The 1,153,433-nt window shown below is 40.9% G+C and overlaps 10 protein-coding genes and 4 long non-coding RNA genes across 37 annotated transcripts; 6 read left to right on the forward strand and 8 right to left on the reverse strand.

Annotated features, from left to right (window-relative positions):
* Nucleotides 1-424: 424 nt before the first annotated feature.
* KCNK9 (potassium two pore domain channel subfamily K member 9) lies at nt 425-89,707 on the forward strand. Its single transcript, XM_023921573.2, has 2 exons — nt 425-1,014; nt 88,377-89,707. The coding sequence occupies exons 1-2, from the start codon at nt 432-434 to the stop codon at nt 89,216-89,218; spliced, it is 1,425 nt and encodes a 474-aa protein (XP_023777341.2). The 5' UTR covers nt 425-431; the 3' UTR covers nt 89,219-89,707.
* Nucleotides 89,708-160,615: 70,908 nt separating this feature from the next.
* Nucleotides 160,616-201,118, reverse strand: LOC111925233 (uncharacterized). 3 transcript variants are annotated; one of them, XR_015283471.1, is made up of 6 exons: nt 199,848-201,110; nt 183,390-185,503; nt 171,656-171,782; nt 164,212-164,436; nt 162,310-162,400; nt 160,616-162,168 (listed from the first exon to the last, which is right to left on the reverse strand). It is a non-coding gene; the product is annotated as an uncharacterized LOC111925233 (long non-coding RNA). The 3 variants fall into 3 exon arrangements; XR_015283459.1 differs by having other exon boundaries at nt 195,488-201,095; XR_015283466.1 differs by lacking the exons at nt 160,616-162,168; nt 162,310-162,400; nt 164,212-164,436; nt 171,656-171,782 and having other exon boundaries at nt 182,810-185,503; nt 195,306-201,118.
* A 64,748-nt stretch (nt 201,119-265,866) lies between these two features.
* Nucleotides 265,867-298,333, forward strand: LOC111925168 (uncharacterized). Its single transcript, XM_086877974.1, has 5 exons — nt 265,867-266,173; nt 269,029-269,171; nt 278,484-281,527; nt 281,724-281,889; nt 296,574-298,333. Exons 3-5 carry the CDS (start codon nt 281,382-281,384, stop codon nt 297,585-297,587), a joined length of 1,326 nt encoding a protein of 441 aa, XP_086734100.1. The 5' UTR covers nt 265,867-266,173; nt 269,029-269,171; nt 278,484-281,381; the 3' UTR covers nt 297,588-298,333.
* Nucleotides 298,334-321,037: 22,704 nt separating this feature from the next.
* COL22A1 (collagen type XXII alpha 1 chain) lies at nt 321,038-572,221 on the forward strand. Its single transcript, XM_086877981.1, has 65 exons — nt 321,038-321,612; nt 348,638-348,802; nt 353,042-353,608; nt 386,485-386,559; nt 403,640-403,751; nt 410,568-410,691; nt 411,529-411,804; nt 412,833-412,913; nt 413,521-413,634; nt 414,075-414,119; nt 418,177-418,230; nt 419,003-419,038; nt 433,304-433,357; nt 434,917-434,970; nt 436,240-436,293; nt 440,723-440,776; nt 442,906-442,950; nt 447,343-447,396; nt 448,628-448,681; nt 476,829-476,864; nt 478,329-478,358; nt 479,247-479,300; nt 480,196-480,249; nt 487,182-487,235; nt 497,132-497,185; nt 497,544-497,597; nt 498,569-498,622; nt 499,784-499,837; nt 500,233-500,268; nt 502,505-502,567; nt 503,941-503,994; nt 505,218-505,259; nt 507,096-507,128; nt 510,541-510,594; nt 511,074-511,127; nt 512,375-512,428; nt 514,436-514,489; nt 516,027-516,080; nt 517,758-517,862; nt 518,315-518,359; nt 520,602-520,679; nt 523,473-523,508; nt 524,482-524,535; nt 533,328-533,372; nt 533,807-533,854; nt 535,688-535,801; nt 535,998-536,051; nt 538,148-538,201; nt 539,028-539,081; nt 540,600-540,653; nt 541,960-542,013; nt 542,819-542,872; nt 543,941-543,994; nt 544,567-544,611; nt 545,541-545,594; nt 546,607-546,660; nt 548,436-548,489; nt 550,913-550,984; nt 552,759-552,794; nt 553,723-553,767; nt 554,051-554,230; nt 566,996-567,062; nt 568,741-568,923; nt 569,288-569,365; nt 570,322-572,221. The coding sequence occupies exons 2-65, from the start codon at nt 348,706-348,708 to the stop codon at nt 570,507-570,509; spliced, it is 4,851 nt and encodes a 1,616-aa protein (XP_086734107.1). The 5' UTR covers nt 321,038-321,612; nt 348,638-348,705; the 3' UTR covers nt 570,510-572,221.
* Nucleotides 378,588-391,607, reverse strand: LOC147655275 (uncharacterized). The gene is made up of 6 exons (XR_015283551.1): nt 391,560-391,607; nt 388,468-388,573; nt 385,695-385,780; nt 385,415-385,593; nt 383,895-384,163; nt 378,588-382,704 (listed from the first exon to the last, which is right to left on the reverse strand). It is a non-coding gene; the product is annotated as an uncharacterized LOC147655275 (long non-coding RNA).
* On the forward strand, nt 390,465-391,648 carry LOC147655276 (uncharacterized). The gene is made up of 2 exons (XR_015283556.1): nt 390,465-390,542; nt 391,202-391,648. It is a non-coding gene; the product is annotated as an uncharacterized LOC147655276 (long non-coding RNA).
* LOC111925169 (uncharacterized) lies at nt 449,967-453,046 on the reverse strand. Its single transcript, XM_023921571.2, has 2 exons — nt 452,785-453,046; nt 449,967-452,502 (listed from the first exon to the last, which is right to left on the reverse strand). Exons 1-2 carry the CDS (start codon nt 452,857-452,859, stop codon nt 450,586-450,588), a joined length of 1,992 nt encoding a protein of 663 aa, XP_023777339.2. The 5' UTR covers nt 452,860-453,046; the 3' UTR covers nt 449,967-450,585.
* On the reverse strand, nt 454,703-458,578 carry LOC111945393 (uncharacterized). Its single transcript, XM_086870051.1, has 4 exons — nt 458,345-458,578; nt 457,521-457,703; nt 456,495-457,238; nt 454,703-456,413 (listed from the first exon to the last, which is right to left on the reverse strand). Exons 1-4 carry the CDS (start codon nt 458,576-458,578, stop codon nt 455,322-455,324), a joined length of 2,253 nt encoding a protein of 750 aa, XP_086726177.1. The 3' UTR covers nt 454,703-455,321.
* Nucleotides 459,439-463,324, reverse strand: LOC147655277 (uncharacterized). The gene is made up of 4 exons (XM_086870148.1): nt 463,091-463,324; nt 462,257-462,514; nt 461,231-461,974; nt 459,439-461,149 (listed from the first exon to the last, which is right to left on the reverse strand). Exons 1-4 carry the CDS (start codon nt 463,322-463,324, stop codon nt 460,058-460,060), a joined length of 2,328 nt encoding a protein of 775 aa, XP_086726274.1. The 3' UTR covers nt 459,439-460,057.
* On the reverse strand, nt 464,185-468,071 carry LOC147655278 (uncharacterized). The gene is made up of 4 exons (XM_086870266.1): nt 467,838-468,071; nt 467,004-467,261; nt 465,978-466,721; nt 464,185-465,896 (listed from the first exon to the last, which is right to left on the reverse strand). Exons 1-4 carry the CDS (start codon nt 468,069-468,071, stop codon nt 464,805-464,807), a joined length of 2,328 nt encoding a protein of 775 aa, XP_086726392.1. The 3' UTR covers nt 464,185-464,804.
* On the reverse strand, nt 468,932-471,999 carry LOC111925167 (uncharacterized). 2 transcript variants are annotated; one of them, XM_023921569.2, is made up of 3 exons: nt 471,752-471,885; nt 470,725-471,468; nt 468,932-470,643 (listed from the first exon to the last, which is right to left on the reverse strand). In XM_023921569.2, the coding sequence occupies exons 1-3, from the start codon at nt 471,824-471,826 to the stop codon at nt 469,552-469,554; spliced, it is 1,911 nt and encodes a 636-aa protein (XP_023777337.2). In that variant the 5' UTR covers nt 471,827-471,885; the 3' UTR covers nt 468,932-469,551. The 2 variants fall into 2 exon arrangements, with proteins under 2 accessions (XP_023777337.2, XP_023777336.2); XM_023921568.2 differs by having other exon boundaries at nt 468,932-471,468; nt 471,752-471,999.
* On the reverse strand, nt 557,101-559,391 carry LOC147655279 (uncharacterized). The gene is made up of 2 exons (XM_086878146.1): nt 559,199-559,391; nt 557,101-558,915 (listed from the first exon to the last, which is right to left on the reverse strand). Exons 1-2 carry the CDS (start codon nt 559,271-559,273, stop codon nt 557,299-557,301), a joined length of 1,692 nt encoding a protein of 563 aa, XP_086734272.1. The 5' UTR covers nt 559,274-559,391; the 3' UTR covers nt 557,101-557,298.
* A 2,118-nt stretch (nt 572,222-574,339) lies between the features above and the next one.
* On the forward strand, nt 574,340-861,160 carry FAM135B (family with sequence similarity 135 member B). 21 transcript variants are annotated; one of them, XM_086878011.1, is made up of 24 exons: nt 574,494-574,640; nt 575,196-575,288; nt 605,670-605,759; nt 658,563-658,621; nt 661,057-661,116; nt 729,734-729,829; nt 764,569-764,648; nt 795,143-795,282; nt 800,811-800,881; nt 802,759-802,932; nt 813,474-813,600; nt 836,292-836,445; nt 839,050-839,099; nt 841,739-841,894; nt 843,947-844,020; nt 846,761-846,915; nt 848,041-850,099; nt 851,825-851,991; nt 853,210-853,301; nt 855,398-855,495; nt 855,813-855,964; nt 856,761-856,871; nt 859,161-859,274; nt 860,606-861,160. In XM_086878011.1, the coding sequence occupies exons 6-24, from the start codon at nt 729,753-729,755 to the stop codon at nt 860,809-860,811; spliced, it is 4,257 nt and encodes a 1,418-aa protein (XP_086734137.1). In that variant the 5' UTR covers nt 574,494-574,640; nt 575,196-575,288; nt 605,670-605,759; nt 658,563-658,621; nt 661,057-661,116; nt 729,734-729,752; the 3' UTR covers nt 860,812-861,160. The 21 variants fall into 21 exon arrangements, with proteins under 21 accessions (XP_086734120.1, XP_086734161.1, XP_086734130.1 ...); XM_086878100.1 differs by lacking the exons at nt 574,494-574,640; nt 575,196-575,288; nt 605,670-605,759; nt 658,563-658,621; nt 661,057-661,116 and adding exons at nt 667,233-667,445; nt 769,849-769,959 and having other exon boundaries at nt 848,041-848,270; nt 849,075-849,423; nt 849,934-850,099; nt 860,606-860,826; nt 860,943-861,160; XM_086878108.1 differs by lacking the exons at nt 574,494-574,640; nt 575,196-575,288; nt 605,670-605,759; nt 658,563-658,621; nt 661,057-661,116 and adding exons at nt 667,233-667,445; nt 769,849-769,959 and having other exon boundaries at nt 848,041-848,270; nt 849,075-849,423; nt 849,934-850,099; nt 860,606-860,819; nt 860,943-861,160.
* Nucleotides 780,187-781,588, forward strand: LOC111925162 (uncharacterized). Its single transcript, XR_002862085.2, has 2 exons — nt 780,187-780,361; nt 780,958-781,588. It is a non-coding gene; the product is annotated as an uncharacterized LOC111925162 (long non-coding RNA).
* Nucleotides 861,161-1,153,433: the final 292,273 nt, after the last annotated feature.

Genomic DNA, 1,153,433 nt, shown 5'->3' on the forward strand with positions numbered 1-1,153,433 from the left:
AGCAGAGGCAGCAGCTGCCCGGCTCCCCGCCGCCCTTCGCGCACCGCGGCGAAAGGAATAGAGCGCCCAGCCCGTCCCGACCCTCCCGGCCGGCGCTCCCGCAGGCACCGGGGCCGGGGCGGGTCGGGTCCCCGACGGCCGGAGCCCGGGAGCCCTCCGCCCCTCGTCCCGCTCCTCCTCCGCGGATGGGCGCGCTGCCGTCGCCCGGCTCCCCCCGGCCCCGCCGCTCCGCCTGAAGAAACTTGGGACGGCGGCGGCCTCCGCCTCCCCCCGCGCCCCGCCCGGGCTGCGGGCGACCTTTCCCCGCGCCGCCGCGCCAACTTCGCGGGGGGACCCGCCCGCCGCAGGACTCCGTGCCGGGGCCGTCGGCCCCTCGGCGGGGACCCCCTGCCCCTGGCCTCGGTGCTGGGGAGGAGCGGGGGGTGCCCTGGATGGCCCTGCGCACTGGGACGGCTTGGTTTGGGCAGGTCCTGCGCAGAGTTTCCCGGCTTCAGGGCACCTGGTCCCGGCGCTCCAGCAGCCTCCTGTGCCTCTCTTCTTCCCAGGAGCCCGAGCAGGCGGGCGGGGAGCGACCGCCGCCGCAGCACAAGCTGCCCCGGAGCAGCGGCAGCGGCGGCGGGCGCCGCCGGCCCCCCCGGCAGCTGCTCCCCTGTTGTAGCTGCTGCGGCCTGTCGGAACCCCGGGCGGACAGGGGGGGACATGGTCCCCTCACTCGCCCCTTGCTGGCGGCCATGAAGAGGCAGAACGTGCGGACCCTGTCCCTCATCATCTGCACGTTCACCTACCTGCTGGTCGGGGCTGCCGTCTTTGATGCCCTGGAGTCCGACAACGAGATGCGGGAGGAGGAGAAACTCAAAGCCGAGGAGATCCGGCTCAAAGGAAAGTACAACATCACCAGCGAGGACTACCGGCAGCTGGAGTTGGTGATCATGCAGTCGGAGCCGCACCGTGCCGGAGTCCAGTGGAAATTTGCCGGCTCCTTCTACTTTGCCATCACGGTCATTACGACCATCGGTGAGTGACTCCCCTTTGGAGAGGCCCTGTGGGGCCAGGGCTGGGGCTGGGGCAAAAGCTTCTCGGGCTGGAAAGAAACGAGAGGGGCAGGGAGGCTGTGGCATGCTAAGGTGTCTGTGCTGGGTGAGTCTTTTTACTTCCTTCCCGTGTTACGTAATTTAATGCTCTCCTTGGGCACTTGTTGGACTTGACAGTGTCCCACTTCTATTCTCCTGGAGATGGATCCTCTGTCTCTTGTGTGGGACTGGAGAAGAGTGGGACTGGTCTAGCTAGGGGCATTGGCACTGGCCAGGTGGATACCATGGTGTTGTGGCTTGGATGAAGAAGAGGGGGGAAGAGAGAAGAGGCAGAGTGACACTCCTGGGGTTCCCCTCAGGAGGAAGGCCCTTTTGTCACACTCCTTCTTCCACCTTAAGAGACACAGGGAAAACTTACGCAAAAAGCAGCTGGAGAATGAAAATGATGAGGGCATGAGAACTGGATCAGCTGGGAAAGCCCTTAATGTATCCAGGCATGGACAGACCTGCTTTTGCAAACTTTGTTTTGGTGTTGGTAAGGGCAGTGGTGGTGGTTCCCATAGCTGTGGTCAAACCCTGGGGACTAACAATGTGTTCCTGGAGTTTTTATTGCAACTGGAGTGTTTGCTGTGACAACAGGTCACAGTCTGCATTTCCCCTTTGTGGGCACATGGTCTGACAGGCAAAATGATGCCCGCTGTCACATCCGTGCTGCCCAGCTTGCCAAATGTGCCGCTTCCCAGGACAGTCAAGGGACAGTCAGTGGACACAGGCACAGGCTGTCATTTTGTACTTCCCTGATTCCCACAGCATTTGTCACAAAGTTTGCTTCTCTGCCATAAAAATAAATACCACGGTGATTAGAGGCTGCGGAGTGCACACAGAACTGTGCTACAACTCTGACTTTGGCTGAATGAGCAGGTTTGCTCATGCTGATTTTGTTCTTTAAGGTGGGTTTACTAAGGCAGTTGATAACATTTTTCTCCCAGAAGTTTAATATCTGTGGAGGTCTGAAAAGACCCCTCTAACTCAGTGGCTGTTTAATAGTGTGTTATACATAACAGGACATGAAGGTAGCTCTCTTATTAATACAGAAGGACTTGGTCTTTTTGCCACGTAGGGATTGTTACAAGACATTTTCACACTGCCACCTGAAGATACTGAGTTTTCAGCAGAACATGCTGTCCACTGCCCTTTGAAAAGTGTCTGATTATGTTCGCATTTGACTATGTTCTACCTGGGGCAGTAAAAAATTTCCTTTGAAAAACCATCTCACAGTATTAAGCCTATTTGCCCTTGCAAAGATAAGATATTTAAGGGTTAATTTCCTCCACCTTTCTGTTATTAGATACATTAATGCAAATGCATATATTAACAGATTATAAAATATAAAGTAGAATGCAACTTTGGCTGATGATTTGTATTTCCCGCTGGTTTCCCGTTCCTTACAATGTCAGAACTCTCTTTCCTCCTTTGACCACTGAGTCGATTCCTCAGCCTGTCTCTTGCCACTTAATTGTGCTAAATAAATACTGCTCTGTCCTGCTCCTCTGTGTGACAACAAGCCTTCCACACACACACCTGTGTACTCACGGTGCCCTGTACTCCTGCCTAGGAGCTGCCTGCAATACTTGCTGTGTTCTTAAGCTCTGTTGGTGACAGGTAGAAAGGGCTGTTTGTACAGTAGTTTGCTGTTTTGATGGTATTTTACCCATAAAGAAGTACAACTTGCATGGGAAGTTGTAGCATTTTCTCCTTCATAGGGATGGGATTTGTTTAGGAAGCTTGGAGTACCTCAGCATGCAGAGGATAGGATGCATTTCTGTAGGCTGAGGTGCTTTGGGATGCATGAATTGTTTAAATTTAAAAATGCGTATAATGACAGGGAACCACTGGGAGGAAGAGTGATAATTAAGAATGATGCAGAAAGTTACAGACATTCTGTAACAATTGTTCATTTGGGAAGCTGTGCTCCGGGAGGATATCTGATCCGTCTTTCAAAAGTTTATTAATAGTTGCTCTCTACATCTTGCCAAATGCACTTCTATTTTTTGTTCCATCTCTTCAGTACTGAAGTGGCTTCATGATGTTATCTGATCTACTGCTAGTCTGTAAAAGTAAGCATGGAAGATTTTTCTTTAATTTCTTATTTATCCTAAACTAATTTGTCTCACGGATTGAAAAAAAACCCACCTTACTTTCTTTAAGTTCTTAGAAAAATAAGAATTCTTATCTCTGTTTCTTGTACAGGGAAGTGATTTAAAATGTTCATATTAATCATTCATGCTAGTTATTTTTTTTCAAATCTGTGTGTATGCTCTCATATATGTCTTGTTCCCTCTAAAACCTTCTGGACAGACTTCCAGAAGCACATACAGTGGGGTGTGCATTGGTGAACCTGCTGTACTCAGTGGTACTCCTGCAAAAGTGTGTCTTAAATATCATCACAGGCTGACCTTTAAAAGAGAATGAACAAACACCTTGCCCAATCTGGAAGGGTACCCCTATGTCCACAAAACTTCCCTCCAGACCAAACAGTGATAGGAATTGGCGGACCACAAAGTCGAGCAATATGCATATGGTTGCAGACTAATTTATGTCTAACTTAATTGTACTCTGTGATAGTGCCATGCTAGCAACATGTCTGGAGCGATTACCTCTTCGCTGTGCTGATTTCAACTACTGTGGCTTTAATTTCATCAAAAGCGTTTATGGCTGGCCATGGCCCATCAGTAGCCAGGAAGAGGCCAGTGCTTCTCTTCCAGTGCCAGGGGACAGGTACAAGAGTGTCGCCGGACCATGGAACAGGTGCCCCATTGCCCCTGAGATGTGGGGCTGAAGGGACACCTCTGGCAGCTCTGGTGCTGAAAGGACAACACCTCCAGCAATGCCACCAGTCTGCCGTGTTGAAGGGACACTGCTAGCAGTGCCCCCAGTCCGTGGTGCTGGAGGGACAGCTCTGGCAGTGTCCCCAGTCCGTGGTACTGAAAAGACATCTCCAGCAGTGTCTCCACTCCATTGTGCTGGAGGGACAGTGCCGGCAGTGTCCCCAGTCCGTGGTGCTGGAGGGACAGCTCTGGCAGAGCCCTCGGGCTGTGGTGCTGGAGGGACAGCTCCGGCAGTGTCCCCGGTCCATGGTGCTGAAAGGACAGCTCCGGCAGTGTCCCCGGTCCATGGTGCTGAAAGGACAGCTCCGGCAGTGTCCCCAGTCCGTGGTGCTGGAGGGACAGCTCTGGCAGTGTCCCCATTCCGTGGTGGTGGAGGGACAGCTCCGGCAGTGTCCCCAGTCCGTGGTTCTGAAAGGACAGCTCCGGCAGTGCCTCCACTCCATCATGCTGGAGGGACAGCTCCGGCAGTGTCCCCAGTCCATGGTGCTGGAGGGACAGCTCCGGCAGTGTCCCCAGTCCGTGGTTCTGAAAGGACAGCTCCGGCAGTGTCCCCAGTCCGTGGTGCTGGAGGGACAGCTCTGGCAGTGTCCCCAGTCCGTGGTGCTGGAGGGACAGCTCCGGCAGTGTCCCCAGTCCGTGGTGCTGGAGGGACAGCGCCGGCAGTGTCCCCGGTCCATGGTGCTGGAGGGACAGCTCTGGCAGTGTCCCCAGTCCGTGGTGGTGGAGGGACAGCTCCGGCAGTGTCCCCAGTCCATGGTGCTGGAGGGACAGCTCCGGCAGTGCCTCCACTCCATCATGATGGAGGGACAGCTCCGGCAGAGTCCTCGGGCTGTGGTGCTGATGGTTCGGCTCCCGTGCATCTCCGCAGCTCCGGACTCCTCAGGCAAGCTCTGCAGCTTGTTGCTTCCCATCGAAACGAATCATTAAAGATCTGTTTGGAAGGTACCAAGAAAACCTGAAACTCTCAGGTTTCTCTTTGCCTGTGTGAGGCAAAGTGCTGAGATTTGGTGAAGTCCCTCATTTCCTCTAATCTATGGTATTTGGCTTTTATTGTCAGGTGGTTGGGGGCTGTTGCTCACTTGTCGTACTGAGTACTAAACAAAAAAGCGAAGGCTAATCAAGTATATGGAAACAGGTTTTGTGGTTTTTTAACCTGGGGCAAAACATATTTTTCTACTCCCCAGGTGCAATGTTCTTGTTCTTTCTTTCCTATTTTTATTTTTTTTTTTAAAGTGACACAGAAATGGAAAGGTTGACAACAGCAGGTGCTACAACACTCCATGAGTTTCCTCTTAAAATCAATTAACAGAAAATCCTCTCCCCCTCCCCTTCTTCCCCCTAGCTTCTACAAAGTTTTGGTTATGTTTGAATCGTGTAAAAGTTTTTAGGTGATCAAAAGGAGCTAATTAGCTTTTCTTGGCTCTCACCAGGTGCTGTGTTCATTTCAGGATTGTTCTTGTTTCAGAGTGAGCTACTATGAATTCCTATCCCTTTCCACTTACTCAGTCAAAATGATGAAAAACAGCGGTTTAATGCAGTTTTTTATCCAGCTATTTGTCTTTTATAAAATACACTCTAGAATATGCCACAGAGTTCATCTAAAGGCTTGATACTATGAATGAAAACACCACCTTCCAAAAATAAAGGGTTATTTCTAGGATTCCTAGCAAGTTTTAATGCCCTTTTCTACAGGTCTATAAGAGTCATTAAGCTGCTTCTGTTTAAGCAGGTGTCAACACTGTCAAAATGTGTTATTGGTATGGATATCACTTTATCATTTAGGCCTTAAAGGGTGATAGTCATACTTCATTTAACACCACCAAACTCTAGTAAACACTGAATATTTCTGGAGGCTTATGCAGAATGTAAAGAACTGAAAGCTGTTTGTGTCACCCTAAAATGAACTGAAACAACAAACAGATTGAAAATTGTTATTTATTTATTTTTTCCTGAGAAGTGACTGTAAGAGGAGCATAATTAAGGCAGTTTGTGCTGTGAATTATGAGTCTCTTTTTCTAGCTTTTAGGCCTTTGTTTTCAGTTTTGAACCTACTACAAGCAGTGAGTGAACTATTCAGATAAAACACTTTAATAAAGAATGTCGTGCAATACCTGTAATGGTGAATGGAATATCCACCTATAGACAGCTGGTTGGCTGCTGAGTAGCCAAACACTCAGGAGCTGTCTGCATCCAGATGAGGACATTTCATACTTCTGGCAGATGGTGTCCTGACAGGGAGTTTGAACCTGCATTAATGAACTAAACAAACACATGCTTAAATCCATTTTGGGATAGTGGTTGAGTCTCTGTGTTCTTTCTCTGCATCATTTTACCCTTCTGTAAAATGGGTGTAAAAACATCAACTTGGTAGTACAGTGATGTACTTTGATTTTTGTCTAATAATTTAGGTTAGAAAAAGACCAGTGTTCTCACAAGTGAATTATTTTGGCTGTTGCTTCTCCTTGAAGACAAGCCTCTGGTGTTTTGTGTCTGCTCTTGGTTTTTGATGGATGATAATATTTAGAGCCAGTTCATTGAAAAGGTTTGAGTAGGGAATTGTGGCAGATGGACAGTGTGTGATGGAAAGAAAGAAAGGAAAGGAAGAAAACAAGACATGTAAGGGAAGATATTAAGAATAAAGACAAAAATGTTTTGGTCAATTAACTGCAGCATTCATGACTTGCCAGGACCATGAAGGTCATATCTTGTTGAAAAACCAAACAAGCACAGAGTAGATTAAGCAAATCAATTATTAATAAACTCAGGTGAATGCAGAGAGCAAGATTTTCTGGTGATACAAATGCTTGCAGATACACTGAAGTAACAAATCTCTCCATTCATACCATCTGAAGTTTTTGTGGAGAATACTGGATGATGAGGACCTGAATATCTGCTGGTGGTATCTCCCAAGGAAGGAGGTCTCCTACAGTGAGCCCCATGAAGATGGGCTGTGTGTAGGATTTTTCTTCCCTGCAAAACTAAAATAATCTGCAAGATTGTTTCACACAATATTACTTGTCTGATTAAAATTAAAAAAAAAAACCAAAACCAAAGCTAGAATAGTGTTCTGCCAACAGAGGAGACTTTGAGGCTACTTTGTTCATGTTTGTGGAAAAAATTCTTGAGTTCTTGAGAACTGGTTTTACAATGATACCTCAGATTCCTGCCAGAGGGACTTTAGCAAAAGCTTTTTTAAAATTACTGGTAAACAAGTAAAAATTACGGTTCAGAATGATATTGACCTGCAGCTTCCCACAGTATGGTTTATTTGCAGTTCAAACTTAATAGTAAGAGTTGGAAAACAGTTTTGGGAAAATATTGAGACACCTCTGGCCACTGAGCTAGGTGGAGTTGTGTGCCTATTTCCTCACTGTAACAATGCTGGAAAAATTAGTGTCTTGTTTTTTAGGATTTGGTGCTCTTTCACTTCCTACTAACTATTCATAACTTCTTTCTTTACTTGAAGCAAGTGAGATTTAAATTAACCATGAAGAAAACTCTTCCCTGCCATCAGGATGGTTGTGTGCATGTAGAGACAGCCTAAGGAGACTGCTTTAAAAAGAGATTAGACAAAAATCTCCCAGGAATGAATAAGTTGCAGCTGTTTTTGCCTTTGGGAAGGAAGATGGACTGGCTGACCTCTTGAAGTCTTTATCAGCTGTATGTTCTATGATTTTCTGAATCTTCTTTTTTTCCCTACTTCTTGAGACCTAGTAGTTCTTGAGTTAACTTGTTTTTCTTGAGGAAAAGAACAAAACAACCCAAAAATATTTGAAATTCTATTTTCTCTTCTTTATGGTCTTTGCTTATTGATTATTCTTCTAGCCAATAAACCCATTTATGTACCCTTGAAAGTGTCAGAATTGAAATATCTGTGTCTGTGAAATACCTTAACCATGGTCAAGGTTAGAAGCTAGAGGTCTTGGTGAGTATTTTGGGAAAGAAGTTAGCTGAAGGAGAAGGTGATCCTGCTGATACGAGTAGAAGTTCACAGGGCAAAACTGAGAGTGAAAGGTGTTTGTGACTAAGAATAAGGAAAGAAATTTAGCTGTTTGCAATGGAGTTATGCCTGCTTCAAATAAAAATAATAAAAACATTTTGCATTTTCTTGGGACAACTTCAAAACTATGAGTCTTGACCAAAGGAAAACTGATTAATGGAGAGCTTCCCTGTTGGACACTATGAGTTTTGGGACAGAAGCTGCTGATCTGGCACAAAAGACAGCTGAGAATGCTGTTGTGTTTCCTCAAATGCCATCTGAGCTAAGGTGCTCAGTTCCTTCAGTGTCAGAGCGTACTCCCCCATAAATGCTGAAATCCTTTCTCATGGTTTTGAGCTGGAGTTGCACAGCACTTTATTTTCAGAATGCTGTACTGACATTAGGTGATTCATCTTCACAACACCTCTGTGTAAAAATTATCCTCAATTTAGAGACAAGAAGAGAAAATGACTTTCTGGAGATTCAGTTTGGGAGCTATTTCTAATTGCCAAACTGCTCACTTCTTTCTCTTTTGGATGACATGTCATGAGTTTACAACCAGATTCAACAGTGGATACGAACCAAAGGCAGAGATCCATAAGGAGTTCAAGGTGATACTGGCAAACTCCTCCAGCCTAGGTCTTCTGACATGCAGTTATAGCAGATCCTGGAGCTTTATTTCATGAAGGTTCATGTGCTATTCTGGCTAATTATCTCTGTTGTTACTATGTGTCTTCTGCCAAAGGCCCTTTAGGCTATCAGGTATCCACTTGCTATGGATTTTACTTAAGATCCTTGGCTAGGTATAGTTAGAGGCCACATGAAATATCCCCTTTCTCTCTAGCAGATGCTAGCAAGGACACTTACTGGTGATGCAGAACTAATGAGTCCTTGAAGCCTGTATGTCGAACTGAGAGGTTACTGTGGACTTGCAGCAGATGTTTGCTGTGTGTAGCAGGCCTATTCTCATCTTTTTGCATAATTTTGAATGAAGCCATGGTCTCTTTCAGAAATTTCACCTGTGAACATTGCTACAATGCTAATTAGTTATAATTTGTTACTTTCTTAGGATTTTAGTCCATGGAATCTGCTGGCTTTAGGTAGATTACCATGTTACCCATACCCCCCTGGTGTCTGTGACTTGATTAGCTACAACTAAAATTTATATTGCTGATGTTTTAGTTACACTAATTCTTTTGATTATTGTGAGGGTGTCCATGGACACCTCCCCTATAAAAGAATATTTGGAAAATAAAAAAACAAAAAAAACCCCAAAAACTCCAAACCCAGAAATAAAGACTTGATCCAAAGTTCATTATAAGTAACAGGGAAAATATTTTGAGTCACAGGAGTTTTGTATCAGGCCATTATTTGACAAGAATTCTCCAATGTAAAGAGCTATATTCTATAGCAATCCAACTAATGGAAATATCTTTAAAAGCAATTTTTTGATTTATTTATTTTTAATAATGAAGTTGTCTTTGACATTTATACTGATTTTTATCTTTTTAATCGATAGTGAAAGGTTAAACTACATGCCTACTTCATACCTCAAACTTGGGCAAGGAGAAATATTGAGGAAGAACACTGATGTTTTTATTATATTTTTTGGTGGTATGTGGTTCTTTTCTTGCTGTTTGTTTTTGTCATGGAGTTACTTTACCTTTAAGGGAGTTGGAGTTGCTGGGAAGTGCTTGGAGTATTTTCTCCTGACCAATTATCGGTCATTGCTGGGAATTGACAGCAGTTTAGGCCATTGAAAAGTGGGATCAACTTGTGAACCCTACCTTAAAATGTAAAAGCAGAGCTCTCTGGGCTCTCTTTGTTTCCTGGCTGTGGAGGGTCCGGAGCTCCAGGCCTCCCGTTCCCTGCCCAGGCCATGCGGCCGGGCGGGGATGGGGCCGGGCCTGCCCCGTCTCCCAGCCGGGAGATGGGGGGGCCTGGGGAAGGTTTTCCTCGGGCCCGGGCCGGGCCGAGCCGATCTCTGGCTCGGCTGCAGGTTTTGCTGTAACTACATTCACTAGAAACTGCCCAGTGAAGAAAGAGAGAGGCTCTGGACTTGCAGCGGGTTGGAGCAGCGAGTACACGCTCCAGAGCAGCCATGAGGAACATTCCATCACAGACGGCTCCAGCTCCTGTTCGGCAGAGATCCTCGAACCATCTACAAAAGCCTGGGCAAGATTTTAACTCTTTCATTACCCAGATGAGACTTGCAGATTAATCTTTTTATCCAGAGAGAGAGAGAGAGGGTGATCAACATGAAAAGAGACTTTATAAACTACCAGTGACAGGAAAAAAAAGAAGCTTCAGGAAAGGTAGAGAATTAAGAAGATGCTTTAATTAAGCTGAAATATCTTTCTGTTAAAACTATGGAGATGGACAATGAAGTCTTGAAAAGAACTCCTTTAATTCATGATACAGGATCTAGAGAGGAATAAAGTGTTCAAAGTGTAAATTTGAGTAAAAAGTAGAATAATTATGGTATAGTGAAGTGCTGGGAGATTTGAAGCCTTGAGAGGCAATGAGAAAACTGTTTTCTGGTGAAGCTCACAGAAACAGATGAAGAAGACTTTTTTTGCCTTTGAATAACTTAGCCTTAAAAATGCTATCTCTAGACTCATGGCCCATACACACTTCAGAGTGATGTGAAAATGGGAGGAGTGAACTCTAATAATAGCAGCTCTGGGCAGCTAACATTAGGGCAATAGAAAACTATAACAAAAAAAGTTTTCTTGTGAGAAACTCCATAAATTAACAAGAAGAAACTTCTGTTTCTCTACAAAGACTGGTGAAAAGACTGTAGCAAGAATTGGGACTGTTTTAACCATCAAAGTTCCAAGGTTTTTGTCTCTGTTGTCATGTGAACAAGGGAATAGTGGGTAGATAGGAGATGAAAAGGTTTTTCTGGAAGTTTATTCTGGTGTTCTTATTATTGTAGTTTGTCAATAAACTTTCTTTTTTTTTTCCCTTTTAAGTTGTATGCCTGTTTTACTCTTGTTCTAATCCATATCTCACAGCAAGAAATAAGTAATTTTCTTAGTTATTGGTTTAAAACCATGACAGTTTTCTTTACTTTCATGACTTCTAGACAGTTAACAACTTCTTCTGATCTATCATCTTCTGATCCACTGAGGTGCTTTTTTTTTGCTTAAGTGTAAGGTGCACTTACTTTTTATTCTGTTTCACGGGAAGAATCCCAGAAGTTTCTTAGCAGTTTTTTTTTTCTTTTTAAGGAGTTCAGTGACTTTTTTTTTATTAATACCTGGCTAATTGCCACCAGAGGCTTAGGCAGTTACCAGTTGGTTAAAGGGTTCAATATCCTCTTTAACTGCTTTCATTATGGAGGTGATTAGGGCATGCCAGTGAAAGGAATCTCTCTATTAAGGGCTCAGGTATTTGTTACTTATTAGGATGATTAGGAGGGAGCAGACTGCTTTGTCCTTTCTATTCCCTGCACCAGCAGGAGAAAGAGCTTCAGAGAAAAGCAGACAAGTAGTGGGGTCAAAAAGCATCTGATAGGAAGCTGATCATCTCCTTGCTCTCCCATCAGAGAAGAGTACCTTCCTTCTCAGGCAGAAGAATTTCACTGAGAGCTTGAGGGCACAGATTGATGAATGAAACCTGCTGCAGCTCTCTCTAATTGTGTAGAGCAGGAGATTAGCTCTAAGGAAATGCTCATAGACTCCCAATTTAGGGGTATCCTTGATATGTTGAAGGGAAGATAGAAATAAGAGATCCACTCCCAAGGCAATTGGCAATGTCAGCAATTTCAGATGCATGCTACCATGAACTCATTACAGGGGTGTTTTGGGTGGAGACAGAATATTCTATTTCTTCCACCCTCTTTTCTTCTGATGTCGTCTGCAGAGGATGTCCTCCTCCTGTGTTTAAACTAACACAGGCTACGGGAACCGTGTCAGAAATTAAATGTTGTAACAAACCTAAGCCATTTGATTTTGAGTTTTGATTTGTTGCTCTGCTGCATTTCACACCCATATGGAACTTCTCAGAACCAGACACAACAGAAAAAGGTATAAAATATTCCTGTTTCAAAGGTACATATCTCCCTTACTTGAACTTGTGAACAATTGCTGTTAGTAGTTTGAACTGTTATGGTGAAACAAGGCTTACTTCACTCAGTGCAAACAGTGTTTGCAGCAGTACTAATTTCTAAAAATCTGCAGGTTGGTGCTTAATTTAACTTTGTTCTGGATACATATAAAATATTGTACTGCAATAAAATGAACTCCAGCACCGGGAAGGATGTGGGGTCCTGGCCATAAGGCTTTGCATGCAGGCTGTGTCATGTAAGATACTGTATCAAGAATATTTTAAAACAGTTCATAAGAGAAAGATAATTGATATCTCCATTACAATCTTGCATCAGGAAAACATCTTATACTTGTAGAAGTGACTTGAAGTCTCAATGCTTGCTCAAATTTTTTCTGGCCTTTGGGGACTTCTTGAGCTTCCAGAGTAAACCATGAGTTTTAGAATAATTCCTGGCAGGATAAAGCATATTGTATTTTCTGCTGAGGACTAGAAACACTCAAAGGATGCTCTTTCAGCATTTCAGCATTATTCTGGATCATCACATACTAGGCTTTCAAAAAGCCTGGATTGCCCCAGACTGCCAAAGAGGAGAAAACCCTGTATTTTGGGATGTGGTAGTCTGGAGACCTACATTTGGGGAATGAAAGTCTCTTCCAACATTTAAAATTATCTACCTACTGTCACTTTATGTCCTCTATGACAGTTCCTGATCTACTGTTTGTTTGCTTCTGGATACCAAGTACGTCTTAGGTTTTTAGTTTGTGTGGAGGGGGGTCTTTTTCTTTTCTCTACTTTTTCTCTACTTCTTTTTCTCTACTTCTTTTTCTCTACTTTTTCTCTACTTTTTCTCTACTTTTTCTCTTCTTCTTTGGTATTTTTTTCAGTATTAGGTGTGTTAGAAATGACATAGGGATGGTTCTAGGCAGCTGATAGTTCAAACAGCAACACTGGATCTGTGCCATTGAAAGCACCTGAAAATCCCAGTGATTTGACCTGAACTTTTCAGCTGACCTTTCTACTGACACACTGAGAATTCAGTGCTCTTCCCAATATCTTTCCTCTGGAGTTTCTCTCCCCTTTTGCTGTTCTGTGTGGGAATGGAGATCCCAGGGAGAGGAAGGAGGTGATTGCTGTTCAGTCTGTACTGGTGCCCTATCAGCTTTTTCATTAATTTCTGGTATTTTTCTCTGACAAACAAATAAATGATCATCTAGTCTTCTGGCAAGAAAGGCTTAGGCTCTTAAAACACATCCTGCCTAATAGTAAAAGGCCTGTTATTTAAAGGGCACTTTTCAAAACAATTAGTACTTTAGTAGCAATGTGTTTGCCTTAATGAGTGCACTCTGGCAGTCAGAGGAAAGAGCATAAGCTGATACCTAGAGATGTAAGCTAACATAGGCAAATTAGCAGTGCTACAAGTCAGTTACTGAATGTACTGCACATCCGAGAGGTTTATTTTAATGAGTGAAAAGCACTAGGTATGATTCAGAATGGCTTAATTTTTGTTTTCTCCCCAGATATCCACCCTCTTTTATATCTTCCATCAGAAGGCCTCGTACCACTCCTGAACTTGTGATAGTTTATGCTGTATGGGTTGCATTCAGGTCTGGTTTGACTTGCACTAGGACTGGCACCAGAGACAATTTTTCATAAAATCTCAGACTTGCTTCATTGCTGTATCTGTCTGATGTTTGAAATCAGTCTCTTTATGATGTAGGTATGCTGCTGGCATTTTGGTATAACATACATTTCTTTTTAAAGGTTTCAGGAGGTTTTTCTTTTCCCAAGATGGATCACAGAAAAGGCTGGTGGTATCGAAGAGGAAGAGGCAGGGGATGAAAGCTTGGCTCTGAGTATCCAGCAATAGCTGTCATGGTGAAAGCTGCTGTCTCTTGGACATGTGTGGTCCTGATTTGGATAACTAGATGGAACCTGACTGCAGGTTGGGTGATGAGGAGTTAAAAACTATTTCCATAGTCTCTTTGACAATATCCAGCCTGTGGAGCCTTTCAAATCTGATCAGAACTCCAGGTCTGTTCCTGAAGACCTTGAGTGTGGCACAGTGAATAAGAAGTGCTAAACAACAGCAAGGAAGCATTAGAGTGGCCACAGAGAAAAAAGCCCTTTCTAGCAGTGATACTTGTGAAACACAGAAATGTGTTGGCAGGGGGTGTGGGCTTTTCTTTGCTAGGTCTTGCAGAACAGGATGGACAAGCATCTGTCAGGAATGACCCATGTTTTGTCCTGCCTTGCGGCAAGGTATGGGCTGGCCTCATCAATCCTGTATTTTCAATGGTTCCCTACACACACAGGCTGTTTGAAGTTTGCCTTGGATCTTGCTTGGGATCTGTGTAAGTTTATCTTGTCCTTTTTTTTTCTTTTTTTTTTTTTTTTTTTTTTTCCTGAAGGTTTGAGCTTCCCTGAGGGATTACCAGTGCATCCTACAATTCTGTCTCCAGCTGAATATCAGGATAAGAATCAAACCTCTTCTCTAAGCAGCAACTATTCAGTGTTAGCAGTGTCACCAGCTTTTTATGGCTGCTGTTTGAACAACCCTACCAGTGGCTGTTGCAGGGAAAAACAAACATGCTGCCTATCTTGAAAAAGGGGACAGGAGAGAACATGGGCAGTTAATGCTCAGTCAACCTAAATTTGATCTTCAGAAAGATATTTGACCAAGCTGTTAATCAGTGTGAAAGTACCTAAGGGATAACAAGGGACAAGCTGGAACAACCCCAGATTTTCTTGAGTATTGCATGCTGGTCTTCTCTGGATTGTTTTTATTCCAGCAGATAACTGATGGAGGGGGAATCAGTTGGTTGTGACATTTATTACATATGTGGCATGATGATAGCATCGAGTTCTCATAATTGCAGTAGAAAATCCTAGACTGGGTTGAACTGCAAGGTGGGTGTAAAATCTGGATGGGCACACACTGTGATCTGAGGTTGGACAGTGATTTGGCTTATCACATGTGTGAAAAATATATACACTGTGCAGGTGTAAATGGGGAAGAAAATACAAACCCACAGATCTGCTGAATCTGCCACCGGATAATTTCACAATAGCATAAAAAAATGCAGAAATATTTATCATTGGTTTTCTTTCAGGTTGGATGGGTATAACATATGCAGTCATACAGGGGTCTGTCCTGTGGCTGGTATTATTCAAGTTTCCCACTAATGGCTTGTCTGGTAGAACAGAGAGTACACACATTAATTGTGAGGGGTGGCTAGCACTGTGAGGGCAGGAGCAGAATACAAGATGATTTTGTTAGATTGGAGAAATGGTCTGGAATCAATATGATGAAATTCAATAAAGTCAAGTGCGCAGAATTACACTGAAGAAGAAAATATCAAAGACACGTATAAAAAAATGATATAAACTGACTAGATGTAAGTACTACAACATCATGCTGATAAAGTGGTAAGGCTTCAGCCTGGAAACTGAGTGCTGTTTTGGGTAGGCAGTGTTTTGAGGAAGGATGAGAAAAATCAAAATACTGAAAGAAAAATTAACCTGTGTTCAGTGTGAAGTGGGCAGAGATTGTTTAACCTATATGAAATACATGGGGGGCAGGGAATAATAACATCTTCAAATATGGAAAAGGTCATTGTAAAGAGGACGTTGATAAGTTTTTTCTGCATACATACCCAGATGCAGGTTGATCATCAGTTATGAAAACAGTCATAACACGATCTGTAAGGAACCTCCAGAGTGCCAGTAGCGGGATATTTGTGTGAAGTGGTTAAACAATTGTCCAAATTCAGTTCTGAACGGGCTCAGTTACTTTTTGAGGCCCCTCCAGTCAAGTGTTCCTAGGAATGGGTGGCTGAGAGCTGCTCTACAGCATCTGCCTGCTGAGTTGAGTAACCCCTAAGTGATGGACTGAGGACCTGAACACCCTGCAATGGGTCAAATGGTTTATTGAGGTTTTACCCCACCCTCAGCTTCTGGGATTGTGCACTCACTGGGTGTTTCTAAATGCTGTGCTGAGTGTACAGCAATGTATGCTGTTTGACAGTGGACTTTGTGATGGTCAAGGCTGAATTTGGCTTTAATAGAGCTGTTCTGCTAGGACAGGCATCAATATTTATCTTACAGCCCCTGCTCACTTGGCATTTTGGGTTGCATATTCTGTAATGCTGAAACAAAGAGGTTCCTCCTCTTTCCCTAGACCCCATGCATACAAACCAGCAATTTCCAAAGCACAATCATCCAATCTGTTATCTTGGCAGACACCAACTCCTTTTTACTTTGGAGGAAGGAAATCTATCCCATAATACACCTGTGCAATATATGGCAATGGCGATTTTGTTGCTAACCCCTGCAGCAATCAGTTTATGCCCTCAAGCATGAGATTTGATTATCCTTGTCATTATCTAAGCTACAAATGTTATTAGCAGCCATAAAATTGTCCATTAAAGTGAGAGGAATTACTTGCCTGCACCAGGGGGAGAAGAGATAATTTACCACACAGATTTAAGCCCAAACACTTTTTTTTTTTTTTTTTTTTTTTTTTCCCCAGAAGAACCCTCTAATCCTTTGTACAGACTTCATTTTTGCATTTCAGAATCCGTTTCCCCCTCCATGGCCTTCAAGTCTTCATAAGAATGACATAGATACCTGATGTTGAAATAACCTCAGAGATCAAGACCACGTATTTCTTCTATGTTCCATAGCTTGAAATGAATGCTTCCCTAATTCTGGAAGTGCAGATGCCCAAACTTTTGTTGGGTTCCATATTTTCTAGACTTCAGTGTTGATCTGAACTTCATTTACACAGAAGCAATTCTGGATGCCTTGGACTGACTGTGCATCACTGGCTGGGTGTAGGATCAGTTGATTGGCTCCTGGAAGGGGCATTTTCATAGGTTTGCTTGATCCTACAATACTAGGTTTTTTTGAGAGGAAGAACTGATGTATCACAGGGGCCAAGAAAAGATGCTCTGTCTGAGTGGGTGAGATCCAGGGTAGTGTCTGAAAAATTTCTTTGTCTTCCCTGGGACTGTCTGATTCATCCCCTTCCCACCACCCTGTTAATTCCTGTTCATATATCAGTTCACCATAAAGCTGATTTTTTTTTCCCATGTGGTATTGTGTTCCCACCCCCTTCCAACAACAGGGAGTAGGAGCAAACACCCACGGCTTTCCCAACAGACAAAAATGGTGGATCCTGACAGACTGGAACAGATTCCAATCACAGTTTTTCTCTGTAAATCCGGCAAAACTTGGTTGTTTCGGTGTATTTGTTGACTTTAAACTAAGATAAATGTGTGCAGAATGTGGTCTGGAGAGCCTGTATTTTGAAGGAAGCATCTCCTCCTACTCACCCAACAAATTAACACACACATGGTGTAGCATCGATATTAGCTCCTGTAGCAAATGGAAAATATGTCAGTAGCCCGAAAGGAATAGAAAATGTTCTCAAACAGGGCTTAAAAAAGTAAACAAACATCGTATAACTAACAAAATCAATACAGTTCCATATTAGCCATTAGAGATATCTCTGTCTTTGTCTACATCATACTGTGCACATTTCAGTGCTGTGGAAAATGTAGAATCCAGGGAACCTAATTTCAGAACTTGGCGATGGTGCATTGAATGCAAGGAAGAGATTTATTTTAAATAACGGAAGAGATCTACCCCTTGAACCTCCCAAAAGAGCATTAACTGAGTCAAAGAAATGTAAATATATATACAAAACTAATATATGTTAATTGATGTTACAACATTAATAGGAAAAACTCCTTGAAAACTTTTTTTTTTTTTTGAGTCATCTCCACTAACTTAAAGAAATCCCTTTGTGAGAACTAATGTTAGGTTCAGGATGTCAAAGAGGAGGGGACAGCCTTTCAGCTTTCTGCATTATAAAAGCTTTGTCTTCCTTAACTGCTCTTTTGCTTGGAGGGAATCTGAGAGAGAGAAATATCCAGCCTTTGCCTCATGGCCTTCATTTTCTCTTCATGTCTTCCAACACAATCAGTAATATTCAAGTTATTTTTGTGGGTTTTTCTACTGAAATCCTTCAAGCCAAGCTTCTCTTGGCTGCTGGAAGTATTCCCTTTTCTCCTCTTCTCTTGAGAACCTGGTAATCTTATTTATCCAGGTGGCAAGAGTCGAGGCTGCAGACTAAGCAGGTGGTTGATGCTCTTCCTAACCAGAAGAGCACATCTCAGTAGAAGCTGTGTGAAATTTAACAGGAGGAAATGCTCCTGTGACCCAGTGTCATTCTTTGGTTGCCTGTCCAATACATTTAATATTGAAGGAACCTCCTCTGTCTTTTGGATGGTGACTTTTGCTTCCATTCACAGTGCAGAGCTCTTTGCCAAGGAGAGGCTGGCAAGATTTCCTGCACAGGACATTGATAGAGACTTTGAAGAAGAGGAAGAAGCTGGAAACAACAATTAGGACAAAATGGACCAGTGCTTGGAATCCTACATTCAGGTGATTTCCTGAAAGAGAAATGTTTGGTTTTGGTGGTCTTTGGTCTTCTGGAGTTTTAGTGCCATGCAGCAGCAAAGCTGTGCATGCTCACTGAGTGTGCTGGAGAGCCACAGGAGCTGTGCCTCCCTGTGTTTGCTTTTCCATTAGAAAGATATTACTTGAAATATAGATTGATTGATTGATTGATTGATAGATGGATAGATAATTTATTTTCTTTTAATATGATGTGCTCCAACCTTTTACCAAGTGTCCATAGGCTCTCTGGGTGGTCCACAGACTTTCATTCTGAAGGGGACACAGAAGGTTCTTGTCCCTCCTTGCCTTCTATTCCACCTCCCTGCAGTGCTTGATGTTGATCTCACTGCTCAGAGTGCCTGCAGCATGCACGAGACCCAGGGGCCTGGGTTTCTTGTCTCTTTAATGGCATTCTGTGAGCTTGTGTTCAGAGAGAGAGACAGAAAGATCAAAGGCTGTGCAAGTGCGCTGTGCTTGATTTTGCTTACACCAATACAAATCGATTGACTTCACTGAGTTATGAGGGATTTACAGCTAGGGGAGAACAGATTCTGACCTAATGGCTCTGAAAGAGGCTTTTCTTGGATGAGCAATGTAATTAGAGCACTGGAACAGACAGATTTTGTGACTCATCTGTGGGTCTGCAGTCTTTTCTTTGCTTCTAGTAGGGTGTTCACTAATGTCACCACACTTTCATTTCACCCGTGGGCTGATCTAATGAAGGACCAACCTTTGCTTGAACAGAGATCTCTGCTCAGCTGCAAAGCATCCTCCAATCTTCATGTCACTGTGGAGACTTCAAGCTCAGGACCAGACACTGGGGTAGTGGAAAATTCCCACTCTCTTCCTTTGTTGTACTGAAGCAGAGGATTAAAATAACTAGAAAAAACAAATCAGGGGAAAAGGAGAATGGACTGATGACTGAGTCCACTTACCAATCTGAAATATGTGTCCCAGCAAGGGGCAAAATCATGTGCCAAGATCAACCTGCTCTATATATCCAGCTGGACAACAGTACATGCATTTTGAAATCAATAAAGCTGCTTTTCACAGCTGGATGGAGGTCTGGGGATGAAGTATTTTTATCAGAAGATGTCACTTCATTGAGACTGCAACTCATTCATTTGGGAAAATTTGTTGAGAATGTTTCCTAAGTTTGGGGATGAGGAGGTAGTCATGGCTAGTGTACGAGGGACTTGGCATGTATTTGGGAAGACTGGAGCTGAGAACAGTCACAAGGCTCAGGCCTCCAGGTGTCTGGGGGCTATTTAGAGCACAAGGGCCTGGCAGAGAGCTGACAGCACTCAGGACATGGAGGTGGTGCAGTTTTGGCTGCTGGCTCTCCTTTGGTCCCAGTGCAACGGGAACTGGAGTCAGGGGCCAGCTGTTGCAGTTTGGCTGGTGGCCATGACCGTGACAACAATAATGGCAGGGTGTGTCAGGGCAGAAGCTGTCACCCTGCTGTGTGTACAGTGCCACCCCTTTCTCACCCACTGCTCGTTTCAGCTGAGCTCAGGCTGTGAGAGCCCTTCAACACAGTAGTTTTAGGAAAGGGTAGGGGGGCAGTGATGCAATGGACTGGAGTTTAGCATGGGATGGGAGGCGTGAGACAGTGTCACCAAGCCTGATGGTTCCTTCAAAAATATTGGGGGCCACTGACATGGGGAACTCGGTGGAGGTGCCCACCTTACTTGTAACCTTGTCCTTTGTGTCTGTGTGCTCCCTTCTGAAGCCTCCCAGGTACCAGAGTGCATCTACACTCCAAAATCACAACCTACTGCAGCCATTCCTCTGCTAGATTCAGCCCTCGGAAGTGGATTGCTGCTGCTGTGGTTCACATTCAGCACAGACTTTTTCCACCTGGGAAGAAGGTGAATTTCTATGTGCTGAATCATGTGCCTCACCACTTGGCAGTGACAATAGCACAGCTATATGTGCAATTGGATTTGATGTCAGTTTTCTTCTGATTTGCCACTCATTGAAACTGAGAGCCAGTCATGATGATTGGTCCTGTCCTTGGATTCAAGCCCTGCTGCACTGGGCTCCGTACCAGCACAAAATTCAGAGTAATTTCAAAAAAGTGTCTAGAAGACCACAGAAATAAAGCTCCATTTTCAAAAGTAGCTTTTGTGCTTAGGAGGCTGCTTTCCAAGCCAAGGAACCTCATACCTGCCAAATATTGGGTTAGAAAACAGGTTGGTTGGAGTGTGAAGTCATTGAAGAACATGAAAAAAAATATGCCATTCAGGACAGTTTATAAAAAAAAAAGTACAGGTGCCTGGTAACTCCAAATCCTTTGGTAATCCTTTTCTTCAGCTGTCACACAAACATCCCTTGGAAGATTTTCCTCTCCTTTTACACCCAGTGAAGAAAGTCACCATGTGGAGTATTAATGAAAGCTACCATCTCTTGTACATAGACATTAAAGCTGCTCTTTCTGCCTGCTGACTCATGAGGTACCGACTCATCAAGTTGATTTTCACTTGATGAATACCTGTAAAACACAGGAGTAAGTCTGTGCTTGAGAGAAATTTCTGTTGCTTTGAGACAGGTCACAAATGAGTGTAACAAGTAGTAGGATGAAGGGAGAGGAAAATAATAACAGTTACATTCTGCTCATTGCTCTTAGTTGCCACCATCACTGATCAGATGAAGAATTTATCCCAAGAAAGATACTGGGCTCGTGGGTTAGTTCAGGGACATGTTTGCATCCAAGATGCTATAAGGAAAAATGCCTGGAGATGGGTTTTGAAGAAGCCAAAAAATTGTAGTCACAGCTGGCACAAATGGCATTGCAGATGGGGAAGTGGGTGATGAGAAAAGAGAACTGGGAAAGATGGGACAGGGTTGTGTGGTCATGAAAAGCTTAAAGATGTGGGAAAAGGAGAAATCAGTAGAGAGAAAAGGGCAAAGTTCTTGAGGTTTTGTGCTGCTCAGAATAGAAGTCTTTGCCTTGGTTTGCTTTAAAGTTTTTTCTGAGATATCCCCTCTGAATGGAGTAGCCTGCACGTGTAGAACATCCCAGCTTATGCTTATGTGCAGTTTAGAACAGTCACAACTTTATTGACCTTCCCTGGGATGCTGGTGGTAATTGGACTTTGCTGAGGGTTCTCTTTATGCCTTGTATGATTGTCAGGATCTGAATGCAGGATACACTGTCCATTCTGAAAGTCTGAAGCTACATATTTTATTTTTCAAGCCTCCAGAGGGACACACTACCGTAAGTCCCTATGCTATTTACACTGCACAGTATCTGTATTATGGTCTCATGCCATAATATAATACATATATATATAAAATGTGGTATATATAATGTACACCATAGCATAAGAGGCTCACACAGCTCACAAACTTCCAATACAGGCAGGATTGAAGCATCCCAGCACTGTTCTGCCTGAACCTACAGGTTTTGTGTGCTCTCTGCACTGGTTTTATCATCAGTCTCATTAGTAGCACAGCTCTTTTTAACGATTACCAACACTTCAGCAAACTTCGGCGTTAAAACTGATGAAAGACTCATAAAACTCTTTGTGCTGTTCTGACCTGTAGAGGTATTTGGCTGTGGGAACAGTTGTACCTCAGCAGGATTAGATAATGTAGAAATGCTAGACCTATGTCATTAAAGCCATCGATCAATAATCTGCAATCCTAATTTTCCAGCCTCAGAGGTTTCTTGAGGACTTCAGCTGAATTTGTGGAGACCTTCCAGCTCTGGGTGTTTGGAAACAGACCTCTAAGGAGGGAAGCTGCTGCTGCAGTGTGTGGCAAACATGCTGATTCTTCTGTCTTCAGCCTGGGGCAGGGCCATGCAAACCTTTCTGGAGCTGTTCTCTAGGTTAAACCACGCTCAGGGAGCACTAAATATTGTCACTATTTCTTGTGTGACCGGAGAGAGCTGAATTACCTTGGGGAAGAAGGAACCGGCCAAATCCGCTCTGGTGGCCGCACCGCCCCGGAGAAGAATTTTGATTGTGAGCAGCACAACTCCGAGGTGCCTGTGATGTTCAGCTGCCGTCGGTGCAATGCTGAGGCAGACGTGCTGCTTTCTCCCCGGATTGTGTATTTTGAGCACGTTTCAGTAGTGCTGTAAGTTAACATTTTTTTTTTTTTTCTCTTCCTCTACAGTGCCAGTCATTGCCTTTTCTTCATTTTAGTGATTAATTGCTCTAAATACTCCTGCTCCTGGACTGCAGGAGTACAATTTCTGTGCTGTATTTCATCTGAACTTGCTATGCAAGTACAGGCGAACTTGGGGGAGTGCACACACCCACGTCTAGCTAGGTAGAGATGGTTGCCAAAAGGACACCAAGTAAGGGAACAGTTAGTTCTTAAACAAGGGTATAATCTAATAAAAGAAAAAAAAGAAAATTACATACTGGAATCTTCAGTGCCTTTCCCCTCCCCCCAGTTTCAAAATTTACAGCTAGTACAACCCCTGACTAGAGCAGTGATTTAAATATATATAGGCATCTGTGCTTCTAAGAAAAGGAAGTGTGTCTGTTTGGGGAGCTGTGTGGAATGAGTTGGTGGATCTCAGTCCAACTTCTGGCAGACAGGTTTTCACATCGCTCAAAGTCACCCTCTTGCCCATCCCCCCCTCCAGGGCTTGTGCCAAGGGATCTTTATCTATTCCTCCTATGATCCCACCTGCCTCAGCATCTTCTGCAGAGATGGAGAGTTCCTCATGCTCCCCTGTGTGCCTTCTGGGCTGGGGCACTGTCAGCCCTGCACATGGAGGGTAGGTTTGGCTGTGCTTTTGATTCTCCCCAGTGTAGCTGCTCCTTTGCATCTCCCTCCACGTGATCCCCATGTGTTAGACACTTTTAGCCATCCACATGACTGGTTTTGCCTGGCATGTGGCATCATCTTCTCATCGTGCTGAAAAGAGGCCAGCTAGAAGGCACAGCAGTGTCTCCTGACAGGACCATGGCACGGCTGCTCACTTGCATGTGCTGACACACACCTCTCCTGGGGCTGCTCTGCCAAATGTGTCAGGACCCTGGAATTCATCTGGGGTGTTGTAGCACAGTGCTTCTTCACCTTTTCTATACCTGGCTCTATTTTGTTACAGGCAAAAATCTTCAGGGCTTGCAACAAATTGAGCAGCTCAAAAATAGATGGTTAATTTGTACTGCCTGGACTTTACAATTTCCTTTTCAGCTCCTGGGTGGAAAATCCATGGCTTGCTGCTGGCCCCCTTCACCTGTTTTTAGGATGTACATTGCCAGGATCCTCAATCTGGTCCTGTTTATTCTGCTTTCCAAACCTCACTGTGTGGGTTATTTACAAAGCTTTTGCTGTGCCTGTGTGTATTCAGCTACTTTAAGGATCCTCTTCACCCCCTGAAAAGCACAACAGCCCTTTCTGATGGCAGCCACATTCTTCAGGCTGAGTGCTTTTACCTTGACTCAAGAACTTAAAGAGGAAATGTTAATTGCTTTGGTGGTGTTTTTGTAGAAAAAGGCACACCAGGCTGACTAGCTTGGAAATATGAGTCCTGTTGCTGACAAGGGAGAAAACAATCTCTGTGAGTCTGTGAAAAGTCTGCAGTGCCCAGGGCAAACTCAACAGTGGAATGGAAATATCTCAGTGCTTGTCTTCCTTGTTGCTTTTGTCTGGAGATGGCAGGGCTGACTGGCATCTCAGGGCTGCGTTGCTTCTGCAGTGATTTGTCACAAGCTCTGGGCTGCCTCGGTTTGCTGCTGCCTGTGCTGCTTTTCCCTGTCATGGCACATGGCCAGCTGCAATGGAAATGTGAAGGGAAAAGGGAAAAGAGACTCTTTAGGGAACACATCAGTTACAGGACTCATCAAGGACATGGGCAAGGTGTGTGCTTGCTCTTCTCCTAGACTTGGAGATGCTGTGGGTGGAACAGCACAATCAAATTCAATATTCATTTAGCCCTGGGGGTTGAGTAGGTCTGGGACAGGTGGCACAACTCTCTGGGAGCCTGGGTCCAGAACCAGGGTGTAATACCCCAGGAAAATGAGGGTGTCCCAAAAAGTTCCCTTTCCCAGCTCCCATCTGCCATAAAGACAAATGAACATGTCCTTGCAGTTGCTGGTTTGAGTTGTAGGTGATGTGTCTCCATGTTGGGGCTGTCTCTCTTTGGTGCTCAAGTAAGCTTACCTACACTCTTCTGGTTCCTCTGCTGTTTCATTTCTTTTTCCTTGAATTTTCATGAATTTTTGAGCTCTTGCAGTCACAGCAGCTGCAGTTGGGTATGTGTGCAGAATCAAGCCAACACTCTTTTATCAACTCAACACCTAAAACACATTAGGCATCCCCAGGATCATAAATAGAGGTTACTTGGAGCAGGAGAAGGTGGAGAATGAGCACTTTCTCTGTTTGCTGTTAAAAATGAGCCATTCTATCATCAAGGATCCAGAAAGAGGGAGGAGAAGGGAGGGAGCAGGGATGCTGTGGAATGGTGATCAGATGAGGAGAAAGCCTTTGATGTTTTTTGTTCCCTGAACTGATTCTCAATTTTTAATTTTGAATAAAATACTGTGACAGTCATGGCAACCACATCTTCCAAGCCCCTGAGAAAAGGTTTTGAGTTTTGCTCTGTAAACTTGACAAAAAGTGTGTACATTGCTATACCTGCTGCTGCAGGAGCATTCTGCTTCTACCCGTAATTTGACCAAGTCTCAGTTTCCTACAAATGATATAGTTATTATTAACCCCTTCTTCCCCTGTGTGTGCAGTCTGCCCTCAGAATGAATCCTTTCCTTGTCTTTTGCTGTATTTTTGGAGCACATAATATATAGATGCTTGGCTGGGGATTTAAAAGCCCAACTCAAATCCAGTGAACTAATGTGTTATTTCAATTTCTGTATGCACTTGTTATTGTTCTCCAAATTCCTGGATTTTTTTTTTCTTTTACAAATTCATGCTCATTCTCCCCAAAGAGGTTTTAATGGGAAAGAGAGAATTAAGGTAGACAGCCTGTAAAAATCCAGACACTTAAGAAAGAGCAGCAACCTAAATTATCATCTCAAGTTATTGCTCTACTGTGTTAGTGCTTACACTACAAAGTGTTTTGAGCTGTGAGGAAGCAGCTGGTCTGGAACAGTGCAGCTGACTGGTATCAGGTAGAACCAGAAATGCCCCATTATGTGCTAGGCAGTAAGGGTGGTCTTCTGCATGAGAGCATGGTGGGAGCTGTCTTGCATCAGAGAAATGCCTGGTGTCTCAAACAGGCTATAAATGTCATTTATTTAATAGTATCTCCAGCTCATACAACAGAATAATCAAAAATATAGCTTATTATCAGTTATTCTTTATGATGGCTTGTGGGTCAGGAATAAAACAGCATAAAATCATCCTGCTTAACAAAGCACAAAGAATCTGTAGTTTGTAGAGTAGGAAATAAAGTGGTCTGAGCCAATCTTGGGAAAAAAGTAGCCTTGTGGTCTGCAGGCTGTTTCTTTTTTTTTTTTTTTTTTTTTTCTGTAGCTCTCACTAATAGACTCATTCCCCATGCATAACTCCTGTGGTGTTTTTTTTGTTTTTTTTGTTTTTTTTTTTTTTTTTTTGCTGTAGCTCTCACTAATAGACTCATTCCCCATGCATAACTCCTGTGGTGTTTTTTTTGTTTTTTTTTTTTTTTAAACTATATCTCAAGCTAACTGCTCCCCTTCTAACCCTCCACTGTCCCAGCCTGCATTTTTGATCCTTATCTTATGTTGCATGAATTTCATAGAATTTCTACCTGGGTTCTGATGCTGAAGGGTTAATATAACACATAGTAGGTGAACAGTGGTGGCTATAAATAAGTGCCAGTTAATGCTTCCCTGAACTATTTAATAGCCTCTAAAATTGGCCACTAGCCTGAGACATTCATAATATTCCCAGAAAAACTTGGGCTTCAGGTTTCACAGACAACTGAGAGCATTTAATCCTAGTGTAAGAGAATGCTTTTCCTGCCCTGTGACTTTTTTTTCCTGAGTAATGAAGACCATGGCAGTGCTTTAAAAGGACTGTGGCAGAATGGGACTGCTTGGGTTTAGCAGCACAGTTGTGATGGTGTTTGCATGAGCTTCTCTTGGTTTTCATATGGGTCTCCTTTTCTGGCACAGTCCTTCTTTGCACCTGTCATTGCTCCCAAGAGAACAGGAGTGGATGGAGTAATCTGGTAGTAAACACAAACTTGGGTGAGATTCATGTTACCACTCTGATAATGGCTCAGCAAGATGCAAAGTGAGGAACAAGTTCAAGGGATAGGGAAGGAAATAGTATTTTTGGGAGCTTGGTGGTGGGCTCAAGTCCTTTGTGAATGGAATTCCATCTAATGATGGTGCTTTTCAGCCTGACCTTTCATCCTGCTTCAAAGGAATGCTCTATGACAAAAGTGGTGTGTTCCTAAGTAGGTGGGCAAGGACTGAACTGAGAGTTGAACTAAAAAATACTGTGAAATGGCTTTATATTCAATATCTGTCCTTGTTGCTCCCAGGGAGTCCAACTGTGTGTCCTGTGTGTCTCCCTGCAGAAGCAGCAACTCTTTCTAGAGCTAAAGTTAAGTATAATCCCAGTGCAGTCAATTTTGTTCCTAAAACGAGTGAATGCTCCTTAATATGTGCCTGAAAATGCAAAGAGAATTTAGGAGTGTGCCCTGAGTTTTGCATTCTCTGGTAAAATCTAAACAGGCAGAGAGCAAGATAAGAGTGAATGCCTTGTACAGCTCAAGTGATGGAACCAGGCCTGTCCTCACAAATTTGCTCTTGATGTGTATAGGCAGGACAATGACTGCTCCTGGAAGTTGTTTACTGCTGGGCAGCCCCAGAAGGCAATCTGAATATATGTATCATTATTATATCTGCTTGAGGAAGTTACCTTTTATAGCCACTTGTAAGCCAGGGCCACTCTGAAAGGAGCCTAAGAAATTGTTTTAAAAGCTTTGGATCCAGTGGCAGGGATCCTGGACACGGGGAGAGGCAGCTGGCAGGTGGGACCTGATGGGCAGATGAGGAGTCCCCCAGAACATACCCAGGGCTATTGAAGTAGGAACTTCATTACAAAAAACTCCAGGGAGCCAAGTACTCTGTTTCAGCCAGTGTGAAGTAATTTAATACATTTTCCAATATTCTGTGAGCAGGAATAATGTAACTGTAGTGCTTTTTCTTTTATCCCTGATATTCATCACAAAGATGAAAGCAATGATGTTGTGACTCAGCCAACTTGAACAAGCCTTACAGTTCGTCTCTCTGATGGGTTGGGACCAGGTTATGATATGGAGTCATTTACTCTTAGCTGGCTTTCAAGCCATAAGGACTCCAGAAATGTCCCTGGTGAGGTAGGGATGAGGGCACTCAGCAAAAGCTGGTTTTTCTCTAACTGACCAAAAAAAAATAATAGAAAAAAAAGGGTCCTCATTCCTGGTAGAAACACAACATCGACAGAAAGAAGGTGGAGTGGGAAAAGTGCCTCATTCCAAAGTGTATTTATCCATGATAAAGTGCTTCTATAAAAGGCATCTTGGGACTCCAAATTTATTCCCCCTCAATGACTTCTAGGCTGGGTTTGCTCGGTTTTCAAGTCAACAGTGGTGATACTATTTTTCCCTACTGCCAACCACATAAACTTAGCTGGGTTCTGGAAATAAAGCAGTGCTTTCTCCCTCACAACTGTTGCCTCCAGTAATATCCTGCAATCAGCACATGGGAAGCATCTTTATTGGTGATATGTGAGCCAGTTTAGATCCCGGTTCATTCCCCCCTGCAGTGACCTGACTCTGCTAAGAATAGTAAAAGCCTGTCCCTCTGAACAAAATCAGAAGAATGAATTTGGGCACATGCCACCTTGAGAAAAGGATTGTTTTTTACTTTGATGTGGTGGTAACTGTTGACTTACCTGCTTTTTCCTGGTTCCTGCGCTCATATTTAAATATCACTGTGGTAGGAAGCTGATGCTTCTGTGCCTATCTTGGGGTGAAGAAGGAGGAAAGCTCCTTTATGTAGGGTGTTTTGTTTTTTGTTGTTTTTTTTTTTTATGTACAGCTCTTTTCCTGTATGTCTGTAGGTATTATTCCTCTTTTTGGAGGGTTGTATGGAATTCCCACTTGTACAATACAGAATCTTTAGGCTGGGAAGTGTCCTGAAAGCAGCAGCTTGGAGTGTGATTCTTGATAGTGAGCATGCAAAGGTGGTGTTAGATTTCCATTTGTGCCTCTGAGATTTTGGGAGGATATTGGGGTCTTTAACAGTCTTATTGGGAGGGAAAGGGGAATTATTAGGGTTGTTTCTGATGCAGTTCTAAATCCATTTTGTGCTTCTGAGTGCAATTGCTCCTGATTTTGCTCTGCTTTGGTTTGAGTAAGTTCCTTATGTAAAACCACAGAATGGCTTAAGATAGAAGGTCCCTCTGTTGGACATCAGTTCAAGCCTCTCCTCAAGTTAGCCCAAGTCCTGAGTTAGGTTGTAGCCTTATCCAGTTGTGTTTTGATCATCTCCAATGCAGATTTTTACCCAGCTGAGATGGCACAGCTTCTCTGCCCCTGTCAAGTGTTTGTCATAAAGCTTTTGATCCTTAAACTTGAGTTTCTCTGTCAGCAGTTTTGCATTTTGTCACCACTGCCTCCCATTTTGCAGTGCCCCTCTGGGTACACAGGTCTCCCTTCTGGGGGCCTGCCCCTCATGCTCTCACTAATTCAACTGGTGTGCTCAGCCCAAGCTGCTGCAAGGGCACGCTGCTGGCTCCTCTTCAGCTCGCTGTCCAGCAGGGTCCCAGATCCTTTTCTGCAAAGCTGCCTCCTAACCAGCCATGATAGTTTTCACAGCCCTAATGACTGTCTCCAGCCCTTTCCCTTCCAGAGGATCATAGGGGTGAGAGAAAGGGACTGTGAATCCATCTGGATGAATATTAGAAAAAAGGAATGAAAACCCTTCTGCGAGGGATCCGTCACCGATGCTTCCTTTTGTAGCTGGAGCGATGTTTTTTTTTCCTCCCTTAGTGTAGAGCTGCTGAAAAATTGTACAGTATCAGTTGTAACAGCAGCATTACAATTTGCAAACATGCTATGTTAAGCAGTTAGTGTGAAGCTGCACACTGGAGTCTGAAGGTTCCTCTGCTGATTCCGGCTGAATCCTCACAGATGTCAGACTGTTCTTAGAGACTACGTTTTCATTAAATTAAATCTTTGCTTTTTTTTTGGGAAAGATTGCTTTCCTCGACAGACTGTTCCACTGATGCAAACCCAGAGATGGGAGACAGCTCCTAATTTTCAGCTGGCCTTTTGTATTTCATAAATTCCATCACTTCTCGGTAGTTTTACAGTCTCTAGTAAAGTGTTTGCATCTTTCCAATATTTAGAGGCTGCTATGAAGTCCTCAGCATAGGTTATATTTAGTCCAAGAATATGTGTAATTGGCTGATTTAATCTCTCCTTGTTAGCCAGTTCTTTCCAACACTGAAATAATTTCTTGTGCCTTTCTTTGGAATTCCTTATCTCACTCAATTAGTTATCCTCCCTTTCTGGGCCAGGGAGTACTCTGGAAAAACAATCACAAGTGAGCATTTTGCCTCTCATTTTTTCACCAGGACATTCATGCTGGTTATATTTCATCAGTGATTTAAGTTTTTAATTTTGCCTTTCCTGATGAAAGTGTGAGTGCAAGAGTGGTGCAATTACATCAGAAAGCACCACAATGAATGGAGGACTTCTGGAACCAAAAGCCACGTCTGTAGCTGAGGCTGAAGTGGAGGAGGAGCATACTGGCCAGCTACCTTCTGTTCTCCTCTGCTTTTGGGAAGCATGGCTTGTCCCAAACTCATCTTAACTCACATCAAGGACCATCAGAGTTAAATGCCACAGACTTTGGCGATAGAAGGGTCACAGATTTGCCTCCCCCCTTCTGTGAGGGGATGCTTAATGCATATTCCCTGCAGACTTTTTTGAGCAAGAGGTGTTCAAGGAACTTTGTGTCACCGAGGCAAATGAAGACACTCCTCCAGTCCTCAGTGACAATACTGATGGGATTAGATGGGATGAGTGCTGAGTGATGACAGAAAAAGATTTTGAGACTAATTCAGAAGCCATTCAATATTCCTGAGGCTCTGAGAGATGACACAGGAGCTGGTGGATAATGTGCCACCACCTTCAGTACCACTGCTGGGACTCATGGCAGTGCTTGGGATGCCTTGGGGTGCCTTGGGATGCCTTGGGGTGCCTTGGGGTGCCTTGGGATGCCTTGGGGTGCCTTGGGGTGCCTTGGGGTGTCTTGGGGTGCCTTGGGGTGCCTTGGGGTGCCTTGGGGTGCCTTGGGATTCCTTGGGGTGCCTTGGGGTGCCTTGGGGTGCCTTGGGGTGCCTTGGGGTGCCTTGGGGTGCCTTAGTCCCCGTATGCATGATCTCAATCACCGGCACAATGCTGCGACCCAAACCAGACCCTGTTGTTGACAGCAACATTGTAGGGGCTGAATGGGGTTTTTGCTCAGCCCTCCTTTTTCTATTTATTTCAAGCAACCCTGACAAAACGCTGCCAAGCAGATACCTGCATTTGCAAACTGTATTTCCAGGGGGAGAGGACGCCTTTTTTATCGAGCAAGAGACAAAGGGGACAGGAGGCTGCGATCCCTCCTCTCCTGATGTCACGGCAGGGACCGCGGTTCCCGAGCTCCCCCCAGAGGCTCGCCGGCATCCCGCTCCTGCCCGCACCGGCAGCCTCCAAAAACCTCTTTTCTTATGTTCTTCCACCTCTTTTCCCTCTCTTTCTCTCCCCAGTAAAGCCATAGCTAAGTAAAGATTTTCTGATCTTCAGCACAAATGTGTCCCCTCCTCCATTTCTCCTCTCTATGGGTGCTTTGTAGATTTTTTTTTTTTTTTTTTAGATTATTTTGGTTTTTATTTGCAGAATAAGGTGTCCATTACCACCTGCAATGTGAAAAGACCTGCAGCACCAGGTACTCTCTGGTCAACCAGTTTTTAAATCTCTTGTGGGCTCTGGGATAACAGGAAAAAGCCCCAACTAAACAAAAACCCAAACACAAGACAGGAAAGGAAATAAAACCCCTCAAACTGTATCTTAAACAATTTTGTCTGCTTTATTTTTGGTGTCAACTTTTGTAGGAGAAGCTTCAGGTTAAAAGAGATTTGCCAGTGGCTAAGAGTGTACAGACACTTGTCATTTAGGCTGCCTGGTTCAGTACAAGCCATCACTGGAGGGAGGGTATAGAAGACAGGAGGGACACTTGTGCTTAATCCTTTTGTGCATCCTCCTGTTGGATATTCCTATTAACTCTGGATTCCTGGCCAAACCAAACTCCCACTTCTTGGGAGTGCATTCTCATGTTTCTAGGTAACGCTTATTTCTGGCTGGGCTGTTAGGATTTCTGCAGGTTTGAGGGATGTGATTGATTAAGCCTGTGTTTTTCTTCTAGTTTTGCTGGGGAATTTTGGATCAATTCCTTCTACCATCCCACTCCTCTTCCCTTCTTCCCCAAAAGGGTGGGTTATTTTGATAAAGAAAAAGGAGCTGCATAGAATAGCAACATCAGTTACACTGCAGTGTGGGGACTGTAGGGTCAGCCTTGAGGGGTTTTTTGGGCAACCCAGTGGGTGCTGTGGAGGAGAGGGATGATACAGCCTCTAAACTGGGGGTCTTCAAATGACACGGTTTTCATGTGAAGGATTACAGGAGGAGGTGCTAATCCATTGTCAGAGCTCATCTGCCAAGCCTGTGTTTCTGTGTTTGGTTAACATTAGAGTGACATTTAGATGGAGTCATTGGCCTTGCTGAGATGAAGGAGAAGACAGAAATCTTTATGTTGTCAGCAAGGCCTTGGCCAAGTCTTGGCACATCAATGAATAGAAAGCAAAGTGCAGCTGGGGAGCTGTGGGGATGTCAATTTATTTGTAAAGAGCTCCCATTTCAGAATGGTGGCATTTCCCTTTCCCAGATTCTATTTGCTTTGTCGTAGACACAGTCTTTCCTCCTTTTTAAAGTGCTATGTATTCAGCTGGGACGTGCACAGACTGATGGATTCTCTATTGGATTTGTTTTTGGCACCTGGGCTAGATTTTTACAATGGACTGTGTGCTTACCAAGGTTTATTTTCTGGTATTTCCCTCTCCATTTTATGCAGTCTGACTGTACCTGTCCTGCTTGAGCACAGGCTTGAAATCTCTCACCCAATGTGGTTTAAGCCACTTAAATACTTCTAATAGCAGGGAGTAGCATTTGGGTTGGTTTCTTCTTGTCCAGTGAGGAGTTTCTTCACTTGATAGTAAATTTATTTAATCTAAATTTTGAGGCAGAGTGGGAGACCATCTGGGGAGTCTGAGCTCAAGCTGTGATGAGTAACCCTGTCAGGGAAAATGTTCTCAGGACACTTGCATGTTCCATGTGGCAAGCAGATATTTTCTGGTGGAGCTCCATGCTGTGCGTGCCACCCAAGGCAAATCTCCAAGATGCTCTTTGGAGGTTCTCTATCAGCATGAGAGGAAAGAGTAGGCACATTATGTTTCTCTAATCAGTGGGAGTTATGTAGGAATTTTGAGTGCTGGAGCATGATCTTCAGCCACTACTTTTGATGTCATTTCAGCCCCCTGAAGGCTGTGCCCGGGGGTGACTGCAGCTACTGGACAGCAGAGTGATACTGGTGGACATCAGAGAGGCTTTGACATCTGTTGCAGGAAAACATCTACTGGAGCAGAACTGATCTGAAATTGGCTGGTCTGGCATTCCTTACCCACCTCCCTCTCTGTAACCATGGAGCTCAGTGGGGATGGAGTTGGAGTGCCTTGTTTTTTCTTCTTTAAAGTATATTTTCTAAATTTTTGGTAAATGGTAAAAAATTAACAGACTTTCAGGCAGCGATGTGTAAACAAAAAATAAATAGGTTGTGGTGAAGACATCCAGATATCATAATCAGCAATGCTGGATTTGATTAAAAGGACAATGATACCAAGTGAAACCTTTTCAGTATGTGTGGATCTCATTCATGATAATATATTACTTTCAAAAAGTGTTGTTTATTAGCCAGTATCTAGTTAAACTTGGCCTGTGTAATAGTTATGGAAAAAAAAACCCAACTCCTGTACCTCATTGAATGTGTAGGTACAAATCATTCTGGTTAAAAGATGTTTAATAAAACAGGATAAGAAAATGATGCTTTAATACTTTTCATCCCAAAGACTGTAAAAAACATAAAACACTGTGACATAAAACACTGTGAAAAATACATGTTTTAGATAGATACACTGCTTCTAATTCAAGGAGGTTTTCATACAAGAATTATGAGAAAACATATGTTGAAGTACTTCTTTTAAGTATGTAGTAAAAAACGTGTTCAAAATGGCCAAAGAATTCCACAGGAATGATGCAGAATTAAGTCTCTATTGATATTTTGTTAAGATAATGATTTTTTTTTTACTTTACAGACAATAAGGTTTCAATAAAAGAAAGCAAAATTGAAGAACAACAGTGACATTCACATTCTGATGGAATTGACTTAAATAATCAATTCCCTTGTCTGAATCATTCAATTTTTCATCAACAGATTCATTTCTCTTCTTTTTCTCCTTTGATTTGACTATTCAGAAATGCCACTACTTTATCATAATCATAAGAGACCATTTTTAGTATCTTCAGCAAAACGATGTTTGGTGGGAAGAGGAAATTAAATAGTGAATCCTAGCAAAGACAAACAAAGAGGTTTGATATTTTTCTTTTTTTTTTTTCCTTCTGGTGAGAGTGCTACTACAATGTTAGGTGAAAATTATGATATGTTTGAAATTGAAATCAATCTTCCAGTTTGCTCTTTTGATTAGGGGTATCAGCGAGTCATGTTCTAACTTCCATCCCAAGTTCCAGCCCCACACATGGGATCAGTCATCCTAGAAGTACCTGCACTGACACAGGATTTGGGAACAAACTCAAGACTATCTCAATTATGAAAGGACTCATAAAGACCATTGATTCCAACTCCTTGTTCCTCTCAGGACTATCAAAAACTAAACCATATGAGAAAGATCATTGTCCAGACACTCCTTGAGCTCTGACAGGTTGGTGCCATGACCACTTCCCTGGGAAACCTGTTCCATGGCTGACCATCCCATCCATGAAGAACCTTTGGTCACTGCTGACTCACATTATATTTGCCATCAGCCCAGATCTCTTTCTGAAGAGCTTCTCCCCAGCCTGTAATCCCCCAATTTATATTTACAATAATAATGGCTTCTTACACAAATGCATGACTAATGTGTTGTTACCTTATCATTTTCAATTTTGGCACTACCTGCCAAGCTCAGGAAGCCTTGCAGACCTTACAACTGCATCCATGGAGTCCTCTCTCAGGGCTACAGGACTAGGAAGGGAGACTGGGGCAGCCAGAGCTGCTCTGTGCTCCAGTAAATCTGTCCCTCCCTATAAAAAGAGCCTCTTGCACCTGGAGCAACTTGTTCTCAAAAGCTGAAAGGAGGAGGTTTCTCCTGGAAGCCATGTGAGAAGTCAGAACTGGCAGAGCAGCCACACAGTAGTACTCTGTCCACACAGAGTAGGACACTGTTGTCCTGCCTTTATCTTCCTCTCCATAAACATTTAGAGGGGCAGGCAAACTTTGCTGAAAGGTAGACTCTGATGTGATGGTCAGGTTCAGTGGGTAGATTTAGGATGGAAATGCTTTCAATTTAGCTCCTTCTTTCCTTTATTTTGTTGGGTCATTCCAGACAACTGGCTTAAAACTGCTGCCTGTTTCCTTCTCTAACTGTGACAGTACCTGCTGCCTGCCTTCCTGAATCCTTGCTGAGGATTGTTAATGGTGGGAGTGAAGAAATACCTCCAAAACTGCTAATTGTTAACTCAAGTGATGAAATGCTGTTGTGTGTACAATAGTTGTGCACAGTAATTTTGCATTTGGATGAATTGGCCAATGACAAAATCAGCTGATGTTCAGAACAATTCACTCCAAGGCCTTGCTTAGCTGGGTTTATCAGCCACTGAGTTATGAGCCTGGGGTATTGTTATGTGTTGCACAGTGAAGGCATTATATCTGCACCAGCAAAGCCTCTGTTAGCAAGGCAGGCTGGGTGTGATGCTGTGAGCTGCAGCCAAGCCCAATTACCACGCGAGAACGCCTCTCCTGTTCGGAGCCTGCCAACCATTTCCTTTGCATATTAACGATATTTATTCTATTTAAGTGGTTTTGCCATCGTGTCTCCAGCTCCTATTCCTCTGGCTGCATGGCTGTAAGCAGTGTCAGGCATGGGCAGAGGTTGTTCCTGCTTGAAGATGGGACTCCTTGTCCTTTGAAGACAGGGCAGGGGTTTGGGATTTGGGGTTTTGACTGTATTCAGGGGTCTGGTCAGCAGCACCTCTGTCACTTGGCTGGAGTAAGAGAAGAGAGGTTGGTCTGTCGCCCTATCCCCTAAAATTTTCTTCTTTACTCCCATCTTGCCCCAGCTTTCTGCACAGTGGTCTCTGGAAGGGCTCCAGCTTGGCTCCTGACCAGCAGAACCTGCGCCGTCGGGTTTCTCTGGACCAGCCTTTTCAAGCTGCTGCGAGGTGGCCCCAGTGATGGGGCTTCTGCAGTCTCAGCCCTCCAGCTGCTGGTACAAAAGAGGGATTAGGCCCACAGCTGATCCCCCCTGGTAATCTGTGGCCAGACATGGGCTGTTCTTTCAAGAGCAGTTGCTGTAAAGATTTTAAGGATGTTGTCACAGCTACACTCGCGGGGAAATGGAGCGGTTCATCTGCTTCAGGCTGCGAAGATTTAATTGAGCTCCAAGGGAAGGCTTGAAGCTGAATTAAATCTTTTGTTGATGGAGAGCAAGGTCTGCCATAAAGAAATTCTCCTGATCCTTGTCTTCCCTGAGTGCTGCCATACCAGCCCAGGACCAGCTCTGACACAGTCCAGAGCAGAGTTAGTGCTAAAAAAAAGAGGCTGTTTACTCTCATGGAGTTATTTCCTACAACCAAATAAATTATTTTATACTCTGTTCAGCATGTGTAAAAGATATTCAGAGCAGCTGAATGGCATTTTTTAATTGCTGACACTCTGTAACTAGAGATTGTGAGATTTGCAGGCTCTCAGTCGAAATGTCATAATAAGATTATTCCCTGTAATTGTGTAAGAAGAAACAGCATATGTGAGACAGACCAGGAGAGAATAGTTTATCTGTTTTCCTTTATTATATGACACATGTATTAATTTTGGAGCGAACTGTGGAGATCTGTAGTAAGACCCTACATTTTTTACTCCTGGATTTTACTCTTGGATAAATAAATACTCAAGTTCTAGCACGTTATGGGTCTCAGGCCATTTTTTCAGCCTCCTTTCTGCCAGAGATACCTGATTAGTCAATCTCTGTAAGGATTACACCAGGAGATCCTAGGGCACAAATCTTGTGCCAGTTGCTTGGAGTCAATTCCCCTAGATTTCTGCTCAATAAACATCTCTTAAAACTACTTTTAAAAATGCCTTCATCCCTGTTTTTCTGTTTGGTAGGTTTGACAAAGACATCCTCAGCAGCCAGGAGTTCACTGTGGGGTCCTCTGGAGATAGACAGATTTAGTCCTGAGCCTCAGAGACCCCATGATATCTTTAAGAATCTGTCAGGAAGTGCTTCCATGGAAGGAAATATTTATGCAGACTGTCATCTGCTTCCTTGGGTTTGTCTGTGTTTTTGGACAGGTGAATTTGGGTTGTTCTGTGAAACAGTGTTTTTGTTTAGGTTCTGTAATGTTTGTCACATGAAAAAAGAAATACTAAAAATCTCTTAAAATCCTAAGAGGGTGAGATGTCTGGGTATGGGGTAGAACTACAGGATATTGGTGGGCCTGAAACTTCTGGGAATTTGTAAAGTGTCACATTTTGTTACTTACAATGGAGAGGTGCTTGCTGAGAAGATACTTCTGCAACAACACAATTATTTTCATGTATTTCACAAGATTTCAGAGGGGTCTCCTGCTATCAGATCAGTTCGTTAACATACCCCCAAACATCTAGACTTCATGTATTTTTCATAAATCCTCCCTTTTTGTAATGTGCCTGAACACATTTTTATTCAGACTTAACCAACCTGGGACCAACACTAAGGTGTCAGACGTGCTTAAACCAGTGAAGAGTTATTACAGAATTCAACCTTGAACTGCCTGGGGTTACCAGAAAGCAGAGAAAAGCCATGAATTATGGGGAAATAGATGTGAGGTGAGTGACAGGCAATATTCTTGGAGGCTTTAGGATTCCAGGAAAAAGGGAAATGTGAAATGCGTGGTGAGACAAAATTAGAGACCCTTCAGAGACACTAATAAATCTGATGGGTGTTGATTAGTGCAATGTTTGTGAGCAGCTTCCCATCTTTTGTGCCATCAAGGGAGAATTCTTTCTGAGTCAGTGCATGGTAACCTGGTTCTCACCTTGTACCTTGATTTTCACAGGCACAAAAGGTGGTATAAGTCACAGAGCTGTTTCATTTTAATAGCATTTTACCAATGTTCTGCACAGGACAAAGTAAAAGCAGCCATCATGGCAGCTATACTGGTTTTTTGTCCTGTGACTGGGATTTCATTGCATAGTCCTAGGTCTTAATTCTTTCACTTTTCTCTGACAAAATGAGAGGAGTCTAAACCAGACATAGCTTCATCCATACCAAAATCTGAAACCAAGTCCAGAGCAAAAACGAACAGACTGATGTCTGTGACTGAAGCTTGTGGATGCCTCAGCCCTTCTCATGCTGAAGGGGCTCTGGGAAGAGTTTGCCTCTCCCACAGGAGAGCCAGTGTCCTGCTGTGCTGTAATTCCTCCTGGTGCTTTAGGTATCATGCACATAACCCTGCATGGAGATGATTGCTGGAGCTGAGGCTCTCTGTGACCTTGGTGAGGTTAATCCTCATGTGTGCTAACGTGGAAACAGCATCCAGTCCATATGTTCAGCCTCGCCTGTGGCTCTGGGGAGTGCCTCTGGTTCAGAATTGAAATCGTACCTCTGCCTCCTCGGGTGGAGGGAAGCTTGCCAGGACTGGAGGGGGAGATGTTAGCTGATGCTCCTGACAGCAAGGACAGTCATGGTTTTTCCTCCTCCCACCTAGGTTAGAGACCTGAAGAACCTTAGGACTTTTCTGTTTATCTTTGTTTAACAAGCAAAGAGAAAGATTGATTTTGATTTAAATGTCAGATGACAGAATTATAGACTTGCCAATGTCTGGGGTACCCTTTTATTTAAAAGGAGCATCTGTGCAAGAATTGGTGCCCACAACAAAGTCAAGGGCTCAGCCAGCAAAATTAAAGTGACTCTAAGAAACTGGTAAATGCAAAGCACAAAGATGCCTGAGTCTTCCTCAGAAAGTTCAACTTCTCTTGAAGCTGCAGGGTGGGGGCAAGAGAATTTTCTAATCCTGTGACTCACATACCAAATTGCTCTGTAAAGCCTGTGAGCCACAGGATGTAACATTGTCTCTAAGAGATGAAGGGAAGGGAAGATTTAGGAATAGTTTACAGTGGGAGATGATGGTGGTTTCTTAGGGGTCAGTTGCTCATTTGACCCTCCTGGGAAATCAAATGGGGCTGATCTTGAGTTCTGGGTAGTTTCGGGGTTGTGTGTCTATTTTTGCTCTCCCCAATATGAGAGAGGCACAGAAATACTGGGAGAGAGTCCAGAGAAGGACCACAACTGTGATTAAGGGACTGGACCTTCTCTTCTGTGAGGAGGCTGAGAAAGCTGGGAGCTCAGGGAGAATCTCATCAAGGTGTTTAAATACTAGAAGGGGAAATACAAAGAGGACAGAGCCAGGCTCTTTTCAGTGGTTCCCAGCGACAGGACAGGATGGGACGGTCTATCTGAACACCAAGAAATGCTTTTTTTACTGTGATGCTGACAAAGTGCTGCCTGGGTGGTTGTGGAGTCTCCATCCTTGGAGATGTTCAAAAGCCATTGGACTTAGCAGCTGACTCTGGGTGGTCCTGTGAGGGGGCGAGGCAGGATGACCTGCAGAGGTCCCTTCCCACCTCCACCATTCTATGATTCTTTGTAAAACCAGGGATTCAATTTACAAAAAGGAATTACATTCATCTAACTTCAGGTGTGCATGACCACGCCAATATTTCTCTGTACAGCAAGTCTCTGGTGGAGGATATCTCAGGTTCCAGAGCTCCACATGGAAACATGAAGCTAGTCCAGACTATAAGATGAGGATGTGCAGGCTGGAGATGAGCTACAGGCTCTCTGAAGTGATATTTCACTGTGCTTTGCTCCTGGAAATGGGTTTCTACAGAGGAAGCTCCCTGCAGTGAGGGAACCTGGCAGCACCTCATGTTGGGTAGTGGCAATGTCCTTATCTGAGGGACAAACTCTCAACCTCCATCCCATGTGGACTTGCTTGGAGCTTTGCAGCATACCCAAAATAGCAACACAACATGTCTGACTCATTTTCTGCACCACTGAAACACTGTGCAGCGTTGCAGTTGACCCAGCAGTGGCTTAATAATATCTGTAATTCCAGTGAACTCTCCTGGAGAGATCTGAACTAATGACACCGTGTAGTGCAGTGGAATAATGGGAAATGAGTGTTGATGGGAGGCAGGGTAACAGTAAAGACAAAAGTCCCTTCTAGGTCAAGAGGTTAATGCAGGCCAGGCCAGTGAAGTGCTGCTGGTGGAGGTGCTGACAGGCCATGGAAGATTTCCAAGCTGACATCCTGAGCCACTGTCAGACTGCAAAGCACTGGCCTCAGTCCTCTAGGGCTGTCATGCAGCCTGTCATGTCAGGCAGGGGACACTGAGTCTCTGCAGAAGATGAGATTGTGTGCTGGTGCTCAGTCAGCTCTCCCTGCAGTGTTCTGTTAGGATCTGCTCATCTCTGCATTGCACTCGGTGTCATCCCAAATACGACTGGGTGTCTGATCTGTTTGCTCTGAAAATGCAGACCTGAAGCCTTACTGGAGGGTTGGCAGGAGGCTGGGGGCTGGCTGGTCTCTGTGCTGAGCTGTGGGCTCCACTGGAAACATGAACAATGCATCTAACCTTAAAAGGTCCTTAATCTGTCCAATTTCATATCAGCTAGGGGTCTCTTTGGCATAGCAGTACTGTTCAGCATTTCATTCTCTTCATTGATACTTTTCCTCCTTCATAAAATTGCTGAGTTTGCTTCTTTTTGTCTGAAGGAAGGGAATATTCTAGCTCTTCTCAATACTAATATTCTAATACTAACCTAAAGAGTTCAAAAATTCCTGTGAGGACACAGGTTTTGTACCATGTGTCTTCTCTAAGCCCTGGGTGATGTGCTCAGTGGAAAACTGGGAGTCTTCCAACATCTCAGTCCCAAAGAGGAAAGACTGGTTGTAGCACCAGGCTAAAAATTATCTCAGATATGTCTTCCTCTCTTTTCTGATCCTGACTTCTTCTCACGGTTGTAGAGGTGCTTTTCTCCCCCTCCAAAGCAGCTCACTGCCTCCCTGATGTCAGAAGGTCTGGTTGCCTGGTTTATAGACACTGGAAGTCCTCCAGAGAAAGGCTGAGTGCTATTTCACTCCTTTAACAACCAGACATCCTGTGTGAGCTGTAACCCCCATGGAAACCCTAGGTCAGTCTTATTTTAAACCTAATCTGATATAAATTTGCTTATACAAAAGCAGAGAGAGAGATGAGAACAGCTCACCCTCCCCCATACCTACTTAGATTTCCAGTTTGAAGACAGTGTAAGTAAGCAAAGAGTAAAACCTGAACAGGGTCTTTGGAGTCTGGGCAGCCCTTTTCTCCCTGATAGAATGAAAGCAGAAATGGGAGTTCCTTGTCTCACATCTCTGGGCCCACCTCTTCCTGTGCTCTTGGAGACACAGATGGTTTCCACCTCTCTGAGTTCCAGCCCTCTCCACCAGGCACTGTCTCACCTGTGCATCACCAAGCTGGGACACAAAAAGTCAAATCCAGGTGATGCTTTGGGGCCAAAGCTGGCAACTTAAACTTGCTGGCACTGAGAATTTGGTGTCCTTCAACTGTGTGCAAGGCACTAGCTCTGGAGATTTGGGCCATTCTGCCTGACAGAAGGGTAAATGGGTGAAAATGCTACAGCCCAAGCCAGCTGGGGTCTGATCAGTGGCTCCAACCCTTATAATGGTCAAGCAGCTGTTTGTCTTGTGGGAGATGGAGCATCTGCTTGCAGGGTAGATCAGACAGCTTGTGAGATATCCAGCTGAAAATTCTCCTAACACATGCTGATTGAGTATTGGCTAATAAAAGCGTGGATTGTCTGGCTCCTGTTGAACTCTGCAACCAGAAACCTCAAAGATTTTACTGCTGAAAGTCAGGGGAAAGCTTGGGTACATAAAATAGCAATAAATCAGAGCCTGAAAGGTTTTTAGATTTAATGGGGTAGTGAACAGCTTGGAAACAGGACCAAGTATTTCTACTTCTTCCATATTTCTTTCTCTCCCCCTCTTCCTTAAGCTTTTGTGCTTTACCATGAGGGAGTACTGAGGGAGGCTGCACAACATCACTTTTCCTGAGATGAAGTCCCTAACTGTTGTGTTTTGTTCCATTCTGCAGCCACAAAATTTACGATAACAATAAATTGAAGGTGGTAATATGCTCCCCAATTTATTGGTGAATTCATGTATAAAAATGAATGTGAAATACAACCTTGCTGCTGCTGACTTGGAGTGTTGTTGCAAGGCAGACAGAAATTACAGATCCCTTTTCCATTGCAGTGGGGACCCCTCCTACTGGCTTCATTCATGCAGAGGTGATCAGGCTTCTCATAAAGCTTTGCAGGCTTCCAAGAGATGCATAATTTTAAAATTCGTTTCCTGCTTGGGTTAATAAACACTTGATTAATCTCCTTCTTCCCAGTTACAGACTGGTTGTGGTGACTCTAAATACTGGATTTTCAAGGTGAAAGGGAGGCAGTCATGGGCAAGACACAGGCTGCAGAGGAGTTCAATTACTCGTTTGCATCAATCTTCACTCCAAAGCTGTGTTCATACTGGAAAGGGTTTGGGTGACAGGGTGAGAAGAGATGTGTGGGAGGGAATCCCTTTCCTCTTCCGAGTTTTAATTCCTGAGTGTCATTGAACTATTCCCACAAGCAGAGCTCTGTGAGGCAGAGTGTTTCTGACACAGTGTCTCCTCTGTGAGTGCATCACATCAGAGCAACTAAAAGACTTTCCTGACACCGGGGCTGCAGGTAATCCAGGATCCCATTTTGGAGAATTTTTTCCTTCTTTGCTTGTGCCAATAGGATAATTAGAGGGGGAAGGCAACAGGGAGACTGAGAAAGGGAGCCAAAATCAATATGGCACTGGAACAAATCGGGATTTTAAGGTTGCTGCTCATTAGGGAACACATCATGGGCACTTCCCTCTGGTACCCCAGTGAAGTTGGCTGGGTGCAGCTTTGGTTTCTAAGGACCAGGTCCCAGAAAAGAGGCACAGGTCAGGGCAGTGGGGAAAATCGAGGTGTTCTGAAAGAGCTGAGAAGTTCAGTATCACATGGGGAATGCACAACTATGCATCAAAAGCAGCTGGAGAAACAGAATAATACTCAAGATAAAATATTGGGCTTTGTTTTTTGTGACAGAGCTCTTGATTTCACTATGCTTTGCTTAATGTTGTTTGCAAGTTTGCTGAGAGCCCCAAAGGATTTGGGAAGATATCTTCCAGTCTTCGATGTATCAATTTAAATGATTTTAAATCAATGTATCATTGATCAATGATCCACTGCTTCTCTAATAACACTATTACAAAAGATTGTGAACACTGGGAGCCAACTAGGAACCAACCATTAAAAGTAAAGAGGAAAAGGAAATTATTTGAAAATATCTTTAAGTCTATTTGCCAAGTGCTTATAAAAAAATCAATACATTTAAAGAATATCAGGATGGTTCCCAAACATTCTGCTAACCAAAATGGGGCTTTATTCATAATAAATACTATTTATGATGAATAATTTGACTAGGGAGAACTGGAGAGAGGCCAATGTATCCATCTATTTAATATGAACTATGGGTGATCCAAAGAATCATAGACTTCTCTGTCTTATTTCAGCTGCTGAAAGAATAACTGAGAAATTAATTAAAGAACAGGCAGTAAAACACCAGGGCAAATATATGTTGAAAGTAGCAAAACTCCATGGATTTTAAGGGTAAAATCACACATGCTTTCATTCACATTTTCTAGTCAAGGTAGGGATTACTCCTTTCACTGGTATTTCTGTATCTACTAAGATCTTGAATAGAGATGTGGGCTTTCACTTGGTGTGAGCAGAGCTTAGCACATTTCCACCTAATCTTAGGTGATGTCTTAGGAGGCTGCAGCACCTGAATGCAAATAATGTTATGTGTCTGACGTTAATAACCCCTCAATTTCTTTGAGAAGATTAAGAGCATAGCAGATAATGGATGACTGGCAAATACAGTTAATTTAGATTTTCAAGATGCTTTTGGAAAAAATGCATTACAAGAAGCTATTAATGGGATTTGGTGAGCATAGAGGAAGAAGGAAGGCAGAGGCATAGTTTCAGCAGTGGTAAAGGGGAGGGACAGAAAGACAAGGGCCAAGAGTTCAATTCTCAGCATGGGAAGAGGTTAATAACAAGTTCCACCCAGAATCAGGTTCATGAAGATTTGTGAGAAATAAAAGCAACTCCATAAAAGCCTAATAAACCATAAAAATTGCCAACATGAATTTCAGTATAACCAAGCAGAAGGCAGTGCTGCTCAAAAGGACTGATTTAAAGGTTTCATACACACTGATGATTTCTGCATTCAATTTAACCCTCTAGACATAGGGACATAATTGCTAGCAACTGAAAGAAGGGATTCAGGCAGCACACAGCAGGGCTTGCAACAGTGAAAAGCCTCCTAAGCTGAGTTAAGGAATGGGTGGAGGAAGCTGTGTCCAGTAATAATGATGTGTCTAATAATAATCCAATGAACTAATGTTTCATCTGTGCCACCTGCTGTATCGAGTCTGATCACCCTTTTGTTGAGAAAAAGAATGGTAGAATCAAAGAATCATGAAATTGTTAAGGTTGGAAAAGACCTTTGAGAGTACTTTGATGGTTTGAGTCCAGCCATTAACCCAGAACTGCCAAGTTCCAACACCAAACCATGTCCCCAAGTGCCACATGTACACATCTTTTAAATACCTCTAGGCGTGGTGACTCAACCACTGCCCTGGCAGTCTCTTCCAATGCCTGACCACCCTTTCAGTGAAGAAATGTGTCCTAATACCCAACCTAAACCTTCCCTGGCACAGTTTGAGACTACGTCCTCTTGTCCTGACACTTGTTAAGTGGAAGAAGAGACCAACCTACAGCTACAGCCTGCCCTGGTCCTGCTGGCCACGCTGCTGCTGACACAGAAGGCCAGGAGGCCACCGGTCCCTTACCCACCTGGGCACACGTGGCTCATGTTCAGCCACTGTCGGCCAGCATACCCAGAGACCTTCCTGCTGGGCAGCTTTCCATCTAATCTGCTCCCAGCCTGGGGCACTGCAGGGGCTTCTTGGGATACAAGCACAGGACCCAGACCTTGCTCTTCTGGAACCTCACCATGATGGCCTCACACCATCAATCCAGCCTGGCCACATCCCCCTGCAGAGCTTTCCTACCCTCGAGCACATTGACACTCCTGTCCAGCTGGGTGCCATCTGTGAACTTACTGAAGGTGTCCTTGATCCACTCATCCAAATCACCAATAAAGATATTAAACAAGACTGGCCCCAGCACTGAGGCCTGGGGACCAGAAACCAACAGTGAGTGGCTGCCAATTGGATGTGGCACCGTTCACCACCATTCCTGGGCTTGACCAACCAGCCAGTTTTTTACCCAGTGAAGATGATGTCCATCCAAGCCAAGGGAATTCAGTTTCTGCAGGACTGTGCTGTGGGAAATGGTGCCAGAGGCTTTACTAAAGTTCAGGTAGACACATCCACAGCCCTTCCTTCAGCCACCAGGCAGTCACTTGCTCATAGAAGGAGATCAGGTTGATCAAGCAGGACCTGCCTTTCATAAACCCACGCTGGCTGGGCCTGATCACCTGGCTGTCCTGTACATGTCTCATGATGGCACTCCAGATGGACTTCTTCATAATCTTCCCTGGCACTGAAGTCAGGTTGACAGGCCTAATGTTCCCTGGATCCTGCTTCTGCCCCTTCTCATGAATGGGCATCACATTTGCTAACCTCCAGGAAACTGGGATCTCTCCAGTTAGCTAGGATGGTAAATGATTAAAAAATATTTAAAAATTAAAATTAAAAAACTAAAAAAAGTATTAAAAGTGGTAAAACAAGTGATTGGTAGTGCAAATAGGAAATGACAGTGATCAGCAACATGTAGTTTTTCTTTACAGGCCTGAGGGAAAACATTGCAATTTAATCCATAGGGAAAGAAGATAAGTTAGAACTGACATATTTTACAGGGTTAATATTCAAAGGGAAGAGCTTGTCTGCCACTTTTTTGTTTTGCTTTTTGCATTTTAATCCTTTTTATGAAGTAATGAGTACAGAGAACTGTAAATGGCAGTTTGTTTCAGAAAGGAGAACAGTTCAGAAGCTGCATGACAGAGACTACATTTTAAGTTTGTGGATCTCATGCAGGAAGTATTTCTTGGTGGCAGCTGCATACTTTTGTAACACATGCTTATATATATATGTATGTATGTATGTATATATGTATGTATGTGTGTATATATATATATATAAATTAAGGATTTAGTACTTTCAGGATTTAGAATTTTAGTACTCTAAAGGAGAGGAAATGTCTTGGGCAGTGAACATTCAAGGTATATACTGATCTCAAACTGGGAATGGAAAGGGATGTCACACCATGGAAATACCACCCTGCTTTCAAGTGCTGCCCTGCACAAAATTACTTTCACTCTGCAGTGATCGTAACATGGGTTGTCTCCTTCCAATCTGCACAGGGTTCAGATTTGTTGCCAGTTTAGGGCTCTAGGTCAGGCTGTCTTGAAGTTTCCCGGCGTGCTGTCCCAGACCAATCTGAAATGCTTGGGCAGGGGTGTGAGTCTTTGCCTGTCTGTGACTGCAGTTTTCATTCAGTCTGAAGCATTTGAAACTGAGAATGAAACCTGGGCAGGTCTGTTCATCCCAGCTCTTGGGCAGCAAAACTCCAGATCCAGTTTCTTTTTAAGAGCTACAGAGTAAAATCCCTGCAAAGCTGAAGAGTGCCATGAGAAATTGCCTGTGACCTGATACATCTGGGTGTGCTGACACAGGCTGGGATGTTGCTGTGCACACACATGTACTGGTCTGGGAGAGACAGCAAGCTCCAGGCAGCTGTGAGGTGCTTGCTGATGGGTAGAGCTGCTGCTGTGAGCAAGATGTCAGGGCCCTGTGCCATCAGTGGGGATCAGTTGCTGGAGAGCTGAACATGTGCTCTCTATTTTTCTCTTTTTTTCCTGAAGTCACTTGACGTGCATGTTAAGATGTGACCACCTGAGGCACCTGATCTGCCTGTTTTCCTTCGTGATGCTTGCTGGCCTAGCCCTACACTAATTGGAGTCCTCCAGCTGGTGTTGGGAAGTCATTTGCTGTCTTCTTGCCTTACCTCCTTTTTCTGCAGCACTCTGAGTGGCAGAAGTAGCAAACAGGACTAGGAAGAGCTATCTGGATGCTAAATCAGCACGTAAGACACTGATCAAATGAGACACAGGGATCACATCTCCCCTTTGCTTGAGAAGGCAGGGAAGTGCTCCAGCCTTCAATTATCACTGGGGAGCTGAGGCACAGAAAGTTTCCTGGTCACACCATGAAGAAATTCAATGACAGCAACTGATTCCAGCTTTCCTGGAGTCCAGCCCCAGCTGTAAAGCAGAAGCCTGATCCTTCAAAGAGGCTGTTTCTTCCCCTCCTGCCTGTTTGTCACTGTGTCTCATGGTATCATGCTTAGAATTAACATCCACATGTGCTGTGGACAGGGCAGGTGTTTCTGGGGTGCTCTGTGGGAAATAAGCCTTACTTCAGGGCTTTTATGCAAATTCATACCAGGAATGATCCCAAAATAGTAATCCTTAATCATGGGTAATTTCTAAAATGAATCAAGCACATTCTTCCCTAATGAATGGTTCTCTTAGTAATGAGGAGGACTTTCTAATGTCCCTACAATATGTTTTTAAAAGGCATCAGTCTCACCTTTTAATAAATCCCCTTTGGAAATATTGTGTGTAATTTGAAAACCTTAGGAAAAAAGGAGAGTCTGGTTGAAGGCAGTCACTGCTCTTCAGCATTAATCAAATCAAGATGTTTTTTGTCTGTAGATTTCACTGTGTGTGTGGATGTGTGGCTCAGACCTTTCCTTAGGCGTGCACTGATTTGATAAGCTGCAATGACCATGTCAGTGATCCACGGATGATGGGTCTCTAGGAGATGGGGCATTTTGAAACTGCACCTCTCCATCCACTGTGCTGCACCTTTGGGGGGTTTCTGGGTGTCATGGGGTAGTAAAACCATGACACTGGGGCAGCCACAGGAGCCAGGCAGGAAGCAGTGATTCGGTACCCACCACAGAGCACCCTGGAAACACCTTGGGCAGGGACTTCAGCACAGCCCTGGCCTTTGAACTGCTCTGAAGGACAACTCTAAACTGCAGGAAATTGTGCAAAACCAGAAATCCAGGGGAGGTAGTACTGGAACATATTGCCTTGCAGAGGTATTTCTTTGGTAATTGGGCATAAAGCTGAATAAGTCTAGAAGGAAAAGGAGGAGCAGAGTCTGTCCTAGAGGCACTGTGTAGAGTCACTGGAGTGATCCAGGAAACATCTGGCTGGAATGTTTGCCTCAAAGTGCTTGGACTCTGAGAGGGGACATAACTGAGCCAGACCAGAGACATATGAGCAGTCACACACGTGCCACATGTGCATGGGCCCTCACTGTCAGGAATGTAAAACTTTCAACTAATATTGTGTTTTCTTTGCTGTCTTCTAGTCTTTCATTCTGCCAATGTAGAGGAAAAAAAATAAAATAAAATAAAGCATAGATTGTTTCCTTAGAGTGCTGACATTGTGAATGCTCTGTTCTATTTCAGGGAGGCACAGTTACACTCAGGAGTTCCTGGCACTTTGATTCCTACTTCTCCCATAGGATGCCCTGACCACCTGTGCAGTAGTTATGTTACCAACTTAAGTTTCTCAAGTCAGAAGTAGGAAGGTGTGGAATTACAAAGAGAAAACCTTTATTCCTTTCTGGAATATGTTTCACCAGGAATTGAGAGCTTGTCCCAGTGTGCAGTGCCCGAGACCCAGGGTCAAGGATGTAAAACTTCCTGCTGCTGCAGCATGATTGCACTCAATATCCAGGGTGAGCAGCTGATTTTGGCATTTCCTTCAGTTTTCAAGGTTGTCCCACAGACAGAAGCAAGAACCCTACATGGCAATACAGCATTAGGGTTGAATTTTTGCTCTGTGATAATGTACAGGTCTCTCTTGTATTTACAAGTATATCAGCAGGGGGGACATGGTGTTGCAAGCCCATAACTGTGAGTTAGAGCTTCCCTTTGTGCCCCTGCTGAAGGGAAAGCAAGTTTCATGGTGTTGTGAAAAGAAAGGTCCTTGTTTGAAAAGCTGATAGTCTAGATAAACATAATTCAAAAGCAAGGGGTGTGAGGAAATGAACATCCAAACCAAGAGCTGAATTTTGAAATTTACTGCTCTTCTAGCCTGTCCAATGTTGGTTGGATGTGGTCTCAGTGCTTGGATCACTGGAACCAGTAGTTTTTAATAAATAAGATATAGGAAAGCTTACATAGCTTTAGCTTTTAACATATAGCTTTTTTACAGCTTTAGCTTTTAGCTAAAGATAGCTTAAAAAATGCATATGCCTGTGTTTAAAGGTGAGGGAAAGGTAAGTAGGTTATGGTGAAGTCATGTGGTGTGATTGACTTGTTTTTATAAACATGTTTGTTTACTTACCCTCATAAAAGCGTGGGTGCTAGAACAGAGGAACTGTGGTGTATCTTGTAGCAGGAAAAGGGATGGAGGCAGGCAGGCAGAAATATGTGATGGAGGCATGAAAATCTTTTAAAATGGTTTTATCTCTGAAGATGTGACATGAAACTGCCCCCTTCAACAACAGTGTAGCAGGATGGTCATCCTCCTTCCCCATATCCCTTGGGACAACCCAACTGATGTTGCAGTGGTTTGCTGCAGCTAAAACAGCAGCTGCTCCTTGGCTTTCCATGTGCTGCTTCGTGCTGCACAGATCCTGTAGCTCATTCCTGGGCAGTGCCACGTTCTTGTCTCTGTCCTCTTGTGGCTCAGCTCCCCTTGCCTGGTATTGCTGTCCCTGGTGTTCATGTGGGTTCTCTGCCTGAGTCTCCTCTTTTCCTGTTTTCTCCCTGCCTTTGACAAAGAGAACCTTTAACTAGCAGAGTTGGTGGAGTAATTTGACTGAAAATTATCCTTTGAAAATCCTGATTTGAATGTCATGCAAGATCCAAGGTGGTCCTACAGAATACAAGAGACAGTGATGCTGTTTGTGGGTTAAGTATTGCATGGGGGTAAGAGTTGCAGAAGGAAAATATCTGCTGAGGAATTCTTCCTATCCCATCATCTAAATTTCATTCTGTACATGCTTTCTTACAGAGAAATTGTTCTGCTACCACTATAGAGAGCTGTAAGGTATTAGAATTGGATTTAGGTTAGCATCCTCCCACCTGGAAATCCAGGTGCTTTACTTATCATGACTTGAGCTCTCCAGAGCTTGGAGACAACCATAAAGCTTCTGTGAACATCCTTAAATAGCTGTTCTGCATGTATAAATTCTGCTCCTAATTTCCAGAGCAAGTGATATGTATTGCTGTGCACAGCTCTCCCTTTCCCTGGGTATTAATTACCCTGTTCTTCTGCTGAAGAGCATGGCAGCAGGAGTGGCAGGGTTTGTGTTATGTACTTCTGTCTGGTCAAATTCTTCTTCTCCATTTAGTAGAAGGTGCAAGTGGGCAAGAGAGAAGAAATGCTGTGTGGGAGACAGAAAAAAAGGAAGGAAACAATGTGTGGAAAATTTAAAAAACAATAATCAGTGGTAATTGTGGGAGGTGTCCAGATAAGGTGGTGAAGAGGTAACATCACAATGGATCCATGTTCTTTTAATCCTCAGTGTTATCCTAACAACTCTCATCACAGGGAAATAATTTCCCTGGTGTGGAGTAGAGAAATTATTTTTAAGGCCATGCTAAAATCTAAGCTCCATTTTCAGCTGGTGTGGGGTGGCATAACTGTGTGACCTCAGCTGAGCTCAGAGGATTCACTGCAGCCAAAGTCCTGGTTTATGGTCCTATTGCCATAAAACACCCCACAGGTTGGTTCTGGGTGGTCAATACAGAGTGCTGCATCCAAGAGACATTTTAAGGGAAACACAGATAACACAAAACCCACTCACCCTGCTAGGGTGCTGGGGTTTAGCCAGCAGATGCTTATAAACAGGGTGGCTGGTCCTAGTTGTAGCTTTCCCCTTAATCCACATAGTGTAGTTCCTCCCAGGAACCTCCTGAGCCTTGGGGTCAGTGCTGCTTCTGAGGATGAAAAGCTGCCAGTTAAGGGGTTGGCTGCCTGATGTCCTTTTCTGGTTTATGTGTTGGCAGGCTAATTGCAAAGTTGTCATCTCAGGGGAGAAAAAGGTGTAAAAGACAAATGGGGAAAGGCTGATTGGATTTTGCTCTCAGCCTGAGGAGGTGCCTAGTTGGAGTGTGGAGTTTATTGGGAAATGGAGGCCTAACTCATTGGCCTTAGAAATCAATAGGAACCCTCCAACTGGCTTCAGTGTCTTTTTTCTAAGCAAACAGAAAGTTGTGGAAATAGGAAAACAAAATGATTACAAAGCTGCAGAATGCACATTTATCCTGGGCTCTGTTTATACCTGTCTAGGTTTGTGGAGAGACAAAATAGTGATGTTTCTCTTAAGGGAAATGACTTAAACAAACAGACAAACAAACCAACCCAAATAATGCATTCAGGGGAATTGCATGGAGGAGTCTGCAAAGGAGGAGGATTAAAGGCTTGGTTCTGCCTGTTGCAGTCCTACCCAAACCTGAGTTTAAAAGCTATGTAAAATAGCACAAGGAGCAGAGGAGGCAGCCCCAGTTCTACAAGGAGATGGTAGCTTAATTAGCCAAAGGGTAGAGGAGAATAAATAAAAAAACCCTAAAAACTTCCTAGAGTAGAGTCAAAGAACTGAGATCTGTTAGAGCTGTATAGGAGGGAGCAAACCCAAGTTGGCAATAAATTAAACAGGTTGTCTTGGGAATCTTCAGTCTACCTGGTTCTCTGTGAAAGTACCTCATACCTGGTTCATTCTGTAACTGCAGTAGAAAATCAGAGTGGTCCATGATGAACAGTGAGGGTGGTGCTTTGTGTATGCATTCCCAAACAATGCCTGGTTACTATGGTGATGGGTGCTGTAGAAAGTGCTCATATGGAATCCTTGACAATTTGTAATCCAGTGGGGAGAGTGATGGTCTGAGAGGGTGTCTGTGCCTGATGGAGAGCCTTCAGAGAAACCCCTATGGGGAATAATGGGACCTCACTGGAAACCTTTGATTCATATGCTGAATTAATATATTTTGAGGGAAATAAAATTAGCTCTGCACATCCAGCCTCTGTAGCTTTGCTGGCTAGACATTGACACAGAAACTTACAGACACCTGAGTAAATACACTGGGTTCTGCATTTAGTGAGGCCTACCAGGTATTTGAACTCATATCTGCTTTTAAGCAGCTAATTCCATATGTAGAGGATATTAAGAATCTTGAACAGCCAATGAACTGGGTTGAGACTCATGAAATGAGAGTCATGTTGGTTTGAAGGGACCTTGGGAGATCACCTAGTCCCCATCTCAAGCAGGGCCAGCTAGACAGTGGTTCCTGAGTGCCACATCCAGATGGAAGTTAAAATCTCCAAGGAAGGAGAGTCTCTGAGCAGCGTGTTCTAGGGGTGACCATTCTCATAGTAGATAAGTTCTCATGTTAAAATGGTATTTCCTGTATGCCACTTTGTGCTCATTGCCCTCTGAGTGGGCACCACTGGGAAGACTCTGTCCTCTTTACATTCTCCTGTCAAATATTGATACACATAGAGAAGGGTCCCCGACCCTTCTCTTCTTGAAAGCTGAACGGTTACAGCTCTCCCAGCCTCTTCTTCTGTGCCAGATACTTCCATCCTTTATGGCCCTTTGCTGGACTCACTCCAGTATTTCCATGTCTCTTGTATTGTGGAGCCCTGCCTTGGAGAGCTTGGCCACAGGCACTGTCCTTTGGACACCGTCCACATTGTCCGTCAGAAAATGATCAAAGGAGGATCCAGACCCGTGTCCCAGCGCTCTGCTCTGCCAGCAGACCATGCTTTCTAGCCTGGAGGAACCTCAGAGATTATTCCCTTCTCTGGCTCCTCTTCCTTGCTGCAGTGAAAGCCTGGTTGGAATGATTATCAGAAATGGAGAAGTTGATGAGTCACTGTCTTGTAGAGCAGTGCAATTTTGTGTGGAGCACTGTGCTGATCTGCCCACCCATCTCGGGTGAAGGTTTATTTATGGTGCTCTCTGAAGTGATACTGTAATATCCTTTCCTAGCCCACATTCCCGCTGGTGCCTGCTCATGAGATCTCTTTCTATTTTTTTTCCTCCCCCCAATGTGTTAAATAAGTTTATAGTGTATTGAGGTTGAAGGGAGCAGGATATTATTAGGATTTTTATCATCAAATTACAAATTTAAGCAATTTGGAAGTCTCTTATCAGTCATGTAGAGCAGAATGTACTGGGCCTGGCCTTGACATCCTCTCTCAGCACCAAGGCAAGATTCAGTGATCACACAGAGGTTACCCAGGGTAAAGGTGGAAAAGATTTTGGTGTGAACAGCTGTTCCCGGTACTGGCTGCTTTACTCTCAGGGAAGGTTCAGGGACATTACATTTGTCTCAGTGAAGCATTTCCCCTGCTTGGTAAGTTGTGCTTCACTAATGTACTCATCTGCCAGGAGGCTTTTCTCAGTTAATGCCCATTCCAAAAAGGAGAGCACCTCTCCCCACTCCTCCCCACCTCCTTGCTGTGCCCAGGGAGGGCTCCAGGAGCTGGAGGAGATATCTGATGCCTGCAGGGAAATGTGAATGCTTTGCCATCTTTATCTTCAGTGCAGAGTGAAATAAGTGATCTGCTGAAGGGGTCTGTGGAAGGTAGAGCTGCTCATCGACCACTTTCTCCTCATCTGTTGCAGGCATGGTTAAGTCATCATTAATCTTGGTATGATATGAAATTGGGTTGTGTTTAGAGGCAAATTCAGTGGGTTGCCTGGCAGGGAACCTGGATTACTCTCAGCACTGATAAGTTTAAGTTGCTAAGTGCAAGTGATAAAATAGTACCTTCCCTGTTTCAGAAGAAGTTAAATATATATTTCAGATCATTTAGCAATATCCTTCTATTCTAATAAAACAATAATATTTGATAAAGCCAAAGGTGATTGAAATACAACGGTGAGTTTTGGATTCCCAAATGCTGATATGTTTGTGTCCTGAAAGGTGCTCAAAGATGGCAAAAAAAAAAAGACTTTTTCTCTTCCCTGGTCAAAGCCAAGCACAGCTCTCCTTGTGCACTGCCTAGAGTGCTTAGAGCAGCTGCTTCTGGTTTTCACTTTGGTGACATCCCTGGAAATAGTCAAGGCCAGGCTGGATGGGGCTCTGAGCAATCTGGTCTAGTGGAAGGTGTCCCTGCACTTGGAACTAAATAATCTTTAAGAGCCCTTTCAAGCCCAAACAATTCTATAGTTCTACAGTGGGCTGGTGAATGCATGGTGGTGATAGTCCTTTGCTGAAATTTTGGCTTTTTATTTTGACTCATGCCACCCTTCAGCCAGTTTCAAGAGTCTATTCAATTTACCATTCAAAAGTTAACTCTGAGGGCAGCAGTGAAGTGGTTAACAAGAAGGGCAGGGGAGCACAGTGATGGAGATGAAAGGGAGATGAGACAGGATTATCCAGGACAAGTTTTCGTTTGCCGCAGGGGGATGAGTCAGTGGTGACAGTGGCTAATGTAGATTTTGAGATGTGAGGGATTTTTTTTCCAAGCGAGATTTTCAATGGAAAATAGGGTTTAAATGTAGATTAATGTGAAATGATACAACAGGGACGGTAAAGTGCATATGTTAAACTGGGCAGCTCTGCAGCGGCCACCTGACGAAAGGATTGATGGGTTATTTATTGCAGATTATATGACAGGAAAAGAAATCTGGCTCATCAAAGGTCAGGGAAATTAAATGTTGTCCCCTTGTCACGGTAGGTGCTGAAATCGATCTGTTTCCTCCTGTACATCTTTTGATGAGCATGCAGATCAGCCTGTTGCTCGGTGGATGAGGTCAGGTTTTAGAATTATAGCTGACAAATTTCTAGGCCAGCAAAAACATTTCTGGTTATGAATCTATCATAAAATCATAGACCTTAAAGATCATCTAGTTCCAACCTCCTGCCATGGGCAGGGACACCTTCCACTATACCAAGTTTCTCAGAGCCCTAGCCAACCTGGCCCTTGAACACTTCAAGTCATGGGGCATCCACAACTCAATTTTGGAACATGAAATGCTTTCTCCATAGATAAACAGCTTACCATCTACACCATAGAATATTGATTACCCATTATGGAAGTGTTTTTACATAAAGACAGCTTCTTGGTACTATCAGAAAATGTTGCTATGAGAAGCATGTTAATAAAGCAGACCTGCCTTTTTTTTTTCTTCCTGTTCTGTGGAAATTTTTGACTTCCACAGGTTTCAGGAGAGGTCATCCAGTTTCCAGCCTAGTGGGGCTTGATCCTGTTTATGTGTCATTTAGGTCTGTGCCAATATGTGAATACTGTGTCTCTACTTCCCTGTGAACACGTGACAGCACTATCAGAATCCAAAAACATGATGGGAATGTGTTAGCCCAAGCAGGTTAAGTCCTGTGCTTAACATTCAGCCAGCAATACTGCTCCCCAAACCCTTCTGATATCTTTAATGATGGAGCTGTTCAAGGCCAGGCTAATGAGGAGTGGACCACCTTGGTCTAGTGGAAGTGTCCCTGCCTGTGGCATGGGATTTGGAACAAGATGATCTTTAAGACCCCTTCCAACCCAAATCATTCTGTGAATCTGTGATTCTGTGATAAAAGTTCACACACAGTCAGCACCGTTGGTGACTGATTTAGCTGGCCCAAGTTTTGTAAAAGCAGGAAAATATATTTCCTCCTCTGAAAACAGTATTCATTTTTTTACTCATCTGCCAACATCTGTTATTGTGTGCCAGTCTATGTTTTAATCCAAAGTATGCCACGCTCTAGCACCACAAAGCCCCAGGACTGAAGGGCCTTGGCTTATGCCTGTGGCTTTGGGAGAGCATTGCTAAACAAATGACTAAAAGTGACAGCATGTATGCTATGGCCCTCTGTGGCTGTTAATGCCAATATTTGGCATATTGCAGCAAGAATGCTGAGCAGTGAGGGTTTAGTCCTATGGCCACCCTTGATATGTAAGTGGCACAGATAGTGCTAACAGGTACCTAAGCAGGCAGAGCTACAGAGAGGTGACTACAGCTTTTCCTGTGTGGAGGCAGAGAAGAAATACAAATCTACCTTATGGTAACATACAGCTAAGTTTTTGGGGGACTTTATGTGCAAACTGATTGCTTTTTACTGGAGACACATTTCTTCTGTTATAAAGAACCTGGTGGCTGGTACCTGACAATGGGGTTCATTGCTTTGGGCTTAGGAAAATATTACTTGTATATCAGCAAAGATTAAGGGCCTGAATCTGCTCCCACTGAGACAGCTGTAAGGTTACCAAGCAGAGTGCACTCAGCATTACAAAATGATTTGGTAAATCTGAGTGAGATCAGCAGTCACTGAGAGCAGCCTAAAGAACAGCAGAGTTGAGGCGAGCTGAGTGCAAGCTGGATAAATGCTGCTGTGTTGTGCAAGAGACACATCTGGAGTCAGGACATGGGCAAAAAGCAAGGCTTACCTTGTCTTAGTAGGCAATTAGACTGTGGCTGAACAGAAGGGAATGCTTGTGTGATTTAAATGCCAGCAAAATTGTCAGGTTGGGGTTCTACTCTTGACTGCCACAGGCTTTCAGATGCCTTCATTCACTGTCAATGCTCCCCTGTACACAGCCTTGTTCCTGCTTCAGAGCTGCTGAGATACAGGGGTGACTGCATGGGCAGCAAAATGTTCCACTGTAGACTTTGAGCTCATTGCAAAACCAGTCATGTCTTTGTTGAGAGAAGGATGTTGGTGGCAAGTCTGGTTTCTACAGTATCTCTAGCTATTTATGCACATATATGTATATATAAGTATTTCTATAGATGTAGGTATGTGTGTATGTGTAGCTGTAAGGTTCTCATCTTTGTCTCTGGTTACCAAAGACTTGGAAGTGCTTTTTGGAGGTGATAGAGGAGGCAGGAATAGGAATGTGGCTGTAGCCTCATCTTCTTCACGCTGATCTCGCCTGGTGTCTTTGGCTTGCAATGGAGAGAACATGGGGGAAGCTGCACCAGGATCTCCATCATGCTAAATCAAAAGCTGAGAGTGCCTGTTTTGTAAAAGCAAACTGTTGTAAACAAGGAGTCAGTCATCTTTTGGGTGAGGAACCAGCTCATTGTGGTCATCTAGCAGAATAGTGGTCCTTTTGAAATCCCCTGGAACATGACACACCCCTACTGGGAAAACAGATCAATCATCTACTCAAAAGGCAGCATTTACCTCAAGGTTTTATGCCAAAATATCTTAGTGTTCTCCATGTGAGGAGATTCAGGGTTTGCCCATGCAAGCCCGGTGGCCAGTAAAGCTGAGGGGCGCAGCGGCTAGCACGGGTCTTTGGAAGTGGCCAGTTTTCCTGCAGCATCTTGGAGGGGCTAAAACCTTTCAGACAACGACCTCAGGAAGCTCAAAGTCACTTGTGCTTGTATTGTGTGTATGGGAAGCTCTCTAGGAGCACAGAGCTTGCTGTGAAAAGGGAATGGAAAGGGAGGGACAGATGGGAAAGAAAGAGGCAGGAGGGAAAGAATGGATAGGGCAAATACAGGCCAGACTTGGAACCAGTGGTGGCCAAACCTGCTAGCCAGAACATGCCAGGGGGAAGCATAGATCATGCTCAGCCATCAAAACATCCTTGCTATCCCCTGCCAGACATTTCTCCCTGGAAAGACAAATAGAATAGGAAGCTGACTGATTTAATGTCATCCCAGGAGCCTTCAGCACAGCGTCATCAGCAAGGCATGACACAGGCTGACCTTCCCTCCCCTGAGTCAGACTTTGTCCTCACTTGGTTTGGAGCCCCTCTCTGAGATAGGCCAGAGAAGATCAGACTGCCAGGAGCCAGAGAGTGAAGGGCTCGACAGGCTGTGACGGCCGTGTCCTGCATGGCCAGGAGCAACAAGGAATGTGACACGGCCCTGCAGCTGAAACACAAGAAAATGCAAGAGCACTGTCCCTAATTTGTCAGTCAGGAAGAGCTGTGGTGATGTGAGGAATGGGAGGTGACACCCCGTGGCACAGCCACTGTTAGGATCTGCATCAGTGGGTGGTTAATTCCTGTTGGACGCCTTGCCCACAGCTGTACCTGAAAAGATCTGCTAAATATGCTGAATTATCTGTTTGCCTATAACAAATAGCCAGTGAAACAGTAATTTTGGCAAAGAACAGGTTTTCAGGAAATCAATTACCTAAAATTCAACTTCCAGCTGAGTAAAGTCCTGCAGATTCCAGTATATTGTTTATGGTGCCTAATGCATTTCTTGTGTTGCAAATTGCTCTTTCCTCATTTTAATCATGACCATGACAAATGCATCAAGGAACACCCTTTAAAACCCAGCCAGTCAACTCTTCCCCATGCACATTTCAAAAATGGGTAATGAGGCTGCTGATCTCTACCTTGTTACATCCAGAGATCATAAAATGAGACTTGTGCTTAAGTGGATTATGTAGTTTTGCTCAGTGGCTTCATGTGGAGAGCAGAGACTGTGAGCCAGGATTTCTGGTTCCCTGCACTGCCTGTTGGCAATGGCTGGGCTCTTCCACAGTGTGTGGCATGGCCACCTGTTTCATTATTTGGTAGGAAATTGGGGCTTCCTTTGAATGCACCTTCCATGGGGACTGTCCTGGATCCCTCCCACAGAGCTGGATTATTTCCTGTTTATCCCTTTCCTGTTTTCATTATTTGCTTTTGTCTTTAACTCTGCAGAATGCAACTAGAAGGGTGATACCTAGGCAAACTTAGAGGTTCCAGCTTGTGTGTGAATCCCCCTGGACTCTTGGCATGACCTCCAGCTATGCTGCAGGTGCTGGGAAAGAAGTAGATAGTGTCAGACCAGGATATAAAATGTGCTACACTCCCTGCAGGCAGGAGCAGAGTAGTGAGAAGAAATCACCAGTACAGGTACTGGGAGAAAAAAGGATGAGACTGAAGGTATTGTACCCTATTAAGAAAGGGAGTGTCTCACTTATAGGTCTAGTAAGGGCAGATATTCTGACCCTCTTTTGTGATTACCATAAAAAAAACCCAAAGAAATAAAAAAAATCTGGATTACCAGAAAATGCACAAAAAAAAAACAGTGGGAAGGTATTATAAAATACTAGTTAGGGGTTAAATCTGGAGACCATGTCTAAGGCATGAGTTAAAGGGCTTGTGCTATCTAGCTAAAAAAATTTAATGTAAAATTTAGTGTAAAAAACAAAGAAAGGGGGGAATGATTCAGCTTAGCAAAAATGGAGGGGGAGGGGGTTGGGAAAGGTGGGAAATTATGGAAGATTTCAAACAAAACCAGGCTGAGTACAGGAGAAATCTGTAGTCAGAGGTGTAACTTTGGAGAATAAGTTCCCATGGAGATGTGTGGCACTTGGTCACCAGTTTGTGACTAGGTAAGTGCATAGAAGGGATAAGGGCAAATGGACATCTGGAGAAAGAAATCTGTGTCACCAAGTCTGGTGGGATATGAATGCACATGTTGTGAGCTGTGTTGTGAGGACCCCTGGGTACTTTGTCCATGAATAATATGGACAGAAGGCCTGGTAGAATCCAGTGGGGTAGATTTCCAAGCAGCTATCATAAGGAAGCTTCTTATGAGAGAAATCACAAATCAGCAGGGTTTATCTGAGAATTTTTATGTCCAGTGCTTGCTGTTTAGAGATCCTACAACTATTTTCACTTACTGATGGACAGACACCACTCTTCTAAATTTATGGAGACAATAAAGACAACACTTGGAAAGGCAAGACTCTCTGTAGTCACTTAGTTAGTGATTCACTTGAAATAAATTACTCATCATTTAGGCTTTTGTCTGAAGTGTACCATCTCTGAAGCTCATATGTACACATACCATTTATATCCTTTTCCTTTTTATCCTTTTCCAATGAGCACTGGAGCCTGCTGTACCCAGAGTGTTGCTGGGAAGCTGTCTCTTGGTTGGGGATCTCCATCTCCATCTGAATCACAAGAGATATTGTACCTGTCAAATTTACTTCACAACTTTGGAGGTTTTTTTAAACAGTTTTTCAAAAATATTTGACGTTGTAATGGCTCTCCACACCCAAATGAAGAAATGTCTGAGGTCTCTTCAGCAGTCACTTCAGCAACTTCAACCAAACAGCAGCTTTCTTGGTTTCTTATGGTGCCTGTTATAAATAATCACTATGAAGGAGCTGCTGGATTCTAAATTTACAGGAAGCCACAAGTTCATGTGTTCATTGATTCATTTTTCATTCATGCACTGAACAGGAGTCAGCCAACAGCTGTTGCACCAGGATTCAGGGAGTGAGAGAACGGCAACAAATCAGGGATTACAAATAAGTCCCTTGTGAACAAGAAGCAAAATTTCCAGGTGAACAAGTCAGAGACAGAAATATCTGTAACTGTTATAAAAAGTAGTCCCTAACTAAGAAGTTGGTTTCATGGAGAGTCAGCCCGGAGCTCCAAAGAAATTTCCTGAGGAACAAAACCATTTTAAATCTGCAAATCTTGGAGTAGCTGTGAATTTGTCCTGAGATGGATAGGCCCAGTGGTGACAAAAGACATTACATTTTCTTTTCTTTTCTTTCCTCACTCATTTGATGTGCCTGTTTATTCTTAGCCACAGTCATTTTCCCAATCTCTCTAACGCCCCAGGATCCATTTCTGCTCATTCTTCATTCTGTATTTATTTAATATGTGCAAGAAGAAGTTGGTTGATGAAACATACTACTGAACTGAATGAGGCCATCAGAGGAGAAAATGGGTTTATTTTTCTCCTTAATGACAATTCAGATAAGTAGGCAATGACTCTTGGAGGATTTTGCATTGAGATCATGGAGTTACAGGCAGTTCTCCTTATATAGCTGCACTCAAAGCCTCATCCTGATCCTAAACATAGAATTGCAGAGTGATTGGTGGTGGAAGGAACCCCAGTGGTATCATCTGGTCCAACCTCTCTGCTCAAGTGGGGTCTTCTGAGAGCACTTTGTGCAGTGAGGGACACTCGTGTGTGACGCTTTGTCCGCTTGGTACCAATGGTGCTGTGCAGTGAGAGGCACTTGGGACTTGGAACAAAGCACAGACTTGATGTTCAGAGATCCCATATTGATTCCCAGACCCACAAATGTCCCAAGCACCAAACCTAGACCTGAGCTAAACCACAGGGCCAAGCCCTTCCTCTCCAGCTGGGTGGAGCTGATTGATGACATCAAAGGAGGCAGTATCCGTCTTCCCTAAGGCCCATGTTTGAGCACAATGCTCTCCAAATTAGCAGCTGGAGAGACAGGGCCCCAAGTCCATGAGGATACAAAGGTGCTAGTGTGATGCTGGTGTGATGCTGAGGCTTTGGCAGACATTCTGCTGCAGCCTCCTGCTGCAGAGGGGGGACTGGTGGTTGTGGCCACCAGAGCAGGGTTTAACCAGCTACACAAGGTAAAGAAACACTACATGGTATTAAGACTCTCACCTGGCTGTTGAAGAGGATCTGTAACACACATCTGTATATCCCAAGATCTGTATATGGCTGAATCTGACATCCTTTACTGCTCAGCTTAATTTACAGACTTTGCAGGAGCAAATATCTTAGGCATGCAAGGGGCAAGATCTCCTTCCTGTGTGAGACGGGATTTTTTCCTAATTTGGTTAATGCCAATTGCCTGTGCTTCCTGATAAGCCAAATAACTGCAGTTGGGAACATCTTCATGGAAATTTCCATATGCCCCTTGCAGAGAAGCCAATAACCAGCTGTCAAGCAATGAACCTCAGCCCAAACATCCAACCAGGATGGCTGCTAAATGGGTGTGGAGGGAACGATGACTCCACATCCACATCTGACTCCTGCCTCTGTGTGGTGGAGGGTTGCAGGGCTGCATGTGTGCTGGGGCTGCTGTGGAGTGGCTGCCCCACCTTTGCAAGAAGCTTCCAAGTGGAGAAATGGGAACTGCTGCTGTCAGATTGCCCACTAATTCAGCCCAATTATGGATAGAGGGAATGTCAGCTTGCTTTGATCCTCATCCCTTTCAGGGCAGAGGTGGAATGAAAGGTTGTGATCAGTTCTGGGATACTGTAGCTCTTTGTTTTTTTTTTGATTGTGGGGTTTTATTTGGTTGTTTGCTTTTTGTTTTTTTGTTCCAGCAGTCTCTAAAGGTGGTCTTTCCTCCTTCAGCCCCTACAGAGTCCCCAGGCATGACTGCAGGGTGAGCCACAGGATGGTGTCTCCTCTTTCCTTTCTGCTGCTCAGGGAGTAGTAGAGGTGGTGGACTTGGAGTATTTAGAGCAGAAGTTTACAGTTGTTTAATCCATAGCCTGAAAGAAGTAATATATATCCTTCAGGAGTGTAGAGAGTTGTTTTGTTATTATTTTATTAAAAGTACATTTTTTGGTAAAGGGGATCCTTAGCCAATAATCAAGTAAGAAGCAGCACATCATTAGGAAAACAATAAAGGATCAGACTAATGACTCTTAGGGCCTCATTTGCTCTCCAGTTAATTAAACAGACAACACAGATGCTACTGCTGTTAATAATATCATTCAATTACTGTGCTGCTAAGTATTATGATCCCTAGGAAACCATTACCCAGTGCTGATTGAGAAGAGGAACTGTGAAGGGCTACTTAGGGGACAATAAACCATGTCTCTGTTGAAAAAGGGGCTGGAAGCAGAGTTTTCTGGAGACACGAGGTGCTTGAGTACAAGTAGGTGCAAGGTTGTTCGAGGTGATGGAGGAGAGAATGAGGAATGTGAGAAGTTACATTCCTACCCCAGGTGTGCTGATGAAACTTGGAGCAGCCTGCTGGGGGTCACTGGAAGGCATTTTGTGCAGAAATGGCTGGGGAGGAAGGCTTTTTGTTTGCAGAAAGAAGAGAGTGTGTGCTTATAGCAGCCAGGAGATGGATGGGGAATAAAAGAGAATTGGAAATGGAAATGAATGTATCTCAACACCCCAGAGTGTACTAAGCATCTCTCCAAGGGGAACAGGGAATATCATAAAAGCCTCATTGAGCAGTGCAGGTAAGAGATTCACTTCTCTGATATTTCCACTCATCTACTTTGAGGGTGAGTGAAAAATCCAAGGCTGGCAGGAGAAGACATCATCTCAGCCATTGGGACTTTATGAAACTCAGCTTTCCCGTCCAGGTACTGCAGTGACAGGGACTATTAAGCTGAAGGAGCAAAGCCCAGCATGTTCCCAGGTGGCTCCTGTTCATGGCACACACCTGCTTCCCTCAGCATCCCGGGAGGGTGATGCACAAAGCTGTGAGAGAGCAGAGGATGGGTGTTGAAAAAACCCCTGGGCCTTCCCCAGAGTCCTGATGTCTCTTTGCACTATTTCCCTAATGCCAATCCATTGTGTGTCCCTCATTTTTCCCACAAGGGCTAGAGGGTGCTCATTTTTTTTCTTTTTTCTTCTTTTTTTTCCCCTCACTATTTTTTTTCTTCTGTGTTTGCTTATGCAAAAGGAGCTTTTGTAGTATTTATATATACTGTGGTAGCAGCTGGAGACCCTGACCAAGGATGTAGTGAATATGGTATGCTGTGATGCTCAAACTGACTATTATCAGTCTGGGATTAGTGGTCTGTGTGCTCAGTACATTCAGCTGTTCTCTGATCCCCAGGAAATGCCTTGGGTCATGGCCATAATAGTTTAATATGAAGATATGTGTTGGAAAATGCATGGCAGTAGCTCAGTGAAAGAAAACCTCTCCTGCATGTCTGCACTGATATTTCAAGCACAAGGAGGAGGTTTAGGTGTGTGTCAGGCTTCTTTGTGTGCTCTCAGGGTAAGAGTGTGGATGTGGGTGTTTGGGGTGCTCCACCTGTGAGGAGGTGTCACAGTGACACAGCTGCACTGCCATATGGTGACACCCAGCTGCAGTCCTTATACCTGGGTTTGCAGAGGGATCCTTTAGTGAGCTCTGCTGGAGTGCTGTGCCAAGATAGGGGTTTCAGTGTGCAAATTAAATGCTAAAAAAACATATGTATATTTGTGTGTGTATTCCCCCATGATACAAAATGATTCAACCCCAAACCAGTAAGAAGGGAGTCATACTCAATTCTGAAAGATGCTTGGGGGAATGTGGTTCATTTTCTTTAAAGCTCAATTAAAAAAAAAACAAAACAAAAAACCCAAAAAACCAAAAACTTATGTAATTTTTAAGCAAACATGCCTTTATTCATTCAGGTTCTTCTTTATCAATAGATTAATTGAATCATAGGGTCATTTAAGTTAGAAAAGACCCCTACCATCATTGAATCCAACCATTAACCCAGAACTGCCAAGTCTCAACACTAAACCATGTCCTCAGGTGCCACATCTACACATCTTTTAAATACCTCCAGGCATGGTGACTCAACCACTGCCCTGGGCAACCTCTTCCAGTGTCTGACCACCCTTTCAGTGAAGAAATGTGTCCTAATACCCAACCTAAACCCACCATGGTACAGCTTGAGATCACTTCCTTTCCTCCTGTCACTTAGAAGAGACTGACATCCACCTGGCTACAGCCTCCTGTCAGGGAGTTGTAGAGAGTCAGAAGGTCCTTCCTGAGCCTCCTTTATCCCAGGTGGAACAGCCTCATCTCCCTCAGCTGCTCCTCATCAGGCTTGTGCTCCAGACCCTTCCCCAGCTCTGTTCCCTTCTCTGAACATGCTCCAGCCCCTCAACGTCTTGTCCTGATGGACCCAAAACTGTACCAAGAATTTGAGGTGTGGCCTCCCTAGTGCCCAGCACAGAGGGACAATCACTGCCGTGGTCCTGCTGGCCACACTAGTGCTGACACAGAAGGCCAGGAGGCCACCAGCCCCCTTACCCACCTGGGCACACGTGGCTCATGTTCAGCCACTGTCAGCCAGGACCCCCAGGGCCCTTCCCGCCTGGCAGCTTTCCATCCACTCTGCCCCAGTCTGGAGCACTGCAGGGGCTTCTTCTAACTGAATTGAAGGACCTGGCACTTGGACTTTTTGAACCTTGTCATGGTTCAACCCCATCTGGCAACTAAGTACCACACAGCTGCACATTACCCCCTGCTCCTGCCACCCTGGTGGGGAGGAGAATCAAGGAAAATAGGTAAACCTCATGGGTTGAGATAAGAACACTTTAGTAATTGAAACAAAATAAAACATAATAATAACACTAATCATAAGAACAACAACAATAATAATAAAAATTGTAGTGAAGATGCAATTATTACAATTGTAATTGTAATGAAATGGAGAGGGAGAAACAGCACTCAATATAAATAAGTGATGCACAATAACATTGCTCACCACCTGCTGAGTGATGCCCAGCCAGTGCCTGAGCAGCAACCAGTACCTCACAGCCATCTCCCCCAGCTGATAAACTGGGAATGATGTTTTATGGAGAGGAATATTCCTCTGGCCAGTTCAGGTCACCTGTCCTGGTTATGCACCCTCACAGATTCTTGTGCACCTGGCAGAGCAAGACACAGTAAAGTCCTTGACTTGGGACAAACACTGTTTAACAGCAAATGAAACATCAGTGTTTTATCAACGTTATTCTCGTACTAAATCCAAAACACAGCACTGTCCCAGCTATTAGAAAGAAAATGAACACTAGTCCAGCTGAAACAAGGATAGAACCTCATTCTGTTGGCCTCAACCCAGTGATCCAGCCTGCCCATATCCCTCTGCAGATCCTTCCTACCCTCCAGCACCTCAACACTCCTGCCCCATGGGGTTTCATCAGCAAACCTATGGAGGGTACACTTGAACTCCTCATCCCAATCATTGATAAAGATATTAAACAGGACTGGCCCCAGTTCTGAGCCTCGAGGAGTCCTGCTGGTGACCAGATGCCAACTGGATGTGATTCCATTCAGCACCACTCTCTGGGACCAGACATCTGGTCAATATTCCGCCCAGAAAAGAGCACACCTGCCCAAGCTGTGATATACTATGCCCAAATATATATAATATATTATCTATTATATATAATTGATATGATATGCTGTATATTATTCTCTATATATATGTATTTATATAATATATGTAATAAATTATATATCTGATATACTATAATGTAATATTCTCCAAAAATTTCAAATGGGTTTAGTCCCACAGGTACTTGCACTCCCCCCTCAAATTCAGAATGCAGAGACTGTTCTGCTTCCAGGAAGTTTTATCATAACAAGGCAATTGGCACCTCTGCGCTTCTGCCATGAGGAAGGTATGGAATTGGGATACACCAGGATCTGAGACCTGAACATGCATCAGCCCTTGGGCTATAACAGGGCCACAAAGACTGAGGCTAACCCAAGTCTGGTGGTGTTGCCAGGGTGCATGTTCCTCGGCCCAAGGCACTGGCCAAGGTCAGTGCAGTGTGAGACAATCTCTCAGGATGTGTCCTAGCACTGATCAAACTCAGGCAGAGACAAGTTTAGACAGGGGGAGACAGTGAAGTGGTTTCAAAGGACATTTGAACTCAGTTCTGTGCTTAAAACATGGTAAAATGGGACTAATAGCAATCAGGGGAATTAAATGCAAGAACAGCTCAGCCCCTTGCAATTGTCACTGCTGAGAAAGGAGATTTACTGTGAATGAAATCCTTCTCTAGGATGCTTTGAAGTAAGCAAAGCATCTCTTTGTTTCCACACTATTTGTCTCTTTGCGGCAGCAGAACAGGAACCCCCTGGAAAGGGGCTGCCCCAAATACACCTTCTGTATGCTCAGGGGTGCTTAGTGACAGGACAAACTTCCCCATTGCTCTATCTTCACTTTTTGGTGCTATCAGCCACTGACACCTCCTTTACTGCACATGTATTCATGGCATATCTCAACCCTGGCATCCTGCTTCTGTCCCAGTAATGGAAATATTAATTAAAATCAGCCCCACTGTGAGTAACTCCACATGTGCTTGCAGGGATGGGACCTCTTTCCTGCAAGGCTTTGGCACTTATGCCAGTTGCCCAGCCAGTGTCCCTTGTCTGCAGCCTGCTGAGATCTGAGATTCCTCATTTTCTTGAGGGATTCCCTGTGGAGCATATTAATTAATCTCACTGAAGTACAATAAGAATCACACCTGCAATTAATCCTTCCCTTCCCTTCCCTTCCCTTCCCTTCCCTTCCCTTCCCTTCCCTTCCCTTCCCTTCCCTTCCCTTCCCTTCCCTTCCCTTCCCTTCCCTTCCCTTCCCTTCCCTTCCCTTCCCTTCCCTTCCCTTCCCTTCCCTTCCCTTCCCTTCCCTTCCCTTCCCTTCCCTTCCCTTCCCTTCCCTTCCCTTCCCTTCCCTTCCCTTCCCTTCCCTTCCCTTCCCTTCCCTTCCCTTCCCTTCCCTTCCCTTCCTCCTCCTGTCTTTCTGTCTGTCTTTCTGTCTTTTATAGGGATATTTAGTTTATACATTTGAGTGCATGGGGAGCTTTTCAGGACTTGTTACCAGCAATAATTAAATTTCTTTTTACTAGAAACAAAAGGAACATTTTATTCTAATGTATAGCTCATACTCATCCTACCCTTGCTACCCTGCTGCTTTCTTTCCTTACATATCTAAAGAGTCCTCTTCTGTTGTTTTAATGTTTTTTGGACCATTGTCCTATTATTCCTACATATAAAAACTTGGACATGGATTTGTTGATTTATCCTTTTTCCACTCCTCTTAAGTGTCCCTGGCAATTCTTCCCTTGCAATAAGTATTACTATAATCTTCCAATATGTTGCAAGATGTATTGCAATAAGCATTATTATACTCTAATCTTGGTATTCTTTGTGAATTTGTCATGGAGAAATCTCAAGCTCCTTTGTTACCATCTCTGCATTCTTAATACCAAGTGACTCAGTTACTAATCCCTTTAATTCTTCACCCTTGTGCTTCAGAAATTAAGGACTTTGATACCTGTTTTTGCTTATCCTGCTTTTAATTTCAACAATAGTATTGAACATCTGATCAAACAGTTTTCCATAGTGTCCTCTGTTGATCTAAACCAAGTCTAAAATAAAATTGATTTTTGCTGATTCTATTTTAGGGGGAAAATATCTATTGCCTATTACATCCAGGAAGGGCTGAGCTAAAGTACCACTCATAACAGCATTTCTTCACTTGCCATCTAGAAAAATGCAAAATGACACATTTCCCAGAATTTATCTTCCAAATGGTTTCCAAGTGATCTCATGTCATGTCTGGATCCAGTGGCAAAGATCTGCAATGACTTCCTGGAAAATGAATTATATTGAGATGGATCCTGTTATGTGCATGGTCTCATCTTTTAAACCCATGAGGTACTGTGTTATTTACCTGCTGTGCAGCTTTGTGGTTACTGCCTTTATTTCCCTCTCAGATCATATCCCTCAGCCCTGCATACTGACCATATCATGTTCCTGTTGTCACAAAAATGCTCTTTCACATCTGGAACTCGGAATTCTTGTTCTTCCAAGCATCCACATTGCATATCTGCCACTTTCAGTGGGCAAGGTTCTCTCATATTTTTATTTCCTTCTTACTTTCCCTTTTTTGTCCTCTTTCTTCATATCCTTTCTCTTTCTCCCCTCTTTGCTCTGCACATTTGATCTCTTTTTTATACCCTTTCCCATCTCATCATATTTTGCTCTTTCCCCACCCTCCTTTCCCTTTTTCCTCTCTCACTGTGAAAAAGCTTCCATGTTTTTATAACTCCATTTGTTCTTCTCTCACTACTTTATGTTAGCCTGCAAAAGAGTAGCAGGGAATCATGCTTTAAAGGCATTTAACCTGTTGTTAGTCTATAAAAATGGAGCACTCTTGAACACTGGTTCTGTCTTTGCTCATGTCCTGGTGCTCTGGAGGAAGAGTTGATGTGCACAGCCTGGGAAATGAAGGGCAGTGTCTAAGGGATGACGAGGAATGGGGCATGAGAAGAGGATGGAAGATATTGAGGGTGAAAGGGGTAATGAGCAAAGAAAATTAGAAATTTTGGGGGGAACCATGATGGTCAGGATGGGGTAAGAAAAGCCATCTGGGGACCCAAATGGTGCTGGGGATAGTGCCATGGCCAAGACTGTGCTCTACTGCATTCCAGGTGGGAGTTGGGCTCTTCTCCCAGCCAACCAGCGATAGGACAAGGGGAAGTGGCTTCAAGTTGCACCAGGCAGAGGCTCAAGTTGGATATTTGTACAAATTTCTTCACTGAAAGAGTGGTTAAGCACTGGAACAGGCTGCCTAGGGAAGTGGTGGAGTCACCATTCCTGGAAGTGCTCAAAAATCGAGTAGATGTGTCACTTTGTGATAGGGTTTATGTTGCGCTGTGGTAGGAACAGCCAAGTGATGACACAGACTCTCTAGCTTTGGTTGCAAAAGAGAGCAACTTTTATTCTTCCAGATCTTCTTTTATAAACAGTTCTGAGAAGGTCCAAAAAGGTAAAACTCTCATTGGTCATGAAACCAACGCATCACCATCATTGGACAATTAGGAACAACGCCTCTTGACTGTTTCTTGCAAGAAACAAGACACACAACACCTGCAAAGATTGTTTTCCTTCTCTAAGGACTGTTTGGATTCCTCATGATTTCTCAGGCCAGAGTGAGAAAGTTGTGTGAATTAGTTTCATGCAGGCTCAAGCTAATGTCTGAAGCCTAAAAATGTCTTATTTGACCATTGTCAGTTCCCATAGGTTTACTGGTCATCGTGGTATTTAGTTGAAGCTTGACTTGATCTTTTTTCTTTTCCAAGAACAATGATTCTATGATTCTGCATGCAAGGGAAGGAAAGTGGGCAGTGGGAAGGAGGTGCCAGTGTATGAAGATAAAGGAATGGGAAAGGAAAGGTGTAATATGCACAGAATGGTCATGAGGTGAAGGAGGAGCCCCTGCATGTCTCTCTCATGGTGGGAAGCCGCTGTTCTCCCGCCAGGTTCCGCGTGGTCTCTGGGGATGCTGGCGCTGTTCCCTGCCTGCTGCACCCTCCGAGCCCTGAGCCCGGCCGAGGCCTCGGCGCTCGCTCCCTCCAACAGCAGCAAAGTGCCAGAGTCAGCTGCTGGCAAACTGCTTTGCTTAAATAACAAAACAACAACAACAAAAAATTTATATACATAAGAAAAGGAAAATGAAGCAATGATGGGTTGGGCAATTAAACTAAAAGCATTTTAGAGTGTAATCCAGCTCTCTCTATCAATAATTCAGGAGGCCAAGATCAGTCTAATTGATTGAACACCTTCCACAGTAGTCAGCCACTAATAAGACAAATGAAATGTCTTTTTTATTGTCAAATCTCCATCTCACATTTGCTGAGGCAAAATCCTGCAGGGCATTTCATTTGAGAAGCTTGGGTATTTTTTCCTCTTGATGGAGATAAATTGAAGGCCAGCATCTGTTTTTAAAGAGCAGTAAATTAAGCCTGTCTGCTCCTTTGGCCGTGGGTGGGTGGAGAAACAGAGCTGTGCTGAGCGGGATTCACACATAAACCCTGTGTGGGTTGTCAAAAGTTGAGCCCGGTTCCCAGAGGATGTGTTTTCACTGTGTAATGATTTGAGTTCCTGGGACACTTGGCCTTGACAGACTCCAAAGGACTGCAGTTGCTACCCTAAAGCTGGTGTTTCTCACCTCCTTTCCTCTGAAGAAGAACCTCATTAGGATCCCTGTTTCCCTGATGGTGATACTAATGCTTAACTTCTGACATGGTTCAGGTGTTTAGAATGTGCTGAGCAATTTTTTAACTTTCCTAATTTATGTGAGCAAACCCTGTCACAGGTTCTGGGGGAAAAAATACATGAGTAGAAACTGGTTTATGTTTTATAGCTTTCCTCCATAATCATGCCAAATGCAATGATTAGGGGGACATCTGTGAAGACAAAGTAGGGCATGCCCAGCAAATTTGCCTGTTTTTGTTTCCTTTGGACTGTGTCACTGCATGAGGGAGTGACTGCCACAGCAGGATGGAGCTTGTGGACACCAGCTTCAGAGCACTGCCCATCTCTGATCAAAAGCTGAGTTGAAGAAAGGGTAAAACTTCAGCTATCACTGATGCACATACAAGTGCCTATCTGCAGGGTGTAAATCTGTGTGTGAGAAGGCTTCTTTAAGCTCAGATACTCACCAGTTATTCAAAAACATCCTCTTATGCACAGAGGCTCTGGGACTGGATTTTTAGGCAATATAAATCAAAGTAGCTCCTCAGGGCATTCTGCTGACTTATATGAGCCAAAGATCCTGCCCTGGGGTGAAGAAAGAGCTCTGATTATGGTGTATGTGTGCGTATTTAATTAGGAAGGAATTCAAGCTGTGTCTGTGCTCTGGAGTCCCCACTGAGTTAACCCAGCATGGCACAAGTAACCTTGTGAACAAACCCAAAATCTGGAGGTCTGGTAATGACTTTCCTCATTTGCTATTATGATATGTGTTTCCTCACAGCCTAGATAAGGAGGGAGGGAAGGAGGAAAAGTGCCTGAGAGGTTTTTGGGTTTTTTTGCCTGTATTGCCTTTGAAATATTATATATTGTTGATTTGAATGCTTGATCTAACCAAGGAGTAGTTGTTTTACTTCCTAATCTAATAACTTCCTGATGTCTGTCTCCTCTTAGCTTTGCTGTAGCGTGACTGCACAAATACCATTTAATTGTGTTCTTGTAGAAACTAAAGGCCAGCAGCTTTGCCAAGAAGGGCTAATTTTATAATGTCCCAAGCCAGAATTAATCTTGATAGCCAAGATAAAGCTGATGGTTTATAGTTGGCAATTATCATCACGGGAAAACTGTTGCATAGGTTGGTTACAGGTTATGGAGTTCTTTTAAATATTGTGCATTGTCTTTGGAGGCAGGTGTTTGCTGTAGTTAGACAGAGGAGAGTGAAAAAGGGACAGATAGGAATGAAAGAAAGTGGGTGACAGAGGAGGAAAACAGAACCAAAATAAGGTGATAACAGCAAATGAAAACATGTAGGGTGAAGGCACGAGAACAGCAATGGAGTGATCTATTGGTGGTGCAGGCAAGGAAGAGGGATGGATATGACTAACAAAATAGAAGTGTGGAAATGAAATTGAACTGATGGGAGAATAAGGCCACTGAGTACAGAAGTCTGAGACTCAGTGTAGTCAAAGACTTCTGTTGTTTTGAAGGAAATTTTTGATTTCTGTCTTTAGGCCATGTCTCTCTCTGTCTGGTAAGAAAAGCAGCTTGGTTACCCAGTAGCTGTGCTGGTGCTTACTGGAGTCTTTTCCCTGGGACAGATTCATTGAAGCTGAGAGCTGATCCTCTGCAGAGATAAATGAAACCTTGTCAGGTTTATAATGCTGCTGCTGCTGCTACACAGCCGGGGAGTCAGAGGTCTTCAGGACTCAGGAACAGCTTCAGACTCAGTGTGAGCACTTGAAGCTGCTGACAACAGCTCTATCAAACTGTGTATGGTTTTGCAAAGCAAACTGAGACCCATCAATGAATGAGGTAGCAAGTTTGAAAGTGAAGTTGTTACTTCCAAGAGTTACAAGCAAGCGACCAACCAAATATAAAATAGCTATTGATCTGTATTTGGTTTATGTGGATAGGTTTTGGCTGCAAGGGTGGCTGCTGTGAGAAAACACAGGAAGCTGTCCCCATGCTGGGCAGAGTCAGCTCCAGCCAGCTCCAACATAGAGCCCACCATGCCCAAAGCTGAGCCCATCAGCAATGCTGGTGGCACCTCCTTGACATAAGAAAGGGTAAAATATGCCAGACAGCCTCTGTGAGAGAGGAGTGAGAATATGAGGGAGGAACAGCTCTACAGACCTGAAGGTTGGTGCAGAAGGATGGAGAGGAGGTTCTCCAGGTGCCAGAGCTGATTCCCCTGGAGCAGACCATGGATGTCCATGGGGGAGCAGAGATCCACCTGCAGCCTTTGGAGAACCACCCTAGAGCAGACAACCCACCCTGAAGACCTTGGAGGACCCTGTGCTGGAGCAGAAGGATTTGCCCTGAAGGAAGCTGTAGCCCTTGGCAGGCACACACAGGAGCAGGAATTCCTGGCAAGAATGGAAAGGAGCCCATGCTGGAGCAGGTGTGCTGGCAGGACCTGTGGCCCATGGGGGACCCACATTGGAGCAGTCTGTTCTGAAGGACTGTGCCCTGTGGAAAGCACCCACATTGTAGCAGTTCTTGAAGAACTGCAGCCCAGAGAAAGGACCCAGGCTGGAGCAGTTTGGTAAGGATGATATCCCATGGGAGAGACCCTATGCTGGGGCAAGGGCAAGAGTGTAAGCAAGAAGGAGGGGCAGGGACAAAGTTTTATGGACTGACCACAACCCCCAATCCCCATCCTTCATGTCAAATTGGGAGAGGAGGAGAGAGAAGAGTTGAGACTGAAGGACTGAAATTGAGAATGAGAATAAAGGAGAAATAGGGATAAGGGGTTTTTGGTTTTGTTTTTTTTTCTCACTGACCTCATCAGAGAATAAATGGCAACAAATGAAATTACTCTTCCCCAAGCTGAGTATGTTTTGCCCATGAATGATCACTGTTGATCAATCAACTTGTTCTCATCACAAGCCACAGATTTTTCAATCCTGCTCTTTCCCTCTATTCTGTTGAGAAGTGAGAAAGCAACTTTGTGGCCAGCCAAGGTCAACCCACTGCATGATAATAATATATTGATTCCCAGAAATGTGCAGTTGAAGAAACTTTCCTTCCACAAAACTGTTCTAATAAACTTACTGATAGTCCAAAATTGAGCATGTGTTTGCAGCTCAAATCCCACACTGATGAGCATGAGATGATAAATAAATCCCACTGTAAGTACAGGCCCCTTGTAGATGCAAGGGACAAGTGGAGGGACATTTTGTCTTAGGTCTCTAATAGACCCTCAGCAGTGCTGCTCCTTATTTATATAAGCTTCAAAGCCTGCAAGTGAAGCTGAAATAGAGATTAAATCACAACAGGAATAGTTCTGGAGGATGTTTTATTTGAAGAAGTTTTAAATAGGACAAGAGGGAATGGCTTTAAACTGAAAGAGGGTAGATTAGATTAGATATTAGTAAGAAAGTTTTCACTGTGAGAGTGGTAAGGTGCTGGAAGAGGTTGCCCAGATAAGCTGTGGATGCTATCCCTGGAAGTATTGAAGGCCAGGTTTGACCTGTGCAACCTGATCTAGTGGAAGGTGTCCCTGACCATGTCAGGGGTTTGAAACAAGATGATCTTTAAGGTCCCTTCCCACCCAAACCATTCTGTGATTTTATGAGATAATCCTTCTAAGTGGTTTTTCTCTCATATTGAATGGAATAATAACTTCTCTCATTGCAAAACCCTTTTTGGAGGGGATATTAAACTCTTAATCTGATCTGTATTCTTCGTGACTAGGCCTTTTCCCTCTCTGGTATCCATGTTTAGAAAATGCACATGGTAATTCTGTGTGTCAGAGCAGAATTCTGAATAATTAGGGACCATCTCATATGTCATATATATATCCCCTGCCACTGAAGGATCTTGGATTACAATGGAGGTTCTCAGGTATAAAAACTGCAAATGATGTTCATGACTGCTCAGAAATCTTCCATGAAGTACTTTGTCAGTCTGATTTATTGAGCCACCTTTTATGGAGGAGCTCAGCAATGAAATAAAATGAAAAACACTGGTTATGTTATTAAAATAATATAGTAGGTCATTGTTTTCCACCCAGCAAAAGATAAATGGTGAAGGGTTTGAAGAAGTTTTTCTAAGTGACTTCCCATTTCTTCCCACTCAGTTTGACTATTCCTGTTGGCTGGGAATAGAAAACTGAAGTGATGGATGGCTCTGATTATGCCTAGTCAGGTGCATTAAATGGTGTCTCACTCTACTGCCTCTTGCAATCTCACCGCTTGCTGTGCTTAGCAGGGCTGGTGGGGAAAAGGTAGATGTCTGTAAACAAAAAAGAAATAAAAGAGGAGGTGAAAGTGCTCAGATTGGTCTCAGCAAAAGGATTTTCTGGGCACTGGAAATGTGTTGAGGAATTTGAATAGATCCACTTTTAGAATAACTAATTGGGATATGTCTGTCAGCTTCAAGGCTCAAAGTGCACATGAACCCCATCCTGCTTTCCATGGGTCATTTCATGGGAGAGATCCTTGCAGTGTATGGAAAGTTTCTTTTTAGCATCCATCTGTTTGCTACATGGAGCTTAACTCACATGCTTGTCTCTGGTTAAATCATGAAATCGTGTACTTGAGTTACAATGCTCTGAGCTTACAGACACCAAGAAAAATTACTCTATTTTCATCAGTGCAGGACAAAATAAGATCCTATGGATTTTTAGCTACGAACCAAGGACAGGAAGATTTGAGATGCAGTACTTCATTTCAGGTTTCATGTCAGTGTTGTATACAAGAGCTGTCTGAAGTTATATGAAATACAATTCAAAGTCTGTACAAATACAGCATTGAATTTCTGTGGCTCTGTATCTAAATTTGGGTTGTTGATGTACAAGAAAATTGAATTCAAGCTGGAAAGGTGAAAAATGCTATCAAAGTGACCCTGACTAATGCAACAGACTAGCTGTGACTGGTTTATTCCTCCTTGGAAAAAAACAAACAAACAAACAAACAAACCAGGCTGGAGAGATATGGCTGATCTTTATTAGTCTGTAGGAAAGGCAGACTGGGTGGATTGCTGTTTGAGCAAAGAACTTTAATGAGAAGAATCAGACCTTGAACAAGTTTGGATTGAAAACAGGAAAACTTTCAGCTGTAAGAGCAGTGAGTTTAGGGACAGTCTTACAGCTTGATTGGTGGAGTTAGAAGCCCTAACTGAGGTGTACCTCTGTCTTTTTAGGAAGATTTTCAATGCACAGTGAGCTCAGATTCTGGGTTTAATATCTCTTAGGCTCAATTTCCTGGCTTTCCTTGGGCAGTTTCTGATGGCTGGGACAGCATCCCATGAGAAATGCTTCTGGCTTTGTCTTGCTAGGGAAAGCTACCACAGTTTCTAAGTTCCAGGTGTGTCCTTGCTTCTGCAAGATCAAAGTTGCTATCAGAAAAATGTATGAGGTTGCTTCATTTGAAAGTGCCAGCCCAGTGAGTTAGGCTGGTGTAATTACCCTGATACAGCAATTCCAGCAAGTCTTCCCATAGCCAAAGCTGAACAACGTTGCAAAACTTTGACCTTCATGTTTTAGCTCAGCTCTTCTGTCTTCAGAGTACAAGGACAGATGTGCCTCAAAGTTAGTCCTGGCTCAGTGGAAAGCTGGACAGGGCAGGACCATTGGGCAATATATTTCCATTAACTTTCTTGGTTTCAGCTTCAAAAAATGCTTTCTCAATCAGAATTGAACTTCTTCCTTCGCAGAAGTTTTGATTGAATGATTTCAGCTTTTCAAAGATAATTGACAGTACACACTTTAAAATTTGTAAAGGATAACTGAGGCATCTCTCTTTGCTTGTATTTTCAAGCATAAGGTTTTTTGGGGGGAAAGAATAGCAAGGGAAATAAAAACCCATGTATGCTGGTAAAAGAAACTGAACCCAAAGCATTTGAGCATTAATATTCTTTATTTTTAATGAAATCCATGTACCGCATTCAATGAAATCTATAAATCCATTTGAATCACTGCTCAGCCTATATGTGATGGAGTGGGGGAAATTATGACAGATTCCACTGACTTTTGCTGTTAGATCATTGAAGCCAGGTTTCATTTAATAAAACTGCTGCAAAATTAGAGTGTCTGCAGGGAAAATAACCTTGGCCAAAACTGCCAAGTTTTGATTATGACAGCCAGATTCAGAATATATGTTTGGGGATGCTTTTCTTCAGAGAAGGATGCAATAAATGCTGTAACTGATGTAAAGAAGTCTATGACTGCAAAGTTCTAGAAGCAGGAAAACTTGTGTCATTCTGGCTAATTTCTTATTGTAGTCATTGAGGGACAGAGAACAACAAGCAAAGGAGAGGGAAGAGGAATTTTTGGTTCTTCCACTCTCGGCTGCTCACATGCCGACACAGAGACTTCCCTGGAAGAAGAGATTTTGTATCTGTTTAACTTTGTCTAGATCAGAGCTTTCTCTGTTTTAGTCAAAGTTTTGCCTCTAAATTGATTTGCTGGTGTGTTTTTCTAGCAGGGACTGAATCTAAGCACAGTGGGAATAACTAACCTTCCCTTTAGCTTCCCTTTAGGATGGGGACAGTCCTGGCTTTTGAGCAGGAGAAAGGAGAATCTGCTTAAAATACCATGGACCTATTAATATTTTTTAAAAGTTGGAGAAATACTCTTTTTTTTTTTAATCTTCTACATGAGAAAAATCTGCAGTAGAAACAGCACAAAATTGAAACAAACTCATGGCAAGTTGTCTGTGCTCTTGTGTGTCTCTTAGCTGAATAAAGGGGAAAGTTGTAGAAGGAAAAATGTGATTACTTCAGCGCAAACACAACTGAGCCTCTTTCCTGAGTGTCACCCCAAGTCTCTTGCTGGGTGTGCTGTGTTTTACCAGCCCAGCCCTGATGTCACATGGATTTATGAACATTTCTCTGTGACCTGCACTGGACAGTGACATCACAGCTTCAGAGGACGTGGGTGCTACGTCATTAATGATTTCAGTCACTCTGCTCTGTGCTGGCCTTTGGTAATATTTGTTTACTAGGGTTTTTGTTCAGATACAGCTTCTCAAGCCCAGTATCAGACTGAGAGCAGGATCCTGTTAACCCTGTGAAGACTCAGACCTGGTAGTTTGAAAAGAACTAACTCTTGGAATAAAGTGGAATCAGAAGTTTCTCATGCTTCTTTTTTATCATCACAGCATAGAAGAAACTGTGGTAGTTAAACCCATTAATTTTTGGTCTTATTAAAGACATGACTCCCTGTGCTTCTTCCTGATGTATTCCCACTGATCCCTCAGAGTGCTGCTTGGATCATCCTGCCAGCTCTGCAGGTGATGACTCCTTCATCCTCCCCCCTCATGGAGAAGACTCAGGTCATTGCCAATAAACTGAGCAACAAAAATCCGTTACAGAAAACTATTAGAATTGCCCAAGAATTCAATTTATAGAAGTGAATAAGGAAAAAAAGCTTATAGCAATCATATTCATGGAGTACAAAAAGCCTTTCTGATGTAAAGAAATGACAGCATCAGGAAAAGTTTGCTATGCAGTGAGGACATAGTGTTATAGTGATGGTCAGTCACATCTACATATGCAAAAAGGACAATATTTTGCAATCCAGATAACCATGATACCACAGTTCTGCAGCTAGAAGGGCTGTCCACAGCTCTAGCAAAGATCCTGAAAGTTTTTGAAGAGCAAGAATGATCTCAGGCAAGTACAACAAAGTGATCATATAAGGAGCTGCTTCTAAAGAGACAAAATCTAATCATATATGTACATGTGTACATGTTATAGAATGCCTCTTGTCTTTCTGGCCTCTCTCAGAGTCTTGTAGGACTCTGCCTCCAAGAGCTCTGTTTATAACTACTATTAACTAAGGAATGAAGCTGTGACTATCTCCAAGAAGGGTAAGGGAGTGAGAAATGATGGAAAGAAATGTGAGTGTTGGATTGAGGGCTACAAAAGAACAGTGTGATAAAAGGCAGCATAGAACAAGAAAAGTACAGGCTGTGTATCAAAAAAGAACTTCCTAATAGCTGGATCTACTGGGCAGGGCAACAATTTCCTAAGGGTGAGAGCAGAAACCCTGTTATTTCAATCATTTAAACAAAACTGGACAAAGCCCTGGAGAATATATTGTAAGGAACAATCATATGCCATCCCCTGGGAATGGATAACATGACCTGATAAAGTCTTTTCCTAGTGGTTGTGATGCTTCTCTTCAGATTGAAAACTTGTTCTGGGCATGATTTTCCTTGGGACTAGATATGATGTGAGCCTCAGGTCAGTCCTCTGATTGATTCAGAGAACCAAGAAGAGAGGAGGAAGGGGAGCAAAAGAGTGCAGGGAGAGTCAAAAATAGAGCTCATGGGAAAATATTGACTCAGAAGTCAACAGTCAACTGTGCCCAGCCAGAAATCCAGCACAAAGCTGCTGTTGGTTTTGGGAGGAGTCAGGAATGGTACACCAGACACAAATCTGATATACCAGAATCACTGCTGATTAAATGGTTGTCTCCTCATAGAAGTTGAGAGGTACCTCTCCTCTCTTTCCAGCCTCTTTTCTGAAGCAAAGGAAATTTTAGAGATGAGCTGAGATACTGTTCTATCTGTACAAGATGGACCGGTGAGTGTTGGCACCCTTGATTTCTTGGGAGGTGGTAAACCAGGAACAAAAACCAGGAAACTACCTCAGCTTCTCTCTTACCTTATTCAAAAGAATTTCCAGGGACTGCAGACATCTCCTGTCTAAGCAGTAAAAATAGAGGCTAAGTTCAACGAGAGGAGGTTTGAGATAATAAGATCTTCTCTGACAGATAGATGAGCAAGAAGATTGTGATTTCATGGGGCCATTTGAAGTTTTCCACTTTCTCTCATTTATTTTTCTAGTAAACCCCTTTATAGCATAAATTTTAAACAGAAAAAAAAAGGGAAATATTCATATTCAAAGGAAAAATAAACACAAGGAAACACAGAAGTCTCAAATATTTGTTGTTTTGGTTTTTTTTAAGCAACATCTTCCAAATTTTGTCTTTTGCTGGAAACAAGATGCTCCTTGATGAGCAGCAGTAGTCAAGCTTGGTTTCCTGTGAACTCAAAAACATGCCCAGTTCTCTTGAACCCTGATTTGAATCTTCATCCTTGAAGGTAGATGGATATTCCATCACAGACTGTTTAATAAGGTGATGGAGACATCTTATTCCTTCAGTTGTCTCCCTTGCCTCTGCATCTCACCTCACCTTACAGGACCTCCAGCTCCTGTTTCTTTCCAGTAACTGGCCAGGGAAGGAGCTGATCCCAGCTGTAGCTGAGCCTGCACTATGTGTGTTGATTTTTAGGCCCTTTTATGTGTATTCACAGATTGGCCAGATGGCAGGCCCAGCAGAACAGATCACTATCAAGTTCACATTACAGTTTCTTCTAAGTGGAGGAAATTGGTGAGCAGCTTCAAAGTTATCGTAGAGGGAAAACAGATGGGCAGAGATACGGATATAGATGGCTCATTCTTACCAAGAAATGAGAAAAACACAGGACTAATTAGAAAAAAGAAAGTTTTTTATGCCTTGGTTTAAACTCATAAACCTATTCCTTACTGCCACAACCCAGTGGGTATTTGAAAGAGCCAAATGTGACCAAATGTATGTTTTTGCATTATGCAGAAACAATAAAAGAGAGGAGCTGTGTCCTGCTGGGGTCTAAGTCCAGGAAGAATACAAGATCTTTCCCAGGGGGAGCAAAGAAATCCTCAGGTCTTTCCACCTGGGGGAGTGTTGAAACTACCTGGGCACAAGCTTCTGACAGGAGGAGTGGTGAATAAGCAGCACCTCCAACTGCTCTGCCCCAAGGAACTGAATTGATTTGTGTCCTCACCTCCCCGGGGAGGATCCAGCAGGGAAAAGGAGAGGTCATCCCTTGTGGTGGAGTCCAGGCAGGGAACGAGGAGGAAAAGTGCAGTCTAAGCAGTCAGAGAACCTCTGAAACACAATTCTCCAACGTGTCCCATGAGCATGGCATTACTGAGAGCCTTTTAGGGACTGAGACACATCACTTGTCGTGATCCTCTGAGAATCCAAAGGAAATCTCTTCAAGAGGGTCGACCTCTAACCCAGGTCTTATACCTGACTCTATTGCATGTGATCTCCAGCTGAAACCAGCCAAACCAGAAATCCTAAGTCCTACCCTGAATCAGAAATGAGCATGGCTGTGTTGCACTAAATTTCTGCCTTTGGATCCCTATAATTTCAGGCAGTGTGAGAAATATAACTGTCTTCCCAGGTGCCACCCACAGGAGGATTACCCAATATGCTGTTACAGCTGATAGCTTCAGTTCCTGCTCCATCAAGGCTGTAAAGCTCAGGACTGTGTTCCCAAGCAGTTGCCCAAGCACTCTTGGTACTTTTCCTATAGTTGAATCTTCCAATGGAAGATGCTTTAGCCACATCTGGTAATGGTCAGGGCTGGGAATTGATGCCAACAGGCATTTTGAGTGATGCAGAGCATTCACCATGCCAATATTTACTGCAACTTAGTGTGGCTGGAAGAGAAGCCATGGGAAAAATGCTATCACTAATGCTCCAGAGCGGGAGGTTCAGGTTCCATAAGGAAGGAGAGAATGTGGGATGGCTGCAGACCAGAATAGTAGAGGGAGTGAAGAGATGTGGCAGCAGTAGTTATCAGTCTCATCAGTTTTGGATGAGTCCTTCAGGTCTGCTGCTGGCTGTGCTGACAGGCAGTAGGTTCAGCATCCCTGGTGAGCTTACAGGAACCACTGCTCAGAGGCAGATCCTGGGGCCAAACACTTGTCTGTCCTGATTCATGATGTGCATGAGTGGCCTTCCATCTGCAAGACTGGCTTTGGCTGTTTCTTCACCTGCTGCTCAGCAGATCCCAGAGATCCCAGAGAGAAGCCATTTCTTCCTTTTCCTCCTCATTTCCTTGCTTCATACTGCCTGTGCCTGCCTCTCCCATCAGAGCTGCTTTTGAAGCTGTTTTCCCTGAACATCTTGGAAGTTTGATTTCAAGATCAAGAAGAAAAGCAGTCTGTCCTTTTGGTGGGGAGAAAAAAAATCCGTGGAAGCCTGTTGCATCCCTGACACCCAGAATAGGAGATCTTCTGCAGGTTTGATATAAAACAAAGCAGTGAGTGCAGTCTCCAAGGTGGCCTGACCTTACTTCAGCAGGACATGGAAGCAGTTGTAACAGACCAGGGATGAGCCAGGATGAGAGGCCATGACAAGCTTGTGGAGAGATTTAGGATGTGAGGTTGCATTTGGGCATGTTAGATTCTTTCTGCTCTCCTATGATGTCCCTGTCTTCACAACAGGAGATGATATTATCATGTATTGCTATGTGTTCCTATAGAGAGATGTGCAAAACTAAGAGAGATTCAGCTGAAGTCTACAGTGAGATCAACCAACAAGGGAATAAAAGAAAAAAAGAGGTCCTGGAGATGTTTGAGGAGAAAGGCAGCAGGATTCAGGGAGAGGCCAGATATGGGACAGCGCAGAGGGAGCAGTCAGCAGTGCCCATGTGCCAGGCGGGTGGTGTAATTACCCAGCAGCTCTCATCCAGGTAATAGCAGCTCTTGATTACCTTACAGGAGAAAGTCGTTGTCCTGGTGAATGAGTTACTACCATTTAGTTAGATGTAGTATCTCCCTGATCCCGCCTGAAAATATCTTTCATCAGCACCACATGTTGTTTCTTCTCCCTGCTGAAAGCTGAAAGCACGAATAGCAAATCCAGCAGAGACAGCCTGATCCTTGTGGCAGCTTCTCTGACGTAGATGAACCTCTGAAGTGAAGTGTGTGACATCATGAAGATGTTTTAATCTGAATTACACTTGCCCATCTGAAGAGCAGGTGCCATTATCTTCTCTTCATTATCTCCTGGCTTGGGCTGCTGCCAGCATGAGTAAGAAGGGTTTGAGTCACAGGGATGGAGAAGTTAATTCCTTTCTGGGGACTGTTGTCAGGGATGACCTGGCCCAAATGCCCATCATGAGGATGAATGATGTTTAGATGAATGAGGGGAGAAACCTCCTCCTAAGAGAAATAAATTATCTCTCATGAATAATGTAGAGCATTGCTTTGAGATTCAAGACATCTAAGACTTGTTGCACCTTGAACACAGATGTGAATGAGGCTCAGCTGCTCTGCAGATACACTCTGGCCTGAGCATGACCTATAAATAACTCACCACTGCCACAGTTTTTATTTCTTAGCACTGGCCATGTGCCAGTGCACATCTAGAGACAAACCTCTCTCAATCTCTGACAGAGCCCAGTGTAGAAAAACACTCAGAAAACACATGTAGGCTCTATCTGTGCTGCTTTGTGAAGCAGGACCTGTATTTTGTAGGACACAGAAGCCAACAGAGATGACACACTGAGTGACAGAAATAGATAAACACCTGCTGCACCAAGAGGGTGCTGAGTTCCAGTGGATCTGGCCAGTGTTAACCTCCATGTTAGACCAGGCATAGACTTTGCCTAGGACAGTGCTGATTATTCCAGAGGAAAGCCATAAAGGGCTGGGATGATGGTAGAGTGTGGACATCATGGGCTGGTGGTGGAACTCATCCTCAGAATCACAGAATCATTAAGGTTGTAAAAGACTTTTAAAATCAAGTCCAACAGTCAACCCAGCACCAAGACCATGGTTACCATTAAACCATGTCCTCAAGTGCCAAATTCTCATGTTTTCTGAACACTCGACTGCTTCCCTGGGGAATCTGTTCCAATGCTTTACATTCTTTAATGAAAATTTCCCCCCTAATATCTAACCTTAAGCACTTCTGGCAGAACTTGAGCCAGTTTAGTTTGCTAGAGTAGATACTGCCTTGCAGTGCTGGGGATGGCTGCTATGTAGATGCAACACATTGAATATATTCAGGATTTTTAGATTTACTCACTCTGAGCAGTCTGTATCATTACAATAGCATGAATTTGTTTAAGACTCTTTTTGCCCGAGAAGCAAAGTGTTATTTCAGGGAATTTGTGTTGGAGGACAGGACAGATGTTACAGACCTGTCTGTACCCTGCAGCTGAGTGTGGTGCAGAAGTCACTGATGTAGATCTGAGCAAGCTGCTGTGTCCACATGAGGCTGCAAAATGTCAGAGATGCTTGCTTGGGGCCTGAATGCAACATGGCATTTTTGTGGATAAAAGGTCTATAAAATCATGAGTGACACAAAGAAGGGGAAGGGGGAACAATTGTTCCTGGTCTCTTCCAAAGAGGAGGAGACACCATTGCCATCAAATGATAGTAATGAAAGGGAAGTAAAGGAGAAATGGCTTTTTTTTTAGAGAACACATAGTTGTTCTATGAACCTCCTTGCCACAGGATGTTAAAGATACTGAAGGGACAATGCCCAAGCTCATGGAAGAGAAACCCATTTTGTGTTACTAAACCAGCAAAAACTGGCTTAGGAAATCCCTGAGCACCAAATAATGAATCTGGGTAGATGAATTCTTGGGGGAAAACTCACATGTAATTATAGCATATAGCATATAGCATATAGCATATGTGCTCTTCCTCAGCCAGCTTGTGGTCGCTGTTGGATTCAGAATAGCTGTGCACAGAGTTCCTCTGCTTTTTCTGTCTGTGGGCTGGTACACCAGAACAGTATCCTGGTGTTATGGGATTATCCCCAGCTGGACCTCATAGAGATTGTAGTGAGTAGTTTCTCTCTCTGTCTTGTCTGAAAGGCACCACAGAAAAATAAGCATTGAAGAAGGCTCTAAGTGTGTTTTTTCCTCAGACCTTTATAGCTACACTCTGGCAAATGAGAAAACAGAATTCCATTTTTCTTCTAGAATTACATGTAGGTGCACATGTTCTTTGAGAGTTTTTCATCAGAGAATGGCCAAGGCCTGAAAAAACCAAAGGCAGGGAAGACCCCAACAGAGTACTGATTTCGTGCCAGCCCTTACAGTGTGGCTGCTTGCTTCCCTTGCCTACACCTTCCTGCAGATCTGCTTGGTGTCTGTAGCCCAGCTGTTCCATGACTGGAAGGAGATGGATTTTGTGGTGTATTGGTGCTTCACAGTCCAGAACTGGAGTAACACTGAAATATGACATTTCTTTGTGCCAAGAGAGTCTTCTTGGTGCCAATTCAGATGAGCTCTGTCTTGAAAGCCTAAGCAGCTGGGAGGCATTTGGAAAGTGAGGGAGAGTACTGATGACATTTCTTCCAATCAGGGTGAGAGTTATTTAGATTTTCCTTGATCATTCAAATGATATGTCATTGAACACCAGACAAAACTGCCTGCTGTGGTCACACTGCTGTATTGTGGTACCTCAGCAAACCAGTTACTACATTAGTGTAGGATGGGCAGTGTTTGCTTAGGTGTGGTCCAGGGTAAAGCTCCATCTACACCTTTCTCCCTCTTCCTCTGTGGCTTGTTAAGGGATGCATTTCCTGTACCCAATGCTAAGGTCTTCTGTTCAGTCTTTCTTCTTCACCACAGAAGAGAGAGAAGCCCTGATGTCATCATTAACATTTTTGTTTTCCTTTAGGCCTTCTGTTTCTTAATGATGACACAAAGTCATCTCTTTATACTCTGCTAGAGGGCAATGACATTTGTGTAGAGGAGATCAGGGAGAATTTTGGTAGCTGGAATCTGCTGCCAAGGCAGTTGCTTCTGCTTCTGCCTTTACTTGATGCAAGTCAAACCCAACTACCTGGAGACTGACTCTGTCACCTGTGTCCTTTCCCAGCACTATTGCTCCTTTGTGCCTCTCTTCCTCTGGCAATTATTCACCTTTCCCTGTTTCCCAGAGGCAGTCTCTTATGTTAAGAAGACAGAGGTTTGTTTTAGATTTGAAAAATAGTGAATTTCAGAAAACATGGACTGCTGCAGTTTGCTTTCCATGTAATACTCTGTTCAGTGCTGCATAGATCCTGAAATGCATACGGAATGGAGAGTTAGGTCTGAGGTGTATTTTCACACCCCTCACTTCAGAGTGTTTAAGGCAATGTTTAAGTCTACTCCTTAAAATCATGTTGTATAGGATAAATATGTGACTAATCCTTTATACATTAATCTATTTATAGAGTCTTATTCCAGATTCATGAATAACAATTCTGTTAAAGTTCTGTAAAGAAATCTGTTTCTTTACCCCAGATTCATGGTAAAAATACAGTAAGAGACATTTATCTAATATTGTGGAATGTCACTATGACTTGGGGCTGAATAGAAGTCAGAATTTCTGGATTTTCTATCTACCTATGTGAATTGGAGGGAAAGTAAAGCCTGCTTTACTTTTACTCTGGTGTCTGTGCTTCCTTATCTGTAAAACAAGGATACAGATATATTTGTATCTTATGGGATATACAATTACAAAGTCTGGGACAAATTTTAGAAATTCAACTGTGAGATAGCATGTAAGCACATAATATGAATGTTTTATGATGTCCCTAAAACTGTTTCTTGGGGATATCTTTAATGAGAATGATATAGGGAGATCAAAAGAAACCTTTTTTCACCCCAAATATTTTTTTAGAACCCAAAGTAAAAGTTGTTTCCACCAACTGCCATCTCTTCAGCCATCTGGAAAATCACATTTTCTGAAGCTTTCCTTCTCTTTGTCATCTGTAACTAAAGCTATAAAATAGGAAGATGTCCCTGGTTTAATTAACACCCCTGTAGTTCAAAAGCTGATCTTAGTAATGAGAGGCAATTATAGCCTTTATTGAGGGATAGTCAGGTGGAACTAACCCAGCAACAATCTGGTGAAGAAACTTCGCTTTCCAGGTAATTTGGAAACTGCTTTTTATGATGAACAGACTACCTGGCTCAATATAACAGGTGAATATCTTTCCTTTATAACCTGAAAAAGAACCTCCTATTTTGAGTTTTGTGCTTCAGTTGTAAATTGGTTTTTACAATCCATCCATCAACAAATATCAACTGACCTAAGAATAAACCTTTTGCTTTTTGAAGGGGATTCTTGCTGGTTTTCTTGTTTTATTTTCCTTGTCTACTCTTGGTTTACATTTTGAAGGTTGTCTCGTGTTCATATTTTAGTTCTAGTAAAAGTGCAGACTCTGAGATGCAGCCCCATCCTAAGAGGAAGGCAGAATTCTGGGTTCTGCACCTCAACACTGGTGTGGCAGAGCTACAGAAGGTCCAAAGAAGGATATGGAAATGATCAAGGAAATGTGACTTCTGCTCTATGAGTTTAAAAGACTGTAGCTTCAGTTTAGACAGGAAAAAGCTGAGAGCAGAGATAAAGCTGAGCTTAGCTGAAAACATGAGGGTGGTAGATAAGGAAGATTTAGAACTTCAATTCTGTAACTAAGGTGTTCTAGCTGAAACAAGGAGATAGCCTTGAAATTAAAATGTACCTTTTTGCACAGCAGATAGTGAACTTCTGGAATTTGTTGCCACAGGATATTGAGAAGATGTGCAGTTTCAAAAAAGAAATAGACAAATTCAGAGCAGCAGGTCAATGACCTGAGTTTAAAGGTGATGGGCAGGGCTCCTCAGTGGTCCTGCCTCAGTGGTATCTCATGCCAGGTCTGTCCTCCAGCTTCAGATCTGTGAGAGTGTGGGTCTACTGAACACCCTGTGTTTTATCTGCCAGTCACCTATGGGTATCCTGATATCTCAGGGATCTAGAATAAAGCTAGAGGATTCTTTCTGGAAAACTGAATTAAATTCTCAATATCTCCAAGGCATCTATACTGGAGACAGTCACTCAAGGTTACTATCATGATTAGGATGTCTTCATTTGGCTGTTTACAGGTAGTTCTCTGCCAGTGCTGTGGGTGTCTAAGTTTGGAGTCAACAGATGTCTAGTCAGTCTAATGGGGACCTAATGAACATGATCAATGAACAGTTAGAACTGTCATTTCATCTTGCCAGAATTGGGATGGTCAGTGAAATAACTCACTACTGCCTGTTTTCTTAGACTTATTGTTGACTATAATGGGAGTTTGGACACATAGAACACATGCAGATACATAAATGTAGGTATGTTAATCTTGAACAGAGTTCTGCCCCAAGATTTCTATTACAATGATTGAAGAGAAATAGTTGCCTCCTGAGAATAACTCACTGACCTGTTTTAGACACCTCTGTGTACACAACAGGAACTGCTCTTGTGAAGTATGTAGCTCTAGTCACCGACTGTAAAGGGAGTCTAGGTGGTGGTAGCCACATGGTGAATGGACACAATGGCCAAGTGGGTCCCAGCCATCTCATTTTGGAGACTTTGGTACATTCTCTCAAAATCTCAGCTGTAAGAAATGTAGATATTTTAAAGCAATGTAATCTGAGCAGCTGTAATTAAAATATCTAAACAGCCTCCTGCTTATGGTTTGATTTAGAATAAAGGCTTAGCCATGATTTTACCATCTGAAAACTATGCTGTGAAATGTGGTACATCCTCTGTCCTTGGATTAGTTTAACATCCTGATGAAATTGCCTTTGCCATACTAACTGTCAAAGCTGTAAAACTATGGCACAAGCTGGTAAATTGTTTTTCCTTCCAGTAAGTAAAGATAGAACGGGCATTTAAATTTAAATCCCTAAATTCCTCTGGTGTTCCAGCAATGAGTCACTTTCATTAGGTGTCTAGGAGGAAGGTTTATTCAGTATGGGGGAGTTTGAAAAGGAATTTCTTCGGCTGGAGGGCCTGTGGATGTTGTTAACTCCATTCTGTCAGCAGACACAAAATTTGGATGCCATCACTGTACTCTGGTTTTGGGACAGAGCAACACCAACTACTCTCAAAAACACTCTGGGAAAGTCCATCTGTTTCCAGAGTTTCCGCTATTGCCTGTGACAATAGGACAGACATGAAATTTCTTCAGATAATCCATGTGATATAACCTTGTTTAGGAGACTCAGTGTTGTTTGGAGTAGAATGGGTTGTGCATTCTTTCACCTTTCCCCCTTTTGCCTGAATGTTGTTATTCTGTGCCTTATTTACTGCAGACACAGGGTGTGGGTGAGGAGATACGGGAAGACCGTGACTGCAGGGTCCCTGCAGCTTTGGATCTGGCAGTGGCGTCAGAGCGATTTGGGTGGTTTGCACGGTGGGGGAGCCGTGGCCACCGCCTGCCCTGCTGACTGTCCTGTGTTTCCATCCCCCTTGCCAGGTTACGGACACGCTGCCCCAGGGACGGACGCGGGGAAGGCCTTCTGCATGTTCTACGCAGTCCTGGGGATCCCACTGACACTCGTCATGTTCCAGAGCCTGGGCGAGCGCATGAACACCTTCGTCAAGTACCTCTTGAAACGCATCAAAAAGTGCTGTGGCATGAGGAGCACCGAGGTCTCCATGGAAAACATGGTCACTGTGGGTTTCTTCTCCTGCATGGGGACACTCTGCATTGGAGCAGCAGCCTTTTCCCAGTATGAGGAATGGAGCTTTTTCCATGCTTACTATTACTGCTTTATAACATTGACTACGATAGGGTTTGGAGACTATGTGGCCCTGCAGACCAAAGGGGCCCTTCAAAAGAAGCCTCTCTACGTGGCTTTTAGCTTTATGTACATTCTAGTGGGGTTGACAGTCATTGGGGCATTTCTAAATCTGGTTGTTCTCAGGTTCTTGACCATGAACAGTGAGGATGAGAGGAGGGATGCCGAGGAACGGGCGTCCCTGGCAGGGAACCGCAACAGCATGATTATCCACATCCAAGAGGACTCCCAGCATGGTCGGCCACGGTACAAGGCCGAAGTAACAGACCTTCAGTCAGTTTGTTCCTGCATGTGTTACAGGTCCCACGAGTACACCAGCCGGGTGGTGTCCCACCAAAATTCGTTCAGCTCGAAGCTGAACCCCCAGTACTTTCACTCCATCTCTTACAAGATAGAGGAGATCTCGCCAAGCACATTAAAAAACAGCCTTTTCCCATCTCCTGTCAGCTCCATCTCACCTGGGTTGCACAGCTTTACAGATAACCACAGGCTGATGAAACGGCGAAAGTCCATTTAAAGGGATTTGTCTTATTTTGCTTTCCTTGTTTTTTCCCAGTCCTTTGTTGTTTTGGGTTTTTTGTTCCTTGAGTGAGACGGAGCGAGGCCAAAGGGAGTAGAGCAAGCCAGTCCTCCTCTGAGACTCAGCTCTTGAGCATGAAGCATGGATTATTACTGTTCCAGCAAAGTATGCCTTACATTACCCCCTTGGTGGATGTCAGAGGATTCAAGGTGACGTGAAGTGGGTACCAAATCCAAAGTTGCACACACAGCTGGGAGCCTTCATGTGCCACTGGCACTCCTGACCTAACAAACTTTTTTCCTCACGAGCAGGTTGCAGTGTGTGTCCGTGTGCCTGTGTGAGTGCCGGGTGTGTGTGCGTGTGTGTGCGCGTGCAATTCCACAATCAGTGCCATGTGACAAAAATTAAAGCATCAGGTATTATTTTTTCTTTTGCCCTTGAAGCAATTGTGTTCCAGCCTGCTTTTTTAGATTGCTTCCAAAAGGAGCGGGGAGGGTGGGAGGGGAGCCAATTTGTTTTGAATTTTTTTTTCTTTTGCCAAGACAAGCATGCGCCATAAGCAGTCAATATACCAGGTGTATCATGGTAAATTTTTTAATGCTAGATTTTAGATTGTATTAACATTTAAAAAAAGGCAGGAGAAGATGGATCATTTTAGCTTGCCAGTTCAAAATTACAAAAAAAAAAAAAAATAAAGCATGCACTTTTTAAAACTGGTATGCATAATAAAAACACAAGAAAAACTAGCAATGGTATTAATAATCAAAAGCAAATAATCATATTAATTTAACTATTTTTAATTTTATAATTTTCAAGTGTTCCAACAATTTACAAGCAGAATTTCTAGGCTAAATTGGGACAATTGTTGGAACAGAAGAGTGTATTTTGTTATTTTAATTTTATTTATAAATTATTATTATTATTATTATTATTATTATTATTATTATTATTATTATTATTATTATTATTATTATTATTTTGTGCAGTAATTACCTGCATGAATAGGATTTATATTTTTTTTTTGATTGCTTGGTTAAGATGGGTATAAATAGGAGGATGTATATTTTTTCTTATATAATAGTGACAGGGCATTCCTTGTTTTAAATAAAAAAATAAAGATGATTGTCTCTAAATGCTTTTGATTTGTAAATAATGGAAAGCCTTTGTTGGTCTCAGGAAGAATTCAAGGGACAGTATCTTGTGTTTGGCTCACTGGGAACTTGTGAGATTAGATGTGATATTGCTTTTTTTGCTAGGCAAAGGCAAAATGCATTTAGCAGTAACAGGCAAAAATAGCTTTACTCCAGTGTTTGGAAGGTAACAGCGGGAGCAGTTGTGCTGGCAAGTTGTAGTGGAGGATGTTGAGACCATGTCACAGAGTTGTTCCTTGGACATTGTCCATCTCTCAGTTGTTCATCTGGACCAAACAGACTTTACAGAACTTAATTAGAGGCCTAATCCAGCTCCCTTTTAAGCAAATAGGAATTTTCAGTGATTACATGGGATTTAGTGCTTTTGGAGAATTATCTTTGATTTTACAAGGGTAGGACTGGGAGTTTTATGAACCCGCACCTTTGTCTCTGATTTAATTCTATCTTTTAAATCACTTTCTGTGTTAATTTGCCATAAAAAAAACCCATTTCTTTTTGGCACTAATCACCTCCTGCTGATTCTACCATTTTGTGCTCTCAGTGTAAAAGCAATAATCCTTTTTTTATCCTTAAAACTAGATGGTGTGTGCCCAGCTCTGAACTCTGTGTGCTGATGGATGTTGATACCCTCTCAAAGAGGCATCTATAGAGATCTGTTTATAGGGAGAAATAAGGAGTGTCATTCTTCCTCTGATGTCTTCACCTTGGCTTTAAATTATTAACTATCAAACATGCTCATGTTCTCCACACCTGTCTTTCCATAAGTAAATGACAAGCAAGTTATCCATGACTTTGACTCTGTTCAAGCTTCCTTTGGGTGTAGAATTGCTGTGGCATGAAGTCCTCCATTAAGAGTGGTGAAGAGCCAACAGGATTCTTAATGAGGATGGATGAGGATGGACTTTTTCAGGGTAATGTGTGGGGCATTCTGGGTGCATCAATGCTGTGCTGCCAGTACCATGTCCTAGGGCAAATGCTGATGGCAGAAGGATCGAAGCAAGAATACCTAAAAAAGTAGTTTCAGGATGTGTTAAACCACCTCAGTGTTTGCCACCTCAAAGCTGCTTCCCCTGACAGCCCAGGTTCACGGTGCTCTCCAAATTCACTTTTTTTCATCTTTGCTTGTTATCCCAGAAGTTCAAATAAATGTATGTCTCTTTTCCTGCTATGGAGATAAGAATTATGCATGGAATATGCACCTCTGTATCAAGTACAGCTCATGTATCATGTACATGGGTGTTCACTGGAGAGAAGCAGGAAAATTTTGGTGTTTTGCAGAATTGCAGTTGAGTTCTGTGTCTGGCAAAGGAGAATTTTGGTAACAGGACTTTTAACAAAACCTTCAAAAAGAAAAAAGCAGTTGCATCTTATAAAACATTGCACAGTTTTATTTCCTCTTTTCCTTTAAGCAAAGAAGAAACTATTATTTCTGCTGCATATAAAAATCATCTTTAAATGTCCTATAAAACATGTTGAACTGGAGAGGTTGAAAACTTTACATAGTCTAGCTGATTTCTTACTAAATCTTCCCTCTGGAACCATAAATGAAGAGTTAAATTTTAATACACGGATTTTTTAACCAGGGGAGAAACTTACCTCAGCATGTCAATGGGTTATCTGCCACTTAGAGTCTTTGTATTAAAACTCAATGGCTTTATAATAGCTCTGTTTTAGCTTAGTTGAAGGTTGTAGATGTAGTTGAAGAAATCTATGTATGTTGATAAGAAGGAGCCAGAGTAGATGTCCGTAGCCATAATTTTAAATTTAAAAGCTATAATGAGTGTGTATGTGAGAAAGTGTTTTGCTTGAATGTATCTGCAATCCTTGGGATTTTCAAATACTCTTATTTATTTTATTTTCTGTCTGAAGAGTCCACAGTTCTGTCCAACCTGTGGACACACATGGGATTTTGAAGTAGCAGGATGCTTCATTTGCAAGGAAACTCTTGCAGGATTTTGTCTTGTGAGCAGCCAGGCACAGGAGCTCTTGTGTGTGCACATCAGAACACGAGGCAAAATCTGCCTCTCTCCTTAGTTGTTTTCATGGTTCTTGACTGATGTGTGAATAATGGCTTGGGCTGTCTGGAACTGGAACAGACTGAATCATGAAAGGGAAGCTTCTGTCCAAAGTTAATCCCAGCTTTTCAGTTAAACATGAAAAATCAGTGAAAGGTGAGTTGACTTTTGTCAGTTCTGTCTCTGATTTCTTATTGCCCTACATGTTTTCTTCTCACAACACTGCTTTTCACAGAATATTTTCACTAGTACATTATTGAGTTTACTCCACTTAAGATATTATCTCTCTCAGAGCAACTTCTCTTGCTCGCTACTCTTTTGAAATTCAGCTATGAGCAGGTAGTAGTGGTGCTGCTTATGACTAGACATCCTAATGTCTGCTATCACTTTGTGATGCACTCTCATTCCCCAGAGTCTCATTTCCCCTACCCTTCCCTATTATTAAACATTAGAAATAATAATAATAAATCAGATTAGTCTATTTATGTCACACTAATGTGCTCTTCATCAAAACAACACAAATTTAGCTCCCTGCTGTCAACTTTGATTATATAACAACCCTATTATCCTATAATATTTCATATTATCATCAAAGGGAAAAATCAGTTTGATCAGTGAAGCACCAAAATAGCTTTGACTGAGCATGCTGTGGTAGGGAAACAAGAGGAAACTTAATTGAACAATGCAGGCACAAGTCTCCACTTGGTCCTCTTTATTGTGTAAGGAATATTGTGGCTGATCTAACAGGCAGTGCTTTGCCAGAACTTTGTACATGCATGTGCTTTACAGGGATGCCTGTAGTGGGACAGCCCTAGAAGGGGTGTTTGGATCTTCCTTCAAGAGTCCAAAGTAGCTTCTTGGTTGTTAATGAATGAAGATGTACAGAGTGACCTTCAGCAATAAACTGCTATTTGAACTCTCTGTAACAGCTCATTAGGATAAAATAGACATTATTAAAAAAAAAAAAAAAAAAAAAAAAGAAAAAAAAAAAGAAAAAGAAAAGAGGGAAGCAATGAAGTTAATCTACTGTATTGTACATTTTCTCATTAGTTCCCTAGTGCTTTGATCAATGAAATGCCAGGGTGGTAATCAAGATTATTGTGAATCTAACCTAAGCAAGGTAATTCCTTTTTTTTCTTTGACAGATTTGGAAGTTTTTGTTAAGGAAAAATAAAGCTTGATTTGTTGCTAAAAGCTTAAAAAGGAGCAATCAGTGGAACAAAGATGGAGCATAAAAATGTTCCAAAACTATTTGGTGTGTGCAGACCAGAGGGCAGGGGTTTGGGTAGAAGTTGCTTTCAGTTGAAGTTTATGTCCTCATTTAGCTTTATGTAATATTCCTGCTAATATTAAGGTCTAATTAAGGCAGTCATTTAAAATCTTTATGAGGAAGCTAGATGAGAGAGACGTGTTGGAGTGTGTCCATTACACTAATGTTATGGACTTTCTCATGCATATTTCAACAAGACACTATTACTGACTGGAATATTGCACGAATTACAGTGAGACTTGCACCACTGCTACTTTTATCAACCAGAGATCTGTAACAGTCACAGAACTGAAAAAGAAAATAATGCCTTTCTGACCAGCCTGCTGTCATCTAACTTTTATTTAAAACTTTATTTTGGGAACTTCAGCAAGATAAATTGTATAAAAAGGATTGGCTATCATAACAATTCACCAAAATTGAAACAAATGGAATAATGACAATGGACACAGAGAAATTGATTATGGATGGAAGATGCCCTGGGACTTCTATGCCAGTTAGTCTGAGCTCAGAGGCTGAATTAAAACCATGAAAAACTGATGAAACCCTTTGCCAGAATGCAGTTTTCAATTCTTTGAAATGCATATAATGAATATGGCAAAGGAAATTTCACCCCCAAAAAACGTAGTAGGAAGGCAAAAAGAAAGTTGGGAAAAAATAAATTGTTCTCAGAAGCTGGAGTAGTTCTGCTGTTTCCAGTTGAAATGGCTGTGAGGTGATGCTGAAGGACTGCTGAGCTTCCATCTGTATACAATCAGTCTGGGAGACTGACTGCCCTCTGCTCAGTCAAGGCCTACCCCAGTGTTCCACTGATAACTGCTGATGGAGAGATGCATGGAGCTCCTGACTCTCCAGTCAGGTTTTTGCTGCTGTCTCCATTTAAGCCAAGATTTTATTCAGTCAGCCCATCCTAAGCAGTGCTGATCTCTGGGATATATTATGTTAGTGATGCTATTTCCTCCTCCTGCTGCTCCCAAGTGCAAGTGGAGATGAGCAAATTCTCTCCTTTCTAAGGCCTGGGTAGGAAGGGCCTTCCTCTGAAGCCAACTGATCCGGGTGCTTTGCAATGAGTCCTGGTTTATACCCTTCTCCTGAGACAGGAATGTGAACCTTTATTCTGTTTACTGCTAGATATTCTATCAGTGCCTCCAACTACTTCTCACCATGAACAGTCTTTCCTAAACCTAAGGGAAAGCAGTAAGACCTAAAACCAACAGTCAACCTGTATAATTTATGCAGCTGTATTTTGCTTTATGGAATCCAGTCATTCAAAGCTGCCTGTTAATTTTAGGCTGGAAATGCTATCCCTGGAGCCTTCAGCTTTCATTTGTCTCTCCTTCCATGAATATTGTAATTAATAAATATCCCAAAGCCCTTCTTCACCTTGTTTCCTGACAGAGTAAGGAGTGCTGCCATGTATTAATACCCACAACAGATTGGGAAAAAAAAAAAAGGAGGGGTAATGGGGGAAAGATTAATGCTGCAATTTTATTGGTAATTAATATTCACAGTTCCAGGCTGTGTTGTCTTTTAGTTCACTTTGAGAAATACAGAGCAAACAACAGGATGATAACATTTATCATAGCTGGCAAATTCACAAGTGGAGCTGGCAAATATAATAATTGAAACTATGCTCCATAATGCATCTTCCTCATGCATGAGTTCTGATACCACCATCCTGGCTTTGATTCATTGTTTATCTGGCCTGTGGAACAGCTTGCAGTAATTGCTGTATCCAGAGCACTACACTTGAGGCTAGAAGAGAGATCCATTTCCCAGACGGCCACCCTCTGGCTTTCTCTACACTCTCCCCTCTTTCACACTCAGACATTAACTCATTAGCTTGCCATTTCATGGACGTATGTTCAGGCCCAAGATCGCCACATTCTGTACTCTGCCCCCTCATCTATTAATGAAAAGCATTATGCTACACAACTACACCCTGGGGAAGGAGATGTTCCTCTCCAATTACGACTGACAAAAGAAATCTACAGATTGATTAAAAGCAATATGTGGGGAATTAAGTAGGAAATGCAATGTGCATAACCTTGAATGGGTGAGTTTCTTCCCTGGCTGGGACGCAGTACATTATCCTATGAGGAGAACTTTGGACTGTGTTTGTTTGGAAGAAGGCCATCAGGAGAATGGCCAGCACAAATTATATAAGCAGGTAAAGAGCCACTGTGGTTTGGCTTGTTGTCAACAGATCACTGGTGAGGTCCATGGTGAAGTTTCAGATTGAGAAAGAGGCATGGCCTTCTAGCTTTATATTATTTTCTAGTCATCTGCCAGCATCCTCCCATGCAGGAGTGGCAGGAGGTGTGGGAAGGATGGACCAGGGCTGGTTCACAGAGGAGTGGATTGTTGCAGTGAGACCACCTTAGCAACACTAATGTCAAAGTGAAAGTAGGGAAAATTGTATCCTAGAGCACCTTCCCTCTCCTATTCCATGGAAGAGATCAGTTACACCAACCCTCCTACTGCCTGCAGCAAATCCAAAAGACCTGAGCTGTGGTATCCTTGTCCATATTTGATAGAACCTCCCCAGAGCCATAGGAATATGTGGGAAGTTCTGAGCTTCTCTAGCTGAGCTCAGGAGGTCAAAATATAGCAAAGAAACCTCTTTGTATTGACCGTGTTTGGACAGTTTCTACATGTCAAAATGTCATCAAAACCGACCTTTGGAGAAGTAACATGTATTCATTATTGCTGGCTCTCCCTGCAAAGTGGGTATGAAGCTCCTTAATCATAATTATTGTTCAGAGGATAATTAATCTGATAAAAGTATTTAATTAGATTATCTGAAGTCGATTGTGTAAGTGATTATGGCCTCCCAGAATCTGAAACTGCTACTGCACTCTGCTCTACAAATGATTTCCAAAAGGCCTATTTGATATAACACTACTGACATGGGGGTCGTGCCTCAGCTGCCCTCTTGACAAGCATCATGGCATCTTGACTGCAAATGGTCTTGGAAGAATCTGGGGAAGCGATTTTAGCTCAACACCAATGCAGCAAAGCTCTCATTTCCCACGGAATTCAGGGCTGATATCTGACTTGTGCACTGGGCAAGAGCTCAGGGCTAGTTTTGCCTTAGGGTTTCTCCTTAGAAACCAAGAGATAGAACTTGTGTGGCAATGCCTTCAGACAGATCTACAGGTGTTTGTTTTAATGCTTCCTGTGAAGTATCCACCACATTTATCTCATTTTTCTGATTTGAAGCTCTCCTCAGAATGCCTTCTGAATGGTGAAGTGGGTGGTTTGAAATTTCTTGTTTCATTGTCTTCATTATGGCAATTATCCAAATGGACCTGGGGGCCAGGTTACAGCAATTCATTGTGGTTGTGACCACCAAAACTTTGCAAAATTCTTCTGATTTCTCTAGTAGCTGCTGTCTTTCCAAAAGGTTGGCTAAGTGGGACAAAATACATGTATGTGAGATCCTTCTAGCAATGCATAAGTTGCAAAAATATTTTATCTTCACTGTACATTCCTTTTGAGTTCTTCAGCATTGAAGCTCCAGCTGCTCTATGGTGTCTGATATTTCCATGCAATTTCTCTTTTTCTCTGAAGAATTCATTACTGCCATGTATGTTTTCCAGAAGAGATTCTTTTTAGCCTGTCTTCTCAATTCCCAATGTGGAGAGACACTGCAGTCAGAGGCAGCAGTGGGAAGTTCCTGTTGACTGTTGATATTGTGTCCTTTTTATTCTCTTGGGAAGAGCAAAATCCTGTGTTGGTCAGTGACCAACACAACCAATTTGCTCAACACAACTTAATGATCTTCTCATGGCAATTTCCCTCCTTTTCAGCTGTTCAGCTGCATTTACATTGTGGCAGATACTTTCTAATAAAGTCTTAGAAAGGATGCAGGAATAGTGCAGGAATATTATTTGGCTGATTGAAGGACAAGTGTAATACCTTCATAACAAGAGAGGGATCCCAGCATCCAGGTCACAAGAGGTTTAAGACAGTTAATCTAGTAGTTTGGTTTATTAAGTAATTTCTTGGGTACCACTCTGAACACTGCTTTTTTGGACTTTGACAAATTTGGTTAATGCACACAGTTAGTTTGGGTGTAAGTACTGTTGGGTTGACCTTGTCTGAAAAAAAACAAACTAATATATGCTTCAGAAAGAGTCCTGTCTACTACAAACCTTTGACAACTAAGAAATAAACAGAAAGTATGAGGCAATGGCTTTTTATTTAGAATGCAAACCTAATCTGTCTTTTACAGAATGAGCATTTCCTATAATACAACCAGTAATCCACCTGTTTTTGTTTTTTTTTTTATATTTTTAATTTATTTTTATATTTTTATTTTTATTTTTTGCAAGGTCGGGAGTGAACTGTGGAAGAAAAAAAATGCTTTATTTTTCCTCTTCCCTTGACTTGTTAAGATTTGTGTGGTTGTTTGTTGCCATTGAGGAGTATCAAGTAAAACTTTTGATCCTAATTGACATGATGGCAAAGGAGATTAATTGGAGCTGGATAGGTCAATGGGGAAAGGGAGGGGGGCTTAACAGTTGTTTCCAGTAGGCCAAAAGAATGTGGATACTGTCTCTTCAAGGTGCAATTTCTTACTTCAACAAACTGTTCATCTATGAGAAACAGGGATAAAAGTGTTCAATTTGGGACCTAAGGAGTTTATATGGAAATTCTTGGATTTCTTCCAAACACACATACATGTTGAAATTAAATTGTGAATCCTACTTTGGAGACTGAGCCTTCCTGCTCAGACAGAAGTGTGCGTGTATGTGTGTGTTTGTGAGTGTGTGTTGATGCTGTGTCTCTTTTGGATCTCTTGACACTTTTTGGTGCATTTTTGTACTTCTTTGAATGTGCATATGCGGACTTACCGACGGTGTATTGACGGCATTCTAAAGGCCCTCAACAGCCTGAGATAGAGCAAAAAATCTAAATTTCTACCCTGGTTGATACATTTTCTGTGCAGCACACAGAGCATTAGGGGCATCTAGAAAGAGGAGCCGCTTGGCTGTGGAGACTGCACTTGGAATTTACCTCCTGGAAGCTGTTTTCTCTGCTCATTTCAGACCTCTAAACTTCAACATAGTTGTTGAGCTGGTCCTAGCAAACGAGAGTGATCAGGTCATAAGCATCAAGATGTGATTTGGTAAACCAGTGATAACTTGATTACAAAGAACCAAATTAAAGACTCTTTTGTGTTTTCATTTCTTTTCCTGGCCTTCTCCGTCATGGGAGAGGATGCCTTCACACATGGCCTTAGAATGCCGTACTGGAGTCAGAATGCAACAACAGTCAAATGAAAATAAGATGTATTGCAGCTTACTTAAAGAATGAAAACTGTATCACACAAATGTTTACAAGTCCAAGTAGACAGCGAACCCCTGTACAATATGTAATTTATGCAAGGGATTGCATCTTTTTTTTGTAATGAATGCACTACGCAACCCTGTATATATTTTACAATGTCTTTACAGAGAAAAAAAAAAAAAGAATCATTTACTGTAGTGTTGTAAAATAATGCACTTTTCTAATTTTTTCATTAAAAATCCTATGGCACGTTTTCAAATGTATATTGTTTCTTTTATATTGAATGTGGAAATGTTAACTTCCTGTAAAATTGCACTACAGAAGTAAAATCCACTGATGGAACTTATTTTGTTAAAGAAAAGTCCCTTGACAACCAACAGATGTTTATGATTATACGATATGTATGTGTGTGCATATATGTGTATATAGTGTATATGTAATGTATGTATATGTATATGCACACACACATATATCCAGTGATATGTGTATATATAAAATGATATAGGTCCAGATTTATATATGATTGTATTAATATAATATCTATAGATTGATAGATATATAGATATGTATATATATTCATACATACACACAAGAATCACGATGTACAAACCCAGAAAGGATTACTCATTAAATCTAAGGGGGTTGGGGGGCAGAAAGATGTCATATACAGAAGATATTTTGCATTGCAATAAAAGCTTTTTTGACAAAAGTACGTGCAGAGTGAAGTATGAACCTTCATCAAATACCCAATGATGCTGTTCCCAAATGACTGCAGTTCAGAATGAGCAAAAATGAACTGCTTAGAGGAGGCATAAGGGCAGAGTCAGTGCATGGTGGGCTAGAGTCAGCTGTTGAGACTCCCCCATCTTAACTTTGTGGAGCTAAAGGGCAGGATCTTAGGATATCAAACTGAAAAGCATGACGTCTCCTGACTGGAGGAGATCAGTGTTCTGCTCATGAAACGATTAATCCAGTGCTGCCTAATAGAAGAGGGGAAGTGGGTCTCAGTGCTGATTTTAGCTGGCAGATACTGCCTTGAGGCACAAGCATGATTCCTTGTCTGGGATGGAGTGTTGGGCAGCTTGTGCTGTTGTTGCCATCCAGGTAAGCCACAACGGAAGCCAGGGACAGGCCCTCACTTTGTCCTAATGATGTGATTTTGTCACAAACCAATGTTTTCAGATCACCTAAAGAATCACCATCAAAGCTATCAGTAAAGACAGGACTGATATAAAATGGCAGCATGACGAAGTTCATTGCCAAGATTCATTCTACTACTTCCTAGATGGTTAAAGCACACTGAGGGAAAGCAAACAAAAAAATCCAGAGTTAATCAATTCAAACCAAAATAAACCCAAAACTATACATGTGGAGGTGGGGTGGAGGGAGGTGGGGGATGACATAAAAGGATAGAAGGGGGAAGGATAAGAAGGAATATGCCTGAAGGCCCAACAGCACTTAACACTACTTAAATTAAACTTAACAGCACCTTAACATCTTAACTTATGACTTGAACAACTCAGAAAAGGATCCGCATAGGATTTACTGTGCCACAACAGTAACTTACTTGCAGGCCTCACCTACAAATCCAAAGTGTCTAAGAATCCAAGAGAGCAGCATTTCTCCCACATTTGCTATGGCATATGCACACTTGCATGCAGGCAGACACAAAGAGTCTGTATGAGGTACCTGTGAAAAATTCCACTTGAAGGTAGCGAAACACTCACTTCAGATGCCTTTTCATGTTCTCTGCAGGTGAAGGGTTGAGGAGCTGAGGCATCAGGCTAGGATCTGTCATTGTCCAGTAATCCTCCATGTACAGCAAACTTGAACAATTGTTCAATGTTAATCCCCCAAGTACAGAAAACTTGAGAGGTCTCTGTTTCAGAGAGGTGTCCACTCAGGGAGGTGCTGGTCAGAGCCCTCTGTGGTCCAGGAGAGCTCAAGGGTCTCAATTTGGGCTGCTGTTTAGTGGGCCACAAAATAGTCTCGGGCTTTGGTCATAACAATGTTTAATCCTGGCTGCAATTCAGGTCAGTGCCTTTCTTTGAAAGTCTGAAAACAAAATATCATCCCACTTGGGTTGTTATTCAGGCAAAGAAATGCTTCCAAGGATGTTCATTAAGAAAAATGCAGGAGCTCATTAGACAGCACAAGTTCCTGGGAGGACACAGTGTTTCTGATAAACTCAAGAGGGGATCAGCCCAGGTGCTGTTCGTCAATGCTGAGGCCTAATGAGCTTTTCTCAGATTATGTGGTCTGGGGGAGAAGGCACCACAACTGCTCCTACACAAGCTTCACCACACTCTGCTACTAATGGAAGGATTGTAAAAGTTGCCTGAGTTAGTATTTCACATTTAAAATAAAACACCTCACTAATGGGAAGAATCCCCTCTTTCTTCCCTCTTGGTGATGTTGTGGCCAGAAGCTGATCCCAGCTGCACAGTGACAGAGTGAGAGGTTTTATATTTCCTTCCAGCAGCCTTAATGAAAGGAAACATCAACATGAACAGTGAGCATAGTTTAACATTAGAATAAAAAGCTGGTTACAGCAAATTTACCACGAAATGCAGAGATAAAAACACAGACCAACCACATGTTCTGATATAATCATGGAATTGTTTGGATTGGAAGGGATCTTAAAGATCATCTCATTCCAGTCCCCTGCCATGGGCAGGGACACCCTCCACTTAACCAGGCTGTTCCAAGACTCTCAGCCTGACCTTGAACATTTCCAGGGATGTGGCATCCACAGCTCGCTGGGCAGCCTGATCCAGTGCCTCACCACAATTACAGCAACAGTGAGACGAGTTTGTTGTCATAGCCTTCATCTGCTCTTGCTGTCTATGAGTCTTACAAATGAGTGAAGAGCCAAGAAGTCCTGTGTGTTGGTACATAGTCAGTGTTCTACATGTCTTTATTTAGTGCCTGGCCTACATTAAAACAATAAAAAAAGAGATGCATGTGACATCTTCATTTTCTGGTGAAGACAGGAGTACTTATGGCACAGAAAGGAGAAAAACAGCAATACCCACAGAGAGGAAGATACCCAAGCAATCTCACACGTTTTCTGGGCTGCATCAGATAACATTCTTTACTGGGAGGGTAGTGAGTGGTACAGGTTGCCCAGAGTGGCTGAGGATGCCCCTTCCCTGGAAATGTTCAAGGCCAGATTGGATGGGGCTCTGAGCAATCTGGTCTAGAGTGGCACCCCTACCCATGGCAGGGGGTTGGAACTAGGTGACCTTTAAGGTCCTTTTCAAACCAAATGATTCTATGATTTCTATGAACATCTCTATTAGCAGTTAAGATCAACTATTTCTTTATTTTTGAAGTGGTATTTGAAACCATATTTTATCATACTCAGAAAAGCCAAAGTGTTGTTGAACCCCATTTTTTCCTTTTCCAAAAACCTTTCAGAGTGATTATTTAAGCAATCATTAATATGGATAGAAGACAACATTTTTAAGAGCTCCAGGTAGTGCAGGAGAATTTGAAGAAGAAATTGCATGTTGAGTTTAACAACCAAAGGAATGACAGACTTCAGGGGATGGGAGTAAAAATGAAGGAAAAATCATTCTATCTTTCATCTATAGGCTATAAATATCTCTATAAATTTGAATCAAAGTATGATTTTTTTAGGGTTTGGCTGCTGCCATGTGCATGGGTCCTGTCTCAGAGGAGGAAAGGAATTAAGCATCCTGCAACAAAATGCAAGAGCCTGCTCAGTACATATCAACTGCTTGGTTGACAGCAAACCACACATTTCAGCCACTGAAAACAGGTTTGTGTCTGTAATCATGCTGTGACCAAATCTCTGCATCTTTCTCACCTGAGGCAATATCTTTAGTTCAGTTTGTCCACTGTAAAAACAGTGACTTTTGAGAGGGAACAAATGAGGGGATTGTGCTGGAAGTGTACAAAATAATGAGCAGTACAGAAGAGATAAATGAGCTCTTCCCTGTTGTGCCCTCTCACTCTCCCAGGACAAAGCAATATCCAATTAAACAGAAACTAAAACATTTAGAACTGAGAGAAGAAAATATATTTATTTCTGTTATTAAAAAAAGTAAGTTTTGGAATAAAAAAAATCAAAAAAACCCCAAACCAAACAAAACAAAGAGAAAAACCCCAAAAAACAAACAAAAAAAAAAAACCACCACCCCATATTTCTAGGAATTTTAGAGCCAGGAAAAAAACTGTTATTTGATTAAAAGGCAGAAAAGCAAAGCTCTGGAAGACCTGAAATCAGTGTGTCAGTCCAAATTCAGCCACTGAAAGAGGTATAAAAGACTATTTTGCTGCTGGGACATGATTCTGCCCCCCTGCTCTGCTCTCATGGACCTCACCTAGAGCACTGTGTGCAGCTCTGGAACCCCCAGCATAAGAAGGACATGGACCTGCTGGAGTGAGTCCAGAGGACACAAAGATGAGCAAAGGGCTGGAGCACTTCTGCTGTGAATTCAGGTTAAGAGCAACCTGGGGTGGTTCAGCCTGGAGAAGAAAAGGCCCCTGGGAGACTTTAGTGTCTCTTCCAGACTGGTAGGGGCTACCAGGAGAGCTGGAGGTACAGGAGAGCTGAAGAGGATCAAGGGGGTGATAGGGAAAGGAGGAATGGCTTTAAACTGACAGAAATGGAAGCTGATATCAGGAAGAAATTTTTTACCATGAGGGTGTTGAGGCCCTCGCACAGGTTGTGTTAGAGACTGAATGTTACGATTTATGGCTTAAACATCTTCATGAAGGACTTCTTCCTTTTATAGAAAAACTGTATTACAAAAGCTGCAAAGAAAACCACCTGGACAGGCCTTCTGACTGAAGCCCTGAGCTGCTGGTTGGTGGAGATAAGTTTACAGCTCTGGGCTGGGGGACAAGAATGCATTCACAGAGCACAATCTCAGCACCTTGGGGTGGAGACCACAGCTTTGGGCTGCCAGGCTCACACAGACCCTCACACCAAAGGGTGGGGGGAAGAGGTTTGGGGTGTGTGGTGAAAAAGCCTCTGGGCAGAGGCAGTGACCAGCCAGCCTCCACTGTGCAGACCAGCACAGCTGCAGGGGTCCCTTCACACCAGGGAAAAGCTTATCCACAGCTGAGGGGGTGTCATGGCCCATCAAAGGCCCCTCCAAAGTGTCCCCAGACCCTGCACCAGAGCACTGCAGATGATGCAGCAGACCCTCAGCATTGCAAGGGACAATGTCAAACTCAGCCCCCTTAAGAGAGACACCTGGGTGCTCCTACCTGCCCAAAATGTATATTAATCCATGGGATTCTGTACTTCACAGCATGGTGCAGCAGCAGTGACATGGAACCCTCACCACCAACAAAACCAGATGGAGGGGAGCAGCAAGACATTGCTGGGACCCTTGGATGGGTGATGTGCTACCACCTAACCCCTTCCACCTAACTCTCTCCCTGTCCCACTCACCCCCCATGCACACTTCTTTCCCTATTTCCTCCTTATTTCTTTTATCTTTCTTTCTCTTTGCCTCTTTTACTAATAAATAAAATATATAATCTTTTTTGCACCAACATCTAACCTCATTTGGTTTTCATCACATTTTTTAGGTGTATTTCAAACCTTTCTGGTTCTGATTCATTTTATTCACAAAGGCTTAGCTTTCTTTGCTCTTCTGGGTTTAAACTGGTTCATAACAGGTTGCCCAGAGAAGCCTTGGATGTCCCATCCCTGAAAGTGTTCAAGGCCAGGGTGGATGGGGCTTGGAGAAACCTGGGATAGGGGAAGGTGTCCCTGCCCATGGCAGGGGGTGCTGGAATTAGATGATCTTTGGGGTGCCGTCAAGCCCAACCATTTCATGATGATTATATCCAGATTATCCTGGCCTCCAGCATTTTACTGCTGTGAAATTCTGACTGTTGAACAAAAGGAAGAAAAATCCTTATAGATGAAGCCAATGCACTGTGCCACTTTCATAGTGGCTGTTGCTGAAAACTCTTGGCTTTAACACTTGTCATGGATTCAGACGACCTGTCCTGACTCAAGTCTAGGGTTATTTCTCCCAGGTCTGGCTAAGGTGGGAATGTGTCACTTGGTTTCTAAGAAGGTGGAAATGATAGAGATAGAAACTACTAACCTGTACCACCTCAGTTTATACTGAATTAATCTTTCCCTGCTACCTTCCAGTTAAAGTTGAGAGGCAGGAAAAAACCTTCTACTTTAACATCAGTTTTGCTCCTACATACCTCGTACAGTAATGGTCTTGTGTCACAATAGACCCCAGCTTCACTCTGGAAGTTCAGGTCATATGAATGAACTTGGTATTTCCAAAGGCAGCAACCAACAGCTGTGAGATTCAAACTTAGGATTGAATAAAAGGAGAACCTGTGGTATGTCGTGGTCCTTCTCTCCACAAAAGCCAGCAGCTGATTTTTCAAGGAAGAAGAGTTTACTCCATCCTCTGGTGTCCTGTGCTGCCCAGTGGATTGGGAGCAACAGCGTTCATCAATTTCACTGTTGTAGTGTCTGATGAGTGTTACCAGCTGCATTTTGAATAGCTGCATGCAGAGGCAAACTGCAAGATGCTGGCATCTGTGGAGTTTTAGGACAGAGGTTTGCTGTGTTATACACAGAAATGAGAGGGAGAAAGGCTAACTCGCAACCAGAGTGACTTTGATCTCAAACTATGAGTTATGCCTCTTGATGGCTCATATTTACTGAGCACAACTATTGCTGTACTTTTCCTTTGTCATTTCTACTTCATAAAATGTAAGAAATTCCAAGTATGAAAGGGGAGCTGTTAAGACAGTTGAAATAATTTTACCAAGAGATAAAAGAAGACAAGGAGCAGAGATGCAGCAGGAAGACAATGTCCCTCAATTCTAGATTCATGTTGCTATTGTGAAATACTGCACAGTAGAAGTGATCCCAGTTTGTATTCATGTGTTAGTCTGTCTCTGTGCTGTGCATGGGATCTGACTAACGTGGTACAGACTCTGCATTTCACAATTATTCTGGTAGCAACTCATTGAATTTCTATTACTGTAAACAAGAGGAATATTTGGACTGATGGGTTAAAATAATCCATATTTGGGTGCAAGAGCCTGTGGGATGCCATGGGACAAACTGATGGGTGGTAGTGTAAAAGCCAACACCACTGAGACAGGACTCAGCTGAATACAAATGTGGTGAAAAGGAAAGGGGAGGGGAGGGCAGCAATTAACAGAATCTGAGTCTGTTCTCCTTGGCTCTGATTTCATGATCATGACACACTTCTCTTCATAATGCTAATACAATTTTCCCTATTCTTTTTTCCTTCCAAAAGTGTCTTCAGAAAAGTCTTTTCTACTCATGTTGTAAATTTACCTGTTTAGAAGTTGTGGTCATCAAGAAAGAACCCTCCTGCAACTATAAAACATGTAGATAGCGGATGTGGATGCTAATAGCTTCTGGCTCATTAGCACAAGAGCAAGTATCTGTGGGAGGTAATTGCTGTAAGGGTAATAATGTAGGAAACAGCCAAAACATCGATCTCTGTGTGAAGGTTAATCCCCAGGTGCTAAATCATTTGAATTAATCACCCAGTGCTGCAGGCAATGATTAGTGTCTGCTCCCCCATGGGAGAGGGATGGAGAGACAGAGGGAGGAATCTAGAACACAAATCATGCAGAGTTTGTTGTCCTTTGGACATTCTCCACCTCCTTGCAACTGCCTGTAGGCCAAAAGGGCTTTGCCAGACCTGGTCTTGTCAGGAGTCCTAATGCAAACAACTCAATCAAGTCTGGCAGATCTGCTAAAAAGAAGAACAAGAGGTGACCAGATGCTGTTTAAGTGAAAGAGTGAGCTCTGGGAGCCCCCTTGGGCAGTGGAATCCCAAATACAACTGATTGCACTTAGATAATTTCATGATGATTTTGGCCTGCCTCTGATCATTGAAATCCATCCCAAGCTGATAGTGGGAGCAAGGGTCTCACCATTGAGTGACCATGGAGTTTCTTTCAGCAGATGAATTTTCAAATTTGCCATTTCTTCACTGTGCTTCATTAGATAATCTGACATGGTCCAGGGCTGAATGAGCTGTAGAGATAGAAGGATTCAGTCATGTTGAAGTTAAAAAAAAAATTAAAAAAAATAATTAATTCTACCTCAGATTTACTGGGGAGCTATATGGCCTGCTCTACTCCAGCTAAAGCTCTGTAGGAAATTGGTTTATAAGAAATTATATTTTTCCAAGGACCTTTTCACAAGATTGATCCTTACACTGGTTCAAAACCCAAAGAGAGTTTAACCAACCCAGCAGGTTTCCCAGCAGGAACTTGTGAAGAGTGAAAGGTGACTAAAAGAGGCTGTGATGGACTGACCTCTACCTCCTCACCCCCATTCCTCTCCTCAGGGACTTGGAATGAAGAGGTGAAGGCAAGACTGGGAAAGGTGTGGGGGGAAGGTGCTGTTTCAGTTTGTTTCTCATAATCCTAATTTACTTTTACTTGCAATATATTAGTTACCTTGGTTTGAGTCCACTTTGCTCATGACAGTAATGGATAAAATGATCTCCCTGTCTTTATCTCAATTCACATTTCTGGTCTTTAGTTTTGGCTTTTGCTTTTTTTTCCCCCATTGTGTTCTGTTGAGAAGTGGAAGGGCAGATGAGTGGGAGTTTGTCTCTTAGCCAAGGTTAACTCACCACAGCTGGAAACAGCTGGAAACAGCTTAGTCTGACTTTAGTGTTGTTCCAATTTTAAGCAGGAGTCTGGGCTAGAGACATCCTGGAATACCTCCCAGCCTGAACAAGACTGTGACTCAGTGTTTGAATCAGTGTAACACAAAGCAGACACCTGCAATCAAGTCTTACCCCATAGATATAATAGCAGTGACATAAATACAGTCTCTGAGTATCAACAACACTTCTCCAGACACAATGGATCTGTCTCTCCAGATGGACACAGTGGAAGACTTGACCTGATGCCTGTGAATGAGGAAGAAGCTTAAATGAAGCATAATCTAAGCACACTTAAAATAAATTTTGTGTAAATTTTAGTCACTCATGGACATTTTCATAGCACCCTGGACTTACCTAGTAATCATCATTCATACCCATCTTCCAGTGGGCCCAAAACATTGCACATGCAGCAGCTTCAGTGCCTCCCAGGGAAAGCTGTGCAGGCTCAGGTAGGGAGACATTAATCATAGAGGATGGCTGAGTGAACAGGGCACAGCAAGCTCTCCTTCCCAGACAAGCCTGTGATAAGCAGGAGCCAGGGTTGTAAGGACATGATTATTGGTGTAGCTGTCTGATTAACAGAGAAACAGCAACAGAAGGCACAATCTGGTTGAAACTGCTTCCTGAGCACCTTTTCCCTCAACAGCTCTGGGAGAGGCAGAGGCAGACAGGAGATGGATGGCCCTGTGAAGGCTGCAGCCCCGTGAGCTGCTTGTGAAGCAGGTTTATGTGCAGAGTGCAAGACCTAGGAGGCTGTGCTGCTCCCTCTGCTTCTAGAGGAAGTGGTGACCCTGGACCTAAAGAAAAGTTGTATGTCAGCCTCTCCTGGCCAGCCTGAGCCTGAGGAAATTCATGAAGAGATATAAGCTCTTTAACCACTGGTTGGAGAAAGGGCTGTTGAGATCAAGAGTAAAGAAACAACTGCACTCATCAGCATTGCCACATCTTTTCTCTTGCCTGGAAAGCTGTCAGGTTCAGTGGTGTGTCTGGACTATCTCCATCAGTGACAGGAAATTTCCTTGTGTAGCAAAACACTGATGCCAGTGCAGAGAGCAAAACCCCACCTCAGAGAGACAGATTGTTGACAGGCAAGTGTCTGGGTCACAAAACCAATATTCAAAATTATGACAAAAGTTTTCTTCAGCAGAAATCTCAATATAATGAGAGAGATTGAGGATGTGAAAAGAGATGATCTTTCTTTTAGCCACCTCCTAACACAGACTTAGGTCTCTGCTGTGGCACATAACACAAAGGGAATCTGAGATCCTGAACAGATCTCAGCAGGAAGAAATGGTGCCTTACACAGACCCATCATCTCCTCCAGCTAGATGAGTTAGATGCTATAGCTCCTTATCTCCATTGACTTTATCAGAAATCATACTCTGATGCCCCTTATTAGAAGGCAGTGTGAATAAATCACAGTCACAAGAGCTGAGAGCCTCATGCTGCTGCAAACAGAGGACTCAGCCCTCCAGTTCAGTGGTGCTTGACTCACTTGATCCACAATAAAAATGACCACAGAGGGAAAAATGGTGTGTTTGTGAAGACTCTTCTACATCATCCTATCATCTGTAAAAAATTACCTTTCCCCAAAAATAGCTGTGAGGTTGTGTGACTTATGGAGCCTCAATTCTGTTCCAGCAGCTGGTTTCACAGTTCTGCTTGTCTCCAGTACATGTTGCCTTCCATTTGGCTTCAGTCTGTTCTTTATCTGTGCCATCCCTGGCTGAAGGACAAGGATGTTTCTTATCACCTTAACTTCTGGACAGGAAGCTACACAAAAACTCAAGCACCACCTCTAGGGATGCTTCTGAGAGGATACACTGCAGCAGTGATTTATTGCTCCAGAAGAAAGAAAAGAAATATTTGCATTCAATTTTCAATAAGCAGATGGCACATGGCTTTTTTTATACTGCAGTAAATTTTGAAGTCCCTACTGAAAAATAAGAAAAGCGAGTGTATTCGCTTTTATTTCAAACTTCCCCTGTTTCCATGGCAATATCCCAGTGAGGTACCAAGAGTAGATGCTGGGATATGAGGTATTAAACAGTTCTTTCTCTCTGCATCATGAAAGGCAATGCTGAGATCCATGCATAAAGAAAAGCGAGTTGGGAATGACATGGGGACACTGTAGAATTATTAGAGAGGAGAAGATTTCAACACCCTGTGAATCCACAGAAGGAAAAGGTAGATTTGTCCCTTTGTTTTAGCCCAGGGCAATTCAACTGATTTTCAGTAGAGCTGTACCAGCACTAAAAAGATGGGAGCATTCCCATGTGGTATGGGTGGTTGGACAGAGCCAGACTCCAGCTGGAGCTGTGCAGAAAAAGGATGAGCAGCAACAGACATGAACAGCAGAAAGTGAAATCCAGGGAAAAAGGCACCACATGGAAAATGGTCAAATCCTGGAACAGGTTGCCCCAGTGCTAACCTTGAAATAATCAAAGTCTGACTGGAAAAGCTCTTCAGCAGCTTGATCTAATTTTGAAGTTGGCTTTGCTTTATTCAGAGGTTAGATGATCAAGTTTCATTTCCACTCTAAATTGTTCCATTATTTTATGTTTCCCTGTCATGGGCACTTCAAGAAGCTTCCTTTTTCCTTTCACACTTTATATTTAGCCTAGTCTGTAGGAAAGGTAAATTAAATGATCTTACTTTTGTTGCATCCTTCTGCAGACCATTCTGTTTCATAGATTTTATTTATAATGAGTAGGAAAGTCAAATTTCTCCACTGCTTCCTTCTCCTCAGATTTAACGTTGCCCTTGGCTGACACATCAGAATGCACCTGACTGAGCTCTGTATTTACTGTTTACTTCAGTAATTGGAGGCATTTGATACCACAACCACCAGAAATGTGTCACCTCTTCAGATAAAATGTGTCACCCAAGCATCATTAGCCAGTTGAGCAATGTAACAGGATTATCTGATAATTCACTTTGGAAGGGACCTTAGGAGATCATCCAGTCCAGCCTTGTACCTGGAACAGGACACAGTGAAAGCAGATTTATACAGACTCACTGATTCAGGGAAGGGTGTGGAGTAGAATCATTGAATCAGAGGATCAGAGTTATTAACAGGCATTGGATTGTTTTCTCTACTAACAGTGAAAATATATGTAGTAATCTGTTGCTGGTGGTAGTAGTAGTAGTAGTAGTGTGCACTGAAGTCATAAGCCTTTAGATAGAAAAATATTTCCTTGTTATAATCTAGGTGTGGAAATAAACAAAATGGACATTAAAAGAAGTATATTGGAATAATATTTTTACAAAATCACAAATTACATAACATTTCTGAAAGATGCATCCTGATCACACAGCTGGGAAACATTCACATTGCCCTCAATCCTGGGCCAGTTCCTTACAGCTAAGACCAGTCTTCTCTCTAATGATAGTTTTTGTTCTCTGAGGGGCAAGTTTGTCCCAGCACCATTCACAAAAACTTAGGATCCTTCAGTGGGGAAGATGATAAGAAGAGGATTTTGCCTGTGACTTGGGAAAGAAATTGAGATCTCTTTTCAACTTGTTGCATGTGGGAAACCTGAAGGTTATTCTTTAAGTGGGTCAAACCCATGAATATGTATTTTTTTTCCAACTTTCAAGCTGGGCCAAGATTTCGAGTGTCCAAGACTTCAGTAACACTGTCCCTGCTGTTAATGTGGGGGCAAATGAATCAATGAAAATCTGCCCAGCACAATGTGAAGCTCTCTCCTCACAGTAAAGTCCTTGCATCAGATCTTACTCAGCCCTTACAAATTGACCTATAGTGATAGGCCACCTTGTGTAATGGCTCTGAACTGGCTACCAAGAGGAAAATATCTGATTTTCTGAATTCTACTAGTCAAAGTCTGTCCTTCCATGGGCCCCAAGAAGTATGGTGCATTCCCTTTATTCTTGTTCTTACTGCACTTAATTTATTACTTCCATGTTTTCATTGCTGTATTCCCATCAGTCCTCATGGAACAGCCACTGCTTTGTGCTGCAAAAATCACTGAGCTTGTTCCCTTCTTTGGTTACTCCTGGAAAAGAGCTGGTTGGGATGCTCCCACCTTCCCCGTGCTTCCACCTAAGGGTTGACACAGGCTGGGAATGCTTTCCTTTGTGAGGGGATCCAAAAACAAATGATGACATTGATTACAGTGAGTAGTTCAAGTATCATCTGAGCTTACTTTTCCAGAGAGGGGGGCACTAGCTGGGGTGTGAGGCTAAACCCTTTAATCCATCACAAGAAGCACTAAAGGATCCTCATGGGTCTAAAGCTCAGGGAGGGCAAAACAAATTCTTGGCCTGCAGAATGACCCTTCAGAAAAGTGAGCTTGAAACCCACTTGGCACAGCTCCATCTCATGATAAAGGAACTGTGACTTCATCTCTAGTGCAGAAGAAAACAACATCTTTTGAAGTGGGCAGCGATCCATGACACTGGCAATATCTGAGTTCTGCAAATGATTTGGATGAGACCATTTTAATTGTTGAGAAGAAATTTAGAAAGCACCCAAGTCTTGTTCTGATTTCAGGAAAGGCATTTGTAGATTCAGCTGACATTTACTATGATCCATTCAGATACAGAGGCTGGGTGTGTTTTAGCAAAAAGACTGGAAGTATCTGGCTAGACAGGTCCTGTTTGAACACTGACCACACTCCAGGAGTACCCCCAAACCACAGACAGCACCAACTGTTCTGTAACTATTTAGGAAAAGAAATGCTTTGAGTAAACACTTTCTTCTGCAGCAACAGATGGCTTGAAGCTGCCATGAGTAAGAATTCCTAATGAGGTCCTTCCAGAGGAGCTCCTGCAAAGGGCAGAGGAGGGAGAGAAATGTGTCCTAGATTCACAAAAGTGCTCATCTGCCCTCATGCTGTCCTCCAGCTGTAAAGGGAGAAGCAGAATCTCACTTCCTCCTTGCAGAGATTAATCTCATTCAGTGAGCCAAGCCAATTAGACAATTACAAAACCAAACAGAGTTTTTCAAAAAGACATGAGCTGAAAGGTGGCTTGTTTCCAAAGTTCATTGTTGGTGTGTTTTTGTGGCATGTGGAGAACTGGGATGGAGCTTTCCTATTTGCAGAAGCAATGATTTGTGAGTGGAGGGCTGTGCAGGGAGTGTGAGGCAGAGAAACACCTTTGCCATCTCTGCTGAAATCTCAGAATTTCAATACTAATATTATTAACAGATACAGAGGCTGAAATAAAATGTATGCACTAGGGCTTTGATATTTAAATATGGTCTTTTCAGTGAGCAGTGGAGGATAATGAGATATGACAGGGAGAGCAGTTCTCAGAACCACAACTAATAAGGAATTTAGACCCCTGAAGTTACATTGTGGGATATCTAATTTTCACTCTTCTGGCTCCAAGAGTACAACTGAGAAGTCCTGCTTGAGATATACAGGCGTCCTACATTATGTACACAAAATTGTGAGTGATATTGGAGAGAACAGAGGGTTCTGCTGCCTTTTAGAGTGACCTCAGCATGCTGAAGAAATGGGCTGACAGAGCTTCATGAATTTCAACAAAGGGAACACCAAGTCCTACCCCTTGGGAAGGAATAACCCCAGGCACCAGGAGCAAGTGGCTGGAAATCAGCTCTGAAGGAAAAAAACACAGAGGTCCTGGTGCACAAGTTGCACAGGAGCTGGAAATGTGCCCCTGCAGCAAAAAGAAAGGGACAACAGCTTCCAGTGCTGCATTAAGCAGAGTGTTGCCAGCAGATCAAGGGGGGTGGCTCTTCACCCCCACCCAGCACTGCTGGGAACCTCCAGGAGTGCTGTGTCAGTGCTGGGCTCCTCAGCAGAGCAGAGACGTGGACATGCTGGAGAGAGTCCAATAAAGGGCCACAGTGATGGGTCAGGTGCTGCAGCACCTGACATCCAGACAGAAACAGAGAGAAATATTCATCCTTGAGAAGAGAAGGTTCAGGGGAATCTTTCCCATGTGTATAAATATTTGAAGAGGTGAACTAAAGAAGGTGGAGCCATCTTGCATTGTCCAAGATGTCCTCAGTGGTGTCTAGTGGCAGGACAAATGGAAATGACAGAAAGTGAAATAGAGGAAATTCCATTTAAATGTAAGAGAAAATGTTTTTCTTGTAAGAAGGGAAATTGAGGGAGTACAGACTCTGGAGCAGGTCACCCAGTGAGTCTGTGGAGTCTCCATCCTTGGAGGTATTCAAAATCTGAAGGGACATGGCCCTGAGAAAATTCCTTGGGCATCATGATGCACAATGCTATGGGACTTAGAGAAACAAGTTTTTGAAAATGCAAATGGACAGTAAAGTCCAAGATTTTAGAGAATAAATACACTTTGAAAGACGTGAGATAAAAGCTGCCAAAAGAAGGAATAATGCCCACAGAAACAATAATGCCACAGAAACAAACACTACTCTGCACTCAGTGTTCAAAGAACTGAATGTCTGTCCAGTGAGAGTCCTGGTCAGAGTTTCTCTTCAGACACAGTATTTTCTGATGGCATTCTCATATTTGCCATAAAGAATGTCACCAGCTGGGCTGCCACGTGATTGGGAGGGAGTGGGGGTAAAGTGGGGCCAGAATGGTTCTGCTGATTTCCCTCAAAACTAGAATTCATGGATCATTTATTCACAAATTCCCTAATAGCTCAGTGCAGTCTTGATCAAAACGCAGCCGTAGGCCACACACATCAGTAACATTTATTTAGCTGGATAAAATATGGTCCTCAATTTACATGGCCCTGTGGGATCTGGAGAGGAATGAAGAGGCTTCACTCTGGCATTTGACTATAGCTGTTGTGGGGGGAGGGGGGGGGGAGATAATTTTATTTTAAAACGACTTAATAATTTATCCCCTGACCAGAGGAATATTCATTAAATAACTGTATTTCCCATCTGGGCAAACAGAAGTCACACTAGGCTATATCCAAAAGACATTATCAAATGCTAGTGGGGCCAGGCCATGTTGTGGGGATGGGATGCTGCAACACTCTTCTAGATTGAGTAAGAAATTGTTGGATCTGAAGAAACTGCAAACTTAAATTATGAAAGAGCAAAGGGATCTATGCATGGGTTGCCTTTTGTGAGGCAGCCAGATGGTGAATGGGTTGTGCAAGTCCTTGAATAAGAAGCCTGAGAAGCATCTTTCAGCTTATTAGCTGAATCACAGAGTGTGAAAGAAACTTTGAAACTTGCTAGACTAGAAAGTAACATATTTATAGAAACGTTTCTGTGAACTACATTATCTATTCCTGCACTGCACACTATGTCTGGTATTACTACTATTTGTTCTTACCTTAGTGCAGCCTGAAATGAAGAGATTTAGAGATAATGGGCTAATACCAAGACTTTCCATCCTTTTGTCGTGCCAGGCCTTAAAATGAAGATACTGAGATGGTCTAACAGCACTCAATTCATGGAAAATCCCAAGAAAATGGGAATGAAGCCCCCCTCACCTGCCAGAGGCTGCCTGGCAGCATCACACACAGGAGAAAGGAGAATCTTCTCATGGCCACCAGTGAGCCAGAAGGTCTTTGATGTGCAGCAGACCCAGGAGGGGGTCTGTGTTTGTGTTGGGACCACTGAGTCTGCAAGGGCTCTAAGGTAACACTGCAGAGACACAGGAAATGGGCTGATACAGCAGGAAGAGTTTCATCCCACTCAGACAGTGTCCTGAGAACATGGTCCTCTTCTGGGAAGAGTAACTTGGCCCAGAACCCCAGGAGCAGGAGCAGCCCATGAATAGTCTGGGTTTTAGGGAGGCTGCAGTTCATTCATTTCAATTTGCCTGAGGAAAAAAGTGAGTGCAGGACCTGCCACAGAGACAGTCCTGCTTTTCCATAAGGCAGTTTTGGAGCAGATCCTGTTACCACTAAAGCAAAAGTAGTTGTATATATCAGGCCTGATTATGGATGTGTATGCTATGGGACTTTTAGCTCTTTCTCCGAGTGTCTCTGCTCATTTCTGGATGCCAAGGTTAAGATGGTTGATGGTAGTGTGAGACACAGCTACATCCTTAATCAGTCAAAGCCAATTCAGTGAGAAGCAGATCAGTGCAGTGCAAAGGATTAGTCCTAGCAAAGGTCCACAGCACTTCAGAATAGAGAAACCAGCTCCCATGGTCTTCAGGAGATGTGCAGAAAACTGTCCCTGTAGTGAACCAAATGTCCTGGCACAGAGAATAATTCCCTTGAGCAGAATTCCCCAGGGCAATGCAGCACTGGAGAGGTTATGAACTGGCTCCATGTCTGTCTCTCCTCACACAGGGCAGGGTGGGTGGGACTCAGCACACAGGGTGATGAGTGGGGGTGGGACAGGGATGTACCAGACCCAGAGCATCCCTGTTCTGGGAGGGGAATGCTGAGCAGCAGCCAGTGCAGCTGGGTGGGCTGTGCTGAGGAAGCTCCTTGGTGGACAGCCCAGCCTTGCTCTGCGCTGCTGGGTGGAAGGAGAAGGAAGAGGGGAGAAGGCACTTCGTCCAAGGGCTCATTCATCACTGAAAAGCCTTTATCTCAAGCCATTCCTTAGTGCATGGTGTCAATTAACACTTACCTGTGCCCTCCAGCAAAATGCTGCTCTTCTCCCCACATCCCACACCCAGCAGCTGCTTTCTAAGTCACTGCTGTTCCCACCAAATTACTGCCATGGGGAGGAGGGGAATCAGCATAACACATGTAACCTCTGTAAATGTTTTAAATCAGGTCTATCTTGCAGCCACATCCTGTTGGTGGGAGAGGATTTGGGGGGATTATTGTGTTTCAGCACAGCAATATGTTACAATGACACAGTATTATGAGTGACTGCTTGGGGTGGTGCTCTGCTGCTGTCTTCTGCAACCACTCAGGGCTGGAGAATGAGTTTTATAAAGAATTAAGATCTGCTATGGAAGTAGGAAGCATCTGGCCACTGTAGAGAAATATTACTCTGTGGGTTTTTTTTGAGATTTGTCTCACTAAAAGCAGTTGTGGTGTTTAAAATCAAGACAAAAGCTGCTCCTTTGTGGAAAAAAAAAAAAAAAAAAAAAAAAAAAAGCTAGATAAAATAAACTAGTTTAAGACACAGAACTGCATAGAGGACTTAGAAGGGATAAATCTCTACCTTACAGGCTTCCCCTGGAACCACATGGGACACTAGTCCTTTGGTTTTGAATGTCTGTACTCTGCTGAAGACAAAAGGCAAAGCCAGATCTCCTGGGGCACAGGCAATGCTCATGTTCCCTCACACAAAACCCAGCAGTGCTGAGCAGAGGGTGTCCCTCCACCCCAAACACCAGCTGCAGATTCAATGGACAGAGGCATGCCTTAAGGTCAGGGAACTTCCAAGTTCTAGCTCTGACGTGATTTTTGCAGGTCTCTACAGGGACCAGCTCCCCTGATCTGTCCCTGTGTTTCAAGTCCCCTGCACCCATGCAAGAAGCAGAGGAGATTCAGCAGCCTGTTCCTGGAGCTGGGTCTGGCTCCAAGCTATGGAATGCCAGGGTTGGCAGCACTGGATACTATCCCTCCTTGGTTCCCCCACTTTATCATGTGGTGCAAAGGGGGTTTAGAGGGGTTTAGCTGAGGTTTAGCTGCCCAAGATAAGTAAAATGCAACGAAGTATTGCATGTATGCAACACTCAAAATCATTAAAGCACTTGAACTTAATAATTCAAGCAGCATTGTAAGCAGAGGGGAGCTAAAACCAAGATCTCATAACCAAATTTTGGGCATCTGGGCATGTAGAATTCTGGACTATGTTGCATTTTGCTCCCTCAGTGAGTATTTATGGGTAAGGCTGCTCTTTCTGCAGCAAAATTATTTTTTACCCAGCCAGGATTTGGTCTAGTTTAAGTGCAATACAGGTTGCCCAAGGAATATCATGTGCCTCACCCAGACTTGTGCATTTTTACCTTGTTTATTTCCTTTCTGCAAGATAAATATTCAGTTTTTGCACAAGTAGGTGGATACATTTTCCCCAAAGAGCCAAACTCAGCTCTGGAAAATGGACTTGCAGCAGCATCCCTGCACAGGGCTGACAGGAGTAGGGAGGATGGGACCTTTCTGACTGAGTAGGTGTTTGAGTTATTGGAGAATTTAATTTCTTTTCCCTAAGCACTCCCTTCCTTTCTGTGGAAGTTATTTTTTCACTTGCTATTTAAACTGATGTAAAATGCCTAACATAGATATCAGTATCCAAGCCTGCTGCAAGTATTAATGGGTAATTGAAGCAGCAATGCAAGTGAATGGGAGCATTCCCCAGTGAGTAATTGACTGATGTCCTCAATTCTACAGAAGCTCACAGATCACCAGCTGGTCCAAGGTCTACTGGGGAGGAGGAAAACCCACCTACACACACAAACACAGATTCTGCCTTGTTTTAGGGCTTCCTGGAGCTTACAGTGACATTTGAATGAAAAATATTATTTCTGAAAATAATAACTTCAGTAGTTAAAAAGAAATATAGAAAAGTAATGCAATATCCCTGCAGGTGCAGATAACCTTCTGGGACTTACCTGGGACAGAGAAGGTAAAGCATAACTCACAGACAATGGAGAAAGGATGAAAAAAAAAAAAATTCTGAAGAGCTTTCATCAAAGAAAATTGAATTTAGGGGATGAATTTGCCCCATAAATCTAGGAGTAAAAATAGCTGAGGCTGACTGATAGTGGTCTGAAAAATGAGTTCAGTTAGAATGGTCACAGCTGTGATGGATAGGGGAGCTGCTTCTTATCAGGTCAGGCCAGTAATGGAAAGGCAATGGGATAATCATCAAATAATTCTTTTTACTACCTATCAGTTACACATAAGTGGTTGCCTTGCAGAACCAGTTAACTGGTGACAGTAAATCTGAGCAGAGCCTGTACGCTTCAAATGAGGATCTCTTTGTGCTCCTCCCTTACTCGTTGGAGTGCATTTTGTTTTTCCATCTCTGATATTTCTGGGTTAGCTCTGACCAAGTGTTGTTGCTGTTTGATAGTGCCCTGGTACCTATGAGAAATGTACCAGGGATGCCTCAGTAGTTTCAAGCAGACATGCATCACCAGCAAGACCCCTCCCCAGACTGAAATGGCTTTGCCAGTGCAGTAAAACTTAGATTCCTTAAGAGATTTATTCTTCAGATGAAAGCTGAAGTCATGACTCTGGCTACTAAGAATAATGCTCCTTTTACTATTGTTACTACAACAGCCAATACTACCACTGCTACAGGTGATACAGCATAACCAGTAGTGCTAGTGGTAAAAGCAACAAGGATTAATTATAGTAAAGACAATTCCTACATTTTTCCTGCACTAAAGAGCACTAAAACTCCCCTGGCAAGAATAAAAAAAATGGCATTGACTGCCCAGCACCATCTGACCTTTGGTAGCTGTGGTTTATCCATGCAGGGGTTTCTGGGGGTGTTACTTTGGAGCTTGCCTTTAAAATGAGGTTGAAGAGTGTGGAGAGGGGGGTGTGTAAAGATAAATCACCTGATGGGAGAGGTGCTGCTGGGGCTGTAAGCAATTACATCAAAGCATTAAAGTTTGTGATAAAATTGTGACCATAGCCATGTTCACAAAGAATATGTCTCTGAAGATCACTTAAAATTTTCAGAGCAGCAATGATGCCCATATAGGCAATTATTTGGTAGCTCCCTGTGTTTCCAAGTTGAAATATACTCTTGTTTTGTACAGCATTGGCCTTTACAGTATTCTGAGTCACCTGTTGTGCTGAGGTATGGTGCATATGTAGAATAGCCAGGTCAGGATCTTTTCTGACCCCTGACACTGGTTGTTTTCACTTTCAAGGAGAAAACACCAGGACTGGGTAGCTACTGGTATGGCACAGTCCCAGTTGTTTCTGTTACTTAGGAAAGTCTTCAGAAAGTTTTAGGCTAAGGAGGTGTTCTTGGTCATGAGAGGGTTTCATCCCTTGGTGAAGTTACCAGGTATCTGTGAAGCAAAAGGAAACCTGCAGCTATGCTCTCCTCAGCTGCAGAGTGAAGGTACTGACTTTCTACTGAAAAGGGGCTGAGGTTTTTTCATTGCTTAGTAAATTCTTCAGTGGAGTCCTAATTTTATTCAGTGTTTTTTTCATGAACGGGAAATGTTGACTTCTTTGTGTCTCCTCTTTCTGACACTGAAAAAATTGCTGGAAGAAAAATACTCACCATTTGCTTCATAGGGATGTTGTCTTTCTACTCTTCATCAGTCAATCCTCACCTTCAGAGTTTCAGCTGTTCACAAAGATTTGCAGTATTCTTTCCAAAACACCACACTACTCAGTGAAACTTGAGCTATCTCATGAGTTTAATTAGTTATGTGACTTAAAGGAAAACACGTTGCAGTTTCCCACATGCCATGCCACACTGTGCATCTGTCAAAGAGACAGTGGGAGCCTTCCAAGAAATGCTTGCCCTATTATTCAGAAAGCCAAGGCCTTTTGTTCCCTTCAATGGCAGCTTGACTTAATAATTAATGCCTAGCACTATGTAAACATGAGCTAATGAACCCTCACACTACCCTAAGGCTAAGGATTAGCATTTCCCTCACACTGAGCGGGAGACTGGGCCTCAGCCAACCCCCTTGTGTCTTTTTTCTGCTTATGGTGGCCCAGGAAACTTCAGGACTCTGATGCCCCTGTAGAAGAAACTGGCTTTAGGCAATGAACTGAAACAAGAGGCTTTTTCATTCAGGAACAATATGAAGAAACACTGAGTACAGTGGATCTATGCTTCTGGACTCTGCTTGCTGGTGAACCAGAAGGCCAGAAACCAAAACAGGCAGGAATTCAAGCTGCTGTAAGTGGGGCTAGCTAATATAAATTCAGTTTCCATGTCAAAATCACTCTTAAGGGACCATGACTCTCATGGCCTCCTTGACCTTTATGAAAGTTAGTTGTTGAAGGCTGAGATACACAGTGATTAGTCAGGCTTGTCATTCCCTCTCATCTCATAAATCAAGAGAAATGGAGAATCCTTGAAAAATTCAATAGTGAAGTGCAGGTGCCAAAGTGAAATAGGACTTGGGTCAAGGAAGAAAGTCCTGGCTCAAATAATAAAAAATCTTAGTCAGATAATAAGCCCTTGAGCATTTCCTCTTAGGAATACAAGACACCAGAATACCAGGACCAATACTCCAATACTTCAATACCGTGGAATCTCTTGCTCCACAGAATAACTCCATGAAGTTTTGAAAGATGCAGATGACACCAATGATGTTCCTTTTCTCTTCCCCTTCATACCTACAAAAATCCCTAAACATTCACCAGTTCCTGTGCTGTAAGACTTTCCAAAAGATAATACCATACCCAGACTTCAAACCTACTGATAAGATGGACAGGACAAATCTGGTTTCACACACCAGTTCCATAGTCTTGCTTTGGCCTAGCTCTGTGGATGGCTCACCATCAGCTAAAGCTGATGGAAAAATACTGGGTTTTTTGGAGCATGTCTTTGGAGGGAACTTAGATTCCCAAGGCACATAGGTTAGGTGAAGCCTGATCACAGCTTTTCAGTATGTTGATGATTGAATGATAGTTAAAAGTGCATCCAAGTACAGGGGGAAATATCTCCTATCTTCTACAGTTTTGTTTCTGTGCCTGATCCCAGGAGGTTTATTTCCCTGGTTCACAGAGCATCACATCTGCAGCCTTCGTCATCAAATCATTGCTGACATTGACATCTCAGAGTTCAAAGCTTTACCCAGCTCTGCAAACAATATTCAGCCAAGAGGGTTTTTGAATAGAAAGGATATTGTCACAGTCATAAAAACAGGCGGCTTCTCTATTACAGATTTTTTTTTTTTCATATTTTCTGCAAAATGGTGTTCTCATCCACTAACAGGAGACATGCAGACCTCTGTAAACACATTCCATAGCCTGGAGAAAAGGAGACTCAGGGGGGACCTTATCACTCTCTACAACCACCTGAAAGGAGGTTGTAGCCATGTGGTGTTGGCCTCGTCTCCCAGAAAATTAGTGACAGGACAAGAGGATATGGCCTCAAGCTGCACCAGGAGAGCTTCATGTTGGACATCAGGAAGAATTTCTTTATGGAAAGAGTTGTCAAGCATTGGAATGGGCTGCTGTCCTGGGGTGACTTTATGATACTGGTATCCCCAATCGTCTGGTTTATGTTATATATTAAGTCCTGCACCTTTAAGACTGTCTTTGAAAGCAAGAGAGGAGAAAGAAGAAGCGCGCAGTGTGTTAAGGAAAACATCACTCCCACGCACCCCGCTCCTGGACTGTGGTGTCTGCAGCACAGACAGACAGCGGGACAGAGCTTCTCTCTGACTTTTAGTTAGTTTTAGCTAGCTGAGGCAGAAGAGTTCCCTAGACCCTTGTTTTTTTCAATTTTCTTAGATCTGTGCAAGCCTGCTCTGGACTGAACACCCAGCCAAACCCCGGGAGCTCACGCCTGTGGCCCACCGGGGCCTGGGCCTCGGCACTTTTCCAGCGCCAGAGGGACTGATAAGAACCTGAGTGAGCCGAGCTGCACCACATGAAAAAAAGACCTTTCTTCCTAGACTTACCATCCCATCGAACAGCAAGAGGTTTTATTATTTAATAATTTTATTATTTAATATTACTCAATTTTCTGTTAAATAAACAGCTTTTTCCACTTCTCTCCACGGAAAATTTTTTTTTTTTTCCCTTTTCCCGGACCCGTTGGTGGGGAGGGGCATTTCCCTGTAGAGATCCCCATTTAGAGTTTTCCTTCCTGATTTGCCCTAAACTAGGACAAATACAGTTTTTGGCGCCCAACGTGGGGCAAGAGAAAGTGGAAAAACCTGTACTGATTGTTGGTTGTATTTATTCTGTATTAGGATAAAGCAGTCTGTAGTCATGTTGTTTGGATACATAATGTCTCTTGGGGTGGAGGCCTTCATGTGGACCTGGTCCCTAAAAGTTTTTGAGGTTTTAATACCTGTCTTTGCCCTCTTTCACAGTAGAGGGGAACGAATTAGAATGGTTATTGTGCTGGGCTCGGTGATACTGATTTATAGTAAGTTTATAGAACTACTGAAGTTTCTGTCAGGTATGTTTGGCTCATGGTTTCTTCGCCCGACCCTGCCTCCCAGTCCTAGTGGCACATTTTGGGAGTTTATTGGTAATTGCACCCAGTTTGTTAGAGGAAGACCAGGGGATGAAGCGTTTCAGCCTTTTCTTTCCTTCTTCTCCTTTGAATCTGTTATGTCCCTCTTTGAGAATACCCAGTTTCCCCTGAGTGTTAAGGATACCACTTTCCTGGTAGTACAGCTGGCTCAGCTGTTAAGCTTCCTCTATATAGTCTGCGGCTTCTATAGGATGAGGGCTGAGATATCCAGAAGAGCCAATGAGACCCCTGCCCCAGAAGTAGACTCAAGTGTGGGAAATCCTGAGTGGTGTAGAGAATGAGAGAGAATTGGCCGAACTCTGAAAGAATTTTCTGATCCCCCAGCCTGGGAATTTTCACGTGAACAAATTCAGAACCCAGATGAAGTAGAGAAATATCTGGAAGAGAATTGCTGTGATGATTCTAAAAAGAAAAATATCATTGCAATAAGCTGGGCCCTAGCGTATGCTTATCGCACGGTGCTAGATACTGTAGGGCAGGCAGATAAATCAGCAGCTACCCCAGTGACTCAGGCTAAACCAGACAGTGAGCCTAAGCCAGCAGCCAAACCAGACAGTGAGCCTAAGCCAGTGTCTGTTGCTCCTGCCACGAGAGGCATGAAATTCAAAACCAAAACCGATCGGCCAGTAGATGATGATAATGGTGATGCGGGGGAAGGACCCTCAAGACCAGCAACTGACACAAAATCAGAAGGCACTGGTGAACCTTTCTCCCTGAAGGACCTTCGTGGCCTGAGAAAAGATTACACTCGACGACCTGATGAATCTATAATTAGTTGGTTAGTCCGTCTGTGGGATGCTGCAGGAGAGGCTACAGTTCTAGATAGCACTGAAGCGAGGCATCTGGGATCCCTGTCACACGATCCGGTTATTGACCAGGAGATGATAAGGGGGGCTGACCCTTATAGTCTCTGGAAACAGGTCCTAAGAAGTGTGGCACAAAGATATCTGTGTGCAGACGATCTCTATATACAGCAAACTCGTTGGAAAACCATAGAACAAGGGATTCAGCGCTTGAGAGAAATGGCAATAGTAGAGATTGTCTTTGTGAGTGACTTAGGTACTAGAAATCCAGACTTGGTGCCATGCACATCTGTGATGTGGCGAAAACTTGTTCGACTTAGGCCACAAGAATACGCTTCTGCTTTAGCAACAATGAAGCGGGATGACCGAGAAGAGACCGTGCTGGATATGGCGAAGAAGCTTCGAGCATATGCAGATACCGTGCATGGCCCCATGCAGGCAACAATTGCAGCTATAGAAACACGTATGCAAAACTTCCACGACAAAATAGAGGAGACTCTCAAGAAATTCAGAGAAGATCTTCTTCCAGTCTCAGCAGTACAGACCAGGAGCCCTGGTACTCAACGCAGAAGTTCCCCAGATAGAGAGAAAAAGCTACGAGCTGAGCTGTGGTTTTTCCTACGTGACTGTGGAGAAAACATGAAAAAATGAGATAGTAAATCTACTGCTACTCTGGCAAAACAGATGCTTGAACTGAAAGACAGCAAGACTCAGGGAGAATACTCCACCAAAAAGAAAGCCGCTCCAGTAGCCTGTAGTCAAACTGACAAGTATGATGATAACCAAGCTTAGAGAGGCCCTGCCTCTAGCCAAGTAGAGGCTAGGGAAAACCGTGTCTTTTAGACTGTGTAGATTCGTTGGCCTGGCACATCAGAACCGCGAAAATATGAAGCCTTGGTTGACACTGGTGCACAGTGTACCCTAATCCCATCAAGATATGTAGGGGCAGAATCTGTTTCTATTGCTAGTGTGACAGGGAGATCACAGGATTTTACTTTAGTAGAAGCTGATGTGAGCCTGACTGGAAATGAGTAGAAAAAGCACCCCATTGTGACTGGCCCAGAGGCCCCCTGCATTTTAGGCATAGACTACCTCCGAAGCGGGTATTTTAAAGACCCAAAGGAGCTTAGGTGGGCATTTGAGATAGCAGCTATAGAGACAGAGAGCATCAAGCAATTGAACACTTTGCTTGGACTGTCAGAAAACCCATCTGTAGTAGGACTCCTGAAAGTGGAAGAACAGCGAGTACCAATTGCCACCTCGACGGTGCACCGTCGGCAGTATAAGACAAATCGAGATGCTGTGATCCCCATCCACAAGATGATCCGAGAACTAGAGAGCCAAGGGGTGGTCAGCAAAACTCACTCACCCTTCAACAGCCCCATCTGGCCTGTGCGTAAATCTGAAAGAGAATGGAGATTGACTGTGGACTATCGTGCATTGAATGAAGTGACTCCACCGCTGAGCGCTGCTGTGCCGGATATGTTAGAGCTCCAGTACGAGCTAGAGTCCAAGGCAGCGAAGTGGTACGCCACTATTGACATTGCCAATACATTTTTCTCCATTCCCCTGGCAGCAGAATGCAAGCCTCAGTTTGCCTTCACGTGGAGGAGAGTGCAGTACACCTGGAACCGACTGCCCCAGGGGTGGAAGCACAGCCCCACCATTTGCCATGGACTGATCCAGGCTACCCTGGAAAAAAGTGAGGCTCCAGAACATCTGCAGTACATTGATGACATCATTGTTTGGGGAAAGACAGCTGAAGAGGTCTTTGAGAAAGGAGAGAAAATCATCCAAGTTCTCCTGAAAGCCGGTTTTGCCATCAAGAAGAGCAAAGTTAAGAGACCAGCTCGTGAGATTCAGTTCCTGGGGGTAAAGTAGCAAAATAAACGGCGTCAAATTCCCACTGAGGTCGTCAATAAGATCACAGCAATGTCTCCACCCACTAGCAAGAAAGAAACGCAAGCTTTCCTAAGTGCCATAGGTTTTTGGAAGATGCACATTCCTGAGTACAGCCAGATTGTGAGCCCTCTTTACCTGGTCACCCGCAAAAAGAACACTTTCCAGTGGGGCCCTGAACAACAACAAGCCTTTACTCAGATCAAACAGGAGATCGCTCATGCAGTAGCCCTTGGCCCAGTCAGAACAGAACCAGATGTGAAGAACGTGCTCTACTCTGCAGCCGGGAGCCACGGTCTGTCCTGGAGCCTTTGGCAGAAAGTGCCTGGGGAAACTCGAGGCCGACCACTGAGATTCTAGAGCCGAAGTTACAGAGAGTCTGAAGCCAACTACACTCCCACAGAGAAAAAAATTTTAGCAGCCTATGAAGGAGTTCAAGCCGCCTCAGAAGTGATTAGCACAGAAACACAACTCCTCCTGGCACCCCGACTGCCAGTGCTGGGGTAGATGTTTAAAGGAAAAGTTCCTGCTACCCACCACGCCACTGACGCTACATGGAGCAAGTAGATCGCCCTCATCACGCAGCGCGCCCGTATTAAAAACCCAAATCGCCCTAAGATTTTAGAAATAATTACAAACTGGCCAAAAAGTGAAAACTTTGGTCTCACTGATGAAGAAGAGCAAGAACAAGTGACACGGGCTGAAGAAGCTCCACCGTACAACCAACTGCCAGCAGAAAAAACACGCTACGCTCTGTTTACTGATAGTTCCTGTCGAGTCGTAAAGATGAACCGGAAGTAGAAAGCAGCCGTATGGAGCCCCACACGACAAATCGCAGAGGCCACTGAAAGAGAAGGTAGATCAAGCCAACTTGCTGAACTCAAAGCTGTTCAACTGGCCCTGGACATTGCTGAAAGAGAGAAGTGGCCAAAGCTCTACCTCTACACAGATTCATAGATGGTAGCCAATGCTCTGTGGAAATAGCTAGAAAGGTAAAAAAGAGCCAACTGGCAACGCAGAAGAAAGCCAATCTGAGCTGCTGATGAATGAAAAGACATCGCCACCAGAGTAGAGAAACTGTCTGTGAAAGTCCGTCATGTAAATGCCCATGTCCCCAAGAGCAAGGCTAATGAAGAGCACCAAAACAATAAGCAGGTGGATCAGGCTGCAAAGATAGAAGTGTCAAAGATAGACTTAGATTGGCAACACAAGAGAGAGTTGTTCCTAGCTCGATGGGCCCATGACGCCTCAGGCCATCAGGGTAGAGATGCCACCTATAAGTGAGCACGAGACCGAGGAGTAGATCTAACCATAGACAGTATTTCTCAGGTTATCCATGACTGTGAAACGTGTGCCACAATCAAACAGGCCAAGCGGTTGAAGCCGCTATAGTACGGTGGGCGTTAGTCCAAATATAAATATGGAGAAGCCTGGCAGATTGACTACATCACACTGCCCCAAACCCGCCAAGGCAAGCGCTACGTGCTCACAATAGTAAAAGCCACCACTGGATGGTTAGAAACCTACCCTGTGCCTCATACTACAGCACGTAACACCATCCTGAGACTTGAAAAGCAGGTCCTTTAAAAGCATGGTACCCCTGAGAAGATTGAGTCAGACAATAAGACTCATTTCAAGAACAGCCTTATAAACAGCTGGGCTAGAGAACATAGCATTGAGTAGGTGTACCATATCCCTTACCATGCACCTGCTGCAGGAAAAGTAGAGAAGTACAATGGACTGTTAAAGACTACCTTGAAAGCGTTGAGTGAGAGATCTTTCAAAAATTAAAAGCAGCATCTAGCAAAGGCCACCTGAATAGTTAACACCCGAGGTTCCACCAATCGAGCAGGCCCAGCCCAATCCGAGCCCCTGCATAAAGTAGATAGAGACAAAGTCCCAACAGTACATCTCAGAAGTTTGTTAAAAAAGACAGTTTAGATCAATTCTACTTCGAGTACAGACAAACCCATTCGTGAAGTTGTTTTTGCTCAAGGACCGAGTTACACATGGTGGATAATGAGGAAAGATGGAACAACACAATGTGTACCTCAAGGAGATCTGATGGTTAGGTGAAGATTATGAATAAATGCCCTTGTCTGTATATAATGTATGTGTTGTAGAGTTAAAATATATATATATATTGATTTTGATAATAAGTTGACGATATGAGGATAAGGGGTAGAATGTCCTGGGGTGACTTTATGATACTGGTATCCCCAATCGTCTGGTTTATGTTATATATTAAGTCCTGCACCTTTAAGACTGTCTTTGAAAGCAAGAGAGGAGAAAGAAGAAGCGCGCAGTGTGTTAAGGAAAACATCACTCCCACGCACCCCGCTCCTGGACTGTGGTGTCTGCAGCACAGACAGACAGCGGGACAGAGCTTCTCTCTGACTTTTAGTTAGTTTTAGCTAACTGAGGCAGAAGAGTTCCCTAGACCCTTGTTTTTTTCAATTTTCTTAGATCTGTGCAAGCCTGCTCTGGACTGAACACCCAGCCAAACCCCGGGAGCTCACGCCTGTGGCCCACCAGGGCCTGGGCCTCGGCACTTTTCCAGCGCCAGAGAGACTGATAAGAACCTGAGTGAGCCGAGCTGCACCACATGAAAAAAAGACCTTTCTTCCTAGACTTACCATCCCATCAAACAGCAAGAAGTTTTATTATTTAATAATTTTATTATTTAATATTACTCAATTTTCTGTTAAATAAACAGCTTTTTCCACTTCTCTCCACGGAAAATTTTTTTTTTTTTCCCTTTTCCCGGACCCGTTGGTGAGGAGAGGCATTTCCCTGTAGAGATCCCCATTTAGAGTTTTCCTTCCTGATTTGCCCTAAACTAGGACAGCTGCCCAGGGCAGTGGTGAAGTCACCAAACCTTCGAGTGCTCAGGAAATGACTGAATGTGGTACTTAGTACCATGGTATATTTGACAAGGTCTTTTTCAATTTTAATGATTCTGTGATTCTCATTCTAAGAAGTGAGTGCCACTGGTTTAACCGAATCAATCAATTGGCAGAGCCAATAACTGGATCCAAACATTCCAATATTTTCCTGTGTTTGCACGTCTGGCTGGACAAAAAACTGAAGCAGAGCTGTGAGTCTGTGCACTTTCATCCTTCTTTTTGAATGGCATCAGAAGCTTAAATGACACACTCAAAACTCTCCTTTCTCATCAGGCTGTGGATGCAAAGCTTGGCAAGGAAGGGCCTACAGGGGAAGGGGAGACCTCTTCTTCAAAGCAGCTTAATCCTACCAGGGAACTGATTCTGAGCCCAGTGCTGAATGTCATCCTGCTCTGCCCGCCTCAGCACTCTGGTGAGGAGTAACTCCATGGCTTAAGCTTCTCCCTGTGACTCGGGATTCTCCCCAGTGATTACAGTGATGACGCAGCAGCAGCAGCAGCTCATCACTGACTCATTCATCGACGTCTCTGAGACAAGCAGGGGCAGGAGGGAAACCTGCATTTCTTTCATTAATATTCCAGAATTTCTGTGAAGCTGGCAAGGAATGCCTGAGACTTCCTGCATGTCATGCGAGAGAAACATTCACCTTTGCTTCCTGTGGCATCCCCCACCCGGCTGAGTCAGAGCTGGCAGCTCTTCTCTTCATTTGTTCTGCTGGACACAGGCAACTGCTTCATGTGGGAGAATGGGAAATGAAAATATGTTCAAAGGACAGTCACTGGAACAGTGGAGAATGGCATAGTTTTTCACGCAGCAAAAGGGAAAATAAAACTTAAAAATAGCAGCATTAATAATATATATGTGTGCCAAAGCAGCACGAGCAACCATGAAGAGCTGCATGTTGCAGAGCTTTCCCCAGCTCTCTGTAGCAATTGTCTTGGGAGGTCTAATAGCTCACCTTTGTCTCAGGCTGAATTAAAATGGCCTCTTTTATCAGTTCATGTGTTACTACAATGCCCCCAGTACCCTGGCTCCTTGTCTGCAAGGCTGCCATTCAGCAGAGCCTCCTGGAATACTTATCTTGGTGCCTGACATGGTTTTGCCCTGAACATGTTGTGCCTCTGCAAATTATAATCCGATTTGAAAGTGATGCTTATCTAAAGTGGGTTAAATGACTTACAGTTCATAATCCTGTGGACTTCAATAAAAGAGAAGGCATCAGATGCACAATATCTCTCTGTCCATAATGTAGTGTTACAGTCAAGGGCCTTTATGTGGGAGAAGGGATTGAATTCCATGTGTGCAGCACAGACATCATCGCTTGCATGATCCCCAGGCTTTCAAGTCATTACACTACTGACTGCTCTGCTTCTCAAGCAACTTCTCAGCTTCATTTCTATGCCTGATCCCAGGAGGTTTATTTCCCTGGTTCACAGAGCATCACAGCTGCAGTCTTCGTCATCAAACCATTGCTGACGTCTATCGACATCTCAGAGTTCAAAGCTCTGTCCAGCTCTGGTGTCTCTGCAAATAAAATTCAGCCAAGATTTTGGGATTTCTTTTAATAGAAAAGAAAGGATATTGTCACAGTCATAAAAACAGGAGGCTTCTTGACCACAGAGTTTTTGTTTCAGAATTTTCTGCAAAGTGGTGTTCTCATCCATTAATGGGAATCATTCAGGCACCCCTACACACTTTTGTTAGTACAGTGGTCAAACATCTGGAAGACAGCCTCAGCGTGCTGATGATGACCTGCACTGTCTCTTGCTATCAGCAGATGGATGATGCAGTGTCTGGGAGGGAATATGTTGCTAGTGGAGGATTTCTGATAACTGAGAAGCAAGACCAGGCTGGATGAGGGTCTAGGCAACCTCGTCTATTGGAAGTGTTCCTGCCCATGGCAGAGGGTTGAATGAGGTGATCCTTAAGGTCCCTTCCAACCTGAATCATTCTGTGGTTCTATGAGTCTATGACCCTTGCTGCTCTCCAAGCTTTTGTGGTAACAGTGACCCTGGGAACAATCAGGAAGGACAGCAGATAAATTTTGGCTAAGTCTGTCTACACAGACATGCCCTAGCACTGCACACATTTTTCAGTTCTCACACGAATTTTCTCCAGGACAACCAAATGCAAAATCTGTATTTTATATACAGGAAGCAATATTTAGCACTGCAAGGCAGCACCAAATGTATTTGGCTATAAAGTCCTTGTGACTGTAAAGCAGGGGGAGAGCAACATGAGGCAGGAGCAGACAGATGAAGAATGACTGAGGCTGTTCTGGAGATCTGGGTTGAATGTGAGCTTTGCTGCACCCAGGAATCCTAGGACTGTATGAGGCCCTGCAGGAGTTCAGGGCCCTCTCACATTACTGAGTGCAGTCACCTGCAGACACTGCTGAGCTGAGTTCAGTGAGTGCCTGGGCTTCAGACAGAGACACTGGATTAGCTGCTGAGAACATTGCAATATTTTGCATAAACAACCTCCTTCTCCAAAGCTGGACAACCTTGAATAACCTTTCCCAGGCTGCTTTCTGCCTGCTTTTGAGTCTTTTCATTTTGTAATTTGAAGAGGAGTGTTTCTGTTCTAGGCTGATGCTGTCCAGATGCATAATGGAAACCATGTGCTTTCTGTGGCCCATAAGTTGTATTGAAACAGGTCTTTAAAAAGTTGCATTGAGGAAGAGAAGAACAGAATGAATTTTTTTTTGTCTCAAGAGTGCTCCTGACATGAATTTGTTTTCCACTGCTTTGGGCACTGCCCTTGTGGCATTCATGGGGTGTTTATACTCTGCTACTTCAGGACATGGAAATGATGTCTTCTGTTTGTGAGACCAAATTTATTTATATTATCCACAACGCTACAAATCCGTGCAAGGATGACTTCCCCACCTCCTGCAGATCCCACCTCTGTCTTCTAGAGTTATTGCTGTGCAAGTCATCAGACTTCAAACTACTTCTTGCAGAAAGTCTTGTCCAATAATAGATAACAATGGGATGAAATCCCAAATTTTATGTGGTTTAATTTTTATGGTAAGCAGCTTTGATGCCTCCAAAGATATTAGCTTGACAATGATAAAATAGAATTTTGAAAATAAATTAGCTGGAGATTAACTCATTGTTTAAAGGCAGAATGAGGTGAAATTATAAAACTTGAAGTAAAGCTGTCTCTGGAGATGAGACATGTCTGTATCTGGAAGAAGATTTGAAGATTCCATTTAATCCAATAAAGGTTTCATAGAGAAGTTCAGGTTAGCTGTATTATTCATGAATGGCTCTTATTCTCCTGGTTTGTTTATGTACAGATTCTTACAGAAATATTATGAGTTAGAGAATTATAAAACACTTTATGGTCTGCACATCCCAGTATATATCCAGGTTGCCTTAGTTACCATCTGGCTAACTGCACAGGTGAGGGGAAAGAGAGAGACTGAATGGGAAAGAGAGAGATTAGTACTAATACATTTTTTAAATCTAGAAAGATCTTGTGAATTCTAATGCTGTGATATGACAGAAAGCTTTCAAGACCTGCATAATACAAGAGGACTATGAAAGCAAGGATTTGGACTGGCAGCTCTTTGACAAGAACACACTGATGGGTCTTTTTGCTAGGAATGTCATGAATTGCCTAATCAAAAGCTTCAGTAGAGCTAGAGCACAGTCACTTCTTGAATATTTTCTGTATTAGGTTTGAGGAGCTGTGTCTTCCTTGGTAATAAGATGTGCTTCAGGCATGGGGTGACCAGATGATCGAATTGTGAAGACTGGATGCAGAATGACATGATCTGGTCCTTGTCTGGTCTGATTTATCTTAAATCACAGGAAGAAAACACATCTTCCCAATGCCTTAAAAAGAGGGTCTCTCTACTTCAACAAAGCAGGCTGGAAGGGCAGCACTGGTATTCCTGTGAAGTTTTGTCACACAGCTGTGAGTCACATATTAGTTGACTTTTAGAGCAAGTCCCAGCTGACAGAATCAACAACAAACACTTGATATCCTCAGCCTTTATCTGAAAAGGTAAAAGAGAAGATGACATGCTGTTGTGAAGAAAAGTTTACATGAATGGAAGTCCCTTCCTGTGGGAAGAGGGGCCAGCACTTCATAAAAGTTGTTATTAAAAGCCAAGCTCAAAATCTTGTGAGAACAGAGTAATTTCTTTGTGAGCAGCACTGCTAGTAGGGTAGATGCCTGAGTCCTAGTGCTTTCCTCATTCCACTGTCTTATGCATACGAAGTAAATTAAATTTGCTGCTGTTTTGTTTGGGATTTTTTTTTTTTTGTTGGGTTTTTTGTTTGTTTTGGTATATTTTCATTTTGTTTTTTTGGTATAAGGCAAAATGCACCTAAGCTGGAAGAAATATGTAAACAAAACCAGAAGTGTCTGTCCCATGGCTGTTCTTCCCACACAATATGGAAGAGTATTCATGGCTCATTAGGCACATGGCCTCCCTTTTTGGTTAACTTCTAGTGAGTAATATGATCACACAGGTTGAGAGCTGGGTATTGACTTTCCTGGGACTCTAAGCCTCCAGGGATGCCAAATACAGATGTTTGCAGTCACTCTTCTCTAAAAGATACTCTGGGGATCTTGGATATTAGTGATGATAGCTTCTGTGTCCTGACAAAAATAGTTTCTCTAAATTAGAATGAGGAAAGTGGGTAGAAATGGTGACTCTTTTTTTTAATTTTTAGTCTGAATTTATACTGAAATGAGTAGGAAAGATGGCTGTGTGGGCATGCTGACTGTTAGTCAGTATCCCCTAACCCCTATAAATTTTAACCTGATGGCCAAATTCTCTTCCTTCTTCTGCACTGGTGTGGCCTCATCTCGAGTCCTGTGTGCAGTTTTGGGCACCACAATATAAAAAAGTTATTAAGCTGTTAGAGACTGTCCAAGGGAGAGCAATGAGGATGCTGAAGGATCTGGAAGAGAAGTGGTATGAGGAGTCCTGGGGTTGTTTGGTCTGCTCAGCCTGGAGGAGACTGAGGGGAGACCCCATTATGGTTTTCAATATCCTCACAAGGGGAAGTGGAGGGACAAGGACTGATTACCTCACTCTCTTGACCAGTGACAAGACTGGAGGGAACAGCATGAGTTTAGGTTGCTGAGTCAGGGGAGTTTAGGTTGGATAGCAGGAAAATTTTCACCCAGAGGGTTGGGCACTGGAACAAGCTCCCCAGAGAAGTGCCAGCCCCAAGCCTGACAGAATTTGAGAAGTGCTTGGACAATGCTCTCAGGCACATGGTGTGACCCCTGGGCTGTCCTGCATAGGGCCAGGAGTTGGACTTGATGATCCTGATGGGTCCCTCCAAGCTCAGCATATTCTGTTATTCCATGGCTCTAAGATTCTTCTTCTGTCTGGTGCTACTTGCTGAGCATGAAGCCATATGGTGTGGGACACTCTGTTGTCCTCTGTCCTGGCTGTGTCCCATCCCAGCTTCCTGTGCACTCCAACCCATTCACTGGCAGGACAACAGGAAACAGAAAAACCCTTGATGTTGTGTAATCACTACTCAGCAATAAAATATCCCTGTGTTATTGACACCGTTTGCATCATAAATATATCGCCATGTGAGCTACTATGAAGAAAATTAACTATCTTAGCCCAAATCAACGTACTCATTAAGGAACCTGAATTTTGTGTGTTGACTAAAAAATGCCCTAGATCTCTTTCTAGACTGGTAGTCATAGTAATGATCCATAAGAAGCAAGAAAAGCAGGAATGCTAAGTTGATGTGTCTCAGGGAAGAAAGCAGGAACCTCCATTCAGATCACATAAGAAGGTGAAAGGAGGACTTTGGCACACACTTGCTCTTCCTGCAGGAGCTCTGACAGCTCAGTGATATTAGTTTTCAACATAATTCTCTTTCACAAAACCTGCTCTTGGTCAAGCATGTGCTTCTTGGGATAATAAGGGTAAACCAGCTCTTTTGGCTTATTGAAGTGCATATTGAAGGCAGAGTTATTGAGGTTCCCCCACAGGCAGAACACTTGGACATCAATCTTTAGTCTCAATCCTGGCATTGGCAGTGTGGTTCCTCAGGGCTTCTTTTTACCCTTCTCATGGTGAGTGCAATCATAACTCACCCATCACACGTCTTGAGATTTCAAAGTGTAACCAAGAAATCTTTATTCTCACTGGTCACTGAACTAGGTGGGATCAAATATTAGATTGAAATATGGAATGGAGTACAAAATAGCACTCATTACTTTCTCCATGGCGTTCTGTTTCCTTTTTAGACTTGATGTCTGAAATATACTGGACAGATAATTTTTCTAGCAGTGCTAACTATAGATGAGTAATTCTGATGGTCTTTAAAAATAGCTCAGGCAAAATCTCCCCATCTACACAACTAATGCACTTACAACCACCACATCTTGAAACTCTGTGGTTTCTTTTAAGGGGTCCCTGTTCCAGCATTTGAAGCTTACTGAAACAATAAATATGGCAACATTGCCATTTCTGAAGGGGTGAGGAGCTCAAAACTGGTTAGTGTTAATTTACTCCTTGAGGTGTTTTGAATTTTGACAAAAAATGTGGTGTTTTGCTGTTGCTGTTTCAGTTTGCTGGCTGAGCATTTTTTTTTTTAATGCCTACTGCCTCTGCTCAGCAGTATGAAAGCACGATTGCTTTTTATTGCCATTCTGTCCCAGCACAAGATTGTGTCTGTGTCTCTTACAGACTTGTCAATCTGAAAACTTCATTTGTAATTTGCCAGAAGCCCTCAGGGCATATTTCTTGCAGTAGTCTACCCTCTGTCTCGCAGAAGAGAGAGATTCACCTTTGGCTGTGTGGGATGGCAGAGAACCAGGCTGCATCCTCCTGTGAGGGTTCTGCAGGGGCTGGTGATGATGTGGTAGGTGGGCTGCATGTTTTCCCTTCTGTCCCATTTTCAGTGGGACTATGACAGCAAGCTGCAGGATCCCAGGGCAATCCTACAGCTCAGGGAATTGCAGTTGCCCCTTCTGGGAACTGTGGCTCTGCCTGAAATCAATCCTCTGCTCATCCCAGTGCTTTATCCTTCTCCTCCCTTACAGTCTTCTGGCTCCTCATCACATTTTCACTCCTAGCTGGGTTCTGGGCCCTTCTGCTCCTCTTGGCTGCCTGGGCCAACCTATTTTCAGTCCCATAATTGTCCCAACCAGCCAAAAGAAGCAACCTCAGGAAAAATTTGGCACAAAACCTGGGATGGAGTGTCCTTGCTAGACTGAAAGTTCTAGAAGGACTGAAACACTTTGTGTGATATACTCTGCTGAAACTGCAGCTCACCAGGCACAAGGAGAGTGGACAGGACACTGCTGGGAAGTGAAGTGTGGAGGTGAGCATGGGGTAGAGAATTGCCATGAAAATAGTGAAATAATTTAAGTCTATGGAAGATTTACTTCCCTAGGTTTACTTTAAATTACTTCATATCTGCTTCTTCCCTTTGTGTTATTCCTTCAAACAGAAGCAGAAGCGATTTTGCTGAAATTTCCTAAGGACCCTGCTTTTCCACAGTCAGAGCATACATTTAAAGGAAAATGTTGAAATGCTCCAAGCTTGCTGTTTGCAAGTAACAGGGTGTGATGAGAGACTTTCTGTTGATCTCAGTGGAAGTTGAGGAAAAAGAGAGAAGGCTGAGGCAGAAACACAAGGGACAAAGAGAAGAGATCAGTCAAAATGCATAAGATCAGTGAGCATGTCCTGTCCTGCTCACTTTCACTTGCTTTCCTCCAGAAAATGAAAGGTGCCTTTTTCTTCTCTGCAAGTACAGCCTGTGTCTCACTGAAGATGTTGAGATGGGGGAAGGAAAGATTTGTAGGGGAGCTGAGAAGTGAAGGGGAAATTCTGCTCATGACTAATTTCTATGCTTAGAACTTGAAATCCAAGGTTCAAATGTCATTTAAAGGATTGGGATCAAAGCTTGGTGTGTTTCTTAAGGGATTTCTGCATACAGAGATGAGAAGGGTGCCACACAGCACTTGCAAAAGGACCAGAGATTGATGGCTGCCTAATCCTTTACAATTCTCCTTTTAGGTTCTTTTGTAGATCATACTGAGTACCTATCCCACATTTTATATGCCTTTGTAGACCTTATGCAATCCTGTATTCACCAAATTCCTTTGCTTGGCTACAAAGCAGCCAGTTATTTTCAGCAATAAGCAATGAGAACAGCACATGTTTTTGATCAATATTTCCCCAGAAGAATTTTCATTCTATAAACTGAATTATCATCCCACTAATGCCAGCAGAACTTTAGGGAAAGCAGAGCACCAGGGCACTGCTAATATTGAGCATTCCCTGTGTATGTTCTGTTCTGGGGTCAGTGCTGTATGAGCTGTCTCTCACTTTATCCAACACAATTCCAGGCTGGTACCCAGCCACTGAAGCCTCTTTCTGACATCTTCTCATCATGACACTTGTATTTCTCACTTCCCTTAAAAAATGAGCACTTCAGAACTCAGCTGCTCCCTGCTTTTGGGAAGTCTGAATCCAGAAATCATATAGGTGCATCCTTTTTTTTTTTTTCCTCCCTGATGCGTTATTTGAAATAACTTAATATTTTTTTTCTGAACTTTAGCTATGTCTATGCATCTGTATCTCTAGATATTTTTATCTTTCTCCATTCTGTGGGCTATTTTTAGATGTTACTGCTGAGTACCATGAGCTACTGCATGTGAACAGGTTGATGTATATTGCCTTTCCTTGTTCCTCATCTTCTACTGCAGCTGTAAAGAAGAATGTGTCTTGAAATAAATCTGAGTTACTCACATTATGATTACTTGGTAGAGTAAATCAGTTTTCAAAAAAAGTTTTGATTGATTTTGTACAAGAAAGTAACTCTCTAGATAGAGGACTAAGTGGAGAGAAGTCAGATTTATTATTATATTTGTCTGTATCTCTTTTTAGAGCTGTCTGAGTCTCAGACACTGAAAAGAACCAAAGCAAACCCAAGCAAAATAATTGGAAAAAGTGCCAAAAAAAGGTCTTGAGAAGCTACCTAATTACACCATTGATGAAAAAAAAAGGCTAGTGGATGTTTCTTTAGGCTAATGATTCTCAAGCATTAGGTTACAAGTAAAGAACCTGGTTCTTCTTGTGCTCTGTGAAACGTGTAGAGGCCTTTGGTGATGGAAGTCCATGTGGGTTTTGCATTTTTACTGCGCTCTTTTTTCTGTTTACCTCCCTCAAAGCTTCTTCCCCTTCCACACCCATGTAACAACTGTGACACTTAATTGGGAAGATAGTCTGAAACCTCATTATTCTGCTCTGTGCTGGTTTGGAGTTAGTTTTCTTCACAGCAGCTGTTTTGGTGTCATGTTTTGGATTTGCCATGACAAGAGTGTAGGTTACACAGTGACATGGAAGGTATTAAACTTCCAGGACAGATGAACCCAGCTATCACTTTTTAAAACCACCTGAAAGGAGGGTGTGAGGGGGGGTGGTCTCTTCTCCCAGGCAGCAAGTGAGAGAATGAGAGGAGATGGCCTCAAACTGCACCAGGAGAGGTTCAGGTTGGACATCAGGAAGAATTTTTTCACTGAAAGGGTGGTCAAACATTGGACCAAGGGGCTGCCCAGTGAGGTGGTGGAGTCACTGTCCCTGGAGGTGCTTAAGGAAAGACTCGATGTGGCACTCAGTTCTCTGGTCTGGTTGATGAGGTAGTGTTTGGTCAAAGTTTGAACTTGATGGCCTTGAAGATCTTTTCCAACCTGAATGATTCCATGATTTTATGAATTGTCCAAAGGAATATTCCATACCATATGGCATCATGCTCAGCATACAAAGCTGGAAAGAAGAAGGAGGAAGGAAGGGACATTTGGAGTTACGACATTTGTTTTCCTCAGTGACCATTATGTGAGATGGAGCTGGGCTCTCTTAGAACTGGCTGAGATGAGCTCAGTTGTCCAGAGCTTGGTGCTCATAACACCAAGGTTGTGGGTTTGATGCTTATGTGGGCAATTCATTTAAGAGTTAGACTTGATGATCCTTGTGGGTCCCTTCCAGCTTACAATATTCTGTGATTCTGAAATTCAAAAATCAGCATGCTGATGGGATTTGGTGAAGAAATTCATTATTTTGCTCTGCACACAGTTTTTGTCTGTTTGTCTGTTAAGCTGTCTTTACCTCAACCTGTGAATTTTCTTACTTTCACCCTTCCAATTCTCTCCCCCATCCCACTGTGAGGGAGTGGCTGAGTGTCTCTGTGGTGCTGAGATGCCTGCTGGGCTTAACCCAAGATATTCTTCCCATTTCCATGTTCTTTTACCCCTGTGCAGCTGAGCAAGCTCAGCTTGGCAAAAGCGCTCTGATGGCTCTGGAGGTGGGAAGTGAAGAAATGTTGGACAGCTGAAAGAGGAATGAAGGGCCACAGGAATCCTTGCTGGATGCTGCACTGGAACTTGAGTGTGGCTGTGAGTGTGTTACAGGGGCTATTTCATAAGAAGCTGGGCTGAAAGTCTTTTTGGGGAAGAAATAAACAAATCACATGGTTGCAAGAAGATAAATGGCTGAAGGACAGAAGGTCTGGAGCAACCTGAGGCTGCAACTTACTCGTGTAGAAGAAAATGGAACTGGATGCTCCCAAGTTACTAGGAAAAGAAGGTGGGAGATGTTGATATGAAGCAGCAGTAAAAGAAGGTGGGATGAGTCTTTATGTAACCAGAACAGAAGTCTCTCCTGACTTCCAAGCCCACCCTAGATGTTCTCTTGTGGTGTTTCTCCATGTCATATCTGTCAGCCCCTGTTCTAGTTATCCCAGAATGCAGACAGGAAAACTGCACTCAGCACTGCAGTAGTGGCTCCTCCAGTGTTAGTAAAAAATACACAATTCTTCACTTCTACTGCTATTTATGTTCTCATATGAGTACATCTTATATCTGAGTGGGGGGGGGGAAGATACACCGACCAATCTCTCAGCAAAGTTCTTAATGAGTGTTCCTTGCAAAGAAAGAAAGAAATGAAATCCACTATGTTTCCTTCCTTTGTTTCCTTCTGCAATTTTCCAAGAAGCATTGCTCTGCACATTATCAGCACTATAAATCTAATACTCCTTAGAAACACTTGTTTAAGAGATAAGATCCAGGGACAAAAATATATAAAAACTTGATGCTGGGTCTGTAACCACTGCTTTACAACAGATCATAGGAGGGATTTCTTTTTCTGTATTTCTCCTCTCAGGGAATTCATAGCTTTTGCTATGACAGATAAAAATATTTTTAATAATCTTGCAACAAGGAATTTGGTGTGTGATCCTTAAAACTAAGGCAAGACAAAATCTCCTCTGCTTCAGGAGCATGACTGATCAAAGAATGCATCTGAAACACCTCTGGTGATGCCGGGTACAATTCCACTCGTTGGAGGCTCACTCTTTTCATATGAGTGCAGAAAAACAAGCAACATTTAATGCATTCATATCCCGTCCCTTTTTTACACTTTGTTTCCTATTCTTATTATGAAGCATTGTCAGACAACTGGATCTCTGTACTTCATGGTTTATTAGCCCCCTTTGCCAAAGCACTCACAGGATTACCAAGAGACAAGACAGATTCACTATTTGTACAAGCACACACACACATGCACACAGGCTATTTAGATGGAATTATTATTCAAAAATTACTCTTAATTAGACTGTTCGTCAGTCTGAGTGATTGTGCTCCCCTGTTATAAGTAGCACTAAATTACTTCTTGAAATTCATTAGCATTGCTTATTTTCCATGTGTGTTTCGCCCCACAGTTTCAAAATAACATCCTCTTATTGCTGGAACAGTTGATGAGATTTTGATGTTGCTCAGCCTGGTGTAAACTCCATAATCCTGGCTGCTGCCCCAGTCAGGGCTCCTCACCTTTCATAAGAGGGGAACAGTATGGGACAAGATTGTACTAAGAAAAAATGGCTCACAAGGAAGTAAAATTATTTGGATCCACCTTGGTTTGCATTCCCAGAGGTTTCATACACGTGGTTCCACATCTGCATTCCAGGCTGAGCCTGGCACTTCCAGCAGTCTCTTTGAAAGGTGGCTCCCATCCTAAGGAGGGTGGTCATGTCAGTATTGCATTTGGACACTTAGATCCTGAAGATGAGTGGGATTAATCTGTCTTTGGCATTTCCCATCTCCTAGCATGTGTGCTCTTGGCTTTCATGTGTGGCTTTTATTGATCCCTTTCAGAAAAATCCTTTCCCTGTCCTGACACCCTGAGCACTTTCCCAAGTGCAAGGTTTCTACTATAAAACCACCCACCAAAACAGGATTTGCCATTCTGAATCTCACAGTGGCTGAAAGAACATTTGGGAGGTCTTGGCTGGAGACAGAGGGTCAGTGCAGAGGGTGGGGGAGTAATTTGTTTTTCTTATGGGCTGCCTCATAGAATTTAATGCCTTCTCTTCACAAAGCAGTCTCTGCAAGCAGTCCAGGCTCCTGTGTCTGCAAATGAGGCTTTGGATCTGGCACCTGCAGAGGCAGCTGGATCTTTCCCACCATTTTCACCAGAAAGTGCCTATCTGTAATGACTTTACATGGTCAGCTTGCCCTCTTTTCCATATTCTTTAACTGACTGCACCATCAAATGTTTCATTGTTTTTTGCTTGTGACATGTTAGGGAAAGAGGCAAAAAAATCTCAGGGGGAAAAAAAAATACAAGCAGCCAAGAAAAAGAAAAGGCAAAACAAATCCTCCCACCGAAGCAGAGATCTCAGAGCTTATTTATTTCAACTTTCAACTTACACTGAGATTTTCCAATTTGCTGACGTTGAAAAGTACATTGAATCTTGGCTGAAGTACAAGTTCTAAAACACTTATTATTTTTTTTTTTAAGCAGAATTTATATCCACAGTTGCATGGGAGACAGATAAAAGAGCAGGCAGATGAAGCCTGCCCTATCCAGGGCAGGGAATTTGCAAGCACTGTGATAAATTTCAGAGGAGAGTTGTTTTCTTTGAGTTTCAGTCATATTGTGGTATTGAAAACCTTCAAAGCTAATTTCCTTGTTGTCAGAGCTGTGAGGGAAGGAGACTTTGCTGGGATATTTACTTCATTGCTACGTTTTCCTTCCTTTTGCTTTCAGCATCTGGAATTTTTCTTGATGATGCCCAGCTTGTCTAACTGTGATATTAAAAGTGTTCTGCCAATCTATTAGCTCTCATCAAACAGGGCTTCCAGGTGCAAGGAGGACCACAGATCTACAATCAAAAGTCTGTTCTTCACTCTGCTGTGTTTTACACTTGCTTTTTCTCCTCTTGAGAACTATTTCATCCACTTGCCATGCATCCAGCTCAGCTGAGCCCCAGCAACACAGCAGGAACGAAACATTGGGAAAACCAAATTAAGGGTCTGACTCACAGGTGCTCTGAGGAGCAAGCTGAGAGGTTATGAGTGATCCTTGTGGCTTGGTTCAAGCAGTCTTTGTCCACATAAGGAAAAGGACTTTATGTGCAGTGGCTGCCTACCTTTTCTCATTGCCATACTCTGATGCTGGGCTTCACAGAGCTGGTGAAGGGCAGTGAGCTCATCTCCCAGTTAAGAAGAAAACTTATTTGGGTTTGCTTAAAGCTCACATGGATTTTTCCTGACCTTCACCCACTGAAGATGATCAGAGCTCTGCCACTGCCCTTCCTACTCAACAAGGCACCTCTGGAGTTCATCTCTGTGAGACCACAGTTGATCAGATGAAGTTGAACCTACCCTACAGTCCTGTCTTTAAACAATGAAGTTATGAATATCCTGTAAGACCCACAAAATACATATTTCCTGTACTTATATAATTTTGCTTCAATTTGTTCTGCTACTATCATACTCTTATAATTGATTTTTAAGCTCAACCAGATATGTAACTCTCCTTAAACTTGCAATGCCTTAGCTCTGTTTTAAGATTTTTTCCTCTCATGTGTACCAGGTGCACATGCCCAGGTGCTGGCTCTGGGGCTGCAGGGGGGTCTCTGTGAGGAGAGTTCAGGGCTGCCCCATATCAGACACAGATGGTCCAGGGGGCTCCAGCTGTTCCACCTCAGCCAGTCTGGGGTGCTGGGGGGAAAATAAGTTCTTGAAAGGGCCAAAAGCAGAGGTGTCAGAGCAGGAGCAAGAGACAGGGTGGAATTTCAGCCCTCAGATAGAGCTAATCTGACATATCATGACAAATCTATCATGTAATTAAAAGCACCTATTAATTTTCTTTGCTTCTTAGGCAATATCTTTCCTTATGATTGTGTGTGCATAACTCCAGTGGAATTGCTCAGTATTGGCTCTTCTGTTGGCAGCAAAACCCCATCTCCTCAGTACTGCAAGATGGAATGACTGGAGATTGTTGCTGTATTAAGGTAAAAGAAAAGTGGAAGTTTGCTGGTAAAATAGCTTGTGTAGAGACACTCAGACCTCTTGAGAGATGCTTAGCATCAAAATGTTTTTGAAAACATGAGTGACTGACACACCCCTGAGGATCTGACTGGTCTGTTTCTGGGAAGTCTTACTAACTCTATGATGACTTCAGAGTGCCCTTTCATGACAATATTCCCAGTAAGAGACCATATTTAGCATTACTGTGACCCTCTAAGGACTGGAACAGGTTAACTGCTGCAGCTCTCTCTGTTTCATGCTAATGCAATTTCTTTACCTGACTGCTCATGCTTTCAAGATCAAGGAACCACATCATTATACTGGCCATTTATCTTACTAATTTCTCCCTGCAAGCCAGAAAAGGATCTGTGATGGCCAGAATTTCTCCTGAAAAGCCTAGAAAACATTCTGTCAGAACATGTTTTTCTTGCTCAGATCTCTACCCCAGCTGGCTGTACAGATTAAAGAAGTTTTAACATGCTGAGTTGTTGCTCCTCTTCTGCAGCAGAAGTTAAGGGCAGCTGAGGATCTAAGGGGCAGAGGGGTCTCAGTGATGTCAGTTTGTTCCCTGCCAGCTATGCAGGAGATAACAGCCTGGGAAATGTGATAAGCTAAGCTTGAAATTGTGCCCTGCTACAGTCCTGGTTTAGGCTCAGCAGGAAAAGGGGCCACCATGCCTGATGAAAGTCATCTAGGACCACCTCAGAGTTCCTAATCCATCCTGCCTGTCCTGTAGCTCCTGGGGCATACCTGTGCAGCATTCCTGGATGTCAATGGCCTCTTAAAAGATGCTACATACTTTTTGGGCAACTGAATTGAGCCCAAAACTTCAAAATTTAAAGAAGAAACATATATCTTCCCCAGAATTCATGCTTCCACTTCAAAATTTTAGTGTAAAGGAAATAATTGACTAAGCTTTTGCTAATGTTGAGATTAGCAGAGGAGGTTAGTACTGTTCAATACACAAATTCATAGCAATCTCAATAATTGAAATATCTTCATGACATTGCCATGAATGTGACTTGAGAGGAGCCTGACTGAAGTTGCATATTTCATGGGAAGAGGATTGTATCAATAGATGACAAATGTCTAGTGCTGATTCCTCAAAGGAATGATTGGACAATTTATTTGAAATCAAGATAAAAAGAAAATTAGAGCAAATACTGTGGAAAGGCTCATGAATTGACAGTGGAGTGGCTGTGCAATGCTGTCAGTCTGGAATTTTGCCAGTCTCATACTGGTGGTTCTTTCCTTGTTTGTGCTCTGGAAAAAAATGATCACAAGCAGCTTGAGACATGCAAACTCTAAAAATGTGAGGAAATTAAATCCAAAGTGTTATTTTCACTGGGGGCCAGTAGCAAGAAAATACTTTGGTGAAGCAGAGAACAAGACACAAGAGCATGAAGTCCAGGAAATTTCCCTAGGAGTGACAGAAAGGCCCAGGTAAAAAGGGAATAGGATACAATAGGAATGAGTATGGAAGACAGGTGAGGTCAGAGAGAAAAAGACTAAGTGGAAGGATTAGTGGACGTGGAACTAAGTTTTATGTCAGGACACCTAAGATCTGTCACCAGTTCAGCCACAATTTCTTCTCAAGTAAATGACTTCTTTTCTCTGGACATCTAATTCCTTTTCTACCTTTTATTTAAGGGACTTTAGGTGTGAGATTGTCAGCAGCAAGGCCCCTCTGGTGTAGCTGTCTGAGGACTGGCCCATCAGTCCTGATCAGTGATTTAAGTAGCAAGGACAGAGCAGAGCTGAAGCTGTTTCTTGGAATGATCTGGGATCCAAAATGAGGAGGAGGAGGGTGGGAATGAATAAGAACAGCTTGTTATAACGAGTCCCTACCTTGTTCAGTGCACCAAGATCCCTTATGACTTCATGGATCAGGAGTTGTCTCGGGCTGGCAAATGCATCTGTGACCCTTGGCAAAAACCCAGAAGTTTCTTCAGTTCTGCAGAGCGGCTTCAGAAAGTCAGGAGGAAGACAGCCTACTCCTCACTTTCCTAGTGTTCTCCAACATGATTACTATCCAAGAATCTGCAGTAAAGACACCAGAAAGTCACTGGATGAGGAGCAGCACCTCCATCAGAAAGAGCAGTGGAACTTAGCTGTGGAGAAGTCTGACTAGGTGTGATCACAGACTTCTCCCACATCTCTACTCGTTCCCTTTTCTGAGTCCTTCATGCTGGAACTTGCTGCCCACCTGTATTCTAGGCATGCTCTGCCTGCTTGGATCATACAGTTTTAGAAACCTCCCAATGCAAAATAATAATAATAATAATCAAATGAAAGAGGTTACTGAAAACATTACAGGCCATAATTTTAATAAATGTTGGCTCCTGTCACTGTGTTCTCTAGTATTTATAGTTTTATATACTGCCAACAGATACAAGTGTTTTGTCTTTTTGACAAACATTTCATGCAATCATAAATTAACTCATTTCTCAGCAAAATCTGACATCAGCAGTTAAGCTGTCAGTACATAGAAGTACTAGTGCTGGCAAATCCTCATCTCATAAAGAAAACAAAGAGCCTAAATGCATCCCAGACAGTGAGCTAAGTGTGCCTGAGCTGAGTCTGCTATCAGGGGCCACATTGGTCATGGAGCTGACAGGTGGCGATTCTGCAGCTCAGGCATCAGCTGAAATGGCTCTGGACATGTTGGCCTTATTAATAACCCTGCACAGGTATGCAGGAGCAGCTCCTGGGCTTTCAGTGGAGCCAGGGTTCTGAAAGCCTCTGCATTTTTTCCTTTCTGGCTTGTGTTGAGCTCCATGGTTTAAATCTTAAGAGAAATTCTGCACCTGGTGTTTTGTTTTTGTGGGTTTTTTCTCAGATACAGTGCTGATAAAAACAAAAAATAGTCCAATAGAAAATTAATTTATCCCCTTGATGGTGGGATTTACCCCCATTCTAACTGAGTAGGACACTTTGGGCAGATAGATCTGCTGCCATGTTTTTTGAAGGAGCTGCAGAGGAGGCAGATCTGCCCTGAGCCCTGCACATGTTCAGGAAGAGCTTTGTTTATAGCTATAATCTATATGCATCTTTCATTCTGAGCAGAGTTGCATACTTTAAAAACCCTGTAGTTTAGTCTCATTAGCTTTTCCATTTGTCACACTTCCTTGGGGGTGACATCCTTCCTTTGGAAACCCATCTAAACATAGTGCTGTTAAGGCACTCCTCAGAAATGGGGGAACAATTCACCCTTCTGCAAAACACATCTCTTATCTGCATTAAGATCAGATAAATGAAATTATAGCAATGAGTGACTCCTTGGAGGAGCTGGGGTGGAAGGTAAGAGCAAGGAAAAGTACCCAGGCCACCCAGGTACTGTTGTAGCTGACATGGAGATACAGAGGCTGCTGAAAGAGCACTGAGACTTTGTGTGCCTACAGATCCACCTAAGTTCTTCCAGAAGCCTTGATATTAACAGGTATCACCCAAGCTCAGACTTGAAGTTCTGAGATTAAAGGTGAGCAGGAATTTATTTTCTGCTGCAGGCAGGCAGCTCTTACAGAAAATATCTGCTGTTAATACCAGGGTGTGATGTGCAGGGAGGGTCCAGCTGACCCTGGACATCAAACTGACATATGTGTCAGATCCAGGATCTATGGGGAGAAATCCATGAAGTCATGCTCATGGATTTATGGGGGGGCTGATTTTCCTGCTGTAGCACTGTACCAGCACAGCTGCACATCTTTGCCTGGCAACAGATTTGTACCAAGGTAACTGTGAGCAGGACAGAGCAAATTTTGTTTACTGCTATATGATGGAAGGAAATGCTTTTTATTTGGAATGGGCAGTGTGAAGGGACTGTGACAAAACTCTGCTCACAATTCACTTAGTGCCTACTGCTTAAACTTCAGTACTTAGCACCATCTTGGACTTTTTGGCACATCCCACCTGGTCTCTATTGGGCTGTGAGTCTCCCCCAGGACCCAAATCATCTCTGGATGTCAAGGACATGGTGGGGTATTTCACAATGTTTGCAGAACTTGAAAACCCTGAAGTTCTATGGAAACATCACCAAAAAACTTTGCTGTGCTTTGGAGCCAAGTTTCAAATGACTAAGGGATTTGTGACCCAGGAAAATTCTCCAGTGAGGAAAAGGTTTCCATTACCCTCTCTTGACTAAAGATTTCAGCTTGCATGGGGAAGAAGAAAATGTTGGCTTCCTGTTTTGGGAGCCAGTATGGAGCAACTCCCTTGTGTATCTCAGGAACCAACCAACAACAGCCCCTGTGTCATTTGTGGTTTCCAGCCTGTTTGTTTGGGGACTGGTGTGACAGAGATAGACATTTAATTAAAAATAGTCAACACTCAGTCTATACAGAATTAAGTATTAAATAAAAAAAAATTTAAAAAATCTTTTAACAAGTGGCAGGCTTCAGACTCCCTAGTGATGATAAAAACAGTATCATGCCAATGCCTGGCATTTTTTTTTCAGTGTTCCTGCTTCAACTAATGTCTACACTCATTCATCATATCTTTTCAACATTTTGGCTTTCTTCCCAGGCAGGATATGTTTTATTTTTTTTTTTTTTATTTTTTTTTCTGAAAGGAATAAAATACAATAGGAACCATTTTTGTTTAGTTGCAGGGAAATATACATGGAGATAAATAGTACCTGAATCAAAAAAAGGTGAGAGCACAGGTCTTACTGTTTTGAGGTTTAAATGTCACTCATTTATCCATTCCTCCAAAGTGAAAAAATTGTGATTCTTTAATCATTTGACAACTGTTACAGACATATGTTCAGATAAGGCCTTTGTTTGTTTATCAGTGTCTCTAGTGTGATGTATTCCTCTTGTCTTCACTTATTTAATACAAAGCCTTTCAAGATCTTTTCTCTCAGCTACTTTGTTGAGGAGTGTGTCAACTACTTAATACAGTATAATTCTCAAAGTACCATCTTGCTTACATGATTATAAATAAGAAACTTTGATTTTTTTTTAGTTTTATTTTTTTTCTGCTTAAGGAATCAAAGGGAAGCCAGATGGAAAGCAGGGTGTAAGGGCAGGTCATAATTTCCTGTAGCAGAGCTAGGCTAAGCACAGATTTGGCAGATCTTCACAGATTTGGCTCCAATGATTCTGGGTATTTTTTGACTTCAGACCCTGCTGAGAAATCTTATCACCTGACTTGCACTCTGAGCTTCTGCTGTTGACTACCCAAGAGCAAATAAAGAGGACCATGGGAAAGATGTTACCAAGAACAACATTCTGGCACTAAGGAGTACAAAAAGGTTAGTCTGGCTTGTGCCCTGTCTGCTCCTTAATAATTTCTGTTTTCAGGTAAAGTGAGCTACAGCTCATTCTAATAATGCTGTGAATTCAAACCTCCCACTGGAGACTCCAGACACTGCCCAAGTATTAACCCAGTATCTTAAAGGGTTAAAACCAGTGTAAAAATCTTAGCAAAAACCAAGAAAAAAACCTGGTATATTAATTTCTATTTTCCCTCCACAATATATAACGTGTGGGAGTATTTAGAAACAAAAGTGGCTTTTACTCTTACAAACTGCTTTGTTTTTACCACAGCTTGGTGGTGGGTAGAGTTTTGTGCTATTTCATAGTGTAGAAAACAGAACTGAAAGAAACTAAGAGACTTGCTATGGTATCACACAGTGGGGAAAAATAAGAACATCCTTCAAGCCTCTGGACCTTTAGCATTATGGAACCCATAGATATTAAAAGATCTTCTTTCAGAATGAGTCAGAAAAACCCCAACACAGCTGGAAGTGACCATGGGGTGAGGCCAGATCCATCTGTGCTGCAAATTCATCAGCTCAGATGATCAGCTAGAGTCACACCAGGGTACAAATGCTTTCTAAGGCAGAGAGTTCCTTTCCCTTCTAGTAAATCTATGCCTTGTTGCTTAATGAGTTCCCTATGTTCTGATGTATCTGAGAGAAGTTTTGGTCACACAGTTCCTTGGTGCTCCGTTAACTGCAAACATTGGAGGCCTTGACTGCATTATTCCAGTGTCCTGTTTGTCTTGGAAATCCTTGCAAATCCATCATAATCCCAGTCATCTTGAGCAATTATTCTGTGTGTTTAAATGCTTCCCTGAAATGGGATTGTTTCCACAGCTGGACTCAAGTGGTTTAGCTAAGTGCAGATTGTTCTGCGAGTTCACCACTTCAACAAGTGGTTACCATTTGGACTTGTCCAAATTGTTGTATTTGCACACAAATCAATTGCAGGAGAGTTGAAAAATCCATTGAAAGTGTTTAGCTGATTAAAGAACTTGTCACACCAAAGTGAACATGCAAACTCTGGACTGGATTAGCTGGTTCAACAGGTTCAATTCCTCACAATTATTAACAAGAGTATAATAAATATGTAGTACAGAAAAGTCTATAAAAATTTATTCCACATACCTTCACAGGCCAATAAAGCATTTATAACAGTCTGTGATAAGACTTATAATAAAAAATCAATTGCCAGTGTTATAGTACGGCATGCAAAGAAGACCTAAGGCTTTGCCATGACATCCTCCAGTACTCACAGGGGGCAGGGGGTGCAAAATTATATGGACAAAAACAAAAATCCCACTCCAGCACTCTGCACCACTCTGATGTATGGGCATTCTGAACATGAGCTGCGTGTGCCCAGGTGGGTAAGGGGGCTGGTGGCCTCCTGGCCTTCTGTGTCAGCACTAGTGTGGCCAGCAGGACCAGGGCAGTGATTGTCCCTCTGTGCTGGGCCCTGGGGAGGCCACACCTTCAATCCTGCATCCAGTTCTGGGCCCCTCAATTCAGGAAGAACATTGGGGTGCTGGAACATGTCTGGAGAAGGGAACAGAGCTGGGGAAGGGGCTGGAGCACAAGTCTGGTGAGAAGAAGCTGAGGGAACTGGTGGGGCTCAGCCTGGAGAAAAGGAGGCTCAGGGGGATCTTCTCTCTCTCTCCAGGACCCTGACAGGAGCTAGGCAGGGATCAGTCTCTTCTCCCACGCAGCCAGTGACAAGACCAGAGGAAATAGCCTCAAACTGTGCCTAGGGAGGTTCAGGTTGGACATCAGGAGGAATTTCTTCACAGGAAGGGTTATCAAACATTTGAATGAGCTGCTCAGAGAGGTGGTGGAGTTTTCATCACTGGATGTGGCACTCAGTGCCATGGTCTAGTGACATGGTTCAAAGTTTGGACTTGTTGATCGTAGAGATCTTTTCCAACCTAATTGATTCTGTGATTCTGAGATCATTTATCACCTATGTCTGTCTGTAGCAATCTGGAGTGATTCAGAGAGAGAAAAAATCTTTCTCTAAAACACCCCATGGGACTAATTACACCTAAGAAGGAAAAAGTTCTTTCACCACCTCTCTAGGCAACTAGAAGAAACTCTGAAGAATGCTAATGATATTATATTTAACAATTTAGTCTTCATGCTCAAACCAATGATATCACCTGAAAGCATCAGGTATTTCAGAGGAAGTTGAAAGGAATGACGTTGACATGTAAACAGAACTGAGAGGATAAGAGGAGTGGGAAAAGTTACATTTGACGTGACATTTGACAGGTCCACATCTTCTCCAGTCCTCTTATAATATGAAAATAATATGAAAATACTATGGTCAGATAATCCATGAAATGGAGAGGAAATAAAGAAAGGAAAAGACTGTCTGTTTTATGAGGAGGTAAAATTACTCAATGGTTCTGCAGAGGTAAGAGTATGGCATGGCCATTTTAAATGTTTATATATATATATGTATATATGTTTGCAATTGCAAATATGCACAAAAGACATTTAATCAGAGTAGAAGCAGTCTCAGAAATTTCCCACTAGTGAAGTATCTTCTGATTGCAGAGGCTTATAATGAAGTTAATGAGAATAACACTTTAATCATGGATAGCTGCTGCTCTGGAGAGTTTAATAGCCACATTATTTAGGCTGGATTTTTCCTCTGACAAACAAAAATATAGATTATAATGGTCAGAGGTTTGGTTCCCAATTCTCAACTGAGTCAATTAAAAGTAGAGAGAGTAGGAGAGTTCTTGCTGAGAGATGAATGGACACAAACTCCTTTGAAAGACAAATCTTTTTTGTTCACATCTCTACATATTGATTTAGGAACTTAACATTGGCTACTGAATTTAAATTAGGAGCCAAAAGATACTGTTCTGCTTTCTGAACACAGTTAATTAATTAATCTTCCCAGTATGCCCTCAAGGTAAATAACAATCATTATTTGAATTTTAGAAATGGAGATAGCTAAGGACAAGTAATTTCTGAAGTATCCATTAATGTGCCTACCTGAAGATACCTGCCTCTTGGTTTTCCAGAGGCTTGTTCAGCATTCTTTTGACAGAAAGTGCACAAATAAGGCCAAAGAAAGAGATCTGTGAAAACACAATAAATCTTTCCAATTTAGGTGTCAGGGGATGAAAAGCTGGATATCTGAGCCCCCTGCCCTGTCACTTTGCACGATGAGTACAAGGAAGCAGGTAGCATTGTTCTGAGATATTTGGAAGACCAAAATGAGTTGAGAGGAAGGTTTTCTAGCCAGGAGGCAAGAACTGCTATACCTCCAGATCTGAGGCTGGTGTTGGTCCTACTCACATTTATGTATCTAACCTGAAGCTGCAACATCTTACACCAGAAATCTTCTCCAAAAAGAAATGTAATGAAAATGTTGAGATGATAGAAGAAGGTCACCTTGCAACAGCAAACTTATTGCCTGAAATCTATAAATATATATTCTGACTTTTACACATGGTATTCAGATTTCTAGGAGTATGACAGCAATGTAAATTGAAGCTGCAAGTGGAAAATTTGAGGAGAAATTGAAAAAAGTTGGAAGCCCCATGCTTACTGCCTCCCTCTTGGACAAGTCAGCAGCTCAGAATGCACTAGAATGATGTCGGTGGAATTAATTGGGTTAAAACTCTAACAAAAGAAACCACTGACAAGAAACATTTTCTTGCTATTCACAAGGTAGTTGGAAGACATGAAAGTGCTCATTCCACAACTTGTTTTAATAGCAGCAGCTGGTGGTTTTCCCTTGCCTGAGTGATGAGGATACTCCACTGAAAAGAATTATCTTTCCAGGGCCCCTAATTCCCTGCTAAGGTTAACAGTACTTCTTTGGTACCACAGACCATCTTAAAGACAGAAAATTTCATCCCAGTCAGATTCCATTACTTACATTTTCAAAATTATCTTTTAATAGCACACATTACAGCTGCCCACCTTCTTCACACAATACTGCAAGAAAAAACACTGACAAGATTTCAAAATCTTCTTCCAGAAATATGCCACTGCTTGGATCAGGGAGGTGAGCAGTATGAAGGACTCAGTGGTCCTCCACACATCTCTGGATTTTGGCTTTAATTTTTGAGCTGACATCCAAACATAAAGACCTTCATCTTGAAATTCAAGGTGAAAGTAAAACAGACAGAAACTAATTCATCAGTAACTGCTTTAGGAATGAAACTCATACTTAGGTTAGTTAAATATATATATATATTTTCTCTACATTTCAAAAGAAAGTCAAAGAAGAAACAAACTTTCCTAAGATGATGTAGTCAGAGTATTTGGAAAATGTTAAGGAGTATTTTAAGATGTCATTCTGTATCTTCAGATACAAGACACCTTTCCCAGTTTTGTGGCTGCTAGGCTTATATGCAGAATTTCTAATCAAATTGGAAGTGTCTTGAAAGTAAATGTCGGTGAACTGGAATGGAAATCATAACCTTGCAAACAGATGTGCAATTAAATGCTCAGCCATGACAACCACATTTTCAGCCATTACTGGAAAAAAGTCAGCTTTCTCTTTCTGAGCAGAGATCCCTTTTGATTAAGTGCCTTTTTCAGGTCAACACATCTGAGTGAAGCTTAAATTTCCATGATGAAAATATTGAAGTCCAAGTTCAGGTCTGTCTTGTCAGATGACCTCCTTAATGACTGCAGACAAGTAGCAGTGACACATTACAAACCCTGAAAGTTGGCTGAGAATATGCAATGCTGGAGTTTTCATTATTGCTTCTGTGAGAGCAATTTTTATGACACTGATGGCAGTGATATACCTTTAGGTCTATGACTGCACTGTATTTTTTAATATAGTGTGATGAGGAATTTAAAATTATGTGAAGATGAGTTAATTATTAGCCACATATTATTTTAACCTCCCATTTTTGTGCAAGGTGCAGGTCTTACTGAAAAATTTTACCCTGAAGAACACCCTCATGCTGAAGAACAGTGCAGAGGAAGCACAGCCCAGTCACACAACACAAGTCATAGAAGAAAATTAAATGTGACCACAGACATTAGTGTTGAAATAGATTTATTGGTGAGGGACCTGAACTGACATTTCCTGACAGTCCACTGGGGTTTGTGAATTTAACTGATTTGCTCAGGGAACCTTTTTTCTGCAATACATTTTGTGCTGTGTTTGCACACAAGTCTGACCCAGGCATCACTTGGTCAATTAATTTGTTTATTCTATTATTAGTTCTATGGTTAGATGCCATCAAGGGGGTGGTGGGGGGGACCCCCAAAAACCTGTGCTGTGAAAAGTCAGTCAAGTGAGCAGTGCTGCCTTCCCAGAGCAAGCTGAAATGGCCATTAAGAGGTCAGAAGGCATATTTTGTGAGTATCCTTGAAAAGGTGGGATGGATCTGGAAGAGACAGAAGTGGTGACTGCACACTTTAAAATTCTGTTCTCTTTAGTAAAAAAATGTGATTCAGGAGAAGAAACAGGTATGACTTACTTGGAGGATAGATACATGCAGCACAAATACCTGTGCCTTGATCACAGTGGGTTTTTTTTCCCCTCTTTGCTTTTTTCCACGGCCTGGGTGTGTGGCTCTCTCAGTTCTTCAGAACCTGGCTGAGGTGCACTGAGGCCATCTGCTCTGCTGACAGGTTTGAGGAGCCAGTGGCATCTATGGAGGAGGAAAGCCTGGGTGTGCAGGGGTGATAACCTCTATCCCTACCTCAGAGAGATATTACTGAAGGTCGCAGGAGAACAACAAAAACTCCTCATGGCATTCTTCATCCAGAGGAGTGATTCAAAAACCTATTTGTTATCTGTAAACAGGCATTTATATCTGTATCAACATCATCAGAACAAAAGCAAATGAAATGAACTTGAAATAAGCCTCACATGGTGTCCTGAATGCAGAAGCTCTGCAGTCTGTTGTCAATGGCCTTCCAGTTTGACAGCAACTATTGTTCTCACGTAAGTATTTAATTAACTCAAATTTCTACCAAGCTGGTGAGTCACTCCTGGCTTCTCCTTTATGATTTGTAACAGATTAAAAATGCCTCAGTAATAAACACCTGATTTTAATCTCAGTGCTTCAATAACGTATTGTGAACATATAATAGAAACTATTACACAATGTATTTACAACACCAAGCAGCTTTAAAATAAATTATGGAACAGCCCTGTCGTAAAACATATAAATAATGATTCTTCAGATGAATATGCCATTGATATATTGTCATTGTTCATTATGCTTTATAGCACAATACATGGTCATAAATATTGCTCAAAAGACTAGCACAGCACGTGACAGGTGGTACAGTAATCTCATTGATATAATTCTTTTCCTGCACATGGGTTAGAAAACATTATTTAGAAGCACTTGAGCTTGCAGAAGGTCAGTCTAAATAGGGAAGTCACTCTTATGTGAGTAGGGCTTTGGGTAGATGCCTGCTGAATGGGAAATTCCTGTGGGACAAAAAACCTTTGAAAGATGTGATGTGACTGCCTGTTTTTCCCAAGCCAGATCTAATGCAGTGTTCCAATTATGTGGTAATGGTGAACGTATATCACCGAGCAGTACACATTGTATATGTTGTGTGCAACGGGCAAAGAGAAGGTCAAGGCAACAAAATCCCTTGGGCTTTCTGCAGGAACAGCTCTTGGCTGTTCTGTGCTGATGAAATTACAAAGTTTTGTTACAAACAAGCAAGAGGAATGGAAAGTAGCTTCTGCAGTTTCCTAGCATTAAAGCATGCCTGTCCCCAGTATGACTCTCCCTAGGTACTGGCATGTTTTCCTTCTGGTATGGCGTGCTCTGCATTATTAAAGCCTTCTTGTTTGACTTCATCATTAGGGTTTTATTTTACTTTTTGATTGTAGTGACTAAATATAACAATAAATGATTTAAAGAGGAGACAGAAATAAGTGTTAGGGAAAACAAACAGCCTCCCCCCTGCCAAAATGCTGAGTGGCGTAGCAGCGAATGGTTGAAAGAATCAGATTTAATTAGGGTTCCTTTCAGCACTGAAAATTCCATTTATGCACACTATTAAAATAATCTTCTGCATTAATACTAATTTACATCATCAAAATAGCACTTCATCTATTATTCATAGGGCATTGTAATTTCTCCCGACTGAGAGGCTGAAGCGTGGTAAGACTCTTCTGCTAAATACTGAGCAGAAATTAAGATATCTATAATGGGTTCAGTTTCCTTTCTACCACATTAGATATACCACAGTTTCCTCTCTTGTCTTCTGTATGTGTAATGACCACTGAAAAGACCATTATAATTATTATGCTCTTTCTATGCCCCTTATGGCCCAGGATCTCCCTGCCACAGGTTTCATGTACAATCAGTCTCCCCTCACCTGCTGTCCAAGTGCAGCCTTGTTCAGGGCAGGTGAAGGAGCTGCTTAATCAAGAGAATAGCTCTTGAAGGAGAACAAACAAAAATCTCCTTCTTCTCAAGTTTGAAGGGCAATGGGAAGAATTGATGTGCAGAGGGCAACTCGTTCTTGCCTTGGAGACGGCAAATTCTTGCTTTCTGTACAAAAAAAAGTATTGGATGCTGTTCTGCAGCTTTTATTATCTGTGCCATGTTCTCCAAGTCTCTCTGTGTGCAGGATGTTGGTGCAGCTCCCTGCCCCAAATGGGCATCATGGTCCCAGAACCTGCCAGGCTGGGGCCTCTGACTTTATGGCTACCAGGTCCTAATGGATGTCATGACAGTTTTAGATTTCTGAGCATGACTCTTGTGCTAAAAAGAGAAACTAAAATTCTTTTTAGACTACCCTGTGAATATAGAAGGGTCTTTCATCAGTGTAGTTTTCATCTACTTGAAATCATGATTCTCTGAAATGCTCATATATCCATTTCTAGAAGTGAAAATGAGAGCTTCCAAATCACCAGTTAAGGAGAAAATTACCTGATAACTTGTCTATTAGGCTGAAAAAAGAGCTAGAGATATTTGAGCATCAAGAATTGAGCCAAATGAGCATAGGTTTATACCTTCTGCTCCAGTGGAGGGGAAGGGCAGATGACTTTTAGCAGGACTTTTATGTTTGTTGGTGGAGTGAGCTACTCTGCTCCTACTGATTAATGTAAAGGAAGAAATAATCGCCTACAAAGATTGCTGCTAACCACTGAATAGAAACAGGGAGGGAGGGAGGGAGGTGGCATGGTAGGTGGGATGCAATTTTTCTTTTGATAAAGGAAGGTGGCCTGAACAGAGGTTTCATGTGTCAGTTGAAGATGGAAAAAAGACCACTCATGGAATGTTGTGGTTTTGGGACTCCAGTGGCCTTTCATCTGCTTGTTGGTTTAGAGTCTGCAGCAAAGCACACTATGACTCTGCAATGTTTAAAGAACAGTAATCATGAAGGCTTGGAAATCAATAACTAAGACAAAGTAATTCCAACTTCAATAACCCTAAATATCAGAAATGTTATAAAAGGGATTATTATTTTCCCATGAGTTGAAAGGTTTTGCTTTATTACCCTTGTAGTTTTATTAATCTCTATAAAGCTTTTTTTGCACCTAGGCTGGTGGTATTTAATAATTCCTGTTTGCCATATTCTTGGCTTTTTAGAATACGTTAGGCACTGCAGAGGAGATGTACAGCAAAGTTTGACTAAACTGGTCATCATGAAACTGCTTGTGGGAAGGATGCTTTGAGATAAGTTTAAATGTTGAGGCACTGTAAACCTCTGATTGAGTTTTCAATACACAGAAAACCATTAACTAATATACATTTTGTATGGATTTACATCACTGACTTCATGGCGCTACATATGATCATAATAACGTAATAAAAGACCTCTGACAGAGTCAAAATTAGGCTCTAGAGAAGATTTATTTGATTTAAATGAATATATGACAGAAAAAAAATGTTAATGTGCTCTGCATTATTTCTCACAGTGTGAGTTCTGTGAACTTCCCAAGATCTTTGTTAAGTTCCTGATGCTTGGCAACACAACAAAACAGCAATGTGCACTTGCAGCCCAGAAAGCAATCCTGGGCTGAATCCTGGGCTACAGCAAAAGAAGGGTGACCAGCAGGTTGTGGGAAGTGATTCTCCCCTAATATTCTGTCCTGGTGAGACTCCACCTGGGTCCTCAGCATAGGAATGGCATTGACCTGGAGTGAGTCCAGAGGAGGCCATGAAATTATCAGGGGGCTGGAGAACTTCTGAAAAGACAGGCTGAGAGAGCTGGGGTTATTCAGTCTGGAGAAAACAAGGCTCCAAGGAGACCTTTTTGCAGCCTGACAGTAAGTAAGGGGGGCCAAAAGATTTCTGGAGAGACTTTGTCATGGGAATATAATGATAGGACAAAAGAGAATGGCTTTAAACTGGAAGAGGATAGACTTAGATTGGATATAAAGAAGAAATTCTTCCCTGTGAGGGTGGTGAGGTGCTGGCACAGGCTGCCCAAAGATGTGGATGCCCCATCCCTGGAAGAGTTCAAGGCCAGGATGGATGAAGCTTAAAGCAACCTGGTCTAGTGGAAGGTGTCCCTGCTCATGGTAGAGGGCTTAGAATGAGATCATCTTTAATGTCCCCTCCAGTTTAAACAATGAATTAAAGTCTATGAGTCTATGAATTAAATCAGGGTCCTCACAGTAAGATATCCTTCACTGGCTGATTGATTAATTTGTCCTTACAGCCAAGACCTTACCATTCCAATAGTAAAGATAAGCAGGCAGAAGCTGTGTGAAATGATTTTGGATAAACAGCTGGGTATTTGTAGCAGAGAATATACAATTACCTTTTCCTCATGGCCTCAGAGGATATTTGTGGAAACCAGAAGTGGCTGCTTGGGAAAGAGATCCAAATTCTATGGTAAGGATGAGTTAAGCAGCCGGGTTTCACAAGGTTTAGTTGGCTTGGAGCGGTAATGACCGGACAGCAGGGAGCTGTTTTGGAAAAGCAGAGCTGCCTTTCGCAAATGTCAATATCTGTAACAGAGAAAGCTTGAACAGATGGTTAAGCTTTCCCTCGACCATTCTCAGAACTTTCAACAAGAAGCTGAAGGATCATGACTTCACATTATAGGCAAGATTCTTTGTGAAACTAAGAATTCTAGTTTCCAGTCTTCAAAAAAATTCAGGTTACTAATGTAAAATAAGCTTGAACAGTGATAGATTTCCCTATATAAACATAATGGAAACAGTAACTATGACAGAATTCACAAGTCACTGTCTAATCATGGACACCCAAGTCATACACTCAAGTATTAAATAGAAAAATGCTAAATTCTAGCCCTCAAATCCTAGTTACAACTCTTGAATATCTTGCTCTTTTCCTATGGTAGTAGCTTTTAAAGCCAGAAGAAACTAAAGTAATTATCCAGTGTAAAATGTATAAAGCAAGCTATATGACATGCATTAAGTGATTCCTTTTTCAAGACCATTAACTCTCCTTGAATTATGATGGAGCTTTCAGAAAAACATACAATATTTATTTAAAATTTTCCAGGGATAGAAAATCCATCACAACTGTTGATAAGTTGCTCTGATGGTTAAGTATCTTGCCTGTTGACAGTTTATGACTTATTTCTTGCCTGAGTTTTTTAGTCTCAGTTAGATGTTTCTGTGTGATTACCTGAAAGATAGAGGAATCTTTAATTCACTTTTCAGATCTGCATGTGATTTATGTGATAACTGGTGGGCAGTGTAAGTTACCCATGTGACCCTTCTAATATTTTGATAACCATCCTGAAATGGATGAGTAGAGACTTGAACTAGAAGGAGCCATCCTACAGCTGTGATACTTTATAAAGTTGAGAGCCAGTGTATTTTCTCTTCATGCGCTCAAAAATCCTCAAATTTATGTATCCAGTAGTCATATCATAATTTCTGACTATGTTACACTCAAAAGTCGTGATTTTTTTCCAAAGTCATTAACTTCCAAGAGGAAAGGGGCCAATACATTATTCTTTATTCTGTCATAAATAGCTTGACAGTTGATAAAAGCAAACTTTTTGTGTGTCTCAGTAACCTCTCTTTTCAGTATTTTCTGCTTAGAAACCAAACTAAATATACACTCTGTTTGCAATTTCATGTCAAAAACTATCAGTCAACGGGTTGTAAAAAGTTCAACATCTACATATTCGTTTCATATCCTCCTAGTTCTTGTACAAGTTGTTTCTGGTGTAAAGTCAAATACCATAGTGATTTCCACTGTTTTGACATTATTGTCTTTCATCCAAGCCTGCTGTCTCAAGAAAAAAAATGCACTATATTCTTTTAAAAGATCTATTATCACACTTAGAAAAAGGTTCATCCCCCAGGGCACTGGAACGGGCTCTTAGGGCAGTGGTCACAGCACCAAGTTTGACAGAGTTCAAGGAGAGTTTGGAAAACTCTCTGAGGCACATGGTGTGACTCTTGGGGCTGTTCTGTGCAGGACCAGGGGCTAGACTTGATGACCCTCGTAGGTCCCTTCCAACTCAGATTACACTATGATTCTATGATGGAACTCTGATTTACATATTGCCATTTAAATTCCTTATTAATCAATTCATATATCGTTCAGGCTATTTCCCTCCCAACTCCAGGCTAGATGTCAGACAAAAATGTAGTGCTGTAATTACTCTTACTCACATTTTTCTTTTAAAATATTGGGTCATAAGAATTTTATTCTAGTTCACTGGAATTTTTTTCTGTATTCTAAAATATGTTTGAAAATAAATAGAACATTGCTTGGCTAAACATCTCTATTAAGAAGGCTGGAGGCAAAAAAAATGAACTAACAGATTGAAAATGTTTTAATTTCATACCTCACATTCCAAAAATCCACCCAAACCAATAATGCTTCTACGTATATGAATAACTTGACCATTCATAGTTTTTAAGTATAATATCTTTGGATAGATGAATAGAACATATGTATCACTCTTTAATGCCAAGGAAATAAGTCATTATGGCATTAAGAGTTTGTAATCATCATGGTTTAATGATCAGGTGTTCTGTTCTATTTCTCTTTTACTCCTAATGCTTTGTTCATTAGGAATAGGCTGCAGTTTGATGTAGCTTCTTACAGCTGTGGGTTAATAGGAAATGAATAGACATTTATGTGTTTTTTCATTGTTAATGCACTTTTATTTTATTGATCAAGTATAAATCAGAATAAAGTAATAAGGTTTTAAATGGTAGGTGATGAATGTCTAGTTTGCAGGATGTACACTTTAATTTCTGAGAGAACATGGGGAACAGAAATCAGCTGGTCTAGGCACTAGCCCGAGTTTTTAATAGTTTGTGTGTTCTAACTGCTAGGAGATGGAGGGTCAGATGCTCCTAAATGTAATATTTCTTTTTTTACTTCAGCAGATCCATTTAATCATTTGTTTTCTCTTTGGTTGCTTAGTATCTTGAAGACAGTCAGTGCTTGTATAAGCAGAGAGATACATCCTTGATCAGAATAGAGAAATGTGGAACTGTGTGGGAGCTCCAACATGATGTGACAGGGAATGTGTTTGCTGAAGAGAAAATGAATAGGCACTATTAGACAAGTTCCTCTGATTGATTTAGACCAACTGAGCATTTGCCCTTGATTGCGTCTTTATAAACTAGCTTCTCCTTCTCCTTCTCCTTCTCCTTCTCCTTCTCCTTCTCCTTCTCCTTCTCCTTCTCCTTCTCCTTCTCCTTCTCCTTCTCCTTCTCCTTCTCCTTCTCTTCTCCTTCTCCTTCTCCTTCTCCTTCTCCTTCTCCTTCTCCTTCTCCTTCTTTCTCCTTCTCCTTCTCCTTCTCCTTCTCCTTCTCCTTCTCCTTCTCCTTCTCCTTCTCCTTCTCCTTCTCCTTCTCCTTCTCCTTCTCCTTCTCCTTCTCCTTCTCCTTCCCTCCCTCTCTCTTTTATTTTCTCCTTTCTCTTTTCTCACAGAATCACTGATGTGGGAAGGGGCCTTTGACTATCATGTGTCCCAACTCCATAGCTCACACAGGTCTCCCAAGATCTTGCCCAGAATGGCAAATGTCCAATCAACTTTTGAACATCTCCAAGGATGGAGATGCCTGGGCATCTTGTGCCAGTGCTTGGTCACCCTCACAGTAAGAACCTTGTATTCTTACATTCAGAGAGAACCTCCTGTGTTTCAATTTGTGCCCATTGTCCCTGGGTCTGACACTGGGTACCATTGAAAAGAGCCTGGTTAAATCCTTTTTAACACCCTTCCTTCAGGTATTTATATAAATGAATAGGAATCCTTTTCTTCACCAGGTTTAACAGTCACAGCTGCCTCTTCTTCTCTTGTCTCCTTTTGCTTTTATCTTTTTCCAGATAAAAGTATAAAAGGACTTAAGCACAATGAATCATCCCATGCTATGGAAGAGGTCAGGTACAGAGACTGGAATTACAGCTGTCATGACTAAATTACACAATAATATTTACGGAGCCGTTACAGCCTTGTGAACTTAAGATACAACACTGCTATTTCAGGTGAAAAGGGATGCATTTTCCCAACTGCTCTTTCAGTCCCAGTAGTTAAACAGATTAATCACTGGCATCATTCCAGCACATTAGGGATTGATTAGACTGATTTATTTGTGTGTGTGTGTTATTGAAGGGCTGCAATGAAGCATATAGTACTTTTAAAATAAAGTCCTAACCTATGAGCTCTAGAGAACATGTTTCATATCTGCCTTAATTTACAAGACATTCAGTGTCTGAAGCATGGCTTTGATGAGCATTTACCAGTGTTAAAAAATCACCTGACTATGATCTGTTGCAATGATCAGAAATTCCTGAGGGCTCTAATAAGGCAGAGGGCTGTCAGACAGGTTAAAACACAGATATTTTTCTTTTTCACTATTACTGTCTTCTAGTATCAAAACTTAACTGAGGCATTAAAAAAAAAAAAAAGAGCAACATCTCCAGGCTATGCTGAAGACTTTACAAAGACACATTTGAATAATGCCTGTTTAAACCAAGGGACTGTCACAACATTCAGAGGGATTCAGCTGTCCCATGCCCTGGCTAATAATATCTCTTTGGGCCCAGCCTACACTCCCAGCTGAGGAGCAGACCTCTGACATCTCTTGATCCAATATGGGTTGAGGAATTCATCCCCATTTCTATTTTTGCAGATCTCTTTGGAAAACTTTCTCTGGCTAGCTTGGTTCTTGCAAACCATCAAACCCAGGCAGCTGTTACAGTAAAATTTGAGGATATGTGTACTGATAGATTCATAATTTACACAGTAACAATGGAGGAAATGAAGGTGTCCTTCTATGACTGTGCATATATTTATTCACCTTGAAGAGATTCACTCAGTTCAGCACACTTGCTCAGCTCTCCCAGCTGTGATAAAAACCCTCAGCAAGGCTGTAGTATTCCAAATTGCTTTCATTGATTGAGGTCTTGATCTTCTTTGTCTTTGGAGGAAAAGAAGACACGTGTATCTTTAGAAACACATTTTGTGCTTGGGATTCTGCTCAAGTTCAAACCTTGCCTCTTGAGCACTTTCTATCATTCATAAAAATAATATATAAGGGAGATATTACATATTCACTTGCCTTTTGATGGGTCTTTCCTGCACATGCCTGCCTTCAGAGGTGCTGGTGTAGTTTGGGTATCAATATCCAGCTAGATGGATCTTCTGGAAGACTAAACAAAATTTACTAATTTCAGCTAACTGTAATAAACTTTGTGAAGAAAACTCGGAATGTGCAGTGAGGTTCAAACACACTAATGGTGTCTATAAAAAACTGAAAAGTGCCTGAAAAAATACTGAAAAGAACATTGACTAAGAAACAGACTTATGAGAGCATGCATAGGAAAACAATGTCTGCAAGCAATTATTTTGATTATAACTATACACTACAGAAGCTAAATATAACTTTGCAGAGGGGCAGACACTCGTTGTCCTGCAGTTGTGTCAGGAGAGGTTTAGGTTGAGTATTAAAGAAAGGTTCTTCACTCAGAGGATGGCTGGCCCCTGAACAGGCTCCTCAGGGAATGGTCACAGCACCAAGCCTGAAAGAGCTCGAAGAACGTTTGGACAATGCTCTCAGGCACATGGTGGGATTCCTGTGTGGTGCCAGAAATTGTGCTTTATGATTATTGTTGCTCATTTCCAACTCAGATTATACCACAGGGTTCTATGATGTTTTAAATATATTGAATGAGGTGATATTTGACAGACTTTGTTACCATCAGGTGGATGAGGCCCTGGGACAGGTTGCCCAGAGAAGTTTTGGATGTCCCATCCCTCAAGTGGTCAAGGCCAGATTGAATGGGGCTCTGAGCATCTTGATCTAATGAAAAATGTCCCTGCTCATGCCAGGGTGGTTGGAATGAGATCATTTTAAAGGTCCCTTCCAATCCAAACCATTCTATTTCCATGAAATACAGATTAGGTAAATTATACAGGTTTCTTCTAATACAACAGAACAGTTGCTCTCTCTTTTTCCTCATGCCCTTGCCTGACTACTTTTCATTTTATATTTGCAAGTAATCAGTATTTGATTTTTTTTTTTCCTTTCATATCCATTTCTGGAAGATACTTAATCTTTCAGCTTGCCACATTGGCTGAAATGATCAGTGAGTTACAGAAAATCAAAAGGCCTAAGGAAAAAGAAGAACTCATCAAACATAGTAACATCATTGCCAAACTGAGTTTTGGCAGCTCTCTAAACTAAGGAAGGTTGAGCTAAACTAGTACAGAATGATAGACCACCAAAAAACTCTTGACTCGCTAAGCAGTACTTCATCTTTTCAAGCAATTTAGTTTAGCTCTTCCAAGACAATATCATTAGATGTTATGCTTTTTTGAATGAATAGCTACTGGAAAATAATCATGCTCAATTTCTTGTTGCTTTTCCTCTGTGTTCATTTTTATACAAGGAAGACTTTTAGGTTCAGGAAAATTAAGAGCTGCTTCCATATCTCCAGTTCAATGAGTAGTTATTAATGTCATTATGATGTTGAAGTGGGGTTTTATGTCTAAAGTGATTTTTATGTACCATCTCTTATTTAATCCCTATGAATATCTCCATTTCTTAGAGAAATGGAATTCACAAGTGGGGAGTTGACATCAGGTTGAACACATGAAAACCTAGTTTAGAGCCATATCTTTTCTGGTGCTGAAGAAATCTTTAAATGGATCACTTTTGGTTTGCTTTTTTTTTTTTTTTTTTTTTTTTTTCTCTATAGAGATGGAGCTAAAGCCAAGCCACTCCATTAAAAAATGTTGAATTCTTTTGTACTAAAACAGAAGAATTCAGGTCATGGTTGAAACAAGTTAAGAGCTGAATAAAGAGTTTCCTTGTGTGATTCATTGTTTACAACTAAAAGGACCTCCAAAACACAAGCATATGTCAATTCTACAAAAGCAATCACCAGTGAGAAGGGATTTTCTTTGCTCACATACCAACACAAGAAACATAACTCTTTGTGCAGAGAGAGTCTCTCTTTACCTGGTGTTCCTCTGCCAGGGACTTGCCATCTCCCAGCAGGTTAAATAACAAGGGAACTCAGATGTGGAGAAGCTTTGTTGAAAGCCTGTCAGGTGACACTGCCCATTGACATCTCTGATGTCTGGATCAGGCTCGGTGACCACAAGAGCATCCAAACTCTGCCAAAGGGATTGGTCTGACTTGGTGGCTTCAGAGGCCCCAAGGGTGGTAGAGTTTATCTTCCCACTGATTTTATTAAAAAAAACCAAAAAAGTTAAAATATTGTCCTCAAACAAAATGTTTGGATATTTAAGCATCACGGCAATTGAGAGTGCCACACTCCTCAATTATTGTAGCTACTCCTGAGGAAACTTTACTAATAGGATTTAACAGTCTATTGCACAAGGAAACCAGTAGCATTTAAAAGAAAGCCAAAAGCTTTGTTCTTCTCTCCTTCTTTTGTTCAAAGCTGCCAGATTGTAGTTTAGTCTGTGACTATGCAGACTTGAAATTACCTTTCAGTTAGTATGTACTAGAATGGGGAAAAATCTAATTTGCTGCCAGTATCAAGAGTGTCAATAGAAAAGAGTCATCAATATGACGTGCACATGGAAAATAATTAATTTCACTGTGTTCCCAGGTGGCTGTGGTGCAGATGCAGTGGTTGCTTGCATCCCATAATTAAGTCCCAACAGCTTTGCAATTGTATTATTTATTTCATGCATTATCCTCAGATCATCTCCTTTCCTGTGTTATATTTGAATGATACCCTGTGCTGCTAAACAGCCATGAGGATGATGGTGCAACACTACCAAAATGAACCTTTCATGCAGGCTCTGGGGTTATATATAGCCCTACAATGTCTCTGTTTAAACTGGGGAGAAAGAATTCAAGTGGGATGGGATGACACAGGTGGAGCCTTTTGTACAGCTGGGAACAATCTCTTCAGTCTCTGTCTCCAGCACTGTTCCTTCTGGTTTTATAACAGTGGATTTCTAAACTTGTCTTACTTCCCTCCCTCCCTCTGTGTTTAGATAACAATATTTAACTTTTTATAGCACTGCAGTGGTAGGGATGAACTGTGACAATTGTTGCTGAAAATGAAGAGAAAGTACAATACAACCCTGTTCAACAGAGGATGGCTGTCAGCTCCTGAACCAGCACTCCAGCATGTTAAACCTTCTTGTCATTTTCTTCAAAGCTCTGAAAAACTTTTTGCTTCCCTACAGGTCCCCCATTGCTGGACTCCATCTCTTTCTCACCCCCACAACCACTCTCCCTCTGCCAATGATTCTGGTTTTGTTGATCAAAACTCCCACTGTTGCCCATCAGCTCAACCAAATATAAACCCTCTATACAAATGGCCTAACTTTCACCCACATCTTAGAAACTACTTTTTGTTGTATTACTTACTATCAAATGATTTGAATACGCTCTGCCCAGGCAAATTATTCAAAATTTGATGAAGTAGATTATTTCTATCTGAGATATTAGGTGCAGAAAGTATTTTTTATTTGGTTGCAAATATATCTCATTGAAAGTTGCTAGGTTAAAAAGTCTGATTCTGTTCATATTTAGTGCAAAACCGTAGCATTAAGTACTGGTGTCTGCTCTCAAAAGTAGGCTAAAACTGGCTGTGTGCCTGGCTCTCTTTATCTCTTTTAAACTACATTCATCCTCAAATAATGAGCTTCTGGGCATAAAACATCCCAGTCCTCAAAAAAGCAAAAATTGGGCATAACTTTAAAGAAACTTTCGGCTTTTATACAAATGATATTCCATAATGCATTACTGCTTTAAGGGAAGACACCTGGTATTGAAAAAGAAAAAGGTAAAAAATAGGGAAATTTAGAGTAATGGTGGAAAGTATTTGTAGCCAAGATTTGAGGTGAGAGGTCACAGGGGACCTGTGGAGGTCTGTATGGAATGGGAGTGTTACAAATGAGTGTTTGAGATCACTTAAAAAATCACTGGCAGGGGTACGAGCAGAAACCAGATTTAGTATTAAACGACAGCACAACGAATTTCATTGACACAATTCACTCTACAACTTACAGGACACTTAAGCCACAGTAAAGAAAAACACACAACAACAAAACCACATAAAATCCAAGCAATCAAAACAGAAATTAACTGAGAGCTGTCTAGGGGTGTGTGTATATACATAAATCTGTGTGTGTGTGTTTAGGTGCCCACGACAAACTTAACAGTACTTTAACTTATACCTTAAGCCTAACAATTCAACACAGAAACACTTAACTTATACCTAACTTATAACTTAACAATTTAACAAATTAATAACACTCAACAGCACTTAACATAACTTATGACTTCGAAGTCAAACCTAGTACTTATCAGAAGAACAACACTTAGCAGCACTTAACTTTTTAACTTAGGTTGAACTTCACAGTTTAGCAAAAGAACAACCTAGAAGCATTTAAGTAAGGTTAAGTCATAAGTCACAAGCTTTCTTACTGGCCTAACTTCAATATCCAAGGTACTAGAACAACTAAGAAAGCAGAATTTCTCCCAGATTTGCTATAACATATGCACAAGTTTATGCACACAGACATAAAGAGTCAGTGCAAGCAAGTTATCTGTGAGAAATTCCCCTTGGAGGTCAGTGAAATAATTTGGATATTTTGCATCTCCTCATAGGCAAAGGCCAGACTTGAGGAGTGAGGTATCGGCTCAGGACTCATCATTTTTCAGACAACCCCAAGTATAGAAAACTTGAGAGTTCAGTGGCTCTGAGACCTCACTCAGAGGGAGGTTGCTGGTCACAGCCCAGGAGAGCTCAAAGGGTCTCTTTTTGGACCACTCTTCATAGGGTAGCAAAAGACTGGGCTTTACCCATAACAACGTTCCATCCTGGCCACAGTTTGGCTTGGCACGTTCTTTGAAGGGGTGAGAACAGAAATGTTATACCCTTCAGGCAAGAAAAATATTTTCCAAGGCTGTTCATAAGGAAAACAATGCTGGTTAGACAGCAGCTTTCTGATGTGCTCTGGGTGTTTCTGAAAGGCTTGGGAAGAGCTGGGCCCAGGTGCTGTTTCTCAGGGCTGAGGCCTAACATGTGTTTCTCAGACCACAATGTGGCCTGGAAATGAGAAGCAGAGGATGCACCACTGTAAAAGTCTCCTCTCCTGGGAGAAAATCTTTATTTCACTGCTGTATTTGGTTTCTGTCATGGAAGAGCTACCGTATTCCAGAGGGAACAGTGGTGGTGAGGAGGAAAGGCTCTGAGTGAAAACTGCTGAGGCAAGTGGATGATTGATTTGAAATTCTAAAAAGAAATGATTGAGATGGAAATACACAGTTACAGGGAAGGTCTTTATGACATGACATGGAGAGGTGCAACGAAATAAAAAAACAAACCAAACCAAAACAGCAACAACAAATCCCCAAAAAAAGCTCAATATGATCGTAAATTCTGAGGAAGATGCATCATTCTAGACTTAAAAATATATGAAAAGACCCTCCAGGACTAAAATATTACACAGCGTGAGTAGACAATGCAAATTCTGTGGGAATGATATGGATTATATGGAATTAGCCTGTGCATTGTTTTTTTGTGCACGTTTGAAACTAGGTCAATATGATTGGCAATTTCCAAAAAACCCATCTATGTGCAATTACAAGGCAAGGTGGGCTTGTCAAAGGTGGGCTGTTCCCAGATGTCTGATTCCATATTTTTCTCATAGCAGCACTGTGGTGAAGAATAAAGAATCCAAAAGAGGAGCACTTGAGGTGACTTGGTCTGTTCAGTCTGGAAAAAGAGAAGACTGAGGGAAGATCTCATTGTGGGTACAACTTCCTCACGAGGGAAGCAGAGGGGCAGCACTGACCTCTTCTCTCTGGTGACCAGTGACAGGACATGAAGGAATGGCAAGAAGCAGCATCAAGGAAGGTTTAGGTTGGTTATTAGGAAGAGATTTCTCACCCAGAGGGTGGATGGGCACTGGAACAGACTTCCCAGGGAAGTGGTGACAGCATCCTGAAAGAGCTCAGAAGTGTTTGGACAGTGCTCTCAGGCACAGGGTGGGATTCTTTGGAATGATACTGTGCAGGGCAAGGAGCTGGACTCAACGAATCTTGTGGGTGCCTTCTAACTCAGGATATAAAAAAAAACCAAATAAACCTAAAAAAATCCCAAAAGATCAACCCCAACAGACTCAAGACTTCAGTGGGAATTATACTGGAACTGTGTTACTGTCTTTGGGATTTTTTTCTTGGTTGGTCTTCATCTATTTGTTCCATTATGCCTTTGGGCCCAATCCCAAAGCATGAAAAGTAAAGTTCAACATGAATGAATTGAACAGGTATGAATTTGACAGATTTTAAGTCATACCTTCAATGTCATGAAAAAGGAATTTGGCATCACCTTCACTGCTGGATCCTGGGATGAGGCTGAGAGAATGGCAGATTTCTTACCATGTTCCCAAGGTCAGACTGCAAGACACTTCCTCATACTGAGCCCAAAACTTCAGTGCCAGTACTTTGGTTTCTGTGCTTTTTTGTTTGTTGGTTTATTTTTCTCTCTGGATTAGAAAGACCTGCAGGAAACTTAGGACAAGTCTCTAAAAAATGAAATGACTCATCCAATAAGGCAGTAAGAGATTTAATTAGATTTCAAAATGAATAAATCTGGTTGGTTCATGGCAGTGTGGAGCAGGTGCCAAGCATGACAATCATCTCTGTGGGGGTGGAAAGCCCTTTCTGTCGGTACAGAGCAAGGAGGTTGTGGGATGGAGAGTGCCAAATATCTGTCGATAACTCTGTAGAGGGAACACATAAGGGGAGGCAGAGACACACCATCAATAACTACAGCTCACTGTGTCTGCCATGATCCCTGGAGCAGAAACTTGCTGTGAAAGTCCCAGCATGCAGTGTTCCATGGGATCCTTCTCCAGGGCTAGTCATTTATCTTTCTCTGTGGCAACTAGTCGAAAAAGAAATCAACATTTTTGAACAATGACAAGTGTAAAACTCAGGGAATTGGAATGTTTGACAAATATCAGTTCAAAGACATTTAATGAACAGTAATTAATGTTTCAGTTAGGGCCCAAATGAAACAGAATCCAGGTCCACACAAAAGCTACCCGTGTCTTCAGTTCTGGTGCCTACCTTAACTCCTATGTCTAACCTGTACTGTCTGTTGTGTAGGAAAGCTTCACACTGGATTCTCACCTGGAGCTTTGCTAACTTTGCTTTGCACATTGGAGTCAGAGGAAGTGTTAAAAGGATGGTTACATGGTGCCCTTCAGGCACTGCCTCTTCGTGGAAGGAAGAGGTTTCCCATGGTTTGCTCACACCAGGTCCTTCCTGACCCCTGAAACAACTCATGTATGAATAAGGCAGAAACTGCAGGTTAATGTCCTAATAAAAAATAGTGATTAGATGCAGGCCAGCACAATGGGTACCCTGAAAAATTCTATAAACTTAAACACTGAACTTTTGGTTCACTTCATTCTTGCTTTGGTGAGAGGAGTGAATAGCTCCCCATTTCATACAGCTTCGTTAAATCTGTTTACAGCAGGGGCCACTTGAGGCTCATCCGACTCAGAGTCTTTTGCTTTGTTCCTCTCCCTGCCATGGCACTGAGGTGCATTTCATGACTGTTTTATTTCCATTACAGGCCTGATCACCCTTTCACTTCCTGAAACAGCTGCCACCAGTTAAAATTAAATATGTGCACATATCACACCTTTTAAAATTCAGTCTTGTTCAGTTTGCAATATCTTCTTTTCTAAAAAGCTGTACTTTCAAAAATTACATCTTGGAATATGTAAGATATAAATTTAATGTAAAAGGAAAGTGATTTAAAGATTTCAGTATAATTTAATGTAATTCCAAACAATATTCTATATCGTTTTACCTATAATAGCTTCTTTTTGATGACGGGAAGTTTTCTGTAATTCTGTCCTACTCTCTGATAATAACTCATATCCTAGTTGAAAGGACTTACATGCCTATTACTGTAATTTTTTATATTAATAATTTGCACATCAGCTACCCAGTAATATTTTAAAGAAATAACTTTCTCATTCTACAAAATTCCTTCCTGCCTTTTATAACTATTCAGAAACCAAAGAGAATAAAATATGCTGTTTGGAAAGGAACTTGTTGATATCCCTTACTAACTGGAAAGACTGTCATCTGTAAGTTCCCCAAACTTGACAACAACCTTCATTTCATAACACACTATTAGCCTCAAAGGCACTGAAATCAGGACACAGCCAAAGACTTCAAAAATAGACTCTGGAATGGTTACTTGTTCACAAATATTTTGAAAACAGTTGGAAACTTTTGGAGCACCTCTGCTTACAAGGACAAAAGGCCAAGGATATGTCACTTGTCCTGATTTGCTTGTCACTAATGAGATTATTTCCCCCTCAGTTTAAATGACTTTGCACTTGCTGAAAAACAGCATTAAAGAGGACTAATAGGTGAGTTTCTAATGAGTCACTGTCTCTACATGACCTTAAAACTGTCAGGCACAGTGCACAATGTTTCTAGATGTTGCTTGGTGTTCATCTTGTTTCCACTGCTGGACAGGAGAGCAGTGTACACTGTTTAGGGATGTTCCATCCATGGTGTATTCAAAGCAATTGTTAGGGAAAACATTTATTTCTCCTTCTTGAAGGGATTTCAGTCTGATTGTGAAGACCACCTTGGCATTGGTACAATAGAACTATTTTTCTTTGGAGAGATTGAGTACCTGGGGTGAAGGTGATTTGTGTCCTTTATGGGACCACATTGGTAAGCACTGCCTAGAAATGCTTGGAGAATAGCACAAATGAGCAGTTCCTCCAAACACAGTACATCACAGTTATTAATTGCATGAATCTATGTCCTAGAAGTTCCTCTTCCAACAGATTCATCAGACTGGATGAAAAAAGGAATTTTAACACTTCAGAGGATTGTTGCAGAAGTAATAACATCATAGTATAACCAATTATAACCACTTGTATTTCAAATAAATAACATCCTTCCTATAAATGGCAGCTCATTTTTTCAGTCTCTCATACTCAGTGGAAGAGAAATTCATGGCACTCTTGTAGCAATTCTGTTAAGCAGTAATTCATATTGGCTTTATCTTTCAGGATAGAAAGGGATTTCAAATATACAAGTGCAAAACAGAATCAGATCCATTACCATTAAGGCAGGGGAACAGGACAACATCACACTTTCCAGAGGAGTCCTAACTTAATTTTTCTCCATTCACACTTGTGTTCTTAGAAAGTGATTTAAGTTAGGTAGTAAACAATGAAGGATTCAGAGTAAATTCCAATTATTGATTTTCCTGGTGGTAGAGAAAATCTCCTCTTTCTTTCACCACGCTTCAAATCTCACAGGCTGAGTTTTCTCCCCTTCCAGTGCCACAGCTGCAAGCACCACAACTAGCATTTCTGATTTAATCATGCACTGTAGGGCACAATGAGCTAAACTTACACATTTATACCTTATTATGAGGAACAGGATCAACTGCAGGCTCGCAGATTCCAGGATGAAAACATCCAAAGGAACCTTTACATTCAGGTGGCCTGACCTGTGGTGTAGTACACAGCTATGGACCTCTCCGAATTTATCTGTGTTAGAAGAAGATAATAGAGTTTTCAGGTCACTGTGATTTTGCTGTAAGTGCTTTAGAATTCTCTGCAATTGCTATTCCAATCTCTCTGAATTTAATTTGTAGGTCTCAGCCTAGCTTGGCTGTCCAGCTATAGACTTTAGTCTATAATGTTTGTCTGCATCATCAAAGATTTTATTATCCACGAACATGATCAATTCCTACCCATCACTATAGGTGAGAAAGATTAGTACTCAGCTGGAGAAGAATATTTGAAATATTAGGCACAGCATTTAATTCCAATATTGCAATTAAAGTACTGTGACTCCCCAAAGCAGCCACAACTATGAGTTTTACTAAGTGTTCACAAACTTCTTAATTCTCATTTTTTCAGCCTAGAAAGGACAGTTATGCTTTTGTAATTTCCTATTTCCCTAAACACTGGGAACTGCAATTAAGTGATTTGTACATACAAGAACTTTTCTGTTGAATACATTCCTTCTTGAGTGAAGAAAGTGTAGAAAAGAGTCATTGGAATACTGGAAAATGGGAAAATTAAAGCAAGAAGTCCTATGCCTTACAGCTTAAGGTTCTGGAAGTGGTTATGTGAGAGGGTAAAAAACCCAGAAATTTCTTTTAAATGCTCCAAATATATCACTTTCAAGACTGAGGTCACTGGTCCTCAGTGAAATCCAGGTTGGGCTGCAACCAAAGCACCGTGGGCAGCAGGTGAGGGAGGGGATTCTGCCCCTCTACTTTCTCCTGGTGAGGCCCCACCTGAAGGCTGGAGAGGGACTTTTGACAAGGGCATGGAGTGCTAGGACGAAAGGGAATGTATTTAAACTGAGAGTAGTTTGATATTGGATATTGGGATGATATTAAGATGAAATTCTTCCCTGTAAGGGTGGGGAGGCCCTGGCACAGGCTGTCCAGAGAAGCTGTGGCTGCCCCATCCCTGGAAGAACTCAAGGCCAGGTTGGATAAGGTTTGGAGCAGCCTGGTCTAGTGGATGACGTCCCTGCCCATGGCAAGGGGTTGGAATGAGATGACCCTTAAAGTCCCTTTTAACCCAACCATTTTGTGGTTCTATGATTCCCCATAGGAATTTTGTTTAAGGTTTACAACAATTCATGATCTAATTAAAACTAAAAAGATAATTTGTGTGTCTGAACTCTGCTTCTCTTTCATTTTGGCATATCTTGATTCTAAGCAGTTTTCCTCTGTCAACAGAGCATCCAAGGATTTCCAAAGGACAAGAGATACAAGACAATGAAAGCAGTAAGTGGGTGTAATAGTGGGTGTAATAATTCCTACTTTTGTGTAAATCAGTCCTTCATTAGGGTTTGAAACAGGTGAGGATGATAGAATAGGAAATACTGACACCCATTTATTGCCATTAAGACTATGGTAAGTGCAGGTTCCTGTTCTGGAGATCTGGTTGCCACCAGGCATCCAAGGCTGTGCCTCGGTTGCCAGGTTGGGCTTTCTAAACAGAGCAAACATGAAATGAGCCACAAACTTATTTTATATCAGGAAAGCAGAAAGTGTTTGATCTCTGAACTGCCCAGCTGCACATCAAACCATGTATTTAATCTTGCCAATGAAAATAAAAAATGTAAAGGGGAATAAAGATTTTTAGCATTCAGGAAAAAAAAAAGAGACTCTCTGAAGACTTATGCTGGAAAGTGTTTGGCTTTTATCCTGTGCCAGTTAGCAAACAGAGGATGTTATTTTAATTTACATTGAGTTTGTAATTTTAAACTGCAATAACAACAGTATCAAATTAAAAGTTCAGACAGCTTTTGCGTAAGGACTTGATTGGATCTGATAATGCTCAAAACAAGTAATTTGGAAAATTATAATCTTCAAGCACAGGGGTTTTCAAAGTTTCTACAAGGCCATAAAAGTATCTATTGAATTCCTCATAAATCATGTGAAGCCTGAGATGAATCTTCAAGCTGGTGATGTTAGATGTTCTTCTTGTCCCTTGTGAGCTTGTGATACACATTACTTTCTGGTTTTCACTCCAGCAAAAGCTGACCCACTGCATGCAGGATGGTTCTGTGGATCTGGCTTAGAAATTTACTGAAATATCATGTCAAGGTGTCCTTTAGCTACAAATACTAAATGTATTATACCTTATGAAAGGTATTATGAAAGGCAGGAGGAGCATTACAAAGTTTCTTTCGGCCTCTGGAACTGTGTATAAGTCTTGGCCTTCACATTTTCAAGTTGTGATTAGGATACCATATGGTCATGGACTTTCTCCAGAACACTCTGATATGTCACTTCTGGCATTGGCCAAAAGTATATAGTGAATAAGCATAGATTCCAAGACATTTCAAAGACATATGGGAATACAACAAAATCAACACACACAGGAAAAAAAACAAAACAAAAAACCAGGAAAGGCTTATTCCAGACTTCTCACAGCTGAGAGAAATGGTGTGGAAAGGAGTGTGTTTGTTTAGGAATCGTGCTTTAAAGGAAAGCCCTCTGAATAGATTTTTGGGATATTTCCTTGAAAAATACTCAGGGTTGCTGCATCTCAGGGATTTGAGCTGTATTTCTGTCTAAGTAGTTTGTGGTGGAACAGATTCTATCTGCCCAGTTACCCTCTGAGACAGCTCATGAGCCACTCTGCAGGCGGTTGTGATGTTGCACAAATTAATTTTTGTGTAAACAGGTTGAGGACCTACATTCCCTTCATGAGTTTAATGTGATGAACAAGTTAAATACAAACGAACAACACTTTCGCAATGGCATTTTTGTTTCCTTTATCCAACCACCCGTGGTAAAGCTGGGTGGAACTCTCTTCACTAATTGCCTTTCATTCTGAACTAAACTTACCTCCAGCTGGGAGTGCTGCAGGGGTCCACAAATCTTTAGGCACCTCACTAGAGTGAGCCTGACAGAGCACACATCAGTTATTGTACTGAGCAGAAAATTGGATAAACAAGGAGTACCTGGGATCAATGAAAAGATCTTTCAAACTATCGTTACACAACAGCTTTTACTGAAGTAAGATACGTGGATATATTCCGGGAAAGGAGTTGCTGGGAAATCTAAGCTGAGCATGAAAGGGAAGGTCTCTGGAGGTGCCATGGAAATACTGGGTCTCCTCTGAAATACTAAGAGTTGGTGCTACCAGAAAGCAACTCTAACTACACCAAGCAGGGATGGACAGAGTCAGTCATAAGGCTGTTGTGGTGGTTTGATGGATCAGTGAAATACTTAACAGTTTAATACACAGGTAATCTACTTTTGACATGAAAAGGAGCCTTTTGAATGGGTGAATGGCAAGCCTGCTTATCTCCAAGTTATTAATATAAACCTGAAATTAGTAGTTGATATCGTATCTGTTCCTGTCTTGTCCCTGAGACCCCTTTGAAAGGCACTTGCTATGATGTGTGAAGGGTAGAAGGAAAAATGAAGGCCTGGCTGCAAAATGAAAAACATGCATCAAATGTGTCAAGGATCTCATGGATTTCTTTCCTCTAGTCTTTTGAAAACCAGTCTTTTATAAATTTCTCTCGAAGGAATGTATGAAGGAGATGCATCTTAGAATAGCTAGGCTTGGCTACAGCAATAAATTGCAGCTTCATACACATTTACAGTGAATTTCCTATCCACCAAGCAATTAGTCATCTGGTAATGTTTCCCCTTTGTCTCACTTTTTACTCTGATATGATACCTTTGTGTTTACCCATTGACTCACAACTGAGACCTGGAAAACATTATTGAAGAGTAACTGTACAAAGCAGACCATTAAAAAAACCCTGACCTGTTCTTGCACATTCATCTACAAGTGTAAAACACTCCTTTCATCCTCCTCTGTGCTTTGTTGTCTAGAAGGTCTCCAAAAATGCCCTCTTTTGAAGACTGAAGAGGTAATGTATTTGTTTCTCTTTGGCTTAATATAATTAGTTATGATAGTCTTCACAGAAACTGGGTGCTAAATTGCAATACAGGCAGGAATAAATGCAGTAGAAGTAATTTTTTTTCATTCCAAGGGAAGACTGGTTGTATTTCCAGGTGATATGTGAAATATGTTTCACTCAGTTCTTTGTTCTCCAGTTTTTATCTTCTCTGTAAGGTCTGTGTGAAAAGCTAGTCAGGCAGGATAAAATGCTACATCTGGTTTAAAATGTTATGAAAGAATTCACTATAAGGGAAACAAAAATGGGCTCCAAAAGCTTTGCTTTCAACTTCGATGTTTTGCCATTCTGGTTTGAACCCATTTTCCCATGTAGGTCTCATCTGTCCTTGTTCCTGCACAAAAGATGGAGTAAAATGAAACCAATTTGCATTTTAACCTCTCTCCAAGAAAGGTTACTTGGTTACATGAAGTACCATCTCAGTGGCTTCACTCTTCTCAAAAAACTCATAATGGATCCAGATTAGAATTTAGGATTATAAATATTGTATTTCAGTACAAAAGGTAAAGTGGGACCTATGCCTAACAACATATTTTTGATTTAGAAAATAAAGATAAGAAATAAAGTTAGAAAAGATTGAAGAAGAGTTAAAAAGGGATACTTTTCCTGAAGACAAATGATTTCTTTGTTCTCCTTAGCATATAATTCTCCTTCTCCCTTGGGTGTGACCTCTTCCATCCTAGTGTCAACAATCCACTGCATTAATATGAAGTTTGCTCCCTTTTCTAGATGATTAATGAAAGTACTCAATCTTCAGTTCACTAATTAAAGTTGACCTTGATAACAACAGCCTAGATGGACATTAGGGAATGGAAAGAAAGTAGGAGGAAATTCTACTTGGTGAGGACTTCATGGTAGGAGAGAAATGTACATGATGAGTACGTGATGAAAATTTAATATCTGAAGTCAGAGGAAGTGCTGAAGTTCCTGAAAATTTGGTGATGTGTTACAATCCAGAAACCAAACAGCTTAGCCTGTGTCTAGCAAAGAAGATGTGAGCACACATCATGGTCCAGTGTTCACCAGACAGGAGTATCTGGGATTCCACACCCTGAATCCACCAGAAAAATGACTGCAAGTTTTCCAGTGCATCTCAGTTCACCTAAAACCATGGTCTTATAATTCACAATGCTTGTGAATAGTAATTAAGGGGGTCTTCATTTAGATGACCATATTCAGGAAAGGAAAATAGGATTTTTGAGTAAAGCAGGGTATTTGCCCAGAAAATCAGAAAATTGTATTAGATTTACCATTTGACACTTTTTCATCTGAGATTTTCATTACTTAGACATGAAATGGTAGAATTTATACGAAAAGTAAGAGTAAATAGAGTCATACTGAAATAAAATAATTGATCTGAAGGATGTCATAATAAAAAAAAAAATCATATTTATCAGGGAACACACTAGTAGTCAGGAAGAATATGAGCCCTTAGCCCACATATTCAAGGACAAGAGGACATGGCCTCAAGTAGAGGTTCAGATATTAGAAAAAGCTCCTTCTCTGAAAGGGTTGTCAACCACTGGAAGCAGCTGCCCAGTCACCATTCCTGGAGGTATTTAAAAGATGTGTAAGTGCTGCTCTCAGGGACATGGCTTAGTGGTGGGATTAACAGACCTGGGATAACAGTTGGACAAAATGTTAAAGTTTTTTTCCAACATAAAGCATTCTATGATTCTGTGATCCTATGATTGGTATTTTTAGTCTGCTACCTGTCTTCCATAATTTTGCAAATGTTGCCTGCTGTTCTCAAAAGCGAAAAATACCTAATAAGGCTTAATATCTTGCAGCAAGTTATTACAGGTCTTGAACCCCAAAAGCTGATATATCAGTGCCAGATAAGAAAGTGAACAGAGTATGTCTGGATTGAGTGATGATAATTAAAAAAAAATTAAAAAAAATAAATTAAGAATTAACCAGATGATTTTGTGGCAATGAAATAGTACAATCAATCTCCAGCAAAACCTCTGCAGTGTGCTGACACAGGTTCTGTAGCCTCAGGTCAGCCTTGGTTTGCTCAGTTGCAGATCCATCTGGCTAGCAAGTTTCCTAGCTCGAATCATAAATCATTAAAAAGTTATTCTGTTATTGCAAGCACTGATGTTCCAGTTTGTTGGTGCTCTTCTCATGCAGGGGCACAGCACAGCTAAGCAGGTCATTGTTTGACTTATGCAGCACTTCTGTGAGAGGCTGGTAAAATGTTCAGAATCACTAATGCCCATTTTCTGTCCACTGGCAATGACCTCTCTGTGAGAGGCTCAGAAAAGCACATCTTGTGCTGAGATGTACCACTAGGATAAGCTGGAATCTCTGCTGTTGCTTAGTAGTGTTATGAATGAAGACAATGTTATCTGTTAAGCAAGAAATGTTCAGGGTGACCATATATATGATGTTTTATCTTTTCCACCCATTCCCAACAGGCATTGCAGATGTGCTGGAATTTCCTGGACACACCCTGGATTCTTGCAGCCTCCCTTTTCTGGTAAGCACTTACTGTGGCATCCATTGTAGTGGTTCCTGTATACCAATGACATCTCCCTCATGGGAATTCCCAGATAAATATGTTGCAATACAAGTGGAGCAAGGGAAACAGAAGCAATGATGCTGTCTGTAACAGCACCATGAAAAGCATACCTGAATGAATGTAGTGGACATCCACCCAGTGTTCATTAGCAGAGAATCTGGCTACCATGTCCTAATGTTGTGCTGAAAATTCATCAAGATGGTTTTGGTCCTGGGGTGGAAGATGAAGGAGGTGAGCACACAATTTGTCATGCACATCGACCTTCACAATGTTCTTAACTAATTTGCTAGAGCTTTACTTCCCAGTGCTGGTGTTAATTGATGCTGTTTCTACAGATGATTCAGGGGGCTGTTGTTCAGGGCCAGCTGGCTGTGTGGGGGACATGGAGGGATGAGAAGGAAATGTAAGGGTTGTATGTACAATAGAGAGTAAGATGGGTCACATGTCTTAAAAACGGGTCCAAACAAATAAGGACCTCTACCTTCACTTGCCTGCCTAAGAAATAGGGCTGAGTTGTTTAGAATGGCTGAGTTGAAGAAGGCAGCAGAAAAACCTTGAACATACATCAGTGGTGCATTTCCTGTGCAAGGGAAATGGAGAGACTTTCAGCCATGATATATTTGGAGAAGCCAGTGAGTGACTAATGGATGAGTAACTGCAAGCTGGCTTAATTACAGTGTCTGGATTAGTGCATGTTGAGTCTTCGTGGAGGACTTTAATATGTGCCTTCAGCTCCCAACCTACTTCTGAGCTTCCCCTTTGACTATTCAGATTCTCCCTCTACCTCTAGCATGTACTCTGAAGTACATGCAAGTAGCACACAGGAAACACCCTGGGCCATGAGAGGGCCAAGCTTGGCTAAATCTGTGATATGTCCCTCAATAAAATTCAGAGTAAGTGACTTTGTCAAGCTCCTTTCTGCTTTGTTCCAAACACAACTACATCAGCGGCATTTTGCATCGTGTCTCTGGGGCAAGCTGTGTCCTTAAGTTAATCACTGGAGATAAAAAATGAGCAATGCCACAAAGAGAGCAGGGACTGAAGAGCACAAGGAAAAAGTGAATGGCTGGCTGCAAAGTTGCAGTACCTGCTTCAAGTGTGTGGCATCAGCCAGCACTGAAAAACTCCAGCTCAGAGTGGCACTACTGTCAGCTCATGCACTTCAGAAGACTGGTTTTCCCTTGGATCATATTTTTAACAGTAAATCACAGTGTATAAAGCTGACTCTGCCATTAAATCAAGAGTCAGATAATCCAACTATTCACTTAGAAGGAAACTTCCTTGATAATTAACATAAATAAAGCCTTTGAGGCTTGTAGGTGTCAGAGCCAAGACTCAAGGGAGAAAGTGATAAAGGCAGGCAAATGTGGATGGCAAAACAAGAGGTTCATTAAAGGGGTTGGAAACAGACCTGTCATACTTAATTTTGTTGGCAATTTGGTTATTAGAGGAATTAAAGTTTGAGGATGTTAGAGAATAAATGGCTTGTTTTACAGTGCTGTGAAGGGAGCTTCAGGCTCCAGTATGTCATACTCATCTCTTTTCAGAAATCTGGAGGAAAGGCTGTCCTGCTGGTGTCTGCAGTTTGCTCACTAGGCTTCATCTTTGGAAGTGAAAATTGTCTTATCAATGGCTCGGATTTTTTTATTCTTCCCTCACACTACTTCTGTGTCATAAAAATAATACCTGGGGCTGGTTCAAGCACCAGTGACATTCCTGCTGAGGAATATGATCAGTGATATTTTCATGGGGAAAAAAGTGATAGGGCAGGTTACAGAGACTGATTCTGTGGTGGTAGAGGGTAGTGGGGCACTGCAGGTTTAGTGTACCTGAAGCAAAGAGAGGAAATGGGGGAGCTGTCCCTCACTCAGACCTGTTGGCCTCTCCTCTCTACTTGTAAAGTGATGGTGATGTACACAGACAGGATCTGGGAGGGGTAGCTGTACTCTAGTTTGGGAGCACCAGTTTGGATGACACCAACTTGCAAGAGCAGCTCTGCTCTTGCAGGAAGGATGCATTTAAATATCTCCTGCAGCTGCAGGTTTGCAATGAAAGGAAAAGCAGCTGTTTCAGCCCCTCTGAGGACTTTCACTCCTATATAATTCTCCCAGTGTGAATACCTGCGATGATTGTTCTTTTTTGGGGTGCTTGGAGACACCTTGGATAGAGAATAGTGTTACTGTGACCTTCAAAACTCATGTGAGAAACTCAGTCAAAATTGACATTCTTGGGCTTTTAAACATTGCCTGAAGATTTGTGAGCCCTAGATGGGAGACAAGAAGATTTTTCCTTTTTCCCACCTTGAAATTGCAAAACCTGGTTCACCCAAAGGCTCTGGATATAGTCAAGAAACAAACAAGAGAGAGGAGTTAATGCAGCTGAACGTAACCAGCCTTAGTAGCTTGAAAGAAAACCCATGAAGAAGGGCTCCAGCTCACAGGTGTCTGACAGTCCTCAGGCTCCATCTCATCTGGCTTTGGAAGCAATCCAATTCCAGGGCAAAACTGGCAGAATGTTTTTGGGAAGGCACCCAGAAGCAAACAGGCTGGTGCCAGCACCATCACCAAGGCACGGCACGGAGGGATCAGCCTAAGCTGAGGCATAAGTGTACCAGTGAGGATCAGACAAAAGTTCGCCTGGCTTCTCTTTTACTTTTTATTCCGCCCTTTCATTCCTTTGTTTTCAAAGAAATCCTAGGAATCATTAAAAGGAAAAATAGAAGTTTCTTGGCCTAAAATCCTGAAATCCCAGAGAGGATTGATTTTTTTTTTCCTTCTTTGAGAGCTTGCTTGTGCTGGCAAGTGACTCATTACACAATAGACTTCTCTCTGAAGCATTGCCTTGCCTGAGAGGAGTAAAGGAGAGTTTTCCTAGAAGAAAAGTAATTTGATTTTTTTCATTTAATGTATTTTAAATTTCCTTTCTTTTTTTTTTTTTTTTCCTTGGTGTACTTCAAACTTTTTCCAGGGATTGCTGTACAACAGCACCTATGGAAAAAATAAGTAATCTTTTTTAATTCATCAGTTAATTATTTAATATTTTAATAGTGGAAAAACCCTTATCTTTTGGAGAGAGAATTATGCCCTTTTTGTGAAGCTTTTTTCTGTTCAGCTTCTGAAAATGGACAGAAGATGGAAAACTTGAAACCAAAGCCTATGAAACAAGGAAAAGTTCTGCAGTTTATTTCTATGTTGAATTATCTCTGTTTTCCCCTCCATGACACACATCATGATGTGATCTTGCATGAGACAATTTGGTTAATTCAGAGTGACAGCATCCCAGAACTTTAATTTCAATTCATTGCTTGGAGTCTGGGTGACCTCTCCTTTTATAAACCTGAATTTACCTGGATGAAAGTCTGTAAAACTGTCTTTCTTCATCCAGCAAGAGGCCTCCAAATGGGTTTATGGCTGCTCTCCATAGTGGAAGAGCTGGTACCTTCATTACAAGGTGGCTGTAAACATTTGGTAATCTTATCAGAAAAGCAAATTTATAAATACTTTGATAATGGTGACAAATGTTAATGTTCCACTTTCTTCTGAATGCTACAGAACATTGAATGGAGAGATGTCTGAAAATTGTTTTTTCAGATTTCAGAAATTTTTGAGAATTTCATTCTGCCATGGAAGTTTTTTCAAGGACAAGAGAGATTTTTTGAAATCCTGAAACTATAAGCAGTAAAAAGAAAGTAATGTAATATAAGCAGAGTATAAGGGAAGTGTCTCCTTATGGATAAAAGGGTTATTAATTGCTGCTTGGAAAATCTCCTATCTCTTTGCGTGTGTGTCCTGTTTGAAGCATGACGTATGCTCCAAGTTCCTCAGTTTAGGAAGCTCCTGGTGTGCTCCCAGAAGAGGGAAAACTGGGTGTTAAGGTCATCCCCAGACACTGGCTCAGAAACAAGAGACATCATCCTCTCAAAATGTCTGCAAAGGCACTGGTCTGATTTGGTCTCACTTAAACTTCTTTTCTTAGTGATTTTTACCAGCTTGATGTGTCTGAATCCTGGACTCAGCCCATGGGAAGCATAAAGCCCAAACCCATAGGTGGGGCTTGGGCATGAAAGTCAAGGCTGGCAGGTATCAAGCCTTGTGCAAATATTGGTGGAGAAAGTAATTGGAGGTTCAGTCCCCAAATACCATGACCCATATGGGACAGACATATAAGAATTGCTCTTCTAACTTGATGCAAAACTATCACAGAAGAAACTTCACTGTGGACCTCAAAACCTGTGACAATGATGTGAAAAAATAAGACAGTGCTTGCCATACATGTTTTAGGGATATGGGAATCATCATAAATGCACAGAACATGGAACAGTATCTCCAATTGTAAAATCTGATTGCACTTATATCAGTGCAAGCTTCTCAGCCTGAAGAATGAGAAACTTGTAAATGTGGAGGTGGAGGTAATTGGGCCTCAAGCAGGTGAGGAGAGGACGGGACCAGGTCGGTCATGGTGTTGAAGATCAGAAGCTTTCATGCACAAAAGAAATGATTGTGGTATGAAGTGTGCTAATTCAGAGGGAGAAGGTCACTTATGCACATAGGGAGAAAATTAACGACACAATTAATTCCTCATGGATCCTTTGACACCACAAACAAATATTTATTTTATTGCAGCCACTCTGTGTGAGATAAATTGGTTTTACTAGAATGTGTCCAACAGACATTCCACTGACTTTCCTCTATGCAACGAAGGACAGTGACATGAAAATCTTTGAAGGTAGATGCAGGAAAGAGATTCTCACTTGACATGTGGGTTTGGTTCAGATTCATCTTTGAAATGAAAAAAAGACTTTTAAAATTCTTTTAGTCAGAGAAGGGGGGGTAGAGAAAGAAAATAAATATTGATGAAGAATGAAACTGAGCATGTAACACCACATTCATATGGTTGCTCTCTCCTGAGCTTCTGGAATGTTTTATGCATTTTAAATGAACCAGTTTAGCAGAGGCCAGGTTAATTCCTACCACCTAGAAATGCACACATATGTATGTATCTATTGAGGGTCCTTCTGGAAGCAGGAGGTATTCATCCAGTGTATAATTTGCTTTGTAAATTTTAATTTTAAATTGAAAAATGTCTCATAAATAATGATTTGAAGCCTCAAGAACATGAGGCCAACAGTGATATAAAAAAACATGAGGAAAATAAACGTACTCACATGTGGAGAGAAACAACCACAAGGTCTATGGAATGAATAAAGGCAACCTCATGGCAATGTTGTTGTACCATATATGTCCCAGTCTGCAGAGAAAGTAATCCATTCAAAGTTTTCTGTTGAGTTCTCTGACACTTTCTATGGCAAATTTCTTTTGAAAGAAGTTCTAAACATTTTTATCATGGATATGCTTTTATGCCAGCTTTGACACTGACTCCTTCTGTTGCTTTAGGCAAATTCCATCCAATGATTAAAACTTTGAGATTTTGTAGGGTTGGTTTGCTGCCTTTGTGAAGGCTGTCATATTTATGGAATAAAGTGGTTAGGCTGTACTCAAACTGTAAACCATGGAAAGTTATCTGTGAGACTCCTTGTATCCACAACTGTCTTTGTTCCTTGATAAATCAGGGGTGCACCTGAAGTTCATGTGTTAATCTCAGGATCAGTGCTCCAAGATCTTATACATCAATGCTCTCAGGGTTTCCCTGTTCTTCTGTGGGTTTCTTGGAGTCATTGGCCTGGCTGTGGCTCAGGCTTTACCTCCTTTGGAGCCTATACCAAACCACCTTGTTTGGTTATGGGGGTCAAGAGCATCCATCTGAGGTCTGCTCAACTGATAGTACTCATTTACAGTCTGTTTTGATACTATCCAAGCCTAATAAAAAATCAGACTTTTTTCTGATCAGCTTTTCAGTAAGAATTAATTTGGGCTCTAGATGCAAACTGTGACAATGTTAGTCACCCTTGAATGTTTACCAGTTTTACTGCTAGCATTATTGTTGGCACATCAGTCCCCATATGGCTGTGAAACCAAACTGAAGTCAGTTCTGAGCCCAGCTCGTTGCTTTCACCTTGAAATGAAAGTCAAGTTGGAAAACTGCTGAAACCAGCTGTTTGTTGCAGCTTTTTCACAGTGCCTGATTGCTTCCTGGATGTCTGTGATGCTGGAGTTGGCACATTGGCCTGATCCTGCCTCCTCAGCATCAGGCCTGGGGGAGAGCACAGCAAAATTTAACATGAAAGACATACCACCAGTTATGTCCTGTGATATCTCAGGCTGCTGTTTGCCTTCACTCATCTGTTTTTCAACCTCAGTGGTCTGTTTCAAGCAATGAAGCAATCCCTGTAATTAAAGGGGACTTGTGTGTGCCCAGAATTGCTGCCTGTTGCAGTGTGATCGTGGCTGGCTCCTGACACTGCTTTCATGTTCATGTAGCCTCGTCACTCTCTACAACTCCCTGACAGGAGGTTGTGGCCAGCTGGGGATTGGCCTCTTCTCCCAGACAACCAAGAGGAACATCCTCAGGCTGTGCCAGGGGAGGTTCAGGTTGGACATCAGGAAGAATTTTTTCACTGAGAAGGTCATCAAGCTTTGGAATGAACTGCCCAGGGAAGTGGTGTGGTTGGTCACCCTAAAAATGACTGGACATGTCACTGAATGCCATGGTTTGGGCTTGATTATGCTGGAGATCTTTTCCATCCTTAATGGTTCTATAATTCTATGGAAAGCCAGGCTCCACAAACCTGTAATTCACACTGCCTTTTGCTCATACTTGTTTCCTTCTGATGGCATTTAGGAGGTCCATGTGCTTTCCATTAGAAAAGGAGGTGTTTGATACCAGAATGTTGGGATATCCTGCGCTGTACAATCACTCTCACTTCCCCAATATTATACACAAAATGAAATTAACCCTTTTGCATGAAATGATAATATTTAAGTCACCACAAAGAGCACAGAGATCTCAGTGTTAAAGGTACAACAATTTAAAGATGAAATTCCAGCTGAAAACTTCATGTGTTTAAATTCCATTTTAATTCAGATATGTTTCCTGACTTTCATGAATATCTGTGTTATTTATAAGCTTTCGCTAAATACCGTTGATGAAAACTTTTCAATCTGTGCACTGTTTGCAAACTGTTCCTTTCAAATCATCACTATTCATCATATGTGTAAGCTCACGTGGTCTGCTTCTTTGCAACCTGCTTGGATGGCTGAGACACATTCATAGGAAAATAATGAGCAGTGTTCCTTCAGTGCAATCTGTTTAACATTCAGAAACGTTTTCAGATTGGGAAACAGTTCTCCAATTCACAACTAAGCAGGAGAAGAGGGAGACCTGTTGAATAGAAGAACTCTAAGTTAGAATCTAAATTAGATTCAATTATTCTGAAATACATTCATGAATATTTTACTTAGTCAAAAGTACTCAGTGAAATATTTAAAAAGGTAGGCCTGACCCAAGATAGAAATAACTTCAGTGCTCAGTATGAATAATGGCAGTGACTTTATGTGGTTGGATTTCTCTCTGCATTCATATTATGCCCTTGGACAATACCAGCATTTTTCATTATTGCAATACCTGACATCACATAATCTTTACCAGTGAATGTGCTTGAAGACCCAAAATCCAACAGCAACAAAACATGTGGGTGTTTTCCTCACCTATGTTAGGTTTAAAATAAAGATTAGCCTGACTAGATCCAAATTTTCCCCAACTTTCACAGAATACCAGAACTGGAACCAGGTTCCTTAACTCCCAACACCATGCTCTGAATTTGTTTTAAATGGTGCCTTCTCAAAGTTATTAATTCCAATCAAAATCAATCTAAACTATGGGGGGTTTCATTATTTGAAATTATATTTTTCTTAAGACTTATAATGATGTAATTGAATTTTGTTAATTTTAATGATCTTTCATTCATTTAATTTCATCCAAAAATTGCAGAAATGCTTTTGACATTATAATTTTGTAATGGCAACAACGTGGAATACCAAACATTTGTTTGAAGAAATTTAAATTTACTCGATTATCAAAAGAACTCCATTTATACAGTGCTTTTGCAAATTTTTTTTTACCAAAAGCAGTTTGTGTAGAAATTCTATAACAAAAAAAGAAAAAAACAGGAAAAGGATTTCAGAAGGGAAGAATTATGCTTTGACAGCTCCTTGAAAAGAAAGATTATAGTGCCGTATATATGTAGAGAGAGAGAGAGAGTTGTGAAATGCTGAGGTTTCAAAAATGATGTGGAGATCATATTGAAGAGGATGATAGAGTACAGAAGACACATAGTTGAAGAGTGGAAGCTGGACAGAAAATGTGCTTTGGTATGGTAATCTGCTGAAATCCTCAAGAAGTGAATCAGCGCTCTATTTTAATAGAATATGAATGATTTATACGTATCTCACAACCTACTCTCAAAAAACATAAGCAAAAAAATCCAAAATGTTTTTTAACCTTTTGACACGATCAACTCCACATCACATCACTGCTGTGAAACTTTAATGTTCTTTCAGGCTTATCTCCATCTGCAAAATGATTATGGCAAGTGCCTGAACCTCTTTAGCAAGTCTTACAACAGCTCTTTTTATTTGTTCCGCTTTGTGGCTTCTGCAAGTAAAGTACACAGTCAGCACCATTTAAGGGGGCTGTTTGAAGTCGGATGTCTTGCACTTCTTTTTGGTGGCAATAACTATATATACTCTAGTAAATAGAAGATATAAAAGCAGAAGAGTAAGTGGAAAACCTTGATCTATGCAGGCTTCTGAGAAGCACTTAGGCATTAACTCAGGAAGGAATAGTGTGGAAATCCTGCATATTCTTTCACTGTTCATTTCCTCAGTACCTAAAAATATTCCTTTGCTTCGCCATTAAGCCAGGCGTGATGAGGGCAAGGTAAGCCAGCATGAAAGCAGAGGGTGCTCTTCTTTTTCAGAACGAAAATATCCAAATAAATCAGTATGTACTGACATACATAACCAAGGATCTGGGCTGTGTTCAAGGAAGCTGTAAGCTGGGGGTGGTTTCTTGGAAGAGATTTGTGTAGCTTTGGGGAAGAAGCACTATTTTGAGAAGTGGCTCTTTCAAGTGCAAGGAGCAGAGAATTTGGAGACTCTCATTGCTCCAATAAACCTCAGTACCCAACAATTAGTAATTCCTTGTTAGCAGCTTTTTTCTCTGAATGCATTCTGCATGTTTGTGTCTTCTATTTTATTCATGTACAAATGAAGACTACAAAGATTATTCTTTTTTTTCCTATTCCTTTTTTTTTTTTCAGTGAAACAAGTTAATCAGAACTATTTTTAAAATTTATGTTTTCCCCTTCACTGTTCCCTCTCAGCTTCAGTTGATAAGTTTCCAAGCCTGCTTTCTCATGTCCTGTAAATAAAACAAAGGGATTGGAGTTGGAATATTTCTGATGCACTTATATAAGATGCACAGGGAACAAATTCCAAAGGACACAATCACAGATGTCCTCAGTATGGAAGACTACATTTGGCTTAGGTTCCAGAATTAATGACTGTGCAGTTAGTTATTGTTAAAATTGGATTTACTGCCAAGTTTGTTAAAAAGCACCAGTAATTAATATTGAAAATATTTTCTTCCTATAAGCGCTAACGCGGTCATATCTTGGGAGTCAACTTGCATCATGATTTGATTGCTATAGCCCAGATTTTATTGGCATCTTTGGTTATTCTTTTCAAATAATTGTCTTAGTGTTTTAATTTGATAAGTTAAATTTTTAGTTACTGAAAAAAAAAGTTATTCTGATGCCAAGTAGAAGTATCTCATGTATAACAGAAACTGATAATTTAGTGAAATGACTGTTCTGGATGATGATAAAGCTTGGAGAGAAAAGCTAAGGACCACGACAGTCAAAGCTGCTCTTTGCAGTGAAATGAGGCTCCTTCACCACAGGATAATGAAAGAAATGGGACTCAAAGTTATTCAAAGAAACTCTTCCTATTAAGAGAGAGGAATTTATTACATTTGAATCAGATGCTAACAAGGAAAAAATGTCTTCTTTTCAAACTAGTTTCTTGGGAAATTACAGAAATTATAGAACCAGAGAATCATAGAATATTCCGAGTTGGAAGGGACCCACTAGGCTCATCCAAGTCCAACTCCTAGCCCTACACAGGACAGTCCCCAAGAGCCACACCATGTGCCTGAGAGCGTAGTCCAAACACTTCTTGACCTCTGTCAGGGTTGGTGCTGTGACCAACTCCTGTGGAGTCTGTTCCACTGCTCAACCACCCTCTGGGTAAAGAGCCTTTCCCAAATATCCATCCTAAGCCTTCATGGCCAGGATTGGACTCCTTGGATTCCTAGCCGTGGTCATCAGAGAGGAGAGATCAGTGCTGCTCCTCCTCTGTTCTTTGTTAGAGAGCTCTTGACTGCTACAAGGTCTCCCCCCAACCTCATTTTCTCCAGGCTGAACAGAACAAGTGACCTCAGCCTCTTCTCATGATGCTCCCCTCAAGACCCTTCACCGTATTTGTAGCCTTTCTCGAGATGCTAAAGAAGACAAATGTGGTCTGCAAGGCTTTTAACAAACACCCATGCTGGGATATGTGGAGACAGCCACAGCAGGTTTTTTGAGCCACAGGAGGACTCAACACAACCTCAGTCAAGATTAAAATGATGGTAGAAACTGCAGATCCCCTCGTCCTTTCTCTGTCTGCTCAGATGAGGAAGACAAGGCACTTGCTTGAAAGATACCCATGCTACATTCTGAGCAGGGGCAAGTAGGATCATCAGCTTTAAACTGACAGATTTTGTAGCTGGGTTTCAGTGTTTTGGTTTTTCTTGGTTTTTCTTGGGTTTTTTTTGTTTTTGTTTTTGGTTGCTTTTTTCATTGTTGGTGTTTTTGAAAAACTGAGTGATTTTATGCTTGTCTAAATTAAGTGTAAGATTTGAGTCCCAAGTCCATCACTCAGACACTCTGTGATCTCATAACTCCCAAGAGTCAGCCAAAACTCTTTACTGAACCTCATCTTTGGATTTGAATTTCATAGTCATGTTTTTCTTCCTGCTAAAACTTTGATGAACTTCCCCTCAACAGCTGCATGGAAGAAATATTTGATGGAATACTTGACTTCAAACTGATGCAATAGACTCCAAACTATCTTTCCAGAACCAAGGTCTTGCTAATTGCCCTATAGCTTCTTCTTAATGTCTTCAAATAAAACATTTACACAGGTTTCAAATTGCTTCTCTTGAAAGCTGGATATTAATTAAGTTTGTTCCTATGGAAGCACCTTAAGCATCTTTGCCCACTCACTTTCTTATTTGTTTATGCACTTGCACTATAAAAATAGTTCATTAAAAGAAAAATGGAAATCATGTTCAGATGCAGAATAAAGTCTCCTCAGTTACTGAGATTGAAATGCTGCCATAAAAAGCAATGCTTTCTGATGAGACACATTTTGTAATGTTTAATGAAAGGTAAAATGAAGACTTAAAAAAAATGATAGATCATAAAAAATTCCATACTTAATGCAGCACAAGGGAGAGAGATTCATGATTCTGGTGCATGCACATTTAGGAATGGTTTTCTGTGGTGCACCTGCTTTAACTCAATCTACTTTGCAAAATCTTTTTAATCTGTTTTGCAAAATTCTGCTACTGCAGAATAGCAGTGATTCATTTTTTTTTCTCCCTCATGATACCACTCAATTATCCCCCTTTTGTAATTTTTCTATACATATAAATGTGATGTGTGTGATATGTACATGTGTAGCTGTCATATTCAAGTAGACACCTAGACTGAGCCTTCTCTGTCCCAGCATCCCATAAATTTCTTCAAATGTGTTTTTTTCCCTTGGATTTTTGTTTTTCTTTTGATTCTTTGTTTATTTAGCTAAGGACTATGCTTTTATTTGAGACCCACTGATTAGGCCATCTCACAGATCCCATGGCCATGATAGGTAAAAGATTCTTGAAGTTATTCAAAACTTGACTTGACATGAACAACCCAGTCTAGCCTAACCATCTTTGAGTAGGGGCTTGGATTAGGGACCTCCAGAGGTCCTTCCCAAATCAAATTGTCTTGTGATTCTGTGATACTTTATTTTCTGTAGGCCAGCTGGGAAAATGCTAGTATGAAGTTCTTACCAAAAGTAGATTACCTCTATGATTTACTTTGGAGAAGAACTCAGCAGCTTTTGCTCCAAATGCAAAGGAAAGCAAATCAACTCTTCTGTAGAAAAGACATTAATGGATTGTCTCAATCCTTATAATTTAAAATTAATAAGAAAATGACGAGATTCAAATTGTTCAAGAGATATTAAAAATGAGTGGACTTCAGAGACAACTGATTGATGATAAAAGGAGGCAATAATAAGATTATGAATAGTGGAGTAGCTCTTTTTGCTCAGAAAGCCTTTTGGTGAAACTGAGTGAAGTGTGAGGGCAAGATTTTGGATCTAGGTTAGCAGACATTATTTGGCTGTGAAAGATATATATCCAATCTTGTTTTGGATGACTAGTGACAAATTTATTCATTCTCTCTTATTCCAGTCACCAGAACAGAAAAACATTTCAAAACATCTGCTCAACTAAATGAATTGAGCTGTGTCACACACTGGGAAGGTCAGAGTTCCTATGTCATATATATGAACTTTTTTATCTAGTATAGCACATAAAAAATCCAGATAGCTTTCCTAAGTGGCTACTGGATCCACATTAAAGTTTTTTTTTCTAAAAATTCAGTGCATAATTAATTTAGACTGTTGCAAAAACATTTCTATGAATTTATCTATTAAATAAACATGGTCTTGTAGTCTGAAAGACAAGATTCTTTCCAGAAGAAAACCTCAGACATTTGAGAAGTCTGGATACAAAACTATGAAGGGGAGGTAAGGATTTTTAAAGGAACTAATAGATCTAGGGAATTATTGCAATGGAATTTGAGAACTTTATAGTTTATAATTAAAAGTTATAGCTTATACTTTATAATTAAAAGAGAATAATTAGATTAAGGATATAATTTCTGTAGGTATTCAAAGCTAATTCTTACAGCTCATTGCATCTGTTGTTTTCACCAAAGACAAAAAAAAGTAAGATCACAACAGCAGAAGTAAGTGATGACTAAATGACTGGGGTTTCATTATCAAGGTAGAGAAGTATTAGATTAAAATACAAAAGGATTTTCTTCTCATGAAGACTAGAAAAACTGCCACAGGATGAAATTTGAGAAAGGTTTAGAAGTTTTAAAGGTCTGTTGTGAAACCAAGTCTTTTGGTTTCAAAAAAAAAGTTGTGAGTTTCCTTAAAAGAGAGGGAAGATGCACACCTATATTTGGCCCACAATAATTGTGACCCACCAGAGCCAGACTGCCAGGAGAAAATGTGTTTTAGGTGGGATTTCTCCATATCCAGAGGGAAATTCTAGTGTCATTGCAACTGACCTGGAATACAATTTATGTCTCTCACAAGAATTATTCAAGAGGGCTATTAAACTTAGAACATGGTTACTAGAATGGAAGAATAGAGATACTATGTTAAAAAAAATATATCTAAAAGCATCCCTTCTTCTGACTAGCAAAATGAAAGCTAGAAGAGGATGTAATTATTGCTTATAAATATCTACAATCAGGTAAATTCCAGGAAGAGATAGAAGCCAAAGGACAAATGGAGTATAAATTGATCCTAAATATGGTTAGGCAGGGTATTAGAAGCCTTGGAGGAAGGAGATTAATGCAGATCAGTTGTTCCCTTGGAGTAGTAGGTACGGATCACATAACTAATTTTAAGAGGGAGTTTGATAAATGCATATCACTAGTGTGATATGACATGATTTCCTGTGAAGATTGAGGGCTGGAACTGGTTACCCAGGAGATCAGTTCCTATGTGGACAGATAATTGGTGGAGGGAAGAGGGAAAAAGCCAAGCAGCACAAATAACTGGGACCTAGATAGAAAGGAAGCCAGAGACTGGAATTAATTTACCCATTTAGGAGGTAGATATATGGCTTAAGAGAGTCTTTTATGTTCACCCTATAGACAATGCAGAGGAATCAGCTCTTTCAAAGGGCAATTCATTCCACCAAAACAGCAGCATATAAAGCCAAGGTATTTATTCTGTGAAACCTGCTGTAGGTGAACTTGCATAACAAGGGGGTTGGTCTAGGTGATCTCTGAGGTCTTTTTCAATCCAGACTATCCTGTGATTCTGTGATTCTATCATTCTTTGATATTTGAGTTATCTTGTGAAGAGAATTACCTTTTTCTAGATCCTTCTTTGTTGAAAATAGCAAGAACGAGCAATCTTAAAAGCCTAGATTTTCAGTGGCTGTAGTTAGTTGAAATGAATCTTGCCCTATCTAAAGGAAAATGTGTGAATAAATGAGGAGATATAGAGGGAAATGTGAGAAATTTGTCTACAGAGAGGAAAACGAGGGCAGTGATTTAACCTAATTTCTGTAGTTTTATAATAACCTTGATATTTATTCAACATATAAATTACATTTGCAAGTGATTTCCTTGGCAATAGAAGTAAATTGGTAATGACAGTGTGTGCCTCAGAGAAATCCTGTTAAAGATGTGTGTTGGAAGAGTTGAAAGGTGAACACTTCATCTAAGTTTATGAAAATCATTCTTTTCTAATTTTCTGTCAATGTTTCTTAAAGCTACAAAGCTGTTGCTAGATAATTTTCAATTTTGTCTGAGGAGAAATGGATGCTTATACATATATTTTAAGAAATTAAGTTTTGAACCAAGTAACTGTCTTCTACCACATCTACTACAAATACACACTTGTTTCTTATGTTAATCTGGGTGCTGAATTCTTCAAAATTCTGCAAATTTTCTCTGGTGTATTCGTAGAATTGTGGGTTGTATTGGAAGAGACATTGGTCTTGAACTCCACAATTTCACATCACTGCAGCCAAGGCTGCCCTTGGGCTTCACATTCCCCACCAGCCCATCCAATGCGCTCCAGGAACCTCCTGCACTGCTTATGCCCTGCTCCAACAGGTATCAGTGTTTGAAGTCCCCCATGAGGACCACAACTTGTGAACGTGAGGCTTCTGCATCTACTTGATCTTCCTGTTTGGGTGGCTTGTAGCAAATCCCACTGTAATGTCACCTGTCCTTGCCTTCCCTTTAATCCTCACCCGTAGGCTCTTGGTTAACTCCTCATCCATCCCCAGGTGAGCTCCATGTACTCCAGCAGGTCATTGGCATAGATAACAACACTGCCTCATCTCCCCTGCCTGTTCCTCCTAAAGAGCCCATATCCTTCCATCCTAACACTCCACTGTCACAGGAGACATCCCACCATGTCCCTGCAGTGCCAATAAGATCACAGCCCTACAGGTTGTGACCAGCTCTAACCCCTCTTGTCTATTCCTTGGGCCAGCTCACTGGCTGGAATTTCTTTGTGCTGCTCTTCAGGGCCCTTCTGCTGACCTCTGCAGTCTCTGGGAGTCTCCTGCTGGCACTGGCATCCAACTGGTGGGATGGATTGAGGCCCTTTTCCCCTCCCCTATTAGAGGCAATTACTACAATACAGAAAATGCACTTACAACAGTGATTTGCAATCTCCTCCAAACCACACAGACATCAAAGCTTGTGAGACACATGAATGAACAATTTCAAATGCATGCCAAATTGGGCAAAAAGACAAGGGGCAAGATCAATACCAAATACCAAAGAAATGTAAAATATTTCCTTCTTATGTAAAGGAACAGTGATTCTTAGCAAAGATCATTAAACATTGTATTGCTCCTGCCATGCCATGCAGATGAAAGAATTCTATTTAATTTCTGCAGGGAATTGTTTGTCTGGGAGCATTCTTTTTTTAGCTGTGACCAAAAGCCCATTCAAAGTTACTTTGAAAATATCTGTCACACAAGTGCACACATGCACGCCCTTTGTCTTTTCACTTCTTCTAGAGGTCACACACTTCACCTGTATATTCCTACCTCCCACAATGACCTTATGCAAACCATTGCAATGGAAGAACTATTGATATCTCCAGGCTGAAATACTGAAACCAGCTGTTACCCTCTCCCAAGGTAGATGCGCAAAGCAGTGATTGTCTCTTGTGTCAAGTGTCAGAAGCCAGCAAATAAAACTTCTACCACTGCCTTCTACAGTTGCCCTCACCTTGTCACAAACTCTGTGTAGTCCCAGCTGAAGTGATACAGACTCTCATTGTCAAGTGGGATCTTCTCACCAAGAAAGTTAAAGATCACTAACTTCATGTTCTGACCATCACAAGGGATATCTCACCTATATCACTCTTCCTTCCAGTGAAGGCAATTTGGGGGTTTTGTCATTTTAGAGAGGAAGGAATTGAATAGAGATGTACAAGGTATTGTTGCTACATCCACTGATGTTACTATTTTCATTTCCCTCACAAGCAAATGCATAGAATCAATATAAAACTCATTCTTATGTCAGCACATATCACACAGCTATCTCAGCCAGAGTTACTTGTCCTTAAAGAAGAGGATGTCCAGCTTGCTTCCTAGCAATTGGCCATTACAAGGGAATATTCACTGCACTGAATTAACTGAGCCTGGGCAAAGTTGGCTTGGTTGGGTTAGTTTGTTGGCACATTTGCATTCTGCAGCAGACAGAGGTTTGTTTTAATTACTTAGAAGTGTTGCATGCACACAAATCATTACCAACCATTTGCTTGTAACACAGACACACAAGGGGAAGAGCTTCTGCCAAGCCAGTATGACTGGGCCAGTATTTTTACTGTGACTGATATCTTGCAACTGAAAAATCAGAGGGTTTTATTACTTTTTTTTATTATTGTTTTTGGCCTCCCAACTGCCCCTAGCATTCTGGCTTATATATATGACCTGAACATCTGCAACAGAACGAGAAAATCAGAAGACCCCCATCACACAAGCCACCCTCTGTCCAGCAGTGGAGCTGCATTGTATTTTAAATGTTTAGAACAAAGGAAGACAGATTAGGTAGAGTTACTATTAAAAAAAAAAAAAAAAATGCAGCTGGTGTTTAAAGTATTCCTAAAGCTTTGTCCAGTGCTCATTAATACCTAGTTAGACTCACACAATATCTTAGGTTGGAAAAGACCTTTAGGAACACCAAATCGAGCTGCTAACCCAGCATTGCCAAACCAGCTACTAAACCATGTCCATAAGTGCCACATTTACATACCTTCTAAATAGCTGCAGGGATGGTCACTCAGCCACCTCCCTGAGCAAACTCTTCCAATGCTTGACAACACTTTCAGGGATGAATTTTTTTCCAATATCCAATAGATAACTCCCCTGTCACAACTTGATTTCAACTCCTCTTGCCCTATCATTTGTTTCTTGGGAGAAGAGGCCAACACCCACCTGGCTACAGCCTAATTTCAGGGGGTTGTAGAGAGCAATAACATCCCCCATGAGCATCCTTTTCTCCAGGCTAAACACTCTCAGCACTCTCAGATTCTCTCTGGATACTTCTGCAGCTCTTTTGCCCTTCTTTGGACATGCTCCAGCACCTCAAAGTCTTGAACTGAGGGGCTCAGAAATGAACTCAGGATTTAAGATGTGACCTCACCAGTTCCTAGTCCAGAGGGTTGATCACCAGTCCTGCTGGTCTCACAGTTGCTGATACAAATCAGGATGCCATTGCCCTTCTTGGCCACCTGGGAACCCTGCTGGTTGGAGATAGTAGTGGTGGACAGTGCCTGGGGCAACCACCAGTAATAGCTGATATATAAGGAGAGTCTGTGTTCAGACATCTCATCTGCAGTCATGCCAGTTGTACCAAGTAAATTGTTGTACCCACTCAGAGCCACACAAGTGGTTCTGACTTCCTTCTTGATGGATGAGACATGAAAGTTGGCTGACACAAACTGGAGGACTAGACAGAAGGGAAAAGGAAAAGCTCTTGGCTGTCACAAGCTGCAGTAATACATCCCAGCTGTGTGCTCAGTTTTCAGTCTGTTGGTAGCAGAAAGCAACACCAGCTCCAGTTTACTGCATAGACAATCTCTGATGTGATAGCCATGAATTTCACAGCCTCATACAGTTTCTTCTCACAGCCTGTCTCTTTGTAGGATTTGTGCCACTTTGGAGAGTGGTTGAGGCCAGACTTGGTGCAGAAGCTGAGGAGATGGAGTAATTTGGGCTGGACCACTTAATTGTTTTCAGGGAGATGGAAATGGTCAGATTTAGCACCACATAATGGATTATTGCTAGTCCTTGGAACTCTGGTAGCTGACTGTGTGCATCCTCTTAATCAATTACATTTAGTCTTGCTAGACTTCAGGTTTGGTTAAATCACTGTGGGGTAAGAGCATGAACAAACTGTAGCTGCAGGCAGGAATTGTGTTGTACCAAATCTGACTGAAGAGCTCAGAAGAGCTGCTCTGTTCTGGAGCAGCAGCAGGATGATCCTCAACACCCAAAGTGATCCAGGAGGTTGTGTTTGGGGAAATGAATTTTATTCTCAAAGTAACTGAGTCACAGCAAAATTCCTTAGCTTTCTTGAAGCACCCCACAGCATGTAAGGCATCAGGGTTGACAGGAGACTTTTGATTGCCTAGTGGTGGTTAGAGAGCAGCCAGAACACGGTGGGGCATGAGTATCTGGAGATGTCCTGTATGTTATGATATTTAATGTGATGTACAACATGTTTCAAATTGTAAACTCTCAAATGAAAACCTGATGTGTCTGGCTATTTCAGATCTTAAATCTTTAGACGGCTTATCTTTGCTCTCTCACCATATTTTAGCACTTCAAGCCTACTTTTTCTCATTGTCCTAGCAACTTTCAATGATGTGACAGGCTAAAACCCCCAATTAATTCTAAGTCTTTCCACTAATTCCAATAAAAATGTAAATCACCATTAGCAATTTCTTTGCATGGTTATATATAAAAAAAGAGCAGAATTGCACTGCTGTTTTAATAGCCTAGAAAGAAAATAAGGTTGTACTATGCTGATCAGAGGTCTAAAATAAATGTACCTGCTCTAAAATCTAGGCAGCAGTTCACTGTACAAGTATGATATTTAATCACAGCAGGGTGGTCAGGCTTCTGGGGATGTTATAACTGTATTAAGACTAAAAATAGATATGAGTTAGAACCAAAGTACCAACCTGCTTTTTCAGTGATGTGTACTCAAATGAAGCACCTTAACCTAGTGCCTTAAGAGACTTGTGGCTTGAATATTTATTATATGCAAAGTGATAACAACATTTCATGTAGTGAACGCCTCTGATAGAGCATTAGCTGGTGGTAGAGCTCTTGTTCACCTGGGGAAACAAACTCTTTAGATCAGTTTGAGCTGGGTTTTATACTCATGCAATCTGCCTGTCCTTGAGTGGCCTCCAAGCTGTGTGCAGAGCTTGGGAGAATGGATGGGAAGCTTGGAAGAGGGAGGGCTGAGATTGGCTGAGATCATTCCCAAACTTGCTTTTTTCATCAGGCAGGGACAGGATAGCCACAATGTGCTCCTGCACAGGGACAGCCATGCCTTTAGGCTCTCTGATCTGCCTCCTCCAGCCATTACCTCTGTGTGTAGCTTTTGGCAGGACCACAGGCTTGCAGGAAGTGCAGGAAAGATATCCTTAAGGGCTGGCACTGACTGTAATAATAATCCTCCTTTAGGGAAGACAAGTACATTTGCCCCCTCTTCTCTGAGGCAATCCTTAAACCTCAGTGTGCTCTTCTCCCAACGGTGGTAGCAGAACGTTTGGGTTGCCTGACTGTAATTAGCACTTTGTTGCCAATACAAAGTGAGGAGCAGCACTTTGTTGATGGCTCATGAAATTATGTGGGATAGAGCAGAGCAATGTAGGTGGTTCTGACTGGAGCTGCCAGGACCAACTAGCAAAATTACTCTTTCTGCAGGAAATGAGGAAAGGTTTATTCCATGTTAAAAAGCAAATTACAAAGCCTAAATTGCTCTTTTTTGGAGCCTTCATCTGGTATGTTCTGGTGAAAACAGAATTATACGTGTTCTGTCTGGCAAGAAATAATTTCATTTTACCACTTTACTTTTCTATGAGAGCTGGAGATAGGACCTGATTTGGGAATATCTTGAGGAAACTGCCAGGCATTGGACATATATTATGGGTCCCATATTTATGTAATGGGAAGCCCAAGGAGCATGCTCTCAGAACAGTTTTTTCTATCTTTCCAGAGGCACTAATGGAGTTTAAGAAGTATTAATACTACTAACTGTTTGTGGAAACTGAGTTCAACACATTTACTGGAGAAAGTGCTGAATTCCCTTTTGCTGTGATCATCCCCTTTTGTGTTTGCTTTGGCAGACCTTTCAGGGAATAAACACATCACCACCTTGTTACAGGATGAAATTTCTCTCCTAAGTTTCTTTTAACTCAATATTGACACTTAAGATGCACTTTAGCATTTGCAAAGAACACAAACGCATTTAACTTGGGCCTGAATCTCAGTTTTTCTGCCTGGTCTTTAGATGAATCTGGGTTTGTTTGTTGCTTACTACCTAATTTTATTTAATTTTTGTCATACGTCTTGTTGAGGAAAAGGAGGTTTTGTGTCTTCAATTTAATTTCAAAGTGAAAGTTCATGATCTCCAGTTGCATCGTTTTTGTGCCTGTTGCTTTGTCCCATCCCTTGATGAGGGCTACCCTGTGGTACCTGCAGATTGATTCCATTTTGCTGTTGGGCTTGCTCCATTCTGTCCAGAATTTCCTGCAGATGCTAATAAATCCCTACTCTTCTTCCTACAGCTTCTTTCAGCTTAGCATTGGGACTTTGCTTCTAGTCATGTGTGTAACTGAGACTGGGAATGGTTCAGAGGATGATCCTGTGAAGTCCTGCTCTATAATTCTTACCGGCTACTTAGAGTTTGCTTTCAAAACCACATTTTCTCCCCTCCCATAATTTGTGAGACTTTAAAATAGTTTAAAATAGAATAGATTGTTTCACTCATAAGTGAGGGACCTACAACGATCGTCTAGTCCATCTGCAAATATTTTCCCTGATCCAGCCTGCCTGTTAATGTAGTGAAATATACAGGAATGCATGCAGGAAAATGAAACTTCCTATTAGATTTCCACCTTTATTGTGTCTCACTATGAGGTTTCCTGTGATGTTTTTTCAGTTTGCTTGTTCCCCCCACCTCATCCCTTTTACTTCTGTGGATTGGGGCAGAGAGGAAGCGAGAAGAGTATTTTTCATGAGTAATGAATGGTTCTGAAAACTCATCCCAGTTGTGAATGATACACCAACAGCCATGCAATGTCCCAAAAGCATCACTGGAGAGACATGAGTGCTGTAGCTCACTCTGAACTCCCCTTATGAGGTGTTTAATCCTCTCTGTTCACCTGCACTGACTTGATTGCTGCCTAACTTAGATGGCTGAAAGCATTCTGCTCTTGTTAAGTGTTACAATGAATGCCCAAAGTAATCATTTTATACATGGCCCTTTCTTCCACAGCAATAAGTGGGTATTTTAGAATTCCTGTGTCTAATGGATGTTATTAGGATACCATGAGGTGCTTTGCTGCCTGTCTTAGAGGAGCTGTATAATAGCTGAGATTGATGTGTGTTGACAAAAGAGATCATACCCTGAATTATTATTCATATTACAGTGAGATGTAGAGTGCTCAGCTCCATTGTATTAAATCATGCATGAAGTTAAAACAAGAGAAGATTGATGCTTTTTGCAGTCTTGGAATAAAATAAGCAAAGGATACAACAAAGACAGGAGGAATGTTACCTGGTGATCATGAGATAATCGTGGTCACAGTGATTATTGGACTGTTGAAACAATGTCCTCATTTTTCACGTCAGAAACTATTTGCAGAAATTATACAGCAGAATTTTTAACATAAAGAATTAAAATGGAGTTCTTCTGTATTCACAGGGAACACTTCATGAAAGGGAAGTATCTAAATTTGTTGAATAAATTATTCACTTGGAAGTAATTGGCAGCCTGACTTTTTCTGATGTCCTTCACAGCACTGAGGTATGAACTCATAGCTCAAAGACAATCAGGAGCAAATTTAAACTCAGCTGAAGTACATAATTTTCCACTTAAATGGGATGTTTCAGTGTATGTTCCAGTATGACCTCACTCACATCAATATGATGGAACTGGAACTTCACTGCTTCTCAAATTAACTTTTTTCATGAGCAGACGAACAATAAAGACTAGTATCCAGTGGGTTAGTAAGGGGAAGTGCATTCCTTGATTTTTAGTAAGAGTGAGGCCAGGTTGCAATAACCAGTAGGTAGGGTCTTATTCAAAGGCTTTCTAGACAGTCAGGCAATTGAGACACAAATTTGTGCTTGTATTCATTTATACAGCACTTTGGCTTTAGCCTTGTTTTCTCGAGAAATCAGACAGAAAATGTCAAAATCTCCCCACTATTTCTCCCAGTACATGCAATTTTTTTCTTCTCCTGTGCATATGTGGTAGCGATTTGAGTGGCTGAATTTCCTGTTTCTTTGTAAGCTCTCTTACAATGAGAAGTACAGATCTTCATATTTTGCACTCACATTTGTCCTGTGGTTTTTTGCCACATGCTTCTTCTTGAATTAAGTGTCTGAAGAGTAGCAATAAAGATGAAAAGAATAAGAAGAGCAAGGTCTAACCTCAAGTTCTAAATAGATTTCAAAGGGTAAATGAAGGATGAACAAAGAGTGAGAAAGAAAGCAATCTGGATTTGAGGTTAGGATTGTGTCAAGTTCCTCAGTAGTTTTCTTAGGGGAAAACTGGGAATCAACAGTGTAGTGTATTTCCTAAAGTTTTTAAATGTAATTTAGCATGATAATTGTAGAAATGGAGGTGGCTGTAGTATTTAAAGAGCTTGCAGAGAAATAACTGGTTGCAATGACAATGGTTGTTATTAACAGAGTTCATTGTAGGATATGAGGCTGTAATTGTTAAAGTTGTTGAGGCTCATGCTGCCTGGAGGGGCCTATGGGAAAGGCACAGCTGCAAGCTGGAGGGCTGGAAATGGCTGAGGGGCGAGGAGTCAGTTGAGTGACAGTTGGGAGCGAGATTGTGATTGGCTGGAGGAATGAGCGGACAGCATATGAGAGGGAAGCTGATTGGCTGGGGGAAAGTGTGGGCAGGGTACAAGCGGGAAGCTGATTGGTTGGAGGATGCGTGGGCAGCTGATTGGGTGATAGAACACATGGACGGCAGAGCTGCAGCTGAGCCAGCCAATGGGTGCCCTTCTTCTGTTAAATTCCGTTAGGCTTCAGTTTGGTTTCAGTTATGTCTGGTAGAAATTGAAGGTGTAAAGAGGGGGGCGATTTCTGCAATAAAGAGATCTTTTTCAGATGCATAAGGAGGTCTGTGCCGCTTTGTTCCTACAGTTCCTCCAAGGCACTTTCTGACACTAAGCATGCTTGCTGTTTTCTCAGATGGGACAGAAGATAATCAAGGCATGATTCAACCACTATTTTTGCTGACAGGTCTCACTCATTGTGCTGCTTCTTATCAGCACAAAGCCAGTGCTGAAGGACTTCAGCTTTTTTCAGGGAGGCAGAACTGGGCATGAGGACTGTGTGTGTTACAGGTTATTCCATATCAGTGTCAAATGTGCATTCTGTAAAGCTCCTGCTTGCTTTCACCACCCCTTACCAGAGGCATTCAGTAACTGTAAGGGCATATGTATAAACAGAACTACGAATTGGTAGTTCTGCAGCAGACCTCCACTTAGAGGTTTAGAGAACATTTCTGTTCATTTAGAGAACATGTCTGTCACACTGAATTCATTATCTATAGTCCTTCTTTCTATGTTCCATCCCAATTAAGGGAGTCGAACAGTCCAGAAGAGAGGCATGCATAAAGGAAGAATAAGTCTTCTCATTTATGTGAGAATAATACAAAAAAAGTAGATTAATGTGGATTTAAACTGTGTATGAAAATAGTTCGTTCCCCCCACTGTTTGCATTCAAAATGGTTTGTGGCAGCACTCATTTTTACTTCTCATTGATGTCTATGCTTTAATCTCACCATTTATTTTACCTTACTATTACAGATCAGGCCTAGATTTTGGCCTCAAATATTCCCTATTACAGAAGAAGCTATTTAATGCTGTTGTGTTTTATTAGTTCATGTGAACCATTGTATAACTGCTTTCTCAGTCCACATTAAGTGTGGGAATGTTGTATAAGTTGCACTAAAGCAGGAGCTCTGGCATGTGCTGTCACTTCCACTAGACATTCTCTGCCTTTCCCTGGTGTAATGCATCTCAGTCTAGTGCTTGAAATTTGGAACAGAATAGCTGAAACAAAAGGTTTATTATAGCATTTTGGGAATTATTGCTGCTTTTTGCATCTTCAGTTCCTCCCTTTGGGCTCTTTTCCTTTTGTGCTGTTTTTCCTTTTTCGTTTGAAAGGGCTGGTGTTTATGTACATAGTCATGTCTTCTCAAGTGTGCTTGGGGAAGGAACTTCCATCAGCTCCCTTGAGAGTGTGGAAGAGGATCCTCCTCTCTAAGCAGTGACTTTCATAAAATGACTGGAAATTTCCCTAAGGTCACCTTGTTCATCCTTGCCCACAAGAATTTTAATGCTGTAAAATCTACCTCTGAAATATGACAATCCTCAGCTGTCTCTTCTTTTTCCAGATTACCTTTTCTATAAATATTACTTCTCTCATCCCAGACGTCCCCCCATTAAGAGCTATTAATGTCTTAATAATGCTGGCATTCATTAGGAAAATGCACTTCACCTTCTATCACATTCTCACATTCAGATCAGAATGGATCTTTTTAACTTCAGAGAAATCATTTTTTTTTTCCAGGAGATGCTTGCTATTCAGAGATTGTATTTCACACTGCAATTGAAAGGGATTTAATGATCCATCTATAATAATTAGAGCTGTCATGTTTTTGTTATTCATATATTTTGTGAATGACTAACTGCAGCACCTCCCATCTGGCCCCAGTAATGCTTGATGAGGCTCTTTGCTCCACCAGGTCTCCAAAGTTTCATTAAAAGGGTAATTTCAAATAATGAAAGTTATAAGGGTGATGTGTAAGTCTTTATATGACACACCTATTCAAATAATTTGTCATGCCATGGAATTTCTGGAATATAGCTATCAGAATGAAAAGTGTTACGCCATCTTCCACAGTTCAGTGTTTTATTTACTTTATGACCTTATTTTTCAATAACATTTTAGGTCTACCAGACCTAACACAACTAGAAATTGTAGCCTCAGGCTGCATTTGCCAGTTAAATAGCATGACTATGTTATACCAGGGGAGTCTATAATGGTATAATAGCTTCATAGTCAGACTAAAATGTAATTAATCATCTATTAAGAACTGGAAAATAACTGTAATTGGTCACCCTGTATAGCAGGAGCTGGTTAGGCAGAGAATTAATGAGTTTAATGTTAAGTCATTTCTCTCAGCACTTTACCTAAACATATTACTGTAGTCATTTACTCATACATTTATTCATCTTTTCATTCATTCATTTAAGCTCTCAGTATCAGCTAAGCATCACTCTCTTGATCTTGAAATCTTTGCTTTCTTTTATTTCTGGAAATTTTCAACATGGGCTCATATTTTGGCACTTTGATGAATAGAATATGAAAGTGCTAATGGAAGAATAACTCTTTACCTGATTATTCACACTCTAAAATCAAAGGAAATGTTAATTAGACAAGGATGCCAGTGTAAAATATGAATGCCAAGTGGCTCTATCTTCACCCAAGGCGTGCCAAACCCTGATGGTTGTCTTATTGATAAAAGAAAGTCTATTTCCTTTTTCTGGATTTCAGTAGTGATTGAATTGATAGTGTCAAACTTCTCTAATGAAGCAAAGAAGACTGGGAACTGACACACACACTGTAAAATGTTCAAGGAATTGGATGTACTGAGGATGAATGTGGGTTGTATAAAATGAAAAAGTAACTTGGTTGATTCCATTTCCAGAATGGCTTCCAGAACAGATTAGATGATGTGTGTGCCCTACTGTAGGAGGTTTGTGGATATGGAGACTGAAGAGATCCTTCCAAGGCCTGTCTTACTGAGGAGGGAGGGAAGGAGGTGACACATTCAGTCACAGAGCAGGAGGAAAACTTCAATAGTAGCATCTTAAGCACAACTGTGGAGGTGAGATTTTAGTAGACAAAGAGAAAACTGTTCTGAGATAAGCAACCCCTGCACCTGGACATCTGCTATTTGTGGGGACTCTGAAGAAAGGTGTGTCCTGGAGGAATTGCCAGAGCAGATACAAAAGTGTTCAATAATTCAACTCAGATCTAACAAGAAAACAACACGCAGATATTTTAATGCTGTAGTAAGTGCTCAACATGCATATTAATATGGGGTGTCACTGGATCCCTCAGACACTGCTGGGACACAAAGAATAACTACAATGCAAACAGTGAGAGGCACCAGCAGACTTCATCAGAATTTTTAGGCACTGTCCTATACTCTGCCAGTCTGAAGCAGATGAGCACAAATTGAATTTCACGCTAACTTGCTTTGGGCAATGAGCATCCAAATTTTTAATTAATTTTTAGTGAATTAAGGTAACTTAATTTTTTTTTTCAACAAATTATTAATTTGCTACACGGTCTGCATATATGACAGGCAATACTGATGGTGTCACTAATGATATTGATGTAAAAACTGCATGGTGGCCATGAAGGTTGGCAAAACCACTAATAACTAAATAGCTTGGTATAGAAGAAATTTCTAAAAACAACCAGAATTCAAGGATTTAGAAACAACTAGATGGCGATGGGAGGAAAACCACTGAAGCTGGAAAGAAGAATGAAACTCCATGCTGTGAAGGTGGTTGAATACAGAAACAGTTTGCACAAAGAGGTGGTTGAGTCTCTATCCATAGAGATATTCATGTCCTTGAGTGACCTGCATTACCTGTCCCACTCTGAGCACACTAATTGGACTAGATAATGTCCAGAGGTTCCTCTCACCTTCCAACTTCAACTAATCTGTGTGATTGTGTATGAAATTATTGTTGCATAGAAACCTTCTCTTCTGATGTTTGCTTATTTTTCAGTACTTTATTTTGTAGCAGTCTGGGTGTTTTACTGTCATGGTTACACGTGCATGTATGGGGATGGGGAATGTGGACATGAAGACATACATAAAAAAAAATAAATAAAATAGTGAGTGCAATGTAACATCTGACATAATTTGCACATTAGGCTTGACTTCCAGCCCTGTTAAGGTTACTTTTTTCCCCTTAGGACAGAGAGTGGGGAAAACTCTGATGTAGAAAGAAGAAAACAAAAGGGTTTTTTCCAATGTCTGATTTCTGACCTACAGCACAACCATACAAAATCCTCTGGGTTCACACTGTCTATTGATAACACTGGAAAATCAACATGTATGCATGGAGTAAGATATCCACACCAGCAGGAAATGCCAAAGAACCTGGTATTGACACAGTCCTATTCTATGTGCATGAGAGGAGCAAGGAGTCACTCTAAAAGCAAAACCATGTTGGTTCATTCATGTCAAGATATTTCAAGGAAAAGTTTTCTTTTTGACAGGTGTCATGAGATAAGGGCTGTGGCAAGAAGGCAAGCAGAGCCCCATATATTTGTGTGTAGGGTGTTTGGTTTTCTCTAGCCTGTCCTTATATCCACCTTCCTCAGCCAGATCCACAGGGAATTGAGCAAATGGCTGACTCTAAAAGGGAACTAACTAGTCAGATAATTTTTCAGAGATAGACAGCTGAGAGGATGTCCTGTAAGCTCCATCACCTTTTCTCTTATAGAAGAACCTGTTCAAATCTAGAGTGAGTCAATGTTGACCAAATTGTCTTCATCTGGGGAGAAAATGGATGCATGACTAGGTCCTGTTTTAATGGAGACTATGTGTATCCATACAGAGATTTCTGCTCTCATCTATCATTCCTACCAATCTTTACCTGACCACAATGAAATATTGGTATGCAGAGCATCTGCTGTGGGGCTGCTCTCCACTCTATGTACTTTTCTCTTTGGGATATATATATATATATATATATATATATTTAAAAGGTAATAAATGCATTTCCTGAAGTAGTCAAATGGCATAAAAAATAAGAGAAGAGAAAAGAAATGAGGGTTTGTATCCTCTGATATATTTTCTGTATTTTTCTGGCGAACTTTGAAAAAAAATGGCTGAGTATTTTTCATCTTCAGAGATGTGAAAAGTATTAAAAAGAATGATAAGCAAAAAATAAATTTAAAAAAGAAGCTCAAAAACAGTTTAAAAATGTGAACAAAAGTTGAAAATTTTGAGAGACTTTTAGCATTAGTTTTGTTTTTTTTTAAACTGGGGCAAGGAGAAGCCAAGTATTTTTCAGGTACACAAAAGAAATAGAATTTTTAGCTCATACAGATGAGAATACTGCATGAATAAGGGGCACAAAACTGCTAGAACATGAGATCTGAGTGCCAAAGTCACAAAGGAGATAAGGAATAAGCAGCATCTGCAGGCCGGCTCAGTGCCATGGAAAGAGAGACAATCCTGAATTTGAATGGGGAACCAGATTGCAGAAAGAGCCTCATCTGGTCTTCTGCAAACATTTGACTCTCAAAATCCAATAGAGCTGTGAGTTTCCATTTGGTTTTATTGTCATTCCCAGTGAACAGGGGGAGCAAAAATGGCAGGAGGGGAAATGAGGATGGTACAGAAAGCTTTTAGAAAGTACTTGGACAGTGCTGAGGGCTTTGGAATCAGATGAGAAGGGAGTTTTGAAAAAAAAATAGAGCAAAGAGTATCTAATCAATTGACAGCAGGTTTCATAGAATCATAGAAGAGAGAAATGCAGAGAGAAGAAAGTTGTGCAGCTTGTTCTGGTGAAGCTGTGGAGCCTAAGCTGACTGCCTGGAAAAGCAGTGCTACCTGTTCACAGTATTACAGCATTTTATGCAGGACCAAAAATAGGAGAAATTATATTTTCCAACTTCAAAGAAGGCTGGGTGTCCAAAGAGAGATATAAGGAGAGTTGTGATCTATTATGTTGAACTACTCCTCATTAATGACCATACTGATTTAAAACTGTTAGCAAGGATGTGGCCAGGAGCTAGGACAGTGTGAAATGTGAGTCAAGATTGCAGTTTTAGCAAAGAAAAAGGTGAATAAAACTTTATGGCACACTAATCAAGGGCTGTGGAAGAGAAGGCATGGGGTGAGGCTAGGGAGGGTAGACCTTGAATCAGAAGAAGTGTCTGACAAGCCCTTGAAAGGGAGAATTGTAAAAATAAATTAGGAACATCTGTTTGTACTGAATGAAATTTACAGTCATATATGCAGAAATGGAAAAAAACCCATAAATCTTAATTCTGCCCTTGTACAATAATGTTCCAAAACACAGAGTAAAACAATAGCATTAAAAGCGAAGAAAATGAGAAAGAGTAAAGCATGGAGTGAATATTCATTAAAAGAAGAAAAAAAATTCTTTTGCCATTAGAGATTTGCACATTGTTGGGCTGTTGTACTCCTGCTGTAGTTGTTACAGTTCATGGACTGAAGTCCAAAACAAAAACATAAAAGGAAGATCCAGCCAAACTACGGCTGGCAGATTATTGCAGATTCCTGGCAAACTGCTGTGAATTTGCCTCGCTTGCATTTTCTTTACAACCTTCACCAGCAGCTACTTCAGCCTCTCCAGTAATGAAGATGTGACTCTCTCATTTACACATATTGAAGCTGTTCCATTTTAACATAAATAATTAATTATTCATTGGAGCAGGAATTAGGAAAAAGTGTCCAGCATCCCAGGTGAATGCCCAAACTACTGTATTATGGAGAAATTCCCTTTTTCTCTTTCTCATTAGGTCTTAATTCAGCTATGCAAAGCAGAGGAGTGTCAACAGAAGTAAATGAAATGGCTCTATCCCAAATAACCATGCAAAACACTGAGGAGGGCATCTCCAGAGAAGATGAAAAGCTTACGTTCATTTGAAGCAGAGATTTAATACTTAGAAGACATGACCACATGAGCACAGTTTTCTTGAACCAAGTTTCTTTATTTACACCTGGGGCACAAATTGGCTACATTACAAATTTACTCATCCATACAAAATAAAAATATCTGTGGGTAGGGCTGCCTTCTGTCACAGAACATGTCTTTAATTCTTAAAGCAGAATTTCTAAGAAAAAGAGAGAGAGAGCATAATTCATGAGGACTTTCCAGACGCCTGCAGAAATATTAGTAACGTCTGTTTGCTGACTCTTTTTCACAAATAAAGAATATGGACTTAAAAAGAAACAGAATAGCAAAATACAAGTTACTAAGACTGATACTGCTTTAAATATCAGTGTTTCATGTCCCAGTTGTAACTCCCAGTGCCTCGGTACACTGCCTAGAGAACTGTGACTACCTTGGCAAAAGATAAAATGAAGGGCAGAAAAAATAAGGTATTTTGCACATTAAGGCTAGTCAACTACATAAGGTCATGTAAAAACTACATCAACATACAGCTATTGATTGAGATTTTGAGAATCAATAATAAATTCACTATTGCTGTGAATGCCAACTTCTTGGAAGAATAAGTCAGTAAGAGTGCACCTATCAGATGGCACAGCTGAGAAAAAGGTTCTGGGGGTGCTGGCTGACAGTGGCTGAACATGAGCCACGTGTGCCAAGGTGGGTAAGGGGGTCGTTTGCCTCCTGGCCTCCTGTGTCAGCAGCAGCGTGGCCAGCAGGACCAGGGCAGTGATTGTCCCTTTGTGCCTGGGGAGGCCACACCTCAAGTGCTGTGTGCAGGTGTGTGCCCCTGGTAAGGTGTGATATATGAGAGATGCCTGTGTGTGAATGAAGGTGCCAAAGAGACCATCTACCAACGTTAACAACGGGGATTTTATTTAACAAGAAATGTGGGGTAGAGGGATAGGGATGGGAAAAGGGAGAGGGAGAAGGGGAGAAGGGGTAAAGTTGGGGTGGGGTGCCAATGCCACCCGGACCTGCCACTGGGAGCCGACCATTCTCAGGGGGAGCCGGCATCTCAGGGCCTGCTCCTGGTTCTGGCTCTGGGCTCAGTCCTCTCGCTGCCCCCGGAGGCAGCTGAAGGAGAAGAGGCGGCGCAGAGCCCGCCGGGCCGTCTTGGCGATGGAGCGCCATGGCCGTGGGGCCGGGGGCTGCGGGACGGCTGCGCTGCCGGCGGGGCAAGCAGGAGCGCTGCGTGCCAGGGGCTGGGCAGGCAGCGGGCAAGCCCCTGCCGGCTCCCCAGCCCTGTGGGGCTCTGCCTGGGGAGGGGCGGCCTGGGCACAGCCAGCCTCAAGCCATGCTGCGTCGGCCTCGTCCACGGCAGCCGAGGCACACACTGCAGCCGTGTTTGCCTCTTCGGGCAGTGCCGTGGGGAGAGGCTCGCTGACATCGCCCTCATCGCTGCCATCGCTGTCCGCAGTAGAAGTTGCTGGCTCTTCCTCTTCTTCTTGCGGTGGCAGATCCAGTGTGCTCTCTGGCTCATTGTCACTCTGCCCTGCCGCTCCTCTTTCTTCCTCCCACTTTTCCAGGAGCTCGTTTAGAAGAGCATCGCAGGGCAGTGACTCGCCAGAGCTGGAGCACAGCTGTTCCAAGATGTCGGGAGCTGCTGTCTCTGCCTTGTTTTCTGCCTGTCCTCCCGAGTCTGTGGTCACGCCCGAAGTGCCGTGCGGCACCTGGGAGCCTGCAGCGAGTTCCGGGGTGACCCTTGACTCATCCCTGAGGACACATCCACCTTTGCCTTGCGGTGGCAGAAACAAGGCTCTCTCTGACTCGCTGTCCCTCTCTCTTGCTGCTTCTCTGTCATGGAGCTCTTCTTGCTCCCAGTCTTCCAGGAGCTCCTTGACAACAGCGTCACAGGACAGCGAGTCGTCAGAGACAGGGTCCAGCTCAGCCAGCAACTGGTCCAGAGACACCAGCTCAGAGGACTTTGGTGTCTCTCCTGCAGCGTCTTTGGTCACGCTGCAAGTGCTGTGAGGCACCGTGGGGCCTGCAGCTGGCTCCAGAGTGGGGCTTGGTGGATCCCTGAGGATGCACCTGGGCGTCGTGGGGCTTTCTTTGTCGTGCAGGGGGGAGAAGCTGCATCCAAACAACAGCTCATCCACCTCCTGCAACGTTTTATCCGCACGACGCAGCAAAGCCTCATCATCCTCTAGGCACAGCTGCTTGTCACGCACACTCTGCCCGGTGGGCCGACGCATTCCCTCCCCTCCTTGGCGTCCACTTAACCACTTTGTGGTTCTCAGAGTGGACGCGATGGGCCTGTTCTCCCGCAGATGTGGGCCCAGCTCTTTGAAAACGTCCTTACAGACGCTGCTGCTGGGCCCTCCCATCAGCTTGAGGAGCACCTCTCTCTCAGAGTGCTCCAGCTGTTTCCAAACCGGCAGTGTCTCAATGCCGAGCAGGTCCCCACGCCCAGGTTGAATGGGTGGCAGGTGATGGTCCTGCCTTCCCGCTGACCCATGCCGCTTGTACAGCAGGGGCTGCCACTCACGGGGCTGGCCGCGAGCATTCGCCTGCTGCTGCCTGGACATCTTCTGTGTGCTTTGCCAGACACTGGCCACAAGCACACCGAGTAGCTGCTGCCTTCGGAGAAGCTGCTGCCTCCAGTGAAGCTGCTGTCTCCTCAGAGAGCTGCTGTCCCGAGAGTGGCGACTGTCAGTATTTATAGCCCCCATGGTCATGATGTTGACCTGTGGCAGTGTGCCTCAGGGACGACAGAGGGTTACATTGTCCCACCCCAGACCCCTTGTGAAGGGTGGCCCAGGTGTTCTGATTGAGTTTGAGTCCCTGGGGGGTTTTCCATTGGTGTGTTTCTACTGGTCCCTGACCCTGAACTCCACCCTCAAAGGTGGAGACCCTCAGGGGTTCTGTCCCCCAAAAACCACTGCTGTGCCTCTGTCTGGGGCTCTCTGTTCTGGACCTCAGTTTCTTCCCATGCTGAATAAATGGTTTCATGAACTGGGAGCCCATCTCGTTGGTGTTTCATGCTGGTTCCCAGAATCCTGCTGCTTCCTGGATGAGATCCTGAGGTTGCGGACTGCAACATTGACCCGTGTCACAATGGCCTCTGCACGTGATGTCACCGCGGGTCACAAAGGCCTGGTGGGCAAGGCCACGCCCTGTCCCTGAGGCCTGGCGGTTTCCATGCAGCCAAGCCTGGTCACAAAGGCCTTTTTTAGGCCTATTCCTTTTGACTTTACCTTTGCTTGTTCTGCTCCCAGTGACCTACAGCTCTGTGTTGTGCCACCTTGTGTGTTCTTCCCCTAAACATCCCCAAAGAAGCCCTGTGCCATGCTGAAGTGTTTTACCCACCCAGCCCACCATGTGTCCCGGCCCTGAACCCAGGCAGAAGGATCATCAGCAAGGCAAAAATCTGTTTGAATTTAATCTGTTGACTACTGTAAAAGACAATAAAAGTCTTTGTTAGAAGAGATTAGGAACACAGGGGTGCCAAGGAAAAATCTCCCTTCTTTAATCGATGTGAGGGTGAGAGGAAAATGGTCACAAAGGATGAAGAAAATGCTGAGGTACAGAATGCCTTGTTTGCCTCAGCTTTCAGGAGTCAGATGGGTTATCTGGAGGACAAGCAGTCCCCTGAGCTGGCACACAGGGACAGGGAGCAGACCTGACCCCCTGCAATCCCGGTGTAAGTCATTGGTGACCTGCAGAGCCGCTAAGACCCTGACAAGTCTATGGGGCTGCCCAGAGTCCCCCAGGGGTGCTGAGGGAGCCCATGGAAGAGCTTGCCAAGCAACTCTCCCATCCTTTATTGTCATCATTCCTGGCCAGTCGGGGAGGTCCCAGGTGACTGGAGGTGCCAATGGGACACCCAGGCCCAAGAAGGGCTGCAGGGAGGATGTGAGGAACTGCAGGCCTGTCAGCCTGACCTCAGGGCCTGGTGAGGTTCTGGAGCAGATCATCGTGAGGGGGATCACACGGCCCAGAGAGGACAATTGAGGGATCAGGCCCGGCCAGATTTAGGGTTTAGGAAAGGCGGGTCCTGCCTGAGCAACCTGATGTCCTTTGCGCTGAGGATGACACGCCTCAGGGCTGTGGGAAAAGCTGTGTATGGAGTCTCTCTGGACTTGAGCCAAGCCTTTGACTCTGTATCCCACAGCACAGTCCTGGAAAAGCCAACAGCCCAGGGCTTGGGCAGGGGCCCTCTTTGCTGGGTTAAGAACTGTCAGGATGGCCATGTCCAGAGAGTGGTGGGGAATGGTGCTGCATCCAGTTGGTGTCTGGTGACTAGTGCTGTCCCCTGTGGCCAGTCCTGTTCAGTGTCTGTCCTGCTGATGTGGCCAAGGGCACTGAGGATATCCTCAGTAGGAAATTTGTGGTAACACCAAGGTGGGTGGGAGTGTTGATGTGCTGGAGGCTGGGAAGGCTCTACAAGGGGATGTGGCCAGGCTGGATTGATGGTGTGAGGCCTTCAGGATGAGGTTCAAGAAGAGCAAGGTCTGGGTTCTGTGCTTGTGTCCCAAGAAGCCCCTGCAGTGCCCCAGGCTGGGGACAGAGTGGCTGGAAATCTGCCAGGCGGGAAGGGCTCTGGGGGCGCTGGCCGACAGTGGCTGAACATGAGCCACGTGTGCCAAGGTGGGTAAGGGGCTGGTGACCTCCTGGCCTTCTGTGTCAGCAGCAGCGTGGCCAGCAGGACCAGGGCAGTGATTGTCCCTCTGTACTGGGCTATGGGGAGGCCACACCTGGAGTGCTGTGTGCAGGTGTGTGCCCCTGGTAAAGTGTGGTCAGTGAGAGATGCCTGTGTGTGAATGAAGGTGCCAAAGAGACCATCTACCAACGTTAACAACGGGGATTTTATTTAACAAGAAATGTGGGGTAGAGGGATAGGGATGGGAAAAGGGAGAGGGAGAAGGGGAGAAGGGGTAAAGTTGGGGTGGGGTGCCAATGCCACCCGGACCTGCCACTGGGAGCCGACCATTCTCAGGGGGAGCCGGCATCTCAGGGCCTGCTCCTGGTTCTGGCTCTGGGCTCAGTCCTCTCGCTGTCCCCTGAGGCAGCTGAAGGAGAAGAGCCGGCGCAGAGCCCGCCGGGCCGTCTTGGCGATGGAGCGCCATGGCCGTGGGGCCGGGGGCTGCGGGATGGCTGCGCTGCCGGCGGGGCAAGCAGGAGCGCTGCGTGCCAGGGGCTGGGCAGGCAGCGGGCAAGCCCCTGCCGGCTCCCCAGCCCTGCGGGGCTCTGCCTGGGGAGGGGCGGCCTGGGCACAGCCAGCCTCAAGCCATGCTGCGTCGGCCTCGTCCACGGCAGCGGAGGCACACACTGCAGCCGTGTTTGCCTCTTCGGGCAGTGCCGTGGGGAGAGGCTCGCTGCCATCGCCCTCATCGCTGCCATCGCTGTCCGCAGTAGAAGTTGCTGGCTCTTCCTCTTCTTGCGGTGGCAGATCCAGTGTGCTCTCTGGCTCATTGTCACTCTGCCCTGCCGCTCCTCTTTCTTCCTCCCACTTTTCCAGGAGCTCGTTTAGAAGAGCATCGCAGGGCAGTGACTCGCCAGAGCTGGAGCACAGCTGTTCCAAGAGGTCGGGAGCTGCCGTCTCTGCCTTGTTTTCTGCCTGTCCTCCCGAGTCTGTGGTCACGCCCGAAGTGCCGTGGGGCACCTGGGAGCCTGCAGCGAGTTCCGGGGTGACCCTTGACTCATCCCTGAGGACACATCTACCTTTGCCTTGCGGTGGCAGAAACAAGGCTCTCTCTGACTCGCTGTCCCTCTCTCTTGCTGCTTCCCTGTCATGGAGCTCTTCTTGCTCCCAGTCTTCCAGGAGCTCCTTGACAACAGCGTCACAGGACAGCGAGTCGTCAGAGACGTGGTCCAGCTCGGCCAGCAACTGGTCCAGAGACACCAGCTCAGAGGACTTTGGTGTCTCTCCTGCAGCGTCTTTGGTCACGCTGCAAGTGCTGTGAGGCACCGCGGGGCCTGCAGCTGGCTCCAGAGTGGGGCTTGGTGGATCCCTGAGGATGCACCTGGGCGTCGTGGGGCTTTCTTTGTCGTGCAGGGGGGAGAAGCTGCATCCAAACAACAGCTCATCCACCTCCTGCAACGTTTTATCCGCACGACGCAGCAAAGCCTCATCATCCTCTAGGCACAGCTGCTTGTCACGCGCACTCTGCCCAGTGGGCCGACGCATTCCCTCCCCTCCTTGGCGTCCACTTAACCACTTTGTGGTTCTCCGAGTGGACTCGATGGGCCTGTTCTCCCTCAGATGTGGGCCCAGCTCTTTGAAAACGTCCTTACAGACGCTGCTGCTGGGCCCTCCCATCAGCTTGAGGAGCACCTCTCTCTCAGAGTGCTCCAGCTGTTTCCAAATCGGCAGGGTCTCAATGCCGAGCGGGTCCCCACGCCCAGGTTGAATGGGTGGCAGGTGATGGTCCTGCCTTCCCGCTGACCCATGCCGCTTGTACAGCAGGGGCTGCCACTCACGGGGCTGGCCGCGAGCATTCGCCTGCTGCTTCCTGGACATCTTCTGTGTGCTCTGCCAGACACTGGCCACAAGCACACCGAGTAGCTGCTGCCTTCGGAGAAGCTGCTGCCTCCAGTGAAGCTGCTGTCTCCTCAGAGAGCTGCTGTCCCGAGAGTGGCGACTGTCGGTATTTATAGCCCCCATGGTCATGACGCTGACCTGTGTCACAATGGCCTCTGCACGTGATGTCACCGCGGGTCACAAAGGCCTGGTGGGCAAGGCCACGCCCTGTCCCTGAGGCCTGGCGGTTTCCATGCAGCCAAGCCTGGTCACAAAGGCCTTTTTTAGGCCTTTTCCTTTTGACTTTACCTTTGCTTGTTATGGTCCCAGTGACCTACAGCTCTGTGTTGTGCCATCTTGTGTGTTTCTTCCCTAAACATCCCCAAAGAAGCCCTGTGCCATGCTGAAGTGTTTTACCCACCCCGCCCAACATGTGTCCCGGGCCTGAACCTAGGCAGACGGATCATCAGCAAGGCAAAAATTCATACTGGATTTTGTATCCCATTTACCTAATGATGAGGGTAGAAAAATAGCATTTTTCAGAAGGTTACTGTCCTGGTTTAGGGCATTTTTGGGAGAAAACCTCCAGTGGGGCCTGCCCCTGGAAGCAAACTTATGTGGCTCCTTTCTCCCACCCCCGAACTGGTTCGGGAAGAGATTTCTCTGAGAGAAGTGGAAAAATCCTGTTTATTTAACAGGCACAGCACTTCCCAGGACAAGAATGGACAATATTGAATTACAAAACCTTTCGCCGCTCTGAAGAGATGACAGATTCTGAGGGTTTCTTTTCTGTGGGTGTTTGTTCTGTTAGCAGTCCCCTCTGGTGCTGGAAAACACCGCTGGCCAGGCAGGGCTCCCGGTAGTCCATGGGTGCAAGCTCCCGGTGCTCCCCGGAGTCTCCAGTCCAGAGCAGGTTCAATCTGTTCAAGGAAAAGGGAGAGAAAACAGTCCAGGAAGACCTCTCTGCTTTGGCTAGCTGGAAAAGCCAAGGCAATCTGTGTCGTGTCTGTCTGTGCTGTAGTCAAAACCGCGTCCTGGGATGCGGAGGGAGCAAGTACAGTCTCTGATAACAGATTCGGTGCTTCTTTTCCACTCACTTTTACTTTTAGATGAAACTTTAAGGATACAAATCTTATTTCTGGGCTAGGTGGATGAATGGGGATACAGTTTGACATCACAATCACCCCAGGACAGTTATCTTTATTTTTTAAATGCATTTGCTGTAGCATATACCTCCTACACTCTTGTTTTTTATTTGTCTTAACAGCCTTACAAAGCTTTCATCAGCCTTCCACTGATGTGTTCATTTAGGGCTGCCCCATGAGGTGTAGATGCTTTTTCAGACAATGCCAGTGACAAAAAATCAGGTTCGATGATGAAGGCAGTCAAGCAAAGCTTTAGCAGTAGCTTGTTACTTCTGGGTTATGGTACAGAAGAATTGATAGTACACCCACATTTTAGGATAAAATGAATACTTTCCTTAGAGAAAAAATGGGTTTATGCATTTGATACCTTCTGTTGACTTTTTGTTAACCAAAAAAAAAATCACCCTGAGCCCACTGAGTGGTAATACTGAGGGATATAAAAATCAGTTGCTTAGGTGGTGTCACAGGGGAAGAGTGAAACAGCTTTACCCTCTGCAAAAATGAAGATACCTGGGAGTGCTCTGACAGTATGGGAAGTCTCTTTGCACAAGAAAGTTCTTGCACACCACAGTATCAGGATATTGCTGGCTGTGTGACAAGCTTTGGAAATCGTTATAAACATTGTCCAGAACTGACTGTTCCATGCAAATTTATCAAATACCCTCAAGAATGTGCTGTCAGATGGCACTTGTCCCTCTTCCATGTCGAGCAGCATCCTTGGTGTAGGACGAAGGAACTTTTCCATATTGCACCATGATCTGGTGCGTGAAAATGCACTTAGACTGCCTGAAGTGAAAGGCTTTTAGTTTTCTTTTTTTCTTCATCTACTGAAACATTTGCTAGCTTAGTCTGTTTATGGTCACGCTTTCTATGAATTTTTCATTATAAACAGCTAAAGGTTTAGTAAATAATTGATTGCTTCTATAAGCATCTTACAGACACAAGCACCTGGATAAAAAGTACTTTTTAATTCTGAAAAACTGTGGAGTGAGCAACATATTGGGCTGCTGGGCTTTCTAAAAGCTAATTTCAGAATTCTTACTAAAAGAAAAGTTATAAATTAACCCTTTATGGGTAATCTTGAAGGAATATTTCACTATATGTATTTTCAAAATAAGCATTACAAAGGTTTGGGGTAATTCTGCTATGCTTCTTTGTCTGACCATGAAAATATCTACAAAAGCTCTGGTTTGCAGCCAATTTCAGATCAAAGTTGGCTGTATGAGCTCTGAGCTGTCCTGGAACTGGGAGTCCTTTGAAAATTTGCATTGGAGCTCTTTGGGGTTGTGCCTCCTATGGAGGTTCTGAGGGTGACGCAGCTTGGTCTGGGGAGAAAGGAACAGCTCTGGCCTTCCCATGGCACTACACCACTCAGAAAATGAGAAACTGAAACAGTCCTTTACCCTGTCTCTGCTCCCTCCATGCAACCAGATGCACTGAGCCACGGTTCCCTGTGAAACCTGGGAAATGTCCTAAATGAAAAAAAAACTCATGAAAACAAAGAAAGTGCAAAGAATTAGATCACAGGAGGAAAAAAAGAAATTGCTCTTAAAAGGGGAACCCAAACTAATCCCAACTAGAGTTCCAAGAATCCTTTTGCCACAACTGATGTTGACATAGACATATGCTCAGTTCACTCCTCAACCCATTCAAAGGGACGTGTGGTGAACTCAGTCCAAAACATAAATTTTCTGCCAAACTTTTAAAAAAGTTTAATATTTTCATGACATAGATAAATAACACATTAATTATGTAAACTGAGGGTTTCACAAAATAATTTCAAAGTCTGCCTGCACTATTGTGAACCTATTCCATAACAGCCATTTGTTTCTATATTAAAGCCAAACCAAGAGATTATAAAATGGTGTAAAAGCAATTTAGAAACAAAGCTGTACTGCCTGTCTCACTTACCCAAATGCATCAAATTGAAAAGCACAAAGAATACCAAACCAAACCCATCTACAGATCTAGCCCTAAATTCCTTCTGCCACAACCAAAATCTTTGCTAGACAAAGCTTTAATTTAGTGCTTTAATTGGTGCTTTAATTTAGCACCAATGCTAAGATGACTCTCTTGCTGACATTCAGACAGGGAATTCAACACAGGCACACCTATGGGAAAAGGACAGTAGCTTTTCCAGTGATTCTTTAACTCTCAGGGGGTGGTGAGGCCCTGGCACAGATTGCCCAGAAAAGCTGTGGATACCCCATTCCTGGAAGTGTTCATGGCCAGGCTGGATGGGGCTTTAAGCAACTTGGCCTAGTGGAAGCTGTCCCTGCCCATGGCAGGGGGAATAAGTTGGAATAAGATCTTTAATGTCCCTTCCAACCCAAACCATTCTGTGATTGTTTCTCCACCATAACCCAGGGTTTCTCTCAAGTGGAACTCCTAAGCTTCTATGGTTACACAGAAGGGACAGGGATTAGAACCTCTTTCTGGTGTCCTTGATTGTGATATCAAAGCTGTAGATTATGGAAAACCAAGGTGTCCTTACATGTTTTGAGTTCCTGCAGTGGCTTCAGACTCATCTTTTTGTGGACTGGATATTTCTTTTATAATCAATCTCCTTCATATGTTGATAAATTGAGGCTGTTTGTGAATCTAAGGGGGAAAATGTATAAAAAAAGAGAAAAATCTTCTCTCACATGTTTGAAAAATAGCTTCACAGTCCAACAGCCTCCTCTCTTTCCTCCATCATCCCATGCCTCTCAGCACATTGCCTGGCTACGTTATTCCCGGTTCAGCTCCCCGCTCCCGTGCTGGGGCCAGTCACCTTGTGCAAAGTCAAGTGGCTGCAGAAGTCACGCAAGCGGGTCAGAGCCTGGGCTCTCTGCACTCAGGGGACAATCCTGCACAGAGGCTTGGCTCAGGCTGCTGTGTTGGAGCTTCCCTCAGCATCTCTACGGCTTGAGCTAAAAAACACGGGGTCAGATTGATGGGGATGTCAGAAGTACATTTTCCCAGAGGTCAACAAAATCCTGGTAATGATGCAATGCTGCAGTGCACTCCTCCTAATCCAATCAAAGAGCACAGTGGTTTGGGCCCTATCAAATGAAGTTCAAGGTAAGCATGTGAAACGTGTCTGCTCCTCAGCTGTTGGCAGCTCTCCTAAGTGCTGAGAATCAGATCAGAGCAAGAAAAAAGCCTCCCATCTCCAAAAAGAAACTCACACAGACACACACTTGGAAAAAAGATGGTACTTGAATTCAGCTTTGTTTGCCAGGCTTTTTGTTTTCCTCTTTCTGATTTTGAAGCCTATTTGTTTTAGGTCCTGATTATGTCTAAAATTCTAAGAATTTTGGTGCTTCATTTTATTGGTTGAAACCATGTCTGGTGTGGGAACTCCTGATTTGTTCTCAGGTGTGAGCAGACTCAATATTTTAGAGAAATTCAAGACCTTTTTAAAAGACCTCAAATTGAGTGTCCAGAAAGTTGACATGCCAGAAAGCATTGTTCATTTCTGGAACTCTTTTTTTATTTTTTTATTTTTTTATATTCCTTTGAATTTAGTGCTAATAATACCAAGGTTGCGGGTTCATTCCCTGTCCAGGCCATTCACTTAAGAGTCAAACTCAGTGATCATTGTGGGGCCCTTCCAACTCAGAATCTTCTGTGATTCTTTGCTCAGTAAAGGCATTGATGTTCAAAATACAGGATCAGGGAGTACTGTAATATTTCTTCTGTATTAATTTAATCCATCGAACAGTGAATGCACCAGCAAAATTTCACACAGTTATTGACTTGGTTTATTCCATATTAAATATTAATTGCAATTTCTTCATCATGTCCTATTGAAGTTTCCCAGCTGTGTGTGAGCTATATACATATTTATATTTTATGTAATGCCATGCAGAGAGCACACAGCATTGATGGACACCCTTGGTACTTCTCATGCAGAACACTGGAATAAAAGAAAATTAAAAGTACCCTATAGATCTATCTGCAACCTAGTTTAACCCCACCCAAAAGAGAAATCTCTGGCTTTGGAGAGTGGCTGTCCCTGTCTTCTCTTTACATGCTCTGGTTCCCAGTGAAACACCTTGCTGTGAAGACACGTCTCTGTGGCTGAATTTTCAGAATTAGGCTTGCTATGAGCAGGGTGTTGTGGACTTTTCTTAGGCAGTTCCAGGATATGGTCCATACTTAATTACCTGTGAGGGGATTACCCAGTACAGGGATTAACTCTGCTGTGGCTGCAAACCACTGAGGCCAGACCTGCCCGAGCTGGCTCAGATCTGCAGCCAGCAGGACTCTGCTGGCTCTGTGCTGTAGATGTTTGTGGGTCTGAGCTCTCCTGGGATGTCCAGCTGCTTCAGGAAGGTTAAGCTTTAGCCTTATTTGGTTTTTTTGCTTGTGTGTTACCTTGCTGGATAAGGACACTACTGCAAAGCTCTGTCATGGCAATGAGTTAATAGTATTGAAATCCAACTAAACCTAACTTATTAATATAAAACTTATTTTGAAGGAAAATGAAGCCCTGAGTTAATTATTTAAGACTTGATTCTTTCTCTTTCAGAAGATTTAAGTTTAGATTTATATTTAAGTCAGATTTTAATCAGATCCCCTGATTTAAGTTTTCTCATGTGCCTAATATTCTCATCTCCTGGTTTATAAGCACTTTTCAAGTTTCTGCAGTGTTTTTGCACTGGTATGATGTATAAGAAGTGGATCAACTCCTCTCTGATTTGACATTCCCAACTCCGCTGAGCAAGTGTTTCTTTGGAATCCGCTTGCTCTGAGTAAACTATGTTCTTGCCAGTGTTTACTGAAGGGATTTGTTGACTGGGAAATGCAGCTATTTCTTTCACATTGATTGCAAGTCTTGCCAGCCACTGTTTTGAACTGTGTTTTGTTTTCTGAAGAGCTCATTACCCTGGCCAAGCCTTTTACTTCACTCAAGTGCAGCTTGCAAGTCTGCTATGTTCATCTCAGTTATTTCATAGAATATCCTGAATCAGAAGGGTCCAACAAGGTTAATTGTTTGTTTTGGTTTTTTGTTAGCTTGTTATTCAATAATTTTAATTTTCTTCAGAGCTATACAAGAGTTGACTACAAAAGCTCTGGTCATCCCAGGGCTAAACCTGAATGGTCCTAGAGCAGTGACTAATACACCAATCCTTATTGTCCATGCAGGCATGATCCCTTTTGAGCACCCTTGCGGACTTTCATGAGTGTTCTGATGCATCAGTCATAGAATCATAGATCAGCAAGGTTGGAAAAGTTCATCAAGTCCAACCATCCAGACTAGATCTTCCATCTTGTGGTCTGCTGTACTATCCCACTGCTGGACAACTCCAGCCTCAGCTGCAGGAGTCCTGGGGAACTGGGGATCAAGCTTTGGCCCAGCTGAACAGCCACGGTGGTGGCAAAGGTCATGAAGCTGTAAAAGCAAATGTTAATTCAGTAGGGGCGATGCAAAGCACTTGTGTTCGGCAGGAGCCCCAGATTCGTCTTCAAACCAGACTCCCCCTCTCTTCCATGCATGGTTACCAAAACACAATATGTGCTGCTAGGAAAGCAGCTACATTAGATGCTACAATTGGTTTTATCTTTTCCTAATGTTTGACTCTATCAGGAAGTGAACTGACATGTCCCAAAATCAGAGAAATCAGAGGGAGGCTGATTTCAGCAAAGCTTGTTTGTTTGGAACCGTCTTTTCAAGGAATGTTTTTTTTTTTTGTGACATTTAGTTTTCTAAGTATACTCCAGAATGAAAGATGGGCTTTTCAGAGAAGGAGAGCATTTAAAACTAAATTTTGCCCTCACATATTCCATTCTTTGCCTGGGGTAAGATACAAGAATAGGCACGGCAAGTCAGAAGCCCCCTCTCATTTTTTAGAAAACTGATATTATGGTAACATAACCTCTGGTTTGTTCTTGTGGGGAAGTAGCTGGGACAGCTTTAAAGTACTTCAATTGCCATTCATGCACATGATTTAAATCAGCCTGTTCTGCTGACAAGATGAAACCTACGGGAAATGGGTTTTACTTGCTCCTTAAGTAGATAATTTGGGGAGGAGACGGGATGTGAAATGAGGGAATCTGACAGGAGCAGCAGTTGAGATGGTGACAAACTTCATAAAAAATATGTTTAGTAGGCATTCAAAAATAAGGAATTCTTTACTTACAGAGTAAAGATGACATTTTCAGATAATATCCCTTGAATGTTGCTTTTTGTTTTGTGTTATTTTCTGACAATTTTGTGTGTGCAGATTTCCTTATTTACTCCAATTTTTACTAATTCTTTGAGCCACAGGGTAGGAAAAAGGTGACAAGATTTGAATTCAAGGAATAAAGGATGAGTGTGGTGCAGAAATTACCCATTTCTCAAGTCCACATACAATACAGTATCCAAAAGATTAGAGAAGTATCCAAAGCATGCTGTGTGAGGAAGGGTCTGTCTTCCCTGTGCTCAGCATGCAGCTGTCCAGAGCAAGCCAGAAGATGCTGAAAAAAGGGATTTTAAAATCTTGGCTATCCACTGCTTGATTCAGAGCTGCAGAGAGCACCTTTGTTCCCTCTGAATCCAGCCTTCAGCCATCCCTTGAAAGTATTACAGCTCCTTCCTGGCTTTTCATTGTGTTCAGGAAAGACATCATCCAGGTGATGTCTTTCTGGTTTCTCCATTTTGATTTACAGGGTTCCCTCCCAGGTGCAGAAATAGAGTTTTTGGACATGAGGGAGAGAGAAGGGAAAGGACTTTTCTTCACCCAGGGATTGGGGGCTGGAAGGATATTTATTCTTACACAGGTCAGGATTAAGCACATCTTTATATCATTAGTGATCTGTCTGTCTAACCTGTTCTTTAAAAGCTCTGTAGGAGGAACTCTCCACATTTTCTGAGGGATTTCTGCTGCCCTTCATTAACACAATCTGTCAGTCTAATGTGAAGCAGTTGTTCTGCAAATTTTTCTTCCTTGATAGGCCTCTTCCATAATCTTATATGGACTGGGAGACCATTGATATACCTTTCTTTATCGCTGAGAAATCATTTCATGATTTCCTAAACAAAAGAAAGCCAGTTTTCCTGCAGGCCATTTTCAAACTTGCTATCCTTGCTGTTTTCCTCTGGACTCTCTCCAATCTTCCTACATCTTAGTGGGATGCCCAATCCTAGACACAACACTCCAGCTGAGGTCTCATCACCAAGATAAAGGAGAATAATCCTAATTACCTCCTGTGTCTTCCATATGTCAATTCAGTCAGGAATGAGATGTGCCTTTTCTGCTACAGAAGCACATTGTTGAGTCCTATGTAGTGCTCAGCTCTCACCCTGACTTCTTTTCTGCAGCATTGCTTCTTTGCCAGTTATTTCTTATTTCACATTGGAATTCTCCTTCCTAAGCAGAACACTTATTTATTGATTTTGTTTATATCAGAGCAATTCCTCAATATGCCAAGACCATTTTTGTTTGTCATCCTGCCCTCTGGGGTCCCTGCAAGACCTCTCAGCTTGGCTTTATCAGCAAATTTTATGTGTCTTTTCTATAATATCATCCAAAGTATTACAGGTAATATTGAATGAGCCACATGATTGAAAGACCCCCAGAGGAACCCTTGTAATGCTCTCTTGAGTTTGATAGCAAGCTGCAATTTACAGTTGAAATGCTGCGTTTACCTGAATCCAAGACATGTTTGTAATCTCGTCTTTACCCTTGTGCACAGGGTTCATTAAAGAGGAAGGTTTAATGACTGGCCACAACTCATTAACTTCAGTAGGGCAACAGCCAGTTCCTGTATACAGAGGAACAGACAAGGGAGGTTGGGGGTTTTTTTTTGTGTCTTCTGATCTGTCATTGGAAAGAAAGAAGTTGTATGTTCTCATCCAAGGCAAAAAATGATTAATATCTTCTCTTTAATAGAGGGGTGAGGCACCTTCATCCTCCTCACACCAGTGGGAAAATGCCAGGTTTTGTGAAGCAGCTAATGCATGGCAACTTCGTGTCCTGCTGTCTGTCCTCAAAGCATCTAAGATAGACTGACTAAACAAATTTTGAATATTTGAGATTCTCACGGCAGAAAAAATAGCATCTGGAGTGTGGATAAATATGTTCACAATGATGAAAAGACATTTTAGAAATATTATCTGTCCCCTCTTCCTCTCACATGCTTGTAGGATGTTACATGAGACTGTAAGAAAGCCTCGGTGAAGTCAGCTGAGAACACATCTATCACTGCCTTCTCATCCAACACTTGTGCTGCCTTGTCAAGGAGGAAATTTGGTTGATCTAACATTATATATTATTTTCAAATCCCTAATGTCTATTTCCTATCAACTGTTTTTTACCAAAGTGCCCGTAGATTGCTCAGTGGCTCCTTCCAGAGGCAGCCTAAGGATAAAAGTGAGGCTGACTGGCCTCATGGTTTTGGGTTCTCCTTTATGTTCTTTTCTTTCTCTGCTTCAGTACTCTCGTGTGTCTTCCTCAAGTCTTCAGAGGTAATTGCAAATGGTCCACAGATTATTTTGGTGAACTTCTTCAAAATCCTTTGAATTACATGACACCTTATGAATTTCAATAACTCTATCTTATCTACATAGTCTTTAAGCGACTAATTTTCTGTTTGAGCTTTGTCCTCTTGTCGTCTTCTAAAATTAATTGGCTTAAGTAGCTGTTCATAATTTTTTTAACATAGTCTGCAGTAAAGCATTGAATTCTTCAGTCTTCTTTGGATCATGTACTATTTATTCCCTGTAAAGTAATGGACCAGTAATTTCCTATGGTTTTTCCTACTTTCAATGTATTTTTAAGACCTTTTTGTGTTACTCTTTATGATCCTTTCAACCCTCAACCCATTTAATCCCAAACCCTCACTGAGGTTTTATTCCTCGTCCTTAATGATAGACTTTTTTTCTCTCTTTTGTGTCATTATTTCTTTTTCTTAGTTTATTTTCGGGCCCTTAAAGTACTCCTGATGCAGTTGTAATGGCTTCTCACTGTGCTCTCTGTCCTTCTCCTGTATCAAGATAGGCTGCTATTGTGCCTTTAATACACTCTCTTACTGTAACTGCCAGCTCTTGTGCCCTCCCTTATCCCTTAAATTACCTTCCCAAGAGACCCTTTAGATGACTTTCCTGAGCTTGCTGAAATTTTCTATTTTTAATTTTTTATATTTTTTTTTCTTTTTTTGGAACTTTACTATCCTCATTCTTTTTTTCCCAACTCTTTCCTTTTTTTCTTAGAATAGTGACTTACAGCCCTTTCACCTTTCACCACCCCCCCCCTTTTCTTTTCCAGTTCCTCTCTACTAGGTAGAACCAAATCCAAAACACTTTAACTCCTGGGAAATGCACACGTTTGGGCACAAAATACAATACCCTCTTTCCTTCCTGTCTTTCCAGAACATGCTGTCCCCACTGTAAACATATTCCACTTTTCTTGCTCATCCCACTGAAGGAGGCCTGAAATGGGACTTTTTTGGGGTAACACCTCATGTGTAGATGTATTTGAGGTTCCAGGACTGGAGTTAAGATGACAAAGAATCTTCTGCCTGAGATGATCGTCCTTTCTGCCCAATAAACTGTATCTACCCATGGTCATGGAAGATGCCTAATGAAAGAATATCAAAATAAAGCAGGAACAGGCTGATATTGCCCTATTTCTGTGGCATTTTCTTCCACCTTCAGGCAGATTCCAGCTTGGGGTTTTCCCATGCTGCTTTGAGTTTAACAGTCTCTGATAGTCCTTTCTTCCATACGGTGCCTAATTGCTTCTTGAACCTATTTATAACTTCCAGAGCATCTTATTGTGATGAATTCCATTATTTAATTATGCACTATGTGAGCAAGCACTTCTTTGTGTAAATCTTCTGGCTCATCATCCCATGTGGTACTCGCTGGTTCTTGTGTAATGACTCCATGCTGAGTCAAATTCTGTTACAGTGTCTCCACATACCTTGCTTTTCACGGCTAAAGACTCTGTGATGGGTCAAAGCTGTTACCTACTTTTGATCACCTCTCCTGACTTTTTGTTTAGTAATTCAGATTCTTCTGTACCTCTCTTAGATGGGAAAACCAGAAACACACGTGCTTGCTGCACTGGCAATACAAGTAGCAAAGGTGTTTGTTTGTTTTGGGTGTTTTTTCTAGACGCACCATGCTATTTTTTATTTTTTTTTTAATTTATTGACACAGGAATTGATTTTCCAGTTTCTCTCCTAGCATCAGAAGATCATTCTGCAATGTTTTGCAATTTTTATGACAGTGTGTAATACCACATCTGCAGTAAAGTTTGTTGTCCTATTGCTCAAGATTTTTCATCTCTAGTCAGCCGCTGTCTCTATTGATTGTGCAGTTTTGTCTCTATTGATTGTGTGGTTATTCTGGAGCCTCACATCTACTGACTTTATTATTTTAATTTTTTTTATTTTTTTTTTTTTAATCAAACAGTCTAAAAATTGATTAGGAACAGATGCTACTTGTAGGCACTGTAGATCTGTGATCGAAATTCTTGAAGTGCTTTTCTGGAACCCATTAAATAATCACCATGAAGTAGAAGAGATTGGTTTTATGCGTGGCCACTCAAGAGCAGCTCAAAGCTGGTGTTTTCTGTAATCTGCAGCCTCATATAGCTCTGACTTCCATAAGATGCACTTAGTGATGGAAAGGTCTTTTTTCTTTAAAAGTTAATACAGTAAGTGTTAAGGACACTGACAACAAGGAAATTATCTTTGCTTTGAGGAACTGTGGCATTTTTTGCAGCTGTGATTGCAAGCAAATGTTTAACAAGTGGGAGGCACTACAGAGCAAGTTCCTTTATCCATCACATTACCCTAATAATTAAATTGTCAGCCAGGGAGGTCAGGCTTTTTAATAGGAAAAAAAACATGCAATCAAACAGTGGCAAAAAATTGTGACTGTTCCTACAGTTAAGCCTATAATTTTTAAAAAATCATTATATTTGTGTAAGGCATTGCTCAGAACACAGATTTTTAATTTTTTTTAATACTTTTTATATGTTTTAAAATAACAAGGAGCTATTTAGCCACTCTCCATTGTTCCTGTGACTCTGGGAAACAATTCTCCTAAGAATTACTGGTAATTTCTTTATTGTGGTTTATTTCCAAAAATTAACTCCAGGGCTGTTTCCTAGAAGCTCTAGGCACCTTTTCCTCCAGCATTGTAAATCCACCTGATGGTCTTCTTCTCCTGAGGTCTCCCTCTGGGATTATTCTCCTGGATGTTAGATTATAGGGGGAAGTCACCCATCTGCTCTGGTTCCTTTGTGATGAGACACAGAATGCTGTTCCCTGTATTTTTTTTTTTCTAAATATTGTGTTTTACAAGGTGTTTTTCCTGCTTTCTGCTTCCACTGCTTGTGGTTCAGATATACTGAAATGGGTGGCTTGGAAAGAGCCACAGGGTCTCAGTAAAAGATTATGAAAAATGTAAGAGTGAAGTGAGATATTTGCTCCTGGATGGTGTCTCTGCCCTAACTCAAAGGCATCATCCTTCCAAAAGATAGTTTTCTTCTCCTTCTCTTATGTTAGCATCCTGATAAATATTGCCTGACTGTAAGGATAGACTTGGGGATAAGAATAGTTTACCTCTGGGAAAGAGACAAACCCTGCCCATTGACCTTTATCTCTGAGTGGTAGGGACACTGGGCACCATCATGCTTGGCCAAAAGCTCTTTAACCCAGAAGTCTCAATTGTGTATCTGATCCAGATGAAACCACTGGCTACAGAAGGTTGAATGTTGTTTGTGAATTCACCCCTAAAGAAACAGAAAAATCAAAATTATCATCAATACAAGAGAATAACATCTGCTTCTATATTTTGACCCATATTTTTCTACACTTGGACTAATAGAAGAATACAGCACACACCACACTGTGAATAGCTGGAAAAGGATGATTTCTTTATGTTAGTACTTTCTTTAATGACTCCCTGTGGTAAACGACATTGTGGCTGTCATCGCCTTTGTCCTCTTCCAACCAGGCCCAGACAGAGAGAAGTGCAAGGCTTTAATATCCCATTACCAATTTCCTGAGCAACAGAATGCCAAGTTCCAATTTGTGTTCTAATTTTAACTACAGTATAGATTTTTAAATAAGTTTCAAGCTTCCTATTAACATGATCTGTCTGCTCCTTTGGTGCTCTCTCATCCCATTCTGATCGACCCATGAATGGGCTCCCTGTATTATTCATTGTACACTAAATTAAGCTTTTAGTGTTAAAGGCTTTCAAGTGTAGCTTTCTTTCTGTAGAACTCATTACCTGTGTCAATACACAAAGCAAAAGCACTTGATAGATTTAAAACATCCAGTATCTTCCCTTTTTTACAGCTGTTATTATGCCTCAGGAGCATCTGTTATTCTGCTAATATTCCTGATTGTCCTGATATTAATTTCATTACAAAGCAAGTGTGCACTATAGAGTTTCCAAGTGTCTTTGTGTCACATGAACTTTAATTAGAGTTTAGTTTTTCTTAAAAAGAGTTAGGCAAATGAAAGTTATTATGGTTGGTCATGGCTTTGTACACCTTCAGAAACTAGGAAACTTGTTTTCATCACCTGTGGAAACTCAGGAATAGTAGCATAGAAAAACCACAAATAAAAAAACACAAAAAAGGCAGAAATGAAGTACAGGTTTCAATGGTGTACTGCTGAGTTTTGTTATGGTCTTTGAATTTAGATTTAGTGGGGAAACATTTGAGTAAGTGTATAATAGATTCTTAGCTGCATTTCCCTGCGCTGCTCACTGAAGCACCCCACAAAAGGAATCATCCACAGATGTGTGACCCCCACGTCTCTGTAGCAGGAAGAATCAGAATTTTCTTGACTATATGGTTATTAACCACCCAGGATGGACTTCCTCAAAGTGACTGGACAGGTTGCTTCTCTCAAAGCTGTTCCAAGTCTGTTCAGGGCTGTAGCTCTAATAATACCTAAAGTTTCCTTTCCATCTTATTCAGCATCAAAATTACATGTCCATGTTCCCAGGCTGTAGTGTTCTGTCCCTTTCAATGCTCCACTATGGGACATACATTAAACTGAATCACTGAACCCAAAACTTTTAAAACCTTGATTATTTTATAGAGGTAGGCTAAGTACAGTGATTTGGCTTCAACATACTCCTCTGTTCCTGTTGCCCAAAGAACCAATTTCCAGCAAAGCCTCACAAACCATTTTAGCAGCTCAGCAGAAGCTGTGGAGTTGAAAACTGCCATGGGGAAGAAAAGGCCAGCAGGGCTCAAAAGGGGACTGGGAAGATGCTAACTTCTCTGCTCTGGGAAAGAAAAATTAATGGAACAACACCCTTACACAGAGCCCTGTGAGTAAGATTTTCTTCACAGGCACAGCATGCAAGGGTTATGGACATTTGGGGGTTTGCTTTCTTTTCAAAGAAAGCTGAGGTACAAAAGGGCAGCTTGCAGAGCAAATGAACACGACCAGTTATCTCAGAACTTCAGTCTGCTGTGATCCAAAACTAAGCCCTCCTGGGTTTTCTGCCAAGCTGTTTCATTCTGTTAGTCCAGGAATAAACTCCTGCTGTACAAATAATGGATGGCCAATGTCTTGTTTAATTGACCTTGTTGTAAATGCCAAGGAACCAAGCAGAAATTGAGCTGCTGCATGTCAGAGGGGACCAGGGCATTGGAAGGGCAGAGCTGGTATTTAGCCACAAAGTATGAATGAGCAGGAAAAGCATACCATCCTCCTCATCTCAGCTTCTAATGTAGAATTCCTTTTTTGTGAAAGAAGGAAGGACCTTGAGGAAAAATGTGCACAAGTGTCTATATATGGTGGTTAAAGAACACAAATCTTCTAGTTTATGTCTCTGGGTCACAGCTTCTGTGTCTCACCAGTGTTTGTGATCAGACACTTTTGCAGTGGATTTGTTGTTTTTTTTTCAGAAAGTCACATACGAGTTCTTTCTTCACAAAGGTGAAATTTGTGATAGAGACAGACATGTCAGGGTTTGCCTCCTCCCAGAAAATTAAATTCCCTTCTATTTTTTCCAATAGCTCCTGTAAGGCATTGAAGTGGTTAAAGCAAAAACCAGCTTTCTTATTTTATTTTTTAAATAAAACTTGGAGAAAGAAAATATTAGGGGCTTAATGACTGCATTGTTTAGGAGCTGATAGTGAGATTAAATAGGATACTTAAATAGATAACCTAAGAGAGGAGGTGGGTGTTATGCATTCTGTAGTACTGGGTAATATATTCTGAGCCTCTTGGCTCCAGGGGAGAGAATGTTGCAAAAAAACAAAAACTGAAAAAAAACAAACCACAACCAAAACCCCAGACAAAGCCCAGAAATAATCCTGTTTAGGGGAAGAAGTGATTTCAGAACTGTTGCTGTTGATCAGCCCCTCCCTGCTTGTCCCCATCTTCACTCCTATACCAAGGTGAAAACAAAAAATCCATAAGCCAGGAGTAGTGTCAGCGTGGAACATCTTCCAGGCTGCCTTTGTCTGCTTGCTAATAATGAAAGTCTATTTATAGCTCAGTGCAGAGCAGGGAAAGTGTGCTGTGGGTGACAATGTGATATGGATTTCACAGTCCATCAGTTTGGATTTCAAGTTTGCAGTCCTCTCGTGGACTAATTGAGAAGTCAGACACTGTTTTGGGATGTTACAGGCAATGGAAAATAGGGCGCTTGGTGCTTGTTTTGCGAGCATTTGGGGTCAGGTTGGATGGGGTAACATCAGAGCACTCTCAGATCAGTCAGGCTTTTCACAGTGGCCTGAGAAAACCCATCTCATAGAGAGAGGCTTTTCATGCTGAGCATCAGTGTGCTCGTGGCCTTACAGCCCATCATTCCATGTTAATAACCAATTGAAGTCCCAGATTAGATTGCCCTGGGACCAGGCCCTGCAGACACAGTGGGAGCATGGTTACACCCATGCACCATAACCCCCAACCACCTCCCTTCTGCCCCTCCTGGACCTGACCATTTGGGCCACCAGTGCCCCATCCCCATAACTGTTTCTGGGGTTTCACAGTGAAAATGTGCCAAACACCAAGCAACAACAAAAGGAAAGGGGAGGAGATGCTTTGGCACAGCCCAGCTTCATCATTCCCGCTTTGCTGTACCGGCACAGTTGAAGGATGACATTGGGACATAAATGGGGATGTACTGGGAGAGAGATGTGGTTGCCCTCAGGGAGGAAAGGGGACAAGCAGGGAGCTGGTGAGCAGCAGATTGCACCAGTGGCACAGTCTTGAAAAACAGCTTCTGCTCCAGAAGAGCAACTTTTGAAGTTGAAAAAGAATTTGAAATAGTAATAGAGGCAAAGAGGCTGAGTTGTTTTCCTGTCAGAGTGAGAAAGAGAACTTGTGTCTTTTAGTGCTCAGTCAAGTCTGTAATTTTGATCCACTGATGAATGGATCATGCCACCACTTTATGGGATCAGAAATACACTTGGCCTTTCTGTGGAGAGGCAAAAGAAATGATCCATAGGGTCTGTGCCCACTCTGATGTAGGACTACAGTGAAACATTTCCCAGAGTGTGCCCAACCTGCTGTGACCACTGGTGTGGCCATGCAGGTAGGTTTCATCACATCTGCAGCTTCATTGCTGTACCAGTGCCACAAGGCTGATTGTACTCAAAGCAGTGCAATTTGTTGCCAAATTAACACAAGAAGGAAATACTCAGCTTGGATACTCCATGGTCCTGAATAGCTCCCAAACTGCTGGGATCAAGCTGCTGTCTCTTCGGGGTCTTGGAACTTGAGTGCTTCTTCTACTTGCTACAAGTCCAGTCCTTTGGGCTAAATTCCATCCAGCTGCCTCTTTCTGTATATGTTTTCTTCCAGTGCTGTAAGGCAAATGTCTTGATGAGGCACTCCTGGCTGGTTCCTAGCCTTTTACCATTGCCATTGTAGCAGTCAGCCACACAGAAGGTGATAAGAATCACAAGTTACAGTGCCTTTCCTTATGTCCAGGCACTGAATACCTCTCAACTCTGGCATCTCTAAGATGTGGTATCTATGGAGCAAATGCAGTGCTTAATTTCAAGCCTACAGGTTTCAGAGTTTTAGTATTTGCTTTTCAGGCTTTTCCCTCTTGCAAGTCTGTCTGATGTTATTTTAGGCAGACCATATGCTGTCTTAGGGCAGGGAGAAAGACTACATGACCTTCTGCATTTTGCCCCCTTTTTCTAACAAGAAAGATGATAAGTCTCAGTAGTTTCACATTAGAAGAATCTGTCTTAAAGCACTGCAAGAGCTTTATTTAAGGATTACTTCTAAACTGGTTTGCTTTTCACTAGTTCTTTAAACATGAGCTATCACAAGCTCAGTTAACAATTTATGACTGCAGCAATGGCTGCTCTCAACTTCATGGTCAACTCTTGAGGAATTTTAGGGTCCTATGGGATCCTGAACTGTGTTTTAATGCAGCTGGATTTAGAGTCTCTGTTGCTTTCAACTTCCATCTCATTCCCTCTATGTTTTCAGTTAAGTTCAGACCTTCTTCATTGACCTGTCTGTAATTCAGTCTACTTGACATCGTCCCAATATCTCATAATAAAAAACTTCTTGTCTCTGAGAAAAGCAAGAAAATTGTTGCTTAGCCTCTTGACATTCCCAGCTTTCTCCTCCTGCTCAAACACACCCACACAGAGTAATTTTTTTGCCTTGGGAGGAACTGCTCTGCAGCCACAAGTTATTAGTTTCATGAATTTGTAAGGCCAGTTAACTGATAAAGCCTCCACACCTTGGATGGTGTTTGATGAAGAAGACCCTGACTTGCATCCAGTAAAGGGAAAATTCTGGATTATCCTGCATCCTTGCTGTCTATGATTTGCCATGAAGACATTAAGAAAGGAAAAAGGATAGCTAATTTAGTCAGTGAGGCTAAAAATACACTCTTAGAAAATGTAAGAAGCAAATTCCCAAACTGTTACATGTTCTGATAAGAAGTCTAAATACAGAACGTTGTCCTTTGTCAAAAGCAGTTTGCTTCTTCCCTTTTCGGAGCAGCCTTTGGCTTCTGCTTTTGCACTGGGTAAAATGAGACCTGGATCACCTGGTGATGACTGTACCATGCCCTTTCTGTTGAAGAACAAATAGCTTGCTGCACGTGAAAAGTACAGCAGCATGGTTTTATCAGCTGTAAAATCTGCAGCTAGCAAGAGCAAGGTGAATAACTGTATGGATTATTCCAGAAATGGAAGGCTGCTGTGATGACCCTCAAGCCTGTGACACTAAGAGTCAAATTTTGCCTGCCTCAAGTCCAAGATTCATCATTTGCAGTCTACTCTTCTCTGTAGTAACAACTGCTACTTGATCAAAGTAACTTGGTGTTGTTCTAAGACTGATTTGGTAGTCAGAACCCTCTGCACATGACTCTCCATAAAAACAATTTTTGAGTGCATGACATGATAATAAACAGTCCTTATTTCTTTATTCAGGCCTTGAAACTCCAGCCCATCACACTTTTCCACACAGTAACGAGTGCATCAGAGCTCTTTGTGTCCCTTCTTTTGAGGGCTGCATCCAGAGAGTCTTCAGAGGCCACCAGTACCATCTGCATGTTTTACATATAGATACTTACTCATAAACAGAATTCTCTTGCACACTTTGATTTTAATTAACAGGCTGTCACTGCGACAATCAGTCTAGAGCATCAACAAGTAGCTCATTAGGGCCATCAAACAGATACAGGGCTGGGCAGTGTGATGAACAAAACTCAAGTGTAGAGCCAGGCTGGTGCAATGACAGAACACAGTGCAGAACACAAATATGATAAAGGTCTCAGGAGCCACACCAGTAGGACACTGTGCTAAAAACCTCTGTTCAATAGGTCCATCATTTCTGCTTCTGGAGCTCCTCTGAGCTCTATCAGCTCAGACACCATGAGACACCCCAGAGCTCAAGCAAGAATTTATGGGTTCCATTGGAGATTGTTTCCTAACCAAAACTATTGGTGTTGGCACAAAAAGTGGTGCAAACAGAGGTGGGGATAGTAATTTTTTGGCTTTGCCAATTTGTTTCTTCTCTTGTATGTCTTGGTGCTACAATGCACAGATGGCTTGGCTGCTCCATATTGAGGGTTTCTCTTGTTATAAATAAACTCCTACTCCTAGGAGGTGTGTCATAGGGAGGCAGAAGCATGCTTGTGGGGGACAAAAAATAGACAAGGACTTCTGATGATGTTTTCAGTAAGTTTTTTGAAAACTGTGTATTGTACAGTTGTGTGGAAGTAGTGATCTTATGTAATTAGCACAGGGAAGATGTGTTGGCTCAGATGCATCAAGGATAAAATAACTTCTGTAATCTACTCAGGATCTTGCTTTGTATTGTATTTTGCAATCTGCCAGTGATGAGGGGTGAAGGGGAGAGAGGTGAGGGGAAACCTGGGAGAGCTGGCAGTAATAACACATCCAAGCTTTGACAGACTCTGGTGGAATAACTTAATTAACTAATGGCCTGCATGGAACTGTAATGGGATCCGAAAACAGAAAGCTTTTAAGCATAACTTAAAGCCAACAGCATCAATAATGGTGAGTGGAGGGCACTTTACTCCCCGTGTTTTTTCCTGTAAGGATGGTGACACAGCCCCTCACCTACTCTCTATCCCTAAAGGCGTTTCTCCATCTAGTGTCCCTGGGCAACAATTACAGCCAGTTGGAGCCCAGCGTCCCCTTCCTGCTCCCATATGGCTCAGACATTTCCTCACAAACACACAGAAGAGTGAGCAGAGACAAAGAAGTTGCCTCCATGGAGCTGGCCTGGGCTGCAACCACCTGTGGGAATGGTTCCAGTCACTGGCTGCTTCTCTAGTGTTTGGGGCAATTTGCTTTGTCGTGTTATCATGGAGTATGTGTAAATTTTGATCTTTCACTTTTCCTCCTTTTCATCCCTTTGAAACTCCTGCTGTCTCAAGTCTGACTATCTGGAGTTGCTTTGCCAAGCTGATCTGAAAGTCAGGGTTTCAGGCTGCTGGAACATGGCCTTGTCTCCATGCATTTACTTTAAAGGGGAATTTAGTTTGTGGGAACTGCCTGCTGTTCCTCAGCATATCCTGTAAACTTCCCTCAGCATTATCCCAGCCCCTACTGTACACATGTGTTTATGCACATTGCTGGCAAGTCCAATGATATGTTTTAGGCAAAATTGTGGCTAAACCAGGAAGGCCACCAGATCCTATCACGTCACCTTCAGTACCTGCTGTCTGTGCTGAGCTTTTAATGTGAGTAATTATACCACAGTCTTTATCTGCACCACTATTATTAATTTTTTGGATGGTGATGTTGCCTCTCTTCCAAGCACACTACCCCTGAGGCCCTGCAGCATGCACATATGGTGACACATATCTCTGTTCCAGCAAGGTAGGTGGTCAGGCTGTTCTTCCTCTTCTCCTTAATTTTCTCCTACATCCATACCTTTTTTTGAAAACTGAAAGTTCCAAGTGTCTTGTCACATTTCCCTCTCAGCACCAGCTTTTTCTGTGAGGTCAAGCGTAGTTCATTCTGCAGGCCTGTGGGAGCTTGCTGGGCATCAGCAACAGCAGTAGCAGAAAGTAAGTGTGGACAGATGGCTCTGGGCCGAATCTCTTGCCTGTCAGTGGCTGGCAGCTCCTCCAGTTTCTGTGGTGCATCAGGGAGGGCAGAGCACTGCCAGATTCTACATTCAGTCTTGCTGATTGCACCTGCCAAGAACAACATATGGTTCTTGGTGCTTCCAGAGAGCGGTGAGCAGGAGATGGCTGCAGGTCCCCCACTGCCACTGGAGGCTTCTCTGGTCTTGCTGGCTGGCACCAGCTGAAACACCATACAGCAAAGTGCCTTGGAGTGCCCCAAAGAGGGCATCCCACAGTCAGCCCAAAAAGCAGTGAAGTCATCAGGGAATCAAAAATACTGAGGCTTCAATCTGTGCTTCTTGACACCACTTTGTCAAGGGCTTTTGGAAACCACGCTGTGTTTCTAATGGAAATGTGACACCTGAGGTTGTTGTACTTTCTGTGCTTGCAGATGAGAAGAGGAAAGCAATGGTAGAGCATGGTCAGGGAAGTACCATTTTCTTGCAGAATGGCATTCACGTCCTACTTTGGGACAAGTATTCCTGCTGAGTGTCAGTCAGCTTTACACATCAAATCAGAAAATAAAACTCTCTGTCTCCTTAGGAAGCAAGAGGACTATTAGGTTGGTTCACAATGAATGAATCACATCAAAATAGCCATGCCTTGGAGCTTCAGGAGCTACAAATCCTTACCCTGGGATATGTTAGGATGCTCTCAGCTATGTTATAAAAAACTTATTTTAAATAGGGGGAGGCTTTGTCCCCTGGCTGTAATTGAATTGATATTCAAGGGCCTGTCAGAGAGAGAAGCGAGTCCTGGACTCTTGTCTGGGTCATGGATGGACCCCTTGCATGGCTTGGCAGATGTCCTTGGAGGCTAAACTTTTGTCCATTTGGGTGCAGGGCAAAAAAAGTGCTTTGTAATTCCATGAAAATGGTCTGATTCTGTGCTCCTCTCACAGGAAGCATAAATCTGCCAAATTCTGGGAATTTTGATTCCAAAGTTGCATTCCAGCGCTGATCACAAGACACCAATGTCCATAGCACAAGCACAGGGACAGATATTCTGTGAGGGAGTAGCAGCCTCAGAGGACAGCTCTGCTGCACTTGGTTCATACTGCACACAACCCAACAATAGAAAGAACTGAAAAGCTTCATAATATGGGTAAAACTTGTATCAATCAAAATTGTGACTATGGCTCTGGGCACATACCCAAAAGAGCATTTGATTGAATAGCATCAAGGAGTTTAGCACAAGATGACTCCAGAGCCCCAGGAGGACTGAGTTATGACTATGGTGTAATTAGTACCTAAGTTATCTGGTTTAGAGTTTGCTCACATACCTGTCTCCTGCAGTACTCACCACGTCTGTGTGGACTGCGTATCTCCTTCAAAAGAAGTCGTGTGGCATCCTGGGATGAATCTCTCTAAAACCCACTGGGAGGAGAGTAGATACTCTTCACATTTCTGGCTGGGAGGAACAGTCAGTCTGATACCTTCAGTTCTCTAGTCCTGAATCTTCTTTATTATGTAAGTGACTCTCTGCAAAATAGTTAAAACTCCTGATTCCCTTTCAAATTTTTGCTTATGTTAGACAGGGCACCTGTCTTTCTGTATTGAGATGCAGAACTTAGAACAATATGGTTCAGATCTCAGGTGGATAAAGACATTTCAGCATAAGATATTTCAGCATAAAGAGATGATGACAGTAATTGTCTGGATCAGAGTGATGGAGACTATTTGTGATAGTCAATAAGATTTCCACATGCCCTTGGGTTGTCATTAGGCAAACAGCTTTGAAAGCAGCAAGGAACTTAGCAATTCTAGAAAACCTGAAAATCATTAAAAAGATTAGTAAACAGTTAATCACAATTTCCCAATTAAAGGTGAAATGCTAATTATTGCCCCCTAATTACACTAAAATCTTCAGAGGATTCAAATATTGGCATGACCTATAGTTTACTGAGACCCAGATGACACCCACGTACCACCTAATTAGCAATGACTTCCCACAGAAGGCAACTCTTTGAAGTATTACATTTTCCACATGCTTTTCCATATTAACACTGCAAAAATAACCTTCCCTACTTGCTACAATAGGGGATGAGTCAGACACATCATTGCAGAGCACCAGAAACCTTCCCCGACCAGAATAATCCTTGTAACACCTGCTAATGAGTGAAAGAGGAGGGGGTCTGTTCTCATCTCCCTGTCAATGGAAGTTAAGTGTGCGTAGGGAGGAGAGAACAAAATTAAAATCATTTGAACAATTTGCATTAAATACACATTATAATGAATACACACTAACCATCAGGGAATAATTACCTGATTTTATTAGTAACCAGGTCATGCTTTAGTCCACGGCCCTGCACCCACAAGCTATGACTTAGCTTGGTTTCCAAAAGGCAGAAATGCTTCAGAGATATCCAAACTGAGCCCACAGCTGCTGGGGAAAGCAGGGCAGGCAATTAACCACCCTTGTCATACCTTGGTGTGTCCCTCAGCTCAACTCTTCTTTTCTTTCTGCCCTAGTAGGAGACAAGTAGAACATAACGGGCACAGAGGTCATGCCTTGGATTCATTACCTTATGGAGCAGCATCTTCTTTTCCCATGTGAAGCCTACAGAAAAGAAACAGGAGCTTCACTTTGTGCTCTCACTGGATTTGTCATCTCCACGAGTTGTTCAGTTTGTCTAGGACTTAATCACCAATGAACAATGTGAACAAATCATTCTTGAGACAGCACAGAAATGCAGAGACTCTTATGCAAGCCTGGGAAGCAGGGGGTTAACAGGTGAGCCTGCAAGTCCCACTGTATGGAAACATACATGTCTTTGCTGAAGGCATTTTTTATGTAAAGAAGATTGACTTTTCTTGCAGGTTGATGTTCTTAGTTGTGGTTACCAGTAAAGAAAAATCTCTTGGTGTATCAGACACTGCCTGGGGAACTAGCAGGAGAGAGAAAAAGTATGAGTGAAGTAGGCTAATACAGAAAGTTTGTGCTTACCTCCCCGAGCTGTCTTCCCAAATCTGGTTAACACAGGCAATAAATAAAACCACAAGGAGAAGGCACTTCAGTTACACAGCTTTTGGCTTTAGAAAGTTACAGTCTGACAGAGAAAGTGCTTCATGTTTTCTCCACATGCTAATCCTAGTGGCAGTACAGGACATGATACAGCAGCCAGTGCAAGTGGGATCCTCTGTGCAAACATTTCCCTTCTGCAGGGGACCTTGGTGAGGTGAGGTGAACACAAGCAGGAATGGGAACTTGCACTTGATTACAAAAGATTATTGTCCTATAGCCTGATACAGAGTAGATTCATCTGCCTTAAATAAGATCATCATAGGTAAAACTCCACTGCAGGGGAATAGGAAGTTTGAACAACAGATTGTAATTCAGTGTGGAATCTATCCTTGTTTTCTCATGTAAAGAAACAATACATGTAGAACTCATTTCAGAATGACAATGAGGAAAAAAATAAATAAATGTAAGTCTCCTGGTGAGTATTTTTAAAGTGCCAGACATTGGAATCCAAAATACACATTATCTAAAAGTTTAAAAAATATGTATTATTCTTCTGGGTTTTGTTGTATTTGCTTGAATTTACCTCAACCCACCAGTCCTTGCTCTTTTACCCTTTCAATCCTGTCCCCCATTGCACAGAGCAAAGCACTGAGTATGTGTCTTGTGTGTCTGTGTGGGACTCAGCTGCCCACTGAGGTTAAATCACAGCTTCCAATAACATAAACCCCTGAGCTGTGGAATCCTGGGCACCCCACAGTCCACTGCTCAAACCAGGTCACTAAAGACTGAGATCCTTCAAGTGATATTTCATAGAATCACAGAATGGCTGAAATGAAGAAGGACCTCTTGAGATCTCCTCCAATTCCTCTGCTGAAGTGGAGCAGGGTGCCCGGGACCATGTCACATTTGGTTCTGAATATCTCTAGGGATGAAGACTGCACAGCTTCAGACAGCCTGCCCCTGTTTCCTTTCTGACTGCCCTCACAGTGAAAGTTTTCTCTTGTGTACTTTCTTTCTGTACTGAAATGGGCATGAGCTCCTCTGTCATAAGGTTGGTGAGTACCTAAATTCTTAGAGGAAATCACAGGGAGAAAAGCATGTAGATCAGTAAAAAGAAATTCCTCTGCTGCTTGGTGGCTGCTTATTTTAGTCCTGATCTTGTAAATAGTTTCTCATGTGGCAACTGGAAGTCATTTGCTCTGTCAGGTTTCTGTAACTAGATGTGCATGCTTTTCTAGGGAGTAAGAGAACCTGCACTTTTAGATAACAATCTACTAAATCCATTATTAATAAACATTAAAAAATCATATTCTCAAGAAAAAAGTGATTTGATAGAAATTGAATCCTACCATCAAGGATAAGAAAGAGCACATTGGAGTGTCCTTTACCCCAAAGCAAAGCAAAAGCAGAAAAATAAACCATATTTCTCCTTATATTTGAGTGGTACTTGATGCTGTCAGTTGTTACAGATTTTACTTAACATGGAGGTACCATGCTACTGTGAAGAAGGAAACACAATGATTATCCAGGATTATGGATTACAATGTAATATTGGTCCTGGAGAGCCTGTCCCTGTCCCAGACACAGGTAACCTCCTGTATTTTTTTCAACCAGTAGCTATGTTTTCTTCACTGGGCTAATACTTCTTCAGCAGATTGCTCTGAACTAGTTGGGGTCACTGGACATGTTCCTCCATCTGAAAATCTTAGCATAGCACAGTCCAGCAAACCTGCTGCAGTTTAGAGTCAGTGGTGAAGGTGATAAAGGATGCATTTTTTTTTTGCACTTTTTTACATATTTGGCAAATGGATTATTTGATTTGTTATTAGTTTTGCTCTGTAGCTTGCACAGTCCTATTTTATTGAATAATTTACATGACATATAGGAGTCATATTCCAATAGATATTATTTGGAGCTATTTTTCATGTTCTTCGATTTCCTCTTTTATCTACATCAGCAGAAGTGTTTACACCTCTTACATGCAACATCCACTCACATATTTCAATTTACCCCTCCCTCTAAACAAAGTACTTAAAGAAAGAAACAATTGTTTTGAATAATTAGCATCATTAATCCTTGCCTGTTGATACCTGAATTGTCACTTCAGCCCATAAAATTGCTTAAATTGCAGCTTTCATGCAATGCATCACAAAACACTTTACAAATAATAGCTTAATGAAACATGAGAGAACAACAAATCATCACTAGAGCAAAAGGACATGTCATAAAATTTTTTTGAACAATGCAAGTGCTATCAAACAATTTTAAACCAGATACAGCCTATGTTCCATGTACTTAGCAGAAGGAAATTCTGTGCATGAGGTGCATACCAAGTGAGAGTTTTTGAGCCATACAGGTTCAAGCAAACTTTTCTGTAGCAATTTTCCTCCGATCTAAAAGGATGCTCATAGATTTAAGAGGGAAGGTTGTGCTCCCATGTAGGATTTATTTTCTTAGAAATATATGATTTATTCATATCTGAATATAAGCAGGACAGGAATTTAAATTTTAGCAATGTACCTAGCTCAAATCCTTATATGTGGCCTTTAGTTAAATATGAGCATACCATTCCCAAAGTGGGGAAAGCAACTTTCAACTTATGAAAGTGTCCTGGTGGAGCCTCAATGCAAAATAATCTGGGAACTTTACATCCAAGGACATCCTACCTGAATCTGTAGTGACTGAACCTTCAAATATATCTCTGATCTGCTAAATTTCAGGAAGTTATTTATAACTAATGGGAGAAAGCATGAAGCTCTTGTTCTTCTGGATCTTAAAGAGATGAGAGAGAATGCTGAAAGTGACATAAACTTGCTCTTTCTATCTGTTGTCTTGTCTGAAGGCAGATCTGAACCACAGTCATAGATGAGTTGTCTCTTTGAGTTTCTCTGCTTTGTTCAAAGAGATGAAACAGCCAGGATTCAGTGACAATTAAACCCTGGCTAAGCCAAAATTTCACCAGAATCCCTGATCCATTCTATTGGGTGAAACATTGATGATGTGTATTTTTTTATAGGAGGAAACTTACAATGGGTTTTCAAACCTGAAAGATTTCTCTCCAGAAATAACTGAAAATTGCTTTTGATTTACAAGACCTGCTGAAAATACTTCCCAGAGGCTGCAGATTGGTGTAACTGTGAACAACCTTGACTAATACTCCTATGAAGAATTGCAGTAATATCTGTGAAAAAATGCATGGATTATATTTCCAAGTCCCATGTTAGACATCAGTAGCCACCACTCAGCAGTGTGCCTTCAGTAAGATAAAGGTAATGGGAAGGAGGGATGCTCAGAATGATCACATTTCTCTTCCCCAGTCCCTGTTAGGTGTGATGGAGCCTGGCTTTCCTGGGAATGGCTGAACACCTGCCTGCCCATGGGAAGTGGTGAATTAATTACTTATTTTGCTTTGCTTGTACATGAGGCTTTTTCTTTACCTATTAAACTGTATTTACCTCAACCCACGAGTTTTCTCACTTTTACCCTCCTGATTCTCTCCTCCATCTCACTGTGGAGGAGTGAGGGAGCAGCTGTGAGGGGCTCAGTTGCCAGCTGGGGTTAAACCAGAACATTATGACATATAACCGGTTCCTCATCAAAATTATGCAATTTAATGGGAAAGTGGCAAGAGAGGGCATGGGTTCTAAGTCAAGAACATGTGGGAGTTCTGCTGCAACAGGGTTTTTTTAGTGTTCTAAAGCAATTTCTAACAGCACTGTTAACCTGGAACTACTGTAAAGGAGCTGGAGTTGATTATGAAACTTGGTGTAACAGATGTCAATTTAATTGAATTTTCTGTGAAACTGGTAGACGTTTTTATCAACATGCCAGGACTCAATCCTCTTCTTAAATTTCAAGGGATCGTAGGACATAGAATATGCCAGAAATATGCCAGCACAAGATGTCAGTAACACAGGATGGAGGAGAACAAGCACCTTATAACCATGAGTGGCCTCAAGTACATTCAGCAGTGTGATATAATCTGGTGCTGTCCTCAAGAAGGGGTGGAGGATATGGAGGGAGCTTTGGCATAACTCATATAAACAGATTTTCTACTTTTATAGTTTGCTTTTATGCACTCCACTCACACTGGGTACACTCAATAACTTTATCTGTTTGAATTTCAGAAATAATGCCTCATTCCAAGCATAAAAGTAAGGTAACAGGAGATAAAAAGCATTTTAACAAAGTCAAGGACAATGAATCTCCCTTTTTCTCCCTTACTTGTAATGGATTTGAAGTGCACTCTATATGTGTGTCCTTCCATTGAGTACAAAATCAATTAAAACCTTTTATATTCTTTTCAAATTACTTTTTAAAATAGATGAGATTCATCATAAAAAAAAAAAGTCTTGAAATAAAGAAAAAGGAGCCCTCTTTGTAATTGAAGTGTTTATGAAATGATTTGAAGAGCAACACACTGGAATCACAAGGGTATGGTGTAGCCACCTAAATCCTATCCAGCACCTACTTTATCTTGTAAACAGAAATTTGTTAGTGTTGATCCTTATCTTTTACAGGGCAGGGGAAAATAAATTAATATTGAATAAAAAATTCTTGTTTTCCTCTCTGGAGTGAAAAGGCCATTGAATCTTCTGTCTGACAGTCAGGCAGCAGCAGTCTTTCCTTTTACTTGCAGCAACTGGATGTCACACCACTTCAGGGGATTAGACTCATTATGAACTCGTACACAGATCTGAGAAAATAACCTCATCTATCATGTAACAATCCCAGTAATTTTCTGTGCACCCAAAGCACTTCCCTTCCACCCACTTCTGCAGATGTTTCTGCATTTGAAAATACCAGAAAATTCCTATCTTTGCCGAACAACACAGGTCAGCTTGGAGCATTGGCTCATCAAGCTTAATATTCTCTTTGTTTTAGCAGTCAAGCATAGGTTTAAGATGAAAGAGACACAAATCATCCATAAGACAACACAAAAATTTCATCCTGCCTTCTCTACCCATTGACTTGTGAAAACAGGACAGGAAAATGAAAAACAGCTGGGTACTAACAGGGCTTCTCTAAACCAGGCACTGTGCAAGTCATGCTGCTGGCATGGCCCATTCTTCATTGCCACTGGAATGATCCATCACATGTGACAAGCAACTGGAAATGGGTCAGAATATTGACATATCTGGCTGCTTTGCTGGCATGTGACCCCCAAATACACCATTCTCCTGCTGGAAGACCTCTCAACAATCATGAGTGGTACATTCCTCACCTTAACCATGGCAAAAGCTAAAAATGGGTCAAAAACCCCTGAAATCTCTTCAAAACTCTTACATTCAGGGGAACACTCTTTTCCTTGAGAAAGGGGTGTTTGAGCCAATAATTTTGGCTTTGTAGTGGCACTGCTACTGCCTTCAAGGTCTGTGGAGTGCCTTGGTAGCCGTGAAACAGAGCCCGAGATGTCAGTGAAATCCTTACCCAGGCAAAGGTCTCATTGACATTGATGGCTGCTTAGTCAAAGATGGTGCTTCACTGGGATATGGGAGATGGAAAAATATCTTTATTCTGCTCAAAACCAGCCACATTTGCAGTGACACTTGTGAGGGAAGTGAAAAATGGTGCAAATATTAAATAGGGGAATAAAAATAGAATAAAGAAAAAATGCAAAAAAAAAAATGCCTATCTTTATGAGAAACCTCAGAGACTATTTACTTGAAAATAAAAAATTTGTTCTTCTCTTTATCTAGCTGTAAACTAGTAAATATAAAATTATTTAAGTTTCAGAGGATTTGGACAGTTTATGCTCTTTATGTCTGACACATACAACAGCTATGCAAATAATTGGCAGCATACAAATATTTATTTACATTGAAACCACCTGAGAATTAAAATCTTCTGCACTATGAATTTCTGCAGAATTAACAATATTTTGAATTCCCACATTCTTCCTCCATCTTATTCAATGTGGAGTGTGCTGAGGCCATCACATGTTTATAAAGTTGGTTTGGAAGTGCTCTGTTCATATCTGTGGAATTAGTGAACACAAAATTTCATGGACTCACATCAGACAAAGTCTCTTCACAAAGAACACCCCATGGATGCTGATAAAAATCAATAAATTATTTAGAAATTAATAAATTGTGAATGGCAGGGTTTATAACCCTGTTTGTACACTGCATATATCAAGGAGACATCTTCGAACACCTACAGCCTCTCCTGGGAGAGTTTGGCTGGGCCTCTGTGGCCTTTTCAGTGAGCTCTGTCAGGAGTGAATATAAAGTCTGGTCTCACCAGCAGAAGAGTCAGAGGCAGTTTTAAGTAAGCAGAATGCAACTGAACATAGTTACATTGCTGTAAGTAGGATGGATACAGATATTTACATCTATTTGGGGAAAAAAAGACTCAAAAGGGTGTTAAAAAGCTACCCGTCCTGGCAATGGACATGAAATGTGTCTCAGTGCTTATTTAAAAAATATATATGGGAAAGAGAGAAAGTGCTATTACAGGCAGGCACTGGGGTTTTTTTTAGCTCTGGCATTAATTTTTCACCCTGTGTTCTTTCTTTTCAATTTCTAGGAAGAAAAGAAATAGATATAACCATGCAAATGTCCCTGTGCTCTGCCTCCGGCTATAAGCTTAAGAATTAAAAGCTTGACAACGCTGAGTTGTAGACAACACCCCTTCAGTGCTTTCTGGCTCAGTGGCTCTGTGAAGACCTCTTTGAAGGTGCAGCTTTTCAAAAAAGACTCTGCAGCAGCACAACTGAAATGTTTGCTGCTAAATATAGAAATGCACTTGCTTTGAGCGTGGCTGGTTTGCTTCAGGTTCACCTTTGGAGCTGCATTTATAGATACAGTATGGATTTTAAGGAGGAAAAATGAGAGGTAGGAGCAAGAAAAAGATTAGACATTAAGAGTGCCTGTTGAGGTGAAAAAGGCTGTAACTAGTAAAGCTGGGCTACAAGTCAACAATTTGAGGTGGCTATGGAATGGCAAATGTGATAAGACATATTAGTGAGAAGAGGGATTAATTCACCATAGCCAGATGCAAACCCTATGACTTAAAACTGGTGAAATACTGTCTGAAAACACTGCATACAGCTCTCCACACCAAATTTGAAGGAATACATGTTCAGAGCAGGAGTGGAGGAATAATAAGAATCATTATGTGGGAAGGCAGGCAGAGGTCAGTGAAAGCTGGGGCTGGGGTTTGATAGAATCAAGTCTCAGGGCAATAATCACTGATGAAGCAATCTTCTTTTAAACTGTTCCTACCCCTTTTTCCCACTGGAAAACAGCCCTTTTCAGATAGTTGCAAACAGGGGTGAAATTTCTCTGTGTTATTTTTCCTTTTGAGGAAACCTTGTACTCTCAGCTGTGATTGTGTCTGGGTCCAGCAGCAGATATTTTAAGGCAGGTGAAAAAAACAAAGCTGCTTCAAGCTTTCACATTGCTCACCACTATTTCATATCCAATCCCCTGCTTGGGCAGCAGCAGAGTTTTCAAGCTATTGAGGAGAAGGAAAAAGGATGAGGCAGGTGACCTCCAAGAGAAATGAGAAACAGAATTTCTGGGCATTTTTTCCTGTTTAATAGGAAATCTTGACAAATCAGAAAGATGGGCAATCACCAAACACATGAAGTTCAACAAGGGCGAGTGCCAGATTCTGCACCTGGGATGGGCAGCCCTGGATGTACAGACAGACTGGGGAATGAGAGGCTGGAGAGCAGCTGTGGGATGGGACCTGGGGGTCCTGGTCAGTGGAAGCTGAATGTGAGTCAGCAGTGCCCTGGCAGCCAGAAGGGCCAACCCTGTCCTGGGGCATCAGGCACAGCATCACCAGCCAGGCAGGGGAGGGGATTGTTCTGCTCTGCTCTGCACTGGGGAGGCCTCACCTTGAATATTGTGGGTGGTTTTGGGCATCACAATGAAAAAAGACATTAAACTTATTAAAGAGTGTCCAAAGGAGGGTAGCAAAGATGGTGAAGGGTCTGGAGGTGAAGCCACATGAGGAGTGGCTGAGGACACTTGGTCTGCTCTGCCTGGAGGAGACTGAGGGGAGATCTCATTGCAGTTACAGCTTCCTTGTGAGGGGAAGAGGAGGGGCAGGCACTGATCTCTGCTCTGTGGTGACACTGACAGGACCTGAGGGAATGGCCTGAAGTTGTGTCAGGGGAGGTTTAGGTTGGATATTAAGAAAATGCTCTTCCCCCAGAGGGTGGTTGGGCACTGGGAGAGGCTCCCCAGGGCAGAGGTCACAGCACCAAGCCTGACAGAGCTCAAGGAGTGTTTGGACAACACTCTCAGCCCCATGGTGGGATTGTTGGGACTGTCCTGTACAGTCCCACGAGTTGGACTCGATGTTCCTTGTGGGTCCTTTCCAACTTGGTATAATCTGTGTTTCTGTGATTCAGTGTTGTCCTGGGGCACATGTGGGACTGGCAGTATCAAAACCAGACATAAGCACTTGCCTAACACCACATAAAACTGGGTTCCTGGCTCCTTTGACTGGTATTTATACTCAAGAAACTCGAGAGCCCAGTGGGACCTCAGAGAGTTACAGCTATGAGTCACAAATTTGGCAGCAGGTCCCTGGGTTTCTGAATGCATCTCCATACCACCATACCACCAGTCCTTCACCCAAATCTCCTAATAATCTGTATCTCATTTTGGATGGTAATTGTACAGAAGCAGGACCCATTCAGATGTGAAAACCACCCTTCTCATCACTGTGCCATTTGGCACCTTGCTCTGATTCAGAGCTGACATATCCTGCCTGCTCCTTGCTGATGGTTTTGTGTCTCTGTGTGACATGCACTATACCTCCCTTACAGCAACCTCGTGTCATTCCTATTCACACCCACATATTCTCAAAGAATGGTTAAAAACCTCTGAATGTGCATGGAATTTGCTATAAAAGAGTAAATAACAGAGCAATTGGCTCTTCATCCTCCTCCCATAAAAGAATGGGGGCCATTGGGTGAGGATCAAGGGAAACACTGAAATCAATGGGAAATGATTCTTCATGGAATGATAGGAGCCCTGCACAATTCCCTAGAAGGTCTGCTTGTGTGCAGATCTGCATGGGTTCAAGGGAAAAATGCTTAGAAGAATTAATTAGAATTAGAATTAGAATTAGAATTAGAATTAGAATTAGAATAAGAAATACCATAGCATAGCATAGCATAGCATAGCATAGCATAGCATAGCATAGCATAGCATAGAAATGGAATGGAATGGAATGGAATGGAATGGAATGGAATGGAATAGAATAGAATAGAATAGAATAGAATAGAATAGAATAGAATAGAATAGAATAGAATAGAATAGAATAGAATAGAATAGAATAGAATAGAATAGAATAGAATAGAATAGAATAGAATAGAATAGAATAGAATAGAATAGAGGCAAGGGGAGGGGAGAGGAGGGGAGGGGAGGACAAAAGACTGTTAGAATGCCAAGGGGACAGAGCTTCCTCTTAGCATTCTTTAGCCATCTGTTAGCAAAAATTATTGTCTATGCAGATGAATTCCCTTTATCAAGGAACTACTGGGGGCCAGGACAGTGGTGATCAGGGAACAAGGTGGATACACAGCCTCTGTGTCTGTGTGTCTGTCCTGCTACTGCTGGCTAGGCCCTTTCCATGAACAGCGTGGCTGTCCCTTTGTCCTTCAATTTCCTTGTGTTTCTGTGTGTAGGTTAAAATGTGACACTTCACGTACTATTAAGGAATGCTTTTACTAAACAGTGTACTTTGAGGCTGGGTACTTGTTCAGGTTTTTTTTTTTTTTTGTCTCTTCACTTCTTTAGCTTATTTTGGTATTTGTTATGAACAAAAAGTTCCATCACAATTAGTTGCCTTGGCTACTAATGATTTTCTTTATTCTTATATATATCCTTGTATTTAAACATAGCACCTAATCTATCTGCTTTGTGTTGCTTAATGTGACAAGGCCCTAAGCCACAGTGAGCTGCTGGTTGCAGCTTTGATTACACTGATGACATCTTCAGTTTGCTCTTGGGAAGGTGGTGGTTTTTCTGGGAGCAATATTTAGCAGAGGGACTTGATGAGATCACACTGAACCTCACACTCTCTTGGCAGTGCAGCATGGGAGGAATTATTCTGGATCTACTGTATGATCAAAGAACTGAGGGGAGCTGTGTCTGTGTGGAGGTGTCTGATACCTGGAGCTCACAAGGGTGCGGATTTCTGCCAGGAGATAGAAACAACAGGAGAAAGGAGAGGGTCAGCAGTGTTGGCACCCCACAGTGCCAGCCACCCACAGTGTCTCCAAGCAGATCCTGATATCTGTATACAGTGCAGTCATTTCCAAGCAGATCCTGATAACTCTATACAGTGCAGTCATTTCCAATGGGAAATCAAGTTAGATGACAAGACATGTGTGTTTACAGTGATTAAATCCTTGTCACACCAAATGTCTGTAACCAGGCCATAGTGCCAGAGTCCTCTGGCCAGACCAGAGGTTTTAGCAAATGATCAATTCTCTGTCTTAGGGCTGTGTACTCAAGGAAACAAATATTCATGTGATTAATATCCAGGTTAACTTGGTGTCAGTTATGGGAAGGAACGATCACTGAAGAGTTATGACCTGATATTTTCAGTGGAAGAGAGACCTAGGGAAGAGTTTGTGTATTCATGTGCTGAAGTTAGTTTTCTACCTTGGTGAAGTGACACTGTAGCCCCAGAAGGGAGACACAGATGTTGTTCCAGCTGAAGTCAGTAGGAGCCAGGGAGTCTCAGTGCCTTAGAAAATGAAACCGTTTAGTCTTAGCAAAGGGAGGTGAATGCAAATGAGACAGCATCTTTTCTTCAAAAGGGTATGACAAAAATTGCTCAGCTGGTGCTTGGGACCTCCTGCCAGCAGCACCTGTGTCACCAGCTCTGTGCCTTAGCTTTGTGCAGCTCCAGCTTCACATCATTTGAAGAAAAGTGTGAAAAAGCTTTCTGTGCAGTTTTTGTCTGCTGGGTGAAATTATTACCACTAGAGTCGGCAGGAGCAATGTAAAGGCTTTCCTACCTCTGTGACATTTCTGTAGCACTAACACAACTCATTCATCATGCTTAGGAATAAACACAACGCTTTGGTGAACAGAAGCAGAGACTGCAACAACCAGACCCTGCAGTGGCTCTCAAGACTGGACATCTGCTGCTTCAGGGAATGTCTGGTTTTCTACCTGTGCCTTCCAGGGCAGCTGTGGGGAAATTGTGCATCTAGGTAGAAGCAAAGCCTTGGAGGTGCAGGGGCTTCATACCTGCTCCTGTTTTCCTGCCTTCACTCCTTAATCAGTAGGGACACCATGGCCCTTTCTCTGGGCAAGTCGGTTCAAGGCCAAGTTGGATGGGGCTTTGAGCAACCTGGTCAAGTAGGTGCTGTTCTTTCCCCCACTGGAAATTGGAACTAGATGATATTTAGGGTCCTTTTTTAACCCAAACCATTCTGTGATTTTATGATTTGTCTGCCTACAGTCAGATAGAAAAAAAACAACAGGACCAAAGCATATATCAGTCTTTATCCTGTGGCATAAATATGTTTCTTCTTCAAACTGTTATGAAATGTAAATGAGTATAATTGCTTTTAAATAAATGTTTTTTTGCAGGTATAAAAGAAACCTTAATGCCTGCAGCATTGCTCTTGTGGTGAGCAGTCCTTTCAATAACTAAACAACAATTTATACATGTACCCAAGGAAAGAGGGCTAGTAATAAGTTAGTGACAAGCTTTTAGGGGATTAATATATGAACATTAGGTTAAACATACTTTAAATTTTAAAAACACTTAGGCTGCATCTTTCTATGGAGCATGTTATTAAAATTGACATGATTGACCATAAACTACAGTACAGAAGTACACTCATGTCATAATTCATGCTTTATTATCCAACTACAGGTAAGTACATAAAAATTCAATGTACTGTATTGCGTCTTATTTAGATCACTGTTCCAGTGAAATATAAAGTGTCACCAATAGATTTGCTCCAGTAGTAATTCCATAGTAAATTACAAACAAACTCAATGAAGCAAATCCTCTTGCAATTTATTTAACATGATATTTTTCATTTATATTCAAGGTACATTTTTGCAAATATGCTATATCTTTCAAAGAGAAAAAAAAAAACAACCCAACCAACCCAACACTTAATCTCTCAGGAGGACTGGATTAAATAACTACTGAGCTAGGACTTCTGTATTTAAATCAGCTTCAAGAGAGTGCCCTTCATCTATTGTGTTTAAAGATAAAGACTAGGTGAGAGCACACATAAGAACCACCACAACAAAGGGATGCCTGGTTCATGGCCCCAGGGAAGTTCAGAGAAAGGATATTTCAAACATAGTAAGTGCCAAGGGAGTCTTTCCCTCCTCGTGTGTAGCAGTGAATAACCTGACTGACTTCATCCAGATCACTGTACTCAGCAGCTTCATGTATCCCTGTAAATATCTGTAAACCCCATATGGACATTTTCCCACTTTTAGGTACAGCTGTGTCCTGTGGCAATAAGTTGGTCATTTGGTTATGAGCTTTCTGAAAAAGAAAATACATTCACTGGTTTGCTTTAAGTCTACTGCTTGAGCATTTCAGGTGGTGGTTTTAATCCTTGTACAAAGAGAAACAGTAAATACATACTAGCAATTAATTTTCTCCTACTCATTCATGATTTTTTTTTTGTTTTTGTGTTGTTTTTTATTTTGTTTTTTTTTATTTTATTTTCTTTAGGCATCATGTTTCATAGAGTCATAGAAACAGAATGATTTGGGTTGGAATGGACTTTCAACTTTTCTTTCCAACCCCTCTGCCATGAGCAGGGACACCTTCCACTATCCCAGGTTTCTCAAAGCCCCATCCTGCTGAAAACCTCACCTGGAACACTTCCAGGGATGAGCCATCCAAACTTCTCTGTGAAACCTGTTCCTCATCACCCTCTGGATGAAGAATTACTTCCTAAGATCCAAACTAAATCTATCATTTTTCTGTTTAAAGGCAGTCCTTCTTTTACTGTCTCTCCAGGCCCTTATCAAAAATCCTTTTCTATCTCTCTTGTGGCCTCTTTTGGCACTGCTAGGATACCATAAGCTCTCCCCTAAACTTTTTCTTCTCCAGGCTGGAAAATTCCAATTTTTCTTCTGTTAAATGTGTATTCTTGTATAATTCAAGTATTTTTCTTGGTGTTCCTGGAGTTCTTGGGAGTTTAAAGGAGATGATATGAGGGCAGACTTTGGCACTGATTGTCCATGAAATAGCTGCAGTGCACTTACAGATAAGAAATAGGTTTTCTCCCAGAAGTACTGTACCAATTGGAAAGATGGCTATGGGCACAATTTTTCACCCATCAAGAGGTGATGTCTTTATCATATTCCTGCTTTAAATATCTAGGTAATATAGTCTAGGCAAGAACGCTACAGTTAAGGAGGGATTAAATGAGACCATGAATTTACAAAAATTGTTGTCTCTAAAAACACATCAGCTGAACAAAAAATTTTACAGATCAAAAGAAATATTAACCCTGCCCAACACACCCCTGACCCCTCCAACACCCTAAAGAGGAACCTGAGAGATCAGCATCAATGGTTCATCTTGATGTAGATGTAGCAGCAAGATGCTGTTTTGGTGCTACTTTGATAAAACATGCTCCACGAATCATCACTGGATACCATAAATGGTTTTTGGCAGCCCTGGCTGTTCAAAATAGGAATTTTACAAAATAAATCCTGAGTTTGTAATTAATGAGAAGTGCTGAACTGATAAGGGAAAGCCTGCGGTCCTGTCTGTGGCTGTTCAGATCAGCCAGTTGTGAACTCGGCAGCAGTGCTGTTTCCTGAGATCTGTGGAAATTAAATGCCAAAATCCCAATAGAATTCCATTGCAAACAGGCATTCCAACTTCCTTGGTTGTCTGTAAAATCCCATTTTTGGACCTTTTACAGCAGTACTACCTTTGGCTGATTTCTGCGTTAAGCTGAATGCAGAAATGAGCTGTACACATTTATTAAGAGAAAACTTATAGAAAGTTTTCAGAAAAGTATACAGACAACTTGTTAGTCTCTGTCCTTAGAGACATACTTGTAATGTTCATTTATTTATTTAAAAGATTTTCATTTGTGTATGTACAGTAATATCATTATAACCCACTCAATTCAATTAGCAGCACCATGAAAAAGGGATAGAGGTTTTCATTTGATTCAATTGTAAGCAAATGAAGCAATAATAAACCCCCAATTAGTACTGAGGAAAATAAGATGAAAGATTTTTTTCCTAGCATTTCACTGTCAACAAAAATGTGTGGCTGGTATTCAAGAGGAAGGAAAATACAATTTAAAGACACTTAAAAACTTCAGTGATTTATGTCATGCCAAGTGACTCATTAAAATTCCCATAAAAATATGACCGTGGAAAAGAATTCTCTTCTGAAGAAGAATCAAATGTAATTAAGAAGAGAGAAAGAGAAGAACAGGAGAAGTATTGCCAGCCAAAATCAAGCTAAACTCATCTGCCACAGAGCACATTTCAAAGGGTACAACCCCACATTTCTCCCTTGCTGAGGGGATCAGGCTGGCGCTCAGGAGGAGTTCCTCGAGGTCCCAGTTTTGACAGAAACAATTCTTGTGACATCTGTCAAATTGCTTATTGGTGTCCAGTGTCTCAGGAATGGAGATGATGAAAATTCCTTTCTCCCACTTTTGGAAGGTCATGCTGATTTTGATTTGCCTTTGGTGGCAAATGTGTAAGGGATTCAGGACCAGGAGGGGGTAAGATTAGTAGCACCTTTCTTGTGGTTTGGTGGGGCAAAAAGTGGCTTGGTTGCAAGGTATCAGAGGTGATAGAACAAAAACAACAGGTTTTTGATCATTAAATCCCCAAGTATCACATTCCCACTCCTACAGTATGAGTTTTATTCATATTCAATATATTCACAAACCTGTTTTGTAGCATTACAGCTCGAACTGATGCTGGGCTGCTGACCTGCACTGCTGGTTGTCCTTCAGGCTGTCACCCCTTCCTGACGTCACTGCTACCAGGGAGAACATGCTGGCACCAGGTTTAGTCAGGAGCCTGGCACTGATATATCCTGCTCAGATTTTTGCACTACAGCCCCCAGCAGTTGGTAGAATATTTGACTTTAATCATGTTGTTCAGCATACATGCTAATTCATGTCTGACTTCAGCAGACTCTATTCTATTTTTGAATCAGGAAACATTAAGGTGACAGGTGGTCTGGCACAGCAGAGACAGGTCTGTTGCTTGTGGCATAAAAAACCCCAAACAATAAAAATTTGTCTTGATTTCAGCATTTCCTCCTTATTTTGTGAATCCTCCAAAAGGATTTCCAAGGATATCCTTGGAAAAATGATGGTGATCACATTTGATTTCCCACTAGGTTGTTTCTTGGTTTTGTTTTTTTTTTAATTTGTTTGTTTGTTTGTTTGCTCCTGAAGAGAAAAAAAAAAAAGATCTATTTTATAAGTGGTATCATGTACTGCAGTTGTCCTGTGAGGATTCAGTATGGGAGAAATGCTTATAGAATTCAGATTGCAAAAAGGGAGGGGAGAAGGAGAGGGACCAAGTGCTATTTATAGCCTATATTCAATTAATCTGGCCTAAGTATTGTGACTAATTACGTCCAGTGGCAGTGGACCTTGGCACTTGCTTTGGAAAGCCTAAACTGGGCTATCCACAGGGCTTTTGAACAGATACATCATGACCTTTGTATGCATAAGCAAAGTAGCTTTCTCAGGCTGCCTGGTATGGCCCCAGGATTCTGAAGCTACAACTAACACCAGCCAAGGTCTCTTGCTGGCCACTGAGGTCAAGCACACGGCACAAACCATGCTCTGAGACATGTGCCTGCCTCCAAAAAGCTGTTTTGACATGATCCTGGCTGTGATGGTCCCTGCATCCTTCCTGGGCACTGGCTAGGAGAGCTTGTCACAGGCTGCAGGCCCACTGGGGTTGTGATAAATGTTGAACTGTCTGGGATGATTGGAGCGCTGAAGCGCTCTGTAACATGAAAAGTCATTCAGCTGTCAGACCAGAAGAAGTGGCAGCTTAGATACTGATCTTGAGGCCAAATGTGGTTGACACAAATAACTCATGCCCCTTGTAAAGTGAAATTTTCCTTCATTAAACATAGATGCATGCAGTGCAGTGTTCAGCGGTTTGCTCTTTTATATCCAGGCTCTGATTGTTTTATTTTTATCCTTTAAGAGAAATCAGATGTTAGAGAGGAAGCTATTCTTAGGCTGACTGTGCAAGTGATCAAGCCAAGCACATCCATATAAGACAGCTGCTGGCAAATGCCAGTCTTGGGTTGTGCTTTCGTTGCAGAAGCAGCAGTGTGAGTGCTGGGCATGCGGACATGGCACCCCTGGGGAATAACAGAGGAGCCGTCATCCTGCTTGTGGTTCTCACCTCAGGTCCTTGGCAGTGTAGGAGTCTCTTTATACTAATAATTCATATGAGAAAATGAATTCCTTGGTGTCAGTGCCTCCTCTGCACACCCCTACTGTGGAGGCTGGCTGCACCCATGCTTGCCCCAAGGTGATAAATTGTGCCTGATGATGTTTCCTCAAATTAGTCAGAAGTCTCTGCTCCACAGTGCCAGGTTGGTGAGCACAGACCCAATGAAGAAAGTGGAGTCAACAGCAGTCTGATGGTGCTCAGGCTCTGTTCCCCACTTGTAATTGCCTACATCTCATCAAGGAAAAGTCTGTGACATGGTGGAGACCCACTGCTCTTCTCTGCTCTAAGCAGGAGCAAATCCTGCAGGAGAGGGTGTGGGCTGCAGCCCAGAGAGGTGGGGAAATGTGGTCTGAGAAGGAAGTGAAACACTCATAAAAGGGCAAGCTTATGGTGGCAATAGTTCCAGGATCCCTCTGCTGCTCTGGGGTAGATGTTGTTTCCCTGTAATGAAATACAGAGGTTCATTTTTCCTTTTTCCTGGTTGGGATACATTCCATCTTTTCTTGTGTGCCCATACACTCTCTAGTCCAATGAACCTTTGTTCTGAGATCAGGCTGGATGGGCTCTGAACAACCTGTTCTAGTCAAAGATGCCCCTGTCCATGCCAAGGGGCTTGGAACAAGATCATCTTTAAGGTCCCTTGCAACCCAAGCCTTTCCAGGATTCCATCATTCTATGATTTGGGGTGTTTAAGCATTGCTGCACCAAGAAGAAATCCAACAAGTGTGAGAACCATTCCTTGAACTGGGAATGGGCTTTGTTCAACATCTGGTGTCTGGCTGACCCACCCTGTCCCACCTCAGGACTCAGGGGAGACCAAAAACCTGCACACCACCGTGTCATGGGACAGTCTATGACTGTGTGCATGGTGCAGCACCAGGGATGTTGTGGCTGGCCTGGGAGTCTCAACACTGAAGCAAACAATTGCTACTGGTCCTCAGTGTCTATAAAAATCAAGTGTTGTTTGTTCTCTTGCTCCTGAAGAATCATTGATGATATCATGCCCTGTTTCTGAGCTAATCATAATGAATGAAGTCAGCCTAGGTGAAGGTAATTAAAAATATTTGTACTTCAGCAAGCCCACACAGGGACATGTAAAGGGTCTTATATATTTTCTTACTATAATTTCCATTGCTTTGACTTGTTTTGGTTTTTTTTAAAACTCACTTTAGCAGCAAATCAGGCAGGTAAATGTGGCTGTAAATTTGCTCAGAGACATGTTTAGCTTATAAAATACAGACTACTAGCTGTGAAGCTTTCTAGTATTTCAAAACCATTGTTACCTTTTCATAAATTTAAAGGATTGTAGTTTTATTGAAATCTCTTCTTTCAGCTGAAGATTTTCAGAGTCTCACCTCTGTTAATTAAAATTTCTGCTACAAACATGCAAAGAAGGGAGTGAAAAAGAATGACAAAATAGGTAAAATAGAATAAAGGAAAATTTGGAATAGCTTGAGTTTCTTTATAGCTGAATGTTTAATAGTGCTTGTGAAAAATGCCAGTAGTGGTGAGCAGAGTCTCATTCTGTCAGCACTTCATTGCTAATGGTTTAACTGGGTTTGTCTGTGCTCCAGTAACACCTGTTTGCTTTGTGCTGCTGAGGGGTGAAATACTGGAGCTCAGAGAGTGCCCAGGAGGCAAGTGCTGAGCCAAGCCCAGGTTACTGATGAAATTTGCTTTAAGGGCTGAGTGAGGAGGGATCCAATGGCAGTGAACATGGGGAGCAGCAGCTCTGCAGCTCCCCAAATCTGAGTCCATGGGGCACAGCTGTGGTTGCCCAGAACAGCAGGACAGGAAATGAGAGAGGAGCCAAATCCTATGGGGGCCAATGGAGTTGTCTTAGAGGGTAGAGGAGAATGAAACTAATGATGAAGACCAATCCATTCCTACTGCTCTTCATTTACCACTGATTTTGAAAAAAAAAAAAATATTGAAAAAAAATTTATTATAGAAATGACCAGGCTCCTCTAAGTTACATTTTTCCTTTGGGGACAGTGGCAAAAAAAAAAAAGAACCCAACATAAACCTACAAAAAAAAACTAACAAAAGAACCCCCAAAAAAACCAAACAAACATCAAAGAATTGGGTTGCATTTTCTCATCTTGGAGGAAAAGATTCTGAATATAGAAATCACTCTTGCTGCAGAAAGAAACAGAATTTACTCCTCCCCTTCTCAGGGTATATAGGGCAAGAGGTAGAGGGCTGAAATCATAGAAAAAAATTAGATAATGAAAATGTTTTGTAACAGTAAGGATAATAAAGAACTAGGAAAGATGGGAACATTATGAACAAATACTGAGTGGGAATAGCTTATGTGCACCCAATCCTGCTTTAAGTAGGAGACATGGATTATACATGAGTTTGGTTTTATTTTCTATAGCCAAATCTTCCTAATTTGCAAAGCAATTTGGTGTTTGGCTCCAAGGACTATCTTTAAAAGTGCCAGACTAAGAGCTTCTGGGCATTTTTGCTAATAGCTTCACAACTAACTACATTAGTAGGAGTTAATCATTAGTGTGTCTACTCAGCTGACAATTTACTTATTGGCTTTTGCCTCTGGAGGGTGTGATCCCATCACACACCAAGGTCTGGGTGCGGAGCATTAGCAACTCGCCAAAGTCAACAAGAGTCAAAAATCTTCATTCATGTCCCTGACCATGCCTTAACTTCCATTAAAATCCTTAAACACTTTTTTATGTCTAAAGTTAATATCATAGGAGTCTTTTAAACTACTACCCTGCTGATGACACTTTTGGGAAATTGCCAGTAGAGCTGTATTCTTGCCCCTTAAATGGATACAAAATTGTTTTAGATTAAATTAAATTAACCTCAGTTTCTTCACCCCAATGAATGCTATATTTAACCTTCTTTTTATCCAGCCAGGGTCTTACCCCCATGCATGTGAGTACTGATTATTCACATGACCAGTCCTGCAGAAGTCACTGGGTGACTTGTATGAGTCTTCCAGAAACAAACTTTCAGGCTCTTTTCCCTCCATAGTCTTGCTTCAAAATACAATCCTGTTTTTTGCTACAAAAGAATATGCTCTTGATTTTCAAAGGAAGCATTGGTCATCTCACCAGCCTTCTTCCTCCAGTGATTCCTGAGGGTACTTATTTTGGGTTGGATAAAAGCCAGAGATCATGAAATTTTTCAGGTCCCATGCACTTCCCGCATGGGCAAGTTCCATCTTATCTTTCAGAAAGCCTGGGTAATATCTGCCATCTCTTGATCTGTAGTGCAGGGAATTGGCAGAAGTACCTTTATCTAATTGGATTGTCCGATTCCTCAGTTTGGTTGTTTTGGATTTCCCCAATTATTTTTTTGTTTGTTTTTTTGTTTGTTTGGATTTTTTTGTGGGTTTTTTTTTTGTGCAAGCCTTGGTACCTAACTTCAACAGAAACTTTTAACTACAGTCAGAGGGGTTCCAGGGGTTAAACTGTGTCTTTCCATTTCCCATTGTTTTTTATTTAAAGTCTTCATGTTTTTTCTGATGAGACTTCTGCTCATTAAACTCACTTCTGCAACTACATTTCTCTGGGCTGTCAGTTCTGGAAACCACTTTCACAGGTGGAAATTGCCATCCCCCTCTATCACCACATCTGCAAGGGAAAGTGCCAGAATTTTATTTACTTCCTGAACTGGCTCTTCTGTCTCGTTTAATGAACCCTTTTCCCATCACCTTCTAACCTGCACTCTGCATTTGCATGGTTTCATACAGATAATAAAAGCACTCCTCTCCATTTATCTGAGCCCTGCTATAAATCTCCACGTGGTGGAGAGTGCAGCCTTTTGGCAGGAGCAAAAGCACGGTGCAGTTGCTCACTGGAGAAGAGCATTTACTGCTGCCCATGAGCCTGTTCATCAGGAGCTGCTGTGAATCAGCTCCTTATCCAAAGCCACCTCTCTGCCTTGTGTCTAAGAACCTCCTGGTAAGAGTCAGGCAGAAGCTGGGAACTGATTTGAGATGTTGAAAAGGAAGCTGAAAAATGTCAGGTGATGTCTTTGTGGAGGGAAGTATTGACTGGGAGGAGGGAGGGAAGGTTATTGATTCAGATTTTTACCTTTTGGTAAGAGCTTTGGTCTGGTTCCTCCCCTTCCCTCCACATATCCCCACAGACCTGAGCTGCTGCCAAACCACTTTTCCATTGCAAAGCTTCTCTGCTCTTTCTGATCTAGATGGCAAAGGCACCTAAACCTGTCCTTAATGCCATATAAATCTGAATAAGTGCATTTTCTTTGCCCTGCTGAAAGGCCCTTTGGCAGCCTGAAAGGCTGAGCGCTGGTCAGAGGTTTCTCCCTGCAGAGCCCTGGTGTTGGGGCACCCTGTGCACAGAAGGCAGGAATATGGGGAGAAACACTCAAAAAGTTGAAGGATTTCCCCAGTCAGAAATACCAGGTTCAGAAAACCCTAGAAGTACTGCAGACCAGGAGGGTGAGGCTGGGCCCTCATATTCAGAAATTACTGTAAGTCTGTGGTCCACAGAGGAGCCTTTCCATGGTGTGTCTGTGATCTGTTTCAGTCTCTTTAATGCTCCTAGAGTATAAAACAAAATATTATAACTAAATATTATAATTACCAAAAATGTTTTTCCTGTTGGACACCACAGGGTCTGCTCTGGGCCACAGGAAGTATCTGATGCACCAAACTCTCTGATGCCATCCCAGAGTGCAGAGCCCTGGGAGAGAGTGAATCCCTATGGCTCTACAAACTGTTTTATGGAGTCACTGAAAAGATTTCCTAGCAGGGAATACAAATTTTCTGACTCCCCATTCTGATTTAACAGCTCTCCATAATGCCTCTTTTCTATGTGTGCTCCAGCAGCCTGGGCAGGTGGAAAATTCCTGGGAAGTAGAAAGTTACAGGAGCAAGGTACCTCTGTGGAAGGGAAAGGAAGGTGCTGTGCCCTCGATGGGCACCTGGCACACTCTCCTGGGTGCCAGCAGTCAGTAAAATGTGGCAGCATTGCTCTGTTTTGACAATGTCTGCTGTGCTCTGTGTCCTACATCTCACCCAGTCACCTCTCCTTTGCCTTGCCTGGGGAAAGTGTGCCAGCCACAAAATAAACACACACACGGTTCAGAGCAACCCATTTTGCATTCCTGTAACATCCTCCAGCAATCAAAAATTCACTTCCCCAGACATAAGGGAATATTCATTTCTGTCATGTTGCAGATGGGGAAAATGATGTGTGCAGGGGTGAAATGGAAGGCTGATCATATGTCTTCCTCCTGCCAAGGGCTGTGCAGGGAGTTACATCTGAGCACAGAGAAGGATCTGTTTGCCTTGTGTTCTCACAGCTCTTGCTTGTCCCTGCTCTATCTGCTTCTCCCTGCACTGTTGAACATATCTGTTTCCAGCTTTTTGTTCCCCTCCCAGTTCTTCTTCTGGTCCCATGTACCTGTACCAACTCTCACAGTATCTTCCATACAAAATTCAAATGTCCTGAACTTGTCTGCTACATTCCCTTCAAAGCTTCACATTGGTTTCCTGCATTAAATACATAAACCCCAACCAACCAACCAACCAACCAACCAACCAACCAACCAACCAACCAGCCAACCAACCAACCAACCAACCAACCAACAAACCAACCAACCAACCAGCCAACCAACCAACCAACCAACCAACCAACCAACCAGCCAACCAACCAACCAACCAACCAACCAACCAGCCAACCAGCCAACCAACCAACCAGCCAACCAACCAACCAACCAGCCAACCAACCAGCCAACCAACCAACCAACCAACCAACCAACCAACCAACCAACCAGCCAACCAGCCAACCAGCCAACCAACCAACCAACCAACCAACCAGCCAACCAACCAACCAACCAACCAACCAGCCAGCCAACCAACCAGCCAGCCAACCAGCCAACCAACCAACCAGCCAACCAACCAGCCGGCCAACCAGCCAACCAGCCAACCAACCAACCAACCAACCAACCAACCAACCAACCAGCCAACCAGCCAACCAACCAACCAGCCAACCAGCCAACCAACCAACCAACCAACCAACCAGCCAACCAGCCAACCAGCCAACCAACCAACCAACCTACCAACCAACCAACCAACCAACCAACCAACCAACCAACCAGCCAGCCAACCAACCAACCAACCAACCAACCAACCAACCAACCAAAATCAACCCCAACAAAATCGACCCCAATGTTTTTCTTCAACATCTCGCTGTCCCTGTCATTGGAACCATCCCATTTTGGACAAAAGGAAAAGTGATCAGCATCACCAGCAAATCCAACAGTGTGTGCACATCCAGTTGGGTGTTCACCACTCAAATATAGATCATGAGTGCCAGAGAAGAAGGAGTAGGACTCTAAAATGCCCTGGCCTGTGATGACATTTGTCTCTTCTTCTAGATAATATTAAATATTAATTTACTTGAACATATAGAGCAGGCACTTCCAGGCCCTTTTAAAATGTTAATACAATTAATTTGTCATTCTTCATTGCTAGAGATGTTCTTATAGCTCTGGCTAATAAAGATCCCTCTGAGGAAGCAATACTTTGAATATACCAGATGACAGGGCTGTGTTGTATTCATTAAATAGCTCCCAAGAGCATGTGTCCAGAAAAAGATGGTTTTGCCAGAGAAAAACAGTATCCCCACCCCCTAGTTCCCTTATGAAGAAACATCTCCAGCACAGGGCCAAGCAGCAAGACTGGGAAGGTCCTCTCTGTGTGGGAAGGTGAGAGTGATCTCCAGAGCAAAGATTGTGTTACTCACTGGTGGAAGTGTTATTTAAGAGGAGAACCTCTGCACTATGGACCTTGCATCTACCTACTGCAGGACAACAGATGTGTTAAACTCTCTGCCACATCTTGTTTTCCAAACCATCACTGGGAGGTCTCTGCACCACTGCAGCAAGTAAAAACCTCAGTTACAGACCAAGACCCCTCCATGCCAGGCTTTGCAGAACTCAGGCTGTCCCAGAGGGTTTATAGGAAGTGGAGTTGCAGTGTGTAGGTGCTGCTGTAACACTGAGCCAGATGGTTCAGGGACTGACTTCAGCTCATGGAATCTGGCAGAGCTGGCCCGTATGGATGTGGTAGGGCCCTGGACAGGCTCTGGGCACTGTGGATGTGTGATGGTTCTTTTGCACTAGCCAGTGCTACATGGCAAACACTACTGTTACTTCTCCACAAACCACCACAACATCACCATCTCCATTCTATTTTGCTTTTGAGAGCTTAAAAGGTGACTACCAAGAATTATATGGTACAGTTTTAAATTTAATGAGGTTCTCTTTAGCCTCCATAGGTGGAATCTCTATGAAAGCAGAAACCAGGACATTTTTCCATTAAGTTCAGAGACCATCAAAAACCCTAAGTGAACTTCCAAGAGTTCACTTAGTAACTCAGTGACAAGGTACAGAGACCTCCAAAGGGCAATTAAGCTTATGCTAGACTCTGAATCCCTTCTCTTTCTGTTGAGGACAGAAGGACACCTGAACAAATACCTTTCTAGACTTTTGAGACAGGTTGAATTGTTTTGCAGTTCATTCCTCTTACAAGATGTAAAGCTGCAAGGGTGAAAAGTAGCTATGGTACACCTACACTGTGGGGAAACACCTCTTTGTAGGCTCACAAAAGGTTTTGCTTCTGATTAAACATTTCACCAAAAGTGAACTGCATCAGCTATTCTTGAGGGACTCTGCATTAGAAAAATTCTAGCCCTAATGCAATGTCAGCTGTTTCTCCTCAGCCAACCAGTTGCTGTACTTACAGAAAAGAGATTGCAGCTCAAGCCTTCTTCAATCTAATTTTAAATTAATTGGCACATGGTTCCTTCTGGTCTCCACCCAGAACTCTCCCCATATCATGTCCTAATCACTGTCTGGCTGCTATACCCTCATCTTCATCAGAGTGACAGACCAGAATTCCTGCAGCCACCTTTTGCTTGCTTTGGTTTCAGGCAGTGACATTTTAGCTTTAATCCCAGAGTTAGTGGTCATTACTTTAGTCTTTAATCTTCATGAGAGACTAATGAGAGGAGATAATCCTTGTATAAATCACTGTGTAACAAGAAAAGCAGTTGATTTTTTAGAAGATTTAAAACTCAGAAGACATTCTTGGTCAAATCCAGAGGTCTGTTTACAATAATTTAGACAGAGAAAGGAGGAACTCAATTTGGTGTCCTGAATCCTCACAGCTAAACAATTAACTTCTTAATAGTACTTTGTTTTTCTATAACACCACCTTCTATCTGAACATCTCCTATCTTTGTACAAGGTGCCTGCTCTGGAGCCATTTACTGAAATGATTTTTATGTTTTCCCATCCCTGACTTGATTGATGCTCCCATCCTGTTTAACATGGAAAAGCAGAGGTTCTTCAGCAGGAGCACTTGGTGACACCAGCACCCTGAACTTGGAGCCTCGTGGTCATGAGGTTATTTCTCATATGTGTGCATGCTGAGCCCAAAGCAGCCTGGCTTGTGGATACCCAGGCACTACCTCTCCCCCCGTGCAGCACCCAGGGCCTGAGAGGTATTGGAGTGAGCAGTTCACCTGGCTTTTGTTGGGAAACTCTCCCCTGTGCTCACACCTTCCTTTGTGGCTTTTGGGAGAACCCAACGTTGTTCTTGGGATTTCTGAGTGCTGGAGAGCACAAAGAGCATTTCATATGCAGGAATACTCTATATTTAATGTGCTTGAGTGTGCAAAGATTTTCGAGGGTCCCGTCCACTGCTTTTAGTAAACTGAGGCACATAAGAGCATGGCTCCCTATAACTAGCCAGTGCTCAGTAGGATGTCATAAACATCTCTGTTTTAGGCAGGCAGTGGGGTTTAAAGCATGGGCACCTCACTTCAGAAACCTGTTCCCATGATTTTTGTGGCAGGAGAGGCAAAGGGAGCTGTGCAAATAACAAGGAACAGTTTTAGGGCCTGTTAGTCACAGGCAGCAGCATTTAACCAACACTTTAACCAAGACTTTGTCTCCTGCTCTCCCCTCCTGCCAATCCCATGCTCCTTTCGTGCAGTGACCAAGCAGAAATCCTGAAGACAGCTCCTCCCTCTTTGGGAACTTGTCCTTTCTCTGCCAGTATTTCTTCAGGCAGCATTCAATCCCCCTTGGCACGTCCCAGCCCTCACTAGTGTCAGCATTGCATGAGCTTGATGGGAAAAAGACACTCCAAACTTTGAGGGCTGAGAACCTAATTACTTCAAAAGTGTCTTTATGCCATTATATTCCCATTAAAATAATAATTTATCACTCTTAATTGTACTCTTAACGATGCTTGAAAATAATGGGCTTGAATCAATACCGTGCCCAGTGTAAATGTGGTGGAAGAGCAGGGAGGATCTTAGCAAGGCTGATTTAATTTCCATTATTTTTTGGCTGATCTGGTATTTTGACAGAGTTATCTGCATTCAGCACAAGCTCCTGCCATGCAGGTTTATCCTGCTGAGGGGCTCAGTGAGCCCCAGGAGTTGCACGTCCAGTGATGCATATTCATGCAGCTGGGGCACTTGAGCTAAGGGCACATGCCGTGAAGAGTTCATCTGTATATATAAAAATCATCCTTTTTTTTTAATAGATTCCCTTGCTGTCTTGGTTATTGAATAGATTTAAAAGCAGCAGCAGATCCTTTGAGGAGCTCTAATGTCTGGAGTTTTGGGTTTCACACAAAGTTCATCTCCCAGTTCCCTCTACTTCTCTGTGTGCAGTGCAAGTGTCTCTCAAAGGTGGTGGAGAGTCAGTGTACAGAGCAGTAGCCCAGGAAAACCCAGGAATATTTCTGCACTAATGGCAGTTTTCAATGCTCTGATTGCTTTGATTTTGAAACCTTCCTCTGAAGAATGGCTGGGAGAAACACAGCCCAGACCAACTTGAACCCACAGCAGGTCTTTGCCTGCTTGGCACTAGAGTGGCTCCAGTCAGGGTCTGTGCAAGAAGCCCCTAAGCTCTTTTGGAGAGTATTTTACAGAGGAATGAGAAATTACACAGATTTATTCTACTCTGACACTAACCCCACCTCCACCCTCAACTATACCTTTCAGAAGATTGATTATGTTTTGTTTTCCCAGTTTCCCATCCAGGCCAGTCACATCAGAGTATTTTCCTCCTTCTTTCCACTCCCTGAGCCCTCATTTTTGATTCTGAGTGTGGCACTGCAATGCTAGAGCTTCCTCTGATAGAAGGCTTGGAAAGAGGCAGCAGAAGTGGATGCTGGAGGAAAATCTGCTGGCTGAGACACCAAAGCTTGGAATTTGGAACACCAGAGGCCTCCTGAGAGCACCCTATGGGAGAAGAGACACAGTTTTGGTTTATGATTTACCAGACTGAGGAATAAAAGCAATACTGTCCTAACTATCTGGTCTGGCCACTCATCCTCCTTAGCTCCATCTCTGTCAGCATGCAGAATGAGCCAAGGGCTTTTTCTGGCTTTCTGGTGAGTGGCTGAGCTTTGCTTCTGTGGGTGAGCAGGATGGCCATGTCCAAACTGCTTGTTCAAAGTATCCCTTGATCCTTTTAGCTCCAAAGTCAGCACAGCTTTGACTGGGAAAGTGCTGTCAATATTATGATGGACATCGTGGCAACAGGCAAACGGGGATGGGCAGTGTTCAAGTCTTTGCTGAGGCCATGCTCAGTTTAGCCCTGCAAATGTGGGATGATTTGTTGCTCTTCAGCATCCTTTGTATGAGATCCAAACAAAGAGGACTTTCATTTTTTTGCAAAGGAGATAATTAGTGACCTATTAACTAAAGCCTCTGACAGATACAGACCTTCACCTCACACTCAGCCTGGAGAAAGGGCCTTTGCATCATGCTCTGGTATTGTATTGTGTGTGTGAAAACCTCCAGATAGAAAGGAAAACCTGGGAAACTATCTGGGAAACCACGCTGCAGCTGGACATGGAGAATTTGAGTGTACAGGCAGGTAATCAAGGCTCTATTTTTACTTTTTTTTTTTAGATATGTGACTACTAATTCACATATTCCTCGTTTGGTTGACCTGTTTTTGCTTAAGGAAAAGTTAAATTGGGGAAAAGATAAACAAATTAAAGACTTTAACTTATCCCTGCTCAACTCAGTTTCTGTCCATTATGTGACCTGATGTGCTTTAGAAACCTTTCAGCTAAAATTGGGTTTAGCCTTCCTAGCAACACCAAGCCAGGTAAATGACACACAGGATGCTGCTGGGGCTTTGACTCAGCCAAATGGGAGTAAATTAGTTGCTCTGCTATTCATGTGTGTCTCTTCCCCCAATTTCAGTTAATTAAATGCAGGGAAGAGTGTATTTTAGTTAGTTAGTTAGTTCTTTAATGCAGCTTGTTGAACACTGCTAAAATCAGCTGTCTCCCATTTCATAACTAGCTGCAAAGGAATATTCTGTATAAGCAGACCTACTTCTTCTCACATCCATGGTTAACAAGCAAATGAACCTATATATCCACATCTCCAAAGGGAAAGTTTTTTTTCCCATGTGAAATCTGATATCCCAGATTTTGAACTACAGCTTCACTGAAGCTAGAGGAGAAGTTTTAGGAGGATGATGAAATATTTATTCCAGGTTCAGACTTTAAAGTATGAGTTATGGTTTCTGGAGTGTCCAGGGATACTTTGTGATGGTGAGTATTCAGGGTAAATGGGGTATGGATATCTGCTTCATGCTTTCATATCTTACAGCCTGATTCCTGCCTTCTTGTGGGAAATATCTTTGAGCATTATGGGAAAATGCATATTGATGAACTTCCCAATATATAGCCAAGTTTGTCTGCATTCTCTATTTTTTCATTAGTCACTAACCATTTCTATTAGACAGAGCTTTAGCTCCCAGATGATAAATTCAGGAGAGGAGGTGGTGTCTCTTCCTGCTCTGCAGTGGGATCTAATGGCTTCTTAGCTGCAACAATAGAGAAAGCATTTAAAGTAATGTCCCTTATGGATAGTCTCCAGCACATGGAACAACTTTTTTTTTTATAGTACTCATTATATTTAGCAGTGAAGGAGAGAAAAATTGTGAGCTCTTCTTTTAAAAAGACCGTGGTTTAAATAAAACCCAAAACCATAGCTTTTTTTTTTTTTTTTTTCCTTGTTCTTGTTATGCCTTGTCACTGGAGATTGTGGAAGGCAAAAATGATCATATACAGTTGATGAGTCCTCCCTGTCCTGTGCACAGCTTAACCTCACCCTAAAAAAACATCTCTGCAGCATCACCTGCCTTCAGCAGATCCTGTGACTGCTGTACAGAGCTGCTGTTGTTTCTGACTGGAGTTACACTTCTGATGTCTCTGTGAACAGCAAAGCAAATACATATGGGAACAGAAATGTATAGAATTCCTTCCCTGCCATGTTAAAGCAGTGGGAGCAGAGAAGGTAAAATATTTAGACTCCAGATGTCTTTATTTGCCAAAATAAAAATTTGTGCTGTAAAATATCTATAAAATGTAATTAAAATTGCCATTTATTTTTCTCACTGTTGCTAACATTGCTGGCAAAATTGAGTCAGTCAGTGCTGCCAAATATAGCATTCCAGGTGTAAAACACTCTCAGATGTTCATGACATTTTGCACGTAAATACTGAGTCATTGAGAATGATCTGGTACTATCCATATGCCTGATACAGAAATACTGCCATGAGTGGGAGATCAGTATACACACACAGCAGGATAATGTTTGAGAATGAAAAAAATTGTGTTTCTGCATAGTTTCTAATAGAGTTATGGGACATTTCATGTACTGATACATCTTCTCTCAAGACTTTTGCAGAGGAGGGTGACCACAACCTTCCATACCCCTACTTACTGCTCCATCCCTGAACAGCAAGTTGTAGATTTCTTTCTCATAGTGTTTTCTTTTTCTATTTTTTTTTTTTTCCTAAAGTAGCCTGTGTGTGAGGGACTTGAAAACCTGAAATGCTGATGACATCTCAATATACAGAAGGTAATAGCCCAGTGCCTGGTACCATTCTCTTCCAGCCACCTTTTCAATCTGCCTTTTGGCTGCTGCTTCACTGCATCAGGCAGTAATATAGGCTGTGTGTTCAGGCATCATAATTTCCTGGAAAAATGGATGTGTTTCTGGAAATCATATGGGAATGGTGCACCCTGTAATCATGCTTGCCCTGGGAGAGGCAGTGCTTGGTGGCATATAAGCCGCTGAGCTGAGATGAATAATTTCTGCCTGACATAAATGAATGTCCTCACCAGTTACAGGAGGAAAAAACATCCTCTCTTGCCACAGGTATGTGAGTCTGGTGTCAGGCTTGTGCTGGAGCATACATTGTGGGCAGTCAGGCTGTCCTGTGCTGCAGTGAGACCCACGAGGGCCTTGGAGAGAGCTCAGGCACCTGCACTGCCTTCTTGGCACCCCTCTATCTGCCTTTCTCCATGTGATGGTTCAACCTTCCCTGCTCTCCCCCAGTCTCCTATTCCTCTCTCATTTGAACCAGTGACAACATTTCATCTGCAGACTTTGTCTTGCTCCATAAAGCAGTGGATGACCAGACACATTATACCTGTTTTGAATGGAAAAAAGTGCTTAACTTTTCCTGTTTCCCTCCCTGTCAAGGAAAATACACTGAATTGTGCTAATGCAACATTCCTGACCTGCTTTCTCTACAATTTTATTTACTTTCTTTCTGGTTTCTTTCACCATTTCTTCTTGTTACCATCTTACCATTGCCCTTCTTGTTAGGGCATTTCTTCTTGTTGCCATCTTTTGCATTGCATTACTCACTCTGCATCTCCACATCACTTCTCCTTCCACCAATTCCTTCTTTTCTTTTTACCCAGTTTCACTTTCTGTTTATTCATCTTCTTTCTCCTGCCCATTTCCCTAATCCCTTTCCCCAGGCATTTCCCTGATGTCTCACCATGTGTAGGACAACTTCACTAGAAGAATTTATAGGTGCTATCAGGAGCTCATTAAATTGTACTAAGGATGATCGAGTCTGTATGAAAGGTCATTAAACTGGAAACATGATTTTCCTATTTTCATCTTATTTTGCATGAAACGCAAGAGCACCCCCATTTCCCTGTTCAGTTCTGTGTTCTCATCTGTCTAACTCAAGAAAATTAAATTATTAGAGACTAGGCTTGAAATAGATTTATAAAATAAATAGAATGAGAAGGGATGGATGAGAAGAATTCACCTTTCCACACTACAGAGAAGTTAAAATCTGGGCACTATTAGCAGAAATTTGCATAACAACTTAGATGCTTCTTAGCTTTTAACCCACTGCCTTCTGGGGCAACTTGTGTAAGAACTCCACTATCCTTCATGTTAAAAAAATTGTTTTCCCTTTTCTGTTAGCTGGCCTATCTCTGTGCTCTAAACCACTCAGGTTTTCTTTCCCTCTGTAGACACTGAGAACAGTGAATCAGAATTATTTTGATATCAACCTTTCAGACACTTGAAGGTGATTAACACACAGTCACAGACCAAGTGATTTAATTCCTTTTTCATCATTCCTGTTTTTCAGCACCTGAATCAGTCCTGATGCTCTGGGCTCCCTCCAAATTGTCAAACTCTTTCCCACAGAGCAGTGCTGAGCACCAGACACAGTTCTCCTGCTGGAGCCTCCACCCTGTCAGGTTCAGTGAATAATTCCCCCTGGGGCCCTAGGTGAGTGATGGTGTATAAGAAGTCCCTGAGTGCCATGTACCTTGTTTGCAGCAGTGTCACAGGGTTTGAGTACAGAACACAGGCGCTGTGGAATCTGTTTCTGTGTGTGATACTCTGGCTTCTCCACAGCAGCTCCCTGCGGGGACTCTCCAGGCTTGCATTAACAGCAAGTGCCTGATTTCATTCAAAAGTGAAATTGTGAACAAAGGTGGAATTCAGCCCAGATGAAATCCTACCTTCTTGTGCCCATAGACAGCTGTCTGCCTGTCAGCAGGGTGTCTTAATTTAGCCACTCCAGAGGTATGGCAGGGATTGAGTGCCTAAGGAAAGCCATCCAGGACTGCTGAAGCTGCCCAGGGAGTGTCACCTCACCCCTGGACACCCGTCCCAGCAGGCAGGATTGTCATTAGGCTCTCTTTTGTGTCTCTGGCTACAACTGAGCTGAGCCCTGGTGTCTGCTGTAGAGCTGAATCTCTTGCCAGGAGCCACAGACTGTTGACCAAGGAGCCACAGAGTCCTGTGGAGCTGTTTCTGTGCAAGTTAGATTTCTGAGAATACATTTAATTTAGCTGATGGAGGTGCCTTCAGCACATGCCTTTACTGAAATCTGCCTCCCTTTGAGATGCCCTTGATTCCCCTGCCTGGCAACAGCAATCTGCAGTTTACAGATCACAGGGCATCGCTCAAGTGCTAAAAATATGCACAACCCCATGGACAATGAGTAATTCCCCCATTTGCTCTGCTCTGTCACTGTGTTGGTTGGTTCTCCACAGGATACCCAGGGCTCAGCTCCATTGTCCACACATGGAGGATAAGTGTGGTTTGAGCTGCCTCTGGATGTTTTCCTGTCCAGGAATATGTGCATGCTTTTCCACTGTGCACAAGGAAATGTTCTCCTTCCAAGAAATGCATCTGTTTCAGAGTTATTTATAATGCTGAGGCTGTATCATTCCCTTGGCACTGCTGACTGGGTAAACAGGTAGATCTCAAGGAAGCAGCACTGGTACTTTAATCACCATTACATTAACTCAGAACTGCAATAATCTGGGAAATTAGGCTACAAATGTTAAAAGATAAAAAAAATCATTAAAATTTAAACAAAATGAAAAAGTTACAATCTACCCAGAGGAGGTTGCTGAAAGTCATGTAGCTACATTTCTACAGCGTGAGAAGCTGGAGAAGTTGCAACTATAACAATGATGATGGAGTATTTTTGTGAGAAATATCAAAGATCTATGCTTCCCCTTACTAAGTGACATTGTCCTGTCTTTGGCTGAGTGGAAGCAATCTCTTTTTGGCAAATCAGTGTTGGATGTTTCTTTATCACTTTCCCTGAGGTATCAACTGTTTCATTATTTGGTCCATTTTCTTTCCAAGCATTGAAGTTAGGATGACTTATCTGGATTTCACCTTTATTTCCATGACAGCAATGTTTGCTCTCTTTTTCTCTTCTGCTGCTTTTCCTCCACAAGATCATAGAGACACTCTCCTATCATGCAGTGATTCCTTTTGGTACTTAGTGATGTACCCTGCAGCACAGCTCATCAGTCCCCCCTGGCTTGCAGGCATTCCACTTACTCAAATATTATTTAACTTATGCTGACCTGCTCTTTTTCTCTGCACTATGAATTTCAATTAAGTTCATAATCTGATTGTAGATGGGTTTTGGTTGTTTGTTTTTGTGGGTTTTTTTTTCTTTTTCCCTTTTCTCTAGTCTGGTTGAAGCAAAAGGGCATTGTACCCAGGAAGAAAGATAAAGCCATCACATAGATGAAGCAGCTCAGGTACATAGTTAGGGACTTATATAGCATCAGCTGGTCATGAATTACAGAGAGAAATTCTCCCCAGCCTAGATGTCTCCATTCAGCTGGAAAGTGTTACTGTTCCAAAGCTAAAAATGACATAAAAATCAAAGGGCGTCCAAGATTTTAAGAGTGCTTGAAAAGAAGAGAGGAGCTTGGGTAAGTAAGGCTAATGTGAGTTAGTAAAAGGCTGACAGTCTCCCTGTCCCACAGAAAGCCAAAGTGAGATTTCCCAGAAAGTCAGGGAGACAAAGATGTGGTGACAGAGTGAGATTTTTACCTCTAAAGGATGAAAGGATGTGAATTCATGAATGTAAACTTAATACCCTTGCACTTAGCCTGACTGTGGTTGTCATACTTTGTTCTGAAATCTTTGTACCTTAAAGGAATAAGTAAATAATGTTTTGTGCTGAAAGCAGTTGCTTTTTTCACTGCAGATCTATGCAGCTATAGGCAGCTAAAAGGCAATTTTACAGGGTCCAAGTACTTGATGAACCTATTTAAGCAGACACAATGAGAACTTTCAGGCTCTGAGGAAGATTTTGTGCTGGAGAAGGATACCCAGAAAATCAATGCCATTGTTTTTTTGGGAGCATTTTGGAGAGATGGGGAAGCAGTCAAGGCCTTCAGTCGCTTACCATGGGACTGAAATCCAGAGACAGCCCAGCCAAGAGCTTTGACTGATAAAATTGCATATGTGTAGAGTGAGTTTTCATGTCATGGACACTCTTTATTCAAGAAAGAATCAGTGACCTTGCGCCACTCTCTCTAATCATACATCATTACACCTGGAAATCATGGAATCACAAAAGGCTTTGGGTTGGAAGAAACCTCAAGGATCATCTAGTTCCAAAAATCCACAGTTGCCCAATTGTGTTTTGCTTCAACATGGATCACTCTGTTAGACATCAGACTGAATTCCTCATTAAGATATTTGAAGGCTGATTAGTTTGTTTCATAAGCACTCAAAGGTAATGCTGAGGAAAGTTGCACCTGAGGCTGGGATACCTCTGTGTCTTTGATTATCCCTTTATTTACACTGTGGACTTGAGGCAGCTACTGTCTAGGTGTAAACACAGAAGGATAGCAGTTTTGGCCCTGGAAAATAATATAATTAATTTTTTTTTTTAACTATTGTAAATATTTACATAATCAATTAATACATATCAGGTTTCAGAAGGATAATTTGTCTGTTTTTGAGCTTGGTTCATTATATGAATTTGCTGTCCTTGTACTATGAATCCTCAGTGCAACAGCCTCATCTTAAATCCTACAGAGATTATAAACTCTTCAGTGCAAGGGAGACTTTTATTAGACACATATAAACCAGCAAACATTCTACTGGAGCCAAGAATTTCCTTGCCTCACTTCATTATGTAAAGAGCAACAATAATAATGATGAATTGACTAAAGACTGTAAAATGGAAAATAACTCAGAGTAACTGATTAAATTTAAAACTGATAACTTGCATTTGATTATCAACACAAACTCCTTACAATGACACTGATCAGGATGTGTCACAGTCTCCCAGGAAAAGCATTAAGCCACCTGTCATTTGTGTTCTTTTTGGTCAGAGTAGATAATATTCTGTGTGCAACAATCAAGCCTGTATTAGTCCAATGGGAATGGATAGTGATTTTCATCTGTGATTTCAATTTCAAAGATGGATAGAGTGTATTTCTTTGTATAGAAAGTGCAGAAGTTTGTGAAGGGAGTTTTATGCATCTCCTGAGACAGCAGAGATTTGTCTGGAATTAGAAAAGCAGAGGGCAGGGGCAGGAGGGAAAAATGATGGAGATGCCAAGAGCTCTTTATATTCAACTACAGCTGGATCAGTTGTTGGTCTACTGTTGTCCTGATAACAGAATCGAGTTGGTAAGGGATCAGACCTTAGACATTTTGTCTAAACAATGTGAAAAACAAGAAGTAATGAGGAATGAATGCAGGGACTCGGACTGAAGGAAGCAGAGGAGATGGAAAAAAAGTAGTCTGGCCAAGAATGTAAATTGGATGAGAAAAAATAAGCAAAACCTAGTTTAAGCTAGACTCAGGCAAAGGAGAAAACAGGTGAGAAACACAATCACATTAAGGTAAAGCTCTGGAAACATAAAGCAGCCCTGCCAGAGGTGTTGAGACTATCAGGAAGAGAAAAGCTGCAATATGGATTTCTCAGGACTTTTGAGATGGGCACAGAGAAATTGTGCCCTACTTACCTGGAGGTTAATCCATCCATTCTTGTGAAGTAAAAAAATATTGATGAAGAAGGTGGATTTCTTTTTTTGGGGACCAGAGTACAATTAATAAGAATAAATGCACTTTTCATCTCCAGAATATGGAGAAGTTTGTGCCTGTTGATGAACAGCTATGGTTTGAGATCTGACCAAAGATCAGATGAGGATGCATCTTGCAGATGTCCAGCTAGTCCAACCCTCCACAAAAGTTAAGGAAAACAGCTCCAGCAGCTAACTGCCATCACGGAAGATGTGTTTGAGATAGTACTAAAAAAGAGCAAAATAACTGGGTATCAAACCTGGGGCACATAAGATCTTCAAGGATCCCCACAGTGATTTAACTGCTGTTTGCATACTCATCAATAATGACTTTTGAGGGGGATGCTCTTTGTGTCAGCTCAGACATCCCAGAGTCCTCCTTCTGTGTGGGAAATTTGGAGGAGGATGGGTTCTTGTGAGTACTCTCAGTGTGAACATTGCTAAGGCACTCAGATGGAAAGGATGAAGGTTCAGCTTCTGTCCAGTGTGCCCCAGAGGCCACCAAACAGCATTTGAACAGGTAAGCTGCAGGAAACAGGAGAAAGCTGGAACAAGTGAGCATCTGCTTGTGCTTGTTAGCTGGTTTAGTTAATAAGAACATAGATGCTCTCCCTCCTCTAATTACTTAGCTCGAGTGTGATATCTTAATATTAGCATTAAGGATAATTAGCAGGAAGTAATAGTTTGAAAAGACAGCACAGTAACATGGCAAACAGAAGAAACCAAATTTTTACATGCTTTTACATTCTCAAAACACAGAATGTGATGTGGTCCAGTGAGCCCACTGAAGGGGATGCTGTCATCTCTAAAATGAGACATCACCACAGCAGTTAAAGCAGCACTGCAGGAGAATGAAAGCCTGGGGACAGCAGCCCATCTTCTGAGTATACCACACACACTGTACCAGCCATCAGAGAGTCCTGCAGGCATTTTAACTGCAAAGGACAGCATTCTTCTAGAGTAGGGAGGAAGTTGTCCAGGGCTGTGTTACCAAACTGCAGAATATAAAGAGCTGCACAGCAGCCTGCCCAGTGTCCTGGAGCTCTCAGTGTGCTGTGAGTCAGTGCAGGGATGTGGATGCAGCCTTGAGCCACCTGCTGACCCTGCCTGCAGCAGGGAGGCTGGACCTGATGATCTCTAGAGCTCCTGTGATTCTGGGTATGTTCATCAAAAAGTTCCAGGGAAACTTCCAAATCACAAGCTTGGTTTGATTTATTATTTACTTATTTGTTTGTGTGGTTTGATCTGGCATGGGAAGTCACATTTAAGGATTTTTTTAATACCTTGACTTTCCTCCCATTAAAACAGAAGAAAAGTACCAAGAACTTAATAGGTCCAGGAAACCAAATTTAATTTTTGGACTTCAAGAAATGTTTGGACAGCACTCCTGGGCACATGGTGTGACTCTTGGGGATGGTCCTGTGCAAGGCTGGGAGCTGGACTTGATGATCCTTGTGGGTCCCTTCCAATTCAGCTTATTCTTTGATTCTGATTCTGGGAATTTCTATGCACTTAGTGAGCCAAAGTACATGATGTTTAACCTTTCAGTTCAGTGAGAAGTTTCTTGGTCAAAGACTTTGGGAGCTGTTCTGTGTAACACTTTCAAATTTATGAATAGAAATGAAAGAAACTGCTGAAAAGTCAGTGTCTGCTTCATGGCAGCCTGCACCCACACAAGGATTGGAGTACTGTAGTGAGACAGAAACAGACAGAAGGAAGAGTTAGTTAAGAGAATTATGAGGTGAAGTATTCTTTTATTAGGTTTGTAATACAAGGAAAGGTATAATTTAAAAGGGCATTTAGTGCCTTAGAAAAGGGGGGAATGGTATAAACTGAGAGAAGGTAGGTTCAGATTAGAGATAAGGAAGAAATTCTTTACTGTGAGGGTGGTGAGGCTCTGGCACAGGTTGTCCAGGGAAGCTGTGGCTGCCTCATCCCTGGGAGTGTCCAAGGCCAGGTTGGACAGGGCTTGGAGCAGCTGGGATAGTGGATGTGTCCCTGCCCATGGCAGGGGGTGGAACAAGAGGATCCTTGAGGTCCTTTCCAACCCAACACATGCCATGATTTTCTGATTCTATGATTGCTGACACGGAAATGCAGGAGGAACCACAGAATTGTGTTGCAGTGAGAGGCAGGTGGTTACACAGGAAACTGAGATCAATGAAAAAGTACAAGAGAGCATGGCAGTGTAGCATAAAATTCTGGCAAATCAACCTTCTGATTAATCCATTAGGTTAGAGAGGGTCTTTTGGGTTGATTAAAGGTTGCAGACATATACTTGTAAAGTGGGAGATTTTAAAATCCTCCTGCTCATCCTGACTGGGAGCTAAGCAGCAAGAGAGCAGCCAAGGGCAGCCACCTGATGTGAATTCAGGGATGCTTTAGTGCCACAGATGAGCTGCTGGGAGCTGCCAGGGCTCCTCAGATGGTTGGGACCTACAAGTGGCAACATCCCAAGAAATGTCTTCTAGATTTTTCTGTGACAGGTCTTGACATATGTAGAGCAGGAAGACTTTGCAGCCTGGTAATTCTGATTTCTGCTGATACAAGTTGAAGCACAGGCTTTGCACTTTATTAAGGCTTAGTCCAGACTGATGGCTAGTTTGTCTTGCCCAGGTTGAGTGGGTTTTATTTTTTTTAACTATAGTAATTGTCTAGTGGTCAGGTAATTATGGTCCATGTGTGTTTTAGATCAGCTTCAGGTCACAGTGAAAAAAAAGAGTGCAAATTGAATAGCCTGTAAGTTTGAAATAAAACGTGGTGTGAAAGATTACAGGCATGGGATGATAACAGACCTCAAACTATAAGCACAAATCTTAAAGATCAGTCAATGGTCACTGAAGAAATGCAGCCCTATGTTTCTCAGGTAAATGCTAGTTTTAGAGATAACAAAAAGAGAAAAGCTGCATAATGAGCATTATTAGAAAAAAAGAATGTGTTAAGAAAAAATATAAAAATAAATCCCAGCAGACCCAAAAGCAAAGTATCAGCATCAACATCACACACCTCCCAAAGGAGAAGGTGAAGACACCCCACCACAAATATTATACTGCCTGTGATAGACATCTCAGGGTACTGGCAACATGTCACAACTCACCTCCTGTTCTTCCTGAGTAAGGATGAGAGGGTCAGCCATAGGAGATAGACAGGCATTGAAAGAATGAGCACAAATTTTTTAAAAAGGGAGTTTTGTTTTGGTTTAAATGATGATTTTTTTGACTGGATGAACAATGGATTCATAGCACTCCATGTCCCTGTGAGGCATGTTCCCTCCTTGCCCATAGCAAGAGTCTGAGTGTGACAGTTTAGAAGTCCATCATCAATCTATAGAAAGTAGCAGTGAGCATTCTGGTCCTTTCTTTCTGGTTCTTGCTTTTCCAATTCCCTGGGCCTCCCACTGGACATGTGTGAGTTAAATAGTGGTCTGAAAAGAGACTCTGTGGGAGATCAAATCTGATCTGTCTGTTCTGGGCAATGGGGATGTATTTTCTGAGGTCTTAGCCTGCAAAAATTTACCTGTGCAGACACTGGTCTGGCTACCTTCCTGTCTAATTAATTATTTACCATAAAAGTGTGAATTTTACCAAAGAAGAGTGCCCTCTGCTTTTCTTCTTCACGCCTGCTTTCAAGGTTCTCAACTTCTGTCTGCAGCAACATTTAGGCAGGAGCAAAATTTTTTATAAAGGGAGAGAATGAGTGCCCCTTCCTTGTGCAAGCAGCTCATGAAGTCAAACCCACATAAAAACCTGTCACTGACTTGGAAAGAAAACTTGTGTGTATATCATAATTGCTATCAAAATTATTGTACATGGGTGCAAGAGATCACCTGAACTTCTGTTGTGCAGACAGTAACAAATCTATAACTTAACATGCAATGTGCAATAGATGCAACTGAAATAATTTCTCATTTTCCTGAGACTAGAGGACTCTGATCAGATTTCTCACTGATGTCTGTAAAGGTGCAAATGAAGGCAGAAAACAGAAGAGGTCTGCTCTGAAGAGCCTCTGCTTGTATAAGGATGTTGTTCGAAGGATGTGAGATCTGAAGGTGTCTCTGAAAATTATGCATGGTTTCCTCTATTGTATGAAAACAGCTCATAAGCTGATTACCCCATGCCCATTGTATTTCAGTCTTCAGTGCAATTTGTCTTTTCCTATTCATCATATATGCTTTAGAACAAGATTGTGTATAGTGTTTCTTTTGAAAAACTGGGTTTTTTTTTTTTCTTTTTAAATTGTCTTGCAAAAGCCTTTTTTCCCCCCCATGTAATCTTTTGAGAGCCATACCCACTTGTGCTTGAGGCAATTTCTGAATATTTAGTTTTCAAAGGAAGGTGGAAAAACAGGACAGAGCACTGGCTTTAGAGCCTTAAATGTCTGAACTCTTTATTTTTTTTTGGGTCCTCTTTTTAGGACCCAACTGAGCACATACCTAATCTAAACCTCTGCCCCTTGTCTGTCACTATCTGCCCATATTAAAAGTTAAATCCTTCCTAACTCTCTGCACTGATCCACAGATGTTGACTGCTGTTTGTAGAATGCTTTTCAGACATTTTTAAGCCAGTGTTTTTTAAAAAAGAGAGAATTTTAATTTACACATCCATGGTAATCTATGCATTCATGGTAATTTACATGAGCTGGGTTCCCAAAAGGTTTTGATGAAAATGTATTGGCATATCTTAATTATTTTTGTTTGACTCCCAGTCCAGAGAGTGTGTTCCAAGCTTTGATTTAGGAGGATTTTAAACATTCATACATAATTTTGAAATGCTTACTTCACCCCCTGAGCTGCTCTCTTTAGAAAGAACAATTGATTAAAATAACTGCTTAGGCATTTCCATCTTTCTTTTTGCTATTGAAAACTCCCCACCTCAGCAATTCTCTGCCAAAGTGTAAGCACATATCTCTCATCTGTTCACTTCAGTGTGAGTTAGTAAACTCTGGACAAAAAATAGAAAAACACATCAGGGATGAAAAAAGCACATAATTTTAAATGAAAATATAAATTAATAGCACATTTTCACAGGGGTTGAAGAACTTGTCTTATGGACTGTTATCTGTGGAAAGGACCCTGGCACAGTAAAAAAAAGGTCCTGAAGCAAAGAATATATTCTTTTGAACATCTAGTTTCCATAGTGCTGTGCTTAGCTCAAATCATAATGTTAACAGCAAAATGCAGCATTTTATTTGATTTTTATTTCTGGAAAACTTATATATCCTGGTTTTGTTGCTTTTTTAGAGTGACACTGGGACTGCTGAATCTTTACAGCCATTAAACATCACTGTCTGGAAGGATCTGTTAAAACATCATGGGAAGGCATCCTGGCTCTTCTGGGAGAGCAAAGCCCTGGGAGCCTTCGGGAGCACCATCTCCTCCTTGGAGGCAGCACCAACTCAGGATTGTGTTTTCCAAGGTTATCATGTGCCATCCAGCTCAGTCAGGATAAAATAATAAATTAAGCAAACAAACCTACCTCAAAAAACAAACAAACAAAACCCCTACCAAATCAAAGTACTTTTGTGGCAAGAAAGAAGCAGAGTCCAAAGGGTTAGAAACACACAGTCCCCACCAGCCAGGGAGCATCAGCTGGGCTGCCCAAATAGCTGCAATTAACCTCCTGCTGAGACTGGTGTGGATCACCTCCCCTGTGCTGCCTCCACAGCCTCCCCCAGACTGCATTTTCTACTTGGGTTGTAAATGTTTGAGAGGCTGCTGTTCAGTGGTATTTAGACTGTGCCCAGCATGATGGGACCCAGGAGCTTTCATCAAGTCCTGGTGGCCAACTTGACCACAGGAAGGTTGGGGGTTGCATGCACTGATCCTGCATCAGCCAGCAGCTGGACATTCAGGTTCTGGAACAGTTCTTGCTCTTTGTGTTTGGGTGTGTGAACTGCCTGAAGCTGGCCTTCAGAATCTGGCATGGCTGTGAATTTTTCATTCCTGGATGAAAATGTTTGAGGACAAAAGTATCATTAGCCCTGATTTTCCCAGACTGATATGCAGACAGAAGGAAGGTGTAAAGTTACTCTTCAGAGTCATAATTTGAGGAATATTATGGGTCCTGTCTGTACTGTCCCACATTGTTTGGAGTGATGTGGTTTACTGTGGTTATTGCTAAAAGTCAAGACTCATTTGCTGATACTCAGAGATTCTTGTAGCTCCCCTGGCTTCCATATCCATGGCAGAGTAATCTTCCTAACCGGTGATGGATGAGAAAGGTGGATACCATAGCTCTGTTTATTTGCAGGGAAGATGATGGACCTTTCAGAATAAAAAGTGTATAGGGAAAAAATTGGATATTCATTTATCTCCTTGTAAAACACACCCCCACAAAACCAATAAAGTCTCTTCAGATTAAGATCATGGACTCTTCAAAGCAGAAGAGAGAGGGAACTGGTGTCCCCAGTGGCATTAGTGACAACAGACGTTGTCCTTGGCTGTAAAACTGGATTGTCTCCATGTACAGTCCCATTGTGATCAGCAATCCAGGCCTGGCAGGTTGCACTTTGAATAGCTGGCTTCAGTTTGGAAAAAAATGTACCCTAGCATATTTAATTTATTAGTGTATATTCAGCCTGATTAAATTCCAGAATGTTTCTGAAGTTCTCATGTTTCCTTGCTGGATGTCTGCTACTGAATTTATCTATTTCTGCTGGTGCTGATAAAAGCTCAGCTCCTGCAGCTGCTCAAGACAGAAACAAAAATAAATAAGTTCAGGAACCACTCTAAGGCTAGACCCATTGGTTGACAGCAATTGTGAGTAGGTTTGCTTGCCACAATAGCAGGGTTTAGAAAAACACTGGAGACAAGAGTGCTGCAAATGTGACATTCATCAGTACATCTGAGGAGAGGCTGGAAATAAGCACTGATGTTGCTGAGCATCTGTCAGTGCATACATGGAGGCGTCGGCCAAGTGGGAAACATCTGCATCTTCTCCAAATGAGGATCAGTGGGAAAAAAATTAAAAATTCTGAAGATCAGGCTTTTTTTAAAAAAAAACGACTCATGGGTGTGAGGCAGCACAGACCAAAATGTCTGTGTAGTCAGGAGATCCATGTAATTCTGATGACCTTGACTTGGGACTATGTTATGGGAAAGCAAAGCCTGGAAGTGGCAGGACATGGGAAGAGGACAATGCAGAAGAGCTGGGTGTATGTGACAGGCAGTTAAGCAGCACCAAATAAACACAGCCAGAAAATACAGCAAATTGTGGCTGGTTTAAGGACTTGGAAGGACCAAACTAAGTTTAGGTGTCTGTCTTGCTGCAGCAGGGATTCATGTGTTGTGCCCTCAGCTGGTGCTTTGTAAGGACTTCTGGTGGTGAAAGATGAATGATTGAAGAAAGGATTTTGCAGAGTGAATCACAGAGAACCATAAATTCTACACAGAGTCTGATAGTGGCAAACAGCAAGGTCTTGCAGAACAGTTTTGAAACAAGTGAAGAGATAACATGAAGAGACCTTGAATTAGACACTAGGTGCTGTGTTTGGCAATGTAACAGAAGTTTTATGCAAGTTGCATAAGTCAGCACAAAATGTGTGCTTTAGATGAATTTAGGTCATTGTAATGTGAAAACCACACCTCTAGAGCTTAGTCTATCCACCTCCATGTGAGACCCTGACCCAATGAGCAATGAATTGCAATGAATTTAAAATGCACTGTGTGTCTCTGTTAACTAATTTAGCCCCTACCTGCATTATTGTCATCTCCCAGATGTCATAGGCTGGGTGATCTCATGGCTTTCATTCCTCTCTCACGTTCCCTTGCTCCCTTTTGGCACAGAGCTGGGAGTGCTGTCAATGGAATTAGGGCTGTTAAAACTTGCTGCACTTTCAGCATGATCTTAGAAAAGTTCTTCTACTCCATACAATGGATGTTCATAATGTATCTCAAATCATTATCATAATGTATCCCAAATCATTATCAAAATCATAGTGAGCAAGGTTTGATAAGGCTTGAATAACCTCTCAACATTCCTCGCTGTAGGTTATCAGATTTCCCTGGACTTAGGCTCTACATCATGCACTGAAATTAGGATAGAACATAAATGACTGGGCTTTCAGAATCCAAACATACCCAGAAACCCCATCACTGGTTCTGCATAAAATCAGTTTTTGCTCAGATGTTGAAACACAAATGTGGGGGCATTATTTTAGGAATCAACACCTCAATTGCTGGGCATGTGCATGTGGGGATTTTGGGGTCATGTTCCTCTATGAAAAGAGAGCAAAGACAAGGCAAGGCAAGCAGGGCACAGAAAAGAAGCAAGAAGAATCAAAAAGGTACATGATGAGAGAAGGATGGATGGAGGAGGGGGACTCTTTAAACGTGGGTACTTAAAGTAAGAATACTCCTTTCTTTAAAGAAATGAGTAGAATACAACACATTCACGTGTGCCTTTTTCAGCTCTGGAATCTGCTCAGTCCCTAGGTGCCTGCAGTAATGCTGACCCTAATCTCCCACTTATCTCTCTGTAAGATTTCTAAGCCTTTCAGTCCTCCTGAGCAAACAAGGCACCTGGTCCCTTCCTTCCCTGCTGCAGCAGGTTGAGTCCGGCCGAGTACACCCATCTCATCAGGAGGAGGAGGAGACACTTTTGGGAATGATAAAACAACGAGCAAAGCAAGAGCTGCCAGGGCGGCTGGTGAGTGTGGAAGTGATGAGCTTCTTATTGATTGCACAGGAGTCTTGCTTGGAGAGACGGCTGGAAATTTTTACCTTTGAAAACATTACACTGAGAAAGCTGAGAAGACAGCAGGAGCCAGGGCTGATAAGAGGGATCAATGCAGAGCATGGGTGGAATGAGGTTATTAATAAGTAATAGGATTCAGCTTGGGAGCTAATGAAATAAAAAAGACATTTTCTAGTTGGGGCATCTCACAGGCACTTGATTGCTATAGCAATAGCAATGAAGAGATTAGGAACAATGAACTGTACAGCAAAAATGGGCTCAAAATCCCTCCTCGTGGCAGAATCTAGTTAAAAGAATGGCTAAAACAGAACAGTTTTCTAGAAGATATGTATTTCAGGATATTTAGCAGGGGCTGTAACAGGAACCTGTGATCTTTGGAGCTTGTAAAAATTGAAAATTATGCTGGCAAAAAAAAAAAAGCCATATTAGTTTGCAATCTCAATCCTTCTGGTTGTCATGAACAGTGTGACAATGTCACACAGCTGAAAACTGGATGTTCAGTCTCTACAGATTTCTTAATCTGCAGACACTGTCTCCCATTATACAGTATGATCTTTCAGCCTTTGGCATCTCTCCCTGAAGGACCACTTGCTATCATCTTTAGAGGAAGAGGCCTGTAGCTGTGAAAGGAAGCTACTTCCCCTCAACTTCATTGAATCCCAACAAAGCTGAAGGAGGGTAGACTTAGCCTGGATGTCAGGAAGGTTAGATATTAGGAGAAATTCTTTACTATGCAGGAACAGGTCACTCACAAGTCATGGACTCCCCTTATCCCTGGAAGTGTCCAAGGCCAGGCTGGATGGGGCTCTGAGCAACCTGTGGAAGGTGTCTTTGCCCATGGCAGGGGGGTGGAAGAAGATGATCTTTAAGACCTTTCCCAAGCCATTCTATGATTCTTTGAATGTCTAGTCTTCTTATTCAATCCTCTATGATGTGTGCAAAACTGGGGAGAGCTCTATTTAACTCTGTATATCTTAAAGATTTATCTATGACTGTTCTGTACCCTTTTTCACTACATTTCTTAGGATTTTTCTGTAAGTAAAGCATGCTTTTATCTTTTCATGATGTATTTGTCTTGAGATCTCCAGTATCTTTTGACAGAATAGAAAATTGCTACTAAAATAGACCAGCTTATTCCAACACATACATACCTGTAAAGCCAAGTTGCTAATAATAACCACCATCAGCTTTTCACTATCAGGGAAAGGATTCAGGAAAAGATTAAGCCTGGTTTTCCTGATTTCCTTAAGGAGATCTCCAAGATCAATGAATTGAACAAAGAAATTGATGGGACACAAATGAGAATACTGGTCTTATTTCTGCAATATGAAAATGTAGGTAAGGAGGAAAATCCCACAAGAAGGTGATTACACACCTTTGTAAAGCTGGGGTCCTACTGGGTGGTTTTCCAAATGAGGAAAGCATTCCAGGTGCTTATTGGAGTAATGGGAAAAGAACCAGAATTTCTATTCTAGTTTCAGTCATGATGCCTTCCCAGCAACTGGGAGAGCACTCAAAAAACTGTGAGAGGCCTGAGGTACAGTGCTGAGAGGGAATCTGTGTGGCAGAGGGCATAGGACAAGTTCTCTGTCTGAGCTACACAAACCTTCCACAGCTTGTCAGCATAAAGAAGCTCTTCAGGATTGTGCTGTGAGATTAAACCTGCACATTTGGGATATGGGGTGCTGGTGGCTTTGCAGGTGTGTGGCACCATCTGAATCCTTGGGTAATCCAAAGCAGATTGGTTGTGGTGCTGCTGTCACAACATGGCCAATGAGAATGGTGTTCTGGGAATGTTTCCTCACAAACTGACAGAAGTAAGACCATAGACAAGAACAGCTTCCTCCATGATCCACACTTTTCAGTCAGCGTCTTTTCTTTATGAGGTGATGGTTTGATGTTAGCCTTAAGATCACAGAGATATTTGTTTAGTCTGCTTGCAATATGGGAACCATATCAGGAGATGTTAAGTCTCCTTAACCCTCCTGAGTCTGAGCATTTGGAGATTAAGAGCTGATGTCTGCTAATTCCTTTCATGTTTTGTTTTTTTTTTTTTTTTTATTCTGTAATGATGGAACGGACCAAATGTCCTGCAAGGCACCAAGAGGGCTTGATTTTTAATTATTTAAAACAAGTAAGAGGTGTGACTTAAGCCCAACATTGGTCTCCACAGACAAGAGGAACTAAAATCCCTGAGTTTAGTATATACAGTATAATTTATACATACCTCCACTACACAAGGTGGTGTTCATTGCTCTAAAATGGCTGAAGATCACCTTGAATGATGTTTATTACCTCCCTTGATTCCTTTGAATACCTTCACTCTTGATTCAACAATTCCTGGGAAAGAGATGCTTAAAAACAACGCTGACCAGGGATAAGATAATAAGATACACATTGTACCAACTATTTAATCAAGGCAGCAACAATCAAATGAGATGTTTAGACAGGGTAGTGGGCTGGTCAGGATGGGAAATGAGTAATAATTCAGACCTGAATTTTAAGGATGGAAATTATCAAGGTAATTAATGACAGTAGCCATGGAAAAAAGCCTCCCTGTCTCTGTGATATAAAGTTTCTCAGGTGAGGAGCTCAGTGCAGGCCCATGAAGGAGACAGAGAGCAGGAGAAGAACTTTCTGTTCCTTGATCAGAAGATAATGTCAGGAAACAAATATTGTTTCAGTAAGGCCTCCTTTTCACAGGAATGATGTCCCTTCCTGTCTCTAGGCTTCTCCATGCCCCTGTTCTTTTCTACCAGAAACACAATTATCAGGAAGGACAGCCAGCACAAGACTCCACTGAGAGGGGGCCCTTTCCCCCTGAAGATGTTCCTAGGGATGGGGAATGAAAAGCCACTCCTGCTCCACAGCTGGTGGCCTGCCAAGCCTGTTGACATCAAGCTTTGACAGCTGCTCTAGAGGAAAGGGTCCCTGCTCATGGCAGGGGGTAGAAAGGTCCCTTCCTACCCAAACCACATTCTGTGGTTTTATGATTGTGTGATTCTATGTATTTGTGCTTTTATCTCCTTTTCTGGGTTACTGATTGAATGTGCTAATAGCATCTAAAGCTAGAGAGAGGAGCTGATATTTAGTTATTATTCAAGTTTATGAGAAAGGAAAGAAAATGTATCTGAAGATGATTAGAGAGCTCCCCTTCTGCCCCCTGACCCGCTAAGAATCTGCTGTTAATAGCTTTAACTTCCCATTATGCTCTGATAGGATTTGCCTCTCAAAGCACTCTGACTAGATAAGACAGTAGGCTGCTGAATTAGAATAAGCAATACAGGCACACAAAAGATGTGTGGGTGTGCCAATGGACACACCACCTTGATGGTTAAGGTAGCCCACTGTACCTCTCATCAGAGAAAACCAATCCCAAAAGCATTCCAAGTGTTATAGGGAGAAATTACCTCCTTCAAAAGTAAATTGCAGGGGTCAGGAACAGAAGTTGTGGTGAGACAAAGCAAGGAAAGCCACAGACCTGAGACTCAAGGTCCATGAGCTGAGAGCAAAATGAGGTGCTGAACAGTGCTAAGAGAAAGCATCTGAGTCTTTGGGAGACAGTACTGGTCTGGGTGACTTTTGAAGCTGAAAATAAAATTGTTGGTATAGACAGAGATATTTTTAACAGACCAAAGATGTTCATCCTATGGAAACTAATGAGTGCAGAGTTCTACTGATGAGGAAAACCCTGCATTTTTTTCAGAAAGTCAGGAGGAAGCAAGATGCTGCCAACACTTGAATTTGAGGCCTTGCATGGAATTTTGAACAGGAACAGGCTTCATATTCACTTTTCTTCACTTTTAAGAATGCTTGAATGGGCTGTTTGCACACATGTAGTGAGTGAAAGTCACTGGATCCTCAGCTGAGGAACATATGGAATGCCCAAGAGGAATATGTGTGGGAGGTATCCTTTTTCCATAGCCAGACATAAATTGGGGTGAAGACTATGTACAATGGAATTGTCCTGGTGGATTTGAAACAATCCCCATCTTGATTCTGCCTCTGAAATCAAGGGCAATACCATCACTGATTATAAAAGGGAGCAGAATCAAGGCCTCCTGGGATCTTGAAGGATTTCCCAGGGTGTAGCTGTATGTTACATTACAGACATCTGACTTTGGATAATACTGAAGATTTCCTTGCTGGCTTACTTCTAAAACCCACCAAAGTGAACAGAAAGCTTTCCACTGAGAGATGAATTTCTGAGCACAAGGGCAGAACAAACCCAAATTTTTAGGAGGGTCTTCAGACCTATGGATAATATAATTATCAAGATTAGTGTTATGGACCATACTGGAAAAACTCTAACTTTAAATTATACTCTCCAGGAGAGCTGAAATTATCTCCATGACCAGCTCAGATATCAGGAAAAGTCCTTGTGCTTTCAAGGACAGCAGCTTACCTGGAGAAGCACACACCTGTCTTAGTCCTGGCATTGTGCTGGAAAGCTACTATTTTTCCAGGATTTGTTTGTCCTGTGTAGTGAGATGTATTTAACTTCCATGAGAAAAGCTGTTTTTTGTTACATCCTGACTCCTGGGTGCAAAGCAATGGTAATAAGGAGTAAAATAAATAAAATAGTGGGAGATGAGTACAGTCACCAAAATTCCTATGGAGCTGGCAAGCTGAATTCAGAAATTCCACAATGAAATTATTAGATTTTCCTCCCACATGAACACTTGGACTAATGGGGGCATCTGCAAGTAAGGGTGTCCTATTCATTGGCAAGGTCACTGGAACATCACCAACACATAAAAATTCAGGTGCTCTCAGGCTTGGTGGATTAGGTGCTCCTTATTCCAATAACTTGGTTCCTTGGACATCAGGAGACAGAGTGGGGAGCCAGTGCTGTAGTCACAAGGAGTTTTTGTCTGGTTTAAAGCTGGTTGTCTTTTGGCCAAAAGTTAAACATGCAGTCAGAGTGAGGCAAAGGGTCTGTTTGTGTTTCCAAATTAAGTAAAGTCAGCTGCTAAGTGTTGAATCAAAAAAGCAACTCTTGGCTGATGGACTAGAAAAGGCTTAAAACACAAGTCACAAGTGCCAAGATCTCAATACCTCATGATTCAGAAGAAATAAAAACTGCTGCTCTGTGCCATTCAATGGTACATTAAGTGTCTCCAGGGCAGCACCAGTGATCCATGTGGGCAGGATCAGCAAATTCTGCATGGGATATTCTAAGATTTTTGGTCCTAAAACAGAACTGGTTGCAGTTATTGCAATAACAGCTCTTTGACACATTAAAGAGAAGACAGAAGAAAGGCAGTGAAGGATACATTGAGTCTTCAGTGACCTTTCAGTAATAAGCTAGGTAGCATAATACAGCTTAGATCCCTGAGCTCCTAAGGATGAGGAACAATTGCTTGGTGAAATTTGATTAGATTTACTGGATTGATCAGATTTACTGGATTTTACAAACCCACCAGTATCTAAGCCAAATATCTCTGCAGAAGTATTTGTACCCACAAAGCCACATGGGTAAATAAAAAAAAAAACAAACAATGTAACACAACTCTCTCCTTTTCTTAATGCTGGGATCAGTAAATGATACAAGATCCTGAAATCTGATCCAAGAGGGTCTCAGAAGCTCCTGCACTTCCCAAAAATAGTCTGAATGTTTTGCCTGGAACAAGACCAGAAAGGCAGCAAGTCCCCATGAACTCTGGGACAAGATATTGAAAGGATTTTTGGCTCCTCATTGCACTCAGCTTAGCCCATTACAGGAGCATCTGGATGGAGCCCTGAGTGTAATACAGTTATTAGGCTAAGTTTAATTACTGCATCTCCACCCCCACCAGGGAACCTACCTGGTTTTATTATGGACTCTAAGCTGCAGGTGACACAAAACTGCCCAGCTATCTGTAGATGCCTTAAGAAGCAAACAGGATAAGAATTTAATCCTCGGTAGCTCACGGATAAACTATCTCCAGTTTTCTTCAGCTGAGACAAATTGATTGGGGGAGGTCCTACAACATAACTTGTCTGCCAAAGCTCTCCCCCTGTGCTTGAACCACTCCAGAACAACTCATTAATACAGAGACATAAAAAAGACTTTGTGCTTGGATTATCTTCTCCAAGTTGGGGAAACAGCCTGAAATTGCTGTTCTGGTTGATTCCATTTGAATCCTTAGAGAGATGCTTTACCCCACAGATCCAAAATGGAATCTCTTTTGTGGCAAAGTGAAATAATTCTGAGAGCAGTCAGACACTGTGAAGTCATTAAATCTTCTATACTCCAGTTCACCCTGGTTTTGAGAGGTTTAAATGATGCACAGCAGGTAATCTCATCCTTTAAATCAAAGGAAGTACCTTCACTCACTCTAAATCATAGTGTCTGGGAAGGTTGGGATCTTCCTGCTTAGGATTTTTTATCGGTTGTGGATAACTTTTTGTGGTTTTGTTCAGTGAACAGTGGTTCAGATTTTGGCAATGTCACCATGTAATCATGCTTTATTTGATTGAGTAGACTTGAATGGGCTTTGCTCCTATGGTAACAAACTTCTAGCTGCAATTGTTCTCAGCTTTTTGAAGGTGCCATTAACCATTCTTCCCAGCAGCCTGGTTCTCCCTGTGACTTTGGCTTTCCAAGACTGGATCTCAAAAGTGTCAGGGTTACAGTGGGCAAAGAGAAAGAGAGTCAGTGACTGGGAAAATGAGATCAAGCCTTTTTCCATCTTTTCCCTAATGCTGGACTAGACTGAAGCAACCCCAGCAGTGAGAGGCTGCTGTACCTTCTGCCAGCCTCAGTGGCTGCTTGTGGAGGACGGTGTCAGCAAGATCCTTCTGCCCCACCCTGGCTCCTGTCTGTGTCCCTGTGCCCTGAGCTCGGTGCTGAGCAGAGCTCTCACCGTGCCAGCTGCTGCTGGGATCTCCGGCTGCTCCTCACAGACTTTGTGCCTACATCAGCCAGCCAGGTGGAGTTACAGCTAAGATTTTGGCAGTATCTGCAACTCTGAGGCTGTGTTTAAGGTCACATTTCTGTAGCTGTGCTTGCCTCCATTTAATCTTGTTTGCTCTGACGTCAATGCAAATGCAGCAGCAAGCCCAGGCTGCTAGATGCTCTCTCTATTATTATGTTTTTTTCTCTCTTCAATCAGTGCTGGCTTCTTAAGATTGAGTTAAAATTACTATGGGGAGGGGTGGGCTGTTTTAACAGTGCAGCAGCTATTGTGTTGACATATACTACCCAAATACAGAGTATCTGCACTTAATAATTCTGTTCAATTGATCTTGTTACAACAGCCAAAAAGCTGAGTTCACCGTGATCTGTGTGTGCTTGTGGCCTGGTGTGATTCAGCCCTAAATGTTTATGTATTAGCCCTGCCTATTTTATACATAAACAATTTACTACCTTCATATGAATTAAATTTTCATGGCATAGATTAATGAATTCTGCCTACCATCTGGAACTACAGCAGTCTCCAAATGGTGCAGGGATCCACATGTCATTGAAACGTAGCCCTTCCCAGATCAGAGCACAGGAACTGAACAGCACTGCAGCACTTCAGGACCACTGGACAGAGTGGAACACACCAAACACTGTCCTGCTGAAGCCAGAGGTAAATTTAGGTTGCAAGAGATTATAGTGATTTTCTCGAGCAGTGCAACAGACTCACAATTCCTAAAAAAATATCTAAAGGACGTGCCTTGATTGTGAGGCTCAGAGATATTCAGTGACTTGTCTCTGGCTGTGGACTCAGTCCATACAAAAAGTAGAACAGCTCCAACATTCCCTGCCCACCCACTGCAATCCCTCTAAAGCAGCCTCTGTTTGAAGAGCGAAAGGCAGAAGAGCCAGATAATAGGCTTGAGGATAAAAAAAGTGACATCAAAATCCTTCAACATCCATGTCATTAGTGGATCAGAGGATGGGCTGTCGTTTATTCTTCTGGCCTTAAATGCTACAGCATTCAACAAGGAAATGGTAAGTTTTCAGGGAATTGGAAAGCTGAAGCCTTTCAGGTTGTGTTTAATCATTTTTTCACGAAGAATCTCTATTTGTAAGATCCCTGCTGTCAAAGCATCAGTGGATTAGCAGGACTAGCAGGTAATTCTGCTTTAACATCAATACTGGTATAACACTATATGATACCCACAGTTTAATAGGAACTTGTGAAAAATGTATTTAAGGAGTGAGAGTCTGAAGTGAGTAATAGCCACAGAATGTGGACAAGAAAATTATCACAAAGGGTAGAATTCAGGGCCCGTCCCAGCCATTAAAGAGCTGGAGTCTCCTTTGCAGGCTCCAGAGCACTGCTGGCTCCCTGGTCTGAGCTTCTCTCCTTTGCCTTTAGCCACTGGAGCCACAAAGTAGGACAAGATCTCCTGGAAGATGAGATCCCCCCAGTCTGAAGTACCTGCTTTCAGAGACTGTGAGCTGGTCATTACCCAGCACTGTGGAGGATGCCTCAGGCATGCACCTCAGACTGGATTCTAACAGCTGAAGAGGCAGAATTGGCTCCTGTCCATTGTTCACAGCCTTAAACTGCTCCCAAATGCCTCCCCAAAATCTTTTCCTGCTACAGGAATCCACAGTTCTAATGAAACTAAACCTGAAGCAACCCATTGGGAACGTGTCCTAGTGAAAATATGAGACAATCCTGGTCTAGAAACAACCTGAAATCCTCCTGTTAGAGATGTGGAGATAAAAATGTGTTGCAGCAAGGGGTAAGAAAGTGAGAGAGGAGCTTTAAGCCTTATAACTGGACATTCTAGAAGATTTTGGCAGTGAAGCCAATTGTATTAAATTGTCCTTGTCAAAGGGTGCATCCAAAGATGCCCTTACTACCAGACCATGCAGTCATGTCATTTTTTCACTTCTGGCCTAATTGCCCAAAGAAAACAAAAAAAGGAACAATTCTGGCAGGAGAAATGAGCCCCCAGTTCTGTGGAAAGATGGGATATGTGGGCTTGAGGGTCTCTGAAGAAGTGAATTTTCTAGCCCGTATGTTCTAAGAAAAATAATGGCACTGCTGACACCTCCTTTTCAGAAGACAGGGATGCTCATTCTTCTGTTGTGAGTGAAATATTGCCTGGCAGAGCTGAGAGAAGGTGCTTGTCTCCCTGGGTATTTCTGAGTGCAATGGATGGGTGGCACCCAGAGAACAGGCAGATTGAATGATGGCAGAGCTGCTCTCCCTGACTCCAAGGTGCTGGCCTCTGTAATCTGTGGGATAGGGCAGGGTACCACATTAATTCCTAGGCATGAGCTTCCACTGCAGCAAACAGCTCCATCACTCTGGATTTTACAGTGCCAAGCCCTAAATTAAGAAAAGAAAACAGCAAGGGAAGCACTCAATCTCTTTTCAGGTTCTGCTGGTGCTGTGATCTTTGTGGGCTTGTAACATAAGCAGGAGCTGGTAGCTAGCAGGAAATACTGCATTTTTCATTTCTCTTTTCCCTCACAGCAGTGGGATTTAGGCTTGTGCTGTGATGTCAGATACACACCCCCAGGTCAGCAGCGGACCAGATGCATGTACAGACCTTTACTTCTCACACAGTCTTGTTGAGATGGCAGGGATTCAGAGGTGCTCAAACTTTGGGAAATCAATCTCCTTATTCTAACCATTGACACTAAGATTTTTGAAGCTGAGGCTGGAATTTTGAGTTACAGTCTAGATCCTTAAATAAGTTGGTTGAATTTAAGGAGTTGAATCCAGCGCTACTGTTGAAAAACAGGTCATTTATTTATATCTTAAATCTGGATTTAGAAATCTAATATTAGTTGCTCATTTTTTATAAATTTCTGTCTTGATCTAAATAAGGAACAATATCCCTATTTAGAGGTGGAAGCTGGAAAAGTTAGTTTACATGACTTACTTGTCATTAGGACTGGAGATCTGCACTTCCCCTTCTTTCCTGCAACATTGCAAATCCCAGTGAGAAGCTTCCCAAGACTGAGGTTTCCCAGTAAAGCTGGGGAGGCACATGGGAAATCTGGAGACTCCATGGTTTGGAAATTGAGTGTGCCTGCAAGGGACAATCTGCCATGGGATTCCTAGAACCCAAACTGGTCTCCTCATGAATTCCAGGAGGAGCTATTAAAGTAATAATAACATTAGGAGTAAGAGCGTGCCAAATTGTATAAAATTGGGTAATTCCTCATAAGATCTGCCAACTTTTATGAACAAATTTGAAATGTTTTCACAAAGCATTCTTTCAGGTTAATGATTGCAAATACTAGGTTATGTCCCAAACCTTCACTCACCTACAAAATAAAGCCCAAAATGTAAGAACAACTCATCCACAAGCAAAACTTGTACTTGACATAATTTTTAAGTATTCACAGATTTTTTTTCCAGGTTTTGATTATTCAAAGGCACCATCTTTTATAGACAACTTGTTATCTGAATATTAAGTTATCTGGAATTGAACCTGTTTTGGAAACTAATGTAACTTCATTTCCCCTGTTGATGAGTAGCTTAAACTCTCTAGTGCCTTATGGTTCAGGAGAGGGAGTCAGTACAAATTTACAGGTGAAAAACACTGTCACAGAGGGAAAAAACATCTCCCCTGCATCCCATGAGCAGCCTGTGCTGGAAAAGGGGTTTGAAACCAATTCCCTGATAATGAGCTGGTTTTCAGAGCACTCTAATGTCTTTTCTTTGTTCTGTTTTGAACTATCCTTTCTGCCACTGTTGTTTTAAGACACCAGTGGTGCAAAGGGAGTTGTGGCAGCATGTGACACTATCTCTGGATCCTGCACTGAGGAAACATAGCAAGAATTTATTTGTATGAAGTCCCTGTACTCAGTGCACCTTGGTACCTGTTTGTTTGGGGATCCAAGAGAGCCAGGTGTGATGTTAACACTGTGTTCAGTACTGACAATTATGAACACGGTTATGTTTTATCTTTATCAGCCAAATGGACCCTCTGACCTCCTCAGACTCACTGGCTCACAGGCAATATAACATTCATAAATTTTTCTAGCACTGCAAATGTTGATTTAAGTCCCTGACATTGCAGGTGTGATAACGATGCTATCTGAAAAGGTGCAAGGCTGCATATTTAAGGCTTTTCTGGGAATTATTCAGATGCTGTCTCTGTTTTCTGTATTGTTCATTCATGATGACCTGGACTATTTACTGTACATACACAATCTGCAGTGGATGCAAAGCCATTCATCCCTAGATGTTTAAACTGAATTGTTTCTCTCCCCTGATGAATGACAGTATGTGTAATGGATCTCCACATGCCAGAGGGGTTTTCAGTGGCAGAGCTTCAGGCATCACATGGAGAATTAAAGCACACTGAAGGCTTGGTGTTTATTTTGGAACTGAACTAAAATAAAATCCACTCTGGGAGAAGCTTTCAGCCAGATAAGCTGGAGGATTTGATCTGTGAACTTCCTTTCTTAGGTATTTCTGTCCTCCCCTTTGAGCTGCAGCAATCAGTTGATACACGTGATGATGGGAAGGAAAAGCATCAGAGTTGTGTAACATCTGCTTATCACTACAGATTATCCTGTAGCAATGAGATTAAAGCTTTTTGTTATGTAGGAAGAATTTGGGATTTAGAGTGGTGTTTTGCGTGTGTGTGTGTGTGTGTGTGTGTGTGCGCTTTCTTTTTTTTTAACTCTTATGAAATGCACTATAAATTTGGTTTAATTGAGCCAGGAGAGGAAACCTCATGAGGGTGACTAAGAAAACAGGGATTTTTAAAGGAAGCAAAGATCACAGATTTATAGAATGGTTTGGGTTTGTAGTGACCTTCAAGATAAGATAATTCCAACCCCCCTGCCATGGACAGCAATGCTAGACCAGATTTCTCAAAGCTCCATCCACCCTGACCTTAAGCATGATGTATGTACAATCATGTATGCTACCAACCAAATATTGCCTCCTGGCAGGTATATCCACGACAGGACTGAATTGGTGAAGTATTTTGGAGCCATATGGGGAAGTGACGTGCATAAAATAGTGGTTTGGATCTCAAGCCCTGCAGAGCCTGGTGGCAGCACAACAACCAGCTTCTTTTCCCTGCTGACAGATTGACTTCCTGGCTAAAGTCCAGCTGGTTGTCAGGTTATCTAAACTCATGCTATGTGCTTGGCTCACTTTGGTTCCCCATTTTTGCCAGGTGCATGCCAATAGGACACCTCAGGGTGCCAGAGGCTGCTTTGTATCTGTCTGATTTAATCAGATGTAGAACAACACATGTGAGGACCAATACTGGAAAGGAACCTCAGCTCAATCCCTTCTCTTCATCCAGTCATCAAACTGATGCACCAGGTTTCTGTAAGACTCTTTCAAATCTCACTTTTAGCCCATAATCAAGTGTTTATTGCCCTGCAATAATCAGACTTCTGAAATCAAAATGAGTTAAAGATAGTAGAAGCACGTCTCTCTAGGGCCCTAAGTCTGGGTACTAAGATGGCTTTAGAGGGACATCAGATTCCTGTTTAGAGAGGGCACTGAGTTTCCTAGATCTGAAACCACTCCATGCCAATTTGCCAATGGGCATATTTTAAATTTATTTAAATAGTGGTAATGTACTGTGACACTTCTATTTCTGCTGTCCCATTACTGTGCAGCTGATATCAGAAGGATCAGCAAGCTGAGACCAGGAAAGAAGGTGTTTACATTACATGAAGGTTGTGGTTTCTAAATAAAGGCTGGTGGTCCCTTTGATAATTTCACTATCATAATACTTTGATCCAGAGGGCCTTAAGCAGTCATTCATTTACTGTCTCTCATTTACTGCAAAGGGAATTTTGGGCACTGAGCAATTACCAACACAAGACTGGGCCAATTATTTAATTAAATTTTAACTGTGAGTATATACATAGCAGATGGACATTTCTGGAAGGTACTGAGCAATGTGTGCATGGGAACAGAGGATGCAGCTTGCACATTAGCCTTGGATGGGGTTTAAGTGTATTAACATTAGGAATCCAACCAGATTTAGGCAGTGTGTAAGATTTCTCCAAGCCTTCTTAGCATGTCTGAATTTTCCTCAGAAGATCAGCAGAGCATGAACCAATCACTTGGTCACTATTGTCTGAAATCAGCATGAGAACAAAATATGGTCATGGGTAGAAAGTTACATTGTCTAGGCAGATTGTTCTATAGGCTTGGCTGGGTAGCTGGGTTTTAGATGAGTACTAGATTTTTAAAGGTAAGTAAAAGTCTTTTTAACCAAAATATTTTCAAAATAATAATGCATTGATAATACATTGTTTGCCTTTTCTTTCCTTCTCTCCCATATCTCCATTTTCATTACAGCTTTCATTCTGTCCCATTGCTTTATATTCCTACATTGCAGTAGAAGGGTTTATTTATGTTTTTTTTATTTAATTTCACATTTATAGAGTCATGGGCATCCTTAAGTGTTTTCCTGGAAATCTGAAAGAAACAGAAAAGGCAGGATGAGTATAATTTTTATTTACAATGATACTAAACTTAGGCACTTAAAAAAAAAATCCCATCACTAACACTGAACAGGAATTAGCAAACCAGACTTAATTAGATGAGATGAAAGGAGCTCATGTTCTTTACTTGCCAGAGAAAAAGCAGGTTAATACTATAATTTAATAAGATATCTTTGTGATAATAAGAGCTGGAAGTCTGAGATACTGAGATACAGCCAAGAATATTGTTTTTGTCTCTCCCATAAAACTTATCGTGTGTACAAAGAGCAGAGTGTGAATGAAAAAGTTGCCTTAGGGAAGAGGACTTCCTTCTTTGGGCAGAAGCAAGAACAGACCCCATCTCCTGATGCTGCCCATGAGCCTGTCACTGCCTGTGCAGGACCAGAAATTGAACAGCAAAGGCCTATTTACCAAGAGAATCTTATGTTATTGACAGTAATGATCACTGGTTATTGATTCTAATGTTTTTTCCCAAGCCACAAAGTTTCTCTGAACAAGGACAAGTAAATAACTCCAGGGTTTCCACATCTGCCACTTAGCAGTGTTTTCAGTTAATAGCCCAGATTTTTGAAACTGAATAATATCCACAGTATTCTGAACAAATCTGGGCATATTTCAGGGTATTTTACATTGAGATGAGCAAAATCATTATCAGTTTGTTGGTCTCTTCTTTATGGAAAAGTACCTTGTGCTACTAGGCAGGATTCTGGTGGAAATGAAGGAACTTACTCTACCCTATAAAGATATAAAGCACATGTCAGTATATGCAAAATCCAGATCACAGAATGTCAGAGGAAAAGGGAAGGACCATTCCTGAACCTCAACTAGCAGCTTCCCCAAACTAACATTTATCCTCTGGTATTTTTCATGTTTTTAAGAGGCCCTAAACTTCCTTGAAATTACTGAGTGCTGTGTGCAGTCGGGGCCTGCTCACTGCTTAGGAAAGATACAAAATTTGGGACAAAGTAGAAAGAGGAGTGGTAATGTTTGAGTTGCACTGGAGACAGACATGGAGGAGACAAGCCCTGATTCCTCAGCTGTCAGGTTAATTTATTCTCTAGATATGGAGACTAAATTTTCCCTTTATTTTGGATTACCCTGGGGCAAGACAGTTTAAGCAGCACAGTGATTAGGATTTAAGGTTGACTACACTCCAAGAGACACCAAGTGTTCACTCTTTTCTAACTTAAAAACATTGCATAAAAACCTAACTGAGGATTAATACAATGTAGGAGAGTGATCTCCACATATATTTGTTTTCTTTCAGAGTGCCCCAATGGCTGAAGAAAAGCCCAAGCATAACTGCACTGTCAGTGAAGTCACAATTGTGAACCTGCAGCCAGACAAAAATCCAGTTCTCCTCCTGGCGGGAGGGAAGCCAGGAAGTGATCACAGAAACCTTGGTTTCCAGCCTCCTCCTCCAAGGATTTCAGAGAAGAAGCCATGTCAGGGAGAGAAAAAATTGTGTCCAGAAAAGGTGAAGAAGGAGGGAATTTTGTCTCCCAGCCTGCATCGTGCAAATGAGTTGTGTAGCACAGAAAACATCACCCTGAAGAGACCAGTGAAGTTGGCCCCTCTGGAGATCCCTGTGGAAGTAAAAGAAGCCCAGCTCCAGAAGATTATGAGCATCCAGAGAGAAGCCCAAATGGCTGCCCAGAAGCTGATGGTGATCAACTCCATCCACAATGAACCCCACGTGAAACGGGTAAAGAATCTGGCTCAGGGGGAGCTGGGAAACCTCCAAAAGATAAAGCTGAATGAGAAGGCTGCTCTGGAGAACAAAGATGATCCTCTACCCCCTAAAAGCATCAAACCCCTTGGAGAAATCCAAATTATTTTGCCTTCTGAGACAACCTCTAAGTCAGCTAAAGAGGCAGGTGCTGAGGAGGCTCCCAAGACACTCTGTAAGCCATTAATCCCCACCCTCCAGGTGTCTGACGTGCATGGAGAGTCCAACAGCCCTGACAGCATCCCTGATTCCAGACAAAATGTTCCTCGGCGCCGATTCAGATTGAGACACACGAACGAGCAGCAGGAAGACACCGGGAAATCCAAACCCTTAAAGGCCACAGATCCAAGTGTGGGAGAAGGCAAGAAGAAAACTGCAGGTCAGAGGACACAAAAAACCCTCAGTGATGCCAGCAAGCTCATTGAAAATGTGTCCAAAAAGCAGAAGGAACGAGGAGCAAAGCAAAGGGAGATGGATGAAGCCTCTTTTGTGAGGAGGCAGTCTATTCGAAGGATGGCCTTGGGAGACATCATCCAGGTGGATGATGACTGAATGTCACAGAACAGATACCCAGGAAGTTGTTTTAGACTGCTTAGGTAGAAGTTTTCAGAAGAGGGTGTGGAGACATCAGTAATCCACCAAGTAAAAATAAGGTGATACTGTTGAACAACTCTGTCATTTCTGAGATGCTCAAACAAGTGGCTCAGAGGAAATAACCTACTCTTCTCAACACTAGAAAGGCCTCAGATATCCTGAGCTCAGCATGGAGTGTACTTTTCAAGACATATGGACCATGCAGAAGAAATCTGGATGTGGACTGGGTGGAGGGATCAAGAGGAAAACAGGAGCCTTAGAAAATCCGGTGTCTGGGGCTTTTTGCTCCTGAGAATACTGCCCTTGCACCCACAGCTCTGGCAAGTTTGTTTCAGAAAGACAAAATTAAAATGTTCTTCATATTTACTGTTGGCAGAACAAAAAATTAGTGTAAGTTTAGCAGGAGACATTCAAGTCAGAAAAGGAGAAAAACTTTTAAGGACAACAAACACTGAAGAATATTGTTTACCAAGATGGGAATCTCTGTCACTGAAATTTTTAATAATGCATTAGGCAAACACCTGCCAAGGATGTTTTCAGATGAATTAATCCTTCATTCACACACAAGGACTGGATGATCTGTAATGTCCTTCAATCTCAATTTTCTTATATTATATGGTCTATCTTTTCAGTTGTCCATTTGCAGGGCTACTAACTAAGCCATGTAGTGCAAGAAGGCACAATAAATGCAACTTTTCACTTTGCACTGATTCTTCTTCCTTGTCTTACAGTTCCTGCCAAGATATTCATTGAATTCTTCAAAAGGCAGCATCTGATGCTGTTTTCCCTTGGTTTCTTCAGACTTCTGTTGTTTTACAATTTCTTGGTAAATGGTGGAAGAGTTCATCCATATATTTTTTTTTTGTTTGTCTTGCCTTTTTTACCTTTTCACCTTTGGTCACTTTTTAAGATCTTAGTCATCTTTTAAAGATTGAATATTGGGTTTATGTGAAATATAGAATAAACCAAGCATATGCAGTCTCAACTTAGTTCCCTTTAGAATCTTTTTAGGGAGAAAAACCTATTTCATGGGGTTTAAGACTGGTATTATGACAATTTGGTAGAGGTTCCAGTACAGTGTAAATATTATTAATAAGATTAACATGCAATAATAATTGTTTTATATATGATTTTTACAGCAAGAATTAGGATGTTCAATGATACTTCACTTCTTTGATTGCTTGATTTGTTTTTGTTAAAGGTGGTCAAATGATCTTAGAACCTGGGACTTAAAAAAAAATGGTGAGACTTGCCATAAAACCTCAAGAGTAGGTAAAAATACATGGATGTCTAGAAAAACAGAAGGTGGATAGATGCAGCAGAACTCAGCTTGTAAACATGCTGATGTTGGTAGGAAATGAGAAAAGAAGAATGAAGATCTTTTGGTATAGAAAAGAGGTGAGCCTTTTTTTGTCCTCTAATTCTTTCTTCAGTGTACATGATGAAGGCAGCCAAAGACAGAGCAGATGAGGGCTTAAATATATTTAAGCATTCTTCTGCATTCCAACAATATCAGAAAATATTAAACTTTTTTTTGGATGGTTTGTTTCCTGATTTGTCTCTTAGTAGGAGAAAATCCACAAGACAGAGATTCTTTTGGAATTTTTTCTTGAGTGTTTCTTGCTGTAGAGAAAACAGACATTGCCAGGATTGAAAATCTGCCCAGGCTTGTCACAGCAGCAGTAGCTGTATTTACACAGATCATTCACCCCGTGACTTGCCACCACCTTTATCTGACAATTTTCTCTGCTAAGAATACCTGGGGAATGAGGGCTCACAACTATGCAGACCAGATAATTCAAGGTGAATAAGGATTTTTGTAGTAGCTGCTGCCTTTCTTTAATCTGTGATGTAAGGAGGTCCCTCAAATGGGTGTTTGAGGCCAGCTGGTTGAGTGTCCTGCCTTGGAAATACAGTGATAACCAGGATGAACAACTCCATTGTCTGTGGGAAGGCCACTACAGGTGTCAGAATGACTTTTTATTCCTCTACTCTTTTACTGAGATCTTTTAATGCAAATAAATGCTTTAAATCAATTTTTTAACAAACAAATGATTAGGTGATGCTTTAAAAAATGTGAACTAATGAGACTGAAAAGAACTTAAGTGTCCCAACTTTCTCCTATGGCTGCAATGACAAATTGTTGGATGCACAGGTAGAAAACTTTTGATTGGGAACAAGGGACTAAAAACTTTTTCCATCTCAAGATAGAAAGGTCACTGAGGAAATGATATCTCCAGGACTCAATATCCAGCTTTACATGGAATTTCATGCTCTGTGTCCCATGCTTCAAAGACCCTCTTCATTTACTGGAAGTGTCAGAGAGCTAATCTGAATTCTGGGAAATTTACCTTCCATGAGTCAGACAAGAAATTTGAGCTGTAGTTTGTAAAAGATTCTTCAGAAAGAAGGAAAAGAAAATATAAATAATCTAGTAGAAGCTGAATCTTGAGAAATTCATGTAGGAATTTGGTTCAGCCTTTTAACTTGGGCTAATGTCCAATATAAATGCATTCTGGCTCTTTGCACTGCTTAGACCTCCCCACCACCCTCTTAAGCTGGCACTGCTTCTCACACAGCAGCACAGAGATGTGGAGCAGTGAATTTAACATCAAAAATTCCCCCAAAAGATGAGTATTCAACTGGGATCTTCACCAGGCTTGATATATTGAGTTTTTTCACTGGTGCTTGAGTCAGCATGAAGGTGACAAGGACAGGGAAGCACACATTTCTTCTAGTCTCTGCCTAGGCTTCTGTCATGCTGAAGTGTATCTAAATTATACTCTAAAGCCAGTAAACTTCTGTACCAAAGTGCCAAGGGTCACAGTGGGCTCTGTGACACTATACAAATATTTGAAAAACCTGGGCTCCACCTTCAGACTTCTGAGACTGAAGAATAATGGTGGCTTTGCTTTAGAAATGTCTGTCCAGCGTTGGCTGCTCCACTCTCTGCTCTGGATCTCTTAATTCTTCTGCTCCACTGTGGTCTTAAACTTTTCAGTGTGAAAAGTGATGGAAGTCATGTTTTCCTTAATATCAAACTGGATCAATGTGGGAGCACCAGGTGAACTCTGGTGCCTGTACAAACTTGAGGCCGGGATATCCCAAAGTATTTCCCTTTTCTAGTAAATTACTCAATGTTACCTAATGCTCACTAGTGTGTAAAGTGAGAAATGAAAAAGCAGTGCTGTGCACACATAAAATAACATTAGGAGGGCAAATGCAATTTCAGAAGAATCCCATTGAAAAGGCAAGGTTAGGGCAAAATAGGCTGCTCTTTTTTAACTTTGGCCATGTCAAGGTGGGTATTGTGCAAGGGGAACCACGCTCTGCTCCCAGTAAAATGCTGTGCATGTAATATCAGTCACTTGAGTCAATTCAGTTGTTCTGTCTTCAGACTGACATCAAACTTCAAACCACAGTGTTTGGACTGTGGATGATGCAATCAGTGGAGATGAGATTTGATTGATCTGTAAAGATGTTCTCAAATATTGAGTATAAAGGAAAAAAATGTAGCAACTTAGTAATGAGAGGGATTCATTCTTATGCAAATAAATTTAGTAAAGGAAAAAAAGTGCTCTAAGGATTCATTTCCATGTCTCTGTTCAATAGTTTTTTCCAAGAGAAAACCTCTTTGATTGCATATTCCATTGCTCTTGCTTCCAATGTTTTTGCAACACAGGAGCCCAGTGGGTGTATTCATTTATGTAATGCAAAAACAGTTTCCATCCCTTTCTCTTAGGCTGTGAAAAAGCAGGACACAAAGATGGTGTCCACTCCAAAGACTTTTTAGCCTCAATGTGAAATAAAGAGGTAGTGGGCAGACACAACAAACACAGATAAGTGGCATAGTGAGATCCCTTCCAAATCAGTCATGAGCAAAAGTTACAGACTAATGTCACAATCACCTAATTTAGGAATAGCACTTGTTTCATAAACAGCACCTTCCACCCCCACAGAGGCTTACAGGCTTCACAGAACAGCAGGATAACACTTGCTGGGATGAGAAAAAAGGGTAAATTCCTCATTAATTCATCGACCTCCAGAGCCAGACATGGTTCCTCACTGGAAGTGTGAAGAGGACAGCCCAGAGATAACTGGATCCCAGTCATGACTTGTAACAGATGGGCACACTATGAAATAGCCAAATGTCTTGGCTGTCCCCTACAGCCTGTGGAAATGTCTCTGAAGACACTGCCTGGGTATTTGCTTGCAGTTCTTTTTCCTCTCAGTCAGCAACAGGATAACTCAGTCCTGGGTGGAGGGAAAACAACAGAGAAGACATTCAGGAAAGCTTTTAGAGATGAGGACCTCAAAGAGCACACCTTTTTTACAAAAAAAAAGTAATTTTTTAATCTTTATTATCGCTTATTAGATTCTCTTTGCAGTTGCCTTTACATTTTCAGGGATTGCCATATGGATTTTGTGGAGAATTACAGGAAATGACAACACAATCATCAACAGATGAGAGGAAGGGAAAGGGGGAACCAGAAACACAAACACAAGGACTCCAGACAGTCTTCATTCTGAGTGCCATTAGTGCCATTACTCTAAACTTTCCCCTGTCTCTTTAAATTGTAAAACTAGAAGTTTTAAAAATCCTGAAGTCTCTATATTACAGTTCATACCAGTCTGGAGGAGCCTGAGTCAGGCCCACTGACTCAGAAAATAATAATGAATCAAAGACACTGCCCCAGATTCAGTCCTTGCACTTCTCTGGGGTGAATCACAGGGAGCAGGATCCTGCTCTGGAGTCTGTGATCCCACTGGTACCGCCTCACTTCGAGTTCAGCAGCCACAGGGCTCTTCCCAGAAGAGATCACCAATTAGAAGCAGTAGGGAAAAACCTGCTATACTAAAGTGAGATTTCTACTTATCAGTGTGGGGCTGGGAGACAGCAACACTGGCTCTGATTGCTCGTGCTCCCATAACCTGGGCACACTAACCCTTGGAAAACAGCTTTACAACCTGAGGAACGAGCTGGCACTGTGCTTGCCTTTGAGATCCCTGTGCTAATGCTCTCAGGATGTTTGTACCAACAGGTTGCCTTAATTTTCAGTGTGTGAAAGACATGATTTTAAACATAATGGATTCCTCTGAATATTCACTGTGGCCCTGGGGGTGACATGCTTTCAGGCAATTGCAGCAGGAACATCAATAAAAGGAGCAGTGCTCGAAAATCATTAGCAGGGAGTACTTTTAACTTTGTTCCTTGAATACATTGTCTTCTACCCAGGAAGCTTGCTGACACTTCTGTCTCTTGAAATTTATTGTAACAGTGGAAGTTGAAATTGGTTCAGTTAAAATAAAGGATATGTGGAGCCGCCAGCTAAACCCAGAAGCAAACCCAAATAAGCTGTTAGAGGTACAAAACACACAGTGCCTTTTTACTCCTCACATTTCTTTTCCTGCTAATTCTTGGTGAAAAGAGGGACAGAAGCTATGAAAGGCCCTCTGAGTGTTCCTGGCCCAGTAAGGAACAGAAAACAGCATGCAAGCATCAGCCACATTTTCAGATCAAGAAAGATCCAAGAAGTCAAATAAAGTTGAGATGAGCAAAGAGTATGAGAGGCCTTGGTGTGACAAAGACTTTTTGTGTGGCTTTGTAGTCGATGGGAATCAATCAGCAGGACTTGAGTGAATTTCTGAGGTAACCTTTTTACTCAGGCCTCCTGCAGTTACACTTACCCAGCTCCTGATGGACACCTGGACAGGGATTTATTCTGAAAGTACTGAACCAAATGTTAAAGATGAGTCAAATGAGGGATACCTCAGCTCAGACTGGAGGCACTAATAACACCTGAAAAGCAAACCTCAGAATGTCCTAGGTGGAATTCACTTGGGTTGTATGAGCTACATCCTCTCTAAAATGCCAGCCTCAGGTCACTTGGCTGACTTATCTGCCTTGTGGTTGTTTTACCAGGCTTCATATTTTAATATGTAGGTACAGACTTAGCATGAGAATGTGGGGGACAAATTACTGAAAAGTAGTTGCTTGGTGATTAATTACTTAGTGGACAAGGAAGTGTGGTGTTCCTGCTATTAATTTGCTGCAAAATGAAAGTTTGTGAGGAGCTTTTTCCTTTATATTTGCATTTCCACTTTGTCCATTGAGGTAAGGAAAGGAAAATCCCTTACCAATTACTGCCAAGGGCAAAATAGATTGGAAAAAGAACAACAACAACAACAACAAAAAAAAACCAAACCAAAAAACTTAGATTCTGACAGTGAAAAAAGGACACAAATATTCAAATAACATCTCTCCACCTAAGGGTCCTTCCCAGTTCCCACCCTCCCCTTCCCTCCTGACTCCTCTGCCCCCTGGGGCACAGGGGTGGGGACAGGGCTGCAGTCAGTCCCTCTCAGCCCCTCTGGGACACTCCTCCCTCCTCCCTGCCCCAGGCTGGGCCCTTTCCTGGGCTCTCAGGGATAGCTGCTCTCCTTGGGGCTCCCCATGGCAGCAGCTCCTGGGCTTGTCTGGTACACCCAGTACACTCCAGAGCTGTTCCAGGATGCCCACATGGATGGTACGGGATCATGCTGTGGATTTACTGTCTTCCCAGATGCCACTTTTTAGCTGTGAGTGTCTTGTTCCATCTATGAAAAGTCCCAGTGCCCACACCAATGCCACTGGATGCACAGAGACACTCTTCCCTAGACATGAATTCCAGAAATAATCCATGGTCTAATCACAGAACCACAGGATCACAAAACCATTTTGGCTGGAAAAGACTTTGAAGATAATCCAACAAAACATCAACCCAGACATGCCAAGCCCACCACTACACCTTGCATGGGAGAGGTGTGGAAGATTTTTTTGTTTTTCCTTTTGATAGTGAGCATGCATTTTCATGCCTCTAATTCAATTAATGCTTTTCCATCATCATGTTTCCTCTGCTGTGTTTTTTTAATTTTAGACATCTGTCAGTGGAAGGTAATGAAAATGTAAGTAAGCCAGCGTTGTGTGGGTGGGAAACAAACTTTGGTGTTAAGTTAAAAATCACAGTTTGAGGTCTGGGTGCACCTCCAGAGGTAATTCACTTGGTAAATCAACCAGTTTATCCTCTCATCGAGCTGTCATTTCTAAGCAGTGCTGCAGCAGGTTACTGCCAGAGACGATTAAGCAAGTCATTATTATTTCAGCCCCATTAGCTAACGGGATACACCTCTCTGCCCAAGGAAAGAGATGTTAATCAGCTTTGCCTTGAAGCAGTATATTCAGCCTTTTGCTTCTGAGATATGACTTCCTACACCATTACTAGAAATCAACTGGAACTGAGGGGCTCAGAGCAGAGTTTTCAGGGGTGAGATAATGTGATCCCTTCTCCATCTGACTGTGGTGGCAAGTAGCAAAGACAGGCATGGGAGCAAGAGCTACAGATTCCAGCAGGAAAAGGATAAAAACACAGTCCTAGTTTCCAAGGTAAACGTGGTGACCAGTTTGTTCCACCTGCCTCCCTCCTCCTTCAGTCATTTTTGCAAACTGAATATATGCAGTGAAATCGTTTTGGTGATTTTTGATTTTAGATAATTTCCTTGCTGGTCTTATACACACATTACATGTTCCATACGTGCCCAGACACACAGATCAATGCAGAAAGAGATTATGTTTTTGGGGTTTTTTTTGTCAACATCCCCACAAATATACCCAACACTCATAGAAACAGGTGCAAAGATGGCTCAATCCTCTCCTCCCCTCAAGCTGATCAGGATTGAAGGCTGCTATTGAAATACACATTCACAATGGGGATCCCACCAGCAGCTGCTCTGTGATTTTGTCCTGGTTTAGGGCAAATTTGGGAGAGTCACCCCAGGACAGACCTCCCACCTACTCAATAAGCAGCCTCTGAACCTCGGTGTTCTTCAGGAAATGGCACCCAGATCTCTCATCCCAGTCACCAACCAACTCACCTGGAAGCTCACTGGTACTGAGATGTGAATTGAGAATAGAAAGGAAATAGGATTTAGGAGAGATTGTAGTGATCAAGCACTGTCCGCTCACCAGTAACATATCCAGCTCCTTTCTCTTTTATTTCCTGGCTTTTTTCTCCCCAGTTCAGCTTAGAACCTCCCTTTCCCCTCTTTTAATTCTTCCCTAATCATCCCATAATTAATTTTGCACATTTACATAAACCCATTAAAATCTTACATCCTAAATTTTACAAAATCTTAAAATGCTCTTCCCATATGAAATCTGGTATTGCTTTATGCAAACAAACTGTTCAGGTGTCTTTCTGGGGGCAGAATGTCTGTGGCTGGCTCCTCTTGGTGAGCTCCATTCCAGGATGATGTTCTAGTCCCTCTCCTTTGAAGATGTGTTCATCACTCTGGTATCATTGTTCGTGTTTTCAACATGAAGATAGAAGCTGTATCTGCTTAACATTTTGTGCTCCATTTGCTCATCATAGATGTATTCACCTCCATCAGTATTTAGTATCTGTCTAGTGGCCTATTATTAAGGTATCTATGCATAGTTTCCCAATTTTTTTTACCAAGCTGCTTATTTTTCATGAAGTTTGAAGAAAAAAACGGGGGTTTTATTTTTTCAAACATCAGCAAGTGGCTGTATCCTCCAGCCCTAGAAAGGGTTATTGCAGCAGCACTCCAGCAGATGGCTGGCTTCTGTCAGGAATAAAACTTTCCCAAGAAAAGCACATCATGCAGCAGCACATTTGCAGGAGAGAGCAGAGATTTATTCCCTTTGGCTACTGATTAATACAGCAGCTCTTTTCCACTCTGGATTCGTTAATGAAAATAACCCTGTGGATCTCAAGGAAGACAAATATGACAAAACAAAGCAAATTGCTGACATGAAAAGATTCACAATCCCCTAAAGAAAACCTACTAAAACTCCCTTCCTGGTTCCACTCTCCTTTTTAAGGACTGGCACTGCTAATCACAGAACCACAGGATCTTCTGAGTAGAGAGGGATCCAATGATCCTCGAATCCAACTCCTGGTCCTGCACAGCACCATTCCCAACAATCTCACCATGAGAGCATTGTCCAAAGGTTTCTTGAGCTCTGTCAGGCTTGGTGCTGTGACCTCTGCCCTGGGGAGCCTCTCCCAGTGCCCAACCATCCTCTGGGGGAAGAGCATTTTCTTAATATCCAACCTAAACCTCCCCTGACACAACTTCAGGCCATTCCCTCAGGTCCTGTCACTGTCACCACAGAGCAGAGATCAGTGCCTGCCCCTCCTCTTCCCCTCACAAGGAAGCTGTAACTACAATGAGGTCTCCTCTCAGTCTCCTCCTTTGGAGGATGAACAGACCAAGTTCATGTTCTTAACAATTTTATTCTGGATAAATTCTTTTTAGGTCACGCTCAAATAAGCGGTGTTCCCCTTCCCTAGTACTAAAGGGAAAAGGATGAATGTATCTCCACAAACAGATTTGATTTGTCTCAGCAGGAGAAGGAAAGATAAAATAAGAATGGTCAAGTGAGATGATCTTATAGTTCTTGAGCATTTAGATATGCAAGTTAAAGTGAGTGTGCTCCACAGTAAAGAAAGCAAACCTTCAAAAACTGGAAGCTGTTGGACTCAGGTTGCTTCTAACACAAATGTGCCCTGAAATCTTTCAGCTTGCTGAAACCTTTCAGTCTCACTGCATGCAAAAGTAGGTAACTAGTAGGTAATTCCCAACTGTTGAAGTAAAATGGGGAAAAAGGGCCCTGGGTCCAAGTGTCATAAAGGACATACCTGGAAGCCCATCCAGAACTGACTCACTGGTACCATCACTGCTGTCTCTGCAATAACTAAGTTGACAAACAATTTGATGTTTGCCACTGCAGTCAATAAAGGGATAAAGTTATTACCAGGGAGCCACAGCTGTGTGGTGAATCACAGAAAACAGGGTTTAATGGACTCTCAGAGACTCCCACCTAGTCTGTGTTTCTGCTCCATACAAATCTGTCCTAGTTGTGCTTTTTCAAATTCTAACCCCCACCCCTCCCAACCTATATTTTCAAGAATAAATATTTCATGACTATTTCTTTCTGTTTTCACTTTGACAGTTTATCTCCCTAAAGACAGCTGAAACCCACTGCTTGTTGACCTAACCCAGATGGGTATGCAGGAAAATCTCCTGCCTTTCTCCTTTCAGCAACCTCCTACATATTTCAGGATTTCTGCCATGTCCACCCTCAATTTCCTCTTTGCAAGGCTAAACAATCCATTCCTTTCAATCTGTTTGCTTAGGTTATGTTTTCCTGACTTTTGAGCATTCTTCCAGCTCTCTGAATAATGCCCAGCTCAGCCACTTTATTCTTGTAATTTGGAGTCCAGAGCAGGACACAGCCCTGAGTGTTGTAAAAAGCTGGTATTTAGGGGTACTGGATAAACAACTTTGAGTCTGCAAATGAAAACACCTGCTCTGCCACGTGGCTGCTGTCAATGTAACATGGACTTTTGTTTTGTTTTTTTTTAGAGTTATGCCCTCTTCAGGTGAAGAGGTGAAGGGATTAAACCTATCTGTCTGTATTCCAAGTAACTCTCTAGGAATTTTCATTTGGAATGTGAACAAACCCATGAAAGCAGATTGAAGAATGTTCTCTGAAAAGTAATTCGAAGGCTCTCATTCACATCCTATCTGCACCTTAGAGAAAACAGACCCGTAGGTTCTCCAGGGGGGTATTTTCTGCCTGATGGTTGTCATCTTTGATAAAGATGGTCCCATTAATCTCATAGGCAATCACTGTGGGATGCTGTGGGCATGGAAAAGTGTTTTAATCTTATGTGAGAGAGAGATTGGCTAATGCTTTTAAATCTGATAGATTATACTCTCTTTTAAAAGCCTGGTATAATCCTCTCTCATGGAGCTTGATCAGGTTCTCAGACTGATAAATTTCAGGATCCAGAAGTCTGTGACGTCCCATTAAAACAATTTATTCACCTTCCTTAAGAAGTAATGGATGAGCAGATACAGGGGAAGTGACATAATGGTACTTTATGCCTTATACTGGCTTTTGGTAAGGCCTAATGCGACATTTTCAGATATACACAATGAGCAAAAGATGACAGGTGGATGACAGATTGGAAAATCAATCCCAAAAGTATTAGTCAGTTTGAATGGAGATGCTGAATAGGCTTATAGCAGAGTCTGTACTGAATCCACAGTTACTGATATATCTTCATTAAAGACTCTGATGATGGAAGAGAGTGAATTTTAGTAAATGTGCTAACAACAGGGGAAAAAAATTGAGAATAAATTATTTCTATTTATTTATGTCTATTTATGAATGGATGACTATGTGCAGCTACTGACGTAGACTTAAATACAGAGACTAATTAGAGAGGTGTGAAAAAATCAGCAAGGCTGGCAAAAGCTTTTGAGGATATGAAATAAGAATACTGAGAGGCAACTCAATAATGCTTTTCAGGACAAACATTTTAGTCAGGCATGTTGTAATAGTTCAGGAGTCTAGGAGTAATAGTTTAAAATTAAAGTATTAGGAAAATAATAATTTCTGAGGGCAGTCATCATTATCCAGGTTAGACAGGCTTCCATTGGGATGGTCTGATTTATCAAGTTCCCTTTGTGGGCAAACCCAGCCCATGAGGCACTTTTATCTAGTTCAAAGTCTTACCCCTGTAGAAGACTGTTCAAGCTCTCACGTGAGCAGCTTAAAGACATTTCTTGAGCTAGAACAGCTGTCTGAGACTGTCACTCACATGCACACTGTCCCACCAGAGAGCTTCCAAAATTCTGAGTTGTGGATGCCAAATGCAAAAAGAAGGGAACAGAGCCTGTGTGAAACTAAGTCACAGGCTTCTCATTCTGGCCTGAGAAAGCATGAGAAAGAATCCAAACAGTCCTTGGTAAAGAACAACAATCTTTGCAGGTGGCGTTTAGGAAAACAGTCAGAGGGCGATGTTCCAGTTAACCAATGATGGCAGATGCGTTGCTTTAATGACCAATGAGAGTTTTACCTCTCAGACTTTCTCGAACATGTCTATAAAAGAAGATCAAGAATAATAAACTTTGCTCTCCTGTTCAACACACGAGAGTCTGTGTTGTTCTTCTCACCGTTCCAAACAGAGTGACACTAAGTCACCTGTGAAGACAGCTGAGTCCAGATGACACAGAAGGGGATGGAGTAGAGAGACAGTTCTAGAGGAATCCTAACTTTCTATAGAGTATTTGATTCAGAAATAAATCACTTTCCAAGCAAGATTTTTCTTACACTTTTCCTCATCCATGTAAGCCAGGTTTGCTGTTCAGACAAGTTATCAGGTGCCACTTTGACACCCAACTTCCTGCTAAATGGAAGCACCTTACGAAGCCTCAAGCCTTGGTCACACTAAACCACAGATAATTTTATCAGTGACTTAAAGATGGAACTACACTGGAGCTGGACAGAAGCTTTGCTCCCCGAGTTGCATGGATTTCAGTCACCCATTCACATGGAATTTATGGTTGCTATAAAATACAAGGAAACAGACAATGAACAAAGCGAAGCTTCAAAATCTCTAAGAGTCTTTGGTCTGAGTGTCCTGGAAAGATGCATGTTTTTGTACACTGTATTGAGCTCTGCACACCCTCGTTGGTCACACTCATGGAAGGAAGTTCATAGATGCACTGTGTAGCATTGCCACTCCTTGGAGTTTAAATGACACTGTAGACTCCTCCTGTGACTGTGATAAAGAGAATGGAACTGTGCTGCTGTGCTCACTGAAGGCATTTTGCTTGGTTTGTGGTGAAGGTGAGACCTCCTACAGTCATCATAAGCTGTAACACCTAAATAGGATTTTCAATCTGGGAGAGGAGTTCTCAGCATTGGCAGAAGAAGGAGAAGGTCTCAGGCTCCCTTTGATACCACAAGTTAGATCCTACAGAGAAACCATTTTTTGAAGCTGTACTGAACAATTCGCTGAAATTACTGAATCAGTTTTTGGATCCACTGTAGTATTTCTTTCCATCACTACTGAAAAAATTATAAAAAACACATGAAGAATGTGTTGTGAAGGGGCTTTTCACCAGATCCACAGAACTGTTGTATCAGTAAAAGGAACACAACAAGTTGAAAAGACCAGGCAGAGATTAATGCCCTGTCTGATGTAACAAGAACAATTCTTTAACTGCTCTGACATTTGGGAGGGCAAAGATGTGGTAAAGGTCAAATCTGCCTTCCCATTTCTTAGCTGCACTTACTGATCAAGACTGATTGTTTTGTCTGGTGCTTACCACATTTGTTGCTATCAGGAAAGAGTCTAGTCTTGCCCAGGTAGTCCCCAGCTGCAGTCCCTTCCTTCATAAAAACCTGAAGATCAGACAGTTATCCTGTGCACGAGGTAGCTTAGAGGACTTGGTAAAAATTGTGCTTCATGAAAAAATCTAGAAAGATCAGATTGCATCACAAAGTTTTGCCCCAACATAAACTTTTATCCAAAACCCTTAAAATTAAATTTTTCGCATTATAAATGCTGAATGAGAAAGGGAATTTTCCACAGGAAATATTTGTAATGAGGCTTTTCACCTTACGTTGATGGTGCTGAGTTTCTTTCCTTGTTTTATTCTTTCTATATCTTTTCTCATGGGACAATTGAATGAATCTTCCCATACACCCATCTGTGGTTCAAAACACTGTTGTCTAATCCAGAAAATCACTGCTGTCTTTTTTTTCCTGTAGTCTGGCTATTTATCCTCCTCCATTATTTCTTCTGCTTGTCTTACTTCACCTTTTCTTTTGCAGTGACTGTTAGTGGGGACGTGCATGTCCCTAACAAAACTGCCTCCTTTTCCACGCTCTTCTAAGGTGCATTTTATATCTGAATTACTGCAGGTAACTCCCAGATGTAGATTTACAGCAACAGGCAGCAGAATTCTACTGCTGAAAAGGAAATATCTCATTCTGGAAAGTATTAATGGGCAGGAGGATCAATTATTCCATTGCAATTAAAGCCTATGAGTTTTCATTTGGAACACTGGACGTTGTTTTGGGCCAAGATTCTGAAGTCTCTTGTGTTCACTCTTGGACTTGTTATTGCTATTTCATCACAGCCTGCATGAACAAGCAGCAGTGGATAATGACCCAAGGGCTTTACCAAGGTAGGAAGTATTCTCATCACACCTTTCACCTGTGTCCCAGTGGGGCAGCAGACTTTGCTGAGCAGGGAATCCAGAGGGGTCAGGACCTGGTGAAGGCAGTGAAACAAACGTCTGATGAGGAGCAGCTGAGGGAGGTGGGAGTGTTTAGTTTGAGAAAGGAGGCTCAGGGATGCTACACAGTGCTACACAGTGCATCCTCATCACCCTCTGCAATACCTGAAAGGAGGTACACAGGTGGGGGTCGGTCTCTTCTCCCAAGTAACAAGCGTGAGTTTGAGAGGAAATTGCCTAAAATTGTGCCAGGGGAGGTTCAGATTGGATATTAGGAAAAAATCTCTTTCCAGAAAGTGTTTTAAGCTTTGGAACAGGCTGCTCAGGGGAGGTGTTGAGTCACTATCCATGGAGGTGGTTAAAAGACTTTAGATGTGTCGCTTAGGGACAGGGTTCAGTGGTGGAGCTGGGTTAGTGACTGGGCTCAATGCTCCTAAGGGTTTTTGCAATGCTGTGATTCAATGATACCTCCCTGAGGGAGTGCAGCTTATCAGACCAGCCAAAGGAGCAAGATCTCATCATTTACCTGCTGAACTTGTATTTGGCTTTGAACTGCACCCATGCTTGTTCAGCCTACATTTCAGGGAAAAGTCCTATATGAAGTTTGGGAAGATGCAAAGGTTTCCAAGAACAACAAATGACTTCAGGAACCTGACAAGCAGATTGTCTTTTTCATACATGCCACTTTCCTGGAAAGCAACTACACTTGGTCAGCAAAAGTTGGCAAATGATGCCTGTTTTTCAGTCTCCCCCTCCACTGCAAGTGGCAGTCTTTTACCTTACTTAGAGCTTCCTACAGTGCTCAGTGCAGAGCTTCACCATGGTCAGAAATCACCTGTGGAGTCTCACTGGGGTTGGTGTGAGCAGAACTTGTCCTAGAAAACTAACTGAATAACATGAAGGAAAAATTATTTAATAATAGTAAATCATTAATGTTAGAAGAGAGATCAACCAACTGTACATAGAGACAGAAAACCTTAAGGACACTGAAGGAGGAAACTGCAGATGAAATTCTTTATCAATAAGCATAAAATGTATGCACAAATGATAAATTTTGACCCAGTTATTAGCAGATGTTGGGATTACAGTAGGTAGGTCCATGAAATGCTCAGTAGCAGTCAAAGACAAGAGCATGTTTCAATTATGAGGAAAAGAACTGAGACCAAAGCAGTAAGAAGTAGGTCCCTGCATGTGTACATCATGGCAGGAGAAAATCCCAAAAATTCCCCACCTTAATACAAATAAACTGAAATTTGTAAAGGCACAGAGAGGAATGGCAGGGATAATTAGAATTTTGAAGAGGTTTTCACATGAAGGTCAAACAAATGAGCTACACCTCATCCTGCAAGAAATAAAGACTGAAGAGGACTATAATAGAGGCTTAATTAAATCATGTATGATATGGAGAATCACAGCAAGGGAGGATTGCATTCTAGCCTAATAAAGGTATTAAGGGCCATAAAGTTAAATGAATATGTAAGTGCCAAATATGTAGAAGGAGTTGTTTTTTTGTACAGTGTGTCAAGTTTTGAAACTTACTACAGGATAAGCTTGTGTTAATTCAAAAAGGAATTGTGTATTTCATTAGGGAGAAATCTACTGAAGGTCGTTAAATACCATCCTCTCATTTAGGAACAAGCAAAAATAAAAATTCCTGGAGCAAGGGAGATTATTCTGGAGAGCTTTACTATAGATTCACTCTATTTTTCTCTAGGAGTGTTTATTAGTTATTAATGAAGTCAAGATTAGAGACCAAGTGCAACACTGGTCTAACTCTGTATAGCTCTTCTTATATTCTTCCAGTTTCTAAATCACATAGACCACAGTGTCCAAAATCAACCAGTAAAATCATTCTTCTGGCTTGCCACTCTGCTACATCACCCTGCCATCCTGCCCTAAGGTGTCTGACGTTCACTCTGTGAAATTCAAGTGCTTCTTTAAGTTCTCCTTCAGAAATCTGTTCCTTCTCCTCCCAAATTTTCCATCTGTTCATATTTTACATTGTGTCTGAAGACCAAACTTGCACTGTCAATCACTCAGCTGTGTGGTGCATTTATATGGACAGAAGATATGCTTTCACCTCAACTTATCCCTCCTTTCACATAGGACAAGGCTTTTTTTTCCACCTCTTTTCTTTCAAAATGTCTCACTTTTTTTTTTTTTTCTCAAGACTTTTCTCAAATTATGTCATCTCACCTAATGTGTTAGTATTTCTTTAAAGGCACCAAGAAGAAATACATCAATATTTTCAACTGGAAAATATATTTCATATTCATAGGGATTTTTGACCATGTTGCTCAATCTGTAAATTTATAGCAGCTAGGTGCAAATGTTACCATCAACACTAACACTGACTTTTCTCTGTATTTTGAAGTCCAAAGGAAAGGAAAAAAACAGGCTCTGCCTAGTAAATATACTATGCATGAGTTATGGATATCCATGTAATAAATTCATATATTATTTCCCTTTTACGATGTCACCAGCTTGATGTCCTTTAATGTTTCTGCCCAGACCAATTCCCATATTTCAAACCTAGGAAAAATACCAGTCAGTAGCCATTTAAAATAAGTTTTCCTGTTTGTGAATTTCTTCTTCATCTCTCAAATTTAATCCTTAAAAATTTCCTTCTATATTTGTCTTGGCTTGAGGCCATGAATAAGCCATATTCATCCTGGGTCATTGTTTTTGTCCTCTGTATATAAAAATCTACAGAGCTTTATTTTCTGGAAATCATAGGAGAAGAAATTTGACTTTATCTTTGGTTAAAATATGATTTTTTTTCCTCTCAATGGGATACAAAATATAACTTACAGACCTAGGAGCTACGAAGATGCAAAATTGTTCCCAGTGGAAAGTTATTTCTGCATTGAAAATATTGCTTTGCATTGAAAATATATGGAATAAAATGTTTCAGAAATATTTCTGGGCTTCTAAATTATTTCACAGAGAAGGACAGAGAGGGTGGTGTAAGAATGGGAAACTGGTGGAGGGGAAAAACAGCACCATCCTCCAACCATTTAACAACATATCAGCTGACAGGCTAATAGAATGCAAAAAGGAAATGGATGATTAGCACTTGCTCGGGCTGTCCAGTTTCTCTGTATTCTGAGTTATCCCCTCATCTCAACTGTGCACAATGAAAGGTTTTACACCCACAGCACTGGTCACCCTCATGTGCCCCCTTTGTGTCTGACATGCACAGCCTCTCATATCTGATTTACTGCTGTCGTGCTGTGGGCGAGTTCAGTTGCAAGATCTCCAGAGTGGCTCTAGAATTAGGTAGGGATGCCCAGAACATGAAAACATTTTACTGGTGTGGAGCTGTTGCAGGATGTATCAAACAGTACAAGCTGGAGAACAAATCCTTTCAGACCAACTGTTTGAAAATGGTCTTCCAGCACAAATAAGGGCCACAGTGCTGATTGTGCTATCTGAATGAATTTCTTTTCTTGTAGGTAATGTTACAAGGTCATGAATGATGTCAAGATCATAGTCACAGAATGCTAGAATGGCATGGATTGTAAGGGACCTGAAAGATATTTTAGTTCAAACCCCCTGCCATGGACAGGGACACCTTCCACTGGACCACGATGCTCAGAGCCCCCTGCAATCTGACCATGAAGGCCAGGACATGGAACTGGTTAATTGTCTCCTCCAAAAACATTTTACATGTGCATTGGTACCCTTCACTCTAGACTTATTAACAAATTCCTTCTTTTCTTCTTCTGGCTCTCTTTTCCCAGGTAAAAGGGGTAGGACCAGAGGAAAAAAAATCAAGTTATATCAGAGTAGGTTTAGACTGGATATTCAGAAAACATTCTTCCCTCAAAGAGTTGCCAAGCATTGGAAGAGGATGTCCAGGGTGATGGAGTCACCATCCCTGGTAGACTTAAAATCCATGTAGGTGTGGCACTTGGGGACATGGTTTGGTGGTGAACTTGACAGTGCTGGGTTAATGGTTGGACTTTATCTTAAAGAGCTTTTCCAACTTAATTATTCTACTATTCTATGATTCTTTAATTCTGGTTCCTGTTCTGCTTGTCTCTAATTAAAGAATAATGCTTTGATTTGAATGCAATATTAGTTTTAAAGAAATAGACAATATATGCAAAAGTAAAATTACCTAGAGAGGCAGTGTATAGTCTGTATCTTTTCACTCAGTCTGCATTACATTCTCAAGAAGAAAGAGAAAAAGTCATTCTGCTCATGTTTAAAGGTGAAATGCAGAAAAGAAAGGATTGGTGATGTTCAACATTGAGTTTTGCCCTGAGCATTTGTGATGCTTTGAGTTCAGTGAGAATGGTGTTTGTAAATGAACTAGGACTGTGGAATTCCAGATGATGATTGTCAAAATATTAAAATGTAAGTGAAAGAGGGGAAGAAATGTGTTTCATTGTCCTAGAGATGGACACAATGCATTTAGGTTTTACTTTCAGCAGCCCCAGCTCTGCCCACTTTGCCTGGCTTCACTGAAAACCCAGGAAAGAGGCTTCAATGCTGATTTACTGTAGTACAAGGAAATGTGAGGTTGAAGAGCCTCCAGGCCCTCAGCTGGAGTTCAATAAAATCCATGCTAGTCCATCAGACAAGCTTCATTTTGCAATTCATTGACAGAGCCACTGAGTCACAGACATATTCAGAAGAAAGCCTTTCACTGTATCAATCATTAAAAGTTGATTTCAAGTGTGATATGAGTTACTGTCATCTCCAGAACTCAACATTACAGAAGTTTATACCCTATAAATGGAGAGAAGGAAAAGCATTTAATTATAGACCTGGTAATTTTGTCAGGTCAGCAGCCAGGTAATGTCATCAGTCATGAGCTGGACTCAGCCATCCTAGTGGGTCCCTTCCAAGTGAAAATATTGTAATCATGTAATTCTCTAATGTCACCAGTAACCAGATACCAGATTTACAGAATCTACTAAATCTACCAGTAGTCCCAATTTGTAATAAATCAAATCTATGGCAAGGATGTGATACTTTGTCCTCTTTGATATTGATATAACTAAGAAGAACTAAATTATATCTTTGGCTTGTGCATTGTTTTTGCAGACTATTGTGAAGAGAGGCCTGTGGTAAATTACATTTATTACATATAGAGAACTTTGTTCCACTATGCATCCTCTTCATAGGTCAGCCCAATGAACTGCTTAAAATTATGTTTTACAAAATGAGTTTCAAAAGGTTGGGTCACCATAAGGAAGATTTCTCTTTTTTTCTACCATAGCATTTTCTGCTCCAAATTACATGGAGAAGACAAAAAAGGATTTCATGAAATACTACAATTTTTGTATTGTTTAGGTGTTAAAAAATCAAAGGTTACATTTTTATAAAGGTGATTTGTGAATAAAGAATCAATGTGGTGACTGAGAAATAGATAAGCATAAACATTGTGCATTAGAGAGATGGAGAACTGAGAATACCCTCAGATAAGTCAGGAAACAAGAAATAATAATTATTTGTGTGAGTTATCATTGTTCTTACAACCACTTTATATTAAATGCAATTTAGATGTAGCTGGGGTTATTAATACAGGAACAAATTATGTGTGGCTCAAGAGTCAAGTGGTTTTTCTGAAGGATAGGAAGGAAACATCAAAAGTTTTTCTCATGATGATGGTACATTTTTCCATTTTTGTTGCCATTTCTCTTTACTCTTGAAGGTGTCATTCCTAAACTTATTGTAGGATTAGAAGAAATTTTATTTGTTTTTAAATTAACTTTAAGAGTCTTTTCTTCACTAAACCATGAGGATTTTTTAAGTTGCAACGTTGGATGAAAAGCTGCATGCAATGCTCATCCAACAGAAATTGTGTATGTGTCAGGATTTAGGAATTACAAATCCTGTAATTCACTAGCAACAACAAAGTAAGATAAGAACAAGACCAAAACAGAATATTGTCATGATACATGAGTCCTATAAAACCTATAAAAACTAAAGTGTGACATGCAGCACAATAATTTGAAATATATTCTTCTGCAGAATTTAGTAGTTTCCTTTCATTGCTCTCAATGTGTTTTGGCATCGAAGATTCTAAACTGCAGTGAAGAGAACATTTCTTTGCTAGGTAGACTTTTTCTTAAGAGAGACCATTTGGATCTGCTTCATGCCTTGAAATGTAAGCCTTTAGGGACTATAATACACAGTGTGCACAAGAGAATGTATATAAAGATAAAAAAAGGCACAAGAGTATTCCTCAGTGATGCAAATCCTTGTTTCTTAGGAATTTATGAGTTGCCAGCACACAGCTACTGATCTGAGCCTTGACAGCATCAGAATTTTCAGGAAATTTGTGTAAGAAACCTTTCAGAGCCCTGAGACACCATTAACTGGACAGAAGGAAAAGCCAGTTATATCTGTGCTCAAATTGGATGTTACAGGAAGCAAAGGCACTGTGATTTGCAGATTGCATAATTCCTGGGAGTGAACTATTGCAGGATATGTTGCCACCAAACATTTGTAAGGAGTATTTATCTGGATTTAAATGTGGCTGGTAAATTTAGTGCAGAAGAAAGGACTGTGAGCAGTTCAAGTCACACACCGTGTCTTTGTGAGGAAATCCCCGTGCAACAATCACAGACTGAGACACCATTCTCGGGAAGCATTGTGGAATGATTACTGTTTTCCTACACACCTGCTGAGGCATCCATTCCTGGGGATAAGATATCACGCTACACAGACCTTCTTCTCCATGCAGTACATCCATCTTTTATATTCCTAACCCCAGGGTGAAAATGGAAATCAAAGGCTCACAATCAGAACAGAAAGAACTGAAAAATGTGGAGAAATTGAGTTATGTATCTGCACATCGATGTTTGTCATAATCCTCTGAGCTGCTGATTCAGTGCTGTTTCCAACAGAAATCCTAATAAGACAGCAGCTTGAATTGCCATCTACATGTTTATGCTTCTTCCAGATCATTGGAAGCAAAGCATCTGCAAAGAGAACTGATTCTGTTAATCACCTTGGTACATTGTAAAGAGAAGCAACTGAGCTTGCTGCAAGAATGTTGACAGATGATTATTATGTGCAGTAGATGAAATAGTAACTGCTGCAAGATCTAAATACAAACCAGGCTGCTGCTGCAGACCGAGGGAGGATATTAGGTTTTCTTCATTGTGCACAACACTCATCTGCCATACACCACTTGGTTTAATCTCTTACAACTGATCAAGCTAATGCTTGATCAAGACAAAATATGCTTGTTTAAGACAAAATATTCTTGGGAAGGTGAAGCTTTAGTGAGAAAACCACCAGCATCCCATGGGCTTAACATTTTTACATCAGGTAAAGATAATATTTCATTAAATACTGGGTTGGAAAGTGAAGCAGCCTGAAGAAAAAGTTATGCTGAGAGAAAGTATAAAAAAAAATAGCACTCTATTATGGGAAAAGTTTTGCTTTGCTGCTTCTGGACAGTCTGGACCTGAGCAACACCCTGTTTTTCTTTTTATAGAAATAGTAAGGTTGAAAAAGACCTCTAAAACTGAGTTAAACCATTAACTGAGTATCACCAGATGCACCACTAAACCATGTCCATAAGCACCACACCTACAGGTTTTGTGAACACTCCCAGAATTGTGATTCCACCATGTCCCTGGGCAGCCTGTTCCAATGCCTGCCCACCCTTTTGATGCCATTTATGGGGACTGGAATGGGATCAGCTGGACACAGAGGATTCCTTCTCAGATTTATAGATGCATATGCAGCATTAAATACTTCATCTGTTTTTGGTAGACCAATGAATCTAGATGCTTCTGATGGCAGAGATGTGAATAAACCATGCAACCACTCCAAAATCTGGGCAGACGTCAGCAAGGCTGTGAGTCTTCAAGAAACCTCTCACCTTCCTGCACTCATGGATATTTTCTTTCATGCCTCTGAACAGATTGTCTAACAACCTGTGCCTAAAAAGCAATCTTGTCAAGAAATTTTAAACAGACACAGTGAACACAAACCTCAAATCCCAATTCAGTAAATACATCAAAGTGCTTTGGTGACCCAGGCTCTAACCTGTATTGAGATAGAGATCCCTGCAGGAAACCTGAAAGGGAAGAGCAAAGGTGATGATCTTTCAATAACTACATAGAAATTGAAGAATGTGTTCTGTCCAAGGAATGGAGGAACAGAGAGATTAACTCATCTCTTACTAAATGGAAAGGATGACCATGAGTTGGTGTTAGTAGCATACAAAAGATAACAAAATTACTTTTCCTCATTGGCAGTAGAAGGAATAAGACTGGGCTGAGTGAAAAGAACACGTCACTGGTAGGAGGGGTTACAGAACACACTGGAGACCTGCCTTTCCAACTACCTGACAGGGTAGAAATGTGCTCCATTTTAAGCACATTGCAACTTAATACATGAATGCATGTTCTCAGAAAATTCTGAAGTTTAGCAAACTGAGTTGCAATGATTTCTCTTTGCAAGGTGGAAAACTTTGTGGACAGGTATCTGCAGTGCTCCTTCAGCTTGAGGGTGAGCTGTAATACAGCAGAACTTTCTGTATCTGTTGCTACCACATAGTAGACAGACAAGAAAACCCAGCAAACCTTCCATCTGCCACCAAAACCGTGGGTTTTCATGGATCTGAGCAGCCACAAACCTGCCAACACCGAAGGCCTGAGGCCTGCTCTGGGAACAGACACAGGAACATCTTTAAAACCTGGTCTAGATCCTGACCCACTGATCTGCTCTAGATGCAACTATTTATAATAGAATCAGAATGGTTTGGGTTAGAAGGCACCATAAAGAGCATCCAGTTCCATTCCCCTGCCATGGGCAAGGACACATCCACTATCCCAGGCTGCTCCAAGCCCTGTCCAACCCAGCCTTGGACACTTCCAGGGATGGGGCAGCCACAGCTTCTCTGGGCAGCCTGAGAAATGAGTCATGCTAAAAAAAATATGCTTTGTATGTCCTTTGGGCATGCTTTGAGAGCTTCAGTTTGCGGCAGACTTCAGTTCCCTCTGGTGGCCAGCGGCCCCGATGGGAGGGCTGTGCAAGGCTCCGCCGGGGCAGGAGCTGCGGCTGAGGCAGCGGAGGGGCCCGGATTGTGTCTGGAGGAGGGTGAAGGAAGAGTGGCTCCAGCTCGCAAGTCAGAACTGAAATTCAAGCAAAAATATCCCAGCTGAGGGCTTTTTATTTAGACACTGAGCTCAGGGAGGAGGTAAAAGCAGAAACCACCTGTTTGCTAAGACAGAAAGGGCGTTTCTCCCCACACGCCGGGGACTCGGTTCCCCGATTCTCTGCCCTTCGGGGAGCACATCCCGAGCCCCTTCGGGCCGGGACCCCCAGTCCCCTTCTCTCGAACCTGTCCCTCATGGCTCACATCTCCCACCCCCGTGTCCCTCAGCCCACACCCCCGGAGCGGTCAGTCCCGGCCCCATCCCCATCCCCGGCTCCCCCGCCCCCGGCCAGCAGCGGGGCCCGCGGCCCTCCCCGCCCAGCGCTTCCCCTCCCCTCACTCCTTAAACCCGCGCCCGCCCTGCCCGGCCCCTCTCCGGCACCGCCGCCGGCCCGCCCGGGCCCGAGCCCGAGCCCGCTGCTGCCGCCAGCGCCCGCTGCCCTCCGCTCCATCCCTCTCCTCTTCCTCCTCTCTTCCTCTCCTCTCTTCCTCTCCTCTTCCTCTCCTCTTCCTCCAGGGGTGGGTGTACAGGGGATGCAGCGTTTTGCCTGTCCCCATCACTGACATGTCCCTGTGAGCGTGTGTGCGCGCAGCGGGGCTCGGGGCAGTGTGTCTGTCCGTGTCGTGTGTCCGTGTGTCTGTCTGTGCTCGCCCATCACCGCCCCGTCCATCCCAGCTGGCCGCTCCGCAGGGCGCACCCGGGTCAGGAGCCGGGCTCCAGGTACCGCTTCAGGTGGTGCCGTGTCTGTGCAGGTAAGAGGACATTGCTGGGTTTGCAAACCTGGCACCCGGGGCACTGTAACTGAACACAACCTCTGCTATGTCTTATTTTCATTTCCTCCCCCCCAGCAGGAAGGAGTATCAAATTCAGAAGACTATTTTTTTTATTTTTTTTTTGTAACTATGCAAACATGCAGGAACAGGGTCTGTCTTTTACAAAGGAAATATAGGAGGAACTGTGTTCCATTATTCTCAAGATGCATTTATTTATTTCTCATTTAATTAACAAAGACCAGAGTCTGGTAGGTGAGTTGCTCACCTGAATCAGATCTGGTGCGCCCTCAAACTGGGAGTAGCAGATGCAGAAAACTTCACTGCAGGTGATAAAGCAGTGGCTGAGGGATGTGTAATGCCTTCACTGAGGAGAGCCATTGACAGGAGGTTGACAGATGTCAAGATTACACTATAATCACTGTTTTCATGGTTGGTTCTTCTAATATAAATACCTTGGCAGTTTGATGACCTTACACCTTCTTATATTCTGTCTTTGTGTTGATGCAGTTCCTGTCAGTATGTGGGAATACACTGCCGTGTTAACAAGATGTTTTCTCCACATTTATTATGAATTGCTGTGTGTCACCTTTTAGCTGTAACCTCTAAGCCTTCCTCTAAAGTGCCTAATTCATCAGTTCCTTCTCTTCTGAGTTTTTACATAGCGAGAGTTCTTGAAAGAATGTAGTGACTGCTGACACTTCACAGCATTAGCATGCACATGGTGCTGTGCCTGTTTGCATGTATTTTGATTAAAACCTTAAAATAACACAGCCCATCTGTGCAGTGTGGACACTAATGGGATCATTCTCAGGAAGATGCACCTGCAAATGTATCTGTGTTACTCAATATGCTCAATTAGCAACCAGAATTATTTTAGGTGCATGCCTGAATCTCCTTTTTGTCTTTGATGAATGACTGTTTAGACATCTGTTTTGGGGGAGTTTGTATGGATAGTAATTGATAAAATAATAGGGAGAAGTGTTGCCAAATAGGTCAGGCAGGCAATTGCAAGGTTTATTCCACTTCAAACTATATAAATTTTTTTTTCTTAAAGAGTAGGCATTTAGTATTTTTAGTAGTTTAGTAGTTTTAACTAAATTCTCAATCCTACCAACTATCATACATATTTTCCATTAAGATGCTGCTATTCTGAATGTAAAAATACTATTGTCTGGACAGCTGGGACAGTGTCCTGAGTAACTTCCACTTAGACATATCAAATACAGGAAGATAGACTTTATATCAATGAAGTGTTTATAGAATATTATTGCAAAAGAAACTCCTGGGTATGTGTGTTAGATTCACTGTGCATCCTCAATGAGTGCATTGTGTTCTATTGCTTCTAATAAGAGGCAGTTTTGGATGTTTTGTCATCCTTTCTGGTGAAATGGAGAAGAGTCCAATTCTGAGCATAGGAATGGGCAGCCCAGCAACTGATGAATGTCATCTGGTTTTGTGGAGAATTACTCCAAGTAACTTGCAGAAAGACACTCCTCAACACATTGTGGAGCAAAGGAAGGAAACCAGGTATTTTGACTTTTAAACGGTAGATGACAGTGCCTCTCTCTCCCAGGATCAGTTTGGGGCTAAATCTTGTTCATTTTAAGAGAAAATAATATTCTCTCTTATTTGAGTGATTGTCTCTTGAATTTGAGTGAGACCTGTGCCATGAATGAGTCTTTGGGTTGGAATAGCACATCTGATAGAGGACTCATTGCAGGGGAAGTATCTGACTCATGTTACTCTGACTCATGTTACTACAGTGGAAGAAAACCTCCCCAGTGGGGACCCAACAGAGGAAGAATGAGGTGGAAGGATTAGTTAATTTTTTTGGTCTGTGGGAAGGTTTTTATGAGCTCAGAGCCCCAGACAATGTGTGGGTGAGTATGTCTATAGCACCTATACATATATATGTCTTTTCTTCTTCTTGCATTTCATGCAATTTTAAGGCAAACATCTTTGCTACATGCCAGAGCTAGCTTTTGATTCTGAAAATTATGATACTGAAAATAATAGGACTAAAAGAGTGCTTTTGTTTCCAGAATGTGATAGCTTTCTTGCTAAAATGTATTCTTGAGATTTGTTACATAATTATCTTGGCTCCCAAGGTTATTTCAATTTGTCATATTGTAATGCTTTCTTCTTGTTTTGATTAATCACTGCTGGGTGATCACAATTCCTCCTGTTTAAAGACCATTCTTCAATTCTTCCCATTTCTTACAATGAGGAGCAAAAACTTTAAAAAAAAAAAAAATCTTACATTGTATCAACATCTTGTCTGTACCACCACACCTGAATGACACATGTGGTACTGGGCTATTTCAGCCCTCAGACAATGCCAAATTCCCCAGTCATTCTTACATAACTGTAAGAATGTAAGTCTTACATTCTTAAGTAATGTAAGAATTACTTAATCTTAAGCAATGTATTGTCTCCTATTATACTGAAATATCTCCTTCCACGCTTCCCAACCCTTCTTTTCCATTGCAAGGAAATGTAGTAGAGCATTTTTGTTTTAAAACTGCCTCTTTAGAGACTGATTCCTGCAGGTGTTTCCATGGCTGGGTGAGTGTAAAAACAGGAATGTTGGGTCCTCACTGGGTGCTGCTCACTTTGTATTCAGCACTACCAACTGTTACAAAGATGTTTTGGAGTTTGAGAGCTCAAGTTTGGGGAGTGAGGAAAGGGGGAGACAGCATCTACAGAAATCACTGAACTGTAATTGAGGAAGTGGGAGCATTTTTTTTTATTTTTTTTAATTTTTTGTAGCATATGTAGGTGCAGTAGGAAAAATACAGGAAAATGGACGTGTTGAAAATTGGTCCTCTTTGGACACAAACTCATTATGGCAATTTTCTTCATAATGTGCTTCATTTTATTTGGTGTTTTCCTGGAGGCTTCTTCCAGTTGCTGCTGGAAGTTTAGTGATCCCTTTCAGTGGAAATCACATCAGGCTTCTGAAGCTGGCAGGAGCAAAGGTTGGCTGAGATGGTTGTCCCAGCTCTGTGAGCGGAGCCAAGCAGAGGAATGTTTTCTGCAGAAAGAAACTTCTGCAAAGATCTCCTGTTGTGCCTTTGGGAAGACTTGCAGATCTTAAGTCTTGAAATGATTTGCTCAAGGTGCACTCAGACTTGCATTCTCCTTTGCAAGCAAGTATGAAAACTCCAGTCAATAATGCAAGTCAATAATCATAACATTTATTTTATAGTTTTTAATTTCAAATTTTGTTTAAAATATACTGCCAGGTTTTGGGTTTTTTGGTTTTTTTTTGGTGGAGAGGAGATCTTAGTCCTAATGTTCTTCACTAATAAATGTCATCAGGTGTCAGTAAATTACAGGTGAAGTTAAGGATTTTTACCTTAAAATTGCAGCTGACTGAATTGAAGTCAGGAGCCATATACTGAGGATGTTTCACTGGCAGCTTTTGGCAAGTCACTGAATCTGTGAACAGTCAGTTCTTCCAGCTGTGAATAAGAGATAATATTAGAAGGAGGTTTTACATGAATTGTGACCTTAAGTTCCTAAAAATAGCCCAAACAAATCAGAAGATTTATATAAATTCAAAACATCCTGATTTCTTATTAATTGAATAGTATATTCTCTAAAAATTGGCAAGATTTCTAGAATGTGAATGGTGAAGAGAAACTAGCTGGAGCTGATTTATTGAAAAGTATAGAATCAGAGAATAATAGAACAGTTTATTTTGGAAAAGACCTCTAAGACCATCAAGTCCAGCCATTAACCCAGCACTGTCATGTCTACCACTAAACCCTGTCCCCAGGTGCCACATGCATTTTAAATACCTGCAGGGATGGTGACTCCACAGCTTCCCTGGGCAGCCTCTTCCAATGCCTGAATGCCTTTCAGTGAAGAAATCCTTCACAATCTCCAATCTAAACCTCCCCGGTGTACCTTGAGGCCATTTCCTCTTGTCCTATCCCTGTCACCTGGGAGAAGAAGCCTCCTCTCAGGTCTTCTATTCAGATAATAATGGAGCACCAAGACCCTTACAACCCTCGTTTTCTGTCTCAGGACTTTTCCTTTGATCTCCTTTGCCCCTGCTGGTGGAGGCTGCCATGGGGGTTGTGATCAGCAATTACAAACCCTGGGCTGGCAATCACAGCACAGGAGCTGGGGACCAGGGGTGGGAGGGCATGCCCTGATTTCTTCTCCCTGCTTTACTCCTGATGTCCAGCTCCACCAACTAGGCTGAAAAAAATGATCATGTGAATGTGAGCCATGGAACATGAGCTCTGCTTGTGGGACAAGATGCTTATTCCTTCCTAGTCTGAATACAAGAATGTGAGCATGCAGATAAGATTTATTTTTCATAACTTTTTTTTTGTTTTTTATCACTAAAAGATCAATTGAATAGCTCCTATTTCACCTAGGAAAGAAAAGGCGTGCACACACTATGATTGCCCTGAGAGAACTGTTTCAGTATTAGCAGTAGGTGGGAACATGAACTGCCAGGGACTTGTGTTATAGCTTAGAGATTATATCTGGAGTGGGGGAAAAAAAGAAACCACCCTTCTCTCTAAGTAACCATTATTGATATGCAACTGATATGTTGTTTTGGTGGACAATTCATTTCACAAATCAGGTAAGGCAAGTAGTGAGATAGCTTTTGATTCCTTGTGCAGCTAGCTGCAAACTAAAAAATGAAAAAGGTTTGTTTAGGGGATCAAAGTGGGCTGTGTTGCCATTCTTTATTCCATTGAGTTTTTCATGGCAAACACCTGCTATCTTTGTGTCCACGATCAAGGGTGTTAGATTTAGAAGGCTTCTTTCTGTAAGCAGAATGAATTCTCTCTAAAAACTTCGCATTTCTTTCCCAGTATAGAGGAAATCCAGCAGTAAACTCTGGGCAGGTACCTGCTCTGGCACTCACTTGCAAACTCTTGCTCTACAAAAAAAGAAGCAAAGCAGCCTGTCTTGGGAGCCCACTGAGGAGTCACAAACCCCACCCCAGGGTGTGTGGGGCTGCAGAGCTGGCCAAAAACTGCCAAACCTGGACCTGATCTGATCACGTGTCACAAAACTTCTCCAAGCTCTGTTAGCCTTGATTATTCACTAGGAATGAATGAAAGCGAGTTATGGGTCATGTTTTGCAAGTGCTGTCAGTGCTGATTATGCAGTGGTGTATATTCCCTCTGCTCAGGGAGTGCTGTTATCACAGAGCTCATCTACTATGCAGTAGATGTAAGTTATCCTTCTCCAGCTCATCAGAATCTATTTACTTTGCATTGATTCAGTTCCTTAAAAATTAATCTTTGATTCTTTGCAGAACAGAAGGATCCCTTGAGTTTAGTTTAAGCAACTTGATTTGATTATTGTTATGTCCTGAATATTGATTCTTAAGTGATTTTAATAAGAGATGTCAAAACTGCCATATTTCACTTCACGTTTGAGGGCAGGGTTAAACCATTGACAGATTTAAATATTTTTGGATGGATGGTCTTTGTAAGCTTAGCCAACACTTGGTTGTGGTTTGACTATTTATTGCCCAACTGCAATTTTTTCAGTGCTTAACCATGTTGAAGTATGTGCCCATTGTCAGCACCCAGGTGTTTCCTTCCAGAGCAACCTGGTTAACACTGATTTCCCTAGGAAGAATTATCCTGCATATTGATTGCAAAGATTTTCTTTGAGCTGTAAAGTTTAGAGGTACTGTGAGATTTCTGTTGGCTCCATGCTTAGTGTAAAACTAATTACCTCTTGTATGACAGAACTTCACTAATTCCAATTTCACCAGCAGATAAAGGCTACAAATAATCTGTGTGGACTGTCTTGGTTGCCAATGAGGGTCACAAATGAAATAACAGCTGATACCTATTTTACAGGACTTCTTGTACTGGGCATTCCCAAAAATGTTTATCCATTTCAATGGCAGGACTGGTTTTCCTCACAGTAAGTTAAATACCTTAATGAATCTACAAGGAAAGGAACACATGCTTTTCAGTCCATTGTAATGCTTGGTAAAAAAATGTTTTCCAGTGCTTATCTTTGCAAAATGTACCAGAAAATCTGCAGCAAACCCCACTGACTAGTTCTAGACAGGGCAGTCAAGCACAGTGATATTAAATTCTGACTAGGAAATTAATTCAGCACTGGCCAGGAGACAGCAAGGCACAGCTCTTCTGTAGCACCTGGAATTCTCCTGTTCCTGTGTGAGCACTGACAAAGCTCAGATCTGCCTCATTTCCATGATCTGCAGCAGAACAGCCCGGGATGCTCAGTCTGAACACAGGACCTGGCGGTGTAGCTCTGCAATGGACAGTGACTTCATGTTCCTGCAGCAAGAAGAAATAAAAACCCCATTTCTTTTGTAAAGGACAGTGCTCTAACATAGATAATAAATCTGTTCAGCTGCCCTGGGGGGCTGGGGCAGGAGTGAGCTGCTCATTCCTAACAGATGGGTTGACGACCCTTGTTCAAGTCTGATATTTCATAAACCACCTTGAATTGTTCCATGGCAATTTCCCTTGTCCTGCTTTGCTGTTTAGTTATGGTACCACCTCTAAAGTGTTTCTGAGAGTGATTTTTATGTTTCCTGGAGGATTTTCTTAATTATATGGATAAGTACTTTTATGATTGATTCCTGAAATTAAAACAGTTTACAACTGGTCTTATATTATCTTTCTTTGCCATTCCTTGGGTTTATTACTGAGTATATTTTCTGTTCAGTTTGAACTCAAGCTATTTGTATATATTTGACTACTTTTTTCTTTTAAATTTGCTATTTTGCCTCAATTTATTTTTATTGCTTCCTTTGATTTTTTTTCTCCTTTGCAGTAGATATTTCTACTGCCATATTTTCTTCACTTTGCATCCTTTCCACTTCCCTTAGCAGCTGTTCCCAGACTATGGGCCATGACCCCAGGCAGGCTATGGCAGTTAGGAGTGGGCTACAAAATTGAGTTGCTAATTTTGGATGTGGTGACACAGGGAAGTCAAAGACCTGTTGGTTTCCTTCAGCAGTTTTCTGAGATAAGACTGATAACACATAGGAAAACAGATAAAGCATGAAGTACCCTTGTACCAGATTCGTCTGGTATGATAAACAACTTTACTCTTGTTTCAATTTCTTCCCATTTCCATGTCTATGGTTCTGCTCCCTGTGTCTCTCCCAGAGTGTTTTTGAAGGCAATAACCTCTAAGGCAGGTCCTGCCCAGCCAAGGAAGCCACAGAAGGTGCACTGAGTTTAGGAGAGTTCTGGGAAATCTTTCCCCCTAGTTGAAAGAGTTGCTGGCAGTTTTGTAGGTCTTCAGGATTCAGAAGAAAAAAAAAAACAAAACAAAAAAACCAAAAAAACAACAAAAACCAAACCAAAACAACAACAAAAAACCCCCAGAAAACCAAACAAAAAAGAAAAAACAAAAGCAAAACCCAAACAAATAAAAAGAAAAAAGAAACCACAAGCCCAAACAAAACAGATCAAGAAAAATCCCACCAGAAATAAGCAGGAATAATTCTGATTTAACCAGTGTCAGTTTTTCCCTTAGCTCTATGCCTTTGTACTTCTCTTCATTAATGACTTGCAGATGCATCATATCATGGGCTCAATTCCCTTAAATAATTGCAATGGCCTATGGCATGGATGGACATAACATGGGGCAAAAGGCTGTGCCACTGGTTTGTGTGGTGTTTGTGTACCTCTCTTGGGTCTGTCTGCCTCAAGCAGAGAGGCTGAGTGTGTGTGGAGATGGACCTTTCCTGCCCAAGATCTCATGCTGGGTCACCTCTCTAGTTTCAGATGTCTGTTTTTGATCCTCACTTTCAGCCAGCCATCCCTTGCTGCCTTAAAATGGTGGGAAGAATACAAAGTCTTCCAGGGTAATTCATTTGACCTGTTTGATATAAATTACTCCCTAGAAGTATCTGTTCATCTTTATGGATTATAGAGGGCTGGCAGGTGGTTTACTCAGATATAGACAGCTACACTGTAAATCTCTGTATTTGGTCAGATGAAACCTCATAATTTCCATAAGGCACTGCAGAATCTGGGCAGGAGTGGTTCCCCACAGCAGCCTGGAGTGGCCATGGCTGCTGACCCAATATCAGTGGCATCTCTGTCAATGTATTGAAAAGTTTTGCAGTAATTAAAAAAGCATTTTGTGTGAGCAGGAGGGTCTGGAATAGCTGTAGAGGGGTGATGTGACTATTTTATCCCAGGTATCAGGTTTAAGATCTTTCAGGATATGCACGAAGTGACATTGATGTCATATAGCTGAGTGTCAGACACATGCAAAGATGATGAAGCATAAAGCTGTTGGACTGCACATTAACTTTAAAATCCTCTTCTCACTCTTGACCAGGGCCCATGGCACAGGAGGGATTACACTGGGTTTGGGGAATACCAGCCTTTGGGTTGATTTAGTGCAACTTTAAGACAATTCTGACATGAAGCCAATGTTTCTCCTCCATTGAAACCCAAATAATTGCTGGAACATGGCAGGCAACAATTTCCTGTGATATGGACACTTGCATAAATGATCATTTCACTTATTCCTGTTACAAACAGGACAAGGTTTATTAATTCTGATTCATCATTAAGAAGCTCCACAGACCATGGATTTTTTCTTTTGTCAGTCCTATGCTGTCTGCAAAAACTTGGCCTTAATCTACTTGAGTGTCTCAATTAAAAATTGGCCTTTATCTATGGAGTCTCTCAATTAAATAGCAGTATTATGAATACTCTTGATTCATGCCTAGGTGGGAGGATCTGTGCCATTGTGCAAACAGCTTTTCTGCCTCATTACCAGCCCTTCTTGTTTGGCTAACATGTTTGCCCGATCAGATGATAAGTGTTAATCCCTTCTCTGTTCTGTGACATGATGCTGAACTGGAAGGCTGCAAAGCTCATAGGAGAGTTTTTCTCCTTCAATACCATCAGGAAGAATGGGAGATTTGAGGAGGCTATTAGCTCCTTTGGACCTTTAATGCTGTATGCTCATGGGATTAGTGAAATCTGTCTATTACAGGGTATTTCCACATGGAGATCAAGTCTGGTAAACAGGGCACCCTTTGCTCTTGTCCCAGCTGAGATAACGTGGGACAGGAAGGCCTTGCTTTTGGTGCAAGACTTGGACAGCTAAACTGAGCTTAATTCTGGCTCTGCCACAGTAATTTTATACAAAGTAAACCATAGAAATCACAGAATGGTTTGGGTTGGAGGAAACCTCAAAGATCATCTTGTTCCAACACCCTGCCATGGTCAGGGACACCTCTTCCTAGTCCAAGTTGCTCCAAGCCCCATCCAGCCTGTCCTTGTACACTTCCATGGATGGGGCATCCACAACTTCATCTGAAATCCACCCAAGTCCTCATTCCCATCTGAAAAAAATGGCATTTTAGAGTTGACAGGTGACAAGTCTGGTTATAACCCTATTTCTCTCACCACCTGTTTGCATTTTTTTCTTCATTGCCTAACTCTTCTTTCTTAACTCCATCTTGGTAGGTTTTCACTTTGCTTGGGAGATGAGACAATGGCAAGAGCAGCACCCAGACTCCTGAGTAGGTGGACAAGTGACTGAAAGGGTCTTGTAGGTTTTGCACTAGGTCCCTGCTGTCCTGCAGGGTTTTAAAGAGGGTCAGTGATCAGCATTTCACGTTTCTGGAATTGCTGCTGTCTCAAGTGTGTTGCCTGCAGTCAAGAGCAGAGTCTTCTTCCCAAGAATTTGAATGATTATTGGGTTAATAATCATCTAAAGCACCTAATTCACATCTAAGCAGAATTTTCACAAGTGCTAGGACTTGTGAAACATTTTCTTTTACAGAAGGTGGCTCTTTTTAGCTTATGATTTATCAAAAAAGACAAGCTTGTGGCCTTCTTGGAGAAGTCAAGCTGAATCACAAAACACTCTGAATTTCATCCCCTGGAACACAAAATCACAGAAAGTGAGAGGAATGGGAATTAAAAGCTAAAAATTGCAGAAGGATCTTGTAAAGTGTTAGATACCAGGGACAAATTTTCAGAAGTTTGTGCTGTTATTTTCTAGGAGAAAGGAGAAATGTGATGCTCATTTCTTATTAATGGTCACAGAATATCTGAGCTGGAAGGATCATCGAGCCCAGCTCTTATATGAATGGCCCATACTGGAATCTAACCCATGACCTTGGTGCTGTCAGCACCAGGCCCTGGCCAGCTGAGCTCACCTCAGAATAATTTCAAATGCTGCCATGTGGTTTATAATGAAATAAATTCTGAAAGCACTGGGGAGTGCGGGCATGGATCCCGCTGCCGCTCACATACTAAGCCAGCACTCTGCCATTTGAGCTAATTCCCCATCAGTGGTGCCACTCCAGTGAAAGTTGGAGAGTGAAACACTGAAAATACAGCTCCCTTTGGTGACCATGCACAAAACATGGCAGGCATGTCTAGTTCAGTGCCTCTCTCTCTGCTGCAGGGTCCGAAATGTCAAACTTTTAATGAGATAATTTGTTGATGAAAATAAGTGATTTTTCCCTATGGCTGGGTATTGCAATCAGGGATTGCTTTATATTCAACTCTATATTTAAGGCTCAACAATGCTTTTACTAATGTCCTTTATTTAATCACCTGAATTTGGGGAAAGGCCTCTCACCTTGTTCACACTGATGCTTTCCTTGACAGTAGAAATCAATTATTTTGGAATTTTGGAAGATTGGGAACTAGTGATAAAGAAGTAATGTAATAATAAATGTAATGTATAATAACAATGTAATCTTTCCCATGAGCTTAATGCTTTCTGGGAATAAATCCATGACACCTAAGAAGAATTCTGTCACTAGCCATTATTTTCTGTAATTTAAGGTTTCGTCAGTGTCTTTCATGTTATACAGACTTAAGTGGAAAATGACTCCCAATTTATTGATGTTCTTATTGTGTTGTCTGCATTTAGGGACAGGTTCTGTCATTCCAATAAAAAATTGTGGAGTACTTTAATCTGCTAATAGGTGTGCTGAGAGACCAGTGGGGATTGTCTGAACATTGATCCTTTTGTGAGCTGTGCTACTAAATCAGCAGAGCCAGCAAAGACTAAATCACATATCTCAGGGTGTGATATTTAAAAACTATTGTCTACGTTGGTTTCCACTGATGAGGTGAAAAATTGAATACTTGAACTATTAAAAATGCATCATTTTTTAAATTCATAACTTTTAAAATGCATATATTTTTAATGATTTAAATAATTGTCAAAACCTGTAGATTTATATTATGACTTAATTGTTTTTTAAAAAATTGTATATGACAATATTGTGAAAAAATGATGCCCTTAGACTGCTCTCTGTGGCAAACCAGGTGAGCTGGAACCTTTCTGGCCATATCCCTCCTAGGCAATTTCATCAGGAAATACTTGAAATCACAGACTAGAAGCCGCTGACCTGCAAGTGCCAGGCAGCAATCTGAATTAAATGGGATCTGCAAACACCAGCGAATCCCCCAGTCCACAAGTGCTGCCAGTGGGACCAGGACAGGCTCTGGTGGATGTGCCAGCAGAGGAAAGGGGTGTTAAGCAGTGCCCATGTGTTCCCCTGGGCCAGGCAGGAGCTGAGGGCAGCAATCATGGGAGGCACCACGGCGGGGGTAACCCTTCCTTACCAGCCTTCTCTTGTGCATTTGTGGTGGCTCTGAGGCTACTTTGGTCCCTGGGAGGGGTAGAGAAGTTCCCAAGTTCTGCCCACATCCTGCCCATCCCTGCCTGTTTATTTGCAGGGCTGGAGCCTGCAGGAAAAGCATTCCTAAAGGCAATCCTCTGGTGCAGGACAGAGCTCAGGAATAAGGTAGGTCTTAACTTGCCTCAGAGACCCATGGAGGGAAACATACTTTTCCTGTCTCTCATTCTTTTTCTGAAATCAGAAACGGGATGATATAATTCATTCCTAGATTAAATCTCTGGATTTCCCCTAGAAATGTTCCCTTTGCTGTGAGATTCACACTATGCAAAGGCAATGCTCCTATTTATAACTTGTGGCTGAAGGGAAGTCTCTCATTAAGTAGAACCATGTTGGAATAACTTTCAACATGTTGAATGGATTTCAGTGCTTTGGGAGCATTTATTTTAAGAGATTGTCATCTACAAAAAGGTGGGAGCCTCAGCATCAGGGTCTGTGTGGCTTTTTTCTACTTTGCACTTGTGTATGTCCCTTGGAGTTTGGATCTGTTTGGATTTTTTGGGGGTTTTTTTTGTTTGCTTTTTTTTTTAAGTTGTTTGTTTTATTATCATTTTTTTCTTTTTGATTTACACTAATAGAGTTGCAGCTGCACATCAGGATGGAGCCAGGCTCTGAGATATGAGAGATTTGCCACGACAAAAAAATAATTGGTTCCTGCAATTTGGAATCTGATGAAACTGAAGCGTGTTAAGGTTGAACACTTAGCCTGCTCTTGCATGATCTTTCCAATAACTCATGTTCCTTTGAAGTCACTTCATTGTCCTGACTTTCTTGGGTTTGAATTGTTGCCAGTGAAACTGAGTCCTCCTGGTGTAATTCATAGGCAGCAATCATAAAGCTGACACTCTTGCACGTCGGTATGTGGGGAAAAAATCTTTTCACCCCTAGGATGTTATTAGGAACAAGATGACAACTTGTGAATATTTTCCAGGTATCATAATGCTTTAATATATTGGAATGTTGAATAACATCAGTGATAACATCACAGCAATGTGTGACATAGTGTTTCTGTTGCCCTGAATTGCAACTCTGTTCTAGCCTATGGTGAACATCAAAAGTTTTAATGTTGAAACTTTTTTACTATAGATTTTAATACTATTTATGTCTTTCAATACTTTGAACCTTACAAGAACTTTACTCATGAAGTACACAAAACCAGGGAAAACTGTGATCTTATGGATATTCCTGTGGGTATAACTGAACACTTTAGAAAAGTTATAGACTGGCTTTTGTGAATAGCATCCCAAAGCAAATCTTATGGAAAAAATCTAACGACCTATGAAGGATTTATTTGTGTATTTTGTTTTGTTTTCCATGGTGAATTTTTCATAAATAGTGTAGTTACAGGCAAGGTAGACAAGCTGTTTCATGTGAATAAATGAATCAATACATCAAACTAATGCAGTGGTGTGGAAAAGCAAGAAGCGGCCTACTGTCAGGGAGAAGAGACTTAGGAGTGTGAGGCAGGATATGCTTTTCAATTTGCTGCAATAAACATTTTTCCAAACACTTCAGAAGTGGGAGTTCAATATAAAGACTGAAGACCTGAATTATGCTCTCAATCTTTTGTTTCATTTCCTTCTCAGAGGAAAATAAAATTCTGCCTTCTCAAAGGGGAGGCCAAACATGAGGAGATAGTGCTGTTCCCTCTCAGACTTGAGAGCCAAAGCTATGGTTCATGTGGATGGGAGCATCAGAGAGAAGAGTTAAACCCACACCAGTCTTCTGCTCAGAGGGTTGGTTACAATACAGGGAGCCAGCAGCGCTCTCATCTGTCTCACACAGACGTTTCAAAGGTGAGGAAGTCCCTTTCAGCAGATAAATCTGGCTGTTGTACTGTATGGTGCCAGTCATACACAGAAGACTGTGCTATGGAAAGGCATCATTTTATGTGAGATGAATTAAGTACAGGAGCTCTCCAAAGCTTTCATAGCCCATGTAATGTTGAAGTTTTGTAGCTTTACAGCACTTGCTAGTGAGGAAATGTAGCAACACCAGAATTCCCATGCAGCAAACCATAGAATACCACAGTGGTTTGGGTTGGAAAAGACCTCAAGATCCTGTTTTCAATCCCCTGCCATGTGTAGGGACACCTTCCACTACACCAGGGTGCTCAAAGCCATATCTGAGCTGGAACACTTCCAGGGATGGGGCAGCCACAGCTTCTCTGGGCAGCCTGTGCCAGGGCTTCACCACCCTCCCAGAGAAGAATGTCTTCCTAATGTCTGATCTAAATCTACCCTCCTTCAGCTTAAAGCCATACCCCCTTGTGCTGTCATTGCATGCCTTTGTAAGAATTTGTCTCTCCAGGCCTAGCAAATTTGGGTTCTTACAGATTATTTCCTTTCCCATCCCCTTTATAGTGTGTTGGGGCATACATCAGTTATTGCTCACAGTGTAATGCTCTTGGATGTCTGATTTGCCTGAGAGATGTAAGTATTTGTGCTGGCATGGCATTTCACTGGAAATGAAAGCCACAGTTCAGCAGTTTAGATTTAAGCCTGCTGAATTTTTGAAAGAAAATTCCTTCCATGAATTTGGGAGTAACCCCAGCAACCCACATGCCATGCATGTCAAGCGGAAGAGGGGGTGTGGAAGCTGAATGGGGAGCAGGAGTGCATCAAAAAGCCTGGAAGTTGGATACGTAGATAAGGGCTGAAAAATGTGCTTTCTTACATAGCTTTAAAAAGTGTTTCCCAGTAAAAATTACAGTGAATGCTGTTTCTATAACTACCAGCAAGGTTTTGTGCAGAAGCTCTTGAGGTACTTTCTGTGTAGTTGTACAAAAGTTTTTATCATTTTGAGGATTTGGTATCACCTTGTATTTAGTTTTTCTCTATTTAACCAGGCACCATTAAGCACCAGCTGTGTTTTCAGTTTCTGTGCAAAGCAGAAGGCAAGGAGGTTGGAAATTTTTATTTTCTTTTTATCTTTATTGTGCAAGTGAAACATTGTTGATGTAGCTGAGCTAATGTGTTATTTAATTTCTTACTTATTTCTCTGTTTGGAATTATTTTTAGGCCAAGAAATGGCTAATAGCATTGTGAGCTTCCATGTTTAACTTAGTACAGAAAAAAATTAAAATTCTTTCATGATTAACCACCAGTCAAGCAACTTGTTCTGGGCTCTAGAAGTCAAGGAAAGTTTGGAGATAAAAACATCACACTGCAAACAGAAGAGGAATGCATTCATTGTAGAGAACAAGTGCATCAGGTGATGGTAGCTGAGCACTCAAACAGCTTTCTAGCCCTAGTGAGGGAATGTTCTGTCTCATAAATCAAAGCTGATAATTCTATAGATCAGGAAAAGTACTGCAACTTTGAACAAGGTATAGATGATATACTGGGATTATTAAGAATAATTTTGGACTTATGTTGGCTGGGAGGTTAGACTGCACTTTATTGTCTCTTTCAGCTGTACTCATCTATAAATAAGTGTTGGTCTATGAATCCATTGACATGAATATGACAAACTTTCACACATCAAATTAGATCTTGTATGTATCTGTGGAAAACAAGTTGTAACACCTGTTTTAAAGAACAGGCTGTCAGTTTTTCTAACAAAGACAAAGCAGTAAAACAAGCACAATCACATCCTCTTCTTTTTTTTTTTCTTTTTTTAAAATTTATTTGGCAACAGATAGATTAAAACAGTTACTCTTCAGACAGCAACTGTGATGGAAATATTTGCTTATCTGAATACGAAGTCAATTCATGTGCATGTCTGCCCATGGCAATATATTAGTACTTTGGTATTTTCCTTGGCATCAAAAGGAAAAGAAAGCAAAATAACTTCTTGCTCCTGAGTGGAGCAGGAAATCTAGTGACAAAACAGATGTAGAAAGGCCAAAGTGCTCAGGGTCTTTTTGTGCCCTTTATTTTTCTGGTGAGGGCTCCAGAGCCTCCCTGCAGTCAATGAGAGCAAAGCATCACCTGCTGGCATTTGGGTCAGTTGAGCCTCAGGGCTGGGTTCATCCAATCCAGTTCAAGGACAGAGAAAACTCAGAGTGAAATTTAACCCTTTGGATAATCCAAGATTTACCCATAGTTTTGGTTTCCATATCTTTATAATTCACCCAGGAACTAGACTAAACTCTGCACAGAATGTTCTTAAGATCTCCCTGTAACTGAAAACCAGTGTCAAAGTTCAAAAAGGCATTGCTTTTCCTAGCTCCATTTTAGTTCTCCCCAAACCTGCTTTTCCTGTACAATTTCATCATTCAGGAAGCATGTTTAGAAGCCAAGATGTGCTTCTTCTGTTCCCCATTAGGCAAAGACTTTGCACTCAAGTCTATTCATCCTCTGCCTCTGAACTTGATAAAGTTTCCTATCACTACCTTTACTGTCTTTACCTGATGCTGCTTTTGGCTGAATTTCTTATGTCACCTTGACCAGATAGACATGTACTGAAATATTGGTTTCTGTTGAGACACCAATATCTAAATCTTTGCTCTTTGTCTAAGCTTCTTTTATTGTGTCTGGGGAAAATAAGCACTTCTTGTGAGTAGTTAATTTATTTTACACTTCCTCATGAGAAAGAGAGAAAATCAATCTGGGTATGGATTTTTTTATATTTTTTTTCTCTCTGTGAACTTGAAAGGAGTTTAAGTATTAAACCACATAAAATGTTAGTTAGACACCTACAGCCTAAACTTAAATGGGATAAATCCCAACCAGAGCTCTGCTATGTCTTAAGAAAAAGAGTATAATGTGAGACTATTTGAAACTAGGCTTTGCATTTAATTTAGGCTTTAATGTGTTTAATTTCTAGCACTGCTGTCTAAGTAGGTATTTTTTTTCCATTTCTACAACTTTTCCATGTCCTTTCTCTTCCACCAAATTTTCTAATTTTGATTTTTGTTTTTATTTTCCTGAAGACATGCTACGTCCCTATCCATTTCAAAATACCATCTCCCCAACTATCAAGTAAAATCTTTGATACCTGTATTATCTATGCAATAGCTCTCTCTTATTTTAAGGTAAAAATTCAGGATATTCCATATGAAGAGGTAGGGAAAAGGGAATTAAGTAATTTTTGGAGTTTCAGGTCTTTTTGAGACAGTTTGAGGCACTTCTTTCTACAGTTAATTGTGAAAATTTTAAATATGAAGGAATGATAATATTAGGAAGACCTGAGTGTGATGTTGTTTCATGTTTCATTCATGTGATCTGTAAATTCAGTTTTTTTCTTTCATGGCCCACTCCCCTTTTGCTTTCTCTTTTCCCCCTGCTGTTTCTGAAACTTGCATGAAGAATGAAAAGAAAGGAAGCAGAGTGGAGAGGATAGGACAGAGAGAGCTGAAATGGCCCAAAACCCTTCCAGTCAACATCAGAATTATTGATCTGACATTGTCAAACCCCTTGCCATTTGCGCAGACAGGCAGAGCTGCAATCTCTTACCTGCTCCTGACAGCCCTTTTGGCTCTGTCAGTTGCCTGGTGTAAGAGCTCTATGTGGGCCACAGAGCACAAGTTTTTGTATCTTATCCTTTCTGTGTGAGTGGCAGTGATGAAGAGAGCCCTTCCTGTTAGAAAATAGGGATAATTTCCATGTTTTCTCCAGCTACATCTTTTCCTATTTAATTTACTGCTGTCAGACCCTTATTTGCTGTACTTTCCTTCAGTGTCTTCAGATCATCTTCTGTTTTCATAGAATCATAAAATAGTTTGGGTTGGAGGGGACCTTCAAGGTCACCAAGTCCTGACCTCGCTGCCAGGGGCAGGGACATCTTCCACTATCCCAGGTTGCTCCAAGCCCCATACAACCTGGCCTTGAACCTTCCAGGATGTAGGATATCCACAACTTCTCTGGCCAACCCGTGCCAGTGCCTCACCACTTTCAAAGTAAAGAATTTCTCCCTAATATGAAATCTAAACCTGTCCTCCCTCAGCTTAAAGCCATTATCCCTTGTTCTATCACTACATTAGCCTTGACAAAAGCCCCCCTTCCGCTCTTTAGGTACTGGAAGGCTGCTGTAATGTCTTCCTAGAGCCTTCTCTTTTCCAGGCTGAACAATTCTAATTATCTGAGTCTTTGCTCACAGGAGATGTTCTCCATCCCTCTAATCCTCTTTGTGGCCTCCTGTGGACTCGCTCCTACAGGTCAATGTTCTTCCAGTGTTGCTCTAAATGGGGTCTCGTGAGAGTGGAGTAGAGGAGCAGAATCACCTCCCTTGGCCTGCTGGCCACTCTGCTTTTGATGCAGAATGGGATTTGGTAGAATTTTTGGACTGCATCTTCTTATCCACCAGCATCCTCAACTCCCTCTTGGCAGGGCTGCTCTTGATCCATCCATCCCAACTTATTTAGTTTTCCATCTTACAGCCCTGGGGGCAGAAATGACAATAAAAGGCAGAATTTTCCTGCAGGTCTCCTTCTGCTGAGATCACAGTAAAATCATGGAATAATTCACAGTCAATGATTTCCTGCATGTCACATTCAGAAACTGAGAGGAGTAAATGTTTTTTGTTATCTCAGTCTTGAATTTAGGATCTCTGACACTTGATAAACCCTGCTTCTGCTTGTCTCCCCTGTCTTCCCCTAACCTGCCTCTCCCATGCTGGTGGTGGCCACAGTGGTGGGCAGAGGTGGCTGAGACATTAAAGATCCATTTTGTCTTCACTCAAAACTGTCCTGCACTATTTCTCTCATTTTATAGGAATCTGTGCTTATAGTGAAGACATTCACTATGCAGGACTTTGTGGTCAGAGGAGATGATTCTTTCTGCCTCCTCTTAGCCCAGCTCCTTTCACAAGAAAGAGAAACCTTTTAGGTCAGAACCAAAAAGAGACTGGAGGCATTTGCTTCCAAGATTTTCAGTCTTAAATCCTCTAAGCAACCTCCCCACCCTTCAGACACCTCAGCTGGGTAAGGAGTCTAACCTTAAGGTTCTGCTGTTGGGGCTTCCAAGATTTGCCTCTGCCTTAAATGATTTGAGTTATACAATTATGAGAAATTAAATTACAATCCTACATCAGTTCCAGTGCCACCTTTTGTGTTGGGTCAGTTCTCAAAATGCTTTGTTGCAATGTCAACTAACTGTGAATTGCTTTTACCCTGGGGCCCTGCTGCAACAAGGAGGTAAAGACTAGCCTGTTTCCAGAATACCTGGTGAGAAGGGGTTCCTTGCAAGCTGCCAGTATCTGTTCAGTTGTCCTTTTTCACTGTGGTGTTTGAAAAGAGAAATGGCCATGCTTGCTCTCAGTGAAGGAGATCATGGAGATTCTCATCTTGGGTGGGTTTCAGGCAGTGAATACACAATGGGAGTGCCGTATGGAGAGGGAGAGGTTCAGAGCTGAGGATGCAACCCTGCTATCTGTACCGCCACAAGTAATGATAGGTACCTCTTATTTTCATGGCCTTTATTCACAGATCCTTCACTTTTGCTGGTGTGCTGGTGTCCACTGTAGATTTCTGGGTTTCATTATAAAGATCAAGACCATGCAAATTAGACCATGGAAAGGCTCTGCAGTACTAAGTCCCTTAACCAAATGCACGTGTTGTTTCTGAACAAACTTTCATTGCTTTAGGAGTCCATCATCTTTTTGGAACACGTGGAGGAACTCACCCACGTGGTTCAAGAAGGAGGCATTCATGTCCCTGTATTTGGGAAATTTTCTGTCATTTGGATAGTTCAGCAGAAATGTTGGGAAGTGGTAGGTGAGTGTGTGGCACATCTCCAATTAGCACGGCCCTGTTAATAACCCTGAGAGTGACAGACAATGGGTATGAGCTCATTTCTGGAGTTTGTAGGGGTTCTGGTTATCCAGGCCATTATCATAAGGCACAGAGCAAGGAATGCAAAGCAATTCTTCCTTGCCCCAGTTAAGAGTTCTGGGAAATGCGTTCACCAGGCTCCTCTTTGTTAGAAAGTATGTTGCCTATTTTCCAAATAGATTTAGGCTATTACCCCATCCCAATTCCTCGCTCCAGCTCTGCTCACTAACTATATAAAGCCATTACATATGGGTCTTTTTACTGACATAATCCTTGACTGTACTAAAAAAGAAAATATTAAATTTCATTCCAAGAGCTGTAAGAACTTCCATGAGGATATAAAAAGCAGGAAATTGGCCCTGTAAGAGTGGAGTACTCTCATATTGAATAGCCTTCAGGGCCTCAGTGTTAAGGGCTTCTTCCTAATAGCTAATGTAGGTTGGAACAGTTTGGCCTCTGCTTGAGAGGAAATGGGATTTGTAGGACTTTGCCAGTACAGGTTTACAGGGCTTAAGCCAAAGGACTGGTGTTCTGTGACCCTGTACAAAATCAACATGCTCCATACATACTGCACTAAGTAGAGTTTGAACATGCAGCACTGAGGAAAAATCTCAGGATTTTCCACTCCATCACAAACTGTTTCTACCATAATGCTTCTGGACATCATTTTGGTCTTTGCCTTGCTTGTATCACTCTTTAATCTGGACACCCTGCAGACAGACATGGAGGTTAATTTAAATGTATGAAGCTCTGGAAATAATGTTATTTATTACCCTGAACAGTCAGTGTGCCTTGTATTATCTTCAGCTGATGGATTTTCCATTTCCAGGACATCTGTGTGCTGCAAACTCTGCTTCAGCAGCGGCATGAGAGACATTTCAGCATTGTGCTAGGTTTAAAAGAAGAAGACAAAAAATAATGGGCAAAGTTTTCTGACTTAGCCTTGTGCAATACAGTCATTATTAGGATGGGTGAGCTGTGCACTAGCTACTTGGTAATGTAGTTTGGAGTGTGTTTTCCCCCAAAAGCATTCCTAAATGTTTATGTAGCTAATAATATTATTGTGTTTATATGCACAAGATTCAAATGGATTTTCACCCCAAAAGATGAGCCGTTGCAGAGGCAGAATATTTTTCATAATTGACTTGCAATCTATGTGACTTGAATTATATACTTGAGAATATTTTGGGGGTAGAAGAGGATAGTGCAAATGAGATTATGATGAGTCAACTGACCTCTGAGTATTCTGTTCTGTTGCTAGTTCCCTGGACCATGCTACAGAGGTGCAGGCTACAGCTTTGCAGAGGGAAGTAAGTAACAATTAAGGGGAAAAAAAATTGTTTCAAATAAAATACAGCCCTGAGAGGCTACTTTGCTATAAAAATTTAAAAAAACAAAAAAATAAATCCAGAAGCATTGAACCAATGCTTCAGTTTCAAGTTCAATATATTCTTCCTGCGTTTGCCAGTGAGTAAATAAACGTGGCGAGAGAAGCTGTCAGTACAAGTGCTACAGGTGCTGGTGCCTGGATCTTGGGCAAACTCTGCTTTCAGGCATTGTCTTCCCAGATCAGATATGCAAAACTTTCCCTTATCAGCCTCCCCTTATCAGTTCTTCTAATCCCTTCCACCTCACATATACTCTCACTCTCCTCCTGTGGGTCTTTTCCTTGATAACTCTTTCAGTCAGGCTTGCCAAGATGCTCGAGCAACTGTGTTTTATACAGAACCAGCCTTTCAGATGTAGAACTGCTTTTTAAATCCAAACTCCTTAGCTGAAGTGAGAAGAGGTCACCCTTTATTGACTTGGCTGGTCCATAAACACACGCATTCATAGGGTGCAGTGGAGATTTTACTGACAGTCTGGTCAATGATGCCAAAGCCAAAGAGAGAGTTTGTCACGCAGATTTTGATTGCAGGTTACCTTGGGGTTTTCTTAGACATTCAGTAGGAAGATTTCTAAGCTTGCTATGCAAGAGTACAGTTTAAATCTGGAGTTACTTCCTCTGGGCAAAACACTGAAAAGTTATACTTGGGGATATTGCATCAAGGTTTCAGCCTGCAGATACTGTGTGGCTGCTGCAGGCAAAAATACACTGCAAAGTCCCCTTCAAGCAGAGAGGGTGTTTTAGAATAGCATAGATTTGGCAGACAACCAGTAAGGGCTTGTTTTAAAGTGTCTGTGGTGAATGCATTTATGAGGGGTCAATTTGTGGAATGCATGATCCAAGCATAGGTTAAGGAGTCAAGAGTGGCTGAATTCTAATTCTGACCTTCTCTCAGGGTTCCTTGTGTGTGCGCGTGCAGCACCACAGAGGTTAAAGGAACATTTCTCATGCTGCAAATTAGGAAGTGCCAGTGTTGAGTTAATCCTTGGAGTGTGCTGCATGGCCCTCTAGGACTCTTGGTTACACTCCTTTTTAGGATATTTTTTCCCACTCCACTCCTGTTTTGTTCTCTCTTCTGGACAGGTACCTGTCACTTAGGGAACAGCTATGTATTATTTTTCCCCTCCTAAATTATCAGTATGTACTTTATTTCTCGCACAATCAAACACTTCCACTTGCAGCAGTATTAATCATTCATGGGCCTGGGCAGTTCCAGCACCAAGTACTTAAGGGCAGTAATAGAGTTCAGCTAAGGCAAACAAATCGATGGGATGGAATGGTCTGCTGATCTTTCCCACCACCCTATTTCATCTCCCATAAAGCTGACAGATTGCTTTGGCTCACATTCATGTTAACCATCACTCTGATCAGTTTTTTTAGGGATTGGGAGAGAAGCTGCTCTTAAAAGTGAACCCAGAGAATCTATGGACTCCCCGTACCTGGAAGTGTTCAAGGCCAGGCTGGATGGGGCTCTGAGCATCCTGGTGTAGTGGAAGGTGTCCCTGTGCATGGCAGGGGTTGGAATGAGATCATGAATGTCCCTTCCAACCCAAACAATTCTGTGATTCTATCATTGCAAATGAAGAGATGTTCCACCCCCTGCAGCCTTGCCAGCACTTAGAGCAGAGATTGAAGAGTTTTTGCTATCAGAGTGCATGAATGGTTTCATCCAATATTCTGTGGGTCTGCTGACAGTCTCCTCCTTGATTTCAGCAGACTTTGGCTCAGTTGTAGTTGAGCAGAATACCTCAGGAATAGCTCTGGTGATAGCAGAGAATTTTCTGCTCTATTATTCACATGGGTTGTTAAACAATGCCCACTGAAATCAGTGTCCCTCTTTTCACTAACTAACTTCAGCTTGGCTTTGGATCAGGCCTGGGAAGATGCACATCTTCCAGAAATGCCATTGGATGATTTCTTTAAAAATCATCGAACAAAGATATATACGGCCGCATGGGATGATCAGCAGGGAAGAAAGTCCCGTCCTTCTTTTATACAGTTGTCTTCCTGCTCATATCAGCAATAATTTAGATAATTAAATTGCTTAGTTCAGTAGTTGGAAGAGGCACAATCAACAAGCTGACTCTACTAAGATGTCAGATGTATTAGTGTGCTGGGTTTTATATTTGTTTTTCTTTTTTGTGTGTGTGTGAAAAGCTGTATAATTGGACACTGTCTTTTTCACCCCCGGCTAACCTCTTCTTCAGAGGAGCATACCAAAGACATTTAAAATCACATTATGAATGCCAGCATAGTTACAACATTTATATGGCATATGGTGATGTTCAGTGGCAGCAGACGAATGGATGAAATCAAGCACAATAATAGAATCAGCCCCCCTTGAATTTAACAGTAAGACAAAGAGTTCAGTGCTATAATTTAGTAAAATGCAAGTAAGAGCTTGAATATTTTAATGAGGAGTCTAAAGTACATAACTGGGCATACTTTTACCATTCCACTTTGATTCAGTGGTCTTTGTACTGTCCCTGTAGGGTCTTTGAACTTTTGCTCGCATGAGATAGAAAAAGTTTTATTAAATCACGCTCCTGAAATGCTCATCTTACTGTGACTCCAGGTTTATTTTGTTTTGTTTTATGGATATTTGTGGCTGAATCACTCCTCTGAAGAATGAAGGCGATCACAGAAAGTGTTCTGTGTTGTTCCATCTCTAACTCACGTGGGTTTTGCTGTTTGTGGAGTCTCTCAAACCAGGACAGAAGAGCAGTGTCTGGAGAGACTCAGATGGGGTATATCCAGAGCCAGTGCAAATTACTTCTCCTTGAAGTACCACGAAGTTTTCTTCTCTGCCCCCCTCTGTGTCTTTTTATTTTTTAAGGATGCCACTCCTAAACAAACAATTTTGCTTCTCATCTTCCACAAAAAAGTTTTTCATCCTTGTTTTCCAAATCACAGTGTTGAGATCAGAAGTCTGAGTTCTCCTTTGGCTCTTTTTTTTTTTTTTTTTTTTTAAATTGATGTTTTCGTCCTACATTCCCTTAAGTGTATTTACTTATGGTTCAAAACTAGAGAGACCTTACCATGGATTATAACTGACCTAAAACTCTACACTAACCCCCCCCAAAAGCCATTCTGAAGCTGAAAGTCATATAGAACTTATGCCTATCTTTTGCATATTGTTTGTTCAGCTGTGAGATGGTATGAATAGCTTTATGCTGTGCTTGTATTTTGAGAGTAGAGAGCTTACTCTAACATTCACCAACTTCTCAGCCAGGATGCCATTCCCACATCATGTTTGCACGTAGCCAGAAGTATTCACTTCATTTTTTCCCATTAAAGTATTAAAAATGGAGCCTCAGTCCTCAATTCAGTAATAAACTCAGACGTGACAGGATTTGTCAGTTCTTTTTGCAATATCCCTTAATGCATCACAAGGGAATCTCAAAGTGCTGTTTGTAAAATAAAAATAAAATGGGAGGTATTTTTAAATGATGTACGTTGACTTAGGCCTCTTTGGTCAAAATTATTCCCACATGATAGGCTGAACTAAAAATAATAGCAATTAAAAAAAAAATCCACGTTGGCCATTTGGAAATAGGGCTAAATAAAGATAATTTCTTAGTCTTGGATCACTCTGAAACCTAAACTGTCCCAGTTTTGATTCCTTTTTGACCATTTCTCCTGGAAAGGAAAATGAATAGTGGTCAGCTGCTGCAATTTCTAACTTGGCTCAGTCTCAAAGTGTCTGACTGAGGTGGGAAAGAAACAAGTGTGGAAAACCCACCACTAAAATATATATTTCCAACCTTTCTTCTAACACCTCTGAAGACTTTGTTGCCTTGGCATGAGTCCTGTTGATGTGCATGGGACAATTTTCTGTCACTGATATATTTGTACATAAAGTAGTTGCCAATTAAGAGACTTGGTTCAATTCTTTATGCTGTAAAATTGGATAAAATTATATATTTTGGCCTGAATGCAAGAATAATATTAAACCATAAATGTGTATTAAAGCCACCACAAGTTATGATTATAGATTTTAAACAGATGTTCTAATTTGATTTGTGGCTTTTTTTTGCCACTATTTTTAGCCTAAATGGCTGTTCTGAGACACCTTGCAGCATTCGAAATGCAGAAATGAGTCCTGGAAGTGTTTTGGCAAGGAGGGGAGATGAATGAGGCCTTAGAGACAGAGCCCTCAGGCTTGGCCATGGAGGAAGTCCTTCTTCTGGGGTAAAATCTCACATGTACCAAGTGAGCCCCATCCACCAAGCTGTGTCTGCTGCTCAGAGCCAGAGCTGTTCTGCTGACTGACACCAGCTGGTGCTCTGCTCCTTTTATCCTGGCCTCATGTAGGTTAGCAGCTGGCCAAGACTGTTTTTAAGAACGTATTTATAAAACTTCACAGCCGTGCAAGCCCAGACACAGAGAAGACTCCAGAGCTCAGCCCTGGAAGTGCAGGATGTCGCTTGGCAGATCTGGTTTCCCAGCTCTTGCTGCTGCCACGAACCTGCTGTCCCATCACTTGTACCCAAAAACAATGTTTCCTAAAAAAATCCAGGGGAGCAAAAACCTTGGGCTGAAGGCTCACACAGATATTTTAAGTAATGCCTGTCTTGATCCCTCTGCAGGCGGCTGCCTGATTGGTATTTCAATAACAGACTTATTTAGAAGGAAAGTCTAACTCCTGTAGGGCACAGTGGTATTTTCATGCCTTTTTTACCCTGCAGCCTTTTCCAGCTGGCTCAAACCTGAACACCTCACTGTCTGGTAGGGACATCATCTGGCTGAGGTGTAAACTACAGCACCTGATTGTAACCTTTGTATTTAGGGCTGGTACATGAATAAGTATGATTTAATTTTTTTAAAATCTTGTATTTGTGTTCCACTGCTGGCAGATACTTCCTAATTTTATTTGCAGTGAAGGGTTTATTATATGTATTGCTTTTCTCCTTGTCTGCATATGATACGGGCTTCTGAAAATAACCTGGTTTTTATCTTTTGGAAAGAGCCTGCATTTTTCTGTGGGGATAAGGATTTATAACGACATCTTGACAACTTCATAAGGTTTTTCCCCTTTTTAATTTCCTAAACCAGCACAACATGCTGAGATACATGGTAGAGATAGGCCCAACATCTGACTGATCAAAACGGATTTTGAACAAATGCTGACGCCACCGTTCTTCCTGTCTGTGATTCCCACAGAACCTTATTGCTTTGAAAAAAAAATACCCTAGAAGGGATAATTGACCCTGCAGCAATGAACTACATCAGACAGTGTCCCCTTCATGACTTCTACCCAGCTATCAACAGTGTGAAGCAGACGTGCATGTTAAAACACTGAGAAGGCGGAACTTCCCCAAGAAAATGGACAAAGAAATAATTAGAATCCTTAAAGAGGAAAAAAAAAAAGGAATCAGAAGACAGGAAAAAATTTTTGAAAATAATGCCTCAGGCAGTGAGAGCTGCAGAGTGGAAGCTGGTTTCTACCTTATGGATGTGCAAACAGTAGATCAAACTCCAATGACTTCATGATATAATAAAAATAATAAAACAAGAGCAAAAACATATAATTTTTAAAGTGTTGATCTAGTGTTAGAAAGCACAGCTTAACTTTTAAAATCCCAGCCACTTTGCCTGCCTTCTTACAATACCTTCTGACTTCAGTGACTCCAGTCAAAGTCAACTCAAACCAAAGAGCTCGTATTGAGCATAACCCTGAGCTTTTGCACATCTTTTAGCTAAATAGCAGAAAGACACGTTTTGAAACTGCTGAGTTCAGTCCTACAAAGAAGGACTGATGGCAACAAATATATACATGAAAACAGTGGTGTATTTTTAGCTTATCTGGAGCTTTGGGGCTCCAGAACTGAAAGCAGTGATGGGTGAAGTGGCAACGGGTTGTGTGTGTGATTTGTAGTGGTTTGTATCTGGGCTCTGCGCTGTGTATCTCCTAATGATGAATGCGTGGGAGGGCCAGGTCAGGAATGGTTTCCACTCCAGTGCGCTGATTGTGTAGTTGGCAGTGGGCTCAATTAAAGTATAATAATCTGGTAATCTCCCTCCTGTTTCCATTCAGCTGCTTCACAGTGAATAGAGCCAGTGAACGAGTATAGCTTTTGAAAAGTAGGTGAACTCCTGCCTCTTTGTCTGAGCAGTTTATGTCTAGTCAAGTAAAATGACAGGCAGAAGAGGCGACTCTCCAAAACGTTGCTCTCATGACTTGCATCATTACTGCCGTTTGTGTTGCTGTGAGATAACACTTGCTCTTTATTTCCCTTTCTAGGCTGCGGGTTGGATTTCTAGCAAGCTTTGCACCACGGAGAAAAGAGGAGCTGATGTGAGAAAGGAGATATGGATATGTCCATGATGGGAAGGTGCCGCGTGCCCCATCTCTTGGTTCTTCTCACATTCGTGTTCAGCGGGGAGAGAACCGAGGCACAAAGAGCAGGTACGCGTTCAGTTTGCTGCCTCATGCCCTGGGGCTGCTGCAGATCTCCCATGGCTGGGAAGCCATCAGTTCTGGGAGGAAATCTATAAACAGCCCAAGACATTTACTGCTGGAAATACATAAAAGAGACCTTAGGGATGGAGAAAGCCCGGGGGTCAAGGCTGTGATTTACCTGGGGTCTTTTGTTCTGTTGCAGGCTTAGAAAGTTTAGCTCAGCTACCCACAGCAAGAGGAGCAGCTCACCACAGTTTGCTCTGGATGTGCTCCATCTACCCCACACTGGCATGGAGATCACTTCTTCCATCGCCTCCTGTGGGTGTCAGATGAGACCTGGTGAATCTTCTGCCTGGCTGTGACTTTCCTGTGAGCTAAACAAGGCCAGGGCAATGTTCATACCCTCCCTTGATTCAAGATATTTGAAGGATGTCTTGATGTGGTGCTTAGGAATATGGTTTAGAGATGGACTTAACAATGTTGGGCTAATGGTTGAACTTCATGATCTTAAAGGTCTTTTCCAACCTAAATGACTCTAGGATTCTATGTTTCTCTGTTGTCTAGTTATTAGCATGGACTCTGGCACAGCTTTTGGCCCGGGCTCATGAACACTCTCCCCCAAATGCCACTGAGTGCATTAGAGGATGATGTAGCTGAGGGACTGTTCTTACAGGGATCCTTGACAAGGACACACTGGTTTTTGTGCAGCAGAAAGAAGAGTTATCTGACATCAGTGATGCCACAACTCAAATCAAAAATGGTTGTAGGCCCACACAATTTTTTATGTCTAAAGACATTTTGAGATGGAGGTTTTTTGTCTCTTTTTCTAGGAAAGCTGCTATTCTGTAGGCTTGGGTAATTTATAAGAAAGAAAAAGGCTTTTTTAGACCTTCTTTCAAGTTAAGGAATAGCTGCTTACAGCTTTCCTATGTGATCTCTGTGGTTTTTTGGGTGAAGTTTTCCAGGAATAAATACTTAGTTACCAAAGTGAAATCTCACTTTTTTTTTCTCTGCTTCTGGACCTGTCACAGGCAGAATATAGTGAAGCCATTTATATGTTCATTCTGTGCTTTCTTTAAATAATTTTGGGCTTATGGCTTGTTTGTGAACTATATTTAAAGGTAATATTGCAAAACAGTTGGTTCTGTGTCTGAGTAGATGAACACAACTCCTTGAATCATGCTCCCAGAGAGTGTTCCTGCAATTACAAAACTGAAATTTTGTTTTCTATGAGTTATCTCCCATAGTCCCTTAACATGAGCTGAATTGTTTCTGCCGGTAAAAAGTACTGTCATAGCATTCTTGGAAAACAATCAATTTTGTCCAGCAGTTGACATTAGAGTGCTAAAAATGCAGATTAATATTTACTAAAAGCATTTCTGCAGCATTTTATCTCCCTGCCACCAGGTCTGTAAGCAAAGGATCACCAATGCCAAAAAAAAAAAATTATCCTGGAAGACCATGTTTTTCTTCCCTTCAATACTGCCTTGAATAGGCATCACTTTTTAAGCCTTAACTCCCCCTTGTTTTAAGGCTCATTGCCCTTGAACACAGACAGAATTCATTCTGTCTGTTCTGTTTGTTCAAAATTGCTGTTGTCTCACCTGCTGAGAGTCATTAAAATAAGTAACAGGAAGGTCTGTACCTTGTGGATTTTTCTCTCTAGTTAGTCTCACCTAATTAACATTCTTTCAGCCAGAATAGATTAATATAATAATGAATTTAGGAAGGGGGTGAGGTGGGGAAGTGTTTTCTTACCTTTTACTGTTAATCTTTTATATTCTTCAAAAATGAAGCAGAACCACTCTTGAAAGCAGCTGATATACACAGATTTAATGTAACTTGCATGCCATAATATAAAATGATATAAACCATCATCTCCACTCTCAGATTGCCTTTGAGAGAGTTTTCCCAGACAGACTTGCTCTGGAGTTAGAGACAAGCACTCTCTGACTCACAAAATGCTATCCCAGAACACAGTCCCACATGCAGGTTTTGGCTGGGATACAGTTAATTTTCCTCACAGTAGCTGCTCTGGGACTGTGCTTTGGATTTGTGCTGGAAACAGTGTTGATGACACAGGGATGTTTTTGTTACTGCTGAGCAGAGCTCACACTGAGCCAAGGCTTTTTTATTCCTCTTCACACCAGCCAGGAGGCTGGGGGAGCACAAGAAATTTGGAGGGCACAAAGTCAGGACAGCTGCCCCTAACTGACCAAAGGGATATCCCAAACCATGTAGTGTCATGCTCAGAAATAAAACAGTGGGGAGACACTTGGCTGGAGACTGCTGCTTGGGGACTGTGAGCAACTGTTTGCATTTGCATCACTCCTCTTTCTTGGGTTTTATTTATATCTCTTTGTTATTTTACTTTTCATCACAACTTTTCTTTATTATTTTATTTTATTTTATTTTATTTTATTTTATTTTATTTTATTTTATTTTATTTTATTTTATTTTATTTTATTTTATTTTATTTTATTTTATTTTATTTTATTTTATTTTATTTTATTTTATTTTATTTTATTTTATTTTATTTTTTAAACTTTCTTCTCTCAACCCATGTGTTTTCCCCCTTTCACCTTTCCAATTCTCTTCCCCCCCAGTCCTGCTGAGGGCAGTGAGTGAGGGGCTGTGTGGTGCTTGGTTGCCAGCTGGGGTTAAACCACAATAACAGGTTGCTTCCAAAGAGATACCAATGTGGATGGGCTGATCCCAATGTGATCCAAATCCCATGAGCAGAGGTTGTTCCCACAGGCCCTGCAGCACCTGGGGTGTACTGGGATGTGCTCTGCTACAGAAATCAACACAGCAGCAGGTGATGCTCATTTCTCCTCACCTGCCACACTCCAAGTGTACATTCAATCACTCTCATGGTCATCATGCAATGCCTTGAGCACTGACCTATTCTTTTATAATTCTTTTTTACTTTTTTCTGAAGGCAAATCCTCTCTGTGTAGCTGAGATACCCACTCCCTCCTTTACAGTGCTGTGGGCTGCTCTGGAATCCTTCCATTCTGGGCAGGGTCACAACCCTGGGATGAGCAAAAGGGCCAGAGCTACTTTGTGTCAAAATCTGAGTGTGGAAGGAGATTTTGTGACCTTCCTGTAGGTTCAAATGCTGGAATTCAGTAGGAAATATGTAATTTTGCCATTAGTTCAAATATGCAGTTGTACTTTTTGAGGCAATGTGAGACAAGAACTGCTGGAGAAGCAATGGTTGGCAGCTGTGACCAAACTGACTTTGTAGAGCAGCTTTCAATCTTAAAACTCATAATTTATTAGGGATTATGGTCTATAATACTGGTTTAAACAAATGTAAATATATATATATATATATACATTTTGTGCAGTTGGGGCATTATGTTGATAACTCTTGGGCCTCAGTGGCACTTTAATGGATCTACTTCTTCCTGACTTGCACGTATCCAGAAACAGCTAAAAAACATCTCCTGAGAGATCTACTTTTTTGGCAAGTGTTTGACAAATACACAATCAGTCTGGATTGATATAGGGCAAGCAAGTTGCAATTAAAATAGCTTTGTGTTTTGGATTATACAGGCCTCACACTGCAAATATCATGGTTGGGTCAAAGGGATGGTTGTGGGGATAAATGAACTTTTCCCTTACAAGGCAGCTGCCCTTTGTTGTTGAGGAACACATTCCAAAATTCAGTAAGTCATCCTTTAGCCAATACTCAGTGGCAGAAAGCCTCAAATTTGAAATAATCTTGTTATAGACTTTCTACATCAACATATCATGCTGGGAAAAGAACTGCTTCTAGCTAAGCATAAATGAATCATAACATTAATGCAAGAGGGGACACAAAAGCTTCATGACTCAGGGTCAGGATTGGCATAGGCAAGGTCAAGACAGAGCTTTTGATGTGTCCAGGTCATTTCAGAGCACTGACTGAGCAAAGGCACTGCAATGAAGTCAGAGAAAAATATCTTCATGTACATGCAGAGGGTGTAGCTGAAGGATTGTGCAGAGGTAGTAAGAAGAAAAGGAAGGGAAATGTTTGCATTTCAAAATGAAGTCTGTGCTGCACTGTAGATGTCCTGAAACTGATGAGGTGAATCACAAGGAAGAAGGGCTGGGATTCTGCTCTTCCTCTGCAGGATTGGGAGAGTGTTTGCTGCCTCCTCCAAATTGCTCACTGGGGAGCTGTGTCTAGGGAATATTTGGTATGTCTGGTCCTCTGCATTCATCTCCCTTTAAGAATGTTTTCTGCCACTCTTGCAGGTTGCAAGAGTGTTCACTACGACCTTGTCTTCCTCTTGGACGCCTCCTCCAGCGTTGGAAAAGAAGATTTTGAGAAAGTTCGTCAGTGGGTGTCTAATTTGGTGGAAACTTTTGAGATTGGCCCAGACAAAACGCGTGTAGGTGTGGTGCGATACGGCGATCGTCCAACCACAGAGTTTGACCTGGGGAAGTACAAAACCCGTGAGGAAATCAAAGAGGCTGCACGAAAGATTCAGTATTATGGGGGTAACACCAACACTGGAGATGCTCTCAGGTACATCACCACCTACAGCTTTTCCAAGGAAGCTGGTGGGAGACTTAGTGACCGAACTGTTAAAAAGGTGGCTATCCTTTTGACTGATGGAAGGAGCCAGGATTTTGTCTTGGATCCAGCCACTGCAGCCCATCAGGCTGGGATTAGGATTTTTGCTGTGGGTGTTGGAGAAGCCTTAAAAGAGGAACTTGATGAGATTGCTTCAGAGCCCAAGTCTGCTCATGTGTTTCATGTGTCTGATTACAACGCCATTGATAAAATTCGGGGGAAGCTGAGGAGGCGTCTCTGTGAGAGTAAGTAGAACTTTCCTTTCTGCAAAATTAGAATAGGTTCAGTTAGCATATAGATATGAAAAGCTGTGATTGCTTTCTTTCAGGCTTATACTTTATTTTCATGTCTTCTACTCAGTTCCACTCCGTAAGGAGTCACTGTTCAGAGCCAGGCTGGGTGGAGCTTTGAGCAAGCTGATTTAGTGGAGTACTGCTCATGGCAGGGATTTGGAATTTAGGCTATCTTTAAGGTCCCTTCCAACCCAAACTATGCTCTGATTTTGTTTCTACAGTTTCACTACAGGAGATGTGATGGATTTTTCTGGAAAGTCAGTATTAACCATAGGTTAGATTCCAGAGTAAACCATGAATTACCTTTTGGCTCTGATATAGTTTGATTAATTTATAATAATTTGGACTACTGAATCTTATTTATACCCAGATTTTGGTTTACTTTGTATAGGACCCTTTTCCCCCTTATTTTCTGGAATTGGAGAGAATGCTCTGGGTGCTGCCAGGAATGATCCTTAAGGAAGCAAAGGGTTGTTTGTGCTTTTCTGCCTTTCAGTGTCTCAACTCTGCTGACAACTGGTGTTCTCTAGTGCTCTGGCTGCCAACAGCATAAGCATTGGTGATGTTTTGAATGACTTTTAATGGAGAAAAGTGTGGGGGATTTGCAGTGCATAAATGACCCTGATTTTCCAGCTCCTTGGTGAAAAGGATGGGAATGACATTGTGGCTGGTATCTCCCAGCACTTTAACAGGAGCAGCAATCACACATCTTGTTCTCCTTCCACCACTGATAAATCACTCTCTTGTTCTTACTGACTGCATGAAACCTGCCTGGCTTTGCTGCTTTTTGCAGTGTGTGTTGTGACTACATCATCAGCCTCGTAGCTGATGTTGTGAAGATCTGTTATTGCTTTCTGTGACCCCCCTTTGTAAGAAAAAAGCTCTGGACTTATGTAGGGTCCTTAAAGTATGACAAATGCAAGCAGGCAGTCTAGCTGACATTATCCATCAACATCAAGATGTTACTGCTTTTTTAGCCTAAACATAAATGGGTAATGGATGGTGTAATCCCAATAAAAATGGGAGTTGTGGGGAATAATGACTGTTTGCTGTGCATAGTGAAGGAGCTTGGTTTTTGGGTTTTTTTCCTATGAAAATCTTGTGTGATCATCCAAACAACTGAGCTCTAATAGAAAATGTCAAACCCTTCTGATTGGCACACTTGACCAACTCAAACAACTTCCTGTTACACCTGCTGAACATCAAAAATGTGATTTTCCTTTTCAATTTTGTTATTTTCCTTTTCCAAAGCAAGTGTTTACTCTGCTTTGTACCTGGGTCATCATTTGTTGTCTGCTCCAAAAATCTTTTACCTGCCTGTCAGAGTATAATACCATCTGTCTGTGGCTTTCTGAGCCCATCCTGTGTCCACACAGGCCAGCATAACACTTCTCATTCGATTACAAAGGAGCATCCTTCATCCTGAATATGTGACAGTCGCTCTCCAAGGTGTTTGCTTCTACCTGCACTGGTGAGCTCAGTGAGAAATGGGGGCTGTGGTCAGTTCATCCCACATCTCTGCTGCTCCTTCCTCCTACCAGGGAGGACTCCTCACACTCTTTGCTCTGGCACGAGCTCCTTCCTCCATGTGACCACAGGACCTACCAGGAGTTTTCTCCAGCGTGAGCTTCACAAGTTCACAACCTCCTTCAGGCATCACCCTGCTCTGGTGTGGGGTCCTGGGCTGCAGGGGGATCTCTGCTCCCCATGGACCCCCATGGGCTGCAGGGGCACAGCTGCCTCTCCATGGGCTGCACCAGGGGCTGCAGGGAACCTCAGCTCCAGCACCTGGAGCAGCTCCTGAGCCTCTTTCTGTGTCTGCAGGGCTATTCCTCTCTCATAGTCTCACTTCTCACCTCTGACTGAAATTTCTCCTGCACAGTAACTTTCTACCCTTAAATACATGATCCCAGAGCCTTCCCTATTTTTTTTCTTCCTACCTTTCAAACAGGGAAAGTGCTTTTGGCAGAATCAGTGTTATCATACTTATTTAATTTATTGCTTTGCATGCAGAGAGATTTTAAGAGACATGATGTTTAGATCAGGTCTAAATAAACATGAAACAGAGGATGAAGTAATGAAAGCATCTCCAGCAGAAATATTCTGGTAGAGATCAGTTAATTTTTTGTTACCTACATGTGTGAGTAGAGCTGTTTTGGGGGAGAATGGAGATGGAGAACAGGACCGAGTGATTTCTCATGCATATATCACTTTTAAATTCCATGTTAATGCAGTAGGAACAGGAAAGGAGTTCTCTGTGATGGTTAGGCCTTCTACACATTTAGAAGATTGAATTTTTAACAGCTATTGTAGTTAACTTTCAGTGGTTTTAATGACAGCTCTGCATAAAAAACACGAACATACAAACCACGGGGTGGGTGGAAAACATGACCAGAGCACGTGCCAAGCTGCTGTTTATTTTGTGCACATTCTGAGACAACAGCATATATTGCCACAGCCAGGCTCTGTTTTAATAGACATAATCCCATGTAAGCTCCAGGGAGACACATGAATCAAAGGGAGGAAATGGGAGGAAGTTTTTTTTTGTACTGACCACTGATGAGTCCTCCAGTCCTGGAACTGCTACTGAAATGTGAAGGGACGTGACGTGTTGCAAATGCTCGATTTCATGCCAGCAGCTGCTCAGAATCGCTTGTCTCAGGTCTCCCTGGACATCTGGCCTAGACTGTCATTCCATCTTGCTATATTTGACTGAATTTAATGCTAAGAAGATGTCATTGAGTGCATTAATAGCATTTTAGGTCTCATTTGATCTTGTGGCAGTAAGTATAGCATAAATAAAAAAATAACATGTCTGCTCAGTGGGACATTGTGTCAGGGGAAGATATTTTTGCCACATATCTCCATTACAATCTGGACTATAGCTGGCTGGCAAGAATTGGTGATGCTTTCACAGGAAAGCAGGAGAGATAAATTCTGCTAAGAATTCCAGAGATGCTACATGCTTCCTAAATACAGTTTCTGCTTATATGTTGTAGGGATAACAACAGGCAGCTATGGAATATTTAAAAATACACTAGTCGAAAGGACTGTCATCACATGAATCTCAGATACTTTGCAAACAGAAGGAGATGAGACTGAATTGTTTCAATAATGTCTTGGTACCAATGGTTTTTCACTGATTTCAGTTGATTTAGTGAGGTCTGTGATAAGATATCAAAAGCATGTCCAGATGATTCACAACATTTATATTTCTATTTTTACCTGCCTTTGTTGACTTTGGGTAGTGTATGAAGTGCATAAAATGTAAGACATATGCTACAACTACTCTGTTACTGATGATGAAGGGCTTCCAGCCTTCAAAGCAACACCTTGAACATCCATCAAAAGGACAGTCTGAAAGCTTCAGAAATGTCTTTGTTTGAGGTTGCTTTTGCCCAAGTTCATGATATATTCACAAAAGAACAGCAAGCTGTTCTTCTTGGCCTTTAGTGTTAAAAATGTCTCATGCACAGAGACCATGACAAAGGGTAGGCATCTGAATTGCCATGTCTTAGCACTTCCTAACAGACTTATCAGTACAGTCAAATCTCACAAAAATACTGAAATATTGGAACATATCAACATCTGAGGGTATATTCCACATTTTGCTGCTTAAGAAGATGTCCAGATTAAGTGCAGGTACTAAGAATTTGACCATCACTTGAAAATCTAGTGACTTGCAGATGGCTTTGGAAGTCTGTTAATTTCTCAGCAGACAACTGCTGCTTTTTAAAAAGCTGCAGCTGGGCAGTGACCCAGCTGATGTCACCTCTGATATGTCCTGCTGCTTCTTGATGCTGCACTCCCACAGTTGTTGTGGTGCCTTTCTCTGTAACATTCTCTGTAACATCTCCATCTTGCAGCAATCATTCATGTTACAGAGTTACAGATGACAGGATCACTCATCCTTTCATCACCACATTTGCTGGATAATGGCAGTTTCCTGTGAAGGCATGAAAAGTCTGTGACAGAATTTCCAACTGATTTATCCTTTACTTGAAACTAAAGAAAAAAAAAAAAACTTTTCAGGATGTGAGGACTAAATGTTTGTTTAGTGGTGACCCTCTGCCATTTAGTTGAAGGACTGTCTGGTATCTTTTGCCTTCAGGAAGCACAGCAGAGATATTCAGATATTCTTTTTCTCCTACAGAACTTTTTATTTCCAAATCAAATGTCTGAAACTCTCAGATCTACTTTTCCACTTGGGCCAGTCATCACCAGCTTAGAGAGAAATGGTTCCAGAGCTGGTGTCTGGCAGGCAGCTTTGAGCTCTGTGAATGAGCTGTGGCTGCTGGTTGTCCCTCAGTTTCTGCACAGATCATGAAGAAGTGACTGTTTTCCCAGATGATAACTACAGCTCTCTTCTAGCACTGTGTAACCTCTACATCATTTAAATGTTGCATGTCCAGAGAAGGGCATCAAAGCTGGTGAAGGGTCTTTATCATGAGTCTTTTGAGTAGTGGCTGAGGGAGCTGCGAGTGTTTAGCTTGGAGGAAAGCAGGCTGAGCTGGAATCTTATCATTCTCTACAACTCCCTGAAAGGATGATGCCTTAAATTTTTATCTTTTATATTTTTCAGATCCTGTATTGCATTAGTGTATAATTCTGAACTCCATATAGATCATTAGTTAACTGTCTTCACATTTTGCTCAGGCAAAACAAGACAAAACAATCCTTCCAGGCCTGAGAACCAAGGACAACCTTGGCCTCAGGCCCCAAAAGTATAAACAAAAGTGAATTGGGATGAAGAGCAAACTGGGGGAATATGACTTCATTACCTGAAGCTGTATTTGGACAATTAACCCCTGATATGCAAATAGACTGTCTGAGAAACTCATGACCATTGTCATCTTGGGTGTAGCCTCTGCAAGGTGTTTGCACTGCTCAAGGTCTACCTATTGAAGGCCTTTAATAAATACCTACTTTATTTTCTAACTCTGTCGAGCCTCTGTTCTAGGTAGCCATTCCAAGGCATCATAGCCAGGTGGGGATTTGTCTCTTCTCACGGGAAACGAGCAATAGGACAAGAGGAAACAGCCTCAAGGTTCACCAGGGGAGGTTTAGATTGGATGTTCAGAAACATTTCTTCACTGAAAGGATTGTGAAGCAGTGGAAGATGCTCTCCAGGGAAGTGGTGAAGTCACCATCCCTGGAGGTATTTAAAAGATGTGTAGGTGTAACGCTTGGGGACATGGTTTAGTGGTGGGCCTGGCAGTGCTGGGTTAATGGTTGGACTCAATGTTCTTAAGGGTTTTTTCCAGTCTAAACAACTCCATGATTCTAAATAAATTCTTATTTTACTTGGTACTCTGAAATGAATAGATTTGTTCTGAGATTTGCAACAGTGCTGTTTTATGACCAGCCCCACTTCTAAAAAAGAAAATCTTATTCTTCCTAACTTCCTTCTCCCATCTGCCAGCACGTGCATTTATGTGGCCCCACCATGAACTATACCAAGAAGCCAATGAATATTTTTGTTTCCTTTCCCAGATTAGTTTTTCTCAGATTTATTTTACCATGCTCTTCCAGGGGAGGAGCCAGCTCAAGGTGAGAGCAGCTATCTAGGAGCAGAAGACCTGGATTGTGTCCTTTGGTGCAGTGCTAGCTCATATCAGCTTGATGAACATTAGTTAAGGACTTCAGGAAACTGAGGAAAATCCTTCCCAATGCACACCTGAGCCTGTGATCTGGTGTGCTCTGGTGTGTGCTGTGCATAAAGTGGATTCCTAGGCGGGTTTTTCCCATTCAATCTCCCCTTCTAGACTTCAGCACAACTTGCTTGCCTTGAGTAAACATCTTGCTTAACAAAAATATCCCACTGCAGATGAATCTCTGCAGGATCCTGTCCCATTTTCCTTAAACAGGCTTTCCAGTACACATATTTGTTGCTGTTTTACTACTGCCTCAGCTCCAGTTTGTTCAGGGAGGGATGGCAGAGTCCTCCCCCCTCAGCCACGCTGGGAGCATCTTGCTGGGAGTTGTTGGTAGGAGGGATGAGCAAGCTTGCCACCACCTTCACTTAGACACAGACTGTCTGTCAGTGCCTCCAGGCAGCACTTTGATATTTCTGTGCACTCGGGTAGCTTTTCTCCTCCAGAACGGATGTTAGCTCTGTTAGAGTTTCAGAGAGTGATTTATTGATTTATTTTCATTCCCTTTTATGCTGGAAAAAGCAATGTCTTAGACATTGCCTTCAGGTGGTGAGGTTATTTCAGCATCTGTGGCCTGATTTCTTCTTTTTGCTGAGGGAGAAAAAGATATGAATCCAGAAGTCATCCAAAACCCAGAGTTTTAGAAATAAGTCTGTGACAGAAAATGGTTTTACTTCTTTTCTTTGATGCTGTTTGTGAGAAAAGGAGTCTGTTCCAAACCTGCAACTTCATACAGAGCACTGGGAATATGAATATGGGACTCTGAAGATAGGAATATAATAAAATGAGATCAATTAAACCTTTTGCACTTGCCTTTCTTATCTCTAGCTTCTTTCTTTAGCAGTTACAGACAAATAGTAGCATCATAAACCACAGGCAATCACTTTATGTAAAGCAGTGAATCTCTGGACTGCCAACAACATATTGTCTGAAGTCACAATATCTGGCTGGATGATAACATCTCCCTTAGATTGTAATAGGTTTTCTTGCATTTCAGACAGGAAAGCTCTCTGAACAATATTTGATGTACATTAAAAATAATTGTAAAGGCAAGGACTCAGATAAAAATAAGTCTCAGATTTAGAAAGAAATATTGAGACAATCAGGAAAAGCATGGGTCTCAGAGCCTTATGAAAAAGTAATGTGCTGTTTGGAGAAAAATAAAAGGGGGGAAAATGTGGTGGCTATGGAAGCCATTTCTAAATAATGTAGAAGTGAAGGAGAAATACAGAAATAGAAGCAGGCAAAAAGCTGGAACATATTCTTATGTGCTGGAAGTAGCTTGTTTTTCAACCCTGTCTGCAGCCCACATTGATTTTGCAGGAGCTGTGGATGCTCAGCACTTTCAATATTCAGCTGTGGAGCCCAGTACTTCTCCAGCTGCAATCAGGAGACTTTCTGTCTGCTCCAGTGGAGTCCAAATGATGGGGTAAAAGAGACAACTCATCCTTGGGGCAACAGTCTCTCGTGGTGTTTGCTGTCTGATGGACAGCTGAGGAATGCTCAGCAGAAAGAATAACCTCTGAAGATGGCCAGATGCTCAGCAGGAGATTAGGGCAAGGCACTTAAAAACCTCTGAGGCTTTAGGTTTAGTTACAGGCTTTTCTGTCCAAGAAAAACAAAGCAATGAGGAGAAAACCTTTGGCATGTGGCCTTCATGAATCTAAAATACTTTAAATTTCAGCAGATTTGTACAGTCAGGCCTTTCTTCCTCCTTCATTTACAACCCCTAAACTGACCTCAAACTGAAAGGACACCAGTTACTCAAGGTCTTAGTGTTCTAAGCCTGCTCTGTGGTTAATTCTTATGCTTCATGTGACTATTTACATCAAAAGATGCCAGTAACTCCCAACAAAATCTATAAATGGAATAGACCATTGCCTGCTGTGGTTAGGTGCACCTGTAAATTAAGCCTGCAAGCTGAGGTGGACATTCAATCCATTTCCTCTGCTCTCTTTCGATTTGGAGATGTAGTTCTTTTTAGGTTAGGGAAAGTCTGGGACGGTACTGTCGAGATTTTTTCCAAGTTCTCCTGATGGACCTGGTAGAATTTGCAGGAAATTATAGAAAAGGCTGAATCTGAATCAGAGCATGAAAAACCCAGGCAATAAGATTCCATCATAAGATATTATACTCCTAAAACCCAGTGGGTTTCCTGAAACCCCCAGCTTCTTATAAAATGAATATTTCTGTAAACCCACTATAGCAATGGTGAGTGTGGTCTCTCAGGGCTGGTGAGGTTGCTTTTCTTTTTGCTCCTGGCTCCATAAATTCCAACATCAAAGTCTTGTGAGGAGTAACTGCAATGAGAGCTGCAGATCCTGTGATTCAGCCAAATGAGGGAGTTTGGATTTAGCATGGCAGGTCCTGGATTTCACAGAAGGATGCAGTGGTTGCTGTTCATGGGCTGCCTGGACACCTGGGAAAAGGTTTGGCACAAAAGCTCAGTTTTCTCATCAAATAGATTAACCAGAAAATTTGTGACCTTTCACAGTATTGAATCAAGTGCATCACCTCATAATTGAACTGATTTTGGTAACAATTGCACAGGCAGAACAGAACTATAAGACCAAAACTGTGTTCAGAGATAGATAAGCTGTCACATTAGCACCTGGAACAAAATGGACTGGATCACCTACTTATAAGATCTGGGATAAAACCATTGCTTCCAGTTCTGTGTTCAGCTGAGCTGTCTTTAGAAACCAGTGTTATTTATTTCTGTGATCAAAGCAAAGTTGGGCAATTAAGCTTTAATGGCTTATTTTGAAGCTTTAGGTAGATCACAAATTCATAGAATGGCCTAGGTTGGAAGAGATCATCTCATTCCAACCCCCTTGTCATGGACAAGGACACCTCCCACTAGGCCAGGTTGCTCAGAACTCCATCCAACCTGGCCTTAAAACACTCCCATGGATGGAACATCTGTTTGAACACATCTGTGGTACCTGTAAACCTTGCATGGTCTTTCTGCAACTGCAATATTCTGTTAATTCTAGTGATGTTATTACTAGAGTTCAAACTCAAATGATACAATGATTTCTTTTCTTATTCCTTGGTAATATGAAGTGGTGCATCCTTTCTCCTCTGGAAGTTTGTAAATGTTTCTGAATTTTAACTTCTTTTTTTCTTGAAATAAACCAAGCCAACAAACAATTTAATTCTAATGTACCAGTCTGTTAAGAATATTTCTTCCTCAGTGGTAGAGCTGCAGTGTGGTTTAAGTGGTGGACTATTTTTGTTAGAAAATGGTAGGGTTAGTGATTCAATCCCATCAAGTTCCCTACAAGTCACACCCAAATAGCAAATTCCTTTTCAGATTAGTAAGCTTGTTTATGATGCAAAACAAAAGCAGTGGGAGTACTCTGACACCTTGGAGAACTGCTTTTTGATAAAGTACTAATTAAGATCTTTAAAATGCAATTAAGAAATTGTTGCAAGCTCTGCTGTATTAATGTGCTTAAAAATGGTGGAGAATAGTTCTAAGTTCTGCATAAAATGCTTTTTGGCATGATGTATGTTTTGGGAACTGCAAGTACTGCTGACCAAAAGTAGGGAAGGTATCTTTCAAGTGAGGTAGCTCATTTGGATAAGATGATTTTTGTCACTTGCTATCCTTGTCTGTTTAACAGCAGGGTCATGGGACATCAGGATGCTAAACTGCATTAATTTCCTTTTGGATTAATAGTCAACACTGTGTCAGTCTGGCTATAACTTTATCTGTACTCCAGGAAACTAAGGATATATATATATAAAAACACATATATGTGTATAAGTTTCAGTATGTGCATATGTATAGAAGTTTCTATATGTATAAACTCTGAAAAATAAATGTGTCCTTTCAGCCTGAAGTATCAGTCTTTTTTTACAGTGAGGTAGATAAAGCTGTAACACGTTAAAGCTCTAGAGTGGATGAAATACAAGACATTTTTACTGCAAAGCGATTACACACAATCAACCCAATCCACCACCTCTGGGTGAGACTTAATTTAGCTGCACTGCCATAGGAATCACTGTGCTTTGTTCCTCCAGGGTTTTACAGCAAGATGGATAGCATATATTAGTTCTATCTGTATATTAGTTCTACATCTACTGCAAAAATCTCCCTGATTTGGCACTGAAGATGCAACACCTCTGTCAGAGGCTACGATACTTGCATGACACAGGTGGGATGGTTCAGCAATATTTTAGTCACTAGTGTTAAAGCTTTGTGGCAAATGACCCCAGTAGCTTAGATCAAAGGGTGTTTCTGAGTTAAGATTGATGTTGGATCAGAACTGAAAACCATAAATAGAATTAAACAGTTTTGTATCTTTACATTCATGTCTCTTTGGTAGGATTCATACCATCTAACTGCAGTAGCCTGAAAGTTATTTGTCCTTGCTCTTTTGACAGTCAGTGGAAAGGAGCAGCCATCTGAAGAGAATGTTTCATCCTTTTTGAGGATGACTGTTTGAGACAGGTGACATGATTCAACCTCTGAGTGTCTCTCTCTTTTCATTCACTTTTGAGAGAGCTTATATAACTTTCTCATTGGATTCTTCACTTTGACAGCCAACAGCACAAGAGCTGAACCTTTCCCTGGCACATTCTGGGAATACAATAGTGCTTGCTTCCTTATGCCAGTAAATTCAGTTTGCTGGAATTTAGATTATTGATGGATGTTCAGGCCAGCATTGTTGCAAGCTGAGCTGGACATGCTGCATTTCCTACCCAGTTCCCTGATGCTGCAGGGTTTGTGCAGCTGAAGGAGACAATGCCAGTTTAGAGAGCTGTTTTCAAGTAGTGCCATATGTTTAGGATTAAATATTGTACTGTCAAGTTTATTTAATCCCTAAGGGACTACTCCTGTGAGAAGAATGGTTCCCTCTCCCTTATTGCAGGCTTCTGCCTAAATCTTGTGATAAATTGGTCCTTGAAGCTAACTGTGTTGGGATATTACCTGCTGCAGTCTGTTGGCTCATTTATAGCAAGGAAATGTGCTTTAAAAAACAAATAATGGCTACAATACAATTAAGACTAACAGAGACAGCTTTTTATAATTACTGTTATTGACAAATACCTTTGTTGCTAATAGCTTTTTTGTTGTCGTTGTTAATTGAAGCGTGAATCCACTGGTGCTTAATGATCTTTCCAGTTCTCACTGTAACAAAGTCAGACCCCAAACCAAACTCTACTTTACTGGAAGCAAAATGGGAAGGATGCCAGCTCAGACCAGCTTGAATGTAAACCAAACCCATTGCTGGTGCATCCTTGTTGTCTTCCCATAGAGACAAGGTAAAAATTCACTTGGAGGACCTGGTGAACGAACCCACTGGAAGAACTGCTGTGATAAATTCATCCTGCTATGAATGGGATTGGGAAGCTGACTGTGAGCCAGTGGAGTTCTGAGCATAGGTTAATGTAATTAAACGATCTTTCTTATCTGATCATTATCTGATAGAAGAAACAGAAATGGCTTTAAATTGAAAGAGATTAAATTTAGATTAGATAGGAAGAAATACTTTGAGGCACTGGAACACTTGGTGTAGCAGGTGTCCCTGCCCATGGCAGGTTTGGAGCTGATTGATCATTTAGGTCCCTTCCAAACCAAACCGTTCTACAGCTCTATAATTTATTCAAATTTTCATTGAATTCATTCTGGGTGCCTTTTGCAGAAGTGTCCATGTGAATGGCACCTCTGCAGTAGAGTGCTGATTTTGGCTGGGGTGGAGTTAATTTTTTTCACAGTGGCTGGTATGGAGATATGTTTTAGATTTCTACTGAACACAGTGTTGACAATGTAGAGATGTTTTTGTTATTGTTGAGCAGGGCTTGGCTGATGGAATACAGCATGCCTTGTCTCAAATATTTTGACTTTTATATAAACATAACACATATAAGAAGGATCACGATAGAGAAGGGATGCGCTGAGGACTAACAATCCCTTGGGGACTGAAATGATCCAGACCAGCCTTTGAGTCACAGGTTCCTGAAACCCAGTCTCACTGTTCTCTGGTGCAGCACACACACTGCACAGAGCAGGCACTTTGGAGAGGTCACTTAGACTAGGAAACTGGATAGCCACTTTTTTCAGTTCCTTACACCATATTTCCCTATATATTTTGGCAGTGCCAGGAGTTTTGCAAGAGGGCAGATGTTTGTCATAATGTTCCTTTCCTAGTAGAGCTTATTGACAACCTGCAATCACCACTCCCACTCAAGAGAAATAATCCCACTTCTACACCTGTGGCTCTATTGGAGCTTATGGCTCTAATGAAAAGGGTAACAGAGTATAAAAATAGAAGGAAATAATCATTATCCTTGCTTGTAATGAATAGGATATGAGTTTTAGTTGAATTGTGAGTGTGTAATACACACAAAAGAAAACAAAATGTACTGGAAAATTTACTGTGTTAGTTTATTCAGGGATGTATCTGCTAACTATTCCTCCAAACTATCAGAGCGCTGTGCTGGAACAGTGAGTCACTCACGTTGATTTTTAGCAAAGTTGTTTAAGGACAAATGTAACATTTGCAGAACTGCAAATCTTTCAAGAATTCAACATCATTTACACTGTCTGTTCTGATTTCTATTAGCAAGCATAGAAGCAGATGCCTGTCTAATTTACCTGCCTGATAAATTGTTCTTTGTAGTGACCTTGATAATATCCTGAAGAATTAATTTCCTGGGCTAATATCATATTTATAATTTATTTATCACCAGCTGAGGATTTACGTGCTCACAGCTTTACAAGCTGTAAGACATTGTAGCTTCACACAATGTAAGATGGTACACAGGAATCTCTTTAATGTATGACTGGCTCAGATTCAAAGATTTTTATCATCTATAATTAGGAGTTTATCCCAGTGGGTGGGATTTTTTTTTTTTCATTGTAAATCCTTTTGCATACTATTATTTAGTTAAAAATACTGTCCTGTGTGCTTGCTGACAGCACAAGAAAACAGAACAGGAACTCTAAATAAATGGAATTAGTGGATGGGTTGCTACACCCTCCCACCACATTAATCTCTGCAAACTATTTTTGAGTTGATTATAAGTAATTTGGCTTTGGAGGTCGATATTTTAATTTTTTCTAGGGGGCCTGTAATAAAGAAAAGTCTCTCAGCTTTTTACTTTGATTTCTGTGGGCACATGCCTTGACCATAAAATGTTAGATGCTACTGAAATGTTGAAAAAATATCCCTTCATCCACAGGGTCAAGAATTTTTAAATTTTTTTTTAGGTTCTTTAGTTTATTTTATAAGTAAAGCATTAATTTCTGTTTTGTAGCATAGAGTGGTTTCACTCCTCTGTGTTTATGCTCAGTAATATCTCACTGCTAATTATTTCCCACTAACTAGTAGTGTGCAAGATAATAAATGTTCAATTAACCAAACATCTGAGAAAGTATTAGACTGAGTTGTCACAAGTTTGTACGGCTATTTGCATGCATTCTGAGTCATTTCTAGTGAATCCAGTGGTTTTCTTAAGCTCACACAGCAGGGCACTAAAAGACTCCTGAAATAAACCTTGGCTGATCAGATTTACACGTGGTGCAAATCCCTTCCTTGTGGGGCGCTCTGCAGATTTTCCATGAGAGGTTTGTTGCACTCAGGTATGATGAAGATGCACATTGGGCTATGGAGATCCAAGCTCTTAGTCCTAAAAGAACTCCTGTCCTACCAGCAGGGAAGGTATATGAAACAAATGCAGAATTCTTAGGAGATGGTTCCTCACTGCAGAGGTTTTACCCATGGGGGCAGCAGTGGATTGGGGGTGTCCCTGTGTGTTCTTAGTGTGCTCAGCACAGCTCCCAGGATGGGTTTGGCCTGGCTCTGTGTGTTTCTGGATGGTGTTTCTGCTCGTGTGTGTTCCACTGCTCCCTGACAGGCACCTCCAGTGGCGTGCCAGGCTGAGGCTATGTTGGTGCAGATCAGGAATGGTGCAGGAACACTTGAGGCTGTAATTGTGTGAAGCTGACTCTTTCATCTTCTCTTCTTTCCTTTTTCCTTCTCAATAATTGTCTTCCCTTCACCACAAAATGCACAGGAGAAGAACAGCTTTTCAGGAAAAGTGCTTTCTACCCGTAACTCAGTGGTAGAATGAGAGGGAGAAATGCCAAGGAGAGCAAGTAAATTGATGTCAGTAAGTTTATAGTCACAGAGGTTGTTTTGTCTGTGTTGTCTCTTCCCACACCACCCCTCATTATAAAATAAGATTGCAAGTAACCTGCTATCACCAGAAGACAGGGGACTGAAGGCACCAAGGCCTTCTCCCCTTCATCTGCTTTGTCCCAGAGGCTTGTAACTTTTCTGCTGTGGTTGGATGTGGGTTCAAACTGAGCAGGGGATGAAGTGTTGATCAAGTCACTCAGTGGAAGGGGCTGGCTGCTCATCTTATTGTGGATTTCTGGTGAAGAATGGTCACTGATGTGGGACTCCATGACACCCATGGACTCAAACCCATAATCTATCCTTTAAATAAGCCTCTTTTGGAGTACAGGCATCCTTTATTTTCTTCTCTTCTGGACTCAGTTCTTTTTATAGCATCCACTTTTTTTTTTAATATATGTATATGCACACACATCCATATACATAACTGGAAGTGAATGGAGTGATTTTCTCTCAGTTAACACAAATAAAATCTAGGGAATGGAAACCACAGGGGTGGATAAACATGCAATTCATTCTGGGTGGATCTGTGCTCCCACAGGGGGAGGTGAGTGTCCTAATTTCAGAATAGTACAGACTGAGTTTTCATTAAATCAGTAGATGTTTAATTATATAATTTTGAATGCAAAAGTGGAGAGTGTAGACATATATCTGCAATGAATCTATAATTATATAGTAATTTATGTAGTTTTGTTGGGTTTTTGGTGGTTTGGGGTTTTTGTTTTGACACGTTGATGATTTTCCTAGGGTTGGTGGGACCCACAAAAAAGCAGCTGAAGCCAGCATAGAGAAAACATTGCCTGTGTGTTTTCCTGGTCTTGGGCTGAGCTTTTCATTTCACTTTCATCTGGAATTCCACACTGGATTCTAAGTTTGATTCCCTCTACACCTCTGGGTTTGTAGGTGAGGAGGAGCTGTGCTAGGGTGATAGAATGATGAAATGGTTAATGTTGACTTTCACCAAGGAAAACAACACAGTGCTTACTCCCCTATGAGTCTGCCAAGCAGCATTTAACCTTCCTGCTGGATTCACTCATTCTGCTATGGCAGCTCTTTTTAATGAAGGTGGAGCACAAAGAGATGAGTTCCAGCTGTGGAAGGTGGATCCTCGCTTGGTCAAAATGGGCCAGCTCAGGGAGAGGTTCTAGAATGTTACACCATGGCAACATTAACTCAAAAGCAATTACATTTATAAGTTTATTACAGAATTATAGAATGGGTTGGAAGGGACATTAAAGATCATCTATTTCCAACTTCCTGCCATGGACAAGAATACCTTTCACTGGATCAGGTTGCTTAGAGCTCCCTACAGCCTGGCCTTGAGTTCTGATAGGGACGGGGCACCCAAAACCTCTCTGGTCAGCCCATCCCAGTGCTTCACCACCTTTAGAGTAAAAAATTAATTTCTAATATCTATCCTAAATCTACTGACTTTACTATTTGAAGCCATTCCTCCTTGTTCTGTCACTCCAGGTTTTTGTAAAAGGTCTCTCTCCATCTCTCAGGTGTTGAAAGGCTGCAATCAGGTCACCCCAAAGCCTTCTTTTTACCTCCTGAATAATCCAAATTCTCTCCACTTTCCACACAGGAGAGATGCTCCATCCCTCTAATCAACTTGGGGCTTCTTCTGGACTTGCTCCCACAGGCTGATGTCCTATCTATACGTATAAAGAAGTTAATGCAAATAATAGATTGGATGTACATGTGCAGCTTTATTTTTGTCTGGGCAGATACTGTGTGATGGAAACTTGTGCTTGCTTGGTATTTGTGCAAGAAGTCAAGAGAACCATGACACTGAAACCTTAATTTACTCTTTTGTTTGTACTTGTACATAACCTTGCACTGACTAAGAAAATTCATGCCATGTTAAATTCTGGCAGTGGTAGTGATCAAAACTCCCAAACCTCCAGTGGAAGAGTATATGAGGAGATACGACCATCAGTACTCATCTTGCCTTTGGAGAAGTGTGGAAACATGGGAATAGAGGGCTCATCATCAGTGTTACAATTTGTTGCACTGATCGTCAGAATCACTTCAGCAAGACAAAAGTGGAAACTAGAAGCTGCTTCTAAAGGGGCATGTAAGATTCATTTTTTCCTAACTGAGCATATTTAATGCCTGAAAAAAGATCACCTATGGGGCTTGTAGAGTATGCTCTGGCTTCTTTAAAATGCAGGCTGATGCCTTTTTAAGAGATGAGGTCTTGTTCATTTCAGCCTCAAACTGCTGGTTTTAACAGTATTTTCTTCTGAGAAAGGAATTATTCTTTTCCAAAAGAGCAGATATTGCTGTGGGATACGAGGTGTCTGATGTCATGTGCAAGAGGCCTTGACGCTGGTCATAGTTTTCTGTAGCTGTAAAATTTGTGAGTCTGGCAGAGAGGTGTAAAAAAAGCTTTGTTTGGAGATCACCAATATATTTTTCTTGTGCCTTCCTCCAGCAGAAAACCTCTCTATTAGACTCTGAGCTTTCGGACCATGGAGGGAGGAGGGATATTTTAATCTCTTAGTCACTACATATATAGGAATGTTTGCAAAGTTCTGGTCCTGGCATGGGTGGAAGATGGGAAGAAAAGTAAAATGGAAAACGTGGCCTTTGATTAGAAGGCGAACTGTGCTCTAATGGAGGTGATTAGAGACAAACTGTAGACTTTGTTTGGCCGTAAGGCAATAGAGCTGTTTTCTTGTGTGGTGGCCTGGAAGGCTGCCAAGCTGTTTCTCAGTAACTAATCCTGAGTCGGTTATGGGCACAGAAAACAACACCACATATCCAGCACTTTCCAGGGAAAGGGGTCAGACGCTGATGGTGGTGATCACTGCAGGGAGCAAGTTTTCCATTTCCCAGCAGAAGCACTGGGTCTGTATCACTCTCCCCAATCCACCTATTTCCCAGAGAGGCAGTGGGGGAACAACTCAAGAGAAGCTGGCCTTGGATCATTATAAAGACAGTCAGTTCTTTGAGAAGTTAATGATGTGGTGTCTAGTGAAGGGCTAGGAATGAAACAGATCCAAGATGGATCAAGCCTAACCATTAAAGGACTTGGGGCTTCCTTGTCTTCTTATCTCATGAAAATTCCCTCTTTGTGTAACACTGTATGAAAGCATGTCCTGCCCAAAGAAATGCACCTGTGTGGGCCTGTGCAGGATGGAGTCACTGTAGTCTGGAAGGCATTCTGGCCATGACAGCCAGCACTGCGAGCTTAAGGCAACATCCTGTAGAGCTGAAACTACCAGTGTTACAAGTGACCGCAGGTACATGCTCAGCATGAACTTGTCTCCTTTGTGCTCCACTGTTATGGTGGAATCACAGAATTATTAAGGTGAGAAAAGACCTCTGAGATCATCGAGTTCAACTCTTAACCTATCACTGCCATGGCTGCCACCACACCTTGTGCCTTAGTGCCACATCTACACTTCCTTTGTGTGCTTCCAGGGACAATGATTCCACCATTTCCCTCACAATGCTTGACCACCTTTTCAGTGAAGAAATTCTTCCTAATATTCAATCCCTGGTGTAACTTGAGACCATTTCCTCTTGTCTTCTTTGCTGGTTACTTGAGAGCAGAGATGCACCCCCAGCTGGCTACAACCTCCTTTCAGGGAGTTGTAGAAAGTGGTAAGATCTCCCTGAGTGTCCTTTTCTCCAGGCTTAATGCCCCCAGCTCCCTCGGATGTTTTTTATCAGACTTGTCCTCCAGACCCTTCCCCAGCTTCATTGCGCTTCGCTGGACGTGCTCCAGCAACTCTGTAATCAATACTTGAGTAACTCAGCCAAATATCTGCTGGTTCTGGATATCTCCACGTGAGCTCTGGGATGGAGGGAAAACCCCTTTGAATACCCCAGCTATCCCTGTGGAAGCTTGTGCTGCTCAGCAGTGATGGAGGGCCCGACTCTTCATGTGCATGCACAGTGCAGCCAGGAGAAATGCCACCCAGAGGGATGTCCTGTGTCAGCACAGGCCCTTGGAAGCCACACCACTGCCAGTAAAAGTCCTGGGCCCTGGCACTGTCCCACCACAGCCCATGGGACACTTGGTGGGATGGCTTCACTCAGTGCTAATGAGCTCTTTCTAAACAATGACCTGACATGGTTCAGGGGATAGCAGAGCCCCAGGCCAGGAGCCTTTCTCTAATGGGCAGTGGGAATGTGGCATCCCAATCTTGGGTGGATGGGAGTAGGGAGAATAGTTTGGCTCTGCCTTCCTGCCCTCCTGGCCAAAGAATGAGTTTGGTTTGTATAGAAATATGGAAGTGCTGAGCATCGTAAAGCAGACAGGATGTTTGAATGTGGAAGCATTGGTCCATACTACACTATTTTGAGGTGGGTGGGAGTTTCCTCAGCTAGTCATAAGTGATGTTGTAATTTTTTTTTTGTAGTGGCACAGTTATCAGATTTGTAAGTAGTTCTTTGACAAATCACATTCTTCATGTTGGTTTTGTTTTGGTTTTTTTTCCTATGTGAATTTGGTACAGTGATCTGGGAAATCTCATCTGAGAAGCTCAGTGAAATAGAGAAGATCTGACCTCATAGCCAAAGCCAAGAATGTGATCACAGAGTCAGAGAATCACTGAATTGTTTGGGTTGGAGGGAAAATTCTAAGAAATTATAATACCTAGTTCTAACTCCCTGATAGGGCTAGAGACACCTTTGGACTCATCAGGTTGCTCAAAGCCCCATTCTACCTGACCTTGAACACTTCCAGGGATGGGGCAGCCACAGGTTCTCTGGGTGACCTATACTAATTCTTCATCACCTTTATAATAAAGAATTTCTTCCTAATCCTTATATCAAATCTAAATCTCCTCTTTTCAGTTTGAAGCCATTTCCCCTTGACCTGTCACTACCTGCTCCTGTTAAGATTTTCTCTCCAGATTTCCTGTATGATACATGAAGGTTTCTCGCTGCTTACCAAGACAAGGCTGTCCTTGGCCCATCCACATGGGGAACTTGAGGCAGCTGCCTTTCCTGTTTTCTTCTGCTTTTACTTCTGTGTGGTTTATCTGGATTTACCTCTGTTCACCTGAATGGCTTCACATCCTCAGGCTGAGTTTTAGGGGCTCGCAGCTGTAACAGGACACATTTGTTTGATAGCAGGCATTGGTCATTAGGGATAGAGCTGACTTTGAGGTGTCCTGTGCTGCTCTTTTAGCTTTGTTTCCTTGTGATCAGCAACAGCAGCAAATGGGTGTACACAAAACAAAACACCCAGCTACATTCCTCACTCATTTACATTGATCTAAATCCAGATTAATTTCACTTTAATGAATGAGCAACTGAGCAAGAGAGTTGGCCTATCACCATACTTTGTACTAATTAGCATTTTTCTTACCAGTGCCTGCAGAAAAGCCAATCTGTTTTGTATTCTGAGCCGAAAAACACTCTTCATGGTAATTTCCATTGCCAGCATGTATGTCATTCCTCTGGGCTTCTGCAGCCTCTTAGGAAAACCTGTTGCAGGGCAAAATAATTTCACCAAGCTTCTAGTGCTCAGCAGGCATGGGGCACGGAGGGCTGGACATGCTCTCTGACACGGGGACTTTCCTGGAATCCACACTGGCCCCCATTTGCTCATAGCTGGGTTTTGTGATAGCTGCTGTCCACATGAAATAGCTCAGCTTTTGTGGCACCCTAGCTCAGACCAGTGTGAGTGGCAGCTGCGGCAAGGGGAGCTCTGCCTTTGTTGGAGGGTGGGTACTTGCTCCCAGTTATTCAGAGCCTCAATTAAAGGAGGCAAAGCGTGGTTATTAGTTGTGCTCACTGGGGCAGAGCACAATGAGGTCGGCTCAGTGTGCAAGGGAACCCCCTGGATGGTTCAGGCCTCCCAAAGACCCAGGAGAAACAGGGAGGGGAAAAGGACAAAGCTTGGGCTGCTGGTGCCAGGCAGGGACACTCGGGCTGAACGTGTCAAAGGCAGCCCTGCTCTCTGGAGGGGACGTGGGCGATGCGTGGGAATGGTGCCGGTGCCAGCGAATCCTGGCACTGGGGCCTTTGTTCGCCAGCGCTGTTTGCTGAGCTGATGGATCCCATTTCCACTGCCCTGGAGGAAAAGGTGGCAAGGGGCCAACTGGTCCACACTGGGACTTGTGCAGTGTGTTTCAGAGTTATTAAAAGGTTCTTTTAAGAAATGGATTAACTTCCTCAGCTCTGTTTTTTCATCTTCTGCTTTCCCCTTTCATATGTGTTCTGCATAATTTTTATAATGAACTTGCAGTCTTTTGCCACTTCAGGCTTTTGGCCACTCTACCTAATGGCAATTATACAGAATATTTATAATCTTATCAGAAAGTGCTAATGAAAAGCTTTAATGTGTCTTCAGACTTCACTGTTCCCTCCTTCACACACGAAGTCCGAGCCTACCGTGTGCCCTGACACAGATCTGCAAGAACAAATTCTTTCTCCCGTGATTCTCTCCTGGAAACAATTTCTTCTTCGGGTCAGCACCTAAAATATCCACTCCCAGAGTCAGTACCTCCAAGCCAGGTCAGATAAACTTGCACAAGCCTTCACCACATTCACTTAATGCTCAAGTCTCTCTTTAAGAGGGGAGGAATTCCACCGGTGAAAGGCATCTGGGAACTTCCTTAGGATTGCAGTTCCTCTGATAACATTAGCTCCTCTTCCAGTTCTCCCTCTGCAAGGATAACATATAACTGCAAGTCAAACCTTGCTGAATAGGCAACTTTCCCAGGAAATAAAGCTGAAATGTCATTTTTCCATCTTTCTTGGGGGACAGAAGCTGTGATCCAGGCAAAATAACAGCTCTGGTTGCTCAGCAGCTGCACAGATGTCTGACTCCTCTGTAGCATGCACCCACACCTTCTCCATTGCTTCTGGATCTTATGGGCAACTGGGAATGACCCTGCAGGGTTGATTTTCTCTTGTCCTCCCTGATAAAACCAAAGCTGGTTGCCCTGTCCTTTACTGGGTGTTTGTGAGTCCTTCTGGCTGCTCTCTCTTTGTGTGCAGACACGTGGATGTCTCAGCCAAGCTCTGTCCCTGCTTTTATTTTGCTTTGTGGCCAACACACTCTCTTATAAAATCTGGGAAATAATTGCTAAAGAGCTCCAAGAATTACTTTTTGAGGCATCAACTATACAGGTTATTATCTACATTTCTGCCAATGCAGAAAGGGGGAGGATTACCTAAGAAAATAAGTTGTATATTAGGAAAACATTCTTCACTGAAAGACTGTTTAAGCATTAGAACAGACTTCTCAGGGAAGTGGTGAAGTCACCATCCCTGGAAATGTTCAAAAAATGAGTGTACTTTGTGATATGGCTTAATGAACATGGTAATTAAAATGTTGGAGTCAATGATCTTGGGGCTATTTTCCAATCTTAATGATTCTGTGATTCAGTTCTTCTATAGGACAGGGTTAAAAAAACATTAAAGAAATAGAGTCTGGCTGAGCCTGTGTGGCTCTTTGGAGCAATGAGAGCATCTTCACTTTAGCACTGTGCAAAGGTGAAATTCCCAAAGTGGCTGTGCTGAAGAGAATCCTAGTGGATCTCTGTGCCAAGTGATGCAGACTGAGGATGCAGAACTGACTGTGAAATTCCACTTCCCATCTATGCAGCCACACCTGATGAAGAAATTCCCAGCATATTCTCTGCAAAAACATCACTTAGGGAGGGAAAAAAAAAGTCCAAAATTAAAGAAACTAATTGGTATTTGGCCTAAATTTGACAGGCAGGTTTCAGAAGTCCTTAGAAAAATTCAGGGATGTGTAAATAAAAAAAAAAATTAAAAACCCCCAAACCTGTTGGATGTGCTCTAAAATGTGAAGTGACCTTGCAAAAACACCTTGTGGGGACCAGTTTTACTACAGAAAACTTGTTGAACTGCTGCTGAGGCATCTGATACAGCAAATCTCCTTTCCTGAGGTGACAGGTTTCAAAAAAGAGGTTTTATGAAACCCCTTTCCTTCTCAGGCTTTAGAGAAGCATGCACAATGAGCTTAATGCTGAATGTTGTTCTTCAAGACTCATGAGAAACTTTTGAGCTAATACACTGTACTTCTGCCTGCAACATTTTATTTTATTTCAGATTTAAAAGTCGATTCCAAATCTCTCATACCTAACTGACAGCAGGTAAAATTATCCACCTCCCACACCATATACCCCTAGGTGCATGGGCTAGCAGACATTGTGTTTTGTAGGAAAAGAAACCTCTCAGAATTGATTTGGGACCTCTTAATTAAATGCGTGTCATAGGGAAAATGCTAATTCATCAAGATCAAAAGTTCTGGGCAGAACCAATTTAGATGAGTTTTTGATCATGAAGAAGGATTGGGAAAACAATCTTTGAAGCTATTAAAATGCTTTATTTTGAACTTGGGGATTTTTGCAAAGTGGAGAAGTTCTGGTTTTAGTTCAAAATACCAATTACTTAATATGTTTTAAAAAATCAATGCAAACCATGTTCCCCTTTGGAAAGTCAGTGTGCTCAGCTCCCTGGAGAAGGACAATGGGGACAGGAACCACTGGACTGACTTTGCAGGTTCTCTGGAAACACAGATTCTCTCATGCTGGGATGTGCCTTTTGTGGCAAAAGATTTACATTTACTCATCCTGGCGTGTCTGTGGGGAGGCTTGGGTTGTGCTGCTGGCAGGCTGGCTCTACAATGGCACAACTTGACTCCAGGTAAGTGAATAAGAGAGCACAGGTGTGGCACACCTGTATTAATGCAGAGTTCTTGATAAATGGGTTTTTTCCTGGCACAGATGAGCTTTTAGTAGGGATTGAAGATCTCAATACCCAGAGGTGGCAGGGTTATAGATGCTGGTTGATACCCCTGTGCTTTCTCCCTCTTGACTCCTTTTTTTTTGTGCTCCAGTTTGATTCTTTCCCTTTTCCCTTCTTGCAGAGTTGTCTTGTCTGAAACATCTTCTTAGACCTCCTTAAAAATGAGTGGTTGACATTTTTGAGCAGGGAAAACTCTGTCAGGGGAAAGAAAGGGGAAATTGGCATTTGAACTATGTGCACCTGGCTTGAGTAACATAGCCCAGGTTGTGCCTGCTTTTATTTATTGCTCACAAACCCTTATTTTCTAGGCTCTACTTGTCACATCCTTTGTTTAGCAGAGTGTGGAGGGGAAGATGCCCTCAAAACCACTTCTAGTTAAGTTGTTTTGCTTTTGGCTACTTTTAGGCTTTTGAAGAGAGATTGCTGAAGTGCCCATGGGAAGGAAGGACCCAGATCTTTTGCAAACCTCCCTAGAAAGTTTGGACCTGGTGGCATTTCAGAACTGGCAGGTGGATGAATCTGTTTGGATAAAATTAACATAGGACTGAAGTTATCTTTCAAAGTTTAAGTCAGAAGTGAAACCAGTGCTTTCAACTTGGCTATTTTATGGTGTGTCTGAAAGCTAAAAAGCCCAGATAGTCTCCTAAAGGTCTTTAAATGTGTTAAGACCTTTACAGATATCAATGGTCTGTATCTGATTGATACAGATATCAATATTTACCCTTTGGGGGTAAAGAAGTGAACACTGGGCTTGCTTCTGCCATCCTTCACTCATTTTGAGTAATGTCTTTTTCCTGCTGGACTCTGTAGCTCCCTGGAAGGCAGAGATGGAGCTCTGAGAGCTTGTGGTGGCACCTGATCTTGGACCAGCCCCTTTTCCCACATGATCAGTCATCCTCAAGCTGTTTCCATCAGTGTCCCCATGAAGATTATCAGGTCTTGCTCTTAAAGAATCTCTTCTGAAGAGTTTTACCACCAAGAAGTGTCCCATTGCTCTCTCTGGCTGGTCTTGGGGCTGGCACATGCCTGCCACTACCTTCTGTTTCTGTGTGGCCAGTTCCATGCCCTGCCCAGGAAAGGCCAAATTCAGCAGGATGTGGACAGCAGCCAGGCAAACTTTTGAGTTTGCTGAGGTGCATCCATAAAATAGCATCCTTCAGCCAGGATGTTATTTTAACCTGGTTTCTTCTCAGAGGAAACTAAAGTCACATTTCTTAAACCCTCTCCATTTTGCAAAGGTGATGTTACAATTCTTTACAAAACAAAACCAAACTCTTAGCCTGAGTCATGTCTTGTATTTATACAGAAATTTATTTGTTTTCTTTTTATGATATATTTATATTTCTGCTGGTCAGAGTCCCAGAGCTGCAGTTAGAGTAGCCCCCAAAAATACCCACATGGAAGAAGACACTGTTCAATTTGCAGTTGTATAATTGCACCAGAAGAGTAATGGCAGTCAGAGTCCCTCTTAAACTCATCCTTGAGCTATATTTCTCTCTTGGAAATTATTTGAGAACAGCTAGTGTATATTTATTGATCAGCTGAAAAGCCGTGAGCTTTGAAACAAGTTGCTTCTAATTAATTCACTTTTGGAACTACTGTGAGGGAACAGAACACTTTACCTGGATTTCTCATTATTATTCTGGACAAGTAATTGCTTTTACAGAAATTTAACAAATAAAATAACATTTGTGGTCTGCCCAGGATTTGCTTTTTAAAAAAATCAATTTTAAACAGTGACTTGGCATCTCAGCTTTCTGGCAGAGCTCAGATGAGGGGACTCCATGCTCTTGTCTCCATGTTGTGGCACATGGAAGGATAATGGACAGACTGTCTTGTCCCTCCAGCCAGCAGTGGGAACTGATGGCTTCAGCAGATCTGTAGCTGCACTGCTCCATTGGGCTCATCTGGGGAATGTGCCTTTGGTGAATGCTGAGTGCAAGTGAGATTGATGGGGTTTTATAGCAGAAATGCTGTATTGTTCCTGTTCAGTGAGAACCAACCTACCAGAGCTTCACACCGAGTTTATTTTTAATCATTCCAGTTGTTTCAGTTATAGGAATAACACAGAATTGCTATTTAAAACACAAATTTTAAAAAAACCAACACCTCTCCTGTGTTCATAGCATTTTACAATGTTTGAGTCCATCCTACTTGTTCAATAGCACAGGGAAAAAAATAGGAGAAATCTGTTTGTGTTAGTGAAGTGCTTCTCCTGTTTCTACAACCAACAATGCATGTGTGCTACTGATCTTTATAAGTTTTTAAAGGAGTGTAAAGCACAGATGTTTTAGCTTGGGTCTTCTTACACACCATAGAAATCTTATTATTCATTACATAGATATTGGATATTGGAATTGATCCATGTCCAAGGCTGCAAAATCCAGGAATATAAAATCTTTATTTTCTAAAGCTTAATGATTGAGAAAGGGAGAGAGAATGATGGAAATTTTTTATGCTTGGCAGTTCTGCAGCTGTGAGATGGTCGGGAGGTGAGACAATCTACCTGGAGTGCTTTCTGTTCCATCCAGACTACTCATTGCCATCTGCACCCCTAGAGAGGCTCTATGTGCTGATCTATTCTTTCTGAACTCTTGGGATCCTCGTTTTGGTGGGGTGGTTTTGTCCCCCCACAGCTGCATGAGCAGGACTTTTGATCTTTGCTCTTCATCTGGGACACAAGGCCAAGCAGGAAACTCTTTTAGCCTTGCAGCACCCTGTTCTCTCCATGCTCTGAGGTACAGGCAGACCCAAAATTGTGCTAAAGAGCCCAGCAGCTGCACCAGCAGTGACGTGTTCCATCTGTGCCAGTAGAGCAGCCACTGGGGAAGGGCTTGTTGCTGTGGCTGCTGGCTCCTGGAGGATGTGCTCCAGCTCAACTCCATATGTCTTCCTGTTAAGTGTTTTAGAGGTCAACAGCATGAAGACATGCTCATGACAATTTATGTGCCAAGGCAATGGTTGGCCACTCAGGAGAAACCCTGTAGTCACTGGACTCAAGAACACTTAGCATGGTGAAGCTTCACCTCTTTCCCAAAATGAGAGAAGGAGGTGGACTCGTGCCCCAGAGCAGCAATCAGCTCCTGGCCTCGATGGAGAGCAGCTGCTAATTGCTTTCCTCAAAACCTTGTGCTGTTTGCCTACAAGCTCCTTGGCACACAGTCTCTGTGTTTGTTTAGGGGCAGACACAAGCAAATTAGCTTGGAAGTGCCAAGGCCTGATGCTATTTTCATAGCTCCCAGAGTGCCACTTATTCCCTGTGGGAGCATGTGCAAATTAATTCTGTATGCTGCTCACTTAAACAGTGCTAATTGCATCAGTCCTCTTGACAATATACTTCTGCTGCCAGTCATACTACGAGTTTCTTGCATTTGTGTGGGTGCATTAGGGAGGGAGAGGTTCTCTGAGTATCCTGCAGTGCAGGTATCCTTTGGAAAGATAAGTCCTCACCGAGATGCAGGAACCTCTCTAGAAAATTATAAAGGGCATCTGAAGCTGAGCTAAGAGTTACATTATGAGGTTAGCCTAGAGATGGGGCTGATGGGCTATAAAGGATTCCCTGTGCTGGTGGAGGTGTGTAGCTGTCACTTCTTGTGTGCTGTTGGGGTGGGAGTACCTGTAGTAGCATTGTCTCTTTTGGAATCAGGATCCAGAGCACAGGACAGAGAGAAATTTAAAATAAAAAAAAGGCAATTTATAGTAACAAAAGGAGAAGAGAAAGATGCTCAGATCCAGGGTGAGATGGTATAAATGCACAGTGCCTGCCACGTTGTGGGGAAACAGTATTTTTCACATCTGTCTAAAGTGAAGCTGCAGTGTAAGTGAGGCAGGACAGAAAGAAAAGTGTAGGAGAATAATTGAACCTTTTTTTTTTAAATTTACTTTTTCACCTTCAAAAGGACTTCAAGTGCTTTGCAAATTCCAGAGCTCCCTGCATTCCTGCTGTCCCTATTTAAAAAGGATTTCTTAGCTGTGCACACAGCCCCCTTCCCACTTTTCCATTTGCACTGAATGCATTTAAGGATTGGTGGCCTGTGACCATAAAATCAATTAGCATTGATTTGATCATTTGTTGCTCAAGAGGGTCTTTTTGATCTGTATTAGAGAACTCTTTGCAAAGGATGATATTTATGGGCTGTCTCTAAACTAGTAACTGTAAATGTGGCCAGAAGCATTCCTGGGCAGTGGAATGCACTCATCTGCCCTGGGGTCTGGCACGTTTTACCCCAGGCAAGCTGACACTCCACTGGAACATTTCTGGGGCCCAGATGGGTGCTTCAACATGCCAGGGAGTGTTTGAGGTCAGCAGGCCTCTCCTTTTGGAGGCTAAGACCATTTACTAGCATAGCTATGGGCTTCTACATGCCTTGGCCCCAGTGCTCAGGAACGCACCCAACCATGCTTGTTTTAATTGGATGGATGTAACTCTGGTGCCTTTGATAGATGTCTAATTTGGGAACTGTGTGTTCCTAGACTTCACCTAGAAACAATGGGAAGAGGGTAGATTTTTCAGAGCTATGTCAGGGCACCTAAATTGGGTTTCTGCTCTGAATTGCTCTTTGAAGGAGCCCTGTTTCTCCATTCTATAGAAAGAGTCTTTCAAAAGTGTCCTCTTGCCTGGGACCTTAAATATGTGTTGCATGCGAGCTCTCTGGGGTATAACACCCTGCAGTAATTTTGCTTGCTCTCTGTGTGGAACACACCATCTGCTGAGCAGTGCCAGCACTGAGGGGATGGTCACACAGAGATTCACTTTTTTTGGCTACTGTGCTGGAAAATGAGAGGGAGCCCTGTGGCCAGAGATACCCAGAGTCCCTCTGAATCACTTGGGACTTTCTCAGCAGACAGAGCAGCCTGGGGAGCAGTTCAGCTGGGCACTGATGCATTTTCAGAGTAATCTTTTAGTGGAAAAATGTGACAGCTTTATGAGGAGTAGTGTGGGCAGTGGCTGTGTTTCCTCTACCTGAAAGCTGTGCTGTGGAGAGGGTTTGCTATTCCCTGTTCATTTCATCATGAGCATTTATGATCTCTACAAGAGAGCTGGAGAGGGGTTTTTGGCAAGGGTTTGTAGTGATAGAAAAAGGGTAATGGTTTTAGGTTGGAAGAGGGCAGGTTTATATAGATATCATGAAGAAATTCTTCACTGTGAGCGTGGTGAGGTACTGGAACATGTTGGCTAGAGAAGCTGTGGATGCTGGATCTCTGGAAGTGTTCAAGGCCAGGCTGGATGGGGCCCTAAGAAACTTGGTCTAGTGGAAGGTGTCCTTGCCCATGGCAGAGGGACTGGAAACAGAGGATCTTTAAGGTCCTTTCCAGCCCAAAACCACTCCATGATTCTATCACTGTTGTGACAGAGAGCCTTTGTGTGAAAGCAAATGTGGAAATCTCATCCAGCATCAATGTGGGCATTATTTGAAGGAAAGAATACAGAATTGACCTTGGCTTCAGCAGCCACAAACAGATGATTTTCCTGGCCTGGATGGACTTCAGACTCCATGGTGTTAAGATTCAGTGTGATTTCAGAAAGGAAAGGAAAGTTGCACAAGACATTAAACTGCAAGGTGTAATCATTTAATTGCTGTGATGCTCTGTTGTACCTACACCTTGCTACAAATTATAGTGTTAGTACAGACACTATTGCAGTATCATTACACTGCCAGTGTAGCTGAAAAAAATTCCACGCTTTTCCTTGTAAATTTGTTTCCATGGTGGGTGGCACTTTATGGATTGGTTCATTTTCAGAGAAAGAATATCTGACAACAAACATTTGCCAAAAAATATTCAGTTAATATGGGCAGAGAGTGAAGGTATTCTTTCAAAAGAAGCATTTTTAAAAGAGTGGTGGAAAGAAAGCCCCTTAAATTTGGAGGCTATAAAATTGTCTATGTGCAATGTTTTATAAAAGAAAAGAAAAGAACAAATAAAGGTGGTACTATATATAGGAGTCATCGACTGACTGCAGGGAATTGAAAGTGCTGGAGGAACTGCTGCACAGAGAACCGCCTGCGTAATTAAAGAACAGAGCTAATGGGCTCAGAGAAAGCTCCTCTGAGAAACTACTTTCATGAAATATTCTTGACTTTAAGAAAAAATTTTCTCACCAGGCCCCTTCTCCATTAAGTGCAATCTTCAATGAAAAAATTATTTCAATGTAGAAAAATCTGCAATGCTATCTACATAAGAATATGAAACCCACCCACCCCTTAATCCAAATTCCTGTTTCTTACCAGGCTGTCTGTTCAAAAGTTTTGGGAGAAAACTTTCAGGGAAGCCTGCATTTGCCCTGCACTGCCTTATTCATGGATAGGATTATGAGAGACTAAACTTCAATGTCAGGGGATGAGACAACTCCAATATTTGGTCTGGGAATATCACACCTTTTGAGAGAAACAAGACAATTTCTCTTGTGGGAATGGAATAATGATGGAGATTCAGAGTGTATGAATCTCTGTCAATGCACTGGGTGCTGCTGAGATTCTGGAATCCTGAAGTTCTCAGTCTGGAAAGGAAAAAAATAAACATGGTAATAAATAATGTTTGCTTTAACCTTCTTGTGTTTCTATTCTCACCTCTCTACTTTATTCTTGTGGAACTTGACAGCTACACATGTTCAGCATTCATTATACACAAGTCCCCAGAGGAGCCCTTGGCAGCTGAGGGCTTGCTTATCCTTGAAAGAATTAAAATGAAAATTAAGAAACTCTTTCAGCAGGGTCCTACGGACACAAGGATGGAAAGCTGACAACAGGGACTTTTGTTTGTCACTTTACAGGGAAGGTTTCTCTATAGAAAACCCTAAGGGGCAGCAGAATCACACCATTCCTACCCGGGAATTTCTATAACAGACACAATAGTGCCCCCTTCCCTTCCCTTCCCTTCCCTTCCCTTCCCTTCCCTTCCCTTCCCTTCCCTTCCCTTCCCTTCCCTTCCCTTCCCTTCCCTTCCCTTCCCTTCCCTTCCCTTCCCTTCCCTTCCCTTCCCTTCCCTTCCCTTCCCTTCCCTTCCCTTCCCTTCCCTTCCCTTCCCTTCCCTTCCCTTCCCTTCCCTTCCCTTCCCTTCCCTTCCCTTCCCTTCCCTTCCCTTCCCTTCCCTTCCCTTCCCTTCCCTTCCCTTCCCTTCCCTTCCCTTCCCTTCCCTTCCCTTCCCTTCCCTTCCCTTCCCTTCCCTTCCCTTCCCTCCGCTTTTATCTCCACTCCTTTCTCATTCTCTTTTGTTTCCCCTTTGTTTTCTATCCCGTTTCCTTGAATTTCTTTTGAAATGGCTTGGAGGCAAAGACATTCAAACAACCAGATCACTCTTCTTTTCCAGACTTGCAGTCCTATTGTTACATTTTAATGACAATAGGTTATTTAATGTTATTTTAGTGCTAGTGAATGTTCCTGAACCAACGTGTTCTTCTGACATGTCTCTTTGCAGAACGTGTAGGACATATTGTTTCTTGCTTTTCAAATGTTTGAGAGCTTTGGCATTTTTTCATAGGGAAGGTTCTAAAAAAATTATGTTTAAAAGTGAGGTTTAAATCCCTCCTCATCAAACATATCTCAGTGTGATTTGCTTACAGAAAAGGGGGGATCTGCAGTTAAATTGCTTTCAGAAATGCTTCCCTCAACAGGAAGCTCACACAAAGCAAGGACACAGGGGGTTCCTGGGGTGCCAGTGCACGTGGACAGCTCCAGTCCATCCCCTCACCCTCCTGCACCCCCAGGTCCTTCTGGGCAGAGCTGCTCTCAGAGCCTGCACTCCCCAGCCTGGATGGACACCAGGGGGTTGTCCCAGCCCAGGTGCAGCACCAGCAGCTGGTCTTGTTAAACCTCATGAGATTTCCATGAGCCACTTCTCGTGCTTGTCCAGGTCCCTCTGGATGGCCCCATCCTTCAGGTGTGTCAACAGCAGCACTCAGCTTGGTGTCATCTGCAGATTTACACACATAGAGCTTCCTGGTCCCTCTAATTATGTGCCTTTGAAATGATGATAATGTAAGGCTATTAGAAACTGAAAAATGGTCCATATGTATAGTTACAGAGCAATTTTCCTCATCACACACATAAAAAAAGTAATATTTGATGTTGAAGCCAATGAATAAAGTATTACAGAATAGGAATTATTATGTATCCCTATTCAAGAATTATAATTTTATGAGAAAGAGGTCATCTCTAACAAAACTAATTTTCTTCTGCAGAGTTACAGTTTGGTTGATATGGTAACTACCTTGATAAAGTACATTTGTTCTTTAATAAAGTACATTTTTTTTAGGCATTCTTACTATGTGTTGAATTGCATTTGCATTAAAAAGTAGCACTCTACAATGGATTAAAAGCTGACTGATCTCATGTAGCAGGTGTCAGTGGCAAGTCATCATTCCTGATGCAACTGTAAAGGGATATTTAGCACTTCTGGTGCTATTAAAAATTTCCATGAACTCCATGGATATAAATGCAAAATCTTTGCTGATAAAAATCTTGGATAAAGCAAATGATTGACAGAATATTATATAAGGTTGCAGGCAAGAAAGAAGTTTCAAAAACAATACATATTTAAAGGCAACTGTAAGCAGAGGATGTAGCAAGGAGCAGAGGCTGCAAGCTTTGGTCAGTCAGCTGTGTTTTCTCTTCTATAAATCTGTAAAGATTTACAAATTATCAGAGCCTTAGCTGTAGTGCAGATTTTGTTACTGTCTCTGCTATTTCCAGTAGGTGCTCATTGCTGCAAATCCTCTGAGCATCACAAGTGTTTACTTGGAGTTTTGCCTGGCAGTAGCAGAAAAAATGGGCATAAATGCTGCTTGACACTAAAATGTTCACCTGTGTCAGGGGTTTCATAGAAAGGCTCCAGCAGGAGGAGGACAGCTTTTGTCTTGCCTTCCTAACAATGCAGCCCTGGGTGTGGCAGTGAGACCTGGTGGCTCCTTGGGACTGATGGATGTGCTGCAAGTCCAGCACTCTGCTTCTCTGGGCATACAGAGCTGTGCTAATAACTGGGATGGGAAAGTACCAACCTCGTTTGAGCCTCTGTGAATTATTTTGTGGCTGGAAAGTGACTGGAAAGTGAGCATTGCTATAAATTTCTTTCTCTTGCCAGCTACTTATGTTCATTCCTTAGATGCAGGCAGGGGGAAAGGGGCCAAAAGGAGTACAGGACATTTGTAAAATAAAGGCAAAAGTGAGGCTACAGTTCTTTAAGAGGTAATAAAAAATTGTCCCTATCTCTACCTGCCCATGTGAAAGGTCCTTTCTACACTTTTTGAAAGCGCCTTTTAATTAGTGGAAGGTGCTATAAGGTCTTCCTGGATCTTTCCCTTCTCCAGGCTGAAGAAACCCAGCTCTCTCAGCCTGTTTTCACAGGAGAGGTGCTCAAGGCCTCAGATTATCTTTATGGCCCTCCTCTGGACCTGCTTTAAAAAGTCCAATATTCTAAAATTATATATATTCAATATTGTTATTGTTAGTATTGTTGTTTTTGTTATTGTTGTAATATTGAACATATACAGACCTGATAGCTCTACCAGTTCTTCTCATTAAACTGATCCCTTGAGCTACCTGTCCCTGTTGTTTACAAGTGTGCAATAACCTATCAATCTGGAAAAAGAAAGCATAAATAAAAGTGATTTCAAAGGTTTGGCAGGAAAGGGGTGGATACATAGACAGTTCTCTGTGGAAAAGCATTTATCTGCAATTGTGTTGACATTAATTGGGAGCATGAGAAATGTCTGACAAAGGCTGGGTATTTTCATGACTTTTTAAAATCTGTGTCTAGGGGTGAATACTCTTCAAAATTTTATTCATTTAACTCCATCTTCTGCTTGAACAAACTCAGGGATGTTTTCCAGAGTAGGAGCTGTCCTTTCTGAAAAGTTTGGGCAGCACCCCAATGTCAGCTGGCCTTTCAGAACTTCCCTTCCAGCCAAGCTGAGAGTGGAAGCACATTCTGTATTTTAAGATTTTTTGTGAATTTTATGCAGATTTATGGACAGGAGAAAGACACAAACCCAGAGTGTTGTCCAACTGATGGAAAGGCTCAGTTCATCTATTCTGTCTTCCTGTCTGGACAGGAAGAAAAAAGAGACTCAAAAGCAGACAGAGTGTACTGAGTCTCTTGTCCATGATGAAGTTAGGCTATAGGGGAGAGGAAGGGTATTTAGGATCTGCAGAGCCTGGGATGGAATTATTGCAGAGGTACAAGTTCTGAACACAGCCCAGAAGATCAGGCTTTGTTAGTTCTGCAGCTTCCAAAATGATGTGTTTCCTTGGGATAATTCTGTACTGGTTCTTTTGCTTTTCAGATGTCCTGTGTCCAAATGTCCACGTGGAAGGAGACCGGTTCAAACACACCAATGGGGGGACTGATGAGATTCCAGGTAAACAGACACACTTTTCTGCTGTCCCTCTGGGAACTGGAATAGTATAACTCTACATTTCTTGTGTGATGCTCTGATTCATTACACCTTTCCTAGATGGAATTTTCTTATTCCAACACATGTTCAGTGGTGAAGAAGTGTATTAGAAACTGTGAGGCTTCAAATGAGTTAACTGTTGACAGCCAACACCAAATTAATCACAAACTTGGCATCAAATGGCAATCAAAGGGCACCAAACTAGGCATCAAATGGCATCAAATTAAAACGCCAGTGGAGCTTAGTGGAGTAGCTAGAGGAGTGCAATAAGTCTTGGAGATCACTTTTTTCTTACCACTGCACATTTAGTGAGTTTTACTGTCCATTTATTTGATCTGTGATTGTTGTGGAAATCCAAGCACAGTGGTAATTACCACTGGAGAAAGGTTTATGTCTGCATTCATATAAATAAAAGATTTTCTGAAGCACTGGTGAGAGATCAAGGGGAAATACAGTCTGGTGATTTCTCTGCTTTTCTGTGAGGTCTGATAAATCTTTTCAGCTAGCTGAAGGACTTAATGTCAGACAGTTGTGTGGACTGTGCCTCTTTTCTAGCCTCCCAAGACTGCTTGAGCTGTTGGCAGAGAAAAGATGTCCATCAAGGTTGCATTGGGAATAATTGTGACTGACCCAAGGACATAAGTCACAGCAGTGGGAGGCTGAAGGTTCTTCTGCAGCTTGATTATGAGTAGAAATGCTCAGTGTTTGACAGCTTTGCTACTTGGTATTTTTTTCATTGGAGGATTTTCACTGCCTGCACAAAATATCAGCTTCAACTGTGCTGTCTGTGGGCAGCTTATTTTGGCTGCAGTCTGATTACATCTGAGCCTGTGATAATGTTGGGTGTTAACATATCTTCTGATCATTAGACCAAAGCAGATTATCCCCAAACACCTATTTTGAACTGCTGTCTCTTGCTGTCCTGAAAGTCTTCCTGTCTCTGGGCTGGGAAAAAATTTAGAGCAACACAGCCCTGTTGATTCTGAATGAACCTGGAATCATCAGTGGAAGCTGATGCTCAAAATGAGTGGGAGGATTGTGTCCCTTCTCAGATGATCACCTCCTATGTGATTCTTTCCAGAAGAATGGAGCTGCAAGTGGATTCCTATTTCCAGTTCCTGTTTATCTGAATTTTGATTCAAGTGCTAACTAGTAGACTCTATGCTCTTATTAGACTTTTAAAATACATATTTTGTTGAGCAATCTACAGGACAGGAATCCCAATTCAGATGTGGCTCAAAAGTTTTGGGTACATATGGGACATTTACAAGCCCATATGCAGTAATATTTATATATATATACATGTATGTAGACCGGCTTTTATATTTATATATATATATATATGTAGACACATATATGTAGACAGAGTATTCTGTAATATTTTTGAGGTTTTTCCTTTTACCTTCAAGTCCCACTTCCCTCCTAGGAAAGAAGTCAATATTCAGCCTGTTAACAAAAAAAATGTCTTTGCTGTCTTAGATCTGTATGTTCAGGTTGGAAATCATCTAGTCCAACCTCCCTCTCCAAATAGGGTCTCCTTTGAAATTTGGCCCATTTTAAAGTTAGATCAGATGTGTCAGGAGCTTGTATAATTGAGTTTCCAGTTTCTCCAAAGATGGATACTTCACAGATGCTCTGGGCAACTGTTCCAGTTTGGTCAGTATAGCAGTGATTCTTTTTTTTTTGTTTTTTCCCACTATGTGAGGGAATTCTGTAAGCAGAAATTAATTTTTTTCAATATCTGGTCAAGTTGATCATTCAGGGTTGTCATTTATTTGACCTAAGGGATATCTGTTCACTGTAAATGTTTACAATTGCATTCAGTTACTTAACAACAGTATTTAATTAAAAGTGACAACTTTAGTCTCTCACCAACAATACAGAGGATTGTAGAAGGCTCCTGATTGCTCCAATATGGTGGGAAAATTATTTATTTCTCATCTTGTTACTGGTGATCAGGAAAATGTGTGCCTCTTTCCTGGAAAAAATGGAGCAGATAGTCTGGGTCTGGAGATGGATCATATGAGATCAAAGAGCTGTTCCACTCCTTGTATGCTCCTTATTTACTCCGTAGCATTTTCTGAAGACTCCCAGATCCTGGGTCTGATTCCAACAGAAAAACACTATTTTCTTCCAGCTAAACTGGAAGATTTCATTTGGCCCAATGTGCTGTGCTTCCCATTCCAAAGGGATGGGTTGTTCTGAAAGGCTTTTGTGTTCTACCCCAGGGGAGAGCACTTCAGCTCTGAGGCACAGCCTGTGTCCTGCTCCCTCGCACTGGAGAGGGAGGCTCAGCTCTGGGATGTCTGGGGTGACAGCACTGAGGGGGAGTCTGGTCCTCTGCCACCCTCATACGTAACAGGATTTTAAGTTAACACCTGTGCTTTGTGATCCTTGCCCAACAGGCTCCTAACAATGAATTTCAGAGCTATATCTTGTACAAACTTGTTTATATGGGCAGAAAGTGCAGTCTCATGGAGTAGAAGTTGCAGTAATTCTCATTTTGGGGACAGGGAAAATGGTATTTAAAATCTTAGATTTAACACCTTTTTCTCTCTCAGAGAGGGACAAGACCTCAGAACTGAGGGTCAGAGTGGTAAAAATATTTCTGAGGATTTTTAAAATTTTCTTTTCTTATATTTTTATTTGGTGAAATGCAGGAGCAGAAGGCACAGACAATTGTTTCACACAAGGCATCACTAATTCCAGCCCTTTCTTGTCCACTCTACTTGCACAGAAGTTATATCATGACCTGCTACATTTAGTTCTGTGTCTGCATAAGTGGATGAATCGAGTCACTCTGTATCAGCAGAAGTAAAAATAGAAGCTAAAACATAAAATGAGCTATAAAAGGAGGAACTCTGTGGGATAACAGGAAACAGTGGTTTGGCTGAGGTGGGCTAAGATTCATGGGATTTTGTTAAGTCAGAGGCTGAGAATAGGAGTGAGGGCAGTGAGGGTGGCTCCATGCAGAATCAAATACCTGCATGACAAAACCCCATCGTGATCTGGAGGAGAGCCAATGCTCTAAACTGGTATTTTCCTTTTAAAAGACAGATGATTTCTTTTCTTTAGACTAACAGGACTAAGTAAATCTCATCTATCTGCTTTTGTTGAGTACTGCATTGAAATTCACTGCTAAAGTGAAAAAGGGTAGAGATTAATAAATGTAAAGTGAGCCAGAAACTGCCTGGCAAGGAGACAATCACGATGTTTCTAGGAAAGGGAGTAACAAGTTAGAGTGTAGGCAGTGATGAAGTCCCTCAGGGTCTAGTTTTAGGTCTAATCTCCTCTGTGAGTTTCTACTCTATGGATTGGGATCAATGGCTCCAAAACCCAGGGATTTTTTTCCAACTAATTTGGTCAGTTTAAAAGGCCTGTTTTTGTAAGTATGGATCAATATCAGGAGCATAAACTATGAACTCCTCCTGTGAGAACTGATGAGGTCTGTCAGCAGATGTTTGTATGTCACAGTCCTGTGTGGCTGGGGAAAATGCAAAGGTCATTACTGGAGAAGGTAGAGAAGGGAAGAATTCCTGAAACTGGGCAGGGCTTTTGGTTACTGCTCATCTAGAAAAGTTTGTTCAGACCTCCTAAGCTCAGGAAAGATTGATTCAGCCTTGAGGAGCTCTTAGTGTGTTCAGGAGCCAGAGAGAGGCAATTAAAATCCTGGGTTTGGTTAATCTTGCAGTGTGCAGGTGGAAAGGGGAGATAAATTGCTCTCTGTTAATAGATCAGGAAAACAGCAGGAGGGAGATAGGGGAACCACTCAAGCTGAAGGACAAAGGCAGCAATAGGAAATGATTATCAGCTGTTTTAAGACATACTTTGGAGACATCAGAAGAAGTCTTGAAGCTGTCAGAGATATGAAGCACTGGGACAAGAGGTGAAGTAGTACTAATGGAGACAAACAGTGATGGATAGTCCTGAGTCCTCTCAGAGCAGAGGTTTGTACTCTATGACCCTCTGGTCTCAAAGCATTTAAATAAGAAATCTCCAGCTGTAGTGTTCAGGAAGGGCTGCTACAATGAAATAGGGTTGCATGAGCAATAAAATATAGGCAGTTTTACTACTGATAAAATTTTGTCAGTGAAGTGAAGCAGCATCTGCTTAAAAGTACATAACATGTGAATTCAGAATATAACACTGAGTGTGTTGCTGAATCCATTAGAAATCAACAGGGAATTTTGAAAGAAGGCAAGGACTCTACTTAGAATATCACTTTATCTTCCAGGAAGTCTGATATTTTAAAATAATTCTTAATAATGGTTTAAACAAAGTCCTTAGAGAATTCTTGTGGGCACTGTGTTTCAGTTGGGTTTTTTTAAAGAGAAATAAAGACAAAAGAGGGTTTAACTCATCTGCTCCCAAATACTCAAGAACACCTCTTATTATGCTCAATTGTCATTTTCATTCCATCAGCATTTAAGAAAGGGTCATGGCCAAGCCAGACAACTCAGTGACAATATTTTGCATCCTGCAGATGTGACCTTTGTGTATTTTTAGGAGCCAGAATATTGCATTGAATCTACATATGAATGTTATTTAAAATTAATTATATTTCCTGAGGTTTTAAGACTTCACATTTGAATTATTTGTATTTTAGACTAGATCTGCTGGACATGGGATTTAGCTGCAGAAATCTGGATGATCCCTAGAATTAAGAGTGAGCTGAGCTCTAGTCCTGAACATTACCAGAGGAGATAATACTGGCTGCTGCTTTCAGGGAATTGTGCCATGGAAGTAAAGAAAGGCCTGATGTGATTTCCACAGGGTGCTAAGAAAAATAAACCCTGGGGAAGGACAATTGCAACCAGCACATGACATCAAACATCCCACACTGGATGGTGTTAACGGGGCAAGGGAGGAACATGAAAGCCCTGACTTTAACTCCTAAGCAGTTGTACAGGTTGTGTGTGTGAACAACAGCATAAACTTCATCATGGGCTGTACCACAGACTGACCTCAGCATCCAGCTCTCTACCCTGTCTCCAAAACCTCCATGTGAAAATGACCAAAATTCCAGAACATTTATGACCTGTGTATTTTTCTGTGACTCTATAAAGGGTGTTTGGTTGTTTTATGATGAAGGCACTGGTTGTGAAACTAGTCCCCTACAATTACAGACTGCAGTGGCTGTGTTTAGTGTCAGTGTGTCTCCAGTTCCTGTGGTTTGCAGCACAGGGTTCACATTCCAGAGATGCCAGTGACTCAGTAGCTAATTACAATATCCCTGGGACTATTTATATTTGCCCACTAAAGCACGTGGTAGTATGAGAAAGCTGGAGTGTCCAGGCTGCTGGACCTGCAGAATGAGTGCATTCAACCGATGTCCTCCTGGGGAAAAAAGTGTATTTGTGGTGCCTGTGTGACAGGCATTGTCCCCTCCCTTTGCACTTGGCAGTCTCCTTAGGAAGCCCCAAGAGGCCAGTGAATAGTCCATGAATAGCTGCAGAGATTTGTGAGGGATCACTGCCTTGGTTCAGTAGGTGCACAGACACAGTGGTCACCAGCAGAGACTGCCCATGTGCAGTGCTGGTGGAGCTGAATGTTCGTGCAGACACCACCACTCTCCTCTCCTTCCTTGGGGTTATGCACACACAGACAGGACTGGAAGCAGCTGTGAGAGATGGGGCAGAAGGATAAAGCTTCACATCCATGGCACAGTCACTTTCCTCTCTTGTTTCTCATTGACCCATCACTAGGCAGTGTTCATGGGATAGGGCTCAGGCTTCTTATTTCCTTCTCCCCCATGGTTTTCTCTATGAAGTCCCCCAGAAAATGTGAAACTGGTCTGAGCTGAATTTGAAACTGAATTCCTGACATCTGGCAATAGCAGTTATAACTCCTGAGAAGCAAATAGGGAAAGCAACAGCTGACCTGTAACTTTAGTCACAGGAGTTATGTGAGTCCTGTGGGCTGGAGAAAATGGCTGGACTTGTGCTGTGAGGTGGATTTGTCCTCTGGGCTGGTAGATGAGATACCTGCAGTGCAGGTGCCCTTACTGAGGTCCTGTTGGCTTGTTTTTTAGGAGTCTTCATACAAGTCTTGTGAAAAGCAGCTGAGGGAAATGAGGGTGTTCAGCCTGGAGAAAAGGAGGCTCAGGAGGGACCTTATTGCTCTCTACAGCTCCCTGAGAGGAGGGTGTTGTGAGCTGGGGCTCAGTCTCATGCCAGGTAACAAGTGACCATGGCCTCAAATTGTGTCTGGGGAAGATTTGTTTGGGTATTAGGGAAAATATCTTCTCTGATAGGATTGATCAAACATTGGAACAGGCTGGCCAGGGAACTGGTGGAATCACCATCCCTGGAAGGATTCTAAAGACATGTAGATGTGGCACCTGGGGACATGGCTTGGTGATGAACCTGGCAGTGCTAAGTTAATGGTTGGACTCAGTCCTGGAGATCTTTTCAACCTTAATAATTCTGTGATTCTACCATTCTACTGTGCAATAGTTAATCTCAACACTGTGGCCTAGATCACTGCATTTAAAAGGTCTTTGAAGTTTTTCAGAGATTGACAAATGGTTCACTTGTGTTCAAAGGCATTTTAATATCCAGTAACTCAAAAAACACAACAGGTCAAGCAGGCCAATAATTACCAATAAATTATCTGTGACCTCTAAGCATAACCACTGCAGTCCTGTGGACTGGCTCTAACCTGTGCATGCCTAGTGTCCAGACCCACCATTATCCAACCTGGGGACCTTGGTTTCTTTGAGGCTTGTGTGCCAATGAATTTCTCTTCTACAGAAAACTAGAGAATTGGTGAGTGAAAATGTACAGTCGTCCCAACAGGGAGTAGGGAGTCACCAAATTGTGCACTGGGATTAGGAGCCTGGAAATACCAGAGCATCCTCTAAAGTATGCACAGCCAGGCTGACACCAACAGAGCTGGGGTGAGTTCTCTGAGTTAAAAAAAAACATGTTTTAAATTAGTCTTTTTTCTTAATATGGTCAGAGACATAAGTGTTACACAGGGCCGTGGATCTCAGTGGATTCCTGAGTGAATGACCTGACAACATCAGTTCTGTGCTGGAGCAGATAGCCTGGCTGAACTTCTCAAAATGTCAGGAAACATGGAGATGGAAAGCTGAATGTACTTTAAAATGTTCTTTTGCAAGAAGTAAACTGGTAACAGCAGAGCAGTCCCTGTGAAAGCCTTTCTCTGGTTTGAGTCTCAAATTCTGACATCTGCATTCATTAAGAAGTTTTAACAAGGGTTAATCATGCACTTGAAAGTGGTAGTATTTGCTTTCTCCCAGAAGTTAAACAATCCAGGTAGTTTTCTTATTCCAGTGCATTTGAGATTGATGAAAAGGAAATAAATTCAGTTTTGACTGTTCATAGCCCAAGAAGCAGCCAATCCTTTGGCTATAAAAAAGACTAATAGGTTGTCTAACTGTGATATACTTTTAGATATTTCTCAGTCCAAATATTTTAGATTAATTCTCCTTCAGAAACCATCCCATGGATTTTTCATCAGTGCAAGCTCTCTGGTTATTGTGGACACATGAGAGGAAGAAGGCATATATAGAATCTTAACAAAATACTCCTGATTCTTGGAGTTAAATTAGTCTGATGAGAATTCTCTCTGATCACCACTGTGGCCAGATTTTGGGGTACTGGTAGGTCTAATGTGTTTTGTACTGGTCACCTGTCATAAGCAACCATGACAGTCTCCTAAAGAATAGCCCCTACCTGCTTTAATGTTAGGCCTTGTTCATCACTCCTAAAATCAATGGGAATAATTTTTATTTTCATGAACAGTTTATTGGTCAAGTTTTCTTATAGCCCAGACAGCATTACAGGGAGAATCTAGCAGGTCTTAGTAAACCATTTTTCTTTAAATATATTTACTTACCTTAAAAGTAACACCACTTGCTTGTACCAAGGTCCTCCCTTCCCCACTGCTATGCCAAGGGATGGCTTTTCAGATGTGCCATATTATGCTTTTCTGGAGGAACACAGAGCACCTTGACACCTGAGGAACTCAAAGGAGGCCTTCAAAATAGAGGAACTAATTAAAACAAGAACCTAATACAAATAATCTCAGGTAAATTCAGCTGGTGCAAGCCTATCTGGCACACAAAGGACATCAAAGGAGTAATGAACTCCTGTTTAATCTTGTAAATCACTGGAGCAGGAAGGAGCTGAAAGAGGGCCTATGGCACCAAGCCGAGTGTACATTACCGAGAAAATGGAGATGACTTCAACACAAGAAAAGCCTTCAGTAATGAGGCAAAGAGTTCAGTGTCAAAACCAGCTTTCAGTGTTGTTCAATATGCCACTTGCAACTGTTTGAAAACTGAAGAGGCAAAATAGTAAGAGAGAAGCAGGGGACAGATATAGATAAAGAGAACAATGTATCACATAAAGTGGTGTGTTATTAACATGGGATCAGGTGATGAAAGGTGCTCCCTCAGAGGCAGCTGCTGTATACATGAATTTATTTCCTGTTTTTACAGCAGGCTGGGGGTTAGATTACAGCAGCCTTTACACAAGGTGGGGTGACTAGAATTGTGTATTCACTTATTTGCTTCTGTGTTTCAATTCTCCCTCATACTGTATCTTTGGCATAATTTTCTTACTGGTTTATATTCGTTTTATCTTGCCTGAAGTGTTATCTTTTCTTTCCTGTGTAAAGATACCAAGTGCTGTATTTTTCCCCTCTGTTTTGGCTGAAACTTTAGACTGATGTTGCTGAAAGAGTGACCCCATATTTCAGTCCAGTGAGTGCCTGCTCACCTGCCTCACTGCCTCTGGAAGATTGCTCCTTTTTGAAGCATAACTCCATCGTATACCTCAAGTAAGGTTCCTGCTCCTCATAATCCCAAATGTGGATTGGTGCTTGAGCTGAGATCAAACTCCTTTTTGTGGTCTGCATGGGACTCTTGTGGCATGTTCCTTTCCTGGGGCCAAGGAAAAGAGGAAATTGTGTCTTCCAGTGCTGTGATGGAGAGTAAGCAAACCAAGATCAGCAAACCAACAAGTGGTTTATTGAGTGGTGGCATCATGAACCAGGGGTAAATCTGTCATACAAATCTTATAAAATTGAGACCATCTAAAATGTGCTATAAGCCACCTTACTGAGTATGACCTAGAAGGTACTAGGCTTGCTGGAAGATATTGCTTTCATGCTGGTGCAAGACCTGTTCCATCTGCTTTAGCAAAACCTCATCATTAGCTTAAACTCTTTGCTGCTTTCCCTACTGGAATCTGGGGATCTGGTGAGAAGAAAGTTGGGTCAGCATGAAGTGCTGCTTGAATCCCAACTGGAACATCAGTGGAAAAAAAAAGGTTAATAGCAAGAACCTCTTTAAAGCACTCTTGAGGCCCTTAATGTATAGACTCCAGAAAGTTTTATAGTTCCAAAACTCCCTTGCAAGCTTCTTGTAAAATTTAGCTAACTAATTTTTTTAATGACCTATTCAACCAATTTAGTCATCACTGCAGTGCTTTGTGTAGGGCTTGTGAGCAGGCAATAAATCTCTGTTTTTTTCCTCCTGAGGTGCAGTCCTTAATGTTTTGGGGGTAAGTCAGGGAACCACTGCTGACTGATGATGCTGAATCAAACTGTTGGGAGAGCTGAATGTGGTGTGAACTAACCATGAAAAAACAAACTGCTCCTTTTTCCATCTTTGCTGGAGAGGTAGAATACAGTGAAAAAAAAAACAGGACAAGAAGACAGAACTCTTATTCTTTGTAAGTCTTTGGAAATAATTTCTTGTGACAGCCAGAGCTGGAAAAAAATTTTTTACAAACATTTGCAATGGCACAGGTCTAAACAGTGTGAGCTGCAAGACTCATGCACCTGCTGTTGTGAAATGCATTTTACACTGTGCTGCAGGACATGCTTATCTCTGAATTGGAGAGATATGGATTGGACAGATGGACACTCATATAAGGAATTGGATGGGTTGGCATTCAAATTGTCGTGGTCAGTGGCACAATGTCCGAGTGGAAGCCAGTGGTGAGTGGTGTTCTTGGGGTTGGTATTTGGGCTGATACTGTTGGACATTTTTTTAGTGACATGGACAATGGGATTGAGGCACCCTCAGCTTTGTTTGCTGAGCACACTCACCATGCTGTGAGTGCAGTCACACACTGGAAGGAAGGGATGGAATCCAGGGAGTACCTAGAGAGGCTGAAGAGGTAGGGCTGAACCTCACAAAATTTAGCAAGGCCTGAGTACAAGGTCCTACAGGTGAATCAGAGCAATCTCAAGACCAAATCCAGGCAGAGAATGTATTGATTGCAGCCTTTGAGGAGAAGGACTTGGGAGTGCTGGTGGATGAGAAGCTCAACAAGTCTCAGCCATGAGCATCTGCAACCCAAAAAGAGAGTTGTGTCCTGGGCTGCATCCACAGCACTGTGGGCAGCAGGTTGGGGATCTGCTCCTTGATTCTGTCCTTGAGACCCATCTGGAGTGCTGCACCAGCTCTGGGGTACCCAACATAAGAAGGACACGGAACTGTTGGAGAAAGTCCAGAGCAGGCCACAAAGATGCTCAGAGGGCTGGAGCACCTCTGCTGTGAAGACAGGCTGAGAGATCTGGGCATGCTCAGCCAGCAGAAGGAAGGGGGCCAGGGACACCTTCTTAAAACTTTCAATACTGAAAGGGGGCTGAGAAGAAATCTGGAGAGAGATATTTTAAAAATGCATGTGGTGATCAGGCAGGGGGAAATGGGTTCAAACAGGAAGAAAGTAGGCTTAGATTAGTGGTTGAAGATCCTTTGAGACGGACACTTCAGTGAGATCTTAAAAATTTGCTTAAAATCTGGTACTTTTGACAGGGTTCCTTTTCCTGTGGAGGATGAAATGTCAAGAATAGCAAAAATACTGTTGTAGGTAATAGTTACTATAACAATAACAGCAACACATACCGAATAAAGTAAATGATCTCTCCTTTGGGATTTGGACACTTCTACTTCAGCCCTGAATTGAGACACATCTTGGCTGTCCAGAAATAGCTGCTTTCAGCACAGAGCACTGTGGAAGACAAGGGTGCCAAATGTTTATGTACAGAAAGAAAAAAAATAACCTCATCTACACTCTGCCTTGACATAACTGATTGAAAGACTTATTAACTACACCATGTAGCCTTATTTTATATCATGACAGCATATTTTTTCCTCTTTTTTTAGAGTATATATTAGCACTGAAATGAACTAAGATAACAAAAGGTAGGGCTCCTTACAGTGGCAATAACCTTGCAGATCATACTGGAAGAGTTGAAAGGGACACTGAGGGTGTTCAGGCTCTTCCTTGTGGGCACAGAAAATCTGTGAAAAATTTCAAGAGTGCAGAGATGTTGAACAAGTTCCTGTATTTGCTGAAAGACTCCTGGGTGTTACTGTTTTCCATAGGAATTCATACACTGAATACGCTGTGGTGTGCAATAAAGCTCAAGTAAAGTAGCATGTAAGGTTAAAGCAACGTGAGCTATTTTATCACAGGATGTACAGATTGCTGTTTTCAGAAGTGTCACTGAGCCAGGAGGGGATGACAACTTCCCTGATCGTGGCTATTGCTGATACTTCATCAGTGCATTGACAAGGTTGATAATTCAGCTGGGAGTTTGAGCAAGACCAGAGGAAGGAGCATTTCCTGCAAAAGCTGCTTTGGTTGATATTGGTGCTTATGTCTGGCAATCCACTGTAGTAAATATATTCCAGACACCACACTTGAGGCTGTGATGTCCAGTGCCTTTCCTGACCTCTTTCTCAACCACTTTCCACATTCCTCTCCAGGTTGTTGTCTCACCAAAAACTTTCACTATTAGAAGTAGCCCAGTTGTTTCCCCTGTGAATTTTGGGATCCTTGGGAACACAAAACAAGAAACTTTTTTTCAGAAGGCTGCTTTGGGTGAAATAAGAAGTCATTGACTCTGTTGTGCTTTGAGACACCTTTCCAAATGTGCCCACTGCTGTGTTTTCTGGCTATTAAAACTTACATTTTTTGCTCTCTCTTTCTGGTCTTCTTGGGGTTTTTTGCCCTGAAGACAGGAGAGTCAGGAAAATCTCAATCTGCACAACATCTTCCACCATGCTGCCAATATCAGATCCTTAATGGACTCAGGCAGAAATACAGCCCATATTCAGGGCAACCAACCATGGCCCCTTTAGTTGGGTCTTCAGATAATAAACTTGAAACAAACGTTGTAGGACCACAGGATGAGTACAGAGCTCTTGGATCACCCTTTGGCCACGCTTTAAGGTTTTGGGTGCACTGTGGACATTTGTCCTGTAAAAGAGAATCTGTCTGCTTGTTACAGGTAGATGATGTATAAATTGTCCAGTGCCAGGTTGTGCCCTGTTCTCCCTGCAACAGAAAGATGTGGGTGTGTTTTCTGGTTCTGGAAAACAGGCTGCTTCCTGTAAGGGGGTTATAACTCTCAAGCAGTGAGACATTCGGCTGATTTGATCAGCAGGGCAGTGCATAAGAAATTACTTTTCAAGCCAAGTATGCTGTCACAAATCTGAGCTTCTCTTTCAGCTCACTGTTTTAATTTTAATATGGACTAGGGTCTGCTGGCTTTCAGGAGATGTAATCATGTTAGAGGGTTTCAGTGGCCCCATATTGTTTTAGAAGCTCTAATGAAGTAAGAGGCTTAAGATCAAAGAGCATCTTATTAAATGCCATGTTTATGGCATTACTGATTAAGCAGTTTATGAGCCAATTGGAAAACCACATCTGCCCTGCTACAGAAAAATCCACCTTTTAAATCAGAGCAGCTGAGAACAGGAAAGTCCTGCCCTTTCACCCTGTGCTTGGGCATGGTGCAAGCGGTAACAGCATCTTTGCTAATTTAGGCAGGTCTGTTCTTTCCCCTTCACTTGTAGACAGGACTGGGAAGTTACACGTGGCATCTCATTTTCCACTTGCCACTGACAATATGGACCCATCTTGGTGGTGGGAAAACCAAAGAACAGAGTATTTCTGCTGTAATTCCAGCACAGAAATGCTGTGGGACACATTTACCTCTTTGGGGAAAGATCTCATTGAGCAGTTTTTACTGCAGTGTTAGTGAACAAACACTGCCAGATGAAATGTCCTGGTCAGGTGCTGCAGAAATGATCACAGCATTGCTTATTTTTTACATTAATATTGTAATTCAAGACTAAAAAATCAAAATTAAACGTTTCATGCTGTCTCCCTCACAACCTTAGTTCCATTCCTAAAGTCAAGGGAACATAATCCATGCAAAGGACTTCCAGGCACATGAAGTAAACAAAATTATAGTAATAACAGTAGTAATATTAGTACTAACAGTAGTAATACTACTAGTAATGGTAATAGTGATGTTAATAATATATTTGCTCATCCTTCAGCTGGAACAATCTTAGAGGTTCCTTTAATTCACAAATTCGTTTGGAGGTTTGACTAGGTGTTTGCTTAACAGTTCCACTCAGGTAATCTGCCTTGAGTACTTTCTCAGCTCAAATAACAACATTCTGGGTGTATTTGTTTGTTTGTTTGTTCTTCAGGAGGATTTTGAAAATCATAGCTGGTTAATCAAGCTGAATTTAAAAATTTGCAACCTTTATGCAATTCTGATGGCAAATAAGGCAATGTGAATATAATTTATGTGGGATTTGTTAACATTTTTATCCTTTTTACCTCTGTTTTACTCCCTGCACAAAATGGATAGCATTCCCTATAAGCAGAATACATCCCAGACAACTTCAGTACTCTGAAAATTCCTGTCTGTCTGAGCTTCCTTTCTGCTGAAAGGAGGAGTCACTACAGGTAGGGGCTCAGCCTGTTTGTTCGATGAGTTGTCTTAACAGCTCCCAGATTTCTCTGCTGACTCACAAGGAAATTGAGGAAACCTGCATCCATCATATGTCTCCTTTTCAGACAGCTAAAATTAGGTGAGATGCATCTCATTCTTGGCAGAGTTCTTAATTTTTTTAGTGTATGGCCTAATGACAAATTTTCTGAAATTCTATTGAAATCTTTCAGCTACTGAAGTGTCCCTTACCTTGAAGGGTTTAGTTGTAAATGGAGTATCTGAGACTGGAGGTTATCTCAGAAGTTGGGCAATATTTAAATTTGGCACAGAATGAATTAATAGTGTGATTAAAATAAAAAACCCTTTTCTTTTGAGTGTGGACTATGACATACCTAAGGACTTAACTTTTCCCTGGATCTACATTACATCTTTCAGAGAACCAACCTCATTCATCAATTAATTAAAAACAGAGAAATCAATTTTTAATTTGTCAATCCATAGTTTGAATAAAAGAAAATCCTATTATGATTTACTTTTGTGCTTTATCCAATCCTAAATGTAAATGGGATTATGTTGTGAGAGCGTGACTTATTATCATTACACCAAATCCTGTTTGCAAAATACTTTTGATAGTTTTGATAGTTTATTTTTCATGGTGTTATTTGGGCTTTTAAAAGTGCATTTTGATAGGAAACTCAAGGAAAAAAGAAGAGATTGATTGAATCTGACTCTTGTTACCACTGCAAAAGCATACCAGTGTGCACAGCTTCAGAGTTGCTCATGATGTGAATGTTCATTGGAGTTGCTTTGGGTCTGAGTTAATGATGGGAAAACTTGGCAGGAACTTCTTGTCAGTTTATTGAGGGAGAGTTACAAGACCTGAGAAGTGAGCAGAATTTCACAGCTTGAGGCCTCTGGTGACTGGACATCAGGATGTCACCTGGGCAGCACTTCAGCCTTCACCATCCACAGCTCCTCTCCTGTGAATGGTGAACAATTTCCTTTCTCAGTCAGAGTGGTCCCTTCCTGCCAGCAGCACTCAATTATTCCTCAGCTCCTGTGCTTGGTGTGGATGAGGGATATGTGCTGTGTGGTGGAACAGCTGTATGGACAAGTCACTGTTGTTTGTGACAGGCAGGAGGGAGCTCTCAGGTTCTGGTGGGGTCTGTTTACCCTGATTTATAGCTGCAATCGTGGCTGACTGCAGTGTGTCACAGGGGTGTATCACTGGAGCTGCTGCAGAGGTGATTATGAGGTGCAGCCATGAGGCCCTGGAGCACTTTAACTGCTTTATTTGCCCTCCCAAATGCCCAGTAATAGCTGAAAATAAAATGGACAAAAAGGAAAAGCTGTTGACAGCCAGAAAAGTTACTGTAATACTAAAGACCTCAACTTGGCTCCAGACAGCCATTTCTGTCTTTGCAAACAATTAAGATTATATTTCCTCAGAAGAAGCAATTTCTTCAGAAAGAGGTCCAGAAAATGATGGAAGCTTTAAATTTTATTTGCTTTTTGCTATTTTGATTTGCCTAGGTACAGGCCCACACAAGCTTTTGCACTGGTGGGAAAACCCACTATATATATATATATAAATATTTTATATTAATTATATTATTGTATATATAAATAATTCATATAAATAATAGATATAAATATATTTACTCATCTAATATGAATAATAATATCATTAGGTTGGTGCCTTTTCCTCTTGAAGCTGTTTTTAAGCTCTGCAGTACCTTTTAGCCTGAAAGGCTCAGGAGAACAACTAAGAAATCCAAGAATCTTCAGGCTTAATTTCATCATATAAAAATGTTTATCTATTCTAGAAAAGTTTTAAGAGCTCACTAACTGAACAAAGTTGAAAGAACTGCCATGGTTTAAAAGCAATTTATCCAAATAAGCTACCCTTATGTCACCAGGTTTGTGCACTGGAATTACAAAAGCAGGAGTTAATATGTGTAATTGTTCATGTGTGACAGGGAGAATATGTTGGAATAGCCTGAATAAAATTAAAGATATATTTTCTGCTCAGTTTCTCACTGCCTTTTACAGTGCCAGTGCCTCTAACTTCACAGTGTGTTTGGTTCTGGGAGTGGCTGATAGTTTGGATTTGCACCCTGTGGAGACAGTTTGGAGCTAAAAGCAGGATGTTTGCATCCACAGAGCTCTGCACTTCCAGGAACTTGATGCCTTCGTGGCAGCATTGTACCCCCACAGTCCCTCACAGGGTTTAGCAGCTGGGACTTCATGTCACAAAATCATGTGTTCCTTGTGGCTGGGACCGTGCTGATGCTGGAGCTGTGTGGACTCACCTGTGGGCTAAGCTTAAAGCTTAAAATTGAGCTAAATATTTAGCTTAAGATTGAGCTAAAAATACCTTGTTAGAACAAAGTCAGGAGCTTTAGGCAACTGTCTTCCACCAAGATTAACAGCTCATGAAAATGATAAGTTGATTGGAGTAAGTTGTATTAAAATGATATGAAAAGTGTATGTGGTCAAATAGTTTTCCTGGACCATTGGAGTGGATACACAGTGGAGGTCCATGAAAAAGATGAGAGGGTGGAACTCCTCTGCTGTGAAGAAATTCTGAAGAAGTTGGGGATGTTCAGTCTGGAGAAACAAAGGTTCCAGGGAGAATTTATCATGGCCTTTCAGTATATGAAAGGGTCGTGCAAGAAAGAAAGAGATCTTTTATCGAGGACCATAGTAACAGAACAGGGGTCAGCTGTTTGAGGGTAGATTTAGATTGGAGATAAAGAATTAAATTTTTACAGTGAGGGTGGGGAGATAGCCAGGTTGCCCAGTGAAGCTGTGGAAGCCCCATTTCTAAAAGTGTTCAAGACCAGGCTGGATGGGACCTTGAGATGCCTCATCTGGGGGAAGGTGTCCTTGCCCATGGCAGAGGGGTTGGAAATAGGTGATCTTTGAATGTCCTTTTCCACCCAAAACATTCTGTATTTTCTCTTATTCTATGAATAAATGTTGCAGTCTGCACCTCTGAATTTTTCTGCATGGCAGTTAATGAATTATGCAGCATTTTCGGGATGTTGTGGCAATGCAAAAATTAGCTGCTGATTTCTGGAAAACTCTGTTCAAACCTATGTGACAGCTTGAATTTAAGCTTGGTTTTGAATTTTTTGGGCTGAGAGGATTAGATCATATCAGAATTCCATTCTGGCTTTTCCCAACAAGAGCAAGGGCCATTTCTGAAGTGCAGTTTGTAGGCTAAGAGATCCGTGTAAGTATAATTAATGGCATGTCCCACTGCCTGATTAATGTCTTTTATTTATATTTCTGTAACGGATAGGATTTGATCTGATGGATTCATTCAGCGTGAAGCAGATTTTTGGAATGAAAGAAGATGGGATTCAGAGTGCTTATGTACGGCTTGGAAGCTTTCCTGTTGTTCAGAAAACTGAGTGAGTATTCTGGGTTTTCACTTTATTTTCATCTGAACCTCTGCCTTACATTATTTGGTTCCTTCAGGCAAACTTTGTAGTAGTTATCTGGTACCTACAGGTATATTTCTGCTCTGAGCAGCTGTTTCAGTTCAGCTTGCACAGAATATCCACAATGTGGTCAAGAGTCTCAGCAGTAACTACAGGCTCCATCCTGGCAGAATATGAGTTGTGTTTGCTGTATCTCAGTGGTTCTGAGGAGCAGTATCAAGACATTCACAAGAGAGCTTAGGCCTACATAAATAGCTTCTAAAGGGAATATTTGGTAGCACTCCCACTGAGATAGAAAATTGCTAAACACAAGAAACCACTTTCTGGTAGGTGCTGTGATCACTTAGCAAATATGGATTCTGGCCTTGTAGAAGAATGAGGTTTTTAATCCTGTGTCAATATGGATTCAGTCCTCAGAGTCTTTTGTGACCCAAGGCTGCCACTTGTGTTTCAGTCTATCACAAGTGATTCTTTGGGCTGTCACTTGAGCCCTGCTAGCATTAGTATTGAAAAGAGTGAGTGCATAGTTTCACTGAGTAACTTTGAGCCATAGATTGTATTGTCATCATTAACATTTTTGCAGTAAAGTTCTCAGTGCTAGTTTGAACTTCAGCTCAAAAAAAATCAATAATGCTTCTTTTCCTTCTTATGGATGAGGGTTGTTTTTTTCTATTCTGTTTTTAGCTCTTTTTCACAGCTCACTTTATTTTTGAGATTATCCTATGAATTACATTTGCTTGATTTCACAATATTTTTTTTTTCATCTTGGAACCAACAGGTTTGATGTGCTCTTTTTCTCTCCCCCTGTTTCTCCATGTCAATACTATATATACATATATATATACTGAGAGGAAAACTGTTATCTCTAGAGTCCATAAATGATATCAAGTCTAAGGGTAAATATAGTCATGATCAGTGATCTGATTCAACACAGCCAGCTAAAGACATCTTAGGTTTGGTATATATATATAACTGGATGGGAATAAACCATAAACCAGTTTCACTTGGATGGGAAGAAACCTATTTAATTTGTCTCACTGTGATCTCTGGGTTCTGGGTGATACTATGACAAATAGAGCAATTTTTGGAGTATAAGCAGAAACTGCCAAGTATGAGCTGATAATCTTCATATCCTACAGCAAAGTCACCACTGCTGCTGTGTCCAGCCTTATTTTCCAAAATTCAGTAGGTAGAAATGGAGTGAATGGAAGTTTGAAGATCTGTGAAGCAAGTGTAATGGTGAGAAATCCAAGAACTGCAGTGTAGACAGGTAAAATTAAGAAGCAGCCAACAACTGAAGGGATTACTCTAAGAACCTCTGGGAAATCAAAGTTTGGTAAAGGGTCTTTAAAAAAGGGTCATGGTAGACTGAGAGTCAGTGGCTACTTGACATCAAAAACCAACAGGGGAAAAAGGCATGCTTTTAATGATTAATCTAATTAATCACTGGAGAAAGTTAGCACAGATCATAGAGAGTTGTCTATATGAATCCCTGTTTCAAAGTAAGGAGTGAAGAACTTTGTTGCTGTTGTTTCTGTTGTTGTTTTCTCAGAAAGACTGAGGAAGTGAAGCCAGACCAACCAGCTATAACAGCTTTCCATCTGCTCAGATTTCATCCATTTATTTGTTGTTGCTGTTGCCCTTAAAATAAGCAGAATATTTTATTACCCAGGACAATTAGAAGTAAAACATCCTTAATTAGTAGATGGAAATGAATAAAATTCTTTTTCAATGATTCTGAAACATGGAATTCAAGGAGGAACCACATTTTCATCCTTTTGTATTGTAACTTCCACACTCCTGTGGTTTGGGAATGAACTCAAATGGATATAAAACCATGGAAGGTGTTTGCATATTTGGTTCATTTTAGCATTTGTATGCCAGGACTCTGAGATGCTGCATATAGGGTCATTGCTCACAGAAAATGAAATCTTGTAAAGCTGAGCAAAACAGATAACTGGAATAATAAACCAAACAAAAACATCTGTTGTGGCTCACAGATAACCTCCAGCAATGTTCAGCAACTGCTAGCAACATCTCATAATTAGATACAAAATCATTAACTGAGTAATATATGTAATTCACTTTATTATCTGCTTAAAGGATTTGTATTCTTTTATACAAGCAATAGTACTTTTATGAAGTGCCAGATTAGCTGTCTGGGAAACATGCCTACTCATCTTCTGATCTGTAACCTGCAACTATGAACTTTCTTCCTTTTTGTGGTGAGGCATCTTCTGTGAGCAAACAAACCCAGCAGCCAGAGCTTGGCTTCAGTCAAGGACCTGACAGGACAGGTCAGTGCAGTTCAGTCAGGACCTGATCACTGAGGGACTCACAGGTCTCTGTAGCTGTCTGAGGACTGGCCCCAAAATCTGGCTGGTGGTTTCCCCCACTCCTCATGTAACTGGAGCTGTCCTTCTGCTTGTTCATGGCTCCTCAGTGGATCTTGTGGCCAAAACTGTGCTGCACAGTTCTGTTTTTGGATGCTCAGGCTAGTTTCTCATTACTGGTGTCTTGCCTAATGCCAAGATTTTGTCTCACTCTTTTGTTCTGTCATCTATCTGCATCTCCTAGTCATGACTCCAGAGCCTTCCTACTGACCATGTCCATCCTCAGTTTTCTCTTGCCTGGTCTGGTTCCAGCCTGACTTGATCATGATCTTGGCTACCACCTCACAGAATTACCTGATGCTTGCCCAAGCTTCTGGCCCTGATCTCTTTGCTCTTTGTATTGGCACAGTATTATACCAATACAGAGCGTTGGGTTGTTTAGGGCATGATACCTTGTTGTGTTTTTCTGGGGACTGTGTCTCCTGACATCAGCTTTGACTTCAGTCACCTGCCTTAAGTTTCTCCATGAGCTCCTGCCCTGGTCTCATCATTTGTCCCTTTGCAAGAGAAGAAATTGTTCAAAAAACCCCTGAAAACTCCCACACTGAACATGGAACCTGTTGAAAGCTTCCTTTCTTCTTACTTTTCCCAAACAAATATTTCATATTAAGAAGAGCAGAGACAAAAAAACTTGTTCAGCTTAGAGAAGGGAAGACTCAGTAAGGGATGATCTTGCCCATGTGTATAAATATCTGATGGGGAGGAAGCAAAGAAGACAGAGGCAGAATCATCTTAATCATATTCATTGAAAGGACAAGAAGGAATGGAAACAACTTAAATCAATGAAATCTAAACACAAGCAAAACTTTCTTTAGACAAGATGATCTCAAGAGGTTCCTCACTATTTCTAACAAGGTAAAGGAGATAAAGCATGATGGAGGTGGAATGACTGGAGGTTTTTTTTGTCACGTAGAGAGTAATGGCCTGTAGGGAGAGCTGAGAAACACAGAAAAGACTGCCACAAGCAGAGGAGAACAAGTTGTTCACATGGCTTCTAATGGAAAAAAAAGTTGTTTTGGGAAAATTAAACTACAGCAAGTGAGATTTAGGATGGATTCCTTTTTTTTTTACAACATGTAGGACAGAGAAAGGAAGAAAATACCTAGAGAGGATGTATGTATTCTATCACTGAGGTTTCTGAAGTAGAAGTGAAAAAGGGGTGCGCCAATGATCTATGAGACACAGCCCCCTATAGCTTTTCCTTTCCTTTTCCTTTTTTCTCTTTTTTTTTTTTTTTTTTTTTTTTCTTCTCCTGTCATTCTAAGAGCCTCTGGTGATGTGAAGCATATTTAAATGAACTGTCTTTCTCCAGCTTGGTTTTGCAGCTCTTATGGGTTACATTTCAAATTGGCAAGCTTAGCTGTTGCAAAATTGGTCAAATTACTCAAGTACATAAACTACACTCTTCCTCACCAAATGTAAAAACCCTATTAAATGTTGTTGCATTCAGTATCTGAAATGAGAACTGGTAATATAATTTTTTCCACATTGTTATTATAGATCTAGGATCTCATGCTTATTGCCACAGATGAAAACTCTTATTGCAAAGTAAAGCATGTGAGAATGTCCCTATATATTAAAAACCAGCAATGGTTAAAAGAGTTTTCTGCCTTAATATATCTTTTTTCCCGTTTACAAAAGTTGTGATTCACCTGACCTTGTAGTTGAGTTAATTGACTTAAAACTAACCTGCAGCACTGGGGGATTCTTTTGTCTTGGAGTTTTATAAGGGCCTTTTCTGCAATCTATCCTGTTGTCAGAATTATAGACCGAGGAGCTGGCAGAATGCTCCCTGTAGGTACCAGGCATCCAGCAAAGTTCCACAATATCGATCATCAGTTCAATTCAGCCTTGTGTGAAAGAGCAACATAAAACATTTCTGGGGACAGCAACTGCTGCTCTTGGATCCCCATGAAAAGCTGAACTTCTTGATGCAGATAATTTTTAAGTGAGGAAATAAGTTAAAACCACTAAACAAAGTTTTTGTTATTTATGCAGCAATGGAATTCTGTAAAAGATACAGAGACCAATAACTTCAGAAACAGCTTTTATCACATCTTTAAAGCAATGAGAGTGTCTTCAGATTTGCTTTTGGCATGAAACTTTTCTCTGTTGGGAACTTACAGCTGGTTCCTCAGCAGCTTTAAAAATCATTTGAGGATGGCAGGTAATGGGTCATTATGGCTTTCTGTCAATTTAAATCTACCTGATGGGCTGTTTGTCAGCCTTGTGTGATGAGCTGTGGCCAGACTCACTGGGATTTTTAGGTACCTAATTCCCAGTTATTTCTGTGGGTATTAAACATCTGAAAACTCTTTTTGAAGTAATCTTGCATAATGATATTCCTGTTCCCAGCTCCCAGCTGTCCAGAACCATAAAATCATTAAGTCTGGAAAAGCCCTCTAAGATCACTGGGTCCAACTGTTGTGCTGCACTTCCATGTTCACCACTAAACCGTGTTCCCAGCTGCCACATCCACACTTTTCTGTGAACATTTCCAGGGATGGCAAATCCACCACTTCCCTGGGTAGATTGTTCCAATGCTTGACCATCTTTACAGTAAAGAATTTTTTCCTAATATCTAGTTTAAGGCAACCTTCCTTCCAGATCCTACTTGTGTTCACTTCCAGGTGTTTCTTCTGGCCCTTGTGGTAGATTTGATAACTTCCAGGCAACTGGGACCTCCCTGGTTAAAATAACTGGTACCAAAAAGTGAGGCAGCCTTGTCTGCTCTCCTAAAGGAAGGGTTTCTTAAGGGAGCCAGTGGGAGCTTGGCTCAGTTTTCTTTTGTGACGGAAGAATCCATTGAGTCTCTGTGTCCCCAGAGGGAAAATTAACTTATAATGGTGCTTATCCTGCAGGGGCACTTTCTACAGCAAAAGCCACATTAATGGATAAAACCAGTTTCTTCTGAATTTATAACTTGGCTGAAAAGATAGGAGATTCAATGCACAGATTAAAATATGATTGAATATTTTAGCATTAGGAAAGACTGGATCTCAACCTTTGCTGCAACTGCAAAATAGTATTCTGGAAAGTTTGAGGACGTTTTGATTTTAATACAATTAAAGGCTTCTAGTTTTATGTGCCTTGGACTGTGCCAGTTTCTGCATAGTGATGGATTATGTTAACTATTCATTAGGACAATGTTTCATAGTTTGTTCTTCATTAATTGGTACCATTATGTTTTGTTTTGTATTGAGTGCTTTTGCCTGACTGCTCAGATGTCCTGAAGCAAAGACATGATATTTATGAAGGTTTATTTGGGAAAGATGATAGGAACAGGTTGGCTGGGGTATGAAGAACAATGTTAACTGTGGTTCCTCAGGTGGGAAAAGAGATGGTTTAGAAGCATTACAGGCAAAGTTTGAAAAATCATGGATGGCATAAAAGATAGAAAAAAAATAGGTTCATTGTGCTTTCCTTGATAAGAACTGAGTTAGGCCCCAAACAAAGAAGAGGAGGCTCATTGTGCAATGGGCAGAAGTGGGTGATTCTTTAAGGGATGATGTGAATGTCATAAGTTTACCTGAGTTCAAGGGGAGGATGCAGAAGTCTATATGAGATAAATCTATAAAAGGTTTTGATATAGAAATCACATTTGTCTCTGAATTATACTTCTGGATTCCAAAGATCCAGAGGTACGAGAGATATTATTTTTCTGTTCATTTATGTTCTTAGGAATCTAGTATTGGCTAGTAACAAAAATAATAGTGATACTGGATTAGTTATCCCTTCTGTTCCACCCTGCATCCCCATGCTGTGACAGATTTTTATGATGGAGCAGAGTAAAACAGTGTGGGATTTGGTTACTTCATGTGTTTGGTTATGTGCAGGGGTTGGGGTCACACTGAGTAAATCTCTGTCTGATATGTCTGCAATGTTCAATTTGAGAAACTTCTGTTATCCAGGGCTGCCAGCTAAGGAACATCTTGCACAGACATGAGCTGTAGTGTCTGTTTTGGGGAACATATTATAATATTTGTTGCTATAATTTGGTGCATTTGGAGGGGTTTGGGTGTTCCTGGCCATTCTCAGAAGTCACAGGTCTCCAGTGCATCTGGAGCAGAACAGAATTATTTGCAGGTTTCATGAACAGAAGCATGAAGTGAAAAACAAACTTTTTAACATGATGGATACTCAACTGCAGATTTCCAATGTTTTACCCAATTTGAGAGCTTCACTATTAGAATGATGAAAAGACACCAAAAAGACAGAACCTGGAGGGCACCAGCTCATTTCATCTTTCTTCAGGCTTCCAAATTAAGCAGATTTTTTTAGGAATTATAATGATGCTTTTTGAAAGCATTTCTGGGACATGGAGAGAATTTTAGAAGTTCTGCTCTTCACTGCTAAGCCAAATACATTGCTCTCTTTTCCCTCCCCATGCCAGGGATGTATTTCCACAAGGTCTGCCTGATGAATATGCCTTTGTAACTACCTTCAAATTCCGGAAAGCTTCCAGGAAGGAAGACTGGTATATCTGGCAGATTATTGACAAGTATGGCATACCACAGGTAAGAGGCTCTTTTGCAGCCAGCTCTTTTGCAGCCTTTATTTATTTATTTTTTTTTGGGGGGGGGGTTGATTGTTTGGTTTGCTTTGGTTTTTTTCATGAGCAAGTTTTCTTGACTTAACCTCCCACTTCCTTTTCTTGTGAACTGGTAAAAATCCTGGCTCTACCTGCTCCATTCCCTGCTGCTTGCTGGTAACTGCCTGACTTTGGTAAAGCAAGATAGCAATTTGTAAATTAGCTCAAAGCTGTATGTCTTCAAAAACCTATTTTTGCCTGCTCTATAGCTTGCAGTACAGAGGATGGGGTGCAGGTCTCTGTTCAAAGCACCTGAAATAAAATGTGGGCAGTGCCACAGCTCATCAGACTAGTTTCATATGAGGCAGTGAGGTATTTTTCCATATCCCATGGGACAATTGAGGACATGTAATGGGAGCAAAGAACCTGCTGGGAAGCAGTGGAGGAGTACAGAGAATACAGGGATCCAAACCAGGTTCAGCTTTAGGGAGGTGCCTTTGGGAGGTGCCCATAGCCTGAGCTACCACCCTCCCATGGCAGCCAGGTGGCCTGTGCTGAAACCATGCCAAGGGCTGTACTCACAGGAGGAGGTTTTAGCTGGCCATGGGTCTACACCAAAGGCTGTGGAGCCCAATTTATTTACCAGCACAAGTGTAGGTTCCCTTTCCATATCTCCCACAAAATTCCATCCTCTCCTCTTTGCTTGGGCTTCTCACCACAGCCTGTGCCATCCCTGGCTTTGGGGTGTCAGTGATGATGAAGAGCAGTCAGGAGGAAGGAGAAGGCTTTGTTCCTCAGCAAAACCCCTTCTGTTTCCTTGCAGGTCTCGATCCGGCTGGACGGAGAGAACAAAGCTGTGGAGTACAACGCTGTCGGGCTCACCAAGGACGCCGTCAGGGTGGTGTTCCGAAACGCACGAGTCACTGACCTGTTCGACCGCAACTGGCACAAAATCGCCCTCAGCATCCAGTCCAAGGCTGTGTCGCTGTACATAGACTGCAAACTGGTGCAGATGCTGCCCATTGAAGACAGGGAAAACATTGACATTCAAGGAAAGACTGTGATTGGCAAACGCTTGTACGACAGTGTCCCCATTGATGTGAGTACTGCACTTGCTGATTAGAGCTGGGTAAAGGTTCAGCTTTGGGTTTGCAGTCTGTGAATGAGTGGGGTTTTGGGGGTTATGTTGTAATTGACCCTTTTCCTGAGGCAGCATTGCTGAAATGTTGCCAGTGTTACATAGCTAAGACAGATTGACACCTTATGATGCACAGGACTTGCTGTATTTTTATGTGAGACTGTATCTCCATAGCAGGGATTAAAAATGAGAAATTTATTTCATCTTTCTGCCTAGTCACAGAATGTGCTACAGTTAGAAGCAGTGACAAAATCATACACAAATATTACCAAACTGGGTACTGAACTACACAGAAAGGTCTTTCTCCATCTGATCTTGGCATTATGAATGTTTCCACATGTGATAGAAAGAGATGGGGGGAAAAAAAGGAAGCTTGTAAACTCAAGAGAGTTGTGATACATTCTCCATTCCATAGATATTAAATTACCCTTAGTACAAATGAACCAAAGTCAGGACACACAGGCTGATTGGCCAGCAGCAGTCTCACCCTGGTATAATTTATGTGTGATAGTTTGGTACTTCAGACTTTTATAATCTTTCTTAGCTGTGTGAAATGGATGGGACATGCATATCAAATGTGTTCGTAACATTTCTCACACGGGAATAAGTGGTCAGAAGATGCAAGGCACAACAGGAGGAAAACAGACCTTGTGTCTAGATGAAATCCTAGGAAGGATAGATTTGGCCAGGATATGTCTTCTCAGACAGAAATTTGGCCAGAACATGGGGATTAGCATGAAAACCTGCACCAGAATTTGAATAGGCATTTTCAGGGTCTTATTATCTCAGCTCTTGTGGCATGCTGAGACATTGGTCTGTTATTGATAGGGAGAGATAGAGATTGACTCCAGGATCCATAGAACTGCTCTGAAGTTAGCACCATCTGCTTTTTGTTTGTGTTTGCCTACTCTGTTTGTGTCCAAGCAAAAGGACACAGGGTCTTTAATAATTCACTGTCTCTGAGGCTGCTGCCTCCCTTTGTCTCCCAGTTTGATCTTCAGCGGATGGTGATTTACTGTGATTCCCGGCACGCCGAGCTGGAGACCTGCTGCGACATTCCCTCTGGACCAGTAAGCTCCTTTATGTCATTTATTCATTTTCACATGAACACTCTTCACTGCAATCTATGACATAAATCAGGGAATATGTGGCAGTGTGGGATTATAATTTTGTTTAATAGGGGTGATTGAAACCTAACTGTGTAATTGGCAGTGTAGCAGCACCAGAGGAGGACCACTGCAGAGGGATGAGTATGAGGAATTTAAGTTTCCAAGTTCCTCTGTCCTTGTCAAACTGTCAGGGGAAACAAAACCCCAAGTGATGATAGAACAACAGAAATGCTGCATGAAATATTCAACATGTTTCCCACTGGTTTTATTTGGAAACAGCTAAAAACAGTGCCAATTGAAACTTATCTTCCTGTGCCCAACTCTCACTAGAAACTTCCACCCTCCTTTCATTCTTCTCCCTTCAGTCTTGGTTAAAGAGGTTCATTGTTCATTTTGCCACATTTTCCCTTATTGCTTGGTGAATGGATTTTGTGGGGTTTCATTCCTCACGAGGTGGCATTTGGCTGTGTGTTACACAGTAGTGCCTATGGGATTTGTCTAAAAAGGGTGAAAGGGGAAATTTTCTGGCATCAAAAGCTTTTTCCTGACCTTGGGTGTTTGGGTGCAGTGCCAGGTCACGGTCCTGACAGAAGCACCTCCCCTGGAAGTGAGGCCCACTGTTGGCAGTGAGCAAGTTGGACATCTCAAGATTTTTAACTGCTCCTGTCCTCCTGGACAAAAGGTGAGTGTTGAGATGAGTGTGTTTCATTTGGGATGTCTATAGAGGGAAAGGAAGTTCCCAAGTGTTTTCTCTTTACTTAATTCAGTGATTCTGGTCATGCTGCTAGTCCTGGTAACAACATTGAAAACAAACTGATTATTCTTACCCAGCTCAGTTACGTGTATCCTTCTTCAAATAAAATAAAACAGATTCTGAGGATAAATGTGGCCACATTGAAAAAAATCTCATGGCTTTTAAAAGCAATGTGCTTGCTTTTTCTGGCTCTGGCTGGGACCTCTGAGAAATCCCTGTCACTTCTCCTCAGGGCATGTCAGCTTTATTATCTTCTCTGCTTAAACCTGAAAACATTTTTGTTGTCCTCAGTAGTTGCAAGATCAGGCCTCTTGCTTGAATATAAAATGAGAAGATAAGTTTGATTAATCATGCCTTTTTTGTCTTAGGGGGAGAGGGGTCCACTTGGCTTTGAAGGTCCCAAAGGTCAAAAGGTCAGTAATATGTGTTAGTTCATTTGTTTAATAAAAACATAAACAGCAACAGCAAAATTAATAAAAATTAATAAAAACAGCAACAGCAAAACAAATTCAGAGTACTGAATACAGTACTGAGTACAGAGGATTTGAAGATTTTGAGAAATGAGTGTCAATTTAATATATGATTAAGTTTAGACAGCTTTGGATAAGCCTGGAACTGCAGAAGTTTTTTTGTAATCTTTTATCTTTATTTTACGCTTGCATTTAGGCTTCTCTCTTGCTGCTTTATGTCATTCTTAGAGTAAATGTGTTGCAAAATCCTTTCCTGCAGCTTCTAAACTGGCATTTTTGCAAGTTACTCTTATTCACCAGGTCATGCACAGCTTCCATGGTAGGTCACCTGGAAAAAGAGGAGCTGCTGCCATGCTGTGCCTTGCTCAGCAGTAATATACATGCAAAGTTTAGGCAGCAGCCTTCCAGTCACACTCCAGAAAATTTCTTGTGGCTAGGGGTAAAGGATCAGTCACAATTTGTTATCCTTGGTAAGACTGTCTGAGTCATGATGTTAAACAGAGGCCACTTCCCTCAGTACTCTTCTTCCTAGGTAAAAGGGCAGGAGAGTGGTTGTGATATCTGCTTCAAGTTTCACAGTGGAGCCTTTATATTACCCTGCCTGTTGTGCAAGTCTCTTTGATATACACGTGTGTGCATTCAGCATAAACACATCCTCCTTCTGTGCCTGGTTACAGATAGAGCCATGAGGCAATAGACTCAAAGGGAGCACTTGTACAGGAAGAAAACAGAGTCACAACATTGCTGGAGAGGTGAAAGTTGTTGTTGGTGGTTCCTAGTTTTACTGTCTGTGAAAAGATGTTTGGGGAAAAAAGTTGTATTCAAAACTATTTCCATCTGAATCACTTCTGCAAACTGAGTCACTGAATTTATACCTATTTGGTGAATAACCCACCAAAAGTCGCTCAGTTATTATGAAAGACTGTGGGAGGGGAAAGGAAAAATCTCTGGGTCTTGGAAGGTCAAACATCTTCAGAGATGTGCTGTCTTTTGGCAAAGCTTGGTCTGCTGTCTGCAGGGAGTTTTGGAGATAAGAATATGCCTTTTGGAGGCTGGGATGAAAGGACATGGGCTCATTACTGCTCAAATGTGCCTGTGCAGAAACAGGTTCGTTATGCTACCGTGTATAAATAAATAATAGTTTTCTATTTTAATCCATGACAGCTTTAATAGTGGTGGGCTATATTAAGGAATGGCAAAGCCATGACTGTTGTGAGGAGGTTGCAGAAAAGACAATGATGATAATGATAAAAGGGCCCTGCAGCAAGATCCCATTGTCTTGCCCTGCTTTGCCAAGGTCTGTGTGCTGGTGAGGGTGTCTCAGTGTGTCACCCCAGTCCTGGGGTGCAGGACACACTGGTGGAATACAGGAGTGTGTCTACCAGCACAGCATCAGCAGGTTTTCTGGAACACACCCCAAAAGGACTGCCCCACTCCTGCAGGTGACTTTTCCCTGGCTGTAGTGGTTTGAGACTTGTACACAGACAAGGCAGGACTGTGTCACAGTTTCAAGGACCTGGGGATGATGCTATTTAGATATGGGATCTGACAACAATTTAGTATAAATGTGATGATTTGAGACAAATTATTTAGCTTCTCTATCTGCTAAATAATGTGAGTAGTAAATTTATTTCCCAGCTTGCAAAGATGTTGTGATTCAGTAATGTATACCACTCCTGACAGCTGATCTTACATTGCTATTGCCAAGGAGCAGCTTGTCACAGTCCTTGCTCTGTGTTCAAGAATGAATTTTACCCTCCTCCTCTCCCCCTGAAACTAGCTACCCAGGCTAAAATCCTGGCCTTGACAAGGATCTCAATGCTTATTTTCAGCTTCCCAACATTACCACCTGGTATTTATTAAAGAAAGACAAAGCTAATGTGATTCTGATATTCTCTAAGTTTTCAAAGTCAGGGAGAAACAGGAGAGCTTGCAGATATCAAAAAAGCAAAAAAAATTCTGGGAGATAAGCACCTCTGCCTCAATCACCCATGCTGCCAAAGTGAGGGTAATGCATGGAGACACAGTTGATGTGTTTTGGAATGAGATACGGTGAAGGATGGTATTGGGAAACAGCTAGACAGGAAATAGCTGTGCCAGAACTGGCTAATATGTCTGAAGCTGGGTCCTATTGATAAATTTTGGATGCTAATGACAACCCAGTCTGATTTATTTTCCTTCCACAGTCCCTCTGCAGGCTGTGCTGTTTGCAGGCAGCCAGGATGGCTGGTTGGGGCACTGGGCTGATGATCAACAGGCTTCTTCTCTCTTCCAGCACTGCTATTGATCCAAGTGTAGAGAAAATCCTTTCTCTGTGAGATGTGTTTTTGTCCACAAAGAATTTACAATTCTTACCTGCCATTGTGAAGTTTGTCAAGTCCAGTTAGACAAGCTCTACAAGGATGTATCTTTTCCTCCAAATTAGAAAGGCTTTGTATTTTCAGTGACTTAAAAGAGATGGTAGCATAAAATTTTTAATGAATTTTACCACAGCCTTATTAATTGAATGTGACATAATTTTTTCATATATGCTACTTGCTCTGTGAATTTTCTGTCTTTCGGGATAAAAAGAAAAAAAAAAGCAGCAGATTAAAGAAAGAAACTTTCATATTTTCTGTGCTTTCAAAAGCATTTCTTCAGCTGGGGAAAAGAAAGCACCATCCTGTTAAATATTTTCAGTTCCTGGTGCTGCTAAGCACATTTTTTTGAGGGGACATAGGTCAGGATAAATTGGATAGAGATATAAAATTAAATCCTGCTGTGGTCCATGTGGGTAGATGTGGGGAGAGCAGGGGTCATCAGACTTATTGATGCTGGTATTGGAGGCTCCTGCTCCAGGTCTGAGACTTTTGCAGCTTGATGTTAAGTCTGTACTGAAGTTCACAGTGCCCGATTTCCCTCCTAGCAAAAGACGGTGGGAGGCACAAATAGGTGAGCACATTGTAAGTGAGAGGTGGGAAGCTCAGAACAGCACATTTTTGGTTTGTACATTTTGGGTGAGGATCAGGAAGGAGCTAGGCAGAGTGGTGTGGACAGAGCCCTCTGCTCCCCAGCAGCTCCCAGTGCTAGAGGAATTGAAGGAACTGGTGGCAACACAGCACATAGCCTTAAACTAGTCCAAGCAGTGCATATATCGTCTCGTTTTGAGACTGCAATGCAGTGTGTGAAAATAATTTATGGGAATTTTTTCTGCACTTGCTGGGTTTGGCACCACTTTTAATTCTGTATCTGATAAATATGTATGAAATTTTGGATCTTTGATTCTTTATCCCTTTTACCCCTGTCCTTTCTAGTCGAAAAGTGAAGAAAAAGTTTTGCTTTGTTTCTGATTGACCATTTTTCCCCTCTATGTATGTCCTTCTCCAGTTTTAGTTTTTCTGACCATCATAAATTGTATCTTTCTAATTGTCTCTTTTCTGTGTTATTTTCCCTCTCTCCCACTGGAACAAGCAGGAAGAATGAATGTGTGTGCTACAAACTTGTGGGAGGGAAGAGAAAGGTTAACTGATACTGAGCATTTAGTGTGACTGAAAACAAAGAGTTTGGATTGCAAAAAGAAACAACAAAAAAAAAATCAACCAACCAAAAAAAAAAAAAGCAACCCTTTAAAATCCTGACAAATCTTCAGATTATCTTTTGCATATTTTAAGCATGTACACTCTAGGTCTTCTGCAAAGCACCTTTCCAACTATTTCGTCTCTTAATAAAAAATAAGAGCTTTTGAAGTACTTCACAGGAGAAAACTCTCTGCCTTGCCAAAGGCTTCTACCTGTATTTTCATATGAAAATAGAATAGAAAATCAATCTGAAATCTTGGATGTTTAAGACATGCAATTAGGTACACCCAGTCCTTAGGGCAGGAGCTGAAATCTTGGCTGTAGAGACTGGTGGAAACAAAAGTATCCATAATTTCAGTCAAACCCTTGTTGCATCACTTTCCTTCTATGTCCAAGAAAGGAATTAATTAACTGTGTGATATTAACACATTTTCCATTTCAAGGGAGAAAGAGGCATCCCAGGACTTCCTGGACTCCGAGGAGAAAAAGGAGAGTCAGTAAGTAAGAAATACCCAATGATTTTGCTAAAGGAGATGAAAATGTAAGTAGTTGTTTCCTCCTTTATGGTGCAAACCTGCTCACAGCGTTGTGTGCCCAGGTCAAAGCTGTTCCTCTGCTGGACCTGAATCCCAGGAGGAACCTGGCACTCACTGGCACTCACTTGGAGAGGGGCAAATGGAAGTTTTGTCCGTGGGTACAGCTGATAAGTGACTTAATATTGATCTTCTAATTAAATATGTCATTTGGATGCACTTGATTACCACAGTTTCGTGTCTGCTGGGGGACAGTATGAGACAACTGAACACAAAGAAGATGCAAATCTCTCTTGACTTTTTACATTCGATGACCAAGACACAGCTTTCCCCAGCTGTAATTAATGCAAATGCCAGGCTGAGCTTTTAGGCAAGAAAATCTTTAACCCTATGTAAAATTCATTCCAGTAAGTGTTGTTGGCAACTGTGCTTTTGGAATGCAACATCATGCTCTTCCATGAATAAGAAATAAGATTTTTTCTGGCTGCAGTAGGAGAATTTGGGATAAGTTTTCATTTTAATTTGTCACTGAATTATTATCTAGGAATTATGCCCAAAGAAAATTGCTTTCCTTATAGTAGTTGTGAAGTGACTTGTATGTCTATACATAAAGAGAGATAGATCTTGGATGCATAACAAGGAAAACATAGAATATGTATTTGCAGTGCTGTTTGATATCCTTGTTTTCAAATGTACATCTTCCCCTTTTTTTTTCTTTTTTTTTTCTCATTTCTAGGGCAAAGCCTATGGCATAGGAGAAAAAGGAGAAAAGGTAAGATCTAATCCTTCACTGGTCCAACAAATGAGTTGCTTGCTGTTGCCTGCTGTAGTTCAGAGGTTGCTTTTGGTGTGCATAGGATACAGAAAATGTGGCACTGTTGGATTTTTGTGGGGAACCTTTATGCCTCCTTCTGCAGATGAGCTTTTGAGTGTTCATTGCTTTTTCTCCTTCATGTTCTTTGAGTTTCTTTGTGCATTGGCTATGGCAAATCTGATCAAATTGAAATCATAATCTTTGCTTTGTGTAAGCAGCAGTGAGTTTGTGGAGGATAATGCACTAAAGAAATTGGCCGGAAGGATGAAAAACAGAAGGAAAGCATAATTTTGAGTTTATTGAAATTTTCAGCAGGATTAAATTTGGCTTATGAGAAATCTGTCATAATCTTTCTTCCAATTGGATCTTTTCATTAATAAACTGAATGAAAAAAGCTGGAATGTTTTTTTACTTCAAATATTAGGCAGGACAGAGTAATAAGACTTGGAAGTTAAAACTGAGGATATGGAATAACCACTGAAAATTTCTTTGTTATCTCCCTTGGAAAACTCTCTCAATGGTGGTCAACAGTGGGAAACAAGCAGCAGAACTGGATTAATTTGCATTTAGAAAGATGGTGATTTTGGGGCAATTCTGGCTATAAACTTTCCATTCTGCACAAAAAAATGAGACTTGATGCCTGTACTTCAGAAGAGAATTAGCTCTTTCTGTCTGTAGCTCCATATCACACCTGGTAGAGGGTGTTTTCCTTATGATCAAAATAAAATTTCAGGTTGCAAGGAAAAATGGAAAAAGATTGTCAGGATAGGAGACGAACATTTTAAGAAAGAAGTCATGGTTCATATTGAAAATGAGATTAAGAATCTGTTGAGATTGTTTCAGGGAATGTGTAGCTACTCAATTGCTCAGAGAATTTCAAACAATATTGGATTGTGATCGTAAAGGAAGAATGCTGCACTAGAGAGAACATGGCATTTATGCCCATTGCAGCTTCTCATTTGCTCTTTCTATGGTTATGATATATTGATTGTATATAGTGGTAATTCATCACGTGAAATTACAATCGAAATGCCAGTTGCTCATGGCAGGAAATATTATTGAGCCAGGCTAGAGACATGGGGGCCATAAAGAACACATTTCTGCATTCATTTTCCTGCAGTCATCCCACTGACAGACACTATTTAGCCTTTGAGACTCAGGATTCAGCCTTTGGAAACCAGATTGTGTTTGGCAGGTGGTGAGAGCCAACAGTGTGCTGGGAAACATGATCTTTATGGTATTAGTTGTGCTGTAGTTGAAGTAAGTTGTTGTTTTCTTAAGTTTTGAATTCTGCAGAAAGAATGTCAGAAAATATCATTCCATCTGTATTATTTTCATGCATAGACAAACAGGTTTGCAGGTCTGGAGATGGAAGAGTAGAGAGATGTCATAGCATGTGCAGAACTTCTTCAGCTGGATTAGCCAAACAGCATTGAGTGCCCAAACAAACGTGTAGGCTTGGAGGATGATGAGTTTATGGTCAGCTTGTTGTGTTTGTTTGGTACCTCTGCCACCTGAGACAGCTTGTTCTTATCTGCAGAAGGAGGGTTTGGAACCCAGGGTGTTTGTGCCCCATGTGCACCCAATGGCTCAGTGTCAGGGCTGTTGCTGATGCAAAGATTTATCAGCTATATGTTGCAGGCTTGATTAAAAAGAGAGCCTTGGGTTATAGAAGCATAAAATCATAGACTATCTCAAGTTGGAAGAAATCCATATAGATCATCTAATTCAACTCCCTGCTCCTTCCAGGACTACTTAAACTAAACTGTGTAACTAAGAGCACAATCCAGATGCTTCTTGAGCTCTGACAGGCTTGGGACTGTGACCAAGTCCCTGCACTGTCTGTTCCAGTGCCCAAGAAGTAGCCAGAACCACGGGGAGCAGGGCTGCAAGTGCCTGCAATGCCAGTTACCATCAAAGTAGAATAACCTATGAAATTAAAACCTTCCCAGAGAGGAGAACACTTGGAAGGAGAGGATTCATGTGTCTCCTTTGTTTGCCTGCTGCGCTGCAATGGCTGCATGAAAAGGAGTTCTTTTTTCCCACTTTGGCTGTGACAGCTTTGTTACCTTGATTTTTATGGGTATGAGCCAGTGCTGGAGAGCTGGATCAGAGATGCTGGACTTTACTAACAGCAGCCATCTGTGTGGTTGTTGCTGTGCATGTGCTGTGGCATCCTTTAAAAGGACGAGGCTCACATCCTAAACGTGGATGGAAAAAACTGGTCTCACCTTTGAAAAGACTGAGATGAGAAGATTAAAATCACCCCCTTACTGTAGTCTTGCTCTCCAGCTGTGCCAGTTCCAAACACCTGTCAGGCCACACTGTTGCCAAGTACTGTTTGTAGGGCATTTATGTGAGGTCTGAGGCATTTGTCAGAGGGAAAATCCTGTGCTTTTCCAGAAGCACAGGAGAGGTACTGGCCTTGCTTCTCCAGGTCATCACCTTGGTTATATCACCAAGTTAAAGCCAAAAGGATGCTTGTATTAGCATATATAACTTGTCAAGCACATCATTAGTGGTAAACCCCAAGATAATAGCAGCAAAAAACCTAATTCATGTTGGCATGAGGACTAGTGTGATTTTTAAACCCAGGAAACCCATGTGATGGTTCAAGCAGCAGCCTGGCATGTTCTGCCAGGCCTAAATAGCTCAGAGTGATTGAGGATGTTTTTTATGTACAGAAACATGCATATGCAGCCAAGTTATTGTGCACAGATATAAAAAAAGAAAACACCATAATGCATCTACAGGTGCCTTCGTAAACCACTCTCAAGTGGATTTCCTGGAGAGGTGTGATTCACCTATTGCTGCTCTGTATTGGATCTTAAATTTCCATTGTTGACTGGCATCTTTCAGCCCTTGGAGTTCTCAATCCCTTTCACATTAGATGTAGTCTGTCATATTTCTGCTCATAAATCTATGTCTGTTTACTGTGTGTTCCTTCACTTCTGCAAGCGCTTCTGTTGTTGAACTGATTATTATATGTGGGTAAGTATCCAATTCTGTAACATCATCACCATCAAAGGGAATGCTTTAGCTTTATTCTGGAGGTTATTCAAGTGGCTATCTGCTAAACCAGATGGCCTGATCCTGGAAGGGTTGTAACTCATCTTCAAATCTCTATTGATTCAAGAGGAGCAGGGGCAGAAGAGGAGTGAGGGCAGCAGGAGCAGCTGGAGAGCATTTTTGAGGATGATTCAAGCAAAACGGGGTTTCAGTAACTCGATCAAAGTCAGAGAATTCATGTCTGACAAGGGAGGCTCTGTAGAGCATGAGGTCTGCATTCCTGGGGCACAGCCATCCACATCATGAGCCAGCCCTCCATGTAAAATTTAACTGGGAGACTTTCAAAAACTTATGCCTTTGTCTTGCAAAGTACTGAGTGTTATGCACTGGTGCTGAGACAGCTGTCCAGCACCCCAAAGGCCAAGAGCAGTGAAAAGGCTCTACAGGTAGGAAGGTGCTTTACACAGGAAATGGGATGACTTTAGGGGGAATAAGATGCAAATCTGTCAAACTTTGAGTGATATGGAGATATTAGTGGGAAATTATTTTTTACTCTCTCTTCTGTTGTAAAACTGAAGGGGAAGAAAACCAAGCTCCCTGAAAGTGAGTTTAAAATTTACAAAATGAAGTTGCTTTTCATCCAGCAGGGATTGAAACACCTCTTTGCAGACTCTTCTGGAGGTTACAATTTTGTGTGCTTGAAACAGTGCATATGAGTTAATTACAGTAAACTCTAAACCTCTAGTGGGTACAAAGACATTCTCTGCTTCAAGATGTCAGTGGAGCTCTGCAAACTGTGATTTGTGACAGAAGGGCAGAAGGTTTGTGAAGTCTGCCATGAGGAAAACTGAGGCAGATGGGCCAGGAGCTCACTGCACCTTTGTCTTGACTGCTGGTAGCTGTTCTTAGACTTTTATACAACCCTTGAATATTCCTAACACCTTCATTGCCCAGAAAGGGACAGAAATTTCCAAAGTTTGTTCAGGGTTTAGGCCAACACTATTCACATGTGTTGAAGAAGAGTAAGAACCATGAAAAAAGGTGTCATGAAACAAGTGGATCAAGTGATCCCTACCATGATTTTTTTCCATAGGAAACCAATTAGTCATAGGAAAAAAGTCTAACCATGAGCACCCATCTTTTGCAGAGACGGTGGATGAAGGTTTCATTATGTTTTGCACTGGGACTTCCCTCACTAATAAGTTTCCAAGAGTACCCAAGCTTTCCTTTTGTGCTTTATCTGTTTCCCTTCACGCTAATAATCACACAGGCAGCAATGAATATGAGAAGCAACTTTAGTAGATTAAGTCAATATTCTCCTAGCAATTTTTTTTTTTCATGGTAATGACTCTGATAAAAATGCAGGAGGATTATTATAGTATTTCTAAGGAGAATAAAATCTCTGAAGTGGCTTGGCTTATTAGAGATGCAGTGACTGCAAGGCCAAGCATAGAAAAGAAAAGCAGGCAGATAGTTCAGGCTCCAGGCTAGACTGTAGGACATCCAGACTTGGAACTTGGCTCTAATGACCTTGAGCAAAGCAGCTAGTCTGTGTTCCCCTAGAATTAAGCTGAAGAGTCTCCTTCCCTCCAGGCCTGTGTATCTTGTCTACTAGATCCTTCAAACAAAGGCTTTGCTTCCCCTTCCCTTCTCTTCCAAATTGGAGTTATTGCCATTTTTAGGGCATCTGGAAAAGCTGTGGAAATCTGCTCTGTTAGATACAGTGTCCCCACACTGATCCCTGTGCTCTGTCTGCCCCGAGGCAGCTGAATACACAAAAAGCCTGACCTGAAAGCCCTGATGCATTTTTACCCCTGTGCTGTGCTGTCAGCAGGACTTACTAAATTAGCACAAGCACTGTGCCCTTAGATCAGGGCTGGCCAGCATCCAGCAACTTGGGACACAAGAAAAAGTGCCACAAAAAGTGCTACAGGCATAGCTGGAGTCTGGTGTTGGAGGCTGCTTCGATGGAGAAAGAGAGCTCTCTGTGTTTCTGAGGGATGCATTTTGGGACCAGGAGGATGGTGTGTGTGATTTGCTGGCAGTGTTTTAAACCCAAGGGCCAGAGGTGAAAGCTTGAAAACAACAGCTTCAGTACAGAGGGGGAGCAACCAACTTGAACATCTAACAGCAGGATGTGTTCTCTCAGCTCTTAAATGATGTGGGGCCTAAGCTTACATGAACCAAGAAATAGACCTTATTCCTGCAACTTCCAAATAAAACTAATTATCAGTTCAAGAGATATGTGTGTTCTTTCATTGCTGGAATGGTGAGCCCAGTGCAGGGAAGATGCTCCAGTGAGGTTACAGACCTTGCTTGGGCTGCCATGGTGGTCAGGTAGTGCCACCAAGTCCCCAAACTCACAAATGCCACCCAGTTTACCCCAGACTGGTGAGCTGAAGGGTTTCTCCAGAGAGGCTAAGGCAGAAGAAGGCTGCAGAAGCCTTGGGGAATCAGCATCCCCGCTGGCTCCTTCAGCGAGCACATCTTGACAGTAACAAAATGGGAAAACATCTCCAAGTTTAGAGATAATACTGAGTTGAAATTTGAAGACAAAACAAAACCCCAATGCCCTGTCACTGATGTTCCCTGGGGATAAGTGGCTATGGAAACGTTGCTTCCTCAGGGTTGTATGCTCAGGTCTTCTTATTTTATTGCAGAATAAAAGCTAATATGACTAAAACTGACCTGGTAATTCAAAGTGAAAGTACAATCTGCAGGGTTTTTATATATAAATGTTTTGGGTTTGTTTTTGATATGTTTTTTTTTTTTGTCTGGAACAAGTCTTTGGCTCTACCAAGAGCTGGTTAAAAGCACTTAACCTTTTAGTCCAGCACTTAAACATCTGTATAATAATACCTCATTCAGGCTGTCATGAAGTTCACTGGAGTTGTTCATATCTGTGATTTATTCTCAGAATCCTCATATTAAAAAGTAAGTTCTAGAAATGTTACTATCTGCCTTACTCAGTATGTTTTGAATCCTCTTGTGTATGTGGCCAATTTTGGTCTGCATGCTGAGTATTTTTGTGTCCCCTTAACTGTAGTTAAAGCACATTCTGCAGAGCTAAATAACCATGGTTTGATGGAGTTCTTTTTCTCAACCATAATTAGAGGGTTTTAGATAAATTCTGTGGGTTTCTGTGACCCAGAATAACAGCTGCAGATTGCATTAAACAACTGAAAGTCAGCTCACATACTTATTGTGATTGTGACAGCTTAATTCTCAGCAGTGTAAGAGTGTTAGTAACTTGGTTCCTTTTTTTTTTTCCCCCCTTACATAAACTTAGAAAACATGTATTTCTTTTCAGCATTGCCCCTTGGCTGGCAGGTACAGTGCTGGTATGCAATGACATCTACTGGCAGCCAGAAGTTTGCAAAGTCTCCAGCACTTGTTTCTTTAAAGGATTTCTCTGCCAAGATCCTCTAGCAGTGAGGAAAGGAAGTATGCAAGAGAGATTTGTTTCTTCTGAAAATAAATTCGAATGGGGGGTGGGAAAATAACACATTATCTTGATTCTGTAACTGATAAATCTTGTTGGAATGTGGGATGCTCCTGAGAGTGACATTGTAGTGGATAGGTATGGATTGTCTGCCTGTTAGGTGGGAAATAAACCAGCTTTCCCAGCAGTTTGGAGCACACCCTCTGACGTGCAGCTCCTCATCTCACGAATCACAGAGAGCTGAAGCATTACACAGAGTTGCTATCACTGGCCCATCAAAGGAATCCTCAGCATTGCCTGCCTTTCTCCCTGCTGGTTGATCTCTCTAGTTAAGCAGATGGGTGTTCCCCTTTTCACTGATGAAAGCTGTTGCTGTTCTTGGTTTTGTGACGGCTCAGCAGGTGCAGATACCTTGCTCATGGGCTCCCTGAAAGGGCAGGTAAGGGCAGCTGAGACAGGGCAGCACTGGATTTTATGCTGTTCTTAACTTGCTCAAGTGCAACTCTGGACAACTTTAATTTCCTGTTCTGGGTCTCTCACCCTTTTTCTTAAGCACTACCTCAAGATTTTGTGTCTCCTAAAGCCCACAAGGCCTTTTGTCCCTGACATTGACAGGAAGATGGTGTTCTGGGTCTCAGACCCTGCTGAGTAATGAATGTACACATAGTACTAAGTGCCAAATGAGGCAAATGGGAGGTTTTTCTCATGACAAAAGTTTGCTTTTCTGCTGAAACAGTGTGTGGAGCCTTAGTGGTTGTTATTTCAAGGATATTTGATACATTTGGAATTGGGAGTAGGTCTGGGTCTCTGGAGACTGTTCTTTTTGCTGTCCTTGTCACTGGCTCTGAAGAAGTTCTTGACCAGAGCTTTTCCCCTTCCCATACCTCAGTGTCCAAGTAAAATGGGAAGAAGGATCATGACCTTTGTCATAACCTCTGAGGTGAAAAATTCCTAGGGAGCAGCACCACTTAATAAATAAATAAATAAATAGCATAAAATCATAGAATAGTTTGGGTTGGAAGGGACTTTAGAGATCATCTATTTCCAACCCCTGTGTCTGGCTGGATCAAAGAGATTTATAGCTTTGGCAATGACTTGACTGAGCAGCCTCAGGTGTGTTTGGCAATGAACAGCAGTGCATCACTGCAAGTTATAAGCAGGTGGTGATAAGACTTTAGGCAGATGTTCTCTTCAGTCTGGGTGTGACATTTAAAGAGGTGTGGAGAGACGTTGCTCTTGCAAAGAGCCATGAGAAGAATGATCAGTGATTTGGCTAATTTATGCATCAGGGAGAGATTTAAAAAGAAGGAACTCCTCAAAGAGGAGAGGAATCATGGATTAGATGATAGAGTTAATCCTGAGGAAAAGCTTTGTACATATTTCAGGGAGGCACCAGAAGGTAGACCAAGAGGTGAATGTGGAATATCAGTAGCAGAAGATGGTTAAGAGCAGATCAACACCAGAGTTTGGAGTACTCTGACACATTACTCCTCTGCCTTAATGAGCTCTTCTTGGAGCTACTGAAATTGTTGAGGGGTGTGTGAGATCTGAAGCATCAGAAACTTCCCAGAAGCAGAGCAAATTGAATTTATAGATTATTCTTGCAAGAAAAAGTATCAACCAATCATCAACAAGACCAGAACCTTTTTCTGTGTACTTTTTATAGATGTAAGGACTTTAATTCATCAATGCCATGATACATGACTGGAACATTTTTCTGTTTAAATGAACACTTCCCTCTGGTACTTGGCAAGCTGTTTGTCTGGTCCTGAGTAATGTCAGGTGCTGGCAAGGAGCATCAATTTGTGCTTCAAGGCAAAGAAGTTTCTGGAGCAAAGTTATGTTTTTCATATTTTAAAATTTCTAAGATATGTGTCTTTAATTGAAGACCTTCTTGCCCCAATCATGCAAATGAGAAAAAAATGAACTTTTGGGATCTATTAGTCCGACTGTTCTAACAGTCAGATAATCTATTAGTCCTACTTCTGCAAACCCAACACATTGTAGTCTAGTATATTTGCAGCCTCATGCAGTGGGATTATAGTACTGATTGTTTCCAATTATATTTTACCTCCTATTCATTATGTTCAATCATAAATAGCTCTGCAAACTCTTGACTATTTCTTCATTTGGATATTTCAACAATTGATAGAGCAACTCCAGCTGTTGAACAGGAATATTTCAAATGGAAGAGCTCCCTCTTGTACTCCCCTGTGCTCCTCTCTGCTGCAGAGGTGCTTTTTTTGGTTACATTCTCCACTGATCAGCCTGGGTTGGAGATGAAGCAGAAGTTGAGGAGTTGTCAGGGATGTCTGACCACCCCAGTCTCTCAGCAATCAGTACTTAGGGAGGGAAGGAGTGTCAAGGTGGGGAAGCAGATAATGTGAAACTGATGGGCAGGATTCCGAGCACCAGTGACAACTTTGAAGTCTTTAGGATGTTTCTGTGTTATTCTGGACTCTACACTGACCTTGATTACTGTAGAGCTGTGCCACATAAGTGAGCTCTGATGCATCTTCTCTCCTGCAGTACCAAGTCACCTTATAGGTGACCATGTGTCGAATTAGTTACAACCCAGCTGTTGCTTTACCTATTTTTATGAAAATTTGGAGTGTCAGGTTTCTTGAGAGAAAGCTATTGTGGCATCTGCTCTCTCCAGAAGAACTGTGCTCATAAAATGGAGGGTCAAAAGGACCCTTCTGGTCTCATGGTGGGGGGGGTGCGGGTGGTCAATGACATTCAAGATAAGATTCAAGGGTTTAGAGAGCTTTTGAAAATTAATATCTCCTGGGAAAGTACCTCTTGGGGACAATTGATTTCTATATAATGAATTAAATAAAATCTTTCATATGTTTGAAATTCAAAAACCCCCAATAGTTATCATTTAAACAGTTGTTTGCACTGGGCTGGATTTCCTGATAGTCCTGCAGAACCTATGACTTCCACTGACCTCTGTGCTTCATGTCCACATTACCATTCTGCTTATTAAATCAGAATATAATACAGAGACCCAAAAGAGAAGATTTTCTTCATTTCTTTCTTCTTTACTGCAGCAAAGTCCAAGTTGAGATGAATGTCTTATTTTATGTTGAAGCATAAGATTAGGCCAGCTTTGGTGTCAAATTTGCCAAGATATTAACAGGGCTTTAGCATCATTAGGCTAATAGAATCCTGCATCTGGGAACTGGAGAATGGCAGTCATGCCTGGTCAGCAGCTTTTGAAAATGGAGCTAGGTGACATATATCCACTGCAGCTCTGCCTCTCAGTTGATCTGCAATCATTCCTGGCTTTTAATGAAACCCTGGTCTTTGCCCTGCCTCTCTAATTAAAAAAAACACAAAAAAACCCCAAAAAAACCCCCCAAAAATCCCAAAAAACCTCTACCTTAAAAATTAAAGTGTATTTCAATAAAACATTTATTATGTCATTGGTTGGTTCCATTGAATGGAGAAACCCTGAAAAGAAAGATATTGCATTCTTCCAGGCTATGAGGTGTCTTGGAAGTGTTCTAAGGCATTTGAACCTGAAGACCCCACTTAACATCTCTTCTGTCCTCCTACTTCATGTGACTCATCAAACACTGATAACAATTCAGTGTGTAACCATGGATCAGCAGTAGGACAGCTGCCCACCATCTTCTCATTTATTCTGCATGAACATCAAGCTGCCAAGTTAAATGCAAGCCAAAGAGCCAAGAGAAATAATAAAATATGGTTAAGGCATTGACCTGGTTCACAGGAAGTCTGGAGTGAGTTTCTCTCTTGCCCCAGAGTCTGGGACCTTTTGTCTGTCCTCTGTATTGTTGTAGCTCCGACTGATTGCCCTCAGGAGGTGACAGCAATATTACAGTACTGCTGTAACCCCCTTCTCATTTCACAGTGTTGCTGTGAAGTTAATTAACAAAGGAGAGAGAGGGGTGTTAATGGTGAAGTGCCACCACTCCACAGTTCCATTTTACTTGTTTCCATTTCATCTTACCCAATAGTTCTGTTTCTCTTTGATTCTTGCTATTTTGTCTCCTGCTTTGGCTCTAGACACCCCAGTCTGTGCAGCTGCCAACATGCTGAGTGTGTGATTCATGGGGTTCTGCTTGGCAGATTTTTTGCAGGTCTCCCAATGACACCTCCATTGACATTGTGTGACAGGGTTAGAAATTTTAATTTCATACCAGGATTAGAAAATTGGCACTTTTGTGTGAGATGTAGGCCAGTTTGGAAGATAAAATAAATAAAATGCATGGAATTGACCTTAGAGTGATCTGTCTTCTTTTGTCTGGTCTGTATGCTGAAGGAAGAGACCAGTGATTTACTTGAATTTGACAGGCAAATGAGAATCTAACCATGTGTTTTGGAGACTTTTCCCCTTTTTTTTTGTTTTTTGTTTAGTTTGCTATATTTTCATTAACATAGGCCACAACCCAGAGTTTCAAATAAAATGTGTGATTATAGGCCACAGCTGTTCTCAAGTTAGAAGAAATATTTGTAAACTTGGCAGCTGCTTGAGGAGCTGCAAATGGAGAAAAGAAAAACATTTAAATTTGAGTGGGTTGCTTAAAAACATCACTGAGGAATTTTTCCTTTATGTGCTTCTGATGTCTCTCTAGGATCAGGTAATACTGAATTGTTCTGTCTCTACATCTCTCCTTAAACCTGCAGATTCCTTCCATCTCTGTTTTAGGTCTTTCAGAAAAAAAAAAAAAAAAAGAAAATTATGAGGTTGGATATGGCAAAATCTGTGCACTAGTTTTTCCCACTCTGATGTAATATATCATCTAGCAATTGAGGTTATTTTTTTTCTGTAATTTCATTATCTCCACTCAGACATAGCAGGACCTACATAGGATGTTGTACTGGTTTTGGCTGGGGTGGAGTTAATTTGCTTCCCAGGGGCTGGTAGGGGGCTTGTTTTGGATTTGTGTTGATAATACAGAGATGTTTTTGTTATTGCTGAGCAGGGCCTGCACAGAGCCAAGGCCTTTTCTGCTTTCTGTACGGCCACACTGGGGAGGAAATTGGGGGTGTGGGGAAGGTTGGGAAGAGACACAGCCAGAACAGGCGACCCAAACTGACCAAAGGGATATTCCACACCACATGACATCATGCTCATACAAACTCATCATATATAAAGTGAGGGGAGGAAGGGGGGAACATCTGCAGTGATGGTGTTTGTCCTCCCAACCATTACTGTGATGGGGCCCTACTCTCCTGGAGCTGGCAGAACACCTGCCTGCCCATGGGAAGCAGAGAATTAATTCCTTGCTTTGTTTTGCTTCTGGGCATAGCTTTTGCTTTCCCTATTAAACAGTCTTTATCTCCACCCATGAGTTTTCCAGCTTTTACTCTTCTGACTCTTTCCCCAATCCCACTGGTGGGGGAGGTGAGAGTGGCTGCTGGCTAGGGTTACACCATGGCAAATGTGGATATAATTTGGTCACAGACCAAAAACATATGGTATTCCATAAACTGTGGGGTAGTGGGGCTCACTGTAACCCAAGTGAGGTGAAGTTTTGCACGACCTACAACAAATTAAGGTACATGTGCATATGGTGAGTATGGAGGGATCACTAATCTGGAGCTGGCATGGTCTGGTAAATCCATAGGATGCTGATGTACCAGGAAGAAACCCTTCCTCAAATATAGAAATGGCATAATTCTGCTGATGTACACAAACTAACAAAGAAACCTCTCTGGGTGTGTCTGTCCTTACCCAGATCACCTATAATTTTTCTTTTTTTGGCTGAAGCTGAGAGTAGTATTTTTATTCTTCATCACCCCAATATTCTCTCTGCAGCAGCTGAGATTCACCTGTGCTTTGAAGTTCCTCATGATGTGGCATTTCCTTTGGTCCACTGAGTCTGGACAACCCATGTGCCCATGTGAGCCCTGCTCTGAGAGCCCCTGCAAGAACAGAAGTTGTGGTTACCCCTTGCTTAGTATACATTGTGTTGCTGTGAATGCTTCCATTTAAAAGCAAATACAAAGAAATTCAAGATTCTGTCCTTTTTACTGAATTCTGGTTAAACTTTTTGCTTTCAGTATGGCTCAGAAAACCCTCCTAATTTTCTTGCAGAATTGTTATCAATTCTTTGAGGAACGAAGGATGGAGTTTTCAGAGTGACTTTTCTAGTGCTGTATCCTCAGAGCTTGCAGTATGTCATTTCGTAAGAACTTCCTAAGCCAAGCTTATCTGTAACTGCAAATGGTGTATTTGTAACTGCAAAATACCTCACAGGTACCACTACCTGCACATTCAAGTTTTTCTTGGACTGAGTAAATAGATGGACTCTACCTAGGAGGTCTTTTCCACCCTTAATGATTTTACTGGAAGTCAGCAGGAGGGGCAGAAGTAGGAGCTCTTCCCACTGAGGGTTGTTAAACCTGTCTCTAGAGTCCAGGTTCTGTGCAATTTTCTCCTTGGATAAAAACTGGAAAAGCTGGTGGACACTCTCCTGTCCTGCATGAATATTTCTGTGAGCACTGTGCTTCAAACTTATTGTCTGCTCCTAGGATTAATTTGTTCAGGTTTGCCAAGCAGTTGCTATTTCATGACAGAAAAAAAAAAGTAAAAATAATAAAAATGGCAAGAGAAGAAGCTAATTAAGTGGACCTTATGCAAACTCCTTTTGCTTTGCATAGGAAAGAACAAAAATTGTTCTCCTACCTGTGTGACATACTTTGCCATGGAACAGCAGTTCCTTCAAGTTATATTGACCTCTTAGAGCAAATGATTTCCTCAAAAATCACGTTTGCTATTTGATGAGTTTTCTATCTCATTAGAGAACCATTCAAATATAGCAGAGCTGATTTTTACCACCAGCTGCATTGCAAATTCTGGAGTGCTTCATGAAGGTTCAGTTAGCAAGAAATGTGATTATAAAGGTAAAGACTTTAATTTGCATATACAGGACAGATGCTTTTCATATTTTATCTTTTGTTTACCTTTAAATACCAACTAAATAAATAAATAAGGCTGGATTTTGATGCTGTCTGTTGTCAGAGTAGGGAACCTTGCCCTAGGAATAAATCCATCTAAGTCTGCTAGACTAGACTTACAGAAAAAGGTAATAAATAAGATTGCATGTGGTAGGATTTGGCCTGAATTTATCTACATATTTAGGTGGTCCTTGTGTATATGCATACAACTTGGAAACATATGCATCAACTTTTTAGCCAATTTAATGCTATTGCAAAAAGGATTTTTCTGTCCTAGTGAGTTTTTTACAAAAGCAGATGGGGAAAAAGATCCCAGTCTTTTGTCCTAATGAGAGTAGCTAGAGGGAAAAAGAAAACACCACATTTGAATTTTCCCAAAATTTTCCATGTCAGTTTCCATGCCATTTATTTTAAAAAAATTAAAAATATCCATGCCTTTGGGAACTTGACATTGTAGTAAGTTGGCCATATCAAACTTCAAGTTCTTATGCCTTGGAATATGGCAAGAGGAGACTTTCTCAGGGAGGTGTTGCTATGCTTCAAATACTTTTTTTTAACAAGTGTAGGTCTCTAATCTTCGTCTTAGAAAACTTCTGTTGTGGATGGTAATTACAAAAAGGAAGGGAAGGAATGCAGTGGAATGGAAAACTGAAAGCTAATCTGTTTAAATATGAGCAAGTTACAGGTGCTCAGGCAATGCTGCCACAGCATTGTTACAGTGAGGGTGAAAATCTGGACTCAGCTCTCAAGAGGTGACAAGTGCAATCTCTAAAGTACACAGATATACCACAGAATGATATGGCATTTGATATGAGGTATTTTTTCCATTGGTATTGTAGGGTGAAGAAGGCTTTCCTGGCTTTCCTGGACTGAAAGGGGATAAAGGAGAAAAAGTAAGTCCAAGTCTTTATTAATTATACTCTGAAAAGTTTAAGAGTTTATAAAGCTGTTGTGGAAGTCTAATGAAAACTGACCCTCCTCTAAGTCTTTTGTTTTACCTCTGTATTACATTTTGTTTCATTTTGTGTAAGCAAGGTGCTCAGAAAAGGAGATTGTGATGTTGTGCTGTCATTCATCAAAGTGCAGCTCAAAGTTTTTAAACGTATTGTTGATGCTCAGCCACATTTGACAAATGTGTGGAGAGTTCAAAGGCATGAGATTTGACTAAACTTTGTAAAACTCCAAAATACACAAATGTAATAGAACAGGAACTCAGTGCTAATGCACACAGAAACACTAGAGGCTCTTCAGTATGAGACACAGAAAGCCAAAGATTGCTATGCCTTTACTTGCACAGAACATAAATAACTTTTCTACTGTGGTGGCTTTTAGCTGCTTACAGTGTCATCATCTTAAAAAACCCCCAAAAATTAAATCCAGTACTGAGCTAATTTTGTAGACTAGTATTTACTTTGGACACATTTGTTAGAAATCCCTTAATCAAATCCTCATTTGCAGGAGGAATTTTAGGAATTTAAACTTTTCCCACCTCTTATAAAATAGCAAATGTTCCAGACCACAAGGCAAGATGCCCTTCCAAGTAACACACAACAAACCAGCCCTGTACAGTCACAGCCTACAGTGGCAGCTTGCAGTGCCTGTGTCTGTTTCTCACTTGAGCCTTTTTTTATAACAAGCCTAAGACAAAAGGGCTGCAGTGCCTAGAAGTGAAAACACCAAGCCAGTTCCTCATTGTGTGTTGACTTGCCTGTTGTTTGTTCCACTCTCCAATCGTTCTTTAAATTGACAGCTGCAGGCAGCAAACTTGCTTTTTCTCCACATTTGCTGCCATTCCTGTTAGCTGGGGAGCTACCAATCTCAGCATATTTAGTTCCATTCATCCTGGTGCAGAGGAAAATTTAAAATGGTAAAATTTTGAATTTAAGTGGTGTTTGGCTTTCTGTTTCTTTGTTTTCTACACCTTTGCATATTCACAGTTCTGGGACTCACTTCCCAGTGACCAGGGTAATTCCTGAGAACTGTTTGAATATATCAGGCTTCCTTTCTGTGTGCTTTTAGGCTTACTGCTTATGTATATTATAGCTTTGCCTAGAGGCTTCTGAGCTTTGGGATGAATGCTGTATAATCAAGTAGGAAAAAAAAATTAAAAATTCAATTCTAGAGACAATGGAACAGTGAAGAGAGAAGCTAAGAGAAGATGATGTGATAACGTTAAGATGACTCAGTTGTTATGTGTCTAATTAGCTCCAGAGCTTCTATATTAATTTATTCTTAAATGAGTTAAGTGGACGAGAGTGCCTAACTCCTCATTAGCAGCTCATCAATCATCCCTAGTGTGTTAATGTCAGCAGCAACTCCTCCAGAAACTGTAAATAATAAATGTTTATGTTGAAATATTTCTCATTTCTTATTCTTCTCTAGATGCTCTGCTCGTGTCACTGCACTTGCAGCAGGTGTTAATGCTGTGCTGATGATAACTCTCTTGTTACAGGGATCCCTGGGCTCACCTGGCCCCCCTGGGAGGGATGGAGCAAAAGGAGAAGCCGTAAGCCTTTTTTTTTCCTCCCATGTAATCCTGCTTTTCCGTGTGAGGCAGGCAGTGGGAATCAATCTGCCTTGAGTGGAACATGTCTGGGGAGTTTGTGTGGTCGTTTTAGGAGCAGCAGAAACAAATGGCAGGAGGTTAATAGCCTCAAAACTCTCCCTCGTGTCTGCAGCCAAGGCAGGTGTCCTATGGATTAACCATGGCTGGAGGCTCCAGGGCAGCTCTGTTATCATCCATTAAGGAGAGAGAGGGAGCAGCCTGTGGTTTGGGACCTGCCAGTAACTAGCTGCAGCTGCAGGGCCTGGCCACTTCTTTTATGGCTGGCAACGAGTCCTTGGCTAGTAGAGACAGCAAAGGTGCAAGGGACTGTCTTATGTTTCCTCAGCAGACATGGGCTGGAGAAATTGGAGTCTTGGTCACAGAAGAAAAGATCTCAACTCCTCTGGTGCACTGATAAAAACTAAGAGAAGAGGAGGAGGGCATAGTTAGTTCAAGGAAGGATGCAGTGTACCAAATACTGCCTGTAAGAGGAACTGCAGTTGAAAAACAAAACCACAACTGTTTTCCAGTATCTCACAGAATTGTGTTTTAGAGCCTTACACCTTTTCCCCTGCTTGATCACTATTCCTTAGAAACATCTTCAACCTGATGTTGAACCTTCACCATGTCATTCACTGTCCCTTTGTGGCAGTCACTTGGTGGCAATTGAAGGAGTTTGGGAAGAGATTCTCTGGAAGGCAGGTACACACAAAGGCAGTGACACACACTAAAAAAGATCTTTTCCTTACACCCTGTTCCTTTGTTCCACAATTGTCCTACTTTGAAAAAACTGTGACAATTTTTCGATATTGGTTCCAGAACTGATGCAATTTCATCACATCACACGTGGCATGGGATTGGACAGTGTTGAACTTGCAGAATTCCTTATAGGATGTGTTCATACACTGCAAGGTGACAATTCAAGAACAAATGAATTATGCTGACACCAAGGAATCCATCTTTGCATGCTGTATGCAGTGCAAGCTGTTCACAACTTAGGGAACTCATTTTTTACTGGTTGGTTGTGTTTTGAGAGGAGATGGAGAACTGCTTCACTTTTCATTTTCCTTCTTTCTGCTTTCATTTTTGTGAGGAAGACACATTGTAAACTTTCAGATCTCTGTATAATGGCACTCAGGACTGTCAATGCATGTACTGACTATTTTGAGCTATCCTAGCCTTTATATATAAAAGATTTGTGTTTACCAGCAATATTTCTGTTGCTTGCAGGGTGAACCAGGACAGCCAGGAGTATTTGGACTGCCTGGGCCAGCAGGTCCAAAGGTAAACTCTCCATTTCTTGTTTACATGGGCAGGCATATTTTTTTCACTGACATTTTATGTTTACATAGTTTGAATTATTCCTTGTTCATGACATTTGATATTCTCACTGGTGAATGAAAAAACTCAAAATGCTCATTTTCATCAGGGGTCTGCTAAAATATCAGCATTTATGCAAAGTGTGTGAAAAGAAGAAATAAGTTTTGTTCAGTCAACAGCATAGTAGGAGAAGGTGAAGAAAACATGTTTTGGGGCACATAAGCCTTTGTGTCATGTCTTCAGTAGCTTTCTCAACTTTCACTAAGATGCAGATGAAAACTATTATCCCTACTCTATAACTTGAAAAAAAGATCATGTAGAGATCCTATCCTGAATGTTTCTGCCTATTTTGGGAGCTCCAGTTTTGCACCAGTGAGCAGAGCCTGAGTGATAGAGATCTTGACTCAGTGCTTATATCACTGGGTTTGCTTCAAACAAGGTGCTTCCGAATGCAGATCTGGTGAGACTTAGCTGAGCATCAGAAATGAGAATTTTGAAGAAGCAATTCTTTAACCTCCTTTCAAAGTGTCAGCTCTCCCTGCCTCATTCTGTGGTTATTGAGGGGATAAATACCCCTCAGGTGGTTTCAGCCTTGTTGTTATAACACAAAAAGTAGACGGTGCATTGTGACAAAGATGTTTTTAAGGGTATCACGCACAGCAAGTTCAGCTCATCCTGTGAAAGGTGCTGCAAGGACAACATTGATGTCCTTGATTGCCTGAATTAACTTCACTCAGTTCTGTTCCTGTACAAGCCAAGGCCTTTGAATATCTCATCTTTCTAGAAGAGCCATTTCTAGTCACCTAAATCTCACACTAAGTTCACTGAAGCCATTATCCTTATACAGGAGTTAAGTACCTCAGCACCTTTCTGGATGCAGCCTGTGACTGTCACTTGGCTCTGTATGAGAGGACTTGATGAAGCAAGTCAAACTCAGGTCCTCCGTGTTCCTCAGCTATGCAGAGCCCTGTCTCCAAAATGTCCCTGTGTTTTTGCATAGAGGGAAATTCACCCTTTCCCAAAGTCCCATCAGGAGGGTATCAGAACTCATGAGGAGTTTGCAGATTAGCAGAAATACTTGGCAGCTGTCCCAGGGTTCTTTGTGGAAACCATATTGGCTTCAGCAGGGGATGAGTGACGCGCAAAGCAGGGCTGGGCCAAGCTGAATGGAGGCACACTGAATATCTTGCCCTTCAGTGGGATTTGGATCTTGGATGAAATGAACTAAATTTATCACTCAGAAATGTTTTTTAGCTGCATCTCTACTATCAAGTAAATAAATACATATTTTCTCTCTGTCCTGCATGTCTCATGTAGTAGAATTACAAACCAGCAGGCTATATGATGCTCTATGTGGTATGAGCTTCCCCACACTTGCTTTGCAGAGCTTTTACAAACCAAGCTAAACTGAGGCACCTACATCTTCCTCAAGATGGACTTGATCCTGCTCCCTATTGCCCACCAGGTTCTTCAGGAATGTGCAATTCAGCCAATTACTCAGGCAGTGCTGAATAGAAGGAGTTGAGATCTTCAGGGCAGGTGGGGCTGGACCTAAAGACATCTGACTGGACAGTGCCAGGTGCTCTCAGGGAAGACATGAGCTTGGCCAACCCCAGCCTCTCATAGTGCCTAAATAAAAAATTATTGTGTGTTTTCACAGTGACTTTCAGTTACCTCAATGTGTGCATTGGCTGTGTACAGTGTCCTTGAGCTGGATTCTGGCCTGAGCTATTTTAAGAAATAACCCTGACTTGCTGACAGGGCTTTAAAATCTGAAATATGAATCCACACTCCTTTAGACCTCAGTGTAAAGCCTGAGAACCTGGTCAACATGCAACAAGTTGTATAAGGATGGGTGGAGCTGGCAATTAGAGAGGTCACATCTCCAATTACTGGTGTAATGATTATTTAAGGGGTTTTTGCCAGATCAGTTATTTTTGTCATCAGCATCAATACAGCAGCTCTGGACTTTGCCCCAGGCTCCATGGAGAGCAACCTTGCAGTTTCTGTGATTGGTTGGGTTGTGATCCTTCCTGTCTCAATCCATCTTCATTAGCATTGAGCCAGGCAAGCCCAGTGTGTGCTCAGCAATGATACCTGTGCCCCAGGAAATTCAGCCCCTTGTTTATCTCCTTGGCTGAGGAGCCTTTTGCTTCAGTGGGAATTGCCAGCACTTTCTTTTAAGAAGTTGTCTTGTACTTTTTAACTGTGTGAAGCTTCCAGTAGCACAGATAAGAGAACTCCAGACTTCTGGTAATGGAATTTCAGTCCAAAGAGTTACAGAAATGGCCTCTGAGCCCATTAGGTTCATGTATAGGTTACAGGAATGAAATGGCCTTGGTATGTCATCCCTGGTTTTACTTCTCAGTGATGTCTCCAGGGGGGGAATTGTTCCTAGCTCAGTGTCTTCAGCATAAAACTGCAGGGTTTGGAATGATGCTTTTCTTTTTCATCAGACTTAAGGGTAAACTTCTTTGTTCCCCGAGAATGATGTGTGATTTTGCTGGTTACAATCTGGACACAAAGAAGAGTTATCAAAATCAGCCTTGTGCTGAGGTGTTGGAGCTTCTGGTTACAGGTGTCTTGGTAGCCTGAGACAGCAAGAAATATTCACTGCTCAGTGGGGAGAACTCCCACATAAATGTGTGGGACTTGGCAGGTTAATTTAAATGGAATAAATGGGTCCAGAGAGAAATGGCCATATCTCAGATTGTTCATTGTACAGTGTTATAGCAGAGAAATAAAATTTGGATTTTTGAGATCAGACCCTTTAGCCTGCAATATCCTTCAGCAAATACTCAACCTTTTCCTTAGTTTTTCTCTGCTGTATCTCTAATAAAAGGATAAAGAGGTTTTTTTTGTGGTTGTCATTGCTGTGGCACAGACATAGCTATAGCATTCCCATCTGAACTGACAGTTATCTGCACTTAATAGAAAAAGCAGAGGGAGAGCAGAAAAAAAAAATCAATCCTTTGAAATAAAATGTATTAGGTAAGAGCTTCATTTTGACAAATTTCCTTCTTCCTTTCACAAGCTGTCGAAGGTCTCACGCTTCTCTGGTTTACCAGACATGATCTCAGCACAGGCCTTGAGTGGGTTCAGCACATCTCATCCAGACAAACCCAGTTTCTCTCTAACACTCTGCTGAGTGTTACACGTTTTATGTAACAGCACTGAGTTGGACTTCTGTAATTTGGACAACCTGGAGCAGGACTCTGTTTCTCTTGGGGTTTTGCCTAGACCTTGGTAGCAGTGTTTTTCTGCAGGCTGAATGAGAGATTTAGGTGCATGCCTGCTGCTCTCCCTCTGATATTAGAAGACTTCCTGACCTTGCAGAGGTTCTCACATGTCTGATCTCAGAGCCATCTTTGCTTGTGCTTGAACCCTACTCTTGTTAACCTGCACTGAGGAAAAAAAGCCTCATTTCTGCTACTAACTAATTGCAAACACATCTTGCATTTTTAATTTTGTTATCTTTCTAATATGAAACTTCTATAAATACAAAATGTAGTAATTATTTTAAAAATATTTCACAATAATATCTCTATCTGTTTTGAAGCCTTATCCATTAGTGTGAGATTAGTCACACCCAATTAGTGTGAGGCAGGAGTTAGACAGATGAGGGTGGTGGGAAAGGGGAAGTGATGTAAGTAAGAAAATAATCAGACAAATAGATGATATAAAATGTTAAACCAGTTCTCTAGGTTAACCTGCCAGGCCCAGGCTGTCTTCATGGGACAGCTCTGAGAGTTGAGCCTGTTCAGCTGATGATGCAGATAATTTCCAAGCATTATAAGACACATTAAGGGCACGCTGTGAGTACTCTCCATTACAGTGTATCTTCTCCAGGGCGAGTCAGTGCAAAGGCAGCTGAAGGAATGATGAAATGTGCCTGACCCTCTTGCATTTTTTCTTATCAGTAAGAATAAACATTGGAAAATTTAGTTCTGATCTGTTTCTTTGCATTTACTCTTCAAAACATATAACATTTTGAAGACTGTGGTCACTTTGCAGCAATGTATACCTTTCCTTTTCTCCATTAACCCTGTGTTCAGGAGCCCCAGCAGGTGTTGTGTGCAACAACTGACATTGCCAAACCTTCTGAAATAACCTGTAGAGTAACCTGTATGGGACAGTTTGCCTTTGTAGTTTAAGCCTGAGAGCAGAAGGAGAAAACTTGTTAATATCTGAGGGGACAAAGGAAAATACTGGAGTGTCAGTCTGGGTAAGCAGTTGGAAAGTAAGACATTACTCCTGTATTAGCACTGAGAGAGTCAACAAGCCTCAATGTAAGCCTGCAAGAGCAACTTGCATTTCTGACTAACTAATTTTATTCTTGGTATTTTATATGAAAAAAATTCTGGTGGTTTACTGTATCTCAATTCCTTGCCAGGGATCCGAGGGAAAACAGGGTCCTCCAGGCATTAAAGGCTACGTAGGTGCACCGGTAAGTCATGGCTTTTGTTCAATTTCTAATGCTCTAGAAACTTTCTTTCCTTTTTCAGTGTGTTCTGCCCAGATATATTTTTTTATTATGAAGCAGTCTATAGTCTGTCTGACCACTTACCTGCACTATGTCCAAGTGGTGAAATTTTCTTGACTTCACCGAGTTTCTTCTGTCTTCATTAAATGAGAACAGACCTGTAGCCAGTAGAGAGGTGTCAGCAGAAATGACTTGATTACTGGGATAGCAGCTGGTGATTTCTTGATGCTCCCACTGTAATGCAATTGCTTTGGTCTGTGATGATGCTGTGATGATGCTGGTCTGTGATGATGTGTGATTGATATGGTGCTTGAAAACTTCATCAGAACACCAAAGAAAAAATACCACCTCTCAGCAAATTTTCAGTCACATTTTCAAAGCTCTCAGTGAATAGCCTTTGGGCTCAGGGACAAACCTGCATTGAATGAACAGACAGCGAGACCAAAATAAATTAGATTCTTTCCAGTTAGCACCTCTGTCTTGTGGTCTCAGCTTGGTAAAGCAGCCTTTTAACTGGTGTTGGAAAGGCTGTCTGGATTTTCTGAGATTTGATGACCCAGATGGAACTCACCTCCCATAGGCTGGGGAATAAAAGGATTCTGAGCTGTCCTGCCAAGAAGTACTTGGGGTACTGGTGGATGAAAAGTTATACATGAGCTGGCAGTGGGCACTCACAGCCCAAAAGCACCATGGGAAGCAGGTGAAGGAAATGATTCTGCTCCTCTGCTCTGTTCTGGTGAGACCCCACCTACAGTGCTGCATCCATCACTGGGGTCCCAGCACAGAAAAGATTCATGGACCTCTGAGAATGGGTCCAGAACAGGGTCATGGAAGTGCTGGGAAGTCTGTAGCAGCTCTCCTGTGAGATAAGGCTGAGAGATGAGGTTGCTCAGTCTGCAGAAGGCTCTGAGGAGATCTTAATGTGGCCTTCCAATATTTAAAAGATGCCAAACCTTTTAATGAGGGCATTAAAAGGTTGTGATAGGACAAGGGATAATGGTTTTAAAGTAAAAGGGGTTAGATTTAGGTTGGATATAAGGCAGCAAGTTTTTACTATGAGAATGGTGAGACTCTGGAACAGAGTCTGGCGAGATGGTGGATGCCCCATTCTTGGAAACATTCAAGGCCAGCTTGGACTGGGTTCTGAGCAACCTGCTCCAGTATAAAATAGCCCTGCCCATTTAGATGATTATGCATAATCATCCTGAGGGCAAAATATACCCAGGCATGGAGCTTTCATTAGCTTGGAGGTAAAACTCCACTATAGTGCAGAGTAAACTGAAGTTTAAATTATTACACCAAGAAGCACTATATGCTTTGGCAGTTTTAGAGAGGTCCCTATTGTCTGAGCCTATTTGCCTCTCTACAGCTATAAGCTGATTGCTCAGTTTCTACAATACAGGTAAGGTATTTACATACACACAGGGTGTTTGCTGAGCCAAGGGAAGCTGAAATCCCATTGTGCCCATTGAGTCGATTGTGCTAGCGCCACATCAAACCGAGCTCCAGCAATGTTTCTGGTGTAGCTGGGAGGAGATGAATTATGCAGTCCTGAGGAACACTGGCATTGGATTCACAGCACAAAAATGTGCTGGGCCCCCAGGACAGAATTCATCTAACCTTTGCCAGTTCTCAAAACTACCTGCTGTCTGTCTGGCTACTGCATCCAAACCCACCAGGAACAGTAATTCTTACTTGTTTATGCAATAGGTTTTCTCATCAGTATTGTCCTTTACCAAAGTTCTCATTGTTTACAAGAAACTTGAAAAATGCAGAGCATTGGTTGTTTTCCAGACCATCTGCAGCTGTGGTGTGTTCCCTGTCCCTCCACTCTGCTGTTGGCAGGAGGGTCATGTGTCTGCAGGCAATATAATATTACAGATGTTCTTGGGCTCACAAGTGGTCCCTGCTCTGTGAGTCTGCTTAGATCATGCCTGAAGTCAACTTTGAGGACTGGCAACACAGAAAATGTCCTTGAGGTTCACTTGAATAGATTGTGCAGATGTGCACACTGATTTTGTGACTAATTAGAGGAGGTAACTATGCCTCTACTTGGATTTAGCTTTATAATCTTTGTCTATTTTTATTTTTAGGGTCTACAAGGAGAAAGAGGAGAAAAGGGAACACGAGGAGACAAGGTATTCCTGCTGCATGCTAGAAAAAAACAGGCTTTTCCTTTGTCCATTAGGTGAGGTGGACTACCAGGCCAGCAGCTCTGGAGAGGAATGGAGTTTCCTCACCGCTGGACTTCCAAGTGCTCTCCACCTCCCACGGGTGTGCTGGAGGGCTTTCAGGATCTGTGCTGTCTACTAAGCACACATTTAGGGACTTCTTGTGTGTATGTAGCCAGGGATGGAGGAAAGAGAGGAGGAGAAGAGTGGAGGCTGCCAGTGTGGAGATCTGAAGGGATGTCCACATTGTGTACACAACCTGAGAGCTGAAAATGGTCACTGACTTCCATGACCATGTCTGCATCCAGTATTTTCCCATCTCATTCCAGTTTTCCATATCAGACAACTTCCTGTGTTTCTTTCTTCTGCCATCTCCATAAACCCAGTAGTAGTAAGCACCTTTACTATTCCAAAGGCCTCAACCAAATGGAGCTGCTTCTCAGTTCCATGATCTCTCCTGACCGTCGAGAGCTGTTTCAGAGTACAGGTCACTCTGGGATTTGAACCATATTTGTGGCTCAAAGAAAATACTAAATGCTTATTATACCTGGCATGGGCATTTAAAAGGAGAGCTGGATAGGCACAAAGCCTTAGTTATTTCAGTTTGCTCACTGTGTTCAGAGCAACCACAGATGTGCACCCACTTCTGCTTGTAGACCTGCTTGGCAGTGCTCAGGGCCCCCCAAAAATGTTCTGTCTTGCTTATGACTCAAGCTGGTCCTGACCCAGGTTCATCTCAAGGAGGGTCTGGCAGCTTTGCCTGTGTTTGTGTAAAGGAGGGAGTCACCATCTTGCTAGCATACCTCTGTTCCCATTTCTCAGTCTCCATCTTCTTCTGGAGAGGAAACCCAGCAATTAACACCAAACTTTTGCCTACTAGGAAAAATTATCAGTAGACCCTTAGTGTGAGATATTGTTTCTCTTTACCAACGTTCTTTCTGCTGTTTATGATAAAGTACCCATGATCATATTTTGTATTACCTATCCTCATTATTGCAGCTAGAGTAAATGACTGGATTGTACTTTATCTTTGTCATGCTCTTCCTGCAGCCCTTTGCAGAACTGGATAGGTGTCCTGTGTCTAGCCAGTGCCTCTACTGCTTTTCCAGAACCAACACTGTCTAATCTGCTGGAATATTTGGCTCTTAGAAGAAAATCCATCTTTCTGACATCACTGTGATGGGAGAGGAAGCTGGAGCTGTGTGTGGGCAGGCAACTAAATAGGGGAAGATTAAAGTGGGGAAGAAATGAATTATGTTTTGTTTCATTAGAAGGATCTGCACAATTAGAAGTGCCCCCCCAAACCTTTTTGGTTTTCTTTTTTTTCCTGAAGCGGCCAAATCTCTGCTACAACAATTGTGCTTAGATTTTTTTCCAGGTTTTAATGATGGTCTCAGTGCACCCACTGCCAGTGCTTTAACTTTTACCAGTCAGTACTACTGTGAAAACAGTGGGCGTAAATTTGGTGGGCCAAATATTTTCTTGTCTGCTCTTCAGGCTGTAACCTGAATACTGACTCCTACACAACCTGTGTTTCTTTGTGCCTGAAGAGAAAAGGGGTTATAGTGTCAGATGGGAGCGCTAGTTCCTGCACTGAGTATTGTTTTATCAAGTCCTCCCCCTTACTACCAAAAAAGCCCTCACTATCCCATCCATCTTGCTGCATTATTCACATATCCTGGGACCTCGGTTGTAAAATGTTGAGGTTTTATAGTGAGGTTCCCAAATCCAGTAGTACGGGTTACACCTGCACTTTTGGAAAAGCACTGCACCATATGAGGGATATCCCATGCCCTTTTCCATCCAATGAGCTCTTTGTAGACCCCAGGACAGACCCCAGAGATAAATATGATGCACTGCCCTGCTAACAGGAGCTGTATCTGCATGAGATTCTTGGCATTCTAATTTAGGCATGTCCAGCAGTTCAGTGTGACAAAGGGCATTGCTTTTGCTGCATAATCCTGTGTCCATCCTGTAAAACCTTGTCTGTTTTATTGAGAAGGGATTGTGTAAGAAGGCAACAGGACTGGTCTGCTGCTGCCAGATCCCTATGCAGTGGATTTTTTTTTTCTCCTCCAGCCTTTCCAGGGCCCTACAGACTGCTGGGTAATCATTTTTCCAACAAATCATTGCATTTTCTAAATGGTAGGGGTCAGAGAGCAGCACTGAAGTTTTGGCAGAATTGTCATTTCCCCTAGTTGCTTGTGAATCTTCACCATTTTGTTCCACTGGTTAAAAGAAAAAAAACCAGTAGAACACAGGAAAAATAAATGAAATCTTAAAGTGAGAATCTGAGAATGAAACATTAATGTGTTTGTTCTCTCTGTTGCGAGAAAAGTACCTTTCACTGAGTAGCTTATTTAAAGAATGGAAAAATAATAAAAAATATTTATAATGACAGGTTTTTTCTGAAGAAACAGTAGAAAACACAATCGTTTGGAAGATTTTCAAACAGATTTTTTTTTTTGTTTTTGCTTGTATAAATAATATATTTGCCTTTCCCAGCCCCAACTGGTAGCAGTAAGAACATTGACACTTTTCTGTTTTGGCAGCTAAACCAGCGTGTGTGAAGTACTCATTGCTGCAGTGTATTGATGTTAAAAATTCTCCTGGGAACACACTGCACATTTTCTCAGCAATATACCAGGCTGTTGCTTGCTGAAAGTCTTAAATTCAGGATATTTGTAGTTCAGGCAGTGCAAAAGAAAGCATTAATGTGGAAGCTATCACCTCCAAAACAAGTGGATCTGGGTGTCTGACACTGGTTTTCATATGTTTTCTGGAGGACAATGGTCTCTCTCATTTCTTGAATGCACAATTTGAAATAATATTTATGTCAGAAGATGGATTGACTTTCTAAGGAGGAAAAATAAATAGTGATTAGCAAATCCATTTCTGACTTAGCAAATCAATATCATTTACAAAAAAAGCTGATTAAATCCAGTGCTGTAAGTGTGGGTTTGCAGATAATAACAATGGTCTAACAGAGTTTAATATATATAAAAACACTAAAAAATTAGCTTGTCACTGCTTGTACTTGTAGAATTTGTTTTGACACATTAACACTGGCATTGTGTGCGTGTTTGATAGTTTATATTCAACTGTGTGCAAAGGATCCTAACAAAATCTGTTTCATTTTTCAGAGGTTTAAGGACTTTAGAGAGTACAAGAAACTCCCTGTTTCTAAGAGTTTTTAAACTGAAGAGATTGAATGGTCAAAGTCCACAGTCAGTGGGAGAACAGTGCAGTTCAGCAGAAGTATGCAACTGATCCAGTTTTTACCAAGAACTTCAATTATAAAATATGAAACATGTTGAGCTTGAATATGGAAGAACAATAGACATCAGGGCCAGAATTCAAAATTACCCTGTAAACAGAATCCCCCAAAGCAGAAGATGACATTGAGAAGGGGAAGCTGCAGAATGTTTCATACACATGAGACAACAAATTGCAGTTATGGACTGGGGACAACTGATCAAGGAACCATCTTGTGGAAGGGGGGTTGGTGTAAACATTTTCCTGGGATTTAAACACAAGAGTAGTCTAAAAAAATAATGAAAACATATTCCTCCACAAAGTTAGCCTCAGGTGTATTGAGTTTCATGCACCTAGCTACAATGAAGATGTGGAAAAAATTGGACACTGCACAAAGGGGAGCAATAAAAATGATCAGAGGACTGACAAACATGCCCATGAAGAAAAGTTTAAAGTATTATGGTTGTTTACTCTAGAGAAGTTTGAAAGGGGAGTTTTGTAAATCTTCAAATACAGAACAGGTCATAGTAAAGATGAAGGAAACACTCCCGTCTGTGGGGCATTAGGGAAAGACTTACTAATCTGGAAGTTCAGCAAAAAATAAATCAGGTTTAAGTGCAGCAGGAAAAACCTGTATCTTCAAGTAGTAAAATTAAAGTAGTGAAATCCATTGCATATGGACACTTTGTGGACTGTCCAGCTCTGGAGACATATAGGAAAAAAATAATTGTTCCCCCAGGTTACAGAGAAGAAAGGTGAAAAATTAAAGATTTTTCTTTACCGGGTAAAACTGACCTATTGTTGGACTGCTTTCTTATTTCTGTAAGAGCTGTTCTGTGCTGATGTTCTCCTGGAGCACATTGTACAGTTTACATAAACCCACCTCAGCAGGCAGAGGAAGGATGCCAACATGGAAAGCACACACCTGCTTCTGGTTGCAGCAACTTTTCATGGTACAGATGTAGGAACTTCAGCTATTTTCTGGGACTGGCTGGAATTTCTCTCCTTTTTCTTTACTCCTGGAGCTGATAATATGAACATCACCTTCAGGGCAGTGACCTAAACAGTACAGAATTATAGTGGTTCTTTCTCTTTGTTTTCCAGGGAGACAGAGGCCTGGATGGATTCCCTGGAAAGCCAGGTGTGGAGGGGAAACAGGTATGTGACAAATACTCAATAACTGCAAGTGTTTCTTTGGAAAGAGTGGAAGTTGACCCTAAAACTGAGACTTATCTTGGGTAGTTGCTGAATCATGACAGTACCCAATGAAGTCCTTATTCCAAAGAACTTTGTTGGCACAGTTTTCTTTTTTTGTTTGTTTGCTTTTAAAATTAAACTAGAATGCAACTTACAGGAAATGCCAGTCCTTTAAATGTGATAGCTCAAATATTTGTCTTAATTTTCATTAAATACATAAGAAAGCACTCAGAAAAATTCAGTTGTTTAAGCCCACAATAGGAAAGGAAGAGAACTGGATTTAATATATTTGGTTTGTTTTCAATAAAAAAAGCTTGGAATTATTTACATTTTTAAAACAAAAACAAAACAGAAAATTGCCTGGAAGATGAGTACATTTCTGCTGATCAGACACATACTGCTTTGTCTAAAAATGCTCTCTGTAGGTTCCACAGGACTGTTTTCATTACCCAGGGAATGATACCTAATGAGAGGCATCCTTTCCTTCCAAGGACCTTCTGGTCTAAATAGCAAAGGACAGAATAAGAAGCAGAGGCCAGAAGTGATTTGCCAAAAGCCATGCAGCTAATCACCGCCACACTTGAGCCTGATGCCTCCAGGGTGCAGCATCTGCATCCTGTTCTGTTCCTCAGCCACAGTTTACCATGTACCAAGAAGTGTGTGTCTAGTTAGTGTTTATAAGTATCCTTGCAAGATGGAAATGTTTTCTGGTGTCACAGATGGATAAAGAACTAGTTTATACTTGCAGCAAATGTAGATGAAGTAGGAAATGGCAGAGGAATGTGTAGATGGATCCTGTTTGTTCACTACTTCAAAGGAACAATTTCTCCAAATGAAACCCTGTTACAGAAGTTGAGTTTTCTGAAGCATTTATTCATTTTTCATGTCTAGACACTTAGAAGGGGGTAAATCTTCATGTCTGAATTTTATACTAAATTTTCTGTTTGACACTGATATATCAGTGAACTGCAGTTCTTCTGAATCAGCTGAAATTGGATTGGTGTTATTGTGGTTGCTGTGGAATCTCCACTGTTATTCTCTTTCCTCTGTGCACCAAAGTCAAAGCAGCCTCATGTGTTCTATTAATTCCTCCCCTGTGCAACAGGACATCACTCCCTGTGCTGCCGATACCTGCAGCCTTGTTTCTCCCACACTTTAGAAACAGTTTTCTCTCAATTTTGCCTCTTTATAGGGTCCTCCTGGCAGCCCTGGTCCTCCTGGTACTAGTGGGACCAAAGGAGACAAGGTAAGTTGGGATGGGATGCACACAGTGGATTTAGAAAAACATTTGTTAAATTCTTCCTTGGGCCCTCTGCTGGAAATATCAGGGCTGTTGATTTTTATATTGTACTAAAATTTCTCTCGTTTGTATAGAACAAAAGCTTATATATATTTAAATGTTTCACTTTTCTGACATGGCTTCAGTCTGAAATGGGTGTAAGTGTTAAAATGAGTCTGGTTATGGCTCCTCTGGTCTTAGTTCAATGCTCATAGTGAAAGTAGAAGGAAATAGAGTGTAGTTGGGGTCAGGAAATCTTCCTCATCTAAGAAATGTGGGTAGGAATGTCAATATGTTTGTGTAGAAGCTGTTTCTCTGACCCAGGAGATGTAGAATTGACTCCAAAAGTTACAAAATTCCTCTGAGCCTCATAACTGCAAAATAATTATTCACTGCTCTCAGCAGCAATTTTGACCTTGTTGTTTTTCAGAGTTGTTAAAACTATTCAAGGTAGACTTATGTTTTCTCCTCTGATAGAGATGATGCTGTGGTTTTGGTATTTCCAACCCAGTTCTTTGGCAGGAGTGCAAAGGCATGGCCATTTCTGGATTTCTTTCTCATTTTCTCCTCTGGACTATCCAAGAATGCAGAGATTGGAAGCAATGTCCATTATTCTCTTCCTTCGGTAGTGATCAGTCTTGAGTTCATAATGCTTCAACCATATTTCAAATCCAGCTGCAACTATTGCTTCCAGAAGATGTTTATCTCCTTGGTCTGATATTTTCAGAGTGGCTGGTGTATGTCTCTTTACAACTTCTTACATAATTTTAAGTCTTTCTAGAATAGGCCTGTTTGGATGGGGCCCTGGGCCACCTGATCCAGTGCGTGGCATGTCTGCTCAAGGCAAAGGATATGAACCAGGTATTTTGGACAGACTGGATTGATGGGCTAAGGTCAATAGTATCAAGTTCCACAAGCAAAGTTCTGGCTTGTAAACTCCGGCCACCAAAACAATCCCCTGCACTACTCCAGGCTGGGGACAGAGTGGCTGGAAAGCTGTCCAGCAGGAAAGGCTCTGGGGGTGCTGGCTGACAGCAGCTGAAGGTGAGCTGGCATGTGGGCAAGGGGCCTGGTGGCCTCCTGGCCTTCTGTGTCAGCAACACTGTGGCCAGCAGGATCAGAGCGGTGATTGTCCCTCTGTGCTGGGCCCTGGGAGGCCACACCTGGAGTGCTGTGTGCAGATGTGTGCCCCTGGTAAAATGAGATTAGGGAAGGACGCCTCTGACCAAATTAAGGTGCCAACGAGACCATCTTCCAAAGTCAACAACAGGGATTTGATTTAATAATAAATGGGAGGAAGAGAGATAGAAAGGAATAAAGAAGAGGAGGGTGAGAAGGGAAGTGGGGGCAGAGGGGAATTGGAGACAAATAAGACAGAAGACAGTCCGATGTGCTTGGTTCCAGCAGTGTCCCATTGGTCCTTCCTCCCCAAGTGCTTGTCTGCACTGGGAGGCTCCGTGGTTCATGTGGAGGTGGGGGCTGAAGTCGTTCTTCTGGGGTTAACAATTTCCTGCAGCCCGTGCTGCAGGTATCCATGGAGGCATTTTCTTCTTTTCCATGTGAAAGGAGGAGGGGAATACCTACCTTTGCCTGCAATGCTGAGGCCCAAGGATAATTTCTCAGCTCCTAAAGCGGCCTGAGGGCTGGGTGGGAATGCACCCCCACAATGCAGCACGGGCCGACAATCAGCTTGTATCGGGTTTTCCAAGGCAGTGCTGTCATCCTTCCTCAAGCGGCTGTCGCTGACCAGGCTCCCTTGCTGTTTCCTTGTAAGTACTGGGCTGGCACCGGCGCCAGGACCTACCTTGGGCAGGTGATGGTCTCAGGGTCAGCAGTCATCTCTAGGGATCCGCCTGGTTCTGGCTCTGGGCTCAGTCCTCTCGCTGCCCCCTGAGGCAGCTGAAGGAGAAGAGCCGGCGCAGAGCCCGCCGGGCCGTCTTGGCGATGGAGCGCCATGGCCGTGGGGCCGGGGGCTGCGGGACGGCTGCGCTGCCGGCGGGGCAAGCAGGAGCGCTGCGTGCCAGGGGCTGGGCAGGCAGCGGGCAAGCCCCTGCCGGCTCCCCAGCCCTGCGGGGCTCTGCCTGGGGAGGGGCGGCCTGGGCACAGCCAGCCTCAAGCCATGCTGCGCCAGCCTCCTCCGCAGGATCAGCAGGCGAGGCACAAACCGCAAACATCTTTGTGTGTTCCGGCAGTGCCATGGGGAGATGCTGCCTGTGCCCCTCATCGCAGGGATCGCTGTGCAGGGGAGAAGCTTCTGGCTCTGCTCCCGCATCTTGCAGTGGGAGAGACAACGAGCTCTGTGACTCGCTGTCCCTCTCTCCTGCAGTGTCTGTGTCATGGAGCTCTTCTTCCTCCCACTTGGCCAGTAGCTGGTCTAGCCGAGTGTCCCTGGATGGGGCGTCCTTGTTGTTTAAGAGAGACCACAGCTCTTCATACCGGTCGGGGAGCACGAGCTGTGTGTAGTTTTCGGTCTCTCCTACAGAGTCTTTGCTCCAGCCACAAAGACTGTGTGGCACCGAGGGGCTTTCTTGATGCAGGGAGGAGAGGATGTCTTCCTCCAACTTCTCCAGCTCCTCTGCATCGATATTCAGAGGATGCTTTGAAGCATCCTCAGGCCCCGTGCACAGCAGCTTGCCATGTGCAGTGTGCTCAGGCAGCTGATGAGCTCCCCTCTCTTCACAGTGGCGTCCAGATGAGGGAGAGGCTGTGAAGTCTGAGCTTACCTCAGGCTCTGATGTGGGCAAAAGCTTGCTGTTCCCCTCATCCCAGGGATCTTTGTCCCGGGTAGAAGATCCTGGCTCTCCCTCTTTCTCTTTCAATAGGGCAAGCAACGTGCCCTGTGGGTCGCTGGCCTTGTCTCCTGCAGCCTCTGTTACTGGGATCTCTTCCTCCTGCCAGTTTGGCTCCTTTGGAGGAGTGTCCCAGGACTGGGAGTTGTCAGAGACAGACTGCTGCTCTGACACCTGGGCAGGAGACAGGAGCTTAGAGAATTTTCCCGTCTCTCCTATGGCATGTTTGGTCAAGCCAGGAGCACTGGGCACCACCTGGTGCTGTGAACGTACATCCTGGCAGACACTTGACTGCGCCTGGGTGCAGGTGGACCTGGTAGATGTGTCTTCATACAGGCACAGGGCAAGGCTTCTAAGCAGGTCTGCATAGATGTTGCCACTGTGCTGTTCCTGCACCTCAGTGAGCTCCTCCATCTCGCTGTGCCCCAGGTGTTTCCAGTCAGGCTGGGTCCCTGTGTGGAGCAGCATGCCCCCTGCACGTCGCAGGGGTGGCAGGCGATGGCCCTGCCTTGCCGCTGACCCTCGCCAGAGCCTTTCAGCTGAGCTGTCCAGGGAAGGTGTTCCCTGGGCCCTGTGAGCAGCCACAGTGCCCCACCGAGAAGGTGGCACAAGCTCTCGGTGGCTGCTGGCCACAAGGCCCATGGACCACGCTCTGCCTCTGGGATACGCCCCAGAGGCTGCTGGGGCTGCTGGCAGAGGGGGCAGCTTGACCCTTGCCGAGGCTGCTCTTGGCATTTCAGAGCTGAGCCGGCACGGAGGTGTCACTGTCAATGGAGGGCCATGGAGTGGTGGCAAGTCTGACACGGACAACCTCTTTGGCCGTGTGACTGTGCCGCTGCGGAGCAGTGAATACCTGCCCTCCAGGCTGTCCTTCTGAGGACACCTCCACGAGGTGTTCTGTGTCACCTGTGTGAGGTGTCCTGTGAGTCTGTCCCCGTGGAGGGGCACGATGGTCACCCATGTGACCTCTGCTGCTGCCTGCGGCGGCCTCTGAGGCACCTGTGGGAAGCAGGAAGAGGCGTGGGATGGAGGCGGCTGTGCAGACACGCTGTCCCCCCACACGGAGACAAGCTCAGCTCTGGCCCTAAGGCAGGTGCTGACCACAGCAGGCAGGCTGGGCTGGGTTCCCAGCTGTGCTCGCTGTCTCTGGGGCATTCCTTCACCTGGGCCATGCTGGCACCGGCTCCTCCCCAGAGCAAGGCCTGGTGCCAGGCCTGGCTCTCTGCCCCCAGCCTTCCCCCAGGTCCCACTGCAGCCTCTCCCTCCATCCCCATGCCTCACCTGTTGCCGCTTGGACAGCAATCGCTGCCCCTCACGGGGCTGGAATTGGACGTTCTCGTCCTGTCTCTTTGACATCTTGGCAGTGCTCTGATGAACACTGGCCAAGGGCACCCAGAGAGCTGCTTCCTCCAGAGAAGCTGCTGCCTCGTGAGAGAGCTGCTGCCTCCTCAGAGAGCTGCTCCCCTGGGAGTGACAACGTGAGGGCTTTGTCCCTGTAAGAGTCCTCCACGTCACCGCAGGCACCCGTGTCACAATGGCCTTTGGGCACGATGCGAGCGTGGGTCATAAAGGCCTGGTGGTCACGGCCACCCGTTGTCTGACAGGCCTGCTGGTTTCCATGATGATGTCAGTTTCTTAGGCCTTTGGCCCTCTGCTTTGCCTACGCTTGTTCCTTTATCAATGATCTTCAGCTCTCCCTTGAGTTTGTGCTCTAAACTCCCACAAAAGAGCCCTGTGCCCTGCTTATCCCACCCAGCCCGCCATGTGTCCCAGCTCTAGGCCCTGACCTCATGTAGAAACAGAATCAGGAAGGTGAAAGCTGTTAGCACTTTATCTGGCCACTACTGTAAAAGACAATAATAAGTATTTGTTTATAAAGACTAGCAACAAAGGAGGGCAAATAAAAATCACCATTCTTTATTTTATGCAGAGGGGAATATGATTATTAAGGATGAGGAAAAGACTGCCCTACTTAACGTTTTCTTTGCCTCAGCCTTTAATAATCAGACCGCTTATGCAGAAGAAAAGTGGTCTCCTGAGCTGGCAGACAGGCACAGGATTAGAGCCCCTGGAAGAAGTCGTCAGTGACCTGCTGAGACACTGACAAGTCTATGGGCCTGGCTGGGAGTCCCCCAGGGGTGCTCAGGGAGCCCATGGAAGAGCTCCCTGAACTGCTGTCCATCCTTTATTGTCATCATTCCTGGCCAGTCGGGGAGGTCCCAGGTGACTGGAGGTGCCAATGGGACACCCAGGCCCAAGAAGGGCTGCAGGGAGGATGTGAGGAACTGCAGGCCTGTGAGTCTGACCTCGGGGCCCAGCGAGGTTCTGGAGCAGATCATCGTGAGGGGGATCACGCGGCTCAGAGAGGACAACTGAGGGATCAGGCCCAGCCAATGTGGGTTTAGGAAAGACGGGTCCTGCCTGAGCAAACTGATCTCCTCTGAGGTGTGGTTGAATTGCCTGATGCCTCTCAAGGGAGAAGCTGTGGATGGAGTCTCCCTGGACTTGAACCTTTGTCTCTCACAGCACAGTCCTGGAAAAGCTGTCAATTCAGGGCTTGGGCAAGTGCGCTCATTCCTGGCTTAAGACGTGTCAGGATAGCCGTGTCCAGAGGGTAGTGGGGAATGGTGCTGCATCCAGGTGGTTTTTGGTCACTAGTGGTGTCCTCTGTGGCCAGTCCTGCTCAGTGTCTGTCCTGCTGATGTGGCCAAGGGCATTGAGGGTACCCTCAGTAACAAATTTCTGACAATACCAAGCTGGATGAGCGTGTTAATGTGCTGGAAGGTAGGAAGGCTCTGTTGAGGCGATGTGGACAGGCTAGATGGATGGTGCAAGGATGAGTTTCCAGAAGAGCCTGGCTTGGGTTCTGCCATTGTGCCCCAAGAACCCCCTGCAGTGCTCCAGGCTGGGGACAGAGTGGCTGGAAAGCTGTCCAGCAGGAAAGGCTCTGGGGGTGCTGGCTGACAGCAGCTGAAGGTGAGCTGGTGTGTGCCCAGCTGTTGTGTGGGTAAGAGGCCTGGTGGCCTCCTGGCCTTCTGTGTCAGCAACACTGTGGCCAGCAGGATCAGAGCGGTGATTGTCCCTCTGTGCTGGGCCCTGGGAGGCCACACCTGGAGTGCTGTGTGCAGGTGTGTGCCCCTGGTAAAATGAGATTAGGGAAGGACGCCTCTGACCAAATTAAGGTGCCAACGAGACCATCTTCCAAAGTCAACAACAGGGATTTGATTTAATAATAAATGGGAGGAAGAGAGATAGAAAGGAATAAAGAAGAGGAGGGTGAGAAGGGAAGTGGGGGCCGAGGGGAATTGGAGACAAATAAGACAGAAGACAGTCCGATGTGCTTGGTTCCAGCAGTGTCCCATTGGTCCTTCCTCCCCAAGTGCTTGTCTGCACTGGGAGGCTCCGTGGTTCATGTGGAGGTGGGGGCTGAAGTCGTTCTTCTGGGGTTAACAATTTCCTGCAGCCCGTGCTGCAGGTATCCATGGAGGCATTTTCTTCTTTTCCATGTGAAAGGAGGAGGGGAATACCTACCTTTGCCTGCAATGCTGAGGCCCAAGGATAATTTCTCAGCTCCTAAAGCGGCCTGAGGGCTGGGTGGGAATGCACCCCCACAATGCAGCACGGGCCGACAATCAGCTTGTATCGGGTTTTCCAAGGCAGTGCTGTCATCCTTCCTCAAGCGGCTGTCGCTGACCAGGCTCCCTTGCTGTTTTCTTGTAAGTACTGGGCTGGCACCGGCGCCAGGACCTACCTTGGGCAGGTGATGGTCTCAGGGTCAGCAGTCATCTCTAGGGATCCGCCTGGTTCTGGCTCTGGGCTCAGTCCTCTCGCTGCCCCCTGAGGCAGCTGAAGGAGAAGAGCCGGCGCAGAGCCCGCCGGGCCGTCTTGGCGATGGAGCGCCATGGCCGTGGGGCCGGGGGCTGCGGGACGGCTGCGCTGCCGGCGGGGCAAGCAGGAGCGCTGCGTGCCAGGGGCTGGGCAGGCAGCGGGCAAGCCCCTGCCGGCTCCCCAGCCCTGCGGGGCTCTGCCTGGGGAGGGGCGGCCTGGGCACAGCCAGCCTCAAGCCATTCTGTGCCGGCCTCCTCCGCAGGATCAGCAGGCGAGGCACAAACCGCAAACATCTTTGTGTGTTCCGGCAGTGCCATGGGGAGATGCTGCCTGTGCTCCTCATCGCAGGGATCGCTGTGCAGGGGAAAAGCTTCTGGCTCTGCTCCCGCATCTTGCAGTGGGAGAGACAACGAGCTCTGTGACTCGCTGTCCCTCTCTCCTGCAGTGTCTGTGTCATGGAGCTCTTCTTCCTCCCACTTGGCCAGTAGCTGGTCTAGCCGAGCGTCCCTGGATGGGGCGTCCTTGTTGTTTAAGAGAGACCACAGCTCTTCATACCGGTCAGGGGGCACGAGCTGTGTGTAGTTTTCGGTCTCTCCTGCAGAGTCTTTGCTCCAGCCACAAAGACTGTGTGGCACCGAGGGGCTTTCTTGATGCAGGGAGGAGAGGATGTTTTCCTCCAACTTCTCCAGCTCCTCTGCATCGATATTCAGAGGATGCTTTGAAGCGTCCTCTGGCCCCGTGCACAGCCGCTTGCCATGTGCAGTGTGCTCGGGCAGCTGATGAGCTCCCCTCTCTTCACAGTGGCGTCCAGATGAGGGAGAGGCTGTGAAGTCTGAGCTTACCTCAAGCTCTGATGTGGGCAAAAGCTTGCTGTTCCCCTCATCCCAGGGATCTTTGTCCCGGGTAGAAGATCCTGGCTCTCCCTCTTTCTCTTTCAATAGGGCAAGCAATGTGCCCTGTGGGTCGCTGGCCTTGTCTCCTGCAGCCTCTGTTACTGGGAGCTCTTCCTCCTGCCAGTTTGGCTCCTTTGGAGGAGTGTCCCAGGACTGGGAGTTGTCAGAGACAGACTGCTGCTCTGACACCTGGGCAGGAGACAGGAGCTTAGAGAATTTTCCCGTCTCTCCTATGGCATGTTTGGTCAAGCCAGGAGCACTGGGCACCACCTGGTGCTGTGAATGTACATCCTGGCAGACACTTGACTGCGCCTGGGTGCAGGTGGACCTGGTAGATGTGTCTTCATACAGGCACAGGGCAAGGCTTCTAAGCAGGTCTGCATAGATGTTGCCACTGTGCTGTTCCTGCACCTCAATGAGCTCCTCCATCTCGCTGTGCCCCAGGTGTTTCCAGTCAGGCTGGGTCCCTGTGCGGAGCAGCATGCCCCCTGCACGTCGCAGGGGTGGCAGGTGATGGCCCTGCCTTGCCGCTGACCCTCGCCAGAGCCTTTCAGCTGAGCTGTCCAGGGAAGGTGTTCCCCGGGCCCTGTGAGCAGCCACAGTGCCCCACCGAGAAGGTGGCACAAGCTCTCGGTGGCTGCTGGCCACAGGGCCCATGGACAATGCTCTGCCTCTGGGATAAGCCCCAGAGGCTGCTGGGGCTGCTGGCAGAGGGGGCAGCTTGACCCTTGCCGAGGCTGCTCTTGGCATTTCAGAGCTGAGCCGGCACGGAGGTGTCACTGTCAATGGAGGGCCATGGAGTGGCGGCAAGTCTGACACGGACAACCTCTTTGGCCGTGTGACTGTGCCGCTGCGGAGCAGTGAATATCTGCCCTCCAGGCTGTCCTTCTGAGGACACCTCCACGAGGTGTTCTGTGTCACCTGTGTGAGGTGTCCTGTGAGTCTGTCCCCGTGGAGGGGCACGATGGTCACCCATGTGACCTCTGCTGCTGCCTGCGGTGGCCTCTGAGGCACCTGTGGGAAGCAGGAAGAGGCGTGGGATGGAGGCGGCTGTGCAGACACGCTGTCCCCCCACACGGAGACAAGCTCAGCTCTGGCCCTAAGGCAGGTGCTGACCACAGCAGCCAGGTTGGGCTGGGTTCCCAGCTGTGCTCGCTGTCTCTGGGGCATTCCTTCACCTGGGCCATGCTGGCACCGGCTCCTCCCCAGAGCAAGGCCTGGTGCCAGGCCTGGCTCTCTGCCCCCAGCCTTCCCCCAGGTCCCACTGCAGCCTCTCCCTCCATCCCCATGCCTCACCTGTTGCCGCTTGGACAGCAATCGCTGCCCCTCACGGGGCTGGAATTGGACGTTCTCGTCCTGTCTCTTTGACATCTTGGCAGTGCTCTGATGAACACTGGCCAAGGGCACCCAGAGAGCTGCTTCCTCCAGAGAAGCTGCTGCCTCGTGAGAGAGCTGCTGCCTCCTCAGAGAGCTGCTCCCCTGGGAGTGACAACGTGAGGGCTTTGTCCCTGTAAGAGTCCTCCACGTCACCGCAGGCACCCGTGTCACAATGGCCTTTGGGCACGATGCGAGCGTGGGTCATAAAGGCCTGGTGGTCACGGCCACCCGTTGTCTGACAGGCCTGCTGGTTTCCATGATGATGTCAGTTTCTTAGGCCTTTGGCCCTCTGCTTTGCCTACGCTTGTTCCTTTATCAATGATCTTCAGCTCTCCCTTGAGTTTGTGCTCTAAACTCCCACAAAAGAGCCCTGTGCCCTGCTTATCCCACCCAGCCCGCCATGTGTCCCAGCTCTAGGCCCTGACCTCATGTAGAAACAGAATCAGGAAGGTGAAAGCTGTTAGCACTTTATCTGGCCACTACTGTAAAAGACAATAATAAGTATTTGTTTATAAAGACTAGCAACAAAGGAGGGCAAATAAAAATCACCATTCTTTATTTTATGCAGAGGGGAATATGATTATTAAGGATGAGGAAAAGACTGCCCTACTTAACGTTTTCTTTGCCTCAGCCTTTAATAATCAGACCGCTTATGCAGAAGAAAAGTGGTCTCCTGAGCTGGCAGACAGGCACAGGATTAGAGCCCCTGGAAGAAGTCGTCAGTGACCTGCTGAGACACTGACAAGTCTATGGGCCTGGCTGGGAGTCCCCCAGGGGTGCTCAGGGAGCCCATGGAAGAGCTCCCTGAACTGCTGTCCATCCTTTATTGTCATCATTCCTGGCCAGTCGGGGAGGTCCCAGGTGACTGGAGGTGCCAATGGGACACCCAGGCCCAAGAAGGGCTGCAGGGAGGATGTGAGGAACTGCAGGCCTGTGAGTCTGACCTCGGGGCCCAGCGAGGTTCTGGAGCAGATCATCGTGAGGGGGATCACGCGGCTCAGAGAGGACAACTGAGGGATCAGGCCCAGCCAATGTGGGTTTAGGAAAGACGGGTCCTGCCTGAGCAAACTGATCTCCTCTGAGGTGTGGTTGAATTGCCTGATGCCTCTCAAGGGAGAAGCTGTGGATGGAGTCTCCCTGGACTTGAACCTTTGTCTCTCACAGCACAGTCCTGGAAAAGCTGTCAATTCAGGGCTTGGGCAAGTGCGCTCATTCCTGGCTTAAGACGTGTCAGGATAGCCGTGTCCAGAGGGTAGTGGGGAATGGTGCTGCATCCAGGTGGTTTTTGGTCACTAGTGGTGTCCTCTGTGGCCAGTCCTGCTCAGTGTCTGTCCTGCTGATGTGGCCAAGGGCATTGAGGGTACCCTCAGTAACAAATTTCTGACAATACCAAGCTGGATGAGCGTGTTAATGTGCTGGAAGGTAGGAAGGCTCTGTTGAGGCGATGTGGACAGGCTAGATGGATGGTGCAAGGATGAGTTTCCAGAAGAGCCTGGCTTGGGTTCTGCCATTGTGCCCCAAGAACCCCCTGCAGTGCTCCAGGCTGGGGACAGAGTGGCTGGAAAGCTGTCCAGCAGGAAAGGCTCTGGGGGTGCTGGCTGACAGCAGCTGAAGGTGAGCTGGTGTGTGCCCAGCTGTTGTGTGGGTAAGAGGCCTGGTGGCCTCCTGGCCTTCTGTGTCAGCAACACTGTGGCCAGCAGGATCAGAGCGGTGATTGTCCCTCTGTGCTGGGCCCTGGGAGGCCACACCTGGAGTGCTGTGTGCAGGTGTGTGCCCCTGGTAAAATGAGATTAGGGAAGGACGCCTCTGACCAAATTAAGGTGCCAACGAGACCATCTTCCAAAGTCAACAACAGGGATTTGATTTAATAATAAATGGGAGGAAGAGAGATAGAAAGGAATAAAGAAGAGGAGGGTGAGAAGGGAAGTGGGGGCCGAGGGGAATTGGAGACAAATAAGACAGAAGACAGTCCGATGTGCTTGGTTCCAGCAGTGTCCCATTGGTCCTTCCTCCCCAAGTGCTTGTCTGCACTGGGAGGCTCCGTGGTTCATGTGGAGGTGGGGGCTGAAGTCGTTCTTCTGGGGTTAACAATTTCCTGCAGCCCGTGCTGCAGGTATCCATGGAGGCATTTTCTTCTTTTCCATGTGAAAGGAGGAGGGGAATACCTACCTTTGCCTGCAATGCTGAGGCCCAAGGATAATTTCTCAGCTCCTAAAGCGGCCTGAGGGCTGGGTGGGAATGCACCCCCACAATGCAGCACGGGCCGACAATCAGCTTGTATCGGGTTTTCCAAGGCAGTGCTGTCATCCTTCCTCAAGCGGCTGTCGCTGACCAGGCTCCCTTGCTGTTTTCTTGTAAGTACTGGGCTGGCACCGGCGCCAGGACCTACCTTGGGCAGGTGATGGTCTCAGGGTCAGCAGTCATCTCTAGGGATCCGCCTGGTTCTGGCTCTGGGCTCAGTCCTCTCGCTGCCCCCTGAGGCAGCTGAAGGAGAAGAGCCGGCGCAGAGCCCGCCGGGCCGTCTTGGCGATGGAGCGCCATGGCCGTGGGGCCGGGGGCTGCGGGACGGCTGCGCTGCCGGCGGGGCAAGCAGGAGCGCTGCGTGCCAGGGGCTGGGCAGGCAGCGGGCAAGCCCCTGCCGGCTCCCCAGCCCTGCGGGGCTCTGCCTGGGGAGGGGCGGCCTGGGCACAGCCAGCCTCAAGCCATTCTGTGCCGGCCTCCTCCGCAGGATCAGCAGGCGAGGCACAAACCGCAAACATCTTTGTGTGTTCCGGCAGTGCCATGGGGAGATGCTGCCTGTGCTCCTCATCGCAGGGATCGCTGTGCAGGGGAAAAGCTTCTGGCTCTGCTCCCGCATCTTGCAGTGGGAGAGACAACGAGCTCTGTGACTCGCTGTCCCTCTCTCCTGCAGTGTCTGTGTCATGGAGCTCTTCTTCCTCCCACTTGGCCAGTAGCTGGTCTAGCCGAGCGTCCCTGGATGGGGCGTCCTTGTTGTTTAAGAGAGACCACAGCTCTTCATACCGGTCAGGGGGCACGAGCTGTGTGTAGTTTTCGGTCTCTCCTGCAGAGTCTTTGCTCCAGCCACAAAGACTGTGTGGCACCGAGGGGCTTTCTTGATGCAGGGAGGAGAGGATGTTTTCCTCCAACTTCTCCAGCTCCTCTGCATCGATATTCAGAGGATGCTTTGAAGCGTCCTCTGGCCCCGTGCACAGCCGCTTGCCATGTGCAGTGTGCTCGGGCAGCTGATGAGCTCCCCTCTCTTCACAGTGGCGTCCAGATGAGGGAGAGGCTGTGAAGTCTGAGCTTACCTCAAGCTCTGATGTGGGCAAAAGCTTGCTGTTCCCCTCATCCCAGGGATCTTTGTCCCGGGTAGAAGATCCTGGCTCTCCCTCTTTCTCTTTCAATAGGGCAAGCAATGTGCCCTGTGGGTCGCTGGCCTTGTCTCCTGCAGCCTCTGTTACTGGGAGCTCTTCCTCCTGCCAGTTTGGCTCCTTTGGAGGAGTGTCCCAGGACTGGGAGTTGTCAGAGACAGACTGCTGCTCTGACACCTGGGCAGGAGACAGGAGCTTAGAGAATTTTCCCGTCTCTCCTATGGCATGTTTGGTCAAGCCAGGAGCACTGGGCACCACCTGGTGCTGTGAATGTACATCCTGGCAGACACTTGACTGCGCCTGGGTGCAGGTGGACCTGGTAGATGTGTCTTCATACAGGCACAGGGCAAGGCTTCTAAGCAGGTCTGCATAGATGTTGCCACTGTGCTGTTCCTGCACCTCAATGAGCTCCTCCATCTCGCTGTGCCCCAGGTGTTTCCAGTCAGGCTGGGTCCCTGTGCGGAGCAGCATGCCCCCTGCACGTCGCAGGGGTGGCAGGTGATGGCCCTGCCTTGCCGCTGACCCTCGCCAGAGCCTTTCAGCTGAGCTGTCCAGGGAAGGTGTTCCCCGGGCCCTGTGAGCAGCCACAGTGCCCCACCGAGAAGGTGGCACAAGCTCTCGGTGGCTGCTGGCCACAGGGCCCATGGACAATGCTCTGCCTCTGGGATAAGCCCCAGAGGCTGCTGGGGCTGCTGGCAGAGGGGGCAGCTTGACCCTTGCCGAGGCTGCTCTTGGCATTTCAGAGCTGAGCCGGCACGGAGGTGTCACTGTCAATGGAGGGCCATGGAGTGGCGGCAAGTCTGACACGGACAACCTCTTTGGCCGTGTGACTGTGCCGCTGCGGAGCAGTGAATATCTGCCCTCCAGGCTGTCCTTCTGAGGACACCTCCACGAGGTGTTCTGTGTCACCTGTGTGAGGTGTCCTGTGAGTCTGTCCCCGTGGAGGGGCACGATGGTCACCCATGTGACCTCTGCTGCTGCCTGCGGTGGCCTCTGAGGCACCTGTGGGAAGCAGGAAGAGGCGTGGGATGGAGGCGGCTGTGCAGACACGCTGTCCCCCCACACGGAGACAAGCTCAGCTCTGGCCCTAAGGCAGGTGCTGACCACAGCAGCCAGGTTGGGCTGGGTTCCCAGCTGTGCTCGCTGTCTCTGGGGCATTCCTTCACCTGGGCCATGCTGGCACCGGCTCCTCCCCAGAGCAAGGCCTGGTGCCAGGCCTGGCTCTCTGCCCCCAGCCTTCCCCCAGGTCCCAGTGCAGCCTCTCCCTCCATCCCCATCCCTCACCTGTTGCCGCTTGGACAGCAATCGCTGCCCCTCATGGGGCTGGAAGTGGACGTTCTCGTCCTGTCTCTTTGACATCTTGGCAGTGCTCTGATGAACACTGGCCAAGGGCACCCAGAGAGCTGCTTCCTCCAGAGAAGCTGCTGCCTCGTGAGAGAGCTGCTGCCTCCTCAGAGAGCTGCTCTCTTGGGAGTGACAACGTGAGGGCTTTGTCCCTGTAAGATTCCTCCACGTCACTGCAGGCACCCGTGTCACAATGGCCTTTGGGCACGATGCGAGCGTGGGTCATAAAGGCCTGGTGGTCACGGCCACCCGTTGTCTGACAGGCCTGCTGGTTTCCATGATGATGTCAGTTTCTTAGGCCTTTGGCCCTCTGCTTTGCCTACGCTTGTTCCTTTATCAATGATCTTCAGCTCTCCCTTGTCCCACCTTGAGTTTGTGCTCTAAACTCCCACAAAAGAGCCCTGTGCCCTGCTTATCCCACCCAGCCCGCCATGTGTCCCAGCTCTAGGCCCTGACCTCATGTAGAAACAGAATCAGGAAGGTGAAAGCTGTTAGCACTTTATCTGGCCACTACTGTAAAAGACAATAATAAGTATTTGTTTATAAAGACTAGCAACAAAGGAGGGCAAATAAAAATCACCATTCTTTATTTTATGCAGAGGGGAATATGATTATTAAGGATGAGGAAAAGACTGCCCTACTTAACGTTTTCTTTGCCTCAGCCTTTAATAATCAGACCGCTTATGCAGAAGAAAAGTAGTCTCCTGAGCTGGCAGACAGGCACAGGATTAGAGCCCCTGGAAGAAGTCGTCAGTGACCTGCTGAGACACTGACAAGTCTATGGGCCTGGCTGGGAGTCCCCCAGGGGCGCTCAGGGAGCCCATGGAAGAGCTCCCTGAACTGCTGTCCATCCTTTATTGTCATCATTCCTGGCCAGTCGGGGAGGTCCCAGGTGACTGGAGGTGCCAATGGGACACCCAGGCCCAAGAAGGGCTGCAGGGAGGATGTGAGGAACTGCAGGCCTGTGAGTCTGACCTCGGGGCCCAGCGAGGTTCTGGAGCAGATCATCGTGAGGGGGATCACGCGGCTCAGAGAGGACAACTGAGGGATCAGGCCCAGCCAATGTGGGTTTAGGAAAGGCAGGTCCTGCCTGAGCAAACTGATCTCCTCTGAGGTGTGGTTGAATTGCCTGATGCCTCTCAAGGGAGAAGCTGTGGATGGAGTCTCCCTGGACTTGAACCTTTGTCTCTCACAGCACAGTCCTGGAAAAGCTGTCAATTCAGGGCTTGGGCAAGTGCGCTCATTCCTGGCTTAAGACGTGTCAGGATAGCCGTGTCCAGAGGGTGGTGGGGAATGGTGCTGCGTCCAGGTGGTTTTTGGTCACTAGTGGTGTCCTCTGTGGCCAGTCCTGCTCAGTGTCTGTCCTGCTGATGTGGCCAAGGGCATTGAGGGTACCCTCAGTAACAAATTTCTGACAATACCAAGCTGGATGAGCGTGTTAATGTGCTGGAAGGTAGGAAGGCTCTGTTGAGGCGATGTGGACAGGCTAGATGGATGGTGCAAGGATGAGTTTCCAGAAGAGCCTGGCTTGGGTTCTGCCATTGTGCCCCAAGAAGCCCCTGCAGTGCTCCAGGCTGGGGACAGAGTGGCTGGAAAGCTGTCCAGCAGGAAAGGCTCTGGGGGTGCTGGCTGACAGCAGCTGAAGGTGAGCTGGTGTGTGCCCAGCTGTTGTGTGGGTAAGAGGCCTGGTGGCCTCCTGGCCTTCTGTGTCAGCAACACTGTGGCCAGCAGGATCAGAGCGGTGATTGTCCCTCTGTGCTGGGCCCTGGGAGGCCACACCTGGAGTGCTGTGTGCAGATGTGTGCCCCTGGTAAAATGAGATTAGGGAAGGACGCCTCTGACCAAATTAAGGTGCCAACGAGACCATCTTCCAAAGTCAACAACAGGGATTTGATTTAATAATAAATGGGAGGAAGAGAGATAGAAAGGAATAAAGAAGAGGAGGGTGAGAAGGGAAGTGGGGGCCGAGGGGAATTGGAGACAAATAAGACAGAAGACAGTCCGATGTGCTTGGTTCCAGCAGTGTCCCATTGGTCCTTCCTCCCCAAGTGCTTGTCTGCACTGGGAGGCTCCGTGGTTCATGTGGAGGTGGGGGCTGAAGTCGTTCTTCTGGGGTTAACAATTTCCTGCAGCCCGTGCTGCAGGTATCCATGGAGGCATTTTCTTCTTTTCCATGTGAAAGGAGGAGGGGAATACCTACCTTTGCCTGCAATGCTGAGGCCCAAGGATAATTTCTCAGCTCCTAAAGCGGCCTGAGGGCTGGGTGGGAATGCACCCCCCACAATGCAGCACGGGCCGACAATCAGCTTGTATCGGGTTTTCCAAGGCAGTGCTGTCATCCTTCCTCAAGCGGCTGTCGCTGACCAGGCTCCCTTGCTGTTTCCTTGTAAGTACTGGGCTGGCACCGGCACCAGGACCTACCTTGGGCAGGTGATGGTCTCAGGGTCAGCAGTCATCTCTAGGGATCCGCCTGGTTCTGGCTCTGGGCTCAGTCCTCTTGCTGCCCCCGGAGGCAGCTGAAGGAGAAGAGCCGGCGCAGAGCCCGCCGGGCCGTCTTGGCGATGGAGCGCCATGGCCGTGGGGCCTGGGGCTGCGGGACGGCTGCGCTGCCGGCGGGGCAAGCAGGAGCGCTGCGTGCCAGGGGCTGGGCAGGCAGCGGGCAAGCCCCTGCCGGCTCCCCAGCCCTGCGGGGCTCTGCCTGGGGAGGGGCGGCCTGGGCACAGCCAGCCTCAAGCCATGCTGCGCCAGCCTCCTCCGCAGGATCAGCAGGCGAGGCACAAACCGCAAACATCTTTGTGTGTTCCGGCAGTGCCATGGGGAGATGCTGGCTGTGCTCCTCATCGCAGGGATCGCTGTGCAGGGGAAAAGCTTCTGGCTCTGCTCCCGCATCTTGCAGTGGGAGAGACAACGAGCTCTGTGACTCGCTGTCCCTCTCTCCTGCAGTGTCTGTGTCATGGAGCTCTTCTTCCTCCCACTTGGCCAGTAGCTGGTCTAGCCGAGTGTCCCTGGATGGGGCGTCCTTGTTGTTTAAGAGAGACCACAGCTCTTCATACCGGTCAGGGGGCACGAGCTGTGTGTAGTTTTCTGTCTCTCCTGCAGAGTCTTTGCTCCAGCCACAAAGACTGTGTGGCACCGAGGGGCTTTCTTGATGCAGGGAGGAGAGGATGTCTTCCTCCAACTTCTCCAGCTCCTCTGCATCGATATTCAGAGGATGCTTTGAAGCATCCTCAGGCCCCGTGCACAGCAGCTTGCCATGTGCAGTGTGCTCGGGCAGCTGATGAGCTCCCCTCTCTTCACAGTGGCGTCCAGATGAGGGAGAGGCTGTGAAGTCTGAGCTTACCTCAGGCTCTGATGTGGGCAAAAGCTTGCTGTTCCCCTCATCCCAGGGATCTTTGTCCCGGGTAGAAGATCCTGGCTCTCCCTCTTTCTCTTTCAATAGGGCAAGCAATGTGCCCTGTGGGTCGCTGGCCTTGTCTCCTGCAGCCTCTGTTACTGGGAGCTCTTCCTCCTGCCAGTTTGGCTCCTTTGGAGGAGTGTCCCAGGACTGGGAGTTGTCAGAGACAGACTGCTGCTCTGACACCTGGGCAGGAGACAGGAGCTTAGAGAATTTTCCCGTCTCTCCTATGGCATGTTTGGTCAAGCCAGGAGCACTGGGCACCACCTGGTGCTGTGAATGTACATCCTGGCAGACACTTGACTGCGCCTGGGTGCAGGTGGACCTGGTAGATGTGTCTTCATACAGGCACAGGGCAAGGCTTCTAAGCAGGTCTGCATAGATGTTGCCACTGTGCTGTTCCTGCACCTCAATGAGCTCCTCCATCTCGCTGTGCCCCAGGTGTTTCCAGTCAGGCTGGGTCCCTGTGCGGAGCAGCATGCCCCCTGCACGTCGCAGGGGTGGCAGGTGATGGCCCTGCCTTGCCGCTGACCCTCGCCAGAGCCTTTCAGCTGAGCTGTCCAGGGAAGGTGTTCCCCGGGCCCTGTGAGCAGCCACAGTGCCCCACCGAGAAGGTGGCACAAGCTCTCGGTGGCTGCTGGCCACAGGGCCCATGGACAATGCTCTGCCTCTGGGATAAGCCCCAGAGGCTGCTGGGGCTGCTGGCAGAGGGGGCAGCTTGACCCTTGCCGAGGCTGCTCTTGGCATTTCAGAGCTGAGCCGGCACGGAGGTGTCACTGTCAATGGAGGGCCATGGAGTGGCGGCAAGTCTGACACGGACAACCTCTTTGGCCGTGTGACTGTGCCGCTGCGGAGCAGTGAATATCTGCCCTCCAGGCTGTCCTTCTGAGGACACCTCCACGAGGTGTTCTGTGTCACCTGTGTGAGGTGTCCTGTGAGTCTGTCCCCGTGGAGGGGCACGATGGTCACCCATGTGACCTCTGCTGCTGCCTGCGGTGGCCTCTGAGGCACCTGTGGGAAGCAGGAAGAGGTGTGGGATGGAGGCGTCTGTGCAGACACGCTGTCCCCCCACACGGAGACAAGCTCAGCTCTGGCCCTAAGGCAGGTGCTGACCACAGCAGCCAGGTTGGGCTGGGTTCCCAGCTGTGCTCGCTGTCTCTGGGGCATTCCTTCACCTGGGCCATGCTGGCACCGGCTCCTCCCCAGAGCAAGGCCTGGTGCCAGGCCTGGCTCTCTGCCCCCAGCCTTCCCCCAGGTCCCAGTGCAGCCTCTCCCTCCATCCCCATCCCTCACCTGTTGCCGCTTGGACAGCAATCGCTGCCCCTCATGGGGCTGGAAGTGGACGTTCTCGTCCTGTCTCTTTGACATCTTGGCAGTGCTCTGATGAACACTGGCCAAGGGCACCCAGAGAGCTGCTTCCTCCAGAGAAGCTGCTGCCTCGTGAGAGAGCTGCTGCCTCCTCAGAGAGCTGCTCTCTTGGGAGTGACAACGTGAGGGCTTTGTCCCTGTAAGATTCCTCCACGTCACTGCAGGCACCCGTGTCACAATGGCCTTTGGGCACGATGCGAGCGTGGGTCATAAAGGCCTGGTGGTCACGGCCACCCGTTGTCTGACAGGCCTGCTGGTTTCCATGATGATGTCAGTTTCTTAGGCCTTTGGCCCTCTGCTTTGCCTACGCTTGTTCCTTTATCAATGATCTTCAGCTCTCCCTTGTCCCACCTTGAGTTTGTGCTCTAAACTCCCACAAAAGAGCCCTGTGCCCTGCTTATCCCACCCAGCCCGCCATGTGTCCCAGCTCTAGGCCCTGACCTCATGTAGAAACAGAATCAGGAAGGTGAAAGCTGTTAGCACTTTATCTGGCCACTACTGTAAAAGACAATAATAAGTATTTGTTTATAAAGACTAGCAACAAAGGAGGGCAAATAAAAATCACCATTCTTTATTTTATGCAGAGGGGAATATGATTATTAAGGATGAGGAAAAGACTGCCCTACTTAACGTTTTCTTTGCCTCAGCCTTTAATAATCAGACCGCTTATGCAGAAGAAAAGTAGTCTCCTGAGCTGGCAGACAGGCACAGGATTAGAGCCCCTGGAAGAAGTCGTCAGTGACCTGCTGAGACACTGACAAGTCTATGGGCCTGGCTGGGAGTCCCCCAGGGGCGCTCAGGGAGCCCATGGAAGAGCTCCCTGAACTGCTGTCCATCCTTTATTGTCATCATTCCTGGCCAGTCGGGGAGGTCCCAGGTGACTGGAGGTGCCAATGGGACACCCAGGCCCAAGAAGGGCTGCAGGGAGGATGTGAGGAACTGCAGGCCTGTGAGTCTGACCTCGGGGCCCAGCGAGGTTCTGGAGCAGATCATCGTGAGGGGGATCACGCGGCTCAGAGAGGACAACTGAGGGATCAGGCCCAGCCAATGTGGGTTTAGGAAAGGCAGGTCCTGCCTGAGCAAACTGATCTCCTCTGAGGTGTGGTTGAATTGCCTGATGCCTCTCAAGGGAGAAGCTGTGGATGGAGTCTCCCTGGACTTGAACCTTTGTCTCTCACAGCACAGTCCTGGAAAAGCTGTCAATTCAGGGCTTGGGCAAGTGCGCTCATTCCTGGCTTAAGACGTGTCAGGATAGCCGTGTCCAGAGGGTGGTGGGGAATGGTGCTGCGTCCAGGTGGTTTTTGGTCACTAGTGGTGTCCTCTGTGGCCAGTCCTGCTCAGTGTCTGTCCTGCTGATGTGGCCAAGGGCATTGAGGGTACCCTCAGTAACAAATTTCTGACAATACCAAGCTGGATGAGCGTGTTAATGTGCTGGAAGGTAGGAAGGCTCTGTTGAGGCGATGTGGACAGGCTAGATGGATGGTGCAAGGATGAGTTTCCAGAAGAGCCTGGCTTGGGTTCTGCCATTGTGCCCCAAGAAGCCCCTGCAGTGCTCCAGGCTGGGGACAGAGTGGCTGGAAAGCTGTCCAGCAGGAAAGGCTCTGGGGGTGCTGGCTGACAGCAGCTGAAGGTGAGCTGGTGTGTGCCCAGCTGTTGTGTGGGTAAGAGGCCTGGTGGCCTCCTGGCCTTCTGTGTCAGCAACACTGTGGCCAGCAGGATCAGAGCGGTGATTGTCCCTCTGTGCTGGGCCCTGGGAGGCCACACCTGGAGTGCTGTGTGCAGATGTGTGCCCCTGGTAAAATGAGATTAGGGAAGGACGCCTCTGACCAAATTAAGGTGCCAACGAGACCATCTTCCAAAGTCAACAACAGGGATTTGATTTAATAATAAATGGGAGGAAGAGAGATAGAAAGGAATAAAGAAGAGGAGGGTGAGAAGGGAAGTGGGGGCCGAGGGGAATTGGAGACAAATAAGACAGAAGACAGTCCGATGTGCTTGGTTCCAGCAGTGTCCCATTGGTCCTTCCTCCCCAAGTGCTTGTCTGCACTGGGAGGCTCCGTGGTTCATGTGGAGGTGGGGGCTGAAGTCGTTCTTCTGGGGTTAACAATTTCCTGCAGCCCGTGCTGCAGGTATCCATGGAGGCATTTTCTTCTTTTCCATGTGAAAGGAGGAGGGGAATACCTACCTTTGCCTGCAATGCTGAGGCCCAAGGATAATTTCTCAGCTCCTAAAGCGGCCTGAGGGCTGGGTGGGAATGCACCCCCCACAATGCAGCACGGGCCGACAATCAGCTTGTATCGGGTTTTCCAAGGCAGTGCTGTCATCCTTCCTCAAGCGGCTGTCGCTGACCAGGCTCCCTTGCTGTTTCCTTGTAAGTACTGGGCTGGCACCGGCACCAGGACCTACCTTGGGCAGGTGATGGTCTCAGGGTCAGCAGTCATCTCTAGGGATCCGCCTGGTTCTGGCTCTGGGCTCAGTCCTCTTGCTGCCCCCGGAGGCAGCTGAAGGAGAAGAGCCGGCGCAGAGCCCGCCGGGCCGTCTTGGCGATGGAGCGCCATGGCCGTGGGGCCGGGGGCTGCGGGACGGCTGCGCTGCCGGCGGGGCAAGCAGGAGCGCTGCGTGCCAGGGGCTGGGCAGGCAGCGGGCAAGCCCCTGCCGGCTCCCCAGCCCTGCGGGGCTCTGCCTGGGGAGGGGCGGCCTGGGCACAGCCAGCCTCAAGCCATGCTGCGCCAGCCTCCTCCGCAGGATCAGCAGGCGAGGCACAAACCGCAAACATCTTTGTGTGTTCCGGCAGTGCCATGGGGAGATGCTGGCTGTGCTCCTCATCGCAGGGATCGCTGTGCAGGGGAAAAGCTTCTGGCTCTGCTCCCGCATCTTGCAGTGGGAGAGACAACGAGCTCTGTGACTCGCTGTCCCTCTCTCCTGCAGTGTCTGTGTCATGGAGCTCTTCTTCCTCCCACTTGGCCAGTAGCTGGTCTAGCCGAGTGTCCCTGGATGGGGCGTCCTTGTTGTTTAAGAGAGACCACAGCTCTTCATACCGGTCAGGGGGCACGAGCTGTGTGTAGTTTTCTGTCTCTCCTGCAGAGTCTTTGCTCCAGCCACAAAGACTGTGTGGCACCGAGGGGCTTTCTTGATGCAGGGAGGAGAGGATGTCTTCCTCCAACTTCTCCAGCTCCTCTGCATCGATATTCAGAGGATGCTTTGAAGCATCCTCAGGCCCCGTGCACAGCAGCTTGCCATGTGCAGTGTGCTCGGGCAGCTGATGAGCTCCCCTCTCTTCACAGTGGCGTCCAGATGAGGGAGAGGCTGTGAAGTCTGAGCTTACCTCAGGCTCTGATGTGGGCAAAAGCTTGCTGTTCCCCTCATCCCAGGGATCTTTGTCCCGGGTAGAAGATCCTGCCTCTCCCTCTTTCTCTTTCAATAGGGCAAGCAACGTGCCCTGTGGGTCGCTGGCCTTGTCTCCTGCAGCCTCTGTTACTGGGATCTCTTCCTCCTGCCAGTTTGGCTCCTTTGGAGGAGTGTCCCAGGACTGGGAGTTGTCAGAGACAGACTGCTGCTCTGACACCTGGGCAGGAGACAGGAGCTTAGAGAATTTTCCTGTCTCTCCTATGGCATGTTTGGTCAAGCCAGGAGCACTGGGCACCACCTGGTGCTGTGAATGTACATCCTGGCAGACACTTGACTGCGCCTGGGTGCAGGTGGACCTGGTAGATGTGTCTTCATACAGGCACAGGGCAAGGCTTCTAAGCAGGTCTGCATAGATGTTGCCACTGTGCTGTTCCTGCACCTCAGTGAGCTCCTCCATCTCGCTGTGCCCCAGGTGTTTCCAGTCAGGCTGGGTCCCTGTGTGGAGCAGCATGCCCCCTGCACGTCGCAGGGGTGGCAGGCGATGGCCCTGCCTTGCCGCTGACCCTCGCCAGAGCCTTTCAGCTGAGCTGTCCAGGGAAGGTGTTCCCCGGGCCCTGTGAGCAGCCACAGTGCCCCACCGAGAAGGTGGCACAAGCTCTCGGTGGCTGCTGGCCACAGGGCCCATGGACAATGCTCTGCCTCTGGGATAAGCCCCAGAGGCTGCTGGGGCTGCTGGCAGAGGGGGCAGCTTGACCCTTGCCGAGGCTGCTCTTGGCATTTCAGAGCTGAGCCGGCACGGAGGTGTCACTGTCAATGGAGGGCCATGGAGTGGCGGCAAGTCTGACACGGACAACCTCTTTGGCCGTGTGACTGTGCCGCTGCGGAGCAGTGAATATCTGCCCTCCAGGCTGTCCTTCTGAGGACACCTCCACGAGGTGTTCCGTGTCACCTGTGTGAGGTGTCCTGTGAGTCTGTCCCCGTGGAGGGGCACGATGGTCACCCATGTGACCTCTGCTGCTGCCTGCGGCGGCCTCTGAGGCACCTGTGGGAAGCAGGAAGAGGCGTGGGATGGAGGCGGCTGTGCAGACACGCTGTCCCCCCACACGGAGACAAGCTCAGCTCTGGCCCTAAGGCAGGTGCTGACCACAGCAGCCAGGCTGGGCTGGGTTCCCAGCTGTGCTCGCTGTCTCTGGGGCATTCCTTCACCTGGGCCATGCTTGGCACCGGCTCCTCCCCAGAGCAAGGCCTGGTGCCAGGCCTGGCTCTCTGCCCCCAGCCTTCCCCCAGGTCCCAGTGCAGCCTCTCCCTCCATCCCCATCCCTCACCTGTTGCCGCTTGGACAGCAATCGCTGCCCCTCACGGGGCTGGAATTGGACGTTCTCGTCCTGTCTCTTTGACATCTTGGCAGTGCTCTGACGAACACTGGCCAAGGGCACCCAGAGAGCTGCTTCCTCCAGAGAAGCTGCTGCCTCGTGAGAGAGCTGCTGCCTCCTCAGAGAGCTGCTCTCCTGGGAGTGACAACGTGAGGGCTTTGTAAGACCCTGTAAGAGTCCTCCACGTCACCGCAGGCACCTGTGTCACAATGGCCTTTGGGCACGATGCAAGCGTGGGTCATAAAGGCCTGGTGGTCATGGCCACCCGTTGTCACACTGAGACATGGAAACTCCTTTGGTCACAAAGGCCTTTTTTAAGCTTTTGCCTCTTAAATTTGCCTATGCCTGTTCTTCCAATGACCTTCATCTCTCCCTTTTCCTACCACATGTGTTCCTCCCAAACCTCCCCAATGGAGCCCTGTGCCCTGCCAAACTGCTTTTCCCACTCAGCCCACCATGTATCCCACCCCTCCGTCCCCCTTTCTTTGGAAAGATAATCAGGAATGTAAAAGCTCTGATTGCACTTCATTGGGCTACTACTGTAAAAGACAATAAAAAGTGGTTTTTTTACAATTATTAACAACAATGGAGTGCTAAGGAATATCTCCAGAGCTGAGGTACTGAATGCTTTCTTTGCTTTAGTCTTGGACAGGCAGATCAATTCCCAGATGACAGCCAGCCTCCTGAGCTGACACACAAGGAAAGAGAGCAGACCAGACCCCTGTAATCCTGGAGGAAGTAGTTAGTGACCTGCCATGCCACTGAAACACTGACAGGTCTATTGGCCTGTAAATGAGGCTTGGATTTTTTGGGTGAAAATAAAAGTTACCTCATTTATTAAACGAAAGAAAAACACCAATGGAGGCAGGAGCCCAGAATAAGCCTGGGCCCCAGGCAGAAAATTGGACTAACAGTGGCAATACCCTACGCTGGATGCTCCTTTGGGTACTAAGTTCCACCAGAGGCCCCAGGGTGAAGTCCTTGTGCAACCTTTATAACCGCCCTCTGTCCGTGATGGGTCCATTCTTGATTCTCTCTCTGGTTGGCTCATTTCCAGGGTTCTTACTGTTCCTTATCGGGGTGCATCCTAGACCAATTATTTTCCCAGGGCGACGAGTGATTGGTTAGCTCTTCCACCAATTTGTGTCTGAGATGTTGAGGTCACTCCGGTGATGTCACGTTCTGGAATGTTCCCTCAGTTCACTGAGTCCTTCATGATGTTAAACAGCAGCTCATTTACTTTAAGCTAACCTTAGTTCCATTGACTCCTACCTGCACCAATTAATAGACTTCATCCCCCCTTCCCCATAGAACCACAAACCCACTGACAACAGATATTAAAAAATTAATTAGAAACATGTATCAGTTAACAGTCAACTTATGACTAAATATGAACAACCAATCAAGTTGCTATAACCATTGATTTACTTATAAAAGGCCTGGCTGCGAGTCCCCCAAGGGTGCTGAGGGAGCTGCAGAAGGGCTCCCTAAACTGCTGTCCATCCTTTATTGTCAGCGCTGGCCAGTCCACCTGAGAGATCCCAGGTGACTGGAGGTGCCAATGGGACACCCAGGCCCAAGAAGGGCTGCAGGGAGGATGTGAGGAACTGCAGGTCTGTCAGCCTGACCTCGGGACCCGGCGAGGTTCTGGAGCAGATCATCGTGAGGGGGATCACACGGCCCAGAGAGGACAACTGAGGGATCAGGCCCAACCAATGTGGGTTTAGGAAAGGCAGGTCCTGCCTGAGCAAACTGATCTTCTTTGAGGTCACTTGCCTGATGGCTGAGGGGAAAGCTGTGTATGGAGTCTCCCTGGACTTAGGCCAAGTCTTTGACTCTGTATCCCACAGCACAGTCCTGGAAAAGCCCAGGGCTTGGGCAGGGGCCCTCTTTGTTGGGTTAAGAACTGTCAGGATGGCCATGTCCAGAGGGTTGTGGGGAATGGTGCCGTATCCAGTTGGTGTCTGGTGACTAGTGCTGTCCACTGTGGCCAGTCCTGTTCAGTGTCTGTCCTGCTGATGTGGCCAAGGGCATTGAGGGTACTCTCAGTAATAAATTTGTGATAACACCAAGGTGGGTGGGAGTGTTAATGTGCTTGAAGGTAGGAATACTCTGCAGGGGGATGTGGCCAGGCTGGATTGATGGTGTGAGGCCAGCAGGATGAGGTTCAAAAAGAGCCTGGCCTGGGTCCTGCCCTCATGTTCCCAAGAAGCCCCTGCAGTGCCCCAGGCTGGGGGCAGAGTGTCTGGAAAGCTGCCCGGCAGGAAGGGCCCCTGGGGGTGCTGGCTGACAGTAGCTGATCGTGAGCCAGCTTGTGCCCAGCTGGGTATGGAGGCAGGCAGCCTCCTGGCCTTTTGTGTCAGCATCAGTGTGGCCAGCAGGGTCAGGGCAGTGGTTGTTCTTCTGTGTAGAAGTCTTGCAATCATTTCTGGGTCCCTCATGAAAAGCAGGGGATTGAGGTGCCAGAGCGTTGCCAGAGAAAGGCAGTGCAGTTGATGAAGGGTCTACAGGGTAAATCCTATGAAGAGTTGCTATGGGAGCTTGGTGTATTCTGTGAAAAAGGAGGATCAGGGGGGACTTATTGCTTGCACAACTCCCTGGCAAGTGGTTGTAGCCAGGTCGGGATTGCTCTCTATTCCCAGGCAGCCAGCAACAGGACAAGAGAAGATGGCCTCAAGCTATTCCAGGGAACATTCAGGTTGGACAAAAGGAAGAATTTGTTCACTGAAAGGTTTCTCAGGCATCGGAAGGCTCTGCCTAGGAAGGTGGTGGGGTCACCATCTCTGGAGGTGTTCAGTGAATGACTGAATGTGGCACTCAGTGCTCTGGTCTTGTTGCCATAGTGGTGTTCAGTCAGAGGTTAGACTCAGTGGCCTTGGAAGTCTTTTCAACCTAAATGTTTCAGTGATTCTATCTTTAAGATCACTTCCAACCCAAACCATTCTTTGCTGCTCTGAATAAATAATAAAGAATAATTAAACTTAAGAGAAAAAAAAAAATATGAAAGGTCATAGTCTGGGTGTCATGGTTTTAAAGCAGTAATTAAAAAATTGCTAGAAAACTTACTTATTTCTTGCTGTGAGATATGGATTAGAACAAGAGCAAAACAGGCCTAAAACTTAAAAGGAATAAAGAAAGTTTATTAACAAAACTACAAGAATAAGAACACCAGAATAAAACCTCCAGAAAGCCCCCTTCCTCCCCCACTACCCAACTATTCCCTTGCTCACATGACAACATAGAGACAGAAAAGTTTGGAACTTTGGTGTTTAAAACAGTCCCAGTTCCTGCTAGTCTTGTCATCAGTCTTTGTAGAGAAACAGAAGTCTTCTGCTAATCTATGGAGTTTCTCCCAAGAAAACTATTTCTGTTATAGCTTTCTATTTCTCTGATGCCAGCTGCCTGGAGATCTGTCATCAGTTCACTCCTCCCATTTCACATCACTCTGAGGTGTGTTATGGGTCATGAGTCTAGGGATGTAATTTTTAAGGTTGAGTTATTCAAAGGCAAAAGTTCTCTTCATCTGTCTCTGTGAGCCTCCCTGGAAACAGAAGTTTTCTCTTTGCCTCTCAAGGTCCCAAATTTTCAACTATTACTTCTTCCCGCTCTGTTCCAGCACCTCACTGTATCACAATTGCTCCACCTTTTGCTCAAAATCCACACTTTGAACACTCCATTCCTCCCAATATACTCTGTCATGGATTAAAGAAGTTTTTTTCAGAACACTATTTTCCATCTCCATAGCTTTAACAGAAAATATTTCAGCTTATAAAGCATCTCCTTATTCTCTCTTCTCCATCTAAAACCTAATTCTTTTCTTCACTGTCTTTGATGGTTTTATGATGTCTTCTTCATGTTGACTATCCCTCTCTCTCTCTTCCTTCTCTCTCTCTGGGAAGAGCAGTAATCTGTAAGTCTCATCCAGGTAGTAAAAGGGTTAAAGTCTTGGAAAGCTGCAGATGTTCATGGTGTCAGGTTTCAGTTCAGCAGCAGAAACTGCAAACCAAGCCAGGCCGGCTCCATTTCTCCTTGTCTGGCCTGGAGGGCAGGGGGGAGGCCGAGACAGAGCCTGTTACCTTGTCAGAAGCAGGAAACCAAAGAGAACAAGAGAGCCCTGGCCTTACATCTTAAGGTGCTGTTCACAAGTTGATCTCACTTCTCAATGGTTCAAATCACCACCAATTCTCAGAAATGACCAATAATTAGTCACAAGAAAAAACTCCCATCAGCCTCCAGCAGCTTCAACTTCCTCTCAGCTCCCAAAACTATCTTAAAGGTAAAGTCACCCCAGGACACTGGGTCATTCAGGGACCCACATAAGTAATGAATAAATAGAGTGCGGAAGGAAGCTATGTGATAAACTTATCACCAGTCTATGTCTAAATTAAAGGATAAACCTTCTGTATGCACAATCTTAAAGCATAATCAATGGTGGACATTGCTGAAGAAAAATTACCTGGGACAAATTGATATCCTAGATGGCAATAAATCTTGGAAAGAGGTGTCATGCAACCACTATGGCATGATTTGCTCTATAAAATTATTTTGGGGAAAATGGTACCATTTCCCATGTTTTTGCAGTTATTTTGGTTACTAACAAGCAAAAGCATTTTGACCTCTTAAATATCTGTCCCCCTGGAGGTCTGTTAGGGATCTAAGCATCAAACAGTTTACTTGTGTGGTAGGTGTGCAGAGCAAATACAAGATTTTTTGAAGAACAAATCTAATGCTATTGCGCATCCAATGCATCATTCATTTTAAGTCACTGAATGTCATCAAAATGTAAAACATCACAGTAACACAGGCACTACTACAGCAAATTTCTAGATGTATTCATCTGCAGAGCAGAGCAAACATAGTCAAATGAGATTGTGTGTCCAGATCTATTAATTATGAGATGGTATTGAAAATAAGAATGTACAACAGTTGGAAAACATTCTCAGGATGTTGCTTTTATTTTGCACTGTTGTGTAATGTGCCATGTTGTGTTCTATGTATGTTTTTTCATTTATTTTGTATTTCCTTGCAGGGTGAACCAGGACTTCCAGGATTGCCTGGCACTTCAGTAAGAATTTTTTTAGCTTTCACAAACTTTCTAGCATTATTGCATGAGAAGAGAAAGTGGAAATGCAGAGTGGGAGGATATCATTGAGAAATGTTCTTAAATACTTTTGGGTTTTGGTTTTTGTTTCTTAAAGAAGTTTTAAGAAGTGAAGACTTTTGAAGAAGGCATGTGACAGGTTCCAATGAGGAGATGCTCTGCCACAGTTTTGGGAGATTGTGAAGACCAGGACTTGAGGCAATGAAAGCATTGCCTCAAGTGCATCAGACAGAGCAATACTGTGACAGGACTGTGTGGTTTCTGACAGTTGTTGAGTTGATTCCAAGTGGCCTTTGGTACATAGAGCCTGTGAAAGTTAAAAAAGCAAATGAAATTTCAGTATTGAGTAGCTGTGTGTCTTTGACATGGACTTGAGCATAAGGCTGGAGAAGAAAAGGCAGTTTCAGATGATAGGGAATGATCTTTCCTTGGCTTATATCTGAAAAAGTCCTGGTGGAATATAAAACAACTGGAACTTGCTGTGCTGAAATCAGGAAAGCAATCATGAAAAAATTAAACAGAAAACAGAAGAGTGGGGTTTATCTTTCCTGTGGCACTAAATTAACATTCTTTATGCGTCCCTCTGCCTTCAGCAGTGCCTTCACTGATGCCAGACACATCCCTGGCAGGGATGTAAGGATGTCCAGAGACTAGTATTGTGTGTATAGGAGGTCATCTCCGAGTGAATGGGGAAAGATTTACCACTACATATGCAGAGAAGATGTCTAGAACTGAGCAAAACCAGAACAAAGCAGTTAGGGAGTATTCCTTTAACTTTGAAAAAAAAAATATTATTGAAATTAGGAAATAGCATTCTTCAACTAAAGACAAGAATGAGAGGCTCCCTGGTAATCACATGAAAGTCAGCAGGCAATTCCCTTACTCAGAATGTGGTAGAAAGTAAAGGAATTAGGAAAAGAAAACTATGAAAAAACAGCCTATTTGGGTAAGAACATTTTGCTGTGCTGCTCAAATGTGATATTAATGATGGGATGGCAATTACCAAGAAATTTTGAACGATGTGTATAACCCCTGAAAATGAGTTTAACTGTTGGGGCTTATCCCAAACCAGTCTGCCTGCTATGTGTTTCCTTCTGCATTCAATAGATCTTTGTGATTTAGAATAAAACAAGACCTGGGGAATTTACTAACTTGTTTATATAATGAGATAATTAATTAGGTTCTTACTGTTTCTACAGCCACCCAAATCACTTCACAGGTGAGAGAAAACCTTGTGTCAGTCTGAGCTCTTTAAATAGAAAGCATCTTCCAGCCTACAATAGGATTAGAGGAGCTGTAGGTGTTACCATGCAACTTGAATAAACAGCAAGGGGAGAAACATACCCTGTGGGGGCCCATCATACCTATGGCACCTTCTGCCTTGTATTTACTCTTGCCATCCTTTATGACTCTTCATTTCTGTTGCAGGTGCATACTGAAGGCCTAAAAGGAGAGGAAGTAAGAGAGACTCAATATCTCTTCTTTCATTGCAAGGATATTTTAATGTAATTCTGTTTCCTGTTAGGTTAGATTTTGCTTTAAAATAATAATTTAAAGGGAAGGGGGATGGAGGCTTTATCAGGATTTCAAGAAATAAATTTTCTTATTTATAGTGGAGAAAATAATCAAAAAAGGAAAAAGGGTAATGCCATTTTCAGATGTAGTGAATCTTACATCAATGACAAGTATAAATTGTAGAGTCAGCCGTACAATTATTTAAGGACAGGGGTATGTTAACATTAGTATTAAACTTTATTTGAGTTTTATGTCTGATTTGTCTCTGAACCTGGGCACTCAAATAGGGGGACATATCTGTCAGTTGTGTTTAGTCCTATGTATAAAATGTATATATATACTTGAGTTTTGATTTTTTTTTGTTGGTAGATCTGTAATTTTCATTTAGCTGTTGCTTAATACAATTGTATGCATCATGTAAATTATACTTTAAAGCCCTTCAGAACTCTAGGCTTGGGGAAAATGCTGGTGGAAGCTTATGCAAAAAAACGCTCTTCTCCACCACCAAATCCCAACCCAGAGTGTTTCAGTGGAATATCCAGGATGTCCCAGCACCCACTACCTTTGAAAAACAGAGAACCAGATATGGATAAGTGCCTATTGAATGTGGGTGGATCAGTCTGTCTGCAGTCTAGTGAGTGCTGATAATTTGAGTAGCCAAGAGATTAAGGAGAAAACCAGCTGGTCTCTGCACTGGTTCTTCAGGACTGGTGGGGAAAGTGGTGGTATAGGTTCTGTAAAGACAGACAACATGTCTAATGTGTCCATGCACATTTTCATAAAGATATTTTAACACTTTTTTTTAAAAAAAAACCCCAAACATTCCTGTAGGGAAAGCCGGGGCCACGTGGACCACAAGGCCAACCTGGACTTCCTGGACCTCCAGTAAGTTGTTTCTCTCACTACTTGTAATTTCAGAAGATGAAACTCAGGCTGGAGTGAGGCATATGAAAATTTTATACATTATTCAGGCTCTAAAATATTTAAATAGTGCCCACAGCCTCCAGTTTTCTTCATTGCTGAGAGAAGGTGTCGTGCTGTGGATGGCCTGTCTGAACACAGGGAAGTGACAACCAGGACATGGGCAGACTTTGCCTTAAGGCATGCAGAACCTGAGCATTTTTCTATTTCTAATGTCCTGAAGAGCTGTATGGGCATTCAGCACATCTCAGAGAGGCACTGACTGATAACTTGTGAGCTGTCATGTCATGAAGGTCAGGGAATAGTTGCTGTCAAAGGGGTTTGAGTTATGCCACAAGGTTGTGGCTGAAATATTTTCTGGATGAAAACTAGGAATTGAGTATGTGTGTTTATATTTCAACACAATTTTTACAGCAGTTTGTGCCAACATTCTTACTTCTGACTTAAATTGTAGCCTATTCCAGTTATATTTTATGACCCAGCTCTGCAGGATGTCTCAGTTCAGACTGTCACTGCTGCCTCATTTGCAAACACTCTGTGTTTCCTCTCTTTAGAATTGCTTGTTGTGTTTCACTGTTGATTGGCTTTTGTAAAATTGATGGCATTGTGAAGATGTGTTATTTAGGTAAATCTGGTTTGAATTATGTAATTTAAATATAGTTGTGTGCTCTGTATTTAATCAGGGCATTGTCATTTTATCTTGTTTACTCATTCTTTTCTGCTCACAGGACAACATAATTATCAGGTAAGAGTTGTCTAGGTAGCTATGCAATAATGGTAGAACGAAAAAGCTAGGAAATCATATATAGTTCACTAGTTTCTTATTCTGTTAACTTTCTAAATCTTTTCACTTTTAAAGGGAGAGCCTGGACTGGAAGGCAAGCCTGGAGTCCCTGGTTTGCCAGGTCAAAGGGTGAGTTGGTTTTTTAATTTAATCAGTCTTGGGAGGCTTGAGATAGCTTTGTTCAGTAAGGTTTGCTACTTTCACCCTTACATATACTTGTAGTTGACTACTCATATAAGAATCCTGAGGCCCAGATCCTTTCCTGTGTTCCTTATTTATGGTCCAGGAACTTTCAGTACCTCTTGGAGCTGACAGGTTGAATGCAGTTCAGGTTCTTTCTTGCCATGTGCTCTCCTGTATTTACATCTGCTCCTTACTGCTAAGGGGTTGCTTGATATGACTCTGCGTGTGCAGAACCACCACTAATGTGCTCAGTTTGAAATTTCAGAGAAATTTATTGTCCTGGAAGTCAAATAAGTGTAAAGATTCTTGCAATACTATTTTCTGTTCTGTTTGGTCTGTACACAGAAAGAGGGTCCCCAGAAATGGTAGCTGATATACCATTCTCTGCCAGGAGCTTAGTTTTCCTATATATGAAAAGATCTCAGATTTTTTCTGACATGGAATTATATCTTCAAATATTTAAGTCCTGCTAAAAGGTTATTATTACACTCATATTCTAAACCTGCTTTTCCTTGCATGAGCCTGTTCATATGAAGAACATCTCACTAAACAACACAGAATATCCTGAGCTGGAAGGCACCGATCAGGATCGAGTCCAAGTCCTGGCCTTGCACAAAGCAGCCCCAAGAATCCCACAATGTTCTTGAGAGTATGTTCAAATGCTTCTTGAACTCTGGCAGGCTTGGTGCTGTAATCGCTGCCCTGGGGAACCTGTTCCAGTGCTCAGCCACACTGGGTGAAAAGCCTTTTCCTGATATCCAACCTAAACCTCTCCCATTCAGCTCCATGCCATTTCCTCAAGTCCTGTCACTGGTCACCAAAGAGAAGAGATCTGTACCTGCCCCTCCTCTTCCCCTCACAAGGAAGCTGTAACTGCAATGAGGTCTCCCCTCAGCCTTCTCCAGGCAGAACAGGCAAAGTGTCCTTAGCTACTTCTTGTAAGGCTATTCTTGTTGCCCTCCTCTGGACACTCTCTAATACCTTTATATGTTTCTTATATTGTGGCACCCAAAACTGCCCCCAGGACTCGAGGTGAGGCCTCCCCAGTGCAGAGCAGAGCAGAGCAGAGCAGAACAATCCCCTCCCCTGCCTGGCTGGTGATGCTGTGCCTGATGCCCCAGGACAGGGTTGACCCTTCTGGCTGCCAGGGCACTGCTGACTCACATTCAGCTTCCACTGACCAGGACCCCCAGGTCCCATCCCACAGCTGCTCTCCAGCCTCTCATTCCCCAGTCTGTCTGTACACCCAGGGCTGCCCATCCCAGGTGCAGAATGCAGCACTATGGATTCACACCAATCACCATACAATTGGTGATTGCCCAGTCCATTTGTCAAGGTCTCTCTTGAGGGCCTCTTTGCCCTCAAGGCAGTCGACAAATAAGAGTGGGAGTGAGATACCTGCTTAGCATTTTTGGAGGCAGTCACTTGGGTCTCTGTACTGCTGTTTAATGGGTCACTTTTTTAAGTAGTCACAGAGACTTGATGATAGCTCACTCCTTAAAGGACGTCATGGAGTTTACCTTCAGTGCTTTGAGTCAGCACCAGCGCTGTTATCATCCTGTGTGAGAGAGAACCTGTGTGTACAGGAGGGTGATGAGCAAACAACAGTGCAGGGAAAAGATATATACCTTGCTAAGAGGTTTTCTACAGACTGTCCATTGGATTGTATACTATTAAATTTAGCTGTAAGTGTGAATTTTTAGGAATTTTCTATTTGGGAATATGGTGCATGCAGACTTTAGTCAATGCCTCAGCAGAAAAGGGCATTCACTTGCTTTCTTCTAATTTCCCAGACCTTAGAAAATACCACTTTAGCAAATAGCTCTGCAGTGGTTTGCTCATAAGGTGGTAAGTTAGGAATTACCCTAGTTTTAAAGCCTACTGTGAAACATTGTGTCTTGAATAAGATTAATAGAGTATATTAGCTGGGTAAAGGACAGTGATCCATCAGGATTTGCAACAGGACAGAAAATGCTCCTGTTAATGATCATTTGATTATAGATGTCATTTGATCTGTTCTGTCTTTGAATTTTTCCCTAGACTCTGTTGTGTCTAGCTAGTTAGACTTCTCCTAAGGGTCTTTATTAGTCACCAAGCATCTTAGATGAATAGATATATTTTTTTAATTAAAGGCCATTATTCAATGACTGAATTCATGAGATGAATCAAAGTACTGGGCTTGGTGGATCTACACAGATCTCATCTGGGGGCAGGAGATAACAATTCCAACCTGAACCAAGAAACTGGATTGTGTTCATTTTATTAGTCAGAAGTGCCTGGCACCTGATGTCTGCATTTTGACAATGATACCCTCACATCAGGAGCACACTGTGTGAAGAAAAATGCTTTGCTGTTCTCATGTGACCTGTAAGACCTTTGAGTGACAGACAATACTGTCCTGATTTTATTAAAACTGCCTGAAAAAGGAGAACTCTGAGAGTCTGCTTTCACTTTTAAGGTGGTTTTGTGGTTTTCTTCCCTCTTCCTGTCCTTTTCCTTCTGTAAAATTGAAGAGAATTGAAGTGCTTTGGTTCTGCTCTCAAGTCTTTGATACCTGATCTACTGAAATATTTGTTGGAAATATAACCAAATTTTTTCATGATAGGACAAAAGGTGCAGACGTATGACATGCTCCTGGAAAGCACGCAGATCTGTGGCCAGTACAGACTAAACATAGGGTTCTTCTGAAGTGTGCTTAATGATTTGGATTTCAATAATTTTCCTCTTTTTTGAAATACTACAAGTTCATTCAAGTGATTGAAATTTCAGAAAGAGACCAAGAGAAAACATTTATGCTGCAGCAGTCATGAACTATCAAATTAGTTTTATAAAACTGCACTGATAAAATCTGTCCAAGTTCAAGGTGCAATCAGTACAAAACAAAAAACAATACAGCAATCTAATGGGGTAGTAAGAATAATCTTACGAAAAGAAAATTAATAGAAAATATATTTTTAATATAATATCACTTAATGAATGTCCTTCTCCATGTTTAAGACTTAATGTACATAAGTCAGGCAGATAATAATAATAATAAAAGTTAAAACTGGGAACTCCTGGGTTCAGGGTACATCCTTCCCCCAAAGGAGGAGTGTTCAGATCATTTGTCAGTGCAGGAAAGGTCTCTGGAGGGCTGCTGAGCTTTGCCTGTGCTTGATGGTAGAAGAAATACGATATTTCACTTTCCATTCTTGACCCATCTTTTACCTGAGTGGATTGTTGCATATGATTTTCCTGTTCAGGCCAGTCACAACTTGAATTTAGAAGTCCACACTATTTCAACTCTTCTCTGTATATGAACTGTCCTGGATTTGAAGCACTTTAGGCTCCCAGGATCCAAGAGAAGGAGAGAGCTGACTGGTAACTCCAGGGTGAAATGGGTAAATAATCCAGGAGAGAGTGGAGAATAAATTTGCCTAGAAAATTAAGTAGCTTTTCAGAAGGAGCCAGTCTCAAGGTGAGGTCTCTCCCAATGTCCAGAAGTCCTTGTAACCCTTTACTTTGCCACAACTGCCCCAATAATCATCCATGATCTGGTGGTATTTTCCTCCTCAAGCTACCAAGATGCTCTCACTTCAACCTTTACTGGTGTTATCTAATGCATATGGAGACTGCAAAAGGCTGTTGCCTTTAGGGAGCTCAAACATTGGTTAACATTGCTGGATTTCTTCTGATTTCTCTAGTAATACAGAGGTAAAAAGACTGGATTAAATAGGTAATCCTGGTATCCTATCTAGGTTACAGGGGAAACAATTGGAATTTATGCTAGCAGTCATATTCATTCACAAGAAAAGATGTTTTCTCTGTACTTTGTACCAAATCCACCTCTGTTCCTGGGCCAAACCTCAGAGAAAAACATGATAAGAAAGTGAATATTCTGGCTATTGGACAGCAAGATAGGAAACACTCTTGGGCTATGGTACCTTTCAGAATTCCCCTCCAGCAGAGTGGAAACAACATTTTTCCTTGGCTTCCTGTTTTCTGCATAGTAGATATCTTTCTGATGGATGGTTGTGTTCACATTCATTTGTGGGTGTTTGAAATGTTCAGATGACTTTGCCTGCCCTGGCAAAGTTCAGCCATGCAGAAATCAAACTGTAAACGAGTTAACAAAAGAAAGGAAAATAAATTGATGCCATAGATTAAATCCAGAGTGAAACTAATTGTCAGTGAGGTAAATACACAAATTTCCAATAAAACACGTATTTTTAACTGTTTTTGTTCAAATTGCTTGTAAAGGCAAATAGGATGTATTTTATGTTGTCAAAGGTTACACAATCATACAGACTTACCTGATTCTTACTGTAGGTAACAGAGCATAATTTTGGGGTTTCTCTGTCACATTATTAGGCAGTGTGACATTTCACTGAGTTTTGCTCTCATAGGTATAATTTCTCCCAGCAAGTGTTTTTGTCCTTTACAGACAAATGCTTTGGAGCGAATCTGTTGTAGTTGGATTTCAGCTAAGCTCCAAGTGGCCCACAAGTCCCCTTCACCATGGGAAACCTCTCTCAGTCTCTGTATAATTACATGTTGCTTTAAGGGATTTCTTAATGTTTTGAAAAGCACTGAAATTTCTCAGCGTTATACCCAAGGAAAGAATAAACAGCTCCTCTCACATCTCTCACTGCTACCACAGATCAGTGTTCCTGGGCATCAGTCTGGAGACACCACAGTTGGTTGATGGGACATAAAGGATTCAGTAGCACTGTCTTACTTTGATGGACACAATTAGGGATGCTTCCTATGTGCCTGATGCCAAATCCACCTCTGTTCCTGGGACCGAGCCTCAGAGAAAAACACTGCAACATCTCTCTTCTGAGGAAAACTGAGAGAGCTGGGGCTGTTCAGCCTGGAGAAATGACTGAGGGGGGACTTTGTCAATGTCTGTCAGTGACTGCAGGGAGGGTAAGAGCATGGACCAAGCTCTTGTCCCAGCAATGGGACAAGAGCAACAGGCAGAAACTGATGCCCAGGAAGTTCCATCTGACTATGAGAAAAAATTTCTTTACTGTGAAGTGACTGAGAACTGGAGTCTCCCTCCAGTCTCCAGGAATCTCCAGGAATATCCCTGGAGATATTCTAGAATTGTCTGGACACAATCCTGTGCCTGTGCTCTGGGATGGTCCTGCCTGAGCAGGGAGGTTGGAACAGGTAATCTGCTGTGGTGCCTTCCAACCTGACCCATTCTGTGGCTCTCTGTTCTGGCCTCAGTGTTGTAACTCTGGAAGTAGCCACCTTGGCATGTAGCTTCTACATAGATAGGAAGCTGGAGGTGGCTCATTTCCCATGTCTGGCCCCACACACCACATCCTGTATGCTTTATTCATAAGCTTACTTATTTATTTAAATGAGTATTTTAACAGTGTCCTTTGCATGGTCACCTTAGCAGTGGGCAAAATGATCATCTTTAACTAGAAAACATAATGTTAAAATCATGTGGCAACATGAGTCCCTCAAATTAAAAATGAGTTCTTGTTGGCTTTGACGAGAAAATAAATGATGGACATTGGAAAAGTAGAAGGAACATTTATGAATAGTGGGTGTGCTACAGTATATAATTCAAATTTTTATTAATATTGAGTCCCGGAAATGATTACAAATTCCTTCTGATACCTGAGGACCGTATAATCACTCCTTTAATATTCTTCTTAAATTCTTCTGTATATCACCACTGATTGTTTTGGGGTAGAGGGTTGTTGGAGATTTTTTGATTAGAAAAATAATTAAAATAACTGATTTTGACACACTACCTAATAAATCTCATTCACAGCTGAGGAAAATATGATGAAAACTTTTTTTGATGGTTTAGATTTTTCATTCATTTAAGTTAGGAGAAAGCTGTTGTTCCTAAATGCTGTTTCTGCACATCTTTCAATGAAGAAAAATAAAGGGAAAATTTTATATATGACCCTTACATTATCAGGGACACAAAACTTTGTTAATTATATTTGAGGAAGGAAAACGTCTCTTTCTCAGGTATTTACAGGACTCCTCTTGTACCCTCCTACTATATTACTAAGAACCTCAGAAATATTAAGGATTCAGTGTCTGTTACATATAAGGGAAGAAGAGATCATTTTTTCTATAAAATATGTGACTTACCTACAGTAACACAGCAAGTCACCTGTTGGGTTAAGAAACAAATCCAAACTCTGCCTTAACTCCAGTGCGTACTTCATCCTTTCTTCCTCATTTTTCTCATGAAGGATATTTTCCTTTTGAATTATTTGAGGTCAGACCCATGGGGACACAGAGCTCCGGCATCCGTACAGGTGACCTTGTCTTAGGGTTGTTCTCCAGCTCTGGGCTTGTCCTTACCTTGCACCAGTGGAGTTCTCTGACTCCTCTGAAAGGATATTTTTCACTTGCAGAGGAGTCAGGGGGCTCTGCTGCTTGGTGAATGCCTCATGGGTTCCTGTTACCCAGCTTAGAGATTGTGAATCTTTTCTATTCAACCAGACTTCTTAATTATTTTATTTCTTAATGCACAAAGCAGTGCAAGGGACCAGAGGGACACTGCTTTACCTCTCAGCCCATGTTTACACTGGGCACCTCCCCTGGCTTTATCTCAGCACCATGACTTCCCTGCCCCTCTGTAGAGGGAAGCCAGGTGGGATTGCAGGGTGTAGGAGATGCCATGATGTGTGTGAGAACAGCTCTCAACTTGACAACTATTATCACAATTTGGGAGATACAGGATTGTCAAAGGCAACTGGTGTTTCATTTCCAAATTACGTCTGTTGTCTTCTTTTCTAGCTTTTGTGGTTTTTTGTACCCACATTACATTGATTTACCAGTTTGGGGGTGAAAGACTGGAAAATCAATAGCAGTCTTTGGTCTGCTCTCTAATATGTGTTCCTTTGTTGAACATGCAGGGTAAAAAGGGAGAACCAGGATTCCCAGGAATCAATGGTCTGATTGGCCCTCAGGTAAGCGATGATTTCTTCATTCTCCTATAAAATGTGTAAAACCAGATTTTGTGGCAACAGGGAACATGGAACCACACAATGCAGCATGTGTGAGCTTCTTCTTTGTACTGTATTTGAAGTTCATGTTTCTCCTTTCAAGACCAGAATAATTTATCTTGTTGAGATTGAGAGATGTCTGTCTGACAGCAATTACTTTTACCGCCCAGAGTTTTTCAATATCTTTGAATCAGGACAGGTTGTATAGGATTTCCCCATTGCTTGTGCTTAGAGCAGCATCATTCCAGGGGGAACTTACTGATTTGTGGTTTTTGAGGAAGGGGGATGTCTTAAGTTAATCACCCCTAAACTCCTTTTTTTAAAAGCTTTTGGAAAATTAGAGCTCCAAATTGCACCATAACATCATAAGGGCAAAACAGTGTGGTTTATGTTACGAGTCGTCAGAGAGGATTTTGCTCCACCGTGGATCAGCCCGTTTGGCCCTGTGTCTTAACAACACTGACACCCCTGTCATGGGGTAGCTTTACCTTTAAGGTGGTTTTGAGAGCTAAGGAAGTTGAAACTGCTGGTGGCTGATGGGAGTTTTTTCTCCTGACCAATTATCAGTCATTTCTAAAATTGACAGCAGGTCTGACCATTAAAAAGCGAATTCAACCTGTGAACACCCCCCTTAAGAAGTACAGTCAGAGCTCTCTTGTCCTCTTTTGTTTCCGGCTTCTGAGAAGGTAACGAGGCTCTGTCGTAGCCTCCTCCATTCGCTGCTCCCCTCTCCCTCGGCCGGATAAGGCCGCAGAGGACGAAAGGGGGTGGGGGGAAAGAAAGCAGAGCTGCTCAGTTACTGCTGCTGCTGGATTGAAACCTGACACTATGACCTCTTGCAGCTTTTCTAAAGCTTTTAATTCTTTTACTACCTGGATAAAATGTACAGATTACTCCTTTTTCTCAGAAAGACAGAGAAAGAGAGAAACAATCAGCATGAAGAAGACATCATAAAACCACCAAAAACAGTGAGGAAAAGAGTTAAGTTTTAAATAAGAGAGAGAAAATAGGGAGATGCTTACAGCTGAAATATCTTTTTGTTAAAGCTATGGAGATGGACAATAGTAGTTTTAAAAGACTCCTTTAATTCATAACAGAGTATTGGGAGGAATAGAGTGTTCAAAGTGTGGACTTCAGAAGAAAAGGAGAGTACTTGTGATACTGTGAGTTGCTGGAACTAAGTAGAGTGAAAATTTTGAAGCCTTGGGGGGCAAAAAGAAAACTGTTTTTCCAGGAAAGCTGGAAAACAGAGAAAGATGAAGAAGACTTTTGCCTTTGAATAACTCATCCTTAAAATGACATCCCTAAACTCATGGCCCATACACACCTCAGAGCAGTGTGAAATGGGAGGAGAAAAGCTGATAACAGATTTCTGGGCAACTGACATCAGAACAATAAGAAGCTATAACAACAATAGTTTTCTTGTGAGAAACTCCATAGGTTAGCAGAAAGAGACTTCTGTTTCTCTACAAAGACTGATGAAAAGACTGTAGCAAGAATTGTGACTGTTTTTAACCACCAAAGTCCTAAAGTTATTTGTCTCTGTGTTGTCATGTGTACAAAGAAATGGTCAAGTAGTGAGAGATATAAGGGTTTTCTGGAAGTTTTATTCTGGTGTTCTTATTCTTGTAGTTTGTTAATAAACTGTCTTTATTCCTTTTAAGTTTTAAGCCTGTTTTTCTCTTGTTCTAATCCATATCTCACAGCAAGAAATAAGTAAATTTTTTAGTTATTGGTTTAAAACCACGACAACCCCTGACTTAGTTTCCTCCTAACTTTGCAGACAAATTCAGCAGACCTGAATCTCTTTTTAAAGTCACCCTGTAGGGTCATCCATGGGAATGTCCTATAGCAGGAAAGGTGCAACCTCACATTGAGCTGTCTGCTCAGAATAAAACTGTGTGTTTCATTTGGTTCCCTTTCAATAGTAAATTAACAAACTGGACTTTGGCTTTAGCATTGTGTTTCAATAATTGCTAAAGTTTGGGGAAGAATAATGAACTTCCATTGCTGCAGCTTTTGGTGATGTATTGCAACAAGCAGCACACTTCTTGTGTGAGATTGCTCATTTATGTGCTCTGGCAATTTATGCCCTTGTAACCATGAGAAATGATCTAGAAGTGGTTTGTGTGACAGAAGTTTTGTAAAGAGCTGTTCACATGTCTGTGGAGAATGTCAGAGAAGTAATCCAAGGGCTTGAAGCTCCATGCAGGTGAAGTCCCTTGTGTCCAGCAGGGAACCTTGCCCTGTAAAACACCACTTGATACTGGTTTACATATCTTAAGACATTTTTCCTTCACTATAGTATCTAATTTGCAAGTATTTCAGCAGCAGCTTACAAGAATGAAGACAGTGTTTCCAATGGATTTAAAAGATTTTAGAATTATAGAATATTCTAAGTTTGAAGGAACTCATAAAGATCAAGTCCAACTTCTGGCCCTGCACAGGACACCTCAAAATCCCTTCCTATGCCTGAGAGCATACAAGAATGCCTTTTGAATTCTTGGATTATTGAGTCCAACACCCTGCTTTTGTTGTGTTATTTTTCTTAGGTTGTTTGGTTGTTGTTTTGTTTTTTTTTTTTCCTTCGTTTTGGAGGAAGGTTTTTATCTGTGTATTATTTTTAAGATACCTGACTGTATCCATCCAAACAATATCACACTTATTTTTTTCAAGTTCCCTGCAAATTAAACATATATATGCATGTGTTAGCAATTTCATAAATCTATCTGTGAAAATTGCTGACATAGGATTAAGTGATTTTCTTTTTTGCACAAGCTAAATAATGGTAGCAAATTTTATGTTAATTAAAACTTCACAAAATGCTTGCCCCCATCAAGGGATACTTAAATTGACTGCTCCTCCAATCTAACTGCAGAGGCAAAATATTGTTCTGGTTCCTGCAGTGGCAGTCTGTTCTGGACATACTACTGCAGATTTCCATATTTCCTTTTAAAGAAAATGCTTGCATTCACTTTTTGACAAAACTACTTTTCAGCTTAACAGCACTTTTGGTGGTGTTAGATTTTTAAAGCATTTTATCAGCATTTTCTTTTCTTTTCATTATTTTTTTTCTTAATTAGATTATGCCCCAAAAATGCTTAGGAAGAAAAGTGGTTTTCTTACAGTGTAGTTACATGGATATTCAAGTTATGTATGGAATCCTATGTCAGCTGTTCCTGTGCTGCCCCTGTGGTGTTGAGAGACAACTGATTTTAGTTGGTTCCACATAAACCAAATTAGGACATGAAAATAGCCTCCCTTTCCTCTGCAATTTTAAATTTATGTCTACTTTTGTTTTCTGACCTGATTCCCCACACTGATACCTGTATGGACAAGAGGAAGGGGTTGATATAGGAGCTTTAGAAGGCTCATTGTTGCTGAAGGACACAGGAAAGATCTTCTGAAGTTGTTGTTGGGCTTTGTCAAGAAAAATCGTTGCTGTCATGCTCAGTTCAGCTGAGAAGCCACAGAAGATCAGGCAGCTGTGCAAGGGAACCGACTTAAGGGTTACTCTTGTGGGTCCCTTCCAGCTCAGGAGATTCTGTGATTCTGTGGTTCAGTGGTAAAGTGCAGTTGAGATAAGTCAGTCCAAGTCTCAAGGACCATTTGAGAGATAATTTAAGTGTCAGACCCTGAAGCAGCATCTAGGAGGCAGCTTCCCTGCTAGACTGCAGGTGTTTTGTGACAGTAGATTAGCTTTGTCTGTCTTTGCACACACCAACTCAAACAAAATTATTACATAAAAATATTTTTAAATTTTCATTTTCCTTCAAAATCAGTTGTGATGGTGAACCTGTCCATCTGCTTATTTGTTTCATGTTGTCTGATCAGCACCTTTAAAACTGAGCATTTATTTTCCAGTCTTTACAAATGATGCACCTTGCAACATCATTAAGCTTTGGAATAGAAACTTTAGATGTTTTTTCCCCTCTGGACTTGAACAATTTTCATACAAGCAATGACACAGACACCCAAACTTATAATGTCTTTATGTTGTTATTATTTATTTGTACTATTTTAGTGTCCAAGAACCTTAATCATAGGGATAACTTTTATTGCAGTAGGATGTTCAAATGCAGACTGAAAAATTAACATTTCTGTAAAGAACTTTCAGCTGAAATAGTTGACTCAGGCACTCAGAGCTGTATCACTGAGTTACAAGGGCTGAGGTTTAGTTCCAAATGCAAGCACTTTTTGGGTTCAGAATGGGGATGCAGGTGCCTGCTCTTGTTGATGAAGATGCAGTTAGTATCATCAGTGGATCCTGAAGCTCTCTTAAAACAAGCACCTACAAAAGGGCCACTGAGCCACTGTTGAGGCTCCCTGTGCTGAGTGGGTACTTTCTGGCCACCTGTGAGACAGCAAAAGTCTCAAAAGTCTTTGAGATTAAAAGCTAAATACCATACCTCTGCCTTGCAGTACCTCTGGGCTGTTACTGAGGCTTGCCTTGTGCTAGATAACCTGGTGGTGTAAGTCAGACCTGAGAGTCAGACCAGTACAAGCTGTACCTGTTATGGTTCTGGCTGGCAGTGATTTAATTAGTATAGACTTGTCTGTAGGGTGTGGGCACAAGCCCAGCTTTTCTTAAGTAATTCAGATGATAAACAATCTTCTCTGAAACGCTCCGTGTCCTTAATGTCCTTTTTATAATGCAAGTTAATACTACAAAATGTAAGAAAAGGATGTGGGCCCCAGCTGCAAAGCTCAGATTGAATTCAAGCTTTGCTAGTGCTGCTTGGAATTGGAAGATATTGCTCAGAGCGATCTTTAATAAGATCTGTACTGTTAAAAAAATAAATTAAAAAAGTCTTCACCTGTGAAGATTACTAATAGTGCTGAAACAAAAGACATTAAGGGAGGTTTTTTTAGTTGTTTTTTCTCATTTGCTGCACTGACTCAGTAAACCAACTCCAAGCAAACACATGGGGAAGTAAATCTTCCTCTGTAGACAAAAGAGATCATGGCCATTGCTTACACTAAGTGATTACATTAAACAAACACTGCTTTTCACTGGAAGCAGGAAACTCTCCTAGAGAGACTGTTATGTACAAAGTCAACTTTATTCCATACTTTTAAAGAGCTGCAAAGACAGTTCAGAGAATTTTTTGTTGACAGAACTTTTATTTTAATGCTGGTACTCCAGTTGCAGTGCCACCTGATGAAATGACTGGAGTCTGGATCCGTGTATGAATTATGGCACTGTCACTGATGATGACTCTAGGACATGTACTGTAGACAAATGCTCAGATCTGTTGGCTCTTCAGGCTTTTGATTTTTAGTGTCATCAGCAACAGCTTTTTTTATATGTTCTCTTACTTTTGTATTAATTTGTAAGGCAGGGTTAAAGCAGAGAGAGAAATACAGTGCTCTAATGCAGCATTACAGAAAATATCTCAGTTTCCATTTTAGATTGGATATAAGGAAATATTTCTTCACTGAAAGGGTGGTCAAGCACTGGATTAGGCTATCCAGGGAAGTGGTAGAATCACTGTCCCTGCAGTTATTTAAAAGTGGCACTTAGAGATGTGTGGTTTGGCTGTGGCAGCCCTGGGTTGATGGTTGGACCTGAGGATCTTAGAGGTCTTTTCCAACTGTAACGATTCTCTGATTGTATAATTACAATTTGTAGCAGAAGTGGCTGGGGTGAGAAATCAAAAGCAGATTTGAGGAGCTGATCCTGGAATCCACTCAGATGCCATGGAGAAGTGGAGTGCTGGAGTGGCAAGGGACATAGTGAGACGTGGGCTGCTCCACAAAACTGTCTGCAACAGCTTCATTTCTGGTGGGAAAGGAATGTAAATAAAGGAAAGATAGTACAAAGCCAAGAGAAAGAGTCTGTGGGGTCTTTCTAAGAGGCAAAATTGTGGGGAATGTCTTTGGAGACAAGAAGAGAGAGTGGGAGAGAGCATCAATCCCTCAGTTACCCATTTTGCTGTTGTTCTGACATCAGAGTGCTCCTGCATGTCCCTTCTTGTTTGTAAAACTGGCAAACTGCATTAACAACCCAGACCAGAATCTGTTTTAGTATGGGTTAAGGGCTTATCTAAACCTTTGTCATAGTGTAAGAGAATCGAGGCAGCAGTGTGGAATAGTATACAGAAAATATTTCTGTAAGCTTTGCCTTCAGGTGTCTGGGAAAGCCATCAGACTTCAGTTTTCATTGTGGAATATTATTTGTTCACCTCCCTTTAAGACTTAGTCATCCCTTCTTTCATGGAAAATAGATTTAGACCAAGCAGTCTACTGATGGAGTCAAAGAAAAACGTTTCTGTTCCTTCTCAGAGTGTCCTTTGGGAGTGCACAACCTTAAATCTTAATATCTCTGCCTTTCCCAGACTGTCTTCAGCAAGGTACACGCTGGAAGAGGAGAGCACTGCAGAGTGGATTCTGGAGGACAGACACAGCTGTGTCTCCAGTATGAACAGTGTCAGATTTCTTTCCTGAGCACTGTCACTGCATTGCATTGTCTAAGGAATGGGGCTGGATGAAATGCAAGCCTGAGAAAATCCACCCTCCACAATGTTTTTAAAGATATTCCATCCCAAAACACACACACCTCTACACAATATTTAGATTTTAGATTTTAATGAACATTTGAAATATTTTTGTTTCAGGACAACAGTTTGAAAATATTCTGGTCTAAACATTTTAATAAAAAAAAAATCCATGTTTTGAATTTGTTTTCCAAAGTGATTTTGTGTAGATCTGTTTTAAAATCAAGTTTTCGTGTATCAGTTTTTGCTTCAACACATACAAAGCACACGTTGGAGTGTTTACCAGCTGGAAAAAAAATACACCCTGTTATTATTTTCTTCTGGTTCAGGGTTTTAACAGGACAATATTTGTGGTCTGGATTTGGGATAGGGAGTCTCATCTGTATAATTCATCAAATAATCTTTGAGAAAGGTGGTTGTATAAATCAGGTGCTTTAATCTGGATTCACTTAAAAATGGAAGCAAAGAAAACAGATGGTGTAAGATTTTTTTGGGGTAAACATTGAACACAGTCCTGGTGCTGTAGATTTATGGTGCTGGTTTTTTAAAAACATAAATAGATTCTGTCAGTTTGGTGAATTCTAATATTTAAAAAGAATATTACTTGCTCTGAATTATACTCAGAAGTCAGGAGAAGGGCTACAATACAAGATGTTGATATACAAGTGAAACAGAAAATCTCTGAACAGTAGCAAAAGGGAGTGCTCTATAAAAGATATTTATGATGTATTTCTGCCATTTTATTTCACTTTGTCCCATCACTTGCTGTAGCCCAAGCTGTAGAAGGCAGGAACCCCAGTAGGACAGTCAATGTACTGCTGTGTGCAGTCAGCTGGAGCAGGCTGCCAGCCCCCTGTGCATCTCCAAGGGATACTGCTGGCCATTCCATAAAACTGTTTTTTCTGCCACCTCAGAGAAGATTTTATAAGAAGAGCTTCCCATTAGTGGATGTAGCATTTGTTGGTACAACACATGGTGAGGCTACCTGCAAAGCAGTTTGGGCATGATGCTAATCATGGGTAATTATCTCTTGGAGGACAATGACATTGAATTATTTGTGGCAATTTAGGAAAAGGATCAGTGGGATTCAATTTCAGGACTTACGGTTGCATAAGGTTATTGTGGTCTAGCATATGGAAAGTTTAAGAGATTAATTAGAAATTGTCTTGCATGGTGGGAATACCAAGAGTTACTGAAAGAGTTGGGATGAGGAGGATGTGTCACTTCACATTTTAGGGATTACACTGGTTCCTGACAGATGCTGGAGTTAGACTTTGCTTTTAGATCCGATTGACCCCTGCCAATTCACTGTGTGGGGTAACACAACACACTTGGGACTGCTTGGGCTGAGGCTGGGTCCTGACTGGGGTTTTTCACCTCCTGATAGAAGTTCTCTGTTGTAGGGCTAGGAAGGATATGTATTTCCTGGTGGGAAACAGTTCACTTAGTGACAGAGGGAGAACAAAATTAAATTATTAGAAATGAATTGATGGAATTGTCAAGGAAAGCCTGCAAAGGTAAATTTACACATAGTCCAATCAGAATCAGTTTGTAGCTTTTCTGAAGTTTTACCTTCTTTCCCAGTACTCCCCCCATTCTTCCTGGAGCCCATCCCTTCTGTGGGACCTCTCAGCCATGCCTTGTAGAGGTGGAGTAGGGCCAAGCAGAATTTCCATGCCCTTGGTGTCTGTTGGCTCCATCCAGCTGTGTCTGCACGCAGTTGGGTCTGTGTCACTTGCTTCTCCAAGTGTTTTCTCTTGTGCTGAGCTTATATGAACTGTTGAGTCTCTTCCTTGAATGCTGAAGCCTTTCTAAGTGAAGGATGGTGGTGACCAAGTGTCTGCTGATGGGTGTAGAATCTGTAACTACAGGATCCAGCTGCAGAACTCCCCCAGAATTAAATCATCAGCGTCAGTGCATCTGAAGGCACATCTTTTTGGGGATGTTTTGCTGTATTCACATTTGAGGCAGTTTACAAGTGAGAGTGTTGTTGACAGAATAATTCCATGTCTGTTCTGAGTTGCAATGAGGCAAGTGCAGCTAGAGGATCCTTTCCTGGTCTCTTTGCCCCATCTTTTGGTGAGAGACTGTCTTAGCTCTTGGCTGAAGTTATCTGCCATCTCAGCCCAACCATGCCTCAAATAGCTCCTTCTCCTCACTTTTTTACACCATTTTCTTCTCATCATCTACAGTTGTCACTAAAAATAAATACTAATACTGATCTATGACTTGTAATACCTAAATATTGAATAATGACAGAGAAAATGCTGTCTGGCCATTTTCTGTCTTGTATCAGGTGCTCAGTTTGAAATCTTTACAGAGGTTTTGGGTGGGGTGGTTTTTTGGGTTTTTTTTTAAGTACAATCACATCAGAACTCCTCTTATGCTGAAAACTAAAAATTAATGGTATTGTCATGTTAGAAAGACAGAAAGAGGCAGACAGGGTAAAATTTAAGCTCAGTCATATATCCATTTCTCATGCTGTTTGCTCAGGTCCTGATCCAAAAAATACATGAACACTTTTCATTCCGAGCACTGGAGAAATCCTGTCTTGCTTACAGGGGAAGCTGGCAGTAACAGAAACCTTTGTATCTCAAGAAGCATATTAAGATTTGTCAAGGCTGGAAACAAATCTCTCATAGGAAGCCAAATTTAACAATTTGCTTGATGCATAGAAATAAATTCCTTGTTATATCAGGTGGCTATTGAGAGAATATTTCTCCTGAGAGAAACAGCTGTTGCAGGGAACTGAGTAAGAATGTTAAGATATTTCCAACTGAATGTGTTCATCAAACTATGAGTTTGTGAGCATCTTTTACTATCTGCCAGGTGGATGTTGAGCAACAAAATGGTGGCACATTTTGTTTTAAAACACTTGAGTCATTGCAGCATTTCTCCATACTGTTGAGTTCATATTTTTAACCCCACACTCCCAAAAAAAAAAACAAGCTCAAACCACAAGCCATTAGTTGCTTTCAGCAATTTTTTTTGCAGAGGTAAATTACTCACTTTGAAACAATGTGAATCAAGGTTAACTTCGACTGGATGCTCCAAGGAATCCCACTGGTCAAGCTTTGTGCTGTAGGTTACCACTGATGGCCTTCAACTCCTCCTCCTCTTGTATGGGAGTGGAGGAGGGAGCCCTCTTAGCAATGGCAGCAGTAGCTTAAGCAAAAGATAATGTTCTACCTGTGTTCTTAGCCCCTTGGTTTGGCATCTTGCACTTTTCGGGTAGAAGTTAAGCAAGTAAAGCTCAGTGCTCTTGCCTGTTTCCTACAGGGCCCCTATTTCACAGGGGAGGACCTGAGGCTTTCAGCTGCTATCAGAGAATTAGATAAACTGGCTTTGTTTCCTCTCTTGCAGGGACCTCCAGGGCCCCCAGGCATTGCTGGACCCCCGGGACCACCTGGGCCACCGGTAAGAAATCTTGGGGGATTTTGTTCTATATCAAGGAGAAGAAAAAACAGCTGGAGAAAATTTTAGGTCATGGCTTGCAGAAGGAGCAGAGTTAAGGCCTCTGGCAAAGTGTGTTTTCTCTTATACTTTCTCTACTGCAAAGCCACAGCCAGTCCTAGAGCACAGCTTCTCCCTGCTGAGCCTTGGAACCACACTGGTGCTTCCTGGGGATAATTCAATGTCTCCAGGGCTCCCCATGGCAGGGACCTGCCTGCAGTGGGAGGAAAACTGCACTTCAGTTGAAAGCAGCAATCTCCAGTGAGATTCTTACAAAGAACAGAAATACTGATTTATATTTTGTTGTGATTTAATTTCTCAGGGACTGCCAGGAGAGATTGGAGTTTCTGGTAAAACTGGACCACCTGGACCACCTGTAAGTGTTGAGGAACTGTTTCCCTCAGCTCAAAGCTCTTCATTACTTCAGATTGTTTAATTCTCAAATCTGCTTTGTTTCCCACATCTTGTCTGCACACAAGGTTTTAACATGGGATCCAACACTGTCACTTTTAATTCAGAAATTAATCCCAGATACCTTTTGTGAATAAGAATTTTACCAGGTTTAGTCCCACTATTCCTATGGAATTGGATCATGGTATTTTCCTTAGATGATACCTTGCAGAATTCTTTTTGCGTTTGACACACTATTGTTTTCCCAACATGGAATTTCCTGAATCAAGCCAAATAACTCATGATTAAAATCCCAGATTTAGCAGAGGGTAGCAATTTATTTTGGTCTTAAGTCATAAAAGCTGAATTATTAAATACTTAGTACAGAATTGCCACCTACAGCCTGTGGATTGACTGACAGTTGGAAAAGGGAAGAAAACTTCTTCTCACCATTTTAAATGCATTGCAGGAAGTAATTTTAATTCTTATCTTGCTGAACCACTCTGTCACTATGTGCTATATAATTTAATTTTAGGCGTCTATACTGTATAAGAAATTACCGAGATTTAAAAGGAAAAATAAATGTAAAAAAAATATATTTATAGCTACAGATAATAGGGACCTATAAAGAATAAGTTAAAATGTAGGTAAGATACATAAAAAAATTTAAAGTACATAAAAGCTCAATACTGGAGTTTCCCTGTAACAATGCTGACATCCAGTGGTCATTCATTAAAACTGGGATACTGGAAGGAAGGGCAGCACAAATACATAGTGTGAGAATTTTTGTCGTTTTTGGGACAAAGTAGAAAAAAGAAATCAAAATGAATGAGGGGATTCTTCTTTTCTTAAACTTAGGTGGGTGGCAGGAGGGATGAACTGAGCATACTTATGCTGAATTTGCTGATAACAATTTAAAGAACTGGCACTTATAGCTTATGTTTTCCTCGTGTTTAGGGGCTGCCTGGCAAAGATGGACTCAGTGGGCTTCCAGGGCTTCCAGGTCAAAAGGCAAGTGACACCACAGACCCTGGGATTAAGCTGCTTACCTGGGCAGATCACTGGGATAAGCAAGCAAGGGAAACAGGAAAACCACTGCTGGGCATTGCAAACAATCAGGAAAGCCAGTGACTCTGGCAAGTCAAGGCATATATCCAAGGCCCAGAGAAAAAGAACAAAGAATATCAGACTCCAAAGATGTTCCTTTCTTTTCTCCCTGAAGGGCTGGAAAGAAGAGATGCCATCCCCCTGAGCTTTCTCTATTGTCTGTGTGACAGAAAGTTGGTTCATTATTATTTCCTACCTCTTATGCTCCATTTGAAAGGTTCTCCAAATTATGGCTTGGGAGGGAGAGTTATCTCCTCCATTGTCTCTGCACTGGGAGAAAGGAGAAAAATGTAGAGATTGGAGACACTTGACTTCTCATCCCCCTGCAAATAAGTGTCAAAGAAATGTACCACGTTTTGACTACAAAGGCCAAAGCAGGTTTTGGGGATGATGATTATATTAAATATGATTGTATTGAAGAAAATAGCTCTTGAACATCTATTGCCTTGTATTGCATTGGCAGAGGTTTTCTTGCATCTGATACTTGATCCCAGGTCTAGCAGAGTCCCCAGTTCCCATTTATTGATGAATAAAGGTGAGGAATTTGCAGCTCATAACATACTTCTGATGTTAAATAAACTTTGGATTTTGTTCATACATCTGTGTAGTACTTACTGCACTTCCCAGCTATGTAGCCACATTTCAACCACTGCAGCCTCTGCTGTCCATGCTGACACCACCCACATTGGAAGATCAGTTTTACAGTATTTACATAATGTAACCAGTGACCAAGGCCCCAGTCACAAAATTTTATGGTTTTTTTTAAAACACTTTCTGACTTTCTAACCATATACAATTTGAAGAAACTGAATGGAGGTGTTTTTTTCCAGATAATTCACTATGGACATCTTTAATGTAACAGTGATTGTGTTATTCCAGAAATTCTCCAGTAGGGTGCTGCAGATGTGATTGCAAATGGCACTAGAATGGAGAAACATTCCAGGAAGCATATTCTTATATAACTCTATTTACACCCTCAAGCTGATCCTGAGGAGCTGAGTTAAACTACTCCTCACCACTGCCCACCAGAGGAGTTTGTGTATTGACCTCTTGTGTTCCCTGCAGGGAGAACGAGGGGAAAAGGGTGAGGAAGGCTTTCCTGGAAAAGTTGGCCCTAAGGTAAGGGGTTGTACTTCATAGTCTGCTGTATCCACTGAGTCAGTCAAGATGTGATTTTGGAAGGTCTTCTGCTGAAGAGAGAAGAATAAGATTCCTCTGAAGTTGGAGATGTAAGGGGATGAGCAGATGGGGTTCACTGATTTTCATGGTGTTCCAAAATACCAACCCTTGTCTGATTCTCGTCTCTCAGTCCTAAGTGTGCTGGGAGATCTAGCCCAGACCTTGTGTTAGCTCCCTGCAGTCTGCATTCCCAAGCCATCAGAAAGGCAATTTCAGGGCCTTGTGGGATGTAGGTAGATCACAAACCAGTAGGGACCACACCTTGCTAATGAGAAAGTATTCTTACCAAAGGGTCAAGTCCTTACAATGTTACAGATTTGCTTTTGTTTTCCCAGGGTGAACCAGGGAGCCGTGGCCAACCTGGTGAGCAGGTAAGCAGGAAAAAGTCTTAACAGCAAACCCTGCCTTGTCAACAAAATAGCACATGACCACATGAAAAGCCATTCACCAGTGACAGGATCTGTGCATCTCATTTGCATCTGTGATTGAAGGTGCAACAGTTGTATGGATGAGACTTATGGTTGATCTTAGAAGTCTTTTCCAACCTTAATGATTCTAGGATTGATGGAATAAAGCTACAAGTCTGAGGCACAGATTGAGGTTTACTGGGATAAGGCACTCATTAAGTTAATAACAATTATCCTACCCTGAAAGTCTGGACTATACTGCTGCTATTCCAAAAGTCCTTATAATCTGTCTGATAGGTATCACTCAGTTCCCAGGAAAGTATCCTTACCTACTGTCCCTGGTAAGGGGAAATCACCACAGCACAGGCAAATGCTTCCTCAGGAGTGTTTTCATCAGGCTCCAAGGGAGGAAAGGTTTCTGTACCCTTCCTTGATTTCACTGTAGCTGGACAAACAAACTACCCAGGCTTGAAGTTTCCAGGCAGGCTTGGTCCAAGTGCAGCAAAGGGCCAGGCCCCAACCAGAACACTGTTCCTTGTTCTGAATCATCTCCCCACACAGGGCTGTTTTGAATTTTAACACCACCTTGCCCCTCTCTCCACAACGTGATGTTCTCCACATGTTTCATAAATGTTCTCTTTCCTGTCATAAGTTGAATAGGGCTGTCCCTGAGAAGACTTCAAATATCTGAATTTTGACAGTAAGTTGCTAATTGCAGGTCTATGAATGCTGTTCCTTGATTCAGTTATACACCACCCTGCAGAGACCATTCTATACCACATTTCTGTACTTACAGATGACATCATCTTGGCCTATGTCAGACATTTTACTAAAGTCAAGATACATCATAAAAATGCTTTCTTCTTGTCTGCTTAGTTTTCATGTCTAGGGAATGAGCTGGATGATCTTCATATGATTAATTCTTAACAAATCCACATTGGCTGTTTCGTATTCTCTTTCTGTCCTTGAACTCTTACAAACTCACTGATACTCTGCTTCAGGCTCTTTTCAGAGGCCAAATTTCCACCATGTTTTTATTTTCCCTCTAAATTGTCCTCTTCAGTGTTAGATGCTCTGATTGTTCTCTGAATCTCTGGGATTGCTGGAATCTCATTGCCATTTCCATTCCTGGAAGTGTCCAAGGCCAGATTGGATGTGTTGTTGAGCAGCCTGGTTGAGGGGAAAGTGTCCCTGCCCATGGCAGGGGGCTGGAACTAGAAGATCTTTAGGATTCCTTCCAACCCAAGCCATTCTATGATTCCATGAAAGCCAGGATCCCACAGTAGCTCTGAGAAAGCACCACTGCATCTCTCTCCAAATCCCGCTTTCCTTAAAATTCTCCCAACATCTCTCAAATGTTCTTAGTCATCCTCAGTTACCACAGCATCTTGTTCCTCACCTGATTTTGTCTACAGACCCATTGCATCTCTACCATGATTATCTTTGGTTCTCCCTATACTTAGGATAATCTCTTTAGAGCAGCGATTACCTTTTCTTAGTTCAATTCTTTAGTGAATTTGGGTCCTGTCCATGGCTGATCTCCTTTGTGATGTCACACCATAAATTCAGACAGAAAAGAATTATAAATAGGAAACCACATGGTTGTTTTCAGGTTACAAACTGGGTCAACTGGGAGCTAAATTTGAGAGTACTTGATATATTTAGGAGAAACCACATGACACAGAGATCATAGTTACTCCAATAACAAGTATTATAAAGAAGAAACTCAAAGGCAATGTTCAAACAAAAATAAATCCAAATGTGCAATAGTGCACTCAGATAATTTTAGATCTGTTCATCAGGTGACATCTGTACCATTCAGATTAATACACTGCAGTTTTTGCATTTCCAGACTACACCAGATCATTAAAGATTAAAATAAGAGTCAGATTTTTATTTATTTTTGTGCTTTCATTTGCTTTCTTGCTCTTGCTACAGAGAAGCATGAAGGAAATATGTCCTAAATTCTATGGCATCAGTTAACAGGCAAAAACTAGAGAAGTCTTAATTGCTGCTTTAAGTAATGTTTAAAAAAAAAAATTAAGATATTATTTAATAATGAAATCTAAGGAAGACTAAGAAATTATTTGATAATCTCATTCTCTCTCAGCAAACTACATCTACAGTTAATCTCATGAGAAAACTCAGGCAGGGTCTGTATTACAGCATTCAAATTTCACACACTTTTTCTTATTTTCAGGGTGAAGCAGGTTTTCCTGGTCCTAGGGGCTTACCTGGACTGAGAGGAGAAAAAGGAGACCGGGTGAGTGACTTTGAGACACAAATTTTCTTCTTTTGGCCATTTAGCGTCAGGAGGACTTATCTTGAGTGTCCCTAGATGATGTCCCTTGGTGGGATGGCTGTGGTGAGCAGCTGATTGGCAACCTGCAAAGTTACCAAGTACCCAGAAAGGTACTTTTGGGGCACTGCCTAGTGACTGCTCCCAACTGACACAGAAGTGCTAAGGAACAGTGTCTATCCTAAATGTGAAGAGTTGTGCCATGCTGCTTGTGAGGCAGTAGAAAAGATTAGCACTCCAGAGGGTAGATTACACTTTACAACTCCCTTTCAGAATTACTTGCCAGACTTAAGGACATTTAAAGTTCTTGATAACAGCTAAAAATTACTAATCCTGGACAGGATTTCTGAGCCTGAGAGAAATTTAGGCCTGTCAGGAGCTCATCTGTTCCCAGGGAACAGTTCCTGTTTTTCTCTGTGTGTTTTCTCTATGAGTTTTTCTCTGGCCCTACCAATGGGATGAAAGGGGGTGTTGTTCCTTCTACCAATCAGGGTAACCTGGTTAGAAAAACTCTAAAAGAATTGGCAAGACCCTGAAAATGAAAGCTTTGCCTCGTGAAAGCGGCTGCGGTGTGGATTTCCTGGAGACCCTTGAAAATACTTCATGTCCTCTAGTGACAATCCAGCTTGTCACTGAGCCCTGGAAAAGGCTTCAGAAGGCTGGATTGATTTCTGCTGGCTTAACTTCTACCCAAGTCCTGGTGTCTGCTGCTTCCTCTGGGTAGCTGCAGAACTCTGGAGATGTCTTCATGCTGGGAAATATTTGGGCCAGGGGCCTGACTGGCAAATTTAGTCACATAAGTGAGGTCAGTAATCCTGATAACTGATTACATGCTTGAGTGTGATCAAGAAGGATCTAAAATCAACTGAGGTTTTTCCATGCAGTTTGCTCCATTATATGCCTTGTAGAGCACAGGATACAGAATATATTCATGTCAGGGGTTTGAAACTAAATGGTCTTTAAGGTACCTTCCAACCCAAACCAAAAATAGTAATATGAATATTCATTCTGGGAATTAGCTACTGTTTTGCTGCCTGTCTTTTCCAACTGGAAAAAAAAAAAACTTCTGTTTTTTTATTACTACATCAGGCAGTAGGATCTTCTACAAACAAGTTATTATAGTATTGGTGCTTCACTTTCTGTGAAGTCAGTTGATGCTCACTGATTTTGAAAATATAATGGATTTTTGAAGCCATCTTCAAAATGTTACATTTTTAATTGCTTGTTCTACATCTTGGAAGACAGGTAAGATAACTGAGAGTGTAAAATATTTTGGTGAGGCTGATGCATTCAAAACAAAATGTGTAAATTTCTTGCTTTCCTTTCCCTGCTTGTAGGGAGAAAAAGGAAGAGACGGTCTCCCAGCAATGAAAGGTGAAAGAGGAGAAAAGGTAAGTCATGAAATGACCATGATCATCCTTAGACAAGAGAGGAAAACAGACCAAGGGGCAGAGACAAGTGATAGAGGAGGCTATCTGAGGAAGAGTAGTAAATTTGGAAGACTTTTAGCTGAACTTTACAGAGAAGCAGCAGAAATAGCTATGTGTGGGATGTACACAATACTTTATTGAGCAATGAAATCTGATGGAATTAAAGACAATTTAGTTAATTCAAGGAAAATTTTCTTCTTTTTAAATTTTATTTTGTTAAATTTTTTAACAAAAAAGTAAATTTCAGGTTTATAATTGGCTGATATAAATGAGCCAGGAATTAAAATCTAAAAAGTTTTCTGTGCCTGTCTGTGGGGGATAGAACAATAATTTCAGGAACAGTCTGGGTTTCTGCCATCACAACACCATTAATTTTAGTGAAAGTGAGAGAAGTAGACAAAGGTAATGTCCACCAAAATTTACATTCAACCATTGTGAACATGAAGGTGGAGAAGAAACACTGACCTTGCAGATGCTTGTGGGTGTCCAGTGGAAAAACTGCCCTCATTACAGAGGCAGTAATATTCAGGGTGTGGGTTCTTCCATCAGTCCTCAGTTTATCCATGACTTTCACCACCTGTGGAGGTGGGAATTCTTTCATGGGTGGTCCACTGACATAAATGAGGCACCTGAACTTCCTGTACCTGGGAGGTTAACAAGTGTTGTTGGTAGTTCTTGGCTTCCAAGTGTCAGGGGACAGATGTTTGTGGAGCACAGCTCACAGGAAGGTCAATGCCAGTGCTCAGGAGATCTTCCAGCAACAGTGTAGTTTTAACTCAAAATTAGGGGAGAACTGGGTTTAGCAGCTTAAGTATTTGATGAAAAATGTGGGTTTTTTTTATTTTTATATCAGTGAAAGAATTTCAGCTAGAACATGTTTTTCAATCAAGACTTCTGGTCAACTTTTATTTAAAAAGCAAATTAAACTCCATATCCTAAACTGGATGGGGCAACTTTAGAAATTTATCAACCTGTGAAGTCAGGTCAATGATAAAATCATAGTGGGGTAGAGACAACAGAATGAGAATCCTGCAACAAAGCAAGGACAGCAAAAATTCTGTCCAGAAGTGTTACTGAGCTGGGGGTACATCTCATCTGGTAATGCTGCATCTTCTAAATGATAATGTTGAGTTTTATTTGGGATTCTTTTTATGTAACTGGTTACATTTTTTTCCTCTCTCCAGGGTGACACAGGTTCCCCTGGACCCCCAGGCTTACCTGGAACAGTAAGTAAGATTGTGTTTGGTGCTGTGACAATATTCAAGGCATCATTGCACTCCCTCCACATAAATTCCTCAGAAACAATTTTCAAGTTTCTTACTTCTCTGCAGAAATCTGGGGACCTATTTGCTCTGAGATTATCTCCTTTTGTTTCAGAGAAGCAATATCAAGGTGTATTTGGTATTTTTATTTTTTTTGTGAGGTTGTACCTTCCTCTGTCTCTTTGCAAAAACAGACCAAGAATACATAAATTTATTGCTTTCAAAATGAAGATGCAAAGTTGCTCTGGGGAGCCTGAGTATAATTACAGTAAAGTTCACTGGTGATTAAATCAGCACCCACTGAATGTAAATACACAAACCTCTGAGTTCCCTCTAAGAAAACCTGAGTAAGCAGCTTGGAACAACACCTTCATTGCAACTGGAGGACTTAGGCCAGTCACAGAGCATCCAAGACATGGCACACATCCTCTCATCAGCTCTGCCAGCCACAGCTGGATACAGCTGCCTCCTTCAAAGATTGCGGAGAAAATTTGAATCAAGGTCTGTTGGTGAAAATCGAGTGCCTAAAGACCTTGAGGAGGCAATGGAGAAGGTGTTGTAATTTATTCCCTGCCATTAATTGGGCCTCAGTCTATGCCAGAGCACTTGGTGGTGCTTTGTGTAGAAAGACTCCACGTATATCAGACAAGAATGACCCAGTCACAACAAAGATGAATCTGTGTTAGAAGACAGCTCACAAACAAAATGCAAATGTCTAGGCATAGAGATGTGCACCACTGCTCAAATTCTCTGTGTTTGTAGGGAGAAATCATTTCTGTTTGTCATGGTTTAGGAATGATATTCCCCAATTTAGCCCCCAAGACCCCAAAACCTCCCTCTGCTCACTCACTTCCTGGTCTCCCCTCTTCCATCCATGTGTGGCCAGAGAGGAGAACTGGAGGCACAAAGGGCAAAGATTGCAGGTTGGGATAGGAACAATTTATGGAAACATCAATAAGATAAAAAAACCCAAGCAGTAACAGCAACAATATTAATGACAAAAGTGGATAAAAGAGGGACTGTGAAACTTGATCTGACTGCAGTCATGCCACCCAGAACGCTTCCTCCAGTCAGGACCTGCTCTATCCACCTCGTTTGCTCCAGCAGAAAGGGACTGTCTTCCCTTCTCCAAAGTGAGAGGAAAAACCTCTTTCTTCCACCCCTGACAGTGGCATAAGGTGATACTGAGTAACATAATGTCTTGGCCATGCTCCCTCCCACTGATCTAGGCTGGAAGCAGGGCACTGTTGCAGCTGTTGAAAGTAGGTAATGCTTTGACATGTCACCAAGATCTGTTTTTTTCTTCAAAATTTTAACAGCTTTGAGAAGAGATGCTGTCTCTTTCTACAAAACTTTGTAATTTTTTTTTTGTGGCAACTCATTCAGAATGACCATGTATTCCCATTGAGGTTTTATGTGCATGGTACAAAGCAGAGGGAGAACACACCAAGCTCAATCATGGTATCAGGAAATTTAATAATACAGAAGATGGCTCCAAGTGGAAAAGTGAGCTGGAGATTGCTAGCAGTAAAATTGCTATAAAATTTAAAGATTGATTGTTTTTTCATCATGGTAGGACACACAGAATTGAATTTATGTTCATATTTCAAATATTCTGGGAGATGTAAGCTATTTGTGGGCTTCTTTCCAAACATCCAGATGTTACAATGGGTTGCTCTTTTATAAACCTACTTATGGATGTATGGAATGTGAAATCTGTGATGACAGGAGTACATGCAAACTATTACATTTTAAGGAAAATAGGCTATTCTGTTTTTAACACTCTGGTTTCTGTTCCAGACAGCCTTCTTCACCCCACACCCCAGGATTCCTGTAAGTAACATCTCTAATAAATATGGCCTCTGGCATATCCCCTCTTATATCTGATAGACACACAGCCCTTAGTTTTTTCTGTGTTATTTAAATGCTTTCATTAAAGAACCCAGATTGAGTCTGGTTCTGGGCATCCTCATCACTGTAAACAGCTATGATGAAAAGTGCAAATATAATAATAAATTAAAAAAAGTGCAAAGCCATGCTCATAAGATCAGCTGTGGCTGGGACAGAACTGTGTGCTATCCCAGCCTCTTAAACTGAGTTTTAAACTGAAGGTTTAGTTTCCATTTGCAGCACCTAGTGGGAAATAAATGACATAATATGATCTGTGAATAAGTTTGTTATGGATCAGGGGGTTTCATGGATGGCAGAGGTAGACTGTAGGAGTGCCATTATAAAGAAAACATATATGCCAGGTTCTTCAGAGGCTGAGGAAGGAAATAAGGATGTGAAGTAGTACTGGGAAAAGAGGCCAAATTTCTTTCTCTTGCTTTTCCCCTTTGCTCAAAGGTTATGTTTAAATATAAATGTATCTACAATCTAAGGAAACATGCAGAACAATGACATCTTATGTGGTCTTTGTAGTGCTACAGTCACAGAAGGAATTTTTTGAGTACATTGCTCTTGTAAATGAGCTGCAAGACAGTAAGAAATAAAAGGTTTGAAGTGTGTCAGCTGTTCCATTTGGTGGGATTTCTCCATGTGCAAGATGACTGCGGTGACACCTGCCATAGTGCAGCTCTGCACATAGCACAGTGAGGGAGGAGAAGGGAAGGGAAGAATTGTTACCTTGGATGTACAGGTGTACATATTAAAGTGTCAAAAGGAGGTGATGAGCCCTAAGAGAGTGTCATGGGTAATGTTACAGAGGTGGCAGGACCAGCAGGGTGCTGACAGTTGTCACGCCCTCTCCAAAACCAATCCTTGCCATTGTGTGTTGTATTGAACCAGGGAGCTATTTCACATATATTTATGCTAGTCAGTTAGGATCATGAAATAGTCTTGGAGATGGGGTGAGAGAACCACAGTGGTGGTCAGGTGTAATGGCTGGGAAGGGGCAAAAGCAGTAGAAAAAGAGGTGGCTCCTCACTTTGCCTCCTGTCTCCTACTGTGCACAGCTGGACCCCCACTGTGCAATTCCTGTGCTTTCCTTTAAGTAGCACAGGAATTTCTGAGACACAATTGAGACTACAGGAGGGTACTGCTGAGAGCAGGTCATGGAAGCTGTAAGTCCTCTTCTGGGCCTGGGTGGTGGCAGCTGTCACTGTGTCTTTGCTGTGCACTGAGGTGTAGGTAAGAAGTGGGTGGCAGTGGATTAAGAGCAGCTGCCAGTGGGCAGCACTGGCAGGCAGTGTTAGCAGCCTTGGCAGAGTCATGGATTTGGAAAACTTGAAAGGACTCGCAGGCAGCTTTTCTGGTGGCTTGTGTTAGCAAAAGCCAGTTGTGTCCTGGGCTGCAGCAATGGCCAGCAGATCAAGGGAGGTTATTCTACCCCTCTGCTCTGGTGAGACCCCTCCTGGAGTGCTGCATCCAGCTCTGGAGCTCCCAAAACAAGGACATCTTGGATCTCTTGAAGCAAATCCAGAGGAGGCCAAAAAGGTGATCAGAGGCTTTACACTGTCAGAGAGCAGGTTTGGATTAGGCATTTGGGACTTTATTGTGAGAGTGCTGAGACACTGGCACAGGTTGTCCAGAGAAGCTGTGGGTGTCCCATACCTGGAAATGTTCAAGGCCAGGTTTGATGGGGCTTCAAGCGATCTGGTCTAGTGGGTGGCATCCTTTTCAATGGCAGAGGGGCTGGAATTAGATGATTTTAAGGTCCCTTCCTCCCCAAACCAGTGTATGAATCTACAAAGAAATCCTTCCTCTCCCCATGTCTGTGGTTGTTAGATTTTGCACTACTGTGCAAGTCAAGTATCAAGGAAAAAGTAGAAGGAAAATCTTAAAAACTTTTCCCCTTTACCTGTTTCATTTCTTCTTCCCTTTGCAGTTTTGTTTTCCCTGGTAATATACATCCTTATTCCCACTCAGTTACACCATCCCTGCCTACAAATGTACTGACCTATGTGCTTTGTTGTTCTGCTCTCTCAAATGAGTTTCAGAATTTGAAATGTCATTGCACAAAATAACTTCCAGGCACAAACACACAGGTTTGCAGCTTTAGACCCTTTGCTTGAGCTGCTTTAGGTAAGCCTGATGTCTTTCTGAGGGACACTAGATGGCATCAGGGACTGCCTGGTTAAAAGTCGATCTAATGGGATGCTACTTGTAGAGTAAAATTCCTCCCATTATTTATCACAAATGATAATATTTATTCATAATGCATAATAAATACAAGCATAGGCAATATTTATGCAACTACACTTATTTTGTCTGATAGAGAATCATTTGAAAATGGACTGTGAATTCCCAGGTGTTGCAGAAATGATTGGCAAATAGCAGACGTAAATAAAATTCAAGCTGATTTGTCTGGCTCTGCATTTTGGCTGATCACTATTCCTTGCTTGTGTGTGTAGCTCAAATCACTGATGTTCTTACTCTTCCTTGATTACATAATTGAAACACTTGGTATGATAAATAATGAATAAGTAATGATCGCTGTTGCCTGAATACATACATTCATAACAATACATAAATGTGAGTATTCGTGTAGTGCCTGGTTTATTCTAGCTAGTTCCATAATTGTATGCTTTCCTTTTCAATTTATGAAAAAAGCAGAAATATGGATTTATTGATTATTACTCTAGACAGGACAAAGCTGATGAACTTCTGTCTGAATGCATATTCAATTTACTGTTAGGAGGAAGAACAGGAATAAATTAATCTTATTAGGTAGTGATGGTGGTGCATGAATAAATGTACTGACATTGCAGGAGGGAGAGGAAGCTGTATGAGCGAATGGAGATGTTAATAGAACTAGAGATCAGGAGTAGCCATGTAGTGCACACCTCTGGAAATGCTCCAGGATGGTCACTGAACACCTCTCTTTTATAGGTGGAATAGGGAACTGTCTTTATCTGGGATCACTGTAGAATGACATTAGGGCTGTGGTCCTACAGAGGGGTAGTGCAGTGTCACTGGTGCTTTTGCTATTGGTCACATCATGTGGCCTTTTAAAACATTAGAGATTAATTTTTTGATTTTGGGAATATTCTTAGCTACTCTTCTGCGTGAGGGAAAAATGTTCTCCTTTTAAGCTGAATATATTTTTCAGTTAGTATCAGAGCAGACCAAGAAGTTTAGACAGTGATCTCCATGTCTTAGTGTGGCACTCAGTTTTGACTCATTGACACCTTGTGTCAGAAGTGAGTAACTGATTGAAAGAGCCCACTTGCTAAATAGGGCTAGTGTGAGTTCCAGCCCTGGAAATAGCTTTTATTTCTCTCTTTGTCTTATTGTTTTATATCAGGGTGAACCTGGACCAAAAGGAGACAAAGGAGATCGAGGAACGAGTGGAGAACCTGTAAGTACAGCCAAGTGTTTCTTCAACTGGCTTTGAACTTTAACAAGGAGAGGACATGAGAGTGGTCAGGTTTGGAAGGAGAGGCTGGGACATGCTCCTTACATAGCTGGGATGCTTCTCTCATCAGAAATAGCCACAGTAGTGCTTCTCTTTGTACTGCCTGTAGAGGAAGCTACATGACTACTGGAGTTCAGCACCTAATCTATAGTTCTGGGCCTCAGTAGCTGAAAGGAGGACTATGGGATTTGCTTGAAGCTTGTCTGGCAGTAATTTATGTGCAAGATTTATTAACGGATTTTGAAGTGGTATGGTTCAGCTAAATTGTGCATTTGGGTACTGCTGCATTTGTATTCTGGACTCACTTGTTCTGGATGGAGCTCCCAGAAGGGACAGAGCCCTGCGTAGTGACAGCCTCTGCAAAAATCACACTTCCTTCTCTCTGTGGAAGGAGCTCCTTTACCTCTCCCTCTGTTTTTCAGGGATTACCTGGGGTCCCAGGTGAGCAAGGTGCACCAGGACCTGCAGGAGTACAGGTAAGAGGGACCTTGAAGAAAATCTTTGACATGACTTGTGTAGAGTGCCTTCAAGGTCTGTATTACTGTGAATAATCCTTCCTGTATGCACCAGCAGCCCTTTTCTTTTTTCTCTCTGTCGTAAATTCAGGGAGTTCTGTAGAGGTATTTACCTCTGTTGGACTGCAGGAGAACAGGAGGAAAAAGAGCTCAGAAATACAGTATCTTTGTTGCATGGTCAGTATTGTCTGAGAGACTTCTTCCAGCCTTGTGGTCCTTCAAGAGGGCATCTTGTACTGCTGCTGCCAAACCACAGGTCATGCAGATAAATCACTGCAGTACATTTTCAAAACATTGCAGAGCAGTCAGATTCAACCCCAGCTCATCTAACCTGGAATGAGAAATTACTCATTTGGAATGGTTCTATGGTCTCAACCATCTTCAGAAATGTTTTTGGGTCACACAAACCATTTCAAATCAGCACTGAGGTGTTTCCATTCAACATGGGTAGCTGTTTACTCTGCCATCATATGTGCTGTACCCAACCTATATAATCAGTGATACTTGGGCATCGACACCTTAAACAGGCTGACAGCAGTCTGAGCATTCAAAGCAAAAAGACAAAAACAGTAAAACCCAAAACAAAACAACAAAAAAAAAAAGACACAAAAAAACCAAAAACAACAAAACCAACCAAAACCAAACCCCCCAAAACCCAATAAAAAAAACAAAGTAATGCCCTGCAGCTTTTAACTAATATCTGCTAAATGGGGGACAGTTCAGCAAGTAGCCTTCATCCTGCAAAAATTCTTCAGAAAGGGTTCTCTGACATGTATGATTAGGACAAACTCTCTGGGTATCTATTTTTAAAATTTCTAGATGGCTGTTGTTTATATTTCAGAAGTGTAGGCAAGTCTTCTGTGAAGGGAGACCATCAAAGTTCAGCTGGAAATGAAGTACTTGGTAGGCCTGAGGGTAGGAAAGAGTTTTACCCAGATGAATACCTCAGGTTCTAGCATCTTGTGCTGAGAAACAGTATCTGAGCTGATCAGTCACTAGTAACTCTTCTTAAGTCTCAGGGTTTTATTTTTATAGTTCCTTTTCTTGCTGCCAACAGAACTGGGATCTGTTTCTTCAGCCATTAACTCCTCTGTGAATTTGTTAACAAAAACCATTGCCTAGTACACATTCAGGTATCTTGAAGCTTTTTTTCTGGCAGGAGGTCTCCTTCCATGTCTAATCAGCTGGTATCTCTCCTTTCTGCACAGGGTGCAAAGGGGGAGAAAGGAGCCCGAGGAGAGGCTGGAGCCCCTGGAGAGACTGTGAGTAACTGCTTCCCTTGTAGCATTTTCCCCTGACAGTGGCACACTGACATCAACATCTTGTGGGTGTGCAGTCCCAGGCTGCTTGGGCACAGGGTACATCCTAATCCACAGCTGGAAGAGGCTGTTTGTGGGCAAACAGGACCATCTGTACCAAACAGATCAATGCCCCATTCAGCCCAGCTCAAGGCTGTGCATCTTTTCCTGCTCAAATCTCTCCCTGCCTAACAAAACACGCTTTTCTGGGTGAGTGTGACTGCACTGCAATGTCAGCCCAGCTCAGGCAGCCAGCTGGAGCAGGTAGCTCACTGCTCAGCAGCAGCAGGAATTGGTTTTTGATCAGGGCTGCTTTTAGGTTTCACTGTCAGTTCTGCTGGTTTTTTTTAATATTGGCTTATCCAGAAGACTCATCCCACACCCCTTCTTGAGGCATTTGTTGTAGGAAGTGTTGCTTTTGTCTGTCTGTGTGCTTAGGAACAGCAAAGGATTCCAGTCCAGTTTTATTACTGTGAGAGCATATAAGACCTGAGCAGCTGAATAAAAGGCCACAGACTTTCTTTGCAAGCAAAGAACGAAGAAACACTGAAGAACTGTTTGAAATAATGATTGAGAGAGGGAATGGCTGTGATTAGGAGAAAGAAGGAATAGGAAATCCAAATGAAGCATCCTAGAGCACTGAAATTTATTATTCCACCTTTGTGTTCATGGTTTTCTTTCTTGGGCTGGTGCTTAAACATTGTCCCTAAAGAGTGCTCTGACCCTAAACCCTGAACTGCCTATTTTCAGGTGTCTTTCACTCTTGGTTGAAGGACCCCTTAGTATTTTGGAGAGGGGAAAACAAAAATAAAACCCACAAAAAACCATTCCTTGGTTTTATTTCTTTGTATAACCTGGTGGTGGTGGCTCAGAGGATGTTAATGATATGGAAATGTAGGTATTTGCAGGCACCTTCTCTTTTCTTGCCATCCTTTCACAGACTGCTGCTGCTCTGGGTGTTTCTATTGGCTCATAGACCAGTGACTGTAAATAACACAGAAATGAGAAAAACTTTAAACCTCTGCTATAAGCAAAGGCTGAGAGGATTGGGATTGTTCAGCCTGGAGAAGAGAAGGCTCCAGGGAGATCTTCAAGCCCCCTTTGTGTACCTAAAGAGGAAATACAACAGAGCTGGGGAGGGACTTTCTATAAGGGCATGGAGTGATAGGACAAGGGAGAATGGCTTCAAACTGAGAGCAGGTTTAGATTAATATTAGGAAGAAATTATTTCCTGTGAAGGGGATAAAGCACAGGCTGCCCAGAGCAAGCCGGTCTAGGGGAAGGTGTCCCTGTTTATGACAGAGGGTTTGGAACCAGAAGAAGTTTAAGGTCCCTTCCAACACAAATCTCTGACTCTATGAAACCTTTAAATATAGCCTGATAACCCCACACATACATCTCTGTGGGGACATTAATCCCCAAATATATGTCCTCTAATGTGTCTCATCAAATTTTGGGGACACACATGGGCTTTTTCATGCTGCAAAGCTTTGACTTGGAAATGGATAAAGATCTGCAGTTGAAAACTATAGACTCTGGATGGTTTAAGCTGTTTCACCTTTTAGTGCAAAAGAATGTTTTCAGGTTTTGCTCCCCCCAGCAGAGAAAGGTAGAATTGTCAACAAAGCATATTTTGTTGACCTAATTTTTTTTTATGATAAATCAACCTTCTTTACTCTGTTCTTCTGATGTTTCTGGCCCGGACTTTTCTTCCTGTATCTGAGCTAGATTTAGAATTTCTTTTGATAGAATGTATCTTTAAGCTCCCAAAGAGAGCCTTCATCCATTTTGTATTGTTTCATTTTTCTTTACACTAAAAATTTTCAAACAAACCTACTATTTTTTGCCTTCTTGATGTACAACACCTTGTCTTACATGAAATTCAATCTCCCTTGGATCATCCTGTTCCTATGGTGATACAAGTTGTGATTTATATATGCGCACACACACTCTTCATTTTTCTTAAAACAGGGTTTGAGTGGACCAGCAGGGCCCCCAGGTCCAAGAGGCTTGCCAGGAAATGTGGTAAGTATGCACCAGTGTATTTGTTTTCCCATCTGTGCCCTGATTTCTTTATTTAATGTGTTTAGTTTCCCCTTCTATGGGGATTACTATGAAGTTCAAAAGTCTGTGTTTCATTAAACTTGTTTCTTATGGCTGAATTGAAAGATCTGGAAGCACCTGGGAATGGTGTATCCGTGAACTATCTTCTCATATTCATTTTATCAAGGGGAGGAACAGAGCTGCTTCATTCTTTACCAAATTGTCAAAATAAATTTTTGCTTCCAAGTCTTCAAGAGAAAAAAATCAATGTTTATTGTGTCTTTTTGTTTTCTTTGCCTTTTTTTAATTTGTCCTCTCATTTTGTAAACAAGACTCCTTGATATAAAAATAGCATGGTAAACTCTCACTTTTATTATGAAAGCATATAGGCATTTGAGCCTAAAGACCCTTGAAATCAATGCAGTGTCCCCCTTACCTGTGGTTTCATCACCACATCATAAAACATTTCATATTTGTTAAAAAATAAATTTGGATTAACTCTACTCTTAGCTCCACTAGGGTAGTTTTCTTTCTTGTTCTTACTTCCTTTCTTTCTTTCCTTTCTAGTTTCACTTGGCTTAGACTGGAGTAGGTGAAAAACAGCATTTAGATCTCAGGATATGATGTATTCAGGCACAGGGTTTTTGAACACATCACTGTTAGAACCAGAGTTTATTGCCTGGGCAGTCCAAGAAAACCTAAATTGCCCTTCTACTAATTGTTAAGATACATTTGATTTAATTCTATTAATGTAGTGATTTAATTTCAAACTGAAAGGTGATATTGAAAATGAAGAACTTTTCAATTTCATATTCCATTAAGCAAACTTCTATAACAGTAATATCAATATATTACCTATAAAATCCAGTATCGTTGGAAATATTTTTTGCTGGTGCAGAAAGGAAAATAATTATCACATCCATTCTGAGGTCAATCCAATCTTAATGGTGCCAAGACATGATTTCACATCTTAAAATGGAGTACCATTCTAAAATATGTTTTGGTGGGTTAGGAAGTTACACTATTTAATTTAGAGCTCTAAATCATCTATATTTTGACACAGAGTCCTTTGAGACCTGCCAAGATGTTAAAAGGATTGAAAGCTGAAATAGAGGAAGAAATGAACACAGCTATATTTCCCAGTGTTGGGAGGCTTTCAGCTTCTCTGATACAGAGGTGGTGATTGTGGGGTTGTTGGTAGCATATTAGGAACTTCTGAGAATTTCACAAAATGAAGGAAATAGTTACTGGTAGAATGCAGAAATTTGGTACTAGCTCAGTTTCTGCTTTTTCTCTTCAGCTTTTTTTTTATATTGAAAAATAATTTCCACCTTTAAGGACCTGTTACACAGCTCTTCTGTGGTGTTCTCTGGATTACAGGTTCTTCTGTACTGGGGAATGTAGAGCTGATACTGATCCTTGAGATAAACCATACTGAACCCACAGGTCTGCCCCTTTGTTTAAAATCCAATGCTGCCTACAAAAAAAATTCTAAGCTTTAAAATTCTCTTCTCTCCAGGGTGTGCCTGGAGCTCCTGGACTCCCAGGAAAGGCAGGAGAAAAGGGGGAAAGGGTGAGTTGGTTCTTTGATGGGTTTGTTTCTTTTTTTTTTTTCTTCAGCATTTTAAGTAATAGGGACAGATGCAGTCTGAACTGGAAAATTATTTCATAGGTTCATGGATGTTTAAGACACATGGGTTCATGAATTCATCTTGTATGTACTCTTCTATTACACATGCTGTAAGATTTTCACCCAGTTGCAACTTTATAATTTACCTAATAAATCACTGAGATATGACTGGATATAGTGGAGTCACTGATACACGATTATGGTCTTCTGCTCTCCTCATTACCTGACAAGTGTGGGCATTTGGTGTTTTAAAAACCTCCTATTTATCACTGTAAATCCAAAGCTGGAAGGAAAAATGCCTTTCTGTCCCCTTTCATAAGCTTTCTGAAGTCAGGGGATTGTGTTTGATCATACACCCCAGGGTGCCCAGCATGCTGGAGTCCTGATCTTTGTTTCCTGGAGTGGGAATGATTAATCACAAGCATGACCCCCTATATCCATGTATTTAAGGCTTAAAAGGGAATGAATCCCAGTTCCTTCAGTAAAATCTTCCAAATTCCTGAGCTCTACCTCAGGGTCATGTGAGGACCAAGGGCTCTCTCATTCAGTGTTGCAGAAAGAGTGATGCACTGCACTCACAAGAAAGATGCAACAGTTTATTTTATTGGTATAACACACCAAGTCAACAAAGTTCAATGGTAAATGCCACAGTGGTTTAACAAGATTCAATGCAAGGTACACTTGATTATTTACTGCATTGAGGGCAGGCACAGACAAAACTGTCACTGGGACTCTTCCATTGAGTCATGAGGTTCAAAAAGGAGCTCTTTGTGTTCTAAACTCCTTGTCAGAGAGGAATTTAGGTGTGGCTGCATCCAGAATTAGTCCCAAACTTCATCAATATTTTGTCTAAAGCATTATATGTGTGCAACCAATCCTTCATATCACTTAGCTAAGGTTTCAAAGTTTCAAATGCATTTATTCCCTTTTTTTTTTTTTTTTGCTGAGTATCTGATGTGATAAGGTGGTAATTTGAGGGGTGACCCTGAGATGCATCCATGCTCAAGGGGAGATCTGCAGCCCATTGCAGGCCCTGGGCTGTCCATGGTTCTTGGGATAAGATGGTTGGCTCATATTTCCATGCTGGCTATAAATGTTAGTTCCTCCCAAAACTGCCAAGACATTGACCAGCACTGTGGTTAGGTGAGCACAGTGCCCAAGCCTGCCGGGTTGTTATCTGCCTCCCCTGAACCCACTGTGAGTCAGATGCAGCCAGATGCATCCACTACTGTTGCTGCTGCTGGGTGTCACTTGGGCAGGGCTCTGGGAAGCAAAGCTCAGGTTGGGATCAGGGCACACTCCAACATTTCTCAGTGTCACAGCGAGGAGAAACAATTTTGATGAGTTCAGGTTGGGCTGTGCTCCATGGAGAGAGCTGCTACATATAGCTGGTTCCCAAAACATTTTGAAGTCATTTTGTACTTTCCTTAATGGAAATTACAAGTGCCTTAAGATTTCTGAAGGAAAAGACTTCCCATTAAATAGGCTTTCCTATGATACTAAAAGAAATCCAGATGAGACAGCTAGGAAAAGAATCCATGTCTTTCAGTTCCAATGAAAGACCTGAGGTGGTAATTGTCTATAGTAATCAAATGAATTCTGATGGCTTCTCTTCTACAGGGTGATCCTGGAAAAGAAGGAAAAGTGGGTTTACCTGGGCCGCCAGGTGAGCCAGGGCGTGCTGGAGAGCCAGGTTTGCCTGGGAAGGGTAAAGATGGAGAAAGGGTAAGTACTGCTGGCAAGCTTTGTGCTTGACTAGTTCAATATGAGACAGGCAGGCAAAACTTCTGCAGGAGAGCATGGATTTACCTGAATCCATGGAAGGCCTGCCTGTGGAAAATGCTCCAGATCCCATCTGTGCATGTAAAAAGGTCAGAGAGAACTGAAAATGTGTTTCTGAAATTTACACTGAAAACAGCAACCTCCACAAGGAGTAGCCATTGTCCTTGTGACTAGTACAAAAATTATTAGCTTGATGGAAGTTCCCTAAAAGCTTTTAATTCTTTCCCAGTTAGCAGATTGCTTAGTTTGGTTGCCTGCTGTCAGTAAAACATTGCCAGGACTGCGTGAGCTCAGGAGGGCAGTAGTGGGAGAATTGCTGCCTTGACTAAAGCAAAGTCCAAGCTCTTGTTTGGCTGGATGGTGACTGTTTTCTTGGTTTGCTTTTGTCACTTTAGGGGGAAAGGGGACCACCAGGCTTGCCAGGACCCTTTGGACATAAGGTGAGCATGGACTTCATTGTGGACTGTTCATCATAATCACTTGAACTGGAGAAAAGAACGTGGTGCAAACATGGTCTGTTTTCCACTGGAAAACAGAATTTACAAAGCTCTGACTCAAAAATGCATTTCTAGCCTTTTAGGAGGTTCCTTTATTATTCCAGCATCTCTGTGGATGTAAATACTCAGAGATTAATTAGCTGTGTTCACTTTTCACATTTAAAATACCTTCCAGCACTGTAAGAGTTCATCACAGATGGAGGTCTAAGTGCACACTTTTTCAGAGAAACTGTGACTGGGACCCTTTAATCCACACAGCCAGGGAGACACTTCATGGCTCAGGTGTGATCTGCTCTCAGAACCACCTGACAGCCCTCAAAGAGAACTTTTCCCTACCACTCATTCCTTTCACCTCTCTGCAAGGACAATGGGAATTATTTTCCAGTAGAACCAGGTAGTCCTGGTTTCCCCTCCTGTACTGAGGCAAAGACTAGCTAGTTGAAGAGGTTGATGACATCAACTTCTGCTGAAAGTAATGCTTATTCCCTTAGAAGCACACAGAAAAGAGAGAAAGGAATAAAACACCAAAAAACTTTGATTCTGGGAGGATCTGGATTGTGCTTGAACATTTAATCAGACATTTCAGAAATTGTCTTCTTCCAAATGACCATGTTCTGATCTGGAATGGAAGAATCAGATGTTGAAACAGATTCTGTAAATGATAGAAACAGGATTACAGAATTATGAGACCAAATCCATCTACGTCCCATGTTTTTGAAATAACCAAACTGCTATGAGTTTCTTTTAATTTTGATGCATTTTGTGCAAATGCATTGTAGTCTTTTCTATATATCTTTGACAGGTCAGAACACAGACCTATACTCACACAGACACACACTAATTGACTGAGAATAAATATAAAAGTCAGAAAAAAACACTAAAAGAAATCTCATTAAGTATTCTATTCAATAGCAACAGAAGATGATAAAAGTCTTAATTGTGTGTGGGAAAATACTATTGAAATTTTTGTATTAAAATTATCTTTCTGAATAAAATAACTGATAAGGGATGTCTAGAGCATTTGAACTAATCAGAATGCATTTTTTCTTACTAGCCTTGCAGTATTATTTCTTTGTAGTAAAAGATTAGTTTAAGAAGAAAGCAAGAAAGGGGAAAAATAGGAGATATTGCAGATTTAAATTTGAGTGGGCAGAATCCACAGGTAACAATTTTTCTATCATACTTCTATATAGCTAGAAAAAATGTCATAATAAATAGCATAAATAAGATTTGTTGTTATAAATCTACTGCCAACATGAGACCAAATCTCACAACTGCAATGCAATCCATAAAAATCTTATTGATTTCTCCCTGTAACTAGAAAACAGATGTTTAAACTAAAGTCTTACAGCTGAATTCTTTCTTAGCCCTCTGTCTACAGTGTACATTGAACAATGCCAAGCTGCTTTCTGTGCTTTTACTTTGAAAAGCCTGTTCTTTAGAAGGGAAAACTCCCCTTTTCTAGTACAGGGCTCAATAGAGAGTGGTAGAAATGTTGACTTGTATTTTACAAAAATAATTTCATACACTTATGTGAGTAGGCCTGTGTTGGTAAAGGAAAGGAGAATATGAAGATGTAATAAAACTTCTCTAATCCTGTCTTCCCCAGATAAATGATTTATGTTCAGTAATTTTTGTGCCTTAGCCTTCTACCACAGAAGCCCAGGGAGAGAAAAGTGATTTATGGTGCCTTGTGTTTCCCCAAGCCAAGGAAAGTGCCTGCTACCTTGGTGAAATCACTGTTTCTGGAAGTGTTCTGGATGTGGCTCTTGGGGGTATGGTTTTGGGTGATTAAGGTGGTGTTGGGCTGGTGGTTGGACTGACTGATCTTGAAGGTCTCTTCCAACCTTGGTGGTTCATGAAATGCTGGAAATTTGATGCAGCACACTAAAATAAATGAAGACACTTGCAAAGATTGTGTTTCCACTCAGTTTTGTGATGTGATGTGGCACAAACTGAGCCCACAGAGGTGGGCTGGGCCTGTGTGGTGGAAAAGGACACTTTATTGGCACGATGAGACAGTAACTGTGCCATATCCCCATGCTGCCACAAGCAGAATCTGTCCCTCTGTGGGCAGGATCAGGACCAGATGTACTCATGTGACATTCTGATGTACAAACTGCTTGCAATTTCAGCAGATTTTCTCATCAGTGCACAAAGCTTTTAATTGTTTCCTTTATTTCAGGGTGAGAGGGGAGCTCCTGGCCTCCCTGGACAGCCAGGGGACAGAGGAGTGCCAGGAGTCGGCCTGGCTGGACCCCCTGTAAGTAGCAGGTCCTGCTGCAACCTGGAACAAGGTGGAAAATCAGGCATTGCCACCTGGGGAATGTGTTGCCTGTGCTCAGCTGTGCTGAGAGCCTGTGGGACATTTTGCCTTCTGAAGCTGCAGATTCCAGACGAGCCCAGAGGCTGCCATTTGTAGCTTACATGTCACACGTCTGTTGAGAGGGTTAAAAGTGCTGTAGGATGGATGGGTGTCACTGACTCATTCCTGAATTTTGTGCATCATCCTGGCACACTGGCTGTAGATATGAGTGGAGATCTGTGCCAAGGCAGCAGCTCTGGTCTCCTGGACAGATATGACCTCACTGTTGTATAACTCCTGTTGGAAGGGATGAGTGTGGCACACACACCCACGTCAGTGACACAGCCACACTCCAGTAGCAAAATACAACAGCAGATTACTTAAACTGCTGTGTTCCAAGAGACCCATGCTCCCCATCATTTCACACAAATATTTGATAGGTTTGGCCTCATCCAGCTCTTCCCTCCTGAGTATCAGTTGGCCACATGGTGTACCTGGGAGTCTGCTCAGAAAATTGGGATTTTCCTGTTGGTGGGGCTTTGATCACACCAGTATTTGTCAGGTACAAGTCCTCTAGAAATGAGGGGGATTTGGTAGTGCTCTGGCAGTAGTCCTGCTGAGAGACCTCCAGCTATGTACTGAATTTGCTAGTGAAATATATTTAGGAGGAAGCAAATGCTATTTCTGGCTGTAATTGCTAGAGGACATCTGAGCCCCATTTTTTTGCAATACCTCATACATGCCATGATCCTGGACCAACCATTCAATGTTTGGTTATCAGTGCTGTTTATCTAGCTATAAATGTCCCAATTAGTACAGGAAGTTGAAATAAGTCATAGTGCTGGGTAATGAATTGAAAAGTCTGACTTTCTGAGGTGTATGTCCACTCTTTGGCTGTATCATGGCTTTTATGGTCCTCACAGGGTTACCAATGACTGCAGGTTTCCTGAGTGTCCTTTGTTATGATTTATCCAAGGAACAGTGGTGTTCTTGCACTTCTCAATGTTCAGCCATTAATTAAATTAAAACTAAATTAACAAATGAGTATCTGGCTTGTTTGAAAATCACTAGCTAGTGCATAGTCTTTAATTACAGATTTTTAGATTCAGTCCAGGGCTAGATGAGTTCATATCTGCATCCTGATGTACACAGGATGACAAAGTTGCTCTTCATTGGGGTTTAGCATCCTCATCTCCATAAACACAAATGACTAAGGACTTGACTCCAAATGCAGACATCTCTTGTCTCACACCAGAAGATTGTTTTTTTTTTCATGTCTTCATTATTTGCCCACTGTCAGGATGTGTAGCCACCTACACACCACACTGTTCTCAAATGATATGTTTTATAATGTTATTTAATTTGCTTTACTAAATGCCTCCTTAAAAAAAGAAAAAAACAAAAACAACAAAAAAAGCAAACAAACCAAAAAAACCACAAAGCACTATTATGATGGTTTTTTTCCCCACTGTAGGTGCTTCATAACCTCAGCTCCAGTGCAAAGACTGGAATTGAAAAAAAAAAAAACCCTCTCTGTATAACCTTGAATCTAGCAGACTGTCACAAAGACTGAATCCCACACTAAAAACAAAACCCATAATAAAATCAGTGGAGTTGCTTCAGTGCATATTATACACTGAATTAAAGACGTCAGCCTCTACTCTTTTTAGCAATGTGACAAAATTGTGTTTATAATACTTCAGCTTCAGAGCTGAGAGCCAACAACTCTTTTTAATTGGAATCCTCACTCTGCTTCTTCCTGTGCCCTTAACCTCTCTCAGGCTTTGCTCCCTGCACAAAAAGTATGTATAGATGAGGATTTTTTTACCTTATCTGCTGAAGTATTGAGTTACAATTTACATACCACTGAGCCATAAACTTGAGCATTAGCAGAGTGTGTTATTTCCAACACACTCTGCTAATGAGTGTGTTTTACTCTATATGCCATAGACTAAAGGACAGCTTGGACAATTGGGGTGAATTCACATGTTTATGCTGAAATTGCCTATTGGATGGATGCACAGTATAAGCACAGAGGTTTCAATCTTTCCCTGCCTTGCCTTGTTGATATTAATTAAATTATGCATTTAGCCTTTTCTTTAATATGCATTAAGGTGTCTTCTTTCATGGAGACATTGTGTGAGGATTAGTGAGTTACTGTGTGTGAAACAGAAAGCAAAAGGAGAGGAGTTATAGTAGCCAATTTATTCCAGCCTTGTTTTGGGTGTGTGTGGAATACCAGATCAATTCACCCATGCTGGATGTGGTACTGCATCACTTCTGTGGTGTTCTTATAAAAGTGGGTGCCTGCCAGCAGCTCACTCTACTCAGCAGCACATTTTAAGTTGCATCCACAAACAAACAGCGTGCACAAACCCACTGCCCCCCTCTGCTCTGACCTAAATTAAAGAGCACAGAGATCCTGTGGGATGTTTTTGTTCCATAAGAGGTATTTGAATGTAATGGGATTCAGACTGGGGGACTTGTCCTGTCCCAGCCCAAGGGATGTGAGCATGCTGTGGTTGTGTGTCCCCAGACCCAGCCAGGAGCAGGGATTGTCCTGTCACAGCAGTCACACTGCAGTGTGTCACTGTCACAGGCAGTGCACACACATCCACACTCATGAGTGCAGCACACAGTCCAGTGCAGAGAATAGTGCCTTAATGTGTTATTAATGCTCAGCCTTAATGCTCAGCCAAAGGAGGATGGGAATTTCAAGTGTTTTGATTGCTGTGTCTTTTCTGCTTGTAGGGCCCTGCAGGACCCCCAGGAGACAAAGGATCCCTGGTACAGTATGTCTTTCTAGCTATACCCAAATTCTTTGAGGAGGGGAAAACCACACTAATTATGTTTCTACCAGTCATTTTATGAGAGCACATGTAATTGTTTTGGTTTTGCTTGAGTGATGGTCATGGAGTGGTTGACCCTCCAAAGGGAACTTCTCCCTTTGTATTATCAGGTACTTGTCTGCTATACTGAGTTGTGAGAGTTACTCAAGAGCCTTGTTCTGGTGGAAACTTTGCCTTACGTGTCAATAGTTCTACAAGAGAGACAATGGGTGACTTGTTTCACCCTTCATTCAATAAATTTTAACATAAATTATATTACATTATATTGTATTGTATTATATTATATTTATAAAATATAAATATTTTAAGGCACATAAGGCACATTTCTTATAGCCAAGGTCTCATAGGTTTAAAATAAACCATTTAAAACATTTTTCTTACTTAAATCTTGCGGATTTCAGTATTCACCAAACACACTTTAGTCCCTCAACATTCAGTTTTTCAAGGATGCAATCCATTGGGGTTGCACAAACAACTGTGTATCATGGTCTCCATAGACCCTGGCCTGAATTTGCAGCACAACAGCCAGTCCTAGCCAGTGTGATAGCCTGGAACTGAGGAGATGGACCTTCTTTTCCCTGTGTTCAGTCACATTTTCTCCCTGTTCAAAGACCTGCCTCCTGTAAAGAGTCATTGTTACCTCTCCAGTCAATGTATGGGAAGCTTGACTTTAGTGATGCACATGAAGTCCCTTGAGGCACAGAAATGACTGGTACCAGCATAGTGCATTGTGACCTGTAATTATATTTTTTCTCAAACTCTTTCATAGTTGTGTAGGTGCTGGTTTTTTCTCCAATTTTCCAATTTTCCCACCAGTAACTATTATGTTAAGGATTTCTTCTCTTCAGCTAAGAAGCACCTCATCAATACTACTCACTGGTTACTGGGTGTGTCTGTCCTCTCCCTTCCAGGGTCCCCGTGGTGTACCTGGTATCCCTGGACCACAGGGACCTCCTGGCCAGGATGTAAGTAAAATAAAAGTGTAAGTGCTCAAGAAATTTGTCAGTGCTTGGGTCTCATTTCCTTAAAACTTTGTGCTGATAATCAACTGCAGTCACTGAATGTTACTAGGATTGTCTAAGGGACATGATTTGCACAAGTGGAGCTCTTACAACTTAGGATATCAAGGGGGAACATAGTTGGAATGAGGAGGATTGCTTCAAGGAAAATGGGGGACTTCACCACTGAACCATTTTAAAATGACACTGGGGAAGGGATTTGGCAGCATACACTGGGAAAAGATCCCACACTGAAAAAGGATGGTGGTTAGGCTGTCTAGGAACTTCTTAGAGTCCACTGAGATAAGTACCCTTTCTGTTAAAACAGGGCCACAGCTGTTAAGAAGTTCTCTATGAGTTCATTTTGCTGCTGCTATTGTGCATGTTTGAGGACATTTTAACCTCTTGGTGCATTGTTCTCCTGCTGTCTCAGTGGTGAGTCATGGAACTGAGGAATAGAGAGGAATGTGGCAGACTCCCAGCTGGAAAGCTGGCCCCTCTCTCTGCCTGGTTCCTCTTCAGTGCTGCATCAGAAAGAGGAGAATTTTTTTCCTCTATGATGTGGCAACCAGTCCTCTGAAGGAGGCTCTGAAGATTTTGAAGGGCTTGATGTTTGGATTTTTGCCTGTTGAGGGAATGCTGTGAAGAGGGGGAAGTGACCTCCTGTTATTCTCCTTCTCATTGCTGCTCCATGATGCTGTTATGTCTGAAATGGCAGCTCTCACCAACTTCACAGCAAGCACTTTTCAACCCTAGAATGGCTTTACTGACATCCATCAGGTGGTCTAGTAGGTTCCTTCCCACCTATTTACTGCCCACAGAGGTTGTGGATGCCATCCCTGGAGTGTTCAAGGCCAGGTTGGATGGGACTTGGAGCAACCTGATTTTGTGGAAGGTGTTCCTGCCTGTTGCAGGAGAGTTGGAACTGGATGACCTTTAAGGTCCCTTCCAACCCAAACCATTTTGTGATTTTATGACTCAATACTTTGTCACAAGACAAATGATTATGCCAGGGGCTTTCTTCCACAGCCCATGATAGCTGAAATGGTCCTTTGCCTCCATCATCTTGTGTCCCTGAGCAGCCAGAAATTTGGGATTGATTGTGTCCTGCTGCCTGTCCCTAGATCTCATCACCTTGCCTCAAATGTTTGAGACTTGTAACCAAGAGATTGTGAACAGGAGAGAGGATAGATGGGTTTCCTAGAGCTGTACTGTGTGAGGAGAGTGCCTGAGGCAGATTTTGAGTCTCATTCTGGCTCTGCTCAGATCAGTGTTGGTTGGTCAACTCTTGGAGATGCAGCTCTAGGGTCTTTACATTTTTCTTTTCCCTGCAGGAAATTAACCCAAAAACAACCATTCCTCAGGCAACTTATAAACACAATCTCTGTTACACTCACTGCTTTAATTGTAGTCAATATGTCTTCTAGGACCTTTCTACATTGTCTGATCACTTGCTAAACCATTCTATCTGTGTTTCAGGAGGTGTAATTAGAGGCATGGGGCACATTCTGACAATTTTTGGTGTGTCAGCAGGGATAATCTATTTTGACAGGGTCATGCATTTGCAGTTTCATGATCCTTATCTTTATTTAACTAGCATAAGGAACTTTTTGTTCTACTTCTGCACCCTTGTATGCCAGTGCAGTGTTCCTGTATCCTCTGAACCATGTCCATTTTTGTACTCTGCTGTGTTCAAACAGGATATCATTGGATAGGAAAGCTCCAATTTGAATTGCTAATATGAATTTGCTGTGCAACTCCCAAGCCATGCAGTGTCAATTGCCTGAATGACTTGCCTCAGTGTCTTGTACTTTGCTGTGGCCTTTGCAAATGTATTCCATGCTTTTTTTCTGAGACTGAAAAAAATCTTTTAAATCACATTTACATACATTGAGTTACTCTCTGAATTATTTTTCCAGTTGCAAACTCATCAGATGCTTGTCGAAGTGCCTGCTATCACTTGCATTCTCTGATATAGCAAATCAGATTTACAAGGGGAATTGAAAGAGTCAATACTCCTTTTGCAATAGCTTTGGCCAGAATTCTCTCCCACTGGTGAATAAATTAGGTTTTTTACATGACTACATTCTAGATTTTTTTCTGGTTTCCTAAAAGCATGTGTCATATTTTTTTGAGATAGCCCAAAGTCACCTTTTGAAATACCTGTTGGCTACTCAATCTAATATCAAGAGTTCTCAGGACAGTATCTTGTTTTATTAAAATTTAGGTTTTGAAAATACTTGCCTAGGTTTACAGTACAATTGTACTGCTTTAGCCTTGTTCTCTTCTTCTTAGCAAAAGCCTTGCTATTTTTCTGTCTTCTAGAGTTCATTGTATCCATAAATCCCTATGAATTATCTTTTTCTGCAACAAAGCTAGGACATGTTGTCTTCTTCCACATATATAATTTTCTTGTCTTTAAATTTGCATTTCTTTTTCTGATTAACCAAAGCTCCAATTCTTAAAGCCTAAAAAGTGTTCTTTATTTAGGTCTTTTTTCCCCCAATAATATGATGAATTTTTTCCATAAGAGAATTACTACACATTGTGCCTACTTTAAGGATCTCAACCACTTAAAAAAATTACTTTCTCTTGCTTTTGGAAAAAAAAAAAATATCACATTTTAATCTGACAGTATTCCTGTATCAAGCAGTAAAATAGTGTAGTCTTAAGTACCTTCTGTCAGAGAAGTTGGCCAATTTCCTTGTCTGAGAATAATCAAAAAGTATTTCTATGTGTTCAATGATGTTATATGTAGTGCTTTCTCCTCCAGCTGCTGCAGACAAGGTCCCTCCTGCCTGGTTGGATTAGGTATTAGGAAGAAATTCGTAACTGTTCATGTAGTGAAGCACTGGAGCAGGCTTGGAGCAACCTGGTCCAGTGGAAAGTGACTTGCCCATGGCAAGGGGTTGGAGTGAGATGGGCTTTAAGGTCCTTTCCAACCCAAACCATCCCATGCCTCTATGGAAAGGTTTATTAGAGGATATAAAATGACAGGACAAACCATGGTAGGCAGATGACTGCTCTGCCAGACAAATGCAGCAGCCAGCTCTGGCTTACACACAACCAGCCTCTTTCATACCCGTTTTTGTCTCCCCCCTGTTTGTTTGTTGCTCTTTCTTCCCCTGCACAGCCCCTCGTGCATCTCCCCAGCTCTCCCTCAGCCCTCCCAATTCACAGTCTTCCAGTTCACAGTCTAATCACTTGGAAGGTCCAGATTGATCTCCCAGGAAGTGCAATCTATGGTTTTTGTTAGCCCATTAGTTATTGTGAGTGACAAGATCTGCTGCTTCTTAGATATGAGTCTTGGAAAGTTTAGTTTCTGATTTCCCCCCTTCCCCTTAATTTCCCCTTAATTTCCCAGCTGACAAGGTCCTGGATAAGGTAACCTTGCTGCAATAAGCTGCCTCATATTTCCACATGCCTTGATCAATTAGTGTGAATGTCCAGGCTTGCTTCCCATCACTGCCAGCCTTTTCTGTTGGTCAGGCTCGTGTCCTTGATGTTGTAATTTATGACTTTTTCCTTCTCTTCCTTTGTTGAATTCAAAAAGTTCCTTGACCAAATACCCCTAAAGGAGCAGACACTCTTTGGCCAGCCACCCTTACACTTCATGTTTTGAATCATCTGTTCTTCCCTGACTGTCTGCTGGGAGATAAAATGTTTCTGTTCAACACACCTATTTAGTGTCCTTAGATTAGCAAACAATCTGAATGAGACGTTCTCTTATCCTCCTATTAGCAGTGAGGGCACCTGTTTAATAGGATCTTTCTGTATTTTGATTATGATAATTTTAATTAACATAAACATTGAATTAATCACTTTTTAATTAGGTTAATTATTTACGGTAACTAAGTTCCAGCATTACTGAGGAGTTAATCTTCCCCCTGCGTTTGCTTTCATAATTGCAAAACCTTTGTGGATGCATAAATTACTGCCAATGAATTTGAAAAGCAGAATTGGCTGTTCTGAGGTTGATTTTCCCATCCAGTTAGAAGGAAAGTTCCTTTTAGGAACTGTTTATTTTAAGGTACTTACATCTCAAACCAGAGTATACTTATTAACGCCCCTACTGTCTCTTTATTGCTGTGACATATAATTGATTTAAGACATTGCATTTCAAGTTTAATTTTCTGGCTTGTTACAGACCTATCCCACAATATGCCTGTGTGACTTATACACTTCCCTTATACACTTATGTTTCCTTACAGACTTTCTTCATTTTTGAGTATTTTTGCATGCACCACTTACCTAAGCATCATATTCCCCATCGTAGGACTTTGCCTGTTAACTGCACCAGCATTTAATTTGTTCTTAGTTACAGAATCAAAGAATATTCTGAATTGAAAGGGACCCACAAGGCTTATCAAGTCCAAGTCTGAAGTGAATGGGCCATGAGGGGATTAAACCCACAACCTTGGCATAATTAGCACCATTTGCCGACCAACTAAGTTAAATACTGTTTTTTAGCATTATCAGCAGCACAGTTTCCATCAGTTCCCATTTCAAGACCATTCCTGTGTGTCAGATTTTGCAGACTGATGCTCTGGGTACTGTGCATCACACCTCCTCATGGCTGACATCTTTTCCCTGTACTGGTGTTCTGTACCACTCATTGGATATTCTGCTTTGTGCCAGCCACTCTTGGCTGCAAGCTCCTGCAAGCGTTCAAACTTTATAAGCTCTCCAACACTGGTTGTAATTTGTGTCTGTGCATATTCCCACATCATGTTAGCAGCATTTCATTTCAGTGCCATGCAGTTTTTTGGTCAGAGTCACTTTTTTAATGAAATTTTTGGCTTTCTCTTTTCCATTTTCCTCCCCTATTAGTTTGTCAGATGCAGTTTTAACTTTCATGTCTTCATTCTAGCATTTTCATTCTGCTCTGAGCAATGTGAAGCTGTGTCAGGGGAGGTTTAGGTTGGATATTAGGAAAAGGTTCTTCATCCAGATAGTGGCCAGACACTGGAACAGGATCCCCAGGCAAGTGGTCACAGCACCAAGATTGACAGAGTTCAAGGCCTGTTTAGACAATGCTCTCAGGAACATGATGTGATTCTTGGGATTGTCCTGTGCAAGAACAGGAGCTGGACTTGATTTTTTGTGGGTCCCTTACAAACCAGGATATTCTGTGATTCTGTGTTTGCAGCTTGTCTGCTTTTGTCAGCCTTTTCTAACTCCAGGCCTCTACAGACCAGCAATATTTCCTCTGCTTTTGACTCTATTTCCTTTGGCCTGCTTTCTGATAATGTGCCATGCTGAAGTGCCATCATCTACATCTGGTTTTTACAGTTTGGATCACAAAAGCATTCTTCAATGGACATTCTCTGCAGTCTTGTACCTTCCAATTGTTTGATTTTTCCTGGGGATTCAGTGCTTTTTTCAGGTTTGTCAGCCATGGTGCAGAGCTTACTTAATCTCTTTTTCCATCTCATTTCCACCCTGTTAGAGATATCACCAGCTCAGCATCTTACAGCATGCAAGAAAATGGGTTCATCCCTTTTTGTCTCAAGGCAATCTGATACCATGTGGGCATGATAGCTGTGCTTAATCCTTTCCAAGGATTTCCATTTTATTCGCTCTCTTCTTGCTTGTCTCTTCACATAACTAAGAAGTATTTTCCTATATTATTTTTTTAAAAGATCTTTAAATACTCAATTACACTGCTAGTTCCATGTTCATATTTCAGATCCCAAAGCAGAAGCCTGTCAGTGAGCCCTATGGCATATATTTATAGCTGTACTACTAGTCAGCATGAAAGGCATTTCTGAACTGTGTTTTCTGTGTTGCTTTCTGATCCAGGATTATTCTCATGGCTCAAGTTTTTGCTTTGCATCACACTTCATAAAGCAAGTTCTGTGTGAGTCTTCCTGAACAAAGTAGGTCTGGGAATATAAGATCTGTGTAATTGTTATTTAGCCATCCCTCTTCCCACTTGCAGAAGTGGCTGAGAAGCACAGTGGAGAGGATGCCAAAAGCGTGACCTGACAGCATCTGTGAAAGGGAAGGGGCTTTGGGAACAATGCAAGTCCTCTGTATTCACCTTGAAATTCTGTGGAAGAAGGAGAGCAATAAACGACTAAAATATTTACTATTATTTACTCAATTCCCCAGAAGGACATCTGAGGAGAATTCTGAGCTAAACATCTTCTGCAGACATTATCTTCTCTTTGTTCTCACCTGCAGAAGGTTTAGTTCCTTAGGAAACAGGAGTTCATCCATGAACTTCAGTACTACTTCAGCTCCACTTCAGCTGCACTTCAGTTTGTGTTTAATTTTCATTTCTTAGAAAGTCAAGGTAATTGAAGGGTTGTTGCTCACCCAGAAGCATTTAATGTGGACATAGAAAAAGATAATCAATATATTTTCCCATTTTTTCTCTCCTCTAGCAAGACATCCAGGATTTAAATACAAATTGAGACTCAAGGATGAAATCCAAGTTTTTTCCTATAGCTATAATTGTGGTGTGTCATAACACACAGTGCTCTCCAGTCATCAATGCCCATGTCCCCATCTGGTTGTCTGTGTAAATAATACAATGAATTGATTGGCAAATCAGACTAGCTTGAGACAAGGTGCAGAAAGAACACCCAGTACCCTTCCTGAATAAGTATTTGACCAAATTTTAAAGGGACTTTCCATTTGGAAATATTAGATAATCTCAAAGAGTAGCTCCTACTGAGCCTAGACTGATTGAAAGCCACTGCCTGTGCCTTGATCAACATCCAGATGTTGATGCAGCCCAAAAAGCCAATCAAGTCCTGGGCTGTATCAAAACCAGCGTGGCCAGGAGGTCAAGGGAGGGAATTCTGCCCCTCTACTCTGCTCTGGTGAGACCCCACAGGCAGTGCTGTGTCCAGCTCTGGGGTCCCACAGCACAGGAAGGACATGGAGCTGTTGGAGCAAGTCTAGAGGAGGCAGCAAGGCAACTGAAGGGATAGAGCAACTATCTAACCCTAACCCTAACCCTAACCCTCACCCTCTCTTACAAGGAAAGGTAGAGAGAATTGGGATTGCTCAGCCTGGAAAAGTGAAGGCTTAAGGGTGACCTATTTGTGGTCTTCCAGTACCTGAAGGGAGCCTTGAAGAAAGATGGAGAGGGACTTTTGACAAGATGTGAGAACTGTATATACATAGATAACCAAGACAGCCAAAATCCAGAGCTGAAGTGTAAAGAGTAGATTTATTCCATTACCACACTGGCAGAATGGGGACACATGCACTGCTAAGCTTATTCCATCTTAGCAGAGGCAAAAAGTGCTCAGGGTAAACTCCAAGCTTCTTATCTCTCCTTCTCCCAGCAGGGAGGCCCCAGCCTATGAGGAACACCTTTTAAGTTTTTTACAGCAGTCTGTTATCTTCTACAAAACCTCCACTTCTCAGGACAGACAGAAAACAACCCAAGGAAAACACAGCACGTGAAATTTTCCACACTGAATATTCTTAGAATCCTCCAGCTGCAAGGATGTTTTGAGTGAAAACAACTCTATTTTTTCCTCCCCATCAAATCTTCCACCTTCAACTTTTCCTTGCCACACAAGGGGTGTGACAATAAAAGGGGTAATGGTTTCAAATTGGAAGAGAGTAGGTTTAAATTAGATATATGGAAGAAGTTCTTTATTGTGAGGTTGCTGAAACACTGGCACAGGTTTCCCAGAGAAACTGTGGATGCCCCATACCTGGAAGTGTTCAAGGCCAGGCTGGATGGGGCTCTGAGCAACCTGGTCTGGTGGAAGGTGTTCCTGCCCAGGTCAGGGGGTTGAATTTAGATGCTATTGAAGGTTCCTCCCAACCCATTCCATGATTCTGTGAACATCCTGGGTGGCAAAATCTGGAACCATCCCAGAGAAAACCCCATGTGGAACTTCTGCAGAATCAACAAAGCTGAACACAAATAAAATGCTTTTAGATGGTCAGTAGAAACTGTTCCTTTAGAAACAAAAGTGATCAGGTAGGACAGCTTTTGTATGTGGTAAATTTTGTATGCTCTTTAAGGTAATCATAATCTAGTATGCACTTGCTTGAGTGATGACACAGCGTGATGGACCAGGTGGATACAGGAACTCAGCAGAAAATGGTTTGGGGAAATGTCACCAAGTATCTTAAAACACCCACTGCAAGGATCCTCACAATGCAGATTTTTGTTACCATCCGAGCAGTGGCAAACTGTCTTGTTCAAAAGATTTGGTTTACCAAAAGAGCATTACTTTATGCAAAGATTTTACAAAAGTTTTTAGACATGGTTTTTATTTTGTTTTTAGCAAATTCTTCATTAATGACATGTAGGAGATGCCCACTGAGGGGTAGAGGTTGTCCCTTTTCCTAATCCTGCCTTTCTGGACATAAAATTCTCACAATGGTGGTAACTTCTATGCCTTTGCCTCAAGATAACTGATACCACTACACCTCAACAAAAAACAACAAACCAGTCAACCTGATTTTGATTGTTTTCAGATGCCTTCAGAGATTTAAATCTTCATCCTTCACACTAGTAAAGGTCATAGTGTTTCCTATGACCAGAAGTCAAACTAAAGCAATTCCAGTGTCTGTGTGACTCAAATGAATTTAGCAAGGGCTTGAGAGCATGTTCAAGTTGCAGATATTTGGAGGACTTCTCTGTTTGTCACATGCAAGAAGCAGTGCTGCTCAGCAGAAAGTAAAATATTTGCTAGTTCAGATCAGTCAGCAGAGTGCAGGAGCAACCAGGAGGTTATTGTATAATAATTTCACTTTTTTTTTTTCTTTTTCTTGATCTGTAGGGTGTGCCTGGAAATCCAGGGGAAAGAGGACCTCCTGGAAAACCTGTATGTAACTTCTATTCTGTATTAAATCTTCCTTTTAACTCAGTTTCCACCTGTACACTTCACCTCAAAAGTGCACTTAGGCGCTTTTCCACTGTTGCTTCTCCCAGCAGAGCAGTAGGAAAAAGACTAAAACCCACTAAAGGTTTAGTGAAGGCTTTGGAATGGTATGAAAATAACTGGATATTCTGTATGTAAATAAAAGCCAGAATTTTAAAGGCACGTCCTTAGTGCCACTGTGCAGTACCTTCAGCAAAAACTCATCTCAGGTGTGATGAAGAGCATTGGCAAGGTAGGGTGGGAAGTACAAGTTTGGCCCAGTGAGTCTAGACAGGACAAGGGAAACCAGTGAGAATCCATGATCATGTTCAGGAAAAAATTCTCATGTCTTGATGCTTCTTACAATTGCCTGAAATAATGAATTTCTCATTCCACAGGGTTCCCCACCCTTGCTGACTCCAGAGGACATAAATCTCCTAGTGAAGGTAATCAGCCTTTAATGAAGGTGGGAGTTTATCTCAGTTTGATTCAGACCTGACTAATGCTCTGTGATGGGAAAGTGTCTGAACTACAAGTGCAAAAGCTGTCTTTAAACACTCTTTCAAAGCTCAAGACTTGCAGGTCTCCTACTTGCAGTGGTATTGGGACACGACCTGACAGTGGAGATCAAAATCCCTTCCCCAGCAGTGAAATGACCTACAAAGTTCTTTATAACAACTCTGAGACTTTCTCAGCTCTTTCTGAGGCATGCATTCCCAAGCAGAAATAAACACTATCAAGTTGCATTATCTAAACCAGAAAGTGGAAACAATTTTAATAAAATTCTGGATTTTTTCACATACACCTTCAACAGTGATTGGAGTCATTTTGGGTAACTGTGGGTACAAATTTAGTTTGCATTGTGAATTTAAAAGGATGCAGGTAATTAACCTCAGAAGTACCTGTGTTTCAAAAGTGATAATCTGTCTGCCTTTACTCTCCATGTAGAGAATTCTCTGAAAAATTAGTCAGTCTTTGATAGGTGTTGACTGAAAAATCTTTATAGATTTACGTGGGCTGAGTTGTGAGTTTTTAAGCTGTCTTAAACCTGGCAAGAAATCTTTTCTTATTGATTAAAATAAACTAAAAGATTACCTTCTTTTACCAACCATGTTAACCAAAGGACCCTTTTAAGATTGCTGCTGTGAAATTACTTTTTAGTGAAGAGCTGTCTTTGTTTTCTGGATCCAAATATTGTTTTGGAGGTTTCAATATAAAATATTGTTTGGGATTTTTGATCTGGAAAAGAGCAAGAGACTCATTCTTTGGTACAGGATGTCACTTTGATGTTCTTTCATTTTCTTCCTTTGCTTATATTATGGTCAAACACATTTGTGCATTTTTTATGCTTGGTATTTTTTCACTCCTTGGCTTCTTGGTACAAAAAGCAGCACCTTGAAATCCCAGATGAAATTAGAGCTCTGCTGTTCTGGGTGTTTCTCCAGCACTTACATTCTAAGTAGATAAATGTGGATGTAGGCAGTGAGACTCAGAAAGACAATTTACCCCACAGTTTTGCAACAGATCATTGACAGCTGGGTGTTGTAGCAGGGGCTCCTGACTCTCAACCTGATGATCTGTTTTATATTACGTTCTTGTAGGCAGGATTCCCTCCCCTTCCACTGAAGGGAGTCTGCCTTTGAAATGGAAATGTCATAGATGGATTAAATTTCCTCAGGATAGTTGGAATGTAAAGACTACTAAGACGATGCTTCAAAGAGGTTTGGAAGAAGGAAGGTAGTGATTCTCCCTGATAAAATTTGGCCAGGACACTGTGGCATTCACTTGGTCTTCACAAACTTCATTGGATGAGTTGTCCTTAGCCAAGCTGAATAATTTCCCTTGCAGAACCCTTTCTGACATTGTGTTGCACCTGATTTTTCCCTAGAAACCCACCCTCTAAGCTGTAACACAGATCTTTCAGCCTGGAGCAGAAGACACAGGCTTCTTGTGGTCTTGTAGATTCAAACCAATGTTTTTCTTGATATTCTTGCTAGTCTCCCTGACCTCCCCATTAGGAAGAGCTTTTCCTTGCTTTCCTGATCCTGGATGACCAATTATGATGCAGAACTGAAAGCTCCCATGGGAGCACATGTGAGCTCAGCTGCTGACCCTCACTCTGCTTCATGCTAAGGCAAATTCACCCCAGTCCTGAGATAGAACAGAAAAGGTTTAGGAATTATACCAGCACCACAGTGCTGCATTCATGGTCAGTGTCCATAGGGTCTGCTAAGTGCCTGCAGCCTATTGCTGATGTGTTTTTCCATGTTCTCTCCCAGGATGTGTGCAGTGAGTGCCCTCCTGGCCCACCAGGACTGCCAGGCATCCCAGGTTTCAAAGGGGATAAAGGTCTCCGAGGACCACCAGGTAGAGATGGCCAGGATGGGAAAATGGTAAGAGAGCTGAGGGAGTGACCATGCCTGGGATCTGCTGTGACCTTGTTTTTCTATTAATATGGTTGGTGGTTTCTTATAAGTTGTTTTTTTTATTATTATTATTTTTTATCAACAACCTGCTAATCTTTTTTTTAGAGACCTGTGGAGTCCATGAACTAAACTAGTGTTTACCTCTACCTCTTGTGCATTGCAGGGGATTGCTGGTCCCAGGGGTCCTCCAGGCCCACCTGGGCTCGATGGCCCAAAGGTTGGTTGGTTTTCTTCAGCTGTCTAATGTAAACTTGCTTGTGACTAATTAGTCACCCTAATTATTTTGGGAACAGGTTACCCAAAGGAGTTTTGAATGTCCCATCTCTGGAAATGTTAAAGGCTAAGTTGGATGGTGTTTTGAACAACTTGGTTCAGTGGAAGGTGTCCTTGCCCATGGCATGAGAGATTGTCTCTCTTTAATAGTGTCTTCTACCATCCCTTTGCTCACACACAGACATCTAAAGGGCCTGATTCTTGATGTTGAATTTCATTGCATTGTTGGATATTGTTGAAAATCTAGTTTCAACTCAAATTAGGTGAGAAAGAAATTAAAGCCTCAGCAGCAGCCACCGTGCCTGTTCCTCTCCTTTTTGAATCTTATGTGCTGGAACCCCTTAAATTAAGGCTGCAGTGGGCTGCTGGGCTCCAAACACACCATCTGTTCTGGTGGTCTTACCCAAAAACCCCAAATATTTCCAGAAACATGTTACAGGAAAAACTAGTGGTTTTAGCTATATGTTCCTGCTTCATGGTTTAGGACATAAGGCAACATAAAACTTCCCTTGTTTGAAGTTTTCCAATAATGTCACATTTCAAGCATTTCCCATAAAGAAAGCTGTCACCAGTCTGCTCATGATGCCAGTGCCTGGCCACAAGTAAAACCTTTACAACTGCCTAATGTGAAATAAATCAAAACAAATCAATGGAGGGAAAGATAAAGAGATTTAATGATTGGCCACAGTTTCCTCCAGACACCCATTCACTACTGACTTACTGTCTAAAATAGCTCCTGCTATTTTAACATCTTTGTATTTACACTTGTTAGAGCACAGTACAAGCTAATAAGAGTTTCATTAATTAATTTCATATCTTGCAATTAAAAGTGTGATGGGGACAGCAGCACAATCTCAAAAGTAAATACAGAGTTGATCAAAATGAAAGTATACTCCAGGATAAAATTTACAAGAGAATTAGTAACCCATAAGGCAATAACTGGCAGAAATGCCAAGCAATCTGAGACATACCACATCTGCTGGTTCTTACATGTCATGAGAAAGCAGACATTTTGGCAGCAAGAATGGATAGATAGGTGAAATAACAAGATAAATTTCCAACTGAATATGTGCATATAGTCAAATCAAGTAACTGATAAGTAGTCTAACTTGAATTCAATAAAAAGAGTTCTCAAATGAAAAAATAAAAAGTATTGTGAGACCACTGGGAAGGAGCAAACACTAAGACTGTCTTTGTGACTCTTTTATACATATCTTAGGAGGATCCTTGCAGTGGAAGACCCAAATTGCTCTGCACTTTTGACTCTGTGATGGATTGTCCTTACCAGCACTATCCAAGCTATTAGGTCCTGCTCTGAAAGAAGAGCAGTAGAATTGTAGATCTTTACTCATGAACAGCTTCATTCCTTCTGGTCATACAAATTAAAACTCTTTTATTAATAAATAGCAACTGTTTTTCTCCCCCTTGTCTCCTAGCTGTCATGTAGTAAAGCAGTGCATTATTTCCATGGCCAGCAATTCATTATTGCTCTGTGCATTGTTGACACCTCGTTCACCATTACCTCAGTGATCCTCAGTGTCTTGTCTCGCTGTGAGCACTGATAATGCACACATTTGAGTTAGCTGTCTCTGTCCTGTGTCTCTGGAACAGAAAGAGAGAGAAAGCAGGAGAGCACATCCTCAGTATTAATTTTCTGGCTGCACATTAGAAATGCTGATTTTATTGCTGTTGTCCCTGAAGGGTGTGGGTGCCTTTGTTGGGCCAGGCAATTCTTTATGAAGATGTGATTTAGTGAAGTGCTAACAACCCACCTAGTCTTTACGGATGTGTAATTGCTCTTTATCCCTAGGACAACAAAACATTAAAACCAGCTATGCTGGGTCTGCTCAAAGGCCACTTTCCACATATATTTCTGGCTCCAGTACTGGTTGTGGAAGTCTAGAGAAGAATTTAAGAGGAGGGCTCAGTCCTGACTCTTGAGTTTTATTCTTGTATGTCCAAGTGCTTTATGAGAGAGGTCAAAAAACTGTCACAACACTGAATCTCATTGACTTTCAATGGCTCTTTTTTTATTACCAGGGTGCTAAAGGAGACCGTGGTATGACTGGGGAAGTAGGAGAAAAAGGTGAACAGGTAAAAACAGAGTGTGCTTTCCAGCAGTGCTGTCACTGTGATTGTTCTTTCATCAGTAACTCCTACGATGCCTGTACAAGAGCAGCCTTCTCAGAGGCAGAGCAGGAAGATGGGAGCTCTTCATCACTGACAAACCACAAATGGGCTCTGCCAAAGAGTGGAGCCATAGCAATCCTCCACAGACTTCCATCTTCATCTCCAATAAAAACCTGACAGTACCATCTGTTTTCTCACCTCTGGACTGAATGCCTTAAATTTTCTACATTACCTAACCTTTACTCATTTCCTTGGATAATCCCCAGATGATTTCCAGTTCAGGTGTCTTTGGGTTGAAAAAGCCAGCATGTCTGTTTGTCTTAGATGATGAATGTAAGGAGGACCTCTTTTAAGGAGGGACTGAGATGCCACAGGAAAGATGAGAATGGTTTAAATTAGAGTAAACTTTCATAGTTAATTTTGCCAAGGGCTGAATCACTGGTTTAGGGTGCAAATCAGCACCTCTTCAATGACATTTTTAGGATATTTTAAACAGGCTTGATTTCCCAACTGACCTCCTGTCTTGTGTAATTCCACAATATCTGCTCTCATCTTCCATTAGCATAGACTAAAGTAGGTGTGGGAAGAATTACACCTGAAAATTAACTATGTTATTTCTGAATTTTGCTTTGAAAACCAAGGTTTCACTTTAAAAAGCCATAGATCTTTATTCCCTTACAACCAGCTCTCTGTGAATTGACTCATTTTAGTGTTACCTCACAATAATCACTTAGCTTTTATACAAGTATGTGACTAATGCATAAAAAAAGTCTCTGTTTTCATTCTGCAGGGCCACCCTGGGATGCCTGGTTTCTCAGGGGCTCCTGGAAACCCTGGTCCACCTGTAAGTTCCTCTGTTACAAAGATGGTCCTTGTAGTTTCTTGCTGATAAAGGGTATTGCAAGCTCCATGTGGTGGAAAGGACCATTCCCATCTGTCTGTGCACTGAGTTTGCATTTTCAGTGGGTTCCTAATGATCCCCTGAGTGTGATGGAGTTGCCTACTCATGGTAATTGCTATTTAATACATTGGCCACTTTCCACTGATTGCTTCAACTCATTCTATAAATTGTTGCTAAGCTTTACTTGCTCTCTTTATACAACACAAAGATGATGATGAAAACTCTTCCACAGGGACTATTTAGTACATGTATAGCTGCTTTCCTGTATGTGGAATAAGTTGTTAGTCTAGAACTAGCAGATCTAAGAGCCTTTTAGTTCTCAATTTTACACAGTGCTATGAGACTGAATTTTCTCCAATTTTCATGTAGTGTGAGTTACTTTTGATTTAAAAGGCATTATACATATCTGTCTCCATCACAGTCCTTCTCATTCTTAGTTATGCTCCCTCCATGAATAAAATTATGCTTCTTTGTATTTAAAAAGGGGTGATAGTGAAGAATCAGGGCTGAAATCACTTGGCTCTCCTGCTGGTGATATCTCTGTTTTACTCCCTTTGAGTTTGGGAATTTTTTTCTGAGTCAGGGACTTTTCTTTCCAAACCACCTTTCATTGCCCAGAGTCATCACTGCTCATACTGCTGCTTACAGTGCAGTTTGGCTCTGCTGTGCTGAGGGTGTGCCACCCTCATCTGTTCTGGGGATCAGCACAGCCTGAATTCACACTGCACTGACTAAATCACAGGACATACCAGAAAAGGGGGTTAGATTAAAATTCCATATTCAGATGGTAGCACTACCTAAAGGATACTTTGCTGCAGGGACAACACATGGATTTGCTTTGTGGGTCATTTGAGCTCCCATGAACATTATTTTAGAAGTTAATAACAGGCACATTTGCTGTGTCTCTATTAACCTAGTACTGCTACAACTACAGAGCTGTACCAGTGGGATTAAAACATTTAAAATTGTCCTATGAGACCTCCTGAACAGACTCACAGCCAAAGGAAAAGTGCAGAGTAAAACTGAGCCTGTCAAAACAGAGCAAAATATGATGTCCCCTGGATAATTTTGTTCTTCAGCTTTTGCTGACTTTTCCCTCCGTCCGCATTGACTCATGGCTCCAGGAGTTTGCCTGCCACAGAGTGTGCTACATAATTTCTGTTCTCCCATAATTGCTGTTCTTCAGAGTTATTTTTGTCATGATTGGCTTTTTCCTATTTGTCCCCTGTTTTCAGAAGGAAGAGCCAAGACCAAACTCGAATATCTGATTATTTCTGGCTTTGGAGGCTGATTGAGTGCAGAGGTTGTCACTGCTTTTCATTGATGAATGAAGAAATTGAATGAATGTTGAGCTGAGTGATTAAAGAAAGCTCCAGAGTTGCCAGCTATATTAGGGAATGTGTTGACAAACATATAAAATGCATTAATCATTCACATTGTTTCTGCTTTATTTTTTTTTAGGGGTCAGATGGGGCACCAGGACCAATAGGACCAGCAGGAAACCCGGGAGACGTGGTAAGCTCTAAGCTCTGTGCTCAACCACTGCCTTCACCTAGGTTTAGATCTGTGAAGCAAAGCTGAGCTGGCATCCATGTAAGGTCCTTTGAAAGCTCCCCAAAATATTCAGCCTGCAAGTAGAACCTCCACAAATAGCCACAGATTACTGTTCTAGCATTTTTTTATTCACCAAATGAAATTCCAAGTTAGCCAGAGGACAGTCCAGCCCATGGGACCTCTCTGGAAGGTTTTGTACCTCTTGTCTGTCTGTCCTTGCTAATAACATCTCTTAGCCTCCAGAACAGGACTTCTAAATCTGTTAGGATGCTTCATGACCTAAGGCTAATATCTGAACCCTGTGTGGGGATTATCAAAATATAACCAGCAACCTGTTGAAGGACATCACAGCACATCCATGCTGAGATGTGGAGCCTGGCACTCTTTCCTGGCACCACCAAAAATGCCAGTACATGTATAACCTCCTAGAAGCCCTTGAAGAATTTTGGCACTGCTGTTTGATTAGAAGGGTTTTCAGATGCTGCTTTGGGGTAATGCATCAGAAAACCTTGGGAGACACAGGTAATCTCAGTGATGATAGCTTCAGTTTGAAAAGTTGGACATGAACCTTCCCTGAAGAATATCCCCTATTGAGTTGGAAGAGTTTAAAACTGTGTAATTCCATGATGAATTTCTAGAGCAAGGTTTCCTAAGGGACAAGGTGTCTTCTGCAAAGCCATTTCACAACCTGAACTTCATCATAAGTTAACAGTGCTGGTCCTTCTGATGGCTGATTATGAAATCAGTGAGCATTCTCAGAGAGGCCAGAGACAAGATGATCAGGCTGACTGAAATTCCATTTCAAATGGATGATAAGGTTGTGGCATTGTGAAAGACTTGGTATGGTAATTGTCCAGTCCTGTGGGTTAAGGGGATTTTTAGGAATGGTCAGCAAGGTACTTCTTGTAACTACTCATTTAAAAGATATACAATATACATCTGCTTCCTGGCAGGACACCTCATCCAGAAGGTTAAGGATGAAATATTAAATATAATTAACCTTCTGGAAAAAAATTACCCGTGATTTCAGTGTTTTCTTTATTTTTAAGAACTCATACATAATACTGATTTCTTTTTTAATGTGAAAAGAGAGCCATCCATTCCAAACTAGAAGGAGTTCAAGGAAACCTCATAGACTGTGTGACATGGGCTACAAGACCACCTTCTCCCAGTTGTCCCATGGCAGACTCTAGATGCAACAAATCTTCATCTGATAGAAGCCTCTGAGGAGGTTGCCTGACCCTCAGTGTTCTTTCTTTCTTTCCAGGGCAAAGATGGTCCCCCAGGTCCACAGGGCCCACCAGGGCTGCCCGGACTTCCAGTGAGTGTGACTAAGCTCCTTCTAGTTCAGTACATTAAATTATTCATGCACATGCACACATAGGTATGTAAAACAAAGAGGTGACACTTCTGAGGTGCTTTGAGAGCCATGCATGGGCTGCAGCAGTTCTATCATGCTGATGCAATGTCCTTGTTCCAGGACAGTGTGGATGCTGTATTTGAACACTTTAAAGCAAAGTGTTAATAACAATGTGAATCAGGACTGTTCCTTGTGAGTCTTCTCATTGGAAGAAATACTCTTATACAGAGCACAAAGATCAACTTATAACTCCAGTGTAAGGGATTCAAGGATTCAGAGGCTGGGACATTGAATTTATCTGAATTCACAGTCAAAATGATTCCTCTGCACTGACTCACGTTCAAGTGCACCTAGGGTATAGACTCCTCTCTTCTGGAAAATGTAACAGTACAAGATTTTGTGATTTTTTTTTAATCTGTCATAAATATAGAACCAAAGATAATTCAACTGTAAAGTAGCCTGCCTGAATTAAGATAATGGCATTATAAGGATTATTTATTACAGCTGGATTTAAAATCCTGATTTAAGATTGTTGGAGTACTTGCCTTGCTGGAAAGGGAAGTAGTGCCATATTGGAAAAGGAAAGAGGTTATGCTGTTAGAGGGGTGTGGCAGGGAGAGGTTTATGACTGAGCTATAGAAGTAGGGAAGGTTTTGGAGATTTAGGCAAACATAAACATGTCATGATGAGCAGAGTTTTCACACTGACAAAACTCCCACCAATCTTCCTTATTGATTCCTTTTTTTTTTTGCATTTCATTTAACAGGGCATTGCTGGGAATGATGGCAAAGATGGCAAACCAGGATCTCTGGGGGAGCCGGTAATGTAATTTATAATTGTTTTGCTCAGGCAATCAGAAGCTACATCCAGTTGTTGTTTTTAAAGCTGCCTATCTATGGACTCCTTAGGGGGAACAAGGAGCCTGTTTGCACATCTGTTCTTAACACCAGAATGACTGTATTGTCTTGAGCGATTTATAGGCATGACACATGAGCAATCTTGAAAAGAAACTGGGTTCTTCTACTTTTACAACTACCATAAATACACTAAAACTTAGTGACTCCACTTTTACAGCTGTCTTAAACACTGCAGAGAAAGAAGGTTGTCTTGTAACATTAAACCTAGTGATCCATCCTTTTGATAGAAGTTTATGGGGCATAAAAAAGTTTAGAGGAGGAGGAGTCTTTAAAGCTTTTTTTCTGGATTGATCTGAGATAGTTCTGTTGCCCAGAATTAGAGGGTTTATATTTGGTTTTCTCTATTTAGTCTATACTTGCATTTGCTGAGGGAAAAAAGCTGAGCCACAAAGTTGTCAGCTAAAAGGCAACGTCAGTAAATTTGGCAGTGAATGTTATTTCTTGAAACTCGGTGTTTCATGTGTTACATGAAGAATGTGCTTCAAATATCAGGCATTACCAGCCTCTTTCTGTGACTTGTCAAATGGGACTTAGTGGTTCTGGGAACAGCCAAGTTCCCAGGCATTAGGACAACTGTTAAGTAGAGGAGTGCTTGTCACAGCAGCTGCAGATAGTTTGTGTTTGCACCAAACCACCCCATTTCTATGTGCAGATGCTGATTTTGTGTTGCTGATTAGGTAGTGGTGCAGCTCTGTGCATCACCCCTCTGGCACTACAACACTGCAAACATGCACCAGTCCAGAGCTGTAAAATGCCCCAGGACCTCAGAGTGCAGGTGACAGTGCAGGTCGAGGTGTGTTTGGGAATGTCTGTCACTGCTGTTCTCCTTGCAGACTCAGACCTTGCTGGACAAACCCTGGAGATCCCAGTTCTCAGTGGTGTTGTGGCTAAGGGAGAGGAGTGGGAAGTTTTCAACAGCAGCGAGATGGACCTGGGGCTCTCTCTAACATGAGCATTATTGTTTCCCACAGGGCAAGCCTGGAGAACAAGGGCTCCCAGGCCGGGAGGGTGCCAGAGGATTGCCGGTGGGTGCTGCTCTGAAGGGTTCCACTCACTCAACCCCCTGTACTATAGTCAGGGAGCATTTCTTGGGCAAATGAGGTTCTTTACTGATGCTAACTTATAACCAGCTGTGGCATTGTGGCTAAACAAAATACATGAATAAGCAACAAAAATAGAACACAGACATTATTGAATCCTTCACACATGGAGAAGAGTAAATCCCTTCCCTAGAAATGAAAGCCTGTAACCTCCTGACATCTCTCCACCAGATGTCACAGCTATATAGTCCTTGTGTTCTCTGTCCTCTGAAAGAGTGGGGACAGCAAAATTTAGGGTTAAATAATATATTGGCTGGTCACACCAGGGATACACAGACCACAGCATTGGTTTTACAGCTTAAGGAACTATGGAAAGTTCTTCCTGTGATGTGGCCCTGCCTGATTACTCCCTAGGATACAGTTGCTCCATGCTGACCAATCCCTAGTAACTTTAGGCAAAACTGGAAAGGTTATTAAATAAACATTCAACCCACAGTTTTCTTAGTGTTTCCTGCATCAGGGTGATGGATAATGATTGATTTCATTCCCTTGTGTAGGGCTTCAAAGGACAGAGAGGAGATACAGGTCCCCCAGGTCCCCGGGTAAGTAACAGGTACCACATGCACAATCCTTTGGATAAGGATTGTGGGAAATGAAGTTGCCCTTTCTGAGGCAGAAGGTAAAAATGATGACTGTGTTTCATGTGGCTTTTCAACTATGATTCCATGGGCCACATCTATGGCACAAAAATGACATCAGCTGTCTTCATTCCCTCTTCTGAACTTCTAATTCTGGGGAAGGTAAGGCAGCTGGTAGAACTTAATGCTTTGATGCTCCCTTTGAGATAGTCCTTTGTGAAGAAGTCTCAAGGATGCCTCCATACCACATCCTCCTGCTAAAATGCTGGCAAAGGGTGGAACTCTACTGTACTTGTTGAACAAGTACTAACTCTCCTCCACAAATGCTGACGAAGTGCAAAAAAGTCCATGTGTAAAACTTACAGAAAAGTGAATAGAAATGTCCCTTTGACTTAGTTGTCTGTGGGGTCATAAAACTCAAACCTCAAGTCTGCATGAAAATTGTTCTCCACTCTGTTTGGAGCTCCTTGGTGTAAAAGGGAGAATACAAAACTGGATGTTCTTCCACCTAATTCTGCCTTTTTTACAGGGAAATAAATTTCTCTGCTTGCAGAAGCTTGTGTGAAAAATCCAGTGCTGGAGATCCTCATCTCTTCCTCATTATGATAGCTTCTGTATCATGAATGTGTTGGTTTCTTTCAGTGCCTGCAGTAGCAGCAGCAAATAATTTGCTGGAAAGCAGAGCATTGCCTTGTGCATCACTTACAGGAGACGTCTCTGAGTTATTTTTATAAGCTGCATGTCATATAAGACGAACGAGGCTCTTGCTGGCTTTAAAAAAGTTTTTACTGAGCTCAGTCACACACTGCAGAGACCCCATACCACTTATAGTGGTGATACTGGTCTGAATTTGACCTTGAGCTGATCTCTCTTCCCTTTTTGCTGAATTGCAGGGGGAGCCAGGTGTGACGGGTCCTGCTGGTCGTGAGGGGCCACCAGGGAAAGATGTAAGTGCACTATTTTGAGCAGAAATGAATCTCCTTCTCCCTGACAAATGAAAAATTTAATTCACAGTGACCCTGACCTGAAACAGCTGCAGAAACTTCAGTAAAGGGTGAATTACTGCAGGGAATGATTTGTGCAAAGATCATTAGGGGAAACAAAGAATTAGAGGGCCTTTGTCACTGCTGGCACTAAAATGCCAGCTACATCTTTGGATAAGCAGAGAAAGCAGCATTGTGTGAAACCCAGGCTGTGCTTGGTAGCCATGGACCTGTCTTCTGGCACCCATCTCTGAGCAATGCTTCACTCTGCAGGTCCCACCAGGCCAGGCTCTGTCACGCTTCCTGTGCCACAGCTGCACCTGACTGAGTGTGTTGCTCCACTGAGGTCTGTGAAATACCTATGGAATAAGTTGCTGCTGCTCAGAGGAAAGAAAGATGGTAGAAACAGTTCCTCTGGCATGATTAGTGTCACATGCAGTGATATAACAAAGTCCTGGGAGGGTACAGTTGACATGGGATCCTGCAGCAGCTGCAGTGCAATGTTCCAAGCAGCTGATGTGCCACTGCCATGGGACCTGGAGAAGTGACTTCTCATTTGCACCTCGCTGTGCCACTGGAAACTGGTGAACGAAGCAAAATGTAAGGCAGACCAAAAGGAACCCCTCAGAGAAGATGGAAGCGGCTCTGAAGCCTCCTGGGAGAGAGAACAAACTTGTCAATTCTTGAGAAATATCAGAGAATCTCTGTCCCTAAGAAATACAGCTTTAAGATAATCTGATAATAACCTGATAGAAATTGTTTCTGCCTGTAATTGGACTGCATTTAGTGGTAGGTATTTAAAATTCAAAGGTTTGGTTTTCCTCCTAAATAACTGAAAGGGGGAAGTGAGACTCCTTTAATACTGCTTCCCCTAATATGTGAACAGTGTAATTTAGCAGGAACATTTTAAAATGTTTGTTCTTTTGCATCTATGTCAGACCTTTCTCACTCACCAGAATACTTTTCTTCCTCTCAGGGTGATCCTGGTCCCATAGGACCACAGGGCCCTCGAGGACCCCGAGGGCAGCCGGTGAGTTTTCTCTCCTGACAAGCCATTTCTAGAGGTACATCATAGTTCATAGAATGGTTTGGATTGGAAAGAACATTAAAGATAATGTAGTTCTAACCCCTTGCCATGGAAAGGGATGCCACCCACTAAAGCAGCTTGCTCAGAGCCCCATCCAGCCCAGCCTTGAAAACTTCTAGGGATGGGGCATTGTGTGTGATGGGAATGTTCTGCAGTCCAGAACTCTGGCTTGAAAGAAGAGAGTTTAGGAAGATTCAGAATGTTTGATTAAAACACTTTGCCTTTCAGGAAGACAAATAACAATATTGCTAGAAATTGATGAAGACTTACAATAGTGCAAGGGACTGATGGTTGCTGACTCAACTGCAGCAACTGTTCAGTGGGAAGAACAGTTCAATGGATTCTGTCAGGACTGCAGTCAGAAATACTCATATTTCAGTCCTGTCTCTGGGATTCTACTCACTTCTCACATGATCTCACTTTTCAAAGGTAGGCACTCACTGTGGCTACCCAGGCTGAGTTTTGTGGGGTCCACTTGTGATACTATTCACCTTTACTATTTTATTTCAGCTTCAGTGGAGAAACAGAAATCTAGCTGACAATTCAAAAAGTCTCATTTGGGATGGCTCAGAAATTACTTTTATTAATTTCATAGGGTTTAAAATTCTGTCTTAGAAATTAATCCTTATGAAATCTGAATAGAGATCTCTGTTGCTGAACCAAGGCACATCTTTAGTGTGTTGCAATGAATGAGTTCCTTTCCTTCTTGGAAGACATGGTAGTGAAACAGAGTCTGCAGCATGATCAGGGTGGCAGGGGGGGCGGAAATGCTGACTCAGCAATGCCAGGAGTTGGAGCAGCAGGTCCCTCCAAGCTGGGGCAGTTTAGATGAGATTGCAAGAACATAAGGAGAGCTCCTGTGTCTACCTGATAATTGATCTCATTACTCCTGTACTGCTGGCATCACTCACTATTGTGTTGTGCCCCTGCACAACACTAGCAGTGAGTAAAAATATTTGAAGAGACAGAAGTTATCATAACTCCAGGCCATATTCTTCTTTGCAGAAGAGTTACTTTTATGTTGAAGGTCAAAGTGACAGTTTGTCTTGTTCTTCCTTTTCCTTATTTTTTATCTAAAAAAGAGTGTAAGGCATGATTTTGAATATTGAGAGTACAAGGGCTAGTCTTTATGGCCAACTCTAATGAAGGGAAAGACTCTGCATGTTGAATTGAGAGGAGTGTAGAACTTCATCTCACCAAACTTTGTGCATGATTAGCTCAGCTGCTTTCTTAAGGAACAGTGAGAAACAGGTCCCTTCAAAGTATCATTTGGCTCGTTCTGAATTTTGGTGTCAGGTAAGTACCAACTGTTAGAACAAGTGTTTCTCTCCATTCCCCAAAAAAGGGGAAGCCTGAGATGATTAAAAAGACTCTTGTCTGAACAGGGATGACTTGGAGCAGCCAGAGGAGGTGGCTCCATCCATACAGAAGGATGCTGCATATGATGAGGACAAGGGTGAAGGAAAGGAGAAGGAGAAGTGGTTTGGTCCTCCTCAGGCCTGTGGATTTGTGTCCAAATACTGATTTTTTTTTTCCTGAGATCAGCCATGCAATCAGGGATGCAGAAGCTGTGAGGTCAGTTGGAAATAAGATACTTCACAGTCTGTCAGGAGAGGAGATTGAACAATGCTAAAGAAATCCCTGCTGGTGTAGGTGTAGCTGGATATTTCTAGTTTTAGCATGCATTACATCACTAAACTTTTTTTCTTTTGACACAGGGCAAGAATGGAGTGCCTGGATCTGCAGGAGAACCTGGCCCAGCTGGTATCCCAGTAAGTACCACAAAGGGAAACTCATGCATCCAGGAGAGGTGACTGATAAAATGTAGGAGGAGTGGATTATCTGTAGCTGGTTTGTGTGTTGAGGTTTCCATGGCTGAAGAAGGGTAATCTGAAAATCACTGTCTGGCCACAAGTTTGAAGGGGGCTTGGCTATGTTCCTGGAATTGAGATGCTAGTTGGGTCATCACTGTTCCCAGTGAAAGTTAAGTTTTCACAGTAAATGGAAATGATTGATTGCCTAGCATGGCAAAAAGATTGGCATGCCTCGTCTTCACCAGTAGATTTAATTTTGCCAAGCAGAGAGCGTGCAGCCAGCAGAGAGTTGTCACAAGGAAGGAGAGGGCCTGAGGGAGTTGGCAGGCTGCCATTGAGGAATAGTGGCAGCAGAAAAATCCTCACAGGCAATTGGGGGAAGAGCAGACAGCGGGCAGTAAACCAGGATCAGGAAGCATAATGAAACTCCCCTGAGGCCATCCTGTGGGGAAGAACAGCTTGGAAATGAAGAGCTGTTAGAAGGACAGTGAGGAGCTGGTGGTTTGCTTGTTTTTTTGTGTTTTTTCCTCTATTCTGCTGAAAGTCGTCCAGAATTCAGCAAATCCATGAAAATATTCCCTTGTGCCCAGTAGCATCTATCACAATGCAGGGCTCTTCCCTCTCTTTGCCCATGGAGACAGTACAGCTTGCTGGACTGTTGCATTAATAGGGAAACAAAAGCAGAGCAGGAGGAATGTGAAAAGCTGCAGCAGGACTTCACTCTTTGTGACTCTTGCAAAGCCATAAAACCAGCCCAGCCTCACCACTGACTTGTGCCCTGATCAAGCATCTGCAGGGATGTCTCAGAGAAGCAAATAACACCTTTTTGTGTGGGGAGGTAGGACAGGGTGCTGCAGTCTGACAGCCTTTCTGCATCAAAAAATAAGTGCCACAGGCTTTTTGTCCTTGACATAAGCTCTTTTTACCTTCCTGGGATTTCTGCCATTGCTTCTTGGATCCTTGCTTTTGCCTTTCAAACTTATTTTCTTCTTTTCATTACACCCACCCATTCCCAATTCCTATCACTGATTTTTCACCTTCTGGGTCTTTATCAGGTCACTGTGGCTTTGGGATGCCTTGTGAATGCCAAGTTGGGATTATTATTTTAATCATCATAGTGTTATCACAGTACCTATACGATGTGACCCAGAGACTCACCAGACAGCTTCCTGCACAAACAGCACCACAGCAGCCTTTGCTCCAGAGGATTTAGAGTCCAAAAATAACATAGGAGATTGAAAAAGGATAAAGTCAGATGGATGAGGAAGGGGAAACAATGAGGCAGTGCTGGTCAGCAGAACAGACAGTCATCTCATCATTATCTTTCTCTGTCATTAAAATGAATCCTCTCCTTTTCATAAAGGTTATTATGGGAAGTGTCTGCTTGTGCTGTACATAAATCTGTTTATTTTGAAATGCACTAATTTCCTTCACTGTGTGGTGTGACAAGCCAATATTTTATATTTCTATTTTGAAAAAAAGGAGATGTGAGGAAGGTTATCATGACAATAAGGGTGATTTTTTTTTTCCACCTTCACCAGTGCTGACTTGTAACCACAAGGTAAAACCTGCCAGGAGCCTTCTCTTTAGGCATTTGCTGACAGTACTCATCACAAGTCACACTTGCTCATGCTTAAGCCCACACACAGAAACACAGTCCAGCTCCTGAAGTCTCCAGGGCAAGTTGCACACCCCAAATCCATGTGCTTTGTGCCTGCCAGGCTCATTGGTGCTCACTTTGTATGAGTTTTACTCTAAGAAGAAAAAGGGCTATGTTCTGAACCGAAAAAGTAGGGAACAAAGCTCTGAAAGCAAAGGTTAAACTAAGAGTTAAAACCACATCAGAAGTGTGCCTGAAACAGTTCTGTATCATGAACTGTCATTTCTACTGCCCTGATCTGCAAGGGAAAAGGGACAGTTTGACAGAATATCACAAGAGATAAGTGAAAGACAGACATTTTATAAATTGAACCTGGAAATAAAGGCAAAGGAGAAGCCCTGTATCTGTCTGTTGGTTGTATTTTTTGATTTGAGCAGTACGACCACCTGCACTGTTTCCCTGTTATCACCCATCACAGCATTTCCACTCTCAACACCCCTTATAAACCATGTGACACCACCACAACCATGGAACACACCTCCTCCCCCTGCCATAATTGTCCCTTCCTTTTCATCTTCTCCCAGGGACCCTGCATAGCTTATTAATAATGCAACCACGGTGCCTGCAACCTGCTTTTCTAAAATACTTTGTTCTTCCTTGTCAGTGTTGGGAGTCCTGCTGCTAAAGGGAAATTTCCCAGTTCCAGTATCTGTAAATGAATGCTCTGGGAAAGAAGTGCTGGGGAAAGGGCTGCTAGTGTCTGTTTCATTTCTGTCCTAAGGGTCCCAAAGGAAATAAAGGAGAAACGGGCAGCCCAGGACTCCCTGGCTTTATAGGACCCCGAGGACCACCTGTAAGTATGTCTGGGGATGGATTAGATCCTCTCTTTACCTGCTTTTAAATGTTAGACAGGAAGATGGGACACGGTCATCTTCAGTTAGATTAAAAAAAAAAGCATAAGCAGGAGATCTGACAAATCCAGAAGCCATATAATTTTACTTCCAAAGGAAACTGGACTGCAAAAATAGCATTTTTCATATGGATGAGCAACCACAATCTCATGTATGGAGCTGGTACCTGCCAGTCAGCCCTGATAATGTACACATTAATCAGACTGCTTCAGTAGTCTTCTTAATTCAAGTATGGGGTATTTAAGTTCTCAGATTATACCTCTGCATGAACCTTAGATGGTCTAAATAGGGAAATTCTGAGTGCCAGTAATAATACAGGTATTTCTGATATTTGCTATTCTAAAGGGAAATTCTTTTGTTGCTAGCAACAGAGGTACATTGCAATTAAAGTATTCATGTATCTCCCAAAGTGATCTAAAATAATAAATAATTAACCTATACCCATGACAATATCACAACCTCAGAATCCAGTATCTTTAGACCTTTCGAAGTGAGTAAAAGATGTTGAATTCCACTGGAAGGATGGGAAAAGTGAATGCTGGGTTTTTGGTGTTTTGTTGGTTTTTTTTAATTTCTAGATTTGTTGTGACAAAAAATGAGATTTAAAAGATTTTTGTGTCTCCAGCAGAGCTGAATCTTTCATGGGATGGTTCTTTCTTCTTTCTGTATTTTTTAATATTTTATTTTATAATTTGAAAGTGAGCTTTTGGATGAAAAGAGGAGAAAGAAATATTTTTCTGGATAATTAATTTTAAGCAGCAAACATGGTGGCCATTTAAAACTAAAGTGGCCTTAAGGAAAACTCAAGTGAGTTTAATGCAGTCTACTTTGCATCACACATCTCTGATTAGTTCCATTTCTCATGGATACATGCATGGATACTAACACAGCTGAAGATGCTCTGTTTCCAGGGGAAAATATCACCTGAATGCATGTTATAGATATGATCATGTGTTTTGCCTGCAAACAGACTTAGAAAGATTATTTTTTTCTGTACATGAGATGGGAAAGTGGCCAGAATTTCAGGAACAAGTAGTTTAATGTTCATTTTGCTTTATCTGCAGTTCAGGACTGCAGTGATACTTTTTTCATTGAAACACTAAAATGGAAGCTGTATTGTGTACTCATCACATTGTAAGTGAAAAAAAATATATATATAAATAATTCTATGAGGGTGCTTATTCAAATTATGATTATTTAATATAGTTCTGAAAGACAGATGAGCAGGCTTAAAATTCCTTTATCCTCTGTATGTGTTTTTCCAGCTGGTGTAATACAAGTTGGTACTTCTTCCTGCAAAATTTACTTAACTTACATCCTCAGACACTTAGGCGTATGATGCTGGTGCTCCTTAATTTAAGCAAGGCCATATAAAGTGTATGAAGCTTTGGGAATTGTTGGTAAGAAAAAGGAACAAAATGTATTGAAAGCAGGAACACACTTGGAGTGAAACATCTGCCCTCAGTTGGTTTGTTAGAAATTACTTCCTGTTATTTATTTTAACATGGCATGCAAATTCACTAAAAAATTCTTTCCAAATAGCAGGATGTGTCTATCCAGGAATGACCAATAGCAGTAAGATAAGGATAAATCATGCAAACCTGCTACCATATAGAAGAAAACTTGTTAACACAACTAAAGACTTATGGTTATTAGGTGGAGTCTTTCTTCCAGCTCCTCCAGTGCAATGCTAAATCCAGTTTCTGTGTCTCTTAGGGAGAGCCAGGTGAGAAAGGTCCTCCTGGAAAAGAGGTAAGTTAAATTCCTAATTGTTTCAATATAAGATTGGTGTCACAGGTTAAAAATCATCAAGGGTGTTAGCACAGTTGCAACAAATTGGGTTTTTTTGATAGAATGGTTGGAAGGGATCTTAAATATCATCGATTTATGCCCACCCTGCCAGGGGCAGAGACACCTTCCACTAGACCAGGTTGCTTGGAACCTCATTCAACCTGATTTTGAACCATTACAGAAATGGGAAATTCACAACTTCTCTGGACAATTTGTTCTAGTGCCTCACCACCCTCACAGTGAAAAATTTCTACCAAATATCACCCTCTCTGACTGTGAAGCCATTTAACTCTTGTTCTATCTCTACAGTCCCTGACAAAAAAGTTCATCCCCATTTTTCTTAAAAACTCCCTTTTAGTACTGGAAGGGGCTCTAAGGTTCCCCCAGAACCTTCCCTCCTTCAGGCTGAACAATCCCTGCCCTCTCAGCCTGAATCCACAGCAGAGGAGCTCCAGCTCTTTGAGCATCTTTGTGGCCTCATCTGAACTTGCTGTAACTAATTCATGTCCTTGCTTATATTCTGGCACCAGAGCTGGACACAGCACACCAGGTGGGGTCTAACTGAAGGGAAGTGGAGGGGGAGAATCATCCCCTCAACATGCTTGTCATGCTTTCTGTTTTGTTTTTTTTTTTGTGGGTTGTTGATTTTCTTTTTGTTTTGGGTTTTTTTGTCTGGGTTTTTTTGTTGGGTTTTTTTTTGGTTATTTTTCTTTAATAAAGAAAGAAGATTGTTGATAATTGAGAGCAAAAGGGAAAGCTCTCAGGAAACTGTGGGGTTGTCATGGAAATAAATTTTCCTGGGGTCACAGGAATCATTACAAAGGCATATGTTTCATTATTTACTCTTATTATGGATGGTTCTTTTATATTTACCTTTATTTTGTTGCAGGGCACACCAGGGAAACAGGGTGCAATTGGCTCCAGAGGAGAGAGGGTAAGTTGGAGAAGATTACAAGTTATTTCATTATGTTGAAATAAAGAGAGCTATTTTGAGTTAGGGCCTGGAGGCAGAGGTCATTCAAAACTGAAGCCAGTGTTTCCCAGTCTCCCAGGTCTCTCTTTAATCATTCTCCATCAGAATAATTTGTGGATCATTTGTAATGCACCAGATGTTGTACTCGGCAACTTAGCCAGTTCAGCTGTGAGCATTTCTCTGTGTTTGAAAATCAGAAGTTTGCCTCTTATTCTGTGGTAGTAATGTCCTTCTTTTCACTTAGGGTGAGCCTGGCATCAAAGGAGAAAAAGGCCCTCAAGGAGAAAAGGGTCCTCCAGGTGATCCTGGGATACCTGGTCATAAGGGCCATCCGGGACTGATGGGTCCCCATGGACCTCCAGGAGACACTGGGCAAGTTGGACCTCCCGGTCCTCCGGGACAACCAGGATTTCCAGGACCAAGGGTAAGATCTCCAGGGAAATGCTTTGTATGGTAATTTTCCTGCCACAGGGATCAGAAAAGTGTCTCGGGATGCATTGAGGCTGACAGAAACTGGAGCAGCAGCATGTTGTAAAGGGAGACAGTGTTTTTAGCTCTTGATACCCATAAAGGGGAGCTGTCTCACATTTCAGGGAATCATAGCATCATAGAATGGTTTGGGTTAGAAGAAACATTAAAGACGATCTAGTTCCAGCCCCCTGCTATGGGCAGGGGACACCTTCCACTGGATCAGGCTGCTCCAATCTCTATCCAACCTTGGACACTTCCATGGATGGAAGTTGGGAAAGGCTTGTGGGGGTGTTGACTTGAACTTCAGGGGAGCTAAATAATCCAGACCCATAGTCAGTGTGGCCAGTTGCTGACACTTTTTATTGCTAAATGCCTAAATCAGGTTCTCTGATGGTAGCCACAGCACTGGAGTCTCAAAAAAGATTCTTTCTATAAGGGCAGTAATATGTAGCACTTCATACAGAGGACTAACACCTTCCTCTGCTGCTGGTTGTTATGAGAGACAAAATGCTGAGCCGTGGAAAGGTCACCACTCTATTTCTGGAAATCCTGGAGTCAGCTCATCAGAATTCATGAAATACTATTTTTGTTTAATATTCTGCCTCTTTTTTTTTTTTTTCCCCCTGTTGGTCTCACTACTGAGAATGCCTGAGGGTGGTTTATGTTGTAGTATGAGAAGAACCATCAACAGCAGTGAAGCAACTGTGCCCATCCTGAGGATGAATTGGAGATTATCTCAGAGGAGAAAAAACAGAGAATAATGTCTGATGTAAATGCTGACTAAATTTTAGACAAAGCATTTCTTTGTGTGTGAAATCAAGTGATAGTTATGGAAACTTAATTTAACTAATAGGGTTAAAACCTGAAAACATAATTTGTAAACCTTTAAAGTATGCTTCACAATTATGTTTACTTAGTGGGATATACACTAAGAGCTATCAAAAATACTTAGTACTTAATGACAAAATTGTTTCTTTTGTCACCAGTGACACATCTTTTTCTCATGCAAAATTTGTGACAGCAAGAAGGTAACAAATAGACCAACTCTGTACTTATTAACAATGCTATTGATTAAAACTGAAATGTCACTTAGCTATTTAATTAAATCTCATGTTTTTAATGAATAACTTCTGATTCAGAAGAACTCACTAGGTTTTCATAAAAAGAGGACACAAACTGCATCCTTGCATGTTAAAAGAGTAAGTGTGAGGAAAAAGCAACACTTTTATAAGCAGCTGATCTACAAAAGAATGAAGTCTTTAGGTTGACCAGACACATTTTCAAAACTGGCAGAAATGTAAAGAATAATTTTAGCCAAAAAAAAATTGCAAATTATATTTAAAGTGAAACATCTTACTTTCTGATTTATAAAAGAAATGTTTGCTCTTGCTGCTTGAAAATGGTTTATTGTTTAAATGTAGTTACAATTTTCTTTTGAGCTTTTGCAAAAGCAAGAGCCTGGCTACCCTAAAAGCTTTTTATTATTATTATTTACTTGGAAAGCCACAATCTAAAAAATTATTCTACTTATCAAAAATGCTTTCATAATTTTTTTAGTTACATCATCCAGAGTTGTTCACATTACTTTCAGTTTCTACAGCTACTGCAGCTGTACAACAGCAACAGCGCAAAAGACCTCAGAGAAAGGAATAAAGATCCTGTACCTTGAGGGCTCGGTAAGGGGCCAAGGCCAGGAAGCCACATCCCCTGCCTCTCTTCAACAGCCTGAAATCAGGCAAAACCTTGTACTGCTTTGGAAGAATAGGTATCATATGCATGTACTGGCTTCTGTTTCCCGAGATAAGGCCTGTTGGCAGGGGATATACATCCAATGTAAGTGTTTTTACCAAGTCCAGATACCCAGCATTAGAACCTTTGGGGTATATGTACATCTCTCTGTGAGGAAATGTGCCATGATGAAAAAGAACATGGGATCTCTGCTGTGATCTGATAGGGCAGAGATGTCTCCTGATGTGATTTCTATAACTTGTCCTATAAATGCATAGTAAGGAGATTTTCTTAAGAATGGATATGGGAACAGTGTTGCAACTAGTGACCTCGGGACCCAGCTCCCTGCTTAAACCACTGAGCCCATGGTTTTCTAGCAGGCTGGGAACAGAGAATGACTTTGACTCTGTATCCCACAGCACAGTCCTGGAAAAGCCGACAGCCCAGGGCTTGGGCAGGGGCCCTCTTTGATGGGTTAAGAATGTCAGGATGGCCATGTCCAGAGAGTGGTGGGGAATGGTGCTGCATCCAGTTGGTGTCTGGTGACTAGTGCTGTCCCCTGTGGCCAGTCCTGTTCAGTGTCTGTCCTGCTGATGTGGCCAAGGGCATTGAGGGTATCCTCAGGAGGAAATTTGTGATGACACCAAGGTGTGTGGGAGTGTTGATGTGCTGGAGGGTAGGAAGGATCTTCAGGGGCATGTGGACAGGCTGGATTGATGGTGTATGGTCAGTGGGGTGAGGTTCCAGAAGAGCCAGGCCTGGGTCCTGCCCTTGTGTCCCAAGAATCCCCTCAGTGCCCCAGGCTGGGGGCAGAGTGGCTGGAAAGCTGCCTGGCAGGAAAGGCCATGGGGGTGCTGGCTTAGAGTATCCAAACTGACATGACCTGGCATGTGCCCAGGTGGGCAAGGAGGCCGGTGGCTTCCTGGCCTTCTATGTCAGCAGCAGCGTGACCAGCAGGACCAGGGCAGTGATTGTCCCTCTGTGCTGGGCTATGGGGAGGCCACACCTGGAGTGCTGTGTGCAGGTGTGTGCCCCTGGTAAGGTGTGGTCAGTGAGAGATGCCTGTGTGTGAATGAAGGTGCCAAAGAGACCATCTACCAAAGTTAACAATGGGGATTTTATTTAACAAGAAATGTGGGGTAGAGGGATAGGGATGGGAAAAGGGAGAGGGAGAAGGGGAGAAGGGGTAAAGTTGGGGTGGGGTGCCAATGCCACCCGGACCTGCCACTGGGAGCCGACCATTTTCAGGGGGAGCCGGCATCTCAGGGCCTCCTCCTGGTTCTGGCTCTGGGCTCAGTCCTCTCGCTGCCCCCGGAGGCAGCTGAAGGAGAAGAGGCGGCGCAGAGCCCGCCGGGCCGTCTTGGCGATGGAGCGCCATGGCCGTGGGGCCGGGGGCTGCGGGACGGCTGCGCTGCCGGCGGGGCAAGCAGGAGCGCTGCGTGCCAGGGGCTGGGCAGGCAGCGGGCAAGCCCCTGCCGGCTCCCCAGCCCTGCGGGGCTCTTCCTGGGGAGGGGCGGCCTGGGCACAGCCAGCCTCAAGCCATTCCACTTCAATCTCCTCCACGGTTTCGGCAGGCGAGGCACAAACCAGAGACATCTTTGCCTCTTCAGGAAGAGCCATGGGGAGAGGCTCGCTGTGCCCCTCATTGCAGGGATCACCGTCTGCCACTGGTGCTGTCTCTTCGTCTTCTTCTTCTTGTGTTGGGAGAGACAGCGCACTCTCTGGCTCACTCTGCATCTCTCCTGGTGCTGCTCTGTCATGGAGCTCTTCTTCATCCCATATTTCCAGTACCTGGTTTAGAAGGGTACTTGATGGCGAGTCCCCAGAGACAGAGCACAGCTGTTCCAACAGGTCAGGATGTGCAATCTCTGTGTTGTTTTCTGCCTCTCCTGTGGAGCCCTTGATGAGAGCATCAGAAGGCATGGAGTTGTCTGTGACAGGGTCCAGCTCGGCCAACAACTGGTCAAGAGACACAAGCTGGGAGAACTTTTGTGTCTCTCCTGCAGCAACTTCCGTCACGCTGGATGCACTGTGCAGGTCCGAGGGGCCTACAGCTGGCTTCAGGGTAGGGCTTGGTGGATCCCTGGAGATGCATGTGGACCTTGTGGGGCTTTCTTTGTCTTCTAGGGAGGAGAAGATGTCTCTAAACATCACATCATACACTTTGTCTTCCATCTCCTCCAGCTGCTTACTCATTTTACAGAGACGAAGCATCACAGCCTCATCATCCTCTGGGCACAGCTGCTTGTGATGCGCACTTTGCTTGGCTGGACGATGAATTGCCTCTGCCCCTTGGCGCCCACTCAACCACTTTGTGGTTCTCTGGGTGGACTCAATGGGCCTGTTCTCACGAAGACACGGGCCCAGGTCTCTGAACACATCACTGCAGGTGCTGCTACCATGCCCTTCCAGAAGCTTGAGGAGCACCTCTGTCTCAGAGTGCCCCAGGTGCTGCCAAGCCGGCTGGCTCCCAGTGCAGATCTGCACGCTGTGTGCGGGTTGCACGGGTGGCAGGCGATGGTCCTGCCTTGCCACTGACCCATGCCAGAACCCTTTGGTTCTGCTTGTCAGGGAAGGTGTTTCCCAGGCCCCACCAGCAGCCAGAGTGCCCCATGGTGAAGGTGTCATGAGCTCTTGGTAGCCACTGGCCACAGAGCCCAAAACATGTGCTGTGCCTCTGGGAGGAGACCCAGAGGCTGCTGCTGCTGGCAGAGGGGGCAGCTTGACCCTCGCAGAGGCTGCTCTTTGCATTTGAGGGCTGAGCTGGTAAGGAGGTTCCAGTGGCAGTTGAGGGCCATGGAGAGGCGGCAAGTCGGACACAGACAGTCTCTGTGTCTGTGTGACACTGCCGCGTGGCATCTTGATTGTTGAGGTGACCTGAGGTGGTCCCTGTGGCTGGCTGTGGGTCACCTGTGGGAAGCAGGGGTAGGAGTGGGATGGAGGTGGCTGTGTGAGCATGGTATCCCCCACTTGCCAGCCAGCCCAGGCCTGGCCCCAGGGCCGGTGCTGGCCACAGCAGCCAGGCTGGGCTGGGTTCCCAGCTGTGCTCATTGCCTCAGGGTCACTGCTGTGCCTGAGCCATCCCATCATTGGCTCCCTTGCAGAGCGTGGCCTGGTGCCAGGCCTGGCTGTCTGTGCCCCAGGGCTTCCCCCACCTCCCACTGCAGCCTCTCCCTCCATCCCCGGCCCTCACCTTTTGCTGCTTGGATAGCAGTGACTGCCCCTCACGGGGCTGGTCATGGGCATTTGCCTTCTCTTTCTTCCACATTGTGGGAGTGCTCTGATGAGCACTGGCCACAATCACCCAGGGGAGCTGCTTCCTCCAGAGAAGCTGCTGCCTCCTCAGAGTGCTGCTCTCCTGGGAGTGGCCACTGCAGGGATTTGTTGCCCCCACAGTCATAACACGAACTCACGTCACAATGGCCTCTGGGCACGATGTCACTGCGGGTCACAAAGGCCTGGTGGGCACGGCCGCCCTGTGTTCCAGGGGCCAGGCGGTTTCCATGCAGCCAAGCCTCATCACAAAGGCCTTTTTTAGGCCTTTGTCCCTCTCTTTCCCTATGCTAGTTCTTCTTCCAATGACTTGCAGTTCTCGTTTCTCCCACCTTGTGTTCCTCCCCTAAACATCCCAAAAGAAGCCTTTTGCTGGTGGCCAACAGTTTTATTACCCATCCAGCCAAGCATGTGTCCCAGCATTTGGCCCCAACACCAGATAAAAAGGATCATCAGAAGGCAAAAAATAATTGAATTTAATCTGGCCACTACTGTAAAAGACAATAAAAAGTCTTTATTAGAAGAGATTAGGAACACAGGAGTGCCAAAGAAAAATCTCCTCTTTATTTGATGTGAGGGTGAGGGGAACATGATCACAAGGGATGAGGAAAAGGCTGAGGTACAGAATGCCTTGTTTGCCTCAGCTTTCAGGAGTCAGATGGGTTATCTGGAGGACAAGCAGTCCCCTGAGCTGGCACACAGGGACAGGGAGCAGACCTGACCCCCTGCAATCCCGGTGTAAGTCATTGGTGACCTACAGAGCTGCTAAGACCCTGACAAGTCTATGGGGCCCAGAGTCCCCCAGGGGTGCTGAGGGAGCCCATGGAAGAGCTTGCCAAGCAACTCTCCCATCCTTTATTGTCATCATTCCTGGCCAGTCGGGGAGGTCCCAGGTGACTGGAGGTGCCAATGGGACACCCAGGCCCAAGAAGGGCTGCAGGGAGGAAGTGAGGAACTGCAGGCCTGTCAGCCTGACCTCGGGGCCTGGTGAGGTTCTGGAGCAGATCATCGTGAGGGGGATCACATGGCCCAGAGAGGACAACTGAGGGATCAGGCCCGGCCAGATTTAGGGTTTAGGAAAGGCGGGTCCTGCCTGAGCAACCTGATGTCCTTTGCGCTGAGGATGACACGCCTCAGGGCTGTGGGAAAAGCTGTGTATGGAGTCTCTCTGGACTTGAGCCAAGCGTTTGACTCTGTATCCCACATCACAGTCCTGGAAAAGCCGACAGCCCAGGGCATGGGCAGGGGCCCTCTTTGATGGGTTAAGAACTGTCAGGATGGCCATGTCCAGAGAGTGGTGGGGAATGGTGCTGCATCCAGTTGGTGTCTGGTGACTAGTGCTGTCCCCTGTGGCCAGTCCTGTTCAGTGTCTGTCCTGCTGATGTGGCCAAGGGCATTGAGGGTATCCTCAGGAGGAAATTTGTGATGACATCAAAGTGTGTGGGAGTGTTGATGTGCTGGAGGGTAGGAAGGATCTTCAGGGGCATGTGGACAGGCTGGATTGATGGCGTATGGTCAGTGGGGTGAGGTTCCAGATGAGCCAGGCCTGGGTCCTGCCCTTGTGTCCCAAGAATCCCCTCAGTGCCCCAGGCTGGGGGCAGAGTGGCTGGAAAGCTGCCTGGCAGGAAAGGCCATGGGGGTGCTGGCTTAGAGTATCCAAACTGACATGACCTGGCATGTGCCCAGGTGGGCAAGGAGGCCGGTGGCTTCCTGGCCTTCTATGTCAGCAGCAGCGTGGCCAGCAGGACCAGGGCAGTGATTGTCCCTCTGTGCTGGGCTATGGGGAGGCCACACCTGGAGTGCTGTGTGCAGATGTGTGCCCCTGGTAAAGTGTGGTCAGTGAGAGATGCCTGTGTGTGAATGAAGGTGCCAAAGAGACTATCTACCAAAGTTAACAACGGGGATTTTATTTAACAAGAAATGTGGGGTAGAGGGATAGGGATGGGAAAAGGGAGAGGGAGAAGGGGAGAAGGGGTAAAGTTGGGGTGGGGTGCCAATGCCACCCGGACCTGCCACTGGGAGCTGACCATTCTCAGGGGGAGCCGGCATCTCAGGGCATCCTCCTGGTTCTGGGCTCAGTCCTCTCGCTGCCCCCGGAGGCAGCTGAAGGAGAAGAGCCGGCGCAGAGCCCGCCGGGCCGTCTTGGCGATGGAGCGCCATGGCCGTGGGGCCGGGGGCTGCGGGACGGCTGCGCTGCCGGCGGGGCAAGCAGGAGCGCTGCGTGCCAGGGGCTGGGCAGGCAGCGGGCAAGCCCCTGCCGGCTCCCCAGCCCTGCGGGGCTCTGCCTGGGGAGGGGCGGCCTGGGCACAGCCAGCCTCAAGCCATGCTGCGCCGGCCTCGTCCACGGCAGCCGAGGCACACACTGCAGCCGTGTTTGCCTCTTCGGGCAGTGCCGTGGAGAGAGGTTCGCTGAGGCCCTCATTGCTGTCTGCAGTCGAAGATGCTGGCTCTTTTTCTTCTTGTGTTGGGAGAGACAGCGCGCTCTCTGGCTCATTGTCACTCTGCCCTGCTGCTCCTCTTTCTTCCTCCCACTTTTCCAGGAGCTCGTTTAGAAGAGCATCGCAGGGCAGTGACTCGCCAGAGCTGGAGCACAGCTGTTCCAAGAGGTCAGGAGCTGCTGTCTCTGCCTTGTTTTCTGCCCGTCCTCCCGAGTCTGTGGTCACGCCCGAAGTGCCGTGGGGCACCTGGGAGCCTGCAGCAAGTTCCGGGGTGACCCTTGACTCATCCCTGAGGACACATCCACCTTTGCCTTGCGGTGGCAGAAACAAGGCTCTCTCTGACTCGCTGTCCCTCTCTCTTGCTGCTTCTCTGTCATGGAGCTCTTCTTGCTCCCAGTCTTCCAGGAGCTCCTTGACAACAGCGTCACAGGACAGCGAGTCATCAGAGACAGGGTCCAGCTCAGCCAGCAACTGGTCCAGAGACACCAGCTCAGAGGACTTTGGTGTCTCTCCTGCAGCGTCTTTGGTCACGCTGCAAGTGCTGTGAGGCACCGTGGGGCCTGCAGCTGGCTCCAGAGTGGGGCTTGGTGGATCCCTGAGGATGCACCTGGGCGTCGTGGGGCTTTCTTTGTCGTGCAGGGGGGAGAAGCTGCATCCAAACAACAGCTCATCCACCTCCTGCAACGTTTTATCCGCACGACGCAGCAAAGCCTCATCATCCTCTAGGCACAGCTGCTTGTCACGCACACTCTGCCCGGTGGGCCGACGCATTCCCTCCCCTCCTTGGCGTCCACTTAACCACTTTGTGGTTCTCAGAGTGGACGCGATGGGCCTGTTCTCCCGCAGATGTGGGCCCAGCTCTTTGAAAACGTCCTTACAGACGCTGCTGCTGGGCCCTCCCATCAGCTTGAGGAGCACCTCTCTCTCTGAGTGCTCCAGCTGTTTCCAAACCAGCAGGGTCTCAATGCCAAGCGGGTCCCCACACCCAGGTTGAATGGGCGGCAGGTGATGGTCCTGCCTTCCCGCTGACCCATGCCGCTTGTACAGCAGGGGCTGCCACTCACGGGGCTGGCCGCGAGCATTCGCCTGCTGCTTCCTGGACATCTTCTGTGTGCTTTGCCAAACACTGGCCACAAGCACACCGAGTAGCTGCTGCCTTCGGAGAAGCTGCTACCTCCAGTGAAGCTGCTGTCTCCTCAGAGAGCTGCTGTCCCGAGAGTGGCGACTGTCGGTATTTATAGCCCCCATGGTCATGACGCTGACCTGTGTCACAATGGCCTCTGCACGTGATGTCACCGCGGGTCACAAAGGCCTGGTGGGCAAGGCCATGCCCTGTCCCTGAGGCCTGGTGGTTTCCATGCAGCCAAGCCTGGTCACAAAGGCCTTTTTTAGGCCTTTTCCTTTTGACTTTACCTTTGCTTGTTCTGCTCCCAAATGACCTACAACTCTGTGTTGTCCTACCTTGTGTGTTCTTTCCCTAAACATCCCCAAAGAAGCCCTGTGCCATGCTGAAGTGTTTTACCCACCCAGCCCAACATGTGTTGCGTCCCTGAACCCAGGCAGAAGGATCATCAGCAAGCAAAAATCTGTTTGAATTTAATCTGGCCACTACTGTAAAAGACAATAAAAAGTCTTTATTAGAAGAGATTAGGAACACAGGAGTGCCAAAGAAAAATCTCCTTTCTTTATTTGATGTGAGGGTTAGGGGAACATGGTCACAAGGGACGAGGAAAAGGCTGAGGTACAGAATGCCTTGTTTGCCTCAGCTTTCAGGAGTCAGATGGGTTATGTGGAGGACAAGCAGTCCCCTGAGCTGGCACACAGGGACAGGGAGCAGACCTGACCCCCTGCAATCCCGGTGTAAGTCATTGGTGACCTGCAGAGCCGCTAAGACCCTGACAAGTCTATGGGGCCCAGAGTCCCCCAGGGGTGCTGAGGGAGCCCATGGAAGAGCTTGCCAAGCAACTCTCCCATCCTTTATTGTCATCATTCCTGTCCAGTCAGGGAGGTCCCAGGTGACTGGAGGTGCCAATGGGACACCCAGGCCCAAGAAGGGCTGCAGGGAGGATGTGAGGAACTGCAGGCCTGTCAGCCTGACCTCGGGGCCTGGTGAGGTTCTGGAGCAGATCATCGTGAGGGGGATCACATGGCCCAGAGAGGACAACTGAGGGATCAGGCCCGGCCAGATTTAGGGTTTAGGAAAGGCGGGTCCTGCCTGAGCAACCTGATGTCCTTTGCGCTGAGGATGACACGCCTCAGGGCTGTGGGAAAAGCTGTGTATGGAGTCTCTCTGGACTTGAGCCAAGCGTTTGACTCTGTATCCCACATCACAGTCCTGGAAAAGCCGACAGCCCAGGGCTTGGGCAGGGGCCCTCTTTGATGGGTTAAGAACTGTCAGGATGGCCATGTCCAGAGAGTGGTGGGGAATGGTGCTGTATTGAATTAGCATCCAGTCAGTAGCGGTGGCCCCCGTGGCCAGTCCTGTTCAGTGTCTGTCCTGCTGATGTGGCCAAGGGCATTGAGGGTATCCTCAGGAGGAAATTTGTGATGACACCAAGGTGTGTGGGAGTGTTGATGTGCTGGAGGGTAGGAAGGATCTTCAGGGGCATGTGGACAGGCTGGATTGATGGTGTATGGCCAGTGGGGTGAGGTTCCAGAAGAGCCAGGCCTGGGTCCTGCCCTTGTGTCCCAAGAATCCCCTCAGTGCCCCAGGCTGGGGGCAGAGTGGCTGGAAAGCTGCCTGGCAGGAAAGACCATGGGGGTGCTCGCCAACAGGGGCCAAACATGAAGCCAGCATTTGCCCAGGTGGGCAAGGAGGCCGGTGGCCTCCTGGCCTTCTGTGTCAGCAGCAGTGTGGCCAGCAGGACCAGGGCAGTGATTGTCCCTCTGTGCTGGGCACTGGGGAGCCTACACATTATATTCTCTATTGTCATGGTTTTTAAGCATTAACTAAAAAAATTACTGAAAAACTTACTTATTTCTTGCTGTGAGATATGGATTAGAACAAGAACAAAACAGGCTTAAAATTTAAAAGGAATAGAGAAAGTTTATTAACAAAACTACAAGAATAAGAACACCAGAATAAACTTCCAGAAAACTCTTTTATCCCCCACTACCCAACCATTCCCTTGCTCACATGACAATATAGAGACAGAAAAGTTTGGAACTTTGGTGTTTAAAACAGTCCCAATTCCTGCTAGTCTTGTCATCAGTCTTTGTAGAGAAACAGAAGTCTTCTTCTGCTAATCTATGGAGTTTCTCACAAGAAAGCTATTTCTGTTATAGCTCTCTATTTCTCTGATGCCAGCTGCCCGGAAATCTGTCATCAGTTCACTCCTCCCATTTCACATCACTCTGAGGTGTGTATGGGTCAATGAATCTAGGGATGTCATTTTTAAGGCTGAGTTATTCAAAGGCAAAAGTTCTCTTCATCTGTCTCTGTGAGCCTCCCTGGAAACAGAAGTTTTCTCTTTGCCTCTACAATGGCCCTAAATCTTCAACTATTACTTCTCCCCCCTCTGTTCCAGCACCTCACTGTATCACAACTACTCCACCTTTTGCTCAAAATCCACACTTTGAACACGCCATTCCTCCCAATATACTCTGTCATGAATTAAAGGAGTTTTTTCAGATCACTATTGTCCATCTCCATAGCTTTAACAGAAAAATATTTCAGATTATAAAGCATCTCCTTATTCTCTACCTTTTCTGAAGTTTAATTCTTTTCTTTACTGTCTCTAATAGTTTATAAAGTCTCTATACATGTTGATTACTCTCTTTTTCTTTCTCTGGAAAAAAGGATTCATCTGCAAGTCTCATCTGGGTAATGAAAAGGTTAAAATCTTGCCCAGGCTTTGTAGATAGTTCTGTGACTTCTGCTGGAGTAGCAGCTGGAGTTGTCTGTGGTGGAAGGTTCTTCATAGCTGCTCTAGAGAGTGTGGTCACTGTCTCAGCCTACCGCAGGTCAAGAGCTTTTTCCTTTCTTTACTCGGCAGTCTCTGGTGAATTCAGTCCCAGCAAAAACTGCAGCCGTGCCAGGGACTGGCCTGGCCTGGCCAGAGCCCGGGGCAAGCCCTACAGGCCCCATCTCCCAGCCGGGAGCTGTGGCAGGCCCAGCCCAGCCCCCGCCTGGGCCACATGGCCTGGAAACAAAGAGACAAAGAAATTCCCAGGCTTAGGTCTTAAGGTGATGTTCACAGGTTGATCTCACTTTTCAATGGTTAAAACTGCTGTCAATTCTTAGAAATGGCCAGCTGTTGGCTAGGAGAAAAAGTCCCATCAGCCGCCAGTAGTTTTAACTTCCTTAGGTGTTTTTCTTTGTTTTCTTAAATGCCAGTCTGTCACATCTATGCAGTTCTGGGCCCCTCATTTCAGTAAGGATGTTGAGGTTCTGGAGTAGTTCCAGAGAAGAGAACAGATACAGTGAAATGTCTGGAACCCAACTCCTGTGAAAACTGAGGGTGCTAGTTTTGGTCATCTTGGAGAAAAGGACCCTTATGGGCCATTTTATTGCTCAATAAGTGCCTAACAAGAGGATGTATCCACATGGAGTTCAGTCTCTTCTCTGAGACAGCTAGTGATAGGACAAGAGGACGTAGTCTCAGGCTGTGCCAGGGAGGTTTATTTTTAACACTATGAAGAATTTCCTCATAGAAGGGATAATTAAATCTTGGAATGGGCTGCCTTGGGAACTGGTGAAGTCACTGTCCCTGGAGGTGTTTAAGGAACGACTGGACATGTTACTCAGTGCCATGGTTTACTTGACATGGTGGTGTTCAGTCAAAGGCTGGACTTCATGATCTCAGAGGTCTTTTCCAGTTCAAATTATTTTGTGATCGTTTTGAGTCCATTTACATTCCTGTTTTAGGCAGAGCAAGCAGCCCGGTGTGTGCCGTGCATGATTATATGGCACCTGCTGAGCCCTTTATGGAGGGCTCAGTTTGCACATCATAGAATCAACAGAGTGTTTTGGGTTAAAGGGACCTTGATGATCATCTAGTTTCAACCACCCACCCACCATAAGCAAGGATGCCACCCACTAGAGGAGGTCACTCCAAAGTCCACCCAACTTGCCTTGAACACTTCCAGGGGTGGGGCACCCACAGTTTCTCATGGCAGTGTGTTCCAGTGCCTTGCCACCCTCACAGTAAAGAATTTCCTCCTAACATCTAATCTAAATCTCTCCTCTTTTAGTTTAAGACAGTTTCCCCTTGTCCTATAAGCATCTGATCCCTTGACTGTGGATGTCTAGTCTCATCACTGTGATTCTGACTCTTTAGGGAGAACCTCCATCTCTAGAGACTTTGAGGAGACTCATCCAAGAGGAGTTATCCAAGCAGCTAGATGGTAAGTAGTTGGTATCAGGAAGCCAGAAGATGGATCTGAGAGTATGGAAGGATGCTTTCCTTCCCATAGCTGTGCTGGCACCTGAACCTTTCATGCTTAAGAAAGGTAGTATTGCAGCAAGCTTGCTTGGAAGATGTGTGAAATGAAATGTGGTTTACAGTTCCCCAGGCTTCGATGTTCCCAGCAATAGCACAGAAAGTAATCAGAGTAGATTGTAAACTTTTAAGGTCCCAGCTGGAGACGAAATGTTCCTGATTTTTGCCAGTGACTTGATACTCATCAGTATAAGAAGAGGGGCTGGAGAGGATATGGGCTGCTGTTTCTCTCAAAGTATGTGAATTGCAGACCACTACTGATCCCATTGATAGTGAAATGCAGAGCTGTAGTCCTCACACAGCTCTTGATGCAGCTGACACACAGCTGCAGGCATTTTGTTCTGTGCTAAAGATCACAGGTAAATGGGGGGATTATTTCACAGATTTTATGTACACACTCTCAGTCTTCAATATCCACACCAGTCTGAAAGCACTTAAGATAAATGAAGAGAAGATAGAACACTCCCCTCCCTCTATTCTGTTGGATGTTTATGTGATGCTGAGTTTTATGAGCTCTCAAGGTTGTCATGGTGTAACCCCAGTCAGCAGCCAAGGCCCACGCAGCCGTTCACTCACTCCCCCACCAGCAGGATCAGGGAGAGAATCAGAAGAGTAAAACCTGGAAAACTCATGGGTGGAGATAAAGACTGCTTAATAGGGAATGCAAAAGCTGTGGCCAGAAGCAAACCAAAGCAAGGAATTAATTCTCTGCTTCCCATGGGCAGGCAGGTGTTCTGCCAGCTCCAGGAGAGTAGGGCCCCATCACAGTAATGGTTGGGAAGACAAACACCATCACTGCAGATGTTCCCCCCTTCCTCCCCTCACTTTATATATGATGAGTTTATATGAGCATGATGCCATGTGGTGTGGAATATCCCTTTGGTCAGTTTGGGTCACCTGTTCTGGCTGTGTCTCTTCCCAACCTTCCCCACACCCCCAATTTCCTCCCCACTGTGGCCGTACAGAAGGCAGAAAAGGCCTTGGCTCTGTGCAGGCCCTGCTCAGCAATAACAAAAACATCTCTGTATTATCAACATAAATCCAAAACAAGCCCCCTACCAGCCCCTGGGAAGCAAATTAACTCCACCCCAGCCAAAAACAGCATGGTTGTTCAGGGTCTTAGCACTGAAATGGCAGGCAGTGTGTGCCTGCCTGGAACAGCCTGGAACAAGAAAAGCTTTCTCCCTATACAGCAGCCATGTGGCATCTCTGCATAACAGAAGCAGTAGGAAAAGGCTCTCCTTCTCAGAGCAGCAGTGGCCCCAGTTTAATAGGGATCCATCAGCTGCACAACTAAAGGAAGGGACATTTCAGATTCTTGGAGTATAAGGAGCAGATGAGTGAAAAGTTTATGATAAAGTATGAAATTTAGGAGAAATTTAAGGCTACCAAGAAATGAGATTTAAATAATTTAGAAAGGATCAGGGAGTCACAGTCATGGATTATGGGGGAACAAAAAATGGGTGGTCCTGGAAAATTCAGCTGTGACAGTACTTGGACTTTACTGGGCCCCTGTTTCTGGCTCTCCATCTCTTGGAGCATAGTCCTTCTAGTATAACAAATCCATTTCCCTCTCTTCACAGCAAAGTTACCCTATATCCTGGCTCAGATACAGCCTGCACAGGTAAAAGCATCCCATGGCAGACCAGGACCTCCTGGTCCCCCTGGGAAGGAAGGACTCCCAGGAAGAACTGGCCCTCCGGGAGAGCCTGGGCGGCCTGGACAGACAGGGTCTGAAGGGCCACCTGGACCAACTGGTCCCAAAGGTAAGTGAAACTTGGTGTGTTGGGGCAGTCCAATAAAAGGATGTGTCCACTCCACTTTGGCATCTACCTTTCCTTTTAGTAGTTTATAAATTGTCCTCAAAATGCAGGTATTGGAAGCAACCTCAGTCTGTTGAACCAGAGGTGTTGAGTATGACCAGCAATTGCTGGTGTGTTTCATCTCTGGCCAGAACAAGAGTGGGGCAAGTCTTCATTCTCACTTGATGTCCACTCTCAGAGGATTGGCCACAATTAGGAACTGTTTTTACCAAATATATTGGCTTCAGTGTGAATGGAAGACCTATAACAGTGTTTATTTCCATAGATCACACTCATCAGTTCATATTTTTTCTTTCCTTCTCTAAAGGAGAAAGAGGAGCAAAGGGTGAGAAAGGAGACACTGGCGTTGGTCAACGAGGGGAAATGGGTCCTCCAGGAATTCCAGGTGTGTTACTCGGAACACTCCACAAAACACATCACTTAGAACAACTACCAGGACACAGGTCTCTGCTGTACTAGAGAGGTGATCAGGATGACATAAAAATAACGTACACGATTTCTGTAGGATGTGGCCCAAAGGGCAGAACTATATCACTAACATCATATCTGGCCACCTTTATTTCCTCAGCCTGATGAATGAATACACTGAGCCATCTCAGTTACAGCTAAGTTAACTGACCTTTGGGTCAAATCCAAAGTGAAGCTTTAATTATTAGATGCACTGTGAAGTGTTTTCTCTGTCCTTGGCAGAATCTTCCGGTGACCAAGCTGAACCCAGAGCTTCAGGCATCTTCAGATGTTATAAAAGGTCATATTGAACACATGTGCCTTGGGGATACAGCTTCTGCTTTACTGTTACTGACAAAGCAGGAGCAAATACAGTTTGTCTGCAGTCTGAAATTAGGAACCATTGATCAGTTTTGCCTCCACTGCTTTCTTGGGAAAAGAACTATGGGAAACCCTCATAACCCCATAGTCTGCATTCAGCAGACTGGCCTTGCATTGCCTTCAAATAACAATGTGCCCACTATGCTCTGCAGCAGTGAGTTACCTCCCTAGGCTGGCTCTTGCCTCCACTTTCCCATTCTCACCTCCTGTCTGTCAGAGCTGTATGTCATTAGTTGTCTCATGCAGCTCCACGACTTCAGCATGGAGGTAGAGGAAGTGCAGCCATATCAAAGCTGAGCATCCCAAGGTTGCCATAGGGAGTGGAAATCTTAATTTCAGATGAGACACTCTAGTTATAACCTCAAGATGCATCCTAGCACATCCAAACCTGTGGAAGCTGCTGTCTACACCCAAGTTTGGCAGCAAAGCCATCTCCTGTTACACTGCAGAGTACTGCACGCTGGGCATGTTACTCTGGTGCCACTCACCAAGGGCATTTTGTTTCTATTTCAGGCCTCCCAGGGGAGCCTGGTTATGCCAAAGATGGGATGCCAGGACCTCCTGGCCCTCAAGGTGAAGCCGGTGTGCCAGGTCTGGCAGGTCCCCAGGGACCCCCGGGAGCCAATGGACAGTGTGACCCCTCTCAGTGCGCTTACTATGCGAGCCTGGCTGCGCGGCCCTCCAATGTCAAAGGGCCATAGCGTGCAGGGAGCACCCCCAGACTTGTTTTGAAAACTTGAATTCCTCACACCTGCCAAGAGCTCTCTAATGTCCTCAGCTGTGTTTCTTTTGCAGGAGGCCTTCTAAAGCCAACAAATGCTGCCGGTCGGTCAGATTATTTTTATGAATTATAATTATTATTATTATTATTATCTTTGATGTGATATGTGAACTTATTTTTATGTTTGTTTTCTCTAACATCAGGGCATATTAAAATGTTAAAAATAAGTGGGATTTTTTTCCTCTTTTGAAGAGCATATAATAGCAATGCGTTGTGTGACTGTTTATGCAAAACCATTCCAATGCCAAATTTTTAATCTGTTACCTGATTAATTCTTTACAAAGCTTTATCCCTCACCTTTTCAACTGAAATCAAATCCTGCAGCCTGGGGCATTAACTGTGACACACAGGCACAGGATTGTTGGTGCTATTTGACATTCACTTGGAGGGGAGGAAGATAAAGTCATACCAAAGCTAGAAAAGGTATCTCTAGTACATCCAACTCCCAATGGAGAATTTTGAACAACTAGTGTGTGTTTTCCAGAATATCCCTGTTAAATTTAATATTCTTCTGCTGATAACTGAATCAATATTCTTTAGGAACTACTTTTTCATGGAGTCATGTGGAATTTCATAATAAAGGCCTGAAGGGATGACACAGAAGATCTAAGATCTCCCTGTATTTGAGAGTTTTGTTCCAAGAAATGGAGCTTACTTACCTCTGTCAGGGATATGCCTTTTCAAGGTTATCCTCTGTCAGGTCAAGGATGCCAAATCCCCTGTCACCACATGCACAGCTCCCTACCACTGCTTCACCCAAAAATCAGCCAGAGCAGCATAGAAAGTCCCCTGGTATTAAAAACTCAGGAAGGCAACTGTGGCCCAAATCACCATTTTGGTTGATCCATTAGGACAATAACTTAGCAAGCTGTTTTACTTAGGGGGCTGGTGCATAGTGCAGGCTGGTCTAGGAGGATGTTGATCTTTGATGAAAGGATCAGAGCACAAAGATGTTCAGAATCATGGGGGAAAATTGTGTTTGAGGGTGAAAGCAACAAGCCAGAAACTGGCTATTTCTCCTTATCAGCTAATTGCCAAAATCAACTTTAGAATGCAAAGACAAAGTAAAAAGGGGATGGAGTCTGAAAAGACCTTCACAATAGGTCATATGTGACCCAAACCCTCTGACCAAGCCATGCCACTCATTGTGAGCAGATCTGAGAAGTGATCAGGCCTTGGATATATGCCAGCCAGCAAAGCAGCTGCATTGTCAAACCTCTTCTGCACAAAGCAGTTTGTAGTGAGAGATGGGAGTAATGGACCTGACACAGGCACTAAGTGCTGAATGTGTTTGGGAATCTCATCTGTTCTTTTGGAGACAGAAAAGAGGCACCCTGCCCTGCTAACACATTCACCATATGGCATGGTGCTTCCAAACTGGCCAGCCCAAGCAGAAGCCACAGCTGTAGCTAACCAGCCCAGAATCAGACCCTGAGGCTAAAGCCCAGAGATAAGCATTTGCCAACCTTGAAGTCTTTTCTCACCCAGGAACAGATAAAATTTGTCTCTGCTTTATTGAAAAATTAAATTAAATAACAAGTATAAATGCCAGGGTTAAACAAAGTCTTTACTGTGTAGCTCTCAATGGTGCTATTTTTGCTATTTCCTATGCAAATAAACTCTTTGATTTGATTTTACTGTGTTTCTTGCTATGCAAAGACCAATCAAAGTGAAAATACCATGAAGTGAAAAGCTCACCACTTTTAAGTAACTCTCGATGGTGTATCTGTTACTCTGCTGCTTCTTGGGTTAGTTTGCTGGATTTGAGTATTACGAAAATGGGTTGATCACACATTTAACAGAAACATTTTTCTTAGTCCAGGCTGAGATTTCATCCCTCCAGTGATGAGGCAGAGCAGGGTCCCTATTTGAGAGCACCTCCTAACATGGGATGAGACATTGTTTTGGGTAAATGTGGTGGTAATGAAAAAGTATTATGGAAGTCAAACATGTTAGCTGGGCCATGCAAATGTGACATTTAATTCCTGTCATGATGGTGATTCCTTTGTCTCTACAGGTTCGCTCTCATCTTGTGTCTGATGTGCCATGCGTGTCACAGAATTCAGGACATTCTAGTGCACCGTGAGAAGGGAATATACATAAAGCTGTTCTTTTAAACAAAATTCAGGGTCTTAAACTCCTGTGAGGTCATGGAATCATAGAATAATTTGGGTTGGAAGGGAATTCTAAGGGTCATCTAGTGCAATCCACAGTATGTGAGGTGGTGCAGTAGCATCCAGTTGAAGGAGATGAAAGGGTTTTATTTGATAACACTTTTAATTTGAACAGGAGCCATTTCCAAGAGTCTGTGTGAGGAACACAAGGGACATACATGCATCTTTAGTAGTGGTTTAGATTTCCCAGCCAATACACCAAATAAATGTTGTGGTTTTAAAGCAGCAACTAAAAAAAAAAATCACTAGAAAACTTACTTATTTCTTGCTGTGAGATATGGATTAGAACAAGAGCAAAACAGGTTTAAAACTTAAAAGGATCAAAGAAAGTTTATTAATAAAAACTACAAGAATAAGAAACCAGAATAAAACCTCCAGAACAACCCTTTTCTCCCCCACTACCCAACCATTCCCTTGTTCACATGACAACATAGAGACAAAAAAACTTTGGTGGTTAAAACAGTCTCAATTTTTGCTATAACCTTTTCATCAGTCTTTGTACAGAAACAGAAATCTTCTTCTGCTAATTTATGGAGTTTTTCACAAGAAAGTTGTTTTTCTTCATAGCTTTCTATTTCTCTGATGCCAGGTGCCTGGAAATTCTGCCATCAGATCGTTGTCTCCTCCCATTTCACATTGTTAGCGTTCAGGAACAGACATAACCACGAATGGTTATATGAAGGTGCTTTATTTAAAGAGCTCTGGGTGTCAGGGGTACACGTACCCAAATCTGACCCGATTTGGGTTTTCGAGTTGAACATATTTTATACTCTATCGTTATGCAACTTGCATATTAATTATTAAACTTATATTGTCCTATTGTATGCATTGTTTTTACCTAAGCATGAATTTCTTGTGATCCCCCCTTAGCCCCTTAACATGGTTTCCCATGTTCTCTAAACAATAATTATATCTAATCACATCTAACAATTGTATCATTTATCATATACTGAATACACAGGTGCAGCTTGACCTGGTCTTTAGCAAGCACAAGGCCTAACATTTCCAGGGCCTGCTTTTCCCAGGGCTTTCCAAACCTAACTTTCTTTCTAAGTCCCTGAATTTTCTAAGATTTTAAGGCCTTTTACTATCAACATCACTCTGAGGTGTGTTATAGGTCAATGAGTCTAGGGATGTCATTTTTAAGGCTGAGTTATTCAAAGGCAAAAGTTCTCTTCATCTGTTTCTGTGAGCCTCCCTGGAAACAGAAGTTTTCTTTTTGCCTCTTAAAGGCCACAAATCTTCAACTATTACTTCTCTCCCTCTGTTCCAGCACCTCACTGCATCACAACCACTTCACCATTTGCTCAAAATCCACACTTTAAAACACTCCATTCCTCCCATTATTCTCTGTCATGAATTAAAGGAGTTTTTTTCAGAACATTACTGTCCATCTCTATAGCTTTAACAGAAAAACAGTTCAGCTTATTAAAGCATCTCCTTCTTTCTCTAGTTCCTCTGAGGCTTAATTCCTTTCTTTGCTGTCTTTGATAATTCATAGGGTCTCTTTTACATGTTGATCACTCTCTCTCTCTCTGGAAAAAAAGGATTAATCTGCAAGTTTCATTTGGGTAATGAAAGGGTTAAAATCTTGCCCAGGCCCTGTAGCTGGTTCTGTTATCTCTGCTGGAATGGCGGCTGGAGCTATCTTCGATGACTTCTCTCTTTACTCAGCAGTCTCTGATAAAAACTCAGCAGCAGCAGGAACTGCAGCCGAGCCGGGGGAACCTGACCCGGCCTGGGCCCGCCCGCCTCCCCCCTCACCTTCCGCGGCCTTGTCCGGCCTGGGCGGGAGGAGGAGGCCGAGCCAGACCCTGTTACCTCTTCAAAGGCTGGAAACCAAAGAGGACAAGAAATTCCTGGACTTACATCCTAAAGTAGGTGTTCACAGGTTGATCTTACTTTTCAATGGTTAAAACTGCTGTCATTTCTCAGAAATGGCTAGTAATTGGTCAGGAGAAAAAACTCCCATCAGCCTCCAGCAGTTTCAACTTCCCCCAGCTCTCAAAGCTAATCTTAATGGTGCAGAATTCAATATATATATATGAAGCAGGAGATTGGGAATACCAGTATCATAAAGTCACCCCAGGACAAAAAGCAATTGAAAAATGTGCAGGATTTAGAGATAGACTGCATCTCTGAGCATTTTCCACCCGTAAAAGGGGATGCAGCCTAATTCCCTTTGTTCCAGCATATTCCCTAGCATATGGCTATCTGTTCAGTCTGTTCCCAGAGACACCCCAGACTGTCTCTGTACCCTGAATTCAGTGGGTGCCATTTCTCTGCTTTTTCTTACACCTTGTTTTCTCTCCAGCCAGCTAAATGACATTTACCAGTCAGAATCTGTTCTTAGTGAGCAGAGTACAAGTCGTTAGTGACAGAATACTCTGGTCTGCAGACCCAGATCAAGACCTGTGTTTGTACTCACCCAGATTTTAGTCATCAAAGGGAGGTTTCTACAGCTGCCACTTCTTGCGGAAGCAAGCCCTACAGGAATGTGCCTCAAAGGACGCCTGCAATAACAGGTAAGAAAGGAGGGTGTATTTGGAGGATTTTAAAAACTGCCACAGTCTTTGCTTCAGTCTGTTTGTCTTTGGAAAAAGTCTTTCAGTCTTTGGAAGAGTAGCCTGAGATTACTTTCCAAAGTAGGTCTGCCATCTGGGAAGCCAGTAAACCTACAGGTACAGCCCTGGGCATGGTCAGAAGCTGCCCTCCAGAAAATGCAGATGCCTCTGTGCCTGAGCAGGTGACCGTGTGTGAGTATTGTCTGTCCAGCACTGTGCATGGTGAACACACAGGCAGGAGCTGGCAGGTAGGGCAGGACACTGCTGGTGGCTCTTTCCTTACCACCCCTGAGTAAGGGAAAGTTGTGCCTTTGGCATCTCAGTGTTCCTGTCTCTGTGACCAAGTGTGTGGTAAATCACCATGCAGTCTGTTCACTGAATCTAAGGTTTATACCTGGGAATAGGCTGATTTTTTGTTAAATTTTGTTTTGGCCCTGTGGCAATGTACTGCTAAAATTGCATTAGAGAGCCAGACAATATATTATTCAGATTTTTAAAAGGTACACATGGGATTTGTGGCATCATTGTCAGTTGCTCTTTTTTTCCTCTTTTTTAAATCATGTGTAAATTACTGTAATTATAGCAAACAGACCATTATTTCATTCATTTTTTTGCTTGTCAAATAAACAAATTACAAAGACAGAACAAAGCAATGGGATCATTTGGGGAAAATATTTTTTTCTGTTAAATTATTTAACAGTTTCTACTTGTTTTCTAAACAGTTTTGAATTAGCTGCTTCTTAGAAGCTGTATCAAATGCCTGTGGGGTTTTTTTCTTTCCAGAGAGACAATAAAAATACTGTGGTAGCTAAGCCCAAACTCTGTGCTCTGACCACAGAACTGGTTAGGAGACAAACACAGATTTTACATTCTGGGCTATTAAAACAAAAAAAGTTTAAAAATTATGTATTTTTAAAAAAACTAAAATAGAGTCTTCTGTTGGTTCAGTCTTTTAATGTGGAAACTGGCCATGCTCTCCCCTGTTAAATATTGCATTTGACAGCTTCTGGAGCAGGACTTGGTGCCTAGGAATGGTTGGGTGTCACCATCCACAATATATGGGGCCAGAGACACTGACAGGGACTGGCAGGTAAGATGTAGGACCTAGGAGAGCCTTTCCAGAGCTTCAGTGGGTGACCCCAGGGGAGAGCACATCAAATAATGTAAAATGTCTGTGTCTGGGTACCTCAATCCCATGCTCAGGCGCTCACAGTGAGATTCAGAATCACACAACATAGAACCATAGGATATCCATAGTTGGAAGGGACCCACAAGGATAATCAAAGTCCAGCTCCTTGACTTTAAGGAGTCAAGCTGTGGCATCTGTGCTTTGGTGGCTGCAATGAGAGCTGTAGAGCCTGGAGATCCATTAGGTTTATCCTGAAGCACTCGGCTTCAGCACCCTGGGCCGTGTTGCCTACATTAACTCCATGGAAAAGGAATCTGGTAGCTGTCTTTTATCTTCCACCATCAGTAACTCACATCCCCCCTGAGCTGGTGTGAGGATATTCATGTTACAGGTGATGGCAGGTCAGGTGCCCTGTGACCAGCAGCCAGGCTGCTCAGAGCAAGAGAGGTAATGTTATAGCAGGAACTTGTACTGTCCTTGGGCAATGAAAACTTTCTTAAATTACTGCATTAACTCAACAGTTACAACATAGACTGAAAAAAATCCCCTCTCAGCCTCTGTGAGCTGAAGCCTGAAGCTGATGAGGGTTAAGGTGGCTTCTCCATGGCATGTCAGAAAGAGCAGCATAGGGATAAAGCCAGTCTGGAGTTAAAGGCAGGCTCTTTCCCCAGTCTACAGCCCTGTGCAAGGGTAAGCATCCACCAGAGACCAAGACTCCTCCTTGCTGATGCTTCTTCAGAGCTGCTGGAGGAAGAGTCTCTTTACCAGCCAGCTAGTTGCCTCCTACATACTAAATTTGGTAGCTGAGGCCTTTAGGGCAATATGGGTCCATCAGAGTTTGGATTTTTCTTTCAGCACCTTGGTAAATGGTGAAGCTGAATCAAGAAAAAGCCTGCTTAATTTTCTTGAATTGGTTTAAACCTGGAAGTCACATACATAGTAGATCACACACACAATCACAAGGTTGGAAGAGACCTCCAAGATCATCGAGTCCAACCCAGTCCTAACATCTCAACTAGAGCAAGGCACCAAGTGCCACATCCAGTCTTTTTTTAAACACATCCAAAGATGATAACTCCACCACCTCCCTGGGCAAGGATAAAGCATTCCAGTGCTTTATCACCTTTTCTGTAAAGAACTTTTTCCTAATATCCAACCTTTATTTCCCTTGGCACAGCTTGAGACTGTGTCCTCTCGTTCTGTTAGTTGCTGCCTGGTGAAAGAGAACAAGCCCCACCTGCCTACAACCACTTTTCAGGAAGTTGTAGAGAGTGGTAAGGTCACCTTCTTTTCTCCAAACTAAACAACCCCAGCTCCCTCAGCTGTTTCTCTCAGGGTTTGTGTTCCCAGCCCCTCTCCAGCCTCATTGCCTCCCCTGGATGCACTCAAGAGTCCCAACATCCTTCCCGAACTGAGGGGCCAGAACTGGACACAGCACTCAGGTGTGCCCTCACCAGTGCCCAGTACAGGGGGAGAATGAGCTCCCTGCTCCTGTTGGTCACATCATTCCTGATCCAGGCCAGGGGCCATTGGCCTTCTTGGCCACCAGGGCACAGGGCTGGCTCATGTTCAGTCGGCTGTTGACCAGTGTCAATACCTGTCTTCTGACTTGTGAAATGGGAATAATTGCTTAGAAAAGCATGAAGATGTCATGAAGAAGAGACTGCTTTTGGTAGTTGCTTTACAAATCAGATTTTTGTTTTAAGGGTTAATGTCTGAATACCTTGCAGGGCTTGCCTTCACAATATTGATGCTGGCAACATTGTTGAAGTTTGTCTCAACTGAGAATGAGACCGGCCTGCTGAGTCTCTAGGGGATTATGTGCTGAAAATGTAGGTTCCTTCTTGCTACTTTACATTTTGTGACATGAACTTTACGCAGAAAGCACAAGGGGACAATTAAGGAGCATGAATCACACTCTCAGTATTCCTATCAGCATCAGAAAAAAGGATGTCCTGCAAGATGGAGCAGAGAAGAACCTGCCACTTTCATAAAGGAAAACACAGGGTCAAACTCCAGGTTTGAAAAAGTGCAGCAAGAGAACGGTGCCAAAAGCAACAGAAACTTCTTTCTGACCATAGCTTTGTCTCTGCATGACATGCTGTCTGAAAGACTCAGGTTTGGGTTTGGAGAGAAAAGCATGTTCAAACAGAAGGCAGCATATACAGCAATTTGGTTTATTTCACAGGACAGATGTATTTGACAATGTGTTCTTAGAGACACATTTTTCCCCTTAGCAATGTGGGGGATGGTTTTCACCCAAGTCTGAAATTATTGTCAGTGCAATAACTTCTTCAGCACCTTCTTGATGGGAGTTGAGTCTTATTTTTACAGTTATTTGTGAGGCCTGTTGGAAAGCAACCTTCCTCTGCAAGTGAAAATCTCACTTTTCCTTGGCTGCTGTACTTGTGTCTGATATACAGATATTTCTAAGTTATTGCACCCATTCATGCTTATGAAAAATAATTAGACTCCCTCAAGTTCTGCTGAATCTTTTTCATGTAAAATCCATCCCTGAAGGTTTCAAGGCTAGGTTGGATGGGGACCTGAGTAATCTGGTCTAGTGGATGGCATCCCTACCCATGGCAAAGGGGTTGGAACTAGATGATATTTAAGGTCTCTTCCAACCCAAAGAATTCTTTGATTCTATCCCAGGAGCCTAAAATGCCTAAACAGCCTCACAGGCAAGTGATGTGGTTTTCTCTTACAGATACTGAAAATTTATCTGAAAGAAATCCAGGGCTTGATCTCAATATGATTATGATATTTGCACTCTGAATCCAAGTCAAGGGTGACATCTGATATATGGCAGACCTTAAAATGTGAATTTCAGGGAGAAAACCAATTGAAAAGCACTAGAATCTATAATGTAAGAAAGAGAACAAGAATCCCCAAATTCTCTTGCCAGCATCATCTGAATAGACAGCTACTACCACTCACCCCTCACCTGTGAGCCATACACTCTCCTGGTGCTGGAACACAGGTTTCAACAAATTCAGGACCATCCTGGCCTGAGATGATCAGAACTGAGGAGGCTGGGAAAGCAAAGCTGATGTGCAAAACCTGACCACAAGACCTGACCTGGTAGACCCCTACACCTGGTACACCTCTAACACATTGTCTGCTACCTATAATGGCCTGTGGGCTGCTGTGCAGACCTTTCTCCTTAAGAAGTATTTGAAATGGCTGTTCTAAGCAGTTTTTAAGCTGAAAGGCTTAAGGATTAGAGGATGAAGTAAAAGAGGTCAGCTTTCTCAGCCTGAGGCTTCAAACCCACAATTTTCTCCTTCCAGAAAAATGCCTTGCTCTCTACATCACATGCTGTGCTGAGTGGCTTGGGATAAAACTGGCATTTTACACATCTACAAAACCTTTGACAGCAAGGAATAAAAGCCTGCTTTTAAATATGCTAGAACAAGTGCAACACAAGAAAAATGGTATCTCCATGGTGTAGAGGTTCATACACTTAGCAGCAGTGAGGAGGACCTTCAGATTTCAAAACTGATCCTTTATTGTGTTTGCCAAATATTAAAGGCACAAACTGACCTGATGACAAGATATGTTCATGGTTCCCAGTCCACCAGTTCTTACTCTGTCTTCTTCTTGTGCAGTTTACTATGTTCTTGTCCCATTCACCATGTTCTTGTCCCATTTACCATGTGCCTTATCTACTCTGCCTTGCTTCTTCCATTGCAAGCCCAGTCAATGTGAATTCTTCAGGCAAAGGCAACCTTGATGCTTCCAGAAGGAGAGAGTTACACACAAGCAGATTTGAACACATCTGCTGCAAAGCAGAGGCAGTTTTCTGTCTGACCACTGCTCACTGGTTGCAGCTGGGAGAGGCCATGTCACAGCCCAGGAGCTGGGTTTGTGTGCTCTGCAGAGCAGGAGGGGAAACACCTGATTGTGCGAGAATACCAAATGTTTACTCAGTGGGATGTATCTGAGCAACTCAAACACTCTGCATGTGTGTTGGTAACATGCCCAGCAGAGCACAAAGCTGACAGAGAACCTCAATCCACCAAAAGCCTCAGAGGTCGTCTGTGGTGCATGCAAGTAACTGAGTGACACTCTCTGTTCAACCAGGCACTGTTCTGGTGGGATATGGTTGCAGTCACCTCTCCCAGACGTGCTTGTCCAGGTCCTGATCCACTCTGGAGGTACCTTACACAGCACGATCCCAAATATGAAGGGAAGAAGAAACTCAAGATCTCTGGCAGAGAGCTGCTGTCAGTCCCCATACAGGTCTTTGGCTTGGACCAGCTGCAGGTGCTGGAGATGAGCCCAGAACAAGAGAGCTGCCTGAGGTACAGGATGGAGCTCCTTCCCCAGGAGATGGGCCATCTGAGGAACCTCACCTGCCTCTATGTAGACTCCAAAAACTTGAAGAAAATCCCTGCTAAAATTGGCACTTTGAGTTGCTTGGAGAGGCTCACTCTGAGCAACAACAGACTGAGCTTGCTGCCCACAGAGATGGGGGCACTCCAAAGGCTGCACAGCCTCCACCTTGCCAACAACAGCCTCACTGAGTTGCCTGCACCCCTCTGCCAGCTGAGGAGCCTCACCTTTCTGGATGTGAGTGACAATAAAATAGATACCATCCCCTCCAGCATTCGGCATCTGGAGAAACTGGAAACGTTGCTATTGCTCTTTAACTCACTGGAGAGCCTTCCTGAGGATGTCTGCCTTCTAAGGAATCTGCACACACTTTGGTTGGGAAACAACCATCTACGGTCCCTTCCAGCAACCTCTGGGGAGCTGGTGAACCTGGACTGGGGATACAACTACTGCTCATGCAGTTTTGAGGGGAATCCACTGGAGAGTCCTCCTCCTGAAGTCTGCAGCAGAGGCACTGAAGGGATCAGAGACTATTTCTCATCACTTTGTAGGATTTGGAGAGACTAAACCACTAGTGTCAGTCATCTTGAAATGACTGTGATGGATTTATCCTGTGCAAATCATCTGCACAACCAAAATGTGTTTCAGACAGAAAGGTCTGGTGAAATCACTCTATGGAGCTCAAAAGCTTCCTCCCTGCTGTAAGGAGATTTCTCTGGCAGTCTTTTTTTATTTTTTTTTTTTTAACTAGTATTGAACCGTGGCATACACCTTTCAAAAACTCATCCAGGGACAACTGTAATATTTTTTTTAACTTATAGTTGCATAGATTCATCTCAGGAAATGTTGCAGACAAATATCCAGTCTGAGAAAATAAGCAAGTCTGAAAGGATAGAGTCAGGTAAACAATTGGTATGTAAATAGCAATAATCTGTACTCTTTGTTTGCACACTGGGTTGGGGCTTGAGTCTGTACTGGAAGGAATTGCAAGCTGAGATTTCTGGAAGCTTTTACAGTCATACTAACTTGTGAATTTGGCTTTGTTTCAGGTAGTCCAGAATCTCATCATTTTCCCCGGTATTTTGCATGAAACACACAGGTTGAATCAGTTCAGGCTTCTGTCTGGCTCTGCATAAAAAACAACCTGTATCCATGTCCTACAAGATATTGTGCAAACAATGTCTCCATTCCTCTGGCAGGACATAGTGTGTTCCTCCTGCAGAGCAGCCTCAGCTGGCTCTGCAGAGTACCCAGCCAGGGCTGTCACACTCTCTGGAGGCAGCAAGGACCTGGGCTTGGTGTGCCAGCCCATCCAGAGCAGACCTCAGAGATACAGCTCCTTGGAGCTTGGTGATGCACAGGGGTAGCCCAGATTTAGAGCAGGCAGCATTAGCAGAAAAAGTTTCCACTTTTACTGAGTCTGGGAAAGTGTTCAGAGCTATTAAAATATGAGTATGCAAACTTCCTGCAAGGGAACATTCTGAGAATCCCTTCTATAATCATAAAAGGCTTCATCAGTGTTACATTATGGAAATTTGCTGAGACTCTTTTCTGTTTCATTTTGCTCTCTCTTCCCCCTATCATCATTTTCCTCCCACCTCTCTTTAACTTTGCTCTTCGTGGGTGTTTTTTCTGTGGCTACTCCCTCTGACATTTGTGTTTCATTATTTTCTCATCATCAAAAACCTCTTGTTCCCTTATAAATCCTTTTCTTTGCCCTCTGTCTCCTTTGTTTCCTAGTTCTCCTTTGGCCAACACGCAGAAAGATGCAGTTTTGTGTCTTTCCTGGCAGGAAGGGCTGAGTCAGGCCTGGTGGGAGCTGAGCATGTTCTTACAGCATTCAGAGAAAAAGGGAGGAAGGCAGAGACATTGATACATAGGCCATTAATTCTCTTGTTCAGTGTCCTGTCATTTTTTTCTCCTTATAACAAAGATCAGCACAAGGAGATCTGAATCAATGCTGAATTTTTTCTGGGTGACAGAAGCACAACTCCAGATATGTTTAACATGAGCTGATTTTTACATTGCCCTGCCCCTGACCTCTGTGAATTTTTCAAACTAGCTGTGACTTTTTGGTGTCATGGTAACCAGATTCATTAAAACAGTGGGCTATCATCACACAGAGATAAATGAGTACATGGCACACAATTACATCACACCAGTTCATTCGGTTTTCCTGCAGCTGATTATTTCTAAGACATGTGACATAGGAAAGAAAGGAGTAAAGGGACAGTGGTGCCTTGCTCAGCTGGCTCTTTCTATGGCAGCATGGAGAACTGGAGATGAATGAGGACAATGAACTTCAAGTCTTCTGTGATTCAGGCTTTTTTTCAGAGGAGATTTGGGACAGTATGTGAAGTAGCTCCTGAAGCTGATGCAAATTTAGGCAGAGGCTGTATTCAAGGTACCAACACTGAAGATTTTGAATGACTGTTCCTGTCATTTATGCATTCTCTAGACTCATACAGGTCTTATTGCCCCACTGCTTCTGCTATTTCCCCATTTCTGCCACCCCGTTCAATACGTGCAGGCATTGGGCCTTCCTAAAGCTTGTCTGGTATATGAGGCATGTATATGGACATGAGGTTAAAGGCAGTATGAGCAGGGGGGCCCAAGTAAAGACAAGGTTATCACCCTGGTTTTGGACTTGTGTGCGAATTAAATTCTAGTAACTGTGGTCTTTTTAGAGGATTGAGTCTTAACACACAAAATCCTTCCAGAGCATCATCTTACACGGGTGCTTAGAGGGACAAATTTCTCATGTCCCATATCAAACCCTTCCAATTGAATGTTGCTGTTTTTCTTCTACATTGCACAGGATTTGGGCTTGAGATTCCATTTCCAATTTTTTCCTGCCTTTCCCTTCTGCATCTTGTCTGGTGATCCCTGAAAGGCAAGCTGACTTCAGCTTCTTTGGGGACTTCACAGCAATTCAAAGCTTTTGCTTTTTGTTTTAGGCAACAAGATTCACACATTTTGTTTAAATAATCATCTCTCCAAAACCTACAAACATAATTTGTGAAGCCTGCTTTTGTCTGTTAATAATGTACCTGTCATAGCTGGAAGTGAATGGAGCTAAAAGGGGGTTAAAGAATGCAAAAATAAAAAGGAATCTCTAAAAAAGTGGCAATATTGCCATTATAATTCTCTAGTCAGTGGGAACAAGAGAAATTCTGTGAAACTAATGTGAGTGAGGGCACTTTGACCCATGCCATCAAGCTGCATGAGCACATTGAATATGTTACTGAGATACGTCCTGACACCTTGCTGTCTGTTGCCCTTTCCTTTCCCTTTGTCCTGATTGCTTCCAAAATCCCATTTTCCCAAAGTGGAAAACCCAATCATTCATATTCTTTGCAGTATTCTGTGTTAATGACATAGTTATGCAAAGCAATAAGTAGATGCTGGTGTTGTCATTAAGATGGCATTAAAATCTAATCTCAAACTGCTTATCCTGTATTTTTTGTACTTTATGTATTGTTGCTAAGCATCCTCCTTTGCCTGTGCTCATTAAAACTTCAAGTGTTAATATCAGAGAATGGTAAACTGCTAGGATATAGGCCCCTGGTGGAGACATGGATATAATCCATGCTCAGGGGTGGCAGGGAGGAGGGAGAGGGGGAATTGTTAAACCTGTCATTCAGTGCTGATGGGAGATGTGCTTGATTTTCCCTTTACCTTGTCTTGCACTGCAAACAGCTTGGCCTAGGAGAGCATTGCCCCTTGGAACCACACAGGACTTCCATTTGAAAACTTTGAACTCTTGCAGCAGAGCAGTAATGAAATGTAAATGCAGTGAGTGGAAATAGCTCTGAATAGAAATTCAGGGAAATATTATATATAAGGGCAGAGGGCTTTTTAATTTAACATACAAGTACATAACACTTCACAGGCTGGTAGCTCGAGCTGGACAAGTTCTGACTACAGATAAGCTGCATATTTTTAATGCTGGAGAGTTCACCTCAGGACATGGCAGATTCTCTATCCCCTGAAATACAAAAACCCCACAGTCTCACTCACCTGAAGGTATGACTGTATAACACTTGCCTTGTTTTATGCAAAGTCAAATTTTAAAAGGCTCCTTTTGTCTTAAAAGTATATGTTTACAATGTATGGCTGCCATCAATCTAAAAGGTTAGATCCCAGCATTTACTTATTTCTCCTTCAATTTACCTTTACATGAAATTCAGCTTTTTAGTTTTTAATGGCTACAAGCAGGACTTAAAAAGTTTAAGGTTCCTAAGTTTCATGATCAGGGCTCTTGTGGCCAGTGATGGAATCTCTGAGTTGGCAAAACAAAAATGAAAAAGCAGTTGCTGTTCTCCTCATGCATGTTGGAGTCAGCAGCAGATTTTCAAGGTCACAAGTAAAAGGCTGATCTAAATTCACCTTGAGTGGACTTTTAATACCAAGTGGACTGTTAATACCAAAAGTTTCCAATTCTTTGTGATGTCTTGAGGTCGATCAGTTGGACATTAGCAGACTTCAAAGGAAATGTGACTTTGCAGACTGCCAGAAAACAAAGGACACTGCATGTGCTGTCCTACATGAATGACAAACATATTTGGTATCACAGAGTGGTAGCTTGTGAATGTGCTGTTGTTGGGGAAAAGGCCATTCCCAACGAGATAGACCACTGTCCCTGCTGGCTGCATGGACCCCAACCCCTGCCCTTCTGTCTTCCTCTGGGCTTCCTCTGGGCTCTGCAGCCTCATCTCAGAACCCAGGAGTCCAACTTCAGCAATGACAATTTTCAGGTGACGCAGCACTGTCAGTGCAAGAGGCTCAGGTCTGACATGAACCCAGGGGATTGACAGGTTTGGTAATCACTGAGTGCAAATAATTCCTCACTGCCACAGGAACCACATTCAGTGGAAGTTGTTTCCCTACACTTGGGCAATGGCACCATAGAAGAAACAAAGCAATCTATCATGAGCAACTGGTATATCATTCAGCATGTTAAATTGCAACAAAAGCCTAAGTAGCATAACTAATGAAGATCACTCTAAGCCATAAAAAGAGTGGGTTTTGACTTCTCAGAGTGTTCTACCCACGAACCAAGAGACAATGGTGCTTAAATAGATGCCATATCCAAGCCATGGATTTCTTATGTTTAATAAAGATCTCAGCAGTCATCAATAAACTCTTTATTTTTCTGCCAACCTATGGAAACTACAAAATGTGTTGTCATTCTCACTTCCATGCAAACAACTTTCTTTGAACAGTTCAGGCAGCAAGAGGGGGAGAGACTGATGCCACAAGCAAAGCCCAGATGGAATAACCCACACTGAGATTTTGTACTGAAACTCAGTGGGTTTTGCCAGACTTGAGACAGAGCCAGTCTGGAGCTCACTGCTGCTGAGATTCCCAACAAGATCCCACTTCCAGTCATTTGGTGCGTGAAGTTTGTAAGGAGTTGCTTTCAGCAGGATGCACTGACTCCTGCATCAAAGGTATTGATCCAGCTGAGGTCAGGCCATTAGCACAAAGCTGTGTCTAAAAAGAAATCTTCCCAGTGCTTTGCAGTCTCACTGTTGAAAAATTCAAACTGAAACTTCTAATTGTAAAAAAGCTGCTTTTTGTTTGTTTTGTTTCCTATTCCCTGGAGATTTAGAAAATAGATTATTGTACTTTTGTTTGCAACAAACTCTTTAAATACATGAAGCTTGTTGAAGAGCTTCTTGTGAGACTTACTAATGTTAAATAAACACTGAGCCTCCAAATCTTACTGCTCTGGCCATGTTTTTTACGTCTCAGATAGCCCTCTTCTCCTCTGGACTGCTGCACACCTTTTTACTGAGCTGACACATTCAAAATGGAATATGACACGGTAGCTGAAGTCTTTCTAGGGACCAAGGAAGGACTGTTGTACATCTTTAATGTTATAACCCTGTTGTTCCCTCCTGTGAGGTGGCTGTTTCTTTTTTTTAACAAGGAATTCACCTTGTCATCTACTGCAATTCCACACTTCGTTGCAGAGCTGCTATTGGCAAATTTTGATATTTGTGTATGGTGTAAACTGAAGTTTGTGGCCTTGCACTTGTCCCTGCTGAATTTCATCTTCCCCTTTCCCACCCCAGATATGTTATACGATTCTTCCAAATCATTCTGAATTCAAACCCTGTCCTCCTGTTCTTACGATGTCTCTGAGCGTTATGCCATCTGAAAATTTAATAACCATACTTTCTTTTCTATCATCTAATTCATTAATGAAAGCATATGCCAGGACTGTATCCAGGAGACCTGGCTGAACTCCATTTCTGCATCCTTCCACTCTGACAAAGCACCATTGATAACCTTTCTGATACGTTATCAAACCAGCTTTGTACCCAATCGATCACAGTCTCATCTAGACCAGGCTGCCGGGGCTCACTTATGAGAATGCCACATGCAGCCCTTTTGAAAACCTTAGTAAGGGGGTAATATTTGTGACAGCTACTTCTCCTTTATTCTTAAGGCCTGTTACATTGCTAAAAGTGGAGATTAGATCAGTTCAACACAATTTATTCTTGACAAATCCACATGGGCTACTTGTCCTTGCTGCTACATGAAGCAGCTGTTTCACATTTCAAGCTGTGACTTGTTATCTTCCAAGTGCTTATGAAATGTGCATTTGTTCCAGAATCTCTGCAAGTCTCAAAGGCAGGTGAGGATCATTTCCCACCCCTATCTCCCAACAAGAAATTATCTTTAATGCAACAGCCACTTACTGTTTCAACCTCAGGGGAAAAATTCTGGGCTGGTGGGGGACCAGGACTGCAGCAGAGCTCAGTAGAGCACAAGCACATCGAGGCTGGAAAGATTTGGTAGGGTCTGTTCCATGGCATAGCCAGTCCTGATATTCTCTGGGTGCCCCCACAGTGGGAGTGGAGAGCTACTCTTGCTGTTTGGGGAATGCAGAAACAGGTTGGGGTAACACTGATTTCCATTTGCCTACTTGGCTGCTGTGCAGAAGACTTCAGCATGCTCATGACTTGGGGGAAAGGTAGCCACCATGAAGGGGAAAAGACACAAATCTTGAGATACCTAACCCATTTTGGTCTTGTCCTGTCAGCTGGAAGCTCTCCTTGACTTTTTTTCATGTGTCCTATTTTCAAATGGATGTTCTTAATCCTATTTCTCAGACTCAGAATGGGCCTGAGCAGCATGAAATTTCTCAGAAGGCAGCAGGAAACTCAGAGTTTTGATCCTGAAGTAACTAGCTTCAGTAGCTCACAGCATGTGTCTGTGTGTGTTCCCTGGGCAGCTGTGTCAACTGGACCATATCTGCACCCTTCCACTTGTAAAAAGGCTCAGAACAGCTCAGACACCTTCTTTTGATGTAGATAAAAGGAGGATTCCTTTGTGTTCTCAATTCTAGCACTGCCTGTTAGGAGGATGTCCCTTTGCATTGGGTCTGTATGTTCACAGAAAGAATAAGGGGAAAAAAAGTTATCTCACATGGTCTAAATAACTGCCAGACTGATTGCTCCTGCATCATTTTCACACATAAAATACTGTTGCACTTCAGCTATTTCTAAACATACACACAGTGATAGCAGCAGGGCTCTGTATTTAGTGGCTATTGCCAAAGTTTCCTTTTCAGGTCTAAAGTAGGCCTTACCCAGACTGAATAACTGATTAGTTCCTAAAGCACTAATGAACCTAAATTATCCCTTATTAAATTACTTTTGGGCTTTTTGGTTTTTTGTTTTTTTGTTTTTTTTTTTAACTATGAGGTTCAAGCACTTTGGCCATGCCCTTGATTCACTCTTCTGTTTGGTGGTGTCTGGATTTGCAAAACTGTGAAGGGAATATGGGACTGAGAGGCAGAGCTTCTCTGTAGACTCTTTTTGAGCTGGTAACTCTCAAAAAGCTGCCTTCTCTTCCAAGGACTTAGACTTGATGACCCTGCTTGTTCCTTCCAGTTCTGTGTTCCCAGTTGTCTCTTTGTTTATTAGATGATATTATGATTGTTAGGAACATGCTAAACTGATGCTCTGCATATCAAGATTTTTTCTGTTTGAAATACTACTTTTCTTTAGCTTTTCATTCTGTTTTTTGTATTTTTCAGGCTGATCAGTTCTGCACAGTTGTGCCATTCTACACAGTCATATACACTGAGATTTTTTTGTTGTTTCCTAGTAAACTTTTGATAATTTGAATGAATGAAACTATAAAATACAATAAGTTATACGATTCTATGTGTATGTGTATATAAGGATTCTGCATCCTCATTCAGCAGAGCCATTAGGCAGGTGCCCTGTACAGATCTCAGTTCTTTGCCCCGTTTTAATATTCAAAGCATTTTATAGACTCTTCTGGATGTCATTGTGTTCATGCCAGACCTTCAGAGAGAAAGGATAATAATGGTCTGACATTATACAGGAAAAATAACATTTGCTTTATTTGAATTAGGTAGATTGTCACTGGAAATGTCTTGCATTTCAGACTGGTAGAAAAAGCATAGGCCAAAATAATTTTTCTGTCTAGAGAACACCACATAGGCTAGTCTGCAATTAATTTTCAAAATCAGATGTGCTTTTCCATTTAAAATCTTCCCTTGCCCTCTCCTGAATCAATTAAAGTAAGAACAGTGCTTTGTTTCAGAATTATGAAATGTTTGTCAGTTACCCAAACCATTTTCTGATTCTTTGCTTTTGAATGGACACCTTCTACCTCTTGCCCAGGCTGCAGCTCCCTCCTGGCCAAGTTTTTTCTCTGCCCATTACATGTCATGTTAACTTTTCCAGGCATGTTTCGTTATTCTAAGGAAGGTACAAGCTTCTCCTTTCTTGGTGGTTTTACCTGGCCAGGTTGTTGAAGCAGTATCAAAAGGAAATCATCAGGGCTGCCTTTTTACTTCTCACCACAGCCTTTGAAAGGAGAACACATAAATACATGAACAACACATGAGTTTTTCTCTCAGTGACAAATTCTGAATCCCTTTACTTTTTAACAGCCCACTCCACTCCAGCAGTTTTTGCTCTAAAAATAGTGTTTGTTTTTCAATTAGAATCAACTAACTTTTGAACTAATATGTTAATTTAAACTAAACGTTTTGGGGGCTGAATTACAAGTCTCTGTGGGATAAAGGACACCTCAGTACTAAAAGGAAAGATGCAAAGTCATTGAGTATAAAGTGCAAGTTTGATCTCTAGTGAAGTCTGCTTTTGTTCCACTTGTTTCTGTACAACTGCAGCAATTTAGAGCACTTGACCTTTACTGTGAGATTTAGAAAGGAAATGTTTGATATTCTACTCTATTTTCAAGAAACCTATGAGGCAGATAAGTAATACTGCTCCTTTTCCAGATTGTTCCCTGAATAATTTCTTTGATACACAGTCAGAATTCAGAGACCTTGATTTCTTGCTCAATGAACTCTTAGGAAGTAAAAAACTGGCACTGAACACAGTGAATTTTGACATAACAAGTCACTACACTCCAGTTTTCAGTAGGTGCAAATCTACCTACCCAGAGTGTTAGCATTCTGACTTTGTTTCCTCTGTACTTTGTATGACTCGGGTATCAGTTATAATTTGCACATGAAATTACCCCTACAGGAATCCCATCAAAAACCCACAGAGTCTGCAGCACAGAAATGAATCTTTTCTGCCCTGTTCACTGGTGAGCTGTACTGGATATTATATGAAGTGGATGAATCATGGATGAGAAGGACATTGATTTAATTCTTTTCATATTCATTTTACTCTTGAATTTCAATATACATCTCTAAATACCTGAACAGAGCATTCCAGCATTATTTCTTCCTTTTTAAAAGACAGAGTTGGAATAGTATTTCCAATTTCTATTAAAGCTTTACATCCTGAGCTTTGCAGGACCATAACTACATTAGAGCACTATAAAATATCTACATAATATCTATCCATAAACAATTGGATGAAGCTTCTATGCTGGGAATGCACTAACAGAGTGCTGCAAAGGTGCTCATACAATGTTTTAGGCCATAAATCATAACTAGGGTATGATGGTGAACACTGAGGAGAAAGGACTGGTTTTAGGAAGCCTTTTGAGGGTAGCATCCAGGTCTTTAAGAAGCTGAGCTCCATCTACACAGTGAAGTTTGTAATTCCAGTCTGTGGCACTGGCCACTTTGTATGGTCAAGCCTGAACTTTCTCACAGAATAACATCTCTCATTATTAATGAAGAACACAGGTATTCTATTTAATCCTCCCACTCACTTCATTTTTAGTGATATTTACTGAGTAAATCCCAGGTGCATGTTTTTTTTTCCATTATTATTTTTTATCTTCTTTCCTTCCTTGCCTACTTTCCCACTGAGTCCATGAGGCAAAGTGCAACCTAGAGCAACCCAGGCAGTGGAGTTTCAGACTGGATTCTGTTGCACCTATTGAAGGATGCTTAACTTCTGCACACAAATAGCTTTTCCAAAATGGTCTCCAAAATGAATATGAGATTTCACAACAGCAGGTGTTCTTGTGCCTCTGTATTACTGCTTTTTTTTTCCTGATGCAAGAAAATTTTATGCAGTGTTCAGTATATTTATATTGTGGATTCATAAACTCCCCACAGATAACAATGCTAGAGATAGCAGCAGGGATCAAGAGCTACAACATATTTGTGTGGAGAAATTCTGTAAATGAAAAAGTGCCATGAAAATGCAAGGCATGAATACATTGCAGCCTCCTCAGCTTTCAGACCTGTCAAAGGTCTCAATAAATGTAATTACATCAGTCACATGCTTTCTTCATGCCATGTTAACAGAACAGAAAGAACACAGGTAACTGATAAACTCCTTGGTCCAGATTTAATTCAGTCATTCACATGTGGAAAATAAATTGGCTACAGAAGTATTTTTTGCTGCCTTTGTGGTGAATTATCACAAAAGTATTCTGGACCATTTTGTATCTGCTTCAACAACTAAACAGAAAAACACACCCTTGCCTCCAGAAATTAAAATCAACTTAGTACAAGACTGTGGTCAATGAGCATTCCTGTTCACACTTTTCTGCCTGGGCTAATGCCAAGGGATTTGAGAAAACAGCAAATGGAAAGAAGATAGCAGATTGCAGGGATTGCTGTTAAGTCTTTGCTTACGAGACCAAGACTTGAAACGTCATCAGGTAACAAGTCCAGCACAGTGAGGGTCACAGGATGCTTGCCTTTACTAGAGGAGAGGAGTGATGTGCTGAATTAGGTACAGAGGAAGACAAGGCAATGACATTACACAGGCTGCTTGATTTAGCTGCTGTTCACTCTCCCGGCAAAGGAGTCTCAGGGTAGACTAGATTCTGTATGCTAGCCCACAGCAGCATCTCATTTTATATAGATTTTTCTGGCTGCTGACTATTTTTATTAACATCTCTAGAACAACAACAAAAAAGAGCCCAGTCAGTAAGATTGTGTGCAAGTTATTGAAGAAGCTTAAATCCTTTGGGTTAGCAGCAGTAGTTTCTATCCATTTTTTATATAATGACTGTGGAAGTTGTCTGTGAGCACCAGAAAGTGTTTTCAGAAAAGATTGCTTTTATCTGGTTGACAGTCTTCTATTTATAGTTGGCAAATATTTCATGGTTCAGGTTTATGAGCACACTGTAGACTTTGGTATAATGACTTTAGCTTAAGCCACTTACAGCCATACAGCAGGTTGCACATGAGGCTTTTTGCTGGGGGGAGCAATAGAGGATGCAGCACTTACCAACATTTCAAAAATTCAGAGCTGCTAGCCACAAAGCCCAGTAATGAAGAAAAAAATGTGCAGTGCCTCAGAAAGTTAAGCTTAATACTTTGCTTTGTCAATAACACAAAAAAAAAAAAAAAAAAAAAAATCAGAAGTAAGGCACCCAAAAGCTGTGAGTCCCTTTGCTTTAATAAATTCAAGTGTAATGCCGAGGAAAAGAATCCCAAGCAGAAAGTCAACAGTCTGCATCTCAGACTGTGGGTCCTGGCTGACTCTAATCAGTGATAAAGATGCAGCTATCTTTGTGCTCTGTCCTAAGGGATGCCTTACCCAGAGTACCAAAATACTGTTGGACAGATCTGGAGAACAATGACATTACAACACTGTGTTCTTCCCTGGATGCAAAGCAATACTGCACTTGTGTATCTGTCAGACTGCTAGGGGCAAAGAATTAAAGAAAAGTGCCCTAAAACTTAAGCAATGAAGAAAGGATCTTTTTCAAAGCTGAGGTAAGAATAAGGATGTGAGTTTTCAGTGTTTCCCACTCAGAATTGCAGGGGTTTGCATGCTATCCTTAGTAGTGCAGGGAATACCTTTTCCCAAAGAGATTAAGCTGTGCCAGCATCTGTCATTCAGATCAGTCCATTATTTATGACATGGGAGCTGTCAGGTTAGATCCCAGACATGTTCCCTGCAGGCTTAAGCCTTGTACCCCAGGCAAGCACACACACAGAGTGTCACTGACATCCCACGGGAGTCCAGATCTGCCTGAGATGGATTACAAGTTCCCTTTAGAGTAGACAGTGAGGGATAATAAGGAGAATCATCATGGTAATGTTTGGAATGTGTGTCTTACACATGCTTTGCACTCTATCTAATATGTCCACTTCTTTGGGGAACTTTCTTTGTGCTATTAATTGGTGTTGAAATAACCCCCAAATATAGATCCATACTAACATTTTTAGGGATGAATATATAAAGCTTGTGAGGGTTTGCCAAGGGTAAGATGAAGTGTACCATAACCTCTGGTGTCTCTTGTTTCTGGAATCTGTTTAAGAACCATAGAGACAGCAATTTTTACCCTACTTCAGTATCTCAAACTCACACATGCACTTTGTCACACAGTGTTTGCATCCATCAGGACTCATCTTCCCTTCCCTGCAGGGAGGTTGCTGTTGGCCTGGGATGTTTGGGAAGTCATGTCAGTCTGCACTGAGCTGGTGGTGCTCACATGTACAGCCCTTGGCCATTAGTGGCCAGGTCCCTGAGTGTCCCCTTGGACTTGTCCTCATCCATCTGTCCCACCTCCAAGGCCTCCCTCCACTCTCAGGGTCTTTTCTCCAGGCAGGATCTTTGCTTTCCAGGTCCCCAACTTCTTCTCAAAAACACTTATTCTTTTCAGGTATAAGTCTCCTCCTCTTTCCAGACTGGAAGCACTCAGTTTTCCCTGTCTGAATGGTCTAGGTACAGAACTATAGAAAGTGATCAGCCTCCTCTCTGGTGGTCCTTTTTCAGATCCCTTTACTGATAGGAGGATTCAGGATGTGCCATTTCTGTTTAGACCAGAGCCTGTAAAAATTTACAGCCAGCCTCTACTGTTGCAGCAAATGGGTTTCTGCTTGAGAGTTAAGTTTGATCTCAGACATTTCCCAAAAACATGGAATCGTGGAATGGTTTGGATTGGAAGCGACTGGAATCACTAGATGAGAGGTGTGGTCACTTTGGCTATTTAAGCAGTCTTAAAATGTTGTCTCCAGAAAGTATCACTGCTACTCCAGAAAGAGTACCATTTTTTAAATTTCTGTGTATGACTTAAAAATAAAGTGCATTCATTTCTCACATCTCAAAAGCTGCTTAAATTTGATACTTCCACAAATCCAGAAAAAATCAATCAAAACCAAACAGCCCTTACTCTTCTTTGCTCCAGCATATTTTTCCCTCTTCTCACTTTTTGTTGGAGACACAAATTATGACAGCCACTGTTTTGCCCCATGCTCAGTGTTTTCATCTACAGAACTGAGGTCTCTGACCATAATTCACTCTCTTGTTGCTAGAAGGTTGAGCCCAGAGCATGTCCTCTCCCGTACACACTTGGAGAGCAGAAAACTGAAGCAAAGCAGGAATCTGATCAAAATTTAAAAAAAATTCATCTGAATCAAAAGCTGTTTTTGACTTTGATTATAATCTCCTATAGGCAGAGCAGAGTAGCATCTCTTTCATTTGTTTCCACATATGGGAGTCTTGAAAATGGTTAATTAAGAATGGTTTTCAATGTATTGTATAAAAACTTTAGAATTGTTTTAACTGTTAGATTGTTGTGATGTTTGAGGCTGAGATTTCTGGCATGGAGTGGTTGTTCTCTCTGCCTTTTCCTCACTCTTTGTCAGTAACAGAGGCCAAATTGTTCAGTGTCAAAGTAAACATTTCAAAGTTCATAGCTCAGCAGCTGGTGAGTCACTCCTGAGCCAAAGGGAATGTCAATGAGAAGAGATTCTGTGTGAGAGGTGATTAGTTTCTGTAGAGAGATTCAGTGATTCATTATCAGGTCTGGCTGCATTTTAATTGCAAAGGTTAGAAAACTCTGTGTTGACCTAAGGATTAATAGGGAGAATAACACATTTTTGATGTCTGGAATGTCTTAGCTGAAACTTCTGCTAAGATCTGCTTGTAGCCATTAGTTGTACATGTTTTTCTTGTCTTTTACTTGTATCTGTGCACTGGCATTTAGAAGATGAGTCTTGTGCAGGGATTGCATTGGAAAGCTGTGGGAACAGAACAGAACAGTGGTCTCTGACCTAAAAAGATATTATCAATGTAGAGCATGAAGAGAACTAGGTATGTATAGATGATGGGGAAGTACAAACAGAGTAGAAACTGATACAAACCACATGGAAATCTCTGAAAGAGGCAAGGATTTGAGAAGCAGTCATGTGGGTCACACAAGGGTAACCTAAAGAAGAAATCAGAGGGAATGAGTGGAATTGCACTGGCAGAGCAGAAAGAAGATTGACTTTTCATTTATTTAGGCAAGAAAAGCCATTTTTTGCTTTTAACAATAAGGGATAAGAACAAAGTATAGGATTCTCTCTCCTTGAGAAGTCACTGGAAACACAGAGGAGGAGAAAGAACTGTGTGTGGTTGATTGAAAGAAAGTTTTTTGCATCATAAACTGAGCTAGTCAAGCCAGATAGGGTTAAGATTATGCAAGACTTGTCCTCATTTCTGTTACTTGTAACTTTGCCAAATTTTAATTATCCTGGCTGAATTTTTTATGCTGGGTGTATGCCTAAAACTGAAGGGTGTGTGTCTCTGTGTGTTTTACTATTTCAGTCATTCTGAAACCTGAGAAGCAAAGGAAGATTTTTTTTTTCTCCATGTAAAACAAAGATGCCAACCTATTTTATTTCCTCAAGAGGCTCTGATGTACAGAGTACCTGAAAATCCAGTTCTTAATATTAATGCCACAGATGTGTCTTTTGGCTGGCTGGAAACAGATATCCAAATTTGTAAATTTTGGAAAACATAGCAGAAGCAAAAAGCTCCCAAGACATGGGAGCTCTCCCAGCACCACCATGAGAAGGGGTAGCACCTGCAGCTCCCACACATGGAGCAAGACCTTCTCTTCATTGACCCTATCTCAGGATTATCACAGGACCCAAGGTCTTCCTGAGTGTCAACATCCACATCAGTTACATGAAGGTTCATCAGAGAAGAGAGGAGAGATGAACTGTTCTCCAGGCTTGATTGACTGATTGGCCAAATCTCTGTTGACTTCAGGGAAAATTGGACACCTACATGTTGACATCTATATGTAGGTACTGGAATCTGGAATTCAGTCCCATCCCTCCTCTCTCTGGAAAACTGGAGATAAAGGGTGTTGACAGCAGAAGGTGTTGACAGGGAATGAGTGATGACAACAGAAACCCTGTGGCTTGTGTTCAGGGCTGCTTTTTGTGCAGGGACTACGATGAAGGAAAGGAGATACTGACTAAAACCAACAGTGGAGGGTTGCAAGCCAACAAATCTGAGGGCAAAGTCCAAAGACCCCAGATACCAAGAGACATCAGACTGGAAGGAAAGACAGCTGGAATGGGCCCCCAACAAAGCAGATTAAAATAGAGCCAGCAGTAGAGGACTATTTTTATTGAAGGAAACTACTTTCTGGATAGAAGGATAGGAGTAGCTTTTTTTTTACTTTTTTCACCTCCACAAGCAAAGCAAAATAAGATTCAAAGGTTGCCCTTGCATAACATGCAACAGAAACAAATTCCTAAACTTGAGAATATCTATGTCATAACCTCATTTCTTCATAAAATAAAATAAAGGGCAGATGGAGGAGAAAATAACTTTTGGAACTCTGGTTTTCATTAAAAGCAAAACAAAAAAAGATCATCAGCAACAAAACATTAAAAAGTCTTGGCAACACCTGTTGCACACTCTCCATAGCCATGCAACACATGGTGCTCTCAGCTGGCAGTGATCTATGAAGGGTCTTACATAGACAAAGTTTAGATCAGAGGCTGGAAAACAGCACAGCTCTGAGCAACTCATCCACTTATCTATCATGTTTACACCCAGAGTGACTCTTTGGCCAATCTACATTTCTTTCTTAGTCTCTTGAAAATAAATCAATTCATTTTATTAACTAGTTGTTATGACACAGCAAAGCATAAGCAAATATTTTGCTGAATTACAGCAAATTTTACCTAGTATTTCTGCAAGCTCTGTTGCGCTTACCTGTTGTGGTGTGTTTTTCTTTTATTAAGTTTGAAGTTCTTATACATTGTTCACTCAATTACCCCCCTGCTTTGTCAGTATAATCCAAGTTATTTTCTCCTCTCCTGTACCATCAATCAATGTACCCCAACCCCTTCTTCCAGGACCTTCCCTGCCAGTCAGCGTAACCCTACCCCTTTATCCAGATCCTTCCCTGTCAGTTTTACTTGGTACCTACCCCTTGTTCTGGAATCTTCCCTGTCAATCATCCAATACTGATGCCCCATTGGATTAAATCAACTGTTCCCTCCCCTCAAGCTTCTCCATTGGACAGTGTTTGGCAAACCCTGCCTTGTGCTCCTCCCCTATATTAGTTCATTGTTTGTACGCTCCCCTTACTCCTCCCCCATATACAAATTGATGTATTGCTGTATTTCTCGTCTGTTTTTCCTGGATCCTTCTGGGTAATGAAGTTCCTTGAAAACCCACACAAAAGACCCTTCCTTTGTCTTTGCCTTGACCCTCGACACTGACTACAAGAGTGCCTTGGAAAGCAGGCTTACTGCTGCTGAGCTGAGCAGACCTGCTCAACTTCTACTTGAGGTTATTTCATAGTCTGCGTGAGGCCACACCTGGCACAGTCTAGGACAGGCTATAGCCGGTGGATTAATCCAGGCACTGCATCACTTACCCAAAATTTGATTTCAGATAGCTTTGCAGGACCTTTACAATTTTCTGTTTCAGACTGTCTGTGGTTTCATTCCAAACGTGAGAAAGTTACTGAGAAGGGTTTCAGCTCGTGTTCTTAGACTTGTGTTGTCACATAGATGGATTTTATGATTAGTGTTTTTTAATGCCCGGGAGTCCTGGTCATGGATCAGGAATCCTCTTGCCTTAACAGCTGTACAAACGTAGGCTCAATGAACTCTTCCTCCTTGTGAACAGCATCCCTTCCCCTTCAATAAGATGTAGTTTTCTTGAAGTCAGGTCAAACTCTGTTGTCAGCTACCCTGGAGTATATCTAAAGCCACTTCGTTGTTACTTTGACAAAAACACAGAGTACACAGCAAGGTTTTTGCTTTAAAGTAAATGCCCTTCATCAGTGTGAAATTGCCTCCTACAGCAGAAACCTATCTCGGAGCTCTGCTGCTTAATCTGCCAGGCGCTGGCACTGACTGCACTGAGTGCCAGCAGTGCCAATTGGCAGCCGAGTCCTTGGGTGGATTAAACCAATTATTGCTGCTCTTTGTCTTCCTGCTTTGTGCTCTCCCCTGACTTCCCAATTCTTTCTGTTAACACATGATTTTATATGAATGCTACAGATTTACTCTGTGTAAGGATGTTCATTGTGGCTCAGTGTTCCTCCATATGCTGTTGGTGGTCTGCAGACACACTAGACAGAGGTTTTGGTGCACTGGAAGATGTCCTGTATGGCTTTCTGCTTCCCTTCCTCTTTAAAAACCTGCTGTTAGGTTGTTTTTCTGGTTCTGAAGGCTCAACCACCCAGTGGTTACCCTCATTTGAATTTTCCTGCTTCTTTGTGTGTTCCCAGAATCAGGTCCATGGTGGTGCTGCTGAATGGGTGTGTGGATATAAAAAGAGGTTGATTTCTGTGAAGGTTTTAGGTTTTCTTTTCACCCCTGGTGTAGGAAAAGGGATGTTTCCTAGTGAGGGATTAGGGAGGATGGTGCAGCCTGCAATGGTGTGTGCACAACTCAGTGCAGCCTCACCATCTCCTCCTTATGATCCATTCACTGTAGACTTTCAGTGGGCAGAAAAATCTTCCAGTGACACTTAAAGGTGGTTTAAATATTTTAATATCTGAACAAAACCTAGGCTGACAGAAGTATTCTGAAGACTGAAAAGTTATCTGTTTCATATGGTAATTTTTATTGAATGGTACTGGGGCTGTTCTCACAAATGGAAGGACAATAATGATGCCAGGACTGTACTCTATTTTTAATGAACATTTTTGCACTGCACTGTGCATAACTAGTTTCTACCAAAAAAATATAAAAATCTAATATTCCATTGTATGTTCATTTCCTATCTGCAAGGCATTTGTTGTGTAAGGACTCAGTTACACAATCAGTGGCCAAACTAGAAAGTGTTTTCAGTGCTACACCAATATGATGTCTCTAGACCTTCAGCAAATAGATTTAATCACATTTGTAGGTACACTTAGCTGGAAAGACCAAGAAAGTTACTCCTCCAGCTTTCCAGTATGACAGTCAGAGCTCCTTGCCAAATGGAATGTTTTAACATTGATGAATCCTTAAAATTTAACATGAGCTATACCAGGTCTTCCAGAAGCAAAAACATTTTCCTGAAATACCAGAACATCCACAAATATTCCACCTACACATGTCCTGTGTCTCTTTGCCATGCAAATAGAAAGCTGAGGGCTCATACCAGACACAAATTGCACAGCAACATGAGAACTAATATTTGATACTTCTGAAAGCTTACTATTTTTCCCAGCCAAATGATTTTATCGAATAAAAAAATTTCTCCAGTGGGTAAATCAAGGATGGGAGGGAGGTTTAGAAATGATTCTGTATCATCAATGCTACAGCATGACCTCAGGATATGTCTACATCCTAACTCCTCCTTTTCAAAGTCATCTATCGTAGAGTCAATAAGCCATGCTGTGACTTCATATCTTCCATATATGTAGCAGCAAAATGGGTGAAAAACTACCTGATTCAGGATTTTTCATCAAACATTAACATTTCTTAAGAGCATGTTCTACCTACAACTGGTATGTTTCACACTTAGAATGTTGTAGTCTTGTTAATGGGAATAAGAATTGAGCAACAAAGCTCCCATGGCAGAGTCAGGTGACTTAGGATTCATGATGGGCACTTTAACTTTACACTTTCTACTTGTCTGGTCTCCATCTTAACCCAAATGAGCATCTTTGTGGAAAAGGTGACAGATCAGGTGATTCCCAGCTGAACCCACAAATTCAGCTGTCCCCACAAATTCAGCTATCATACATTTAAGCTCATGTTCAGTGTGTCACCACAGAATCACAGAGGGGCTTGAGTTGGAAAAGACCATAAGAACCACCTTGTTCCAACCCCCTGCCATGGGCAAGGACAACTTCCACTAGATAAAAACCTCATCCAACCTGAACACCTCCAGGGATTCCACAGCTTTTCCAGGCAGCCTGTGCCAGGCCCTCACCAGTCTCACCCTGTTTGAAGGTCCCTGTATGAAGCACCTTAGTCTGCCACAACCTCTCCTCTCAGAGGGAGATGCTGATCTGATGCTATGTCTGCACTGCAGATAAACTGCAGAACAAAGAAAAGTCAATGAAGGAAACCAAGGAGCTGTTAAAGTGGTGGCACTGAGCTGGCTGGTGACCTTTTCATCAGTATCCTAATGACTGACAACAATTTGCAGCTGTTCATCAACATTTACAGGTGAGACCTCAGTGCAAAACATCTGAAGGATTTCCTCCAGGTACAGTAATTAGAGCATAATTAGAACCATTTACAGAGGAAGCATATACTGTTCCCTCCCTGGGAACATGGAGATCTCTCCTCCCTGTGCCTGTTACAGCTCAGCTGCATCCATCAGTGCAGGGGCCAGGCTTCACACTGCATTTCTTTCCTTATTCTGACTAATTGTTTAAGGCCTCTGCTGCACAGAGAAAATAGAAACAAAAAATCTGGGAACACAAGATTGGCATCTCTCAACCACTCCCTTTGCCAGGTGCTGAGCCTTTCCCTTTGATCTGTCTCAGCAGGGAAGAGGCAGTAAGTTTTCCACCTGTTCCAGCTTGAGACCTTGTTAAATCATTTGAGTTCACTGTTTCCTGTAAATATATATATATATAAATATAATCAGAGTTTCCAAAGGAAATCTCATTAGCAGTGTTAGCAGCTGAAACTAGGGGACCTGTTCCATATCACTCTAGAACTTCATTTTTTCCCCTCTGGAGGTGGATTTTCCACCCTGATCTTCTTACATGGATTAGAGTGTCTGAAGAAGTTATCCTCTATGTTTTATGTATTGCTCTGGTCTTCATATTGTAGGAGATGGGTTTTTACTAGTCCAAAATCTTCATCTTAAATCGGACAATGTTTCCATACTTCCAGCTGTGGAAGACCAGAGATATTCCTGGTATTGGTTAAGAGTTGGATGTGTTTTCATTCTCACTATAAACACTCCCTTGCTTGAGGGTATTGATCCAGTTCTGTTGATGGTATTTGCTAAATCCCTTTGTGTACTGAACAATAAGAGCATCTCACTCAGCACCAAGAGTAGCCTGGGAGATTTGTTGGGTGCCTTTTGATGATTAAATGGCTTTCAGTGGAAAATTACCCCTCTTACCAAAGCTTTTCCTCACCTCAAATGTAAGGCAAAAACTGGCTGGAATATATTTCAGGGCAGCCTGGAGCAGATTGCTCTTGCCCTTATCTAATTTTCTCTTGAAAAATTATCTGAGATTTTCATCTTCCCTTAACCTCACCTTCTCTTCATTTAAACTATGTGAGCTAAGGCTCTTTACACTTCCTCCCCATTTCATCCCTTGCAGGCCTTTTGCCACCTATGCTATGGATGCTGCTTTGTTTCAAGCTATTTTAAAGCTCCACTACTTCAATTTCTTCGAGTCTGAGCAAAACACTGGCATGGTAGACATCATTAGCAAGATTAGATCAAAACTATCCTTTCATAAGTGGATGGTGCAGACAGTAGCATTCAACTCCCTGTATTTTTCAAAACAGGTACCACTTGAACATCAGAAGAAGTTATATAAGGTGTTTTCCTTCTCCAACATATTTTCAAATACATAGCCCTGCCAGGCATGTTAAACAACATGCACAGAACAGTATTGATTAGCATGTCATTAGTTTCACAAGCGGAGCCTGGGACTGTGGGTATGCTGTGAGTAAGCCTGGAGATGCTAATGACAGCTGTGAGCAGAATGCAGATGGACCCTGCTCAAACATCAGCTCTCAGCAGCTTCATTGGAACAGTTCAGGTGTCCAGCTGGCTGTAAATGGGAGCCTGTACTCAACAGGACACACTGTGGCAGCCTGATTAAAATCTGTGCTGGTCTGGAGCAGCCCTACTGAATTGAATGCACATTGAATTGTTGAATCATTTAGATTGAAAAGGACCTTCAAGATCATTGGGTCCAACTATGGACCCAGCAGTGCCAATTCAAACACTAGCCCATGTCCCCAAGGCCCACATCTATACTTCTTTTAAGTATCTCAAGGGTTGGTGATTCCACTATTTCCATGGACAGCTTGTTCCAGTGCTTGACAACTTTTTGGTGAAGCCATTTTCCTTAATATCCAATCCAAACCTCCCCTGGTGCAACTGGAGGCTTTTTCTTCTTGTACTCTTGATGGTAACTTGGCTAAGAGGCCAATCTGCATGTGGCTATGACCTCCTTTCAGACAGTTTGAGAGCAAAAGAAAGTCTATCCTGAGCCTCTTTCTCTCCAGAATAAACACCCCCAGCTCCCTCAGCTGCTCCTCATCACTCTTGTGCTCCAGAGCCTTCTCCAGCTCTGTTGCCCTTCTTTGGTGTCATCTGAGATTGGTTGAAGGAGCTCTTTCCCAATCCCACTGTCTTCTCTCTCCTCATCCTCCCCCATGCTTGGCTCTTGTAGGGCAGGCCTTCTTTTAACCAGATTGGATGCACTACCTTCACTTCTGCTTTGAAATCTTATGTAACAGGGAAGACCAGAGTGCTGGAGTAAATAGACTCAGTAGTGAACATTTATTTGGCCAGAGAATAAGGCTGTATCAAAGAAAGAGAGTGGACCTGAGAAAACACAAGCCCATTTGTTCTCCCCCAGCCCCAACCCTCCTCTCAAAAGCAACGCACAGATCAAGGAGGTTAACACAGAGGAAAAAAGCAGAAAAAAGAAAGCTACACTCCAAGGAAGTAATTTTTGCTTCTTCCGTGGTGGCAACTCAAGACTAAAATATTTCAGGGATGTCTACAATGAAAATGGTGGTGTTATTTCAGGTTCAGCCAAAGATTGCAACTTTGTTTTCATGGTTTCTTTTGCACTAATTCTGTGGCAATTCATGTTCCTGAGAGGCAGTGACAAGCCCTGCTCAGCTATGGGGTGGTTACAGCACATCAGCTGTCATGAGAGGGGAAATGTGTGCTGAGAATCACTGCTCTCACACTGAGATTGCTAAACAGCAATCCTTCTTCCTACCTATCACTTAAGAAAAAAGGAAAAAAAAAGAAGGAAAAAAAAAGAAGGAAAAAAAAAGAAGGAAAAAAAAAGAAGGAAAAAAAAGAAGGAAAAAAAAGAAGGAAAAAAAAGAAGGAAAAAAATAATTAGGTCTCTTCAGGGTGCCTGGGTGAACATCAGATATCTTACACAGACCACTGGGAAGTTTTTAGTAGGAACAGATTTAGTTCATGACTAACCTGAACCATATTTAAACCATGACCTCACTTACTCATTAATTTCTAGCTCAATAGGATGCACTGGAGTGAGGGAAATCATCCATGTGCTATTTCTTCACATCACTTGTCTATAGCTGAAATCATCTTTTTCACTGGAAAGTATCAGCCTACAAACAAAAATTGCTAGACCTGGAAGAAATCCCAGCTGTAAATCTGAGTATTCTGGGGCCATAGCACATTGCTTTCCCTGCAAGCATTTCTTTCCCTTTTAGGTGTAATCATGCAGGAAGTTTAACATCAAAACCAACAAAGGAAATCCTTACTGATTTATTCAACACTATAAAGGTGTAACAGCAAAGCAAGAAGATATCCCTGAAGTGCCTTTTAAAGATGTGCACTGCATAGCAAATGGGTTTTAAAGTGAAACTCTGGAAAAAATAATTAATTCAAAGTTTGTTCCTCATACCTGAAACAAAAATACCTAAAAGGGAATGTGGTGGGGAAGAGAAGTTTATGCAGGCATTCCAGTGTAAATGCTTCCTGCTGAGGAGAAAAGGAAGAAATCAGAAATGGTTATCCATAATCCAAAATAGAATTTTATTATGGTTTGTGAATTTACAGAATTTAATATTTACAGAAGTTTATGCCTTGAATCTCAGCTGCAAAAATCAATGACTTGCTTAAAAGTCCAGAGTCATACTGCAAGATTTCAGATACTTACCTTAACCCACTGCACATGTCTGTTTGGCAAATGTTTCTTCTATAGAGACAGGATCTCCTTTAGAGTAATTTATCCTGTCCTGAGGTCTGGAGGACCCTGGCTCTCCCAGCTGGCTGCACAGGCTCCTTAGAGAGAGAATAGATTCCATGTTTTTCTAATTGTTGGATTGAGGACCAGAGTATTACTCTGGGTAATATTTTTTCATAGTTCATATATTAATCTCATAAATAAAGACATTGGCTGTGAACTGGAAGTATTCATCTGATAAAGAAGGAAAAGATTATTCATTTCAAGCCTTGATATAAAAGCTGCTCAGATAGCTCACAGAGATCCAGTCAGATTCTTAAAATCACGTATTTTCTAATGCAAATGGAGCCACTGGAGCAACTTATAAAGGGAAAAAAGCCAAAAACCAAAACATAATGAGACTGGCAACCTTTCAAACATTTAGCTTTATCTATTTGGCTTGGTTGGTGGTAAGAATAGATGAGTTAGATCATGATTATCAGTCCTTGTATGATTACATCTCCACCAGTGCTTGAATGGGATGTGATGGCACTTGGGCATAACACCACTGAGGAGCAGCACAGCTGGATCCCTGCTCTGGCAGCATCCTGCTCATCATGTCAGGGAAAAAGGTGAATGCCATCACTTGCAGGAAAGCTGGGAGCAGCACTGTGCTTCAGTTCATGCCTTAGTGTTAAGTCTGGAGGAAGGACAGCAGAAACCGTTTTGGTTTTGAGAAGTTAATGAGACAGTTAAATGGGACGGGGCATAAATTATCAGTCTGTTTAAAAGATCTTGTTTCTGGTGTGTAGAGGAAGATTAAATGATCAAAGGGAGCTCAATGAGAGCCGTGTGCCCAGATTAACTGCAGCTGGAAAAGTGCAAAAGGAAACCTGTGGTAGCCAAAGAACAGAAATGAGATGGAGAGAGAGATATTTTTACCTGTGTGCACAGCCAAGGAAGTGGAAATACTATTTGAGAAAGTTTTGTTGAAGAAAGAACAGGTATAGAAAGAAGAATTTCCCTCCTGGCTGAAATTAAAAGGTAACAACCCTAAGTAACAACAGCTGAGTGCAGCTCTGCGTCAGAGGCAGGATGGATAGAACAATCTGATCAATGTTAGATCGTAAGTTTAGCTGGGATCATTATGAAAATGAATGATAATCAGCCTTGTGGGATTAAACCTCAGTAAAGCATACTTAACACCATATCCAGCTTTTCTGGTGCCCAGCTGAGAAGCTGCTTTCATTCCCACTTTCCCAGGACAGTCACATGGAATAACTAGCCAGTAAATACCACATCAAATGGGCAGTAGCATAAGTTGCTCTTCATGGTAGAGCAGTATTTTCACTTTCCTCAGATAGAAGGCAACTAGTACAGAGACCTATTTCTATTAACAGCATATGGCTACTTGAAATAATCCACAAAGGCAGTGAGACCAGCTCTGGAAAGCTAATGATGAACAGAGACAAGGGAACAGAAGGACTTTGGTAAGTAAACCTTGCTACCTGCTTGCTTTGTGTGCCTGCTCAGTAAATCTCTGCTCATCTGTGTTACTCTGGAAGTACCAAGGTTGCTGACACCGAGTTTCAGGAGGTAAATTCCTAAGGTGCTTAATGCCCTTCTCTTGAATGTGTCCCAGTTTGGTAAATCCCAATTAATTTAAATGTTAACCAAATCAACAATCTCTCATGGTGATCATCTCCCTGTATCTCTCGGTCTGGTAGAAAGGCTTGGAGTATCCCTTACAGATCTGTCCTGGAGCACAAAACATAAAGATGTTACAACATCCTTTCATCCAACACGTCAGTACTTAGAGCACTCACAGAGTTTTGAGAGATTTAACTTCTTCTTCTGCTTAAAGGTAACATAGAATTCCAAATCTGAGGTGAAGAGATTAAGTACCTGGTATTGCTCAGAAAAGCACTGTGGAGTAGCTCCCCTTCTGTAGTTTATTGAAGTAGTTTCACTTCTTTTTAAATAGTGACAAATTATTTAGGTTAAAAGAGAGTGTGATATTTTTGCTAAATGGTAAATCTCCCCTTTGGATAAAGAAGGGAAAACCTTTCTATCCTTTGTTTTATTGAGCACCTAAGGGAGAAAATATAAATTAATGAAGTGTTAGAGGCAGGTGGAGAGAGTTCTGTTTAGTCACCGGGTTCACGTAGTATTTTTAGACTATCTCCAAAAGTCCAGCTTCAACATGAGGTGCACACTACTTCCAAAGCTGCTCTCAGTATTTCATGGAACAAAAGCCCTTTGAGCAGATTGAGGTGAGGAGATGTGGATTAAGATCAATAGAAGCAGGGCAAGGGAACTAATCTTCAGAGTCTGCCATGTGATTGTGAATAGTTTATTCATTGAATTTTTGAATGAAAGACATCACTGTGACTGCTCCAGCTGTCCTTTGTAAGGAGCCTGGATACAGAAAATACAGTTTGAAGTGCTTATGCTTCCCTTGTGTTTTCTCCATGAAAACTTCTTTGGTAACACTGGAAGAGGAATTGCTAACTTTTGTGTCCTCCCTGGGTTAGATATCATTTAGACCTTCAGCTACTGACCCCTCAAAGCAAAACACTGTACCTGAGATACAAAGGACACAGTGACTTAAGTGTGTGGAGTCACTCCTCTTATTTCTGGGGCACTGTGGATAAAACAGGAGCAAAAGAAGGAATTTGCAGCTTGTGATTTTGAGGGCTCTCATCCTGAAATTCTGTTGACTCACAGTTCAGCATATGCAAGCACAGAGCATGTTGCTGGCAATTATATGTATCTTAATGTCCAACAAAACACTGGAATGTGTAGGTAGCTGGAAGGAAACACCTGGTCTGTTCAGCCCAACTCAGCACTCTACACACTAGGAAAGGTCAAATAAGTGTTGCTTTTAGATGAGTCTGCAGAAGGTTTCTGGCATAGCTGCAGTTGCTCTGATACACGTGTGTAAATACACATTGCTGCAGTACAGAGGTAACAGTACTTGTAGTCTTCATGTGCAAAAGGGAGATCAGAGATGGTTTTGTCTTCAGCTCCTGCAGGATGAAGGAATTAGCTGTTGGAAAATACAGCTAATACAGGAAAATAGCAACAGCTTCTAGTTAATCATGTGTTAGCTACACCTTAGCCCTCAAAATGGATCCTGTGTAACTAAGGGTGGGTGAATCAACTGCAGGTGACAATTTCAAAGAGAAAAAACTGAAGAGGTAAACAAGAGGAAGACATATGTGGTCCCAGAGTCATTCTGGAGTAATTTCTACTGCTGTGTTCCCCCCCACCACCACAATATTAGTGATAAATATGCTTTTAGCTGTCTCTTACTTGCTTCTGCTGTAGGCTCAAATCCATGAGATATGCAGGAGAAAATGACAAAATTAATTAACCAGACCTACTAAATAAACATTCCACTTGAAAATAAGGTTTGATCTTTATGTTTAATCTAATAGCTAAAAATTAATCTATTTCAAGTTCAAGAACTAAAGCTAGCTGTGTTCAAGTTTGTGTGTTTCACTGAGATTTCTAGTTTTTGCAATAACAAAGTTGTGTGAATTTTTGTTTGTCCTAGCAGGAAATGAGTTTTTAGCTCTACCTGTGGGCATACAATTGATTTCTCACCATACTGGTGTGCTGATCACCCTGTGCTAATTGGCACCCTAAGAAGTCAAATTAAAGAGGGAGGAGGGTTATTCTCTCATGCCTGGGAGCAGTTTCCCCAGGATCAGACCAGACCGTGCTGGCAGAGCAGCACGATCAAGGCAGGCTGTGTAAATGCCTGTGCTGTAACCTCTTTTGAAGAGTTACAAGGTGGGTCCTCAGGGATTCAGTATATTAATTTACCCTGCCCTAAATTGACTCTAATCTACTTCACGGTATTATTGATCTGAATGTTAAAGTCATTAGCCTCAGCATTTAGCTGAGGACATGAAGACTTCCACTGAAGTTAACATCACCTGGTCAAAACATAACCATAACATCACCTCACATACATGTGAGACAGAAACCACTTCTGGACTTCCCATGAATTGATCCAAAAAAAGATAATATCTCTGCATTGAGGCCTTGGTTCCCACACGTCACACTTGTTCTATATACAGTCATGTCTCCATGGTAAGCTGCTTTGAAATTTTTATTTTTTTTTTTTTACCAAGTCAGTAGCAAGCTAATGGGAAACCAGGAAGGTGAGAAGTTTTGAAGAGAAGCTATTTTAACGAGAAGATAGAAATTCTTATATCTGAGTGGCCAAATAATTTGGTATAGTTTATCTTCTACTCTGAGCTTTGGGCTGATAAATAGGCAGGTGCTCCTGGAAATGTATTTTGAAGTAATGAGTAGCAATGTATCCTGAGCACCTCTCTGATACTCTGGGCACAAGGACAGTGGGATTTGGGGCTCAGAAATTCCACTTAGCCCAAGAGAAGCTGAGGCTCAGCCCCATTCATTTGAAATCATGGGGTAGGATGGAAATGTTAAAATTAACAATTGAAAGATGTGAATAATTGGCTCTGTGAGCTGGGACTTGTCCAGAGCCCATAATATTTGGAAATTCTCTTAAGCCCTACAGCATGAGATTTAGTGTCCTTTCTTAATAGTTTGTCCGAGTGAATTATTTTAATTAAAAATTTTAATCATCAATAAAAATAACTGTGGATGCTTCTGGTGTATATGTACATCTTCTGTCCCATTTAAAATTCTGCCATTTTTGGCCTTATTCCCATCCTACATCAATTAATTACAGTTTAATCACATGGGTGAATTAAAAATGACATTCCTTTGATCTGCCTTTCATTCCTCACCTCTTAATTTCTTTGAACAACTATCTGGACACATGAGAAAGGAAGAACCTTCTCCAGAGCATTCATTATCCTATATTATTTTACCACATCCCATCCCAGCCATCTGCTTTCTCAAATGCAAAATTGCAGCCTTTCAGGGGTTAGAATTTAGAGTAGTCTGCAATGTCCTTTGAAAAAAATGGAACACTCACATCTCTCATGGAAAATCTTCCCATGAACAGCAACTGCTGTTGCATTCAGCTGTGAGCTACTGCACGTATTTGTATGCTACTTTAATCTTCATGATTCTCACTCGTCTGGGTCATTTGGTTGGAAGGGATGTAGGTGCTGACAGCAACACTGAGGCTGAGCTTGTCTCTGATTTACATGTTGGCTCTCACTGCCTCATCTGCTCACTGCAGTTTGCTACACCTCAGGCTTCTCCAGGAGCAGAAATGTGTGTGTCCTGGTTATTTGTTTTTCTGTGTAGGGATCTTCTCTGACACAGACCTTCACTCCATAGCAGTGCCCACACCAAAATCAACCAAAAATCTTAAGCAGAGCAGATGATTTAACTGTTTCCCTCCTTCCTGGCTCTGCTCCCACGTGACTGATAAAATCTTAAATAAAGCCTATGACACAGGAATTACTTTTAAAGCAAGTCTTTAATCCATCACTTCATTCACACACACACACCTGGAAGTTCTCAAGGCCAGGCTGGATGGAGCTCTGAGCAACCTGGTCTATGAAAGGTGTCCCTGCCCATTTCAGGGGATGTGGACGAGGTGATCTTTCAGGTCCCTTCAAACCCAGACCATTCTGTGATTCTGAGTCTATGACTCAAGTTCTGTTACATAGGTGAGGGTTTGAAACTGTGTAGGTGTATTCCCAATAAAAAGATGCTGTTCTGGGTTGCAGTATTGAGCTGTCACCAGCTGGTTTGGGACTGTGACTGGAATTCCTGTGGCCCTGCAGCTTTGGGATACAGAGCCCCAATGATGTGCTTTCCTTTGAAAGCAGATATTGTGGGTCTGGGCTGTGCCAGCTGAAGGATCAAGAACTTGAGAAGGAGACTGTATGGCTGCTTTCCTAAAAAGGGAGAGCTCTTCCACACTCTTCCCAGGTGTCAAGTTAGATGGAGAGCCATGCTTCAGCCCTCAATTACGGAGCTATGAAGAATAGGATGTGCAAATACACTAAGACAATTGGGAGTCTGAGACCTTGCTTAATGAAATTAGGGTAGAGATAACTGCCTATAAATATACTTGGAAGAAAAGAAAGGTAGCACCACAGAGGGAACAGAGGTAGTTAAGCTAAGTAATAATGCACATTAGTAAATAAATGTTGGAAATTAGAAGGATTCTTTTTTTTTAACCAGTGAAAGTGCACACAGGTAACCCTCTCTGAAATTATCCAGAAGATCACAGTAAGGAAGAAATTAAATCCTGCAGAGGGACAAAAATTGACAGATTTATCTTCTCTGTCCTTCTGTTTGTTAAAAAAACCTAAAACCAGACCAATCTGCTTCTATGTGACTGAAACTTGAAAAGCTAGGACAGTGATAATGAGGTGGGGACACAAATGCTTGAAAATCGTTTGAGGAGTAAAAAAATAAAGAGCTAAAGGTTAAAAAAAAAAAAAAAAAAGTTTGAAATGCGTTTCTTTGGAAATACGACCTGCCCTCACAGCAGGGAGCAGAAAGGAACAGCTCAGCACCTGAGACTGGAAAATGCAGAAGGAACACAATAAATGGCAAGTCCTGGCACGAGGCGCTTGCGTGGTTGTGCAGAGAGGGCAAGAGGAAAAGTGACATTGCCCGGGAGCAGAGCAGCTGATAGCATCGGTGTTTGCACATCACTCATTAACACCAGCACCTTCTTGCCAGGTGCTGCTTTGTTTCAGGGCTGCAGAGAAGGGCTGGACGCAGCCCTGTCACCGTGGTGTTCTTTTTATCCCTAAACGGAAGATTTCTAAATTAGAAAGAACTTCAGCTGGCAAAATCCTTTTGATTTCAGGAAACACAACAGCTCTCCTGATTCAGGTGTAACAAGCAGCCCTGATGCTTCTTTTATTCCCCAAAACTGCTGCATGTTGTTGAAAACACAGAAAAAAATATTACAAAAGACACCAGAAGCCTGCTGTATAGTTTCATTCTTGGTTTTTTTGTTGTTTTTTTTTTTTTTTTTTGCTTTTCCAAAGAATTTACTTACTTACAGCTCCAACTTCAGATCTTAGACTCTCAGTTTCTCAAACATCAGGTCTGACATGTAAACAGAAAGCAAACTAGTTCTGTTCCACATAAGAGAAAGAAATAAAAAGAAAACAACAAACACACCTGAATGCCATTTTTTCCAGATCTAACTAAGGCTGGCAGTCACCAGGGTCATTTATGTGTTTTAACAGGATCTTATTATTGCAAAATGTAGTTATCTCAAAACAAAATTTTATTCAGCTGCTATTCCCATCGTTCTGATTTTAGAAGAAGAAACAAAACAAATCCAAGCTTCAAAATGATGCAGATAAGTGAAATACCTTGATGTGAGCCAGCACCTGCAGCAGGACGAGCTCACCTAATGCTGCCAGTGATGCTGTGGGTGTAGATGAATATGTATGCACATGTTTGGGATCTTAGTCCTTCCCACCACTTAACATAATCTAGATTGTGGTGGAGCTTCTCCTATAAACACTCTGCCTCCTAAGGCACGTATTTTTGTTTTTAAGAGACGCCACCCAGAAGAGCAAGCTTGCTGAAACTGGTAAGTTACTTGAACTAGGAAAGGATGAAGATAGAGAAAAACAGATTTAGAAAGGAAAAAGAAAAAGTTATTTTGCATTTGAATAGGAAAAAGTGATAAAAGTAAGGCTTGGAAATAGATGTTGCAGATCAATATTGTTCTCTGTGCAAGGAGACATCTCAAATCTCCAAGCTGTCTGTCAGTCTTGACGTTTGCTCATTATTGTGCAAAATTTTGCTTATTGTCTTCCTGTAATTGAAATGCATTGAAGACTCCTCTTTGAGTGAGATGACAAGATCAGCTGTCAAAAGCTGACAAAAAGGAGGTGAAATACCACATAAACTGTAACTTCATTAATGTATTGTCTTCCCCATGATGATGGCATTGTATTCTCACCATCCGATTGTTTCAGTTGTCTAGTTGAGACAAAGGTAACAGTGTAAGATACTTACTGATAAATAAGGGTTGTATGAAGCTTCCAAAATATTATTTCTTTTTGTACAGCATGTGGAAATTGGGATGTTAGTCTATGAGCCTTCCTTCAGGACCTTGGTATATTAGTATCCATAATGAGGCATGATGTAATAAAGCCTTGTTGAAACAAATTATTCAAACAAAATGAAAAGAGTAATCTGTTTGTTTATTTGCTGATTCCCTGCTTGAATTTCCAGCTCAGTGGCCTGTGTAAAGTTGCCCTGTAAGTTATGGGTTTGTACACAGTTGTATTATGCTAATCATAGAAATGGAATTAGACTTTCTAATGTGAGACTATTCAGATTTGTTTGAGGGGGGTTTTTCTGTCTTCCTGGTAAAATCATCTGTATGTTTGCTGCTTCTGGAGTAGCAGAAATTATTCCAGAGAGTAGCTGGAAAAGGAGGATTGCTGTAGTGGTAGATGGTTGTGGTGAAGAGCTAAGGGAGGAATAATGATACAGTCTGTGGAAGTGTAGGTTGTTTGTCTTGGTTGTTGAGATTTTTTAAGGTGTTTTTGTATGGCTCATTTGAATTTCCTGGAGTGACACTGGGACAGCCACAGCAGAATCATTTCCAGAAGGAACAGAATTGTGGGGAGGTACTCGGATGGTTGCACAGGCTGGTTGTGTCAGCAGTGCTAGCAGAGGAGCAGGATGCAGGCAGAGGAATGGGTGGCATCCAAAAGAGACCATTAAAATGTTTTTTGTTGTGGAGGGGTGTCTCACAAGAGAAAGATAATTGACTCTGCTCCCAGGGAAGGCATCTGCTCACCTTCCCCCACAGCAGAATGACTAAACTTTACATCCTGTTTGACTCACCTGATGTCCTGGCCTCTGTGGAGCTTTTGCATATCTTTTATCTGGCTTGGCTGTGGTTTGGAGGTTCTCTTATTCTGGGTGAGCTCCTTGCTGCTGGGAGCTCAGGCAACTCCTTCCACAGACTCTTCAATGTGCATAGCTCTTGTTTGTTGGACTTGGCACACACCCTTCTAATCAAAGGTAATGTCAGGGAGAACTTGCTGGAGTGTTTAAACACAGTGAAATGTGTGTGAAAGGAGACACTTCAAAGCATGTTTGAAATGATGAATGTTTTGAATGCTTTCTGATGTTGCACTCCATAGAAACTGCCAGAGATGAAGGGGCATGGTAAGAGCTACTGAAGGAAGGTAGAAGGTTGTGGGTGCCCTCCTGGGTGTTTGGGATGTCCAATAGTGAGCTGGGATGCTCTAGCAGCTCTAATCTTGCCTAGTTTCTTTTAACTCTCCTCTGGAGATCAGACCTTCCCTGATAAGGTATTCTTTAGCCCTGTCATCTCTCCTGCTGATATTTATTTACAGATTCATTAAGTACTATTTTCCATAGTTAGTTTGACTGGGGACTGCTCAGCTCTGATAGAAGATTGTATTAAAGCTCATATAATCCCTGCTTGGTTTATTTGTTTGCAGAATAATTCTGCAATCATGTTAACTTAATAAGACATCTTTTAATATTCTGCTCCTCCTGTGTTTCTGTGATCCTAGTGGAAGTCTCTACTGGGACAGCCTGTAGGAAAAGATATGGATGCTAGCTTTGGAGCAGGCTGCAGGGAACTGCAGAAACTGCAGGCCCATGGCCTCTCAGTCCTGCCTGAGAAGCTAGCCTGGGAATTCAAAGGAGGATTTCAAAACAATCCTCAGAGACAGAAAACAACTGCCAGGTGCTGTTTGTCTGTCCTCTTGTTCTCCTTGCAGGAGGGAGTCAGGGGGGTTGTGTGCCCCTGACCAATGATGGTAATGTAGCACTTTGCTAACCAATAAGAGTTTCTTTTCTGTACTTTCCACGTATCTGTCTATAAGACAGGCCTGAAGCAATAAACCAGAGAATTCTCGTGTTGAAACTCCCTTGAGAGTTCGTGTCATTCTTTAAAGCCGTTCCCAATCAGAACGACAAAAAGATACTGCTTCAAGCCCCAAATTATTGCACTTCTTTCAGACCCTCTGCCATTTCCCTGTAACAATGAAATCAGTGGAATGGACTCTGGCATTGGAAAGGTCCAGGTGCTCCCTGGGAATGGGATCTAAAGCAAGCACTTGGACTTTTTTTTTTAATTGCTTTGTTTAATTCAGGATATGAACTAGGTAGGATTTATGGGATGAAATCCTGGCATCTGAAGACTATTTATTGGCTCTGGTAGTAGCAGATACCGCTGTTTCACAGGCCCCTCACTTGGGTGTTGATTGTTCTGCTGTCTGAGTTATTCATGCAGAGCTGGGTATGACACAAGACCTGTAGGAGCCCTGCTCTCCTCTGGAGTAACAGCTGGAGGGAAGCCTGGTGCATCTTCAGTGGCATCAGACATCTTCATGTAGGCAGCTCTATCCTGCCATGGGTCAGAAGCCCTCTGATGTAAAAGCACTCCCTCTTTTGCCATAGAGGAATCTTGTATTAAAGTAAATTCTATCTAAATTTGATAGCTCATATTTTAGATTGCATATACAGAGTGAAGAACAGTGCTTCTGATGTCCACAGCTGTGGAGAGGCTGTGGGGACTAACAACCAACACAGCTATTCTGGAAGAACAAAAATGGATAAATATGTGAGGTTTTAATACTCTGAGCAGAGTAAAATGTGTTGCTCTTCAGTACTGAAAGGGGCTTACAAAAAGGAGGGAGAGCAACATTTAACACAGGCAGATAGTGATAGGACAAGGGAGGCTGGTTTTAAACTGGAAGAGGAGAGATTTAGGTTAGGTGTTAGGAGGAAGTTTTTTACTGTGAGGATGACAAGGCACTGGCACAGGTTTCCCAGAGAAGCTGTGGATGCTCCATCCTTGGAAGTGTTCAAGGCCAGGTTGGATGGGACCCTGAGCAGCCTGGTCTGGTGAGTGCCATCCCTACCCCTGACAGGGGTTTGGAACTAGATGATCCTTAGGATTCCTTCCAACCCAAACCATTCTATGATGACTCTATGTTATTCGACATTTCTGTAAATGCCTTTTCAATTTAGAATAACAAGCAACCATATAATCAGAAGACTGTGTAAAATTCCTTTCTTATCTGAAGTTTCAGAAAAAAAACCCAGAAAACAAACAAACCCAAACACATGGAAAATAATATGAATAAAGTAGGGGAAGCAGCTGAAACCCTGTGGGGTTGGTTTGCTGGAAAGCTTTCCTGGGCACTATACTTTATTTCATAAGCGTCTTGTAATGCAAGGTTGGGCTGTGTTGTCATGGAGACTTTCAGGTTACCTCATCATTCTGCTAGCAAAGACAAATTTCAGAGAGGTTGTCATTGTACTAATTTAGTCACGAGACCTGACTTCCCACCTTAAAAACTGAAGGTTTTATGCCTTCAGTCCCTATCTTTGTTTACGATAAATCTTGTTTATGCCATTACAGGCATAAGAGTGGTTGCATGTTCTTTTTTGAAGCTGTCTTCATGTGAATTCACAGTGCACAGCACAATAAATTAGTGTGAAGAGGGATTTATGGCCAGGCTGAGAAAAGCCTGCAGAAAGACTTCAGTCTGAGGAAGGGAGAAATTTGCACTGCCATTGTCAGAAACCTGGTGGACTGTTTGCTCTGTCAGGTGGCACAGACTGCCCAGAGCCTGGGGAGGAATCATCCAGACACTGTGTATGTGATGTCTAAGCAAATACCTGGATAGCATCGTTATTTCTCTCTGTGGTGATTCCAGGTTCAGTACTGTGACCAAAACATCTCCAGCTGACACTGGAAATGATGAATTTGAATGCATTCTGTTGCAAAGTGGTTTGTGTGTATTGGGCTTTTTCTGCTCTCTGCTTACCTCTTCTTCAGATGGGATTTGCCCTGCAGTTAATTGGCAAAATAGATTTTACTCCTGGTGTGAGCAGGGTTGGCCTCAGGCAGCTGTCCACCTATAAGGGTTTAAGAGGAAAAATCAACACCTAACTGCCACAATCAGCTTCCAAGCATGATTTTTGCTCTGACCTGTCTCTCCACTTTTCAACTCCCCTCACCTCAAGGTTGCTGATCCACTCCAACCCTCAGTTTTAGGAATTCATCAATCATTCCTTGCTTCATCCCTGGCATTCCCTTCAATACCCCCTCAAACCTTCAGGATGCTCTTGCTCTACTTTGTGTCTCTCTGTTTTTCCTGTCATCTCCCTCCTGCAGGAAACCATGGAGGTTATCAGATGCTGCTGGTATTAGACAGTAAGGAATAATTTTCAGGGATGCCAGTCTCTATCTCTGCCCTTCCTTGGGAATTACGTGTAGGTGGAGGTGACAAATGACATGAAGCCCTCACAAAGCTATTTCAGACAGACAATGTGGGAAGAAAATGGACCTCTGGTTGTCTGGGTTGCTGTGTCCTGTCTGCTGTCCCTTGGATTTATTTCACCTTTGTAGGATATAATGATTGCGTGAAACCTATTTTAGGCTGATGTTCTGAAAGGACTCTTTGTCCCCATGACTGGTTTTTTTTTTGTTGTTTTTCTGGGGGGGGGGGGGGGCAGGGGGTGTTGCTTTTTTGTTGTTGTTTCTTTTTTTCTTGTCCTCAGCTAGAGGTAAATAAAAGGATGTTTTTGGACTGTTGTAAAGGGTCAAATGGTGAGTGGACAGCCTTATCTCATTTTTCCAAGTCAGTTGATCTCAGGACTGATAAAAGATACCCCTACTCTCCTATTTCATGGAGCAAGGGAGTTACACTTTATCTACTTGATAAAAAATACCTTTGCTTTCCCCTTCTGAATGATGCTTTTTTCCATGTGGAAAGATTGGGGTGGAATCAAAAAACCCCACCTGACTGTAGAGAGATAAAAGATTCTCCAATGGTCAAAGACTCTTCCCTTCCTTTTTTGCCTTCTATTCTTTTCTTTCAAGCATTTCCCCAGATTTTTAATCCTCCTTTGGATTTTTCCAGCACCCCAAACACACCATGCTGTAGGAGGGAGGCTGGGTTCTTTGTAGGTTGGTTGTGATTGCTGAGGTTGGAACAACACCCAAATCTTCACTGTCCAGGGCTAAGGAAATAAGGGCAAAATTTGCCTGCTAAAGAGATGATACATTTTGTGAATCTCCCTGTGGTTCCTTTTTAGCTTCATCTCATGGTGCTGGATGCATTGGCATTGCTGAGAGAAATGTCCTTAACAAAAGGATCTAGGAAGGCCCTGCCATTCTTGAATCTCCAGACTCTCCCAGGAACTGATAAATTGCTGTTAAGTCTTCTGGGACCTGCCACTGGTATTCCCACACATAGTTTCCCACAGGTTTGAAATGGCACCAAATAGAGGAGGTCACCTCCATGGGAGGGACAGTCAGCTCTAAACTGTCACACTGATTGCTTCTGCAGATCACCTTGGCTTCTCCCAGCTTAAGTCAGCAGACACCTGTCAATTTACATTCCCTGGGAATAGATCCCAGAGAATGCCATGTTCTGCTGAACAGCCTCATCCCATTCATTGTTACATCAGTGTTCAGCTTCAAGAAATACAATGAGGTAGGGAGGGAAGTATTTGATATCTGTCCTGACTTGCAAGTGTGCTGTGCTTTGAGGTAGTGAGAACTCCTGCAGAGGATGGATCTCTGCATTTCTTCTCAAGAGTAGCTAAAGAGCAAACCAAGTACTATGTGTTCTCTCAGTAGTAGGATGCAAAAGCTTTTATGCCTTTATTTTATTTTTTTTTTCATGATATATTCAGGGATTTTCTAGCAGGAAGTGTTTCAGTTGCTGCTTTGCTGTCACATGTCTAAGCTGTGTCAACAAAACAGGTACACAGCAACAAGAGAAACCATAACAACAGGTGATGGTCTCACAAGATCCTGCAAGATCCTAGGCAGATTCTTGAAGCTCTTTTGACATGATACTGTTAAAAAAAGTGTTCTGATTTTAAGTGCTTTGAATTTCAAATGTGTTGCCAGTCCTTTGTCCCACTAAAATTCTTCTAGGTCTCAGGAAAGCTAGGCTGGGCTAAGTGCTTGATGGTTATTTTAAGCAATCTTCTGCATTTAGCAACCTGTCATAAATCTTAAAAATGCCAGCATGCACATTTGTAAAATATGGACATGATGGAGCAGACTGCAGCTTTTAAGGAGTGACAGTAAAGCTACCTCATGTGGCTCTTTACCTGACCCTTGTCTGTCTTCTTCAAATGCAGCACATTAACCAAGCTATTCTACTAATGCAAGGTGTACTTATGGAAAAGGCAGAGATATTTCATAACCCTTAACACCATTCCTCTGCAAGCAGAGATAAAACCTCCCTTCAAATGTATAAAATCCTGCAGTAATCTGTTTCTTTAAGAAATCTTTCAATCTCTTGTATGTAGTTATTGACTAGGATGTCCCAATTGCTTTTGCCTGCAAAGAGCTTGGAAAGAATGGATTAAATGATTTTGTTAATTGCCCACTCTGCTTGGCTCAGATGGGTGCATATGTACCAGTTATATTTATTTGGCAGATGTTCCTTTCCTCTCTCTCCTTTGGACTTGTTGTTCCCTGTTCTGTTACTCAATCAAGGCTTATAGAAAAAAAAGGAATAAATAAAAGAAATTAGTATGATGCTTGAGCACTCTCTACCAGCACAGCAGGGTGGAAGGTACACAAGGAGCCTTGCACATCTGACCTTTCCTTCAGATGCTGCTGTACTCCTTACTAAATAGGAGAGCTGAGGTGGAGAAATTAGGGCCACAGTGATTAAAGGATTGTTTCACACCCATAGGTATCTAAATGCAGAATTCAGGTAACATTTAGGTCATCAGTGTCTATGCAAAACTCATTAATCTGATGTATGCTGTACTTCAGAGCATGTCTACATGGAAGAGAAGTTCTGTTGCCACATTTTTAAAGACTGAGTGTCGTAGTACATGACAGAGAAGTGGCTCAGCTCATATGAGCAAAGAAGTCTGGCCCAGGCTGGGATTCAGAGCTGTCTCTTGAGCAGTGAACAGGAAACTGCTACCAAGCAGATTGCCAGCTCTGACTTTATGTCATGGAATATGGCAATCAGAGCTAAAGATATCAGCCAGAAATGCTTAGAAACCCGCTGTGAGCAGACACAAGTCTTGTGGCTCTCTTAAGCTAACTCTGCAAACCAGTGAGTAACCAGAAATCTCAAGCAGAAAAAAAAAAAAAAAAAAAAATAGAACAGGTTCAGGCAGGATTTGAGGAGTTAATTTCAGACACAAAGATTATGATGAATGAAATGTGTGGATGAATCCCCAGATGAGTTCTGATTTTATTAGTCACTGATCTGAGACTGTAGAACATACATAAGATCACAATGTTGACTTCTGTCCTTTTCTTCTTTGTGTATTCCAGGGAAGAACATATATCTGTAATTTACTGAGACAGGTGCTGTGCTGCCATAGGTTATGGCAGCCCAAGGAAAGTCTTAGGAGTGCATGTAAAATACCAGCTTAGAGCTCTGCCAGCTCGTGTGGGCGAGGGTTTGACCTTCTGTTTTGAGATGCCGTTCTGGATACCAGAACAGAACACGGGCGCTGTGATCATCCACAGCCGCTTCCGAGATGGGGAATAATCTTACACCCTTCTGTCCTTCAGTGAATGAAGCCAAAGGCCAGACACTCTGGCTTCTGTCACCTGAAATCCTGGGAAGATTGCCATAGCACTCTGTTTCATCTTCCTTTCTAGCAGTCAGCTTTACTGCTGCCTGACATAGCACACAAGACACTTCAAAGTCAGACAGCTCTCAGGCAGTCGCACTGGAGAAGTGGCAATGAAATTTCTGTGGTCCCACTGATGCCCCTAACCTAATGATCAGTTTTTTATGTGTCTGTGTAAGTCATTTTAAATACCTGATGCTATTATGGAACACCTACCTGCCAACCTCAATGGGACAACATAAGGCTTAATTAAATGCTTGCAGTGTATTCTGCCATGCTGAGAAGCAAGGTACTGCAGAAGGCAAAATATTATTACAGATGAAAAAGTCTATCACAATCTGGAAAATGGATAAAAAAATTAAAACAGAGTCTAGTACAATTACTTTCTGTTGCACTCTGCAAGCACAGAACTCATGAACTCAAGGAGATTCCTCCCCAAAGGCAGGTCCTTCATTGACACAAGAAGCTGTCTCACACAAAGCAAGTAAATTGTGAGTGTTAGGCAGATACAGAAACAGAAATTGGGAATGATTCTGCCTTTTTTTTCTTTTTTCTTTTTCCTGTGTTTTTTGTGTTTTTGGTTCAAAAAAGATCTTGCGGTGCTCAAGATCTGATCAGGGCAGATAAATTAGTTCTTTTGCCACAGTACTCCTGGCTGGTTTGGGCTCTTTTTTTAGAGCATTATGAGTTTTCACATAGGTTGTAACTAGAGAAGTTTAGGGTTTCAGTTGTATTTGTATATCTACACTGTACATATCTAAATATTCTGTGTCTGGAAACATGAATTCAGTCAGCCAACATGCAGCAGAAGGATTTTGTATAATGTATCTGAAAGGCCCAGGTGTGTCAAAATACCTTCAAGAAAGGTGAAATCTGGCTTGTGCTGAGATCCTGAATTTATCCTTATCTCAGCCACTGAGTCTGAAAATGGCTTGCAGAGAACTCCTCACCCAGGACATGAGGTGGGCATCAGTATGCTGCTTAGATAGTGCTGGGATTTTTTCTGCTGATGGAGATCTTCAGTTTTTGTACATCATATCAGCAAAATGCTCAGATTGCTAAGCATGAGACCCATGGATTCTGCTTGTTCATCCACTCTCCGTGCTGTGACTTGTTTTGCATTTGATATCCTTCTCTGGGTACAGCAACTGGCACAAATGTGTCACTAAGTGGTAGCCATAAAAAAAATCAGCTACTCCTGTCTCTGCTGTCACCAGAGGGGAGCAATCCTAAAGGCAAAAGAAGATAGTGTGAATCATAAGAGGAAAATAAAATTCCCATCTCCTTCTGCACAGTCTCCAGGCATCATTTGTACTCCAGCACAATCACAGCCAGTGGGAAAGCTCTAGATATTATTTCCACTCTTGTTTTTATTAGCAACAATCTGGAATTAGAGCAGTAGGTAGTGTTATCTGTTACAGTGCTGTCTGAGAGCAGATTACAGACATCATGATGGGACACTGGGGCAGATAAAGTGAGGATCATTTGAGGCATATCTCATGTTCTCTTGGTGGGATGGGAAAGCTTGCTTTGATCTTTAATATCTTTCAGGTTCAAAAGCCAACAGGTTCATGTTGCTCAGAAGGCATTAAATGAAACTTTTTTCTGTCCAAGGGGGAGCTATGTAATGTAAATTTTTTGGAAAGTTATGCAGAGTTAGCAGATGGCAGTGGAGAAGGTGAAAGTGATGCTGAAAAACTGGAGTTGTTACAAGCAGCAGTAGGAAGAGATAATGGCTGAAATGGTGGGGTTGGTTGGGGGAAATAGACTTGGACGTGTTGGTAGAGTCAGAAAAACATTAAGATCTGATGTGTGATTAGTGATGTTGAGCTCCAGCACAACCTTCCTGAAGGAGACTTGATTTTAATGGGGAAGCTTCCTGATATTTAATGAAAACTGAGCTTATTAAATTAGTTCTGATTGAGTTTTATTAGAACTTCAAAGCAAAACATCTGCCACTGTTGGCTCTACCAGTACTGAAGAGTTTTATAGGAAAATAAAGCTACAAAAGCAATTAATGTGTGCACTAATGCAGAAGCTGTAAATATTTTCAGTCCAGTCAAAGTATCTTAAATAGCACTTATAGCATTGCTCTTGGTGTTACTCCAAGAAGACAATCATAATTCATGTGAATAGATGTTAAAAGCATCGGTGCTTCTAGAAGCATTTGGAATGATTTGTTCTTCTACACTAGCCTTAATTTTCTGCTTTTTTTTGCTAATATGTGTAGTCTAATCCAGAGTACCCAACCAATAAAGTAAGAAGTCTTGCAGGTAAAAGGCAGGCTGGGGTGTCTCAGTAGCTCAGCTCTCTGCTTCTTGCTTCTTCTTCCTGTCTTCATTTCTGCAGGGAGGAGGTGGGACTGGGGCTGGGGATGATTTGCTGTGGGAGCTGTGCCATGTGCTGAGCTCTGCTTAACCAAACACCCAGCTCACAGTTAGAGCCAGCCCAAATCAGGTGAGCTGGAGGCACCTGCAGTTCTGTGCTTTCTGTTCCTCTGCCCTCATCTCCACTGACTTCCAGGACCACCTGCTCATGTTGGAGCTGAGAAGGAAAGAAAGCGTGGAGAGAGTTGGTGTTCTGGGGAGAGGATGTAGATCTGGAGATGAACTGCTGAGACAGAGATGGTGGGAGGAATTGGGATGGATGGACCTCAGGGTAATGGGAATAATGGACAGTCAGGGAGGTTCACTTTAAAAAAATTGGGAACCACTTGACTAAGAGTTTATTTTTCCTGCCTGGGATGTAGGAATATTCCAGTGGTGTGAACCATGAGTTTTTGCCAAGCACAGACAAATCTTTCTGTGACAAATGCATAAATAAAGTTATTGTTTTCCTGGTATGAGTTTTTAGAAAGCAATCTTCTTTTGACAAATGTAGTAAACCAAATTTTTAAGCTGTTTGAGTCCTTCACTTCAAACATTTATTGCTAAATTTCTTTGCTTTTTATCTTTGTGTTCAATTTAGCGTGTTCACGCACTAACTGAAGTATATTTTGTAAAGTGAAGGATCTTATAAAAATACATTCCATGGTGTGTTATGTATCCTGAATTTGGGTCTGAACAGAAACTGAAACCATTTCAAGAAAAACTTGAGAGTTCATTAGTAACAAAGATGAACTAGCAGAGATGAAGATAGACACATTGAGAAGGGACAGAAATCAATGAATGTTGAGATACTTGTGTTTGTCTGGGGGGGATTTCTTCTGCAAGCAGCCATAATCAAGTGCTCTAATTTCAGAGTTGTCAATCTAAAGTGTTAAGAATTATCAGAGCCAAATTATCTTGGTTTTTTTTTTCTCCTACTTTTTTAGGGATTAGATTTGAAAGATTTTTCTCTAACAGTAAGTATTAAGTATGCTATATGTGAACAGAACCTTCACTTCAGATCTCTGTTTCTACAGTGGGGTATTCTAAGAAAAAAGGCAAATATTGTCAGATTGTAAAAGAATATAGCTAATGTGTAATAGTAGTACTGCAGTTTGTTCGAACTTCAACAAAATAATTACTAACTAAAGCTAACCTATGTGTTTCATCAATGACAGCTGCTAATGATGCAGAGAAATAGCTCTCAAAGAGAGTATATGCATGTACAGCCACGTGCCCTGGAGAGCAGCTGTGCACAGTAATGACCAACACACGTGCTGTGCCTGTGGTGAACTCAACCTGCATTTAAATGGCAATGATTGCTGCAGATTTATCATGGTAGAAAAGCAAGTCAAAAGCTGAAAGCTTGGTTGAACATATGACTATGTGAACAAGTATGTGAATGAGGAAGACAGTCTTCTACACTAAGTTTGTCATTGGGGTAAAGGCAACAGTTCAGAACTTAATAAAAATGAAAATTTAAAAAAGAAAAAAAAAGAAAAAAACAAAAAAAACCCACCCCAAAACATCATGTAAACAACAGTGCTTTTTTTGATAGCTACACCTTCATACAAGTTTGATATGGCTATCTAATCTGTTCCAGACATCCTTTCATATTAAATGTCTCAGTAATGGAAGGTGATTTCCACGTTTCCATTACTGCTATGAAGATCTAGTACATAATCAGTATGAAGTACAAGCAAAACAAGTATTAATGACCATATTAATGAAAAAAAAAAAAAGCTAGAGAGATAGAGATTGCAGTTTCCTATTTATTTTGTGTGTTTAAATTCCATTGTACCGTGTGGAGCATTCTTCAGAGTTCTCTAGAAAAAAAAGAATAAGAAAAAAATTACATGAGAGACTTAAATATGACTTGTGAGACTTACTCTCAGTCATTCTTAACTCAAACCCAGTCTCATTTTTTGATTGAGGAAGAGGTTTTATTGTCTTATATCTGTGAAGAAGGAGAGTATGGACGTATCAGAAAGGACCCCAAAAACTTGGTCCCCTTGTCTTTGTTAAAAAGGCTTTTGGCAAAAAGTCATTATTAGAACCACAGCATTCCCTTAAACAACATTATTTTGCAAAGCTCAAAAACTAAGGAAAATGCTGACTAAATAGCTTTTTTCAGAGCTAATCTGTCTCAGGAAGTTGTCTGGAACGTCTTTTCCCCATGGAGTTTCTTCAGAGCAGTATTTTTTATGTTAGTTAGCATATGTGTGCTTAGGACTGAGCTTGGAGGAGCATCAAAAGGTCACTTGGAGCAGGAAGAGCGTCAGTGGAGGGGGTTGGGAGAGTTGTACTGGCTGTCCATGTTGGCTGTCAGCTTGAAATAACTTTCCTGTACAGCCCAAGATCTGATCATGGACAAAAGTAGGTTGGGAGAAATTTGTCTTTACCATTGCAGGCACAAGGAGGATGCAGTTTTCTATGTCTTTTCATAGAATCATAGAATGGTTTGGGTTGGAAGGGACCTTAAAGATCACCTGCCATGGACAGGGGCACCTTCTGCCACACCAGGTTATTCAAAGCCCTGTCCAATGTGGCCTTGAGCACTTCCAGGGAGTCATGACTTCTCTGGACAACAACCTGAAATCTTCTGATTCATTGTGTTGTGTGCTAAAGGGAGCAAGAACTGCATTAGTTTCTGTATTTATCAGAATTAAAAATGGTTTTTTTCTGCATTTTTGGGGACCTATTTGAAGTCATTCAGCTGTAGGTGTATCCTTAGTGAAATAACAGTGGGTTTAACCTCACCCTCAGACTAATAGCTTGCATGTAATACACTCTTTTACTCTGAGGAAGCATCTTTGCAGGGGAAAATCTTTTGAAAGAACTCGTATTTCTTACACAATTTTTTCACTGTGTTGTTCTGGCAGGGGTTCTTTTACTACTGCATCTCAAAGATCTTGAGAAAGTTCTGGCTGTATCATGCTCAGTGCCTTGCCACAGGCGATAATCCTGTGATAGCCTGAAATTCATAAATCTGTCATGTGCCAGCCCAACATATCCAAATATCATGGGAGTTCCACGTCTGTGTGTGGGATAAAGAGCACATCCAGCATGGGATTGTATCATTATACATTTGTGTTGCAAGAGCTCACACTAAAAATCTACAGGTATCTTAGCACAGGGCTGTGTGAAAAGCAAAAACAGTTCTTGAAACATTAAAAAAAAAAAGAAAATAATCCCCTCTTTTCACAAATTTACAGAACATGTTCATCACCTTGCTGTAGATCCTATTAATCTTTTATATTGTGATTGTAAAACTATCTCCCTCCTTGAACCAAAGCTAAAATCCTCCTCACAGGTGAAAAAGCATAAGCTTTAACAATATGAGAAAAATTCATTTTGTATTGCCATCTGCTTCTGGGATGTGATGAGGAAGGGGGTTGATGCTGTACAGACTCTGCCTTTGTGGTTTAGTTAATCCTGCTGTGATAAAGTCCCACATCTGAAGTAGTGACTGTCAGCAGTTCCTCTGCAATAATGCACATTGAATACCAGGTGAACAAAATAATTACAAAGCCAGAAGGAAAATGTAAATGCAGAAATTTCAGTTGTAATATTGCATGTCAGGTTCATGAGAAAATTAAACCTCTGTTCTCATGCCCACTGCTGATTTTCTACCTTTTGGAGACTTTCAGGGGAAACACAGTCCAGTACCGCATGGAAAAAAGGGAGTTTTCCTCATTTCTGTGTCATGGACTTCTGCCATGACCCCTGGCTTGTCATTCAGGCCCCCTTGCTGAAGAAAATGGTTAATTATCTTTAACCAGAATGAGATTTCAACAGCAGATTTGTGTCACAGGCTTCCTTATCCAGCAAATAACAAGCCTGTATGTCCATGCTTAACCAGGATGCCATGAGATGCAACTGCCCAGCTGCTGCCAGGGGAGAGACATAGCACAAGTTCCTTTTATATGCACTTAAATACATCTCTGTACATTATATATATGGATGTCTCACAGATATATGCCCATAAAAAAAGTGTATTTTTCTTCTTCCATGAAACCTGAACTGATTTCTTTGACTGTAATCCTTTGTTCTGACCGTTGTGGGCACTGAGATTTGAAAAGTCAGAAGCTTCATTCTTCTCAAGGAAAGCAGATGACATTTTGGTCAAAGACAGGGCAAGATCTTGTGACAAAAAATCTGAATTTTTATGCCATTACTTGAAGGTGCTGATCTTTGGTCTTCCTGAAAACTGCCACACAAACTGAGAAGAAAAGATCATGAACATTTATTTTAGAAAGCCCTTTGTATGAAACAACAGACTCAGCTGGCCCAGATGCAATCTTAAAAAGGGTCAGTACCATATCTCTTAGAAAATATTTGACCTAGTTCAATGACAGTTTAAAGAATTCAGAGGTAGGAACACATTAAAGAAAAAGGGTTTTCCCTGCTGCACTGAGTGAAAGGGTCTAACGTCATGGAGTAGCTAAGAATAGATGATTGCATTGTCCCTGCTGATCTTATCTTGGAAACCACATATGCCTGCAGTGGGAGATCTGTGACCTTTGATAAACTTTGTCATTCTCTCTTAAATGTAGCCTGGGACTAGCTACTACTCTGTCATATTTGTTAATATTGCACTCAATTCCCATCAAAAACTAAGTCTGTGTCAATGAAAAATATATTTTTAACAGACAACAGGATCCTTGTGTTAAGTCTTGTAAAGGTTACAGATGCAGTCTTCGATAATCCAAGGACACTAAACTTTAAAAGGAAATGTGAAGGTTTGGATGAGTGTTGGCTTTGGACTGTCTGCCAGGTTTGTGTGCCCAGCACTGAGGATGTGTTTGCCAGCAAGTCTAGGCTGGGAGATGGTACCTGCAGCAGGAGATCCTTTTGCCTAAACTGGAAAACATCTGAGATTTTTGGGAGTGCTGTGACTCCTCTGGGAAGAGAGGGAGCTGGGGGTATCCCAAAGTGCTGCTTGTCCTCATGGATTTGAGCCTCATGGCAGAAAACCTTCAGTGCCTTATGTCCACTTTCTAGTGGTCATAGTGACTGTGGGATAAAGTCTGCAGTGTCTCTAAATGGAGTTCATGCACAGCTGGGCACTCAGTGCCTGGAAAAGGAGATTCCATATGATTAGCCTTTTTAAATTATATAGTGTGGTTCCTGGATAACGTGAAATGTGGAACAAAATAAAAAAGAAATAGCAATACCTATTGTTAAATTGACACTAGAGTTGACTCAGAGTAGAATTCACAAGTGAGAGCTGTGATTTAAACATCTTCATGCTGTGGTTTCTCTGCTCAAAAGAGTCTTTCTACCTTAACCAGAAAAAAACAAAACCTGAATTGTATTATTTGTTTCTTTCACTGGAAGCACCTTTTTTAATTTATTTTAACCAGTTGGTGCCAGCTATTGCCCCTCTATAAGGATTGTGAAAGGCAATAAATATCTGCCATGAAGACAGCTAACTCAGCCATGGCTGCTGATTTATTTTAAACAACTGCTTTGATTTTTTTCTCCAAGATCTACTCTGTAGTAGGAGGTGACACTGTTGTCTTGTGCCATTAATGTTCTTCTTTCCCAGTGACACAGCCTGTTAATTAGAGAAAGGAGATAAATTCAGAGCCAGGTGGAAATCAACACATCTCGATTTTAAAAGATTATTTTCTTTGTTTCAGGCTTAAGCACCTTTATTTCAGTACAAAAATAGAAAGAAGTGTGTTTTTTTATGATTTCTGATAGCCAAGTTTCAATATTACTAATGTTACAGTAGTGTTTAAACCATCTGACCTCTCAATGCCTCTTGGACATGTTATTTTCTAAATTCTTTTTCTGACTCAGAGATTTCCGCATGTTGCTTTGCTTTCTTTCAGTTTTCATCACAATGATTATTTTTCTAAAGCTGCCTGTTTTTGTTTTTTTTTTTTCCTTCTTCCTCAGATTTTTTAAAAGTGCAGCAACGAATAATTCGATTTGACTCCAGGAGAAAACATAAAATTCTTCTGCAAGGTGCTTGAGGGCGCGTAGCTGTGTCAGAACCGAGAAATGTTATTTACTGCTCAGTGATCCTTTAGGCCAAGGGAAGATCTGTCCCTTTAAAGCTATACCTGAGCAGTAGTGTGGGAGCTGTGAAGGGAGGAGGAAATAGAGCAGCAGTGATCCAGAAATCATTGCTGCCCTGACTCATTCCTCCTTTTGGTTTGCCTCAGAGCCAGAATTAGTTGACCTCTTGGTCAGAGCACAGAAAAGGGTGATTGCAAGTGGGAGAAGGCACAGAGAGAAGAATTCTTGACCTACTGTGAAGACTTGGTTGTGTGGATGATTTTCTTGGTGGGCTGTGTCCCATTTGACAAGTTCAGTGTGCACACAGAGACTCTCCAAGCAGGCTTTGGGCACCTGAAGGAGTGCACAGCAATTCTTTGCTGGCTAATGCACACGGCAGACACCTGTTTAATGAGCTGGCAGGATAAGCATTAATATGCTCACCACAGTGCTCCTGTTGGCCAGGAGCTCATCAATCAGGCGGGGAGGGCTCATCTCCATTGCTCCCTGGAACAGCCTGGCCCCTGCTGCTGCCATCTTCTGATTGCCTGATTTTTTAATTAGGGTCTCATACCTTTTTGGTGTCAATACTTCTTCCCTCTTGAGTGCTAGCACTGCTAGCTAATTAGGTACTGTTTTTCTGTCTTTGTTTTCACCTTTCTGGTCATGCATGGTTTTAATTCTTGGGTGATCTCACCATGGGGGTGGACATACTCACTACCACCTCCCAACACTTTTGTTATGGACACAGAACCAGGGTTATGCAGCTGTTCTGCACCAGGCTGGGTCTTGGTTCACAAATAGCTGAGTCCTTCAGCCAAAGGCAATCAGACAATCAGGAAAAAAAGGCAAAACTGGACACTTATAAGTTAGAATAGGTAAGTTTCTAAAAAATCTTCTACTAGTCCTCCAGGCTGCAGCAGATTTTGGATAACTGAAAGACAGTAGGTTTAGAGTAGATATTACTCTAAGGGTGGAGAGGCACTCAAGCAGGTTGCCCAGAAAAGCTGCAGATTCCCCATCCCTGGCAGTATTCAAGGCCAGATTTGATGGGGCTCTGAGTACTCTGGCCTAGTAGAAAGTGTCTCTACCCATGGCAGGAGTTTGGAACTGGATGCTCTTTAAAGTCCATTTTAACCCAAGCCATTCTAAGATTCTGTGATTCTATAATTCTATGATTTTATGTTACAGTATTTAAGAATATGTTATGGACAGATTTATAACCTGCTACTATTGGAGGTGGAGAAGACAATATCTGGTGGGTGAACTCTAATTTATTTTAACTTCTTGTGTACACTGCTTTATGGTCCATTTTTGCCATGATCAATTTGCTGATTTGCTAATAGACTGCTTTTAGGGTTGTACTGGTATAGCCTGTGATCCATTTGAGCCGTTTCTGTCACTGAGAACTCTTTTAAATGGGACCTTACAGACTTGAGGACTGGTTTCCAGTTGAAAAGGTAATGTTGCTCCTTTCTCCTATACCATCTGTCATCTTGACAGCAATCTAAAATGCTCTTTGTGTTACACTTGGAGTAAGTAGTATGGATCTGATAGCTGTGTGCATGGATCCCTGCTACTTTGCTGACTTGGATTTATGCTTGGAGTTACTGAATTGACTGCCTAAGATGACATCTGATTTGTTCTATGAGATTATACTGTAAAAAACAAACAGAACTTCAGTCTCCAGCTGAAGGGTGATCTCTGAATCTGTGCCTCCCACCTCTTCCTCTCTGTGTTTTTGGATCAACATGTATTAGGTGGGAATGGGCTCACACTGTAATGTGTTGAGCAGCTATGCAGATATGATGCCTGGCAAAACAGCAGGTCCAATTGCACCCTTATCTTCTTTTTAATTTCTATTTTTTATTTTTTTTTTAATTTAATTTTATTCTGGCCTCTGGACCTTGATGTGAGCAGTGACTTAGTGTCTGATTCTTGGCTGTTCCTATGGCTATTTTAGTCTAGAAAGCTATGCCCAGTGTAGCATGAGTTAAAGAGGAACAGGGTCCACACTATCATAGAACAATTTGGTTGGAAGTGACTTAAAAAATCGTGTAATTCCAACCCCACTGCCATGGGCAGGGACAGCTTCAATCCCCATGGTATGGAGATTGGAATTAGAACTGCTACAGTGCTGTCAGACTGGGACTCTTGGCTTCCAGAGAGCAGCCTGTCTCAGCTCCAAAGCAGGAGCTCCAATGCCAAGGAACACCGTTTTCACAGTGGGAAACTGATGTTTCAATACCTGTAACCATATTTCTCCATGTTAGAATTGGAAACCAAATTTTGTGGCTTCAGATGAGTCTGGTGAGTAGGCAAAAGGTTTAGAGCTGCCACGTTGAGCTAAAATTCAAACTTTTTCATTGCTGTCCTGAGTCAACAAGTCTTAACAGGAGTGGAGCACTCAGAGTGCTAAAATGGGAAGCAGAATTTCTACACAACAGACTAGAGAACTGATGATTTGAAAAACATTGAGACAGCACTTTCTTTTCCAAAGGAGTGAGGAGGATGCACTTAAACATTGAAGTTCTTGCTGACTTCCCTGTTTATGCCCTGGTCTGACACCACACACATCCCAGGCTGTGTCAGGAGCTCCCTGTAGGAAAGCAGGAGCCTTCCTGCAGGCAGAGACCTTCTGTGAAACTAATCAAGGTGAGATAATTCACCTTTTGGGTAATTCAGGGACTGTTCTGCAGGTTCTGCTTGGGTACAAAGAGGCAGCTGGACTTTAGTTGTGTAGAGGTAATTTGGTCTTCCATTAATGAAATCCCTCCATACTCCTGGAGGCAGAATGTAGGCATGAACCAGGCTTGGTGGAGCTGCCCTAGGACTGTTGAACAGCGTTTATGATCTCTGTGTTAGACTTTGTGAAACTGAGATTTTTTTTTTTGTTGAGAACAGGACACAAGATTGTTGAAGACTGGACAAATGCAGATTAAACCAGACTTTTCTAACATGAAAGATACATTCTGAAAGGGGTGAAAAAGGCTACTGCTATGTGGTGCACCCTGCAAAAGCATTCACAGATGGGATATTTTGATGAAGCAGCTGTCCTGTCCAAATGTAGCTGAAGCAGTTGGTTAGTTCCCACTGAGACCAGAGACACACTTGGCAGGATTCTAGCAAAATGTTAATGTATTGTGAATGTATCTGCCAGCCAGCCATTTGAACTGCCACTGTTCTTTGCTACAGGCTGCAGCACAGCAAGGGCAGGGCCATGGGCACTGAATTTCAAGGCATTTGTCAGAGCTGTCGTCTTGGTGCTGTCTCAAAGCAGAATGCAGCCAGCAGCCAAATTCTGTTCCAAGGGAACATCCAACTGCATTAGTGTCAGCCTCTTTGCAGCATTGCAGGCTGGCTGTGCCTGTCCCTGGGTCATTCATTGTCTGAGGAGAAGGCTTGCTCACAAGGGAGCAGGGAAACCTGATGATTCCTATTTATTTATCTCTTGTCTTTTTTTTTTTGTTTTAAGTTTTAAGCAAGTTGTAAATCAGGAAGTTGTACTTTCTGAGCAGCAGTGATTCGGAAGAGAGAAGCAGCACAGTGTTAGACAGACTTCACTGGCTTGTGCTGTATAGCTATTAAAAGACTGGATCACAGCAGGAACTTGGGCACGGTGAACGGATGCATCTTGGAGGGGTGGAGGGGACTGTGCATCCCTAAAATAGGCACAGCATTTGATGCAGCTCTTCATGACACCCAAATTAGAATAGTGGTGGGTGTGTGCCTGACAGGTTGTCCCTGCTGAAGATGTTACTGTACCACTGTCAACCACAAAGATTGAAAATAGGTAGAAAACCTGGAGGATAATTGTATTTTTAAGAGATGGCTGGAATGGCTTAAAGCTAGGAGAAGACCATTCAGGTCAGGTGGTGTGGTGTGCTACAGGCGTCCGGATTTGCTGGCACTTCCAAAGGATGAATCCTCTGTTGAAATTTTACAGAAGTCCATGTAGACAACATCTCCAGTTGAAGTCCATAGTTTACCCTAATCCATGCTCTATCCTGCAGTGCTCTACAAGGAATTTCAACATTTAGTTTTGGTATGAACAGTTCCCACTGTTCCCTGAAATGAGGTTAACCTTGATGCATAAATCCATGCTCATTTTATCTGAGCTCTCTCAAGCAGCATTGCTGCATGGCACCATAGCATTTTTTAAGTATTTACCAAGAATGATTGTAATAATGATGCTGACTGCTGCTCAAACAGGTAAAGAAAGCATGTTTTGTTGCTATTACTGTGGATATTGCTTCAAAGGTAGCGTATTCTAGGGTGAAGTAAATGTGGGCAGAAGAACAGAGGCTTTGCAAAGATTGAGCAGTTGAATTTTGATAGAATAATTGCTTACCTTTTCTAAAAATGAGACTTATACATATGTATTAGAATTGAAGAATCCATTTGTTGGAAGTACATTCAGGAAACTGAAATTACTGCAATACTAAGGCTAACATATCTTCAGCTGTTACTAGTGCCAATAGAACTAACCTCTTCTTTAAATAATGTTTGAATATAATTAAACAACAGCACAGTGTAAACTTAATGGTGAATTTATCATTGAGAAAACTTTCATTTCCTTGAAGGACAAGAGCAGAGATAGGAAGAATAAAAAATAAATAAGTCCTCTGAGATTATGTGAGTGTATTAATCTGTTTATTGCCTACCATACCTCCTTTTATGAAATAACAGCACCAGAAGACTGTTTTCATTCCTGTCCCTAAACACAATGAGCATCATTAAATAGTTCAGTGTAGGTAACTTTATCTTAATCATTCTGTGTCTTCAAAAAAAAAATCCTTCCAGTGTCATATGAATTGCCAGTACAATATGGAATGAAAACCAATAGACACAAAACATGAAAATTTAGGTCATGCAGCTTTTGAGATAGAAGTAGCAGAACAGGAAAAATAAAAACCTGTGTTTCCAATTTTAAAAGAGCCTCGCAAATTCCTTTTTTGTGAGTTTGTTCTAGAGAAAACACCTCTCTGAAGGTCAAAATACTGTGAGTTTCAGGGTATCTATTTAGAAAAATAAACATATATTTATTTTAAAATAAAACATGGATCTTCTTTGACACAAAGTTATCAAATGTGCTGTGTGTTTGGATTGGATTTTCAATTGAATCAGGTTCAGTTTACATTATTACAATGTTTATCAAGTGTGTGTTTCCATGAAATGTCTTGTGTGTTTAATGAAGAAGATAGATAGGTAATACACTCCCAGAAAGATCCCTGTGGTGAAACAGAATGGGATGTCATGAGAATGATTCAGGATAGAACAGAAAAGAAAAGAAAGGCAGGCTCTGATTTGTGAGGGGAAAAGTTTGGGGAAGAAGATAAAGAGGTGATGTAGGCAAAAGGAAGCCCACAAAAGTCATTAAAGGGTTTGGATGACAAATATTAAGCTTTGGGTAGGAGAGATTATTCTTACCTAAATGATTATTCCAAAACCAGTGAGCTGAGATTTAAAACCCCAGAAAGAAGCAAAGCCTGCAGTAGCTACAGTGACGGAGAACACCTGGACAAATCCTTATGATGGAAGATCCATGTTGCCAGATACTGCAAAATAATCAGAGAATTTCTGATTGCCTCAGACACTTGGAAGCTCTCTGAACATGCCTCAGACACTTGGAAAGCAACACAGAGGATATTCCACCATGGTGATGGAAGAAAAAGGATAAATAACAGATATTATTAGGGAAGAAAAGGCCATTAATGGATGAATGTAAATTTCATGCACAGAAGGCTGTAAATTAATCTGCCAGACATGGATGAAAAATGTACACCTCTTGTTAGATTTGACTACTGGATAGTCCCATGGAGATGTGACACCAAAACTGGGCAAAGGCCAATTCAGTTTTTGGGAGATGGCAGGTTTGGAAGACAAAAACAAATGCTGAGTGATTGCTTGTCATCCAAGCCCAAATACTTTAAAGGGGTGAAAGGTGGGCAGATCCTGCAGAGACATGGCCAGTGGTGATGTCTACAAGAAGACACAGGAACTACAACCCAAAACAACCAAATGATGGCCCAGTGCAGTAGCTAAAAGAATTGTCACAACAGGCAAATAAGACCCATTCACCAGCAAAGGGACCCATGAGGATGATTGCCAATAGCAGCAGAAGGAACCAGACTACAAAAGTGCTGCTGCTTTGCTAAATAAAACAGTTTAGACATTGATCTCCAGCCCAGAGGTCAAATGCCAAGGGGTTGCTCCTTCTTCCCTCAGCTCACATGCCTTCAGGGAATGGTCCCTGGCAAGTGCTTGTCCTAAACCTGTCTGAAAAGCTGCTAATTTGCGTTCTAAATATACCACAGCAAGCTTGTGCTAACAATTAAAAGCCAAGAATTACAGTTAACATTTAAGTCCGTATTTTTATGTACTAACACATCTCACCCAATGAAGCAGGACATTGAGGACATTAAAAATGCAAAGCAGGCTGTGCCATCGAAGTTTGAATGTAGGAGGAAGGGCTCATACGTTCAAAGATAGGGGATGAGGAGCATGTTCCTGCTGTACCTAGGAGAAAGGCATGAATACAACAGGCATTGAATAAAGAGAAGAGAATTAGGCTGAAAATGAGCCAGTCAGAAACTCTGGAGTGATGGGGTCAAGAGGGCAAGCCAAAGAGATAGAGATCAAGGACAGGGGAGACAGCTCTGAATCAGCAGCTCTGCAAGGAAATCAAGTGAATTTCTCTCTTATGGCCTGGGGTCCTTCTATATCATTTCTCTGCAGTGCTAGCAGCAGCAATATTTGCTGTAGCAGATGTGGATTTAATTAATGTGCAGCTCATTTCTTTCTCTGGGTCACTCTGAAACCTCAAATGGAGGGCACAAGTGTGTATGGGGAATTGCTTGCAAATTCAGATGGGGCAAGGGGAGACTGTAGGGTCAGTCCTGGCAGTCATGGGGTGAAGGGAGCAGTGAGTGGTGCCTCTCACCCTCATCTCCCTGCTGAGGTCAACAGTAGGAGAGAGACATGGTTTTTCTTTTCTGAAATTGGAGCTCTGGACACCATGACCATCACAGTCTTGAGGGACTTTTACAGCAGCTCATTAACTTTCAGACTGTTATGTTTGCATGGCTGTGTAGGTCACTACAGGATTTATTTTCCCCTCAATTTTCCTGAACCCAGAGAAGTGCACTTCCTTGGGAGGTGTTTCCCTAGAGAGTGCTCTGTGATAGGAAAGAGATCTCACAGAAAAGGATTGAAGGGATGGTGTCAGCAAGAAAGGTCTGGGGTTTTTTCTGCATATCTTCCTCTTGCATCTCGCAGACATTTTGACAAAACTGCCACAAATGGCATCTAAAAATATGACTTAAAAAATACTGAAAAGTTAAGAGCCTGGGGGAAAACACTAAAATTTTTCAAATTTTGTGGGAGTAAAAGGTAAATTTTTAGAGCCACATGAAAATTCTTATTTTGACAGATAGACATATTTTTGTTGAGTGGGATTGCAAAAAAAATTAATGGAAAAGTTCACTCTGTGGGAAAGGTTGGAGTGCACAGTGAGGTTGTAATAAGTATTTCTATTTGAATGCCATTCCTTCAGGGTCAGTGTCTGATCTCCATTGCAAAGAAACTGTGGGGGCAATTCCATATCAGAAAGGCTGAAGCAGAGATAGCTGGGCTTTCTCAAAAGGGGGTGAACCTTTCAAACATGTTTTTGGCTGATGCAAGATTGATGGAGCGTGGTCAGTTCATGTGTCACCGAATGGAAAATGACAGCAACACTGCAGAACTGCTGATCAGGTGGATGAGAATAGACTCGTCAAGTAATACTGTAGAATAGCTGGAAACGTTGGTAAAGAGGGGACAATTAAGGATTAAGGCTTAAGTGAGTCTGTAGAGGCAGTATCAGTGAAGATTCCTCTGCTTGGTTTTGTCTGCACTCTTGACATCATTTTGCATCTCACATTCCTTGCTGAGCCTACTTCTGCTCCAAAACCCTTCCATGATGACTCCAGACTTTGGCCACGACCTATAGATGTGCCTGCTAGCCCAGATCTATAGGTTCCTAATCTGACACAGTGGAAAGGAAGCTTTGCAAAGTCCATTTCCAGTCTCCCATGTGAGGCTCCAAAGAGTGACTGATTACCTTCCATTGCCAGTAACTTCATAAGGCACATTCTGCTGTAGCTGGTTGGCATAGTAATTAGTTGGACTGAATTTGGCTTGGCTGATTTATAATAGAAGACAATAAAGTATTTTGGCTCCAGCTAAGGGGTCATTAGTTTTTTTAATTCCCAAGGCAATGCAGAGCTGTCTCTGATAACTGATTTCTTGCTCCCTCTTTCCTTCTCTTTAGAAATATCTCATTTGTTAAGTGGCTGCCCCTCTCTTGAAGCTCAGCCAGGTAGCAACAGAGAGATTATATTGAAGTGTTCATATTAAAAGAAAGTGCTCAGAGCTAAAAGCACTGCCAAGGGCTTGTTCAAATTCAACTTTAGGAGGTTGATTTCTCATGGAGGATGGGTTGTCCCCCATTCAGAAATGAACATTTATGAAACCCAAAAAAGTCTAGTGTCAGAACAGAGAAAGTCTTACTTCATAGCTAGAAATGAACTGTGTTCATTTGTAAAGACTTTGGGGACATGGTTTAATGCTGGTCTTGGCAGTTCTGGGTCAGCAGTTAACTCAATGATCTTAAAGGTCTTTTCCAACTTAAATGATTCTATGATTCTAAAAGTAATCTTTATAATGAGGCCATTCATTTATATTATGGTTCTGCTATGGAAACTCCTCTTTAAGGTTGGAAAATATTTTATATAAAGAGAGAAAGATAAATTAACAAGATAGTCAGCCCTTCAGGCACAGAATTCCTTTAAAAAAGTGACTAAACATAAATTTGTGCCAAAGAGTTTCCTGCTGAGCTGTGAGGATACAGGTGGATGGAGGGGTTGGAATGGAACACTGGACTCAGCATAAAGATGAGGCTTTTTATGGCTCAGGAAGGACCCTTAGGGATCTCTTCAGGGCATCACCCACGCCCTGGGAAAGGGGTCCACACCTTTCTGTCAGTTGTAATAACACTAAAGTGACCCAGGAATGTGCTGTACAACCTGCTTGTCTTTGACAGTGCAGAGTTGCTTTTCTTCCTCACTGGCAAAAGTGCTGTTAGTCCTGGAGGATCAGATCAGGGAAGATGCCACAGAGCAAAAAAGGCCACATCCCTTTATTCCGAAAAAGCCTTTTTACACAACCAGTTGTCTTAAGAGAAAGTTCAAACACACCTTCAGTGTTCCATCCTCTTTTGTGAATGGTTCATTCAGAACTCGTTTTTGGCAGTAGGTTCATCAGCCCTGTTTGTTCACTCCATGTGTTGAAGTATCAACCATTCACTAGACCCTCATAGTCAAACTGTGCAAGATCAAAGGTTCTACTGGCCCTGGGTTTGAAGTGGGTATCCAAGGGAGAATAAAAAGGGGTGAGTATCCTCATGAAGTTCTTCCCTGAGGTTTCTCTCCCACTGTTACACTACTTTCCCCTTCAGAGAGTCACAATTCCCCTTCCTGAGTCACAATTTTTTGCTCTACCTCCTCAGTGCATTTCTCTTCAATGGACTTACCTCACTTTAACACTGTTCAGACTTCTGCATTCAAAATTACTCATTCTTTCTCTACAGTATCCCTGTTCAGTCCTAATTCAACACTATCCCACAAAAAAAAAAACAAAAAACCAAAAAAAAACCCCCAAAAAAACCCCAAACACCAAACCAAACCCTCAAACAAACTCCTCCCAGAAAGCTACAAACCAAAACCCCAAACCTACAAGTCTTTGTACAGATACAGTAAAAACATCTTTCCTAACTGAAATCTATAAAAACCTGGATTGTTTCAACCCAGGAGGGATTTTAATGGAAAAAAAGAAATCTTTAGAGCTGTAGGTGTTTTAAATCAACAGGTTGGCAACTTCCAGGAGTCATCTACCTAAGGGGTAGGAAGTGATATATTACAAAGTGTCTATTGATGCTGTGTTCTGTATCCCCCCTCCACCTCTTGGAAGAGGAGGGCAAATGGTGGCCAGGCTGGTGGTGAGAAAGGAGAGGGATGTTCCCTTAGCTCTCCCCATGGGACTGTTTTAGAAAATAGTAAAGAGTAAGAAGAAACAAATCTTTTCCATCACAGAGAAAGTCTGGAAGAAGCTCCAGCACCACTCAGCTGCAAGCCAAGAAAGCAAAGGTTGGTGAAGCTTTGTATGTTCCATTCTCAGTTAGTTTTACATAGCTAGAGATACCAAGGGAGATGGGATAAAATTTCTTCATTGATGAGGAACTGTGTCAATAGCAGATTACTTTTGTGGGATCAGATAGAATTATACCTTTCTGTCAAGTTTTACCAGTTTGACAAGCAAATATTATGAGTGAGAAGGAGGTAGTGGTAACATCTGATTGACTCCATGTCTTTTTTGACTGAAGAACTTGATTCCAGTTGGAGAGATTTTTATCTTGGAGAAAAGTATCAAGTAATCAAATGGGCTAAAACAAAATTGGCTTCTCTAAAATCCTTCTCCATTTTATTTCAAAGATTTTTTTAATATTATAGCATTCTCAAGTGTTTTTAAATAGTTGCTTAACTTTCACTCTCCTGAGAGCTCTTCTGTTGTTTCTCACCATCTTTCTAAACTCAAGCCTCTAGCATTTGGGATCCTGTGGTACTGTTCCAAAACAAAAGCATCCATACAAGCTGGTTTCACTCCATTAGCTTGGAGGCGTTTCCCACCTGCTTTGCACCTTTTCCAACCTTACCATCTCTTCCATATTGTGTTGTTAGTTTGTGTGTCTCTGGGGTTGTTTTTTGTGCCTTTGAAATTGATCAAACTTCCTGAGATTTGTTGTCCCATCACAGGATGAAGCAAAATGCTCAAGAGACCAGCAAAGGCAGAATGAAACCTTCACATCCCGTTTGGTCACTGCTCCTTACTGAGCTGCTTGGTCCTCCCCCGAGTTGGAGTACCAGCAGTGTGGAACAGTGACTTTTCCTTTGTGGACTCTGAAATTGTAAGGGACTAACTGTATCAGCTCAATGTTCACAAGCCCATGGAGCCTCATGGGATTTGTCCCAGAGTTTTGAGGGAGCTAGAAAATGTTATGGCAGGAGCCATCTCTTTCATCTACGAAAGATCTGGGGACTCTGGAGAGTCCCTGTTGACTGGACACTCGCCAGTACCATTCCAATCTGAAAAAAGAGCATGAGGAAAGACCCAGGGAACTACAGATGGGCTTTTCTAATCTCAGTTCCTGTAAAAAATTATGTAGTAGATGGTACTGAGTTCAGTTGAGAGGCATTTAAAGAATAATACTGTCAGGCACAGTCAACATGGGTTTGTGAAAGAAAACTTATTTTAAAATAATTTGATATCTTTCTGTGTTAGAGTCACCATCCAGGTGGTTGAAGGGAAGGTGGTGTTTTTGGGTTTTAGTGAAGCTTTTGATGCTGTCACTCACAGCATCCTTGTGGATGAGCTGTCCAGCTGTGGGATGAGTGGGTTCATGGAGAACTGGCTGAAGGGCAGAGCTCAGAGGGTTGTGGTGAATGTGGCTACGTCTGGCTGGAGACTGGGCACCAGAGGTGTTTCTCTGAGTTCAAGCTTAGGTCCAGTCCTGTTCAGTATAGTTATCAATGATCCTCATGCAGGAGCTGGGTGTGTCATTAACAAGTTTGTCTCCTCTCCTTGATTACATATAAAGGAAGAAAATGTATGGATAGTTAAGTGGCTAAGATTGGTGATCTACAAATCTACAGGAAGCTGATGAATCACATGTTGCTGTCTTCTGACCTCAGAGGTGTCTACTATGTTGAATAAACTAATACTTCAACTGTGCCAACACCTGGTTGTCCAATCACACAGTAAATTTGAATCTGAATTACTCTCTTTCCTCTGCTTTGCTTCATTGAATTGCAGATGATCACATAGCTGTAAAAGGTATCTGGTGGAGGTGTTGCTTGATTCTTTATAGTTTTCAAACTAGTGATGTTAGCTCTATATTCAGTACACTCTCAGGAACAGGCTCTGGAAGATTTTGTCAGCCTTTACAGTGAGTCAAAGTTATTGAGGGAGAATACAATGAGAACTGATGAGACCAGCACATATCTGAAGTCTGGGCTGCAGCTGTGGCGGTAGGTTTTTTGGAGATCTGTTTCTTGATCATTTTTAAGAGCAATACACCTTCACTAAGGCAAATACTTTGGAATGTGCCTTTAACTCTGTAAAAGAACAATGAGGAGTCTGTGAAAAAAAAAAATAAGGTCTTAATATGCTTCTTGCATTCTCTGGCAAAGGCATCAAGGCAACCTTCTATTTCTGACATCTGTATTTACTGAAGAGTAGTAGCAAGCTGTAATTCTTGAATTGAGAGTTTTATGTATTTTCTTTTTCTGTATTTTTCTTTTCCTTAGTTTTCTAGAAGATATCAAATACCCTCTCAGTTTGCTAAGCCCATCATGCAGGGCTTAGCCCAGGAACTAATTTGCCTATCAGTCACTCAGCCAGCTCTATATTTGTGGTTTCAATGGAGACTTGATTGCATAGACTCAGTGTGGGGTAGATGGTGTCTGGCTTTCACTGATATACTTGGAAGGATTCTGTATGTGAAAGTATATTCAGTGGGTGATGAAGTGAAAATGCATGATTTAATTCCATCCTTGTTTGATTCAATGTTTGAGTAAAATGGTAGGAAGTGTTGACTGCAGATCAACATGAGCTTTGCTATCCTGGAAAATTCCATAGGGAGAGCATCCATTTGTTTGTCCTACTCTGTTTCATTGGGCATAGAAGGACTTTATTACAACAGTAACTGTGGTTTTATGTTAAAAAAAAACCCCACAACTTATTTCCTTCTCTAGAAATCAATGCTCAAAATTATTTTAGAGGAGAAAGTGTGGCATTGGGATTCTGCATCCAGGGTTTATTGCCTAAACAGAAACAACAGACCTTGTTAGCTTTTCCTAATGGAATGGAAACCTGATCTGTTGAATGTCTACTAAAGTTTAGACTGAAACAGTCTGCCTGAAAATGGCAGAGTTTGGACATACTTGGTAGTAAATCAAGATAGTGTGTTACACTACTGCACATTCCTTTGCTTTTAGCATCATTCTGGATATTTTGGGGTTAAGTTTTTCTCTTTTGTTCCCCTCTTTTGTTTTTAAAATGACTAAAAGGGAATTATTTAGAGAGCCAACCTCACTCCACATGACTCCTATTTATCAAGAAATTTGGGTGTTTTCCTGTGTCCTGCAAAATAAAAATTTTCCTTGTAGGGAAAAACTTCAAGGTTAATTGGAAAAGCATGAAGTGTGACAATAGCCCATGTGACATAGACTTGTTAAAGACTGTCATGGCAAAGTGGATTACTCTTGTGTTTTCTGTGGCTTAGGAAGGAAAAAAGGTGGGAAGATGTGAAGTCTCTGATCCATGAACAGTGGGGTTATAAAGATTCATCACACATATTTAACCCAACTCTTCCCAAAGGGCAGATGGCAGAATTTTCCACCATATGTGTTTTAGAGTCCAGTTTCCTGCAATTCTCCAAGTCTTGCTTTTAGGATTCAGGTGTTAAGTACTATGCTTTTTCTTCAAAACCTGTGATGTTTGTGAAGTGCTTGATGGAAAAGGAGGTGTTTGAAAGAAAATAATAAGGTATCCCACTGCATGCTTCTGGAAGTTTCCTTGAAGGCAGGAACTCGATGGCAATATAAGAAAACATTTGAAAATATTAGTAGTTCTCACTAGCTATGAAGGAGCGGTGAGGTGAGGGAAGTGCAGAAAGTGAGGTGAGGCTACTGCTCAAACTGGTTTTGGCAAAGGAGGACAGGTAAGGGGTTACTGAGACAGAAAATAAACCCATGGCAGGAAAGTGGCCTTAGAAATCTCATGCCAAGCAGGCAATGAACATGGCAGGACCAGGGAAAAGCTGTTCCTGGTCAGAGACTGATCAGGGGAGATAGGGGATGAGCTTTGGGTATGTGCAGAGATGGCAAAATTCCTCTGCAATTAACCTGCCACCATACAGACTACATGTAAGGACCTAAATATTTGCATTTGATTTTAAGACCTTGCAAGATTAACTCTTGTGTCGCAGGCAGAGAAATTATTAAATCTGTATTGATGAAAAAAGCAAAGGAGGTCAAACTTTTAGGGGGAGTTCTCCCATAATTCAGCAGAAGCTTTAGGGCTGTTGATGTGTATTGCCACACTCTTAATTTAATATAAAGCAGTACATACAGAAAAACTGTTTCTAAATGTATTTTATGGTTTTCAGTTTTTACAAAAAAGTTTTTGGAAGGGATTTTAAAAACAAACAAAAGAATCTTTAAATGTTTTCAAACATGAGATGTGTAATTAAAAACAGGAAAAACCAAACAACCCCCCTAATTCCCATACAACCAAACACAGGCTTTTACAATAACTTTTTCCCTACCAGTTTAAATCAACAGTAATTTGATTTGAGGAAAGCATGCAAAAGGAAAAGAAAAATGTTTGCTTTCACAGAACATTGTGTAGAAGTCATGGAGTTCAGGGCACTAGGTTCAGGGTAAGGATCTTCTAATCAGTCAATAGAAGTGCTCTATATGTCGGGAAAATAAAAATACCTTTATACTTCTATTTCTTTCAAAGGAACTGGCACCAGACTATACAATACATGTTACAGAAGAAAAAACTAAAAGTGATGGTTGTGGGGTTGCAAATAATTCCGTGTAAAGATCTCATTTAAAGACAGAAAACCAAGATGACCTTCCCAAATAACATTCCTCTGATAGCTGAAATGCCTATGTGAAAGATCCATAATGTTTCTTTGAATGTATTTTCAAGCATGACACTGTTGAGACATTAAGTCACTTAAAAAGGATCTCAGGATTGAGAATGCAACTCCAAAAGTGTTTAATAGCTTTTTTTATTATACCCCTTGCACACTGGCTGGCAGAACTCTCCCAGATGGATTGTGTTCAAAGCTGCCACAGGCACATTTTGCAATTTAGCAGTGGCCTGAGCTGTACTGAACAGTTTCCTCTGCTGTTGGCAGTGTTAAATGCTCTGCCATTACTCTGAAAAAGCAGCTTTGTCTCTGAGATGATCAGGACAATCTCATTTTTGTAATGGGAATATGTTTACAATCACTTTGTTTTTCTTATCTCTGGCTAGTGTTGTGTTGTACTGATAGTGGTGTTAGCACTGGCTTGGGAAGAATGCAGAAAGCTCTGGGACAAAGGCAGTCAGTTGTCTGTGCAGAGTGATTTAGCTCAGGAAAGATAAACCCAGGCAAGGATCCTGGTCCTGGCTCTGCTGGAAGAACTGATTATGCCCGATACTTGAAAATCAGTCCTCTGGGTTGCAAACCTTTTCAGGAAAGCATTTACAGGCTTCCAGGAGGCTGAACACTTCGGAGTCAGCTGCTGGAGAGCTTTTGATAACAGAAGCAGGTGAATTTTAACAATTTCCCCTTTCCCTTCCTCCTTTTCCTTTGCTATTCCATAACGATTTGCTCTGGGAATACTGACCAGTCTCCTCCTTACCGAACTTCAGATGTAACAATATTGGTGTACCTGGGAGACTGTCTGTGCCAAGGACACTCTGCTGCAGGTGATCTTTGCCAGCTCTCACTGACCTTTTGACAGGCTTGGTTTTGTGCTCTCACAGCATGGCTCCAGAAATTGCAAGTGCTTATCCACCGTAAGAAAGAGCAAAATGCTTGCAAGTCTTCACTCTTAATATGATTTCAGAATCTTTATGAGAAGACTATGTGAAGCATAATTAGTGATAAATATTTTTGCAGACAGGATGTGGAGAAAACAGCATGAGGAAAATATTGTGGCAGGGTTTGTATTCTATTACTGTGAAAACTGCATTTTTAAATGGGAATTTTAAAATTAAGATGATATTATCTACCCTTTTTATTTGGAACTTTTGACACTTCTAATTAAAAAAATATCTTAAATTTTTTGTCTTTGATATTTCCCTGATCTGCTTCTCTGCCACACACCTCTGAAACCCTAACAGATATAGGTTTGTATTGTCTCAAACATTTGTACTTAGTGCATTTTGTCTCTAGAAAATAATTGTAAAATATGTATAGGGATTGAATATACTTACTGAAGTACAGGTGCCAATGAATAACCCAGATAACCTGAGCAGTTAAAAACATTAAAATCATAGAAAGACTTGCACTGGAAGGAATCTTAAAGATTATCTTGTTCCAACCCCCCTGCAATGGGCAGGGAACCTTCCACAGAACAGGTTGCTCAGAGCCTTGTCCAACCTGGCCTGGAGGATTTCCAGGGATCGGGCATCCACAGCTTCTCATGGCAGCTTTAGGAAAAGGGATTCTGATCTTTCCTGATGGTGGAACTGCAAACATGAGGAATGATTCTTGTCACTTCAGGCTCTGGTGTGATAAAAGCAGAGAAGCAAACACAGGAGATGCTGGTGAAAAGAGATCATCAGACTTCCCTCCTGTTTATTATTCCATGGCTGGAAGATGGCTCTTTCCTTGCCTGCCTTGGAATATCCTGATTCTCCTTTTCCATCATATCCTAAATCCTTTGCTTTATTCTCTGTGGTATGTGGCTCCCCATGTTTGTTTCAGACAATATCCTGTGACTTTTTTGAGTTTCCACTTTGGATACCTCCTTGTGTTCACTTGTGGCATCTTTATTTTCATATCTGCTGATGAAATGTGTTGTCTGGAAGGTTCCTTAGGGAGTTTTCCATTCCCTCCTTCTCATCTCACATTTTATTGCTGTTTTCTCTGCCCAATGAAATTTGATACCCAAGGACATCCAATTGTCTGTGTTAATTTATTGTCTCTCAGCCCTGAATATCCCAACAGCACCACAGACTGTATTAGCAACTTTCAACAACCTGGGAATTAAACTTGGGTTCTTAGAATTTGCATGAGTGCTTAACCATGTTATCTAACAAGTGGGTAAGAAAAATTTTTACATTTTACCAAGATCATACTGCTGATCAGTTTTGTTTTTCTGCAGTGCCTGAAGGTTTAGCACAACTCTGGTACTGTACAGCTTTCCAGACTGGCTTGCAGGCCATACTTGTAATAGGGATGCATTTGCCATTTAATTGGACTGAAATAAAAAAAAAAACCAGAAGAGATTAAATTTTAATTTTCTTTCATATGAAAATTAATTTCTCTTGGTACTTTTTGGTGATGAGAAGGGCATGTTTCTATCTAATTATGTAGCAGGACTTCCATAATTACAATTTAGCTCTTCTGGCTTACATCAAAAACTATCCATCCCTCCCATGGCTCTTAACATTCCTTCTAATGGGCTTACAGCCGTGTTGGAGGGTTTTCTTTTCCCACACAGATGAGTTCTGCTGAGCATGGGGTAAGACTCATTGCTAGAACCCTGCTGCATAGATCTTTGGCACATCCCAAAAGTCCATTTCATCTGGGAATCTTCCATCAATTTACCACTGAAATGTAACAAGTAATTAACAAAAATTATTATGATTTCTTTATTTTGTTGTTGGTGGAGATATTTTGCTTTACTCTAGAGAAGATCATGTCTGTGTTGATTTTGATTTTTAACTTTGAGTAATTTCTCACTGTTTCTTTTCACTTCCACAAATGAACACCCTAACATTTCTAAAAGGATCTCTGTTGCATCCACACTATTCCTATTTTACACTTGAAAAGAAAATTTTTTAAAAAAACAATCAAATTTAGAACTATGTCAAGAGGAAATAAAAACAGAAATCAAGACTAATTTTGTGCTCTACTCCTGCAAAGGCAGCTGGCCTTTGCTTCCCACCTTTCTCTCAGTGCTGTCTAAAGGCACTGTCCAAAATATAAAACCTAAAAGAAAGAGATTAGAAAAGACAAGATGGGGGAATAAAATCACTTCTTTTCTTCCCTTGGCTTCCATTATTCACATTCACCACTGATGAGTGGCAGATTCATGGTTTCTTTTGCAATAGCTCAGGCTTTCATTGAGAAGGGAGAAGGTATTTCAAAAGCCAGATAATAAGATTATGAAAGCATAAAGAGTATCAGAGAGAATGTGCAGACAGAAGTAGAACTCAGAGTGGTAGATGTTTTTTTTTTCAAGAACTTTAACGTTTCCTTTTATGTCCACTGTAGCTGGAATCACAATAGGTGTTGGGAACATTGCAAATCAACTTCTATGTATATACAAATGTATAAACAGTACCTTTTACTTTCTTGAAAAGCATCTCAAACAATCACTTGGTCCAGAGTGGGAGGGTTATCATTATTTGGAGAGAAAAATGAGACTACCTTTACAGTTTTAATTGCTACAGAATAAGTTTCAATTGGTTTTGGTTCAGCCATCTGCAGAGTTAAACAACAAAGTAGAAAAGTACATTCTGATATCTGTGGAGGGTGCTAGAGACTTCTACGAAAAAAGTGCATTTTACTTGAGATACTATGTGTAGAACTGATGCCTTATCTCAAAAAGGATATTTTAGACCTCAAATGAGTGCAAAGAAGGGTGATGACTCTAATATAAAATATTGTGAGAGGTCTTCTTTGAAGCAAAACTATGAATTTTAATACTATTTTAAAAAAATGCAAGTATTTTTGAGGAAATAGATAAAGAGCTTCTGTGTTTTCCCTGTATCTGAACATTTGGAACTAAGCACAGTCACTGAAACCAAACAGTGAGAAGCTCAGATTTGACCAAGAAAAATGTGGGGATTTTTTCCCCCAAGATTTGTGATCAGGAAGTGCAAAGTCCTGAGAACAGAAAGTGAATTAGAAAGGTAGGAGATGTTTGTACACAGATAACCAGAGGCTCAGCAATGCTGCTGGTAAGTTTTTTGAAGTGGATCCTGAGTCTCATGCTTTGGCATACAGAAAGCTGATAAAGATCAGGTGAGATGGATCAGATTTCCCCTGTGTGGGTTTTAAGGGTGTCATCCCTTGGTCCTGGATGTCACTGGCTCTGTAGGACAGGGGAAACTTCTGACACCTTCCCAGAAGCTGCCCCCAGAGCCCCCCTTTGCCCCACACCTGCTCAATGCAGAACCTGAGGCTCCCAGCACATGATTCAACAAAGCACAGGAAATAAGAATATACTTGAAATTAAACACTTATCCAAATGTGTTGTTGCATAGGAATGTTTACTGCCTAGAAAATCTTCTTCTTCATAAAATGCTATAGGAGGAAGCTGTTAAAAAAATGAACGAAGTCAGCATGAAATTGAAGTTTTCTACTGAATGTTTCAAACTGCATATTCAGCCCTATTGCCTTTAGAAAATATTTTAGGCAAGCCTCAGGTTTCTTCTGCTTAATAGAATGTTTTCACTTTCCATCTCCAAACGGCCTCTCCATCACACCTGGTTGGTTGTATGTTTAATTCTTTTTCATCACAGTTGTTCTCACATTCAGGAGCTGCCTGCTAAATAGATCTGCCCCTACCAAAACAAAACCATCAAGTAACTTGTGACTATTTCTTGCTCGTTTGGTGAGAATTAGAACCGGGCACTCTTAATCTGAGTTTTTTTGATTTTGTATTTTTCTGATTAGCTGCATTTAGTCCTGCTGACCAACCTCTATTTCTATGTGAGCTGCCTTTATGAAAATACCAATGGACAATGAGAAAGCTCAGGTGTTCAAGTAACTTGGCACCTGGAGTTTGGCACTGTGTGGATTCTGTGGGGCAGTAAAGAAGTGTGTAAAGTGCTCTAGGTGGCTTTTGGGTGATGTGGGGATTCTTTTCCTATTCATACAGCATTTAATACACCACAGCTACAGGCTGAAGTATGTACAAGTACACCTATATCCTTTCTCTAGAAGAGCATGAGGTGCTGAGTGTTGAAAGCATATTTCTGGATGCACAGTTAATTTCTCTGGTATCTTATTGTTTAATTTCAACTTGTGGACAAGAAAAAAAATCCATGATGTGGTTTTTGCTGAAGTGCAAGGTGTATGCTCCCTTTTTAATGGATTCATAAAGGGATGGTAGCAGTGTTGTTTCAGCCTTTCTCAGTGTCTAAATCTTGATAAATAATTCAACAAAAGTCATTGCCACAGTGAATGGTAATTAGGTTTATGAAAGAAAGAACAGTTGCTTCAGATAAAAGAATGAGGGCCCTATTTCTCACACTGCCCAGACAAACATCCATCACTGCTCGCTCTCAGTGTAACAGCAGGTCACACGTTCCATGCAAAGCAAGCAGGGAAGTTTCCACTTGAGAAAATTAAGGTTCAAATACATCCTTGTATTTTTTAGCACAACTGCTAAGTGTCATGCAGTTAGCCTGTACTTGGTCCTAAAGCCAGCTGAAATTTCACTGCAATTACAAGAAAACATGAGATTTACCATGACCAGCTCTTAGAAAAATGAATCCCTGTCCTGTCTCCAGGTATTAGCCAACTTTTTCTGGTTTAGATCACCAGATTGTCCAGAATAACTAATTTAATTTGTCCAACTAGACCACACCAGCTGCTCTGTGCACTGTTAAGCAATTAAACACTGATTAAAAATATTTAAAGGCATAAACTTTATAGTAAGTTCCCAAAATTCTCATTTATAGCTGTGATATGAGTTTGTCATTCAGCCATCTACATTTTTCAGCCGTTCACTTAAATAAGATGTCCCTGCTTTGTAGTACATTATATGCTGTCCAATTTCTTTGACTGTTTGAGTAGTTCACAAGTTTTCAAAATTCACTGTGTTCTTGAACATCTTCTACTCCTGTGGCTCCTTTAGGGGGTCAGAGGAGGGTAATGTAGTCAAATAAATTTTTGTACCAAAATAATTGCAACAATTCTATCTAGTCTGTCTTGTCAAAATCCTTTCAACTTTGTGAAGTTATGCTTCAAAGTTATTGTTAAGTTATTCAAGGGATAATAGACCATAAAAAAACAGGTTTTTTCCCATTGAAAACATTAAATAAATAATGACAAGAATGAAAAATACTGCACTACACTCTAACATTATGCAACCAGCATGACTGATGTGATTTATCAGTCTCTTACAACTCCTTTTGCTGCTAAAGGAACTGTTCCATGAAAAATATTCTGTAGAGCAGGAGCAATGTGAGGAGATTTAGTTACATCATATTTTTATGACACACATCAGTATAGCTTCATTAAAATTTCAGAAAAGAAGCCTGCCAGTCACAGAAGTCTTCCCTTTGCTTCCTCCCATCCTTATTTTCCACCAGGTTTCCCCACATGGGGACTATGCCCACCTCCTTTCCTCTGAACCACTGAGCCCAAAGTTGTATGCCTGCAAGGAAATCAACTGTTTTCCTTGCTATACATTTAATATTTAATATCTAACATTCAGCTCCGTGTTCTAACTTAAATCCTCCAATAGACTATGTATTATTCAACAGAGGAAACCTAAAATGTTAAATAAGCAGGGTTTTCAGATCCATTTATATGAGTGGGCCTGATTGCATAACATTTCCTTGCTTTATTGTAGGTTCATTATCACTTTTAATTCTTCCACTATTTGATTAAGTTTAAAGCAAAGCAGTTTGCTATCCAGGACAATTCTAGCAGTGACCTCCTTTCTTCTAGGTAAGTACAAATGTGCAGTTAGTACTTAGCCCAAGTTCATAATGCATGCAAAATTAATACATGGGCAAGATTTGCTGAGTGTTAAAAAACCAGGATAAATGTATGGACTGGGATTTATCTTTTCCCCTCTGTATAGTTTCTTGCAGAGTTCTAGAGGTACTTTTGCAGAGTGTTCTTTTATTAAATAGGGTGGAGGATTCACACCTGCTGGCACATGTGAATTACTTATGCATTCCCAGCTCCTGTTGTTATTTATCTCACAATAAAGTGAAAGCACATGGTCTGACTGAGGTGTCTTCAGTGAACCACAGAGCTCAAAACTGAGTCTAGAGAAAGGCCAAAGGACAGCAGCATGGGTTTTCTGTTATATTTGTTTACCAGGGATTTAAATATGAAAAAAAAAAAACTTTAGGCCAGTTTTACTGAGGTGTTTGGTTGCCTCAGTTCCATTTAAATAAGTGGGACTTAAGTGCCAAATTGATGCTTAAAAGACTGGCTGACAGTGATATCTAAAAAACAAATTATACCAGGTCTTGGCTAGAGGCATAAAATGCCCTTAAGTTTGCTGACACCCATTTCAAATCAAACCCATTTTTTAGCACAGTCACTGGGATAATTTGATACCTGATAAATAATACTAACCTTCCTACATCCCAGTGTGAAACCTAGGGCTGCTATGGTACAGTTCCTCAAGAAGTAGGAGACATGGCTATTAGCACTTATCCTACCCCCTGCAGCGGTAGAAATTCAGTCTAACAAATCCCCTCTGAGATCTGAGGAAGAAGACAAAGTCAAATATCATAAAGAGAAGCAATTTTTTTCTTTCTTCAGTCCATGACAAACCTTATCAATCTTGCCTGGGCAAAATCACAAATCCTGGATTGCTAGAAATCATCTTGTAATTTTCCAGCCTAAGTCTATTTCTGAACATTATATACCCCATTGATCTTGTGCCAGTACCATACTTAAAGTTAGCTAACTCTTCCACTGTCTTGACATTCAGCCTTTACAAGTATGAGTCACCTTATCCTCCCACAACCTTTATATTCCTATGCCAAGTTGAGCTTCTTGTATATCTTTGTCCACATGATCCTAGTCACCTTTTTAGTTCCTCCTTCCATTTCCTTACTTTTCTCTTGAAAACACGCATTTAGAAATGCTAAACACAATTCCATCTGATGCTACAACCAGGCATTTTTTACAACTGGATGGGTAATTCCTTACCTGTCCTGAACCAAATTCAGAATGCTTTGCCATTTGTACCTGTACAAACCTGTACCTGTACAACCTGTGCTTGTGTCCATAAATTCATAGAATGTCTTGAGTTCAAAGGGACCCACAAGGATCATTGAGTCCAACTCGTGGCCCTGTACAGGGCAGCCTCAAGGATCACCCCAAGTGTCCAAGTGTGTTGTCCAAATGCTTTAGCTCTGTCAGGCTTGGGGCTGTGACTGCTTTCCTGGGGAGCCTCTTCAGCATCCAGCCATGCTCTGGGTGATGAACCTTTAGCTGATGTCCAGCCTGGACCTGACACAGCTTCATTGCCAACCCCTCAGGTCCTGTCACTCTTCACCAGAGAGAAGAGATCCTTGTCTGTCCCTCTGGTTCTCTTTGTGAGGAAATTTTGGTGTGAGGTCTCTTCTCAGTCTCCTCCAGTCTGAACAGGCCAAGTGACCTCAGCCACATTTCATACTAATTCCCCATCATAGCCCTCCTTTAGACACTCCAATAGCTTTATATCTTATATTGTGCTGTGGGGAACTCACTCATGGGCTGAGCTCTCACAAGCACAGAAATGGAGCTCCTTAGGGATGAGCAAAGGTGAGGCACAGCCCATTGGAATGTGGCAACAAGGGAGACCACTAAGGAGATAAGTTAACTTTGAAGACACAAATTGTTATCTCATCTCTGGGGATGCAGTTTTTTCCTTATCAGTATATGATTTAGTATCTTTGCATTTAGGTCATGGGATGGAGTCCTTGTTTTGCACACAGATATGTCACAATAACAGCTCTGTTAAATTCACAACAAATTCACAGCAAATTCACAGCCTTGGAGAGCCCTGGCAGGAGCATCAATCCTGCTTCTGCCTGGGGAAAGGCCTGAGCTGGCACAGAGAGACAGGAGAGGAGGGGGGAGCAGTCTGGAGAGGCTGAGATGGACCAGCCACTGCCCCATCCCCACCCTGTCAGGGAAGAGGAGTCAGGAATGAAGTGAGGAAGGGGAAAAGCTGGGTGGAAGGTGTTTTTTATGTTGCTTGTTATTCTTTCTCAGTTCCAGAATATATTTTAATTGTGAATACATTAAATTAATTTTCTGCATATAATCCTGTTTAGCCCATGATAGGAGCTGCTAAATGGTCTCCCTGTCTTTACCTATGTCCCTGAGCTCTCTCATCATGCTTTCTCTCCTTGTACCTCTGAGGGGGCGAGTGACTGTGCAGCTGGGTGGGTGTTTGGCCCTTTAGCAGGAATGACTGTATTGTCTGCTTCTTTTAAGGCTTCTCAAAGGGATTTTTTTCAGGATCTCAATGTCTATTTTATATGAGAAGTGTCTTGGCTCTCTGGAAGACAGGACACCCGAAGGTTGTGGTGTGAATTTCTGCATGCCTGTGAGAGCCCACTCTGAACCTGAGGCTGTATAACATGGGTACATGTGTCTGCACCCCAAATTAGTAAGTCCTGAGAGCCCCTGATGTGTATTAGTTCAGGCTTTAGCCCCACAAATGCAGCTGCATATCTCTGTCTATATATCCAGGCAGCAGGGCCTGGCTATTTTTGTCTGCCCTGCCAAGGGGGAAACAAAAGTCCACAAGATACATTCTGGATGACCCTAGACTGAGGCTTGCCAGAAAAAAAAAATGTCTTGAAGAATAGCAGATTTGTTTTTTATTTCAGCATTTAGGAGAAGGCAGCTTCCCAAAACATCTAGGCACGATCTGCATAGCAGTAAATGTTGTGTGTGTGAGGTACTGCAGAGGCTGTATTTGCATTTATGCTGAAAGAGCAGTGCTGCACAAGGAGGTGTGTTTGTAAATAGTTCTGAAGCATCCCTCTGAATTACAGCAGTCTGCCAGGCTCCTGGTGGTGAGAAGAGACATGCTAAGGATGTGCAAAGGAGTTAAGCACGATTGCTTCATCCCAGGTGTGATTCAGAGGTTTATGTGAGGCCATGACTGACTTTTTTAAAAAACATTCCCTCTAGCTGTCCTGAGATAGGAGGTGAATTTCCTCAAATGCTTAGAGACTGGCAGCATGTGGGGTGGTGATCAGAGCAATGGGGGCTTGTAAAATAGAGAAAGAAAGATTTTTTTTACATGAGCAGATAGTGGTAGGACAAGGAGAAACATTTTTAAAGTAAGAGGAGAGATTTAGATTAGCGGTTAGGGAGAAATTAGTTCCTGTGAGGATACTGAAGCCCTGGCATAGGTTACCCAGAGAAGCTGTGGATGCCCCACCCCTGGAAGTGTTCAAGGTAAGGATGGATGGAACTTTGAGCAAGCTGGGAGAGTGGCAGGTGTCCCTGCCCACGGCAGAGGGTTTGAAACTAGATTATCTTTTAGCCCTTTTATTATTTTATGATTCTGTGATAAGCTCTCCTAAGTTTGTACATGTGTGTGCCACTACTGCTGTGCTTGTGAGCTCTGCCTCTCCACACGAGGCTGCCAATGGCTGGAAGTGATGGAAATCTCCTTTACCCAAATGCAGGAAACTCAGTGTGTGGGGTTACAGGAGGGGGGACAAGTAATTGCACAGTGTGTTTACAGGGGTGGAGGAAACAAAGGACAAGGCTGCAGGGAGGAAAAGCACAATGAAATGAGAGCCAAGCAAGTGAATCTTATTTTTAATGAGCAAACAGGGATGCTGGTCACTGTAACTCAGATATTCTTGTACCACCAGTGTATGTACCAGTTTGGTTTGCCCTAGAGATCTCTCTCTATAGTGAATATATTATTGCCATGGGTTATTTCCCAGTGTAACAGCTCTTCAATCATGAAGTCTCAATGTTATTTTTCTTTTCATGAAGTTTCCTTTTTTGCTTCTCAAGAAATATTAAGGAGAAAATAAAATGCTGTGCAATTATGTACATTAGCACAGATATTTAAAGTGAAAATAATCACAAGTTGCTGGTGGAATGAAATAAGGAAAGGTAAAAATTACTAGAAGAAAATTTTTATTTCAGGGACTGAATGATGAGGGATAAACTTGATGGTTTGTTTCTTATCTGCCCTCTAGTGTTCAGGACTCTTTTTCCTCTGGTGGCTGCTCATGTCCAAGGAGTTCTTTGAGCATGGGAAGTGAATTAAAAAAAAAAAAAAAAGGCAAAGCTGCTGAGTTAGTGGAAAAAAAACTTTCTAATGTCCTTTACCATATGAATTCAAAGGAATCAGTTTATTTAATTGATTTCTCATATTATGTAAACAGGAGGAGAAATAAGTAATCAATCTCATCTCCAGTCTCATCTCAAATTTCTTTGTCTTTTTTAGAAGCTGACAAAGTCTGTTCAAGTCTGTGAAAATGTGAGGATTGATATAATCAGAGATAATTTTCCTTGTGACTGAAACAGATTTGTTGAACCTTCATTGGAATGCTCTGAGGTAGTTGAAAATGTTAATTTATGGTAATTTAGAGCTTGAAAAATACAAATATAAGAATATTTTGGAAAACATCTTTTTTTTTTTTTGAAACTGAGCTTAACCCTTAGAGCCAACATTGTATTAGTCATCTGAAAATGTTGTTTACATTTCAAATTCAGGAGAAAAGTATAAAAAAAATTAACTTATTCTAGGAACTTGGATTGAATCTTACTTATGCTAAATGTGTACTAAACATGTGTGTATTTGAATTAGTTCTGTAATACCTAAAGTTATATTTGCAAAAAAACACACACACACACACTCACACTCACATATAAATATCTTGTCAATATGTGATTATGGACTAACTCATAATGTGTGCATGTATACTCACATATTTAATGTCTGTGTGGATTTGTATGAATTCAGTATATTTAAAGAAAGAATGGATTTGTGGATGTGTATATATATATATGTATATAATCGTGTGTGATTTTAGGTCACTAAAACATGGAGTGAGGAAACCTGGACTTCTGTATTATTTTTGGAGCAAGGTTCTCAGCTGAGTTTCCCACTCTTGCACATAAATAATATTTAATAATATTTAATTGACTCTCAGCACCTCCTGGAAGCTGGGAAGTGCAAAGCTACATCCCCTGTCCCAGGGGAGACCCTTGAGAGCTGATCCCCCCTTGCCTGCAGCCTGCCCAGCCAGAGAGTGACTGAACAGGCAGGGATGTCACTGTCTTGGGTGAACGCTGGTGCTGGTCTCCAGGAAAATCCCCTGGAAACTGAGAGGCCTCCAGGGTAGAATTCAGTCTCCCTGTGATGAAGTAGCTCAAAATGATGATTAGCTCAGTTCTGATGTTTTTTGTAGCTACTGCAGAAGGTAGGATGGAGATAAACTCAAATGGGTGTCCTTTGAGTGGCATTTTGGAGCACCCAGGTCTCTGCAGGAGAGAGAGCTCTTCTAAGACAGAATTCCCAGCCAGGTTTTACTTTCCCCAGGGCTGCAGGGAAGATCCTGCAGCAGGGCTAACCACATCACACAGTCCTGCTCTTCAGGGCCAGTGTTGACAAAGCTTCCCTTTTCAATCTCTGCCTGAGGAGAGTCATTTCCAGCTTCTTGTGGAATCATCATTATTCTGCCACACACCATGACTCTGTTTGTTCCTTATGTCACAGCTATACCTCAGCAGAGAGTTTGCTAAAGTTCACTCTGAAATGAGTAATGGTGGTGCTTGGTGAGAGAATAGGGCTTAAACAAAATGGTATCAGTTTTCCTCCATTTCAAACAAAAATACATGTGGTGATACCTGGCCACATTAATGAATGAAACTGCTTTTGCCTGGAAGGGAAAGGTACAGCTGCCTTCTGAGGAGTGGGATCGTGGAGGAGCCTGTGTTGTCAATAACAAGACAGGCAGGGTTGGAAAGATCTCTCAATGTTCAGTGACACACAGCATGCAGGTGTTTGTGATTTCTGTCAGGAGGCAGTGCTTGTTGTGGGTCTGTGCTGTGGCCACTCAGACTAAGGATCCTGTTAAAATCCAAGCACTGTGTGAGGGTTTGGGTTGTTTCTGTGGATTGCAGAGGATGATGCTAAAACCTAATTAACCTAGAGGGGCTGTTACCATCCCTTGTCCCGTGCCAGAAGGGCAAACAGGGGTGTGCTCTGTGGTGGGAACTGGACAAAACAACAGATAAGAGTTCATATCTTCTCAACCCACAGGCTGTGAGGAGAACTTGTGCCACTTTTCACCTCAATCTATCCTTCCTTTCTCTTTCATATCTCTCATATCTGGGTGTTGGCAGGGAACTGGGTCATGCAGGCTTTCAAGGCAGAGGGAGATGTTTACTTTTCCCTTTATGTTGAAGAGATTGAGCCTCTCTCTTGCCCCATTTAATTTCAGAGCTGGGTAATGAAGTCAATGCTATTGCTGTGTTTGTGACTGGAGAAGAAAGGATAATAAAAAGAATGTGATGTAATGCTCTGATAAATTCCACGATTATCTTTAGCCTCCTTTCCTTTTCCCTTTTATTGTCCTGACATGTACCTGCTGTGCCAATCTGTTAGCCAGGATGTCATCACTGAGAAGTACACAAACAATCTCTGCTTTTCATTTCACAGACTGAGTGCAAAACAGGTTATTAAGGGAAGATTTGAAAACCTGGGAAAGTGACTTCTGTAGTGAGACAAGACACAGGTACCACAGAATAATCCAAAGGGTCTTTACCTCAGTTCCCTGCTCCAGCAGAGTCAGCTGTGGGGACAGCTATGATTGCTCAGAGCTTTATCCAGTCCAGTCTTGAAAATTTCCAAGGATGGACACCACACAATCCCTCTGGACATCCTGCTCCACTGCTTGACTGTCCTCAGGGGAAAATGGTTTGAATCTCTCTCATCTAAGTTTGTGCCTGCTGTTTCTGGTTCCCCCTGCCATGCACCACCATAAAGAACCTTTTTCCTACTTCTGGGTGGTCTGTTCCAGTGAGTAGTGGGATGCTGCTGACCTCCCTTAACAGTACATCCAGAGCAGTGCTTTATCCAGGCTGAAGAAACTGGTCCTCCACTCTCTCCTTACTTGGAATATTCTTCAGATCCCTTCTTAGTGATCCTCTATGCTCTGGTTTATCTAGATTCTCCTTGTATTGGTGGGACCAAAGCTGGGTTCAGTGTTAGGTGTGCTCTGAAGAGCACTGGGCAGGGAGGGACAATCTCTTTTCTTTATCTCCAGGCTGTAGCCTTGTTGGTACAGCCCTGGAGGCCCACTGTCTTTGCTGCCAAGTCTCACATCCATCTCACTGTCCAGCAAGGACCCCTGAGCCTTTTCTGCAGTCCATCAGCCCCAGTGTTTCTTCCTTCCCAATCCCCTGCACTGAATCAGGGATTCTAAGGGCATGGCAGTGTTTGTAAGAGCCGTGTTTTGCAGCTCTCGCTGGTTGCTGGATCTGTAGATAACAATATTTTGGATGTTTTGAGATGATGTTGCTGTGGGTAGTGGCAGGTGCCTCATGTTCCCATCTGCATGGTCTGTGTAGGCTGTGCTGTGTGCACGTGGAGTTTTCTTTTAGCACTTAGGTGTCAGGGAAGACCATAAAATATACTCTGGTGATGGAGCTGTGCCCAGAGTTTTGGCTCTGCTCAGGGCTTGGTTGCTGCCTGTGTGTGAGAATTTTTCCTGCTAGGGTAGAATGGGAGAGGTGAAACAAAAAGATGTTTCCCCTCCAATTCCCCAGATCTAGAAAGCTGAGAAGGAAGAGGAATCATTCTTTATCCTTCTTTCTTTCACATGTACATCCAGCCTTTGCAGCTATTCTCTGGACTCTGACCATGCTAAATTATATAAGGTGCTCTGCAGCTGTTCCTCAAGAATAATAGGGGCAGCCTACAGGGAAAATCCTCAACAGTTTCCTTTTTTTTTTTCCCTTTGGAGATGGATAACATATTTTCTTAACATTTTTGGTCAGATCATATAGAAAGATATTCTGCTTTGACTGAATGCTGAACGTGCATTTTGCTGATGGGGTTCAGTTCACTGGGAAATCAAACCCCTCTGTTCCTGTCAAAGCTCCAGCTGAGAAGATACTGAACACAAACACCCAAATCCTTCCATCTCTAGTCTTTGAGATATGTCAATGCACCTGTCAATATCCTGGCTGTTTGGTCTCAGTGTTACAGACATGCCTGCCTGGCTGGGACATGCAGTGAGTCCACTGTCATCCTCCCAGATGAACTTCAACTCAACATCATCAGTCTTTGTCCTCCTCATTGAGAGAAACCATTTGGTGGCTCGTGTTATCACTGATTTTTCTTGTCATATGCTCAGTTGAGGCATTAAGAGGAGGAAATGTTTTTGAATTATTTACCTGTGAACTTCAAGATAAATATTTTTCTATGGCAAACCTCTGAAGTCCTGCAGTTGCTCTCTGCACCTGTGGTTCACGTCTTTAGATGTGTAGCAGTTCTCACTGTCTCTTCAATAAATAATAAGCTTTAAGAAGAACAGCAGATGTCTACACAGGTGCTAAGACAGAGTTCCTTGATTTTTTGTCCAGTGTAGTATGTTTCACCTTTCTTTCAACTACCCTAGACCCAAGAACCTCATATAACTGGCATAGTCCCCTTTATGAGAATCCTTCAGTTGATTTTAAAGTTACAACACGTGTGTATCATAAACATTGGTTGCCTTTCATTCAAAGAGAGAAGAGGTTTTTGGCATAAGATCTACAAAGCATGTTGGTTAATTTCTTCTGATTAACTTTTCTAGCTGCCCAGAAGACAGGTGAGAACTGGACCTATGCAGCCACAATCTATGGGATTTCAGAGGTCAGTAAGAGTGAAGTTCTTTCCAAAGCAATGTAGACATGTCTCAAAAGTTTCTAAACTAAGCTACTTCCTTCTCATGAATGACTTAATTGCTAAAAGCAAAAATGAATGTGAGGTAAGGAAGTGTCCACTAGCAACCACCATCATTACCTGGCGTGGTGGGAATGCTGAAAAATATCCTATTCTGGTTTTGTTGTATTGAAGTCCATAGAGCTGTGGTAAAAGATGTGACTCATCAACCCAGATAGTTGAATTCTTAATTTGCTTTTCCCAGACTTCAAAATACTGTTAAGAGCTTGACTTTTCCCTCATCTTATTCCTTCATACCATTGAACTTCAGCCTTGAGCCAGGGAAGACAAAATGTCTGTAGTGGTTTCCACCTTTTCCATTTAAATGGGCTTTGGGGTGTCATTAACCTAGAAAGAAAAACTGTGGTTGGAAGTTATAGGTCAGCACTTAGAGCAACTTTAAATTGGTGTTCAAATCTCAACCCTGGAACCTCTTTCACTTCTAAAAATACTGGTTTGCCACTCACTTGGGATTTGCCCACAAATTACCATCCTATGGCTGAATAATTTGTTGCATTCAAGAATATTTAGGAGAAAGATGCCTGCTCCCATGTCCTTTTCCCACCTATAATATACCCTTCCTCAAGCATATTTAGCTTTCCTGCACCATGGTTTACCTAGACACAAATGAGGATGGATGTTTCTCCTCTCCTTTCAAGGCTGAAACATTGTGCTTATTGTAAGCAATGCTAGACAAGTGTTTGTTTTTGATATTTTAAAATTATCTTTGGTTCAGATATTTTAAAATAATCTTTATATTCAAACTCCAGTTAGTAGTTAGGTACTAGTAGTACTGCCTGCCAGCTGGTATTTTGCATTATAAAAGACATATATAAAAAAAAATAAAACTGAAAACCTCTAGGGAAGAGTCTTAAACAAACAAGCCCATCTGGCTGTTTAGTGAATTAATATGTATTTTAGGTGGGAGTGATACCAGTGAGTGTTGTTAAGGTTGTCCAGCATTTCTTATAGTAACACTCTAGCTTTTATTGCTTATCACTTTGTTGTATCTTAATTGCTTGGGCTAAAACATTTTATGCAGGGGCATCTTCCTTGGACTGAATTAATTTGTAAAAACTGCAGCCAAAACAGTTTTGATATTTCCATAAAGGAATTTAGGAGAAATAATCTGTTTTGCCTACATTAGAAATGGGTCATCTGCTCTTCTCTGGGAGACTGCACTTATGTGCTTAGGAGCAGATACTCCAAAGAGAAAATAAATTGTCCTTCTGTTGTGTCCATCTCTCAGAACTTCTGTAATAAGACAGCCCATAAACCTTTGAATAAAAACAGTTTTTGGGTGCTCAGCAGCAGCTAGACAAACAGCTAAGTTCTTCTGACATGTTGAATGCCCGGGATATTTTCCAGTCTGTGTCAAAATAGAATTCTCATCAACTTTCCTTTCTTTTTCTGTGATGTTGTGGGTTAGGCCACATCTAAAATGGGACATGAGGTGGGAGATGCTCCACTCAAGGTGAGAGGAAAGCTTGCACTGTGCCCAAACTAAATAGGGGAGGAAGTTGCCCTTATGATTTACTGTACCAAATTGGCAGAGGGAGTTCTAGGAAGTAGCAAGGGGCCTAGGAAGAGATAAGTGATTTAAGTTTAGGGTACTGTAGGTTGACTGGGATGGAGGAGTGTAAGGTGTGAGAATAGGTGTACGGCAGTAGGTTTGTGTGTGGAAGAAAAAAGAGGTTGTGTATAAAACCAAGGAAGAACTTAGGAGTTGTTGAACAAGGGGGCAGAGATCAGGAGTCTCTGGAATGCATGCTGGGAACAATGGGGTATGGGACTTGTTAATGATTTCATAGAATGGTTGATGTCAGAAATCACTTCTTGAGGTCACATCATCCCTGGCCTTCCCCAAAGCAGGATCACCTACATCAGGATACAGAGGAAAATATTCATTCAAAGTTTGAATATTTCCAGTGATGGAGACTCCACAACTGTCTGAACAACCTGTTCTAATGCTCAGGGAGTTCAGCATTGACCTCCAGAAAATCTCAGCTGCTTGTGTGGGTGCCTGTGAAAAAGTCCAGGACTTATTTTCCATGCACAAAATAGATGTCAGTGGCAACCCTTTTTTCAATAGGAGTGTTTAGAAAAATATTGATTGTGATTCTGTGAGGTACTGCAGCAGGGAGCAGTGCTCTGCAGCTCCTAAGGCTGCCTGCAAAATGATGTTTTTGGCCTGGGCTGTGTTATTCACAAAATCCTTCTTTTATTTGTGTGTGGGTTTTTTTGTTTTGTTTTTGTTTGTTTGTTTTTTGAACTTCTAATACTGCAGCAGTTCCTTCAAGTCCTATCAGATGTTTGTATCATGTTAAACATTTGAAGTGTGCTTATTTACTCTGTTTTCTATCCAGTATGCAATCTTCCAGAGCCCTGAATGAGGACTGTAAGCTGAGGTTTCCTGCTGCCTCCAGGTAAGGTAGGCACTGGTGGGTAAAAGTAGATTTTTTTGATACTTACAGCAAGGCTGTTTACCTGGCAGGCTGTCTGTAACAAAACACTGGACTAAAACCGAGTGGTAGAATGAACAAAATATTAAATGGATGGTGGCTGAATGAGGACTCTGTGGTTTGAAGACAGGATAAGTGTAAAGACTTGCAAGGAGAGATATAAACTTTTCTTGGAAGTAACTATTAAAACAAGCTAAGTCTTTATGATCCTTTTTATGTTGTACTGTGAAGGTTTTGTGTGAAATACATACTTACTGAAATGATAAATTATGCTTTATACTTTTTCTAATACTGTAGAATTTACCTTTAATTCTTCACTATGATATGTGAAAATACTGCATGATTTTAAATGCTGCATGGTATAAAAAAACATACATTATTTTAAAAACTACTTTATACTGTGGAACTCTCTAAGAATCTATTATATTTATTAGAACCACAAAATGGTTTGGAGATCATTCCAAACTTCTTGTCATGGAAAACAATAATTTCCACTGGATCAAGTTGCCCAAAGCCCCTTCAGTCTGACTTTGAATGCTTCCAATGATGGGTCATGGGTGATGGATATCTGACTGTGGATCAAAATAAATATTTTTATAGATTTTAGTTGACACTTGTGGTTATATTTTTCTCAAATAGCTGTATGAAAGACATCTTTTGATTCCTTCTCCTGTTTTTCTCCTTCTTTTGCTTAACTGCTTCTCTGTGGCATAGCATGAAACTGGATTATGTGAGGCTGTGTAATTCACATTAGAGGGTGCTTCAAATCCTGCTATAACAATATGGTGCATTTGCTTCCTAAAAGTGTCTTTCCATCTGAATGCTCCTAGAGCACACAGAGGATCCAGAAGTAATCAAAGCCCCAAGACTGAGAGTTCTATTTGTTTTTCTGTGTCAGACTTTCCCTTTGGATCTTACCCTTTCCTAAAATTATAAAGTAGAGAGAAACAGCCCCTGGAAACTGTGTTGCAATCAAAAGGTAGATTCAGCTTCTCAGTTCACTAAAGGAGAATCTTAACCTGCTCTGTCCATTACCTACAGCTGCTGTGTTTCCTGCTGCTAGCTTGGAGCACACATTTAGCCCTTCCTTCTTCTCCCCAGCCACAGTGTGACATGTTACACAGCCACAGGGAGCTTTCACAGAGGCTTCCTGCAGCAAATTTTGTCCCAGAGCTGGAGGAAAGCTCTTACAGCCAGGATGAGGTCTCTGCAACCACTCCTTGTGTGCTCCAGGAGGAAGCTGAGGGTTGTGGTCTTTCCTTGACACGAGACACAACTCACTTCCTTGCTCTGTGTGTGTGTTTAAATCACAAGCTCGTGTCTCATCATGTAAGGTTTTATGTGCTGCTGTTGAGATATCAGAGGAATCACACAATCATAGAATGTTAAGGGGTTGGAAAGGATCTTAAAGATTATCTGGTGCCAGAGCCCTCTACCATGCCAGGGACACCTCCCACTAGACCAGGTTGCTCGAGAGGTCTTTTCCAGCCTGGCTTTGAACACTTGCAGGGTTGGGGTATCCACAACCTCCCTGAGCAACCTGGTCCAGTGTCTCACCACCCTCACAGCAAAGAATTTCTTCCTAATATCTAACCTAGATTTGCTCTCTTCATACCCATTACTCCTTGTCCTATCCCTACAGTTCCTGACAAAGAGTTCCTCTCCTTGTAGGCCCTCATCATGTAGTGGAAGATTCTCTTCTTCAGGCTAAACAGCTCCAACTTTCTTAGCTTATCTTCATGGGAAAAGTCCTCTTATCAACTTTATGGCCTCCTCTGGACTTGTTCCAACAGTTCTCTGTCCTTATGCTGGGAGAACAAGAGCTGTGCTCAGCACTCCAGGTGGGATCTCACAGGAGCAGAGGGGAATAATCACCTCCTTTGATCTGCTGGCCACGTTCCTTTGGATGCTGCTCATGATTCTGTTGGTTTTTCATCAGCCATCACCCCTAAGCTCTTCTCCTCAGGGCTGCTCTGAATCACTTCTCCACCCAACCTGCCATGACCTAGGTGCAGGACCTTGTATTTTGCTTTGTTAAACTTCCTGAAGTTTGCACAGTCCTACCTCTCTGGCCTGCCCAGGTCCCTCTGGATCCTTCCCCCGAGCCTGTGGCTGCACCATAGAGCTTGGTGTGGTGAGTGAATTTGCTGAGGGTGCCTGCATCCCACCATCCATGTCACTGATAAAGCTGTTGGACAGCATCAGCCCCAGTACTGACCCCTGAGGGATTCCACCCATCATTGGTTTCCATGTGGAAAATTTGCTGTTGGCCACAGCTCTTTGTGTGCACCATCCAGCCAGTTCTCTGTCTACCAAGTGGTCCATCCACCAAATCCGTGTCTCTGTGATATGGAGACAAGGATGTCATGTGGGACAGTGTCAAATACTGCACAAGTCCAGGTAGACAATGTCAGTCACTCTGACCCATCCACCAATACTGTAGCCCTGTCGTAGAAGGTCACCAAATTGGTAAGGCATGAACAGGCAGTTAGAAGTTTGTAGTTCTAAGCTTATTTCAGTTATTTTAAGATTTTTTTATTTAACCCTGCTCTTAGAAATTGTACAATTACTATTACAGTCCAGCTCTGGTAGTGTAGATAGCAGACTGAAGTGGAGTCTACAACCTGTAGAAATGTTTACCAGCCCAATGTGTGCCCTGCAGCATGGACTGGATGCTCCAGTGAACATTTATTAGTTATCTTGCTACCTAATGGGAATATCTGTTTCAGGTTATTATTAAATAACCCAAAGGCTCCACACAAAGAATCCAGAATATAAATTTTTCTGCCTATGATGGGATATAGGACACTAAGCATGTCCAAGGATGTCTGTGCCGTAGGGATTGCAGCCAGTCTGGGAACATTCAGCAGCTAAACAGGCTCTGAGATATCCTCATTGCTGAAACCTCAGTCTGCTGTGGGGCTAAGGCAGTTAAGAGACATTTCCAGAAGATATGTTTTGGTTTAAAACTTTGTTGACAGACGTCAGGGCTCAGATGGGTGATTTGATGGGATAGTTCTTCTGAGCTGGAGTTAGGGATGGGATTTACCTTTGCCTCAGGATGTTGTAGATAAATACAGCTAAGTCAGCCCTTGTGTTTTCCTAACAACAGGGAGAGAAAAGGAGGCACAAGGGAGAATTCACCTGATTTGCTTTAGAAATCTGTGTTAGGCTGAGTTGATTTGCTTGTCTTTAGTATTTAATGCAAAAAGTTAATCCAGACATGATTACACATAGGTGCCAAGCACCATCTGAGATGCCCAGAGGGGTCTGTAATTCCTCAGCAGGTCTGCAAGACATTGGTTCTGTCTTTAAAAACGAATGCTGTGCTTAAAACCACAGCCTTTCCTCTTGAATCTGTCAAATACATCTGTGATGTGTCTTTTCTTTATTGAATCATAGCTACTTATGAAATCAGCATGCTTTACATACTCTAACACCACTTGTCTCCCCAGTGAACGATGCGAGTCTTCGATCCCATCATGCAGGACCTTCTTGCATGACTGAGGGAAAATGAAACTATTTTACCTTTCCTTATTTTTCCTTTTTTTTTTTTTTTTTCCCCTGTGCTCTGTTAGACCTTTATATCCACTTTGTCCTCACTTGGCACAGTTGAAGATGCCCACTCTGCAGGGTACAGACAGAGAGGTATCAAAGCCATTTGTTTTGGTGGACTCTGCATCTCCTTCAAGGTGGATTTTTTCCTCAGTGTTGCAGATTAGCACCAGCAAGAGAATTAAGGTGGGCAATTCCTCTGTATAACATAGCCATGCTGAGCCAAAGAACCTGAAGCTAGAGGACAACTCTCTCCTGCTATTCTTATGTGTCTTGAAATCAGAGATGTAGCTTCCAAAAAAAATCCCCAGTAAACAAACTTGGAAAATATAATCTTGCAAACTGGTTACACACATCTCAGCAGGTACATTTTGCAATACACATCCTGATTTAGCAGAAATAAATCTGTCTGTGGTCTCAGTGATCTATTCAGCATAACCACGGGTTTTGCTGTCAGCTGGTTAATCATGGAGTGGGTGATTTAGATGTGCTCACCATCATTACTGCAATGAGATCTTCTTGCCCTGCATTCAAAATTACAGCAGGGAATCTCCTGGGCCACACATGCAGCAAATATTTTTTAGCTCTTGAGAAGGGTTTCAGGGTCCTGCCTAATTTTACATGCATTGCATTTTTAAAGATTAAAATAGGTAACATACATATTTCTTTTTTCTTTTTAGAGTGCTAGAAACTCCCTTTGAGTCAGCTATATAATCTCTGAGCAGACATCAAAATTGTTGCTTAAAAGAGGATTAATTAAAAAATCTTCAAGGATAATGGTTTATAAGATACTTGGAGGTTGTGAAATCAGAAGTTACTCCAAGGAGGTCTGGCAGTGTATGCTGGCTGGCATTTTTTCCTCCTCAGTCAGGTAGTTCCAGTATTTCCTACAGCCATGAGATATATAGAAAACTATTTTATATGAACCAGATTATGCCTCTGAAAATGAACACGGTGTGGAGACACTGTCTTCTAGAATATCTTGAGAAATGCTGCCAACAGCAGGCCATAGAATCATAGAATTGCTTGGGCTTGAAGAGACCTTAAAGAACATCTCATTCCAGCCTCTCTGCTAGGAACAGGAACACCTTCCACTAAACCAGGTGGCTCCAAGCTCTATTCAGCCTGGCCTTGAACAGCCCCTTTCTGGGGCTGGTGCATCCACAGCTTCTCTGGGCAAACTGTTCCAGGGCTTTACCACCTTCACAGTACTTTTCCTTAATATCTAATCCAAACCTACTCTTCAGCTTGAAGCCATTCCTCCTTGTCCTGTCACTACCTGCTCTTGCAAAAAATCCCTGTCCATCTTTCTTGTAGACTCCCCTCTTCTATAACCATTTATCTGGGTTTGATACTTTATAGGAAATACCATCCAGTTCATTTTCTTGGTGCCTCAAGCTCACAGATTCATATCTGCAGCATCCAGGCTGCAAGCAGAGATCTGGCAGCAGGAAGCAAATCCCTTTAGAAAGTTTCCACCAGTGATTTTTCTTTTTTTTTTTTTTTTCTTTTCCCCAGCATTTTTTAGACAGGGTTTCACAATGTCCTGCAAACAGTACCAGCTCCTGAAAGAACTGTCATGGCTTATGAGCATTACGTAGCTTTGCACTGACATTTTGGGATGGAAGTGACATTTGATTGTTGTGACCTGGTTGTGTCTTGTGATGTTCCAGTGCAAAATGAGAGCCTCACAACATGCCTCTTTGATAGATAAATGGCAGCTGAATGCCTTGATTTCACGTCTCTCTCAGTTAATACTCTGTATTTTGATCATGTGGCAGTCCATCCACCTGAATGGTGAATGGTCTTTTTCCTTTTTTTATTTTCAGATCATTAGATAGAGGCAAAGTTCAGATTGTTTGCTTCATGCATGAAATAATTAGTGCCCTGTGCTGTGTAAGTGGGTTCCTTTCTGAAACGTTTTTTCTCACTGTTTGGTGGTTAGAGGCAGTTCTCTGTCACACAAGGAACTCACTTCTAGAGGGATTTCTCTATTGAAAGAAACTTTTACATGATAAGACAGTAATTTTTAAGTCCTAATTTAAAGGCAGAGGGTTGGCCTTTAGTTTGAAAAAAGAAAATAAAGTTTAAAACTGCATCACAGCAGCAACTTTGAAAGTCATTCCCTTCCCCAACTTTGCTGTTTTGTTCAGTTCTCTATAAAAATGCAAGAATCCCCTAAAAAAGGAAACTTCTCCCTCCTGGAAGCTGGCGCTTGACCTTTGCAGGGCAGGGAGCTTCTTGCCGACAAGTGCAGAATGCAAACATTTTGGATGCATCGCTCCATCTGTTTTCCCAGAGCCCCAAAGCCGTGCCAAGGAGTGACCTCCATCCTCCTGGCTGTCACTTTCCCTATGGAGAGGGGCTCTGGGGATGTGTCTGTGCCTGTACATCGAGGGCTGCTCGGCAGCCATGGGTTCCAGCAGATCTGGGTGCTGGGGCAGCTGTTGCTCTGAGCGGTGCCGCCGCCGAGTTGGGTAACCATGGCAACAGCATCACCGCCAGCATCCTCCTCCTCCTCACTCGGCTCTCCTCCTCCTCGGCATCATCAGGAGCAGCAGCAGCAGCAGCAGCAGCCCTGGCAGGAGCCAGAGCCCGGCAGCCGAGGCTGCAGCCAGCTGCTGCCAACCCCTACCCGCACCGGCACCCGCTCACAGCCCCGGCCCCGCTGCTCCCGGGGGGAATAGGGCAGAGGGAGCTGAGAGGGCTGCACTGCAGAGGGATCCCAGACAAGCCAGGTAAGAGCTGTGGGGCTGCTCACAAACTCCCCGGGATCGATGTGCTGTGTGCCTGGCGTGTGTTTGCGTGCGAGTGTTGGCTGCGAGTTTTCCGGCTTGCTCCTTCCAACAGCAGTGTGATGACAATTCCAGACAAGCATGTTTTCCAGCTCATGTTCCCCATCTCTGCCATACTGTCCCTCTCTCTCCCCCCCACCCAGATACATAAGGAATAATAAAAAATGTTCTAAAAGGTTGCTAGAAAATGGGATGGTGGGGGGGCCCAATGTGATCAGAGTGGGGAACGGCTGCGCTTCTAAAATAAAAGTGGACAGCAGCAGCGGAGCAAAGGTTGATGTGGTAATTAATAACCCTTAAAGAAAAAAAATTATGCGACAACGCACTTCTGTCTCTACCCACTCTACAAATAAATCTCATCATCTTCAGCAGAGAGCTGTGAAGCAGAGGGGTATATGAATAGACAAGACTAGAAACCTCACTGTAGTCCACAACTCTCAGATTCACCTTAAGTGCTTTAAAACCAGAGTAAAATATTACAATATCAGTGCAGTCATGCCTGAGAATATTTGTATGTATAGAATTGCAAAAATATTGTTCTTAAGCCTTTACACCTCCTAAGAAATAAAAAAAAAATAAAATTATATTGAAGATGTGCATCTGATGGCCACACAGTAAAAGATGCTCACTTCATCTGTTGTGAGAAATCTTGGAGTGGGTACATTTCAAAAGGTGGGAAGAATAGTTCTGATCCATGAGGCATGAGGACAGTCCTTGTAATTTTATAAACAGAAGAGATACAAAGCTCTGGAGTGTCCTTGTGCAGGCAAATAGATGTGGATGAGTGCGTATGTCTGAGGAGCACAAAGGGGGGGACAAGAGGAAGTAAGTTTAAGCCAAGTGTTTAAGCTGTGAGTGTTTGCTGTGTAATGACTGCAGAGAGCTCTTCCACTTCCACAGAACTATTTTTATTTCCTTGTTTGTTTGTTATTGTCAGCAGTAAGGAGAAAGAGATTTGACGCTGCCTCTGCTGTCTCTGTCTCCTTCTCTAAATCCCTGTTTCTTCCTCTCTGGTGTCCCTTGTCCTCCCTAAATCATCCTTGTCTGTGTAGCTGGAAATGCTTCCTAATTCAAACATGGGGTAGGTCTGAGTATGACCCAACACAATTACTCGTAATCTCATGTTTATATCTATTTATATATAATGTATATCCTTGTACATAGGTTACGAGGCACCCATCTGTTATATTCAACCTGATTTGAAAATCAGAGTGGTTTTTGGTCCCAGTCCTGCATTTTGCTACAGCTGTAGATCCTCCTAAAATCAGCAGGAGCTGGAATATAATTTAAGTTTCTGGGTACAGAGCAGAGAGAAGACTTGTGCCCACCTTTTCTCTATGTTTACAAACATTCTCCTCCTGCAAGCTACAGAACAAGGAATTTGGGTAGGCAGGACCTCATGTCCAGTTCTTATGCAGAAGTGCTGTAAGAATTACCTGGGAATTATGTTCCATCCCAAGGGAAATTGATAAGGTAAAGGATAGAAAAATACAGGCAGCTATTTGGAATCAGTGCTTCCATTTGAAAAATAATTTATTGAGGAACTTGACCTCATCACAACAGGTCTTCTTTTCAAGGGGCTCTTTGGTCCATGGTAATGACAGGGCTCACAGACACCAAGTTTAACTGAAGAGGATGGTTTTGGATACTTAGATTAATTAAACTAAAGCACTGTAGAGCTACAGTCTTTAAGAGTCTGGGCACATTTCATGGTGTATTTCTGCATGAGATTTGCTATTTGCTTCAAATTCAGAGAATATTTAAATCTTGAGAGTTCTTTTCAATAACAGAGAGGGAATAAAAGTGTCTGTCAAAATGCCTGTAAAAAGAGCAGAAACCTGATCATGTGTGTGACATGAGACACCAGTAAGAGAGCCACAGTCCTGTTTACATGTGTTGCAGAGATGTACAGTGCATAATCCAGGGGCAGCTCAGTGAGGTGCAGAGCAGTGACCCTCTCATCAGCACAAGCAGATGATTGAAGGTCAAAGGGCTCTGGGAATTACACATTAACACTCTGCAAGTATTCCTGCACAATCCTACTTTGCTGCTAGCGGTGGGCAGGTGATTACAGAGAAGCCAGAATTTGTATGTGGACTTTTGATTGCTACAGGGCTGAAAACTTCTCTTAGAAATGACCCTGGGTAAGGTAGGGAAGCTGGATGTTTTCATGAGCATTGCTTGGCCGTAGAAATCCTCTATGGAGGGCTGCTCATGGACAGTCAGGGCACAGAGGCTGATACCAGTGGAAGCAGCAAGGATGTTCCCCACCTCAGATATTCAATACAGTGTCCCCCAGTCCTGCAGCTCTTTCCATTGCTTATCTGGAAAGCTTAGGGGTGATTTTTTTTTTATTATTTTGCCTTATGGCTTTTTCTATTATATTTTATTAGTTTAGTAATGAATGGGAGCACAGTGTTTCTCTTGTTTTGTGCACGGCTGTTAAGAGCTGCTCCCTCAGTGCTCACTTATTGTTCACTAGCACCATTCTAATGGAAAAAAAATATATCTCATGATATAACTAAGCATCTTTTAAAATCTTGCTCCTAATTTTTATTAGTCACCCACTGTGGCTCTCAGAGCTCAGAACAAAAGTAGACTTATACAGTAGTTGCTGTTCTAAAGTCAGCATTTGCCAACAGGTTGAGCCTAGAATTTTGGAAATTCTGCAGCCAGGGTTTGGGTGTTTTTTGTTGTTGTTAGTTTTTTGGGTTGTGTTGTTGTTGTTTATCCTTTTTTATTTAAATAAGGAAAATGCTTTATTCCAGATCCTGCTCTCTAGTAAGCTGAAGCAAAAGATGGTTTGAAGAAGAATGTTGTACCTTGCCTTTAGTTTAACAATGCTATTCATTATATTTTGAGCCTATGTGTACACTGGTGTTTATTATTCTATTCAATAACCACACTGTTATTTTCCATCTTGCAACATTATGTTTTTTTTCCTTTACACTCTGTTGTGATTGGCTAGATTTGCTGTTTAATGAGACAGACACTTAACCATAGAAAAGCTTCCCAGTGAGGAGGGGAGTGATGAGATCTTTACACTAGAAACTGGACACTGCTCTGTGTATTTGGTTCCCTTAAAATTATGTACCAAATTCATACTTGATACAGAAATAACCTTTTTTTTCCAGTTTTCATCTTGCAAAGTCAGACTGGTCTTGTCTGTTAATCTAAAGGATGCCCATGGTGATGCAATGGGAACCTTTGTGTCCACTGAGTAGATACCCCAGCAGTGCTTGGGAAGGTTATAACTCCTTCCTGCTCTACTGGCACAGGTGGTGCAAGCTTGGGGTCTCTTTGCTCTGTAACTCCTGGGGTCCATCCCCTTCCTTACTCATGGATTGAACCTTCTTCCCCTCCTGGTGAGATAATCTGGGTGTCTGTGCTTCTCCCCAGCACAGCTCTGACAGAAGTGTGCCCACAAGCACAAATAATGCAGGTGTCTCATTTTGGGTGTATTTCTTCTGGCCTCCCCTGTACCCAGTTCCCTCCCCTGTGTGCTGGCAGTGCCTGACATGCTGCAAGAACCTCAGGGCCTGGGATGTAGCATGACCTCTGCTAACACTGCTCCAGGAGGGAATGGGCTGGAACCACCTGGGTAGTTGTGGCTGCTGGGCTGATCCTCCTTCAGAAGGTCACACAGTGACATGCCTGATCTCAACTTGTTGGGAGAGTGAGTCAGAAGCTGGCTTCCTCCAAATGTTCCAAATCCAAGAGGATATGATTTTATTCTCTAATCCTATTATTAGTGCCTGCAATGTTAAGGACTCTGTTATTCAGCAGTTTTATTTCTTCCCTGTTCCACTGCTGCAGATGGAGCATCCAAACAAAGTGTAAAAGGAAGAATTTCTTTATTTTGTACACTCAGATGCTGCTGACATCCACGTGCTGTCCTGTATTGAAAGAGAATACCTCTGCCATTCTCTCTGGTCCTCCTACAAATCTGCCAGAAATCTCATGGCATTTCTGCCTCTCTCTCAGGTTCAGACATCCCTTGGTGTGGATTCTTTGTTTCTGTAGCCCCCACACCTCTAACCTGGGTATGTTCCAGTATTAAGATCATTTTCAGTGGTCACAGGGGGACTCACAAAGTTTACTTCTCTTACTGCACATGAGGCACTGCAGGTAAATGCAATATTGTGATATGCTTTTCCTACCTGTTGTGTTTTCTCATCCTTAGGATCATGGGAGTAAGACAACATAAGCAGTACTTTGACCTTTTCCCGGTATTTTTACCCACCAAATTCTTGATTTTGTAGTACTCTATCTAGTAGATACAGATATACATGTAGTTATAGATACAGAAATGTAACATGTATACCTAGTAGTTATATTCATCACAATTCCTTTTTATTTGTTCTTAGCTATGTGGTGTTGTCATGGTGCACTCTATTGAAATTTAGAGGTGAAACTGCAGATGTTAAACAATAGACTTGTACTGAAAATGCATAGCAGTGGTGTGACAGTAAATTGATGTTTGTCTTATTTGCATGGAAATTTCAAACTCTGGTCACTGGCTTTTGAGGATTCACAGAATGCAGCAGAATGACAAGTGGGACTTTCTTATTGTAACTTGGCTTGGTAGGGACAACCTGTGCTATTAAGACCCTGCTGGCAACATTTAGCAGCCTGGGGAGGACCAGGCTCTTTCTTGGTCCAGCTGTTTGGGCAAAAAAGTCTCCCTGTTTTATTGCATTGTATTGTTGTGCAGATCTGCACAACTGGGAAGGAATCCGGCTCTGCACCATCTTCTACTGTGTAATTCTGGTTTCTCTCATTGCTAACATTGAATTTATTTCTGAGGCTGGCAAGCACAGTCCCATTACCTTTTTATGGCCCTAAAGAATGCAAGTATTATTTGGAGAATGTGGCTTGAGTGAAATGTAGCTTGTATCTTGGTCAGTTTGTCAACCCATACTGCCAAAACCATTGTTGTAGTAGGAAAAGCAATCCTGTTGTATGAGAATAATTTCTTAAAGAACAGAGCAAAAGGACCAGAATTTTCATTCACTGAATCCTAGACAAGAGGTGTGTTTCAGTATGAAACTTCCATCTCTGTTAAATTATGTCCTCCTTTCCACTCATAGCCTCTTGTTCTGCTCAGTGCCTTTGACTTGACCTCATTGCAGGGAGATGATGCCTATAGATGATGTAACCTCATATTCTTGCTAAATAGGCCCTTGGCTTGTAAGTGTTAGCTTTGAGGTGTCTGCATGAAACCAATGATTTTATTTGCATAAAAAAGTCTCCCATTTTTTTCAGAGGTGATGGGACAAAATGGGGCAGCGTCCACCTTTGTGAGATTGCATCTCTTTGTATACCACTTTTCCAGATTTGTGTGCTCTAAAAAAAAAAAAAATATGGGTTCTTACCAATATGGGTATTTTGGTTCCTGCAGAGGACTCTGGGCTACAGGTTTTGAGCTGGCAGTCCGCCAGTACCTGTAGCAGTTGCTCCCCCTCTGTGTGATTGAGCACCTGGGTGCTGCAGGTACTGCCTCACATCTGCACAGCTCTTCTGAGCTATTAGGGCCCAACTATCCCACGTCACAGGACGTGAGGAGCTCTGTGGGACGAGGCAGATGGATTTCATTAGAACTGAGCAGTGTCTGCTGCTGTGAGTATCTCTTACAGGCGCTTACAGAGTACACTGCCCTGCATAATAAACCTGTGCTACACCCTGCAGTCACACAGCGCTATTTATTTTGTTTTCCTGCTTGTCTTGGTTTAAAATCTCAGCTGAAAATTTCTCTTTTCTGTTTGTGCCTCATTGTTTTCCCTCTGTTTCCCCTCTCCTTTTGCAGCTGTTTAGACTGAGCTGTGTGAGGGTACAGTTTGCCACGGTAGATGTTAGAGGAAATAAAGTCTCATTGTGTGATGTTCTAGAGTGCTTTTCTCCACAGCCACCCAGCCTTGCACCACTGGAGGCTGTGGGATGTTTGCCACTGACCTCAGGAACAGCAGGAGTCATCCCCATGCACAAAAGTCTTTTCAGAAGGAAAGATAATGCACAAGGCTGTGAAGAGATTGTTGTTTGAGAAAGACATGGAAGCCTGAACCTTCTCAGTCGAAAAGCTTTTGTTGGCTGCCATGGGCGGATCAAAGTCAAGCTGCTGTTTTAGTCTGGGATATCACAACCACCTGAACATTCCTTGTCTTTGCTTGTGGAACCAGGCAGCAAAGTCAGGGACATTGTGAGGCAGAAGAGGGACAGGCAGAGAGACATTATTTCAGCAAGGCTACTTATTTTTGCAAGAAGTCCATATGGATGAATGGATGAAATGGAGATGAATAATAATTCTAGAAGGTTACGTGAAAAGCCCTTAGATGTGTTCTTTCTTTTATGGTGGGGAAGGGAGGAATAGATTTTGGATTGCATCAATTCATTTGGATTGCTTCAATTCTTTTGGATTGCATCAATTCTTTTGTCTGAAGAGGGAAGAAAGATTGTTGGAAAAAAGGAAAAAAAAACTGAAAAAAAACCCCACTAGTGAGGAATGATCATCAGATTCTTGCTAATTTTTAGTAGCACTGTAAATTAGGCCTTGTTTTCTTTAGGTGCCTTGCGTTGGTAGTGGGTGACATTAGTGCTTTATTAAACTTGCTGTGCTGAGGAGCTCATGGGTTTAGTGCAGCTAATAATAATACCCTGATGGAGAAACAGAAGGTGGGATAGCTCAGCATCAGACATCGGCGTGCAGAAATAGTCGCTGCTACTTGAACTAAAAATACAGCCCAGCATAACCCTCCTGCCTCCAGCAGCACATGCTGAACACACTCTGGACATTGGCACTGGGGGGAATGGCCTCCCTTTGTTTTTTCTGGATCTGCAGTGCTCTGTGGTGATTCATTTGTGTGACTGCCTGATGCTACCTTAGGTGTGCAAGGCACCTCAGAGCAAGTTAATTAATATCATTGGGTAGTTAATCATTATCCAGAGTCATACAGACTACATAGGTTGAAATGGGCTGCATCAGATGACTTGATAAGGCAGTTTGTCCCAGGGTGGGACTTTGTGATCCTGGAATCACCCAACGACATGGGAGTGCCCAGCAGCAGCGACCGAGGTGTAACCATGGCTACTCTGTTCCACTGCTCCCTGCTCCTGCTTGGGGACAAACAGCAGATGTCAAGATCTCTGCTGAATTATGAGCCTTGGACTTATTGCTGCACAATGTGGTCAAACAGATTTATCTCCTTTTTTCCTACCGCCTCCTGGGGTTTACCCAGCCTCTCCACTTGGGCTCTACACGGGTGAAATTCAGTTTAGCAGGTACATGTTTTTCTGCTGTGAGCTTCAAAATCTCCATGACAATAAGCTAAAAGTGGCCCAGATGTAGTGGGGATAGGGTACCCTGAAATAGGTTAGTTAGATGAAATTAGGACACGTCTAATGCCAGAATCAGCAGCGCAACGTGGATATCTGCTGCATTGTCAGATGGTAGATCAAAGGTGAGGAATGCCTTGTAGATGAGTCACAGAACAATTTAAGTTGGAAAAGACCTTTAAGATCATCAAGTGCAACCCCTAACCCAGCACTGACGAGATGAGGAAAAGTGCTGGGTGAAAAGAGGGAGTTAATTGACTTTGTTGGGCACAAGTGATGAGACATTGTCTCTAGATAAAGGATACAAGCACAAAGTGCTGAGTGAAGAAAAGAAGCAAGGCCTGAATGCTCTAATTAGAAAATCCTGCATTATGTGTAATAAAACCCAGCTGTGGTGGGACTCCTTCACTTGTTTGGATACTGAGAGACCTGTGGCTGGGATAGGAATGGACAAGGATGTGTTGTAGCTACTTTGGTCACCACACCTGCAGGTGGGAGGAATGCAGGGGCTGCATCAGCACTCCTGCTTGCTTCACCTCCCAAAGGCAGGTGCACAAGCACAGGTGCTTCCCTCAGAGCAGAACGTGTCAGGATATTGCATGAAGAAATGTCAGCTCACAGAACTGGTTTTATAAAACCCAAGACAGAGGTAAGCCCTTTCCACAATGCACCTCTGCTTTTCCAGGAGATCCTAGGACCTCAACCTCCTTTGTGTCTCCTCTGAGACTCTTTGGAGTTTGAGGGTTCAGCTGGAGACAGAGCAGGCAAAGCACAGGGGGTTTTTCTCTTGGGATAGGTGTTTCTGGTGTGGACTTCTCTGAGCTGAGGTTACCTTAATAGAGGGAGCACCAGGAATGACAAGCTTCCTTGCCTTTCTTAGCCAGTCTGTGCTTCTTTCTGGGTCTGCTATTGTACTTACTCTCCGATGAAGTGAATAGCAAAAAGCTATTTTTGTTCACAGGATAGTTTCATAGGATAATTCTGGTTGGAAGGGACATCTATTCCAATCAGCTGCTAAAATCAGGGTCACCCGTGGGGTCAAACCAGCTTTCTTAGGGTTTTATCTAGTCCAGCTTTTTATACATCTGTAACAGAAAGTCAGTGGCCTCTAAAATTTTTTGAATTGTCAGGACCAGGGTCATCAGGAGCTTTCAGAGAGAGTTTTGAGAGAGAGACAGGAGGTCTGGCAGCATGTGCAAAGAGCATTTCCATGAGGACTTCTGACCGTGGAGATATCCAGGGGAAACTGTCTACAGCTCTGAAAGGGGAGTGGTGTGCAGAGCATGACAGAAGTGAAAATGAACTTATCCAAAGCTTTCTTGGCCTGCCAAGGGCAGGTTTATTCCTCAGCATAAATGGCTTCCTCTGGGGACTTGTGGAATCCTCACTGCCGGGGGGAAAGTGCTGATGTTTGTGGTAAAGTGGGTCTGGCTTGTCCTGTGCCTGTACATGGTAGATGAGTGTTCTGGGAGATAATGCCTCAGGTCAGTGACTTAATTATGTCTGGTTTGGAGACCTTTTACCATGCCTGAGATAACTCAAGGCTTACAGGATGGTGTTTGGAAGAATCATCTTGTTCAGCAGCAATAATCACCAATTACTAAGAAAAGATCACCTTACTTAGTCATTTCCCTCTGGTCTCATCTTCCCACCAAACGTTCTGTTTATAAAAGCTTTTCTTCCAGGACCAGTGCCATTGATAATCAGAATCCTCGCATCACAGAAACATTTTAAAAAGAGTTTGAGGGCCAATTATATAAATGTTTCCTCTTTTGTAAAACAGCTTGGGACTTGTAAACATATTAAGTCCACATATCTCTAAATAATGCATGATGATGAATTATTTACTTGTGTAAGCTGTTTTAAGTAAGGAAATTTTTTCCTAATATGAAGGAAATAAAGATATTTTAGATAATTTTGAAAGAAGTAGCTGCCATTTCACTCTTTTGCTTTTTTTTGTATTCCAATTGATTTTTCTTATGAGTGTGTTCTTCAGGAGTGCCTGATACCAGGTCTGTAGTGTGTGAAGGTGACTTCCTTAGCACCAAAACCCACAAAACCTTTCAGCAGAATAAGGCTGATCAGAAATCAAGGTGTCCAATTCATGTAGATGTCTGAAGGGCACATCTTAGAATGTTAGAATCATTGTTTATTTTCCAGCTGAAGTTGAGGATGGCAACTTCAATCCATGTAAAGTAAAGGTGGATGCTGTCACTGGAGTTCTTTGTATGATGCTTTTGTATTTGAGCCTTATTTATGAGATTATTTTGAACTTAGTCCCTTTCATATATATATATATATGTGTGTGTATCATTCTGTTGCATTTTCTTTTCTCTCTCCTTCCCTTTCCTCCCTCAACAACAGATGATTTTGAAGACAGCATGAATGAAACAAAATGTTGGCATGGTCTAGCTGAATTTCCTGACAAGATAAACATTAAGTTAAATGTGAGACATATGCCTTAGTGTGTGACTGTAATTTTATAGGTTCTTTTATATGTTATGGTTGGCAACAAAATCCCTGTATTCTGTCTAGAAGGAACAGTACTTCTTAGTCTTAAGACAGATATGTGATTTAAAATCTGTATATGCTACCAGCTATACCATGTGGGTGCTGAAGTGTATCTTGGTTATAAGTACTGTCCATTCCAGTTCATCTCATAATCAAAGATGGTTATGCAACCATGGTGAATTTTTGATGGGTATAATGTTCTTATCAGAAGTCCTCTTTTCTGTCTTCATCCCACCTTTGGAGTTAAACTGTCTGGGGGTGATGCTCCTCCATTTGCTCCCACTGTGGAATGCAGGCTTGCATTGGGTGAGAATATTTCCCCTGATGGCTGCATGAAATTAGAGGGATATTGTTTCTAGCTCATCCTGTGAGACTTTAGTTTGTGCAGCCAGACCATCAGAGGATAAATGCTGTGCCCTTCCCCAGGGCCCTTAATTTTGGGGACCGCTCAGATAATCTTGGAGTACTTTGAACTGCAATGAAATTTGCTCATCCCCCCTCACCTTTTCACACAAGGATCCCCCTGTTGAAATCACACTGATAATTTTTCTGTGATAATGTTCAGGCCTAGGACTGCATTTTTTCTGGGATCTTGATCATGAGTGGAATTTATTTTAGTTTACTTTAGTAGAATCAGCTTAATTCAAAGTAGCCACCAGCTTTCTTTTTGTTGGCAGGGCAGAGAAACAGATATTTCTAAGGCATTACCCAGATGACTCTTTTAAAATGCATGCTTTGGGATAGAAAAATCATTCTCAAGCTTTGTCTTCACTGTCTGAACAGGAGCCTGGGCAAATAGTTGAGCAACAACCATTTACACTGTAGATGTGTGTCCTTTCACAGAACAGAAACTTATTTATTGTCAAAATATGGAACAGGGGACAGACATCCTGAGTCTTATCCCTCTTTTCCAAACACCCTTCACACTTTATGGCATAGTGATCTTTTGTTTTCAATCAATCATACACATTCCTTCTGCCTTTGCTTTTCAGGTTTCCAGTCTGTTCTGACATTTTGCATGGCAAAACCACATTTCCTGTGATCTGCCATCACGTTCCTCTGTGTGATGCCCCACTCTGGACTCCAGGCTGCTTTTCTGGACTAGCATAGGGGAAAAATGGTGAGGCAATCCCAGCATTGCTTCACATTATGCATACTAAAGGATTTTGGTTCTAAGATATAAGCAGGGAAAAAATGGCATATTTGGCAAAAATGTAGCCTGTTCAGAAACAGCATTTAAACTTGAAAGGCGCAAAGATCCATGAGCCAGCTTGGATAGCAGAGGCACTATAGCTTGCTTAGCCTGGTGCCCAGCTGCAGCAGGACTTCACTGGGATGCACAGCTGTTGGGAAGGGTTCTTTAGCCCAAGCAGAGCAGCATCTGTTCCTTGCCCCTGAGAGAGCTGGTTCAGAGACTGCTCATGCACACCTCTGTAGTGGTTCAGAGATGAAGTACCCTTTGTTTGGAAGAGTAATTTAGCACTTTGTGTGGGTGCATTTATGGGAACACACAAATTCTCTTAAAGAAATAGGCATGCTTCTGGTATTTGCAGAGGTTATAGGTGCACATTAAGAGATAAAAAACTAAAACAAAACAAATTTAATGGAGGAAATTTCCATTATTCACCAGCAGTTCTTATTTGTACCTTAATAGCTTATTCTGTGTGGGAAAAGAAGAGGAGTTGGAAGCTGATTTCCAAAAAGATGAAGCATGTCTGGTACTTAGTAAATCAACAAACTTGTGGAAAGAATCATGCCTGGAGGTCTAATTCCTACACCTGCTATTAGAGTGGCAATAAGAGAGGCTGGGGATGTGAGGGTATAGAGCTATTGGGAATTGTCTCAAGGAAGGACATGGAGATGGTGGAGGGCCTGGAGGGGAAGCCACACAAGGAGTAGCTGAGGTCACTTAGCTTGTTCAGGCTGAAGAAGAGGAGGCTGAGGGGAGAGACCCCATTGTAGACCACACCTCCTTCATGAGGGGAAGATGAGGGGCAGGCACTGATCTCTGCTCTGTGGTGACCAGCAATTAGGCTCAAGAGAACATCATGAAGCTGTCAGGGGAGGTTTAGTTTGGATATTAGGAAAAAGGTTTTCACCCAGAGGGTGGCTGGGCAGTGGAACAGGCTCCCCAGGGAAGTGATCATAGCACCATCCTGACAGACTTCAAAAAGAACTTGGACTTTTTGGCACATGGTGGGATTCTTGGGATGTCCTGTACAGGGCCAGGAGTTGGACTCAATTATCCCTGTGGGTCTCTTTCAACTCAGGACATTCCATGATTCTGTGCTTCTATGAGGCTTAGCCATCACTGTCTCTATGAGAACTTTTCCAGAATTTTCCTTTTGTTACTCTAGAGCCTGAACTTCCAACGTGTGTGTTTGCAGATTTATCCTGCCGCATGCGCTGCAAATCTTTCTGACTCTTGCTGAAGCCAAGGAGAGCAGCAGCAGGTGCCAGGTGAATACCTAAAGCCTGAAGTGTGCAGAATTGAGAAAAATAATCAAGAATCAAGGCAGTAAACTGAGCCCCTGGCCCATGGCTGCCTCCCCACTGCAGACACAGGCCTGCATGATGTTTGTAAGGCATGGCCACTGTGCCTCTGTCTCCAGCCCCCCAGGGAATGTGCTGAGCCAGCCCAGCCTGTGCTGCCCTCCCTGACTGTGGCTGGTGCTGCAGAGGGGTGCTGAGGTGCTCTGCTGCAGCAGATGCTGACATGAGGGGCTGTAGCTGCCAGTGAAATTTGTGACCTTTCTCCAGCCTGTGACTAGACACCTCTACTGCACAACTGTGCTGGTGCTGCTCATCATCCAGTTGTTCCTCTCTGTAGTGGGTGATATGTTCTGGAAACTTGTTCCAGAAATTTTCACTCCTGTGTCCTCTTAGACATTCATGACAATATGTTAAGAAGACAGCTTAAATGGTTGTTTTCTTCTCTCTCCACCTCTGTGCAGTGCACTACCCAGTGACTGCTCACTTGCTTTCTGTGGTTGTTGTGGTTGGATCAACCACAGAACCCCAGGGCAGTTTGATCTCAAAGATCATCTCATTCCAGCTGCCCTGTCACAGGCTGGGACACTTTCCACTAGACAGGGCAGCTCAGGATCTGCAGGTCAGGAGGGTGGGTTATCACCAGGAATCTGAACTGTTTGTTTAAACATCTTGTTGCTTCAGTCTGTAGCACTGGAACGGCTGAGGTAGAAGACAAAACTCCTCCTTTTTAATTTTAATGGCAATATTTATCTTGTTTTGTTTATGGATATTTGTCAACTCTCAGCACATCTGCTGTAAGCCTCAAATCAGTGTTGAATACATCCTTTTTTTTTTTCAGATCATTGATTTAATGATCAACAAAGTAATAAGGAGGGTAGGAAATGCAGAATTATTATGCCTAGGTGAGACTTGTGGCACCTTAACAAAGCTGCCTGAAAGAAGATGAAATTTTGTGTTGATGAATACAAAGTAATGTACAATGGAAAGAATTAAATGATTCATAGCCCTTGCTAGCTTAAAAATAAATTCTGACTACTTGAGAGGAAAGAAAGCCTTCAGAAAACCTTTATATGTTTATGGGTACCTTAGGAAATGAAATCTGCTGTGAATAAATAGAATATTTGGTGTATAAGAGCTGGGATGAAGATTATTTGTGAATAGAAAAATTAATCATGCTTTTTTTGCTTTCCCTATAGTGAAATATTTGGCAATTAAAAATGTTTTAACTTCAGTTAACTTGAACCTGTGGAAAGTATTGATCTAGAATTCGTTTAGGAGAAAATCTGGAAATTAAGGGATCCAGTTGGAAAGTTCAGGGTTTGTTTGTTTTGAAACACTTTTTTTTTTTTTTGAATGTTAAAATGCAATTGTTTTAGAAAAATAAGCTATTTACATAAAAAAAAATCTGAAATGAAAAGTGTTGATTCACTGAGACGCAGTGTTTCTGATCCATCAAAATATTTTTATTTATGTCAAAAAGTTTTGTGGGAAATATGGGGCTTTCACTTGGAGTCTGAACACAAACACCCACCCACTCACAGCCTGAAAATTTCTTGCTACAGGTCCCATGGGTGTGTTCTTTAAAACATTGCAATGTCTCACCAGAAGCGTGGCCTCTCCTCAAGTGCTGCATTTTAATTTGGTCACTGTCTCCCAAGGGTCCAAATCACACAAGCAGGAGGCTCCAGAAGCAGGTGACCAGAATTCATTCTGGTTTCTGTGCTTTGGATCTGACTAAAATGAATATGTTATTTTAGCTGAGAATTAAGGAAATGCTTAGCTGAAGGGTGAGGTATTCATGTTCTCAGTTTCTGTGAAGTTAATGGAATAATTTCCTATTGGATGAGTAAGGTTTTCCCTCCTGGTTTTGGTATCAACAAGGTAGTCCATGTGGCAAGCTGGGTGAAGTTGTGTTCTGCAGAATCCCTAGAATGACACAAAGTGAAACAATTTACATTTGTCACTTTTATTTTCCTAAATACAGGAGAAAGATATCATTCTGTGAAAGTCAAAGGCATTACTTTGAATTAGATTAGTAGATTAAAAAAGGAAAAACAACACTTTTGAACAGTGTAGCTTACAAAAAACTAAACCAAAACAAATCCCCCCAAAACTAGGAAAAAAATATCAGAGGAAAATTTAAAAAAAGAAAATGGGGAAGCAAAGGAAAAGTGTTCCATTTGTGGTTAGAGAATGAGTTTAAAATCAGGTTTTAAACAGAGGCTGAGATCACAGGGGCTGAGAAAATGGAACGATTCCCACCTGGTTCGTTTTTGCATCATGCACTATCTGAGAGAAATTATAATAAAACATATCTGCTGGGAAACACATTTTTAAACTTTTCATTGTCAAAGAATAGCCCAATTTGGAAGAGATGTCCAAAGCTCATTCAGCCCAGGCTGTTGTGGGAAGGGGAGCCAAGAGGGGGTCATGTAGCAACCTTCCCAGTCACATCTGAAAAACATCCAGAGATGGATGGAGGCTCTACCATGAACATGCAGGACTATTCCAGGGAATTATTATTCTCACTGTAAAAACTTCCTCTTATACAGGGATGAAACCTTTTTCTGGTGTAAATTGTAACCTTTTTGCCTTTCCTTCTCCATGTGGTTCCTCATGGAGAAACACTGTCCTCTTTGTAGTTACCCAGGAATAGTTACTGGAATAATGTTCTGAGATTCCCCCCGAGGCTTCTCTTCTCCAGGGGAGAGATCTCCTTCTGTAATTCCTCAGAGGTCAGGTCATGGCACTCCTTTGGAGCTGCTCCCATTTTTCTGTGTCTCTCTTGAAGTGTGGGGACCAGAGCTGGACACACTCTGACCACCACTCTCTGAGTGCTGCCTTTTAGCCAATTTCCTGCCCATCTTGCAGACCACACATCCAGTCTGTATCTTGCCCACTTGTCCCATACATGCAGTTTGCTTAATTTGTAATTGCAGGTGATTTTCACCTTTTCATTGAAGCCTCTCTCATTGGTACAGCAACATGGTGTATTTGTCTCCAGTATTCTGAAGTGAAAAGTGAAGTCCAGCATCTATTTCTTGGGTCATAACCCCCTACCATATGTAGAGATGTTTCTAGGGTTTTATTTTTTTTATGCTTGTTTCTATCAGTACTGAAATTCTTAGGTCATAGTGCACATAACATTAGGCTTTGGTACATGGAACACATATTCTGCATTTGCTTTTTAAATGTCCATAGCGCTTTCCTCGCTAAAAGCATTCAGAAAGTCTGGGTTTGGTGCTGCATTGGGAAAAAAAAGGATTAGGGGAAAAAAAAGAAATACTCAACACAACCTGTTAATTAACTTCCTTAGGATTTTTTTAGGCTTTGGGTTTTTTTTGGTTTTTTTTTGTTTTTTTTTTTGTAAAAATTAAAATTCCATTTATTCAGTGCGTAAGAAATAAGGGTGTTGAACTCTATGTGAAAAATGGAGAGGAGGAAATAAAAAGGTACTGCAGAATGCCAGGGCTCACTATATGCACAGAAAAATAAGATACTTGTGACAATGGAAAACAAAACTAGAAACATTTTTTTCTCTTCTATTTGCATGGTGAAATTGCCCTGTAATAAATTGTTAGCAATCTCTTCTTCAGGGCTCAAAGGAGACCCATCTGCATTGCCAGAGTAGATTAAAACATTCAGTGTCTCTCTCAAGAAAAACCCCCACTGTGCCATAATAGGATTTAATATTTTCCATCATCATGTAGCTGTGTTTGTAAAAGGTAATTGTTAAAAGCCCCAGTGTTCATGATGACAGGTTTAGAACAGGAAGGCTAAAGGTAGCAAAGTTCCAATGGGCATTTTTCTTTTCTTCTTTTCTTTCAGCTTAGAAACGCCTCTTTCACAGCTTGTCCTTCCTCTTTCCCCTCTTTGCCAGCCTCTTCCATGGCCTCCCCTAGCTCATGTAAATGGGGGCAGAGTTGTGTAAAATACCTCTCAATATAATGGACTTCTGGTACTGCTTGGGCCCATTCCTATCCCCAGCTCCCATAAACAGATTGCTGCAGAAACCAGGAAAATTGTTTCATAGCCACTTCTCTGAAATTGTGTTCCCTTATCCTTTGTGTTAATGTGCCCAGGCATAATTCCTGACTGGAACACATCCTGACTTCAGTGGTGCTTCTGCAGGTTTGTCCTGCCCATCTCCAATTTCATGGGCATGTGCAGACCATTGTTTCCTGCTGTCTTGCACTCTTCTCCTCTGTCATTGTCTCTGCTGTCCCTGCATGGGAACCTGACACATTTCTGTCACAACTCAGTCAACCCCAGCAAGCCACCATGCTGACTGCCAGGTACTGCTCCCAGGGATTTGCCTTTTCTTCTGCCCTTCTTCCCATTAGACAAGAGCAAAAAGCTGTAATAACTTGTCTCTTTTTTTTTAGGGTAGTTCTTCCCTTCCAAAATTAAATCTCCTTCTCCCCTCTCATTCAGTTTGGGAAGGATGTTCTTGAGCTGGGCCTACCCTTGGGCTTTTCTGTATCAAAGAGGCTCAGCTCCTTCCCTCTGTTGATTGATTTCTCTCTCTGTAAGCATGTTCAGCTCTGGGTGCTGAACAGGTCTGAAGTGCTGCAGGAATAAACATCATATCTTTACTGAAATCTGTTGCCCCTTCATCTTAGGTGTGCTTGAAATTGCTGTATTTTCTGGAAAAATAAGCTAGATTTTTCCATGTTCTTTTCATTCACTGCCTTCCCTCTCCATACCTTTGTTCCCTACCTGTAACCAATCTGTGTTTCTCAAAAATCTCATAATCTTTCCATAGAAAGGTGGCTTTTTACCATCCCTCTCTCCTGTCCTGTAGAGTTCTAATCATCCAGACCCTCTGGAGCCAGCAGTGCCCTTGTGGCCAAAAAAGCCAATGAGATCCTGGTGTGCATTAGGAGGGTCACTGGTTGTCAGCAGGTTGAGGGAGGTGATCCTGTCCCTTCACTCAGCCCTAGTGAGGGGCATCTGGAGTGCTGTGTCCAATTCTGGGCTCCTCAGGACAAGAGAGACATGGAGGTCCTGGAGCAGGTCCAGTGGAGATAATGAAGGGAGTGGAGGAAAAGCTGAAGCAGCTGGGGCTTCGTATCTCGTATCTCGACAAGATACGACTGAGAAGGGACCTCATCCCTGTCAGTGTCTGCAGGGAGGGCTCAGAGCAGGGACCAGGCTCTGCTCGGTGTGCCCAGCAATGGGACAAGAGGAACAGGCAGGAACTGATGCCCAGGAAGCTCCTGGACATGAGGAATGATTTCTTCCCTGTGCAGTGACAGAGCACTGAACAGATTGCCCAGAGAGGGTGTGGGGTCTCCCTCACTGGAGTTATTCCAGCACTGCCTGAACACAATCCTGTGCCTGTGCTCTGGGGTGACCCTGTTTTAGATGAGCCACCGTGGCTGTTTCCAACCTGACCCATTCTGTGATTTTGTGATTGATTCTGTACTGATGTGGGGACCAGTTTTGCCAGGCAGGAACATCTCTGCTTATCTCTGCTGCCAGCTGTCTTCTGGAAGGACCCCATCCTCTTCTAAGCGAGAGAAAGAAGTGAGAGGAAATGGCAATATTTAAAATTGTTGCTCTCTAAATGGTCACAACTAATTATGAAGGCTACAGCTACTGTGAGATGAGCTTTTAAATGCCTTGAACAGGTTTCTGAAGTCTGTACTAGAATGGGATGAGTCACAGTTGCACCAGCTGACTGCAAATGAGTGGGTGGGAGGGGAAGAGGCCCTGTACTTTGCTGGCAAGGTAGGAATAAAGAGCTATCCACAGGCCTGGGATATGATTTGGGGGGAGTTAGGACTGACAGCTCACAGCAGTAAGATGGAGGCAACAGAGTTCTCATTAAAGAGGTAAAGCCTGTGCTTTTAAGTTAAATCACACCTTGTAACCATTCTGTCTGAATGAAGGAAGTGGGAGATTTGCAGAGGATTGGTCAGGCTATGAGATGACGTGTAGGATTTAGTCTCTGCTTCTTGGTCTCAGTGCTTGCATATAGCTCCTTGAACACCAACATTAGGGAAAAGAATGTGCTGTGATTTGAGTCAAATCAGAAAACACATGCAAGTTTCAGTGTTTAAGATCAATATGATGGAACATGGCCAGATAGTGACAGGACTATCTGTTACTAGGAGTAACAGTTTTAAACTACGAGAGGTGAGATTACATGTTAGGAAGAAATTCTTCACTGTGAGGGTGGTGAGCCAAGTTTGCCAGAGAAACTGTGCATACCCCATCCCTGAAAGGGTTCAGGGCCAGGTTGGATGGCATTCTGAGCAACCTGACCTAGTGGAAGGTGTCCCTGCCCATGGCAGGGGGGTAGAAATTGGATGGTCTTCACAGTCCCTTTCAGCTCAAGGCAGTCTGTGATTTCAATGACTCTGCACAACTGTCTGCATCTGTGGCCTGTTACAGAGGCTCCAGATACAAAATTCAATTCTGTACCTGGGTTTATGCCAAAGATTTGGTGAAATTATGGCAGAGATTTCTCATTTGCCACCATGATCCTGCAGAGGCCAGAGCTTATTGTATCTGATTTGCAGCAAAACTGTGCAGACTTGGTTGAGGGAGGATAATATCCTGACTGATAAGACTCCTGAGTGTCCCATCCCAGACTAAACACCCTCAGCTGCTCCTCACCAGACCTGTGCTCCAGACCCTTCCCCAGCTCCGTTCCCTTCTCTGGACATGCTTCAGCACCTCAATGTCCTTCTTGACCGTTCTTGAAAATTCTTGACCCTCGAGGGGTCTGACACTGAATGCAGGATTCAAGGTGTGGCCTCACCAGTGCCCAGTACAGGGGGATGGTCACTGCTTTGGTCCTGTTGGTCACATTATTGCTGATACAAGCAAGTCAGTGATGCTTATTTTGGAAAACTCACCCAGACTAGACCAGGCATGGTGTTTTCTGCACTCTCTGATGAGATAATGCAGGAGATAATTATTTTCGGCACATTTTACTTGAGTTTTTGAGATGTCATCTGACCTTCTGAGGCGTGCAGATCGACTTGTTGCTTTCAGCATGGCCTAGAGTAGGCAAAATGGGATACAGCCTTGCAGGTGGATAGACAGGGGTGGATGGACAGTCTTGAGTCAGGTTTAGTGTGAGGCTAACAATGAATATTGGGAAAACAAGAAACTGTGGGCAACTCATGCCAGGAAGATGACAGTATGAGAATGTGGTCTCCTTGCAGTAAGAAAAAACAATCCACACTGACTGATCTAGTTAAAAAAATATTCTAGAGAGGTTAAAACAATTCAGCCAGACACATCATCAATAACTGATTATTTGCATCTAAAATTAGACCTGGAATTGGCATTTTGTATCTTAATTAAAACAAAGCTATCTTTATCAATGAGCTATGACAACTTTGAGCAGACATTTCCTAGTGAATGTTAATCCCTCAATCTCTTTTGATTAGAAGATGGGATTACATTAAAATTGATCCTCCTTCCGAGGTCCATTTGTGTGCTCTGCCTCAGTATTGAATTACAAGGCTGGCCCTGTGCCAGGCACAGGTTCTCCATTGGGACAATGAAATCACAGCCACAGTGATGCTCATTTGTGTTTTACAGTATGCCATTTATTTATCACAAAAGGCTCAGGAGACTATGCCTGGGTGAGATGTTATTTAGGCTTCAGATCTCTGTCAAACCTCATTACTCTCTTCAGTTCCCTTTCTACCGAGATGACTTTTGAAGATAGGAAGGGAAAGGCTATGGAAGAAAAACAATGTCATATTAAAACTAGCTCTAGTGAGTTTTCTTCAATTGTACAGGCTGTTCTGAGGGAATTGTTGAGTTTCAACCCGTGAGAAAAGATCACTAGACAAAACATCACTGGTCAAGCTCAGTGTAACAGGTTTGGACGCTTCAGTTTGGAACTGTGTGGATCTTGTTAAAAGATGAGTCCCTCTGGCTCATAATTGAGCTTCAGACAGCCAAACCCTGAAAGAAGCTGCTCCTAAATTGTGCTGACCTGTTGCAACTGTTCTCTGAGGGTCCCTGTGAAGCTGGTGGGAGTCGGGTGAGACATGATCCTTACAAAATTCAGGAGCAGAGGAGAACTGCTGTGTCTTTGTTTTCTGTTTCAGTGTTCTTTCTTAGTAATTGAGAGTAATTAAAGCGATGAACAATTCTCCCCAGGGGAATTGAAAAAAAAACTTCACAGAAAAAAAAAAAATAACAGAGAAGAGCTGTTGACAGTCTGAAAAGCTGGACAGCTTTCCATTTAACTCCCTCCCACCTTTTCCATCTGTAGCTCCTGTCATCAGCTAGCAAGCTGGCCAGGAGACGGTGATAGATAAATGGTGTGCAGTCCCCTAAAGTTCCATATTACATCTTTCCCTTTCTTCCCTTCCCTTTCTTCTCTTATATCCTTTAATAGTCAGCTTTTGTAAAGGGTGCTGTGTTGCTTGGCTTGTGCTGTTGTGATCTGGAAGCTATTTTCCAGCATCTGACTGGTTCACTAGGGAGTTACAGGAGCCTTTTGTAAGAGTGTGAACTGATGCCTTAACTGAGCTAGTAAAGGATCATTCTATATATATTTATATATATATATAAAATTTAGGCAGGAAATTATTAAACATTATGGGATTCCATACAGTGTTGTAAACAGTATTCTGCTTCTCTTTGCTTATGTGATTTGACATTTCTCACAGAACTAATGCTCTGTGATAGCAGTAAGAAGGATGCCATGCTTGAGTGGAAATAACGTGGGATGCAAGTGATTGATGTTGCTTGAAATGAGGAATATAAGAGATTCTGGATAGCAGACAAATTATGTAGCTTGTTTATTTTCCAAGGAAGGTCTCATTACTACAATTGGTGTCAAATGGGGAAGAGGAATCACTTATTCACTGTCTTGGTTTTTTTATTCTTTCATCTGCAGGTCTTTGCATGCCTAGAGATGGTCTGGTAAGGGTTTCAGAGGAAAAGAGATGGACACAGTACATGGTTTTATTTTGTAAAAGTGTCACCTTGAATCCACAAACCCACATTGATTTTTTTTTTTTTTTTTTTTTTTATTGTGATAGCCATACCCAGGTAGATGTGGAGGAGTTTATCATCTTTTATTGTGCTTCAGCCAATATTTCTCCTGCAACATCTCCAAGTTTTCCAAGTACATGAAGTGCTACACAGCATTGTGTGCTTCTCAAAACTATACAAAAAATTGGGAGATGAGGCGTAGGTGCTAGAAGTTTATTTTTTTACTGTGATCTTTCCACTCAGGAAAAAGCAGCCTTAATTAGACTGGTTAAGTACTGATAGCAACCTTTATCAAATGAAGTTGATGATGATAATTCTGTCTTGGAACTATAACACGAACATGAACATATGTAGCTTTAAAACAGTCTCCTGCCTTTGTAGTGCACTGAGACAAGAAACTTCCAGAGCAAATCTGAAAATGAAACACAGGATACTTCCAGTAGTATATGACTGAGAAAAAACCCCAAACTAACTCACTGATTGTTTTCTATACTTCAAATGTCTGTATAATGCTGTGGGAAACATTCTTAACCCCATTTCTTCTGTTTTATCTGGACATTTCCAGCATAAGGAATGACTTCTCCATACTGCTGTTTTCCTGCAGAATCTGGGCCTTTCCACCCTATATCTCCAAAGGCACTGTGGTGTCAGTTTGAGTTATGTTATTTTGAGACGCTAGCTTGTCTCACTCTGCTCAGGGCAGTCCATTTTATCGTGACAGCTGACCAAAAAATGAGGAATAATGATTTTTTTTCTTTCTTTCTGTTTCTTAGTGTTTCTTCAGTCTTTTGTGGCCAAATATCTTTGGACAAAGGATTGATTAATTTAATTTAATTTTCCTAGTTGTTAGTGGCTTTCTCCCAACATAAAAGAGGCTTGTGATAAGCAAACCAGTTCTATTATTTGCCTACCTAACTGCATACAAGCTGGAAGTTTCTTTTTATGCAGCAAGCTCCCTACTGTTATATTGAGCCTTGGAGAGTCTTGGCTTTCCATCTACCCAGGCTCTGTGGCTGTGCTTGCCATGCTTGTAATACCAGAAGTGACTGTTAAACCATAATGCCAAATGCTGTTTTTCAGCTCAATGATTCATTTGTGTGATTGGGAAGGGGCTGCAGATCTTTTGACTACTATCACAAAATCAAATGAAGTAGTAGATCTGTATATGTATTTTTGAAAGCAAACAGAGCTGTTGCTTAAATTTGTTTAATTTTGCTGGAAATGTGAGGAAACATGTTTTGGGAGCAATAAATACAGTGGTGCCAGCTCCAGGTTTGACAGGCAGCATGAAGACTTACCACAAAACAAAGCAGAGTGATTTGGAAGATTATGTGGGTAAAAGAGTCTAATCCCCTGAAGCTTTGTTTGTATGGATTTAGGCATGAGTTTGCACTATTAACGTGTACTTTCTCTACCCTGGTTGTTATACTTTTAAAATTAGGTTAAATTGCAAATGGATTTGAGCTGCTGTGCATCCACCTTGACATCAGTAGCAAGTTTTGCCTGGAAAAGCAGATTTTGTTTTTATAGGTGTTTCAAACAGGTTCACTATATAAATCCCTTGTACACAACCACTGAGACCAGATTTTGCACATGGTACTGAAAGAGAGCATAGAAGACAAGTCATACTGCCTTTAATTTGGTATTTTTTTCATTAGTGGAAGGGTGCTTTTTCTTAATGCCTTTTCTAGCAAGACACCATATCAGTAGAGCTCTCTGGTTCAAGGTAAAGATCAGGCTGATTTCTTCGTGATTTCTAGCAGACAACAGTAAATAATTTCCTCACACATTTTTACAGTGTCTGAGCTACAGCAATGCTGTTCTTCCTCTGCTGGTGGTGCAAATAGCTAACTACTGTGGTAAACCAAGCTGATCCCTTCTCATGTCACTCCTTGCTGCAGGTCACTGTCCTCCATAGATCGATTCAGAATGAGGTGGCAGAACTTTGTGGCAAATTGGTTGCCAAAGAGACTTTAATGATATCAGTGAATATGAGACAAAGCAATAATTTCAGTGCCTACTTAGAAGCAAAAATTCATCCTGATTTGAAATATGAGTATACTCTGATGAACATTAAATTTTAAAGAGTTTCTGCTAGTTCTGGGTATTTTAAGCTATTGAAGTTGATCTCCAAGCACAGAGGCCGAGAAACCATTTCCCCATAAAAAGTTGCTGAACTCCATGGAGAGGAACAAGAGCATGTAGTGATAGGCCAAGGGGTAATGGCTTCAAACCAAAATAAAGGAGCTTTTGATTAGATATTAAGAAGAAATTATTCACTGTGAGGGTGGAGAGGCAGTGACACCGGTGGCCCAGAGGAGCTGTGGATGCCCCAGCCCTGGAAATACTCAAGGACAGATTGGATGAGGTTCTGAGCAACCTGGTCCAGTGGAAGGCGACCCTGCCTATGGCAGGGAGTTCAGAACTGAATGTTTTTTAAGGTCCATTCCAAACCCAAACCATTCTATGACCTTCTCTGTACATAGCCAATGACTGCAGTCAGTCATTTTGTGCAAAGTGGCTTCTTGAAGTAATAAAAAAAACCAAAACTGCTTACTTAAAATAATCTTCTGCTGCCTAAATGAAAAAAAAAAAAAAAAACACCATGAAAGTTAGTCTCTGTCCTTGTTTTGTCTGGGATGGGGTAATTTTCTTCCTAGTAGCTGATATAGTCTGGGGACAGAGACCCTCTCATGCCAGAACAATGTGCTTATTGCCTTGACTAAAATCAGCATTTCTCAAGTTTACTGCTGTGTGCAGTCAATAGCTGCTGCAAGAACAGTATCCACAGATGGAGGGTGAACAGCTCTGTAGCAATTTCAGATATGAAATGTTGGTTTTCAGTTTATCAACATTTAGCAATTTCTTAATTATAGTACCCAGCACTTTGAGCTCTTTACCTTTTCAAAGCACTGCACAATTATTAAAAATTAATTGCTGCCTCATTGCCCTGTGAATTATGGTGATAGTTATTTGATTATCTGTTTCTGCACTAAATGAAAACAACCATATTGCTTATACATATTATATATTTATATACATAGTAATATATGGCTTATATATATATATATCATTCAAAGTTTGCTCAATGAGGGCACTGAAGCCACCCTTTATGAATTTGTTTATTGCAAAGGTTATTCAGTGCTACTGTAAAATTCCTGTATTTTGGCAGATTATTTGGGCAGAACAGAAAGAACAAAGGGAAGTTTGTCCTGTAATGGAAGCCAAGAATCTTTCTGCAAGCTTCTGAGAAATGGAAAAAAAAGGATAGCACAGAATCATAGAATGGTTCCTTGGAATGGACTTTAAACACAGTTTATGTCCAGCCCTGCTGCCATGGGCAGGGACACCTTCCACTGAACCAGGCTGCTCAAAGCCCAATCCAACCTGGCCTTGGACACTTTCAGGGATGGGACATCCATTTCCCTGGGAAACCTATTTCAATATGGATGAAATTAATAAAGTTTGCAGTATTGCAATTAGCAAGACTATAATTGGACAGAAGATGTGAACCTTTTTTTTTTTTTTATGAGAAAGAGTAGCTTCTATTTTGTTGATATTCTTTCTTTACCTTCTACAGATTTAAGTATTTCTCTGAAAGAAACTATGATCTAACACGAGGATTAATTAAACAGTTGACCATGTTTATCTCCTTTACACAAGAGATCATTCCCTGATGGTGGGTGGGGGGAGAAGGGGGGTAAAGGGATGTTTTATAACGAGTAATGAAAATATGGCAATTTAGGGAATTAACATAGTGTAGTGGCTGACGCAAATGTTTTTTCTATTTATAAGACTAAATATGTTCAGCTGTCTGAGCCTTGAGAGCTAAACATTGGGAATCATGGACCCCTAGTGCCAAGGCTGTACAAACAGGCAAGAAGAAGAGTTGCTTACTGAAGGCAAGAAAGGGATCAAAATGAAATGGGAATTGTTCAGTGCCTAATAAAGCTTCAGTTTTTGCATCCTCCTTCCAAAGGCTACCAGTTTTTAGATCTGTTTAAATCAGTTTTTAAATTTTAAATTTAATAATACAACATATTAAATGTATTTGTCATATTCAGGTATCTTTAAGGGTTCCTCTGATAATTTTGCTTAGTCTTTTTGAGGATTCAGGTATGTGTTTAGTCTTTGTGAGCAATGGTGGAAGCATATTTAGACTGTAGGCATGAAAAGCCAGCTTCTCTGTCCAGTAGGTTTTTGTGCTTCCTGTTGTCCAATGGGTCTGTGCTGATTTGGCTTAATAAAGTGAGGGCATTAGAAATCACCAGCTGTGAATTATGCAGCCATACATCACTTGACAGAAATATACTGCCTTTGTGCCTGTTTGACCTCCTAAGCACCAGGAGAAAACAACACATTCCCGTTTGAAGATTGACCTCTCTTTTTCTTCTTTTTGGTTTTTGTTTCTGGTTTTGGTTTATTGCTAATGTGTTGTATAAACCACAGCTTTGAGTTCCAAAGGTTCCAAAGGCAAATGCATTTGACTGGTGCCTTTTCCATTTGCTGTTGCTCACACAGTTTTATTCTTCATGCTGGTACAATCCTGTATCGAGATACTTTCACACTTCAGCTTTGTTTTTCTTGCATGGTTTATTCATGCTCATCTCAAGATCATGTTTCAACACTTTGGGATCCTCAAACAAACTGAACATTTAAAGTTTGCAAAGGAACAAGGGATAGATCTTCTTTCCTGACAGAAAAATACCTGGAGGTTATGGAGTTAGAGAATAGCAAATGCATCCTTAGTTTTCATTGCTTTTGAGACTGTGGGTTCTCTCTGTGAGGCTCTGGGTCCTCCTGAAAAGGACTCTTTAATGCCTTAACCATTCTTTTGTTCACTGCTCTCATTTCTTGGCGAATTTATTCTGCTTCCTTGAATCATTTGTGCTGTTTTTATTTTTAAAACCAGGTTATGAATCTCTTTCTCCAGTAGCATGTCCCTGTTCTCCAGACTTTAGCTGGAGGTTTTCTTGCTAGAGAGACTGAGTCAATGATTTGGCCACTAAATGTTCATACCAGATTTGTCTCTTGCCATTGCAATAAAGCTGACAGCATGTGTCTGGGCTTTTTGATCTTGTTTTTGATTTTTTTTTCTTTAAATGAATTAATATTCCCAGCTGACAAAACCCTCTAGCAAAAAGGATGGTTAACCTGTGAGCCATGTTTATGCATATGAAATTTTTTTCATTCTGAAGATGTAATTAATATTTTGCTTCATGGGGTTAGGAATAAAGTCCTGAAGGTTTTATTTATTCTATCACTTTAAAATTTAGCATTTAAAATCTCCTTTCAAAAGATTAGTGCAGTGTTGTTGACTAAATGGTTCAGTACATCCTTTTTATATAACCCTTTTGCTGGGCTAGATTCCAGATTTTCTTGATTTCATATGTTTTATATCTCCTCAAGAGAGATTAATTCTATGTTAATTACCATATTAGGGTCAGCTAAGTTAACAAATATGATTTGTGACTTATATAACCTTAAAAGCATTTTACCTGATAACTTTTGGTTTTTTATCTGATATTTGAATACATTTGAGAAAAAGTTCATAATATTTTTTTTTTAAAGACAAATATTTTCACGTATTAATATAAAGATCCAGACTTTAATAAGTGTTTTTGTATTCTGTGGCACTTTGTTTTAGGGGGACTGCCAATAGTGATGAGAAGAGAGTAAGTATTAATTCTTCCCTGAAGCTCAGAGACTGCCACTGGCAGACTTTCAAAAAATAAAGTTCTGCTTTTTGTCCTTTCCTACCAGAGATAGTCATATTGTAGAGATATGACCCAGTGCAAAATTAAGCCATTCTATGCTGATAATTCTTCATTAAAATTTAACTCATTTAACCTTTAAAACTGTCTTTTATTCTTTAATGTAATAGTTTGGTTTTGTTTGGTTTGTTGGTTTGTTTGTTTGTGTTAAATCCCTTGTTCTTTGGCTGTGCTGTCCAGCAGAACCTGTTTAAAAATCCCAATTGTAGCAAAAGTTAGCATGCAGATCCCAGCACAGATCTGCTTTAGAAGTGATAAACTGACCAGGTCCAAACAGGTTCCCCAGACAGTCACACTGTGTGCAATATTTTGTATATATTTCACAAAAGAGGAATACAGCTTCCTCACAGGAGAAGGCAGAGGGCTGGGCATTGATCTCTTCTCCCTGAGGACCAGTGACAGGACCTGAGATAATGACCTGAGCTGTGTCAGAGCAGATTTAGGTTGAATATTGGGAAAAGTTTCTTCCCCCAGAGGGTGGTTGGGCACTGGGAGAGGCTCCCCAGGGCAGAGGTCACAGCACCAAGCCTGACAGAGCTCAAGAAATGTTCAGACAATGCTCTCAGAAACATGGTGGGATTGTTGGGGTATCCTGTTTAAGGCCAAGAATTGGAGTCAGTGATCCTTGTGGGTCCTTTCCAGCTCTCTTTCTGTGATTCTGTGAAGGCTTAGAAAAGAGATAATCCTTGATCAAAGCAATAAAGATTTGGAAAGACTTCTCTTTTCCGCCTGTAATCAGTGCTATGCAAAAAAAGTTCCAAAAACATTCAAGGAGAGATTTCAGGTCTAGACAAAAATCATGAGACTGCAGTAATGATAGTGGGTTCATAGTCAATTGCCAAGATCATCAGCCAGGTTTCCACTTTGCCAATTCCAAAGCTTTTCTGTTAAATATGAGCTAAAAAAGACCACCTGTGGCATGAAGTAGGAATGGTTGGTGAGCCTTTAAGGAAACCAGTTCAATACCTGCAGGCTGCTGAAATTGCCTGGTGTGCTGGAGGAAAAAGGAAGTATTTGAAATAGCATGAGAAAAACAGTGTGTGAAGAAATCTGCTGGGATGTGAGCTTTAATTGTAGTCATTGGGTCAAGTAAGTGGTATTGATTCTGTGGATTTGGGGTGGGTTTGCTTTTGTTTTTCTGTAAAGGGAGTAAAAACACAAAGAAACAAAAAGGTGTCTCAACACAGAAACAAAAGCAGATCACAACAAAATCCCAAGGTTGCCCAGTGCATATGAAATCATTGTCCCACCATGAGACAGGGACCAGGGTGCCAGGCTATTTTGTATGGAACAAATATCAGTGCAGGAGTGAGACTGTGAAATGAAGTTTTGGAAAGGATACAGGGACCCCTGCAATCACAGCTTGGAAGAACTGATCATGGTTGCTCTGCATCCAGCCAAGAGACAAGTAGTGGAAAGATCCAAGAGCTGAATACATAGGTAATTTCATCAAAATGTTTAATGACTATAACATCCACTGCTGTTTAGTGAACAAAAATGATGCTTTTGAGTCTCTGTTTCTTGACCAATTGCCCTGGCCAAAGTGACTGAGGAAAACAGGCAGAACTCATAATAGGAAAATTCTTTTAGAATTCATAGGGGATTTAAACCTTTATGTAGTTTCATTTGGTTGGAAGTGTGGGTATTTAATTTTTTTGAGCAGTTACCCCCAGCCATATGAAAAGCCACTCTATACTCACAGGCAATGAACAGATATTAATTTAATTTCTTCTCAGATGAAATATGAAAATGTGATATTTCTGTACATAAACCCTGGAAACTCCAAATTATACAGAACAGTAAAATATGTTTCTTCAGAGACATCTGGTAACCAACCCCATGCATATACATTATATTTTCTGTCCAAGAATATCTGAAACATTACAGTCTTCAGTAGCATCAGATAATCATGACACCTTGGAGATCAGCTAATGATGATGAAAAGCATAGTTTGTTGAACAGATCTTCTGATCTGTTTGAACTCTATGGAATAAAAGCTCCTACATGTGTAAGAGAGGATTTTTTCAGTGGAATTCCACATTGACCTTCTACAGGCAGCAAAGGGTTGGCATATGTCTGACTGTTCTGTCTGTAAGAAATATTTGCTTTTAATACTCTTTAATTCAAATAGTGACATGAATGTATATTATGTGCAACTTAAATGAAACTTTAAAAAAGAAAGAAGTCCAAAGCAAGAAATATTCCCTGTGATTCTGGAACAATAATCACATTTGTGAGATTTATGCTGGTTTTGAACAATTCTTATAGAAAAAGGCAGAGAGTCTGGTACTGACAAGGCTTGATGAAGGAGTCCAGGGTTTAGTAGAGATGTACTTTGATTTCTAACTGATTTTTCTTTCATAACTTGTTTCAGTATTGTTAATTTTTGTCAGGGTCACTAAATTTGAGGGTGCCTTTTAAGGGGTTGGATGTGAGCCATGATTTAAAGGGCTGCTCCCTCAAGTATCAAGACTTGGTGAAGTGAGAGATGAAACTACAGCCTAACAACTAGCTGAAGTTTGAAACATTTTCAGCACAAATGACAAAAAAAAAAAAACATTCTCAAAACTGCAGGGTCTAGTTTTCAGTGTTGACATACATTTGTCATGTTTATACAAGTCATCATTCACCATCTTTCTGTGCTTTGGGGGAGCACTTGGGATATTTTCAGACACTGTGGCTCAGCTGTGGAACAAAACCCTAATATTATCACTTCTGTCATGGGGATTGCTAGCCATGCTCATAAACAACAGGGACATGGTCTTCAAAACATTTAGATTTTGCCATTAGATATCATCAAAAAAGCAACAAGCATGGAAATGACACAAAGAATTCTCCTTTATTAAGGAGAAACATTATCTACATTATCTAAATTTTATCTAAACTTTATATTACATTATCTAAATCACCATGGGTTTATGATTTTGTGCAGGTGTATTTTTGGCTGTATAAAAGTGTTTGTAGAAATATGGTGTGAGAAGTTGTGGCTGCCCCATCCCTGGGAATGTTCAAGGGAGGATGGGGCTTTGAGTCATGTCTTCTGGTGAAAGGTGTCCCTGCCCATGGCAGAACAAGTTGAGCTTGAAGGTCCCTTCCAACCATTCTGTGACAACATTTCTTCCTTCAGTCTGTAGCAAACCTAACTTGAATAAGCCTCATCCTCAGCTATAGCATTTCTTGTATTCCCATGTCTGTGCTCAGTTCACTGAGGAAATCTTTAAATTCTAATATATCTACACATCTTACTTGCAATTTTTAAATACCCAGCTATTCCATCTCCTTCCCAAGGACTGGAGAAGTAAACACTGCTTCCTGTTAAAACATTTAGCCACCTTTTTGTAGTGGCAGAACATTCTGGGCTGTTGACAGGCAGAGAAGAATGAAGACATTGACTTCACAAAGTACAGCATGTAGATCCCTCCTGTGTGCATTTCTTGCTGCATTAAAGTGTAATAATCCACTCACTCCACGCAGCTGGAACTTTATATGACTCAAAATATAAGAACTTTATATATTTTAGTGTGAAAATCCCTGGGAAGCAGGGGATGGGAGTTGATTTCTTGCTTTCAAATGTTGACTTTGTATGGAAAGATTAAGAATTTAATTATGAATTTACCTAAAATAGAATTTTATTTGGTACTTCAAGTTGAAGACAAGGTCCATGAGGTTTCATCTCCTATATTTGTTGGTTAGATGCCTGAATTCATATCACCATATTGGCATCCCAGGTTGACACAGTATCTGGTGTAGGGCTAAGCTTGCCTTTCCTTTACTAAAATCCTGGTTGAAGCATCAAGAGTGGGTTTTTGGGTTTGAGGTTGCAGATCAGATGCAGTCCATGGCTGAACATTGATTTCTCACATACCAGATGCACTGAAAAGGTGCATCTAACTCATCAAGCCAAGAGATGGAATTTCCCTGGGGTGGAGGGAGAATTTTAGCATGGAAAAAGGGGGAAACAACAACTCATTTCTCCTCCTGTACAGAATCTTGTTCACCCAGTTGTGCCATTTGTGTGCAGGCCAATAAAGCACAACTCCTAAGGTCAATTTTCATGTGTACAGAGCCAAAGAAGCATGGTATCTTTCAGATCTTGTTCCTGCAGCTCAGGCTGGGCCAATATTCACATTTTGTGTTGTCTGCTATCATGGCTTGTTTGTTTGAGGGTTTTAAAGTGGAGAGATAGAAATTTTCCTGTAATTTAAAATATTGTATTCATTTGTAAGGGAAAGGCTGAAGGAACTTGAGTCAATTCCTTTAAAATCTTCATTTTTGGTGTGGTGCCTTTATTCTGTGATACCAGTTTGTCAAGGCTGTGTGTGCAGCCTTCCTTCTCTTGTCCTGGAACTGTCCTTATCCAGTGAAATCATGCTTTTTCCTGGGAGTATTTCCATTATGCTGATAAGAAAAGTATAAAAGTGCTCTGGGCTGAAACTCAAGGAAGGAAGAAAAATCAACTTCTCAAAATTTGTTTCTGTAATGTATTATTTTCACATATATTTTTTTAATATTTTTGATTTCTAATTAGGGAAGTGGTTGTTTATTTGAATCTTTCATGCAGCAATAGGAAAGAAAAGAATAGGGCTTAAAATTGGAATGTTTTTAATACAAACTTTCAAAATTAAAAATATTTTTGCCACACATGATGTTTGCCACAGAAAATTGGCTTTTCTTTCCTTTTTTAAGTGTTTGTTTGTTTGTTTGTCTACTATGAAACCAGATCTTTTTAGATCTTCAGATGGCAACTAAATAATAAGGAAACAACACCAAGAGTAGACCCAGCACCTCACAACAAGGAAACAAAAAGATGTTTCTACAATCCTGTTTGTAGTCATATACAAGTAGTATGTAGTCATATAGGTTATAGATCACATATTCACAGAATTTTTAGGGTTGGAAGGGGCTTCTGGAGATCATCCAGTCCAACCCCCCTGCCAAGGCAGGGTCACCTGAAGCAGTGACACAGGAACACATCCAGGTGGGTCTGGAATATTTCCAGAGAGTGAGACTCCAAAACTTCCCTGAGCCATCTGTACCTAAATTCACAGATGGGGGAATCATCCACATGTCAGGAGACACATTGTGCCTTTTCAGTTTCTCCTTTAGCCTTCTTCGCTTCCCACTTTTAATAAAGAAAGAAATATATCTTTATCTGTACTATTTTCTTAAAAAAATAAACAACCAACAAACACCTATTTTTATATAAATGTTGCACACCTAGGTAAGTAATCTACTGAAAAGTAAGTCTGTATATCATAGCTCACAGCTATTTTAAAAGAGATGAGTCCCATGATGTTTGCTTTATGCAATAAAAATATGCAAAACAATATGCAAAGTTCAACACTTTGATCTGCATTCTACAGCTCTCATCATTTTAATGTCCAGTGGTTAGTGCTGATAGGAAGGTGCCAATATGCTTAAAAATCCTGGGGGACTTTCTGCCTCCTGACAAGGCTAGGGATGCTTTCAACTCAGGTAAAATGAACAAACACATTATTGTACAAATCTAAAGCTCTGAAGATTTCCTTAAAGCAGTATCAAAATACATTGCCAAAGTGATGGCAGCTTGGGATAGTGCAACAAGTAAATGTACCTTATGAAATTTCCAGCATTTGCCATGTGCAGGTACACACGAACTGGAATGGGAATTTATGCACCATCCTGCCCTTCTGCAGACACAGAAATCTCGTGTATGTTAGAGCTGATGTGATCCCACATTTGTTATGTAGGTAACTCCATTCCTGTTGTAATGAACATCAGTGCTCGTGCTGCGTTTTGAAAATCGTATTTTATTTCCTATATGAGACTAATGGTGATTTATTGAGCTCACTAAAACAGCTCATTGGTGGATTTGTTTAGAACAAATGCCAGTTCAACCCACTAAATGACATTGAACTACTAATGGGAAATTTTAACAACAAAAGAAAATAGCTTCTGTTGTTCCTTTGATTTAGGCTATGAAGCTAGACAAAAATTCCACTGAAACATTATTCTCTTATTCTCTACCATGACTGGTTCTGGCTAACAGTTGTGTTGATATCCTCTTAGCAACAGTGAATAGCTCCTAAATAGGCTTTATCTGTATTTCTGTCTATTCCTGGCACAAAAATTATACAGAGGAATGCGAGAATGTGAGTAAGTTCTGAATTAGTGGGTTGTTTTAAAAAACAAGAAAAAGGATGTATTACAATATAATTTATTTAATAGCTTTTAGAAAAAGCAGATGTGCAGATAGCATATTAAGCTAAATTAGATGTTGAAAGAGTGAGGCATTTGCTTGATATTTCAGCAATAGAAGCCTTTCAGGCGGGCTGTATACAGGTGGATTTCAGTAATTATTAGTTATTTAGATTATTAGAGAGTTGCTGATGTTGAAGTACCAGAGTGCTTCATTTTAATGCACGTTGTCGTGTGGGCATTGGGGCTGATTTCCAGACTGGTTTGGCTTCCACAAATTGCACTTAATGTGAGCTGCAGGTGTTCAGGAGCTCTTTAAAGGAGAGGTGAGCAGAGACAGAAAAACTCTGCTCTGCCTGCAGTGCTCTTCCAGCTGCAGCCCCCACGCCTCCCCTCACATTTAGAGTTAAGTAACATCAAAGCTCAAGTGCCATCCAGGAGATTTTGGGAATTTTAAATTCTCTATTCAGGTGGTTTGATTGCAAGGGAAGGCTGCCCAGAAAAGAAATTAATCTCCCTTCTCCTAGGAGAGAATTTTGCCAGGGTTGTAGAGGGCTTCAAGTTTTAGATTGGCTTTTTACTGATTTATTAAAGTTCTTATGTTTTGTATTTAAAAAATTAAATATAAATGACAGTGCAGTTGGAGACAGTGTGTCTTGCAACCCCTCCAAATTTATTATTTTATATGAAATAGAGATGTTTCTTCTATTAAAACTTGGAGAAGATAAAAATAAGATCTGTTAGTATTTTTAATACATTGAAATACATTTTATATCTATTCCTGTATACATTAAGAGTGGTGAAGGATAGGGTGACAAGAGGAAAAATGTTTTCATGTAGGTTGATCTTTATATTACCCTGCCAAGAAACTTCTATCACTTTCCATTCTTCTCATTCATCCTTCTTTGGACTCTTCATTTTTGTTCATCTCTTTCACAACACAAATTTTGAGGAGAACCCAGGAGAAAGGTGCTGATCTTTCTGCTGCATAGGTTACCCTATGGCTGTTAGAAGTGGAGAAAATAGTAAATTTACAATTAACACATCTAATTTAAGTTTTTATTCCAGAGATAATTCTTTCCTACAATTTAAAACAAAGTTTTGTCAAGGAAATGAAAGGTACTAGTCAGTATTTTTAGGTTTCACCTTCTCTCAATATTCTTTAAATTAGGCTCAAAATGGAATTACAGTAAGAGCTTGAATACTGTAGAGATTTTTTTCAGGGCTGACCCAGTCTATTAATTTGTCCACATGTTGCTGCAGTGTATAAGCACAGGTATGTATTTAAGCTTGCAGCCCTAACATTGGTTTCCTTTATCATCCCTGCCCAAATGACATCAGGACTTTCAGTCTCATTTTTGCCCCTCCTGCTCTTACCCCTGACTTCACCACGTGGCTGACATGGGCAATACGAGGCAAGGAACAAGAAGTGTCCCCTGGCTGGTGCATCCTGCAGTCCATCACCTTTACAGCCTGACCCTGCATCTCCCTGTGCTGGTATCAGCAGCCTGCAATGCTCATCTCCCCCTGGGCTCCTCTCACAGGCACTGCTTTATTTCCCCTCCTGCACCCAGGCCTGCGGGGCTGAGGAGCACAGAGAGGTTCAGGTGGGTCTGTACCAGCTGTGAATCTCACAGCTGGGAGCAGCCCTGTGTAGGTGTTTGCCAGGGCCCTGCTGTGAAAGAAAAGCTGCAGTGTTTCCTCCTACTTCCCTCTTGAGACAGTACTTACAGCCCGTCTTGCTTGTCTGATTGCTCTCAGGTTGTATTTGGGATGTTGCAGAGTCCTGGAGTATAAGGAAAGGACACAGAGGAGGTGGATCTGATAGCCTTTGTGTAACACTTGCTGATTTTTTTCTTACAGTTATGACTGATGAGTTATTAATTTAATTTTGCTCTGAAATATTCTTACTCCTGTAGAAAGGGCCACAGTAGCTCTGCTGTGGAATTTCTCCACAGTTGGTGCATTTCTCTACAGTTGATGACATTTCTCTACATATGCCAGCAAATATGGCACAAATACCCTTTCCCCTTTTACTCTTCCTGTTGTAACAACACAGATGTGCAGTTCTAAATGCCCTGATTTAGCTGTGCCTCTTGGGAGAGATCATCTTCATGCTGTAGATTTACAGTCAGGCATCATGACTAGGTTTTGCTGTCTGTCAGCTTGTCATGGCTGTGAAGCACTGCAAAGCTTTGTCATATCATTACTATCAACATATACAACATATCAGTTGGAAGGAGCCCCTGGAGAGCTGGCCCATCCCATGCCCAAAGCAGGGAGGCCTTTGAAGATATACTCAGTTGCACAGACCCATGTCCTGAAGAGTTTTAAAATATCTCTAGCGATTGAGATTCCATCAGCTCTCTGGGCAAGTTACCAAAGTGAAACTGCACAGAGTAAACATTTCCCTTACCTCTCATCATAATTTACTTTGTTGCATTTTATGCCTATTGTCATCTAAACTAAATATTTTGCCTGATTTTATCAACTTATTTTATATGAGGTGATTCTCTATTGTTTATGCAGAGTTCTCTGTGGACACAGAAAACTGCTGTAAGGAAGTTCCTTACTGCAGAAAAAGTGACAGAAGTCATAAGTCAAGGATTTAACCTGCTTTTTGTCTAAATCCTGAGTGTTTTGAGCAACACCTTAGTTAGACTGAAACTGTGCTGGGCCCATACTAGACTGCTTTCAGCATCAGGTGCAGGTCTTTGGATTTGCCCATATCAATCAAAATAACACAGAGCACCATGAGGAGTCACTTCAACTGTTGAATGCTCAGTCCTATCAAACCCAGGTAATTCCTCATCTGTGAACCAGGGAAGCCCACTAAATTAGCTTGGGGATGTTGATATCAAAATAGCATGTGAACAGAAATACTTAGATAAGCAGAGAGGGAAACAAATAAGAAATGACTCTGCAGAGCTAAGTTAGAAGATAAAGACTTTCCTGTTAATGGTTAAGATGTGAATCCCTTAATAGAAAGAAGTGCCTGGTTTTGAGGGTTTGCTGGAAATCTTGTACATTACATTACATTATATTATATTACATTACATTACAGGTTTGGCCCTTATATGTAATTGAGCATAGATGTGTTGATTTCATTGCCACTGTTTCAGGCCAGATGAGGATTTTGTTCTTAGGTTATTTTCATTTTAATTTAGTGCCCATTGTGCAATGGTATCACAGTGACTGAGCAGGCAATAGAATGCTGCAGCAGGTTTGTGTGGAAAGGTTTTGGTACCGGGGGGGCTACAGGGGTGGTTTCTGTGAGAAGCTGCCAGAAGCTTCTTCCATGTCTGACAGAGCCAGTCCCTGGCAGCTCTGAGATGGACCCACAGCTGGCCAAAGATGAGGCCATCAGTGATGGTGGGAGCACCTCTGGGACAATGTATTTAAGAAATGGGGAAAAAATCCTACCCACCTGTGAGAGCAAACAGCTCTGGAAACACCGGGGTTGTGGGAGGAAGGGGAAGAGGTGCTCCAGGTGCTGGAGCAGAGGTTGCCCTGCAGCTCAGGGGGGTCCATGGGACAAGAGCAGTTCATGGGAGCCCCAGTCCAGAGCAGGTGGCTGTGTCCAGAGGAGGCTGTGAGCCCGTGGAGAGCCTGTGCTGGAGCAGCTTTGTGCCAGACCTTGTGACCCCATGGGGGATCTGTGCTGCAGCAGGTCATGAAAGAAAGAAGTGGAAAGAACTCAGGGTGGAGAAGGATGTCTCCCCTGGGAGGGAGCCCACGTAGGCAGGGAGGAGTGTGAGGAGTCCTCCTGCTGAGAAGGAAGGAGAAACAACATGGGATGAGCTGAGCACAATCCCCATTCCCCATCCTCCTGCACTGCTGAGAAACTGGAAGTAAAGATGAACCCAGGAAGAGAGGAAGGGTGGGGACAAAGGTGTTTTAAGATTTATGGGGTTTTTTATTATTATCCTACTCTGATTTGATTTGCAATAAATTCAATTTTTTCCCCAGTCACATCTGTTTTGCCCACGGTGGTCACTGGTGAGTGATCTCACTTTGTCCTTATCTCAATCCACAAGCTTTCCATCTTAATTTCTTCCTGCTCTGTCCAGCTGAGGAGGGAAGTGACAGTCTGGCTTTGATGTGCCCCTGCATCCAGCCAAGGTCAACACACCACAAATGTGCTGAATAAATATCACAGATCAAGCTGAGGGAAAAGAAATTGTCAAGAAATATTTTCTGTACAATAATTATTGTACAAATGCTGCTTTTATCACAAAAGGTAGTAATATTGCAAGTAAGTGTTGATTGTGATGAAATTTTCATTTGGGAAGGGGAAATAAACAGTAGAACTGAAACCTACCGAAGCACATCAGCAATGGAAAAATTTCTTATAAAAACACTAACAGAAAAAAATACTCTGTACCTCTCAAAAAAGAAGAAAAACCTTGTCCAAGATTGTTCCAGGAAAGGTCTGCCATAGGAAGCTCCTAAATTCACCATTGATTTTGATTCAAAATCTAATCTTTTTCTCTGATGAATGATTTAATATTACTTTTGTGGGATCTAGACTGTGAAGAACATGGTCAGGGGCTCAGGATTCCCCATTCAGCCATGTCCCTACATCTGTGACTTTCTGCATCTCTAAATCCACAGAGGAATTTGGACCTGCAGGAGGGACTGACCAAATGGGTTTCCTTCTTGCAGATGCACACCACAGTTCGTAATTTCACCGAAGGTCTTCCAAGATGCTTTATCATTTATAGACACAGAATCAGGGACTGTTTTAAGATAAATTCTAAAAGTCACCCAAAACATCTTGCTTAGAGAAAAGCCACCTGCAAAATTAGGTCAGATTGCTCAGGGACATTTCCAGGTGATCTTCAAGTAACTGCATGGATGGAGAACCCACAGCCTCTCTGAACACCAAATCAAAATATATATAGGAATATAAAAACACTTCTGTTACTTGGTTTTAAACTACAGAATTAAATAATTTTGTGTTTTACATAACCTTTAAAACTTACAAATCTATTTTTTTCTTCCTGTTTTGCTCTTATGTACCGGAAGATGAACATTTCTATATTGCATCTGAGACCTGGAATTTCAAGAAAAGAGCGAAATATTTGGAAATTAATCACATTTCCATGATTTTACCTTTTCTTCAACTTTGTCCTCTCCTTTCTCTTAATCCAGGGTGTGGAATTTATCATTAAAAGAATGAATTCTCTCACAAGAAATGTCTCCAGATGAAATGTCCAGATAAAAGAAATGTAAAAAAATCACATCACAAATACTTTCAGGTTGGAGAGTTATTACAAAGACAGATTAATATTTCCCCTTAAATTTTGAACTTTGAGTGAATGATAAAACAAGCAAAACTTTTTAGAAAACAGTTAAATACTTCTTGTTAAGGACAGCTTTGGCATCTTATTGCAGGTTCTTAACAACTTCAGTAAATATTTAAAATGTATTGTTTAAAAATTAATACAGCAGACATCCCTAGTGAACTGAAATAATTGAGCCTCCAGGCACCCCCATCATAATGTAGCTAATTAGAATAATATCAGAGAAATGCAGACCAAAGAATAAACTTCTAATACTGGCTCCATAGCAAATTATAATCCATTTGTTTCTTTGAGGTCCTTTGATCTTTCCTCAGGTGCTGGAAGTACCCAAGCACCAAGGTAAGCTCTGAAAACAACAGGCCTGAAATTTTCCACTGCAATTGTCTTTCATGTATGTTTTTCCTTTTCTCGCATGCATCTAGTGATAGGACAAAGGGAAATGATCTCATGTTGCACCAGGGGAGGTTCAGGTTGGATATTAGGAAAAACTTCACTGAAACAGTGTTAAACATGGGAACAGGATTCCCAGGGATGTGGTGGAGTCATCATCAACGAGGAGACCTGGCACTTTGTAACATGGTTTAGCAGGTGTGATGGTACTTGGTTGAAGGCTGGACTCGATCATCTTGGAGGTCTTTTCCACCTTGATGATTTTATGAGTATTATCTGTTTTCTGTTGGAAAATTCCATTTCTCTCTTCATTAACTTGGGAATTTGCTCTATTTCACTTCCTTTATAAAAGATAAAACCTCTCCAGATGTAGAGAGTGCTAGAGTAGTGGTTGCTACTCATATTGGTGCCACAGGTGCCTCTTATTGTCACTGAGAGGTGACTTGGGACAGATTTGCCTCACAATCACCAGCTGCATGTGCCCACACTGTAAGAAGGGCAGGCTGTGCCTGTGCAGGTGGCTCAATTCACCTGGTGATCCCAAATACCTGCTGGTTGGAGTGAGCTGCAATGTGCACTACCTCACTGAAGCTGGATCTCTTTGCTAATGGCAACATTTTCCCCATAATTCTCAAGTCAGTATCAGGATATTTTTCTGTCTCTTCTCTGAGATGCTGTCAGCTTCAAAATACATGTTTCCCATTGCTGGCAGGGAACGTGCTGGCCTCAATGCCCCACAGAGGGGAGGAGAACCCTGTCTTGCTCCACTGCCCTGTGCCTCTGAGCAATTACACCATTAGTTCATCACAGGGAGAGCTCTGCTGGCATTGTCAGCCCACATTCTGTTCATCTTTTTGGCCACTGCTCTGCAGGTATATTTTCTACTTTGAGACTAGATTCCCCTACCCCAATATTTTTTTTTTGCAAAGCCCTCCTGGCTAAGATGACCTTGCCTTATCAAGAATTGGCTTGGAGTAAATAAAGCAATAAATGCTTAGTGTGAACAGCCCCAGTGAGGTGACCCATGATGATTTCTTCTGGCTGCCCTATGGCATTGCATGGAGGTGTGGCTCTCTGCCCTCCCTATGACTTGGAAAGAGTGAGGAGAGACTCAACCAGCAGAAAGGACCCCCAGCTTCATTAATCAGGATTTCTGCTTCAACTCAGCAGGTTTTCTAGCATAAGATGGGTTTCAGTTCTGTGAAAAGGTGATGTCTCCTGCCACCTGAAATTCCAGTCTCATCTGGGCTTTTTTTCTACGGTGGCAACATTCCCTCTGCGCGGTCTGCTAAATGTAAGCTGGGTAGTCGGGAGATACCTGAACGTTTGTTATAGCAAATGAGGCAATAAATGTCTGAGGTTATGACAGGCAGAAAAGTCAAGGTATTTACCAAATTGCCATGGGAAATAGCTTTGCCAAGTGTTAAGTAATAAACTTTCAATTATCATCTTTATGCTCCTATTGTAGAATGCTTCTGAGATCAGATTGCTTCTGGTGGTTGAAATAAGATCAGAGGTGAAGCTGTTTTGCTCTGTGAGCAGAGAGGTGATGCATGTCCATGTGTGTGCTTATGTGCTGTGCCTCTACAGCTCTCTGGTACTATAATTCTTTTTCTTTCCCTTTATTTTGCTACTTATTTTTTTTTGTGCCTGAGGACTTTCCTCAACTCTGGATTAACTGACCTACATGCTGATAGTGAGGATTTTAGGATAATCCACTAAATGGTTCTTTGAAAGGTACTTACCTTTAGATTCTAAAAGATTATTTTACTTTGTTATTGTTGTTGTTATCACTGTAGTATCCTCTTCTGCCTGGTATGTACTTCCCAGCTGTATATTGGCTTCTCTATTGTATCTTCCTTATGGAATAAGAGAGGATTTTCCCTTCTGCTGACACCTGGTTTGACATGCTCTCTTGTCAAAATACAAGCTGTGTTTAATGTTCAACCTGTCCTTGATTTAAGTAAAAGTCAAGTCAAGCTCAGATGAACTTTTCTGTAGAAGCAAAATTTCCACATCAGTTGATAAGGAAAAATGCTCAAGGGAAAAACCCTCAAAATCCTCAGTAGTTAACAAAACTAATTCTCTAAAGTGAGAAGTGGCTGAGGTCACTTGGCTTGTTCAGCCTGGAGAAGAGGAGACTGAGGGAACAGCACATCACAAGCTACAGCTTCCTCATGAGGGGAGGAGAAGGGGCAGGCACTGGTCTCTTGTCTCTGGTGACAGTGACAGGACCTGAGGGAACGGCCTGAGGTTGTGTCCCAGGAGGTTTAGGTTGGATATAAGGAAAAGTTTCTTCCCTTGGATGGTGGGTGGGCACTGGAAAAGGCTCCCCAGGACACTGGTCACAGCACAAAGCCTGATAGAGCTCAAGAAGGGTTTGGACAATGCTCACATACACAAGGTAGAAATCTTAGGGTTGCCCTGTGTAAGGCTGTAAGGCTGGGAGTTGAGTTGGACACAATGATGCTTGTGGTCCCTAATTTTAGAATATTAGGATATTCTAAAATTCTCTAGTTCTATGAGACTCTTTATGCATGAGCATTCATCAATTTGCTCAGAAGAGGCCACACATGGTCAGTTGCTACTGACAGATTCCAGAGTCCTTTTAGCCAACCTCCAAAATTATCTGAAGCGTGGAAACTAATTTTTCTCCACTTCAGAATTTATACTCTTTCCATCTTATTTTTATACAGTGATGCTGTAATTTTAAAGACCTGCTATATCTGGAATCAGCTGCACCACCTGGCTGCTTAGCCAGCAGTTCACAAACTAGCCTTGTAAAATCAGACTCTTTGAAAACATACTTGTTAAAAAGCAGGCTTCCTCACAAGCTTTCTAGTGTACTGAATTCCCACTGCATTCCAATGTGTTCTTTTATACCTCTGAAATGGCTGGTGATTTCAGAGGGAGTCTGTGATATGCTGGTTCTGTAGAATTACAACCCTAACAGCTGTAACATCACTAAAAGGATTATTCCAGAGAAAGGCTGTGTCGTAAATGAGGTGTACAAAGATTGGAACTTGCAGCTGCAGCTTCCTAACTCTGCCTGCTGCCAAAAATCATACTCCCCAGGAAAGTCCTACTCTCTCCTCATTTATAGTTTTTCTTTCAAATAGCCAAATTTAAGAAAGTTTCGGAATAAAGGGTATGAATAAGAATTTTTGTTGGCTTGTAAAGTGGTGTAGTTTCAGATAATGAAGTCCTTGACAGATGAATGTTTGTGAGATGTCTGATGGTTAAAGATACAGTCATACTCATGTCTTCTCTGTCCTTCTGTGGGAAGATTTTCCCCCAGGCAAGGAGAATAAGGCTGGGAGGTATCTCTGTTAACTTCAGAATTATTTTTATTAGACAAGATATTAATGAAAGTGATTCTTTTCACTAAAGAATTGTATTGGAAACTCCCAGTGCATGTATCCTCTGCAGCTCGTGCTCCAGCAGGCAAGCTTCTGTTTGAGGGCTGAGAATGACAGACAAGGACTGCTAAACTCTCATAGCCAAAAGAATGAATTTAAATTTAGGAGCTGCCAGGCAAGGCATAGGATGGGGACATAAAGTAGTAAATATGTGTTGACTGTTTAAGCCACATAGATCTCCACACTGATCCTTAGGGAGTTTCCTTCAGTCCCCAAATCCTCTCCCTCTCCAGCCTTTGCAACCAGAATTTTGGGTTGGGGTGAAATCACCTCCAGACACTGTAATTGGGGTGTAATTTTCCCTTTTCCACGTGCTCTAAGCATGTCCAGAAGATGCTTTCTAGACTAGGACAGTCAAGGGACATGGTCAGAAAGTTGCTTCTTTTGAAGTTGCCCTCTCCCATTCCACTGAGAGATGACAACATAAGTGCTCAGCCCAGCCAAAATTACATCAGTGGGACCTCATCCCAAATTGCAACTACAGAGAGAGCTCTGATGGTAAAACCTCAGGTAAGGCACAGGATGAAATGTAAGAAAGCAAACAAGTAGACTTGTTCCCGAGCTTAATTTTAGGATAGTACAGCTATAAATACCCAAGCAGTTCTGGGCTTCTGAATTTTAAATGTTTGAGAAATTTGGGCATTTTGTTATGCCAACAACAAAAAAGAAATAAAAAAAATTAAAAAATAATTTTTTTGTAGATATTTTTATTCATATCAATCTGAATGGAAGAGAAGTCGAATCATGCCTATTTTTCTTCACAAGAAAATCTTTGCTTCACCCTTGCCAAGTTCCAAGGGTTAATTACATATTGTTGCTGTCTCTATGGGTCTCATTACACTTGGTCTCCAACTGCAGTTGCAGTTGCACTTACAGCGCTCTCAAGCCAGAAATAATTTTTTTTTCAGACAAATAAAAACTAAAAAGAAGAAAATGCATGTTTTTCAAATTCTTATCCAATACAAATTCCTGCCCATTTTTTCATCTATATGTCTAATAGTGGATCCAGAACATACTTTGAAAAATAGTGGTTGATTTTAAAATTATGTAGTTTTATATTTTTCTCAATGCTGCTGTAAGGATTTACTAAGGAAAGTGTATTGTTTCAGAGCACAATTTCAAATTGGCATCGAGCTGAAAGGATCAATAATAAATTCCAGCTCAAACTGTGAATCTTCTGATGCTTTTCTAAGTGAAATCTGCATGTGTCAGGGGTATTTTTATCCCTCTGACACACAAATCATGATTTTCAGAAGCCTTGGCTGAAGAAATAATGGCTTATTATACAAGAACAGAAAAGGACAAGATATTTTAAACATATAGTGGGGAACATCCTCCAATGGTATAAGTAGGTACAAACCCCCTTGATTTCAGTCAAACTGTAGCAGTATTCACTGCTTGAACACCTGACTGATGAGAAATATTCCAGATGCCATGTTGTTCAGGTTCCATGCCGTTTGATAATTAATGTTCTTTGTACAGTATCAGCCCACAAACCCATTCAGCTTGACAGGTTCGTGAGAACGCTCTTTGTAGTTTTTCAGAGTCATTTGTCTCTCCTGATCTTAATAGTGACATGTAGTCATATGCAAAAAAAAAATTGAAAATAGCCATTTTGCTGCTTTGGATGAAAGGGGAAACCTTTTCTGGAGAAACTTTTAGTGATGGCCAAATTTGTAATGTTTCGTAAGTGAGGTACAGAATTGAAGTTATTTTTTACTTTTACAGACACAGAGTTGTTTTTTTTTTCTGACTTAGCATGGGCATGAAATAAGATTATGTGCAATGAGTAGGTTTCAGCAGAATCATATGTCTGAGTATATCCTTACTCTGACCATGCAAATAGAAGCAAACTTTCTATCCTGAAAATGAAACAAACAGAAAAATTGCAATTAGCACATAAGCTATTGAAAGTAGCTCTATCTAAGTGAGAGGCACCTGGAAAGGGGGGTGAATGTGAAAGTCTGCATTGTGCCAAGGGTGTACAATGTTAAATGTGTTTATCCTACAAATATTTTATTTCTACCGTCCTGAAGCTGCTTTTAAATTTCACAGGTATCACATCAAAGTTCACTTGATGTTTCAGATGTTCAACAGCAAACTTCTGTGAGAATCTAGATCATGAAAATTATAACAATAATGTCCATAGTGTTGATAAAGTCTTAACAGTGACCTCAGATGCAATAGGAAGACAGATCCAGTGGTTTCTGTTTTCTCATTTTTCTGATATCCCCAAATAGCTGTTTAACATTCACAAAGCTGTTCTGTTGACACCAGTATAACCAGAATTTTATCCAACATCCTTACTTTTATTGCAGTCAGTATGTTTCAGGAATCACTGGGCTATTACTCAGTGTGTGATGTTGTCTTTGCTGCCAAAATTTTATCTCAGAAGACACACAGATGGCCCATTTCTGCATATAAATACGAATTAAGGAGTGCTGGAGCAGCCCAAAGCATGTTCATCCTGTGGGGGCTGAGTCCTGCAAACAGGACCCTGCCCCAGTCTCTTTTGCAGGATCAGAGTGAGGTTCTAGACCAGGTGAAATGTCAATCCTGGCCCAAATTTGATTTTCCTGCCTAGCAGGCTGTGTGGTGCTCAGCTGTTATAAACCATGGAACACTCAGGAGCTGCTCTGCCATCATCTGTCTCTGCTGCCAGGGTGGAAACACGACTGCATTCTCCTCATGACACAAGTGTAAATACTTGGGTCTCCTGTCTTCATCTGCTTCATAGTGATATTTATTCAAATGCAGAAGAACAGAACATTTCACAACTTGCTATTTATGGCCCAATGAAATCATGTGCCTGCCACAGTTGTGTGTACCGTCTGTTTTCCTCATTTTCAGCACTGGGTGAGAATTACATTTCATGGATGTCTGGCTGCTAATAGGAGGATGAAATCAGAAATCAGAAATCCAGAATGAATGTTTCTTCAATACATCAAGTTCACAATTGTGATTAAAACTCCAAAGATGTGTTGAGACTTTCCCCTTTATATCACACTATTTTTCTCAGATTTTAATAGTTTCTTTTTCTTTTACAAAAAAAAAGGCATCTTGTGTGAGGCACTCGAAACTGATGTTGATGATGATAACATGAGTAAGAGAAAATAACCCTCTATTCTCTCTCGTCCAGAATGACAGACCAACACTCCTGGGGAAGATGTGACTTGCTGCTTTGCTACTTTGTTCCAACAATAATTCACATTTCTTTAACCCAGAGGAGCACCAAAATGCTCTCCAGTATACATATATCTGATTACTTTCTATCAACTGAAGTAAGCAGATATTTTATAGCATCAAAACTGGAAATTGGTCTGAAACAGACTATGTGGCATTGGAAAATTATAAGCAAAAAAATGCAATTGGGACTTAGGTGAAGGGAACTTTTATGTGAGTGGACAGGACTTAGTTTCATAGCATAATTCCTGTTGCATCTAGGATCTTTTCTGATATCATTTAATCTTTTCTATTCAGCCCTTAGAAATTAGGAAAATATAAACATGATAAAAATTGAATTCAAATGTCCAAGGGTGATTAGTGTGATGTTCATACATGAAATCCCTACATAAAAGTCTTGGATCAATTTTTAAATCTTATTATTTGTTTTTCTGTTTGACATATAACATCTGTAGGACATATTGCATTTAAATTCTTAGCAATAGCCTTTTGTCTGATAAGTACATGATTTGAAATTCCAAGTCCTTTATGGGGATTGTCTTGAGTTGTCTTTTGGAGAACAGTGAAATCAAGGAATTTAAAATTCAGAGTTCCAAATGAATCGTAAGTGCCTGAAGATATGTGTGGATGTCAGGTATCTTCTGAGAGGGGCAGGTATCTACATCTTGATCAGTACCCATTTTCCAGAAGTGGGATTTCTCATCTCTCCTTAAGAAGCTACATCAGAGATAAGCACTGAGATTCTCCTACTAATCTGTGGGAACAGGTGGTGTGACTCATTTCAGTGTGAAATGGATGTAGAGAAATGGGTCAGGGGAATCTAATGCATTTTTTTTTTTCCCTTTTGTAGAAAAGTAGCCCATATGTATGTACCTAAAATAGGTGAGATAGGTTTCAGTCAGAGGATGGGATGAATTCCCACATTCCCATTCTGTTGTTAAGGCACTGTGTGGAGTCATCCAAGTGTTCCATTACTTCTAAAAGAGATGCAGTCAGTAAAGGCTGAATTAGTTCACCTGGGTGGCTGTTTCAGGCCAAGTTCAACCAATTTCTAGGTTTTATTTGTTTGCAGGCTTTAGAGAAAACACTCAGATCCCTAACCATAAATGTGTGTTGTCATTTGAGAGGCTTTAAGATGCCTCATATGATATTTAGCTGCTGCTTCCAAAGAAAGCAGGACTCTCCCACATTGTGGGTAAGCTGCCAGTTGGGAATAATTGTCTTTTTTTATATCTTAGGGGGTATAAAATGACACTAGATCTCTATATTTAGGCATTGGAATTTCTCCCTAGCTGTCTAATTGCTGTTGAAAATAGGGCTTTAATAACTCCATCTCTGGTGTTATGGGTGAAAATAGTAATACTTTGACACTCTAGCATTTGAGTCTGCAAGATGTCCTAAATTACCCTTTTCCCAAAGTATCTTACATAGATATAAGCATTCTAGGGGCAAAATGAGAGGTAAAATGCCAGTGCTTTTAAAAAGGCCATAAAAAGACCCTGGAGGCCCTCTGTTCCTCATGTTTTGTTGATTTTCAGATCAAATCTGAAATGTTTGCTTGCACAGCAAGCTAGTGTCAGAAATTCAAAGTGAGATACAAACATGAAGGTAGTTTCAGCTCCTTTCAGCCCTGCAGGCCCATCATCACTTTTACTGTGAGGGCTGGAAATAAAATTATGCCTCTGACAAAAGTCATATGGAATTTTAGAATTGGCTAGATCCTCTACAGCAGAGGTAAAATGAGGCCATATGAAATCTGTGATATTTGCTGGGGTTTGTGAGGCTGCACTGAGGTCTCTGAATGTGGATGTTCTCTGTATTGATTGTATTTCTAAAAATTCAATAATTTCTAAAACCAAAACCAAGGAGGGTTAGCAATTTGGAAATTGGGAAAACAGGAATGATTAATTTGTTGCCAAGAATTAGGCTATAAAAATCGCACAAGAAAATAGCAGATTTGTACTATTATTTGTACTAAATAAATATTTTCTGAACAGGGATATTCACATGACAGGGACTTTTATTTAGATGTTTGTGTACCTATTTTTGTTACAGCTTTCTGGTTAACTACATTCACTTGACTTCAAGTTCACACCTCTCTGTCTGGTTTGGAGATGGAGGAAAAGTCCTCTGCTTGTTTTAATATAGATGATTCATCTAAGTCTGACATTTGTTATTTAATTACTGCCTCTCATAAGATGAGTCTTTACTCTTAAGAGATCATGGATGTTCCCTGTGAGGTATGTAAATACAAGGAATTCAAAAAATTAGCAATGCCAGGATTTGGATGCTAGTCCTCTATAGATAATTCAGTTACTTAGGAAATGCTGTCAATAATTTTCAAAATGACATTTTATTTTAAGCTGGAAAGAAGCAAATAACCTGAAAAGTTCCCATGTGCCTGTAGAAATCTGAATAGTATTGTTTGGCATAAAACAAAAAATTAGGGCTGCATCTCAGCCTAGTTTGCAAAAGATTTCTTCTATGAATAAGTGTTTAATCCAAAATGTTGTCCCAGATTCAGCTTTATTGATGAAATTTTCACTGCTCTGTTTCTGGTGTTTTGTTCTTAGAGAATTCCTGGCCAGGAGCACCAGGAGCTTTTTTGGTTTGGTTTTTAGCTCAGCAGCTTGGTGATAGATTGTGTAATTAATGTTGTACAAGATATTGGTGTGATATATATTTTCCTCAAGATATTCTTGTTCCTGGATCTGCAGTGTATTAGCAAAATGGGAGCAAAATTAACAAAATTACACCTTTGCTGGCTGCAAAGTGTACATGGTGTTGGGTTCATTACTTCATTTTGCTGAGATTATACCACACAATATAAAAAGGTTTAGCAGTGAACAGTTTAATTTCATTTTTCTCAGGGAGAGTTGCATCTTTCCATCTAATTTTTTTGAAACTTTATTAAAATGTCTGGATGCCTTCATATAGTGTATTTTGAATGCCTGTCTAATGTTCTGAAGATATGAGAAAGTGTGCTGAAAGATTTTCTTCGTTCCTGAAATGACAAAGCAAGATTTTAGTGTGGGAAAGGCAGGTAACTGGGAGAATTACTCCACAAGTTTCAAATTTGCAGTGTTTTGCCTTGGGAAGAATTCTCATGTGATGGTTTCCTAGAATCTTTTCTCATACTATGTTTGAGTATAAATATTTATATGGGAAGTGTTGGAGTTTTTATAAGATTGAAGCATTTGGTGTGTTCACAGTCTGGTTCTGGCTGCTGATTGAAATTTAAGCTGTACAAACTAGTAAAAGTGATAATCACAGCTATATTGTACCAAAACCACACTCACTACTGCTATGTGGCAGTGACCAAAAATAAAAATTTAATGGTGCTTAGTTTTTCTAAGTATTTCTCCAATAAGGCATAGAGTGTCCTTGTGGATGTAGAGCTTTGACAAAGGAGGTTAAAAAAACCCAAACAAAAATAAAACAGGTGATAAAGTTAGCCCTTTGTTTTGTTTGTCAGGAATAACAGTCTGACAACAAAACTGGGAAGGAAGTAGAGGTAGAAAGAGGAAGAACTTCACTGCAGTGTTGTGAAGATGTGATACCAGTCCATCCTTGTCCTGCAGATTTCTATGCCTGATGGGGTTTCTTGTATGAATGTCCACATGAAATTTCTTCTACCTGCTACATCAGAAAGCTGCAGCTCATGGCTGGTTTATGTACACCTGCAGTGTGCCATGGACACCCAGTCTGCTCACAGTCACTGCCAGGAAAGCAGAGCTGCAAGGACAGGATGGGGGTACTGGTGCCTCAGTGGCTGCCTTTCTAGAAAGCTCTCTGTCTGTGTTGCCCAAGTTTACTTGACTGGAAATACTTGAGCACACACAAAAAGTATCTCAGGGGAACAGCCCCTGGCTGGATATCCCTGTTTTGTTAGAACCTCACCTTCCTCTTCAGACACTTTTTGTTTTACAACTCAGGACCTGTGTTAAAGACAACACTTAAATGCTGTGGAGAATCAGGAATTTTCAACCATTAATGGTTGCCAGTGCCCCCAGTACTCTTAAATCCATCTCCATGTCCAACTGAACCTCAAAAGCTCATCATGACTTCTGCCAGCCTGTTTTGAGAAGGGACCTGAGCTCCTGAGATAACTGAGCAGCATCCTTTTAGCATGACAGGCACAGCTTGAGGGACAGCTGTTCTGCAGCTGGAATAAGAGTCAGGGCCTTCTGGAAAAATACAGCCCTTCTGTGAGGCAAATCTTCCTGCTGCACAAAACCTTCTGGAGGAGTTTGCCAAGATGCTGGGCTGAGTTTGAGAAAGAAATATGTTTCCTGTTGTTTTGATAGACTCTGCTGGCCTCGCTGTATTCAGCAGCTGTACCTCAGGCCCTGTTGTGTTGGCTTCACGTCTAACAGTGGCACAGTTGGCCCTTTCTATTTTTGTCTCAGATCAAGCAGTGCCATGACAAATAAGTCAGCCTTTTCCTCTGTTTGTAAACCATTTAATTTAGCTCTTGCTCGATAGGAAAACCTGATGCAATTATTTATATCAACATGGCCCCAAGCACTTAAAACTAGTCAAAATTCTTATTATGGCTCTGCATATTTTATTGCCTGTACTTAAATCATACTGCTCTAAAACAGCACCTGTTCCTCCCTTATCACATCCCAGTTTAATAGCTGCCTATCCAAAGAGCTGTTATGATGGAAAATGGTCTGCAGCTTCTTTACTTACTATTGAAGTCAATGGCTCTTGTAGTAGATGTCTGCCTCAAAGTTTATGTGGGATTTGTTAAATATTTTACAATTAAGGACAGTGATGAAAAATTTGATTTTAACTTTTTTTTTTTTTTTTTCTGTTAGCCTGAAAGTAAATCCATATTGTATTAATTTCAGTATTGCAAATATTCCCTGCTCCAGAAATGCCAAGGTTCTGCTGATGCTGCTCTGACCACCTCTCTCTGCCAAGTTTACTCACCAACGTCCTTATCTTTTTAGAATCATAGCATTATAGAATGACTTGCATTGGAAGGGACCTTAAAGTTCACCTAGTCCCACCCCTGTGCCACGGGCAGGGACACCTTCCCTTAGACCAGGCTGCTGCAAGCCCCATCCAGCCTGGCCTTGAACACTTCCAGGGACATTCTCCCACCCTGTCCCAGCCTTTAAGCATTTCTGGTGATGGTAATTGAACCAAAACTGCTTGTCAGGTTTCCAGGGCTATGAATTCTGCTCTTGTTTGGTGTGTGAGGGTACAACACCTCTTGTTGTGCTGTTCTCTTTCAGTCCAGCACTGTAAACACTCAATTCCACTGCTCATTACAAACATCAATAGCTCTACTGACACCCCCTGAAATATTAACATCTGCTGACTGTTTCCTTTCTAGCAACTTTAGATAATTTTATTTAATATAATGGGCCACATTAAGAGCCTTTAACTTGCTCAAAACTTGTATCAAGAGAACAAGACAACAGAGAACCTGACTTGTTAAGTATGTACATATTTTCTTGGATCAGCAGAGTTGTCTTTTTTTTTACAATATCTTATCTCCCTTATAAGATGTCTTTTGAAGTCTGAAAAGCCAAAAAACCTCACCTGTAATGTCCAGATTAATTCCCAGACCTTGTAGTCCTGAACACTGCAGGAGGCAGAGGTGGTTTTGATATTGTCTGGTCATAAAATGATCCACGTGCATTAAGTAAGGTAATAATGGAGACTCCTTGGACATCCTTATCTTTTACATTTCCTGTCTCCTAAGTGCTGAGCACCTTTCTGCCCACTGATAAGCTGACTGGTGATTCCAGCTGGATGTCTACACGTGTATGATAAAAGGCAAAATGTTTTCAGGTGAAGAAAGGAAAAATATTGTATCATCAAGTTTTGAGGATTTGCTTTTTTTTTTTCTTTTTCTTTTTCAAGCACATATAAGAATCATTAAGGTTAGAAAAGACCTCCAAAATCATCAAGTCCAACATAAGTTACAATGCATATATAGAGATACACACATGCTACTTCTCTCACCCTCTCCATGAGTGATTCTGCATACATTTAAAATCCTGTTTATATGTGGAATTTGGCTATGACTGACATTCATCTAACTAGGTGTGGCTCATATGTCTGCACCTAAGAAAGTTGCTTTCAGCTCCCTTGGAAGCAAGCAATGGTGACATGAATCCTATTGAAGGCATTTTCTGTATCCCTACTGACTACAGTGGAGCTCAAAACACCTCATACATATGAAGACATTTCTAGTTAGTGAGATTAATCTCATGGGCAAGTGCCTGTGCTTTAAATTTTTCACAAACAAGGATAATCAATGCAATTAATGTAAAGTATGTGCTCACTTAGAATGCACTCACTTAGAATGTTCTCAGAACATCTGAAGGAGACTATAACTTGTCCAAGAAACTCTGCAGTGAATTTGATCATGCAAAATGCAAATTAAGCATTAAAGGTCTGACAAGGACAATTGAGTTTACAGCACAGTTAGACAGTGCCATGAAATTTTTCATGGCCAGAAATGGAAATGCAGTAGAGCAGTGCCAAGAAAACATATAACTCAGCAGGCTTTCACTGTCATAACTGTCACTAGTTTATTAGCTGTGACTAGTTTGCAGCATCAGGCTGATGTTCAAGTCCCTCTGTTTCCTATCTGGATTCTTTGGTGATGTCTCTATTGACAGAACTGTTTGTGCTCCACAGCAGAGAGCTCCTTTACTCATGCATCAGGCAGCCCCACATCTCTTGCAAGAAGATGCATCTCATTCATCTTACCTCTCCTTTGCAGCCCTGCAGAACCTGATATGGGATGTTTTACAGGGAGGATCTTGGTCAAGCTGCTGTAACATTCAGAATTCAGAAGAAAGACAGAATTGACCTTTAGCTGTTGCTGAAGTTTTGAATGTAGCCAAACATTCTGTTAAACTCCCAAAGACTTAATACAGAACTATGTACTAAACAGCAGTTTTGACTTCAGTCAGTATGAACTGGACTAGAACTTTAAAGAAATAATTATAAAAATAAATTGTGGGGCTCTTCTGTGAGGACATGAAAGTAAAATAAGGTCAGACCCCTAAAGAGCCCAAATTTCCTGTATGAAACCAACAAAAGAGCCCAGACTGAGAAGAATCTATCTCCCTTTACTGGGAAGAGGAGCTCAGTCAAATGTGAGAATGATGGATAATTCTGTCAGAGTGTCCTAAATAGGCTTCAAATAACTTTCTGCCTTTTGATGCATTTTGTGTTTCTAAGACTGACAACGGGAGTATCAGAAAAAAAGACTGAGGTGAACAGCTGGAATAAGGCACAAAAACTGCTGAAGATCGAAGACGATGGTGTTCTGAGGAGTCTGAAATTTTAGCTCTCAGTTGTGCATAAAATTTTAAACATCTTTTTCTTTTGAAGGTCATAAAGAAAGAAAATAAGTCAGAGAAGGAACTGGTAGGGAAGGTGTGAAGAAGATAGGATTATGTAGCAGTGGGAAGCTAGTCCAGGGGAAAGTTTGTATTATCTCCTTTCTCCTTCTGTTTTGCTCTTCCTTCTCTTCTGTCTGAATTTCCCCTGCTGCTTCATTTTCTGCACAATACCAACAGCAGGTTATTATTAACTGGTGTAAGCAGATAGTGATTTGTGCTGAGCTGAACTCATCACTGGTGTCCTGACAGGCACGTGCTAACAGAGGACAAATCGAGGCTGCTCTTCATTCTCTTTTTTGGGTTTTTTTGAATGCCCTGACCTAAATTTACACAGCTGTGTCCACATTTAATCCTGTGTAATAGCTCAAAGGCTTTATATCTCATAAGAGCAGCCTACTGGCACCTGACATTTATTCTGGCCCTCTTCAGTTCTGCCCTAAAATCCTCTGGCACAACCTGGTATTTTTGGGTTTTTCTCTTAGTAGATTTATTCCTCTGTCTAAATACCCTTGAAATGACCAGTTTATGGAAGGTATAATCTAGTCTTGCTTCTCAGCCTTCTTGGACCTGGTGACCTGCACAAAATCTCTAGCGTAGCTTGGTCTCACAAACAGAACATGAAAGGAATTGCAGTAAGTTGTTGACTTGTTTTCCCAAGTGATTTTCTTTGGACTTTTAGTTACAGTCTGTTTTCACTCTGTGTGGTCCATGTACTTGAAGCTATTTAGAGTGAAAGTTCTCAGCTGTGGGGTTCAAGTAGCTTTAATCTTAAAACTAATTTTGTTGCTGGGTATTGAATGGGCCTCTACCCCCAGTGAATTGGGTACTGCCGATACTTTGTGAATTCCAGTTGTAATGGTAAAAACAAATCACACTGGAGTTTGTAAATGCAAAAAAAAAACAACAAAAAAAACAAACCATAAAATAACATAGGTCCTTTCTTTGCTCCACTCTGAATACTCTCTGGACTATGAGTAATTTTTTAAAGGGTCATTTAATATTTGTGTCTCTACCTCATTACATTTCAGTGGTAGCAATCAATGAACCTTGGGAAAAGTGGCTCATGGTGTTGCACTCCGTGAACATATGTCTAATGCATTTGACAAAATTTTGAATATTGATTTTCCTGAGAGAATGAAACAGCAAACTTTTGTTTTTTTATTTTAATATTGGAAGATTATTTTCAGGGCTTGCATCCAAACTGAGATAGCTCTTTAGAATATGAAACTGAATTACTCTTTATAATTTTAAACTGGGCTAAATGTTTATGCACTGGATAAAAAGCATGTTTCACAGATGTGACTGAGCAAGATTATGTGCCTTGTATTTGTTTTTGCCTGTATCACACATCTTTACTTTGATTTCAATACTGGAGAAAATATGCAAAGGATTACAGTAGACTGGCAACCTAAAAACCTTATCAAAAGAGCTGCAAGGGATTATCTGTGATGCTATCTCACTCTGTAAATTATGCTGCATAGTGTTAGGTAGTTGTAAAGATTGGACACCTTTCCCTGACACTTCCATGACTGAGAGAGCATTAGAAGCTTTCTCATGGTGGAAAATAACTTGATTTCCAGGGAAGACTTGAGACTGAAGTCTTAATTATGATACACATGAGAACAAACAGAAAATCACAAACATGCATTGACCCAAAAGTCTAACAAGACTAACAAGTCTTTGGGCTGAGTTTTGCATCACAAAGTCATAGAATCATTTAGGTTGGAAAACACTTTGAAGATCATTGAGCAAACTGTGTATGTACAGTGTCTCCTGTGCTGGTTTTAGCTGGGAGAGAGTTATTTTTCTTCACAGTAGCTGGTATGGGGCTGTGTTGGATTTCTGCTGGAAGAAGTGTTGATAACACAGGGATGTTTTCATCACTGCTGAGCAGAGCTTACACAGAATAAAGGACATTTCTGCCTTTTACACCACCCCACCAGTGAGGAAGCTGGGGGCACATAAGGAGTTGGGAGGGGACACAGCCAGGACAGCTGACCCCAACTGACGAGAGGGATATTCCAGACTATATTTCATCCTCCTCAGCAGATAAACTAGGAGGAAAGATGTTCTGGGGCTGCTGTACAGGGGCTGGCTGGACACTCATCACTTGGTGGTGGGTAATTGTTTTTCATTAGAATAATTTTTCTTTCTTGGGTTTCATTTTACTCTTTTTTCTTTTAATTTTCTTTTTCAATACTCTTATTACTAATATTTTTTATTAATACTATATTTGAATTATTAAACCCTTCTTGTCACAACCCACAAGTTTTCTCACTTTTACCCTTCCAGGTCTCTTCCCCACATTCTGCTGGGACTAAGTGAATGAGTTGTGAGTTTCTCAGTTGCCAGTTGGGGTGAAATTGCAACACTTCTTTTTAGAACCTTTGGAGCTGTAAGAGTTTGAGATGATATATTGATAAAAGCATATTAGAAATTATTCATATGTTAACATTTGTGGATCACAATATTGATTAATCTGTTCTTGAGATCAATTTCTGTGATCTGCACCGTGCTCTTTTTTTTTTTTATTTTATTTTTTTTTTCAGCTCCTTTTAAAGATTGGTGTTGGCTTTGTAGTTTGCTGTGTTCTGCAGTGATTAGTGATATTTTGCCTGGGAGGTTTGTTACTGAAACACTGATCTTGAGTTTCATCTGGTATTTGGACTCTGACCTGAAGGCAAGATTGTACTTTTGGTACCCTCTTATGAAGACAATTAACAAGGAGTCTCAGTCTTTGGCAGGAATAGTCATTATCCAGTTCTCCTCAAAGAAAGGCGTGAAAAGTCTCAAAGGAAATAACCACAGAAGGAGATCTCCAGGGTCTGAGGAAATCAGCTGTGTTGGAGGTGATGTATAATGACCTGACATCCAGAGACAAGGATGCACACAGCCCATGTCGTGAACCTTTTCACGAGATGCGCTCGTGAATCCCACAAATCATTCACCCCCAGCCAGGTGACAACGAGCTGGACACACCGAGCCACCAACTGTTGATGGACAGGCCAGACAGCTCTGAGACAATTGAGACTCCTTGGTGTGGAGGAGTTTGCTTTCACATGGAGGCCTGTCCAGTACACCTGGAATTGACTATTCCAAAGGTGAAAACATAATTGTACCATTTATCATGGATTGATACAGATTGCACTGGAACAATCCCAACACCTGCAGTACATTGGTGACATCATTTTGTGGGGCAGCACAGCAGGAGAAAATGTGTGAGAATTGAATAATAAACTAGATTATTTTGAAAGCTATTTCTGCTATAAAACAAAGTATGGTAAATGGACCTGCACAGGAAATTCAAATTTTAGGGCCAAAATAGCAAGGTAGATGTTTTCATACCTTAAGGGATATGATCAATGTGATCAGTAAAATAACAACTAACAAAACAGAAACACAAGATTTCTTAGGTGTCATGGTCTTTTGGAGAATGCATGTTCCAGGTTATAGTTTGACCTATACTGTTATAGTCTCCCTCTTTATTGAGTGACCTGGAAGAAGAAAGACTTTAAAAAGGGTGCTGATCAGCAGCAAAACATTTGAACAAGTTAAATGGGTGAAAATTTGGGCCAGTTCAGACATGTAAGATGTAAAAAATGTGCTTTTTAACCCAGACAGGGGTAATGGCTCCATCTGGAACATCTGGCCAAAAGAGCCTGGATGATTCTAAAAAAGATTCTAGGCTGGCCTCCAGGCTCTAGAAATAGGGGATATGGGAGATCTAAAGCCTGTGACACTCCAACTAAGAAAGAAATATTAGCAACATAGGAAGGAATTTGAGCCTCTGCAGAGGCAGTTGGTACTGAAGCACAGGTGGTTTTTGCATCTCAGTTTTCTGGGGTCAGCTGGACGTTCAAAGGGAGGGTCCCCTCCAGGCATTGTGCAGCTGATGCAGTAAATGAGTTGCCCTGATAATGCAATGGGCTCAGACTGGAAATCCTGAGTGTCTGGGAAATGTGAATATGATCATGGACTGGCCACAGGGCACATGCTCATGTACCTAGGACTTGTGACACTGAAGAACTCATCAACACAGGGCAGGTGGACCAGGCTGCTAGAACTGAAGTGGCTCTGGTGGATCTGGATTTGGAACATATGAGTGAGCTATTTATAGCTCAATGAGTCTATGACACTTTGGGACATTTAGGAAGAGAGGAAAAATACAAATGGGCTTGTGATCAAGTGGTAGACTTGGCTACTGATGGCAATGACAAGCCTTGTCACTTTTTGTATCTTTAGTGTTGTACTTAGATTGGCTTCTTTTAAAGTGTAAATATCTTACTGCCACCCAAAATCTTAGATGAGAAATACTAGCTTGATTTATTTTAACAAAATAAGGTGTTAACTTTTGAAATCACCTTGAAAGTGAAGACCTCACCTCTCATTTTGCTGATGTGCTGGCAGGAAAAGCTGACAGGTTCTGTAAAGTGGAGAACAGCTAATGACAGCATTGTAGTGAAAGGACTTACTGACATTTGTGACTGCTTTGTCTCAGGAAATTAATGTATGCTCAGGCAAGGCTATTGAGATGCAGTCACTGTCCTAAGAACTGGGATCCAGTTCAGATGCATGAAAGTGAGCAATTAAAAATGAAAACAACAATAAAAAAGAGATTTGGTCTAATGAGTTTGCTTCTTTTAATCCTTTCATCTCAGAGCATATGTGTGTGTTTACTGTCCTTGTTTTGTGCTCCTCTTACTTTTCTTACTTAGAAGTACAGTGAGTGGAGGCATTAGTGGAGAGAAGAATAAAGCTATTTCATTGTGACTTTATTCACTTAATTAAGGAATTCCTAACAAATAAATGAACAGATATAAATGCCTAGCTTGAAACAAGTGCCAGCTTCTGAAAAAAAATTGCAATAAAATAAAAAATGCTTTAAAACCAGTAAGGTCAGTGGTGATATTCTGCAGATAGTATGTGCTGTGTTTCTTGAGAGGTAGCTGTATTATCCTAAATAAATGCTTCTAGGTTCATGAGTCACTGCCCTTGGTCACATGGCATTTCATTCTTTTGTCCTTGGTGTATTTTTACTTTTTTTTTTTTTTTTTTTCCTTTTTTTTAAACCAGTTTCTGTAATGGAGATGCTTAAGCATGGTGAAAACACAAAAAAAACCAAACCCAAACAAAACAAAAAAGTGGTTTAAGTTTAAAAAAATATGGTTTGTTTTTTTTGCTTAGATGAAGTGCAAATGCTAGAAGGTGCCTGGGCTGTCAGATTATGCAGTGTCCTGTCCTTCTGTCCAATGTGATCTCTCCCCATCTCACCTTCCTCAGTGTCCCTTTGTTTGGGGTGACAGTGATTACTGTTTCAGTGGGGAATTGGCAGATTAATTTCTATCTTCAAGGTCTTTAATGGTGTGTTTGGTACATAATCAACTAATTGCTTTCTGGCAGAGGGCTTGGTCAGTTGACTGGATCCCTAAAATGCCAATAAATACAAATATTGTAAATTAAAAAGGTTGCATTTAGCCAGTATAATTGCTTGAACAGTCTCCAGTGCAGAAGGTATTTCCACCGACACTTTCCAAGCAATGGAAAGTGGAAAAATCCAGCCTTCCTTTAAAAATACAAATGAGACAGTCTCCAGTCCTTAAACATATAGATCTTCATAAGCTTTATTTGTATAAAGGATTCTGATTTTCTGTTGGTGTGTCCTTGCTCTGAGTAAATTGAAGATTCTGAGACAATTGAAATTGACTGTCCCTTGCTAGGACACCAGCTCTAGCTGGAAGGACAAACTGCCAAAGTGGTGAGCTGGCTCATGCCACTGGTGGTGTAGGACAGCACAGCACAGCCAGTGACAGCAGCAGTGCCACCTGACTCCTTCCAGTGCTTTGGAGTGACCAGGGTGACCACAGGCACTGCTTTTACAGGAGCAGAGATGTCCAAAACACTTCCCATGATGCTTTATTAGCTTTGCATTGATATTTATTAGTGTTGTCTTAAGGTCTCTTTTGCAATTTGCAAAGAGCTTGATATAAAAACAGACATTTCAGAAATTCATAAATATGCTAAAGCCTTCCCAAATATGACCTCTATATTTTTCTTTGAACTGCTTATTAGATAACCAATGGTACTTCAATACTGGCAGCACTCCCTATTGTGTTTACAATGCTGATGTCATGACAACCTTTAGTATTATTTTTACCAACTATTGCTCTATTTATAACCCAAGGTTGTCCCACACAGAGGTTGATCAGAGGTCCTTCATGAGCCCTGGATTTTGGAGGGTTATGATAAGGTTCCTTTAAGCAGGCATCTGGTACAAAAGTTTAAAATTAGTGCGTCATTTTAATGACTTAATATATTCTTGATCCAGTGGTGCCTGGAGCTATTTTGTCAAATTTCATAGCTTCTTGCTTTGAAGAATTAAACCCAGGTGTCTGAGCAGGATTCTTTGAACCATGCTAAGTGCATGAAAATAAGGTGCACCAGAGGCCCCTTTCAGTACCTGTGAGGTGCTCCCTGAAGTACCAGGCTGTTGTCCTGGGGGCATAGATCTGGGTGATCTGATCTTTGGTGTTCTCGTGGGGTGGATGGAAGTTCAAACTGGTGTAGCAGGTGCTTACACTTTAATTCTGGTGATCAGTGAGGCAAATAAAGGTACAGAAACAGGTTTTTTTTGCTTGCTTGGTGTTTTTAGGATAACTTCTGTATTTGTTTTGAAGAAGTGTAAAGCTTGAAAAATATAGTGCAAATACAGAGAAGACCTGTGTAAGTATTTCCATGCATTACAATTTTCCTATACCTTAGTTAATCTTCACGTCATCATTTCTATCTTTGACAATACTGGTTCTGGGCTGAACTGGCTGGCCATTCATTCACACCTCTCCTCTTTAAACTGGTGTCTTCAAAAGCATGGAGTTTCCTTTGATCCTGAGCTTTTGGTCTAGGGAATATGCCTCAGCCCAACATGCAGATATATTGCCAAAGGCAATTCTTTTAATTAGCACTCTCCTCAAGACTACATACCTTGTCAGAATATTGCTTTGTGGTTTGCATGGTTTCCTCCTAGCTTCCCACACAGTCTGGTTGTTGACTCGGGCAGACACACGCACAGACACTCACACATAACCTGCTGGATATGTCATATTCATGACTTACCAGCTGTCTACAACTTCTTAATCTGTGCCCAAAGGCAAAAGGAGAAAATATTAGTTTCATTCCTGTTGAAATGGGGGACGAAGGAAACAAAAAGTATTACTTTTCTTCCCCTGTACTCAGCTCTGCTTAGGCTGTAGCTTGAGTGCTGTGTCCAGTTTTGGACCCTCAGTTTAGGAAGGACATTGAGGTGCTGGAGCGGGTCCAGAGAGGGGCAATGAGGCTGGTGAAGGGTCTGGAACACAAATCCTGTGAGGAGCTGCTGAGGGATCTGGGGGTGTTTATCCTGGAGAAAAGGAGGCTCAGGGGAGACCTGACCCCTCTCCAGCTCCCTGAGAGGAGGGTGCAGCAGCGGGGTCGGGCTCTTCTCCCAGGCAGCAGCAGCAGCAGGACAAGGGACACAGTCTTAACCTGCACCAGGGGAGTTTTAAGTGGATATTAGGAAGAAACAGTGATTGGGCATTGGAAGGGACTGCCCAGGGAGGAGGGATTTAACAAAGACTGGATGTGGCACTCAGGGCCTTGTTCTAGTTGTCAAGTGTTAGGTCATAGGTTGGACTCAATGATCTCAAGGGTCTTTTCCCATCTAGTTTATTCTGCGATTCTCTGACAAGTAATAGAGTTTGAATATACCTTCAGCACACACAAATCTTGGCCTGACACATGCTAATGTAGAGTTCCTTACCTTGGAGACAATCAGATGTGTAGCTTAGCAATTCTCTTTTTCTTTCTCACAGTTATAGACATATATTACATATATTTTGCATCACATTATTGTCATTCCAAAGTTTGAGGATGGTGAATGAAAAATTAATAACCTTTTAACTCTGGAATGAGATCTTTTTGAAAAGCTGTAGTGCTTGAGATGATAGCCAGAAAAAAACCCTTAGTTTAAAATAATCAGTGTAATAAGCCAGTCAGTTGGAAAATTACTAATCAGGAGCAAGCTTTGAGAAAGCTAAAGCCTAATGCTTATCTGAGGACTGCATGTATCAAAATCATCTCCACTCCTGCTTCATTAAAGGACACGGTCAAATCTATGAGTGCCATGAAAATTATTGATTAGCACCTCTGGAGAAATTTTTCACTTTGAGTCTGAGCTACATATCCCTTTAAAGCCCTGTAAGGGTCTCAGAAAGGGGAATTGTTAAGAGCCCTGGTGTGGGTCTTCCTCAGAGACTGCACTTGGCTGCTGTCAAACAACTAAAATTTTGCTTATGAATGTGTTAATGAAAGAATTTAATCTTTGTCCTATAATTGATCCTACAGAAAACTTCCAGGAAGCTTGGCAGATTGCCAGAAGTACACTTGCTGGGGAGTGGGGGAGAAGGAGGGAAGGGCAAAAAATAATTGAAAATCTGTCTGAAAGCTGTAAAAGTCCTTGGCATGCCTCTGCTATAATTAGGGAAATGTTAAGGATCTACACTTGTGTATTAAATAGAGCTGATTTAGAAACTTACTTCCTTGAGTGAGGCATGACCTCCTGAGGTCCCTTCCAACCTGAATTATTCTAGTTTTCAATAAGCATATGAGTTGTACTATGTAAATGTCTGTAATGCTTCAAAATCTTGATCTGACTGTTGTGGCCTATTAAGTGCCACGACTGTCAGCATTTTCTTTAAAAGAATATCTTTCATTCATTAATATTTAAATTATTCATATTCCCTCAGAAGCTTCCCTTCTGGGACTTTATTTAAGTCATAGGAGGGGTCAAAAGCAAGAGAAATCTGAATTCTGCTCTAATCTATCGAGGGTTTTTGTCTTTTTGGCCTGTGCTTTTACAGAAATGAGCTGTGCTGACCCTGGAAATCTGCCATTTCATAAAATGAGAGGAAAAAAAATCAATTTCCCATACAAGAGCTGCAAGAGAGTTAATTAAAATTTGCTTTGAGATTCTTGCACATAATATGTTATTTACTTTTTGCTACTTATACTTTTCATAATATTATCATTCTGTCCTCAGGCTTAATTAGACTTCTTACCTCTCTTAATTACTGCTTTGATCTGGCTTTTAGTGAGTTTTCCTGAAGATGGAGCCAAATGATGTCATTGGAAAGATTCCAGTTGATACTGGTCGATTTCAAGCTTTGCATGGACCCCAAGATGCTGACTAAAATGAAATCATCCAATTGTGGATTTCTTAAGTAAAATATTTCAAACATTTATAACGTTTTTTATATATGTGTTGTTTAGGTGATGACCTGAAAAAACCATGTCTGAGGTTCAGGGAACGGTCGAGTTTTCTGTGGAGCTACACAAATTCCATAATGTGGACCTCTTCCAGAGGGGGTGAGTTGATGTTTCCATTAATTTCCAGCTGAAAACAGAGGTGCAGCTTACAGAAAATAGTTAAATTGCAAGACAGGTTCTTTTCTGCCAAGAGAAGTTATATTTCATGCAATCTCCAGGGCAGAGAAGGATGTCATTGGGCTTTCATTGCTGTCAAGGAAGATCAATGTACATTACTTTCACTATAAACAGAATGACTGACTTGTTTTTGCAATACAATATTGTAATGCTCCAAAATATTTTAAGCTCCTGTTCAGATTTAAGTACAATGGCTGTTTTAAATGCTTCTGGACTGGTTTTGAGTCTCCGTGGTAAATGATAGCTGCGTTGAATTATAATGCAAACAATTTCCTTTTAGGGCCATAAATCTAATGGCTAAATTAATTTAATGAAATTTAGCTGAGTCCCACCATTTCAGAAGGGAAAATGAATACTCATATTTGTCTAAAGCTCTGCTTCTGGCGGCCACAATGATTTTTGACATCCCCATTAATTATAAGAACATGTACAGCTCTGGTCTAGTTAAACTTTTGCCTCTATTATCTTTGCTCTACTCTTCCTAGTAATTTCTGACAACCTGATGGCTGTGAAGAAGCCTGGCCAGGTGTGAGTTGTTGCTCAGCTTGCATATTGCACCCCACAGGTGTTCTTCAGTGAGGAAAAATTAGAGAAAGAAGCACTTTTGGGGGAGACCAGGACACTCAGGTCAAAAGAATGTACTTCATGGAAAACAGTGTGTCTAGAGGAATATTATTTTCTTTCACCTACCACAACTGATGCTTACAGAACACAATATTTTCTCTTTCAAAGCCTTAACTTGGCACAGGAGAGGTTCACAGCTGATTTGTCTGTCTCAAGCACCATTTCCCTCACGAAAACCAGGGAATTGTTTCAGGTATTGGGATGGATTAGGTAGAGCTGTTTCCATCAGTATAGACACATTTTGTTATTTGATTTACTTTGATGAACTGTGTGGGAAAAATGCTGGGAACCTGAATGAAGGAAACACAGCTCTGGTTTTAACAGCTGGCATCTGTCATTCTGTTGCTCTCTCCAAGAGAATGTCCACCAGGTTCATGTTAGAGAGTATTCTGACTATGTCAGATATTGGTGTCAAACTGAAAAAGAAACCTTTATGCTTAAGCTGTTTGGCTTATCCTAGCTATAATTAAAAAATAATAATAAAAAAAATCTCATGTGCATTCTGGTCCTTATGATAACAGAAGTCAGCCCTAACTATAGATCCTTTTGTTTATTTTCCCTTGGTTTCTGATTATTACTGCAATGTCTTTGATCTTCCTCACAACTGAAAATCCACTCCCATCTGCAGGCTATGTGATTTTTTGGACTTGGGCAATAGGATATTCAGAGGTTAGCCAGGAATCTTTCCATGTCCCAGTGTGATCACCTGCCTGTTTCTTCATGTATTGGTTTGATTTTGCATTCAATCATTTCTGTAAAATGCCTTCCTTGGCTTTGTCAGTCAGACCAAATCTCTGGTGTGGAGTAAGCCTAGCACTAACACAGATAATATATTCAGCTGTCACACTAATGAGTTCCTAATTACCTTTGCTTTTTTCCCCACTGGTACATACCTTGCTTTACTGATTAATATTCCAAACACATGATACTATAGGTTATACTGCATTAATTTGTTTGCAGTAATTTTTCTTTCTATGTACCCTGTACAATATTACATTTGCTTTCCTTCCATTGTTTTAACCTTTACATTTCCAGCAAAATCCTCATTTCTCATATTTACTGGTCACTCTCTGGTTGACTTCATCTGCTCAGCAGACCCTTTCACTGTAGCATGAACATGTGAAAAGAAAGAGTAAATGAGCTTGCCAAATTTTATTTTAATTTGAGCACACTTTTAATTTTGACATTTTTATATTGCCATTGTTGATATTGACTGTAGACATCTGGGTTATCTTGGACCTACGTGATCTCCACAGATGAGAGTGTGGTAGAATTAAGAATGATGCATATTTTCTTTTTAACTAACATTTTCCTTCTCTGAGTGACTTGTAAATTGAATCAATATCATTCTGTCCTGATGAAGGTCAGAGAGGGGATTTATAAACTGTTGTCTATCACAAAAGCAGAGAAATTGAAATTCATCTTAATTTCTGTGGGTACCCAGCATGCTGTGGTTTTTTAACCACAAAAGCATGAGCAAAAATGAAGAACATTAATAAAAATGTATGTAATCTACTTTTTGTCCTGATATTTTGGTACAAAAACAAAATAAAAAAATCATAATAAAAACCCTGAATATGCCCACAAATACAGAATAGCCCTGCTTCTGTATGCCTGACAAGGCTGAAATTTCTGGTTTGGATCTTGGCAGCTGCAGAAAGAAGGACAGTATTTCCCAAAACACTTAGTCTTGGCTAAGTGCCCTTCTGAAGACATTGCCCTTTGGGAGAGTGTGGCTGTGCCAAGCACGAGTCTTCTCAAGAAGAGCCCTCCATTCAAATAAAGGAATGAATAAATCAACATGATTTAGGAAGAATCAGCCCTTCTGGAGCCATTAGGTGATAGTTAATCAGGCTTGATTAAAGGCATGATCTGCTGTCCATAAGTCACAGAGTCAAAGTGCTTTAAAGCTGGTAATGGCCCTGTTCTATTTTTGATTTTACTGGATGTTATTTTGAAATTATTATGCATGCACAGCCAGTTGCTACCTCTACCTCTCCATGAGAAATAGAAGTTCCTAAAACTATTTGAACTACAACTTGTGCTATTTGGATCATGTTTCTTTGACTGTATGAATAGTTATTATACAAAAATCAGGATTTTTTTTTTTTTTCTTTGTGAATATTTGTCATGGTTTTATGGTTTTGGCAAATGTATATGTCAGGAACAGTCAGTAAATTCTGTGTTTGGAGTAGTTTGGTCAGTCACTGTTAAATATATCTTCTTCTGGAGCACAAATATAACTATGTCAGTATTTATAGACATCAAAAGTTAAATGCTGTAGGTGCAGCTACAGGGGAAGAAAAAATTGGTTTTTTTTGTTTTTTTTTTTGTCAAACCAAAGGATTTGCAATGCTGCTTGATGCCAGATTTCTAAAAGTTGAGTAATAAGTAATGCAATTTCTGGAAGGAAAACCATTTTTGAGTTTTATGTCTTTAATTCTTTCCATCATGTGCTGTTTAATAACTGGTGACATTTTCTCTAGTGAAATTAGCTAACTGATTCTGATTTTCCTTAATAGAGTAGGAAATAAAATTATCCCTGACTGCCGGAGATCAATTAATTGATTTGTCTGCTTCTGTCAGAAGCAATCCTTCTGCACCTTTTTTTCTTAAACCTTTTCAAAATCTATTTGGCTGAGGAAAAAATATGAACCCCACAGCTACTGAATCCAGAGGGTGAGTAATATTTGGACTGAGGAAACAGAGAGCACAAAGAAGGTGAAATAGTGACTGGCTAGTGGTAGGATTCTGGCAATGATGTGTTATAAAACTAGGAGCAAGGTAAGTCATTGGTTACTGATCACGGGGCTGAATCAACTGCTTATCACTCTTCTCAATCCTCAAATTCCAGGCTGCAGTTTGTAAGTGTCTGACACTTACACTGGTGGTTTATGTGTGCGAGGGCTGGTAGTGATTAAAAATGAGTGGGGAAAATGAAGTCCAGTTTCTTCTAAAAGGAATGAACCATTGCCCTTAGAAAAGATCTGTGGTTTCAGAGCTTACAAGGCCCTACAAGGATCAGACCAGGGATCAACAGCATTCAGAGCTCCTGGAAAGAAGATCTGACTTAACAGGCTAACCTTTTGTTTGGCAAAACATCCCTGTTAACTACCAGATGGACAACTGGGCTTCAGTGTACTTAGTCATGAAGTCATTCCACTAGAGATAAAATGCAGCAGCTCCTTTTCCCAACTAACTGGGGTCCAGCAATCCTTCAGTGCATCTCTTGCCAGATGGCTACCTGAAAAATACACTTTGTGTTCAGAGGTTCAGACCTTACTTCTCAGTGTCTTTGAGGGACAGTGTCAGAATATATATATCTATATAAAATACAGTTTGAAAGTGTAGGACAGAAGTAAATACTGTTTCTTGGTTCATAAAAATATGCATTTCTTCAGACTTCTCACCTGTAATGAAATATGAATCACTTTTGGACTGTAAATCTGTCATTTTGAAAATACTTACCTAGTGCATTTATGCTACATGTGTTCTCTTTATTATAAATGAAGGGGAAAAAAAAAGAGGAAAAATAAGAGGGCCTGTAAGCGTTGCAAAGTGACAAAATAAAAAAAAGCATAAAACCCCTCAGGAGTCAGTCATGGTCATGCAGTGAGCCTGCTGCACTGAACTGACAAGATGGAGCTTAGTTTAGCACAAATCTAAAGTCATGAGAGCAGCTGCAGTGCAGGTGTGCATGAAGGTAAAGATCAGTGTCCTGAAGTGCAGCAAATGGCATCTTCATGGAAATCATGAATGATGGGTTATTGTCATGACAGCTGGTGAAGACAGTTTCCTCATTTGGTTAATGAGTATAGCCATCTTTAATTTCTATGCACTCTGTGTCTGCTGAAGAGAGCTGGGAAGTCCTGTGCCAGAGGTAGGGATGAAACATTGAAAATAAATGGAGTGGAGCCTAAGAGGTGAGGGTGTTCTTCAGGTGAAGAGCAGCATCTCAGCAAACTCCATTGACAGGTAATTTATTGGTCAGTGGAAAGCAGGGTGCTCTTGTACCTGGAAATTATCTTTCTCTCTCAAATAAGCTCAAATAAGCAATACCCTTACCTTAGGCTTACCTGACCCTAAGTACATTAGGTAACTGTTCTGTGTCACTTGGTCACCCACAGACAACTGAGTTAAAGGCCAACACCAACTGTCCTAAGAGGTTGTCTAACCAAGGCAGTATCACAGAATTAGTACAAATTCAGAAATAAGGGGCCTGCATAGATACTAGTCAAGGCCTTGAGATAATGCTTTACATGCTAGCTTGTGATTGTTTCCCACACAATTATTCCCAGCAATCATTAATACAGAATAAAAACCAGGCATGTGCAACGTCAGAGGGAAAATTCTGGACAGCAGAGTAGTTTGGAACAAACACACGTTGGAGAGGCCAGAAATTTTATAGCAATTTGAGAGCTTCTGAGAACTCCAAATGTCGTCTTGCCACTCCTCAACCCATATGGTCCAGCTTCACCACTTGTTCTGCTCCCACTTGGCACCCATGTAGCACAACATGAGCTGACTGAGTCATATGTTGAGAAAGAATGTGCTCAGTTTACTTCAGCCACCCTTCACACATGGGATAGCAACTGTTCCTCTCTTGGTCATGAACACTAGCATGGTAACTAGTCATTAAAACAACTTACTTAAAAATGCACACTGCATAACATTCAGCAAATTGGCCTCTATTCATGGGCACATCAGAGGAAAAACAATAAAAAAGTATGTTTAGTGAATCAATACATTCACTTTCTAGCTCTCTTTCTGATCCTGGCCTTGTTAGATTAGTCTCTGGTTTTCCCCACCTGCAGAAAATAAACAACTGGGACTTAAGAAAGACATTTTGAAGGATCCATAAATGCTGCTAAGTAATTTCTGATCCAAAGATAAAAGGTGGTGATACTTACAGAGAGAAGAGTTTGGTATAGATATTCTGGCATCCAGGTGGAAAGCTTTGTACATACCAGGAAAATTCATAAATCAAAGGTAAGGATGCAGACAGAGAAGGCATTCTGCTTGCTCCTGGAAGACAAACATTAAAATATATCATATAGACAGTGCTAGCCAAAAAGAATGTCATGCAAACAGATGGGATCCACTCTCCTAGGAAATAAAATGCAAGCTGTGATGATAGATTAAAGTCTTGGGTGGAAAAATAGAGTTAAAAAGAGAAGAAAAATACAAAATGAAACTTTTGGGATTTGGCCAGTTTTTAATGCTCATCAGCCATTAACCTGGAAGACAGTTCATTCTATCATCTGTAACATTAAAAATTGACTATTATAAGATTTTCTTCAAAGCTCTTGATGTGTAATTTGGCACTGACTTTCCTATTTTTTATGAATCTAATTCATAAAATAAAAAAAATATTTCTATAAGCAGAGATCTTAAATTTGAAGTATTATCCCCTAGGGTATCACAGAGTGGCTTTGATCCTCCTTAAGTTCTGCTAATCAAATGTGTTAATCTCATGGACCAAATGCACAGCTTTGAGGTGAATTTCTACTTGAACCAATAGACTTTATACAAATGTAGCTACTCTGTTCATAGGTCTTTCAGAAATAGCTGTGATCTTCATTGATGTGCTTGGATCTAACTTTTTACCCTCTATCTCCTTAATGAATTGATGACACAGGCCTCATAAATTCTTACAATTACTGTGTCATTAATTGCAGCATTGAAAATTGAGCTCCTCCAGGATGTGACACACTTGTTGAGGAACTGGACAGAGTGACATCAAGACTTAGAGCATGGAGTATTGCATTCAGCTGAAAAGTTAGAACCTAATTTTATTAGCAAACCACATTTCTCAGCTAAAATCACATATTAATGATAATCAAGTAAACCTGTTTTGTGCTGTAAGCTAAACAGCTGGGTGGAGTACTGGAGACCATCATCCTGATGATAAATCACTAAAACAATGTTTACTTCTTGGGCTGAAACTGAGTGCAGAAAGAAACTGCACATCTTCTTTGTTGTTTCTGTGCTGAGGAAGACTGTGGTCATACTCATCCTAGAGTCAGGGAACCTTTCATGCTGGAAGGGAACTTCTGTGGTCTTCAGCCCAGTACCTGCTTAAAGCAGGATTACTGAATTCAGACCAAATTACTCTGGCCATGTCCAGTCCCATCTTGAAAACTTCAAAGGATAGAGATTCCCCAGACTCTGGACAACAGATTTCAGAGCTTGAGTATAATCAAAGGATTTTATTTTTTTGTTTGCAAGAACCAGGTCTAGCTGTTCTCCCTAGAGCTTTTCCTGTATTTAAAGACAAGATTTGCTGCTGGTGGTCACTCCATGCTCTCCCTAGGGATATACACAGTGTGGGTGAGCCATGGAATGGTTTGGGTTGGAAGGGACCTTAAAGACCATCTAGTTCCAAACCACCTATGTAACAATGTTATAACAAATTCCAAACACAGGTAACTTCAGCTTCCTCTAGCAGTTGTTGTTTGCAAAGTGCTTTGGAGAGGAAAAGTGCCAGAAGAGTTAAAAACACCACAGTCACCCTGTCATGAAAACTTGGAGAATAAATTCTCATTCCCTAAAAAATTGCATGCAAGAAACATAGTGGGGTTTTTTGAAGCATTTCATAGTTATTTTATTACCAGACCTTCTCATTCACTAATGTCTGGGACTCTCTCTTGTTTAGAATAATTGCCCTGACTCCGTCTGTGCTGATGCCATGTTTCTGGTTTGTTCTAGTTAAGATCAGGGCTTTAAAACTGTGTCACTTCACTTGTTCTTAAGTAATAAAATGTTGTAGCACATGCACATAAATCTTTTCAGAAGCCTGAGGGCTTAGGCTTACTTCCACGATTTACACATGCAGAGCTGAGTGATTCCCAGCAGCAGACATGGGTCCATCTGTAACTCCCTGAGTTAGGAACTCTAGTCAACATCTCAGGTGTAGCTGTGTATAAATATAAATCATGTGAGGTGAGATCGAAGCCACTTTCTGACATAATTCACTCAAAGTCATCAAAGCAACAATATAAATGTCACTTGAAATGGGGTGATATTTGCTTTCCTCAGAGGAGACAGTATGTACATGTTAAGGGGCAAAGGTTTAATTTTTGGCCAGTCAAATTCAACATTTAGCCCAATGCAGGTTTATTTTGTTTTGGTTTTTTTTCTTGTGTTACATAAGGGCTTGTGAAGAACACACTTCCTTTCCACTCCTCTATTACTGATTAACAACAGTGAATTCTTTAATAAGTGAATGGAACCTGGATTTAGAATTTTTTTTTTTTTTATTTTATTTTTTTTATTTTCTACTGTTACATATTTAATTCTTTTTGAAGCTTTGGGGTACAATCAGCCATGGTTTTCATAGCAACTGTGAGCATCAAAGATTAATTATAAATAGTACAAGACTTTCTTCAAATTGCCTCACTCCAGGAGAGTTTGTTTTTAAAAGAAAGGGGAAGGATGGGCATATAAAACACAGACATTACCAAAGACTCAACTAGAAACCCTTTAGTTACAAACATGTACATAAACATGCACATAAACACACCAGGTGACAAGATTTTTTTTTTTAAAAAAATCTATTCTGTATGATATTTTTGTATGATATTCATCCCTAACATCTGAGTAGCCCTCAGCAGTGGTAGATGAAGAAAAACACCCCACACCAGTATTTTCTCTCATTGTTATGTCCTTGATGCACATTATTTTCAGAGAGGAGGCATTGCCTAATGTCCAGGAGACACGGTTAAGCTCTATTTCCTTGTCCCATATTTGAAGCAATGCTGTCCCTTGGCAATACTGTTCATACACTTCATTGCACTTTTGTAAGCTGCATTTTAATATAACTATTCCAAGCTGAAATACAGGATCTGACTGTTGCTATTTGTTGGAATGAGTAGTGAGTCTGGGAAATTACTTGAGGTGGGCTTGAATGACCTTTTAGCTCATCAGCTATTATCTACAGACATGGGAGTAGTAATACTATATCAGAAGATTGCTCTCTATAGGGTACAATTACAAATGCTCAGATGCTGTGATAGTAGAAAATATAACTGTCTATGGGAAAGGTTTGTTTTGACTTTCATTTATCAGATAACTTTGTATTCAGCTTAAAATATCCTAAAGTCTAATTTTCAGAATGGAAAACTTTACACAATCTCTTGATCAGATCCTTTTAAGATGGCTTATGCTGTCAACTCAAAATAATTACTCTTTTTTGGACATGTAATCCTTTAGAGTTTCCTTGCTATATTAACTGCTTTTGGAGCTGTTTAATTCTATGGATGCAATTGAGCTATATTGTGTATATGCTGCAGACAGGGTGCACTCAAGATGCAATAAAAAAAAAAAGCAGTTGTCCTTTGTCCTTGCATTAATGGAGTTCAGTATATTGTGTGTCTGGATGGGAAGATCTCTTTTAGCACTTTAATTACTTAATGTGCTTGCTGCAGCAAAAGTATATTAACAAACACAAATCAATTTCTCCCATCAATCCACGTCCACTTTGTTATGGTGGAACATTAAGTCATTTGTGGGGATAACATCTGCCAATAAAAGGTATTACAAATAAAATGCAGCTGAAAAATGAACTGCTGTTTAGTAATCTCTAGTTCCTGTTTGGCTGTGCATGATAACACTTTACAAGGATGTCTTGCAACAAATGAGAAGCCAGTTTATAACGTGATTTTTTGGAGTGGTGTCTGCAACGAAAACCCACCACAAATACTTGAGAAAGCTGTGGATTTTTAATTTATTTTGTGATTTTTTTGGTTGACCCGTTTAAAGTAATCTCTTTGGTTTAGATATTTCCAGGCTCACTTGTCCTCCTTGCAAGATGAGCTTTGTGAAGCAGTAGAAAGAGATAAGTTGATGCAACAGACCCACTAGAGCTTGAGGAAAGGACTGGGTGCGAAGATTCTCAGAGAGGAGCAGCCCTGGGTAGTTCAGTCACTCAAAACTTTTTAAAGTATAAAGAAAGAGTGCTAAATCATAGAAGAGTTTGGGTTTGGGACCTTCAAGCTCATCTTTTCCCAACTGCCCTCCCATGTTCAGGGACACCTTTCACTATCCCAGGTTGCTCCAAGCCCTGTCCAACCTGGCCTTGGACACATCCAGGGACGGGACATCCACAGCTTCTCTGGACAACCTGTGCCAGGGCCCCACCAGCCTCTGAGTAAAGAATTTCTTCATAATACATAACCTAAACATCTCCTCTTCAGTTTAAAATCCGGTATCCTGTCACTATCTGCTGGTGTATAAAATATCTCTCTCATAAGCCCCCTTAAGGTACTGGAAGGCTGCAGTGGGGTCTCTTGGAGCATTTTCTTCTCAAGGCTGAACAATTTCTCATCTTTCCAGTAAAAAGACATTAAAATTTCTCCCTGTTCTCAGGTCCTAATGCTTCCCTTCTTGGAAGCAATGCTGTATTATTCTTGATCTGCTGCTCTGCTTGAGGGCTCTGCAGAATTTAGTTGATGGTCAAGACCATTAGGATGGTCCAATTTCAAGATTAGCCTGGTGTCAGATAATATCCTGTATTTTTCAAGATTCTCTGCTAGCCAAATTAGCAAGGTACAAAATCCACTGAGTTCAGGCACTGAAAGTCCTGTAAAAACTAAGGAGGGTAGAGAAACTGTTAAAGGGAGCCAGTGAGACTTTCATTCTCCAAGGTAGATGGCAAATCCATAAATGACCTGGCCAGATTGACTGAACCCTCAGCATGCTGGCTGAGGACTCTGAGCTGGTGGTGAAGTGGACATGTCAGGAGGGACCTGGACAGGCTGGAGCAGCAGGCAACAGCAACTGTGTGAAGTTTGACAGACACATGTGCAGGGTCCTAGCCCTGGGATGACATAACCAAGGATCTGAGCTCTGAGGAATGACAGAAGGAGATCTCTTCTGACTGAAGGTTTCATCTCCCTGGAGAGAAGAAGGCTCACAGTATTCCAGTTATTCCAGGGTAACTACAAAGAGGATGCACTGTCTCTTCATGAGGAGCCTCTTGAAGAAGACAAAGGGCAATTTACACCAGGAGAGGTTTCATCCCTTATAAGAAAGAAAGCTTTTACAGTGAGAATAATCATTCACTAGAACAACCTCAAGGGTTGGTAGAGTCCCCATCTCTGGAGGTTTTCTAGGTGTGACTGGTCTAGACAAGGCTGCTGGATGATCTCCTCCTGTCTTCCATTCCCATGAAAGGCTGAATTGGATTATCTTTTGAGGTCACTTCCATTCTAAGCTATTCTATGACTCTGTGACTCTATGAAGAGCATTTTTCTGTGGATCCTGATGGAAGATAAATGTGGGTTTCACTTCTAGCTGCTTTGGAAATCAGCCCTCCTCATACCAAGAGCAGATTTGCAAGCTACTTGGAGGTTTTACTGCTGCTAAGAAAAATGGCTGCAAACTCTTGGTGTTTCCAGGATTTGGTGGCAGCTCAGGTGGACACATCATAATTTGTCTCCACTGCTGTGTTGTTCAGTATTGCTCTGATTCTATTTTTTTGTCTGTGAATAATTTCTTCTGGGACAAAATTTCTGAAAAACAAGGTTTTATGAATTCTTACATTATTAATATTAGTATTTTTAGGATTACCTCAAAAACAGGATCAGATCTTGAGCAGAGGGGACAGATTCATGACACAATTGGGAATGAAAACTCTTTTCACCTCTCTGTATAGATTTTCTGTAAAGAACTGAGGACACATATTGACAAAAACATTTTGAAGGGGTTTCAGTGTAGTTGTTAGTGCTGAATCCATTGAGCAGAAAAAGAGATTTCCATCTCTAGAGCTGTCAGGTTTGTGCCATCACTGTGTGTGCTTTCAGAAGAGAGTATTCATCCTTCTTGGTAGAGGGGGAAGTGTCCCTTCAATGCTGCCAGAACTTCAATGAGAAACATAGGTGAATTTTGGTAAGATCACACATTTAGCAATGAGTTTTGTTTCTGTGGAGTGAGTGGGCAGGCAGAGTTGACCCATTTCTTGAGAAAGGTTAGGAAAGAAAGTGTGATGCAGACATTGTATCACGAATCTGTCTCTTGAGGGAAGCTGAAGGGAAAGTGCAGGTGCTGGAGAAGGGACAGCAGGGAGGGGCTCTGTGGGGAGAGCCCAGGGCTGCACCATGTCTGGCACACATGGGACAAGGAGCTGGAGGAGCTGGGAATGAAGGAGTAAAGTTGAGACTGGAAAAAGGCAGGGAGAGGAGTCAGGAATCAAAGAATATGGCTGGCTGAGCCTCAAAAAAAAGGAGTCGATGCAGGGAAAGTGCTTTATTTTTGTTTGTCATCAGCCTACTCTGCTTTTAAATATAAATAAATAATTTTCCCCAAACCATGTCTGTTTTCCCTGTGATGGTAAGTGGTAAGTGCTCTCTCTATCATTATCTTGAGCCAAGAACATTTTTTGTTTTCCTTTCTCCCACTATTCTTTTGAGGCAGGGGAGTGAGGGAGCTGGCAGCTGACCAAGGTCAACCCAGAACACTCAGATCCATCTCCAGGTGTGCATTCTCTGACCAAAGCTGAGGGATGGTAGAAGTCCTGTGTTTTTCCTGCATCTCTAACTCTCACTTCAGCTGTAATATCTCCTATTTTTTTTCTGATCTCTATATTGTTCTATTAGTTCTAATAAGGCTGCAATCTCTCTTTTGTCACTAGTGTTTTCTGTTCTGCCTCCAACAGTTCCTTTAGCACTTGATCAGAGATGCCTTCTGTAGGTAGCCATGTCTTGTATCATCCAATTTAAACTGTAAAGCAGACATCTGAATCTGGTTATTGTACTCTTGCTGTTGTAATCTTTCTTCATTTTCTTTTAATTCTCTTACTGCTTTCTTAATTCTTTGTAGTTGTTGTTCCAACCAGCTTACAGCCTCTAAGACCTCATTACTTCTGTTTTCCAATTCTTGTATCTGTGCTACCAGTTTTCCTGTTTCTTTGTCAGAGGTTGCAAACTCTTGATCATTTTGTTCTTTTCCTAATAAAAAAATACTGTATTCATCAGTCCACTGTTTGATTTCTGCTTGCAAAAATTCTACCTCGTATTCTCTAAGCATTCCAGAAATCTTTGATGTTACTCCCAAGTTTTAACTATTCTTCTAATTCCTTAATTTCATGCACCCCATTAAATTTTCTTTTTAACATCTGATTTATCAGTCAATTGCCACAGTTTTTCAAGCTGTTTTTCAAGAACTGGAACTTGCTTTCTTAGATATGCAGGCTCCAGTAATTACTTAGCTAAGTCCTGGTTTCTATGCAGTTTTTCTCCATGTTCTACATCCTATTTTATCATTTGAGAGGGCAAGCTCAAATGATCCTTTCCTGCCTGACAGCAAAGCTCTAATTTTTCCTTTGCTAAAAATTCTGCTTTCAGTCCTAGAAGGTAATTATAACAGGAGCAGAGGTGTTACAGTTTTGTGGTACATCACTTTCTTTTCTTATGGATTTGTACAGGCTGTGTGAAACATAAAAAAAAAAAGGATGTTTTGTACAAACATGTAGTTTTTGCTCCACTTTCTATTCTGACACTGGAAAGTGTCCACATTTCCTAGCTGTTCTTTGAGTGTTTTGTTTTGGTTTTTTTCCCTGATTCTGTTCTGAGGTCTTTAGTCTTTCAGAGTAGGAAATGCTACTCGTTTGTTTGGTTTCCAGTTTATTTGCTACATGTATGACACAGACATGTCAATCTCTGTTTACATGTCACAGGGGTTATCCTCATTAATAAATCTGTCTGTCTGAACCTCGTTATGAGAAGAAATGACCTTGTCAATTCCTTTCTCTTTAATGTGAGAACATTGAGTTGTAATGAGTGCTAGGAATCAGATTCCAAAAGAGAACAGGATCAAATTCCTCTCTGAAACCCCAGAGACACCATTGGAAATGGCTGTGAGTGTTCAAGGAGTGTCTGGATGATGCTCTCAGTCATGTGGATTAGTTTTAGTTAGTCCTACGAGACACTTGGACCCGATGATTGCTTGGACCCAGTGATGGGTCCCTTCCAACCTGAGATATTTTATGATTCTGTTAGTTGAATGAAAAAACATACTCCCCTCAAAATACCCCAGAACAAATAAAGCTGTGCTTCAGGCAGAATCCACTGAAGCAGTGTCTTTATACTTCTGAAAAAAAAAAAAAAATAAATAAAAAAAAAATCTAGTTTTCTGATAAACCTTAAAAATAAGGTTTACTGACCTTAAGAACTGAACTGGACCCAGATAGAAATGCTGAATTTTGTATTTCTCTTTGCCGTGTTATTGATCAGCCCCCCCTGGTCTCAGTTTCCCACAGCTCTGCATTCCCCTGGGAATGTTCTGTGTGCTACCTCCAGATGTTCCCACCTTGCAGCTGAGGCACCTGAGCAGAGCAGAGGTCTGACATGTGGGGTCAGTGCTGTGAAGGAGGGCCTGTGACCCCAAATTGCTTTGGGACAGAGGTGGCAGTGAGTTGAATTCCCCTCGGGCTCCAGGAGATGTCAGGCCTCAGTGGAAGCAGTTTCCAATTTCAGTAAGGGAAAGCAGCTCCTCTCTTGCTCTGAAGGCTGAAATTGAGTCCAGTGGTGGCAGATCAGTAACAGAGCAATGGCTGGCTGTGATCATGGACCTGGAGACCATCCTGCAGCTGTGAGAGGTACAGGCATGGCCAAGAGACAAAACAAGGCTGAGACCACACAACTTCTCTACACAATTTCCACCACAGGAAGTGCTCAGCCTGTGTGAGACCTCCTGGTATTTGAGCTGACCAATTCAGGGACAGAATTTAGGGATCTGCTGGAGGGACCAAGTGAAGTGACTTGTCCTGGGATTGTGATTCACTGTGTCAGGTCACACTGCAACTCCACTTTGCTCATTCCCCTAAACCTCCTCCCTTTGGAATCTGGTTCAGGGCCAATGGCTACAAGATACTCAGCTTTTGTATTCATTTGGGATTAGAAAATGATCAGGCTGTGAATAAAGTGAAAGTCTCTCCTTGGTCTGCTGGATTGGACGTTGTGTCCCCCGTAATTTGCACCACTGTTTAAATGTGTCTTTGGCTCTCAACCTTCTGAGAAGTTCTCAGATGTGAAAAAAATAAAAAATAAAAATGGTACAATATTTTAAAGCAACTGCTTCTGAGAAACCTTTTCATGCCTATCATTTTTATTTTTCTCCTGTTTCCAGGAATGGGATAGAAAACAAAAATGTAGTGTAAATAACCACATCTCCAAACCTGTTTACCCATTTCACTCTACAGGCATTACAGAAGCACTTTAGAAATCTCATGAGAGGCAATGTTTGCTTTGTTCTACTAAAAAAATAAAAATAAAAATAAAGGTTTGAATTGATCTCCAGGAATATTCAGCTCAATTTATATCTATTAAATAATTTTTATAGTTTCTTGATTGCACCCAGAACAGGTGAAGGTTAATTCTCTCTCTCTCAGATAATCAGAGTGTAAGTTTTTCCAGGTGTTTCAGTTAGAGAAGCACAAAACCTCTCATCTTTAGCTCTTCATATAAGAACAGATTGGAAAAGGTTACTACTTGACTGTGAGACTAAATTAAACTATGTTTTCAAGGTTTCCTATTGCTTTTGAGACAAGAATATAAGTGCTCATATACTTATGGGGTCCTAATTTTTCTGCCCTTTCCTTTCCCTGCCTTTCTTTTCCAACAATAAAGCACATTTCTATCATTTTAGTCTTTGTTCACCATTCTATTGCCCACTCCTCTTCACCCTTGCTATGGTGAATCAAAGAAGTAAAGGGCAAATTGCTTTAAAAGTATGAATATGGGACTAAATAAAAGACAGCATTGCTACCTTGATGAGCATAAAAGGGCAAGAGCCCCTGAGGTGAGCATAAAAGGAGGTGTAAAGAGAGCTGGTCGGTGTAATTGTCAGAGAGCTGCAGGGTTTCATGGGCTGGAGATTTTATGGCTTGTGGGATTGCAGGTTTCTGCAGAGGAGAGATGATCTGATGAAACTACAAGAAGCTGGACGTATAAAAATGATGAAGGTTGTGGCTTACCTGGATCCAAATGAAATCCTTGCCTGAAAAGCATTGAGTGCCAAGTGCAGGCTCTCCTTCAGTGATGCACTGAAATACTTTTGTGGACACTGAGGCTTATCTGCCAGAAGCTGGGTATATTTTTTCCACATTATGGCCAGAGCACTCTGTTCTTGGGAGCTCCCAGCCCTAAATCCCAGACTCAGGATATAAGCATCCATGTTTGATCCAGGGATATGCTGAGCACCTTCTGAAGATATTGAGAACCCATGAGTACTATTTGCTTGGATGAGAAGGAATCACACCAAGCACTTCTCAAGCCTGCAGAACTAGGCAGCGTCTGGTTTTAAAACAGGATTTTATATCATAATAAAAATAAGAAAAAAATAGAAAAAGGGTTTTCATGTATTTACAACTGAACAATTTCATCTTATCTGCATGATGTAGATCCTGGTAGGTGAAAGTTTGCTTTCATAGACCCACTGTGTCTTTTACTGAGAGACCAGTTCATTACTGCACTCCAAGGAGGGTATGGCTCACTCTCCTCACACTATTAATTTTAGACCTACCTTCATCAAAAGTTAAAGAGCCTGAGAATAAAACTGGGATGAGAATTGTAAAAACTGGATGTGATAAATGGCTGGGGAGTCTGGACTGGAGCACTGCAGCTGTGTTTGACTGACCTGCCCTGGCACAGCAGCTCTGGGCATCACAGAGGGACAGACCTGTCACTGTGTGTGCAAGACTGAGGGTTGGGAAAAGCATTCCCCTCCTACCTCTAACAGCCTCCAAAGTGAGTGCAAGATTCCTGGGCTGTCCAAGGTGTTCTTCCTATTTCCAGAAAGGTGAGAAGAAAATCCTAATAGTGGTGATGACTTCTGTGAATAGCCACCTCCTACCTGCTGTTAGCTGCTGTGTCTCACACTCACTCCCTTTTTTTCTGGGCTATTCTAGAGCCTGCCAGAAGCTTGAGGTAGAGTTAGGTCAGAAAAGCTTCTTGAAATAATATTTAATTGAGAAATGTCTGGATTTTTTAGATGTGTCTGAAATATTTTGTGGTCATATTGTAGGGCTTCCTCATGTACATGGTATTGCACATTGAGCTTGCTTCTGTAGCAATGTGGTCATTTTTCTGATATGCTCCACAGTCTGATTTATCTGTTTTCAATCTTAGGTGTAAAATTATCACCTTTTCCCATGATCTTCTGTTTAAATAGCCACCCAAATATTTATATACAAAATAGGGTTAGATTTATATGGTGCACTTCTGTGTGACTCATGCACTTTAGAGATCCATTAAATATTATTGTCTCTGTTAGATATGTAACCTAATGTATTATCATCACAAACAAGGAAAAGTCTCCATTGTTTTATGCAAACTTACAGAATTTTTGTGGCTATACCTCTGACTTGTTTCACTAAAGGGAAAGGCAGAAATAAAGGTCTGATTGCCTCCTTTGCCCTGGTTTTCTCCCTATACCTCCACAATGGGTATTGCTTTTCAGTTTTTACTTTTTCAACAGGAAGCTAACCAGATAGAAAGCTTTATTTTTAAGCTTTTGTCCCCAGTGTTTGTACACAAAGTAATAGTGTGTTTGGCAGATTATAGATTACTCTTTTTTTTTTTTCTGGGAATCAGCCTGGGTGGCCACACTATCTTGCATAAACTTCTGGAATATCTATCAGGAAGCCCTCAAAGCTACCTGGCAAAGCTCTGGTAGATCTGGGGATCATCAGCAGATGATCAGCAGATGAGACAGAAAAGTCTCTTAATGTTGCTAGAGAGAGAATGAAGTTTTTTAAATCTGAAGATCTTGAGTTCAAAGCCCATTAAGTTAAGCCTTGCAATGAGACTCAAGCTCTCCTATATTCCTGTTTTCATGAAGAAATCCATCTTTTTCCTCTCCTGTAAGGCTTTTTTTCACTGACTCCCAAAACAGTGTGCTGCAATACTTGGCTCCCTGGAAGCAGTAATTCAATGGAGAAGATTTGCTGATATCCAGGGGTTCCTGGAGGACAACTCCAACAATGGTCTGAGGAGCAGCTGGAACTCCAGGCTGGCTCATGCTCAGCACACAGCTTGTTTGTTATCTGTATTTATTAGCTTAAGGGTTGTTTATTTTAATGCAGCTTAACCTGGGATGAAATTTTAAGCCTTGGAGCTGTTCAGGTGTAATTCAAAGTTGTTAGAATTTGAATCTGGCTCCTGTGACACTGTTATTGAGCCTAAGGTTTTGATTTCCTTGCTGCAGGAATGATCAGGAAGGAGAAGTCTGGTCTGTCAGTGCTCCTGGAGGGAGTGATCTGGTTTGGTGGAGTGATGTATCAATATTATCTTGCAAATGGCTTCTCTCAAACCAGTCAACCCCTCTTAACCTGAGTTTTACAGAGTCATTACAAGTCAATCACAGGGGAAGACAAGTAGACTTGCACTGCCAGATGAGAGCTGAGATACTCTGGTATTAATCTGGGAGGAGGAAGGGAAGGAAGGATGGAGTCCAAAGTATCAATAACAGGACTGGTACCACCCTGCTCTCTGTTGGTTTTGATGTAAATCCTCTAGAATTAGGTACTGCCTTGTGCTATGATTATGTAATAAATTACCATATGTATTAAAAATTCGAAAATTGTATAAATGTGACAAATGTGTTTGCAAGGATATAAAATATAAAATGTACAGAAAAACCCCTTCTTGGGGCTGGCCGAAATCTCCTTTGGGGAGAAACTGATTGCAAAACGACACCTTGATAACGAACTTTGGCAAGGCCCATCAACACGAACAAAAAACAGGACGAGGCTCGTCAAACCTACAATGGAGCTGGCTCAGGGAAATCGTCGGCCTCCGGACCTGAGCAACGCCCTGCAGACTTCTGTGGAAACAATCTGATCAATAGTGAAAAGACAGGCTCCGAAAAACTGAGCCTTGCCAGACCAGGGCTGTTCCTGGTGTTGAGAAAGCAATCAGGAGGAACAAAGAGGAAGGCGCAGTCAAGATATCCATCGGCACCAGCCCGAATTCCCCCGCCCTGCCAGGACAACACAAATTGAAATACATACAGAATCTCCTTTACATATGAGGAGATTCTGGCCGGACACAAGTTAATGTCATCATTCTACGGCAGGAAATTCATTCACTGAACAATCAGAGACACTTGGTGAATGAAACCTGCCTGGAATTTTAGCCTAAGGACACAAAACCTCTATAAAAACCGAGGCTTGGGGACCCTCAGACGTGGATTTGGGAAACCTATACCTTTTGGTGTAGACCCTGTCCACCCAGCGCTGCGCTGATCTTTTTATTGTGAATTTTTATCGTTGTTTCTCTCTTTGTTGTTTATTAATAAATCTATTTTTCATTTCTATCATAAATTTGCCTTTGCGTTTATAACAGATTGGTGCCGTGACTCGGATTGGGAACAGCTGTGGGAGAATCTCGCTGTCCAGGGGGGTACCCCCGCCGATTTCGGCGGCCTGGGAAGTCGAGAACCTCCGCAGCCCACCCCAACATCCGAACCAAATTTAGGAAAGGTAAAAACCACAATAAAAAGAAACGGATCCAGAGAGCTCGGGAAGGCACGGGGCCTTCAGGAAAAGCCGCGGCTTGGTAGCTTGTAAAAAGTCTGAAGTGCACAAAGACATCCTTGCAAGAAAAGTTGCTGTAAGTATTGTGAGGTTGAGCAGGCGATTGGGCAAGTGTGTGTGAGACGTGATCTGATCACGGAGCGAGTGTGGACTTCAAGGCCGCGTTTCCATCCTCCCGCGAGGGAATTGGCCGGCCGCGAAGGAAGCGATTCCGTGTGAGACTCTCTGCCACATTTGTCAATCCCGGGGCTAAAGGGAGTCCCGGAGGACCGATCGCAAAGGGGGTTGAAAGGGGAAGAGGACGTCCCATCGAGCTCGGGAATTAGTAAACTCTTTCAACCCAAAAGAGAACCCAGGGAGGGTTCCGAGGGAAAGGTCAGAGCGCCAAGAAAAACCCCGGTGCAGCAAACCGTGAAGGTGAGTATTGGCAGTCTTTTTGACTTCCCAAGTATAACCGAAAGAACACAACGCAGAGAACAGGTAAGAATTTTCTCTCTTCACTATGGGGCAGAGAAAAAGTAAGGTACAAAAAGAAATTAAGGAAAAGGACCCTTCTGAAAGAACGAAGGAATTGTTAGACATTCCCCCAGAAAGTCCTTTGGGGTGGATGTTGAGAAATTGGGAAAAGTGTCCCGAAAGAAAAAGGAAGTCCAAGGCAAAGATGATCTATTACTGTGCTGAGGTTTGGGGTGGGCAAGAGTTGCGAAATTACCTCATCTGGCCAGTACTAGGTACATTTGAGAAGTGGACATGTAACGAGTTAATCTCTCACGTGGAGCGTAAAGCCTCCTCGGACTCCGAGGAAAAAGAATACGCCCGACTTTGGTTAGCTCCCAAGGTCGGGCTGTTCCCAGTGAAACAGAAAAATGAAATAAAAACAGAAAGTTGGGAACCCCTGGATCACCTGCCCCCACCATACCACGGGCCAGCGGGGCTTCCTGCGGCAGATCAAGTGGTGCCATCAGCACCCACGGGTTCCCCTGGACAACCGGCTGGTGGACACACCCCACAGATAAGGGAGACGGCGCCGGTAACGGCTCCGGCGGCTCCCCCGATGTCCCCGCCAACTGAAACCACGGCAACCACAGCCCTCTCAGGGGCCAGGGGGATGCAAGGCTGGAAAACACCTTATCCCCCGTTGCCAGTCCAACCACCACTGCCGGGACCCTCAAAAACAACAGAAAGTACCCCATTTGATAATGTGGGTACAGCGGAATATCCGCAAACAATAAGAGAACCAATGTTTGAGAATCCTAGTTCCCCTCCCTCAAGTCGAACTCGCTACAAAGCGAGATCGATGCATGAGGATTGGGGAGAAAACGAAAGTGGACATCGAATGTTTCCCCTCAGAGAAGTGCCTACCGCCCCAGGAGTTATTGGATTTGTAAATGTACCCCTTAATTCAGGGGACGTGCGGGCATTCAAAAAGGAGATGGGGCGATTGTTAGACGACCCGTTTGGGGTGGCGGAGAAGTTAGACGAATTTCTAGGAAGTAGTATTTACACTTATGAGGATCTCATGTCTATATTGAGATCGTTGTTCAGCCAGGAGGAAAGGGAAATGATCAAACAGGCAGGTATCAGAGACTGGGAGCGGCGAAACCCGCAGGGGACGCCAGGAAGCCAAAAATGGCCCGGCGTAAACCCGAGTTGGAGTGCCCAAACAGAAGAAGGAAGAAGGAACATGATTGATTTAAGAAACATGATTGTACAAGGAATAAGGGAAGCGGTTCCCCGAGGACAAAATATCAGTAAAGTATTCGGGGAATGCCAAGGAAAGGAAGAATCTCCCACAGAGTGGTTAGAAAGACTGAGGCGAAGTTTACAGATATATTCTGGAACGGACCCCAGCTCTCCAGTGGGAGAGGTTTTGCTAAAAACACAGTTCGTAGCAAAATCATGGGAGGACATAAGAAGGAAATTAGAGAAGGTTGATGGGTGGCAAGAGAAAAGTTTACAAGAGCTTCTAAGAGAAGCTCAAAAAGTATATATGCGAAGGGAAGACGAAAAACAGAAACTGCAGGCCAAAATCCTAGTGGCCGCAGTAAAAGAAGTTCAAAAACAAGAACAGAAACAAGGTAAGACATTACCGAAAAAGCCACAGGGGTCGCAAAAGGACAACCCGGCTCCCCGAAAGAATCCTCCAGAATGTTTTTATTGCAAAAAGGTAGGGCACATCCAACGGGATTGCCGGCAGAAACAAAAAGATGAGAAAATATTTCAAGAAGACTAGGGAGGTCTTGGGCTCTTTCAGATGGGGACATTAACAGCAACGGAGCCCTTGATAAAACTTAAAGTAGGTCCCCATCGCCAGGAAATTGAATTTTTAGTCGACACGGGAGCTGAAAGAAGCACCCTACAGAAATTACCCAAGGGATGCCTCACAAGCAAAGAAAAGGTGGTTGTAATTGGCGCAAAGGGAGACCCTTTTAAGGTCTCTGTAATAAAAGATGTAGAAATTGAATCTGAAAATAAAGTTTGTTTAGGAAATTTGTTGTTAGTAGAGGAAGCGGATTATAATTTATTAAGGAGAGATATGATTATTGCATTAGGGATAAACATTGTGGTGAAAGATTCCGAATTAGTAATAAAAATATTCCATTTAACGCCAAAAGATGAGAAAGAAATTGATCCTCAGGTGTGGCATTCCAAGGGAGAGGTGGGGAAATTGAATATTCCCCCCATCAAAATTGAGATAGAAAACCCGGATGATCCAATCAGGATCAAGCAATATCCCATCCCTATAGAAGGGAGAAGGGGTTTAAAACTAGTAATTGACGACCTCCTCAAAGGAGGAACTCTCGAGCCGTGCATGTCCCAACATAACACCCCCATCCTGGCCGTAAAGAAAGCAGATGGGAGTTTCCGACTGGTTCAGGATCTGAGAGCAGTAAATGCTCGGACCCGAACCAGGTTCCCAGTCGTAGCCAACCCCTATACTTTACTAAACAGACTCTCGCCTGAGGATGTTTAGTACAGTGTGATTGACTTAAAGGATGCATTCTGGACCTGTCCTTTGGATGAAGGGAGTAGAAATTTCTTTGCATTTCAATGGGAGGATCCTGATTACTGCTCCGGTTCTAACTTTACCTGACACGAATAAAGAGTTCCAATTGTTTGTCGACGTCAGTGGACAAACAGCCCAAGGAGTTCTGACCCAGGAGTGGGCAGAAAAGAAAAAACCAATAGGATTTCTATCGAAAATCCTAGATCCGGTCAGCCGAGGTTGGCCTACTTGCTTGCAGGCAATTGTTGCGGTAGCTCTGTTGGTCGGGGAAGCAAAAAGGATAACCTTTGGAGCCCCTTTAACAGTACAACAAAAAGCCGAGAAATGGCTAACTGATTCGAGGCTTCTGAAATATGAAGCGATGTTAATCAGTTCGCCGGGTCTCGAGCTGAGAACAACCACTGCCCAAAATCCAGCGCAGTTTTTATTCGGGGAACCAACAGGCGAGCTACTCCATAATTGCATCGAAGCAGTAGAGCTGCAAACTAAGATAAGACCGGACTTGGAAGACCAGGAGTTAGAAGGTGGAGAAAAATGGTTCATTGATGGATCATCGAAAATGGTAGAAGGTAAAAGAAAATCGGGTTATGCCATCATAAATGGTATGACGGGACAAACCATAGAATCAGGTCCCCTGCAGGCAAACTGGTCGGCCCAGGCCTGTGAGCTATTTGCTCTCCTAAAAGCCCTCAAAGGCTTGAAAGGAAAAAGGGGAACCATTTACACAGACTCAAAGTATGCATTTGGGGTAGTGCATACTTTCGGAAAAATATGGGAAGAACGAAGACTAATAAATACGAAAGGTAAAGGATTAATACACGGAGAGATCATTAAGCAAATTTTAGAGGCAGTCAGGGAGCCACTGGAGGTGTCGGTTGTCCATGTAAGGGGACACCAAACTGGGTGGCAATTTCAAACCAGAGGAAACAATTGGGCAGACAAGGAGGCAAAACGAGCGGCATTGTTAACGGTAAGTATTCCCGAGGTTAGTCACAAGGAATCACCAGAGGTGTCCGCGCTCCCATCGGAGAAGGAGCTGGAAGACTTCAAAAAGGTAGGGGGGCAATTTAAAGACAATAAATGGTGGTTACCTGATGGGAGGGAACTAGTTCCCAAAAGCATAGCAAGGGGAATACTCCGGAGACTGCATGAACAAACACATTGGGGAACCAGAGCATTGGCAGAACAATTTTTGAAATTTTTTGGGTGTAAGGGAATCTTCGAACTTGCCAAGCAAGAGGTACAAGGGTGCGTGGTATGCCAGAAAGTCAACCGATCAAATTCGAAACAAACAAATTTGGGGGGTCGGCCACTTTCATATCGACCTTTCGAAAGAATTCAGGTAGATTTCACTGAACTACCAAAAATTGGAAGAAACAAGTATCTGCTAGTAATAGTAGACAAATTAACACATTGGGTGGAGGCTTTTCCTAGAGCAAAAGCCACAGCCCAGACCGTATCCAAAATTCTGTTAGAGGAGATAATTCCGAGATATGGGATAGTGGACCATATCGATTCGGATCAAGGCACGCACTTCACATCGAAAATCATCAAACAATTATCAGAAGCATTAGGAATCCGGTGGCAATATCACACCCCTTGGCACCCTCAAAGCTCTGGGCAAGTGGAAAGGATGAACCAAACACTAAAATCACAATTATCTAAATTAATAATAGAGACAAAATTAACCTGGGTTCGGTGTCTCCCTCTGGCGTTGTTAAACATTCGGACCATGCCCCATTCAGAAACGGGTTTGTCCCCTTTTGAGATGCTGTATGGAATGCCATATCAGCACGGGATGCCCGTGTCACATCCTCAAGCAGAGGATGCACAATTACAACCATATCTCATCTCTGTAAATAAAAATTTACAGGAGCTCAGGAAGAGAGGATTGATTCCCCAAAGTGTCACCTTGGGATTTCCAATCCACAAAATTCAACCGGGAGATAAAGTATTAATCAAGGTCTGGAGAGAGCTACCCCTCGGCCCACATTGGGAAGGCCCTTATCTCGTTCTTCTGACAACCGATACTGCAGTACGGACAGCCGAGAAAGGGTGGACACATCACTCTCGAGCAAAGAAAGTTCCGGACTGCAGCGCCACTGAGTGGAAAGTCACCACCCCGCCGGGAGAGCTGAAGATCAAACTACGGAGACATCGCAAATGAACAATAGCGAAAGGATAAGTTGCGAAATCCGCGATTGCTATTGTTTTCCCTTTGTACATTTTAAGTGTGCTTATTGTAAGCAGACTTGGGTAACTCATTGCTTAAGGGGGTATAGGCCAAGGGGACTGTGCACTAGGTGCTACGAAAGGGAATTGGAACAGACCAATAAGTTTCTAATACTCGCTACCCGGGCGGGCCTTTTGGAACTCGACTCTCCGGAGTGGTTCCTGTTTTACCGAAAAGGAATAAGGGGTCAGCTTAATTGTAAGGCAGAGCCCCTGAAAATAGAGTGTCGTAGAACCGTGCAAGTACCGTGCCGGTTTGATACAGTCAAGGCTTCTCGGTGGGCGACCTTCAAGCGAAGGTTCGCCATCAGGACATCAAGGGCCCCTGAAGACAGTCCTTGCTGCCGAGAAGATGGTTATCCCCGCCGTATGCTATTATACGGGCGGAGGGAATGGCAGAGGGATGCAATTGTGGGGAATCCTGATGCTCCTGAACCTAGCCACGTACTCGACCAAAGGAATGGGGTCCGAGGTGTCCCCAGGGGAGGGTCCCCTGGGGAAGTGTGAGCAATGTAAAATTGCCACGAGAATCGAAGGACTGACTGTCTGCCCACCTGAATTACACTCGGGAGAATGCTGGTTAAACGACACGCAATTCAAAATGTGCAAATTGGAAGAAAAAATCTGGTGTTCTAACCCTGGAGCGAGTATTAGAAAAAGACCAATTCGGACCTCGGAAGAACTAGGGGTTATGATGACCCACTTCCGGAGTAAAAGAGAGATAAAGGAGATTCCCCCGATCTCGGTCTGCGGACAGTGTAACAAAACTGTCTGGATCGGGGGGAGAAAACAATCAACCTTTTTGGCATACCACCGAGTTAACCCTGTTTGCTACAACAAAGCAAACTTAAAACCGTGTTTAATGGGTGATAAATTGTACTGGGAAGGGAAAAATTTGAAACATGAAAAGAAAATGGCATTCAATAACGAACCAATAGTTTTAGACCTATTGGAACCAAATGATGAAAGGGTATGTCTCCAGTTTGACCCGGTGTTTTGTTTTTCGAAGGACGGGGAAGGGTTAGATCCGGAAAATAAAATAAAACAGCTAACATTAGAAATAAAACGACGAGAAATGGAAAACAAAAGAAAGAGGTTAGAACAAGAGAGGTTAAACTCTCTCAGTGAACATTATGAACAATTGGAAAAACAATATGACAATTGGAAATTGCCAAATCCAAATCAAAATCTATTCGCAGATCTAATGCAAGAGATAGCCACCGAATTGGGTTTATCCAATTGTTGGATATGTGGTGGTTTGAAATCAGCCGAAAGGTGGCCTTGGAAGGGAAAGGCATTGACCCCAGAACAATTATTAAAATGGACAGGTTTAATATTATCCAAAACAACCCGGAGACCAGAAGGGTGAGTGATTGACAAGAGAATAATCGGAACATTTTGTATCAGCCGGGAAGGAAAAGAATTTACTGACCTAGTAGGGTATACCCCTTGTGTAAATACTCTCGCAGTAAATTCAGACAAAAAGACAAAAATCTGGCAACCAGAGCCACCCGAAGGATATTGGAACTCCTATCGGGAAAATGACTGTGAATGGATAGAAGATATTGGGCTTTGCTGGAACAAAAAGCTGGGGGCCAATCCCTTTCATTCATTCATAGGCCTGAGGGACTACTGGGAGGATCCGGCAAGAACTAGCAGAAATTGGGAAGCACCCGATGGAATTTACTGGGTATGCGGGAAAAAAGCATACAGTGAATTACCACGGAAATGGAAAGGGTCATGCACACTCGGAATCATTCGACCATTTTTCTTTACTCTACCTAAAGATGAAAGTAAGTCTTTAGGTGCTCCCCTCTTTGAAACTCTGGCCCGACAAAAAAGGGATTTGAAAAAGGGACTACCAATGGCAGGAGGCAGTCAAAAGTGGAAGGAGGAGGAATGGCCCGCGGAAAGGATCATACAATATTATGGTCCGGCCACCTGGGCTAATGATGGCAGTTGGGGTTATAGAACCCCCATCTACCTCCTCAATCGACTCATCAGACTGCAGGCGGTGGTAGAAGTAGTCTCAAACCACACTTCAGAAGCCCTGGAACTCCTAGCAAAACAACATTCGCAGATGAGAGCTTTTGTGTACCAGAACAGACTAGCTCTCGATTATTTGCTAGCCGAGGAGGGAGGAGTGTGTGGAAGGTATAACGAATCCGAGTGTTGCATGGAGATAGATGACTACGGGGAAACTATAAAGGGTCTAGCTGCGGAAATTAAAAAGGTAGCGCATGTCCCTGTCCAAAAATGGAATTCTATCTTGCAAGCCTCATGGTGGGACCAAATTTTTGGACAAGGGGCTTGGTGGAAAAAGCTAGTATTCTTTATAGGGTGTTCCGCGGCCGGAGTCATCTTCCTGCCCTGTTTAATTCCATGCCTGATTAGATTAATTCACTCCGTGGTTCAAGGGATGCAGATTGCCGCCCTCCCAGTAGAACCGGAAAAAGCACAAAATAAAACGGCCCTTCTCTCAAAATTATTATTATTAGAAGAGGAGAAAGAAAGTGAGGAAGCAGTACAGGCTTTAAAGGACTTTGAGAGCAAACACATGTTGTCAATTGAAAATGATGATTTAGAAACAGATAGAGAAAGACACTAAAAGAAAAAGGGTAAAAAGGAATACAAATATTCCTCTTTTCAAAAGTTAAACTATTTCAGTTTGCACGAATTTTTAATGTGATAAATTATTAGGTGGGGGACTGTAATAAATTACCATATGTATTAAAAATTCGAAAATTGTATAAATGTGACAAATGTGTTTGCAAGGATATAAAATATAAAATGTACAGAAAAACCCCTTCTTGGGGCTGGCCGAAATCTCCTTTGGGGAGAAACTGATTGCAAAACGACACCTTGATAACGAACTTTGGCAAGGCCCATCAACACGAACAAAAAACAGGACGAGGCTCGTCAAACCTACAATGGAGCTGGCTCAGGGAAATCGTCGGCCTCCGGACCTGAGCAACGCCCTGCAGACTTCTGTGGAAACAATCTGATCAATAGTGAAAAGACAGGCTCCGAAAAACTGAGCCTTGCCAGACCAGGGCTGTTCCTGGTGTTGAGAAAGCAATCAGGAGGAACAAAGAGAAAAGCGCAGTCAAGATATCCATCGGCACCAGCCCGAATTCCCCCGCCCTGCCAGGACAACACAAATTGAAATACATACAGAATCTCCTTTACATATGAGGAGATTCTGGCCGGACACAAGTTAATGTCATCATTCTACGGCAGGAAATTCATTCACTGAACAATCAGAGACACTTGGTGAATGAAACCTGCCTGGAATTTTAGCCTAAGGACACAAAACCTCTATAAAAACCGAGGCTTGGGGACCCTCAGACGTGGATTTGGGAAACCTATACCTTTTGGTGTAGACCCTGTCCACCCAGCGCTGCGCTGATCTTTTTATTGTGAATTTTTATCGTTGTTTCTCTCTTTGTTGTTTATTAATAAATCTATTTTTCATTTCTATCATAAATTTGCCTTTGCGTTTATAACAATTAGATCACTAGAGATGATGTGATGAGTTATCTGTATCAGAACCATTTTATTATCCTACCATTAGGAGAGGGGGTCTGAGCAACTTGGTGTCAGGAGACTGAGAGGTGTCAGCAGCTCTGCCCCGTGCAGGGGGAGCCAAGGGCAGGGGGTGTCACCCAGCACATCTGTCAGCACAGCCAGGCTCCTGAGGGAGGCTCCAAAGCCAGCCAGGGAGCTGAACCAGTGCAGGTCAGCAGGGCTTAATGTGTGTCCAGACAGGAAAACAAAGAAGCCACACAAATGGTTTAATTTTAATGATCAGAAATTCACAAATAGCCAGGGAAGGTGGGGATGGCAAATTCATTGCTACTAGAGTGACCCATGCAGTTTATCTTGCGAGAGAAGAGACTTTATGCATTGCCTGCATAAATAACATTGTCCTGCAAATAAAAGGACCCATGTCTTATAAATCATTTGGAAATTTACTGAGCTTCCCCTAAAAACAAATTGGCTTTTTCATTGCTGCTCCTGGTAGAAGCTCTTTTGATTTTCTTATTTTTTTACACAGTCTTGCTCCTTTGCCAGCTAGTTTTTTGCCAGCATTGTCATAGTTTTTATGTCTAAACTGGATTTATTCATGGGCAGTTTATATGTGTTTGTTCTTGTGCCAATGCTGTGCTTTCTTGTACCTCAGTCTTCTTTCTTCCTGATTATTTTCCTCCTAATATATTAATAGATGGAGAGGAGGTCTGATTGCTCTGTTTTGCTGAGTTAAGTGTACCAAGTTGCTTTAGTTCTTAAAATCTGCTTGCTGTTTCTTTCACAGTGCTTGTACCACATTAGCTGGCAATTTTCTATGCTCTCTACTTTACTGAAGTCTAAATAAGTTTTTCTGCACTACTCTTCCCTTTAAAAAGGGGAAAAAAACCCCACAAACCAGATGTTTACTCAAAAGGAAGTACTACCCAGCCTAATGAGCCAGACTCAGTCTAATTGCAGTAAAACAGGAGTTGTACTGCAGTTTCTCTGCAATTTACACCCTAATTATTCTTAAAATCTACTGTAAAGACTTATGCATTTCTGTGGCCACACTCAGGGAGCCAGGTGATGTCCATTCCACATCCTTTGCAAAATGACTGTTCAGCTTCTGCTCTTCATCAGCCCTTCTGTAACTTTATGGATTTCTTGGATTTGTATTATATTGTATTATCAAGGATCCAATTCACATGCCACTTCTACCAAGGTTCTCTAAGAAAAATAGCTTGTTGTTTTTGGAGACAATATCCCATTTATCATTACTGTCAGCTCCACATCACTACCAGGCAGTGCTTTCCTACACATTTGTGGTGGGGGACCTCCTGTAGCTATTTTGGTGGCCTTTGCAATGTCTGCCTCGGTCTGATTCACTTTTAAGATAGATTTTGGTCTCCACATCATGTTCTGTTCTTTGTAGTTTTTATGTTTATGCTTCACGTAATTTTCAGAGGGCCATTCAGCTGGGAAGAGATGAAGTTGTCTCTAGGATTTGTCCCCAAGCCTGGAATTCAGAGAGTGCTACTTACCCAAAGAGGGAGAAGCCATGTCCCTGCAATTGTCCCCACCCAGGCAGCATCCCCTGCTCAAGGCTCTGCTGCTGCAGGGGCCACACAGCAAATGTTCCTCTCAGGTGAGAACAGATGATGCAGACTCTAGGAGGGCTCAGGAGACAAAACTGATCCCTCTTTATCTTGAGGAGATTGGAAGAGTCTGGGGAGGATGATCAGACTATAAGGCTACTCTTTGATGAGAGTATAGCTGGAGATTCACTTTGTTTTGTATGGTCAGGTGTACCTGTTGGTTCTCAGCATGATTTATGTCATTTGTAGTTCAGAATGCCTCACTGGAACAGATGAGTGGTCTTAGCATACAAAAAAACATTTCCTTCTGCTACCTTGTTAGAATCATAGAATGGTTTGGGTTGGAAGGGACCTTCAAGGTCCTCTCATTCCAACCCCTTGCAGGAACACCTTCCACAATCACAGGTTGTTCAGGGCCTTGAACATTTCAAGGGATGAGGCAGCCACAGCTCCTCTAGGCAACCTGTGCCAGGGCCTCACCATCCTCTAAGTAAAGAATTTTTTCCTAATATCTGACTGAAATATATTCTGTTTGAGTTTGAAGCCACTCATCCTTGTCCTGTCCCTTAGCAGGGACTGAGGACAGTATTCAGCCACCCAACAGAGTGGGCTTTTGTGGAGGCACTGAAAAAATGTTTTATTTATTCTCAAAATAACATAACTTCATTTTATGTGTTGGTCTCAGTGTCACTGAGCCTGGTACAACAAAGAGGTGTGGGACAGTGGGATGGGGAAGTGGAGACATGTATCTGTGTTTGCTGCTGAAGAAATTGTGTGGGGCTCTGCATCTTGCAGTTTATTTTATAACATATTTGATTTCCTGTATTTTGATTGGGAAGCCCCTCCTCACAGTGCATAAGCTATTGGATGAGTAACATCCAGCTTCACAGTGTGGGAGCAAGAACCTTCTTATTTTTGGTTTTGCTTGGTTATAAAGTCACTCTTTGGCAATTCCTCCCTGCTTACAAAGGCTTAGAGGAAGCTTTGAGGAGGAATGGGTAATGTTTGCCCATCTAATGATTGAAAAATTCATATGTGGCTTAAAAATAGGAAAAAATACCCCCAACAACCAGCAACCACACAACAGGTAATGGGCTTTATTCAGTTTCCTGTACAGAGGTTGCTTATTTTAATTGGACAATAAGCATTCTTGTGAGACTCAAATAAGGATGTCCTTGGGCTTTTCTGTCTACTCAAGGTGAAGCTGTTCTTTGCTTATATACTGCTTGTGATATTTATCTCCTTTATTTACCTCCTCTGGAGCTGTTAACATTTTTCTGAAACTGCCACTGCAAATATTTTCAGGAAAAGTATTAATATTTTAGAGGAATAAACTGATAAACTGATAAATTGTGGACTCTAGTATTTTTAAGTCAGCCTACCGTTTTGAGCCCTTAACATTTTCACTACCCTGTGTGCTCTTTACCATGAATATCCCCAGGGTGTTGGGGGGATCTGAGGTCTTCTGACATCTGACATCTCTGTCCTCTGCCATTAATCCAACCAAGCACCTTGAGGTGCAAGTCTTGGCAATGCACTCATATGCACAACTGAACCAACAGCAGGACATTTAGAAGCCTCTTGTGTCTTCTGACTAGAAGACCATTCTCTTCTTTAGGAAAAATGTATCTAATTCCATGATGATTTATACCAGAACTCCTTTATGCCATTGCATTATGAAGGCCAGGCTTTTAGGCATTTAGTGCCAAACAATCCACGATAAATCAGTTATTAATAACTGTTAATTGCCATTTTTAAAATTAAGAACTAAAACATGCTTGGTCACCTAAAAAAATACGAGTTACATTTTTGGCTGCAATCCTTAATGGTGCAGAACTTGCCAGTCTCTGGATTCTCTTTATATCTGAACCTTCAGCCTCAGAGTTTGACCTTAGTCTGAGAGTTCCTTAGGTTCCTATGACTTTGCTATGCATATTTTATTTTGACCAGTTCAGTTTGGTGGGTACCCAGGTAGACAACTACTTGTGGCCCCTGCAACAGCTCTGGCATCCAAATGAATTTAGGGGATGAATTGGGAAAAGTTTAAATAAGATGAAGACCTATTTCTTTTATGTGCTTGTGCCTAGTCCATTCTGCAAAGGATATCATGAATGTTGGAATAAACTTTGTTATGCAGTCACCACTACTGAGGTGTCTTCAGGTGCTTTTGATATCCAAGGCAGTATTATCTGCGCAATGAGGAAATAAAGGTCTGCCCAGCATCCTCCAGGAGCTGAATATCTCCAAGGCTGCTGAGAGTTTTGAGTGAATGGCCATCATTTCCCAGAAAGGTTTTGGATGCCCAACCCCTGTAAGTGTTCAGGGACAGGCTGGGTGGAGCTCTGAGGAGCCTGCTCTAGTGGAAGGTGTCCCTGCCCCTGGCAGGGGGTGGAATGAGATGGGCTTTAAGGTCCCTTTCAAAATCATTCCATGATTCTATGATTCCATTATATGAAAGTGTCACCCTAGGCACCTCTGTATAATCTTCCCAGCTTTAGATGACTTATTCAGAAGCAGCAGCCAAGCCATTGGAAATCAGTTTCCTACTGGAAGTATTTAGGGCTGGGTGGGATGTTCCTGAACGTGAGACACACAATGAGGGAATTGCCATAGTGTGGCAGGAGTTACCCAGTTAGATATTCCCTGAAGGAACTGCAGCCTGTGGAAGCACCTGCACTGGAGCAGGGAATATGTGAAGAGGAGGGAGCAGCTGAGAGGTGCTTTTATGGACTGAGACTAACTCCCATCTCCATCCCCCTGAGCTCCTTGGGAGGAAAGGAGTCTAAATTACTGAAGCCAAGCCTGGGAGAAGGAAGTGGGCTGGAGAGAGGTTTTATTTTAATGTCTGGGTTTGTTTCTAACTACCCAATTGTGAATGAATTAAATTAATTTTCCAGAAGTTGAATCAATTTTGCCAGTGGCAGTAACTGGTAAGCTATCTCCCTGTCTTTATCCCATACTATTTTTCAGCCTATTTTCTCCTGCTGTTCTGTTGATGAGGGGGAGGGAGAGTGGATGTGGTTGGGAATTTGGCTGTTAGCCAAGGATAACCCACCACAATTCTGAGCAGAAAAAATCCAAAAAGAAGTGTCCAGACAGTTACAGAATATTATTATTTGGAGCTGATCCAGTGGAATGGGCACATGATAAATCTTAAATATCTGCAAATGGATGAGTGTCCTCTTACACTAATGTAAGTGTAATACCACTTTAATACCCTGTTACAGGTTTTTGGAAGTTATTAGATTTTATGAGTAGTCCCCACAGAGTATTTTTGTTAGTAAAAAATTATATTGCATAAAACTACAACGAAAATTCAAAGGGTCTTAAGACATCATTCTTGTACTTGCTTTAGAAAATATCAGGATCAATACCATCAATTAAAAACTCCTGCATAGTGCAAGAACAGCATAATGGAGAAAAAGATCAGGCAGCTGAGATTTGGTTGCTGTTATGTTTAACTAGATACTGTGTGTATTTAGAATATGAGCTGCTTTTATTTTATTTTCTGAGAACTAACACGTAAACAGAGAGTTTTCATGCCCAAGATCTTGACTGAAACAGGTACCTAGGAATGTTAAGGTTGTGCTGGGATTACATCCCAGTTGGGAAGGAGCTGCCAGCTGAAGCAGGTAGAGTTACATGGGCTTTCAGCTGTGAAGGACATGGAACAATTGCTTCTGGAGTGGTGCTTTAGTTTTGCTTTGTTTTGTTTTCTTCCCATCAAACTCTTCAACAATTAACCTCAGAAAGACAGATCTAGTTCATTCACTATTACACACTTAGCAAAGATTTTATTGGTCATCGTGTCAGATGTTAATACAGGAGTTCACAGACAACTTGGTGTTTTCATAAAGTTGCAGAATGGTTCAGGTTGGAAAAGACTTCTGCATTTAGAGCCTAGGACAAAAATCAGGCCAAAACTATCTGCAAATACTAGTGAGTTAAAGGAATTTATAAACAAAGAGACCAAAGGAGGGAAAATACAGAGAGAGACTGGCACCAACATGGTGTTACAGTGGGAGGTCTGCAAAGAGGTGGAGGTAGCCTGAATTACAAAATCCTGGATTGGGACTGTACTGAACACTGCCTCGTATTCCTCATCCATGGGAGTGGTGATGAAGGAAGACTAACATGAGTTTTTCCCTGTTTAGACTGAGCTCATATTTTGGGGACTGGAACAGGCTCCCCAGGGAAGTGGTTCCAGCACCAAACCTGCCAGAGTTCAAGAAGAGTTTAGACAATTCTCTCAGACACATGGAGGGATTTTTGGGGTCAACTGTGCAGGGCCAGAAGTTAGCCTTGATGATCCTTGTGGTTCTCTTCTAATTCAGGATATTCTGATTCTATGTGTGACTTAAACCAGTGAAATTGCTGATGTTTTCTTTTTCTTTCTTCCTTCACCTGATGCAGGGATCCCCTATGGGATAGAAAACAACCAGAATACAGCTGGTTTAGATATAATTAACAGAATCACAGAATGGCAGGGACCACAGTGGGCCATCTGATCCAACCTCCCTGCTCAAGCAGGGTCATCCCAGGGTCACATGGCACAGGATTGTGTCCAGACTGTTCTGAAGTATCTCCAGTGAGGGAGACTCCACACCTTCTCTGGGCAAATGATAAATGCTAACATTTTCTTGATAAAGTAGAATCAGCATGGAGCAGCAGAGTGATAACTACTGTGCATAGTTTGAATGTTCTTAGATGTGAGATTAGCACTTCTTTACACTTGTCTTTACACTGAAGTTTTTTGTTGCTTGTTTTTGTTATGGTTTTTTTTCTGGTTGTTTTTTATTTGGTTGTTTGTTTTGTATTAAGTTTTTTGTCACTCCTTGTCTGATCTCAGGGTCTTTTATCATGGATGTTTCTCCTTTTCCTGCAGGGGGCCAAATGCTTTTCATAATCTTTATTCATTATTCACACATGGCCATTGTGTCCACTCTGCCTGGTGCAAAATAGAATGGGCCAGATTCAACCCACTTTAATTAAAGCTAGAAAGCAGAAGAGAAGATCCTGAGCATGCTTGTTCTCTTGAGCCTGATCTCTCATTCCTGTTCTCTCTTTTGAGTGCAGATGCCCAGGATGTGCTCTCAGAACTTTAGGTTGGATCAAGAGGTCACTTCTCTAGCAGTGTGTAATTTTCATCCTTTCTCTCCAGGTATTACCAGATAAGAGCTGGACTGAAGATCCCATCCAGGATTCCCCACAGGCTGTTTGCCACGATTGCAGGACAGACAGGTAAGCAGGTTATTATTAATGAATAATTCCCAGAGGAATGTGAATGGCTGCAGGTGGGGTAGGATGGAGACTCTGTGTGGGGAACAGGTGAGCCTGGATTTGGATCAGGCTGGTTTTTCCTAATGATCAGTAGTTGCTCATCTCTAGTTGGGTGAGGATTTGTGTGTGGTATTGGGCTTGTGTCTTCCAGAAAAGCAGAGGAAATTCTCACCATCTGATTTGAAAGTATGTCTCTTATATGTGGCTCCTTGCTGACAATTTTCCAGTTTAATATTACTTATGTATTTAAGGTTTTCTTTTATTTCTTTTTTTAAAAATAAATAAATAAGAATAAAAAAAATATTGTTCATTTTGGGAGTCTGGTTCAATTAAAATGCAAAAGTATTAGACAAGTTTTATAAAACACAAATAGTTATACCAAAACCTGAGAAAATCACCTAAAAAAAATCCCAAACTTAAAAGCTGAATAAAGAGATTTCCTTGGAGTATCAATGAATACATAAATAATTTAATCTAGGTTTGGAAAAACATCTTGTTGTGTAAAATCCTCAAGGAAGAAACGATATTATTTTACAACATATTCCAGTGTAATTTTCCCTTGGCATATCCAGAATCTTCTGGAGTTCCTTTGATCTCTGGAAATGTCCTCAAGTTACAGCAGTTTCTGGCATATGTAGTTTTATACTAATGAAATAACCTCCTGTGAAGGCAGCTAGAATTTTCCTTGGGGCAAAAAAAAAAACCTCAGTAACAAACAATAACAAAGCCAAACTACTCCTGTTCAGAATAATCTATATTTTATATTTACTTTTTTTTTACAAAATAATATTTTCTTCTCCCTCATACATCTTCAGCACTGAGAGATAGTGAAGATTCTTTCACTCTTCTGGAAACAATTCACGTAGACACACGGGCAGGGGAGAGGTGAGGCTGGCAGTGCAGTTACAGGATTAACAGCTGACTTTCATGGTGATAATACAATCCAGACTGGGCTCTAATAGCTTTATAGGGCTAACATCAAGACAAGGGATATTTAAGCCATTAAGGCTTTAAACAGTTTCTCCTTGGCTATCTTTGCAAGTACTTCCTAATTGATTTCATAGATCTGCAAGAGAGCGTTATTTAATGGGACTGGACTTAAAGTTACACAGGCCATAGTGTGGGTTTTTTTCGTGCCACTGATCTCTCTCAGTATGTGGATAGCTGGGGTAGGGCTAATTCAATTGCTGTGCATGTTTCAATAAGACACTCCTGTTAAAATAGCATCACAACAAAACAAGGGTGATATAAAATTGTGAATAAACTCCTACCTCACCAGCAAGAGTGACTATAAAATAAGTGGAATTCATGAGTTTGGTTTAAAGGATGTATTTTTAATCTTTCCCTTATCGGGTTCGTAGGATCTGTGAAAACTGAGAATATATTTTGGAAATGATTATGCAAATTCATAAAGTAAAATCTGTGAATATATGCAGTAATAAAATATATAAAATATGTAAGTATATAAAATAAATAAGAGGCAGTATTTATCTTCCAATGCACATGGCTTTTTATTTTTATTAAACGTACAGGATTTACAATAAAACCTTGGGAACTGACAGCATTAGCAGTGTTTGCTTCCCATTAAATGTTTTCAGCAACAGAGGCAAAAATCCCCATAGTTTGCAATAATTCAGCAGAGGGAAAGCTGAAGTCTGTACTAGGTGGTCCCTTGGTGGTGACCAGGTGTGCAGGAAGAACTCCATCCATGGCACAGGACTGACAGGTTGTACAGAGAGCCTTGGTCACCTACTATATGGTGCACAGTTTATCCATATCCTGGGTAAAATTTAGGAATTTAGGAAGAGAATGGGCTGTGTGGCTCAGTCAAATGACAGGAGAGCTGTGCTGGAGCCCAGGAGCCCCTGTGGTGTGGTCACTTATGTCCCCAGTGCTGACCATTAGCTTGTGTTGACTCAGGGTGCATGAACAGGAATATGCTGTGAACATAAAAATATTCATAAAAACACACATTTCATTCATACTCCCAAGCATTCTTAGCAAGGTGTGTTTCCCTAAAGACAAGACATGACTGGTATCTGGGGACTTTGCACAGAAACATGCAGTCATAAAATTTGGAAAAGACCTCCAAGATTAAGTCCAACCTTTGGGCTGAACACCACCTTGCCCACTAAACCTTACAGTGGAGTAACACTTGTCGTTTGAACACTTCCAGGGATGGTGACTCCACCACTTCCCCTGGGAGCCTGTAATACCTACCCACTCTTTCAAGGAAGGATTTTTTTTTCCTTATATTCAACCTGAAATTTCCCTTTGTCCTATCACAAGTTGTCTGGGAGAAGAGACTGACCCTCACCTCCTTTCAAGTTGTTGTAGAGAGTGATAAAATCTCACCTGAATCTTCTTTTCTCCAGACTAAACCACTCCAGCTCTCTCATCTGCTCCTCACAGGACTTATGTTCCAGATTATGCTCCTCATTTTTTAGTAATGAAAAAGAGAGGGAATAAGGCTTGTTGTGCAGAGGCTTTAGTTGCTGTCATGTAGATTTTGTATCCCATGAAATTCAGCTTCCTGTCTGGGGAAAGGATTCATAGAAGTAATGATCCTGCAGTCATTCATTGATTTCCAGGCTACAGGTACAAGCTGAAATACTGCAGGAGATTATCTTAAATATATGTATTTAAAACATTTTTTTTGCTCTTAAGCACACAAGGTCATTCCTCAAAACACTGGGAGAAAGAGCAGTGCTCAGAAACAGTTAGGATTAGCTGTTTCATCTTGATGTTCCACACTGTATGAAAGAGGGGGAAATGCAGACCAGAACAGTACAGAAGAGGACAAGCTAAAGAAGATGGTTTGCATGGGATAAATATTGGCAGCATTACTGCCAACAGAGACTCGGAGGGTGAATTACAACATTGAAGATGCCTGATAAACCCAGTCTCAAAAAGAATATGAATTTTCATCTCCTCAGCTGTGTTTTGCAGTAGTCTGCACACCACTTGAATGCATTGCCTTACTGAAATAGAATTATTCTTTAATAGTGAAAGCTGAAATTGGTTTTTTTGTAAGTTTTCAACCCACTATGCCTCACTCCCATGCTACAACCAGCAATACTCATTTGCTACCAGTTTGCCTACTTGTTTACCTTACAGGCCAAAGAAATGCTTTGCTGGGTGAACATTAAGAAAAAAAAATAAACAATTCTTGATACTCCAAATAGACAAATATTTTAGAAAACTTGACCTGAAAATGTAATTACAAATAATATGAGGTATTTAAGAAAAATTATCACTGGCTGTGCTAATCTTTATTAGACCACAGAATTCTACTTTTAGTAAATTAAATTGGGTTATTGTTTAAAAGTTCAGAAAGCCAAGGACAGCTAAGGAATGTGGTCCTTTCTTAATTTTTCTCATAGGAGGTAAGATGCAATATTTCATAAAATATATCATAAAAAATAAGACACAATATTTCTTCTAGACAAGTCAAGAAAAAGTAGCTGTGATTGACATTACACATTAACTCTTTATTGGTGATGCAAAATTGTGTACCCACAATTTTATGTTTTTTCATAAAATGGAATTCCTGACTTTAGATGACAAGAAGGAGCACAATTTCAATTGTGGTATGCAAAGAAGAAATAAAATAGTAGGAGTATCATAAAATCGTGGAATCATAGAATCATTTAGGTTAGAAAAGATCTCTTAAGAATGTGTCCCACCATTACCCTAACACATTAAAGTCCACCACTAACCCATGTCCCTAAAAAAAAAGAACACTGCTGTGACCTCTGTCTAAACTGTACAAGTTCATGATAACCCACACTGAATTATTTTTCCTATAAATTAAATTATTTAAATAACATTAAGGCTGTGGCTACCTTTCACCTAAGACATACATTGAAGGGTTATTCGCATTTCTGATCTCCATAATTAACTGTTTGTGCCTGTTTTTAATAATCAAGCAGTGATCTTTATCTATTCATTAATGTTTGACTATCTCAGAGCAGTTCCCAGTGAAGGAATTCTGCTTCGATTATTAAAGAGAAGCCTTTTCTTGTAAATGGCTTCTTAATGCAGTCAAAACAAACAGTTGCAGTTAGTTGCTCATTAGACTAAGGAGAAACAGCACTGTGACTTGTGGAACAGTGTGAAATTGCAGTCATTAGTTTCAATAACTTCTTGAAAGGTAATTTCTTCCTCCATTAAGTGAAGGTAAGGCTACTGGTTTTGAAGTATGAAGAAAAGGGGTAGAAATTTATACTTTAGCAAACACTTGGTTTTATTTTCAAAGCTTATTAAAAGTAATCTGAAAATAAACAGGCATTTTATATATAAAATAAAGCATATCTGATAAATACAAATTATATCCAGAGGGCACACCACTGTGAGAGAAGGTGTTTTGGGGATGAGTTGTCTTAGAAAACTTCAGCTGTGAGGTCATAAGACATGAGCCCATCCCTGGAAACATTCAAGACCAGATTGGATGTGGCCATGGTCTAGTGGAAGCTGTCCTTGACCATGGCAGGGAAGTTGGAATGAGATGATCTTTAAGGTCCCTTCCAGCCCAAATCATTCTATGATTCTATGATCAGACATTTTAAGACTTGTTAATTCAAAATCTAAACATAATTCCATGATATTCCTAGAGGAAAGGAGAAAGAAACAGAAAGAAACACGATACTTTCTGTGTGCATGTCTCGATCATCTTCTAGTCAAGGCCTTTCATAAATGCCTCAAAAATGGAAGCTGAAAAGTATTTGTGGCTACAAGATCCATTGTAGATCCTCAGCTAAGTTGGAAACCCTCAATTCCCCCCTCCAGAAGCTGGGTCAGATCACTCAGATGGAAATGGAGTCAGTCCCACAGTGCTGGAGATGCTGAACAGCATCCAACCCAAATCTGAGACCTGATCAGTGGAGAAAGCCAAAACAGGAAGGGTCTGCAAGCACCAACACACACCACAAGCCTCTTCCCCTGGACAGCCAGTCTGAAACACAAAATTTCAACATCAGTGGTCACCTGAAGGCCTGGCTGGGACAGAATCCAGCTGTTGATTTACAGAGAGCCAACACAGAACTTCTGGTGCTTGGGGCCAAGGCTGAACTTCACCTTTGGGGTTAAATTGGCCATGCAGCTGCTTCAGACCTACCACTCCAGTATGAACTGGCCTTCACAGAGCTCTCTTTTCTTCCAGGTTCACTTATATGCCTTCAATTTCCCCACACAGTGATTTTTTTCTGTCTTCATTCTGATGTAAATTTCAGTCTTGAAATTCCTTTAAAATCCAGCACTTCTCTAAACACTGGTGAGTCCCTTACACAGATTCAGTAGGTAAATTGCACCCAGACAACAGTTTTCTGGTATCCTGCATTGATGAAAAACTGTGTGCTATTGTAATATCCCATGCTTTACTCAGAGATTTTTGCCACCTGAATTAATATTTGGAATACATATATGAAGTGGCAGCTATGGAGCTATATAAACACAGCAAATTAGTATTTGCTCACACAAGTTTCTGAAGAACAGAATTCTTTTCAGATATGAATTCTCTAACAAGGATTTTAGGGAACTGGCAATGAGTTTAGAAACAGAAATAAACACTCTAAAAAACATAGATTCTGTTTATTTTAACAAAGCATTAAGCATTTAAGAAAGAAAACATTCTGCTGACCCCAAGAAGAACAGTTATTCCATCATCTCAATTTCAGCATGTCTGAGAAATGAACCTTGGTTTACAGAACAAATCTGTGATAAGAGACTGTATTTATGTTAAGATCCTTTGTACAAGGAAATTAATGAGACATCTTGCTTTTTATCATCACTGAATCTGTGCATGGGTAGAGAGGTAGTTTTATATAATTCTTTCCATGAGGCTAATTGAAAATGTCAAAAGGCAAGGTTAAGATAGAGGATTCCTCTCAGAAATGCACAGCTTTAATCAAAATTCACACTGAGGGAGAAAACATTGTGAACTTTTTGATCAAGCAATTTTAAAATTATGGTGTCTCCTTTAGAAATATAACATCTCCATTTATTCTAAATATAAATATGCTAAAGATAATATTTCAAAATTAAAACAAGTCTCTTCAAACATTTAAATATGAAAATGATTATTCATTGAATGAGTTCATGAAAAATGTTGTCTTTGCACTTTACAAGTAGGCTTATTTTAGCCCTGGAGGGTCTGCATGAGTGTTCCTCTGCCAAAGAATGTGTATTTTCAACCTTCAGCAACTGGGTTTTCAAACTTCCTTTAAAGAGGATTTGTAACTCAGTACATGAGGATAAATGCAGCATATTCAACTCTGGTTTGTTGATTTTAGAACCTAAATTTTCAGAAGTCACTGTTTATTAGTATTGGTTCCATCTTTATTTATTTTTTGCTCAGTCTGGAACACTAAAGTTTCAATAGAAAGGTACTTGAAACTGGGATGTCAAAATGAGCAAACTAAATAACAAATCACATCCCCTGGCTCAAGTGGAAGGCATCTCCTTTGTGCTATTGCTTGTTAACTGGGAGAAAAGAGGAGCTCCCACCTCACTGCTTCATATAATTGAGGTCCATGAAACCAGATTTCTTTGTGGAGCCTTCCTACCCTCCATCAGATCAACACTCCTGCCCAGCTTGGTGTCATCTGCTCTTCTCTGCTGTCATCTTTCTGTCTGTCTAAAAGTTGCTTTTTACATTCTTTAGTTAGCTAAACTCCTACAAGAATGGGGCAGACATCTTTGTTGAAGGCTGTGAATCACACCCTACTAAGAATCAAACCCTATTAAGAGATGACCTTCTATTTATGCAGATAATGCATAGGGGGTGTGAGGGATTATATGAAGGAGCATGCAGCATGTCTGGAGCTGTTAGGGGGGTTCTCCAGAAACAAAATCATTTAGCATGATTACATTCTCATTTATCTCTGCCTCTTCATGTCTTACTTTCATATTTAGCAGGTAATTCTGCAATAAAGAATTTGCTACGCAACCAAGGTGATAAATATAAAGTGTCAGCATCATCTGAAATGAAAGATTTTGGGGTCTAGTAGCAACTAAATTATTATGGTTTCAGGAAGGAGCAACTGTATTTTGTATGGGGTCTACAAGTGTTTACAAGAATGTCTACAAGACTTTCTTTAAAAAACCTTATGGATGGTGGATTATGTCCCAGTGTTCTGCTTAGGAAATCATCACCAATTGCAGATGTTGTAAGGAGTGATGGTTCCTTGAAAATACAGGTGGTCAGGATTTCCTAGTGACTATGGGATACAGAACATTAGGATTTAAAATTAGGATTTAAGTATCCTGAGATCTATAGATGACAGTTAAATGTCAGTTTAAATAGCAGTTGTTAAGTAAGAAGTCAGTATTCATTCATTACAGTATAACTATGTATACTCTCACCAGCTAGAGGTAATAATGTTTTTTTCCTGGGGCAGGTGTTTTGCATGATTTATAAATTAGCTTTATAACAAACCTTATTTCACCAAGCTTTCCACACCAACAGGAAACAGTTGTCCTGTAATGATATGTTAGGCTATATTTAAGGGCAGGCAATAATTCATCTGTAACCTGAGTTAAGGCTGTGAGATGGAAGAAGCCTTGGAAATCTGTGGCTAAGGGTAAAAATAATCTTATCTAAGTGCTGAAATCTGTGCTGTGGGTGTCTCTACCTAAGCTAATCAACCAGTCTCCCTTTATAGCCAGAGGAGAGAAACAGGTAATTTGAGGGAGTAATTTAACATATCTATTTTAAGATGAGTTGAATCACATCTATTTCTGTCCATTTACTATAAAAAAAGTTGCAGGAACTTTTGCAGAGAGAGACATTTTCATTGTGCTTGTAAAAGACTTGGCACAAAAAGTCTGTGATTGCAGTTTGTGCCTTCATGTATCTATGCAAATTAGGCAAGTAATAATAAAAGGTAGGAAAGGTGACATAGTCAACATAGAAAGGAGATGGTGCTCTTGTCCTTCCCAGCAAATAATAAAAGATGGCACCTTGGTTCAGGATTTTAAATAATGTTCCTGAAGATATTTTCAGGGTGAAAAAAGAACAAGAAGACTTCAAAGTGAGAGCAACTATCTTATTCTTTTCTTAGAAATTCTTTCTGGTACTAATAGGAAAAAAAAAATTCAGCTGGATTTGGTAAAAAGTGAATTAGCATTTTCCTTCTGTAGTGGCACTGTAATTTATTAATTGAAGATGAAGTTGTGGAAGTGATATAGTAGTTTATTTATATTTTGTAAGACTAAAACAATGACTATTTTCACCATAAATTACACAAATGAACAAAAAATATCCTGAGAAATAAAAGCTGGATTTGAATTTTGACAAACCAGGAATTAAATCTGAGGTTCAGAAAAACATTCTCTGCTATTAACAGATCTCAAGACATTACTCTGTGGTCAGTATCTCTGAAGCTTAATGCTATCCATGAGCTGTGACCATAAATTAGAAAACTTAGAGGAATTTCTGTGCCTTCCAGTGTATATGTGGGCCTTTTAGAGGGATTTGCTTAATTTACTGTTATAGCAAAGGAATGCTGCTCGGTTTAATTTCCCATTTATATCACTGACAGGGAGTGCTCTGAAAAATTCCTGCAGTCAGGAGGTTAAAACAGGGAGCACACACAGCAGGAAAAGCTGTGTCTTATCTGTAAAATGATGGCACTGCTTCAGAGATGCAAATATTTATATAATTTAATAACCTTCCAAACATGTAAGATAAGCAAAATGAATCCAAATGCGTAGAGACACACTCTCTACCAGCTGCCTCAAAATATTCCATCTGAAGAAAAACTATGTTCCAGGTACGGCAATGATGCCACAACAAGAGGGGAAAGTTATGGATGATTTGTGCATGAATTCTTTTATGTGCGGAAAGGGACATTTTTATTGCCCTGAAACACCCTAAGCCATCGAGCTTTAGCCAGTGCTTTGTGTGCAGAGCACAGCTCCAGAATGTGAATTGTGACATATCTTTGTAGAAGTATATTCAATATTAATTTTTAAAAGAGGCAGGTGGTTTGGGATTATTGTTTTTGGGTTAGGTTTCTCGTTTGTTTCAGTTTTTCATTTTCTTTTCCATTTCCACATCAGGATTGTCCTGCTTTCTGTAAATATCTTAGTAGTGAAAAAACTGAAACACTCACTGCCTTTCTAGCAGCTGTAATCAGAGACATATGATGTCCACTCATGCAGTTTTAATTGGTATTCATCTGCTTTTCCTTTTTCTGATTGCTAAAAGAAGCTAAAAAATTCAGATACAATGAGTTAGAGAGGGCTTTTAGCCACATAACCTAGTGAAAGATGTCCTTTACCACAGCAATGAGGTTGGAATTAGGTGAATTTCCAAGGTACCTTCCAACTCAAACCATCCTATGAGTCTATGATTTTACACATGAATTGCCATGGTCAGACCGAACAAAAAATATGGATTTGAATGCAGAAATTTCAATTTTCTGTTTACAATTGCCTTATATAACATTAAGTGTGTGAAGAAATGTGCAAACAAATTGGTCCATATAGGTGTAAGCACTTTTGCTGGATTGAGATTGCCCTTCACGTGCTTACATTTAAATTGGATGTTTAAATTGAATAGATGGGGTGTGATGGATAAAACTGCTCTGGTCAGCCCTGGCACTGGACCATTTGTCCATGGAGGAAAACCCCAGGTTTGCTTTAGACTTTGTTGCCTGGGTTCCATTTTCATAAGAGGGAATCTGGTTGGAATGACAGCCTTGAGCTCCTTGCTGCCTACGAGACCTGATCTTGCTCTCTCTCTAGCAAAAAGATTGAGGGAATTTTTGGGAAGTCAGTGGAACTACAACAAGAAGGTAGAGGGCTCAGGTGAGTAAGAACCTAAAGTAAATCAGGTTTGTGTAAAATACTGAGAAACAGGGGAACAATTCAGACTCTCTCCATCCTCTTTACACTCGTGTTTCCTGTTGGTGTGACACCACAGAGCCTGCAGACAGTGCTGAAACTCAGCACTTCCTTTCCTACAGATTTCACACACAGAAGTAATATCAGTATGTTTATATATTCACTTAACTACTCTTTTTGCCTTGGATTTCATACAAAGTTTTCACCCCTTTCCTGAATTAACAGCAAGTTGTATCCTGAGCAGGGATTTACAATTTCTGCTGTCCTTGCACTTGCAGAAATGATGGGATGTACTTGAAGTACAATTACAAGCCAAATGGCTCAAACATTTGGGGGCAGGTTTTGAGAGAACCCAACCACATTTTGTTTTTTTTTATTTCTTCCTTTCTGTATTGAGGATAATGTAAATTTAGGTCTGCTTTCATAAGTCACGAGCAAACAACTTTCTCTACCCTATAAGTAACCTAATATTTGTGAATATGGCCTAATCTGTCAGAAGCAGGTACATTCCCCAGTGACTGATGTAAAGTCACTTGTAGTAAAATGCTGATTTATAACTTAAAACTTACAAACAATCCTATTGGCTTAAATGGAGCCCAGTTATTTATTAGATAAGCTGTTGCTTAAATAAGTTATCCTTTTTGATAGATTGGGGAAGAATGTTAGGAAAACCCATGGTCTCACCTTGATTTTAAATTGTGCAGCTTGCAGCATAAAAATGATGCACTAAGAAACAGGAACTAAGGAAGTTCAAAATTACATACTTAGCCTTTACAGACAGGTGGTAAAAGCTCACATTCTGCTGCAGATGAGTTGTAACTTATTCTTCCCCTTCCATATCTGTGTGGGAAGTCATAATGAGTAGTAAAATTTGCTACCACAACCCCCTCCACTGGTAAGATCACAAAACTCCCTGAAATTACACGGCGCACATTTAAATGTTCCTCCGAGGGCTGCATGTAAAGTGGGGAGTTCAGTGGAGTACTCAGCTCACTGCATCTTTCTGTGTCACAGTAGAAAGTGATAAAATCTGTCTCCAGAAACTCTGAGGCATAATTTTTTTACTCTGGTATTGCAGGCTATAACTTTGAAAGATCTATTTCACAAGAGTATTTTATGATGCTGTGGATAATTTAGAAAGTGTAACGTGACAAGAAAAGCGTGTAACTGAGGGACGGTACTCTATCTTCTGATTTTTCACTTTAAAGGAATAATATTGCACATTACCTAACAGGCATCAGCTGCTAGTATCAAAAGCTAATATTGAAACAAAAAGCAAACAAACAAAATTAATTAGAAAAAAAATGATACAGGAGGTGAACATGTTATCCCTTAAGAATAAGTCTTTCTCATTGTGCTAGAAGAAACAGCCATGAAATTGTTATATTTAGGTCCCTGAAAATTATTTCAGCATTTCTTGCTGTTACAAAAGAAACTCGACTGAAAGTATAGTGTAGAGAAGCTCCCTGCATTACTGTCACTTCATCTGGCTAAAGAACACACAAAAAAAGGAAACTGTGGGTAGTTTCCTAGTAGTTTCCCAGTGTATATGCCCAATATCCCACATTCAGTGCCGTCACTCAAGCCAGTGAATACCAGAAGCAAAACCCCAGGAAAGAATTTAACAGAAACAAAATCCCTGAGTCTTCGTAGCACTGAGCTCCATGTCTGTGTAGAATGTGATAGCTGGAGGAGTTGAGAACCCAGGAGGATTTACTAGTCCTTAGCTCCTATCATTGCTAGGCTCTTTTTCCCCTGCTCTGAGCTCGGGCAATCAGCTTCTCTCTGTTTTAGTTTCCCCATAAGTGTAATGGGGTTAATTGTAGCTGTATCATAAGGGTACTGTGAAACTTAATTACTTAATATAAAGAGCTTTTACTTTTTTTGGATATGTGACAGTGCAGGAGGGTAGATAATTATTCATGGTTTTGAAACTTTTTTATGGTTAGTTTACATTTAGGGAATAAAACAGCAGATCCAAAGAGGGAAATGTTTGACCTACTATTTCTACTACAGACTGGGTAATGAGTCTCAGTGATAACAGTAATCTGGAAGTCTGTTAATGTAATTAAAACCACTGACTTTCTTCTAGGTGGGAGGTTTTTAAATGTGGCTGATGTCTTAAATGGAAGTATGCTGCAACTTCATCATAGCTAATGTACCACATCCAAAATTAAGAGAATAATTCTGCTTGTGAACATATTTTTCCCTGAACCTCTACACATTAACATGTCACAATTTACTAGTATGCATTTGGAAAGTCTTCAGCAGTGAAAAAACTTCTGCTTTTGACAGTCTGAGACTCCAGAGGCTCTGGAGTTTCAGCAGTACTACAGTCCTTCATGGCAAGAAGTAAAGGACTGCATGGTGAAAGGTGCTGGCTCTCAGCACTCCAGAGTGGGTGACACAGAGAGGAAGGGAAGAGAGGGCCTAGGACTTGTTCTCTTACTAGGTGTAAAGGAAAACATAAAACTACCTCTTTTAGCTGCCTGCTAAAAGCATTACCATTCACCAGCACTCCATGGGAGACTCCTCTGAGAGAGTCTGGTGAGTGATGGACACCTCTGGAGCCAGGTGCAGGAGATGAGTCCCATGGTGAGCACAGATGAATGCAGAGCTCCCTTGGAGCTCAGGCTGACACCTCATGGTGAGGCTGCTCTGCTTCACTTGTTCCAAAATCATCAAAGCTTGGCTGCACAATTTGTGAGTATGAAACAGAGACCAGCTGAGACCAGTGCACAGTCAAGGGTTGTTCAGAGGAAAAGAGCTTTAAAACTCAAACGAAAATCACTTCCCCCACCAGCTTAGTTACATCCCTTCTGCACAGTAGCTGGGCAGCACAACATATGCAGCCAGATACTACTTTAGTGGAAATTTTTCTTTTTAATACCCTGTACACCTTTGGGCTGCTCTTAGTCAGATGACACCCTCCTGTTTACTGGGAAATGCTCTTCAGTTTTCTGGGAAACTTGATCTTAATGCATGTCCTGTATAGAGGAAGATGCATATTTATGTCTTCAGAAGCAACAGGGCAAACCAATTAAAATGTGGGAGGAAAACCTATTCAATTTTAAACAGCTCAGATACATTGATTTATGACATTTAGCATTTTTTCATTAACAGCTACTAGGTCTTGCCTCTTCTGTATAACACTTTCCACCTGCACATCTCAGCATGTCTCATCACTGTGAGTTAATTCAGCTTTAAGGCCAAGTTCTTGTGAGGTAAACAGGAGCATTTGTATGTACTGCCAAACACAATAAGAAAAGTATAGAAGATCTTTAGCCTGGCTCTATCCTGATGCATTCTGTGACCTAATAAACACCTTCTCTGAGCTAACTTCCCTCCTGAAAGCCTGCACTTGTGCAAAATGTCTCTTTGTCAGCACATTGCATCCTGCTCTGAGAGAAGTTTGCTGGCTGTTATCTTGGGAGTATTGGCACCATTCACTCTTGTGCAATTATTGGTATCATACCAAGTTTATTTCCCATAATTTTCACCCCAGAAAAGCCCACACAAAACCCAGCAGAGATGCTGGCCAATGATTGCGTAGTTTTGCCTGCAAGCCTTCTCAGGAGATGGAAAACTGTATAACTGGAGGTCAGGTTTTATCCAGGAAAATAATGGAAACTACTGAGTGAGGTTTCCCTGAGCCTCCTCTTTTCCCCTGAATAGTGTGAAGTTTTCCAGCAGTAGTGGTGCTGTGGTGAAGGTCTCAGCAAGTTCAGCCAAGTTGTGCTGAGAGTGCTCCCAGTCATGGAGACTAAAATCATCCAGTAATTTCCTGGATTCATCTATTTCTGTCAGCCCATCTGTTCTATCTCATCTCTTCACCTAGAAGCCATTTACAAAGGTGAATATCACTTGGCTTAAGGTTTGAGTTTTGCATACATAGGCATATTTTCTCATAACTTTGAATCATCTCTTGCCTCTCTGTCTGCTGGTCTTGGTATTGGATTCCCCATCTCAGGAGGAGGAATGTGAGTTTCTCACATGATCTTAACAATAATTACAGACTTGGGTAGTCACGGACTCAGACTGAATAGCCTAAAGTTGCAGTGCAAGTTTCCCTCCTAAGTAGGGTTTCATTCCACATGTTTGAAGGACATTTTTGGTTACAGTGATTATGTCTTAATTTCTTGACACTGATATTACAAAATAAAACAAAAGCAAAAAAACCCCCACAACAATAACAAAAGACCAAAAAAAAAAAAAATCAGCTTTGTTGCTTACCCTTCCTGTGACCAAAATGAGATAGATCCCATCCTAAAAATTTTGATCAAGACTAGTGGGTACTACCAAAGGGCAGTGCTGATATGAGGTGGATCTGGGGAACCTCATCAGTAATCTCTAAGATGTATGTGGATCTCAGTATTTCAGTTTTCCCCATGTGACCTTCCCAAAAATATCAAAGGTTATTTCCTCCTGTCTTGGGCAGTGAAAAGTAGTGTAATAATGCCATTGAAACACTAATAATGTAGTGTTATATTTGTGGGAGATGAAAACTCTGTGGTATAAACAACACAATAAGGATTTCTGTGTTACTAGGTATAATAATATGTGATTGAAAATACACTCACCAGAGTTCAGAGGCTCCAGGCTTAGGTTGGAAGACTCTACAAAGGATCTCTAATGGGATCCAAGGGAAGACTGTGTGGTTCTGTCCTAGTGTTGCACACAGGAAGCAAAAACAGAGGTTTAGACTTCTACATTGAATTTCTCTTTTTTGAGCATTACAGTTGGAAAGTTAGGGGTTTTAATTTCTTTTTTTTTTAATTGAGTTTTAGGTTTTAATGAGATGAAATTAAACTTCAGATTTTTTTTTTATTTTATTTTATTATTTCCAGTGGTAGAAGTTTCTACAATGTTAGGAAGAGGAGAAAAAGGAGTTCATACTGCTGCTGAACTATGAAATGTGATTTCTATTTCCTGCTGTCTAACAGGCTTCCTCTCCAATGTTAGGCACTTAGATTCAGGTCTTCAATATCCCTCAAAGGTCTAATTTACATTGACTTTAACTGAATATTCCTGAGGAAACAGATCCAAGTCAAGCCCTTCCTCAGTTTCCCACCTGCAAAAGAGACATGAACAGTAACTACAATTAGCATTGTGAGGGGTAAAGGTGGAAAATTCACACTGTGAGGATGTGGTAGATGCCATAAAAATATTCATGCAATGCATTGCCTCTAAGCCATTCAGAAAATTTGGAGGCTTTCATGTTATGTCAAAGAGATTTAGTATAGAATATTGGTCACTGTTTACATTGACAGTGCCTGGTTTTGGCAGCTGTTAGCAGCAACAGGAAATTGAATGACTACACACAATGAAGGGAACATTTTGAATATCATCTGGAAGTGGTATTTCATCCATTTATTGTTGTTCTTTTGGGATAAAGAGGAAAGCCCATTTAAAATTTTTCTTTTTTATTTTTTTCTTTGTCTGGGTAAGCAGTTCTTTTCCCAGACTGAAATGAAAGGTTTCCAGTGTTTTTTCTTCTTTTTAATTGTGAGCCAAGTGGAACCAATGGAAATTATCAGGAACTTCACCTTCATTTACATAATTGCTATGTGGAATGGGAAATTGGCTTATGCAAGGACCCTGAGACTCATTAGTGACAAGCATCTTTAGGAGAGGGAGGTCTCCCTGCTTTAGTGTTCAGCTGAAGGTTGTGGGGGTGTCTGAGGAGATACATTCCCTTTTGCCAGCCAGTTAATGAAAACTCCAGTGGATTGTATGGAATTGAGTGTTTGCCTGTTCCTCTGAGCTCACCCGCCTGGCGATTGCAAACAAAATCCTGATGGCTTGCATGGCAAAAGAAGATGCTGAATGTATGTTTAGGGAAGTGTGGGGAGAGGTATTTTGTTTTCTTACAGGGTGATAGCCACAGATTAAATAAGTGCTTTGTAGCACTGAGTAGTGATGAAGAATTTACTCATGGGTAAAAAGGATAAAACTCTCTCCTTGTTCTTCAAGGTTTTAGGTCCATCAGCAACCAGGGGAAAAGGGGGAATGCAGACAAGAGGCAGCCAACCAATTCCTGCACAGGAATTTGATTGTATTCACTTACACTTCTTGATTCAAATGGCTGCTCCAACATGAGGGACAGGGTAAAATAGTGTGTTAGTGGTTTTTGAACAAATGAGACATTATCAAATCCTGTTTTGCCAAAAAAGTTCAAGAAGGAGCAGCACCTCTATGGGGATTAGTCATAACATGTTTTATACTCCACTGACTCAAACCTCACATTTAAGGCAGTGATTTTGATATCACTCCCATCCTTGCCAGTGTAATTCAGCACAGGCCAAGGGACCTCAGCAGCATTCTTGATTTAAAAGTTCATTAACTGGAGTTAAGTGAAAAGAGAAAGGATGAGTAACAGTTGTGACTGGATGAGTTGATCAAAATGTCTTGTCTTTTCCATCAGATCCTGGTTGTTGAAAGCTTTGAGACAACCTGAGTGCAAGGTAGACCTTAATACACAACTGCTGAAAGGGAACAGCATGAAGGGAAAAAGCCATTCTCAGCTAGGAAGAGCTCAGCCTTACAAAGTGTCTTAGACAAATGCAGCAGTTTTGGATTTTTTTCAGCTCTGCAGACTTGAGTGTGAAACCATCCCTTTTTGATATATTTTGAGAGAGTTCCCAGAAGTGACCCAATGGCAAATGACTCAAGTGTGTTCTTAAGCAGGAAAGGCACAGCTGCACTGAGGGAAGAGTCACCATTCCAGCACGAGCTCTCTTCAGAGGTGCTGACCCAGCTTGACAGGAAATCTTCTTGAAACTGATGCACTTGCAGTTCTTGCTTGGGAGAGTATTTTCTAAAAAAAACATCGAAGTCCATATTAAAAGTATGAAAGAAAACCAGTTGAATTTGAGTAATTACAGCCAGAGAAATGAAGAAAACTGCAAGAAGATTAAAGAAACATTTACCAGGTGTTGATGTTAGTGTGCTTTAAATTATTCATCTGGTTGTAGAAATTAAAATTCACCCAGCTATTCAGCTGTAATTTTGACTGATTTAGACAGAGTTTCTGCAGGATTAAATTTTGGAAAGAATCTTATTGCCTTTATTCCATGCAAAACTTCAGCTGCAACTAAGAAAAACTAGAGAAAGGATGTTTATCCTTTTCAAAGAAAAAGCTAGTCTTCTTTTTTTTTATTCAGAACCCAGACCAAGTAGATAGTCAAGCTGTAACAGGAGTGTCTGCTGTCAAGTTTAGTGCTGAGGTCACTGGAACAGAGTTAGAATTTGGTCCATGGTTTTATGTTGTCCTCAACCCTGTATTTTTAAATATATAAATATATATATTTATATTAAGGAGGAGCACAAGATCCTCTCAAAGCACTGGTGTAAACACCTTGTCTGGCACTGCATGCCTCATATTTGAACTTTATTTTTTTAAGGGGTTTCACAATAACACTGTCACCTTCCAGCTCTGATCTTTGTTACAGGGATGGCTCACAAATAAGTAGAGTCAATGGGATGGAAAATCTTGAAAAATCAGTTGGCAAAAAGTCCCTCTTTTTTTTTTTTTTTCATCATGAAATGTTCCCCTCAAGTCTTTAAATTCCCTTTATTGATTTTGAATAAGTACAAGCTTACATTTGGTCTTTTCCCAGTGATTCATATCCATGGACTCTTACATGATTTCCCATTGCTCTCATTTTCAAGGACAGCTGACCTTGCATGGACATTGGCATGTAGAAAAGTGCCTTATTCAAAAGGCACTGTAATATTTTTTTTCATCATCTTAATATCTGTAGAACAAGCTGAACCTAAATCACTATTCCCTGGGTAATGGAAAATAACATCTTGGCTTTAGGCATTTGTAAAAGTATTAAAAAGAGAAGAGATATTGTTTTTACTGGCTTTGAGTCTTCCTACCCTACTTTATAGTTTCCTGATTAGTGCAATATTGGGCTGGCAGTGTGTCCTTTCTGCCAGGAGCACCCAAAGTATCCTGGGGTGCATCAGGAAAAGTGTGGCCAGCAGGCCCAGGGAGGTGATCCTGCCCCTCTGCTCAGCCTGGTGATGCCACAGCTGGAATATTGTGCCCAGTTCTGGTCTCCTCAGTTCCAGAAAGACATGGGCCAGGGTTCATCAGATGCCACAAAGATGATGAGGGGTCTGGAGCATCTTTTAGAGGAGAGACTGCAGGAGCTGGGCCTGTTTGGTTGTGGAGAAGAATAAGGCTCGATGCAAACAAATATCTCCAAGGTGGGTGCCAAGAGGATGGTGCCAGACCCTTCTATGGTCTCCAGAGACAGGATGAGGAGTGAAACTAAAATACAGGAAATTCCATTTCACCATGAGGAAGAACTTCTTTACATTGGGGGTGGCAGAGCACTGGAACAGTCTGCCCAGAGAGGTCATGGAGTCTCTCTGGAGACATTTAAAACCCACCTGGATGAACTCCTGTGCAACCTGCCTTGGCAGGGGAGTGCACTAGATAATCTTCTGAGGTCCCTTCCAAGCCTGATAATTCTGTGATCCTGAGATTCTCTGATTTTCTAGATGGAATTTCCAGTGCTTCTCTCAGGCCTTCCTACCACTGAGTTCTCTTAGCTCTAACAGCAGAAATGATATTTTTTCCAAAGTTGTGCCATTTGAATGTATATTATTCATGCTATCATTCTTTGGGAAAGGGTTTAGAAGTTAGGAAGGGAGATAGCTGTAAGCAGGTGCAACACAATCTCTCCTGCTGTCTTCTCTGAACTCTGGAAGAAGTTGTAATGCCTCCAGGAAATGGACTTCAATTCCAACTTTGTAAATCATGTCCTGAATATTATCAGCTTAAGCTTGTCTCCACAGACTGCACTTGGAGCTGTTACTTTCAAAATTATTGGGAATGTTGATGGATAAATTTAGACAAAGAAAAGCATGGTTGTCACTAGGCAAAAATATCTAAGGAAATATTGGCACAATTTATTCCTTGTGGGAGCCATAAAAGGCTCTCATCCCAGCTCATCAGTATATCTCAGACAAGATACATCAGCTGAAAGTAATGTGGTAAATACTGAATAAACATTCAGCTCTCCAAGTGCAAACTGGTTAAATGAGAGACAAAGCAAAGGAGAAGCTGGGAAGGTGGGAAACTGAGGCACAGAGTTGCCTCGTGATTTGCCTCATGGGTCTCCAGAAGGTAGCACAGGGATCCAGATCTCTCTGGAGATCTGAGATCCCTTCCTACCCAAACCATTCTATGGGTTCCTCCCCAGGTTTGATTTTCAGGATTACCTTGAGCAGCTGACCATAACTTTGCGCAAGATTATTGTCTATAGTGGCTATAAAGCCTTTTCTGGCACCTTTGTTTTACTTGGGGAGGTAAAGGCATTTAAAAATTTTAGTGCAGGGGAGGTTCTATGAGATTTTTTTTGATCAAGAGGATTTGGCCCATTTCATTTTCAAATTCTTAGATGAGTTTTGTTGTGAAAGGCAGGTGGGGTTAGATTCAAGGCACTTTATCTTATGTTGGTTACTCCATTTAAGAGCTCACTGCAGAACTCTGATGTGTATGCAAAATTTATGCCAAATAAAACCCAGACTGCTCAAAAAGAAATATGAGATTCTTTTTTTGAGTGCCCCTTCACTCAGTCTGAAGGCAATCAATGAATGGGCTTACAAGAAAACAATCCAAAGAAAGAGAACAGCTAATGATACTTCTGGCACATAACAGGAAGGGAGAAAGCAATGCAGTTTAGTGAAACCCCAGGCAGAAACCCAAATGGCTCTTGCCTGACATACCTTGACAAAGAAGGATTGGTTCCTTGCTGATTTATGTCTGTGTGATACAGATGAAGCCTGAGGATTTCAATTGAGATGATCTGCGTAACAAAAAAAGTAAAAAAAGAAAAATAGCAAACAAAAAACTCCACAAAAACAAACAAACAAATAACCAAAAAACAATTACCAATGTGGTGGCAGAGCTTGATGGAATCTAATTGGAGAAACAACAGAGAAGCAAATAAACAAGAAAAAAAAGAATAAAAAAAAATGTATTTTTGTGCTGAGCTGCATAAATAGCAATTAAATCTCTAACCAGGCAAGAATTGGCTGACCTAGGAAAGGAGCAGTCTCACATCTTAGCTGGATGGGAAATTTAAAAATAACTGCTCAAAGGAATATTTAAAGGATACAAAACAAACATAAGAAGATTGGGTTTCAATGGAGTTTATGGCTTCTGGAAACAGTTCCTGTGGCAGATTAGCAGTATGGTTTACTTACTTGGAAGACATTTCATAATGGTATTGGCTTTATTTTCAACAGAAATTGTTTCCCACCAAAAGGAAATGAATTTTATTTTTGTGTGCATGTGGGTTAGTATTAGGAGAATTTTTTGTTCTTTTAGCCTCGTTAGAAAGAAGATAAAATTGTCTTTGTATAGTTTTTCTTGACTAGTTAAGTGACACCTGTCTGCTTCAAGGGTTCTGATGACACTGGTGTTGAAAACATGAGGCCTCGACACAACTCACTTGTGGTCTGACTCTGCCAGCCTCCATCATGTTCACTTCCTTTCTGGAGACTGTTTTGTAATTTCTTTGCCTTGAGAAACCAACACTGTACATGTGAGATGTCTCCAGAGCAAGAACTGTACTGTAATTTATGGAAAGAACTTGGGTCAGGAGAGGAACATCTATTTTAGAGTGCATTATCTTGACCTGGGGACTTGTAGAGCTCTTCCACATTTTTATGGGCAAGTAAGGACTGGATGTGTTTCTCCTTTTTCTCTCGTTATATATAAATACCAAATCTAGTGATCAGAATCAGAGACCACCTGGGCAGTAGGATCAGGTCACTCATGAATGAGTAAGGGATCTGCACAGGCCCAGTGGGATGTTAAAAACTTAATGTAGAGGGATCCTTTTACAGCTCTGGGTGTGACAAACCCCCCTGGAACATCACACTGAACATTAACCTGCAGCCTATAGAATAAAAGACCCTGTCTTAGCTACAGCTGAGATATCAGGCTAATTAACCCAAATTAACTCTGAAATTAATCACAGAAAGGATGTGAAATACCTCATTACTGACATTGTACACTGCGAGGAAAGATCTGTAGGACCTTGAAGCCTTTTGTATATATTTTTTTTCCTGATGCAGAGTTGCTGGTTTCTTTCAGTGGAAATCTGAGGTCCTTCACTTTGAATCCTCAGGATTTTTATTTTAGAATGGAATGTTAGGAACTACATCCTACCTGTGACAGATTAGATTTCTACTCACATTTTTTATTAGACTGTCACAAAATGTTTTATTTATATGTATATATTTATATAGATATTTATTATATATTTTATAGTATATATATTTATATTTATTTATATATTGTTTATATTCAACGTAATTTACCCTCTGGGTAAAGTACAGCTGGCCAAAGTGCTCAAGATAAAAGTTTGGTAAATGCACAATTTCCATCCATCACCTCTTGAACACAGGAGGCATTGAGATAGCACATTAGAAAGCATTTGGTTCCCAATCTATACCATTCAAAGTGTTACAGATACATCAGGGAAATCTTGATTTTCCAGTTTGACTTAAGGTCTGGGATTTTAACTCAGGGCCTTTCTTTTTGAATCTGTAGCTGTTGTGTTGATGAGATGGTGCCAGATATTCTGTGAGACACTAAGAGAATAACCAGTGCATTAATGAAATACCTGTGCTTGTCTGTAAAATACACATAGTCACACTTTTGTATATTTCAACTCTTACAGATAGTCACACTTTTGTATATTTCAGCTCTTACAGATAGTCGCTGTACTTTTATGTACTTCAGCTCTTACATTTCTGGACCTCTAATTTGGGGTTTCCCAGCTGCCAAAGCATTATGTGAACAGTAGTAAGAAAAGTGGAAGAGAATTTTCCCATTGGTAGCCAGAAGAAAACACTAGTTGAAATTAAATTCTGGAAGTGATTTCTTTCTTCTTTGTGTACCCCTCATTTACACAAGGAGCTCTTGGTGATTGTAATGGGAAATAGCTCTCTACCTGATGGGTGGAATGAATTAAAACCATATTATTTTAATTTCACTTTTATTTCATTTTCTTTTATTAGTCTTTATTTCTGCTAGAATAGTTCTAAACTTCTTGGAAGGTCAGTACAACAGTCTGAAATTGCCAGAGTCTTGTGATGCTGAAAGAGCTATTTAGTGTTTGGGGTTTTCAAAAGGCACTTCAACTGTTCATTTGCCATATTTAGGACTGGATTATTTTTTTTTTATCCTTCAGTGTTTTTTTGTCTTTTCACATTACACAGCAAAGCAGAATAATGTTGACACTGGAGGCAGTTATAAAACATTTGCCTGAATGCTACAAATTGACATTTATACAAATGGACATTTATACAAATGCTCATTGGACACGAAAGTGAAGTCTCGCCTTTTTTGAGCTCATTAGGAGATATATTGTTCTCTAAATAGGCAGGAATCTCTCTTCCAGAATTTAATTTTAGTATTGCATCTATCTTTTCTCCAGTTCTTCAGTGCTAAAAGCCAGATGATTTTGTGTCAGGGTTGTTTCTTTCCTCTCTTTCACCCACTACAGCAGCACAGGGGCAGGGAAGGAAAACTCAAATCACCAGGAGCTCTGCTCCAGAATGTGGCAGTGGGTATTTATTAGATACAATAGTTTTCTGTCCCAGAGTCACCACACCTATTGTGCTTGGTGGGAGCAGAAAACAATTACTTGAGCTCTTGTACTTTAGCTTTTACTACTTCCACAACTTTTTATCAATTTCTCCCATGTGTTAACACGGACATGAGTGTGACAGCTTTAACTGCTGTGTACCTAAGTTCAGAAAACCAGAGAAAAGCTAAACCTCTCAGAACCTGGTTTGGAGGAATTTTTATCAAGGAGGAATGAAAATTCCAGTTGAAATTTGCAGCAGTTCCCACTATTTGATTAGTATTGGTGGGGACCTATAATTAGCTCTTATTTAAGAAGGCATATGGCTCCAACAGATGGTAAAGGAAAAAAAGAAAGTTAGATAAACAGGGATATTTGCACAAGGTTTTCTGATCTCCTTTGCTTGATATTTTGCAGCACAGTGCTTGCTTAGGTTCTGGAAATATAGCCTACTCCTCATGTGAGGAATACTTACGTGCCTTAATTTCCTCTAAATATACCAAAATTCTGTGGCCTGCAAGTGTTCAAGAATTCTGACAATAATAGAAAATTTGAGGTGACAAGGAAACTTAGAAAATCCATATTTATTTTTTTTTTATAGGGGTTCTGAGTGAAAACCAGCTCTGCTTGTGAGGTTAATGGGAATTTCAGATGGTAAAAGTCAAGGAATAAGACAGCATGTGCATGGATGGGTGAGGGAGATGGTCATCCATGAGAGAGATTGGGGTAGTTTATGGCAGTACCAGCCAGGATGCTGGGTGCTGTAGAGGTCACTCAGACTACAGCTAGGTGGATTGCAACTAGTCCAGACTGAGATTTTAAATGCTTTGGGGAGACCTCACTGAAGTCTTAAAGCACTTCAAAAAGAGGGAAAGAGAGACTTTTTTCACAAACAGGGGTAGGACAAGGGCAACAGTTTTAATCTAGAGGAGAGATTTAGATTAGATGTCAGCAGGAAATACTTCCTTTTCTTTGAGGGTGGAGAGGCCTTGGCATGGGCTGCACAGAGAAACTGTGGATGATCCATCCCTGGAGATAGCCAAGTCCAGGTTGGATGGGGTTGGAATAACCTGGTCTAGTGGAAGCTGTCCCTGCCCATGGCAGGGGTTGGACCTGGAGGATCCTTAAGGTCTCTTCCAACCCAAACCATGGTGTGATTCTGTGATTATTTTATGATGCTCTCTCTACCCATTTTTTGCCCCCTTCCCTGTTCACCTGTGTTTTACTGCCTTTGTGACTGCTTCCAAGCGGCTCCAGAGTGAGAACATCTAGCTGGGTTCAAGCTGCCTTCTGCTGGGATTTACCAGCAGCCGGCTTTCCACAGAGGCAGATTCGGAGAGATCACATGAACCGCTGACACCTCATGTCTGTGTGGGCAGTAACATAAGGTTTGTGGGTGGGAAAGTTTCAAAACGTTCACAGCTCATTCTCAAGTGAGTGCCTTGCAGTGCCCTCCCTGTCTGTGCACGAGTGACCTGGGAGAATGAACCCATCTGCCTCTAAAGGTATCATCTGCCTCCGGTTTTCCTGTGTGGAAACACGAGGATGATATGCTTCTTGTGGCCATGAATTAGGCTGAAATACAAATGTTTAAGTGTGCACTGGTATTTACAAAGAAACATTTACAGTCAAGCTCTTTTTACAGCTGCAGTATCTTGATTTCCCTGTATTATTGAAGAGCATCTCTTTCATTAAAGCAGAATCCTGCTATTCCATTTTTCTCAATAGCAGCATAATAATACTGCTTTTCTCAGATAGCAAGAGAGATTCAAGAAATTGCTAGAATTTGAGTAATTATCTAATTTCCAATTCTATAGTCATGAAGACATTAAAAAGGCTAGATCTGAAGTTAGATCTGTTTCCCATATGGATTTTTTCTGGCTGTTTAAGCACTCCTTATTTATCTTAGACCTCTGACACAGTGCTCATGAAACTGCAGAGAGCTAATTCTAGAGAAAACTGGTTGTAAACCTGAAGCTATACTTTTAAAAGGCCTGGAGTTGTAATTTTATATTTAGAATAAGAATTAAAAAAAAAAAACTTTCTCTGTTCTCTGCCTTGCATTGGGGATAGGAAGTAATGTAATATTTTCAGCAGCAGCATGTAGGCACTGAATTGTCACAGCTCATCCGTCCTTAATTTGAAAATGTAATAATTAATAATACTTTCATGGGCTGCAGAATAGAGGACAGAGTTCAGGTAAATCCTGTCTCTGCTCTTCCTTTGTTAAACCCAGAAGTTAAACTATACTAAACAAAAAATGGTTTTTGGAATGTTTTTGCTTCTGGAAAACAGAGGGGTATAAGTGTGTTGTTTTCCCCTGAAATTCTTAGCATTTATAGCCAAAACCTACAGGTTTAAAAGAAAAATTGTGTAGGATATAATTTGCTGTGCAGGAGGTTTTAATATGTTTCCTTTGGAGAAACAAATTTTTCACATTTCATTTTGGTCTCACACTCCTTGTTGTGTGGGGAAATCTAACATTATTAAAAGTTATTCTTAGTAAGATAGCAACTTTAAAATAAACCAAAGAACTAACTCCAAGGTTTTTTTCATGCTTCTAGTGCCTGTTGGAAGCAGAGATATAAAGTAATGTGAAGTGAGGTAATGAAGGATTTTTAAATTACCTTTCCTAACCTCTCCAAAACGAACTCATGACTTTCAAGGTATCCTCCTAACAGAGGAGCATTCCCTCATGAACTATTTCTTCATTAAGGGCTGTGCCACAAAGAATTTATATTTTAAAGCCTTCAAAAAGTAAATATGAGCAGACTTCCATCACTTCTCAAAGATTAATACTGCTGGGCAAATCTGGGTTTGCCATCCTATAAAATGTTGTTTGTCACTGATTCCAGTTTCCTTTGGCAGGTAGAGACATCATGAGGATGCACAACCAAAATGTAATTATGGAAAGAGTGTAGCTGGCGAGACTGGAGCACTCCAGCCACTGACATGGCAGACACAATGCAGAGGGTGTAAGGACAGGACAATCCTATTGCTTTGCAAACAGAAGGGCCCGTGTGACTCTGGTGGCTCTGGGGAAATCATTGATCATAAGTCTCAGCTACACCAAGACTTTGCCATTTCAGAGTTTCTCCTTGGCAGAAATCAGAGGTTGAGATATGCATGTGTCATTGTTTGCTCCATGGGAGAGTTATTGATCTAGAACGATCATGAAACTTCTCAAACCATTTTTATAGTGGTTAAAAAATAAATGAGTAAAGGAGGGTTCAAGTAGAAGAATTTTAAAGGAAAGTAATATAATTAGGCATCATGAAAGCAGAGAAAGAATGCTATAAATGCTCAGAGTTGAAAAATGTATAATTAGTATTTTCTGGAGTGAACAATTGGGATAATTGACTGTTGGAGTTTGGGAGGAGTGCTAATCTGTCTGGTGTGTGCATTAGGATCTTAGAAAGTTCAAGGGAACAGTTCTGACCTGCAGAATATTGCCACCACCTTCTTTTACTTTTCCCTAGAAATGTTTTCCTCTCCCCACATGAATGGGAGTGGTGTGAGGGTTCTCTTGGGGGAAATGACACAAACAAGAATATTTGAAAATTGAGAAAATTTGAGTCCCTGTCACACCAGCTGAGGGATGCTACCAGTCTGGCCAGCAACACTTTCAGTGGGGCTTTCAATTAGAAATTCCAATTGTTCTGGCATATCACACTCCTTCAAAACACAAATAGCACAGCAGGCAACAGGAGATCAATTCATTATCTACTTTATCAAATTATACCTACTGCCAACATCAAAGCTATGGCTGAGTGGGTTTTATCAGGGGGTTTGTCACATGTCCCTGTTAAAGGCTGAGGTTTCTGTTGGTGTCCTTCAGGTTTCAGTGCTGCTTCTAAGATTTCCCTTCCCCTTCCCTTCCCCTTCCCTTCCCTTCCCCTCCGATATCCACCACCCCAACCCACCTGAGTGCTTTTGTCCTGGCAGTGGTCAGATTTATACGGTTTCTTTTCTTGCTAAATTAGGTTTTAAATACATAGCAAAATCTTTTACAGGTCACCTATCCATCAATTCCTTTCTTGAAAGATTATCTGGGGAGAATTTTTCAAAGGCCTCCAGGATCTAAATAACCTCTCTCTGAATCTTTAAAGAGATGAGTAATTTCTGTATGATGTGCTGCAATAATATTTAGAAACCTCCGTCTTTAGAAACACCCAGATGGGAAAGTTAGGTAGACTAGAGTGTATCTGGGGAAGCTTGGAAGATTGTGTATGGAGAGAGAGGGAAAGCAGGACATGATACAGAGACTGGTCTGTGCAAGCACCCTGGGTATGAAAGCATCTGTAAGTGCAAAGAGCCTTTCCCCATTCCTTTTAAAAATGCCACTGTTCAATTGCCTGTGAATGAATTTCTAGGAATGATGGTGGGATGGCATGGGAAGAATAGTACGAGAGGGATGCATAAACAAGCTTTTCTCATTCTCTGAATGCCTGTGGAACACAGCTCTCCTCTTCATACTTACAATGGTTCTCACAGCCCCGAGAGCTCTTTTGCTTTCCAGTTAAACTGAAGAGGTATACAGCCCAAAGACAATAAGCAGGAAATTCAATAGACACTTAGGAAGAGAAGACAGGAAAACAGGATTCTTTCTAGCATAGGGAATACTGCACATGTCCCAAATAAATCTCCTGACAGGGAAATTTAATGATTAAAAATTCATCACAAAAAAATCAGACTTCCTTTTTTTTTAATTCACCAAAGCTCAAGCCTTTGAAACTGTGGAATAAATGCAGGTCAGAAGAGTTTTAGCTCCAGGTCTCACCTGGGAGTGGGAGCTCCCAGCAGGTTCCACACAGTGTGTCTGTCTCCTTTGTGCTGCCTGCAACTACTGAGATTTCTGAGCAGCTGAGGTTGTACTAGAAAGAGAGGTGGGAAAACCCATGGTTCCAGTCTTCTCTCTCACACTCTCCTGTGCTTTGTGCCAGAGGACAGAGGTCCTTGTGTGAGCACAGAGATTCACCTGCTGTGTCTCTTGAACATGGGATACACCTGCTGTGTTTTCTGAACATGGGATACACCTGCTGTGTTTTCTGAACATGGGATACACCTGCTGTGTTTTCTGAACATGGGATACACCTGCTGTGTTTTCTGAACATGGGATACACCTGCTGTGTTTTCTGCCAGCAAGGGTCTCTGAAGAATGGCAGCTGTGACAAGCACCAACCTCAGTGCCACTGTCTGTCACCCCAGACACATCTGGGGTGAGGAGAGACATAGGCTTCAGAAGGAATCCCAGGAACTAGGGGAAGTTTGGAAAGGTACCAGGATTATGTTTTCATGGAGTAGACTAAATAAGGATATGTTTGGAGCAGCAACTGCTTCTGGTTAGTGCAAGAGGCTCAAGCAGAGTGGTGTACCTGGTCCCTGTCCATACCTGAAAGCACAGAATATACCAGCAGGTGCTGCAGCCTGAAGGAAAATATCTGTGGAGATGTTGTCATTCATCTTTGGTTTGAGAGGCAGGATCCCTGCATTGCTGTTGGCATTGCCAAGACTGCCAAGCTGTCCTCTGAGGAAATTCCTGCTGCAGACTTAGGTCATGCTCTGAGAAGGGAAGAAGCCACCAGTGGATGGATGTGTTTAGGGGGGATCGGTCACTCATCTGCTGTAGTTCTCTGCCAGATGTCTGGAAAGGAGGTCTCCTTGCTTAAAACTGAGCATGTAACATCACACTCATTCTGATCTGAGACAGCCCCAAACAGTGTAGCATGACATTGACTTTGACCTTTCAAATAAGAGAAATGACTCCTTATGCCACCGTCAAATCCAGCTCCTAAAGCAATTACCCAAAAGGAGTGGTCTGCTCAGGAGTGTGTTTGAAAAGAAAATGAGATTAAACTTTACATCTGAGAGGAGTGCCAGTGTATCAATATCCAAATCAAATAACATAAAGTTTCCTTTGTCTGCCAGCTAGGAGTAAGAATGCATTATACCTCTAATATGATTTTTGCAGTGTCTGTAATATCATGAAGTTTAAATTAAAATAAATATGATTGCATGCTTTTGAAGATCTAATCAGGCTGAAACATTCTATCCTTACTGGTGTAGCACATGAAAATAAAATGTATTTATCTGGGCTGCCTGGATTTATGCATAACTAGTGTGCAGATGGGGTGGTGGGAAGACAATAGCAGGATTAAATACTTGGGCTGCTTCTGGGTGTGCTTGATAAAAGTCAGTAATAGGAAAATTATTTGAATGTAGCCTGGATGACACCACTATGGTTCAGATTATTAATTAGTTCAAGTCTGATTTGTCTTACTGTCATTTAGTCAATTTTGCCCCATATGATTTTTTCTTTTTTTCAGTGTCCATGCTGTTCCAGCTCCTGCAGACTGGCACCACAAAATTAATTATTATGACAAAACTCCATTCACTTGTCTACTTTTCTTCAGTAGCTTTTTATTTGGATTTTCTTAGTTGTTTTGAAGTCCTTTCTGTTCTTTTACTTTTATTCCCTCTAACCAAACTTTACCTCATAAAATATTTAATCCTCTGTCAGTTGTGACTCACTGACCTATGATAGCAAATTATATACAAATCTCAGCAGAAAAGAACTGTCCTGATTTGAAACTCTTGACAAAACAGCATCCCCTGAACTTTTATCTTACCATAGCTTGTGGTCCCAAAACAATTCTGCAAAGGGGCAAATTCCAATAAGTACCTCCTGAAAAACTATGCTTTCTAAAAAGCATTGCCTTCTGACTTTTTGATGATGATCACACATCTGTGTCTCTCTGAAGGACTAATCCTGGTACACCTTTTTTAATCACCCCTTCTCAGGAGAGCTCCAGAATACTATTTGTTAAAGGACTATATTTCAAAAACTCAGATTCCTACTGGACTGAGTGCTGGAAAGGGACAAAAGCAACTCTGTGTAAATTTTGCCACCTGTTGCTGCTCTGGGGCTTCAAAAGTAGAATTAGCAGGGGATTCTGATTACCAGCCAAGACAAGGCTTGAAAGATCTTAACTCTGGTGCCCAGCTGTTCATTTAAAAGTCATTGCAGGCTCCTCTGGAAGACATTTGCTGTAGTGCAAGTTGTTACCTTCAGTGTGAGTTTGTAAAGCTCAGCAAGCCACAGTTTTCCTCTTACTGAAAGGGGAATTGCTCAAAAAGAAGTAGACTTGAAGCAAAAATTTTCTTCAGCATAAAGGATGTTCTTTTTTTTTTAAAAATGATATCCTAAATTCCATAGGCTCCATTGTAATCAAAACAAAATACATGCACTGGAGGCGCCTAAAAGTTAGAAAGGAAAATCCCACCTGAGTTTATGTGATATTTGTGATGATGTGATAGAGCAGCACACTGGTGATGCTATTGGCTGAATTTGATATGGACCAGCTTAGGGTTTTGGTTCTTCAGTTCTTTTGATTTATCCAGTTTTTTTGGATCAAATTGATATCTCTCACATATGCCAAGGGCCTGAAGGATTACACAGGCATTTTGAAAATAAAGACTAAATTTTTATGTTTCTGTATTTTAAGATGCCTCTGCACTTGCAGTTTCTACATTCAAGATCTGCTATTGACTATTGTCCCCACTCCCAAGTAGTAACTTCTGGGAGTACCAGAGATGACAAGGAAATTCCCTCTTATGAAGGATGCCCATTGGAGAGAAAAGATGAAGTTTCACAGGTGAACTCCCACAGTCCTCATGGTGCTGGATGCACCAAGTTGAGCATTTGATGCTTTGGCTTTTATTAGAAATAAAGTTAATAGGTTAAGTGCTGTCATAGGATCAAGGATTCACACTTTGAAATTCAGCCTGCCTTAGAGTTTAACATTTGTTTATTTAAATATCATGTCTGTGAACCTACAACCCACAATAACAGCCTCTTCTACTACCATTAATTATTGAGAATTCAAGTGTTTAATTACAAGTACTACCTAGGTAACCCTGGAGTGAACTCATGTGATAAAAAATAATCTCCCTGCTGAAATCACACCAGGAGTCTGTATGTGTTTTGTGCAGGTGATTCCAGCCTTTGCTCGGCCTGCGTTCATGAAAACAATGTTTACAGCAGAATCTTTCAGATTTTGTACAGAAATGAAGAGATCATTCTTAACGAGTCAATGAACTTCAGAGTGCACCTACTTCTGGATGGTGAAAGGGTGAGTTGTTTTGGGATGCACATAAAAACCTGCAGGGCTGGGATTACTTAACTTTAGGTGTGCATTGCACAGGTGTCTCCATTTCACAAGTTCTGAAGAAGTCCGTGTGCTCCAGAGGTCTCATGAGTGCAGCTGGTGGAGGGAAGGGCAGTTTACCTGAGCAATCTCCAGCAGATGCATTAGAAGGAGATTGACTGTCCTGTGTCCATCAATACCTGTGATTTATTTGTTTGTACATGCTGACACCGCAAAACTCTGCATGAGGTCAGACAGACCCTCTGCATTGTGCCTCTTTATGAGGAGCAGGCTACACCTTGGCTTTCCTGTAGAATAAGGTGTTAACACACACTGATAAATCAGAATATCAGAAAATCACATGTCTCAACCAAAATTTGTCATTTGTGTACTGGATCACTCACTTTAAACAGCTGTGCTGATCAACCCCACCTGTGAGAAAACTGGGAGTCTGCTGCTTATTTCTAGAACCAGCTACTACTGCCATGTGCTATTTTTGCTCTCTTTTCCTCTCTCTCTTGTGACTGACATTTTATAGAGCTACCCAGCCCCTTTTCATCCTTCCGAGGTCTCCTGGCCTTTGTCCTTGGTGCTCCTGACTGCAGGAGCCCATGGGAGAGCTGCTGGAGCTTTCCCTTCCTCATAGTCCATGTACAACCCTTTAGCTTTCTGTGGGACCTCAGCAAAAATTTGTCCATCCTGAGACACTTCTCCCCTTTTTCCATCCACTCCTTCAGCCAGCAGGAGCAACTCACACAAGGTAAGAACACAATCTGGGACACCCAGCTTGTAGAACACCTTTGGCTTAATCTTACTGACATGAAACCAAAGTCTTCCAGCAGCAATTCCTGTTCCCAGGAGCTACAGGGGTGGAGCAATCTTTGTTCATGGAGAGCACTATTTTACTGAAATCTTAAATGGGAAGGGGAAAGAGAGTCACAGTAGAAGGGCATTCAGGCATGTCCAGTGTGCCACCACTGTGCTTTCCCAGCCTAGGGACTCGTACAAAGTGTATGGCATTGGTATTGCCCTCGGTGGTGACAAGAGACACAACAACAGCACCTTTGCAAAGTCAGCTTGTCATCAAAAAGAGGCACTGTGAGTTTCACAGCCAGAGTGAATCATGTGCTGTGTGGTGAACTCGGGGCCAGAGACACTCACCTTGTCCTTTGTATAACTTTCATTTGATCATGATGAGATTTAAAATTCCTTTTTTGTCTTATTTCAAAACATATATATATACATATATAGAGACATATATGTGTTATGTACATCTTATTTAGAGATCTAAATTGAAACAGCTTGAGAACCCAATTTAAGCTTAACATGCTTCCTTTTCTCTCCCACTTTCCTTTTGCTGTTTTGGTTTTGATTTCTTTTTTTTTTGGTTTTTCTTTTTTTCATGATGGTGTCATCAATTTATTCCTCCCTAGAATTGTTGGTTTTGCTTATGTGAGAAATTACTAAATGCATGTCTATCAATATTTGTTCGGAAATGTCCTAGCATGCTTTATCCAGTATTAATTTTATCCTTTCTCTGTGGAATAGCTCTGACTAAATATCCCTCCCCTCAAATTACAGCAGCTTCCACTGTGTTGAACAGGGATGATTTCTGATGATTTTTTCATTGTTATTCAGGAAAGTTGTGCACCTCACAAAATGGAAAATAAAAAACAGCCCACAAGATGCCTCACAGCTAAAACTCATTGTGACTCTTGATGTGCTGTGTGCAGCACCATGTGGCTTTCCATAGGAGATTCCTTGGGAAGAGGACAGCTGCACAATTCTGTACTTACAATGTGGATTTGCACAGAGAAACTCATTTTTTTCTGTGTGGTGAAGTATCTTTGGGTTTTCCTGGATGCAGAATAAGAGGATAAGCAGGTCTGTTGTTCCAGATGGGTTGCTGAAGGCACTCTAAAGAATCAAATACAAAAAATAAAGATCTGTAAAAATTTTTATGTATTGAGCAGATTAGCACAGTTCACTTTTGATTAATGCTCCTAGGCTTCTTTTTTCTGCTTTGATGTCTTGGTCTCCACAGCTTTGCAAATTTGATATAAATGTGGGAGAGACCGATGTGTGCCACTACTACATCCACAACTATTCAGAGACAGTTTTGTATCTTTGTCACATAATCTCCTGTGTTGGATGAAATCCTTGCAATGTGGTGTTGGCAAGACAGCTAGAGATTTTTAAAGTGTTTTAAATATCATCTGTGTTCATAACTCTTAATTTATTTAGCACACAACAGGTGTGAATCCTTTTTTGTGCCTCTTGTGTGCTATGGTGATTTTTCTTGGTTGAGGGTGAAGGTTCTGTTCACTGTTTTTTTCTGTGGATGGAAGTTATAATAAATAGACAAAGGAGTTAGTCTGGGTAATGGAAGTATTGAGTTCATACACTCCATCCAGTCAGAGCTGGAATCATCCAAAAATATATTAAGGGAGCATTGTTCCTCCTGGTGCTCAGGTAGTTTTGCTGTTGAGATGTTTTGCTCAGACAAAAAAACTCCAAACAAGCAAAACCAAAGAAGCAAGCAACAAAACCAATGTGGATGTCCAAATTAGAATATTTGCTATTTTTGTTTGTTTGTTTGTTTGTTTGTTTGTTTTATTCTCCCCCTCCTCCTTTAGCATAACACTAGATACACTTAAGTATGTAAATATGTATATATCTATTTTTTTTTTGCCTGGTATTAAATGGAAAGAAGCACTATTATTTGTCTAGAAGTGGCACTGAACATGCCTTTCACCATATAAATGGTGCTTTAAATCTCTTTGGTTTATTTGATGTCTTTTTCTATATTGTCCCAGCATACAGAATTTTTTAATTCAGAGGAAAAAATATTGCATGGCTGGGTCAGAATTTATTGTTATGAAGAACTCTAATTTATTTTCATAAGCTTTTGCTTTCTTTCTTATTAGATAAGAAGCTTTGTCTCTTCCATCATGCAGTAGAACAGATAACTTCTCTGGCTTCTTCCTTGCTGGCTCCATGCAGGGAAAATTTAGTGGCAGGGAGAGAACAGAGTAAGGCAAGCTGGAATATGAAAGTATATTAGATTTCATATTTTCCAGAGAAATATAAGTGATCTGGGACATCCAGATCATTCAGTTTGGCACTCTGGCTAAATGGGTAAATATTAGGGAGGAAATAAGGAAAATGTTACCTCTGCAGTGAGAACTGTGATCAGTTTTATGTGGGGTTTTGCACTATTCTCATCAGTCTGATTTCATTACAGTTTTGGGATTTTAAATATCTAATTTATGCAGCTTACTGCATGACCCCATGCAGTGAAGAGCATCTCCTGGTCTCTCAGGCATCTGCTCACTGCCTCAAGGTGTTTGGGTGAGTGTCACCAGCGACTGAACTTGTTTGGAGCACAGACTCAGATCTCAGTGGCTGTTGCAGATGCTCAGCAATGCTGGGCACAGACCCAAAATTTCATTCCTTTTATTTGGAGGAGGATGAGGTTTTCTTTGTCTGAAGCACTATATTCCTAGTTTCAATTCAGAATGTATCTTCAGTAATGATTACATTTTTTGCCATTGCCAGCAACTGGTTTTGTTTTTTTTTATTAATGAGCAACTCGTTAAAAAGGAAAAAATTGTTTGTTTTTAATTTTTTTATGAAAGACATACTTCCAGGTGTTTTGAGACAATCACAAAAGAGAAAGTGCATTTTCAATATATAGAAGTGGGAATTTTCCCTTCACATCTCTATGCCTGTGGCCATGCTAGAAGAAATACCATATTACTTCTGAAGGGATTAAATTTAACATCCTTCAGAATTTTTTCAAAGCACAATCAATCCTTGACTCTCAATTTTCTTACTCAACAGGAAAAGATTGTATATTGTCAATGCAGTTTCACCTTTGGAAAACCTGGCTAAATGTGGTTTATGTTTTTTATTTTATGAATCCTACCTGTCAGAGCAGGGTAGATGCCTCTGAAAATGCCTTCAGTGCATTTTTAGTGTAGTCTGTGCTCTGTTGTTAAGATGATGATGATCAGCTTTAGAAAACAGGGTTCATCTTGCCTGTTTTAAGCCATCTAAAATGCAAATGTATCTTGAGCAAGATATTTCTCTAAACTCTATCTATTGTCAATGGCAAGAGACAGGTACAAACAGAAATTAATTGTCCTGCTCCTGTGGATACCTCAGGATGAAGCAGGTCACTCTCTGCCTCTGCTTATTGCTTGCCACTGACAGAAGACAGAACCCAAAAATCTCATATTTTTGTTGCAAAAATTGGGTAAAAATAATTTGTATTTATAATACCATACCCCCCAGTGAATAACTTCAATCTTCCATATTTATTTCCATGCACCTGCTTCTGACATGCTATAAAAGATATTTACATTCACAAAAAAACCTATTCTGGTTATAAAAATATGTACTTTTTTTGTTCATATTTCCATTTAGGTGGTTAGAAATTAATTTTCTTTGTTATATTAAACTTATTTTTATTGGGGAAGAATTGGCATTTCAAAGGAGTGAAAAATAAAGTGCAGGACAGCTTTATTCTCATCTATTCTAATTTATTTATTTCCATTGATTACAGTTGTTTTAACTGTGCCAAGCTGGGATCTGTTATCCAATTTAGTTCTTTCCTGGTGAATGTAATGAACTACTAGCTCTAGCACTGTCTCCAAAAATCCAATCAAACTATTTTATTGACAATAAAAGGAGGGTAATTTCACTGGTGGGACCTGTTGAGTTAGAATGGAGGTACCAGTGAGTCACACATAATTTCTTCAGTGGTTTTGATGAGCAGAATCCTGCCATATGTAGACACACTCAGCCATACAAGTCAAACTTCTGTTTTAGTTTTAAAAACAACCAAGACCTTTGAATTTTGGAAAGAAAATGGTCTGCATGAGAATCAATTACAAACTCCTTCCATGAATCTGCTGAGGACCTGAAAGAGTGACTGTGAGGCAGGAAAGCCTGGGTTTGCTGAGACATAAACTCAAAGATCAATGATGAGTGATCAGAAATTCCCAGGATTATTTGAGTTTCTGAGTGTTTTAGGCTGTAAACTTTGAAATTTCTATTAGTTACAGGTAGGTAACCACATGGATTTGGGGCAATTTCTCATCCAGGAAAACCCAGTCCTTGCTTTCTTTCAGCTGATAAGATAACCCAAACAAAGGCTCGCTCAGTGAGGGACAGCAGCCTCAGAAATGCTCCTCAGGCTCTCAGTGTGCAAGAGCAAGGATAACAAATGCAGAGCCTGGTGCTCTCGGGTTCCTCTTGTCTGGAGTGATTTTTTTGACATGTCATGGCATCTGGGGGCAGATAACACCTCTGACTGCTCTGGTTCCCTCTGATTCCTTCAGCAATTACCTTGACTCACTGTCACATTTGTTTCTTTCAGCCTCTGTGCTGTCATGCTGCTGTTGCTGTGTAGTTTTGCCTTTGCTCTTATCAGACAAACCCACCCACCTTTGCCTTCTGTGTTGTAGGTGCCAACTTACAAAAGCAACCTTGTCTCTCTCTTTTTGCAGGTGGAAGATGCATTGAATGAAGCAGATTTTCAGCTCAAGCTGGACCTGCACTTTACTGATAGTGAGCAACAGTAAGTGCTGGTTTAAAGATCAGTTGGTAATGTGGGGGTCTGTTCAACTGGAAAATTATTTTGATGAAATGAGTCCTTTTTTTCAAAAAGGAGAGCTTTGATACATTTTCCTTAGTGTTGAAGTTTTCCTGTTTCTTCTCTCTGCATTTGAAGTGTGTATCTCATATTCCTTCTTAAAGGAAGAACATTTTTTTGTCATTTAAGTGTAATTTTCTCAAAGATTTTAAGTGTTTCTATATCTCTGCTGCTGTTAAAGGGAATATCATCATTGACCTCCATGTGCTCAGGGTCTGTGACTCAGGAAAGAGTTTATCTCAGGAGGCAATGAAGTATTTTCTGGCTGGAAACAGGAGTTATAAACACGCTAAGCACTTTTCTTCTATTAAGAAGATAGCCTCTACATCTTAGGAGGAAGTAGTTTTCCTATTGAATTTGATTTCCTTTAACTGAATTTGATTCTGTAATCTTGGGTGAAGTGGGAGTAACATCCCTTCCTGAGACACAGCGGGAAGTGTGATCCCAGATGTTACTGAGCCTCCCTGAATCAGGGAAAAGGGTTCCAGTGACTTGAGTAGAATTTATGGGGAGTGGGAGGGGATGCAGAGGAATCATCTGAGCTGTGTTTCACGCTGAGACTGTCCCCGTGGGATATTGTTCATACCCACGGAGCACGTAAACAAATTTCAAGAGCATGTTTCTGTTATCTTCAAGACACAAAAAGAGAAAACTTGTTCTCTCAGGAGGGGGGGACTTGACTGTCAGTGCTTATGGGTCTTGAAGAGAGAAAAAATAAACATTAAACTGCAGCAAAAAATAAAAGTAACTGAAACATATAAATTACGGAATTGTGCTCTGACTGATACACTTAATATCTGTTATCACCTGAAAGATTGGTGTGATTTACTATAAACAAAAGTAGTGATTTTTAGAAAATTATATCATTTGAACATTTCTTGGAACAAACCATGCACCACTCAACCATCTATTCCTAGGTTTTCTTAGCTCTGGGAAACAATTGGCTTCAGAAGTGTCTTAAGTGTTTTAAAATAATTCCTCTTAAGAAGTTCCACTTGCATTGGGAGGATCTATTTAGGCATGCTCCAGGTTTACAGCTCAGTCTCCTGCTCTGCAGATGACTCAGATGTCATGTGGTTGACTGCACACTAGGATGGTTTTTCTGGAATAGTTATAAACAAACTTTAAATAAAAGTCTTGACTTTTATTTACTAAAAAGAAAAAACAAAAACAACCCAAAATCCAGAGAAGCTAGTCCAACCTGTATTGATTTCTGCAGTTACTTCAATTTCTCTTTTCAATTTTGGCCTCTTCTAAAAATTTTTTTTTTTCAGATAGACAAACTATAAAGGTACACTGAATATTTTCATCTGTGTCTGACACAGGACTGCTTCTAACTCTCACAGATTGCCTGAGCTGATTGTTCTTACAAAGAAGAAGACAAGCAGTGTGGTGTCCCATCTATGAACACTCAAATAATCTGAATAGTTTTCTAAATGTATTTCCTTCTGCTATTTAGATCTTGATGTGCCTACTAGTGCATAGCTGGCATCGAGGGCAATTACCAGGGAAAACCAGAATTGTGTCACATCTGTTCTTCTTTTATACCGTATATTCATATATAACTGCATATGTTCATTATTTTTTTGTATTTCTATTTATATTAATTATATCTACATTAGTATTAATATTTATGTTTGGCACAAATACAGCACAAGATGTTCTCCAGTCATGTTAACCCTTATGGAGCTGGGGAGTGATAAAATTTCACCTCAAGCCGTCTCTGTGCGCTGCCTGTGGCGCGTTACAGGCTGTGACGAGTCAGCCTTTCACTGACCCCTGTAAACCCGCTTCCCTTGCAGGCTGAGGGATGTCCCAGCCATCCCCATGATCAGCAGCCGCACTCTGTGTCTGCACTTCCACCCCCGCCGGGGGCTGCACCACCACGTTCCCGTCATGTTTGACTATTTCCACCTGTCCGTGGTCTCCGTCACGGTGCACGCGTCCCTGGTGGCTTTGCACCAGCCTCTGATCAGGTAACGGGCACGGCAGAGGGAGGAGGCTCCTCTGCTGAATTCTCTTGTACAATTTGTTCATTGGATGGGAGGGACAGAGAGGATAATTTAATTTAAGGGTTTCTGGTCCTTGGCTGAGAGTGTGGAGATTGGGGGTTAGAACCAAACTCTGACACAGTCCTCTTCTCTTGGTAAGACACTGGGGATCCGGTCAAAAAATTACAAACTTTTGGGAAAGAGGTTAAGAATTTGGATTAGTCTTGATCTCTATTCCCTATCTGGGAAATGAGGAAAGTGAAAATTACATTTTCCTTGGTGTTTTTTCCTCTTTAGTCTAAAAGCAACTAAAAGCATTTAGATTTTTTCTCTCTGATGATTTGTAAAGCGCTCAGGGCAGCTGGAATCATCCGTGGCCTCTGTGCATGACCATAATTCATAAAGATGTTAGGAGGAGGCACGCAGGAGACAGTGCTAAGGTTACTTATTTTTCCTTTGCAGCATCATCTGGTTTGACTGTGCAGCACTGTAGTACCAGCTGAGGTCTAGGTGTGATTTATGTTATCTGATTCATAATGACAAGAAAGTAATTCAGAACTCCTTCAAGTAAAACAGGGCTGGAGGTCAGTATCCTCTAATATTTAGAGTAGATGAAGGGAAGCAAAGGTCTTTCTTTACTCAGAGCCCAATTTAGTCAGCATGTGAGATAGAGAGGGCTGGGAGGGAGGGAACTCCTTTGGTTTTGAAGCAAAATGCAGTGTTTGGATTTGTTCAGCTTCCCTTAATTCCAGAAAAGTCTTTTTTCCCAAATGACCAAGAGATCTTAATTTTGTCAAATATTGTGCGAAGAGCACAGTGTCAGAAAGGAAAGATTAATCTGTAGAGTTTGTTTTCCTCAGGTTTCGTGTTTTGACTTAATACTTTGCTTCAGTTCTCCATTAGGGTGAAGGAATTGCTTGAACGTGATGTCAGAAATGAATTGGGATTGTAAGATATTGAGCCTGAGGTTGTGAGAAGTTAAGAAGTTGTTGATGCCCCATCCCTGAAACTGTTCAAGGTCAAATTGGATGGGGCTTTGAGCAGCCTGGTCTAGTGGAAGCTGTCCCTGCCCATGGCAGGAAGGTTGAAATTAGATAATCTCAAAGGTCCCTTCCAAACCAAAACCAAAATCATAAGGTTCTATGATTCTGTGAGACGTGACAGGGATGTGTCTCATATCAGCAGATCACACTGACATATCTGTGTTGTGCTGATGTGATACAGGTAACTGCTGTGTCTCTGATTTTCTGTGTGTTGACTTTTTAAACAGTGAATCAGCTTGTAACAGACTACTTCTAACCAGATAGTTTTGATCAGATAATTTGCTCATTCTTCTACTATAGGAAAGGATGAAAGAACAATAGCTTTTAAGAAGCTTAATGATTATTTTGAGTTCTGTGTTATCCTCTAGTGAACGGTGTTGCACAGCCTTGTAACTGTTATTAGGCATAAATCACACGATGAGCAACTGTTCCATAGTCAGATTATTATAGCTTTTAAAATACTATTTTGTGGACATTTGTGAAGTATACAATGTATTTACTTAATGCAGTGGAATGACGGTTTTTGGCAACACAATATACAGTCTCATTTGCTTTAGCCCATAAAATCATTTTAAAGTGCGATAGTGAGGATTTATCTTCTTCTTGATAAATATTCCAAACCTGAAGAGTTTTTATTTCATGCATTCTTTAAGTATAAATCAGGGTGGAGACCGTAATGTAAAACAAATGGCACTTCCAAGCATTCTAAAACAAAACCAGCCAATTAAAACTTATTTGGGTTTCCCACAACTCAGATTTTTCCTTTTAATAATTTACCATTGAAGTTTATTAGGAGCATTAAAAAATTAAGTATACAATCAGACTTTTTTTTCTTAACACAATAGAACCTGAATGACTAGAGAGTCTCTTTTTTATTTTTTTGTCACATTATAGAAAAAAATAAACCCAAATCATACAATCACTGAGTGGACTGTGTTGGAAGGGACCTTAAAAATCATTTAATTCCAGCCCTCCTGACATGGGCAGGGACACCTCCCACTAGACCAGGCTGTTCAGAGCCCCATTCAGGCTGGCCTTGAACATATCCAAGGAGATGAGGATAATTATATTATGAAGAAAAAAAGTACCTATGCAGTGTTTTATTGTGGTTTCATTTGTTACCTTGAATTGGTCCATCATGGTATGTACTTTGTGTGTATGTACACATTATTCCTACATATATCTATAGACTCATATGTAAAATCGCAACAGTTCTAGACCTACCCTGAAAATAATTATGTAAAATTGAAATTCACTGCTGCATTGAAGTTTTCTTGCAACACTAATTTGCCTGAAGCACACCTATCAGCTCATATATGCCCTCTGGACTTAGCTTTTCATATTTTGGCAGCTCTGTTGACAAATTAGATACTCTTGTTCAACTTGCTCCATTTTGTTTGTGTTTAAAGAGGAAAACCAGCAAGACCAGTTCAGGCCTTTTCCTTCACGGTAATGTACACTCACAAACAGCTCCTGCTGGGGAAACCTTTCCAGGGTGCCTCCATTACCTCCTGCTTCTTTGACAAATGAACATTTTGATATTGATGTTTGTCCCGGCTAAAAATTCTGATATAATAAATATTACATTAGGTTTGAGACTTTGAAGCCCTCAACTTTTACCAACCTGAGAATGAGTGAAATTCACATGTCTGGAATCCTTTGCAGGCTTCTGGATGGAAATTTTTTGATTCAGCTTTTCTGAAAAGTGTAACACAGTTTTTTGGTTGGGTCCAAGTTCATGGCAATGGCTAATGGCTTTGTGAGAGGCTGGGTAGGAAGGTGGTGAGGCAGACTTTGAGTGAACTCATCTCCAGCCTTGTTAGCACAGAATGGTTTGGGTTGGAAGGTACCTTAAAGATATTTTAGTTCCAACTCCCCTTCCTTGGGCAGGGACACCTTTTGCTATCCCAGGTTGCTCCAAGTCCCATCCAATCTGGCCTTGGACACTTCCAGGGATGGGGCAGCCACAGCTTCTCTGGGCAGCCTGTGCCAGTGTCTCACCACCCTCACAGTAAAAAAAAAAAAAAAAAAAAAAAAGTCATCCTAAAATCTGTTTTTGTTCTTTTTTTTTTTTTTTCAGTATAAAGCCATTTCCCCTTGTTCTATCACTACATCCCTTTGTCAAACATCTCTTTCCTTCTTTTTTATAATCTACCCTTAGGTACTGAACAGTGCTGCAATGTCCCCTGGAGTCTTTTCTTCTCACGGCTGAACAACCCCAGCTCTCTCAGCCTTTCCTCAGAGGAGAGATGCTCCAGCCCTCTCATCACTTTTGTGGCCTCCTCTGGGCCTGCTCTGAGAGGTCCACAATGCCCCACAATTTCCTGTGCTGGGGATGCCAGAGGTGGATGCAGCACTGCAGCTGGGGTCTCACAAGGGCAGGGCAGAGGGTCAGAATCCTCTCCCTTTACCTGCTGCTCATGGAGCTTTGGATGAAGCCCAGGATGTGGCTGGCTTTCTGAGCTGCAAGTGCACATTGCTGGCTCATCTCCAGTTTTCCATCCACCAGAACCCTCAAGTTCTTCTTTGCAGGGCTCCTCTCAATGAGTCTCAGTCTGTACTTTTACCTGGGAATGTCCAAACTCAGGGGTGGCACTTGGGTCTGTTGAACCCCATGAGGGTTTTGTGGGCCCACTTGTCTCCAGAGCAATCATATTTGCAGTAGATGTGGGATGACCATAAGCATGGTGTGATGCTTTGGTGCTTGGATGGTCTCTCTCGGCTCCTTGGGCAGCTGCATCCCTCTGAGCAGGGAAGGGACTGCTTGGCTTTTACTTGTCCTTACAGAGCACTGAGCCACAGCTCGGTTAGAAACTCTTTCTCTGATCCTAAGAGAGCTTTTACTTCTCTAAAAAGCACCTCAGGAGTGGCTCAGCAAGCTGGACTGCCAGGGACCAGGTTCAAGACTTTTCTTTCCAGGCAGGAGTGGGATAATAGGGGAGAACTGGGATGTAGGGCTCAGTGGTTGTGATAGGTGCTGCCTTGACCTGAAACACTGCTCCCCTCACCTGTGTCTTGCCCTAAACCCAAGGACACCGTGACACCAGGGCTGGAGCTGTGCTGTGGCAGAGCAGTGGCAGCTCTGTGCTGGCTGTGGTGTCCACCCTGAGTGCTTTTGGCACCTGCAGATCATGGAGTAGAATTTTAGAGTTTTAGAATGTGGGAGAAATAGAGCAGAACCTACAGCAGGAGTTGCATGCCACATCCTAATATGATACAAGTGACAGTTCTCTTTGGAAAGTTGAGGGCTTGCCTCTGGCAACCTCATTTTATCCAGGGTGACAGGAGATAAGCGCGGCGAGCTTGTCAAAAGATAACCAAAAAAAGGGAGCAATGTTCAAGCTTGAGACACTGCTGAGGCACTGGCCTCCATAAACAGCCAAAGTACCTTCCATTCTCTTACCTAAGATCCAGGGGCTAAATGTCAGCAGACACTTGTAAGAGGAAGGTGAGGAGGAGGAGTGGGGGCTTTGGACTCAAGTTTTCTCATTTGTATGGATGAGTTTGGTTTATGGCCCAAGGCACTGACTTCTCCCTCAGCTCCCTGTCACTAGCCAAGACTGGAAGTGCAGCCAGTGCTTATTAGCCCAGCTGCAGCTGTTAGAGAATACACTTTGCTCCAGCACAACTCCATGAAATATTTCTATTTTCTCTCAAAGGAAAATGTGTGGGACTGTGGTGAAGAGGTCTGCTTAGTCTCAGGCACGCTGCAAGCACAGTGCCTTACTTATACAGGACTCACTTAGGAAGCAAACACAAGAAACAAGGCTCATTAATTCTACAGAGCTCTTCACCGCTTCCCAAAAAATAAAAACCCAAACCACCAAGGAAATTTAAAAAAAGCCAGTCTTGAAATCACTGCAGATGAGCAGATCCTTTGCCATGGGCAGCTGGCAAACCTGTTTCCTCTTGCTAACACAAGAAAGGTGTTTATTTTTCCCAGCTTTCTGGATTCTCCTCAGCTTTCTATTCCTTTCCCCACTTTCATACATAAGTTTATGTGAAAAAACAAAGTAGGCTTTCAGGATTTGCTTTAATTGCTTGTTTCCAGATCACTGCTTGAGAAACAAGAAATCTCGGTGGAATCTGAAATGGGCAAATTATATAGTATAAATTTTGTTGGTGGAGCAACCAAGACACACATACTCAGGTTTTCAGCACCTTTACCTTGTTCTTTCTGGAAGAGGAAACAGAATCAAGGGGACACAAAGTATTTAAAGATTGCTGATCCAGCCCTGATCTAGTTCTCTGCTTCACTACACTGAGGAATTAGGCCAACCCTGGCCCTTCTTGGGCAATTTTATCTCACCTAAATCTGTTTATTTCCAGTCATCCTCCTGTTCCTCAAAAGCACAACTGACCCATCTATAAATGATACACACACTGTGCTGCCTTGTGTGCCTTGAATCTGGGTGCAGATTATGCAGGTCTATTTTCCCACAGCTGCAAGTGTAGCTGGCTCCTACTTAGGGACAGCTTGTGTCTGAAACTGCACAAATATTATACTGGGCACTAAAGTCCTGCACTTATCTCCCCTCTCCACATTGTTTGCAAATAAATTATTCTGTAAAAAAGAAAATGTAATTTTTATGCAGCAAAGAGCTATTCCTTCCATAATATGTTATTAGAAGAATAGTGGTTTATATTATTTTCCTCTCAGAATGAATCTATAATAACTAGATGATTTTTCCTTTGAATTTTATTTTATTTGGTAGTTTGTTATGTATCTGCAAAGATAAACCTTCACTTTGGCATGCCATTCTTCTGTGCTACCAGCTGAGAAATCACATAAGAAAAACATGACAATTTATGAGTCAAATTTAAAAAGAAAAATCCCACTCAAAAGTAAATTAAATATCACCACATGGCTTTATCTGCTTTCAAGTTTTATAGCAACTAAGGTTAAGTTCAGGACAAATGAACCAGCATTTTCCAGCAGTCAAAATCACTAAAGATTTCAAACCAGATTCTCCCTCCTCTCTGTTTGGTATCTAAGGAGAGATATCTCTTCTCATTAAAATTTTATTCTAATAAACCTTATCAGTTTTACCCAAAAAGCTCAGAACATTTTACAGTCACTGACTCTAACCTTATTGAAACTCCTTGTGTGAGAGAGAGCCGTGTCTAGAGGAGCACAATCTGTAAACATCCACAGATTATTCTTAAAAATAAATAACAGATCATCCATGTACCCTATGGCCACGTCCCAGTAGTAATTTGCCAAAAGCTATTTTAAAGTTTTGAGTTAAAACAATGAGGGAAATTAGTGTTGTCACTACAATTTTCCTGATCTGTGGGAGAAGGCAGTTCCTGGTGGAATGCAAACAGATGCTAGTGGAGACCATGAGGGTTTAATTCTGAGTTATGCCATTTCTGACTTATATTTTCAATTTTTAATGCAATAATATTTTGTGTATAAGGGACAGAGAGAAAAAGAAGTGGTTTCTCCAAGGATCTGGCCTAAATGGGATACAAGATAATTTCTTGAATTTCCACTCCTGATTTACTCAAAAGATTGTAATTTCTTGTCCTTGGGAATGTGATGATAGTGTGTGTATGGATGTTGTTTGTTTTTTTTTTTAGTTTGATAATTTCATATGGTGTAGGATAGGGTTTTTTCCCAAGCAAGAGTCAGATCCCAATTTTTTTTCCCAATTCTGCTAAAAATGTCAATTCATGAAAAAAAATTGTTTTGCCTACCAAAAAACCCTAAAGAACCAAACCCTCCTTGCTACAAAAAGAAAGCCCCAAAATCCCAAAATAGAACTAAGAATGAAAGAAAAGTATTTCATTTTTGGGCAGGTTATTCTGAAAGAGAATATGGTGTTCTATTAAACTGCCTTAAAGTATTTATTTTCTGATTTGCTTCAATAACATATCTGAATTAACATTTATCAAGACCATTCAATTCCTTATGCTAGGGAACTATCATTTTACTTATGTGTAACAGAATTGTCCACAGAAGAGAAAAAAAAACAGGGAATAATTATTTAATATTTTGTGCTATACAAGAACCCAGTGTTGCCACATTGAATTCTACAACAGCAAGTTCAAAAGAACCACAAAGTTCACCACTTATTACAACATGCAATTAATTCCAAAAGATGTTACAGAGGCCAAAAGTATAAATCACAAAGTCATGGACACAAATTCGTAGAAGGTAACTATGACTTCTGGAAATAATTGCTTGAATATAACCTTTGAGTCAGAAAGGTCTTAAATTTTGATTTCTGGATCTTGCAGGCTGTAACAAAGGAGGAAATGGGATTTTCAAGGCAGTTTACTGTACTGTGTGTCCACAGGTGACTGCTGTAATAATTGTGAGACTTCTTTGAAGGATAAAGGCATAAAATCAGAATTATAGAATGGTGTGAGCTGGAAGGGACCTTAAAGATCATCTCATTCCCTGCCATGGACAGGGACACCTTCCACTAGACCAGGTTGCTTCAATCCCCATCCAAACTGGCCATAAAAACTTCCAGGGATGGGGCATCTACAAATTCTCTCAGAAACCTGTGCCAGGGCCTCACCACTTGTGGTCTCAAGGATAAGGTCATCAAAAGGCCGGCTCAGAAAGAACCCATAAAATGTTTCACTGAAAATATTAATAGTTCTGCACACATTTTAATCCTCTTGGGCACACACATGTTACCTCTTTTGACCCTTTTTATCCTGACTCCAATTAAAAGCTGAGGTTATCATACTGGATAAGGATCTAAATGTTGATGTTAAATCAGTGCTATTAAATAGATAGTCCAAATGGACACATAAGTAACAAGGTTCATGATTCATACAAATGAGCATGTTTGCAGAAATAATTAGAAGAAATAAATACAGCAAAAAAAATAATTGATGTAGCAAATTAACCTGTTATTGCTAATAAAAATTTTCTTCAAGCATAATGTACTTCAGGAAACATTAGAGGGACTCAGCAGTTTGTAAGCCTTCCAGTTAAACTTTCCCCCAGCAGACTGATGATGTTTTGGCATGTTTCCCAAAAAAAGGTTTTTGTTCTACAGTGCTATGTGAAATCAATTTCCATAAAACCAACAGATTAAAAACCCTTCTCTGGTGTAAAAGCAAAAGATAAATAAATAAAAAAGGCATTAAAAAGTGCTCCTCTTTCCCTTTAAACCTTTGAGAGCTTTGCTCATATTCAAATGAGGAGTTTTTCATGTGCACAGAACATTTGTTTAAGCTTCTCTCTCTGATGCCATAGCAATCATTTTAATTTCAGTTTCTTGAGCCTTTCCAGCAGACCACAGCAGACAGCATCGTTCAATAACAGCTGAAATTATTCAGAGCCTTGTATAGCTCCTGTCTGTTGGAAATAGCTTTATGTATTTGTTTATTTATTTATTGCTTTTATCTTAAATGGTGCATGTAGGAAATGCATGGAAAGGCTTCATGCTGCTTAGAAGCGAACAGCTGGAAATTGCTATGATCACACAAATTAAAATATACATAAGCAAGAACAGCTATTTCCTGATTTCTTCTACCCCATCATCCCTCCTATGGAATGGCATTTTTGCCAGTATTTATCTACAACAAACAGCAGTTTTGTTCTACAGATAAGACAGGGATTTGTGTTTTACCTTCTGAAAGTGGTCCAATTTGTAATTTTGCTTGAGATTCTTTTTCTAATGTTGCAAAACTGTTTCACACCAGAACCTCACCTGTTGTATGGCTGTTAATGAATTTTTTTTTGTTTGTATATTTAATATAAATCCTTCCAGAGTTCAAGAAGCATTTGGGAAATGGTCTTGGGCACATGGTGTGATTCTTGGGGCTGTCCTGTGCAGGGTCAAGGGTTGGATTTTGGCAATGCTTGTGGATCCTTTCCATCTCAGGATGTTCTGTGATTCTATGATTCTCTGTTTTTTGTGTGTTTCTGTGCAGCAGTCAGCACATTAATCTGTCCTTAAAGACTGAATCAGGTGTAGATATCAATTCATTAGTTTTATCTGAGCTGATGTGGCCATGTGATACACATCTCCATAAAGGGATAACCTCGGGCTGGAAAAGCATTGCAGCAGGAATGGCATTTCCCTGTGGCTTTTAGTTCTGGCTCATTGTGGTTTTAAGATGTTTTTTTGTGGTCTCCATCCTGGAAGATTTTATTTTTTCAAGAAGAGCAGTTCTTCTGGGTACAGTGGGATTTGGGATGCTTGGATGGGCATCAGATACATGTGGATGGTGATCCCAATCTGGAAGCTGCAGCACAAAGCCAGTGGCATTAGCTCTGCACCTGGTACAAGCAGCAAATGTGTTTTCCCTCTTTCCCTACAGTTCATTATTTCTATTCCAACCTTTCCTGCATGTTTTTTAAGAACCCTTCTGGTTACTTGCATAGCAATCACAGTTTGTAATTTGGCTCACTGCATTCCCCACAAGTAGCCTGATTTCCCTCTTGAAATCTTGAAATAGTTTGTGTACAGCATGTGTTATCAGAGGGTCTCACAGTGGGGTTAGCTCCAGTTGTTGATGATCCAGCCTCTCTTTCCAGTCCACAATTAGAATTAAATACTTGGAGATTAAAATTGCTCTGATCTGTTTGACATCACTGCTTCAGCAAGAGATGACTCACATGCTGGAAATGCCAATTCCTCTCCAATGAATTTAAAGGCAGCCCACATCATTAACTGGGGTGTAAGTACTGCTCAGATTAATCCAGAGTATGAGCCCTGGCTGTGCATCAATACTCTGGTGGGCTTGATGCTGAGTAAACTCCAGTCAGGTTATTTCACCTTTAATGGGTTCTTGGTCTTCAACAGGAAATGTACAAATATAGCCAGAAGGGAGCACTGACCACAATAATCAGCACTGAGAATAAAACTACTTACATTCTGTCATTTTTTTGAGGAACAATTTGGATAACAGTGAAATCACATTGCACCCAGGAAAAATAAATGCATTTTTCGGCTGAAGTCTTATCCTTCTTGTGCTGAAAGCTAATGCTATGGGAGACTGAGAAGTGGCAACCAAACTTGTCTGTAAGAATAAGTTTAGGATGAGCCAAAAAAGATATTGGTAGTTAGGAGAGATCATGCACAACTCAAAGAGGAAGGATGATGTGGTTAAAGCCAGAGAGAAAGATGTTGCATTCATCAAGGTGCAAGCTGATGAGAGTTTGCATAAGAATGTGATCCATTTGGATAGATGGAAAGGTTGTGTTGGTGAGATGTTATGCTGGAAAACGATCTGTAAGACAGCAGAGAAAGGAGTGAGTTAAAGGTAACACTCAAACCACTCCACTGAATGCCTAGAAAACAAACTTCATTCACATTGCTTGAGCTACTGCACACTGGACAATGATCATTTTCAAGGAAAATGGGAATTTACAGTGTAACTTGAAATAAATAGCAAAACTTACTAAAGTTTTAAATCTTTTTTAAGCAAGGAAATAATAACCGGGACAACAACGATTCTTCTCTAAAAATGCCCCTCTGTTTACATTTTTCTTCTCAATTTTTCTCCTTGTAGTTTCGCTCGTCCAGGGAAAGGTTCATGGCTTGGTAAAGGCAACCTGGAGGCAGGACCAGACCAGTCCAGCATGTCATTAGAAAATCTAGTGTTTGGAGCTGGCTACTGCAAACCCACTTCTTCAGAGGTAAGGAGGATGAGGAATGGTGTCTTACATCAATTTGATCACACAGTGTGTGCACATTGTCTGTGGAGAACATGTCATGGGTTTATATTTCCTGTAGAGGGATTTTTTGGAAGGACAACCCTTCAAACATTTCTGCATGCACCACTGGCACTTGGATACACAATTCCTGGGTGTTCATGATCCACCTGCAGGGATCATTTCAGGGTTCAAGATGTATGGATATACCCCCCATTGACAGTGACACTTTTAAGACAGGATTCACCTGACCAGATGTTGGCTGTAAGGTGAAATTAATTATTTAGGAAAAGGTCCTGGCTTTCAGTTCCTTTGTATGACAGTCAGGGGATATGAGCCATTATTAAGGATGTTGTGAAAGAGGGATTTGTGTCCAGGATATTTTGTGTGTTCGTAACAGGGTGTTTCACAGTGCCTTACTCATGGCAGGTCCCACAGCTTGTGTGTGTCTTTGGTCTTGCAACTTGCCACAGGTAAAGAGGAGAGCTCTTTGTGCAATTTTTAAAATAAAGTTGTTCGTTTTAAAAGGATTCATTTCTTTTTTGTTTATATTTTTATTTTCTTTTTTATGTTTTTTAAGTGCTAACCTTGAGGTTTGTGTTTTGTTTTGATTTTTTTTAATCAAAAATGTTTCCTCAGGTCTAGAAACTTACTGCAGAATACTGCAACCATTAACCTGCTAAGAAACCTTGATTCAAGGCTTCTGATTAACATGCTGCCCTCAGCTTCCCTCAGCCCTTCCTGTCAAAGCTTTTCTGTATAAATATTAAAAATATGCAAGCCTAGAGCACTTGGTGCAGAGGAGCTACCAGGGAATTAACGAGGGCTGAGAGAATGTTTGGCCTGAGGCTGCTGTCCCAAACATTGGGTCAGTGTATGCTTTTGGCAGACAAACTGACCTCAACCTCTGCCTCTCTGCTAGACAGTCACATCATAGACATTTAAATAACTGGATTTTAGGACAATCTCTGAACATCTCTATATCACATAAGAAAAAAGCTTCTTTGGAGAGTGGTGCCTATTTTCATTTTCCTCTGGACAAGTTTCTGTTGAAAGAAGAGAAATGGAAAGTTCTTCACTCCCATTTTTGCTTTTAGTCTCCATGGAAAAATCTTGGTCTGTTGTAAATAGAAAAAAAAACTTATTTCCTTCCTAATTTTCTTCCTTAGCTGGAAGCTCCATCTTCTACCTGTCTCTGTAGACTACTTGTTTGGTTATTTTTTTTAATGGCAGGATAATTGTGGTGAGTTGACCTTGACTGGAATCCAGGTGTTCACCAAGCCATTCTATCATTCCCCTCCTCAACAGGACAGGGTGCAATAGAGAAGAATGGTGGGTAAAGTTAAAGTCAGTTTAATGAAGGAAAATCAAGGCCACGTGCAGAAGCAAAGGAAAACAAAAAATTCATTCTCTCCTTCCCATCAGCAGGTGATGTCCAGTCTCTTCCTGGGAAGTGGAGCTTCAGGGTGTGGTTTCTCTGGAACACAAACATTATAATTGTGAATGCTCCCCCTTCTCCTCCTTTTCCTCAGTTTTTATTGCTCAGCACACACCCTGTGGTAGGGAATATCCCTTTGGTCATTTTGGGTCAGCTGGCCTGGCTGTGTCCCCTGCAGGATCCTGCCCACTCCCACCTGCTGATGGGGAATTCTGGTGCTGTGCCAGCTCTGCTCAGCAGGAGCCAAAAACCCGCAGTGCCACCAGCACCTCCACATCCACCAATGCCCAGCACAGCTCTGGGAGGGCTGCCACGGGGAAAGTTAACTCTGTCCCAGCCAGAGCCAGTACAATTATTATTATTATTATTATTATTATTATTATTATTATTATTATTATTATTATTATTATTATCCTAGCAGATGAACTGTGAAATACCAAATGGAAATTGCTCTACCAAGAACTCGCTTTAGCACACTGCTACCCTGCAGTCATCAGAATGCCACACACCAAAACACCATAAATATAATGCTGCACAGTCCATGTGGCCAGATGTGCATTTGCTCAGCTTCAGAAACCTCCATAGCTCATGACAGCTGTTCTTGAGCTGAGTGTTTTAATTTAATAGATCACGATGGCCTTTTTGCCTATGCAGGATAATGAGAAAAGGCTATTTTCTCTTGACTTGACATAAAAAAAATTAAAATTCAGAGCTAGAAAAGAACCTGTTGAGACCTGACTCTAAGGAAAGGCCATGTGACTGACTGCTGGTTTATATGGGAGTTTATATCAGGCTGTAAGTGATTGAAGGAAGAGGAGTAATATTAGTTCCTACAGTGCTGCGGTTCTTGGCACTGGGCCAAGTTCTCTTCCCTTTAGTGACTTTTTGATACTATTCCAGGTTGTTTGAATGTGTTTGTTAAACTTCAATTGGTTTGGAGAATTTTGCATCACTGCCAATGGGCATGAGAATGGATCCTACCCTTTTCATGAGATTAAAAACCCCCAAAACCTGCAGACCTCTCTGATTACTTTACGTATATTTTTGTTTGGACCTTCCCTACTGCGTGTCTGAATTAGTAACTGTTGAATACCAGAACTCAAAATATACCACCCATATTTATGTTTGTAAACTATTCTGATTTGAAGCAACTGGCTAAATCTAGGGTGAAACATTCATAGATCTGGTTTTCCAAGGCTGATGAAGCTTCATGGAGAGGCAGAACACAAGAAAATCAACTTTATAGGGATGCTGGTTAGTTTCTTTTCATGTCATAAACTGCCGTGGGACAGTTAGTATTGGTCTATCCTGTTTTTAATTTTGTTTAGTTCTATTTTCATCTCCTTCTGCATTTCATGTGCATTTCTCTGTTTTCCTTGATCTAAGAAGTCTCCAGGCTTAAGCTCTGAAAATGCATCTCCTGGACAAGTGCCTTCTGTTTAGCATCTTTTCTAGGGAATCAAATCTGATTATTCAGTTTACTGTAAGACTGCAAACAGTCAAGACTTTCCTTATTTCAGCCTTAGCTATTGTGAATAAACCAAAAAGAGCTTCTTTTTCCCCTGACAGCTGCAGATAGATTATTTTTCCAGAACACTTTACAAACTTTTACAAATGAACAGAACTTTGTAAAGTGCAGGGACTCTAAATCATTAATATTGTACCCTTTTCCTCTGGTCTAGGCATAAAACCCCAGGAAAGTTGTAGTTTGTAGCATCTGAAACCTTACTAAGTCCACCATTTATTCAGTTTCATAGGTTTGGTACAAATTCTACAAATTCAAGAAGCAGATTGTATCACAAAAGTAAATTTTGTTCTCATGTCATGATATGCAGTAGATGGATTGGTGGCATGGAGTTTTGGGTTTATGTGGCAAGGTTTTTGGCACCAGAGGAGAGTCGCACCAGGGCAGGCTTCTGTCAGAGGAAAGAAGAACTTTTCCCCACATTAAACAAAGACAATTCACCAGTCATGGTTCAGAAAAGATTTGAACACAGTAGAGTGGTTTCTGGATTGAAAGTAGTCTTAAACCCCCAGAAAAGCCAGAAATGTGATGAAATATGATGTCAAAACTGCCAAGTTATGTTTTCCATTTAACTCTTGAATACAAAGTAGAAGACTTTACCTTGATATATCATATATAGGTCATACTTTCCATTTATCCTCTTTTTTTCCTGACAGGACTTGGATGCATCAGAGAGTTAATGCTCTTTTTAGGCCCACAGGTTGACTGTGGAAGTGCTCACATAGTTCATGTCACTGATTTTCTTTTTCCTCACTGAAAAAGCAATTGACTGCCTTAATTTTTGAAGATAGTCAGCATCAATCAGATTTTCTTTCCACTTCCTGACGTAATCTTCCGCGTTTGGGCTGCTGAGGTGTCGCTGCTTAATAACAGATCCTGAAGGCTTCTTGTTCTGCACTTCTGGCTTCTCACTGGGAGACTGATTAAATGCCAGCAGCTTTGGATTGTACATGTGTATTTTCCCTAGATCTTATCAAATGAAATCTGGACATCACTGGCACTTTCCTCATCTCCTGGCTTAGCAGAGTAGTTATAATAATTAATTCTATTTAAACCTAAGTGATTGTTTTAAGTCTTTCTGTCTCTACCCATTCCACTCCCTAGCAAACAGGGATCTTCCTTTTCTCCTTTCCTCCTTCCCTCCCTCTCTAATATTTTCTCTATATCTATATTACATTTTTCCCTTCAAGCACAATTAAGACAACAAAGATATTTATTATTGAAAGAAGATATTTTTGTGTTATCAGATAAATATGAAGGAAGACAATTCTTTTGGTCAACAAACTAGAAGAGAATAATCTACAGAATAATAAAAACTATGAAATAATAAGAAGTGCTAGAACTTTTCCAGTTATTTTCAGCCTATAACTATGCTCACAGGGAATATATATCATTGCAGATATGTCCAAAATAGGATCATATCTAGTGCAATCTTGGGAGATGCCAGTGGGGTGAAACAGCTTCATGAGCTATGTGTGGTTTCCTTTTGGGGAACCTGAATTCCCTTTTGTGTTTGCTAAATTGGTTTTCTGTGTGAGGAAATTCAAGGGTTTGTTTTGGATGTTTCAAGGTTTGTGTCTCAACTCCACACTGACTCACTCTTTCAGGTGATGTCAACTGCTCTAAGAGCTGGATACTGGAAGATTACAGCAGCTTTATTTATCTACAGTAAAATAAACTATTCCTCCCAGATCTGAAAACTGGATGGTCACTTACACTTCAGGATTTCTGTGCCTTACCCAGTAGCATAAACCTCTTCTGTATTCACTGTTGTCAGGCTGCTTTAATGTCTTTGTAATATTGTGCATCACATGCCTGCTGCGTTATAATCAAGTTGAATCAATGGCATACTGGGGATTATTAATATACTGTACTCACAGTAATCTTATTTTCATTTGGCTAGCAGTTGCACTGCAGATAAATTGACTTCTAAGTAATCAGATTGATTAATCATATGATTTCTCATTAATAAGGCACTGGTGTTTGATGAGAAGTGTTCTTCTTTCATCTAGCATTGATGTAGCAATCCCAAAAGAGGTTTGTGAGGTTTATGTCTGGCATAACACAAGAACCAGGAGTGTCATTCAAATGAAATTTGTTGATGATAAGAGTTCTTTTCCACAGACAGTTTGCTAATATTTTCATCTTTTTGGCAACATATGCAAAACCTGGGCTGTTCTAGCCTAGCACCAAAACATTATTCAAACATACATTTTTATGTCTCATAGCAGTCATCTGTGGTTTAGTCTTCTTTTCTTCTCTGTAGTTATGGCTCTTTGGCCAAACAGTTCTTTTTCAGCTCTCAAAGTAGCAGGACCCTGAGATGATGTCAGCTCATTGGAGCAATGGGCTAAGAAACCCAACATTATGGGTTTGATCCCTGTCCAGGCCACTCCCTTAAAAGCTCAACTTGATGATCCTTGTAGATCACTTCCAACTCAGAATATTCTTTGATTCTGTAGTGATTGTGCATCAGAGAGGAGCCCTCATAGAATCCATTGTAGGAACTTTAATATGTAATATGAATCTGGTCCTAAGACAACTGATATATATTTTTGCTTTTGTTTTAATCATCATTTAAATCTCATTTAAAATAGCTTTTACTTATAATTGCTCAATGCAGTTTACATGGGACTTTTATCTAGAATTACATGGAAATGCCCTTAGTTGTCATTTCAGACTTCTCTACTCCAGTGTGAGTGTTTAATGGTAAACATTTCTTTCATGTGTTAGAATGCATTTGTAATGGGTGGTTTTAAAAGATTCCTTGGGTGTCTCGCTGATGCAAATGGTGTGATTGGGACTCCAGCAGATGTCCAACACATAATTATTCTGAAATACTAAGACAGCTGATATACTGCTCTTTATAAGGTAAAATGACAAGTATATTTAATCAGTATGTTGAGGGTGCCATTTGTGATAATTACTGATGAAGTCTTTAATCTTTGGTTGCCCGAAGATAAATGGCTGATCTCTAGAAAGAACTAAATGATTTCCTAGCTGTAGCAGAAAACATGTAACTAATAATGTGACAATAACTGGTTTCTTTAATCACTGGCATATTTCTTTTCTGTGGTTTTCACTTTCTGACCCGACACATGCAATGTATGGCAAAGCGACGATCTGCATTTTTATAGAGTTCAAAACTGAGATTAATTTGGGTTTAGGCCTGAAACATGGTGTTAAAAAAGCCTTGCAATCTTTTTTCTATGGGTGTTCAATGAAAATGTCATTAAATCAACTGGAGATTCTTGTGAAATTCCAGATAGGAGGGTGATGGTGACTTGTTCTGGGGAAAATCCTTGGGAATTGCTCATATTGTACTGATAATTATTTCTTTTGTTAAGCAATAGAATTTGCATAGGAAGTTGCTCTTTTCATATGCCTTTTTTTTTTTTGCTGTTTTTCTGCATTGTTTATGTATTGGAAATAATCAGATTGTTGCATTCTCTTTCTAGATCTCACCTAGACTTATATAACTGAAAGGATTTTTATTATGGCTAATTTAGAGAGTTGTGAGTAGTGTGGTGAAAGGCAGACTAAGCATGGAGGATTTATTTCTCCTTCACAACTACCATTACAGTTATATACTGAAGAATTTATTTGGCTTCCTCCACCATAATTTCTCACATTGTCTGACTGCATTTATGTGGTTTGTACAGCCATTCACTTGGCTGACATTGCTTCAGTTCAAGGTTTTCCTTTCTGGAGGTTTCAACATCAATTTTTCAGGAATTTTCAAGAAGTGGCTTGTGCAATAATAATTCTTTTTTAATTTCTTCCCCAAAGTAAAGTGGAGGAGCAGTGAGAACAGATTTTTTACTCCTCACTTCAGGAGCTGGACTTGGCTGCTCTCTACCTTTTGAAAGAATGTTTTTATTATTCACTTTTTCTTTCTTCTCAGTATTTTTTCCAGTGGTACCTTACTTAAAAATCATGTTTATATGCCCTAAGGAGCAGTAATCCTTAGCTCCTAAGGAACAATAATTCCCACTGACTGATGATGAGAGAGTTCCTGAAGGGAGACCAACTCTCAGAGCTTCTGAGCTGATGGCCTTTGCAGGGTGAGCAGAGATGCCAACACCACGGTTGAGATCCATCATCTGAAAGCCAACCCTTTGCTACTGGCAAGTGTCCCAGACAGCAGCTCTGGGACTGGGGAATGAGAAAAAAGGTTCCCTCTCTTTCCTACCACTTTGGCTTGTTTTGTGGAAACAAATCTTGACGTGACAGCAAAAGCCTACACCTCTGTTCACAGCTATCATGTCAGTTGTAATGACCCAAGAAACAGCTTCACAGCTGATAATTAGAAGTTTTGGTGCTGTGTTAGGTGGAAACACTTAGAAATGCAGTCCCTGTAACACCAGTTCATGCAAAACCAACTGACCTCACTCAAATGGTCTCATATTTTTTCCAAGGATCAGACAAGATTTGGCATTGTGACAATCAGAAAAGAGTGGGCTCAGAGAAAGAGATGGGTCCGTGATGATTCTCAAAAGCACTGCCAGACAGAGGGTGAATAGCATTAGACAAAAGTTTAGCCAACAAAGCATTTTTTTGGTAGCTTTATGGGAAAATAAGAATAATTTTAGAAGTGCTTCAGGACAAGAATAACTTCTGAAGATGACTTGACTTAATCACATATCCAGAATCTATACTCCAGTGTTGTGATGAGTGTCAAAAAGAAATTTGGATCAAAATTGGTTAATGCTTCAAGGAAACTCTTTGCATAACCAGGAAAATTGTGTCAGTATTCATGCAGTTACACACATGAGTACTTGGGTGAGAATATGGGTCTAAAGACTTATGTAGGGTAAGCCAGACACAGCCAGAGGCAAATGAGCTCACACTACTTCTTTGAATGGCATAAACTTTGAGAAATCAGCTTAGTTTTAAAACAATATTTACCTCTACTGCTCCCAGCTTCACAGTCTGGTGTTTTGATAGGGTCTGATGTATTGTTAATATCTGTGCACTCAGTCCCTGCATGATCCCAGGTTAGCTGGCTGTGTTATGAAATGTGAAGGAGCTGCAGTATTGTTTGTTTGCTGCCTCTGGTTCCTAGAAGATCAGATAAGGCCAAGTCAGAGAAGCCTTTACCCAACAATTTTCTTCCTTGTCTTCTTTGTAGACTCATAGAAGTTTGGATTGGAAGAACCTTTAAACATAACCTAGTTCAAACCCCCTGCAATGAGCAGGGTCATTGTCAACTAGAACAGGTAGCTCAGAGCCCTGTCAAACCTGGTCTTGAATGTTTCCAGGGATGGGACTTTTACCAGGTCTCTGGGCAGTCTGGCCCAGTGTCTCAGTACCCTCAACACTAAATATCTAGCTAAAATCTACCTTTTTATAGTTTTAAACCATTACCCCTTGTCCTATCTCAACACACCCTGCTAAAAAATCTCTCCCCATATTTCTTATAAGTTGCCCTTAAGTATTGAAAGGTTACTGTAAAGTCTGCCAAGATATTCCCAAATTCTTTCCATGGGTAGGATAAAACCATAAGGTCAGTGGAAGGCACCATGTATCTGCTCTTTGATGACCCAAGGCAAAAGTCATTTCCACCTCACAGGTCTTTGTTAGGCCTGGATGCAATCTGCAATGTCTCTGCTGGAATTAGGTCTTCCTGTCATTGGCAGACAGGGTTGGCTGATGAGGGGCAGGGGTGAAAGGACAGCAGGACACCCCCAAGGCAGTGCTGAATAACATTCATGTGGGTGGTAAACTCTGCTTCTGCTCTACACACTGTGTTTCTTTGTAAACAAATACAGCTCAACTCTCCAGAGCTGCCAGTCAGTCTCTTTCTCTACTACTGAACTCATTAGAAGTATTTTATTGAAAACCATAAAATTATGGCCTGCAGAATAAATGGTAAGCTACTCATAGCTCATGAAATTTGATTGTCTTTGAGTGCAAATTACTTGAGGGCTGGTATATGTACTATGCATAATACAGGAGGTATCTATGGGGCTATGAAAATGAACCTGTGAAGATGTAATAGTTATGCAAATTCATCCAGTTCCAGCTATTCAAAAGTTCCCTATTTTGTTGCAGTAAATTATAACATATCAATGTAATTGCCTTAAATAACATACCCAGGAAATAGTCTGATTAGCCATTATTTCTGTTTCAGTGTTAGAACAGAAATTGTGGATTTCTGCAGTGATAAAAAGGACTGTACATTATTTTATCATTGGCTTTTCCATTTGATGTATGTTTACATGCATGTGAAAGATGTATAAATGATTCATTCCCTGAGAGTGTCATAAGTGAAGACTTCAGGGATGTGGCATAATCAGAGGATTAGACATTGAGCTGTTTCCTGGCAGCAAAAGACATAGAAACCACATTCCCCACATCAAAGAAACTAGACCAGCATTACAACACCTGGGCCAAAGAGGAGCAATTTTTGTGCTGACCAATTTTTTGCAAAAGGAAGACACCTTTAATCTAGGCTGTAAATGATGTTTTTCTGAGTGTGATTTGAAATAAAATAAAAAAATAATACTAATAAAATAAAACAATACTCATTAAAAACAGGTTTTGAAGCATTTCTAAAAGAAAAATCTAATGGATCTCCTTGGATCACTTTGCAACTTCAATTACCTGAGTGATGGGACTCTCTGAGCCTCAGAATTATCTTCAGCAAAATAATTAGGGAAGTAATGGAAATTGATTTGACTTGGTTTTACAACAGACCTTGGAGTATGTTCTCACAACAGATCTTCTGTTGATTATTTTTCACAATGCAATAATGGAAAAAATTCAGGTAACCTGAAAAATGGCCCATTTAGACCCAATAAAAGGAATTTTTTTCCTCCCCATTTCTGTAGACCATAAAAGAGCTGGTATAACACATTGCCAGAAGGTGCTTCTGTGAACTTTGTAAGATTTTACACAATTGTGCAAAATGACAGCACAGACACAGTCCTTGTTCTGAAAGGATGGGAAGTGAGAGGGCTGTGATATAAACCAATATTTGAGTATTTTGAGGAAGACTTTTCTTGGAGGCAATCAGTTTCTGAAGCTGTCAGGGCTTAGGCTTTTATCTTGTTCTCCTTGTTTACCTCTGTCTTCTCCGTGAGTATCAAATACTTGACTGTGATTGCTTGCAAAACACAAGACTTGTTGGATTTCTCTCTGATCTGGTTTGACAAAGACTACAGAAGTCAAAAATCTTTTACCCACCTCTTTGGGGAAAAATGGAAGTCAATCATGATCCAAATAGAAAGTCTGGGATAGGCAGGAGCATTTGTAAATAATAATAAAATATAACAGTCATGTCAATAGAGACATGATTTCTTTCTGCTTGCATATGAATCATAGGAACCTACTTGGTAACATTTGTGGCTGTGGAAACAATAAAATAAAAACTGCCTTGGTAACGAAATGTCAAACTACTTAAAAAATGAACTCATAAAGGTTGAAGTAATTTTTCACTGTCAAAAGAGAGTTAAATATTTCTTCTTTAGCCATTGTTTGACATTGTTTCTAATATTTAAATTTGCTAAGATGAGGAAAAAAATCAGAAATAATTCTGATTGTTTCATTTTTTTATCTCCATTTATGAAGACAAAGGTAATTAACCAGCATGTAGCAACTGCTCTGATTATAGACATTTCAGCAGTGAATTACGGGCAAAGCTGTTAATAAATTGATTTAAGTGGGTAGGGTTGGCACTGAATCTCTTCCCTCCTATGAGAGTCTGTGTGATCAAGAACCAAAATAACCTACTAGGAACCTATTTTCAGATTGTACCTATAATTTCAGAAGCCAAGCCAGTGGTAGCAAAATGACAGGGTTCAGTGATCTTGGCCACCTGCTGTAGTAGCCCTGAAAGCAAAGAGTGCAATTCATAAACATCCTGCTAATGGGCTGGAGTATCAAAAATCCCAAGGCACTCATGTCTATACCCTTGTTATTTATATAATACATTATTATTCTTAGTTTCTTGATGGTACCATGCCATGTTGTAAGACAGTAGATGCATGTTCCCCACAACTAGCACCAGTGAGTGTGGATAAAAGCAAAGGCTCAGCCTGTTGGATTGATGTAGAATATAATCAAATAGACTTTTTTATTATTTTTTTTTTTTTGGTGTATATGGCCTCTTTGAATTTTAAGTTTCCCAAGAAAAGGAAATATATCCTATTTTTTATTGTATTTATATGATGCTGGAATAGTGGTCCTCAGATTTTGCTTGTGGCAGCATCTAGCTCATAAACCCCTTTTCTACAAAATGTGAACAAGAGATGAAGAAATTCATCACCTCATTTAAGTTAGACTTAATTTTTATCATTTCATTAGTATCCTTTTTGCACTTTTGTTGTCTCTGGTCCTTTATATATTCCTTTCTTCGAGCAGGAGGATCCCTGTCTTTGCCTTTGAGTCTTTCCTTCTGCACAAATGGTGCTGCAGTGTTTGAAGTAAGCAATTCCTCCTCTATACACCAACATATTTGTAGCTGAGAACAGTTTTAAGAGAGTAGCAGGATGTCAATTTTTTTGGTTTTTAGGTTTAAAATGTCATCTTTTTGTGCTTCATGTGCTCAAGGTCTTCATGCAACTCAAGCACAGTTTGTTGGGAAATTTCAAGTAGCCCCAAATAAGTTTTCATTGGTATGACCTTCTGCATAAACAGAGCAAGAGTGGTTGCAATAGGGACATTTCTTTAATGCTTCATTAATTCATTCACAGTTCAGTGCATCCTGTGCTTAGGGGCAGGATATCAGCCAGGATAACCCTAACCAGTCTGATTCCAGTGAAAACACTGTACCTTAGAAATAGAACTCATCAAATATTTGATCACTTTGATATTTAATTTTGATGTGCTTCCTGTCAACATTTTGGAAAGGTAAAGAAGAACCCAAATTTCAGAAAGCCCAAATGGAACATTAGTGGGACAAATACAGTGAGGCTTGAGTTATTTCTGGAGTCTGACTGATGTGCAGACAATGCAGTGTCAGCCTGGTTCTCCTCCTGTATACTGAATCCCACTGACATGCTATTTTCCTAGCAAGAAATAAAACCCCAGACTCTGTGGTCAGAGACAGGAAAGAGTGGTGTGACTGCTGAGTTCAGTCCACCACCTCTGTGGGAAACTGTGAAACAGGCATAAATTTTGGAATATATTTTCCATATGTATATATATATATATTTATGTTTCTGTATATATATGCATATTTATATATATGTATAATTATATATATGTATATATGTGTATGTTTTATATATATTTATATATATGTATATTTCCATATGTATATATGTGTATTTATGTTTATATGCACATATATAAAATATATATATAATTATACATATATATTTGTATATTTTTATATGTGTATAATTATATATATGCACATATATGTGTATATTCTATATATATTTATATATATGTATGTATGGAATATATCCACATGTATATATGGAATATATTTTCCATACTCTCTGCATCCTAATGTCTACTGCTCCCCACATTAAATAATTGTGGTGGTGTCCTGTGCTATGTTACATGACTCAGCACGTGTCAATTCATCTAAATTCACAGTGTACATGTGAATTTAAGGTATGATTTAATTTGTATTTGTATTTGTAGTTCATTATAAGGTTTTAAAAGGTTTGTTGTGGTGCTTAAGTGTCAGGTCTTGAAATGTGAAGTCACAAGGACTAGATGGTTTGCAATCACCAAGGAAAATGTCTTCGAAACAAAAAAATAAAGAAGGGTGTTTCATTTCACTTTGGAGAAGGAAATACTTCTTTCTAAGTTTCTAACACGTTTTTGTTTTTTTTTTCCTGTGTGGGCAGTGAACTGTAAAATCAATTATTCCTGTAGCTCTTGTCATACGTGAACAGAGGTCCAAGCCTGAAGTCACTTTCTCTCTGTCAGTCACTGTCAGTACATAATAGAGCCTGGCATTTCTAAATAGGAAGCTGCAGTCCTTGTTGCTTCTTTTATTAAATAAAAAAATATGTCAGAGTGACCATTTGCTTCGTGTCTGTGCTTCAGAAAGCAACACAGAGCCAAGTAGTGTGGTACATGCAGTTTGATAGAAGTTCACTGTGTTTAATAGCATATTCTGCCCAAAAACATGAGAGAAATGGCACCTGAAAGAGAACAGAGCTGAATTTGTTTGTTAGGTCCACATGAATTGTCAGAGTGTCTTCAGCCAGCTCTTGTGTCAGCTGTGGCCATTCTCTCTTGAAAGGACGAGATGAGACCTCCACCTCCTCACTTCCATCTCACGTCCCTTCAGTTCCTCATTTTTCTCTAAGATGATTTCCATGCTCACACTACACCCAAAAATATATGCTCTGGGGCTGATTGTCATCTTCTTGGAGTCAGCAATTGCTGCTGAGTGAAGACTCCAAATCATACTGTCTGAAACATTTCCCCTATTGAGGGAAGAAAATGCCTATTCAAATTCAGGATGCTTTAATTTTATTTTTATTTCTCAGTTCAAAGCTATATGATTTTTAATTTTTTTTTTTTTTAAATAATGCAGTTAACTGTAAAATTCTGTAAACAAAGCCAATAGTAACTTATAAAATCCTGGGGAAAATAATTTATTTAATTACTTAGCTCTTTGTTCAAATACTTAATATCAGACAGTATATAGCATAAAGAGAAATACTCTTCCAGCTGCTAACCTGTATAATTACACACCATAAAGCCATTTCCATCCCAGCCAGAGCCACAGCTGAGCACATCCTTCCCTGTTCCTAGGCAGGCATACAAGTGGAATCAAAACATTTTTGACATTTTCTGATGTCCTGAATGGCAATTGTAATGGCACAATTGTTCTAATATCACTGAACAGGGTTTCCTCTTCCATGCATGTGTGTGTGTACATACAGGTGGGAGAGACAGAAAGATGTTAACAACTGTTCTTTTAAAAATTTACTGTTTTATGCTGCTGCCTGCAGAGATGAGTAATAACAAGGCAGCTCTTCAGCTCAGGGGTCCTCATTTGATCACAGAAACAGGAGTGGATTTGCTTTCCTCATCTGTGAGTTGGCAGCTTGGACTCTTTAATCAGAATGGACAATGTATTAAGGCCCTTTTTGATGTCTCCACTGTGTTATTTTTGGTTAGGAGATCAGAATTTGCACCATAAGTGTGTATGTATTAATAAATATTTAATTTAAAATGACATGTAAAGACCAGCTTTAGATAAATAGATGATGGATGGATGGATGGATGGATGGATGGATGGATGGATGGACAGATAGACAGATAGATAGATAGATAGATAGATAGATAGATAGATAGATACATACATACATACATACATACATACATACATAGATTTTTGTATAAATCTTTGTATCTAATCTATCCTTTTTTTCATAAACATATATTTTTGAATGTTTTGGGTGGTTTTTTTCCCATAAAATTGTAATTATTCAGTGTTGCTCTATCATCTTTTAGCCAAGAGATACCACAATGTGCTTTGTGAATGTTTCTCATGCAGACTCTTAGTAATAACAATATGAAGATCTGGACAAACGTGTAATTTTCAGACCCAGAGGTAACAGAGGGAAATAAAAGCACACCCAAAGGTTTGTAGTGGATAGGGTGACATCAGTCTGGCAATGTAAATAGTGAGATTCTTCAGGGCTCCATCTTTTTCCCAGTCCTCTTTGACATCTTCATTAACAACTTGGATGCAGAACTTGAAGAAATACTAAGTGAATTTGTCAATGACACTGAATTGGAAGGAGCTGTTGAGTCCCTCAAGGGCAGGGGGGCTCTGCAGAGGGATCTCAACAAATCAGAGAAATGGGCAATCACCAACAGTGTGGAGATTAACAAGGGCAAGGACTGGATTCTGCACCTGGGATGGGCAGCCCTGGATGTACAGACAGACTGGGGAATGAGAGGCTGGAGAGCAGCTGTGGGATGGGACCTGGGGGTCCTGGTCAGTGGAAGCTGAATGTGAGTCAGCAGTGCCCTGGCAGCCAGAAGGGCCAACCCTGTCCTGGGGCATCAGGCACAGCATCACCAGCCAGGCCGGGGAGGGGATTGTTCTGCTCTGCTCTGCCTTGGGGAGGCCTCTCCTCAAGTCCTGGGGGCAGTTTTGGGCACCACAATTAAAGATATAAAGGTATTTCAGAGTGTCCAAAGAAGGGTTATAAAAATTGTGAAGGGCTATGAAGATAATGAAGGGTCTAGAGGGGAAGACATATAAAAAACAGTTGGGGACTAGGAATTGGATTCAATGATTCTAATGGATCCCTTCCAAATCAGGAGATTCTATGATTCTATGATACATGATTCATACAGCTTTCCTTGTGCCAGATGGTTCAGTGCTTATCTGAGAAAAAGGATGCCTTGGGTCAGACTCTGACTTTGATAAGACATTTACCCCAGTGCTTAATTTGCTGCTAAAGCAATGTTTTTATGGCTTTAATTTTCTCTGTGCTGATGTATAACCCTAGAGATCAGGTGAAGAAAAAGGATTTTTCCCCTTCTTATTTATCATAATCAGAATTGTTCAAGAACTTCTATAGAATACCCTATACGTGCTTTTACCTGAAGAGCCACCATGATTGTAGGCATTTGTGATGATCCATAGGATGGAACATATCCTCCCGTCAGTAAATTCAGTTTTTAAAGTGATGTGGGAAATAGAGTACAAATAATTGAATAGAAATTAAAAAATTGTGAAATGCCCCTAAAAGAAAAACCAAAGAAACCAAAACATCTGTGCATGAACTAAAGTAATTTTTTTGTATTTTTACCTTTAAATTCTAAAATATATTGCTATATGAACTGTATCTTGATGAAAATGAAAATAAAAATGAAAAAAAAGAGCCAAAAATTTTATTCTAAAGGAGATTTTTTTTTTTTCTTTTTCCTTCTAAAGGGGTCAATATGAGACATTTGGAACATTGTCAGGTTTTTTTCCTCATAGAAGAAAAAAAATAATATCTCATAGAAGAATTCTATTCTTCTCTCATAGAAGAATTTTAAGGGAAATCAGTGCAATCTGTGAAATATATTTGCTTTACTAAAATGATATTTTTAGATGGTAATTTTCCCTAAAAAATACTTTCCTGGACACTCCTTCTTGGCCAATTACAAGTAAAAAACCTACAGCCTCCATTTAGAACACTTACAGTACTGGAACAGTGAGACACAATCATTAGAGCTGACCAGGAGAATTCTCTTCTATCTGTTCAGAGAATGCTCTTTTTTGGGCTTGATAGTTCCTACTTGTCAAGGGTCTCAAGTCAAATACTTTCTAACTGCTAATTTTGTACAAAGTGTAAATTATCAGTGAACCTGTCACTAAGTCTGACTGCAATGCCAACTATTTTTTCTATTGCTTTATTATCCCAGGGGTTTTAACAAAGTAGCTCTAATTTTTCGAGGTAATAAATGTCAAATTGTATTTATGAAATACCAACTGATGTTTTCTTACATAACAGATTTAGTGAGAGGCATAACATAAATAGTTCCATATATTGTCAATGCATTTCTAATTATTGCTCGTTATTGAGGCTTTGGATTAGTGTTATTAGTGTAACTGAAATAGGATTTAAATATAACATAATGAACCAATATATCAAATACAGACTAGTAAATCAATACAAACAAAGCAATTTATTAAGTTGATAGCACATGCACATCCTACTCCAATATTTCTATTTATCTTAAATGTTTGGTCCTCAATTTTATTTTTTTAATGGAAAATATTAATTTTCTCAGTTTTCCATGGCTGTTCCTCCTGTAAGAATGCTGTCTTCCTGTAGGTGGATATTAGAGGAAAAAGATTTACAGGAGCTGGCTTATGTGGGTGTCTCTACCCTCAACAATGTGCTGTATTTACATATCTGCTGCTGTCAGATGAAAACCAGAAATGCATTGTTTTTCTGCCAAATAGGATTAAGATTTGTGTCCCATGCCTGTTATGTGTAGTCTGTGGTCGCTCTGTTCAATAAAAAATGTTTAAAATTCCAAGACTGGGCTGAGAAGAAACAGTGTCACCACAGAATGGCATCCACAATCTGGCCTCCGTGGGCTTCCATGTCTTTAAACTATGGAGTTTTTTAGATTTGCCAATAATTTTTCACTGCCTGGCACAGGGATGTAAAAGATGTTTGTATTGATGAATGAATTAATGAGGGGGAGTTGTTTGGGTTTGGCAGTTCTCCATAGCTGAATGGAGATGTAAATATAAATAAATACACATATAGAATCATTAGGGGTGGAAAAGACCTTTAAGATTATCAAGTCCAGCTGTCAGCTCAAGCACTACCATCATTTGTACCATTAACCATGTCCTCAAATGCCACATCCAAGGGATTTTTGAACACTTCCAGGGATAATGATTCCATCACTTTTCTAGGCAACATGTTTCTATGCTTGACAACACTTTTAGTGAAGAAATCTTTTTTAATATCCAATCTGAACCTCTAAAATCACTCTATGTGTATACACATGAGGTTTTTTTTCTATATATGCCATACATATTTATAAAAACATTCTTAGTCAACTCAAATGCAGATTTTTTCCTTGTTGTTGTTGTTGTTCTTTTTGGTTGGTTGTTGTTTGCCCTAGGAAATATCATCATTAAAATGTTTTCATTTTCAACCATCTAGATTATTTTTTTCTCTTTAAATTGCATATAGGTTCTGTCATAAGAATGACTCAAAAGACATTCTTTGCCCCTTCAGTCTTCTCTGAGAGTTCATTTTAATGTATTTTCATGATAACCTCTTTAGGACAAAAATAATTTCTGATATGCAACCAGTTTCAGAAAATGGAATGAAAACTTGTCCTTTTATCACTGCTCAAGCACTTTCACTAATGAAGTGGAAACACTAAAGTTTTAGCTCAAGACAAAACTATAATTTAATTTCCAATCACAAAATAACAGGAAACCTCCTGTCTTAGAAAACAGCATCCAAAGTAGAGAGTAAAGCCTTGGACCGTGAGTTTGAAGCCAGAATAGAATTTTCGTATTAAGTAATCAAAATGGCCTTGCAGACAAATGGGCAGATGCTGTGAATTTAGAAACAACATTTATCTTGGGGGGCTGTGATTTATCCCTCAGTTCCAGGCAGTTCTGTAGGTCTTTCCCAGAAGCAGGTAAGGTAGGGCAGCTCTCTCTGCTATTGGAGAACAGCTGGAGACTGCAAAACGTCAATTTAGTCTGGAATGGCTTTTTAGTATATTAAAATTTTTGACAAGCAATCTGAATCTGAATTGTGAAATGTGTTAAGAGTTAGATTAAGCATAAAGGGTCTCATTTACCAGTTGTTAGTGCTATTGTTGAACACTGAATGTAGTTAACATAGCTCATGAAATTGCTTTAATACAAAACAAATAAAAGCTACTTACTGTGCATTACAAAGCATAAAATTCAGTTGGTGCCTTTTGATATTAGATAGACGTAGTACACAGGTAGTGAATATCCACAAATTGTTTTCCACATTTGAATAATGAATTGACATGAACCTTATTTGATGAAGGTGTTTGCTTCTTGCAACTAATTTTCCTTTCTGTTATTATAAAGGAAAAAGGACATTTATAACACTATACAATCTAATTACAGGAGGAATCTGTTGACTGATAAGAGCACTGCACAGGGAACAAATTCATTTAAAAGGCTAATTTACTTAAATGTATTCAATGGGGATATTGCAAAAATGTTTAGTTTGTTTGGGCTTGTTGATACTGAAGGCTATTTTACTTGGCTGGGTAAATCTAGCAGAAGGCCAGCTTAGAGGATAGATGGACAAGTGTCAGCGATGTCAGTGTTGGGGTCCAGCTTTGCACATCATGATCAAAGTGAACTGAAGCCTTTACATTCCCAAAACACGAGGCACTAGTCTTTATCTCACATTTGTCTAGATTTTTATTTATGTGATCATATAGTGTCAGGGCTCCCTACCCTTGGCTTGGGGTTTGGATCTAAATGATCTTTAGATCCCTTCCAATCTAAACCATTCTGTGACTCTGTGATTGATGATGATCACAATAAACAGGGAAATGGAGAAATTAGGTCTGTATGCTTAGGATTCTTCATGAGGAAAGAGCTTCAGAGCTCTTTAGCTTGAGAGAGTTTATGACCTTTGGAAGAAGTTGCAGGAAACTCAGGAGGGCTACAAGGATGTTGTAAGGTAATGCAGGGAGAAAATTAAAACAGCCAAAATTCAGGCAGAACTTAATTTGTCTACTGGTTAAAAAATACAAAATATTTGTATAAATACATTTAGAACAAAAGGAGGGCTAAAGAGAATTTTTGATCTCTTTTTCCCTAATGATGTTGTCACAATGGAAAAAAATAATTTTGTGTCAGTATTTATTGGCTTCTGTGTTGTCATCCATTAGGTCTTAAGTCTTGAAGTGAAATTTGTCAGAAATTCATGACCTCCCAAAATTTTCAGAAATGAATAAGGGAAAAAGTCAGAGATGCAGTGTGCCACTGCAGACAGAGGTTACCTTGGAAGAGGAAATCAGCACAGATGCATTTTTCAATCAGCAAGAAGAATCTGTCTACCTACAAATTACTGAGATTAAAATAACAGTAGGTCAAAGGAATTATTTCAAAAGGTCATGAAAATCTTTACAAAGAAAACCAACATGTACTTTTACAATGGATATTACAAGCCCAGAGCAGCCATCAGGCTTCGTGCAAGGGGGGATTTTCAGCTTCAGTATTATTTTTTTATTTAATTAGAGGTTTGTCTTGACCAGAAGTAAACCAATATTTGTCATCCTGAGTCAAGAAACCTGGAAAGCTGAGTACTTTGCAGCTGTTTAATGGGTCACAGCCACTATTTTTCCTGAGATCTGGTTTTGCAGCAGTGTTTTCCCTCAGAAGAAGCACGTGGCATATTACCAAACTCAATTTGTCAGTATTGTAGTCTGAATCCGTTTCAAGCTATTGGCAAGAAAATAGGGAATCACCTGAATAAAAAAAGAGGCAATTAAAGTAGCAAATATGAAAGGTCTGCAATCTTTAGATCATCCTAAAAGAAGACATTTCTTGATATTTCTCAGCTTGTGATGGGTAAGTGATGGATATCCAGAGATGGATAAACTGATTAAGCTGCAGCAGTTTGTGGTGGCATCATCTGGCAGATGCCTGCCCTGCTGGGGTCCCTGAAGATGAAGATGCACAGACCTTAATTCACATTAGTTTAAACTGTCCCTGAGGGGGGTTTAATAATCTCTGTAATGTCCTGCTCTGTATCCTGTATGTGTGTGACAACTTTCAGAAGAAGCAGAAGCAACCCTGTGAGAGCAGTAATACTTTTAAGTCACTGAAGAACTAGAAATTTGGAGCTTGTCACCTTTTTTTTTTTTCTGTCATGCTCACTTTCCAGCTCAACAAAAAGATTTTTTAAATTAGGATGGATGTTACCATTAAACAGCAAGGTTCCAAAGCCAGTTGCTTTGAAATAGAGTAGAACTTAATCAAAATGCTTAATGATATGTCCTCGTAGTCATGCACAGCCCAAAATGGTCTGTGCTGTGCCATTCCTCGTGCAATGGCATTCTCAAAGCACAGCACCTTTCTTTGGCACAGTCACCCTTCCCAGAGAGCTGGGACAGGAAGGGAAACAGAGCTTGGAGAAATCTTTTCAGCTCTATTCACACAGGTATACCATCTACATCTCACAGGATGAGAAGAAGAAAACTTGTAAACTTGAAGAAAGTTTGCATTGCAATGGAGAGAGATGCTGGGGATAATTTTACTTGCCTGTTTTGGTTGTACTCAGTGCTCCTAATTCCTTGTCTGCAGTTTTGAATGTGGTCAATTGTCCAGTGTAAATCAGCTGAGGACAAATTTGAAAAAGCACCATAAAATAGGAAGAAAAACACAAAAAAATTCAAAACTGGACTAATTGAGTAATATTATAAACATTAATTTATGCAAGTTTTAAGCCTACCTGCAGGTGCATTTTCCTATTACTTTTTATGTTTCAACTATAATCTGTGCCAAGGAATGGCTCAAAATAGACCTATTAAAGTGTAGCCATGCACAACACTTTGTCAGCATTCATATAAACTGTGAAATTAACTCACTTTCTTCCTTCTCATCAGTGTAGCTTTTAAATGCCAGACTAATTTTTGCCTAAAAGCAAAAAAATCAGCAGTGGATAATAAAGGAGGGCATATTTTCATGACATTGTGACATTGTACATCAATCCACTTCCAATTTTCTATTGTTTTGAGCAGCATTTTTTTATGCTCCTTTTTTTCTTTTGGCCATGGTGGGAGTAAAAAATATTGTGCTGAAGCTGGAGATTTTGAAACCTTAGAAGGACAGCCAACTCTGTCAATTATCATCAGCTGCTTCTCTGCAGGTCTAGAGAGGAGTTCCTTTTGTGCCTACCACAGAATCCCTGTTAACTCTAAAGATTTACATGGGAAGCTGAGGGAAACATCCTGGCTCAGGCCAAGATTTGTCAAATACAGGTTTTAGGGAAGTCAAAGGGAAAAAAGTCACAGGAGATATGCTGGAATATGGTTGGTTCTTCTCTGTTGCTCCTGGAGATGTGCAGATTTTGGGACTGTCCAAGAAGGCAGCCAGCACCTGGCTGGCCTGTAGGAATTCTTTCTTACCCCAGCATTGATAAGCAGTGGATTAATTTGTAATTATCTATGTTTCACAAACCCAGCAATTAATAAGTAGTTTTGCTTTAAACCTAAGCAGTTCAAATTTCAAATATCAGTAATTTATGCAAACATCTTTTGACAGAAGTTAAAACTTCTGATTTATGGTGCCCTAATGGAACCTCAGCTTACATTCTAAGTATAAAAGTGTTGTTTGGGAAATATTGATAAACATGCTGTGATATGTCCAATTACATTCTCCCACAAAGAGATATTCTAACACAGACAGTGACCCTGGAGTACAGAGTGGCCCATATTTGTTGATGGGATAGCAATGCCATCTGCATTTATTCACTGATACAGATAACTGCACCCCATGGCACCATCGAGCTAAAACCTTTGCAGAAGGCAATAAGGAAAGTGAATGTAGACATCTTTATAATTCCTTCCACCCCTCCTCCTCCAGCAGAGAGAGTATATTTCACAAAGGACTCTTTGCTCTGGGCAGAGATATTGGCTCCACAGTGTGGGATGGACAGAGGTAGAATTCTCTGTTGGACTGTTTGGTCTGAGTGTCTTTTCATCTGACATTCTTGCTGACACCTAATAGTTTTATTATGGTTTGTGCAAAATGAATATATTGAATGAGATACTCTTGGATTACACATCCAGATAGTTGGGTGGCTGGGAGGTTGGGATGGTTAAAATCTCTCTTTGCTTCCATCTGCTTGATTAGAATTAAAGACTCATGGAATGGCTTGGGTTACAAGGGACCTGAAATATCACCTAGTTCAAATCCCCTGCCATGGGCAGAGACACCTTCCACTAGACCAGGTCACTCCAAATCCCATCCAGCCTGGCACTGAACACCCCCAGGGATGGGGCAGCCACAGCTTCTCTGGAAAACCTGTGCCAGGGCCTCACCATCCTCACAGTAAAGAATTTTGTTCCTAATATCCTGTCTAAACCTACACTTTTTTTTTAGTTTAAAGCCATTACCCCTTGTCCTATCACTATATACTTTTGTAAAAAGAGATGAGTGACTGTCCACAACTGGGTTTTTGTGGAAACCTGTCACACAAATGGAGACCATGAATTTTAATTTCCCTACTTTATTTTCTTGATACTTTTGCTACACAGGGCAGCTTTTATGTCCCATCTGAAAACTGCATGCAGCATGCATACAAGTGGCATAAGGATCTCTGTCTTCTGCTCCTGAATGCTCAAAGGGGTCTTCACACCTACTACACCCTCATAATGAATGAGATTCCTGATTTGCCACAGCTGAAGTTGGGTAAGTGAAAAGGTGTTTGAAATCACTGAATATTTTACACTGCTGCATTTTTAAACAAATATTTTAGTACTAAAATTCTTGGTCTGTTCAGAGACTTTAAAGGATTTTCATGTGTTTTGGGATAAGTGTTTAGTTTTGCTGTTAAAGATGACTGACTCAGATTATGTAAATCCTTTCATAGGTTTTGGCCTGATGTGTAGATGGATAAAATATTTTGATACATTTCTCAGAATATTTGCCTTTTGGTGATTTTTTGCCTCAGCTGCATTTTGAAAAGTGTAACTTCCAGTTCTGAATGGCCATGAAACCTTGGGAAGACAGAACATATTTGTTTTTCTTTTGAGCAAACATTTTTTTATATTTGAAAAGAAAAATTGGAAGGGTGATACAAGTGGGTTTAAATTATACTCCCTTACTTATAACTCAAAATATATTTCTCCACTCTCAATTGTAACTTGCTTTTCAAAATTATTCTGATTTTCTTCCTAATTCAATTGTTTAATAGATTTTCTGGGTTTTTTTGGCAGAAGTATTTTTTTGGCTGCTCAGGCCTCTTAGATGTAATATGCAGGTGCTGTCTGTCTGGATTTACAGGATGGACTTCTGGAATTTGTGTTTAGTCATCTTTGTAATGACAGCATGAGGTCCTACGAAAATGAGACTCATTCATCTCATTCAAATCCTGCTGTCTCACCTGTTTCTTTGAATTCAAGGAATGTGCCTAATAATTTCACATCTGTGTTTTTGTGTCTTTGTATTTCTGTGGTGTACAGGTTTTGAAGTTACCAGTTTTGTTATGTTGCAGAGATAATTACATTTGGGGGATCAAGTGCATTGCCCAGGATGTTTAAAAGGGAATAAAATTTTCCAGTGAAGTCCTCATATATAAGAACCATCAAACACAATGCATTATGCTTCATACACTTCTGGACTTAAAGGATCCTATTTTCCACTTCATCTCTTGTTTCCCAACATATATATCCCTTAAAGATAGTCTAAAATTCATAGTTAGGTAACAGTGTGTCAATCCAGCCACAAAAGAAAAAAAACAGTAACAACAAAACAGCATTTTAACTTGCAGTTTATGAGTTCCCAGACAGAACACAACATGCAACAAAACTGCTTCATGGATCTTGGTTATCAGGTATAGATAACAGAGGGTTTGTGGCTCACCCAGACAGGGGTACAGGTTGTGAGATGGCAGAGCTATGCATGGATGAGTGACCACAACCCCAGGACCACCCCAGAACCACCCCAGAACACACATTTATGTTCTAAACACCATTTTCCTGGTTTTGAAATGAACACTGGTACTGGAGCAGGCAATTCATTTGCAAATGTACTTCTTGTAACAGATGAAAATTTGCAAAATGCAAATACCCTTTTTAGCCTCTTGAGCAGAGTGTTATTTGCATCATTTTATTCACAGTCTGCAAAACTACTAAAGATTTGGTTTTAAGGCTGATCTTCTGACACCAGTTGCGAAAGTTGGTAAAATTATGGGGTGTAAGATTCATGCAGTAAGATGAATATAAATCAAATTTTTTATGTCTGTCTCCTTACATTCATTGGGGTGAAACATGCCCAATTAAAAATCTGTGATCTGACACAAGTACTTCTTTCTAATTTGGGATGGCATAAACTGTACCTTGTACTTGCCATATTTGTCCACTGACCAGGGGAAGAATGTAAATGGCTCATTCAGTTGTAAAATCTATAATGGTCATGTTAATCTCATAGGTTTTTACAGAAGGTTAAGATAAATCCAAGAATATAGATCTCTGCACACTTCCTTAATTATTTTTTTTTTCCTAGCTTCATGAGTAGTATATTTAAAGTAACTTACTTTAGACATTAAATTTGGAATGGTTATTTCCCAAAATTTACCAGCTCAGATTGAGTCTTTTCAAGGCACGACCCATCTTAGTCTGCCCTTTCCCATTTATTAGTGCTGAGAAGAGACATTTGGGGATTGAGGTGGGGATTGGTCTGTGAATTGTTCTGCTTTGTTCCTGCTTTGTTTCTTTACGACACCATTAGAAAGTTCCACATTGTGAAATCAAGCTGCTGAAGTTTGGGGGTTGATTGATGTCTTTTTCCTGGTGGTTTGTGGTGTATTTGAGCTTGCAGTGGGGAGGTAATTCCAACTTCACAAGGCAGTAGAGAGATACCCAATATTTTACTATTCAGAAATTTGATGTGGATACACAGTCCTCTGTAGCACACTGGAGACAACCATTCCTTGCACATCATTTGCTCAGACTCTGTATTCAGTTCTACACTTGGCCATAAATACCAAAGGCTAAAAAAATCAAACTTCTTGTAAAAGGGAATCAACAAAGAGTCAAATCCTGTTGTCTTTGTCACCAAAAGCAACATTTTCTACTGGTTTAGTGGTCCAGGTTGCATAAGCAGAAGTTGCACCTGAAGGAGTATAAAGTGGGTTGCAGAGTGCACACATCCAAACAGAAACTTGTCTGTCAGGAAGACTACCAAGATTGGTACCCAAATGACCAATTTATCTCATGAATAAACAGCAAAAAATGAATATTTCACATCCACTGTTCTCAACCCTGATGTCTGTCTTTGTGTTTTTTTCCCCAGAGGAGCTATCTGTGGAAGAGACATTATCCCAGCTTTGTATGGAGCTGCAGGTATTTCCTTCATCAGAACCTGCCCATAGGTTTTTCAAGTCCATTTTTCAAGTGCACTGGGACAGCCCAGCAATACATTAGAGCAGGAAAAAAGAGAATTTGGTGCCATCAGAAAGTTTGGTTACTGTTTTTCTTCCACCAACAATTTTGCATAACTTTGATTAGTTTCTTATAAGGTGTTCCTGCCACTTTTAACAAGCCACCAGCTGGATTATTCTAGCTTCCTTCATTGAGCCTACCCCAAGTATCAGGATGACAAAAAAAATTGTTTGGGGTAGGTTTCAATTATAACTCTTCTGCTGACAGAAGAAAAGGTGTTTTGGCAGGTTGTACAACCATATATTTTCAAAAAAAATACCTAAATGTGTTTGGAGGATCATGGGAGCAAAAAAGTGATTTTGGCACAGAATGAACAAACTACTCTCTTGAACTTGCTTCTGCCAAGTTTATTTCAAGTGAGACAAAGACAAGTCATCAAGAGTGCCAGGAAGAAATGCAAGTGCCAGCTGATCACTGAAAAATCAGAGATTTTGCATATTTTATTTATCATAGGATCATAGAATCATTAGGTTTGGAAAAGACTTCCAAGATCAAGTCCATCCTTTGACCCAATAGCACCATCTCCAGTAAACCATATAAACAATGTGCCACATACTCATTTTTGAACAATTCCAGGGTTGGTGATTCCACCACTTCCCTGAGGAAGTGAATCTGGTAACAATTAATAGAGGGAAGATGAGTCCAAACCAAATGAGAAGTCCATTTACATTCCTGCTACAAATTGTGAGCTAATGTTTGTCAGCCATGGTTTTAAAACTGTTTCAGATGACAAATTTATTAGTTTTAGGTCCTGACTTGGATACTTTGAAGGAAATCTGATTTCACATAAAATTGATTTAGAGAAGCATAACTTATTGGGCTCATCTCTACTAGATTTAGAAGTTTTAAGGGTATAGGACAGACAATATAGTCTAGAGTCTTCTTTGGACTAATTTTCAGTGCAGTAAGACTCTCACAGTTAGAAATACTCCTTCCTTCCTCCCTCCCTCCCTGACAAACTCAAACATTTAATAACCAGTAAACTGGACAAATTGACACCACACACCTATTCCTAAAATGTCTTGCATTAATAATGCATCTTGCTTGACGACTGAGATTTCAGTTCATGATGGAAGAAACAGCTTACTGATTTAACAAATAAAAAAATAACACTAACATACGGCATATAAAATTGGATGCCATAAAGTAAATTGTGCCCTGACTCTGTAAAGATAAATTTTTAAGCAGAATCTTTTGTTTCCCAGTACCCCCCTGATTTTTCCCACACCAGAATGGGTGCTGGAGTTTGTGCCATTTCGGATAAGTCATTAAAACGAAATAACATCCAAACAATGTAAACTCAGTGACAATATCTGTTTTATCCACACACAATTTTTCTCTGCTTCTCTCACACACAATTTGTTTTTAATCATGGCTTAGTGTCACCATGCTGAAAACTACCTGCATAATAAAATGTGAAAAATAAGCAGGTTTTCAGCTACAGTGCAGACCTAACCAAAAAACAGACCCAGTGAATAACATGGAGGTAAAATACAATGTCTGTCTCTCATTAAAGAAATTAACAAGTTGTGAGGTGGGTTTGTTCAGCCTGGACAAGGCTCCAGGGAGAGCATTTAACACCTTCCAGTACCTAAAGAGTCCACAGGATAGCTGGAGAGGGATGTTTTACAATGGTATATAGTGCTAGGACAAGGGGGAATGGTGCTAAACTGACAGAGGGCAGGTCTAGCTTAGATATAAGGTAGAAATCCTTTATTGTGGGAGTGGTGAGACATGGGCACAGGTTACCCAGAGAAGCTGTGGATGCCACATTCCTGGAAGTGTTTAAAGACAGGTTGGATGGGGCTCTGAGTAACCTGGCATAGTGGAAGGTGTCCCTGCCCATGGCAGGGGAGTTGGAAGAAGATCTTTAGCCCAACCCATTCTACGATTCTATGATTCTATGAAACTGTGAAATGAGGAAATTTCTTGTGCAGAGGCTTTGCTTTCTCACAGAGCTTTAGCACAGAGCTGGAGAGCACACCAAGACCCAGCATGTTCAAGTGTGGGACATGGGCAAGAGCACACTCTGGGATGTCTGTTTTCATCGTGTGTTGAGGACACAATGTTTTGGTTTGAGGTTTCTTGTTCGGTTCCCCCTCAGTCACCCATTTGTATTCCAATGTGACATGGCTGAGAGGGTGCCTTTTGCTAAAAGTCTGGCCATGGTTTATTATTTCAGAGCATCCAGCACCATCTGGTGGATAATTTGGAGCCCACATGCTTTGATTCTCCCCCCCACCCAGTTACCACACCTGCAGTAAAGTGTCTGCAAAAAATTACTTGTTCCACCTTCTTGCTCTCTAATTGTTTAGCTGAGACCGTTTGAACTAAAATATGTGATTTTAAAGTGGGAAAAAAAAAATCTCACCAGCTTTATTTGGGGTAAAATAACTGAAAATGTCAGCTTTAGTAACAATATTTTTAAATCAAAATAATTTTTTCTTGGTGCTGTTGTTCCTAAAAGGACTTAATATGATGTATGAAGTTATTATTTTCCATAACATTCTTGATGTCATAATTTCCTTTCTATCCTTCAGCTGATGAACAATCCAGAGAAGATAGCAGAACAGATAAGCAAGGACCTTGCCTGGCTTTGCTCTCACCTCCTGGCCCTGTGGACCCAGTTCCTAGAGGTGGCAACACTCCATCCAGAAGTCACAGCTTATCTGACTCAGGAACATCACATGCTAAGGGTAATCTTAAGAAGTTAAAAGGATGTTCAGTAATGGTTACCTCCTGATAAACATTAGAGATTCATTGGATATATATTTCCAATCCAATTCCCCCTCTATGACCATTTATATGAAATGGGGTGAGCACAACAAGAGTTGAACAGGAGGGGGAGAAGAGGCAAAGCCCAGGATTTGAAATTACAGATTCCAGTTTCTGGAATGAAGATGATTGAGTTTGTGTTTATGTAAGATCCAGGATCTTACATAAAATGAGTAACTTTGAACACCAGGATCAGACATAGAATGGGAGGTGGGTGGGAGGGGATATATGTCACCTGTACTTGATAGAGATCTGTAAATCATAAACACTTGTTTTAAAAAACCCAAATATAGCAGTGGCAAATAAAAAAAAAATTACAATTTTATCTCAACTGGTTTCACAGAACTACCATAAGGAATATGGATTTTTTTTCTTCACTGTCATATATATATAGCTATTTGCCTTTCTCACGATGAAGTGCACACAACAAATTATTAATATTGTCGATGTTGAAATTGCTACTTGTACTTGGTAATAAAGAAGGCACAAAACCACTTGTCATTTGAGCAAATGTTGTCAGATCTGCTTATCTGATTAGTTCAGCAAGTGTTCTGTCTTTCATCAGGACATTCTTGGTTATTGAGAGACACCAGTTCAGCACATCACCTGAGCTGAACTCAAAGTCTGATTTAATCATTAGAGCAGGGACAGTAGAGGAAAGAGCAGGATTCACTGTGCATGCATTAGGAGTGTGCAGTGTAGGTATTGGCACCTCAGCTCATGTTCTGCTCCTGTCAAAGTCAGTGGAGGTCACAGTGACCAGAACGAGTCTCCCCCTGGAGCTTGCAAAAATGGAGCATAAAATTCAGGAAGAGGTGGCTGAGTTCCTGATGCTGAAACTCCCCTGGTTAGTCTGATGAGGTCTCCCTTGACTCTGAGGGGACCTGGTGGCTTTCAGTCAAAGAACCCAACTTTGTGTGCTCCCAGCTCCAGCAATCTCAGCCTCTGGTTTGTTGCATCCTTAACTGATGCCAACTGTCCTGACCTTTGTCAAATTACATAACTTTGTATGCTCCTGTTCCTCCCCATATAAACTGTGTGCAATTATACCTTTTCAGGGTTTGAGAGCCCTAAATGAGAAGTCCTACTGTTAAGACACAGTCTTTTTGAAGGGATGCTCATCCTTTGTTCAGTAAGGCCATTTGCTAAAGCACAGCCAGGATTTAGGGAGATGCTGAGATGCTCTGACATATGCTTTTCACTGCCATTTTCTGTCCCTGTAACAGAGGTCACTTTCACAATTATTATTAGGAATGTATGGGCTGCAGTTTAACAGCTCAGTACATTTGATTGCATATTATGCTTGATCCATTTAAACTAAAAGTTTATTACAGGGCAGATAACAGCACTGAATTTTTTATAGCTTATTTCACACTCTGTGCTCTGCCAGCCACTTCAGATCCATGGCTCTTTTGTAATTGATTATCCAGCACTGAACAGATCTAATGTCCATGAAAGGATTTGAAGAGCTCTCAGTTTGTAAGTTTCATGACATAGACAGGTGTTTTTCTACTGTGATAGGGCTCATTCTCCTCTGGACTGATATGTAAGACTTCCTTTGCTGTCGTGGTAGTTTGAGAGTCACTGTGGATGTTCCCATAGAAGAGATGATCAATTATGAATTGTTCTAATTTAGTAAATCAGTCCACTACTTCTTTTGCACAGGGGGAAAGGAATAAATCTTCTCAACTTTAATAATACAAGGGAAAATGGTAAATTTGACAGCTTTTAGAAAAGTATTCAGAAGATCCAGATAAGCAAACTTTGATTTATTGTCAAAGTCTTCTTACCTCGCAGCAAAATATGCAACAACAAGAGCTACTTTGTGCAGGACTAGGAAAATGAAGCAGTATTGAACTCTTCTATAGTGTCAACACTAAGGAATCTCTTCCTGTTAATGCTGTGTTCTTAGATGGATGGCACTTGTCACCTTTCAGCAGATCTTAGGTTTAATTTGTGTGTGTCTCTCTCAGGTGAGAAGATTCTCAGAAGCCTTCTTCTACACTGAGCACCAGAAACCTGCTGTGCTCATGTTCCAGGAAGGCCTGTAAGTAACCCATTAATATTCCTCTGTCTCTGGAATGACTGAAAATTTACTTTAAAATATTTTTCAGTCAAGAAGGAGATCTTTTTCTGCAAGGTATGAAGGAATTTGGTTTGAGAAAGGTCATTGTCTCTGTCTTAGCTCCATATTGGAAACCATATTGTAAACCTATTGAAATGAGTTTCAAAAGTAAGTGACTGATCAGGCAGACCCCAGAAATAATTAATTTCAAGATACACATATATATTTATATATTTACCATTCATCAATTAACTTCCTAAATGAAGTGCACTAGATCCAGCACTGGTAATTTCAGTCAGAAATACCTGTTGAAAAGCAACAAATCTTAATATTTACAAATTTGTTTTTTACCATAAACCATTCCAAAGTAAGTATTTCCTTCTGCTGGAAAATTCCTGCTTGTAACCAAACTGTGAAGTGTAAGGAGCCAGGCTTAAAGCTATGCCAGGGCAAATCCTGCCTTTGATTTTAGCCCATGAACCCAAGTGGAGGACTTGGATGATACTCGGGACCTGACCCCTGAAGGCAGAGTTCAAAGAAGGATGCTCAGATTTGAATTTCTGAGTAATCAAGGTTATCCAGACTATTTGTCACCATGGGCAGACCACAACATTACCAGTGTGAAACCCATCTTTCAGAAGGGGCTGAAAGGCCATGACATCAGGTCCTGTCACAATGATGATTTTTAAGTGAGACATTTGCTTCTGACCTAGTGCAGAGGACAAAATTGCTTTTCTCAGAGCTGTCATTGGAGACATTAAGGCTGATTCAGAGTTGATGGAAAGGGCCCTGACTTCATTAGTGGATGGGTTGTACAGGGGTGCCTTGTTCTGCCAAATTAGAGCAGCACCATAGCTGCAGGGTCCCAGCTGTGTTCATTTGGTTCTCCCATGTCAGGATTTTAGGGAGCTGTGTAGCTGTGTACAAGGAAAAGCCCATGTCAAGATCCTGGGGTGAGGACACACACACTCATGGCCCCATTCAAACAAACATAACCCCACACAGGGGAAAGCCTAATTGCATGAAGTGCTTCTATTGCTCCAGGCAGTCACAAAAGTAGCCCATTTCCTACAGGTAAACATAATGTTTTTCTCAGTGGTTATCAAGAAGGGTAAATAAAAAAAAAAATTAAAAAAAATTAAAAGATCAATTAATTGGTCTGTGTAGAAAATTTAATCTATAGAGGCCATGTGGCAGAGTCAGGTTTTCTTCCTGTATTTCCTAGATGATGTAGTTGGTAAAACAGTCTTGGCTGTCAGAGTATTATTGATATTGGGAGTGGTAGTAGGGATTAATTGGGTTCACACAGTCAGCAGCTGAGATCAGTGCTCAGTGTGCCATGAACTGTTAGATTTGTTCCCCCATTTTATTTTTCCTTCCTACCAGTCAGGAGCTGTTTTTGCCTCCCATGCTGTTGTGGGTGTGTGTGAAGCATTTGACTGCTTAGGCAGAAGAGGACACACCATTCCCAGCTGGCTGGGTATGGCACAGGGAGGAGGCCTCTAGGAGGTCACACACCCTCCTTAGATTTTACAGACAAAAATATTTCTCCTTGCTCACTTTAATGTCTATTATTTATCTTTTTCACAAGGGTACGTAGAAATCAGATAAGGGATAACAGCTTCAAAATGAAGAACAGATTTGCTTTCAGCTGACCATCAATGAAAATATTTTTGCCTTACTCTCTGTATTTCATGTTTTCCCCATTTTTCAAGACAGAAGTTTAAATAGGAAAGCTCATCAGAAGTAAAAATATATTGTATTTATTATAGCTGAACACATATTCATCTGCTGGTTTAATTTCACATTCACTGAGGAGAGCCAGGTAGCATTTTGAGTGGCCTAAATGATGGAAACAGATGTGGGGCTACAAAAAAGCCAGAGAGGGACTATTTACAAGAGCCAGGGGGATGGCTTCTAACTGAAAGAAAGTAGGTTTATATTAGGTATTAGAAAGAAAATTTTTACTGTGAAGGTGGTGGGGCACTGGAATGGGTTGGTCAGAAACTTTGTGGCTGGTCCATCCCTGGAAGAGTTCAAGGGCAGGTTGGGCAACCTGGTGTGGTGGAAGGTGTCCCTACCCATGTCAAGGGGGAGAGAACTAAATAATCTTGAAGGCTCTTTCAACCCAAACCATTCTATGATTCTGTGACTCCGTCAAGAGACAGTGGCTGAGTAATGTGCCTTAGCACTTCCAGATTCACACATGTGAGACCTCTCTGGGGGTGCTCTGAGGTCTGATACAAGTGAGACAGGGGACTTGCCATGCATCCCTCTTGGCTTTCTTCCTCCCTATACTGCTCTAAAAAAAAATTTGATTATTGTTTCCTGCATCTGGGTTTTGAAACCCTGAGCACAGCCAGAGTGACAGGCCTCATTTCCTGACCAGAGACCAGCTGAAGGATCCAGTCCCAGCCAGCAGCCGAGGTCGGTGGGAAGACAGCGATGGGTTATGGCAGATAACAGGAGCCTGTGGCAGTGGGATCTGGAATTATTTCAAAAACACTGAGATTTTTCAGGAAGGGATTGTTCAAGCTGTAGATATCTCTAACTAAGAGATGGAAACCTTCTAAGAGTTCTGGGTACCCCCCGTCATGCAATACTGTTCCCCTTTAAACACATTGACTCTGTCCTCTGCCTGCATATCTGGGTTTGCAGGAGTATTGGAGAAGCAGCACAGTAGCTGCTCAAGTACTCAATTTGTTTTGTACTTTGCTGGCAGGATCCAGAGCCACGCACAGATTTCTACAGAAATTCGTAACTCGGATTATTTCACCAGCATGCCCCCGCTGCCGGCGGAGTGCCTGGACATCGACGGGGACTGGAACACGCTCCCAGTTATCTTTGAGGATAGGTACACAGACATGCCTTGCAAAGGTGAGTGAAACACCACAGGGCAAAGCTCCATGACACAGCTTGAGCTGAGGGAGGTACTTCCCCAGCTCAGGATAAGTGATCTCACATCCCCCGGGTTTATGAACTCGGAAAAGAGTGAGACTCCCTAAGTAATACAGCTGAATTTTAGTGTTTTCCCTAACAGCAGAGTATTTCCTTCACATTTATCATCTTTAAATGAAATCTTTTTTTTTTTTTTTTAAAAATTAAGATGGAGGAAAAATGTAGGAAGAAAATCAGATCTTTTGGATTTTTACTACAGTATTAATTGAAAGAAAAAACACTAGACTGATATCCCTACTATGACATCTAGTGGTAAGAAATGTCAGAACAAAACCCCACAATTTCAGTGTAAAGCCCCACACTCCCCTGAAAGGTAGCACTGCCTTCCAAAAAATATTTTGCTCTTTGAGTACCCAAATCAAATTTTTAATTAAGAAATTATTTAGTTCCAGAGTTATTTAGTAAAACCTCATAGCTCTTAATACCTTCTTTCTTTTCACTCAACCTTTATTACCAAGGAAGCAATATGTGTTAATAATATAGGCGTCCATTGTCAAGTGAATATAGCCTGTGATACAAAATCTTCACTCTTCCACTGTTATTCTACTGCCTAAATTGTGACAGTGCTCATTAAAGGTATTTAAGTTATTAAACCGAGTATTAAACTGATTCAAAGTAACAGCTATACCATGAACAATGTTGAATGACACCAGGAATACCAAGAAGTATCCATTTTGTTTTGCTTACCTATGCTCTAAAAACTAGCAGCATAGGTACAGTTATACTGAGGAAAGTGTATTTTATTAATATTGTCCTCTTTGACCTAACTATAACTCTCCAGTGAGTGTAATTCTAGTTAAATGCACTCTGGCATGTGCATTTATAATATGCCTTTAATGAATGTATAATTTTTAAAATATAAAAGTACAGAATAATATTTTAGACTTTAAAATCACTTTTCAAAGTCTCCCATTTATTTTAGATGGGTGATTTGTTGTGCTCTTAAAAGTAATACTACTGTCTTCCTTTCTTTCTTTCTGTCTTTTATTTTTTTCTTTCTGTCTTCCTGTCTTTCTGTCTTTCTTTCTCTCTTTCTTTTTTCAGATCAGAATTTGGAAGTTTTCCCAGATTTTGAGGTTCCTGCAAATACTCAAACAGATGTAAAACTGGAAAATGAAGACTGTGCATCAGATGATGCCACTGCAGTAATGAAAGGAGATTTTGGGAAAGATACCCCACTAATACACACAGACAGGATAAACAGGAATCCCTCATGCCTACACAGCAGTACTGAAGCTGCTGCTAAGGGTTTAAACCAGCACTCCACATCTCAGGTATGTACAATAAACAAAGAAGGCCAAAGGAAACCTGAAAATATTTTTGTTTCAAGAGAGGAAACTATTTCTGACTCAGAGCCAGGCAATACAGAACACATGTCAGAAGACTTTAAAACATCCGAGGAAGTTTTATTAAAAGATAATAGACTCGGGGAGGATGTTATCTGTGGAGACATGGAACCCAGCAATAAGGACTCTCACAAAAGTGAGCCCATGCTAATTGTCAGTGCTCAGTACGAGTGTGGAGCATGTGGAACTGATGGCTTGGAAAACAGGACTGAAATACACAAACTAGATGAATTTGGTCATCCTGAAACTAATTTCACTTCATCTGAGATTGCACTGAATGAACTGACCAGTCTTGGAAAACCAGAGGATACAGATAACAAGGCTTATCTCCATGTTTTGAAAGTTTTGCCTTCACACAGCTGTGAAGCGAAATCAGTCACAAAGGATCAACGAACTGAGGAGAGTGAAGAATTTACTCTGATGTCAGGGGCCATAAAAAGATCTTCCTCTATAATATCTGATTCAGGCATTGAAAGTGAACCAAGCTCGGTGGCATGGTCTGATGCTCGTAGCCGGGCCCTGGAGCTGCCCAGTGACCGGGAGATCCTGCACCACTTGGTCCGGAGGCACGCCATCCACCGGAACTCCCTGGAGGGTGGACACACGGAAAGCAACACCAGCTTGCCCAGTGGTATCCAAGCATCGCTCACATCCATCAGCTCTTTGCCCTTTGAGGAAGAGGAGAGGGAAGTGGAGCTTACCAAACTGACAAAATCTGTCTCTGCTCCGCAGATCAGTAGCCCAGAAGAGCCCACGGAGGAGGTGGATATATCAAAACACAGTGAAGCCACCTCAGGAGATTCAGATCAAAACTTAAGAAGCTACATGGAGACAGAGGATAAAGATGGAAAAATAATCATAGACTTTTCTGAGTGTCAAATAACCACTGAAAGTGGACAAATAGAACACAGAAGACATCCCAAGCCTCTCCTCAAACACAGTAACAGTAACACTGAGTTACAAGGGGAGGAGGAGAAAGGTTTTCCAGAGACTTGCTGTACTTTGGAAAATACAAGACAACCCACTTGTCCGAAGCAGCTCCAAGATAATGTCTCTGAGTGCCTGTCACTGGAGAGCAATGGTGAGTGCAGCTTAAAAACACCAAGGGCTTGTAATTACTTGGACAAAAATATAGATAAGGTTGATACATGCATTGAGGATCCAAAGGATAAACTTAAGCTGGACAGTTTAAAAATACAACAGGGCTCTTCCAATAGTAGAATTTCAGGAGAGGAAAGTTTTTCACAAAGCATAAAGGTGGTACCAGATTTTTGCTACCCTGTTGCAGCTCCTTCAGACACCTCCACTGAATCTGGCTCACTGCGAGGAGAATGTGGCAGCTCTCTTGCTGAGGAGAGCCCAGCAGTGAATGCAGAAATGCAGGGGCTGCAAGAAATTGAGCTCAATGACTGTCCTGCCTCAGCAGACCCTGCGGCAGGGTCCCACCAGGCTGAACGTCCTCAGGAGCCCAGCAGCCAAGAGAATAAACTTGTAGCGAACGGCACCGGGTTTCCTTTGGCCACGACAGAGGGAGTAGCCCTGGAAAGCAGAAAGGCTGCTGATGTGGTTAACCTGTCCATCTCTTGCACAGCCACCTGTCTTCCCTTTTCTTCCGTGCCCAAAGAGACCCCTGCCCTGGCGGGCTCCTCGGCAAAGCAGGCAGCGTTCCCCATCACGCGCCAGCCGCTGGGCTCGTTTGGAGTTGTCTGTTCTAATTCAGATGAGATGGATGAAGAGACCAACGAAAGGATGCTGAAGTAAGAATAACTAATTACTTCTTTAATGTAGCTGTAATGCCAAGAGACCCTGACACAGTTCAGGACCCTAATGTACTAGGCATACAGGAAGCTTGGATTTAAGACAGTTGCCTGAGGAATTCCATATAAACAATCCAAACAGATGAAGAGTTCATATAGAGTAAATAATCTAAATAGACAGGAAGGAAGAAAACATAGAGAGAACAAGATTGCCAAAGACATCATGTCCTTAATTCTCATGACAAGCAGTGGGATTTAGGTATCTAAATAATCATTTAGAGCTGACCCTCCTTCCTGAAATCAAGGCTACCCATACCAGAGTATTGATCCCAGACAGTCAGTTCACTGTGGCAATGCCTCAGACTATTTTATTCTTCTCCTTTATAATTGCACTCAGTAGCTAAGCTATGAAATGAGGAATTCAGACTGGCTGATATGTCTCAACTTCACCTTCTCAAACTGGAAAAATGGGAGAATTGAAACCATGGATAGATGGAGAAGAGGCATTATTTTTGTTTCTTGCTTCATTGCCCAATGTAAAAGTGTCACAGGGGCCCATTTCACAGATTGGCACAGTAGCACTTATATTTTTCCAATATAGTTTGATGCCTCCTCTGTGCTGATGAAAAACAATAGCACTGAAATTTCTCAACCCATTCAGCTGCCCAAAATATTGGCTGTCTGCATGTACATTCATTTTCAACCCAACACTTCATTTTTATTCTTTTGAAAGTATCCTGAAGTTTTATACACCATGCTTAACTCCTGACAAATCTAAGCACAGATTTTTTTTTTCTTTGTGAAACAGAACATTTGAGCATGTACTAACGCACATAAATCCAAGGCTTCCAGATTCATGGCCCAAAAGATATTTTTTCATTATTGTGTCCCTTACAATTATTTGGGCTGATGTAATTGCTCACCACTGGACTTGAGTATCTTAGAAGTCTTCCAGTCTTAATGATTCTATGATTATATCAAGTTGCCTTAAGAAATTCCCAAGCTTTAAATCTCCAAAGCTTGTCTGGCCCAGTTTTCTGCTTAATTTTACACTTACATTGTGATTATTAATTCCTAATCTAGATACGTTTTATTGAGTCAAAAAGCCACTGAAAATTTGGCATCTTCAGCCAGCAGAATGCTTCAGGGTGAATTTGAGTGTCAAATTTTAGAGCTTTAGTAGGAAAGGTGTTATTCTAATTCTGTCAGCTTTGAGATGTTCTTCTAAATGCTGCTAAAGGTTTTCAAAAGACTCCAAAATCAAATAAACCCCAAAGTATCTACCACATGAAGTACATCCCTTAACTCTAGCTTGAGGAAGAGGGAGAACTATAAGTGCATCTGACGGTAGCAAAATTATATATCTTGCATTTCAGTACCTATAAGGCCATTGACATTGTTAAGAGGTAAAATTACTAATTCTGTACCTCAGTCACATTTTATGAGCTACCAGAAAATTATTTTTTGCTACTCTTTCATTCCTTTGGCAAATGTGAGTTGCTAATGCACTTTAGTTCTTCCCTGTATGGTGACAAATTACAAAGAAACAGAGTTTATTCCCTTCATTCTGACTTCTGTCAGTCCTAATAGATAAGACATTGCATCCAGGTCTCTGCTTGAAAGTTGACAAAATAATTTCTTGCAAAGACAAGCCTCCTCATTTCTAGTTTGAAGGTTTGTTGCTGACCACCCAGTTCTATTGTGATTAATTAATGTATTCTCCAGTTTTTATCAGGCCAAAGAAAAATTTAAAAAAGAAATGAAGATTGAAGGATTTCTGTACAGTGACTTATCTGTACTAGCTTCTGATATCCCATATTTTCCACCAGAGGAAGAGGAAGAAAATTTGGAAGATGGAATTCACCTGGTTGTCTGTGTCCATGGATTGGATGGTAAGGCCAGGAAGAATTGCTGTTTGTAAGTCATTTTAGTGTAAATTACAAAAAAAAGATGTTCAGCAAGAACATCTGAAAGATATGAAAGAATGGTCTAAGTATTTGTTTTAGAAAAGTATTTATTCTTTATTATGCTATCCAGTCCATTGTAATAAAGAATCTACAGGAATATTAAGCATAGTTGCTAATATATGGAGTCCTGCTATCTGTTTTTGGTTTTTGGTTTTTTTGTTTTTGTTTTTTGTTTTTAAACAGCATCTACACCAAAGCACATCAGTCCTCCCATGTACAGGAAGAGTGCACTGCAGTAACTCCTTGTCTTTCCACAGATGCTTGGTTGTTTTGCAACATGTTCCCAGGAGGGAAATGTTGTTTAAACCCCCAAAACACTGTTATAGATTAGATATGGCTGACTTTATCAAGTGAGAGAATAAAAATCGTTCTTCACTGCAGAGGAAGCAGGTCTTGGGATTTTTTTAAGTATATGCTTTCTAGGCAGGGAACAGTTATGTTCAATGTGAACTTTCTCTTGACAAATTACTGATATCAATAAGAAAGGTGAGATGTTAACACTGAAACTATAAAGAAGAAGTGGTAGAGGCTCTGGAATCTCAAAAAAACCAAACCAAAAAAAAACCAGACACTTGTTTGAGCCAGGACTGTTTGCCATTGAATATCTCAGTATCAGGAATGCCTTTCTCCTGAGGTAGTGGTACCTTCTTCACCAACAAAATATTGCAGAAGATTTTGGAATTTCCTAGTACAGAATGAGGTATCTCTCAAAATATTAGGAGTATTTCATTGATAGTATTTCAGCACCATCTCTAATTGTGAATACATGAGATGGACCACTCTGATTCTGAAGGTACAGCCCTAGAGCCCAGCACAGGTATTGAGGTGTCCCAGGGGTCTCATATCTTTTTATCTAACCTCTGCTGTTCAGCAAAGAGAGGACAGATTTATTCTGGACCAGATCTTTGCCCTTTCTTGCCCATCATTTATACAGTCTCCCAGAGCAGCAGATCCCAGCCCACCTGGGGCAGGCTGTGGGAATTCCTGTTCTCTCGCTGTTTCAGTGCCTGATCCTGAGGTGTGATAATGTTCTTAGCAGAACTTTGCAAGAGCTCCGTGGTATCAAGGTTTTTGTGTTGAATTGACTCTCTATTGGTTATTTTTCTGTTGCATTGCATCTTATAAAGTACCATTTTTTCCTAGGTAACAGTGCAGATCTGCGGCTGGTAAAGACTTTTATAGAACTGGGACTTCCTGGTGGAAAACTGGACTTCCTAATGTCTGAAAGAAATCAGGTAGTACAGAGCTAATTTCCATCTTCCTTTCAATTGCTGAAATAGTGCCTTCAGCAAAAGCCTTTTCACCAGCTGAGTGAAACAAAAGCCCTGGGGAATTCAGGGAGTTGTATATAGTATTTAGTACAAAGCCTGCTTCTATTCCTGTCTATTTTGATAGGGTGTTCAAACCTATTGGAAAATATTCCTGGCATTAAAGTCAAAGGCAATGACGTTAGCAGTAATAGGACTAGACCTTGGAGAAAGAAAATGGATTTATCCTGCCAGTTTGCAAACTTGGCAGCCTGTTGCCTCTGCAAAACAGCACCAACAGAACACAGCAAGTTTAGTGATGCTAAATTCTCTGGAGGATGTGGAATATCCAGCAGGTGTTGTCAGCTCCCTTTGCTGCATCAGCCATTGTTTCTCCTGTTGCAGTGCTTGTGGGATTTATTTCCTTGAATGATAAAGAACTGTCTTCCAGAAAAAATTGATTGCTGGTCTAGGCAGAGAAACAGGAATTAATCCTGTGCTCCTCTTGGCAGTGGAGCCATGTTTATGACCAGAGGCCTAACTTTATGCACAAGATTAGGATTTCCATTGTGCAGTCAGAAACATTATTCTGATTTATGAGTACATGAGAAACCTGAGTTAAAACTTTCTAACCTTCTTTGTTCAAAAGCTCTGTCAGCAGCAGATCTGGACAGTGAATGTAAGCAAGGTGAAAATAGTCAGGAGACCACTTCATACTTCTATCAAGGCCTCTTCCAAGAGAAGAGAATGTTTTCAGAGAATGAAACATCTTACACCATCTGTATTTAACATTATCCAGAGTCGATAATGGAAGCTATTTAGAGTTCTTATTGTCTGGAAAGGTGGGGAAGTTCTCACAGCACTGCAAGTGGAAACTGGGTGGCTTGATGGCTGTTTTATTGTTGTAAAGCATCTCATCGCTGCTTTTCCCTTCTCTGAGAACCACACTGAAAATGACACAAGAAATCAGTCATTTATCTGGTTTGCCTTATAGAGGAAAGTTCAAATCACTTTTTTAGGCATTCATTTGTGATGCATTTGACAAGCTCAGTCAGGCTGAAATGATAGTAAAGGATGGAGATATAATCAGGTGAAATATGACGCTTGACATGTTTTGTTTATGATTAACATTCAGGCTGATATTCTTGCACTTTTAAACAACCTGAAAGGTTTGGGATAACTAGCCAAGGAGGAAATCACTAATTATCAATGCAGACAAAACAAACAGGCAGAAGGTTACTGGACGTTTTTAGTTTATGAGAACATTTATTTTAAGTCTGTATTGCAAAGTGAATATCGTCATGTTTTCCTGTGCAAGAGCTGTAATTAGCAAGATGAGTTGTGTCACAAAAGCATTAATTACTGATATGTTTCAAAAGCATTCATTACTCATATCTTTGCTCTGAATAGCTGTTCCAACATTTGATGATTGTTTTGTGGCATCTCATTAGTTGCGAGTTTGATTTAGAGTCCTGCTGGATTGCCAAATTACAAAGTTCTGAATGAGATCTGTCTGTAATTGTATAGACTGGAAATATATTGCTTGTTTTATTGTCTCACAACTGGCAGTACTGTTGCAAGCAACAAATTATTCGTCTGTCTCTAGCACTCATTCTCTTACTGATGACTGTTGAATAACAAACACACAGCATTTGATTAAGATGGCCAAATAATTTTGTGATGACATCCTTAGCATCAGCATAACCCTCATGTCAATGTATAATCCTGTAGAGTACTTTATTGCAGTAATCTGTTGAATCCTAAATGGCAAAAGCTTTTCTTCCATGTGCAGAGCCTGATATCTAGAGCAGCTGAGCATTAGCAGTTCTCACCAGTGTCAAGTCAGGCTGCTTTAGCATCATGCTTATGATTCTGGAATCACTCAGCAACTTCTCTCAAAGGAGAACTTCAGTTTAAAAGAAGACCTGGGGTTTGAGAAAAATCTCCCTTCTTCCCCCTTGAGCATCTATAAAGAAAATTTACACTGGTTGTTACATTTCTGCATGCATTTGACTTTGAGAAGAATATGAGACTGCAATAAGTGTAATATATTTTAATTCATGAATAATGTAATTTTTCAACAGACTGATACTTTTGCTGATTTTGATACAATGACTGACCGATTACTGGATGAAATTATTCAGCATATCCAGTTGTACAACCTCTCCATATCCCGAATAAGGTAAGCTTTATGATAGCAAATAGTGTGTAACTGTTTGAGTTACATGAGAAACATCCAGTGAAATCCTAAAGTGCCTTGTGTCAAAAGCCATTGAATCAGCGAGATTAATTTTTACATTCTTATAAATGAGAATGAAAGAGAAAGATTCTTATGGAAGAGAATCTTGTCAGCTGAAAAAACATTAAATGATAACTAAAGGATCTTACTGAAAGCCCTGACGGAGTCCTCCCTCCAGAGCCATTTGTGCCATCCTTACATTTATTTTAAAAAAACGCAGATGGGTTTTGTATTAATGTAATTTTTTTCTTTCCCAACAGTTTTATTGGACATTCCCTTGGTAATGTCATCATTCGATCTGTACTAACTCGGCCCAGGTTTCGCTATTACCTCAACAAGTTACACACCTTCCTGTCCCTCTCTGGGCCTCACCTGGGAACCCTCTACAACAACAGCACTTTGGTTAGCACAGGTAAGAGTTGATGGCAAAGCTTTGACTGGGTGTGGTCCATGGCAGAGTGCATGAGAGGGCAACAAGTGGAGGTAGGAATTTATTGTGGCATGACTTGTATCTTGAAGTTCTGGGAAATATTTGCTAAAGACTTTGAACCCAAACAGAAAAAATTACAATTTCAATATCTACAAGGTCCATGATATTGTTCCCTGGAAAGTTCAGGGCTGTGCAGTAGTGGGAGATGAACTTTTTTCCACTTAGTCTCCCACTTCTCCTCTTCTGCAAATAAAGAGAGGCATCTTCATAGCTGAAAAAGAGACATTATTATGGAAATGGAATGTCCCACATTTCAGTCTTCCTGAGTGTTTTCCTATTACCATGAGACAACCACAGAATCATAGAATAATTTGGATTGGATGGGACATTAAAAATCACTCAGTTCCACCCCTGCCCTGAACAGGGAACTTTTCAATCAAATCAGTTTTCTCCAAGCCTTTTCCCACCTGACTCAGATTATTTCCAGGGATGAGACATCTACCACCTCTCTGGGAAACTTCTTCCAGTGTCTCACCACTCTCATCACTCTCATAAAGAATTCCTTCCTTATGTGTAGTCTAAATGTACCCTCTTTTAGTTTATAACTGTTGCCTCAATCCCATGAGACCCTTATACTTTCCTCCCTGTTGATTAGGCACAAAAGAACAAACTAGGCTTCTACTAAATGACAGTGCTATCCTTACTGTAGGCACATGTCTTTAATTCTCCTGCTTCACAATTTACAAAGGGTAAAAATATGCACCAACTTTCAATCCAGGTCTGTGGCTAATGCAGAAGTTGAAAAAGTCAGGGTCACTTTTGCAACTGACCTTCAGGGACAACGCGGACCTGCGCAAGTGTTTCCTCTATCAGCTCAGCCAAAAAACGGGTGAGTAGGGCTTGATGTCCTTTGTAAATACCAAGGGCTATTCCATTGGCTTGTGCTGGTTTGGGCTGTTCTCCAGGGAGTAAAGGAAATCTGCATTTTTTCAATGAATTTTCTTTAAATAGGCTTTTTAGAAGGGCTGCCCTGTCTAAAAACTAATATCAGTTTAATATGTGCATTTTTCCTGTGAAAGTCATCAGATAATGTCTTTGCCAAAGTGTTAGCATTAAATATGACCTTTGTGGTGCAGTAAACATGTACCTAAGTTTATATTCTGCAGGCAAGAAACATCATTCTTGACAGGCCATCATTGCTTAATTTATGCTATGAGAAGAAAACCATTTTTCCTTTTTTATTATTTTTTTGTAAGTTTAACATCTCTTGTCTATAGGAAATATGACTCTGTGTGATGAAGAGCAAATTTTATTCATGTCTGTTTTGACAATTCTGTACTACAGAGAGAGATGTATGGCCTCACACTAGAAAAATTATGTCTGAATAGAGAATCGTTTTTCCTGTTCTTTAGTCTGTCATGAATAAATTAAATAAATCAGGCTTTTCTTAAGAAAAGAAAGCAAGCATGATCCTTTTGTTGAAGTAGTTGTTTTATTTTAAGAGTTACTTTTAATATTGTGTGTGAGCAAACTGGTGCTAGTATGTAGTGATAAGGTCACTACTTCATATTTAATTCTCATACTTTTGTATGAGAAGAATTAAAGACTATGTTAATATGAATAGAACATCTAAATCTTACAGATAAGACTACATAACTCAGTCAATGACAGGAAGTTGACTTAAATTGGTGTTATTGGAATTTTCCCTTTGATTCCCTAGTTCTTATTTCCACAGAATACAGTTGATGACTACTTCACTACTGTCAAGTTAAAATGAAATTGGGTATACACAAAAAGCTCATATTTTAACTTCCCAAGCAATGAATTCCCAAGCAAGGGTAGTGACTCAAAGTGATTTGCTTCTTGTTAGCTTGGTAGACTGGAGATATAAGAAGCTATACATGCAGGTGTTGTCCCTGAAAATAGAGAAAGCAGAAAATGAAATGTGGAGAGAGTTGTCTGTAAAATCAGAATCATCTGGGTAGATGCTTAGGCAAAATATCCAAAGATGGAGATATGTCCATATGTGAAGGTATGAGCTGGCACACTGATTCAGTACAGAGATGTCCCTACTCTGGCACCCTTCTCCCAAAAGAGGTGGGGAGAACCTACAGAAGGAGAAATGCCAAGAGCAGTGTTGTGCCTAACACCCACTGGGGCTCCTCCTACCTTTGACTTCAGATCAAAGTTGCAAACTCAGTTGGTTTGACTGCACAAGAGAAAATGAATAACACCTTGAGTCAGGTTTTGGAAAGGCAGCCAGCAGGACTTTTCACTGTGGTGCTGATGGTCAGATTTTCTATGAAAGTCTAGAAATCATAGTTGTGGAATCATAGAGACATGGATGTTCCTTAAGTTCATCTGGTTCTGATCCCCCTGCAACAGGACCTTCCACTAGACCAGGTAGCTAAAACCCCATCCAACCTGGCTCTGGTTCTGGACCACTTTCCCGTAAGAGGGAGGGAAAGATGAAGGACGAACTCACAGCATTTCTGTGTTCAGGATATTCTCTGCACATGTAGGTTCCATCATCAGTGTCCATTTTCTCACTTTTCTGTTAAATATGGGTAAAAGGGCACTCAAGAGAACATAGACAGGTCAAACAGCAGGAGCTCATCAGTGGCCCCATTAACTCCAAGGAAGAGGGAGGATTTTGGTTTTTAGCTGATATACCAGAAGTGTGGATTTGTCAAATGACTGCTCCATGCAGGGACTGGATGGACCTTAACACTGACTCTACACCAATGTAACAGTATGATATTATAGCAATTCCTTCTCCTTATCTCTACTTCATTTTTAATATTTTTTTGTGCTATTTTTGAACTTGATCCTGTTAAAAGGTATAAATATTTGCAACAATAAGGTTGTAATAAAAGTTTTGTTTTTATTTTCAAGAATAAGGTTTTAAGAAAAGTATTTTTTTTACAGACAGTTCTTACTTTTCCCTGTTGACAGAAAATTAACCTGTGTGAGTGTTGATAAGTTCGCAGAAGGAACAGAAATGTGTTTAAGCTGTTATGAATCTTTCTACAACTGTGTTGCATATTTTAATAATTATCATCTATTTTGCACTGTAGATTTTCAAAAGCCTTTAAAAATGAAATAGTCATGCTGACACTGTACTATTTTTTGTCTTTGTGCTTAATTCTGATTATTTTACTTCATATGTTTGCCACAGGTCTTCAGTATTTTAAAAACGTTGTGTTAGTGGCCTCACCCCAAGACAGATACGTACCTTTTCATTCAGCAAGAATAGAAATGTGCAAAAATGCACTTAAGGACAGACACACAGGTATGTTTAAGATCTTTTATATATTCCCAAGGCTGTGGAAGAATTGCATTTCTGTGCAACTGAGGTCATTACATTAGAAGGGTTTTTCATCAACATGATGAAAACTCAAATGTTTATTTGATAAGGAAGAAAGTGTTCGCTTCCCACAGGAAATTACTGAAATCAATAAAAGAAGCTTTCTGAGAAGCTCTTTGCCTGATGAAAACAAATTTCAATCAGGTCATAATCAAAGCTTTTTTACTGCTTCCTCCCCTTCCCTCTAATTTTATTTTTTTTTAAAGTGATAATAGAACTAGCTCTTGACAATGTTTTTCTGTAGTCTAATGATTTACTTGTATTGTCTCTCCTTTTTTACACATAATGGAATCTTTCTCAACACATCCAAAGTAAGGGGGTTTTCCCTTTGTTTCCAATAGTGTTTGAATGATTGTAGTAGAATTTAATGGACAGATCTAAAATCATTTTGTCTTGTAATAAAAATTTGTAAAACACATCAGGGCTCACATCACTAGAGGGCCTCCTATGAGCTCAGGCTGTGTGTGTTTCTTTTGTTATTAGAAGTTTTCTTCATTTATAGCATTTTTTTATGGCTTCAGTTTGATACCACATCCAGGAATAATGTTCAGTGCAATTTCATCCCCATTTCACACATGTGATTACCTAGAAATGGAGATACTTTTGGAAGCAGAAAGAGTCACACAGGCCCAATAATCAGCATGGTTCCCTTCACACCTCTTCCTTAAATAACATCTCTTTCTGTCCCACTCAGACATGAATTAAAAGGAAATTCTTCAATTCACCTACAGTGGTTGTTCCTCAGGGACATGTTTGACCTAGCAGGAGCCAGATCAGTACATTTATCAATACATCAGATAATTTATCTGTAAATATTTCCTGAGCCATTGTTTCTGCCCCTATAAACACCTCAACTATCTCTACATGATGCCTTTCTTGCATTAGAATCCTCAGAGAAGCACAAATGGACTTGTGTCCTGCCAGATCCTCTCACATTTGAAATCATAGGCAGTATGAGTCCAACCCCACTCCCCTAAAAGAAAAATTAGCATTTTCTTCACTGACAGAGGAAGGGCTGAGGATTCCTAGGCCTGATGCTAAGCAGCTTCAGCAGATCCCTCCTTGTGCCCAGTGCCTCCATTAGATGAACATCACTGGCACCAGGCAAATCTTTGAACTGGACTGCTGCCTCTTACATTTATTTTGGCCTTACTTCCATTTTCCCTCTCACCATGACTGTAATTCATTTATACTGGAAGAAAAGAGAGGATCTGGGAGCTTTGGCGTGTAGGTGTGAGATCTCAACTCTTTTTCAGGTCCTGTTTACGCAGAAATGATCAACAACCTGCTCCAGCCTTTGATTGGGGCCAAGGACTGCACTTTGATCAGACACAACGTGTTCCATTCTCTGCCTAACACCGCCAACACGTTGATAGGCCGGGCTGCCCACATTGCCGTGCTGGACTCTGAACTTTTCCTGGAGAAGTTTTTCCTCGTGGCAGGACTCAACTACTTCAAATAGTGCCTGAAGTATGGGGTAACAGAGGCCAACCTTTCCATTGAGTGGAGGAGACTCCCTTAGCCAAAGGAGTGCAGTGTTAGAAATGAGATCAGGTGGGACTTTCAAACTTTCCATTTCCATTTCTCTTTCAGAGAACAAAGTGCTATGGCTTTAAGGCATTCAAGCTTCCAAGTATTGGTGCTTTTGGAAGAAATAAATATTCCTCTTCAGTTTCTATGTTTATTGTCCACATAAAGACATGAGCCACTTGTGAAGTACAGAATCAGAATAAGGAGGTTAATTCTCTAAATGTGATTGGACCAATACAATTCCCATTTCTCCTGAATATTAAACCAGGAACTTGTCTGTCTTTGATTTACTGCTTATTTATGTATTAACAAACCTCTACATTTGTAGCTCTTCTGGGGTAGTTAACACACAAGGAAACAAGTGTATGTGAACTCAGGTTAAAACCTTCTTTGTGATGAACTGAGAAGTCTGAAAACCATACATGAAAGATTCAGTATTTCTGTTTGTTGGAAGAAAATATTTGGATGGTTCCATACTGGTAATAATTTGTAACATACAAATTGTACATTCAAATAATGGAAAGGAGTAACATATTTTACATAGAATGAACAAATATTGATATTTGTCTTTAAAAAGAAACCCCAGCTTTAGTTTGGGAAGAATTTCATTCAAGTTAGAAGCTGCCAAACAAAGAGGACTACATTGGATTACTTGTGAAATATCAGTGGCATCTGTTAATATTTCTTCTGTTTACATTTATAGAGGATCATAACTGACTGTCTTTGTTATAACCTTAAAGGAACAATTTTTACGTTTACATTTGTATCTAAGTCCATTTGTCCCAATTTTTTTTTTAAAAAATTATTACACTGATACAGAATTCAAAATCTAGCCAGTTATACCCTTGAAAACCCCAGACATTTGAAAAAAACCAAGAAAACCAGAATGAAGATATATAATGGTAAGGATTGTGGAAAGTTTTAAAAAATATAAAGATGTCTTAAGATCCTCTGCAATACTCTCTAAATGCTAAATGTCTAAAGTGACAAATTTCAATAACTTTATGCACATTTTCATAACATTTTGGAAACTTTTCAATTCACAGGAGTGTTTTAGATAAAAGAAAGTGAATAATTCTTCACAATTATTTTTGTTTGGAAGTCAGGCAATTTTTAATGCAAATACAATTTGTTTAAAAATACAAATGAAAAGTCTCTATATCTTCTAGCAGTGACTGTAAAAAAATCACAAAGTTGGGTTTAGGTGTCAAGACTCCTACCAGTAAAATAAGATCAAGATGTTGCAGATTTGTGAAATAGAATACAAAATGAAAACAAAAAAAAACCATCACAGCCAAAGGGAAATATTTGTACTTGCAAAAAGTAAAACTAATTTTTTCTCAAAAGAAAAAAAGTGAAAAACTTACACAAAATTAGTTCAAGAAAAGAGTTTTTGCAGACTGGCAAATGCTGGTAAAGGAAAAAGGCTGGCTTGATAACTAATGCATGTTTTCAAAGTAGGAAAAGGGAAAGAAGGTATATACCAAAGGGTGAGATGAAACCACCTGAAAAGGTGTATTATACATAGAAATCTTGTGCAATCATAGAGGCAGAACTCATATGGGAACAATTCCATGGTGTGATTCAATGTTGACAATTTTCTTAAACAATACCTCAGTACTTGAATTAAATAGGTAGATACTATTGTGTTTCTCTCTCTCTTTTTTGCTTCTTTCCTTACAGATTGACTGTTAAATGTTAACAGACAGTTTTACCCAGTTAACAAATGAATTCTATCAAAAAACCTATGGTTTCCATATCTTGCTTGGGAATTCTTTCTCACTTTTTGGCCTCAGCAGTCTAGTTCCAGCTGCACTGACATATCACAACTTACTTTTTCCTCAATAAATTGTTTAGAGAATTTTAAATACAATGGGACATGGAGGTCGAGCTGTTATACAGTGCAGAACTCTTGAGCCAGGACTAGTACTTCTATAAGGAAAACCAGGAAAGAAATCAATCTCTAACTGTAAACAACAACAAAAGTGTGCAATATGAGGGTCTGGTCCACTTGTAGAAAACGCTCAGTAGTCTGCAAACTGAAATTCTGAAAACCATTTAGAAAGAAGTGACTTCACACCTATGTACATGCCTGCTCTGTGTGTGTACACAGTCTGTACAAAGAAGTTTGCTTCTTTCCAGGTGTCACACACCAACTTTCAGAGTCCTGAGTCTGACAACAAACCAGTGTAGCTGTTCTTACACTCAGATGGGAGGTCCTTGCCTTGCCTTGTGCATTGGACAGCATTCCCAGCCCTCTGTTTGCATCACCCTGAGAGAATGGACATAGGAAAAGGTCTCTGCATTGCTGCAGGAGCTGTGTGCTTTTCCATATGTTCACTTTGACATTCTGTACTCCTACCAGTGCTCTGACTGATGGGTTAATATACCTAAAGGTGTCAGTGTTCCTATCCATATAGAATTCTTTGATGGCTCAGTCTGATCTCAGACTTGGAGTTGGATTTTTTGTAGACTTGGATCAGGTCCACCTAACTTAAATCTTGTGGGGAATGGAAGAAAGCTCCTGTGGAACCTCAGAAAAATCTGGGAAGCTTCATTCCTGTTAAATGCTAAGACAGATTTTATCTTCCTTTTACTGGCAGAACATTGTGGGATATATTGGCAGTAGCGGTCTCGTTGAGCTTCCATTTTAATTTTCTCAGAATAGCCTCCCTCACTTCCTTTATTCTTTTTAATGGGATGTTGCCCTTCAATACTATAAATCCACTCAATTGCGTAGATTATACTGCAAAGAAATCTACATTTTCATTATAATACAAATAATATCTAAGTTTTTGACTTCCTCAAAGAATAGTAATCAGCATGGACTTATTTTCAGATTTGTATTTACATGGAAAGAAATATACAGCAAGAATTACCTTCATAAAAGTTAGCAAGGTCAGTGCACAGTTAGCATCTTTGTTTCTGTCACAACCTTTGGAATTTCAATATATTGTCTTTTCACATTAATCTTTTTAAAATTCATTTTTAAGTACATTTGCAGTATTTCTGCAAGGATTTTCCCTGCAATCTGCACACCTCACCTTTGGCTTCCTCTTTCTGTAGGGGCAGGGCTTAAACTCTTCAGTGAAGCTCTCACATTCATAGAGGATAAAAGAGTTTTCAAGACTTTGTACAGAGGAGGGAAAAACCTGGGTTTTTTTTTTGTAGCTTGTCAATATTAGTATCAGCTGTATTTGAAGTGAAGCTCCCTTCAGTTCTGAGGGATTCTGTAGTTAAGTGAAAAACAAAGCCAGCATTCCAAGGTTTTTTTTTTTAGCATCTGCAAAGCTTAAAACTAACAAGGAGGATCTCCACCAGGCAAAGTGCATTTGGCTGTTGAGGTTTTCCAGTGTCAGAGGTGAAGTTCTTGCCCAAATGCACAAGTTCTCTGGAAGGAAAGGTGATGGCCCATGTGCAGAAAAAGAGGAGCAGAGCCAGATCTCAAGGCTTTGAAAGACAAAGACAGAGGGAAGGAAGAAGGACAAGAAGTTCCTGAAGCAGACTCTAACATTTAAGAGGGCTGACATTAACTGTTTTTAAAGTTTTGAAGAACTTGAAAACAGTGCAGTTTTATAACAATTCAGTGGATATCTATAATTCTATTATCATGTCTTTATTAATAGCTGGATTTCTTTTTCTCCAATATTCTGGGTGTTCTAGAGCCCATTGCTCCACACTTTTAAAAGAATTTAGTATCTTCTGAAATTGATTTTTTATTTTTAAAGTATAGATGGAGTAAAATTACAATATTGACTAAGTGTATGTAGATGAGGGACAGAAGAATGAGTTCTTTCTGCATCTGGGCTGAGGATTTTCAAGGAGCTGGTTATAAATCTCCTAGAAAATGAGAATCTAGTCTCCTGGATCCTCTGGAATTTTTTCTTGGAGAATTTTACAATTTGTCCTATTTAATTTCATCACCTGATTTGTACTTAAATATTTGTTGCAAAAAGAATTTTTTCTACTAAAATAAAATCTTAATTTCTGTCTGTAATCAGTGAAGAGAGGGAGGTACTACTGAGAGTTATTCTGTTTTCTGCTTTGGTGACATTCAGGGTTATTTACCTCTGTTCCTTGTCCAGGGAACTTATTATAAGACTCAGTTTCTGAGTGTCTAAGACATAGACAGAAACTGGGGGCTTGGAATTTGTGGACTGAATGACATCTTCAGTTTTTCCATACTTGGGTGCAGGTTTTGACTGCACACCTTGACCAAAAACAAACATTGAACATATGAGTAAGGCTCCTTTAAAATCTGGCAGAAATGGGTCTTTTTCCAGCTTCCAATGAATGTTCATTTTCTCTTTAATGAAATTCAAAATTTGTTTTCAAAATCACTGACAATAGAGGAAACTGAATTTTTTTAGCTGTAAAGGATAATTTTCCAAAGACTTGAAACCTTAGCACAGAGTTTTGGAATTACCTACACAAATTCTGAGCACTCTTTTACTTCAAAGCATTTCAGAAATATCCTCTGACCAATCCTCTTCACTGTTCCCTTGCCAGAAAAGAGCCACACTTGAGAGAAAAAGCTATCACATGAAAACTGGGAATTCAAGCAAGTTTTCATTAGAATTTGTAGTTTTCTTTGGTGCTTTTGCATGTTAAAAATTAAAGAAAAGTTCTCTTGCTTTCTACCTCTGCACTGAAAACAGCTGAGTGGTGATGAAGGAGATAGATGAGAACTTCTAATAACAGGGTTAGACTCTTGTGAAGGCTTATGCAAATATCCCATGAAATTTAATGTGTAATGAATAGTCATGGAGGATTTCTGAGGCAGTCTCAGCATGCCAATATGTGTCAGCCTAGCTGAATGATTATTTTCTTTGTGGACTTAAATTTCCATTTATAAATTATCAACAGAACAGCCTAACATATTTCACTCCAGATGCTTATTTAGATGCTAAAGGTCATGTCCATAGAGAACTCTTAAGGAGTGTTTTTTTTTTTTTTAATACATATGCTCAGCAATTTTGATAGTTAATGTTATCTAATTGAAAGATTCTAGCTAAATTTACCCCCTCCACCAAATTTTCAATGTTTATTTAATCACTGAACTGTTTTCAATTTATAAACCAGTATAAATACAGGTCTCTTGGAGTTAGTGTTCATCTTCTTTAATGCAGTTGTTTTATGGCTGTAGTACCACAGTCTCAGGACAAATAATCACTGAATTAAAAATTAGACCATTAATGTTTGGAGCAATGAAATTCATAGTGGGGAGCTTGTTTAGCTGCAGTTCACTCTCCTCTGGTTTTGTTTTGCCTTTTGGGTCAAACATAACCACAGCAAGATTGTGCCCCTGGCTCTGTTCATGGTTACCTTAATTTGCTGCTCCTTTTAGATGCCTAAATTGCTCTAAACTACTGTTCTGCTTTGTCCAGACATTCCCATATTTGCTTGGTCACCTTTCCATGACCTGACTGCATCTCCTCCATACACTGTGAGGTCAGTGCAGACAGGGATTCACAAATGTATCCAGCACTGCCATCCCATTTATCCAGGAGAGGGACATCGTGCTCACACATTCATTCCAGTCAGTTTTCTCAGCCCTTTATGAAGACTGCCATGCACCTATCCAGACATGTTACAGACAACAGAATATTTTGTTTCAGAGGGAACAGCTGGAAGTATCCCTGTATAATTCCTGTTCAAAGCAGGATTATCATGAGCCTCCTGGTAAGGTCAGATATATATTTGTCTTGCTGAATATTGAAAACATCTGGTGATGGATATATTAGAGCTACTCTGGAATACCTTCTCAGCTGCTCTATGTCACTCCCAGGGAAAACAACCAAGCAAACAACAACAAAAAATTTTTAAAAATCCATTTTAAAGTTTCTGAGCTGCAGCATCTTTCTGTTACTTTTTTTTTTTATCCCACCTTTTTATTTCATGAGGTTGATCTTGCTTCTGGTACAGTTGCAACTTCCTTTTCCATGCTTTCAGACAGCTCTTTGTCACTTGGTGTCTTTTGTGCCAGGCTAGACAAGCCTAACTCAGTCTGCTCTCAGAAGCTGTGTGCTCAGACCCCTCACCACCTTGGTGATCTTTTCTTGGGCTCCATCCAGTCTCTCATTGCTGAACTGGGTTTAAGAGGCACCAGGAACTGACCAACTTCATTGGATGGTAGCTCTGCTGCAGACTGGAGCCTTTTTCCTGCTCAGGAGGGCCTCTGGCTGCTGGCACTCATCACATCCTCTCCCTGTCTGAGGCTCTAATCCAAAGAGCTGGAGCTGTTCTCCTGGTGCCACAACTGGAATCTTCCAGCCCCCTATGAATTAATCTTTACTTTGGGCACAGATAGTGAGGAAGCCAAATGTGACCACTGTGGCTGCTGTTTCTTCTCTTATTTAGGAAGACTGTATAATACATCTGCTCTTGCCCAAGAGAAATCCATGCATTGAATAGAAATGCTTATGAGAACAGTTTAATCAGTGTTTAACAGTTAGAATGCTTTAAATGCAGATGAGCCAGGCATTCCCCTCATGGGATAAAAGCATAAAGAATAAATATGTATAAACTCTTCTTATGCAAAAGGTCAGACTAAATTAACTTCTGCTACAACCTTGAGACTTGATTTCTCTGCTTTTGAAAATTCAATTCTCCACTTTCATCCAAAGTGCTGCAAGATGCTCTCATCTGAGTACAACCTAACCATATCTGTCTGAAATGGATTTGCTCACGTGTGTGTATATGTTCCATTAGTCCAATGTCTATATATTAATTGAGTGGAATTTCTTGTCTTCAAGTATCTTCTGCCTCTTCAAATATGAAAGTGTGATACAGTGAACTCTTACTCAGTCCATCCTGCCTTTCAGTCTTTGAAAGGTATCAGCTACAAACACAAACAACTTATCCAGAGGAACAAAAAAAGACCCCTTCTCCACAAAAAAGTCCAGTCTTCAGTAATTCTCTTTTATTTTGGAGTGGATGGCTGGAATACTGTGATGGCCTAGCTTTTTTATGCATCCTGTAAATGGGGTTACACTAATAAGTATAACAGCTTTTGGTGCTGAAAACTCCAATATTTAAAGCAACTAATTTAAGAAGTTTATCATTCCTTCCTGAAAGCATAAGTGCTATTAGGAATGTACCTGTCCCAGCCCCCAGGACACTTAGTCTTTCCTACTTTTATATGGATAATACTGTGTGCATCATTCCCAGCTGTGCAAAGAGGCCAAGGCATTTCTGATACTGTAAAATATGCAGGTACCTGCATGGGAAAGGCTGAGTTGGAACATTTTTGATGTAAAATGAGTTATCACTTTCAGCAAAAATGCTAATATAAAGTGTAGTTCTTGTATGTCACCTCTGCCATGTGATAAATACCCTAAATCCATATGTACACAGAAATTCTTCTCCCATAGGAGCTGTGTTATTCCCATAAGAGCTGAACCTGTGTTCCCATGCAGAGTGTATATTTACCATACCACACCACACTTAGGGGGAAGCTGGTGGTGATCATTCAGGTTCCTATTGCTTTTTTTTCTTGATTATCCTCTAGAGCCCCTGTGAAGGAGCCATTTCTTGGCTTCATCCTCCTCATTGGAGAGAGGTTGTTTTGTGCAGTGATTTGTCAATCTCTTGGCACACCATTGGCTGACTAAGCTTATCTCAGCACTCCTGAGTTTGATGTGTGTTATCTACCACCCCCATGGTTTTCGTGGTCAATGCAATGTGTCAAACTGAGCTGCTCTCCTAAGACAGGAAGCTTGTCACCACCTTTTAATTTTCCTTGACATCCATCCTCTTCAACCAAGCATTCATTTTTTAAGCTGGTAGATCAATGATTTATCAGCTTTGCCACTCTTCTTACTAATTTTAGCATTCTATATATTTGACTATGCATCCAGTTTGGGAAATTAGCTATTTCTTCTTTCTGCAGTTAAATCTTCTTATGAAATATGAAGGAGATCAGGAAAGAAGTCTAGACAAGCCATGGTATTCCTTTCCAACTACAAATGGAAACAAAACCCACACCACTGAAAACTCACTAGTATTTCTAGAGTATTGCATGTTCATTTTCTCTGTTTTGCCAAGAAAAAATATACATTGATGTTTTGTCCCATTCCTTTTTGTGTCTCCAGGTGAGTCAGAGTCTAGATCTAGCTCTGACAGACTGAGGAGAAGGCAAAGATAAACCCTCCTCCTGTCTAGGATGTGACAGGAATATACCACACAGAGATGTGATGTCAATAATGACAGAGAAATCAAAAAGAACACCTTCCAAAATCCAATCCAATTCATCAAAATAAATCACTCCAGAATATTACTGGATTTTAGGAAAAAGTATCAGGTCAAAACACAGATCAACATATTTCAAAACACAAAGTTCATAAGTAAACTGAAAATTATGTTGATAATTTTCTACTTGGATTTGTCTCTAATAAGATTCCTTAAAAGTGGAACAGTTTAACTTAAAACTTTTCTTGGACTTGAACAATGAATCTATTTATTATTGTCTTAGACTCTGGCATCAATCATTTTTATAACTCCCCTAAAATATACTCAAGTCCTTTAAAAAAATAAAAAAATCTGATTTTAAATCTCTGTCTTTCAATTATGTTTAGACAATTAGCCACAGCATCTGAGACAGCACAAAATTAAACTTTTTCTATATACAGAATTACTTTCAATGAACTGTAGAAGCCTTAAGTAGGAATGACATGTCTATTGGGAGATCTTCTTTTTTGTTTAGAGGAAGTTTATGTTGATGAGTCTAATTCAGCCAATAAAGAAAGTAGGTGAATTTTGTTCTCTTTCTTAGCCCTCTGTTCCATGCTGAAAATTCAGACATTTAAAATTAAGCATTCTAGTTTGTGTTGCAAACAAAACACATCTCTAGGCAGGTTTTGATGTCTTATTTTTCCCTGTATGCAATGTATAAATACAGTTACTCTGGTTTTGACACTAGAACCATATTCTTGGTTTAAGTATTGTGAACCTTAATGACTCTCTCTTCAAAATGGGTTAAAATTGTACCTCTTAAAATCAGACTTTGACTTTTTAATAGTTAAAGCTAACAATGGCAGCAGAAGTAACCACATTTTTATGGTATCTATTCAAATGGAACACCTTACACTGCTGGATTAATTCCCAGTTCAATGGTGACACCTAAAATCAGACCTTCATTGCTCCTCAGCTGACAGGAGTATAGTTCTGTGAAGATCCTTATCCTGTGTTTCAATGAGTTACCTTTTACTTATTTTATTAAATATTAAGAAAATACCTCTTGGAATTAAACCCTACTGTTTCCTGTAAATAATTAGCTCTGAATGTGGTTTTCTGTATGCACACTGTTACCATTTTTTGTTAACAAAGGCAAGGCTACAAAGAAATAAAATGTTTTGAGGTTTTTTTTCAGATAAGCAACTGCCAAATACTATTGGGCTGAGTTTCAAATGAGTAATTTCAACTTGAGGCATTTCAAATTCATGGGATTTTTAGTCATAAAAAAACTATACAAAATATAGAGGTTGGCCCCTGAACTTGATAACCATTTGTACTCTTGCAAAATGGATGCAAAATACTAGCATTGGATTCATGCCCATGTTTGTGCACCCGAGCTGCAAAGCAAAGCATCAAAGATATATCCTTCTCCAAGTTCTTCCTTTGGGGCTGATTGTTCAGGGCAAGCAATATGCATGATATAACTGGTGCATGTAACAGTAACTACAACATTCTGCAAATTTGAATTTATACAGCAATTTGATATTGAGGCTGAACTTTGCAGATGAGTACTCTATGGTATTTTTAATTATAACCCTTTCTGTGGTCTGAATATGAGTACAGCTGATTCCATCATGTGACACTTGAGGTTGGACTTTTAAATGAGACATTATTATATTTGATTGAGGCAGTTATGTTTCTCAAGAATTATTTCAAATCATATAGAAGAGGCAGTAATTAGAGTTTGAGAGCTTAGAAGATCTGTATTTTATTTTTTTTAAGGCACCAAGATTTACAACACGTGCTCTGTCTGCCTCTGTCTAATTTACTTCCCTTTCCCTAATGAACATTTGTCAACTGCCACACACTTCAATTTTCTTTAACTATGTCTGTCAAGATTTAAGTGAGACATCAAAAAACCAAAACTAATCTCACTAAGAGGAAACATGTGAGGTTGAGTCAATTCTGTGATATTTTAGGGAAAACAGAAATGCAAATCAATTTTCTTGGAATGTAGGTTCAGACTCAACAGCATTCACAAAGTCTTTATTAAAGGTCTGATCCTGAGAAATGCTGGTCAAAGGCACTCTTGGTATAATGGACCAAATCTGCAAGTGGATTGACCTGGTGAAGAGCTTTACACAGATACAAGATCTTAACAAATGGCTACCAGCAGCATCCATGGCATCTCAAAGTCAGACTACCACAAGATAACAAATGTTCTGGGTTCTTTTTAAGGCCAATTTTCCAATTGGTCAAATGTGTTTTAAAAGTAATGTCTTTTAAGACAAATGCAGACCTCTCCAAGGGATCAAGTCAATGGATTACTGTGGACAGATCCTTATAGGTTAAGGGAAAGGGCTTTTAATTTTTAAATCTACTACTTTGAATCATGACCATACAAAAAAGCTGAAGAAATCTGACATGGTCCCTTGTATAAATAAGATCATGAATGTAAAGCTTATAATGCCACTGTGAAATTTTAATGCTTATTTATTATGGTTATGATGAAACCTGTATAATAAGATGATGATGAGAAAATAATAATAACAATAATAATAATAATAATGAATAGTCATCAGTGCCAATATGATTCTACTATTTTTCTACATATGCTTTATCGTGGCATTTTGTGTAGCTTGTGTTCTGTGTAAAGAAATGTCAATAAAATCTTTGCTTCCTTTTGTCTGTATTTTCTGTGGTTCTTGATAGGAAATTCCCCAACCCCTTTTGCCTGTAGCTCATGGCAAACATGATGAGAGTGATAAAGAGAAGTAGAGTAAAAGATGCTCAATTACAAGCAAATAGATGAGCTTTATGAAGGGCTGTGGCTGATGCCTTATCTCTGGAAATGTTCAAGGCCAGTTTGGATGGGGCTTTGAGCAGCAAGGTCTAGTGGAAGGTGTCTCTACCCATGGCAGGGAGATTGAAACAAGATGTTTTTAATGTCCCTTCCAACCCAAAATGTTCTGTGATTCTATGCTTCAGAATGTCCTTCTGTTTGAAGAATGAAAACCATCTCTGACTTAATGAATACATAATGATTAAGTAAAATATTCACGGTCTAAAAGGCCTTGAACGTGGAGCTCTTTTTGACCAGTGAAATGAATGAGACCTCGAAACAAGGTCTTGAAACAGCAAAACCTTGAAGGCAGAAAATTAGTAAATTCTTGGACACTTTGTAGTTGTTTTTATGTTTAATTTTTAAGAATGAACTTCAGGAATGTTATTCATACTTGGACTTGAGTTCCTCTGGCCCCATATATTTTGTTTGTGAGCTTCCTTACACCCAGCTGTAAACTGTCACCAGGAGATCATGGAAATTGGTGGGCTGGGGTTGGAGAGATTTGCAGTTTCTTCATGACTCTATACCAGCCATGTCTATACCAGTTAACCAAATAAGTACAGGATATTTCTGCTTTTACTCTAGTCAAATAGACAGGGATTATAGCCATAAGTTCTGTTCTTAACTCACAGTTTCCATAAAAATAAATCTGTAGTTAAAATTAGTCACATCAGCACATCAGCAACACAAGTGTCTGTTTATCCTTCTATCAAGGATATATCCGTCTCTGTTTAATTTTTCTCCAGAAATATTTACAGATTGTTGATGGCATGGGTAGTGCATTGTTATATGATGGGATACAATCCATGGTACCTAAGTTGGGAAATGGAAAGGATGGAAGTGAAGCAGAGTTCTGTTCCAGAAGTTTCCTGGTCCAAACCAGTGTTTTACACTCTTTCAGGCAATTCTGGTGGAAAAAGAATTATTCAGAGGTGTCATCCCAAGAGATTCCAAAAGACAAATACATTGAGAAGTTGATGGAAGCCTTTAGACAACCAGGGAGGGAGTACAGAATTTAGGGCATTGCTGCCTTCCTGTTGTAAACTGATTAGCAGGCAGCAGCAGCTGTGGTGCTGTGCCTGTGTCTGTATAGATAGTTTTTTCCCTAACTCATTTCACAATCATATCAAATGGCAAAGGGGCCAGCAGCAGAGAGTGCATAATTAGTGCATTGGTTAAATGAATTTTCCTTTTGATTATAATTACATTCCACTCTCACAGGCAGAAAATGAATTGACCTCACTTTAATCCCAACAAGTTGCTTGTCCATCCTCAAAGCATTACATCCAGGAGTTGGCATATTCTCTGTGGTTTGGCAAAATGCCCCTCACAGCAATCAGGATAAGCAGATAAGCAGGTACTCTGGTCAGTGCCAGGAGAGACTCATCACAACTGTGCAGCAAAATCGAACCAGTGCCCATTTTATGGTGTCTGGCCCAAACTGGTATTTTTACTGCATTGCTAAAAAAAAAAAGCTAAATAACTATTCTTCTGAATCTAATTGTGGTAATGTGGTAAACTATATCCTCATCAGAATCTAATTTTGTGCTGGGGACTCCCGGTGAAGAAACAACATCATGATTTGATGTCATGGCTGTCCAAAATGAAGTAGGTGTTTTCCAAAAAATCTGTAGCACAGTCCACTTCCTGGTTAGGTTTTATTTGGGATTCCCAGACCAATAAAATAACATAAGAGCAACACTTTTACAGAAGGCCTCTATTCTTTCAAAGGCAATAGGCAGGTACCTATTAGGGTACAAAGGCTCAGTTTGAATAATTTCTTAGGGAAGTATAACAGTAAAGGATACATGTGCCCTTGAGAAATTGGGAGAATCACAAATATCTCCATGACAGGCATGAACAGTATCAAGTAGAGCACTGGTGACATGAGCTTCTATAATATTTTCAACCCTGGGTTGAAAAAAACCAAGTCTGGTTTTCTTTCCTTTATGGTTGGAGAGCTAAATGCAAATGGGTAATCTGGTAAAATATTACTCTGTATAGCCCAAAGCATATCTGGTCTAAAGCCTCTCCAGCACTTGGAAGCACAGTGTGCTCCCTGTGGTTCTAGCCTTTGGATGTTGGTCTTTGGTCCTGTTCTTGCAGATGTAACTCATACCTGTAGCTGCAACCTGTGTCCCTTCCCATAATATTTATATTCCAATTATTCCCTCCTCTTCCTCTAGCCAGTGTTTCCTGCACAAATATATCCTTGTTCCCTGCCTGTTACCAATGATAGTACCCAGTGTGATGAGCAGCTGACTTTAAAAGTCAGAAGGCAAATCAAAGAGACTGAATTAGTGAAGACCCAAGCACCTGTTTAAACAATTAAGACTGCAATTAGCAAACAAATAAGCCAAAACTGGTCTGCTGGACTTTGAATTAATTATTGCAAAGGCATTGAGGGTTAATTACTGAAGAAAAGAGTAAGTGTGGGTTTTTTGCATTTCATCCTTCTGGGTGTTGTTGGTCAAACACTGATATGCACAGAGTGGTGGTTGGTGGCTTTAGCAATCTGTTCTCCAGCTTGAATGGTTCCTGGGAGCTTACACTGGCTTGATCAAGTTTGTATTATTGCCCTCCAAAGAGGTTTCCTCTCTGATTTGAGTCAGAAAAGGAGTGAGACATGCATTCATACACCCTGTGCCACACACAAACACACACATGCACACAGAGGAGTATGTATAGCTCAGAGTACATGCACTCTGTACTGTATTTACAGTTAATTCTGCTGTAGGCAACTAATAGATTTGTACTCATACAAAATTGTCTACATGTAGAGACAGATGAAACTTGGCCTGTGCTTTTCTTCCCTGAGCCATGGCATTGAAAATAAGAACCAACACCCAGACTGAAAATGCTGTCTTTCATCACTGACTGACTTTTCTCCCTTTCATTATGTCTTCTGCATTTTGCATTCAAATTCACCCATTAATTAATAAGTAGTAGCAATTTTTGCACCTGCATCTAGGATATATTCATTCCATAAGCACCATGAGGTGTTCATTGCACAGACTGAAAAGAAATATATAGAAACAGAGAAGTCTGCCTTGCACTGTGCAGTAGGATAGATTAGTTCAGGAATCCCTGACTATGCTCCATCAATTTGTTTTATACAGATATGGTGATTTCTCTACCAAGTTTCAAATAATTTTGGTGGACATGGACATGGACATCAAATTCATAAAATGGTCTCACTTTAAATAGTACAAAGTCTTTCCACAAACATGCATCTTTCCTGGTTGTATAATCCAAAGCTGCCACAAGCTTTTTAGCTGCAGAGTTATTTATGGATTACCCTGTCTGATCTTAAAGTGGGACATATACAGCAATGCCTCTCTAGAGCTGTGCTCTAGTGTGCTAACTGTAAAGAAGCAGCAGGCAGCTCAGAAAGAGCATCCTTAAGAAGCTTTGATAAATCATAAAAGCAATCTGTACATGGCAGGGAGACATAGCTAGTCAAAAAGAAAGTAATTTTAAATCACCAGTAATAGTAACTGCAGACTCTCCCTGTCTGGTTCAGTCTGGGTAAGATATGAACATTCCCAAGAGCATTTTGTAGTTGTGTAACTCCATCCTGCCTCATCTCCTTGTGAATGGCTTTGAGAAGCAAGATCTTTTGTAGAGCTATTTGCTCCTGTTCTCAATATTAAATTCTGAGCCCAAGCTGGCACCTGCATGTCCAAGACATTCCCTCCACAGCTGAAATGCCACTGAACAGTGAACCAGTGGGGTGGCATTAACAGTTCCAAATAACCTGCAAACTCACTTCATGCACAACAGGAAAGCCTTTGCCACTGGAAGTACTCAGAAGGAAAACAGGAAAGACGATTTTGTTACTTTTATGTTGGCTTCCCAAGCCTCAAATCACTAACAGATGCTTTTAAAAAATCACGAGGATTCTCAATTCCTACAGGCAGTGGACAGTCCCAAGGGATGTCTGAGGAATAGGTATCTTGGCCTTGCCAGCAGCCACACGAGGTCAGTATTGGCTCATACAAATAGAATGGGCTGTGCATTGCCTTGGATGCCATTGTGCAGCTGCCAGGGCGGTGACAGGCTGAGGATATGATGCTGGAATTAACCTCAGGTAAGTGTAACACCATGGTGAGGCACAGAACCAAGTGCAGAGTGGAATGGACATAAAGGTAAAGCTGTGTGATCTTCTGATGTGAAATGCTGCTGCTGGTAAATCATTTCTCTTTTCTAGATTACCCCCATGTATCCTGGGGTATATGAATCACAGTTTCCTTATGTTTTTCCCATTGCTGATTACATGCATTGGAGATTGAGACACAGCATATGGCTTAGTGCCTATAGGTTGCTTTGTGCTTTACATCATGATGTTCTCAGAAGACAACGAGCTGTTCTCACAAATTTAATTTCTTTTACAGGCTCTTCAGGACTTACTGCTTCTTATTAAAATAACTAAGCTAAGATTAGGATATTTCACTATCAAAAAGCATGAGGTCACAGAGCTTCCTGAAATTTAACTGGAACATTTCAATAGATCAAGCTTTTAATACAGGAATTGCCATGAGGCAGTTGCCAAATACTAATTTTTTGCTTTTTACAGCTCTCATTAAAATGGCCAGTGGAGCTTTGGTATTAATATGTCCTCCCAGAAATGGCAACCATTTCTTCAGTGGAAGGGCTCTCAAAGACTGGAAGAGACTGTCCAGGGGAATAGTGGAGTAACCATCACAAGAAACATTCAAAAAATATGTGGATATGGCAATTAAGAACATGGTTTAGTAGTGGGTACAGTGGTGGTGCTGGGTTTATGGTTGGACTTGATGATCTTAGAAATGTTTTCCAAATTTAATGGCTCTATGATTCCAGAATTTTTTTGTATGAAGTTAAATCTTGGTTGTATTTTTCCAGTGGAGAGAATGCAAGCACAGAATTTGAAATGGAACAGATCTGCTACTTGGCTAAATTTTTCCTTCAGTTTGAACATCCCTAACTATTTTAAGGAATGATTCTCTAGAGCTTGTGTTGAAAAATTTAATCCATTCTGCTGGTGACATGTCAAAGCTCAGCTGAAAGAATAAGCTGGGTATATTCTGGAAACCTTTTTAGTTTTCTGTCTTTCTTGTGTTCTACACTTCCTTTTCTGTGAGATTATTCATACACAGAGAAAGATTAGCTCTGTGTTAGAACAACTGTTTTCTCTGCTGCCATACTTTTGGAGGTATAAACAGAAACAACAGCAAAAATACAAATCATAGTTAAATACTGAAATCCTCTTAAGCCTCCTTATCAGGAAGCCAGCTGCTGGTGGTGTTATAGTTAAGAAACAAGTTTCTATTTTTGTTTCATTTTAGATTTGGTTTTGGTTTTTGCATGGTATTTATTTAGAAGTCTTCCAGTGTGGTTGTCTCTGGAAAAACAGATGCAGGAACTGGACTTTTCACTGCTCTTCTGTTACACCTTGGCTGTTCTTGAAGCATAGCAGAACAGCTACCTATCTGCTTGATTCTCTTTCTGTTGAAATGTAAGTTAATAGTTGATAGAGACACTGAGGTCTTTCCAAGCTAGGGCTCTCTTGAAGCATCCTAGGAAACCTCTTCTGAGATGGAACAAGTCCATTTGCCTACTTTCCCCAGCTCAGGTCAGATTCTAGTGTCACAGTAAATAGTCCTGCTCCAGAAACAAAATCCAGGGTGAAAATGTGTCAGATTTAAAGTGGAAGTGCTTCAGCCCTTCTGGCTTCCTCAGCAGATGACAGGATCACATGATATCATTGTTTTATCTCTTCCATTCCCTCTTAATCCTGAGGAAGGGAGGATTCAGGACACAGACACTACTTTCTGCTTTATCTTGGGATCTAAGTGTGGAGTGAAATGAATTCTATGAGGGTGATCTTTCTTCCAACCAACCTAAAACAGTGAATGTCACAGTCTCCCTGTGAAAGGCTTTCATATTGGCTTTTTCCATAATTGAAAACAAGGAAAACGAAAGTTCAAGTCATGGAAAACATCCTCAGACAGAATTCTCCCACCTTCCTTCAAGCCTCCTCCAATGCCATTCAATTCCTCTTGGATGAAAATTTCCATAATTAAGTTCCCATGACACAGACCTAAACACCAAAACATATCCCCAGCTCTCTTTTCCTCTTTGGGACTGCTCTCACCAGCAGCACGTGTTGAATGCCCCCAGCCCAGTGCATTTCCCACAGGAATTCAACTTGCTCATATCATTTTTGCATAGGGGAACTGAATCAACTTGAGTCAAACATTTTTTTTTACTACCAAAGGATTTATCAGTTTTATTCCCATCCTCTACTACAGGTTAATTGGAAAAAGATCCAAGGAGTGCAAAGTCTTCATGGTGTTCCTTGGTTCATAGAAGTGTTTGTGGTACAACTTTAGCTCTGAGCTGAAAAAATCCAGTTTCCCTCGACCTTTTTTGATAGGATATTCTTGTAGATCCAGCTAAGCACACTGTCCTCAAGGGTGCAGCCTCCAAGTCAGATGATAAATGGCTGAAATAAGATATCAGAGGTCAGACCAAGCACAGTCCTAATGTAGAATGAAATACACCAAGTAAGAGCAATTAATGAAGAACAATAAATAATAATAATAATTTCAAAAACCCCAAAACCTTAAAAAGCCTTTTGTTAGAGAACAATCCATCAAGACTCTGTCAGAGCTTTTAAAGCTTCAGACACATTTATATAAACTATTTCAGCTATCTCTGCAGTGCTCATCATTCACAGAGGAAACAAGTGCATTGTTAGGATGAAGTGCTAAGAGAAACAAGGAGGAACAAAACAAATCCAACAACTGAGAGTCCCTGAAAATGCTCATATGATGTCACAATGTTTTAACCACTTGATTAATCTTCATCAGGGCAATTCTGAAGCAATATTCCTAGCAGGCAAGAGTGCTTATAGGTTTTGTAGTTTCGAGGCTTTTAACAGAAATTCTTCAATGGTTCCTCAATTAGAGCAAATATTGACCTCTCCTTTGAACAAGACACAACGGAAGAGTGGAATCAATTAAACATATCCTCTGATTGCCAGTCCAGGGAGAAGAGGTTTCCAATTGATCCTAAAGGAGTAGTGATTGGTGAAGAAGTATCACTGCCCCGCTTGCTCTCGCAGGGTAAAGGAGTTTCAATACTCCCTCAGCTGTTTTGTAGACTATTTTCTTCAGGAAATGATGCTTATACTGTCCTGCTAAACATTTCAGCAGGAGTCCAATTTCATCTAAATTTGATTGGGAGATAGAACTCACTTAGGTATTAAATTCTCATTCCTGTGCACAGGAGAATGCATCTGGAAAAAAAAAAATCAAAAAAAACCAAACAAACCAAAAACTGAAGTGCAAGCTTGGTCTTTATTAGATATGTTAATTTGCTCATTTTGTTTTAGCAGCATAATAATTCTACATCAGTATAGATTTAATTTATAATGATTATTTATTGGTTTTTAAATTAATGCCTAACACTAAGAAATCTAAAATTATTGAGTAGCTCCTGGAGTTCTTAAGCAATAAAGTGAACTGTTAATTCTCCTCTTACTCTCATTTACCCCTTTAAATTTTAAAATACATTTACCCAGTCTTGGTAGAAAACAGGAAATATTTTATTTTGCTTTCTGAAAGGAGTTTGCATGAATAACTGAGCAGCCACTGTGCCCATCTAAACACTAAACCAACCTTAATCTACACTAGAAATATTTAGGGGATTAAAATCTTATAATGCTGCAAAGTTAAAATTTATAAATCCTGAGGAAAGATAGAAGGGGTGAAAGTTGTAGGCAAGAACCAAAATTTTTCTCTGATTGATATCCTGTATTGCTGCATTCAGTCTGGGCTTATAAGTGGCTGTGTCTCACTCCAAAATAAAGAAAAGGGCAAAAAATTCACCAGGGGTCTTGTTCACCCACTCCATCTTCACTAGTGGTGGATGATGTTCTCACTTATCAGTGTGCCACATGCACCTCGTGGGGTGATAAATAATCACATCAAATGTAAATAACAAAAAATGATTCCCAAGGTGCCTGTCCCTCTGGGTGCCCACTCTCTTCACTGCAGTAGCTGTGTGTTTTCAAATACAAATATTAAATTTGTATTGGAGAGGCTGATAGAAAACAAAATCTCATCTCACATCTGGTGTCACCACAGACAGGTCAGCACTGTCAGACTTATATTTTTATTTCTTAGCCTGAGCATTTTCCCTTCCCATTGGGTTGAGCAGGTTTTGTCCTGGAGCCAAGCCAGAGCTCAGTGACAAAACCCACTCTTGTGTTGTTTGGTGGCTGTCAAACTGTAACTGATGCATTTTGACAAAATGCCTGTGCCTGTTAGAACTTCAGAGGCAGTGGACTCCTGAAAACTCACAGCATGGGCATTAATGTAGTGGGCAGTTAGTTCAGCTTTCCTGGCTGTTTCTTTCTGCAATACCATGATGTGATGAATAACAAATTGTCCACATTTGCCTGTCTCTTCTGAGGCTTTTTTATGCTTAGCAATAACTACTCAGTCTGACAGAACTAGCTGGGACTCCTCTGAAATGAAATGTTATTTGTGGGAGGATTGAAGGTATTTCAGTGATACAACTAAATTATATGGCATGCTAGATTCAGCAGGGCAGAATACAATACCACCTGCTCTGGCCAGGAAGCAGAGTTATTTTGTCCTGTCCCTGCTGTTACAAGGACCACATAATAATTATAATGTCTAATCTGTTCAACAATCCAAGCTGGTTCTGGCCCTCATGCTGTCAAGCTTCCTGCAGTCTTACCTTTGAATAGAGTGGGAAGTTCCCAGGTCAGTGTCTGAGGACACGTGAGGTGTGACTGGGGAGCCAACCAAACTCCAAGCACTTGCTCAGCTCTGCAGTTCCTCTCTCTGGGGATTCAGGTACTGAAGGTATTGAACAAAGCCTCTTTGTTTGTCCACGCCTGTTTAAGAAAACTATTTCAATGATTTTGACAAAGACATCACAGAGAAAAGGAAAGAAGGAAGGAAAAAAAGAGAGGGAGATAGAAAGATGAAGATAATGAGGAAAAGCAAACAGATATAAAGGGTTTTGATAGACAATCAAGGGATCATAGAAACAGAATGGTTTGGGTTGGAAGGGACTTTCAAGATCACCTTGCTCCAACCCTTCTGCCATGGAAAGGAACACCTTCCATTAGACCAAGCTGCTCAGAGCCCCATCCAGTTCCTAGGATGCAGCAGCCACAGGTTCTCTGGGCAACCTGTGCCAATGTCTTATCACCCTCACAGTAAATTTAGTCCCAATATCTAAAATGACCCTGCTCTTTTTCAGTTTAAAGCCATTTCATTTTGTCTGGTCTCTAGATGACCTTGCAAAAAGTCCCTCTCCAGCTCTCTTGTAGACACTTTAGGTACTGTAATGTTGCTATAAGGTTATCTTAGAGCTTTCTCTTCTCCAGGTAAAATATCTCCTATTCTGTGGGTATTACATAATAAAAAAGTTGGTTGGATGTATAAAACAGTCTTTTTTGAATACTCAGGCTGGTTTTGTAACAACATTAGGTTCTCCTTTTCTGGTGGGAGTAGAAAGACAGTGGGTGAGAAGCACCTGGCCCTTCTCTCTCTCCTGTTTCTTTTCTGGCACACTCCAGAGGAGCAAGTATGAGCTTCCCCCAGACTGCATATTGTTGATGGACAGGACAGAAGTGGTTCTGGAAAAGAAGCAACTTTGAATAGATACAGATCCATCCACTGCATCTGATTAGTGTGCAATATTTTAAGGATTAAGAATAAAGATTGTGGATCTTGCAAATCCAAGATAAAATTCAACATAAATCAACAAAAGCCAGGACAAAATAACACAACAATTAATTTAAAAGACAAGGAAAAGGTCATAGATCTTATCTGTCAGACTAGCTACCAGTGAAATCTCATTTGAAGCTGCATGTACAGTGTTGGCCACTCCTGTCCAATCAATGTTAAAAAATGATTAATTGACATAAGGAGATGAAGGAATATATAAATAGGCTAATATGAAAACAGAGTAGAAGAAAAACCTTTCAAAATCTACAGAGTTTGGCTTTAGTCTAAAAGAAATAATGATATTTAAAAGGCAGAAATGTTGCCTGTGAAAAAGAAGGAGGTAACAGGGAGAAGAAAATCAGAGCACAAAAACCCCCAAATCCTTATAAACTAGCTGTGAATATAATTTCATTGAATATGAAGGCTTCCAACCACCAAACACCATGGTCTGAAAAAACTTTCTGGAACAAAGGGAAGTGGAAGCTGAGCTTGCCTCAAGGTGTTGGTCACTGATTTTGTAACTGAGGATACAGGACCCTCTTCTCTGCAAGCTAAGATATCCCTTTCAATCAAATATCATACTTTTATATAGACCTGTGTTTCCAAATAAAATTTTGATTCTCATCGTGTCTCAGAGCAGTGACCTTTTCTCCTTTCAGCAAATCTTGTCCACCTCTATTAAAATAAAGGTCAAGAACAGGGAATAAAAGTGAGAGTGGGAGCTGCTATTGACTATTTATGAAAATGGTCATGGTCTACTATAAGTAAAGAGGAAGGAACAGAAACATTCACAGCTGCAAGCACAATAAATTTCACAAGTAAGGTGAAATCTGAGAGTTGCTTCTAGAGAAAAGTATGATTTTTTTTTTTTTCTGCAAAGATATTAATGGTTTAAGTTTGCAAAATATATTTATGATCTGGCTTAAGCTTCATTTTCAAGTAACTTTAAAAATAAAAGTTTGATTTGCCTTCAAAAACCAGAAGTCTACATCATTCCAATACCTTAAAAAAGGAAATAATTTCTCATTTATGCTGCTGTTTCTAAGAGAACCTTGAATCAGGGGGGAAAAGCTCTTAATATGACTTAAAATATTCCTAAACCTTTGCCACTAAGGAAAATTTCCATTTACTTTATTTTCAACACATAAGGCAGTTCAACATACAAAGAAGAAAATTACTACGCTTGCTAAAAGCATGCAGATGTCTGCATGATATTGTGGTTTTTGTTTTGTCACTTAATGTAGACAAGCTGGACTTGCAAGCTTCAGTCCTTATCTCAAGATCTGAAATATTAACCTCCTTCTTAAACCAATCATCAGTGAATATATATATATATATATATATATATCCTGTGACTGATTTGCTGCTCAGTCATACATGCAATACCATTAAATTCAGTCTCCAAAGTTGAGTTTTTGACTCACAGTAAAATATTATGCCCAGAAGGAACCATGGAGACTCTGCAGTGTATATTATACAAACAGCAGAATTTCACCTGAAATTCCACCTACTGAAACACATTATCTCCTAATTTCATGGAGCCTTGGACCACATTGTGTTAAACACTGCAACTTAACAAATTTGCAAAGAATATCTGGCAGTTTCTGCCCATGAGTCCCTGCGATTTCAAAGTATGACCAAAAGGTAACTGGGAACTTTCAGAAATGGAGCAATCTGCACAGTTGAAAACTGTCAGCTTTCATGTGCTAGACATGCAATTGAATTACCTTCTTGAGTTTGATTTCACATCCCTGAGACCAAAACAGGATGAAATCTGTAGTTGTTGAGAGAAAAGCCTCATCAGCACAACAAAATGGGAAAACAGCCCTGAAAATAGTGCTGAGGTAAAAGCCCTTCTACTCCTGCTTATCCTTCCAAATGGCTGGGGGTGAGAAAGAACATGTTGCTAACTGTGTAATGAGGCACAGATTGAAAATTGCTTCAAAGCCTGTGCACTGTAACAGGGTGGCTTTTACCCAGCGGCACTCCAAGAAAATTATTGTAATTGCACTTTTTAGTTATTACCAACTTGGTCTCCAGGACCTTGGTAAGTGCCATTACACATCTGCTGTGGGACTATTCTCAGCAAGCAAAGAAGACACTAAGTCTTTTAAAAATATAACTAAGTGAGGAACTCACTGGGTGGGTGGGGTTTTTTTCTTTTTTTTTTATTCCTCACAAATACCATTCTGTTTTCTTTTTTTAAACTTAAATATTATTATTATTGGTGCAGGTTGGCATATGCTATTTGCTGTAATAAGTACTTTCCAGGTGATCTGGATAGCATGTGTTCTACTCATTTTAACACTTATAATAGCTGAACATCTGATTAAGATGCATTTTCCAAGCAATTGAAGAAAGGTGTGCTATAGGTTAATAGAAGTGGAATATCCAGGTTCCCCACTTTTCACATTACACAACCCATATTTTCTTTACTTCTTCCATAGATCTGCAGGGTTACTCTTGTAAAAAGAAGGGGAAACAGGGAGAAAAAAGGGATTGGATCCAGAAAACAGTGGATGAATTTAAAATAAAAACAAAAATCAAAATCTATTCCTGACATCTTTACTGTGAGAGCAGAGGGAGAAGCAGGAAAGGCCTTGGTTGATGTGCAGACACTGTTCAGCAGTAGATAAAATGTGAATGTGTTATCAGTAGGGGTTTAATCACACCTCTGTACAGCTGATAGGAAGGGTATAATAAACTCGAGCCAGACCAAGCCTGTGCAAGCACATTCATAACAAAGACCTCAGAGGGTCAAGTCCTGAGTGTGAGGCCTTCTTTCACTGGAGGTTTCAAATTCATAAAGGGAATCCCAAAACTATCCTGGAACCTGGGTAGAGATGCTGCCATCCTGCCTGGATGAACGTGTGCTGCTGCGGGCATGGGAATGCAAAATGTGTGGCTGCAGGAGGAAAGCAGCATGAGAGAGCACAAACTCCTAGTGAGGGTGAGATGGGAGCAGTTCTCACCCCAGCTCTTGGGTTGTTCCAGTTTATTAGCCAGTGATTACATAAGAGAAATGAGTCAAGGCTAAAAGTCCACTATTAAATGTGCTGTAACTTTCCTCTGGCACTGACCCTACTGGCATGACTAAGACAATATCCATCCTATGAAACTCTTGCCTTCCAAAATAAGATGGATGCATCTAATGTGCTTTTTGGAAATGTCCTGTGGCCCCCTCATTGAATGGTTAAGTGGCTGGGACTTGTCTGGAGAGTTCTGACCAAAACCATGCCGGGCACTATTTTAACAAATCCACGGTGTTACACAGCAAGGAGATGTCAGAGCCTGAGCAGGACACAGACACATCAAATGGCCCAACAAGCAGATGTGTATTTACTCCCCCTGCAGCCTGATTATCTGCTGTGGCTATTCAGGATTGCCAGGTGTCTGTGGTGAACAGAAGTTATTCTGCCCCAGATGAATCCACCTCAGAGGATGAGGCTCCTGGATGGACCCAACTTCAGCAATCCTTTGACCTCTAACAGTCCATCAGGCCAGTGCTCAGCAAAAAATAAGAATCACCTTGCAACAACCACACTGTAGACACTTCAGAGCTGGAATGGCAGAAGGACAGGAAGGGATCCATCCTTCAGAAAAGTCTTGTTTCCTTCCCAAATATGCTCTACTTTTTGTTCAGGCAATACAAAAAGGTAGGGCAACAGCAAATAATAACAATGATATTTGCAGGAATCCTTCTTTCTTTCCTCTGCTCTACATTGCCCCTGTTTTCACTTGTAGTTAAATTAGGACACTAAATGTAAACAAAAAGCTAACCCAAACTCTCTCACTCATCCTCTTCCTTATTCCTTGTATTTTTGTTTTCCATAAAGCCTTACCTTGGAATCAAACACAAAGCTGCTTGTCTCCAGCATTTGAATCTTGGTAAGACAGAAGGGAGTGCCTTGAGAGTGAAGGTAACTGCAGCAGAACAGGAAGATATTCACTTCACAGCAACCCTCTTGGGCTGTTTCCTGTGCTTTTACTTCTCAGTTTCCCCCTGATCAAAGAGCAGGCTCCACTGCCTACATAATACATGAAGCCAGGAAAGCTGACAGCACCTCTGGCTCTGAGAGCTGGGGAGTGTTGGGGATTCTTTGATGTCTGCATGCTCTGAATGGCCCTAATAAAGGCTCTTCCCCTGATTGCCCACACATCCTTCAAAACCCTGCTTGGGGACAGAACTGAAGAATTATTTTCCTGACTTCTTCCACTAGGTTGGTGCCTTTTTTTATGCCCTGAAAGAAGCCACCACAACTTTTCTATCTGGTGCCTAAGGGAGCAAGCAGAGGACAAGATTGGTATGAACATGGTGAGGGATAAGAGAAGGAGGAAGAAAATTTGGTCAGTGACACTGACAGAGATGGGTAAATACAGGGCAGTATCTCAGAGTGGAGAAAAACCATTCCCCACTGCTGCACAAAGGAAAGGGATTAGCTCCCAGCACTGAAGCCATGCTTTATGCTAGGCTTCTACATGCTCTAAAGCACAAGCCTGAGAAATTGAAAAGGAAACAGCCCTTAATCCTGCTTTTTCACGATTTAGTGATAAAGTCAAATCCACTTTGCTGTAAGTAGCTCAGCTGTTTTCTAGAAGCCAGGCTATTTCCTGAGATACAAGGCTTTGCTTATATAAAGAGATTGACATTGTTACTGGGGCAAGGGGTGAGGAGGAGCAGGCAGAGGTGTGTGGGTGAAGTTTGGATGCCCTTTGTAGAAGGATGCCTTTTTTGATTTCATTATTGACATTTTTACTATTTGGTTTTTGTATGACTCTGGGAGTGGTGTGTAAAAAAAGGAAAAAGAAATATGAGGAAAGAAAAGCATTTTGTCCTTTTTCACCAAGACATTATTCTGAAATTCCATTCAACTGGTCCATTTTTTTTTTTACTTCCCATTACACAGAATTTCTTTTCAGAAAAGAATAACATCTGCTATTCTCATCCTGCCCAATACAAATGACGTAGTCTGAATTACACATGACCTATCCAGCTATAAAGGACTATCCACTTATTCCCTGAATGGCTGCTGAGCACACAGGTCTTAAAAGCATCGTGCCAGTGTATTTCAAGGTCTAACCCAATGAAAACAGCTATCTGCAAAAGAATAGAAAGCTATAAAACAATTAAAATTCTGCATAAATACCATTAACAATAATGGATCTTTTAAATCAGGAAGCTTTTACTGATTCATCCTGAGACTGGAGGTTTCAATACATGAAAAAAAAAAGCTTCCAGCAAATATGAAAGGAAAAGCCACTAGAATAGATGCATCCTTTGGCCATTCCACTCAAAATTCTGCAGTTCTATTGATGGCACTAGGCTTATATTAGTCATCCAAGATGACATATGAAAAAAATAATTTAATATTGGTTAAATAAAATCTCTTTTGTTAGTAATATCTATACAACTTTTTAAAATACAGACTGAAAAGACAGAAATTACATACATGGCATTTTACCTCCCCGAGAGCAGTTTAAATTTAGAAACATAATAAAAGTTTAAGATGTAAACCATAAATATGGACATCATGCATTTTCATATTTTGTCAAATGTTTTTTATTAAATAACCTCTCACAGTTATTGTTTTCATTTTTTAATTTGCAAGGACCTTGGGTGAAGATTTCTTTCATAAGCACTTAACATTTTCTCAAGTGCTGAATGACCCAATTAAATGTAATATGCAATTCTTGCAGTCACCAAACTGCACCTGATGAAGTGAAAATGGCAACTTTTTACAAAACTTAATGTTACTGTTTATTGCTATCAGGAAAATGTAGTCCAGGCTTGTTACAAATAGAGATATTGAAAATATCATACTGGGGGGGATGGTTTTAAGCTGAAAGAGTGCAGGTTTAGATTAGATATTAGGAAGAAATTTTTTACTGAGTCTGGCAAGTCACTGGAACGGGTTGCCCAGAGAAGCTGGGGATGCTTCATCCCTGGGAGTGTTCAAAGCCAGGCTGGATGAGGCTCTGAGCAATCTGGTCCAGTGGAAGGTGTCCCTGGCCACGGCAGGGGAGTTGGAATGAGATGATTTTTAATGTCTCTCCCAGCCTGAATCATTCTATGATTCTGTGAAATAACAATTCATTAGCCTTCTCCAAACCCCCATCAGGAAAGTCTAATAATGTTTCCCTATCAATGCACTCCTAATTTCTCCCTTCCCTCCTGCCACTATGGTACCTCATCTCCAGATATTTGTGAATCTCAGGAAACCTGGAGTTCCAGTGGAGCCCATCATGCTCCAGACACTGATAGCTCAGAGCAAACCCTCTCACTGCTCTTTGCATCCCTTGTGTCTGAGACAATTTTGCTTTGCAAAGGGGAGGCAACAGGACTCTTCTTGCCCATGTGCCCCATGGCAGGCAGGGAAACAATGCACTTTTGTCTTTTCACTTCCTGAGTATGGTGTGACTTTCTCCAAATGTTGTTCTAGTCCTTGAAGTCTCTAAGAGGGTGTCTGTTCTGTATTTTGCTTTAGGGCAACCTGCTTATCTTATATTGAAAATGTTCCTTACCCTTTGTTAAGTCACATCTTAAGAGAACATAATCCATTACAACTCTGTAAGAAGCATGTATGCCATCATAAGCCACTCCAGAAAATCTCAGGATTCCCAGAGGCAGTGTAAATACAGCAATGGAAGATCTTTATTATTTTCGTGAGAATTCCCTCAACAGGGATGGTGAAATCAATGGTGATGTAACATCACTAAATTTGATTTGTCATTTTTCATGGTTATAAGAGGTATCCTGGACTTCTCTTTTGTCTTAGGAGCAAGAATCACCCCTACAATGACCTGTCATTACTGTTTTTATTACTTTGATGGATTTACTAAATAGCCTACTTTAAGATGAAAGCTCATCTGTATTGTATGAAGTGCAGAGTGTCTGAAATTCTGTCATTGAGGCACATGAGAAATCAGTGTGTGAGATGTACCTGAAAGCTGAGATACACATACCAAAAAATGCCTTAAGAAAAGTAAAACCACAAGAAACCCAAAAAGAGGCAAACCAAAAGGCTTTTATATGGTAATTTCTTCCTTTTGACAGAAAAGAGTAGCAAATGAACACAAAACAAAAAGGCAGTGGGGGAGAGGGTGCTTCTATTGGAGACTCAATTTGCTGGTAAACTTTCTAGTGAGTCAGCCAAAGAGCTGAAATGAACTGAAATATGTCAATACAGTATGTGGGCTGTTGCTGTGGATGTTTCATTTCCTGAGGGACTGGGGGAAATCTATTAAAAAAGCAAATAGTTGCAACAAAGATGTTGACCAGGCTGTTCCTTTTTATTTTATTGATTCTATTTGTTGTGGTGGGCTACAGAATTCCCACTAATTAAAATAAATGAGGGAGTATTGCAGAGAGAAATTTGCTAAAGAAAGATTTAAAGGAAGAAGGTTTAGAAATCAGATTTCATATAATCATGGAATGGTTTGATTTGGAAGGACCCTTAACAGATCATCTACAGGTAACCTGTTCCTGTGCCTCACCACTCTCACTGTAAAAAATTTCTTCCTTATGATCTAAACCTACCCTTTTACACTTTAAAATAATTCCTCTTGTTTTATCACTAAATGTTTTTGTAAAAAGTCCCTCTCCAGCTCTATTGCAGACATACTTTATGTACTGGAAGGTGAGAGAAATCTCCCCTGGAATGTCCTCCAGGCTGAACAACACCAACTTTCTCAGCCTGTCTCCATAAGAGGGACACTCCAGCCCTTTGAGCATCTTTGTGGTGTCCTCCAGACCTGGTGTAACACGTTCATGTCTTTCTTGTGCAGGGGAGCCCAGAGCTGGACACAGTAGCCAGATGGGCTACCACCAGAGTGGAGCACTAGGGGTGAATCAGCTCCCTTGTCCTGCTGGACAGCTTCCTTTTATGCAGCCCAGGGAGCTTTATTTGTCCTTAATATTTACCATCAAGATCTGTCAAGAGAAATTCTTCACAGGGGAAGGAGAGAGACAGAATTAAATAGAAAAGATAAATTAAATTAATTAGGGAAACTCAAGTTGGACCTTAAATATAGGTCAGAGCAACCTTGTTGAGATGTGTATATTCAAAGAAAAGTAGGAGCTCTTTTATTTCACTGCTTTTTTTTCCACTGTCAGTCACCAGCCTAATCTAAAAGACAATATAAGACTTAACTGCAGATGAGATCACAGTAAATACCCCACCCCATCAGCAGCAGTTTGTTTGGGGTCTGTATTAGTCTTAAATCATTAGTGTCATTGTTTCTTTACTTGAACTGTTTTTCTTCTACCCAAATGCTCCCATCATACCTTGGCCATGGCAGAAGACAGAGCTCCACCTCAGTGTATGCTCTGGCACTCAATATCAATGTGGATGGTGCTCCAGGGCAATACAGATCTCAATTAGAATACATATCCTACACTAATACAGAGTGAAATAAATATTAATTTCTTCAGTCATTAATAATGTTTTTTTCTCACACTCTGATTTGAAAGGACAAACAAAATCTCCTTCAATCTTCCTTGTTAACACAGAAGTCAACCAAATCTTGGTGTCAGCTTCAGGGTGGCTTGAACTGACACCAAGGTGACAGTGTCTGACAAGGAAGAAAGTAATTGCACGTTGATTATTCTGAAATAACACTAGAATTGCATAGCTGTGATAAATACCTATGTACATGCTTTATAACTGGAATGTGTTCATTTCTGAACTAATGCTAACTTCTGGAAAAATTTCAGCCATTGCCCATAGGAAAGACATAGTAGCAGAGAATCACAGCATAAATAAATTTTAAAGGGATACAAAAGGTTCATTGAGTCCAAGTCCCTGCTCCTTTCAGGCCTGCCTATTGCTAAACCACATAACTGAGAGCATCATCCAGATGCTGCTCGAACCCTGGTAGGTTTGGTGCCATGACCACGTCCCTGAGGAGCTTGTTCAAGTGACCAAGCACCCTCTGGGTGAAAAATCTTTAAGTCTGGTGTGAACTTCATCTGACACAATGCCACCCCATTCCTTCAGGTCCTGTTGCTGGTCACCAGAGAGAGGAGATGAGCTCCTCCTCCTCTACTGTTCCTCTGGAGGAAGGTGCAGACTGAGGAGGGCACCCTCAGCCTTCTCTTCTCAGGCTGAACAAACCAAGTGGCCTCAGCTGCTCCTCTTGTCTTGCCCAGGTGACCTTTCACCCTCTTGGTCTCTCATCTCCTCTGGACACACTCCAAGACCTTTATATTCTTCTTCTATTGAGGCACCCAAAACTGCCCCCAGGACTTGAGGTGAGGCCTCCCCAGTGCAGAGCAGAGCAGAGCAGAACAATCCCCTCCCCGGCCTGGCTGGTGATGCTGTGCCTGATGCCCCAGGACAGGGTTGACCCTTCTGGCTGCCAGGGCACTGCTGACTCACATTCAGCTTCCACTGACCAGGACCCCCAGATCTCTTTCTACAGGGCTGCTTTCCAGCCTCTCTTCCAAAAACTATGTCTTGTGTCATATCTATCATTAGACTACATCATTATGTCAGTGTCTTCTCCATTTTATACCTGGAAATTACACAGCAAAACTCAATAAAGAAGTTTTCTCATAGCTATGCAAGAAAATAATGTATTTTACAAATGGCATTCACCAAGCCTGTGACCTAATCCCTGGTATATTCAATTAGGTCTTGGCATCTTCTTTTTAAAGGATAAAAAGTCTGAAATTCAACTGAGAGCTGTATAGTGCATAAAAATGCATTTTCATGGCACATTTCATTAAGATATAATATATAATATTTTCAGGCAGGTGTCAGTGCTGTGAAATGTCAAATACTTTTATTTTTTCTTTTAGAGGGTTTTTAAATATTAGCACAGCAAAACTGCTGTTTAATTGAAATCCCTTTTGCTGCCACTCAAACAAACAGAAGGATTAAAACATCAATTAAATGGTGATTATAGCACTGTGTTACTTTGCAGAATCTGAAATTAAATGTTTAAGAATAAACTTTGTGGAAGAAGATGTTGAAGAACTATTTGAGGAAGCAATCCCAAGCTTAATATCTGAAAAAACTTATTTCTGAAATATCATTTTACATGTATTTTATGAAGAAAATGAATGCTCTTTCTTCAGTTTTTGAGAGTACCAACAAAATATTATAAAATAAACAAAACAATGAATAAAACTGAGGAACTAAGTTTTCCCCTAAAGAATCTATGCAAATTCAGGCTCTAGCCTCCAAAACAGAGCTGAAAATAGATGCTCATCTTTGCAGCTCAGGCCATTCTCTGGGAGTGCAGGATAGCTACTGGGGACAGTGAAGATGATGGATGTCCAGTACAATTTAAAGTAGAGATTTTTTGCTCAGTATACATAAATTCTTTCATGCAACATCTCCATGCAAAACAGACGTGGTCACTGCAGTCCTGGGATTAGAAATATATATTAGAAATATAGAAACTCTTCCTGAGTTGTGTGTAGGTACATCTGTGATGACTTAATCACACCTTCAGAACAGATTTTCCAACTCAGTGCTTGAAATGTAGCTTCTCTGTTTGCCAGGCTGATGCAAGGCAGGCTTTCCAAAAATCCAGGAACCTCACAACCATCAGACATTTCCAAAATTTGCCATGAGTGGTCTTAAAAGCTAAAAGAAGGGAAGGCTGGGGGAAGGTTTTGTATTTGAATGAGCAGCAAGACATGTAGCAAAAATTTTCATTGTTGACTGCCAGCCATGAAGAGTGATCCAGTCATGTATTAAACCTTGTCATTGCAGTCACATGAAAAAAAACCCAGGTTTTCAGACTTTTATCACAAAACTGCAGATAAAACAGCATTTCCCCAAAGTGTAAACTGCTCTAGACAACACCCCCTTTAGCTTGCACAGCTTTTTGGGGAGGGACTGGCATGTCATGGTAGGTTCCTGACCAGGACAATGGTCTATCCTTCTTTGATGGGCTGCTTCAGTGCTTTCCCTGATAAAGTTACCAGTGTCCCTTCACCTCTCCTTTTTCCTCGGTATATTTAATTCACTTAACCTTTGGTCAGATAACAATATCAGTGCAGACTCTGAAGAAAGCACATCTTGGGTATCTGGCAGCTAATGTAGTTACCAAACTGTACCAAATGCCACTTGCTTGCTGCATATTCTTATCAACTTCTTAAACAAGTTATTTCAATGTCTGCACTCAACTGATAAAATGTGATGAATACAAATGCATGTAGTTCTCATAATGAAGTAGCTCAGTTTCTAATCCATTACTAATGTGCAAACATAATTACTAAGGTAAAATTTTAATGTTTTGAAGACTGAAGGCACCATCTTTTTATTGCTGTTGCTTCTGTTTCAATATCTGAGGCTTGCTTTGTGCCGCCTGTACTATTTCCATGCCACACTAAAATAAGTCAGTAGCTTTTCTCTAGAATTTTACATCAACTTCTGTTCTAATTTGATAAGCACTCTCTCATAACACAAATGTTGTGTACTGCATGGGTGACTGGAGGTATGGAAATTTTCTTCTTGCTGGAACAGAGCAGGAGTGTATTTTTGATATGGATATGATAATAGAGGGGGCTGCCTGCAAGTTCTTCTGTCTTTCAGTCCATCCACACCGTGTCTGATAACTGTGAGAAAACAAATAATTTGGAAACTTCTACCTCAACTTTATTTGAAAAGAAATGCTGCCACGGATGCCTTAAGCTTATACAAATAAATATGCCACAGGGTGGAGTGGCTGTAGTCAAAGACTTTAATAGCCTAAATGTCTAGCAAGAGGGTTCAATTCTCAGAACCAACTGTGAGTCTAAAACAGAGAAAGGATAAACAGTTGGTGGGGGAGAAGATGGGCTCAGGGGGAGAGCATACAGCCCTATGATCCCTGTAGGGATTTCAATGACATAAATAAACGAGTCAGAGACATTGCTGCAGCAGATCCTCCCTAAGGGCACGGTCAACTCTGAGGAACTTTAAAGGAATGCATGTTGTTTTTTCTCCTTGCCAACACAATTCATGTGCCAGGTATTGTGTTTCTATAGCAACACAAATTTACTTCAAGAGACAGTTTGAACAAAAGGAGGCCAAAGGCTCCAACTCTCTGATTTAGACACTGCGTGGGCCATCCAAAATCTACTGCTGTGGTGGGCTGACCACCAGGTGCCCACCAAAGCTACTCTGTCAGATGGACTGGGGAGAGAAAATGTAACTAAAAGCTTGTGGGGTGAGATAAGGACAGGGAATGATCACTCACCAGTAACCACAATAAGGATACTTGACATGGGGAAATTAATTAAATTTATTACCAATCAAATCAGAAATAAAATCTTAAAACGTTTTTTCCCCCAACCCTCCCTTCCCAGGTTCAATTTCACTCTCAAATTCTCTACCTCTTCCTCTGCAGTAATTCAGGGGGACAGGGAATGGGAGCTGCAATAGTTAATCACATTTCTGCTGCTCCTTCCTCTTCAGGGGGAGAACTCCTCACAATTTCCCTCTGCTCTAGAGCAAGGTCCCACCCACCACCATTAATTTCTCCAGTGTGATCCCTTCCCACGTGCTGCAGCTCTTGATGAATGGCTCCAGTGGCATCCCTCCCACAGGGTCAGTCCTTCAGGGACAGTTTGCTCCAGTGTGGGCCTCCCTCAGGGTCTCAGATCCTGCCAGGAACCTGCTCCATCCTCTCTCTGTGGGTCACAGGTCCTTCCAGGACCCTGCTCCAGCCTGGGATCCTCTCTCCATGGGTCACAGGTCCTGCCAAGACCCTGCTCCAGCCTGAGCCTCCCATGGGGTCAAAACCTCCTTCAGGCATCCCCCTGCTCCAGTGTGGGGTCCTGCAAGGGCTGTAGGGGGATCTCTGCAGGGTTTCTTTCTCACACTGTCCCCTCTCTCCTCCTGCAGCTGCTGCTGTGCAGTAACTTCACCCCTTTTTGGACACATCCTCCCAGAGGTGCTGTCACTGTGACTGAAGGGCTCAGCCTTGGTCAGTGCTGGGTCCACCCAGAAGCTGTGGCACTGGCTCTGGGACATGGGAGAAGCTTTTAGCAGCTTCTTAAGGAGTCACCCCTTAGTGCTGAAACCTGCATGGGTCCTTCAGTCACTTTCAGAAGGGGCCATAGCCACAGGCAACCAGGCTCCCATGTGGTTTGGGTTCCTTCTCTTTGTCTGGAACATTTTCAGCTATTTTTCAAATCACAGCAGTTGCTCTCAAGCAGAACAGGATCCCACAGCACACAAAAGTCTGAAGTTAAACAAATACATCGTTTGCTATCTGAAAATACACAGGCTGCAGAATTTAAGGAAAATAATTTACTAACCTAAATTAGCAGTTACCTGTGAAAAGAGAAATAATTACCACGCTCAGCTGAGCACAGATGATTGAAATATGTTAAATTCTAATTTTTTTGATGATTCTTTCACAAATAATGTCCCATGAAGCCACAGAAAAAAAGTTATGTCAACAAGAGTTCTGCCTACCTTTTGCTCTAGGAAATCAAACCCTTGGATCAATGCACAGCAAAAGCATACATGTCGGATATCATGCTGCAATCCATCTATATGGGTTCCTAATATTTTTGGGGGTCTTTTTGTTTGGTTGTTTTTTGTTTTGTTTTGTTTTGTTTTTTGTTTTCATTTTCATGACTTATTTGCCAGTATTCACACCAATAACAGGCTAAAAAAGGTTAGTAAGAAACTATTACTCCATGCTTTAAGCAACACATGACCTGTTTTACCCCATTCCTACTGAAACGATGCTCTTGAGTTGGCAACCTGGTCTTTACCTTAGATTTTTTTCCAGGATACAAGAAGGAACACAGGCACTGCTCAGAGAAGGTATCACCTCCTGGGGAGCTGGGTCTGAAGATGAGGAGAGAAAAAGGAAAGATATGAAGCCCTGTCTGGGTCTTTTATTATCCTTCCTTTCCCTTTTTTCATTGGGTTCTAATTCCCTTCCACTGGCTTGCTGCTTTTTCAACATCTTGATTTTCCTTTCTAAGTGAATTATAATGAATGCTGGGTCTTCTGGTAACAACTGGCCCAATTCTGTCTACAATGTGAGTCTAAATCTGTAATTGCATTAATGGTGTCCTTTTCTTTGTTCACAATATGCTCTTTCCTTAGTTTTAAATTAAAAAAAAAATACTCTCTGGAATTTCCTTCTTTTTAAACTTTATGTAATTTTTACTCTCTTTCACACTCAGTTAAGTAATTAGAATTTCTCCCTTCTCTGTCATTGGCTAGAAAATTCATAGAAGCTCCCAGTGCTTTTTACAGAATTTTAGCTCAGCAATGGATGCACTGAAGGGCATTACCATCACCTCAGTACTGCTCACACAGTTTGTGGATGCAGGTCTCTACCCTTGTTATCTCTGTTTGAAATGCTCATCACGGCCAGCTTACCACCCCTTCACTCTAAAATGAGCTTGGAAGTCCATCCTTGTAGAGTTCTCAAGCATGGCCCCAATTAACCCATGCTGCCCTTCATTGTATAATAATCTCATTTGCTACAGATTTCTTGGTGACTTCAGTGGCAGCAGACTGTGTTCTGAAACACCAATTCCACTCAAATAATTGGAAAACAAATTCCATCTGGGACTTAATACAGCATGTTAAGCATGTTACACTTGGGAATTTTTTCTTCTTAAATGCTCTTTGGTTTCAATTTCCCTCAATCAACATCTTTCTTTGGTGGAATTAGAGAAATTAAATTAGAACTTGGAGATCTTTTTTTCACATTGTCTTTTTCTTCCTCTCTGTCTTTTATTTTGTGCTGAGGACTCAGGGAATAAAATGTCCTTTGCCATCCCAGCACCAGGTGCTAGGAGAGATGTGGAGGTTTGAATTATGTGGTGTCACTGTAATTACATCTGTGTTTGTGCACACATATTGTGCATATCATACTCTTCTTGTAGGGAGGATCAGGAAACAAAAAAAAAAAGTAAAATTAAAAACCTAAATGCATGATTTCAGTTTACATGGGTATTTTAAAGATATTTTAGCCTAAAAGCATCACTGGTTTGCAACAAGGTAAAAGAAAAAAGACCAACCAGACTGGGTTCAGACACAGGCTTCCCAGAGAAGCTGTGGATGCCCCATCCCTGGGGGTGTTCAGGGCCAGGTTGGATGGGGCTTGGAGCAACCTGGGGTAGTGGAAAGTGTCCCTGTCTATAGCAGGGGGGTTTAATAGACATTTGAAGTCCCTTCCAACACAAACCATGTTTTTTAATCCATGATTCTTACAGTAAATATTAAGTTCTTTATCTGTGTTTGTGCTCTGTATCAATTCCTGCCACTGCCCTCTGTTAAGTTCTGTACAGCTCCCTCCAAGCTGCTGGGACAGAGTTTGAATAAGGGGAGCTTTAACCCTGCTCAGCATCATATCTGAAAATGAGGATAAGAGTCTTATAAAAAGCAAGACGTTTATAAGTTTGTAAATACTCTCTTTCAAGAGCTATCAAAGCATAAAGAAATTGTGATATTTGTAGAATTGTTTAATTCTGGGATGGAGATGTTTTCCATAAATGTAGGCAGGAGTAGAGACAATGAGATAAGATAAAGGTGGTGTGAATATATAAAAATATGAATGTGCCAGATACTGTTCAAAGTAGAGATCTTTCTTTATTTTTTTCCCAAAGAATAAGCAAAAGTATGTTTTGTAATTATAATTGCACATACAACCTTAATGAGCTCAAGCAAAAGCAGCAACCTTTCAGAATGTATTCTCTGAGTAAGAGGGAAATGTGATAAACCCACTACTAATTAGACCAACCATATTCATCTGAAATGGCTCCAAAGAGAGTTTCTTTTCAAAAACTGGATTTGGTAATCCAAAGATACTGCATTATTGAAAGGACCATTACACTTCCAGTCATAAAAACTCATTCTGTGTTTACTTAGGTTTTTACTTATTTACAATTCCACTACTTTTCTTTTCTTTTCTTTTCTTTTCTTTTCTTTTCTTTTCTTTTCTTTTCTTTTCTTTTCTTTTCTTTTCTTTTCTTTTCTTTTCTTTTCTTTTCTTTTCTTTTCTCTTCTCTTTTCTTTTCTTTTCTTTTCTTTTCTTTTCTTTTCTTTTCTTTTCTTTTCTTTTCTTTTCTTTTCTTTTCTTTTCTTTTCTTTTCTTTTCTTTTCTTTTCTTTTCTTTTCTTTTCTTTTCTTTTCTTTTCTGACATTCTTGGTCCCTCTGAAGCAATGGGAAAAGATATGAGTCTCAGCACTGTGATACCTTTGTACATATGTTATATACACCTCAAACTCTCCATAAGGTATATGAGTCAGCTGAACAGATTGAAAATGGGAACTAAAGACCACTGTCCTGCCTAGAGCCTTCTAATTCAAATATTTGGATTCTTAGGTATGGTTGCAAGATGACTGTGAAGAGTGTGTGGGGTCCTTCTCACCTAACAAAGAATGATTTGTGTTGGAATGGACCCTAAAATCACCTGGTTCCAATCCTTTACCCTGGGAGAGACCTGCAGAGCATGGAGCACTAGTGGAAAGCCAGGCTATGACAGGGGTGGGAATGTCTGTGTTTGAGTTTTGCCCCTTGAGATGCCTCACTGCAGGGGTGTGCACAAAGATCACATTCATTCTCTTATCTTTTGATTAATACAGAAAGCAGCAGGCCAAAGCAGAGGCACAGAGGAATGCAGTGCTCTGTGCTCTGGAGGAGTGACTTCATCTCAGTGGACATGTTTCACATCCAGTGCTCCAAACAAGTGTCATCTCCCCCAGCCCCACGACAGCACAGCCCTCTCTAGAAACCTGACACAAGTGCTTTCAGACAGGCAGGGAACAACAAAATTCCTGAGCACACATCTACACTCAGGGATGAGAACAATGTGTGTCACAGAGCTGACATGAAACAGGCTTTGCCTACCAACCTATTAGTCTGATGTTGTTTTTGAAGAGCAAACAGAAGGTGAAAACACGTCAAAGAGCCCTGGATAACTCCAAATCTCCTGACACAATAGATCTACCAATGATCTTAAAAAAAAAAATAGCTGGAAATCTGGGAACAGAATGTTTTTGGGGGCAGAGGATAGAGTCTAGTTCTCAGTTTAGTCTTTGGATAAAAAAAAATTCAACCTCAAAAATATGCAGGAAATGCAGCCATATGTTTATTTATTTGTTTAAATGTTCAAGGCCAGATTGGCTCTGGTTTTGAAGAAACTGCTCTAACAGGGGGATTGGAACTAAAATACCCTTGAGATCCTCCACAACCCAAACATTCTGTGTTTCTCTGGGGCCTTTCACTGGGCACAGATGCGATGCTGATCCATACTGGGGAGCAGAGGAGAAGGCAATTGGTGCATGTGTCACTGCAAGGCCTTTGCCATGACCCACAGCACTACAGCACCTCGTGCAGATGTGATCCCAAACAAGAAAAAAATCAGGAAACTTATATCATAGGCTGAAGAAAATCCAGATACGAAAATCTCTGATACTGGTGTGGGATCTACCTTCTCTGTTCTGCAAAGGCAAGCTAAATCCTGCCTGACATGTCCATGTCACGGCAGGTCACCCCGTTCCTAATTTGCTCTAATTGTCACTTCACCTGCAGGCAAATGGCAGCTCAGAATGGTGTGAAATTCTCCGCCTCTTCTGACAGAACATCAGAGCTTTCAAACTGATCTCTGCATCCAAAAGAGCCACTGATCAGGGTAATTGAGAGGCATTTCCTTTGGGTACACATAGATGTTAGAACCCAAACCCACTGTGTAACAAATTACATGCATCAGGGTGCATGAAGGTTTTTCTGCAGCATCCTTAGGGGCTGCAGGACTGGAGTTAGTTTTTGTGTGCCACATATATACATGATTTCCTTGCCTGAATCATGCAAGGAACACTTGGACCCTGCAGCTCCTCACTGGAGCCATGTGCTGTTCCTCAGACAAACCTTTCAGACAGAGTATTCCAGGAGTACATCTACTTTCTGCAATTTGGGGCAGCAAACAGTGAAGGGACAGAGAGAAATCAAGTCCCTGAATCTATATCTCCAGACTTTCTTTGATCTTATCCTAGTTTTTCAACTTGATTTTAAGGTAGATGCTGCAGCTATTTTAAGATTTAAAGGAAACTATGCCTCAAAAAAAAAAAAAAAAAAAAAAAAGGAAAGGAAAACAATTTTTGGAGTACAAGGTGACTCGCAGGTTCATAAAGTCCAGTCCTCAAACTCACAGGAAACAGTGCAATTAATGTTGGAAAACATGCTAAAAAACCCTGGGGCAAAAATAATGTGAATCTTAAATTTTACAGTGTGAGTACAAAATCTCCAAATATTATATGTCAATGAAAAAGGCTGAGAGAGATGTTGAGTGCTGCCAGTGTACTCAACTCCTGCAAAGCCATCATTAAGGAAAAAAATTAAATAAGCAAACCACACTTTACAGGTCTACAGAGCTTTGTCCTACAAACTGCCTTCTGCTTTCAGCCTGAAAAATATCCACCCTAATGTATGTTGAATAATTGTCATCCAGATTCTGGAGGAAATTCTGTTTCACTCCCTTCCCCAGCACATCCCACCATGCACCTCTGGGTAAACTCTCACAAGTCAGAGGAAAAAAGGTAAAAACCAGACAAACACTACCAGTAACTAAAAACAGTAAGAAATAATGAGCAGGGAAAGGAAAATTATCAGACTTTTTTTACCCCAATTATTTGAAGTCACAAAGGGAAACTGCAAAACATGAAGTACAGAATAAGCAGAAGGCAAACAAAGAGCAGCCAGGTCTCTTTTTAGACCTTTGACACATGCATGTTGGTTCAAGTCCCTGGAAACCTTCTTTCAAGACTCACTTTTCCTACTTTTTATTCAGGAAACTGAGAACACCTTTTACTTAATTTCATTCCCTCAGCTGTATGAGGGCACAGAAATGTATCATCCAGCATCCTCCTGTAGCAGCTGGAATGAAAGATTTGCTTGGAGTCTGGCTGCATAATAGTGCTTTGCCTTCTCATTAAAATAAATCACACAAAGTGTTGTCATTGCATGCTCTGGGCTTTAAAAGAAGTCCTCAGGTCCTTCATATCTTAAGGGACAGGCATGAAGGCAAACTCAGAAAGGCACATGGAGAATGCAGAGAAAAATAGTCACAAAGGGAGTGAGAAGAAACTTGCAGTGTACCTACTTTTGAAAACTCGGCCTCTGTCTGCTAAAGAGTGAATTACAGAATCCCTAAGATTTTGCATGCAGTCAATTAACTTGCCATAGTGAAAGACTTCAAATGATCATTCATTTGGGATTGGCTACTCTGTGTGTGTGTCCACCTTCCTTTTTCCCCTATCTGGAAACCGAATAATGCAATACAGTCTCTGGAAATGGGGTTGCTAAATTTGAGGATTCAGCTGATATTTATATGCACTACGGGGGAGAGACAGATGCTTCTATTTACAGATAGATGCATTTATTAATATTTTGTATATCTATCTACTTATATATATATCTTTATCTATCTTTATATATATATTTATATATACATATGTCTGTATCTGTTGAATATATATATATATATGTGTGGAATATAAGTGTATATATGCACCAGAAATATTCAAGAGCATCACAGTATCATATTTTTTACCTTTCCCCCTTTTGTAATTGCTAAGCAAAATATCCTAAAACCTCACACACAAATCTCAGTGGGTTTTATCTTTTTCCCAGGGTCTGGGTACTGACTCCTACACCTTTGCTCCCACCTCCAGGGCAGCTGTTAGCAGTGTGTGGGACTCAGCCTGCTCCTGGCACTGGTCACCCTGAAATATTATTAAATATCTCACAAGATGTTTATTTCCCGGGGAAGCCCTGAAGCTCTGCAGAGCTGCTCTGAGACACACCGTTTCCCACATCACTAGATGGCACTATTAACTTAAAATCATGGCACAGTTCAATGGGAACCTGTCTCCGAGCCTCAGACATGGAAAAGAAATAGCAAAGGGTCTCTCTGCGTGAGGAAAGGGAGGCAGAGTGAAGGCCCTTGACAAAATAGTCTAGAGTTTTAATTTTGCCAGGTTCTAAAACAGTTGCGCTTCTGGAAATGGTCCAGGGCACTTAAAAACACACGAGGAAAAGCCTCAGGCTAATTTGGCCAACTTGGATCTGCTCACAGAAAGGTCTGAGTTGCATCCTGAACCCTGTCTGGGCTGGCTCCTTTCTCAGCTCCTGCCCGGGAGTGTTTGCACCTGCAGAGGGAGGAGAAACACAATGTAAGTTGCCTCATTAAGTTGTTGCTGTCTTTAAAGCCTTAAAGCCTGTGGGATCAGCCCTGGGTCCATTACTTTATACTAATGAAAAAGACAAAAAAAAGGTGCTTTTTCAGAAAACCACAGTTAATTAACTTGTGATCTGAAAGCAGCAGCAGTTTTCTGTCCTTTAGTGAGCTGATATTATCTGTCTCTTATCCTTGGTTAGTGGGAGAAATTAATATTTGTTGCAGGATCCTTTCCAGTTGGGTCAAAAAGTAAAGGAATGCACCAATTTGTGTATGAAATTGCACTGTCTGACTGTGCTCTGCCTTTGTGGCACATTCAGTCTCCTGTGCCCACTCTGGGGCTGGGCTGGTGCTGGGGTCAGATGGGTGTCAGAGTCCCCTGGCAGCCCCTGGGCTGGAAGATTCTCAGCACTGAGCACAGGACCAGGACCAGATGCTCCAGGCACAAATGAAGTCAGGAGCAGAATTCATTGCTTACCAGCAGGCTGGTGCTGGTACCTCCTTAAAATGGTGCTGGTGGGTGAGCACCTGGGGTGGGGTGTGTGTAGTGGTTTGATTTACATTTCTGACAAGTTTTCAGTCCCATGCTCAATGCCTTCTTCCAGGCAGTTGCCACTATCAGACAGCTTCTCTTTTCCTGGCACTGCCATAAAGTGGGAAAACTCTGCCAGAAATTATGGATGAGCTAATATATTGTACTGCAATAAATACTTCTGGTACCCTCTGAAGCCTCAGCAATGATTAAACTGGTGTGTATTTCTGGTGAGGCCAGAGCAAAGGTGGAATCACTCCTCCAGGATTCTGCACAAGGAAAGGAACACTGTAAACCTAGAAGATTCAGGTTCCCCAGCTCCTAAATTAATTCATGACCCTGAAGTAGATGCTTGGATTCCCTGAGCAGTGAAGATGAAGAGGTAGGAACACAGTAATGGGACCTGAAAAGAACATTATCTTGAACAGAGTGTAGGAAAAACCAAGTGCTGGGAAAGGGGCTGGAAATACAGTTCTCTCAAAGATTTTGGAGCTTACCTCTGGACTTCCCTGAGATTTCAATTTCTTCTCAAGGTTCACTTCTTCTGGCAATTCAGTGTTCCAAATCCTCCAACATGCTACAAGGACTGCTCAGTTCTCCCTATTTCCATGTCTAGCAGATAAAGATACCAGGAATTCCAGGAATTCTGCTCTGCCTTCTCATGTTGAGAGAGAGAGACCTTTATGATGGTGTTAAGACTCACCTTGTGAAGAAGGGAATGCAAATTAAATTATTATGTAAATATTTTAACATAAAATGCAAGAAATTAAACAACTGAGTTGTCCATGTCCTTCTCCCTTCTTCCCCTCCCTTTCCTTCAGGATATTTCATTGCCTAATGATTACAGCTCAATCTTAGGGGATTTGAGATGGGATATTGAAATACAATTAGTGCTTCTCCATCCAAACTATGATAATGTCTGAGTGAAAAACACTGTGTGACACCAAATCCCTTATGGGGGGAATATGAAAGGTATTATGTGAATGGCTTTATTTGCTGTTTTGTTGTTAGTTTTTCTTTTCTCAAAGAAAGTTCTTTGAGATGTTGGAAGTTTTGTGCTGTTTCTGTTGAAAGCCGCAGACCACAACCAGAGCAAACTGTGAGGAAGTGAGTGTGGGAGGAAATGAATAATAAAAAACCAAGAGAATTTAATAAAATGGGAATATATTGACATGGTAAAGGCAGGAACTCAATAAAGAATGGACAATGCATGATTGATGGTGAATGCTGTGTTGGTAAGCACTAATTCTGAGATCTCACTGTGAGGGAAAAATGCTTTTCTTACAAGATACCAGGTGTGTGGGGAGGAGTAAGTTTTCAAAGGTCATGTTTAAAAAAAGCCTTAAGCAGAAGGAAGTGTCTTTTTATTTCCTCTCTACCCCTTGTACACACATGCACACACATACACAAAGCTGCAGTGAAAACAAAAACTGTTTTTATCCCCCTGCTTCTAATTCCTTTACAGATTTTCCCCACTTCTTTTTGTGCTGTTGTTGCAGCCAAAGTCTTCTGACACTTTTGTATTGCTGTGACACCTGCCAGGAGAGGGGGGAAAAGAACAAATCCTGCCTTTCCCTTCCACAAATCTTGTCAATGGTGGCTTTAGGACAGAACAGCTGCTGCATGTATGGCAGGACAAATCAGCCTCTTTTACTTTCCTCCTTGAGCAGAAGCCACCCTGATCAGAGAAGTGATGTCTGCTTTCATGACTAGGTTGACTTTCGGGTATGCCTTTCTTTGAATTGGGTTAGGGGTGGTAACTTTCAAAAAGAAGGAGCCACTGCAGAAGGCGAAACCCATTAATACCATGGGTCTGTTGTCAGCCCTGAACATTTTCTTCAACTTTGTTTTACCTAAGGAGAGTGAATTACATTTCACTTTTGTGTTTGATTGAAGATTGGTCTAATGAAGCAGCTGCACCTACGATGGGACCAGTTAATTTTCTCAGTCCTCACAGAAAGATTTTGAGAGGAAATAAAAAAAAAATGAGAGAGAGGGAAAAACCCCCTAGCTGCATGTCCAGATTCACATCCCAGTCCTGCATTATTTAGCAGAACTTTATTTAGGAATCTCTGTTTAGGGTTGTTTGTCATTACTTTGCCCTATATTTCACTAACCATACATAGCTATGTGGCAGTTTCTTTCTGTAGAGCCTCAGCTGAGAGCTTGCAGCAGGATTTGCATGTGGAATAGACAGTGCAGCTCATACAAGAACACGTAGGAGGAAGGGAGTGAAGGGATGGCTGGAGGGAGGTGAGTGGGGGAGAGGAACAAAAAAGAAAGACTGATTTATTTAGTAGAGTATAATTTTCTGTACAGTAAATACAAGAGTAGAGATTTGTTTCTGGGAAATGATGAATCAAATCAGATCTGGTGCTTGTGCAAGGGTGACAGCCTGGTTTTCCTCAGGCAGGAGAACAAAATGGAAAGCAGCCGTGTGACAGCTGCTAATCCTCCTCTGGAAGGCATCCAGCTGATAAGGTGACAGGGCTGGCACAGACCCTGGAAAAGAGAAGGGAATAGCCCCAGGGAAAGCGTGCCCAGAGGGTACAGTGCAGCACCAGTAGAGGTTTCCCACCATGCTTTAGCTAAGCTTTTATTTCCACCCACAACGCTAAAATCCACTGGAGCAATAAGAAAGAGTTTAATGTGCTCTGGTTTTTATGTTAAAGGAAGGAATCAAAGCCACCTTTTCAGAGTCAGTAAGCTTAATGCTCTAGGAGTGAGGTTCACTGAGCCATGGAAATGCTTAAGTTTTATGTTTCTTGCCATGTAGGGGAAGGCATGAACTAGGCATTGGAGACCTAAAATTGCTCTACAGTCAGGGAAGAACTAAGTCAGTTAAAAGGAAGTAGGTTCAAGACCATGCAGGAAAGCCATCCTTTTCGTATATAAGGTATCTCTGACTTAAAATTAACTAGAAATTCCTTGTGGGAGCATCTGTCCAGTAATGCCTACCTAATTAATCTGATTTCCAGAGCTGAAAACATCCCAGGGATGCTCAGCTCAGCCAAGGTGCTAATGGTTCTGGGACAAGTGTGACAAACCATGGCTAGGCACAAGGTGGTTGGGATGAGACCAGTTTTGAGCTGTGACCTTGACTTTAACCCCACGAGGACAACTGGTATCTGAAACTCCTTTGGAGCAGGTATAAGAGAGGGATGCTGTGAAGTCTTCTGGAAATATTACAGCTGGTTTTTAGCTCTTTTTAGCTCTTACAAGTGCAAAGCGCTGATTTCTAAAGTTCGAGTCAGACACACGTAACGATCTGGCACCACGAGGAACCATCACTCCCACGTTTTCTCAAGGGGAACCAAAGCACACACTGGCCAGGATTTGGAAACCTCCCAGCTAAACCCTGCTCTGCATGAAAAAGAGAGACCCTAACCCAAGGTAATCTGCCTTTAAACACATATAAATTTTCACATTGGCTTATTATTGGATAAGGGGGAAAGAAGGCTCAACACTGCTTCCATTCCAGTGGAACTTTTGACAAGGTAAATCAGAGCCACTTCAATGACGTGGTGGAAAAAGGGTGAGAAAAGAATGAGGAGAGGAGAGGAGAGGAGAGGAGAGGAGAGGAGAGGAGAGGAGAGGAGAGGAGAGGAGAGGAGAGGAGAGGAGAGGAGAGGAGAGGAGAGGAGAGGAGAGGAGAGGAGAGGAGAGGAGAGGAGAGGAGAGGAGAGGAGAGGAGAGGAGAGGAGAGGAGAGGAGAGGAGAGGAGAGGAGAGGAGAGGAGAGGAGAGGAGAGGAGAGGAGAGGAGAGGAGAGGAGAGGAGAGGAGAGGAGAGGAGAGGAGAGGAGAGGAGAGGAGAGGAGAGGAATAAAGGGGAATTAAGCCACACTGCAAAGTGGTTTTACCTTCAGGAGAGGCAACATCCAGAATTACTTTGAAGAAACCTCGCATTTTATCAGATGAGTTTTGTTGCATTGATTGAGGGTATTTAAGAGCAAAAATGACTAAATAGATTTCAAATTTCTCAAAATAATTTTTAAAGCTTTTCCATAGTAGGAACTTGATTTTATTTTGCACTGGGTTTTTGGTATTTGTTAAGGAAAGCTCCATGTTTGTGTGCAGTGACAGATGCTGCTGCACCCTTACACAAAAACATGAACTCCTTTTAACACCTGTTGGCTGTGTCAGGGTGGGATGCTATGCAGGAATGAATGGAGGGATGATCCATCAAAATACACATTCCTCTCACATTACAAAAAGCTCTCCCACCACACCAGGAGTGCTAATGGAAGGAGCTACATTCGCTATGGCCACCTGGGAAACCCTTTTAACCAGTCATCAGTTTATATAAAATGCTAAAATAAGCTACTGTTTACACAAAACAGATATGTTGGGTAAATTGCCACTTGTGAGTTGTTTGTTTTTTTTTTTTTTCTTTTTTCTCCAGCAAACTCCATCTGATACTATTTAAATCACTAAAACATCACATCAGTAACAATTTCCCCTGTGAAGGAAGCTGAATCTGGGAGAAAGACTGAGAACTGTTGCGTGAAAATCACATCACCCTCTCTAAGGGGTGTTAGTGTAATTTCCTGCCTTGAAATCAAGGAAATAAAAAAGTTATATTGATTACAGAAAATGACAGTAAATTGTCTGGAAACAGTAAAGTAAAACCAAAAGAGATAAAACCAAGCATGGTGCTACATAAATGATCACCTCCTCTATTCCTCTGGTACACCACCCTCCTCTCAAATTGGAGGCCAGTGATGACAGAGGATATGATGATGGTCCTTTCTCCCTAGGAACAAGCAATAGGACAAGAGGAAATGGCCTCAGGTTGTGCCAAGGGAGGTTTAGAGAGGATATTATGGAACATTTCTTAAGTGGAAGAGTTGTCAAGCATTGGACAAGGCTGCCAGTGGTTGAGTCAACAACCTGGAGCTTATTCAAAGGTGTGTAGGTGTGGAATTTGGGGACATTGTTTAGTGATGGATTCTGACAGTGCTGGGTTCATGGTTGAATTTGGTGGTCTTAGAGGTCCTTTCCACCCTAAATGATTCTAAGATTCTGTGATTGATCAATCACATTTAAAGTCTTCTATAGCCAGGGTTCAGTGTCTTCTGTTCATGCTGCAGACTTTGGGACTGTGCATGGGGGGACATTTTTCAGAAGAGTCATCAGAAATCCTCAGAAGGAAATCAGTTTATAATGCTGCAGCCATCTCTCCTGTGGAGGGACACATCCCCCAGACAAATGTGATGGCAGTGTAACTTCCCTAAACTATAACACACCTTGACTTAACTGAGACAGCCATCTGGTTTTAAATTAGAAAAGAGGAGGACAACCTGATTGTTCTCTAAATTTTAACTTTTTTTGGGGAAGACACAGGTGATCTTATAAAGAGCTGTTAAAGAAAACCGGAATGAGAGATGGTCTGGTACTAATGCAAAGTCTTAACAGCTGATTGTTTTCATTTTAGAGGTAAGAAGAGCTAAATGAACCAGTATAAAATATAGTTTTCCAGAAGCCTGAACAAGACCAAACTGATCTGTGCCCTCAGTCACTCTGTCAGAAAAGAGGTGCTTTTCTACATATTCAGAAGATGGCTCATTTCCTCCAAAGGAAGATCTCATCTGCTGTGGAGCATCATAGCATCCTCAGATCTCATTTTTCTGCTCTGGTGTTTTGCCTCAAGCCAAACGCAGATGTGAATTTAATTTGGATTGTGCAATTACATGTTATGCACACTACAGTTTTTTGTTGTTTTCTGTAGCTACACTATTATATCTGAAGTATCATAATACTGCACACTTTTACAAATGTCTTATAAAGTAAATTTGTTTTCATCTCATGGTTTCAGGGATGCAGTTGCAGCAAATTGCTGGCACAGTGGGTTTGGTGGGTGTGATGGGAAGGATCACGTCTTTCAGTGGAATGTCTCAAAATGGCAGAAGTCAATCCACATTTTCAGATCTCTATCTCAGATAACACCAGCAGGGAATAAAATGCTCAGTGTCTCATTTTGATGATGACAGGTTTTTACTAAAAAAAAAACCAACTGCAAACAAAAAAAAAAGTCTAGTGAAGCCATAAATTTTAAATGTATGAATCTGCACTGAGAAAAATATTTTAATATCTGTAAAGCCCTAGTAAAGGATTTACAAAGTTTACAAAAGTTTACAAAAGTTTACAAATTTACAAAACTGCATTTTTGAGACAATCAGCTGATTGGTAATGAGTGTTTAAAAGCCATCAACACTTCTTCTCCAATACTTCCATTTATATCTACCCATGGCCTTCCAGCTAAAAGAAACTTGTCATCTATGACTAAAAAATGCAGACAAAAAGCCTCTTCTGAAAATAGGTATCTGTTTCCCCTTCAAGAAGTCTTCCAAGCTCAAGTTGCAAACTCAGGTAAGGGAAGCATGAACTTCAGCACATCCTTAAGACTTTAGGTCTCATTTTTTTCTCAGAGTCCTTATCTTTTTAATGCACCTGAGGTTGTTGAGGAACACACCTGGTCCAGGTAGGTCAGCTCACAAGCTGCAATTAACAAGAAGCCCAGAGCTGTTTGGGACAACAAAGGGCATGAAGGTGGGTGGTTCCCAGCCAGGGGAAGGGATGCTGAGGGATGCAGTAGAACCAGGAACTGCCAAGCTTTTAGATAACAAAGAGGATGAAGACTGGATGCTCACAGAGAGGGAGCAGGAGCTGAAGTCTCAGGAGGAAGAGCCAGACTTGTGCCAGGAGACTGTGAGGGTATAAAAGCCCAGGAGTTCCTTTGTTGGGGACCCTCCTTGGAGACACCGAGCCTGAACTATTTCTGTGTTACTGCACCATGAATAAATGGCTTTATGGAATGAGACATCTGAGACTGAGATGTGAGACCTGGGGTTGAACTAGTAAGGAAACCTGCTCTGGCTGTGTGAGGGGGATTTGTAGGAGGTCAAGCAGGGATCTGTGGGCTCACTGGAGCTGCCCACTGTGAAAGGCTTTGGTCACTACAGTTAAAGCCCCTGGCATTGGGAGTGGGAGTTCTAGAGACTCGTGAGTGGGCAAGCTGGTGAGTTTCCTTAACAACATCAAGACCATATGATAAAAACAACTTCTGATTGTTTTTCCTTGGCTTTAGTTTGTTTGCTTCATTTTTGAAGCAACTAGGATTTGAAAGCAAACCTTTAAACAAACCTGACCCATTTTCCAAAGTCATTTTGATCTGTATTTTCCACCCCAACAAGAATAATTGTCCACAACGCAGCAGTGTTGAGCTGTCCAGGATGTTTTTAGAGAAATAAAGAGATAAATTAGTTTCCTTTGTATTTCATATTCCCTTGGAAAAAAGAAAATCCCAGACTATAAGAAAGAGACTTTGAATATCCTATACCCCTGAGAATCTGTTGTTCTTGTTTGTTTTCTCTCTTAAATTCTGGAATTAGGTCTATTAGGCAATAAAATCATACACCCATTAGATGGCACTGTTAGTTTCCACTTTTCCCTCCATCACACCTGATGAGTTTTTAGAAAGAAGTGGGTCAAAAAAAAAAAAAAAGAAAAAAAAAAAAAAAAAAAGAGGAAAGCCAAACTGAAACAGATTTGGGCTGTGTGCAAGTCCTTTGGAGTCAGGAACAAACAGACCAGTCTGCACAGAGCTGATTTGCACACATGCTTTGGGTTCCCTTGCCTGGAGCTGGGACCACTTCACACATCTAATAATAACCCCCTATGATTGTCACTTCTGTCTGGGAGCTGTTTAGATGGACAAACAGGTAATTTCAATGGCTATTTCTGCACTCCTGGATGTATAGACATCTGGCATTTCCCAGGTACAGAATGTACTATACAGCCAGCTCTTAGCTAGACTCAGTGGGAATATTGCTGCATTTTTCTGTCATTTCTCTCCATGTGTGGCTGCCTTATATGAAAGGACAGTGGTTATAGATGGTGCTTAAGAAGATATGAGCAATTTCCTGCTCTGTCCTTGACCCTTCCACATCTCCCTTGTGTCCCCAAACAAATAAACAATACAAATCCAGTCTCAATGCCTCTCTTTTCCACAGGAGTTTTTGCCAAATGCTGCCAATACATAGCTTTGTGAAGGAAAATTGGTGGGTTAGAACAAACACCCAAAATACAAAAAAGCAGATTGAGCAGGAATATTTTTGGCAGCTGCGTGGAGGTAGAGTGGGCTCTGTGACAGCTGATTTTAAAGGCACTATAGTTAAGCACAAACAAAATGATTAGAAATAGATGGCCATCAGTTCTCAACTTTTTTCACAGTGGAAGAGAAATTCCTTTCCCTTACAATTTTAAACATTTTTCCCTTTTCATTCTCTTTTTTTTATTTCCTTTTTCTTTTTTTTTACTATATTTACCGGAAAAAAAAACCAAAAAACCAGCAAAATTAAGAACTAGCATGCTCTAGCAATCTGCTTTGCCATACAAAATCAAGCAAACTCCAATAGTTTTGGAGTTGCAGAGATAATGAAGCTGTTCTGGATTTGTGTTTATCAGCTGACCAACCATTTAGCAATAAACAGTTTCTTCTCATTTACACCAAACCCTTAATGTAGAACTTGATAATACATTCAGGAATGTAGAACTTGATAGTACATTCAGGCTGTCTGTTTGATTACAGGAGTTTGCACATGAAAGTTTCTACAAACAAAGTTATGAACATTTGAACTGCTTTCTCTGCGCAGATTGCTAATTTTGTGAAAATTTTAGGAAAGTAAATACCTTTCTGATCTGTGTTTCTCAAAAGGGCTGTCAAGCATTGGAACAGGCTGCCCAGGAAAGTGGTGGGGTCACCATTCCTGAGGTATTCCAAAGCTGTGTAGTTGAGGCCTTTGGGGATGTGGTTTAGTGGTGGACTTGGCAGTGTTGGATTAAAGATTGGACTGGATGACCTTAGAGATCTTACACCTAAAGGTTTCTATGATTCTTTTGAGGGGAATAAAAGCCCAAAGAATAGAGAAGGGGCATGGTCTAATCAAGTGACTGACACCTGGGAGAGTTTCCTAATCTAAGCAAATCCTTGTTGGTATTATTGCAGGGGTAACATTGCTTTTTCATATTTCTAGATTTATCATAGGGCTTAGAAAACCCCTCTCTAGTATGTTTTGTAATGGTTGATGAGGTGAGTTATAAAAAAGGTCACATCTTTCCCTCATTTTTTTCTTCAGCCTTTCCACTCAACAGCCTTGCTCATGCCAAAGCAGTGCTGCCTCGTACAATATAATCTAAAATATTGCTCCTTCTACACACTTGCATTTCTTGTGAGCCAGGAGCTATGAACTCTGACCAAGCCTTTTCTTTCCATATGGGCATTTAGAAATTTTTGTGTTTTATCCCCAGTTCCCTGTAAGTCCTGTAAGACTACAGACATTTATGAATCCTCTACCCTTTCAGTCAAGTTGGATGCCTTCAGCTGTTACTCCCGAAGTTATTGGTGAGATGAGACTGAAGGCACACATTCCCTTTACATCAGGGCTGTAGAAGCCTGGGTACTTTGGCAGTACACTTAAACCCTCAATTTAAACCACAGATTTGAAGACAATGTTAGAATGAAGTTGGGGAAATTTTCACTACGTTCATGCTCCTTTATCTCTTGTAAGTGAATTTTTTCCTTTCCTGATACCACGTTTAACTCCACGGTCCTCCTGATGAAAGTAAAAATTTAAACATTTACACATAATTCTCCCTCCATGCAGTTTCAATCAAGATCTTTTTGGTAAATCTTTAGAGGATTCTTAAATTTAACTCAATCTGCATCCACTGTGTAAAATCTCTTCCTGCAACAGCTGCTGCAGTAATGGACCCTCTTCAGGGACACCTTGAGACAACAGCATCCTCAGAACTCTGAGGTTGGTTTAAATGATATGTTTTGATTTCCTGAGCAGCTCTGTGATAGTCAGGATGGAAATGTCAGTATTCCCAGTCTAATTCCTCAGAGAGCAGTCATTGCAGCCCTAAAAGAGGGACTAGAAGTCTTTTCAACTCCTTTCCCAATTGCTGTCAATGATAATCATCCTGGTGGTCAAATCTGGCCCTGTCTGGGGAATTTTCAGGCACAAACCCACAGAGTCAATAGCACAAAAATATAGACATAAGAAAATATATGAGAAAACACAATATATTACTAAGATAACTCCAGCAAATTAGTATAGATGCATTTAGGGGCACTGGGAATATGGAAATATTCTCAGTAATTGCTTTTCACTACAAATTCATTTCAGGAAGATGAGAAGGTTGAAATGAAGGGCTCTTGTAAAGAGCCTATTCACTGGGAGTAAAAAAGCTAATTTTGTAGTAGTGTCTCATCACTAGACTTTCTGTCTTTAATTATTTTTAATTTATTTATTTATTTTGTGGTTAAGAAAAATACAGTGAAGACTTCCACAACAATCCCATGACTCCTTTTTCCATTTTCTCTAAAATAAGCATGGAGGATCTAAATATAATGGACTGCTCCAGAAAAAAATAATATTTCTACTGGCTTTTAAAACAAGCAAGTACCCATCATCTGTACTCTTTGGAAACTGCCAGATACAAGATAATTCATTGTTTCTGACTGTGGTGATGAAAATTCAGGTTTAAAGTAAGTTTTGGAGCTGATTCAAACTTTGTTTCATGCAGACAGATGTGTATATGATGTACAAAGATAGACACAAAACCTGTGTCCACCTCAGAAATTCCCACAATTCTTCAATAACAGTAAGTAATTGAAATTGATCTGGTGGTAAAGTTTTCAAACACCCATGACCACTTTTAATGTCATCTTGATAAAAGTCAGAGAGAATCTTAATTCAGTAAACTGCATGTTTAAAGCTAAATATTTGCTCTTATCCTTAATATGGTGGACTTAAACCAAACAAACTCATTATTTTCTTTCACAGAATAATTCACAGGGACTAAATTCCTTTCACAAACTATTCACTGTTGTGCAGATTTAATTATTTATGGCTATTCCTGAATTATAGATATTCATGGAATGGTGCAGATATTTGGGAGGAACACAGAAAACTGAACTAATGGTATAAAATTGTACAAAGGCAATGGGCAGCCTTAAGGTCAAGGTTTTGTTACTGTGTGGAGCCATTGTATGCAACATGCACACATTCTTCTGGGAAGATCAGGCAGTTGGAGTGCAATGACTGGAGAATTTCCCTCTTAGATTTACACCTTTTTCTGGTCCCAGTGGGAATAGCTATGCCAAACATAATTCTCACAAGACTTTTGAATCATGGCATGGATGTCACCCCTGGGTGAGCAACTCCTCAGGTATATGTATGATTCTTGGTGCTCTTCACCCACATCTGCCAAGGATGAGCTAGCATGTCTTAGAAGGTGTCAAAAGCCAACAAAGACCCCCAAAGTGTCCCCAGACTAATTTCTGAGGCTTTCCATGAGAGAACCTAAAGCTCCCCCTCTTCAGTGGAGATACCTGGGCATTCCTTCTGAGCCTGAGTATTTTAACCTGCCAGACTTTATCTTTCTTCCCCTGCTCCAATGAATCAAGACCATCAGACCAACAGCCAACTAAATTGATGTAATCAAGTCCCAGAATGAAATCCACAGGTGATTAAATGTTTTTATTCTTCAGGCACTAGATCAGTTGTTTTAGGAGCCCTGGATGTATGTGTGGATTATCCGAGATTGTGTCCTCCGAGTCATGCAGTGGAGATGTCCAAACCTTTCCATCAATTGTACAAGGAGTTGAAGCCCCAGCATTTCCAAGGCATTGATTTAATCTAAAACAGTCTGAACTTGTATTTATGAATTCTTCTGAAATTCTGCATTTCCTTGAAAAGTTAAGCAGCCACCTCAGACACCACCCTTGTCCCTTCATATTAATAACAATCATATACTTCTTTCCAATGAGCAAAGATAGAGTCCCCTCAGAGCTCCACCTTCATTTTTCCTCTCTGCATATGAAGAACAGATGCCTCATTATCCACTGAGGAGGAATGGAGCTCTGAAACATCTAGAAGCAGAATATTACAGTAGATGACTGGGGACAGCTTGGTACAAAGGTTCACTCACGGTCAAGACTGACAAGTTGATAAAATTACAGAAAATTGTGTGCTCAGTTTTCACAGTGAGACTACAATTTGCTGATACTTCTGGAGAGAGTTCTTACAGCTTGAAGATATTTAAATGACTACTTGGTGTTAGACACAACACATTTTTTTCTATACTGTGGTAGTAATTAGTTATTCTGATTGTGCTTGTGTGGAGATGAAGGGATTGACAGCAATATTTATTCCCATATTTGTGCCGAAAAAAATCATTAAAGGAACAAGAAAAAGCAAATTACCACCTCTTGTCCTTGCCATCAGAGGATGTGGATACAGCAAAAGATGGAGCAGATAGATTCTTTCAAGAAAAACTCTTGTTGACTTTACTGTGAAACATGAGTTCATTTTGTTTCCATCTCTGGACAAATCTAAAAAAACCCAAAACTCAGCAAATAAAAGTCAATGGAAAACAGCCATTGCTTCTTCTTATTGTTTTTTAATTGTATCCTCTGACAACTTTCCTAGAAGTAATATGACATTGGAGCAAGTTCCTACAGGGTATAAACTGAAGTGCTGCATGTCCTGGGATTTTTGCTCAAATCTGCATCCTCCTGAGCTGCATGATGTTATGCCAGAAGATTAAAAAGGTTACCCTGCTCAAGAAATATTAGATCTTTGGACTGCTAACTTCAGACCTCCTATATGCTGAAATTTTGTCCTACTTAGAGAATCCCACAGAAACAAATGTATGTGAGGTCATAAAATCACAGAATTGCTAAGGTTGGAAGAGACCTTTAAGATTGCTAAGTCCAACCATCAACCCAGCACCAGGACCATGTCCTCAAGTGCCTCATCTAAATGGTTTTTGAACACTTACAGAGATGATGACTCCACCACTTCCCTGGCCAGTGTGCTGCAATGATTTACAGCTCTTTCTACTAAAAAAAAAAATCCCTAATAACTTTAAACCTTCTGTGGTGAGATATTATTTATGAAGTAATGGGGCATTACAAAAAGGAATGAGACAAAGGACATGACCCTGTCCTTACTGACAGCCCTGGGATCACCAAAGAGAGAAACACAGTTGTGGTCACAAGGCCAAGCAGTGCTGATGTCCCTACAATTTCATACACAGCGTGTTCCTTTGATTAATACTGATGCACAATGTGAAGGTTATTCTGTAAAAGGTCCTCTTTCGCCCAACCTTAGGGACACAAGTTATTTCTGGGGAACATTTGGATCCTTCCAAATGCAGGTTTGTAACTTCATTTTTCATCACCTGCTCACTTTTAGACTATTTTCTTATTTATAAAGCGTTTGCCATGCAGGTGTAAAAAAATCAATTTGTAAACTGCATTTTCTGTTAGGATAAATAAATCCATTGAAATTACTGAAAAAGACAGGGGCTTGGTATATTCCTAAGCTCCAAGGCCCAAGAGCAGAATTCTGCTCGTAGTTACACCACCACAGTGCTGAGTAACCAAATCAGGATTCAGTCATCTAAACCCTATCAACAAGACAGTGAAATCATGGTTCATTATTATGTGCTCAGTTAGAGTGATTATGTGTGGGACTGAATCCAGCTGAAAAGCCAAGGCTAGATTCTGTTTATTTGCTTGTAAAGCTTCTAGCACATTTCAGCCATGGTGTAAAGAAGAACCATTATCATTCCATTAAAGAAGTCTGACAGTAAAAAAAAAAATCCTGTGCGGATTGAAAGTGATATGATTACTACAGCATTAGATTGTTCCAAAGTCCACAAATACATCTACAAAAGAAAAAGAGGAGAAAATAAAAGATAAGAGAAAGTCAATAGTGAAATGAACTTCAAAGCCTCAAAGTACTTGTTTATAAATCCATGACATCCATACTTATTAAAACAAAGGAGGATGTTAAAAGTACAAAATTATGATGTGTCAGTTTATCTGGCAAACAGCTGCATGCTCTTTTCAAATTCCTCGCTACACATGGATTTCTGTGACTGAATCAAGAGCAAACAAAACCCATCAGGAGCACATGCATATGAATCTATTAACAAAAGAAGGCTGTGTCTGGAAAATAAACAAGAGGATATATGTGTATTCAAACTGGTGAGCACAAGTTCCTGGGAAAAGAAAAAATGCGGAAGGAGGAAAAGCAAGTCAGCAAGCGATCTGAAGTGCTGGGAGATATATAGATTAAAGGAAATAAGTGTGCAAGCAATCTCATATTAATTTTAGCAGATTCAGTTTGAAATATATTTCTAGCCTCTCAGGAGAATAGCTGGAATTTCAAAGGTGCTTCAGTGATAGCTCTGGCTGAGTCACAGTCTGGAATATTGAACTGTGGAGTTGTTATTTGCACAGTTGTATGTTTTCCAGCTTGTCCTCAAAATAAAACCTCAGAAAGCAACACCTCAATGGCCACCAACAAAATCCAAACCCCAAAAACTGATTATGGCACTGCAGCATTTATTATCAACCCATGACACCACCTCTGAATTCTTTCTCAGAACTTGCTCTGCATTTTCATTTGACTCTGCTCTGGAGTCCACCTATGTCTTTACTTATATTGCGAATTTCTTTAAGTGAAGGCTCTTTCTTTATAGAAATTTTATTATTTTTCTTCTCTATTGAAAAGATCTCTGTATTTCTGGAATGCTGGTTCCTGTCTCTTTCCTAAGTAGTTTTTGGACTTGGATTAATTTTTGATTTTGAGTGGAAAGTTGCTAGCAATTGGTATACTCTGTGAACCACAGTTCATCCATTTTTCCATTTTATTTAGATCCATCTGGGAAAAAGTTTATTATATTATTCAAAGTGGCACATATTTCTTCCATTAGTGAATATGCAGGTAAAATTGGAAAATAAGTCCCACAATCTCCCCATGCTTTTTCATTCAAAGAAAAATACATTGAGACAGAATTTGCATGTGAAATCTGTAAATTTTAATATGAGGTATAAGGTGTTAGTAAAGCCTGTTCTTTCTTGAGGACAGAGTTTCTTAATACTATAAACAGTGGTACTCAGAAAACTCTGTGAGAGGTGATGGGATGACTTCTCTACAAAGGTAAGTAAGACACTGCCTGAAAGAAGTGAGATTTTTCAGTTAAATTAGGAAGTCTTTGGGGCATTTGCTGACTGAAGCTGGAGCACTATTCTGCTGTAAGTACAGATGGCAATCTATCTAATTCACAGCATATAGAGAAAGTAATCAGCTAAACCAGATGAAATTTCTTTAAAAGCTTTCTGTTTTTCCCCTAGAGACAAATTTTCTTAGCGTATCCTTAGAAATCACCTATCATTCTGAAAATACCAATTCAACATTTAAATCTCTTTTCATGTCATCTTTGCTTTAATTCTGCTGCATTTTCAGATGAAGTGTCTGAGCTCACAATTGCGCTGTGCTGCTGGGGGCAAATAGGTAGGAAAAGGTTTCCCAGAGAAGCTGTGGATGTGCCACCCCTGGAATTATTCAAGGCCAGGCTGGATGGGGCTCTGAAGAACCTCGTCTAATGAATGTGTCCCTGTCCATGGCAGGAGCTGCAACTAGGTGATCTTTAAAGTTGTTTCTCATCCAAACCATTCTATGATTTTATGGAACATGAAGCCTGCTGAAGTCCTATGGAAGTGGAAGGTGTTGGTGTCGTGGTTTTAAGGCAGTAACTAAAAAATTACTAACTTCTTCCTGTGAAATATGGATTAGAACAAGAGCAAAACAGGCTTAAAACTTAAAAGGAAATAAAGAAAGTTTATTAACAAAACTACAAGAATAAGACCACCAGAATAAACTTTCAGAAAACCCTTTTATCCCCCACTACCCAACCATTCCCTTGTTCACATGACAACATAGAGACAAAAAACTTTGGAACTTTGGTGTTTAAAACAGTCTCAATTCCTGCTAGAGTCTTTTCATTAGCCTTTGTAGAGAAACAGAAGTCTTCTTCTGCTAATCTATGGAGTTTCTCACAAGAAAGCTATTTCTGTTATAGCTCTCTATTTTTCTGATGCCAGCTGCCCGGAAATCTGTCATCAGTTCACTCCTCCCATTTCACATCACTCTGAGGTGTGTATGGGTCATTAATCTAGGGATGTCATTTTTTTAAGGTTGAGTTATTCAAAGGCAAAAGTCCTCTTCATCTGTCTCTGTGAGCTTCTCTGGAAAAACAGTTTTCTCATTGCCCTCAAGGCCTTAAATCTTCACTTCACTCTGTTCCAGCACCTCACTGTATCACAATTACTCTACTTTTTACTCAAAATCCACACTTTGAACACTCCATTCCTCCCAATATACTCCGTTATGAATTAAAGGAGTTTTTTTTCAAAACACTGTTGTCCATCTCCATAGCTTTAACAGAAAAATATTTCAGCTTATAAAGCATCTCCTTATTCTCTCTTCCCCATCTTAAACTTAACTCTTTTCTTCACTGTCTTCTTCATGTTGATTGTCTCTCTCTCTGGGAAAAAAGGAGTAATCTGTATGTTTTATCCAGGTAGTAAAAGAATTAAAGTCTTGGAAAGCTGCAGATGTTCATGGTGTCAGGTTCCAGTTCAGCAGCAGAAACTGCAAACCAAGCCAGGCTGGCCAGCTCCATTTCTCCTTGTCTGGCCTGGAGGGCAGGGGGGAGGCCGAGACAGAGCCTGTTACCTCTTCAGAAGCCAGAAACCAAAGAGAACAAGAGAGCCCTGGCCTTACATCTTAAGATGGTGTTCACAAGTTGATCTCACTTTTTCAATGGTCAAAACTGCTGTCAATGCTTAGAAATGACCAATAATTGGTCAGGAGGAAAGATTCCCATCAGCCACCAGCAGCTTCAACTTCCTTAGCTCGCAAAACTTTCTTAAAGTCACCCCATGACAGTTGGTCAAGCACAGACAGGTCCTTCCTAGTGTTTCTTGAATAAACCCCTCAAGATAAAATGTATAGGTAATGGTGGTATGATTAACTCAGAAATTCAATCAATTTAGGTGGCTATAGAGGTCTATGGTGGAAAGGCTTGTGAACGTTTCTGTTAGTTACTGAGGATCCAAATCCTCTAGATGTTACGAGTATTGCCACTATGGTGCTGAGAATGATGCTGTGGCATTATGAAGAACAGGAGTGTTTAGCAAGGGGCATTTTTTTAAACAAAATATGTTTTAATACACCAGACCCAAAGGTGGGCATTGAGGAGCAAGAAGTTTGTGCAACTCTTACTGTACAAGTAAGTTCAAAGCAAATTAGAACATGACAATGCTTCTTTCTGAGACTAAATAAAAGAAAATTAAACTTATTTTTTATTGTGAAGCATGCCCACAAAGTGCTTTTATCCTTCTTCCCAACCAGTATTCTTCAGTCATGCACAAGCTCAAAACTGCTCACAAGGGATTCTTTCTCCTCAAGCCCCTTGCCCTGGGGGCTTTTCCTACCACAGTCCATTCACTTTCTGCATTTGTGTTGCAGACCTACTCAAGGCCTCTTTCATTCCTTCTCTGCTCAGCAATTCTCCAGCTCTTCCAAGGGAAAATCTCCCTCCTTCCAGCAGTTTCTGCAGCAGGCAGAGCAGAGACCTCAGCAGTATTGTGTCCTTCTTCCAGGCACTACCTTTTAATAGACTAATGTGTATTAATCATTCTACCAAATCACTTGATAGCAAATCAAATAGACTACTCACAATCACTGTCTAGAATCACTGTTCTGGAATCTTCCAGTAGCTGCACGTTAATGAACTACAAATGGTTTGGAAGGTGAAATTGCTTGTTGATAGATACATGGTCCCTTCTGGTTTTGAGAGCACTTATTCAAGACTTTTCAGCAAGCATTTATTCAAGATATCATGCCTACACAGATATAGAGTCAATCAAATCAAGATAAGGACAAATATTCTGCAGTGTGAGTTTACAGTTATAGCATTTTCTTTTTAAGTGTCTCTTCAATTCTCTACACTTCAGACCTGCCTGCTTACTGAAATATGAATATTAATACTTTTGTTCATGTTTACCTGGCACACATACTGCAAAAATCAATGTTCTACTTAGAGAGATTATTCAGCAGGTATAAATGTTTCTTCATACAGCTTGTATCCATTTTCTGTAGGATTTTTTAAATTTACAGATTGAAAACCTGTAGGAAAGTGTTACAACTTCAATCATATTTAACTCTACAAAGTTAAAAAACGGATAGAGGGAAAAAAAAGAACTGAATTGGAATAATAGAAATCTGAATGCATGAAATGCTGAATGCAAAACTGGGCAGGGTGTTGTGTGTTCGTGTGGGAAAATCAAAATGGTGTTGTATTAAAGTACTTTGCCTCTGTCACTTAAATGGCACAAAGTAATAGAAAGAGAAAAGCATAAACTAGCTCCTCCAAGCAAAATAAAAGTCCTTCAGAGCCCAGTGAAACCACAGTGGGTCTTTGAAATGCTTATATAAGATTTATTTTCTTCAAGCATAACATGCTTCCATTTCAGCATAACATGAGCAGTAAACAATACAAAATGTGGCTTAAAACAAAGAACACTCCTAGAACAGGGATCTGTGCTTCCTGTGAGAGCAGACAATATCACCCACCAGGAGAAGCCTTTCTCTGCTATCAAGATGCTAAATCTGAATGCCAGTACTTGAGCTTGATTGTTTAAAATATTCTCTCAGCAGAAAACTGCAGACTGCTGCTCCTTTTTAAGAGTTGTACAGCAGTAGTACTGCAAATCTTTGTCCTTTGATGAAATTTCTTAGACCAAAAAACAATTCTGGTGTGCCTTCTTAGAAAACAGAAGGGGTGTCAACTCATTCAAACCTAGAGATAATGTCTTAAATCTCTAAATCTAGGATTTCCTCGCTCCTTTCTACCCGAGAGCACTCTGTTTTATAATCATCTTTTCAGGGAGACAGAACATTTGTCATGGAAGAGACAAAAAGATTGAGTTAAGTTCTTTCTGCAAACTTCTAGCAGATGCACTCTATTCTAGGTAGCATGAGAAGTAAGCTAAGTCATGAAAAACAAGAGCTATGCATATGAGATTTTCACTGATATTTGGTATTAGAGAGAAGTCCCAGATAATTATTTTCTCTCTTTTTCCACTTCAGAATTCATGTCTAGTTCTTGTCTCTCTGAGATGACAGAACCATTCTTTTCAGAGGTGTCTAGTACATAATATACAATATTATAGCACTTAAGATGTTCTTGCATTTGAAAGATGCGTATCAATGTCATATCAAATAATATATTACTTTTAGATCTTCTTTTAGGTGTGATAAAGTCCTGCTTGACTCTTGCAGGATGTAAGGTACAACATGGAGGTTACAAAACTAAAAGAAAAGGACATAAGTCTATTAAAAAAACCGTATTGTTCCTTCTCCTCTTAAAATTTCTCATTAAGAATGAAAACAGAGCTTCCAGCTACTCATTAACCTGTTTAATTTCCTGAGTGGAAGTCAGAGTAAAAAAAAAAATAAAAAATCTTTAGTCACAGAGAAAATTCCTGGTCATTCATCTAAATGTTTCTAATTTTATGTCCTACACTACAAAACACTTATTTATAAACTATTCCCAAAGGATAGTACATCAGTACTAATGACTATGTAATTAATTGGTACCAGCACAAATTGTTAGGAGAGGCCTACATTGAGATATGCCATTATCAGAAGTTTTGGCTTTTTTTCCTAATTTTAGCATTATTGTATGACCTGTCTTCTGTATTTCACATGTTAAAATAACTTAATTTAGCTACAAATTAGTTGGCATTGGTGATGGAGTACTTGTTACAACAGTGTCCCACAGGTCTCTGCTATGAACAGCTAGTGGAAGGGCAATTATATAGCAAAGAGGAAAAAAATCCCTTTTTCTTCTCTAGCATGACTGTGTGACAAATTTCTGCACTCATGGCTTCCTTTCCCTACCTTCTCTATTCCTTGGTTCCCCTTGGGTCATAAGCTTTAGGAGTATAACTGCTAATGAAATTTTGGAATTGCAGCCCTCTCTGACCACCCTCTTCAGGTACCTCATCAACTACCTACAACCTTCTTAAACAGGCATACAAAATAATTCCATCCTCCTTAATAACTGAATCATAAAATCAGGGAATGATTTGGTCTGGAAGGGATCTTAAAGATTAACTAGTTCCAGCCCCCTGCCACAGGCAGGGGCACCAGCCCACACTGGTGCACGTGCTGGTACAGGCTGCTGACAGGAATCAGACATTGCTGGCAAAAAAGTCTTCAGTGTAGAGAAAAGAAATACAAAAAAATTCTAATAGTTGTATTTCTTTGAATGTTAACAACCCCATTTTCATTATTGTGTTCCATAAGAGACGAAAACCTCAATTTGGGAATGCCCAGGTGCTAAGATATATGTAATCTCAGGGATGTATGTAGATGTAGATAATTATATGGGGAGAGGGACATCAGTATTTGAAACCGGGAACTGATGGAGAAATTTGAATAAGTACCGTGGTAAAAAAGAAAAGCTTTGAAGAATACTACAATTTGGTTTATGAGACTAAATTGAGAGAAGAGGAGGAAGAACAGAGCTTTGTTGGCACATCCAAACACAGGACAAACTTCTGGAACCAGCTGTCTTGTTTCACAAGAGATGTGTTTGCAGTTCACCCATTATGCCATAGAAAAGCTAATTCTGGTATATGCTGAGAAAAGCAGATTTAATCTTTATTGTCACTGTCAGCCTGTCTCAAGAAACAATTGCCTTGACCAATATCACATTTTGGGAACAGCAGAGGAACATCCGGCACTGTCCTTAAATAAATTTTGGTTTTCTTTATGAATAAAAGCAATAAGTGACTGCTGAACTCTGTTCTGCTTCTTATTAATTACTATTATTTACTGCTTGGCACAATACATAATAGGAAGAAAAAACATTTGCTTTGCTTAAATGAGTTCAGAATTGTATTATCTTGTGTGGTAAGGAAGAAAGCAGCGCACTGAAAGTGTGTAATTAACTTGTACCATGAATGATGTGGTGGAAAACAAAGCCCAGTGTACAGCAAATGTGGTGGATGCAAAGTAATGTGTTTGCCTGCACAGCATTCCGGAGGTGGACATTATCCCCACCAGTCATTGTTTCCTGAGTCATGGTGTTATTTGGAAAATTATTTGAGCCAAAACAAAAACCAAGCCTGAATCATATGCTTTTCTGCAGGGAAAAAAATCTCACTGAAAAGGGAAATAATGTTGTCCCCACCCCCCTTCTTTGTGTAGCAGTGAAGAGAATGTCAAGGACCACAGCATAGCAAATAACCCATTTGCAGCTTAACTGCTTGACAGTCCCAGGAGCCTCTTTGGAGCCATCAACACAACCACTCCCGGCTGCATCCCACTGCTTTTCTTTAGCCCAGTCACTTTGTGTTAGGAATTAGTAAATCTAAACCACTACAGTTAGCAATGTCACTCATGTTGTGCAGCAGGTCAGGCAAAGCACGATGCTTTGTGTCATATGAAGGAGCTGAAAGAAAATGTTCCCTGAAAAGAGTGGTGATTTTGTCCTTTCTTTAAGCATCTCAGACTAAAATATCTTCCCCATATAGATTTATTTTATTTTATTTTATTTTTTCCCCTGGGGATTCCTGTGGCAATTGTCAACTCTGACCTGGAAGGAATCACTGCACTCATCCATTTTATGCATGTCTGGGACACAAGAGGCAGCAACAGCACAGGATTTGGAGAAGGAACTCTGGGACAAGGACACCAGGGCCGCTCAGAGAACTTCAAAATAGCCTGTGATAAATAGTTTTTTCTTTTTCTAATCCTTTTCCCAGAGGAACTAACTCACTTTCTACAGCATATTGGAATGGGAAAAGCCAGACAGTTTTATATATATAGCCAAAATATTTGAAACTTTGAGACTTTCAGTCTGATAAACACCTTCTGTCCTCACACCCCTTATCTGCATATATTAATTTCTCCTGTTAGATGAAGAGTCTGCTTTGCATGTGAAAGGTGACTACATAGAGAGCAAAATTACCAAATTCATATTTCTTATTAAAGCATTGTTCAAAAAAAACCATTAAAAAGCAGTCAGAAAATATTCTTCAGGCACTGACAGGAATCTCCAGAGTGTATGAGACCCAAAAGACACAGAAAGACTTTTAGAAAGAGAATGAAAAGCTACAACTTGCCTATCTCATTACCAAAATACTCCCTGGAGCCATCAACGTACCAAGTATAAACAACAGTGTGAACTGGGTAATTCAAAATAAGAAGCAGTTAATATATTAGGATACAAGACCAAACAGGAGAGGAAAACAGGGATAATTCTCTTTTTTCTCCTTTCTTACCTTTTTTATAAAAATGGCAGTAAGGTTGTAGCTGCCTCATCTGCTGTGAAGACACCTGAGGTGGATCAGAGATAACCCTGAGCTGGTTTCTTCTATCCAATTCTTACTCAACACTTCTTTGGTTTTGAGACCAGAGATTCTTCATATAAAAGTGCTGGTACCATGCTATTAAAAATAAAAATCCAAGCCCCAAAAGGAAAGGGTCTGTCCTTCCTGTCATATTAGATTTGTGCTATGGAAGACATTACTTTGATAAATAGAGGCAGTTCTGTGTTAGACTTCAACAAAAATGACAACTTGCACACTGAACCCTTATCAAAATACCCCTTCAGGTGAGGAAAAAAACCCAAACCAGCAAAACACCCAAAAGCCCAAACTAAAGATAAACAAAATAGGCTCCCCTAAAACTAAGCAGCAAATTTTCACTCTTGATCCAGATTGTGTTTACATTTTTCATTTGCGAGAGAAAATAGGAAAAACAAACAAACAAAAATACCAAATCACACCAAAACAAAAAACCCAAACAAACAAGAGAAAGTCCAACACAGCCATCCTTATTAACAGTATGTGTCCATTTTCTGGGTGGAAAAGCTGCCTGTGTGGACCCATACTTTCTGAGTCTTTTTCTCTGAAATAGTCAAGTATTGACAGACTTTCCAGACCACAGCAATCACGTAGTGAGCAGCAGGACAATTTTTCTCTTAGATTTCCAGAGAACCAATCCAGGGTTTTCCCTCATACTCCACCTCAGGCTGTGGATCAAATAAACCTCAGAAAATTCAATAATTTTTGTTTACTGAGGGGCTGGTTGAAGTGAAAGAGGCATTGTGCTCAGCCCATTTTTTATAACCACATATGGAGGGCAACACACAGCTCTAATGCATGGCAGAAAATACAGGAAAATGCATCTAGATTTCTTTAGCATTTTATAACCTCAACCTGTATTCTGGATTTAAAGGGTGAGCCTGAAAACCTGTACCAGACATGCAGTCTCTTGTCTTCTTTATATCATTTAGAAAATAATTGGTTCTTAAAACCTAGAATGTGTTTTTTTTAGCACCAATTTTTCCAAAGAATGGACTGTCTTCACACTAGAAATTTGGATTGCTTTAAGAAGCAGAGTAGAAATAAAATTGGAAGCCCATTTCTCTTTTTCTTTGTCATAGAAATGTGTATTATCTATAAAATGATCAGTGATCTAGACAGTTTATTTTCTCCCCTTTTCATTAAACTTACTTGGAATAATATAGGCTCAAAAGCTCAAATGCAAAGAAACTTATTGCTTGTCAATCCTTATACATTAGAACAGATATTAATCTGCAGACAAACAGTCCTCTGGCAATTTTAGATGCAAAATGGAGTGTGAGTTTGAGCAAAAAAAGAGCCTTTGCCTGAAGGACTGCATTTGGGCTGCCTACTAATGCTACTTTGCATTTACTTCATTAGCAGCAGGGCACAAATTGGGTCACAGACTCCGTAAAGTCTGGCTGCTTTGTCTTCTTCTGCACTGAGTCACACCTTTCCCTCTCCTCTCAGCAGCTGGGCAAACAAGAGAAAAACCTGCACAGAAAAGGAGCAGGGTGGCAAAACATGCCCTTCTTAAACAGGGTTGGGTTGTCACCTGTGTTTTCTCCAAGCTTTATAAAGAATATTTGTCCAGACTAGAAGACTGGCATTTTGTTTTGCCAAAAATTCAAATATCTAACCATTCAATATGAGTTAGAAGAAATGTTGATTTTGAATCCTTCTTTAGCCACTGAAGAAGTGGATCCTTCAGAAACATATTCTTCCCTTTGACTGTAAAAGGAGCTTTATGTTCTTCACTTAAGTAAATACAATTAAAGGTCTTTGGGAGAAAGCTCTGGAAATCTTTAACACAGCTCCTCCATCAGAAAGAAAGTCTAACTCCAAAGTTAAGTTGATTTCAGACAATCTTTTCCAGACAACCTTCTCTTTCAAAAGCTCCAAAGATGGAGACACAGCATTCATCATTCTCCTGAGGGAAAATGTTTTACTCATTTCCAGTCAGAATTTCCTTTCTTGAAGAAAGACTGCTGTCTCTGATCTTCCCCAATACCTCTAAGAGTTTGGATCTGTGTTCTTTAAAAGCTTTTTTTTTTTTATTCTTTCTCTTTTCTAGGCCAAGGGGAAATTCCATTTCCAGCAGAAATTCCATTTCCCCCAGCCTGACTTTATACACAATGCTCTGTAGACTCTGGTCACCTCTGTACCCTCCACTGGACTGCCACTGGTTTCACAAAAGCAATGATAATAAGTAGCATGAGATCCCTCCAAAGATGTCATCATTACTCAGGAACTCCCATCTATGCAGGCAACTTCAATGATACAAAGGGAAATTAACATTTGCAATTGTGCAGTTTCTTCCATTTCTAAGCTATGGCTCAGTACTGATCAAATTCTGTGAAAATCACTGCCTTTCAGACGAAGGCATCCTTGCCAAGGCCATCTAGTTTGTCCTCCAAAAAAAATTATGTCTTAAAATTTACAAAATTATTCATGCTAAAAACAAAATCCAACTGAAAACTAGGCAACCCGTTTTAAGAATATCTGCAAAGTGCAACAGAGCTGGAGAGCTGGAAACATTGACTTTTGCATAAATCCTTTGTGAATATCTAATCTGTTTTTTCACCACAGGTATGCCAGTAGAACCAGTAAGTTTGCAAGGCATGATAAATCAGGAAAAATCTCTACATCTAGATAGGAATTTTCTAATTGCTCCTTAAGTCAGAAGAAGCCCCCTCAAAAAATATGATGCAATATAGGTCAAGTATGACCAAGTAAATTCTTGTCTTTTTGGGCTCTAGTCTTGCAGTCATGGTTATCCAAGCAAACTCTACTTATCCATCCTGTGGCACTGCATTCAATAAACTTAAATGCATGAGAATGAGATAATGCAGGAAGAAATGCAGGTTATGATAGTGATGACTCATTTAAGATGGAAACTAATTCCTCATTAAAATCAAACAATAATTAATACTAGAAATAAAATCATTCAGGAAGAAAAGTGCATTTCAAATAGGGAAGGCTACCAGATTATCCAGTTCTACATATTTTTGTTTCTTTTCTTGCAGAAGGACATGGTCTCATATGTATGTGTATACATATTTTATCACTCTAATCTGAAATAGAAGCATGTTGTCAGCTCTTAAAAGTACTTTGGAAGGACAGTAATACCCAATGATTTTTATTTGTTTATATGACTTGTGAGTTGTGATTCTCGGGATATTTTTTTATTATTTTCACATGAGAGAATAATTTTACATGCGGTTTTGAGCTATAAACATGCAGACGTGCACTGACTTAGACATGCACATGCATAAAGACAAAAATCTGAATACATTGCATTATCTTTCCCTCTCTTTTGGATTTCAGTGTCAACAAATAGAAACTCAATTATTAACATGCAGACAAATTTCCCTAAATTACACCTTTAGCTATTTTTATGACAGCGCTGACAGTGTTATTACTGAGTAGAAGAGAACACCCTGCTGAAGAATATTTTCATGCTTTTAGCATGAAACAAAGACAAAAGCTAGGGGAAAAAGAAGAGCTTTTATTTTTCTATATTTCTTTTGGTGATGTGCCTTTTATGCAAATATCTCATAGTTTTCTACAGTAATGGTACCATTAAATGCCTTGAGATTATTTGTAAGAGAAAAGCGTTACCTTGAGATTAAGACATAAAGTACTAAGTACATTTTTAGGAACAGAGAAGATTTCCCTGTAAAGAAGTTAATGTTCCAAAGAAAGCTTTGTTTATTTGAAAGGTTTTATGGTTGTGCTGTTTTCTTCACTTAGCACCTTAATTCTCACGAACCATACGGCTGTCCAGATGTTTAAAATAAAAAGCCCATTTGGGTATTATCAGAGATTACTGAGAAAATATACACAGACATGATGTTTAGCCATGCAACATAAATTCTCAGAGCATGTAGTACCCAATAAACACCCTATCCTAGATCTGATGAAACCAAACACATAAATCATAAAAACTAGGGAAAGGTCTCATAATACTTTTTACCTCTAGCCAGCTGCTTTCTGAAAAGAATCTACTAGCCAGGGTGATAATCCTTTTCTATTTTCCTATTTATTTTTATTTCTTCTCACCAAGGCATTACTGGGAAATGTGCTTACCAGGGGTGAATATGTTTCTGCCCAGCCCAGATGCACTTTTCAGATGTTCTTGTTGCTTGTAATGCCTTGAGAATAGGGTTGCCTAACGTCGAAAATACATACATTCTCCTTATTGCCCAAATCTTTCATCTCCTCTCCTCTGGGGTTGCCTAATATGCTCACCAAGCTATTATTGTTTTGCTTCAGATAGCTTGGCCCTCTTGCCGAGTTTCATTTGCTGTCACACAGTCACAAATTACAGCATTTACTTCACGCTACCTCCATTCCAAACTATCAGTTTGTGCTTGCTGAACTGGAGAACATGATGATGGATCAAGGCACATTTGCGCTAATCCATTGCAAGTTGATTCTCCAAAGAATGCAGCACGGCAGTAGTTTCTGGCATTTTCTTTCCATTTTAATTTGCTTATGCTGTTTTCTAGTAATAGCTTGCTATCCCTGGCTTTTTTTTATTTATTCTGTCACAGCCGTTTGCTCTCACTTTTCTTCTTTGGCTTTTGACAGATCATAAAAATTAAGTAAAGAAAAAAAGGAGGAAAACAGACGGAAAAGTGATTTTTGTTTTTTACTTTTTTTTTTTACCTTCATAAACAAACCTTTAAAGCTAGCCAGCTTTTCTGCAGGTGTAAATCACTCTGGCTCCATTGTGCACACCATTTCATGCCAGCTGAGGCTGTAATACAGTACTTTGAAAATGCCAGTGCTGTAGCTGTTGTCTAGACTTGAGTTTCAAATATAGACGTGGATCTCCTAAAGGAACCAATTGTACCACATTATCTGTATTCACTGGCAAACTGCATCTTCTAGGTCAAATCCTTTCAAAAATATTTGCTCCTTCATGTATGAGAATTCAAGTGGTCAATTAGAGTGTTCAATCAATGGACATTGCATAAAAATCAATTAGTATGTGTTGGAAGAAAACAGGAAGGAAAATCCTGAAGGAATGGGTTGACATTTATGTGCTTCCTTAGTGGGTCAGGGTCTGGTTTATAGACTGTACCCCCCCTCCTGTAGCTGTTGGATCTTCAAAGGGCAACAGGAGAGTTCTCCCTTCTTGAAGAATCCATTTTGAATGTTAATATTAGGAATGTTCAATCAAAGGATCATAGGTTAAGTGTTGGGTCCTACACCTGAGGAGAAATAACCCCAAGTACCAGCACAGGTTGGGGACTGACCAGCAATAGAGCAGCTCTGCTGAGAAGACTTGGGAGCCTTGGTGGGTGACAGATGAGCATGAGCTGGCAGTGCTCTGGTGACTGGAGGGCCAGTGGTATCCTGGGGTGCATTGGGAAGAGTGTGGACAGCAGGTTGAGGGAAGTGCTCCCTTCCCTCTACTTGGCCCTAATGAAGCCATTTCTGGACCTTAAAGGTCATCCAGTTCCAAGCCCCAGACATAAGAAGAGACACCTTCCACTAGAGCAGGTTACTCAGAGCCCCATCCTACCAGGCCTTGAACAATTCCAGGGATGGGGAGCCCACAGCCTCTCTGGGCAATATGTTCCAGCGCCTCACCATCATCACAGTAAAGATTTTTGTTTTTAATATCTAGTCTAAATCTACTCTCCTTCATCTTAAGGCCATTCCCCCTTGTTCTATCACCACATGCACTTGTGTACATTCCATTCAATCCATCCAAAATTAAAAAGTTATGCATTTATCCAGAATTCCCTATACTATCACATGTAACAGCTCTTTGTGCTTGGCTTACAGTCCCTGAGGTGTATCTTAGGACTGCAAAATGTGCAAGAGGGGGCCTTGTTTCTGCTGGCAGGGTGAGATTAATATGGATTTGCTAGGTTTTCCATGTGGTTCTCTGGAATCTTATTTTATTGAAGCATTTCCACAGCATTCTAAAGAAATATCTTACCAAGTTGAACTAATCAGGAATTGCAAATATTGTTCTTAATGAATAACAATCATAAGGCTGGTTTTTAACTAGTTATATATTTGGAGTGTTGTTTTTATTTTTTTTTGACAAGTATCAATAACTATAAAATTACCCACAGGACAATATTAAAATGAGAACTACTTATTAGAATAAATTTTGTTAATTGTAAGAGAGATTGATAAAAGAACATTGTAAATTATGACCTAAAAAGAAGTTAATGATTCTGGAGGTGAAGAAGTTGACAAAATAAATAGAAATGGTTTGCTTTATTTTGAAGGTTCAAGTACATACACAAAAATAGCACGATGTGTGGTTCAATTAGCAGACAAATTATTTACCTCTTCAAATCAATCAGTTTCACATGGTTTGAGTTTGAAAAGAATCATTCCCATCACTGAACAAAAAAACCCAAACACTTCAAGAGTCTTTAAAACTTCCTGAGTCTTTGAATGCTGTGTGATTGAAAGTGTGGTGGGTGCTGAGTGCTGGACACATAATGTACATCCAGGACACAACAGGCCAAATTTCTCTGCTTCTCTGCCCAAGATTCATCCTGTCATCAGAGGAAGTAGGATGACAACATCTCAGAAAGGCATTCAGAGCACAGGAGATTTCAGCTGGCTTCTGTAAAGCCCTGCCTGCTGCATTGGCTACAGAGAAATTGTACAGCAATTATAGCATTAATTTAAACTTGTTGGGTAACACAATTTCAGTGAAATGAGTTGGGGCCTCTGTACCTAAACCCTACAGTGCTTATACACAAAGCTGTGACTGTGGGAATATCATAGGTCTGCCAGGTCATGGGTGGTCTGGGGAAGATGAATGGGGAATGGTTTCCTTTTCTCTCTTCTCAGCAAAAATTCTGCAAATCACCGAATGCAAATAGCTGTCAGATGCCAAGCAAAGAAGAGATGGTGATTCTCCACACAAGATGAAGTGGAACTTTACCTTCAGAAGTTTTACTCTAGATCTGGAGGCATTTAATGCTACAGGAACTTTATTTACAGATTTACCCAAGACTTCTCTCGCTCCTCTAAATTCCTCCTCAGATTCACAGAGTTCTTCTGTGCTGGTAGGACTGTGATATTTTCTACCCAGGTCATTCTGCCTAATCAGGATCTTTCCTGGAAAAAAGTGGTGCATTAAAGGTTCCCACATAATGTCTCACAAGGCAAAAGTTTGGAATGCCATTCATTTCTTCTCTCTGCCTTCAACCTAATTTTTTAAATAATGACTCTCCTATGAGGTGGGAGAGCACAGTTTGATATTCAACTCTACAGATTCATACCAACTTCTCTCATTCTCTGAATAAGCTACTTTAACTGTCTAGATATAGAACATAGAGGGAGAATGAGCAAATTTGTGCATATTTCTCATCCTTTACTCCCCCCTGAGGATAGTAATCTACTAGATAGCAAAATAATTTGATATTCATGAAACCCAGCAGAGCACAAGTGGCAGCATAAGTCTATAGCCTAGTGATTATGACCCCCTAGAGACCTAATTTACTCCTCCAACAATATGATTGAATGTAAAAACTGTTACAGGATAAACCACAGAATATTCACTTTTTCATTCTGACCAAAATGTCCAAGTGTGATGTCCTTTCATAAGAATGATTTTTTGATTCAACAATGCCATGTATGATTTAACAGGAATGGAGTTTTATATAATGATTTGTAGCAATAGATTCTGGTAGTTGCTAAAGCCATTTTTGCTCACACAGCTTTTGTGCTTTCCAGTAGTGAAAGAGCTGGTTTTGGACTTCACTCAAACCAGAAGTTTGGGTTTTTCCTGATCTTACCAATCATGAAAAATGGCCATGTAGTAAGGAGATTTCATTACCTGCTGAAGGTGCTAGGTTATGAAGACTTCCAAATAAAAAAAAAATGGCAGCTTCCTAAAGAAGTCTTCTTTAAAAGGAATTTTGGGAACATTTTTAACATTTCCCCTTCCAAGTGGTTAACTGGGGCAGCTGGCAGCCACAACAGTCAGTACAAAACCACTGAAATATGGAGATGTCTATTCCTTGGTTAAGTGCCTCAATTTGGCTTCTTTCTCTCCTAAAGCTCCTTATGTTACAAAGTCTCCATGTCTCCTCCAGGAAAGTTGATTGTGGCAAAAGTCCATCACAGAATTTAAGATTAGACTAAATGGCCTGCAGAGATCCTTTCAAACCAGTATTCCCATGACTCCCTGAAACCCATTCCACTGCTTTGAGAAGTTTTGTCCTGAAATTTAAACTTAATCTTTAAAAAATAGAGGTTGGTATTTCTTTTCATGTCCTACAAGGATATTTCTTTCCTGTTTTCAGCAGCATATCGCCTGCATGAAGGCTGTTACCTTTATGCTTCCAGTCTTTTCCTCTTTTGGCTGAACTGTTTGGTTTTTTTCCAGTCTTTCCTAAAATATAACTCTTTTCAGATATGTGATCGCTCTCACTCCTGTCCTCTGGCTTTTGTCCATTGCTCCCTTTGATGTGTTGCTATAGAGGTGGCCTCCCCAGTGCTGAGCAATTGAAGGGATAATGGCATATGGGACTGGAGGTTATGGCACTGGTTTTACAGTCATGATGGAGGAGGGGGTTGGAGGAGGATGACTGTTCACTTATGACCCACTATAACTTGTAAACACTTCTCTGTGTAACGGCTGCTCAAGCAGCTGCTCCCCATTCCGATTTTTTACAGCTGATTATGCCTGTGAAGTGTTATATTTTGCATGAGTCCCTAATGAATTTCAGCCTAGTTTTTCCAACCGTATCTCCTGTGTCTCAGCATAATTTGGAATTCCAGTCTTGTTCTTGAACTTCTTGAAGCTTGTTGTCACCTGCAGATTTAATAAGTACACTTTGCATTCCATCATCTGGGTCATTAGCAAAAGTATTGAAGAGCTCCAAAATGAAGGCAGACGCCTGTTGGATCCTGCCCAGCACTTCCCTCTGTTTTGACTATGAACCACTGACAAATAATCCCTGAATACAGCTTCCAAATTGTTTTTCCACCTACTCTGTGGCAGTTTCATCTAGTCCAGATTTCTCAGGCTTATTTGTGAAAATTACCACTAAGCCCACATTAGAAGTCTTACCAAAATAAAAATATGACATAACCAGCTTCTGCTTTATCCACAAATAATTTTATAAAGGAAAAAAAATGTTGGTTTGATATATCTTCTTCATTACAAATAATGACTCTCTATGGCTTCCTGATATTTCCAAGGTACTTGGAAAGAATTTTTTAGATTTTACAGCTCTTTTTCACTGCACACATCACAGTCACAAACTATTGCTTATCATTTCATGCATGCTCTAACCAAAGCAATGTTAGCTTTTAAAAATGTCAGTGAGCAAAATTTGTCTTAAAATTACATTGCAATACACATTACCTCCAAACTAATCATGCTCTAGTCTTTTGTGGTGAGCAAGAACCATTCAACACAAATATCTGGATTTATGAATGGAGATGCAAATCATATTTTGTATCTATCCACATATAGTAGCTCAAAGTCTGCCTTTCAAAACTGCAAGTGTCTTTTAGACTCTTTTAGATAGAGTTTCAGTCCAGTGACTGAAAAAAAAGGGGGTGGGATGTAAATGCACCATGGATGTTCAGTTCAGGTGGTGACCTCTTGGAACAAATCCAGAAGAAGACACCACCATAGGGACAGTCTGAGAGAGTTAGGGCTGGAGAAACCAGGGCTACAGGGAGAACTTAGATCATCATCCAGAACCTAGTGGAAGCCTTCAAGAAGGCTGGGGAAGGACTTTTCCCGAGGTCATGTAGTGATAGGACAAGGGACACGACCTTGAGCTGAAGGAAGGTAAGTTTAGATTAGGTACTGGAAAGAAATTTGTTGCTATAAGGGTCATGAGGTTGCCTAGAGAAGTTGTGGATGCCCCAGCTCTGGGAGTGTTCAGTGCCAGGCTGGATGGGACTTTGAGCAGCCTGGTCTAGTGGAAGGTGTCCCTGCCCATGGTGTAGGCATTTGGAACTAGGTGATTTTTAAGCTTCCTTCCAACCCAAACCATTCTTTGGTTCTGATTGTGGTGGGTTGACCTTGGCTGGATGACAGGTGCCCACCAGGCTGCTCCATCAGTCCCCCTTCCCAGCTGGACAGGGGAGAGAAAATAAAAGTGGAAACAACTCACAGTTTGTGTTGTGGCCCACCCTTGAAGGTAAGGGCAGCCCAGGTTGTAAGTAATATCTCTCTTGTGGCAGATCAGAGTGCAACAACACTGAATAATCAGTGTTTGTAAATATATATACACAAATAACAATTTATATATATAAATATAGATATTTATTTATATGTAGGGTTTATTTTAGAACACTTTGGTTATTACAGAAAGCAGGTATGCAGCCATTTTGGTTGTTATAATTAGTATCTATAGTAATATAGGGATATAAAAGCATAAAAATATCACTTAAGAAAATATGTGAGGGAAAAGTAAGAAAGAGAAAGAGTAGAAAGATACCACCATGCATGGATCCCACAATGAGGCTTGATTGTTGTGGGGTGATGGTAATGCACTGGGGGTGGGGAAAGTCCATGAGACTGAATCAATCTGTGAATACAGGTTCAGGCTTGGTGGGATTGTCCAGGTATCACCCTGTTGAGGGGTGGGTAGGGTAGCTTCCACTCCTGTGGTGGAAGGCCTCAGAAATGAGTCTTGGGGCACTTTTAGGAGTCTTTGGTGGTTTATTACTCCTTCTAGGGCATGACAGCTGCCTCTCATGTCAGCCTCATCAGAAGGGATGAACACCCTCAGGCCTACATGTGAATGTGAATGTCCCATGTGAAGTGACCTTCCTGGGGAGCAGGGGGTATGTAAGGAGCATAATTAGTATTATGAGAAGTGCTATCCCACTTCACAGGATCTGCCTCTCACCTGGCTCAAAGCTTGGACTGCAGCCTCCAGCAATGGGTGTTCTCCCCCTCTGTCTTGTGCCAAAGGCTTTTTCACCAAACATCCAAAAACTCACCTACCCCTCAGGAGGTGAAAACTTGGCCTCAGCAAAGCTGCCTCCACAAAGGGGCATTAATTTTGAGTCATTAACCACTAACATTTCAGTCTCTCACAGGATGACATAAGTAGATTGCTTAAAGCAAAGTTTGTGTGTGCACTAGCAAAGAGAAAAAACCTCAAGGTTTATTCTCCTCTTCCCATCAGGCACTGCCTGGGAAGCAGGGCCTCAGCACAAGCAGGGGTTGCTTAGGAAGCTGAACTTTGTAAATAGTGAATGTCCCCCTTCCCTTCTCCTTTCCTTAGTTTTTGTGTCTGAGCTGACATTCTATGGCATGGAATATCCCTTTGGTTAATTTGGGTCAGCTGGTTGTGTCCCCTCCCAGGATCCTGCCCCACCCTACTGATAGTGGCAAATGCTGTGCACAGTGCTGGTGCTGTGCCAGCTGTGGTGAGCAGGAGCCAAAACTCTGGGGTGTTGCCAACACCTCTGTAGGCACCAATACCCAGCACAGCACTGTGGGGCCATGGGGAAATGAAGTGCAGCTCAGCAGCTCAGCCAGACCCAGTGACTCTATGATATGGTAGAAGAAACAGCTTCATGGTTATTTCAATAACTAATTATTCTGATAACTGAGGCATAATAGCATGAAGGAAATGGGTATTCTTGTTTTTTGCAGATAATTTTTGTATCTAAGTTTGGATGCTAAGCTTTTAATACAGACAATGTAGAAAACTAAGCTCTCAATCACTCCCTGAGAGGCTTTTTTCTTAGGACTCCAACTAGAAGTCTAAAACCAGGCTGTATAATTAACCTGCATTGTTCCTTTTATTCTATTACCCACCAATGCCATACTGGCCTAGCCTCAACCAACTGCCCATCAACTTCACTTTTTTATACCTCTTAGGATCCAGCCTTGATTTCACTAATGTACACAAAATTGAATAGATTATTGCCCAAATCCCTTATTTAATTTCCCTTTGCTTTACTGTTGCTCCCACAAGCAGGGTGAGGCTTGATAGTTCATCCAAACTTTCTTTTTTATCCAGATTTATAATGGGTCTTGCTTCTTCAGGGAAATCAGGAGCTGGCAGGGTTTACCGCACTGCAGTTATAAGTTAAACTAGCAGCAAGGCACAATCAAGTTTATAAAAATTTCCAAGTATCATTTCCCACTATTCTTTGCTGCTGTTCATATGACATTCAGCAGTGAGGCTCTTCAGGGGATCCTCCTGGGATGCTCATTAGTGTTTCCTAATTGCTGTATGCAGAGGGAAATAACTGTACATGGCAGGACTCCATCGTTGCTTCAGCCTGTTTAACTCTTGGGGTCTTAAACTATGTGTCAAACCACATAGAATGAACTAATGAGAGAAAGATTAGTCTAACAGCCCTCTAATGTGATATCAGGAAGGCCTCTGCTATTGCATTAAGCTGTCTTTTTACAGACTAATTTCATCTTGTCTCTGCTAAACATCGACTGTTTCCTGTCTTATTCTCCTTGCTCCCTTGTGGTGGGTTCAGCAGCAGTCTGCTCTGCTCAAAATGGCCATATCCATTATCCACCCTATTTCCCATCTGGGATTTGCCATGAACCAGCCAGTGGTGTGCTTAAGGAGTGGGAAACACCAACCTCTTAAATTTTCAAGGCAGCAAACAAGAATAAATTTGGAGAAGGAAAGATCATAGAATCATAGAGTCATTTAGGTTGGAAAAGAACTCCAAGATCATCAAGAAGAAGCCATGTAAAAACTAATATCTTCTTTTGATATGTTTAACATATTTCTGTAATCATGTAGCAGGATATGATGTGGGACAATGAACTCTAACAGCAGCTCATGTAGCTGAACAGAAGAGGAATGGTGAAATTTTCCGGAATGAACATTTTGCTTTTGTCTATGTAGATAAATCTGTTTATTAATGGGATCTGAGATTTCCTTTAAGAAGAAAAATAAAGTGAGAAAGAGGCAGATGAACAAGGTGAAATAAAAGGAAATAAAATGAAATGTCTTGCACTTGGGGCTTTCCTTTCCACCAAAAACACAACGCAAACAAAAGCATATTTTTGGGTTTTCCCAGTTTGCAAACTTTAATCCCTACATCTGGTCTCTACACATACTGCTCTGATGTGGAAAACACAGTTGGGATGGCTCAGCAGACACCTTGAAAGATGACCTCTTCAGATGCTGTATCTAAATCTGACAAGGACCATAAATCAAATATTTTATTTTGGTTTCAACCATCTTATTTTACTTCCACTTAAAAAAGAGAGGATCCAAAACAATTACTACACTCTCCATAAATTATATTTAATCAGTGAATTAAGGGATGTAGGTATTACAAAAAATTACATAAATTTTTAGAGAAAATCATATTTTTTTTCATTTCAACTTTAATAGAAAGAGAAAATGTAGACCTTAAACTTTTATCTTTTTGATCTTGATCAAAAGCTTTTATAAAAACTCCCTTCTGCAGTTATGGAGGCAAATTCATTCCTCAGAATAACCTACCCTGCACCGACAAACTTGACCAAGTTAAAAATTGATCCATTCCCTGCTCATGGTTTTCAGGACAGCAACAAACAAGTATTACTATATAGGAACAGATAGGTTTTAAAATATGACTGCTACTTCATGACATTGCATAAGTCTACAAATAATAATAAAGTTTCTTGATGAGAAACAAGTCAGCATTTAAGATGGTCAGCTCTCATTTATTGTAAGCAGAAATTAACTTTGCCTCCACTGACAAATCAGTCTAACCCATGCAGTAAGAAGGGGATGGCAATATTTTTTCCATGTTTTTAAGTTGTATAAAGAGGACTGGAAGTTGTTTTGTGAACTAGGAAAAATGCTTGGTTAAAATACACATACTGAGGCAAAACCCCATATATATATCTGTTTAAAATATAAAAAGTAGAAGCTTTGAATTGAGGTAATCATGTAATTAAATGTTTATCTGTTCTCATTTTCATTTAATATATAACTTTTTTCTATAAGCAAAATAAAATTTAAAGTTAAAAAAAAAAAGTCAGATGGAAAACCAGAACCTTGTTTTTCAAAAACTTGCATTTCAACCATTCTAAAATTGTCCTTAGTAGTGAGATCTTTTAAAATTACCGTTTCCTGTGAACAATTTTGTTTATCACACTGATAAATTATGATTAAAAATATTGTTGTAAAATAGATGTGCACTTCTATTCATGGCTGTGATTCAACTAAGTATGGCTCTTAAACACTTCTGTTCCTGTACAGACCTTTTCAGATAATTTTCAATTGTTCAAAAACATTTTAAACATTAAATTTAACACTAATATTTGTAAAATGGTCTGGTATCTCTTACTAGAATCATAAAATGGCTTTGTTGAGAAAGGAACTTGAAGATCATCCAATTCCAACCTCCTTGTGGTGGATAGGGACTCCTTCCACTGGACCAGGGTGCTCAAGGATCCATCCAGCCTTGCCTTGAGCACTTCCAGGAATGAGGCATCCACAGCTTCTCTGGACAACCTGTGCCAGGGCCTCACCTCCCTTCTAGTGAGGAATTTCTTAGCAATATCTAATCCACATGTATTTCACTTTAAAGCCATTTCCCCTCATCCTGTCACAACATGCTCTTAAAAAAAGTCCCCCTGCAGGTCTCTTGTAGCCCCTTTAGGTCCTGGAAGGTGTTCTAAGAACTCCCCAGGGCCTTTCTTCTCCAGGCTGAACAATCTTTCCCAGCCTGTCTCCACAGCAGAGGTACCCCATCCCTCTGACCATCTTTGTGGCCTCATCTGGATTAGTTCCACCAGGTCCATGCTTTTCGTGTGTTGGAGAACTGGATGCAGCAGATCCAGGTGGGATTTCACAAGGATTCACAGGGATTTCACAAGGGATTCTCTCCTTTGACCTGCTGGGCCCAGATCTTTTGCTGCAGCTCAGGTTGCAGATGGTGTTCTGGGCTGTGAGCACACCCTGCCAAGTCACCTGGGACTTCTGGAGTGAAGAGAAGGTAAATACCTGGCTAGCAGATGTGTTTGAGGCTTCTTCTATTAGAAAGTTCAGAGCTGAATCTAAAGAAAGAAACACACATTTTGCTTGTGTCTGTAGAAGAAAGAATGGTCTTAGTGGTAATTTTCTCATATAAGGGACCTTCTGTACCTGTTCACTAACTAGAGTTAAGTGTCTCTTTATTCATAAGCTTTTCAAAGAGTTCTCACCAATGATGTGCAGGTTTTCTCCTGAACACATCATTGTCACTGGACCATGAAATAAATGTATGAATCCATTGCTGAATTTTCTGACTCTGAGCCTGTCCTGTGACAGGAATTAAGCATTTATCTTTTAAAAACTTTGACTCTTTACTCAGTAAGGTAGCTTGTTGAGCAGCCTTCATCATACCCCTCTTGACACTCAAGATCTGGAACTACAAATAAAAAGAAAAGAAAAAAAGAAAGAAAAGGGAAGACAAGATCTTATGAGGCAGGTAGAGAAGTTTTTAAAATAGGAGTACTGCCTTGCCTCCTGGAAATACTGATAAAGAGTCTGTTATGGAACTCACTAATTACAGAGAAGATATAATTTGGTTTGTAAAAGTCTTTTCCTGAAGCATAAAGAGCAGGAAATAAGCCTTCAGTTAAGTCTATCAGACATTACAGTGGCAACCCCTGGCACATTAAAAAGTTAATGTGACTTTAATAGGTCATAATCACACTAATAAAGTTTATAACCACTTTAGTAGCCCGAGCAATTTGACAAAACTATAACTTTTGTTCTTGGGGTTTGCTTCACACTCAAGGTACAATTAAGTTTAACAGGGCAGAGCTCTACTGTAATGAAGCTCAACAGCAGTGGACTCAGGCCCACTTCTTGTTAAACAGCAGTTGCAGTGAAGCTGGACTGAAATGTCCTGCTGCTCAATGTAGGTGTGCACAGAAAACTCCATCTGCAGTGAAAGGGAGAGGATTGAACATAGCCAGGGTGAATCTCTTGTTCTGAGACATCATGGACCTCCTGGAGGTCACTTCAAAGACCTTCCCTGTCTGCCACAGCCAAGCCAATTAATGTTGAGAATATCACATTGTTCTGTGTGCTTTCTTTTTGGCTGAATAGGCTAGAAAATGTTTCCATTGAAGGTTAATTTTTATCACAAATCAGCTCCAATCAATATACTCACCTTAATCTGAAAGATCATTGAGGTGAAGCCCATCAAATAGGAAACATTCTGTGTGCCTATTTGACACTGTAAGAACAGAGAACAAACCTGGCCTAAACAGAACTGGAGATTGATATCGGTAAATGAGATTAAAACTTATTTTGATGGGCAGTTAGAAAAGCAGTCAATAACATTATACTTTCCTTTGAGTGTTGCCATACTCCCCTTGCCCACAGCAGAAGTATTTATCCTTCAGTAAAGTTGGCAAATCAAAGGTGGATTGGTCCCACATCACTGCACAAAGACAGAGACAGCAACCCCCCAACCCCCCCTCGTTTTCAGAAAGGTCTATATTGCATGAGAAAACATCAGGGGACTGAAGGCCTTTGAAAGGCAAAAGAGTTCCAGTCATTTGAACTTTAGTTTATCTGATAGAAATAGCTGTCAGATATATTCAGCTTCTCTTTCTTCTTTTCAGTGACTCTGAGACAGGGCCTATTGAGATAAGCCTAAGAAAGAGGAAGAAAGGGCAGATAGTCAGCATAAAGCAGTTGTATTGTGTAATGTGTCAGAAAAGAAAGGTTGAAGAGCTCAGCTGGAAGCCTGTAGTTAATGTTTTAAATATTATCCTATTGAGCTTAAGTGCTGGCCAAAGCAATTTCATGTTAATGACAATTCTGCTTTCCAGGCATTCTGCCTAAGAGGAAAATCATGCTGTTCATGAATTTAGCATTTCTTCAGAGCGAGATGTGCCTCTGGAGGCCATGGGGGGTAAAGGAGACTGGCTCCATGGTCCAAAAACAAGGGAATTTCTCCCAGTAACTTGTGAGACATTCCTCCCCTGAGACATTCCTCCCCTGCTCAACAGATGCTGAATGATGATGAAAGAAGTTTTGAGATCAGATTATTCTGTTCTGGTTTACCTTAATACAAAGTAGAATGAGATAATATATTTTGCAGAAGAACATTAATTATAATTAAGAAGAACATTAATTATATATAAGAATACAGAGATACTTTATTAAAAACAGCAGAAGAAAAAATAAATAGATATTTATAATATAATATAAAGATAATATAAAAAATACATATTTACACTTGAAACTCACAAAAAGAAAGAAATAATAAAACAAATCAAGGTCCATTTTGACAACTTCTGGTGGTACTTTTGTTGTACCAGCCCAGCTGCTGTGGTTCCCTATATGTATGTGGGTTAGAAATGCTTACATAGCAAACATGTAATTTGGACTTAACTTTTAAGAGCTAAAACATTTTAAATAAATGACTGAATTTGATCCTTTCCTTTTTCAAGTCCTGGTTTGAAAAGTTCCATTTGTCCTGAGAGGGTTACCATTATTGATTGTAAAAAGAAAACCCTTATACAAACCCTAAACTGTCCTTTTTCCATTACTCTCATTTTCTATTAAAATATATTCTTTGACATTTTTGTTGTGTCCACTACACGTATTTTTGGGCAGCATTAAAATCTTGCTGATATTCAGTTATCATTTTACTAGACACATTAAAAAAAAACACATTTAACCAAAGTTTTTACATATTCTTAAATATTGACCAACACAAAAAGAAACCACAGTAACGAGCCAATCCAAGATTATGCTTAAAAACTTAACAATAGCTAATAATATCTTTGTAATGTATTTCATTCTTGTCACCCATCCTTCTAATGAAGACTTGATTCTGTGAAGCTTGTTCAAGTCAGTGAATATTTGCTATTTTTTTGAAGAGATGATACCAGAGGCTAGGAAACAGCAATTACATCTCAACAGTGTGCTAAATTGCTTTTGCAGGTATTTGTAGATGATTTTCAGTAATGAAGATGGTTTTATTATATGTATGTAACTTGTAATTGAATGCACAAAGTATCATCTCTGAATACAACTACAGGCAGAAAGACAAAAAATTTCCTGGCTAAATGTTCCAGTCTGCAGTACAGGTGTCTACATTTCATAGAATCAGTGGCTTTCTCCCCTGCCTTAGCAGAAGCCTGGTCAATATTGCCATTGAAGTCTCTGACACGATTCAGTCTGTATTAGTGTAAGCACATATGGGTCAGCTGGAGCTGCATTCACTCTGCTTACTAGCTACAGTAGGAACCTGAGTTTTTCTCAGGCTGGATTTTGACATCCTGAACCTGTGGACATGTGAGAGCTCAATTCCCCACAAACTGCTCTCATTTAGGGAATCAGATTGCCATGCTCCTAGAAAACCATAAATGCAGCCATACCCCCAGGTAAATTCATGCTGTCTCTGGCTGGCTGAGCCCACACGTTTGGGAAGCACATTCACATAGTAAGGAATAAGATTTTGGGATGAAGAATATTCCTCTTATTTTTTGTTTTTTATCATTGCCTTGAGCAAGGGGACCCTGGGCTACTACAACAGGACTCTGATCCTGGTGGTGGCATAAAGATGGTGTTTAATACTACAGTTCATTAAAAAATACACACTCAAAAAACAAGAAAGCAAAAAAGACCAATTTCCCTTCACTTAACAAAAGGAAATAAGAAGGGAACAGTCTTATGTCACTCAGATGAGACTGGTGCACAGATGTGTTTGTGATGAAATGAACAAACTTTATGTAGGAAAATCAAGTTCCTTTACTCCTGAGTTTGTCTGTGAAATCTAATGATGGCTGAACTAACAGGGCTTTTGCAAAGCTAGGGAATAATAAAAAACCACTGTGCAAGTCATGAGTTTCTCCTTTTCCTGCCCTTTCATTTCATAGGAAACAGATGCAGGATCAGTTGGCAACCTGGCATCAGTCTGTGTGGCTTGTTTTAAAAGAGTCTATTGTTCATAAAATGTTAGGGATACAGTTGCACCACAGATGTGTGGAACTGAATTTGTTGTGACTTCAGTTTAATGGAAACACATGAAAGATTCAGAGGACTTCTGTTTGTGCTGCCTCATTATGTGTGTGATTGTGTGCAAAACCACTAATAAAACACAACCTGTGCAAATCACTCACGGATGTTGGTTGCTGGGTAAATCCACAGTTATTAAGTAATATCTTAATAAAACTGGAAAAAGTTGTAAGGACAATTACCTAATATTCTTCAGCCTCGTGAGACATTTTGATGATTGCTTCACTATTTTTTTTATTATCGATATTTCTATAGAAAAATTGTTTTCTTTTAACAATGGGAGAGTTACTAAGAATCTCTATCTTATTTGACAAATGGGGAAATCTAGTAATAAAGGAATAAGAAAATGCTGAGGTGTTTCATGCCACCTTTGTCTCAGCCTTTATTAATGAAAATCTGGTGCTCCAGGTACCCAGTCCCTGAGCTGGAAGATCTTTAACCCAAGGGAAAGTGGTCAGTGACCTGCTACAACACTTACGCATCTTCAGTCATTCACCAGCAGTCCTGGCCAGCTGGGCAGCTCCCAGCTGACTGGAAGTTTGCAAATATGATGGCCTTCTAAAGGAAGGGCTGGAAGGAAGCTCTGTGGCATTCCAGGCATGTCAGCCTGAGCTCAGTGCCAGGGAAGGGCCTGCAGAGGATCACCTTGAGAGCCACAACATGACCATGTACAGGGCTATGAGGTGATCAGATCAGCCAGAGGGGGTTTATGAAAGACAGGCCCTGCTTGACCAGCCTGACCTCCTTCTAAGACAAGGTCACCCTCTTAGGAAATGAGGAAAAGGCTGTCAGTACTGTTCACCTGGACTTTAATAAAGGATTTGACACTATTTTTCACAGCATTCTCCTGGAGAAATGATTTCCTGTGGTGTGGAGAGCTGCACAGATTTGAGGAGATGTTTAGGTTGGAGACAAGAAGGTTCAAAGGAGACCTTATTGCTCTCTACAACTCCTAGAAAGGAGATGGTAGCCAGGTGCAGGTTGATCTCTTCTCCCAGCTAACAAGCAATAGGAGAAGAGGAAATAGTCTCAAATTGCACCAGGGCAGGCTTAGATTAGGTCTAAATTAAAAATAATCTTCACTGAAAGGATAGTTAAGCATTGGAACAGTCTTCCCAGGGAAGTGTGGAGTTACCATCTCTGGAGATATTTGAAAGATGTATAAATGTTGCACTTGGGGATGTGGTTTAGTGGTGGATTTGGCAGTGCTGAGTTAGAGGTTGAACCTGACAATCTTTGAGGTCTTTTCAAGCCATAATGACTATAATTCTAGGTATGCATCATATACAGACATAAGTCAAGGGCTGGACAAGTCAGTGATCAGGATTTATTAGGGAATGGTACAAGATGCAAAGGGATTGCACCACTTTCAGAATAGTTTCCTATTCTATTATTATTTTTTTAATGGGGACAAGTTATAGTTGGGATCTTTATCATGCTTACAGTGGGTATCTGCTCTAACTCCTTTGCATTGCAAATGGTACCTTGAACAGCAGCAGCAGATTATAAATTCATTCCTAAATTCCTGAGGCACTACTGACTGTGAATGGGCATTACATGATGCTCCTCTCTCATGAGTTGTTTGTCCAAGTAAAGTAAATGCAAACCACACTTCTGTAGAACCAAGAAATTCTCTGTTTGGATTTTCACTGGTGGCCATGTTTCATGGGGCTGAATTGAAATTCCTTTGTGATCCATCAGTCTTGGACCCTACTACACAAGAGATTTATAAAGGGGAGGCAAGTCATTAGGGTTCTGGGTTTGGTTTGGTTTTTGCTTGTTTGTTTGTTTGTATTTCATGTTCACAGATTCTCCTCTCCTGAGCTTCTCATTCCTGGTTACCTTTGCTTTTGTCAGAGTGTGTAACATTATTGGGAGAGAGGGGCTGACTGGGATAGGCAGAAATGCACATTAGTCCAAACCAAGAATTTGCATGTGGCTGATTGAATTGAGATCCTGATGTCTGAGCTGGATTGATTTGTACAGGGTGTAAAGGTGGCTTAGACACTGATTATAATTTTGTATGTCTGTATATGCTGAAATTAAGGAGAGTTCTCTATGGAACTAATTTTGACTTCCAGTGTAAACCAAGGATTCAGTTACCTGCACTCAGGCAAATATATAGGACAGGGGGGTTTTGTTACTTATATAAATGTTACTTTAATCTCCAGAAACTTCAGAGAAAAGAAAGTTTCCAGAGGTTTTTTTTTCCCCAGTTCCTCTTGTTTTAATATAGAAAGTCAGTGACAGATAACCACCTTTCACATTTGCAAAGTGCTGTGAATTTAGAAACAGCATGCCAAGTGCTACCCATCATTATTAAAAGCTGCATAGTAATTAAAAGAAGAATGATAGCATTGCCTACAAGGTGAAAGTGCTAAATAAATATTTATTTTACACAGGGCAAGTAATCTCACAGAGGCAAAAATATGTAGTATAATTACATGGACCAAATCAACACCAAAATGAATGAAAGTTTCCTTCTGCCTTCATGTCTGGGCTACTCAAGCACCTTTTTCAGGCTGCTGTAACCTTCCACTTGTTGACCCCACACTCTGTGGAGGGTGATGGAGATCCTAAACACACAATATTCCCCTTCGAGGGAAACTTTGCTTAACAAATCCAGGCATGGAAATGACGCTACCAAGTATCTTTATCTTGCCAAGATGTTGGTTCAGCATTTATCTTCTGCTTCAGATTGCTTAGAGACAAGAAAACAGAAAAAGACCCCTCAACCCACATCCCTAATGAAGGTCCATTTGCTAGATTAATTATTTCTATGTCAAATTTATTTATCTTGCTCTGAAGGAAAGGAGAGAAACCTATCCCTTGCATGACATCATAAAGAAACATATAAAATTTCATCTGGAGGTCCTTCCTAAGCCCATTGCTACTTTTTCCTGGTACCCTGGTACCCTGACAGCTGGCTTGAAGTGCCCTTCTCCTGTCTTACTGTCTAGTAAAGATATTACCTATATATCCAAAAAGGCAAGATCTGGAGGATCTATAAAGGAAGGCAAAGGCAATGAATCCTGAGTTTACGGTATCTTGGTTAGGTCATTCAGCTAAGAGGGAAAATAACTAGTGTTGCTCAATTAGATAATAACTGGATAAATAGTACAGAAGCAATTTGGAGAATGGGAACAAGATTTCAGCTGCACTCATAAATATAGCACAAAGCTGTTGCACTCTACAAGGCAAACCTGGGTGTGATTTCCTAGAGGTAAATGGGCTCAAACCAAGAACAGAGGTACTTGGAATTTCTCCTGCTGTTGAACTATTGATTTATTTTGGGTTGGTATGAATGATGAAAAAGGAGCCTTATCCCTCTGCATGGGGAACCCACATATTTCACCTATCTTTATGAACTTCTCTCGACCTTGGCACCTTCATCTTACACTTTTCTGACCATCATAATACCTAGGTCCCCTTGGTGAAGGCTTGCCATCAACCCCCTTCAATCTCCTGATTCTCTTTGTCAGTTAAGTAATTGTGTGCCTAAATTGCTCCATGGATCTCTATCATTGTCCTATATACTCACATACATATTTCAGCAAGAACCTAACTGAAATTTCAGATTTTTAAATGAATTTCACATCTTTATTAGCCTAGTTTTAGGAAACTCAGTATACAGAAGTTAGCTCAAAGTTAGTTAGAATTTGGAAAATCAGGTGTGTGGGTTTGTCTCAGAACCATGGAGACAGATAGGACAAACAGACATCAATACTTAGGTTGTTTCACAATTAATTTTCAGCTATTCCAATGAGAAGTAGGTTAGTTTTAAAAGAAAATTCCATTTGAATGCATGAGTTTTTAACTTCCAGAAGTTATTCCCTCTTCAGTTCTAGTATTAGGGAAGAATCCCAGCTACATTTTCCTGTATGACAAGTTTTGTTCTGTTAGTACATTATCCTACACTCACATAATCCGTTATTTTAATTGTGCAGCATCCCCCAGGTCTCACCAAGGGCAGGCACTTTATCAATAAAATGATAATTATAGCAACTTAATGAGGCCAGCCATGAAACACAAAGAATCTTGATCCACTTGTCAGAGAAGCATGGATAATTTAGTGGAGCTTAGTCTGTTTCTGGACTGCAATCTTAAAACTCCATGTTCTATAAATCACCCTATGGCAACCCAGAAACTTCATTCCTGACTGCTGAAATACTGACTTCAGAGCTGTCACCTTTAGGGTGAAAAAAGAGATCCCCTTCCCCTTCCCCTTCCCCTTCCCCTCCCCTCCCCTCCCCTCCCCAGTACTGGCCTCTCAGTAGCCACGACCCAGCTCTGGCCCCTTGGCTGGCACAAAGGACGTTGCTCCCAGGGCTCTTGAGAGAGCCTTCCCCGCACACACAGCTCCTTTCACCTCTCTGCAAGGTGACACAGGAACCCTGAGCTCTTTGTTGTGCAGTGCAAGGTGCCTCAAGAGCAAAAGTGAGCATCAGCCAGGAGCTGGAGAAGGGTTCAGAGTGCAGCCAGGAGCATAAAAGGCACCACAAAACACCTGTGATGAAGGAGAACGATATCAGCTCCAGTGGCCCAGCATCACAGGGAGGAAGCTCGTGAGAAGGGCGCACATGTGTTCTGCTCTCTTCCTTCTGCCCTTCCCAGGTATCACACTGCTGCTATTAAAGGGAGAGAAGAAAAAAAACCCAATTTAAGCAGCCTTAACACGTTTTTTCAGGCAACTCTTAATGGCATCTTCAGCAATTACATTTTACTGAAAGCAATAGATAAGCTGACACAGTTTCCAATATGCCCCTTCATTTTCTTTTTCCCTTGTGCTGGCAAGTTTTGACAAGTCACAGCTGTTGGTCGAGGATACTGAAGAGAGAAAAGGAGATAATATGCAAATTTACCCAGCATTACTGAACAGTGAAACGAAGCACATTTCATTTACATTTTAAAAGAAAGTATGATTTTAGGAGCTGGTTACATTCATATAGTTTTGTTTGTTTGCTTTCTCTGGCCCTGAGCTTTCCTAATACAGGGTGTTCTGTTGCAGTTGCTGTTTCGTATTTTCATACTATGCTTCTTAAGGTATAAAACAATTAAATCTTGACTTCCAGAGCTCTCTCTGTGAAGACAAAGTATATCTGAGCATGTAAAACTTTCCATTTGGAAATTTACAATTATAATTGTGAGCTCACAGTAGACCTCCAGGGCAAGATTTATACTGAATATGAAATAGGTGCAAGGGTTTGGGTTTTTGTTTTTTCAAAATACTTTGAATATGGCAGCCCATTTCTGAAATAACTTGAATTAAAAGAGATATTTTTCTGTCAGGCCAGAAGAACTACCTCTAAAATATTCCTTTATTCCTATATTATTTAAAAAAATTTACTTCGTAAATTAAACACTTATTAATACCTGGGCCTCTTCTTAAAAGGAAGCAAGAAGGTCACTGCCCTGATTTCATCTTCACTACATAAACTTGTTGACTTCTAAAGAATAAATCTTCAAAGAAACCAGTTCCTGACTCTCATCCCAGCTTCAAAAACTACTTTAACAATGAATGAACTTTAAAATGATCCATATAATTTACAGATTTTAAAACTATTAGTGTTAGTATTAGTATTAGTATTAGTATTAGTATTAGTATTAGTATTTATGTCCAGTTTCTTTGGGACACTCACATGGAAATAAGAATAGTGACAGTTAACTGATTCTTTTCTAAAATGCAAGATATTTGACAAATTTTATTGAATGTCTGTCTCTTACCTCCAAGTTTATTTCAAGCACATTTGAGAAAGATACTCAACTTTATCATGGTTACAGGAGATATCTGTTGACTGTCTGCAATAGTTTTAAAGTGCTGTAAATTAAAGTAAATTTGCTATTACACAATAATTTTATAAACTTGTTTTACATAATAATTTTATAAATTATGAAGCATTAGCTATTTTAAATAAATGAACAGATAACTAGCAATAGTTCCCAATAAGTTCAAAAGCCTTTGAATTTGGACAACTGGGTGATCTCAGTCACCAGCTAATGTTTCTCAATCAGAAACTTTATGTCATGGTATAGCTAAACACATAAAAGCACAGACATTTTGAATCTTCCACACTCTGGGTATTTCTTTATTTTATTTTATTCTTTTAAAAAATATTTTATTTTATTCCACCACATTTGTGCTTTGCTTCAAAGCCAGCAAGTTTAAGCTATGAAAAAATAGATCAATGCATCCCATGCTTTCAAGAATAATAGCACAGAGGAAACAGAAAAAGAAAAGAGTGTGTGAGTCATAGAGCTCAGAACAACATCCATTTAACTTTGGAAACAATAACTATTTCTTAACAAGGAATATATCTTGTGGGAAATGGATTTCTAGTTTACAGGACTAAGAGCTGAGACAATAAAGCAAAATCTAAAATACATACAGAAGTAAATTTTTCTTCCTTTCTATTTCTCTATTTTTATACATATATATACATATGCTTGTACATATACATGTATATTGAATATATAACACTAAATTGAATACAACATCTGAACTTGTTGATTATTTTTATATGTAAGTTTGTGTACCTTTTTTACTTATTTTTCATTTTACTTCTATATTTATTTCCAAATAAGCTGGTCTGCTTCTGGTAAACTTACCATTTAACATATTTTCATTCCTTGTAAAGAAGGATATTTACTTTATAAGTATGAATGACATGGACTGGAAAATAATGAGAGAAACTCCTAATTAGTGGAAGATAAAAATACTTTTTCTATTACATTTGATTAAAATTGAGCACATATCTCAAGAGACAGCGTCCAAGGTCCTTCCCAACTTTTTTAATATGAAAAAAATAATATTGCAAATTACCACATCATCTCCATGCACATCCTTTTATGTCACTTCTCATTACAGGAAAAAGTGAGTAAAATGTTTTTAGCCCAAGAACAAAAATATCCAGAAAATATTTTTAAGAAGCTGTTTTTATATTTTTAAAAATATTTTATGCCACCCCCCCCAAAAAAAAAGAAAGGGAAAAAAAAAAAGAAAGGACAAGTCACAGAAATGCCCAGAAGTATTTCAAAACAGACAACACAAAACCCTCAAAATTGAGAGATCCATGTTCAGATCTTCCTTATTTCAGAAAGACTTTAAGCACACATTACCCATTTCCCCAGAGTGTGCTCTAGCCTTATGTGATATTCTCAGTATCTCTTCTGACTTTATTCCATATTCAACTCTATTAAATATTCACTAGATCAGTACTGCAACACAAATATGCCCTTTGGGTGTTCTGTTGGCCAGGATACAGAGCCATTCCTTCTACTACTGACTTTCTGCTGCTCTATCTCACTTTGGCTGAGCATTCTAACTAGGCATAAATGAAGATATTTTGGCATTCACCATTTTGGGAATCTAATTGGATTTTTTTTTTCCCCTAGTCTCTATTTCAGGAATGTCAATATCCTTTGAAAATTACTAATTGAATTGTTTTTAACATTTCCAAAAATATTGTCTTTTCTGTTCATCCAGAATTATTCAGTGGGTTTAAACTAAATTTGGAAATGTCTCAAATTACATTTTTTCTTTTACTATGTGCTTAATTAACATAAACCACACATTTTTCTTTTACAGTTTTCTTTCCGTGAGGAAAAGAGGCAATGGGCAGAAACTGATGCACAGGAAGTTCCACCTCAATGTGAGGAATTATTTCTTTACTGTGTGGGTGACCAAACACTGGAACAGATTACCCAGAAAGGATGTGGAGCCTCCCTCACAGGGGATATTCCAGGATTGTCTGGATACAATCCTGTGCCTGTGCTCAGGGGTGACCTTGTTGAGCAGGGGGGTTGGACAAGATGAGCCACTGTGGTCCCTTCCCACCTGACCCATTCTGTGATTCTTTATGTGAGGTTTTTCTAACATATTTAAGGAAAAAAATAGAAATCAATATGAATGGATCTTTGCAAAAAGCTAAAAATTGTAACAAAAGTGGGGAAAAAACCAGCAAAAAGCCCAGAAACCTGATTATCAGAGAAAATTATGTGATATTCCAAAAAGAGTTTTGGCTCTTAGATAAATAAATTTGGTCATTCCATCACAAGTACAAAATAAACACAGCTCATTTTTAGCTCATTGCTTATTGTCAACTTTTGACAAAATAAATGTCATTCTATAGACAAGAAATAGTTCAGTGAGTGTTACTGTATAATAACCTGGAGTTGTAATACCAGGATCTTACTTGTTTAATTTGCACAACAAATTAATTAAATTAATTTATATTAGATACTGGCCATGGATTGAACAGATAAGAACAGATGAGAACTTTCAATTTTTGTACTTAGTAATTCTAACTGAAAGAAATATGTAACCTTTAAATGGTATAATAAGGGTCAATTTGTATGGAAACAGAGTAGTTTTTTCCTTTGTCAGTAACTCAGTTGTCATGTTCCCCTCTGCCAGGCTTTCTCTGGGCTTCAATCTTCCCTTTTCTGTATCAATTTCTGACCTTGGGACAGTGTTTGGGAACTCCCATCAAACACATGGGGCCCATCAGGTGCATGAAATAAAACACTTGGTGAATGTCCCCTGTGCAATACAGGCTGAACTGCAGCAAGTTTAACTTCTCAGTGGTACATATCCCTTCTAAAAGGTGGAAAAACTACAGAAAGCAGATTCTGCCTGAAATAATTTTACCTTTTTTTCTTTCTTTTCTTTTTTAAATTAAAAAATCAGATACTGTTCTAATGGTTTATCTTTCACAATCTTCTAGTAACAATGTGAGAGATTTTCAGTCTCTTATCAAGGCTGATGCTGGGCCATGTCCTCCTTAGTGCAACACCAACCCAGCACCACTTAGGGCAGGTCCCAGCTACAGGTGTATAATTCACCCAAAAAAATCTACCTCCACCAACCTTATGGCAATATCTCAACCAGCTTTTATAGCACACCTCTCCTACACTTTGTGGAAGAAGTGAGGGAGAGCACTTGGTCCTGGGAAGGGGGAAAGGAAAGGAAAGGAAAGGAAAGGAAAGGAAAGGAAAGGAAAGGAAAGGAAAGGAAAGGAAAGGAAAGGAAAGGAAAGGAAAGGAAAGGAAAGGAAAGGAAAGGAAAGGAAAGGAAAGGAAAGGAAAGGAAAGGAAAGGAAAGGAAAGGAAAGGAAAGGAAAGGAAAGGAAAGGAAAGGAAAGGAAAGGAAAGGAAAGGAAAGGAAAGGAAAGGAAAGGAAAGGAAAGGAAAGGAAAGGAAAGGAAAGGAAAGGAAAGGAAAGGAAAGGAAAGGAAAGGAAAGGAAAGGAAAGGAAAGGAAAGGAAAGGAAAGGAAAGGAAAGGAAAGGAAAGGAAAGGAAAGGAAAGGAAAGGAAAGGAAAGGAAAGGAAAGGAAAGGAAAGGAAAGGAAAGGAAAGGAAAGGAAAGGAAAGGAAAGGAAAGGAAAGGAAAGGAAAGGAAAGATGTTGCTTTAAGGTTTATTTTTGTTTCTCATTACCTAAATCCACATAAAGTGGTAATAATTTAAGTAATTTTAACCAAATTAAGTCTGTTTTGTGAAAGTAATTGGCAAGTTTTTCTCTATCTTTACTTCATCCCTTATACCTTTCCACCTGTTCACTTGAGGAGTGGGAGTGACTGAGCAGCTGGGTGGGCATTTGACCCTTAGCCAAGGTAAACCCACCAGAGCTCTTCGTCATGATCTGTTTTCTTAACACAACTTCACATCTAATATATCATCTGAATGTCTAATCTTGCTTCTGATGTCAGTAACTATTCAGGCACTGGACTGTATGTCAAACCATAGGCAGAAAGTTTTCTTGCTTTGGTGTAGGTGAAAAAAAAATTCAAAGTAAATAGAACTTGCTCTTCTCTGCATGACAAATTTTTTTTATATGCTTAACTGTTATAGCAGGAAGTGCCTAAAAACGATTTATTGTTTTGCACCATCAAGTCATTTTGGACCTCCTGCTGAAAGATATTTTTGAAGCCAACAATTTAAATAAATTCTAACCTGTGGATGTTACTGTCGCGGTACAAAACACTTCTGCTGAAATTTAGATCCTTTTAAAATCCTAAATGCCTCTTGCAATTGAAATGTCTCACTCAGTACTTCAGAGAACGTAGCATCATACAAATGAGAACTTGGGTCTGTATTTTTCAGTTGCAAAGCTAAGCAGAGTGGCTGCAACTTAAAAAGTCATTTCCATTAGCTGTTTTCTGTTGGCACATAAACTTAGTCTAGGAGTGCCAGGGTCATAAAAAGACATACAAGAATTTTCATACTACTTGGTAGAGTTAAAATGTAAGAAATGTTAAGCATTAGCATGACCAGTGAATTTCTATTCTTTTTTGCAGAGATGTTGAGGTGAAAACACAAGTAGGATATCTTTGAGAAGGCATCCAGATTTCTTGGCAGGATAAACCTTGTCTCTCTGAAGCACCAATGTATCATCAAACTGTGCAAAAATAAAGAATATGAACTTTGAAAGGATCTTTTCTGCTGCTTGCAACACCTACAGATTAATTAATGTCAAAGAAAAATAGCCTGAGTAGCTGCTGTAAAGCTGCCTTTGGGCTATAGAAATTGCCTTTGTCAGAAAACAGTCGACGGAGGGACCCCTGGAAGTCAGGCCACAGATCCTAAAATAAGGAATAAAATGTGCTGTAGCTCTGAAAATACTTCCTGAATTGCATAAAAGCTGTGGAAGTAGGAGACAAAGCATGTGCTGACTACAGAACTAGGGTTATGGAGAGGAGAAACTGTCAGTCTCAGCATGGACCACGCAAAATTGCCTGAAGCTGTATAAAGCACTGTGAAGAGTAATGAGCCATCCTTGCACACAGGTATGCACAGCACAGATGCCAGGAGTGTTGTTTAGTGAGGGTAGATCACTTAAAAGCAGCTCTGTTTCTCATCAAATAATTCACAGATCCCTTATGAGCACAGCTCACATCACAAAGTTCCCCAGAGTAGCCTAAGCAAAACAAAAAGGTGGGTGGTTTCTACCAGAAAGTCTTGGAATAAAAAACAAAGATATGTCACAGAGACAAGCTGAGGACTTCCACATCCTTAAGGGGACTGATCTGTGCAAAGCTGGCTGCTGGGGCAGCTGGGTCTCCTGTGGCAAGAGGAAAAGGTGAGTGATTTAGAGAATCACATCATTTGGAAAAGCACAGCAAACTGGGAAGGATGGGTAGATTTCTCTACAGGATTGCAAATTTACAGAACTTCTTGAAATTAAAATGTCTGGGGAAATCAAAAGTATTAAGGGGGTATATCCTTAGAGCTTTTAATCTTACATTTAGTATCAGTTCACTGGGAAAATGTCAGCTGAAAGTCTACCTTTTGAACCCTTGTTTCCTCTTCCAGACTCTCGTGGTTTTGGAACAATTACAGATACAGAATGTGATTCTATATAAGAAAAAAACAATCTTATTGATTGTATTTTGGTTTTCAGACCAGAATACAGTTCTCCCTTATACTTCCTTCCATTTTTAGCTTTTCTCCTTCACTTTCAGGGTAAACACAGTCACTGTAGCTTAGTTCTGGCACAAGCTATTCCAGTAGACATTTTAAATATACAGTTCCCAAATTATTCCTTCTCTGGGATAGAGAAACCTCCAAGGGATCACTAGGTCAGCCCAACAGTTTAGCTGAATTGTTACTAAGGAGACAGTGTGATGCCAGAGGCCTTGATCACAGAGTGCTCAGGCTGGCAGAGCAGCTTGCTTTGCTGCTGAGACGTGTGGAGGGAGTGAGGGAAATACTGTTTTCATTAAAGGATCCCTTTCCACTCAAATTATGCAAACACTGACCTGGTGACACAATCATATCCTGTGTGACTGGACATAGTTGAAAGAGCTGCCACCAGTTAATATACTCTTAAGAAAAGGAGAATAAAGGCAAAAGATGGTAAAGGAAAGGGGTGATAACTAATTAGCACAAATGTGTTGGTTTGTTGGAAAAAAATATCCAGCAAGTGTGAACCAAGAGTTGTGCAATTATTTGCATTCTCCAGCTTAAGGTGTCTCTACATAGCAAACAGTTTATAGATGATTAACAGCCATGAGGAAAAGGATATGGCTATTAAGTTAGATGTTTGCAGAAATTACATCCTAAACAAGACTCACTCTAAAGGAAGGACAAATTGGATTAACTCTATGTGTTCTGACTTCTTGGACGTGTTTGGTCACTCCCTGGCTGCCTCTCAGTATGGACAGGACATAATGGGTCAGACAAGAGTGTATCTAATGAAGCACAGCACAGTATGAGACCTGTGGAGGTAAGTCTAGGTCCATGAAATATCCTCTGGTCCTCATTTCTGGGAAAATGTAGCCCATATGTCCACTGCTTAATTCCCTAAAACTCTTCAAACCTTCTGTAAGAACACTCTCAAGGGCACAAAATCTGACTACATTGCTCTCTCAGGAGTTTGTTCATGGCCAGTCCTACAGCCTGGGAACAGGCACTCAGGTGAAGGAAAATGCCTGGCAGTGCCCCGTGCTCTAGGCTGTGTGAGGGTACACCTCCCTGCAAGCAAGCTATGGATTATTTTCTTCAGACACACCTTCTGTCAGGAAACACATCCAAATTACTTGTTAATGGCATTCCAGTTAGCTCAAATATTTTTCGGCTATACCTAGAAATGTGTCCTTTGTAATTTTGAAACACATATTTATATAAGATTGAATTTTAATGATTATTCTACCTTAAGTCGAGTTCTTGTGTTTTGTTTTTTTTAACTTTTCCTTTTTAGTCTTTTGTTGTCTGTGACTTTTATTTGAGGTGTCATGGGTAGGTTGTATTGTTTTACTTTTGCAAGTGTTTTATTATTCTTGACCCTTTTCCTGTTTGCACTTCATGATGGGAATTTGACATCTCCCTGTTTACAAATTCTACTTAACCTGATAACTTTGGGATTCAGTGGCTAGTTTAGAGAACACCAAAGACCTGAGTATAAGACACAAAGAGACTAAAATATATTTTATCAAAATTGGTGCCTGAGTAGGGTAGAGATTCTATTGTGGACCCTATTCAGCCTTTATTCTCTCCCCTAAAAAATGACTGAGCTTCCAGGTAGTCACGTATAGCAAATAAATATTTAGATAGTTCTGAATTGCTCACAGAATTGCTACCAGTTATTCAGCTGCCTTATCTGATAAAAAACCCCCCAAACATATATAAAAGATGTGCAAGAAACTGACAGCCATCCTCAGCCATCCTCCAGACTTCAAAATCTTTGGCTTTCCAGCAGCTAGTTGGGATAATGAATTTATGACACAGTTGAGGAACTCAATTATTTTCACATGCAACTCTAGCAGAAATATTTCAGCAGGAATGTTTCAGTCCTTAATGGTCTGGACCAGCTTTAAACTTGCAGAGAATGGCTCCATAAAGGCCCCATTCACCAGGCACTTAAACTGGCTCAAACTGTTGTTTTAAAATTTATCACAGAGATCTGGGAGTGTATAGAATCATAGAACCATTTATGTTGGAAAAGACCTTTAAGATCCTTGAGCCCAGCTGTTAACCCAGCACTGCCAAGAGCATCACAAAACCACCCCAATGCTACATCCATGTGTGTTTTTTGAGCATTCCCAGGGATGGTGAGTTAAAACATTTCCCTGGTCAGTCTGTTCCAATGCTTGACCACCCTCTCACTAAAGAAGTTTTTCCTAATATCCAATCAAAACTTCCCCTGGTGCAACTTGATGCCATTTACTCTTGTCCTACTGCTTGTTATTTGGGAGAAGAGACCCATCTACACCTCACCACAACCTCATTTCTGGTGGTTCTAGGTAGCAATCTGGTTTTTCCTTGAGCCTCCTTTTCTCCAGGCTAAGCACCCCCAGCTCATCATCAGAATTTACATCAGAAATTACTGAGTTAGATAAGTTCACTCAAAAAAAACCAATAAAACACTACAGGCAAGTACAATCAACATCATTCACTTTCAGTGCAACAGTTGTGATTTTCAGATGCTGAAGGCCTGGCCCATAACCTGTGAGCAATGTGACTTTCAGGACTACATTCAGATTTTTTCAGCCCTCCCTACAGGTAGAAGGGTTGGCAATCAGCCTCCTGCTCTGAGAACTAATCTCCAATGGCTCATTTGAGCACCAGTCATCCTTAATTGGGACTTCCCAAATCTACATGGTGCTACTGCTGCTATTTCATCTTGGAACTGCAAATTTCCAAAGTATGGGAATCAGCAGAGACTTGTGGGGAAACCTTAACATGTCAACAGAGCTGAAGGAAATGTCACTATTCTCATACTAGAGAAACACCAAACTAAACTTCTGGTCAATAAATGGAAAACTTCACCCTCTAAAATTTTGGCCTGGGACTTCAACAGCTAAAATCAGAAAATATTATAATTAAAAATTATAAGTGCTTGCCCTATCCAACAGTGTCTAAGTATGGCTTAATTTTTATAATGTATAATTTTTTTAAAGAAGAATATAATCAGAACTTTTTATTATAGAATGAGTTTTTATTATAGAATTTCCCCACCTTAAATAGATTATTGTTTCAAGTCATACATACCCGACCAATTTTTTTCTTTTTTTATTGTTCCCTTCTGGCTGATAGTGATAAAAAGTAGGTCAGGTTGAAATGCAATTGCTCTGGCTGATGTTTTTACTTATACAGAGAGGTTACATCAAGACTGCACACTTCTCAATCCCCTGTTGGTGATGGTATCCACTTGCTCCTAACTAGATATGACCTTTTTTAAAAAAATTTCTCTTTTAAATGACCAAGCAGTAGGATTTTCAATTTATTCAACAATGGTTTTTTATGTTTTGTTTTTTTTTTTGTTTATGTGCATTTCACAGAATGCCTAAGCATTGTGCAACATCAAATCTACAATTATCTCCTGCATGTTTTTACAACTGTTCCATGAGCTGTCTCTATCAATAATTTATTTTTCAGTATTTTTCTTACTGAAGAAAAACCACCATTTCAGTGGTTAAAATATATATCAAAAGGAAATTAATTTGTTGCAGAAACTCATTGAAGAAAGAGAAACACAGATGGAAATAACAAATAGAAGCAGATCTCAAGCACAAGAAATGGAGTGCTTTGTTCCCCTAGAGTCAGCAGCACCTCATGAAGGACTTTTGACAGTCTCCAGAGGGGTTTCTTTTAGAGGGAGAACTGTAATTGAGCTGGAGAGTTAAAGAAACGTTTCCACTACCTCTTTCTAAGTAAATATAAATGGCATGTGAGGCATTTTTGACAGGTCACAGCTTCCATAGACCAAGCCCTGGGTAACAGGGCTGTTATCTGAAGTGCTCCTGGTCTGAGAGCAGGCAAATAGCTGGATTGCAATCCATCATTGCAGGACACAGCTCGTGCCATGCTGGGGCAGAGGTCCAGGTGTTTGTCAAATAACACTATAAATCATCTTACACAGGAGTACCTTTAAGGATAGGAACTGGGTGCAAAATCAGGTCTGGGAAACCAGAAAACACATCTGCTTCATGCTAGGATTTAGGCACCCAGCTGCCAAAGGATCCTGTGACAATCCCAGGTAAAAACAGGCACATTTGATTGTGGTGACTATAGAACATTACTGAACTGTAGGCACGACTGTGGGTAGCAGCCTCTTCTCTGCTGTGGTTCATGTGAAAGTCTCATTTCTGATTCACAGTCAGAACCCAACCTGAGAGCAATGCTGCTCTAAACAAACACATTTTGAGTGATCTTTCCCAACCGTGTGTATGGATTCACTAACAAAATTCAGATCCCTGATATTGTATCAAACAGATGCCACAAATGTCTGGCTATGTATCTTGCTGCTTCCCTTGCTTTACTTTTTGTTTTTGGATGATTATATAAAGCAGTTTCCCTTTAACATCTGCTGCTGCCTCTAAATGATGGACTAGATTCCAGACACAATTTCTGCAGGTAACCAGCTGTGATACCCTGCAGTGATTCATAATACTAAAGTGTTTATGGAGATTTTTGAATTTACATGTTTATGAAGTTTACAGTGTGACATAAGAGAAAATAATTGAATTGATGTTGTTTATTTTACTGCAGCCATGTTTCTGAAGTGCTCAGTACAGCAAATTAAGTTAGTAGACACTTCTCACTATATGGTTGCAAACCTCTGCTCAACAGGAAATATCTTGTGGACAGAGAAGAATGTGAGATAAAGATTTTTTACTCTGAAATCCATTCACAATGAGTCTGTAATACAATTAGGTCTCTGGATCTAAATTGTTAAAAATAAAAAAAAAAAAACAAGCAGGGAATGGTTGTCTGTCCTTGTTATAGAATTAAGTATCCTTTGGGAAGTCAAACATAGACTGCAAAAATGTCTCACTGCATGAAAATAAAAAGCAACAGGTTCACTGGAGAAGATCCCAAGGCAGGCTGCTGTCATAGGATTTTATTGTAATTCAATATCTTCTCATCCTGCCTGTCGTGAGAAGCACACAGAGAGGAGGCATCTGTTTCTATGTGTGCAATACAAATTATTGTGAGGGACTGTGTTTGGCACAAACTACACTGATTAGGTTCAGTAGGGTTGTTGAGGTCAGGACTGGCCCTCAGCTGTACGAACCCATCGATTTTGGCAGCATTGCTGAGTGTGTGAATGTAACTCAGTAGTTCTGCAAAGCACCATCCTATTTCTGTTCTGGTGGAAGTCAGGGACTTGGAGAAATTAGTGAATTATGAGGAGCTTTAAATTGTCCTTTCTTTCCTCCTTTTCCCTGATTCCTCCAAGAAGGCAGGCAGGCAGGCAGGCAGGCAGGCAGGAAGGCAGGAAGGAAGGAAGGCAGGAGGGAAGGCAGGCAGGCAGGCAGGCAGGAAGGAAGGAAGGAAGGAAGGCAGGAAGGAAGGAAAGCAGGCAGGAAGGAAGGAAGGCAGGAAGGAAGGAAGGCAGGAAGGAAGGAAGGAAGGAAGGAAGGAAGGAAGGAAGGAAGGAAGGAAGGAAGGAAGGAAGGAAGGAAGGAAGGAAGGAAGGAAGGAAGGAAGGAAGGAAGGAAGGAAGGAAGGAAGGAAGGAAGGAAGGAAGGAAGGAAGGAAGGAAGGAAGGAAGGAAGGAAGGAAGGAAGGAAGGAAGGAAGGAAGGAAGGAAGGAAGGAAGGAAGGAAGGAAGGAAGGAAGGAAGGAAGGAAGGAAGGAAGGAAGGAAGGAAGGAAGGAAGGAAGGAAGGAAGGAAGGAAGGAATCACAGTTATGAATTTTTTGCTGGCAGAAGTTTTGTTTTTCCAGCGTTCTTCTGGACTTTTCAGAGGAAAGTTTGTGCTAAACAATCACATCCACATGCTGTTTTTCTGCATAGTCTAGTTATCATTCCTGTGGCTAGCCAATTTGCAAATAAAGATGGGAATGAAACAGTAGAAAGAACTAAAATTTAAAGAGAACTATAGATAATAGATATTGAAATAACATTTTAAGCAGCAATTATGGGATTAGGATTATAGAAGAAGAAAACTCAGAGCCTTATATTGTGTAAAAAAAACAACCAACCAAACAAGCAAATACAAGCAAAAATTAAGCAGAGCCCTTTTCAAAAGCACTAGAAGTGAAAAAATGGAATAGGAAAAAATAGTCTTCCATCCTTCACTTTCTTCTAAATTTGGACAATAAATAACAATTATAAATAAATTAGCATACTGTTTCTGCAGTGAATTAAACTTCAATTTAACCAATTTATCTTTTTTAAAAACAACAATGTTGTTTACATTCTACTTCTAGTAAATGTAAGGTAAAATACATTGATAACATTTTAAAATAATTTTTAATAATTCTGGCTTCCTGTTTCATGCTTTAAAGCATTTTCTTAACAAAAAAATAAAAATAAAACTTGGCAGAAAATATCTAAGGTTCAGTAATTTGTATTTTACTTGAAACTATAATTTGGTATTTAGTAGGGAATTAGACCCTGTTATTTAATTCCATAGGATGACTCAGACATTCTACAGAGAATGAATTCTTTCTCTATTAATGTCTTGGGTTTTTAGAGTAATTTCTAGAGAACACCATTGATGAATTCACTATTAAATTCTAAACTACTTTCCCACCAGAGCAAAAACAACTAACATGAGGCAGATTCTTCACTGCCTGGCTTCTCATGCAGAGTGAATCAAAAATTTTTATGATGTGACATTGTACACATATTTTCTGTTTATTATTCATTAATGCAGAAGCCACAAAGTGCTCTCTCCTCTTTTTTATTTTTTTCCTAAAACTCTTTGTTTTCAGGCTCTGTAATAGTGACTCACACATGGTGTTCTGTAACACCTTTATCATTTCAGTTGTGCTTGACTGAGTTTTTTAAATGATTTATAGATGTCCTTTGTGTACTCAGGGACTCAGCTGTGCCCTCTCCTTCATTCCTGCTAGGCCAGGGGAGGAAATGCTGGGCACAATCCTTCACAGCACGCTCAAGTAGCTCCTATAAACATTTTTTGGTGGAATACTCAAAGAAACTTTTTAGGAACTGGATTCCTTCTGGCTCACCTGACCTGACTTCCATTTGTTGAGCATTGCCTTTTTATGTTTGATTTTAGTTAACTGAATGTAATTTGGTCTTATACAAGGCAACAATTCAGGTTGCAGTTCCTCTCCTGAGTGTAACATGATTACTGCTAGAGGTCTTCCACAAAGCTAATTGGTCTAAGAGGCAAAGACTCTTTAGTAAAAGGAGACAATTGAAGCAAAGCATATCCAGCTAATCCAAAACTGCCCATCCTACATGGCAAATGTACATTTGGCACAGACACATAAGGAACTTGATCTGCAAGGTAAGGTTCAGACTCAATATAAAAAAATTAAGATTTTAATTTTTTTTTTTCTTCTGAAAGCAGTGTCATAAACAAGAAATATTACTTTATATTTTTGGGGAGGAGGACTATAAATGTCTAGAATACGTAACAGCAAAGTCATTATGGTGGCAAAAAAAAAAAAAAAAAGGACATAAAAAGAGCCTTCTGGAAAATGTCAGAGGCTTGATGTAACATTTTAAAATTAGTATCATTGCAAAGCAAAAAGATTTCCCAAGAATTCTGGGTTCTCTGAACACTTCTCATAATTCAACATCTCAAATGTACTTTATAATATTTTATTAAAAAAAAACAAAAACAGAATATGTGTTTACATGACTCTATCTTAATATCTCAGCAGAATTAACTGCAGTTCCAGAAAAATAGACTACAATTTCCTCCCACTTCAGTTTTGATAGGCTGGTCAATAAGTTGTTAAATGGTATATTGAAACTGAGTATTTTTTTGAATTGTGTCTTCCTAAAGCAAAATTCCCGCTATGGATTAAAAGTCTCAGATCTGAGTTCTGGTTTGTTTTACAAAATTTCTTGTAGAGAATAATTTAAAAGTAGACATTAATATCTGAAGAGAAAATGGGATGCAATAAAAGCTTTTACATACTTACAAACAGGTAATGCCTTTAAGGTGTTTATACAGTAGGAAAAACAAGTTTTAATAAATTTGATTTATACTTTCTCTGCAAAGGTGTCTAAGAATTTTATCTGCCAGTAAGCACTCGGTAGACTGGCACAGATATTCATGGCAATCTGTACACCATGAGTACATTTTCATGCTATAATTAACTCCAAAATATTCATACATGGGTCTGAGACAGAAAACTCTGACAGATTACCAGCAGACCTTGAGAGCTGCCAGCACAACTTAAAGACTGAAGCAGAATATTTTGAGGTGGAGAAAAAGAGCTTTACAGCCAGAAGAGAGAATCCAGCCCTCCTAGGGATCAGATGTTGGACCAAGAACATGTCTGGTGTGAATTAGGCAAAAACAGGACAAACAGCCATTTACAGCCTGAGGATGAACCACCAGTTCTTTTGGCTCCCAGGGGGCTGCAGACATTACATATATAAATGAGCATATTCAGGTGTCACTCAGCTTTCGTGTCTTTTCCATTCATGCTTTTTGGTTATGCTTCTAAGGTGTCTCCAAATGTTCATAAAACCAATTCCTGGATGAGAAGAGGATCCTAACCCTTGGTCTCAGGAGACAAGTGTTGTTACTGAGTGTTCTTAGAAATGTCTGAAATTTGTGACACTGCAGGGAAAATTCAAGCTAAAGGTCAGAGAAATGCAGGGCTGGAAGTGGCTGGGCCTGTAAGGCAGGTGGCCTTTATTCCTGCTGCCAGGAACAGCCATTTTTTCATATCCAGGAGTGGTATGTAACAAGAAATCAAATAACTGTACAAAAAATAAACAAAACAAGACCCAACAAAAATGTCTACTGAAGGGAACAACCTGATGTCTGTACAGAGCTCTGATATGGGACTGATGAATTTAAGATGGAAGAAGACAAATATGGGAGTGAAGGGATGCATAAGCAGATGTGTTTACAGTGAGATAGATAAATGGATTAGATAAAGAGAAAGCAGCACTTTAATAGAGCTAGGAATAAAAAACAAAATCAGACAGAATATTTTTCTAATCCCTTATTTTCTTCCACCTTGGAAAAGCAGCTCTGCAACTATCCACTGTATTATCACACCTGCTTATTTAATTTTGTGAGTTGCATCATTTCACCCTTAATCTTTATTTTATTCTTTTTCATTTGTTGGAAAATCAAAAAATGCTATTTTGGTAGGAGACAGAATTGTGAACTATAAGAAATAACATTGCTTGAGGAAATGCCATTTTCTCACAGTCTGACTGCAAATTGGAAAGACCCAGTGAACTGCTGCCTGTATATCTTGCAGTGGAAGAATATTTTATTCAAATAAATTATTATACATATATATATGTAAATGTATGTGTGTGTGTGTACGTGTACACTTGCATAGATGGAAGGCAGCAGAGGATAAAGAGAAGTGATACACCATTTAAGGAAAAAAAATTAAATCACACTGGGAAAAACTCTGCAGTCTTATTAAATATTTATATCCAGGCCTCTATAAGGACAGCTGAATCTGTTCAGGTACAGCAAACTCTCATATCAACCCTTTACCCCTCCAATTTCTTTACCCACACATACACCTGGATTTCATAAAGAAATTTCTGTGGACATGAAATAACTGTCTGCTGCATTATCATGTGTTTTTGAACCTGCAAAAAAAAAAAAGAAAATATCCTTCTGGAAAATCTTTACCTGCAGTATTTCTGGTCAGCTTTAGATTAGGAAGTTCCATCAGTTTTTAAAGAAAGGTTCAGTTTATGATATTTAGTAACCTCCAGAGGCTTGAGTGAGTCAGATAAGCTCCAGATAAACATCTGACCTTTGCAGGGTTTATCCAATGTGAAGGAAAGCTATTGAAGTGCACCTATTGCTAATCCTGCACTTGTTCCAAGGAGGAAATTTTCATTGATGTTAATGTGAGCTCTGTGCACTGAATGAGATTATCAGATATCCACAAAAAAGGTAAAGCTAACAGCATATGAATTAGAAGACACAACAGTGCCAAAAAATTAGTTTTTGAGGTATGTCAGGCAGTTTGCTTTTTAAACTAGTAATATTACCTTATAAAACTAAATTGATTAAATTATGAACTATGTAAGTAACCTTTTTTCTTTCAACATAGACATCAGCTTTCAAGATGCTTCCATGTGCATGTACTTGCAAGATCTAATAGACAGAATAAAATTTTATCACTAAAAAACCTTTTATACTTTATACACTTCTTGAAGTGCAGAAGTTAAAACTACTTTTCTTGATTTAAATTCACTCTTAACAAGCCAGAATAACAGCAAGTATTCTAGGGGTATGTTATAGACTTCATAGAACTTAATTGGTCCATTTCTCGTTTATGCAAAACAAAAATTAATGACTCACAGAATGATAGAATGTTTTGGGTTGGAAGGAAGTTAAAGATTGATTATTTCCAAGCCCCCTGTCATGAACAGCAACACCTTCCATTAGACCAACTTATTCAGGGCCACATCCAGCCTGACCTTCAACACTTCCAGGGAAATATTCACCAGCATGTTCAGAAAATAGCATGAAAAACTGGTGTGAAACACCCCACTCAGGAAAATTTCCTGGCTGGTCTGCTGCTCCCATGTCTTCAACCCTGTGACTCACCAAGAAGAGCAAACACAGCTCCTTCTCTTGACTCTCTCAAAGCTCCATTACTTCTTGATTTATTCTTTTGTTTCTCAAACTGAAAGAAGCTCAAGGTGGAAAGCTGCAACAAGGGGTTGGTATAACATACAAAAGATCATTTGAATCCCTTCCCACCCCAGTTTATTGATGAGTTGAAAATGCTGGTTTTCCCAGTCTGTAGTGATTACTTCCTTCCCTCTTCTTGGCCTTAGAAATCCACTGGGAATATCTACAGCATCTCAAATAATGTGGCCAGGAAGAGTTCACTGAAATTTTACAAACCAGGCTATGCTTCCCCAAAGTCAGGCTGCAGAAAATTAACAATGGCTTTCGTAAAATCTAATGGAGGGAGATAAGCTATGAAAAGAGGAACCTCTCTAGAATTAATAATGAAGCTGCACCAACTTTTAGCAGCTGAAAATGCAGTCTTTTCATTATCTACTTCCCTGATGAAGCTGTCTCTCTTTTAAAGACCAGAGAGTTTTCTTCTCTTTTTTTGTTATAATTTCTATTTTTCTGTCAGTGGGTTATTTGTTCATTGGAATATAGAGCTGACTTCAGCTGAAAATTCACTGAAAGTCCTCTATGGCAATCCTTATCTACAGAATCCCAGCTAAAACCCCTGGCCTATGTATTTTCATTGTTCTCTCCGTAACTTTATTATAGTCATGATATTTTTGACAAAACACAGTGAAAGAACAATGCTAGAGGTGTGAATGCATTTCCTTTCTCCCTTGAGCAAAACAAAACCTAGCCAGCCTCTGGCCTCCCTTGATGGAAAAAAGAGTTAATGCATTAAACAAAGTCCAGAATTTTAATAGGATATTTAATCCACCAAGTTTGGGTATATAATTGTTAACATTTTTTTAAAAAATTATTATTATGGGATGTTTTATGCTTAGGATACTCCAAAAAACTAACATCTGGTATTAATAACTTTCCAGCACAAAAAGCTGAACCAAACTGTGGCCTATTGTAGTTGGCAGATGGGTTACAAAAACAGGAAGAGAAAAAATCCACAAGACAGAACTAGATTAATCCACTGCAATGTAGATGCTGATTTAATTCAAACAATGCATAATGCATTGACTTCCAACAATAGGTGGCTATTGTGAGAAGTCTTTTCATAGTTAGACATATTCAGTAATGATTATTCATGTAAACAGGCTTTTTGTTTAAAATTAGTCAGTGAGTTGTTTTGACTGGTGTGTCATTTCCAGCCTTGATGGAATATAGCTCATGTGTGCTGTGGAAGGCAGAGCCTCAGAAAAGTGGGAACAGGCTCCCCATTGGAGAAAGCTCATGGCACTGAGTTTGCTACATCTGGTTTCAAAAGCAGAAAGAGATTGTACAATGAGTTGTTTAATCCTCCACATGACTCTTCTCCTGAAAAATTAGAGAGGTTCATCATGGAATCATAGAATGGCTTGGGTTTGAAGGATCCTTAAAGATCATCCAGTTCCAGCCCCCCTGCCATGGGCAGGGGCACCTTCCACTCGACCAGGCTGCTCCAGCCTGGCCTTGAACACTTCCAGGGATGGATCATTCACAACTTCCCTGAAAAGCCTGTTCCAGTGCCTCCCCACCCCCTTTACCTGGGATGTTTTTGTGTAGGATGACATTTGCCATCATTAAGGAAAGCTCACAGTGCACAACTGACCTGAGTTGAGACAACTGGAATGAAAGGGAAATTACCAATAACTATGTTGTCACATCTTTCACTTGAAAAAGGCAGATGAGCTTGACTTGACTCATAGGTTGTCAGCTGTGCTAGATCATTAACTTTTCCTCTCTGTCTTTTTAAAGATTTGGGTGCCTTAGTTTGCAACTTCTTCTTTTTTTTTCCTTCTTTTCTTCCCCCTTCTGCCCCCTCCCCCCCATTTTATTCTTACTAAAAGGACCAGGATTTATTTTATCACTTTCAGCCTGTTCACCTGGAATGACTCCAGGAAGTGAAGTAGCTTTTCATGGAGATTTGTGTTAGGCTAAATGACAAAATTCTAACTGTAGAGTTTTCACTCTGGACTAAACTGGAAGTTTTCTGACTTTACATGGTGGACTTGGATGGTGTGGATCAGGAGCCTGCCCCATTACAATTGAGTTATTCATGAAATAATATTTGTTCATTCTTGGGGGCAGAAAATTTAGAAATTTCTTGCACCTTCCTTTCCTTTATAGTCATTCAGAAAAAGAGAGATCTGGTCTAGTGGAAGGTGTTCTTTTACCCTGGAGTGTTCAACATCAACTCTTTGTTATAAAAGCACCACTGTACTGGGCTTCAAACAGTTTCACATGGGAGGGGGGAAGACACAAACAATTAGAAAATAATACAGAAAATAGAAACAAATAGAAATAAAAATGTCTCAAAGTCACAAGATGCTTCATGACAATGAGGACTGGACTAAGGCCAGCTTTCATGTGGTACCAACATCTAGATCATGAAATTTGGATGCTGCAATTTCAAAATATGGATGTAACCCCACAGATGGGATGTGGCAGGCATTAAAAGAGTCAGGCTACATCTTTCCTGATACTAGAGCAGCAAAGAAGTAAAATCTCTTCCTTAGGACTCAGTTTTTAAGTGCTGTACATAGGTATTTTGAATGATATTAGCTAAAATATCTTGAAACTCAAAGAAAGAAAAATTAGATAGTTTACAAACCAGATTACCCTTGCAAATTTGCATATTTCACAAGTCACTCTTTTGCCTCCTTTCCCTATTATTGCTTTTAAAATATATATTGGAAAAAAAGCCATATTGTCTATATTGGCAAAAGCCATTGGAAGTGGGACTGTTTCTTGCACAGCTCAATTGCATCTGCTTCTGAATCCTAGTTAGTACCTGGGTGTTGTCATCCTGAAAAGAACAATAAAGATTGCTGCTTGGCAGCCTCCAGACTGAAATCTTCATGACCAGATGCTGGTTCATGGATGGCAGCTTTAGCTGGAAGGTGTTAATTTAAACCAGAAAAAAATTTTTAAATATACTTTTGATTTTTTTTTTTTTTTTTAAAAATTGGATTAAAGTAGAAGAAATAAATAGACAGCACAAATAAATGAAAAAAAGACAACCAATAAATCAAGTTTTAGTTTATCCAAACAAAAGGACACCATTGTTCAAAAAGACTAGTTCTGTGATATTTTTCCTCATTTCAACATGGGAAAAATTACACACTTAATATAATTTTTTAAAATTTTTTTATTTGCTAGACAAATTTGGAAATACCCAATAAGTTGACAGTACTTTTGGTGATTCCTCTTTGACATATTACCTGTCTGAATCAAGCAGTGCCATGTTTTGACTCTGGAAAGGCAGCTTTCTGTGCAGCTGCCATCCTTAAAGGATAATACTCTAAATCTCAGCCTATAATCACCTAGCAAAACCTACACCATATGTAAATATGTAATTCACATGAGATTGGGTCCCAAGGGAATTCCTATTAGAAGCATGAGCTGCATTGGGAGCGACAGTCTTTTTAGTGCCATTAAGGTAAATGAGGTGGTAATGGGAAGTGCAGATTATACTAACTTCAATAATTTATTTCATACTTCCCATCAGGGTAGCTTTTACAAACAGCTAGTGTTAATTGAAATGTAAATGAATGATAAATTATGAAAAAAGGTATTAGATAAAGGAAAACAGGGGGAAATAAAAGGAATAAAAACAAGATTCCTGCAGCAGAGGAAAGAAAAATGGGTTGACATGTTAATTAGATAGCGCAAAATGATGGGAAAACAAGGCAGCATGCAGAGAGCAGCCTGTGTGAGTATGAGGTACCCACATGAGGAATGCACAGTGTCAGTGCAGTCCTGCCTGCTGGTACTGAGCACACGTGAGTGGCAGCATGTCCTCAGTCTGTCTGTCCTTGCTGACCCACCATCTGGGGTTCTCTGTGCACATCCCCTGACAGAAGGCTTGCAGCTCAGGGCATTGCTCTGCGTCAGAGGAGCATGAACTACACCCTGACCCCTCTGAAAGACCCTGGCAAGGATTTTCAAGAGTAGTCAATGATTTTGGCTACTTCAGATCTGCTTTTTCGTCATACTCACTCTCAGGGTGTCCTAGCAGACAGGATTCAGGAAAGGTTTTGTTGAGTTAAAGCATCAAAATGAGTCTTCTAGTATAATTAGCAATTATGAAAAATATTGATGTGTTCCACTGAAGGTGGCCCAGAATAACCCCATTCATAGTGTCATAGACATGCTTTCTTCCCACAGAAATTTAAAAATAGGAAAATTTACCAGGCTGAGAAAATTTAATGGAAGTATGAATCATGTTGACTTGTACTGCTGCAGATTAGTTACAGTACGTTAACATTTTTAAACTATTTTAAGTTTCACCAACGGAGCCTGGAGATTACAATTAAAGTCTTGGATGGTTATTGATCCAGGCAGATACTGCCTACCAGAATTAAACACATGCACCTCTGCAACCTCTGGAAATTTCTTTCCAAAAGTATCACATGTACTACTTGAAGTAGCAATTGTCTATTTAAAGGTTAAGGAAGGGATGGGAATTTCAGAAAACATTTGTTTGGCTAAGTCGTTTCAATAAGTGAGCATGCTGTGCCTTCTATTCTTTTAATAAGAGATAAATATACTGAAAACAGATTTGAAAACCAAAGAGCTGAAAAGTCAGTAAGTGTTCAATTAGAAATACATTTATTCAAAAATATCTAACCCAGTGTAAGTCCTAAATGATTAAATATAAATTCATTTTTCTTTATCAATGTCATAAGACACATCAGTGTTAAAACTTTGGAAATGCCCTAAAGAATCTCCTAGATGTCAAAGCAGCTCCACTACAAGAGTGTGTGGACTTTATTTGGCAAATCTACAGAAACCTTCATTGCACAGAAGTCTGTCATCTCACAAACCCTTGGAGGTCAAACCTGATGGACAGAGCAGTGCATGTAATCAGATTTCTTTATGTCACACAAATCAGCAAAGAAAAGTGAGCCATTACCCATTACTAACAAAACTCTTTGTGCCTCCTGAAGAAACAAGCAGCTGACTGACCTGCCAGCAGAGGAAATCACCAAAATGATTCTTGAGGGAATTTTTTTTTCCTGAAAATATTCAGTACAGTGTTTTGGTCAAGCCATGAAAAATAAAATTCTGGTATGGAAGCTGCAGTAGCAGCCACAAAAGAAATGCCTTTGGCATGAGTTTAAACTCGTTCATGGTCAAAAGACAAGGCAAATGTTGTGTGAATATTGAAGCTGCTGGATGAGCTGATCAGAGCCATGAACAGGTGACAAATGTTTCTACATACACTCTTTGTTGGGCTAGTTAGCCTCGAAATCTGTCAGGCCAAGGTGTTTCTGTCCCACCTCTGAAACACAGGGAGGGCAGGTGGGTGAACTCAAACAGCAGTGGTTTATCTATCCCATGTACCACAAGGAGTCATGTAAGTAACTGGTGCCATCTCCATTTTATGTCCAAATGTAGGCTCTAACAAACATCTTTCCTCTATTTCAGAAGACAGATAACCTCTCAGGGATGTTTTAAAATGCCTGGGGAGTCACTGTCACCAGGCTGCTCCTGACACCCCAAATCATGGTCCTTGTAAACGTGGCCTTGAACTGCCTTGATGGCTGTGACAGATGTCATCTGCCTCCAGGGCAGGAGCAAATGGCTCAAGAGCAGCTGCTGAAGTGAAAATCTGGAAATCTGCAGGCAAAGCAGCCTGTCAGATAAGAGCTTTCAGGGATGACTGGTGACATGGTAAACCTAACAGCCGGGGAGGAGCCTCTCTCCTTCCACACTACCAAGCAATATTAAGATGAAAAAGACCACTTTTTCCTCTGACTCAGTAGTTAAGAAGTGCTCTTACAACTTTACAGACTTTACAGGATATGATGACAAATGTATTTCAGGAAAGACGATGGGTCCTGAGAAACCCTAAGACACAACAAATTATTGATTTTTTTGCCCCAGATGATTCTCCTGTAACATTTTGGGGGCTTGAATATTTGGACTAGGAGTAAGCCCCAACTTTATCTTTCCAAGAGGAATTCTAAACTTCTGCAATTGTTATTTGAGCTCTCAAAGCTAACATCTGTCTTATGCAAGCATAGCTTAACTGCAGTTACTGATATTCAGAATCTTACAGAAAAGACTTTCATGAATGAGGCATAAATAATACTGAATAAGGACTCTCTTGACATAGAGGTTTCAACCTGAAACAAGGTTTTTAAGGAACCATTAAATACTTCAAAAATTAAGTTTGAAAAAAAATGAGTTAAATGCTCAAATTCTGTGTCTGAGTTGCAAGAATATCATTCAATAATTATATTCTTGAGTTTATTGGAGGATATGAGTTTATTGGAGGAAATCAAAGAATCACAGAATAATTAAGGTTGGAAAAGACCTCTAAGATCATCAAGTCCAAGCATCAACCCTACACTATGCCAGGTTCATCACCAAGCCATGTCCCTAAGCAGCATATCTATACATAATAACTAAAAAAAAATCATAAATTTGCTCAAACTCTGTAAAAAAAGATTACAGAGAGAAGAAATTGTGATAACAGAGATGGCTACAGATATCACAACTTTTATTTTGCTCTATATTTTGCCATATGTAATAAAGTAATCTACTTTCAAATGAGAGAAAAATCTTAAGATGTATAGCCAAAATGCACCTTTAGATCAAGTTAGTCCTCACCTCACCTGAAATGCACAATGACTGGATCCCTGTTACAAATGGCCTGAAATCTATGGTGATGGGCTCTGCAGGCCCATGGGTAAGCAGGAACAACTATAAGCCTTAATTAAAAGTTTCTTGAGACATAGTTAAATTGGTGATCTGTCCAGGCTCTTGAGTTCTTTGTGACAAATGAAAGAGAACATCAATAAATCAGTAATTGCCTCTTCCCACTGTGTTGCTGTGTGTCCTCTCCTGTAAGGCTTTCCTTCTATTTAAATCACATCATCTAATATTATAAAAAGTGATGTAAGTTAAGTGGTTTGTTCTGCCTCCAGAGGCACAGTCCAGTGTTAGTTTTCCCATTTGCCCTTTCTAAGTTTTGTACTGAAAATCTGAAATCAACAACTGATTAGGCTGTAACAACAAGAATATATTATGTCCACCTCCTAATCACTTGGTACTATTTTCACTCTTTTAAGCTAAATTGAATCTGTATTGTTCTACTATATTTGTCTGTACTTTTCAATAAGAACTTTCCATTTCATTCTAAGGACTCTTCACTTTCTTTAGAACTTTTTCTTGTGTTCTGTCTTAATAAGAGTCCTCTTCATTTTCCATCATGTGATTCACTTATTATTTCTCTGTGAAAAAAGAAAGAAGAATACTAGGTTATTTTGTCAAAGAATCACAGCAGATATGCAGAGAAACTTAACTTTCAGTGAAATAAATCATTTAGATGTATCACTGTGATGTCTTGAGAAGGCTTGAGAAGGCTGACCTAGAACAGAGGCTAGAGAGCTAAGAATAAAATAGGTATTTATTGAAAGGCCTTAAAGGACACACCTTGGGCAGTACAAGAGCCTGGCCAGGGCTGCACCCCAGATGGACCTAAAAATGGTCACAAAGTGACTGATCACAAGGTCTCACATTTTTATAAGTCCCAGTCCATCTGCATATCAAGGTTAATTGTCCCATCACTGCTTCATGTTATGAAGTCCCACCCTTTTTGTTTTCTCTCTTCAGTCCACCATTGTTTCTGCTTTTGGGCCTGAAACTTGTAATGATTGTCTTTCTTATCAAGCTAGAAAAGGAATTGTTTTGTCTACATACTCTGTGAGGAGAGCTCAGCAACACTTAATATGAAGCTGAAAACTACACACCTAGGAAAAATATGAAAGCTAAAACTTAAGGCATCAGCTCCTTCCAAGACAAAATAACAATTTTTGTTTCCCATAATAGGTTAAAATTTTCATTACCTTTGTATTAAGTTCTTAGTTGTAAATCTCTGTAGATGTAACTGAAAGGAACAGCACTGAAACCAGGGCATTTTTTAAAGATAATCATTTAGTGATTTGCTTAATTTCAATATTCAGTAGTTGACTTGATTGGAGGGTGAGACTGAAAGGACATCAGAAAATGAATTGATATAAGTTTGACATTAGATTTCTCACTTGTGTAGTCACATCTAATTACAAGCAAGTAATTGTGCTTATTTTGCTTATTTTGGACTAATGATAATATCCAAAAACTGAGGGCCAATACTAAAAAACGTGTTCCAAACAATGCACCTTTTTTCATTTTCCTTACATTTATTTGTTAATTACTCAACTTTGGCATTGACCTTCCTTGGCTGAATGGAATGAAGGTGATAAAAATATATGAGGAGAGGGATGGGCAGTTTCTTCATGAGGGGATTATTCCATTTGTTGCAATGTTTTCCATTAGTCTTCAGCTGTTTTCTTTATTTCTTTTTAGATCTTTCCTTAATGAGGATAAGTTTTACATATATGAGACTGACTGTCCAGAAAATTCCAGAAATATATCAGTAGGTGACTTATAAATGGCTTAAGGAAATCATCAGGGTGTATTTTCAGGTTTGTATAGGGTTACCTATTTTTCAAGACTTTTATGATGTTTACAGACAAATTTAAGTCTGGCATAAGTAGCAGTAAATTAAGTGCCCTAAATGTGGCTTTTAAAGTTTGATTAGTAATTATCCATAAAGCATTTTGCACTGTTCAGACTAAAGGTCTGTAAGTGCACAGAACAAAACACAATAATTATTAATCCTGTACCCACTGTGTGTGGGGATATTGGAGAGATGCTTAACCCAGGTACTCTAAATTACACAGCCCTACACTTCCAAATCTATTTGCCTCAGCCATAGCTCCATTAGCTTTGCTGATCTTTTCCTGTAATGAATTTGCTTTTTGCTGGTTTGATGTAGGATGAAAACAAGGGGCTATGCAATGTTTTTTACAGCTGTGTGCTTTGACACACAGAAGATATTTCAGTTCCCATGATGACAGCGTGCCATTCTGATGAAATAATGCAGCAGTCACTTAATAACATGGAAGGAACAGATACAACCTAAACATGCAAATATGGTAATTACCAACCTCAAACACAATTATCTCATGTGCTAGTACTTATAATGAGAACAATATTTTTGTACTGTTTTTTTTTCCCAGAATCGTTTGCAAAACACTCTGTCTGTTTCCTGCCTTCTGGAAATTTGTCTCTCCCACAAAATTTCATTTTCTGTAATGACAAAAAACCAGCGGTTCAGTGACCTTGGCAGCTCCTTCACAGGGCACATAACTTATGCTGTCTTTCCACCTTTATATGAATTGTGTGTCTCAACTCCCAGAGGCTGATCAGAGGGACGTGCTCCAGCCCAACACATGCATGGTTGAGGATGCAATTACTGGAACAGCCTTTCTGAACTGCCCGATGCAAGAGCAAGAGGTCGGATCCTCTGCGGGTCTAAAACCTGGTCCAGATTCATAATGGCACTCGTTGATTTATGCTAGGAGAGAGTTTCTGCTGGCTTGTGTGTCCATATCAAATTTGCTTTTATAATAAAACTCCTCTGAGATTTTATTCTTTAAAATAGTTGCAGCTGTTCGGTAGTTCTCTTTCTTCAGCTATGATAATGTGCTGGTTACTGCCCAGAGTTAAGGTAAGGGATTATGTGAATACAACATAACCCTAGGAGCAAATATAGTAGATTTGTTTCAGAGATTTGGGAAGTGTAAGTTGAGAGAAGTATGTACCAACAACAGCCTTCTACTTTCATTAAACTTTTTATTAGATGAGATTGAGTGGTTCTTGTATTGATATTATCCCTGACAATCAAGTAAAAAATGTGAAACATCATCAGAGACTGGTGTAAAAAATTCTGTAAAAAATTATATGGGTTCCTCAGAAGCAGAAAATAATCATAGATCTGAGCTAAAGGTTTCTGCAATATTTTTGGCCTCTTTTCCTTGGGCTGTATGTTTGTGTGAACAGGCAAGACCTGGTTTCCTGTATGCTCATAAGCACCCAGATTCTGAACTCAGTGGCTGCTCACATACAAGAACACTCAGTTTTTCCACATACCTCAGCTGCCACACCTCAAACTCAGCTTTCTCTGGAGATCTCATGTTAAGACTGAATAAAGACTGCTAGCACAAACCTAAGAAAGAACATTTCAAACTATTCTTCCCCTGAAAGGGTCCAATTTACATCTGTAGTTTTATTTTTTTTCTTTTTGCTTTGATAATATACTTCAACACAGATATGAAAATCACTTGGAGTGTCTGGCTTGTTTTGGATTCAGTGCCAGGTATGGAGGCAGAATTGGCTTGCAAACCAGACAAGTGATCTGTCACATGGGACAATGAGCTCATGGAGAACAGAAGCTTCCCTTTGAGAGGAGGTACCAGCTGCTAGAACAATGTATATTGTTACTCATTTGTCATCTCCTGCTTGTAGGTCTTTGTTGATGTTTTTTCATGGGGGGCTATATGAGAAATAAGCAGCTCTTTCTGTAAAAAGTGGCTCCAGAAAACTGTTGATGTTCTCCCACTTCCAGGCATGGTGGGAGAGTCAAACCAATATTCATTAAAGCTTTGTCAGCCTCTCTTCTTCAGTTCCCACTTTTCAGTGATTAAATGATAGGATCAAGTCCCACCTTACCATCCTATTCCATCAGGTCTCAGAATAATGATCTTGCTGATTTTCCAGTTTGATAAAACTAAATACAGACTATAATTTGCAATTTTATTATTGAAATAACACATACATGGTATATGGATCAGTGACGATATCAAAAGTCATAAAATATACTGTTAGACAAATAAAGAATCTGAACAACGTATTTACACTGTAATTCATTTGTTTGTGGCACCAAGAATTTATGCATTTATTTATTATGCATTTATTATTTATTGTGCATTTATTAATGGTAATAAATCATAAACATTGAAAAAAATACAGCTCATTAATAATTATAAGGATAGCAAAACTCAGTAATTTAAGCCTCAGCCAGGATTATCCCCTTCATAGATATCTACTGAAATGATTTTCAGTCCTCAACTCCTTCCTTGCAGCTATGCTGTAAGAAACTCCACAGTTTTCATAGTATTATCCTTATTAAACTCTGGATGTCTGTAGCTCAATGCAATAAATTTAATGAGTGCAAGACCCACTCAGATGAAAAGAGAGAGTTCTTTCATCATGAGACTAGAATTTGACCCCACTGCTTTGAATGAGGACTACTTGGTGGCTTTTCATGTCAGAGAGGGCACGGAGAGGTTGGCTGGGAGCCATGGTGAGGTTTCTGTCCCCAGCCCTGTGTGAGGGGCAGGATTTCAGCTGAGATGTGACAGAGTGATGCCAGCAGGAGCTGCCAGCCAGGGCCACGCTCTGCTGGGGAACCAAAGAGGTGTCAAAGGCTGAGGGCTCGGGGTCCCTGAGCTCCCCCACTGCTGCACAGGCAGGGACAGAGCCTGAAGCAGAAACTTGTGGGCTTGACCCAGGATGGGATTTTATTCAACATAATGAGGGGGAGCACTGCATGACCACACACACCATGGAGGCTCAGTAACTTTTTAGGCCCAAATTTCATTGCAGATTTTGGCCTAAGCCTTGCTGTTAACACTCCTCAAGGCAGAACCCTGTATCCCATTGAAATTAGTGGTACTGTACCCACAGTTAATTAATCTAGTGCAGGCCTTCAGCCCCTAACCTGCAGCTGATTCTTGAAACTCTCAGCATCATCACTGTACCCCATTTTTCAATTTCCCACAGAACATCTGAAAAATGCTGTTCTTGCATGTCTTTCTGAAAATAGAAAGAAAATATTTTAAGTTTGAAAGTGAGACACTTTGAATTCATGACTTTTTTCCTATGAAGAGGTTACTCAAGATTAGAAAATTAAAGAATCAATTAGCTGAAATTCATTTAATGCTTAAGTCTTTCAGGGCAATGGGATTCTTAGCACTACAATTAGAAATAATTTTGGGCTTCTGTATTTTCTCTGGTTTAAAATCTTCCCATTAGTTTCCTATAACAATATATTTCTCCTACCTTGATTTACCAACTTGCCTTTGGACCAGACTCTCAGTAAGTTTAGTAGAAATTTACTTCCTGATCAGGGCATTACAAAAGGTATTACATTGCATCTCAGGATGTTTTCATGTCCCACTTCTTCAGGTCATCTACACTGTAGTTCATCTGAATAAATTTTGACATACCCACTTAGGACATCTTTCTAGTCTATGAAGAGAGATAAATCATTGTATGGTCTGAATTTAGACTTCTAAAGTAGGCCATGGGAATTATACTTATTCACTCATGCCTTTTCTCTCAGCTGACTACAAAGAAACCTGGGGTGACTGGCACAGCTGGAGGCACGACACTGAAGATCTCTAAAGCTGGATGAGGAGGTGAATCCCACCCCTGTTTCCTAATAAAGGGAAATTGTCAGTGACAATGGAAAGTCTGAGCCTCACTTGTTTGGCCCCTTGTTCTGTTACCTGAATCTTTGCAGAATGACTATAAATATATTGCCACTGACTTTTTAAAATATTTGGGACAAATCTACTTATATTACAGCCTGCAATGGAAAAGAATGTTTTATTACTCTTGCTCAAGAAAAGACTAAATCACTCCCTTTGTTATAAAAGGCCTACAAGTGTTTATCTGAACAGGGGACATTGATATTCTTTTATCCTTTTGTTGCAGCTGAGCAGCACACTGGGAAGCCCTGATGTGGAATTCACAGGGATCCCAAGAGCTACTTAGAAGCTTGATTTTTCATTTAAGTTTCTTAAAAAAACCCTCCAAAAATCTGAAACTAGGGTAAGAGGAGAAGGAAAAGAAAATGATGAATTATTTTGGAGAGCTTTGGATCCAAGCAGAGACTTGGCCTACTTTCATTATTTAATAGTCAGGAGAAGAATTTCCTCCCTCATGTCTTTTTTTTTTCTTTAAAGAATACCATCCCCCTAAACACTATTTCATGAAGGTATTATTTCCAACTTAGAAAATGAAAATGTTAGTTAAATTGAAAATATCAAAAGTTGACACATTATTGAACTTTTCTCTTTATCCAGGTAGATCATGATGGTTCATTTATTTAGGGAAGAGGCTAGGCACCTAGGCAGGCTGGCAGATGCTGTTCAGCTGTTCATGGAGTATCATCACTATTGTTTATATTTCATTAAGTGGGCTATGCTAATCCTGAGTCCCAGAACAGGGTAAAGTACCTCTGCTGAGATCCTTACAAATATTGAGATAAAAAGGAGGATGGAAATACCTGAAGTCCTTTTAAGTCCTTTGGTGAGGAGCTTTTCCTTTCTAAATTTTCTTAGGAGATTATTTTTATGGTTTCTGTGGTGCAGATGTTTGTTCTTAAAAAGGAAAATGTTTTCGGAAGCAATTTACTTTGTAGACTACCAAGAGGTAACCATATAGCCAATATGAATTTGTGTCCTACATACCCAGAAAGAAGCATTTCCCCTCCTTAGAGTTGTAGAATCATAGAATGGTTCATGTTGAAAGGCACTCTTAAAGGTCATCCAGTGCAACCCCTCCCAAAACTAGATCAGGTTGCTCGGCTCTTTATTCAGCTTGTCCCTGAATGTTTCCTGGGATGGGGCATCCACCATCTCTCTGGACAACCTACCTGATCCAGTGTTTCACCACCCTCAATGGAAAAATGGTAAATAATTTCTTCCTTGTATCTAGACTAAATCTATCTCCTTCTGGGTTTAAACATTTATCCCTTGTTCTGTTACAACAAGCCATCCTGAAAAGTCTGCCCCCATATTTCTCATGCGACCCCTTTCAGTATTCAAGTATTTCTGTATGTAAAGGCACAATGAGGGATCCTCAGCCTTCTCCAGGTGAACAAGCCCAAGTCTCTCAGCCTGTCCTCACAGGAGTGATGCTCCACCCCTCTGCTTGTGCTCATGGCCTCCTCTGAACACACTCCACAAGGCCCTCATCTTTCCTCTCCTGAGGAGCCTGAATTGCACACAGAACTCCAGGTGAGGGAGGGGTGGACAATCACCTCCCTCAGCCTGCTGGCCACACCTGTGATGCAGCCCAGGGTACTGTTGGCTTTCTGGGCTGTGAGTGCACACTGCTGCCTCTTCTTCAGCTTTTCATCCAACAGAGCCCCCAGATGCTTCTCCCCAGGGCTGCTCTCAGTGACTTCACCTGCCAGCCCATGCTGATACTGGTGTTGGCCTCACCCAAACAAGGTGGTGCAGCACCTTGCACTTGGACTTGTTGATCACTGGGTTCTCATGGGCTCATTTCTCAAGTTTGTCCAGATCCCCATGTATGGCATCCCAACCTTCTCTTGTGTCAACTGCATTGCACAACTTCATGTCATCTGCAAACTTGCTGAGGGTGCCCTAAATCTCACTCTTGATATCACTGATGTGATATATATATTAAAGAGCACCCTGAGGGACCCCACTCAGCACATAGCTCCACCTGGACATTCAGCCACTTACCACTACCTTTTGGATGTGACCATTCAACTGTGCAAGTCATCCAAGTCTCCATATTATTTGCATCTCCTTTTGCAAATCCATCTTTGTCTGGTTTATTATTTTTCCCTTTCTCTCAATTAATATAAGTATTAGTAATTTTGGGGAGTGGGAGAAGAGAACGGAATCTTGAAGATATGTTGCCACTGATTACATTTCCAAGTTGACAAAAAAGTGCTGTTCCCAAATTTAGTACCATGCACTAGATTGCAAGGAGTAATGTACCATAAATTACTCTATTTATGACATGAAATACAATATATGGAAGATTTTCTGAAATTTCTGTGACAAGTGCACAAGAATTATTGAAAAAATACCACCCCATTAGGTATCAAATTCAATGGAAATTTACTGCCACCTCTGTTTCCACACCTGCAGGCATTAATGTCAAAAGTATATTTCCTCTTCTCTCCTAATCTTGAATGCTTCATGCCGTTAGCTATAGTGTGAAATAATCAGCATTTTTCCATTAGGTAAATAGCTCTGTGTGTGTGTGTGTTGAGGACAAAGGGATTTTTCTTCTTTTTCTTCTTTCTCTTTTTCTTTTTTTCCCAGTATTGTATGTCTGTGCACAGGTTTCCCAGGGGACCAGGCAGACAGAGCAATTTGAGAAAAAGCCTGAATTAGGAAAAAGGAAAAAGGAGCTTGGTGCAATTTATGTGGAAGGAAGTCTTCTATTATGGATTTATTACATACAGCATCCCTGTAAGCATGATTTAGACCACTGATATTTGTATGACAGGTGGTTTTCCCAATCTGTGTTTCTGCTAATATCTGACATAACTTGCAAATCCTGTGGCCCAGGCAATAATAATGTGTTACCTTTGTAAATCAAACCTTAGCTAAACTAGCAAACAGGAATAAAACAGACAGTAGCTAATTGAGTTCTAATTGTGCTTTACAAACTTCTCAACCAGCATATGCTAGTTTTCCTAGTTAGGAGGCTGGGCTGGATCTTAGCAGACTTCACCTGTAATATCTAATATCCAATTCCTCACAGATGGCTATGACTTGGTTTTTAAAAGATTTGTTTAGGCTGCTCAGTTCCTCTGGATGCTCCCAGAGACAGTGTTTGGATTCTCAAAGACCCTACTCAGTCACTACTGAAAGGTTTCTGGTGTTTCAGATTTCTCCAATGTAGCCTAAATGTCGTCACCTCCAGGTACACTCAGACTTGCCTATGGTTTTAACATTTTAGAGGGAATGGTAGAGTCTGAGTGTTTGATGACTTGGATATTATGTCAAATGCCTTCTTTTTAGGGCCAGTAGCCAGACTTCATGGGATGTGGCTTCTGGCTCTGGCTACGTATCTCCTGTACCTAAGGAAATTCAAGGTAGTCCTTCACAGTTTTTACTACTTTTATAATGTCTGTTTTGCTGCTGTTTTTGTTTTTGTTTGTTTGTTTGTTTTTTGTTTTGTTTTTTTCTGAGTGCATTTGAAAACATATCTTTTGTACTTTGTCTGATCATGAAACTGAAATATTCTGTATAAGATCCCCATAATCCCTACCACTAAAGCAGTTCCAGATTTCATGATGCTGTGAAATACTCTGTGGACTAAAAGCCCTGGAACAGAAGTTGGAGTTAAAGAATGAAGGGGATATAGTTAGCTTAGGGAAATGACATTTTGTAAATCGATAATGGGAACTCCACTACTGAAAAGACCTTGGAATTAAGCTCTGTTTCCACCCAAAACCAGGAGTAGTTTTGTTGTAGTCACTTAAATTCTGTTCCTGAGAATTCTGTCTTTAAAAACAAGCTAATTGTATTTCTTGATGCAGTTATCAGGGTAAACACATGAAGGACTTTGAGATGGTCAGAAGTCCTTGTGGCTGCCTGCCTTTGAGAGAAAATAAACCCAAGCAAAATAAAACAAAACAAAAGCTCAATGACCCATCTAGAAAATGTAGACTCAGATTCGTGATTTGATCAGGCCAACACTGATTATTATATATGTGCCTCTGTGTGGTACTACACTGAAAAATGGGTCTGATTAGGTTCCATTTTCCTCCAAGTAAGCTCTGCTTTATTTTTTTGGATAGAAAAAGAAAAGATTAATCTCAATGTTCTCTCAAGGTCAGCAAATGACTTAGGGCATGTATATCTAATACCTCTTTTCCAAGCATGAGTCTTTTCTCCACATTACCCCTTTTCATTCTAAATGTTATGAGTCCAGTTGCCCTGAAGAAAACATTGTAAAAGGAACTTTTTTTTTCTCCCTGAACATGGAATCAAAACACTGCATAAAACCCTTATTTCTGTTCTTACAGACTAGTTGAGTCACTGTCCTATGCCTTGTTCTATATAACACCAGTGTGTTGGGTAGCATGACATGGATCTTTCCAGATAACCAAAAGATGTAAATTTTAGCCCTAATGGGAATATATTAAAAGAAAAGAAAAAGAAATTAACTTACCAGATAATACAACATAATTTATTTCCTCCAGAGAGCATATTTTCAGTGCAGATTTTATTTTAATGAACTTGTCTCATACAATATTTCCCAGTACCACTTTCAATCTGACTTCAAATGTATAACAGCTTTGGAATATAAATGATAGCTTACCTAATGCAACTTGAAGATTCAGCTTAGACTCAAGACTACTGATTAGTGTTCTCATTTGCAAAAGATGATAGGTCTGTATCTGACAAATTTTGAGACAAAATACTTATCTGCCTCTTGTGTCACAGACTTAGGTTTATTTTTGTCTCTTCTCGTGTTCCCTTCCTGTGGCAACTGAATAAACTTACTGTAAACCTCGTGGGGCCTGAATAAATCATCAGAGCCAAATCTTGTAACATAACCAACTAAACTAAATAAAATGAAGGGAGAAGATTGTTTCTGGCAATGAAGGGTTTGCTGGAAGGTAATAAATAACAGGAGTATACCTTCAGGGTCCATTTGGTAAAGAAAGTTCTGTTTAATACAGAGATTATTCTCCCTCTGTTTTGAGACTGCCCTAAAGCCAGCAGGGAGTAGCCTGTCTTCTACCATCATCTATCATTACATAAGGTCATAAAATATGTCATAATCATAAAATATGGTTGAGATCATTTAAATGGGAAGAAGATATCTTCCTGTTAGGAACACACCACATGTACTCTTCTGATAACACTCCCTGGCATCTGAGCCAAAAGAAACCAAACTCAGGTGTGAGCCACCATGCATCTAGAAAGATCAGATTTTGCCACTGTAAGTAATTTATGGGCCTTTATGAAGAATAACTAAAACCTGCTCTTTTTCTGTGGCTGTGGTATATATTTAAGACTGCATCTCCTGCATTCTGGAGGAATAGCTTTCTGTTTTCTGCACCTTACAATTGGCATAAATCCCTTCTGATGAGTTAAGCCCTATTGTCTCTGCAAGGTTTCCCAGAAGCAGTAACTGTACAAGCAGGCAGGATCCCTGACTGAAAGGAAAACTGGAAAAAAAAATAAAAAAATAATATCTGTTTTTGCTCTCTGGGTTGTACAACATAATTAAAAGCATGTTATTGGAGGAGTAAAGAAAAAGAAGGGAGGGAAAAGCAAAAGCTCTTTGTGGGTGTGTAAATCAGAAGGTTAAAGAAGAAAACCCACTGATAAGACAATAGGCAAATCCATAAAACTAATAACCTTCTTGAAAAGGTGAATTTGATCTCAATATATTCGATGAAGCAAAATATGTTCTCTCAGTACTGTGATCCCTGGAGATTGATACAAAGGATTTGTTAATTTGTTACCCATTGAGGCACCTGTAGATGAATGCTCAGAGAATGCAGCTGATGACACTTCTGCTTTGTCATTCTACCTGGTCATGATCACCCCTGCTTTAGTAATCATGGAATCAGAGGAAAAAATTATCAATAATAATCATAAAAACATAATCATATGTAATCAGAATAACAAAACAAAATGCCTTGATTGCCACCAGTGAGTAATTTATGTTGATATTTGAACCTACAGAAATTTCTATAAAGTATTTTGAGTTTTCTTGGAGAAATGGGATGCACTTGCAGGATCTGATCAATAGAAGCTCCTGACAATGCAGCTAGGAAGATGCAAAGTAGCATTTCTAGTTATATGTGCTATTTAAGCATGTTTTATAAAAGTTTATTATGCATTGTATTTTTTGGTGGTACCATTCCTTCATCTGTGATAAAAACAGAGAAAAGAAGTACAAGATCTCCTGGAGGCAGTGGTGTTCCTACGAGATTCACTGCTATAACTGATATTATGTGTTTACAGAGCTTATCAGTTACAATGAGCAGGAGAAAAAACACATTAGATCTTGTTTGTGTTCTTCCACAAGGACATCCTGATCAGAGAACAGTTTTGTTGGAAGGGACATTTAAATGTCATCTAGCTCCAACTCCCCTGACATGAGCAGGGACATCTTCAACTAAACCAGGTTGCTAAGAGCCCCTGATGGAGGAGGATTTCCCTGAATTTGGGAGAATGTGTTGTTTCCATCAGGGGAATGTAATAAGTTGGATGTAAAAAACTGGATGAGTGTCATTCCCATCACTTCTTTTTCTGACAACCATTCCCATCACCCATTTCTGACAACACTGATGTCAGAAAAAGGGTACAGCAAGGAACAGGTGACATGATCCATGTTGTGGAAAAATACTTCCTCAGAGCAGGAATTGCAATCAGTTTTGCTCAGGCAAGTAAGTATGAGGAAGATTCAGAGCTTTTTTTTTTTTTCTAAATGTAATTGACTTTACAAAAAACCAATCTCATGTATCAGAATAACTTCTACCATCTAGCACAGGGCTGAAGGAGGGTTCCAGCACTGCTGAGACCTTTGCAAAGGAGTGAGCACTATTCCTCAATACTTTTTCACCCCTCTGATGAGGTTTGCCTCATCAATCCCTTTGAGATCTCATCTCCACAAATGACAGTCTGTGACAGAGGTCACAGGGAACACAGACTGCAACAGCATCCTACTGCCTTTATTTGGGATATTAGTTTTGTCAAGCTCTCATTTCTCTTTTTTCTAACTTGAAAATCTCAGCTGATTTCCTTTCTGCATTTGGTTTTAAAAGTGGAAGTAGAAATACAGCTAAAAAACCCCAACCAAATAATCAAGCAAACTGAAAAATCCAGCAATAAATCCCAGTCTCTTGCTCTGTCAGTCTTGTTAATTGCCACTTTATGTAATACCTTCCTCTTCTGTTAAAGGTTATTAAGAAGGATGCTGAAGCCAGACACACTTACAGTCTGGTATTTTATCAGAGATTACACTGTGAGATTTTCATCTAGGCTCTCACACGAGGGACTCCCTCTGTTCACTCGTCCATAATGACTGACCTACATATCTCTGCTGACCAGGGCTTTGCTGGATGACTGCATTACCCAGCAGAATTTGACTCCCCTCACTATATTCATTTGTCACAGCAATTAAATCCATGTGTTGATTTATTGAGTGCAGACCTGGTGTGAAATGTAGGAATGCACAAGACTCATTCTTTTCTTTCTGGCATTACCTCTGCCCAAAAGGCATTTGTCTGTCTTCTTGTTTTCAACTTGCCTAGACAAATAATGACCACATCCTTTATTTTTGTAATATCTGTTTTTTTTGTCCTCCTCTTTTTTTCTCCTTTATATTTATTAACATTAAGTTCATTAATGTTATGTCTTGCCTTTACTGTCCAACATGAAATTTACTCCATCCCTTGACTGCCATTTTGTTACAATGATCTGAAAAAGACCCTGTAAGGCTGGCTGGGGATCCAAGTTGAAAGTGAGTCTACAGAACCCCAAAAATTAATACAGTTCCAATGTCTCTTCAATTAGTTTATTAATAAATGCACGATCACTGTGTCTTTTGAAAATTAGGGATTGAAATTAGTTTCACCACAGAGGCCATGGAGTATACCCCAAGATAAAAAAGGCTGATTGACAAAAGAACAATGAAGGAGAGGAAAATGAGGACTAAGATTCATCTGATACTTTGGGTGCAATTCAGGTAATTTGTGTATGTAGTGGGAAATCAGGGCTGGAAAGAATCTGGAGAGTGAACGTTTACTAAAACCTTTAACAAAATATTTGCCCATGGTCACAGCACTTATGGCAAGGCACAAGAATGGCCTGATACCCCAAACCAGTCAGTATTTAACTCATAAAATCATGGAACCATCAGAAAATGGCTTCAGCTAGAAGGCAGCTTCAAAGATCATGTTATTCCAAACCCCTGCCATGGGCAGGGACACCTTCCACTCTCCCAGGTTGCTCCAAGTCTCGTCCAACCTGGCCTTGAACACTTCCAGGAATGGGGCAGCCCCAAATTCTCTGGGGCAGCCTGTTTCAGAGTCTCAGCACCCTCCAGAGCCTCCTCTTTTCCAGGTTGAACAGATCCAGCTCTCTCAGCCTGTCTCCATGGGAGAGGATTTCCAGCATTGTGATCAACTTCGTGGTCTTTCTCTGGACTCGTTCCAGCAGATCCACGTATTTTTTTATATTCCTCAACAAAATTCAAAGCTTTTTTTTTCTTGGCAGTCAGATCTGAAAAGGAATTTAACCTAAATAGTCTGTGTGTAGTGGTTGTCTTCATATCTTTGTTTCAGCCTCCTCTCCAGCCCTCCCAGTGCCCAAGCTGTGCAGGCAATGGAGCATTTGACATTACTGTGAGTCAGGAGGCAGAAATTTTGCTTCAGGTGGGGGTGAACAGTCCAGTCCTAAGGTGATATACCCTGGTTTCTTAGGAGAAGCAAAGAGTCCTAAATCTAAATTTAGTCCTGACTAAATCAGGGACCACAGCAAATCCTTGACCATTTCTCTTTATAGTTCAGCCCTGGAGTAGGCAAGAGCAGTCCTGCTCTCTATCCTTCTTGCAGTATAAAATCTACATGTTGCAATATTCCCTAAGAATTTGCATACCAATAGCTCAGTTCCTTCATGAAACCAAGTTCTAGCCCATGGTTTCCCCTGTAGAAGAAAATGAGGAGAGTATAATATTCTGAAAAAGGCAAGTTATCCCTGTCATTCTGTGCATACCCAGATGCCAAAAGAGGGGCCTCCAAACCTCTATCACAACAAGGTGTTTTTATAACTCTCAGTGAACATTTTTACTATTTTAGTGTTGCATTAAATGCAGAGACACAATGGAAAAGGATTGAGGTTTATTATGTGTAGTTGCAAGCCTTTGGTGTGATATGATTTCCTAGATACAGGAACTCTGTCATCCTTTCAGAAATGGGCTTGGGGCAGTGAGCAGGATGGGAAAAGATGTTTTAGAATAGCCTTGGGAAGAATGTCCCAGTATGGGCAAAAGGAAGAATCTAGAGCAACTTTCCAGTCTACTTCATCATGATGGTGTCCACTGGATCCCATGATATTGGGGCCCTTTGAGGAGACTGACTTGTCCCCCTCTGTAATGTGATCCCAGTCAGGTTTCACTGGCATCTGAGCACTAGAATAACATGAAGGTGCATTGAGACTATTAATTTGCTGAAGGAATGTACTTCATATATGCTTCAGACACAGAATAGAAACAAATAATATGTTTTCTTGATTATTTGACAGTGTGTGGGGTTGACAAAACAGCACAGAATTAAGAAAACACATAATATCAAGGAAACCTCTAATTTGCTTCAAGTACTGAAGATCTAAGTGTCTATAAACAGCAAGTTCACACTCTTCCTTCCCACAAAAGACTTGCCAATAGTTATATTAATTTTCTTTTTAAATTCTTCCCCTTGTGGTGATCTTACACCTTGTCAAAATCTAAAAAAAAAATAACAAAACTAGAAAACAACAAAAACAAAACAGAAGAAAAACCTCAATAATATTTGTAATTAAATAAAGTATATAAGTAACTGTCTCATATAACCTTCTGTTCAAGAAGATATCCCCAATGTCATTTCTCTCCACAGAGAGAGTCAGACAAGCAGGATGAAAAGGATAGCAAGGAGGGGTTTCCTTGGCAACATGTGCTTGAAAGGATTCAGAACTTATCCTTTCCTCCTAAAACTCATTTTTGTATTTTTTTTTTTTTATGCTTGTTTGTTTTTCTCTCCTCCTACACAGTTTTGTGTGAAAGGGAGGCAGGATTGTGAATCTGGAACTGGACCTGGTCCTTCCCTGGTGGCAGGAGCAGTTGCACACATCTGACATGGGATTTGGACTCCATTAGGGTTTTGAAATGGCTCCTGCTTATGATGGACTTTGCCAGCCTTTGAGCATAAAGCAAAGTCTCCTTGATGTGCTCAGTATCAGCATTCATTGTTAGTTCTAATCCAAATTCACTCACCCATGGGATTGTTTCTTTTTTTTCCCCATGTTTTCCTTTTCTTTCCCTTAAGGCTAAGCCAAGAAATGGAATAAGAACATTAGATCAAATAAGCAGTTTAGCATGATTCAAAGATTCTAGATGATCCAGGCTAATTTCACCTAATTTCAGATATCTAAATGAAAAATGGGCGCCAGAATGGAAGTACTGTACATTCCCATTGATCTGGAAAACATCCAGAGTAATTCAGATCTCTGTTGGGTTGTTTTGTCTTCTGCAGGCATAGCCTGCAGGAATCAAGATCATAGAACCATAGAATCATTAAGATTGGAAATGATCCTCAAAATCACCAAGTTAAGATTTCTCTGTTCAGTCAGGGATGCTAGAAAGACTGTGCCTCTATCTTGTGTATCTCACTGTGCACCTAAAGGCCTTAGGGACTCACGATTGCCATGAAAACACCTCAAGGAACAGAAGGGTGCATACTTGCATCAGCTTCCAATCAGTCCTGCAATAACAACTCTGCTTTTCTTCCTAATCATTCCTCCAGATTTCCAAATCAAACAAATATCATCTGATAGTTTCAGGCTTCAGTTCTTTTCAGGTCTCTGAAACTCCTCCAGACTTAGACCAGGGAATGTAAATGAGTTAATTAAACCTACAGACAATGCTGAATGGAGTGCAGAGCTTGGGCTTGACGACCCTGGTGAGTCCTTCCCAACTCAGCATATTCTATCATTCTACGATATGAGATTTTTGTCCCTTTGAAGTCCATGGGAAGCTGTCATCCTGTTGAGTAGAGTTGTCATCCACAGATATAATAGAGTTGTCTTTAATGGGCAATCAACTAAAATATATATTTTCTAGTTGAACTGACATGGGTGAGGTAGGCCATGGTAATATTCTTTTAGCCTTGGTGTTCCATTTATTCAAGTGTGTTCTTAATGCTGCATCAGTTTTCAGGCCAGGCTGGTTTATGAAGTTTCATAGCAGAACTTCTTGTCTGGGCATCTCATAGGAGCCTTGAGTAGGCAATTGAGGACTGATGACTCTTTCCTGTATGTAGGCCTTAGGATGTGTGTGGTAGGACTTGTTAAGTTGTGTGGCCTAAGCTTCTATCCCCTTTGAACTATTCTAATAAACTTACTAACAAAATTTTGTGAAAGAGCATTGTGTGTGGATGCAATCCAACAGTTACAGTCAGTGGCCTAGTAATAACCTACAGTGCTTTTATACTGGACACAGCCTCTTTCTTTGGAGTCCTATGACAGCTTTTTTGTCATTAGACAGAATAAAAAAGGCCCTCAAAGTTTGGGATGACAGATTTCGATTTATATATATATATAAAAAAAATATGATTATCACATATAAAGGGCCAAAGACAGGCAGGTTGGAGTCAGGATGAATTAAATTCAATATTGGAGTCAGGGAGAGGAGCTCTGTGACCTTTATTAGGCAGGAAGTCAGGAGATCAGAGTCACAGATGAGCCTGTGAGATAGAGATGGGAAATACAGACTTTCAAAGAGGAGTAAGTTGGGACACAGGGCAAGAGGCCTTATTTACTCTCTCTGAGCTTTGATGTCTTTGAATTTAATATCTGGGGTATCATACAAAGCAATATGAAGTTTACACCCTCCTTTTGCTTATTTGGAGAGAGATTACTTGGTCTTGGAAAGTAATTAGGGTGTTTTTGTGGCTGTGCTTTTTTTGTAAATGCTACTCCACAAATTCACTTGTTTTCATAATAATTAATTTGAACAAACTCCAAAAACATGTTTTAATACATCTGCAATTCCCACTTGAATAAAACAAATTGCATTTTAACATCAGAGGACAGATCAGTGACTCTTTCTTCTAGATGATACACTAGAATCGTGAAAATAACAACCCACTGGGAACCTTGCAAGGCCTCAACTTCCGATTTGTTTAACCATAATTGCATATTTATAAATTAGAACAGACTTTTCTAATTAATTTTGTATCATGTGAATAAAATTGGTTAGTAACAACCTGCTGGATTAGTAAAATCCTTGCCAAGAACATAGCAGTCTGCAGTCACATTCAGTTTGAAGGGAAATGAAAGGCAGCCAGTGCAGTGACTTGCCTTTTGTTTCACTCGTGAGAGGTAATTACCAACTCCAAAATACAAGGATAAAAGCCTTTCAATAAACTGACACCTTCTGCACATTAAGCCCCCAGAATGTTTTTAATTCTGTCAGGCACAATGGAGATGAGCAAATAAAAATGCAATTTCCAGTCAAAGTAACCGAAGCAATGTCACTTGGCAAAAGAAGGTGGTTATGATGGATTTCCTTTGTGCCTAAGCAATCAGCATATGGAACAATGCACAGCTCCATTCTAAGATGTGCAGAACTGTCTTTGGTGACTCTAGATGCTCAGGTCATTCTGCAAACAAAATGCTTTGATTTTGTAGGCAGGACATCATTTGAGTATGAGCTGGCAGCAATGACACAGAATTTATGGGAAATCCATAAACCACAGAAGCTGTAAACCAGGCAGGATGTCTCAAAGGGCATTAAATGCCTGTATTTAGGTAACTGAATCCTTCCCTTGATCTCTACAAGTCCATTGTACATGGTCTTTATTCTGACTGAGATCAAGCAGCTTTTAAATCCCTTCTGTTTTCACAAGGAAAATCTTGTTATGGCGTCCAGGTATCAGAGCCGGGAATTGCTTTTTGTGTAATTAATGTATTAACCTTCTAAGAAGAAATACTACCATTCTTATTAGGTCAGGAATGTTACTATACAATTACTGACTGATTTAGACAAACTCCAGTATTTGACCCCTTTCTTGTTATGTTTTACCCTTGTCCTTGCAGCGTCTCCCTGACTGCCAAAGTCAGTGTTACCTGCATTTCCCAAGGAGGAAGGGATTATTGTGAGTTACCAATATCCCAGTGGTGGCTCTCCACCCACCTTCACATGATTCTTATAGTGAGGAAGTTCTTACTCCATAATCTGAGGAGCTTCCTGGGTATACTTTGATGCTTTCTTAACACAGTCTGTTTTTATTCATTGGGAAAAAGTGAAGCTTCACCACCACCTTATTCCTCTTCCATTAACACAAAATGATACATGACTACTCAGGTTTGCTAGACCTTTCCACACATGACATTCAGAGATGAACTAAAACGATTTAGGCTAAAACAATTTGGGCAATACTCATCTGGGGAACTATTATTATGCCTAAAACAGGCTAAAATCAGCTCAGACTGAGACTAGGCTGGATAAATCCTTGTTCCAGCCCTTGTGAGCACTCTAGTGTTTTACATGATGTCATCAGCTAAGTGATGGAGCTGGAGCTGTCAAACAGTGCCACAACCTGTGTGGTTTCTATGTGCACTTGAAAACTCTTCCAAGCCAAGGGTTAGCTAAAGGTTCCTCTTCCAGAAATGCTATTGGGGTATTTTCAAAGATCTCTGAGAATAAAGTAGTTTAAGTGTATATTTTGGCCTGGAAGATATTTCAGTGAAAAGGTATCTAGGGAGTCTCCTCTCAGTTTTTCCGTCTTGCACTCCCAGAGCAATGTTGTAGTGTGCTGCCTGGACATTAACAAGGTAACCAAAATCATTGGCCTGAGTATTTCAGCCAACACCTTTTCTCCTCAGAAATGTGAAAATTAACTCAAGAGTTAAAAAAGATATCCTAAAAGTTTTTTCTCTCTCAAATAAAAAATTAAATGTTGTAGAGCAAAGTATTTTTGCGCACCTTTATGGTTGATGTCCCAACTTCACTGTGGGATTTCCAATTATTTTTGAAACTTTTGTCTTAAAGAGCGGCAAAAATCTCTGGGCATGAAACACATGCAAACAAAACTCAGTTTTATTCCTGGAGAAACAACAAGAGAGAATTAATTCTCCATGACCAACATCAGTCACATCAGTTGAGGTTCTATTGGCAGGCATCAAAATATTGCAGTGACAATGGTGGAATAATTTATAAAGAGCACAATCATACAAATCATTGGAACCTCTCTTGTCCATCTCATTTGCTTGAACAGTAGCAGATGACTAGGAGAGTATTTGTAATGCAGATCCATAATGCAAAGAGGAGCTGTTATTGCAAACTACTAAGAAATCTAGAATTTAGAAAAGTGACTAATGCCTGTTTGCCTGATTTTATATTTTTTTTTGGCAAAGAAAATCTATGGGCTTTTGGATCTATAAAATCTGATTCACAGTCAGTGTAAATCAGTGTCACTGAAGTGGACTGGCTGGCCTTCAGGAAACACATGTATTTGGTGAAAACTGAGAAAAAGTAAAAAAATTCAGTGGAGTTAGGATGATATAAATGCCCTCTGAGAATATGGCCAATATAGTTCCATTCTTGTCCTGTTGCTAACAAGCAACATGAGAAAGAGTATTTGTCCATGTCAAATTTCTGTGACCACGTGCAAAATGACAGTGGTAAAAGCTTATCCTATGCTGCTTGCACTTGTATTTTTTTCTGTTCCATTATGGCAATTTCTACATTCAAGATTATCATTCTCAGTTTTAATGTGTTTGCTTACATGAAATGCAAGTTGTAATTAAATTTCAGGCTGCTTAATTGTGCCTTCATTTGTATAAATTAGAAAAAGAAATAATTAAAAAAAAAATCTTTCATTTTCATTTCCCTCTCAATACTGCATCTGAATTAATAGTTAAATAAGAGGAAACAAAATACATTTTTAAAAATCAGTGTTAATTAGCATTTCCCAGCCTGGGAAGGATATGTTGCCACAGAGCATGTATCACTTCCTTCATAAAGACAAAATGCTTCAATAAAATGTTTTTCTGCCCAGGGAGTGGGAAATGAGCACTGGCTTAGCAAAGAAAAATACAAAGATTTAACTTCATCCCACTTATTGTGGGTAATTGGATCCAGCTCTGAGAAGGGATATAGGCTTTTAAGGTCAGACTTGGGTAGAATTAAGGCACCTGAATCCAAAAGGACATAGAACATTTGTTTACTTGGACTTAAGACACTTGAGTTTATGGAATTGAGTTTGTACAAAACCACATCAGCTTTCAGACACCAGGCAGCCTCATGTTCTGATGGGGACTCAGACCCTCAGGAATACACTGGTACCACACACAGATAAAGTTGTGGATGACAGGCTGGTTACCACACTGTCTCTTTCCAGAAATGGGTTTGCCCATGGGCATTGCTCTCCTCAAAGGATGCAAAACTCATGGCAAACTGTTTGCTAGGGGTGGTGTTACAGGGAAATAACAATTGCTCTGTATTTCCTCCTTTGAAATTTTTCCTTTGAGAATTCATAGAATCATAGAATGGCTTGGGTAGAAAGGGACCTTAAAGACCACCAAGATGTAACCTTGTGTTATCTTCATATCTATCTTAATACCTTGTGCTATCTTAATAACTTGAAGTAATTTAAAAGAAATTCTTTACTGTGAGGGTGGTGATGCCCTCACATGGGAGGAGCTGTGAATGCTCCATCCCTGGAAGCATTTAATGCCAGGGTGTATGGGGCTTTGTGCAACCTGGTCTGCTGGAAGGTGTCCCTACAGTGGAGTTGGAATTGAATGATCTTTAAGGTCCTTTCCAACCCAAACCATTCTATGATTCTATGATTCTCTGATTCTTTGAAAGGGCATATTGGCACAAATTTTCTTGATGGTGAAAAAGCAAAATAATTTCAAATGCTGAGAAAGGTATGAATATTCAATCAGCATTCACTGAGCCCTATCTGATATCTCTTTTAATTATTTATTCACTGCTATCACTGTGACAATTCTGGATATTCTGGGCATCCTCATAAATCACCAGTAGCTTATTAAACCAACCTGCATGTCATCTGACACCAGCTGCCAGTGAGAGAGATTTTGAGGTCTTCAGCAGACTGCTGCTTCCTTGCAGTGGGGTCTGAAATGAAGTTTGTGTTGGTACTAGCCACGACAGAAGGTAAAGGTGAAGCTGGTTGTAAGGAGAGAGCAGGACAGAAGGGCCTCACAGCAGTAAGGCATGACTGGATCATGGTCTCTGTAACAAACCTCAAGCAGATGGTTCCCTGTGCTGTGGGGATTGTCCTAGGAATAAGTCATTGCCAGGACAGAGTTTTTGATCCTAACAAAGGAGCACACACTGCAGGCATTGCTGTGTGCAGGCATCACTGGCTCTGCCTTCTGAAAGGTTTCCTTGCCTTCCTCTTTACACTGGAAACTAATGGGGATGCTTGAGAGCAAACCAGCACAGAGCTACTTTAGATACAGAGCAGACAGGGACTGCATTTCTGAATGTTTCCCCTGCATTAACACTGACCTGGTTTGTCTGCAAAAAGAGAGGGCTCATTCTGCATTGCACAGGGCTGGCATTTCCCTAGGCTGGCACACACAGCATCTTCAGCAAAGTCTGTGTGCCAGGGCTGCCTCCCAGAAATAAATCCTAATGGTACACCCTTACTTAAATCCATAACATTCTCTCCCATCCTTTTTCCGTGTGAAAAGCTGATCATGCACAAAACAAGTTGGGAAAGAATCTGAAGTTGTTCTGTATCTTGCAAGATGTGTGGACATAATGTAGGAATACAGAGACAACCTGTGTATGGGATATTCCAGGGAGCATCTCTGTTTCCAGGGACACCCTTTGGAACTATTTACCTCAGCAGGAAGGTATGGCTGGAAAACCAGGATGGAGCCCCATGTTCAGTGACAGAAAGCAGAAAAAGTTGTTATTCACTCAGTGGTCACTCACAGGTTAAAGAATGGAGCAGAGGGATTAATTACTCTTGACTCTCAAATAAAATGCATTTTCTTGGGTTTGGGATGTGAAATACTGACAAAGACATTTATAATTGTCCAGCTACAACTGAAGGTGACTCAAGAACTAATCATACTTTTCTTTAAAAATCAGGGCCTACATGAAAAATAGGAATAACTCACCTTCTCACCTGCTTATTTATTATGTATCAAAGTATCACAGTATGGAGAATAAAAAGTTTAATCAAATCCTTCTTAACATACACTTCCCAAGAAAATCTTAGAAGGGGAAATACAAGGGTTTGGAGAGGAAAGAAATGCAGCCCTTTATAAACCCTGAGATTACTGTTTCTTAAAGAATACTCACTAATTCTCTGAGATTCGGAAAGCAGAGATTCCATCTCCATCAAGCACCCTATGATTGTGTTTTTCTGGGCTGCTTGCTTTGGGGTGTTTTGCTGCAGATGTGGCTTTGATAGAGCAGTGAAGTGTTGCAACCAAGAAGCAATGTAGCTATGCCAGAACTCCGTGCCCCATTCGCTTTTTGGGATAATCCATAGTCTCATCCTTGCTTTGGAAGTGTTACTTCATTTCGCCAGGTCTTTAGTTTTCCATTCTTGAATATCTTAATTTTTTTTTTAACACATACTCTTTGTGAATCACTGATGCAAAGTGCTACTTTGCTGTGGCAGTTCCTATTATCAAGCAATATATTGTATCAGTAGACAGATTGAATTATACATTTAATAATCTATTATGAATATTCATACTACAGTTGGACTCTAATACTTCAATCAGGGGAATAATTTTGTGACAGCCATAAATTTTGTCCACGTATTTTTTTTTTTAAATCTAGCAAAATAAAAACTTAGGATCAAAACCAGTAAAACGTAAGTAAATTTTTGGTAACCTTTTTCTTCATTTTTAACATGAAAGAATCCTGTCACCAAACCAAGAGGTACAATCAAACAAGTTCCAGGATCAAGCAGACTTGAGAATGGCAGTTCAGCTGCTGGTCAGATTTGTCTTTGATCCACCAGCTGATGCATTCCTAATCAAACTGTTCGGAATCTTTTTAAGCCTTTATCACTATTCATGAAGGTGAAATCATTGCATGTGCAAAATTAGCATTACCTACTTGATAAGCCTGTGATAAAAGTGTAGCTGACTACAGCAGAGCAGAGCCCTTGCACCTGAGAGATGCCAGACTCAGGGAGGCATTTTTTCCCTTTGCTTGGAAGGTCAAAAATAGGCAGAATTTTTGTATTTGATACACTTTTTTCTTACAATGGGTGTATGTCTTGTCTTGCTGAAATACAGCCTGGCAAAGAATATGGATAATTTCTGAGCAAGTAGTTTGCTAGTATTCGTGGTAGAAATTTATTTAGTATTTAGGATCATTTGAAAAATATTTTTTCATAAATCTTTACTGATAAAATAGCAGAATTTTAAATAGGTTTGGAACATTTAGCAAGTACATTGAAATAAATCTGCAGGGCTTGAGCTTCTTCCTTGTTTTTTTTTTTTTTTTCTTTTTGAGGAATTATAACTATCACATATATAGTCTTATCACTCATAAGTCTACATGCATAGTATTTCAAATGAGACAAAATACTGCATCTGGCCAGAAAAACATGTTTAGCCATTGTTTGGCTTGCACCAAGTCCTTTTCCAGTGGGAGCTTTCCAGCCACTCTGCTTTCAAGCTGCAGCATTGCAGGGGGGTTTTGGAACTTTAGTGCAGGACATGGTACTTCCTTGAAAATATAAGGAGTAAAATGTAGCCTTTTAAATTCATATATTTCAACATTTGGTGCCTGAGATTGTAAAGACATAAAGTACACCACACAATTTTAATCAGACTTTTATTTAGGGTTCCCATGAAGTGGGAACAGCTTCTGCCCCTTTGAGCTGATTTTCACCTTTTCCATATCAATTAAAAACTGAAAAATTTCCTCTGTGGATTTCATCTGATTTTTAAGAACTTTAATGGAATATTTGTAGCTCCTGTAACCAATTATCTTCGATGTGTAACCTTGTGAAAAGTTTTTGAAACTCAAACCCTGTGGTTGCAGACCTCACCGTAGCAGGAATGACTTCAGAAAAGTGGTATCTGTTTCTTTGCTCTGAACATTCCATCCTGACACATGTGGAAATATGATGCCTATCATCAATAGCTTTTTATCTCTATTATAAAAGAAACAAACAAAGCACTCTGGTGTTAAAAAATATCTAAGTTTCATACCCTGGTCTCTGTCTCCCCAGTAGCTTCTATATTGGTCTGAAATATTGGATTTTTTTTCATCTTTTGTCCTTTAAAATGTTTTGGGAGAATCACCTGCAGTTATTTAGCCAAATAAAAGTCAAAGCCTATGGTGTAACTCAGTGATGAGTGAGAAGCAAGTGAAAAAAAAAAATGTTTCACTGGATATAAAAAATAAAAGAAGAAACAATAAATATTGGAGAAATAATTTAATTAGAGTGTATTTTTAAAATATCCTGTCTAACAATACAGTGGTCATATTTAAGTCTCAGCAATATTTTTCTTTCCACTCTAGAGTGTTAATTTCACAAATAACAGTTTCTTTCCTTCTTTCAATTACTGACACCATAAATGTCTGTCCTCTTATCCACCTAGCTATCATTGCACCTTATTGTTTCTCTTTGCTGCTGTTACTTTTCTATAAATTTAAAGTGACCTTGACTGTCCTTTTTAAATTTTATTGGAATGCTTTAAATTTTTAGTGTCCCTCAAACTGTTTCCTTCCTTCTGGGTGTTTGACTTGTTACCATCTTGAAGGAAATATGAATAAACTACTGGATCATTTTAACTGAGACGTTGTATTGACACAGTTTTTATACTACACTTCTGACCTTTAACAGGGCCATGGAAGCATCAGCTTCTCCCCTGCCTTTATTTTTTATTTTTTTATTACAAATGAGAGGTTTGGAGGGCACTTCAGTTTTATTATCTTTTTTTTGAAAGATACTCTCTCATAACAGAAATAGATTTGAGCTGATTAAACCCTGTCTCCTAGTCATACTGGCACCTTTTTGGCATGGTGTTTGTATATCTTTCCTATAACATTATTATTTACATACTTATAGGACAAGGAAAAATTTTTCCTTCAAGTTTTGAAGGGACAACAGTGATAGTGTCCTGTGTTTTTTCAGCAGCAGAGTCTAATTTTATAGACTCATAGACTTTCTCCCACATAGCATGAAAAAGCTGTTCTTTTGTGTGTGGAATGAAGATTTTTGTGAGGAATTTCTACCAAACACCTGTTTGCCAAGGAGCCAGAGCCATACAGCAATCTTGTGCTCAGCTCGTTATTAATGGTCTTATTCTGCTATTCAAAATGCAGGTTGTGAATAACCACATGAGGTGAATAAGGATCCAAAAGAAGCTGGTCTCCTCATAAATCTGAAACCTAAGGACTGCCAGGTGGATCAAAACACTATTGGTAGAGTCTGAATTGTTCCTAGGTTCCTCTTACACCAGAGAGAGGAGGTCTATTAGCAGAAGATACAGAGCTGCAATGTTTAAAATGTCCTTTTTTTTACCTATGCCCTAGAAAACTCCCTTGAAAATGCAAATTATTTGACTACGCTAACAACTCAGAAGCCTTGGTCAAAGAGTATATTAAAACTGCTTTTCTCTTTTTTCAGCAAAGTGGTTCTTTAGACTACTGATCTCACATCTGGACGTCTCAGTCCCAAGATGTTCCTGGTTGCTAGCTGAAATATCAAATATTGCTGATGGTAATAAAAGGAGACTGAGGGGAGAACTCCCCACAATCCACAGCTCCCTCACGGGGGGAAGCAGAGAATCAGATCTCTTCCCTCTGGTGACCAGCGACAGGACCTGAGGGAATGGCTGGAGCTGTGTCAGGGGGGATCAGGTTGGGTAATGGGAGGGTGTTCTTCCCCCAGAGGGTGGTTGGGCACTGAAACAGAATCCACAGGGCAGTAGTCACACCACCAAACCTGACAGAGCTCAAGAAGTGTTTAGACAAGTCCCTCAGCCACACAAGGATTCTTGGGATTCTTGGGATGCTGCACAAGAGAGTTCCAGGAGCTGGACTCATTGATCCTTGTGGGTGCCTTCCAACTCAGGATATTCTGTTATTCTGTGATTATTGGGAAAGGACTTTCCACTCCCACTAATGCAGAATGATCTCTACTTTTATTCAGAAAGGCATCTTGGGAATTAATTATGCCTGTAAAAAAAACCACCAATCTAAGAGAACACAGACTAAAATCCCAGAAACAAATAAGAGAGTGAGAATTTTATTAGCAAAATTTTTGGAGCCTTTATTTCATCAACCTACACTCTCACCATGCTATTAGTTGCATGGAAGTCTTAGTTCTAACTCCCTCATTACCCCTCCAATTTAAATGCTTTGAAAGATTCAGTTCATCAACCCAAAATGCAATCAGCTCTGCCAGCTAAGTGAACACAACAAAGAAATCTATATCATTTGCCATGCAAGGAAGAAACACTGAGATTGATTCATTAGAGTCTGTCTTTCTTATGCTAACCTGCTCAATCAGAAAGCACATCCTGTTGAAAATTTAAAGGACTTCCTGATAACTTAATAACAATATGGGAGCAGAACCTCTCTGTCAGCAGGTTTAACTCTGTAGTTTTCCATTAGCTTTGAATTACCTGGTATAAATCACCCCTCTAAATTCCTCAGATGTTAGAAGCAGAGGGTCTTGAGTCATGAAATCACTTATATCTGGTCATGCCATCCCTCAAGGGGAAAAAAAAAAAGGCAAAAGCAAACAAACTAACTAAATTAATTCTGCTGCAGTATATTTCACATGAATAGGCAACAAATGCAGTCTGGGGGTACCACAGATCATAATTTATCATGATCAGGATAATTTATTTCCAGATTTTCTACACTGCAGATCAGAATAAGGAGAGAAAGCTCAAATGTGCAAAGGACCTTTTGTATACCTGCTACCTTTAGCAAAAGTCTTCAGCATTAATTTACAAACCCCAGACTTCTGTTCGGAGATGGAATTTACCTAACAGTGTATCCTCAAAGGTTTCTGCTCAGTTAATGAAGTGTGAATGGGTTTCAGAGAGGAGCACAAGGCTTTTTGTATTCAAGTTCTCCACAAATAAAACACCCTGGCCCAGATAAATGGGCATTCTAATCTAAAGATGCAGTTACCCCTGTTGGATCATCAGGCCTACATCCTTCCAGCTCAGAAAAAAAAATATCACCATAAGTTGTGAACTGTCCTTTTAATGCATGAGCTGGTTGTTGAGAGTGTTAGTGATTCACCAAAGAGCCTCTTCCCTGGTGCATCACTCCAGGGGCTGTCAGAGTCTAAGTGAAAGTAATAGTGCAGTTTCTGTGAGTAACACACACTTGCAGCAGCGTGTGCCAGCCCTCTTATGTCTTACTCAACGCTCCTGGACTGTGCAAACAATAGAGTCTCTCTAACCTTATTAGTCAGACTTCAGATGCCTGACTCATGGCCTCTATCTATATTAAAAATATAATACTGACAGTAGTTGAAAATTTTATTTTCCTTAGGCTTCCTATATTGCATATTCAATTTTTCTATTTGTATATATATAGCAATTTTTTTTTATTTACTTATTTTTATTATTTGATTTGTTTGGGGTTTAATTACTGTAATGTGATTAGTGATCTACAAATGTCAGTTCCTTCTGAGCCTCCCTCCTACAGGCACTGCCCATTTAGCTCAGTCAGTTAGGATTTAGCTCAGAATCAAGGTGTCTCCATGCAAGATTCTGTACAGGAGTACATATATATATAAACAAGATATCCAAGTTCTCATTACAGATCTAGTTTACTGATTAACTAGGATGGACTTGATTTTTTCCCCCTTTTTTTCTCCCTAAACAGAGATATTTAGTTCCATTTGTGAGGTCACAGTGTATCCAAGGCATCCATTTACATGTTTATATATAGATCTGCTGTGAGATTTGCAACCAGGGGTTGTTGCAAATACCTGTCCTTATAATCCAGGGCAGAGTGAATTTCCATGTATTGTACAGGTAGATATCTATATGTAAGAATCTTAAACTGGACCTGAACTCCATCCTAGCTCTACAGTAAAAGCAACAAAGGAAAGCTGCGTCTTTACTTAAGGTGGGACCAGGTTCTGTGTTCTCCTGAAAAGAGGACAAATTTTTTTACCTAATCCCCAAGTGCTTTACATCCACACACAGATTTTACCAAGAAGTCAGGAAGGATTTTTGCATGGCTGTTGTGGTGAAGAAGTTGAGTTGAAGAGTCCTCTGAAAATAAAAATAAGTTGAATTCTGTAGGATTTATTTTATATGGTTAAACATTGTTGTGGTTTCACTGCAGCCAGCAGCCAAGCCCCCTGCAGCTCCCTCAGTCCCCCACCAGTGGGACTGAGGAGAGAACTGGAAGGGTAAAAGCTGGAAAATGCATGGGTTGAGATCAAGACAGTTTAATAAGAAAAGCAAAAGAAAGCACACAAGCAAAGAAAAACAAGCAATGAATTCCCTGCTTCCCAAGGGCAGGCAGGTGTTTGCCATCTTCAGGAGAGCAGGGCCCCATCATGTGTAGCTGTGACTTGGTAAGACAAACTCCATCATAAAACACATCCCCAGCTTCCTCATTCTTCCCCAGTTTTAAATACTGAATAGATGTCACTGGAATATCCCTTTGGTCAGTTTGGGTCACCTGTTCTGGCTGTGTCTCTTCCCAACCTTCCCCACACCCCCAATTTCCTCCCCAGTGTGGCCGTACAGAAAGCAGAAAAGGCCTTGGCTCTGTGCAGGCAGGCCCTGCTCAGCAATAACAAAAACATCTCTGTATTATCAACACAAATCCAAAACAAGTCCCAGACCAGCCCCTGGGAAGAAAATTAACTCTTCCCCAGTTGAAATCAGCACATATGCCCACCAAATATTCTTTGTACACACCTATAACAATGAAGAGGGAAATGGAAAGGTTTGACTTGGCTCTGGGTTGTGCATTGTTTGTTTTTAATCCAATACTTTATAAAAAAGTTGTCTGAAGTATAAACCTGTTTATTAAACATTTGATGCTTTTCCTATGCACTTGAATCCATATTTTATGTTAAAGGTGAGTTTGTTTCAGAGCTGCAAAAGCAAAGCTATTTCTTTAGACATCATAAAGCACCTGCTTAAACACGAGCCACACATCATTAAGATTTGGTAGCATTCTGCATGTGTGCATCATCTGAAAAACTAAATTAGAATTGAACAAACAAAACAAGCAAACAAACAACATCAACCAAAAAAAGAGAATAAAAACTGAGGTGCAAGTTTCAGCAATTTAAGTCTCGTTTGTCTTCAAACAGACGTAATGTGCTATATTACAATCCAGCCAAATTCAATTCAGATCAGCATGAAAACAAATTCAGGTGCACAATGGGATTAATTATGTTATATAGAAGAGCATCACTAATAGCACAAAGGGGCACTAGAAATTAGCTACTATATTTCCTGAATTTGTTTCTTCTTTTGCAATCACCTTAATATTTATAATATGTATTAAATAAATGCATGCACATAGTCTCATTTATTAATTAGTTGCCTTTGCACTCTTTCCCAAGGTCTTACTGGACATACTGGGATGTGCATCCCACCTTCAGCCTTTACCTTTTGTGACTGGTGTTCCTCAGCACGAGTTGGCCACTTCAGCAGTCCCAGCAGGGGTAATTGGACCCTACAACAGTTTCCTTTTAGGAAAATGTGAGAGCAAGCTTGCACCCATGCAGAAGCAAAGAATTACTTTCCAAATAAAGAATTACCTATTAATGCCTTAGGGGAACAAAAGCACTTGGAGCAAAGTACAAAACCAGCTGAAGGGGTGAAAGCTGAGTACCTACAGCAGCATCCATATCTCATTGGAATTTCCCTTCAAGGAACCTAGAAAGTTCTGTAGAAGAAAGAAGGATCACTCTCTTTTCTCAGTATCAACATCTCTTTGTATTTCCCATGGTAAATAGATTTTTTTTTGCCTGTTATATTCAACTAGTTTCACTGAAGAATTTAATTATTCCAAGGGCTTTGAGATTTTCAGTTTCCTTTGATTGCAAGCATGTTCTTAGGAAAGAAAGCTTTTCCAAATAAGAGACATTTAGAAAACAGTGGCTATCCTGTTATTCTAGCTAGTTAAGAGTTAAAGCTGTGTGGGCTCTTAATCCTGGTAATTATTTAAATTTCTTTGGCTTCACTCAATTTTGGTATTCTCTGGTCCATCATCAATCAAACACAAAAACAGAGAACTCTTCTTCTCTCAAATTAGAGAGCCACAGTAAGGCTCTCTAATTTGAAAATCTTCTCTGTACAGTACAATTTTTCTCTCTTTTTTTTCTAATTTGAGGTGTCATAAGACCCTTTCCTTCCTTTGAGAAGCCGTAGACCTTTCCATGGGCCAGCAGGTTTTATAGCTAGGTACACTTTTTTTATTTATTGCCTTTTGCCATCCATTAGCTAAAGTAAGGAGGATGTCCTACCCAAGAAGACAATATAAGCTAAATTTCATATTTTGACATATTTTACTTGGAACACCTTTTTCTATTGGAAGGTGTCTGTGCCCATGGCAGGGGCCTTGGTAGTAAATGATATTTTAAGTCCCTTCCAACTCAAGTCCTTCTAGGATTCTATAATTTCTGACTCATTTATCTCAAGTTTTCCATTATTAAATTTAAACCTATTATGCTTTTCTTTTGAAGAGACACTCAAGAATCTTTCCTTTCCCAAGTGTCCTGAAATGAAATAAGAAAGGGAAGAAAATATGCTTTAAAAATTTATGTTGAGGTGCTATGGGGGATGACACTGCAATTAGAGGTTAGGAAAATGCTAAAGGCATGTTGTCCTTTTAATGGAGGTTCCAATTCAGATCTTTTTTCTCCCCATGTAGCAGCAGGTATACAGGGACTCTGAAATGGATGCATGCAGGATCTGCTAAATGTGTTTCTAATTGTCTGAGTTTAATAATTGATAATATAGACAGAGCTTGTGAATTTCTCTTTCACATAAAAGATAATTGTGCCTGAGTTTCGCATAGTCTGAAATTAAATGTGTTAAGTGCTCCAGGGACCAGCATGTACGTGCTATGAGAGATCATTCCTCTTGATAAGGAGTTAGAATATGTAATAACTTATTTATTTGGACTGTAGTGGCATTCAGAGAGCTAAAGCAGGGCTGGTGAGCCATGGTGACAGGTGATAGCCATTCTCTTCCCCATAAGGGAGCAGTAGGAGCTGTTTCTACCTTCATTCTTGTATCCTTTTGCTCTCATCTGAAAGCTCAGAGCAGGACCTCTGGCCTTCCAGGTACCCCCTCTAAGGTGATCTACCTTTCCTTTGTGCAGACCTCTCTTTTCTCCCTTTTCTTTCAGTCTCCTGCACCTCAGGGAAGCAAAGAAGAGGCAGAAACAACTGCTTCAGATTTCTCCTATTTTCTACTCCAATTTGGTGGAAGAAGAAGGATTTTTCAAGGACTGAGAGTAGAAAAGGGCACAGGGCATATGAGTGATGTCTTAGGAGGATATAAGATCCTTACATTTGGAGAAAACAAAAGCTATGAAACGACAGCAAGGGAGGTGAGGTGAAAGCTGCACATTGAGGGAATCTTCCAGGAAAAAGAGGTCAGAGTGCATCAGAAGGAAAAGAGAGATAAATTTATGCTGAAATATGATGGATGGGCAAGACGAGACAGTGGGCAAGAGAATGAAGGAAAGACAGTAAGAAATAACAGAGAACTGTGAGTGTGTAAGATTCTTAGTCTGTGCTTTAGAAGTTGAATAATTATGATTAAAAATGTGTCATAATCTTTACATATTTATAGAAAAAATTAAACTCGTGGGATAAAAATATAGGAAAAGTCTAGAAAATTAATAGAAGAGAAGAACTGTGGAATACAGTAAAAACTTCATTTTTTCTTCTGGATTTCCAGAAGAAGATATAAATGTGCAAAAAGAAACTGGTAACAGGAAACAACAATTTTAGCCAAAATGATTTATGTTTGCAGAAGTCAGAGTTAGGTCTGAATAGAAACCCATCCAAATCTGCGTCAGTATTTTGTCAAAGGGCTTTGGATTAGAGTTCAATGAACTCTATCTGCTGAGATGCCTGATGAGAAGTGTTTTGGTTCAGCAAACAGACCGTAACCCAGCCTTATGAAGTTCTTATTGTGACTGAGACAGAAAAAAAGATACATTCACAACATTCTGGATGCAGCCAAGTGTCCACTGGTAATTTGGAGTATTCCCTGTGACCACAATGACTCCCTGCAGTGAGATTTGGTGATGGGCTGAGAAGAGCAACCACTGACAAAAAACCTCCTGAACAGTTTCCATGCTGCTTGCTAAACCCGACGATAATTTTACAGGTCCAGATTTCCTGACATTGTTTTTCTGGGAGGGTGAGCAGCAAGACATCACCTTTCAAGAGACAAAGTGAAGCTCTTTTGTCCCAGTATTCTGTGTGGTTTTGCAAGACTGCTCTTGGATCATCAAATAGATGCGCAATGAATGCTCAGGAGATGGATTGGGTTCTTCTGGGCTTATTTTGCTTTATAATGATGCTCTTATATACTAGCCTAGACAGTACAAATAATACTGTGCTGGCAAATCTTCTGTGACTTTCTCAAGTGTGCCTGCACTGAATGCTTTTATGTGTTTGAAATCACAAGCTTTCATCTCTCATTCGGAGGCATGGCAGCATGTGGTCAGGTGCCTGCAATTGTTTTCTTTCAATGCAGGGAATCAGCACTCCAGAAAATGAGACACAAATCCTATATATGGGAATAACTCTGGATGAAAATTACTTGTCTATTGTATTTCTGTACTAAAACTGGCTCCATGAAAGATTTCTCATCCCACTCACACCCCCTTCTAAGAAAATCAAAGAAATTCAGTGAAGAACAGGAAGTTGGATGCCAAATTTAAAAAAAAAAAAAAAAATAGTCATCATATCATGGCCATTATCCTCAGTTTTGTAAAAATCATAGGCAAAAGCTAGCCAAGAAATTAAGAAATTAGAATGGAATACACAATGCTTAATTTAAATGCAAAATTGGCTCAGGAAAAATGCTTTTCCAGTGAGAAGATCTGTGTGAAATTACAGCAATGCAATAAATGGCACCAGTAAATGCATAGATTCTGATTGTGAAGATGAATGTCAGTGAAGCAAAATATGATCCTAAAACACGGATTAAAAAAAATCACTATCATGTTATAGGAGAAATAGATGATATTTGAAATTAGTCATTTACGACAATTTAATAATCATTAAAGCAAATCTAGAAATAAAATGGTGCTGGAAATATATTTGTATATATTAAAGGCATGCTCATAAAAAGTTTGTGGAGAGTTACTAAGTGGTTAATCAATTGCAGAAGACTGTTCCAGAATTTCTTCTTTCTCATTGATATTATACCCTCAATAGACCATTATGATCCTTAGATGAAAAAGATCTTTAGATCATTGCTTTCTTTCTTGAGATAGTACCCTTTTTTCCATCCTTGAATTAGTCCCAGAGGTTGATGGTCTTACAAAGCTGAGCACAGAGAATTGTCACTTTGATACACTGTCATAGACTCTATAAATAATTACCCTATATTTTCAAATAAGAAGTCACTTAAAACAAAAGACTTCATGCTTTCATTCAAGAAAAATGTACATGCTCTATAATGAAAATTCAATATTTTATTCAAGAAATGTATGAACAAAGGAGACCAGCATATCTTTTGTAAATGTATATTCCTTAACAAAAGTGCTTCTTGAACATGGATCTTAATAACAACATTCCTTTTATATAATTCATTAGCCATGTTGGACTGATAAAAATTCTGTCATTTCATCTCCTCAAAGGATGAATATGGATGATGTGAAGTAATTTTGGGGAAAAAAAAAAAAAAAAGTCTTTCCTTTTATCAGAGGATGAAATTTATGTAGAAATACCAAAGTCTTTGTGTCATTTTCCAATGAAAACTCTATAGGGATGTTCTGTACATTTGTGTCAGGATTATGGGATTTAGGTTGTGAGTTGAATTATGAAATTTAAGTTTGTTCAATAGTTATAACAGTGGGATATCTGTTTTCAGAGCTGTGCCTGTTGCACAATCAGTTCACTCAGAGTCCTGTGGGCACGGTCCAAGAGGTTTCTGGAGAGGCACAGGTGGGATAATGAATTACCTGGAGACAGCACCAAAAGTCAAAGCCAGGTGACTGACCCAGACTTTAGAATTAAGTATTAGACTGTTTTTTACAGGAGCTGTTAGGATGGGAATTTCAAACTACAAATTCCATCTGAGTCAGCTTCTGCTACATCAGGACCAGTTTATACAGCTAGGTAGGCTGAGTGACCTCCTGGGTAAATGAAGCCAAAGACTGTTTACATCCTGCTACAGGAGTGTTGTAAACAGATTATATCATTGAACATAAATATTTAGAAACAGAAATGTTTTCTTGCAGACCTGGTTGTATAGGACAGTCTTTTGTATGCAGTTAAGACATTTGAGGCATTTTTTTTTACATGTTCATGGTGAATTAACAACCATGAGTTGCTTAAGTTCATGTCAGTTGGACTACATGGCTTGTACAAACTGAACAAAACAGTGGTTTGGGACAACTTTCTTGATTTAGGTGAAGATACTGAAGCCAGCATCCACTCTTGTGGCAGGGATTTCCATCACCATCAGAGATCACATAGCTGTTAAGGCAAATTAAATTGTCATGGCATTACCCTTTACCAGAATCCCAACAAATTTATCACTCCTTCCAGACCAAAATCTCTTTCTCCTTCTTCCTTGCTTCCCCTCTTCCTCTCTCTCTCCAGCTTTTGTAATTGTATTACAGTTCTGATCATTCATGTGTAAGTAACAAAAGTATCAATTCAGGATAGAGTAGGTATTGAGACAAATGGAGTACACAGGAAATGAAACACCATATCTTGTGAGAGTGTGCTGAAAGAGCTTGGCTTATTTAGCATAATAAAACAAAAACTGTCAAGGAGTATAACTGTGATCTATAAATATGCCAGGGGAGTAAACATTAGTGAGAGACAAGTGCTGCTAAAGCACAATGTTTTTACAGTTCCTCTAACATAGCTATGACTAGACAGATACTGAAAGATAGACATTGATCCCCGTGGAAGAAATGAAACAAAAAGAATGTTCTGGTAAGAGAAATATAGGTAAAAAATATGGGAATTTTTACTGAAGATATGAGTTTGTATAAGAAAACACATGATGCATGCCTGGGACAGGAAAGTACTGGTCTTCATGGCCCAGGAAGTCCTTTGCTTTCCAATATTCTGTGTTTCTTTTTCAAAGTGTTAGAGAATTATCATCTTTTATCTGTTGGATTATTTTTCCTCTACTAGATTGATGCATGTAGTCACCATCACTGCTATACTTTGTGATTTGCAGCCTAAAACACAGACCTACAGGGTTTCAGCAGTTTGAAAAATTGTCTGTCTGGAGGCATCTTCCTGTATCAGCCATGGTGATGTCTACTAACAGCTGTGATTCCTGCATTGGTGTGAAATAGGGTGGGTTCAGAAACATTTGAAAGCTGAAGAGGGCCATCTTTCAGTTGAATGTGAAAATTGAATTGAATCTTTGAAAATTCAAGTTGAATTTTTCACAAATTCAACCACACTCTACATAGCCTTGATCAACATCATTATATATTATAAAATTTTAATAAGCAAAGAAATCACTGATTTCTGGTGGAATGGTGCTATCCTCATTTATGTTGGTGATCTTAATTAAAAATTTATTAAATTATTTTAACAAAGTCATGAAATTACTTATAGGAGTCATTTCACTTCAGCTCCATCTGATAATCTTTCATTTAGGCAGGGGTCCCAGTGCTCCATCAAGCTGTCCTTCTCTGCAATTCACTTGATGGTACTGTTTGTATGAGCACAGTGAACCATCTGCATTATGGAGAAAGCAAGACAGGAGTCTGCAGGTCCTGTCTGGATGTTTTAATGACACCCCTGTTTGGCTAGACTCATTCCTAATGCCACCTGTGAAGTGGGTTACATCTGCAAGATGGGTTTTGCAGGGGAAAAAAGGAAAAAAAAAAAAAAAAAAGAAGTGTTGTAACACTTTTAAAGTAATTAAATTGAATTCCTGCTTTTTTGGCAAGAGAAAAATAATATTATAAATGAAATAAACCAACAGCTGAAGGTAATCACGAGTCACGTGCTAACAACACTGTTTTTCAAAGAGGGTCTTTAATAATGACATTCACTCAGATTTCAGCAGGCACTCATCAACAGCATAGGAGTCTTATTAAAAGCAATCACAGGCTTTTTGCTCATCTCTCTCTTAACACTCTTCACTTCAATGAGCTTCAGTTCAGTCCAATTAGTCAGTGCAATTTAGTTTGTTCAATGCAAGTCACTGGGTTTTAATTGAGTCCAATTAGGCACAAATCAATAAAAGTCAATTCAAACTAATTGTCTTCTATGCAAATCAATAGGATTCAATTAAAATCAATGAGGGTTTATTCACTCTAATGACTGACCTGTCCCCTCTCTTCAGCTATAAAAAGAGGCCACACATTGTTCAGTCTGGGGGTCCTTGACAAGTATGTCTCTTTTAGTGAGGGGATATAAATCATTAGGGAAGGTATGGAGAAAAAGATATGTAACTAGGTTATCCTTTTCCCATTTCTCACTCTTCCACAGTAAATTTTCTGCAATGAAATCTTCTCGTTCAGATTATGCAGGGTTGAATGCATGTGCAAATTTAGATGTACCTACACAGAAACTGAGCTATGCAGTCATGGAATTTAAAAACTGAAGAATGTATTTACTCTCATTCATGATGATTATTTTTACACTAAATTTTTTTCTTGATTTTAAAATGTGATTGTGATTTAAAATGTGAAGTTTTTTTGTTAGCAATATTTTTAACTTATAGCATCTTTTTGAAGAGTTAATCCATGGAATAAGTCCAGTAAAGACCTCATTACATAGTTTTACAATGTGTATTACAAAGAAAGCCTCAATGTAAATAGGGGGTGGAAGGTATATGCTATGATAATCACACAGTCATTGAGATATGTGCTGGTTTTGGCTGGAATAAAGTTAATATTCTTCATAGCAGCTCATGTAGTGCCTTATTTTGGATTTGTGACAAGAACAGTACTGAAAACACAGTAATGTTCTAGCTGTAAAAATACTGTTCAACAAAAACTCTGCATAACAACTTCCACAGCTTGAGCATGCTCACAGTTCAAAAGTGGGGGATATTTTTGCACTCAGATGGAATTTGATGGGTTTTGATTTGTGTCCATTACATTTTGTCCTGTCAGTAGGCAGAATCTCTTCCCTTCTCCTTCATTCCTTCTCATCATGCATTTATATGTGGGGATAAGATCCAGCTGAGGTTTCTCTTTTCCAGATAGTGCCAGCTCTTTTAATCTTTTCTCATATGATAATACTGATAAATAACAAGTATAACTCACGTAGCTAAACTTTCTTTAATACTATTACTGCATGCAAACATCTTCTTTAGGGCCATGTTTCTGACTTGTGTTTATGAATCCAAATTCTCCTAATTCAATTCGCAATTAGCACCCAATTAGCACTCATTAAAGACCTGTACTCTTAGGAAGATTGAAAAAAAACATATACCAAAGTAAGTCCATGCAGGTTTTCCTTAGAGTTGAACAAGTATCCTTCATATTTAGGATATATTAAATCTACAAGACTGCTCAGAAGGCAGGACTTGATTGACTGAAAGACCTGTTCTAGTGGAAGGTGTCTCTGCCCATGCCATGGAGGTCAGAACTAAATGATCGTTAAGACCCCTCTAATCCAAACCAAACTATAATTCCATGATCCTATTCTTGGTGAAGAATGTGGCCTGAAGAATGCTGCCCCACACAGTCCAGGATCATTTTGGAAGGGACATTTGGTTAGGATGTGGGTACCTTACAGTTCCAGCTGTGCTAACCTTTGCTCTCTAAAAAAAGAGAGGCTGGGGTAGGTTATGATTCAAGAAAAGGTGGCAACTCAATCCTTCAGACACCTCTGAAATTCTGTTTCTGTTCTGGTAATGCTCTCTCTGAGGTATAGAGACTGCCTGAATCCAGCCAACATTGGGTCAAGGATTGACCTCAGGGAGAGGCAAGGGGCAAAGTTTGTGATGCTGGACCTGTGAATGAGAACAGAGAGCTGCACAGTCACACAAAGGATGGTAAAGGCATGTAAAAGTGGATTGAATAATGAGAAATTAAGGACATGAATTGATAATCCAGCAATGAAAGTCTGGAACAACTATCCAGTAAGCTAGCCCCTAACTCCTACAGTCAAGTAGATATTCCTTCCAAAAGATCCATATCAATACTTCTTGAAAATGAGGAAGAAATAAGAAAGGTAACAGGATAAATAATTTCTGGTTTAAAAACCAACTAAGCATTAATAAATTTTACCCTATTTCTGCTAAAAATCCACTTTAATTCTGTTCACTGTTTTGATATATAACACATTGGATTTGTATGGTAGAACAGACCTTCACTTGGCAACATTTTGTGTAAAATTTAGATTATTTTGTAGTGTATTATTTTTGTATTTTGTGCATTAGATAATTTTATGAGTTTCTCTAAATACTAGTTTAAAAATAAAATTGTATAGAGTTCCTCAGACTGAAGTAGCCGTTGAACATGGAATTAAGGAGCAGAGATATTACCTTGATTTCAGACTAAAAGTTATGTTAGAATTATTTTTTTAATGTATTTGCTAATATTAATTTTACATGTCCAAAATACTTATATTCTTGATGAATATGTGATAATTTTTTAATTGTATGAGTAATAACAATGTATGTCCTGGGCAGTTTTCAAAGCTTGGAAATAGAAGCTAATAAAATGTAAGGGTATGGCATAGTAGATTGATTTATTTTGGGCAGCTTAACCCCAAATCCTTTCTTTCTATGCACTTTGCCATATGTATTACATGCAATCAACATTTAGCAGACAGTAAAAATACCCCTGATGCCAGTTGGATATTTGACATAAATTAATCAGCTAATTCAGACAAAAGTGAAATTGCCCTGGCATAGAATAGAATTGAAACAGGTTGATCAGGTTGAACATTGATCAGGTGCAGAGATCTGTCATAATAATTGGTATTATGATTAAAAAATAAATAAAATTAAATATGTGCATACAATGAAAGCACAACCCCCACCTTTTATAAATGAGGGAAATGTGTAGTTAGCTGGCTTCTTAGATAAGAGCAGGAGAAGGACAAGTATTTAAAAATCTTCAGTTCATCTCTGCAGTTTGGAAGGGTAGCTGGAGATGAAGTGCTGGGTTTGTGGATCAGCTTTCATGTGGTATCAAATTACAGCATGAGATCAAGTTATTTATGTCAGTACAATAGAGATGAGATTATTAAAAGTTGTATCATATCCTAAATAGCTTTCAAGCTTGAAATAAATTAAAATTATTTTTGTTCTACACAAAATGGAGTCATGAGTAGAAGTGAGATGAAAATTTCTGCCTTAAAGCCTCATAAGAAAAATAAAACTCTTTTCCAAATTTTTGCCCACCTGTATGTCTCCAATTTCAAAGTGCCTTGTTTTCCATTATATAAATTACAACTTTGTACTGGGTTGTTCTTGCTCATGCTGAGTAGTAACTATTTCTATGTCTTTACTGATGTCAACAGCTTTGTATGAGACTAAAAAATCACCTGACTTCCTGCAGGGATCGTGTTATAACCTAGGTATGCAAATATAAAAAGAGTGTTCAAATTATTATGATTTCAAGGCACTTTATGAAAAAAAAAAAAAGGTAAAAGTTCTCTTTTTAAAAATTTGTATATTTTTTATAATCTATTTCTGCTGTGGAAACATATTTTTTTGGGAAGAACAGATAGAATCTTTCTTAACCTTAAATGTCGTCAGTGTTCTACCATTTCAAGTACAACCATGAATTACAAAAGTCTATTCTTAATTTGCAAAGTTTCAGTTAAAGTTGATGCTCAAATGCACAACCTAGTGGAGTTAAATGGATATGGAGGCAATATTTGTCCTAAATATTTCTTGAATTGATGGGTAGACTGAAAACAAATATATAAAAAAGAAAAGACACAAAGTATTCCTGACTATATAATTCAAGAATGCACATAAAGTTGGAAATAACAGCCAGAGGAACAGCATAACAAAATCAAATTAATGTTTTATTGAAATACCTTGAAAATTCATCAAATACATAATAAGCAATTTTATCCTATATAAAAGGGATTGTAAAAAGGGCAAAGTGCCAATTAGTAGATTGATAAAGACAAGATCTACTAGTTTCACTGCAGGTGTGACTAGTCCAAGCTCTGAACAACCTGGTCCAGTGGAAAGTGTCCCCATCCATGGAATGTTGGAACAAGGTGATCTTTAAAGTCCCTTTCAATTCAAACCATTCCATTATTCTATGACACTAAAGTACGTATTCCAGTGCCAAAATACACCTTAAAAATAGGTGTGATTTGGACCAGAAACATGAGTAACTTCATACCTGGTGTACAGAGGCTGCCCCAGATGATATTTTGAGCAATCTCTCAGCTTCCAGGGGTTTGCTGCTAAGGATTTTCCTGGGTGATGGTGGCTACCTTGCTGCTTCACCTTCTGGTGGGTTTCTCCTCCATGATCTTCAGCAGCACCCTTTAAGCCAAATCTAAAATCAGTTCTTTTAGATGCTGCATGAAATCAGTCAGAATACAGTTCTCATTCCGGTGAGCTCCAGTTACTCTTCTTTCTCCAGAGCAGTCCTATCAGATAAGTGTGAGGTGATTTACTGACTTCTGCATATCCCTAGAAAAAGTTTTTAGTAATCATTTCATTCCATTGCTCAATTTCTCTACTTTTTAATAAATTTTCAATATATAAATTATTTTTTATACTCCAATCTATTTTTTTCTGTTATTTAATCCACTCTCTGCTATTATTTTCATGTTTTTCATCAGTCTCATTCTGTATAGCACATTTTGTTTCCTTGTGTTTCCCCTTTTACCCTCTTTGTTATTTGATATTTCTAATTAATTAGTGAATGAAGATGGTAGCTTGGGAAAAAAAAAAAAAGTTTTCATTACCGGAGATGTTAATGGAAAATATATATACAAAAGCTGCCCAAGACCTTCTAACCAGTTGAATAACCCATAAAGAGTGGATTTCACTATTTCATTTCTTTTATCTAGGAAAAAATAGAGAATGATACGTATTTAAAGAAACAATCAGCAAAACTGTGTTTGAGAGGTTCATAGAATATTCATAGGATCATAGAATGGTTTGGGTTGGAAGGAACCCCAAAGATCATCCAGTTCCAACCCCCTGACGTGGGCAGGGACACCTCCCACTATCACAGAGCCCCATCCACCCTGGCCTTGAACACCTCCAGGGATGAAGCATCCACAGCTTCTCTGGGCAGCCTAATTCAGTGCCTCACTACCTCCCCAGTAAATATTTTTTCCCCCAACATCTAATTTAAACCTACTCTCTTTCAATTTGAAACCATCCTTCCTTGCCCTATTAATCCAGGCTCTTGTAAAAATTCTCTCTCCATTTTTCTTGTTGGCTTCTTCAGGCACTGGAAGGCCAAAATTAGGTCACCCCAAAGCCTTCTCTTTTACAGGCTGAACAATCTCAATTCTCTCAGCCTTCCTCACAGCAGAGGTGCTCTGATCATCTTGGTTGTCTCTTCTGGACTGGTTCCAACAGGTTGATATCATTCCTGTGCTGGGGACTCCAGAGCTGGATGCAGTGCTCAATTTTGTCACTGTAATTTCCTCATCCATAAATTTGCCTTAAAGGTAAGAGGATGTGTGCAGTAATCTTGGAAATGTGGAAGGTTCTGTTCAATGAGAAGGGTGTGAGGAGGGAACTTTTCAATTCTAATTCTTCCAAAGAAGAATGTTTGATGACACCAGAAAACATCCTCTAAATGTCTTTTATTTCTTTCCAATATTTCTCTTGAGTTGTCTTGTAGTCTAATGCCTTTTGGGTGTGAGTCTGAAGACAATTTAGATAAGGGTGGGAAGAGTCTGAAATATGTGAGAGTAGATCTATAACATATGTTTAGAATGTTAGCAGATCAGAAGTGAAGGAAAAGTGAGCACTTCTTCTTAGAAAGAGTTTCCCATCTGTTCCCTGTTTCATAAAAAAAGGGAAACATTCAGAACCCAAGTACTTGAGGTTGGAAATGGAAATAACCATAACACTTACTGAAAAATTGAAAGGTTGCAATATTTAGGATTGGTGGAGGATTCAAAAAGAAGGCTTGGACTAAAGGCTGGAGGAGAACAAATCCACATGTACTGATGACTTTTTTATCATCTCTTTTCCCCTTAGAAGTTAGATTTGTATTACTAATAGTAATAAATTTTTGCCTAATCTCTTAATCCCTTCAATAAATTTACTAGTTCTTTAAAGAAGATCAATTTCTCTAATGACTAAACCAAGGGAATAGGGACAATTTGGCTGAGACAAGCACAAGTGTTTTTCTGGACCTGGACTATGAGATTCACTTTACACATAGTGTTGCAAAGGTAGTTCCCTTTCTAAACCCAAATCACTGCCAGGTCCTCATAAACTATAAATCTCACACATCCTTTTTTTTTTTTTTTTTTTTTTTTTTTTCCCCTCTCATCCTTTTTGCTGCTGGATCTATTCTCAGGGGGACAAGGTATGAAGTATGGATTACACAAAGCCAGAATCTCCTCAGTTAACTCATTTGGCTTCTTCCCCAATCTTTTTTAATGTTTCAGTGGAACAAATGGGATGTTCTGGCCTGCACAGCAGTCAACAGAAGACATTTGCTTGAATTCTGATTTTGGCAAGCATTGCTATAAATGTGGCTTGGGGATATAAATGGTGTCTGGTAAAACCAGCTGTATTTCGTTAGGGTCACCTCCAATGGTGGTAATTGAGCCAGCTCCATTTAATAACTGTTTAATTCTCTTCCCCTTTAGTGTCACATTGAATCAAAAGTTCTCATTTTTATTTTCTTTATGCTTTATTTCAAAGCTAAATGGACTGTACATATTACTCGTCTTAATCCTTCATGGAACTAGTGCAAATTGACATTTTCCACATCCCAGGGTAAGACAAAGATTAATTAAAACCTCATGCTGGCCCATTATCATCCTGTATTAATTTTGTTTCTAATTCCCATGAATTTATAGCTAAATTTAAAATTATTCCTTTTCCAAATATGAATAAATCTCAGCATCAGACTCTCAAAAAAAAAGAGAAAAACCCTCAGGAGACACACATGCACTGGCAATATGCATGACCAAACGATAGGAAATTTCCCAAGACATCCAGTTCTCTAGCAAATCCCAGGCCAGTTTTGCAGAGTTCAGATAAATAAAGATAATGTCCAAACTTCTAATTGCTCATCCAATTGAAGGTGGTGAATCATAGTCATATCCATCTTAAAGGATTACCAGGAAGGATAAAGCAGTGGAATTGTGGGAAAGCTGAATGGGAAATCACTCTTACGGCTCCCTGTTTTCCATATACTACAGTTTCATCTTATATGGAAAAAAAAATTATGTTATTTATTTGTGTGTGTGTTTTTGTATGTCTTCTCAACCATAACAGACACACTCAGTGCAAGAAGATAATTTGGAATGAAGGTGTTCACAATAAGGGTCCTCTCTCTTGAGGAGAATTAAGGAAGTAGGAGAAACAGATTGATGAAGAAATTTGGTTGTTGCCACCTTGGACTTTTACCTCTTTCAGTATTTGCCATAACTTTGACAAAATTTCTTTCGATTTTAGAAATTATAAATAAATAGAAAGATTAGGCACCCTAAAAAGAACAGAAAAAAAAAATGCAATTAAATAAATTATCTATAATACTCTGGGGGTTGAATTGTAAGTATATTCAATTCAGAACTGCTAGAAGTTTGAATTTGAAAGTTTGAAAGTTTGGAACTTTGAAAGTTTGGAACTTTGAAAGTTTGTAAGTTTGTAAATTATATTTTCCCTACATTTTCCTTCCAGCACCTGACCATACTATACAAATCTTTGCTTTCTCTTTTTACAGGATTTTGTGAAACTCAGAGGCATCATCCCAACACCTTTTAAATCCCACCTGAGATAAGATCCCTACTGGAGACATGGAGATGTCTCCATTCCTGATTAGGGTAAGTCCAACAAGCCCCATTCTTATGGGGGACCCTGTCACCCACTTCTCCCCTGGTAACCGTGGGGAAAACACAGATGTGGAAATTGTGATAAGGGCAGCAGAGAGCTGTAAAGGCACAGGTTGTTTCCTTCCACATTGCAGGGGGAGACAGGTGTTGTTCATGGGGAAGGAAAACATGGGGCACACAGAGAGACAAAAAATTCTACTTTTTTCCACTTTTTTTGTTTTTGTTTTTCTTTTTAAACGTGTTTTATTTCCTACTCTCCATCACTATTTCCACCTGGTCTATTGCTTTCTATATCCACACAGTGGCATTTTTTCCCTTTGGATTCAGATTGCATGGGAGGAACACAAAACAGGATCTTTGTTCCAAAGAGGAAGGGGAGTGTACAACCAGGCACACCCCCTTGTAACTTGTCACAGAAGTAGAGTTCACCTTGCCCACCTGCTCATCATACCACATCCAGATGCAGGAGGCAATGTCAGCCTTATTATTCCTCATGAAAAATCCAAAACATATTTATGAGAATCCAGAGGCAGCTCTATTTTTTTATAACTTTTATATTTTTTTTCACGAAAGTTTATTCATTCACAGAGATTATCTTTTCCCATGACTCTTACTGTCCTACTGTATTAGTCTTTTGCTTGCATAATTTGTAACCTTGCAGCATTACCACAACATGCTGTTATTAAAAGCTAAAAAATATTATAATTAGTTTAGAATAGAGAATAGAAGATGCAATTCTGATTGTGCTCACATTACATCTGCTGCAGAACTATGTGATGAACTGGATTGAATAATACAATTATACAAGATTTCCTGCCATGTAATTATACTCCCCTGAAAAAAGTCAATTTATACATTGATTTGTAATGTTTGAAACAGTGAATGACTGTTTCAAAATGCATTTTTATTATTAAAAACCTCTGTAATCATAAATCCAGGAGTAGTAAAAAGTTATATAAGTTATTTAATACTATTATTTAATACTATTATTTAATAATTAATAATATTATTAATATTAATATTATTAATAATGAGCATCTAAAATATACAATTATTATATTAAATATATTTAATATAATAATATTAATTTAATTATTAATATTATTATTATTAATGTATTTTCACACCTTTCTAATTTATAAAATATTTGCTTGAATATTTTATATTTATATTTATATAATATATTCTGGTTGGTTCATAGATGGAGAACACACAGTTTATTTTGTTACACAGGGCCAGCAAAACCCCTCATCTTGCTTTAATTCTACTCTATTCTTCACAGCACATCACCACTTTCTTGGTTTTTTCCTAGAAATTAGTGAAGCAGTGTCATTACATCTTTCCAAACAAGTGTCTACTTTTATATATATATATATATTTATTTTTTTTTAAAAAAAAAAAGTTACTAGGCAAAGGTACTTTGTGGTTAATGTGTTGTTAATACTGTTTGGTTTTTAATATGAAGGTTATGGTCCAATAGCACATTTCCCACCTGGAATGAAAAAATTCAGCCAATCTTAAAGTTCTACTGGTAGAGCCCAGAGAAGTGTAATAACATATAAAAATAATCCCTGACCTGCATGTTCTGACATTCAATTCCACCCCCCCACACAGCAGGACGTGTCTGGGGGTGCGTGTGGGATCACAGCTTCTTTTTCTGTGCATGGACACAGCATTTCTTTAAGAAATTAGTTGGAAATTTGATGCTGCTGGAAAACTTATTGTCTTTCTGTGCAGCAGAATGTGCAGCGTGGTAGGAGCTTGTGTGCCACAAGGAAAAAGAGAAGGAATTGCAGTAATATAAATACATACAGGATCAGGAATGCTGTAAATGTCAAATGTAGCTTCAGGCAAACAAATAAACAAACAAAAAAACCATCAAAAAATCCCCAAAGCAAAACCAGAAAATCCCCATAGATTCAAAACATTTTCCCTTTCTGTACTGTGATCCCTAATTTTCACTTTTTAAATTTTCCATTTCCTGGATAAATAAACTGCTTTTCTTGGTAATGCCTTTGTAACTCATTTCTTTCCTTTGTAACAATTATTAATCTGTATAAAATTTTGGAAAATGATGATAGAGAAGAGCAATGTCACTTGGGTGATAATGCTTTGAATAAAAATGGGCTGGCAAAGAACAACACTGGTAAAATTAAAAGCACTGCTATTAATCAGCTGACCTGGCTGTTATTAACTCCAAGTCATTTGTGAACTGGATAATCTAAGCAATTATTAAAGCATGAATGTGAATTTAGCTAATGCCCTCGTCCTCCACATCATTATCTTAGGCATAATCACCCTTTGGTCCTTGAATGTCTTTTTCATCTGAGCACGGAAAATCTCAGCATGCTGTTTTCTTTAATAACAGAAAGACAAGGCAAAATTCCCTGCTACCACAGATCCTATGTTTTGCAGTATTCCTCTGCCATATTCAGAGGTTTGTTATGCCATTCATTAAAGGAAAAAAACCACAAAAAAAACCAAATAAAAATATAAACAATGCATTTTGCAGTAGCACTTTTGCACTGAAATATTTTAGGTCTAAAACTAGACTTGTAAGTGCTTGATGCCAGCTGTGGGAAAAGAAGACTTTGTAAAGACAGATTTATTCCATCAGGGAAGATGTCGAAGGCAGATTGGATAAATTGACCTCTCCCAGTGCCTGCCTCCTGCCAGTGCCTGTAGAAGGTTCCATGAGTAGAGAAGGAGTAGATATATCGATATCTCTGCTGGATGTTGAACCCCCCCAGGCTGCAGAGGGGGCTGAGTGAAGAGGCAAACGCTGCTCTCTCATCCCTGGCAGTGATCCCTTGTGGGAGCTGAACAAGGCACTCTGCAGTCCTCTCTTCTGTGTCCCTGGGACCTGGGAGTGACTCCTCAGCTGTGTTTTAGTTCATTCTATCACCCTAAGAATAATATCCATTACAGAGTTCAGGCTGTTCTGCTCTCCAGAAGCATCCTTTCTTAAACAATTAATGTTTCTTAGAATCCTACAAGATAAGATAAAAGAAAAAGGACCTGACACAACTGTAGATACACAAGTAATGTCTTGTAATTACATCCTTTAATTACTCATATCTACATACATAAGTATAATGGCTGCCTGTGTGTGTGTGTGTGTGTGTGTGTTGTTAATGTGACTACAATTTGTGCATAAAAGAAATTAAATCCCTTTCAAATTCTGTGCTAGGAATTAATCAAAGTGTAATGTATGTGTTCCCATGTTGCTGTATTAGAGAAGAAAAAAAAAAGAAAGGCAAGGCAAGGCAAGGCAAGGATCTTTAAAAAAAGTTCCTGCCCTGGATCCAGCCAGGTCTCAGCTGGGCTGGAGGCAGTGCCACATGTCACTGGCAACACCCTGTCACAGTCTTTGAGCTGCTCTGGTGCCCCTGGGCCCTGCCCCAAGGTGGGGTTTTTGGTGTGCCAGGGGCTTGGAAGCCACTTTTGGGCTGGACCAGAGGCTCCAGTGGGTGTGGTGTGCAGCTGTGCACTGCCCCACCCATGCAGAACTTGCCCTGCCGCAACTTAAACACACACTTCAGTGGTTTTGAGCCATTAATCATCTCTCTATTCCTACAACAGCTCTGTAATGTATTGAAGAGGGAACTAATAAGCTGCCTAAGATTGAAATAATAGAATCATGGAGGGGCCTGGGTTAGAAGGGACCTTTAGGAAAATCTGCTTCCAGCCCCGTGGACCTAGGCAGGCTCACCTTCCATGAGAGCCAGGTCTCCAAGCCCCATCCAGCCTGGCCTTGAACTCTTCCATGGATGGGGAATCCACAGCTTCTCTGCTGTGACATCATTTTTTGAGGAGCATTTTATTAACGTTAATGACTGCATTCCTTGTGTCTGATGACATTTGGCATGTGCTAAGGTACACCCTGGTCTCTAGCACTTGCTTTGCTGGTATAGGGGTCTTCTGAAAGTAAAACTTGATATCTATGTATTTTGTACTTACCAGTTCACATCTATCACCACAAGAAATTTCAGCTGCTTCTTCCCTTTATTTGACAACTGAGTTTAGTCTCTGATGAGCTGTGATTTTCCAGGGTCATTGTTTAGCTTAAAAAAAATTGAATTTCTGTTTTCCCTGTAATTGTCCTCCTCTTTGTTTTCTGTACTAAGACCCATCCAATAGCACTGTTAATAGTGTTATGGATTAAACCTAAGCTAGAGCCAATGATAAGCCATTCAGTGCAGTTTTTGAAACTGGGGAATGACTTAGCTAAGGACAGGCATCTTTTGGGATAAGCTACGGCATCTCAAAGAAAGTCTGTGTTGAAATATCATTATCTAATGTGTTTTATGTACCACCAAATGTCTAGGTTTGGGCAAAGGGATCAATTTCCAAATGCCAGCTATATAGGTATTTGTATATGAACCAACCATCTGTTGTTAACCCCAACAAGCAGCTCAGCCCTACACAGCCCCTCACTCACTCCTCCCTAGGATGGGGGTGAGAATCAGAAGTGTAAAAGGGAAAAACCTTGTGGATTAAATCAAGGACAGTCTCACAGTTAAATCAAAAGCCATACTGTTTTGGTCACAGAACCAAAACACAGCATTGTATAAGTTACCATGAAAAAGTTAACTATTCCAGCCAAAATTAGTAAGTACACTGTCCTATAAAATCTGTGGAGAATACTGGCTGAGTAGGGTGCAGTTGACACATTAAAGCTGAGGATTAGGATTTCTTCTATGACCTGCATAAGGAGCTTATATAACTAAATTGTCAAAATATTTGATTAAGTGAAAATGACACCACATTGCATATATAAACTATTCTCCCATGTAAAGATGGAGCTACTGTGGTTCTGGACCTCACCCATGTTTTTATGTAGAATTGTGAGTGTAGGTGGCTAGAACTGAATGAGATGTTTCTGTTCCAGAACTACAGAAATCTTGGTATATACACTATTCACCTCCTTGTACTCAGTTTTCAAACAGTGTGGAAAATTAAGTAAAAATCTGCTGCCAAGATATCATGATCTATGTTGAATGAAATAGCTTTTAGACTGTCTTATAAAGAGAGAGTATATCACCTCTATGTTATTTTTTTCTGTTGCAATCTCATTCCTTGATACTGGTATGTACGGTCCAATTTCATCTAAAACTTGACTCCAAGGAAATTGAAATCAACATTGTCAATGTGATAGATTTTTTAAAAAGTCAGTTATTAAGAATTTATTTGGTCAGAACAAAAAATACTTTTTGTATTGTCAGTTTTCCTTGGGATTTATTGATTTGCTCAAATATCATTTGAGAGAAAATCAAATAAGTTTCAGATCTACCAGTGGTTTGGAATTTATAGCTACTTACATCGATCAGAGATTTAAAAGAAAAATGAAAACTGCAGAACAAAAGAACAGTGGCACAAATAGCTCCTAACAACCTAAGTGATTTAGGCCACAACAAACTGCTTGACACAATGGAGCATGTGATCAAAACTTTTCAAAAAAACCTTCAGGTTTAGTTTATCTGTTGAAGAAAAATGCAGATTTATAATAATTTTTCAAGTCTACTCTCTGTGTTTTGTCTAGAAAGTCTTGTGCCTGTGGTAGGTCGTGTTTCTCATTAGAATGTCTGGTGTGGGCATCTCAGATGGGATTCTTGGAAGAACAGCACAGATACCTTATTTAAGCAACTTACTCATGACTCTCTGCAAAAGGCTTCTAAAATGACTTTCTCATCATTTAGTTGGTGTCATTCCCTCAGTTTTAAATGCCTGGAGATAATGTCACTGTTGTATTCAGTTTATTATACCATCCCAGACCATTATGAGGAACAGAAGCTGGGAAATTCGTATTGGATTTAGAACTTCAAAGACCTCCATTCATACCCAGGTTTCCTCTTTAATGTCCATGAACTGTTGAATTTTGACTGAAAGCATTAAAAAATTAGTTAGATGATGTTAAATGAATATCTTTGTTATTATCTCCAAATGACAATATTATATAACACAACTTATAGTGAATTGAAAGATGAAAATGTAGTAACCCATACTAAAGCTGGACTTGGACATCTGATTTGAACCCTGATGGATGGCTGTGGATTTCCCAAACATGGTACATTTGTGTAATATCCTCATTGATTTAAAGGCAAAAAAATATACACTGAGTAAAGAACCAACCATCTATTGAAGTATTAATTAGTGAGGCAATGAGAAAGATTAAAAGCATATCTAGTGAAGTGGACTTTTATTTGGGTTGCTTGGTGGTTTAACTATGAAAGAATTAATACAAGTTCTTCTCAATTTTGGGTTTAGATGATACAGTGCTTGCTGAGGTCACCACTCACACACTCACAATAATTTTTCTGGAGGAAATGCTCATAAATAAAATTTGGTAGTATTCCGTGTAAGATACTGATCTTTTTCCATGCTCTGATTGTCACTTTATGGTATTTATACAATCATGGGAGTTGAAATGCTTTTAGGAGGAACTGTAATTCAATGAGGATAAAATATCTCTGGTAGTGAATTCGTCTCCTTTGGGAGTGTGACAGCGTTTTGCTGCTTTCAGATAGCAATACTGCTCTGTGTTCCTGCACTTTGAAGCCATCAACTATTTTTGCACATCACAGATGTCTGATCCTCATAGGATAGAGATTTTAAAAGGTTCATGTTTGATCAATCCTTGACACTTCTGCTCACACAGCTATCAGAGATATCAATTAGTGCTATTTGCCATAGTGTTTTCTTGTGACAGGGACCTTTCCTAGCAATATATTCTACTGCTGATCATTATTCAGGCTTTAAAAACACACAGTTTTGTTCTGGGCCTGGGATTTAAAGAGCCACTTGAGCCCTAATTTTGTCTTGTATGATAGTACTGCAATCAGATCCTGGTGAGGCAATTGTATTTTAATTGATCAGCATTCTTACTAATAATAATAGATTTATGCAATCTGATTTTTAAAGAGGCACAAATCAGGCAGTTATTCTGTGCAATGTAACTTCTGCTCCCTGGATAGCTGCCTTTCATTTAAAATAATGTAGAAGAAAATTCTAAATTCTTCTCTAATAAGCTTCCTTCTGTTCATTAACAGTTTATTTGTTCATTTTCAAGAAGAATACATTTTGGATTTCATTCCTTCTTTTCTACAATTATGATAAAGACCTAACATTATGGTCATACTTATAAAATAATGTTACCTTCTCGATTCTAGTTGCTAATATATTTCTGAACTATTCATTTTAATAGAGGTTATTAGTGACAACATTAACTAGCTGAGGGAAAAACTGAAAATAATTGTTGATTGGATGTCCATGTAAGTGGTCAAAATCTGCAACAATAATTTTTAAAAAAAGTTGTACTATTTGACACTTACTTTCAATCAGAAATATGTGAAAAATAAACAACAATTAACAGGAAATTTTATGTGATTAAAAACCAAAAAATCGTGGGAAATAGTTCTGAAAAAGATATTGGGTAGTCCCCTGTACCCAGGAGGATCAGTGCTACTTAAACCATATCATTTGAAGCTTAATTTAACTTTTCTTTTAATTCATAGCTTACTTTGGATGCAGACACAAATTATAATGATGAGAATTTAGGGATAATCCAAATTTAAAATTAAAGAAACCCCCAATGTTCCAATTTAATTATCTCAAATTACTTCAAAGCACTGAAACTATTTTGCTCTCCTTTTTTACTCTTTTCTTTATAAAAAGAAGAAAAAAAGAGGTTATCTTTTCTACATATCCATGAGAAGAGTGTATTTTGTCATAATAACTTTTTTTAAGAAGAAAATAAATCTCAAGACATTATTTCCAAAAGTTTACTAATTGGCTTTAATTATATATGTGCTTTTGAGTAGGAAGTTTTTGTCTTTTCTAATAGCTATTTAAAATTTAAAACAAACAAATGAAATAAAGATTAAGCAGAGAAGGTAAACTTCAAATTACTCAAGAGTATAACTTGTGGTTGTTACTCTGTTCCAAAAGAGGGAAAGCCACTGCCATTCCCTTCCTCAGGACTCCTATGGGCTGTTGGAGACTGGCTGCAAAAGTCACTTTGTCACTGTGTCACAGGCCAATATCCTTCTTCCATTTCTGAGGGATGCTGCAGGTCATTCAGGTCTATGAAATCATCTGCCTCTGAGACCCAGGCTGTCTTTTCTGCCTCTCCCAAATTAGGCCTTTTGGGAGATATTTTTACAGCACATCCCATTATTAACACCATTGGCAATGGCTGGTCAGCTCTGAAGCTCTGATTCTATACACAAATTTTCTCCTTCCACAAGAAGATTCGTAGAAATTTCACCTCTTTTATTTTATTAATACTTAAAACTAAAGCACTCCCCCTTTGTTATAGTTATTGTGTGTGGATGCTAGCTTTGGAGCAGGCTGCAGGCCCATGGCCTCTCAGTCCTGCCTGAGAAGCTAGCCTGAGAAAATTCATAGGAGGATTTCAAAACAATCCTCAGAGACAGAAAACAACTGCCAGGTGCTGTTTGTCTGTCCTCTTGTTTTCCTTGCAGGAGGGAGTCAGGGGGGTGGTGAGCCCCCCTGACCAATGATGGTGATGTAGCACTTTGCTAACCAATAAGAGTTTTCTTTCTGTACTTTTCCACGTATCTGTCTATAAGACAAGCCTAGAGCAATAAACTAGAGAGATTCTCCTGTTGTGACTCCCTTGAGAGTCAGTGTCGTTCTTTATCGCCGTTCCCAATCAGAACGACAATTGTTTGCATGTATCACATCAAGGTTTGGTATTTAGAAGAAGGCAAACCAAAATTTCATGTTTCCATGTTAAAATGTGCAGTGTTGCCTCTTTGATCCTTCATCTAAGCTTTTACTATGAGTTGTGTTAGGACCTCAGCAATGTAGCCACATAAACAGTAATGCTGAACCTTCCTAAAACAAAACAGTTGGAAACACAAACCAAATAAAGATAAAGAAAGACTAGGGAATGATGGCTGAATATTAGGTTTTGTCTTTAAATGGGCTGTTATCTTTGGCATGAAGATGGTTAAACCAACACTGAGCCAGGAACTTGACACGGATTCCTGTGAGCTCTTCTGCTCCCCTGGACACCTGGCAATGCCTCTGTTGTCTCTCACCCCATTCTCTGCTCTCTTTTTTTGCAACACAAGCTCTTCAGTCAAGTGGCCACCTCTGATGATACATCTGCTGGGAGCACCATATGTATCTGTAATATTCACATCTGTAGATATACCATGAATAATCAACTGACCAGCAAAAGACATGACAGCAGCAATTAAAGAAGCAAATGCATTTCTGCTTTATGATAGACACAGACCAATGGATTGAATTTTCAGAGTTTATGAATTTTTCTGGCTTTAGTAAAATATTAAAATGTACTGACCTCAAATTATTTCTATTGCCCTTAAAACAAAAAGTCATCAGCTGCTTGCATTGTGGTTTACTAAATATAACATTATTTGTTGTTTATGCAATAGCATATTTTTATTTTTTTATTTTATGTTTGTTTATACTAACAAAATAGGGGTGTGTTGTGTAATTTCTTGACTAGGACAGCTCAGCAGACATGTAGCATCTGGCTGCTCAATGAAATCTTGCATTTCACCCAATTTTCCACCTGGGTTGACTAGAAGATGTAAATCTAAAATTGATAAATACCAACTGCTTTTCCTGTGTCTGAGAAATTAATTTCCAAACTTCATTGTAAGACTGCACAGCAATCAAGAGCACAGGCAAACAGCAAAAATAATACTGATTTATCATATTGTATCATAGTGTATCATATTGGCAGCAACAACACTCACCTCTTACTGCTCTGCCTCAGATTTCACTTGAGAAATATGCAACTACAAGGTTATTAAAGTAACTGATTGCAAAAATATGGGATCAGTAGAGGTGTTAACCTTGCTGCCCTAGCTAAATTCCAGGTAATTAAATTCCACCTACTTAAATTCCCTCATAGGTTTTATTTCTTCACTTGCACTTAAACTATAGATATTTGGCTTCTAAACAGAGTGGCTTTTGTGTGTTTTAGTGCCTCACTGTGACCTGTCTGCAAATAAAGACATTTATAGTGCTTTGTCCACATGGATATCTTCCTTTCTGTGTGATAATTATGGCAAAGAAATCTTGGTATAGTCACTTGTGACAACTTAAATTTCCTTTTTATCTTAAAAGAAGAAAAAAACTGGGATATGAGTTCTCCTTAACAGATATAGAAAAGAGATTTTTTTGGATAATTTTTCTGTGCAAGAAAACAAATATGAGAATGCCTTAATACCTCTGCTAACCACTGAGGGTCAGTTGTAGGATTCAGAAGGTGTGAATCGGGTGTTGATTTGGTACAGATATAATAAAAAAAAAAAAAAAAGAGGTTTTTTGATGTTGTCACTAAGCCAATTTTGTGAACTGGATAGAGAGAGTTTAACATTTTGAAACTATGGGAGAATAGCTTTACTATCTCTCCCATAACTGCATTGATAAGAGGGGGATTTACCTTGTAATTATGCCTGCCTGCAGATACAAATCTATTTTAATATTCTTCCTCCCAACTCTATTCCTAAGAAATTCTCATCACAGATAAAGAATCATAAATCTCTTAATTTTTATGAACCTGTTTTGAAACTGGTAAAATAGTGCCAAGGTTGTGGGTCCAATTCCCATATGAGCCAATCACTTAACAGTTGGACTTTATGGTGCTTGTGGGTGTGGGTCAGAATATCTGTGATTCTAATGAAGAGTAATTCAAAAATATTAGATCACAGAAAAAAAAATAATTCATAGATTGATCATTTAGTCTTTAATTTATTTGAAAATCCATTCCTTCTTCTGGAAGAGGCATTAAAGTGATATAGGTGCCACCATCTTAAATGGTTGATATTCTCTGGATAGTGTGGATCATGAAACCCCTGACCCTTTAAAGATTTAAGTTTCATTTTATCCATTAAGGACCAAATTCATTGCACCTTACTGAAAATGTTGACCTGAATGCTGATTTTGGGGTTTTAGAGAGTTTTATCAATTGAAAAAAATTGGAACTGCAGATACAAAATCAATTGGTAGTGAAAAGTATGACTCTAGAAATAACTATACCTCTTCACTGGTAAAGAGAAACTAATGAATTCTATACTTTACATAGGTCAAGGTCTAGTGACTGTTAGGAGCTATCTGAGTCCTCACCTGCAAACAAAACTTGTGGATACTTAAGTACCTCCATTCAGAAAATGGGTTACGTAAATTAGAGGATTTTTTCTGTACAATAGCAATACATCAAAGCTCTATTCATGAAATACCTTTGTTTTCTGAAGTGTCAACAGAATCCAGCAACTGAGACTGAAAGTGTAATTTTAGACTACAAGATTTAGAAAATTTTAATTGTCTAAAACTCTGTAGCAATCTCTTCTGGGAAAGCTGCTTAGCCCTGGATCATGTTCTTTGACCTGCAAGTTAAATTGATATTTGCATTTCTACCTGCAGCAAAGCTCAGACCAGTTCCTTTCAAATTCAGTCTCCTTTTAGTGTTACTATAGCCATGAAAGAGATCTTTAAGTCTATAAGGCTCCCTAGTCTGTAAACTAAACCCCATGTTTAGTTCTTTGCAGATTTAGAGTCTATTAATTGTAATAATACCAGTCTTATTTTGTCTATGCAAATAATATTACTGTCACATGTCACTGTTTATGAATGCATCCAAACATAAGGGTAATTGTATGAACTTTCCTTCCATTTCCATCATGTTCATGTGGCAGTTCATTCTACTTTATTTTTGCCATAGAGACATGAAAAATACAGTAAAATGAGGCTTGAAGTTTTCAGCTTGAGCAAAGTTGTAATAAAATCTATTTTCTGTGCCTTCACTTTTATTTACCAAGGCCATCAACTTTGTTATTGCTAGTAGATATTTTACAGTTGACATCCTTAATCCCTGGACCTCCTAATTCCAACAAAACCAACTTTTCACATTATAATATATAAATGCAATAAATGTGAGAACTAATTGGCTTGAAAGAGTGCATTAGGAGTGTACCATCAGGTCATTAATCGGTGTCTGAGTTCCTACAAATTCAAAAAATACTCTGCTGACTAGTAAACCACATATGAATAATAAAAAGTTTGGAGACAGGGCTGCTTAGCTAAAACTATCATCTACTTCTCATCCTGGCATTTAAGGAATATGTCAAAAATTAAAAATTTCCTTGTACCAATGATATATTCATTCCACCAGGACTATCTTAGAATCTCACACTGTTGACACTTTCCTGATTATGCCAACCCTTTACAGGATAAAGCTTCCTGTTTATTATTCTGAGCACTTTGGAGAGAGATAAGCCTGTTTGTTGCATATAAAGAGTACCCTGCCTTTTATTACTGGATTGTTTTTTGGGCTTTTTCTTCTCTATTTTCAGTTCTTATTTATCAATTTTTTGACAGTCATTGCTTGCCTACTTACACAAATACAAGGTTTTTCTATTGATGAAATTTTGATTTTTTTTCTTTGTTTATTTATTAAACATAAATTTTCCAACAACTTTTACTAAGGAGATAGATAAATTTCTGCTATCATACTGCATACTGTGTAAAATAAATATTAATTTCTAATATTGTTCCCTCCTTAAAATTTCTGTAGTCAGCAATTCATACCATTATGCCTTTTTTTGAGAAGTTATTTTGTTTGTTTAAAAAAATGCAGATAAGAATATTCAATATAGTCAATGTATTTTTTTCTTCATTTACTCACAATAATTCTTCCACTATTTTTTTTGTCACCAAAAACTGCATGATAATAATTTTTTAAAAAACAGATTTCTGTATTTTGTGTTACTTCTGTAAAACTGTATTGATTAGTAAATGAAAACTGGAATTTAACGTGTGTTTTATTATCTTACAGTGTTTTCCAAATTTGCAGAGGATTTTGGACTTTGAAAGACAGTTCTACTGGCTTCCAGTTTTAAGGTCATAATGTGCTTTGAGGCAGCTTTAATCCTGCTGCCTGTAAATTCACAGAGTCATAGAATGGCTTGGGTTGTAAAGGATCTTCAAAACTGTCTATTTCCACCCACTGCCATGGGCAGGGACACCTTCCACTAGCCCAGGGTGCTCCAGACCCCATCCAACCTGGCCTTCAGCTCCTCCAGGGGTGGGCATCCAGAACTCTGGGCAGCCTCTGCCAGCATCCCACCATCCTCGAAGGAAATTATTTTATTCCTAATACCTAATCTAAACTAAGTTATACCTAATCTAAACTTACTAAGTTTTATGGTAAATGGTGTCCTGGTTCAAGGCAAATTCAGGAGGAAATCTCCACAGGGGTCCCTCTGGAAACCAAATTCAAGCTGTCCCTCCCTCCACTGTTTTGGAAGACATGTCCTTCAAGAAAAGTTGAAAAAACTGTTTATTTAACAAGCAAAGTATTCACAAACATGGTAAAATGAATAATACTAAACAATAAAAGCTCTTTCTGTTCTGAAGAGATGGCACATTCAGAGAGAGTCCTTGCTGTGGGGTGTAGCTCGGCTCGCTCAGTCTCTTCTCAGTCCCTCCTGCACTGGAAGATGCCGCGTGTGGGAGCTCCGGGTGCTCTGCTGGGTTTGCAGCCCAGAGCAGGCTGAGCAGTTCCACGGGAAAAAAAGCCACAGACCTGGGAACTCCTCTGCCTCAGCTAGCTAAAAACTAACTAAAAGCAAAGGAGAGCTCTCTCCTGCTGTCTGTGCTGCAGACAGCAGAGTCCGTGAGAAAAAGCTAAAGCTCTTACCTCTGTTTTTGAATGCAGCCACAAAAAACCTCCCCCGCTTTTCCTTGTCCCCCACTTTGCTCTCAGATCTGGTTTTAAGGGTGCAGAACTTATTTCTGGGCTAAAAAGACGGATGAGGATACAAATACAATACAGCATCATAAAGTCACCCCAGGACAATGGTGTAAGCAACCAGAGCTAATAAAAAAGAGTTGAAATGAGATTTTTAAGGCTGTAAACCAGCTATAAACCGTGTCTACTTCTGTGTGACAGTGTGGGGATGCTCCCAGGTTTCTATATCCAGTGAGCAGATACAGATGTTGGATATGTATCATCCATTCTTACCCCCTAGTTTTTATAGAAATAAAACCAGCTGTTTATCTGAAGGTAAGAGAGAGGCATTTTGTAAAGTCTGGCAGATGCCCAGATGGGAAAATATGGTGGCAGGATGCTGGAAAATGCACTTTTAAAAGTACAAGTGTAATTTAGGAGACTAAGTAGGTAACTGGACACCACAATTGATTGCCAGGCCTTTAGGTCTTTGAGGAGATGATTGATCATATGTCATTATTTTAGCCTCTAAAGTAGATGATTAAATGATTTTGATGAATCACAAATAATAACTTAATAGATACCAGTTATTTTGTAAATAAGCATTGGCTGCTGAAAGACCCACCCATTTCTTTCAGCACTGTTGCAAAACAATGTATTTTCCTGTTATAACCTTTAACCATGCTCAGAAAATTGCTCTTATTTTATCCTACTGTGATAGCACCAACAGTAGACTAATAATTGGCATGACAAATAATAAGGCACAGTCTGAGAGCTCAGTTTAAGGCTTGAGATGTGTCAGGGTGGTAGGAAAAAACATAGCACCAGTAGTTATGTTAAGCACATATTAGTTATACTTACTGACTTTCTTCTCACCTTTGCTTGTTTATACTAATGGTACTGCAGGTGGAATGAACATTTGAAAAGATTTGAGGGAAAAGAAAGCAGTAGTTTTATGGAAAGTGGATTTTCTGTCACTGTGTTTGAAACAATTTCTTAAAGACAAGAGAAAGATTTATGAAACAAAAATTTCTGAAAGATTTGTAGAGTGAAGATTTCAGGGATTTTTTTGGGGGAGGGTTAGGGGAAGTGAACTAACATTATGCCTCAAAATTAGCAGGATGCATTAAAAGGAAAAATGACATTAATTTAATGTGTACACCAAAGAAGTATTTCTGTCCACAGTACATTTTAGAAGACGGTGAAGACACTTACAGAATTTTGGTACTAATCAACAGCTTTGGAGTGTGAGTTTCCAAAAGGGTGCAGCTTAGAGGTAAAACAGGAGTTCAGAGAAAATAAAATCAGACAAGATTTTAGGGTAAGATAAAAGGGGATGAACAGATGTTAAACTGTAATTCCAGCAGTGACCAAGACCCTCACAGCTGCTCTCTCCCTCTCCTGGTTGAGATGGGGGATAGAATCAGAAGGACAAAAGTGGGAAGTCTGTGGGTTGAGATAGGGACAGTTTAACTGGAAAAGCAAAAGCCAAGCACACAAACAAAGCAAAACAAGGAATTCATTCCCCCCTTCCCATGACTGGGCAGGTGTCCAGCCATGTCCAAGAGAGCAGGGCCCCATCCAAACGAAAAGGTAACATGGGAAGACAAATAACATCACTCCAAATGTCTCCCCTTTCTCCTCCCCACACCTGTACACACTGATCAGGACTCCCTGGTCTGGAATATTCCTCAGGTCAGTTGGGATCAGCTGTCCTGGCTGTGTCCTCTCCCAAATCCCTGTCACCCCCCAGCCTCCTCACTCCACCCCTCAGCTCTGTGTGAGCTCTGATCAGCAGAAATGAAAACATCCCTGTGTTATCAACACTCTTTTGGTCACAAATACAAAACACAACCCCATACTAACTACTGAGAAGAAAATTAACTCTAGCATTGTCAAAACCAGCACAACAGGAAAATATGGTCAAACCTTTAGAAATAACATGAATTGTTATAAATCCACAAGGACTGGTTTTTGGCTCACAGATATTGGTGCCTTTTTAGGCCATCAGTTTTTGCTGGACATACAAATATCCCACTTCACTTTGAAAAGGAAAAATCTAGTAAAAACATTAGATTTCTTTTTTTATTCTTAATCTTGTTTTTCAATTTTAATCCTAAGATTTTTTTTCACCGTAAATTTTATCTAACAGGAAAAGCTAGGTCTGGAGAAGAAAAGTACTAATTCAGACACTTCTAAGTTTTGAATCTGCTCTTTCCTAGAATCAAGTGGGTCATTAATGCTGACACTTGAGTCTTCCTATATAATCATCATATCTTGGAAGAGAGAAGTGGACTTACACTTATGTCAGAAGGTGGATGAGAGAGGAGTTCATCTCTGATCAGTAGCTTTATAAAGTATACATGGAATTAACAATAAAGAATGGTAAAGAAAAAGACTTAGGGTTTTAGTAGGTGGTGTATATTAGACTTTGGATTACTTTCTCCCAACCCCAAATCTATTTTTCATCTATAAAATTCTGTAGAGTGAGGCAGGTCATCCATCACTGAAATGCTCATCAGACATGAAACAATTAGAGAGTGACTGTTGTCCAGAAATAATGAGGCAATGATCGTATGCTTCTGTAGCTGAATAATGAAATAGGAAAGAAAGAAAGAAAAGTGGGTAAAGAGAAAAGGAAATATTTCCTAGTAGCTCTCAGAGCAGATCATTGCCTCGTTATTTCTGGACAACAGAAAAAGATTATCTATGTGTCACTGTAAGGTTGTTTTCTTGACCTTCATGTAATGGGAACCTATTCTAAAATATTTGTTAATGTTGCACTCTGTTCTGGTTCTGAAATGCAAATCCGTAGTGACAGTTGTGTTCAGTTCAAACTTAAGCATAAAGAGATTCAAATTAGAAGAACTTGAGTGACAGTTCTACAGGAAATTTTGAGCAGAAGCCCAAAGAACCATTTTGAGATGGCAAAATCTCTGAATATTAACAGCAGGAACGGTACTTGTGCTCATAGAAGAATCAAAATATCTTGCTTTGAGAAGGCAAAATTAAAAGGGTTGTGGGGTTCTTTTTGGCTCAGTATGAGTTGATAGTATGGACTCTGGGATTTCTTGCAAAAGTTACTGCAGTCTTCTCCTCATTGGTTTTAGAAATGAAACTATGCTACCAGAAGCCCTCTGAAAAAGAAACCAGAATTCTTTTAGAAAAATATTTTTGAAGTTGTTTGTATTTTGGAAATGTAAATAAATTAAAGTTTCTACTTAAACTTATTTATTTCAGAACTAGATATTCTTATGAAAGACTTTCAGGGAAAAAAAGAAAAAGCGAAAATAAAAATTTATTACAAGAAGAAAGGACAAAGTAGCCCCTCTCTTTGGTAGTGTTTCTGTGACCTTCACAAAGATGGAATTTCTTAGCTGTCAGGCATATTTCCTGGGCAGATTGAGAACCAGGGATACAGGCTAGACCTTATCAGTCAGGTGATGTGGGATGGTACCTCCAAAGTCCAAGCAGAGATAGCGTGCACTTTTTTCCCAAATGAATCATAAAAAAAACAGTCTAATTCTTTAATAAGCCAGACTTTATTCTCTTTTTGACAGGTTTCAGGACACTACAGTTATAAGCTATTTATTTAAACTTGGAGAGAGAGACCAGGAAGTCTAGAAAACAGAACATTCCTTCTTTCCCATGGAACATTAGGATAAGAATAAGCAAACCAGCATTTATATCATTTCTCCTCTATATGAATAAATGAGCTGTCACATCATTGCCTCTTTGAGATACCAGAATGTTAAAAACCTTGTTTGTGCAGCAGAGGAAAAAAATGCACAAATAAGGGATGTAACTGGTCAATAGACAAGTCACACACTGGATCCCTCTTCCCACAGTGATCATCAAGGGTGGTGCTCATCACCTTTAATTCAAACTTGTGGCCAATGGCCAAACCCCCTACCAGTCTTCTTAGGGAATAGTCAACCAGAGCCCTATCCATGAACACTCAGTGCAGAATCAGAGTGCACAGTAAATGAGAAGTGTTTATGACATCAATGTCTTAATGCTAAGCTGATTTAATCACTGACTTTTATTTTGTGTAGATAAGACACTAATGCACATGTAACAACCACTCACCAGAGATCTGAGGCAGTAAATCTTCCCAACAGCAGCAGGGTTCTTACCAGCTGGCAGGAAGTGTGACCTAGGGTAAAGCTCCCAGAGTCCAGAAAAAAAGTGTCTGCAGCCGTGCAAAATAAAGGAAACAAACAAAAAACCCAAACCAAACCAAACCAAAAAATCAAAGCATTTTTCTATTTTTCAGGTCAAGACTCCTGAAAGTTGAATCTGCACCCTTAGAATAGGAATTTCTGTTTCTCATTAAAAACTCCATATGTTTACAGTCACCCTGCAAGTATCTTCACCACCCAGAATTCACAAGGAAACCCCTCATCTTTTTCTTTCTTTTTTTTTTTTCCCCTCAAATAAGTTAAAAAAAAAACAAAACTCCTTTTTTAATACTAATTCATAAAATGATACATTCCCAAAGATTTGTGGAAGACTGGAGATACTGGTATCCAGAGGTTATGTGGTTGGACACTATCACACCATAAAGCCTAGTAAAAGGTCACACACTGAATCATCTGTTCTCAATTCTGCAGTTTTAGTTTCATATGTTTATTCTCACATAGTGAAATCACAGGTGGGTGGTCAGGACATGTTTCCATCAATGCCAACAGTCAATGACCAGACAAGGTAGAAAAGCAAGGACATTTACTTACAAGTTGATTCATTTTTAACAGGAGCAAACTCATGCTATTGTTGCACTTTTATTAAGAAATAAAAAAGCTTCAATGTTATAGTTAGCATTGTGCAGAGAATACAGAGATATATAATGTGCTTGTAATTAGTCAAAAGAATTTAAATTTAAATCAGTGTAACTAGCATCATTCTTCCTATAAATTTGAGCTTCCAGTCTGCTTACTCATGTCTTTAGTCAGTAACTGAGTCATAACACATAAAAATAATTCGTATTTAATCCTAAGACTAGCTCCTTTAAGATCCATCTCCTCTAATAAATATTTCCCCTTATTTTCAAGACATTTACATTAAAACATCTTGCAGAATCATTGGTGCTGGGCAGATACTGACATTTTTAGAAGAATCTTATCTTATTAATATTGAAATTCTCAGAACTATTTTAGTTCTTGAAGGAACCAAGGAATTTTTAAACTAAAAAATATCTGTACCCTTATTCATAAGACTTTTGTCCACATGGTACTGTAATACCTATGTTAAAAAATTTAGAAAACTGAAATTTGTTGAGGACAAAACAAGGAGAATAAGACAGAGAGTGCTGAGGTCTTAAGGAAACAGGCAGAGATCACAGGTAGTGTTCTCAGATGCTCCAGATGAAGTAATTAGGTAACTTTTATGAGAGTCACAGAACAATATTATCTGGAAGAGAATTTTAAAGGGTATGAGGATACCTCTTGTTTCCAGAACTCTGGCTGCACTGTAGATAAAACCACATGATGCAATGCTTATAAATATTGAGACAAAATGGCAAGGCCTGCCTGGCTTGTTCCATTAGGACCATGTTAAGTGGCTTTTTAAAAAATTCACTTCAAGGTCACTTCTGGTTCAAGGCATCTCTAAGCTGATAATTGCTGCAAGTGGGGGTGGTGTGTTTAATGAAAATTTAGTGTGCTTCTGACTTTCCTGGGGTGTCTAATCATAACTGATGAAAGAAAAACATCCAACCTAGACTGACCAATAGTATAAATTGTTGATAATTTAATTAATTTTTTTTATTTTTTTTTTTACTATCAGGAATTTTTATATAATAAAAATTATAATCTTATAGATTCTATGAATTCAAGTGATAATTGCTTCCCCCCACTCCTGTCATATGTTTTGCAGCAACTTCCTTTCAGTATCTGCATTTCAATTAGAATTTTTTTAAAGTTTTTATCTTAATTTAGAATGGGAATTATTCAAAACTGCATCAGGAGAGGTTCAGACTTGGGAAACAATTCTTTGCAGAGAGATAGGGTCAAACACTGGGACAATCTTCCCAGAGAGGTGATTGATGCCTCTGGCATCATAATGTTTAAGAGGCATTTGGACAAGGAGCTTAATTCATCTTTTGGTCAGCCCTGAACTGGTCAGTCAGTTGGACTAGATGATGGATTTAGGTTCCTTTGCAAAGCATTTATTCTATTCTATTCTATTCTATTCTATTCTATTCTATTCTATTCTATTCTATTCTATTCTATTCTATTCTATTCTATTCTTCTATTCTATTCTATTCTATTCTATTCTATTCTATTCTATTCTATTCTATTCTATTCTATTCTATTCTATTCTATTCTATTCTATTCTATTCTATTCTATTCTAGTCTAGTCTAGTCTAGTCTAGTCTAGTCTAGTCTAGTCTAGTCTATTTGTTGTTTTTTTTTTTCCTTCAGCTTGAGTGTTGAGATACACTAAAACAAATACAAAAGTAAAACATGTCAGGATGGTACTTCTGAAGAGCATTAATTGCCATTTCAAGTGTTTTTTCAACCATTTTGAAAGAGAATATTCTGTTTCTGAAACAACACATTCTCAGGTAGAATAGCTTCTGCCTTTAGTTCAGTCTGAGTTTATGTGTTGATGACTGGAATGTTAATGCAATAATTTACAGTTGCATTATCTTTATGGCTGTGTATTATAATAACTTAATGGAGCAGAAATGCATTGCAGATGGACAGATAAAGACTGCCTGTGAAAATTAGAGAGAGGGGAAGTAGAATGTCTTTGAGTAGAGAGTGTACTGCACTGGAAGGTATATTGGTCCTGAATATTAATATAAGTAGGGGGTGTTTTTAACCATATTTCTTTCTATGTTCCATGTTTCACAAGTGACTTTGTAAAGATACGTGTTAGCTTAAGACAGTAAGACAGTTATATGTATAAATACAACAGGGAGTTTTTACTTATTAGTACTTCACACAGACAAAATTATTGATTCCCATTTTTCTTTCATTCAGAAAGACTGATGTTTCCCTTTTTCTCTGTTTGTTGGTGGTTTTGTTTTTGTTTGTTTGGGGTTTTTTTTTTGTGTTTTTGTTGTTGCTGTTTGTTTGCTTGTTTATTTTCCCTAAAGTGTGTTTTTGGATCTTCATCTTCTGCTAAGACATTTACAGGACAGGCAGGTGCAACATCAATTTAACATCATGTCTGCCAGGATGATGCTGTAAAGACTGGACAGGGACTGCTGTCAGTTCTTGGAAGTACCATGTCAGGGAGAAAAGGAAGGTACCACAATGAAATAAAGGTTATTATTGGCTTTAATAGACTAAATAGGGGTAGAAGACAAAAGAGAAAAAATATCCTAATAGCTCTGTTAGAGTGACAGCTAGAAATCTCAGAAACATGATGAGGCAGTGGACTTGTTCATATCTCTACACAGAGACATAGCTCAAAATAATCTTTACAGGGTGGTAGATGAAGACAGACCCAGAAGTTATCAATTTACACAAAATGAAAAAAAAAAATAGCAGAAAATACTTTTTATGGGGAAGACAGGAGATATTTGATTTGTGGTATTATAGAAAGCAAACAGAAAACAGAATTTAAGTTTCTGAATTTCTCTCTAATATTCCACTAATTTATATCTCCATGTATTAATTAATTGATATGTATAGAAGAGTCACTACATTTATTTCCATCAAGTCATGATTTCCAAAATTCAAGATCTTCTCAGAACTCTAAGCATGTTTTGTTATATTTATGCCAACAGCAAAATGAAATAGTTGTGTAATATATTCTCTCAAAAATTTCTTTTAATAACTATCCCATGGGACCTGTTTCACAGTCACCTTGAGAAATTTATGGAATTCCCACTGACACTGAATATTAGTCCTTAATAACCAGCTATTGACTCTAACATCCCCTGGATTGTTGGGTCATTGAAGAAGGATAAATGGTCACGGGAGATGCATGAGAAGATTTGATTGACTCATGGGCAGTGAGGATGGGTCATTTAAAAGACAAAGAATCATTTGTTATGGTATTCTTGTCTATGCCCAGTTTGAATAACTTGCAAATTTCCTCTTACATCTCAACAACATTGTTCCACACTGAGATTAGGAGAGTATGCACACAAATGCTCTGAGTTTTCTGATGGGAAAGAAAAAATAAATTAAATTTCTCTTCAATTAATGTGTAGTGCTCACTCCAGGGCTTGTCTGTGGTTTAAGGTAATCTGAAAAAACATGGGTTTGACAAATTTTCTGTTAGAGAAAACACTTATCCTATTTGAATGAGCAAATATTTTAATAATTTCAGGAACAGGAAATGAATAAATGTCAAGTGAATTCCACTGCTGAAGTGGTAAGTTGGAGAAAAAGTAATAATTATAATGAAGTGTTGTCTCTCCATTGGCAGATCTCAGCAATTACTGCTATGACTAAAGAAAACTCACATATGAATTTTGGGGCTGAGGAACATGTAGCACTCCAAGGAGTATTAAGAGTTGGTCATCAGAGAGTTTGAACGAAATACTCTCTTAATTATCTTAAAGCAAGTAATTGTGGTAAAGCCATGTTATTTCTAACAGTGGGACATATCAAGATTTAACCAGCTTAGTACAGAGGAAAAAAATTAGATCTCAGATTTTGTTCCTAGAGTTTACTGCACAGGCCAGAGTTCAGACATCATCAAGATGGATAATAAATGGCTGATGAGCTTCCTGGGATACCAAAGGAGAGAAGAACTGAGGAATTAAAAGGTGTTACGTGAGATTTTGAAATTAAGCAGAAAATTACAAATGACCACTTCTTGAAGGTCTAGATTAGGTCTTCTGTACAAAGCCTTTCCTCTGCTCTTGATACCAAGGAAAAAAAAGAAAATTATTGCAGAAAGAAAAAAACCAAACTTCCAAGGAACTAGGTTTATTTTTGGTGTAATTTTTCTAATCCAGAAAACTATGTCATAAAAGGGACAGCTGTCACCTTCTTGCCAAAAGAAGGTGAGATTATTATAGATATAAGACCACCACACATATAAGAAAGTTTATTTATGTTTAGAATTTGTCTTGTAGAATTTTGTGGATTCTGCACATTTGGGTGATATGATTAATCAGCAGAAACAATATTAATTTAAATATATAGTGACCAAACTATTCATAAATAACAATATATCTTTTGTATCACTGAAAGCACACAGCAGTCTCACTTACCCAGCACAGGTTCAAGTAAAAAAATTTAGAAAAGAAAAAAAAGAAAACTATAAAATTAAACACTGACTGCCACAGATGTTTCCTATCATACTTTAAAAAATACTCTGAGGTGTTTCTCCGGAATATGAAGGCAGTTTTTAGAGTTTTTCCCAGAGGAACTGTGGCAAACAATTGGATTGTGCATTGATTGCTCTTTTTTATATTATTATTATTATTATTACTATTATTATTATGATGATTACTACTATTATTATTAATATTAATATCAATATTAATAGTAAAATTAGAATTAATATTAATAGTAATAGTAATATTAATATTAATATTAATAGTAATAGTAATAGTAATAGTAATAGTAATATTAACATTAACATTAATATTAACATTAATAATATTTACCATTATTATTGTATTTTGTTGCATTTTCAGTTATTAAACTGTTTTTATTTGAACATGCAAGCTTTGCTTTGACTCTCCTGCCCATTCCTTGTGGGTGAGCAGGAAGAGAGGGCGGCTGAGCGAGTGGCTGTGTGGTGTTTCATCTCCAGCCAGGCTTAATACCACAACAAATGGATAAAAATAAAATGCATCTCTGTATTACAAACAGCAGCAATAAAAACAACCACCTGGTTTGCTGTGGGACCAGCTCAGTGCTGGGTGCTGCTGATAAACAAACCAACTCCCCACCTCCAATGAGAGGAGGGATATAAAAGGACAGTTGGAACCCAAAGCCAGAGGTTCTGCTCACTTGCAGTTTTCTGATGACCCCAGAAAACAGTTGTTCATTCCCTTCATGGTTATTAAAAAAATGCAGTATTCATTGCAATGCTATTTAGCCCTTTTTTTTTTTTGATTGTTTGTTTGTGCTTTTTGCACTGCTCATTTTGAGTTTCAGTGCTAAAGCCTGTCACATTTTCTGTTTCAGAGGCCATAAAAGACAGCATACAAAAGTGTAGAGTGAAGAATGAGAATTAGCTTTATGCAGGGGCTGATTATCTGACTATTCCAGGGCAGAATTCATTAATATCCTTTCTATGATTCTGAGCCCAGACTTGTCTTGAGGCTCCTGAAATCCATGGCAATAAGCAATCAATTTCTGCTGTTAAACAAATCTTTTGGAAATATCACTCTGTGATGGCTGAGTAGGGAATTTGGGGATAGGATCCATTTCATCTGTTTGTTTATTTTAAAATACATCTCTTTACAGCTGAGTTGGCTGTTTAGGCTTCCACAATAGTCAGTGTAACCTAATCAATAGAGTCAATAGAGTTTAATGTGATTAATTTGGACAAATGTGTTTATTTTAGGGTGAGATACACTTCTCAGATCTCAGTTCTGTTTATTATGCAGACTAGTCCCCCACAGACTCAAAAAAAAACCTCAGAGTAATTTGATCAAATGTCTCAATATTGGAGAAATCCATGGGTAGTTAAATGAACCCTGGAGTTTGTGATGTTTATAATCACAGAACCCACAATCTTTCACAGAGAAATCTTCTGAACTGCAAAGTAAAGATTTCTCCTTTGGAATTCTGCTAGTTTGGGCATGATAAATACTTGACAACATGCACACTCTCCCATCCAATACCCCCAAAACAAAGAAAAAAGAAAAAAAAAAAAAGAAATTTAATCTCAAACAAAAAGAAAAATCTTCATGACAAAGCTCAAGCATCTTACCTTTTACAGAAATATACACTACCCATACAGATTTCCTCAGAAGTACTTAACCTTGACTTATGCATAAATTGAACACTTCATGGAATACAGAATATGCAACATGTCACCACAGGCTACTCCTGCCTTCTTCTAGTAGGCATTGCTATTTCATATCAAGGAAAATAGAAATGTCTGTGAGCAGTCTGTGCTGAACAGAAGACAGAAATAAGGTTTTTCCAGGCTTATATTCCCAAGATAAAATCTGCCTCTGGTCTGTAATTTCTTGGGATAAAGTATGTCACAATATAAGACACAAAAAGATCCTTCTAATGCCTATTTTATATTATTTTTTTATTATCCCTTTATGCCCTCTGACTGATACAAGAAACACTCATTCTCACTGAATTTTCTTTATTTCTTTCATATTATTAAATGTCAGTTATCTCTTCTTGCAGCTGAAGGCTCAACGTTCCCTGGCATCCAAATAATTCTGCAACCTTGGTCATCTGCTATCTTTGTCTATATTATTGTATTTACTGTTTCATTATATTCTTTGCAAAAAAAAATAACCTATCCTACAAGGCCTTTTCAAATACATGATTCACTAGCTAGCAATAAACTAACAGATCAGTATTTCTTTAGAAACTGATTCCAGAATTCTTAATGGAGAATTCAGCTTCTGTTAAAATACACTGACTTGGAGGTCCACACATTTCCAGGTTAGCTGGGTCTGAGCAGGGTCAGATCTCTTCCTCCTGAGGCTCAGGATCCCAGAAACACACCTGGGAAGGGACTGCTCCCTTTTTTACTCCTGTGGGACTCTGCCATCACAGACCTTGGACAGTGGAAAACTGCCCAAGCCTTTTTCAGAAGACACTTTCAAACCAGATGTGTTAGTTTTGCCTGGTTTTTGGTAGCGGGAGGGCCACAGCAGTGGCTTCTGTGAGAAGCTTCTGGAAGCTTCCACCATGTCCAGCAGAGCCAATCCCTGATGGCTCTAAAGATGGACATGCTGCTGGCCAAGGCTGGGCCAATGGGGGAGCTTGGTAACAGCTCTGGGATGATGTATTTAAGAATAAAATCAAAACACAGGGCACACAGTTTTTGCTTCTAGTCAAAGAGGAGAAGGAGGTGAGGACATGTGAGGGAAACAGCGTGGAGACACCAAGGTCAGTGGGGAAGAAGAGGGAGGAGGTGCTCCAGGCATAGGGGCAGAGATTCCTCTGCAGGCCGTGGTGAGAGCATGGTGAGACAGCTGTGCCCTGCAGTCTTGGGATCCATGGGGGATGCAGAGATCCTCCCACAGCCCATGGAGACCCACAGAGGATGCAGAGATCCACCCAGAGTCCATGAGAACCCACAGGGGATGCAGAGATCCACCCACAGCCCATGGAGACCCACAGGGGATGCAGAGATCCACCCACAGCCCATGGAGACCCACAGGGGATGCAGAGATCCACCCACAGCCCATGGAGACCCACAGGGGATGCAGAGATGCACCCACAGCCCATGGGAACCCACAGGGGATGCAGAGATCCACCCACAGCCCATGGAGACCCACAGGGGATGCAGAGATGCACCCACAGCCCATGGAGACCCACAGGGGATGCAGAGATCCACCCAGAGTCCATGAGAACCCACAGGGGATGCAGAGATGCACCCACACCATCACTGGGAGGTGCCCAGGCCGGAGCAGGTGGATGCCTGGAGGATGCTGTGATCCAGTGGAAGACCTGATGGAGAGAGGGGCTCTGCTTCCAGGCTGGAGCAGCCTGTCCTTGGAGGACTGCACCCCGTGGGAAGAGTGACCCATGCCACAGCAGTCTGGGGACCGCTGTGTGCCCATGGGGGCAGTTCACACTGCAGCAGGTGTGGTTTGCTGCTCTGAGAGCAGCCCCATGTCAGGGAAATTCCCAGAGAACTGTGTCCCGTGGGACAGACCCCATGGTCTCACAGGGGAAGGGCTCTTCTCCCTAAGCCAAGTAGAAAAAAACCTTGGGTGACAAACTGACCATACATTGCTGGTGGAAAGGAGGAGTTGGGGTTGGGGAAAGAAAGATAATTTAAGGACTTATTTTTACTTCTTATTATCCTTCTCTGATTATGTTAGTAATAACCCACTTTGTGCTTCTAAGCTGAGCCTGTTTTTCCCTTGGAGTGTTTTCTCTCAGTCCTTATCTCAGCTGATGAGCCCTTCATTAAATTGTTTTTCTCTCCTCTGGCCAGCTGTAGCAGGGGAGGGTGAGTGAGTGGCTGTCGTGGGTGCCTGGTGTTTGGGCAGTGTCAAACCACACCAGCTTTCATAAAAGGATTTACTTCTCTGGGTGCATGAAAGACTAAAGAGAGGAGCTGCAGAATTTCCTACTCTTAGCACAAGAAGTACTCCTGAGTTTATCAGACAAATTAATAAATTCTATGCATTGATATCCGTTTTCAGGTCATCCTGGGATGTGTTCAGTGTGGCTTGTGGAAAATACATCCTTTGAAGTCTCTCTGGACTCAGTTTCAAAAAATTGAGTATTTTCTTTGGTTTGAGACATTTACAAGTATTTTCAGATGCTGTTTGCTCAGCTCCTCAGCTCTTTTTTGTGCTTTTACATTTTTGCTTTTTTTTAGAAAAGTTGTTGACAGCAGTGCCATGTCTTTTGCAAAACTTGCTGTCCCACCCATGTAGAATGTGGCACAGATGGGCCCAGCTCCAGAATTTGTTGTCTATTTCTATTACAAAATGAAGTGTTAAACTACTTACAACATTAATCATAACTGTTACCCTAACATGTAAGCTGAAATATTTATCCTGAATTTTATAAGAAAGATAGAAAAAGTGTAAAGTAGACATAGAAGTCTCACTTCTAAAATGCCAGTTTTCTGTTGTGATTTTCAAGCAATTAAGACTGACTATATGGAAAGAACATCCATTTAAACAGAAAGAATTTTAGGCATTGCCTTTCATGTGAAACAAAAACCTAATAATTATTTTATAACTAGAAAAAAACACATTCTTTTCTTCTCAATATCATCTTCACATTTTATTTCAGTGTGAAAATTCCTCCTGAAGGTGTTTAACTCTGTGTTTTCTTCATTAAGCTCATTCCATAGAAATGTCACCTCAAAGTCCTTAGCATATATCCACGTGATATGCCACAGTCCTTCATAAGAAATTCCACTCAGCCTGCTCAACCGCCCATGCCTCTTGGCTACTCATTTGTCTGTTTTTCTGACTTCTTTTGAGATTCCTTCAGAGGATCTGGGATGAATCATTGAAAACCTCTCTGAGTATGCTCTCAGGTTCATGGTGGGGTTTTTGGGATATCTATGCAGGACCAGGAGTCGGACATGATGATCCTTGTGGGTCCCTTCCAACTCAGAATATTCCATAAGTTTATGATTCTATGAAGTATCAGGCAAGACTAACCTTGGTGGAAACAGACACAATATGTTCCTATCAGAGAACATAATCACACCATTGAAGTGTTTAGAAGCCATTCCTGCAGACTTTGTTTGACACTATGTCCATTCGTCCTCCTTTCCCTCAGTATTCCTGTATTATAATTGCCATAGCTAAACAATGAGCAATCGAGAGACAAAAACCTTTCTCTGACACTGAAATTCAGAAGAGACTGTAGCAGTGAGCAGTAATTGCATGCTTTCCCTCTTTTCCCTGCATTTTATTTACGTTTTTACCTTGAAGTACCTTAATAGTCCATCTGCCAATTTCACAACAGCTGACATCTCCCGTCTAAGTGAGAAACACTCTTGATCTTTGCTGGGAAGAGTGGTTAGAAAGCACACCAAAAATAAAAAGGATCTGAGGATGGATTGCCATGCCAACATACGTTTTCAGCTCTCATTTATGGCCCTTCTTGATCCAGCTTCGGTTTGAGGGAGGGAAAAGGGTGTAGTGCTGCTTTAAAAGCCATAACCTTTGGAATTAAAATGGGTTTTCAGCACAAACTGAGCAATAAAAAAGCAATCATATCACCAGGCTGCTGGCCCTTATTATTTTAGCATCAGTGTTATGGGCTTTAAAAGCTTTAGACATGCTGGGAAAGTTAAATACACGTGTTCCATTTAAAACTGACCAGCATTTAAATACGTAGACACCTGCCATGACAAGCAGTCAAGGGATTGCTCTTTCATTTTATAAATGGAATAAAACTGCTCAGTAGAATGGCATGACATCTGTGTGGATATTTGTTTAGTTGCTACTGGTGTACTTAATGTGAGGGATTTAGAGTATTAGTCTCAGACAGCATTCTGCAAGCTCCACTTCCCCACAGCGACTTCTCTATTCAGTGAAAGATTTAAGTAGTTGAACAAAGTGATCCTTTTGTCTAAAATAAAATAAAGAAGTGTGTAGGGGTGAGGTGGCTTGTCTTCTCATTTTCCCTTCCTGCACAAAAACTGTTAGGCTTGCTCACAGCAGGAGCCATGCAGTGCATACACTCTCGAGATGAAGGGTGGTGGGGGGAAAGAAGGGGATGGTTTTCTTCTCTGGGCACATGGAACAAAAACTCTGTTTATCTGAGGATTTGAACAGAAACACTTGTCTATAATTAATTTGGGTTGGTTTAATCCTGTTTAATATTTATATTGGAGTTAATGTTGAACTGAAAACATGCATTTCATTGAAACAAGTAAATACTGAAAATACCAGAACTAAGTATTCAGATTTTCAAGATATTTCCTTCCTTGAATTCACACACAATTGCAATGTCCTCCCTGCCCTGTCCCCCTGGGTTTGAATTTCAGCATATTTTCAGCTTTTCCAAGTGTGCCTAGGGATGAAGAGATGTTGAACTCACTGCATGCTGAAAGTGTTTTGCTCATGGCTAGATTTTCCCTCATGATGGAATGAAAACACAAACAGAATAATATAGATTTCTGCCAGTTGCAAGAATTATTACAGATATCACCTTCTGTCCTTTTCCATGTGTTTTTTTTTTTTCCCCCCATACAATCTTTCCTCTTCACCGATGCAAAACCATTGCTGTGCATAGTTTTTGGGACTGGTACTTGATTTTTTTTGTGCAAAAAAAACATTCCTTATTTCGGTATCTTGATGTTAGCTCTTCTTTCCCATTTATCTTTAATTTACAGTTATTTATGTTGGAGGTGAAAAACTATAACACTGAAGGAATAGCCATTTACACTTGAGGACTGAAATCTGCTTTAATTACCCTACAAGAATAATTTGTCAGTGTCTCATTTCTGACCATCTATAAAAGATGTCGCCTTTATCACTTTTTAAAGTAATAAAACCATAAAAACTAATTTGGTTGATCTTTTTCCCCACTGCTTTGCTTTCTCTTCCACTCTGATAAAAAACACCTTTAAAAACACCATTTTCAGATTGCTGTCACAATCCCAAAGTGAAAAAAATAAAGCATTCTTCTTTGTGTTGTTTGTTATTATTAGAGTAATTTAAAGAAGCACAAACCACAAAGAGTTAATCGACCCTATGTCTTTAAACACACTTTTGTATTCTTGGAGTATTGTATAGTAGAAATGTGAAGATAAGTGACTGTGTTTGATTTTGAAGCTTCTAGACAATATTTTTCATGTCATAAAAGAAAAACAGTGCTTCTTTACACTCCATGGATCCTTTCTAAGAGTGTAACTCCCTGCACTGACTTTTATCTCTTAGAAAGGCATATGTAGAATTTATATTAAAAATAAATTCCACAACTGTCTGACAAATAATCAAAACTGTGAGAAACATTATAAGAAAAAATCTCTATTATGTACATTAGTCCATTAGTTCAGTACCTGATCATCCCTCAAGATGAATGTTTTAATGCTCCTTGAATGGATATTTAAGAGACACAGAATTAAGAACACAAAAGCTTGATTTGATCACAGGGTTTGGTAGGGAGAGCTGTATCTGTGCTGGAATACCTGGCACCACATTGTCTGTACAAACTCTGTTAGGACTGGTGATGGTTTCCACTCTTCCCTGAGTCACCTGGGAGCCCACAACAGAAATGAGAGAGGAGATGGCATCAGAGCTCCTGAGCTGCTGGTGCTGCCTTGGAGACCCTCTGAACATTTTAATCTGTTTTCTCAGTATGAAAACCTCAATGGAAGCAAAATTATTCTCTAGCTCATGTCAGTGAATCCAAGTTACAAGAATCACTGGATCCTTGGAAGCTACAGAAGAGTTGAGAGCATCCAGCAAGAGTGCAGGTAAACCCTGAAATGAGGCACCAGCTGAATTTATGAGGGCAAGGAAAGTTAATGGAAGTGCAAAAGTATCAACAGGGTAGAGCAAGAAGTGCCTTAATCTCTGTCCTCTTTTCCTATATTCTCCCCAGCCACTCTCACTTCTGTTGCATATTTGGATTTTTTTCAAGCTTCACCCCTCTTTTGATAACACACAAATCATGAAAAAATATAGCATGGCTCTCTGGATTTTTATCTGGCTATTTGACTTTGCTGACCACAAATTATTTTTGATAATTCTTTTTTGTCTCATCTGGGACTAAGATATCCTAGGAATACAGTATCAAAGTTTTTCTTCTTAAGTTTTCTGGCTAGGATCTAATGACGACTGAAATATAAATTAAAGCTTCAATGTCCTTTATGGGACTTCTTTAGGTGTGAATTTGCAAATACTGTGAAAGTATTTTTTGCCTTTCTGAGGAAGCAGGGGAAAATTATACCATTATGAGTTGCTGGGACACACATTTAACATTTTCTGGGACAAGTTTACATGTAGACAAGTACATTGATACTGGCTTGAAGGACACATCTATTCATATATTAGCCAAAAAAAAGTGGAGTAATAATTAGTTACTGGTCAGTTACTATATTGGCTCTGACTTGGATAGAGTTAACTTTCCCCCTGGGAACCCTTCCAGTGCTGTGCTGGGCATTGGTGGCTGCAGAGGTGATGGTGGCACTCCAGGGTTTTGGCTCCTGCTGGGCAGAGCTGGCACAGCACCAGCGCTGTCTCTCCAACCCCAATTTTCACGTAAAAATCTGCAGGCTGAGGGTGAGTAATCTGTTCAGAGGGACAGAGCCAGGAAAGCTGACCCAAAATGATCACAGAATATCCCATCCCATGTGTTATTTTGCTCAATAATAAAAGCCAAAAGAAAGGAGTACAAGGGCACATCCATTGCTAAGGGGTTTGTATTTTAAATTTACCCTGTGTGTACTAAGGCCTTACTTCCCAGGAGGCAGCTGGACATTGCCTACAGAGGGGAAATGGAGAGAATTCTTTTTACTTTCCTTTGTTTTCATGCAATTTATTCCACGTTCCACTGAGGGGAAGGAGCAAAAGTGTCTCTTGGTGGGCACCTGACAGCCAGCCATTATCAACCCACCACAAAAATAAACATAACAGGATAAAACAGGAACATTAAATTATCATTCTATATCAGCCTCACTTCAGCCATTTAAGAAGCTGAAATAAGTGCAGAGAAACTCCTAATGTGCTAATATTTCATCTACAAGAGCCTTTTGAATTGTAGACAACTGCATGTACAGCCTTGTCAGTTCATGATATCCATGAACAGCCATCATTAGGTGTTCAGGCAGCCTGCCATGGGTACCACTCACACTGCTGTAACACCAGCCAAATCTCTATGCTGTCTCTTGTAATCTTATCTATGCACTGCAAATTATAAACTCACAATTAAATGTCTCCTGCATGATCCCACACCTGGAGTTTACAAGAGCTGATGAAGAAACTGAGTTGTTCTACTATTTGGCTTTTATATAGCCATATTCACATGGTGTCAATTCTGTGTCTAGGACCTGCTAAAGAAAGATCCCCTTCAGCCTAGAGAACCATGCAAAAACGGTGTCATCCTCTACATTTATACCAGTAAAAACCATGGCAAAGCCTGAACACAGACCATGATTGTCTATATAATTAGATATTCAGGCATATGTATATAAGTGTGGTGAAAAACACTTAGGAGGATAGGATGTTCTATATTAACAAAAATGTAAATCCAGCATTCAAAAGGTTTTGGATAAGATTTTATCTTGAAATATTTGCTCTGAATTTACTCTTGAATATTTTTGTGCCAGTTTTAGGTTCATATTTTAAACTCTTTGTGCTCCTGATCAGACATCAATGAAAACTCCTTTTAATTCTCTTGCTATTTTTCTGTTCTATCTGTATTTAGAAAATTTATTTGAATAAGACCTTGCATCCTTTGTCTCTGCCTTCTTTTAATGAGGAGGCTCCCCCTCCTACCTTCATCCCTAATCTTTGTTTATAAACTAAAGATAAGATTTTTCTCAGCATCTTCCCAGTGCAATTCTTTTTTCTTATAATTTATTTGTTTATCCAGTGTACACTCTGTAGTCATAGAGAGGCAGACTGAACTGTAATGTAATGCAGTGAGAACTTTGCAATTGCTTCCTTGTGGAGGGCTCAGGGATTTTTCAACGTGATAACCCAGAACAGTGCAAAGTAAAGGTGCTCTTGTGCTTCTGTGTGGATGTATACCCTGTGCTTACACTTCATAGAAATGAGTACAAATCTGTTATCTGAGAACAGAAAGCATAACATTCTAAATAAAAAAAATTTAAAAAAATAAGAAGGCAGAGGTAAAGGCCCCAGGACTGATCCAAAGCCACAAAGGTTAATGAAAAGGCTTCTGTGTGCATTGGATCAGGCTGTAACCTCTTGAATAGCTGTGGATATATTTAATGCTGCCAGCACAGCTGCAAGAAGAACACTCACAAAAAGTAAATGATGAAGGGAGACTATTTTAATCCTGGCATCTGGGTCTTTTGTCTGCCATTTGGAACAGGAGGTGGGAGGACCCTTGCAAAATGAGATAATTCAAATCTTCCTGCCCCATTGAAGGCCATCTCAAGGCTTTAAAAGTAAAATTTACACCTCTTTTTTTTTTAGTTTTATTAATTTGCTTTCCAGCCAAATGAATAATGAATGCAAATGGCCTCAATAATAGAACTTGGGACCTCCAGCTCTAGAAACAGAGGTTGTCTGCTGAGGAGCAAAGTGGTATCCTTTAGTTTAGTAAAAAAACAAAGTGATGTTATCATGAGCACAGCTTTTCTATTCCATCTTGAAGATGTCACATGAGTAAAGATCACTATCAAGGTGAATCCAGCTCACCTGTAGATCCAAATTTTTCAGCTCAGGTTCTCTTACACTTCACAGAAAATAAACCCAAATATATTTAATCTGTAGCAAAATTGTAGCAGGAACTTAGCAACAAAGGAACAATGTGAGTGTTTGCCCACCAGCTGACAGCCTCTTCCAAGAGCCATCATTTAAAACAATATAAAATAACAAGCCATAAAAATCTTTCAATACATTCCATACTTATATACCTCTTTTCCAGCTACACATATCACAAAAAGGAACAAGATAATTCAAGTAGCTTTCAAAAGTCTAAAATTTGATTCAATTCAGTATTTAAGTTTAGATTGAATTGGACAATTTACTAATTGCTTTTCAAAATATTAGAAGGAAATGGCTTTCTGCCCAAGACACTGTAGGCACTGTAGACGTCTCTGATGCATACATATATTTTAATTGGTTTACTGCTGGTTTAACTTAATGTGTTTTTCCAGTGAAGGTGTGTTTGGAATCTAATTTAGATGCATGTTTTCCTTTTTTCAAATGATTTTATAAAGAGTACCTACCAGCATTACTATAATAATATTTTGGTAGTTCCTTTAAAGCTTTGATGAAATTCTGAGTTCTTCAAGGAGGAAATTAACATGTGGCACTTTTGTATTTTATCTCTACAAGAGCTCCTTGGTGCCACAGTGAATAAGCATGAAGACAAAAGGTTTGAAATGTCACTGAAGAAGCATCCCAGCATCCTTGCCATCACCTTTCCATGGACATGCTGTCTCAAAAATAAAGGTTCATTGTACAGGGCAAAAAGTTATCTCCAGTCTTTTCTAGAGGTTTTTCAATGGATTAAAAATCACACAGACAACTAGGTTTTTATTAAAATATGAAAATTAACATAAAATTCAGGCTATTTTTAAAAATTTGCTTAATGTAAAATTAAGCATTAATTAAGAAAGGCAGATCAGAGTCTTGTCCTTTCAAACTAACTCCATCAATGATGTATTTTAGCACAAATTTTATAGCAAAAGCAACACCCACCAAACTGTCATCTTTCACTCTGGAAGGAATTAAAATGGGACTTCATTGTTTCAAGACATTATTATTAATTCTGTTATTTTTTTTAAGACTACACTAATTCATTGAATATACACATAAAGTATCAGCAAATGGTAAATATAGGCGAATAGTGGATGTTTTCTGCTTTTTTTATTTTCCCTGCTTCAGAATGTAAACAATGGTTGAATAACTTAAATCAAACAATTTGCTCTGTGATTCCATTGTTGCTTCTACTCTGTTGCCATAAAATTAGAGAACATCTTGTGTTGGAAAGGACCTTCAAGATGATCTAGTTCAGTCCCCTGCCACCTACAGGGACATTTTTCAATACACCCGGTTGCTCAGAGCTCTACCCAACCTGGCCTTGAGCACTTCCTGGGATGAGGTATCCAAAACTTTTCTGGGAAACTTATTCCAGTGCCCCACCACCCTCACAGAAAGTATTTTCTCCCTAATATCCAATCTAAACCTCCTGTCTGTCTGTTTGAAGCACTCTGCACTCTCTCATGAGATTCCCATAGGACACTTCTCGAGATTGTCCAGTCCTTTAGGTGTGATTACCTCAACACTCAGATTTCTGTTACCTGCACACTTACTGAGGGTGCACTCAATTGCTTCATCCACATAATTAATGAAGATTCTAAATTCTCAGTTGGACCCCTGAGGGACATCACTTGTCACTGATATCCATTGGGATTCAACCATTGATCATCACCCTCAGGATGGGACCACCCAGCCACTTCCTTATCCACCTAACAGTGGATAACATTGAATCTATGTCTCTCCAATTTAAAAAGAAGGGTGTTGTGGGGTCCCATGTCAAAGGGTTACACAAGTCCAGGTAAATGACACCTGTAGCTCTCCTCTTGTCCACTGATCTGGTCACTCCATCATAGAAGCCCCTTAGTTGGTCAGGCAGGACCTTCCCTTGGTGAAGCCATGCTGCCTGTCCTGAATCACCTCCCTGTTCTCTGTATATTTTATAGTTTCTAGGACAGTCTATTCCCTGATCTTCCCAGGCATGGAGCAGAGTCTGACAGGGTGGCAGTCCACAGGCTTCTCCTTTCTATGGTTTTCAAAAATGGGTACAATATCTGCCTTTCTCAAGTCACCTGGGACTTCACCTGACTGCCATGACTTCTCAGATATCACAGAGAGTGGTAACTACATCAGAAAATTCACTCAAGACCCTGGGATGCATCTTATTGAATCCCATCAATTTATCTAAGTTCAGGTTCTATAAGTTGTCATGATCCTGCTCTTTATATCCAGGTGTTCCAAGTGGTTTTGGTGCAATGTATGAAAATGCAGTGTGTTGCTGGAGAAGGGTGACACTGAATGTAACAACCTGAACTGCTTAAACAGCTCATTCTTAGATCTCTTCAAAACAGTATTCAAAAAAAATCAGCATATAGACAGCAACAAAAAAAACCAAAACCCAAACCTCAAAGGTTTGTGTTCCTGCCCTGAATCACTGCAAGTCACAGTGTAGAGCTCTCTCCCCAGAATGGAATGCTACATGAGCAAGAACTCATCAGGGCTCCTACCTGCCTAGTGAAAAATATTCCAAGCCTTATAATACTTACACAGTGTTAATGGCTTTTGTGGTCCATCTGAGGAAATTTAGTTGAGCTTAAATAGATATGTCTCTGCCAGGGAGCACCAACCCAGTCATTTGGATTTGGGAGATTGGCTGTGCTGAAAATAGCTGTCCAGTAATGTACTCCCCTGCATAGTTTTCAGACAAAATAAAAATTAAACCTAAACATTTTGAGATATCTGTGGAACAAAACCAGTCATTTACTTTAAAGAAGGTGGAAGAGCTCAGGCAGGGGCTCTGAGATACTTCTTTTCCATACAGTCTTCCTCATTTCTTGCTTCGCATTTTCAATTACGCCCTAATTCCCAAGCCCTGATTCACAGGGGCAGCCTCATTACAACCAGAGACTGGAAGAGCAGAGGTTGTTTAGTCTTGCCAAGCAAATGCTGAGAAAAGACATGATTGCTGTCTATTAATATATCATGGGGGTAAACACAGGAGGAGAAGCTAAAGGACAATGTTGTCATAAGAACAAATGGGAATTAGCTGGCTATGAATAAATTTAGGCTGGAAATTAGAAGGTTTCTAGTCATAGGATCAGTGATGTTTTGGAACAGAATGGATAAGAAGAGAGTGAGTGAAGAGGGAAATAACCTATTTTAAAGAAAATACCATTTCAGGTTATGGAGAAAAGTGGTGTGATAACATGTTCCTCATCAACTAGACTCTTTTCAGTCTTATACTCTTAGATTTATTAATTTTTTTAAAGTATTTTAAATTTTATTGTTTAACAATAATCTAATATTTAAACTGTACCAGAAAACTCAGAGTGACATATATAGATGGAGAGGAAAACTATCTCACAAATGTTCAGAAGAGCATTCAGTTCATATCAATACATTTTTGCAAACTTCAGTGCAAAATGGTCATATGTGTTAGGAGACAAAAGGGATTTAACTTTCAAGAGCAGAAGAGAAAGAAGGCAACAATAAAAAACAAGAAATGGAAAATTGCATAGGGACAGGTACTTTCATTTACACATTTGATGGGCAAAGCAATCCACTCTGATCAATTGCACTGCACAAACCCCACACCTGCAGCCACGGCAGTGTCGCAACTGAGATGATATTTTGTGTCTTTATTATTTAAATTTTGAATGTGTGCTGCCTCAGACACCTTTATGTCCAAACAGGCAATTTGCAGGTCAAAAAAAGAGGCACTTTTTTCTACGTATGCATCCAAGTTTGTGCACCTGTGTGAAAGGTACTTGACAGGATCTGGAGGGAGAAAAGTGCAGTGTTGGCTGTCTAAGGGTTCTTGGTGTACTGGAGGTCTGGTAGGCAGTCATAGGTAACTACACTTCATCAGCCTCTAGAAAACACTCATTAAACATCTGCCACATCAAAATGAAAGGTTTCCAAGTACCACAGAGCTAGTGGAACTAAATATTTAATTCACTGGGGGTTTTTTTTATGCCATTACTGATTGATAAACAGTAGAGTACACCTGTAAATGTAGTTGACATGGTCACACTCACATCTTCAGTGGCTGCCCTGATTATGGCTCTGTTGGTGCCTATTTTGGGCTTACCTAGAGACAGAGACCAGACAACATTAAAAGGATAAAAGTGGATATATTTAATGAAGGGCCTTCAGGTACATTAAGGGCAGATGATGCCATCCCAAGGGGCTATGCCCAAAATGGACAGTGGTCACGAGTTTTTCAGACAGAAATAAGTTTGGTCTATTAGCATATCAAGGGTTAATCCTCCAATTAGAGCTTCAGATAATGAAGTCACATACCCCCAGTTTTCTTCCCCCCAATTCACTTTTGATTATGGTTTTTGGGGCCTGTGGCAGAGGGTGTCCTTGGATCTCAGACCTGGAGGGATTGTTTTGTCTGACCAAAACGTGGGGACAGTTAACCCACACTCTGGATGGAGATCAGAGTTTTACACTAATGCAGTACAGGATCTGAAAAATATAAAAGCTAAAAACTTCAGGCATCACTGGGATGGGCTGTGGTTACTCAAAGTTCCAGGATGGGTCTCCTGTTCTTATTCTGCTCTTCCAGAGCTTCCTGCAGTTTGAACTCCTGGTAGAAGTTCAGCTCTCCTGTGCAACAACAAGGCAAAAGATGTAGTTACTAGGCTGGGGAGAATAGGCCCCCAGAGAATGTAAAAGAAGGTTTTTCTCAGGCTCATTTATTTACTGCATGTGAGGAGTAACTCAGTGTGAGTACAGATGTGGTGTTTGGGGGCAGCCAGTACATTAATACAGATCAAAAATCTCCTTTCACTTAAAAAAAATATATACTCTCACTAAAATCTGTTTGCTCAGAAAAAAAATAAATAAATAGAACTTTGTTTATATGTGATTGGAGATATTAGACAAAATAGTTAAATCTTAAACCAAATCTTCTTTATAATCAGTTTGCAAGCAGGTTACTTTAACAAAGTATTTGAGCTATTTAGATACAAAGTGAAAATATATATTTTATCCCAATGGGAATTATTATTCAACAAGGCAGCATTTGATGATGATCTGAATTCTGATATCACTTACATAACTGGCACATTTAAAGATAATATTTCTGGTTTTATTTGAAAATTATACTGTGCAAATTATGCATTCATAAAAAAACTACCCTTCAAAAGACAAATAATTTGACAGATATCAACATTGAAAGTAACACTGTAAGCAGAAGAAACTCTTCATAATAGATCCTGTCCATTTTTGAAAAAAATAAATAAAGCTTATATTGGTTCTCAGAGTAACAGACAAAGTGAAAAAACATGTGGAAACATGTAAAAAGAACACAGATTAAGGTCACTATAAAAATTTAAAATTTCTAAGTTTGGAGCCTCCTTGAATCTGTGAAGAAGGTTTGGGGTTTCAAACTCTAAAAACTCCTCATTAGAATTCCTTCTGGGTTTATCAGCTCTCAGTCTTGCACGCTCCCTCAATGCATATATTCACACCATACCTGTTCTACAGTGGGGGTGATTAACTACTGCATAAATCACAAAAGGAAGTGGTAGATGCTCCTGCAGTAAAAATCAGGGTTGAATGTTTTTCTGGAATTCATCACATGACTTCTGGGTTGAATATAATATAAATAAATGTCATTTAATTGTCCAGCATAAACATGAGATGATATTATAAGATGTATAACTTTAAAAAATACCATAACTTTAAAATTCTGCCAGTCTCCAGTGAAAAACTGTTATGTAAGAGAGGGAAAAGAGATAAGAGCAAAATAAATTATTCACTACTTTATATGCAGCTGCAGTTTCAAATTTACATCTCTATAGCTGGTGTAGAAGATATAGTTTTTAAAAAGGCAGTTTATTGGCCTAAGTAATTTCTTAAAGGAACAAAGATTTTAGTTAGCAATTTATCAATTAAAACTAAGTGTTGCTAATTGTACAGATAAGCACTTGCAACTGTTTATTCTCTTTCCTCTGGGCATCTTCAAGTCATTTATCCATCTTTAGGTGAATGAGTTGTACAGTAAATATATCTTGTGGTGCAATTGCTTTAAAATGGGACTGTTATGTGCAAATAAAAGGGGAAAAGGAATCCTAAATTGTGCTGTTGATTTGTAGCTGCTTCCAAAATTCAAAATGACAGCTCTTTAATATTAGATAAACATGATACAATAAGAGGTTCATAAAAAGTGAAGAAAAAACATTGTTTTTTTTATAGAAACCAGCATACAGATTCATGTAATGTAGAAGTTAAAACTTTGATTCACAGATTCAGATCCAAAGCTGGTCTGTGAGGTGAGATCCATAACACAAATGTGGATTTTTCTCCTAGCACTTGGTCTGACATCTCTTTCATTGGATAAACTATTTTTACTGTGTGAAAAAATAAACCAAGAGTCGCAGATAAATGCACTGAGAGTCGCAAGTTACTGTTTCTACTTCCAAAAAGCTATTCAATCTTGTCATGCTCTTTAGCAAACAGTATTTCTCATCTTATCAAGGAGATAGTGCAAAAGCTGGCTGAAAAACAACATTTCTGCCTCATGAAAGTGACAGTTGTTTTCAGCTTCAAATCAGGACAATAGAAGGTTTGAACATGGGTCACCCATCACCTAGAAAATTGCTTGTAACATCAGACTATTTAGAAAATAACTTCACTTCCAGATTTCTTCCAGACTATTGACATAGTCTTAAGAAATGTTTGCTAGAAGACTTGGCTCAATTTCTGTGATTCTTTTATTTGTTTGTTTGTTTGTTTGTTTGTTTAAGAAGTCATTTTAAGAAAAATATTTTTTTCTAGAAGATTTCTGACTGGCTCTAATTCTAATTCCCAGAAGAAACAGTATTACTGGTCTCCTGTCTCAGATGAATTCATGGTGGCTGCTGAACCACCATCACTGAAGGGGAATGCTGCAGGGATTTTTGGCTCCTTTTCATTCCAAATGGAAAGTGAACAAACAGAGCAGGTGATCTTGCAAGATCTGCTGCATCTTCTTTGGCAATGTGGTCTGGTGGTGAGCATGGTGGTGCTGCTGGGTTGATGTTTGATCTTTATGATCTTAAAGGACTTTTCCAGCCTTTTTGATTCTATGAATCCTACAAAGTTCTTTCTCACCCGTACCCACATTTTATCTACACCTCTTAACACTGATACAGATTTTTCAAACAGAAGACCATGAGTTAATATTTTCTCAGACTGCAAATAACAATAATGAACAAACTTCCACCAAAAAAAGATTTTTCTAATGGTGATCTGGTGTTTGAAGTGAAACTCTACGAAGTGTAGGTAATGTTTGCTCTCAATTCATTTTTTCTTAATATAAATTTTGTTTTCATTTTATATTTTTCAGGGTATTGTTTCAAATGTAATGCAGGGTTTTATGGACTGTATGTTTGGTAAACCAGTCAAAAATAAACACACTTATTTGAACTCAGCCTAACCTTTCACCTTTCATGATCGTGGTGGCCTCATTCATACTCCTTGTAAAATAGCTCCAAAAAAAAATAGAAATGGCATAGCTGGCAGCTTGAGGAGTTAGTCGATAATAAAAGTCGAAAGATCACATTCAAGGGCAGTAGCTGAGCTTTCTCATGAAACCTGTGTAATGCCTGTTTACTCTGTTTTCTGCTTCTGTCAAAGGCATTAATCTCACATTTCCTGAGTGCTACATTTGATCTAAAGCCATTTTATTAAAAAAGTTAAAGAGCCTGAAATCATACTGCTGTAAAAAAAACAAACTGTGCTGAATAGGGCAACAAATCCTCTATTTCCCCTTTTCACTCCCTGACACCTGAGGGTTTTTTTATTAAATCTTACCCCCAAGATGTATAGCTTAGTCACTTATGTTCCTCTCACAAATATATATATTTAATCTACTCAAAATATTTGTATTATAATGCAGAATAATATCTGAAACTTTGCTGGAAGGTTTTACTCTTTATCTCCTAGTGAGTTTCTTAAAGATTTTGCTCCTAAACCAAATATACAAGCAAAGCCCAAAAAAACCCATAGTCTTTGTTGCAGATTTTCAGAGGACAAACATGTCCTAATTTGCTCCAGTTACAAACTTTAGACAGAATTACAGGCTATGGAAACCTTTTACAGCATTTTTAATAATCTTGATTATAATCTTGAACATAGAAATTTTAATAATCTTGAACATAAATATTTTAAAAAGTCAGACTGAACAGGGGAACTTCTGTTATTTTGGAAAAAGACCCCACAGTAAAATTTTAAGGCAATAAAAAGTCACTGATCGAGACAAGACTGATATGTACCTGTGTTCCACTTCAAAATGATGGAGTGGTTTGGGTTGGAAGGGAACTCAAAGATCAGCCAGTTCTGACCTCTTGCCATGGGCAGGGACACCTTCCTAGAAAGGCACTGAATGCCCCAGAAGGTAACAATGCCATTGTCATAGCTTCGTGTTTGACTTTGAATAATGCTGGTTTTTAGTTAAGCCCAGACCAGTAAGCCAAACCTCAGATTTACAGGGCATCATCTTTCAAGATGACCCTTAAATAAGTGTGTAAATTGACTAAAATTCAGTTTATCTGAAGGTTTGGTATAATTTGCACTTTTTAATTGATGGCAATTAAATACAGAATTACAGATTTACCAGTATTCTTGTATCTGCCTCTGTTTTCCCTTTTCACTACTGTCTCTCAATGCAACTCATTTTTCAGTCCTCAACATTTCTGAATAATAATAATAATAATAATAATAATAATAATAATAATAATAATAATAATTGTTGTGGTCTTAATAGGAATAATGTGCTCTTACCTTCAGAATTAAAATATGAAGACTATGACCATACTTTATTAAAAGACTGTTAATAGTGAATATTATGTTCCTCCTTGCTAAACTGGTCACTGTTCTAAATGAGTAATTTGCCACACCAACTCTCCATCACAGTCTTGTTACACAGTATTACATTTTGGAAAGTTCAACACTGCATTTAATGTCCTGATTTGTAAATGTTTCCCTGGATTTTCTCTTTAACATAGCAATGCCTCATAGAAATGGATAGTTTCATTAAGTTATTTAAATTATTGGCATTTATCATTCCTACAAATTCAACCCTAGAAGTCTCTTTCCACTAGAAAGCCCATTACAGTAGGATTAGGGCAAACAGGGAATATGAGACAGTCCCTGTCCTCCAGGTTCTCATTCAGACATTCACAGCTAGAAAAATTATTGTAAAACTTACAATAAATTAAATTAAATTATTCAGAAGACCTGAAGTTTATATAACTGCATAGCTGTAACTGAAATAAATGGTAGTCAGACACCTGCAGGTGGTGGATATAGGAAACAAGAGATTTTATGCAGGTTATGCAACCATCTTTTGCCAGAACTAGGAAAGAGTTTTATATATTCCAAGATTTAATACCACACATTTACCCAAACATTATCTTATCTTTCAAATATTTCACATGAAAAAAAATTAGTGCTAGAAGAAATACTAAAAATCAGTTTACAAAAGTCTTAATCTGGGAAAGAATTGTTAATGACAGTATCAAAACAAGAGTTCACAGGGTTGTTTTGAATTGATTCTAGGTTTTGATAATTTTTTAATTTGTTTGTTTGATTTTTAATAAATGAAGGCAGGATTGATTGATTGTCCATTTGTCCATTTTAGCAATTACACTGATGGTTGTGTAACACTTAGAGATTCTGATTGGCCTTGCACAGGATAATATTTGCAGCAGGTCTAATTTGGAAAAAAAAAATATTTTTTTTGCAATACCGGATAAATATTGAATTTATAATCCAGATGAATGTTACATGAGTGCATTTGTGGCAAAATGGATTTACATAAGGTGGAGAAGAAAAAGGATACATAAATTTAGGGGAGATAACATCACAAATTGCACCTCAAATTATTAATTGTCCATCACATGACTTCCCCTCCACAGCATGTAGTCATTAAAATAAAATGCAGAAGATTAAACCTTGTTTAATCTTCCTTATTTTTTAAAAAATCTAATTTTTGATTTTATTTTTTTTACTAATACCTAGAAACAGATCCTGTACAGAGCTGTTTTCTTCCAGAATGAGGAGAATTTGCAGTGCTGAGTACAAACAGAAGCTCTGACCCCTTTGCAATCTACAGGGCTCCAGCCAGGAGAAGATGAAGAGTAAAGTTGGTGTAGTGAATTTGGCCTTATACAACGGTCATTTTTCAGTGAACCCAGTCCAGTCACAGGTACATGCCTAATCTTGATGACTGAAAAATTGATAAAGTGAACTTGTATATTTCTAAAAGCCATAAATAATTTCTTAAGGTTGTTACCACTGTGGCATTCAGGAAACCAGAACAACAGGAAAAAAAAAAAGTTTACAGTTGCTGAAAGTTTATATCTTTTCTGTTCTTAATTTTCCTGTCATTTTGAATCACTTCATGTGCTTGGTGGGGGCAGAATGTATTTTATTTTTATCTTAAATATATTCCTGCAGTCACTTCATGGGATTCCTTCTATTGTTTTATGGGCATCAGTCTTTTACATATCACTGTTTGAAATAAAGTGCAGGAGAAAATCAGTGTGATTAACACAGCAGTTAGGTTGGCTGTTCCAGCTCTGAAAGTGTCATTCCAAGGTGAAACTGGAATCCTGTTGGCATTTTGTGTGAACTTTATGTAAAGCCCACAGTTTGCTTCAAATTAATGTTTTCCATATGTCTGATAATTCATTTGCCTATGAATTTATTTTCCTGTGATGTTCTTAGCTAAGAAATAATTCTAACAGCAATGTTCTCTGGTCTATCAAAATGGGAAGGAATTTTGCTAACATTTCTGTACAGAGTACTGAGAATTTCAATGTACTTAAATTTAAAACTCTTCAGGTTCATCTTTTAAGGTGTACAGCACCCAAATCCTGTCTGGGGATAATGTAATATAGTGTTATATATAAAATAATGCAGCTCTTTCTGGAAAACCCTTGGATAGCATCAGGGTCTTATACACCACAAAGACTGGAGCTACAGCCACCCTGGACTCCAGGTGTCAGGTCAGTTCTCTAAATATATTAAAAATACTGTGGAGTAATCTTGTTGGTGATCCTTTAGACAACTGTAAGTGCTGTGAGTCATCCTGTGTTCACAACAGCCTTTTCTCCACTTCTATTTTCACAGATTATTTGTGTGCAGCTGCAACAATGCAGATCAGCCTTGCCTGTGCATTTTAAACCTCATGTCAGCTGAGAGCTTCCCCTCACTGTTCTCTCCCAGTTTGCTTTGAGAGAACTTCAGCTCGTTCTGTCTTGATGAGGTTTACAAGAGATTAATAAATAAGCATTTGATTCTGTTGAGATGTGGTACAGTTTGTTGATATTCTTTGTGGCATACTTAAATATTATTTAGATGAAGACATTTTCCATGGAAATTACTCTCTGTAGGAGCCTGAAAGTGGCAAATTTATATAAAAAACCCCAAAAAAATAAATTGGAAGGAATGCGGTGTTTCACACATGTGAATAGCTGGAAGCAGCTGGTTATGGAATTTTAATGGCTAGATTATAACCCCTGTTTCTATAAAGAGACACAGTTATTACAGTTTGAAGTATGTTGTAATTTTAAAAAAGTAATTGTACATGGATTCTCCTAAACTGATAATACATCTCAGACTGATTTCCTGCATTTAATATACACTATGACACAAAAAGTGGTGAGTCTTCAGCATGAGCCTTAAGAGCTATGGAAAAAAAACTTGCAGTTAAATTATGTTTATTCAGAAGACCATTTTTCCTTCTGTAAATCTGAAATGTAGATTTAATTGTTTATTTCTTTTTCTTCTTAGGAGTAAAAAAAAAAAAAAAAAATGGATGGGCAGGTTGAAGAAGAGAAGGAAGATGACCAGATACCCAGAATGAAAATGTGAGATAGGAGTTGTAGAAATAGAGGTGTTATTCTCAGTCAGCCCCTCACTAGATCTGGGACCTAGATAAATTGATTTTCTTTGTGGTTCTGTCTTTTTTATGGCATAACCACACCACTCTAAAGTCATGCCTGTCGGGTCTCATCATGATGGGACACTGAAAATTCCAAATTTAGTGTGATATATCATCTATACCTATACACTGATATACCAATATACCTTTATGCTGATACAACTATATCTAGAAATGCATCTATATCTAGAAATATCTCCATATAGCTACCAGTTTAAGTCCTCATGATATTTTTAGTCAACACCACTGAAATAGCTGTGATTTCTGTAACTGCTGGGACACAGGGGTGAAGAGCTTGAAGTGGGGCAGTAAATGGTTGCAGATGACCATGCCCTGGGCAGCATGAATGAGGAGTGATGAATTCTGTTGTACATGGCTGGGGCCAGCCTGAGCAGAGCCTCTTGCTCTCAGAAAAGGGACTGATCAATACTGCCAGGTGAAGGCCAATAAGTAATTGGGATAGAATTCCCCTCCCCAGCAACTCAAAATTCTACCTTGTCTCAGCAACTGTCAAGGAAAAGATCATAAACATTAAGTGGAAAGTAGCTCATCTGACCAATAATTTTCTCAGGTCCCAAGAAGAGACTTGATTTGTGCTGAAGAGGTCTCTTAAAAGTTCTCTTCAGAGATATAGAAACCTTGAAAGATCATCATGTTCTTCCTCTCTCTCCTGATAATGAAGCTTGTTATTGTGTTTAAAAGTCCATTATCACTGACTGAAAGCATGTTCAAAGCAGCAATTTGGTTCAGAAAATCCTGCTTTGTTTGCCTGTTTGATTTTCATTTTTAATCCCTATTATCTTCAGACAGAAAATGACAAGTTAACACCACCTGTGAATTGATGGGTGTGGAAACAGCAGTATTTACCCGAGTGAAGGAGTGGGAGAAGAAATCTCAGTGACTCAGAAAGGGTAAGAAATCTCAGAATCTCAGCTTCTTGTGCCAAGTTTTGACACCATCCATGATATATCTGATCCAGCCAGTCTGACAAAGTGATTCTCCCAGGTCCCTGTATCAGAGATTTGTGGAACCTCAGCCCTTTCTTTCATAGGCAAGGAATGGACCCATCCTTTCCAGACATGGATACAACTCCCCTTGAATGAGTACGGCTCCTTAACAGTCACTGGATTCAGTGCTAGTCAAATATCACATTTCACAGAGGATTAATACATCACAAATCATTTTTTACTCCTTCCTTCCTATTTTAAATTTGTTTCAGAGCATCAGTACTCAAATAGCCAGAAATTCCCATTATATTTATTCTGAGCCAATGTAATGGTCTATTTCCTGTGCCAGCCTTTATCATATTGTAGTTTTTATTTCTTGTCAGTGATTCCTGTTCAATACCAATGTCTACATTGTTGGGATGAGAATCTCTTGTGGCATTGTTTAATTCAAATGTTATTGAGTTATTTGTTTAAATATTTAAAAAAAAATAATTAAAATATTTTTAAATGTTATTTAGCTTATTTGTTTAAATGCAAATTGCTGTTGTTATTTCTTTTAATTTCTTTAGTTTTCCATAAGGCTTATATTTATTTGTTCCATTTCAAGATCATATTTGCTGAAATGTATCTACGACTTCTGTCAAGGTTTTACCAGAGCTGCTTTATAAATATGATTTTTGATCTCCAAACTGGCATTGTTTTTTCCTGAGCTAACTTTGGATCCCATCAGCTTTTTCCATGGATAAGTTACCCTGCTGACTCACAGTCATCCTGTGATTTACAGCTACATCCAGATCCTTGTCACCTTTCTGAACGCTGAATTCCTTGCCATTACCAAAAGTTCTTATTAGCTCCTAATAACACATCTTTAGAGTTGGTACTATTTCTTTTTTTTTATTGCTTCAATGCAGACATTTTAGGCTACAAGGTCATCTTTTCCTTCCTGAACCTTCCCCCAGACTGACAGAGTGCCTCCTAACACTGTGTCACTGTGATAGAACCTTCTAAGCAAATGTTTAAAAGCAGACAGAAAAAGTAGTTTCGATTTTTTTTCCTAAAGTTTTCATATTGTATCATCTATACTTCCTTGATTTTCCCCTTCCTTAAGGTTAAAATTTCCTGGAAAATATTTTCTTTGTTCTTGTGTGCAGATATAGATGTTAGTTTTATGCAATATGTCTGAAAAGCAAGAAAGAAAAGCTGATTTTTTTGTACCAAGTATCTAAAGTCTAAAATTCAAAAGAGGAGAAAATATGAAATAAATTACAAAGTCACCAGAAATGAGAATATATTTAAGAATTAAAGCATAACAGGCAACCTACTGAGGTACTAAAAATGTATCTTTTCAGTTCCAGCTTTCTATCTACATCTTCCAAATATTGTACATTTAGGGATGTTGTCAGTAACCGCTGGTCTGCTGCATCCAGCCCTTTGACATTTTCCAGGACTGCCTCTGCCTCCTCTTCTACCATCTCATGGACTTTACACTCACTCTCAGCTAAGAAACTTGCTGAGTCTTGGTTAATTCAGCTCATGAAATTCTCCAACAGGAGTTTTCTAATTCCTAAGTGTTTATAATTCCAAAGCTCTGGTTCAAATCCCAATCAATTCACAGGGGTTTTCCACTATTCATCCTGTGCTCTTGGACCCCACTACACATCCTTTTTGGGGAGAACCTGGCTCAAAACACAGCCCAGTCATTCCTTTTCATAAATTTTGAAAATATAAATAATGAAAAGATGGAAATATTCTGCCTGTTTTTTCTGGTTGCTATAGCAATCAATGGCAAAAGGGAGAATGGTTTTGGGCAGAGCAGTGCAAGAAAAAAAAATGTAATGAATTGAGGGAGGTAAATTTAGTTGGCATGAAGCAACACTAACAGGCTGGGCTTAAAGCCCTTTTCTTTTTCTTCTGTAGAGATGGAATTTACAACAAGGAAGAGAGAGGACTTTTGCCAGAAAAACAGAGTGGAATTGAAGAGCAGAGTTTTTATTTTTTTACATGTACATGGGTCACTGGTCACGTTCCCAGATGGATTTAGGAAATATCACAATATTTTACCTTGTCTTGTCTAATATATTAGATTGTATGGTACATGAGTTGCAGTGAAGTTGTGCATCCAGAGTACTGAACTCTAGTGTGGGCACATTCTTATCTCTAAGTACAAGATTGGGGTGCTGAGTGTTTGTTCAAGTGCTGGGGCTGAATCCAGCACCAAGGCAATAAAATCCAGCCCAGTACAATTAAACTGCTCATGGCTGCTCTCATCCTTACTCAGGCAGACAAGCAGGTGTGAAAGAACATTAATTCAAGTTGTCCATAATATTCAAAAGCTCCTGTACAGTTTAATAACTGCTGCAAGTTCTAAAAGCTCTGAAAACTCTACCCTTGTTGTACTTTGTTCCCAAATTTGTATTGCCTCTGGAAAACTGCAGATGCTCCCTTCAGTCCACCTCAGTTTCCCTATCTATAAAAGGGGGGGAGAGAGGGAAATCCTGTACTCTATAAAAAGTGTTTTTGAAAATGCCTGAGGAACAGTTCACACAAAGCAAATTTCTTAAAAAAAAATAGATTTATTCAAAATGTTTTAATCTTTTCCTTTTAAATATATTTGGTGAGAAAATGTCTCAATCCTGAACAGTCAAACTCAGAAAACTTTACCAGAGCAGTTAAGAAATAACAGAGCAGTTAAGAAATAACAGAGGAAAATGTGGGATAGAGAAATACCCAAGCTGAGATAAGCTTTTAAATTGAGAGCTGCAGCAAGAACATAGGACATTTATTATTATGATTATTTGTATTTCACATTTCTATAGCACTATTCATTTGCAGCAAGCTTTTATAACTATAGGAAGATACTGCAGAGTGGCTCCATGGTGAGAACCTTTTCTACACCAGCTCTTCCTGGAGGATGGTATTCCATTGGTACAGGATACTTACCTCAGAAGTTGGGCAAAACAATTTTATCTAAAAACTCCAGTTAATCCCAGCTTACAGAGAAACAGAAGTTATTTATGCCAAATGCACAGGCAGTCCTTCAGGAGTTTAAAAACAAATTAAAATCTGTTTTTCTAAGTACAGTTATGGAGTTTCTGGCAACTTGAGAGAGTTTTCTGCCTGAGTGCTTAAGCTGCAAGCTTTGTATGGGACAAAGCTTAAAATCAGAACAGATTGAACTGAAATTTATAAAAGTTAGTGCTTTTTAATATAGGAAGAGCCTAAGGTTGGCTGGGTCAAAGAAAGCTAGAAATTTATCTGAGAGGAAATCACTGTCTGCCATTAAGAAGAAATCTTTTTACCCTTTTCTCACTATGAAGGCACTCTTCAAGTAAGATTAAATTATTTTCAGCAATAAAAAGTAAAAACTTGCCCTATAATGAAAGTCAATGTTAAAATTTTATGTCAAATTAATCTGGATTTACCTATCATACAGATTTTTAGCTTTTTTTATTTTTTCCTTTCTATAGAGCACCAAAAGACATTTTTGCTCCTCTGATTCAGCTGTGATGTGCTAACAGTTGCAGTAACTGAGAGGCTGTTGGAGGGTTGCTCATAAATAAAATTCATTTGTGCAGGGGTGTAAAGGATCTTTGCCATTGTTGACCTAAATTTCTAAGGCTTTAACTTATGTCATGGCAAGACTGTACTGAATCCTATAGAGAAACAAAATACTACTACTAATAAAAATAATTATAGCAATAATAACAAGTACTACTACAACAATATATTATTACAACAATAGCAATTCCAAAATGTGTTCACTCTCACTCTAAGCAATATACAGGCTAAATGGACAAAGCAAACTTGTAACAGGCATCAGTAAAATAGATTTTGAGTTTGTATCTGAGATTAGGACCTGGGGTAATTCCAGCTAAAGTAGAAGAGGAACATTTTTACCATTAAGTTCTTGTTGGTTTTGAAATAAAACAACAAAACTTTGAAGTCCTTTCTGCAGGACAGCATGATTCCAGCAGACAGCAAAGATTGGCAGAGCTCCAGGTCTCCAGTCTCTGCCCTCCCTCCGTAGATAATGAAAAATACAAAGGTTTCAAAACTTAAAAACCAGTATCTTCAGGTTTTGGGACCAGTTATAGTGGGAGTGCCTGGCCCTCTGCCCTTGCAAAGAGACAGATCCACCTCTCTGAGCAGGGATATAACGAGCCCTGTTTGGGCCACATCTGCAGTTACAGATGTTCCCCTCATTAGCAGAGGTGATGGTGAGAGGGGAGAGTGCCATTGATGACCAGTGGCACCAGTCTGAATTAAAAGATAAACAGGAAAGAGCAGAACACTGGGGTGACTATTCCTCTACATTTCTCCAACAATAAATGGTTCTGTGTGTATCTATGACAACGCTACAAGGATGGAGATGATTCCAGGGCTCACAGGATGTGTCTGAGTACAAACCTTCAGACAGAACAAGAGCAATGGAAGCAGGAAAATTAATTAGCTGCAACTAAGAGAAGGAGGCTAATAATATTCACAGGCAGAAGCAAAAAAATGAAGCAAAATGATTTGTAAGAATTCATTGTAGAAGATAAGGGAACATCATTGTATCATTGAGAGTAAACTTAGAGAATAATAAAAAACTCAGGGTTCTCTATAAAAAGAATTGTCTTAAAAGTAAGAGCTGCTTGTATTTTATTATATTTACACTAAACTAGTAATAAAAAAGACACACAATTTGGGTTTTTTTCTTAAAATTTTACTTGTTATTTTTTGCCTTTTTTTTTTTAACTAAAATGTAAATTTTTTACAAACTAAAAACCTGCTTTAAATCCAGTGGAAAATAAAAAGAGAGAAAATTAGAAGATCTATAGTTGCCAAATGCATCAATAGTAACATCAGGAAACTTGTGGCAGACTATCAATTATTTTAAAAACATGTGGTTTCTTACTAATATCTGCCTTGTGATTAACTACTTTGCTGTTTTGGTATTTAATAAGCCTTTCTAATAGATCAAGATCTATAAAAAAATAAAAATAAAATTCCCATATGTAGAAATCCCCTATAAAACAAAATCTAAGTTTTTAGTGATATTTTTTATCCACTCTGAAAAATATAAAAAACTCTTATTAAGCCTAGGTCTTACCTCCAGGCTTTGTAGGAGCTTTGCTTCTTTTCTTCTATATTGTAGAACAGTTCTAATGTAATGATTGCCCAAACAGGCAGATTTTCTATCTTTTTAAACCCTGCATACATTTTGCTTACATATTTAAACTTCCAAACAGGAATTTTGAAAGGAGGATAAATGCTTCCCAGTGCTACAGCTCAGGTGTTTGGTTAAAGGTTGGACTTGCTGACCTTGGAGCAACCTTTATAATTTTGTGATGCTTTTCCTCTATGAGTACCCAAAGGCCAGGTGGGGTATTCCAGGGTTCTCAAAAGGCACGAAAAACCTTACTACTGGATATTGCACCAACCCCTAAACCAAAAAAAGAGAGAACTAGAGCATTATTTCTACTCAGGTGAATATGAATATTTCTCCAGACTACTGAACATAGTGACTCGATTTTTTCTTACTTTAGGGGAAACTTGGAAACTCTTCTCATGTTTAGACACCAAAATATAATTTTGATTATATTTTTCACACATTGTTTCTATTGGAAGTAGAAGTAGGTATGACCAAATAATTTTTTTTTAAAAAAGGGTAGTAGAAACCCTCTAATCTTTGCCACCCTAGTGTAAAATAAATGAATAAAACCTCCAAGAACTTTATTAACTTCTGTGAGATTATACAGTTGTTTAAATTATGTGTTTAAATATCTAACAAAAGCAGGGTCATAATGTGAAAGAAAAAAAAAAAAAGAGGAAAAAAAGAATCCAAAGTGATTTCCACAAAAGTCTATGCTTAAAAAAATCAAAGACCTAAAGTATTTTTAAATATTATTTTAGTCTCTGGTCACCTGCATTCTTATAATCTTTAATGTTTTTCTCAGGTTTTCTTTGCCTTTAACAATGTGTCTATTGTTGTTAATCATGCTGCTTTCAGAAATTAAAAACTTCCTAATTAATTAGCATTTGAGATAGAAACATTTAAATGCAGTTATGTGTTTGGACTTTTGGAGTTTTAAAAAAATCTCATTAAAGTTAACATCCAAGTTGACTCTTGAACTCAGACATGGAAAAGGTGTTTCAGGCTTTAGGTATTTTAGGTTTCCCATATTTTTCCCAGGAATTCCACATGTCTTTTAAGACACTAAATAATCTGCTTCAAAGAGATGATCCCATTTATGTCTTATCAGGGATCAGCTGATAAACCATGTCTATCTGACAAAGATGAATATTTCAGTTATTATCCTGCAGAGCACAGACTTAAGCTCTAGGACCATGACTTAACCTGTTATTTGGGCGAGTTACAGTGCAATTGAACCAGTAACTAATTATTGTAAAATGAATGGCAGTTTGAAAGAACTTGCAATCCAAATGGCATTGTGCTGCAAAACCCTTTAAAATCAAATGTGCAGCCAGGTAAATGCATTTGAAATAAACTTGGGAATACATTTAAAAAAAAAAAAATTGGAAAGTGTCTTGTTGCTTTTGGCCTTCTCACTTCTTTGAATACAATTTTTGGTGTACAAACTTCCTCTGCTCCTGGAGAATGGATTGAGGATCTAAGTTCTCTTTATAGGTCATTGCTAGGTTTGTCTTTCTAGATTGCTTATCTTGGAATTCTGGTGAATCCCAGTCAGTGTTTAAATGCCTGTGCTCCATTTCCAGGCTGCTGCACTGCACCCAGACCTCTCTCATCAAATAATCTTTTTGTTTTATAGCTCAGAGAGTTTGAATTGTCTTATTCTCTTATTCCCCATAGGAATTAATTTCTTTAATATTATTTCAAAAAGCTACCAAGGCCCTGCTTATTCTTCAAGTAAGCCATATTTGCATCTATATGCATTATTGAAACCACCTATAATTGATATCAATTTCTATTATTTTAAAAAATCTAGGTAGAGAATAATATCTTCTGGAACTTTTCACTGGTAAAAGAGGTGTTCCAGTGTGGGTGGGAGCATCTTTCCACCTTTCCCATGCATGAAAAACACATGAGAACTTTGTAACAGCTGTATACTGGATATCTAATTACCATGAAATTTCAGTTTCTGTTGGTCCTCAACATTTCATAGAAAAACAATTTATTTTTGACAAGAAAGGACCAGAGTTTTATTTACACTTACAAACTTCTGTTTTACCTGTTCATTTCTTATCACTTTGCTCTGGTAACCATCTCTGTCTTTATGCATGGTCATATAAATCATGAAAATGGTACTTTTGATCAGCATTTTTCAAGATGCTGCTCTTGTAGACCACCAAGAGCCATTGCAGAATTTCATGCCCTGTCTGGGATAAATTCTTAGGGTGCAATCTGCAGTTCCAAGTCAAAGCTATCATTTGAATCAATGTCTGTGTGTTATAAAGTGTTATTGTCACCCCCTACTAACAGCTCTGTGCTTACTGGTCAGACCTCCTGCTTCAATTTATTATTTTGGCAGCTCAAAACAGGTGATTTTTTTCTTTTTTTTTTTCCCTGAAAGCTGTACTGTACTGAAACAATTCTCTAATATTGATTTAGAAAGAGTACCTATTACCTATTGTTTTCTGTCACTGTGTTGTCTCAACACCTGCAAAAATTGCTTCTAATAACAGGGTATTTGATTCTTTGTAAAACAGGGGTTTGGAAAAAGGTTGGTTTTTCATTTAAAAAATGTTTTTCTCACAAACCTAGTAATGATGGAAAGACACATTTTTTAAATGGGTAATACTGGTTGTTTACATCACAGAAGTGTGTATGTCCTTCAAAAAATAAATGAGACCCTTTGTGCAGGGTAAGGGCTACACAAAGAAGTCTCTATAATGTTATCACTCATTTTAGTTCACTTTAGTCTATGTTTAACATTAATCCTAATATATTTTTATAAGTAGAAGTAGGAATCTAAATCCTGAAACACTCCATTAAGAATAAAACATTTCTGAGAGGCAATAAGGAATTAATGTTGACAGGACTTTAAACTGAGGAATTCTTGGCAGCTTTCAGGAAAATTATCTGAAGGGAAAAGACAATTGATTAAGATTTGTGTTTCCCTCCCCCAAAATATTAAAAATCAAAGTAGCAAAAATACATGAAAGGACTTTGTGTCTGCAAGCTTGTAACAATGTGGGTTTTTCATGAGCTGAAAGGGGATTTACTGGTGTGTGATAAGTTGCTAAAAGGATGTGTCATTTTTCATATAGATTCTTTCACAGTGTAAGCCTGTCTTTGTGTTGTCACTTAAATGCTAAGCAGTTACTGTAGCAGTTTAAATTGGCATTATTAACATTTATTTCCAAAGCTAGATGCTAAATGAACTTCATTTTTGCTTCTACCTGTCTGTATTTCTAGCCACAATTTCACTGATAGCAGAATAATAGGAATCAGAAGGGATAAGAAAATGAAAAGTAAAGAGAAATCAAGTACTTCTGCCAATCAATCACTAACTGTATATATTAGAGACAAATATAAGTCTTCTTTTCCCAGACATGTTAGTTTAACTCATCTCATAATGTATAATTCACATTTCAAAGTCTGTATAATAAAAATTGTCTTTTATATTCAAAATACAAATTGGCTGTTACTTGTTTACTTAGCTTGCTCTTCCTTGAGGTTGCATGAGTAATCTCAGTAAGCTCTGTATTTTATAAACACGTCTGAAGAGACAGAGATATTCCAGTTTTATGGGTCTTAGGTCTGTACTGACATGGAAAGGCTTTTTTCCCTCTAGATAGGTTTTCTGGTAGAATAGAGGTCAGGGACAGGAGACAGTGAAATAAGCAGAAGTGTGAATATATAACAGTGCAAGAATAAACCTTAGAAACATTCCAGAAGTAAAGGAAACCAAAGGAAAGACTCTCACAGCTTTTGATGGGCTTTGGATTCAGCCAGCTCTGACAAGATGGGATGCAGACCTACTGCCGTTCCTTTGGGAGCCCAGAGCTGGTGGATGGTAAGGAAAATGAAGGAAACAAGCTGTGATTTTTCCTTGATGTGAAAAGGCCTACAGACTTTGCTATTGTGACAAACTATTTCTGTCTAAATGGAATATTTCACTGGAGGACTATTATCCTTCTGAGTATCTTCACTGAGAGAAAGGGCAGGACAGGTGCAGCCTACACAAGTCACAAGCACCATCCAACCTGTGCACTTTGCAGGTAAATCCCTCCAAGAAAGCATCACACATTCTTCCCTCAACATATTTGGTGGCTAGATTTGCCTCATATCCATTTTGAGGCCTTTCCTAAAGAAACACAATGTCCATGGAGCTGTTGTGAAGGTGCCCATGGTAGGCACTGTTGTGTTCCTGTCTCTTCCACCCATCTCACAGGAAATATCTCCCTAGAAATGGTGATAGAAATGACACTTTTGGTGTGTTGTGTCATCCTTTAGTGAGGAGACAGTGGGATGTCTTTCCTGGTGCTTCCTGGTAAATGTGCAGGCTGCAGGGGAAGTCATGCTCTGTCTCCACATTCCTCCTCAAAGCGCTCTCCAAAGCCTGAAATCTGTAACCAGCTCTGTATAAACTGGGATAAGGCCTTCTCAATCCTGGGCTTTGTTTTGTCTTCCTTTCCAGGAAATAGCCACTAATATTTCTGGATTTTCTGTGACAAGGAACACAGAACAGATTTGTGATTTGCACTCTTGCAGGTGAAAGAGTGAAAATAAAACATGCAATTTCCAGATTAAAAATTCAATAGCTTATACCACTACTAGAACTATTTTTTTCTTTTTTTATTGAATTTTTATTTTAATGAAAGAAACATTTCTCACATACAACTAACATAGATGGATGCTCTTGATAGATGGAATTTCTGTGGGTCAGAGTTTCTTTTTGATGGAATTTTTGTGGCTCAGATGTTCTTTGGTGGCTTCTAAGCAGAAAGATGGAAGAGTCTCTATTTTCTTTCATGGCATGTTTATGAGTTACGAGAGATTGATGTTTGAATGTCTGAACTGCATAATGTGATTCAAGGACAAAACCTTGTTTCTACAACATTCTACGTGTGTAACTTAAGCACAAAATCACTTTTTCTTTTTTTTTCTTTTATGATTTTTTTGGAAGTATGTCAGATGAAGGGCAAAAGAAAACATGCTTTTGACATCTCTAGAATTTTCAACACTTATTTTTCATATTCAACAGACAGCCATCAACACACTAATTGAGATTACATCCTTGGAAGTTATATATTTTTATTCTATCTATAAATGAACCAGAGAGTTCTCTTCACAAAAAGATTATTTGAAAGGTATTTAAGAGAAATAGAAAAATCTGGTTTTAGAGGAATTCCTCTATGATTTGTATCATATATATTCATAAGTATTTCACGTGTTTTGGCTTGCATTTAATGCAAGAAAACTTTTGTCTTGAACCAGACATCTGCAGACATCACTGCTGTAACTTTTCTTTCTTCTTGTTTTTCTGTTCATTGTATTTATCAATATATGTACAGAAAAAAATGGGTGTTGGAGGGAGTTTGGATGTGAGTGTAGTTTTCAGAGGTGACCAGTGATTCCAAGTAGGTAAATATTTGGGGCACTTTACATAAAGGAAATGAAAAGGCCCTTCTCAAAATTAAAGATTAATTTGAGGATGTGTCTTCTGAAAGCTCAGTTGCTTTCTTTAGCATTTTTTAACCCCAAACACTGAACATATTTCAAGCTGGAGTGTTTGGGATGTGGATCACTGTTTTAGTTTATTGGGTGCAACTAATTTATGCACAAAGAATTTGCCAAGTGATAAAATGAAATGTCACAGTGTGTTTCTCCCTATCACATATGATGGGCATTTCAGTGGGAGTAGGAAGTGCTGACAATCCACAGAAAAATTCAAATGTTCACTTCTGTTTTCAAAGGTGACTCCAAATGCTACTCATGATGACACCAGATCTGCACATGTATCTGCTTCTAAAAGAAGGGAAGATAAAATCTGATTTGAAAAAATAGATAAAATAGAAGATATAATCTCATTAAACTCCATAGGAAGGACTCACTTTTGTGACAAGTAGGGAAATGACACAGGTCATCACTGTGTCATTTTCTTCAGAGCTCTTATGTTAAAGAGCGACTTGTCAGGACATCTAACAGATGACAGCACCTGGGTTACCATTTGTTGTGACCACAGCCTCTGCCAGTTCAGTCTGTCTGAAATAAAAATATCACTGAACTTGTCTGTGCAGGCTTTGTTTGTAGCTATGCTGCGTTGACTGAACTTTGCTAAGACACAAAGTCAAGTAACAAACTGATCAAACATCTGTTATTTGGTACTCCTGACAGAACTTGTCTTTTGTTTGTCATCCTCTTCTGAGGCTCTGGTGAATATCTGGTGAATAGGAAGATTTGTCTTCTTGGTCCAACCTAATGACAAGATATTGACTATTTTAGCTTCATTCCTATTTGAGTCACAGTGACTGTTTGTATTACATTGCTCAGCACAGATATTTAACCTTGTTTCTTGAAACTCTTTTACAAGTAATAGCCTTACGGATTAAATCAAAAAGTTTTGACAATATAATTTTATCCAAGACAAAATGTTTTTTACCTCCAAGAGTAATACTCAATGGCCCTGGTACATCCATGTTGTTGAAAAATAACCAAAAAAACACGGCTCATAAGCTCAAATTTCCATTCTGAGTCAGGCAATCCATTGGCTTGAGGATGGCACATCAGTTCTGTTGTCCAATAGCACTCAAAGAACAATGTGACATTCACTGGCTGCTCAGCCTGACAGACAAGGTATCCATTTACAGCTGGGTCAGGTCTTGTCAGGGGGAAACTGATAGAGCTCAAACTTTAGAAAGCTTAGAATTTCATCTCTGAATTTCAATATGATGACACTTAGAATTTCTATATTCAAATTTCAACAGAGTACTTTTTATGACATCAGTTTAGAGTATTTCACATACACCCTATTACTTGCATAATCAAATAATCAAAATCTATGAATTTATACCTTTAATGAAAGAAAATATTAAGGCAAAATAGTAAATTAAATTAAAATCAAGTTCATCAGGCTAGTTTTCAAAATATTTCTTTCTCAAAGAGTGCTAAATAATGTATTATTCTGTCTCTCAAAAATCCCCATATGAAACCCAGGAACAAAATGCTCAAGAAACTGTGAAAGAATGAAAGTATGTTAATTTAGAAGACAAAATTTTATAACCTTCCAAAAATTCATTTTGCAGAAAAAAGTTTTCAGAGCAATCACAAGAGAAGAAAATTGTTAAGATCTTTTTTTCATAGCAGATAAATAGATAAGTTCATAATTTCTTCTGTTAAGAAGAAATTAGAAAGAAAACTACCACTTTTCACTATGTAACATTCTGTATTTTTATGACAACTTTCATTTTAAATAAAAAGAAGGAAATTTGTAACAGTAACCATGAAAAAATGTTGTTAATAATGGATCAGCACATTTTATTTTGCAAAAGAAAACAATGGAAGTTGAAGAGCAATAAGACTTGTTCAGTACAGATATAATTGTTCCTCTACTGATCCCTGTAATGGACTGCATGTTTTGTTGTATCAGTAGAAACATTCATGTTGTAATGTTCCCCTGCCCTTTCTAATTAATAAAAGCTATCAGACAGAGCAAGGTAGACAACTGAAATTAGGTTTTCTTTGGAAAGAAAAGCTGTGTCCTGGTTAAGGGGTGATTTGCTGAAGTATTTTAACGAAGTGTGCTCATTCCAAAGGTGGCTGTGGGATTTTGAGAGGCAGAGCTGCTCTCCTGATGGGGCCTGAGGACAGCCTGTGTCACACACACCTGGATATGCCACACGTGTCCTGCCCCCCTCTGTGGTCCAAAAAATTTGTGTTGACATATTCAGAAGGATTCATGATGCAATTCCTATAATGATTTACAGCCAAATTTTTGAATGTAACAAATCCCATCTTCAGCTGTCTCTACTGTGGTGACCAACAGTGCATGAACCATAAAGGTTGTTTAGATTTATTGCCTTCATCTGTTTGCATTTTTCCTGCAGATGCCTCCATTAAATCAGATGGATCATACCTTTTTGGCAACTTTCTGGCCTCTTTTTAAGGATTGTTTGGGATGAGCACCTTCTGACTTGTATTACTTGTATTGTGTCATTTTTCAGGATCTTTTCTGAATCTTTTCTAACACACCAGACACCAACTGTAAATGTCACAGGGCATGATTCAAGACACACAATATAAATATTTGTAGTAAAGGCATGTAGGTATGAGACTAAAAAAGACCTTATCATTATAAGTCAGAGAAACTCCACTCATAAAATGCCCTTTTTTTTGTCCTTACAAGAAACAGAGTTTCAAGACACTAAGGGGTAAATGAGACTTAAAATATCTTTGTTGCAGGTATATTAAAAAAAGAATCAGTTTTCCAAATGCAAATACATGGTACAATAAAAGAGCCACAGGGCATTTCCTCAATCTGTATTTCACTGTGCTAAAGGCCTTTATATCTGCTTAATCTAAGGTAGATATTGTGTGCTTTGGGCATTTACATGTGGAGATGACAATGGAAAGTTGTTAGTTAATTATTATAGAAAAATTGTATCTTTGCAGATTTGTGAGATTGTGAGGCTGGTTAATTCTTGGCCTGTGTCATTTATAATCTGCAAGGAGCTGAAGTTAAACTGTTTTCTTCTAATACCATAGCTCTTACTCCACCAATTTCTGCTATTTTATTGAATTTAAATTGTTATTCCTAGTACGATCATCCACAAAAGGTGACCTAGAAATTGATTGTCCCCACTGCAGGGATCTATATATCTATGTAACAGCACTCCTGCCCAAAGGTCTTGCAGTCTCCTCAGATAAAGAACAAAAGCTCAGATAAATTAAAATACCCATAAGGTTAGTCAGAGTGCATGTAGACATCTCTCAAATTAACTCACTGCCTTTTAATTTAGATTCGACTTCTTAAGGTTTTCTTGTTGGACCCACCTTAGAGCTGTCAGAAACTGCTTGAATTATTTAGACTCTTATTGTAAAAGAATATTTCTTTTTTAGTGTTAGCTGGATAGTTCACTAAACTTATTCCATTAAGATGCTTAGACTTCACATTCATCCAAGCCAGGTTGTAATCCCAAATATCTGACCTGTGTCAGAACCATTTCTTTTGAAACTGGGAAATGGATGGTGCAAGACCTTTTTCCTGACAGCAAAATTGTTGGTCTAGTTTCCTACTGGGAATTGCTGCACAGACCAAGATGGAGAAATATTCAGAAAAACTTATTTTGTGATTGAAGAGAACACAACTGAAGGGAATTCTCCCCCTCTGCCAGTGTGAGGTGGTAAAAGAAGGTGGAAAGTGCAGTGAGTTAAGGGGTATGATAAACTCAACCTTGCTGACTAAATTAAAGATATTAATCAAGAATTCAGTGATCATCAGCAATATCATGCTTGTTTTGACTCACATCAGCCATTTAAAAAACAGTTTCTGTATTTAACTACAATAAAAAGATATAAACAGTTAGCCTGAGGAATCTAGAGAAAAAAGTTTAAAGACATTTTTCCAATTAGTAAAAAGGATAAAAAATGGGAAGACTACAGACCTAGAAATAGGAGGAAAAGATAAAAGCCTAAACAGAAATTTAAATAACAGTCCCCTTCATAAACTCCTTTTTGTAAATAAATATTTCAATCTACCAATTATTTTGTGTATCTAAGTAGATATATATTCATATATACACAGGGAAATAAGCATACAAACATACTAAAGTGTAGACATGTGATTTTTTTGACACAGCTGAGTTTTTCCTGGTATTATTATTATTAATAATATAATATTATCTATTATTAAAAGAATAACAAAAAATGTGAGAAACAGTTATTTGTAAGAACTAAATAAATTAAAGTCTATGTCTTATGTAACATATATAGGAGCTTTTTGAATACATCTAACAAATGTTTATTAAGAGTTTATTTTCCCCAGTTTTGATTTTTTCTTACAGAATTCTCTGGATTATGTGATTGATCGTTATTGATCTTTAAATGAAAGACTACATGGGAAATAAGAGTATAAAATATCAACAAGTTTGTTTATTTCTTAGGTTTTTACTTCTATTAGTTTTGCCATTAGTTTTGTCATAGAAAGAAAGAAAGAAAGAAAGAAAGAAAGAAAGAAAGAAAGAAAGAAAGAAAGAAAGAAAGAAAGAAAGAAAGAAAGAAAGAAAGAAAGAAAGAAAGAAAGAAAGAAAGAAAGAAAGAAAGAAAGAAAGAAAGAAAGAAAGAAAGAAAGAAAGAAAGAAAGAAGGAAAGAAGGAAGGAAAGAAGGAAGGAAAGAAAGAAAAGAAGCCATCAAATTCAGAGAAACAAAAGAACCAAATCAACAGTACAAGGTTCTGTCTGATTTATTTGTTCACTTCACTCCTATTTCATTCAGGAACATTGTTTTAACCCTTCCCTTGCTGAAAACTTGGCAGTTGGTGATCTTAACAAAGCTCTGTTATGAAGATTTATTGTAAATTATCTTCATGAAATCATTTTATAAATGTCCACACAAATCTGTCTTCCAGTTTGAGCCAGAATGGCATCATCCACGGCTGCTAGACCACCCTGACCATTATTGTTATCCATCACATGGATTTCTGCCATTTTCTGATGTTTTCTGGGTTTTTTTCACAAGCCTCACATTTTGATTGATGGAATCAATGAACTGTGGGACATTTTACAGTTTGACACAAGGTCTTTATCATGTAGCATTGGGCACATTACACCCCTCTGAATAATGAGTAATCTCTGCTATAGCTTCCACCAGACTACAAAATACAAAAAGGAGTTCAAAATTAAACAAGCTTGTCCTAAAGTAAAATAAGAAATATTAAATATATCTTAATGGCTGAGCAATTGTACAAAAAAGAAAACCTTCAATGTCAGTAATTCTGATTTATTTTGACTAGCTGGGATGTGCTGGGAACCCAGTGCATCCCATCAAGGACTGAGAAATCACTGTGTCAAGATCTGTAAAAGCCAAGAAACACAGAGGAGGATGGAGAATATGATGAAGATTTTTTTTCCCTTTTTTTTTTTTTTTTTTTTTTTACTGCACATTACCAGTTTGTCTAAACCAATAAATTATGCTGCTTTTGCTAATCACAACTTTTCTTGTCCTTTTCAAAAACTGGCCTGTTTTGTGTAATGCTAATCTGGAATGCAAACTAACAGTTAATCACAGTAAAAACACAAAAAAGTACAGAAATGCTAAAGTTACTCCAAGTCTTTGGTGTAAACTTTTTTTAGTATGGGCATATATCTCATAGATTTGAGGCTGATTTTGGATGAAATTGCTTTTAAATTGCAAATATTTCCTAGGGTAAGAAAACTAGTTAGCAGGAAAATTTATCAGTTAGATCCTGCTAACTAGAACACTTAATTTTATTTTTTTTAATATATTCATCCTGGTTTCTATTACATAGTCATATTGAAAATTTTTAATGTATTTTCATGTGCTCATATAAATCTGTATATACAGTAACACAGTAATATTGCTGCAGAGGCTGAAATGTTTTTGTAATATGTGTATGTGGGAAGAAAATCTTCAGCAAAAAGAAGAGAATGTGACCATTAGGTAGAAGGGCTAGAAAATTACAACAGAACACTGGCATCAAATTTTACTAAAATATATAACATAGTGATTTTATATAATATTTCCTTAATATTGATTATCATTATTTTTAATTCCTTCTACTGTACACTCTTCTTTTTAGACTTTCAAGCAGGTTCAATTACATGCAGAAAAATAAATTTAGATGTAATAAGGACTTAGATAAAAATTTTGGAAGTATCAGCTAAACATAATTATGTAGGAAAATCTTTTTATTTTTAAAATATAATCAAAATAAATTGTTTGTTTCCTTCTGATTTATTTTGATAAAAGAATAATATTATTAATTGATTGTCTCTTTTTTTTGTCTTAGAATTGACTCTTCTTAACTGTGATCTCTGTCTTCAGATTCGTTATTCTAATTAATCCTCCTGTTGGTGAAGGGATTTCAAATGATTTTGATTGTTGAGATTTTGTCAGAGTAAACCTGCTGGTTAATTATGATCATATTCATGGGTTTCAAATGCAATAGATCTGTATTCAGCCTAAATGCCTTGGCATGATAAAGCTTCATTGTTACATGATCTGCAGTCAGCCTTGAGTGACATCACCTCACAGGGCTCTCACAGTGCTCTTCTCAGTGAAATGATTCTTTTACAAAAATGCAGGTCAAGTGCAAGCTATGAAAAAAAAAAATGGCTAAAAGGAACTGGAAAATTATACTGTGCCATTGATCCAAACCCTTCCTCCCTCTTTTCCACAGCTAGATGCAAAATTCTGCCTAGCTTAATGTTCTCTTTAGTAGATAAATTTAGTCCCTCTGTAGCTAAGTCATTGAAGATCTTATTTTTGTTAAATGTTTACCAACATGACTGATGGAAATTTAATAAGCTTGAAATGCCAACTTATACCCAACCAAAATTGGAGGACTTAAGGTCTTTATTCCCTGATATTGCATTTTACATCACATTTACATTTAATGTGTCACACAATCACCACTTTCATTGCAATGAGATAGGATCCAAGCATGTACATATCTCCCTTTACCTTGCTATTCCTATCTATATATAGTATTTATCTATATGACAATAATATAGAATCCATGAAGGTGGATGTAAGAATTTTTCTGAATATTGACAGAAAATTTTCTTGTGTAACAAACACAATTTTACAAGGAGTTATTTTAAATTTCCAATACAGTTTCTGTTTTTTGCCCAGGCATGACATTCATGCTTGAATTAAAGATTCTATTCCACCTGCAGTCATCCACTTGACTGATCAGCTTGCTCAAAGAAACAAGAGTTGATTCAGATCCAGTACAGAAGTTAAATGACAGAAAAATCAAAGTTCTAACAACTTCCTCGGCTGTGTGATTTGAGAGGTCAAAACTCCTTGGCTCTGTTTGCTAATAATTCATTTAATGTTATTTCTAGACTTTGTACAACTTTGGGCTCTTCAAGATTTGTTTCCAAGAGCTAACAGGTGACAAAATAAAGCTTTGAAAATAGCTGGGACAAAAAAAAAAAACACCTAGAGTTAATATTATTTTAACTCCACTTGCAAACATTACATTAGGTAACAATGCTGCTTTTGAAAATCTGCACTGGAACAAATAATTTTATGTGGGAGAATAATATACTTTTAATACAGATCTGAGAGACTGATTATTATCCTTTTCCTGAAAATGGAAGGCTTTTGCAAGCAGTGCAAATTATAGTGTTTCATCCAAACTAATTTTTAAAGTTAAAATGGTCAAGCTGCCAAGACCCCCAGGGTGAGTCACTTCTCCAGCTGAAGAATCACAAATGGCAGAATATTGATATTTGAGCTCTCTATTTTTATTATTTATTAATTTTATTGACTGTTAAAATTTACACCTTTCCATAAAAAGAGAAAGACTGTCATGTCAGAGGAATTCAGATTAGAAAAAAGATACAAAATATTAAAAATAAAAAGGAAAAAAAAGAAAATAAGCACTGAGGTCTATACCTAAATGGGGGTGAGAAGTGGTCTCTGTAAAAGCATTACTTAACTGAATCAAAAATTAGGAGACTAAAAACTAAGATGGATTTTTACCAGCTCTGAGGAAAGCCCAGGACCTTTTTTGGAATATGTTAGTTATCACAGGACAAAACCACTTAAGGGACAGTTCTGGTTACAATATTAAGACCAGGCACTGTTTAAATTTTAGCTAGGAATATCATCACTACCATCCTTTTTGTTGCCCTGTGCTATATTAGAGGTCAGATCAGATTAGTTCATTCTCTTTCCTGAATCATGGATTTGTGCTATCCAACTCCTAATGCAGATCACTCTGGAGCTGTCTGAAGGTCTGACCCTGTCAAATGGCATTGTGGAGTGCTGAGAGCTTTACTCAGAGGAAAAGTCATACTGAGCAGAATCTGAAAAGAGAGACTTCAGAAAAGGCAATTTAGATAAAAAATAAGGCCTATAAAAAAGTGGCAGATCTCAAAATGCTTCAGCTGCTGGTTTATCAAAGTTTTCTTCCATTTTAAACACCTTTATCAGCAGTTCTTTTCCTTCATGCACCATTTGATCTACAAGGGCTTCAATATTTTTTATTTTTATTTTTGTGTCAAATCACTGTTTTCCTTAAAATAAGAACAATCATTTACACAATGATTTCTTAGGTTCAGCCCTGAGCCAGGAGATGCTGAATATTTGAAATGTCAAATGACCCCATATAATGAATGGAGAATCAGTGAGAAGGAACAGTAGCTGTAGCTGGGATGCAGGATTACACCAGGGGACAGATTTATGGAATTAGTCTGGCAAGTCACAGAACCACAGAAACAGAATGGTTTGTGTTGGAAGGGACATTCAAGATCCTCTGGTCCCAGTTCTCCTGCCAGGGACACCTTCCACCAGACCAGGTTGAGTTCCATCCAGTCTGGCCTTGGACATTTCCAGGGATGGGACATCCACAGCTTCTCTGGGCAACCTGTGCCAGGCCCTCACCACCCTCACAGCAGAGAATTTTTTTCCTTATATCTAATGTTAACCTAATGTTTTTCACATTACAATGATACAGACTGAAGTGCTACTGCTGTTTTTATAGTACCCACCTTCCAGATTTAAAGTTTAATTTAAATTCAAATTTAAAATTTAAACAGATTTTAAAACAAAGTTAATTTCCAGTACAACTCATACACTAAACCCCTATATACATATACATTAGGTTTGAATTTAAAAGGAAAACCACCAAATAAAGTATTAAGTTTTAGATAAAATGTAGCCAAAACAGAGTAGGACAGATTTGTAGCAGCAGTTCGTGTTCTTGCCAACCCTATTGTATTTAACTTTAAGAGTAATAGTAGTCTCATTCACTTCTGGAACACATGCTACTCATGTAGGAAGTGAAAGACAAGCACAAAGTAACACACGGCTTGGTAAACAAAAAAGATAAATTCAGAACAGCCCCTTGTTTCTCAGCATCCTCTCAGGACATCCCACCTGCTAACCCTGCTGCAGGCACAGAAAGCAAAAGGAAAAACCGAATAAACTGTGGAGGCTTCATTCATAAAATTCAATAAGCTTTGCTAAGCTGAAAGAAAGCTTTTACTGCACCCTTTATTTTTTTCCTGGGTTTTTTTTTTCTTTTTTGTCATTATCTTCTGCACACACCAGAAAACAGACTTTCAACAAAAATTTATTTTATAAAATAGTAAATAACACCAGATTTCACAGTTTTACATTGCTGTGCCTTCCCAATTTACCTGAGAAAAAGAGCTTGCACTTCTGGGTCTGAGCACAGTGGCACAACCATCTATTCACAAATTTCACTAGGCTGCTGTAACAGCACTTCCCATGCACATTAACTCCTTCTGAAGTGATCAGTAAAAACTAATTTATACTTTACATTTTGTAAATTTTGTTTTCTTTGGCAATAGAGATGATATGCCACTTATAAGACACCCTGATCTGTTCCTAGTTCTATTATTTCTATTTCCATTTCTATTTTTACTTCTATTATAACAACGTGACTTGTATCATGTACAAATCTCTTATTTTCACCCCTTATTTTTACTGGGATATTATCAGAAAGCTTAGACTAACACCTTGTTGCACAGACTATAAGGGCAAGGCAGTATTGTCAAGGGTAAAGGTTTTTCAACAGGAAGCAAGTGACAAGTGATGGAGACAGAAAAAGAAAACACCCCAAACAGGATATCAGCTTAAAAAAATGGACCCTCTTTAAAGTATCAGTCCTGCAGCTTCTCCATTCACACACCTCAATATTTTTTAGCCATCACAGAATAACTGTGTTTTTCAGGACAAACTTATAGGGATAAATTTCTACTCTTACGGTAGCTTCTTTTAACATAAAGGGAAAATATGAGGAAAAACAACAAAATTTCTTCACTGAATGGCAAGGTTTTTCTATAGGAATATATTATAGGAGGAAAATGCCTTTTATTTGCTGAGCAAACACAAGTTAAAGGTGCATATGAAGAGCCTTGGAAACTGAAACATGGGGTAACATGAAAGCAGGTATCACAGAAGAATCAGAGTTTGCAGGACAAGGCAGAAGAAATAAGCACAAGAGACAGCAAAGAGGAAGGACACTCTGCCCATTAAACAAAATCATGACTTGAAAAACCCAAAAAGTGAAAAGGAGCCTTGGGATCAGATGAGATTTCCCCATCTCCCCACCCTGGGAGGGGTAAGAGCAATATAGAACCACATGAAAAAGTAAAGGAAATTTGGGAGGGTGTCTGCTCGTGTTCTGATTTAATTCATCAAAGAACTCTTCATCCTCACCTGGGAGACCACGAGCCATCAAGGGCTGTGGCTGTCAGCACCACACAGCATCATTTCCATGGAAATGCACAGTCAGAGCTAATTAGCAGATTAAGTGTAAAAGAATAACAGTTTTAGAGAGAAGTACAGATAGTGATTAACTGTTAGCACAAAGTGTCATCTAATGAATGTAAATAGTAAAAATCCCTTTAAAATTTGTAGCTTATTTGATTTATCAGTCTTCTAAAAACTTTTGTGGTGATCTCCAGTTTCCTTGTTAATAAATACTTACCTTTACATACAAAAATATGTTCAGTTACAACATTGTATTGACTAGGTTCATCTTGAGGATTGGAGGACTAAATGCTAATTTTTGACTTTGCACAGGTGAGAAACAGAAGTTCTGGAACCACTAACACCAGGTCACTCCTGGTACTTTCACTTTGTTCAAATTCATCTTTGTATTTGACTACCTTTAAGAATCCATTTTACAAGATTTGGAGTCTGATAGAACTCGTTACAAATTTCTGCACACTGAGCTTCTTTTACAATGAGAACTGCAGACACAGAGTTTCCACTTCCATATGCATGAGACAGTGAGGAGATGTGTTCAGATCCAGGAGTCCAGAACTTGCTGCTTCCAATTTAGACATGGGGGCATCCGGGGACACAGGGAGCATAAAGCAGTGTTAGGAATTTACCCAAATGTAAGGATCAAAATAGTAGCATAGGCAGGGAAAAGGAAGGAAAAAGGGAGTGGGGAAAACCCCAAACAGGAAGATTTTGTGTAAATATGAGATTATATCTAATATTCTGCATTTTCCAGGCAAAGGTTTAGAGTGACAAGAATGGAATTTTCAAAGATGAACCAGTGTTGCTATTAAGGTTGTGAAATTACTGATTTACAAATATGCAGTGTGCTCTGAGTGCCAAAAAAAGAAGCCAAAGCTAGTTCAGACATATTAATAAGTTTTCTAAAATATCAAATAATTTTCAATCTGCTCCTCTTGCATTTGATTCTGGACTCAGGTTTCAAGTACCCAGCATCAAAAATGTTTTGTCATCTTCACAATAAAGGACCAGAAGATGTGACCAATTTAGAAGCAGAGGCATGTTATAAAATATGAAGCAAAGAGAGTTCATGCTTTTCAGATTTGATTAATCAAATCTAATTATATAGAAAAATTTTCATTGTAGATCCTAATTTATTTAACTAGATAAAAATATATCTGCTCACATTAGAAGTAATAATTGAAGAGTAAAATACTTGTTCACCAAACAAGAATGGCCAACTATTTCTAAATGTGATGTAGCCTAGCAGTGAATATAGCTTATGAACAGAGAAATTCTTGGACCAATAATGCTGAATAAGATGTGACATTTAATTCTGCACAACTTGCAACTCATCAAATACTTTAGAAAGTATGTTTGGTTTATTGATTACTTTCTTGCTTTGTTTTATAACAGATGATAAGACACTATAATAAGATAAAGGAAAAAGGAAATATCTTCTTTGACTGCTTTGTTATACTTTGAAAATTATGTTTTTTCCATGTTACTATATCTCTCATCATTGTCTACTTGTTTGTTCAATTTCTTTATACACTTTTGTAGTAAGAATTTTAATTTATTATCTTCTTTTCTTTTTTATTTTAAATTTTTATTTTCCTAAGAATCTAGGACTTTGAGGAATTGATCTCAACATGAACTCATGAGAGCTACTGATTTTTGCAATAATTTTCCAGTGACAGTTTTGTGATATATTGTTGATAAATTAATGGTGAAACAATTTAATGATAAATTGCAATTGAGATTCTAAAAAGACACCGACAGCAGTGAGTGCTGCACAAAACTCTACCCATGGGGTACATGGCAGATGACATAGACATAAAAAAAATTACTTTGTGGGAAGGCAAAAAAGAGGGAAGGTGCGGGAAGGGGAAGGGAAGGGGAAGGGAAGGGGAAGGGAAGGGGAAGGGAAGGGGAAGGGAAGGGGAAGGGAAGGGGAAGGAAAGGGGAAGGGAAGGGGAAGGGAAGGGAAGGGAAGGGAAGGGAAGGGAAGGGAAGGGAAGGGAAGGGAAGGGAAGGGAAGGGAAGGGAAGGGAAGGGAAGGGAAGGGAAGGGAAGGGAAGGGAAGGGAAGGGAAGGGAAGGGAAGGGAAGGGAAGGGAAGGGAAGGGAGTACCAGAAGTTTTCTGCCAAGAGTAGCAATGCTGTATTTAGAGTAGCATCCCCCTCTCAATGTTGTGTCCAGTGATGTCACTCGATGGAGTGCTAACAATTAAGATGTCTTTGCTGCCATAGCTTGTTCCTGTTTATGATGCTGTTGGTGCTGAATGGATGGGCCTAATCAGGTGCAGGTGTCCTCAGCTATGGCAGCCATGCCCCATGAGAACCCCCACTGCAGCGATATCTGGGATTGCAGGTGTGAGGGAATGAACACAACAACCGTGTGAATGAAACCACAAGGAAATACACTGCCCAAAGCCAGTGAAAAACTGCCACAATTACTGAGGAAAGGATTCAAGAGCAGCAATGGAATGAGAGGCTGGAAAATTGCAGGAGAAAGGCCTTTAACATCACAAAGATGAGGGTGGTTTCAGCAGTGTGCAACAAAAGAAAAATCAACATTTCACTGTAGAGAAGTGACCTCAAGAACTAAAAATATTTTATTATCCAGTGATTCAATGATACAGAATTTCAGCAATACACCTAGCAGATACCACCTGACTTGTTAGTTACCTTGGCTACATTTGCATTCAAAAGAAAGGAATGTGCATTTCTGCAATGCTTTTGTGTCATCCTAAAGTAGACATTGAAATAGATGGGTTCTACCCTGAATTTATGGCTTTTTTCATTTCAGATGCAGTTTCTCTGCTAAGGTTCATGAAGAATATCCTGAGCTTTGGAGAATAATAGGAGAACTCTGTCATCTCTACATCCACCCTGAGTGAGGTGGCTGCCCAGAGCTCTGTTGGGACCATGCTGCCACCCCAGTGCCAGCTGCAGGCTGGGCCCTGCTCCTGTGGCAGCACAGCTGCAGCAGTGAGAATGGCTGTGGGACTGAGCCAGGGAGGGAACTCCTCTGATCCATGACAGAGCTCAGGGAGAGGTGAGCAGGTTGAGGAATTAAGGGATAGGAAGCAATGGTGACAAGTTCCTGCCCTGGGCAGCAGGTACATCTCCACTTTTCTAGATTCCCTGGAAAGACACCTGGAAGCATAAACAAGGACAAGACTCTGCAAGCAGGATCAAACAAAGACATACAAGATGTTTCTTGCAGCTTGGAAGTGATCCCAAAGTTAAGCTGGCCTATGCCCTGCATTCAAAACACAAAGAAAGAAATAAAGATGGGCCATTGTCTAAGGAGATGCCTTGTAAGGAGAACAGAAGGTCCAAAACACCAACTGAACCCAATTCTTGACAAAACCTTTGTCCCTGGCATAGCCCTTGGATTAATGCCCACAATTGTTTTCCATGTAGACATCCATGAAGCTGCAATAAGCAGTCTAAGGACAGTCAAGAGATTCTTCAGGGCCCATGGAGGTTAAGGGATCAAGAATGAAAGCAGTGTTCTCCTCTATCCTTCCAGGAGAGAGGAATGATAAATGAAGAAACAAGAAGAGCCAGCTGATCAATTGCTTCCTGACAGGTGTCACTGGCAGAATTTAGGGGTTTTGAATACAGATTAATCTACTCAACACTTGTGGGAATGGCAATATTGCATTACAGGGAGGACTACAGGGTGACACATCTGGTAACACCCATGAGCAATGCAAGTGTAACGCAGCATCACAAATATTTACTGTGGAAGTAAAAATTATTTATGTCAGAATGAAATCTCAGACACAATACTTCTGGAAAATGTGTGTAAATTCTTTTCAACATGTTTAATAAATAGTAATTGAAATGCAGGGAAAAATATTCCTTGGGTAATCAAGTGAATGAAGAGCCTGTATTCCATGAGTAAATGAGAATATTTTGGCTTGATTACCCTTGTATAACAAAAGCTAAGAAGGGATGTGATTGCCATCTCTAAATACAGGTTAGAGAGGAGGCTGTGTGGGAGTGCATGGGAAGGCAGGGAAGACAGAGCTGTGGATGAAACACAGCCTTGGCACAGTGGCAAATGAAAACATTGTGTTTGGAAATCAGAACAAAATGCCTAAATCTCAGGGCTGCCACACTCGGGAAGAGTCTTTCAGGAAGGATTACAGAGACAAGAAAATTCATTTTCCAAAATGCCATTATGTACTGAGACTTCATGGCACACTGCACTGGCCTCAGTGCTGCAGGCAGATCCTTCCAGTCCACAACTCCTTGATTCTTATGACAGATAAAAGAATGATTTTTATAGTGATAGCTAATGAGATTTAATAGAAATTAGTAATGAACCAAGGGTTGAGCTATGGATTCCCATAGTAACAGAGCAGTTCTTAGGAAAGATTTATCTGGTGGGAGTTAATGAACTAATTTCTGATGTTATCCTTTGAATTACTTAGGGACATAATACTCTTAAAGTATTTTAAGGGAAGTTGTTTGATTTATTCTGCTTTGGATTGTCTGTTTCAATTGTCAATTTCTACCTGGAACTGGAATGATTTTTTTAAAATTTATTTATTTAATCAGATTTTGTTGAAAAGGATGAAAGAAAAAGTTTCAATGATTTTGTTTGAATGCTTTAGTTATTTGTTTAAAATTACTCTTCAAGATTTCTTCAAGTAGTTAAAATACAGCACTTGCATTTCAATGTTATATTGTTTTCTCTGTGTATAACTTGCTCATGCATCATGATGGTATTTTTAGCAGTCTATTCTATTTTATTTTGACATTTAGCTTATTGAGAAGATCTATTTGTTACTACCAAGTGACACAGATTACCTTCTGTTCTTTCAGGTCACTATGGTTCCTGACATCAACAGGAATTAAAGGAAATTGGAATCTCAGGTCTGGTTATAACATAATCACGTAGGCAATAAATTATGTCACTACAGAATAACATCACAAAATCTTTCAGCTAAACCACAGTTCACATTAAAAAGTAAGTAAATAAAATTTCAAATATAACACTTGTTAGGTGAGAAGTCAGAGACTCAGGTAATATTGTGTCATGATTTTGGCTGGGATAGAGTTAATTTCTTCCTAGTAGCTGGAGAAGTGCTGTGCTTTGGATTTAGAAAAAAACCCGTTGTTGATATCACTCTGATGTTCTGGTTTTTGCTGAGCAATGCTTACACTCAGTCAAGGACTTTTTAACTTCTCACGCTGCTCTGCCAGCGAGGAGTTTGGGGATGCAGCAGAAGCTGGGAGGGGACACAGCCAGGACAGCTGACCCCAGTGGCCAAAGGGATATTTCCTCCCTTCCCACCTCCTGCTGAACATTGACAGGGGGTGAGCTGGGGTGGCAGCCCCTGCTCAGGGATGGGCTGGGCATTGGTCAGCAGGGAGTGAGAAACTGCATCGTGAATCCTTCAAATCTCACTGGTGTTTTATGGTGCTCTGGGTTCTCTGTAGAGCAACCCCTGTTTGGAGTGACAAACTCTCCTATTAACAGTATTGGAAATACCTTGTGTAGAGAAGCAATGGTGTTACTGTTAGTACAGAGTTGCATCCACACACTGTTATTTCATAAATAAAATATTTTTAATACAGGCAAGTTGTCCTGAATACAGCTGGTATAATATGCCAATAAAAAAATAAATGAATATGTAATAACATTTTAAATGACATATTAAATAACCTTACTAATATATTAACATTCATATGTAATCTTTATCTAAAGCCAAATATCCTGGAAAAGGACTTTTACTGGTAATTTTAAAGATTAAACACTTATTATTTGAGGTTGCAACATCAAATTGTCAATTCTTCATGACACAAATTTTGAATTTATTTTAATTCTGTTTACATGCTTCATAAAGAGTGTCCCTGAATATCTTTTTCTAGAATATCAGATAATTTTCCCATATTCATAATTAATTTTTTGAGTAGTAGAAGTAAAATTTTATAAGGACTATATATACATACATACATACATATATATATATATAGTATAATCTAAAAGCCACCTCCCTTTCATTGAAGGAATTTGTTTGTAGTTTATTCTTCATATCACAGCATCATCTGTGCTGTTAATGTTCACAGTATGAACTCAGCTTCTGCAAATGCTGATTAAAATGAAATTAAGTGTCCAGTTTTCTAGGTTCCTGTACTAATTATGAAAAGAAGGCAAATAATAAAATATAAACACATTTCTTCTGATTATTCCTTCTGTTTTTTGTATCAGAACCCTTTACAGACATCTAACAGATAGTGCACACCTGTTTGTTCATCAGAGAATGTCCAGGGAAAGCGTTTCAAGCACAGCAGATCCTGAAACCTGTAACTGGGCTATGACAGCTGAGATGAGGAATGAGTGGAGTTTCCCACTGATAATGTCTCAGGTGCTTTAAAATACCTTGAATTCTAGTTTCTTCAGATCCTCTTCCTAACACTGGGAATGCCAACATCTCAATGATACCCCTTCACTCTTTTCAGCACAGTTTTGCTGGATTTCTTCAGTGTGATTCAAGAGCCCAAAGACTGCCCAGGGCAGTCCAGGGCAGCAGCTCTGCTGACCCCTCCTCACTTCTCCAAGACTCCACAACTCCATCCTCTCATACTGGGCCCAAGACAAGTTCCAACTACACCATCACTTACCATTCCCTCTCTGTTCAGACTGCCTGAGTTTTCTTTTGCCTTGTCTAACCTCAATCATTCTCAGATTCTACGATTTTATGGTTCTTCTCAACCTATTCACTTCTTCTCGGAGCTCTGCTGTGGAGCAGAGGAGTTTTCCTTCTTGGGCACAAACCCAAACCCTGCAACCTGCAGCTGGCACCAGCATGTTCCCAACAGAGCTTTTTTTATTTGTTCTTTTTCTCTTCTTTTTTATTAAATTATCTTTCCATTTGGGGTTTTTTGGTAACTTTTGCATCTTGGATAAACAGGAGTCCTTTTATATATTCTTCCCTTGCTTTTCAGTGGTCTTTGTGTCTAAAATAATTTATAGAGCCCTCTCAAGCTTGTTCAAGATTAAATTTCCTACCTGAATAAAAATGGGACCTTTAATGGGACCATTTTTTACGCATTTTTGTTTCTTCCATCAGCAACTACACTGAATTGCAACCAAAAACTTCCATTATAACATTTTCCAGTGTAAATACCTGAAGATCTTTCTGACATCAAGCATTTGTCTGCAATTTGTTTATTTTTCTTCCAAGGCAATATAACTGAAAAACATTTTCATTTCTTTTTAACGATTTTTTACTTGCATGCATAACCGAAAATAAGAATTGTGCAAGGCATTGTACAGTCTTATCCTTACAATTATGATACAGGTTTCTGTAGAGATTGTTCATGACACCTTAATGGCACAAATTTCTGGGCTCTCCATGTCCCTGTTCATTTTTGGTGCTGGTTTATAGCTGTGCTGTTATCTCTGCACTGCCATGGCCACACAGCTGGGACTAAACAAAGCAGCTGCCTCAACACCACATCTGAAATACAGAGCAATATCCCTGAGAGTGGCAAACCCATAACTTTTGGTACCTAGGTGGTTAAAAACCTGGAGTAATGCCACAGAAGAGAATGAGCAGATGTGTTGCTTCTCCTGACTTTGAGGGGTTTTAGTGACTTGGCCATAATCAACAAAGCAGTTGCAGTGGGAATAAAGCAGGAAATGTGAGTTCAGATAATTTTGGGGATGAAAAGAGACTTTTGTGGCAGCACAGGTGTAACAGGTGATGACAGGGAAGGCTGGTCCATGAGAGGGGAGCTTTGCTGTGTGCGATTTACATCAGAAAGATGAAGGGGCCACTCCACAGGAAAACATCAGAGAGGAGCAGCAAGCAGGAAGGTGTTTATGATCTGGATGTTGATCTGAGCTGAAATCAGAACTGTGCAGGGGGTATGACAAGACAAATTCTGCTTTAATTTTTTTGCAATGAATGTAATTGTTCTGACCAGATATTCTGTTTAGATGGATGTAAATAAGATCACAAGCTAGACTGAACTATCTTGTTACTTTCCAGGCCTGTTCATCTGAAGTCTGTTTTATGTGAATGTTGTGTCCCTACTTAGGCATGACTCTTAATTCTCACATTAGCTGTGGAGAAGGTTGAACTATGGGGTTTTTTCACTCATTCCTAATTTTATTTTTTCATCCATGTAATCCTAAACAATGTAACCATGTCAAAATGGCTTTATCTGTTTGTTTGTTTTTTTCCCCTCTTGTGTCTAATGTACATATTTTTATTTTTCAGCTAATATTAAGCTTAAAAAGAAAAATTTTGGATAATAAAGTATCCATTTGCAGCAACTCATATCAGCACTGACTACATTATTCCAAAACTGAAACAGAATAGAATCCAATTTGAGCCACTTTTATGTTCCTAACAATGTATTTGCAGTAAAAGAAAACAAGATGATAAGAGATGCAAAGGCTGACAGTTCATAGGTACAAATACCTGAATCTCTTTGACCAAAACATGTGTCTGAGAATGCTATTTGTTCTTGATATATGAGATGAATATTCCTGACCCCAGGAAATTGAGGGATGAGAATCAGATGGTTATGATTAATGTTATGCGAACTATTTTACAGGAAAACCTAGAGCAGTGGAAATTGCCTTCCTTGCAGATGGGCTGGGTAGCTTTATGACAAATCATTTTTTTTGGCCATTCTGTGAAGTCTTGCATATTTCTTCAGGAGAATGAAAAATATACAATCAAAAATCCAAACAAAACTAAACTCTGCTGTCTTTTCCTAGCACCAATCTCAATTATTTTTTTTTTCTCATAAGCAAAACTGTGTGACTCATCACAGAGGGAAATGGATTAAATTAGAATTAAATTTGATGCTTAATATAATTCCACTTTCTCCACTCTAATGGTAGCATAAAACAATCAGAAATGGGCTCTAAAAGTAGGAAATAAACCACTGTATGCAATATATTTGAAGTTTGCCTGTTCTTATGAGTTCTTTCTTTCTTTAAAAAGAGCATTTTGCCATTGATAGACAGGGATCCTCAGATGGGTGACTGAATGGGAAGTTGCATAAATACTTTCAGATATCTGAAATCCAAACATTTGATTACTGCTGATTCATGCAATCAAAAAATGCTTCTTCATCTTCTACTGTTACAAAACATGAATCTAGAACTCAAATTCCAGAAAAAAAACCAAAACAACTGCCTCTCCCTCTTAATTACCTGGTTCTTTAGAAAGAAAAGACAGAGTTAAGACAATACACAAGCCAGAACAGAGAACCTGGTGCAATGAAATGGTGAGATCACTTTTGAGTGTTTTCTGCAGATCTCCAGAGTGGGGTTTTTGTTGTTTTTTGTTTTTTGTTTTTTGTTTTTTAATACTGGGTGAATTTGTTGTGGAAATGTTGCTTCTGTTAAAAGCAAAAATTTGTGTCTTCCCCAAATTTTTATTCAATGTGAAATCATATGCTTCCCTCATCATCTCTGTTTTGCTTTTCCAGTTGAAAAGAGCAGTGGGAAATTATTACTAATTTGTTGCACAACTTCTTTCATTTCTACTTCATCATATTTATATAATACATAACCTGTGCGTGTTTTCCTTTTTGGGACATTGTAGGACTCCTAAATCAGTTCTCTCTTTCAAACCCAGAGCAAAATTCGTCAGAATATTAAGCAAAAACTCAGACTTTCAAGTAGATTCATTTTCAAAGGATGTCTCCAGAGAATACCTACATAAGAAATAAAAGTTATGTTTTCAGGTGGTTCAAATCACAGTATCTATTTAATGTTGCAGCTGTATTAATTTGAAGTATCTGGGAATTTTAGAAACATAGATTTTTTCCTATAGAAATGTTTATTTGCACCAAACCAAAGCTAGTCCTGATACTGACAGTTTCTTGTGGAAATTTCTGAATTGCTCAAGGATATTGTCTGTTTGCTTATTCCAGCAGGATGGTCCTCAAGAAAATTGGGTGAAAACTCACAATGACCTTGAGGTGCAAAACCCCATCAACTCTTCACAAAACTATTGTAATACAGACACTTTGCCAGTGATCAAAGAGGAGCCAATAAATCATTGACATGGTTTATCTTCCTACTGTTGCCTCATGTGCATGAGTGTGACACTAAAAGGAAGCTGGAATAATGATGTCAACAGCCCACAGGTTCTATATGAGCATGTCCACTTTTATCAATCATCACTAATTTCCACATTGAGTCTTTTATTGAAATTCAGAGATACTTCAAAGACAGCTGAAGTTGTTGAACAAACTGAGTAGGGATTTGATTTTCAGAGGTTCTGAACTTCTGCTAAGTAATTTGGAGCTTTCAGTGCCTCTAATGACTTTTATTCTGAATTATTTTCTCAGAATCGCAAATGCTATGGCAGATAACAGAATCATGAATTTTCGATCCCTCATTTGCTGTGAGTGTAGAACTCCACTTGCTCTTAGTGAAACACAATTTTTCTTGCTCACATGATGGCAAAATTCAAATGAAGATGTGGGAAGAGAAAGAGAAAGAAAAAATTTAATCAAGATATATAATAAGAGTAAGAATCCAGAAATTTTAGGAAGCGATGGTCCTTGACGTTTTTAATGTGCTTACTTCTAAGCACCAGAGTTTTGTTTCTACTTAAAAAGGTGGAGAAGAACAGAGCAATAACTTTACTGGGTCAAATTCTGTTGGGGATTATATTTGCCTCTTCCACAGCTGCAAGTAAATGCATCAATTATCTAAAGTGTTTTAATGGACTAGTCAAAACTGAATGCAGTTGGTAATAACAATAAAGCCAAAAGCTTTCTGCCTGGTTAATGTCTAGGCAGATACATTAGGCTGCTGAAAAACAGAGAGAAGGAAAAACAAAAACTTAAACATTTAGCATCCTCAAACAATATGCTTATTGCTTATTAATTATAATGAAGTGGTACTGCTGATTAGTTTATAAGGAATCATTAGGAATAAAATTTTCATAAACAGAAGCTTTAGAATAAATCCCTGAGCTAAAAACTTTTCTATACTTGAGAAAAATAATATATATATATTCTTTCAGGGCTGAAAATATGCCAGTCTTCTGGAAAAAGGAGAATTTAAAACCTGTCCTCTGTCTATATCATCATTTCAGTATATGTAGCTTCTTGTTCAATATGAGCTAATGCCTCTGGACCATACAAGATACAAAATTCAAAGAGGTTTTAAGTTGAAATTATTGGTTTTTATTCAAGACTGAGTGGTATCAGTAGTGGAAGTTCCCTGAGTGCATTTGATAGCAGCTCAATTATTGTTGCATGTTAATTTCCTTATACAATCAGCTATGAAATTAAGATTTTTTTTAAAAATATTTTTTTCTTTTTTCTTCTCCTTCACTCTGACCTTCACTTCTGGGTATTTTTTGGGGGAAAACCAAATATGACTTTTTATTCTTTGGTCATTTCTGTCCTTTTCCTTGTGAGTTTAACCATAGTAGAACATGTGTTTTATTGGAAAAGTAAAAAAAAAAAAACAAGAAAAAGTAGAGATAAGATAAAATACAAATTTTGATTTTCTGGACAACAGAAAAATAATGTGTTAGCATACAAATATTTTCTTTCTGTAAAAAATGATGTAGAGAAATAATTATTTCCCAACTGCCCTTAACAGTGATGAACTATTCTGTTTATCAGTCATAATAAAACAGCACAAACACCTCAGCATTTAGAGGCCTTGTATTATTAACCTTCCCCAGGAGACCTGGTCTATAAAGGAGACTTAAGAGAATATGACCTTTTGCCAAAGAGATAGGGAACTGATACTCTGACAGTAAATATAATATGAAGACATAAACAGAAAATGAATTGGAGATTAGCTAAAGTAAGCAAGAAAACAAATATTTAGATTAAATTGGAAATGAGCAGAGTTCTTAAATTCAGCTGCTGGAAATGATTAGTATTTGTTATTTAATTTTCTTTGCTGTAGGATCCAATCAAACTTGATATATTTTCATATTCATGGTATTATTTTGGAATAATCAATGTCATGTTTATGCAAATATAGCTCAATTAATGCAATTTCTCCAAACAGAGATTAAAAAAATAAAAACTACTATGAGGTTTGCATTCCTGTATTTAATTTAAACATTTATGTGAAATCCTAACAAAACCCAGAAGCAGGCCCTCCATATTTAAGAGAAGAGTTTTAGGAGCCTTAGAATGAGCAGTCCATTGAAAACTGTGGAATAGGAAGCCCATGATGTGGAACCCTGTAGGGGTTTTTTCTGCAGGAGAGGTAGCTCAGTTCAGACCTTTGAAACCAGTCTTCAAAGCAGATGTCTACAAGTGTCCCCTGGAGAAATGAACCATGTTAACTCCTAAAAATGCAAACACAGAAAGAAGAGTTGCTGGGGCTGATAACTGCTAAACAGAGGAGAATTCAGATTCTCCCTAAAATGGGCACTCTGTTAATAGCTGTATATTAAAAAAAAATTAGTTGTTTTTTATGTTGGGTGTAAATGACATACATCATTTCTGCTTCTTGTTTTGTTTCTAATCAGTCCCAAATTTGCCTGCATGGCTGAAAATAGTCTACACAGCTTTGATTAATCCTTGAGCACTACATTTTATTTTCTTAGTTAAAGATTATAAACCTGTGTACACAAAAAAACAACTAATTTTGGATATTGACACACATTTGTGTCTAACTGAAGAATCTCAAAGGTGTATAGGAAGTGTTACCTGTCACAGTGAAGATTTCTCCATATAAAATGAATTTTTGGGACCAAATGACTTCAAATGTATTAGCTTCATTCTGTCTTTTAAGATAGAAAGCTATCATTTACGAACTTATAAATTTTGGTCTCTAAGTTCATTTCTGGATCTTCATGTAATCCATTTTGTTAAATTGGTTCTAGCAGAAAGAAAGCCTTTGTTCTGTTTTGGAAACACTCCTGTTCCTCTGGAATTTCTTCCACCGATTTAGAACAACTGCACAATTTCAGTTCATCAAAACACATGTTCAGTGGGTAACTCAATTCTGCTCTATTCACAGCCCTTTAAAAGCTTAAAATGTAGCAGTTGAGGAGGAGTTATTCAACAAATACATTTTGTCTTTAAATTGCATGTTATCTGTGTTGTACATATTAGTATAAGGAAATAAATTTGCAGCTTGATGTATTAAGAGCATCTTTCTCGAAAGATATTTACTCAGGTTAGTCTAAACTCAGTAGAAATAATTTTTTTCCTGCTACTGAATAAAAGAACAGTATCTTTATTAGGTGAAGGTAGGCTGAGAAAAGAACCCCAAGCAACAGGTGCTTAAATATTTGTTATTTTTTCTATATTTACAGAAATTGTTGTGAGCCTATAACACTAAATTGTAATGAGCTACTGACAATTACTCCCAAGGAATTAGAATCATACAATGATTTGGGTTGGAATGGACCTTACAGATCCCCTAGTTGTACCCCCACTGCCATGGGCAGGAATGTTATCAGCCTTCCTCCTGTTTTTGGTGCAGCCCATGAGTTTGGCTTTCTGGGCTGCAGGTGCAAACTGCCAGGTCATGTCCAGCTTTTCGTCCACCAAAACCCCCAAGTCCTTTTCCTCAGGGCTGCTCTCAATCCATTCTCTGCCCAGCCTGTGCTTGTGCTTGGAACTGCTCTGACCCAGGTGCAGGACCTTGCTCTTGGCCTCGTTGAACTCCACAAGGCTCTCGCAGCCCCAGCTCTCCAGCCTGCCCAGGTCCCTCTGGATGCAATCCCTTTCCTCCAGAGTGGAAACTGCACCACACAGCTCGGTGCCATCCATGACATTGCTGAGGATGCACCCCATCCCACTGTCCATACCATCGAGGAAGATGTGAAACAGCAGTGATTGTCCTTGAATGTGTCAATCTCTACCCAAGGAATTTAATTTAGATGGTTGTCTCCATAGCCAACACAACAGCCCCTTGTATTGGATATACCATGATTTTGGTGGAAAGACCAGTAGTGTAAGGCCATTTAGGTTCACAAATCCCTGGATCAAGAGCTGGGAACCCAACAGAACCCTTTTGTCTGAGTACCTCATAGAACTTAGCCCAAAAATTTCAGAAGTTCCGGTGGAATTTATCACACATAGCTCCAAGGTTTTCAGTATCTGCTCATTTGTCTGAGTACGTCTTAAGGTCCTTATGGTCAAATTAGAAAAGAAAATTTCATGAGGTGGTTACCTCTACATTAAATATTTACTAGTGAATAAGGTAAAAATATTTGATGGAAGTTTTTTGCTGTGGGTAAAGGTCTGAGGCCCAGAGGCAGGTTGTTTATCTGCAGATTCTGTCTAACTAATCAATGTTGGATAGTTCCTTTTAATGAACGTGGAAAGCTGTTGCAATGGAAGTGCATAATGAAATTATGTCACATAGGAATAGGAAAAGATGAATTTCATACTTCTGAATGTAAGTACTTGAGTTTTTCTAATTTGTTTGGTAGGTTTCCTTCCAAATGGATTCCCTAAGTAACAACAGGAATCTCCACCTGAATCTTTTACTTAGCATGTGAATTTGAAACCAAGATCCAGTGTTTTTATCATTACGGAATTTTTCAGTATTTTTGCATTCTTATAGAACACTTTACAGATTATAAAGATTAAAATAGGGATGGAGAATCCACTTAAAGCTTATTTTATTTGCAATCTCTATAGAGTTATCATAAATTCCAGATGATCTCTTTTGAGTCAGTGTGGGAATTCTGTTGTTACCAAGAGCGTTGAATTACTTTTCTTTTCTTTTCTTGTTTTAGACATCCATTTTCCTGATGTCTCATATCTTCAGCATGTACTATTTATAAAACAAAAATCTTTCAACTTGAAAATGCACACTACTGAGCTCAAAGAAATGAAGACATGTCCAGCAACTCTGTATTTCTCCCTGCAAACTAATTCAGCAGATGTTCTTTTTTCCTAGATTGAACAATTCTTTGGAGTAAACAAGAAAGGAACTGTCCTATTTAAATCTTTTAATGTTGGAAATAAGTTACTCCTGGGTTGTTTGGTTTTTTGTTTTGTATTTTTTTTTCACTTAGCAACACATCAGAACAAGGGATTGCTTCTAAAACAAGCAGACAAACATGACAGTCAGAGAACAATATAATTTTAGACATACCATGTGAAACTCCACATTATTTAATGCAGTCATGACAATGTGGTGCAGGCTATGCAGTCCTGTACTCAGGAGGGGATAATACACAATAAACTCCTTAGGGATAATTAATGATGAGCCTCTTGGAAAGTGTTTGCAATGAAATGCCACCAGTTTCAGAGGTAATGAAATACTATCTATGAATTCCAGCCTTGTTTTAAGCCAAGGTCAGAATCTTTAAAATTTGTATTTTTTTTCCCCTAAACACCTGCATAGATCTGCATGACATCATCTTATAAGGATGAAGCAATTAAAAGGGAAGAGCTGAGTGTCCTTTGCATAACAGAGAGTGTCCTTTGGTTATTGCATTGCAGGAGGTGATTTTGTTACTGTACGTGTTGTAAGGGATTAGGCACCAACAGAGAATTTAAAATTATCATAAATTTTATTAACTCTTGTTGTCTCATTCTCTTTGAGATGTGTTTTTGGTATGGGAACAAGCCTGAGGTGAAAACAAAAAGATATAGTCATGTTAAAACACAAAAATGCTGAGGCTGGATTTACTCAACAAATTTTTTATTTTTTTTTTTATACTGTAGATCATGATTCTGCCTCTGAAGTGGTAACACCAGAAAGCCACTGACTGTATGCATTTTTGTAAGTGGTCTCTGTGTATATAAATAGTTTTGGATGTAGAAGTAGCTACTGGCAAACACTTAGCAGGAGAGAGGTAGATGCCAAGAAGCTTGTGTTTGGAAGTTTCCCAAGGACTGGCAGTCCTTGTGACTACAACTCCTGTTTAATCTGCAAGAACTGACAAAATCAGCTCACCAAGAGCCTGCTCAGTCTGTACAAGGCCACAGCTGTGTTATGGAGCTCAGACTGCACCCAAAGGGGAGGCAGCTGTGGGCAAAGGACATGGAGATTCATGGACAAAGGACATGGAGATTCATGGACAAATGTGGGAATGAGGAGCACTGCAGGACATTTTCTAAAAATGAAAAATATCTGCCAGCAAATCAACACAATCCACCCTTTCTGAGAGGGCAGTTTCTATTGTCAAATCATGTCTGAGATTGCTGAGATTGCACTTGAGCTGCTCTCCAAATGGATAACTACAAGTTAAAGTATGTTTGTGTGACTGAGCACCACAAACAAGTGAGTGGATGTGTTGTGTGAGTATTTAGCTTTTAATAATAACAGCTAAACTCTATTAATACTGCCTCAGAGAAGAAAAAGGTTAGGTTCCCATATGAGGAAAAGGAAATTTACAGCAATCTCTTTCACACAAAAGACAGACAAGAGATAGTAGAAGTGGATGAGGCACCAGACAGGAGGAGAGGGATTGTGTTCTACATGCAAAGCTCTCTAATAGCCATGTTTGCAATAGTTGATAGAAAACTTCATATCAGAAAAGTCTATGGCTTAATATATGTCACTTTGTAGGGTGATTTGGGTTGAAAACACTAAATAGAAAAGCACAAGCAAACTTCTGTTCTGCCTTTCTCTTGGACAGGGACAAGCTAGGACTGACAGACACAGAAATTTTATTTATTTGCCCAGATCCAGAATAATATGCAGATTTGTGAATTCTAACTTAATCTACAACACCAAAAGTGTTCCCTGAATATGAAATTATATGTATATATGTGTCCTTTGATCACCATGTTGATTGAAGAACTTTCTTCCATCCATAACTGTACTTAATTTCATCTTTTTAATCTTTAGTTGTGGATTGCAAATGGAATAACAAATTTATGTGAATGGTAAAAAGTTCAGTGCTCCCAACAATGAGATGAGAATTAAATCACAGAGTCATAGAATTGTTAAAGCTGAAAAAATTCTAAAATCATTGATTCCATGTACTATGTGAATCTTGACTGGAATTTATTACTGATGAATGTTGTCCTAAGATCCCAGGTACTACAAACCACAGGTACTACAAACCACAGAATACAAGCAATAAAATAAACTTTACCATTTTGGTAGTTCTTGTCTCTTTCTGCTATTTTGTAGGTGTTGCTCATTTTACAAAATCTTACTTTTTAAAAGACTAGCCTGTTTTGGGTTTTATTTGGTGACAAGCTGAGCTCAGAGTGATTGCCTAATGGAAAGTTTGTCCAAGAATGGAAATAAGCAATAAGCCAGAGCTTTGACATGCTTGGTAGAAACCCAAGATACAATTCATAACTGGAGAAGCTGCTGTGCACAGTTTGATGCTTACATGACCCAACAGTGACTCAGACTCAGTCAGTAATGGAACTGGAGGATGGCAACAGGAATTCAGCGTAATTGGGCATGCTGATGGCAGCTTGATGCAAAATTAAATGCCCTGATGCCCACGCTGATGTGATCCAAGAAGCACAGTTCAAAGGCACAAGCTGATCTCAACACCCAGATCCAGACTGATACAGTCACTTGGTGGTGTCACTGGAGCTTGGCTCAAGGCTGTTTGCTGTTCACTGGAAGGAATTCAACATCTGTTAGAATGATCTTGCATTTAACTCGTAGAAAAATGCCTCAGCTGCTAGAAGAATGAAACTTCTCAAAGCATGCTGTTATGAATCAGGATTGTTTCTGCATTAGCTGGGCATTTAGAGTTCTCTGGTGTGTGCATTACTGGCATCATTATTGTGATTATCAGAGTCTACTTGGCTCATTTATTTGAGGACATAAATCTGTGTGCTTATGCTGACTACTCACAGAGCATACAGGAATATATCAGTGCATAAAACTTGGCCAATCATTTTTATAAGGTTAAAAGACCATTTCAAAATGACTGACTCAAGTTACCAAACTATAATTAAAAATAAAAATAAAAAAAAGGCAATTTCCTGTAATTTGAAATATCCACTGGTCAGAAGCTTCCCAAACTATGAACTGCATGCTTCAGCCAGGTTTTTATACTGTGCCCATGTGTCTGTGACTCAGAGGCAGGATGACTTACACAGAGCTCACTGCATGGCTTCCATCCCAGGTACCTGTTCCACAGCAGGAACAGATCTCTTCTCCAGGTTTCAGACTCTGATTCACTGCATATTACAGCTGCTGCAGTAGGAAAATCAATTCCATCTTGACTTCTGCCAGTTTGTGCAGTAGAGAAGTGAGGTGCTCCTTCACGAGCAGCTTAGAAGCCCCCACAAAGAAGCAGAACTATGTGAGAAAGGGTTTGGGTATGTAGTTACGTGACCCCTGTTGCTTGGCTGTGATCAGTGAAGTACATGTTGAATAGAATTTCTTACAGAAGCATGAAGTCCAAATCTATTTTCATTCTTTATTCTCAAAAAAAAATACCTAGGAAAAAAATCCACTGCCAGTACCACCACCAAAAACAAACACCCCCCACTCCTTTTCAATTATAATTATGCACTAATTGTGTCCTTAAGATGGAAATTAATAATTTAAAGCTGATATCTTAGACTATAAAGAGTTCTTAACCCTTCAGTTTTTGAGTTCTACTGAAGTTGTTTGTTTGTAGGCCTCATTTGAAAGAAGATTGGGGAAGGACAAAAAGTTATTAAATATTTATTATTATTATTTTTATTACATTTATTATCAACTAGCATTCTAGATCTTGGTCTTGTTAGATTTGGGTCATAATGTCAGCAAACTGAATTCTTACTCTATTTCTTAGTTTTGCTGGGTTCTAAGTCACTGTGTTTTGGGAAGCAGAAGCTTAATTCTTGCACAGTCTTACTTATTACCTGTCTTGAATGAATAGGTAATTAATTCTGAAAACTACCCAGTCTCCTAGATTAGGAAAAATAATAATACTGGAAAATCTGCTCTTGTTGCCTTCTTGAAGCCAAGTAAGAAATTGGAGGACCTGAGAGCAAAGCTACACCCATAACTGTGGCCTCAGAGTTATAATGGCAAAAGAAAAACAGGGAAAGTGAGGGAAAGCTACAAAATTTTTGATCATTTGAAGTCAAAGAGAGTTTTATCATTCAACTGACTGCATGTAAATCCAGAAATTCAGTTTCTAAAATTTTATATTTTAATGAAAACACAAAACCAGAATCATCTATCAGTTTCTCTCACTACACACAGAGGATTGGTAGTGTGTTCAGAATGAACACTTCATTTTCCATTTGCTCTATTTCCTCCAGTTTTATTTGGTATTCTTTATATGTGAGGTATCTGAACACGAAAACTGTAGACAGAAAGAAAGGGTAGCTAGTGTAGACAAATAAAAAGATAAGACAGGGAATTGCAGCAACAACTGATATATCAGTTCCTGATTGTGATGGTAGGAAAAACAGATAACACTGTGCTCACAGTGATGTAGGAGATGTGCCAGGCCAATGTGATATCTAGAGGATGCACTCTGCAGGAACATTAAAATAAAGAGCTCTCAATATCCCACAGTAACTTCAAGCCCTTTTGCACTACCCTTCAAGCTTCCTCTCATTAATTAGTTAAACATACACAATACACATATACTGTGCTTTCCAAGAGAGATGTATGCCTGCCTGAAGTTATATATTTATGCACAACAAAACAACCTGAAAATATCTTCCTTGCTTTCTGTGAAACAATCTAGTTGGTAAATAGTTATCACCGAGAAGGGAGATAAACAGTAATAAATGGAAAGTTCAGGTGAGGTTAAATGGTAGTGTGATTTTGATCAAGTATAACATTATTTGGATTATATTGTAACAGGGTCTTGATTCAAATAAAGATATTTTAGACATGAAAAGTAACATTTAGCTATAGGTCAGGCACCAAACTGACAAATTTAAGGTGCTGTCTCTACTCTGAGGTTTAGATGACTTGTCTGTCTTCTCTGAGTGTTGAGATTTCTGTTGCTAGATTAGATGCAGTTTTGTGTCCCAGAAGTTGCATTTGGCATTCTCAAATTTCCTGTCTCTGTAAAACCTAGATTTGGTCCTCCTTGGATTTGTACTCTTGCTGCACTTACATTATTTCCAAATTGACTGGTAATTCTTTGTAGCTCCTCAAGTATGACAGCAAAACCTGTCAACAGAAACCTAGTAGTATTCCCAGTGTAGATATTTGCCATCTGGATTAATCCCTGAGTGACTTCATTTGTTCCCATAGCTCAGCCTTCTTTGAACAGGAGATTGAACTAAAAACTGCCTGAGATCTTTTCAACCCAAATTACTTCATAGTCACAAGGGTTCCTGTGTCTGTGTTTAGACACCTGTTCTAAATGATTTAAGATAATGTACCTGAAGGAGGAAGAAAAAAGTGTCCATGGGCAGTAGATTAAATATTCAGATTAATTATTTGCCTGTGTTATGGAAACTCACATTTAGATCATGTAGGATGTGATGATCATGTTGTAGGAGGGTGTGTTTAGCCATAGCCTACTTGAAACAAATCTGCCCATGTGTACCTGGGACACACAACACAGAGACCTGTTCTGGGAACAGGAACTATAATTTAAAATTGACAGCAACCATATTCTATATAAAAACTTTTTTGTTCTTGCAACAGAAGTGGAATTTGCAATACAACACTGATAAAATCTTTCATTTTTGAGTATAAACCTTTTCTCAAACTCCATCCAAAAAGGGAAAAGCTGTTTTGGATATGATGTGGCCATATCCTTTATAATCTATTACCATCCCATTTTAGGCCTCCACAGGAAGTCCATTTATTTATTCTGCAATATTCCCATTGGGGAACAAGGTTATTCCTTAGCTAACCTGTTTTTAAAGCACATCTACCCTTCCTGTCTCCTTTGCAGACACAGCTGCATAAACAAGTTTAGCAATGTCACAAAAAAGAACTAGCATATTATAGTTAAAAATATTAATTACAGCAGTCAGTCCATAATTTTATTCCAACACAAATTTTACAGTTCAAGCAAAGAAAAGATAAATTTTAGACAATCATAAGCTCTGGTAGTAGTAACAGAATATAAAAGGAAGAATACAGGCAGTTTCTTGATCAAACTCCTGAGTCACAGGGTAAAGGCCTAATGGGAAATATTTCTGGTGAAAGTGGAAGTAACACAGATCATTAGGCTGATGAGACAAAATTATGAACCACAAGATTATTTTATAGAAAAATCAACTTGAGTGTCCTCTCCATGCTCTAAAGCAGCAATCCAGGGACAGGCATTTGTTTTTGACACCATCTGAGTGATCTACAGCTGCCTTTGCTACTGGATTCAATCTTTACCAGCCAAAGAGGAGAAAGAGGACTTGGCTGGCAGAAGGGAAAACAGCAGCTCTGCCTGGGAGAAGCCCCAGCTCCCTGGGCAGAAGGAACCTGGGACAGAGGAGGTGACCACTCTTCTTATTTCCACTGGTCTAAAGAGGCAAGCAAAACCAAAATAATGGTTTAATTTCAAAGCTGAGTAATTAAGCTTGCTGTGGCTGTTTGTCAGTCATGTGTGGTGCTGTGATGCTGGTTAAATGTTATAAATGGAGGAATGTGGAGTTATGAGCTCACACATTCCTTGTCTGGCACAGTCTTTCCCACATTGCTCAAGAGTACTGACTGCACAGAACTGTTTTTCATCTCTTTTCCTCAAGTTTCTGAGAGACATTACTCTTTTCAGACAAAAGCCTCTCTAAAATAACCTGTAATACTAACTCTCAACTGACAAGGAGGGTGGTAAGAAGCAGTAAATATGACTGTGAAGGACAGAAAATGGCCACTCAGATTTTTTTTTTTATTATTTTATTTTAACTTGGGACTATTTTATTCATTTATTTTTTCCTTCTTTTATGGAAGAAAAACAAATAATGTAAATGTGAGAATTTCCAGCAATATCTGGCAATGGTGTTTCCAAATCAAGTGTAGCACAACAGCCTAAGAAGAGGAAGTTGGAAAATTTTCTGTTGCATTTTTGTGTGAGCTAAACCCCAAAACCCTGAGCCATGCCATCAATACATGCAGGAGAGACATTGGTTGATCTGGTTAATTCACCATAGAAATTTCAGATTTACAATGGATGATGGTGAATTTTTGTCATCTTCATTACTACTTAATAACTTCTATATTGCCCTTTAGATCAGTAATATGGAAGACAGGAATTCTCTGATTTATCTCAAAAAATAAAGTCATGAGAGAGTCACAATAGGTAATGGAGAATTTGAAGATAATCATCTGTTTGAGGGACAAGTATGACATTTCTTCCAATATTTTTAATTAGAATTAGGGACAATAAAAATGTTATTTTATTTATGGCATTGATCTAGTTCATCCACCTGCCCACTGTACCTACAAGTCTAGTTAGGGGCTACAGTGGCCATAGAAAACAAACAATGCTCTACAGACTGTGAAGATTACAGAATGTCTTATAAAATATTTTAAAATTATTTTATCTACTAGAAACTTATATTTTTTTCATTTTAAATTAGTAATGTTTATATTTAGCATAACACGAAGAGAACTTGGTCTTTGTAATAACCTTTTTTTAGCTGATGTGTCTGAAGAGGGAGAAAGTAAACCTGAAATGCCTGACAGACTTTCTCCTGTACACAGCTTTTTCTTCCAGTGTATTCTCTAACACAGTGCCTCTTCTGAGACCAAATCCATTAAATATTTCTCTTTCAAAAAATAACTAAAGATCAAACCCCTAAGATCATTACACATCCTATGTTGCCTGGGTTCCATCCCAGAATGTCTGCAATTAACAAACATCAGAGGCCTTGAAAATGGTTATTTGCCATAAGTGATTGGCAGTTTGACCTTTCACTTCAAAATTGCTTGTCACTTCTTACCATAAATCCATGAATGTCACTCTCCATGTCATTTCAGTCTCTCATTATGACTAGTGGGTGGCATACCTGTAAACAGCTTCCTGTACTCTGGGTTTCCATTCCATTCACTGGGAGGTTTATAATATGGCTAATACATTTCTGAACCAGTTGAGGAGTTAATACTGTAAAAAGAAACAAATAAAAAACCTCTCAGTCTTTTTCCTCCTTAGATTTTTAATTTAATCTATGTTTTGTTGGCGCAGACATTCAGTTCAAAATATTTTAATGAACTATGACCTCTGCTCCCTAATTGAAACACAAACTTTCTTGATGGTGGTTGAAACTTTAATTGCCTTTAGTGAGAAAATGCTTTCCAACAACAAAATTATAAGGAGATATGAACATTATTTCACATCATGTCACTGCATTCTGAGACATTTGGTGTGAAGTCCTGTGTTTTCCCAGTGTAAATGCTGCATGTTGAATTGTATCTTTCAATCTGCACTGAAGCAAGAACAGAAATATTGATATCTGGCCACTAGGACTGAGCACCATTTTTGTTCTCTTTTCCAATATTTTGTGCAACATAAAAATTAAGGTGGTACCCTGGCTTCATCCCACCACAGCAGTCCCCAGTTAGTCAGTGCCTTGTGAATCTGATTATGAGATGTGGTTAAAAGCCCCATTTGGGAAGATAACTCATAGACTGAAACTTTCACTTAGCTTTGGGGTGTTGGGTGAAAGGAGTGTGCTGTTAGTGTCATCAAATTTCAGTTCTCTACTTCCTTGTTTGGCAATTTAAATTATACCTGAAATGGAAATCATGCATTATGTTATTGTTCTTCTTGCCACTGTAAATTCCACTTCTGTCGACAAGGTTTTTGTGCTCTTTAACTGCTGGAATAAAATAATTCTAGAAAAAAACCACCAACACCAACAAAACCCCAGGAAAAGAAGATGTAGCATAACATAATGCAATTTGTTCCAAGCCCTAAGACTCAACTGAATGTCACAGGACAGCCAGTGTATTGATCTTTCTGATCTCCACTAAAATAGGGGGAAATATTCCAGAGTTATTGACTTTAAGCCACTTGCAGCTGCACAGGATCTGTGTGCCATGCAGTAGATGCCGAGGTTAACACATAAACAAAATTTTATACTCAAGGTGATGGTTTTTCAGAGTCATTTGGATTGTGCAGTATAACCTCATTTACATTGATATCCTTGAAAAAGTGCTCACAGAATATTTGTTCACCCGAGTGACTTCACTCAGATCCATGTGCATCCCAGCTGTGGTATCTGACCACCAAAAACACAGGAAAGATACAGATCAATGTGTCTAACGAAGAAATCCCTGTAAAATAAAGTATTCCATGAATCCAAAATTTATTTTTTTTTTAACTTGAGTAGTAAAGGGAGAACTTGCTACAAAAAACAAGCCTCTTAAAGAAATGCATTAAGCTACATGTGGGGAGAAGAAGTGATACATTCAGTTTTCATTTAAAATTTTCTATATTGATAAATATGATAAGTTGAATTAAAGCATTTTGGGCACATTCACAATATACATGTAACCAGTGGTGATTTTCTTGAGAGCTGAGTCTTTTCAAGGAACCAGTGTTTTGTATCTAATGTGAGAAGCTGACTTAAAAGGTTTAGTTCTATAATGAGTACATTTAGTACTCATTTTCTTGCTGGAAACATCAAAGATGTCCAAGTATTTTACTCAAGCATGAGGGAATGATTCAGAAATGAGCTGAAAATCATTCCAATATCTCCTCGCATCTATTTCCCTATGTAATAACTTCATAGGCATTAGAAAGATAACAATGTTTTAAATCACATTTTCTCACAAACTGTGGTGCTATAAGATTTTATAACACACTAAATGTCACATGATCATTTCTATTACTTACATCATGAAATACATGATACTCTGGATTGAAACATCATTTTGTAGCAAATCTGTCAGATTATGGTCCTAAAATGACTTCACTTAAGGTCTTTTTCTTTATTCAGGACAATTTTTTTTTTATTTTTTAAATCAGGTGAAGAATGACAATGCAGTTTTGAATGTAAAAAAGACACTTGGAAATGGAGAGAAAGCAAGGAAAAACATTCACAGAGTAAAAGTGGCCATGTCCAGGGGAGTGGGGTTCACAGGAGAGAGTAATGAGGATGATTCCACCTTGAAGGCAATGTTTCTGAGGCATGTCAGACACAGGGATGGGCATCTGTGTCAGGACAGCTCCTGACAGAAAACACCCATCTGTTAATCTGTGTTCTGTCTCTATAGTGGCCCAGAACCAATCTGACATAAATGAAATGGCAAATTCATGGAAAGAAGTACAGATCACAGCATAAGGACTCCAAGAGGCCACACAGCTATGGCAAGAATGAGTCTGGATTAAAGTGGAGGCTGCAGTGTCTCAGTTTGCAGAACAGGATCAGGATTTGGTCTCTGGCCCTGAGAGCCAATTGTTTTCCACAGCTCCATCCCCATTCTGGGAGCAGTTGCTTCCCAAGCTGCCTCCTAGCTGTGCCCAGGCATGGACTATGAGAATGAAAGAATCCTCCCTGGATTCTTCAGGAATCATAAAAACAGGGCTAATCCTCCCAAATTGGGAATCCTTCCCAGAGAATTCCATCTACCTTGTCTACTCTGTGCTGTTATTGGGGTGTAAAATGACCACAGTGGCTGTTTTACTCCATGTGGGTGAACTGCCCACTCCTCATTTCTACAGGTGATGTCAAGGGGACAGGATATTGCTGCAGCCTCCTATCAAGCAGAAGAACTGTCCCTCATGTATATGGAGATTGGCTGTTTCCAACACAGGTAACACAGACTTGCATTGCTTTGCAAACTCTTTGATGCCTTGTGATTAAGAAAACACAGAAAATAAAAGGGAAGGACAGAAATATCTAGCTATTTGTGGTGATTCAATAGTGCTGTGGAAAGTTTCCTTGAACAATCGATCATCTAACATGTTGCCAAGAAAATTATTCACTCCTATATGTTGAAGGCATATTTTTTAGATTATATGAACTCAATACATTACCTTATTTTTAGGATATTCACATTGTTATAATTTTCCTGTATAATTTTTCTTCTGTTCTACTTTCTATTTTCTCCATATTTTCCTGAATAAATTTGTCTGTCTGTGTTCTCTTCTAGTTTTCATCTTCAGAGCCTGTCCTAGATGGGTCACAAAACTCAGACATAATCCTCTGCTATCTGAGCAAGGTCAAAATTAAGCAACATAAATTTTCTGTGATTGGAATTACTTTCCATTGCTTCAGCCAGATCACTTGAGGGCAATCAAAACCATTAAAATGAATTGATGCAAAATTAATACTATGGAAAAGGATTTTGTTTTTTAAATAACTAAGTCTATATTTTGAAACTCCCCACTGCCTTCTATTAACCTTTTACATCCTTCTCCTGAAATTAGAGCATCTGTAAAGAGCCAGCTCTGATATTCTTTAATTCACTGATACACAGGGCGTTGAGTTAGTTCTATTCTTGTTAAATAGGTATTTTCTTTGTCCAAGGAAATAAGTGAGACTCCTTTCACTCTTGGAGTGAAAATAGTGCACAAGGGTATCAGAATAAGATCCCCCTAGAAGTGCTAAATCCCAAATTGCTCCTCTAAATGGAGAACAACAATTTGAAAGCTTTCCTCAATTCCTACCATTTTCTTAGTGCAGATCTTCTGATTTCTTTTGACCAAGTAACATGCAGGGCTCTAAACAGGCAGAAGACTTGGCAGTGAGAGGGACACTGCTGTGAAGTGTGGTATCACCACTGTGTTTGCTGCCTCCTCTCATCCTCTGCATTTTCTCTTGTTGTTATCTCCCACTGTGTCATATTTTGTCTTTAAACATTATTACACTAATCCTGATATTTACATGCCAGTGTAGTCGTGTAGAGTCCTGTTAAATCCCATGGGACCACATACCTCATGTTTACTGATGGAGATTTTGATTAAAAACTATATGGGACAACCATGAGGAAGGAATACTGGCTCCAGTGACAGTGAGAAAAAGAAAATATGATGGGAATTTAACCATTGCAATTCATGCAGTCTAAGTCTCTTCTCACCAGGTAAGAAGGATGATCTCAGGACTGTATACAGACATGCAAATGCACCAAGATCTGCTGGAGGACACACAAATGGAAAGCAGCTTGACAGAAAAGGACCTGGGGCTCTGGTAAACACCAAGCTGGATGTGAGCCAGCAAAGTGTCCTTGCTGCAAAGGAGGTGAATGGAACCCTCTGCATCAGACCAAGTATTGGCAGGAGCCTGAGGGAGAAGATCTCTCCCTTATTCAGAGCTGGTGAGGCCACACGAGGAGTGCTTTATGTGATGCTTAAAGGACCATGTGCAAGGTGCTACACCTGGCTCAGGGAAACCCCTGGTATCAGTCCAGGCTGGGGAATGAGCAGCCCTGCCCAGAAGGACTTGGGAGTGCTGGTGGAAAAGAGGCTGACAATATCTAAATATGTGCAGGGCTGCATCTGAAGCACTGCAGGCAACAGGTCAAGGGAGGGGAATCTGCCCTCCTACTCTGCTCTGGTGAGACCCCACCCACAGTGCTGTGTGCCACTCTGGGGTCCCCAGCAGAGGAAGACCTCTTAGAGTGAGTTCAGAGGAGGACACCAAAATTATTAGAAGATTGAAGAATCTCTCCTATGAGGAAAGGCTGAGGGAATTGGGATTATTTCATTATCTTTATTATTTTATTTTTTATTATTGGGAGAAGAGAAGGTTTTAGGGTGACCTGATTGCAGCCCTTCAGTACCTAAAGGGTGTGTAGAAGAAAGATGAGAAGAAATATGAGAATAGATGAAAGATGATTTTTACCAGGGCTTGAAATGAAAGGACAAGGGAGAATGCTTCAGACTGATATAAAGTAGGTTTACATTAGATAATAGGAAGAAACTTTTACTGTGAGGGTGGTGAGCATCAGGTTATGCAGAGAAACTGTGGATGACACATTCCTGGAAATGTTTAAGGCCAGACAGCCTGGGGATTGAAGCAATCTGGTCTAGTGGAAAGTGTCCCTGCCCATGGTAGGGTGGTTGGAATAGGATGATTTTGAAGGTCCCTTTCCAATACAAACCATTCTGTGATAGGATGGATGGATGGATGGATGGATGGATGGATGGATGGATGGGTGGATGTAGGAAGGATGGAAGGGAGGGAGAGAGGGAGGGAGGGAGGGAGGGAGGGAGGGAGGGAGGGAGGGAGGGAGGGAGGGAGGCTATGTTAATTTCACCATAGAAAGAAAAAAAAAAAATAAAAAGCAAAAAGCGTTGCTAAAGGTCTGAATGAAATGGAAATTCTTTTCTTGAAAATCCTCCATGTCTTCAGGATCTCTAAACTCAGCAGTAATTTTTGTTTTACTCTTTCCTGTCAAAAGATTCCTTTGTAAATCCTTCAGGCTGGAAGCTGGAGAAACCATTTGTGATCCAAAGCAAGTTCTAGATAAACCACAGGTTCCTTGGGCAGCAGCTTCCCTTCCTCATTGGAAATGCTATGACATAAAGGATTTGACTTCTGCTTCCAATTAGACTGAAGGTAAAAGTTTGATATATTTCACAAGATGTGGGAATATTTTTAGATCAGAGATCTCCACCATGGCAGCTGCCAGCACCTTTTGACAAAAAATTGATAATATTTTGACATGTGACATCTAGACAGACAGACAGGCAGCTACAGTATCCAAACACAATTTTGAGTGGATGTGACACTTGCAGATAAGGGCATCAACAATGATTTGTGAGTTAATTCATATTCACTGAAACTATGACTGTGCCAGAGATCTGCTGACACAAAGAGATCTCCCCCCACCCCCGTTACAAAGCACTTTGTTTTCTTTCCACATTAATGCATTATCCAAAATTTCTTTAGGCAGCAGGACCAGAACGTTCAGTAGATATGTTCAATGTACTAGGAGAATGTATTCTGCCAGAATGAGAGCCTGAGAGAGGTGAGGCTGACACAGCTCCATGTGCCCAGGTCCAAGAAGTGAGTCTGACTGTGCATTCCCATGGTCACAGGAGAGAAGAGCACAGCCAGGCACCCTCCATGCACAGATGTACCTGGCTGACACACAGGTCACACACACAGAGCACCTGCATGGGCACAAAACCCTCATCTTGATCTCCTCTCTGGATGAGCAGGATGGAGACTCACAATATGATAATTTAGAGATCTAAATCCATACAGGGTGGATTCCTCCAGCAGTGGAGCTATGATATTCCTCTATCCCAGTAGCTGCCCCTGAGTCCCAGCCTGGCTTGTTGCTGGCACCTGGATATACAAAAACATCAGGAAATGTGGATGGACAGGGTGTCCCTTTGTCTGAGCCCCTAAATTGTGTTCCCACCTGTGACTCTGCAGATGGGATCTGGTGGGCTGATGGCTCCTTGGATGGCTCTGGGAAAAGGCAGGACATGCTCTGCCTGTAGAGAGGTGGGGGTTGGCCCCTTCTCCCAGGTAACAAATGACAGGAGAAGAGGAAAGAGCCTCAAGTTACACCAGGAAAGGATTAGACAAAATAGTAGGAATTATTTTTGCTCATTGGAAGAGTTGTAAAGCATTGGAAGAGATTGCCCAGGGAAATGGCAGAATCATCATCCCTAGAAGTGTTCAAAAACCGTGTGGATGTGGCACCTGAGGACATGGTTTAATGGTGAACATGGTGGTGGTACTGGGCTGAGGATTTGACTCGGTGATCTACAATATTTTTTTTCAAATCCTAATGATTCTATGTTCCTGTGACATTCAGTCTCTGTCCTTCATATCCTGGATCTCATTAAGGTTGAGGTGATCTCATTTTTCATACCATATCTATAAGGCTGTCAAATGACTTATATGTATGCCATATTTCATACAGACATGGTTTTTATAGTGGGCATGAAGAGCATGCAGGAAGAAGGGGTTTTAAAGGGCAGTGACATCTTTATATTAAAGAAATCACTGGATGTTTTCTTCTATAGCTGTTAGTCAACATTTTTATGTGTCTTTTTCCCCTTGCTATTTGTAGTATATTTTTTTCTTTTGCAAAAATATATGACAGGCTTTACTTGAGGAAATTTGACAGCCTAAGATATGCCAGGGGCAGGCATCACTACTGGAAAGAGCATCCTTTTGGAAATTTGAATATATTAGACAAGCCAGAGTAGTTTAAAAAAGAAAATATACAGAGATGGAATGGGGAGAGAGTTTTGGGATGAAGTATGGGAGATGGCCTTAGCAATATTAGAGGAAGAGCAGGACACTCTCACAGCTGTGTGCCAGCTCATCTTCTCTCCCATTAGTCACTTGCACCTCAGCATGAGTCTCACAATCTTGTCGTCAGATCTTGTACAGTCTCCTGTTACTACTCACCTTTTTTCAGCTGATATTTTCCTTCCAGCATGTTTTGTGAGCCACAGACCCGACTGCAACATGAAATTCATGTGAGGAGGCAGAGCTGGGCAGAGGAGCTATAAAATTTATGGGTTTATCTCTAGTTTAACTCAAGAAATTAAGGGCACATAAGGTGATCAGAAACTAATTTTAGGACTTGGCAGATGTCACAGCTGCCCTCATCCAGATTGCTACCTCTTAGATCAGACAGGACAGCTCAGGAGCAATAAAAACCTGGGGTGGTTCTGTTCTCCTTAAGGAAGGGCACCCCCTTCAATTGTTGCATTTTCATCCCCACTTCATGTTTCACTATCTTTCAGCAGATCTCTTTCTCCCAGTCTCAGAAGCTGTCCTTTTCCTCAAATGGCACAAGAGAAAAAATCAGTACTATAAGTAATTACATAATCTTATTGAATCTCTGATATTTTTGGGTTTTTGTGCTTTTGTTATTTTTTTCTTTTTCATTTTACTCCCTAAAAAGCAGCTGGCTTTGTATATATAGAAATAAATTAAAGGAAATAATAATATTCTTCAATAAATACTCTCCAAGACAGCTGGATGGTTTGTATTGACTAAGTATGCTTAACATTCTTGATAGAATAGATATTAAAAAAAGGCAATAAAAATAAAGTAAATGGCATGAGGTACTTAATCCTGTACTATTTTCCAATTTTCTAAGGCTAGAGGGAGATTAACTATGAGGAACACAGTAGGTTGTTTTGTTGTTTTTTTTTTTAAATAAATGTGGAAGGTTCCTTGCCCATGGCAGTGGGGTTGTAACTATGGGATTTTCACAATCCCTTACAAACTCACATCACTCTATGATTTTATTATTCTATGTATTTATGATCTAACCAAACATTGCTCTTCATTAAACAAATAATCATGGTGGGTATTTGCTGTAGTTTTGTGTTTGTTTATGTTCCAGATAAATTAAGGATCATTTTGATAGGATCTTCAAGTCTTCTGGCAGTCATACACTCTTGATTAATCACATGTAGGATGAAATAATTTCATACCAATCACTATCCATTATTTAAGAATACTTTGACATGCTACCTTATCTATCCCATCAGAGACCACAGGGTGAGAGAGAAAGTTCATTCTGATATGTGTTGCAAGGTCTGGTGAAAATCATTGGCATGTAGAACAGGACCACAGAAATTAGCAGAGAAGCTTGCATTTCCTTTTTACCACAAGCAGTGGGGACTGATGAAGCCATAGCAGTAAAACATGATTTTGAATTAATAACCATTCTTTCAAGGCAGTGTGAAGGATTCCCCACTTGTGAAAATCAGGTTCAGGATTCACACTTAGCTCTTGGTTTCACTGCTGGAAGAATTGTTGGCCTAAACCTGAGGTCCTTTGTACTCTAAAAGGCTCTGATGTTCAGGCATAACCCCACATCCTGCATTCCTCATAACTGCTTGTCCCACACAGCAGGCCTCAGCATCATGCAAATACAAAAAACTCAGGTTCCCATCCAACATGAAGGGGTTTACAAGCCTTCAAATCTTCTGATCAAACACCCTTCCTGCCCTCTCCCACCATCTCACAATCCTCCTATTTCCTGAAGATATCAAATATTACTGGGACAAGTGATACAGGATCTCTTCATTTCACCCCTTAACTGATTATGGCTTAATTTTCTCCTTGAGTAGGTCCCACTTCACAATAACAGAAACAGAATCACAGAATCACAGAATGGGTAAGGCTGGAAGGGAGCACAGTGGGGTCACCTAAATTCTAGATGTTTGGATGCACATATTTCACTAGGGGAGTGGTCTGATACAGAGGAAAAAAAATGGATAGGACAAGGTGAAATAAGAGCTCACGTGCAAAGGAGTCATATCAGGGCATGAAAGTGAAAAGAATAAAAGAAAAAAGGGGTGTGGTTGGGCTGTCAATCAAGTCAGCTCTCAGAGTAATGTGAGCATACCCTTTTCCAGACATTTCAGGGTTGGATGTTATTGAGAAATCAATAAATGCACATTACCATTGAGGCAGCTCTTCAGAAAACCACCTGAAAGCAATTGGTGAAGTGGGTGAGGTTTGATTTGGCAGCAGCCACACCAAACCTCCCAGAGCAGGCACCCTGAGTGCTGTCAGACATAAAGGAGATGGCCAGGTAGGACTTCACTGAGCTCCCACCTGAGCACAAGAAGGCCCAGGAGAAAGGGAGTGATTTAGGTCTGATGTAACCAAGCAACACCTTCTGCTAGTGGCATGAAGACATGTGGGAGACTTCTCATAGTGTACCTTCCTTTCTTTACTGATTAGGTAGTGATGCCTTTCAGTTCCCAGCAATGAGCCAATCCAGCTGAAGGAACACTGTTTGCATTTATACATATATATATGTTTTTTTCTGTAGATGGAGAAGGCAGCAATAATTTTCTCAGGAAATACTTTTGACTTTGTGTATATATTCCATTACTTTCATTTGTTGGCTTTATGGGTATGCCCCAAATATTAAGCATGGGAACATACATTACTTATTTTCACCACTAAATTTTCAAAGTAAAGGTTTGCTTGATTACTGACTAGTTTTTTTTTTGGCAAATCCTAAACGAACTTTTAACCTCTCAGCTTTCACAGGAGTTGTTGGAATTGATAGGATCTGGTTTGCCACCCACAGATCATGTGCAATTTATATCAAAAAGGGAGATATTTAAGGAGAGCTGGACTGGAACTAGCAGTGATGTGTCTGGCATTTTGTAATCCTGCCATTGGCTAAACCTTCTGACAATGTATCACAAATTTAATCATATAACAGAAAGAAGAAAATTTCAGGAAATACTGACATGGCTTAGCTGACAAGTGGCAGACAGCAGGGGAAAGGGAAAGGGGATTTCACTTCTCAGAGGTTGGCCACCATTGTATGAACAAGAAATTCTCAGAAAATTTGCCCTCATCTCTTCTAATAAATAAAATTTAGGGAGTGTGATTTCTGAAGATAAAACAGATATCAGGATACAGAATCTGGTTGTTCAGTTTTATGCTTAGAATCACAGAATAACAGAATGGTTTGGCTTCAAAGGGATCTTAAACATCATCCAGTTCCAACCACCTTCCCAGGGCAGGAACACCTTCCAGCAGACCAGGTTTCTCCAAACCCCATCTAACCTGGTCTTGAGCACTCCCAAGGATGGGGCAGCCACAGCTTTTCTGAGTACTTTTCTGAATACTAGGGCCTCACCACCCTGAAAGTGAAGAATTTCTTCCTAATATCATCCCCCAGCCTGTGCTGTTATCAGGGTTTTCCCTGACTCAGGTGTAGCACCTTGCACTTGGTCCTATTAAACTTCATGAGATTCCCATGGGAATGCTTCACACACACACTGACCTCTGAGAAGCCAATCTAATTGCAAAGGAAGCACCCATGAAGAAACATGAGCTGCAAAATTTCCTGGGGAAGAGTTTTCTTTCCTTCACTTCTCTTGTCTCATGGAGAATAAAAAAGAAATTAAGAGTGAAAGAAATGCAAAAAGACTCTGAACCCATTCTTGTGGATGGATTTTGGAAATGCCTGTTTTTTGATTCAGCTCAGTATAATTGAAAGTCAGTACAATAAATGCTTTTCGGGGTATACTTAGAGCTGTCCTGCCAGATGACTACTGCTAGGATTGGCAACAGAAAAAGTGCTGCACTTAATCACATCCAGCTGGTACCTTGTCTCCAGTTGTCTCTGGTGTTGTCTGTTCCTTCAATGCGATGTTTTGAAGAAACAGTTAATGCCACATAAATCAGGTGTTGTGCTTATGAACATCTGTGAAATAGATCATGGTATTTCCCAGAGAAGCTGTGGATGCCCCATCCCTGGAAGTGTTCAAGGTCAGGCAGGATGGGGCTCTGAGCAGCCTGGTCCAGAGGAAGGTGTTCCTGCCCAGGGCAGGGGTTGGAACTGGAGCATCTTTAAGGTCCCAACACAAACCACTCTATGATTCTATGATTTTATGATGGGTGAGGTGGACCTGTTTAAAAGATATAGAAATTTCAGGGAGGAATTATTAATGCTGAGGCTGTATGAGGACGTAGCAGTGACATCCTACTATTTCTGGTAAAAAAGGTCAATGATGTTTGACAAATGTGTAAAACCAAGATGGATCACTTGGAAAAAGAACAAAGCCATCACCATGTCGCAGACCACTTGCAAATTTTCAAGCTGATGAACAAGGTCTTGGAATGAAGTATTAGAAACAACTTGTAAACTATGGAACTAGCTAGCTTAATCAAGATTTCAAATTGCTGTTGTAGCAAAGGGGACTGACTTGAACCCAGAATACATTAACTGAAAAACATCAAGTAAGAGTAGAAAAATAGTAGTGAGATCATTCTGGAATTGATTTAATGTCTACATATTAAAAAAATGGCCAGTCACAAAAGGCTTAAAAATAACTTTGAAATTTCACTGATATTTAGGAAACTTGAGTTATAGGCAAATACTTTGAAAGCCTGAACTTTACACTTCACCCATGAACACTCAACAATGAAGTGAATATTTACAAAGTGAAATAAATGGGTGGGTGGGTAAGCTGGATCTGAAATTACATGAGCTAAAAGCAAGACACTTTATTTTTAACCAGTGATCATATTAGGGTAAGAAGGATTCCTTTGACTTGAAACCTTTAAATCTAGATCGTTTGTTTTGTTTTTTATTTTTCCCATTTTAAATATACATTTTATTTTAACTAGACATTATGGACTCAGAGGAGAAATTTCTGTTTCGTGTCATCTGTGCTATATAAAGATGAAATTGGAAAGTCACCACAGTTCATTCTTTACTTAATATATAGACCTGCACGAAGTTAGGGGCCAGTGAGCAGCTGGATTTGGGCCAGCTGATGCAATTTTGTTCAGTGTTAGTGACACAGAGTCTTGCTGCTCACTGGCAAGCTGGTTACACTAATTCACCCTCTGGAAACTGCAGTTCCCAGCAATCCTTCCTTTCTGTCACCTGGGTAAAAAATGTCATTGAAATAACAGAATAGCTGCAAAGAAAACTTTTTAATGTTTTGTTGTTTTTTTTTAATGCTGTGGGATGAGGGTGAAGAGTATCCCACACCACCATCATGACAAAAATGTGCAGTCATTTTATACCAGTGATAAATTTACTTGTGGTAATTATTAATTGCCATCCTTAGACTCTATGTAGTTCCCATGGCCAGGTGAGCACCCTAATCCCAGATTTGACTGCAGGCTCCAGATGTCTTTTTTGTTCCATCACAGCATCCACACAAATCCTCTGTCCCTTGGTTTCCACTAGGAGGGAAACCCAAATACCTGCCCATAAAAAGGACCAGTGACAGGAAAGGAGGAAAAAAATCTCATCAAGGAAAGGGAATCAAAGTCCAACTTCATAAAATATTCTCTGATTACAAGTATCAGTAAAGGCTACAGTGCCTCCACTTACCCTGCACAATATTATTATTTTGTGGCTCAAAAATACTTGGGAAAACTAGATTTTTCCTATCAAAGCTGGGAATTTTTTCCCCTCCAGTGTGAGGAGTACCTGAGAAAGGAATTTCCAGCTTGAAGAAATTCCTTGTAATATCTGTGTAATAAGTGCTGGAGGGATTCCTGGAATAGCAAAAAGCTGTCTGTACAAATGTTTTGGCACACATAAGAAAAGTAATGCAGATATTATCCTCACACCCCCATTTATTTGAATAATATAGATTGTACACCATCCAGTTTGGTGACCCTCAGTCTCCCACTCAAGCTGCTGCTGTCATTCACTCAGAAAACCATTTGGCACTAATGGCACAACTTTAATTTAGACTCACTTTTCAAAGACAGCATCAGCATCTCCTTGGTGAATAATTTTGGGAGTCAGAGTTCCTCTGAAGTTAGTAAAGGGCAGATTGCTCCTGATACTGTCATAGAATATGCTAAGAATTGGTTAATATTTTTGAGGCAAAATATCTAGATTTAAAGTATTTTACTGAGTTCTTAAAAAAATACATTTGTAATAAAAACCCAAAAATCAATCAGAAAACAGCACCAAACCCTGAAGTGAGGAATGGTTGGTTATGCTCAATTGTTTGCATTAAAAAGTTGTATTTAAACATCCTCACACAGGACATCATGCATTACATCCTGAAGGGAAGAAAAAAGTTAACAACAACAAAAACCCCAACCTTTTTAGTATTTTCATATTGTTTTAATTAAAAAATTATAAATTTTGCTATGAACCTCTCTGAAATAACAAAAGTGATGCAAGGGACCAGAAGATGAACAAGAAGAGGTGTCAAAAATTTGGCACACACACTGAATATGCAAGGAATAGTCAAGGTCACAGAGTTTGAAAATCCCCATGAAGAGGTGTTGTTCATTACCTGACTGTTTCACAAATTCAGGCAGCTGAACAAGGTTTCATGTGGCAGCTGTTGCTCTGAACAAAAGCAGGAATTAATGTGGAAAGCACCTGTTACAACACTGGTGCCTTATGGAGCATCAATGGAGAATCTAAAACTAAAGACTTAAATCTCTCCCATCTAATTTAGGACCTAAATGTTTTGCTTTTCCATTAAGGTAATTGCTGTTGTCTTTTATTCTAGGGAAACAGTGGAAAAAGGCATTTATTATATACAGCAAAATTTGCCCCTTAGAAAGTAATAATGATGGAAATTTATAGGTGACAAAAGAAAAATGTTCTTTATATCATTTAAAGCCATGAAAGCTATTATTTGGTGAGGAATAAATCTCCAAAGTCTTGGCCCTGTGCTTTGACCACATGAGAAAACAGCTCTGAGGTGAAAGTCCAAAGCTACGATGAATAAAATGAGATTCATAAAAGTGTTCCAATAATGAAATAATGTGAACTGCACTGCAAATATCCTTATGGAAAACACTCAGTAATATGAACCCTTTCTGATAGAGACACTTCATTATTAGGTGGACAGCTCGATGCAGACAGGGATTTCTAGAACTGTCACTCTCCATTTTCCATACTCTGCCTAAAGATTAGGATGATGAAGGAATTATGCAGCAAGATATAAATGAAAACAGGAAAACAACAAACTTTGGCTTTGTCTGATATAAACCAATACAAACCTTTTGGAACCAGAGGTTTAAAACTGGCTGCCACTTGCTGTAAATATATTTTCCCTCTGAATTCAATTTCCTTCTTACATACACTTTTACTTCCATAGTTGTAGGCATCTCATGAGCATTATGATGTGCTATTTATTAGAACAGACAACACTTGTTACAAATATTTGCAGTAAATAACCAGATAACTTAGTCATTACTCACTGGGAACAAGTCACAGATATTTTAATTTCTTCCTGTAAAGAATATGTTCTGACTTGTTATGAAGAGTGGAAAGCAATATCATAGGTTAAACTTCTCATCTTATAAAAGTTTAACTGTTCAAAATAAGACTTTGAGAAAAACTATGAAGAATGTTTTGAAAAGAAAAAATATAATTTTTAATACATTAATGTAAGTTTAATTTCTACCTACTTTGAGGTTTTGATTTTTTCATTGGTTGTCTTAAGGGATTCACAATCTGTTCTGTTGATTTTTGTCCTGTTACAGAGAAATGACATTTATTATCTTACTGAAAAAATGAGATTATTCTTTATTATTGGCCATGTATGCATTTGGAATAGAAATTAGATATTTTCTATCACAGCTGTGAGGTCCTAAAAAGATTTTTAGAAGGATAGTTGACAATAAGAATCTCTCTTGAATATTAAAACAGGTATTTATCAATAAAGTGAAGGGACTGAATGTTCTGGTTGCCTGTGATGGCATTGAGACTGGTTTTGGTAATCCAAGAGTTTCTTTTTTGGTCTCTGTTCTGGTTAAATAATCTAAAATGTTAGACAATGTTATTTTTAATCCACTCCAAAAGAATTTAATAACTAATGTATTATTTATAAACACATTTTCTTTATTTCTGGAGATGATTGAGTTGCTCTTCCCTTGAATATAAGTTCTAGAAAATCAGGATGTATTTGTATCTTACTATTCTTTCAATACATGGAATTGGGAAAGAAAAAGTGTGCTCCAAGTAAAGCAATAAAAATCTATAAAATCAAATGAAAATGAAAAAATTTTCTAAGAAAACAATTTTATACATTTTCTTAGATCTTTATTCTATTGGTCAGAATTTCAAGGGTGTTTAGTATTTCTGACTGTTGAATAAATGTGAAATGAAACTTCTTCAAGCTGCTGAGATTTTTTACAAGTGATTAAGAGATCATTGAAGAGATACATTTAAAGGCTTTTTTATTCCAGTCTCTTGTGCTTCTAAAAATTGCTGAATTTAATGAAATCTATTTTAGTTGGATTCAACATATCATACTGGACTAATATGAAGCATTTTACCACCTCGAGGTCATGCATACCAACCAGCTGAATTTTTAAAGTGGCTCTTAAACTCATTAGGAAATCACAAAAAACAAATAGATTTTTGTTCATCTGCTAAACTATGGAGAGATGTCCCTGTAGTATTTTATATACAACTATATTCAAATTTAATTAAAAACTTCCAGCCACTGAAAAAGCCTGCAACCATTATGGGCAATATTTCCTGTGTGCCAACCAAGTATCTTGATTAATGTCCACTATTAATGTCTCCTCTTGTATTTTAATCCATTGTTTCTTCTCTTGTCTGTGGTAGACACAAGAACTATTTAATTCCCTCTCTATTTCTCAGGGATGTTTTTAGTCACTGAAGATTTTCCCATTTGACTTATTTAATCCTTTCCTTACAATGGATTATGAATTTCTGATCACTCTTGTTCTTATTCCTGTTATGTCCAGCCAGCTCTCATTTCTCTCCAAAAGTGACATCTCAATCCAGACAGAATTCTGGCTGCTGTGTGGGACAGAGGGCTTTCTTCAAGATACCATTTCTACTTGTACACCTCCACATACTTTTGCTTTTCTCTTGTGATATAATTTATACCTTTTGGGTCTCAGGATGCAGCAGTCACACCTAAATGCATCATTAAACTTTTTTAAAATAAAAGAAAAAAATCAGAAAAAATACTATATGTCCAACAAATCACTGTTTCACTATTTCACTGTTTTGATATTTTGAAATGCAATTTCTCTGAAAGCAAATTTTCTTAGGGAAAATTGAATTCCAACCTCTTTCTCATTCCCAATTTTCATGGAGGAAATCTTTCTGTTCACATATGTTTGGATATGATGTTAGGAAAAGAATCCAATTTTCTGAGGGTTTAAGCAGATCTCTCAATGTCTGAGACACTGGGAAATAAGCACATTCCACCTTGCCGCTCTCTGCAGCCACAAAGAGCTGAAAAAGCAGTAAAATGGCCTAGAGATATAAAAATACATGCAACAAGTTTATAATGAAGTAATCATGAATACATTCATACATTCAGCTGAATATTTTAGGGATATTTTTAGTGTATGATCAGGGATCTGGTATTCAGAGTCTGACTCCTGTTTTGAGACGTGGTTCTGCCATTGTGACTGCCACCCTCATCTCCCTGACGTGTTTTGGTATCAAATTGTCATTTTCCCCCAGGGCAACTGCTGCATGAACACAGGACGTGGTAGCATAACTTAGCTCAGGTTGGGAACTTGTTGGCAGCAAAGAAACAGTTGAAGAGAAAGCAGCTCCAAATTTTATGTGTAGGACAGATATAGCATCTTATAATTAGTCTCATATGTGTACCAGAATGTTTACATTAAATTATAGTAAAATATTTTTATTTGAAACTGTTTAAATAGTCTTTTCTCTGGACTCTGAGCAGTTGCTTAAAGTGTTGCATTTAAATAGGAATTTTAACTCTCCCACTGAGCAGCATCATTAAGAAATATGTTAAGATCTAGTTCACTGGCCAGTGACTTTCCCCAGAAATAGGTCAAATACTTCAGTATGTGATAAAGGAGAATCAAAACCTTTACAGAGAAGCCATTGATTTCTATTTGTACCTCTCTCACTATGTAAGTATACACAGATTGGTTCAAATATATTCTCTCTGTACTACATGTGTAAATGATCTAATGAAAAAAATTACTGATAAGACTTGTTCCAGTGAGCTTTGGGGCAGATGTTGCATTCATACAAACTATGTAAAGAATGGAATTTTTTTCTTCTTTTTCTTTTTTTTTTCCCCATAACAAAATAAAATGTCAAAACTTGAACCCTTCTATTTCTTAAATAGCTCATGTCTCAAAATTCAAATCTTTATCCAGACAGTAAAGATTAAGAATTTAACAATTTAGCTAATAGCTCTGGTAATAATTTCAGAGATGGAGAAGATTCTGGCACCCAAGAAATAACTAGATAAAATATTTACAGGATGAGTAGGACAGTAAAAATACCTTGTTGATTATTGTTTCTAGATATTTTTAGATAAAGAATGTCACAAGGTACACTGTGAAAAACAATAAAACAACTGGATGCATCTGGTTGAAGCAGCTCATGAAGTCAGGGCTGTGGTGGCATTCCCTTGACCTGATGGTGGGTTTTTGGTGGGTAAACCCACCTGGACAAGGCTCTGTCTGACAGGGGGGCAGCTCCTGGTCTCTTCTCACAGAATCCACCCCTGCAGCTCCTCCACTAACAAAATATCACTGTTGAAACCCAACTCACTGTGATAAATTAAAAAGAAGTGACCTTTGACAAACAGATTTATGAGTCAGGTCTGACAGTGATGTTATGACTGAGTGGTGCTGTATCTAAAACATGGAACCCCAAGTACAAATTCAAAGTCCTGAAATCTCAAGGCAGCAATATGCTCTGTCACGTGCTCCAATCCTGTGGAAACATCCTCAGCAGGGCCTCTGGGTAGCTATCAGAGTGAAAAGGATAACTGTGAAGAACCTTTTTACATAGGATAACATTTTATTTAGTAGAAATGACTAGCTGGAAAGAAAATAGTTGTGGATTACAACCAGGTAATAATATATATATTTATGACATATGCTATAGGAATAGTTTGAGTATCACTTCACACCACTGGATTGGGCAGAATGTCCTTCTGTTTTTTTTTAGATCAGGGAAGGCAAATGGGACACAAAACCCATTTTTTAACATCCTCCACAATTACATTCCATGTGCACAGATATTTTATGAGTCCCAGAGCAATGGCAGAGGTTTAGTCAGACTTTGATGCCATAAGAAGGGTGAGCTGGTACCTCCCACATTCCTAATCTCTCTCAGGAAAATTGTACAGCAAGGCATCCTTTTTACCCCAGGGTCCTGCCTTCAAAAACAGTCACAAGAGTGAATAGGAGAAATGCTAGGAAATGCCAATAACAAGCATGAAAAATGCCATATTGACTTGGCTCTCTTCACAAAGCAGGTTTATTTTCTATCCTTGGGTATAATGAACTGTCATTTGCTATTTTAGTTCACAGTCTGCACCACAAAGGTAAGCAGGATGTGTGATACAAATTAACCCTTAATCTTTTGAGCAACTTCGCAAGTCAGCCTCTTGATTATGTCAGGGTAGCACTTTGACATCCCAGGATTTATTCTCCATTCAATCAGTTGCTGGTTATGGTCCTTAGTTTGAATTTTTGTCAGTTGTTCAAATGCTTTGTCTTTCAACATTTATGATTCATTTATGCCTCTTTCTATTCTACTACTGATAATAAAAGAATATCTACTACCTACCTACTATCAAATGAAATGGCAGACACCAAATGGAGGCACTTTGGGGGCCTCAGGAAGAGCACTGGGACCAATGGGACAAGAGGCAATGGCCCAGGAAGTTCCACCTGAACATGAGGAAGAATTTCTTCATTGTGCAGTGCCCAAGCACTGAGCAGATTGTCAAGGGAAGGTGTGGAGTCTCCCTCAGTGGATATTCCAGAGCTGTCTGGACACAATCCTGTGCTGTGTGCTCTGGGATGAGCTTGCTTGATCAGGGAGGTTGGAGCAAATGGCCCACTGTGGTCCCTTCCAGCCTGACCCATTCTGGGATTCTGTAAAAAAAGAAATGGTTAAATTAGCTCATGGAGTAATTATATAGCAGTCAATGAAATCACAAAAGCAGGAAGAAATCTTACTCTCACTGGGCAGAAGGGTTACAGCTTAGAATGAAAGTAAATCATGTGTAAACCTGGCTTATGAAACAGTTCCATTGCCCTCCAAGCACTTGAAGAGATTTTGTGCTCATCAGTGGGTGAATTTCATACAGAGAAAAAAACTGTATTTAATTTACCATGCAACCTGTGCAGGCCACTGACTGATTTTGCATTGCTAATTCTTTAAAATGTCAAACTTTCTTAAATACAGGTTATTGATTAAAAAATCTGCCTTTTGGGTGTTTCCACACACAGAGGACAGATATGTTAACATCTCCTTCCTCTCAGTGTGGGAGTAGTACACATTTGGGGTTTATGTGATAAACATGACTTCTACTGACTTTCTGCTTAGAGTTTAATCTTGCCTAATGATGCCAGATGAAACGTAACTCATGCAGAGATTAGTAGGAACTTACAGATGTGGGGAGAGAGAAGTTTTCATGATATGAATGGAAAGTGGAAACCATCCAATAACTTTAAGAGATTGCTCAAAACTAGAGGATTTGTCTCTGCTAACTTTGTCAGTCTAAAATTTCAGTGTCTGCTTGGAGGAAAACCTAGCCAGTGGAAGAGAACTCTAAACAATGATAGATCCCATGCTGAGACATAATTGTGATAAGGGTGGGATAGATATGATCACTTAGAAGTTCCTCTTTTCTCATTTATTATAGAATTACTTTGATGACTGGGTAAATGATATTCTATATTTGCTGCCAAATAGGGATGGTTCTCTGCCTCTGAGGCATATTTACACTGACAAGCCATCTCAATGCTTAGTAATTTGTATTAGGTTTTCTCTGGAAACGGTGACTGACTCTTCAGAGTCATAAAGAAACATCATTTTTTTCTGTCTCCTTTTTCTCTTTTTTTTTTTTTTTTTTTTTTCCCCAGTTCAAAGTATCATAAATAATGTGACAGCTGTGTAGCAATCCCTCACAGTGGTGTTTTCACACCAAAAAGCTGACAGTGTGTGTTACAGCCCCGTGGGCACAGCAGATGGTGGTGTTTGAGAGTGCACATCCTGATGGGTCAGTGTTAGATGCTGTGTAACGTGTAAAGAGCCAAACCTGGTGCATTACTGACCTTTTGGGTGTTGTTTCTGGTTCCTGATAGATTCTGAACCAGCTGAGCAGGGTTTGGGAACATACCAGCTGGTACATGATGTTATTTCAAGATAAACACAGTCTAGAACCTGAGCTTACACCCTGGTGCTGTTTTATTTACCAGTATACACTCAGTCCCAGGTGGCTGAAGATAAGTGGGATGGGACACTCAGACTCTTAAAAAAAACAGTCAAGGCTGTTATTTCTCACCATCCATACCCAAAAATTAAAGACAAACCCACTCTTTCTCTTGTGCTTTTCCCTGGAGAAATGCAGAAGAAAAATACACAAAAAAGTAATTTGATTCTCAACTTTAATTTGCAAATTTAAAATCTTCTAACACTGGTTATATTTCTAAATTTGAGTGGTGTTTATTTTTATCAGTGTTAAGTGGAACAGAGTATGGGCTTTTTTTACTACTGTTTCTTTTATTTCTTCAGACTAAACTATTCCCTAATGTTTAACCTAACTCCTACACGAATTTTCACATGTGAGTTTCAATTAGACATAAAATTTTTGGTTCCATTTTCTAAGCTTAGGTTTCTCATGCAAGCTTTGTATATCTAATCTCAGGATTCGATTTACTGAGTGGAATCAAAAAAATGAAATAAACACAGTACTTTGATCAAGGTTCCTTTTCTTTGTGAAGGTAGAAGTGAGTTTTTTCAGTTCTTACTGGCTACACCGTGTTCCCCCATCCATGACAATTAAACCAGCTCACTGTGACAGGCCCCTGGTGAATGATTCTGCTGGGGGAGAGGAAGGTCCAGCCTTTTCTGATCAATGTGCCTTTATGGCAAATTTGCCACAGGGAAATGCACAGAGATGACCTGTCCCAGATGGAAATTGTTCCTGACTCCTCTTGGCCTTGCCAGACATTTTTGACTGATAGCTTCAAAATTAACGCCACAAACTCAGTGCATTTATCTCATTGACAAATACTGTGCAGGTGTTTGCAAACAGCATTTGATACCTGAGATCTCAGCTGCCATAAGGCCTTAAAATTGATTCTGTCTTTATCCAGAGACTACACCTAATCCCAACACTTGGGTAAGATAAATGGAAAGTAATAACAAATCTCAGGAAAGTGATTCAGAGGCTGCTGGATGGGGTTTTTTTTGCCTTTTAAGAGTTTCTGGTTGGTTCATTTTTCAGCAGGCCACTCAGGACCTCAAGTAATTAAGAAATAAGCAGCCACTAATGTTTCAATTCTATTGAGCTTCCTTAGAGCTGTGGTTCCCTGGCTCAATAAGTAGCTACACTCTTAAATACAGGAAAATGTCAGTCTCAAAATATGTCCTTGCTGTTTTCCCACGGTTTTAACAGGAAAACATTCACAGTTTCAGATAACACTGATGCAGATGATCAAGTGGTTATCGCTGCTGCTGTTTCCACATCTCCATGTTTTTTAATAGCTGTAGTGGGGGTTTTTCCCAAATTGCTCCAGCTCTGAACAGCAATAAAAGTGAGGTTTGTTTACCAACACAAAGCATTTCATTTCTTCACGGTGTCATGAACATAAACCAAATGCAGAACATTACACAACTGGTGACACTTAAATGTAAGTCAATTATCCAGGTTTAATGTATTATACACATAACATCTGTACATGCAACAGCATGGGATTGAAAAGTACTTAAATAATTAAGTTAATGGGAAAGTACTGGGTAATTAAAGGGCACTGAGGAGAACAAATGGAATTTGTTTAGTGAAAGAATTTATAGATTTGTGAAACGGGGGAGGATGGCATCCTATAGGAAAGCTATGGTTTACCTCTCAGCTCACAAGTAGGTGGTTGAGGAGAACTTTCTTGTCCTGGTCTTTCTTTCTGGAATTTCTTTCAAGTTTTTTTATTAATTTTATTGTGATTTTATACCACAGAGGCATTGTCCCTGGTTTATACTAGAACCAAGTTCAAAAAGAGACACAAAACCAATTTAGGATGGAAGGAAAATGCTCTAAAGTTCATTAAAAAGTAGCAGAATGTAGATGAAAAATAAATTTTCTGGAAACTAGTGGTTCCTGCTGCACTTATGACCATAAAACCATGGGCATTTATGTTTCTTCTAAGATAATGATCAATAAAGTAGTTGATAATGATGCTATAAAAATGTACAAATCTGCTTTGCAAAGTATAAGAATATGTGGTGCTCTTGTAACAGAAGACTTCTGCCTCTTCCAAAATCCTTCCTGATAATTGATAAACATAACAAACATAACATAACATAACATAACTGACCTTGGCACACTTCCCTCCATCCTAATTTACACTGCCTTACAAATATCAAGGCAAAATTTGCCTGTGGTCAGAAGCTCCTGCAAGTCCTATATGGCATTTTTATCCTCCTTATGTCCTGATGGCACTTCCTGAGTGATAAGGAATCTTTGTTAGTGCAGCTGAACAAGGAGGAAATCTGTACAAAGAGGTTATGTGACTTGCTTATATTTTAGTCAGGAGAATAAGTGGAAGGTTCAGGGTTGTCCAGGAGTTATATTAATAAATATATCCAAAAGCAATAGTCATCATTCCAAGGTCTTCTAGGAAAGTGGTTAGAAGTTGACAAGAAGAAAAGAAAGTTCATTTTAGCTCTCCTCCCCCTCTCACCCCCCCTTCTTTCTTTCTGTAGCATATAATAAGACAGATCCCCACATTAATAGAGTTTTGTAATTTCTCCTTCTATCCTTCTATCTTTCTAATAATCCTAGGATGAATTTCACTTGGTCTTGATTGAGTCCATTTAAGCACTTTACTACTAGCTCCATATTAATCTGATCTCCTGAGATACTCAAAAAGTGACTGTCTGCTAAGGACACTGTATCATGCTTTAATGAGAAAAGAAATTAAGTATATCACGGCTTTGTCAGGAACCTTTGTTATTTGACTTACAACCTTGCTCCAATTTAGATTACTTTAGATAAAGAAACCTGCTTTCACATTAACCACTGCCATAGCCTTGATCAAATATGTGGTTACTTTTCCTTCTGTGCTAACACAAATTCAACAAAAATAGATATGCAATTATTCACTCATCTGAAGAGAATGACTATTATTTATTTAACAGAATAGAAAAATATACACTCAAGGCTGATCAAACATGTTACTATGATTTGGGATTTTTTTCCTCTTTTGCTGAAACCTCTTTAGTTTCAATGAAATTTTGTGTAACCAAATATGTTCTAAAATACAAATACACAATATTCTGTATAGCACCATTTAGATATAAAAAGTAATAAAGGCAGAGGCACCTGCTGTTTGTGTCCATTCACACTGACAGAAAAACTGGTTTGCCTCTTCCTTTACAAGGCTCATTTGATTCAACATTAGCTTCTTTGACCACAAAAACAGCAGAGAAAACTAATCAGCAAATGGCAGAGATTGTTTAAAACAAGATGCTAGTAAAGTATCAAATAGTAAAAATTTATAAGGGTTCACAACTCTTCTTCAATGGAGTTTTATTTAACCAGGGTCAGCTTCAGCAGAATAAAGTGAAAAATGTCAGAAACTTTTTTTCTTGCATATTTATTAAAAAAACCCAAGAAAACAACTAAAAACCCAAACCCCAAAAACAAACTTAAAGAAAATATGATAAGATGCTGCAATGATTTCACTTATCTGAACTCAAACCACTCAGGAGAAGTTGCTGAAGTCACTACAGAGAGAGCCAACACCTTTGATTCACAGTACTTAGGTTCCATTATATACACCACAGGAAATGCAGTGTTTTGCTTCAGTCACAGCTTGTTTCCATGTCCTCTGGAAACAAGGATGACTCTAAAGGACTCTGGAATGACATTAAAGATCTTTTGTAAATTAAACACTCTTAATTCACACTCTTATCTGCCACCAGAGCCAACTGCCATGGAACAATCCGTGTCCCTCCTGTAGTTAACACTTGTTAAACACAATTACTCTCAGCAATCATGTACCTTCATCCAAGGTGTTTATTGGAAATAATCCCCAGACTGTGCTCTACACTGAGTGCCAGTTGGGAATTGATTGGGACACTTGTTATTGAAGCAAGTAAAGCTGTGTAAAGGGCTGCTCTACCAAAACTCACAGCAGTTTCATTTCCCAGAAAGATTTTTGGTCCTTCCCTAAGCAGAAGTGTAGCCTTGTCCTTTATAGACTTTGTTTGGGAGTGGGCTAGTAGTTGTACCCAAAATGAGAGAATACTCTGATGAAAGGGCTTCCTGCTGTACACTATTTTAAGGAACACACACAAATTTGTATTTATGAGTTGGACACGACTGCAGTTTCATGGGAAAAAAATGCAAGACAGAATTTACTAATTGACTGATAGCACATCTTGTTTACTGTCAGTCTGTTTGAATGTCAGTAAAATAAGGACACTGAACTATATCATTTGAATTTCAATCCTGCTTGTTATTGAGCTTCAGCTGTTCCTGAATATATGACAGATGGACATGGAGGGTGGTTCATTCATTACCATTGTGTCCCTCAAAGTTACCCAGAAGATTGAGAACCACTTTGTTCACTCTCATGATACTCGTTTGAGCAATAATTTCAAGAATTCAGAGAGTGAATCCATATTATTTATTACTCCTTTGTAGGAATCTGGAAAACAACAGACTCATTTGTAGTTAAGATGTCTTTCTTTCCTCTAACAGCCCTGATGGATAAAGATAATTTCAAAACCTCTTTCATTTAATGTATAAGAAGATCTAAGAGCTTCAGATTCTTGTCCCTTGCTTTCCATTGTTCACTTGGTATTTTCTGATCCAGCAGATCACAGGCTTTTACTTTCCATCAAGTTTTTCTCTTTGTCTTTGGAATGGTGCCATGGAGAGCTTTGATGACATTAATGACGATATCATTGAAAATCTACATCAAAAGCAAACTGAGCACTGACTGAACAAATGGGCCTCAAATGAAGGCAAAATATAAGTTTTGAACCATGTCCAATTCACAATATCAAACTAAGTCTGTATTCTAAATGAAAGTGAGATTAAAAGATAATTATTCACAATCTCCCATGAGCAGACCAAATCCCGGTCAATTCCAGAACAATAGATGGCTAACTTCCCTGAATTCACTTCTCTCCCTTTTTACTGACATGTGTGTCAGGAGCTGGACCTCAGTGATCATTCTGGATTGCTTTGAACTCAGGATATTTTGTGATTTTATGTCATATGGCATGGAATATCATAGAATCACAGAAACATGAAATGTCTTGTGTTGGACAGGACCTTTAAGATCAAATAGATCCAGCATTCCTGCCATGGGCAAGGGCACCTTCCATTGGATCAGCTTGCTCAGAACCCCATCCAGCCTGGCCTTGAACACTTCCTGGCATGGGGCAGAAAAAGCTTCTTTGGACAAACTGTTCCAGTGCCTCACCACCCTCACAGGAAGGAATTTCTTCATCATATCTAGTCTAAATCTAATTTTCTTTAGCTTGAAGCTGTTCCCCCTCGTCCTGGAACTCCAGACACTTGGAAAAAAGTCTCTCTCCGTCTTTCTTGTAGGCTCCCTCCAGGTACTGGAAAGCCAAAACTGGGTCACCCCAAAGCTTCTTTTCCAAGCCGAACCAACACAAATCTCTCAGCCTTTTCTCATAAGAGAGGTGCTTCATCCCTCTGGATCATCTTGGTGGCCTCCTTTGGACTGGTTCCAACAGGTCCTTCCTGTGCTGGGACCCCAGAGCTGGACACAGAACTCCAGTGGGGGTCTCACCAGAACAGAGCAGAGGGACAGAATCACCTCCCTCAGCAACTTTAGCTAGTTCAGCTTTTGTCCTTTCCCAGCATCTTGTTCACTTTCAGTCAGTTCAGTGTGGGACAAAGTGAGAAACATGGCACTCACTTTGTCATGTGAACAGAGTTCAGCAATAGCTAAAACACAGGCGTTTTATTAGTGCTTTTTTGGTCACAAGTCAAAACACATCTCTGGAACAGCTGCTGTTCCAGTCAGACCCAGGTCAAGGACACCTGAAAGACCAAGATGTCATCTAAATATTATATTCAGTCTGCATAATGCAAAATGAAACATTATGAAATATAGTGAAATAAATTTTCTGATTGAAAATTTTATTTCATTGAAATTAAACTCTTATGTGATCCCCTAGATCCCTCTATCTTTTGAATGAGCTATATCCACTCTCTGAACAAGAAAACTTGCACTGCAGCAGCAAAGTTAAATTACTGTGAAAATTGTGTGAAAGTTAAATTAGTAATTCAATCTAAAAAGAAACCTTAAGACAGCAGTAAAAAAAACTAAAACAGCCATGCCCCAAAATGTGTCTGCCTCTACCAAATTCAATTTTTGCTAAAGTAGTTTCAAATAAGATGGTACTGCTTGGTGTGACACCATCTGTTGAATTTCCCTTGCTTATGTATTACTAAAGAGTAAGTGGCAACTTTGCATAATTTAAAATAAAATAAATGGGGAAACAACTTCTCAATTACAATCATGAAAAGGATCAGGTGGGCTCTTACTCATCCCACAGACCATTGCATGGCTGATTTCACATTTGGGAAGACACTTAACCTTTAATATTTCCAGTGTTTACACAGGCTTGAATACTGTTGGAAAAGAGTTTTTCAATCTTCAGCAGCTCATCAGCTGAAGTAGTGTCTTTTTCTATTTTTTTATTTTTTTTAGGTTTCTGTTTCTCATGAAGGGGGAAGAACAATGGGAAGCTAAGGGTATTTTCAAGAAATCACAGAATGCACTTTATAGTATTTGAGAATATTATTCCTTTTCCTCAATTCTAGTGTTTTATATGCCAAATCAAAGTAGAAAAAAAATCTGCTTGTTTCTCCTGATATTCTGACTGATTTTTTTCTACCAATTATTTATGAATTTCAGATTATTTTAATTCTCGTGATGTAGATTTACAACAGTCTTAGTTAAAAGTTGATTCATGGAATGTAAGGGTTTAGTAGTGGTTAGAAGAAGAAACAGGGAGAGGCTGATGGCTGAGGACTGAAACAGACTCCTCTTTCCAAAGGTATATGATCTGCACTGATGTTTGTTCAGGAAACTTAGAAAGAGAGGATTAGGGGGCCAGAAGTCAGGAGACAGGTGGACATTGGATAGCAAACTCTAAAATTCCTTTTGTTATTTGTCATGAGCTGAAATATTGCCACTTGAAGAAGAGCAAAGGGCACTTCTGCTGATACCTCTCTTACCTTGACTAAAGATAATGAAATTATTCCATTTTCAAGGAAGGAACAGTTATATTTGATGCTTTCTCTAAGCACAACTGTCCATCTGAGCTTGTTCTTCTGTGCAAAAAGCTCAGAACACAAAAAACAATTTAACCCACAGAGCTGCAGTCACAAGTACAACACAGGCTCATGGGTTAGAAAATGTTTGTTGAGACAAGAAGCACCAGGTTGCTGCCAAAATTATAGATACTGAAGCAGAACTCCAAAATTCGCCCTCAGTACTGTGTAACATGAAAATAAATCATGAGAAATCGGCCTCCTCAAATCAGTTAATGTATCTTCCAGGACTCCTTGAGCACCAGCTGCATCTTGCAGAAGAATATTTATCTCAATTAACACAAGTGCACCCAGAAGAAGCTTCGCAGGGCTCTGCCATCAATCTGGAGAGCACAGCAGCAGCTGAATGCTCCGGCACACAGTGATGAGGCAAGATAAACAGGAGGCTACCCCACACACTGCACAACTGCAGCTCTGCTGAATCCTTGATTTTAAATCCTTACAGCCCCTTTGGGACTCCAGAGCTGATTGCAAAATTTATGAAAATTCAGGTATTGAAGCCAGATGTTGAGGCTGACATCATGCAGGGGCTGGAACCTTCCCACAGAAAGCAAACAGCAGAGGTGATGTATCAAGCTCCAGTCCTGCTTCTGGGGCTCTCATTAGCAGCCAGGCGTTTTCATGTTTATTTATTTATTCTTTTTGAGCTGCTAGTGGACTTATCACAGGGGAGAAATCTGCTGACATCAGGGACTTAAGGGGAAATTTATTTTGAAAAACAGGTTTTTAAAAAGCTATTTTGTTTTAATGAGCAGTCCCAAATACCCAGAGCTCCTGTCTTGCTGTGGAGATCAGAGCTTTCCCAAAGTATCCTAACCACGGAGGTGTTGATTCCCACCCCAAGAGAACAAACATAGTTTAAATGTCTAATTTCAGGATACATTTTCAGCAGTGTTTTCCTCTAGGAGTCAAATTGGCTCAAAGAGAGGGAAGTGAGGATGATATCTCTTCCTTATTGTATAATTAACATACACACACACACACATATATATTTATAAATATACATATATATATGTGTGTGTGTGTGTACAGACACCCATACACTGCACCTCTACACCTTGAGCCAGGAATGTGCTGCATTCAGCCCTGGGGGCCCCAGAACTGGAAACACATTGACCTGTTCAAATGAGTCCAGAGAACCACCAAGATGATCAGAGGGATACAGCACCTCTCCTGTAAGAAAAGGCTGAGAAAATTGGGATTTTTTTTCATCCTGGAAAAGAGAAGATTTTGAAGTGACCTAATTGCAGTTTTCCAATACCTGAAGGGAACCTACAAGAAAGATGGAAAGGGACTTTTTGCAGAAAGATGTAGTAACAAGGAGGAATAGCTTCAAAGTGTCAGAGAGCAGATTTAGATCAGATAACAGGAATTTCTTACTCAGAGAGTAGTGAGGCACCAGGCTTCCCAGAGAAGCTGTGTTGGTGCCTCAACGCAGGAAATGTTCAATGCCAGATTGGATGGAGTTCTGAGAAGCCTGGTCTATTGAAAGGTGTCCCCATACCTGGCTGTGGACTGGAACTACATGATCCTGAAGGTCTCTTTCCAACCCAAACTATTCTGTGACTTTTTGATTTTATGACACATACACTACATAAAAGAAATAAATAAATAAATGCATGTATCTATGTATGTATCTTTATTTTACTGCAGGTTACCTGTGCCAGAAGTCATTAGTAGTATCCATTTTTATCCCAATGAGAAGTAGGCTATAATGTCATTGTCTCATGGAAATTATGGCACAAAGGTTCCTGCAGCCCTGGGCTGGCGCTTTTCACATCACCAGCAGGAAGATTTGATTTTCTGGCAGTACCTTGCTGCAGTCATTTCCAGTGTGTTTGTGCTATCAGAAAAAGGAGTAGGAGCTGCATTATTGATAACCTTCTGGAGGAGCTTTGGCTCACTGGACCCAGCCCAAAGCATGATTCAACCTTTGAGATGGAAAATACAGTTTGAGAACACTTGTCAGAGAAAAGAGGTCTGAAAGAGGATAAGCTTGAAAAGAAACCTTGAACTACAGTTAAGACAGTGTTATTTGGGAATTACTGAAGCCCCAAATGAGCTATGACTTCTTAAAATGTAAAACTACAGTGGAAAGTGAATTTTTAAAGTTGCTGTTTGGCTAAACTTAGAAATTCTTTTTCCCCATTTTTAAGTCACTTTAGATCTGTATATTTTCCCATTGAAAATTATGCATGGATACCATGGATTTCAAAGAAAACCAAAGGATACTAGATATATATTTTTTCTGACTGTATGAGACCTGATCTGCCTAGTAACTTGTAGAGACAATGACAGTGTACAAGCCATTGCTAGAATACATATATGAATTAAAAATAAACAATATGTCTGTCTGCCTATCTATTGCAAGAATGAATGACCAAGGGAAAAAACAAACCAAGAGTTAACAAATGGTAATCAATTCCCTTAAGCATTTTGCTCAGTCATCTGACATTGTGGATTAAATACAAAAATAACTTCTCTGGGAAGGACTGTCTGATAACAAGCCTGGTGAAATATTCTAATTGAGAAAGAAGGCAGAGTTATAGAAAAAGAAAAAGTGTTAGAGAGGGATCAGCCTTACACAGATCAAAGCCATAGCTTTGGAAATGCTACCAGAAATCCTGATATTTCTGACACCTCATTTCACTTTTAATATATATGGAAAAATCTTTACTATCACACATCCCTCTCCTTCACTTGTCCTTGAAACTTCCACTTGAACTGATTAGCACTCTTCTGTCTCTGTTGCTTTTAAACAGCACATTCAAAGTGATCTGGTGTATTTTACAGTGATCTGCTGAGTTCAGTCTTGGCGTTGAGGAGGTTTTCAGGGTTGGACAAATGTCTGCTCAGCTCTGCACACCTCAAATATTTACCTCCAAAAACTAGTTTCTTCCTTTTACACAAAGTAAAACTGTTACTCCATCTTACTATCCTGTTTTGTTTTTTTTCTGCACCAGAGGGAACAGGTAGGTTCACCTCTTTGAGCTTAGTCTAAAGGCACTAGGACTAGATTATTACATCTCAGAGCTTAAATGTTCAGCATTTTTCCTACTGACTCTTGCCTTCAGAACATCTAAAAAACTAATATTTTGATAGAGAGACTCACAGAATATACTTTGATTAGAAAAGTCATGCTTCTCTTTCTTGACAGAGTTAATGATAAAGAAATGGAGAACACTGACTTTAAAGAAATTAATGCATGAGTCAAACTGAGTGGTTTCTACTTGAAAACTTCTATATAAAGGATCATGCCTTCTTGCAGATATCCTGACAAGCTTTGAGAAAAAGGTGTCATAACTCCCTGAGAAGAGACCAGTTTTTCTTAATCCCACCTCAAAGGAGATTTCACTCAGTTTATTTCACTAGTGCCCATCAGCTCAGTGGTCTCATAGGATAAGGAGCAGAAAGTTTAAACACTGAACAGATCTCTGAACATTCAATTTACTTTTCCAATTAAAGGTGGCTGGCTCTGCTTAAGACACTTAGAGCATCTACCACATCCATATAGTCTGAGGGATATGGCAAAGGATGAAAAAATGAATGGTGTTTCTTGAGGTTTGGTGTTGGGACTGACACTGTTTGACATCTTTGCTGGAGATTGAGTGGGGTTTTGGTGGGATTGAGTGTGCTCTCAGCAGTTTGCTGGTGACATCAAGCTATGTGGGTAGTCACATGCTGGAGGGTAGGGATGACATCCAGGGGGAGCTGGACAGGCAGGAGAGGACTGTGCAAACCTCATGGAGTGCAACAAGGCCAAGGGCAAAGTCCTACACTGGGTCTTGGACAATCCCTGGCACATGTACGGGCTGAGCAGAGAATGGATTGAGAACAGCCAGGAAGGACTTGGGGGTGCTGGTGAATGGGAAGCTGGATATGACCCAGTAATGTGCATTTTCAACCCAGAAAAACAGCTCCATCCTGGGCTGCATGCAGAGCAGTGTGGGCAGCAGGGTGAGAGAGGGGATCCTGACCCTCAGCTCCATTCTGGTGAAATCTTCCAGTATCTAGAGGGGTTGCAAGAGAACTGGAGAGAGGACATGGAGTGATAGAACAAAGGGGAATGGTTTTAAACTGAAAGACAGTAGACTCAGATATTAGGAAGAAATTTTTTACTGTGAGGCTGGTGAAGTGCTGGAAGAGGCTGCCCAGAGAAGCTGTGGCTGCCTCATCCCTGGAAGTGTTGGAGGCCAGGTGGGATGGAGCTTTGAGCAGCCAGCTCTAGTGGAAGGTGTCCCTGCCCATGGCAGAGGGTTGGAGCTAGCTGATTTTAAAGATCCCTGCTGACCTAAACCAATTTAGGATTCATGAAGCTCAGAGAGGAGATGGAAAATAATTGTGTTGAAATCACCAGCATATTCTTGTGTAAGAGTCTGAATCTCTACCTCTTTGCCTGTAGCTCTTACATTTCATTCAGTAAAATCATCTTGCAAATGTCTCCTTGCCCATGTTTCTGCAGCACCTGGAACAAAGAAGCCTGAGCCCATTTCTGAAGCTGCTGGATATTTTTCCATAAATAACAACAGATATCAACTGTATTAAGCACATAAAAGGTCCCAGACTCATGAAACCAACTAATTGAAAATTTCATGAAAGCCTTGTAAAAAAATTAAAAATAAATATTAAAAAAGGCGAATAAGGCAGTATTCTTTTGCATAACCCAAAGATTAGCTATATTTTGCAGCATAACTGCAATCTTAATGGAAACTATTGAATTGGAACTTAGTGATTCAAGATGATATTTTGTCCTGTAACAAACATAAAAAAAGAAAGCCCACAGATTTTCAAGAAACTGAAGACTTACCATCTTCACTCCTTTTCTTCTTCCCTTCCCTTTTCTCTTCCACTTCCCATCCATCATTATCCATAACACTACTTTAAAACAACAAGTGCTGTTTTTCCAGTATTGAGATATGACAGCTTTTAACTGAATATTATCCTATATAGAGAATTATGCTACTCTTTGGCTGGCTGGAACATGTACTGCAATTGGTTTCATGGATCTGTTTATCTCCAGCATCTGGAGATTTTAACTGAAGTGCTAATGAGTGCATAACAGAAGCATATTAATTAAGTACTAACCACAGGCTTTGGCTCTGTGACAGCATACACTAAACAATGCACATGGAATATAGGTCAAAGAAGCAAGATATTAGATTACTTCTGAGTGCAAAAATAATGTATTTGATTTTAGTGGGGTATTGCATATGCAAATCATTAAAGTGGACTCTGAGGATTTCTGTTTCTATACAGAACTTGTTAATCCAAAGAACACAAATGCAGAAGAAGAGCTACAGAGTGTTTTTTTATGTGAAATATTTTGGATTTGCCTACTTGAGTTAGCAATAAGCAGTGTTCTAATAATCTGTACATAAACTGAAAATTGTCCTAGAGGGTTCACCATAAACAGCGCTGATATGCAGGTCCCCAGTTAAATGTGGAGTTTACCTTTCCAACTCATGTGCATCTGCCTAATAATCTGAGTTTCTGGAAGGTTTAATGTGGTTCATTAAACACTGCAGAAAACCCAAAACCAAGAAATAATGTCTTAGTATCCCCCTCAATACTATTTTAGTGTGGTTATAGGCAAAGTATCAATATAACTGTGAACAGTGAAGTATTTTGTGGCTCAGGTTGCAAATGCAGAAAATCATCATAGAATGGTTTCTTCTGAATGCAGCCACTAAAGATCATCTATTCCAATTCTTTTGTCATGGACATAGCAACTCCTATTGATCAGATTGATCAAAACCCATCCAGCTTGATCATGGATGCTACCAATGGTGAGGCAGCCACCATTTCTCTGGGCAGCCTCTTCCTGTGAAAAAATTTCTTCCTTATATTCAATCTAAACTTATTTTCTGTCAGTTTAACCCCATTACCCCTCATTCTATCATTATAGACCTTAATCATTCTCTTTCTTTGCTATAAATCATTTTTATAAACTGAAAAGCTACTATTAGATCTCTCAGAAGGCTTCTCATGTCCAGGATGAACAGCCCCAACTCTCTCAGCCTGTTTTCACAGGGGCTGTTTCAGACTTCTGATAATTTTTGTGATCATTCTCTGGGCCCTCTGCAGCAGTTCCATGTCCTCTCTGTGCTGGGAAGAACACTGGATGCAGCGCTGCACAGGGGTCTCACCTGGCCAGAGGGGAAGAATCCCCCCCTTTACCTGCTGTCCCCACTGTGGGATCAGTCCAGGATGTGGTTGTTTTTCTGGGCTATGAGCACAGATTGATGGATCATGTCCAGTTTTTCATTCCCCAGTAGCCCCAAATCCTTCACACTGGGATGCTCTCAGTCCATTCCTTCTCCAGTCTGTACTGATATTAGGATCATTCAAAACCTTGAACTTGGCCCTGTTGAACATGGTGAGGTTTATCATGCAAAAAAAACACCTAGCAGGACATCTATATCCATTTGTGAAGTTTGTTCTTGAAGGATCTGATCCAATAGAAGTTTTAGAGTTGCAAAACATAATCTACAGTCTGGTCAGGGCCTGTGTCACTCTTATGCAGCACAATTATGCTGTATTAAACATCCTCAGTTACCACTGCAGTGATTAGGAAAGGAGGAAAGAAAACTTCTTTCAAGGAGGATAGAAATGGGTGCTGAATAATCTACTCCACTCTGAACTTCAGGAGGGGAAGAGTGGTGTTCTGTAGTGATACCATTAGAGATAAGTGAAAGGTTTCAACTTATGGTCAAATGCCTGCTAAAGATTATCTTTTCACGGTAAACCAGTGTAGGAATTCACAGGAGTCTTAGTTCCTTAAGAAAAAGCAGGGTCATCCATAGGAAAGCAAGGGAGAAGAAAGATGTGTCATCTATGTTCTGATGGTTGATACAAAGTGAAGTGCTAAAAGAATGCAGTGCCAGGAGGAAATTTGTTGAAGGTGTCTAAAAAGATCTAAGAAAGGTGCTGGCTCTGGAATTACATTACAGCATCCCTCTTCCTGTCACTGCAATTCTTAGGCTCTAATGATAATTAATGTCACCTCCAGGTCACAGAGCTCTATGACTGATTCCCATTGCCAAGCCCCAGCAGAGAAGATCAGTGCTATTAATCTATTTATTGTGAAAAACTACAGAGAAATAGTAATAGCAAATACTGAAATACTCACAGATATTTTTTGTCCAATTCTGGCATATCACCACTAAATTATTGTGTTTTTTAACCTGAGATTAATATGCACTTATTGATCAAAAAGAAAAAAAAGTCTCTTGAATTTTAAAGAATATTTTGAGAGCAATAATTGTTACTTCTAGATGAAAGTAATAGGATCATGTAGTCCATCTTACCTTCTACCTCCCTGTTTACCCTTCTACCTTTATTTCAGTAGTATTCACAACATTAGCACAAAAATACAATTAACAGCCAGAAAACTGGTACTGGGATTTTAACTTTTCTAAACCCTATAGGAAATGCTGTAATACACCAAGAAAATATAATATGACTGATAGGTCATATTAAAATTTGTTTTTTTTCTATTAACTAGAGCCCAATACCCCTTTCTGCCACAGTTTCTGGCTCTGAGTATTACAGCAGCATCTGGAGTGCTTAGACAGGACTGGGCAGAATTTAATATGCTACACATTCTGCAAACAAGTGGATGGAGACAGCCTGGATGAAGAGTCTCATTGTGTTAAGCTGAAAGAAATGATATCTTGTTTCTGCTTTACAGGTGCCTTTATGAAATGCAGAGACATTTAAAAGCTTCTGAACTGGTATCACACTAGAGAGAAAAGAATTCATCTCAGACCTCTTTGTTCCAGACAGCACTTCAATAAATCTTCACCCCTTTCATCACTGGCCGTCTCAATGTCTTGCTTCACCCTAGATTTTTCCAATATGACTTTTATCTTAAGATGGGCAACAGGAAAATACACACTCCTGAACAGTTACTAGCAAATTTTCATGTGCTTCAGCCTCCAACAAAAAAAAATTTGAGATTTCCCTCTGAGTTTGCCCCAAAATAATCAATAAGTTTAGATAAAGGGAATATTTTGTCCTCATAGAACATAGGCAGAGTCAATAAAAGAACTCTGAGGTTAGTCCCCTGGTCTTACTGACCCTCATTTTCAGGATCACAGGAAGTTTCAGCTTGGAAGAGACCTGAGGAAAACATCTAGCCCACCTTTTGATTAAAGCATGGTCAGATGTGAGGTCAGACTAAGGTTTTAGAACTTTTACCAGCCTAGTCTAGAAAATCTCCAAGGGTGGCCAACAACATGACTTGACAATCTGTTCTGATATTTGATGGTCCTTTGGAGGAAAAGCTTTTTCCTCATATCCACTCCAAACTTTTTTTTCCAATGTATCCAGAAGACAGGATCCTTTGAGAGATGCCAGGTCTAAGGTGGCGTGAAAACAGTCTGGTGAAAAGCTTAAAAATTGTTATCCACTGGCTGTCATGAAGATACTGATAAATGCTGAAATTCAAAGTACACTTTTAGTGTAATCTAGAATTCAATGTAGGAAATAGGAAGCAAGGAACATCTTACATGGACATCAAGTGAGATTAAATTAAGAAAAAAACCCCACATGAACAAGGTGCATTTAACTAAGTTGATTAAAAGTCATTTCCCCCTGCAAAGAATATACCAAAATAATCTGAAAGAAAAAAAATCAGAGATATTTCCATCTTTCTAGGAAAATTCAAATAGGACTACCCCTGATTTTTCTGTGAAACACTCTGATACAATATAAATGGTTCAAATACTGCATCAGAGTCATTATCCATCAGCTCCCAAAGCTGAGATTGTCATAGCTGGTCCTTTAAAAAGGAATAAATCAGGTCTAATTGGATGGAAGTGACTGGATGGTTCAGTTTACCACTGCAATGCTGGTGCTCTGCCAGAGATTTTAAAAGCCAGCTTGGGAACTCAGAGTGAAAGACAGAGAGAAAATTAGTAGGAGGTTTGGACTAAAGAAACAACTTCTCTCTTCTTTTGCCTGTCAGAGAGCTTTCCTTCCTAGGTGTTTATTCCCAGAGTTTAATTTTACCTGGGCAGTGAGGGAATTATTTATTTATAAAATAAACTTAAAAGCTATATTTTATTTCTGTATAGTTTTTGAGGTTTTGTTTGTGGGTGTATGTGTGTGAATAAATTAGAAAATTCAAATTGAATGGCCATAACACTGGGAAATAATATTTTATCCCATAGCAAGTAAATGAAAGATTATTCCTCATCTAAAAATTATTTTCAACATGAAAAGATGAGACCAGCAGTCAACTGTTAGTCAAGAGACCAGGAATGTTTTTTTTTATTTCTAACCTCTGCTGCTGTTTGTTTCTGTACAGCCTTAGATGAGTCACATAGGAGACATTTCCTTTTTTACTTTATTTAGGTACCTAGTACATACTAAGCTACTGAAAGAAAAGTTTTCTGTAAAAATTCCTTGACTGAATGGAAACTGAAGTGTTCCAGTTGACATTTTCTGCTAAAAAATCCACACACTTTTAAAAATGTAAGATTCAATCAATTTTCCTGCTGGTCATAAATTTTATTGTAACTTTTTCTTTCTCAAATTATGGAGAAGCTTCCACATTGAGAGTCCTCTGTATACTGACATCGCTTTGGAATTGACCATATTTTTGGGTCTGACCAGTCCAGTGTTTTTTGATGACTATGGATTGCTTTCATTGCATTTCAACTGCCTCCCACACAACCTTACAATATTTGATTTTCTGCTATTTGCTTTTTTTTTTTTTTCCTTTCATATTTTTTCCATAGTTTACTCATTATCAAGAATCACAAGCTTTGAGTTTAGGTTGCCTATGTGCTGCGTGGCATCAGTGATGACAACGATCACTCCTTTCCAGGTTCCCATCTGGCAGAACTCAAATATGAGTGGACAAACAATAAAATATTTGGTGAAAGCTCATTTGAATAATTGTGTGAAGGTCCAGATATTTTTTAGCACTCTGCTGTGGTATCATGTAGGTAATGAAACACCCTCTGTGCACATTTCAATGGGAACCAGAAGAGAAGAAAGCTGGCTGGCACGTGCCTGAACTCTGAAGAACCAGTGTCCTGGAAATGTGTTGGTTTAGGATTAAAAATTTAAAGCCAGTTTCACACCACATGAGGAGCATTTGTCATGCAGACAGCTAAGGTATGGTGATGAGTAAGAAAGGAAATTGTCCAAACCCTAGCGGTAACAAGACAGGGCCTCTAGGGAAGTGGTCGTGGCCCTAAACCTACCAGAGTTCAAGAAGTGTTGGGAAGATTTCAGGGACATGAGGGGATTTTTGGGTTGTCCTGTGCAGGGCCACAAGTTGAACTCAATGGTCCTGGTGGGCAGGACATCCTTTCCAACTCAGGTTGTCCTAACATTTTATAAAAGCCAGATACAGAACTTGTGACTGAACGGTGATTCAACATGGCAGGAAGAAAATGAAACATCAGTGTCTGTGCAACAGACTGGGATAAGCTGGGCAGATTATGAATAGATCACAAAGAGAGTCAGCAGACATGATGAACTTGAACCTTGATAAAAGGACAGACCTGCTTGTGTGCTCACTGTACAGAAAGTTGGTATCTGCAAAGCAGGCATGTAAACAAGTCCTTAAGACTCCTGTAACAGATTGTGCTCTTGAAATTCTATATGCATCTAACCAAACAACTTAAACCACAGACATAATTATTTTATAATTACTGCCTCCTTCTCAGGAGAAACCCTGCTAGCAGGAAACAGAAATTCTGTATTAAATAATGTCATGCAATGATGAAACTGCAAAGGCTGAGATCACTGTGTTTTCTTGAATTTAAAAATGGCCTGGTTACTGCTGAAGGATGCAAGAGATTACAGCTAATTGAGAATTGCATAAATGAACAACCCCATTTCAGAAAAGTTTGATTCACTGTAGTCAAAATACTTTAACACAATATACATATGAAAATATTTCTCAAGGATCTCCTACTTATTTATGAAATATGTGAATATTGATTTTCACAGATACTTGACATTTTATTCCTATCCATAAATCTCCCTCTCACATGTACACAGTATTCTGAGAAATGTGAGAAAATATGAGTTAACAAAATCCCACCTCAAAATCATCCAGAGCTGATAAATAAGTTGTAAAGTTATTAGTATGCCACCTTCTAGCTGCAAAACATACACCAACAAATGTCTGCATCAACAGCCATATAACAGCATCACACAGCAATAGCTATCTCAGTGTCATCAGTACTGGTGCAAAATAAATTTTAAAAGTCTTTATTTCTACTTTCTAGTACTTAAGATCACTATATGACTTGCCATATGTGTGATAATTAAAAGTAGGTTTCCATATTTGGCATTTTTGATAAAAAGCACTGTTTTTCTCCCCCCTCTTTTCAAGCTGGAAGTCTTGACAGACCAAGAGAACACACTGACTACCCCTTCAGCATTGGTCAAGAGACTGGCACACCTTTCCTTTTTTCTTCTCCAAAACTTAAAAAGGAACTCCCTTGAGCAATGCCACTTCTGCTCAACAGAGAAACACAAAATACCTGCATGATATGTTATTTTACACCTCCCCCTATGAATCCTGATGTGTCCCTGGAAATGTTCCGGGCTAGCATGGGTGGGACCCTGGGACACCTGGTCTAGTGGACAGTGTCCCTGTCTGTGGCAGGGGTGTTGGAAACAAATGGTCTTTAAGTTCCCTTTCAACCCAAAACATTTGTCATGATCAACTGCAATGTTTTTACTCCCATGTGGCCACCACCACATTGTCCCTTACACATTTCCAAGTCTTGTCTCTTCTCATTCTGTGACTTAAATTATTGCTTTTGGGAAAAAAAAAAAAAATCTAATTACCTTCTATCTGTTACACTAAACTCTATTATTGTTGACTTTGATAAAATCAAATGAAAGACTGGGTCTGGTTTTCAGTATCTTGTGTATCTTCTTTTCTATCAGTTCTATCTGATGCATCCAGAATACCAGCTGAATTTCAACAATGCTGCAATTCTGATTTTTGTTGTTCTTGTTGTCACTTGTTTATACTGATGTCTAGATCTGATGTAATTGGTTTAGCATTTTTTTAGTTTTGTTTTTAATTTGGCATCTGGATATGAATGTAATGTTGACATCCAGTAAGATGAGCATCTTTCAATTTATTTTATCTGGTTCAGATATAATCAATTTATCTATTTCAGTCAATTCAATCAATTCAATTAACTCATCTAGTTCAATTTCTCTAGTTCTGATCTAGTTCATTTTAATATCCTGGAAAGCATAAGCCTATATGTCTCAGTGATCTATCCTTTTCTACAGCTCTTCTGCTCAGGCCTGCTACATTGACAATGTCAACTTCATATTCTTATTTTATTTCAACATTTAAAGCTGTACTTTCTCTTCTACTCTCACATCCTGCCTGGCACAGTCCCTACTTCACTCTGTTCCTCTTTATTGTGGAGCCAACTATTTCTCTGCCACTTTTCTGGGTAATACTTCATGTGATTGCACATCCTGTGGTCTTTATTTAAGGTCATGTAAGTCCTGTGCCACATTAAAAATGAAGCAGAAGGAAGTTGCATGGACACAGCAAAAGAACAAATGAAAATCTCTCAAAAACATAACCCATATCTAATTAAAGAGATAAAGCTGTGGTCTATGATGGGATTCTGAATTATAGCATCTGAATTATAGCATCATATGGCTGGAAAGCTTCCATTGGGTTTAATTCCTCAGAGTAAGTTCAGACTTATTTAGAGACAGTATTTCTTTCTGGCTGTGTGAGTTGGATGCAGAGATGTGAGCATATGGGACAGGAAAGAGTCCAGATTGCTGCAGGTTGTTAATGTGTGAGCTACAGGTAGAGCAGTAAGGGACTGTGAAAAAAAGGCAGGAATATTCACTGGGTGCTTAGTGCATGAGGTTTGACAGGCCTCAAGTGTGGGATCTGACACTGGGAAGTTCCCATATCCCACTGCAGAGCTCAGGAGAAGGAAGGGGGTTTGTGCCACATGGAATTAGACTGTGAGTGATGGAGAAAAGTACAAGGTTGCTCACAACTGACAGCAAAGGTTTCTTCTGACACCTGAACACTCCTCAGAGGTCTGCTGTCTAGGGAGTGACCTCCTATCAAGGCTCAGATCTCACAAGTTAAGCAGACAGAGGATTAAAAAGTGCCAGAAAAAGTCAGAAGCCAGGCAGAGTGTGACGGACTCTTGCAGGGCACATTGTTCAGTAAGGTACAATGGGACTATAATTAGCTTGAGGACTGAAATGAAGGAAAAGGCCACAAAATCACAGCACATCAGACATGTAGAGGAAGGTTATACCTTGGGAAAAACTCTACATGACTTGCTCTTAGAAAGTTGTCCTTAGCATTAAAGGGAGAGATCTCCTGAGGAAGTAAAATAGGTTAGGATAGACTATGCACGAGGAGTCAAAATATAACATGATCACAGTGCAAGCTACTCCAAAGTGGAAAGAATTTGAGAGATGAAATGCTATATGCATTTAATAATGATTTGGGTGCAGTGACTAAATCCATCAAAATCCACTTTATTTTTTTCCAATAACATGCAAACTAATATAAATTTCCTAGAGCCAGGATATATCACTGCTCTATATTTAAACCTTTTGATGATTTTTGCTCTGAATATATTCCATTTACCAATTGATGAACCTTTCTTCCCATTATTTTTTGGGGTTTTTTTTTGGGGGTTTTTTTTCTGTTTTTTTTTTTTTTTTTTTTTTTTCCTGAGATGTTTTTTATTCCTTATAAGCACACAGAAAGCATGAATCATAATCATAGAGTGGCTTGGGTTGGAAGGGACCCTAAGGACCACCTAGTTCAAACATTCTGTCATGGGCAGAGACACCAGAGACATCTTCCACTAGACCAGGGTGCTCAAAGCCCCATCCTACCTGGCCTTGGATGATTCCAGGTGTAGGGCATCCACAGCTTCTCTGGACAATCTGTTCCCATGTCTCATCACACTCACTAGAAATAATTTGTTCCTAATGTCTAAATGAACACGGGTCTCATCTCTTTAAATACCACTGCTTAGACGATTATTAGATTGTGCTACATTCACTTATAATATAAAATTAAATGTCCTGGTCTGTGTGTGGTCACAGTGCTCATCATAATAAAGCTGAAAGGAGGGAAATTAAACTTTTTGTTTTGAAAGCATCAGTGGAAAATGAGTGTTTAATGCTGGTTGCATGAAGCTCTGCACACCAGGTAAACAGTGTTGGGTGTATGCAGCTGAAATTTCAGTGTTCTGCTACCATTTTAGACTGAATATGTGATCAGTTAGATTATGCACTCTATTTTAGTGCAAGGATATTCTTTGGAATCACAGAATCATAAAGGCTGGAAAAAAACTCAAAGATCGAGTCCAAGCATTAACAGAACACCATGTTCACCACTAAACCACGTTGCCAAGTTCCACAGAGCTTTTGAGCAATTCCAGGGATAGTTCCTTTCTCAGACTATTCCTGTCTGTCTAAATTCAGGTGCAGACCTTTCCTACCCTCAAGCAGATCACCACTCCCGCCCAACAGAACTTGGGATGGGAAGGAGTTTTTTGAAGCAGGATGTACCAGCGGTAGCTGGTCGCCTCTGCAGCCAGCACTATTGCCTAGAAGGTACTTGCAGAAGAGAGCAGTAATTTAGGAAGGACAGTCTGCACACCTGGGCTCTGACTCAGCTGCTGAAACTTGGGGGCCTTCTGCTGCCTGAGAGAGCCTGGGGTACAGGAGATGTTCACACTTGGTCAGCAGCAGGGCCAGAGGGGGATGCAGTAAAATCTCTGGAGATTGGGCAGGGTGTGTAAGCACCTTAAATGATACAAGGTATTTAAATGTCAGCAACTGACCTGAACTCCTGGAGTTTTCTGAATCTTTATTTCTGTGGCAGTTCTAACTCCTGACTACCTAGTCCTCGTCCCATGGAACATGCTCCAGGCTCATTCTCCCATTCATTTCCTGTTCTAGTTGAACCCTTTGAGTAATGCCAGCACATTAATCTTACAGGAAGATACTATTTTAATTTTTTTTTCTTCTGTACTATAAAACCATAAGACCTTTACAGAAAGTCTTATAAGGAAAAAGGTGAAAATGTACAGCTGGCAGGGGAAATGCAGTGACCAGCAGTGAGGCTGCCTTGGAAACGTAGCCTGAGGCTAATAAAAGACAAATCTTGCCGGTACATATTTAATGAAATTTTGATAAAGAAAGCAGGCAAATCTGGTATTAGAAACATAATTCTTGTTGGTCAACATTGCAGCTAAGAATCTGCTATTTATTTCTTTGCAGTGCTTGTCACTGTTAGTGCAAGTGTTAGCATATTTTTAAAGTGGTCAATGCCACTGGTCCAAACTTCTTCCAAATTAAAGTGCTTAGCTTAAAAGAGTGGTCAAAGGAGAATATGGAGACATAGCCATATAAATTAAACACCTGTATTTACCTGTATTTATCATGTGAAATATTTCTAGTGTGGCAATTTAGTCATAATATGACACGGGAATTCTTGTATTATTAACATCAAGTATCCACTTGTGGAAAAAAATAAAAGGATTTTTTTTTTTTCTGTAGTAAAACAATATATTTTATCTGGCCAGAAAAGTTTGTAATAATCTGACACTTCAGGATAGATTGTACAAATAATCAGAGCAATCCAAATCAGGATTTACTTGGACAGCCACACCATAATTTCAACTTGGGCTTTTTTTCTTAATTTTTTGTATAATGATATATTTTGCAAATATTATTATTTTAAATAGATCCCACTCATTTAATTTACAAATCATAATGTGTTGATGTGTTTACTTTTTTTCTTTGAAATGGTACAATCACACAGCCCATTAACTTCTTTCTGAAAGGGAAGCTATACTTTAAAATATCTGGGACATGTTGCTTTTAGTCAGTCACCCAGTAACACAAGATGTTAAAGCTAGCTACCATATTCTGGGAATTGAGTAGATCAAACAATACTATGAGCTTAAGATCTAATCATATACACCGAGTCAATCCCCAAAAAGGGAGTTGAATGCTAATTTTCTTGATGCATAACATGCTCCTTGTCCTCATCAGCAACCTTGAGATCAAGAATGGATATGTTTGTTCTGACAGAAGATTAAAATTGTGTCCTTGTGGCACAGTAGAAAAAGTTTAATTCTTCCAGAAGTGTGAGATTCGGAGCAAATGTCTTTGAGAAGAAACACAAAGAGGCAGCTCAAATATTTTAGATTTCAGAAAAACCTTTTTTTCCAGAACTTCATATCCCAAAAAACTCCATATGAGACACTACCAAAGGCTTTTTTTTTTTCTCTTGATGTGTTTTTGGAGTTATCAGAATCATGGATGGGAATAGCCTTGAACAAATGGTGTCACATGGAAGAGAACTACTGCTGGATGCTGGGTGGAAAATCTGCAGTGTGTGATCCCCTGCCCAAAAGCCTGGAGTCAAACGATGACATTGGGTACAAGGGTGCACACATGGGGGATCCAATGAAAACTTTCTCCTTCTACCTCTCCACAGTAGATCACTTTCCAGGAGCAGTTTGCTTAGGGATCAGTTTACCTCATGGAAAATGAGGATAGATTTGCTTACATCAGATTTAGAGCATCAGAGGCAAGAAGAAAAAGATCAGTGTGCTGAACATCTTGGGTATGTGCACACTGACATGAGAAATATGAAGTAAAACTAAAAAAAATTGAAAACTTTAATAATGCAATTTATTTACTGCAGCAGAGCTTTGAGGCAATTACATATGACTGTGCTATGAACAGGAATTGACTGAGATCATTCAAAAAAAAAAAGGGAAAATTAAAATAGCAAGTGACACAGCTCTGTGTGCCAAGATTTTCTGTCATCTGTGTTTGATAACTTCTAGCTAAAATTCCAGAAAAGAATTGAAAGGAGATGACTGAAGAAAGTCTGACATTTCTTTGAAAAAAGATGAAGCAGCTATATAAGCAAACAATTCCATTACCATGAAGAGCAGTATTTTAATGAAGCAACAAAGTGGTTAAAACTTTGTCTCAGATATAAAAGAAGCAAGAAATAGAAACTGAGATTACTAAAAGTAAACATAAATATATATAAAAAAAAAGATCATATAGACAGAGAGTTAGAAAGACCAAAAAAAAAACAAACCCAAAAACAGCAGTGCAATGTGTAAGAGACATCAAGGGTAACAAGAATTCTTTGAGCAGTAAGTGAAACATCATGGAAAATCTTGATCTGATACTCAAGTTTTTGAAGTTTCCTTGTAAAAGGTCAATGACTAACAGATGTTTGGAAATACTAATGTGATAAATTAGTAAGATTTCTGAGTTTTCAACTTTGAATAAAGAAAATGAAAAAAGAAATTAAAAAGTGATTGCAAATAGTTGATAAATTCCCAGTTAAAATAATTTCACATTTTTTATAACTATTTCTACTTTAAGAACTGAAGGGCTAAACCAGTAGCAAACAACAAAACCAGACTATATGATTACCTCAAACCACTGCAATTTTCTTTCAAGACAAAGTTATAGGTCTTCTGAAAAAGATGGTAAAAATAAATAAGAAAAAAAAAAAACCCCTTAATTTTAGAAAGGTTTATTTCATGCTCCAGGATGATTCTAACAAGGAATGGAAATATGAGAACATGGAAACATTAGCACATGAGTCTGATAACCATTCATATAAAGAAGTTACCAATTCCAAAAGAGAAAGAAAGCTACCATTTAACTGGTCAATGCTTTTGCTAACTGTGCAAACAAAAAAAAGTGTTTTTTTTCAGTTTGCTGACCAT

Source organism: Cyanistes caeruleus, chromosome 1, assembly GCF_971803275.1.
Source record: "Cyanistes caeruleus chromosome 1, bCyaCae1.hap1.1, whole genome shotgun sequence".
Classification (NCBI taxonomy): Eukaryota; Metazoa; Chordata; class Aves; order Passeriformes; family Paridae; genus Cyanistes; species Cyanistes caeruleus.

Bases quoted from the DNA above. Each gene is read 5' to 3' on its own strand.
- LOC111925168 (XM_086877974.1), top strand. From the start codon at position 281,382: ATGTGGGGGCATTATTTTAGGAATCAACACCTCAATTGCTGGGCATGT. The intron at 281,528-281,723 runs GTACATGATGAG...TCTCTCTGTAAG, and splicing joins AAGCAAGAAGAATCAAAAAG to ATTTCTAAGCCTTTCAGTCC. The intron at 281,890-296,573 runs GTGAGTGTGGAA...GTTTTCTTTCAG, and splicing joins AAGAGCTGCCAGGGCGGCTG to AGTGCCCCAATGGCTGAAGA.
- COL22A1 (XM_086877981.1), top strand. From the start codon at position 348,706: ATGGATATGTCCATGATGGGAAGGTGCCGCGTGCCCCATCTCTTGGTT. The intron at 433,358-434,916 runs GTAAGTCCAAGT...CTCTTGTTACAG, and splicing joins AAGGGGATAAAGGAGAAAAA to GGATCCCTGGGCTCACCTGG. The intron at 448,682-476,828 runs GTAAGTTGGGAT...ATTTCCTTGCAG, and splicing joins GTGGGACCAAAGGAGACAAG to GGTGAACCAGGACTTCCAGG.
- LOC111925167 (XM_023921568.2), bottom strand. From the start codon at position 471,826: ATGTCAAAGAGACAGGACGAGAACGTCCAATTCCAGCCCCGTGAGGGG. The intron at 471,469-471,751 runs GTGAGGGATGGG...TGCTTCCCACAG, and splicing joins TGCTGTCCAAGCGGCAACAG to GTGCCTCAGAGGCCGCCGCA.
- LOC111945393 (XM_086870051.1), bottom strand. From the start codon at position 458,578: ATGATCTGCTCCAGAACCTCGCTGGGCCCCGAGGTCAGACTCACAGGC. The intron at 457,704-458,344 runs GTCAGTGTCTCA...TGTCACTCCCAG, and splicing joins CCAGCCAGGCCCATAGACTT to GGGAGCAGCTCTCTGAGGAG. The intron at 457,239-457,520 runs GTGAGGCATGGG...TGCTTCCCACAG, and splicing joins TGCTGTCCAAGCGGCAACAG to GTGCCTCAGAGGCCACCGCA.
- LOC147655278 (XM_086870266.1), bottom strand. From the start codon at position 468,071: ATGATCTGCTCCAGAACCTCGCTGGGCCCCGAGGTCAGACTCACAGGC. The intron at 467,262-467,837 runs GTCAGTGTCTCA...TCGTGCCCAAAG, and splicing joins CCAGCCAGGCCCATAGACTT to GCCATTGTGACACGGGTGCC. The intron at 465,897-465,977 runs GTGGTGCCCAGT...TCTCCTGCCCAG, and splicing joins ATGTACATTCACAGCACCAG to GTGTCAGAGCAGCAGTCTGT.
- LOC147655277 (XM_086870148.1), bottom strand. From the start codon at position 463,324: ATGATCTGCTCCAGAACCTCGCTGGGCCCCGAGGTCAGACTCACAGGC. The intron at 461,975-462,256 runs GTGAGGGATGGG...TGCTTCCCACAG, and splicing joins TGCTGTCCAAGCGGCAACAG to GTGCCTCAGAGGCCACCGCA. The intron at 461,150-461,230 runs GTGGTGCCCAGT...TCTCCTGCCCAG, and splicing joins ATGTACATTCACAGCACCAG to GTGTCAGAGCAGCAGTCTGT.
- LOC147655279 (XM_086878146.1), bottom strand. From the start codon at position 559,273: ATGTGGAAGAAAGAGAAGGCAAATGCCCATGACCAGCCCCGTGAGGGG. The intron at 558,916-559,198 runs GTGAGGGCCGGG...TGCTTCCCACAG, and splicing joins TGCTATCCAAGCAGCAAAAG to GTGACCCACAGCCAGCCACA.
- KCNK9 (XM_023921573.2), top strand. From the start codon at position 432: ATGGCCCTGCGCACTGGGACGGCTTGGTTTGGGCAGGTCCTGCGCAGA. The intron at 1,015-88,376 runs GTGAGTGACTCC...CCCCCTTGCCAG, and splicing joins CACGGTCATTACGACCATCG to GTTACGGACACGCTGCCCCA.
- FAM135B (XM_086877989.1), top strand. From the start codon at position 729,753: ATGTCTGAGGTTCAGGGAACGGTCGAGTTTTCTGTGGAGCTACACAAA. The intron at 802,933-813,473 runs GTAACGGGCACG...TTCTCCTTGTAG, and splicing joins TTGCACCAGCCTCTGATCAG to TTTCGCTCGTCCAGGGAAAG. The intron at 859,275-860,605 runs GTATGTTTAAGA...ACTCTTTTTCAG, and splicing joins ACTTAAGGACAGACACACAG to GTCCTGTTTACGCAGAAATG.
- LOC111925169 (XM_023921571.2), bottom strand. From the start codon at position 452,859: ATGTCAAAGAGACAGGACGAGAACGTCCAATTCCAGCCCCGTGAGGGG. The intron at 452,503-452,784 runs GTGAGGCATGGG...TGCTTCCCACAG, and splicing joins TGCTGTCCAAGCGGCAACAG to GTGCCTCAGAGGCCGCCGCA.